Source organism: Schistocerca piceifrons, chromosome 2, assembly GCF_021461385.2.
Source record: "Schistocerca piceifrons isolate TAMUIC-IGC-003096 chromosome 2, iqSchPice1.1, whole genome shotgun sequence".
Lineage (NCBI taxonomy): Eukaryota > Metazoa > Arthropoda > Insecta > Orthoptera > Acrididae > Schistocerca > Schistocerca piceifrons.
Window position 1 is genome coordinate 610,576,392 of NC_060139.1, and position 1,153,433 is coordinate 611,729,824.

The window sequence follows — 1,153,433 nt, forward strand, 5'->3', positions numbered from 1 at the left end:
TAGATAACTTGAAGTTTTATAGGACTGGCGGAACAGACAACCAATGGATAACATCATTCTAACAAAAGAATGCAGTCATTAATAATGCAACCAATTAAGTCTAGAAACATAGTTCTTACTGGGGAGAAACCACTTATGTGTTTCCCCTGGTCGCAGTATTTCGTTCACAATTGTTTCTCATATATGGTAACGATTTAGATTCAGTATACAACAAGCAGAATTGATTGTTTTTTTCAGACAACACTAGTATTTTAATAAATCCAAGCATAGATTCAGAAACAGAAGAAGTGGTAAACAAAGTTATGTAAAGTATCATTGACTGATTATCTGTGAATGGTCTCAACCTCAACCTTAAAAAGACACCGCATATTCAGTTCTGCACATCTAGGGGTACTAAATCTATAAGTTTAGCACATGGTGATGAAATTATAAATAGGGTGGAAATTAAAAAATTCTTAGGTGTCCATACTGATCAGAATTTAAATTGGAAAATTCACATTCTGGATGTCCTACAACTACGTAGTTCAGCCACATTTGGTCTTCGAATCATTGCAGATATTGGGGAGAAACAAATGAATAGTTTGACATAAGTCGCATATATTCATTCAATAATGTCACATGGAATAATGTTCTCAGGTAACTCATCTTTAAGAAAGAAAGTCTTCATTGTGTGATAACGTGCTGTAAGAATAATATGTTGGATCTCACCTTTGACCATCTTCTACATATCTGTTAGAGAAACTGAGCATTCTGACTACTGCTTCACAGTATATTTTTTTCCCTAACAAAGTTTGTTATAAATAATCAGCTGCAGTTCAAAAGGAATCATGATGTACATATTACAATACCAGAATGAAAAATGACATTCATTTCTCCTCATTAAGTTTGTTTTTAGCACAATGGGGGTGCACAATGCTGCAATTAGTACATTTGTTCCCCCACCCAGTGTCATAAAAGGAAGTCTGGCAAATGGCAAAGTAAAATCAGAAAACATACTGAGAAAATTTCTCCTTCACAACTCCTTTTATACCCTAGTGTATAAAAGACATTAGGTAGGAATTACTAACTCACATCAGTATGTTAGGTTAATTTGCGATGTGAATGTAAAATGGCTGATTCCATATCATTACAATTTATTGTCCAAAATGATCCGTGGAATACGTAAGCCCTTGATAAAAGCCGGTATCCCACAAATTACGTCTCCTTCTAGCTTTTTGAAGAATTTTGCGCTTACCGCCAACATCAGCGATGACAACAAGAACTAATGGAATAAAAATTAACTAAATAAGTCGCTACGATCACGTTTTATGTCCACACCACCTGTGACATTCATAGTATAGCGGTCAGAATACTGCTGAACGCTGATTGGCTGTTGGAAAACATGTGACATAGATGTGCAGAACAAGCCTAAACACTACTGCCATTGGTTGTGACCCCAACTATAACTAACTAATTACAATAAGCTGTATAACTTTGTTGCATTTTCTGCTTGTAGTGAAAATGGATTTGTTTTTGAATTTTCCCTTCTGTACCTTATCAAGTCCAAGAAACATTTTTGGTTTTTCATTAATTGTAATCTAAAAAATTTTCTTCAGTTTTTGCAGGAGATTTCCGTTTCACTGGTGTTGCCTCCAAATTAAGTATCATCATCAACACATGCAGCAAGATACATTTTCTATTCAGTATCTGATTTGTAACAGCAATGGTCAGATTTCAGTTGGATGACCTCTGCATTCTTAAGAATCACGTTCAGTGTCTTATTACACTCCAAAGGAGCTTGTTAGTTGGTTTTAATCAGTACAGTGCCTTTTCGAACAGGTAATTTCTCCCAAGAGCTTTGTATCCCTCTGGAACTTCCACGATTACTTGACCCTTCAGATCACCATCACGAAAGGCAGTTTTGAAATTAAAGGCCATAATTCTAAAATATTATGCTATCGCAAGTGCAAATAGTAATCTCAGGGGACTAATTTCTTCAAGCACCTAAAAATCTCTTTAAAATCCCTTATCCATTGATCATGTTGACACTCTGTTGCAACTAACATAGCCTTCTACTTTCCACAACCCCTAATTGTAGATACTCCATTTTCCTTCAATTATATCTTTCCCATGAGCAGTTTTTTTTCATCAGTGTAAATGTTCCATTTTCCTTCAGTGAATCTTTCTTTATATTTATAACATTATCTAATTTTACTTATCTTCCACTTCAGTGCATATTCCTTGTATGTGAGTGTGACACAGTCATTAAAATCTATTTGATTTCTTGGTTTCATAATTATATTTTGATCCTCTAGTAGATCCCTTTTTTCTGTTTCTAGATCTTCTCTTCTTTCCTCGTCTTCAAAATTTTCCCTTCATTTTTCTTCAGAAATTTGATGTTCTACATTTAGATTATGTCCTTCTAATTGATGAGTAAACTCAGCATCTCTTGTTCTAGAAAATTTTCCAATTTCCAACTTCGTATGACATTGCCATTGTTGTATACAGGGTGAATCACCTAACGTTACCGCTGGATATATTTCGTAAACCACATCAAATACTGACGAACCGATTCCACAGACTGAAGGTGAGGAGAGGGGCTAGTGTAGTTGTTTAATACAAACCATGCACGGAAGTATGTTTTTTAACACAAAACTACGTTTTTTTAAATGGAACCACGTTAGTTTTGTTAGCACATCTGAACATATAAACAAATACGTAATCAGTGCCGTTTGTTTCATTGTAAAATGTTAATTACATCCGGAGATATTGTAACCTTAAGTTGATGCTTGAAACCTCCGACGTTCAGTTGCGTGTTGTAACAAACACGGGCCATGGTCGGCGAGCAGCATCTGCAGGGACATGTTTACGATGACGACTGTGTTCACGAGTGTGGCTGTAGTGCACTGTTGTGGTTTGGTCTAGCTGTCGCAGTGTCCGCATGTAGTGCTTGCTGCTATTGTTATTCTGCATTCGTCTCTGCATGCAGACCAACTGTAGTACACCGTGTTACCAGACGTCTGTGATAGTGTAGTGTTGTAGGAAATGTGACCATGGTGTATTCGAACTCTGAAAAGGCGGAGATGATACTCATCTATGGCGAGTGTCAACGAAATGCAGCTGAAGCCTGCAGGGTGTATGCAGAACGGTACCCAGGCAGAGAGCATCCAACGTGTCGCACATTGCAAAACATCTACCGTCAACTGTATGCAACAGGTATGGTCGTAGCACGCAAACGGGTCCGTAACAGGCCCGTCACAGGAGAAGCGGGTGCAGTTGGTGTGTTAGCTGCTGTTGCCATGAACTCACTCATGAGTACACGGGACATTGCGAGAGCCGGTGGACTGAGTCAAAGTAGTGTCATGCGCATACTGCATCGTCACCACTTTCACTCGTTTCATGTGTCGCTACATCAGCAATTACATGGTGATGACTTTAATCATCGAGTGCAATTCTGTCAATGGACATTAACAGAGAATGCGTTGCAGTTCTACCTGTTTACCGATGAAGCGGGTTTCACAAATCACGGGGCAGTGAATCTACGGAACATGCATTACTGGTCCATGAACAATCCTCGCTGGCTCAGACAGGTAGAGCGACAACGACCGTGGACTGTAACAGTATGGTGCGGAATCATTGGCGACCACCTTATTGGTCCTCACTTCATTGCAGGGGCCCAAACAGCTGCAACATACATCGCGTTTCTACAGAATGATCTGCCAACGTTGCTCGAAAGTATCCCACTGGAAACGCGTCGACGTATGTGGTATCAGCATGATGGTGCACCTGCACATTCCGCAATTAACACTAGGCTGACCCTTGACAGGATGTTCGACAGGCGTTTCATAGGACGTGGAGGACGCATAAATTGGCCAGCCCGTTCTCCTGATCTTACACCTCTGGACTTCTTTCTGTGGGGTACGTTAAAGGAGAATGTGTACCGTGATGTGCCTACAACCCCAGAGGATATGAAACAACGCATTGCGGCAGCCTGCGGCGACATTACACCAGATGTACTGCGGTGTGTACGACATTCATTACGCCAGAGATTGCAATTGTGTGCAGCAAATTATGGCTACCACATTGAACATCTATTGGCCTGACATGTCGGGACACACTGTATTCCACTCCGTAATTGAAAACGGAAACCACGTGTGTACGTGTACCTCACCCCTCATGGTAATGTACATGTGCGTCAGTGAAAAATACCAATAAAAAGGTGTTAGCATGTGGACGTAATGTGCTGTTCCAGTCTCTTTTGTACCTAAGGTCCATCACCGGTCCCTTTGGATCTCTACGTAATTCGGTGCTCTCCGATATACACGATCGAACAGCGGAGGAGTGGTACTCAAGCGTCAATTTTAGGTTACAATATCCCGGATGCAATTAACATTTTACAATGCAACAAACGGCACTGATTACGTATTTGGTTATATGTTCAGATGTGCTAACAAAACTAATGGGGCTCCATTTAAAAAAAAAAACGTAGGTTTGTGTTAAAAAACATATTCCGTGCATTTTTTATGGTTGGTATTAACCAATTACACTAGCCCCTCTCCTCACGTTCGATCTGTGGAATCGATTCGTCAGTATTTGATGTGGTTTACGAAATATATCCAGCGGTTATGTTAGGTGACTCACCCTGTATACTCTTTCACCACTTATATCCAGTTTTTTCTTTAAATAATCAAATTGCTTTGTGAAGACCACAGATCGAAAATACCCAAGTTTCCTTTTTTTTCTTCAGGTTGGATGTTTGCGGGTGGAACTTTTGTAGCTTATGTTGACGGGGAACGTAAGAGAAAATCCTCGTATGTCATAGATATAAAATGCACTTCTGGCACCAACCTTCATGTTGATTTGCAGAATATAGATTTTGCAAGCGCTCCTCGTAACCATGTCAGTATTCTGTTTGTCTTTTTCGTCAATAATTTGTTGGAAGAACCTATTCTAATTTGTTTTTTCCGAAACCAACTGTACTCTATTATGTTCAGCACCCTTTCTCTGCTAGTTGTAAAACATATGCGAAGCGATTCAGCGATTGGCTTCACCAAAGTCTGCGAAAGTAATAGCAATATTTTTCTAACCGATTAGCAAACATTAATTCAAATTACAATTTTCAAATAATAAAATAAATACTGCTGAAATGGGATAGGAAGATTCTTTCCACAAACATCCTTGAGTAATTCCATGGTGATCCAGAGATAAAACAGTCTTACGCTCCTTCGAATACAGTAAACGGCACAAAATTGTGAACGTCAAATGAATGGTAGCTTGATATTTTTATGCTGTTTAGCGTAATGAATTTCCTTTGTAGACATTATAAACAAATTACACACTTCTTTGTAGCCTGAAATGTATTTTCATTAGTGAAATTTGTGTTGAGTGTAATGTGGCATGGTTATAAAAATATTACTGATTGCGTAGAAAGTATAAAATGAAATAGCGTCTGCTCGTTACGCTATGTGAATTGAGTACAGATTGTTTAGTTACTTTACTATAATGAAGCGCGTCAGCGTTTGTTGCGGGTGTGTCAATAGCTCATGGGATGCACATTGTCAAAGGTACTGCAAACGTGTTTATCCGAACGAGGAATTCTTCGAGTTTAGAACTGAAGAGCCCTGTTCTCCAGTAATATGAAAAACAGGCCGAATGACACAGTCATTTTAAGCACTTATCTTGAAGAGAAGTTGAAAGGACTCGTACTGACTGGATGCGAAGGAAATTTATTTATGCTGAAAGAAACAAAACATATTTATTCAGTGAATTAATAAAGTGCGTGTAGTGGATATGACGTCTGAGATACCAGTAGTATTTTACAGTTTATATTTACGACTGCGATGCAACCTTTTCATATGTTTTTTTCTTATATGTGGACCGATTTGACAGGTGCCCTATTAGAATAACACACTTTTGATATTAAACCGATTTAATGTTCCATTTAAGATCATTTAGATGTCAGTGAGAGCGAGACCTATCAGTAAAAAGAATTTGCGGAGATAAATAGTCACAACAGTTTGAAAATGCTATTGTCAAATTCTGAATTTGTGTCTTTAAGTTGTGTTTATATTTCAGTTTTGTCTTGATAATGATTGGCCCAAATATTCCTGGGAACACGACGAAAGATGAGTTCTCGTTACTTCAGTTGGGTCAGCGCATAGAATGCAGTGGTTCATATGGAACTGTGAAGTACATTGGAGAAGTGCCACCAACTAAAGGAATATGGCTGGGTATTGACTGGGATGAGCCACATAGAGGAAAGCATGATGGAATGTACAATGATGTTAGATATTTCAAGGCAAGGTAAGGCAGCATTCTTCAGCATTATTATATGTCTTCACAGTATCTACAACATGTCTCTACCAGCAAGTGGAAACACACATAAATAACCTTATACATTGTACAAGAAACAGTACTGTTTATTGATGAAATGGGAAGTTAGAAATAGACACAAAATGCGCCTTGTTTTCCACTGTGTGGGTCTGACTGTGATATAATGAAAGAGAACAAGTGTACGAAAAGAGAACATTGTCTGCTTGCAGTAACTGACAGTTTAAAGGGCAAATTAATTTAATATTTGTTGTATTAAAATGACGATCAAAGACTTATTATCATCAACCATGTGACATCCACTGCTCTGGATAAAGTTTGGAGATATGCTTTCTTTTGCAAACATTCTGTAAATAATATTGCAGATTCCTGTAGTATGAATTTTCCTCCAACTGTAAAACAGTTCTGATGGAACTTTGTCATCTCTTGGTGCTTGCCATTCTGCATACCTCAGATGTCTTTTACACCTTATCTGGTATTAGGTCTGAAATTTTATTTTGAAAAAAGGTTGCTTGACCATCTCAGAAAAAAATTATGTTTGCTGGGTGAATTCCTCAATGTTTAGTAGTCACAAAAATATTTTTTAAAAAATTTATTTCTTATTATTTTGAAATGGCAGCTATATTTGTACCAGGCCACATGCGTTTTTTTCGTATTCACAAGCATCTTAATTTTTTACAGATATTCAGTAGTGGATTATCCTAAGCCTTTCAGATAAAATGCATTTAGTTCAGCACACTCTGAGTTACAAATTAACACCATTATCACTTAGCTGAATGTATTCTTTAATATATTTTTAATAGTTCAAAGTTATCAGCCACAAATTAAAAAAAACTCAATTTTTTAACAGTAGTTTTCCAAAGAAAGATTAATTTCTCAGCTTTAAAATTTTTTCTGCTATTACACTGTATTTTATAGCTAGACTACTTTTTATAGAGTATCAATTATGAGCAGCTTGCACTTAAAAATACAGTATTTTTTTTTTTTTTTTAAAAGAAAGGGATATTTTTTAATTTTTCCATTTTGTAGCGTGCAGTATCTTTGTTTGGGGACCAGATAAAAATCTGAAACTTTCACAGTTAATAGACCTTCATGATATCAACTTCAGTATAAATTTCAACTTAGAGATTCAGTTGGAAGCTATGGAAAAAATTACAAACATGAGTCAAAAATAAGTTATTTTAACATTTGTGATATCTAGGCTTATGGAATAAAATATATCAGTTACAGTATATAATTTAATCATATCTATGATTCCTTACTTTTTCTTATTGAAAATAAGGCTGCTAATTACGTTATATTGTTCTCTTGTTATTTGTTTTTAGTAAATCGCTCATTTACATTGAGAAATTTGTTCACTCAGTTTGGGTGTTAGATTATAAGTTTGCACAGTCACAGTTGTAAATTCCATGGGAGACAGCTTCCTTAGTACATTTTTAAGAGGCATCCAACCTTGATCGTTCTCAATTTTTTTTTAAAAGATGCCCTTGATCCTGGAGGGTGATAAAATACATGTTCATCTTGGTTTTGACAGTCAATATTATCAACTTCACCAATCCACCACTGTTCATCGTAAACACAAGCCACTATGTCTTTATTTTGAAGAACCAGTTGTACAAGATTTCCACACTGATGAAGTTCACTATCAGGCGAAGTTGATGTGATCTTACTCTTCAGTAAGTTGTCTGAATGGGGTACAAAACAATGAAAAGATCGAGTGCCTTTAATCTTCTGACAAGTGTTGTATCTTTCCTTCAAGACACTGAATATAGACGTATTGTATTTCCTCACATTGTACAAAAACATAGGTAGTTCCTTTAATATGTTTTTTACGTAATTCAAACATTTCTTGAGGCGTTATGATATGATTGTCATCGGTCTGTTGCAGACTTGCTTTTGTGACAGCTCGCTCTGTTGTACCCCCGACACCATCACAAGGATTCTTCCCATGGCATGAAGTGAAAAAGTGCCATTCTGCATCAAACCCAAAATCTTCTTTATGAAAGGAGATTCTCCCCCCCCCCCCCCCCCCATATTGACTTGCTGCCCCATCCGAAAAGTAAATCAGTTTTTTTATGGAAGGGTGGTGCTGTTTAATCTAGGTTGTTAATTTTAGTTAAAAAGTGTGCACTGCTGTAGTGTTGTGTTCAAGGTAGTCACTTATGATACAAAAGCTGTGGCTCATCAATTTATCTTCACCTTTATAATAGAATACAAATGGATGAACTGTGGCCTGTTAGTTTACCCAGTTGTGCCCTCGTACTTCATCTATAAAAACAAAGGAATAATTTTTTGAAGAGTCAGCAAGAACTAAGCATTCATCAGCTGCCAAGTTTTTGCTTTTTGTCTTTCAAAAATTTACTTTTAGCTTTTCCAATAAAATAATGCATGCATTTTCAGATTTTCAAGGTTAGCCACCAACACTTCAAAAAACTCTTCTCATGTTTTTATGACTGTCACCATTTCAGTTCTGTCTTGTGTCACCCATTGTTTGTATTTTATATTGTCAGGCATCAAATCATCTTCTTCGGATTCTTCAAATATTTCAAGTTAGGCTTGTTTGCCTGGAAAATCTTCGCATTTTCCCTTGATCATACAATTGTAACTGTCAATACTGCATACCATAACTTCCAAAAGGTCTTTATAGTCAACTCTATGATTGGCCCCAACTATCATCAACTTTACGTTCTGATGATACAAACAAACACAAACATTATGGGTGCCAGATGCCCCTGCAACACTACACAATCTTGGTCTCAAATTGTAAAACTTTGATCTTCCAATTTTAATGTCGGGATTTTCTTTTTTAAATTCAGTGAATAGTTCAGTTAAATTACTCAATATTAACGTGTTTTGTCTTTGAATCTTAGAACCATTTTCCTTCACAGAAACACAGTCTTTTTTGCCAGACATCAAACTGCTGTTATTGTCATCATCATAATACTTTACAACTTTATTGATTGTGTTTTCATCTACCAAATTAGATGGACTTTTCTTTTGTAATGCTGGTAAAATTCCCTGTTCTTTTACTAATTGCCTTGTTAACTTAACAAGACGTTCTGACACATTAAATTCATCACTAACTTTTGCTCAACTCCAATAATTTGGCAGTAAACAGATAATCTTAATTTTATCCTCTTTGTTTGAAGTACAGCATTTAGTTTTTCTATCAAATCATCATATCCGGTTGGTGAAGTTTTAGAACTTCCATCTGTTTTAGTACAAACTGTATTTTTAAATGAAACTTCCAAATTCCTTTTGACTGTAGCTGCCACTTTCTCAGTTTTTGTATACAAGGCACTTGGTCTTTTATCTTGACTTAGTTTTCTGACTTTACTAGCAGGCGATATGCCCAGGATTTCACAAGCTGTATCTACTTTTTTATGGTTGCTGATAAATCACAAAATTGTGTATCTGAGGTTTCACTATCCTTTCTCTTGTGAATTACAAATATCTTAGAATAACATGTTGGACGCAATGTTTTTCCTGGTATGGGATTGACAAAAGGGCTATTATTTTTAGAATAATGATCAAATGTTATTTCTCGCAGACCTTTTGTTATAGGTTTCTTTTGTTTCTCAAAAGGGTCCATGCAAGACTGACTAAAAAGGTGATGAAATTATTTTAAGTATTTCATGGTACTTGCTTGTTGGTTTGACCTCTGGGCCGACTTGTAAGTAAAACAACACTTTTCTTCTTCACTGTAATCTTCGATTAAAGTAATGGCTTTAGGATACACTCCGTACACGCTTTTATGACATGCTTCATTAATAATAACACCAACAGAACATTGAGACACCATTTTCAGCTGCACACTTCAAGAACTTCTTGCTAAATAAGTGAGTCGACAATTGTTGGTGTAAGGGGGAAGACAACAATCAGACTTGTATAGGCTTGCAGATGCAATTGTTAGCCTGCTGAAACAATTACCACAGCATTGTTTTGACAAATAATCATTATCTAGTGTAATGTGGTGTGTTACATTAAGCAGTTGGTATACTTTATTTGATTAGCCTACCAGATATTGCAGATGTTAAAAAATGAGTTTTTGACTCGTGTTTGTAATTTTTTCCCCATAACTTACAATTGAATCTCAAAGTTGCAATTTATACTGAGGTTGATGTCATAAAGGTCTATTAACTGTGAAAGTTTCAGATTTTTATCTGGTCCCCCAACAAAGATATTGCAGGCCACAAAATGGAAAAATTAAAAAAAAAGGTCCCCTTTTTTTGAATAGTGTATTTTTTAAAGTGTGAGCTGCTTGCCATTGATACTATATAAAAAGTAACTATACTATACAGTGTAATAGCAGAAAAATATTAAAGCTGAGCAATTAATCGTTCTTTGGAAAACTACTGTTAAAACTTTGAGTTTTCTTAATTTGTGGCTGATAAGTTTGAACTGATAAAAATATATTAAAGAATACATTCAGCTAAGTGATAATAGTGTTAATTTGTAGCCCAGTGTGTGCTGAACTAAATGCATTTTATCTGAAAGGCTTAGGACGATCCACTACTGAATAATTGTAAAAAATGTAGATGCTTACAAATATGGCTGCCATTTCAAAATAATAAACAATTTTTTTAATATTTTTGTGAGTACTAAACATTGGGGAATTCACCCAGCAAATATATTTTTCTGAGATGGTCAAGCAACCAGTGCTGGACCACTAGGTATGGATTGAGCCTAAATGTGGTTTCTACCCAGTATAAGATAATTTACTTTGTTATATTCATAATTTCCTTTGTCAGTTGTTTCTCTAACCAAATTTACAATATATCTTTTCACATGCTTTTTAAAGAAACTTCAATATAGTTTTAGGCATTATGGAAGTGTCAGATTCCACCTGTCTGCTGTGACCCGTGACGTCATCAACCGTAATGTATCTACAGAGAAATGTGTACAAAAATAAAAACAACATGAAAATATTTCACTCTAACAGTAGCCTAAAATGAAACTGATGTGACAATGTCAGGAAGTTGGGGTTTAGGGTTGGGGCAATCTAAATACACTCCTGGAAATTGAAATAAGAACACCGTGAATTCATTGTCCCAGGAAGGGGAAACTTTATTGACACATTCCTGGGGTCAGATACATCACATGATCACACTGACAGAACCACAGGCACATAGACACAGGCAACAGAGCATGCACAATGTCGGCACTACTACAGTGTATATCCACCTTTCGCAGCAATGCAGGCTGCTATTCTCCCATGGAGACGATCGTAGAGATGCTGGATGTAGTCCTGTGGAACGGCTTGCCATGCCATTTCCACCTGGCGCCTCAGTTGGACCAGCGTTCGTGCTGGACGTGCAGACCGCGTGAGACGACGCTTCATCCAGTCCCAAACATGCTCAATGGGGGACAGATCCGGAGATCTTGCTGGCCAGGGTAGTTGACTTACACCTTCTAGAGCACGTTGGGTGGCACGGGATACATGCGGACGTGCATTGTCCTGTTGGAACAGCAAGTTCCCTTGCCGGTCTAGGAATGGTAGAACGATGGGTTCGATGACGATTTGGATGTACCGTGCACTATTCAGTGTCCCCTCGACGATCACCAGTGGTGTACGGCCAGTGTAGGAGATCGCTCCCCACACCATGATGCCGGGTGTTGGCCCTGTGTGCCTCGGTCGTATGCAGTCCTGATTGTGGCGCTCACCTGCACGGCGCCAAACACACATACGACCATCATTGGCACCAAGGCAGAAGCGACTCTCATCGCTGAAGACGACACGTCTCCATTCGTCCCTCCATTCACGCCTTTCGCGACACCACTGGAGGCGGGCTGCACGATGTTGGGGCGTGAATGGAAGACGGCCTAACGGTGTGCGGGACCGTAGTCCAGCTTCATGGAGACGGTTGCGAATGGTCCTCGCCGATACCCCAGGAGCAACAGTGTCCCTAATTTGCTGGGAAGTGGCAGTGCAGTCCCCTACGGCACTGCGTAGGATCCTATGGTCTTGGCGTGCATCCGTGCGTCGCTGCGGTCCGATCCCAGGTCGACGGGCACGTGCACCTTCCGCCGACCACTGGCGACAACATCGATGTACTGTGGAGACCTCACGCCCCACGTGTTGAGCAATTCGGCGGTACGTCCACCCGGCCTCCCGCATGCCCACTATACGCCCTCGCTCAAAGTCCGTCAACTGCACATATGGTTCACGTCCACGCTGTCGCGGCATGCTACCAGTGTTAAAGACTGCGATGGAGCTCCGTATGCTACGGCAAACTGGCTGACACTGACGGCGGCGGTGCACAAATGCTGCGCAGCTAGCGCCATTCGACGGCCAACACCGCGGTTCCTGGTGTGTCCGCTGTGCCGTGCGTGTGATCATTGCTTGTACAGCCCTCTCGCAGTGTCCGGAGCAAGTATGGTGGGTCTGACACACTGGTGTCAATGTGTTCTTTTTTCCATTTCCAGGAGTGTATAAATCTATACGAAAAACGGCACAGTGCCAAAACAAATATTATCCACAAAACTCTACACCAAAATTTCTCAAAATGCGACATATTCTACAAACATGAAAACTACAGGAATCATACTTTTCACTAGAGCTATATAGCTCAAACAGAACCCTCAGTACCAAGAAACCAACACACCCAACTCAGAAATGCAGTATCGCAAATTTCCCTTGGCCTATATAGCTTAAATGAAGCCTTTGATACCAAAAACCCAACACATGCAACTCCAAAATGTGGTACTGCGCATTTCAGTTGCCCTGTATACCACATACAAAGCCTTTGATACCTAAAACCCAAACACAAGTTTAAATACCAGTAGCTCAGATTTCATGTAACCCCCATCTCCTCCTCCTACTACATTTTAAATTAATCTGTTACCAGAACCTACATTTTGTATTCACATTCGTTGACTTTGTCAACTTGCTACCTAATTGTCACCTTCCAACCAAACTTACAACTTGAGCTATGCTACAGCTCAGACTGTCACAACAACCTAGATGTCAAGTGGGGACATTATCATACTCAATTCATTGTAAATGTTGAAAGCAAAGGATATTGAATTTTCTCAAGTAGTAAATTTATCATATAATTTGTTAAGTTCATGCTTCCATGTCCTCTAATACTATTCTGCACCTTCTCTGGCTACTGGTTGCTGTTTGCTGCCTCTGTAGCTGAGAATTTTATACATATTAGTGCATTCTAACTCTAACATGAAGTGCCAATATGAATCTTGGTGTTGGGAAAAAGAAAATGTCATTACCAGAATTTGTCCAGAAAGGGAAAAAAGGTGGTTGTGTACAAATAGTTCAAAATTCCTGATTACCCATGGTGCATCTGTGTCCTGAATTAAATATCGTGTCTCCTTTGAGGAAGGGCGTGAGATTATAATCCATTCTGTGGATAAGATCTTCTTTTCTGTAATCTCATACTGCTATATAAAAGTAAGTATCAGCATTCTCTCACTTTCTTTTTGAAAAACATTCATAACAGTATACACACAAACTACCTTGCCGAACATGATTACAGTCTTTCACACAGCACTGTTACAAATTACACATAACATACCATTCAGGAGTTAGTAACAACCATTATGCAGTAGATCCTTGCCAAGAGCCCATTTTGCTTGACATATATTTAGCCAGCTTTTCAGTGATAGGAAATAAGTATTCATTTACATTTTGATTACATTTCCTTTTTGTTTGTAGGTTAAGACAAGAGCAAGTGACCAAAAAAAGCCAAGACATTAGAAACATTCCATCCTGGATTTTCCATTCTTTTATTCCAGCTTTGGTATTGACTAATTATTCTGGAGCTATTAACGGTTGACTTTGAACATCCCAGACTGCGATTAAGCCAAAATTTTCATTACTTGTTGATTTTGGTTTTGCTGCCTGTATTCATTTATTTATATTGTCATGGTGGTTTATACTGGCAAATTCACATCAAGATGAATGGTGAATGATCACCAATTTATTATATTTTATTATTTATTTGTTTGTCTAGGAGTATGTCATTTGCCCATTTGGCACAACAGTTTAGGATGTATCAAACATATTATATAAAATTGTATAGAATTAGGCGATGTTAGGCTAGGAAGTCGGCCAAGGTCTTATCAATAGAACCATCTGAGCATCCATCTTAACAATTTGGGAAAACCATGGGGAAAAAAACAGTTATTGTTATTATAACAATTGCAGTTGGTCTGCAGTCACCATGTCTAGCCCACAATCTAACCTCCCAACTGCACATAGCTGCCCTACTCTCTATTAGCTGCCCTGATCTCTATCCACTTTATCCCTGTGCGTTCCCGAGCAGCACTGCACTGTCCGCCACCGGCACCCTGCTATCCCCCTCTCTCTCTCTCTCTCTCTCTCTCTCTCTCTCTCTCTCTCTCTCTCTCTCTCCCTCCCTCCCCCACCCCAGCCTTCTCCTTACCCCCACCCAGTTACCATTCCCATCATGCACTGGTGCTGCTGCTTGCAGTGCAGTTTCAGTAGTTTGAGACTGCAATCGTGTGTGTGTGTGTGTGTGTGTGTGTGTGTGTGTTCTCTGTTGTCTATTTTTGATGAAGGCCTCCTGGCCGAAAGCTTTGTGACAGCCTTTCTGTTGTGCCTATATGCAACTCGGAATCTCTGCTATATGGTGAGTAGCAACTTTCCTTTTCATAAAATTGTAACATTCCATCCTGGATTTTATATTGTTTAAATAAAGTATACATACTCTAAACTAGATGTGTGTCCATGTTTCCATAAGTAAGTTACTTAAGTAACACTTTGCAAAAACATGGGAAGTGAAATACAAATACACATTACTGTCAGCATTATATTCAAGTTTAGGGCCTATTGTATGAAACATGATATATCACTTAAGTATAAGAACTCACAATAATTTGAGGAAGATACACTGATATAACACACACAAATTTTTTTTACTATAACTAAAAAAATGTATTTAATTGAGAAAAATTATAAAAAAAATGTTTTTACTGTATCGACTCCCATGATGTATAATCAGTTAATGCAGTGGATTTTCACATCACTTGGTCTTAGCAAGTGTCCCTGTAGCTACATCATTTCAATCATCTTCAGTGGTATGCAGTGTGTCCATACGTGTGTTTCACATCTCATGGTCTTAGCCTGTGTCCTATAACTGCCACATCTTACTTCTCTTCAATGGATTGCAGGTTGACCACGCAGTGGCTTTCACATAGTAACCTACAAAAATTGAATGCATGTCTTACAATCATGGGAGGTAGTGAGCTAATATTAACATCAGCATATAAGATTCTGCCACTGAACTGAATGACTGAGGTATAGAGCAAAATTAAAGATATGTTTCAATAGAGATATTTTATTAGAAAAAAATGACACTCAGCAACAGTACATGTACTTAAATTACACTTTCAGTAATATATACACATACAGATAACAAAAAGACATAAAATTACAATAATACTTGCAAAAGTAATAACAGAACAGTTACCAAAATACGCTTACCTAACCAAAGACTCATATTGACCTTACGTATGTTACCTGTTATAGAGTTTTCATTTAAATCATTTCATTTCAGCTTCTACTGAATTGTTATCTATTTTGATGCCTCCCTCCCTCCCTCCCAAATCCATTACCTTCTCTTCGTATGTAAAATTCCTATTTGGATGCGAACTGCCCAGATGTTGGTTAACTGCAGTTCAAGGTCCCATCCAACTTTTGGAGGTAGTCAAAAAGTGTTCCATTGAATTAGCAGATGCATTCGGCCCCACTGAAAGCTCTTAGGAACTCACCTTCTCAGAGTGGCAGTTTCAGTTAAGACTTAAAGCGACAGGTTTCTTTAACCAATTTTTGCACAATTCCTTCTTGCTACCTTTTTCTTCCCAATAGGTTAATCCATTCAAGATCTCATTCTGGATTTTAATCCATTTGGCTTCAGACCAGAAATAGTAAAGAAAACTTCTTTCAAAGTACTGATAACTTAATTTTTTAAATTTTCTTTAGTTAGTCTGTTTTACCACATCTCCCTCTAAAAGTCTTGGGTGTCTGTCATGTAAGGTACAAAATTATTGCTGCAACATTGAGTAAAATCTAGAGCATAATATTTTTCTTTCCCTGAAACATTTCACTTTCACATTGCCCCATATACCATTATTGTGAATTGCAAAACAAACTTCCTGCAGATTCTTTACTCTAACACCAATGTTTTCTAGGTTTGGTTGGTTTCAGTTTCTATTCTTTTTAAATTAGTTATACTTTGTACTACAAAATTACTTATGGCCTCAACTTTATTAAGTACATTAACCATTTGGGCTTGAATACTGTCACCGACCGAAATTGTGTGTCTCTAAATTTGACTCAGCTGTTGCAAGTTTTGATTTAAATTTGTGGTCTTTTGATTCAAGGGGATCATGAACTCCTTTGAATTTCTGTTCACTGTTGCACTTTTCAAAAGTACTTCTTTCTTACAGCACTAGTGTCATCGTTTAAAGAGATTTTTACCGCAGCTATCCTGTCCTCAGATTTGTGCACTTCAGTTGCTAGCAAGTTAACTTTGCCACACAGCTCTGCCCGCAAAGCTGCATTTGAAATACAATTTCATTTCTAATATCAACACATCTTATGTATAAAATTATTGAAATTACATGTTATCAATATAGGTTTTGGTCAGAGAGTTTGTTGCTGGTGTTTGTGATCAGCCTTGCTAAATAATCAGTAGTTGACTATGAAATTATGTCACAATGGTCTTTCCAATTTTAGTCTTAATCGACATACATCTCTTTAAGTTGTACCCTTTTTAACTCATTTGTGTCCAGTAACACTTGGAAATCTTGGTTTTGATTCATTTTTCCAAATTGAATGTAGTTTTTTTTTCACATTATGCATCAGACAGTTGGCATTGAACCATGAATGCGGCGACTTGAGGCTTGTTCGATTCTTGTAGATAGAGATTCCTTAACATCACTCACTATTACACTAATTTCATCTGCAAACATGATGTTAGCTGTAGTCTGTGAGACCTGTATGTTAATTATACAAAGAGGGAATGGAAGGGAGCCTAACACACTATTATGTAGTACTCCTATTTAAATTTTTTTTACATCAGTTACTGACCTGATTTTGTGAGTTGACGTGAGTTGCACAATCTTTGGTCTGTTTTGCATATATTTTTGCAACCACTTGTTTTCTGTCTCCATTGTTTCCAGCTTACCTAAAAGAATTTCATGATTAACGCTACTGAAAGGTTTAGAAAGCCCCGAAATATCTCCCTCAACAATATTGTTGTTTTCTAGGCTGCTTATGGTTTCATCTGTGTAACCCATTATTTGTGGTGCTGTACTTCTACCTGTTCGAAAGCCATGTTGATTACTATTCAGTAGTTAGTATTCTTGATTTGTTGTCATTAATCTCTCAAATACTTTAGAGAATGCTGAGAGAAGTGGTGTGGATTGCTAATGTTCAACTTCACACCTATTGCTACTGTTAAATAAACCAATAGTGTGTTATGCACTCAGTGTTTAAGCTGCAGCATAATTTTGTGAAAATTGTTGGATTTTTGGAGTTGCTTTTCTTAATTTGGTCAGTTGATGTAACATACGTAATGTATCAAAATGTCTTCTGAACACTTCTGATATGTACCTGATGTAGCCTGGTGGTGGTTGGATTTCTTACCTACAACCCACAACTTGCATGTTAATTGTTATTACTGTGGGATTGTTCAGTAGGTATTATCTAGTCAAGCATAATATTGTGGGTATATTTAAATGCAGAATGTTGTATTTGTGTATTAATAATTTAATGATTGGACATATGTGCCACAGTATGATGTCTCTAATCATTAATTGTATTTGTCATTCTCACCTGTGTTTACAAAAATAATTTTCTGAACTGTTGTACAACAAGCCAGTAATAGAAATACTTTCTTTTAAAAAAAGGTTTCCTCAGTCAGGATCCTTCATTCGCCCAGCCAAAGCTAACTTTGGAGTCAGTTGCCCTGAAGCAATCAGGGAACGGTACGGAGAAGTGAAAGGAGATGAAACTGCTGGAATTGACAGGAAAGGATTGGAACTCTTACAAAAGGAAATCAATGCTAGATTTCTGGAAGTAGTGGGGTTTGACAAGGTTAATAGACAACAGAGGTAAGAGCAATAGAATGGTTTTAGTGTTGTTTGACTGTTGTTCCCAATTGTTCTTGTGACTTTCTGAAACTAATTAGTTACATTGAAGTACAGTTTCACTAATTGTCATTATAAAACAGTTCATGTAATTCTGACTTGTGGTGACTTTTTGATCTACGTCTACATCCATACACTGAAAACCACTACAAAGCGCATGGCAGGGTACATCCTGTTATACCAGTTATTAGGGTGTCTTCCTGTTCCATCCACATATGGAGCGCAGGATGAATGATTGATTGAATGCCTCTATGCTTACTATATTTATTCTGATATTGTCCTCACAATCGCTAAGAGAACAATATGTAGGGGTTTGTAGTATATTCCTAGAGTCATCATTTGAAGCCAGTTCTTGAAACTTTGTTAGTAGACTTTTATGGGATAGTTTGTCTGTCTTCAAGAGTATGCCAGTTCAGTTTTTTCCATATCACTGTAACACTCCCCTGTGGTCAGACAGACTTGTGACCATTCGTGCTACACTTCTCTGTACATGTTCAATATCCCCTGTCAGTCCTATTTGGTACAAGTCACACACACACACACACACACACACACACACACACACTTGAGCAATATTCTAGAATGAGTCGCATGAGTGATTTGTAAGAAGTCTCCATTGTAGAATGATTGTACTTCCCCTGTACTCTACCAATAAACCGAAGTCCACCATCTGCCTTACTCACAATTGAGCGTATGATCATTCCATTCCATATCCTTACAAAGTGTTACACCCAGATATTTCTTTGAGTTGGCTGATTCCAACTGTGATTCATTGATATTATAGTCACAGGATACTACATTTTTTTCATCTTGTCCAGTGCACAATTTTACATTTCTGAACATTTAAATCAAGTTGCCAATCTTAGCACCACTTTGAAATCTTATCAAGATCTGACTGAATATTTATGCAGCTTCTTTCAGACTGTACTTCATTATAGATAATTGCAGAAAGTCTGATGTCACTATTAATATTGTCTGCAAGATCATTAATATACAACGTGAACAGCAAGAGTGCTAACACATTTCTCTGGGGCGCACCTGAAGTCACTTCTACATTTGATGATAACGCTCCATCCAAGATAACATGTTGTGTTCTCTTTACCAAAAACTCTCCAGTCCAGTCACAAATTTAAGTTGATACTCCATATGATCGAGTGTTTGACAATAAGTGTAGGAAATCGAGAAATGCTCTGTTCTAATTACCACCTTGATTCATGGCTTTCAGGATGTCATGTGAGAAAAGTGCGAGTTGGCTTTCATGTGCTCGATGTTTCCAGGATCCATGCTGATAGGCATAGAGGAAGTTATTTTGTTCGAGATACCTCATTATATTTGAGCCTAGAATATGTGCTAAGGTTCTACAACAAATCAGTGTCAGTGATATTGGACGGTAGTTTTATGGATCACTTCTACTTCCTTCTTGTAGACAGGCGTTAGCTGTGCTTTCTTCCATCAACTGGACATGGGTTTTTATTAGAGGGATCTGCGATAGATTAAAAGTTAAGAGGGGCTAACTCGGCTGCAAATTCAGTATAGAATCTGACAGAGATTCCATCGGGCCCTAGAACTTTTTTCAATTTTAATGATTTCACCTGTTTCTCAACATCCTGACACTAATACTTATTTCATTCATATTTTGAGTGGTACAAGGACTAAATTGGGGCAGTTCTCTGGGGTTTTCTTTTGTAAAGGAACATTTTAAAATGGAGTCAATCTTTTCAGTTTTTGCTTTGCTACCCTCATTTTCAATTCCTGTTTTATTCACTAGAGACTGGACAATAACTTTGGTGCCACTAAATTCTTTACATATGACCAGAATTTCTTTGCCTTTTGTGAAAGATCACTTAACAAAAATTGTGCTACAGTAGTTATTGAAGGCTTCACGCATTGCTCTCTTGACAGCCAAAAGTGTTTCATTGAGTATCTCTCTGTCTCTGCTGTCCTAAGCTTTGTTTTACACCTATTGTGTCATAGTCTCTGTTTCTTTAGAAGTTTCCTCACAGTAACTGTGTACTATTTAGGGTCCCTCTCTTGTAATGATCTGAATTCAACAAAAGTAGATATGTATCTGTAACTTTCGTTAGCAAGGCTATTTGTATGTATCTCTGAAGTCAAGATATTTGGTCTTATGTGAAATTTCTTGAGTATAAACATAATATCATTCAAATGAATGATGTAATTGCCAATTTTTGCCAGTTATGTACCAATGATTGATGAAATAACGCAGATAATGTTATTTTGGATGATCTTTGATATGTTCAATGGCTCAGAGGCTAAAGTCATGTCAAACAAACTTTAAAAATATTTTTGGTAAATGGCATTTATATCAATCAGTATTTTGTTTTGCATGGATATGTGAAGTTTGCTAAAGACACTATTGTTGGTAAGATGAGATACTGTTCTACAGTACATCATCATCTCAAAAATTTTGGAGATTGATGTCAGCAGTGAGTAAGTTGGTATGATGAAGTTTGCAGGTTCAAGTTACAGAGCAGTTGTGAAAGGTTTGTGTCATCATGAAGAAAAATTTGCAGTTAGAGAAAAAAAATTGAAATAGCTTGTAGGAAAGACAGTTCAGCTGTGATGAAGATTAAAAATGTTAATAATTTTAACCTAAAGTCACTGGTTACTGAGTGGAATAAAAAGATAGTTGAGTGTCTTTAGGCATTTTAATCTGAAGTTAGGTTTTTTACTGTGTAAAGTGAACAAATGAAAACCAGCAGAAATAACATATTGGTGTTACAACTTGTTTGAAGCCATCAAGAATAGGTTAGATTGCTTGGGAAGTAGTGTAGGTTAAAAATTATAAGAGGAGGTGTATAGTGGAAATATGCAAACAGAATGAAATACCTCTCTTCTCATCTCATCTGTCATAACCTAATGAAGACATAGCTACTACTTCATGATATTATCCAAGTTCAGCTCCATGTGTATTAGTTAAAAGAAGACATCACCAGAGGTGTGTCTACCTTTGTTAAACCATTATGTGGTTTATCATCATTTTTATTACCAAATCTGTGTCGTTCACTGGCTGGATGAACTGCATCAAACTGATATGTTACTATACGAATAATATTTAACATTACAACAAATTTCCACAGATTAAGTATTTTATAATAAAACACATTTCATCTGCTGTTTGCATTTTAGTTCTTTGACAGATTTGCAATTTTAGTGCAAGTTCAGTAAATCCAATAACTTTCTTCAAAGAAAAAAAATTCCTGGATGGAGGATAGTGGTCATACTTTTAAGTCTCTTGGAACTTTGTTTTTGAATCTCTCCTGTGGCAGGACATGCACTTCCATTGGTAGCAGTCCAAACATTCTCAGGGCAATTGTTGGAAAGCAGTCTCCTGTTTTGGACAGCCAATAGATTGGTACATTTATAATGACTTTGTGACAGGTGTTGTGGTCGTGTATCTCGTGCCTCCTACTGAAGGGATGTAGATCTTTAGTAACATGAAGGAGGCACAGTGACTATAAACAGTCATTACTCCCAGTTTTGTGAATAATAATGGCCTGCAGTACTCCTGCCTCCTACTTGATGTCAGGCTCCTTATTGCTTCTCTCTCTCTCTCTCTCTCTCTCTCTCTCTCTCTCTCTCTCTCTCTCTCGCTCTCTCTATCTATCTATCTTCTATCTCTATTTCATAAGACCACCAGACCACCATAGTGTAGTGTTTAGCTTACTGTAGGTAGTAGGTTTGAGTATGATAGCTTGCCAGGTATTTTTCTTTCTTTTTACATCTTTATCAAAATGACATTTTTATTTGATTAATTGGGTAAATATAATTTCTTTATTTGTAGTGTTTTGAAGCATAATTTTAGTCATTGTATTAACTTTACTTCCTCTCATTTTTCCCTTGATTCAGTTTTCACTTGGAATTTTTGTTCATGTGATTTTGATTATTTTTGTATACTTACTTTGATTTAATGTCTTCCTGTTCATCATTTTATATTGTTGCCCCTATTATTGCAATTGTTATTTCTACTACTCATTTTGCTTGAATTTTGTTTTATTTGTAAAACACTCTTTTGTTTAAATCTTTATCTGAATTTCTTTGTCCATGATGTAAGGAGAGTTTGTAACTGTTTGTGTGATAATTACGATTCAAAGAAATGTACATCATGATACAAAAAAGAATTTTTTAACTGTTGAATCAGTATTTTTTAACATTAAATATTATGACAAATAAATAAAAATAATTAAAATAACATGGACAAAGATGCCAAATGGAAAAAGAACAAAAGGAATTGAAAAATGAGAGCAATTAAAAAAACTTACATGGTGATTAAAATGATATGACAAAAATTAGAAATAAAAAAAATATATTTCAACTCATTACTGGATATGGTTAATGATCAGTCTTTTCGATAAAAATTAAAAAAGAATAGATAGCATCCACCAGGACTTGAACCTGCAAACTTCATCATACCAACTTACTCACTGCTGACATCAATCTCCAAAATTTTTGAGATGATGATGTACTGTAGAACAGTATCTCATCTTAACAACAATAGTGTATTTAGCAAATCACAGCTTGGGCTTGAGAAGGGCTCCTATACTGAGAATGCTGACTCTCCAGATTTTACAAGCATTAAATAATAAAATAGTGGTGATTGGTATTTTCTGTGACATTTCTAAGGCATATGAGAAATTGAGAATGATGGTGTTCTCTTAGATCAGGGGCAGGTAGGAATCCTGCACGTGTGCAGTTAACAGGTGTTCTGCGTGCACACAGGGGCAAGCTGCCACCCGCTTCTCTCCCCTCCCCACCATACCGTCTCTCCGCTGCTTCCTCTGTAATGCATTTTGTTTCCTGGCCTGCTTTATTGAATGAGGGAATAAGGTAAGTAGGAGTGCTTGAAAGAAATCATGGTTTGAAAGAGTACCTATTACCTATGATATGTTTTATTTAATTATCAAAGGTGGCGTTTACAATACGTTTAATGTCTGGAACAAAATTCCTACATACAGACAAACGCAAACAGTTACGTAAATTTTCATTACTGATGTTTGCTCTTAACCAAGACTTATTAATTTTTGTAACAGAAAAAAATCTCTTACAAACGTATGTCAAGCCAAACCTTGACATTATCTTCGTGGCTTCACGATGGAGACGAGGAAACTCTTGCTGTGGAAAGTCGTGATAAAAATCTACTATGCATCTTGCCAAAAGGAACTTGTCTCTCAGACGAGAATTATGCTGTAGAGTGTAGATCTATTAATTCCATTTGCAAACTAGGATGATTATCATATACAGAAACAGCAAATTGTCTCGAGAACTATTCAAAACCTTGGGATAAGTATGATATATCCCCAAATCGCTTGAGAAATTCCTGTTTTATTACACTAAGTACGGGAACGTATTGAAATTTATTATAATGGCGTTCAATATTAAACTTCTGCTAACCAGCGAGAATACTGTCACATATTATACATTTCGAATTTTCACGTTTTTGCAGAATGAAAAAATGATTCTCCCATTCCTTTTTAAAAGATAGCAAATCTCCACTTCTCCGTTTCCTTGATTCACTCTGCATTTTCCGGTTCTTTAAATACAACATTCACTACGTAGTGGTCGCTTCGCTTCAACGTCTGCATGTTAGCCTGGTACTACACTGCCGCAACCTCCTGGCTGTCGCCACTGCCCCGTTCGACGATTGCACGCGAGCAGCACAAGTGCAGCGCTGTGTGCTCATGAGTCGCGTGCAACGTTTGCCCGCCCCTGTCTCAGATAAATTGATGTTTTATGTGATTGATGGTATAGCCACCCAAAGGATAATATCATATCGAACCAAAAGAATGCAGAAAGTTGTACTCATTAATTCAAGCAATATAATTCAGGGACATAATTCTGACTGGGGAGAAATCTCGTAGGGTTCGCCAAGGTTGAATCTTAGGCCCAGTACTGTTCCTCATATATGTAAATGATCTTCCATCTGATGTACAAGAAGTAGAAATAGTTCTTTTGCAGATGACACTGGTATTGTAATCAATCCAAGCATATGTACAACAACAGAAGAAATTGTAAACAGAGTTCTTAAAAGTATCGTTGACTGGTTTTCTGTGAAGGGTCTCGTCCTCAGTTTGTAAAAGACACAACTTATTCAGCTCTGTACATTTAGGGGTACTGCACCAGTGATAAGTGTAACACATGGTGAGGAGATAATAAATAGGATGGAAACTTCAGAATTGTTAGGGGTCCATATTGATGAGAATTCAAATTGGAAAAAAATGTATTTCGGAATTAAAATTTGAAAACAAACCGAGAAAGTTTATCCTTGACAATTCCTTCTATTCCGTGGAAGAATTTCTATTACTGTATTGTGTAAAAGGTGGTGAATAGGAATTACTAACTCACATCTGTAGATCTTTTTTTCGTTTTGTAATAAAAAAATTAAAAAAAACTTAGAAGTCTTCAGAATGCAACCGTGTGTACAAATTAATGTGTGATGTGAATATAAAACTTGTTCCACTTCATTACGATCAATCATCCAAAGTGATTCATGGAACATGCAACAATAACTAACTGTCTAATTCACTAATGTACACTGCCATTTGAAAAATCAGTGTTATTTTCAGGACTCTAAATGTATATTGAGAAATTCTTGTTTGCCAGATACTCACAAATTGGGGCCTAGCAGGATGAATGACTGCTGTGTGATTGAATTGAAATGAATTTTATTTGATCCTATAGGCTTACATTGTATACATTAAATACACACATAATATAGGACATGTCAAAAGCAAAAACCATTTATCGTTACTTATTACCTAAGGAGGCAGCCATTTTGATTGCACTATACATCATCATTGATTATAAAGAATGAAACATACAAATTTAATTTGATATGTAGTCTTCAGTACTGTAAAATTCCCTATCCACCAGGTAGTCTTTTAAGTTTCTTTGGAAAGTTAGTGTCATGTAAACTGTCATGCAGGTTTTTAAGCAAACTTCTTAGTAATTTGATACTTGAGTCAGTGTGATTCATTATCAAGCATTGTCAGTTGGTAGGATATGCTTTGTACATCCTTCTTCTGTGTTGCAGATATGTACACTAGTATTGTAATCCACTCTGAACTATCTTTTGTGCTGCACATTATCAATTTACATATGTACAAAGACGTAAAAGTGAAGGTGCCTATAGATTTTTTAAAGCAATTTCTGCATGCTTCAGAAGTCCTTCTTAGAATGATTCTGACCGTTTTGTTTCTGGAATGTTTGTGTTTCCCAACACTGTCAATCCATACTGCAGAAACAGTTCAAAAAATCCATGGTATTTTGTGCACAGGAGTTCTTTCTATGCATATTATAACTGCTGCTGCATTATGAGTTTCTTACAGGCAGAATTAATATGCTGTTTCCATTTCAGCTCATTATCTACAGTAGTATCTAAGAATCTAGTGGACTCTTACTTCTTTCAGTTCTTATTTGTTTCTGAACACTGCATACAATGTTTTTTTTCCCCCATGAGCCATGGTGATGCATACTTTGCAACTTCTCTCAAGTTGTTCCACATTTTGCTCAGTGTTAAGTAAATATTTTCTTCTCTTTCTCTTCAACACCTGTACCATTTGTGAAAAGATTAAACTATAATGCTCCCATTATCAAACTGTACGGTACTCTGTATTTAGTGGATTTGGTTTGTAAGTAGTAGGAGTTTTCTATTGATACATATTGTTTCCTTTTACATATGTATGATTGTGTCCAGTTTCCTGGTTGCCCTCAATTCCCATAGTCTTCCAGTTTTCAATATTTCATGGACAAGTGTCAAATGCTTTGGAGGGACCCAGAGACATTGCAGATACAAATTTTCTTTTTCCTAGAGGCACTCTGTAACATACTGTCAGACTGGCAATTGCTTATTCTGCAGATTTTCGCTTTCTGAAACCATGCTGTGATGGTACAGGAACATTACATGTAGCCAGAGAAACAGATAATATATCATACAGACATTTTCAGAATTTTTTAGAGACCTAATATCAGTGAGACAGGTGTGTAGTTATTGGGGTCATCCTTACCCTCTTTTGTGTATAGTGATACAAAACTACATACCTTTAGTTTTTCTGGAAAAATTTCATCTCCCTTATCAGCTATTGCATTTACAAAAAAAAGTAAGTCTGATGGCAACAGCCAAGGTAGCAGGAAGCAAGCATCCTGTTGTTGTTGTTGTGGTCTTCAGTCCTGAGACTGGTTTGATGCAGCTCTCCATGCTACTCTATCCTGTGCAAGCTTCTTCATCTCCCAGTACCTACTGCAACCTACGTCCTTCTGAATCTGCTTAGTGTATTGATCTCTTGGTCTCCCTCTATGATTTTTACCCTCCACGCTGCCCTCCAATGCTAAATTTGTGATCCCTTGATGCCTCAAAACATGTCCTACCAACCGATCCCTTCTTCTAGTCAAGTTGTGCCACAAACTTCTCTTCTCCCCAATCCTATTCAATACCTCCTCATTAGTTACTACCCACCTTATCTTCAGCATTCTTCTGTAGCACCACATTTCGAAAGCTTCTATTCTCTTCCTGTCCAAACTGGTTATCGTCCATGTTTCACTTCCATACATGGCTACACTCCATACCAATACTTTCAGAAACGACTTCCTGACACTTAAATCTATACTCGATGTTAACAAATTTCTCTTCTTCAGAAACGATTTCCTTGCCATTGCCAGTCTACATTTTATATCCTCTCTACTTCGACCATCATCAGTTATTTTACTCCCTAAATAGCAAAACTCCTTTACTACTTTAAGTGCCTCATTTCCTAATCTAATCCCCTCAGCATCACCCGATTTAATTTGACTACATTCCATTATCCTCGTTTTGCTTTTGTTGATGTTCATCTTATATCCCCCTTTCAAGACACTGCCCATTCCGTTCAACTGCTCTTCCAAGTCCTTTGCTGTCTCTGACAGAATTACAATGTCATCGGCGAACCTCAAAGTTTTTATTTCTTCTCCATGGATTTTAATACCTACTCCGAATTTTTCTTTTGTTTCCTTTACTGCTTGCCCAATATACAGATTGAATAACATCGGGGAGAGGCTACAACCCTGTCTCACTACTTTCCCAACCACTGCTTCCCTTTCATGCCCCTCGACTCTTGTAATTGCCATCTGGTTTCTGTACAAATTGTAAATAGCCTTTCGCTCCCTGTATTTTACCTCTGCCACCTTCAGAATTTGAAAGAGAGTATTCCAGTTAACGTTGTCAAAAGCTTTCTCTAAGTCTACAAATGCTAGAAACGTAGGTTTACCTTTTCTTAATCTGTCTTCTAAGATAAGTCGTAAGGTTAGTATTGCCTCGCGTGTTCCAACATTTCTACGGAATCCAAACTGATCTTCCCCGAGGTCCGCTTCTACCAGCATCCTATCAGAGATAAATAGTTGCTGGTGTGACCACAGGGTGGTGCAACTACAACACACAAGTAATATGGGCAGCACAAAATGAAACAAGTAATAAACCTTTATTTAAAAAAGATACATTTAGACCAGAGATCTCCAAACTTTTTTGTCTTGTAGACCAACTGACTTTTTTTCAGGTTTGGGCAGACACCTGCCTTTCGTATATTAAATGTTTGCAGATTCATCAACTTCATATATATAAAGATGATATCTGTTCTTTCGAACACGTTCAAGAGAATAGGTACCAGTTCATTTTTAGAATGAAATTAAAATGAAATCACTAAGCTTAGCTGCATACAGGCGTTGATATACGTCAGTGAGGACAGTCGAAAATGTGTGCCCTGACCGGGACTCGAATCGGGATCTCCTGCTTACATGGTTGCCATTCTATCCATCTGAGCCACCGAGGACACAGAGGATAGTGCGACTCCTGGGACTTATCTCCGGTGCACATCCCGTGAGACCTACATTTCCAACTTACTGTCTCACACTATATTCATAGTGCCCCTGCCAGTTATACTCATTACTCGTGGCTTTTTGCCGATTCCCATAAGAGTTCGGGCACTGTTTCAAAGATTCCGTGACTTACCAAACGGGAAAGCGCTGGTAGATAGACACAATAAAAAAACACAAACACACACACAAAATTTCAAGCTTTCGCAACCAATGGTTGCTTCGTCAGGAAAGAGGGGAGGAGAGGGAAAGGCGAAAGGATGTGGGTTTTAAGGGAGAGGGTAAGGAGTCATTCCAATCCCGGGAGTGGAAAGACTTATCTTAGGGGGAAAAAAGGGACAGGTATACACTCGCGCGCGCGCGCACACACACACATATCCATCCACACATATCAGACACACCCCTAAGGTAAGTCTTTCCATTCCCGGGATTGGAATGACTCCTTACACTCTCCCTTAAAACCCACATCCTTTCGTCTTTCCCTCTCCTTCCCTCTTTCCTGACGAAGCAACCGTTGGTTGCGAAAGCTTGAAATTTTGTGTGTTTGTGTTTTTTTATTGTGTCTATCTACCAGCGCTTTCCCGTTTGGTAAGTCATGGAATCTTTGTTTTTAATTTAGGCAGGGGCACAATGAATATAGTGCGGGACAATAAGTTGGGAATGTGGGTCTCACGGGAGGCGTGCCAGAGATAAGTCCCTGCAGTTGCACTATCCTCTGTGTTCTCAGTGGCTCAGACGGATAGAGCGTCTGTCATGTAAGCAGGAGATCCCATATTTTTGACTGTCCCCGTTGACGTATATCGACGCCTGTATGCAGCTAAGTGTAGTGATTTCATAGTAATTTCATCATCAACTTCAAATGTATTTTTGTCATATGATACAGTGCTACTCACTTTAATAGGTTGAACTACAGATGAGCAATATAAGGAAAAGATAGTGCTACTTACCATAAAGATGACATGTTAAGTTGTAAACAGGCCCAATAAAAAGACACATACAGGTAAACTTTTGGCGAATCCTTCATCAGAAAAATAAAGAGACACACACACACACACACACACACACACACACACACACACACACACACACACACACTCATTCATTCACACAAGCAAGCACACCTCATGCACAAATGACCATCTCTGGCGGCTCGGACTGGTCTGAAGAAAAATATCAGCAAGCACTGCGACCCTTTTACACAAGGTATGAAGATGGGAAAGTTATCAAAACCTTTCTCGTGGTAGTTCATAATAATCTTGTCAAAAATAAGGCTTTTGACAGGAAGTGTACTTCAGTGTGAAGGAGTAATCGATCAAAGTTCTTGTCATTTTCTTCTCGTAACTGTGCAAATAACTTTTACTTCAACTTGTCATCTCAAATTTTGTCTACTGTTTTAATGACAAATGGAAGAGACGGGTGCAAACTACCGCTCAGACTTTTCGAAACTGATTGTTGTCAACAGATGACACTGTGTATTGCAAACACCCCAGGTACATTTTGTTTTAAATGATTCATAAATCCATGATAGTGCCCACACGTGGCATATTCTTCACCTGTTGTTGCTGATATTACATTTGATAAAGGGATTGCTTTTTTCATAGAATAATCTTTCATAACATTAAATATTTATTCACCTTTTGTGTGTGTTATCACAGTTCTCATGAAGAGCAGTTATTTATGGATTTCTTAGTCCATAACAAAATGAACATATGCCAGTAATAATGCTTCATTACAAGATAATGTTGACTCATCCATTTGTTTTGAGAGAATGTCTTTTGCAAATAATTATGCAAGATGTTTTGAGTATTGAAATTCGTTTCGTTAACACGTCTTTTGAGTACATCATAAGCAGGTTTGGGTAGAACAGTTGTTAAAACTTCAATGGCTGACAAAATTATCTGTTCCCCGATGGTATGTAAATTTTCCAGATTTAGTGATAAGTAGCAAGATGATGTAAGGCACTTGCAGACCATCACCATCTTTTTCTGAAATTGAAGTTAACATACTGTCCACTGTGGGGCTCTTTTGCAGCTTTTCTTTAAGTACTTGAAAGCATTTCAGACCATTACCTTTCTTGTCAAGGTGACACCTCAGATGATCCCCCAGCGTGGAAGCTCTCGTAGTGTCATTGCTTCACACTTTGTTGGTTAAAAGGCACATAGGTAATCATTTGTCTGACAGTGAGGAATGAAACCAACCTTTAAATACTCGACACTAATGTCTACATTTACTTTTAGAGTCTGACATCTTTAGTATGAGTTACCTTTGGATAAGAATTAAGCTATTTAGATAAATATGATACGACATTAGCAATCAAAATTGATCCTCTCAACCTCAAGTCATGGCTGGCATGTCTCTATACAACTGAAGTAACTACAAAGATAAAATTTGATAAAAAATGACTTTCCTCCAACGTTTCCAAACATGGTGACATTACTTCCTCACACCTGTTTTGTGTGCAACCACTGCCAAACTTAGTGCTGTAACACAGAACCTTGTGTATGGGGCCATTGTGAAGTGGTTGTTGTGCTGTGTTGTGTAATGTCAGAAATTGAAATGGCTCCAGATGAGTGAGAATCTCTTCCTGGCCCATGATGGGCAGTGCTGGATACTCTTTTCACTCCTTGGAGAACAACAATGGGTAGTACTTTACTGAGTGGAGCTAGAAAGGTAATTAATGATGTTGCGAGCAAGAGAGTGAAAATAAAAAAGTTACTTCACAGTCTCTTTCAGCAGATGAGACAAACAGTGATGTACAGAGGACCAAGCTTCAGTTCTGTGAGAAGAATTCGGAATTTCAATTGTGACTTCCCTAACTGGGTATACATTTAATGCACTCCTTCCTTTTTTATTCCCCTGCTGACATGGACCACTTGAAGGTTGGAGTCAACTCCTGGGGATCGATATAGACCAATTTGGGAATCACTCGTTTACTCAGCTTTGAGGGGTGGATGGTATATGACTCTGTAGCTAAAGTTCTATATACTGTTCTAACATGAAAGAAAACTATTTTTTTAGACATTCAGCCTGAGCTGCTGTAACTAAAAGTCATTGTTTTGGCACACAGATGGAAATATAACTTGATAATTGGTGTTTACTGTCTGATGATCACATGTTAATAGCTGGCTACAACACTGGCAAATGATGTTATGTGTTGGATCGAACTGGTACTGTATGAACTGTGACAGGAACTGAAGCTCTGTGAACCAATGATCTGCGTGAACTGTAACTGCACCTGGCGAACTGGCCAAGTGCTTCTGCGTGTCAGCTGTTGTTCACAATTGGCTGAATAGTATTGCATCTGTGATCAGTTTTGCAGAAGAGGAAAGTAGTTCCAGGTATCAGCACCCTCTGTGGCAGCTGATATTGCTGTAAGCAGATGGACTAGACCGTTTGAAGGAAGTGTGAATTGAAGAAAGTATAAATTCACCAGATGATTTCTGGAACTTCAGTTGTGGTATAGTTTTCCTCAGTTCATCTTCTTTGATAGGTTTCAAGATCATGGTTCTTTGATACCTGATATCTTATACCTAGGTCCCTAACCTGCATAACCATGCAGGTGGTTTCAAAAAATTGATCCCACCCCGGGGGCCCTCTCGTTTTAAGTCTCTCATTGTTTAAAAGTATCCCTGTGTCAGAGTCAATTGGTTGGTTTGGGGAAGGGGACGAAACAGCGAGGTCATCGGTCTCATTGGATTAGGGAAGAATAGTGAAGGAAATTGGCCATGCCCTTTCAAAGGAACTATACCAGCATTTGCCTGAAGCAATTTAGGGAAAGCATGGAAAACCTAAATCAGGATGGCCGGACACAGATTTGAACTGTTATCCTCCCGAATATGAGTCCAGTGTGCTAACCACTGCGTGACCTCACTCGGTGCTGTCAGAGTAGTACCTCTCTCGTAACACAGCAATACTTTAATTTAATCAGCCAGGTTACGTACAAGAGCTGTTACTTTCTTGCGTGGTATCTGGAAACAAGAATTTTCCAAAAATCTTGTCCACTTCCTCTCACCATCAGAGTAGCTTAACTTATTTGCCTGATTTCTGACAAATTTTTTGCCGAGCTCCACCATTTGCCCAGAACCTCTCCCTTGAATCCATTTCCCTCTTCACCCCTATGACACCCTGCACATCCACTTTCTATATGATACCCAAAATCCACAATACCAACAATCCTGGATGTCCCATTGTAGCTGGTTATTGTACCCCCACTGAAAGAATCTCACCCCTCATTGACTAACACCTCTAACCAATAGCCCATAATCTAGCCTCCCACATCAAAGATATCAACCACTCCTTTCACCAACTCTCCACAATCCTCACCATACATTCCTTACCCCTTTACCTCCTGAATCCCTACTCTTCACTATTGATGCCATTTCCATATACACCAACATCCTTTGTGCCAGTGGTCTTCCCACTATCGAACACCGTCTTTCCCAACGTCCTTCAGACTCCAAAACCAGTACCTCATTCCTCAAACGCATTACTAACTTTTTTCCGACTCACAACTACTTCTCCTTTGAAGGGAAGGTATAAAAACAAATCCATGGCACAGCCATGGGCAACTGCACGACACCCTCCTATGCCAACCTGATTATGGGCCATCTAGAAGAGATCACCTTTGCCTCCCAAAATACCAAACCGCTAATCTGGTTTATGTTCATTGATGATAACTTTGTGATCTGGACTAAGTGCCAAGACACCCTATCCTCATTCCTTCACAACCTCAACACCTTCTCTCCCATCCACTTTACCTGGTCTTGCTCAACCCAGTGTGCCATCTTCCTGGACTATGACACTCTCCTCCACCAACAGTAGCTGCATTTTGAAAGCTGTCATCCCCTCCCCACCAAGAAAATCCCTCTGATACAGCCTGGCAATGTGGGGACAGCATATCTGCAGTAACAAGAATTCCCTTGCTCAGTATGCTGAGGGTCTCACAAGGCCCTTCACAGGCAGGTGCTACCCCCCAGACCTAGTCGGCAAACAGATCTCTCGCATCATTTCCCCAAGCTCCCCCAATCCTCCCACTGTCCCCAAGAACCAGATACAAAGCAGTGCCCCCTTGATCATCGAATATCACCTCAGACAGGAACAACTGAACCACATCCTTCGTCTGGGCTTTGATTATCTATCCTCATGCCCTGCAATGAGGGACATCCTACCCAAGATCATTCTCGCCCCTCCTAAAGTGGTGTTCCATCACCCACACAACCTCCACAACATCCTAGGCCATCACTACTCACAGTTCCAATCCCTTGCCACAGGGATTACATTCCTGTGAAATACCCAGGTTCAAGACCTGCCCAATCCACACACCCAGCACTCCTATTGCAGTCCTGTCACAGGCTTATCGTACATGATCAGAGGCTGGCCACCTGTGATAGCAGCCATGTTGTATGCAAGTTTTACTGCAGCCATTGCACAACTTTTTAGATTGGTTTGACTGCCATCCAGCTGTCCACCAGGCTGAATGGCCACTGCCAAACTGTGCCATACAGAAAAGTAGACCACCCTGAGGCACACCAGCTTTTCTGAACTGCGCAAGTGGGAATTATCCTTAAATCACATTCTCCACTCCCAGCCTGAATCTAAGGTAACCTACCGTCCCCACACCCTCCACCCAACAGTTTCTGCCCCTATCATCCCCTCCCTATTTATGCCCCCTCACCCACTTTGTGTGCCTAATTCTATCCATGTGCCCAAGCATCTTTCCTCTTTCCTGCTTCTCTCCTTTTCTGCTCCCTCCCCCCTCCCCACCCCCCTGCGGGTTCGGGGATCAGAATAGGCCCGCGGTATTCCTGCCTGTCGTAAGAGGCGACTAAAAGGAGTCTCAAATGTTTCGGCCTTCTGTGATGGTCCCCTCTCGGGTTTGACCTCCATCTTTCTAAATCATTCCGAAGAGCGAGCCAATTGGGGAAAGGCGCCTTGATTATCTATCCTCATGCCCTGCAATGAGGGACATCCTACCCAAGATCATTCTCGCCCCTCCTAAAGTGGTGTTCCATCACCCACACAACCTCCACAACATCCTAGCCCATCACTACTCACAGTGCGATTAGACCTTTCGCCGGCTTTCTCGTCGTTGCAATGGCGTCCCGCTCGTTTTCGATCTCTTGGGCGAGGATACGTCCCTGGGTGAGATTACCACACTGCACTCTGCAGTGTTTCTTTTAACTGCGATGACGACCTTGGACATTTTTGCACCTAAGATCCAGCACGGTAGCCAGTCCGTTGTGGTGGGGCCGCCATGTACCCTCTTGGTTGTAGCCCCCTGACAACACAGGGATCGCTCTACTGATGCCTGCGCCGTTAACTCCCCATGTATGCCAAGGAGTAGATGCCTATCCTACTGGGGTATCGGGACTCCCGGCAACGGCCATCCTGCCAGGTGGCCTTTGCTGTGGCTGGGTGGCGCCCGTGGGGAGGGCCCTTGGTCGGAGTAGGTGGCATCAGGGCGGATGACCCGCAATGAAGCGTGGTACATCATCTCTCGCTGGTGGCCAGCCGCCAGCAGTCTCTAAGCGTTCTCGGGCTCAATTTAATGCTTAGAAGTACGATCCGAAAACGTTCCCCTCCCTGGCCACGCCGTGGGAAGAGCGTAAGTCTCAGGATGGAGGTACCAGTTATTCGCCACGATTTTTAGTTTGCACGAGAGCTGATGAGGAGTCTTTTCTCTCCACAAAGCCTCAGTTCTTCGTCGAGCATTTAGGGGACAAGTTTGGGGAGGTGGAGGGCTTGTCTAAAATGCGCTCTGGGTTAGTACTGATACAAACGGCATCCTCCGCCCAGTCACGCAGGTTACTTCCTTGTGACAAGTTGGGGGATGTTAACGTTACTATTACACCACATAAGAGTTTAAATATGGTCCAGGGTGTTATTTTCCATAGGGACCTTCTTTTGCAGTCTGATGACGAGCTGCGCGCTAACTTAGAACGTAGAAGTGTTCATTTCGTCCGGCGCGTCCATCGGGGTCCGAGGGACAATCAGGTTGCTACCGGTGCCTTTTCTTGGCCTTAGAGGGTGATACGTTACCGGGAAAGGTCAAGGTGATGGTCTACCGATGTGACGTCAAGCCCTATATCCCTCCCCCGATGCGGTGCTTCAAGTGCTGGAAGTTCGGCCATATGTCTTCCCGCTGCACTTCCAGCCTCACATGTCGAGATTGCGGACGCCCATCTCATCCCGATACTCCATGTGCCCCGCCTCCCATCTGCGTCAACTGCGGGGAGCACCATTCACCTTGCTCGCCAGACTGCAGAGTGTTCCAGAAAGAGCGCAAAATCATGGAATATAAGACCCTGGACCAGCTGACCTATACTGAGGCCAAAAGGAAATATGACAGACTCCATCCCGTGAGAATGACATCTTCTTATGCAGCTGCTACAACAACTGTGCTAGCCCCATCAGTTTCGCGACTTCCAGCCAGCTCGATCAGCAGTAAGACTCCTCCTGCCCCCTTGCCCGTGGGGGGCTCTACCCAACCGGTTGCTCCTGCACCACCTACCTCAGGAGCAACCTCCTCCCACCCGTCGCGGACGTCCGTCCCCGCTTCTCAGCCGGAGAAGCGTCTAACTTCTTCGGCTAGTCTCGCCCGTAAGAGTTCACTTGGGACCCTCCCTTCCCATGGTTCCACTAGCGGGAAGTATGACGGCCGCCAGTGGCATAAGTCCTCACCAGCGGCCGGGCGTAGGGCTTCACGATCCTCCTCTGTCCCGGAGACTGAATCGGTGAAGCCTTCCCAGCCGGTGAAACCCAAGGTTCAGCGAGAGAAGTCCAAGCGAAAGACCTCTAAGGCCAAAGAACTTGCGGTGGCACCAACCCCACCGCACCTTTCGCGCTCTGCGTCTGCGGATGAAGTCGAGATTCTGGCGGCCGCTGAGGACCTTGATCTCGCTGGTCCCTCAGACGCCATGGATGCCTCTCGTACGGGTACTGAATCAGTGGCAGTGGGTGAACAAGTGGCGTAAATTGCCTTCCCAGTCCTTTCACGCCTTTCTCAGCCATGGACAATATCATCCTCCAGTGGAACTGCGGCGGTTTTTTCCACCATCTAGCTGAGCTCCAACAACTTATCAGCCTTCGCCCTTTCTTCTGCATTGCTCTTCAGGAAACTTGGTTTCCAGCAATGCGAACCCCCGCCCTCCGTGGCTATCGGGGTTATTATAAGAACCGGGCAGCATATGAAAGGGTGTCGGGTGGCGTCTGCCTCTATGTCCTTCACACTCTGCACAGCGAGTCTGTCCCTCTCCAAACGCCTTTAGAGGCTGTCGCTGTTCAGGTGTGGACGCCACAGGCTGTTACCGTCTGCAGTCTTTACCTTCCGCCGGATGGTGATGTCTCGCAGCATGTCCTGGCTGCGCTGATAGCCCAATTGCCGCCACCTTTCTTGCTATTGGGCGACTTCAACGCCCATAACCCTCTGTGGGGTGGGTCAGAGGCAACAGGTTGAGGCGCCATCGTTGAGCATTTATTGTCGCAGCTCGATCTCTTGATTTTAAATGATGGTGCCTTCACACACTTAAGTGTGGCGCATGGCACATACTCCGCCGTTGACCTTTCAATCTGTAGCCCTAGCCTCTTACCGTCTGTCCAATGGAGTGTGCATGACGATCTGTGTGGTAGTGACCACTTTCCGATCTTTCTGTCACTACCACAGCGTCACTCTTCTGGGCGCCCTAGCAGATGGGCTATGAATAAGGCTGACTGGGACTTGTTCTCCTCCACTGCCACTCTTGAGCCTCTCTCTAATGACGACATTGATGCGGTGGTTCAATCGGTCACCACCGGCATCGTTACTGCCGTCGAATCTGCCATTCCCCGCTCCTCTGGGTCCCCTCGGCGGCGGACTGTGCCTTGGTGGTCGCCTGAGATCGCTGCAGCGATTACAGATCGCCGGTGGGCGCTACAGCGTCACAAGCGACATCCCTGCATTGAACACCTGATCACCTTCAAACGGCTGCGTGCGCGGGCCCGCCGCCTTATCCGCCAAAGCAAGCAGGAGTGCTGGGAGCGGTACGTGTCCACCATTGGCCTCCATGTCACTCCATCGCAGGTCTGGGCCAAGATTCGACGCGTCTACGGCTATCGGCCACCTGCCAGTGTCCCTGCGCTCTCACTGAATGGAGCAGTTTGTACTGCCTCCAACGTCATTGCAAACCACTTAGCAGAGCATTTTGCTATGAGTTCCGCTTCTGCGAATTACCCTAAGGTCTTCCGCTCCATTAAAGAGCGGATGGAACGTCGGAGCCTTTCGTTTCGCACCAACCAACCAGAATCGTACAATGTTCCATTCAGTGAGTGGGAATTCCGCAGTGCCCTTGCCGCTTGTCCTGATACCGCTCCTGGACCAGATAGCATCCACTGCCAGATGCTGAAACACCTCTCAGTGGACTGCCAGCGGTGGCTCCTCGACCTTTACAACCGTATTTGGGTCGAGGGTGAGTTTCCGTCGCAGTGGCGGGCAAGTATCGTTATCCCCATTCTGAAACCAGGCACGAACCCTTTGGCGGTGGACAGCTACCGCCCCATTAGCCTCACCAACGTTCTTTGCAAGCTTCTCGAACGGATGGTGAGCCGGCGCTTGACTTGGGTACTGGAGTCTCGGGGCCTTCTGGCACCATCTCAGGGTGGGTTCCGTAAAGGCCGCTCCGCCGCCGACAATCTGGTGAGCCTGGAGTCGGCCATCCGTACTGCCTTTGCCCGCCGTCAGCACCTGGTCGCTGTCTTTTTCGACATGTGGAAGGCGTACGATACGACATGGCGTGATCACATCCTTTCTACGCTTCACGGATGGGGTCTTCGGGGCCCTCTGCCGATCTTTATCAGAAATTTTCTGTCGTGTCGTACCTTCCGCGTGCAAGTCGCAGCCTCATATGGTTCCACCCACGTCCAGGAGAACGGTGTGCCACAGGGTTCTGTTTTAAGTGTCTGCCTGTTTTTAATAGCCATTAACGGGCTCGCTGCGGCCGTGGGAAATTCTGTCTCTGCTTCCCTGTATGCTGACGACTTCTGCCTTTATTACAGCTCTACTGGCATTGCAGCTGTTGAACGTCAGCTACAGGGTGCTATCCGCAAGGCGCAGTCTTGGGCTGTAGCTCATGGGTTCCAGTTTTTGGCAGCCAAGACCTGCGTAATGCATTTCTGCCGGCGACGCACTGTCCACCCGGAGCCGCGGCTTTATCTTGCCGGTGAACTTCTTTCAGTGGTGGAATCACACAGGTTTTTGGGGGTGGTTTTCGATGCCCGGTTGACTTGGCTGCCTCATATCCGGCAGCTTAAACAGGCGTGTTGGCGGCATCTAAACGCTCTGAGATGCTTGAGCCACACCCGCTGGGGCGCCAACCGATTTGCCCTGTTGCGGCTCTACCAGGCGTTAATCCAATCCCGTCTGGATTATGGGAGCCTGGCTTATGGCTCAGCATCCCCCTCTGCGTTGCGGGTGCTGGACCCAATACTACACAGCGGGATCCGACTTGCCACTGGTGCCTTCCGCACCAGCCCTGTGGACAGCATCCTTGTTGAGGCAGGTGTCCCTCCACTGCGGGTACGACGCCAACAATTACTGGCTGCTTATGCTGCCCATGTTTTTAGTTTGCCCGGGCATCCAAATTACCGTGTCCTGTTCCCGCAGTCGGTTGTCCATCTGCTGGACCGTCGGCCCCGGTCGGGTTGTCTGATCGCCGTACGCGTCAAGGAGCTTCTCTGCGTGCTTGGGTTTTTCCCTGTTCCACCTCCTTTCCAGGTGCCTCTGCGTACACCCCCGTGGTGTGTTCCTCGCCCTTGCCTTCGGCTCGGCTTGGCACAGGGCTCGAAGGACTCGGTCCCTCCAGAGGCCTTCCGCCGCCGCTTTTATGCCATCCTTGCCACGTATCAGGGCTCTGGAATTGTTTACACTGACGGTTCGATGGTTGCTGGTCGTGTCGGGTATGCGCTAACTCTAGGGGACCATTCCGAACAACGGTCCTTGGCAGCTGGCTGCAGCGTTTACACTGCTGAGCTGGTCGCCATCTTTCGAGCCCTAGCGTATATCCGCTCCTGCTCAGGTGAGTCCTTCGTGATCTGTAGCGATTCCCTGAGCGGTTTACGAGCTCTCGACCAGTGTTTTCCTCGTTCTCGTCTGGTGATGGCTATCCATGAGTCCCTGCATACTCTTGCGCGTTACGGCCGCTCTGTGGTCTTTGTGTGGACCCCCGGTCATGTCGGTATCCCGGGCAATGAACATGTTGACCGCCTGGCGAAAGAGGCCACGTGTAAACCATCTCTGGGTGTTGGCCTCCCAGAGACTGATTTGTGGGCAGTCCTCCTCCGAAAAGTTTTTGTGCTTTGGGACGCTGAATGGCGCGATCAGATCACACCCAATAAACTCCGTGCCATTAAGGAGACGACGACTGTCTGGCGGTCATCCATGCGAGCCAACCGCAGGGACTCAGTCGTCCTTTGTCGGCTCCGCATTGGCCACTCTCGGCTAACACACAGTTATTTACTGCGCCGGGAGGACCCTCCTGTCTGTCGCTGCGGGGCGGCTTTGACAGTGGCCCACATTCTGTTGGCTTGCCCCCTTTTAGCTGTGGTCAGGCAGACATTTGCGCTGCCTGATACGCTCCCTGCCGTTTTATCTGATGACCCTGTTATGGCTGCCTTAGTTTTACGTTTTGTTAGGGCAGGGAGTTTTTATTCTTTAATCTGAGTGTTTCTGTTTTATTTTATTGTTTTGTGTTGATTCTGGCCTTTGGCCTACGGTTTTAAACTAAGTTTTTAATGTGTTTTCGGTGGCTAGCTTTTCCATTTTTTTTTTGTTCCTATGGTCGGCCAGCCACCGTCACACTCAGTGTGATTCTATTTCGTTTTGTCTGGTCCTTGTCTGTTTCTTTTGTTCTGTGTCGTCTGTCTCCTATTCCGTTGAACATTTTTATTCTCTGTGGGTATTTTTAGTATTTTGGAAAAAGGGACCGATGACCTCTGCAGTTTGGTCCCTTTGATCCTTAAACCAACCAACCAACCAACCAACCCCCTCCCCACCCCACAGCCTACCAGTGCTGCACGCACCTGGTGGCAGTCTTGTCATGCCTCTTTCTAGTCCCTGCACAGTTTGCCAGACAGCAGACCTCTGTCCCCCCATCCATACCCTGCTGTCCCTTCCCCACCCTCTCCAGATTGCTGCTTCCATTCAACGTGACAATTGTAATCCAGTCCGAGCTGTTGGAGATGGCGGACACATGCACATGAGGTTTGCTTGCTGGTATGAATAAGTGTGTGTGTGTGTGTGTGTGTGTGTGTGTTTCCTTTTCGGGAGAAGGCATCGGCCAAACAACTAAATGTATAACAGTTTTTTCATTGCGCCTGTCTGCAGCTCAACATGTCATCTTAATGTTCAGTAGCAATCTATCTTTTCCATTATATTGTTGAACATATATAAGATAGAGATTGATAGGTAGATATATTTACATTCCACAAATCCATACTAAGGTGATCCTCAAGGTTGCATAACATGTCATAAAAAACAAAAATATGTAATACACATGTACAAAAGAAGAGATATGCTAATGTTTCTTTCACAGCTCCTAAGTTAAATATTTAGTCAAATGGCCTCATGTGAGAACACATGTTACTTGCAGTTGTTGTGGAACATTGTTTCAGCATTCTTAATGTTATAACCTCCAGTAAAGTACCACCAACATTGAAGTTCGTTTCAGAGCAGTTTCAAGACAGACGCATTTGCTTTCAGTATCTCAAAATTATGCCTATAGCTGGGTTATACCACTTTCATAAAGAAAAGTAAATTAGCTGGAACCAGAACTGGAAAGTGTGGTGCCTGGATTTGAGACCCCTCAAGAGATGTTTGGATCCTAGATGGAAGACGAGCAGCTGCATTGTGTGGGATGAAGTCTCACACGGACCTACCTTTGTGATTTCTCGTGGTACCTGACTGCCACTTTGTATTTCAATCAAATTGGTGGAACCGTATTTCATTACCAGTTATGATGATGAATATTGATTTTAATATTTCAGCACCTGCTAATAGAACTCCAAAAACTAAGCTGGCTGTTCTTGGTTTCGGACAGCATTCACCAGCTGCAGACCTTAATAAAATGAGTTGTACCATAACTGTGTAAATCTTATACTTGATTTTCATCTTCAAGGATATTTATTTTATGTCTGACTGTGTTGAGCCAATGGAATACCATGCCTGTGGAATGAGAAAAAATACAAAAAATCCTCCAAAACACTGATTTTGAATAACCCACTTGTAAATTATGAAGGAAAAGGAAGGAAAATTAGAGTTTAGAATTTTTTAAGGATGAAATCATTAGAGCAGGGAACAAGCTCAGACCAGGGAAGAATTTGAATGAAAATTGACCTTGGCCTTCAATAAAAACATTCCAGCATTCAACTTAAGCATTTTAGAAAAGCAGGTGTTTTCTAATTCTGGCTAGTCATATGAGGATTTGAACTATCATTCCTGAGAATACAAGTTCTATCACTGTGCCATCTTGTAAGATAACCAACCTGACTTCTGTAGTCTCTTCTTCGTTGCCTGTTTGGTAGCACACAAGTTTGTATTCATGAACCTGAAAATCTTAATGAATACTGGATTGTGTTTACTTAATAATGAAAGCAACACCACAATTTTGGTTTCACTTTTTCACACATTGATTAAACAAGAAATAATATTATTGAGGTATGCGTCTTAACTTTGCTGCGCAAGTAATGCCTAAATTAGGTGAGGTGTTGCAGCCAACAACAATCCAGTAGCAGGATTTGTTGGATACATTATATTGCTGTTGAAGCAATGTATTTAGAAACATTGTCCAGGAATGAGTACTTGCTCTAAAAGTCACCAAACCAAAATGATTGAGGGTGGCACAGAATACAGTTCACATTTACATCAGTCATCACAGTAAACACAGTATCTTGCTGCAGTTGTTCAAAGAATTTTCACAGAGACATTTCACATGAGCCTCCCCTTAATTAAATATGCTACTTATACTAGTTAGTTGGTGTGGAGAAAGCAGTAGACTGATCTTTCTACTATTTACAACATTATTAAGTCCAAATTAAAATTAATACTTTACAGGAAAAATCCTGTATGGAATACAAGGAATGGAAGGAGCAATGTTAACCAATCACAATATAGTTAAAGTATAGAAAGGCACACATACAAAATTGAAAACATTATTAAGCTTGCAGAAAGTGTCCTCCTTCAGAGATAACCAAATCCTTCCTAGCCACCCAAGGTTCTAAATCACTTGAGTGCTTAAGGATCATTGATGATCTTTACAATTTGGAAGCAAATATAAGATACTGTACCCTTATACCTCAACAGCTTCTCCTCTGTCCATTTCACCTGATCCACTTCATTCCAGTGTGCCACTTTCATGGATATTGAGATCTGACTCTTCAATACTCCATTGAAACTTTCATCCATATAAAGCCCACCATCCATCAACAGTACCTCCAGTTGAGTTGCTACCATCCGCTCTGCTCTAAAAAGTCTCTCTCATAGAGTCTATCTGCCTATAAATGGCACATCTAAAGTTACCAGCAGTGTTTTGCCCAGTATACTGTAGCTGTTACTAACACATTTCCAGACAGAGATTGCCAAACTTTGTTGACAAACAGACTTCCCATAGCCTCATTTAGAAGAAGTCCCTCCCTACCTCATTGGGATTTTGTTCATGGCAGTAACGTGTTCAGCTCCTCAACTATACAGTGAGTCGTCACCTTTACCCTTCCCATTATTTCTTAATTATGTCAGTTTTATCATCACTTGATATTCTCAGCCATCACCCACTGTTCCATTTAGTTGTATTTTCTTTACCTTTCGTATTAGCACAGCAGTGAAACTCAGTAATTTAGTTTGATAGATTAGTTTTAATTATTTTCTTTATATCTTTATTGATAGACAGGTAATTTCATTGCTTTTTACAGTGATTTCAGTAAACTTCAAGTTGTATGGTTAAGGGAACATCAAGTGAGCACTGCTGGTAGTCCAGGTGAGCTATTCCAACTGTGTCCAAGAATTCGGGAGCTTGATCTCTCAAGGAATCTGCTGAATAACTGGACAGCAGTGGCCGAAATAGCTATTCAACTACAGTTCCTGCGGATACTGAATGTTAGGTAATTTTTATTGTGTGGAGATGATGGATGATAACTGTAAAAAAGATGATATGTGATTACTTTAAAAAAAAAGAAATTTGAGTTTGGCTTGCATCCACATATTATTTTATTTAACTTCCTTATTTATTTTTCAGTGAGAATCACTTAGTGATACCAGATGATGCTTTATCTCTGAAGTCGTCATTTCTATCATTGGAACATATCATAGTTGGAAAAATGTCATACTCCTGGTGTGATGTATTGATTTGCGCCACCATGTGGCCTCATATCCATAAGTTGCAGGTTTGTATTGTGCTACAGAAAACTTTTAGACATAATTTTTATGCTTTAAATGGTGCCAGACAGAACAAAATTATATGGAAAAATGTTGTGAAAGCAACACAGCAGATGGTAAATAATAATTTAATTTTAAAACTTAACAGTAAGACAGATGCTGTTTGGTCTATTCTTCCAGTCTAATCAGCAAGATTGGTGAAAGTAGCTGCAATCCCAATTCAAAATTTTATTACAAAATGTAATATTATGCTGAGTAATTAATTTTAATCCTGACATTGAAAAATCACTATGACTTTAGAAAGCAATTTTGCCCGGAAGATTAGCAAAGTGTTAGATCATGGGAACCAAGTTGCAGGTATCTTCCATAATTTCAAGTCCTTAAACTTAGTTAACCATTCCTTGATTATCTCCGGTTTGAGAAATACAGGATTAGGGACAGCACTCTAGAATGGCTTATATCATACCTTATGAACAGAAGCCAACAATGATTTTCACTGTGAATGCAATGAATTATTGTTTGAAACGGTGTACAATATGATATGCTTAAAGTTCTATTACAGGATGTACATAAATCTGGGAACACTTTCAATTATTTATTACACAAGAACTAAACATTGTACAGATGTCATACATATTGCATTTTGAAGAGAAACTCTGAAAGTTTTTTTTACAAACATTCGATATGCAAACCATGAGTAACCCATTAGGGTTTCTCTTAAAAATGACATATGTGTGATATCTTTACAACGTTTGGTTCTTGTGCAATAAATAATTGAAAGTGTTCCCAGACTTTATGTACACCCTGTATAAGGCCTGTTCAATGTAAGTCTCTTGCACATAGATTTATATTCTGTCAGTAATAATTGGAAATAATAATCTGTATTAATTAAAGGTAAGTCCTGAATGTTGTAACACCTTTGATATATTAGAAACCAGGTTATCATGACAATCATCCTATGGAAAAGTTTGATGCAATAATTTTTTTTTTTACATAAAGACTAGAATTTAAGCTGGAATACCGATGAATTCATAGCAAGGAAATATTGAAGTTTCATATTCTTGAGCACGTCCGCTCATGCCAAGGCGAGTCATTTCTCCTGTGTACTGACTCATTGAGCAGCCTGCAAGCTATCGACCAGTGATGCCCTTGCCACCCTTTGGTAGCGTCCATTCAGGAGTTCATATATGCCCTGGAATGGTCCCGTCGTTCAGTGGTGTTTGTGTGGACCCCAGGACACGTTGGAATCCCAGGCAACGAACTTGCCGACAGGCTGGCCAAACAGGCTATGCAGAAACTGCTTCTGGAGATGGACATCTCCGAAACTGATCTGCATTCTGTCTTACGCCACAGGGTTTTTCAGCTTTGGGAGATGGAATGACATAACAGTATGCACAACAAACTGTGTGTCACTAAGGAGACTATGAATGTGCGAAAGTCTTCCATACAGTCCTCTTGCAGGGAATCAGTTGTCCTCTGCTGCCTCCGCATTGACCATACATGGCTAATGCATGGTTACCTCCTCCATTGCAAGGACCCACCTCAGTGTTGCTGTGGCTCACAAATGACGGTCGTCCATCTCTTGCTGGACTGCCCACTTTTAGCTGCTCTGTGGTGGACTTTTAACTTTCCCAGCACCCTATCTTTGGTGTTGGGCTACATTGCCTCAACAGCGGCTTAAGTTTTATGTTTTATTCGTGAGGGTGGGTTTTATCATTTGATCTAAGTTTTAGCGAATGTTCTTTGTCCCTCTTGTGTCCTCCACCCTAGTGCTTTTAGGGTGGAGGTTTTAATGTGTTGCAGAGTGGCTGGCTTCTCATGTTTGTTCTCATGATCAACTAGCCATGGTAATCTGCTTTCTTGTTTTGATCTCTTTTATGTGTTTCTTGCATGTCTCTGTGGTTTTCTTGTCTGATTTTGTCCATATTATTCTTTGTTGCCCTTCTGTCATTCTTGTGGTTTTCTCCTGCTTTTCTTCCAGCTGTGTTTTGTATGTCTCAATTATTTTACTCCCACCCTTGTGGAATTATTTTAATCAGAACGAGGCACTGATGACCTAGCAGTTTGGTTCCTTCCCCCCTCTTTTGAACCAACCAACCCACCTCTTTTAGAATACTACTGTACGATTTTGGATCCTTATTAGATAGGATTGACGAAGTACATCAAAAAAGTTCAAAGAAGGGCAGCATGTTTTGTATTATCACAAAATAAGGGAGAGTGTCACTGAAATGATACAGAATTTTGGGTGGACATCATTAAAAGAAAGGCATTTTTTATTGCGGCGGAATCTTCTCACAAAATTCCGATCACCAACTTTCTCCTCCGAATACGAAAATATTTTGTTGACACCGATGTACATAGGGAGAAACGATCACCATGATAAAATGTGGGAAATCAGAGTTCTTTCCACGTGCTATACGAGATTGGAATAATAGAGAATTGTGAAGATGGTTCGATGAACCCTGTGCCAGGCTCTTAAATGTGATTTGCATAGTATTCATGTAGATCCCAAATTCCTGGATCCTGTAACACACATTGAAATGCTTGCCCTCCAGGAACTAGAGGGACATGCACAACACCACCTCAAAAAGCTCTCCATCCTGCTCACTTCCTACTCCTGCCTTGGATTACCACTTACCACCACCTCTGCAACAACTTCCGAACCTCCCCCATGTCCTCTCATAGTTGGCAAACCCTGTCTTGCAGACTACTACATTTACCCCACCCTCCAAAACTCCCTCCCACCACCACTCAGAATCCAGAATATAAACAGACCCAAAACACAGTCGCAAACCATTCCCCCAAAAGCCTTAGCCTTGCAGAAACATCTAAAACCCTTCTCTCCTTCTCCTGGCCCCTACAGTGGCAACACTTTTTTTGGCACCAGCCGTACCAATCAGACTCGACCAAAGACCAATTTTGAATCCTGTCTGACTCGGATCACTCCTCCATCCAACTGTGAACCACCCCCACTGCCCCCCAAATCACCCCTTGTTAACTTTCTAGAATTTAGTAACCTCAAACCTTGCCTCGCCATCATTCCCCAGATCCCTGAACATGTAAACTAACCTTACATCTGCAGAAAGAACTACAATCCACCACTTAAAAACTGATCCCGATCGTATAATCCTTCCTGCCAACAAAGGCTGTGCTCCTGTTGTCTTGAACCGCAATGATTACCTGCCAGAAGGACTCCACCAGCTGTCAGATTCACACATCTCCATACCCTGCCACAGTAGCCCCATTTCAGAAATGGAATCCTTAGGCCCATCCCAGAACCTCTCCCTGTAATCCATCTCTCTTCAAGCTCCTACCACTTCCTACACTCCTACCTTTTACATGCTTCCTAAAGTCCATAATCCCAACAACTCAGGGTGCCCCGTTACGGCTGGTTACTATGACCCAGTGAGAGAATCTCTGCTCTCATAGACCAACACCTTCAGCCTATTACCTGCAACCTATCCTCCTGTACAAAAGATACCAATCATTTCCTCCACTTACTCTCCACAGTTCCTATTCCTTTACTACACAGTGTCCTGGTAAATCACTCTTCATGTCATCTGCCTTTGCACTAACATACCTAATACACATAGCCTTACTGCTATTGATTGCTACCTTTCCCAATGCCCGATAGATTTCACACCAACAACATCCTTCCTAGTCACCATGACCAACTATATCCTCACCCACAATTACTTCTCCTTTGAAGACGTACCTACAAACAAATTTGGGGTATGCCACCCTCGTGGCACCATCCTGTGCCAAACTTCTCATGGGCCATATAGAGGAATCATTCCTAAACCCTCAGAATCCTAAACCTCTCACCACTTTCAGATTCATTGTGGAGATCTACCCACCATCCTCGCAGATACCGATACCAGTGTTACAAGAGTGGTGAAATTTTGAAAACAGTCAGGCCTCATCCCCTAAATTGGTGGGGAAGGACAGCAGACTTTAATACTAATCATCATCATCATCATCATCATCATCATCGTCATCATCACAGATGGCATATTCGTCATATGGATTGAGGATGAGGACACACTACCCACAGCCCTCGAGAACCTCAACACTTTCTCTCCAGTTTGCTTCATGTGGTTCTACTCAATCCAACAACCCATCTTTCTCAATGTAGACCTCCACTCCAAAGGTGGTTACATCAGTACCTCTGTCCGTATCAAACTTACCAACTACTAACAATACCTCCACTTCAAACAGGGCTATCTGTGAAACCAGTCATGTGAGCTACAAGCTAAGCTGCAACCACTGTGCTGCATTCTATGTGGGCATGACAACCAACAAGCTGTCTATTCACTTGAATGGCCACTGACAAACTGTGGTCAAGAAACAACTGGACCACCCTGTTGCTGAGCACACCGCCCATCACGATATTCTTCATCTCAGTGACTGCTTCACAGCCTGTGCCATCTGGATCCTTCCCACCACCACCATCTTTTCTGAATTGTGCAGTTGGAAGCTCTCCTTGCAATGTATCCTACATTCCTGTAACCCTCCTGGCCTCATCCTTTGCTAGTCATTGTGCGTACCGTACCCATTTAGCCTCTTCCCTGTTCCCTTTCCAACACGCACAGCCCTCCATTCCACCAACATACCCAGTCTTTTTACTTCTCTCCTTTTTTTGCTAAGCTCCCCCCACCATCCGTGTCTAACCTCCCAACTTTGCATGTAGCTGCCCTATTGTCTCCAGCTTGTCCCCGTATGTAGCCCTAGCAGCATTTTACCATCACCCACCCCTACCATGCTATCCCTCCCCTTCCCTGACCCCACCTCCTCCTTACCCCCACTTGATTGCCTCTCCCATCATGCGCTGCTGCTCACAGTCTGGCTTGAGCTACAAGAGGCTGTGGTGATTTTGTGTGTGTGTGTGTGTGTCAGCTGTCTATTTTTGACAGAGACCTTGTTGGCCAAATGCTTATTTTGTGACAGTCTTTTTGTTGTGCCTATCTGCAAATCAGTATTTCTGTTATATGGCCAGTAGCAACTATTGTTTTCATAATATTGTTGCATTTTATCCTGGATTTTCCATTGTTTGCGTGAACGTATATAAATTATGTTTGAGTAATGGATCATCTTGGCAGAAGGGAACCCATGTATCATTGAATATTTTGGCAAAAGCTAGAATATTCAGAATTGAAAAAGTGTTAAAACAGTGCAAATTCCAGGTTGTAATACCAACAGTATTAGGAAAAGGATAGATTGCTACTCACTGTTAAGATAACCCACTGAATTGAAGACGGGCACAACAGAAAGATTGTTAAACAAAGTTCTGACCGGAATCCGCTCAGGGCTGCCAGTGGAAGCGGTCATGTGTGTGTGAGATGCTGCCAGTCATAGCGGTCATGTATGTATAAGCTGTGCTTGCTTGTGTGTGTGTGTGTGTGTGTGTGTGTGTGTGTGTGTGTGTGTGTTTCTTTTTCTTTGCTGAAGAAAGCTTTGGCCAAAAGCTATTAATGTGTAACAGTCTTTTCATTGTGTCTGTCTGCAACTCAGTGGATTATTTTTACAGTTAGTTGCAGACTATCCTCCTCCTAATGTTGTTGAAAAAGTATTTAGAATCATCACTTTATCTGTGTGTGAATCAAAATAACAATGTCTCGCATGAGTACATGGAAGCCAGATATAATATTTGCTCCCTTATTGTCCATAATGAGCGCAATGTAGTTGTGACAGTAACAACTACATTATTTCGTAATGAATACTTTTAAATTCTGCCTGTAAAAATGCAATTTTTATTTAAATTTTCAAAGTCATTATACAAAGTGTCCCAGGAGGAATGGTCAGTATTCAGGAATATGACAGGAACAAACATTTGAAGCAAAGAAGTTTAGTAAACATGGGCTCTAAAATGGATGACATAAGAGCTATGAGCACTTTATCAGCAGAAGAGATATGTTTCACAGTAGCAAAGATGGAAAAAGTGCTTATAGCTGTTAAGGTTTGGACTTATGAGCTCATGTTTACTGGACAATGTTTTCTTGGTTCAGTCCATACTATGGCTCTCAAATTATGGAAAGCAAAGAGGTGTCAAAGGTGAAGTGTTCATGGCTCTTCAATTATGCATTTCAGAGCCCATTTTTACAAGATTGTTTTTGCTTTGAATGATCATTTCTGTCATATCCCTGAATATTGGCCATTCCTACTGGTACATCCTGTCTACTTGTCTCTCTTATGTTTGTTTACTGGTAGCTTCTGCATCTTTTGCCTAAGTTGATCATGTCATACAGAGAAGCAATGAATTTTTGATCACAAGTGCTGCTAGCAGCTGACTGTTGTAACTGGCTTTCAAGAGAGTGCTGTAATATTACAACAGTAAATGAATTTAAGCACAGTCTTTAGAAGCTGACCAAGTGCCAACAAAAAACTGGAACATGTAGGGAAACATTCAAGAGGACTTGGGGAAAGAAAAGACAAAACATGTAGTTGATGAGCATCACAGCACACAAACTTTAAAAATATTAGCTCCATATAACCAAAAAAATATTCACCAAAATCTTCTTGCTAGTTTGCTATTCAGTGGTAAGAGACTAATTTTTTTTCTCATTTCTGTAATAATTGTCAACTGGATCAGATTTCACTAGATGGAGAAACTGGTTTCTTTTTTGCAAAGAAATCTATCACTGCCTCAGATAAGTATCAGTCAGGTAGTTTCTGTCCGTGTGATTTGTGGTCATACATTTCAGTATATTTAAACTGAAACCTGAGATGAAACAAAAACTGTAAGCATAAGAAAATTACAACAAAATGAGCAAGTGAGGGTGAAGACACCAACAGCAATAGTTCATAGGTCAGATAAGTCAAAATGAAATAATAATCATATATTGTGAACTTTTTGTACTATAAAGTGGTTGAAACTGTGATATTGTTTCTAGGTACCCTTCAACTGCATAACGACTTTAAGCAGTCCCCCCCCAAATATTCTACAGAACCTCCGACTTTTAGATTTGGAAGGAAATAAAATTAGACACTGGCATGAAATCAACAAACTTGGTAAACTTAATACGTAAGTTTTCCTTCCAATTGTGATGCCATTATAATTAAGGTTGGAAAAGATTTACCTTATATGACCAAATAGATGTGATGAATATTGCTGTATCTTTTAAAGTCACTTCATCATCTTCCTTTTAATCTTGCTTGGATGCTTTTCATTGAAAAATGGCATTTATGTTCGTTGTTTTTGACTGTCATGTTTCTGTAATGGAAATAAGTGTCATACCTGTAATACATACATGTTATTTGATTCCTATTGGCATGATTTAATTTTTTTCCTAACAGGTTAGAAGTTTTGAACATCTCAAACACAGGTGTGAGTGATATTGCCTTCCCGCTGGAGAATGAACAACAGAAGACTGAACTTTTTCCATCATTAAAACAGCTGCATCTTTCAGAGAATAACATCAGTGATGTTGGTATTAACTAATTACACTTTTATAGTAATCAGAATTCCTGAACACATGACATTGCTTTCACTAAAACTTACAGAAACTGAGCAGTTCTTAAAGAAAAGATGCAAAATGTTTGTTCTGCTCTTAGTGAGGTATGCATCACTTAAGGTAATAATTAACTATCACCTTACATCTTGCTATTATGCATACACAGTGAAACAACTGCCCTTTATCAACACATCAAGGAAAATGATGCTTTTACATGATCTCATAAAATGTGTTTAATTTTCATTTTTCAATAATATGCTATGGTAGCATCAAACATACGTCATTGAGGCATACTGTGTAGTAGTATTCCGCTTGCAATGTTGAGAATGGCTTTCAACATCTTGTAAAACCAGCCCAGTTATGCTGCCTGCTCCACCTTAGAGTAGAAGAAACACATTCCTGGGTTTAATAGTGATGACAGAAGCTCCTTCCACCCACCCACCCCCCCTCCAACCTCCTCCCCTTGCCCCACCTCGCCTTCTACATATCACTTAGTGAATGGTGGGGTAGAAGCAGTTGGTGGTAATGTTTGGTGTTTGTTCTATGACTCTTCAACACTTCTGACATAACCTTTTCCGAAAAAGACATAACTGCCTTCTTTAAACATATTGGTTCTAATTATGTCTTATGTTTCCTTGAGCAGTTTATTCTACATATTGATTTTCAGGTAGGAAATACTGTTTTGAATTTTTTGTTTAATTTTTCTTCGTACATAAAAGTTGAGTTGACTTTTGTTCTATGATCATGACTACAGTTGTTAGTGTAATAATTACACTCTGACGGAGCGGTCAGGATCACAGGCTCTTTAAACAGAATTTTAGAATTATCCCAATTATTATTACTTCGGTTGTTCTTATGGGCCTTTTCTGTAATTTGAATATTGTGGCCATATTTTACATTCTCTTCTTCATTGTTGTTCTTAGCCTTTTGTTCAATAGAACAGAGTTCATTGCTCTATTTGCACCTTGTCCTTTATTAATCCTACTGGTGACTTTATCATTACTTGTGCCTTGTGGCCATGTTCTCTGCACAAAAACTGATACCATAGTTCAGGTTGGATAGCTACGAACTTAAACGGATGTCTTACGACATCCGCCCCGAGCAGATTCAACGAACAAAAGCAAACAAAATGTGATTTAAAAAAAAAAATCCTGTCTTTATGTTCACTAAATCAAAAAGTTCAGACCTCCTCATTGCTAACTAATCAAATAAGTTTCCCTAGTAAGTTGGGTGTTTCACCAAATGCTCTAAACGATTTTTTGAAAATATGTTTAATACAATGTCACAAAATGCTTTGTCCTTGTCTTTTATTCTTAATGTATGCATCTTCCACACTCTCCTCTCATCACTATGGCTCGATAGGGGAATGAAAATATTTTCCTGGTTTTCTTACAAGCATTCTGCCACTTAAACACTTAATGCAAATGGATGGTAACATTTCAAAACCATCTCAGTCTCACCTTAGCACTTGTCTTCACTCATACTGCATTGCATTCTGACTTCATAATATCTCATTAGACGTTACAAAGTTCAACAATGTAGAAAAAGACAGATTGCTGCTTATCATAATGAAGACATCTTAAGTTGCAGACAGGTACAATTAAAAAGACACCTACATAAAGCTTTCGGCTACAGCCCTCATCAGTAAAAGAGAGACGCACACCATTCATACAAGCAAGCAAGCAAGCACACATCTTGCACACATGACTGCCAATACCATCAGCTCTGGCTGGGATGCCTGAGCTGCTGGCATTGGCAGTCATATGTGCATGATGTGTGCTTGCTTGCTTGCTTGTATGAATGGTATGCGTCTCTTTTACTGATGAAGGCTGTAGCTGAAAGCTTTATGTAAGTGTCTTTTTAATTGTGCCTGTCTGCAATTTATGGTCTCTTCACAAAGGTAAGCAATCTGTCTTTTCCTACATTGTTGATTTTCCTGCCTGGAGTTTACATTATGAAATTCTTTGTGGCTAAAAATACACTTCTGCCATTAGTATCCATTCTATCCTTTTGGTTTATTTTCCATTTCCTAGTATTGCATGTGTGTTGTTACAACTAATGAGTTATTAATAATGTTGGAACTTTACCCTGAAAGCTTCTCCAGTTCACTGATTTTAGTTTTAAATTTTCTTCATGCGGCTTACAAAGATGTTCACTCTCCTTTGTAACAACCACATGTAACCTACACATGATTCCTTGGTGTACTATTCCTAGCTGACCGTCCAGTATACTGAGAGGATTCTGTGACCTAGGGAATCTCTCATCTGCATGCCACATGTACCCACTACTAAAGTAGCTACTTCTGGGATGTGTAACCTATGAAGGGGCCTACTGTTTCACCCCGATAGTGCAGATCAAGAAATCAGCACCTGAGATAGTCAGAGAGTTAATGGAGCCTCTGGTTTAAGCCTTCCATGTGTCTGCAATGAAAGGACCACAGTTGGTCCTTGACAATCCTACAAGTGATGGAGTCTGTATTCATACCATGAAAGAGGCTAACAGCCTTCATCACTTCAGCCAGCCACTGAAAGGAACTGAAGATGCTCACTGAATGTAGGCAATAGGCATCAGTGGTGCTAATATAAGCCACAGCTTGCAGTCATTTCCATACACTGAATTCAGTAGCTGCAAGCAAACCTTATTCAATTTCTCGGAACAGACCTGGTGGTAACCATACAGAATCCCCACTGGCCTTCTTTCCCAATCTAGCTGCCACTTCTTGGAAGGGCACCATACTCACCTAACATAGGAGCTTTCAATAGCTAGAAATCCGGACCTCTGTGGAAATCTGTACCTTGCTGGGAGGTCAGCTGTAGTCCAACAAAAGGTGAGATGGTTCCTACTTGCTCAGTTGTAATTTCAACAAAGGGCAGCACCTGTTGTTAAGGCACAAAGGGTATTCATTCAGTCAGTATACTGGAGGTCTGCACTCCTGCCACTGCCCTATATTCACACTAAAGTGACTGTACTCAATTCTCCTGGCATCCATACACAACAAGCACAGTCCGTTTTGGATCTAAAAAGTGAAATAAAAAGATCTCTTGCTGTCTGGTCAAATTGTCTAAAGAACTGTGTCAATAATTATGTATCAGCTAACAGAAGCACCTACAAAATAGGCAAAGTTGAAAACCAAATTAATAAAAATATTTCAGTATATATACTTAAAAGACACAGATGATGTGACTTACCGAACGAAAGTGCTGGCAGGTCGATAGACACACAAACATACACATGAAATTCAAGCTTTCGCAACAAACTGTTGCCTCATCAGGAAAGAGGGAAGGAGAGGGAAAGACGAAAGGATGTGGGTTTTAAGGGAGAGGGTACGGAGTCATTCCAATCCCGGGAGCGGAAAGACTTACCTTAGGGGGAAAGAAGGGGTATACACTCGCGCACACACACACATATCCATCCGCACATACACACACACAAGCAGACATTTGTAAAACCCCTTCTTTCCCCCTAAGGTAAGTCTTTCCGCTCCCGGGATTGGAATGACTCCGTACCCTCTCCCTTAAAACCCACATCCTTTCGTCTTTCCCTCTCCTTCCCTCTTTCCTGATGAGGCAACAGTTTGTTGCGAAAGCTTGAATTTCATGTGTATGTTTGTGTGTCTATCGACCTGCCAGCACTTTCGTTCGGTAAGTCATATCATCTGTGTTTTTAGATATATTTTTCCCACGTGTAATGTTTCCCTCTATTATATTCAGTATACATACTCATACACTGGTAGGTAGTTTTTGTTCACTTCTACAAAGAAAGCTGTAAGAAAGCAACCTTAGCTAAACACTGTGCACAAACTCAGTAATGCTACTGCTTGCTAGCATCAACATCAAAGTGACACCAGCAGTTGGTATACTATTTCAAAAATTCCACCTTCTTCTGAACGCCTGCTGTCAGTGATTTTATTTTAATCAAAAGACTCTCTCTTTCTCCCTCCCCCCATCTCCCTCTCCCTCTGTCCCCCCTCCCTCTTTCCCCCTCTCTCTCCACCAATCCCCTTCCCACTCCCTCCCTCTCCCTCCCTCCCTCCCTCCCTCCCACTCTTCATTTCTCTCTCTCTCTCTCTCTCTCTCTCTCTCTGTGTGTGTGTGTGTGTGTGTGTGTGTGTGTGTGTGTGTGTGTTTGTGTTTATTTTTCCCATAGTAATAATTATTTAATATATATTGTCAATAAATACTCATTTCCCCCTTTAAAAAATTTCAGTGGAAGTATATCAGTGAACTGGAAAAACTAAAAAGCCTAGAAGACCTCAAGTTCAGAGACAACCCGGTTTTACAGCATGAAACTGTGGAAACATGCTTTCAGCTCATAATAGCTAGAATTGGCAATTTAAAGGTATGAGTCATTAATCAATTCCATAAGTTGAATGTTAATAAATTTGGAAAGCTCTCTCTTTTGCTCTGCCGTATTTCATATTTTAATGGATCTTCAAAATGGTAGCTTTGCAAACAATGCAGGTGAAGTTTCATATCTTCAATGTTGATACTATAGACACAGACCTCACGTAGGAGTAGAAAGAGTAGTAGGTCCTCTCATACGTGACAACTGTTGCTCTGTAGCACAGGTTGTGTGATGATAGTGTAATCACTGGTAAACATTTATATTCTAAGTTTGATAAGACTGGAGATCATTTTACATGCTCTATGAGTATGCTATCTGCCACACAAACATCATTTAACAATAGTATGAAAAAGATAGATTGCTACTCACCACCTAGGGGAGACATGGAGTGCTAAACTTTTAGCTTTCAGACAAAAACCCCCTTCTTCAGAAGAAACAAAAGATCTCTCTCTCTCTCTCTCTCTCTCTCTCTCTCTCTCGCACACACGCACACGCACACACACACACACACACACACACACACACACACACACACACACGGCTAATGTCTATTATGACCACTTGGACCCAAGAGTGGCCATAAACAGTAGCTATTTGTGTGTGTGTGTGTGTGTGTGTGTGTGTGTGTGTGTGTGTCTTTCTTTCTTTCTTTCTTTCTTCTGCTTCTGGAGGAGGATGTTTTTGTCTGAAGGTTACAGGTTCAATAGTCATTTCATTGGTGTCTGTGATTCCACACTTCCTGTATGTGGTGATTAGCAATCTGTCCTTTTCATATTGTTGATATTCCATCCTGGGCCTAAAAATACCATTTATTATGTTGCACAAAAACAAACTACTAAAAAAAAAACATATAATCATAATTAAGTGTTACACTCTGCAACATATGAGCCAGTAAAGTGTAATCTGGTGGTCACTAAGGTATATCATTCTGTTACTGACTAAATTGAAATAATAATGCTGTGGAACATTGGCACTTGTAAGGAGAAGCAGCATCAACAGTGTACTGACAGCTTGATTTGCGCAAGACAAGATTTGCTCATTAAGAGGAAAGACCACGAAGGGAACCGTTGGTACTTAAACCAACAATATATTGTAAGGTTCCATTTTTCTCAGACAAACATTGTGTCGATAAAGTGATTACTGTCATTTACCAAGCAGCACCTTCACACTTAGAAAGTCAAACCATTCTGTTAACAAGGTTGTTACTTTCAACACCTATCTACAATCACAAATTTGGCAAATCTTCTGGGGAGAACAATATTATGCAAAGGAAAGTTGCTACTCACTATATAACAGAGATGCTGAGTCGCAGATAGGCGCAACAAAAAGCCTGTCACAAATAAAGCTTTCGGCCAGTTAGGCCTTCATCAACAATAGATTACAGACATACATGCATATGCGCGCACGCGCGTACACACACAAAACGTGTTGTTTGCGTGCGTGCATGTGTGTGTGCATGTGTCGTCTGTTGTTGAAGGCCTTACTGGCTGAAGGCTTTATTTGTGACAGTCTTTTTGTTGTGTCTATCTGCGACCCAGCATCTCTGCTGTGTGGTGAGTAGCAACTTTCCTTTTCATAATATTGTTACATTCCATTGTGGATTTTCCATTGTTTGAGTTTTGGGGAGAATTGTATTTGCACCTCAGATGCTTCTGTTGCAATATTCAAAATCCCGTTGAATGTGTTATCTGCTCCACATACTGTTGTTTCAAAACATTAATAGCATTGTTTAAGCACAACAGATGATACCTCAAATAACATACAACTATAATTTTAGTTTAGAAGCAGGAGAAAAATCATAGAACATATCTTTCGTTGTAAATTTTGGATATGATAGCAGTAGTAGACATTGGTGAGAACAGCATGTTTGTCAATTGTATATTCTTGTGGGGGAAAAAAGTTGGAAAACTATTTGGTAAGGACCAAATGCAACTAATAATGAAATTTGGTTGTGACAATCGTAAAAATATTAGAAACGAAGGATGTTGTAGATTAATAAAATGGAGAAGTAGAATAAAAACTTGCATTTATACCTGTCATACAATTTATTTTATTGGGGAAATAATAAAAATTTTTATTAGTGCATATTGAATTAATTTTTGAGCCATTTGCAGCTTTAACAAGTTGATGGCCATGAGGTGGGTGGCTGCACAGCAGAGCCACCTGCCGTAGCAGCCAGCGGCCACATGCCACTCGATGTGTGAATAATGGATCATAAATGTCATTTTTTCCTCCAGTTGTCATAGGCATGGACATCATTGTTCTTCTCAAATTCTGAAAGATTATTTATGATGAATTTTATTAGCGTACATATGTGTTGCGTAATGCGTCTAAATTTCTAACTCTGAAGGGGTACCAGCATGATGATTGCTGGTGAATACTGTATATTACTCTTACTGTTTGCTCCTGTGCAGTCAGTGCTTTCTTACTAATGAATGAAGTACCCCAGAAAATTATTACACAAGATATTTATTATAGAATGGAAATATTCACAGTGTAAAAATAACTGAACTTAAGTATTTGAGCATCTCAGTGATGTGATATTGGTGTGATATGTTTCGTACAGTTGAAATTTTCATCAATATGTACAGCCAAAAATTTGGAGCCCTATTTACTGATTCCTGCACAGATGCTGCGTCAGTAGTTGGTAAGACCCTATTTGTTGTACAGGACCGAGTATAGTGTGTTTTTAACAGTCTTTTTTGGTGCTCCTCTCTAATGAGATTTATGATGACACTAGTCATGTCTGTAAAAATTACGAATTCCGCTTGATTGATGTTAAGTGGAAGATCATTCACATACATGGTGGTCCATTGATTGTGACCAGGCCAAATATCTCACGAAATAAGCGTCAAACGAAAAAACTACAAAGAACGAAACTTGTCTAGCTTGAAGGGGAAACCAGATGGCGCTATAGTTGGTCCACTAGAGGGCGCTGCCATAGGTCAAACGCATATAAAGTGCATTTTTCTTAAAAGTAGGAACCCCCATTTTTTATTACATATTTGTGTAGTATGTAAAGAAATATGAATGTTTTAGTTGGACCACTTTTTTTGCTTTGTGATAGATGGCGCTGTATTAGTCACAAACATATGGCTCACAATTTTAGACGAACAGTTGGTAACAGGTAGGTTTTTTAAATTAAAATACAGAATGTAGGTATGTTTGAACATTTAGTTTCGGTTGTTCCAATGTTATACATGTACCTTTGTGAACTGATCATTTCTGAGAGTGCATGCTGTTACAGTGTGATTACCTGTAAATACCACATTAATGCAATAAATGCTCAAAATGATGTCCGTCAACCTCAATCCATTTGGCAGTACGTGTCACGACATTCCTCTCAACAGCGAGTAGTTCGCCTTCTGTAATTTTCGCACATGCATTGACAATGCGCTGTCGCATGCTGTCAGGTGTTGTCGGTGGATCACGACAGCAAATACCCTTCAACTTCCTTCAGAAAGAAATTCGGGAACGTCAGATCCAGTGAACGTGCGGGCCATGGTATGGTGCTTCGATGACCAATCCACCCATCAAGAAATATGCTATTCAGTACTGCTTCAACCACACACGAGCTATGTGCCGGACATCGCCATTCTGTCATGCAGTGAAACATCTTGTAGTAACATCGGTAGAACATTACGTAGAAAATCAGCATACATTGTACCATTTAGATTGCCATCGATAAAATGGGGTCCAATTATCCTTCCTCTTATGATGCCGCACCACACATTAACCCTCCAAGGTCCCTGATGTTCCACTTGTCGCAGCCATCGTGGATTTTCCATTGCCCAATAGTGAATATTATGCCGGTTTACGTTACCGCTGTTGGTGAATGACGCTTCGTCGCTAAATAGAATGCTTGCATAAAATGTGTCATCGTCTCGTAATTTCTCTTGTACCCAGTGGCAGAACTGTACACGACGTTCAAAGTCGTCACCATGCAATTCCTGTTGCCTAGAAATATGGTACGGGTGCAATCGAAGTTGATGTAGCATTCTCAACATAGACGTTTTTGAGATTCCTGACTCTCGCGCAATTTGTCTGCTACTGATGTGCGGATTAGCCGTGACAGGAGCTAAAACACGTACTTGGGCATCATCATTTGTTGCAGGTCATGGCTGACGTTTCACATGTGGCTGAACACTTCCTGTTTCCTTAAATAACATAACTATCTGGCGAACGGTCCGGACACTTGGATGATGTCGTCCAGTGTACCGAGCAGCATACATAGCACACGCCAGTTCGGCATTTTGATCACAATAGCCATACATAAACACGATATCGACCTTTTCCACAATTGGTAAACGGTCCATTTTAACATGGGTAATGTATCACGAAGCAAATACCGTCTGCACTGGCAGAATGTTACTTGATACCATACGTATACATTCGTGACTATTACAGCGCCATCTATCACAAAGCGAAAAAAGTGGTCCAACTAAAACATTCATATTTCTTTACGTACTACACGAATATGTAATAAAAAATGGGGGTTCCTATTTTTAAAAAAATGCAGTTGATATCCGTTTGACCTATGGCAGTGCCATCTAGCAGGCCAACCATAGCGCCATCTGGTTTGCCCCTTCAAGATATATGAGTTTCGTTCTTTGTAGTTTTTTCGTTTGATGCTTGTTTTGTGAGATATGTGGCCCGATCACTATCAATGGACCACCCTGTATATGAAGAATAAGAGTGGACACAAAATTGAAACTTGAAGGACTCTATTCATGATTTCTCCCCAGTCACTGAGATTTCTTCTCCTTGTAGCATTATTTGAATTACCCAGTACACATTTTGTGTTCAGTTTGTTAAATATTATTGAAACCAGCATGTGCCTGTGAGCTTAAATTAAATAAAGGCACATTTATAATTGTAACTGTATATAGGTCCCCATCAGGAAATTTTCATCTATTTCTGAAAAATTTGGACTCCTTGTTGTGCTATCTGTCAGACAGGGGGAAGCAAATTATTGTTTGTGGGGACTTCAGTGTAGATTCTCTGAAAGAGAGTAATAGGAAAAATGACCTTGAAGTATTACTCGGTTCTTTCAATTTGACACCCGTTATTGATTTTCCTGCTCGGGTGGTAAAGGATAGCAGCTCATGATAGATAACTTCTTTATAGACCAAGATAAGTTTAACCAGATAAATGCTCAGCCTGTTGAGAATGGTCTTTCTGATCTTGGTGCACAGCTAGTTACAATATATGACATAGCTCCACTCAGCAACACTAAACAGTCCTCCAAAATAGTACGTTCAGTCAACGATTTAACAATTGCAAATTTCAGGGAAAGCCTACAGCAGTTAGACTGGGATGAGGTGTACCGTGAACCTTATGTCAATTTAAAATATAATTTATTTCATGACATTTTTGTAAATGCATTTGAAAACTGCTTCCCCAAGAAAATAGTTAAATATACTAAGAAACCTTGTAACAAACCATGGCTTACTAAGGGTATAAAAATATTTTGTAACCGGAAAAGGGAAATGTATCTGACAGCAAGAAAGAGTAGTGACTCAGAAACTATCAAACATTATAAAAACTACTGTGTTATATTAAGAAAAGTTATTAAAAAATCGAATGCTGAAGATTAGATGGGTAGATCACATAACTAATGAGGAGGTACTGAATAGGATTGGGGAGAAGAGGAGTTTGTGGCACAACTTGACCAGAAGGGATCGGTTGGTAGGACATGTTCTGAGGCATCAAGGGATCACCAATTTAGTATTGGAGGGCAGCGTGGAGGGTAAAAATCGTAGGGGGAGACCAAGAGATGAATACACTAAGCAGATTCAGAAGGATGTAGGTTGCAGTAGGTACTGGGAGATGAAGAAGCTTGCACAGGATAGAATAGCATGGAGAGCTGCATCAAACCAGTCTCAGGACTGAAGACCACAACAACAACAACAACAACAACATTAAAAAATCCAGAAGTATGTGTTGTTGTTGTTGTGGTCTTCAGTCCTGAGACTGGTTTGATGCAGCTCTCCATGCTACTCTATCCTGTGCAAGCTTTTTCATCTCCCAGTACCTACTGCAACCTACATCCTTCTGAATCTGCTTAGTGTATTCATCTCTTGGTCTCCCTCTACGATTTTTACCCTCCACGCTGCCCTCCAATACTAAATTGGTGATCCCTTGATGCCTCAGAACATGTCCTACCAACCGATCCCTTCTTCTGGTCAAGTTGTGCCACAAACTTCTCTTCTCCCCAATCCTATTCAATACTTCCTCATTAGTTATGTGATCTACCCATCTAATCTTCAGCATTCTTCTGTAGCACCACATTTCGAAAGCTTCTATTCTCTTCTTGTCCAAACTATTTATCGTCCATGTTTCACTTCCATACATGGCTACACTCCATACGAATACTTTCAGAAATGACTTCCTGACACTTAAATCTATACTGGATGTTAACAAATTTCTCTTCTTCAGAAACGCTTTCCTTGCCATTGCCAGCCTACATTTTATATCCTCTCTACTTCGACCATCATCAGTTATTTTGCTCCCCAAATAGCAAAACTCCTTTACTACTTTAAGTGCCTCATTTCCTAATCTAATTCCCTCAGCATCACCCGACTTAATTAGACTACATTCCATTATCCTTGTTTTGCTTTTGTTGATGTTCATCTTATATCCCCCTTTCAAGACACTGTCCATTCCATTCAACTGCTCTTCCAAGTCCTTTGCTGTCTCTGACAGAATTACAATGTCATCGGCGAACCTCAAAGTTTTTATTTCTTCTCCATGAATTTTAATACCTACTCCGAATTTTTCTTTTGTTTCCTTTACTGCTTGCTCAATATACAGATTGAACAACATCGGGGAGAGGCTACAACCCTGTCTTACTCCCTTCCCAACCACTGCTTCCCTTTCATGTCCCTCGACTCTTATAACTGCCATCTGGTTTCTGTACAAATTGTAAATAGCCTTTCGCTCCCTGTATTTTACCCCTGCCACCTTTAGAATTTGAAAGAGAGTATTCCAGTCAACATTGTCAAAAGCTTTCTCTAAGTCTACAAATGCTAGAAACGTAGGTTTGCCTTTCCTTAATCTTTCTTCTAAGATAAGTCGTAAGGTCAGTATTGCCTCACGTGTTCCAGTGTTTCTACGGAATCCAAACTGATCTTCCCCGAGGTTGGCTTCTACTAGTTTTTCCATTCGTCTGTAAAGAATTCGTGTTAGTATTTTGCAGCTGTGACTTATTAAACTGATAGTTCGGTAATTTTCACATCTGTCAACACCTGCTTTCTTTGGGATTGGAATTATTATATTCTTCTTGAAGTCTGTGGGTATTTCGCCTGTTTCATACATCTTGCTCACCAGATGGTAGAGTTTTGTCAGGACTGGCTCTCCCACGGCCGTCAGTAGTTCCAATGGAATATTGTCTACTCCGGGGGCCTTGTTTCGATTCAGGTCTTTCAGTGCTCTGTCAAACTCTTCACGCAGTATCATATCTCCCATTTCATCTTCATCTACATCCTCTTCCATTTCCATAATATTGTCCTCAAGTACATCGCCCTTGTATAGACCCTCTATATACTCCTTCCACCTTTCTGCTTTCCCTTCTTTGCTTAGAACTGGGTTTCCATCTGAGGTCTTGATATTCATACAAGTGGTTCTCTTATCTCCAAAGGTCTCTTTAATTTTCCTGTAGGCGGTATCTATCTTACCCCTAGTGAGATAAGCCTCTACATCCTTACATTTGTCCTCTAGCCATCCCTGCTTAGCCATTTTGCACTTCCTGTCGATCTCATTTTTGAGACGTTTGTATTCCTTTTTGCCTGTTTCACTTACTGCATTTTTATATTTTCTCCTTTCATCAATTAAATTCAATATTTCTTCTGTTACCCAAGGATTTCTACTAGCCCTCGTCTTTTTACCTACTTGATCCTCTGCTGCCTTCACTACTTCATCCCTCAAAGCTACCCATTCTTCTTCTACTGTATTTATTTCCCCCATTCCTGTCAATTGCTCCCTTATGCTCTCCCTGAATCTCTGTACAACCTCTGGTTCTTTTAGTTTATCCAGGTCCCATCTCCTTAAATTCCGACCTTTTTGCAGTTTCTTCAGTTTTAATCTACAGGTCATAACCAATAGATTGTGGTCAGAGTCCACATCTGCCCCTGGAAATGTCTTACAATTTAAAACCTGGTTCCTAAATCTCTGTCTTACCATTATATAATCTATCTGATACCTTTTAGTATCATGTCTGAAATCAGCAACTCTGATAATAAAATTAAAACAATTTGGAATATTATTAATAGAGAAACAAGTCAACCAAGAGCACAGGAAGACAGTATTACCACCAAATTGAATGAAAACTTTACGAACCAAAAGTCAGAAGTTGAAAATATTTTTAATAATCATTTTCTAAATGTTGTGGATATAGTAGGATCCAGGTGTTCATTAGAAGATGCTAGGCTGTTAATGGAAGAGGCCATACCTATGCAATTTGATACAATTGAAATCTCACCCACTTCTCCCTCTGAAATTAGGAAAATAATAAACTTGCTTAAAAGCAAAAACTCACATGGAATTGATGGCATTTCCAGCAAAATACTAAAAGCTTGTTCTCAACAGATAAGTAAGATTCTCAGCCACCTGTGTAATAGCTCTCTGGAACAGGGCATTTTCCCTGATAGACTGAAATATGCTATTGTTATACCTTTGCATAAAAAGGGGGATAGATCTGATGTCAACAATTACCCTCCAATCTCCCTTCTAACAGCTTTATCCAAAATTTTTGAGAGTAGCTTCACATATCCGTAAAAATGAAGTACTAACAAAATGTCAGTTTGGTTTCCAGAAAGGTTTTTCAACAGAAAATGCCATATATGCTTTCACCAATCAAATTTTGAATGATCTGAATAAGCAAACACCACCCATTGGGATTTTTTGTGATCTCTCAAAGGCTTTTGATTGTGTAAATCATGAAATTCTGCTAGACAAGCTCAAATATTGTGGCATGAGTGAGACAGTGCACAAGTGGTTTAATTCATACCTAACTGGAAGAGTGCAGAAAGTTGAAGTAAGCAGTTTTCATAATATGCAACGATCAGCACATTCCTCAAACTGGGGAACTATCAAGAATGGGGTTCCACAAGGGTCAGTCTTGGGTCCTTTGTTGTTCTTAATATATATTAATGACTTGCCATTCTATATTCATGAAGAGGCAAAGTTAGTTCTCTTTCCTGATGATACAAGTATAGTAATCACACCTGACAAACAAGAATTAACTGATGAAATTGTCAATACTGTCTTTCAGAAAATTACTAAGTGGTTCCTTGTAAACGGACTCTCACTGAATTTTGATAAGACACAGTACATACAGTTCCGTACAGTGAATGGTATGACGCCATTAATAAATATAGACCTTAATCAGAAGCATATAGCTAAGGTAGAACATTCCAAATTTTTAGGTGTGTCCATTGATGAGAGATTAAATTGGAAGAAACACATTGATGATCTGCTGAAACGTTTGAGTTCAGCTACTTATGCAATAAGGGTCATTGCAAATTTTGGTGATAAGCATCTTAGTAAATTAGCTTACTACGCCTATTTTCACTCATTGCTTTCATATGGCATCATATTTTGGGGTAATTCATCACTGAGGAATAAAGTGTTTATTGCACAAAAGCGTGTAATCAGAATAATAGCTGGAGTCCACCCATGATCATCCTGCAGACATTTATTTAAGGATCTAGGGATATTCACAGTAGCTTCTCAGTATATATACTCTCTTACGAAATTTGTTATTAACAACCAAACCCAATTCAAAAGTAATAGCAGTGTGCATAACTACAATACTAGGAGAAAGGATGATCTTCACTGTTCAAGATTAAATCTAACTTTGGCACAGAAAGGGGTGAATTATACTGCCAATAAAGTCTTTGGTCACTTACCAAATAGTATCAAAAGTCTGACAGATAACCAACAAGTATTTAAGAAGAAATTAAAAGAATTTCTGAATGACAACTCCTTCTACTCCATAGAGGAATTTTTAGATATAAATTAACAAAAAAAATAAAAATAAAAAAGTTGTTATATTAACTTAAGTATGTTGTTAAATTAACTTAATTATGTCATGTATTGGAAAATTTGACTTGTTCCACATCATTATGAAATATCATATTCATGATCCATGGAACTAGTATTAATCTAATCTAATCTAATGTAGTCGTGTTTAAAGACATCAGTTCCATAAAACCCAAGTTTTTGTAGGAGAGTAACATGATCTATGCAATCAAACCCTTGGAATGATCACAGAAAATACCATGTGGCTGTATTTTATTGTTTAAGGCCTGTAATATTTGGTGACTGAACTTATAAGTAGAATTCTCAGTTGAGTAATCCTTCTTGAATGCAAACTGCAATGTGCTAAGTAAATTGTTACCAATTAAATGTGAGAGTATTCTGGAGTACATTACTTTGTCAAATATTTTGGAAAAAGATAGCTGTTAGGAAATTAGATGATACTTATTTAAGTTTTTGTTACTTTTCTTATAAAGAAGTTCCACAGATAGATATTATTATGTGTATGGGAAAATTTCCTGCTGGATTACATACATCACTGAGGACAATACTTATTAAGTTAAAAGAAAGTTCCAGCATTCTGTTTGAAATTCCAACACCATTCGTGCTTTCATTTCTTAGAAATTTTTGAATTCTATTAATTGAAGTGGAGGAGGTTGGTGCCGCTTCTGGTTGATTAAAGTTTTGTGGAATGACAATTTTTAATATATGCTCTTGTTTCTTCAACTGAACCATTTAACCATATTTTTGCTGCTACATTTAGAAACTGATTGTTAAAACACTTGCAACTTCTGAAATATCAGCCACATCATTTTCCTTTAGTTTAATTGTTACAGTATCTTGTACACTAACTGTTTGTCCAGTGATCCATTTCATATAGTCTTAGTAATTTTTTTTGAGCATGTTTCTGTACAATTTAATGATTTTCCTTAAAATATTGTAGTACTTTTTGCTAAATGCAAGTAACTTTGGGTCTAGACTTATTCTGGACTTTATATAAATTTCTCTTTTCGTATTCTGTGGTATTTTAATCCCCTGATTACAAATAAGTTGTTGTTGTTGTTGTTGTTGTGGTCTTCAGTCCTGAGACTGGTTTGTTGCAGCTCTCCATGCTACTCTATTCTGTGCAAGCTTCTTCATCTCCCAGTACTTACTACAACCTACATCCTTCTGAATCCGCTTAGTGTATTCATCTCTTGGTCTCCCTCTACGATTTTTACCCTCCACGCTTCCCTCCAATGCTAAATTTGTGATCCCTTGATACCTCAGACCATGTCCTACCAACCAATCCCTTCTTCTAGTCAAGTTGTGCCAAAGATTTCTCTTCTCCCCAATTCTGTTCAGTACCTCCTCATTAGTTACATGATTACCCATCTAATCTTCAGCATTCTCTGTAGCATCACTTTTCGAAAGCCTCTACTCTCTTCTTGTCTAAACTATTTATCGTCCACGTTTCACTTCCATATGTGACTAAGCTCCATACAAATACTTTCAGAAAAGACTTCCTAACACTTAAATCTATACTTGATGTTAACAAATTTCTCTTCCTCAAAAACGCTTTCCTTGCTATTGCCAGTCTACGTTTTATATCCTCTCTACTTCGACCATCATCTGTTATTTTTCTCCCCAAATAGCAAAACTCCTTTACTACTTTAAATGTCTCATCTCCTAATCTAATTCCCTCAGCATCACCCAACTTAATTCGACTACATTCTATTATCCTCGTTTTGCTTTTGTTGATGTTCATCTTATATCCTCCTTTCAAGACACTATCCATTCCGTTCAACTGATCTTCCAAGTCCTTTGCTGTCTCTGACAGAATTACAATGTCATCGGTGAACCTCAAAGTTTTTATTTCTTCTCCATGGATTTTAATACCTACTCCGAATTTTTCTTTTTTGTTTCCTTTACTGCTTGCTCAATATACAGATTGAATAACATTGGGGAGAGGCTACAACCCTGTCTCACTCCCTTCCCAACCATTGCTTCCCTTTCATATCCCTTGACTCTTATAACTGCCATCTCGTACCTGTACAAATTGTAAATGGGCTTTTGCTCCCTGTATTTTACCTAGCTGCCACCTTTAGAATTTATTTGTGTATTTAAAATTACTTGAGGCTCAGCTGGATAAAAAATTAAAATTGAGTCTACACACAAAGAAACTAATCAAAAACTTCATTTCAGCATGTTTTTTCCAAAGAAGCATCTCTCATCTAAAATTTTGAGAATTGGCCAATTTTGCATATTTCTACTCCCTGTTGTGTTATATAATTATCTTCTGAAGCAAGATACCTAATTTAAATACAGTATTTATTCAGTAGAAGTGACCAGTAAAAATATTGTGCAAAGTAGATAACTGCACATCTTGCAGTAGCCTATTTAAAGATCTTTAATTCTTACACAAACTTCCAAATACATTTACTCTTAAATGCTTTTTATAGCCAATGATAAAGATATGTTTCAGTTTAGCTGTGATCTACAGAATTGGAGTACAAGACACAAATATAATATTCATGTAGTGTTTGCCTCTTTGTTGTGGGTTCAAAGTGAAGTTACATAGTCTGGTGCAACAAGCTCCCGTCTATACTAATAATAAATCTGAAAAACTGTGTATCTGTCTGCCTGCCTGCCTGTTTGTTTTTGGACACGCTTTTATTCTAAATTACTAGATGTATTTTCACAAGGTTTTTGCAGATTACGTAAGCATAGTTAGGGGCACTGTATCAAAACTGCATGATGAAAAAAAAAAAAGATATCCATACATATTGTAAAAATGTATGTATGTACATTCCACATCTCCTTGTGGAGCACTGGTTTGATTTCAGCCAAACTTTGTCTTGATTCTGGAAAGAATCACTGTGGCAATAAGAACCTATGTATCAGAGGTGTGGTGACAGGGATGAAGTAGTAGTGTAGGCTACGACTTGCAAATACCCAGATTTTATTCATCCAGGTTTTGAGAATAACAGTACGTAGTGACTTGCAGCAAACTTCTTTATCTCAGTGAAACCCCCTCCCCTCCAGTTTTCGCATCAGGCATGTCATTTTGATTTATTACTTATTCATGACACATTTTGCTGACAGTGTTCACATATACCACTGAATGTAGCTGCAAAGTTATATCATTGTACAACACATGGTTCAGGATATATGACATCGTAAACAATGAGATGTGTGAAAAACTGGCACATTATGCATGACGCTTTGTGAAAATGATTTTATTGGTTGATACATGCTATTTGATAAGATTCAAAATAATGAATACAGTGCTTATACAATCTTCAATGTGTTTAGTCCATACCCTCACACTATTTCAAGAGCATGATGCACAGATATGCACTCCTGCCCATGCCCCTCTGTATGCACTGCTCGGCAGTGACGCTACGCATGCCAGTGCACCATGCGTTGGGACAACTTGGGAGGAGGGAGAGTTGAAAGCACTTCATATGCTATGCTGTCCCAAACAGGCAGACACATTAGTGTACCTGATGTCATTGCATGTACAACAGCTTACTTACTGACCATAACTTATCATAACAAAGCTGCCGATATGCAAACACAGCTGTGGGTAACAGCTAGTCTAACATAAAGTAAGGAATTTGGAATCTCAAACTAGTTCAGAAGAAAATTAAAGACATACCCCATTATTTATTAGTAACTCTTTTTTTCAGATTATCTGTGTTTACAGATACAGGGGTTGAAAATTTCTGTTAGTTACCTGACAAGTAGTGCAGCTTTCATTGTGAAGCTGCGTGACAAGTGATAATGTGCTGTAGACGGGACCCAGTAGTTTCATCTGTAGTTAACTGTTTTTATGAAAAATACCAGTGTAATAAAGTTGTTGTTAAGTTAGTGATAGGAAATCAGCAGCAGCTATTCAGTAGAACTGATGAGGCAGCAACTGTTATCAAAATAATGATCCTTATAAATTACCAAGTTACATTAAGATGGTATAGCCACAAATACTATGAAGCAGTACAGTGATAGTTTTTGTTAGTGCAGTTAAGTTTCAGTCAATCACTATACACTTATTAGTCCATCATAGATGAGAACAAGTAAAGGTATACATTAATGAAAGAGATGCAGCTGTTGATAACCAAATCTTCACAGCACATTAATAATAGCCGATTACTATATATCTCTATATAGTATTTATGTCTTACAGTGGCTAAATTTACCACTGTAAAATTAACAGTTTCATTGAAGGTATTTTCACCAGAATATGAAAGCCCACTCCGAATTTGAGGCATAGAGAAAAAATTTAGATGAAAATTATTTTTGTCTCATATTGCAGTTGTGTGTCTGTAGGGATTGTTGAGCATGTTAAAGCACCTGCTTCCAGGCCACAGGGAGGCACGCCAGCCACAGATCGAATCCACATTATGGTTTAGCTGCTGGGGCCATTGTGCTAGCCTTCCTGGATGTGGTCGTTATGCAGTTTTCCACATCCATTTATGTGGAACCTGGTTCTTACGTTCCATCTCAGTTATATAATGTGCAAACACTGTGATAAACAAAGTCACATTTGACCATGCAGAGTACACTAGACACAGACAGAACAGGTACATGGGTGACTCCCTGGGGAGGCGAGGGATTGGGAAGCTGGCATTATTTTTAAAATGTCTTTGAGAGTTGTGACCTGCTCATAATTAGTCCATAAACATGTATGGTTCTGTATGAAATTGAAGTACCACACCAGTCCTGATTGGCTGAATATAAGGCATGGAATGGGAGGGTGCTAGGATGAGTGGGTGGGTGGTTGATTAGGGTGATTGATTGTGGTTGAGTGATTGTGGTTGTGTAAAACATAATTTTTTAAACAATTATGGGAATTGCAATATCCAAATGTTTGTCATCCATTTTCATGTTGCAGATTCTGAATGGAATATCAGTAACACCAGAAGAGAGGAGAGGAGCTGAATATGACTATATGAAGCGTCATGCTCACTCATGGCTGTCTCTGACAAGTAATTCGGAGAAAAAAGAACAGCTGAATGAATTCACTGTACACCACCCTCGTTACCAATACCTAGTTGACAGTATGTATTATTCATGCTTCTAAATTATATTTGTGTTAATATTATATGATCTTTTATGTTGATAGATTTAATGATATATTCTCCTAATAATTATTGTATAATCTGTTGGCAGAATATGGAGCACCTGAAAATGGAGAAACTGAAGTTACGTCCCATACATTAAAGTCACAACTGATTCGTATCCTTTTTACAAAACTTTCATCAAGCCTTAGAAATTACATTAATAGAAGCTATAAAAAATTACACGAAGCGAAATGTAGTGTGAGGAGGGCTATGCGAGAGGCGTTCAATGAATTCAAAAGTAAAGTTCTATGTACTGACTTGGCAGAAAATCCTAAGAAATTTTGGTCTTGTGTCAAAGCGGTAGGTGGATCAAAACAAAACGTCAAGACACTCTGTGACCAAAGTGGTACTGAAACAGAGGATGACAGATTAAAGGCCGAAATACTAAATGTCTTTTTCCAAAGCTGTTTCACAGAGGAAGACTGCACTGTAGTTCCTTTTCTAGATTGTTGCACAGATGACAAAATGGTAGATATCGAAATAGATGACAGAGGGATAGAAAAACAATTAAAATCGCTCAAAAGAGGAAAGGCCGCTGGACCTGATGGGATACCAGTTCGATTTTACACAGAGTACGCGAAGGAACTTGCCCCCCTTCTTGCAGCGGTGTACCGTAGGTCTCTAGAAGAGCGTAGCATTCCCAAAGATTGGAAAAGGGCACAGGTCATCCCCGTTTTCAAGAAGAGATGTCGAACAGATGTGCAGAACTATAGACCTATATCTCTGATGTCGATCAGTTGTAGAATATTGGAACACGTATTATGTTTGAGTATAATGATTTTTCTGGAGACTAGAAATCTACTCTGTAGGAATTAGCATGGGTTTCAAAAAAGACAATAGTGTGAAACCCAGCTCACGCTATTCATCCATGAGACTCGGAGGGCCATAGACTCGGGTTCCCAGGTAGATGCCATGCTTCTTGACTTCCGCAAGGTGTTTGTTGATTAAACGAACTGTGAGGAACTGTATCAAAGTGAGGGCATATGGACTATCAGAACAATTGTGTGATTGGATTGAAGAGTTCCTAAATAACAAAATGCAGCATATCATTCTCAATGGAGAGAAGTCTTCCAAAGTAAGAGTGATTTCAGGTGTGCCGCAGGAGAGTGTCGTAGGACCGTTGCTATTCACAATATATGTAAATGACCTTGTGGATAACATCGGAAGTTCACTGAGGCTTTTTGCGGATGATACTGTAGTATATCAAGAGGTTGTAACAATGGAAAAGTGTACTGAAATGCAGGAGGATCTGCAACTAATTGACGCTTGGTGCAGGGAATGGCAATTGAATCTCAATGTAGACAAGTGTTATGTGCTGCGAATACGTAGAAAGAAAGATCCTTTATCATTTAGCTACAATATACCAGGTCAGCAACTGGAAGCAGTTAATTCCATAAATTATCTGGGTGTAGGCATTAGGAGTGATTTAAAATGGAATGACCATATAAAATTAATTGTCGGTAAAGCAGATGCCAGACTGAGATTCATTGGAAGAATCCTAAGGCAATGCAGTCCGAAAACAAAAGAAGTAGGTTACAGTACACTTGTTCGCCCACTGCTTGAATACTGCTCACTGGTGTGGGATCCGCACCAGATAGGGTTGATAGAAGAGATAGAGAAGATCCATCGGAGAGCAGCGCGCTTCGTTACAGGATCATTTAGTAATCGCGAAAGCATTACAGAAATGATCGATAACCTCCAGTGGAAGACTCTGCAAGAGAGATGCTCAGAAGCTCGGTGCGGGCATTTGTTGAGTTTCAAGAATGTACCTTCACTGAGGAGTCAAGCAGTATATTGCTCCCTCCTACGTATATCTCGCGAAGAGACCATGAGGGAAAAATCAGAGAGATTAGAGGCATACCGACAATCTTTCTTTCCACGAACAATATGAGACTGGAATAGAAGGGAGAGCCGATAGAGGTATTCAAAGTACCCTCCGCCACACACTGTCAGGTGGCTTGCGGAGTATGGATGTAGATGTAGAAAAAATATGAAATGTCCTCAGTAATACAGTACTACATACTATTGCTTCTAATTGGAAAATAATTGTTATAGTGCTTTATAGTACTTGGGGACTGTTTCCAATGTCTGTTGTACATAGCACAAAACTAGATTCACTGGATCATTAAAAATAAATAATGTGAATATATCTGTGTGCGTGCGTGCGTGCGTGCGTGCGCGCGCTACCTGTCCCACCAGTGTGTTGTGCAAATGATACACAAATTTTTATTTATTTATCTGATGTAGGATTTGTTGTCATAATGGTGCAATATTTTAACAGAATTAAGAACTTGCTTCATATCATGCCTATAGGGCAACAACTAGTTCATCAGCTAATCTGTTTTATCCAATTAGAAGAATGCGCTAAGAATTATAAATTTTATCCCTCATTCCACACACAAATAGAATAGTTTAGGTTGTCATTAATAGTGGTGCAAAGTACTGCTTCTGTCATGGACTGTACAGAAGCTTATGTAGTATACATGTTTATTAGTATCCATCTAACTTAGTGCCAAACAACATTAGTGTTGGTGAGACATAAACCTTTCAACTTTTCTTTGTTCAGAATGCTGAGATTAAGAACTGACAGTAATTATTCTTGCCAAAGTTGCAATTAGTCCATGTCAATGCATTTGTTCTATGTATCATTGTTGGTTGGTTGATTCGGGAAGGGGAGCAAACAGCGAGGTCGTTAGTCCCACTGTATTAGGGAAGGATGGGAAGGAAGCTGGCCAAGCCCTTTCAAAAAAACCATCCTGGCATTTCCCTGAAGCAATTTAGAGAAATCACAGAAAGCCTAAACCAGGCTGGTCGGATGCAGGTTTGAACCATCATCCTCTCGAATGCAAGTCCAGTGTGCTAGCCACTGTGCCACCTCACTCGATAGCCATTGTTTTCTTCTGTTAATAGAGTATTTAATCCCATTGAGATTTTAATATTAATCATCTTAAAATTCTGTTGCATCAGTAATTAAAACCTGTTCATTGTGACATGGGACATACTGAAGTGTGGAGGGAGAGTGAGAAAGAGAGAGAGAGAGAGAGAGAGAGAGAGAGAGAGTGTGTGTGTGTGTGTGTGTGTGTGTGTGTTTTTTACGTGAATGACTAATAACCTAACTGTTGAGTAGCACCCAAGGGAGATACTTAATGACCCTGTTTCTCAGGCTGATATCCGTCATCAGAATCACATGCCTCCATCTTATAAAACATTGTGAAAAGGTTTGTGATTTAATGTGCCAAGTGATCAAAAACTTAATGCTTCCACCTCCCCTCCTACTGACTAGATAATAGTGATAGAACTTCCTTAGACATCCTGAATTAGAACCAAAGGCCTCATGGTTAAATACGACCTCACTTGCATATTTTGAAAACTGTAGTCTGTTCTGTCTGATATATTTTTGAAGTTTTTCTGTCTGAAGACCATACATCGCTCAATATGGTATATTATTTACATACTTTTATTGTGATGCTACATTTGATGTTGTTTTTGCCAGTTGTTAAACAATCTGGACCCAAGTTTCTCTGTATATGCTCTTACGTGTGTCATCCTTCGTTACTTGCCTAGGTGGATACCTCTAGATCATGTAAATATTGAATTGTCTGTCTCTCAGTAATGTATAAGGACATCAATTCTTTGTTGTGTTCTCAACTCAAGTAAAAGTCCTTAAAATTTTGACAGTTGTAGAAATTCATGTTCCAGAAAGTAAACACCAACCTATAACAAAGAGAGTTCCTAGAAACATGACAGTTCAGAAGTTTAAAGGATTGATACAAAAATTATTTAAATTAGAAAATGAAATTTCTCAGCTGTCTTGCAGAAATAAAAAAGTATGTATTACACAAAAAATGTTTACTTACATTGAAATTTTAATTTTTAAGTATCTTTTCCAAGTATCTGTGGTCTGGTCTTTAAAGCGATTTCATAATGAGTAACATGTCATATGAGCTAAGTGACTTGTCATACTTCTCTTGCACATTGCTGTGCTGTTACTAATACAGAAAAATGTTTAAATCTATAGGCTCCTTACCTGGAATATCCCATTGACAATGACTTGGAGGAACTCGCATACTTCGCAATTTCTGATGGAGACCACATTATAGCACAATAATAAAATTGTGCAGTCCGTCCAGATGTTTAATTCATTATGCATATGGCTGTGAATCATAAAATGCATTAACATTTAATGTATTTACTTATAACCATGGAAAGTTTTTAGAACATTGTTAGCAGGATGACTGTTTTGTAAACGTGCTTTAAAACTATGTTGTAAATTTAACACTGTTTTGTCATGTATGTTTGTATTGTGTTGATCATTCTCAAATTTACAGTAAAGACTAAACTTAATGTGATTTGATTTGATCTATTCATTCAGAGATCATTTGACAATGATATAGGATTTGTCATCATAATGTAATTAAAATAAATATCTCAAAATAAACACACACACACACACACACACACACAGACAGACAGACAGACAGACAGACAGACAGACAGACAGACAGACAGACAGACAGAGAGAGAGAGAGAGAGAGAGAGAGAGAGAGAGAGAGAGCGTTGCTAAAGGAACCATCCTGGCATTTGCCTCAAATGGTATAGGAAAACATAAACCAAGATGGCTGGACAGAGGAAACCCCATCCTCCTGAATATGTTGGTCAGTGTCACATTTGGTTAGTGCCTGTTCTACAATGTTCTTTCATTTGCACCAAATAACTTATGATATGAAACACAGTTTTGCACTTCATTGCTGCACACACTAAGGACACCAAGAACATGTGGCTACACCGCTTGCACTAACTTCAGTGTGTTCAGAAAAGTGTCTCCAGGCCCAAAATGTGCAACTATACTCCATGTATGAGGTCTGTGCAAAAAATTCCAGAACTTTGTCCACAAAATTTTTGTACACTTATCTTCTACTATTGTGTGTTGTCTCCTTTGAAATACTCTCCTCCACAATCAATACACCACTCCCAACACCGTTTCCATTTCCATAAGCAGTCCTGATATGTGTCTTGCTGGACTGCACAAAATGCCGTCTGTGAATTTTCTTTTATCTCATCTATTGTTGCTAACCTTCATCCCTTTAATGGGTTTTTCAACTTCGTAAATAAAAAAAAAGTCCACAGGGACCAGGTCTGGAGAATGTGGAAGCTGAGGTAGCACAGTGATTTTGTTTTCATGCAGTAGTCATACACCAACAAGGATGAATGTGCAGGTGCATTATCGTGATGCAAGAGTCATGAATTGTCTCGCCACATTTCAGGCCCTTTCCTTCTCACATTTTCTCGTAGGTGTCACTACACAACCCAATAGTACCATTGATCAATGGTTTGTCCCTGTGGCACGAATTCATGATGAACTACTCCTTCAAAGACAAAGAAAACTATCAGCATGGATTTGACATTTGACCTGACTTAATGAGCTTTTTTTTTAAAAAATCTTGGAGAATGTTTCCTGACCCATTGTGAAGGCTGAAACTAGGTCTCAATATCATAACCGTAGACGTATGTCTCGTCACCAGTTACGATCCTCTCAAGGAAGATCTTATTATCATTTGCACGATACAGTCAGTCTTTGACTGGCACGCACGGTTTCATTGGCGTTTCTGACAAGATCACTATCGGTTGATGTTGAAGGGCGTCCTGAACAAGGGTCAACTTTAACTTGCACCCAGCCGTTATTGAACCATGTGAACACCAAGTACGGCTTAAGCACTCATTGACATAGGCTTCCTGCATCATTTGATGTGTCTCAGTAAAGGTTTCCGTGAGTTTCATGGAAAATTTATTGCAGATGCATTGCTCCTCTAACTGTGCCATCTTGAAATTCACAAACTGTGCGACAATGTTCTACTCAGTACAACACTGAACAATAATTAACAGGTATATCACAATGAAATTTCCGACAGTTACACATTGAACACAGGCATGTGCGGTGATGCCAACTGCATTTTGCTCCCATACACAATTGACTTGAAATTACAAATGTTTCGAGGTTCTTTGAACAGACCTCATATGTCTTCATATTCTTCCCTACGTCTACCTGAAAAACTGAGTCAGCATCCCCCTTTCATGATTGAGATGTATAGCTCAGGAGAATGACAAGATATTACTATCATGCACTCTAGATCTTAGCATATAATTTTCTTCTCAAAGCATTGCGTTGTGATCATGTATTTTAATGTGACAAGATGTTGTAGTTATCCCCTCTCATTATTAACCACTACTCTGAATTCTCCAAGTAATCTTTAATTGTACTATGGAGAGAATAGATCGCTACTCAACACATAGGCCACATAGTGGTAGACAGGTACGTTGAAAACAACTGCCAGTTATTTGTCAGCTGTCAGACTTAGTCATTAACCAGACAAAGACAAAACAAAACTCACACATACACAACTCGAGCACACATGGCCACTGTCATATCCAGGAGGCTTGACTGCCAGTATCCGGAAATGATAATGGCTATATATGTATGAGTTGGGCATATGTGCAAGTTTTGTTTTATCTGTATCTGATCAAGGTCTACGTCTGATAGCTAATAACTAGCAATTTTTTTGAGTGTGCCCCTCAATGTAATGAGGAACAATCTGTCCTCATATTGTTTGTTATTCCATCTAGAATTTTCCATTGTTTAATCTTTGTGTAGTGTGCATTAGTTACAAAGAATTTTTAGCTGCATTTTTAATCAGATTAGTTTAGTAATCTCTTTCAACTCCTTGGAGAATTTGTTATATAATCTTAATCCCCCATAAAAATGACGATTTGAGTTTTTGTTTGTTTTTCCTTGATAAATGCAGGTCCAAACTGGCTCTTGTTCGATGATTATTGTTTCCATGATTTGCACAATATGTTAGTAGATGTATTCACTTGGTGCAGTAAGAATACCCAGTTTTTTTAAATAGTTCTTTACAATGAGCCTTACTACTACTTCTGGTTATTCATATAACCCTTTTCTGCAACTTAAAAATTGTGTCCATGTTTCATGCCTTCAGTCCCCAGAAAGGAAGTCCATAGCTAAGAATGGAATGTGAGTAAGATTAGTATGCCATCACGTGATGTTACAAACTTTTTATAGAACCTTAAGAGTGTAACGTGCTGATGACTTTTTTTTATACCTTTGTGTGTGCTCATTAAATGTTATTCATCCTTAACAACTTTGCGTTAGTTACACAATCTATAGATTTATCATCTATGTTTAATACAACAGAGTTGTTTTCTCTCTGCACACTGTTGTTTCCTTTATATCCAATGTAAATTTATTACATTCTGCCCTATCATTTGATGAATTCGTTTGCTTTCTGTAATAGGAGTTCTGCTATTTTACCAGTGATTATAGTATTGTTGTCTTTCTCCATATCTTCAACTGCCTGAAAAGTAATTGATATATATTGAAGACAGAACAGGACCCAGTAAACTATCCTGAGAGACACCTATGTTTATATATATATTGTGTCCAACATTTGTTTTGCTAAAAGTTTATCAACAGACTACCTCTACCTTTTGCACCCTGTTTTCCAGGTAAGACTGAACCACTCATTTGCTATTCCTCACACACACACCTTGCTTTTTAATAGTTTTCACAGTCAACAGCATCCAAAACCTTGGCCAATTCTAAGAATATGTCTGTAACACATTCACACTTGTCAAGAGCTTCAAGTACCACTTTTGGCAACACTAATGGCTGATATTGTGCTCCTTCTATTCCACTTCTGAACTAAAAAATTCATTGATCATGCATGTTATGGGGCTTGTATGCTGTCTGTGCACATCTTCAGAACAGAGATGGGAACTTGATTTGTACCCACTGACTTCTTATTTTTTAATTTCCATATTGGCTTCCTGCTTAAGCTCTGTTTGTGGGGTGGGAATCAACATTGTACGCGTTCTGTAAGTCATTGTGGGTTTGTGGGTAGTGCATGTGTAGTAGGAAGAGTTTGTTGCAACTTTTCTGCAGAGAAAAATCATTCACTAAATTTGCCATTTCTAACATGCTAAAAGTGTTCAAATTTTTTATAAGATTATTACTGATTTTGCCCTCAACGCCTTGCTAATATTCATGTCTTCACATGTCATATTAGTTTAGGGGGCTGAGGCCTTTCCTGGACTTCAGTTAATTTATTGAAGAGAGTGTCCACATTACAACTAAGTGAGTTGTATACACACAGTAGTATGAACTTCTTTTGGGCATCCAGCTTTATTAGTTCAGTAGTTGCCAATTCAGTATGTTCACACAAATTCTGAACAGATTTTATCTAGCTTAAAATGTGTGCGCCTCTGATATAACTAAATTGGGTCACCTCTCACTTGTATGTTCTTGTCCAACACAGGGCCCTGGCCCTTGTAGTGCTGCTGCTTTTTTCGTGCTGTAAGTCCATCCTTCTACTATTCTTTTTTCTCCACTGCCTTTCTGTTGGATTACCTTCTTGGTATCAACTGTAGTTTAAGTTGAAGAAACACCTGAGATATTTGTGTCGGCATGGTAGTGGATCCTAGCAAGCATTGATGTACTTCTGGAGGAGGTTGAGCAGATACTACAACACACACAATATATTAAATCACTTTATTAAAACTTGAACTATCTGAACTTAAATTGAAAACGAAACAATCCAGGTCCACAGGAATATCTATGTATTTGTTACAGTCACTCAACTCTTTATCACTTAACACAATACAGAAGGATAACCTCATATCATGAACTTAATACGGTTGTGGCTTCTAATACAACTCATACTGCTGGATCTGATGTAAGACAGTGCTGTCATTTAAACGATGATTACAGAGTGGGGCGAGCAGTACTGTGCTCTGACGTAAGTACTCTTTCAGCAGCAGCGGCATATGGAACCTCTTGAGGGCGTGTCTATGCTGACATCTCTCATTCGTGGCTGTGTCGTGCAGCGACCATCCTTGTTCTGTCATGAGGTACCAGCTTTGACATGGGTTGTTGTTTGGATGACACTACACCAATCACACTTTGATTTGGTTTATGATTTTGGACACACTGTTTTGTTTTCCCCTCATCCAGCACTTTAAACAACTTTTCATCCTTAAATACATGATTCGCATTGTTGGGTTAGACCTACCATTCCTCCTCCAAGTGTGGTTCATATGGGGAGGTCACCCTATGCAGTGTATATTCCACCTTTTGTGCCTTTCTTTCTGGCAAAAGTAGTAGTTTTTGTTGTTCTTGTAGTCTTCAGTCCAGAGACTGGTTTGATGCAGCTCTCCATGCTACTCTATCCTGTGCAAGCTTCTTCATCTCCAAGTACCTACTGTAACATAGATTCTTCTGAATCTGCTTAAGTAGTCATCTCTTGGTCTCCCTCTACGATTTTTACCCTCCAAGCTTCCCTCCAGTACTAAATTGGTGAGCCCATGATGTCTCAGATCATGTCCTGCCAACTGATCCCTTCTTCTACTCAAGTTGTGCCACAAATTCCTCTTCTCTCCAATTCTATTCAGTACCACCTCATTAGTTATGTGATCTACCCATCTAATCTTCAGCAGTCTTCTGTAGCACCACATTTCGAAAGCTTCTATTCTCTTCTAGTCTAAACTATTTATTGTCCATGTTTCACTTCCATACATCATTACACTCCAAACAAAAACTTTCAGAAAAGACTTCCTAACACTTAAATCTATACTCGATGTTAACAAATTCCTCTTCTTCAGAAATGCTTTGCTTGCCATTGCCAGTCTACATTTTATATCCTCTCTACTTCGACCATGATCAGTTATTTTGCTCCCCAAATAGCAAAACTCATCAACTACTGTAAGTGTCTCATTTCCAAATCTGATTCCCTCAGCATCACCTGATTACATTCCATTATCCTTGTTTTGCTTTTGTTGATGTTCATCTCATATCCTCCTTTCAAGACACTGTCCATCCCGTTCAGCTGCTCTTCCAGGTCCTTTGCTGTCTCTGGCAGAATTACAATATCATCGGCAAACATCAAAGTTTTTATTTCTTCTCCATGGATTTTAATTCCTACTCCGAATTTTTATTTGTTTCCTTTACTGCTTGCTCAATATATAGATTGAATAACATCGGGGATAGGTTACAACCCTGTCTCACTCCCTTCCCAACCACTGCTTCCCCCTCTATTCTTATAACTGCCATCTGGTTTCTGTATAAATTGTAAATAGCCATTCGCTCCCTGTATGACCCATTCCACCTTCAAAATTTGAAAGAGAGTATTCCAGTCAACACTGTCAAAAGCTTTATCTACGTCTACAAATGCGACAAACATAGGTTTGCCTTTCCTTAACCTGTTTTCCAAGATAAGTTGTAAGGTCAGTATTACCTCGTGTTCCAGCATTTCTACGGAATCGAAACTGATCTTCCCCGAGATCGGCTTCTACCAGTTTTTCCATTCATATGTAAAGAATTTGTGTTAGTATTTTGCATCTGTGACTTATTACACTGATAGTTCGGTAATTTTCACACCAGTCAACACCTACTTTCTTTGGGAGTGGAATTACTGTATTCTTCTTGAAGTCTGAGGGTATTGTGCCTGTCTCCTACATCTTGCTCACCAGATGGTAGAGTTTTGTCAGGGCTGGCTCTCCTGAGGCTATCAGTAATTCAAATGGAATGTTGTCTACTCCCGGAGCCTTGTTCTGACTTTGGTCATTCAGTGCTCTGTCAAACTCTTCATGCAGTATCGTATCTCCCATTTCATCTTCATCTACATCCTCTTCCATTTCCATAATATTGTCCTCAAGTACATCGCCCTTGTGTAGACCCTCTATATACTCCTTCCACCTTTCTGCTTTCCCTTCTTTGCTTCGAACTGGGTTTCCATCTGAGCTCTTGATATTCATGCAAGTGGCTCTCTTTTCTCCAAAGGTCTCTTTAATTTTCCTGTAGGCAGTATCTATCTTACTCCTAGTGATGTATGCCGCTGCATCCTTACATTTGTTCTGTAGCTATCCCTGCTCAGCCATTTTGCACTTCCTTTCGATCTCAATTTTGAGATGTTTGTATTCCTTTTTGCCTGCTTTGTTTACTGCATTTTTATATTTTCTCCTTTCATCAATTAAATTCAGTATCTCTTCTGTTACCCAAGGATTTCTACCAGCCCTCATATTTTTACCTACTTGATACTCTTCTGCCTTTGCTATTTCATCTCTCAAAGCTACCCATTCTTCTTCTGCTGTATTTCTTCCCCCCATTCTTGTCAGTCGTTCCCTAATGCTCTCACTAAAACTCTCTACAACCTCTGGTTCTTTCAGTTTATCCAGGTACCAACTCCTTAAATTACCACCTTTTTGTAGTTTCTTCATTTTTAATCTACAGTTCATAACCAATAGATTGTGGGCAGAGTCCACATCTGCCCTTGGAAATGCCTTACAATTGGAAAACTGGTTCTTAAATCTCCATCTTACCATTATATAACCTATCTGGAACCTTCCAGTGTCTCCAGGCCTCTTCCATTTCTACAACCTTCTTTCATGACTCTTGAACCAAGTGTTAGATATAATTACGTTATGCTCTGTGCAAAATTCTACCAGGCGGCTTCCTCTCTCATTCCCTCAGTCCATATTCACCTACTACGTTTCCTTCTCTTCCTTTTCCTGCTATCGAATTCCAGTCACCCATGACTATTAAATGTTCGTCTCCCTTCACTATCTGAATAATTTCTTTTATTTCATCATACATTTCATCAATCTCTTTGTCATCTGCGGAGCTAGTTGGAATATAAATTGTACTACTGTGGTAGGTGTGGGCTTCATGTCTATCTTGGCTACAATAATGCGTTCATTGTGCTGCTCATAGTAGCTTACCCACTCTTCTATTTTTATAATTCATTATTAAACCTACTCCTGCTTTACCCCTGTTTGATTTTGTATTTATAACTCTGTATTCACATGACCAAAAGTCTTGTTCCTCCTACCATTGAACATAACTAATTCCCACTATATCTAACTGTAACCTATCCATGTCCCTTGTTAAATTTTCTAATCTACCTGCCTGATTAAGGGATCTGACATTCCACACTGCAATCCGTAGAATGCCAGTTTTGTTTCTCCTGATAATGATGTCCTCATGAGTAGTCCCCGCCCGGAGATCCGAATGGGGGACTATTTTAACTCTGGAATATTTTACCCTAGAGAACGCCATCATCATTTGACCATACAGTAAAGCTGCATGGCCTCGGGGAAAAATTACGGCTGTAATTTCCGCTTGCTTTCAGCTGTTCGCACTACCAGCACACCAAGGCCATTTTGGTTAATGTTACAAGGCCAGATCAGTCAATTATCCAGACTGTTTGTTGCCCCCTACAACTACTGAAAAGGCTGCTGGCCCTCTTCGGGAATCACATGTTCGTCTGGCCTTTCAACAGATGCCTCCCCATTGCGGAAGCACCTACGGTACGGCTATCTGTATCATTGAGGCATGCAAGCCTCGCCACAAATGGCAAGGTCCGTGATTAATGGGGGAGGAGGGGTGAGGGGCTGCCAAAAGTAATATAGTAATATCCCCAAAAGCCAATACAGTAGCCATCGTGTGTGTGTGCGTGTGTGTGTGTGTGTGTGTGTGTGTGTGTGTGTGTGTGTGTGTAGGTAGTGGGAAGGGGGGTGGGGTCACCAAGTAATTGCACAGTGGTGCCCCCAACTACACAGGAATCCCACTATTGGCAGCTATGCTGGAAACTCCATGGATATGCCAGGGAGTATGCACTTGCTACGTGCACAGTGATTCTGGGGATGGTTAACCAGCAAGGTAGCCATTGCTGTGGGTGGGTGGCGCCATGGGGAGAACGCCCCCCCCCCCCCCTCCCTTTGGAGTGGGTGGCAGCAAGGTGGATGACTCACAAATGAAGCTGGTGTTCGCCAAATGGCCCAAGCAGTCTCTTCTTCAGGAAAGAATTACTATAATGCAGAGAGATAAGATCCCACAATGTTTCATTCCATGGCTAAACCTTGGGAGGAACATAAAGGATTCCTTTATGACCACACAGCCATTATTCTTTGTTGAATACCTTGAGAAAAAGTTTGGAGAAGTATCCCGGATTTTGAAAATGGAAAGTGCTTCAGTTCTGTTTGAAGTGGCACTCCTTGCTCAATTGTGGGTGTTATTAGCCACCCACCATGTAACAAGCAGGACGACATTTCTGTTACTATCACTCCCCAAAACTATCTCAATATAGTACGGGGTATCATCTTCCATTGCGACCTTTTCGAGACCAATGATGTTTGCATGTGTGGAGTGCTGGTATGTGCATTTTGTGTGCTGTGTCTATTTGGTACCAAATGATGATTTGCCTCAAAAGAACAAGGTGATGGTGTATCAATGTGATGTGAAACCTTATGTTCACCATCCCATGCTGACTCCAAATGCACAAGACTTGGGCACATGTTTTTGTGTTGTAACACCTGCACTGTCTGTAGAGGATTGTGGACATCAGTTGCACTTGGACACTGCTTGTGGCCCTCTCCCTTCTGTGTCAACTGCAGGAAGCAGTTTTGTCTCTCAAATACCAATGCCCCTACATACTTCAGTGTGGCATGTGGAACTTATTCAGCCATTCATCTCTTCATTTGCAGCCTGGTTTTGTCACCTCTGCATCCACACAGGTGGGCTCTCAGCAATGCTGACAGGGATGCCTCTGCCTCTGGCTCTGCCCTCGCTGTTAGCACCACGCCACATGGAAGTATCGATGAGGCTGTCCAGAGCACAACTGCAGCCATTATGTCAGCAGCAGACATAGCAGTCCCATATTCCCCAGGATCACCCCCACTTCCCCTTTCTTGGTAAACAGTACCTAGGTAGACTTCAGAAATCATCTTGGCTGTTAGAGGTTGCAGATGAGCTCAGGTGAGCCTTTCAATGCCATAAGTGACATCCAGCGATGGAGCATCTCATTGCCTTTAAATGGCTCCATGCTCAGGTCCATCACCAAAAGAAAGGACAGAAACAAGAATGCTGGAAATGGTATGTTACTACTATTATATCGCATACCGCTCCTGTGCTTGTTTGGACAGAGGTTTGATTCCTCTGTGGACACCAGTTCCCCATAAATGTACTTCGCATCATTGTAACACCTCCGATTTATGTATCCCGCTCGATCGGGATCTGATAGCAGCCCAAATAAATATTAAATAATGTGACTGTGTACCTAAGGGGGCTGGCAATCGGATTTGACTGCTACGGAGTTGTTACATTCCATTTTGTCCTTCTCAATGCTGTAATAATGAAATGTCCGGTGATAAGAAGAAACGCCAACACAGCTTCACTAATCAAGGACCTATATTCGTCTCAAAAATACAAAAGGAAGGAGACAGCCACTGCCTTCGTCATACATATTTAATCACGGCTAATCTCAGCACAGGCTTCTTAGTTATTCATAATCGTCACACGCAAATTCAATCACTGCAATACAACACTGCAGTCCAAATGATGCCGGCGTGGTAGACGCGAAACCACAAATATCGGCACAGAAATATCACTGATCACTCTCGTAATTATACTTTTTCACTTTCCCGTATTATCCTAACACAAAGGGGTTAAACTGTGGCGATGGCCACTCCCTTTGTCGGTAAACCCTTCCATTACATCAACAGGCCTCCGCACGGCTCGGCCTGCAACCTGGGAACACTCAACTCTACACTCGCTCTCGCAACCCGACACTATCGATTGTTTGCCCCCTCGATCTGTGCCGAGTGCAAACTTATAGTAAGGGCCTACGGACCCCTTACATCGTCCTGAATAGTGTTGTCTATACTGCCCAAATGCTGTCACCGAACATTATGCGTGAAACTTTGTATCTGAGAATCATCACGCTGCATACCATGTCCACAGACAGCGAGTGGAGCAAATTCATTTCCCTTTCACTACATGTCACCTGAAGCAATATAATGCTTTATTCATTGAGTGGGAATTCCTCAGTACTCTAGCCCTTTGCTCTAACGTGGCTCCAGGCCAGACTGCATCCACATCCACATGCGTCTATGGGGCTCACTCCCAATTTTTATTTGTAACTTCTTGTCACACCTGACTTTCTGGGTTCAAGTGGATGTTTTCCACAATAAGCCCAGTCCCCCCACCCCCTTCCCCCAGATACAAGAGAATAGGGTGCTGTAGGGCTCAGGATTGAGTGTGCCTCTTTTCTAGTGGCTATCAGTTGTTCAGCTGCAGCTGTGGGGTCTTCAGTGTCACCCTGTATGTTGACAGCTATTGTATTGACTATTGCTCCTTCACAGGGGTGTTGCTGAATGCCAACTGCATATGAAAAGAGCATACTGCCCATCCACATACAAAGCTCTGCCTTGATGACCAGTTGCTCAATAAGCTGGAGTCTTATCACTTTTTGGCACTGGTCCTTTGATACCTGGTTGACATTGCTTCCCAACCTTCTCAATTTCAGCACACGTGCTGGACACAGTTTAATATTCTTTTCTGCCTCAGTCACGGCTCAGCATTGCAGACGCTGGAACCAATACACCATTGTGGAGTCCGATTTGCAACAGATGCATTTTGGAACAACTCTGTGAACAGCCTACTAGTGGAGGTTGTGATCTCTCCAATACAGATCAGGCTCCAAAACTGCTGCTCAACTATGCTATGCACATTCGCTGCTATCCTGAATAACCAAGCTTCCGTGTCCTTTGTCCCTGTAGGAAGATCTACCTCCTTCAACAGAGGGGTAGGATTGGAGTGACGATCACATTTCACATCATTATCTCTTGTCAGGGAGCAATTGTGTATGCCCCCATGGTGTGTACCCCGTCCACAGATCTTTCTCAATATACCCTTTGATTCAGTTGACCCTATGGTTTTTCACCACCTATTCCTGGCATTCTTGATGCATTTCTGGGTTCGAAAGTGCTGTACACTGACAGCTCTACACTCAATGGACAAAGGTCCAATGAATTCCACTACCTGCCAAATGGATGCAGTGCATTCATTGCAGAATTAGTGACAATTGCTCAAGCTGCCTGTCAAATTTGTTCTTGCACTGACAAGATGTTCTTAATAGGCAGTGACTCTGTGAATAGTCATCAGGCTATTGACTAGTGCTACCTTCAACACCTGCTGGTTGTGTCTGTCCAGGATCTTCTTTGTGACCTCTATCGAGCTGAATGGTTGGTCATCTTTGTCTGGACCCCAGGTCACGTTGGGGTCCTAGGGAATGAACATCTGACCAGTTGGCTACCACGATGCTGACTGTGGAGATGGGTGTACCACAACCAGATCTTCTGTCATCGCTTATGTTGTCAGTTGCCGTAAGGTTGGAACATGGACTGGTGTGCCCTTGTTCCTCTGAACAAACTGGGAGCTATAAAGGAGACCACAGCCACATAACAGTCTTCCCTTTGTGCTTCTCACAGGGACTCGTTATCATACTCTGTCTGCTTTGCAGTGGCCATACTTGGCTGACCCATGGCCATCCTATGACATGAAGATTCACCACACTGGTGGTGTGGTGCCTGTCTGACTGTGATCCACATCCTACTGGACTGTCCTAGTTTGACCACCTTTCAGCGAAACCTTAAACTTGCTGACTCGTTGCCAACGGACACCACCAAAGTGGCTGATCTGGTTTTATGTTTTACACTTGAAGGTGGTTTCTGCTCCTCTATGTGAGTTAGGGCACATTGCCCTCTTTTGCCACTTGAGGGACTGAAGGGGTGTCCCATTGCTCCAACCTAGGGGACCCATGGCTGCCCTTTCTCAGTGATTCGGCGTGGCTCCGGCCCTTCCTGTCTTTTTTTTTTTACATCTGTTGTTGATTTACTGCCTCATGATCATTTTCTTTCCTGAGATTTTATCAACTTGTTTGTATTGCTAGTTTTCTTGTGATAATGGAGGGTGAGGATCACCGGTCAGATGCAGAGGGTGCGTCTTCCATCCCATCATGTGTCATGGGGGCCTCCAGCTCAGCTGCTTTCTGGGCGGAGCAACCCGCTACCTTCACCCTTTATCTCTTTCTCATTTCTACTTATTTATATCTTCTGGTTTTATTGATTCTTGACTTCAGTCAGGTTAATCAGCCTGTCTTCTGTGTCCTTTCTCTTTGAGACTCTACATGGCTTGATGCATATAGGCTAGAGGGACTGATGATCTTGTAGTTTGGTCCCTTTAACTCCATCAGTCTGGTCCAATTCTTGTTTGGAGATATTTTCAGTATTTCGTATGAAGGGTTGTGGGCTAGGTTCTAACAAATATTGGTCATCACTCTTACTTTGAGTGTGCCCCGGGCGAGTTGTCCAGTTGGCACCCTTTATTGTATAAATAGCGAACCTGGCAGTGCTTTGCAACACGGTATTTGACTGTTTTCTAGAAATCGTCTTAAGTGGTTAATGGCGTCATCTTATGATCATAACATGGTTTTTTCCATCGTAAATTTGAGTATTTTATTTTTTTTAAATGGAAATGAAATCCAAATAATCTGAAAGCCCGCTAAGACGCTCCATGTGAGTCTTGTGTAGCCTGTGACGTCAGTCCAGCATGCTGCTGTCGCTGCCGTAACAGTCAGTATAGCAGTGATATATTGTTTGGGCATTCACGTTTTGGGAAATTGTCTAAAAATATTACGTAGTACTGCACTGTACATCTACAACAACTCCAGAAAATTGTTTTTGCGTGTTCCAAACAAAGAAAAGATGCGTAAAATGTGGTTGAAACAGGCTCGTATATCCCAAATATTTCTTTTCTTTTCTGAAGCACCCCTGTACTAAAGCGAACAAAACAAAACAAAAATTATTCAAATTGGTCAAGCCATTTCTTTGTTTTGGTGAGACTAACACACAACAATTGATTTTTATATATAGGAGGTAATATGTATAACGAAAAAACACTAATTTTGAATTGGGTACCATATTTTTATTGAATTTAATATAACTGTAAGCCATAAACCTATATTTTCTGTCAGTCATCTGAACACAAAACATATTACGCCTAACGAAAAACAATTATAAACGACTAAAATTTTACTTTTCTCGCTTTTCTGTCGGCAAAGTCTCTGATCAGATTAGCGAAGTCCAGGTTTTCTGCAACTTCATTTTCAATGGACAGTGAGGCCAAACTGGTTAGTCTTGTTTGAGACATTGTAGACCGCAAGTACGTTTTTATTAACTTCAGTTTGGAAAAACTGCGTTCGCCACTTGCGACAGTCACTGGTATTATTAGCAAAATACGTAACGTTATCCAGATGTTGGGATATAACTCTTGAAGATTATGCTTTTTTATGAAGTTTAAGGCTTCAATAGGCGTTGCCTGGCTGTCTTCGAGATGGTGTTGCAGGCCTAAAACTTCGTCGCACAGCAAATTTCCATCAATATCTTACTTCATGTTGACAGTTAACTTTTCTTGTAATTTAGAACAGCATTGTATTAGCTCTTCTTTATTTTGATTTTTTTTAATGTCAAACAAGAAACTCCACGTCGCAGAAAATTCTTGCATCTGTTCAAATCTTGCTTTCATGGATATGTGCACGGTGTCCAACAGTGCATTGAAAAACTCTACTTTAAACTTCTTTTTTGGGTCAGTTATTTGATCATCAACAGCCTCTTCACCCGGCCTGCGTTTAATACGTCTTAATCGCATTTGTAGTTTAAATAATGGCTGCGTATCAAGATCCAAAGCCAGTTCAGTTGCTGTTACAATAGCTTGTTCGAAACCTGTTTGTCTATATGTTTCCAAATAAGAGCAACATTTGTCAAGGATTCCCATAAACTTGACAAAGTTGATTGTGGGTGACTGACTTGCTTTACTCACAATGTTAATTTGAAACAGAACATCATACCATGTCACGAGAGAAACAATGAAGCTGAAGTCTTTTAATTGTCCTCCTAGTGTTGTCGCTTCGTGTGACACCGCAGCATCGCTTTGTTCAGTAGCAGCGGCCAAGGAAACCAAAGCGTGATGCATTTCACATAATTGATTACAAACCGCTTTGACGCTATCAATTCGAGCTTCCCAGCGTGTGTCACTTACATTTTTCAGGGCGTATGTCTCCAAATGGTCGGTAAAAATTTTCCATCTATTTACCGATCCAGCAAATAGATTAAACATTTTTTGTAACATTCCAAACAGTGTCACGGATTTTACTGATGATTTTGCCGCATCACACAATACCAAATTATAACTATGGCATCCACATGACACAAAAAAAGCTAGTGGATTTAACTTCTTAATTCTGTTCTGGACGCCTTTATTTTTCCCCTTCATGTTCGCGCCGTTATCGTAGCCCTGTCCTCTGCAGTCATTAATGTTAAGGTCAAGATCACTCAATGTTTTTAAAATGCTTTCTGTGAGGCCTTCACCGGTTGTATCATCTATTTGCAGAAATGAGATGAAATGTTCTTTTACACTTACGCCATCCTCTGTTATGTCGGCGCATCTTAAAGTTATCGAAAGTTGTTCTTTGTGGCTTATATCTGGAGTATAGTCAGCTATGATTGCATAATACTTTGAACCCTTTATGCGGGATATGATTGTAGACATAACGTGTGATGCCATGAGTTCTATTAATTCATTTTGTATATTTTTGCCGCAATAATGGTCAGCCAAATCACCATTCAATGCCAGTCTGACGTGCTCTTCCATGATTGGATCAAACTTTGCCAATAACTGTACAAGACCTAAGAATTTTCCATTATTTGGGGTAAATAATTTATCTGATAACCCTCTGAATGCCATATTATTTTCAGCCAAATACAAAGTAATGTGCATTAATCTTTGAAGCACATTGCTCCATCGTAAACTTTCTTTAGAAATTAGCTTTTGTTCTTCCTTGTCAATAGTTTATCCAGCTTTAAACCTGATTTCAGCTTCAGTCCATTGAGTAAATGCTTTTTTGTGGTTAGGACTATTTTCATGCAGTTTCAGAGCTTCACTTAAATGTTTCCAATTTCTGAAACCCACAGTGGTAGTCAAATTAGTAGTTGACTTTAAATCAATCAGTCGACAACAAAAGCAAAAGACACTGTCGTTTGTTACAGAATAAACTAGCCACCGTTGTCTGATAGTTTCTTCGTTTGATAGTTTTCTTGCGTAATGAGTTGAAGAGAAATGACGCCCATTTTCATCTTTTGGAAAGTTATTTAGACATACTGGTGAGGGTCCACATATTATAATGCGATCTATATCTCTAGCATTAAGTACTTTTGGCCACGTACCTACATCAGAATCATTGTATTCTTTTATTGCAAGAACGTTGATACTTTCATCGACCACAGATGTCATGTGTTGATTTTGACTTGGAGAAATATCAGAGGATTCATGCAAAGATGTACTGCGCTGGTCAATTTGATCACCTTCAATAGGTGATTGTATATTTTTTGTGTATAATTGTTCAGTCTGAAGAAATATTTGCTGATACATGGACTTTTGATTCAATATCTGAAGTATTTGCCTTAGAATTTCCTTTAAGGTACTTATAAATATTCATGTGCTTTTTAGTTTCTTCAAGAACTTTTTCTTTTTCAGCTTTTCTTTTCCGATTTTCTGAACCAGAAAGCTTTTTTTTTAATCATTTCGTTCTCTTCTGGCATGATTTAATAATTTGACAAATTATTGCTTGGACACTGCTCTATTTCGCGACCACAATATTCGATCTATAACAAATAAAGAAATTCACCTATCAGTAGACGTAACTAGAAAAAAACCTGAACTGAAAGATAAAAATGTTTTTCGCACCTACCAGAAAATTAAAATGTTGACACAGTCACGACACTCGTTTCACTCACAATTATTCAGCCACGAAAACATGACCGCTGCCTCCGACTCTTACTGATAATTACTGACATGCGGGTGCAAATCGTAGCGCTGCCAACATATGCAGTCTAACAAACATTGTGTGGCGCTGTATTATTTCAGTAAGTAAGGGAGAATTCTCTATGAATGCAGTGCACGCATTGCATGATCTATTAATTCATGTACGTGAGTCATTAAGTCACAAATATTCGATATAAATACATTCGTATTAATTAAATCATAATGTAATGTATATTTCACAGTCTGTATTTTCTTTTATTTGGAGCGACCGGTAGTTTCTGTAGTAAATGAGAGATGGTGCGGCTGCATGGGCTCTTCCTTGTTGCAGTTCTTGAAACAAATAAGAGAGGCACTTTGGTAGAGCCCGTGCTAGCCCGCGTCAAACATGGATGGTTGCAGACAATACGAAGATTGCATTCAGCATGATTTCTCTTCTGCTACCCCGAATTCATTGCGCATTCGTGAGATTAGCGACGTATGTTTAATGAGACTGAATAATATTTTAGTTTCGCGAAATGGGTGATTGTAAATTGTAATTTTTTTTTTTACATGCGTTTAGTACGTGGCGCCCCTTGGGCCCCGGCGCCCTGGGCGACCGCCCGAGTCGCCCCACCTTAAAGCCGGCGCTGGAAATGGTAGTAAGTCTCTGTGTATAACCCATGTAGCACAAATCATTCAAAAATTTGTAACAGTCTCCCGATCTTATATTCATGGCATATGATGTACGTTGTATTAGGCTATATCTTTTAGTACTCACTGCAATGTGAGATGTGACATCAATTTTGATAACAGGGTATATCATATCAAACCTCTTGAGCCTTCATAATTATGAAAGATGCTTGCGAGAATTGAAGAAAGTTTATTTTATTAGTAGTTAGTTTGTGAATTTCACACTGTGGGAGGAATGGGTACAGGCATGATGAAACACATGGGCACATCATATCTACAAGGCAGGACAGCAAGTTAGCATCTCCACCTGCTGTGGAGCCACCCTTGATACCATAGCTTGGAGATATTTTCAGCCAGGGAGAAAATGGCTGCGACAACAACAATGTAAATGGTGTGATAATCAAATAATCTAATGAACTGTTAGTTTTAACTTGCCTAAACTAACTTGTCTGAACTAAGATGATATAAAGATCAGTCAGTCATAATGACATATTTTGAAGACTGTTGAAGTCATTGTGAGTGGAAGTAATGGGTTGTATTAAGAAGAGTTAATGGAGGAGTTAAGTGTTGAGTTCTTGTGAGAAATTTTAGTTGTTTGGAAGAAAATTTGGGTGCTCTTCCAGCACATAAACAATGCAAGGGGAGGCGTAGTTCATAAACTACTATTGGAACACGAACATTGCAGTTCCGAATCAGCAAAACACCAATATAGGTGACTGCACATGAAGTTTTATTAGAAGATGTCATCATCGAGGGCAAGAGGGTGACAGATCACAGTTTCCACAAATTACACTTCCTTGACCATATTTCACATAATTTGGCACCCTAGTGCAAGATGCGAATTAGAAGTGCTAAAGGAAGAGAGAGATATAGCTGGAAAAAGATTATTTAGAGAAAAATTTCAGACAAGAAAAATATGTCATTGCTCTGAATAGCCTACATCAGCAACAGAGAAAACATCAGTGTATACAAGTGTGATGTTCCATGAATTGATTTACATATATAAGAAACATTAACATAAAATAAATTAAAAAGAAAGAATTTTTAAAATTTTTAACAAATAGTTCAGCAACTAACATTGTCACATATAACAACAAGAACAGCAGCTGTAAATATGTCTGTGCTTAAGCTAGACTGGGCACAAAAATAGAAGGAAATTTGTTTAACAATACAGAAAATTTCTTGGTGTGGATCGGAGGACTACAATTGGGTCATTAGTTCCCAATGATGCTATAGCAGTCAGAATTCATCATGAAGGCGGCTCACCATGCAACAGTGTTGGGAGATCCAGTCATGTACACACTAACACTGCTGCAGCTCAGCGTCACATCAACTCGGCTATGCGCTGGTATTGCAACACACCAAGGTATTTGAAGTAGCAGTGAGCTATACTCAACCCAAAACTTGGTTTCCTTTGTGAAATTGGGAAACTATGTACATTCAGATTACATTACATTAGGATAAAGAGTTATTCTCTACATTATAATTCCTTAACATCATAGTTACTCTCTACTACATTCCAATTCCTTATCATCATAGTTACTCTTTACTACATTCCAATCCCTTTACATCATAGTTACTCTCACTCTCTACTACATTCTAATTCCTTTACATCATAGATACACTTATCAGCTAACAATTTGTGCAGCTGCTTCTTGAAGGCATCTCCTTGTAGGTCTTTCAGTGATTGTGGTAACTTGTTATATAATTTTAATCCTGTTTGCTTAAAGCTACTTTGGACCTTAGATAGCCTAGTAAAGTCTACATCAAGATTGTTTTTATATCTGGTATCATGTGAATGAACATCTGTCCTGGAAGGTACGGTATGTATTTGTTTTTTTATGGAAAGAAGACATGTTTTTATATACAGAAAAGGTAATGTTAAGATGTTAAGTTCCTTAAAGTGCTTTCGACATAATTCTTGGCTTTTAATACCTGTAATTGCCCTAATTGCTGTCTTCTGCCACATGAACACTGTCCGAGCACCAGTTGAGTTGCCCCATAATTTTATTCCGTACTGTAAGTGAGATTCAAAGAAGGCATAATAAGAAGATAAAAGTTGTTTTCTGCTAACTAATGTTTTTAGTTTCCTTAACAAAAAGACTACTCTAGATAGTCTGGTACATAACAGTTCCGTGTGGGTGTTCCATGTTAATTTCGGGTTCAGGTGGATTCCTAGAAGTCTTACAGAGTCAGACTCATTTAATTTTTCCGGTAGATTGTGCAAGAAGAAATACATAGTTTGTCTTGCTACTGTTGAGTATCAGCTTGTTACTGTGGAGCCATATGGCAGACTTTTCAAGCATTACTTTTGTTTGTTTCTTCACTTCCTCCAATTTGTTATCTGAGGTAATCAGGGTTGTGTCGTCAGCATATATTATTGACTTGTGAAGCATGAAAGTAAGCAAGTCATTCATGTATACCAGGAAGAGAAAGGTCCAAGCACTGAGCCTTGTGGCACGCCTCTTACAACTGGTAGGGCATTTGATTGCTGGCTATTTACTATAACTACCTGAGTTCTGTTTGTCAGGTATGATCTGATTAATGCCAGTTCATTATTTTTGACACCATAGCACTCTAGTTTATTTATTAGTATTTCATGGGACACAGTATCAAATGCTTTACTCAGATCTAGTAGTACAGCACAAGTGATGGAATTATTCTCAAAGCCATCAAGTATGTCTGTCACAAGAGTTTCTACTGCATTTATTGTAGACAATCCTGGCCTAAAACCAAGGAGCGAGGAGGAAAAAAGATTCTGTTCAGCAAAATAGTTGCAAAGTTGTGTTTTAATGCAGCATTCTATTATCTTGGATAATATAGGTATGAGGGATATTGGACGGTAACTTTCAGGTTTGTTTTTTTTTCTCCTTTTTTTATAGATTGGGATAACAATAGTAGCCTTCAGGACCTCAGGAAATTTTCCAGCTGTAAAAGTACTATTGATCAGAAAGGTAAGAGGGGCAACAATAATGTCAATTATTTGTTTCAAGATGGTGTTGGAGATGCCATAGAGATCTTCACTGTATGAGCCATGTAGGTTTGTGACGACTTTGTATACAGTTTGGCAGGTCACCTGTTTCCATTTAAAGGATAAGTTATATAGGTCAGGAATGTTGTAGGTAAAACTTTCAGTAGTTGCATCATCTGGTGCAGAGGTATCAGTACCTTCGAACTTAGTACTGTTAACAAAAAATTCATTTAATTTTTCTGGCACTATTGGAATTTCTTGTCTGTTTTTATGCTTCCCTGCTATTTTGTTTATTACCTGCCAGGCTGCTTTGCATCTGTTGCTGGAGTTTTCAATGAAAGCATCATTGGCTCTCTGCTTTGCTGTCTGTATTTCAGTTCTATAATTCTTCCTGGCTTCTTTATACCTCTGCTTCGAATCTAGGTTACCAGTTTTAGCCATTTTATGTAGGGCAATAAGTGTGTTTCTCAGGTCATCCAGTTCAGGAGTGAACCAGTTGTGCTTCTTTTTTCTATTTGGTGCACCATCTATTTTCATCTTTTTGATTATTTATGGGCAACAGTTTTGAACTAAGCTTGTTAGTATGTTCATGAATAAGTTAAAAGCATTATCGTTGTTATTACAATTATATACTCTGTCCCACTCAACTAATGATAATTTTTGCCTTAACTTTGTAATGTTGTCAGGATATAATAATCTGATTCTCTTAATGTGTTCAGGTTGCTGAGTAGGATAGTTTTCACAGTTGACCATTAGCCATAGGCTGTCATGGTCAGATAGAACTGGATTTATCACTCTGTACTGACACTCATCTTTTGTCAAATTGGAGATTATGTTATCTAGGCAGGCATGTTATTCATACAGTACAAGTTGTTAGACCTTAACATGTTTTGAAAGTGGGTGACAGTTGGTGTTTTTAGTCGTATGTCTATATTAATGTCACCAGTGTATGCTATCTTGTGGTGTCTGTATTTTACCAGCAGGTACTTATTTAAAGTCTCCATTTGGTAAATAAACTGATGAATATCAGAGCTAGGAGTGCGATAAATAGAGATGATCACTAATTTAAGTTTGGGAAGCAATAATGCAGCAATTTCAAAAAGTTGCTCTTTGCAAAAATGATCGACTTTTTGTGCTACATATTCAATGTTAGAGTTTCTCTTTATAAAAATAGCGACTCCTCCATGACTACTTTTGGACCTACAATATGAGCTTGCTAATTCAAATCCTTCTGGGGTATACAGGGCAATTTCAGCTGGTGTGAGCCAGTGTTCATTTACACAGAAAACATGACATGGGTTTGAACTTAGGAACACATCAATTTCATCTATTTTGTTTTTGATTGATTGTGCATTTAGGTGATTAATTAAAGTTCTGTTTTTGAGAAGGATAGGCAAAGAATTAGATGCTTCTATATTTACAGTTTTTGTGGCACTGGCTGGGGGATGATAGTCCATAAAAAATCTTCACTGCAGCTACTCACATTCTTACCGCTGGTAGATAAGCAAGTGGCAGCTCTATCGTTCCTCGTGGCTGTTGATGTGGCTGTATCCGCAGTTCTAGCTGGTGCACTGCTGTTGTCCTCTGTTGAAGGGGCTGCTGTTGTTGATCTCACACAAGGTTCATACCACCCTAGTTCTCTGACCGTCTTTTGGGACTTACTTTTAATTAGTTCACTTATCAGTTTTCCTAATTTGCACTTTCCTTTACGATTCAAGTGAAGTCCATGTCTGGTGAAGCATGTTCTGTCAAGTGAGCTGATATCTAGTAGTTCCACATTACTGAACATCTTACACGTGCTCTTGAGTTTATCATTTATTCTACGAATTTCTTTGTTTATGGGTGAGTATTCAGGCAGGTCGTATCTGTGGCTGAAGTTCACGAGTATGATATTCGTGTTTGTTAGGAGTAATAGAAGTCTCACAAGCTGTTTAAACATGTACATAGCTCTGTTTTTGTATATGTCATTAGCTCCAGCACAGATAATTACACTGTCTTGTCCAGTATAGCTATTTTTCACGATGTTTTTCGTCGCTTCCTTGAAATTGGCGCCTGGCTTGATCATACCTCTTACTGCCAATGACTTACTGATGCTTTTAAGCTCTTGAGAGAATCCCTTGGCGTGGCTGTCCCCATATACGTCGATTTTTGATTCACACTTTTTCATAGTGCTTACTTAATTTTTGTTTACACTTTTTAAGGGTCTTTTTGGGCCATTTTTCGTAGATAGATTTATACTGATGGCATTGTTTGTACTTATTATCGGTCTTTTTGGCTGATTTTTCGTCACAAGAACTGTAGCAACGGTATCGTGAGTTTGTTGTGTGTTCACATCTAGGGGTGGGAAAGCATTTTTGTCATTGTTCATTGCCCTGCATTTTTCCTGACACTCAAGAGCACCGAATTTGTTTGTAACACTTAATATGTTTGCACTTTTAATTTTGTTTCGCACAACATTCCATGGAACACTGTTTGTAGGTTGGCGCCATGTGTCTTTGTTTACATCCGAAATGCTCACAAGGCTGCTGGTTTTCGGACACATCTGCGTCTCTAGATTCACACATTTTTCATTCAGCATGTTATATTTCGTTTTTAAAGTGTCTAGTTCACTTTGGAGTTCTTTTATTAATGCGTCTTTGTCCCGTAAAACTTTATTAATATCTCGTTGGCACGTTTCCGTAATGCACTCCTGACATGTCCACACGAAATCATTTGTTACAAATTTTACAGATACCTTTGAGCACTTCTCATGGAACCAAAAGTTACACATTTAAGAACTATATATACGTTGTTGTCTATACTGTAAGTATGACATGCAGGATGGAAGGTAGTTTAGCAGAAACATTTAAAAAATTTGAAGAGTTACCGAATAGCATTAAAGCCTCTAAAGAACAGCTGACCTATAGTGATCTTGTATTAAAGACAGAACTTCTTGATACTATCAAAATACAAGTGTAAGATTTGTCTTCTAGGATTAAAACTGAGGGGGAAGGGGTGTGTAAAGGTATTAAAACCCAAGGGGAAGAGAAAAAGTGTATAAGCAATCATATTGTCTCTACTTAAGGAGTTACAAATGGAAATAATTAAAAAATGTGACTCAGTCAGGAATGGAGTTCAAGAGCAGTTTAAAGAGGCGACGACAAAATGAAACAAAGAAAAGATTTCACTAAACATGAATTTTTGAGTGTTAATGAGCAAATCTCAGATGCAATTAACAATAGAGGTGCTAGGGCATAGTAATGGATGAAATGGAGCATTAAGTCCACAGAATACAGTGATTAGTTTTGAGGAGCACTTACAAGAACTAGTGGAGCAGAAACTATAAGAAAGAGTTGACTCTCCTAATACTGTAACTGATTTTGTGAGGGATACTAAAGAAAATGGAAGGGAGTTTCAAAAGCTGTGGGATGAATTAGAAAAAACTAAAACAGAAGTTAGAAAAAGGCAGACTGTTGGTAGTACTGGTATTTTGGGAGATTTGTTAGAGGAACTACAGTTAGGAAATGAACTCAATTTGTCCAAACAATTTCTGAAATTTAAACCAGATGGAGAAGTGCATCTGATATATTTTTTGAGGGTTTTCTCCGGGTCCTTACCCAAGAAACATAGATTTTCTGCTCAGTTACCTGGTAGGCGATGCAGCAGGACAGGGAATGCTCATTCTGAGGATTTCAAATTGTGGAATGATTTCCAAGAGAAATTTAAAAGAAGGTACTGATCATTAAGTAAAAAGTGAAATTGACATTGAAATTATTAGATCCTCAGTATTATAGTAATACATGGGGTAGTTACAAGAAATAGAGTGGCATTTGATAGGTCAAAATACTTCCACAGCCCATTTGAAGAGACACATTCAGTAAAGGTATTAGAAAGAAGACTTCGTTATTATGTAAGAAACGAGATCGGATATAGATGATGGACTAATGATAACAATCTATTACTTTTTATTGAAGAAAGAGGCAACTACACGGGGGGAAGGTCCCATGAATGACAACAATGAGACTGGTTGTTACCCAAATAAGTTTCCAAAGAAAAAGAAATTTTTTTTAGCATGAATGAAAGAAATCACAGTCAATGTAACCTGGTGTGTAATATGCAGAAAAATATAAAATCACAAATTTTTGTCCATATTGCAGTTAGAAGTTGTAACAAGCCTTTTCAAAATCAAGGACCCTCAATGGGAGCTTCTCCAATAATTGTAGTGGGAAACATGGAATGTCCTGTGGCAGGGGCCAGGATCTAGTATGTTGCAATGCAATAGTAGGCCCATATATAGAAGAATTAATTACTTTCACGCATTCTGTACCAACACGTAAGTAGCTACTAGAAGAAGACAATATATTAGGGAAGGATCAAACTAAATCTACAACAGTAGAAGAATAGGAAAATAAAGTCAATCTCTGCATATACCCAGGGAGTAAAAATCCTTAGTATCCCAGAATTTTTTTGAAACAATTGCAAATAAGAATCTGTGTCCTATATTAGCTGTGATGGATGTACATATTGTATGAATAAATGGCAATGAAGAAAAATTAATTAAAGAATAAATGAGATTATCCGTAATCGTAAGTAATTTTATGTTTATGCAAGCTTTATTGGTATTGCCAAATACAAATTTAAAAACATTACTAGGCATTGACTGGTTGTTAACGTATAAAGTGGCATTGAATTTTGACACTAATGACTTGTACTGGACTACTTGTATAGTACCATATAAGACTATTTACTTAACAGAAAAACAAAATGAACAGTTGAGTTGGTAGCGACCAGAGAGGAGTCGTTAGCAGATTTGGGGAAATCGATGAGCAAATATGTTGAAGCTTATGAATCAAGTCTGTTAACCTCAGAGCAAAAACAAGATTTGTGCAAGATCATATTTAAATTTAAATGTGGCCAGATATTTTCAAATAAATCAGGAGTGATTGGAGAATACATTTGCCAGTTTAAGATAAAATATGAGACACTTTTCTTGTGTAAACTGTATCCAGTACCTCCAAGCTTAATATCAGCAATACAAAAGGAAATTAGTAAAATAGTTGAAAATGAGATTGTTGAAGTAATGTAAGTGTGTGTAACAATTCTTTATTAATAGTATGAAAATCTAATGGATAAGTGCATTTGGTATTAGATGCACAAACACTTGACCAACTTATAGAGACAGGGAGAGAGAGAACAGTTTGTACTGAATTATTGGCTAAATTCAAATAAGCAAAGTACTGTAGTTCGACAGACGTAACTGATGGATGTTGGCTGGTAATACTGCATGAAAATTCAAGGCAGTTTCACCGCTTTTCTGTTTGAAGGGAAGTCATATCAGTTTAGAGTTCTGCATTACGAGTTAAACATTCCTGTAGCAGTGTTTATACATTCACAGTAAGCAGCTTTGGTAATGAAATGCTACAGGAATTAATCATACATGTAGTAATTTCTGAGACCTGAGAAGAACATTGTAAATTATTAGCGAACCTTACTTTTTTTTTACTATCAAACTTCATGAATAAAGTTTGTCGGGTATCTAGTAGATGTACATGGAATAAAAGCAGATCCAGAATGAATAGGAGTGAGCATGGGTTATTCAGAACCTAGAAATGTGAAGAAATTACTTGGCAGAATTATTAAAGGTCAGCCTATGAACGATCCAAGACAGTTGTCCTTACTAAAACAGTGGTCAAAGTGAATATGGGCTGCAGGTGTGTCGGAAGCCTTTCAAAATATAAAAGAATCCTTGGTAGTCGTTCCTATATTAGAACACCCAGTGATATTCAAAACATTTAACTGTGTGACATATACCTCAGAATATGAAGTTGCATGTGAATTATGTCAGGGTGAATGGGACCGTAATTTATGAGAGCATAATATGATTGCCTTTGCAAGTAGGAGTTTAAACAAACACAAGTAACTATACAGTTACTGATAAGAAACTGTTGGCAATTGTATGGAGCATACAAAAGTTTCAGACATTAATTTGGGGCTCTAAATTAGTTATTTAGACATATCATCAAGCATTAGCTTTTCTTATGGAAAGTAGATTGTTACATAATCAATTAATGCAATGCGTGTTCTTGCTAAGGAATATTTCAGATAGGAATTAATAAGGTAGGAAAAGTTAGATCGCTACTTACCATAAAGATAACACATTAAGTCACAGACAGGCACAATTGAAAGACACACAGAAGCTTTTGGTCACAGCCTTAGTCATAAAAAGAAGGAAAAACACACATCATTCATTAACACAAGCAAGCACACCTCAGCACACAGTTGGTTGTCTTATTTGTGTGAGGTGTGCTTGGCTTGTGTAAATGAATAGTATGTGTTTATCTTTCTTTTTCTGATGAAGTCTGTGGCTGTGTTGATGTGTAAGTGTCTTTTAATTTGCCTGTCTGCAACTTAATGTATTATCTCTATGGTAAGTAGCAATATATCTTTTCCTACATTGTTGATATTCCAACCTGGAGTTTCCATTGTCAGATAGAAAGTAATCATATAAAAGGGTCACAGAATAAAGTACAAGATGCATTACCATTTGTAGTGTAACACATGATGTGTTGTATAAGCACTTTTCGTACTGACGGATGATGGTCACCGCTATAAAAAGTTTATTTTGATAATATATTCGATAATCTACTATTTGGAAATAAAACAATGATAAACATGAGATCATGTTCACGGTACCTGCTGGTTGGATGGTTTATTCTGTGTCATCGGTTCTGCCTTGGAGGTATGATGCACACCATAGAGGATGCGTATGACATAATGGAGACAAGAGAGAAACTTGTTATGCAGGGACTCAATTGAAATCTGTTACATAAGACAGACATTTTTGGACTGGTAGTCCATATAAATATATTTTATGTTCCACGTGGTAAAGTACTTTTGTACTGCATAAACACTGTAAAAAAGAGTACAATGTATGACTGTCGTTCATCAGAAGAGTCGTATTTATTTTGAGAATTGGATGTAGTCTTAGCTTCCAGCAGTAATTGCAGCACTTTGAGAAAATAAATTCGATCAGAAGTAGTGTGCTGAAAAATATGAATCAGATTGAATAACAGGAAGTCTTAGCTCCCAATCAGACTTTACTTTGCCATCCAATATCATGGACAGTAAAGAACCAGTGGAGCATATGGCAAACAGGTGAAGAGTTGTTTCCCTTCGACCCAGAAAATTAATGGAAAAGTTTATGGAGTAGATGCGCAATAAAGAACAGAAAACTGGTTAGTGACCCAAGCATACCAATAGAGGGCTTTAAGTTTTCCAGAAGAGTGTGGACTACGCTGAACCCTATGAGGACAGGTGTCGGAAGAGGCAGGGAGATGATGACAACATGGGGCCTCGCGAACGACCCTCAGTGCGAATGTGGGCTCAACCAATCAATGGTCCACTTGATCAAGTCTATTGTGCATGGTTTTAATGGTGAACTGCATGATTACACGACGTGATGCTAGTGAAGGTCTGTCATAACAATTCAGAATTAAAGAAAGAAATGAGCAAGCTTTTCCATCATTATGAAAATCGATACAAAATTATAGGGATTCCACATACAAAAGCTGCTTTCTTAGCAGACACTTAAGAGTCAAAAAGAAAAGGTCTCTATAATATACTTATGTACAAAATATATGTGTCATAAGAAACATCACTTTACAATTAACAAAGTTTTACATTAGTAAATAGTAACAAACTAATTCCATCTAAACTGGTCCCAACCGGTTTGAAAAGGACTAAGACATTGTTAAACAAATCTTAGTTCACCTGACCCGGGTGATAGTACCTTGTAAGCTCTCTTTGCCAGGATAACAGCGAAGATCTTGGTGTCAGTGAAAGTGGACATGCAGATCATTGGAACAGTTGAACTGGTGGAAGAGGCACGCTTTATAAAGAAGATAAAATATTTAAAAGTTCAGACATGTCTGTGTGGTGACCACCGGTACTCTGGTCAGCGTCTGTTCACCATATGACCTCACATCTGAACACGAGGCTCCAGAAACTAACAATCCCTAGTTCTACCCAACCAACATTAGAAGGAACCTAATTACAAGCAGAATGAGTTGTACAAGTAATGTTAAAATTATCCCAGGTGGTCAATCCACTCTCCCTGTGGCGACAACCAGGCTATTTGATTCTGAGGAGCTTGGGCTCGTATTGCAGAGAAAGTCGAAGTTCTCTGGTAAATTTCCATGAAAATCTCCTACATGCAGTATATTGGCACTTTTAACATCCAAACACTTATTCAAACTGGAAAATTACAGAATCTTATTACAGAACTCAACAGACAGAAAATTCAGGTCCGTGCACTTCAAGAGATCAGACTCACCAATTCAGAAACAGCAGATTACAATTACTACTGTATCCTTAAAAAGCAAAGCAAACAAGAAAATATGCAAAAGGAACTGCATTATTTGGCATGGCCTTCATTGTGAATAAGGACATCCTTGACTCTGTTATAGATGTAAATCAAATCAGCAACAGACTAATGACCATGTGTATAAGCACAGCAACAAAACATAAACAATTATTAATTTTCATGCACCTACTAACATTGACAACAAAAAATTACCTGAGGAGACTGAAAAATTTTGGGAAAAACTTGAAATTGAAATGCTCAAAATTCCAAAAGAGGGTGTAAAAATTCTCTGTGATTTCAACGCACAAATGGCAATGAGAGAAAATATAAAAAGCCAGTCGGCAGTTACCCTGCACACACATTCATGAACAAGAATGGCATCAAGTTGAATCTAAAAATCATGTCCACATGACTTTGAAAGAAGCCTAAGAAACAAAAAAAGGTTGCAATCCTTTAGCTAGGTGAATTTCAAATAGACCACATTGAAATAGGCAACATTCAACTCCGCAGAAGGGCAATTATAGATTCTGACCACAGTCTCATCAGAGTTAAAATTAAATTAACGTAAGAAAAAACACCACTAATTCCCAAATTTGATTTGAAAAAACCCAGGAACCAAAAATTACAGAAGTGTGGTAAAAACATCTTATGAACAACTGGAGAGATTATATGGAAAGCAAAATATATGATCCCATTAAAGAAAACTTCAACACCCATGGTAGAATACAAATCGTGATAATCCAAACTACAATTGTGACAAATCAAAAACCACACAACATAAATTTTTTGAAGTCAGAAAGCAAACAGCTAAAATACTTTAACAGACTAAAAGAAAATATCTTAATGGACAGCTGAACTCTACTGAAAAAGACTTTAGGAACCACGAAACACACGACTTTTAAAATGTTCACACATCAAATCCAAGGACACATTCCATGCAACCTCTGTTTCAGGAGCAACATGGAAAATCAACACTAACTAACAAAGAAAATTGTCAAGTATTAGCCAAATATTTCTCACAGCTTCTAAATTACTGACAACCAAGTACGAGATTCTTCAGACTACAATCAGAACACGCGAATGAAACTTCAGTACCACCAACTCAAGAAGAAATTTATAGTCACATTAAAAAGCTCAAAAGTAATGTCATTGAGAGAAGATGGAAATGTAGCTGAGCTATTGAAGAACCTTGGTCCAAATTCCTTAAAAGAAATCACTCAAATCATCCAAGAAGCTTTGTGCCACGTAAAGAGGGCACAAGAACAACTAGAATGTACAATTTCAGATTACCAAATAGACTTTTGACCTAATGGATCATGCCCAGAACAAATCTTTAATCTTAAAACTATTTTAAAAATTAAAGCAATCAGGCTGAGACCAAGAGTCTGTATATTTGATGATTTAAAAAAATAGCGTATGATTCTACCAGGGCAGCATGTTACATTTGTTAAATTACAGAAAACATCTGTCAGTCAAGACTTTAATTTGCTGACAAATATTTTGTAAAAATTGCCATAGCACAGTTTTTATGATAATTTTTGAATAATGTATATTTTATTAACAAGTATACATTCCTTATTAATTCCCAGCAGTTAACACAAAAATGCAAAATGTATATTGGATGATGAAAACAAACAATTTCCTTATACAAGGCACACTTGATAAAAGCAAAATTAATCCATTCAGGCACTTCACAGTAATTACTAGTTTTATTTAGACAGAACTAGGATGGAGTAAGAAAGGATCATGGCTGTTGTCCTACATTTTGTGCTGCATGCCAGACATACTTGAAATGCAATGATGCAGACAGATAATGCACAAATGATTGTAGTTTAACAATAATGTTACACTGATAAAGCTGAAATGACAAAGAACTTTGGAAATTATATTGTCCAACAGTCTTCTGAAACATGCTTTACACTGTTGAAAAATTTCGTTATTGAAGGGCTGAATCACATTATTAGTACCAGGTGGAATCCAAATTATATTAACAGCCTTTTCATCCTCTTCAAGACAGAGGTGTTGTTATGTCCAGGCCACGAGTCTAACAAAAGTCTTACTACTTGTTAGAAAACATTTTGGATGTAGTATTGAAAATTGTTCTCTCCAATTTTTCTATGTTACAGGATTTTTCCATATAAACAGGCCTTTTTTTAATTTTTGGCCCTAATTTCCCTTGAGGACCCTTAAGACAAATAAGAAAGGTGTAGAAACAGTAATCCACTGATACCACTGGCATTGTTGCATATAACTGTGTCATAGCTTCTTCATCAACTGTAAAAGTGGTTTTATTTCTTTGTTTTTTCTCGATATGATAAAGTGCAGTTTGCACACTTCATGCATGAAACATGACTCATTGGTTTTGGCTTTGGCTTTATACACGTCATTATAGGTGATAACAAGAAGCTACAAATTTGTCTGTACTACTAGCTATTAATGACATCTCTGTTTCCACAATCCAAATGAAATGTCAACATCATTCGAATGAATGCTCAAGAAATTAACTAATAAATAACAATATGATGGTCTTCAGGAGAGACAGGTGATTTCAAATGCATACCACTTTTTTATTTTGCCTTTGCGAGGTTGAAAACATTGATTGGATACCACATTATTGTGAAACTCTGGATCCTGCACAAGGACAAATGCTGTTAGCAAGCATATACAAGGAAAATTAATTCAGTTTTACCTCCATTCTCAACACTTAGTGATATCACAAAGACACATGCTAATTACTATCGATAGTAAATGACTTACAGATATGAGTGAATAGTAACTGTGAACAAATGTGTCAGTGAAACTATCAATGGAAACAGAAATTCACATTACAAATTATGATTGCATTATATTACCTGTTTACTGATGTGTTGTTAGTCAAGAATATGTGCATGCCATGTTATGCATGGGCTTTCTGCTACAGCTGTAGTAGGGGTATATGTTTCTACAGCTGCCAGGCAAGCTATAAATTTGACAATTTTCATCATTTTTTAAAAAAATACTTTCAGTGTGCCTTAGCAGCTGAAATTTGGACAGTGCATTTCTTTTGATATACGTGAAAGTTTTCAGGGTAGGTTTTGATGTGTTGGATTGAACTGTTCCCTTACGACTTGCTAATTTAAAGATGCCATGATAGTGAGACAAGTGCCCGACAAATAGAACATGTAACCTCTGCTTCAGTGGCAGTTTAAGAGTGCTGGAGGTGTTTGATGAGGAAACTGGCCTTATAACAGTCAATGTAATGTACCCTGTAACAACTACTCTAGGCCACATCCCAGTAAAGCTCTGTGATTTTTGTAGAGTTTCATATACTCCTTTCAGAAGAATCTCTATTTCTATTTTCTTTTTCAAACAATGGAAAATCCAGGATGGTATGTAGCAAGATGGTATTTTGACAAGGAAAGTTGCTACTCATCTTGTAGTGGAGATGCTGAGTAGCAGGCAGATAGACACAACAAAAAGCCTGTCACAGATAAAGCTTTTGGCCAGTAAGGCCTTCAGTAGAGACACACACACACACACACACAAAAACTCTCTCATGCAAATGCAACCACACACTCAAGTGTGGTTTCGTGTGTGTGTGTGTGTGTGTGTGTGTGTGTGTGTGTGTGTGTGGTATGGTTGTAGCTGGCGAAGTCTGTTCTGCAGGGTATGCCAAACAACTTCATTCGCCAATTCTTTGGTGAAGAACCTGTCGAGGAATGGGGTAGGGGGTGAGATGGGTATCAGTCTTTCAGGTCTGTCTTCTGATACAACCAACTCCAATGTGAAATGGAGATATCACAACTGTCCAAAATCAGTCTGTACGTGCTGCCCACACTACTGATGCTGCTGTGAGCTGTGATTCGCCACTACAAGACAAATTCTGGAAGAAAGCCACGCCCACGAGGTGATTGCCATGTTACCTGGTGGGATCTGGTAGCCAACCTGCCTCATTTAAGTGGGCACTTCACTTCCCATTGCTGTTACATATGACTCACATATTGAGCCAGCCACCTTGTGATGACAACTACCACTTAGGACCCAGATTGTTCTTCGACTGTGTGATTCTGTACTTCTTGTTCACTATTAGTCTATCTAGTGAATAAGGAATAATGAGTGTTAGTAAGTGTTAACCTCAACAGTGGTGATGAGTCTTTTCAGACCTGCAGTGCTTTGATTACTCTGACATTATGGACCAAGAATTGTTGCAGCAGTAGCAGGCACAACAACAGGACCAACCAGTGTTATATGGGCAGTTAATGGAGCAACAGCATTAGCATTAGCATCAGCATTTGGGCCTACCGCAATAACAGTTGTTGATGTTATCTGCGAGGGGTGACTCGCTCCTGGCTGTGCCTTCATTTCCTTCCTTTGTGGATAGCTTGACAGTGGGACAGGCATTTACAGCGCCTCAGCAATCATTTTGAAGTGTACCAGGTAATTAAAACCAATTGGAAGTGATCCTTTCTTCTGCCAAGGTCCTCTCAAGATGTGTTAGCTTTGCCTCCACAAGTTGTCTTCTATGGCAAATCCCGATATTTTGTCAATTCCTGCTATTTGCACTTTGTTGTCAGACTGCTGTGGGTGGCAGTTTCAGGTAGCATGTGCTAGGTTGGAATTCTATCAGTGGTGGAAGTTGCTGCCAGAATCATATAAGGATAGGGTCACAGAGCTTCAGGGGATCAGTCATCATGGCATTTTCACCTGCTTGGCAGATGCTTGTCATAGATTGTATCCTGGTTCTGTGATCAGGGATTTTCTTCTTCAATTTGCACGAGATAGTGAAGTGTGCACACAAGCTATGTGCCATGTAGATTCTTCCTTAGACGAAATTCGTAAAGTTGCTGTGTCTTTTGAACTCACATGGGACTTGGACTGGAGAGGCTGTAGAGGAGAGTCTCAGCCATGAGAGCTAGCTTGGTAGCGCACATACCATAAGCATGCACTAGGAAAACCAGGGTGCATCCTAGGATTCCGGGTAAACTACTTGTTCCCTGCAGTCATTCTGAGTTGGACAGCAGTACATCGAGTGTTCCCAGTCGTAGTTCCTTTTTGGAGGTTGTGTCTCCTTCCATATTTGGCAATCACATGGGGTAATGTGGTGTGCCCTCATGTCCTCAGTGTTTCCCTCAGCATTCACGCTTGTGCTGTGTGCACTGGTCAGCTATCTGTTTTGCCTGTGGTGCTTGTGGCCACATTGTTTCTTTGTGCGTGTCATGCCCACACAGAGGCTTAGTGATGTCATGGTTGTGCATGGCATCATTTTTTTCCTGCTGATGCCATTCACACCATTGACACTGTGCTTAATGTGGCATAAGGGAAACCTGTCAAGCTCCTAGTCACACTGCACGTGATGGGTGAGGTGGTAGCTTTCCAGGTGGATACTGATACTTTTTCTTCTCTGATCAACAGCTTTACCTATGTGATACTGTGCCCTCCTCCACTGTCCCCATTTCAGAGAAAGTGGTGAAATTCCAGTGTAGGGTGTGTTTTTGACAGAGGTCTTATATAAAAATGTGTCCCACATGCTTTCATTTTTGGTGATTTCTTTGGGAACAGTGGAAAACATTTTTGGGTTAGATGGCTTCAAGCAGTTTGATTTTTTCATTTCTGAGAACGTTTGGTATCCCTGGATACTGACTTTCAATGCATTGAAGACCTGATGACATCCTTTTCAGGTTTGTTCAGTCCAGGTGTGGATCAGTTGGCATCTGTCAAGGTACACCTTCATTTAATGCCAGGTTCAGCCTTGTGCTTCGTGCAGGCATGTCCAATTCCTCACGTCCTCCAGGACATGGTGAAGGTGGAACTAGGCAGGTTGGACACCCTTGATGTGGTCACCTTGGAGTGTTTACTGGCAACCAGATGATTGCTGATTTAGCCAGTGTAGCAAATGTTTTGACTGGTTGAGGAATGTCTGTTCTAGACCTATTACTCCATACATCAACACCTAACATTGCTACCTTAACACTGCCTTATGAAACTGGTGTAGATATTCAACCTTTCAACTCTTGTGATTTACCTCAGGGTTCAACTATGCTGTGCCCTGTTTTTCCTTGGCATCAGATTTTTTTCTTCTGTGCAGATTTCTATAAATGAAGTGGCTATAAAACAAAACAGTGCTTCTCTACTTAACCCTCAACTGCAAACCTATACCTATTCCTTCAGTATTGCTTCAGGTAACACAGCGATAATTTGTGTTGCCATATGTCCAAGTGAGCAGCAGTAATATAAAATACAAAGCAAGCTAGGCGAGAAAAAATTTACAGTCAGTTAAAAAAAAATGATCCCAGTTACAAACTAGCAACATAATCCCACATTGAGGCAGCTGTCTATGAGATAATTAGTGATCAAATAAGCAGCTGACCAAGACCTGATGCAAATGCATTGCTTAATGCTTTGAATGAGTCATTACTGTCTCTTTAACACCTGTCCTTGGTCACAGATAGTTATAGTGAAAATTTAATTCATTATTGTTTAATAAAACAGTAGTTTAGCTCATATTATGTAAGTTTATTTACTCCTTGTTTAAATAAACTAAGATTAAACTGTGATTTTGATCATACCTGACTTACCTTGGTAACATAAGGAAAGCTATTCTATACATGTGTACAAAGTGCGCCATGCGCCTGCTCATGTTATGAAAAACGGCGCGCCCGATCATGGATTAAATAAAGTGTAGGTTGGTTCAAAGTAACCCTGTACATTGTCACATTCTTTCACAAAAGGTTACATGTTACTTGGGAACCAACAAATACAACTGCCTGAAAGACCTCTCATTAACATTCTGTGAATAGTATATAACAACAATTGCTTATATTCACAATATTCATCTTACTCGGTGCCAGAAATCTTCCATGGTACCAGGGCTCCTTCATTCCTCCTCTCTCCATGGATATTACAAATGCTCTTCAGCACGTGAACTCCATACCTGTTGAGTAATACTTTCCCACAGTATGTGGCCCAATGTTGCAAACTAATTGGGCTCATGCACATCTTTACTCTGTGCTTTATATTTGACATATGTGGTATATGCCCTTTGATGAATTGCATGAGTCACTACATATTCCTCCAACCCTGCTCCACTCATAACAGTGCATGGAAAGAAAGATTGTTGGTAAGCCCCTGTATTGGCTCTAATTTCTCGAATTTTCTTTTTAGCGTCATTACACGAGACATATATAGGGGGAAGTAATATGTTGTCTGACTCTTTCCTGAAAGTGCTGCCTCAAAATTTCAGTAGTAAATCTCTCCGTGATGCACAATGCCTCTGTTGTAATGTCTTCTCTGTAATGCTCTCATGCCGACTAAACAATCCCTTGACTAAATGTGCCGCTCTTCATTGGTTCTTCTCTCTCTCTCTCTCTCTCTCTCTCTCTCTCTCTCTCTCTCTCTCTCTCTCTCCTCTATCAGTCCTATCTGGCTGGATCCCAGACAGATAGATGAACAATACTCAAGAATGGGTCGAACAAGCACCTTGTAAGCCACTTCCTTCATGGATGAGTTATGTTTCCATAAGATTCTTCCTATGAAACCGAGTCTGGCATCTGCTTTTCCCACTAGTTGTTTTATATGGTCATCCCACTTACGGTTGCTCTGGATAGTTAGTTACCCCTAGATATTTTGTGGCAGATATTGTTTCCAGGGGTTTCTCATCAGTAGTGAAACTATACAGTAGTGGATTTCTTTTCCTATGTGTGTGCAATATGTCACATTTATTCATGTTCAGGGTCAAATGCTAGAGCCTGCACCATTCATCAGTTCTCTGGAGGTCATTCTGTAAATCATTAAAATCTTCTGTCACTGGTACTTTGTTTAGGCAACCGCATCATCTGCAAACAGCCTTAAAGAACATCTGACACTTTCTACTAGATCATTTATATATATTGTAAACAATAATGGTGCTATCACTGCTCACTGGTAACTGGCCAAAGAAATTAGCAGCCGTGAGGTCATATAAGCCTTTAGCTATTATTGAGTCTAACTTAAACAATACCAATTGATTATTGTATTTTGACATGTTTGACATGCATGTAGTCACATAAAGTCAAATTTTTCCATGCAACAGCACTATTACAGGAATTACAGCTGGGAAGTGGAATGAATTTTATAAGCATTTTCCAAAGTTTAAACCAGATGGGGAAGTACATCCAACGTACTTACTGCAAGTGTTTTTTACCTAAGTTCTTCAAGCAGTAAAATTTTACACTGAGTTGAACACAATTTCTTACCCCAAAGTGTCCATACCCTTGATGAATAAAAGTAATTAAATCAGCTTCTACAGATTTCGGTATATACTGTCTCCAATTGAGACTAATTTTCTTTACTCTCCAAAAGTACTTCCCCATCTGGTTTAAACTTTGAAAAATGCTTATAAAATTCATTCCACTTCCCAGCTGTAATTCCTGTAATAGTGCTGTTGCATGGAAAAATTTGACTTTATGTTAATTCCCTTTTAGTTTTTGCCAGTCCGTCCCATGATCTTTTAAACTCCTTGGTGTTAGTGACTTCCTCCACAGAAAGTGGCCCACTTCCTAAAGTGCATGGAGTTTCCAGAAATTTTTGATCTAACAATGTTTGTATTTTTTCCTCCAAACCTGAATGTATGTCATGCGAATATATGGAATCTGCATTGTCACTTCTCTGTTCTAACATTTCTATGCACATTTGTGTATCTGACATCTGATCTTATACCAAGTCACATTCTGTTTCTGTAAAGTTACATGAACTATCTATGTCTGTATGCAAATCTTTAATATGTTCATGAATCTCTTCCCAAACTAAGTCACATTGTTTCAAGACTTTGGTGTGAATTTCTTCTGTAAACACAATGAGTCTTTGGTCTAGTTTATGTCATAAATGCGCCCCTAACACTTCATAAGTGTCTTTAATCTGAGTTTCTTATTCTTGTCGCAGTCTGTTTTGTTTTTTCACTACGTGCTTATGAGTGTCTTTCATCTGATTCCCTAAGTGTTTGTGTGTGTTTTCAGTTTTTATAATAACATTTCACTATTAACCTCTATTGACATTTTCCTTGTTATCACCGGCATAAACAAACTCACAAATATTGCTGAATCACCATACTACACCCATAAAAACAATTTTGAAGTGAAACTTGGGTATAGCTCACCGTAGTTTTACTGCATGCTGGCAGTGGTGTGGTTGTCGAAGAGAGTGTGATGATGACCCAGTGGTTTAGCCTCTATGCTGACACTGCGGTGGTGTAGACTGCGTGCTGGCATTGCAATGGCACGGACTGTGTGCCGGTGTCGCGATGTGTAGACTGCACTCTGTTAATGGATCAGTCATCAAAGGCTGCATGCTGGCTGGACATCACTGGCTATGTGCTCGCGTGTGGCTGGTGATCTAGGGCTGCGTGTTTTGTCGGTTTAGACAGATGCTCTTAGCCCAGGTGCATCGAAGTTGTTATTTATGCTCCCTGTTGCCCCCTGAAAACACGTCTTCTCTTTGCTGATTTATTACAGAATTTCTTCCTTTCAATCTGTTTTCTATCTAACACATTCCATTTGTAACCTTATGATCACCACATGTAGCATTTATTAGCAGCTAATGACTGCTGTTTTTAGCTAGTGTGGTGACATTTTGACTGGTTGAGCAATGCCTGTTCTAGAACTATCACTCCATCCATCTACACCTAACACTGCTGCCTTAACACTCCCTTATTAGACTGGTGTAGATATTTAACCTTGTAACTCTTGTGATTTACCTCAGGGTCCAGCTGTGCTGTGCCCTGTTCTTCCTCAGCATCAAAGTTCTTTGTTCCATGCAGATTCCTATGTGTGAAGAAGCTATAAAGCAAAACAGTGCTTCTCTACTTAAATAAAGTGTAGATTGGTTCCAGTTAACTCTCTATATTGTCACAATCTTTCACAAAATGTTACATGTTACATGGGAACCAAGTAATACAACTGTCTCAAAGACCTCTCGTGAACATTCTGTGAATAGTATATAACAACAATTGCTTATACAAATAATATCATCTTCCTCGGTGCCAGAAATCTTCCATGGTACGGAGCTCCTTCATTCCTCCTCACTCCATGGAGATTACAAATGCTCTACAGCAGTAAACTGCACATCTGTTGAGTAATACTCTCCCACAGTATGTGGCCTGATGTTTGCAAACTAATTGGGATCATGCACATCTTTAGTCTAAGCTCTATATTTACCATACATGATACATGCCCTTCCATGTGTGGCATGGGTCACTACAAGCTCAGGTTCTTCAAGTCAGCATCCAAGATAACATACTGCATCCTCTCTACCAAAAAGTCTTCAATCCAGTCTCAAATTTCACTTGATACCCTTATGATCATATTTTTGACAATTAGTGTAATTGTGGTACTGAGTCAAACGCTTTTTGGAAATACAGCATCTACCTGATTGCCTTGACTCAAAGCTTTCAATATGTCATGTGAGAAAACTGTGTGTCGGTTTTCACGTGATCGATGTTTGCAAAAACCATGCTGGATGACATTGAGGAGGTCATTCTGTTCAAGATAACTCATTGTGTTTGAGCTCAGAGTACATTCTAATATTAACAAATAGATGCCAAAGGTATTGGATGGTAGTTTGGTGGATCACTTCTAATACCTTTCTTGTAGACAGGTGTGACTTGTGCCTTTTTCCAAGAACTTGGAATGGTCTTTCATTCGAGGGATCGATGATAGAGTGTAGCTAGAAGAGGGGCTAACTCAGCTGCAGATTGAATAGAGAACCTACAGGTATTCCACTGGACCTGGAGCTCTGTTAAATTTTAACTATTTCAGCTGTTTCTCAACACCGCCGATTCTAATACTTACTTCATTCATGTTTTCAGTGGTACAAGGGTTAAATTGGGGCAATTCTCCCGGGTTTTGCTTTGTAAAGGAACATTTGAAAATGGAGTTAAACATTTCACCTTTTGCTTTGCTAACTTCAGCTTCAGTTCCTGTCTCATTCACTAGCGACTGCACACTAACTTTAGTGCCACTAACAGCCTTTACATATGACCAGAATTTCTTTGGGTTCTGTGAAAGATCACTTGACAGTATTCTGCTATGGTAGTCCTTGAAGGCATCACGCATTGCTCCCTTGACAGCCAAACATGTCCATTCAGCATATCTATAACCGTATGCTTTATTTTACACCTATTATGTAGTAATCTTTGTTTCTGTACAAGTTTCTTTACAGTGACTGTGTACCATGGAGGTTCCCTCCTGTTATGAACTGTTCTACTCAGTTCATATATATCCAGTGCATGGCCAACTATTCTTTTATACTTAAGTCATAGTTCCTCTACATGTTCTTGCCCGGTACTGAAAGTTTCAAGTCCCTCAATGAGATACAAGCGTACTGATTTCTTTATATAGTGTACTGAACACATATATCTTTCTGCTTGGTTTAGTTGTCCTTTGTATTTTGGTAATCACTGTTGCCACAACGACATCATGGTCACTGATAACAGTTTCAGCGCGAATGTCCTCAAAGAGGTCAGGTCTCTTTGTTGCCATTGGATCCAATATGTTTCCTTCATGAGTGGAGTTCCTAACTATCTGTTCTAGGTAGTTTTCAGAGAAGGCATTTGGTACTGTTCCACAGGATGTCTTTTCACACCAACCATTAACAAAAGTGTAACTCTGCCAATTAAATGTTGGATGATTAAAGTCACCACCAATGATTTCAGTGTGATTGGTGAACTTTCATACAAGTGCATTCAAGTGAACTGAGGTTTTCTCTAAAGTTTTTGGTTACATCAGGAGATGAGTCTGGTGGGCAGTAGAAGGATCCAATTATCATTTTAAGCCTACACCTGTTACTGAGTCTTGCCCAGACAATCTCACCTGCAGCTTTGATTTCAATCTTGGTGGATTTGAGTTTCTTGTCTCCTGTGTGAAATGCACCACCTCCATTTCCTGTCTGCCTATCCTTTTGATATACATTTAACATTTTCTGCAAAAATCTCATTGCTATTGACTTCAGGCATCAACCAGCTTTCTGTACCTAGTATTACATGAGCTTAACTGCTTTTCATGAACACTTCAAACTTTGGCACTTTGTTGTAAATGTTTCAGCAGTTTACCTTAAGATTTTAATACTCTCACCTGTGAGAAGCATTTCTTTCGATCTTACATTGATACTTTTGCATTTCCTACAGCTTTTGTATCTGGGTTGGCTGGAGAGTCACCTAATCTAAAAAAAACCTTTTGCCATCCCACACAAAGCAGCTACCTGAATAGCAGCCTCTGATGTTTTGTGCACACCTGACCTATTTAGGGAGATCCTACAGCTCTAAACCCTGTGGTCCATGTCCAGGAAGTCACTGCCTAGTATGTCACAGAACCTTAAAAGTCTCTGGCTCAGTCCTTCCACTTGACTCAGGATCAAAGGACCATGATCATTTCTGGGGAAAATGCTGCAAACTGATAGTTTTGTTGAGACTCCATGCGCAAGGCTGGTCTTCTCAACCTTCTCTGACAGTCACTGGAATGACCTAAATATGACCTCAGATGCCAGACAACAGGCATCATTTATTCCAGTGCGTGCCACAATATGCAGTTGGTTGCACCCTGTTCCCTCAATGGATGCTGGAATATGTTCTTCATCATGTTGAATGAGGCCCACAGGCATACACATTGAGTGCACCTGGTGTCCTTTCCTGTCCTTTGTTGCCATTTCCCTCAGGGGTAGCATCATTCACCATACATTTGAACTGCCGACGATTAATAGACCCCTAGCCTTTTGCGTTTACCATCTCCTGACACCAGACAAAATAGGTTTCCCCAAAACAGGCAAAGTGAGTCCCACTGGCTCAGTTTCAGTGAAAGTCAGCACCTGAAAGTTGTTGGTTAGGGGGATCGGTACAACACTCTGAGTCTTCCCTGGTCTCTGTCCATCCCGCACATGGCACCATTCACAAGCCACTCACCGTTAAGTGGACAGGTAATGACAGATCTTGTACTTTCTGCAGAGGAGACTGGATCCACAGGAGATGATAGTATGTGAGGTACCTCTGGTACCAGTATCACAGGTACATAACTCTCAGGAGCTCTTCCAGCACACTGATTTGTAGCAGCTGCCAGTCATTCGACAGTAGTCAGGGTGATTTCCAGCTGCTTATGAATGTCAACCAACTCATCCTGTGTTTGAGAACAGCATTGGCTGGTGCAATGTAGCACAAGGCAATGAAACAATAACTTTAATTTAAACCTACTGATTATCTTTTAATCTGTTGAGCTAAAAAGTTGCTAATTCTCTGTAAAGATTGAAACAAATACACAAAACAAGATTTCTATTAAACCAATACAAAAACCTGTGGTAAAAATTACCAGTTTCTTAAAACATTTTGAAGTAAATTATAGCTGTTTGTTAACTCAAATATTATTTAAGACAGATGCAGATAATATACAGTGCTACTCCTCTTTAAGGAAAAACTACATGTAACAAAGTAAGTTAGTTAGAATATCTGCTACAGTAACTACATCACAAATGCTGATTTGCTACAAATTGCTCATAGTTATGCAAAGGACAATGGTACCTTCCAAAAATTCTCAAAAACACACTTTTATTTCTGTTAATTTACAATGAAATTCAGGGGTGACATATTCTTGGCAGAGCAGTGAACAACAAATGTTGATCACTATGAAATAAATTGTGTCCAAAACACTCGTACCAGTAACTTATGAAAATATAGTTTTGTAAACGTCTAAGAATTTTCAAGAATAAGCCATTTCTCATGTTATTGTACAATTAAATTAGGGAATGATTGTTTTGAATGAGGACAGGCCTACAGTTATCCAAAATTTTAAAAGAGCTCAATTAAATTTAAGCCTATAATTGACGATAACAGTATGAACTGGTTGTATGTTCTCTTTCAGTAATTCTTCTGTTAATATATTGTCATGATCATGCCTTATCAAACCTGAAGCAATTTCTTGTGGCTCATTTTGCATTGCATCAGAGGACAAAGCCTCTTTCTGGAAGTGTATTTGTTTTTCCTCTTTGTGTTCATGCTATTGTTGATTGTACTAATATGATAATTTTTGTTGTTATTTCCATTTTTGTATCTATTTCCATACTGAATATGATCCTTACTGTTGTGTCCTTTGTCTGCTACATTTTTAGTGTCTCCTCTAGGTAAACAGGATTCTGTATTGTTACTGTTATACTGATAATGTTACCTATTTGCCATCTTCCTGACTGTCTTTCTCTGTGTCAGCTCGTTCTAGGTATTCTAATAAATTGTTAACTTTTGTCCATTTCTTTTCTACTAGCTTGTCTCTCACTCTCCATGGTAATTGGCTAATTACTACCATCAGTAAGCGTTCTTCTCTTATTGGATTGCCTAAATACTTTGCCTTGTTAATGTGCCATTCTACAAAATCTCTATAGCCACTCCATGCATTACTGTTGTAAGGTTTGGAACCTGAAAGTTCTAATCATAATTTCCTTTGTGCACCATCACTACAGTATTTAGATTTGAAAACTGTTTCAAAATCATGATAAGTTGTAAAATATTCTAATTGTAGTATATCTTATTAGGCTGCATTGCCTATCATATGACTTATTACAAATCATATCATATTGTAATCAGTCAAAACATTCTGGTAACATATCCTTAAAAGATTTTAGAAACAGTACAGGATGCATGTCTCCTGAAAGTGTAAATTTTTGATTCAATCTTTTACTTTGTATCAGAGTGAAATTGTCACAATTATTGCTTACTATTCTACTTTTTGTTAACAGGTCTTCTACTTCCTTTCTTAATTCCTTTGTTGTTTCTACTGAACTTAATTAAAATAAAAAAAAAACTTTGACTCTTTCCACATCCCAGAGACTCCTCTCCAAGGAATCCATGGAAAATGATAAATGTAATGTAATATACTTTAAGTATTACTGGAGATCCTTCTTTTGTAGGGATAGAAAAATTTCCACAACTGTTTGTTATTAAAGCTCCCTCTGCTACAAGTGTAGCTGCGGGACATGTGGACCTATTTTTGAAAAATTATTTAGACTTAGTGTGCGATTCTTTATTTTGTGACTGTCCTTTTAGTTCAAGCTTTTGCAATCTAAGTTCTAATTCATTGATAATTGGAGACAAAATATCAATATTCTTATTTGTATATTTACGTAACAGCGTTCTAGTGTCTGACAGTTCTTTTTCTAAAGCTTCAATTGCTGTGCAACATTTTGTCAGTTTTGTCTTTACATCATGTACATATTGAAGTTACCATCAACCTTATTCTCTATAATTTCTAATTGCTCATCTGTTTCTGAAATGTGACAAATCCTAAGTTCAATTGTGTTTCTAATCTAATCATTTATCTGTTAAGCTGGGCAGTGGGGTCATTAAGTTTAACATCCATATCACTGAATCTAATCTCTAAATTTGTAAACCTGTTATCAATTTGCATTAATTTGTTGTCAATTTGTGAGAATCCATTTTCAGTTTATGTGAATCTGTTATTCATATGTGTAAATTGTTCTAAGATTGTCTGCATGAATTCTTCCATGGTCATACCACACTCTGCAAAAGTCCTTTTCGTAGTCTGAAATCTACATATTTCTGTGTTAAACCACAAAAGGTAAATTTACTAATGTACAAACATAATTCATAACTTATCTGCCTAACTTCATGATCCCTGTAGGTAAATGTGGTGCATCATAATAACTGACTAGAGAAATCTATATCTCATGTACCAGCATCTGTTTCACTACAAAATCGCAACACTTCATAAAAAAATAAAATAAAATAAAATAAATATTGTTGCACCTACCGGGCTGATTTGTCATGAGTTATGTCTCATCACATCGCATTATCCACAACTGCTGCGACCGGCTACTGCTACTCTGCTAGTGCCATCTTGTAGTGATTCAGTGAACTGCAACTCCACTGCCAACCTCCACTGCTCTGTTATACCTGCTTGCACTCTGCTCTGCTCTACCTGGTTCTGGTGCTTCAAGGAGCACTACAGTTCTTGTCACAGGGCAAAGGCCATAAGGAATACCTCAAGCAAATAATTAGAACAACCACAATACAATGTGTTAGTAATAAACCTTCATACACAATAAAGATTGTTCTAACCCTCAAAAGGACCTTTCTACTCAACTTTACCAAAAGGCACAACTATGTACACTTCTTCACTTATATATCAAGCTAGTATGGGATTTTCCTTTTAATCAAATGGTAACCTTTTTTGAAATCCTTAACAATAAAACAGCAGCAAATCCCATACCCTCTCAAGAGATGAAAACTGCCATTGATTCTTACACATTGCTGTTTGTTCCTGTAACAAAGGAACAAACGTGAGCAACCTTTTCATGGTCTTTTTTCCAATTTGAATTTCTATTAATATATGTTCATTAACCGACACTATGATAAAATGGTAAAGTGACTCACCATATATCATTGAGGCAGCACAACTACAGAATGATACACCAAAGTCTCGCAATATATAGTTCCGTCAACTTCAAACCCATTATTAATATCAAGGAAATTAATAAATGAAATGCACCAGTTTGCTTTTGTTCTACAATATTACTGGTGCTTTTCATTTATTATAATGTTGTTCTACCAAGAACCAACGGAAGATTCTGTTAACATTAAGGAAATTATTTTATATTGCAAATTATTTTTGCTTTACATTAGGAAACACCAAATTACACAATAATTCTTTCTCAAGATTATAATACATCAGTAAATAACTGATAAGAAATGAAATTACTTATTGTCTTACACTATAAATGCTTTATAATGTGATCGCATAGATAAAAAAGTCACACACACCGCAAGCTTTTGGGAGCCAGTGGCTCCTTCTTCTGGCGGAAGAGTTGAAGGGGAAGGAAGAGAGGCGAAGGAAAAGGACTGGAGAGGTTTAGGAAAAGGGGTGTAGTTCATAAAAGTTACCCAGATCCCCAGGTCAGGGGAGACTTACTGGATGCAATGAGAAGGAAAGACAATCCTGTCTGGTAAGTCTCCCATGACCGAGGGGTCTGGGTAAATTTTCTGAACTACACCCCTTTTCCTAAACCTCTCCAGTCCTTTTCCTTCACCCCTCTTCCTTCCCGTTCAACTCTTCTGCCAGAAAAATGAGCCACTGGTGCCAAAAGCTTGCATAAATAAACCTTTAAGTGTGTGTGTGTTCTCCTGCCGCTGCTTGATGAGTAGATTTTTTTGTCCATCCAGTCACATTATGTTGTCAAGAATTGATTATTTTTGTTACTATGAATGCTTTGGAATTTTAGAGCCTTTTTCTTTTTATGTTCTCCTTAGAGTGGTCCATAGTGGACTCCTTTTAACAAAAGGTGTGAAAATTTACTTTAGTTTCATTATCTCAAGAAATTTGCCTTATAAAATTGTATTAGGTACTTAATGCTAAATACATACTGAGATAGACAATGTTGCTCTTTCATGGTGTGTGCTGTATCTCCATCAGCTTACACTGCACACTTTTTTTTTTTTTAATTGTTCACAAGAATTATCATTTACCATGATGTTATGTCTACTTTACAAGCCACTAACTACATGGCCAATTCACCTTAATAAGTAGTATATAAATACTTCTACGATCCTGAATTTTACAGGAAATAAGTCTTGCCATACCAGTCAATGATTAATAATTACTTACATTAGTTAGCTTAGAAGATATTCCTCTGATGTTGGTGATTTCCCTAAATCACTCCAGGCAAATGCCGGGATGGTTCCTATGAAAGGGCACGGCCGACTTCCTTCCCCATCCTTCCCTAATCCGATGAGACCGATGACCACGCTGTCTGGTCTCCTTCCCCAAAACCAACCAACCAAACAACGTCTGATGTTGGTTATTCCTGTGTAATTGCGTGCATGATTTGCATTTTTTATGATTCCTCAATTAAAATACAAGCATCCGTGATGGATGGTTAACACCATAATTAAAGTAATCAACCTTATAGAAATAGATAAGCCACAACCATTCCTGTAATTATAGCTTTAAAAAAATATAAAATTCTTGTTTCACAAACATCAGAATCATGTACTTGATAGTGGTTATGCAACTTCCACTTTAGGCTTGCAATTTCCTGTTCATTAAGATCTAATTACAATTATTACACTACACAAGTATACGTCATTCCTCTTAATTTTCACTATTAAGGGGAGGTTTACTATCTTTGGCCCGAAAAAAGCATGTTCTTTGAGAATTTTTGTTTTCAGGATGTGTTATAGATATCAAATCAATATTTGGTCAAAATGTTTATTGATATTTTCTTTACAAACTGGATTTTTTTCGACCGGAAATATAGAAGAGCAAAGGCGAAAGTGCCATCGGAAGGAAACAAAATTTCGATGTAGACCTCCACATGCGGCATGTCACAGGTCAACTGGCTCATCAGAAATCAAAATTGAGTTGATGTTAGTGAAGTATATAAGATTCTTTAGGGGTTGTACCTTGCTTAAGTTATTTGGACCGTAGGAAACAAAATGGAGGCCATTTGAAAAAAAATAGGGTTTTTGTCATCGATTTTTCGACTTCGTCGGCCAAGTAAAAAAAGTCATTTTGAGAAAAACACGTTTGAAGTTTCAACTACATATAAATGCAATATTATGCAACTTACTTTCAATCTGCTATTCCAGGTCTATAAACTAGTATTTTCTCTTCCTCATAGAGGGCATTCTGCTCGATCTGGGCCATCCTGCGCTGCTCCAGAGCCGCTCGGACGGCCAGTGGCAAGCAGTTTTCGGCCGCTTGAATCTGGTGGTCATCCGAATGCTTGGCGAACTGCATCGAATAGAGTCCCAGGGTAACATCCATCATTGTCATGGTCTTCAGAATTGCTGAATACCCTTTGTTAAAGCTGCTCACTGCCAGGAAAGTTGCAATCTCCACAGTCTTCGCACCAGAATGCAAATGCTTGGGGCTAACTTCCAAACACACACATTCAAACTTTCATTTGTATTTTGTGTGTTTCCTCCCAAGCACCGGTACAATTACTCATCCTCTGAAAGGGCCTCATAGATTGGATGAATCACTTTCTGAAGTTCTTTGGAGAGCGGCTGGTCGTGTTGATACTCGTCCAGATGTCCAGTAGCCTCTGTAATGCGCCACTTGCACCAACTAGTTTCCCCAGACGGACAATTTTGGTGTTGTGGGTGGTCATCTGTCGAACGCTTGTGGAAATACATTGCCCAAATAGCCTTCTTCATCTGTTCCACTGAATTGGAATGCCGTTGAATTGCCAAGCCATAGTATGTCGTAAGCTTGATCACTTTATCAGTAAGCTTCACTTGTCCTTTTCCTCCAATGCCTTTGTTTTGTTTCTTCGCATTTCTTAGCCACGTATACATTCTTTTCTCTACATGTCCTACGCATTCTTTTTTCTCGCTGATCACATCTGGGTACGGGTTCAATCAACGAGGCCTTTGAAAGTTTGTATCGCCGTCCCCAATATAGTACTTGTACTTCACACTGAATAACTCTTCCGAATGACAAAACATCTCCTTCACGGTGTCGACCTCCATTTTTCCCGCACTTCTGGAATGATTCACGCTGCATTGTTCTTCATGAGACTTGTACCATTTTTCATACTCTGCGGTATCTAGTGATGCTCTCTTATCCCAACAACTCCGACAGAATGATGACTTTACTTGACAATCTAATACTTTCTTGGAATATTTGCCGATGAGCGAAGTTATTCTGAACAATGAGGAAAAGCCATGCTTCTTCCATGATCCATCACCTGAGACTGACAAATGTGTTCGTTTATGACCCCTCTGTCCATTTAGTTCAACTTCCTCAGATACTGCTCTCATCTGAATGACCTCAAATACAGCCTTCGCAGCAACATACACATTTTACAGGCAATTGTAGTACAGAGAAGTAGAGAAGCCAACTCACACATCCATGAGCCCACAAAATAAGTTCACGCCGCTCATACCTTGTCCTAACAGACACATAACGAATGTAAAGCGACGATTAATTTCATACGACTGGTTCACTATCGATGTTGATTTGACATGACGTACAGGACACTTGCAAAGTCAGCTTGAAACCAAGGCCTCGTTCACTGGTTCAGGTGAATTTAACATCACCATTGCATGTCCTGCACTTTAACATTGTCAATAAAAGATTGAAGACTGCCAAAAAGTCCAGCATCACATAGGAAAATCCAGGATCAATCTCGATGTCATCATAGTCAGTGAATTTCGGCTTTTTCGCTGATGTGCTCGTGAACTTAGTCTCGTGCTCAGCTGTGTGCTGGTTCCCTTTGAATTTCCTTGGACTTTCAATCGAGCGATGGTCTCTCCTGGGTTTTCGCGGTATTTTCATCACAAGTTTACATGCCGGGAACACGGACTAAACTGATCCAAGAAGTGAATCTTACATAGGAATCTATATCACAATATTTACCGACAGTCAGTAAATGAAGTAGACATGCAGCACCATCTAGCGATCGCTCGAGTCAGTTTTAGTCATGGGCAAGCACATAGAATAATTTTTCACGGCTACGAAGTCGAAATTCCCGTAAAAAACTGGTGCATGAAAAAGGCCGATTTCAGGCAGGGGCATTTTTTTGTTCAACTACGAATAACAAAAATTTCTGTTATGTATTTGGAAAAACCGTTTCAGGGGTGGATTATAAACACTTTTATGGATCCAGAAATGCAATTTAAAAAAAATATTGATTTTTTGAACCAAGAGATAGTAAAACCCCCCTTAACAAGAATGTGTTATGCTGGCATACCACTGGATCCATTTATGCCAACTATCAATAGTACCCCAGAGATTAAGTTAATTTCCAGCCTTTCTCTTCTTAACAGAATACATGTGTGGATATGTCTATTTATGTTACACGTCTACCGTGAACTTAAAAAAAATAAAAAACTAATCTTTTGATGGCCACCATTAGCTTACTTCACAGACCCAATGGTCCAAGAGATGCATTGCTCTTGTAAGAAAAACCAAGGGACTTGCTCCCATGAGAAATCTCCAGCAATCTATAATATGTAGCGATGATGAGAAGCTTCCTCCACCTATTCTAAAATATACAGGGTGTAAAAGAAGTGTCAGAGTAAACTCTTTTAATAAGCTTTGAGAGGAGTAAGATTAACAATAAACTTCTAACTTAATTTCTTTTCTCATAGTTGGCTCTCATTCTTCACATCAAGGGGCTGATTCTTAAGCTGAAATTTTTGACATTATAGGTTCTCATGGTTCCAGTTGATGTAATAACTTATGAAGAATTGCCTGAGCAGCAATTTACGGTTTTATGTTAATTTTGTTCTCTCAAATTTTTCTGTATCACACTGTCTTTACAATTTCCACTTCAACAAAACTGAAAATAACATTGTTATTGCCAAAAATAAAAACATGTCCAACCACATCATAGGTATGCCAACTACTAATCCGCTCTGCGATACTAACAATATTTCAAAGAGTTTACAAATTTTCTACACAAAAGACTTTGTATTAATTTCTATACCATCATTTTATAAATGAATTCAGAAATAAATTTAATAATTAGTGTCACATTGCATAATTAATAATACAAATTTTAAGTGTACTGAATATTTCATAATTTCAAATGTTTCTAAAGGAAAATAATTTCAACTGTACCATTCAGAGCTAGTACATATCGATTGTAAAAATGAAAATAAAGTAATTTCTTTTACTACATTTTAGCCTGAAATATAATACATCACATACAAAATCATAGGCAGTTCTTTTAAAAACACAGTTGAGACAATATTAACCTGTCTAAAAATTTGTAATTATTCTTGGTGTTGACCACTTCTGTTGAGGAAAAGTAGTGCTAGAGGAGGTCACAGAAAGTATGTGTTTCTGGGCCTGTCTGTTTTCATGTTGTGATGTGTATTACCACCACTCACAATATTTGACACTTTTGTTTTCAGCATGAGCAAGTGTGTAGATCTCAGAAAGCAAGAATTTCCAGACCCATGTGACATGGACTTTTTTCCTCATTTTGATGGGTCTGCCACCTCTAAAAATATTTGAAACTTTTTTTTTTAACAGCCTGTCCTCGTTACCTGCCATGTCTGGTGTGCTGCAGAATCCATCAGTACTAGTAACTTAATACTAAATAGTTAATCACTTTAACTAATAAGTAATGCAGTCACTAATACTTAGCAGTCAACTACCACATGTGTTATCCTTTTTTTAGTTAAGAATAACTAAGATGCTACATCCATTCATAATGAGTGTGACATTTCATTGCCAACTTCTTACCATCACTCACTTACTATTTGTTTGGCTTTATTAGTTCAGTACTAATGGGTTGTTTATGTGGGGGGAGGGGACTAAACAGTGAGGTCATTGGTCCCATTAGATTAGGGTCCCATTGGAAATAGGGAAGAAAGTTGGCGATGCGCTTCAAAGGAACCATCCTGGCATTTGCCTGATGTGATTTAGGAAAATCATGTAAAACCTAAATCAGGATGGCTGGACACAGGTTCGAACCATCATCCTCCCAAATGCAAGTCCAGTGTGCTAAATACTGCGCCATATCGCTTGGTCAGTTCTTATGTATGTATCTAATAGGGTACTTCATTCAGTTATGTTTCTGTCAAGGTAACATTTGCCCAAAACTCATAATCGGTATTGTTCATCTGTAGTTTCTGCTGCATGTGTTGACAGTTGCAGGCTTTTTTTTTATGAAACCACATTACTTTTTTTTCATATGTGAAATACATGATATCACCCCACCTTTTCTTTTATGTTTGTTAGATCACGATACCTGTCCATATACCTAAAATGTAATTTGTATCTTTGAGCATCATAAGATGCAGTATTTCCATAATATTCTACTAAGCCTAAACAACAATAATATGAGCTGAAACATACCTCTCCCAGATACTCCACTTTCTAATATTTGTAAAGTTACAGTACCAGCATCTTTACATATCTATAATAATCAGCACTTATTCGTTTCTTCTACATTATGTAAGCCTTTATATTCTCCTGCATTACGGTCTTTTAGTGTTACTGCTTTTGGGTGTTTTATCTCAACAATTTCCCTTGGCCTGTGGTTTCTGAAACAAAATTTTTCCATCTTTTTGTTTAACTTGGAACTATGTTCATGGGCTTTTACCATTACCAAATCCCCTATATAAAATGTAGATAGATAGGCAAGTGCATTATGTTTTTTTAGTCATTGCTGAGCATTCCATTTATGCGTTTATTCAGTGATATGTGATGAAACTGGTGTATCTCTTTTACATTGGTGGTGTCGGTGGGGGGGACATTTTAGAGTAACTAACGATGACTCTCCCATTATTTTTCTGTCCAAAATTTTCAGTGGCGCTAAACCTGTACTCTCATGTGTAACTCATTTAGCCGTGTCTCAAAATCTGTTAGATTTTCTACTCATTTGCTATGTCACTTTGTACAATATGTCCCACATGATCTTCCGAATTATTTCATCACTCGCAGGGGTTTCCTTGGAGATGATACTTAGAAATTTTTGTATTCTCAACTCTGTGTTCTTCTAAGAACAATTTAAACTTTTCTCTATGAATTGACTCTCAATATCAGATATTAATCACTCTGGAATTTGATACTTTATAAAATAATCTTTCCTTAAGCAATGAATGACACTATTAACCTTACTATATTTTAATGGACACTTTAATATAATAAATACATGCTTTAAACCATGTCTTCCCTTCGACATAGTCAATAGAAGTCAACCACAATTAAATTGACATTCAATTGGAATTTACATCTGGTGTATATATCTTTCGCCCACTGGCATGTTATACAGCTCCTGAAGCACCAAGTAATAAAATTTATTTATGTGGGTTAAAATTTTTTTATACCAAAATGACCATAATCTTGATGAATATATGAAATCAGCAGGTCTACCACAGGTGTCAGTATATAAATCTTACAGCTGTCACTTTCCAAATCACTTCTCCAGTAAAATATACCTTGAAAAATTAGCCAATTGTTGTTTAGTCTTTGGGTCAGCTCTTATTTTCCAAAGACCATATGACCTTTTGTAGATAAGGATCTGTGCCTTGGTTGCTCATTATACCTAATACTAGTGCCTTTTCATTTACATTCTTGACTCTTGATTTCAGGAAATAAATGTGGCACTCATTCTCCCATATGTCCCTCACATAATGGTCTTCTAATCCTATGGGCAATCCTGATAGAGCATTTGATATGACATTTCTACTGCCCTCCATGTAATGCATCGCAAACTTCGATTCCTAAAGAAATAATACCCATCTCTTCATTTGTTTCATGCAGCTGTTTGCTATTCATTAGAAATGAGAGGGCCTTGTTGTCTGTGTATACTATAGTTCTATGTCCTGCCCATAGATACTGGAATCTTTTGAATCCCCGAATTATGACAAAAGCTTCCTTCTCAGTGATAGTACAATTTCGTTCGTGTTTCCTCAAAACTCAGCTGGTAAACATAATACTTCAATGATTTTCTTCATTCTCTCATTCATTGGCCTCTATTTTACTTGAGTCAGATCTTATACCTTCTGCATTTACAGTGTGCCCTAAATAATTAGACCGAGCGAGGTGACGCAGTGGTTAACACACTGGACTTGCATTCGGGAGGACGACGGTTCAATCCTGCGTCCGGCCATCCTGATTTAGGTCTTTCATGATTTCCCTAAATCACTCCAGACAAATGCTTGGATGGTTGCTTTGAAAGGGCTCGGCCGACTTCCTTCTCCATCCTTCCCTAATCCGATGAGACCAATGACCTCGCTGTTTGGTCTCTTACCCCAAACAACTCAACCCAACCCCCTAAATAATTAACCTCTTGATTGCCGAAAGAAAATTGACTCACAATTTTATAGCGATTCTTTTCTCCAAAAGTTTTTGTAAATGGTAGAAATGTGAATTGGTAAGACCTGCCTTCAAATAAGAATGCCTTAATCAGCGTAGAACTGGGATGTAAAGGAACCTGCCAATATCCAGAGGTGAGATCCGTGTAATTTACATATTTGATACATTCTAGTTTTACCAGAATTTCTTCAATAGGAATAAGAATATTTCTTTCTTTCTTCTTCTTCTTTGTCAGATGTCTCACCTGGCAGCATGGTCCACTGAGTGGATTCATTGTCTCCATTTTGTTCTGTTGTGAGCTATGTCTGGATGAAGATTTACAGCCTTCAGGTCATTGTGCAGAGTATTAGCATATCATCAATTATCCTTTGGGTCTCTTTCCCATGACTTCCAGTGTGTAGTTGGCTTTTGATAAAGAATTGTCCTCTCCATGCAGCATGTGTCCAAACCAAAGCAGAAAGCTTTCTCAGATTTTCTTCTGCATCTATGTGACCCCACAATGTTTCTTGAGGGTATCATTTGAAACAAGTTCAAGTTGAGTGATGCCACTTGTCAATCCAAACAAACACCTTCATCTCTATTGTTCTGCCTCTTTTGTAGCTGGCCTACACTCTGTGCTGTAGAGAGTGGTGGGGTAGATAGCAGTCTGGTAGGTCTCTGACTTCAGATGATCCATCATCCGCCAATCACAGAAGAATCCTGTTTCATTTACCACTTCATCCATGCTGCCTGTGTCCTTGTGTTGACCTTATCAGTAAGTTGACCATCACTAAAGATTGCAGGTCTAAGATACTTAAATGTTGTTACTTGTAGTAGATAAGGTTACTCCTCAATGTTTATGGTCCCAACTCCTCATGGATCTTATATCATTTTCTTTTTGTTAAGCCTAAATGGCAATTACAGTGGAGATGGAGGCCATTGGTATGGTGCAGTAGGCAGATAAGTCAGAAAGGAACATAGCATCTGTACTCCAGAGGAGTGACTACAAAAGGCATCTGTTCTCCATGTCAGTGCTATTTCTTTCCATTTCAGAATTTTTGTTAAGGATACAGGCATCAGGTACTAGACATAATATCTCCACAAGATGTTTTTACAACAGGCAAAGGATTGTTATATAGACCTCATGATTTCTTAGTAATGCCTTGGTGAAGCAATTTGCTAATCTCATGACTGACTGCCTCCTTTAAAGCAAAGATAACAGGATAAGGTTTAATGCAGAAAAGTTTATGGTTCTTAATTCTTGTCTTACATTCATAAGCCTGTATAGTCCCCAGTTGATTCAATAATATCTTCTTGTGATGTACCAGAATATCCAGTAATTCCTCCTTCTTAGTTCAACTTAATACCTCACTAGCTCAAACTTTTTCCAAAACTTTATATTTGATGTCCCTATTTTCTGCCTTTTTATCATCATCAATATTTTTATTAACTGAAAATCCTATGTTATTAGCATTGGTGCAAATCATCAACTGGTTTGCTATCATTCCTTTGACTATTACTGATAAAGGGGATCTCAGTTACTGGATTTAGGTAAGGCAGAGCTAACCTTTTATGGACAAAATCTAATAAAGCTTGATATTTTTCCAACCAGTCTAATCCCATGAGTATAGAAACATTTATAATAAGGATAATTAGGAAACTGTTGTCACACAGTACATTTACAATTGAAAATGCTATCAGAACCACCTCTTTTACAGGTTTTTCTCTACAACCAGCTACACCAACAATATGTACCCCCATTACAGAGAATTTAGGATATTTTTCTTTCTTACTTACTTGCTCAAAAAATCTTTGCTCAACACACTTATGTAACTACCAGAATCTAGAGCAATCTTCATAGTTTGATTTCCCACCTTTCCTGCCACTACCAGTCTTGTACGTTCAACTTCTTGTTGAAATTCATTTTCATCTAATAGCTATTGCCTCAGCCTTCTTTCTTGATATTGTGTTTGTATTCATAATCTTTTGGACCTCCTGCTACTCATTATTGGGCTCCCAGTTTGGTTCCTCGTGTGGGACCTTCTTTGTTTTACATATTTTCATTAATCTCTGTTGTTACTGGATGTGATTCTTGAGAGAGCTTCAGTGATATTGTACTTGACTGTTATAATTTTTTTGGTTACATTTCTCAGAATTGTTAAATTTTGTCATTTACATATGATAATATTGTCTATTCACTACCTCTGCATCCCTTTTTAGATTATCATTTCCATTTTGAAACCTGTATTCATTCCTGCAGCCCCCCCCCCCACTTGTCTTCTTTTTCCTTATCTAAACTACAGAACTGTTCTAGATAGGTTAATATTTTGCCTGCTTTGCTCAGATCTTTCCCTGACATCTTGTTGGTCACTTGACTGGGTAGAAGGTTTGTCAATACTCCTATCAACTGCCTTTCGTCAATGGATGCCTCTATTAATTTCACTTCATTCACAAGCCATTTGAAATATTTCCTACATCCCCCCCCCCCTTCCCCAATTATTTCCACATTGTCTTGGATCAGTTAACTCACTGAAGAGCTTCTGCTGCTCTGCTGTGGACCAACATTTTTCTTTAAATATTCTACAAAATTCCTTCTAGCTAGTAAATTCATCCTAGTTCAATACTGTCTATTCTGAGCCTTCTCCTCCTAAATATCCTATAACAAACTGAATCTTTCTATATCCCACCAGGATGGAAAAGCAGCCTCAAATGTTCTTAAAACCTGGTGAGGTGTACCATATTGCCAGGTTTAGAGTTTGGAACTTATTTATGATACCATTACTGCTTTCAAAATGACATACATCTTGTAGATTTCTAGTTGAACTAGGAGTTTCCTCCCCTTAATACTGATTTTTCCTGCAATCTCTCCTAAGAGCAATTTAAGCTTACATCATAGGAACTGTCATCGATGCTAGCCTCTGATAACTGCGAAGAAAACATATCGGGATTCAGTTTATTTACTTCATTAGAAATCTTAGGATTCCCATAGCCAACTTCTTACTCATGGGAAACACAAATTTTTAAGCTGTGCTTTTATATTATCAAGCTCTGTTTAGTCACTTTCTCTTTGTACATTAATATTTTGTACTTGAACTCTTAAGTGCTCTGCTGTATCATCTACCTTTTTAAATTTCTTTTCGTGTAGTTTGGCACTGTCTGACCTTAATGTTTCTAATGAATACATTAAACCTCCCCTTATTACTGCAACTTTCTTTTCTACTCTCTATTGGACATTCTTTAGCTTTATTTCAAGATTTTCTCTAGACATAGCCTTAAAATTACTTATTTCTTTGGCTTATGTACCTTTTGATTCATTTGTTCTTTTTCTAATGTAGACTCCTGAAACTGTGCATCTAAACTTATAGTGTTAAAATTTTCTGTTTTTGCTCTGGTGGATTTCTTTTCTAATTGAGTTTCTTTAACATGGATATCTAATTGTTCAGTTACATTAATTTTTTCTTCCTCCATTTCAGTTTTTATCTTTAGGCTACTACTGATCAGATATTCCCATTTTATCTTGTTATTACTAACAGCTAAAACTACATCAGGTTTGATTCCATGGGAATAATTGTGCCCCACAACCATGATGTAATCCAAAACAGGAAGAAAGTCAGCATCAGTCAAAATATCATCTGTATTTTATTGCAGATCTAGATTTCAACTAACAGGAGAGCTATCATCAGTGTGTTACAGATAGTCATGTAGACTTAGCATAGTTATAACAGTACATATTACAATACAACTTTGGCATGTACAAGGATCATATTACAACCAATGCTGACCTTCTTTCTGTCTTAGCTAAAACTTGCTTCATATGATCATCCTGCTTACTTGCTATGTCTCCCATTTTACTGTCATTCTTATTTGCCATTTCTTCCATTTTACCTCACATCTCTATTTTTTATTTGGTACTGGTAGCCACTAAACTACCAGTAACTCCTTTCATTGCTTTTTCTTGCCTATAAGCTATATCTGATAGTTCTTTGATAAGATGGTAAAGATCAGATGAAGATACCATGTTTCCATTTTGTATAATTATAATTATAATTTACTTTGTAAAATAATGATAGTTCCACAACACCTTAAATACCTATTATTTAGCCAAACACTAATCTTGAAACAAAATCTTCTTGAGCATTCCAGCTTATCTGAGTCACAAACTAGCTATTTCAGTGAGTTGTAATGTTTACTTTAGAATCACTAAATGCTTAGCCAAGGGTCTACCAATTAATCTGACTCAACATGTCAGTTATGATATAGTGAGTCCAAAGCAACTCTGAGTGTGTCTGATGGTAGCAGGACACACTGGTGATGTTGTGATGTGCAGCAACTGCCTGATTCTGGTGTGCTGGCAGGAATTTGGCTCAGCACAGCACTGCAAACTGCAACAACATTGACTGAAAGGGTTGGTTATGGCTGGACATCTTGGAAGTTCACCCTGTCTTATTGGTATCAACATGTGTACAAAGAAATTCCTTTCCCCCCAAATGGTGTCTTATTCTTTTCTTGCACATGCATAGTTAACTTCTTCTTCTTTGTCTTCTTCTTACTTACTTACTTACTTACATTTTGTTTCTTCTAGCTTTACTTCCTATTATCTGTTGTTTCTCCTTTTTCAGGTAATTTTTTATTACATTATTTATGCCCACAATTCATTCTTCTAAATGGTTACTATATTGAAATGGTATGACACTTCTGGTGTTAGCATAATGACTGTGCTGTATTGAATTGACATCAGTATTGTTGTTTTGTTATCGAATTGGCTACCACCCGTAGGATCACACTTTTCTGATTTCCAGATATTTCAATTGCTTCGAAACAGACACTTTACTGCTTTCTTGCAGTTAAATTGTGGGCACAATGTCTCTTTTCTTTTATAATAACAAATATCTAAATGTTCAAATAAAAAGATGTGTAATAGTTGTGTAGTTGATTGTGTTACTGTATCAACCAGAGATAATCTACAAGTGCGGTGTCACAGTATGCAACAACCCGTGAAAAGTAAAATAGTTAATTTCAGTCCATTATTAACTGGTATTTTGAAGTCGGTGTCCATTATGAGGTGTTTTTCTTGTTGTGTGTCGATTTTAAGTGATTGATATATTGTAGGATGCCTAGTCTTCACTCATTCCCTGTACTTACAGTTACCTTCTTTTCTGAATTTCCCAATCGCCATATTTGTTTTCTCTTGATGTGGTACTGCTAGGGCAGTGCTATGTATTTGACTGCTGACTTCTTTTCTGATTGTAGAGGGGCAAGGGCTACAAGAGAGCTTCTACATTTAAACAACTCACTACAAAATCACGAAGCACAGTTTCTATAATTCTTTTATATTCAAATAAGTTCTCAACTTGCAACAACTGATAATTGACAAAGCTTTTCAGACAACCTATTCATACATGATGTTTCAATGCATGGCCAAAACCATAAGTTTGTAGTTGACTCAAAATAGCATGGCATAGAGTCTTATGTAACAACGTTTATTTTTCTTTAGTGCTCAACTATTGTCACCAGACTCCTTTCTTCTTTGAAGTCCTCAGCACCCCCAAAGCATGACTGCAAAATGCAAGTGCCCCTCACAGGCCAGTCCAAATTTACACATCAATTGTCGCTTTCTGGGCTGTGCATGGAGTTTTCTTTCTCATATCTGCTCATTAATTCTGACAAACCTGGACACAGTAGATGCTCTTTACGCTACTACTAATTAGTCATGTTTTTCACATGACATCTTTCATTGGTCTAGTAAAAGGAAAGTGAGACCGGCTACTATGCTTTATAGCAACATGTACCACTAAGACTACGATTACATTTCGGATATTTAAGTATTATATTTTTCACTGATAGACAACGCCTTGCTCCTATCCTTTCACTAACATCAAAATATTCAATATTAAATGCTAAATTCAAGTATTCATAACATAAACTATAAAATATCACTGTAATGTCTTAATGGCCTGTAAGTGTTAAATCATTACTATCAATTTGTTTAAGTATCTCCTCAGTAGATAACTTTCAAAAATATGTTTGTTAGGGTAATATGTAACAAATCACTACACCAACATATTTTGTTCTCTTCAACATATCAAACATATGCACAGAGAAATGTACATTCTACTGCCAAATAATGAAACTTCAATTTAATCAGCATCTATGGAAAACCAGTTACGGCCAGATCAGAACTGAACATATTCCATCACATACAATATTTTTATTTTTTACATTCTTGTAGCAATTCAGCAATTCAGTGCCACTTTAGGCATTTTCTTCCTCTGTATGACCATCTATTCTGGGAGGATTACACCTGGCAATGCAAACTCTAGTGCTGCGGTGAAAACTGCTATCGTCTCTCACATATTTGCAGTGTTGCTCACATAAAAAAGAAACAGTCATTTTTTAGTCTTTTTTTTTTCAATTTAAATTTCTACTAATATGCATTCAATTACCAATACTAAGATAAAAATGGTAATATGACTTGCCACATATTGTTGAGTCAGAACAACTAAGGGATAATACTCTGAAGTAATATGTATCATTACACAGGTCTGTATAGGTTCAGCTGTCAGCAATCTATACGTAAAGGAAAATGGAGCTTCAGGGACTGGTTCTTAGTGTAACCCTGTTCACTATTGTAATCAATGGTATCATGACTGTAGTGCTGTCCATGGTCTCACTGTAGTTTCGGACAACTTTTGTCTATATTACAGCCCTCTATCATTGCACCAAATTCAGTAGTGCATACAGAGAGTGCATAACTGTGCCTTGAATCATGGATATAAATTTTCCCCCACAAAAACTCACATCGCGCACTTTAGTCGATTCAGGACTGTGCATCTGCACCCAGAACTGTACCATCAGTAAACAGTTACTTGAAGTAATTGAAAATTTTAAATTTTTAGGCATTTTATCTGACAATAACTTAACATAGTTACACCACATGTATGCCAGCTAAAAGCAAACTGCATTAGGAAACTTAATACTCTCAGGTTTCTCAGCAACATATCTCGAGGTGCATACAACACAGTTCTTCTGCGATTCTTGAAAGCTATAAGTTTCTGAGATTAGTGTTATCATAATGAAGGTGCATGACTGCTTTCAGAATGTTTGTGAACTGTATAACTGAGGTGGGACTTGGGTATGGAAGCCACTTGCTAACACATTCCACTGTCAGGATGGGTTGTGGTAGTCATCTCTCAGTAAGCTATTTTTTCAGTGTGGCCTGCTGAGTGGTCTGAGATGAGCCATCAATCTGTTGACCTACCTTTCCCAGATACTATCTGATGATGGGATAGCAGTTAACAGTCATAAGTTTCCTGAGGGAAAGTGGAATTTATAGAAAAACTGTAAGGCACTTCAGTGTGAGCTGTGAATGTGGCAGGAGTACCTTGCTCTGCAGTATGCGTCCCAAGTGGCCTCACTTATTTTCTTTACCTTACAGTTCAAGGTAATTAGCTCTTCAGTCCTCATATTTTTTATTTTCTCACCTTGTTTTAGTAATACCAAATATGCTAATACTTCTTGGTTCATCATTCAATGATGCTGATCAGAGTTTTCACTGGGCTATGATATGATAGTATTGCAAATAGCTGGGCAAGATATGGAAACATCTGATTCTAATTCAATGCAGACAGCTATTATAACAGTGCTTGTAACTCCGTAGACCAAAGGGATGTGACATTATTTCAGTGATTAGAGAACTGAGTCAAATTTGCAAAGAATTTGGCAGTACCAGCCCACTTATCAGTATGACATTGCACACCCTCTGGCTTGGATTCAGTTGCTAATGGTGTCATAAAGCCACTGTCTCTTCTCCTGAGGCAAGCTGATCCACAACTGTCGTAACTGGTCCTTGATATCCTGGATACTGGCACTGGGATGAAGTTCATGCCCTTGCTGGTTCCACACTAGTTCTATTGGGGCCAGAGCTGAAGATTTTGCTGGCCACAGGAGCACCACAACATCAAACATACATTTCACAGAGATGTGCTATGTAAGGACAAGTATTGTTCTGTTCAATAATGGCACCCCAATACTGTCGTGTGAGAGATAACACACGAGTCACAGAATGTCCACGATGCGCCATTGTGCTATCAGTTTTCCTTCAGTCTCTGTCACCTAGACCTGAAGTCGTACCTGATGGTTCTCGTATCACACCAGGAGTGACACCACTGTGCCTTTCCAAAACAGTGGATGAGAAGGACCTCTCTCAAGTTACTGCTATGTTTGTTGATGATGGTCACCTGGGGTAGTGCAGAACCGTGATTTCATAGCTGAACACATTGTGACACCATTCATCAGCATTCTATGCATCCTAGTCACAGTGTCAATCCAATCATAGCCATTTGTGTTGTTGTGTTAACAGTATACTTAACATGGGACCATAATTCTCCAGTGTGGCTGCTGTGAGCCTCTGGTCAGTGGTGCAGGATTACACAGAATGTTGCAGGAAATCCATTACTTTTTCTCAGATGGCAGTTGCATAGGCGAAGGGGATACAATGCTTGGTGGACAATACAACAATCCTCCCTTGTGGTGGTGGTGGTCTGATGTCTTTGACTGGAATCTTGACGATGAGCACGCCTGCAGTCCCATGCAGTCCAGCATTTTGTCACTGTCACATCTGAGTGCCTCACAAATATGGATACTGCATGATTTGACCAATTTGTCAAATGGAAGCTCACAATGAGGCCCCTTTCATACTTTGTCAAGTGCTGATGATACTGTGTGTAGCATCCTCACGTCCTTCACAGTGAAAAAACATCTGACATTGTTCATGCGTCTTATATACGCTAACAAGCGTGGTAACAACATCAATGCTCTCTGGTGGTAATTCTGCCTGTCACAGGGAATTTCAGCTTTAATCATTTATGTACCCGCCCAATGGTGTGTATGTGAACAAAGTTACATTGATATCTTACAGTATTTTCTGAGTGCTTCCCTTGTTTTGTCAGGCAATGTATGATGATTATGGGTTTAAAAGGATTATGCATCTTGGATATCAGTCCTTAATTGCACTGAAAATTCACATAAAACAATGTGAAATGAGAAAAGGAATTTTGTCAGCTCCAGGGTATGTGACTTGTCATTGTGGTAGAAAATCTGCATGAAAGTAGTGTAAGTTGGATGGTTAATAGTGAGATGATGATGATGATGATGATGATGATGATGATGAAGTCCCATACTCCTTTACAGAGCATAGGGGAGTGATTTGGGAGACCTGCACCGCTGTACCAGGCAAGGTCCTGGTGGAGGTGGGTTGCCATTGCCTTCCTCCGACCATAATGAGGATGAATGATGATGATGAAGACAACACAACAACACCTGGTCATCATGAAGCAGGTGAAAATCCCTGACCCCGCCGGGAATCGAACCCGTGATCCCATGCTCAGGAAGCGAGAACGCTACCGTGAGACCACGAGTTGTGAACCTAGTGAGATAAAACCCAGGCAATTAGAAACTGTAGTCATTCATGGAAAATGGATACCAGTGTGGAAGCAGCTGCAGCTGGAGTTCCCCATGCCATATATCTGTGGTGAGAAGTGCACTTTCCACTCCTGTCCAATATCAGCATCACTGAAGGATGAACCAAGAAGGATCATCATATTCAGTATGACTAAAACATGGTGAGAAAATAAAACTGTAAGATAAAGAAAATGTGTACATAAAAATTTAAAAATGTGTTAAAGTGCAGAGGGGGAGTGTCACTTGAGGCTGCTTGGGACACACACTGCAGAGACAGGTACTCTCGCCACAAGTATTCAGGAATGTGTGAATAACATCATGAATATGATCTAATGTTTCACTGATAAGCCCACTTCTGTGACCACTGGTCAGTTCCAGAAGTGGCCAGTCTTATGGTACTAATGAATGTCTTTATGGTGTCAAGCTGGCATCACTATGGTAGTTTTAAGATTTAGCTGTACACCCTGAAACTCATAATATTTTGTGGGAATTGTCAGTCATTTGGCTGGTTTGATGCAGCACAATTTGCTCTCTTGCGCCAACGTCTTCATAGTAGAGGAGTGCTTACATCCACTGACAACAATTGTTTGTTGGATATATTCCAATACAGGAAAGCTTGTTGGAAAGAGTGTCAAGTTGTCAAATGAGTCAATCGCACAGCCCACATGAGAGTGACAAGAATGCTTCATAGATTTTAAAATCTAAATCAAGCAATGATTCACCATGTGCTTGAAGGACTTCACTATATAGTTAGTGAAGACACAATATAATAATTTCAGAGGATGCTTTCCCTGGTTTGATATATGGGACTGAAATGTCTTCTTTCTGTGAAGATGAGAATTTGTCATGGTGCTGACATGGTGTCATAGAGTTTAAGACTCCTTGGCACATCCTGAAAGTTGTCGCAATTTGCTGTGGTACACCTAACTGTGAGCAGTTGCTGTGCCACTATCAATTGTCTTGTAATGCATATTCCATTTGCTATGCAGAAAAGGGATGCTGTAATCCTCTTAAATTGAGAACTGAGGCCTCATCCGCTACTCTTACTTTGTGTTCCTTAGATCTCATAAGAAGGCAGAACAGAGGAGTTCAAAACAGACAGTACCTCAGTTACAGCTGTGATGAATTGCTGCTATAGATTACTTTAGTTAAAAACTATTTCACACCACTAGTGGAATATTGAACGTCAATATAAATGTTGTACTCTCAAAACAGTTCATTTACATCTATATCTACATTTATACTCCGCAAGCCACCCAACGGAGTGTGGCAGAGGGCACTTTACGTCCCACTGTCGTTACCTCCCTTTCCTGTTCCAGTAGTGTATGGTTCGTGGGAAGAACGACTGCCAGAAAGCCTCCATGCATGCTTGAATCTCTCTAATTTTACATTTGTGATCTCCTCAGGAGGTATAAGTAGGGGGTAGCAATATATTCGATACCTCATCCAGAAACGCACCCTCTTGAAACCTGGAACGAAGCTACACCGCGATGCAGAGCACCTCTCTTGCAGAGTCTGCCACTTGAGTTTGCTAAACATCTCCGTAACGCTGTCTCGCTTACCAAATAACCCTGTGATGAAACGCACCGCTCTGCTTTGGATCTTCTCTATCTCCTCTGTCAACCCGACCTGGTATGAATCCCACACTGATGAGCAATACTCAAGTATAGGTCGAACGAGTGTTTTGTAAGCCACCACCTTTGTTGATGGACTACATTTTCTAAGGACTCTCCCAATGAATCTCAACCTGGCACCCGCCTTACCAACAATTAATTTTATATGATCATTCCACTTCAAATCATTCCGTACACATACTCACAGATATTTTACAGAAGTAACTGCTACCGCTATCATATAATAAAGGATCCTTCTTTCTATGTATTTGCAATACATTACATTTGTCTATGTTAAGGGCCAGTTGCCACTAACTGCACCAAGTCCCTATCCGCTGCAGACCTTCCTGCATTTCGCTGCAATTTTCTAATGCTGCAACTTCTCTGTATACTACAGACTGTACTGCAAACCACGATGTAATGTTTGATGTGTGTAATGAAACTGGTCAGTAGTATTTTTCTCATTATTCAGTAAAGAACATGTACACTTACACTGTGATTTAATAAAACATATACAACAATAATTTATATTTATAATTATAATACAGGTATTATTAATTTAACATTCATGTATGTATTAATATAAAATGCAGAAATAAAAATTACTTTCACTCTAATGATGTAATTTCAGAATTGTTGTACAGATTTTGCATAACTGGATACATTGGGTGTTATTATTATTATTATTGAAACATTTACAAAATAAAAAAATGTGCAATAGGAATAAGCTGCTTTTGTATGAAGTGTGACTGATAATTTTATAGCGTATGGTGGCTCGTTGCTAAAATGCCATACGACAAATGCAAAGGTCTTGGGTTCGATCACTGGTAAGTCCTAGCATTCTTATCTGTCACTTAGTGCTTCTATCAGCTCTGGCAATGTGTGTTCAAGTGAAAAATGCTGAGCTGCTCTATGCTTCAGAACTATAAACTGTAAGTCCCACAATAACTGGCTGGATAAGTCAGCTCAAAGGTTGGAGGAAGGAAATGGTACATCACCTCTAACAGGACCTAGCCTAGTAAAGCACTGTAGTATTCAAAACAATCTTCAAATTGTTGACTGCTTTACTTTTTACTGTTATCATGTTTGGAGTCAGTGTGGCAGGAAGAAGGGAATTCGTATCATTAAAGTATTAGTATTGTGTAGAGCATGTTTGGGGTGCAGTGCTGTATTTTGGATCTGCCATTAGTTGGATGTGGGTTTCTGACAAGATTATTAATAAAACACACTTTACAATGTATACTGAAAATCTGAAACTCTTTTTCAAGCAGGATCCTACCACTGCAAGCCAAGTAAAAAATTATTTCTCTCAACAGCAACTTAAAAATGATGAGGAATTGTAATTCTAATGCTTATATTTTCTTCTCACCGCATAAGTATTATTATTATTTCAGCATAACACTACCAACACACAGATTAGAAGCTGATTATAAATGCTCCATGATGGCAGTGTTATGGCAGGAATCCACTGACTGTTCCATGCAGGTTCTGCTGATTTAAATTTGTGGACCAGGGCGACCACTTGGGGCATGTGCTTATGCTGCAGGTACTCATCTGGAATACCAGCCCTGTGTAGTCAGGCATTATCATCCCTTGATGAAACCTAGGTCCACGTGCACCACAAAAAATGTTCACATACCATTGGAGGATGTCATTCTTATAGATTACAGCTGTAACCATATCAACATCTCGATGCCCTAGGGGACACTCAACACTTATAATGCAAAAAAGGGCTCTAAGAATAATATTTGGCCTTAAAAATATGGAGTCTTGTAAATCTCATTTTACTGAGCTTAGTGTTTTGAATGTTCCAAGCTTGTTCATTTATAAAACTATCTTGTTCACTAGAGACTACCTCTTGAAAACAGGCAAACTACTACAAAATAAAAATGGACACAACTATTGTACAAGAGGAAAATCAAATATTCACCAAAAATATCACAGAACTACAGTGTATTAGAAGAGAATAATTAATGTTGGTGAAATACTATAAAATAAGAAACTGAAGGAAATAAAAATTGCCACTATCCAATATTTAAAGCAACTAAAGGCTAAGACATCTTCATCTTCAGGATATTACTTCAACTTTTATTTGACCTGTCCAATATCAATTGTGCAATTTGTGCTGTATGATATAACTGGACCAATAAAAAATCAATCCATCAATCAGACAAGAAAACTAGCAAAACCATACTGGTCCTGTTCCGCAATAATGGCAGTGTTGCTATGTGACCTCAGGCAGAGACCATCACACACACAGGTAAACTGCAACTCATCCATGAACAGGACATTATCCTACTGTTCTAGCTTCATTCACAGTGGACAAGATATCACATTCATCAGATCACACAATGCTTTCATGTGACGTGAATACATTTGATGGATCACTGAACATCCTGAATAAACTCTCACAGGTGAAATACACAGCCTGACAGCAATGTGATACACATAGTTCATCTAAATGTGTTTGATGTTACGCTTTGGTTTCCTCCTGTTGTGCTGTGTATGCGAAAAGTCTCTGATTTCGCTTTGCCAGAGTTTAGTCAGCATATTGTTGCCATGGCACAATGTTCTTTCAGATGTCTTGATTCCTAATTTATGGGCATTTGCATATTGTACAACTGACATTATTTATTCATTGGATAAATAAAAAACTACTCATCAAGCAATGGCAGAACACACACACACAAAAGGCAGTTGTAATTAGCCAAGCTTTCAGAGGCAGTGGCTCCTTCTTCAGGCAGGGGGGTTGAAGGGGAAGGAAGAGGGGTGAAGGAAAGGGACTGGAGAGGTGTAGGACAAAGGGTAGGTTTCAGGAAAGTCACCTAGAACACAGATCAGGGGAGACTTACAGCACGGGATGAGAAACAAAGACTGATTGTTGGGGATTGCATCGACCAAGATTTGAAAACCAGAGAGCTTAAATGTGGAAGACAGGGTAATGTGCAAGATAGAGATTACTGCTTAAATATAATGCATGAGTTAATAAGAGTGAAAACTTAAGTACATGGTACGTAACAGAGATGGGAGGGGGGGCAGTGAAAAATAGACAGTTAAGTAAATGAAAGATGTAGAAAACTAAAATGGAGTGAAGTAAAGAACAGTTACTGTGAAGAAATGCTGAGATGGAAGAAATTAACATAAATTACAGCCAGCACCAAGGGTGTGGTGTAGCACTAGTTCCCACCTGCGAAGTTCTGAAAAACTGGTGTCTGGGGGAAGAAACCAGATGGCACATGTGTTGAAACAGTTGCTGAGGTCTCAATTGTCATGTTGTAGAGCATGCTCTGCAACAGGATATTGCGTGTTGTCAGTACACACCCTCTGTCTGTGTCCATTCATTCTAATGGATAATTTGGTGGTAGTCATGCTAATGTAAAAGGCTGAACAGTGTTTACATAACAGCTGGTATATGAGATGTATCATTTCACATGTAGTCTCTCTTTGATAGTATATGTTTTGCCAGTTACAGGGGTGCTATAGGTGGTGGTAGGAGGGTGCATAGGGCAAGTCTTGCAGCGGGGATGGTCACAGGGATAGGAGCCATAGGGTAGGGAGATGGGTGCAGAAGGAGCACAGGGTCTGATAAGAGTATTGTGGAGATTGGGAGGACAACGAATAGCTATTCTAGGTGTGGTGGGTAAAATCTCAGACAGAAAGGATGTCATTTCAGGGCATGATTTTAGGAAGTCATGGCCTTGTTGAAATAGCTGATTAATACATTCCAGACCACGATAACACTGGGTCAACAGTGTTGTGCTCCGAAGTTGTTTTTTGGAGGTATCAGTAGTACCAGGATTGGATGCAATGGCCCGGGATATCTGCTTTTGAACCAGGCTGATGGGTTAATTGCATGCAGTGAAGGCTGAGGTGAGAGTGGTGGTGGTGTATTGCTGTAAAGAGTCTGCATTTGAACAAATATGTTTGTTTTGGATGCCAAGGCTGTATGGGAGGGAACATTTGACATGGAAAAGATGGCAACTGTCAAAATGTAAGTACTGTAGTTTGTTGGTGGGTTTAATGTGGACAGAAGTGTGTAGCTGGCCTTTGGTGAGGACTAGATCAACATCAATGAAAGTGGCATTGGATTCGGAATAGGACTATGTGAAATTTAATTGGGATAAGGTATGCAGAGATTCCAGGAATTTTAAAAGGTCAGCCTCACCATGAGTCCACATGGTAAAAATGTCATCAATGTATCTAAATCAGATCAGGGGCTGAAGGCTTATGGATCCCAGGAAAGTCCCCTCCAAGCGACCCATGAAAAGGTTGGCATAGGAAGGAGCCATCCTGGTTCTCATGGCCATAGCCCTGATCTGTTTGTATGTCTGCCCCTCAAGGGTAAAGGAGTTGTTGGTAAGTATAAAGTTGATTAAGGTGAGTAGGAAGGATGTCATAGGTTTGGAATCTGGTGAGCACTGACTGAGGAAATGTTCAGCAGACAGACCATGTATGTGGGGGATGTTGGTATAGAGGGAGGTGGCATCAATGGTGACAAGCAAGGTGCATGGTAGGAGTGGGACAGGCATAGATTTCAGATGATATAACAAATGGTTGGTATCTTTGATACAGGAGGGGAGTCTTTGTACTATGGGATGCAGGTGCTGATAAACTAAGGCAGATATACGGTTTGGTGTGTGCTTTCAAGCCAGCAACTGTAGGACAACCATTGTGGATCTTAAGAAGAAGGTAAAAGTTGGGAATGTGTGGTTTGAGTTGGGTCATAAGTTCTATGGATTGAGGTGTTAGTCCTAGTGAGAGGTTTGAGGTTTTAAGGAGGGACTGCAGGTCAGTTAGAGTCACAGGGATGGGATCTTGATGGCAAATGCTGTAAGTAGAGGTGTCAGACAGCTGGCGTAGGCCTTCACTACCATACTCCTTTCGGTCAAGTACTACAGTGGTAGATCCATTGTCTGCTGGGAGGATAATGATGGAGTCATCAGCTTTTAGGGAATGTAGAGCCTGGAGTTCTCCAGAGGACAAGTTAGGGTCATGTTGTAGAGACGTCTGAAATCCGTGTCTGTCCCACTCCCACCACACACCTTGCTTGTCATCACTGTTGCCACCTGCCTCTATACCAACAGCCCTCATGTACATGGTCTGTCTGCTGTTGAGCATTTTGTCAGTCAGCCCCACCTGATTCCACTCCTATGACACCCTTCATACTCACTTACCAACAACTACTTTACTTTCGAGGGGAGACACACAAATAGATCAGGGATACAGCCATGGGAACCAGGATGGCTCCTTCCTATGCTAACCTTTTCATGGGTCACTTGGGAGGGGGAACTTTCCTGGGATTCATAAGTCTTCAGCCCCTGGTTTGATTTGGATACATAGTGACATTTTTACCATATGGACTCATGGTTAAACCTGTTAAAATTCCTGGACTCTCTGAATACCTTATCCCAATTAAATTTCACATGATCCTATTCAAAGTCACATACCACTTTCATTGATGTTGATCTCGTCCTCACCGAAGGCCAGCTACACACTTTCATCCACATTAAACTGAACAACAAACAACAGTATTTACATTTTGACGGTTGCCATCCTTTCCATGTTAAATGTTCCCTCCCATACAGCCTTGGCATCCAAGGCAAACTTATTTGTTCAAACACAGACTGTTTACAGCAATACACCACCACTCTCACCTCAGCCTTCACTGCGCATAATTACCCCACCAGCCTAGTTCAAAAGTACATTTCCCAGGCCATCATATCCAATCCTGGTACTGTTCATACCTCCATAAAACAACTTCAGAGCACACCACTGGTGACTCAGTATTATCCTTGTCTGGAATGTATTAATCACCTACTTCAACAGGGCCATGACTTCCTAAAGTCATGCCCTGAAATGAGATACATTCTGTATGAGATTTTACCTACCACACCTAGAATAGCTTCTTGTCGCTCTCCCAATCTCTGCAATATTCTTGTCAGACCCTGCACTCCTTCTGCACCCATCTTCCTACCCTATGGCTCCTACCCCTGTGACCGTCCCCACTGCAAGACTTGCCCTAAGCACCCTCCTACAACCACCTATAGCATCCCTGTAACTGGCAAAACATATACCATCAAAGGGAGAGCTACATGTGAAACGACACATCATATCCCAGCTGTTATGTAAACATTGTTTGGCCTTTTACATTGGCATGACTACCACCAAATTATCAATTAGAATGTATGGGCATAGACAGAGGGTGTATACTGGCAACATGCAATATACTTTTGCAGAGCATGCTCTACAACATGACAATCATGACCTCAGCACCTGTTTCACCACACGCACCGTCTGGATTCTTCTCCCAGAGACCAGTTTCTCATAACTACGCAGGTGGGAACTAGCGCTACACCATGTCCTTGGTTTTTGCCACCCAGCTGACCTTAATTTATGTTAATTCCTTCTGTCTCAGCATTTCTTCACAGTAACTACTCCTTGCTTTACTCTGTTTTATTTATCTGTGTCTTTCATTGTCTGACCTGTCTTTTTTTTTGCTGTCTCCCTCTCACCTCCATTATGTAAATGCACTTAGCTTTTCATTCTTATCAACTCATGCATGATATTCAAGCAGTTATCTCTGTCTTGCATATTACTCATGTTGCTTTAAGCTCTCAGGTTTTCAAATCTTGTCCGATGCAATCCCCAACATTCAGTCTTTCCTTCTCATCCCCTGCGGTAAGTCTTCCCAGACCTGCAATTCTGGGTGACTTTCCCAAAATCCACCTCTTTTCCTCAACCCCTCCCATCCATTTCCTTCATTCCTCTTCCTTCCCCTTCAACCCCTCTGCCTGAAGAAGGAGCCACTGGCTCTGAAAGCTTAGCTAATTACAACTGCCTTTTTTGTGTGTGGTTTCTGCCATCGCTTGGTGAGTAGATTTCCTATCTATCCAGTTAAATTATTTTGTAAAAAATTGATTGTTTTTGTTATTAAATTGACATTATTTATAACAACAAAAACTCAGATTTTGCATTGCTAACAGGAATTACAAACCCAGAATTGAGATATTCAGACCATTTACAGGAGTAGTGTGTAATAAAATTTGACTTTAATTTGAGTTTCCACTGTGTGTTTGTCAGCAATGATTTGCATGAGAAAAAGAACTTTAATTTCATCCTAAACAGGAAAGCAGATGTTATACATCAGATTGCATTTGTGTTGTGTATTTACATGTACATCACACTTCAAGTGAAACTGACCCTTATTGTTTGCAACGAGTAACACTAAAGTAGTAGCACCCTAGTTAAAGAATTTCTAGATCCTTGAAGAGGGCTCTGCATTGTTGCCCTTTATTGCAATGCCTGAGATCATTCTGTAAGGGTAGAAATATGCAAAATATGATAGCTTTATTGTGTGTAGATCAAGACAATAGAATACATATAGTGCAAAGTAGATCTAGAGAGTTTTGATCAGCTTATCAGTGTGTTGCTTTCCTTTTAAATTATTATTTAAGGAGATACAAAGCTAAATCTATTTGTGGGCCTGTAAACCCCACTGATAGTTTTAAGCTCAAAAGCACAGATGTTATTGAGAACTTTACATCACTCTGTCTCAAATCCTCCATATAAGCACCCATACTATACTACATTTTTTCAAACTATGTACTGAAATCAAGACCTCTATTCATTAACATTCTTACTGCTTTATTGTTCACATGTGCCTTTGTCATCTCAGCCCAAAATATTGTGATATTGGGCTAAATCTTAAAATTGGCACAGTGATACCTGCCTGACTCCATAAAGACATTCATCACTGCCAAAAGACTGGCTACTTCTTGAGCTGACCATTGGTCTCAGAAGTGGACATGTCAAGTGAAACATTAAATCATATTTGTAATGTTATTCACACATTCCTGAACACTTTCTTGAATTTCACATGTGATTGTATGAAGGGAAGGTGCAAGTTCTCACTCAGCCTGGCAGTAAAAAAAAAAAAAAAAAAAAAAAAAAAAAAAAAAAAAAAAAAAAAAAAAAAAAAAAAAAATAAATATATATATATATATATATATATAAAAAAACAAAGACATATTTGAAAATATGTCTGCTTGTGTCTGTATGTGTGGATGGATATGTGCGTGTGTGCGAGTGTATACCTGTCCTTTTTTCCCCCTAAGGTAAGTCTTTCCGCTCCCGGGATTGGAATGACTCCTTACCCTCTCCCTTAAAACCCACTTCCTTTCGTCTTCCCCTCTCCTTCCCTCTTTCCTGATGAGGCAACAGTTTGTTGCAAAAGCTTGAATTTTGTGTGTATGTTTGTGTTTGTTTGTGTGTCTATCGACCTGCCAGCGCTTTCGTTCGGTAAGTCACCTCATCTTTGTTTTTATATATAATTTTTCCCACGTGGAATGTTTCCTTCTATCATAATGATATATATATATATATATATATATATATATATGAATATAATAGAGGGAAACATTCCACGTGGGAAAAATATATCTAAAAAGAAAGATGATGAAACTTACCAAACAAAAGCGCTGGCAGGTCGATAGACACACAAACAAACACAAACATACACACAAAATTCTGGCTTTCGCAACCAATGGTTGCCTCGTCAGGAAAGAGGGAAGGAGAAGGAAAGACAAAAGGATATGGGTTTTAAGGGAGAGGGTAAGGAGTCATTCCAATCCCGGGAGCGGAAAGACTTACCTTAGGGGGGTATACCTGTCCTTTTTTCCCCCTAAGGTAAGTCTTTCCGCTCCCGGGATTGGAATGACTCCTTACCCTCTCCCTTAAAACCCATATCCTTTTGTCTTTCCTTCTCCTTCCCTCTTTCCTGACGAGGCAACCATTGGTTGCGAAAGCCAGAATTTTGTGTGTATGTTTGTGTTTGTTTGTGTGTCTATCGACCTGCCAGCGCTTTTGTTTGGTAAGTTTCATCATCTTTCTTTTTATATATATATATATATATATATATATATATATATATATATATATATATATATATATATATATATATATATATATATATATATATATATATATATATATATATATATATATATAACATTCCACTTTTTACTTCTTTCTTTCTTCAGAGCTCTCCATCAAGGCCAATACACAATTATTCCAGTGAATATATTCCATCCCAAAAATGTGATTCTGAGACAGCAATTTTTAGTCTTCCCAGTCCCTTCTTGGAAATTCCTGGAGTCCATAACTTCCTTGATATCTATCACCAATCTTCTACGTGGTTGACTCTATTTCCTTTTTTCCTCCCATGAACAACCTCCATACCTTCTTTGGCCATCTGTTCATTCTAAATGCTGACACCACAGTAACCTCTTCCTCTTAATATCTTCCATTATGCACCCTTCCTCTGCCTTCACTATTTGGTTTTCTTCATTTCTGGTGTAGAGTTTACTTGTTGAATGACATGTTTTCCTATCCAATTTAATTTGTAATATCTTCTGTGTTAGGTAGAGTGACACCTAGATATTTAAAATAATAACCTTTAATACCAAAAATCTGCAGCCTCTAAATCATATTGTTTGCCACCACTCACAACCATACTTTTCTTTGCCTTTATTTTTAAACTTCATTTGCCATATTCTTTGAAGAGTTTCCTCAGCATGTAGCTAGTCATCACAAACTTTGGCAATTATCACTTCAACATCAGTGAATATAAGAATGTTTTCAACCATAAATTCCTGCAGATTTGAGAATATATGGAAGTTAGATGCCAAATCTGCAGAATAAGTTGGATGTTTCAACTCTTGCTTCATATTGCGCAGTTTTCTCATGACCAAAGTGCCTTTGTCAGCAAATGCACTGCCCTTGTGAAAGATGACTGTTCTCTGTTTCAATCCAGACCTCTTCTCACATATTGTCTCATCCATTTGAACCAGAAGACTTCCTTAGAATTCACCAGTTATTGTTTAATTAGTAAAGGACAAATGAGTAAGAGAAATCCCTTCTTCATGCCAGAAATTTCTAGCCACAACTATTCTGGCAAATGAGATCGATCCAAACCTCTTCTCATATATTGCTTTGTCCATTTGGACCAGAAGATTTGCTTAGTATTCACCAGTTATTGTTTAATTAGTGAAGGACAAATGAGTAATAAAAATCCGTTTGCATCCCAGAAATTTCTAGTCACAAATATTCTGGCAGTTGAAATCAACCTAAGCTGAGTGACCAACTTTCATCCAGTTTTGATTGCTGTCCCTGTGATGAACTAGAAGGACACATGTCATTCACAGTAACACACTGACAAACAAAATAAGTTGTTCTCTATGTTAAATGACTCAAACATTGGTGAGAAATTTATATTCATGTTTGCTTTAGTTTGGCATTCCCTACAAGCAAGGCCCATGACAAAGCTCTCTCTCCTTTAATCATTCGTATAGAATATACCGTACTCCTTATGATATGCCAATGGCATCAGCTACTATACACTTATTTCATAAACGTGTAATATTACAGTGTGTTACAAAAGGTATGACCAAACTTTCGGGAAACATTCCTTACACATACAGGAAGAAAAAGTGTTAGATGGACAGGGGCCCAGAAACATATTATTTTCATATTAGATCTCATTTTCCACTTCTCTTCATAATCACGCTAATTACAAGAAATGCACAGAAAGAGAATGTACCAGGATTACATCAAACATTTTCTTACATTACATGTTTAAAATACCCTCTTGGTTTCATTTGGTTAGAATGTTCAATAAGTTGTAATTCTTACATTAACCATGAGTGCGTGTTGTTCCAATGAAACAAAGGAAACAATGAAATGTGACTCGCTTCATTGCTCTACTAGCATCAGCACATAGCACCAACTGTTAAATGTTCATCATGGCCTGCAGAAGCAAGTAGCTTCGCTGTTTGTTCATCATGAAGTTGGTTCCCAATATATTGCAATGGGAGTGTACTCAAATGCTGAGTTGGCACATGCTCATTTACTGTACGGATTAGCAGATGAGGAGTGCTCAATGTTTGTATTGCAAGAGATTTCCAGAATGTCAGTGCCCCAGTAGAAGGATGTCTGAAGCAATTGATAGTCACTGTAGGGAGCATGGGGCATTTAATCCTACTAATTGTGACTGGAGGCGGCCTAGAAAAATGAGGACGTCTCAACTATATGAGGAATGTTTTTGTGCAGTTGATGACAACCCATTTATAGTATTTGTAGACTTAGAAAAAACTTTTGACAATGGTGACTGGAATACAGTCTGAAATTCTGAAGGTAGCAAGTGTAAAATACAGGGAACAAAAGATTACCTACAATTCGTACAGAAACCAGACTGCATTTATAAAAATCGAACGACAGGGAAGGGAAACAGTAGTTGAGATGGGAGTGACGCAGGGTTGTAGCCTAACTCAAATGTTATTCAGTCTGTACACTGTGCAAACAGTAAAGGAAATGCAGAAATATGGAAAGGGAAGACACTAAAATCATGTGTTTTGGTATTCGGACTGCACAACAACTGATGATGGGCGAAAGAGAGACAATGTAAAATGTAGACTGGTATAATAAAGTACGTGCTTATGAAGAAGAGAATTTTGCAACTATTGAATATAAATGTATTAGTGAGTCTTTTCTGAAGGTATGGGTCTTGAGCGTAGCCTTGTATGGAAGTGAAATGTGGAGCATAAACAATTCGGACAAGGAGAGAATAGAAGCATTTATGAAGCCTGTCTAAAAAGTATCCGACTTTTGATATTCCCGCGGAAAATAGAGACGATAGTGTGGCGCCACTGTTCACAGTAAAGGAAGAGACCTTTATGTGCATGCATGAATTTTGTCCCCGTCTTCCAGCATGTCAGTCGCTGCCTGCCGGTCGCCGAGTGAGGTGCTACACAACGTGTTCGTCAGATTACCAATTCTCTTAAGATGACTGAATGTGTTGAGCAAAGATACTGCATCAAATTTTGTCAAAAGCTTGGTGATTCTCAAAGCGAAACAATTTGTAAGATTCAGCAAATGTTTGGAGAAGATGTGATGGGTGTACACAAATTAAGGAGTGTTCAACCGATTCAAAAATGGCTGCACATCAGCGGAGAGTGACCAGCGTTCTGGCAGACCCCAAACTGCTGACTACAGCTGTTGCTGAGACGGTGCAAAATTTGGTGATGCCAGATCGTCATTTAACCGTGCGGGAGATTGTCCAAGAGGTTGGGGTGAGTAAAGCTTCTGCACATGCCGTTTTGTGTGATGATTTGAACATACACCGAGTGGCTGTGGAATTCGTGCCCAAATTGATGTCGCCGGAACAAAAAAGACCTCCATTTGGACATTGCACAGGACCTTGGACATTGCACAGGACCTTCTGGACACCAACACCGATCCTGGGTTTCTGAACACCATGATAACTGGAGATGAGTCATGGGTGTAAGGGTATGACCCAGAAACAAAAAGACAGTCATCACAGTGGAAGCATCCTGAGTCTCCAAGGCCAAATAAAGTGTGACAGGTGCAAAGCAAAATCAAGGTGATGCTGACTGTCTTCTTTGATGTCTGTGGAATTGTGCATCACAAATTTGCACCATAAGGACAAACATTGACAAAGGAGTACTATCAAGATGTTCTCCGGCGACTCTGTGACGCAGTTTGGCGCGAAAGACCAGAAATGTGGACAGCAAAAAACTGGCATCTGTATCATGACAACGCCCCCACACATTCATCTCACTTGATCCAAAATTTCTTGGCCAAACATGGAATTACAACCATTTGCTAACCTCCCTACTCTCTGGACATGGCTCCTTGACTTCTGGTTGTTTCCAAAATTGAAGACACCACTGAAAGCATCCCGTTTTGGGAGTGGAGAAGAGATAATGTGGAACATGACAATGGAGCTGAGCACCATTCCAAAAGAAGACTTCCAGAGGTGTTTCCGGCAGTGGAAGGATCGGTGGGTTAAGTGTATGCAAGCACAAGGGGCCTACTTTGAAGGGGATTAGGGTCCCAACCCCGTCAGGTATAAAATGTGGTGCTACAGAAGTATGCTGACAATTAGATGATGTAATGCTACCCTGTACTACCTATAATTGAAAAATGGTTGAATAACTGATGTAATAAAAGAACAGTCACAGTTCTGTTGGTGAATACCAGACATAGAATCAATTAAGATAAATTGCAGGGCATGGGTGCATGAACTATTTGATTAACACTGAACAGTTTTGAAAAATTCTCTTTTTGTAACTAATTGAGGAGAGCCCTGGTATATATTACAAATAGCTTCTTTACTTCCTTGCAAAAAAAAAAAAAAAAAAACTGCTGGTTACAATAGGGATAGCAAGAAATTAATTCCACATCTTCAGCAGTTTCAACTAAATAAAATTCAAATGTATAGGCTCCAATTAACTCCTGGGAAATGAACTAAAATGGAAAAAAATAGCACTCTGGGAACTGTTGCCTATTATGAAGCCTAACTTCTCCATGTGACATAGTCTTCTCCAATGGCATGTTGACAAGAGCTTAATTGATAGACTGCAAGCAGTCAGCATAGGACTCAGCCAGCTCTCGTTGATGGGAACTGCCCACAGTGGCCCTGGATTGGCTTAAATAGTCACTGCTCAGGAAGAGAGATACTGCCCCTAGTCACTCGTGGCAGGGTGGAGGCATGGTTTTTGAGGTGTGGCTGGTGAACTCTTGCTAGGATGCCTGCCAAGATACCTGGTGATCTGCAGCTTTCAGTGCACCTCCTTGTGGATTTGTACTTGATGTTCCCATGTGGCTGGTAAGGAGTGTGCCAGCATCACGTGCATCATAACTGTCATGAGGTTGTGGCTGGTGCCCCTGATCAACACAGTAGTTTTGGAGACTCAATGCTGAAAATAATATTCATCTTTTGATTGCTATAGTTGTTGCTCATTGTCCTAAAAATAAATGGGGTATGATTTCTGTGAGAGGGTACCTGGATCTTGAAAGTTTTTAAGTACAATATGTAAAATAATGTAACCATGTGTAAATGTTAACTCGTTAAAAATGAAACACCGGCTGAAGTCAATTTGGTACTTATTCTTCACTTTTAAATAACCACAAATTTTTCCACATTTCTTGATACATTTGACTCCTCCATGGTACACTACCAACTCTTCACAGAGAAAAGTAACATAAACTGAAGATACAAAAGTTTTATTTCAATAGCTCACAGATTGGGTGTATACGTGGGCAAGGGAAAAATTCCCGGATTTTTCGGTTAAAAATACACTTTCTCTCGGGTGAAAACACGCTTTTTCCGTGTTAAGTGACAGTGTAATTTCCCTTATCAATCCTTTGAATGGTTAAGGTTTTTTATACACGGGCGTAGAATTTCCCGACACTTTAGAAAACGAAACTCGGAGAAAAAGACACGTTTTGGAAATATTTTTTATGTGCAGCAACATGTACGTCGCGTATTTACGAAAGTATACATTGGAACTCCACCAAACGCCGCTTGTTACTTTCCGAATCATTGAAATCGAGATTGCGATGTGTTTCTGTAAGCCAGTCATAGCCTTTGTCATATGATCTCGGCAGCCGATGACAGCGGATATTCAGAGCATAAGGCCCGTCCACACGCAACGATCTGTCTGCGCAAATGTCTGCGCACATCACATCTGCGCAGACAGATCGTTGCGTGTGGACAGAAGATTTGCACCAACCTGAGGTGTGTGCAAAGCTGGAAGTTGGAGTTGGAGGTTTGAGCGAAACCTCTCAAATCTGTGGGTTCAAACCACATCTGCGCGGACAAGTTGGAGCGTGTGGACAGGAGATCGCCGCAAATCTGGCGCGAAACAGCTGTTTGCTCAGTCTAGTGTTTGTATTTGTGCGCACAGGGCATTAAAATGGCTGATACTCGTCAGTGTTCTCGAGAGTTTGTGACTGAATTCATTGAAATATATAGAAACCACCCATGTTTGTGGAAGATTAAAAGTAAAGAATATAGTGACCGCGACAAAAAGACAGCACAATACAATGCTCTAATTGAAAAATTGCGGGCAGTTGACGCCTCGGCAAACAGAGAAACAGTAATTAAAAAAAAAAAAAATTCGTTGCGAACTGTTTACTGAAAAGAGTTATCCAAAGCTCAGAAATCTAGAAGATCTAGTGTAGGAGTAGATCAAGTATACCAGCCAACGTTATGGTATTTTGATATGCTTGGCTTTCTTAAGGTTCGCCCTGCAAATCTCGCAGTAAATTTACGTGAGAAAACTGCTTTCGCTTTAGTAGCCATTGTCTACACCATTTTGACCGCTTTCTCTGTTTCCTGCGGTTGGTCTGAATGTTTTTTGCAACACAAGTTGCGAACACAGACCACAACAGAACTTCCTCCATTTCTATATTTCAAAATAACTTAATTAAATTTTTGACGTTTACGGGGAGCGTAGTCGCTTGCCACTGATATTTCTTTTCTACACCGACAGATGGCGGGCGAGTAGTAGATTGGAGTTTGTGTCGTGTGGACACACCACATTTGCAGCGATCTTTTGCATGTACAGACATCTGCGCCGATGTCTGCGCAGACAGATCGTTGCGTGTGGACCGGGCTATAGGACACGTGATGTAATCAGCCAACAGCAACATCACTGTTACGTAGCACGAACACACAAACAGGGAAAGTTAATAGTTTACATTAATATATATAGTTTTGATGCAAGAAAAGCAAAGCTTTCACATATAATATTGGTCTCTAAGGTTAATAAGCTGCAAGAGAAGCTAAGATTTCACATATAATGTTGATCATTTTTGCGCGTGTTACACCTTAAGAATCACACAAATGTGCCAGTAAAATTTTTAATAATGACAAATGTCCGATCTTTAGGGTTCGAAATTCTTCTAAATGGCTTGTCATCAAAGATCTGATTATTAAATGTGAGTCAAACGCTCTGTGATTTAACAAATTCATGGTACATTCTCGCACATAGTTCAACTTACGTGAAAGGATATTTATTTTGAAAGTAACGTTTTTCAAACCACCATTCGCAATATTTTCCCGCGACCTGTAAGAAATAGGTTCGTTTCAGCGTACATTCTCGCACATAGTTCAACTTACGTGACAGGATATTTACTTTGAAAGTAACGTTTTTCAAACCACCATTCGCAATATTTTCCCGCGACCTGTAAGAAATAGGTTCATTTCAGCAGTTGCCAGAGAGCGCAGATAACACATGTCACCGCGCTTGCGCAGCTACTATGACGTAGGAAGCCCGTATGTAAGTACACGCCCGTCCACACGCAACGACCAGTCTGCGCAAATGTCTGCGCACATCACATCTGCGCAGACAGATCGTTGCGTGTAGACAGAAGATTTGCACCAACCTGAGGTGTGTGCAAACCTGGAAGCTGGAGTTGGAGGTTTGAGCGAAACCTCTCAAATCTGTGGGTTCAAACCACATCTGCGCAGACAAGTTGGAGCGTGTGGACAGGAGATCGCCCCAAATCTGGCACGAAACAGCTGTTTGCTCAGTCTAGTGTTTGTATTTGTGCGCATAGGGCATTAAAATGGCTGATACTCGTCAGTTCTCGAGAGTTTGTAAGTGAATTCATTGAAATATATAGAAACCACCCATGTTTGTGGAAGATTAAAAGTAAAGAATATAGTGACCGAGACAAAAAGGCAGCAGCATACAATGCTGTAATTGAAAAATTGCGGGCAGTTGACGCCTCGGCTAACAGAGAAACGGTAATTAAAAATAAAAAAAATTCGTTGCGAACTGGCGAAATTATTTGTGGATGGATGTCGAAACTTATAATTATCTCTTAAAGCTTGTAACCCCTCATATGAGAAAAAATACTTGTATGAGAAGGGCAATTTCTCCTCATGAACGGCTGGCGGTAACATTAAGATTCCTAGCAACAGGAAGGAGCTACAAGGATTTGGAATTTTCAACTGCAATATCGAAACAAGCGTTGAGTAAAATAATACCCAACACATGTGAAGCTATTTACGCTGTCCAGAAGGATGAGTTCATGAAGGCAAGCTAAGTAAATTAAGTCTGTCAGCGAACTGTTTACCGAAAAGAGTTATCCAAAGTTCAGAAATCTAGAAGATCTGGTAAGAGTAGATCAGGTATACCAGCCAACTTTATGGTATTTTGATCTGCTTGGCTTTCTTAGTGATCAAGAAACGCCGAGACCAAGCAGGAGTACAATTGAAGATGAAATTGGAGTGTCAATGTGCCAGGAAATGGAACACGAGGTAATGTAAAACAAAACAGGTTCGCCCTGCAACTCTCGCAGTAAATGTACGTGAGAAAACTGCTTTCGCTTTAGCAACCACTGTCTACACCATTTTGACCGCCTTCTCTGTTTCCTGCGGTTGGTCTGAATGTTTTTTGCAACACAAGTTGCGAACACAGACCACAACAGAACTTCCTCCATTTCTATATTTCAAAATAACTTAATTAAATTTTTGACGTTTACGGGGAGCGTAGTCGCTTGCCACGGATTTTTCTTTTCTACACCGACAGATGGCGGGCGAGTAGTAGATTGGGGTTTGTGTCGTGTGAACACACCAAATTTGCAGCGATCTTTTGCATGTACAGACATCTGCGCCAATGTCTGCGCAGACAGATCGTTGCGTGTGGACCGGGCTTACGTGTAAAACATTAAAAGATCATACGTTATGTCATAAAAGAAACAAGACATCAGAGGATACTCGAAGAGCATCGGAATTTCGTGAACCATATTAAAATGTGCACATTTAAAGTTCCTACTTAAAGTGCACATTCATATGTCCAGATTCCCAATCACGTAGACCTCGACCTGATATTAAGCTTTTCAGTGTGGTTTTCGGGATGTAAATTTTCTTGGAGCACCAGTACTGTATTATATCATGTTTGATTCTTTATTATTGCCTAATGCTATATGTGCTAGAAGATGAAAACGTGTACTTTGAAATGCAGCGAGCAGTTGAAACTAGCCAGAACTGTGGAATTAAACATTTCGTTTCAAATACATTGACTGCCTATGCGGAAAAAGTTAATAAAAGTCAAATTTCTTTAACAAAACGACAAAAATAACTTCATTGTTCTGCAAGGCGATTAATGCTTGACATTCAGAAAGGCGATGATAAAATAAAATCTGAAACTAATGACATATTTTAGCCTTCCGTAATTATGTGAATGTATTTTAATTCACTTGATAGCTCCCGGCCACGGATATCTGTTTTGTTTCCATTTGACGTGAGAGTAAACGAAGGGGAAACAGCAAAATCGCTGAATGTAAACATGTGTCACGTGGAGACTATTCACTGTAACTCATACTGCTCTGCGCATCAGCCTCGGATCTACGATATTTGCGAACCGGGTCAATACTTAAAAAAAAAAAAGAAATAATAATAAAAAATAAAATCGAATTTTCAAAAATATGTTCATCTTGTAGCGCACATCTTTCTGAAAAGTCTGAAACATAAAACGTATGTGTTCGAGGAAATGTAAGACATGTTCGTAAGAGTGCCAAAGTGCAGCGCCACGCCTCTTCATAAAGCATTCTTCTATCGCACGTCACTGTATTTCGCTCTGTGGAATTGAAACGTGTATATTTTGCAATGGATGCCATCAAACTATATTCAGGACAGCGGAAATGGAAATGTCCTGTGGTGCCTCTCCTGCTCCCAGTCGCCGGTTTGACAGCATGCCGCTCATTTTTTTTTTTTTTTTTTTTTAAAAAAAGAAAAAAATAAATTAAAAGAAATTCTCGCAATTAATAGCGGATGGGATTATTTGTAATCGGGAGAACAAGAACTCGTCACAAAATTCGCACTCTTCATTGTCTATTAGCAAATAACTTGCTGTTTTGTGTGACATAAAATTAAATATAGGATACATAAAACCAATAAAGAAAAAGAGACAATCAAGAAAGTACACATTTCTTCAATCCTTAGCTCCTAGCATTTTTTTCTCTCTAATCTTGCTACAGCTTTACATGGCAAGCTTTCCTTTCTGCGGAAGAATCTATTACATCAAAGCGCGTCAAACGATTCACTACATGAAAAAACGAAATGTCGTTATCTAATCCTGAGAAAGCAATGAACACAAATAATACCCAAGACTGGTGTGGTTTCTCGATCAGATTACGTCAATTTTGTCACTGTTTGCTAGATAAAACAAAAGAGGCGTTTCTAATATTGGAGCAATTTTGTAAGACATACCAAATAAACGAGACCGTTTTGGCACAAATGGCCATTTTTATAACACGACAGAATATAATTCACGAAGTGCCAATATCAAATGCCTATTAGGCCTACTACAAGCAAAAAGCTTTATGTTAGGAAATAGTTCCACATTTCATTCATATGCACCAGCTTCTCAATCATGAGATCGAAAAGTAGTATTAAGAAATTTTTATATACATTTGGAATCGTCTTATTCTTCCATAATTTGTGTGATGTCCCCGTTTCTTCTCCTTCCTTGTTCTAACAAACAATCTTGTCATCATCAATTCTGCAGCTATTCCTGCCATTGTCAAAATTTGTTCGCCGATTAATTTCACTAACCCTGTCAGAATCACAGGTTTAATTATTCCGGGATTGTTTTCCGGTTAGGCGTTATTACGTGTTCGTACAACACGTTTTCCAAAATAGAACTTGCGGCTGCTAGCCGGGACTGTACAACTGGTCCTTACTAGTGAAGCGATTTGGCCAAAAATTTTCTGTAAAAATTTCATTTTCTTGGGTACACCGAGAAAATAGTACATAATCTTTCTCACCTATTATTCCTGTCAAAAAAATGGCTCTGAGCACTATGCGACTTAACTTCTGAGGTCATCAGTCGCCTAGAACTTAGAACTAATTAAACCTAACTAACCTAAAGACATCACACACATCCATGCCCGAGGCAGGATTCGAACCTGCGACCATAGCGGTCGCTCGGCTCCAGACTGTAGCGCCCAGAACCACACGGCCACTCCGGCCGGCTTATTCCTGTCATTAGTTTATTTCCATTCTGGTAGTCTGAATCTATGGATATCGCTAGTAGTTATAACAACGCTGATCATTCGCAAACCCAATCAACCACATAATCAGACAGCGATTGGCATTCATCTGTTTGGCTTTATTCAGCTCAGCTCGTATAGCCCCTCCCCTTTCGTGTGCGGAAAGTTTATTTCTGGATGTGACAAGGATTCTCCTGACAGAGACTTCACGTACAATATGCACGCTTCCAAAAATCAACTTATAATTCATTCAGAAATCAACTTAAAATGTGTTCAAAAATGTTCAGAAACCAACAGGGAATGAATAATCGATAGACAAAAGTGCGCTGGATGCTAGGCGCTTTGTGAACCAAGTTTTTTTCCCCCTCGAGAATCTGACCGCTTGCTGTGACTTCTTGCACAGCCAACAGCCACATTCTTGTAGCCAGAAGCGGGAGAATCTACTGCTCAAACGCGACTCAACTGCGCATGCGCATGAGCCTGCTCGTAACTGCTATAACGAATCTAATGTACACAGTTGTGGCTTCACGCTCATTGGAGGCAGTTTCTTGTTATGAAGCATTGCATAGTCTTCCTAAAGCCTTTGACATATTTTCAATTGGCAGACGCTTGCATGATCACTGTGTGTCGCTGTTGTATATGGCACATTTCCTTTACAATTTATTTTCGTTTTTTCTCTCGTTTATGTTTTATTGTTGAAGTATTATTCTGTAGTAGTGGGATACAATAATATCCTTTGTTAGAGTATCGGTTCTTACCAGTCAAAATTACAAAAATTTAACTGAAAACTCAAACAATGAAAAATTCCAGGGAATTCTAAAAATATCCCGGGTTTTCCCGGATTAAAAAATTCCAGGGTTCTTCCCGGATCGTATACACACTGACAGAATATAATTCATGCGGATATTTGTTCACAGATGATGTGAATAGTTCACATCAAATAGTAAATACTTTTTGTGAAGTTTTAGTGTAGAAACAATAAATTATAATGGGTCTCTTGACAGTTTTATATGTCATAAAGATCAAAATTCTCAGCTGATGAGTGATAAATGGAAATGCAATTAGCCACATATAATAATCAATGTTCTCAGAAGAAACTCAAAAATACAGACTTACGTCTTTGGATTAAACGAAGATAAAGAAATATGACAAAGTAAATATGGATCCCCAAACATTAAAATAAACTCATATTGACATAATACTCATTACCAATGTTATGAAACATATAATATCAAAAGGTGCACCATGTCGCACAATTGTAACAGCTGTATCGCCACCTACAATATTCCAGACACACACCTGTGGGCTTGTTATAATGTGTAGGTAAGTTACCAAATGAAAACATACTGAATAAAACTGGGGAGGAAGGAAATTTGTGGCATAACTGGACAAGAAAAAATTTGTTGATAGGGCACATCTTGTGGCATCTTCAAGGAATTATTAAATTGATAATAGAGGGAAAAAGGGGGGGGGGGGCACAAATCAGCAGTGGCTTGACTACAGTAAGCATTTTCAAATGAATGTAATTTGCTGTAGTTACACAGAGATAAAGAAACTTCCACAGGATAGACTAGAGTGGAAAGCTGCAGCAAATCAGCCTTCGAACTGAAGATGGTGTGAGAGTCATTCTCAATCTGAGTGACCTACATACAAATTCTCTCGTCGGTTTTTATATGTTTGCTGGCGTTACTGGGATAGTCAAAGCCTTAACCATAATCTTAAAAAAAATTACATTTGCAGTCATTTGTCCACAGTCCTAGTACCTCATTACTGTAACATACCACTAGATGAGCCAAAAGAAAATGGCACAACCCACTGAGGTGCATACTGAGATATGTCCATATGAGCACTATACTCTTAAGTTTGAACTCCTGTTCGCTATAGTTCTTGTTTAATTAGAGAAGTTTTACAGTACAGTTTTCCTTAAACAATCAGAGCACTGAAGAAATGTCTATTCATACCGCTTGCTATACTCCTTTGATTTCCCTTATTCATTAGGTTATCCCTTTCATCTCCACTGACATCAAACTCTGTGATCTGTCACAAGATTAAATTCTTGAAGTTAAGAAACAGGTAAAAGTAGGCCAGTGTGTTATCAAAACACTGTTAACAACAGCAATGAACATAACTCTGTAAACCCACATTTTAACAGTCACAAAACAGAGAGGTGGGTGTTTGATGATGCTGCACCAGTCAATTTGAAAATACCAAGCATATGAAGAAAAGAATTGCAACTATTAACTTCACTTAGGAAGGATATTGAAATATGTGGGTCTAGAATCAAAACAGCTGAGGATATTGTGAAGAGACAGAATGCACACAGGCCTAAATTTTGCAGAGTGTGAGTGTGTGTGTCTCCCAAACTACCTCTGAAAAAGGCTGGCACACAAGGGCACAAAATAAAACTCTAGTGCCCACCACAGAAAATACAAACTTAATACATAATTGTTTCGTTAATGTTATCATAGTGTTAATTCTGGCCTAGAGTGTCTTTACATTATCTGTCCCGTAGACTTTGTACTGAATGAATAAGTCAAATTATAACAACTAATCTCCATTTTAGATCTGCTGCTGAAATATATTGAAAAAAGAATTTTATTTTCACAAGAATGGTATTGGTGCATGACTTATGAATGTTAAGTGATTGAGAGATTTCTCCACGAGACAGGTTTTAATAAAAGAATGAAGAAAGTGCAGATACAAAGATCACAGTCAATAATAATAATAATAATAATAATAATAATAATAATAATAATTTACATAGCTACATTTTCAGTGAATGAAGGTGGATGCTCTTAAGTAGTACATGGGTTAGGTTAGCTTCAAGCCATGTACAAGTTTTACAACTACTTGTCCATGATGATAAAGCAACAATTTTTTTAACATAAATCCTACAGGAAATTTGTCAACATTTGTATTGACTATCTGTGGCAGGTTTGAACATTACAGCCAATGCACTGATCAATTTGTTGGTTTTGCTCCACAAATGACAAAGAATGATAATTTGTTTGATGAAGACTGAATCCAATCAGTGGAGGGCACTTTGATGGATAAATGGAACAATGGGATTGACAAGACTTTCAAACAATGAATGAATATTTGAGTGTATTGGACATTGTTATGGAATGTTAAAATAAGACTTATTTCTTACTAAAGTTTAAATCCTATGACAAATAATAATGTACATATGGCAATGCTGTAGAGTATTATTTCAAATGACAAGTTTGGTAATAAAATATTTTCTTTTAACAATTTTCATGAGAGTAAGACATTGGCTTCTTGTGGGTATAGGAGAGGGAGAGGGGGAGAGAGAGACCACAACGTGGATACATTGTAAACAATTTATTTCAACAACAACAGATTAATTCACATACAAGAAACAGATTTTTCTTTTTGTAATGACACATGCTAACAGATGTATCAAAAGTCATCTGTAACTTAATAATACATTTAAAATTCCACTAATACTCCAACAATTCCATTAACAACGAATCACAGGCATCATCTTATGAAATGACAATAATCATTTTGCAGTCCAATTCCAATATCTTGTGGAAGAAATAATGGCACTTGGTACCACGAAACACATATTCCAGCCTTCAACTCTTCATTAAAAGAAAGATGCTTTACAATTATATCATAATTGACAACTCTTCTATGTCAAGTGTTCTCTACTCAAATGAATAAATTACCTATACAATCAAATTATAAAGATTAACTTCTATAAAAAAAGAAAAACAGATTTTAAGAGATTAGAAAACTTATATGGGGTAACAGAATTGCTTCAGAAAATCCTCTCAATGTTTAAGCTGAGAGTATGCTTGTACAATACCTTAGAAAAGGAACGAAATAATGTTAAACAAGTATCAGATCATTGCAGGTATTTTATTAAAAACATGATTTCCTAAAAGTAAATAATTTTACAGAAACAAATGTCAAAGTTCAGTGGAAAGATTAACAAATATACTCATCTACAGTTTTTACCTTTCTCCTTACACAGGTACGTTATACATCTTTAAATAATACTAAATGAAAATGAACACATTCATACTAATGCATAAATATGAAACACTCCATTATCTGAAGAAAAATATATTTTTATTGGAAATTTAGTGTAATCAATCCATTATAATGTGTTTGTTTATACGACTTACACACAACTCTCCGCACTTTCCAGATTTGTAGAAAAAACAATCACAAAATATTAATATTGTTCTCAATGCCACCACAACACATGAGAGGAAGAGAAATTTCTCAGTAAATCAATTATGATCATGATGATCACCATCATCTAAATTTATATATTTGGCAAGATAAATTGAAACATATAACAGAAACGTATCTCATCTCTGTCACACACGGAAGATTTTTCACAATTTTTGTAATGTTTAACATATCCAACTATCAATTAAAAGCACCATCTTACAAAACCATCTCTCTCTCTCTCTCTCTCTCTCTCTCTCTCTCTCTCTCTCTCTCTCTCTACACACACACACACACACACACACACACACACACACACACACACACACACAAAATATTACACCTAGCACCCTCACTAACCGACTGGAACAAGTACCGAATACATAAAAATCAAGCTACTGTCAAAGTACTTCTAAAGTCTTTGTGAATTAAGAGAAATGCATGCATCAGATACGTACAGTTCTACAAAGAAATTCTATTCTCCTTACTGTCAATACTACCTACATATCATGTCAGGATGCATATACAACTGCTTAAATAAGCTGTAATAGCAACTGCAATAAATACTAATATTACTAGTAGCAGTAAGAAAAATAACAATTGTAGCCACTAAATGAACTATCAGTTACCTGAAGGTCGGACTGAAGAGATATTGGTGGAAACAAATTAGAAGTGGTCTTATTCACAAATCATTGCATTCACAGTATATTGTGACCCTCTCATTCCTGGGAGCCTTTAAGCACAGTGATCGCTGACAATTAAAAATCTATAGTGTTCCAACTACTTGAGACTGAAACATACGGTGCGTAAATGAGAAGTATGAAAGAATATACTAGAGTGGTATAGTGAAAGTGTGTATATGTGTGCGCATGCATGCGAGTGTGCGCATGCAATGTTGAAACCAAAGTCACTAAAATTGTACCAAGTGGCCAAGCTACAACACTAAAACTAAAGGCTGGAGCACAGCATACAAATGCAGAAAAACAAAAATAGAAGGCAAATTATGATCAATATTGAAATGGGGACATCAAAATATACGCTGAGTACAGTGTGAGACCAAGAGCGAACACACTGTTTCATCTGGCAGCCTCAATCAAACTGGGCGGCAGCAGCAGCAGCAGAATATGGAATATCAAAGACAGGCGTCTTGCATGCACTGTGGTAGTAATAACTAAATGCTGCTTAAGGCTTTTGATAAAACCAAATGCAAAATAATGTTGCAACTAAAAGCCAACCATATAATGGGAGACCATATACATACACCTGTATGTTATATCACAACAAAGGCATATTTGCAACGTACATACTGTTGTCCTATACAACACCACTCAAACTGCTTTAAGAAATTATGAAAGGGACAGGTATGTCTTATGTTTTACTTATTTGTCACTTTCATCATTACTACTTCCCTGAACACAGATAAGTGTTGCGAAAATTGTCCACTCTGGGTTGTATGTAAATTATCATACATCATTTACAGGTGCCATACATTTCAGTAAAATTTTCCCCTGAAAATTTTTTTTTTTTAGTCCTCAACTCTCACTCGTATGACATTTCAACACTTAGGTCTTCATTTTCTTACCTTGATCTATTATTCCATTTACTCATGTAACTGAAATGCTACGTATCACTTACTCAGTATGTAGCTGTCCAACATTTAGGTAAACAATAGTTCTTCTAAACCTCCCAGAAATGATGAGTACAATGTCTGCAATTTTACTCATCTTAAAAAAATAAATAGTTCCTTAAATTACTCCTACTTCAGCACTGTGTTGAACATTTTTCAGTCATAATAGTTCCAATTCTTACCTTATAATAAAAAACTAAATTTGTGCAAATAAAATAGTTGAAGAACTTGCATAAAAGATTTTAAATTTATGAATAAAGATGTGTCATTGCAAACTTATATACTAGTTTTTCAGGGCACCTTACTCTTTAACTTGCACAGTTTTCCATGTACAATAAAATTTACCTCATACAGTATCAGAACATTTCCTGCCAACTCTAAAAATGCTAAGGTTTCATCTCTACCTGACTGTTAATAATATTTTGTATTTTGTTATGTATTGGACAGAATAATGAGCTCAGTATTGTACTTTGAACACTTAATTGTAATACCGGTATTTATAATCATTCCATTCTCTTTAGGCCTACTTTTTTTCTTTCCACAACAAGTTCCCATCTGAAACTTATTTATCACCAATGTTACAATGAAGTATCTGATGAATTTTCCTGATGTGAACTTATAGAATGCTGCAATGCCATGGGTGTTAACCATTCACGAGGCAAGCAGCGCTGGAGAAAAGGAACACACGAGCTGAAGTACGCCAGTCGGTTCACCCAAGATGGTATCTCTTGACCACAGAGGATCTGCAACCAAAAAAAGTTGAATCTCAAGCTCACTCAGAACATGGATCTCAGCTTGCAAATAATTTCCATACAAAACTTGCTTTGGTAAAAACTAGAGCACCACATACCGGGAGAGGGGGAGGGGGAGAGAGAGAGAGAGAGAGAGAGAGAGAGAGAGAGAGAGATAAGAATCATGTGACAGACTGAAACACGAATTAGAAAACATATTCTTATGGTATGACTAAACTCAAAAGACAGCATTGTGATATGACCAAAGCTCTGTCAGTCAGATTTTCTAAATACAGCACTAATCAAGCAAGCATGGGTAATGCACTGAACATTAGCTGCAATATATCTTACTGATTAATAATATTTTTGAGAAATTATATGAAGATACAATAATTAAAGCAACTGCATCCTGAATTGATAACACTCTCACTCTCTACAATCTGTATCTCTCAAGTACACAATCTGCCTACTTCTTTTAAAATTAAAAGATCTTTACATTAAATTTACTGTAGATCAAGATCTTTTTCCATTTATTGGTGGGTTAAGGACAAAATGGGCTCAACCTTGTATGAAAAATATATTTTCATGTGCAAGAAAATCAAATGAGACCACAGTCCTCACAGAAAAACACTGATATAATGAGATGGAGCTGAGCAGAATACTACATGTACCTCTCCTCTGCCTTTGGTGATGAAGAAGAAAGTCCTGTATGATCTGACTTACTTTTCTGATGAGTACATTAAATGACTTGAGAGTGAAGAGTTGGAGGAGAATGGGTATTTTTTGATTACAACTCGTCTGCTTTAGTGCCATTTGAAATGTGTGTAGCTCTGTCCCAATTTTGGTAAAATGTTAAGTGAACCATGAGGACATGTTTAAATAATAATACAGTACAGGTCATGAAGTTTTTGTCCTTAGGTGTATGTAGCGGGTAGAGTGCCATACCACTGACCCTTCGCTTACGAGTCATAATCTATCCAGCACCAAATGTCACTAATTCTTGAGTTGTGTGACTTCAAAGTGGGATCATTATTTGACATTAATTTATAGGATCGTGATCCATTGGAAAGAAGGAGGTAGGTGAGGTGCTGCCATTCAAATTACTGCACTGAATCCTAGTCCCTGGAAAAGCTATGGAAAAAAAGTTGAGACTTTTGTAAGGCTGAACAAGTTGTTTTTGCAATGTTATCTACAATTTAAACTGACTTGAGTGAAATTACTCATCTAATTGTTCGAGTACTCTGTGTTTTATTACATTGACAAGAGGTAGGGTACTGCCTGTGCTACCATGGTAGGCGATAAGTACGTGAGAGCAAATCTGCAGCTTGTACCCAGTGAGATGTTGATACTGTATGACAGTCCTCTTGTCACTCTTATTTTCAAGACAATATTGGCATATTGTAAAGTGATAGTGCTAAAAAATTATGTTTTAATGCAAAAATTTCATATTTAACTTGCACAGATTACCCCTTTCTGGAAAGCAATACATAAAATACAGTAGTTTTCAACCAGCATCTGGTCAAGTTTTACACAGGGGCATCAACATGCTGCTCCTTTTTGCGATGTAGCAGAGATGTTCCCAATATATATCCTTGGCAAATTGGAGGCAGACAATGGGAGCATAATATGTAGTTGCCAATGATCAACTGTTAGCTGGAAAGTATGAACTGCTCACAATACGTGAATGGTCTTTCATTCACAATCTGCTGTAGCCACACATTGAGGTTTCAGCTTTATGTAGCTGTTAATGGACTCGTATAAATCGGAGAACAGTTGTTGTGACAATAGACATACAAATTAGTTTGTATAAAGTATGGAACTTTGTTATTGGTGACACACAAAGTATTTATGTTGTGTCAATGGCCTTTTATTCCTGATTTAGTCTGAAATATGGAATATTAATTGTTGTCATGGACTGATATGAATTACTTGATTATGTCGATAGCCCTTTCATTATATTCACCTTATTTCATATCTTGGCACTTATTAAACACACACACCAATGCATGCTGCTTTCATCTGTGTCATAATGATGATGTGGCACGTTTGTGGATCTTAGGCATCCTCAACAAACATAATTAAATCGTTCTTGGTGACAAGTCCAAAAAGTGTCAAGACTGGATTTAAAAGAAATTGTGGAAGTAATTGGACTAGTCACAAAACTCACTCATAGAAATTTGTAAGTGATTGTGTACAATTATTTTGGTGAATGGTGACTGTTATAGTTTTTCTACAGCTCTCTTACATTACACAATGGCACACGATGCAGTAAAAGTCAAAAACTCAAGTGATACATGTATTTTATTTGTGAGAATGAACAGCTAATTGGTTAATTTCAAATGATAAGGATATTCATGCAGAAAACATATCAAAGAAGCAACTACACAATATTACATGTATAATTCACCGATTCTTCCAGCAACTGATTTAACAGACACATATGCCCTATTTTTCTAACACCAATGGTAAGTTCAGTTCCAGAGAATGGAACTTAATTCATGTATGCTGTCAGTCCAAGAAGTTTCAAGACTGAATTAAAAAAAAACAGAGAAACATTAAGATAGTGGTTTTAATGCTTTAAGTGTTCTACACCGTCTTGAATACAATACACAGAATTCATATGCCATGTAAAACTGTCAGTGAAGTCCTTTGGGATGTTATTCAACTTGCATGTCACAATGACTTGAATGTCAGTTATGTCATCAAAACATTGAACCTTCATGTTATTCCGTATTTTGTAGTTTTGTGGTAGATTCATGCTGATGACACAAAGGCTCATCACCCACGATGATTTTTTCCAGAAAAGAATAGTCAATATTTTGCATTTCAACCAAGTCACAGCCAGTGCCCACACCCCATCGTTTTTTTCAGGGATCAAGGAATGCAGGACAAACTTTGCGTACACTTTTCTTTTCTTTTCTTCAAAACATTCTGGAGACTCTTGAACACATGATTTAGAGATGTTGCTCCATTGCGATTTATGATGCGGTTGCATGTCCTCTGCTTAACACTGCCTGCTCAGGTCAGACTGGTTGAATATACATCTGTTGTTTACAGTTGTTAATCCAAGCCACCACCATAATTACAGTGCTCTGAACTTTTTGGACAGACAGTGTAAAGCATATCTACGACCACACAACACTGAAAAAGTAAACTTATTATCATATTAATGAATGACAGTATGACGGACTACAGTATATCACTGTTACTGCCATAATTATAATGGACAGAATGCATTGGTACTTTTTCTAAGTCAACACACATATTATGCTCACCTGAGTGAAGGAGCCGGAGAAGTGATTGCAGTTCTTGTTCATTAAATGGTAACGATCTCCACGAAAATCTTTCCCAAGTTCTACTATTATTCTCTTAACTTCATCATCTGTGAAATCTGTGTTACCTATATGAACAGATTGTCTAGAAAACAAATATATTACAATAAATATTTTATAGCAAAAACCTATAACCAAACAATGTTTATTACAAATGGTAATTCACCTATACAACCAAAATTTTCATTCACAATGGTGTGCTAAAAAGTAATGCCTTCAATTTTTTTTGTGAAAACTTATACAGATTTTTGAATAATTCAAACACACTGTTAACATTCTACGTATTTATTATTCACTATATACATATTTGCAGCCCTCAGCCACTAGAGGGCTCCGATTGACACGGCAGAGTGTACCGTAATTATGCTGGTGTGCGAAAAACAGCATGCTGTAACTGAGTTTTGAATTTGAAGAGTCCATCCACACATGGAGCCCTTCTCCTTCAGCATGACAACTCCAATGGAATTCAGTTTAAGAGAAGCCTAAAGGATTTATTGGTGGCCAACTCCTTCTACTCCATTGATGAATTTCTCAGTAGGACCAATTGGTGTGTGTGTGTGTGTGTGTGTGTGTGTGTGTGTGTGTGTGTGTGTGTGTGTGTGTGTGTGATATAACTTCTGCACCATTTCAGTGCAGTAATGTGTTCATTGTAAATAAGTATTGTAGTAGTTCTATTACATGTTTATTACCTCATAAATAAAAAAAAACATTTTTTAAAATTTTAAATTCAGTGCATTAGTGTTTGCAAAATTATTCTTTTATATAGTGTTCATTAAAAAAAATGACGATCATTCCACTTGGGACCTGTGGAAGGTACGTTAACTCATTTGTTTCAGTTGTAAATATTTGCCATGTATTGTCGTTTTTCTGACATGTTCCACATCCTGGAGGACCTCCTCACTATGGATCAATTGGAATGAAAGTATCTAATCTGATCTAATACAGATGACACACAGGCACTGCAACGTCTACAACAATCCGACACCTTGAGTTCACTGTCATCAATCATCCTCCATGAAGTCCCAACTTGGCCCCATCTAATTTTCATCGGTTTCCAGAACTTACAGAGCACATTTGAGGACTTCACTTTGATAGTGATGAAGTGGAGCAAGCAGAGGTAGGTTGTAGCTCAGTCAACGAAGTCAAATATTCTACAGTGATGATCTCTTGTTGGGAGAAATTTGTTTGTCACTAGGATCACTATGTTGGGAAATAAGTATGTAGACGTGAAGAACAAAGATGTAGAAAGTTAACATTTGTTTATTTAGAAAGCTTTTCAAATTTTCACATGAAAAATTTGGAGGCATTACTTTTCAGCACACTCTCGTACACCATGAAACAGAACAAATGTAAACTTAAAAATTAGAATAACAGTACCATAAATAAATGCTACCAATTTAGTAACAGAGTAATGGAACATACATGGTTTCGGAGGAAGGGTTGTAAAAGAACACATGCAAAGGGAACTACTCATCTGCAATCGACTTATACATGGCGAAAAACACATGCAAAGCACCTAAAAAAATTGTGCTAGTTTTCATGTAAGCTCTCTCTCACTCACCCCCAGTTCCCCCCCCCCCCCCCCCCCCCCAAAAGTAGTGGTAACAAGGAGACAACCAAGCCAATCACTGCCATGGTAAACCAGTCAACCAGCCATTAACTGTTACCCTAATGACCAAACCTTGAAGAATTTAACCACTTCTTCCATCAATTCTTTAACTGCTTCTCATTGTGCTCAGATGTGAGGGATTTCATACCCAAGGTCTCAGCCTCCAATCTCCTCAAAGTGAAAGCAGTGGTCTACTGCTCACCCAACTTGTGTTATATCCTAGTCCACCCCCATGCTGCTTCTGTCCCCACTTTTGTTCACCATGAATTTTACCCATGTGGATGAAACAGGTGCAAGATATGTCCCATGCAACCACTCATCACCTGTTAGTAGAGTCCAGTCACTGGCTTTTTGAAACTGACCAAAGGTAAGACAGCATCTGAGTGCAATGACATCACATACACTGTCACTAACTACAAACTTTACCACTTGGTGTGCAGCATGATCACAGCTACAATTCTGACTTCAACATTAGATTTAATATGTATGCAGGGACAGGAAAAATTCATGAAAATGACAGAAGTATACTAATACCAATATTTATAACTGATAATTACTCAATGCTAAAACTGCAATTTGTCTTCTAATCTTCTCAAGTCTAAGTTTCCCATATAATCTTAAACTTGCAGTTCATTTCCCATGTAATGAACTTTGATATGACTATGAAAACAACACAGAATTTGGCCAAAAACACCAAGTTTGTCAAAAAATACCACTAAATTTGAGGAAAAAGTAATGGCAACTTTGTCAAGAAAAATAAGAGCGAACTCTGGAGGCAGGAAAAGAGCCAATTTACGCACAAAATTAACATAGAATATCGCACAACAGTAACACTGAAATGGCAAAAAATACTGAATAGGGTGAAAATATAATGATGAATTTAGGAGGGAAAGGAGAAAGAAAGAGAGAGAGAGAGAAGAAAAGGAAAAGGAGAAAATGAAAAGAAAATAGTGATTTTGGTGAATGAGTACTACAAAATTTGGTAAAAGAATTACAAAACATTTGGCAAAAAAAAAAAAGGGGTCATCGAATTTGGCAAACAAATTACAGTGTATCTGGCAAAAACAACACTGACTTTTTGCAGAAAATGTGGTAAAAGACACCAAATTTGGCAAATAAACATGCCAAATTTTAGTAAAAAAAAACAACAACCAATTTGTTAGAAATAACAATGAATCTGGCAAAAAATAACACCGAATGTGGTGAAAAATAGCACCGGATTTGGCCATACAATAAAATGACCCCCCCCCCCCCCCTCACACACACACATGGATGCACATGTGAACTGTGTTTCCATTGCATCTAGGCCTCCAGTGCATCCACCATTCTTGCAAACCGTTTGGCTTCTACCTCTGTTGATGCCCACCCTCAGCTGCTCCCTTGTCACAACATTGTCCTGGTTGTTGATCTTTTTCTCTTCTGTAAATTAAGTTTCCACTTTATTTCTTCCACTCATTCTCTCTTGCATTCTCCACTCTCTCAGTAAGATGAGGGTTCTCATGATTGAACCTCGTGTTGCTTTTATGTGAGGGTACAGAAATTTTGGAATTTTGGTTGGGAAGATTCCCATGAATATCTTCTCTGATTTGGAATTTCTGTACTATCAGCATTAAATATGAATGACTGAACATTCTATATCGAAACTTTTAAATAATATGATCTACCATCTAATAAGATTTAGATTTTGTTAATGATTTATTACGTAACATGTATTAGATTAAGTATATGCTTGTCTTTCATAACATCTGTCTGATGTATCCGTTGGGCTTTGTGCAGTGGTGTGAACACAGTGACAGATGCTCTGAAGTCAGCAAAGGTGTAGTGGAGAGATCCCAACACTGTATGTTGTTCCGCAGAACACTTCAGGCAAAGGCCTTCCTTGGAAAAGTGTTAAGGATGTTATATAAAGAAGGAATGTCAAATGGATAAGAGTGAAAGTCAGTCGTCTGAGATCCCTGAAGTTGAGGATGTATTTGTATTTAAATGAGGCAATAAATTTGTTTGCTATATTCATGTCCTTGGCTATTCATTGAAGTATGCTTGAGTAACACAAGAATGTCTGCATTTTAAAGAATAAAATGGAGAAATGTTCTGCACGACCAGAAGACATGTAATATCCTGCTTAACCCCCACAATTCCCAATGGAAGCCAGTTGTCTCCCACATGTGTTTACCCTTACAGGTGCTTCAATTCTTTCCTGTTCCTCCACACCAATCCAGACAGCCACTCAAAGAATTGGTGTTTATAGGATAAGGGATGGAGGTTCCTACAATCTAATTAAAATTATTTGTTAGTTAGCACTTCATACTTTGGAGCTTAGTTCTACCAATCAGAGATATTAAGTGTCATCCATGAACCACCCTGTCAATGCCTATGCACCACAATGAAGTGCCAGTTCACTTGTAGTGTTTCAATAGCATTGTGCATATGCTGCTCAGAAGCCATTTAACCTGTTAAGTGGGTAGTTTGCACGCGCGCACGTCTTCCACAGTGGGTAACATATGCCAGTGTGCCTGTTCGAGGTGGTGCTGCGCACTGTTCTCACGTTTTCCTTCGCGTTTTCATTGTTGAATTTAAATTGATATTGTATATCTAAAAACAAAGATGATGTGACTTACCGAACGAAAGCGCTGGCAGTGATATTGGGTGGAAATGAATAAAATATATTGCATAAGTTAACAAAACTGTATTTTCACAATATTACATATCGTTTTCAGTGTGAAACATTTTAAAACAAGGTGTTGCACACAAGGAAACTTCGCATTCTGCGCACCAGTAAGAAGTCTCTTTGCGAAGGCCTTTTCTCGTACACACCACACACCTCCTTGTTGGTCTTTTCTTCGTTGTGGGTGGCAGAAGGTCTGGAAAATGCCTGGTTGTAAGGCGTGTTGCTATTGGTGTTCGAGGTGGGCATCCTACTGATGTCCCTTGATGTGGTGAAGATATGGTCAACTGTTCACCAAGACTAATCAGGAAGCTCATTCTACTTTGTTCGCCACCATGCTTCTTGTGCAGAATGTATGCATTGTAGCATGCAATGTCCAACAAGTGGCGGAGAAGCTTCTGATAGTATTTTTTCAGCCTGCTTCTGGCCATCTGGTAGCTTTGTAACTGAGAATCGCACCTATCCACCCCCTCCCATATTCTTGTTGTAGTCAGCGACAACTTGCGGCTTTTGAACGATTCCTTTCTTCGAGTTTACATTTACAAATGTATCGTCATGGAAGGTGCTGACCATAACAATGTCTCTTTTGTCTTTCCATTTCATTACCATCTGCTTTCCTTTGTACCCTGTTATGTACTCCCCTTTCTTCAGTTTTTCCTTTTTTACGAAGTCAGGGAACCCCTTCCTGTCTCGCCACATTGTGCCGACAACATCGGCGTTATTGCTGGTTAGTTTGTCCACCAAATCTGTACTGGTGTATCAGTTGTCAATATAAATACAGTGGCCTTTCCCGAGTAGATCGTGTGCAAGCTCCAAAACAATTCGAGAGGTTATGTTTTCGTCTGGATAGTGGCTACCATAATTAGTGTCCTTTCCAGTGTAAACAATAAAGTCCCATACATACCTGGAACTGCTTTCACAGAGTTCATACAATTTGATGCCAAATCTGGTACACTTTGATGGAATATATTGCTTCCATCCAATCCGTCCTTTCCAGAGCAACGACGATTCGTCAATGGTGATGTTCCTTTCTGGCATGTACACTGATCTGAATTTACGCCGCAGATGCTCCATAATGGGGTGAATTTTGAATAGTTTTCTGCTGATATTGCCTAGTGGATCATATGAGGTATTGTCAGGAAAAGTGGAGGAATTTCAATAAAAGATGAAACCGCTTTTCACTCATCACTTTCCTGAAGAGAGGCGTGTCAACTGATTCCCTCTTTGAAAAGTACATTTTGTGGTCTGGTTTGTGAAGAATTCCTTGAAGTACAAGCATTCCAATAAGTGTTTTTACCTCGTCGCGTGTAGTATTCTGCCAACTGAGAACCCTGGAGCGTGCTGCTAAATTGGGATGAGAAGCTATCAACTGTTCCGCATATAAGTTCGTCTGTTCAGCTATCATTGTGCACAAAGCATCATCCACAAAACACATAAAACAACTCATCACATCGTTTTGTTTGAGAGGCACAACTGTACCACTATTACCACTGAACAAATATTGAATACGAACTGAACTAGCATGCACAAATTCACTAGGTACCGTCTGCTGCAGTAGTGTCTCATTGTCAGATGTTTCTGAATCGAAGTTACTTTCACTAGCCTCAACATCTGTATCTTGAAAACTTCTAAACTTTCTAAAAGCAGCTTCTCAATCTCTAAATTTTATAAACGACTTCTTTTCGCCATTGAAAAAGATCACTCACTAACGCTGCGGTAAACACAGACGAAAAAGGCGCGCTTTTGCGGCTGCTTCACAGGACGCATTTTCTCAACGCGCGCTCGGGTGGACAATGTTATAACTAGCCTAGAACACGCTGTGTTGCGCGACAAGAGCTGCCATCTAGTGGACGAAGTTCAACTAATACCACAGTGTCAACGGCAGGCCGATAACTCGTCATTTCCAATAGCTACTAGCCACAGAACGCAGTGGACGGATATATCCACCGAACCCACTATGCAATAGCAGAGCATGGACGGATATATCCATCATGCCCACTTAAAAGGTTAACTGTCACCAGTGCAGCAGGCAAAAATAACAGTTTTAATCAGACTGTAAGAAAAGAGTGAAAACTGGTGTAATTTTCAATGCTACTATGTGTGTATGCGTCACCCATCAATCAGCTGCATGCGAGTAATTTTCTTTTTCAGTTGTTGTTACCAGATACGATAATATATATGACATTTCAAAAGTTTAAGCATAAAAAAGGGAGAGAGAGGAGGGGGGGGGGGGGAAGGGAGGATGGAATGAGGGGAGAGGGTGAGGAATGAGAAAGAAAGAAAGAGAGAGAGAGAAAGAGAGAGGGAGAGAGAGAGAAATATGGGGGGGGGGGGGGGAGAGGGAGACAGAGAGAGAGAGAGAGAGAGAGAGAGAGAGAGAGAGATTGCTAGCTTCAAATATCCACACCAATTCTTTTATTGCAGTCCCACTTTCATCCCACATTTCCCATTTTCACTGTGCATGTATATTGTGGCCACTGTTAAACAGTTTACAAAATCTGTTGAAATGAACCATTTTGCTTCCAGGACAGCTGCTTTGACACAGTGCTGCAGGGCTTACTGTTTAATCTCAGAAAGCAATGTAACGAGAAATTGGGATCCTGATCTCACAAATGGGCAAGCGGTTGACCCACTATTATATCCCTATTTTTGCTTCACTGCTGCTGTCAGAAATGATTTTAACATCCCGCTGTGCACTATTCTACGCCATTACATAACCTTTACCTAACTGTTACATAACTGTGGTTTGTTTCAGATCTAATCAAAAATAAGTAAAGATGGTGCATAGGCTCAATTTTCTGACTGTGCTCATATTGCAGCAAGAATGTGAGTATGGCAATCACCTACGGTGGTACAGATATGGTGGAGATGGAAAAAGAGGAGACACATGACTATGGATGTGAAAATAATAAAAAGACTGCTCAAGAATTTCTTGCATGTGTGTTCGGTTATTGAACAGGATGTTGGGCCCACAAAGACAGTTATCACTGAATAAGCTGAAGCTAATGCTGCTGTGGCATTTGTGCAAACGTCCTCAGAAGTTCCTGAGACAACACAGAGAATCCAGTTTATCATAAGGTTGACCCTAACGGATAATGAAGGATACTTCCAAAGCTGTGACTAGGGAGGAGCACAAGCATGTATCGAATGATACATTGCAGCCATCTGTCAGGAATGTTGCAGACCATCTACAACGGTGTGCTACTAATGCTGGTGCCTCTGTTGAAATATGAAATGGCAGGGGTTGTAGTATATGGTAGAACTGAAATTACCCACATAACACGCTTTGTCACGTATTTATAATGAAAAAAAGAGACATAATAGTGGATAAGTTTGATTGTGCAATTAAATCGCTGATCATGAACTGTTAAACAAGTGTATTCAATGAATGGAACTGTGTGCAACATACAATACAAGAAAACTAGACATACTTTGAGTAAAGACTTCGATGTCTAAAATGACAAAAACAGTATTTGGTATGCACAACTGAAAGATATATATGGCACAACAGATAAAACATGGAAAATAAAAGTTTGTTCAAACAGTTTTGCCTCAAAATGGAATTGTACATTTGTATGACACCAAACATAAGCTATGTGATCAAAAGTATCTGGACACCTGGCTGAAAAGGACTTACAAGTCAGTTGCACTCTCCATCGGTAATGCTGGAATTCCATATGGTGTTGGCCCACTCTTAGCCTTGATAACAGCTTCCATTCTCATAGGCATATGTTCAATAAGGTGCTGGAAGATTTCTTGGGGAATGGCAGCCCATCCTTCATGGAGTGCTGCACTGAGGAGAGGTACTGATGACGGACATGAGGCTTGGCATGAAGTTGGCATTCCCAAACATCCCAAAGGTGTCTTAGATGCAGTCGCCATCCCCAAATTGCTCTTCAACAGTGGAAAGCAACAAGGTACTTAAAACGTCAATGTAGGCCTGTGCCGTGATAGTGCCACACAAAACAACAAGTGGTGCAAGCCCCCTCCATGAAAAACATGACCACACCATAACACCAACGCCTCCAAATTTTACTGTTGGCACTACATGTGCTGGCAGATGACGCTCACCAGGCATTGGCCATACCCACACCCTGCCATTGGATCGCCACATTATGTATCATGATTTATCACTCCACACAACATTTTTCCACTGTTCAATTGTCCAATGTTTACACTCCTTACACCAAGCGAGGCACTGTTTGGCATTTACCGGCGTGATGTTTGGCTTATGAGCAGCTGCTCGACCATGAAATCCAAGTTTTCTCATTCCCGCCGAACTGTCATAGTACTTGCAGTGGATCCTGATGTAGCTTGGAATTCTTGTGTGACAGTCTGAATAGATGTCTGCCTATCACACATTACGACCTTCTTCAACCGTCAGTGGTTTCTGTCAGTCCACAGATGAGGTCGGCCTGAACGCTTTTGTGCTGTACTTGTCCCATCACGTTTCCACTTCACTATCGCATCAGAAACAATGGACCTGGGGATGTTTAGGAGTGTGGAAATCTTGCATACAGACGTATGACACAAGTGACACCCAATCACCTGCGCACATTCAAAGTCCGGGAGTTCCACAGAGCGCCCCATTCTGCTCTGTCGCGGTGTCGAATGACTAAGAGGCCGCTGATACTGGAGTACCTGGCAGTAGGTGGCAGCACAGTGCATCTAATATGAAAAACTTATGTTATTGGGGGTGTCTGCATACTTTTGATCACATAGTGCGTATAGAATTTACATGATTCATACATGTTTCTAACTAGATCATCAGTTTTAATGCGTGCAGATACAGGTGCAGCTTATCAAACCCTTTCCTACAGCTATTCTACATATTTACACAACCAGAAAGCTTACCTGTGGTTACCAGAAAACTTCTTGGCTCTTATACAAGTCAACTCAAGTATTACTTCACTTGCACGAATGTAGAATTTGGAAACCCCGCCCATCTGAGCCCCCCCCCCCCCCCCCCTCCCATCCCACTCCCCCTGTACATACAGGCTGTTCAACCAAATGAAATGAATGCTATTTATGACAGTATCTTACCTGAACTGGAATTGCTCTCCAAGCTCTTCTGCATTCCTTGGAGTGATATCAAATATTCCTGATATAGGAAATGGGTGCCCTCCATATGCATACTCTGAAGAAATATGAATAACAAAAATAATTCTTCAGAAATACACAAAACCAGCAAACAAAATAAAATAACAACAATCTTGTTCTTTCACTGCAGAAAATAAAGAAATGTAACAAGAAAGACATCAGGGATATGAGCAACCTTGATAAAGAGAAATGGACAATCCAAAAATTTATTGAATGCAAGGATTATATGACTTTTCTGCCACACAGGTGTCTTTACTCAATGTCAGTTTGCATCTACTTTCCTGTAGAAAAGATTTGAAACTTTTGATGTCATATATATACATATTATAAATTTAAGTCTCCCACAAATTTAAGTCTCCCACGAGTTTTTCTGTCTGTATATGAAGACTAATCTCGGGAACTACTGTTGGGATTCTGATAACAGTTTTCACTAACAAAAAGACTGATTAATGAGCAAGGTTTACGTATACATGGCAGATAAGTGATCCTGCAATATATACTTAGTGATATTAGTGTGAAGCCGGGGAGGCCATTAGCATATTTTGGAATTCCACAAAGGACTGTGGTATTCCAACCATTAAGAGGGCAAGGTGAAGATTCTGCCTACATACATTTCATTTTCATTATAGTGATAATTATGCCTTCCAGTCTGTTCTGGAAGTTCTCAGCATCCATCTTCTCATTGCTCACTCTAAAGCCCTCAGTTTTTTAATGGTTTTCACATTAAAGCTACACCTACCACCACTGCCAGTCAAAACTGGTAGCGCACAGATCGTAAACTTTATATTTCAGACACAAGTGAAACTTAAGTTTTTATAACTCTATTACCCAAGCTAGTAATTCATATTCATTACTCAATTTTACAATTTTGTTTGTGATCTGCAAATGATCCATCGTGATACATTCAGTTACGAAGCCTGCAAATTTGTTTGCTGGATAAAAAGCAAACTTTCTTGGAAGTTGGTGGTAATTTTCCTGCATATTTTCTACAGTATGGAAAAATATCTGATAGTTGTTTAACTGTTTATGCTGTATGTTCCATCAGTGAGAACAAGAACAATTACAGAATTCCCCCGTTTTGGGGAACTGACTTCCGCTGCAGACTTTCTGTAAACAGTTTTGCAAGTTCCTTAAGATCTATGAATTTTCTTTTTGTAGTTAGTTACTATGTTGTCCACCATCAAGATGAGGAAAATAGTCAGGATAAATTCCTGCTACGTTTTCTGAGTAGTGTTACTGGTTACAATTGTTTGTGTAATCAAATTTAAATATTTCTCACATTTTCTTGAAGAAATTTCTGAATAGTGCTGTTTGGTTCAGAATAGTCTATTACTTTCTCACTGCCATTTGCCTAGACTCTTTCCCACTTGCTTTCTTGTGAAATAATGTATTAAGACAAATACTTAGCTTTTCTCAATAAATTTTACTAATGATTTCCCCCGCCTTTCCTCTGATGATCACAAACAAATTTTTCCACTGATGGCGTGCTCTTTCATTTTGTCCTACTGTAATGCCGAAGTCTTCTGTTATCACCTTGTAGCAGGGATTTGCTGCCATTCTCAATTTCAATAACTCTTTGTAGATACCTTTAAGCCTCCTAAAAAATGTAAGCACATTGGTGGATACACTGGAATGAGTAAACAACAAGCGTTAATATTCTGTCTGAGATTCCTTTAATATCTAATATTGCTTTTCAATTTTGTGATTGATAATAAAGGCTACAGTCAATTTTTTTCCCTGCTCTGTTCCTAACTCAAACCCTGAACAGGGTCTGTTCTTCCCACAGTGATGGCTATGTATGGAATACATTTCACAAGAGATAAAAAAATGCATCTCTTTTTAAATAAAATAATTTTGAGTATGGGGCTGAATTGCAAGAAAACGCTAAAACGATTATACCATCAACATTTTAACCATCCTTACAGTGGTCCTCTCTGGGGTGACTAACTGCTAGCTTCTGCTAATGATCTTCCCTGTATTCAGTCTTATTTCGAGTGTCAGATTGAAACACCAATACACTATACCACTGATGCAATTATTATTATTAGTGTTTGTTCTCAAATGCATGTATTCCTTTCACTTAATGTTATTAACAAGTATATTTCTTTTATAATTAAAAAACTAAACACAAGAATTGTGATTTGACTTATTTGTGTGTAGGGAATTGAAAGTTAGAATTGAAATGATTAGGAAAGGTGGAGGGAAGCTCCCGATGTTTGGGAGGTGTTAAGTGCACCAAAGGAACAGGCATGAGAGTACTACGTTACTGTGCTAAGAGTACTACAGTCAGTAAGCAACTAGCAGCTGAAGTGTGAACAACCAGGGTTCAAGTCTCTGTCACTTTCTGCTGCTCAAGGTCGAAGAAAGAAAGAGACTTTAAAATAGCATTCACAAAAATGCAACAACATTCTGCAAAAAAAAAAAAAAAAATCTCACCTTTCATTCCTTCTCCAAGAGGAGAGAGCGGGTGCATGTAGAACTCTGTTCTTTTGAGCCCTGTGAAAGCTGGCACTGGGGAAGGAGGCTCCCAATTAGGCTACAAACACAGACAAGCCGTAACAGTCTGTCTCAGAAACAAACGAAATGCTGTCTTCCCTCCCAGAATGTGATGATGTATTTGCCACAGAACTGAACAATAGATGCTAAAACCACAACCTTCCAGGTTTGAAGGGGCAGTAGCAATATGTCACTCAAATGAATGATATGCCACTTTCCCTTCCAGCAAGTGGATTTCATTAGTGGTCAGGTCTGCCTGGTTCATTTATTCTCGTCAAATACACACTGTGTGTGTTTGTGCATTTTAAGAAGTGATGGATAAACTTTTTTTAAGGAAGAAAAAGGAACAAAGTCCTAGTCCCAATGAAACAAAATATGGAAATACAAAAGAAACAAAACCCGATACTAAAATAGGCATACCAAATAAACAATTAGTGGAAAAGTGGAAAATGTTACGTAAGTGGTGCAAAGTGCCATGTTCAAGAGAAATTCTGTTATTTGTGTGTAGTTTGTGCAAGAGCAGGAGAAAGAAGAACTGTTCAGTGTCATCAACAGGTAAGCTGCAGCATTAATTATCATTCACAACAAATGTGAGAACTTACCAGTTTAAATAGTTTTTTTTAATGTAGATAGCAATACAAATGATGAATATAAAATCATTCTCTATATACCCAACTCAAATTAGGTTTCCCTGGAAAAAAAAGTCAGAAACAGAAGTATGACTTCAAACAGCCAAGACTGCTATTGTACAGCCTATGTCATGATGACTGGTTTCAGCAAACTACGTTGCCATCACAGGATCTTCTGAATCTTCATTCTGCTAATGTACGAACATGAGCTTGTATAATCAGTGCAATACGTATGGTGTTTTATGTATTAAATATTTTATGCTTGACTTGCTGATATACTGTAGTTTTCTTGTTCATAAAATATCATTCTGTGATGCCTGATATGAAATAAGATGCATTTGATCAAGATTCAGTGAAATGTAGCGCAGAAGAACCGTCAATGACAACGAAGTTTGCTGAAACTGGTCATCACAATGAAAGCTGCACAATAGCGAACTTAGATGTTGGAAGCTGTACATCTATTTCTGCATTAATCTACATCACCCCTAGCTTGATAATACGTCTAAATTATTTCCGCGTAAATAAATAATTTATGATATGATTATAATAGAGGGAAACATTCCACGTAGGAAAAATATATCTAAAAAACAAAGATGATGTGACTTACCAAATGAAAGTGCTGGCAGGTCGACAGACACACAAACAAACACAAACATACACACAAAATTCAAGCTTTCGCAACAAACTGTTGCCTCACCAGGAAAGAGGGAAGGAGAGGGAAAGACGAAAGGATGTGGGTTTTAAGGGTGAGGGTAAGGAGTCATTCCAATCCCGGGAGTGGAAAGATTTACCTTAGGGGGAAAAAAGGACAGGTATACACTCGCACACACACACATATCCATCCACACATATATGTGTGGATGGATATGTGTGTGTGTGCGCGCGAGTGTATACCCGTCCTTTTTTTTCCCCTTAGGTAAGTCTTTCCGCTCCCGGGATTGGAATGACTCCTTACCCTCTCCCTTAAAACCCACATCCTTTCGTCTTTCCCTCTCCTTCCCTCTTTCCTGATGAGGCAACAGTTTGTTGCGAAAGCTTGAATTTTGTGTGTATGTCTGTGTGTCTGTCGACCTGCCAGCATTTTCATTTGGTAAGTCACATCATCTTTGTTTTTAGATATAAATAAATAATTTGAATTCTATATATTACATCATACTCTAGTTACAACTTCTAAGGTACATACAAGTAAATCTGTGAACACTAAAGGTTCTTTACTTTTCTTTTGTATCTAAGATATTGTGTTGTCAAAGCTGATACATTAAGGAGGTCTGAAATCTTGGCAGACCATGACACTTCAGTTCGAGAGTCGTTAGAGGCACTAAATTTTGTCAAAGCCGTAGCTGCATTCTGTAAAAATGCTGAGGAAAGTGTAGTAGCCACTATGAAAGTCATCTACAAAGTAAAGAGGGAAAATATTGCTACAAGAAAGTTTTCTATGTTAAAAGAACTATGCAGAGACTTAGGCTGTCCTCCTTTGACCACATTAACGTCCAGTGGCAACGCAAATTATGAAAGTTATGACAGTATTCACAATATGAAAGATACAATGTGTAAAATTATTACTGATGATATTTTATCGAAAATAAAGTCAGCCTGGTGGCATTCAATCATGAATGGACGAGTCTACTGCCATTACTCAAACAGAAACTCATGCAAAATCAGTGAAGGGGAATATATACACACACACTACCTAACACTGTGTCTGCTTGGTGTGCTGCGAGAGATATATATCCATGTGTTCTTGGAATTTTGGATAGATGTGGCACTGATAAGAGCAAATGCTCCTCAACTGCTACTGATGGTGCATCTGTTATGACAGGAGTTCGATGTGGAGTGGCAACTCTTTTTAAAAACAATTACCCCCATTCATTATCTGCGCACTGTGTGCCCCACTGATTAGCTCTAGCAGTCAGTCAAGCAGCTGAATACCGGTTGGAGCTTGTTAAGTTTGAAGATGATATAAACAGAGTTTATAGCTATTTTGAACGGTCACGACTTTTGCCATTTGCTGGCTCTCATTGGGGAGACAGTAAATTCACAATATGTAAATTAGAGTTCTTTGGTACATGTGCTGGAAAAAGGTAATAAAAGCTGTTGGCTTACTAAAAAATGCAAAGTGTCAAAATTTTTGTAAATAATGACTTTTATGAAAAATGCCATGTTTCTTGTTAATATATTGTGTCTGATTTTTCAAAAATCGAATTTAGATCCTGAGTGCATGAAAATGTTCATGAACTTGTGCATACAAGAAACCTGGTCCAAATTACAGTCCTTTACTTGATAAAATACCTCCACAATTTCAAGAAAGTGAGTTCCAGTTCTGTGGAAACATAATACAAGATTCACTGCAGCACAGAAGTGTTCTTCAGTACACAATTTGCAAATTCTTACACAACTTTCTTATAAATTTAAATGAGAGACTAGGGGATTTAGATAAGATTGAAGTGTTTGATACATTGTATCCCAAAAACTACAGGAATGAAGAGTATGGTAAATGCAAATTGCAGATATATATGTACTAATCAATTCTGCCATATCTGTAAACTGAAATGATCTATTTTTGGAACAGGCATAGTTTAAGAGAGAGTTGGATAATAGATACATGGAATGAATTTCAAAGAGCTAATAGTGTTCATTTATGTTACTGAGTGAACAATTCTCTCTTCCAGATTGAATTATAGAATATGCCACTAAAATTCCCATGCACACAGTAAAATGTGAGTGAGAGTTTAGTTGCAAAAACAATACAAAAACAGATATCAGAAATCGTATTTCTGCAGAAAGAGTTACTCCACTTCTGATGATCAAACTGAAGAGCCATCTCGACATAACTTTGATTTTGAAAAAGCATTCAGTGCGTGGTGCAGGCATAAAAGCGAACTTATTACAATGTGGTAGGACATAGGATGTGCGGATTTAGATGGGTAAAAGTTAATTAAAAATAATAGTAATAATTTAGCAGATTACTGTTAGCTTCAATTCAATATACGCATATTTGATTTTTAAAATCCTGATTACAATTTTAAAAAAACTTTCTACTAGCAGAATTTTGCACAAATGTAAATTTTTATTTGTGTATTTTTGTGACATTATTTTATCTTATTTTCTGGCTTAAACCATGAACACTTATAAGATAAACTGTTTGAATTGCTCTTTCATTTGATGTTTTATTTATAATTGTAAGTGGATTGTAATAAACACTACACAGTCTTAAAACCCTGATATTCATTTTGAAACATCCAGTACAATGATAAATAGAATTAAAAACAATATCATAAACACCTGTAAGTTGATAAAAGGAGTTTAAACAAAAATGCAAGATGAAAAGCATTAAGAGGTCTTACAAGTTTTCTAAACGAAAACAAACTGTCAATGGTTTTAGCAAGGAGCAAATAGAAATTAAAACAAAACTGACTGTACTACAACAAACAATAAAGAAACTGTGCAGGATGTGACCAATTGCAAGAGATCATAGACTCAAAAGTACAGGCCAAAAGTAGATACAAAGCTAGAAACAAACAGATTCTTTAGGCAGGAAATCTGAAAGGTCTCTTACAGAAATTTGTATAAGAACAGAGGTATACCCGATTAAGTTAAGCAGTAAATTCAAAATATTTATTCAGCCCTAGCACTCGACTGGCAGGGCAGACCCGACCGCACAAATATTGCAATAGATTTGTATGTCGTGGGTCACCCAACACAAACTTCAATTCGTTACAACTCTTATGTCAGGGCTTGCACCACTGTACTCCTTGTGAAGCATTTGTCAAATGAAAACTGCTATTATTTCTAGTTCACTCCAAAGGCGGTGACCTGAACTGTAACAACAAAAATGGCGATTTATGTGATAATCCTACAGCAATATTGGAGATATTGGATGAAAGTATGAGTGATACAAGTGATTTGAGTAATGACAATAGTAATTATAGTTCATGAAACAGTGACAGTGAAGGCAAAATACAGAAATTTGATAGAGATGAATACACACAGTCTACAAGTAGCAATGACACTGATGACCAGCATGCTTCTGATGGGTGGTGAAAATACAGAAATCAATCAGACTTCACAAAAACATCCTAACGAGCTACTGGACTGTAACTTACCAAACGAGAATGTGCTGGTATTTTGATAGACACAATAAAAAACACGCAAACACACACACAAATTTCAAGCTTTCACAACCCAATGTTGCTTCATCAGGAAAGAGGGAAGGAGAGGGAAAGACAAAAGGATGTGGGTTTTAAGGGAGAGGGTAAGGAGTCATTCCAATCCCGGGAGTGGAAAGACTTACCTTCGGGGAAAAAAAGGACAGGTATACACTCGCACATACACACATATCCATCCGCACATATACAGACACAGGCAGATGTATCACATGTCTGCCTGTGTCTGTATATGTGCAGATGGATGTTTTTGTGTGTGTGTGTGTGTGTGTGTGTGTGCCACACTACATTTACTCCAATGAAAAGTATAACAGTGAAGATTGTGCTATTTGCAGTAACAGGAATAGAAAAGGTGGTAGAAGGAAAACTGTTTACTAATGCAACACATGTTCCAGAGAACCAGCACTCCATCCGGGTCAATGCTTCGAAAAGTATCATGCCCTGAAGAGATATAGCACCTAAGTGACAAAATACATGAAATCAAAAACAAAACATGAAATGATCAGTATTATAATGTATGTGTAATTTATTTTATTGTTTAGTTTATGGTTGGCCTTGACATAATTTCATTATATGTAATAGTGCAAATATTACAAGCCCAGTGTCAGCACAGAGCAAAAAACCTTGAGTGGAAAGAGCTAAGACAAGTACTTATTTAGACAGCAAAAGATGTTGCAACCATAAAGAAAGCTAAATAAAATAAAATTTCAAATGGGGGGGGGGGGGGGGGGGGATGGAGGCGGTGAGATTTTCAAACAAACAATATTAGAAACGTACTGCAATGACCTGAATTTAACAAAACTAATTGGAAATGTTTCTAACATTATGTGAGAAGGTATGGCAAAAATTTGGTAAGATGAATAATCGAAAACAAAAAGGGTATACAAATGTAACAAAACAATAACTTATGTTGGGTACCCACCACATTCCATCAGTTAAATGGCACAATAACGCTGTCACAAAAACTGTGCATCCTTCGAAAATTTCTTTTGATGTCTGAATAGTTAATCAAGAGGTAGTGAACATGAAAATAACAATATTCTGGACATTATTTAAAATACGGTGTCTGTTGCCATTTCAGACAGGAAGAAAAGAAAGGTGCCTAGAGGTGATGTTTCAATAGAAATGGTTAAAGCCTGAAATAAAGCAATGCAAAATAAACTCACAAAATTGTTAACAGTATATCTGTGGATGATGAAAATAAAAAAATCTCCACACTGGCAAAAAGTTCCATTTATTCTACTTCACAATTAATGGGAGGAAAAGTGTAGAACTTTTAAGTTCCTCTCCATGATGGACAAGATAATCACTGAAATTCATCAACTGCAGAGAAAAACCAGTGGATTTTAATCAATCAAAGAAATAAACTGGATGTTGAAGTGGAAATAATACAATGCGTCATTTGCAAGTCCTGAACAAGATTACAGAACAACACAGTAAGTATGCATTACCACCTGACCTGGGATTCATACATTTTGAAAACCTTACTACTCTCAAACAAATCTGTAACAACAGCCCATGAGAAACAAAACACCAATTCAATCAATGTATAATGAATAATATATTCATCAATGCTAGTTTCCATTAGACTTCATAATGTACTGAAAGACTGGCGGCGGAAGGGCATCACACAACACCAAAATTATTCTAAACAGCCATAGAGGTGGTCTTCAGATCCTTAAACTGGGAAATTAAAAGAGGAATAAAAGTTAATGGGACAGTACCTCAACCACCTTAAGTCTTGCTACTGACATTGTTTTGAGAGCCTGTCAGCAAGAAACTTTAACACATGGAAGAATTTAATACAGCAATTTGGAAAAATGATGCAGTCCATGTAAATTAAGTGGTTGGCCAATTATGTTCTTATTTTTTATACAGAATTATATAGTCATCTGCAGGCTAAAGGAACATGCTGCAAGTGGTTTATGTTGCATTCTCAACACAACACAACACAACACAACAAAAACTGCTTGCAGCTACTGCCTTTAGTCTCAATATGAATACTAGCTGATCAGAATTGGTTATAACAATGTAAAAAAGGTTAATGTGTCTTAAAAAAACTTAACAGAGCAAGTGCGTACATTGCCCCAGAAACCAATCACAATATGAATAAAATAATGGAAAGTCAAAACACTGAAAACATTGTACACAAGAATGATGCAACAGCATCAGCACAGTTTATGAGGTTTTATGTTTACAGTAGGTGGAAACAATCAGTAGATGATGAGGAAGGGTGAGAAACTAGTGCAGATATGGCCTAGGGTGCTTTTGCTAAACAAAAAACAAATTTTGAAAATAAAGTATCTGATTTGTCTGAAACACAAAGTTTACGGTGAGCATGTATTACCAGCTTCTGGAAAGTGATACATGATTTTTTTAATGTAGAAACTGTTACAATCTGACAGCTGCTCAGTAAGCATTGGGGAGGTTTAGGGGAGCCATAGGTGAAAACTGTTAACATATGAGAAAGTATAGAGGAGACCACTACCCAGCAGTGGCTTTGAAACTGGCATGATTATAAAACTGAATGAGTTACCATTTCACACAGCAATCTATTACAAAACACCACTGTGATGCTTAAAAATAGGTGTAAGTCATCTACAAGTCTTCATTACTGTCTTCTAGTGAGGATTTAACAAACCACAACAATAGAAAAGTGATGCTCATAAATGTGAAATGGTACAAGTGCTAAAACAAATTTCTATTGAAATTTATGTAATATTATGTAACACACAGAATTAATTACAATAGCTGATAAAAATGGTGACAATATGGAAACAAGACTATGCGTAAGTTGCCACATACGGTGATAAGAAAAAGAAGTTACACCAAGTACAACTTACCGGTCCCATATATCTCGACACCAGAATGGAAGACACCGAGGCCAATAGGGGTAGTATACTCGTTAATCCAATACTGTAAAAAAATGGAGAAGTTTATAATAACTTCAGTTACATAATTAATCCAGCAGAAGAGTTGATACCGCTCCCTTGAAAAAAAAAAAAAAAAAAAAAAAAAAAAAAAGGAAAGAAAGAAAGAAAGAGGAGGTCACTGCAGTTGTCAGTAACGCCCAAACCAATCTTACAAAGCCTGAGCTGCAGAATTACATGGGTTGAGCCATCATAAATTTGTCACTAGTACCCATAACGAATACTATGTCGATCACATGGTGCATGATATGATTTGTCTGGCTCAGGACAGGGAACTCCGCAAAAAAGCAGTTCAATGAGAGAATTCAATGCTTACGGATGCGCTAAATACAGCACAGTCCTTTGAAGTGTCACGGTTCGCAAATGATCAGATTGTCGTGTGTGTGTGTGTGTGTGTGTGTGTGTGTGTGTGTGTGTGTGTGTGTGGAGGGGGGGGGGGGGGGGGGGAAGAGAGGGGAATTGGGAGCTGCTCAGTCAATTCCTTTTAGGCACGCTGCAAGTGTTTAGGAGGATGAGTAAGCTGTCGGAACAGTAAAACCTCTGACTCACTGTCACTTGGGGCAGTGTTGGTTATACCACAGCAGCAAGAGGAAGCATCGCAGCAACGGCGGCATACCCCCCCTTCTGTCTGCTTCGTCCAGCACAAGTGTGCTGCATGCCTTAACGTTTGGCAGCTTGCAATAAGTGTCAAAAGAAAGGCCACATTGCATTCATGTGTAACTTCTCTTCAAATGTGGTCGTCACAGTAGTACCGAAGGACACAAACTGTATCTCTACAATGACTGTTTCCCTGAGCAAATTGTTTACTGACTTGTGTGTGTGTGTGTTTTTAATAAACCACTAAAAATGAAGTGGAAACAGGAGCTACAATGACTTTAATAAACACATAAACATACAAGGACTTGGGCTCCCATCACCTTACGCAGGTTTCACAGAAGTTGGTTACCTGCAATAAACAGCAGATTCCGATCCTAGGTCAGTTCTCTGCTCCCATCTCTTACAAATCTGTTGTTCACCCTCTCACCTTCCTTGCTGTGGATCATTGCCATACAGCACACCTGTTTGGGTTAGATGTATTTAACACTTTTGGTTTCTCCAATGCTGTTGAGGTCAATTTAGTGTCAGGTCAAGTGACTGGACACCCTATGCTCTGAGTTTTTGTCTCTGTTTTCCCCTTGGCCTCAATTGTGCTAACGGTTTTCAGGCGCACATTCTTCAAATTCATGATTTCCATTTATACAACAAAAGTTCATCATTTTTGCTTCTTATTTCTACAACTTACTCTCATTTATATTCTTATTTCAGTCAAATTTACTTGTATTTTCAGTTTACTGACATTTAGTACTACAAAGATGTATATGTTTCAGTTTTTTTTTTCAGTAATTGTTGTATGATGCAGAAAAGCTAAACTAATGTCACTATAGCATTTAGTAGCACCTAATCAAAATAAAAATTCGACATTTGATCTAAACAAACTGTTTGTAATTTGTTACAAGTGATTTATTTATTGGGTCCCACAGACCCAGCCCTACTGTTCTTGACATTATTTTTCGACCGACCATTCTAGGGTTAAGTTTTCTGGTCGCATTTAACTGGTGTAGGCAAAACCAAGTTAATTGCTAGACGTTTTACTGGCCACTCGATTCTGCTGTGATAGTTCTAGAGTCATTCAAAGGAAGTCTAGTGTCAATAGAGCGTGAATACCCAGATCGTGCAATACTAGATGGAGGCGACTTTAATCTACCGAGTATAGATTAGGATGTCTATGGATTCATTGCTGGGGGCACAGACAGACAGTAATGTAAAATACTTTTGAACACTTTTCTGAAAACGTGTCTTGAGCAGCTTGCTTCCCAGCCCACACACAATGGAAGTATCTTAAACTTTGCAGCTACAAATGGGCCAGTCCTTATCAACAAGGTTAGTAGTATAGAAACGGGGATTAGTGGTCACGATCTCATTGAAGCAACTATGATTATGAAAGTTAATAAATCAGTCAAGTAGGCCAGGAGAACCTGCTAGGTATAGCAGATAAGTGGTCATTAGCATCTCTCTTAGACAGTCAACTGACATCACTTAGTTCCAGAAAGATGGGTGTAGAGGAATTATGGGCAAAGTTTTATCAGGTTGTAAATTGTGGTCTGGAGAGTTGTGTGCCTAGTACACGGATAAAGCACGGGGGGTGGGGGGGTGGGGGGGGGGGGGGGGTGGGGGGGGGGGGTGGGGGGGTGGGGGGGGGGGTTTAATAACGAAATTTGGAGGATTTTGAGGAAGCAGAGGCTGTTGCAATCTCGACTTGTAAGGCAACACACAAAAAATGACAAGTGAAATTTAGTAGATATTCGGGTGCCTGTGAAAAGATCTATGCACGAAACATACAACAACTACCACTATCACACTTTAGAAAAAGATCTGGCAGAGAACCCAAGGAAGCTCCGGTCTTATGTAAAATGGCTAAGTGGGTCTAAGGCTTCCATTCAGTTTCTTGTTGACCATTCTGGTGTGGCAGTTGAAGATAGCAAAACGAATGCTGAAGTTTTAAATCCTATGTTTAAGAAATCATTCACGCAAGAGAACTGTACACACATACCATCATTTGACCATCGGACAGGCTCCCATACGGATGACATAGTAATAAGCATCCCTGGCATAGAGAACAAACAGAAAGACCCGAAAGTAAATAAATCACCAGGTCCAGACAGAAGCCCAGTTTGATTTTACAAGGAGTATTCTTTGGCACCAGCTCCTTACCCAGCTAGCTTTGTCATGAATCTCTCACCCAAGTGATTGGAGAAAGGTGCAGGCAACGTTATTACATAAGATGGGTAAAAGAACAGACTGGTAAAATTACAGGCGAACATCCCGAACTTCTGTTTGCTGCCGAATCCTTGAACATATTCTCAGTCCGAATATAATAAACTTTCTCGAGACTGAGAAACTTATGTTTACGAATTGGCATGGTTTTAGAAAGCATCGATCTTGTGAAAATCAGCTTGCCCTTTTTTTGCATGATATACTGAGAACTACTGATGAAGGGAAGCAGGCAGACAGCATATTTCTACATTTCTGGAAAGCATTTGACACAGTGCCCCACTGCACACTGTTAACAACGGTACAAGCACAAGTTCACAGATATGTCAGTGGCTCTAAGAATTCTTAAATAATAGAACAGAGTATGTTGTCCTCGATGGCAAGTGTTCATCAGAGACAAGGGTATCGTCAGGAGTGCCCCAGGGAGTTGTGATAGAACCACTGTTATTCTCTACATACATAAATGATTTCGCAGACAGGGTGAGCCGCAATATGCAGATTTTTGCTGATGATACCAAGGTGTATGGTAAGGTGTCAAAGTTGAGTGACTGTAGATAGATACAAGACGACTTAAGACAAAATTTCCAGATGGTGTGATGAATGGCAGCTAACCCTAAATGTAGAAAAATGTAAGTTAATGAGGATTAGTAGGAAGATCAAACCTATAACATTGGGATACAGTATTACTGGTGCCCTGCTTGTCACAGTCAAGTGGTTTAAATATCTGGGTGTAACATTGCAAAGTGATATGGGATGGAATGAGCATTTAAGAACTGTGGCAGGAAAGGTGAATGGTAGCCTTCAGTTTATTGGGAGAATTTTAGGAAAGAGTGGTTTACCGGTAAAGGAGGCTGCATACAGGATGCTGGTGAAACATATTCTAGGGTACTGTTCCCATGTTTGGGATCTGTACCAGGTTGGACAAAAGGAAGACATCGAAACAGTTCAGAGGTGTGTTGTTAGATTTGTTCCTGGTAGGTTCAAACAACATGTAAGTTTTACAGAGATGCTATGGGAACTCAAATGGTAATCCCTGGAGAGAAGATGATGTTCTTTTTGAGAAACACTTGGAGAAAATTTAGAGAACTGGCATTTGAAGCTGACTGCCGAACGATTCTACTGCCGTCAACATACACTGCATGTATGGGCCACGAAGATAAGATACAAGAAATTAGGGCTCACAGAAGCATATAGACTGTTGTTTTTGCCTCACTCTATTTGTGAATGGAACAGCACACACTGTACAGTGGTTTACGGAGTATCTATGTAGATGTAGTTAATAGAAAAGGATGTAATTCAAGTAAAAAGTGGAGTCTACAGTGGAAAAAAAGAAACTACCGACCCCACCTTGTCTAGAAGGTAGATCTCCTGTGCCTCGTCTCCCAGTAGCCTACCATCACACATACACTCACTGCCGAGCCACAAATGGGCACCTCCCTCATGACTCAGAACCACCCAGGAGTGGAGTAATTGAATCATATTCTCTGCTAGTATTTGACCTCTCAATATGACCTGAAATGAGAAATATCCTCCCCACCCACTCGACAGTGCTATTCCACTGTTCCACTGGCCACCCAACCTAAGCAATATATTTGTGTGTCCCTATTCAACCCCTGCACCCAACTCCTTGCCTTATGCCCTGCAACAGAGCACATGACAAGAGAGCACATGACGACACCTGCCCCACACATCCTCCTATTACCACCTACTCCAGTCTTGCCATTGGCATCTCCTACCCCCAAAAAAGACAGCACTAACAGTTAAAGCTGCCAAGTGACCTATCGACTTAGCTGCAACAACTATGCCACATTCTACATGGGCTTGACAACAAGCTGTCTATCCACATAAATGACAAGTGTTTCCAGACCATCCAATTACTTAGCACGTCATCTGACAGGTTTCTTCGCAATTAGCTTTCTTTTACCTATGTTTGTCTGCACCTGCCATTTTTAGAGATGTCCATTCATCTTCAACCGAGCTAACTTCTAAGCTACTGATAAATGCAGTATCTATAGCCTCAGAGAAATGCAAACCATCTCCTCATTTCTCAAGATAGGATAGCTGCTTGACAATGTGAATTCTTCCCACCAACACTTTATTTTCTAAACTGCACAGGTCTGAACTCTCTCTCCGCAACATATTCTTTGTTCCTGTAACCTCCACATTCAACCTTCACTGGTCCCTGCCCCCCACCTGCCAATCTCCTTCCCTGCATGCACTCCAGTACTGCATACACCTTCTGTCTTGGCAAAGCACAATGGATAGTCCTTATCCCTTTCTCTACTTCTCCTCACCCCAGCATAGCCTCCCTATGCAACACCACGCAGCCCTACCCAGACCCCACCATGTCTCTGCCATGCACGATCCCGCAGGTGCACCTAGCATCTTTCACTAGCCCTACCTTCATATCCCACTCTCTTCCTGTCCCACGCATCTTCTGTGCCCCTAATATGCATTCAAACAAAGCATGCTAATCACATCCATCAGATGCTGTTGCAGTTGGGCCTTAGTGCCTGGAGCATAGGGGGAAACTGGTTTGTGAATTGTGCTTGTACGAATGTGTCAGTTTTCTACATCTAATGAAGTACTTAGTCTGATAGCAAATAGGTCTTTCTTTTCCACTGTGCCTGTCTGCTAATCACCACCACCTCCGTGTGGCGAGTAGCAATCTATCCTTTCCACATTGTTATATAACCGAATAAAAAAAAAAAATAATAAAAATAAAACAAAAAAAACCCATGAACCATGGACCTTGCCGTTGGTGCGGAGGCTTGCGTGCCTCAGCTATACAGATAGCCGTGCCGTAGGTACAACCACAACGGAGGGGTATCTGTTGAGAGACCAGACAAACGTGTAGTTCCTGAAGAGGGGCAGCAGCCTTTTCAGTAGTTGCATGGGCAACACTCTGGATGATTGACTGATCTGGCCTAGTAACAATAACCAAAACGGCCTTGCTGTGCTGGTACTGCGAACGGCTGAAAGCAAGGGGAAACTACAGCCGTAATTTTCCCGAGGGCATGCAGTTTTACTGTATGATTAAATGATGATGGCGTCCTCTTGGGTAAAATATTCCGGAGGTAAAATAGTCCCCCATTCGGATCTCCGGGCGGGGACTACTCAAGAGGATGTCGTTATCAGGAGAAAGAAAACTGGCATTCTACGGATCGGAGCATGGAATGTCAGATCCCTTAATCGGGCAGGTAGGTTAGAAAATTTAAAAAGGGAAATGGATAGGTTAAAGTTAGGTATAGTAGGAATTAGTGAAGTTCGGTGGCAGGAGGAAAAAGACTTCTGGTCAGGTGACTACAGGGTTATAAACACAAAATCAAATAGGGGTAATGCATGAGTAGGTTTAATAATGAATAGGAAAATAGGAATGCGGGTAAGCTACTACAAACAGCACAGCGAACGCATTGTTGTGGCCAAGATAGATATGAAGCCCACACCTACTACAGTAGTACAAGTTTATATGCCAACTAGCTCTGCAGATGACGAAGAAATTGAAGAAATGTATGATGAGATAAAAGAAATTATTCAGATAGTGAAGGGAGACAAAAATTTAATAGTCAAAGGTGACTGGAATTCGAGTGTAGGAAAAGAGAGAGAAGGAAACGTAGTAGGTGAATATGGATTGGGGCTAAGAAATGAAAGAGGAAGTCGCCTGGTAGAATTTTGCACAGAGCACAACATAATCATAGCTAACACTTGGTTTAAGAATCATGAAAGAAGGTTGTATACATGGAAGAACCCCGGAGATACTAAAAGGTATCAGATAGATTATATAATGGTAAGACAGAGATTTAGGAACCAGGTTTTAAATTGTAAGACATTTCCAGGGGCAGATGTGGACTCTGACCACAATCTATTGGTTATGACCTGTAGATTAAAACTGAAGAAACTGCAAAAAGGTGGGAATTTAAGGAGATGGGACCTGGATAAACTGAAAGAACCAGAGGTTGTACAGAGTTTCAGGGAGAGCATAAGAGAACAAGTGACAGGAATGGGGGAAAGAAATACAGTAGAAGAAGAATGGGTAGCTTTGAGGGATGAAGTAGTGAAGGCAGCAGAGGATCAAGTAGGTAAAAAGACGAGGGCTAGTAGAAATCCTTGGGTAACAGAAGAAATATTGAATTTAATTGATGAAAGGAGAAAATATAAAAATGCAGTACATGAAGCAGGCAAAAAGGAATACAAACGTCTCAAAAATGAGATCGACAGGAAGTGCAAAATGGCTAAGCAGGGATGGCTAGAGGATAAATGTAAGAATGTAGAGGTTATCTCACTAGGGGTAAGATAGATTCTGCCTACAGGAAAATTGAAGAGACCTTTGGAGAAAAGAGAACCACTTGCATGAATATCAAGAGCTCAGATGGAAACCCAGTTCTAAGCAAAGAAGGGAAAGCAGAAAGGTGGAAGGAGTATATAGAGGGTCTATACAAGGACGATGTACTTCAGGACAATGTTATGCAAATGGAAGAGGATGTAGATGAAGATGAAATGGGAGATATGATACTGCGTGAAGAGTTTGACAGAGCACTGAAAGACCTGAGTCGAAACAAGGCCCCGGGAGTAGACAACATTCCATTAGAACTACTGACGGCCTTGGGAGAGCCAGTCCTGACAAAACTCTACCATCTGGTGAGCACGATGTATGAAACAGGCGAAATACCCTCAGACTTCAAGAAGAATATAATAATTCCAATCCCAAAGAAAGCAGGTGTTGACAGATGTGAAAATTACTGAACAATCAGTTTAATAAGCCACAGCTGCAAAATACTAACACGAATTCTTTACAGACGATTGGAAAAACTAGTAGAAGCCAACCTCGGGGAAGATCAGTTTGGATTCCGTAGAAACACTGGAACACGTGAGGCAATATTGACTTTACGACTTATCTTAGAAGAAAGATTAAGGAAAGGCAAACCTACATTTCTAGCATTTGTAGACTTAGAGAAAGCTTTTGACAATGTTGACTGGAATACTCTCTTTCAAATTCTAAAGGTGGCAGGGGTAAAATACAGGGAGCGAAAGGCTATTTACAATTTGTACAGAAACCAGATGGCAGTTATAAGAGTCGAGGGATATGAAAGGGAAGCAGTGGTTGGGAAGGGAGTAAGACAGGGTTGTAGCCTCTCCCCGATGTTATTCAATCTGTATATTGAGCAAGCAGTAAAGGAAACAAAAGAAAAATTTGGAGTAGGTATTAAAGTCCATGGAGAAGAAATAAAAACTTTGAGGTTCGCCGATGACATTGTAATTCTGTCAGAGACAGCAAAGGGCTTGGAAGGGCAGTTGAATGGAATGGACAGTGCCTTGAAAGGAGGATATAAGATGAACATCAACAAAAGCAAAACGAGGATAATGGAATGTAGTCGAATTAAGTCGGGTGATGCTGAGGGAATTAGATTAGGAAATGAGACACTTAAAAGTAGTAAAGGAGTTTTGCTATTTGGGGAGCAAAATAACTGATGATGGTCGAAGTAGAGAGGATATAAAATGTAGACTGGCAATGGCAAGGAAAACGTTTCTGAAGAAGAGAAATTTGTTAACATCGAGTATAGATTTAAGTGTCAGGAAGTCATTACTGAAAGTATTTGTATGGAGTGTAGCCATGTATGGAAGTGAAACATAGATGATAAATAGTTTGGACAAAAAGAGAATAGAAGCTTTCAAAATGTGGTGCTACAGAAGAATGCTGAAGAAGAGATGGGTAGATCACATAACTAATGAGGAAGTATTGAATAGGATTGGGGGGAAGAGAAGTTTGTGGCACAACTTGAACAGAAGAAGGGATCGGTTGGTAGGACATGTTCTGAGGCATCAAGGGATCACCAATTTAGTATTGGAGGGCAGCGTGGAGGGTAAAAATCATAGAGGGAGACCAAGAGTTGAATACACTAAGCAGATTCAGAAGGATGTAGGTTGCAGTAGGTACTGGGAGATGAAGAAGCTTGCACAGGATAGGGTAGCATGGAGAGCTGCATCCAACCAGTCTCAGGACTGAAGACAACAAAAAAAAAAATCAGGCAAGATTATAGAGCCAGTGGTTCCTTCTTCAAGCAGAAGGGTTGAAGGGGAAGTTAGATGGTTGAAGGAAAAGGACTGGAGAGGTCTAGGAAAAGGCGTGGATTTTGGGAAAGTCACCCAGAACTGCGGATGAGGGGAGACTTACCGGACGGAATAAGAAGGGAAAAGACTGATTGTTGGGGACTGCACCGGACAAGATTTGAAAACCTGAGAGCTTAAAGAAGGAAGACAGGGTAATATGCAAGACAGAAATCATTTCTAAAACACTGTGTATGAGTTAATAAGTGTGAAAAGCTAAGCGCATTGCACGTAACATAGGTAAGAGGGTGGTGACGAAAAATAGCCAGGTAAGAAAATGAGAGATAACACATGTGTGAGGGTGATGACGAAAAATAAACAGGTAAGAAAATGAGAGCTGTAGAAAACTAAAACAGAGTGAAGAAAGTAGTAGTTACTACGAAGAGATGCCGAGGCGGAAGAAATTAACATAAATTAAAGCCAGGTGGGTGGTGAGAACCAAGGACGTTTTGTAGCGGTAGTTCCCACCTGCAGTGTTCTGAGAAACTGGTGTCTGTGGGAAGAATCCATATGGCACATGTGGTGAAACAGGCATCGAGGTCACGGCTGTCATGTTGTAGAGCATGCTCTGCAACTGTGTTGCCAGTATACACCCTCTGCCTATGCCCAGTCATCCTAAGTGATAATTTGGTGGTAGTCATCCAATGCAAAAGGCTGAACAGTGTTTACATAACAGCAGGTATATGACGTGTCATTTCACATGTGGCTCTCCCTTTGATAGTATACTATTTGCCAGTTACAGGGCTGGTGTTGGTGGTGGTAGGAAGTTGAAGAGGGCAAATCTTGCAGCTGGGACGGTCATAGGGGTAGGAGCTACAGGGTAGGGAGACGGGTGCTGAAGGGGCATAGTGTCCGACAAGAATATTGTGGACTTTGGGAGGGCAAAGAAAAACTATTCTAGGTGTGGTGAGAAAAATCTCGACAGACTAGATCTCATTTCAGCGCATAGTTTTAGGAAGAAATGGCCTTGTCGAGGTAGGTGATTAATACAGTCCACATGAGGATAATACTGAGTGACCGGTGGAGTGCTCTGAAGTTGTCTTTTCGAGGTATCAGCAGTACCAGGATTGGATGTGGTGGCCTGGAAAATCTGCTTTTGAACTAGGCTGACCTGAAAAGAGATCCATTTTGTCTGAGATACTGCCCACCACACCTAGAATAGTTGCCCTCCCAATCTCCGCAATATTCTTGTCAGACTCTATGCCCCTTCTGCACCAATCTCCCTATCCAATGGGTCCTACACCTGTGATAACCCCCACTGCAAGACTTGCCCTATGCACCCTCCTACCACCACCTACACCAGCTCTGTAACAGGCAGAACATATACTGTCAAAGCAAGAAACATCTTTGAAATGACATGTCATATACCAGCTGTTATGTAAACAATGTTCGGGCTTTTACATTGGCATAACTACCACCAAATTATCAGTTAGGGTGGATGGGCATAGGCAGAGGGTGTATACTGGTAACACACAATATCCTGTTGCAGAGCATGCTCTACAACACGACAATCATGACATCAGTGTCTGTTTCACCACACAAGTCATCTGGCTTTTTCTCCCATACACCAGTTGCTCAGAACGCCACAGGTGGGAACTAGCACTACAACATGTCCTTGGGTCTTGCCATGCACCTGGCCTTAATTTATGGTAATTTCTTCCGTCTCAGCATTTCTTCACAGTAACTAACGGTTCTTTACTCCATTTTAGTTTTCTACAGCTTTCATTTTCTTAACTGTCTATTTTTTGGCATCCCCCTTCCACCTCTGTTATGTAGAATGCACTTAGCTTTTCACTCTTATTAACTCATACATGATGTTTTCGCAGTAATCTCTGTCTTGCATATTATCTTGTCTTCCATCTTTAAGCTCTCAGGTTTTCAAATCTTGCCCGATGCAGTTCCCAACAATCAGTTTCTCCTTCTCATCCCATACCTTAAGCCTCCGCAGACCTGTGGTTCTGAGTAAATTTTCCGAAATCTACCCCTTTTCCTAGACCTCTCCAGTCCTTTTTCTTCACCCCTCTTTGTTCCCCTTCAATCCTTCTGCCTCAATAGAGAGCCACTGGCTCCAAAAGCTTGCCTAATTATAACCTTTTATGTGAAAGTTCTGCCGATGTTTGGTTAGCAGATTTTTTTTTTTTTTCCATTTTGTTGTTATTCCACCAGGATTTTCCACTGAATAAATTATCACTTTTGATGACATGTTCAGTGAAACTGTTTCTGATAAACTACTGTTACAATGGGATTTCATTAAGTTTTTAGTTATTCAGGACTTTATTTTTTTTTCCAAAGTGTCACTGTCACATGAATGCATGTCTTAACTAATGTTGATAAAGTACAATTTGACACACAGTGACATGCTAAGCACTGGTAGATGCATTATGATAACGAAAACAGATAATTGATGCAATATGAACAAAATAAATTTACTCTTAATTTACAAACAATGGAAAATCAAGGATGAAATGCTAACAAGAATGGATCCTTCCCACCAACACCAGCTTTTCTGAATTGCGGAGGTGGGAACTTTACCTGCAATACATCCTACGTTCCCTAACCCTCCTGGCCTCAACCTTCGTTAGTCACTGTTCTCACCCATCCAGACCCCTCCGTGTTCCCCTTCCAGCACTACACTGCTGTCATTTCACCGCCACACCCAGTCTTTTAATTTCTTTTATTTCTCTCCTTTCCGCTACTCACCCCCTCCCCCCTCCGCATCTTCTCTCCTGCACTCCGTCTAAACTATAACACTTGACTGTCCGCCACTCCCACCATACTATCCCTCCCCATCCCCGCCCCAGCCTCCTCCTTACCCCTACCCAGTCGCCACTCCCATCATGCACTAGTGCTGCTGTTTGCAGTGTGGTCTCAGCTCTATGAGACTGAAGGTAAGTGTGCAAGTTGTGTGTGTGTGTGTGTGTGTGTGTGTGTGTGTGTGTGTCCACTGCTGACAAAGGCCTTAATGGCCGAAAGCTTTAATTGTGTGAATTTTTTTATTGTGCCTATTGCGACTCAGCATCTCCGCTATACGGTGAGTAGCAACTTTACTACTCTTAATTTACTGTTGACAGTGATGACATATGTTGCTATGTAGGATTCAGATAACAGTCAAATCTCAGTTTTCAGATCATTAAATGTTAAAAGTGTGGGTTTGTACTATGATGTGCAAAAAACTGCTGGGTAAATTTTTGAGTGCCTGTACACAGTAATTCAAAAAATCTAATTAAAAGTTAATCAAACTCTTAGAGAAAGAAATGGGACATATCTCTTGCTAAATATAACAAGACAAGTAAGAGTGATGTTTTATTCAAAACCTTATTCAAGAGATGTCAGTGCTTTACAAAATATATTTTTTTGAAAAAATAAAAAGGAATGGAAAGAAAGAAAGAAAACAAATATATAGCTCCTGTAACACACAGGCCAAGCATGTACTCTGCAAATTCAGATGTACACAGTGAGCTTCCATAAAATTAATGAATTACTGACAACAAGGACTGCTACTAATGTTCAGTGAACATAAAACATAAAGGCATGTTCACTGCACTCTTGAAATTGGGTTGGTGGGTATCTGCAAGAATATATACACTACTGGCCATTAAAATTGCTACACCATGAAGATGACAGAAAGAAGATGCTGTGATATGCAAATGATTAGCTTTTCAGAGCATTCACACAAGGTTGGTGCCGGTGGCGACACCTACAATGTGCTGGCATGAGGAAAGTTTCCAACCGATTTCTCATACACAAACAGCAGTTGACCGGCATTGCCTGGTGAAACGTTGTTGTGATGCCTCGTGTAAGGAGGAGAAATGCGTACCATCACGTTTCTGACTTTGATAAAGGTCGGATTGTAGCCCATCGCGATTGCGGTTTATCGTATCGCGACATTGCTGCTCGCGTTGGTTGAGATCCAATGACAGTTAGCAGAATATGGAATCGGTGGGTTCAGGAGGGTAATACGGAACACCGTGCTGGATCCCAACAGCCTCGTATCACTAGCAGTCAAGATGACTGGCATCTTATCCGCATCGCTGTAATTGATTGTGCAGCCACGTCTCGATTCCTGAGTCAACAGATGGGGACGTTTGCAAGACATCAACCATCTGCACGAACAGTTCGACAACGTTTGCAGCAGCACGGACTATAAGCTCGGAGAACACGGCTGCGGTTACCCTTGACGCTGCATCACAGACAGGAGCGCATGCGATGGTGTACTCAACGACGAACCTGGGCGCACGAATGGCAAAACGTAACTTTTTCGGATGAATCCACGTTCTGTTTACAGCATCATGATGGTCGCATGACACCGCGGTGAACGCACATTGGAAGCGTGTATTTGTCATCGCCATACTGGTGTATCACCCGGCGTGATCGTATGGGGGTGCCATTGGTTACACGTCTCCATCACCTCTTGTTCGCAATGATGGCACTTTGAACAGTGGACGTTACATTTCAGATGTGTTACGATCCATGGCTCTACCCTTCATTCGATCCCTGCAAAACCCTACATTTCAGCAGGATAATGCAACACTGCATGTTGCAGGTCCTGTACGGGCCTTTCTGGATACAGAAAATGTTCCACTGCTGCCCTGGCCAGCACATTCTCCAGATCTCTCACCAATTGAAAACGTCTGGTCAATGGTGGCCGAGCAACTGGCTTGTCACAATACGCCAGTTACTACTCTTGATGAACTGTGGTATCGTATTGAAGCTGCATGGGCAGCTGTACCTGCACACGCCATCTAAGCTCTGTTTGACTCAATGCCCAGGCGTATCAAGGCCAGAGGTGGTTGTTCTGGGTCTATGCACCCAAATTGCGTGAAAATGTAATCACGTCAGTTCTAGTATAATATATTTGTTCAATGAATACCTGTTTATCATCTGCATTTCTTCTTGGTGTAGCAATTTTAATGGCCAGAAGTGTACAAGAGTCTTCACATCATGAATTGTCCACATGAAGATTCCATCATGTGGACACTACACTGTCTGATATAGGAACAGATGGCTGAACAATTGCAGTTATGTCCAAAGAACACTTGATAGGTTCAATTATAGCAAGCCAGAACAAAAGTAATCAATAAACTGAGGTGACAAAAGTCACAGGATGCCTCCTAACACCATATTGGGCATCATTTTATTTGGGCAGTGCTGAATCTCAACACAGCATACTCAACAAGCTGTTGGAAATCCCCTGAAGAATTACTGAGCCATGCTGCCTCTACAGCCGACCATAACCGTGAAAGTGCTGCCAGTGCAGGATTTTGTGCACAAACTGACATCTTGACTATGTTACATAAATGTTCAATGCAATTCATGTCGGCAATCTGGTTGGCCAAATTGTTTGCTCTAGCTGTCGAGAATGTTCTTCAAACCTATCGTGAATAACTGCAGCCCGGTGACATGTCACAGTCATCCAGAAAAATTCCATTGTTGTCAGGGTCAGGGAACATGAAATCCATGAATGGCTACAAATTGTCTCCAAACATAACCATTTACAGTCAATGACTAATTCAGTTGGACCTCTGACCCAGTACATTTCATGTGAACACAGTCCACACCATTATGCAGCCACCACTAGCATGCAAAGTGCCTTGGTGACAACTTGGGTCCATGGCTTCATGAGGTCAGCGCCAAACTCCCGACTGAAATCAGGACTCATCTGTCAAGGCCACAGTTTTCTAGTCATTTAGTGTCCAACTGATACGGTCACGAGCCCAGGAGATGCATCACAGGCAATTTTGTGCTATTAGAAAAGGCATTCGCATCAGTCGTCTCGGGCCATAGCCCATTAATGTCAAATTTTGCCACACTGTCCTAAAAGACACATTCATCATACTTCCCACATTGCTTCCTGCAGTTATTTCATGCAGTGTTGCTTGTGTGTTAGTACTGAAAACTCTACACAAATGCCGCTTCTATTGGTTTCAAGTGAAGGCTGTCAGCCACTATGTTGTCCATGGTGAGAGGTAATGCCCGAAATTTGATATTCTCGGTGCAGTCTTTGACACTTGGATATTGAATTCCTTGGTGATCCTGAAATGGAATGTCCCATGCTTCTAGCTACAACTGTTAATTCCTGTTGTGCAGCCATAATCATGGTGGATACATTTTTACATGAAAAACCTGAATACAAAAGATAGCTCCACCAATGCACCACCTTTTTAATACCTTGTGTACGCAATACTACCTCCATCCATATATTTGCATATCGCTATCCCATGACTTCGGTCACCTCAGTGTATTACAGCTAATGACAAAGCAAGTCTCTCTACCAATTTCACCTAGAGGCAGTAGCAGTACAGTGCAAGGAACTTCCCTGATGAATTTTGTCTAATAGACATGAAGAGAGCATGGATTATGGACAGACTAATCGTGCACGTGTCAGTCATATATGAAGGAGAGAGTATCCATGAGCTAGTATGCCCAAGTATGTTGTTGTAAATTCCTTGAGTAAGAAAAGCAGCCTGAAACATATCTCCCAAACATCTTTCCCACTGCAATCACGCATCTGCTCACATTTCCAAAATATAACTATTCTGATTAGTCCTAAATTCAGACATTCCCAAATCTACTTTGGGCATCAGATGGTCCCATGTGATTTCTTTCTCTTCTTGGAGGGGAAAGAAAACACCACCCTGTTTCTGTGTATGTGTCGAGCACAGTCTGCCAGGAAAGTTAGTGCAACATATACATGTTATAACAATGAAAGCAACCAATTTTTGACAAAATAATTTAATTGGATAGATTAAAAAATCTACTCACCAAGCAGCGGCAGAACACACACTTCTTTCCTTCTCATCCCATGCGGTAAGTCTCCCATAACCCACAGTTCTGGGTGACTTTCCCCAAAATCTACACCTTTTCCTATGTCTCTTCAGTCCTTCTTTCCCTTCAACCCTTCTGCCTGAAGAACGAGCTCCAAAAGCTTGCCAAAATATATAAGTTGGTGTATAGAAAATTTTATTATTTCAAGTTTATACATAACCAACATCCATTAACAATATGAGCTGCATCCTCCTCCCCACCCTCTGACCAATATAGCTCTAATTTCCAAAGACTATCAGAATACCCTCCTCATTACCCAGAGCAAAAAAGGCTTCCAGTGCCTCAATAATGTACTCTTTCAGAGATACAACTTACTTAGGTAAAGTTTCAGAATTTCTCACTGATAGCTTCCTATCAATTACTGCACGTTTCTAATGGAGAAATGGGAGTTGTGACTCCTGAAGATTAGCACTAGCCAGATCACTTTCTCTTTGTGAATACACGAATTTATTCATTTGTACAAGACCTGCATCACTGTTTATCACTACTGTTCGCAAGTCCTTTCACTTTTATAAAAAGAAAAATATCCAGTGATTCAAACTGAGTGAGTGTATAGAAGGGGGCAGGGTGCCACCTAGTGTTTGGTAGAAAAATTGGCTGGCAATCATTGAGGCACATGCCAACATCTGCAGAAACCACTCCTCATTACACAAAAAATTAGGTCGCATGTGACTGACTTTTGTAGTTGTGATCCAACACCGTTTTGCTGCACTTTCCAGTAACAGTTTGTCCACTGAATGTGAGTCTGTGGATGATACTGATACAGTTAGAAAATAAAATGAACGTAGTTTTCATCTTCAACTGCACAGCCCTCACATTTTCGGATTATTTGTTCAAGCTCATACATTCATTGGTTTGGTATTTTGTGAATGGATCATAATGTAAGCACCATATTTCATCACCATTGATGATGATCATCAGAAAAAAGATTGTGACATTTTGCACTCACTTGAAAAACAGTTTTAAGAACGTGCACCTCCTCTGCTATCATTCAATAAATCAAATGATACTGCAGAAGAAGATCCTGGACACCTGCCTCAGTTTTGTCCAACTGGTCCACTGAAGGAAATACAGTCCTCAGTTCATCATCCAACAAATAATGTGTCTTGTGAAATTTCTTGGATCAATCATACCATCACCTATCAATTACCCAAAGGCAATCTATACACGATTTAAAATTTATCCTATAGAATCTTTTCACGTATGTACAACAAGATTGCTGCATACTGCCTCATTACTAGATAATGATCGATGTGACATAATTCTCACACTGTTTAGCAGAGACTACCATGCCTTTTTCTTTACAACATGTTTATGTACCTTACATTACCTGATAGCACACAATTTTTAGTAATTCTGGGCAATTTGTCTTCTTAAACAGTTTCCCCAGATACAGAAAGACTTTTTATAGAAAAAAACTGTGATTTCTTTCTCTTAATAAATGGAGAGGTCCTCTATGTAAGATTATTCTTTGATAATACTGTAGTACAGAACTTAAGCAAATTACTCAAGCTGTTAGCAGTTGCTTTTCACACAGGCACCTGATGAGTTTTCAGAAGTTTGATGAACAACTTGCCAAATAAAGTACTCTTCAAATTCAGACCATAAACAGTGAGCTTCCATAAAATTAACACTATTCACTGTAATCCTGAAATTGGACTAACAGATATCTACAAGAATATACACAGGAGGGTATCAGGAAAATTATCATATGTGGATACTACATTGTCTAATACAGGAACAGACAGCTGAAGAACTGCAGCTGTGTCCACTTTCTAATTTGCTACCCATTACAAATAAACATAACTGGACTCAGAGTGTAACAGCTAATTATGCTTAACTGTGACAGTAACTATGATTTTCTAGCCATTACAACAACTTGAATATATGGCATAATTCAGTCTCCTTTTGGAGGCTAAGAGTCATTACAATGCAAATTATTAGTTATCAGTGGTGCATTTTACTACTGATAAAGCTTTCATTGTACACATAAAGCTTCAGATTTAGAGCTCCAAATATCAGCTCAATAAAATGGTCAGACAACCAGTCACAGCCACATATAATTACATATAGCAGCTGAGTTAGTGATCATAGGATACATGTTTGAAAAAACTTTTATGGGATAGGAAAAAACCCGATGATTTTAAAGAACAGAAGGGGATCAAAAATATCATCTTTGGTTAAAAAATGCATTTCTTACAAAGTTATCTAATATACTGTTACGAGCCAAATATTGCGACACTGAAGGCATCATAGCCAAATAAATTAATGCACCTCTCACATTTTGCTCAAATTTTGCTGGAAAAAGGGGTGAAAATGCACATGATAAATCAGTTGCTGCATCTCACAAAAAGCAAAGCCTAAATAATTTATCCTCATTATTAATTGTGGCCATATTGGCTTCGTTTGGGAACTGTGAGTGTGTGGAATAATTATTTATTTGTATTTTCTGCTACCAGTCACTTTAATTTGTTTTGTATTTAACATAATGCGCATTTCGAGCATCTTCTACCCACCTTTAGGCATTTATGCACAAAGAAAATTGTTACTTAAAAATAAATTGTCTTAAAGCAATTTAGTGTTCACTGCTGTAGAGGATGTTGGGGCATCTGAGGGGGAGGGGGGCAGTGGTTGGCCAGAAATTGATGCCTAGTGTGTCTTCTGCTAGTGTGGAGCTGTGATGTTGTTTGTTTATTGTCATTACCACAGGCTGTGTGGATGCAGTGTTTACAGAAAACCTACACACACCATTATACCGAACTCCTCTACGCATCCCGCTTCCCCCAAAAAATCTTCTCACAGATTAATGCTATACAGAGCCTGTAAATTTCCACTTCAATATATAGAACTCCAACAAGAAATAGAAACCATAAAATGTACCACAATACACTATGCATATGATCCTTCACTCATTAATACAATGTCACAACAGCTAAAAAAGAACTGAATGAACAAGATCAAACTACATACACAACTCACAGTATCACAGTAGGCAAATAAATATAGAAAATTGATTGCCATATTTTGGTATAATGTCTGACAAATTAGCAAGGCTTTTCAAAAACACATGCAAAAATCAGATTCAGCACCAACAACCAAAGTATGAAGTTTGTTCACTATATAAAACTGCCAGATACAGATCTTGATGCATTTGGCATTTACAAAATTACTTGCAGCCAATGCAACAAATATTGTATAGGGTGATTTCATCTCAAATCATACAGGTCATGTCAACTTGTGGTCATGAATTTCTCTGGGAAAAATATATATTAGACCTCTATATCATAAGTGTTAAGTAGTAACATATTTTCATTTTATGTTAATTTTTGTAAATGGTACAGCCCTTTGAAAAATGTATATTTTGTAAACAACTCTTAAAAAAGTAGAGAAGAAAAAAAAAATATATATAACTAATAAACCAAAAGCACTGAAGACCTGGCAGATGTTTTGCATTAAAGCTCCCTCTTAGTGTGCTGAAATTTATTTGACACCAGCACACTTATGGGCATCCTTTAACTTACAAATTTATGATGAAAATACAAAATTTAAGTTATTTTTTCCACTTACTTACTCCGATGTTATTCAATCTGTGTACTGAGCAAGCAGTAAAGGAAAGAAATGAAAAATTCAGAGTAGGAACTAAAATCCACGGAGAAGAAATAGAAACCTTGAAGTTTGCTGATGACATCGTAATTCTGTCAGAGGCAGCAAAGGACCGGGAAGAGCAGTTGAACAGAATGGGCAGTGTCTTGAAAGGAGGATATAAGATGAACATCAACAAAAGCAAAATGAGGATAACGGAATGTAGTCGAATTAAATCAGCTGATGCTGGGGGAATTAGATTAGGAAATGAGACACTTAAAGTAGTAGATGAGTTTTGCTATTTGGGGAGCAAAATGACTGATGATGGTCGAAGTAGAGAGGATATAAAATGTTGTCTGACAATGGCAAGGAAAGTGTTTATGAAGAAGAGAAATTTGTTAACATCAAGTACAGATTTAAGTGTCAGGAAGTCTTTTCTGAACGCATTTGTATGGAGTGTAGCCTTGTATGGAACTGAAACATGGACGATGTATAGTTTAGACAAGAAGAGAATAGACGCTTTTGAAATGTGGTGCTACAGAAGAATGGTGAAGATTAGATAGGTAAATCACGTAACTAATGAGGAGGTACTGAATAGAATTGGGGAGAAGAGGAATTTGCAGCACAACTTAACTAGAAGAATGGATTGGTTGATTTGACATGTTCTGAGGCATCGAGGAATCATCAATTTAGTATTGGAGGGCAATGTGGAGAGTAAAAATCGTAGAGGGAGACCAAGAGATGAATAAACTAAGCAGATTCCAAAGGATGTTACTTGGAGATGAAGAAGCTTGCACAGGACAGAGTAGCATGGAGAACTGCACCAAACCAATCTCTGCACTGAAGACGACAATGACAACAACAACAAGAACAACAACAACAACAACAACAACAAAGTATCTAGAGGCAATGCATTTCCTTAGCATGTGTATGTGACTGATAGTGCAGCATCTCATTTTAAGAACTGCTTTCAGCTTTATGAGCTTGGTCAACTGTGTAGTACAGGAATTAAGAGAAAAAAATTGGTATAGGTCTCTGTAGACATCAAGATTTAATCTCTAGCATGAAACTGTTGATGCTGTAAGAGATGCTACTAGAGTTGTACACACCATATCCACACTAATAACAAACAAGAGAGTCTTAATTCTAAGTGAAAGTAAATTAAGGGAATTCTGTTTACAAAAGAGAGAAGAGTGGTCTGCTATGAAGCCTGTGGTAGGAATTCAATCAAGTCACTACTGGATTGCATCCCAGAGTGGCACATACATTGCAAGAATGGTTCTCCATGAAACGCATCCTGTTATTGTGTGTGCAACGCAGAGACCACAGTATACATTAGAAGACTTTGTAGTGAGCTATTTATTTTGTTGTGAGCAGGAAAATCAGTGGTGGGTGAGACAGATAATAAGTGTCTCTCATGAGCTGCAAGATACAACACCTCATGCTCCTGCTAGTGCTTTCACATGGCCATCATCATAAGATCCGTGTGCAGTTCTCATTTCCAAATACTGCTCTTGTCAGATTCTCACTGTCCGTGTGCAAATTCAGCTCGGCTATACAAAGTCAATGAGAAGACTTCATGGAAAGTCACAAAGAAGTAAAAACATGACAGAAGACAATAATAATTTGTGAATAACACCATAAAAAGAAAATGTGGCATAAATATTCTATGTACCTCATTTTTGTTATAATATGCTTTCAAACATAATTATAAATTGTTTTGCCACTTATAATGTTGTAAATAAATATTTTGATTCAGAAATACCAGTTTTGCATGACATTTACTTAAAATCAGTGGTCAATTTAAAATGTCCATGGTTTTTTGATCTTTGAAGTAGAGCTAGGTCTACCTAAAAAAATTCTCAAATTTTGTACAGACAAGTACTGCCCACTCTGATTGTTAAATTCCTTGAGTACAATGACCAACTAACATACCATGAAATTTTCATAACATTTAAGAGGGGTTTTGGAGAAAATAATTTAAAAACAATTTATGTACAAATATTTTGACAGTTTAACAATTTCATGTGTTAATGTCAAAGCTGACAGTTAGCAGTACTTCCACTTTATCATTTCTCAAGACAGTTAGCATCCTATTTTTATTTTCAAAACATAATTTTGAAAGTCACAATAAGTCAAAAATGTTCACAGTTTATTTTAAAAAAATCAGATTGCTATCACTTTTTGTTTCTTTATTACAATTTTTCAATTTATAGTGGTCTGTAACACTTTAACAAATCATCAGAAAACCAAAATAATGTAGTTTTGAAGAGGTATCACGTGGAACTTCAACATATATATATTTCAGCAAACTTTACAATAGTTCACTCTTGACCTGTTTCATTCGAGATAAAACTGCCCTATAGGCCAAACAGGCAGAAATTTCAGAACTCAATTTAAAAACCATACAGACTGCAACAAACTGGATAAATGTAACAAATTAGTGGTAGCAACATATATTAAAGACACAGACCATCCTTTCAAAATTGAAAATAATCTTGAAATTTTGCACAAACTCAGAAAAAGTTAAAGAATGAATATCACAGAAGAAATGGAAGTGTTCATTCATAATACAAAATATGGAGAGAATATTCAGCAGTTTTAAGCCTAATCTAATGGAACAGATTTAAGATGTGCCAATGTAAAACACGGGACCACCAGACTGACAGTATAGCAAAAATCACTGTAAAATGCAATAGACTACACTCATTCACATGTAACAAGACTGCCATATTTTATTAAGTGTACAGAGTTTACATGTATATAGAAACATTTGTGCAGTGAGTTATGTCCAAAAACAATGACAAAATAAATAGTACAATAGTGTAATGTTACACAACAGCTCCGCAAGTGTACTGAGGATGAATAACTGTCATATAAAAAAATGTATCACACAAATTTGCAACATAAGAACTGATGCAAAACTATCTCCACCCCACAGAGGCTGTGCTGTCCATGATAATAAATAAACAATGAGAGTGAGTTCCACACTGGCAGAAGACATCACTGGACATCAGTTTCTGGCCAACCACTGCCCCTCCCTCCAAATACCCCTCCAGCAGTGAACAGTAAACAAAAAGTTCTATGTTAATTTAGTTTAAGACAATTTATTTTTAAGCAATAATTTTCTGTATGCACATCACCTAAAGATGGGCAGGATATCCTTGAAATGTGTTTATGTTAAATTAAACACAAAACAAATAAAAGTGACTGGTAGGAGAAAATACAAATAAATAATGATTTTTTCTTATTGGTTATAATTTAAGAAACAAGCCTACACCTTCTTACCATGTCATAAACATTCAAGATGACTGGCTCTCGAGCCATCCTTGGAATAAGTTCTTCAGCTTCTGTTGGATATCCCAGGCAGCTGGGAAATGGTAAGTTACAACTCAGACCCGAGGAAAACATTCAACCAGAATTTCGTGTCTTTTCCAACACACTCTTCATTATCGAGAAGATCCTGTAAGAGAAGTAGTCATGAAGGGATCAACAGTCGTCATACTTTTTGGAAAATATTCATAGTCTCAAAACATTTGTACATGCATCAACATCCCTGTCATAATCAGGAACATCATTTTTGTGTACAAATGGAATTCAGAGATAAGTGGCAAATAAAATCAAGACCAATTTACATCTCACAGCTTTAACTCTTCACAATAGATCACAATAAAAGGTTCCCCTGTCTAAAAAGTGTTTCAACCCGTATAGGGATTTCAGGAACAGGTACACAAAGATAGAATGTACTACATTGGAGGGTTCACTCATCAGTAACATGAAAAAAAATAAAAATTGTAAGGACAAAGACTACAAGAAATATGGCGCCTTGAAGCTGAATTACAGCCTTTCAACAGCACAGTAGTATGCATTACAAAGCACTGATGTAGTGATGCTGAAGTACACCAAGTAGCATTACCACCACATGAAAGGATGAGCTGCTACTGTAGAAGTACCATAAAGGGTGGTGGACTGTACATCTGTATCATAAATAGTGCACATTTTAAAGACAATTACTGCGAGATAACAAACCAAAAGGAAGGCAGGGAAAATCCCACAAAATTTCAGGTTTATGAGAGAATGTTCTCTGAACCAGAAATACATACTTTTTCAAGAGTATTTGCAAACCCAACCTTGGGTTAAAGTGCATAAAAAATGCAGTTTTCCCATTCTCTAAATAGTGCACATTGTTCAAACTAATTTCCGAGACACATTTAGCCACAGCAGATGCAGTAGGAAAGAAAAATAAATACTTCAGTTCTTTGCAAAATCACTACACTAAGCCACGAACTCCTACACTATCACAGTTATGAAATATATGAGTGACATTTTCTCAGAAGTCAATAAACACAAAAACGTAAAGTTTGCAGGAAATACATTTTGTAAAGTATCATACCGAACTACTAATTATGTAAAAAAAAGGAGATAATTTAACATCTACACCACTTTTGTAGGCATGATTCTGATTGTGTGCTTGACTTTTCTAAAATTTCATTTTTTTATATCCGAGTATATGAAAAAGTTTGAAAGTTATTTTCAAATACAATAAACGCAAACATGGAATTTAAAAGTTTTGTTAATATACATATTCAAAGAAATTTTTTTCTGTTTCTTTTTCATCTACAATTACAACAAAGCAGCTACTTTATTATTCATTTTGCAAAGAAATATGATAAAATACTACAATATAACACTTTAATATCACGTTTTCCAGTAAACGTTTGATAAGCAGAAGTGCAAAATAGCAACAAATGCTACTGATACGAAACAGAACACTGGCTATAACAATAATAAACTGGAAATCTATTGACCACTTTCAATAATGTCCGTACAAAACTCTTCTGCTCCTTCTGGTTTGTTAAAACACCTTATAAGTTCCAAGACATACTTTTTCTTTTCCTTGCTGTCCTTGTTGTTCTCATATAAGGTGGGTGCCTTCCTCGTTTCCTGGCAGCGGTTTCTGGATTTCTGTACCACAATCTCTAAAGAACTTCAATCATCTGTGTCCAACACTGACAACAATATCTTCTTCTTCGACTTTTTATAAAAACCATCCCTTGTTGAGCAGTTATTTTGCAACAAGTTTTGATCATAGGACTTTCAGTGCACTGGACTTGAGATCCTTTTCTTCCCAAACTTTATTTAGTATCTCGATGATGCTATGTTCAGGGTTGACACCCGTTTTCCCAAGTGAAATTCCTGGATATTTCCCTGATTTCCAGACAAGTTTTAGCATTTTTCCCTGACAAATTTTGAGATCTCAAGGAAAAATTAAGACATAAGTTGACAATCTGTCTTTCCAGCTATGGTACACAAAAATCTTAAGTACTAACATCAACATGTTTTGTAATGAACTGTTTCTAGAAGGAGAAAATAAGCCCATGTGTGCTTCATAACGACCAGTGATGTTATTTTATTTCAATAAAACAAAACACATTTGGTGACAAAACTACACATTTCCTTGGAGTCACAAGACAGATTTAAAATACCTTCACTGATTTCAGAAATAACCTCAGAAAAAAGTAGACCTCTTGAAAGAACTGTATAAGGCAGGGAAGAATTGTATACACCTACACTGTAGGTGACCACCAATAAAATTTTGGTTCTATATGTTCGTTATTATAGGTTATTACCCACTGTATTATATCTATTATTTTACTGGTACTGTGTGATTTTTCTGTTGAGAAATAAATGAGTACATAGTGTACAAATTGCCAGAGACTGACACAATTTTCTTCTTATCATCCATACTTTCTACCATATAAACTACTTTTGAAGTGCCAAAATGTACTACAACAAATAAAACGTCTATAAAATGCCACACAGTACAACATCCTTTCAGTGAGACAGTCGCAATTCGTGAAATCCATCGCCCATGGCCTCTGGCCTGCTGAGGAGCACCGCAGTCCTGGATCCATGGATAAACCACAGAACTAGCCAGCAGGCAGATCAGTGAGACTAGATCCGACAGGCAGGGTCTGTACACTTAGTGGGAATTGAATGGTTTCAGATCGGCAGGCCCGATCCATTACAAATACCCACAGAAACAGTCTGCGGTTTTGGTCTGTTGTGGAAATCCACTCTTGTGGCCGGCTATTCACGAGCCACAGACAACATGTTGATGAAATGAGACTATGGTGATCAATCCATGCAACAGGTAACTTGTTCAAATACTTTGAGAATAAATAATAATGAGGATAGGTAGCCACTCACTGTAAAGATGAATGCTGAGCCACAGACAGCCTCGTAGAAAAGCCAATCACACTCTTGCACCTCAATTTTCAGCCACAGGTTTTGTCAGAAAACAAGAGCACACACATATTCACACAATCACTCTGATACAACTCATGCACACATGATCGCCTTCTCTGGCTGCTGCGTCTGCCGTCTCTGACAATCAGATCCAAACAAACCAGTCCTCACACCTCCCTGCCTCTCTTCAGCAGCTGCTAGGATAGTGGCAAGAAGTGGTGGCAGCACTGACTGCAACCTGAGGGGAGTGACAGGAAGGAGAGAAGCAATATGAATGAAGGAGTAGGGAAGCAGTGCACGTACTCAGCTGCGCCCCGCCACTGATGTTGCATGACACCTCAGTAAATAAACCATTTCATCTACTGAGACATACAATGAGACTTTTCCAGTTTTTTTTTCCAAATTTCCCAGATATTTCTCTGATATCTCTGGCGCGTTTGAAATTCCCTGACTTCCAGAACCTATGGCAAGCATGTATGTTGTTCCAGCACTTTATAGTATGCAGTTGGCAAAAGAATAGCTTCATTTTTCAGTAGTCTTTCCACTCTACCAACGCACTGTCAGAGGGCATGCAGCTGTGACCATGTATAGGGAAATTATGTTCCAGCTTATTAAATTTTCTACTCTCTTCCAAGAAGGTCATTAGTATGCATATAATTATTGTATTTTTTAGGACAATATTATGAAAAGGAAAGTTGCTACTCATCATATAGCAGAGATGTTGAGTGACTTAGCAGGCACAACAAAAGCACAGTCAAACAAATCTTTCATCCCAAACAATCCTTCATCAGAAAAAAAAGAACACACACACACACACACACACACACACACACACACACACACACACACACATGCAACTCATACACATATGACTAGTCTTTGGCAGCCAAGGGCTTTTAGTTTAAGTCATATAGGAGTCAGGAAATAAATGAATTTCATTTGGACCATTTTCTGGCTGGGATGCCTCAAGTTGCTGATAAAACCCAAAAAGCACAGGCTACTTGTTTATGTACTTTTGGTACTCCTGTTTCAAGCTAAGTGCAAAAAGCAGTAGTTTCTTTTGTCTGCGCTCAAGAATGAAGCTAATGCAAAAATTATATACCCAAACCTGTCTTGATTAGAATACTTCACCTATGCAGAACTTTGGTATTGGCTGATTCTGTTATATATCAAAACATACTTTAACCGCATTTGGATTTTCTCCTCTCCTTTACTGCATAGAACTTTTATGCATAAAGTCTGTGCATCCTGTGGTTTGTTATTAATTGATTCTTCTTGTCCAGATCTTGTTCCTTTTTTAATTTCAGTAGACCAATCTTCCTGCATGTTGAGCACAAATTAAAGTAATGATAGAAAATATGTTTGCATTTTGATAAAGAGCAAGCAGGGAAGCCAGACAATTCCCATTTTTTATTGAACTGTTTCCAAATTCTGATTGTATTCAGCTCGCATGGTAAACAACCTCTTCTGGACATTTTCCTTGTATAGTGGCTCTCTCTAAACCTGTGTGTTTTGATATCATTCTTTACAGCTTGTGTAACTTCCTTATCTTTGGTAATGCTGCGACCTCCCCCTCTGTTTTCAGTCGGTAAATTTCCCTGTAACATGAAATTTATTGGCCAAATTTTAGACGCTATCTTTCGACTTCCCTGATGTTGCCTGAAATGTTCCTTATGCTGTACTTTATTAAAATGGTTTTCTTTCTCTATGCTTCTTTCTTCATGTTCCTGTGTTTTGGTGCTGTGATTACCATGTTTTTTAGCAATAATTTGTCCTGTCTGTTTTGTTTAAACTATTCACATGACAATGAAAAGTTTTGATATCACTGTAAGTGAGATCACTGCTCTGCATTCTTTGCTTCCTAAGACTTTTGGGTTCACTGATATGTCTGCTACTCAATATGAACAAGCAGTAGTTGGCGTTTTCTTGTTCTTGTTGGAGTGTTTGGACGCTTTCACTCTCGAGCTGGACTTCTAACTCCTGTAGACTTAGTTACATGTAACATTTTCTGAATCACTTGCATTAACTTCCATTTTATAGTTTAATGGCCTACTCTTTTTCTGTTGTTGGTTCTGAAAGCAAGTGCTTGCCTACAGTTTATGTTCTTTTTTCCTGCTGGCACCTCTCTCAGATTATTACTGACAGTTATGTAATACATTTTTATTGGCATCTCACATTGTTATTCTTCTTTCAGGCCTCTCGGAAGCAGAACACAGTTTGCGTTTACTGACTTTTGCTTTAACTGGCCAAAGGCTAGTACTGAGTTTTACAAAAACTCATAGACATTCCCTGTACACAGCAGCTAATATTGGATTTTGACCAAACCATTTCAATGGGGCACACATGGCAACAAGCTACAAATATTTACATTCTGAAATATTGAGCATTTATCAACTTCTGATGAAAATGCTACTCATATACAAAAGGGTACAGTTTACAACTATATTTTTTGGGTGTTGCAGTGAAGCTGCAACAAAATTTTCCTTAATTTTGTGTAGCATGCAAAACGAATTTTATGTAGCCAGTAAACTGATGATGTATTCCACTACAGAGCAAGAAGTCAGAAAGACAGTTCAAAAATTTAAAAACAAGTATTTAGCAAGCTTAGATGACTTGCCAAGGTGCTTGGAATACTTGCATATAGAGCATACAAACTCCATTAACAAACATAATGGAAAAGTCTTTGGATATGGACATTTTTTTCTGAGTACCTAAAGCAAGCAAAAATTGTGGCCCTATTATGAAATCGTAATATAGAAAATATTAAAAACTACTTGCTGTTCTCCAATTCTCATCTTTCTATCTCTTCTTTTATGTGAATAGATAAAACATACTTAACAAAGTACAATTTCGCTTCTGAGGTAACAAAAGTATAATGCTGGCCATAATAACCATTAAAAAAACTAGTACTTGAATATCTTGTTAGGGATGACTGAATTATAAGCACATTTTCTGACAAGTTCAGGCTTTTAGCAGCTGGAACTGTGCAAAATAAACAAAATGAAAATAAAGGAAGATGAAACAACAGAAAGGAAGAATTGGTAGCACTAGAGTTCTTAAAAAATACAGGTGCTTGTGAAACCTCTTTGGTAAAAATGGAGCTCTTTATGACCCAATTTGTCTATTATCCAAAACATGTGATGGCTTTCCAGTACAGACACCACAATTTTTTAATTAGATCTTCCCAAAGCACATTGCTTACCATGGAAAAGTTAAGAATTGGTTGGTGGATTGGAGAGAGAGAGAGAGAGAGAGAGAAAGAGAGAGAGAGGGGGGGGGGGGGGGGGAGCTAAGGGACAAAACAGTGAGGTGTCCATTCCCTCGATCCAAGAGTGGTCCATCTGATCCAGTTGGGAGATTCAGAGCAGTAAAAGTGAGAAGGTTACAGCAGGAGACACACCTTGCCCCTGCTCTGGAGGTAAAGTAAAACCTTGTAAGTGGGAATAAAAACAGCTTTCATGGAAAAAACTGAGAACCAGTTCAACCATCTGTGAATCGTCCACCAATACTGGAGGTAATGGGTAAGCAAGTCCATACTTAGCACGGAGGCCGAGAGAGGGCATGCCATCAAGATATGAGATACTGTCTGAAAGACATCACAACAGCAATAGTGGAGCGGCTCATTACACAAAAGCAAACTATGCGTTAACATGGTATGACTGATGTGGAGGCAATAATGGTCTGTGGATTCCTTCTGGGAGAAGTGGGAGGAAGAGCACCATGCTGCAGTAGTTTCCTTGATTGTGAGGATTTTGTTACGTGGGGCAGTAGATAACCAGATGTCGTCGTTCATTTCTGAGTGAGCAGTTATTTCATGTGATCTCACAAATTCGCACATGGGGTTGGCAAAGTGAATGTTGGGTAAGTAATGCAGCCCGACAAAGGTCAGTGAGAACATCATGACCAGTGGGCACCAACGGGTGGCAAGAACAGCATCTGTAAATAGGCTGGAAACTGCTCATGTTCAATCAGTCAGTAAATATTAAATCATAGTCAAAGGAGGCTCATTTAATAAAATTGAAAAGCCTGCTACCAGTTGTCAGCTCTGCCATAAACACACTACATGTTCCCAGTAGCAAATCGCGTTCCATACTGGCAGGAGAAGTAAAAGCATATCCTGCCTGATCAGTCTTAGAGCCATTGGTGTAAATGACAGTAGCACCCTGGAAAAGCTGGATGAAAAAAATGCCAAAAGGTCATTGGGGCAATTAAGACTTTTGGACCTTGGAAGAGATTGGTCCTAATCCATGGCCTGGACACCATACAAGGAGTAGTGCACAAGAAAACACAGCATGAACAATTCAGTGAGGGGAGACTGGAATCTTGGCAGAGGAAAGTGAGGCACAGTCCACCTGGTAATCCCACCCGAGGACAGGAATCAGGAAGATGAAACTCCTTGTATGTAAAGAGCATGGGATACGTGGGATGATCAGGGAATTGTTGAATGGCAATTGCACAGAAGACCAAGAGCTGGTACCACCAAATCTGAAGAGAGAAGAGCAGCTGAGCCATAAATCTGGCAACCGTAGTCCACCTGGAATGAAACCAGGGCCCAGTAAATATGGGTAAGATTCACACCCCCAGACGTGTGGCCAAGGAAGCAGAGAGAGTTAAGCTTTCACATGCAGCTAGTCTTCAGGTGACAAATGTCAGGCAGCCAAGTCAGTTTTTTTATCAAAAAGGAGGCGCAAGGTGTGGGACTGGGCTACAACGACCAGATGCTAGGTGCTAAAGAAGAGTTCCTGGTCAGGATGGACCATGGTACAATGGCATAACACGAGAGTTGCATTTTTGTAAGACACAGCTGTAAACCACGGGAAAGAGCTTAAGCATAGGCCTGCCAGATGGCACTCATGCAGCTTGCATTCGGCAGAGGTTACCAAGTGGGAGCTGTACAAAACGCAAAAATTGTCGACATATAAAACAGGGGTGACCAGTGGCCCAAAAGAGGTCACTAGCCCATTGATGGTGACAAGGAAGACAGTAATACTCAATACACAGCCTCGTGGGACACCATTCTCTTGGGCCTGTGGGTAGCTGAGTGAGGTGTCGACTCTAATCCTGAACAATCAATGCAATAAATACCGAGAAATAAAAATCAGTAGGTGGCTTCCTAAGCCCGTCATGGAGAGTGTGTAAAATGTGATGGTGCCAATTGTGTCATATGCCTTATGCAAGCCAAAAAAGGCTGCAACACTGCAACAAAGTGTTGGTGTTTAGAAAAAGCTTGTTGGATTGGTGTTTCCAACCTAAGCAGACTGTCAGTTGTGGATCACCCCTCCCAGAAACAACAGCGACAGGGGTACAAAAGACCATGAGATTAAAGAATGCAGCACAATTTGTGCGCAACCATCCTTCCCTGCAGCTTTATTGAGATGCTGTGATGAAGGTATTGTTCCCAAATTTGCTCAATTTTCTCACTTTATTGATACTAAAATGGCAAAAAGGATCGAGAAACGTGCTAGTTTTGCATTAGTATGGGAGAGAATTCGTTTCAAACGTCAATGGTTGGATCTGATACTCAAAGAATTGTATTTCTTGCATTTAGAACTTCCTTCTCATCTGTCTCCCGCATCCTGGAAGTGCATTGATGAGGCTTTGTGGGCCTATTCGGATTCTATGTAGAACAATACTATTAAGAAACAATCGCCGAAATTTTTTCAACTTCGCCAACAACCATCCATATCTGACAACATTACTCATCATTGGACAGTTATTAATTTAACCGACAAGAAAACTGGATGATGCTACTTTGTCAGTTTTGGAAAAAGGTATGAGCTTTGTTCCTACATCGAAGAACCTGTCTATTACTGATTTTATTAATGCTGTTGAGCAGGCCATTGCTCGCTTTCCTGAAGATTTGGCAGAGGAAATTAGACAGGAAGTTTCTTATCATCTTAACCATGCACTGCTAACACAGAGTAATATTTCTTCCAGTGAAAGGAAGGCCATTCGGTCATTGAGGGAAGATAAGAATCTCAGTTCTTCCTGCTGATAAAGGTAGTGTCACTGTTCTTTTGCCTCATGGCCTGTTTATTGGATGATTCTGCTTACCATAAACTTTGGAGTGATCCTACAGATCGGATAAAGCAGAAGACCATTTCACTTATTAAGAAGAGCTCCCTGCTGAAGGAGACCATCAAAAAACTTCATCCAGGGGCAGCAGTACCACCCAGGTTGTATGGTTTACCGAAGGTGCATAAATCTGGAATTCCTCTTCGTTCTATCCTTAGTAATTTGGGCACTACCACTTATAATTTAGCTAAATATCTTGCTTCCGCCCTCAGCCCTTATGTTGGGAAATGTAATCATCATTTATCCAACTCGATTGATTTTATTCAGCGGTTGAAGTCTTTATGCAATGGAACATCTGACCTTTTAGTTAGTTTTGATGCGGTTTCTCTTTTCACCCAGGTACCTTTGGAAGAGTCTCTGTTGTTAATTGGTAAACTTTTGGATGATAAAACTACTGAGCTGTGTCGTCATGTGTTGGCATCGACATATTTTTTATTTAACGACATATTAAAAAAAAACTGACGGTGTGGCTATGGGGTTTCAAATTATCAATGGAAATTGAAAAAGACGGAAAATTACCTTTTTTGGATGTTCTAGTACACAAAAGAGAAAATTGTACCTAGGGACATGGTGTATACTATAAACCCACACATATGGACTGCTATCTTCATTCTATGAGCTGTCATCCACCACATCAGCACATGGGAGTTCTACGTACATTAGTCAAGAGAGCTTATGCCATTTCTGATTTTGAAAATTTGACACAGAAACTGGATCATCTTAAGGCTGTCTTCGAGCTCAATGGATTTACTGATTATCAAATTAATCATGCTTTTCAGTTTGGACCATCAAGAGAAGCAGCGCCAGATACTAGTATATCAGTTGCTTTTCTACCCTTATCTGGAAGTATCTCTTCAAAAATTTCTAGAATTCTCAGGAAATATGACATTAAAAGTGTTCTTTTGCCTTTGGCCATGACTAGAGTCCTGTTTGGATCTGTTAGAGATGATTTGGGATTGAGAAAGCCTGGAGTTTATAAAATTCCCTGCCATTGTGGAAATGCCTATATTGGACAGACTATTCACACTGTTCATGACCGATGTATGGAACATGAGCGTCATACAAGTTTGTTCCAGCCTGAAAAATCTGCCCTCGCCAAACACTGTCTCAATGAAGGGCATAACATGTCGTTTGAAGAGACGCAAATCATTGCTCCGGCTTCTCATTACTGGGATCGTGTGCTCATGGAATCCATTGAAATACGATTATCTGATGACATCATTAATAGAGATAAAAGTTTTCCTTTAAGCAAGCTATGGAACCCTGTTTTATTGGCTGTAAAATGACAACAGTCTGATTTTTGACCCGCTAAATACTAATTTGTGATTTATCACTTTCGCCAGTTTCTACCACTGGCAGCGCTGCAATTCTTTGCTTCACAGGGGGCAGCTCTTCTGCTTCTCGCGCAGGTGCAGTGGCCTGGACCCGACGTATAAAGCAGCCGCCGTTTCTGATGTTCATTCAGTTCTGGCGTGATTGTGTACTTAGGGATCTCACCTATTGTGTACTTAGTGATCTCACTTGAAGATGGCGGCCAGATGGATCACAAAAATATCGTGTAGCGAAGACGATCAAATCCGGCAGCATATCCATGAAGAGCATAAGCAAAACACCACAAGATCACAGCTTATAGTGTATGTTGGTAAGGCTAATCGGCAGGTAACCGTCAAGAGATGTTGGGTTCTTGCCTGGTTTAAGGACTGGGACAATTATGCTGTCTTGCCATTGCAGAGTAACACACTGTGGAGCCAAAGATGGTTGAAGACCCTGAGGAGATGTTGCCTTTGGGGAACATTCAGGTGTTCCATAATCTGACTGTGAATTGCATCACGGCCTGGGGTTGTGTTGTGGGACAAGGCACGAGCCTGAAGTAGGTCCCAGTCAGTGAAGTGCTCATTATAGGATTCAGCTTGGTGGGAAGTGAAACATAATGGGGTTATCTTCAACTTGTAGCTTCTGCAGTAGAAAGGTTGCTGTATAGGTAGAGGATGCTGATCTGTTGCAAAGTGGATCACAAGGTATTCTGGAAGAACTGATGAATCAGTACAAATATTACTCTGTAGGACATGACCTGGAACAGCTGTTGATTGTTCACTGCCCATAAGACCATGGAGATTGGCCTGCACCTGAGATGAAGATGCATAAATCCCCAGTGAGGAGACACAGTGCTCCCAGTACTCCTTCTTACTGCGTTTTAAGATAGCTGGAAAGGTGCCATGGGCAGCACTGGAGAGGGTATGAGAACCATCACTGAGGATGCACAGATCATGATCTGTGAGAAGCTGGTCAATAAGTAAGACCCTACCAGATGTAATGGTACTAATCCACAAGGGCTAGTGTGCACCGAAGACCCCAAGCGGGAGAAAAGGGGGGGGGGGGGGGGGTTGTTGGGTTAATGTGGTCAATCCAACATAAGTAAGTGGCCTGCCTGGAGGCAGGTAAACATTACTGAGGTTCTTTGGACTCACACTGCTATTGCCTTCAATGAGGTACGAAGGGAAATCCATTCACTGATGACATCAATACAAATCGAAGTACAGACCCCTCCAGATGCCCTCTTGGTACCAGTACAGTTCCTACAGAATGCACAATAACCACAGAGTGTTAGAGAATGGTCATTAGTGATGTTTGTTTCTTGGAGAGCAATGCAAACTGAAGAAGAGGAGGCAATAAGGTATTGTCATTCTGACAGGTGACAGTAGTACCCATTACAATTGCATTGAACAATCATACGACTGTTGACAAGGTTAAGTGAAAAGGGGACACGAGGACCAGTCACGCCACAGGATCACTGCATGTCACCAGTGGGAATGGAACCAGATCCACAAACAGCTGTTCAGAATCTGGCGGCATTGGGGGGGAGGAATCTGACAACTCCAGGGGCAACAGAAGAGCCTTGTCCTGATTCTTATTCTTGTTTTCCTATTTTATGGGCAAGGTTCACTCAAAGGGATATCTGCACTGTGTGCGAGGACAGATGAAAAGTAAGTGCTCCTGAGACCAAGGCTGGTTCAGCCATTATTTAGTGCCAGGCCTCCAGTCCAAGGGTTGCTAGAGAGAGGGATCCCAAGAAGGAGCTCTGTCACAAGCACTTGCTGAAGAACATTTCTCTGGCTAGGTGTGGGATGTAGATCCTGAAGAAGGTACTGGAACCACGGGAGGGGAGGGTGGTGGGGATCTGGTCTGGTGAAGGTTGTGGTGAGGGAGAGGGGGGCAAGGATGGTCATGTAAGCGTAACATCAGCAGGATGTAGGAATTTATATTACTTCTGTGCCTCAGTATCTCACTATATGATAGGCAGGCAATAGATTTGTATTCCTGGATCTTCTGTTCTTTCTTGATAACTGTGTACACTGGCAAACATGGAGAGTGATGTTCAGCACAGCTGACACATAAAGGTGGATGTTCACAAAGACAACCTATGTGGACTGATCGTCCACAGTTGCTTCATTTTGGGTACACCAAGCAGTGGGATGACATATGCTCGAAGTGTAATCATTTGAAGCATCTCATAGGCAGTGGGACATATGGTTTCAACTCTCACCTGCACACTATGACCTTTACATTATCTGGTAGAACGTTCCTTCATAGATTAAGATAAAATTGCTTGTATTCTTATGATTATCCTGTATGCATCACCGTTGGAGGTTAGTGAAGAGCTTCTAATCTGTTTGGGATGTAAGATCTCTGTGAGAGATGATTCCATGGACCATGTCTGAAGTTTAGTGTGTGTCAGAGTAATGTCACCTAGACAATCACATGCCTGAAGATCTGTAGATTGGGCAGCAGAGGGAGTTTTAATTAATAAAGAACCATTTCACATTTTTCTTTCGCAGAGACTGAACTTCCCCAAATTTTTCTTCAATGTTTTTGACAAAAAAATAATGATTTTGCTGCAGTAAAACTATCCCCACAACTCCTACCAAGTACCAGCTGAAGTGTTTCCCTCTTAGACATCTTGCTCATTCCTCCCCACAGTGTAGCCAGGAAAGGAAATGTCATGGGGCCGTATCTCTCTGGAGTGTAATAATCTATCCAATCTGAAGAGACTGCTGGGGCCCTGCAGCCACTGTTTCTTGTGCGAATCATCCAGCATGGTATAGTCTGTCGGTAAACTGAAGAGCGAGCGAGCGAGTCCCCACTCTGCCAACCCAGCTACATCACAAGGCGCTTCTACACGCTGTTTCACAACGTAGTACTGGCCCTGCGCCGGCGCGCGATTTAAATCTGTGGCGACGCCGTGTACAGATACGTCTCGGCTGCGTTCATTTTTAGACAAATGCATTAAGACCAGAAGGGATAGAAAAAACGATAGCTTCTTCCGAAACACAACATTATGGAGTAAATAATATTAAGATAAGAATGGAAGTCAGGATTACACTACAGACATAGAACCGAATGCCTGTTCATGTGAATGTATTGTATGATCCTCTATTGCTATTCGTAAAACGAACGCCATATAATGCACTCAATCTGCAGAATTTAAGGCTTGTTCTAACTTTGTGTTTCTACTAAAAGGTGGAAGTTTTCTTTGAAAGATTTGCAACACGAAGAGTGTTTAAAAAGTAAGCAGAAATTTATAGTTTTGTGTGTCCGATTTGCACTACTTTTTTGTTACTATCTTCATGAACATGTCTCGAAAGTATGTGTACAATGTTATACATATTGGGTATTTACTCTGTTGTCATTTGTCAGAAAGGTTACATGTGTTTTGGTAGCATCAAGGACTATTTGTTTTGTATAAAAACAGATTAGAGAATGTGTATTAAATTTTGTTATAGGAATGGAATAAAGTGTATGAAATTTTTATAAATGTTAAAAATTGCTTTTGGTAAGCCTGATATGGGTGAACCAAGGGCATAGAAGTGGTATAAACATTTCAAAGCATGGATGAGATTAAAAATGCACAGTTAAGAGATCTATAAACTATCTCGAAGAAACAGTTCCTAAAGAATCAGGGAATAGGAAAAAGCACTGACACAAGTGTATAGTATGCAACGGGGAATATTTTGAAGAGGATAACGTTGCTGTAGATTAACAAATAAAGTTCTTACCAAAAAATAAAAATTAATTTGTGAACGCACCTCGTATGTCAAGCTGTTTGCTTATAAGTCCAGAATCGATGTACATGTTTCGAAGAAAATTTCGGCAGTGTTTAGAATATCTATTGCGCACATATTTCTAGTAATATGTCTCAGAATCAGGTGAATAATGACCGAGATAGAGATTTAGTGTTCCATAAGTATCAATGGTTTCGTGTGATTTTGAAACTGTCTATAACGATCGGTTTCCTCCCAAGATTATTAGTTTTCGTTTGTGGCGATTCCATTAAGCCATGCGGCTTGTTTTCGCGTTCGTTCCTTATGCATCCTATTGGACGAGGCTGACTTTTGCATAAATTTGAGCCCTTTGATTGGGGCTGGTAATATTAGCCAACAGCCCTTTTTGTGTCGCCTCTTTAATACACGCTGTAATAACATTAGAGACGATCGAAAGCTCGTTTACTCCGCAAATACCTCCTCTTCCTCGTATTCTGCACCTTTTCTTGCAATGCTAGACGATTATCCATCACTTCCGGATATCGAAGTACATCAGCAAGTATACAAAGTTAACTGACTGACACTAGCAACTAAGGTCCCACCAACAGAAATGACGTATATCACTGCACGCCGATCTACACCGCTAGGCAGGTAATGGGCAACAGATTTTGGGTGCCCCTGTAGGCCGGTGGCAGCGTTCTTCCGGGAAAGGCCACTTCCCCCACCAAAAGCGCTGCTCGCTCTTGAGTTTACAGACAGACTATACCACCCACTCCGAATGTGGGCTCTCCCCACAGGTACCACCCAGCCATGGCAATGGTTAACTGGTCAGAAAACTGTTGTGCCCCAACCATGATGGGCACATACTTCTTGGCTTGCATGGAGAATTTCCTCCTGAATACAAGGCCAGTCTGTTTAAAACTGGTGCTACCCTCATTCTGTTTAGCCCTATAGTCACTGCACACACTACACACACATGGTTTCACAATGGAATGCTACACACACAATCATCTGAAATCAGGACTACAACGAGGATACTTAGTTTACATTTTGTGTGCTGCTACTTCTGATATTCTAGTCTAAAAAACTGAGTCAACATCCCCCTTTAGCAAGTGATATACTGAGTTCAGATAGAGGATAAGATGTTAGTATTATACACTGCACGGCTTTAGCAGTACGTGTGTGTGTGTGTGTGTGTGTGTGTGTGTGTGTGTGTTTTTTTTTTTTTTTTTTTTTTCATCATCACTATTATTATTCACTTGTGTTATTTTTCCACCATTCTCCTACTCTTTACTATCCAAGCAATCGTTCAATGTACAAAATATATTGTTTAACAGGTACTTTTTAACTGCCTTTTTAAATAAGTTAAACTTAGCAATTTTGTTAATCTCCTTAGGAAATTTATTGCAGTTTTATTCCTTGGCAGAAAATTCTGTTTTGAATTTTGTGTTTATTCTTTCTAGGTAAATGCATGTTCAGTCCAGATCTTGTCCTACAGTCATGGACAGAGCTGTTTCTGCAGTAAGTATCAATGTTATTTGTTTGATGAATACAACTGATTGGTTGGTTGGTTTATTGATTAAAGGGACCATACTATGAGGTCACCAGTCCCACCTGGAACAGGCAAGTCAGCAAAACTACACATCAAAGATGGGCCTACAGCACGAAACCTAGGAAAGGAAACCTCAATATCTGCTGAAGTAACAAGAAAGAAGAAAGGAGGAGAAAAGAAGGAAGGTATGCGAGGTGCCCCATCCAGGGAGCAGCCTGAGGATCCCAAATGCAGCAAGTGTGATGGGGCACATATCCCTCACCACTTGTCAGAGGCACCCCGCCCACCAATACCCAGAAAATACTAGCGACACGAACAGAGCAAGAGAAGCACAGGAAAACAGAGGACGGACACCAAGTCAAACAAATAAGGCAAGGTGGAGGAAGAAGAGCAAAACAGCGGGCAGGGTGAAGTCTGGGGAAGAGTTCCAAGCCCAGACGGCTGCTGCCCATTGGGGGTAGAGCAGAGAAGGCAACAGGACATTCTGCCAACTCCTTGCTGGGCCAACGAGGCTGAGGCACCTTCCCTTAGAGAGTGGGGTAAAAGCACCCTTCACGAATATACCTTAAAACAGGGTCAGCTGCTGAGGCATCGTTTGCTACTACCACGTGTATCGAGTCATGGAGATTAAATATTTGTCGCAGGCTGGCTAGGTTAGGATAGCACAGCAAAATGTGAACCACAGCCACAGTGGGGCAGGTCCTTGTGACAGAGGAGATGACGATGACGATGACTATGACTCAGTTGAGCATGACCGATGCAGAGCCAACAAAGGAAGATGGAGTCCTTGCGAGAGGTCTGCATGGAGGACCTGCACAAATTTTGTCTCTTTTTACTGTCTGTAGTTCGTCCAGCAAAGTCGGAGTGAGCCATTCCATATTCCAAATCCTTAGAACTTGATGGTATAATACCAATCAAAGGTCCACCTCCATAATACTGATTTCAAGAGGCAGCTTGCCAGTAGCCACTTTGACCCACCTGTCAGCAAGTTCATTCCCCAAGATCTCAACATGAGCTGTGGTTCAGACAAATACCATTGAGTGTCTACATTGCTCATGGGCTAAAAAGGTATACTGAATAATCGTGCGAGGGTAACACTGGTCAAAATCTTGTAAACTGCTCAAAAAGTCATTGCAGATGAGGAAGGACTCACTGGTGCAGGAACAGATATAGTTTATAGCATGAGAGATAGCTACCAACTCGAAAGTGAAAACACTGCAGTCATCCAGAAAGGGGCAGAGTTGATCATATTCCACACAAACATTAGCAAAGCCAGAATGACTGGCAATTATCGAGCTACCAGTACAGACTACTTCTGAACCCTGAAACATTGAGAAAATGGAGAAGAAATGGCGGCAGAGGGCCTCAAGTTGAGCCACATCTTTCAGACCTTGTGATATATATAGACAGAACTGTGGATGAAGGGTGCACCATGGAGGTGTACATGAGCAGACAGGGAAAAGAGGTGGCAGAGGGAAAGGATGGAGTTCAGAAAATAGGGACTAGATGCAGAGTCATTTGAAACCCCAGATCTGGGTCACCGTTGTGGAACGTGGACCTACCTCCCTATCTGGAAAGAAGAGATGGTAGCTCAGGTGCTCCAGGGAGCAGCGGAAACATAACTTGAGCAATCAATTGTTGTTGACGCAAAAACCGCAGTGGTCGAACCCCGGCCTCCACTAGGAGGCTGAGCATGTGGCTAGTTCAAAAGGTGCCAGTTGCCTATCGTACCATACAATGATGTTTCAGATAAAGTATCAGCATTGTTGAAGGTGATGCCGAGCCGTATGTGAACTCCCATAATCTAGACAGGCCTAGACCAAGGCTGTGTGAGCTGTATCAGAGCAGAGCGGTCCACACTGCACAGCTGGTGTTGCTGAGGCATTGAAGAATACTGAGGTGCAACCAACTTTTCCACTTTGGTTGATGAAGATGGGGAAGCCATGTCAACTGGGCATCAAAGAACAGTCCCAGAAAACAATGAGAGACCACCAAATTGAGGGACTGGCCATCAAGGTACATATCTGGATGAAGATGTACTGTACATGAACAACAGAAATGCATGATGCAGGTCTTTGCAGCTGAAAAATGGAAGTCATGAGTGACAGCCCAGATTATGCTCTGCATCTTGCTCACTGCAGTCAGCATTCTGCAATGTCCATCGTGGAAGGAAAAAAAAAAAAAAAATAAAATAAAATAAAATAAAAAATAAATAAATTAATTAATTAATTAAAAAATAGTCACACAAATAAAGGGACACCGTACTCCCCACAGCTGTCACCAGGCCATTGATAGCCACTAAAAAGAGAGGGACACTTTAGACAGAACCCCACTCTCCCGCAGATAGGAGGTGCTGTGGGAAGTGTCAACCTGTACCCAAAAAGTGTGACATGGAAGAAAGTTCTGTATAAAAATTGGGATTGAGCACAGAGGCCCTGCTCATGTTAAGTTGGCAAGAATGTGATGGCACCATGTGGTATCATAAGCTTTATGTGCATTGGAGAAGACTATAATAAGGATTGGTGCTGGGCAAAACCTGTTCAGATGGCAAACTCCAGGCGGACTACATTACCTGCAGTAGAGTGGCCTCAGTGAAAACCACAGTGGGTACAGCCAAAAGATCATGGGATCAAGTGTCCAATAAGGCTTTCGACTTACCACATGTTCAAGCAACTTGCAGAGGACATTCGTTAAACTTATCAGGCAAAAGCTGTCTGTCTGAAGAGGTGGTTTACCCAATTTCAAAACTGGAATAATGACACTTTCTCATCAATGGGAAGATAATTCCCATCGCTCCAGTGATGCTTAACTAGGGTTATTTCATTTCAAGTGGACTAAATTTAGGTAAGCTCCCCAATCGATTATCTTCAATTTTGGTGAAATTTTTACAGGATGTACACACAGAACTTGCCTGGGTGCTTATCAAATTACAGCTTCATAAATAGTATGAATGGGAAACTAGCTGCCTTTTTGTGGAGTCCACTTTTTTGACTTCACAACTTAAATGAATAAATCATCAACTTAGTTTTATGATTGTTTGTGACTTAAGAGACTTGTCGTCCTGTCCAACTTTTTGGGTACATCTCAGTTGTAGAATGAAAGCTCATATTATGATAACTTTATCAAAATGTGCTATCAAAATTGCTCATAAATTTGGATCATATTTTATCAGCCTGTATCTACTGAATGAATAACTTTCTGAAGCTGAATCTTTAGCCATCTGCAGCCTTTCAGCATGACAAAAAGCTCTATAAGTGGCACCTTGATGGTTCAAGTAGAAACTGACTTATCTACGTTTCAAGTCTTCTGAATAGGTTTTTAGTTTTTTTTTGGCACATTTTCAAGAGGCCATAATTCAAAAGGGACCACCCAAATCTGATTTTCCTTGGCACCATTGGAAAGAGTTTACTCTGTTTGATCAGAAAAGATGTTTTTATTTTTTAGTCATTGCATTTAAGAACAAATAAACTTATTCTTTCATTAGATTAAAAACATACCCTTTGCGCGATCTTGCATTGGTTCATGTTGGCTTTGCCACTACCAGTCTTACTCTTTGTAGTTCCTAAGGCCTACTGTTTCAGTTCTCATTGATTCAGTTGCTGAATGTGTTGATACTATCAATTAAATGGACTCGGGTGAGCTATACTGTCAACCCCACTTCCTATAATCATGCCCTGAAATGAGATCCATTGTCTGAAATTTTGCCTACCACACCTAGAATAGCTTTCCATCACTGTCCAAATCTCCGCAATATTCTTGTCAGACCCTATGCTGCTCCTGCACCCATCTCCCTACCCTATGGCTCCTACTCCTGTGACCATCCCTGCAGCAAGACTTGTCCTATGCACCTTCCTATCACCACCTATAACATCCTTGTAACTGGCAAAACATACTATCGAAGGGAGAGCCACATGTGAAATTACACATCATATACCAGCTATTATGTAAACACTGTTCAGCCTTCTATATCGGCATGACTACCACCAAATTATCAATTGGGATGAATGGGCATAAGCAGAGGCTATATACTGGCAACACAGTATCCTGTTGCAGAGCATGCTCTACAACACAACATGACATTCTTGACCTCGGCACCTGTTTCACCACATGCGCCATCTGCATTCTCCCCCCAGACACCAATTTCTGAGTACTCCGCATGTGGGAACTAGCACTACAACATGTCCTTGGTTCTCGCCATCCACCTGGCATTAATTTACGTTAATTTCTTCCGTCTCAGCTTTTCTTCACTGTACTACTCTTTGCTTCACTCTGTTTTAGTTTTCAACATCTTTCATTCTCTTTCCCATCTATTTTCACTGCCCCTCCCACCTCTGTTACGTACAATGCACTTACCTTCTCAATCCCCACTAACTTGTGCACGATATTTTAGTAGTAATCTTTGTCTTGGATAGTACCCTGTCTTCCACCTTTAAGTTCTCAGGATTTCAAATCTCGTCCGATGCAGTCCCCAACAATAGTCTTTCCTTCTGATCCTATAGAGTAAGTCTCCCCTGACCCACAGTTCTGGGTAACTTTCCCAAAATTTACCCCTTTTCCCAGACCTCTCCAGTCGCTTTCCTTCACCTTTCTTCCTTCCCCTTCCCCCTTCTGCCTGATAAAGGAGCCACTGGCTCTCAAAGCTTGCCAATCACAAGTTTTTACATGTTTATTGTGCTGCTGTTTGGTGAGTAGATTTTTATCTATCCAATTAAATAATTTTATCAATAACTGATTGTTTTCATTGTTACATTTCCATTTATTCTAATTGAAATACAGTTTTTTACCTGGGAAAATTTGGCTAAGTTCTTTATTTTGAAAAATGTTACTACTATTTCTTTTACAACATTTGGAATCTTCTTGCCACAGCTGTTCTTTGGCAGTGCCAACAATACATCATTTTCTATCTTTAATTTCTATATGCTTCTACCACCCTTTCTGAAACACCAAATTCTTGCATTACCTCGTTTACTGTCCAGCCTTGAGGTACTAATGTCAAAATCTACAATTCTTCAGGTTGCCTTGATAATTGCAACTTCTCTTTCAATTCTTTAATCAGCTGATTTTAATCTTCACATTCAGGATATGCCTTGCTCGTGTAGGTATTGAAAATCTTTTATGTTAAAGCCTCCGGCAGCAACAATGTTATTCACAACTGCCTTTTGAGTTTCACTTGCTTTTCATTCTATATAACCTTTGGCATCCCTTGTTGGTACACTGAAATCTTAGAGGAGCGACCCCACTAGTAGTTAGACTTGTACTGAATGATTCTGCTGGATATACTAACTCTGGTTCATCATCTGACTGGGTGAAGTTAACAGAGACTTTGTTGTGTTCTTTGCAGAAAACTGTTTTCTTCAAATTGGACAAATCTTCTGAGCAGGTTTCACACTGCTCTTTGCACAGCTTACAACTGATTGGCTATTCTTGCATTAACAATCCATAACCCCTTTTTTACAGAATGGTTCTTTGCACCAAAAGGTTTACAATGGGATTGTTGTAGAAATTCATACTTGTTCAATTTCAAAAGTAGGCTATCGCTTTGTGATGAAAGCATATTTGGGCATTTTCAATGAGACATATTTCACTTCTTTGGTTTAGTAATTCTTGTAGTACTACTGAAAATTCTATGAGATTAGTTTGAAGCCCTGTTGATGCACAAATGTTTTCCGATGACATGCAGAATTATCTGCAAGGCCAGTGCTACCTGCCATTGAAAGTTCTTTGATATCCATGAAACTACCGTTTAATTTTTACCTCCTATTGCCTTTGATTTCAATATTTTACAATGTAAAAGTGCTGCATATTTCCACCCGAAAAAATTAAACAATCACAGATGACGAAAACTTTTGTGGGGAATTTTGAAACAGAACAAAAGAAATTTAAATACCCAGATAAACATTTCTTAGTAGGTAGATAATTTGAAATAATTTTTATTTACAGGTAAACACATTTAACCAGTAATTACAACAGACTTTACAGCACTCAAAAATGCACACATTAAATCTGAACTTTTTTGCCACACAAAAGTGCCCTTCGGCGCTGAGGTCAAAGTATGTTTTTAAACTTCATTGTTGTCTTTAAACCTGCAAGACACTTTACTTGGTATGACAAAGTGAGCTCTTTTCAATGATTGCTTTGGAGATATGGCCAATAGAAAATGAGTCAAAACTGACTAATTAAATTTTTGAGTAGACTTTGAACATAGATAACCCCACACATGACTAAAAAATCAGCTTCACAACGTTAGTCTTTCAATACATACAGGCCAATAAAATACAGTCCAAATTTGTTACTGCAACATTTGTGAGCCACCTTCATAGCATATTACAATAAATTTACTATAACTCGAGCTTTTGTTCAACAACTAAGCTATTGTACCCAAAAAGTTGAACAGGATCACTATGTTTTGTCATGATAAGTCATTTAGATTCTGAGCAATGGCAAAACAAACTCAATGATTTATTCATTCAGCTCATAATGTCAAAAAAGTAGGCTTCATAAAGATGTGTCTATTGGCCTAAACATACTACTTATGGAGCTGTAATTTGACAACGATTCATGTAAAATCTACATGTATATCCTGCAAAAACTTCATCAAAATTGGAGAGGGTTGAGGTGCAATCCTTTGGTCGCTTGACATGGAATGACTTTTAGAGCATGTATATCAAGTTGGCTAGTCACCAATAGTTTGTTAGTTGGTTACATAGAGCATATATATGAAGTTGGCTAGTCACCTATAGTTAATTACTTAGTTACATGTTCCATACTTCATCTGAATGATTCTTTTACCGAAATGATGTGGAATGAGTCAGTTTACAGGACATGTATCAAGCTTAGTGTTAGCATTACTGAACACATTATCATTTTATTCTCACTCGTGCAACTAAACTTTTTTTTTACTTGCTACCAGTTTTTAAGTAGAAATTCATTAATGGATTAGAAGGAGTTTTCCAGGAGAAATTATTTTAAATTAGATTTTGCTTTGCTGCTTGTCAGGCAGTTTATGTTATTGGGCAAATGATCAAAAATTTTTATTGCTGCATATTGAACTACTCTCTGAGGCACTGACAGCTTTAACAATGGGTTACTTTTGTTGTTGTTGTCTTCAGTCTGAAGACTGATTTGATGCAGCTCTCCATGCTACTCTATCCTATGTGAGTCTCTTCATCTTTGAATAACTACTACAACCTACACCTTTCTGTATCTGCTTACTGCAGTCACCTCTTGGTTTCCCTCTACGATTTTTACACCTACACTTCCCTCCAATACACTGAACTGGTGATAAATTGATATCTTGGAACGTGTCCTATCAACCAATCCCTTCTTTTAGTCAAGCTGTGCCACAAATTTCTTGTCCCTCCAACTCTATTCAGTACCTACTCATTTGTTATGTGACTGACACATCTAATCTTCAGCATTCTTCCATGTTATCACATTTCAAAAGTTTCTACTCTCTTCTTTTCTAAACTGTTTATCATCCATGTTTAACTTGCATACTTACTACATGTCACACACTTACTATAAGAAAAGGCTTCCTTACACTTAAATCTATACTTTATGTTAAAAACCTCTCCGGTGGACACCACCTTGACGAAGCACTGTCCGTGTGGGTGGAGAGGCTTGCGTATCCGCGGGAAGCTGAGGGCTATGCTGAAGGTAGAGGACCTACTGCAGGAAAGGCCTCAGCCGATGGATCAGACTAAGTGTGTCCCACAACGTCCCCTCTTCGATATCCACTCCTAGTCCTACCCTATTCCCTGACCCAACCCAAGGTGTGACGCGATCCGTGCTGAGGGGTGCGTGGCACATGGGAAGATGTGTCGCAAATGGAGTCTCAGGTATACCGGGCGACCTCCCTGAGTAATTAGCATTACATCGCGCAGGGTATTCGTAGTGTGGACCTTCTAGATCCCCAAATCTCGAAGGACTAACATGGACACGATTACAGAAAAAGAAACTGAGGGGCAAATTGAGACCTCAGATAGCCAAACATCGGGGACTGAACCGATGGAAGGCACTTCCACAACTGAATCAGGGACTAGACCTGAGCCAGAAGTGGGAACTGTAACCGAGAAGCTAGACCAGATTAAGATCAAAAGTTTGTCTGGGACCCAAAGGAGGAAGCTACTCAGGGAACAGAGGGAAAAGGAAGGAAAAGAATGTCTTACTAAACACAAACGGAGGGAAGTAAAGGGACTAGAACCCAAGACCCCCAGGAAAAAACTGTCTCAGGTTGCAGGTGACACGCAGACCCACCCAACGTCAAAGACAGGTAGTAAGCAGACAAGGGAGGAATCAAAGACTCCCTCCTCCCTGGATAAGCAAGTCCAGAAAAACCGAGGCAAGGAATAGGGAAACAGACCTATAGTACTGCAGTCTCGGTTTTTAGGATGGCAGCTATCCAGGAAGGTTATTCACTGGTGGCCATTATCTCACAGCAGGAGGAAATAGTACAGATGGCCCTCTTTGAAAAGATTGGGGGGGGGGGGGGGAGGGGGGGGGGGGGAAGCTGACCCAGGTCCCAACTTCAGGAGGGTCTATCTAGATCGTGGTGCACTCATTTTTGTCTGTGAGGGGGTGCACCCAGTAGAATGGCTCAAGGAAAAGGTGCCCATGATATCCCTGTGGGACGATGCGAAGCTGCTGGTCAAGATGGCAGTGGAGCTTCTTAAGACCGCAAAGATATCATTATGGGTACCCAAGATCCTTAAGGAAGTCTCTCCCAAGACTCTGTTGAGGAAAATAGGGGCCCAGAACACAAAAGTCCCGACAGAAGACTGGAGAGTGATTAACCAGAAGGTTAACCCTGGTGGTGGAGGTTGGTGAAAAGTCCCTGAAGACGATGCGGGAGCAGGACCGGAAACTGTTTTTAGGGTTCTCAAAGATGGCACTAAGACGGAGCCTGGAGGTGCTGCAGATTAATCTGCAGCACAGTAAAGGGGCCTCTGCTGCCCTGAGCCGCTGCCTGGTGCGACAGGAAGTGGACATGGCCCTGATACAAGAACCCTATTTATACAAAGGGGGTGTTTCGGGCCTCGGAGGCACTGAAGGTTAGCTGGTCTATGCTAGAAATCGAAGAAACTCCGGAACATGCATCTATGTTAGAAACGGCATTTCTTTCATGCCAATGATGGATTTCTGCTCTAGGGACTTAGTGACCATCAAAATGCAGCAATGTGAGGAAGGTATCATGAGGGAAATTGTCTTGGCCTCAGCATACCTTCCTGACGAAGACAGTTCTCCCCCTTCCTTGGAGGTGAGGAGACTGGTAGAGACTTGCCATCGGCAAGGTGACCAACTGCTGGTGGGGTGCGCCACCAATGCCCACAACGTAGTGTGGGGCAGCAAGGACACTAACAGTAGAGGTGAGCACCTTCTTGAATTCCTCTTAGCTAACAACTTAGAGGTCCTGAATAGGGGCAATGAACCTACATTCAGGAATAGCAGAAGAGAAGAAGTAACTGACATAACATTTGGTTCCATGACAATGGGTAGCTATGTCAAACAATGGCATGTGGTGTTGGAGCCATCCTCATCGGGCCACATGTACATTAAATTCAAGGCTGAAATGGGAATCAGACAGACCATGACTTATAGAAATCCCAGGAAAACAGACTGGGAGACATATAGAAGGGACCTTGACTTAGGCTTATCGGAAATTAAAACCACGATAAGGAAACCAGTAGAATTGAAGGAAGTAGCAGAGGCTGTTACATCTGCCATAGTGACCTCATATCAAGACAACTGCACAATCACCAGGAAGTGCACAAATAGGAGAGTTCCTTGGTGGAATAACAAATTGGAAACGCAAAGAAAACAGGTATGGAGACTGTTTAATATTGCGAGACGCAAAGGACAATGGGCTAAATATTGTGAGGCCCTTGTCAGTTACAACCTTGCAATAAGACAAGCAAAGGAGGCATCCTGGAAGGCATTCTGTGAGGAAGTGGAAGCTGCACAAGCCAGACTTCACAAGATTCTCACTAGAGTACCAACTAATCCAGGAGGTACGTTGAGGAAGGAGGATGGGGAATATACAAAGACAGCACATGAGACACTGGAATTGCTCCTCAAAACTCACTTTCCTCAATATGTTCTGCCGGATAACACAGACCAGTATGTGACCCCATAGAGACAACAGTTCTCAGACACTTGAAGAGAGGACTGGGAATCGGCCAAGGAGTGTGTGAACTTCAACAAAATCCAGTGGGCAGTGGGAACATTACAGCCATTCAAGTCACCTGGCCCAGATGGAATTTTTCCAGCTCTCCTGGAACAGGCAGGAGGAAAGCTTATAAGAATCTTATGCAGGCTATTTAGGGTTAGCTTAGCAGTAGGAATCATTCCCAATGTTTGGAGGGCAGTGAAGGTTGTCTTCATTCCAAAGCCAGGGAGAATTGATCATACCAAGGCCAAGGATATGAGATCAACCAGACTGTCCTCCTTAATTCTCAAAACACTGGAAAAACTGGTTAATGTATACGTTGGGGAGAGGAGGCTATGTAGGGTCCCTCTACACCTGAACCAACACGCATACCAACCAGGTAAATCATAAGAAACAGCTCTCCACCAACTCGTCGGGAAGGTGGAAAAAGCACTTCACTTCCAAGGAATAGCCCTCTGCATCTTCCTGGATATCGAGGGAGCCTTTAGTAACACGACCTTCAATTCCATGGAAAGGGCAGCAGAAGTGTATGATCTAGGGACCACTATATGTAGGTGGGCCAGAGCCATGCTTAGTGGAAGGAAGGTAGAGGCTACCATGATTAATGAAAAGATGGTAATTAAGACCACTAGAGGCTGCCCACAAGGAGGAGTTTTGTCTCCTCTATTGTGGAATCTAGTGGTGAACGAACTCATTGAGGAACTAAATTCCAGACAATGCTTCTGCGAAGGATATGCAGATGACCTTGTCATAGTAATACTTGGCAAATTCACCGACACAGTCAGGAATATGGCACAAGGAGTGTTGGACATTGTGCAAAAATGGCGCATTAAACAGATCTGAGACTGTTGTGGTGCCATTTACGAAGAGACATATTCAGCATGCAAGTTGGAATCTAAAGCTCTTCGATGAAACTCTACCTGTGAAGGGGACAGTGAAATATCTAGGGGTAACCTTGGATGAGAAGCTAACTTGGACCCCCCCATATTAAGAGTATCTGCTCCAAGGCAAAAAGCACTTTAGTGAGTACTAGGAGGGCTTGTGGCAAAAACTGAGGCCTAAGCCCCAGGGGTATGCACTGGATATACACCACAGTGGTTAGACCTAGGATTTCCTATGGGGCCGTAGTGCGGTGGAAGAAGGTAGAACAGCGGGTTGCTGCTAAAGAGCTCGCTAAGGTGCAGAGATTGGCCTGCTTAGCCATAATGGGCAGAATTAGCAGCACACCAACCGCTGGAATGGAAGCCATGCTGGACATGCCTCCACTTCACCTTTGGGTTAAGATGGAGGCAGCAGCTGGGGCATACAGACTTAAAACTGGCCAAAACTGGGTTTCATTTGGATATCCAGAATCACACACTAACGTAGTAAGTGAGGTAAATATAGGTATGGCTGGGGAAATGCCTGCTGACTATATAATAACTCCTAACTGCTTCGACAAGCCTTAAAACATAATAATTGGAAGTAGGGAGCAGTGGGAGAAAACAGTTCGGCACCGTACGGGGGACATTGTTTGGTTCACCGATGGGTCAAAAACAGATCAAAGCGTTGGGGCAGGGTTGTACGGGGTTCAGCCAAGACTGGAGAGCATCATCTCTCTGGGGAAACTGGCCTCTGTATTCCAAGCCGAAATTACTGCAATCAGAGCATGTGTGGAGGAGAATATGCATAGGTGCTACAATGACCATAGCACCTACATCTATTCAGACAGCCAGGCAGCCCTGAAACCATTGGCAGCTTCTGCAACAAGATCTAAGATTGTTGCAGATTGCCACAGGGCTCTGGTGGAGCTACGGGGAAGCAATAGGGTGAACCTAGTGTGGGTCCCTGGCCACTCAGGGATCTGTGGCAATCAACAAGCCGATAGATTGGCTAGGATGGGGGCATCAACTCCATTTATTGGACTGGAACCTGTCTTGACAATCACCAAGGCTATGATCAAATTAAAACTAAGGAACTGGCTTAGGAAACAGCACGTAGGATATTGGACCAAGGTCCATAAACAAAAACAGGGTAAGGTAATGATGCCCAAGCCATGTTTTAAAAGAAGCTCTGTAATACTGGGATTGAACAGGAAAGAGATCAAACTCATGACTCGACTGATGACCGGCCACAGGAACTTCAAAAAACACCTACACACAATGAGTATAATGGAAGAGGACACTAAATGTAGGATCTGTGATGAGGGTGAAGAAACTGCATAACACCTAATCTTTGAATGCATGGCATTGGAGAGTAAAAGATACAGAATCTTCGGGACAACTAGACCTCAAGAAATTGTGTCTAACAAAAAACTGGTTGAGGGACTCCTTGCACTATTCAAGGGCACTGGTTGGCTTTACTAGATATACAGGGAGCAATACCGCACAATAAAACTAGTTTCGGTACGGGTTAGACCTAAGCTGTTTGAGCTCTCCTGTTAAAATCAAATCAAATCAAATCTTTACGTTAACAAATTTCTCCTCTTCAGAAATGTTTCTCTTGCCATAGCCAGTCAACATTTTATATCCTCTCTACTTTGGCAACCATCAGTTATTTTGCTGTCAAAATTGCGAAACTCCTCTACTACTTAAAGTGTCTTGTTTCCCTAATGCTATTCCCTCAGCATGGCCTGATTTAATTCTACTACAGTCCAGTATTTTTGTCTTGCTTTTGTTGATGTTCATCTTGTATCATCCTTTCAGGACACTGTCCATTCTATTCAACTGTTCTTCTGGGTTCTTTGCTGTCTCCAACAGAATTACAATGTCATTGGCAAACCTCAAAGTTTTTATTAATTTTCCCTTGACTTTAATTTCCTTTACTGCTTGCTCAATGTACAGATTGAATAACATCAGTGATATGCTACAACCCTGTCTCACTCCCTTCTCAGCCACTGCTTCCCTTTCATGTCCATCAACTCTTATAACTGCCATCTAGTTTCTGTACAAGTTGTAAACAGCATTTTGCTCCCTGTATTTTGCCACTGCCACTGCCACCCTCAGAATTTCAAGGAAGGTATTCTACTCAATGTTGCCAAAAGCTTTCTCTAAGATGATATAAACATAGGTTTCCCTTTCCTCAACCTATCTTCTAAGAGAAGTAGTAGCATCAGTATTGCCTCGTATGTTCCTACAGTTCTCCTGAATCCAAACTGATCTTCCCCAAGGCCAGTTTTTCCATTCTTCTGTAACAAATTCATGTTGGTATTTTACAGCCGTGACTTATTAAACTGGTGGTTTGGCAATATTCACACCTGTCAACACCTGTTTTCTCTGGAATTGGAATTATTATATTCCTCTTGATGTCTGAGGGTATTTCGCCTGTCTCATATATCTTGCTCACCACATGGAAGAGTTTTGTCATTTCTGGCTCTCCGAAAGCTATCAGCAGTTGTAATGGAATGTTGTCTACTCCCTAGGCCTTTTTTCAACTTATGTCTATCAGCACTCTGTCAAATTCTTCATGCAATATCATAGATCCTCTATATACTCTTTCCATCTTTCTGCTTTCCCTTCTTTCCTTAGCACTGATTTTCCATTTGAGATCTTGATATTCATACAGCTGGTTCTCTTTTCTCCAAAGGTCTCGTTAACTTTCCTGTAGATGGAATCTACCTTTCTCCTTAAGATATATGCTTCTAAGTCATTTCATTTATTCTCTAGCCACCCTTGCTTAGTCATTTTGCACTTTCTGTCAATCTCCTTTTTTCAACGTTTGTACTCCGTTTCTCCTGCTTCATTTACCATATTTTTGTATTTTCAAACAACAGAAAATCCAGGATGGAATATAACAATATTATGAAAAGGAAAGTTGCCAATCAACATATAGCAGAGACACTGTGTCGCAGAAGGGCACAACAAAAAGACTGTCACAGTATAAGCTACTGGCCAACACCTACAGTAACTCTGACACACGACTGCAGCCTGTGTGTCATTTATTTCCGACAAAGGCCTTGTTGGCTGAAAGCTTATATTGTGACAGTCTTTTTGTTGTGCGTATCCGCGACTTAGCATCTCCGCTATATGGTGAGTGGCAACTTACTTTCTTTTTCATATTTTTGTATTTTTTCTTTCACGGTTAAATTCAGTATCTCTTGTGTTACCCAAGAATTTCTACTAGGCCCAGCTCCTCTGCTGCCTTCACTACTTCATCTCTCGAAAGTTACCCATTCTTCTTCTACTGTATTCCTTTCCCCTGTTCTTGTCAACTGTTCCCTAATGCTGCTTCTTAAACTCTCAACAACCTCTGGTTCTTTCAGTTGATCCAGGTCCCATCTCCTTAAATTCCTACCTTGCTGCAATCTCTTCAGTTTTACTCTACAGTTCATTACGAATAAATTGTTGTGAGAGTCCACATCTGCCCTGGAAATCTTTGTCTTAACATTGTATTATCAACCTGAAACCTGCCGATGTTTCCAGGTCTCTTCCACATATACAACCTTCTTTCATAATTCTTAAACCAAATGTTAGCAATGATTTTGGGTCATTCCATGTCAATTGCAACCAATTTGAGAAAATGTTCCAGCTGATAGTCTCAAATTTCGCTGAAATTTAGCACTCCAATGCTACCAAGTGTGGAACACTCATGTACAAAATTTTAAGTTCCCCTGCCAATTAGTTCCAGAATTGTTGCTTGTGAAAGAAGGTGGCGTGACCCAGAAATTGCAATCAGCATCTGGCATTCTATCTTCAGACCCAGCTTCAAGGTCTTAATAACTTTGGAACTATTCCACACAGTCCAGTGAAATTTTTACAACCCAGTAAAGTCCACTTAAAGAACACACTATATGAATCAAAACACCAACAACATATTTCTGAGGGAAAATAAAAAATTCCAAAATGTGATAAAAAAATGTAATACGTTAAAAGGTACGTATTGTAAGAACTCATCTTGCCCATATCAGTCACACAAATAGAGTTACATGCACACAAAATTACAAAAATTTGAAAAATTACCTGAAAATGAATTTTCTTAGTGTGGTAGCACAAAAGGGACAAATGATATCCAAGCCAAATTTCAAACACTGCATAAGTAGACCATAATATAATATGAGGCAAAATTTCAACTTGTTATTGCAAGGCATTTGTGTACAATAAACGTTGACAGAGATGTATTTGGTTATGTTACTTTTAACATGATTTAGCAAGTAATAGTGATGATGCAGACAGCTTGTTTCAGATAAAACTGCAGCAGTTGTTGGGAATCATTAGACAACAGAAAGTTAAACAATGGTAGTTTTCAGGGACAGACAGTCATTGTTAGGCAGGAACAACAAAGGAAACAAGCAACAATTACAGGTTACTCATGTTTTTAAGATTCTAGTTCAGACTGGTCAGTACTGTTGTGGAAAGTCAGTATGGAGGCAGAAGAGTGTACTAGTGGTGCTTTTGTTCAAACAAGTTTCAGTATTGGTAAGGCACAAGCATCTGAATGTCATAAAATACGCATCAGTGCTTCTCAACATGCTTAAGTATATCTCAAGCAGTTCTCATTGTAACGGCACACTAACAGAAACTAGCCGTGACTTTGAAATACCTAAAAAGTTCCGCTCCAAATCTGGTGAAACAGTGTCCAAAGTACCGTTGCAGAATCGTTTTGATGCCTTGTATCCAGGCACAAACACGATAGGCCGCGAAACGTGTGAACTAAACAAACATTCACAAGAAAAGTGCATAAACACAATTTCTGAGTGCAATGAAACACAAGACTGTTACACAACTGTACAGACTGATGTAAACACAGTAGGCCTAGCGGAAGAAACGTGTGAAGTGAACAAATTCAAAATTGATAAATGCATTATCGGAAGAACGAAGACGAAAAAGTGTTACAAACGTACAAAAGTAACAGTTTACTCTGATAACCATGGACGAAATCTTGCAGAAATATTGCGTGCTGAACACAATGTGATAGCGTGTGGATATGTTAAACCAGGGGCTCCTATACAGGAAGTAGCTAAAAACATTGAGCAAGACAGATTACAAAACAAAAATCGGCGCATTGTACTGATTGCGGGCGCAAACGATGTGTATAGGAATGAACTGGCAACTGCAGTCCGCAACCTAAAGAAAACTCTTCATGCTACCGAAAAGGACACAGTGATAGTAACAGGAATACCTCATAGGCATGATCTCATACCTAATTCTTGCGTAAATTTAGAAATTAAAAAAGCAAACAGGCAATTCCAGAAAATCTGTAAAGCCTACTCAAATGCCTATTTTCTCAGTGTGAATTTTCTTCAGAGATGCAGCTACACAAATCATGGAATGCACCTAAACAGAAGAGGCAAAAGACTGCTCAGTGAAAAAATCAGTGAAACTTTAGACAAACTCAACATGCAAGACGACTTTTTAACTGAAACTGTTATGCCACTGGACTTTCATGCAGAAAGCAATGATGACCAAAACACACATTCAAAGGAGGTTACAGCAGAATTAGCCGCCATCCCAGGCTATCCCAATAGCAAAAACGATGAAAACTCAACACTAGTAGAAGTAAGAGTAACATCAACAAAAATAGAGGCAGAAACACCAGCACAACTGCCACCAGTGTCACTAAAAGCAGCAGTACCAGAAACAGCAGACACAGCACCGTCAGCAGCAGCACAATCAACAGAAGCAGTACAGACAACAGGAGCAGCAGCAGTTCCAACATCAGCAGTGGCAGAAAAGTACACAACCTCACATGGAGCAACAAGCAGACGGAAGAGAGTGCCTCCCTCCCATCTGCAAGATTTTTTAGTCACAAGCATGATGAAAAAGAAACCTCCAAGATAAGTAACATTAAATCTCTAACAGTGCTTCACCAAAACATTCAGAGTATAAAAAGCAAAGTGCAACAGCTAGAAGTTGAGTTACAATCCTTAGACAGTCCAGTTATCTGCATCACAGAGCACTGGTGCAAAGTCAATGAAATTCAATACATAAATTTGCCCTCATATGTACTAGCTTGTTCTTATTGCAGAAACTCAATGAAAGGTGGAGGATCATGTATTTTTGTTAAGAGTGGTATTTCATTTAAAGTCAGGAATGATATTATCCTACTAAGTGTAGACAAGCATTTTGAAGTGTCAGCAGTAGAGATACCAGCTGTAGATATGCCCAAAAAACTAATTGTACTATGTGTATACCGTTCTCCCAGTGGTGATTTAGAAACATTCTTTTCAAAACTTATGCAAAGCCTAGAACAAGTGTCATCCCTGAAAAGTAATATACTCTTGTGTGGTGACTTAAACATTAACACAGCTAAGGCAGATGAAACCAGTAACACTTTTCTGAATATTCTGAATAGTTTTGGCATGTCCTCTTTAGTTAATTGTGCAACAAGAATAACCAAACACTCAACATCTACCATTGACCATGTAGCTACAGATATAGGTGGGGAAAACTGTGTCATAACTGTCAAAAATCTTGGACTGTCAGATCATTTATGCCAAATCATAAAAGTAAAAGCTTCTGTAGAAAAACCAGTAAACCTCCACATGTTTAAAAGAGTCTACTCAGACGCAGCAATACAAAAATTTTGCTTACAATTAAGACATGAAAGATGGGAAGAAGTATATTCAGAAAATAATGTGAATCAGAAATTCTCCAAATTCATGTCGGAGTTTAAGATAATATTCGAAGAAGCCTTCCCCAAAGCACTAAGTTCTACTGGAACATCCACCAAAAATAAGTGGATTACCACAGGAATTAGAAAATCTGCCCAAACTTTTAAATACCTAAACTCTATAAAAAACAACAACATTGATCCAGATTTTCTTCATTACTACAGAAACTACAAAAAAATCTATAGGAAGGTGCTCAATGTTGCAAAAAAAAAAAGGCCAATGATAGACTAATAAATCTAGCTAAAAATAAAAGTAAAGCTACATGGACTATAGTGAAACAAGAGACAGGAACAGCAACACAAAGGCAAATAAACACCCAAATCAGGAACAAAGAAAACCTAACAAGTACCCCAAAAGAACTAGCAAACTTTGTTAATTCTTACTTTAGTAGTATAGCTACAAAGTTACAGGAAAATTTTTCAAAATCTCATAATCCACGAACACGGGAATATACATCAAATTCAATGGTATTGCTACCCACTACTGAGGAAGAAGTATGTAATGTGGTAAGGAAATTAAAGAGCAAAAATTCAGCAGGTTTAGATGAAATTCCAATGTCTGTGCTGAAAAAAATGCATAAATAGTATCAAAGCCCCCCTAACCAATATCATAAATGAATCTTTCAAAGCCGGTTGTTTCCCTGATTATCTGAAACATGCAAAAATTTTACCTCTACACAAAAAAGATGATGTAGAAAACATTGAGAACTACAGGCCAATTGCCCTACTGTCATCATTTTCCAAAATAATAGAGTCCATAATGAAGAACAGACTTATGAGCTATCTAAACAAATACAACCTTCTTTCAAATGACCAATTTGGTTTCAGACCAGGCAGAGATACAGAAATGGCAATAGCACATTTCACTAAAGTGGTTCTAGAAGCACTGGATGAAGGCAACTATGTATCTGGCATATTCCTTGACCTTTCAAAGGCCTTTGATACAGTTGACCACCAGAATCTATTACTTAAGTTAGAAGCACTAGGAGTAAGAGGGGTAATCAACAAATGGTTCCATTCATACCTTAAAAATAGAGTACAGTGGGTAGAGATCTCGCATGTCTCCAGTAGATCAAAGTTCATAGAAAAACACCTGTCAGATCCACAGCATATTAATATTGGGGTCCCTCAGGGAAGTGTGCTGGGTCCGGTGTTGTTCTTGATTTATATAAATGACTTTCCACAATATATCCGACATGGAGAGAAGATATTGTTTGCCGATGACAGCAATATTATAATCACCAGTGAGACATCAGCACAAATGTTGGAAAATTGTAATGAATCACTGAAAGATGTCTACAAATGGTCTACAGAGAATAAAGTGACCTTAAATATTAAGAAAACAAATAGCATACGCTTTAGAATAAACAGAAAAAACAGTCCCCTAAAGTTAAAGCTACATAACACCTCTGTAGACGAAGTGCCCACCACAAAATTCCTAGGGTTGCATATTGACAGCCAGCTTAGGTGGAGTGAACATGTTAAAAAACTCACAAAAAGGATATCTACAACGTGTTACGCACTTAGAGTTGTCTCCTCAGTATGCAGCGATGAATGTCTAAGAACTGTATATTTTAGCTATGTACATTCAGTCATAAGCTATGGGATAATTTTCTGGGGAAATAATGTACTCAACTTACAAACAGTTTTTAAGGTGCAGAAGAGAGCAGTGAGAATTATAACTAAAAGCAGTAAGTGGGCTCACTGCAGAGAACTATTCAAAATACTTGGTATTCTAACTGTTCCCTGTTTATTTATGTTCCACACTATAGTATATATAAAGAAAAATATAGTGAATTATAGTACAAACAGCATTTTACACAGCTATAGCACAAGAACAAGCCACTGCCTTCATCTAGATAGGAGAAACAAGCATAAGACCCAAAAAAGTTTCTTGTATCAGGGTGTAAAATTGTACAACAAGCTGCCACAGGAAATCAAAGAAATTAACAGCATGTACTGTTTCAGAAAAACTTTTAAACTGTATTTTCAGGAACACTGTTTTTACACAGTAAGTGAATATTTAAATGTTTGAATGTAATTTAAGTGACATAATGACATTGTATTGTATATTCTGTAAATGTATAACAAGCTGCACAGGACATCAAAGAAATTAACAACATGTACTGTTACAGAAAACCCTTAAACTATATTTCAGGAACACTGTTTCTAAACAATAAGTGAATATTTAATTGTTTGAATGTAATTTAAGTGATAAATGTCATTGTATTTGTATACTCTGTAAATGCATATAAAAGTGTCAATGTATCTGCAAAAATCACTGTATCCAAACTGACAACATCCATACATTGCAAAATGTCTACGGATGGTTAATCAAATAAATAAATAAATAAATAAATAAATAAATAAATAAAAGAACATATGAACAAAATCTGGCATTCGCTTTGTACTGTATGATCAGGATGAATTGGACCAAGATTTGTTGCTATGGAGATCCAGGATACACCATGTGGGCACAAAATGTACAGTTCCAGGAAACTTTAGTGTTTGTTATCATCATATGAAAGTGTTTCTGGGCAAGTATTCTTTCCTACAAAGAAGTTGTTTTGATCCATTTTGGATTCATTTAAAACACAAAATAGCTGACACACTAATGGTGGAAGAGGGAGAACTATCTGCTCCAAAGGAACAGAAATCATGCCAGAAATGCTCTGATTTGGACAGAATTGGGCATGATTTGAAAGAAAATGTGCCATATCCACACGCCATAAAAAAGTAGCAATTTTTACCCTTGCACCTTCCAGCTGGTCTATTGACTACAATGCAAAGGAATTCAATGTTCCTACATATATGGTAAAGCAAGCTACGAAAATAAAAGCAACACAAGGAGTGCTTCTACAACTTCAGCAGGGTAAGCAATTGAGTTCAGAAATAAAGGTGTTAGTGTCGGAGTTTTATGAAAATAATGACTACATCTGAATAATTCCTGGAAAAAAAAGACAATGTAATGGTGACAATGGGAAATGTACATGTACAGATGCAAAAAAGACTTGCTATGCAACATATCAGAACTAGCGTATATGTAGAATTCAAGGAAAAATATCCCAATACCAAAGTAGGTTTATCATCTTTTTTCAATCTTTGGCCAAAATGGGTTGTGCCTGTAAGTGCAAGGGGCACACACAATGTTTGTGTATGTGAGACCCAACAAAATGCTAAGCTGATGTTTGCTGCTATAAGGGATTCTGGTCTGCATTACAAAGGTGCAATGAAGCTGCTAGTGTGCGACATCAGTTCCTACCAGTGCATGATACACAGGGTGAAAAGTGTCCTGGTAAGGCAAATCTTGCAGAACACATAAATAACAATCTGTATGGTGAACTCCTTATGGATGATGATGAACTTGTTTCTTACAAACAATGGACACACATGGATTGCACAAGTCATGAAACAAAGCAAAGTACAGTGGAAGACTTTGTTGAAATGTGATGCCAAAAAACGGACAAACTGACCACACATACCTTCACAGCAACAGCACAATCGGCTTATCTCCAGTTTTGTAAGGATAATTTGAAACAAGATGATATTATAGTAATACTAGACTTTTCTGAAAATTATGCATTTATGGTTCAAAATGCCATCCAAGGATATCATTGGGACAACAGTCAAGCAACTCTCCAGCCATTTGCAATTTTTCTATAAAGGTGAATCAGGTGATGTCATGAACCTGTGCGTTTTTAGTGACTGTTTAATTCATGATGCCATTGCAGTTCATGCCCATATTCGCACTGTCATGGCATATGTGAAAAACAAGCTGCCTCACATACAATTTGCGAAATACTTCAGTGATGGCGCAGCTAGTCAGTATAAAAACTGTAAAAATCTCAAAAATTTATGCATGCATTACCATGATTTTCAGATTCATGCAGAATGGAATTTTTTCACAACAAGTCATGGTAAAAATATATGTGATGGTATTCGTGCTACCATTAAGCGCATGGCACCACAAGCTAGTCTGCAACACCCTACAGAAGGTCACATTCTAACACCTCTTCAATTGTTTACCTGGGTACAGAAAAATATCTCTGGCATACAATCATTCTATGTTACGAAAGATGAGGTGAAATCAGTTGAAGAGTTGCTAAAAAGCAGACTAGAACACGTTAAAACTGTTTCAGGCACAATGAGCCATCATCACTTCTCTCCAGTGGACTCTGACAATGTGCAGATGAGCAGACTGTCCGGTTATAACTATAGGTTCATGCACAACATGTGTCTTCACAGTGAGTGTGACTCAGGATTCAGAAGCAAAAGCAGCAACATACATGCAGGTTGCTATGTTATTGCTGTTTATGATGACAAATGGTACTTAGGTTGTGTTGCAGAGTGCTGTGAAGCAGAAGGTGATGTATTTGTGAACTTCAAGGCACCAGCAGTATCACTTAATTGGCAGACAGGTGTTGGATTCCTTTTAAACATATTCTTATGACAGTTCCAGTTCCTACCACAGTGCCACTCAATGTACAGAGTACAGTAGCTAAAGTGTGGGAGAACTTCAGTTCGAAGCACAATCGGCTGGTTTTTAGCAGTTAAGGTGCAGTAAACATTAATGATAGGTTGTGTTAATCTGTCTATATGTTGTTGCATAGCGATTAAACAGTTGTGAGTGAGGACAAGAAGAGGCAGAACAGTTTACGATATTTTTTTACAAAATTGCGTTGTGGTACAATGACCACATCATCAAATACATATCTCAACTTTTATTGTACACAAATGTCTTGCAATAATATGCTGAAATTTTGAGATATATATCATTATGGTCTACTTATGCAGTGTGTGACATTTGGCTTGGATATCACTTGTACCTTTTGTGCTACCACACTTCAAAAATCCATGTTTTTCAGGTAATTTTTCAAATTTTTGTATTTTTGTGTGCATGTAACTCAGTTTTTGTGACTGATATGGGCATGATGAGTTCTGTGTGTATTTAGGCCACATTGAGGTTTCCACAAAAAATTATTTTTATATATATATATATATATATATATATATATATATATATATATATATATATATATATATACACACACACACACACACACACACACACACACACACACACACACACACACACACACACACACACACCCTTTTTGAGTGAATTATATTTGGCATAGAGGGCAACTACAGTATGTACCTTTTAACGTATTACATTTTTAAAATCACATTTTGGAATTTTTTACTTTCCCTCAGAAATATGTTGTTGGAGTTTTGATTAATGGAGTGTGTTCTCTAAATGAATGTTACTGGGTTGTAAAAATTTCACTGGACTGTGTGGAATAGTTCCCAAGTTATTAAGACCTGAAGTTGGGTCTGAAGATAGATTGCCAGATGTGGGTTGCAATTTCCGGATGATGCCACCTTCTTTCACAAGTCATAATTCTGGAACTAATTGGCAGGGGAAACTAATACATTGTACACGAGTGTTCCACACATGGTAGAATTAGTGTACAGAATTTCAGTCAAATCTGAGACTATGAGCTGCAGCCCCTAGTTGAACTGACTTGGAATGACCCACTGACCAAATAACTGATGACTTCATACCATAACACCTTAAACGTAACGGTACAACATTATGGTTCGTGTTTAGAGTTCACTAACAACCGTTAACATGAAACTACTATAATATTTTGTTAATAAAACCCTGACAAACCAGCTATTTCTTAAGCAACATTTTTCAGCAGAGTGAAAGCTTTCTGTCATCGTGGCAAAGAACAGCACCGCCCATTGTATTTCCAAACTGTGCTGTGTACTTCACAAAATAGAAAATATTGTGTCTGTGCAACATATTCCCCACAAACCACGAACCTTGCTGTGGTGAGTGGCTTGCATGTCTCAATGATACAGAGAGCCATGCTGTAGGTGCAACCACAACAGACGGGTATCTTTTGAGAGGCCAGACAAACTTTGGTCCTGAAGAGTGGTAAACAGCCTTTTCTGCAGGGGCGGCATTCTGGATGAATGACTGATATAGCCTCGTCACATTATGTAACGTGGACTTCCTGTGTTGGTACTGTGAACAGCTAAGCATGTACAAACTACAGCCGCCATTTTTCCTGAGGATATGCAGCTCTACTGTATGTTTAAATGATACTAATATCCTCTTGGATAAAACAGTTCCCATTTTTATCTCCAGGCAGGACTAATCAGGACGATATTATCAGGAAAAACAAAACTGGCAATTTACAAGTTGGAGCATGAGATATTAGATCCCTTTATCAGGCAGGTAGATTAGAAAATTAGAAAGGGAAATGGATAGGTTGAAGTTAGATACAGTGGGAATGATGAAGTTCAGTGGTAGGATGAACAGGACTTCTGATCAGCTGAGTACAAGGTTATAAAAACAATATAGGTCGCTAGAGGTAGTTCAGGAGTAGGTCTAGCAACACATAAGGAAATAGGAATGCAGACAACTACGACAAACAGCATAATGAACACATTATTGTAACCAAGATAGACATGAAACCAACACGCTCCATGATAGTACACGTTTGTATGCCAATCAGCTCTATATACAAGGAAGAGATTGACAAAAATGTATAATGAGATAAAAGAAAATAAGCTTTTGAAATACATTCAATCCTCCTAATGGTCATCTACCTTTATCTCCTCGTTTCTCAAAATGAACAGGCTTGCTACAGACTGAAGACCACAACAACTTACAATATATTAAAAGGTGTTATAAACGGTAGGTTTATTTTATTGCAGCTCACTATTTACAATAACTAAATGGCAGAATCAGTATCAGGCTTTCTATCAAACAGCAGAAATTCTACACACTTTGGCACTAAATAATTAAGTCTGCTCGTTATTTAACTCTCCAACTCTCTGTTTATGCATGTGTGCGTGGTGGGGGGCAGGCGGAGGGGGGGTGGGGTTGTGTGTTTCATTTCCCTAAATAGTCTTCTAGAGGTGGCCGAATAACTAGAAGCAGTTCCCAGGCTAAGGTAAAAATGTAATTCTTGGTAAGTGTTTCTTCTGCAAATAGAAACACATTACAAACACCACACCCGTCGTAATGAATTAGAAGGGCAAGCAATTCACCCTCATTTTAAATGTAAATGAAGGGCGATAACGCATTGTACAGAATGGTTACTTATGGCTTTTGTTGTAGAATACTATATATCTTATAGATAATTAATTGGAAGAAAAATAACAGGCCTTGTTGTCGTCAGCTGTTTACTGAGTTGTGACAGCTGGGTTATTGGTCCCAGAGGTGGAAGAGGAATAGCTTGGAATTCATACCACTGCAATTAGTATAATTAACACCAGTACTAGTGGGATTCATCACTCTCTCATACTGCTTAAACTTTTTCGATACTTCGAGGTTCTGAAGGGAACGGCCACGTAAGTAAATCTAAATCCTGATATTCGATAACTCTCTGTGACCAAGAAATGTAAACACGTAGGGGGGCAGTTCTGAGCAATGAATAAATATACTGAAAATTCACAGATCACTGTTTTTCCAAGTTCTTTGTCTGTCAGTCTCGCGCTAGAATGGTGGCACAACATAAGCAGCATTGTGGGTACAGCTATTCATCTGATACTACCGCTTTAGAATTTTATTATTGTTAAAACTACTCACTCCCAGCTACCTTACCTTTCAATTTCTGAAATATAAACATGTTAAACTCAGTTCACTCAGTTTCGCTGTCAAGTCGGAACCATATCTGTAAAAGACCCGCCAAACTCAGACGAAAATTTCCAAAGTTCTATTCATTTGAGAAACGGTGGCCACCACACAAACACCACTAACAACAAACACATCTCAACTATTCACGCCTACACATTTCACAGCATACAACAAAGCCTCGCTTTACTATGTAATATCCGTAGTCAAAGATCTTGAGTCTTCTGACTGTTTCTAGGATACACGCTTACGACAACAAATAGTGGAATTGCATTGGAAATGTATTGGTGTAAAACGATTATTCAATTTGCTCAACATTTTTTTGCTAAAAACGACTTATACATGGGATATAAACAGTTCAATGCCAGTCTCACTACTAACACACTCTTTACAGATGATAGATATCCTATAGCAAACAACAAATACTGTCATGGACATCGGGATATAATAAACGAAAGCACAAACTTGTTAAGTGAATTTTTAGCATAAAAAAACGGGAAAAAACTATTATCTTGAATTTTCGTCTATGAATCCGGAGAAAAGAGCCGGGTGCGCAAATTGATAACTCTAGAACACCTATCGTTAAAACCCGCTTCACACATGACGTCATGAAATGAAATGTTTTTAAAAAAATACTATATGCAAACATTTCAAAGGAAAAGTTCACTCAGACTGCTGACGGAACAGCAAGTGTTTAAAAGTCCGATTCACACAAGTTGTCAACAAAACAACAGCCCACTTCACCTTCAAATGGCGGAGATTCCACATTAGGCGAAACCTTAACCCTAGAGAAGACGCTCCGGTGCATTTTTGTACCCAAAAACACCCTTTCCCCTCTACCGGACAAATGATAAGCCTTACAGCCTTCTAATTATCAATACCTTTCTAGTCATTGTTTAGCTTATGTTTTGTTGTGCCAAAGCTATTGTAGCACCAACAGGTCAAGGGTAACGATAACTTACACCTGGAACTGTAGCAACCGTGTACCGCACACATTATGCGTCTGATCATGTACGTACTATTCCAAATTGTCAACACTATCTCCTGACGTTTACACGAAACAGTGTTCAAAAAAGAGGCGTATTCCAGAGATGTCCGTCATTACACTTCAATAGCTTTTAACAATAGCTCATGTTTCTAATTTTAGGGCCAAAAAATACTTGCTAGAGGAGGAATTATAGCAGACTCTTTTAGAGTTGCTTGCGGAAGCAGACAACTGTGGAGATATTGATAATTTTTTTCTGTTGGAGAGGATGAAATAATATTACTGAGCGATCATGATAGTGACTGAGTGATCATGATAGTGACTCTGAAATTGGATACGATGAAAGATTACCTTCCTTTGATCCTGAAGACACCATATTTACTAGCAGGAATAAACAAACAAACAAAATGGATGGAAACTGATATGTATAAAAAACATTCCTGTACCAGCAAAAAATGTTATCAAAATTTTTCCTGACCCTAATATGACAGATAAAATTGTATATTTTACAAATGTACAAATTCACAGAAAAGGGCAATAAGAAAATTATTTTAGAGATGGCGTTAGGCAGATGAAGGAGCCCCTTAGGGAAATAGCGTGCAGGGCTGGAAAGAAATCCAAGGAGCACTCGATTTGTCTGCCGGGGGACCTCATCCAAGATGTGGAGGCGGCCTTGCCTGCGGCTATCGAGCGTACGGGGTGCAGTCGTCTGCAAGTAGTTGCTCACGTCAGCACCAATGATGCCTGTCGCTTGGGTTCTGAGGCGATCCTCAGTTCGTACAGGCGGCTGGCGGATTTGGTGAAGACCACTGGTCTCGCACACGGGGTGCAAGCAGAGCTCTCTATTTGCAGCATCGTTCCCAGAGTGGATCGGGGTCCTTTGGTTTGGAGCCGAGTGGAGGGTCTCAACCAGAGGCTTCGTCGACTGTGACGGTGTTGGCTGCAGATTTCTAGACTTGCGCTATTGGGTGGGGAATTGTAGGACGCCCCTAGATAGGTCAGGGGTGCACTACACAAAGGAAGTGGCTACTCGGGTAGCAAAGCACTTGTGGCGTGCACATGGGGTTTTTTTTAGGCTGGGCAGTAGTGCAAGGTGTCCTGATGAACACTCACCAGTCGACGGGCAGGTGGGGGAATCAGGATGCGCTCAGTGTAAAGACACTTCAGGTATCAAGATATTAATAGTAAATTTTCAGAGTGTACGGAATAAAGTTCCTGAATGTATTGCCCTCCAGGAAGCGTGTGGCGCGCAAATTATTCTCGGGACTGAGACCTGGCTGAACCCTGAGATAGGAAGTTCTGAAATATTTAGTGAGGGTTGGAACGTGTATCGGAAAGACAGATTAGACACCGTAGGAGGTGGTGTCTTCATTGCAGTTGACAAAAATATTGTCTCTACTGAGGTCGAAGTAGAGTGTGATTGTGAAATTATCTGGACACGTTTAACAGGGCTATGGGAAATAAAGTTAATTGTGGGGTGTTATTACTGGCCACCAGGTGCCTCCGTGACAGTTCTAGAATCATTCAAAGGGAGTCTACATTCTGTATCGCTGAAGTACCCAGATCATGCTATATTAGTCGGAGGCGACTTCAACCTACCTAGTATAGACTGGGATGTCTATGGATTCATTACAGGTGGTACATACAAGCCGTCGTGTGAACTACATTTCAACACATTATCCGAAAACTGTCTTGAGCAGCTAAATCGACGGCCAACTCGTAATGGAAATATTTTAGATCTGGTAGCCACGAACAGACCAGACCTCATCGACAGTGTCAGTGTTGAGACAGGGAATAGTGATCATGATGTTGTCATTACGACTATGTTTATGAAAGTTAAAAAGTCAGTCAAGAAGGCTAGGAGAGTATTCTTACTAGAAAGAGCAGATAAGCAGTTGTTAGCATCCCACTTAGTAAATGAATCGACTTCATTTACTTCCAGTACGATGGACGTGGAAGAATTATGGGCAAATTTTAAACACATTGTAAATCACACATTGGACAAGTATGTGCCGAAAAAATGGGTTACGGACGGAAAAGACCCACCGTGGTTTAGCAGAGCAATTCGGAGAATGCTCAGGAAACAAAGGCAGTTGCACTCGTGGTACAAGAAAGATCGGGAGAATGAGGACAGGCAAAAGTTAGTAGAGATTCGTGCTGCTGTAAAAAGAGCGATGTGCGAAGGATTCAACCACTATCTCCGACATACCTTAGCAAAAGATCTTGCTGAAAACCCAAGGAAATTCTAGTCTTACGTAAAATCGGTAAACAGGTCGAAGGCTTCCATCCAGTCACTCACTGATCAGTCTGGCCTGGCAACGGAAGACAGCAAAACGAAAACTGAAATTTTAAATTTAGCATTAGAGACATCTTTCACGCAGGAGGATCGTACAAACATACTGCCGTTTGAGTCTCGTACAGATTCCCGTATGGAGGACATAATGATAGACATCACTGGGGTTGTGAAGCAGCTGAATGGGTTGAAAATAAATAAATCGCCAGGTCCTGATGGGATTCCAATTCGGTTTTACATAGAGTACTCTACTGCATTGGCTCCTTACTTAGCTTGCATTTATCGCGAATCTCTTGCCCAAAGTAAAGTCCCGAGCGACTTGAAAAAAGCGCATGTGACGCCTGTATATATGAAGGGTAGAAGGATGGATCCTCAAAATTACAGACCAATATCCTTAACATTGGTTTGTTGCAGGATTCTCGAACATATTCTGAGTTCGAATATAATGAATTTCCTTGAGACAGAGAAGTTGCTGTCCATGCATCAGCACGGCTTTAGAAAGCATCGCTCCTGCGAAACGCAACTCGCCCTTTTTTCACATGATATCCTTCGAACCATGGGCAAGGGTATCAGATGGATGTCGTATTCCTTGACTTCCGGAAAGCGTTTGACTCGGTGCCCCACTGCAGACTCCTAACTAAGGTACGAGCATATGGAATTGGTTCCCAAGTATGTGAGTGGCTCGAAGACTTCTTAAGTAATAGAACCCAGCACATTGTCCGCGATGGTGGGTGTTCATCGGAGGTGAGGGTATCATCTGGAGTGCCCCAGGGAAGTGTGGTGGGTCCGCTGTTGTTTTCTATTTACAAGACGACTTGGACAGGATTTGTGATTGGTGTAAAGAATGGCAGCTAACTCTAAATATAGATAAATGTAAATTAATGCAGATGAATAGGAAAAAGAATCCGGTAATGTTTGAATACTCCATTAGTAGTGTAGCGCTTGACATAGTCACGTCGATTAAATATCTGGGCGTAACATTGCAGAGCCATATGAAGTGGGAAAAGCATGTAATGGCACTTGTGGGGAAGGCAGATAGTCGTCTTCGGTTCATTGGTAGAATTTTGGGAAGATATGGTTCATCTGTAAAGGAGACCGCTTATAAAACACTAATACGACCTATTCTTGAGTACTGCTCGAGCGTTTGGGATCCCTATCAGGTCGGATTGAGGGAGGACATAGAAGCAATTCAGAGGTTTGATCATCACGTGAGTGTTACGGAAATGCTTCAGGAACTCGGGTGGGAGTCTCTAGAGGAAAGGAGGCGTTCTTTTCGTGAATCGCTACTGAAGAAATTTAGAGAACCAGCATTTGAGGCAGACTGCAGTACAATTTTACTCCCGCCAACTTACATTTCGCGGAAAGACCACAAAGATAAGATATGAGAGATTTGGGCTCGTACAGAGACATATGGGCAGTCATTTTTCCCTCGTTCTTTTTGAGTCTGAAACAGGGAGAGAAGATACTAGTTGTGGTACGAGGTACCCTCCGCCACGCATCGTATGGTGGATTGCGGAGTATGTATGTAGATATGTAGATGTTGATGGGGATGCTAAACTGATAGATCGAAATGAGATTTGTGTAGTATTAGGCATTCTTTATTTTATTGGCCTCAAAGGTGGAGAGCACGAAACTGCATTGGGGCTTTTGTCAAATGACGGTAGAGGAATGATTTTTATGAGATCCTGCATGAGTAAAAAGAGATATTTATTACTTCTCAGGTTTATGAGATCTGACAGTAAAGGAACTAAGAATATGAGGTGTAAAACAAGTAGGTCAGCAGCTGTTAGTAGCTGTTGGGATGCATTTGTGGAGAACTGCATGAACAATTATACTCTTGGAAAATTGGCTACTATTGATGAGAAACTATGACCATTCAGAGGTGCAGCTTTGCACAACACATTCCTCAAAACCACCTAGATATGGTACCAAAATATTTGTTCTGTGCAATTCTTAGTCATGCTACTCTGGTTTGTTGGAAGTGTATTGTGGCAAACAGCCAGAAGGGTCGTTTTGCGTTTCTACTAAGTCATCTGATATTGAGTGGGGATTAACTGAGCTGATAAAAGGCACAAATATAAATGTGACAATAGATAACTGGTATATCAGCTGTTCACTTGCTCTCTCTCTCTCTCTCTCTGCTACAAAACAAAATCACTTATGTAGGAAACCTAAGAAAGGATACAAAAGAAATCCAAGCTGAGCTTTTCCTCAAGAAGAATAAGAAAAAGAGTTCATCAATTCTTGGATTCAAGGAACTAAGTACTCTGGAATTGTATGTAACTAAATGTAACAAATCGGTTGTACACATTTCCAAAATCCACAAAGAAGGAAAAGTAGATGAGGTCAATTACATACCTCGCATTATAACAAGATGAAGGGTGGGGTGGGTACTGTTGAACAAATTCGCAGTAAATATTCAGTAATATAAATGACAAGAAGGTGGACAATGGATGTACAGTAAGCATTGTTGAACATGGCTGGTATCAATGTGCAAGAGTTATTTCAACCAAATGGAAAGCCACATCTATCGAAAGATCTGTGAAACTAAGTTTACCAATTGTTGTTGGCATATATCTATATATTTACAAAAGTTCAAGAGACACATATACAAGAGAAACCAATGAAGAAAAAAGGGAGATGTGTAATTTATGGAAGAGCAAAGAATATCTCCACAGCAATAAGATGTAGCTCCTGTAATGACTTTGTTTGCAAAAATCATTCTCAGACAACAGTTCTCTGAAAAAAATTTAGTGTGCATTCACTCGAGGTTGAAGGAAATTAATTTGCACATAAATTATTCCAATATATCAAATTAGCATTTATAACATATGTAACTGTTGCTGAGCAAAAGCTTAAATGTTACTTGTAACCACTGTATGATGTAATGTAAATTATTGTAATAAATGATAAAGCAAATGTCACTTGTCATCAATGGGTACACAATAAACCACGCACTTCCTCATGTAACATTTAAGAGCAAGCACACTCTATTGTTAATGTCCACAGAATACTTCATAACAGTTGCTCTTTATCAATTGTCTGTGGAAAAATGTTGAGAAGTAAAACAAATTTTAAAATATCGATATTTATATGGTGGTGAACATACAAACACATAAAAGAATACTTAAAAGGAGATACATAGAATCTAGCGTTATTCACGGTTTGTTTTTCTATGTAGGAAATAATGGCAGTAATAACTGTACTTTTCTCCTTCTCCTTTTCACTTAAAAAATGTTATTTAATGAAAATTGCTTTAGCTTTTTATATCTTTATTTATATGCAGTGTAGGCATCAGCTTTGATCTGTTACTGTGTTGTAAGACCGAAATCACTTTTCGCTTTCAGAGATCTAAGCCTCTCTTGTGAAATAATGCTCAGTGTAAAAAATATTGAAGTATCCAACTGCACAATGGTGCTGTATTGAAGGCTCTGACTTGTGTAGAGTATGCTATGATGGAGGGCGTGTACTGTGCAAAAATAAGAACGTAAATAGACGACATGGGGTGTTCAGTTTAACTGAAGACATTGAAATATGAGTATCTCGAAAACTACACATCACATAAAATAATAGCTATAGTTCCAATTTATTTGTCTCAGAAGCGGATATCCAACGATACCACACTGGACCCGCCACCCCATCCCATGCGTGGGACATGCCACCCAATGTCCCTTGAATATCTAATGGCACATGGGAATCCACCTCCATGCTGCAAGGGTAGGACAGGCCAGTATTTCACAACTTCTAATCTGAAACCCCTTCACAGCATTGTATTGCACTGACATATCGAACAGAGGACTACTCAACACACCATAATGGTCATGTAGTGAACTACAACAAAAATTATAACAGGCAGTACACTGTGACCAGAGCTCACATATCATGCAGACATAGAACAGATAGCAGCTCTAAACCTTACAATATTTGCGCAGTGTTTATTGGCTGCACAACTACCTATCATTTAGAGAACTGATGTGCAAGTGAATGATGAATGTTGCAACGACAGAATAAAAGAAAACGTAAATGACACTGCTTTATAGAGAATTAGGAAAAATGTCGAGACTGATGTTCCCTTGTATGCTGAGAGTTTTCCAGAGAAGCTCGCTCTCATTCATTCTTTAACAAGGTTGTGAATGCCTTTATGTCTGATGGCAACATACAGGCTGGCAAAAGGAAACGAAACAAATGGGTTACAAGAGAAGGTAATGAAATATCTATACTAATGGCAGTGTACCACAATCCACAGATAAGCGCTTGGCAATTGCACCACAATTCCATTATGTCCATAGGTAGTATTATCACAATACTGCATCAACATAAGTATCATCCATACCATGTGTCACTGCATGAAGAGCTTCATGGGGTCGATTCCCATACCCAGGTAGTGTTTTGTGAATGGACATGTCAACAAATGCAAACGACCCCTACATTCTTTGCCAAGGTAGTATATTCTGATGAGTTTACATTCACAAACCATGGTCGCATTAACTGGAGTGTAGGCAATCCCCACTGGTTATGGCAAGCAGATCATCAATATATTTGGCCAGTTAACGTATGATGTGGCATCATGGGCAACAAACTCATTAGTCCTGTTTTATCGATGGCAGGTGGAATGAACGCAAAAATCGAACGTTTTTGGAACAGAAACTACTGGTACTATTGCAGGATATTGCCCTGGACGATGTATGTGGTTTCAGCATGATGATTGCCCAGGGCATTATACAACTGAAAAACAGGTGGTATTAGACCTTGCTTACACTGGTCGGTGGATCGGCAGAGGTGGCCCTATAGTTGGCCCACTAGGTCACTGGATTTGGATTTCTTTCTGTGGGGATATTTAAGAGATAGGAGGACCAGCAGGTGCCAACAGGCCATGAAGACATGGTCGGCTACATCATAAACGCCTGTGCTGACATCCCTGCAGATATGTTTCTGTCCTATGCATGATCATTTGAAAGGTGGATCAATAAGTGCACTGAAGTTGGCAGTATTACATTTCGACACTTACACTAACTGGAAGAGTAGTGTAATGTTTGCCTCGAGCCACAGCCACAATGGCGCATTGAGGAGTCACATGTTCGATATGTCAGAGAAATACAACGGTGCAAAAGACGTCTCCAATTAAAAGTTATGAAATTCTGGTGTGTCCTACCATCACAGTATGGAGGTGGGCTCCCAAATGCTATTGGATATTCAAGGGCCATCGAGTAACATGTGATAAATTACGATTGTGTATCCATTTTTATTCCTCAGATTACAACACGATCTGTGGCGAAATGAAGAAAATACTTCAGACAAAACGTATGCCGATTTTGCCACAGAATCGTTATCTGCATTAGAAATGGAGTTCCTGTGGAATATTTCACGTATGGGGTGGAATAGGGGTTGAGTGTGATATCATTGCGTGCCCCTCCAACACAAACAAATTTGAATTATAACGTTTTTGCTCTGATGTGTAGTTTGCGAGATATTTTAATGTCTCCAATTAAAACAGACGCCCTGTGTATATAAAAATGTTTAAAATTAAAATAGTCATCTCTACTAAATGAAAAATACTGAGGATCTTGACATAATTTGGTAGAAAGAAAACGAAATGTAACACATCAACTAAAAAGACACTATGTATTGTCTTATGAGTATTGTTTGATATGTGTGTAAGGATATACTTTCTCAACCAAATATGTGTTGACACTTTGAAATGTTTGGAAGACTAATTTCCTATCCTTTGAATTTTGAGCAATATTGAAAATTTAACATACAACCTTAGTGAAGAACATTTGTAATGTATTTTGCTTTAGTCATTAATAAGACTTACAGTCATTGCTCTTCCTTAATTTTGAAACTAGATTCCCATCTTTTGTAGCATACAAACTATTTTATAATCTCACTTCCACTATTTGGTGCTGGGGTAAAGTGAGTATTTTCATCAGCTGCAACTTTGAGATGTAGTACTTGGAGATTATGTAATACTTTTGTGTTTGTATTTTATTCATTTCATATCACACACATCATCTCATTGTGGTGAACAGGAGACATGACAAGTTTCATCTCCAGATGCAGTTATTAATACTATGGTGAAAGTAGTGAAAATCATTCATAAATCACTTTCCAACATCTTGCATTTTGGACATAACAAATTTTGCTCCTGCTGGATGCAACAATTGCTCCCATTTATTCAAAAAGCCCCCTGAGCTGAGTCAGCAGCGAAAATACTGATGCTGTGTCAGCCCAACCTAGATGTCTTCTTTAGCTGGCTAATTACCGGGCATGAGTGCAGGTGTATTATGCAAACCCCTGAGCAAACAGTGGAAATGTGGATTTATTAGCCTCAGAAATGGCAAAAATCCAACCAGCCTCGTGCAAGGTGAGACTGAGTTGGTTTTGAGACTGCCTTAGTGTGATAGTGATAAAGTATGCTTGTAAGAGACAGAACATCACAGGAGCATACAACCAAAATATTCTCATTAGGTTGGGGGCTACCAAGACAATGAATCATTGGAAGCTGTCCAATGTTGCGCTTTTGCTCCGTAATATTGGCCAGATTCCTTCTGCACACGATAGAATCACTCATAATGCTTGTTTGAGCTATCAAATTTTTCCCAACCACCACTATTATCCTGATATGGCACCAAAGTGACTTATTCTTTCCTCAGGTAAAGGAAACATTGCATAGTAGGCATTTTCAGAATGATCATGAGGTAGTTTTTGAGGTGGAACATTTCTTGAATACTCATAATAGAGAATTGTACAACAAAGATCTCCATCAATTCATCTATCATTGAGACAATAGTGTTACACTGAAGGATGAGTATGTAGAGATGAACTAACACTATCATTAAGTTTCATGCTGACAGCTTGATTTATTTTGGGTTACTAGCCACCATATTGTTTTCCACATTGAGTTTCTGCCTCCTAAACTGGATTTTGAATTGAAGATCAACATTTGGAAGATTTCTATCACCTAAATACTTTGCACAATTTTACTGTTTTTCTAGATTACTGTGTTACTTCATATTTTTAATCCTGTGGCCACAGGAATAAACACCTTATTTCAACATCACATAGTTGCTCCTGTTATGGATTACCAAAAATCAAACATTGCAGGGCTCCCACTCAGACTTGATTGTTATAAAACCCCAAGAGATTTCCTTATAGTCTTGTATTAGTGCTGCTGAGATCTATCTCTCAGACCTGTTGTGCAAGTACAAGTATTGCCGATAACTCCCTGTTTGTACTACTGTGACACTCACCTGCAAGTGTGGCTGCAGATTTTCATTTCAGTGAGGACAAAGCGTTTTCGCCACGCTGTTGATTTAAAAAAATTGAGGACATAATTATTTGCTCATCGTTCTCTCCTATTTGTTTCTACAGTGCACTGTTGAGTGCCTGATCAGCTTTGTAAATGTAAGGAAGCTAATGGTGTAATTATGATAAAGTCTGTTTTTACATTCCTAGATTTTATGTTTTCCTGCCATTTACATTATTTTCTATTGACCCTCTCACAAGCACTTTTCCTTCAACTAACTGTTTTCCTGCCATTAAAATTTTTTTGTATATAACGTTTCCCATATTTTGCACTACCACACGCTTCAACACGGATTTTCAAATCGATTTATGTGGAAACTATGTCGCGTTCACTCTCACATATGATCTGTAGGATAATGCAGAGCTTAGATCTGTACAGTTTGTTTCAGAATCTGAATCATCTTTGGCTCTATGGGAAATATAGGTGCAATTTTTAAGGACACTTTCAAAATGTTGGAACAGTGCTTCCTCACCTGACTGTACTCTAAACTGCAATAAATAATCGAAAACTGCATCTAAATTCGTTTCTCCTCTTATAGATAACTCATATAACACACAAGAACAATTTATTTCAACTTAGGTAGTTATTTTGCACCAATTCTGCAAGATTCTCACTGACAAATGCTTCTGCACTGTTGTTCAGTTGTCATAATATTAATAAAATTGCTTAACTTTTCAGTTGCTCATTTACGCAACTCAGAATTCACATGCATTTTTCGTGATTCGTGAAACTTTTTAAATTCGCAGACTGACAGCTTCTGAATACACCATGATGACTGCCATGTGATACAGATGGGTGGAAAAGCATAAACAATTTTGGAGGTGCACATTTAATTGCTTTAGAATAAACAAATCATGGATATAATGACAGCCAGGCCAATCGAAATGTCCTCTTTATGTCATTCTTGAAATTATTGTATAATTTTTGACGTGTTGCCATTGTAAGAGGTCCGAGCAGATGTAATTTCGATGTATTGCTCATGCGCTGCCTGCGATATGCAAGGTATAAGAGAATCGCTGACCAGAGAGCAGTGTTGACAGCAGTAGGAACTGTGTAGCTGTAGCAGTTAGTAGTTGCTAGTCTGCGCTTGTCTGCTGTCTGCTCTGGTCTGCTATAGTGTATCATGTTGGCTGGGCCGGTCGCGGTGCAGTGATGCCGGAGCCTGAGTATTATTGTATAAGGTAAAAAGCTGCCTCGCGCATATCTAGTAATGTATCTGAATTCCCATGTAAATGTTTTAAAAATGTCCTAATAATAATCTTCGTGATATAAAGTAATTTCTAACAAACATTCATTTCAATTTAAAGAATTTACTAATTTCTTCAATCCATGATCATTCCTATTGTTGCAAAAGAAAAATCAGTTGCTTCCTTTCATAAATGACAAATCTATCGGCCAGCATTGCACAGAGCTGTGCCGGAAAAATTTTATATAAGAGCAGATATATTCGCCGTTTTTATTGAGTTAAGAATTTTTTCCTTTTTTTATTCAGAATGATCTTACAGGGCCATGACGCAGCACTGCTGTCGTCCAAAATTTACCAGGTTACTGAATTTATTTTTTATTATGAGGTTTAGGAATTTTTCTGTTTCAAGTTCACATTAGATGAGAAAAGAATTTTGTGGGTACATTAAATGTGAATGCATTTCTGTAAGGAGGTTATAAATGGGAACCAATTTTGTTCTGAGGTTACACTAAAATTAGAATCATATTATTATTTAATGAATTTTGTTCTGAGATTACACAAAAAAAATTAGAATCATATTCATATTATTATTCATTTTACTAAATTTTGTGGGGAGGTTACACCCTGGATTCTGTAAATGCTTATACTTTACAACTCATCAATCTCCTTAGTTTCTACATAACTTCTCACAACAGAAATACCAGTAGCCTTTTCATCAAAGCACTTTAATCTAGCAGAGGTACTAGCTAGATCTATATTTTCTCGACTAGTAAAATTAGTGGGATTTTTAATAGAGGTATTTGAATTTGGCTCACCCTTTTCTTGGTGTATTTCATTGCAGGCAGAATATTTTGCAATTATCTCACTTTCGTTTTCAGTTTTCATTCGTTTATGTGATAGAAAAAACTTATGACTGTCGATAATTTTTCCTCTTTATTGACTATCGTTTTACACTTCACAATGCATAAATTTCCAAGTAACCCACATTCATGCACCATTGCTCACTTACGACCTTTTGTTGACTATTGAAAAATTGAGAGACACCTTCATTCATTTTTAACAACACCCTCATGTTGTACTGATGAGCAGAGTTTCGTTACAGTGCATTATAGAGACGCTCAAGCCCGAATGTGGTGCTTATTTGTAGATGTGAGTATAAAATTAATTAAAGAACTCAGCTGTAAACAACTGGAGGGGACAAGTTGGTTGTTTTGAGAAATTACATAGTACAGTTTCAATAAAAGCTCATAATTAAGATATTTCAAATACATCTACTGTGATTCTTTTTTTTTTTTAGGAAAGTCACAGTTTTCAAACATTTCTAGAGAAACACATATTTTTAAAAACATAAATTGTATCCAAAAATAGAAATTTCAAAAGTCCAAATTGTTTCAGTTTATGATACTAAGATTTTCAATATAATTTTTTGCAATAATAAAGCATAACAATTTCAAAAATTAATCTGTGATACAACGCAATATAAAATTAATTTTATTGCCACCTTAATACAGCACATTAATAATATTATGAATGGTCCTTAACATTTCTTCCATCTCGCAGTCATGTAAACTGTGGTAAGAGACAACAATGACTGCCTGTTGAAATATTCATTCACATTTATCTGATTATCAACAACTTTTTAATTGTATTTGCATTCAAAAACATGTTCAGCATCTTTATTTGAGTCATAGTTATCCACATAATCCTCAGATTTGTACAAAACATCCCCGAGAAGCATTTTCCTTGTATGAACACTGACAAGTTGCTATTGCTGGTAGCCATGGTTTTGACACTTACCACTGTTTACACGCACATGTCACACATCTTGAGAAAGTCGCCATTAGAATATGAATTTAGAGATAGAACTGTTAGTTCTTGGTTTATGGTAGAATGATCAACAAATATGAATACAGCACATCACATACCACATTTATATGCAGTTTCTCATCAACTATCCCATACCATTTTTTACAGCTGAGGTTTTCATTTAATAAAGGATGTTGTGCAACAATTACTTAATGAATGCCACCTGCTGTTGTGTAACATAGTTTGGCAGTAATATCAGTGATGATGAGTTCCTGCTTCTGTGAACATGTACTGATCAGCGGCCACAAAGTACAAAACAATACCTGTTCAGCATATGAAATGAAATATAATACAATATACTACTTTAAATTAGCGCCTGACAGTTGTTCACGATTATTTGAATTTTGGAAGAGTAAGCTTCCATTGAGTGTGTTTTGTTTTGCACTAATTTTTTATACTAGTAGCCATTTGAGGACTCATCTACATCCACATCCATACTTTGCAAACCACTGTGAAGTACACGGCAGAGGGTACTTTTCACTGTAGCAGATATTAGGGCTTCTTCCCAGTCCATCCACGTATGGAGAGTGGGAAGAATGGCCTTTTAAATGTTTCTTTGCATGTTGTGATTAATCTAATTTTCTCCTCACAACTGCTATGGGAGGAACACGTAGGAAGTTGCAATATATTCTTCATTCATCATTCAAAACTGAGTTTTGAAACATTGTAAGTAGGCTTTCTTGGGATAGTTTGCGTCTGCCATTAAGTACCTGCCAGTTTCGTTTATCCAGCATTTGTGTGATACTCTCCCATTGGTTAAACAAACAGGTTTCCACTAGTGCTGCCCAACCTTATATATATTCGATGTTCCTTGTCAGTCCTATTTGGTATATTTGAGCAACATTGTCATAGCTGCAGCAAACGAAAGATGTAGTTGGTTGTGCTGCACATTTTACGATGTTTGTGTGGGGTATGCTGAAGCTGGAGTGTTCATCTTTGGCACATCAGTCCAGAAGGTGACGTAAACCAGCTACGTGCAAAATCGGTACTATTTGCACGTTTGTTTACTTCTATTTACGTGTGCAGTTGGGCTTCTGGTATTTCCTTTGGGCCCGAGTAAAATCGCGTGTGTCAAACTCGCCTCGAAAACTTAGGACGAAAAAACTTAATGTAAAATTTAAAGGGTTTCTCGTATTGAATGTGTAAAACTCGAGTACATGTCATGATAATTATATAGTGTCTCATTGTGCATTGTGTGCTTCGAAAAAAGTTTTTCCTGCTGTAGCATCAGTTGTAATCAACATTTGTGCTTCATTGCTATTCACAGTTTTAGTGGTAATATCCTCATTCAAAGAATCGTTCAGTATGAATTTCAGTGCATATCAACGTGAATGAATATACTTTTTTTTTTAGAATTTTCGGAATTCATGAGTCTTGTGTGTAACCTGTTTCATAGTAAATAGTCATTTGTGATTTAGTTACTGTAGCACATATTATAACTAACATGTTGTATTGCATTTAATTTTACCTTTCAGCCGACGTGTATATTGTCTACATTTATCGTACATTAACGAAATTTTGAAATTTTTTATAGACAACCTCAAAAAAGTATAAGGATATTAGTTAACTTTTATGCCAGTTTTTACTGTTGCTTTAGTACAAATTTCGATTTGAGTACTAATTGCTTCAGTTCTTAAAAACAGATAATAATAGTTTTAGTTTAACAGATTGTGAGGGTATGAGATTTTCCAGATATTTTGTAGCCAAAGTTTGGAAGTAAATAATTTCGTTGGGTGGAAGTGAAATCTCACTTTAATTTGGAATATTAATGATTAGGCTTGATTAGTAGAATTATATGCATTTTTGTTATACAGGATAATCTTTCAGAACATAAAGTTTTAATTATTATGTTAGCAGATTTATTAGGGGATATGTCCTGTTTTGTGTCTTCTTTTATTTGCGTTAGGTATCCTGCCTGGTCTCGTCGTTCCAAGAAAGTTGAAGAAGTACTTGGAGTTGAAGGGCAAAGAAGTCAAAGGCAGCAAAGAGTCTTCTGCAACAGCCACACTGTCAAGGAATACCAACGACCAGAAGTTTATGTCAATAATATATAGATGTATGTATTGAAAAAACGCTTGTTATTGGTTACACAGAATGTCTCCTGCAACAAGATGCTTATGATCTAATATGTGTTGTATTTAAAGGCGCAATAAAAGCCTTGAAAGATTTGAGTTGCCAAATCCTGGTTTTTAGTAAAAATTAAGTCATTCCACAAATAAGAAGAATATTTAACAAGTCAGGTGTTCGGAGACCACTCTGAGCTGAAGATCACAACGAGGTAACTTAAAATATAAACAAACCCTAGCAAGATCCATAAATTGCAAGGGAATCAGCAAGCTTATTTTAAAGTTATTTGTCCACTGTTCTGTGAAACATTGCACCAACTACAGTTCAGCCCCACTCTGAATGCTTTATACAATATGAGTTAATTGACATTCGTTATCAGCTGGAAATAGCCCTGACTACTGCCAAACGATTAGAAGCTGCTTGAATGGACGTGTTGGGAAATGTCATAAGAAACACGTACCAGAGACAGCAAAGGTACCCCAAGAAATATTCTCTCCTGTGAATCCTGTCTCTCTACAGGAAGTATGAGATCTCTATTTGACTGTGGTTGTAGGGCTAGGCACCCTACAAAGGGAAGACAACAATCAGGGAGAACTCAGAGTGTTGTGGCGACACCAGCAATCAACATGTTCGAGAAGCTGTCTTCCACTTGAACCAAAATTGAGCTAGTGAGACTCACTACATCCCGCAGGAGTCCTGGTGTGTCCTGTGTCAAGATAAGGCAAACACAAAAGGCTAGGTCTATTAATCGTCTGCAGTTCAAACGCATGGTGAATAACGGTACCTCTTAGTGAAATTGAAGCAAAGAATGAGAAAGAACACCAGATGCATTCAGTGTGTATGCCTGGAGGTCTCACTCAACATGTTGAAGAGGATATTCTGGCAGCCATTGAAATAGCAGGTTGCATGAAACTGCAAGTCATGGGTCGCTTTGGAACAAATTTTGTCTGTCGTCTGGGCTCTGGGGCTGTACTTGGATTATCCCAGAGACTGACAGAGATGGTTGGTAAGACTAGTCCTGCTCACGGATTTTCAACAAAGTGCACAATTTGCAGTACTTTCCCCAGAACTGACAGTGGTCCCCTACTTCTGAGTCAAGTGGACAGACTGAACCAGAGACTTTGAAGGTCCTGTGATGAGCTATGCTGCGACTTCCTGCACTTTAGCCATTGGGTTGAGAACTGTAGGGTCCCTTTAAGAGTGAGCTACACGTCAGAGACTGCAATCCAGGCAGCTGCTTGTGTGTGTGTGTGTGTGTGTGTGTGTGTGTGGTGGGTGAGGGGGGAGGAGGGGGGCGGGGTTATGCAAAGGGGTTTCTTGGTGACCCTCTAGCAAGTTCAGATAACATAGCTGTAGAGGACCTGGACGTGTTAGTATAAGATCGAAAGAAATGTCCCCATAGGTATGAGTGCCAAAATCATAGTGATTAACCAGCGAAGAATCCGAGCCAGTGTTTGAAAGGCTCCTAAAACATTGTGGAGCTCACATTATGTTAGGTGTAGGAAGTTGATTACAACACGAAATAGATAGCAGTGAGATATTTGGGGAACATTCAAGCGGATATAGAAAGAGTAAGCTGATTGCAAACTGAGTTGATGTAACTGTCGCAGTAAATATAAAACACAGATCCATACAGATAGAAACTGAAACTGCATATGAGATTGTCCAGACACGACTCAGTATCAAGGGTGGGCATTAACTTATAATTCTCTCCTTCTATCGACCACAAGACTCACTTTCAGAGGTAACCGAAAACTTTATGCAAAACCTAAATTCACTAGTAAAAAAGTTCCGCAATAAAACTTTCTTCATTGGTAGAGACTTAATAATCTAACACTTAATTGGGAAAATTACTGTTTTGTACGTGCTGGGGTGACAAGACGTCCTGCGAAACATTACGCAATGAATTCTCAGAGAACTACCTGGAAAAGTAGCCCACTCAAGATGGAAATATACTAGGTCTCTTAGGGACAAATATACTTGATCTCTTCGAGGATGTTTGCATAGACACAGGTATCAGTCATAACGAGGCAGTTGTGACAACAATGAGTATAAAAGTACAAAAGCAACTAAAACAAATACAAATGATTTATATTTTCAGCAAATCAGATAAAAAATCAGCGGCATCGTATGTCATTGAGGAGTTCGAAACTTTTAGCACGGAACAGGAGCATGTAAAGAAATATATTTCAAGTTCAGAAGACCCTGCACTGGATAGATAAGAACCCAACAACCCTAATAGGAGGGATTCTCCATTGTATACAATCACTATAAAGCAGCTTCTAGAGAAACAGACTACTGCACCGTAGCAGAATATTGTCAAATATTCTTTCAGAAAACCCAAATAAACTCTATTCGTATATAAAGGCTGTTAGTGGTACCAAAGTTAGTGTCCTATTAGTCATGTATGAGACAGGAACTGAAACTGAGGATAGCAAAGCAAAAGCAGAAATGCTTAACTTCGTTTTCAAATGGTCCTTTACAAAGGAAAATCCCGGGGTATTGCCCAAATTTAATTCTCACACCAGGGCAAAGGTGATTGAAATAGATATTAGTGCCAGTGGTGTTGTAAAACAGCTGAAACTAAATAAAACTTCATAGCCTACTAGAATCTTATCATATTTTATACCGAATTTGTAGCTGTGTTAGCCCCTCTTTTAACCACAGTATATCGAAGATCCCTCGGAAAAAAAAGTGCGTCCAGTCATTTAAAGACAGCATAGGTCACACCCATCTACAAAAAGGGCAGCAGAAGTGATCCAAAGAATGACTGTCCAATATCCTTGACCTCGATTCGCTGTAGGATCTTAGAACATATTCTGAGCTGAAATATAATGACGTACATCGAAAAAAATGACTTTCTTAATGCCAGCCAGCATGGGTTCCGAAAATATCGACCATTTAAAACCCAGCTCGCACTTTTCTTACACGGCATTCTGAAAGCCACATAACATGGTAGTCAGGTAGAAACAGTATTTCTTGATTTACAGGAAGCATTTGACTCTCTACCACACCTACACTTCTTGCCAAAGTACGATTGACAGATGCCTCGCCCAACGACTCGCCGTTGTTTTTGTTCACTGCCACGTCTCTGTAGACATTCTGCAAGCGCCTGTGAATATCTACGATGCTCTGGTTTTCCACCAAAAGAAATCAATGATAGCTCTCTGTTTGGAACGCACCTATTTTGAAGGCTACGTATAGCGTCGCCACCTTTCGGAACTTCATGAAGCTATAGAGGTTGAAGCGATGTCCCACAACAAATGCCACATTTTTTCCAACCAAAACTGTTCGAGAAAAAAATCTGTTGCATTACTTATTGAACGCCACTCGTAAAATCCCGAATATTCAGGCTATATCACTGTAAGTTTAATTTCTCATTTTTCATCACTTTTTTGAGACCACATAACTGTCTACCATTGCGACGCAGGAGTTTGAAATTTCGATCAAACTTGCCTACAACCTTTCTCAGAAATTGTGCAAAAGCGTGATGCCCTGCTATGTCACCCTTCGGGCTCGGCGGCACTTCAAACAGCAAGATACCAACACATGCGAAAAAAAGGTCAGAGCCCAGATGTTCATGCGTGATGTAAGGTGAGTTAATAACGGCACATTAGCACCAGATTTCATCAAAATTCTACCCAATGCCATCGTGTACGTGTCACACGGAGGGAAGGTCATCACACCCCCCCTTACCCACATTTCACCTCTTTTTTTTTTAGGCCTCTGCGATGTGATTAGGACCCCGAAGACTAGCATTGATATCGCTCAGTTTTCTTATGGGTGGTCTAGTAACACATTTCACAAGGAGACGGCACGACCGTGGGGTCCGGGATTTGTCCGAAATTTTGTGTGGTGAAAGAGGACCCCTAACACCTCACGTGGTTAAAATATTAGGACGCACTACTCGGAAAATCCTGAGAAAAATCGATCCAAAGTTTCTTAGGTGCCTTATGAGTATAAAATGTTAGTCCGTTGCCGAGCCGCCGTCTGGCCTAGCACCTGCAAGTCACACATGAGAAATAAATAAGTAGTACAGCAGATACAGGAATAACTGCCACCAGTTGAAGGTGACAGTGAAGATGCTACTGCTAAAGACTTATTCTTTGAACGCTGTAATTTATGACTGCAATTATCTGTCATCTTATTTATGTCATTTCATTGTAGCCATTTTTGTTACTGTTTTTGTGGAATAAAAAATAAATAAATAAATAAAAAAATCTGGCCTAGATGTTTAGGGCTCGGACTCTTAAGCCAGAGGTCTCGGGTTCTATTCCTCCTCTGGCACTTTTTTTTCTTCTGTTGCTTCAAAATTGCAGCGCATTGTTACAGGAGAAGCGTGAAATTAATTCCCTGGAAGACTGTATAAAAATTCATTCTATAATTCACCATCAGTTATCGTCACCAATCTTCCGAGACATGATTCAATATGCCTGGTTTGCCTCAAAATGATCAGAAACTCAAAACATTTTCGTAAATGTTAATGGGGCATATTTTTGTACAAACGTATTGAAAACGCCCTGTGATTGTAAAAAATCCGCTTTTATATGTTGCGCTAGATGACGCAAAAATTATTGCTTTGTTTGTTTTTACGATAATTACCACTGCAGTTCTTGTTTATAATTATTATATGCATAAATATTGAATGTCCCCCAATCGAATTTGTTATTCTGATTAAAAACCGATCGATTCTCCTTATATACTTTACAATGAAAAATGGAAAACCCACCGCCACGAATTGTGTTGTTGGACAAAAAGAAAATAATTTTTATTCAGTAATGTAACTAATTTGCTAAAGATAATGTTGGTTTGGGGAACTTTCTGAATAATTGGTGGAATAACAAAAGAAAATGAAACAGAAGAAAAAAAATTGACAGAGGAGGAATAGAACCCGAGACCTCTGGCGTAAGAGACCGAGCCGTAAACATCTTTTTTTTTTATTATTCCACAAAAACAGTAACAAAAATGGCTACAATGAAATGACATAAATAAGGTGACAGATAATTGCAGTCATAAATTACAGCATTCAAAGAATGAGTCTTTAGCAGTAGCACAATTTAGCACCTTCACTGTCACCTTCAACTGGTGGCAGTTCAGCATGCACATTTTCTTCTTCTGCAGCCTGAGGTTCCTCATCATCATTTCCCAGGCCCAAATTAATCATTCAGTAAATCCTTGATGTGTGTTCCTTCCAGGGTAAATTACGTGGACAGAAGAGAAGTCCCGAACAGCGACATCGCAAAATACTTCACTGCCTTGTTATTTTTGTCAGTTCCAGCATTCTAAACGCATCCATAGGGAGTTCAAGATCTTTCTTTATATCAGACACCAGACGTTTGTCGCCATATTCTTGTATCTGCTGTACTACTGACTTATTTCTCGTGTGTGACAGTCAGTCTTGTAACATCATCTCTTGGCCCCAAACCGGGAATAAACCGTAATTCTTAAAATGCACATTTCACCTTCTCCTTTGACTCTCCCTATGAATGGCCACTGATTCATTTATCTTGACCAGGCACACGCTCTGCGCCTACACAAAGATGTGTTAACTTCACAGTGAACGTACACCTCAGAACTGCCAATAAGCTGCATAAAAGTTATTCTAAAACAGCAGCTACTTTCAAAATTGGCCAAGACCATTGATTATTTTCTTCAAAGACGGACAGTCTTGTTTTATTTTCATTTATTCATCTACAAAAATTATTATGCTTCACTGGAGGATTTGTTCCAGAAGGGAACAGTTTAACAAACTGAAGTGTACACTTACGAGCCAGAACATTATCAACACTGTCCAGTGTGGGACTGAATGTCGCGTGGTGGCATAGGGGCCACGTGACACAGTGAGAAAAGCTTATAATCGTAACCTTTGCCCTAAAATCTCTCTCCCCTCCCCGCCACACACATCTAATCAAGAAGTGCTCTTAGCTCTTAAGGTACACACTTCAGAGCCCTTGTTTACGTTTTTTTTAAAAAATGGATCTGAGCACTATGAGACTTAACGTCTGAGGTCATCAGTCCCCTAGACCTTAGAACTACTTAAACCTAACTAACCAAATGACATCACACACATCCATGCCCGAGGCAGGATTTGAACCTGCGACCGTAGCGGTCGCGCGGTTCCAGACTGTAGCGCCTAGAACCGCTCGGCCACCTCGGTCGGCCTAGACGTTTTTGCTTCACATGATTGTTTCTCTCATATCCCTGTGCATTGACCATTCCTCTGGGGACAGTCTGTGTCCTCAAGTGTGTGGGACCATGCATAACAGAGCTAACAAGGAATATTGAGCGTATAGAAAGAAGGGAAGGTCGGATGATGACAGGGTTGTTTTACTCGTGGGAGAGTGTCACGGAGATGCTGAAAGCATTGAACTGGCAGACTCTTGAAGACAGACGCAAACTACCCCAAGAAAGTCTACTTAGAAAATTCCAAGAACCATCTTGAAGTGTACATCTATGACCCCGTACGTATCGGTCCTATAAGCATAGCGGAGGCAAGATTAGACGCAGAGAGGCGTTGGGCAATTATCCTTCTGCGCTCCATACGTGAATGGTAAGGGAAAGAGCGCTAATAACTGGTAATATGGGGGTCTGGGGGGCCTTGCCACTGTTCGTGCGGCTGCCCACGTCGGAGGTTCGAGCCCACCCTCGGGCATGGGTGTTGTCTTTAGCGGAAGTTAGTCTAAGGTAGGTTACGTAGTGTGTAAGAGTAGGGACCGTTGACCTTAGCAGTTTGGTCCCTTAGCAATTCACACACATTTTGGTAAAATGGGAATTACCCTTTGCCAAGCACTCCACAGTGGTTTGCACAGTATAAGTGTTGATGTAGATGTGGTAATAATGTTGAGACTCATCAGTGCATATATACATCAATGCTACAACTTCGTGGCCGAGTGGTTCTAGGCGCTTCAGTCTGGAACCGCGCGACCGCTACGGTCGCAGGTTCGAATCCTGCCTCGGGCATGCATGTGTGTGATGTCCTTAGGTTAGGTAGGTTTAAGTAGTTCTAAGTTCTAGGGGACTGATGACATCAGAAGTTAAGTCCCATAGTGCTCAGAGCCATTTGAACCATTTTTTGAGCTACAACTTCCATTAGAATTTATCGGAACTGTGGTAAACCTATACTATTTTCAAAAGCCCTAGAGGAAGCGGTCACAACCTTAATTCTGCCAGCGAGTCCCCTTGAAGATGGCTGGAAGAGTATCAGTCAAAATATCGGAAGAAGAAATAATAGTACCCCGAATGCTGGGTCGAAAGTGATAGATTACCTAAACCATCTTTATTTTGTCAAAGACACTGTTGTATTAGTCTCAAGTTAGATAAACTTCAATCCAAATGGAATGATAATGCAATGATGTCCAAGTTTCTGTTTTTGCAGCTGAGCTAATGACGTCGTTTTTTCTTCCACCGTGTTTCAATTACTTCCCTAGATGTTTTCGTCAGGTTTGGTTCAAATGGTTTAAATGGCTCTGAGCACTATGGGACTTAACATCTGAGGTCATCAGTCCCCTAGAACTTAGAACTACTTAAACCTAAGTAACCTAAGGACATCACACACATCCATGCCCGAGGCAGGATTCGAACCTGCGACCGTAGCGGTCACACGGTTCCAGACTGAAGCGCCTTGAACCGCACGGCCACACCGGCCGGCCGTCAGGTTTGGATCACAGACTTCGTGCTGGCAGTTTGTCAAAGGGTTAAGTCGCCGTTTCCACATCGGCTGTTCATTATTTTATTTCCAAAATTTTACACAGTTCATTTAAACCAGCATGACCATACCGACCTAACAGACCTGAAGCGCTGTAAGCCCATCTACCTGACGTGGTTTGATGTCGAGAGATAATATTTTGACGTGCTCACGCGTTCACACTGATTCTATAATCCAGTCACACTTGAAAACACTTATTTATTATTCGTGTTCTGTAAGTCTGCTGAAACTTATCAGTCTTGTATATGCACTGAGAAAAATTTTGGGGATAAAGTAACAAAAAGTCGAAATAGACTTAACTCTATAACAGATTAAAGGCTTTGGTACATCGCGTAAAAACGTTGTTTGCGCCCATACAAAGAAATATCGCCCTTGGAAATGTTTGAATTCTACGGCTTCAGTTATTTATAATTTTCACAAAAGATTTTCGTAAGAAAATCATTATGACATGACGCTGCCATTGCCACAGAGCGTCGTTAACGTGCTACAGTATTGTTAATTCACACTTGGTTTCTTTCAAAAATAGATCTTGATACTACATTGGTTATAATATCAATTGTACATGAAAATAAATGTATGAGACTGGAAAAGGTTTAAATAAGGTGTAGTGACATGAAGATAACTGCAATCTTAAGGGCTTGAGACAAACTAACAATGATAACTTCATATGGAAGAAGAAAATCTCGAACAAAGTACTAAAGCTAAGCAAAGAAAAACAGCTATGTCGTGTTCCTGGTAAATATTCTCTTTGAAACAAAAGCTTCACATTACTTCATTATGTTCCTCATTCCATTATTAGTGAATATGTATTTTATTGACTAAAGGGATAAATATTTTATTTAGGTAAGTTCAGTGGTGCAATATATTCAAAATTAGATGTATCAACAAACGAGATAATACGGAAGACGTATCGGTACTCAGAAAATATGTAGTTGTGACTTCCTTCGTTATAGTGATGCTCTGCGGAGTGACATTTTACCAACATACACTAGAATACAAAAGTTGCGGTTATTACTCAGTAATTAATTTAGAGAAAAATACATTCTGCACATGCGACAGCAATTTACGCGCTGTAATGTGTTGGTCTTTGCACGTGATGTGTGTGTGCATGCTTGAACGCGTGTGCGCGCTCGCGCGCGCGCGCCTGCGCGTGTGTATGTGTGTGTGTGTGTGTGTGTGTGTGTGTGTGTGTGAGGCTTACTAAGAAAAAAAACGTTGCTATTAAAATTTTATCACCAATGTGGGGGAGAGGGGGAGGTGGTCATGCTATTGTGTTTATTTGTCATTTTGTTTTAACATCGAGTTATCCAACGCATTCGGTATAAAACGAAACACATTTCTCGCTGGGCTTAACTTTAGTTTTAGAACTAAGCGATGAAGACTGCCAACGATAAGCAAGAGCTGTCGCAGCGCCTTTCTGCAAACTAGTTGGAATCGTTATAGTTGTAGCACCTCTTGCGATATAGGGAACATTCCTCTTCATCAGTGTTGTATACAAAACAGTTTACAAATGGCTCTGAGCACTATGGGACTTAACATCTGTGGTCATCAGTCCCCTAGAACTTAGAACTACTTAAACCTAAGTAACCTAAGGACATCACACACATCCATACCCGAGGCAGGATTCGAACCTGCGACCGTAGCGGTCACGCGGTTCCAGACTGAAGCGCCTAGAACCGCACGGAAAACAGTTAATAGCTCGTTTCTTTGTCGTCATGGAAGTTTTGTTTTGAATTAGAATATTGTAAAGTCAGTGGTTTCGTTTCCTCGTCCGTTTCCTGCTTGTAAACAAAATTTCAACAAATACTTCATACTTCTTTCAGTTACATTTGTTCTTGTTAATTTCGTTGTGCCACAAATCAAGAATCTAAAATCTACATTCATTGTCCATACACCACATTCGCCACCCTTCCACGAATATGCCACAAGATACTGCTCATTTGCAGAAGATGATTTCGTAAAACAAGAACATGTTCGCGTGCGGCACAAGGCACGCTTGAGGATGTACTAATCAACTTCCTGAACCAATTTACGCATTGTAATATCCGCAAAACTAGTCACAGATTTTCACTGTCTCTCCTTCCCCCTCATCACGTTCAGATATAATCTGCCGCCACGTCCTCATTTTAACGAGCCACAGACGCGTAGGTATTCATTCTTGAAAACTGCCCAATTAAATATACGAGGTTTGGTACTTTAATAGTGGCTACTATTTATTTACAGCTCGTACAAAATAGATACGTGTTTTAAAGTTTTACTGACCTTCAAAGTAGTCACCAGCATTGTGTATAACCCATTGCCAGCGACGTGGAAGTCATAGGATACTCTTAGCAATGCCAGTTCTGTTGACAGTTCGAGCGGCGCGGTCTATTTCCCGACGAATTAATAACAGTTGTGAAGCGAATGCCGTTAAGTGTTTCCTTCAGTTTAGAAATCGAGTTGAACTTACGAGGCTAATATCAGTCAGGGGAGTGCAGTAGGTGGTATAGTACTTAGCAGCCCCATCAGTCAAACAAATCAGTAACAGCTTGCACTGTACGTACTTGAGAATTGTCCTGCAAAGTGATGGTCAGGTCCTGCAGAAAGTGTCATCACTTCTGTCTCTATGCTGATTATCTTTGTAACACAACCTACGAACAGCTTAGAGACAGAAGTGATGACACTTTCTGCAGGACCTGACCATCATTTTGCAGGACAATGCTCAAGCACGTACAGTGCAAGCTGTTACTGATTAATTTTTGGAACACAACCTACGATCAGCTTAGAGACAGAAGTGATGATACCTTCTGCAGCACCTGACCACCATTTTGCAGGACAATGCTCAAGAACGTAAAGAGGTTCGAGTCCTCCCTCGGGCATGGGTGTGTGTGTTTGTCCTTAGGATAATTTAGGTCAAGTAGTGTGTAAGCTTAGGGACTGATGACCTTAGCAGTTAAGTCCCATAAGATTTCACACACATTTAAACATCTAAACTGAAGGAAACACTTAACAGCATTCGCTTCACAACTGCTACAAATTCGTCGGGCAATAGACCGCGCCGCTCGAACTGTCAACACAACCGGCACTGCTAAGAGTGTCCTGCGACTTCCACGTCGCTAGCAACGGGTTATACACAATGCTGGAGACTACTTTGAAGGTCAGTAAAACTTTGAACCACGTATCTATTTTGTACGAGCTGTAAATAAATAGTTGCCACTATTATAGTTCCAACACTCTTGTATAAAATGTTTTAAAACAAATGTAATTTTTTACATCAGTCGCTATTAAAGTGATTTTGCTTTTTGGGTTGTCATAATGCCCTCCAATGAAACACGTTCGCTTCCCCCCCCCCCCCCCCCCCCAATCCGCGCCTAGTGGTGTGAGGGGTATTGGTCTCCCTCTCGACCCTTCCGCCTTCTTTAAATCTTGACGGATTGCGCGAGATTCTCACATGTATGCACAAATCGCAGCTATGAATCGCTGATCCCTCGTAATTCTCGAGCAGTCTTATGAATTGCAAGCGACCAGTCGCTCTGTGTAACAATACGGCTAGTTTTGACGGAGTCGATTGTCCAGGTCTAGTCAACAAGCGTGATTATGTTTAGTTTCCAAAATGGTTCAAATGGCTCTGAGCACTATGGGACTTAACATCTATGCTCATCAGTCCCCTAGAACTTAGAACTATTTAAACCTAACTAACCTAAGGACAGCACACAACACCCAGTCATCACGAGTCAGAGAAAATCCCTGACCCCGCCGGGAATCGAACCCGGGAACCCGGGCGTGGGAAGCGAGAACGCTACCGCACGACCACGAGATGCAGACATGTTTAGTTTCTTTCGTTATGGCACGGTGGAGTAAGGACTTTTACGTTTGAATTTATGGAGTTAGACAAGGAGCATGAGCGACTCTGAAATTTGAATTTGAAAGTGGAGTTGACATTTGTATTAAAAGAGAGTTCAGATCTAAAAATACTGATACTCTTAACTTTAGCTGTGGCCAGCATTTTGAAGCCTGTGATGTAGTAGAAAATAAAGTGAAGTTCAAAGTAACAGTCACAACATACTGGGTTCCAGCTGGTGATTTTGAGTATTCATAAACAACTTAATGCATTATTAAACCTTTTTAACTTCTAAAGAGAATAAGGTGATACTAAATGGAGATTTTAATTTAATGTTTTTATGAAACACCTATTCTAGAGCTATGTCTACATTATTTGTCATTTTATTTAAACTAACTCCTACACAGTTAACAACAAGAGTTATTGGCAGCAGTGCTCCTATTGATAACATTTTTGTAGACATATAGAGAGTGCACAGCCATGTGTAAATACTTGAACAGTAAGACTAATGCTTAAAAAAAGAACAGAGGACTTTATAATGTATTTGGGAAATACAGACTGGAAAGATGTATACAACTCAACTAAGTTAACGAGATACGCCCCTCCCCCCGCCAGCCACCATATCTGCATAAGTATATTTAAAGGTCTTTTTTGCCTGAGTCACAAATAGTATCAGAACATCATAGAAAGTAACGATAAATGGACGTGGTTGGGACAGGATTAAATCACGTCACGAGTTGTATGGCACAATTCCAAGCAAAGCATTAATCAAATCACGAAAATGTATGCATGTTCAAGGAGACATAATTTCGTGCAGCAACACGATAAGAGCCACTGGAACACGGCAAAACTGCGACAGAAGAAATGGACCAAGCTAATAAGGAATTGTTTGAAAATAATTTGAATCTGAACACTTCCTTAGTGGATAGTCTATATTTTCAAAAACGCCCCAAAACAAGTTTTCAATTTCCGTTTGGTATTTTTACGTGTTTTTGTCAACGTATAAATTACCACCGCTACTAAACGTAGTCTATTCTCAATACCAATTGTTCACAAAACAGCAAAGTTCGAAACACTGGTCAAAACAGTATGGTAAATCGCTCGTTACGTGGCGGAAAGGAAGCGAGCGATTGACTGCAAGCGATATCGCTGCCAAGATCGCTGCGATATGTCGCTCGGATGTGGAGTCGTAAAGCCTTTGTGAGCTGCCGAAGCCGACTAATGTGAATACGAAATGAAGTTTGAGGTAGTGTACCCCAGGTCTACATTCGCTGTTGACAACGCCCCCCCCCCCCCCCCCCCCCTCAAAAAAAAGGACTGCATGCTATATGTTTGATTAAATTGAAAGACAAAAATATAAATGCAATTAAAAAAACATTTTATGTGGTAGATAACGTTTTCTAGCGCTACTTGCGAAACTACTGGTTATCGACAGCAAGTGCACTCCAAAAACAACTAATGGGTGATCAGAATGATCGTCATTAAATTGAGTGTTAGCAAAGTAATGTCGAAAAAGATCTACAGCATAACTTCCAGCGAGTGTTTACTGGTATATTATGTACATATACTGGACATCAGTTCTGAAAAATACAAATGGGAGGGAAGAACGTAACTCTTGCGTAATTTCCGTAGCACTCGAACAAACACATAAAATAATATTATTTTATAAATAACAGCTAAAGAAATCTGCAGCTGTATTGGAGCATAACAACACTGTTTTATTTCGTATATATAAAATAACATTTCCACTCTCCCGTGTTTTCTCAGTTAACGAGATGTAGAAATTCATTGTGACTCGGGTAATTACTACAGCTGTAACCAAGTAGTTCAATGGTAGTAATGCCCTGTGACAACACGCAGAATTCCCGTATCTGAGATTGTGTATTCGGTGTTTATAGTTGCACCCGTGTTCGAACCTTGTTCCGCGTTAGTTACAATACAGTTGCTACAATGACCAGATTATTTTACATCTTTGCATCGAATCGGGTGCCTACTGTTTCTTCTACTTGGTTCCCACCACAAGTCTGCTGGGTCAGATTTGTATTATTTGTATTTTATGTTTTGAGACTCTATATTTGTTACGCGTTAGCCGTAAATGTGGAAGATGGACAGCGTACAAATCTTTTCACTGTATCTAAATTTGTTTTCTGTAATTATGTGTTACGTGAACTGTGTCTTGCTAACTTCATCTCAACCTTTAAATTTATTCTCCAATTTATACTACATTTTTGTCATTGTACATATGTTTTATTAAGTGTACTGTATCTCCCTGCTTGAAAACCTGGCACGTTCCACATCCTTGTGATTTATCGCAATTTGGATTTATGGAATTTGTAATAGGAGCTCGAAGTGTTTGTATTTATAGACGGATTTAAACAAGTTGCCATTTAACGGCTATAGTGCGCAGGACTGTACCCGCCATCACTACACTAATGGAAACCTGCCTTTGTCATTGGTTTGCAATAATTATGTTGCCGTTTCCGCTGTGTTAAATATTGAATCTGCTGATGCTAAAGTAGGAAACTAATCCGCACGCGAAAATATCTCCAACTTTAAGTAAAAACCTAACTTTGGCCCCAAATAAAATTACGAACGGATATATGACATTCTTAGTGTGACCTCGTATGAATTTCAGAGTGTTTTCGTGACTTGTGGGATCATTAAACTTTAAACTTCGTGCTTGTTACATGTTAAATACTGACAAAATAAAAAAAACAACAACAGAAAACTCACTGTTTTCCAATGCTTCTTTGCAGCAAACGCAATATGGCTCTGAGCACTATGGGACTTAACATCTGAGGTCATCAGTCCCCTAGAACTTAGAACTACTTAAACCTAACTAACCTAAGGACATCACACACATCCATGTCCGAGGCAGGATTCGAACCTGCGACCGTAACGGTCACGCGGCTCCAGACTGTAGCGCCTAGAACCGCTCGGCCACTCCGGCCGGCAAACGCAATATGATATGGGACTTTAGCAAGATCAGTTGCCGAGAGGAAGTATACTGACTATCAACGAAAGGAAAGTATTTCTAGGATTAAATAGTTTTTGAGATTTGACATTTGAAGCTATTCCCCAGGTGGGAAATTTACTCCGTTTCAAAAACTTTATAAGACTTGCTCTACTCAGAACTGAGAATGGCGGCTAGAGCGCTAAAGCAGGCTCTGGAGCTCTCCGGTTCAAACTCGGAGAGGGGCGGAGATTTTTCCTCGTTCCAGTCCGTCCAGGAAGCCCCAGGTCCACTCCAGGCGACTAGGGCGATGCGCCCGCCACCCTCCCCTCCTAACGCCGCAGAAAGGAAAGACTGTACAGTCAGGCCAAAAGCCCTTCCGCGGACTTGCGCCACCAACTTCACTTTTGCTTTTGACATACTTTCGAACGCTGTAGAACTCCGTACCGTACGTGAATTACAGATATTTTAAGTGATATTTTTCCTAGTAGGTAGAGACTTTAAGTGAATTTTCTGTCGCCGCAGAATGTGGACCCGCTGTGGCGGTTGGATCTCGCGACAGCCTCACAACTTTGGACTTTGAACGCCAGATGGCAACTAATTTAAATCAGGTTATCGTACTTCGCACTCAGTTTAGAACCGAACTTGAGGTAGCGATGAGTGGTGTAACACATGCGTGAAATACTACAGCACAATCAAATGTAACATCATTATAGACGTAACCAGTCAGTTCAACATCTTCCTAGAAGACTTATGCGTTACTCCCTCGGTTACATTCTGATAGCTTTAATAATACGATTTTTTTATTCATCCAGGGCTATGATGATGCTTCCTATGCGCGGTTTATCTGGTACTTACTTATAGAAGAATAGATCAAAGCGTATTATAAATGGGAACTACAGTCTTTCACAAATAATCCTATCAATCTTTGAGGTATAGCCCTCAACTGACTCGGTGAGAGTTCCAGAGACCCACCAAGGGTATGCAGTAGTCGGTTGACTCTTCCACTTCACAAACTGTGGGAAAAGCTATTTATTCCCGCCAAAAATGATTTTAGTTTTCCCTCAGTCCTGCGAGTATTATTTAACCAATTTAGCCTCAGAGATATTTCAGCTCCTTGTATAAGAGCGATCTGAAACGTAATATAGAAATTCATTTAATGTATTCCCCAGCTTCAGACCACAGTATCGACACCAGATTCTGCTTCTTTGTGTGTCATCATCAGAAGCTCTGTTTAAAAAGAAAGAGAAATGGGGATACTTGCGACAGCCAGCTACTACTTTACTACTCGCGGATCGCGTCATTTGTGTCTCTAGTGCACGTCTAGTTTAGCTACTCCAATAGTTATGCAATTTCTTTTATTAGGTTTCACTTTGAGAGGGCTTTTTCTTGTAATTTTATATTGTGATTATTTTTAATCTCACGTCAGCAATGCAAGAGTTACCAACTTTTATTATATTACGTAAGTAACAATCACCTTGAGTTCAACAAACTGTGGGCACGTCCCGTCGCACCTTGGTTTAGCAAAAACAAACGTAGTGAAATGTTTGTCATTAAGATCAAGTCCTGCAGCCGCAGAACAAAATGAAATAAAAGTTCAAGTTGCAGAGTATCGAAAATATTCCAAGTTTGACAGTCTATAAAACTGCCTAACAGTGGTCCAAGGCCAGAGCCCAAAAACAGACGCAAAATTTCCTATCACCAAAACCAATACCTGTAGTAAATTCAAAGTGATCGAAACACCCGACGCGTTCAGGAAGACGACGGTTCAAATACTCGTACTGATGTAGGTTTGCCGCGTTTTCCCTTAATCGCTTAAGGAAAATGCCGGGATGGTTCTTATGGAAGAGCACAGCCGCTTTCCTTTCTCCATCCTTCCTTCATCAGAGCTCGTACTCCCTCTCTAATGATCTAGATGTCGACAGAACACTAAACACTAATCTTCCTTCTTCCTTCCTTCGAGAATATTTCACTCAACAGAACTGGGTCTAAATGAGGCTTAAGTTGAAAACCTTCTCAAATATAATCTGTCACCTAACTTACTTGAGAGTCCGGCAAATCCCGATACAGTCTTATCAGTTGAAAATGTGCGGTCTCATAAGGCGGAGTTACACGTCTCACAGGCTGACTGCAGCAAGCAGCTCTTCTGCAATATGACAGAATGACGGACTGCGGCCAAGAATGACAGACTGACCCCGCGCACCATTTTTACACTTTTATATACCTCGCAGCACTCGAATCCTCTCCCGTGGTTCACAAATATATCTTTTTGGGACACCGTTTAAATTCAACACACAAAAGACGTGAGTAATATACCTCGAAAGATGCGTCTTGTGACGCTGGACACTCTCCGAGCTGTGCATATGAGCGTACAATACACAATATTCCAATGAGCACCAAAAATCTAAGTCTCACGAAAAATACAAAATTATGAATGTCGAGTCCAATACAACTGTACCAACATATACTTCTACCTCAACTAGTGTACCTCCTTGAGTCACATCCACTCACTCCATCATATTTATTACAGGTTGTAATAAATTTGAATAAAAGACAATTTTGCTATTGGTCAATTAATTAATCATCAGTTGCATTAATAACGCTAACTTACGAGCTACCACTTGCTTACATGAGGCCGTAATTAGGCATGTGTCAGTGCAGATGTGCTTTCACATCATGTCTTGATAACTGTGCATGTGCGATTAATTGATTCCGTGTAAATTAAAATGGCTATACACGTTACAAATATGCGATTTCTACTAGCTACTATTGCAACTGTCTGCTACCATTTGCTAGTTCTAGCTTTGCGCTTCTGCGCACACCAACACTTATAAGTGTTTTGCCTAACTTCAGGAATCACAAAACAGATTCCAGTTTCCTCAATACGAGGCGCAAGTATGAATTCAAAGGTGTGATGAATTCATCTCGTCGATACGTTAGAGTTCGCGGTACTTTGTTTCAATGCAGGTCATCGGGAAGATGAGGATGTATTTTATAATCAATATTCTGTGTTTGCATGGCAACTAGGTGGCAGCGCGACAACCGGATACTACTGCCACCCTGCTTTCAGGGCAAATACAAGTGCCCATTGTAAACCTTCATGACAAGCAACGGATAAAAAGCAGCTATTTAATGCAACTGAATAAGCAGCACTGCTACTTTGAAAGCTACCGCTTCTTTTCTAATATTCTAGGTTAAATTTAGCTGTCGTCCACATAAAAAGCAGTAAGCAGTATAGCAATAGTTAATACAGAGTACAATTAGTTTCTATGCTCTGCTCGCCTTTTGTTAATGTGTACCTTGACTCGTTGAACACCCATGACGGTCCTTCTTGGTGGAATCTATGGAGCACGAATGAATGAACGAGTGAATGTCTGAGACGAAACCAGTAAGCAGAACTCTTTCCTGAGTGTGCAGATTAGCTCAAGTAGGTTGACTAGCCGCCGCGGCGATAAGCGACAACAGATAAATACGAGACGGGCATATCTGTTAGAGCACTCTCTCTTTTTTTTTCCTTCTCCAGCCGAATCAGTAACGTATCATACCAGCGTGCGTTGGGTAACCACATTCGCTGTCCAGCTCGAGAAACGCAGATGTCGTGCTGTATCAAGCGGCTCATTCGAAAGCGTTGGGCGAATAAAAGAGACAAAAAAATTGAATTGAAATGTAGTATTCCCTAGTACCAGACAGAAAAATTCAGAATATGTGATTGTGCTTTCTTCGCCATCAGAATCATTGCCATAACTACGAAGTCACTAGCCAGTGCGCAACAATACCTTCGCTGCGAGACGAGAATTCTAAGCGTCAATTCCGACCGTAGGATTTGGAACTCTTATCAGCTTCGTTTTTAATTGCTCTCTATAGCTCCTGACGTTGATAGATTTTCTTTTTTTTTTTGGCAAAAGCTGAGTACGTTTAACATTTGAAATGGTAAATACTCTACAAGATGGAAATGAAATGAGCGTTTGGCGTCATTGGCCAGGAGGCCCGTTACGGGGCAGGTCCGGCCGCCTTGGTGCAGGTCTTATTACATTCGACGCCACATTGGGCGACCTGCGCGCCGGATGGGGATGAAATGATGATGAAGACAACACAACACCCAGTCCCTGAGGGGAAAAAATCCCCGACCCAGGAGGGAATCGAACCCGGGCCCCTTAGGACGGCAGTCCGTCACGCTGACCAAATTTTTTTTTTTTTTTAATATCATTTTGTTCTTTTCATCTGCTTGGGGCGGACGTTGCAAGACACCCGTTTCAGTTCGTCGTTGATCCATTAACTCAGTTTTTTTTATTTTTTTTATTACAGAGGGCAGCTAACCCTCTGACCGAACACGCTGAGCTACCGTGTCAGCAACACGAACCACCACCCTACCACACACTCCGTTATGATCTGGCGGCGCTATCCATTGCTCTTTTTCTTTTTCTTTTTTTTTTTTTTTTGCACTTTGTTCACTACTGTGCGTTGTATTTGGTTGCAGCGGACGTTGATACCTTCACTCAGTTTTTTTTTATTACGAAGATCAGCCAGCTCTCTAACCGAACACGCTGAGCTACCGTGCCGGCGAAATAGTCTGGAAATGTGTTTTATGATAATTTTTCTTTCTTTTTTTTTGCATTTTGTTCGTTGTTGATCGTTTTGTTTGGTCGTTGCGGACACCACATGACATCCGTTCAGGTTCGTTTGTTGACCCTTCCACTAAGTGTTTTACTACAGAGGCCAACCGGCTCTCTGACCGAACACGTTGAGGTACCGTGCAGGCGTCCATTCAGCTATCGGAGCGGACACTCTACAAGATTAGAAACATTGTTCTACTCAAGACGTGGAGTGACCTGGCTGAGCTCTGTGAACACACTCGCGTTGTCCAAGTATTCTCGTTACGTTGAGACACAATCTGTGAGTTAGTATTTTTCTCTTTCATCACAAAAATTCGCAGGGAGGTAAATAGAAATGTGAGATGCGCTCCGATGGTAGAGATTTACCGGCAAAAGTCACAGCTCTGAGTTAGAGTTCCTGTTTGACACATAGTTTTCACTTGTAAAGAAAGTTCATTTCAAGCACGCAAAGTGAACGTTTCATCCTGGAAACATTCCTCGGCTGGGAAAATTTGAAAAGTTGTGGTAAGGTCTTATGGGATCAAACTGCTGAGGTCATCGGTCCCTAAGCTTACGCACTACTTAATCTAACTTAAACTAATTTACCCTAAGGACAACACACACACCCATGCCCGAGGGAAGACTCGAACTTCCGACGGGGGGGAGCCGCGCGGATTGTGACTAGTCGCCACAGATCGCCCGGCTACCACGCCCGGCCCTCGGCTGGGACTGAGCCTTTCTTCCACGAGTGTTTGTCCTGCTCTGGTACACGAAAGAACTTGTATGAGTGGTTTCTATGGAGATTTTTTTAAAGAAATAACGACTACTGTCGTTGCTCAAGATGAACTGGGACACTGGGATGGCTTCAAAAGAAATAGGGATACCTTCATTTAAAAAGTGCCAACAACTGTGGCAGAATGCACAGCTTATAAGTCTCAAGAGTGTCATCAGGGAGCTTTTTAAATGGTTTAAAAATGAAAGTCACAAATGATGATTTTCTTTTATGTAATATGGCGGTATCACACGTAGAAAAAAATAATTATTACACGAATCACGGCATTTCTAAATTAAAAAGCTTTATTTAGATTGCAATGTACTTGTCCCCCTTTAATACTATTGGTATCCTAGAATGTCAATGGGATGAAGTGCGTGACCGATTTAATGTTCCAAATTTAAAGAAGGACGGCAGTCAGCCGCAAAAATCCGTACTTTATTACAGATCTGGATTTTGACTATAACATAGTTACCGTCACTGAATAATCGGAAGTCATACATGTTCCAACATGTCAGAACATAAACTTGTGACAAATAACACTAGCGTTTACATGGTGTTTCTGCCATGTAAAGGCTAGTGTCATTTGCCACAAGTCTGTGCTCTGACATGTTGGTACCTGTATGACTCTTCTGGTAATGCACCGACGATGACTACTTTATAGTCGAAATCTTGATCTGCAATAAATTAGATTTTTGCGACTGACTGGTCCTTCTATCATTTGAATATTCAGCGGCCTGTGCACATAGGCGTCCAGTGGATTCCTGTTTAGTTAGATTTAATGTTCGTTGGCTACGTTGGTTTCTAGGGGATGGTCACACACCTGTCACATTACCCAGTAAATAGATTTGTTAACTGATATAAGTTCGTGTGCTTCCAGGGCCAGTGTCATTTCTAATCAAATAATTTTGGGTATTATTCCGCGTCATTATGAGACAATAAAGAAACTAGATTACCGACGTTTCGATCGTCTTGCTGCGGTTCTCTTCAGGGCAGTTAACTGTTGTTAACTTCTCAATAACTGCTAATTGCAAGCAGGATTGTGGCGAGTGGTGAAAAATAAAAACTGTTTCAAACACTATCTAGTTAAATTTTATCGTGTAGTGTTTCCGTTGAAGTAGACGCGAATTAATTAATGAAGATTTAATATGGTTTTTCTTAACCTCTTACTTTTGTTCAATAGTTGCTGAAGGGAAGTGGAATACTGCTGCATCTACTTTTCTTGAATAATTATGTGGACACCTTTTGTATAAATAATTCATATATTGGCCACAAACTCATAGAATATCATTTAGAAAACATAAAATGTCAAATCAGATTGCCCAACACGATACCGCAACATACAGTTTTATGCAATGAACGATGAAATAAGAATAACATTTTATGATTATTTAATTCGGGTCCAAACACAGTTATTGTCAGAGGTCTACGCGCTTGTCCACAGAAGTCCGGCGATGAGAGAAGCTCATATATTCCTGTCCACGTAGGTACTTCCTCTCACGAAGTAACTGCGATCGCCGTCCCATTTTTAAGACATATGCCATCCCTCATCACGTGAAAATAAAATAACAAATCCCTCTTCTATTATAATTTGTTTTAGGGTTCCCATTTGCGAGTATCATTCGTCAGTAAGAACATCCAGCGATAAACATCACTCCTCTGGAGGTTATGTAACACCGTAAGCACTAAAAATATTTATTGAAGCTTTAAGACCGTGAAAGCAACACAATTACAGGTAGAATCCCTCGCAATTATGAAAGTGCTAGTTGTGGCACACAGTATTACAGCTCGTGAAGCTAGCTATCGAAAACTGTTACAAGTCCAGTGCTTATGCTCAAAAGTTAATGTTGCAAGTCCAAACGTGTATCGGCTCACCATTAATGTTCAAGACTAATTTTAAGAACTCCTACGTGGAACTGTCGCCTAGAAAGTTTCAGTCACCTGAACCCGCGACTGGCACGCCGCTGGTATGACCATACGTCTGTTCTTGGCCAAATCTCAAAGTGAATTGTTCGGTGTCAACATAGGACTTCAATAAAATGAGATTTATCGTTGCAAAATTCTGAAAATTTTTTTTTTTTTTTGCTTATTGCAACTATACATACTGCATATGAATTAGGACCAGAATTTGACCAGATTTTCCGCAGTCTCCTTAGATTTTAGCTGGGACCCTTAGTTTTTAATCGGTGAAATAGGCTACCGTTATTTCTTATTAACTGTTATTAAACATAACGAAATTAACATGACTATAGACAGCTACTGTAAGCTGCTGCCTCATACTGCCGCTGCACTTACCGATTTATAGTTTATTTTACATTAAAATAGGGTATTAATAGTCAGAATGAACATTCCAGCTATTAATTCAAAACATGTTCTATTAATAAAAATTCAATAATCGCACTTCCATTGTGCTGTGAAAGCGCTATCTGTCGACACTTGGCTCTTTAACATCGTTTAGGGTATTTAGAAATCATTAATTTCTTAAGTCATAGGTATTTCCAGTATTTCCAGATCTTACATCTACAATATCTTAATTCTATTTTGTTTACCAAGAGGGCGCTTGGACGCACTTACTCTTCTCTTTTGTCTCTTTCATTTGGTCTTCTTGCTTAACTTATAAACATAATAGTTTGGATTTTATGCATTTTGTGACCGAGAAATAAATTCTCGTCCGCTGACTCCACGCCAAGGCGCTAGATTACGCTATAAATGTCCTGCAATAGCCAAGTGCATTGATTGTATTCGACCGGTAGTGACACTCCCCTATTGGTCGGGTTACTTCGTGTCCTTTCGTTCTACCAGTTGCATAGTCTAAGCATCATCTGCCGCTAGCAGAAAGCTCTACCTACTCGCCTTTGTCACAACTCGCGCCTCACGCGCCGTCATCTGTTAAAACAGCGCGTGTCTAGCCCTTCCTCTCTGTAACGTGTAAACATGCTGTAAATATTGAATGGGACAGGGCGCGACTATGCATTTCGTATGATAAATGCTTTTAAAATATAGCCAAAAAGACGTCATCGTCTCGCTAGATATCTCTACAACGTGGCGCTTTCTATTGCATCTAACAACAGAACATGAGAAAGGTGTGCCTTTTCATACATTCTTTTTAAAATGTAGTGCGATTAAGAAATGGAACACCCATTAAGGTTCGGGGATCAACAGGTACACCACATCAATTTTTTTTCTGTATGTACGCAATACTATACGAGCACTATTATCGGGCGCAGGGCAGTACCGAGATACTCTACTGCACCCTAAGCAGAAATGGCAAGGCTGCCCCCCCCCCTCCCCCACGCACACATAAAAAGTTGCCTCATTTAAATTTTTCCTACATGGACTTAGAAAATTTTGTAATTTTAAGGTAAGGTAGGATTAATAAAAACGAAGCGTTATTCCGAAGTATTGCATAAATGGCTATGTGGATGAAACGATACAGGCAGATATACCGTAGGTCCAATCACAACGGTGGTGTATCGTGAAGAGGTGAGACTAACACGTGGTTCCTGAAGAGGGGCAGCAACCTTTTAAGTACTTGCAGGAGCAACAGTCTTCATGATCGACTGATATGGCGTTGTAACATTAGCCAACATCGCCTTTCTGTGCTGTTACTGCAAACAGCTGAAAACAAGGGGAAATTACAACCATCACTTTTTTTCTCCCAAGGGCATGCTGCTGTACTGTGTGGTTAAATAATGATGTCATCCTATTGGTAAAATATCCAAGAGGTAAAGTTGTTCCCTCATTTAGACCTCAGGACGGGGACTACTCAGGAGAACGTCGTCATCAGGTAAAACAAAACTGGCATTCTATGGGTCTGAGAGTGATACGATAAATCTCTTAATTCTTAGAGAATTAAAGAATGGAAATGGATAGACTGAAGTTAGTTGTAGTGGGAATTAGTGTAGTACAGTAGCAGGAAGAACATGACTTTTTGTCAGGGCTGAACAAGGGTAGCAACACAAAATCAGATAGGAGTAATGCAGGAAAGGTTTAATAATGAATAAGAAAATACAAATGCGGGTATGCTACAATGAACATCATAGTGATTGCATTACCGTAGTTAAGATAGACACAATGGCAACAGCTACCTCAGTAGTACAAGTTTCCATGCCAACTAGCTCCGCAGATGACGAAGAGATTGAAGAAATGTATGATGAGATAAAAGAAATTATTCAGATAGATAAGGGAGTCGAAAATTTAGTTATGGCGGGGTACTGGAATACGGTTGTGGGAAAGGGAAGAGATGGAAAAATAGCAGGAGAAAATGGAACGGGGAAAAGGAATAAAACGAACCCTCCGGCAGAATTTTACACAGAGCATAAATGAATCATCTCCAATACTTCGTTTAAGAATCTTGTAAGAAGGCTGTATGCATGGAAGACACCTAGGGACGCTGGAAGGTTCCAAATCGATTATATAATCGTTAGACAGAGATTTCGGAAACAAATTTTAAACTGTAATATATTTCCCGAAGCAGATGTGGACTCTGACCACAATTTATTGGTTATTAACTGTAGATTAAAACTGAAGAAACAACAAAAAAGCAAGAAATTAAGGAAATGCAACCTGGATAATTTGAAGGAACCAGAGAATGTAGAGAGTTTCAGAGGGATCATTATGCAACGCTGGACAGAAACTGGGAACAGGAATACAATACAAAACGAACAGGTAGCTTTGAAAGATGAAACAGCGAAGGCAGCAGAAGGTGAAATAGATAAAAAAGGGCGTAGTAGAAACCTTTGGAATATTAAGGAATTATTGAATGTGGTTGACGAAAGGAGAAACTATAAAAATGCAACCAATGAAGCAAGCGAGAGGGAATACAGACGTCTAAATAATGAGATTCACACAAAGTGCAGTCAGGGGTGGAGGACAAATGCAAGGCTGTAGAAACATACGTAACCAGATGAGTTGTGGATGCTGCTTGTAGAAACATTAGAGACCTTTGGAGAAAAGAGAAGCAGCTGTATGAATACCAAGACCTTAGAAAACAAGCCAGTGCTATGCGAAGAAGGGATAGCAGAAAGATGGTAGGAATATATACAAGACTTATACAAGGAAAACGAGCTTGAAGACAATATTACAGAAAGGGAGGAGGAAGTAGATGAAGATGAGATAGGAAATAGGGTGTAGAAAAATATGCGCTACCACTCACAATAAAAGATTATGTATTCGTCACACGACCGGTTTCGGGCTTGTGCCCATCCTCAGGTGTTTAAACATTCATGTACATGTTAATATTGCTGGAGATCACTGTTTAAATACCAGCAAATAATTTTCTTTATATTTAAACAATGATTTCCAACAATATAAATATGTACATGAATGTATAAACACCGGAGGATGGGTACAAGTCCGAAACCGATCGTGTGATGAATAAATAATCTTTTATTGTGAATGGTAGCGGAAATTTTTCTATAAAGGAACAGTCACGGAGTTCAGCAGCATCCACTGTTGATAAAATTCACGAGATAGGAAATATAATGCTTGAATAATTTGAGTGAGCACTGAAAGACTTAAGCTCAAGCAAGGCCCCTGGAGTAGACGACACTCCCTCAGAATTACCGAGGTTCTTGAGAGAGCCAGCCATGACAAAGTTATTTTGTCTGGTGTGCAGCATATGACACAAGCGAATTAGCCTCAGACTTCAGAAAGAATATAATAATCCCAATTCCACAGAAAGCAGGTGTTGACAGGTATAAGTACTACCAAACCGTAAGTCGTGGTTGCATAATATTGGCACGAATTATTTAAATAAGAATGGAAAAACTGGTAGAGGCTGACCTTGGGGAAGACCAGCTTGGGTTCCAAAGAAATCTATAAACGCGCCATGCGTACCCTACGACTTACCTTAGGAGATAGGTTGAAGAAAGGGAAACCTATATTTGTAGCATTGGTAGATTTACAGAAACTTTTTAACGTTGTTGACTGGATTAACTTATTGAAATTTTAAAGGTTTATACGGAAACCAGGCAGCAGTTGTAAGACTCGAAGGGAATGCAAGGGAAGCACTAGTTGAGAAGGAAATGGGACAGAGGTGTAGCCCATCCTTGATGTTATTCAGTCTACGTTGAGCAAGCTGTGAAGGAAACAAAGGGAAATTTTGGAATGGAATTAAAGCTCAGGAGGAAAACATTAGAATTTGTGGTTTGCTGCTGATATTGTCCTTCTGTCAGAGACAGCTAAGGACTTGAAAGTGAGGTTTAGCGGACTGAATAGTGTTCTGAAAAGAGATGAGATGAACATCAATAGAAATTAACAGCGGTAATGGGATGTCGTCGAAGTACATCAGGCGGTGCCGAAGGAATAATACACTCCTGGAAATTGAAATAAGAACACCGTGAATTCATTGTCCCAGGAAGGGGAAACTTTATTGACACATTCTTGGGGTCAGATACATCACATGATCACACTGACAGAACCACAGGCACATAGACACAGGCAACAGAGCATGCACAATGTCGGCACTAGTACAGTGTATATCCACCTTTCGCAGCAATGCAGGCTGCTATTCTCCCATGGAGACAATCGTAGAGATGCTGGATGTAGTCCTGTGGAACGGATTGCCATGCCATTTCCACCTGGCGCCTCAGTTGGACCAGCGTTCGTGCTGGACGTGCAGACCACGTGAGACGACGCTTCATCCAGTCCCAAACATGCTCAATGGGGGACAGATCCGGAGATCTTGCTGGCCAGGGTAGTTGACTTACACCTTCTAGAGCACGTTGGGTGGCACGGGATACATGCGGACGTGCATTGTCCTGTTGGAACAGCAAGTTCCCTTGCCGGTCTAGGAATGGTAGAACGATGGGTTCGATGACTGTTTGGATGTACCGTGCACTATTCAGTGTCCCCTCGACGATCACCAGTGGTGTACGGCCAGTGTAGGAGATCGCTCCCCACACCATGATGCCGGGTGTTGGCCCTGTGTGCCTCGGTCGTATGCAGTCCTGATTGTGGCGCTCACCTGCACGGCGCCAAACACGCATACGACCATCATTGGCACCAAGGCAGAAGCGACTCTCATCGCTGAAGACGACACGTCTCCATTCGTCCCTCCATTCACGCCTGTCGCGGCACCACTGGAGGCGGGCTGCACGATGTTGGGGCGTGAGCGGAAGACGGCCTAACGGTGTGCGGGACCGTAGCCCAGCTTCATGGAGACGGTTGCGAATGGTCCTCGCCGATACCCCAGGAGCAACAGCGTCCCTAATTTGCTGGGAAGTGGCGGTGCGGTCCCCTACGGCACTGCGTAGGATCCTACGGTCTTGGCGTGCATCCGTGCGTCGCTGCGGTCCGGTCCCAGGTCGACGGGCACGTGCACCTTCCGCCGACCACTGGCGACAACATCGATGTACTGTGGAGACCTCACGCCCCACGTGTTGAGCAATTCGGCGGTACGTCCACCCGGCCTCCCGCATGCCCACTATACGCCCTCGCTCAAAGTCCGTCAACTGCACATACGGTTCACGTCCACGCTGTCGCGGCATGCTACCAGTGTTTAAGACTGCGATGGAGCTCCGTATGCCACGGTAAACTGGCTGACACTGACGGCGGCGGTGCACAAATGCTGCGCAGCTAGCGCCATTCGACGGCCAACACCGCGGTTCCTGGTGTGTCCGCTGTGCCGTGCGTGTGATCATTGCTTGTACAGCCCTCTCGCAGTGTCCGGAGCAAGTATGGTGGGTCTGACACACCGGTGTCAATGTGTTCTTTTTTCCATTTCCAGGAGTGTATTATGAAATGAGACACTAAAAGTAGAGTATGAGTCTTGTTCTTTGGGCAGTAATATAACTGATGATGGCCAAAGTAACGACTAAATAAAATACAGACTGACAATAGCATGAAAAACTGTCCTGAATAAATATGAGTGTAGGAAGTCTTTTCTGAAGATATATGTCTGGAGTGTAGCCTTGTACGGGAGTGAAACGTGGATGATAAGCAGTTCAGACAAGAAGAGAATAGAAGTTTTCGAAATGTGGCGTTAGAGGAAAATGCTGAAGATTAGGTGGATAGATGGAATAACAAATCTAAATGAAAAAAGAAGTTTAGGCACAACTGAACTAAAAAAAAGGATCGGCCGGCAGAACACATCCTGAGGCGTCAAGGAATTATCATTTGGTGACGGAAGTAAGTACTGAGGGATAATAACTTTAGAGGGAGACCAAGACTCGAGTACAGCAAGCAGGTTTAAACGGATGTAGGTTGCGGTAGTTACTCAGAGATCAAGATGTTTATATGGGATAGACTAGCATGTGGATGAAGACTCCGTCAACGCCAACATACGAAAAATGTTGCAGACAACTAATAAAATGCATGATTGTTGTAAATAAATCACAAACTGCGGAAACTTTCTAAAAAATTGAAAGTAAAGCAAAATTATTGTCTTATTTTTTGTCACCGAATGCACACTCTTTGTATGATGTACAATAAATAACAGAGTTTTATTTGTTATTCACAAATCATTAATAAGCTTAAATTATTGACTGGAGATAAATGTAAAAGGGCTGTAAGTAAGTGTTGAGAACATAATTTCTTTCCGAAAATTATGTTTATATTACAGTTTTAGTTTTCGTTTCCTTGCTTTGAGCGAAGCAAACTCTTTGCTTATGCCACTGAAGTCAAATTTCGCAGCTGTGCTGTATTCTATCGACAAGATACCTGAATTTGACAGACTGCTTCACCTACACTCGACATGAAGTAGTTTTTTGCCATCTTTAATTTGCTGACATTGCATTGACAAAATGCTGCTGTCACTGGCATTGTTATAAATATTGTCAAATCTACACTCCTGGAAATTGAAATAAGAACACCGTGAATTCATTGTCCCAGGAAGGGGAAACTTTATTGACACATTCTTGGGGTCAGATACATCACATGATCACACTGACAGAACCACAGGCACATAGACACAGGCAACAGAGCATGCACAATGTCGGCACTAGTACAGTGTATATCCACCTTTCGCAGCAATGCAGGCTGCTATTCTCCCATGGAGACAATCGTAGATATGCTGGATGTAGTCCTGTGGAACGGCTTGCCATGCCATTTCCACCTGGCGCCTCAGCTGGACCAGCGTTCGTGCTGGACGTGCAGACCGCGTGAGACGACGCTTCATCCAGTCCCAAACATGTTCAATGGGGGACAGATCCGGAGATCTTGCTGGCCAGGGTAGTTGATGTACACCTTCTAGAGCACGTTGGGTGGCACGGGATACATGCGGACGTGCATTGTCCTTTTGTAACAGCAAGTTCCCTTGCCGGTCTAGGAATGGTAGAACGATGGGTTCGATGCCGGTTTGGATGTACCGTGCACTATTCAGTGTCCCCTCGACGATCACCAGTGGTGTACAGCCAGTGTAGGAGATCACTCCCCGCACCATGATGCCGGGTGTTGGCCCTGTGTGCCTCGGTCGTATGCAGTCCTGATTGTGGCGCTCACCTGCACGGCGCCAAACACGCATACGACCATCATTGGCACCAAGGTAGAAGCGACTCTCATCGCTGAAGACGACACGTCTCCATTCGTCCCTCCATTCACGCCTGTCGCGACACCACTGGAGGCGGGCTGCACGATGTTGGGGCGTGAGCGGAAGACGGCCTAACGGTGTGCGGGACCGTAGCCCAGCTTCATGGAGACGGTTGCGAATGGTCCTCGCCGATACCCCAGGAGCAACAGTGTCCCTAATTTGCTGGGAAGTGGCGGTGCGGTCCCCTACGGCACTGCGTAGGATCCTACGGTCTTGGCGTGCATCCGTGCGTCGCTGCGGTCCGGTCCCAGGTCGACGGGCACGTGCACCTTCCGCCGACCACTGGCGACAACATCGATGTACTGTGGAGACCTCACGCCCCACGTGTTGAGCAATTCGGCGGTACGTCCACCTGGCCTCCCGCATGCCCACTATACGCCCTCGCTCAAAGTCCGTCAACTGCACTTTCGGTTCACGTCCACGCTGTCGCGGCATGCTACCAGTGTTAAAGACTGCGATGGAGCTCCGTATGCCACGGCAAACTGGCTGACACTGACGGCGGCGGTTCACAAATGCTGCGCAGCTAGCGCCATTCGACGGCCAACACCGCGGTTCCTGGTGTGTCCGCTGTGCCGTGCGTGTGATCATTGCTTGTACAGCCCTCTCTCAGTGTCCGGAGCAAGTATGGTGGGTCTGACACACCGGTGTCAATGTGTTCTTTTTTCCATTTCCAGGAGTGTATTTCGGCGCTTGAATAAGCATACTTTTAAAAAAAGAAAACTTCAAGATATCCAAATGGGAAGCTGCGTTAAAGCTCTTCTTCAGTTCTTTCTGCTAGAATTTGAAAGCCGCTGTTCGTTGACTAGGTCAGCTGGATCGATATTACTTCTGTACTTGACACCAAAATCTGCGGCATATTTTTCAGAATAAAATGCAGTGCTTTCGTTTAATACGTTCCTAACAGGAAATTAAAGTGGTATGAAATAGCATGTTGTTATGTGAGATGTTTCCCATTTCACAAATTATTCTATCAAAGGCATATTTTTCAGAATAAAATGCAGTGCTTTCGTTTAATACGTTCCTAACAGGAAATTAAAGTGGTATGAAATAGCATGTTGTTATGTGAGATGTTTCCCATTTCACAAATTATTCTATCAAATAATTTGAAGCATTTTTATTAAATAGTTTCAATCCAGTCCTCAGTTGGCAGAAATCTTACAAAATCTTGGCGAAGTTGAGCAAAAACCCCATAGTTGAACATGAACTGCGTAGTCGGCAACTGTATTAGCCCAGTGCAATGTTGACAAATAACCCGTGTTCGGAAGTAATCCTTTCATTAGGATGCTACTTGTATGTAATGACACTATGACAAAGTGTGCGTTTACATGCTTAATTTTTGCTGCACATAAGTAACGAAAATTCGGTAGTGTAAATGTGTTAAGTGATTTACTTCTATTTTTAAGCGTGTAAACAGTGTTGCAATGCGTGATAAATTTGGATGTTGCCGTAGGACAGTGAAAGACGGAGTAGTATTTGTAGAGCGTAGGTTGGAATTTCACGGGGGCGACTGTCAACTTTTTGGTTTGTCTCTCCCCATGATTTGTAATGATTCGAAGCGCAAATGTGGCTAGACTAAGCTGTTTTAACAGTTTCAAAATGTGTTTTTTCCAATTTTAATTTTCATCAATACGGACCCCTAAGCGTTTTGGAGTTTCCACAATATTTGTTATTTCCTACCATGTGTTACACTTACCATTGTTGCAGTACCTCTAGACGTGCAGAACTGAATATATAGCTAAAATATAGCAGGTCAGCAATTGGAAGCAGTTCATTCCATAAATTATCTGGGAGTAGGCATTAGGAGTGATTTAAAATGTAATGACCATATAAAATTAATCGTCGGTAAAGCAGATGTCAGACCGAGATTCATTGGAAGAATCCTAAGGAAATGCAATCCGAAAACAAAGGAAGTAGTTTACAGTACACTTGTTCGCCCACTGCTTGAATACTGCTCACAGGTGTGGGATCCGTACCAGATAGGGTTGATAGAAGAGATAGAGAAGATCCAACGGAGAGCAGGGCGCTTCGTTACAGGATCATTTAGTCATCGCGAAAGCGTTACGGAGATGATAGATAATCTCCAGTGGAAGACTGCAAGAGAGACGCTCAGTAGCTCGGTACGGGCTTTTGTTGTAGTTTCGAGAGCATACGTTCATCGAGGAGTCAAGCAGTATATTGCTCCCTCCTACATATATCTCGCGAAGAGACGATGAGAATAAAATCAGAGAGATTAGAGCCCACACAGAGGCATACCGACAGTCTTTCTTTCCACGAACAATACGAGACTGGAATAGAAGGGAGAACCGATAGAGGTTCTCAAAGTACCCTCCACCGCACACCGGCAGGTGGCTTGCGGAGTATGGATGTAGATGTAGATGCAGATCTTTTTAAGGGTGAGGTCATTCGCAGAAAACCAGCTAATGTGGGGAACTGAATAGGGAACCCAACGAGGCCCTCCCATGCAACAGTAGGCTTTGCAAAAAAGACAGAGAATCGCTGATCAGGCGGCAAAGAGCTGTGCCCTTCAGGTTGAATTAGATCTCGTGAGATCTGTACTAGGTAGGTTGAAGGGGGTAAAAGATCTTGGGAACTGAGTAACTGTAACAAGCAATGGGCGAAAGGAGAACAGCTTTTCAACTTCATCTACATTTGAGTTAACAGTATCGAATAAATTTGACTTGTTAGCTGAAGTGGGACGGGAAAAGCCTCATCCAGCTGTGGGTCACACTAAGGTGCAACAGATTTCTAGCAAAGAAACTCAATGTAGGTCGGTACCGAAAGGCAGTAGGTAGAAAAGAGTTTTTCTGCTAGGTAGTAGTCATGGGAGGGGTGTAGGCTAGACGGTACAGAACAAATTAGAGACATGGTACCAGGTCACAGGCATTGTGAAGCCTTAGTCAGGTGACAGAGGACATAGAGAATTTGTGCAAAGAGGATCAGATAATTATAGTTGGTGGATCAGGGAACAGCCTGGCTAAGAACAGTAATTACGGCGATAGGGGCGACCTGGATGAAGTAGGAGAAGCAACTGCCCACATAGATGTGGAGGTCCTGCAGCGCCTTGACGACTCCTGGATAAACACTGCTGTGAGCAGTGTGAGCACTGAGTTGAACAGTCTGCTACTGACTGAAATTAAATCTGGTATGAGTGCAGTGCCAGTTTGGAGATGGGAATATACTAGACATGGCCTGCACCTGAATCAGAGAGGGAAAGATAGGTTGGTTGAGTGTCTTACTGATAATATACGGGGGGGAGGGGGCTGTCATCACACCATCACACATCCCTGTGGCTACTTGTGTCAGAGGGGCACCTTTTATAGGTTAGAATCAGAATTCAGGCATCCTGTTTTGAAAGAAGTGAAAATAACAAATGAGCACCACAAAAAGCTTGATAATGCGCGGAAAGGTAAGGTTAACTTATTTTCTCAAAATATTAGAAGATTGAATAGTAAAGTGGAAGAGCTTCTTGTCTGTTTGGAAAATTTAGAGAGCTCTGAAAAGATAGAGATCCTGTGCCTGTCTGAGTACCACATAACCACAGGGTTAGGTAAGTTACATATAAAAAATTATACTACTGCAGCTTACTCACGTAGAAATAACATAGGAAAATGAGAAGTTTTACATACATTAAGACACAACACAAGTTCAGAAACTCTTAAACAAGTAGATTTTGTAGTGATCATCACACAGAAGTGTGTGCCTGAGAATTAATGCTGAAAAGTAGATTCCTTTTAATTCTAACTGTGCATAGATCCCCACTAGGGAATTTTGAACTGTATTTGAAGAATTTGGGTTCCTAACTGTGCTATCAGTTGGGTAATAGCAAGCAGCTAATAGTCTGTTGTGACTTCAATGTAGATTTTCTGAAAGTTTCTGATAGGAAAAATGACCTGGAAACCTTATTTTGATCCAACAATTTGGTCACAATAATTAATTTTCCAACATGAGTGGATACAGACAGTAGGACCCTAAATGATAATGTTTTCTTTGATGAAGCTCAGAGTAAGGAAATGACTGTTTACCCATTAACAAATGCTCTCTCTGATCATGATGCTCAATTGGTTAGGATAAACAACATATCGCCTTACAGTATGAATACTCCTCAATGGAAATCAGTTGGAATAATTAATGACTCCAGGACAGCCGTTTTTAATAATATTTTACAGGAGATGACGGGATGTAATTTATAACGAATCAAATGTTAACATAAAATTTAATCTATTCCATGATAATTTCATATCATTATTTGAAAGTAGCTTTCTGGATAAGGTAATCACAAAGGACACTAAACAGTGAGGTAAAAAACCACGGATCACTAGAGGGATTAAAGAACATTGTGAAAGTAAAGGGGAAATGTATATTTCAGCAAGAACAATTAGGAGCCCTGCAGCAGTTGCACACTACAAAAACTGCTCAACATTACAAAGACATGTTATTTAAAAAATCAAAGAACATGCTCATAACGTCAGAAATCAGTATTTGTGACAACAGATTTAAGGTTATATGGAATGTAGTGAAATGAGGGACAGGAAAACCAGCCACAGAACAAGACAGAATCACTATTGAACTGAATGGAAGGGCTGTAAATGATGTATCACAGATAGCAAATGCATTTAATAATATCTTAAATGCAGTAGAAAGCATAGTGATAAACAGTCCAAGAGCAAAATCACAGCAGTATGTTAAAATTCTAACGTTCATAAAATTCAGTTATATGAATATATCACCAACTCCTCCTCCTGAAATTAAGAAAATTATACATTCCCTCAAAAATAAAAGCTGGCCTGGTTTTGATGGTGTTTCCAATCATCATCATCATCATTTAAGACTGATTATGCCTTTCAGCGTTCAGTCTGGAGCATAATCCCCCTTATAAAATTCCTCCATGATCCCCTATTCAGTGCTAACATTGCTGCATCTTCTGATGTTAAGCCTATTACTTCAAAATCATTCTTAACCGAATCCAGTTACCTTCTTCTTGGTCTACCCCGACTCCTCCTACCCTCTAATGCTGAACCCATGAGTCTCTTGGGCAACCTTGTTTCTCCCATGCGTGTAACATGACCCCACCATCTAAGCCTGTTCGCCCTGACTGCTACATCTATAGAGTTCATTCCCAGTTTTTCTTTGATTTCCTCATTGTGGACACCCTCCTGCCATCGTTCCCATCTTGTTTCCAATAGATAACTAAAAATTTATGCTCATGTAATACGCCCAGCCCTATCTGAAATATGTAATTCATCACTAACTCAAGGCATTTTTCCAGAGAGACTGAAATATGCCATTATTAAACTCTTCTTTAAGAAAGATGAGAAGAGTGCTACCAATAACTACAGGGCTGTTTCACTGCTGACATAATTCTTTAAATTTTTTGAGAGGTGATATATTCTAGAATAGTAACTCACCTTAGCAACAATAGTGTCCTTAGCAAATCACATTTCGGGTTTCAGAAGGGTTGCTGTACTGAGAATGCCATTTACACATTCACTCACCAGTGAACAAGCTAATGCTAATAATAAAAAAGCCCCAGCTGGTATTTTCTACTACCTCTCTGAGGCATTTGACTGTGTGAATCACAGTATTCTCCTAGATAAATTGATGTTTTATGGGACTGATTATGGGGTTCAGTCTTAGGTCCACTACTGTTCCTCATGTAAGTAAAAGATCTTCTGTCTATTATACAACAAGCAGAATTAGCTCTTTTTGCAGATGACTCTAGTATTGTAATCAATCCAAGCATACATGCAGGAACAAAAGAAATGGTGAACAGAGTTCTTAAAAGTATCATTGACTGGTTTTCTGCAAATGGTCTCACCCTTAAAAAGATACTACATATTCAGTTCTGCACATCTAGAGGTACTGCAACAATGATAAGTGGAACACATGGTGAGGAAATAATAAATATTGTGGAAACTTCAAAACTCTTAGGGGTCCATACTGATGAGAATTTAAATTGGAAAAACACATTTTGAAACTGTTAAAACAACTTAGCCCAGCCACATTTGTGCTTAGATTCATTACAAATCATGGAGAGAGACAAAAAAAAAAAAAAATCAACTTTGAAATGTTCAGAATGTAGCTGTATGTAGAAATTAAATTTTGATGTGAATCTAAAATGGCTCGTTCCACATCATTATGATCTATCGTGCAAAATGATCCATGGAACATGTAACTAACTAATTAACTAACAGTCTCGGGTTTAGTGAAAGACCTGTTCTCACAGGCCCTGCCGCATATACTTCTCCCAGTTAATTCTTAAATATATTTTTTTGGGGGAAGGGGTCCCTCTGCGCCTGAGCTGTTGATGGGGTTTATCTCGCCATGGCCTTGGTACAGCCCTGGCCAAGGGTGAATCAGAACCGAACTGCATCTGCTCGCTACATCAAAGACTGCTGGTTTCTTGGGCGCCCATGTCCAGGAACTAGGAAGCCCCAGCCCCCTCTCCTAGCTCTCAGGCAAAGTAAAAACTAGAATTTAGTCAGGTGTTTTTCTTACAAGAAAACATTTTAAAATTTGCTGTTACATAGGTTTTTAACTGGTCGTAATTGGAACTTTTTGTGGTTGCTTACAAGTCGCCATTCGTCTTTCAAAATATTAAACATATCTCCCTCCCTCTGACTTACAAACTATAGTATGGGTGCCCTCGGTTGGTTTGGTACCTGGAGCAACCTGGGCGTGGTTATTTCATACATTTTTGGATACCCGTTCGAGCGACACAGACGTTTTCCTTCCTCAATGGAGCTAATTCTCCATCTCTCATGATTTCGCTGTCGATTGTATGGTTACTCGTAATCTTCTTACTATCTCGTCTATAATAACAACGACACTAGGAATACAACGAGGATCTTGGTTACAAATTGACCTTTGGCTTTTTGGTTGCCTACATACAGTGGAAGCTACAAATACATGCCGACATCATGTTCCTCTCCCCTCCTTCCTTTACCCCCTACCCTCCCACTCACTCTCCCATCCACGTTCAACTTCCTTTCCCCAACCCAAGTCCCTTCTTTCCTTTGTCCTCTCCTAAAGCCCAACGAGATCTACAGGGAAATGCAGCCTACATATGGGGAAAACTGTCTCGCTTTGAGAACTGTGTGGGGCGGGGTGTGTTGTGAGTACAACAAAGGCAATGAAGTCTTGCACGACAATGGGCCGTCGGAGATGCAATGGTGATAGCAGATTGGGGTGTGCACATCATGGCCATTTCCTGGGAAATTGGCATGTTGTATGGGAGTGCTTACGATATCGTTCACGGTGTTTGGGTACTGGTTTCATATTGGTGAGTCTCTAAGCAGTTGGATGACATGATGATAGGCAAGTGAATTATGCCTTCACTGAATCATCTGGAATAGTACTGCAAGGAGGGTGAAGGTTTTCTGAACCGCATTGTTACTGGCGATGAACTGGGACACTGCATTTTACGCCGGAGTCCAAGCAGCAGAGCTTGGTGTGGAAACGTCTGGGTTCGCCTCTGACAAAAATTCAGCACCATCTATTGGGAAAGTGATGTTAACGGCCTTCTGGGATAGCCGTGGACTGCTTCTGCTAGATTTCATGCCACAAGGTTCAACGATCAATGCCGTCAGTTATTGTTCCACACTGTGACGTCTGAGGGCTCCCATCGGGCGAAGGCCGCCGAGGGATTCTAGATGTGGACAACGTGATTCTGCTCCACGACAGTGCGAGACCAAATGTGGCAATCAGAACTGCCAAAAAGCTCTGGGCATTTCACTGGGAGATTCTGGACCACCAACCATACAGTCCAGACCTCGCCTCTAGTGACTGTCACGTTTTTGGACCACTGAAGAAGTTTCTGAAAGGACAAGGATTCACAAGTAATGATGAAGCAAAGACAGCTAACTTTTTCTGGGGGATTTCGAAGAACGAGCGTTGCAAAGTGCTCCCTTACGTCCATCCTGCTTCTTCGCGTATGTTGTCGATACGTTTTCAATCTGGCCACATGGCAATGAGGCACTGCAGCAGTTTGTTGATCATTTGAATGCCATACATCAGAACATGAGGTTTACAGTGGAGGTGGAGAAGGATGGGAAGTTACCCTTCTTAGATGTGCTGGTGGAGCGAAAATCAGATGGACGTCTCGGACATTCTGTGTACAGAAAACCGACGCATACATATTTATATCTAAATGCGCGTAGTTTTCACCACCCAGCTCAGAAGAGAGCAAGGACTATTTCGGACAAGGATCAGCTCGGCTCCGAGATTAACCATCTGACGACGGAATTCAGAAAAAAATGGATATTTTGATCGTGATATCAGATCTACTCTGGCGAAAAAACCTAGGAAGGACGCTGTTCGAACAGATCAAGAGGTCCAACACACCGCGCGGCTACCATTCTGCGGTGCAACGACCAGCAAGATCGGCAGACTCCTGAGCCGGCAGGGAATCAGACCAGTCTTCCGGCCACCCAGGAAGATTAGGGAAATGTTGCGACCCGTGAAAGATAATCTCGGCCTGAGAGTGCCGGGAATTTACAGCAGTCCTTGCGAGTGTGACAAAAATTATATGGGCCAGTCTATAAGAACTGTTGCCGATCGCTGTGTGGAACATCAGCGTCACCTGAAATACAAGTATCTAGAAAAATCAGCGGTGGCTGAGCACAGTTTGTTAAATAAACATAAGATTTTATTCGATGAAACAAGACTACTTGCTCACGGTTCAAACTATTGGGACTCTGTCATCAGGGAAGCAGTTGAAATTAGACTCTCTGAAAATAATTTCAACAGAGATTCCATTTATGCACTCAGCAATGCATGAAAGCGCGCAATTGATAAAGAAAGAGCGCAGAGGAACACAATACATTCCTCGCAGTTCTCCGCCTGTTGCGATGGATGGCGCTGCAAGCAACGCTGGATAAAGCGCGCAAACAAAATCTATGGACATAGAGGCCGCCACCTCCGTACGCGCCGTTTTCACCGTGACGTCATCCAGCCAATGAGAAGCCGTCCACTGCTTATAAAAGCGGAAGCCTCACCGGTCTACGGCAGTCAGTTTTACCCCTGACGAAAATGACGGAGGTAGTCATCGAAAGCTTGGGATTTTATCCCAGTTTGACACGGCAAGTAAACCGAGAACTTTTTATGCAAGGACTCCGTCGCGAAAGACTTCGTAGTCAGGAGTAGAAACGATTAGCGGACAAATAAATACTGTAAACAGAAGCTTTGCTTAGCTTGTAGCTTTCTCCAAGCTTTAAACGACTCTTTACAAATGAACATGCAGCAGTAAAGTCCAGCTAATGCAATAGCAACAAGAACATCATAGCGTGAGGCTCTCTTAACTAATGCATGAGAGATAGTGACAGGAGCGCGACTGCGCTGCTTCATGGTATTGACTTCATTGCCACTGGGCCATGACTAGTTGTGAATGGGCCTTGTGGCTGTCGCTGACCAACCTTTATTGAGGCGGCAGAGAGCGCTTGAGCTATGGAGTCGCTGGAGGCATGGCCCAGCAGGTGTGCTCCATTGGGTACTGGATTCCACATGACTGCTATCGGCGTCTGTCGGAAACTTGTGTTGCCATTACCGATTGTGGGATGCCAGTGGCGTGGAATCGATCTATGATGCCACACTAACTTCAACAAGTTAACTGTGTTATCTCGATAAACGAACATAAGACTGAAGGTCAGTAGCTATCTTCATGCAAGTTCATGGTGAAACGCTTAGGAGACAAAAGACTTGTTGTGTAATTAAAGACCACAAGTAATGTTAATATGAGCGAAACTGTCACAGTATCTTGGGCCTTTGGAACAGTGCTTGTAAGAATTTTGAGCTAGAATATCACATGTCCACAGTCAATAACAAACGTACATTTGGTTAAGGATTCGAGAGAACGAGCCACAGTCAGTGTTCAGAAGATACGACAAAGTCTAAGTGCAGAGTGACGTCAATAGTTATTAAGAAAAAAATATTATGGAGCCTGATGAGCGGTTATGGTGATTGTGTCTACATGTTCTGGTGGGAAGGCCACGTCGAGGGTTCCGCATTGTGGAGATTGGCACAGTCAGGGGTAACAGCTTAGAGCCGGCTCCGAGTGAGTTCCTGACATGGAATGCAGATGCATTCCGGGTCTTATGTGGGAAGCTCACTTGGAGCAAACTGGCCTCCCAGGGCCCAAGAGGCATACCTAAGTACAGCCCCAGGCGCCAGGATACAATCAGACCTGCTTACTGCCTCGTAGCGGGCATCAAGAAAGAGGTGCATGGAACCAGTGACCTCTGACGGCGCTTAAGTTGCCGTCTGACGGTCGTGTGTAGTGTGGCAGCCCTTGTGGGTCGTCTTCTAGGAAGCTGGCTACCCACGTAACTTGGACGAATGTGTGTTCATGGCAGAGCAAGCATAAGCTCACGACACAGTATCTACAACATACAGATTATAATTTCAGTTTCATAATGCGTCTTCGATATATAGCTTACATTGTCAGTTTACACTTTTTCTATATCTACAACATATAGGTTACAATTTCAGTACTACGTCTACAAGACATAGGTTACAATTTCTGTACTTTACATTTGAAACCAATAGGTTACCACTAAAACAGCTGTTGTTCACACAGCTGCTGACGGGCCCTGGTTCCTAAAAATGACCCCAAGCATCAGTGATCAATTTATCTTATAGTATGAAACATTTGTAATCCTTTGCTAATGGTGCACTATACTGACTGCTGCACTGGAGTATGTCTATGACGATCTTGCAAGCTTAGTATTAGATTCTGTTGGTGCAGATATCTGTGAAGAGAAGGCTAACTTCACCTGGTTAAGCATGGGGTACTTAACTGAAAACTATTAATGTAAAATTGAAACTTATTATGGACATACAATGATTACAATTTGTTGAATGTGGCATCGTTGGTGGCAGAGGTGTTATTATTCACTATTCACATACACCAAACATTATCTTCAAGGATGATTATAATGAAAAGAATGATGAGTCTTATATTATACACCTCACTGTTAAGTTTCTATAGTGGGCCATAATGCGATACATCCCATTCTCTAATTTTGAACAGCTTCCTATGAACAGTTTTGATGTAATGAGTAAATTGGTTGATTCAGACATTGATTATATTTTAGAAGCAGATCATGAGTATTCATAAAATGTACATGAACTTAATTCTGACCTGGCATTATATGCAGAGAAAGTAGTACCACCACCAAGCATCAGCAAACCATAAGTTCTAAAGAAGCTTGTTCCAACATTATACGATTAAAAAATTACGTGATTCACTGCAGAAATTTATGGCAGTGTCTGAATAATAATCTAATCGTAAGAAAAATTCAGGGGAGTTAACGTTGTTTGTGACAAACCAATAACTGTAGGAATGGGTTTTTTAGAAATATTGCTTGTAGATTCCCATTATAGGTATAATGACGAAGAAATCTGATGCAAAAATGTTGAAACGTGTTACACAGACACAGCTAGCATAATACGTATATCGTGTAACTACTTCAAATATTTATGATTTTATTAAAAGTAATGTGCATAAATGGTTTTACGTTTCGATTTATCCTGATGATAACATTTGTAACATCTCATGAATCAGGAAAAAGAAAGGGGGTATAATGAAAGTTGAATTATCTGTGAAGATAACTGAATAATTCCTAGGTTTGGGAGCAAACAGGTACACTCTCAGAACTGAACCACAACGCATAATGCGTACAGCAAAAGGTGTGAACTGTGAAACACTTATCAGCAAAGGAACTATGCACTGATGATTACCGAGAATGTGTGTTTAGTCATGTTTATAAACCGATTGTTCACTATATAATTCGATCCAAGCTGCGTACAGTTCCTTCTGTAAAGTAATGTAAATTGACACTCTCGGCAAAAGATGATAAATGTTTCATGCCAGATAATGAAGTGAGAACTGTAGCGTGGGGTCATTTTTTAGAAGCTAGGATTAGTCAGCAGCTGTGTGCGCAATTGGCTGATTTAGTAGTAAATTACACAATGTAAAGTACTGAAATCGTAACCTAAATGTTGTAGATACAGGAAATACGGAAACTGAGAATGTAAGCTGTATGTCGTGGATGTATTATGAAACTGAAACTGTAATCTATTTGCTGCAGATGTATTATGAAACTGAAATTGTAGTCTGAATGTTGTATATCTATTATGAAAATGTAACTGTTACTTACTGGTCGTATAAATATTATGAAATGAAACTGTAGCCTACATGTTATGGCTGTATTATGCAACTGTAATTGTAATCCGTATATTGCAGATGTATAGGGATTGAATATGGATAAATAGCGACAAATGTGTGCCTGAACGTAGATGTAGCTGACAGCCAAGCCTGCAGGTGGCGATGTTGTATCTGAACTCGAACGCCATACGTGCAATATACTCAACACATTGCAAGCGTCAGTTGATGTCAAAAAAGTGTTCTGCGCTTTTGTGAGTTCGTCATCTGGTAAATCACAATGCGGACGAAAATGTGTGTTGACTGAACGTGAGAGGCGGTCACTGAAGAAGATTGTGAGGAAAAATATGAGGACGACAGCTGCAAAAGTCACTGTAGAACAGAATGCCATACCCGCAAATCATATAAGCACCAAAACAACGTCAAGAGAGCTCCATAAGTCGGGAACTCCAGGGCGAGGTGGAATTCCAAAACCACACATCAGTGATGCAGATGTCCATAACAGGAAAACGAGCTACCAAAGCCAATAAAACCTAGACTATGAACCAATGGACAGCAGTAATTTGGTCAGAAGATTCTTGTTTCATACTGTTTCCAACTCCTCGTCGAGTTTACGTCTGGCATACGCCGTCCAAGACTACGATGCAGGCTGCTTGCTGCTAGTAGTGAAACATGATGGAGGTTCACTGATGATTTGGCCAGTCATATCGTGGCATTCCATGGGCTTGGCAGATCAGGTCCATTCCATGGTACAAAATTTGTTCCCCAATGGTGATGCTACGTTCCAGGACGACAGAGCCCCTGCTCACACAGATCGCGTCGTCCAGGACTGGGTTTGTGAGATCGAGGATGTATTGTCGCATCTCTCCCGGCCCTCGCTGTCAGCAGATCTTAATATTATTCAGCCCTGGTGATCTGCTATGGGGAGAAGAGTGCGTAATCGCAGTCCATTGCCATCATTGTTACCTGAACTTGGCACTATTCTGCAGGAAGAATGGTATGCGAGTCCGCAGCTCGTGGTCGTGCGGTAGCGTTCTCGCTTCCCACGCCCGGGTTCCCGGGTTCGATTCCCGCCGGGGTCAGGGATTTTCTCTGCCTCGTGATGACTGGGTGTTGTGTGATGTCCTTAGGTTAGTTAGGTTTAAGTAGTTCTAAGTTCTAGGGACTGATGACCATAGATGTTAAGTCCCATAGTGCTCAGAGCCATTTGAACCAATGGTATACGTATCCCTTGAAGATCATGTAGGACCGGTATTCATCCACTCCGAGACAATTGGAAGTTGTTTTGAATGCCAAAGTGTTTACTACAGCGTATTATGCATGATAATGTGCTGTGCTTTTGGTGTTCCCATATTTCTGTCCACTCTATGTATAATGAAATGTAACGTCCCATAATACAAGGGGTCTTACGTAAGTAATGCAACAGCTTTCTTTCTCAAATCGGGTTGGTTTTATTCGGATTCCAACACACCATATTATTTCCCACTCTTTTTGGCTACAAAATTCTATTTTTCAACGGAATCTCCGTTCAGTGCGACGGCCTTAAGCCACCTTACTGAAATGGTCCATATGCCCGCATGGTACGACTCTACTCGTTGACGCTGGAGCCAAAGTCTTGCTGCATCAATAATCTCCCTATCATCCATGTACTGATTCCTATGGAGTGCAGCCTGCATTGGACCAGATAGATGGACGTCGGAAGGTGCGAGATCCGGGATGCAGGGTGGATGAGGAAGAACAATCCAATGAAGTTTTGTGACCTTCTCTCGGGTGCGAAAACTTGACGAGGCCTTGTGCTGGCATGGAGAAGGAGAAGATCGTTTGCATTTTTGTGGCGACGAACACGCTGAAGTCGTTTCTTCAATTTTGTTAAGGTGGTACAACACACTTTGGAGTTGATCTTGCACTGTGAAGGTGGACATCAAATTGAATAACCCCTTCAGAGTCCCAGAAGACTGTGTCCATGACTTCACCGGGTGAAGATGCGGCTTCGAACTATTTATTCGGGGGAGAGGTGCCGTGGCGCCACTCCATGGAAATTCTATTTTGTTTCTGGTTCGAAGTGATGAACTGATGTTTCATGGCCTGTGGCGATGTTTAAAAATATTCTCACGATTAGCCTCGTAACGTGCATCCAATTCTGCACAGAGAGTCTCTTGTTGCACTTTGTGGTCTTTTAGGCGGCGAGTAACCGAGTGGGTCAATACTTTTGAGTCGTCTAACTGGTGGACGAGTGTATAAGCATCACCAACAAAGGCGTCCAGTTGTGCAGCGAGATATTTGATTGTGATCCGTCCATCACCTCGAATGACAGTCCACACGTTCCTACATTGCAGGAGTCACAGCTGTGTGGGGTCGGCTGATACATGGGAGATCGAGAAGATTTGTACGGTCTTGTTGCATCAATGACAGACGTCTCGCCCAACGACTCACCACGCTTTTATTCTTTGCCACAGCCCTGTAGACATTCTGAACGGGCCTATTAATACCTGCGCTGCTCTGGTTTTCCACAAAAGAAATTCAGTGACTGCTCTCTGCTTACAGACGCCATTTTGAAGGTTAAGCATAGCGCCATCAGCTATCGGAACTTCATGAAACTATAGGGGCTGAAGCGGGAATATTCTATTATGTCCCACAACAAACTCCGCTTTTTATCAATCGAAATTGTCCGAGAAATAAATGTGTTGCTTTACTTACTGAATGCCCCTCCTCTACTCAGCTGCGTCTCACTGTTTTTTTGTGTTTTAGCATGCCTGTCTGAACTTCCGTAACAGACCGAATAGTCTTCGTCTGCATGTCTATATGTGATAGCTTTCAGAGAGTGTACGTATGGACTTGGCTGTGTGCAGACATGCAAAGCACACTGATGTCCAAAATTAAAGCAACAAACCACTATTTCCCCATCCTGCGTCTAATTCACGATATAACCATACAAACTGTCAACAGATGTCCGTACGACCGTGTACTGCGGAATTCTGCTCAACGGACAACCACTCCAATGATGACGTCAGGGAACCTGTCAAACAGGATAGTGTTTGCCGGGTAGTCCCACACCCACAGTCGCTATTTACCCGGTCACAGACGGTGCAGTATGGCACTGAGAGGACGCCTGTCAGGCTCTCTGCGGTAGGGGACCATGGGAAGAATGGAAGCAGGAAAGTCCCAAACTGATGTGGCCCGATGGCTTAATGTGAATTGTTCTGATGTTTTTGGGATGTGGCAACAGTTTACAGAGATCGAAACTATCCAGAAGACCAGGGCGGGACCGATCACATCGAAACTATCCCGAAGACCAGGGCGGGATCGACCACATGTAACATCAGAAAGAGGGAACCATTTTTTGGCTGTAAGGGCACGATAGCACCGCCTCAGTACTGCATGGCAACTGGCATCTGACCTCGCAGCGAAATTCCGGTTGTTGCTTTAATTTTGGACTTCAGTGGATATGCTCTGCGGACAATCACGTGCAAATGTTACGCAGCTGCCATCACCATTGGACTAGAACGATATCGTGCCATTGCTCATTCCTGATTTAAGAAGCTCTCTGGTAGGTAAATGCATTTCTTATGACGGTAAAATACTGGCCTGTCATTGGGAGAGCAAAATATGTGCGTTTTGGCGTAGAAACTCCCTGATTCGCCCAGTTTCAAGAAAGGGGCGTGGCTTAGGAGATGGTTGTCGTAAGGGAGGATTTGGGGGATGAGAGAGGAATGTGGAGGGTGAGCGTCAGAGGGAGGGGTGAAGGATAAGGGTGGGAGGGTACGGGGAAATGATGTCGTCATGCATTTGCCCTTCCCTCGTACGTAGACAATCCAAAAACATTAAAAATCAATTTGCGTCCAGCATCATCAATGCATTCCTACTGAGAGGAGATAATTTTTGGTTGTTCCCCAAATTCCTCTAAGTGAATTTTCTGTACCCCAATCTCCAAAACAGAAAACAGTAATAAGACAGTTAAAACACGGAAATAAAATTCTCAATTTGCACGATTCTCAAACTGATGGTATAACATGACGCTAGCCCAGAAGGAAAGTAAAACTAAATCCGTGAATAGCTAGAGTTCATCATGTGTATAACCGGATGAAGAGAGAATATCAATACGAATAAAAGAGGAAGGGACATCTAAAAATCGGTACACAGAAATAATTCTCGTGATGTTTCATAAAACAATAGGTGCACTTCCATGTTATGTTGGACTGAATTAATAGCTATAAACAAACGACAAGACTACCAAATTCAAAAAATGAAACTTCTTAGAATGGAGGAAGAATTTTAAAAGATCAGGTTTAGAAATAATGATGATGTTAAAATGAGCTGGTAGCTTATTGACTAGGAAGAACAATGTACCTTATTATGAGAAACTGGGATAAGTATTTTGCACTAATGAATAGTGTCAACCATTCAAAAATAAGAGTTACAAATCAGAAAGAGTATTATTTACGTCCTACATAACGTTTGTTACTTAAATGCAGTGGCGCTGAGTCGAAGGTCAGTACAATTCAACAATGGAAATACAGCACTATACATGCTCTAGTCATAGGAACATACACGTAATGCATAACCTTCACGCTTTGAGAAAGGAAAACTAAAGAAAGGTGAGAAGAAGGAAGAAGTCATAAATTGAACCTGTCCCTCGGGGTCTCCCAGCTAATAACTCGATACCACCTATTCCGCGAAATGAAGAAACTATCTCGATAATAATATTGATTGGCCACAGGAATATCTCAACATCATACAGATACGTCATAGAGACACATGTCATGTGTGAACGGGAATTGTGCTGTTGAAAAATTGCACAACGATACTTTCACATTGAAGGTAAGACATAGGTCGCAGGATGTCTGAGACCTTCTGCTGTGCAGTCATAATTCCCTCAGTCACAATCAGCCGTGACCTGAAGCTATACCTGATCGCTTCCCACACCATGACCCCAGCAGTAATATCGCCGTGCCTTTCCAAAACATTGAGAGAATGGAACCTCTCCCTAGGTCGCCGCCACACTCATCGACGGTATTCATGCAGGGTAGTTCAGAACTGCGATGCGTCACTCAACACAATGCGACGCCATTCAAGAGCAGTCCACGCTTCTCGTTCACAGCACCACTTTAAACACAGCCTTCAACCAACGTTCCAAGATGGCACAGAATGTTGCCTCTGTTCATTACTTGGAAAGCACAAATATGAAGGGACGATGATGTGCTTCGCGCACAATGCGGAGATACTCCCTTTGGTGGTCAGAATGGTCGACGGGAAGTTTTACGACGAGTATGCCGGGTTTCACGTTCCCATACGGTCCAACATCAGGCCCCTCAAATATGGATATTGTTGGTTTCGATTAACCGACCAAACTATGTCAGCTGCTGATAACGCTTTATCACACGAGTACGCATCATATTTGAGTCCTTCACAGTTATCATTCAAAATCTGCCGCTGTCCATGCACCATTTATACCGTAGCACCCTCGTAAAAAAACTAAACATGAACAAAACTACTGTGCTCTGATGGTCTCTCTAACAGTGACTGGGAATTGCAACAGTATAATCATTTACATATTCGCAAATTCTGTGCAACTGACTGAAAGGGGACTAATGACCTCAGCAGTTGAGTCCCATAGTGCTCAGAGCCATTTGACCCATTTGAACTGACTGAAATTACAATTTCAGCCGACCTTGTGTCTGGGGGATTTTTTTTTTTTGGTCAGGCAGTGCATTTATATACAAAATATGCTGCTGGCTTCTTACATTCTGTAACAGACGTCCTGCAACTTTGAAAGAGACTCTGCCATTAGACGTTTGAACTCTGCTACGCTTCTTTTTATTTTCTTAGCATCATGTTTCAATATAAAAGGGGACAGGGGTATAAGTAGGATCTTATGAACATATTGTGAACTTAGCGTCAGCGGTATGCTACAATAATTTTCTCGACATTGTTTTGGAGAACTTTGTATTTTCTGCTTTTGCCAAGACGCACTCTTTTCTTCATTCCACAGGGGACCACAATGGAGAGGAAGAGATTTAGGAGAGATGTTGTGCCAAGAAAACGAAATCTACGTGCGAAGAACTGGCTCAAGGAGCAAGAGAGCCAGAGAGAGAAAGAGGTATGTTAGTGCTGCTTTACTTTTTCACACTGTAACTCTATTTGTTTCTCCATATACGCTAATGTTTAAGACTAATGTAACATAAAATAGTACATAGCTAATTTCATTTCCACTTAGCACAATTCTTTCGGGAAATTGAAAAACACGGATGGTATTTTGGAATTGAATGCATGTCGTTTTCTTCAGAAATACGTGGATTGTGGAGATACTACTACACAGATTTTATGAAAGCGACTCTGCAGTGACACCAAATGTGAATACGCATTAACAACAGTTTTAAATACTTCTGTCAGTTGTGAAGACAGACAAGCTTCACGATTGCAAAACAAAGTAACGACAAATGACAGATGGTCGCGAAACTCTGTTTCTGAAGTCTGGTGGGAGTTCTAGAGTCCTCGACATAGGGTGTTACGTGAGTAATTTGAAGGCATTACCATTCACAACAGACAGCAGCGGCATGACACGGTCCCAGTATAAAAATGCTCGGGATTCATTGCTAGACGCCATTTGGTTCTCCATAGTGATAGGGACACTATTTTGTGGTGTTGATAACCATTTTTACATCAACCTGCCTTTAGTCTGTCAGCAGGGTCTGAATCCACCTCCATATAGTGGTCTTAAGGCCATACTCTTCTGCATCTCTAATCAATATCGAAGAAGATGCAGAGAACAATTTTCTTCACAAGAAATTGCTCAAGTGTTGTTTTGGATGATTTGCCTGGTTGATACGCGTGTTGGTTTTCATTTGAAGGAACATCAGTTAACTTCTTTTCACTAACGTGCACATTAACCAGTTTTCCTAATGTCTTTAAAAGAAAGGAGGACCAACTGATTGGTCTCAAATCCTTAGCCTTGGTGTGATGAATTCTTCTTGGGTTTGGGATGAAAATAACCTTTATTGTCCAAGCGTTGGGATTGACTCCTGTTAATAGACTGACTGTAAACAGTCTACGTATGAGTCTGATTTATCCATCTTCTTCTTGTTGCATTAGAGGCGGAATAATTTCATCTGGGTCTGGTGACTTGATCAGTTGAAACGTTTCCATCGCCCACTGGATTCTCTTGAGTCAACACATTTTCTGGCAGATTCTTAGTTCTCCCGTCTGTTGCCTGTAAACCAGTACCTCGCAGGGACTGAATCTTTGTATATATCATCTACCAGAGTGCATTAAAGGGACTGAGTCCTGAGGAGCATAGCCACCCTTTCATGCTCTGTCCTTGCGTACTTTCCATCCTCCTTTCTTAGTGTACCTTCTGGATTTGTTGATATTCTTATGAGAATTTTGTGAAGTCTGGCCCTGGCAGTTGTACCTTCCACCTCTGCACAGACTATCTTCCAGGATGTGTGCTTCGCTTGCTTAATAGCAAGATTATATTTGACAAGCGCCCTCGATATTTTGCCCACTGTCCTTTCCTTCTTGCGAAGTTGGACAGTCTTCTTGTCTGCTTCCTTTGAAATTCAAGGTTATTGTTTCACCAAGGTACAATCCTGTTCGTGCACTTCGTGGTGTCTGGAGATTTTGAAAAGTACGAGATCATGATGGCAGACGTCATTTCATCTATCATTTCCTCTATATCAAATGGATATAAGAAAAACATGTGATCAAGTGAGGATGCCTCCATCACCACATGCAACTGTTTGACTAACTATCTATTAGTATGGATCCAAAAGTTATGTCAATTATTTATTCCCTTCTTCTATTCCTGAAGGTAGGTTTCTTCCCCTGTTCAACATCTTCAGATTTCTCTCTAATAAGAATTCAAGTAGTTACTCACCTCTGATGTTGGTGTCACTGTTTTCCCACTCCATTTAGGGGCGTTAGCACTGCAACCAACCAACAGTTTTGAGAATGAATTTTTCACTCTGCAGTGTAGTGTGCCCTGATAAGAAACTTCGTGGCAAATTAAAACTGTGTGCCGGACCGAGGTGCGAACTCAGGACCTTTACTTTTCGGCGGTAAGAACTCTACCGACTGAGGCACCCACGCATGACTCAGACCCCTCCTCACAGATTTACTTACGCCAGTACCTCTTCTTCTACCTCCCAAACTGCACAGAAGCTCTACTGCGAAACTTGCAAGACTAGCACTCCTGGGAGAAAAGACATTGCGGATACATGGCTTAGCCACAGCCTGGGGGATGTTCCCAGCATGAAATACTCCCTCTACAGTGGAATGTGCGCTAATAGGACACGAGGTACTAGTGGAAGTAAAGATGCGAGGACCGGCTTGGATAGATCAGTAGGTAGAGCACTTTCCCGCGAAAGGCAAAGATCCCGAGTTCGAGTTTCGGTTCGATACACAGTTTTAATCTTCCAGGAAGTTTCATATCAGCGCACGCTCGGCTGCAGAGTGAAAATTTCATTCTGGGAACATCCCCCAGGCTGTGGATAAGGCATGTCCCCGCAATATCCTTTCTTCCAGGAGTGCTAGGCTTGCTAGTTTCGCAGGAGAGCTTCTGTGAAGTTTGGAAGGTAAGAGACGTGGTATTGGCGGAAGTAAAGTTGTGAGAACAGGTCGTGAGTCGTACTTGGGTAGCTCTGTCGGTAGAGCACTTGCCAGCGAAAGGCAAAGATCCCGAGGGCGAGTCGCGGTCAAGCACACAATTTTAATCTGCGAAGAAGTTTCAACGAGCAGTTATTCATTCAGCTGCAAGCAGCTGTCTACCAGCCTCCTCACCTCCTAGGAAGAACGAGCACTTTGCTCGTAGAGAAGATAACTTGAGGTCAGTGAAATTTCCTTCATGCTCATTTCTCATGCTTTTTCGTCCTGATGGTTACTAAGTACTTGTTATAGAAGTTCACTGCCAGCAAGACTGAAAATCTATTTTTAACATAAATGCATGTTCTCGAGATCGATTTCTGTCGCAAATCAGCTTATCTCCAGATCCTCTGAGGTCTGATACAGCCCTCTTATATAAAAAGAGTTCCTGAATCAGGGCCACGCCCATCTCCTTTCTTCTCAGAAGGCGACTCAAGGCGACCATTGCCCCCTTGCTGTGTTATAGGTTTATCTGCGACATCTCTAGCAGTCAGCCTGCCGTGATTGTCGCTTCTGATGTCCTTAATCAGCTTGAAAGTAACCTACGAGAACCCTAAATACTTTTTTATGTCTGTTTTCGCATATCCTTCAAGGATTTCTCACCACCTTCCACACAAGAGTTTGGCTGTCAGAGGCAACCTTTCGGTTAACTGTCCTCTAGTCATCTGTCGAGACTTCCTGGTTGTGTACCCATACTTTCTCGATAGTTTGGAAACTCAGATTGACGTTTTCGCCGTGACTTCCCCTGCTGTCTTCACCAGCAGCTTCGCCTCCTCCCAGGAGATATTTTGGGCACCATCTTCTTCGACCAGTCTACTGTTCGCATCCCCCCCCCCCCCCCCAAATAAAGATTAGAGCACGTTTGCCCAGACAGACCATCCTGAATTTGGTGCCTTACTACCTTCTGCCAGTCTTTTCAAAGAGACCCACATGAACTAGCTTCTCCTGCTGCGAGGTGGTATTAACAAGTGGATATCCTTGTTGGATTTCTGTCAGCCTAAGAACTGTGACTGCAGCACTATAGGTAGACTGCAGTACTATAGGCCTGTTACCCTATTTCCTGCCTCACCTTTTGCTGAATCTGGTTATCCTGGGAAGAGGGAACAACCGACTCCCCCCTCGTTTTCTTACTCCCTGTTTTGGAAGTGGGCGGGGTCTGTTTACCCCTTTCAGTCTGAGAGAGTATTTTCTTGGAGGTCTTAGTTCAAGATTTTCTAATTGTCTTGCGTTACTCTCTGTCTCTTAGAAGGTTCCTCCTCCAAGCCCTAGATACGACTTTGATCTTGATCTGATCCAACTTTTCAGCGACATTTTCCACTTCTTGGACTGGTCTGTCCCCCAATCCAGTTGTAGAAACAGTGTCCATCAATTCACTACCCGATGTTTGTGTATTTGAGGTAACATCAAGTTCTTCAGCATTAAGTTGGTTCCTGTATTCTACATTTTGGCCCCACAAGAGCTGGGATACATAAGGTTGAAACACTGATGTAAGACAAATCACTGAGGAAAATTGCCCGGTACTCCCAAGGCACTGTTCACAGCACTTCTTCCCATACTACACGCACCTCAGCGTTGATCGCATCACACCTGTAGTTGAGCTCCTAGGACACTGGGAAATTGACTATGGAAAGATGTGAGAAGAGTGGGACATGTGGGACACTCTTCGTCATGTTCATCCGCTGAGACCTGTCCGGCTTGGAGACCCTGCCAGTAGCTACAATACTGCAGGCATAGATCTCATATTCACGTGAGCATGTAAATCTTTCTGCCTGCACGATCATTGGTATGGAAAGGACATGTCCTCTGGAAATGCGGTATGACTTACGTGGGTTAGATCACACGCATCATGGAAGAACATTTCGTGTAGTCGTCTATAGGGCTGTGACAACACTGATCACTGGTTGACTCGCTAAGCACTTGCTCCAGATCCACTACAGCACTCAGTGATCTTTTTTTTTCGATAAAACAAGCTATTGTTAACTCATTTTTATATTCCACTATTAATGAGGCCAGGGAAAACCCACGGCTGTAAACGTTGTTAACCGGGAAAGCGGTTATCAATTGATTACCGTGTCGAATCCCATTGTTTGCCGATTTGCTCTCTTCGAAGACGATAGAGTATGCTGAGGGCCGCAGTGTATGGCAACCCGCCGTACACATGAGTTTCTAATTTTCGCTTTGGACGGCACTGCTTGCTGGTGGTGTATTCAGTCTTACAGTTACGATCATGACATATACGCAAAACGCGTGCAGTGCGCTATAACTTATGTTATTTGGGAAGAGGAGGAGATTAGTGTTTAACGTTCCGTCGACAACGAGGTCATGAGAGACGGAACACAAGCTTGGATTATGGAAGGATTGGGAAGGAACCATCCCGGCATTTGCCTGAGACGATTTAGGTGAAATCACGGAAAACCTAAATCAGGATGGCCGGAGACGGGTCTGAACCGTCCTCCCGAATGCGAGTCCAGAGTGCTAACCACTGCGCCACGTCGCTTGGTATGTTATTTGGGCACCCAGTGTCAGTCGTTCGAGTAAGCGATGTTGCTGAGTGAGGAAGTACATGAAAGCACTGTGTATGGAGTTTTGGCTTCACACGCAGGATGATTGGTTAGTTGGCAACCGGTGAGTCTGCTGGTCGTCTGTCGCAGTCAGCCGGACCTCTATGACGAATCCTGTTATGTAAACAGACAGCGAGACGGATTTCGCCATGGAACCTAAACTGCTTGATTTACTGCTGCCCGAATCTCATGACGAGGTTCTTTCAATACCTTCCACGTTGGGAACCATGTCAGTTTACAAGAGGTCGGCGGATATTACAACTGCAAGTACGCCAAGTTCGCTAAGGGAGAAGAGGGCGAAACCTGCGCCAGATGGGGATGCTGTTATGCAGGTTAAGGGGACGGCAAATTGGGAACTTATTTTTACTGTATCGCCAGCAGAGCTTACAAATTCCAAGCTCTCAAGATGGAAGCTGAGGAGCTAGCGAAGGAAGCAAAACCCCCCACCAGTGGTTATCAAATTCTAATATCTACTTTAGCTGTACTATAGTAGAGACAGTGAAGGAAGATCCCCGACAGCTGGCAGCGCTGTTGCCAGCTTTCAGCTGCAAAACACAAATGGCTACAGTTAAAACAATAGTTGTCTATGGGGCTGTGACATCACTGGTCATTGGTTGACTCGCTAAGCACATGCTCCAGGTCCACTACAGCACTCAGGGACCTTTTTTTCTTCGACTCTTCTGTAGCAGCTCAAACAGCTCATCGACTGTGAGACCTTCTCCGTTAGGCTCAGGAGACGAATTTAAGATCTCGTTCTATACTTTTTCGTCCTCTGAAGACAGCTACTGGAGATTATATTCCAGAGCCTGCCGCACAAAAATAGCCTGGTCCATATACGGTAGCAAAGAGGATCTAACTATGGATGTGGCCTACGCTCTGTCACATGCCTCCATTACCTGAAGAAGCACAAAGAGACGACACTGATGCTTGTTGTAGCGAGAGATATTCTCGACATTCGTGTTATCTGGCATGTCACATGCATAAAGTAATTATTATAGTGATGGAGGACATGTGGACCAAGAGGGAAAACCCGCAATGCTTTAACTGTTAGGTTGTCAGCCACTACACGACGAGTTGCTGCGAATCATACCATCCATAACGAACTCATCACCAGATACCGTAGCTACATATGTTTCAAGTGTCCCATAGGCGCAAACCATAAAAAATATATGCAGGTGTGAGTTTTGTCTGTGCTGTCTCCGTTCAGGCCAGAGATCATGGAACGATAGAGAATGGCACAGGCGCCTAGGGAAAGGGCGGCCAGCCTCTCCACAGGGCCACATGGGTCGCCCCTGGGCACGCACCTGGGATTGTGCACCCTCCCAAAGAACTCTGTCGATAGAATGGTCAATAGAAAAAGAGCGCAGCAGACTGTCCTGATAATGCTATGCCAGCGAACGGAAGAAGACTCCAGAACTGTGCTGTTGGTAACAGCAGACAGCACTAGGAACCATCTGCCGGCGCAAACTCTACACCATCACAGCTAGGGAACGCGTCTCTGACATCCATGGAACAATTGTCTTTTACATTTATGTTCAAGAATGCATTTTTACGTTGTATTTCCATATTTTTGTGCAATCCCTGTATCGACACACTGGTCAGCCAGAACATTATGACCACGTACCTAATAGCCAGTACGTCCACCTCTGGCCCGGGCACGCGTCGTGACATGGAAGTAATTAGGCCTTTGCAGGTCGCTGGAGCGAGTTGGCACCACATCTGCACACACAAATCACATAATTCCCGTAAATTTCGGGGAGGGGGCGACGAGCTCTGACGCCATGTTCATTCACATCACAAATGTGTTCAATTGGGTTCAGATGTGGCGAGTTGGAGGGGCCAGCACATCAACTGGAACTTGCCACTGTGTTCCTCGAACCGCTCCATCACACTACTGGCCTTGTGACATAGCGCGTTATCTTACTGAAAAATACCACTGCCGTCAGGAAACCTGATCGTCATGAAGGGGTGTACATGATTTGAGCCAGTGTACGGTATGAGGTGTGTTAAAAAAGAAACCGAACTTTTACTGTATCAGCTTTATTGCTTATTGTAAAACATTTTAAGCACCGTCCCCTTCAAAATGGTCCCCTCTACTAGCAATACACCGCTCCCATCGTTTCTTTCAGTTTTGGAACGCCTCCTGGAACACATTTTGTGGGACAGCGGGCAGATTTCTCGTCGCATTGTTCTGTATCCCCTATATAGTTTGGAAACGACGTCCTTTTCAACGTGTTTTTCAGTTTGGGAAACAGGAAAAAGTCTGCTGAGGCTAGGTCCAGCGAATACGATGAATTGGACGCAACGGGAATGTAGTGTTTTGCTAGATAGCCGCAGACAAGGAGTGACGTGTGAGCTGGCGCTTTGTCATTATGCAACATCCAACTCTGGTTTTCCCACAATTCAGACCTCTTCCTGCGCACAGTATCCCTCATGTGCACGACGGTTCCCTGGTATACTTCCTCGTTTACCATCTGATCACGTGGCACAAATTCATGATGGATAATGCCCTTGTAGTCACAAAACACAACCTACATCACCACTATATTTGACCGATTTATGGGTGCTTTTTTTTGGCTGAGGTGCCCCTTTGCCCGCCCACTGTGACGACAACATCTTCGTTTCAACATCATAGCCGTACACCCACTTCTCATCGCCTGTTATGATGTTCTTAAGAAAGTTTTCATTGTCATTAACAGCGGCAAGCAGTTCCTCGAACATTTCAGCACGGGTCTGTTTCCGATCTTCAGTCAACAAACGCGGTACGAATCTTGCACTGACATTATGCATCTCAAGTTTTCCACTCAAAATTTCGTGGCATGATCCTACACTGATGCCCATCTCCTCAGCAACTTCCCGAACAGTTAAACGACGATTTCCGCGAATCACAGCACGAACGCTATCCACAAGGCCATCATCTGTTGATGTGGAAGGACGTCCGGACTTGCAATCGTCACAGACCGACATTCTGCCTGTTGAAAACGTTTAAACCACTCGTAGCACTGCTTGCGACTCATACCGTCCTCTCCATATTCTTGGCTAGCATTTGAAATGTCTCTGCCAAAGCTTTGCCAAGTTTGTAGCAGAATTTCACACACACCCGTTCTTCAAGCTCCTTCGTTGCACTAATCCGACAGTACATGTGCTTACTTCAGCGGCTGTGGTTCGCTTGTTAATTGTCCAAGTGACATGACACTAGGCAAATGGCTATTTGTTGTCTAAACCTGCCGCTAGGTGCGCTCAGTAGCCGCAGCCCGCTCACTCTGCTGGTTGGCGCGCTATTTCAAAAGTTCGGTTTCTTTTTGAACACACCTTGTACTCCGTGCCCGTATGGTGCCTTTTACGAGTCTCCCCCCCCCCCCCCCCCCCCACTAGGCCCATGGATGCCCACTTGGATGTTGCTCAAAATATAACAGTACCGGTGTCAAGGAGCTCTTCCCCTGGATGACGACGGATTCCGGCCCTCCAATTGGCATGATGAAGAAGGTATCGGGATTCAGCAGACCATGTAACGCTCTGCCACGGCACCAACATTTAGTGCCAATGGTCACGTGCCCATTTCAGTCTTAATTGTCGACGTTGTGGTGTTAACATTGGTACTTGCTTGGGTCGTCTGCTGCGAGGATGCATCGTTAGGAATGGTCGGTGCACTGTGTGTTCAGATACTCTTGCACTCTGCCCAGCATGTTAGTTCTGCCATAGTTCTCCGCCTGTCTTGTTTTACCAGTCTGTACAGCCTACAACATCCGACACCAATAATGAGGGATGGCTGCCCAACCCCATGACATCTGGATGTGATCCGCCTTGGTTTCGCCACTTTTGGAAGACGCTCACCACAACACTCCTCGAAAACCCGTGCAGTTTTCGAAATTCTCGTGCCGAGCCTCTGAGCCATTACAATCTGCCTGCGGTCAGAATCAGCTAAATCGCGCAGCATCCCCATTCTACACATGGACAACCCACTCACTGATACTACATGCAACCTGCGTGTATCTGACTAGTCATTCCTTGTCAAGTGACGCTACTATTGCCTGGACTAGTTTATGTCGATAGTATGTTGGCAGTCATAATCTTCTGGCTGATCAGTGTATGATGACACATCGTTACTTTGTAGCATTTTTGCTTGCTGTCAGTGCATGCAGAACATGTGACGTTGATGAAAAATAAGGTTGTCCTACGTGTAAGTGCAAATAGCAAGCCACTTGTAACTCATGAATGGGGTAAAAAAAATGACACATTCACTGGCATCTAGCCATTCAAAGCATTCAACAGCCGATTAATAATTCGTCCTGTAAATCCAATGAACGAAACGGTCGAAATCGGCAATAGCAAGAAACGACAAAATGTGTTCAAGAAAAATATGATCAAGTTAGTGGTTAATAACTGTTTTTGTAACAAACAATGCATTTCTTCCAGCAGCTAATCGACGCAGCACCATTCTTACAGGTACCCAAGGCTTACCAGAGAATGGCAAGCGCGCGACTACGTCGCACGTTGTACTTTGCCTTTTGCCGTCAAGGTTTCTGTCTGTGGTTACGTTTGAAGGTACCGCATTTGATGGTTTATGAAAGTGAAGTTAGTGAGTACAGACGTTTGGTGCAGGCGAAGGCTCGCGAGGCGCGGTCGGACCGCGGGATGGGCCTGACGGCGACGCACCGCTTCATCATGGAGCAGGCGGCGCTGCACATGAACATCGACCCCAACCTGGTGGAGGAGGGGGTGCTCGACGCGAACCGACACACGGAGCTGCTGCACAGCCTGGTCGCCCAGGGCGGCCGCCAGGCGCTCTTCTTCATGTGTGCAGATATGGACCCGCCCGGACCAGGTGCGTCAACTTTCCCGTCGGCCAACAAGCTAGTTTATTTGTTTCAGGTATTATTTAGCTTATGGCTACATTATAAATACTAATATTTACAACTGAGGGGGCCGAGAATACAAGTGCTTGTCGAAGCAAACTTTGTAAATGACTGCCAAAGTAAATGGCTATTTGTAACGACCGCGGCCAGTGCTTCGGTATAATGTAATGCACGAGTGTTTCAAGCGTTTATCGCGCCGCTAGTGTTCGATTTCGCTCTGTCAAATTAGTTCCGCGCCGGCCGCCAGGAGCTCTGTGTTTTATCTGTAAACTGCTTGTCGTTTACTCTTAGTTCATAACAATTTACATGTTCGTGTTAACTCTGTATTGAGTTCTGTGATTGTGCTTAGCCCTTAGTAACGAGTGAACAAGAGCCGTAATCGTTCTCTCTCGAGTTTGTTTGTCTCTTTGTCTCTGCGTACAGCGGACACTGCGTCGAAAAGACGATCTGTTTTATTTTATCTTCGAACGAATAAAGTCGTTGTCATCCCAGCAAAGGAGATACCGTTTTGCGTTATTTATCATAAACTTATCAGTAGTAGGCTAACCGGTCGGACCGACCAGTACTCATCCCAACGGTCAAATATTTATAAATTGTGTGAGTTCCTATCGAAACATCAGATTTTTTTCTAATGGTCACTTAGTCCATGTATATTTTTAGGTATGGATAGAGACTGTAGCACTTCTGCATTATTTTTTATACCGTATTAAAATACTTACACTCCTTGCATCTTAAAACTTTTTATAGTAAAACAGTTAGAAGTGCAAAAACATTTTTTTTGCTGTACTTTATTCTGAAGATTTTTTTAGGTACAACACATATGATCCTCATAGAACATGTTCGTTGTATAAAAATAATACGTGTGTAATTAATGCAAAAATAATATAATAAACTGGAAAACGATAAGTAAATGGCAAACAACATAAAAATACCAAAACAAAAATATATTGATGTGGTTTCAACACGTACTAGAGACAATTCAGTGTCACCTTCTACAGTTCTCTCACAGTCAGTGCCTCAGTAGAGAATCAGAATAGTTTCCATCCAATGTTCTTCCTGAGGCAACACTCTTATGCTGTACCATTGCGTTGTGCATTTCTCAGCTTTGCTTGTGTCCTTCTTTGACCACTTAATTTCTTCACTGGCTCTTCTTACAAAAAATGCCAACTGCTGTCTGGGAATGGAATATATTGTTACAGAACTCATGATAAATTGGATGGTTGTAGTGCCTTATTTCCTGAAGATTTTTCCACTTATCAAATTTTATATTGTACTCATCTTGATGCAAAGCCTGCAGAAGAGGTATTAATAGGTGACCAATGTTGTGCCCCCTAAAATCCGCTTCAATAAACTCAAGATCACATTTACAGCGAATACATGAACGGAATAGTTAGAAGATTTTGTTGCTAATACTGGTCCTACTAACATTTCTCTATTGTATTTTGTTTCCTTGAGTGTATTTAGCAACTTTATTTTTTGCCATGGCATCCGTGGCTTTAAATGAAAGAAAGTTTTCTGTTTTCATTTCCATTACGGAAAACTTTAGGCTGACTTTCTTCAGGCTTCCACCATGTCTTAGGGAACAAATACATACTTCAAGTGTTTCTTTGTATTATCATATTCCACGTACGTATGGCCACATTCAACGAACTTGTGATTTATTGTTTTGCTCCAAGATGTACATCCACTATTTCAAAGCAGGTCCTTTTTAAACATGCATTAAATATTACTATAATTAGTCTTAATAGCATGCACCTTAGGCATTTGCACTACTCTCAAAAAATGCGTATCTGATAGTACATTGAAGATAGCAGCAGTTCTCCTTTCGTCCGTCATTTTACTTCTACTAGTGATCTAAATGCAGTCTAGGCACTGACTTGGAGCCTAAACTTTATCATCACAGAGTGCTGAACTATGCAAGAAATCGCTTGTAGTTCGTTTACTGTGGAGAGAGCCACACTTTAGCTTTACAAATGTGTGCTTATATAATTTTCTTAAAAATGTCAGCTGTACCACTACTCTCAGCCCCTCAATTATCTCAAATTACAAACTAGTATCCAGGCCACTAATGTAATCTATTGACCACCTCCGTCATCACCAGCAACTCCGTCGCATCGCCAGGGAAGGCTCCCACAGGACATTCTTGAACTATATGGTAAACAGTCTGCTTTTCTGAGCCATAGTCACAACTTGGAGCATTTATTTTCTTCCACTTGTGCAGAGAATCGGCATACCGTCCAGTGTTGGTTGTTATTCATTTTAAGACTGTTAACGAAGCTAAGGTTACCGGATATGTGAGTGACTCGGAGACTTCCTAAGAAATAGAACCCAGTACGTTGTCCGCGACGGCGAGTGTTCATTAGAGACAAAGCTATTGTCAGGAGTGCCCTAGGGAAGAGTGATAGGACCGCTATTATTTTCTATATATATAAATGATCTGGCGGAAAAGGTGGGCAGCAACCTGCCGTTTTTTTGCTAACGATGAGTGGTTGTAGGAGGATACAAGATGACTCAGACAAAATTTATACTTAGTGTGATGAATGATAGCAAGCTCTAAATGTAGAACAATGTAAGTTAATGCGTATGAGTAGGAACAACGAATCCTTAATGTTCGGATACAGCATTAGTAGTGTCTTGCTTGACACAGTCGCATCGTTTAAACATCTTGGCGCAACGTTGCAGCGCGATATGAAATGGAACGAGCATTTGGAGAGTGTGGTGGGAAAGGCGAATGGTCAACTTTGGTTTATTGGGAGAATTTGAGGAGTGTGTGGTTCATCTGTAAACGAGACTGCATATAAGGAGCTAGTGTGACCTACTCTTCAGTACTGTTCCCTTGTTTGGGATTCCCACCAAGTCGGATTAAAGGAAGACATCGAAGCAATTCAGACGCGAGCTGCTAGATTTGTTACCGGTTGGTTCGAACAATATACAAGTATTTTCATGCAAGTATATGCAAGTAAATGCTTCGGGAACCCAAATGGGTATTCCTGAAGGGAGGGGAATGTTTTTTGTGAGGAACTCTACTGAGAAAATTTAGAGAACCAGTATTTGAAGCTGACTGTAAACGATTCTACTACTGCCAACATACATTTCACATAAAGACCACGAAGATAAGATACGAGAAACTATGGTTTGTACGGAGGCATATAGACAGTCGTAATTTCCTTTCTCTGTTTCGGATTGGAGTAGGAAAGCAAATGATAGTAGTGGTGCAGGGTACCCTCCTCCAGGCACCGTAAAGTGGATTGCGGAGTATGTATGTAGATATAGGTATAGATGGAGATGAGCCGATCTGATTTTGTGCGGCAGTTCAGAGCCAGGTGGCTTGGTTAGTATACATGGCATCTTAAGTTGTTCCGTCGTAGCATTAATCTGCCACGTGTGTCTCCAGCAGTCATTAGTATTAAAGCCTTTGTCAACTAACATCCAGGCGGTTTCCTGGATTGTGTGACGAGAACGACACTTTCCTTCACGAATGGCTGAAATATATGTGTGAACAGGAAAGTGAGACTTTTTCTGTAGTTTTTTATACTCCAGTACAAGTACACGTTTCCTCTGCAGGGATGGATATGGTACGTGGCTAAGTAGGGGTAGACAGAAAGTAGTTGTAGGACTGATTATACGAGCTGTACGACGAATGGTTTGGATGAGCTTTGTAGTAACAAGTCTTGCGTGAACACTAGTCATCTAAGCAATATTCCGCAACAGGAAAACCGATCTCAGAGCTGAACTAAGGAGTGTGGATGCAGAGGATCCCCATGATGTGCGCCAGAGTTTCTGAAGAACATTTTAATTTTGGGAGCTCTGTGTGATCGCACTTTAATTTGACTTTTACATCCCTCCATTAGTCCAGGTGTACCTGAAAAGACCTCTGCATGCACACGTAAAACTTCTTACATTTCTTCCCTAAGGCATGGGGGCAAATAACTCGAGTTTTCTATGTTTTCCTGAATATTCAACATGGCTTCCTGATTTTCTTCCTCTCTACCTGCGGATGGATTATTTTCATATATGTTGGCACTTGGATGTTATCATCTATCTTCTTTTGGATTGCCTCGTGATGACTGGGTGTTGTGTGCTGTCCTTTGGTTAGTTACGTTTAAGTAGTTCTAAGTTCTAGGGGACTGATGACCATAGATGTTAAGTCCCATAGTGCTCAGAGCCATTTTTTCTTTTGGATAATTCTAAATTCGAGCCCAGCAGGCGCTTCTCCTTTTTCTCCTGCAAAAACTACGAAATTATTTCCCAATTCTTCATTCTTATCAAAAATAACTAAAGATCTCTTTCCAAAATTTGTCCTAAACCTTCTTTCAGTTAGCCACTCATTGCCAAAAATCCAGTCCACCATAAAAAAATCAATAATTGGCACCGCCATGTCAAAATATCTGTCCAGAATCTTGCACCTAATAAGTGCCTCTCCAATAACAGCACGATTTCTGTGTCCAGTTGCAGTAACTATGTGCGCACTAGTGACGGGGAAAAAAGCTACTTGTACCAGTTCTCAGAGCTGCTCATATAACTTCTTGGAGATAGTTGTGGTTTCACTTCCTGAATCTTGAAATGCTGTGATTTTCCGACTATTTACACTAGCTTTAATCAATGGACTTAAAACATCAACAACAGTTTGCACGCCTTCTTCTAGTAGTTCAGGCTTAATGTATTCATTATCGTATTTAATCATTTGTGTTCTCACTTCTGACCCATTAAACAGATCGCCTGTTCCGCAGCGGGTCTCTTCGGAAACTAAGGAAACTAATAGTAGTTTACCGGCGATCGCTCATTATTTCGGAGCGATGAACCCTCTAGAAAACTTCGATCGTGTGTTTCCTGCTGGTTCCGTCTATCAAAATCATTATCCCTCCCGTCTTCACGTGGAAGCCCATCGTCATTATGCGCACAATTTCGCGAGTGTTCATCTTTCCTCGTATCGTTGTGTCATTACCGATTGTCGCTTTGCTGAGTCCACGATGGGCGTCCAAAATTACCTTGCTGCGGTGCATCGCATCGATGACATTCACGATGTGACGTGTCATATTCTGTTCCGACTGACCAAGCGTTTCTTCATTAACGGTCTCTTGTAAACGATCAACAACCCGCAACAGCTCGTCAGAATCCTCGAACGTGCATGACGCAAATTGCTTTCTCATTATCCACGGTAAATGCTTTATTAACATTATAATCAAATCTTCATCATTAATGGGGTCGTCTAAATAGCTATTCCGCTCCCAGCGTTTCTGAAGAAAATTATGCATGGCTCCTTCCTTACGATCGTAACTGCGCATTGCAAATAATTTTTCTTTAATACTTCGCTGTTTTACTCGCAATCAACACTTGCGGAGAAACTAATTTTCAAAATCTGCATAAGTCGTGTACTGATCTGGCAAACGATTTCCCCATGTTCTCGCACCTGCACTCATGTATCGCACACAAAAATTGATCTTCCCTGACTCATTTCAAATTTGTGCAAACATTACTTTATACCGCGTCACCAAAATTCTTAAACTGTCCTTGACCGAGCACTTTGTCGACAATGATATTTGGATAACAACACTTACTGTGATTCTCTCGCATTAGCGTTTCTATTTCTCATCGGATTATATTTGTATCGATTTGCGTGTCATCTATCGTTACATTTTTCAGAGATTCAAATGGTTCAAATGGCTCTGAGCACTATGGGACTTAAGATCTGAGGTAATCAGTCAGCTAGAACTTAGACCTACTGAAACCTAACTAACCTAAGGCCATCAAACACATCCATGCCCGAGGCAGGATTCGAACCTGCGACCGTAGCGGTCGCGCAGTTCCAGGCTGAAGCGCCTAGAACCGCTCGGTCACAGCGGCCGGCTTTCAGAGATTCTTCCAAGTCCTGCACTCTTGATTTCAGTCAGAACATCGTTCTTGCACCGATACCACTTTCATTTTCCTCGAACTCATCTTTGGCCCGAAAAACTCCATTATTAGTTAGTGCACAGTCTAAAAGGGCTTGTTTCACAATTTCCTTATGTGAGTTTGCTTGACAGTATTTTAATTACTTCTACTCCTATCTACTGCCAATGTGTCGTGACTTAGGACATTAACTCAGATTGTTACCCCTTCAAAAGACTCGCTACGTTCTCTTCTGACTTCCGTAAACTTGCCCAGCAGCTCGTTACGAATGTCCACTATCTTTTGATCAAACATATCTTTCAATTTTTGAGTATATTCATCAAATTTTTTGTTCAGATCCTCTCTCAATTTTCATTCTCAGCATTTAAATCCTACATAGAATCGTTTAGCTTTTTGTCATTCTCTTCAAGTTTTTTATTTAAATTTTGCTCCTGACCGTCGAGGTTTTTCTCTAAATGTTACTCCTCATCATCACAATTCTTTTTAAAATCTGAATTCTTTTTATAAGAACTGCGTTAATGCATTATCCCTTCCTACAGCACCACTCCAATTGTGTTCTATTGTGACTCACTTGATTCAGCATCTACATCGAAAATGATTATCATTTTCCGCTACTACACTTGTACTTGATTTCTGTTACCTGTTTCCGATTCATTAATGAGATAAATGGCAACTTCGTCTTGATCAGCACTCTCTTCTATGTTAATTACATTACTATTCTCAGTTTGACTAGCCACTGTTATTTCTGTCTATAATACACATGCAAATTATTATTAATTTAATTGTTCACTGTTTATATCCCCTTTCCTATCTAAAGTTGCTTGAAAAATCGAGGCACCGGTGAACATCCCAACTTAGCTCATCATACACCGAAGCTGGCCATCGCATTCTGAATTCGAGGATAGCTGCAGGATCCGAAATCCTGTCATGGTAGCTATATATAGCACAACTGTGTTTTTATATTATGACGATTTCTCGCTCACCTTTCCCCATGAATTTAATAATTAACTGACTGCAGGTGCTGATTATTTAGGGAAGCGGATGATAACGGAATAGATTGGCAAAAATGATTGTTAAGAGATCACGAACTCAATATATTTAATACGGATGACCGAGAATTATGAACTTTTTTAATTCGACACAGCAAAGCCACATTCCACGTGCTGGCCGGCTGGGGTTCTAGGCGCTACAGTCTGGAACTGCGCGACTGCACGGTCGCAGGTTCGAATCCTGCCTCGGGCATGAATGTGTGTGATGTCCTTAGGTTAGTTAGGTTTAAGTAGTTCTAAGTTCTAGGGGACTGATGACCTCAGAAGTTAAGTCCTATAGTGCTCAGAGCCATTTGAACCATTTTCCACGTGATGTCATATGTTAGCGATCGCGTTCACACTGAAAGTAGTACAGGGCTATTACAAATGATTGAAGCGATTTCATAAATTCACTGTAGCTCCATTCATTGACATATGGTCACGACACGCTACAGATACGTAGAAAAACTCATAAAGTTTTGTTCGGCTGAAGCCGCACTTCAGGTTTCTGCCGCCAGCGCGCTCGAGAGCGCAGTGAGACAAAATGGCGACAGGAGCCGAGAAAGCGTATGTCGTGCTTGAAATGCACTCACATCAGTCAGTCATAACAGTGCAACGACACTTCAGGACGAAGTTCAACAAAGATCCACCAACTGCTAACTCCATTCGGCGATGGTATGCGCAGTTTAAAGCTTCTGGATGCCTCTGTAAGGGGAAATCAACTGGTCGGCCTGCAGTGAGCGAAGAAACGGTTGAACGCGTGCGGGCAAGTTTCACGCGTAGCCCGCGGAAGTCGACGAATAAAGCAAGCAGGGAGCTAAACGTACCACAGCCGACGGTTTGGAAAATCTTACGGAAAAGGCTAAAGCAGAAGCCTTACCTTTTACAATTGCTACAAGCTCTGACACCCGATGACAAAGTCAAACGCTTTGAATTTTCGGCGCGGTTGCAACAGCTCATGGTAGAGGATGCGTTCAGTGCGAAACTTGTTTTCAGTGATGAAGCAACATTTTTTCTTAATGGTGAAGTGAACAGACACAATGTGCGAATCTGAGCGGTAGAGAATCATCACGCATTCGTGCAGCAAATTCGCAATTCACCAAAAGTTAACTTGTTTTGTGCAATCTCACGGTTTAAAGTTTACGGCCCCTTTTTCTTCTGCGAAAAAAACGTTACAGGACACGTGTATCTGGACATGCTGGAAAATTGGCTCATGCCACAACTGGAGACCGACAGCGCCGACTTCATCTTTCAACAGGATGGTGCTCTACCGCACTTCCATCATGATGTTCGGCATTTCTTAAACAGGAGATTGGAAAACCGATGGATCGGTCGTGGTGGAGATCATGATCAGCAATTCATGTCATAGCCTCCACGCTCGCCCGACTTAACCCCATGCGATTTCTTTCTGTGGGGTTATGTGAAAGATTCAGTGTTTAAACCTCCTCTACCAAGAAACGTGCCAGAACTACGAGCTCGCAACAACGATGCTTTCGAACTCATTGATGGGGACATGCTGCGCCGAGTGTGGGAGGAACTTGATTATCGGCTTGATGTCTGCCGAATCACTAAAGGGGCACATATCGAACATTTGTGAATGCCTAAAAAAACTTTTTGAGTTTTTGTATGTGTGTGCAAAGGATTGTGAAAATATCTCAAATAATAAAGTTATTGTAGAGCTGTGAAATCGCTTCAATCATTTGTAATAACCCCGTATTGTAACGAACCGCGCTGCGAATAACTATTTTAAGAATTCATTAGCAAAACAGCCTAACAGTTCGGCTACTGCACTGCTACCACTCAACTCCCACAATGCCCCCTTGCAACTATAACAGTCATGTTCATGTCAAGTGATGATAATTACCGTTCCCTGCAAAGAACTGTATGTGATTAGAGATTATTTCGTACCTCTGACCTCGGCTAAACCAGAGACAGCTGTAATACACACTCTATGGCGTGGCAGATCGATAACTTCGGCCATTTAAATTAATAACTGATGCCAAATATTTTTTCGTGTGTTGGTGCCAAACCCTCACATGCAATATGCCCTAAACAGAGGAGTGCACCGAGAACATTTCGCTGGATGCAAATAGTGTATTCTGCAGTTCCCACGAAACTGCTACATGTTAGTCAGTCTGACCGATTTGACTAACTTTCCAGTTCCAATATAGTTCCTTCCTAGACTCCCTCTTCTCTGCCCGCACAAGTGTAACCAACGGTTTGCTAGCTCACCTTAATGTGTGATGATACTGGAGGCTGTGGCTATGACGTCATGCTACATGGCGGTGTGATCCTAGAGTCGACGCCAGCATTCTGATGTCAGGTGAAGTAGTTTAGGAGGGGGGAGTAGGGGTGCAAGATCACATCAGTGAGGAGTTGAGTCATGGTGGAGTCACAAGACGAGGGAGCAAGCCGATAATAACTTATTAAAGAAACAACATCAAAATTCAAAACATTTTTATTAACATTAACACTCATACTGTCTAGGTGGAGGAGGTGGCCGTGCCCCGCACACGACTTGGTGAGGACGGTGCACACAGGTGGGGAGCTGATAGCTACCAAGCCATGACTTTGGCCCCTGGGAATGCTGACTCCAGAAGCTTACGTAGCCGCGTGCAACTCAATATACGAGACACAGTCCCTTGTGGACAGTCAGTGGCACTGAAGACTGCCAGACTGCGTGCAGGAATCCCAACCCCTGGTGATGGATCTCGCCCCTGTGAGTGATAGCACGTGGTTGACAGGTGCCCACACCAGCACGGAAGGGTGGGTGGCTGTATTGCCCCAGTCTTATTCTACTCTCCTCCAGAGCAGAAGTCTGGCCGTTGCTGGGTTGGATGAGAAGGCAGTCCACTGTTAGAGAAGTACCACATCCGAAGATGAGAGCTAACAGATGGTGTGATGGTGGAGGCCCGAACTCGTAATGGCTGCATGTTGTCCCATATCGCTCTGTCGTTCAATGTGGCCACTTCGTCCTTGTAGGAGTTGCCGGACTGCTGCTGCCTCTGTTAAAATTAATGGCTATTTGTATTGGTTTGTGGCCCACTAGTTGTTCTGGCTCACTGCTTCCAGTCGCGCTCGAGACGACAGATCCGTGGCTCTGAAGGGAGTGCAAATGACTTTGCATGTCTTGCAACAGCTCCATTTCACCACTGTGTTGCATTATTGCCGTGCTTCTCCTAGTGTGCCTCGTGTTGTATAAGCAGTACCCGCGCAACAATCAGTCCTATATAACGGATGCTGAAGGGTCAGTGTTCCAGCCCGCGTCCAATACAAGAGATTTGTTATGCCCTATTAAAGACAGTTCCTTGAGTTACTATGTCCCCTGCGACTGTGGTAGCATTTACATAGATCAAACTATCCACAGTGTTGCTGAGCGTTATGCAGACGCGTGACATATTTAACAAAGAGAACTTGAGAAGTCGGCTGAGACTGAACATTGCCTAGAAAACGGGCATAAAACAAAATTTCAAAACAGGAGAGGATTCTGTTATAAAAGAAGCGACCGGAATTAGAATAAACAGCAACATTTTAACAGAGACTAGGGGTACACACTTAGTAAGGCGTGGGGTTAGGCTTTGAGCATTGTGAGAAAGCAAAGAAGGAGGTTTGACGTTTGTGGGGATGCGGGAGCGGCAGTTTTTAAAGGCGTTGCAGGCCCTCGCGCCATCTGACGTTTCTCTGTCCCGAGGGGGCTCGGAGCTACTGGTAGCTGCCCAACTTGCCTTCGCGCCTGCGTCACGCTAGCCCTGTCTGGAAGGTTCCAGACGCTGCCATTGCATCTGTATAAGCAGAATACCGTGACAGCTGCCAGCCCAGAGAGTCAGTGATTTTAATTCCTGATGACGATGGCGGAGACAGTTCTCGAAATCTCGAGTGTTTTTATATAGTAAGATGGTATCTGTTCCTTCGGACATGTCCCTCTCAGAGCTTTCGGCGTCTGTTACCAAACGGTATAGTACTGTAAAAAATACATGTGAGGATTGGCCTTGACTTACACTGTATTCGTGAACCAAGATATACTTCACTTCTGCCATACTTACCTAAGTGTCTCCAATCTCTCTTTGTGTAATTAGCACTATAGTCATGAGGGTTTTTGATGTCTCTGTAGGTTTATTCCGTTTATAGTACTTAATCTTTCGTAACTGTTTCAGAAACGTGGCCTTATAACGTGTGTTTCACCATCGGAAACAGCGAAATTAACAAGATTGATGTACAGACTGATTCAGCTGCCACTACCGATATACTCGTAGTTTTATTCAACCCTACATGACAGAAAAATGTCATTGGTCAGTTCGCTCTGGATATGTGAAGCACATTGTCAAAATATGGCAGAGTAACTGGTAAAGTGTACGAAGACATTTAGACCTATTGTACAAATTTTGTTTATGATACTACTTTAGCACATTAAGGCGGCGAGTCATTTATTAATCTTTTCATTGAGTTATCTATCGGAAAGTTGTTACTTTCACCGACTGGTTCTAGGCGCTACAGTCTGGAACCGCGCGACCGCTACGGCCGCAGGTTCGAATCCAGCCTCGGGCGTGGCTGTATGTGATGTCCTTAGGTTAGTTAGGTTTAAGTAGTTCTAAGTTCTAGGGGACTGATGACCTCAGCAGGTAAGTCCCATAGTGCTCAGAGCCATTTGAACCATTTGTTACTTCCACGCTTGCTATTTTGATATCTTCCGTTAATTTCGTTGCTTCTGATGCTGAAACACACTTTATGAGGCAACATTTCTCAACCAATTACGAAAGATTAAGTGCTGTAACTGGAATAAACTTACGGAGACATCCATAACCCATAGGACTACACCACCAATTACAAAAAGAGAGACTGGAGGCTCTTGGTTAAGTATGGCAGAAGTAAGGTGTTCGTGGTCCAAAAATACCCTATAACTCATGGCCAATCCTCACTTGTATTTTTACAGTATGATTCCGTTTGCTAACAGACGCCGAAAGCTCTGAGAGGGAACCTATATGGATTACTTGGCTGTCGCCTCTCGGGATACCGTTTCTGGTACAGACGTAGTGCCGGTTGCATAAAACGGATCAATAGGGGTTGCTAAGAGACGCCGAAAGCTCTGAGAGGGAACCTGCATAGATTAGGTAGCAGTTGCCCCTCTGGATACCGTTTCCCACACAGATGTACTGCTGTTTGCATAAATCGGATCAATAGGGGTACCTGAATCTCATTATGTGTATAAAATACACTACTAGCTATTAAAATTGCTACACCAAGAAGAAATGCAGATGATAAACGGGTATTCATTGGATGAATATATTATACTAGAACTGACTTGTGATTACATTTTCACGTAGTTTGGGTGCAGAGATCCTGAGAAATCAGTACCCAGAACAACCACCTCTGGCCGTAATAACGGCGTTGATACGCCTGGGCATTGAGTCAAACAGAGCTTGGATGGCGTGTACAGGTACAGCTGCCCATGCAGCTTCAACAAGATACCACAGTTCATCAAAAGTAGTGACTGGCGTATTGTGACGAGCCAGTTGCTCGGCCACCATTGACCAGACGTTTTCAATTGGTGAGATATCTGGAGAATGTGCTGGCCAGGGCAGCAGTCGAACATTTTCTGTGTCCAGAAAGGCCCGTACAGGACCTGCAACATGCGGTCCTGCATTATCATGAGTAGAGGGACAAGGTTCGCATCAAGACATCCTGCATTGTTGCCAAATTTATTCAAGATGGCGGCGATGACGTCATCCAAGATGGCGGCATGTAGACTTGGAAACATCGCATGACGTCATCCAAGATCGCGGATTTTGGCGGGAGAATAGCCCAATTGTGCTACGTCCACTAACCTAACCTCAAGAAAAAATGGCGGGAATTTTGAATTTTGGCAGGAAAATAGTCCAATTGCGCTACATCCACTAACCTAACCTCAACAAAAAATGGCGGGAAGTTTGAATTTTGGCGGGAAAATAGGCCAATTGTGCTACGTCCACTAACCTAAGCCTCCAGAAGAAAATATGGCGGCAAGTTTGAATTCCAACATGATAATGCATGCAAAGACCGTACTTGTCTTTATTATTATTCATTATCATTTATTAACATTCATTATCATTCATTGTCATTTATTATCATTCATTATCATTTATTATCATTTATTATTATTATTATTATTATTATTTATTATTATAGGCCACCCTCTACTAGAAAATTGCGCCAAATTCAAATTCCAACACGATAATGTCTCGAAAACTGTACTTCTATGTACACTCCTGGAAATGGAAAAAAGAACACATTGACACCGATGTGTCAGACCCACCATACTTGCTCCGGACACTGCGAGAGAGCTGTACAAGCAATGATCACACGCACGGCACAGCGGACACACCAGGAACCGCGGTGTTGGCCGTCGAATGGCGCTAGCTGCGCAGCATTTGTGCACCGCCGCCGTCAATGTCAGCCAGTTTGCCGTGGCATATGGAGCTCCATCGCAGTCTTTAACACTGGTAGCATGCCGCGACAGCGTGGACGTGAACCGTATGTGCAGTTGACGGACTTTGAGCGAGGGCGTATAGTGGGCATGTGGGAGGCCGGGTGGACGTACTGCCGAATTGCTCAACACGTGGGGTGTGAGGTCTCCACAGTACATCGATGTTGTCGCCAGTGGTCGGCGGAAGGTGCACGTGCCCGTCGACCTGGGACTGGACCGCAGCGACGCACAGATGCACGCCAAGACCGTAGGATCCTACGCAGTGCCATAGGGGACCGCACCGCCACTTCCCAGCAAATTAGGGACACTGTTGCTCCTGGGGTATCGGCGAGGACCATTCGCAACCGTCTCCATGAAGCTGGGCTACGGTCCCACACACCGTTAGGCCGTCTTCCGCTCACGCCCCAACATCATGCAGCCCGCCTCCAGTGGTGTCGCGACAGGCGTGAATGGAGGGACGAATGGAGACGTGTCGTCTTCAGCGATGAGAGTCACTTCTGCCTTGGTGCCAATGATGGTCGCATGCGTGTTTGGCGCCGTGCAGGTGAGCGCCACAATCAGGACTGCATACGACCGAGGCACACAGGGCCAACACCCGGCATCATGGTGTGGGGAGCGATCTCCTACACTGGCCGTACACCGCTGGTGATCGTCGAGGGGACAGTGAATAGTGCATGGTACATCCAAACCGTCATCGAACCCATCGTTCTACCATTCCTAGACCGGCAAGGGAACTTGCTGTTCCAACAGGACAATGCACGTCCGCATGTATCCCGTGCCACCCAACGTGCTATAGAAGGTGTAAGTCAACTACCCTGGCCAGCAAGATCTCCGGATCTGTCCCCCATTGAGCATGTTTGGGACTGGATGAAGCGTCGTCTCACGCAGTCTGCACGTCCAGCACGAACGCTGGTCCAACTGAGGCGCCAGGTGGAAATGGCATGGCAAGCCGTTCCACAGGACTACATCCAGCATCTCTACGATCGTCTCCATGAGAGAATAGCAGCCTGCATTGCTGTGAAAGGTGGATATACACTGTACTAGTGCCGACATTGTACATGCTCTGTTGCCTGTGTCTATGTGCCTGTGGTTCTGTCAGTGTGATCATGTGATGTATCTGACCCCAGGAATGTGTCAATAAAGTTTCCCCTTCCTGGGACAATGAATTCACGGTGTTCTTATTTCAATTTCCAGGAGTGTATTATTATCATTTATTATTTATTCAAGATGTCCGATTTTCTCGGCGAGAAAGCCATTTTCCTTACATCCACAACAAAAATCTATCACAGGTTTAATCCCAACACCATAATTGATCACACGTATGAACTTCCTCCCTCACTCATCGTTTTCTACTGGTAGCCTATCATAATCGCGTCAAATAATAAACTGCTCTTATAGTAACGTAAGTCACGTCCTTTGATTTTGCAGGGGGGAAGGGACTGAAGACTTTATTTCAAGCAGTGAGGTCATCACTTGTTCTCCAACACAGTCAGCACACACATCTTTCATATCGCAGTGCAGTCACCACAACGTCCGCACTCCAACTCCTCGCCACCCCCTGGCCAGCGCGCGGAGACACTGCCGACACCTGTCACGTGAGGCGGCCGGCCATTCGCGGTGGACTGGCGGTACGCTCGGGGCGAGCCCAGCGATCACTCCCACGTCGTAAACATGTTTTCGCTGGACACGCTGGAACTTTCCGAGTTTGACGTCACAGCGGCCCCTTGTCCGCTCACCACGTGTATTCGTCGTCTCCGCACGTTTCCCGCCAAAATTGTCTGCCTCGGAGCTGAATCACACAACGGTCGACCGTTCGCTGCCACACTTTTGGCGCCACGTTCAAACCTGTCGATGCCGACCGCTCACCGTCCACCACGTGTCCCTGTTCGAGCGAGAACGCAGTGCTACACTTTCGGTGGCAAAGTTTGCTCAATAGTGGAATCCGCCATGACTATATAACAGCACGTTTGGACCGCACTAGAACGTCCGCTAATTTACTCGCTCTCACGTGCGCGTAATAACTGTACAATCGATGCACCGCCGCCCTGCTTACGTCACACACCCTCCATACACGCGACGGACATAGCCTTCCGTAAATACCTGGAAAATGACTCTTTATTTCAGACATTACGGTCATGCAGGTGTGTCCCAGCTGACTTCTCCATGCTCACACAGCGAAATTCCAGAGTGCAGCTGACATACGCGTGGCCGGCTGAGCCCGCTCCATCGGCAGCTCCCCTGGCCGGCTGACGTCAAGCGGCCAGCGGTGCCCGCACAGCCGCCATGGCCAGCGCACCAGGTAGGCAGTGAGCGGCGCCTAAGGGTCGCCACAAACGGTCAGCCGCGCTAGCCTCAGAGTCCGACTTCTTCTTCATGTGCAGTCTCCTCTAAGAAGGTTGGCTGTCATCATGACAATTTCTGATCTTGATTTGGCTGATCTAAGGAGTTCTGATGTTGAACAGTTGTACCAATTTTTTAAATTGTCACTCCAGGATGTCCGTCTGCTACCCCTCGTTCAATTCCCACAAATTTTCCCTTCTAGTATTATTTGCAATATTTTGTAATTTACTCCCCTAATAACATGGCCTAAATATTGTAGCTTCCTTACTTTAATAATTTTAATTAATTCTTTTTCCTTTCCCATTCTTCTTAGGACATCTTGATTAGTAATCCTCGACACCCAACTAATTCTAAGTATTCTTCTATATGCCAACATTTCAAAAGCTTCTAAACTGTTCATGTCCTTCTTTTTCAATGTCCACGCTTCCATTCCGTATAATAATTTTGAGAATACATAGCATCTTAGCAACCTCATTTTTGTGTTTAAACAAATGTCTCTTGAACAGAATGCATTTTTTATCTTATTAAAGATACTTCTGGCCTGTCCTATTCTCGATTTAATTTCTTCTGAGCTTTCAATCTCCTCATTTAGAATTGTTCCGAGATATTTAAATTTACGTACTTGATCGACTCTTTCCCTATTGATTGTAAGATTTTCTTGTTGGTGTGTTTTAGATATCACCATGAACTTAGTCTTGCTTACGTTAAGAGTCAAGCCAAATTCTTCACTTTTTTCTGCGACTTTGTCAAGAAGTAATTGTAGATCTTTGAGGTTTCCAGCTAGTAGTGCAGTGTCATCAGCAAACCTAACATTGTTAATGTTTAGCCCATTCACTTTAATGCCAGCTATTTCATCTGATAGAGCTGCCTGGATTATGTCTTCTGAATATATATTAAACAATAAGGGTGAGAGAACGCAACCTTGTCTCACACCCCTCTTTATTTCTATATCATTCGATAACTCATTTTCTACCTTCACGGTTGCGGTTTGATTGTAGTAGAGGTTATATATAATGCGGATGTCTTTCTTATCAAGTGTTTTCTTTTCTAACAATTCTATGAGATGATCATGACGAACTTTGTCAAATGCTTTATTATAATCCAGGAAGCACACATATAGTGGCTGGTTAACCTCCATACATCGTTGCGCTAATATGTTAAAAGCAAACAATGCTTCTCTTGTACCGAGGGAACTTCTAAAACCGAATTGTGTTTCACTTATACCTTCTTCTACTTTTTTGTATATTCGTTGGTGTATAACTTTTAGAAATATCTTTAAGGTGTGACCCATTAAGCTTATTGTACGGTGATCATTACAAGTTTTGGCATTAGCCTTTTTGGGTAATGTAACAAAGGTAGATGTCAACCAATCCCTAGGAATAATTCCCGAATTATAAGTATCATTAAACAATTGTACAAATATATCTATATGGTCTATTCCTATGAGTTTCAGGATGTCATTTGGTATCTTATCCGGTCCAGGGGCTTTTCCTGTCTTTGATTTGTTGATAATATGTAATATTTCTTCTTTCGATATGCTTGGTCCTCGTTCTCCGATCATGTTATCATAAAATTTTTGATCTTTTCTTGTATCTTCAAATAGTTCTTTGACATATTCTGTCCACCTGTCCAGTTTACCTTTAACATCAGGAATTATTTTGCCATTTTTATCTAACAATAAACTTGTACTTTTCTTTTTATTAAGTCCAGCTAAATCTTTAACTTTTTTGTGTAAGTTGAAACTATCATGTCTTGTTTCATAACTCTCAATTTCAGAGCATTGTTCCTTGTACCATTCTTCTTTTGCTCGCCGTGTTTCTTTTCGTATTTCTGCATGTAATCTTTTATACTCGCTTTCATCTCTATTTTTAAGTATTCTTCTTTGTTCCATCAATTGTAATATCTTATCTGTCATCCACTTCTTTTTCATGTTGTCGTGTTTGGTCGCCATTGTGTTTTTACATGCATTATTTAATGTGTCTTTTATAAGTTGCCATCAATGTCTTCTGTTTGATTATTCTTTATCCTAACTAATTCCTTATTAATCTCTTCAGAAGTCTTTTGTTTAGTCAAGGGGTCTCTTAGAATAGTTGTATTTATATAGTCCTTCTTTTGTTTCTTTTGTATGGCTTTCAGTTTCACATGGAACTTTGCTACTAAAAGGTTATGATCAGAAAATATATCAGCTCCTGGATATGTTTTCACACCATGAATAGAATTTTTGTACCTCTTGTTTATAAGTAAACATATTTCCAACCCCGCGAGTACTTAACCCTGGACAGGATGGAACCTGTCAACCACGTGGCTGACAAAGGATACGTTTGGCGCCAGAGTTTGACCGACAGTGGAATCCACCATGACCGTATAACAGCACATTTGCTCGTCGCGAGAACGCTCGCTAATTCACTCTCACCACCCCGCTATATTAAATAATTCAATTTTCAATTTCATATACGTATACAAACGTGTTCAACTCCCTAATTTCAACTACTTTTCGAGGATCAGACCGCCACCTCCTCCTCCTAGGAACCAGCGCCAAGTTTGAAATCTGCCAGTAAACAAAGCTCACTTGCACTTCCGCCACCAACCTAAGAAAATTGTTTCAAACTAAGCCACCAGCACTCAACCTCTTCCTACACATTTCTGGTAAACAGACTCACCCTGCACTCGGTCCATCATACAGACCTGCAAAACACTCCTACATAACTCATTTATAATGTTCTAGACACGGCCTTCCTAACTGTAAACAGTTAAAAATAACTCATAGCACAGCCTACAGACATGCGAACCGCTCGTAAGTAATGCAAAACATTTACCTCCAAATAGCCAAACAACTGCTAATTTTCAGAAATAATTTCAGTGCATAGGATGATGGGAGGAAGAACGAGTGTACTTTATTTATTTGCGAAATATCTTTTTGAAACTTTTACTTCTCATAGGTTTCGATATGTAAGGCTGACATAAGGCAGTTTCTGAACTCCAGTAGTGCACTGTACTTGGCAACACAACCACACCCATCAAGATATTCATTCCAATCCAGACCTGTAACTCCTCTACAGATAAATTTGTCCAGTTATTTGTCTACTCACTCACATTCTGACCAGATTGCCGTTATTGCGCAAAAACAGCTCAGACTGCGCTGTGCTGCTCGGGGAAGTAAGGAAGGGCTGCACTGTATTTATTTGGAACCCTTTTTTTTTAGTCGTGGAGTATATTTGTCACAAAACACCCGCACTGATCTGACTGTGGTCATCTGACACAGGCCACAAACACGTAAACAACTTCTAATTTCACCACACAGTAGCAAACAGCTCTTAAATAATGCAGTACTTAATATCAGCAGACGAGCTCTGTACTCTTAAACTCTCCAAATAAAGCACTGAACAGTGCACAGACATGCTCGCAAAATAGTGCAACAGACGCGCCCAAACACCACCACCTGCCAAACTGACCAAACGTCTCTGCTCGGCCTCCCCCACACATGACCTCAACGCAGTCGCATTCGCACCTATCACCGGAGAAATTGATATCGCCTATGCGCCTTAGATTACACCCAAGGCAGGCAGCGCACGCGTGCGGTCGGCGGGGAAGGGGATTCCAGAGTCTCCGGCCAAGTTCAGCTTCCGAGCGCTCGTGACAGCCGACACATTTCAAAGCTTCATTGTTCTTCTCATGTATACCGCCGGCGTCTCAGGTCTGGACTTGCCTTTACGTCTATTGGCAGAATAGCTCATAGCTCGTTGACACACTCGATTAACGCGGCCGGGAAAACATTTACTACTCGCATGCAACCGAGATGGTGACGGAAAACCAATCACTCTGATCTGCGGTGCAGGCGCGTGTAATCACTGAGAACACTCTATTTATTTTTTTCGAACAACTTATTTAACCATACAGTATATCTATCACGTTATCACAAAACACCAATCCCAGATGTGCCCTGGGCCATGTTGCACAGCCCACAGACACGCACCCAATCATAATTTCAGTACACACTATAGCAAACTGCTACTAAATACTACATCACACAGATGTGAAGATACGCTCAGTACTCGTAAACTATCCTAATAACGCATAGCAGAGCCTGCAGATCCGCTCGCAAAATAACTCAGCAGACGTGCGCTGGCACCCCCACTCTGCACCCTGCCCACAGGATCGTGAAGTCACCCATCCGTCTGATGTCAGACCTCGCACAGCCCCTGCTCGGCTTCCGCAAGCGTGAGTTGGCGCGGTCAACGCGCTCGTCAGCGGTCAAAGCACACACATACGTCCGTCCAGGTCCGCGATCCCCAGCCGCGACCACCGAACGCGGGTGAAAGTCAACTTCATAATTCCAAAGCGCAGTCTCCATACGCTAGACCCATCATAACAGCACATGTCTTTACCTCCTATGACACTGTAGCACACTGCGCATTGCTCCTCACACGACATTACACGGCCCTTTAACTAAACATAACTACACATCCCTGCTCTCGCCTCGTCGCGTGACCAGCCATCTCAAAACCTCCTCAATATTATTCTTACTTTACAACATTTTTTTTAAAAAATAAGATCCAATTTATACCTCCCACCGCACCTAACGTCACACGCATCCCACCATCAACATACGCAAACGTCCTCAACCCTATCTTGACACTCATATATCACCCCACAAACCATGCCCATCAATCAATTTACCATTCTCAATCCCTCTTTTCGAATTACAAACGTAGCCTCTATCTAAACACCAATAAACTCATTTTTCTCGCACTGGAATCCCCTTCCCCGCCGACCGCACGCGTGCGCTGCCTGCCTTGGGTGTAATCTAAGGCGCATAGGCGATATCAATTTCTCCGGTGATAGGTGCGAATGCGACTGCGTTGAGGTCGTGTTTGGGGGAGGCCGAGCAGAGACGTTTGGTCAGTTTGGCAGGTGGTGGTGTTTGGGCGCGTCTGTTGCACTGTTTTGCGAGCATGTCTGTGCACTGTTCAGTGCTTTATTTGGAGAGTTTAAGAGTACAGAGCTCGTCTGCTGATATTATGTACTGCATTATTTAAGAGCTGTTTGCTACTGTGTGGTGAAATTAGAAGTTGTTTACGTGTTTGTGGCCTGTGTCAGATGACCACAGTCGGATCAGTGCGGGTGTTTTGTGACAAATATACTCCACGACTAAAAAAAAGGGTTCCAAATAAATACAGTGCAGCCCTTCCTTACTTCCCCGAGCAGCACAGCGCAGTCTGAGCTGTTTTTGCGCAATAACGGCAATCTGGTCAGAATGTGAGTGAGTAGACAAATAACTGGACAAATTTATCTGTAGAGGAGTTACTGGTCTGGATTGGAATGAATATCTTGATGGGTGTGGTTGTGTTGCCAAGTGTAGTGCACTACTGGGTTCAGAAACTGCCTTATGTCAACCTTACATATCGAAACCTATGAGAAGTAAAAGTTTCAGAAAGATATTTCGCAAATAAATAAAGTACACTCGTTCTTCCTCCCATCATCCTATGCACTGAAATTATTTCTGAAAATTAGCAGTTGTTTGGCTATTTGGAGGTAAATGTTTTGCATTACTTACGAGCGGTTCGCATGTCTGTAGGCTGTGCTATGAGTTATTTTTAACTGTTTACAGTTAGGAAGGCCGTGTCTAGAACATTATAAATGAGTTATGTAGGAGTGTTTTGCAGGTCTGTATGATGGTTCAAATGGCTCTGAGCACTATGGGACTTAACATCGATGGTCATCAGTCCCCTAGAACTCAGAACTACTTAAACCTAACTAACCTAAGGACATAACACACATCCATGCCCGAGGCAAGATTCGAACCTGCGACCGTAGCAGTAGCGCGGTTCCGGACTGAGCGCCTTAACCGCGAGACCACCGCGGCCGGCACCTGTATGATGTGGGACACGTCGGTGTGATACATATACTCCATTCCTAAATAAAGTAAATTCATTCCTCGGTCCATGGACCGAGTGCAGGGTGAGTCCATTTACCAGAAATGTGTAGGAAGAGGTTGAGTGCTGGTGGCTTAGTTTGAAACAATTTTCATAGGTTGGTGGCGGAAGTGCAAGTGAGCTTTGTTTACTGGCAGATTTCAAACTTGGCTCTGGTTCCTAGGAGGAGGAGGTGGCGGTCTGATCCTCGAAAAGTAGTTGAAATTAGGGAGTTGAACATGTTTGTATACGTATATGAAATTGAAAATTGAATTATTTAATATAGCGGGGTGGTGAGAGTGAATTAGCGAGCGTTCTCGCGACGAGCAAATGTGCTGTTAAATGGTCATGGTGGATTCCACTGTCGGTCAAACTCTGGCGCCAAACGTATCCTTTGTCTGGCTCAAGTGGCTCTGAGCACTATGGGACTTAACATCTGTGGTCATCAGTCGCCCAGAACTTAAACTACTTAAACCTAACTAACCTAAGGACATCACACACATCCGTGCCCAAGGCAGGATTCGAACCTGCTTTGTCTGGCACGCAGTCGACAGTTTCCATCCTGTCCAATGTTAAGTGCTCGCGGGGTTGGAAATATGTTTACGTAGTCGGACTCTGAGGCTAGCGCGGCTGACCGTTTGTGGCGACCCTTAGGCGCCGCTCACTGCCTACGTGGCGCGCTGGCCATGGCGGCTGTGCGGGCACCACTGGCCGCTTGACGTCAGCCGGCCAGGGGAGCTGCCGATGGAGCGGGCAGAGCAGGCCATGGGTACGTCAGCTGCACTCTGGAATTTCGCTGTGTGAGCATGGAGAAGTCAGCTGGGACACACCTGCATGACCGTAATGTCTGAAATAAAGAGTCATTTTCCAGGTATTTACAGAAGGCTATGTCCGTCGCGTGTATGGAGGGTGTGAGACGTAAGCAGGGCGGCGGTGCATCGATTGTACAGTTATTACGCGCACGTGAGAGCGAGTAAATTAGCGGACGTTCTAGTGCGGTCCAAACGTGCTGTTATATAGTCATGGCGGATTCCACTATTGAGCAAACTTTGCCACCGAAAGTGTAGCACTGCGTTCTCGCTCGAACAGGGACACGTGGTGGACGGTGAGCGGTCGGCATTGACAGGTTTGAACGTGGCGCCAAAAGTGTGGCAGCGAACGGTCGACCGTTGTGTGATTCAGCTCCGAGGCAGACAATTTTGGCGGGAAACGTGCGGAGACGACGAATACACGTGGTGAGCGGACAAGGGGCCGCTGTGACGTCAAACTCGGAAAATTCCAGCGTGTCGAGCGAAAACATGTTTACGACGTGGGAGTGATCGCTGGGCTCGCCCCGAGCGTACCTCCAGTCCACCGCGAATGGCCGGCCGCCTCACGTGACAGGTGTCGGCAGTGTCTCCGCGCGCTGACCAGGGGGTGGCGAGGAGTTGAACTAATTCAGTTGGAGTGCGGACGTTGTGGTGACTGCACTGCGATATGAAAGATATGTGTGCTGACTGTGTTGGAGAACAAGTGATGACCACACTGCTTGAAATAAAGTCTTCAGTCCCTTTCCCCCCTGCAAAATCAAAGGACGTGACTTACGTTACTATAAGAGCAGTTTATTATTTGACGCGATTATGATAGGCTACCAGTGGAAAAAGATAAGTGAGGGAGAAAGTTCATACGTGTGATCAATTATGGTGTTGGGATTTGAACTTGTGATAGATTTTTGTTGTGGATGTAAGGAAAATGGCTTTCTCGCCGAGAAAATCGGACATCTTGAATAAATAATAAATGATAATAATACATAGAAGTACAGTTTTCGAGACATTATCGTGTTAGAATTTGAATTTGGCGCAATTTTCTTGTAGAGGGTGGCCTATAATAATAATAATAATAATAAATGATAATGAATGGTAATAAGTGATAATGAATGATAATAAATGACAATGAATGATAATGAATGTTAATAAATGATAATGAATAATAATAAAGACAAGTACGGTCTTTGCATGCATTATCATGCTTGAATTCAAACTTGCTGCCATTTTTTCTTCTGGAGGCTTAGGTTAGTGAACGTAACACAATTGGCCTATTTTCCTGCCAAAATTCAAACTTCCCGCCATTTTTCCTTGAGGTTAGTTTAGTGGACATAGTGCAAATGGACTATTTTCCCGACAAAATTCAAACTTCCCGCCATTTTTTCTTGAGGACAGGTTAGTGGACGTAGCACAATTGTACTATTCTCCCGCCAAAATCCGCCATCTTGGATGACGGCATGCAAAGTTGCCAAGTCTACATGTCGCCATCTTGGATGACGTCATCGCCGCCATCTTGAATGAATTTGGCAACAATGCAGCGTGTCTTGACGCGAACCTTGTCCCTCTACTATCCTGCTGAAATGTAGGGTTTCGCAGGGATCGAATGAAGGGTAGAGCCAAGGGGCGTAACACATCTGAAATGTAACGTCCACTGTTCAAAGTGCCGTCAATGCGAACAAGAGGTGACCGAGACGTGTAACCAATGGCACCCCATACCATAGCCAGGTATACGCCAGTATGGCGATGACGAATACACGCTTCCATTGTGCGTTCACCGCGATGTCGCCAATCACGGATGCGACCATCATGATGCTGTAAACAGAAGCTGGATTCAGCCGAAATAATGACGTTTTACCATTCGTGCACCCGGGTTCTGCCCCTGTCTGTGATGCAGCGGCAAGGGTAACCGCAGCCATGGTCTCTGAGCTGATAGTCCATGCTGCTGCAAACGTCGTCGAATTGTTCGTGTAGATGATTGTTGTCTTGTAAACGTCCCCATCTGTTGATTCAGGGAGCGAGACGTGGCTGCGCGATCCGTTACAGCCATGCGGATAAGATGCCTGTCATCTCGACTGTATGTGATACGAGGCGTTTGGGATCCAGCACGGCATTCCGTATTATCCTCCTGAACCCACCGATTCCATATTCTGCTAACAGTCATTGGATCTCGACTAACGCGAGCAGCAATGTCGCGATACGATAAACCGGAATCGCGATAGGCTACAATCCGACCTTTATCAAAGTCGGAAACGTGATAGTACGCATTTCTCCTCCTTACACGAGGCATCACAACAACGTTTCACCAGGCAACGCCAGTCAACTGCTGTTTGTGTATGAGAAATCGGTTGGAAACTTTCCTCATGTCAGCACGTTGTAGGTGTCGCCACCAGCGCCAACCTTGTGTGAATGCTCTGAAAAGCTAATAATTTGCATATCACTGCATCTTCTTCCTGTCGGTTAAATTTCGCGTCTGTAGCACGTCATCTTGGTGGTGTAGCAATTTTAATGGCCAATAGTGTATATTGTTCCATGAAAATGTTTCGATTTTCACCAAATATGCCTCATTTGTTACTCCTGTGGATCTGCTAGTCGTAACTGTCTGCTACATCCTATTGTTTATTCAGTGAATTGTGTTTCTGCAGTCTTTAGGTTCGTTAATTTTCAAACATGCTGTATGTAATGCTGAGTTTTGTAGATAAATGACCTTGATGTGTCATAGAACACAGCCTTCGGAGCATGGGATAGTTGCCTTTTAAGTAAGGATAGCAGTTGATAGCTGCTTACACTTGATGTTGGGTGCAGAGTCTGGGCGGCCTCAGCCGGCGGACGGGAAGGCAGTGCGCGGTCCGCGCGTCATCGTGTCGGATGGCAAGGACACGCGGTTCGAGGGCCTGTGCGCCATCGTCTACCGCAACACCAGCCGCGCCATCGAACAGAAGAACGTCACGGACGTGAGTACTCGCCGTTACTTTCTCCTTTTGGGCTTGCTTCCTATAGATATCGATAAAATTAGACCACATACGCAGGGTAAGGAGCTAACTACGATGGTTCCTGTGCTAGCCATAAATAACTTGAGACGAATGCTGAGATGATTCCTCCAATAAGCACGCAGTCAATATACAACTGTACATACAATTATATCGGTCCTTCGTCCCAGTCCCATTGGATACTAATCTCTCCTCACAACACCTAAATGTCACGTGCGTCTTATAATGCACCTCCATTTAATAATCCACAGTTTCACTACTGATAAACATTCTTTATAATAACGTTGCTACGTATTGTTCATCATTTTGCAAGCAGTGTTTTCCTATTTTAAAGGGAAATAACATATCAACTTAGAAACTGTACTTAGCTTTTGAAGATGGTTTCAGTGTCTGGGCACATATTACGACGTAATATTCAATTCCAACGTCCTGAGTTCTTTTAAATGAACAGACTGAGATACTAATAGCTTTGTTGCAAAATATGCAGTTTAATAACCTTTTCAAATGACATTTCACAGTTTTTAAAAACCATCCAAAATCAAGACCAAAGTAGTTTTCTCAACTGAAACGATATGGAAAAGCTCTGCCACAAAAACTGAACTGTAGTGAGTTTCAGAACAATCAAATGCGCTTGGTGTCAAAATAGCCGTAATATAGAACTTATAGACATTCCAGAACCTTCGAGAACATACCATAAGTCAAAATATGATTTCAGGTGACTTTGGTTTTTAGATTATCTAGCAGATTTAAATTACGTATTATTTTAGGAACGTCTATATTTTTTAAAGAATGTTAGTAGTAATGTCAAATGACAAAGGTTGCGAAAGTTATAAATACAAAATTAAAACTTCCTGCTACTTAACAATATCGTTTTCATATCGATAGTAAAATAAATAAAAATAAAAATGGAAACAGATATTTTGTTTGTATACAAAATATTGTAAATGAACTAGATTTGTTTTCCGAGCATTTGGCGGTAATAATGCATCCACTAATTTTTGGATTTATAATCGATCATGATAACATATCGACATTTAAATAACAAAAATATATTAACGGAAAATTTATGTCAGGCAATGAGAAAACACTATGAACACTCACAGATAGGAAATTTACGATTCATATGATAAAATCTACTCATGTCTGACTAAAATATAGATGGTATCGTACAATTCAGCAATTGAGTATTACTTCCTGTGGGGCTAGATTCATTACAGTCTTAAATATCAAGTTATTTCGCAGGTCAATGCACCAGCAATGGATCGCAATACGAGACTATGAAGTTACGCCTGTAATGCCATCTCAGGATGGAAAGTGCGAAACAAACTGTAGTGTCTCTTTAAGTAGAGATATCCATATACTATTTTAGGTGACTACTGGGATGGTTCGTTCAACGTGTCTGCAGTTAAAGCCAACTCTACACCCAACATGACCACCTTTGAACCCGGTGATCTCCTCCCAACAGCTAAATACAACGTTGCGTGAGAAATGAATTAGATAATAAAACAAAGAAAATAAATAGGTACCGGAAGGCTATAATTAAAATGCAGCTTCTCCCAGAGGTCCAGTGTGAGCTATAATTATCGTATAGAGCAAAACTTGGTAGATTTGCTAATGCGGATCCGACTTTTGTCTCTAAAAAAATATGGTTTCAAATTTGGCTACCAGCTACAAATCTGGAGCTGTGAATGCAAGAAAGACGTACAGAAATGTTTCAATATGTAACGGTTCCGGAACGGGACGTGGACAGAAAGGATCAAACAAGTGTGAAAGGCATAATGTTGATTTTATTACTAACCTCCACTTACACAATTTATTCAGTATGATCACCGAAGACATCGACGAGACGTTGCATCCGTAAAACGACGTGATCAACAGTTGCTCGCAGCACTTCTGGTGGAATCAAAGCAACGTGTTCCTGTATACTGGTCTTCACATCAGGTAAAGACCGAACGGGTCCCTGGTAAACAAGTTCTTTTAAATATCTCCAGAGCTAAGAGTCACATGGAATCGGATCACATGATCTTGCAGGTCATACCTTTGGAAAACCTCTGGATGAAGGTTGCATTATTCAGATCTTTCACTGGGCGAGCAACATGAAGTGTTTTCCTATCTTGCTTCAAAACAGAGGTTTCCACACAGTTGCGCTCTTCTAAAGCAGGAATCACGTGCTGTACAAGGAGGTCTCGATAACGTGCAGACGTCACGATACATCTGACAGGCCGTCTGGGTGTATTCTCTTCAAAGAAAAGAGCACCTGGAATAAAGAAGTGTGAATCCACACCGCACAGTCACGTATGACGAGTGCAATCGCTCATCATGCACAAGTGGTTTAACAGTACCCCAAATTCGGCAGTTCTGTTTATTCACTGCATCCTGTAGTGTAAAACGTGCCTGACACACCATATAATATAGCCTGGCCACATGTCATCAACTTCGATCTGTGCGAAAAACCGAAGAGCAAATTCAGAATGTTGCTGCGGACCATGAGGTTTCATGTGCTGCAACGTCTGGATCTCGAATGGGCATGGGTATAAAACAGACCGCAAAACTTTCCGTACTGTTGAACATTTGAATGGAAAATTCTCGTGACAGTGCACGAGCACTAGCACTACCTGGGGCACGTCCTGCATGACCAATTCCAGCAACGGCAACATCGCCAATAACTTCCACCGGAATAGGACGTCTTTCTCTTACAGAAACCACAACAAGCTCACCCGTGTTTTGAATTTCTTTATCGCGTTCTTTAAACCATTTAATGACATCGGGCCTCTTCCTCAAACTTTTCGGTCGGCGATAGTCTCTCAGTACAGTACTGTAATTGCTGCCATTCGATAGTCATACAATTTATTCACGTTATAGCATGTGAAAATGACAGCATGGAAGTCATATCGTCATATAAACTGTGTACAGCCCCAGATTCGCATCTGGGGGGCGAACTTGGAACTAGTTTTTTCGAGGATGAATCGGTTCCGCATTAACGCATAAGCACGTATACCACGTTTCTACGATAATTGCTGGCACACTGGGCCTTCGTTAGTCAGTGCACTTTAATTATATCCACCGCTTATAAACTAAGTACTTTAATTCACCTTCAACGTAATCTCAATTAGCCATTTAACAATTCTGGAAGACTTATGAATGCTTTCAGCGAAAGCTGTTTATCGGAATTTAAAAAAATTGTTACATGCTGTTACACCTGTCCGTGTTACGCGTCTCTGGATGACCGGTATGTTGCAACACTGACGCTTTTGTGGATTTCATTGCCACAGAGAGACGAAAGGAAGTCTGCAGGTGCTACAGCAGTGGAATGTGAAGCATGTTCGCTAACAGTTACGTGATGCGGAACCCTGGTGTAAATAGATCACGGTATGTGGGGGAGGTTGTTGTCATGAGACAGACTCCATCCTCCAGTCGCATAAAATTCTGCACAAATAGCTAGGTGCGTAGCAGCGCCATGTTCAAAACTGATGGAGTTCGATTTTGACAGCTTGAACCTTCAGGTAAGAAACATGCCGTTGCTATCCAAAGAGATAATCAGCGTTAGTTAGATCCATTACCTTGATCACCGAGCACTGTTTAATTGAAACACTTTTAAGGTAGTTCTCAGCCTCGGGTTAAATGTATTGTGTGACTGGAGACTGAGAAATACAATAAAGGAATTTCGTTACACAATGGTCACTGTATTGCCCTCAGGCAGTATGCCTAGTCTCTTACTATTCCAGAGACAGGGTTCAACCGGCAGCATTATGCGCTATTCCATGAGATGACGCTTTGTGGACAAGGTACATCTTAAGTCAATCAGTCAGCTCTCCAGTAGTTTTCTTCTGTGTTGCTTTTCTGCTCGTTCAAGTTCATTTGGGAAAGTGCCTTCTGCTTGCCTAAATCTTGGTTAATGCAGGCTTTAAAATTGTCCTTACTGTTCCTCAATTCTCCTAATATTAAGCTCAGGGGCACTCGCCGATTTCGTGGCAGCAGCTGTCATGTTTGCTCGATGTTGTCTGTTGTTATGCTTGTTGGTGGTCTGCACAAACGTGATACTTCATCAGTTTAATCCATTTCTCTAAAAAAGCGATTGGACACTTCTACGATTTCGACTTCTGTTCTGCATACTCACGCTACCATTTGTTACGACTTCTGCACCACTTGTTAGCAGCAGACACAGTGGCTGCGCCAAAGACTGAGACGGCGTGGAGTTTTACAGTTATTTATTGAACTTTCTGTACAATTTCTCCCTCGTCGTCGCTGCCCAGCCCTGCGGATCCCTCCGCTTGGCTGCTGCTGTGTAGATTCTCCGACAATGCGCGCAACGCGCGCCGCTGATCGCACTCGGGAACGTCAGGCCACCAGTACTCCGCTGAAGCCAGGATGCCCTGTGGTTGAGATAAACTTGTCGCCGCTCGGCGCTCCAGTACGGGCACGCCCACGGAGCCGCGTCGCCGTAAGGTCAGCTGCCGACGTCTGCTGCACCAGCGGCTGGGAAGCCGTCAGTCGTGATGTCCGCGAGGTTCCGTCATGGACGGACCACGCGCCGTGGGGCCGGGTTTCTGTGAAGTCCGGGTGTCAGTCCCCAGGGGCGCCTGTGACCAAGACCGCGCTGCAGCCGGTCCTGCAGGAAGTTCTTGCTGTAGTCAGCCAGCCATGGTGCCGACTGAACTTGGGCTGACTTCCAGAGCTGAAGTTGACGTCTGGCGGCGAACAGATGACTGCTGCGAGCTGGAACAGACTTCCGAAATAGTCACCTATGAAGATTGAACATTCGGACACAGACCACGTCCGTCCTCAGATCCGAACAGCTTCCTAATGGCTTCTGTTTGTTGCTGCCTGCGCTCCACTATTTATATCTGGCAGAAGGACGTTTTTTTACCCTCGGTGGTAGCTTTTTGTTATTACTCCCGCAGTATATTACAGCGTAACTCAGTGAGCTGGCCTCACTTCCCCTTACTCAGCACTCTCCAGGAGGCTTCGCTTGGCGCTTGGTCTGTGTGCGTCCTTGCGTCAGTCTGTTGGTAGACTGGTGCTGTCAGCAAGGCTATCTGTGCGTGCTTACTTAGCAACGCCTCGGTCGCCAGCGTGCCTCGTGTTTTGCCATTCTCCACTGCGTGAAGCAACGCTTACTACATGTGGCCGCAACACATTGTATGCCGTTAAGTCACCGTTTTAAGTAATTTTAACAAATACTGATTTTTATGGTAAGTGACAATTATTGCTCTTCGCGAGCTGCATTTCCTGCTTATGGAACGAGTACAGCCACCCATGCCTTGATGAGTAAATCAGGTTTTTGATAGCAGCGTTGTTGTGGGTTTACAGGTAGAGTCTTCTTCCTATTCCCCACACACCCTAATGACACCTGTTCTGATCTACATCTCAGTATTTCTGCCGCCTTGCCCCTCATGCAGTGTGGACACGGTTTTGAAGAACTGCGCAAGAAGCTGATTACTTGTAACTGCCGCCACTGAACTCCAAGCGCCAGGTGCAATCCCCAGATGTAATTTTTCACAAATTCTGCAATTTTATTCGTTTTTAGGACTTATTCGGAGCATTCCCATGTTTACGCACCACAACTTCTCTTTTACATACAGCCATAAATCCACAGTATTCAGTCCATATCTTGCTTCTGCCATGCATATTGAATTACAGAGAGACGTGCAAACACAACTAACATACAAACACAGACACTGTCCTATACAAATAACCACATCTACAGACATGTGCAAACAAGCACCAACAACCTCTTCTGTATTTCCACCCACCAACTCGCCCACCCACCAACCACACACACACACACACACACACACACACACACACACACACACACACATGCACACACACTGTCTAACAAAAAAGTGAAGCACCTCCAGAAGAAGAGGAAGAAAAAAGAAATGACGATTTCTTGTTGAGAGGGTATGTGAATGTTATTTCATTGATTACAAAATGATATCAAATTTATAAAGAACTTGGCAGTATGAGTCCACTTATTAGTACAGCTTACACCCCCCCCCCCCCCTGTCCTGGATGCAAGTACTAATTCTTTTGAAAGGGTGTCATAAAGCCATTATACCCTCTTCTGAGGCAAGCTGTCCCACAGCTGAAATAACTGGCTCTTCGTGCAACATAACATGAGAACTGGGATGTCTGTGACATACTGTTGTTCCTCCAGAGTTCCCATTAGTGTTGTCATACCTGATGGCTCCGTACACCATGGTGCCAGAAATCGGCAGTGTGCCCCTCAAAACATTGGACTTCCCACCATACTCGCAGTGATGATCATCTGCAGTAATTGTAAAGAATCCAGCTTTAGGGTATCTAATTATCGAATATTAAACTTTAAATTTATCTGAATATTCAACCAGATTTATCAAAATTTGTTAAACAAATTCCATAAGTTATTGTATTACAGAATCCTATAGTTACTTTGTAAACAGTAATGGAACAGGTTATAATATCGGTCAATATCAATCCGAAAAACGAATTCATTCTCGATCCTGTGTGCAGTATACAACGCTACTGTCTACTGTAATCTGAAAATTTACTCAATGTAAACATAGTCTCGAACAGCTGCCAAATTTAAAGGGTCCCCGCCGATTTTGTGTCTTGCACCAATGATGATCGAATGTCATTATTTATATTGGTTGGAGCCTGGAAACTATTTACAGACACCACAGTGTGCAACATGCCACTGGTAAATATGTAGAATTGCCTAACAGAAACACTGTGAACTTATGCAGAAACACTGCTCTCCAGAAGACACGTAGAAACACATGCAGTAAAAACCGAATTAACATAAAAGAAAAAGACGGAGGTAGTAAACAGTAATGACTAAAACTAATATCAGGAAGAACGATGTCAGCCCTAAATGGTGAACACTCCCACTGTAAAAATACTTTTATTCGTAGAAGAACCAATGATGGAAACAAGTTCATCACAAAAGGAAAAGAAATTGCAGTTCAAACAGATAGTGGCATCTCGCCGCTTGCAATGGCGAAATTGAAGTAGATCTGTCGGCGATAAAATGTATCCGTCTTCTTGTCTGGAATGTGATTCACTCTTCCTCTCATTTCTCTTTGAGTATAAGTTGGTCATTAATAATTATTGTGTGGTTGGACTGTAGTCCGTAAGTGTACGCCAACAATGTTGGTAACACATACTACAACTGCTCGCATCAAACACACAGTCTAAACAGACTGCACAATTCGCTTCCACTAACTGTTCATTCAAGTTAGTTTGTTCGTTTTTAGCTTGCATATCACCTTCGCGAATTCACAATGTGGCAAACCAATTTCACATGTAGTAAATTGTTTGTTGTTTCAGTAGCGACATTTAACGATTTAATGATCACGGAAGTGAACTGTGTTGAAAATTGATTAAGAATGTTAAAGCACATACGGAAGTGAACTGTGTTGAAAATTGATTAAGAATGTTAAAGCACATAGGTTTATGTAACTCTGTTTCTTGCAAACAGTTTTGTTCAACACGATGAAAATCACTATTCACTCCGTGTTCATTGTCATTTGTAACACTCCACGAAACTCCCATTATTCAAACATTTTTGTTGCATAACGTCCTCATCAATGTCTAGTCCAAACGACGTGTGAAACTTTGGAGCTCGGCAGTGTATTTGCGTGTATTTTTGTCCACCACGATGTTAGTTCGTCACACAAAGCCTACCCACTCGCTTTCGCCACTGCGCACTCATAGACACACTATGTCCGATTTCAACCCATTGTCTCCATCTCCGAAGCACAATTTTCCCCTTCATCGCATTTTAAATCGCCATAAGTCGGGACAAAATCCCCTAAATAGTTTATCAAACTAAATGGCTAAATTATTAAATTTCTATTTTTTTGGTGGGCGTTTGCAACCATTTAAATAACTTCTAACTCTTTAGGTGTCGCAATTGTGAATTGCAATTCTTTCAGAAAATGCTACAATCTGCCTCAGTGTTACAAAGAACTTACGGTTGCATGAAGTTCACACAAGTAATTTTACAGAATTCTTAAGCATCTTCCACAGTGTCTGTGTTAAATTTTAGATAAACTCCGTATAAAATACCAAGCGATATTCCAATTGCATATTTTGAAGTTTCCAGTATTCAATCAAGCTGATTTATCTGCGAGGAGTATGGAAGTTAACACTTGAGGTGGGACACATGCCCGCTCTGAAGATATGGAAAAATACCTGCGATGATATCCAAAGTATATAATATTAGTTTGGTGCATAAGTTCGTAGAGTTTTTGTTTTGAATGTTGGTATTTCGGCTGTCATTTTTTACTTGTAGTTCACTATTACTATTTGAGTCTCCATATTATCATTTTGTCATTTGGAGATGGTAAGTGGAGCTGTCAACGCTAGAAAATGGAGTGCCAAGTGCAGAAATGGGAACATTTCCGACATATTCTTCTGTCTCAGTTGAATAGAATGGTGCTTAGCTGAGTGGTAACGTGTTTGCCTACCATGCAGTGATCCCGGGTTTGATTTCCCGCCTGGTTGGAGATTTTCTCTGCTCATGGACTGGGTGTTGTCTTCATCATCGTCTCATCATCACCGACATGCAAGTCGCCCAATGTGGCGTCATTTGAAATAAGACTTGCAACCCAGCGGCCAAACTTCCTCGGATGGGGCGTCCCGGCCACCAGTGCCATACAACAACTTCATTCCATTTCAGAATGGTGAGAGCAGCGGAGACAGCCAGAAACATTTGCGCCGTGTATGGGGATAATACCAATGGACAGAGCACGTTAAGAAAATGGGTTTCTCGTTTTAAGAAGGATAGTTTTGACATTAGTGATTCTCCATGTTCAGGAAGAGTTTTGGGATTTGAGGAAGATCGTTTAAACGCATCATCCACAACAATCATCCACATCAACGTACTCGAGAACTAGAAAATGTGATGAACTGTGATCACTCCACTGTATGGAGTGATCATATAATCGGGAAGTTTCAAAAATCGCGTGTGTGGGTACCGCATGCTCTAAGCCAAACTCAAAAAAATCAGTGGGCGTTCATAGGTGTATTTTGCTTGCTCGTTATCAATTTGCTCTTGAACTACACAGTTCATTTCTATCTTGTATCGTTACTGGTGATGAGAAGTGGTGTCTTCATGCTAACATAAGGAAAAGAAAGGAATAGAAGAGCGCATACAAATGGTTGAGTGCAAACGAAGCTTCAACTCCCCATAAAAAGACCTGCACACATCCACAAAGGATTTAATTATGCGTGTGGTGGAACACCTACTGTGTGGTATACTATGAATTGCTTTCCTGATGGGAACTCTGGTGGTACAACAGTATGTCACAGACATACCAGTTCTCATGTTATGTTGTCGAAGAGCCAGTTATTTCAGCTGTGGGACAGCTTGCCTCAGGAGAGGATATAATGGCTTTATGACATTTATTGCCAACAACAGGGACGTCTTGCAAAACAACGACCAGTAAGACTGCGTACTGTTAGACTGACAAAAAAACGCTACACAAGAGTTGGGGTTGGATGCCACTCCGCACCTACATTAATCACCTGATGTTGCGTCCTCATATTTTCAACTTTTACGCTCTCTATCGAACAATCTTGAAGGCGCTATCTTTTTGGATGAAAATGTACTCCAGACATGGCTAGACGAGTTCTTCGCCTCAAAACCACACGATTTTTACAATCGCTAAATAGGAAAATTGCTCCAGCATTGGCAGACTGTTGTAAGTAGTAGAGGAACATATATTATCGATGACTTAAGTCTCTGTTATGTGTACCTGCTGTGTTTATTAAATTTACGGAAAAATACTACGAACTTGTGCACCAACAAAATTCATACATGAAAATTCTAACTCAAAATAGCTCTCTCTTTAAGAGTTCAAATATGATGGAGGGACAACAAACGATACCAAGTTTTGTCCTGTTCCCCAGGGTGTGGGCAATCTACGGCCATTAACTTTGAGCGTGGCGTGCAACACCGGTAGGGGGTGGCCATACATTGTCGCTCTTTAGTCCAACTTCACAACATAATAAGGCTAATATCAAAGCCTTATATTGGCAGTGAGACATTAGCGATGCACTGAGGTTGGATCTGTTGGTCGAAATCCCGCTGATTAATAACATTGGTCGAAACAGGTTGATTTTAAGTTTTATAGAAATCGCTTTTAATTATTTTTTGGAGAAGCACAGTGAATGCGAATGTTGGTCACAAACACATAACTCATTGTATAAGTGAACAGTGTCTATAATCAATGCATATTTTGATATTGTTTTGTGCAGACATAGCATTTCACCTAGCAGTATGCACAAAATCACAACGTAAAAATCCCAGTACACGAAAATAACATTTGCGGCATACACACCGTCCATAGCATTACTGGCTCCAGAAGAAATACTTCACCAATACTCCAGACGCAACATGAGAGGGGAAAGACCACAAGCTCTGCCCTGCACGCTTTTTCAAAGGTCTGGTCACATGACCAAACCTTGATTCAGTGCAGATACTTTCATCCTGACAATCATTTGTAACATTCATAACAATTTCGTATACTTGTAATAAAACATATGAAAATTTTTGCAGTCATTTTCCAATCTCTTAACAAACTCATTTACATATTATTTTAACAATTCAAACAACTCTCAGACAGACAAATCGCCACATTCAGCACTCCAGTTAAAACACTATAACTTGACCTATTTTATAAATCAGATGTATTATTCAATACACGTCGAAAGTTATTGGATTATTAAGGGAAAAACTCATGCTGATGAAGTTATTTGTGTTTCTGCGGAGGAATTCACAGTGATGACATTATTTACATAAATAGTATTTTCATAGTCGTTTAATCAGAAAAATAATCTGTTTATTATACTGCAGGCATTGTTTTCTTTACCCTGCTGTACCACGAGGGTGACTTCTGTGATGGATTCAGTTGTTTCAATTTATTCTAAACAATAATGCTAATAATTTCAATAACTCTTTAGCTATTAAAGTTTCAGACGTGGCTCAAAAGGCTCTCAGCACTATGGGACTTAACATCGCAGGTCATCAGTCTTTCAGACATGGATTTACATTCAGTGAGCTCATCCCACTGCCTCGATTCCAAAACTGTCATTGGTTTTTCTCTAGTGTGCTTGTAACGAGTCCTAAAGTATTTTCATTAAAATCGTATTAGTGACAACGTTTGAAGCCACAGGTGACGGCAACCTCTCTAGAGATTTTCTAAATGTTGGAGTTTGTTGTCCCTGGACGTTTACTCCACTGGTACTGGGTTGAGATTGGTTTCTGGGACTATTGGAGTGGCATTGGACTAGTCTGAATGAATTTCTAGGAGCTGGCAAGCTTATGAGGAAGGTGCCTTCTTCTTCTGTTTGATTCTCGGCGTTACATCGATGATATGACGCCAGTCGCGTTCTGTGCAAACTGGATGCCTGTTTATCAGGCACAGGTCCTTTTGGAGACGACAGTGGTCAAGTAGACGATTTACCAGCCAAATACGTAGGGCTTAAGGGGAAGGGAAGATTTGGGAATATTAGATGGGGTATAAGGATAGGGATAGGTCTGAAATGGGAGTGTGTTATCGCGTATTGCTTGCACGATCACCTCCAGCACTTGGTGCACGGTTGTCTTGTCCGGTAGCGGCAATGGTTGTGCCTCATGGATTGATAGCCGCCTTTACTTCCGCTCATCCCGCCTGTCCGTCTAATAGCTGGCAACCCCAACAGACATTCACACCGGCCCACAGCTGTTGTGTCAGATCCAGTCCGCCGGCCCTGTAGCCGAGCGGTTCTAGGCGCTTCAGTCCGAAACCGCGCTATCCTGCCTCGGGCATGCATGTGTGTGATGTCCTTAGGTTAGTTAGGTTTAAGTAGTTCTAAGTCTAGGGGACTGATGACCTCAGATGTTAAGTCCCATAGTGCTTAGAGCCATTTGAACCATTTTTAGATACAGTCCGTCCTGCAGTAGCCAAACCAGCTCTTTGTAACGTCTCAGTATGACGGCAACGGTGCAGTAGTGGATACATTTCATCAAAGAATTATGACATATTAGAATGTTGCGAATATCTCAAGAGAATTGTGTGGATGCATTCTTTCCGAAAGATCTGAGGTCTCTCGAGCGTCCTTTGTCACTGTTATGAGAGTGAGTACCAAATTATGATCATGCATTATTCGTGGAACAACGATTTTAATATAATTTTCAACTGGTTGAAAAGCATTTTCTTTTTATGTTGCTCACAAAAGAAGTTGGTAGTCTCTAAAAATTTCCAGTGTTCGAGAACTTCTACTTCTTCTTTGCTTCATTCTGTGTCCTTTTAAATGAAAGAAAGAGCAACACATACAAATAGTTATGCCAACTAACATATAATAAGACAAAAAGATTAAAAACAAAATAGAATGCCTTATACTGCAGCCTGAAATCAACAGTGCGTGCTGCTTGGAAATACTGAAAACATTTAACGAAGTTAGACACGATTTGCATTAATATTTTGCAGTGAGAAGCATTATTCAGTAAATACAGTTTCAGTTATGTGCTTGGTCGTACAGTAAATATTATTAAAATGGTTTTGTTAGTGAGTTACTGGAAATGAATAACAATGTGACTTAAGCAAAACGAAATGAGATTTCATGTAAAAATCATTTAAAAAAATGGGGAGAGGATAGTTGCCTGACAGAGTTGCCTGACAATTGCATATTTCGTCTAAAGAAACTTAAATGTGAAATATGGCGAGTTGTTATCCCACACAAAGTATTTGTAAACCTTGACAAGGAATCGCGCTGCAGCTTTCTTCTGGAATGTGACAGTATGAAACTGGGGTAAAAGAGGTGCATCGTCTTCTTGTTGGTGGAAGTGTTAGTGGTCGACGAGCAAAAACGGATTTAATCCATGTCGTATGACATTATGTTTACTAATTCATTGTATGGCTAAATACTGGTGCGCACAGTTCAAGATTTCTAGTTATTGTATGTGGTGCACAGTTCAGGCTATCGTGCTCAGTATTGAAATCAATTCAGTCGACAAGGCTATACTTTTCTTGCTAGCACTGGTTTCGTATTTTCCCTCGATATCTTAGTTCTTGGTAACAGTCACACTGAAACTGTTCTGCAGTTTAGAGTATTTGTTTAATATTGAAGTCACAGCACTCGATAAATCTCTTTTTCCACAACTAATGTTTTCGTATGTGTCCACAATAATGAAATTCATGGCAAAAGCCACTCGACCAACTCAATTTAATTGACAGTTCGTTTGAACTTTGTAAACAGTTCCGTTCATAAACATATGTCTGCAGTGTTCCCATGTCACAATCTTTATAACAATTAGTGGAGGAATAATCCAAGATATGTAACATTTAAATTCACTTTGTCCATTACTTTTTTTGTAAACTTGCTAATGAGGACACATGCCAGTCAACAACCCCAGTTGTTATATCAAAACTCGCAACCTACCGATGCACATTCAAACTCTAACTCTCACAGAATGTTGTTATAGTAAAATCTTATTAAACGTTTTTCAGTTTCAACATATGAAAATGATTTTAAGATTAGCATCAAATATTAAGTAACAACTAGTGAATTCATAAAATAAGATCCATTCAGCCTCTAACAGTTACTACAATATATAAGCTGTGATAATTTGTATACAATTTCAACGTATAAGTGTATTATATTTGGGTTGTTAGTATTATCTTCACATGTGCTCCCCATTTTATTATGTGATGTTCCACACAACTTCCCATAATAAAATGTCCTAATTACATATGAAATACATAGTTCTGTGTGTGTGTGCTAAGTGTTCTTGTTGATTTTAAATCATGTAGTTATCAAACGCCTTTTGTAATTGGTATAATGTATAACAGATCATATAAAAACGTCATAGAATAAATAAGTTAATCGATAAATATTTCAACTAAGTGTTCCATTTTGCCTATGCAGCTCGAATTTAAAACAAAATGTGTGTACATAATTATCGCTACTCATAATGCGTGAACCAGGTAGCAAGTATTTGCAATGTATAATTATAAAAATAATTCCACATAATTCCTCTTGATTTGTAAACTAGGAGTGTTGCTATTTTTTAAAAATATCGGGAACCTGATATATCGACATTTAGAAAAATATAATTATAAGCCCTTGATATATAGAAAGAATGTATCGATGTATCGACGGCAAACATATCGACGAACAGGCCCATAAAAATATCGGCTGCACATTATAAATATACTGCCGGTTTTAGAGCTGTGTATTGAAGTATGGATTTATTTTTAGATATTTTGTACATCAGCAAGCTAGCTGCTCCTTATTCCCCATAGAGCGAGAATTGAAAACAACACATGCTTGGCAAAGACCACTTTGCTAACAATGGTAACTGGATGTAAGTGGCACCATAAAAAGTGTCCAGTGGATCCATCATCTGGCTTCGTCACATACTAGATTTTCCTGGAACACTTCATAACGGCTTCCCTGTTTTTTTCCTTTTCTCCAAACACCAGTGACATAACAGCTTTTAGTGTCAACATTGTGTGATGAAGTTAAAAGTTGCAGCTTCTGTTAGTAGCGCCGAGCGCTGATTACATCAGCGTTTCCCTTCACATATCTCTGCCCACCGGAAAGACCAATCTTGTCATTCAAATTATTATTGTTCATAATTTTCAGCAACTGTTTTTGAAGAATTTCGATGTGAAGAAAGCATACACTCGTTGCATTAAAATTATTTTATTAATTTTTTTTAATTTTTTTATTTTTAATGCAATCAGTCTGCTGTTTCTTCCCATCGGAAATCTTTTTCTTCCATTCACGCCGCCACCACCCAGTGCAATCAGATTTCTTCTTGGGCCACCATACTTGCTTCACACAGCCAGACACAGAAAGATTGGATGTGATGAAAGTAAAATTATTTTCTACTACAATTTCAATGAACAATTCAAGTGTTTACTGAAAATTGGGGAAAATAGCATGTAAAATAAAAATATAGGTATTCAATATTGCCATGTTGGTATCGATATATCGGTGTGCAATACATCACTGACACAATCGACACTTCTCACTTTCTATATCGACATATCGATATTTTATCAATGGGGCTAGAATGAATACTGTCCAACATGGACAATAGTGTAATTAAAGAACTGCATTAATATTAAAAAGAACACTTAACACATACAGAACAATAATTATGCTTCATATGTGGTAAGTACATTTTATCATTGAATTTCTGTGGTTGAATAAACCAGCACAGCTTATTCTATACATTTTAAATTTTTTTCGGTTTATCCTCAACTTCTGCCACCATCTATATGGCTGTGCTTGGTTGTACATTTTCACACTGTATAGCATTCTAAAATGGGACACTGCTTCTTCATTGTCTTCAGGAAAAACCCAGGTAGCCTACTTTCATTGTCCAACTCGCCGCTTTTATATTTCTTTGGCTATCCCTCTGTCATAAAATCGAAAATAAAGATATTTTCTTAAGTTGTTACCAATAGTTAACTATAAATAAGAGTAAATAGTTACATTTAACGGTATGTAAATTCGTTTATGTCGTTTCCTGTAAAATATCTTATTGTGATTTAAACAGAGGAAATAAACCCTCACAGGCTAGTTTTACCAATTAGACATTAATATGGTCCTATGATTTTTAGCATCTAAGGTCAGTTATTTCTACTTTTTAAGTATTATTCTTTCATTTTTATCTTCAGTCACAAAATTAAGTGTAGTATTACAACAATAATAAGTTTGTCTCCCCATATTGTCAGATATCCCTTGCCTTGAGTGACTGTAAGCTATAAGCTTCATTCCACAATAGCATTTTTTTCCTTTTTACTACATGAAATACTTGCATTACAACCTCTAATTAAGCATCTCTACAAAATACTCTTTATTCTTACAAAACTAACTGAATAGTTCATGTGGGTTTACATCAGTCCCACATTCAAAATTCTTAACTCTACCTGGATTCTCTGACAATGCTCATCTATTCACACACTGCAGTTCTCTTGATTCTTGCCTTTAACACTCACTGATACCTTCCAGCAGACTCATGATTAATATCTTTGGCTCCTTCTACTGAATCCCACTTGCCATTCTTTTCTCCTTTTCCCATTTTCCTTCCTATAGATATGGTTGACACTTTTAATCCACCTACAACACTGCTTGAATCCATTATCATTCCATCAAATTGTACACTGACCCTCCTGTCTTCTGCTCTCAGTTTCACTACATGTTGCTCACAATCTGTGTTCGCTCTACATGTCTGCAAAAAGTGCATTCCAATAATTATATATACATAGAGATCAAGAATTACAAAAGAATTTTGTATTGCACAATGTTCTTCTATTTGAAACTCCATTATCACTTGTTTTTTAGTAATCTTGTTTAGTTTTTCTGTTGTCATCATAACTCTCAACCCTAATACTAGCATATTAATTAGATGTTCTTCTTTCTTTATCTTCCCATAAAATGGCTCTGAAATAACATAAATCCGACAGCTTGCATTTAATAACGTTCTTTCTTTTGTCTTGTATACTTTGGCAAGCTCTAAGGGTTGTTGTATTGTGTCATCATGATTGCAGTCTTCCTGGAAAAAAATCTTCTTGAGTTGTCTCCTGTGTCTCTTTATAAAGATTTTACTCCTCTTCCCATAATCTCACCTTTCTTCATTGCAAATAGCTTCACTTCAGACACCTCATAGTGTACTATAAACTTTCTGTCATCCTTCCCTAAAAAGAACCATTTAATTGCTTCTTCCTTATCTAATTCTTCGTTACCATTTTTTTAACTCTCTAAAATATATATATCGTTTGTGACATTCAGCTCCCTTTCACACAAGCTATTTTCGTCATCAACAACTTCCTCAAATATGTATACCTCAGAATCCCCAGCAGCAAATTCACTCTCAGTATTACCATCGCCACTGCTATCACTTTCACTGTATTCCCCCCTACCACTTACATTCCTTTTGCCCCACTTTCATTCTGCACTGTTATCTGTTGCCCAACTTCATACAATTCCACCCTTTGCGTATCAGATACAGTTTATCAATCTATTGCTGTCTCATTTCTTCATCTTGCACATCATCCATAACTAGCGCCTTACCGTTTGGTTCTTGAATATCACAAACAAACATACTTTTCTCAACACCAGCCTCTGTAATCATTCTTTTTATAATTTGGAACTAGATAATTCACCATTTCCTTCTCAAGCCATGCTAAAGTTGGATCCATTGTTAATATATACCTTGCCTTTTCCTGATGGAACTGTGAAATTATATGAGGAAGACTTAGTACGGCAGTTCTGGCAGTGATCTGGTTCTCTCCTCTCACCCATGACAGGCTGCATTGTCACTGTTGTGTCATGTCATTTCTCATTGGGAATCTGGTCTTCTTGGATTCATTTGATTTACATATCATCTGTCCTCCTGCTAACCTCCATTGTGTATAGAATTGTAATCCATTTGACATTTGCCAATTTCTTCTACTCTTTCCCAAAATTCTGCTAGGGTGTTGTCACTACCCAACAGGCACTTATTATAAGGCATTTCTTCCATTATTAAACATTATGATATCCTTTTCTATCCAAGAGTGGTACAAGTTTATTAGTTTTCCAGCCAGTTTCTCGCAATATTGTTTTAGGGTTTTTCCTTGACTGACTAGGATATCTAGGGTGGGCGGGGGGGGGGGGGGGGGGGGGGTTCCTTCTTACAGTTTCTATTATTTCTTCCTGCTTTGCGGTGGACCAGTGCCTGTGTAGAAAACATTTACAAAAGCATTAAATGTTTCAAACCATTCTGGAACATCCGCACCCCATTCTAAACTTTCACCTGTAAGTGTTGCACTGGCTCACCTTTACTTCCCTTTCTTTGATTTGGCTAAGAACTGATATTATTGAAACTGCTCCAACCTTTTATGTGTATTAGCATAGGCTGAATTGCGATGGTCCTTCCTGAATTTTTTATAAATAACTTCAGTCTATACTGTATTGAAGAGTATGTTTTTAATAACTTTTTTCACCTCTTTGCTAGTTTGTTCCTTATCTATTAAAAAAACCTGACCGCAATAATTTTTACCTTTACCCCTGCATTGCCTACATTCATTGAATTCGTTCTCAAAAATTTTATCCACCTCTTGCTTCTACCTGTCTACTTTCATTTTTGTCTCTTGGATGTCCTCTATTCCCTCGCCAATCACACTGACGGAAAAAAATAGCAATACCAAGAGGGAGTTGTGGGAGATAAATGAAAGCTGTCACGCATGTTTATATATCTGAAAAATGGCGTCTATTCAGATTTTACACAATTATGTTAAGAGTGGTGCTAGTAGTGCCACTGTGAGTATGCAACTCAGATTTGCTGTTAATATGTGCTGGAATGGTCGAGAGCGTTTGTTACCTTCGAGATTAGACGTAGTGAGTCGATGTTCGTCAAGAATGCCTTCAAGAGGACGAAGACGCCATTATCAACAGCTGACTGAGTTTGAACGACGTCGTTGATAGGGATACGAGAGGTTGGATGTTCCTTCCATGATATTGCAGAAATGTAGCCACTGTACATGATTGGTAGCTGCAGTGGTCATTGGAAGATGCGGTCACAAGAAGACTGGGCTGCAGGTGGCCACATGGCACTACTGAAAGGGAGGACCGTCGCCTTTGGCTTATGGCTGTGGTGCATCATACTGAGTCTTCAGCAGCAATTTGAGCAGCAGTGGAAACCAGAGAGACGCAACGAACTGTTACAAACCGGCTACTTAAAGGACAATTCCGAGCCAGACGCCCTGTAGTGTGCATTCCACTAACCCCAAACCAGCGCCGTTTGCGTCTTCAATTGCGTCAAGCGACAGCCTATTGGAGATCGGATTGTGTTTATTATTGAAAGCTATTTCTGTCTCGGTGCCAGTGAAGGCCGTCTGTTGATTAGGAGGAGGCCAAGTAATAGCCTGCAGTCAACCTGACTGCAGCCTAGACACACTAGCCTACACCTGGAGTTATGGTGTGGGGTGCCATTTTGTATGACAGCAGGAGCAGTCTTGAGGTTATCTCACGCACCCTCACTGCAAATCCGCACGTCATTACGGTTTTTCGATCTGTTGTGCTGCCATTGATGGACAACATTCTAGGGGGTGTTTCCCAACAGTATAACGTCCGCCAGATACCGCTGTTGTTATTCAGAATGCTCTAAACACTGTCGACATGTTGTTGCCGTGCTCAATGAGCTGATCTGTCTCCAGTCGAGAGTGAATGGGACATCATCAGATGACTATTCCAGTGTCATTCACAACCAACACTAATTGTCTCTTTATTGACCGACAAAGTGCAACAGGTGTGGAACTCCATCCCGGAAACCGACATCCGACACCTGTACGCCACAATGCATGCGTATTTGAATGCTTGGATTCAACGTTATGGCGGTAACACCTGTTATTAATGCCCCAGCATTTCACATTTGCAATGGCTTATCTCGCGCTTATATTAATCTGCGATCTTCCACCGTTAATCACCTAAATATATTACTTAGACAAATAATCCCGAAATTTCGTTACTCCATATTTATTAGTTTTTGGTGATGATTTTTTTTCATCAGTGTATTTCACTCACTTCTTTTCTAAAAGCTACTACTTTCTCCTTAAATCCTTTTATTATTTATTGAAACTTCTCTTCAACCTCTTTATTTAACTCTAATTCAAACTTTCACCATTGGTTTTTGAGACTTTCAGTTGCTCACTAATACCTCCATCAACGTATTTTGGATCTCCCATACCTAATGAATTTTCGATTCACTTTTAATGTCACGTTTAACTTAATGTATTTTAGATTCAATACATTTCACTTCACCAGTGACTTTACTTTTGATCTCCTTGATTGATCGCCACCAGTGACTTTACTTTTGGCCTTGATTGATCGCAGCACCATTTTTAATGTGTCATTCATGTCCTCCAACTGATCATGTCTTATATTGCTATCTGAACCCATTTCTGTTCGTGCACGAATAATTTACTTGTCATCCCCGTGGCTTCATCCTCTACCACTTAAAAACTAGGCCACCCTTCACTGTTTTATTTTATCGTATGGCTAGGGCTCCCCGTCGGGCAGACCGTCCGCCGGGTGCTGGTCTTTCAATTTGACGCCACTTCGGCAAACTGCAGTCGATGAGGATGATAGGATGATGATGAGGACAACACAACACCTAGTCCCTGGGCGGAGAAAATTCCCCGACCTAGCCGGGAATCGAACCCGGGCCCAGAGGATTGACAATCCGTCACGCCGACATTCAGCTACCGGGGGCGGACCCCTTCACTGATAGTCACTTTGAATAATCAATGTGAAACCTAACAGCAGTGTCTCTATAATTCCCTAAAGAGCACTTAACTTCTCACTTCAGAGTACAGGCTCAGGACCCTCAAATATAAAATTGTCTAGTCCTATCGTACACAGCACCACTTACATTGAAACAATGATCCCTCCCTTAACTAATCTTCCTATCAGCAATGACAGTGTCCATGCAAAAAATATAACAAAATTTTTTTATTGATCTATTAGATGAAAGTGAAATATAGTGAAGTGAAGTGATCGTATGACATTTCTTGACCGGGATATCCCCTTCGGGGTTCGGCCACCGTATTGCAATTCTTTTAGTTGACGCCACTTCGGCGACTTGCGTGTCAATGATGATGAAAATGGTGATGAAGGACACACAACACCCAGTCCCCTGCCGGGAATCGAACCCAAACCTCCTTGCGTGGTAAGCAGTAACGCTGCCTCTGCGCTACAGAAAATAATATTAATGAAAGGGGGAGAAACCTGACTGATCACTAATATAATGAGTAAAAGTCTGTCAAAAGTTCTACCAGTTAAAATTCACCTGCTCGGATGTGACTGGTTGAAGCTAACTGGTGACGTTGTGCAGTAGTAAGTGACAAGATGTCATTGCCGGCACGGTAACTCAGCGTGTTCGGTCAGAGAGTTAGCTGCCCTCTGTAATAAAAAAACTGAGTCAATGGATCAACGACGACCTGAAACGGGTGTCTTGCGTCATCCGCCCCGAGCAGACACAACGATAAAAAACGAACAAAATGAGATTAAAAAAAAAAATAGTCAGCGTGACGGACTTCCGTCCAAAGTGGTCCGGGTTCGATTCCCGGCTGGGTTGGAGATTTTTCTCCGCTCAGGGACTGGGTGTTGTGTTGTCTTCATCATCATTTCATCCCCATACCGCCCGACTAATGATGCCAAACGCTCATGCCCATTTCATTTCCAGTGGCAAGATACTTTGTACTGATTTTAATATTCTCATCGTCACTACATTGTTACAATGTATTCGTTTTAACATCATGTCTTACGTCTTTTGCTTCATGCCATAGACCCGATGTTCAGCTTCTTCCATAATACAAAATTGTTGAGGCTTTCGTGGCCACTTGTTGACAAACTGCCTATTGGCTTCTGTCTCGGGTTCTTCGGCCGACGTTCATCTAATGATTTTTCCGACGTTTCGCCAGCACGAGTGGCTGGCATTGTCAAAGCTTCACCCTCCATTGCCGGTGGTGAACTGGAGCCGAGCTCGCGGGCGCAGACTATATGTACCTGGCGCGCCAAAGTCCGAGGGCTTCTCCGCGATCATTTCCGGTGCGGTTCTCCTCTTGCTACCTGCGACAGTCGTTCGCTGCAGTACGGGATGCCAGGATCCGTTTACCTTAAGGCTTTCCTCTTTCTTGTTCAAACTGTTCGCGTGTTTTTGCATTTCTACAGCTTCTCTGAACAGGAGCGTGTGATAGTGGTTCTCTACAGCCAGAACTTCCATAATCCACCATAAGATGAAATAATGAATTACTTTGGCGAGCAAGCCAAGTGGTTTACTATTTAGGCACAGTTTTACGAGATAAATTTATAATCCTACCTAACATGCACAGTTCGTAACACGTGCATGACACTGAGTCCTTGTTAATGAGGACAAGCGTGTTTATGAGGACGAGCGCAGCTGTGTCCATGCGGAGGAATATAGTCACCACGACAGGGTAACGAAATCGAATGTTCATACATCCATAAAATATTATCATCTAGCCCACAATTTTTGATGTATTGACATTTTATACGAAAGCATCAATTGCCCACCTCCTCTGTCTCCCGGCAATAGGCACGAAACTAGACACTTATTCGAAACTGAATGTATTTCAAGTAACTGTTCAGCACATATTCGAGACGGAATACTTGTATCCGACATCTTCACACAGTATGGTTGTGACATTTGGAACTGACTTTACAGTTCGTGAAGCACAAATCATTGACAAGTCTAGTAATGAGCACGTCCCAAAGTTTTTACGTTTTTACGTTTTTATCGTAACTCTTACTTCAACAATTACGTTCGTACTTGCTGAGGGGACACGAAATCGATACGAGCAGCAGACTGCGATATGACTATAACTACTGTTGCAGTGATGTTCTTTTGTTAGCTACACATCTTCATGCAGAGGTGTATATTTTTTTAGGGGGGGGGGGGGGAGGGCCTAGCTACAATGTGGTCTCTTACTGTCGATTATTGCCTCAAAATGTGCTCTGTGTTAACTGAGGTTTGGCGTTCGCTAACTCTGGTCTAAAAGTATTGCTGGATTTTTAAAACTTTCTTCTCGCCGTACGTGTGTGCATTATCCATCATGGCGAAAACCCGTGAATTAATCCTAGAAAGAAAAAGTGTATCAATGTCTTACACAGCGAAGGCCTAAAATACACTGTAATTGCAAAGAAATTAGACTGTTCGAGGTCAGCTGTGAGGCAAAATTTGCAGAAGCTATGGCCAAAGCAATATGGAAAATTTACCACGAAGCAGGCCCAAGGCATTTCTTCTCCCCGGGAGGACAGATACTTCGCCGACTAAACGGGAAAAACAGAAGTGCTACTTCATTGAACTGGCAAAAGCAGGAGGCAACGGAAGTTAATTCCAGCTCATCAGTTGTTTGGAAAAGACTCTGTGCAATGAGAATGAAGGCTAGAGTTGCCAAGAAGACGCCATTTTTAACTGCTGCAATGAGGAAAAAGAGGCTGTCCCGGGCCAGACTGCACGTAAACTGGACAAAAGAGCAATGGAGAATTGTGGTGTTTTCAGATGAAAGCAGATTTTCCATTATGAGTGACAGACCACAGCTTGTCAACTGTGAATCCAATGAAAGGATGGACCCTGACCGCCTTGTACGAACCATGGAACACGCTCCATCGTTAATGGTGTGGGGAGCAATGACATACCAAGATGTTGGAAGGCCAAACATTGTTCAGGGCACAATGATCAGTGATCAGTATGAAGCTATCATCTGGTGCCCTCTGATGTTCACTGCACGCAATGCTTTCCCAGAGCCGTAGTGAATTTTCCAACAGGAACTGGCTCCATGCTACACTTAAAAAAGGTGAGTTTTGGCTATTTTATCACTGTAATACAATTTCCAAGGTTACTGTTGTTACATATCGTCCAGATCTATCATTTCAGATTCTTTCTGTCATGACTGAATTGAGTATCAGAGAACTATCGCCAGCCATTAATCCAACTGAGACTTTGTGGTGACTGATTGGGATAGTTGTTCAGAAGAAGAAGCCTGCAACAAAACAGGAGCTGTTGGAGGTGACTGTGAAAGTGTGGCACCATGAAATTGGCATCAGTACCATTAGAAAATTGATCTACTCCATATGTAACAGAGTCAAGGATGTTGTATGGATGAAGGCAGGTCCAACAAAATACTAAGATCGTTTAGATTAGATAAGATTAGATTTACTTTCATTCCAATTGATCCATAGTGAGGAGGTCCTCCAGGATGTAGAACATGTCATAAAAACAATACATGACAATATTTACAGTTCAAACAAATAAGGTTCAATTGGCTCTGAGCGCTATGGGACTTAACTTCTGTGGTCATCAGTCCCCTAGAACTTAGAACTACTTAAACCTAACTAACCTAAGGACATCACACACATCCATGCCCGAGGCAGGATTCGAACCTGCGACCGTAGCAGCCCCGCGGTTCCGGACTGCGCTCCTAGAACCACTAGACCACCGTGGCCGGCTCAAACAAATAAGCTAATGTACCATTCCACAGATCCCAAGGGGAATGATCGTCATTTTTTAATGAACGCTATATGAAAGGATCATTTTACAAATACTAATGCACTGAATTTAAAATAAAAAAAGTTTTTTATTTATTTATAAGGTAATAAACGTGTAATACAACTACTATAATACTTATTTACAATGAACACATTACTGCACTAAAATTATGCAGGAGTTATATTGTACTGATATATATACACAAATCAGTTTGTTCTACTGAGAAATTCATCAGTGGAGTAGAAGCAGTTGGCCACCAATAAATCCTTTAGGCTTCTCTTGAACTGAATTTCATTGGTTGTTAAGCTTTTTATGGCTGCTGGCAAGTTATTGAAAATGTGTGTTCCTGAATAATGCACACCTTTTTGTACAAGACTAAGTGACTTTAAATCCTTGTGAAGATTATTCTTATTACTAGTATTGATTCCACAAATTGAACTGTTGGTTTGAAAAAGTGATATATTTTTAATGACAAATTTCATTAAGGAATAAATATATTGGGAAGCAGTAGTTAGTATCCCTAGTTCCCGAAACAGGCTTTTGCAGGATGTTCTTGAGTTCACACCACATATATTTCTTACTGCACATTTTTGTGCCTGGAAAACTTTAGCTTGGCTTGACGAATTACCCCAAAAAATAATCCCATACGACATTATGGAATGAAAGTAAGCATAGTATGCCAGCTTTTTCGTTTTTATATTCCCTATGTCTGACACAATTCGCATTGCAAACAGAGATTTGTTAAGACGCTTCAGCTGTTCTGTGGTGTGCTTTTCCCAGTTGAATTTGTTATCAAGCTGTAATCCCAAGAATTTAACACTGTCCAATTCTTCTATCTGCTTGTCATCGTATGTTAGGCATATACTCGTGGGACACCCCTTGCAAGTTTTGAACTGCATGCAGTGTGTTTTTTCAAAGTTTATTGACAAAGAATTGGCTAGGAACCAGTGATTAATGCCCACAAATATTTTATTAGCTGATCTTTCTAAGACTTCACTTGATTTGCTATTTATTGCAATGTTTGTATGATTGGCAAACAAAATTAACTTGGCATCTGGTAATGTTACTGATGAAAGGTCATTGATATACACAAGAAAAAGTAAGGGCCCTAAAATGGAACCTTGTGGGACCCCACATGTAATTAGTTCCCAGTTGGATGATGCCTAACAGCGTGATTCATGTCTCTTTCCTAATAACACCCTTTGTTTCCTGCCAGAGACATACGATTTGGACCATTTTGCAGCATTTCCTGTTACACTATAATATTCTAATTTGCTTGAAAGGATATTGTGATTTACACACTCAAATGCCTTTGACAGATCACAAAATATACCAGTTTCCTGCAATTTTTTATCTGATGAATTAAGCACATTTTCAGTGTAAGTGTAGATAGCCTTCTCAATATCAGAACTTTTTAGAAATCCGAACTGTGACTTTGACAGTATGTTATTTGAGATAAGATGATTATAAAGCCGATTGTGCATTACTTTTTCTAAAATTTTTGAGAATGCTGGCAAAAGTGAAATTGGACAGAAATTTGATGCTATTTTTTTATTGCCCTTCTTAAACAGTGGCTTAGCTTCAGCATATTTTAACCATTCAGGAAATATTCCACTGATAAACAACTGGTTACACAGATAGCTTAATATGTTACTTAACTCAGAATCAAATTCTTTAATTAGTTTTGTTGATATTTCATCATACCCACTAGATGTTTTTGATTTTAAAGATTTTATGATGGACATTATTTCTGCTGGGGTAGTGAGGGTCAAATTCATATTATGGAGGTTACTTGAAATTTTTGGTCTGAGGTATTCCATAGCAGCATCTACAGAACCTGACAACTCCATCTTTTCAGTAACAGTTATAAAATGTTTGTTAAAATGTTCTGCAACACTACACACATCTGTCACCAATGTATCATTTACTCTTAATGCTATTTGCCCCTCTTCATGTCTGGTTCTACTGGTCTCCTCCTTCACTATATCCCATATTGTCTTTATTTTGTTATCTGATATATACTATCTTTTCCTTGTAATATATTTGCTTTGTTGTCCATATATCTGTCACCAATGTATCATTTACTCTTAATGCTATTTGTCCCTCTTCATGTCTGGTTCTACTGGTCTCCTCCTTCACTATATCCCATATTGTCTTTATTTTGTTTGTTGGAAAAAAGAACACATTGACACCGGTGTGTCAGACCCACCATACTTGCTCCGGACACTGCGAGAGGGCTGTACAAGCAATGATCACACGCACGGCACAGTGGACATACCAGGAACCGCGGTGTTGGCCGTCGAATGGCGCTAGCTGCGCAGCATTTGTGCACCGCCGCCGTCAGTGTCAGCCAGTTTGCCGTGCCATACGGAGCTCCATCGCAGTCTTTAACACTGGTAGCATGCCGCGACAGCGTGGACGTGAACCGTATGTGCAGTTGACGGACTTTGAGCGAGGGCGCATAGTGGGCATGCGGGAGGCCGGGTGGACGTACCGCCGAATTGTTCAACACGTGGGGCGTGAGGTCTCCACAGTACATCGATGTTGTCGCCAGTGGTCGGCGGAAGGTGCACGTGCCCGTCGACCTGGGACCGGACCGCAGCGACGCACGGATGCACGCCAAGACCGTAGGATCCTACGCAGTGCCGTAGGGGACCGCACCGCCACTTCCCAGCAAATTAGGGACACTGTTGCTCCTGGGGTATCGGCGAGGACCATTCGCAACCGTCTCCATGAAGCTGGGCTACGGTCCCGCACACCGTTAGGCCGTCTTCCGCTCACGCCCCAACATCGTGCAGCCCGCCTCCAGTGGTGTCGCGACAGGCGTGAATGGAGGGACGAATGGAGACGTGTCGTCTTCAGCGACGAGAGTCGCTTCTGCCTTGGTGCCAATGATGGTCGTATGCGTGTTTGGCGCCGTGCAGGTGAGCGCCACAATCAGGACTGCATACGACCGAGGCACACAGGGCCAACACCCGGCATCATGGTGTGGGGAGCGATCTCCTACACTGGCCGTACACCACTGGTGATCGTCGAGGGGACACTGAATAGTGCACGGTACATCCAAACCGTCATCGAACCCATCGTTCTACCATTCCTAGACTGGCAAGGGAACTTGCTGTTCCAACAGGACAATGCACGTCCGCATGTATCCCGTGCCACCCAACGTGCTCTAGAAGGTGTAAGTCAACTACCCTGGCCAGCAAGATCTCCGGATCTGTCCCCCATTGAGCATGTTTGGGACTGGATGAAGCGTCGTCTCACGCGGTCTGCACGTCCAGCACGAACGCTGGTCCAACTGAGGCGCCAGGTGGAAATGGCATGGCAAGCCGTTCCACAGGACTACATCCAGCATCTCTACGATCGTCTCCATGGGAGAATAGCAGCCTGCATTGCTGCGAAAGGTGGATATACACTGTACTAGTGCCTGTGTCTATGTGCCTGTGGTTCTGTCAGTGTGATCATGTGATGTATCTGACCCCAGGAATGTGTCAATAAAGTTTCCCCTTCCTGGGACAATGAATTCACGGTGTTCTTATTTCAATTTCCAGGAGTGTATACTATCTTTTCCTTGTAATATATTTGCTTTGTTGTCCATATTACAGTCTTTAATATTTTGCAGTATTTCTTGTAATGTGCTACAGCATCAACATTGGAATTGTTTTGGATTTTACCCCTATTCTGTGAGTAATCAATGGCTTCTTTGTAGACTTTTCTCTAACCTTGGTAAGTTTTTGGGGAAAACAGTGTTCGAATAAGGTAAGCACTTTATTAGCAAAAGTGTTATATTTTTCATTCATGCCATGAGCACTGTAAACATCAGTCCAGTGAATGTCTCGGAAGAGTGTCCTAAAGTAATCAATTTTTGGCTTATTGATTACCCTCTTGAGCTGAGATTTAACAGATTTGCTATCCTGTTCAGTATTAACATTTAACAGAAGGAACTGCATGTCATGATCTGAGAGGCCATTGACTATTGGTGTTGTAATATAATTTTGTTCATTGGACTTTTCTATAAAGATATTATCAATGGCTGTTTGTGAGCAATTGGCTACCCTAGTGGGGATCTTTACAGTGAGACTTAAGTTGAATGATAGTGTTACTAACTCAAATAAGTTCTTATTGGAAGAGTCTTCAAGGAAATCTAGATTGAAATCACCAGCAAGCACTATTTCTTTGTTTTTGGTTGTTAAATGGGCCAGTACAGCTTGAAGGTGGCTTATGAACAGATTAAAGTTACTTGCATGTGCTCAATATACACTTAATATTATGAAGGATTTTTTGTGAAATTCTGCTTCTGTTACACATGCTTCCATATGCTGTTCTAGTCAAAATTTATGAATGTCTATGTACTTAAATTTATGACAGTTCCTGATGAATGTGGCAACTCCTCCTTTCTCCTTTTCTGATATGCAAAAGTGAGATGCTAACCTAAACCCTGTAACACTTAAAAGTTCTATACCAGTGGTCATATGATGTTCAGAGAGGCAGATTATGTCAGCCGGGTTTGAAGACTCTAATTCATCTATGCAGATAATTAATTCATTAATTTTATTTCTCAGTCCTCGAATATTTTGCTGCAATAAGGATAGCTGACATTTCACATTGACTGAGCTAAAATCGGGTAGCGTTAAAATATCTGCTGTCTGTTGAAAATTCTTAACCAATGGCTGTATATGCTGATGTAATAAGCAAGAATTATGTTTTTTGGTTTCTTTCTCAAACTGAAGGTTTGTCTCAGTCCTAACCTCTCTTAAAATTTGGTTTCTTTCTGTCCTTGCTACCCTAAAAAAGGGTCTTTTCTGAACCCTATAACCACTGGTATTTTATCACTCATGACAGTGCCTCCCCCCTTTAACTTTCCTGCTATTTTCCCAGCCAGTTCACCGTTCCCCTTCCTGTTGAAGTGAAGGCCATGCCTCATATAATCCCACCTATTGAGAGAATCAACAGGAACCACACCAATGTGTGACCCTGCACCTGACATAAGCAACCATTCCAACTCCAAATTAACTCTCTTGACGGAGGAGTTCAAATGAGGTCGGTCATGGTGCCCAAGAACAGATACAAACTCAACACTAGTATGCTTCGATGCTGATGCAATCTTTGCCAGGTCACACTCTATATTGTACCCAGGACCTCTGTCAATAATATTACCTGTCCCACGCACTATAACCACAGTGTCTTCCTTAGTGTAATCTTTGTAAAGTATGACTACCGAATAATGCACTTGTGATACAAATATTTTACATTAAGACCAAATTAAACGAAACTTTCATTTAAATATTTAATATTTACTTCGATTTCATAAGTGATATGGCTTGTCATTCTACAGATATGTATGCACTGTTGAATTAAAAAATTATAAACAATGTTGCCCTATATTTCAACGTTTCTTCTCACTTGTAGACTATCCTTCTTTAACATATATTTGAAATTTCGAAGACGAACGGCTTTTTAGAAGTACTCTACCAAAATTCTGTAGGGACGTGCAATACTTTAGAACAGTACTGTACCTTTACAAAACAATGAAAAATGACGTATAACATGTCGATTCGTCACATTCGATCTGTGTACAGCACAATATCAGCCAGTGCTTCCAATGATACTTCGAAACATACGTTACTTCCATATGGCGCTCTTGCGATTGGGCATGTACCTTGTAACGCCGGAAAAGCATATCCTCCTATTTCCATTTATTGTACTATAATTTTTTTCCTTATTTTGTTACCTGAAGATATGACGTTTCTGTGTCTTTGTATATTGTAATTGTTTTACTATTTGCATATACATGCATTTATGTCGATGTATAATTGGTTTGTTTTGTAAATACTATTTGTAGTTTTACGCTGGGTCTTGCCTAGGGAAAACTATGCTATCGAACGAATACAACGATAGGTCGTGTGGAGAACCAAAGTGTAAGGATCTTTGGTAGTGTGAACTCGGCCGCGTGGAGCGCGAGCAGTGCAGAGTCTAGCTGGAGTAGTGCAGTGGAGCAGGTGTGTTGTGTGACGCTCCCGCGAGTTGCCGCGCTTTCGGGGTTTGGCAGCATGTAATTGCGCTCGAATTGCTATGATAGTTTCTGACACGGTGTCGCGGACGGGAAGCATTAGCTGGCGCACATCAAGAGCCCGTTTCGCATGGTGACCGTGTCGAGAAGAAGGCGCGCCAACATCCAGCTTCTGCAACAGCGATGGCCGACAATGAGTGACTGTCGTCACCTGCTCGACCGACGACTGCAAACCTTCAATCAACCAACAGGGAAGATTGGAAGCACGTAAAGTTTTAGAACTGTATGGCAGACCTCAGCTTTTAAAATTGTTGCATGACAAAATTACAGCAACTTAGCATGAACCTTTGTTCCGCATTGTCCCAATTGCATTACCAAGCAGGGTCCCTTCCTTTTCCGAAATGAACGCTAGTGTCGTTGAAATTCAGACGCCAGCGCTGAAGTAATATCATTCCATTTCACTGCTTTAATTGCAAAGTTCAGTTAATGTATTCATAGCTGGCTACAGTATTTAGATTACGCAAGCACAAATTAAGAGTGCGAGTTTTGTTACCATATTTTAGCTTACCTGTGACTGCAGCTCGGCTTGGTACGATACTATTGTTAATTGTTCAGAATCATTTAATTCAAGTTCAAAGTTAAATCTCTTATTTCTAAATTGCGTAGAGTCAAGTAGCTTTTGAAATGATTGTTGAGGTAGCCCAAGACTAACCTTATTTTACTGAATTTCGTAGTGCTTCAGAAAGAAATCACTATTAATTTCAGTCACTGAATTAACTTTCAATTTTCTGGTTTTATTAATTCTTTTGCTAAATTAAGTCAGAGTGTAGCGAAATTTATTACTTCTGACAAACTTTCAATTCTCACACCATACGTGTCAACCTTCAGTTGCCACGCTTTTAGTGCTAATTATATGTGCAATAACCTTTCTTTTTTAGTTATTATAGTAGTTGTCCATAGGACTGGCGACCGTAATTTTCCCCAAATCTCAAATATCTAATTAACGCCAATTAATTGTTAACGTGATGGCGGCACATTTACTTTCTTTATTAACTTTACCCCTTTTCAAAATTAATTTCCACCAGTTTCATTTGCATTTTTCCTTTCATTTAGATGTAACCCTTTCCTCCCTCTTTACCGCCGGCCGAAGTGGCCGTGCGGTTAAAGGCGCTGCAGTCTGGAACCGCAAGACCGCTACGGTCGCAGGTTCGAATCCTGCCTTGGGCATGGATGTTTGTGATGTCCTTAGGTTAGTTAGGTTTACCTAGTTCCAAGTTCTAGGGGACTAATGACCTCAGCAGTTGAGTCCCATAGTGCTCAGAGCCATTTGAACCTCTTTACCGACAGATTAACTTCGGTGACGATTGCTTTTCCCAAATTGCCATTAGGTACACGCGGTTTAATTTTTCTCTGTCATTAAGGTCGATAAGTGAGGGGGAGGTTACTACCTGTTGCGAGGTTGTCAAGATCTGTAGAAAAAAATAACGTTCTGCAGTAAGAGCTCTGCGCTGCTATAGGCTGATGCTGTGACGCCACCAGGGAACAGCTTCAACTTCGGGATCAACACTGTAACAGGTGGCCCGCATATTTACGCGATATATTTGTGGAATACTTCAGTTTCTAGTGAAGTAATGAAATACAAACTGCTATTCGACTGCTACTGGAACATTACAGCTTCAAATAAATTTTTCTCGGGCTTCCAGCAGCGTCAAGTGGTTTGAAATCCACGAGCTTTCGGCCGAGTACTCCTCAGCCATTGTCAAGTGGTGACTGTCTTCTGGTTGCTGCTGCCGTCCTTATATAGCGACACTGCCTTCCGTGACGTCACTGGTACCCGCTCCGGCACCATATATGGTAATGCGTTTTGCGGCCGCGCGCCCGCTTCAATCTTTCCCGTGTTGGCCGGGCCGGGTCCCACGCTGCAGGCCGGATCTCTATTGAGGGTGTCGTCGCAAATTTTTAATTCGATCACTTTTATTATCATGCTATCACAAAAACTGTTAGTCTGTGTGATAATAGATCTTTCGTCGAATGCAATACGATGACCGTTTTCACTTGACGCTGCTGGAAGCCCGAGCAACTTTTATTAGTACATATCGCCGTGAAACTGTGCACTCCTGTGTTACGTACCTCTACGGGGAGGAAACGTGGCGCAGCATCAATCGCCTGGGGACGCTGCGTGTTAAGCGCTCTTAGAAAAAAGTGTTCTGAGACTTTTACCTGAAATGCTCCTCCATGATACTGACAAGAGAGAGATTGAGTTAATAATTAAATCACTAAATACCAAGAACTCTCATGGATATGACGGGGTATCTAGCAGAATACTGAAGTATTGTTCTATGTATGTTAGCCCAGTTCTCAGCCATATCTGTAACTTTTCCTTCAGGGGTGATCGGTTTCCTGACCGATTAAAGTACTCGGTAGTGAGGCCACTTTATAAAAAGGGAGACATTGATAATGTTGACAATTTTAGACCTATTTCTATGCCATCGGTGTTTGCTAAAGTTATCGAGAAGGTTGTATATACAAGGTTACTGGAGCATTTAAATTCACATAATTTGCTGTCAAATGTTCAGTTTGGTTTTAGAAATGGTTTAACAACTGAAAATGCTATATTCTCTTTTCTCTGTGAGGTTTTGGACGGATTAAATAAAAGGTTGCGAACGCTAGGTGTTTTCTTTGATTTAACGAAGGCTTTTGACTGTGTTGACCACAAAATATTACTGCAGAAGTTGGACCATTATGGAGTAAGGGGAGTAGCTTACAATTGGTTCGCCTCTTACTTTAAGAACAGAAAGCAGAGGGTAATTCTCCGCAATATTGAGAGTGGTAGTGATGTTCAGTCCCAATGGGGCACTGTTAAGTGGGGCGTTCCCCAAGGGTCAGTGCTGGGGCCCCTGCTGTTTCTTATTTATATAAATGGTATGCCTTCTAGTATTACTGGTGATTCAAAAATATTTCTGTTTGCTGATGATACCAGCTTGATAGTGAAGGATCTTGTGTGTAATATTGAAACAGTAACAAATAATGTAGTTCATGAAATAAGTTCGTGGCTTGTGGAAAACAATTTGATGCTAAATCACAGTAAGACTCAGTTTTTACAGTTTCTAACTCACAGTTCAACAAGAACCGATATTTTGATCAGACAGAATAGGCATATTATAAGCGAGACGGAACAGTTCAAGTTCCTAGGCTTTCGGATAGATAATAAGCTGTTGTGGAAAGCCCATGTCCAGGATCTTGTTCAGAAGCTAAATGCTGCTTTATTTACCATTAGAACAGTATCTGAAATAAGTGACACTTCAACACGAAAAGTAGTCTAATTCGCATATTTTCATACGCTTATGTCATATGGTATTATTTTTTGGGGTAATTCTTCTGATTCAAAAAGGGTATTTTTGGCTAAAAAACGGGCTGTTCGAGCTATATGTGGTGTAAGTTCGAGAACCTCTTGTCGACCTCTATTCAAAAATCTGGGAATTCTGACATTGCCCTCGCAGTATATATTTTCTTTAATGTCGTTTGTTGTTAGCAATATTAGCCTATTCCCAAGAGTTAGCAGCTTTCACTCAGTTAATATTAGGCAGAAATCAAATCTGCATGTAGAACGCACTTCCTTGACTCTTGTGCATAAAGGAGTGCAGTATTCTGCTGCATCCATTTTCAATAAGCTACCACAAGAACTCAAAAATCTTTGCAGTAGCCCAAACTCTTTTAAGTCTAAACTGAAGAGTTTCCTCATGGCTCACTCCTTCTATTCTGTCGAGGAGCTCCTGGAAGAGCTAAAAAATTAAGCAAATTCCAGTGTTACATTGTTGATTTTCTTCATTTAAACTTACGACTTGTCACCTGAATATGTTTTTTTATATTTCATTTTATCTGTTTCTAATATCGTGTTATAATTTCATGTATTGACTCGTTCCATGACCATGGAAACTTCTCCTTAATTTGGTCCCACGGAACAATAAATAAATAAAAAAAAATAAAATAAGAAGGCTAATTTCTTAAGTTCTCTAGCCTTTCTATTACGCTGCCGTGAAGAGAAGTCTATTCCACGTTTTGCCTACGTGGGCCACCATATTAACACTGCTGGTGCCAAGAAAATATTTCGTCCTGCCAGCTTCGCCCTGTTGCCAGAGAGTATACATCGTACTAGTCCTTCCTTTTAATGTGTGTCAGGGCGCTGATGACCTCGATGTTGAGCGCCCATAAGCCCCAACACACCACTACATCGTACTAGAAAGCAGTTGGATACAAACGGAAGTTAGCTAATGGCCGTCTACTTGTCGGAGTCACTCTCGGCTTTCGATTGGGAATGGACCGATGTAGCCACAGTAGCACAACAAATGTCATCACAGAGGACAACCACGGAAAGGCAGAAAGGGAAATTCGGCCGGCTTTCACAGCAACAGCATGGAGCAGAGCGGAAAACAACAGAACGCACCGTTATCAACATGACGACAAGAAACATCGGGCGCCATGTCGGCTCTCAAGAAGGGACTTTATGCGCCATCGCCGCAGAGTATCCCTTTTGCTGACATACTAAGTGGCATGGAACAAGCAGTTCATAAGATTCCCAGTGAAACTGCAGAAGAAATTGACCGAGAAACGAGTCGCATTCTTTCTACATCCAAGCCGCCGACTTCGAACATGACAAGAGCCGAGCGTAATGATCTTCGTGAACTCCGCAACGATCCACACCTCGTTGTCCTGCCAGCTAACAAGGGCAATGCAGCCGTCATTATGGAACGAGTCGACAATAGTGCGAAGATTCGGTTGATTCTGGAGGAGGAGACATATCAAAAACTGTCAAAGGACACCACTTCAAGAATAGTGAGGAAGACGTCGGAGCTCCTTAAGAGGTCTTCGATGGTAGAGAATCCCATCAAAAATTTCCTCCCTCGGGCACCTCGACCACCTACATTGTATGGCCTTCCAAAGGTTCCTCTACGCCCCATTGCATCGCCGACTTGCAGACTCGAGAAACATCTGGCCAACCTCCTTACCCTGCCCGTTGGTCACTGTGTGCGTCTTCGAGAAGGAGATATTATGGTCAGCTTTGATGTAGTGCCATTTTTCACGCATGTTCCCATTAAAGACTCTTCACATCTGTTCTCCCAGTTATTTGACGACAGTGTTGTGGATTTATTCAAGCGTACTCTGGCGTCATCGTATTTCTTGTATGATGGAGAATATTTCAACCAGACGGACGGTGTTGCGGTGGGAAGCCCATTAGCTCCAGTTGTAGCCAATCTGTTCCTGTAGTACTTTGAGAACACAGCCCTGGACACGGCTCCTGAAAAGCCTAGTTGCTTTTATCGTTACGTCGACGACACGTTTGTTGTCTGGTGTCATGGACGTGAAAAGCTGGGAGAATCCTTGGACATCAATAACATCCACGACAACATCAAGTTCACGATGGAGATAGAGACAGATAGTGCCTTGCCGCTCCTTGATGTCCTCGTCCGCCGCAGAGCAAATGCGTGTCCCAGCCACAGCGTTTACTGGAAACCCACCCACACAGACCGGTATCTGCACGCTGACAGCTATCACCATCCGTCGCAGATACGTTCTGTTCTGAGGACCTTAGTGCATCGAGCCGAAACCGTCTCAGATTCTGAAAACGTGCCGAAGGAACTGAGCCACTTACGGAAAGCATTCAAGGAAAACGGCTACAACGACTGCCAGATTTCGCTAGCTATCTTTCCGAAAATACGTAAGCAGAAGGACTAGAAGAAGTTTGCATTCTTGCCGTTCTGTGGCGAAATAAGAGTAAAGATAAGCCAGCTCCTAAAGAGGCATAAAATCGATTCGGTCTTCAGGGCTCCAGCAAAAATGCGACAACTCTTGAGGCCTGTGAAAGACGACGTAGGCCTCAGAACGCCAGGAGTATACAAAATACCATGTGGGTGTAGACAGTTCTATATCGGACAGACTGTGCGTACCATTGAACAGCGCTGTGTGTAACACGAGAGATGTTTTCGTCTACGGTACCTAGAGAAATCAGCGGTAGCAGAGCATGCATTAGAAAACGGTCATCGTATTGCATTCGCCGAAAATTCTATTATCACACGGACTAGCAGTTTTTGGGATAGCATAATAAAAGAAGCGATCGAAATAAAAATTTGTGACGACACGCTCAATAGAGACGGTGGCCTGCAGCTAAACACAGCGTGGGACCCGGCCATCGGAAGGTTGAAGCGGGCGCGGCGGCCGCACAACGCAACATTACCATATATGGTGCCGGAACGGGTACCACTGACGTCACGGAAGGCAGAGCGGCTATATAAGGACGGCAGCAGCAACAACCAGAAGACAGTCATCACTTGACAATGGCTGAGGAGTATTCGGCCGAAAGCTTGTGGATTTCAAACCACTTGATGCGGCTGGAAGCGCGAGAAACTTTTATTAGTACGTATCGCAGTGAAACTATGCACTCCTATATTACTGCTTCATTCTGGATAACTTGCGCAGCTTTTAAACAGACACTGGTGACTTAAAAAATTTGAAGCTACTATCACACTGAAACATGCACATAACTCAAATATTTTTTTTACAATTTCTCTCAAAGTGAATGTTGGAAATGAGCACGCAACTTTCTGAGTTGGCTCTGTGAACAGTTTTAATGAGGAAACAACATTGAGAGAACGTGCAATTTTTATTCTTCAGCTTGCTCACTACACGGTGCGTTTGACAAAAGAATATCATGGTCCTTTGTTTCCAACAATAGTTTTTGCGGACTCTTTGCACTGGTTGGTGATGGATAATCATAAGAACGTTCATGGCCTCTTACAAGGGGTGGGGGGGGGGGGAGTTCAGCAAGCGGTCCTGGGTCCTGATTTGACCTTACAGTGACAATGTATTCAGTACTGTAGCCGTAAGTCACTGAACAGACCCGAAAGTGAGTGAATAGTTTTCAAAACTCTTTTTGAAATGAGGGCAAAGTATCAAGTCCAAAATTATCTTTAAAAATTGTTTCCTTTTTAATTAGTGAAAGTATCAAAGATAAAATTGTTCCACAATAATTATTCAACAAACCTGCATCTGACTGCGTCTGTGAACTTGTTTCGTTCACTCCTCCATTTTGCCAGTAATGAAATATGTTTTTGACTCAGCAATCAAGTTTAAGAGAATAATGCCGTTTGTGCAATGGCATTAAGATGGTACTGAAAAATTAACTTTTTACCCTGGTGTTTACTTAATGAAATTATATCTTGACTTGAATAATGTCAGTTGTGCAATGGAATAATATTAGTTACTTGAAATAACTTTGCTCTGATATCTTTAGTTATACCAAAATCGATTTCAAACCATGAACTGCACATATATATTACATAGAAGCCTCATTTCCTTTACGTTCTTTCATTTGGTGGGTAACTTAACTACTCATTTTTATATTCAATACAAGCAAAGGATGTGGATTATGATTCAGACTGTTAGATTTATATATATATATATATATATATATATATATATATATATATGTATGTATATATACACCATTTCCAACATTTTTGTAGCACGAATCACTCTTACAAAAATTTTTACAAAACGCTTACTGCGTCAAAACTTGAACATACAAATCCTAACTCTGAACATTATCTAACAAAAACCATTTTGAAATCATTTTGTACCTTCTCCCATTAACGTGCTAAAGTTTGCTCAGTGTACAACCTGAAAACTACCTAGCGCGAATCCTACCTAAAAGCTGTCACACACGTCTGCTTCCTCCGGGCACCTAGCTGCGGCGACCGAGTTTTTTACTGCACGCGCCTGGCTCTCTTGACCATCAAAGATCCTCCTACTCTAAGATATTATACTCATTCCACCTTGTAATTGGCAACTATCGACTTTATTTTCTGGATCTACCCTGATGAGACCTTGGCACATACCTTTCAGGGGTGCTAACATTCGTGCTACGACAAGGCAAATTACACCATGTAAAAGCATCTGCCTTAGGTAATTGTTCTCACTGTAAATTTAGTATCTCCAAATCGAGTCTCTAACATATTAGTTTATTTGGAATGATGAGAGCATTTCCTACCGTTCGCAATACGCACAGCGTCTTTCCTACTGAATTTTGTCAGTCAACCATTCTGCAAACTTGCATCGTTTGGGAAAAGCATAAAGCACTAGCTGAGTCCCTTCTGTGTTACGATTGTGTGCGTTAGAGCCAACAGCAGCACAAGCTGGCATTGCTTTACACACACTCAAAATATACAGGGTGATCCAAAAGTCAGTATAAATTTGAAAACTTAATAAACCACGAAATAATGTAGATAGAGAGGTAAAAATTGACAGAAATGCTTGGAATGACATTGGGTTTTATTAGAACAAAAAAAACAAAGTTCACAAAATGTCCGACAGATGGCGCGTGAAAGATCTCTTGCGCGTGTCGTTTGGTGATGATCGTGTGCTCAGCAGCCACTTTCGTCATGCTTGGCCTCCCAGGTCTCCAGACCTGTCCGTGCGATTATTGGCTTTGGGGTTACCTGAAGTCGCATGTGTATCGTGATCGACCGACATCTCTAGGGATGCTTAAAGACAATATCCGACGCCAATGCCTCACCATAACTCCGGACGTGCTGTACAGTGCTGTTCACAATATTATTCCTCGACTAGAGCTATTGTTGAGCAATGATGGTGCGCATATTGAGTATTTCCTGTAAAGAACATCACATTTGCTTTGTCTTACTTTGTTATGCTAATTATTGCTATTCTGATCAGATGAAGCGCCATTTGTCGGACATTTTTTGAACATTTGTAATTTTTGGTTCTAATAAAACCCCATGTCATCCCAAGCATGTGTGTCAATTTGTACCTCTCTATCCACATTATTCCGTGATGTACTCAGTTTTCAAATTTATACTGACTTTTTGATCACCTGGTATTTACTAACAAATCACCAACTAAACAAAAATAACTAAATGAAAACCATAACAGCCGTGAAACACGCACCATCCTAAATTTTACTCTATGGATGCTAAGATTTCCTCAGTGATGTCACAAAGACAATAATAGAATCGCGTTTGGTTCTGCGCACTGCTTACTGCTCCCTCTGCGAACACTGACACCGAAACAAAAATTTGATGGCGGCGATAAGAACGAACGGTGAGAGGGTGTGGTGCCGTGTGCAGGATCTGTCAATCACGTCGATGACGTCAGCGGCCGGCGCAGCGGCGGCGCTGGAGGCGGTGCGGTCAGTGCCCGCGCTCTTCCTGCAGCCCGCTTTGCGCGCCTGGACCGTCTGGGGAGCCGCCACCAGCGTCGACAGCGCCGGCTTCCAGGGAGACCTCGCAGACTGCGTCTACTTCCTGGGCGGTGAGCGCACTATACGCCTTACGAAAACAAATGACTTAGGAGGAGAACACGACATGCGCCATAACCCTATTTCCTAGAAACTCTGTTCAGCCGAAGAGGAGCCAACATAAGCAAACATCTGTCTAGGCTTATCCGTAGATTCTCGACTGTTTCTGAGAAAACGACCGTCAAAGTTTTCGACGTATTTTAGATGCCTGTTTGCGCGGGGCGAGCTTAGCTCAGCTGGGGGCATGGCGGCTAAAGACGCGGCCTCTCGCTTTGGCATCTTGTTTTCGAAACCCGATGATTGCTTTCATTAATTTTCTTTTTTCTTCTTTTTTCATGTTCGTGAAAGATTACTATTTGAGTGATTCTTATCAAGTTAGGGGAGACAAGGGCGTTATATTAAATGTAAAATTACAACTGCGTTTCATAATTAGTGTCACCATTTATTGTATAATATAACGCGTGTAGGGTATTTTCAGGGTTTACAATAATTTTAAATTCTTATATACTTATATTTCATTCTTATATCAAGTCTTATTATTATATTTTATTCTTATGTTATTCTCAGGAAGATTTGGAGCATACTCTTGGATGGTAGTGATTGTAAAAACATTCGAACATCGCGCGAAAGCAGGTTTGCCACAGCGACATTCCTTAGTATGAATCTCACTCGGGAAAGAAATGACGTTAACATTGCCGAAGATTTCACGCGTTGACAATAATTTGCGGCAAACCACGCATAACGAATCACTTTCCCGAAAACTGGCGCTGGCAGAAATTTCACCGAAAACATTTTCCAATAATTTTTCCTTTCTTTTTTTAAACTGATTCATCAGACATACAAGTAACACACGAATAAAGACAACGTTATTTCAGTATAAATTGTAAAATATTAATGTAGTAATCTTCTACGAACAGTTGGTGGATTGAAACTTCCTGGCAGATTAAAACTGTGTGCGGGACCGAGACTCGAACTCGGGAACTTTGCCTTTCGCAGGCAAGTGCTCTACCAACTGAGCTACCCATGCACGACTCACGCCCCGTCCTCACAGCTTTAATTCCGCCAGTACCTCGTCTCCTACCTTCCAAACTTCATTCTAGTAATTGGTGGATTAATGGAAAACGAACACGTGGGGCAATAGCTGTGAAGTTGTCCACTGTGTCAACGCTTCGATTGAATTACACTGACGGAAAAAAATCACACCACCAAGAAGGAGCCGTGTGAGATATAAGAAAGCTGATAGGTGTGTTCCTACATCTGAAAGATGATGTCTGTTCAAATCACGCGCCAGTTGCATAAAGAGCGTCGCGGTAGCGCCACTTTGAGCATGAAAATCAGGTTTGCTTTAAATCCGCGCTGTAACGGTCGTGAGCATTAGTTACCTTTGAGACTGGAAGTGGTGAGATGATGTTAGTCAAGAATGCCTTTAAGGCGGCAAAGATGCCATTATCAACACCTCACTGAGCTTGGACGAGGTCGTGTTTTAGGCTGGATGTTTCTTCTGCGATATTGCAGAAAGGGTTGGTAGGAATGTAGGCACTATATATAATTTCTAGCAGCTGTGGTCACGAGAATATTGGGTCACACGAAGACCTGGCTCCGGACTGCCACGTGGCTCTACCAAGAGGGAAGAACACTGTGTTCGGCTTGGGGCTCTGGCGCATCATCTGCAGCTGCAGCACCAATTTCAGCAGCAGTTGGCACCACAGAGACAGAACGATATGTTACAAATCGGTTACGTCAAGGAAAGCTCCGAATCAGACACCCTTTCTTTCATTTCATTGATCCCATACCACCGCTATTTGTAACTTCAATGGTGTCAAGCCCAGGGTAGAGGTATGCTGCGTTTTCTGATGAACGCTAGTTCCGTCTCGGTGCCGGTTATAGCCGTGTGTTGCTTAGGAGGAAGCCAGCTAAGAGCTTGATCCCAAGCTGCCTGTGTGCTAGATACACTGGGACTACACCTGGAGTTACGATCTGGGCTGCGATTTCGTATGACAGCAGGAGCACTCTTGTGGTTATCCCACGCACCCTGACTGCAAATTTGTACGTCAGTCTGGTGGTTTGACTTTTGTGCTGTCATTTCTGAACAGCATTCCAAGGGGATGTTTTCCAGTAGGATATTTCTCGCCCTCATACCGTCGTTGAAACCCAACATGCTCCACTGAGTGTCGACATATTGCCTTGGCCTGCCCGATCACCCGATCTGTCTGGTCGGACGACAAGTCCAGCATCATTCACAACCAGCGTTAACCGTCCCTGTATTGACCTACCAAGTGCAACAAGCATGAACTCCATCCCACAAACGACACCCGGCAACTGTAAAACACAATGCATTCACGTCTGCATGCTTGCATTCAACATTCTGGCGGTTACACCGGCTATTAATGTACCAGCATTTCACTTTGTAAGGGCTTATCTCGCACTTACTCGTACATTAACATGTGATCTTGCAATGTTGATCACTTAATGTGTTTCCTAGACAAATGTATTCCCGAAATTTCATTACTCTACATTAATTATTTTTTGGTGTTGCGATTTTATTCCGTTTGTGTATTTACTCGCTAAAAGGCACATAAAGTACATCAAAAGCTGTGACCATCGTTTTCTCAGAACTGGTCGAATATCTACAGATAAGTCGGGACAAGGGCTCGCTTATTTTGATCCCTCCCCACAGAGTGAATTTACTGGGAAATCAGGTTATGGCACTTGCCATGTTCTTCTCGTTAGCGGAGGAGAGACAGCTGGGCCAGTGGGATACCTATACCATCCTACATTCAGAATGTGGACTTTATTCTGCGTACAGGGTGTGCACTGAGTCCCGTCAACCCCATAAAAATGTTAAACATTATATAACTTTTATTAAATAGTCATTAACTATTCACGCTCTAGGAATAGTCCACACTACCAATAACAATAAGTACACACTTGCGGTGTCTTTTAACTGTTCGCAACATCGGTTTGCATCGCGTCGTTCTGCGAACACAAAATAATTCGACGCCAGCTTCTGTGCGACACTTTCCGCAGATTCCTGGAGAAATCCGTTGGATTGCCGGTCTCATAGATTCTTTCAGGTCATCAACAGCCACGTACCTTTGCTCTGCAACGATGCTCTTGATAGAGCTCCAGAGCGAATTGCCACATGTGAGGTCGGGGCAGCGAGATTGCCAGGCAAGTGGAGCTGGTAATGTTCTTACATCGTAACAGCAAAATGAGGAGGCGCAGCATCTTGTTGCAACCAGTAGTCCTCTTTGATTCCTTGGCCATCTAACAGGGGTATGAACTCTAGGTCCTTAACATTTGCAAATATTGACGTTGGTTGACGTTACCGTGAAAGAAGATGGACCGTAAATATGTCTGCTGTCCAAGCCAGACAATAACATAACGTGGGTAAGATTATTATCCACCTCCTCTTAAAAATATGTTTGCTCCTTTGACCAAAAGACGAAGTATCGTGACCGAGAACTATGGTAAATGGCATATTGATTGCTAAAATATCTTGGCACGCATCGGAATTGTATCAAAGACCTTCAGGAATGCGTCTCATCCACCCTTTCTTCGTCTTAAATCATTGCCCGTCAGTTCCTAAACACACGCGTTCTTTCACTGTTTGAACAGGACATGTAGGCCCCACGGTACCCACCGGCCGCCGTGTCATCCTCATGCCTTAGGCGTCACGGGATGTGGCAGTGGAGGGGCATGTGGTCAGCACATCGGTCTCCCGTTCGTTGTCAGTTTTCGTGACCGGTGCCGCTACTTCCCAGTCAAGTGGCTCTTCAATTGCTCTCACAGGAGGTGAGTGCACCCCACTTGCCAAGAGCACTCGGTAGACACGCACGGTGACCCATCCAAATGCTAGCCAAGCCCGACAGCGCTTAACTTCGGTGATCTGACGAGAACAGTGTTACCACTGCGGTAAGACCGTTAGTGTTCTTTGATATGCTTGTGCAAAATTTACTGGGGCACGCCCAGTTCCGTTGACCTTTTCTGTGCCGACTTCATTGGGGAACTTTCCACAGATGCTGTGACATCTATTGGGCCGACCACCTTTTGGTTTACCCTTTACACTACTGTTATAAAGAGTTTTTCTTCCCATCACGGAAGTGTTCACTTTGGAGATGGCTCACGCCCTTGTTGTATCTGGATGTTAGTATGCACTTGTTCCAACGACTGTCCAGTTTTTGGCTTCCATAGACCCAGGTTCTTGCAAATTATACTCTTTTCAGTGGTGTATTCACTGGCATCCACTATTGTTTGCGTAATCTGCAACAGACAACAGTGCGAGGTAAACACATTGGAGGTTTACCACGTCATATACATGTTAATATTTCAGGGAGGATGGCGGGATTTTGCGCCCACTCAGTAGAGTATGCCAAAGATGTTGCACGTTTTGTAGCTGTCTATCGCATCTCGCTGGAGGAAGAAAGTGTCGAAAAAATGTGCAGGTCACTCTCATTTTCAATAAGGGTCGTCGAGCTGACACACACAACTACAGGCTCATCTCGCCGACGCCAGTCTGTTGTAGAATTTTGGATCTCTTTTAATGTTTTCTGCAGCCTGTAAATTTCCTCTGTAGGAATCATCGTATGAAACTCAAATCGCTGTTTCTTCACGAAAGCCAGAAGGCAGTGCAGTATGTAGTGGGAACCAGTTGATGCTGTGTTCCTTGACTTCTGGAGGGCGTTCAATACAGAGCCGCCTAGTGAGCACAATATGTATGTGCGGAATATCAGACCGGTTTAATGACTACCCGAAAAGTCCCTTCCAAATACAACACACCATTTAATTTTTAACAGATAGTAATCTTGAGACGGAAAAGTAACTTCGCCGTACCGGAAACGAGTATTATAGAACCGTTACTGTTCACAATATACGGGGTGTTAGGGGTATAAGTGCAGATATTTTTATTGGTGACTGAGGACAGTGTACTGAAAAGCATCACATCAATATGTACTTCATTTGCAGACTAATAATTGCAGCTATTAGGAGTAATACGTTTTTGGGTTTAACCTCAAAGTACCTGTGGCAGGAGCCACCACCCGGTAAGATTATGTGACTGCATAACAATCACTTGGGGTAGTCACAGCAATTAAACATGTGGAAGTATGTGTACGGAGCGATTTAAAGTGGAAGGATCACTTGCAAGTAACCTTAGGAGAGAAAGATGCCAGACAGAGATTAGTGGAAGAATGCTCAGAAAATACGGTCCATTCACGAAGGAGGTAGTTTACAAAACCCTGGTTACACCAGTACTTCAGTACATGAATGTTGATCGTCATATGATGATAGATGAAATAGAAAAGATCCAAAGATAAACAGCAAGTTTTGTCACAGGTGTGTTTAGTAACCGCAAAGGCATATTGGAGACACTCATCCAAATCCAATGGCAGACGCTGCAAGAGGGCCGTTCCACATGACGATTCGATATTATGTTGAAATTCCGAGAGCATACGTTCCTAGAAAAATCAGCGAATATATTGCTTCCCAATATGTATATTATGTGAAAAGACCATGAAGGCATGATTAGAGAGGTTCAGGCTCGTAAAGAGGCTTAGGAGCAATCGGTCTTCCAGAACATCATTCCTGAGAGAGACAGGAATAGGGGCAAGGCATTATACAGTGAATTAGAAGTGGTAAAGTAGATACGGATGAAGTGACAGAGGTGCACAAAGTACCCTCTGCCACGCACCATGAGCTGGCTTGCGAAGTGTAGAGGTAGATGTAGAAAGAAAGAGTCGTACTGCGTTGTTGGCTCGGAGGTTTCGACGGATTGTTCTGTCACCTCCTCGGTGAGGATTTTCTTCCCCTGTGCACAGAGTCCCTTTCCAGGCGATGTAGGAGAGTTGTGAATATGTTGAGGCAGGTCACCGAAGCGGGTGTGTGTATAGTCTGGTGTCATGTTTATGTTGTATGATGAGAAATGATTGGCATTGACATTGATGTCTGGGAGTCCCAGCCAAGAGAAGTTCGGCCGCCGAGTTGCAAATCAAGAATATAACACAATACGCAGACTCCGAGCGGAGAAAACCTTCTACCTGACCGAGAGTCGAACCCTGACCCGCTGCAGGGCAGTCAGACCTGCTGACTGCTCAGCTAAGGATGCGGACTGTACGATGAGAGAAAGGGATAAGGTGAAAGCCAGCGGCAATAGAAAGCCTATTCCTTCCATTTAGTACCGCCGGTGTTTATGTCCCCATTCGGCAGATGGAGCACCGTCAACAGTGTCACATGCCCTCACTTCGTGAGAGACTGAGAAGTTTGGAATTTAATCTACATCTGCATCTACATACATAATTCCGCAAACCAAGTACGATGCATGATGCTGAGTAACATTCTAGTCATTTTCTTTCCCTTTCCACTCGCGAACAGAGAGAGGGATTTTTTTTTTTTTCTAAAAGCCGTCGCACGAGTCCTAGTTTCTCACATCTTATCTTCATGGTCCTTAGGCGAAATGTACTTTAGCGGTAGTAGAACCGTTCTGCAATCGGCCTCAGATGCCGGATCTCTAAATCTGCGCAATACTGACTTGTGGAAAGTGCATCGTCTTCCGTCCAGGGATTTCCATTTAAGTTCACGAAGTGTCTCCGTAATACTTGCGTGCTGTTAGCACCTACCAGTAACAGATCTCGCAGTTTACGTCCGAATGGTTTCAATGTCTACCTCTCATCCTACCTGGTGGGGAATCCAAACACTCGAACGACACTTACGAATGGGTCGCACTACCGTTCTATACGTCCTCTCCTTTATAGATGAGCTACACTTCTCCAGAATTCTCCGAATAAAACGAAGTCGAACATTCGTCTTCCCTACTGCCAACCTGATGTGCTCAGTCTCTTTCATATCGCTTTGAAACGTTACGTCTGGATATTTAATCGAAGTGATTGCACCCTACTAACGCTGTATTCTAACGTTACAGGAATGTTTTTCCTACTCATCCGCATTAACTTACATTTTTCTAAAATTAGAGAAAGCTGCCATTTATAACATCAATTAGAAGTTTTGTCTAAGTCATCTTGTAGCCGGCCGGAGTGGCCGAGCGGTTCTAGGCGCTACAGTCTGGAACCGCGCAACCGCTACGGTCGCAGGTTCGAATCTTGCCTCGGGCTGGATGTGTGTGATGTCCTTAGGTTTGTTAGGTTTAAGTAATTCTAAGTTCTAGGGGACTGAAGACTTCAGAAGTTAAGTCCCATAGTGCTCAGAGTCATTTGAACCATTTCATCTTGTATATTCCTACTGTCACTCGACGACACGTTCCCGTACACCACAGCATCATCAGCAAACAGCCGTAAATTGCTGCTCATCCTGTCCATCAAGTAACTTAGGTATACAGAGAATAAAAGCGGTCCTGTCACACTTACAAGCGGCATTGCTGATGGTACCTTTGTCTCTGATGAACACTCGCCTTCGAGGACAACTTAAAAAGTCATCGAGACACCCACATGTCTACAAACTTAAAGTGTAGTCTCGGACCTTCTTTAACAATCTGCAGTAGGGCACCGTGTCAAATGCTTTCCGGAAATCCTGAAATATGGAACTGCCTCTTGCCCTCCACCCATGATTTGTAGGATATCATGTGAGAAAAGAGCAAGCTGAGTTTCGCACGTGCGATACTTTCTAAATCCGTGCTGATTTGTGGAGAGAAGCTTTTCTGTCTCAAAAAATTTATTGTATTCGAACTGAGAATATGCTCAAGAATTATATAGCAAACCGATGCTAAAGATGTTGATCTGTAATTATGCGAGTGAGTTCTTTTATTTTTCTTATACACAGGAGTCACTAGCGCTTTTTTTCATTCGCTTGGTACTTTTCGCTGTGCGAGAGATTCGTGATGAAATTAAATGATCGTGTGGTATTGTTCGCCGGGAGGCCCTGTTCGGGGATTTTTGGCCTCCGATTTGCAAGTCTTATTTCAGGAGGCGCCACATTGGGCGACTTGCACATCGGTGATGATGAGACGATGGTGAGAACAACACAACACTTAGTCCACGAGCGGAGAAAATCTACAACCCGGCCGGGAATCGAATTCGGGCCCATTGCATGGTAGGCAAACACGTTTACAAGTCAGCTAAGCAGACGGGCAGATTTGTGATAAATACAGGCTAAGTAAGGGGACAATACCGCAGATTACTCTCTGTAAAACAGAATTGGGATTCCATCAGGATCTGGCGACTTTGTTTCAAAAAATGGTTCAAATGGCTCTGAGCACTATGGGACTTAACATCTGAGGTCATTAGTCCCCTAGAACTTAGAACTACTTAAACCTTACTAACCTAAGGACGTCACACACATCCATGCCCGAGGCAGGATTCGAACCTGCGACCGTAGCGGTCGCACGGTTCTAGACTGTAGCGCCTAGAACCGCTCGGCCACCCTGGCCGGCGACTTTGTTTCAACTTCTTCAATTGCTTCTCTACGCCGGGGATGCATATTTCTACGTACACCATATGGGAGTCTGTGCGATGGTCAAATGAAGGTATGTCTTTACGATCTCATTGCGTGAACGACTTTTTAATCGCGAAATTTAAAACTTCAGCTTTCCTTTTGCTAACATCTACCGCCACGCCAGACAGGTCAACGAGTGACTGAATAGAAGGCTTTGTCCTGCTTAGAGATTTTACGTATGACGAGAATTTTCTCGGGCTCTCGGAAAGATCTTTCGCTAAGATATGACGGTGGGAGTTGTTGTGTGGTTTGCTCATTGCTCTTCTTAGGGACGCAGGAATTTCTACCAACTTCTGCCTGTCTACATTTGCACGCTCTTTTTTGAACCGAGAGTGCAGCTCTCACTCTGTCCGCATTTGATTACTAAACCATCCATCCCTAATCCACTTACTTGGCACAGCCGAGTGGTGGTGGTTAGCTCCTATGGGACCAAACTGATGAGGTCATCGGTCCCTAGGCTTACACACCACTTAATCTAACCTACGCTAAAGATAACACACACACAAACACACACACACACACACACACACACACACACACACATGCCTGAGGCAGGACTCGAATCTCTGACGTGGGGAGCCGCGTGAACCATGGGAAGGCGCCAGATCCCGCGCGGCTACGCCGCGCGATCTACTCGGCACAAACATCTCAAGAACACGATTTACAATCAGTTTAAATTTTGCCCATGAAACCTCTGCGTCCGTCACACTGGAGCTAAATGATGTCCATTCGTTGTCTAAACGGGGTGCTGACAACTGCTTCTCTGATTTTTCTGTCATGAACACGCTCCTGGACTTCTTGACAGATTTGTTAACTTTAGTAACCATCGTCGCTATGATGACGTAATGATCACTAACCCCCGTGTCTATACTGACACTGACGATAAGGTTACGCCTGTTTGTAACTGCCAGGTCTAAAATATTTCCAGTGCGTGTGAGTTGTCTTCACTAGTTCTTCAAGGCAGCTATCGGAAAACGTGTTCAGAGGTACTTCACAAGATTGTCTCTCCGCACCACCTGCAGTGAATCTATAGAAAATAAAAAAGAAAGAAAGAAAAAAGCACCGAATAACAACATTTACCGTAACCGTCCTTCAAAATTTGACCATTCCGACGGGGCTGTCCACCTCAAATGTAACCCACATCGTGGCGCAGTGGTTAGCACACTGGACTCGCATTCGGGAGGACGATGGTTCAATCCCGTCTCCGGCCATCCTGATTTAGGTTTTCCGTGATTTCCCTAAATCGCTACAGGCAAATGTCGGGATGGTTCCTTTAAAAGGGCACGGCCGATTTCCTTCCCCATCCTTTCCTCACCCGAGCTTGCGCTCCGTCTCTAATGACCTCGTTGTCGACGGGACGTTAAACACTAATCTCCTCCTCCTCCTAACCCACATCCTTCGCTGTCTATATTTTGGGAATTTACGTGTTTCGCACGGTCATTTCTGCATGAACTGTTAGTGGGTCTGGTTGCCACACATATCCGGATCTGATCCTGTGCTTGCACTACTATTCTGCTTGATAGGAGGAACGGGACAAGCTACAACACCCTTATGAGAACAAATGAGGAATTAAATCACTAAGATGTAGCGGCCACAGCTTGCAAAAATCGCAGTTAATGCCCAAGAGATCAGTGTATTTAATTATTACTGGTATACACACGGACTTGCTACCTAGAAACTACAGCAAACCTTAACTTGTCGTTGTTTATTGTAAGCACAGTTATGTAATTTTATTTAATTAAAATTTTCAGATAAATAGTGTCTCCAAGCACTTTCCTGATGACTGTTGTTACACTAATTATTAACAAAGTTTAACTGCATACTAACTTAACTATTTACCAACAACTTGGTTGTTTCATTTTGCTTACATGCTAGGTTACGCACGACTACATACGTTAACTGTTAACTACAGTAAAAATAATTAATGTTTCCTTAGCACAACGAGTTTAAAATTTACAACTGGAATATACTTCAAAGTATAAGCCTCCTGGTTTGCGACCTGCGGCAGTAGCATTGTGTTTCTGGAATACTGATGACCTTGAGAGTGGTAAAGAGCGCAGATATAGTGACATCAGCATTTCCTTAGAAATTTGCACTGACAGGTAATGGTTTTAAATTAGGTTTAAATTCTAACAGTTCCGCTTGTTCAGAAATTAGTGCGTTACGTCCTCTGGCACTAATATTGCCAGTTGCCTCCACGACACATTCTGCACCACGGAGAAGGTGCAGTCAGTCTTTTTCTAGCGTCCTCGGTCGCTGTACTACAACATGTCACAGACGACGACCTTAGGATACACAAAAGTTATATCTCCTAGGACTCCCCAGTGCCTATCACCTCGCCTTATGCCGTTCAATCCACGACTTCACTCCGAACTTCAGCCATATTTATTTATGTAATAGGTTTTTTTCTGGTGACTCAGACATTCTCCTCTCCTTTTCTTGAAGGTAAATCTCCAGCTCTCTCTTGCACACTTCCTCGGGTATTTGTTTAACTGATGACATAATGATCCCTCCCATACGAAGTTGCATAGTGTTTCAGTCCCTGTTTCAACTCTTTCAGTGATTGCTGTGCTAAGCACATTCCAAACGACGCAATAGGCAAGTGGATGACAGCGGATGGTTAGCATTCTATGGTCTGCCGAGAACCTTGAAAGTTTTGATTTAATGTGGGAACTCAATGTCTAAGGACCATAAGATTTTAGGAAAGAGTTTAACTGTTTATTTTGCTTGCGTGGCTGAATAACTTATTCCAAAGATGGCAGTATCCTACCGGGGTACATAAAGGCAACAGCCCCCTTCTGCACATCAGTTAATAAAATGAGTACGTATTACTAAGGCAGTCAGTCTGTATTCAGACTCACTCTTTCACTGTGCAGCTGAGTGTGCGTCGTTCGAAAATTTTAATAAAAATATTACATACAACTTTTTGCCGGATTGGAACTCGAGCAGAGTAAAATGTACACTCCAAAAATAACTCCTACACTGTAGCTAAGCAATTTCTCCTTTGTTTCCTGTCTTCCAGAAGTGTTGGTCCAACAAACTGCGCGGAAGAGTTTCTGTGAAATACGAGTTTGTGAAGCAGGAGAGATGTGGTGGTAGAGCTCAAGCTATGAGGACGCGTCTTGGATCTTGCTTGGATGGCAAAATTGGAAAGAGCATTACAAACTTAAAGTAAAGGGCGATGTGACATAGTATCTAAACTTTCATAAACATTATTGTATCCTCTTTTCAATTGACGTGTGTAATCATTTCCGTAATATTCGGTGAAATTATATGTTCAAGACTCTTGCAATACATATATACATTAAGTTCGCAGTTGCAAATAAGGACAACCGTCAGCTGTGGAATGGAATGGGGACAATGAAAATTTGTGCCGGACCGGGACTCGAACCCGTAATTCCCGCTTATCGCGAGCGGTCGCCTTTTCATTCTTTTTATTTATTTATTTATTTACATGATTACATTTAGGAAACGTGTACAAATGAGAATTCTAGTAACTGAGTGTTACAACAACAAAGGTGGCATTCAATGTTGTTGTTGTTGTGATCTTCAGTCCTGAGACTGGTTTGATGCAGCTCTCCATGGTGCTCTATCCTGTGCAAGCTTCTTTATCTCCCAACCTACATCCTTCTGAAACAGCGTAGTGTATTCATCTCTTGGTGTCCCTCTACGATTTTTACCCTCCACGCTGCCCTCCAATGCTAAATTTGTGATCCCTTGATGCCTCAGAACACGTCCTACCAACAGGTCCCTTCTTCTTGTCGAGTTGTGCCACAAACTCCTCTTCTCCCCAATTCTATTCAATACGTCCTCATTAGTTATGTGATCTACCCATCTAATCTTCAGCATTCTTCTGTAGCACCACATTTCGAAAGCTTCTATTCTCTTCTTCTCCAAACTATTTGTCGCCCATGTTTCACTTCCATACATGGCTACACTCCATACAAATACTTTCAGAAACGACTTCTTGATACTTAAATCTATACTCGATGTTAACAAATTTCTCTTCTTCAGAAACGCTTTCCTTGCCATTGCCAGCCTGAGAGTAAACAAAAAAAGTATAAATGTAAATCACTGATGAAATTCCAGCTAAAAAGGTTCTTCAATAAACGTAAATGGTTCCACTTTGTGCTTCGCCATCGTTATCTGATATCTCCAACAGCGCCTTTGAAGGGTATCTGCAACGGAGGCATTCTGCTCCGCTAGTGCCTCAAGGAAAACAGCATCCTTGCAGTAGCCTGTCTCTTCCTTCTGCGATGCTGCCAAGGCAGGACGTTCAGCCGTTAGTGTGATGCGGCACAAAACATTAATCGCAGCTTGGCACTCCCCAGCTGAGTGGAGGGTTCACGAAAATGCATTTGCGTAAATAATTTGCGAAGAGCGTACGGTATCTCGGTGTGCGTTTGAGGGCATTGTGAGCATTTTGTAGGAACCACCAGTAATCAAGCTGCTCTTTCTCTCCGTCGCTAAAGATATAGGCGACGGTAATTCCTTTGAACCATGTAAGCGCATGATATTTTGCGGCGGGAAGGTAAGATTCATCTGGACAGAGTAGGGTCTGAGGGTCAATCATATCAGGTGTGACCTGGAGGTAACATGCCAATATCTTCTGTGTTAGTCGCCAAACTCCGGACGATGATGCGCATGTAAAACGATGTTCATCGGTATCCAAGAGGTGACAATCTGGGCAATAAGGTGAGTTTGCTAGTCCAATAGCGTGAAGTCGCTGTCGTGTGGCATATTTTTTGTTGGCGATCTGATACCACTTCGAACGCACCGTGGATGACAGAAAGTTGTGGTGTATCGTTTTCCACACTCTTGGCCAGTGAACCGTAGGGTACTTGTTTTCCACCACGTTATGGGGAACAGCCCGCAGAAGGTTGATATAAAAATCTTTCGCCTTTGGTGGACGTGTGCCGGGGAGGTTCGAGCTGACATAGCTGTAATCAAGAACGAAGGTCGACACATGGGAGAGCTGTGGTGCGACGTGCGCAACCAACACCGGTGGGACGTTAGAGGCTGGCATCAGAACCTGCAGTAAACGACGTGTGAGAGAGGTATGTTGACTTTTCCATCGTTTCCTCATGTTGCTCACGTAAAGGGCAGCTGCTCTCGCCCTGACGTTGACCAGTCCCAGCCCCCCTTTGTGCACTGGGAGGGTAAGAGAGTCGTATCGTACTTTAAATATATGACCTGCGGAAACGTAGTAACTGAAGGCCGCCTGTAGCCGGCGACCTATCTGCAGCTTGTGCCACATGGTTGAGTTTTGATGCCACGTAGAGGTTCAAGTATTCAACACGTTGTAGCTGATTCAAGTCCCGGAGCAGGTTCTGTCGCATCATTGCGCGTATGGTCTGTAATAACCGTCGGTAGTTTGCTGCAGCTGTTTTACGTACATCCTTCGTGAACGTGATTCCCAAATATCGCAGATCAGAAACTGGCGGGAGGGGAGCGAGGGCTCCCGGTCCGAGACCACGCCCAGTACGCCACCGACTTGTTGATGTTCAGAAGACTGCCTGCGGCCTGTCCGTATCGGGACTGCGACTCGAACCCGTATTTCCCGCTTATCGCGAACGGTCGCCTTTCCATTTGGCTATCCGTACACGACTCACGGCCAGATCCAAACTTCCACATGTCGTCAACCATGCGTCGTAGCGAGTCGTCAACGGTAGCCAAATGGTAAGGCGACCGCTCGCGATAAGCGGGAAATCCGGTTTCGAGTCGCGATCCAGCACAAATTTTCACTGTCGTCATTCCATTCTAAAGCTGTTGGTTGTCCTTATTCGCAATTGCGAATTCGTTTACTGTATTTCATAACGGCTGTAGTCATCGCAGTGCATGCATGTCCAAAGGAACTTTGCATCGTAATCAGAGTAACACAGTCACTGCAGTATCGTATATATCTTTCAATATATTCCACAAATCACTAGCCTGAGCAACAGTCACTTCTCACCTAAATAATATGAGAGTTGGAACTTTAATAGTGACAACTATTTATTTACAGCTCATACAAAATAGATACGTGTTTCAATGTTTTACTGACCTTCAAAGTAGTCACCAGCATTGTGTATAAACCGTTGCCAACAATGTGGAAGTCGTAGGATACCCTTAGCAGTTCCAGTTGTGTTGATAGTTCGAGCGGCGCGGTCTATTGCCTGACGAATTTGTAGCAATTCTGAAGCGAATGCCCTGAAGTGTTTCCTTCAGTTTAGAAATCGAGTAGAACTCACGAGGGCTTAAATCAGGGGGTGCAGAAGGCGGTATAGCACTTAGCAGCCCCTTCAGTCAAACAAATCAGTAACAGCTTGCACTGTACGTGCTTCAGCATTGTCCTGCAAAATGATGGTCAGGTCCTGCAGAAAGTATCACCATTTCTTTCTCTATGCTGTTCTTTTTTGGAACATCCTATGACCAGCTTAGGGACAGAAGTGATGACACCAGCTTAGAGACAGAAGTGATGACACTTTCTGCAGAACTTGACCATCATTTTGCTGGACAATGCTCAAGCACGTACAGCGCAAGCTGTTACTGATGTGTTTGACTGATGGGTCTGTTAAGTGCTGTACCACGTACCGCACTCCCCTGATTTAAGCCCTCGTGAGTTCAACTCGATTTCTAAACTGAAGGAAGCACTTCACGGCATTCGCTTCAGAACTGCTACAAATTCGCCGGGCAATAGACCGCGCCGCTCGAATTGTTAATACAACTGGCACTGCTAAGGGTATCCTAAGATTTCCACATCGCTGGCAACGGGTTATACACAATGCCGGTGACTACTTTGAATGTCAGTAAAACTTTAAAATACGTGTCTATTTTGTACGAGCTGTAAAAAAATAGTTGCCACTATTAAAGTTCCAACCCTCATATATAATATTTGTCTCATTTAGCCATTGTTTTCACGAAACTGCTGTAGTGTCTACACGTTATACTGTATAGGATACAGTTGTTAGGTCAACTTTTGGACTATTTAGTGCTGTTGTATATTTGTTACTCACCACGTGGGAAAGTTAATGTATGTAATCATGATTTTACTACATTAACCAGGTAACATATTGTAATTACATTTATTAATTATAAGCAATATAATACGGTGCAATATCCGTAGTTAATTTCAGATAAAGTAATCAAAAGCACCAGCTGCGGGAATTTAATCAAAGTAAACCATAAATATTTTAAATAAAAATTGATCTGTTTTCTACCTTTAACGAACCTTGTCCTAAAACAGTTAACATTCCTCTGTGAAACCCTATAATTAGAAATAAAATAATATGCTCAATGTACTGTATGTATTGTAGGTTATCCGGGGACCTAGAAACGACGGAGAGGATCCGTCCCCGCCGCAGCCGCAGTGCTCCACAATCCCACCACGACTACCGCAGTCCACTTCACCCCTCCGCCGCCCCACACCGAACCCAGAGTTATTATGCGGTTCGTCCCCCGGTGAACGTCTGACACCTGACGAGTGTAACCCTTATGTTTGCGTGGTAGAGTAATGGTGGTGTACGCGTATGTGGAGAACTTGTTTGCGCAGAAATCGCCGACATAGTGTAACTGAGACGGAATAAGGGGAAGCAGCCCGCATTTGCCGAGGCAGATCTAAAACTGCCTAAAAACCATCCACAGACCGGCCGGTTCACCGGACCTCGACACAAATCCGCTGGGTGGATTCGTGCCGGGGACCAGGCGCTCCTTCCCGCCCGGAAAGCCGTGCGTTAGACCGCACGGCCAACCGTGTTGGCATGCTCAATGTACTAGCAGTTGTCTCAGGGTCACCTTCTTTTGAGAAAATGGAACATTGTCAGGAAGTGGTATCAGATGACTGTGTATGTGTGAGATGGTAGGAGGCTGCTATTGTATTAATGACTGTAGTATGTGGTGGGTTGAACATCAGCCATTAACAGCAGTGATTCCAGCTGATACTCATCACTCTTCATGACCGAAGAGCTGGGCGACCTCACAGCATACGTTGAAGCACTGTACAACAGACTTTCCCGTAAAAATCTCACAGTCGTCTATCTCCCAACTTACCTGCTCTGTTCAACTCCACGTTTTCCCAAAGTCACACTGGGTATGTGCTTACATTTGATTGGGTAGGTCAGATTATTCATATCTCGCCAGTCGAGTTACATGTTAGCAACTTTCATTGCTCTTGCATAGTGCCTTCTCTTCCCGTACTAACATAAACACACATTTGAAAAAAAAAATCGTCTAAATAAATACCTGAGTATTGTTTAGCTTCTCGATATCTTTTCCAGAATCTATAAACTCCCTGCTGTGTTGCGTCATAACTCTTCTGAGGTCCTCAGGCTTGTGCCTTGTCCATTGTCGCCGCTAAGCTACAATCGCAATTCCTCCCCATTGCTCGTCGAGACGTATCTAGTAATTACTTGTACTCGTTTAATGCACGGGAGGAAGAGCCCTGCCGCCAAACACCACTACTACTACTTAACAACCAGCTCGGCTCTGAATCATCTTTGTTAGCCTACGATAAGGAACTTACTCACTTTACTCGCTTTTAAAAATTGGTTTTCATGTACGAGAATCAGCTTGATTAACAGGCTCACGAACATTACTTTAAGCCGAGTTTGTCTCGCACACAAAGTCTAAGCTAAACTGCAGCGGCAGTAGCGCGACAAGAAAGAATTAAAAGCAGAACAACGCTGGATGGGCAGGAATGATAAATTTGGTTGTTATTTGGTAGACACGAAGAGGAACATCGATGAGCTAGTGGTGTTCCACATACCACCGGAGCTGACAGAGCTGCTGCCGTCGCCGGACGTGGTGAAGTCGGTGCTCGACAAAGACACCAGCATCATCGGCCGCGTCGAGTACGTCATCACCGTCTGGACCAGGCAGATCGAGCAGGTGAGTGCTCGTTTAGCTATTTGTCGTATGGCGAAATCTTCGCTCAAAGCAGTTCAAAGATGTCAATTGCGCGTGAAAATGAAAATGCGAGGACCTTTGACCTATTGCCCTGATATGTTCTTACAAGTAACGGGACTTTAGGATCCGCCAGCAAACCCGAAGAGTCTTCCGAGAACAATTCTTTAATGTCACATACAGTATGGTGCTCAAGCTTGTGGGAGCCATACCACATAGGACTAACAGATGATTCTGAACGTATACAAAGAAGGACCGCACGAATGGTCAGAGGCTTGTTTAACCCAAGGGAGACGGTCAAAGAGACACTGAAAGAACTGAACTGGATGACGCTTGAAGATTAACTTCGACTATCAAGCCTAATTTCAAAGTTTCAAGAATCCACTTTACATGAGGAGTCTGAGACCCCCTAAGTATCGCTCTCGCAAGGATCACGAACACGAAATTAAACTAATTACAGGGTGCACGGACGCGTTCAAGCACTCATCCTTCTCCCGCTCCATGCGTGAAAATAAAGAGAAGAAGCCCTAATAACTGGCACAGTGCTAAAAACCGTAAGCCATGCCATTTACAGTGATTTGTAGAGTATAAATGTATACGTAGATTTTGACATTATTTTCCACAGTTGGACAATAGTCATTTATTTAATCATAGACTCTTAAGAAAAAGAAAATAAGAAACCGCGCGCCACGAAGGAATTATCCGAATGGGACGCAAATCGGTAGATGTGAAGAACATGTAGAGGAAAAAAATTATTACAATTTTAGAAAAATTGGATGATTTATTCAGGAGAAAGAGTTCTCAAATTGAGCAAGTCAATAAAGAGTAGGTCCACCTCTGGCCCTTACGCTAGCAGTTATTCGACCTGGAACTGACTGATAGAGTTGTTGGATGTCCTCTTGAGAGATATCGTGTCAAATTCTATCCAAATGGCGCTTTACATCGTCAAAATTCGAAGCTTGCGCATAATACTCCAAACGTTCTCCTCGGGGAGAGATCCGGCGACATTTCTGGTGAAGGAAGAATTCGGCAAGCACGAAGAGAAGCAATAGAAACTTTCGCCATTTGCGGGAGGGCATTATATTGCTGAAATGTAAATCCAGGATGGCTTGCAAAACGGAGTATAGAATATCTTCGGTGAATCGCTATGCTGTAAGGGTACCACAGATGACAACCAAAGGGATCTTGCTACGAGAAATAATGGCACCCCAGACCATCACTCCTGGTTGACGGTCCATATGGCGAACGACAATCAGGCTGGTATCCCACCAATATCTGGAGCGTCTACAGATAGGTCCTCGCTGGTCATTGGGGCACAGTTCGAAGCGAGACTCATCACTGAAGACGATTTTACTTTAGTCAATGAGATTCCAGGCCGAAGGCGTCTGTGCAAACGCCCTTGGAAGCGGTGGAATACCAACCTGTCTGTCGCCGGCCATATGGCCCGACAACCAGGAGCGATGGTTTGGGGAGCCATTTCTTTCCATAGCAGGACCCATCTGGTTGCCATCCACGACACCTTTACAGAACAGCGATACGTCGACGATATTCTACGTCCCGTTAGGTTACCCTTCGTGTCAAACCATCTTGGGCTCACACCCATACACGTGGCGAATTTCTACTGCTTGCCTTCGTGCTTGCCAAACCCTAACTTGGCCAGCAAGCTCGCCGGATCGATCCCCAATAAAAACGTCTGGAGCGTTATGGGCAAGTCCCTCCAACCAGCTCGCGATTTTGACGATCTAACGCGCTAGCTGCACAGAATTTGCAAGATGTCCCTCAGGAGGACATCCAACAACTTTATCAACCAATGCCAAGTCTAATAACTGATTGCATAATGGTCAGAGGTGGTCCAGTGCTTGATCAATTTGTGAAGATCTTTCTCTTGAATAAATCACCCAATTTTTCTAAAATTGTTGTCTGTGTACATGTAAAGCACTTGTACCGATTTCCGTCCCGTTCGGATAATTCGTTTGTGGTGCTTGGCTTTCTTTTTTTTGCCTGAATGTATACAGGGTGGTCCATTGGTCGTGACCGGGCCAAATATCACACGAAATAATCGTCAAACGAAAAAACTACAAAGAACGAAACTTGTCTAGCTTGAAGGAGGAAACCGGATGGCGCTATGGTTGGCCCTCTAGATGGGGCTGCTATAGGTCAAACGGATATCAACTGCGGTTTTTAAAATAGGAATCTCCATTTTTATTACATATTCGTGTAGTATGTAAAGAAATATGAATGTTTTAATTGGACCACTTTTTTCGCTTTGTGATAGATGGCGCTGTAATAGTCACAAACGTATAAGTACGTGGTATCACGTAACATTCCGTCAGTGCGGACGGTATTTGCTTCGTGATACATTATTCATGTTAAAATGGACCGTTTACCAACAGCGGAAAACGTCGATACCGTGTTGATGTATGGTTACTGTGATCAAAATGCCCAACGGGCGTGTGCTATGTATGCTGCTCGGTATCCTGGACGACATCATCCAAGTGTCCGGACAGTTCGCCGGATAGATGGCACTGTAATAGTCACAAATATATGGCTCACAATTTTAGCCGAACATTTGGTAAGAGGTAGGGATGTTAAATTAAAATACAGAACGTAGGTACGTTTGAACATTTTATTTCGGTTGTTCCAATGTGTACATGTACCTTTGTGAACTTATCATTTCTGATAACGCATGCTGTTACGGCCTGATTATCTGTAAATACCACATTAATGCAATAAATGCTCAAAATTATGTCCGTCAACCTCAATGCATCTGGCAATACTTGTAACGACATTCCTCTCAACAGCGAGTAGTTCGCCTTCCGTAATGTTCGCACATGCATTGACAATGCGCTGACGCATGTTTTCAGGCGTTGTCGGTGGATCACGATAGCAAATCTCCTTCAACTTCCCCACAGAAAGAAATCCAGGGAGGTCAGCTGCGGTGAACGTGCGGGCCATGGTATGGTGCTTCGACGAGCAATCCACCTGTCATGAAATATGCTATTCAATACCGCTTCAACCGCACGCGTGCTATGTGCCGGACATCCATCATATTGGAAGTACATCGCCATTCTGTCATGCAGTGAAACATCTTGTAGTAACATCTGTAGAACATTACGTAGGAAATCAGCATGCATTGCACCATTTAAATTGCCATCGATAAAACGGGGGCCTATTATCCCTCCTCCCATAATGCCGCACCATACATTAACCCGCCAAGGTCGCTGATGTTCCACTTGTCGCAGCCATCGTGGATTTTCCGTTGCCCAATAGTGCATATTATGCCGGTTTACGTTACCGCTTTTGGTGAATGACGCTTCGTCGCTAAATAGAACGCATGCAAAACATCTGTCATCGTCCCGTAATTTCTCTTGTGCCCAGTGGCAGAACTGTACACGACGTTCAAAGTCGTCGCCATGCAATTCCTGGTGCATAGAAATATGGTACGGGTGCAATCGATGTTGATGTAGCATTCTCAACACCGACTTTTTTGAGATTCCCGATTCTCGCGCAATTTGTCTGCTATCGATGTGCGGATTAGCCGCGACAGCAGCTAAAATACCTGCTTGGGCGTCATCATTTGTTGCAGGTCGTGGTTAACGTTTCATATGTGGCTGAACACTTCCTGTTTCCGTAAATAACGTAACTAGCCGGCGAACGGCCCGGACACTTGGATGATGTCGTCCAGGATACTGAGCAGCATACACAGCACACGGCCGTTGGGCATTTTGATCACAATAGCCGTACATCAACATGTTATCGACCTTTTCCGCAATTGGTAAACGGTCCATTTTAACACGGGTAATGTATCACGAAGCAAATACCGTCCGCACTGGCTGAATGTTGCGTGATACCACGTACTTATACGTCTGTTACTATTAAAGCTCCATCTGTCAAAAAGCAAAAAAAGTGGTCCACCTAAAACATTCATATTTCTTCACATACTACACGAATATGTAATAAAAAAATGGAGGTTCCTATTTTAAAAACCGCAGTTGATATCCGTTTGTCCTATGGCAGCGCCATCTAGCGGGCCAACCATAGCGCCACCAGGTTTCCCCCTTCAAGCTAGACAAGTTTCGTTCTTTGTAGATTTTTCGTTTGACTCTTATTTCATGAGAGCTTTACCCTTCTCCCTACTGGTGAGCGATGTTTGACGTAGTTGCAATTTATCAGTAAAATACTATAATCTGGCGAATAAACAGCAAGCATCTTCCGCCGTACAGTAAGTGTCACCAGTAGGTTTTGTTTCAAACTCGGCCCGTCCAATTCCCATTGCTCTCCACCTGCCGCATCATATGCTGCCTTTGCTCCATTATCTGTGGAGACAGCCACTCGCGGCTTCTTGCTTGCAGCCATGCTCGCATACCTTAATGGCAAGTCTTTGTAATGTATACCGAAATTTTGAAACTGAACTATAAAAATTCGTAGTATGTCAACACCTTGTGATGGCAAAGGGGGCGCTGTTGATACAAATTATCAAAAACAAATGTTGATGTGAGCTGAGATATCACTTATTTATAAGTCGCTTAAACCAATAAATTACTTCGAAAGAATTATTCGCGTTGAGCACCATACATAGAGCTACATTTGTGAGTAGTTAGTAATTCGCAATTCTGTATTAAATAGTAATTATGAAACGCCACATAAAGCCAGCTAGTGCATACAGAGTACACTACTGATTCCAGGACGTGATTCTCCCACTCTCTAACCTGCCACAACTCGTTTGTTCAGTTCCTACTGCTCTTGCTGGTAACGATTTTTCGGTGGGATTATACACGTATCATTGTGTACAGTTTGTTTTGTGTCGTGTATTGAACCGGGGACCTAGAAACGACAGAGATGCTTCATCCCGCCATAGCCCTCAGTGGTTCACAACCACACAACAGGTCACAGCAGTCCACCCACACCACAGCCGCCCCACGCCGAACCCAGGGTTATTGTGCGGTTCGGCCCCCAGTGGACACCCCTGGGAACGTCTCATACCAGACGAGTGTAACGCCAAATGTTTGCGTTGTAGAGTAATTATGGTGTAGGCGTACGTGGAGACAATGGTTGCACAGCAATCGCTGACATAGTGTAACTGAGGCGGGATAAGGGAAACCCGCATTAGCCAAGGCAGATGGAAAACCGCCTAAAAACCATCCACAGGCTGGCTAGCACACTGGACCTCGACACTAATCCGCCGGGCGGATTCGTGCCGAGGACCGGCACGCCTTCCCGCTCGGGAAGCAGCGCATTAGACCGCGCGGTTAGCCGGGCGGGCTATAAATTAGCTTAGTGACGGATCGTGCACTTTCAGTCTTCGGCGCCCCCTGCAGCTGTTCGGTGCTTCCCTTACGTTGTACGGCTAACTGTGGCAAGTCGCTATACCCTCTTCAGTTCTTGGATTCACATATGTGAACTTCGAGGTTCCACACTGTAAAATTAATAGACGTTTTTTTATCAACTTATATGGTGCATCTAGCTAAAAAAAAAACTAAACCTACGCAACCTACAAAAAAACAGTTTATTAATTTTATGAAGTGGGACTTGGAAGTCCACATATGTGTACCAGTGGGACAGAAGAGGTTATTATTAGTCTAAGGCACGAATATTAGAATATACGGTAGGTATCACGAGGCGTAAGTGCATTAGCAAGACACACCGCTGACGTCAGAGACCACCCAATGACCGTTCAGTAGCTCGCAATTGCCATAACATATTGTGTTGTAATTGCTATTAAGAGCCAGTGTGAAATTTTATTAGTGACTGGCGATCGAACTCATAGTTATGCCGTTATTATTATTGTACTGAGGGATTATTTAGGGTAGGTTTTTAAGTGAAACAGAATGGTTTGTTGCACGATCGCCAACTTAAGAACCACAGCAGACAACTAAGTAAGTTACGAATTAAGTGTCATAGATTTCCTAAACACAATGTGACGAAGAGAAAATGGATAAATGCTTGTAAAAATGCGGATTCGTTTTCAGTTGAAAATGCTAGTTTTTGCTCAGTACATTTAGTGCTTCGCATTATCAAAGGGATTTGAATCTACCATCCTCTGGTGCTGAATTAGGGTTTAGCAATGAGCCTAATATTGAGAGAAATATATGGGAAAAAAACAGAGATATTGTGAAGAAGTAGAAGATATTTTACGGGTAAATATATTACCAACTAATAAAGAAATTTCTACTAGATAAAACATTAACCGTGAAAATAAACACTACCGTAAATGGACAACGTGTGCTTAAGCAAACAACTAGAAATTATGGAAAAAGAAATAAAAGACCTTCGGCAACAGAATGCAGATTTACAGGATCGTCTGTCTCTCGATGTAGCGCTGAGTTACACGAAATTAAAAGATGTTCAAAATGTGATTCGGGGCTCTTTTTCTGTCAACAAATGGTTATGAAAGGACGGTGCACTAAGTAGCCATCTGAAGATACTGCAAAGGCTACGACTTCACATTGCCTGTTTTTATTTCATGCATGAATTTGTCCAGCTATGGACAGCATACAACTTAAGACTTACGGTGTTTCTTATTCTTCCGTTCTTCCCAGTCCTTCTTCATTTTCTCGCCAACTACTCGTCTCTGCTCATCTGTCCACACTCTCTTGGGTCGAGGTTTTGGCTCATCTTCTTCATAGTTTGCGTTTTCTATCAGTAGCCTGAAGTGGTTCCTGTCACGTATTATTTCTTCTGTAACACCTATTTTGTTGGCGTCTTTCTTTAGTGCTTCTATCCAGCCTACAATTTTTTTCAGCTTACTAACGTAATTAAAAATTTTCTTTGTAATCTGAGTTTCTTCCATGCTTTTTAAATGCCCGTAAAATTTTAGCCATCCTGTCCTCACTGTATCTGTGATCTTTTCTGTATTTTTGTATAAGTCTTCATTTCTCCTTTTAATCCATCTATTTTCCTTGTTTTTCTCAGGACCTAGCATTTTTCTTAGTATTTTTCTCTCTCTTTTTTCTAGTTCTCTTACTTCGCCTTTCTTTTTAAGTGTTAGGCACTCTGATCCATACGTTGCTTGTGTCCTAATAACTGAATTGTAATGTTTAATCTTCGCTCGTATGGATATTGATTTAGTTTTGTGTTAATTTGTATGCAAATTCTAACTTTTTTATTCTTTCTTTATTTGTTGTGTTATCCAGTCCATTAGCTTGGATCCTCTCCCCCAGGTATTTGAATATATCAGCTCTTTTAATTTTTCCATACTTTGTTTTCATAAACTTTTCTGTATTATGTTTGTGTTCTATATACTCGGTTTTTTCATAGGATATTTTTAGCCCAGTCTTTTCAGCAATCTCGTGTAACAGATCAAGCATAACTGTTGCGTGTGTTCGGTTTTCGGTTATCAATGCCATATCATCCACAAAGGCTAAACATTTCACTTCAAATTTGTTCTTTTCTTGGCCCATGCTTATACCCTTTGTGCCTCTGTTTTTTAATGTGCTTTCCCATGTTTTTACTATTTTATCTAAAACCCAGTTAAAGAGAATTGAGGACAGTCCATTTCCTTGTCGAACTCCTGTTTTGATTTTGAGTGGTTCAGAAACTTCGCCTTGAAACTTAATTCTTGATGTTGTATCTGTGAGCGGTTGTTCAACAAGTCTTCTGTTGTTTTCATCTATCCCTGATTCATAAAGTATCTGGAATAGTGATTGTCTGTCAGCAGAGTCGTAGACCTTCTTGAAGTCTACGAAAGTAACTACTGTATTTTTATTTTGTAGAACTCTCACTCTCAAAACTGTTTTTAAATTAAGAATCTGTTCTGCACATGATCTACCTTTTCTAAATCCTGCTTGATAATCTCCTATATTAGGTCCTGCTTGTTCCTCTATTCTATTTAAAAGTGATTTAGAAAGTATTTTGTATGTCACTGGTAACAAGGATATGCCCCTGTAGTTGTTGGTGTCTTTTTATCTCCTTTTTATGGAGAGGATGGATCAATGCTTTGTCTATTTTATAAAGTATTATCTTTTGTCAGAGGCATACTGAAATATTCTCTTCCTGGTGGAGTCACTATGAAAAATAAGACTCAGGAAATGTAGTGTTCTTCCAAGTTTTACTGATTTAAGCCTTAGTGTTCTGGAAACTCAAACATATTAACAAAATTTGAAAAAGACGTAGTTCGGAGGCCTTCATGCCAGCATTTTTACGACCACAGAAGAAAATGGTGTGGCTAATATAATGCTTAGCAATAATAATAATAATACACTAAAAATGGAAAATCCCGATTACATTCGTACCTGCGCATGAGTTATACATGCGTGCTCCGTGTGCCTATAAGCTTCAATGCAGTGCAGCGTGGTGGGAGGGTTCACGGTGACGTCACAGCTTACAGCCCCCCTGCGCCTCTTTACAGCTCGTCTGTGCGTAGGCTTTGCCAAGAGCTTTGTGTGACGGTGCAGGTGCTGACGCGTGCAGAGCGGCTGCGCTCAGTGCGGGAAGACACGGGCCCGCTAGACGAGCTGGACCAGTGGCGCCGCCTGCTGGCGCGATTCGGCTCCGTCGCGGAGCACACCGCCTCGCCCACCTGTCAGACGTTCGTCATTCTCCTCACAGTCGCCAGGTCTAAGCTCGCCAAGGTAAGCCTCAGTGTGAACGTTTTACTGGCCGAAATAGTTCGGTCCCACTTGACCAGGTATGGAAGTGTTACGTGTTGGATTTCTTTTTGAACACATTGGCAGCATTTTGTTCCTTCGCTTTTTTGTTTTTTATTTTTTTCCATTGCGACAGCATACTGTTTTATCAGCTTTCACAAGCTTTGGTTCTAAATCAACTTTGTCCCCTATTGGTCTTCCCGTCGCAAACAACGCTGTCGCCTTCATCACCACCGCCGACAGTCCTGTCGTTAGTGAGATTGATTCTGAGACCATTAAAGTAATAGTTTATTTATACACTGACGGAAAAAAATCGCAGCACCAAATAGTTGTGCTACACAAATGAAAATTGGTAGGTGTGTTTCTACATCTGAAAGATGACGTCTACTAAAATGTCGCGCCAGTTACTTTTAATGTTGGACGTGGGGAATTGATGTTAGTCAAGAATGCCTTTGAGACGACGAAGAAGCCTTTATCAACAGCTGACTGAGTTTGAACGAGGTTATGTAATAAGGCTACGAAAAGCTGGATGTTCCTTTCACGATACTGCAGAAATACTTTACCGGAATGTAGCCACTGTACATGATTGCTTGCAGTGGCGGTCACGACAATGTACAGTCGCAAGAAGAACAGGCGACCGGGCATCGGACGACCAGGTGGTACTACCGAGGAGGAGGACCATAGTCTTCAGAGTATGGCTCTGGCGCATAGTACTGCATTTGCAACAGTAATTTGTGCAGCAGTTGGTGCCACAGTGACACAACGAACTGTTACAAATCGATTACTTCAAGGACAGTTCCGAGTCAGATGCCCTGTAGTGTGCATTCCACTGATCCCAAACGATCACCAGTTGAGATTGACCAATGTCAAGTGAGAGCTCATTGGAGGGCAGGGTGGAGGTCTGTTGTGTTTCGGATGAAATATGGATTTGTCTCGGTCCCAGAGATGGCAGTGTGTTTGCTAGAAGGAGGCCTGTTGAGGGTGTGCAACAAATCTTCGTGCTAGACACACTGAACAAATCCCTTTAGTTATGGTCTGGGCTGCGATTTCGTATGACAGCAGGAACACTCTCGTGGCTATCTCACGCGCCCTGACTGCAAATTTGTCAGTCTGTTTTTTTTTTTTGTTTTTTTTTTTTTTTTTTTTTGGCCATTCATGAACAGCATTCCAAGAGGTGTTTTCCACCAGGATAACGCTCGCCCACATACCGCTGTTGTAACCCAATGTGCTCTACTGCTCTACAGAGAGTGTCGACATGTTGTCTTGGCCTGTTCGATCACGAGATCTGTCTTCAACTGAGCACACGTGGGACATCATCGGACGATAACTCCAGCGTCATCTACAACCAGAGTTAACCGTCCCTGTATTGACCGACCAAGTGCAAGAGGCATGGAATTCCATCCCACAAACTGACATCCTGCGCCTGTACAACACAGTACATATACGTCTGCATGCTTGCTTTCAACATTCTAGTAGTTACACTGGTTATTAATGTTCCAGCATTTCACATTTGCAAAGGCTTATCGCGCGCTTACATTAACCTGTGATCTTGCAATATTAATACACTCCTGGAAATTGAAATAAGAACACCGTGAATTCATTGTCCCAGGAAGGGGAAACTTTATTGACACACTCCTGGGGTCAGATACATCACATGATCACACTGACAGAACCACAGGCATATAGACACAGGCAACAGAGCATGCACAATGTCGGCACTAGTACAGTGTATAGCCACCTTTCGCAGTAATGCAGGCTGCTGTTCTCCCATGGAGACGATCGTAGAGATGCTGGATGTAGTCCTGTGGAACGGCTTGCCATGCCATTTCCACCTGGCGCCTCAGTTGGACCAGCGTTCGTGCTGGACGTGCAGACCGCGTGAGACGACGCTTCATCCAGTCCCAAACATGCTCAATGGGGGACAGATCCGGAGATCTTGCTGGCCAGGGTAGTTGACTTACACCTTCTAGAGCACGTTGGGTGGCACAGGATACATGCGGACGTGCATTGTCCTGTTGGAACAGCAAGTTCCCTTGCCGGTCTAGGAATGGTAGAACGATGGGTTCGATGACGGTTTGGATGTACCGTGCACTATTCAGTGTCCCCTCGACGATCACCAGTGGTGTACGGCCAGTGTAGGAGATCGCTCCCCACACCATGATGCCGGGTGTTGGCCCTGTGTGCCTCGGTCGTATGTAGTCCTGATTGTGGCGCTCACCTGCACGGCGCCAAACACGCATACGACCATCATTGGCACCAAGGCAGAAGCGACTCTCATCGCTGAAGACGACACGTCTCCATTCGTCCCTCAATCGATGTACTGTGGAGACCTCACGCCCCACGTGTTGAGCAATTCGGCGGTACGTCCACCCGGCCTCCCGCATGCCCACTATACGCCCTCGCTCAAAGTCCGTCAACTGCACATACGGTTCACGTCCACGCTGTCGCGGCATGCTACCAGTGTTAAAGACTGCGATGGAGCTCCGTATGCCACGGCAAACTGGCTGACACTGACGGCGGCGGTGCACAAATGCTGCGCAGCTAGCGCCATTCGACGGCCAACACCGCGGTTCCTGGTGTGTCCGCTGTGCCGTGCGTGTGATCATTGCTTGTACAGCCCTCTCGCAGTGTCCGGAGCAAGTATGGTGGGTCTGACACACCGGTGTCAATGTGTGCTTTTTTCCATTTCCAGGAGTGTATCTTAAATACGAGGTATGTCCACAAAGTAAGTTCCGTTTGGTTATATAAAACAAACGTGTACAGATACAGAAAAAATATTTATCGTAGAAAAATCTACAACTGTTAAACTACTTTTCTGCATAGCTTCCGAAATTTTGTAGGCACTTGTCATAGCGTGGCACAAGTTTTTGTATGCCTTCTTTACAGAAGGTTGCCGCCTGTGTATTGAACCATGTGGTAACATGTTCTTTCAGCTCGTCATCATCGTTGAAGTGTTGACCATCAAGGACAGATTTTAGGTGTAAGAAGAGATGAAAGTCGCTAGGAGCGAAGTCCGGGCTGTACGGAGGATGATCAAACGTGTCCCAGTGAAATTCCCGTAAGAGCTCTTTGGTCACATTTGCCGTGTGAAGTGGGGCATTATCGTGGAAAAAAAACAACACCTTTTGACAGTAATCCTCGGCGCTTGTTCTGTATTGCGCGGGGCAATTTCTTAATGGTCTCGCAGTTACCATGTGCATTGATTGTATGGCCTCGTGGTAAGAGATCAATCAGCAAAATGCCTTTTCTGTCCCAAAAAACGGTGCACATGACTTTTAGACGTGTCAGTATTTGCTTATGCTTAACCTTCGTTGGGTATGAAGTGTGCCTCCATTCCATTGATTGCCGTTTTGTTTCAGGAGTGTCGTACGATACCCAAGTTTCATCCCCCGTGACTATTCGACAAAGAAAACCACCGCCTTCTTCATTGTAACGTGTCAAAAACTGAAGTGCACTGCTCATCCGTTGTTTTTTGTCTTGTTCAGTAAGAATTTTGGGTACCCAACGTGAGCAAAGTTTTCGAAATTTCAGTTTTTCGGTAACAATTTCATGAATTAGTGATCGTGAGTTTTGCGGAACTTCCATAGCAAGGGCACTAAGTGTAAACTTACGGGTGTGCTTAATCTTCTCTTCAATTGTGTGAACCAGTTCATCAGTAACCAAAGACGGGAGTCCACTTCGTTCTTCATCGTGCACTTGATCACGTCCTTCACTGAACAGTCTGACCCATCTTCTAACCATTGTATCACTCATAACATTTTGCCGTGGATAGAAAAAGAATCGGAACTTACTTTGTGGACGACCCTCGTATTTTGCCTATAGAAATGGGTTCCCGAATTTTCATTACGTTACATTAAATATTTTTGGATGTTGCGATTTTGTTTCTGTCAGCGTATTTTCAGTTATTTTTAGACGTATCACGTAGTGTTATTAAAATCTTTGCGACTTGATAGTCTGAACTCCACTGTGGCAATTAAAATTGCAACACCATGAAGTTGATCTGCTACGAACATCAATTTAACATGACGTGTAAGTTTACTACATGCTTGGCTATGCAGATGATTAACATTCCAGCGCAACTGCACAAAATAGATAGCAATAACGCCATCTATATCTACGGTATTTAAAGAAAGGCCCACACAGCAGGTCTCTCATTCACAAATCGTATTTGAATGTTGTTTGTTTCTGAGGAGATCGTTTTGTGGTTCGTACAAGTAAGAGAATACGAGCACGTTTCTGAATTTGCCAGCAGCTGGATTGTGACCTGTCGTGGCTTTGTTTATCACCCTGTGATACTGCTACTCTCATTGGTCGGGAACTCGTGGTTGTCATGCGAATTTTAAATGTGTTGTTTCAGGAGGGCCATACTGAAAACCATGGAGGATCGCACCTTCCCCTTCTCGACTAGCGCCGGAGAGGACAGACATATAGCGGTTAGACAAATATATGGAAACAGGGCGAGAACTGCATGCTTGAACATAGTCAAGTCTACAAGTTTGCGCTGTTGTGTCAGATCATGAATGGCCCCTGTGCAATGTCCTCAATACTCTGCAAGAGTCCGTCGTGGGCAAAACAGTGTTCTGCATAATTATGAGTGTACTGAGTCAGAATTAAATTCCGACGTAGGTAAATTGTTGGTGCTCGTGTGGCGGGTGCAGTATGTTGAAGACACATTCCGTATACAGGGAAGGTGGGAAAACATCTCCGCTAAGCCACAACGCAGATAGTTACAGGCGGTCACTGAAGGGGAGTATGATGAAAAATAAAGAGGACGACAGTTCCAAAAGTCACTGCAGAACTGAATGTCGCACCCGCGAACTGGACGCCAAAATAACACGATGGTAGCTCCGTAAGCTAGGAATTAAAGGGCGAGATGGAATCCAAACACCACTCATCAGTGACGCAAGTGCCCGTGACGAGGGTTGTGTGCTGAAGGTATATAATTTGGTCGGTTGAGTCTTGTTTCGCACTGTTTACAACTTTTGGCCGATTTTACGTCCCAAGAATGAAACATGGCGGGCTTCGATGATGATTAGGGCAGCCACATTGCGTTATTAGTTGGGTCCCATGGTTACCCAACATGAATGCATTACTGCCAAGGATTATATGACCATTTTGGCTCATCAGATCCATCCCATAGTACAGTGTTTGTTCCCCCATGGTAATGCTGTGTTTAAAGATGATAGGTCCTCTGTTCACGCCCCCCTCGCATCGACCAGAACCGATTTTGTGAGCAGGAGAATGAATTGCCGCATCTCCCCTGGCCACCTCAGTAAACAGATCTGAATATTGTTGAACTATTGTGGACCAACCATTGTTGTCTGCTTTGGAGAGAAGAATGCTTAACAGCTAATCAAATGGCTCTGAGCACTATGGGACTTAACAGCTGAGATCATCAGTCCCCTAGAACTCATAACTACTTAAACCTAACTAGCTAAGCACATCACACACATCCATGCCCGAGGCAGGATTCGAACCTGCGACCGTAGCGGTCGCGCGGTTCCAGACTGAAGCGCCTAGAACCGCTCGGCCACTCCTGCCGGCAACAGCTAATAACCACTATCGTCGTTACCTGAACTTGCCACTATTTTACAAGGAAGAATGGTATAATATTTCGTTGAAAACCACACAGGACCTGTATTTATCCATTCCGAGACGACTAGCCGCTGTTTAGAATGCCAACAGTTATCCTACACCGTATTGGACATGGTAATGTTTTCGGTTTTTGGTGTTTCTATATTTTTTCCGTCTCGTATATTGCTCTCTCGGATAGTGCCGGATCGTACAGCCAAGCGTCGTACCTCGTGTCGGAAAATGAGATTATTTGCAGCAAGACAAGTATCTATACGGACAGTGCGATGCCGCTCGGAGCTCTACTGTCAGCACATCGACCATTGTTGTGACAGCAGAGAGACGTGCTGACAATAGTGCCTCTTACGACAGCACTGGATGCAGGCGCGAAAACACGTTTTTCAGGTGTCTTTCGATTCTGCGTAAAGCATCAAGCTTGATGTACACTACTGGCCATTAAAATTGCTACACCAAGAAGAAATGCAGATGATAAACCGGTATTCATTGGACAAATAGATTATACTAGAACTGACATGTGATTACATTTTTCTAGGCGCTCAGTCCGGAACCGCGCGACTGCTACGGTCGCAGGTTCGAATCCTGCTTCGGGCATGGATGTGTGTGATGTCCTTTGATAAGTTAGGTTTAAGTAGTTCTAAGTTCTAGGGGACTGATGACCACAGATGTTAAGTCCCGTAGTGCTCAGAGCCATTTGAACCATTTTTTTATTACATTTTCACGCAATTTGGATGCATAGATCCTGAGAAATCAGTACACAGAACAACCACCTCTGGCCGTAATAAAGGCCTTGATACACCTGGGCATTGAGTCAAACAGAGCTTGGATGGCGTGTACAGGTACAGCTGCCCATGCAGCCTCAACAAGATACCACAGTTCATCAAGAGTAGTGACTGGCGTATTGTGACGAGCCAGTTGCTCGGCCACCATTGACCAGACGTTTTCAATTGGTGAGATATCTGGAGAATGTGCTGGCCAGGGCAGCAGTCGAACATTTTCTGTGTCCAGAAAGGCCCGTACAGGACCTGCAACACGCGGTCCTGCATTATCCTGCTGAAATGTACAGTTTCGCAGGGTAGAGCCACGGGTCGTAACACATCTGAAATGTAACGTCCACTGTTCAAAATGCCGTCAATGCGAACAAGAGGTGACCGAGACATGTAACCAATGGCACCCCATACCATCACGCTGGGTGATACGCCAGTATGGCGATGACGAATACACACTTCCAATGTGCGTTCACCGCGATGTTGCCAAACACGGATGCTACCATCATGATGCTGTAAACAGAACCTGGATTAATCTGAAAAAATTACATTTTGCCATTCGTGCATCCAGTTTCGTCGTTGCGTACACAATCGCAGGTGCTCCTGTCTGTGATGCAGCGTCAAGGGTAACCGCAGCCATGGTCTCCGAGCTGATAGCCCATGCTGCTGCAAACGTCGTCTGACTATTTGTGCAGATGGTTTTTGTCTTGAAAACGTCCCCATCTGTTGACTTAGGGATCGAGACGTGGCTGCACGATCCACTGCTGCCATGCGGATAAGATGCCTGTCATCTCGACAGCTAGTGATACGAGGCTGTTTGGATCCAGCACGGCGTTCCATATTACCCTCCTGAACCCACCGATTCCATATTCCGCTAACAGTCATTGGATCTCGACCAACGCGAGCAGCAATGTCGCTGTACGATAAACCACAATCGTTATAGGCTACAATCCGACCTTTATCAAAGTCGGAAACCTGATGGTACGCATTTATCCTCCTTGCAGGAGGCATCACAACAACGTTTCACCATGCAACGCCGGTCAACTGCTGTTTGTGTATGAGAAATCGGTTGGAAACTTTCCGCATCTCAGCATGTTGTAGGTGTCGCCACCGGCGCCAACCTTGTGTGAATGCTCTGAAAAGCTAATCATTTGCATATCACAGCATCTTCTTCCTGTCGGTTAAATTTCGTGTCTGTAGCACGTCATCTTCGTGGTGTAGCAATTTTAATGGCCAGCAGTGTATTCGTGTGTGGAAGCTCTGAGGAGATTGAATGTTCTCTTATAACTTTCGTCATCATTGTATGGCCGGCCGCGGTGGCCGTGCGGTTCTGGTGCTGCAGTCCGGAACCGCGGGACCGCTACGGTCGCAGGTTCGAATCCTGCCTCGGGCATGGGTGTGTGTGATGTCCTTAGGTTAGTTAGGTTTAAGTAGTTCTAAGTTCTAGGGGCTTATGACCTAAGATGTTGAGTCCCATAGTGCTCAGAGCCATTTGAACCATTTTTGAATCATTGTATGGGTCCACATCTTGGTGCGATGATACGGGATGGCACTGGGAACACAAGAAGATCATCTCTCTTTCGCATAGTCAGTAATACGGACAGCTGTTATACAGGACTTTTCAAAAAGAATATATGTATTGCAAAGTGTTATTTCGTCCAAACTATCGATCGCTACGCCTCGGCTGGGCTATTGGAGAAACGAATAAACAGTGTAGTTTATATTAATAGCCACTAGATGTCAGTTGTCTTCTGTTTTGCTTGGTAACTGTCATATGTTTAAAATGGTTACTCCGCAGTAGAAATCATCTTGTGTTCTCGAGTTTGCGAAGACGTTTCAGGTTGAGGTACCAAATGGAACCTCCGAATGGGTAGAACGTTCACAGATGGTACCGACAGTTTCTAGATACAGGATGTGTATGTAAAAGAAAGAGTCCTGCCCGCCCTCGTGTTCCTGAAGAAAATGTTGCACGAATTCAAACTGCATTCCAACGAAGTCCTTCAAAATCAACTCGTCGAACCAGTCTGGAGTTACAACTGCCCACAACAACAATTTGGCGTGTTTTGAGACGTCGGTTCGTTATGAAGCCGTACAAGTTACAGCTGTTACAAGCTCTGGGTCCTGATGACAAACGCAAACGTGTGCCATTTGGTGACGAGATACTTGATGCTTTTGACAACGATAACACTTTCGCACAACACATCGTGTTCAGTGATGAAGCGACTTTCCGTGTTAGTGGTCAGGTAAACAAACGCAATGTTCGAATTTGGGGCCTACAGAACCCACATGCAGCCATTGAACATGTACGTGATTCGCCCAAAGTCAATGTGTTTTGTACGATATCCCGATTTTCTATTTACGGCGCATTCTTCTTTGACTGTTAACGGTCAGCAGTATCTCACTATGTTACAAAACTGGTTGTTTCCGAGGCTGGACGAAGACAACTTCATTTTTCAACAAGACGGAGCACCCCCTCACGTGAGTCGCCAAGTGCGTGAATATCTGAATGAAACTCTACCGAACCGTTGTACTGGTCGCCAAGGAGCTGGCGACTTAGCATGTCTCAGCTGGGCTCCATGGTCACCGGATTTGACACTCCCTAACTTCTTCCTGTGGGGTATCGTTAAAGACAACTTTTTTGTACCACCACTCCCACAGAACCTGGAAGAGTTGAAGAACCGGTTCCATACTGCCATGACATGAGTGACGAAGGACATGCTTGCCCGAGTATCGGAGGAATTTGAGTATCGATGTGATATTGCTCGTGTAGCTGATGGAGGACATATTGAACATATGTAATCTGAACTTGAGAATTCGTAAATATGTGTGTAAAGTTTCATATTCATATGTGTTAGAGTTTAATAAATATTTGCATTCGAAATACGTTTATTCTTTTTGAAACACCCTGTATTTCAAGTATGTTAACGCCAATGGTTGCGCCATATCTTCGATTTCTCTCTGGCGTTAACCTTCAATAAGATAATTGCATGTTGCTTGTGCCGTCTTGAGCTACCTCACTATAGAGTATGTTCGACTGTTCCCGTCGTCAGTAAGATGTCCAGATCCTTCACCTATTGAAAACTTCCCTTCATAGGTTGGCTAGAGACTGGCACATCACTTGTCCCTAGTCATAATGATTGATGAATTCTGGCATAGGGTTGAAGCAGCATGGAATGACGTATTCCTGTGTATAGTGATCCAAGCTCACAAGCTCCGTTCGACTCCATGCCTAACCACCTCAGAGCCGCCCCCCTGTCAGTGGCGCCAGGTGCCGTCCCTACCCCCTTCCCAAACCAAAAATGTCACCTACAAATTTAATCAAGCATTCTTCCTACTGAACTATACACCTACATGAAGTAAAATGTAGCAATTTGCTATCCTTTTTGGTGTTGCAATTTTAATGACCAGCACTGTATTTGAAATTAATTTTAGCCATTTCAAGCTGAGCTGTTAAGTATCTTTGTGTTCTATTGACTTGAACTGTGTCCTTGTCCTAGCTAACCTCGTCTTAATCCACGAAGCAAAGTTGGGAAACTACGATGGAGTAGGATTATAAATAGAATGGATAACCTGAAGGTGCTTGAAGTATATTAAAGGTAGTTATAATTAAAGTGCTGCTACTCAAGGAGGTCCATTGTGGGCTGTAATAATCGAAAAGGAGCGAAACTTGGTTTATATACACACATCAAGATAAGTTTTGCATCACCCTGAAGATTAGACGTTGACTGTGGATATTGTATCATACAGTCCCTTTGACAGTTCAGAAGTGTCACTAAACCCGCCCAAAGATGTAAACAATCATGCATGAGCAGCGCCTATTAGACCGAGGGGGTCCGACAGCCGATCAGTTCCATTCATTCTGACTGGAAGTAGGTACACGGCTCGTATTGTCTGTAGTTCAACCATGCCTAGACGGTCAATACCGCGGTTCGACCACATCCGCAGTGTTACTTTGTGCGAGGAAGGGCTCTCAACAAGAGAAGTGTCCAGGCGTCTAGGAGTGAACCAAAGCGATGTCGTTCGGACATGGAGAGACAGGAACTGCCGATGATATGCCTCGCTCAGGCCGCCCAAGGGCTACTACTGCAGTGGATGACTGCTACCGAAACCTACAGATTATGGCGCTTAGGAACCCTGATAGCAATGCCACAATGTTGAATAGTGTTTTTCGTGCAGTCACAGATCGTAGTGTTACGACTCAAACTATGCGCAATAGGCTGCATGATGCGCAACTTCGCTCCCGGCGTCCATGGCGAGATCCATCATTGCAACCACGACACCATGCAGCGCGGTACAGATGGGCCATACAACACGCCGAATGGACCGCTCAGGATTGGCATCACATTCTCTTCACCTATGAGTGTCGCATATGCCTCCAACCAGACAATCATCGGAGACGTGTTTGAAGGCAATCCGGTCAGGCTGAACGCTTTAGACACACTGTCCAGGGAGTGCAGCAAGGTGGAGGTTCCCTGATGTTTTGGGGTGAAATTATGTGGGGCCGACGTACGCCGCTGGTGGTAACGTCTGTACGATACGTGAATGCCATCCTCTGACCGATAGTGCAACCATATCGGCAGTGTATTGGAGAGGCATTCGTCTTCATGGACAACAACTCACGCCCCCATCGTGCACACCTTGTGAATGACTTCCTTCAGGATAACGACATCGCTCGACTAGAGTGGCCAGCATGTTCTCCAGACATGAACTCTATCAAACATGTCTGGGATAGATTGAAAAGGGCTGTTTATGGACGACGTGACCACCGACCACTGTGAGGGATCTACGCCGAATCGCCGTTTAGGAGTGGGAGAATCTGGACCAACAGCGCCTTGATGAACTTGTGGATAGTATGCCACGACGAATACAGGCATGCATCAATGCAAGAGGACGTCCTACTGGATATTAGAAGTACTGGTGTATAGAGCGATCTGAACCACCGCCTCTGAAGGTCTCGCTGCATGGTGGTACAAAATGCAGTGTGTGGTTTTCATGAGCAATAAAAAGGGTGGAAATGATGTTTATGTTGGTCTCTATTCCAATTTTCTGTACAGGTTCCGGAACCGAGGTGATGAAAAACTTTTTTGGTGCGTGTGCTAATGCTTTAAGGCGAAGTTGATTTACGCTGGAAAAAATTAGATCCAGTTGTGGCCACCAGTTGTAAATCAGGCACTGTACACTGTTTGTCTGATGGCACGTCACCACGCTGTCATTTGACAAGCCATAACGTGAGTCAATAGTGTGGCATTCAGGAAGAGAGACCGTGTGCTGTTAGTGAAACCTACAGTACTGAATTGAGAGAGTATCACCGACTGAAAGGTCTGAGGTGGGGCCTGATTATGATAATGAAACTTGAAAATACGAGTGAGCTTGGTGTAGCACCTGGAAGAGGAAGACGTCCTACCCTGATGTAAGTTATTGACGATGTTGCTGTTACTGTAAATGACCATGTAGCAGGTGACCCGGGTAGTGCTAGTGCTCACGCAATTTCATGAGAATTGTCCGTACCATGGTCAACACTATGGAAAGTTTTGCAGTCTATATTACGCTGATACCCGTAGAAGATCCAGACGGGGAGGCAACTGAAACCTCGTAATCCGCAGCAGTGTTGTGAATTTGCTCATCGGTTTCTGGCACGAATAAAAGTTGCTGACATTTGGCCGGGCAGAATTCTGTGGAGTGAGGATAAACGCTTCACACTACAGGGTGCAGTGAATACATAGAACCACCGAATTTGGGGTACCGTTAAACCCCCTGTTGCGCGCGAAGAGCCATTGCACTCGCTTTATATGGCAGTGTGGCGTGGATTCACAAGCACTTTTATTCTCGGTCCGGTCACCTTTAAAGAGAATACACCCAGAGGACCTGCCGGTATACCGTGATGTCTGCACGTTTCCGAAATCTGGTACAGCATGTGATTCCTGCTTTCGAAGAGCGCAGCTTTGTGGAAACCAACATTTTCACGCAGGATGGGGCAACACCTCATGTCTCTCGCCCAGCGAAAACTTTGCTTAATGCGATCTTCCACGAACGTACTATCTCCAGAGGTTTCCCAGATGCAAGGCCTGCATGGTCACTTGATCTGAATCTATGTGACGTTTCACTCTAGGGATATCTGCCAGCTGCTCGTTCATTCTCTGTCTGATCTGGAGTCAGCGTACAGGAACACTTTTCTCGGTTTCTGCCGGAACTGCTGCGAGAAATTATCACCACATCGTTCTACGGATGCAGCATCTCGTCGACGTCTCCAGTGCTCATACTGAACAAATTGTGTAGGCGGCTGTTGATAATAAAATCAGCATTTTGCCTTTCTCAATTGTTTGACCTTTCCTACCCACGTACCTTTCCTAATCCATTACACAAGGAAACATTGCTATACATCTGTCTTGAATTCACTGCCCTGGAATTACACCTGGTGGCCAAAATTGAAATTATTTTCTTTGTCAGCTCAAATCGGTTCCCCATTTACGCGTTAGAATATCTACCAAGTTTCGTTGCCATATGATAATTACAGCCCACACTGGGCCTCCGTGAGTAGTTGCACTTTAATTATAACCACCCAGTATTAGCAAACCCAAATAGCAAATATGCAAACATAAACATTTATTACGCAATTTTCTACCAATCGTTATTTAATATACAGGAAATGACCAGTTGTGCGATTTACGGGTCCGAGAACATTCCACTGTGAGAAGTGTAGCCTACACTCTTGAGAAAAAAAGAAAAGAAACGACGCACCACAAGGAGTTAAGCAAATTGGTCACAAATTGAGATTCATTGACGGAAAATCCAAAACTGTACACTTTAGCGGCCGATGGATGAATGTGTGACGCTGCAACGCATTTTCAACGTGCAGCTAGCAAGAACTGTCAACAGGGGACATATCGATACTAGAACATGAATTCTTTGCAAATTTCATTCCGTGTACCCAGTTGAACAGTAACTACGCCTGGCAGACAGACGCGTGATCAATACACGCAGATGTCAGTATTTGAGAGAGGACGTGTAGTTGGGCTCCGTGGAGCCGGTAGGAGTAATCAGCGAATAGCTCAAAATTTGAATAGTAGCGACGCCACTATTGGACGATGTTCGCAGGAATGAGTGAACTATGGTGAAACACAATGTCAAAAGGAGACGGTCGACCTAGAGGGACGAAAGAACGTGAGGATCGAGCAATCTTCAGAGAGGCACTCAGAGCCCCGGATTCATCATTATCATCGGTCAGATGTGCTACTGATGCTTCAGTGACCACAAGGACCATTAATAGGCGGCCCACAGGACGGGGGCTGAGCTCACAGCGCACCTTCCACCGGCTACCCCTGACCTTTGTGCACCAACAAATCAGTTTGCAGTGGTATCAGGCACATTGTGCACGTAATCTCATTGACTGGACTAAACTTGTCTTCAGTGATGAGTTCTGCTTCCAACTGAGCGTCGGTGAGCAGCGAAAATGTTTCTGGAGACGCCCCGGACAGCAGTGGGATACCAACCTGACTGTCGCACGCCATGCGGTTCGATAACCAGGAGTGATGGTCTGGGGTGCCATTTAATTTCATAGAAGGGTCCATTTGGTGGTCACCCGCTGCGCTCTTACAATACAGCGGTCGACTACAATATTCTGCGCCCTGTTTAGTTGGTCTTCATGGCAGGCCATGATGGGCTTACAATTCAGCAAGATAATGATTGCTCGCACACGGCGAGACTCCTACTGCTTGCCTTCGTGCTTGCCAAATCTTACCCGGGCCAGCAAGTTTGCTGGATCTCTCCACAATTGAGAACGTTTGGAGTATTACGAGCGGGGCCCTCTAACCACCTCGGAATTTTAACGATCTAACGCGTCAACTGGACAGAATTTGGCAGATATCCCTCAAGAGAACATCCAACAGCTCTAGCAATCAATGCAAAGACGAATAACTGCTTGCATGAGAGCCAGAGGTCGACCAACGCGCTATTGACTTGCTAAATTTGTGAAGCTCTTTCTTTTGATTAAATCATCCAATTTTTCTGAAATTGTAATCAATTTTTCGTCGGTACATGTACATCACATTTACGATTTCTGTCCCATTCGGATAACCATTCATGGTGCGTCTTCATCTTGTCTTAGAGTGTATATTGCAATACAGCTGACTGAAAACAACAAAGTGAAAGAATTTTCTGCGCAATGCTTGCCGATGGACAGCATTTTGCTACACTGCATGCTGGCTGATGACGACTCCACCGAACTCGGGAAACGAACCACATGGTACTCACGCCCCGCTACCCGTGGACGGAAGCGGTATGAACGATTTCAGAACGCTGCACAGAGCACCGACGCCACTTTGCTGTTGCCGAACACACCCTCATGAATGAACATACGATTACATTTAATGAAGAGAAATATTGTCCCCTACATCTACAGTATCTGCTGGGATTGTATCATCAAAGAAGCTATTGGTACCAAAACGTTTAATAACGACTTGACTCGGGACAGCGGCTACACCGTTAGTAGCTCGTGGAAACCATCTAACGAAGTCAACATAGCTACCAATATTGTTCCAACGTAGACATACATGTAGTCTCTGGAAGCATATGACTCCATGACATTTCCATAACAAAAGTCAGCCACTTAAATAAACTACCAAACGGCCTACAGATTCTCCAGACGATGACGGCGGAGGAAGTCGTCGAAATCTTGAGACTGAATACAAATTTGAAGGTCTATGCGATACTTGAATATTGATCATCAATCTGGGATCCGTACCAGAAAGGACTGATAGAGGAAGTAAAAATGATCCAAGGAAGAATAGCGCGTATCATAAGAGGTTCGTTTAGTAAGCGCCAAAGCGTCAAGGAGATACTCAACCCATTCTAGTTGTAAAAGGGCTGCTTCTCTGTTGGCAGCGCTGTGTAGTGCTTTGCATTGGATCTCTGACTGCGCTTTCTTTGTAAGAGATTCTGTGGCTGTTTGGACTCGTTGTTGGAAGTTCGTCGCCAGCAGTAATGGAAGTACTATTGGGCAGTTGGAGGTGAACAGCCAGCAGTGATGGATGTTAAATGTGAGAAATTAACATTGATGGTCGGTAGAGGTCTGAAGTGTTAGCGTGGGCTAACAATCTGGAAGTATCCGAGTTCGAGATTGAAAATTATTCTTGATTATATACCTTTGTATTGGATGTCAATGACGATTTATATTCGTGTTTGAACTAGATGTCACATTATTAAGGTAAAAAATACGTTATTTGGTTTGCAACAAAATCTTTCCTTTGCTAACCACATGCCTATTAGTTGTTAGTGACCTATTAGTAGTTAGAATCTTTTATTTAGCTGGCAGTATTGACGCTCGCTGTATTGCAGTAGTTCGCGTAGTGAAGATTTTTGTGTGGTAAGTACTTAATGAAATGTATAGGTTATTGTCAGGATTGCTTCTTATTAGGGCCATTCTTTTGTATTAATGATTTGAATCAGGTTGTAATTTTTTTTTCGAGCAGTCAGATTGCGTTGCGCTAGAATATTGTGGGTCAGTGTTGATACGATAAGAAAAAGCAAAGAGAAAGTAGGCTCAGTACGTTCAGTTTTACTCAGCTGTTTCAGAATCAAGTAACGTAGATGTTTTATCTTCTCAGTCGTTCAGCAGTTTGAGTGCAGATTCACACATTTAAATAAAGAAGTTTCATAGTGACAGACGCTACAGGGAAGTCGTTACGCATCCCGAGAGAGTTCGTTCCTGGAAGAATCACCCACCCAAGTCCGATAGCGCTCAACTTTGGTGATCGGACGGGAACCGGTGTTACCACTGCAGCAAGGCCACTGGCACGTATTGCACCCTCCTATGTCTATTTCACGGAAAGATCATGACTATAAAATTTGAGTGATTGAGATTACGCGGAAGCTTTGCAACGATTGTTCTTCCCGCGAATCATTCGCCACTCGAACAGGATAGGGCGGGGAAGGCCGGGACATGGCATTGATACAAAAAGTTTCCTTCATCACACAGCATAATGTGGCATTTGGAGTGTAGATATGGACGTAAATGAGGGAGGTGGTGAAAGGTATTGTGCAAACTATTATGTAAAGCCACATGTATGAAAGGAATTTGTATTGCCTACTGTATTTCATATATTAGGTTAGTGAAAGGTCAGTGCAAAGCCAAAATTTTAACTAATTAGTTACATTTGTGCTTGGGTTTTGTAGGTTTTATAGTTGCTGGGGACTTAATTAATTAACTGTGTTTATGAAAATTTTCATTTCATTCTTTGTTGTTGTTCTAAGCAGTCAGATTGCGTAATAATAATAGTCAGGGCCAGCCGTTTACGAGACTTGCGTAATCGGACAGACAGCTACTAAAAAAAACTAAAAGTATTTGCAAATTTATTTAATTAAGCCCCCATGCAGTGGTCAAAAATACACAACACATTGCCATGTCTAATATGGTGTAGGAAATCCGTTTGCATTCAAAACCCTATCCCGTCATCTGGGAGTTGATAAATACAGAATCTGTGTGTCAGGGGAAGTTGTACTATTCTTCATGCGATATAGTGCCACGTTCAGGTAACGATGATGGAAGTGGATAGCGGTTACACAATCTTCTCTCCAAACTATACCCCAGAGGCCCAATAACATTGAGCCCTTGCGGCGAGAGGAGATGCGACGAGTCATCCTCGAGCTCACAAAGCCAGTCATGGGCGATGCTGGCTGCGCGAAGAGGGGCCCTGTCGTGTTGGAACACAGCATTACCATTGGGGAACCAACATTAAACCGTTGGCTGGGCATGTTCATCCGAAATGGTCACATAATCTTCGGCAGTAATTCGACCTTGCAGAGTAGTCATGGGGCACATGAAATATCAGGATATGGCTGCCCAAACCATCACCGAACCCCCGCCATGTTTCACTCTTGTGACGTAAACTCAGCCAGAAGTTGGAAACAGTGTGAAACAAGATTCACACGACAAAATGACTGTCTTCCACTGCTCCACGGTCCAGGTTTTTTGGCTTCCATACCCCGTTTTTCTGTTACGAGTATTCGCATAACTGATGAGTGGCTTTGGAATTCTAGCTCGCTCTGCAGTTCCCATGTTATGGAGCTCTCTTCGTGTTATTTTAGTGCTGACAGCTTTCACAGCTGCGATATTCAGTTTCCTCTTGAAAGACCATCTGTCAAGATCACTCAGTACACACATTGATTCACGTTGTGGCTTAGCGGATAACGTTATTTCGCTTTCCCTGTGTGCAGTATGAGTTTTCGATACGATTCCTCTTGGAATATCAGTCACTTTGGCTACACTGGGTACGGAAGGACTCACCAACCGAGCACCAACAACTTGCCCACATTTCAAATCGCTTAGCTCCGACACGATGCACTCACAACTACCCAAAACACTGTTCTGACCACGACTGACACTCGCAGCGTACTGAGGACAGAACTCAGGTGCCGTTTATGGTCAAATACAGCAAAGCAACCTGCAGGTTGGGCTATCATCTGGATTTATGTTGAAGCATTCATTGCTCACGGAGCAGGTCGAGCCGGCCGTTGTGGCCGAGCGGTTCTAGGCGCTTCAGTCCGGAACCGCGCTGCTGCTACGGTCGCAGGTTCGAATCCTGCCTCGGTCATGGATGTGTATGATGTCCTTAGGTTAGTTAGGTTTAAGTAGTTCTAAGTCTAGGGGACTGATGACCTCAGATGTTAAAGTCCCATGGATCTCAGAGGCATTTGAACCATTTGAGTACGTCGACAAGGGGAGGGTGCTGTTTTAGTCAAGCAGCGCACTTAACTTTGAAAGCCGCATATTTGCTGTGTGAACGTGTCTGGCATAGCTTTTGTTGTTGTGCAGAGATGGAAGGCGCTGGACAGCCGCTTGACGGACGCTGCCAACGAGGCGCGGGACAACGTGAAGTACCTGTACGCGCTGGAGAAGTACTGCGTGCCGCTGTACCGCGGTGACCCGTTCGCCATCGACTCTCGGCTCGCCAGCCTTATGTACTGCGTCCGCAACATCTTCACCGTCTCCCGCCACTACAACACCACCGAGCGCATCTCCACTCTGCTCTACAAGGTTAGTCTCTCTCGTATCCCAACAGCTGACACTCTGGCTCATATAATACCAGAAACAAACCGAAACATGAAGTTTTCGTAATTCTGTTAAACGAGAAGTTATGCAGGACAGTATGTGAATGCCCTTGCTTTGCTATTACCTTTTACTCAAAAAAATAAAACGCCTGCGCGTAAAGATTCATTTTAAGAATATCAGTAAGAGAATTCAGAACGTGGGATTGAAAGAAGTTTTAATCCATCTCTGGGACAGCACTTTTTGTTTGTTTATGTGTGTGTGTGTGTGTGTGTGTGTGTGTGTGTGTGGTGCGTGTGTGTAAAATAGTGCATGCTGATTATAGTTTTAATCTATCTTTGGGATATCTCAGGCCAAAATTAAAGATGTTTTTGTGCGTTTGTGCGCGCGGGCGCGGGCGCGCGCGCGCGCGTGTGTGTGCAGGCTAATTATTATGATTATACAGACTGCCACTGACGATTTTTACCGTTGCTGCGTTGTCTATTTTCGCAGTTGCGTAATTCACATATCATAGGTATTTTCTTTCAGAAATGTGGTTACAACTACAACTACACCTCTTGTTGCGTATCTGTTACGGATTTTAATATGATAAAGGGTTACCTTTTTAAGTAACTTATTGGCGAGTATTTTCATATAGGTATATTTAGGAGGCCGCGCGACCCCTCGACAGCCATTTCCAGTTGAATTGCAAACCCCATTACAGTGTGGAAGTGAAGGGAAGTGATCAACAGTTATCTCTGAGCTCTACGAACAGTTATCACTAGTTCCCAGCTAGGGTCATCGAGTTACTTTCGAGCGACAACGAATGATAGACTAGACGGTGCCCTCCAAGCTGGATCGTGGACTGGACTTGAATGTGGAACGTATAATTTAGTTTGTTTGGACTAAGCGATCTTTAGTGAACTTCTGTATCTTTACATTGAGAATCTTCATACAATTTGAACTGCATTAGAGTCTTTCATAAAAGTGGCGACTTCTATTGCTTCAGTCGTTGGTAGATGTGTAGCTGTCTTAATATACGGACGTTTATTCAGCATGCAATGCAGCCTTCATTGACGACAGTAGCAGCTGGGGTATTGATTTCTTACTTTGTACATACTTAGTGAAGTAATGTTATTAACTCTTTCTTAAATAGCTTCTGTCTCTGAAATGTCTTGTTCAGTTACTTCTCTTAGATACTTGAATTTGTTAGTTCTCGCAGTTTTTTCATGCTTAATTTTCATTATCTTCTTGGCAGCCATAAAGTTTTTCGTGAATTCGTTTTTCTCAAAGAAGCTTTGTAATCCTGCTTTTCCAGCCTGTTCTTTCAGAAATTCTGTTTACTGGTCGTTTCGATTGAGTCTGAAAAAAATAACTAGGTCGTCTACAAACACTAAACAGTCTCTCTGTAAGTTGTTCCTTTGTAACCTTATCTAACTCCGTCACTGATTTGGCTTTCGCATGACATTCTCCATTCCATTATGATTTTGTCTAAAAGATAAAGAGCAGCAGGAAGAGGCCATCACACTGTCTGACTTCTGTTTTAACCTAAAACTTCTAGAAATTCCACTCTAAAACAGTTTAGAATAGACCTTGGCCAGCACTCGTACAATACGGCGGGCGAAAGTCAGGTTGGTATTACACAGCTGACTATGCGTCTCCAAAGTTGTCGGCCTGGAATCTCACTGACATGACAATTAGATTGGTGCATAAGATCGTTGGGTTTTTGTTTCTCGTTTGGTATTCCGGTTGCTATGGGTTTATTTATCGATTATTAATTTTATTTGTAATTGATTGGTGCTATTTAAGTTTATATATAGTCATTTTCTCCTTTGGAGATAGTGAGTGAAACTTTGGACGCTAGAAAATGGAGTGCCAATTGGAGAAATCGGAACATTTCCAACATATTTTTCAGATTGAGTTCAATACAGTGATGACAGCAGCGGAGGCAGCCAGAAACATTAGCGTGTGTATGGAGATGATGCTATTGGACAGGAATATTTTGACATCAGTAACTCTCCACGTTCAGGAAGATCTTCGGGGTTAGATAAAGATCGGTTAAACGAATTAATCCACTACGATCCACATCGGTGTACTAGAGAACTGGCACATGTGGTGAACTGTAATCATCCCACGACCGTGCGACGTTTATATGGAATGGGGAAAGTTCAAAAACTGGGTGTCTGGGCTACCTCTAAGACAAAATCAGTGAGTGGCCGTATGAACATTCTGCTTCTTGGTCATCAATTGGCTCGCAAATAACATCATCCATTTCTATCCTGTATTGTTATTGGTGATGAGAAATGATATCTTTATGCTAACACAAGGAAAAGAAAGAAATGGTTGAGCCCAAACACAGCATCAGCCCCTGTACAAAGACATGCGCGTATCCACAAAAGAAAATGTAATGCATCTTGTGGAAGAGAGACGGTGTGGTGTACTACGAATTGCTTCCACGAGGCATAGCTATCACTGCTGTCATTTATGGTCAATAGCTGAGGGGTCTTGCAGGCGCAATCCAAGAACAACGATCAGGAAACTATACAGGAGTTGGGCTGGGATGTTATTCCACACCCACCTTAATCATCTGATATTTCGTCCTCAGTTTTTCATCTTCTCCACTTTCTATCGAACGATCTTCAAGGAACTTACTTTCCGGGTGAAAATGCGCTCCAGGCATGAGTCGATGTGTTCTTCGCCTCAAAACCACGTGATTTCTACTGTCGCTGAACAGGGAAGTTACTCCAGATTTGTCATACTGTTGTAAATAGTGAAGCAAAATGTATTATTAATGACTAAATTCTCTGATATGTGTATTTTTTGTATTTATTAAACGTGTGGAAAAGCCCAAAAGAATTTTTTTCTTTGATTAGTCCCCATTCAAACGGAGCCCCGATGACCATCGCGCACGTGTTTGGACACGCTCCGGACAACGGTGGGTACCAACCTGCCTGTCGCACGCCATATTGCCTGACAGCCAGGAGTGATGGTATGGGGTGCCGTTTCACTTCATAGCCAGACCCCTTTAGTTTTCATGCATGGCACCTTCACAGCACAGCGGTACGTCGACGATATTCTACGTCCAGTTTTGTTGCCCTTCGTGGCAAGTCACCCTGGCCTTACATTTCAGCAAGATAACGCCCACCCATACACGGAGAGAGTTTCTACTGCTTACCTTCGTGCTAGCCAAACCCTATCTTCGCCAGCAAACTCGCCGGATCTCTCCCCAAATGAGAACGTTTGGAGAATTATAAACAGGGCCCTTGAAACTGCTCGAGATTTTGAAACTCCAACGCGACAATTGGACAGAATTTGTCAGGATATCTCTCAGGACTACATCCAACAACTCTTCCAATCAATTCCAAGCCGAATAACTGCTTGCGTAAGGGTCAGAGGTGGACCAACGCGTTATTGACTTGCTCAATTTGTGAAGAAGTTTCTCCTGAATCAGTCATCCAACCAATTTTTCTGAAATTTTAGTCATTTGTTTGTCGGTACATGTACATCACATGTACCGATCCCGGCTCATCCAGATAATTCCTTCGTAATGCGACATTTATTTATTTATTTATTTATTTTTTGGTCACAGAATGTATTTTTTAAAAATGAGGAAACCGCACAACAGTTGCTGAATCACTCTTTTTTTACATGCACGAACGGTTTCGGAACACTTTGAGTTTCGTGCACCGATGTAATTCGCAATAATGAAAACATTGTGTTACAAGACAAAGGAAGTGAACCCATAATTTTTTTTAAAAAAAAGTCACAGATGGAACCATGCAGTTAAAATTCATTTCTAAAATAAATAAAAGAGAGAAGAGGAAGTTACTTACAAATAAAAACACTTAACCATCTCAGGTCATCCTCACTTCAGTGTCGTCACTGAATAAAAGTTCGCTGTCGAAAGAGTAAAAAGAGGGATCTAGTAAAATCCCAAAAAACCTACATCACGACTGGATACTGGAAGTCACCAGCGTCATAAATCATGTAACATGCAATAAAGACAGGAGGAGGAAACACATATTGTGTGGAATTACATACATAAATTACACAAAAAACGCTCCCCTTTGCCGCCTTGACCGGGAACACAAACAGCAAAACGAAGGAACAGTAAATAATCGCTAGCCGTGAGCACTGACGCAGACACGGTACGTATCAGCCTCGCGACTGATAAACTGTTTAAATCGGAAAAGCGGGTAGTGACCGCAGAAAGGAGACTGAACCTTCACAACGTTAGGAGAAAAGAGGACCTGTATAACTAAAAACAATGAAAAATGTTACGTTACATTCACACCTTAACCTCCCGAATAACACATTAATTTTTGTTCCATAGATCATGAATACGACATTTCGTAATGATGTGGAACGTGTCATTTTAACATAAGTTTTCTTTACACAAAATAATTAATTCATTTTTTTCTTTTTTTTGCAGTTACTACTTCATATCTAAGAATTCATCTATTGAGTAGAAGATAATTATCATTCAGAAATTCTTTTAATTTGCTTTTAAATGTTGGTTGGCTATACGTCAGACTTAATACTATTTGGTAAATGATCAAAGATTTTTGGGCAGCTTAATTGACACCTTTCTGTGCCAAAGTGAGATTTAATCCAGAGTAGTGAATATCATACTTTCTTCTAGTGTTGTAGGTGATCTTGGGTGGGCTCCAGCTATTATTCTGATTACACGCTTTTGTGCAATGAATACTTTCTCTCTTAGTGATGAATTGCCCCAAAATATGATGCCATATGAAAGCAGTGAATGAAAATAGGCATTGTTGGCTAATTTACCGATATGTTTATCACCAAAATTTGCAATAACCCTAATAGCATAAGTAGCTGAACCTAACCGTTTCAGCAGATCATAGATGTGTTTCTTCCAATTAAATTTCTTATCAATGCACACACCCAGAAATTTTGAGTATTCTCACATAGCAAAAGACTTGCATTCATAGTCTATATTTATCAATGGTTTTATGCCATTTACTGAACAGAATTGTATAAACTGTGTTTTCTAAAAATTTTGTGAGAGTCCATCTGCAGAGAACCACTTAATAATTTTCTGAAATACATTATCTGCAATTTCCTTAGTCAGTTTTTGCTTGTTGGGTGTGATTACTGTACTTGTATCATCAGCAAAAAGAAGTATCTTTGCATCTTCATGAATACAGAGTGGCAAGTCGTTAATATATACTAAGAACAATCAGGGACGCAAGACTGAACCCTGTGGCACACCATTATTGATACCTCCCCAGATAGATGACTCTGCTGGCTTTTTGCAGACTATCTGTACTGGTAATTTCAACCTTCTGCATTCTTCCAGTTAAGTATGAATTAAACCATTTGTGCACTGCCCCACTCACACCACAGTACTTAAGCTCACCTAGGAGATTTTCACGATTCACACAATCAAAAGACTTTGAGAGATTACAAATTATCCCAATGCGTGATGTTCGGTTATAATGTCATAATTAACTAACATATTTTTGTAATACAGGTCAGTGAGTTCATTTATCGTATCAAGAGGATGGGAATGGAGACTTCGTAAGATTTCAATTTCTTCCAGGACATGGAGTATTCGACCTTCCCCCGCAGTGTGTAAGACAGCTAAGTTACCGCTAACCTATTGCAGCTGATGTTGGTTGTCAATCAAATGCATTGTATTGCGTCTCCAAGGCGCCTCAGTTGTTGACAATAGATGTCAGCAGTGATGGTTACACCTAGGGGAAGTAATTCATAGTACACTGCACCGTTACTGTTCCACCAGGTGCATTACATTATCTTTTATGGATATGCCCAGGTCTTTGTACGGGAAGTCGACGCTTTGTTTGGGCTCAACATTGCTTTCTTCTCCTTGTGATAGCATAAAGACATCACTTCTCATCACCAATATCGATACAGAATAGAAATGGACAGTGTTGTTCACGTGCCAATTGATGACCAACAAATAGAATACACATATGCCACCCACTGATTTTTGTGAATTTGGCTTAGAGTATGCGGTACCCACAACCCGATTTTTGAACTTTCCCCATTCCATGTAAATGTCGCACGATGGTGAAATGATTATAGTTCATCACATCTGCCAGTTCTCGAGTACATCGAAGTGGATCATTGCGGTTAACACATTTAAATGATCTTCATCTAACCTCGAAGGTATTCCTGAACATGGAGCGTCACTAGTGTCAAAATAATCCTCCTTAAAATGAGAAAACCATTTTCTTGCAGTTCGGCTTGTACTTCTCTGTGCCTCTCCATCAATTGCGTTAGTACAAATATTGCGTCGGTTGTTCCTCTTCCCGGCATAAATCCAAACTGTTCTTCACATACTTCAGTTTCTAGACTCAACCTCTTCTCAATCATCCTTTCCCAGATCTTCATTTTGTGGGACATCAGTTTTATCCCTCTATAAGTTTTGGATATCCTCTTTCCCCTTATATATGGGAACCAGTATACTGCTTCTCTACCCATGTGGCATTCTTTCTCCTTTCCAGATCTTCTGCATTAGATCCCAGAGCATATCAGTTGGTCTGCCCCTATGGCCTTCCCATTTTTCATTTTCTTCAGCGCGTGTTCGACTTCCTCCCTACTTATACTTCGGGCCATTCCTTCGTTTATATCTCCATCCTCATACTTCTCTCGTACATTTTCCTCATTCAGTAGCCTTTCAAAGTACTCCCACCACCTATTCAGGATTTTCTCACGGTCGTGTAATACTACACCTGATTCATCCTTTATCTGCCTCATTGATGTTATGTCCGTGGCCGCCTTTAGCAATACATTTGTTACTCTTATTGTCTTGTTGTTTGTAGACACCGGATATGACTGGAGGTCACCTCACGGTGTGCTTCAGGAACTCTAAAACTAGGCTCTCCACGTATTACCTTCTACTGCTAGAACGATTTTCTAATCTCTACTCAGCAGAACATTAATTGGAGCAATTTAGACCTCAACTCTGTCCCAGTTTCAATAACCTCGATGTTACGAAAGTTGTTGGTTCAACTTGCTTCAGAAAAGTGTTTTTATTTCTTTAGTTTATTATTATTTATTTGTCCTTGAATTCTGAGAACCATCCTGATTCAAACATCAGCCAATCAAAAGACAGCCATCGGTATAACAGTTGTAAATTGTCGTAGCTGTGTTGGGAATGTACCAGAGCTCCAAGCGCTAGTAGAAAGCACTGATGCTGTAATCGCTATAGGCACTGAAAGCTGGCTAAAGGTGGAGATAAGGTCAGCCGAAATTTTTGCGAGGGGCCTGATGGTGTTCAGAAAGGACAGGCTAAACAGAGTTGGCAGTGGCGTATTTGTTGCTGTTACAAGTAGTTTATCTGGTACCGAAATTGAAACAGTTAGTATCGGTAGCGGTCATTATTGGCAATTGGAATAAAATAATAATTGGATCCTTTTACCGACCTCCCAACTCAAATGGTACAATTGCTGAAAGATTCAAAGAAAACTTTTATCTAATTTCAAACACGTATCCGACTCATAAATTAAACTTGGTAGTGATTTTAGTTTACCCTCTATATGTTGGCGAGAATACATGTTGAAATCCTGAGGTACACAAAAACATCATCCCAAATTGTGCTAAACGCATTCTCTGAAAATTATCTCCAGCAGTTAGTTGGTGAGCCCACTCGAATACTAAACGGTTATGAATACACACTTGACCTCTTAACAACAAATAATCCTGAGCTAATAAAACGAAAGGTATATCCATTCAAATAAGCAGATAAAAATTCCCATGACGACTTACTGAGAGACAATCTCCACACTTTCCAAATTAACAATGTAAGTGTGGAGCAGACGTGGCTTGAATTCAATGAAACTCTGTCGATAGCAATTGAGAGATTTATCCCAAATAAATCAACAAAAGACAGAGCTGACGCCCTTGGTACACAAAACGGGTCTGTTCACTGTTCCAGAACCGTCGAAAAAAGCATGAAGCATGCCAAATTTAAACGAACGTAAAATCGCCAAGATTGGCGATCTTTTGCAGCAGGTCGAAATTTAGCCACGGATTGCAATGCGAGATGCTGATAATAGTTTCCGAAACGAAACTTTGTCTCGAAAGCTGACAGAAAATCCAGAGATTCTGGTCGCACGTAAAGTATGCTACCGGCAAGACACAGTCCGTGCTTTCTCTGTAACAGTAAAAATACAATCGACGACAGTGCTGCTAAGGCACAGCTGCTAACCACAGCCTTCCAAAATTCTTTCACCCAAGAAGACGAAATAAATACTCCAGAATTCCAATCAAGAACAGCTGCCAACATGAGTAACTTAGAAGTAGATATCCTCGGAGAAGTGAAACAGCTTAAACCTCACTTAAATAAAAGCAAGTCCTCCGGTCAAGACTTTATACCAGTTAGGTTCCTTACAGAATATGCTGATGCAATTGCCCCATACTTAACAATCATACATAATCGCTCGCTCGACGAAAGATCCGTACCCAAAGACTGGAAAGTTGCACAGGTCACACCAGTATTAAAGAAAGGCAATAGGTGTAATCCACTACATTACAGGCCCATATCATAAACGTCGACATGCAGCAGGATTTTGAAACATATATTGAGTTCGGACGAGAATAACCTCGAGGAGAACGGTCTACTGACGCACAGTCAACACGGATTTAGAGAACATCGTTCTTGTGAAACACAACTAACTCTTTACTCACACGAAGTGTTGAGTGCTATTGACAAGGGATTTCAAATTGATTTTGTATTTCTAGATTTCCAGAAGGTTTTTGAAACGGTACCTCACAAGCGGCTTGTTATCAAATTGTTTGCTTATGGAATATCGTTTCAGTTACGCGACTGGATTCGTGACTCCCTGTCAGAGAGGTCACAGTTCATAGTAACTGACGGAAAGTCATCGAGTAAAAGAAAAGCGATTTCTGGCGTTTCCCAAGGTAGTGTTATAGGCCCTCTGTTGTTTCTTATTTATATAAACTATTTAGGAGACAATCTGAGCAGCCATCTTAGGTTGTTTGCAGAGGATGCTGTCGTTTTTTGTCTAGTAAAGCCATCAGAAGATCACAACCAATCGTAATTCGATTTAGTTAAGATGTGTATATGGTACAAAAATTGACAATTGACCTTAATAATGAAAAGTGTGAGACCATCTACATGATGCTAGAACGAATCCATTAAGTTTCGGTTACTCGATAAATAAATCAAATCTAAAGGCTGTAAATTCAACTGCATACCTATGAATAACAATTACGAACATCGTAAATCCGAAAGAACACAGGGAAAGTATTGCGGGGAAGGCGAACCAAATACTGCGACGTATTAGCAGAACACATAAGAAGATGCAACAGATCTAGTAAAGAGATTGCCTACACTTACGCTTGTCGGTTCTCATTTGGAGTACTGCTGAGCGGTGTTGGATCCTTATCAGATAGTATTAACGGTGTACATCGAGGAAGTTCAAAGAAGAGCAGCACGTTTTGCGTTATCGAGAAGTAGGGGAAAAAGCGTCACGGACATGATGCAGGACTTGGGGTGGACTTTATTAATACAAAGGCGTTTCTCGTTGCGACGGAATCTGCTCACGAAATTTCAATCACCAACTTTCTGCTCCGAATGCGAAAATATTTTGTTGACGCCGATCTACATAGGGAGAAATGATTATCAAAATAAAATAAAGGAAGTCAGAGCGGTCACAGAAAGATATAGGTGTTCGTTTTTTTCCGCGCGCTGTTAGAGAGTGGAATAATAGAGAATTATTGTGAATGTGGTTCGATGAACCCTCTGTCAGGCACTTAAGTGTGAGTTGGAGTATCCTTGTATACGTAGATGCAAACAATGTAATATAGATGTAGATGTAAACACATCAAACCAATACTCTCACTATGAACAGCCATGTAATGTAATGCTGATTTGATGTTCATAATTGCAGGTAACCAACCAGATGGTGATCGCGTGTAGAGGATATCTGACAAACTACGACAAGAGCGATATTTATAAACAGACGAAAAGAGAAGTTGTAAATAAAATAGAGGTATGTTTGAATTTGGACTTTTAGAGGTTATCCTATGCATGGAAAACAGTAAATTTTTACTGGGTTTGCCATCTGTTTCAGGTTTGCATACAGCTTTACATCAATTACTACGCCTGTTTTCAAGAAATAAAACGAGAGATCAAGAAGAGCCATAACGAACGGCCCTTCGACGTTTCAGACCATCATGTTTTCATAAAATTTGAGACTTTCAAAGCAAGGCTTGTTAAGGTACTGTGTCTATTTGCTAATTTCATGAAACGGTTTTCCGGTGAATCTGTTTACTTGTGATAGACATAACGTTCTCTGTCACTTAAATTTTGCGCAGTATATGTCGAATGAAATAACTTTTTGGTTGACAGACTTCGGTTTTTGTGTGGCGGGGGAGGAGGGCGGGGAAGTAGCCGGTGTGATGCCAGGAGCCAGTCACGCTTGACAAAGCTCTGACTGCACCTACAAGTAAGGCGAGACGGTGAGAACATGAGAAGGACCTGCTATTAGCTAGGGCCGTCTCGTACTACTTGACTGTCTAAAACGTCTGTAACAATAATATCGAGAGGTTAATTGAAGTATAGTTCATATTACGGAAAAGCTGAAAATACTTTTTCAATTAAAGAAAGGGACGTGTAGTTAATTTTCTGAATTGTTCCGGACGGTGCAGCAACTAAAACTTCGTAATCCGCAGCAACGTTCTGAATTTTCCCATCTGTTTCTGGCACGGATCGAAGTTGATGACATGTGGCAGGCAGAATTCTGTGACGTGAAGAGACACATTTCACACTGAAATATGCAGTGAATATAAAGAACTGCCGAATTTGGGGTACCGTTAAACCGCCCGTAGTGCACGAAGAGCCATTGCACTCGTCATATATGACTGTATGGTGTGGATTCATTCTCGGTCCTTTCTTCTTTGAAGAGAACACATCCGGAGGGCCTATCAGGTGTACCGTGACGTCTGCACGTTATCGATACGTTCTTGTACAGCATGTGAGTCAACTCTGTGGAATCCACAGGTTTCGTGCAAGATTGAGCAGTACGTGACGTCGTTCGCCCAGTGAAAGATCTGCTTAATGCAAGATTCCACTAACGTGTTATCTCCAGAAGTTTTCCAGATGTATGACCTGCAAAATCACCTGATATGAATCCGTATGACTTTCGGCTCTGGGGATATCTAAAAAAAAACGCGTTTTCCAGGGACACGTTTGGTCTCTACCTGATCTGAAGGTCATTATAAAGGAACACGTTGCTCAGATTCTGCCAGAACTGCTGCGAGCAACTGTTGATCACGTCGTTTCACGGATGTAGGATCTCTTCTACATCTCTAGTGCTCATATTGAAGAAACTATGTATTTTGCCTTTCTCACGCATAGGACCTTTTCTGTTCACTTTCCGTTCGTAATGCATTACATATGGAAACATTTCTCTACGTCTTTGCGGCATTCAAAGCACCATATTTCCACCTGGTAGCCGAAACTGGAGCTATTTTTCCAGCGTAAATCGGTTCCACATTAATGCGGTGGCGCATCTACCAAGATTCGCTGCCATACGATTATTACAGCCCACACTGGACCTCTGTAGTGAGTCAGTAGGGAGGTTACGCGCTTTGAAAGGTGATAGTATTTGTGATTCTGAACAAAATACGTGATACCGACATATGTCCTATTCCGAATGGTTTTCGAGATAGGACATATTTAATATAAATTTTGTGCGTTTTTCGTGAACAACTCTAAAACAGCACCTTCAGTAAAAAAGTCCCATAGTACAAAATTAAACTACATTAAATTTCGTACAAAAAAGGACCTGTTCATTTTTTCTCGAGGACTAATAGTTTGCACGGGCAGAGGACGAGAATATGAAAATCTCGCTCGACGCGCATGAATTGTAGCTTAGGTCGGTTGTGTAAATCAATTTGCGGTAGTTTTTCTACTTGATAGACCTCAAGTGTCCTGTATTAAATTGTTCGTCTCAACTTCGTCTACAGTACTGTGGTGCATTGTAAACAATGACAATGTTTGAGTTATACATAAAATAAACAACAATGTATGTTGAATATGTACTATCTCGGAAATCATTCTCAATAGGGATTATGCCTATATGAAGCTTTTGTTCAAAATAGCTAATACTATCACCCCTCAGAACATCCACCGTTCCTCCTAACTCACCCTGTGTTGCTTATACAGTGCCCCTAGCTACACACATGGTAAGCAACCGCACACATATCTTTAGTTATCACTAGTATTGGCATTTTTCGCGGAACTTGCCGACTTTTCCATTCATTCTTCGTTACAGAACATACATGATCTACCTGAATTGAACATAAATAATCAGAATGAAAAACGCTCCTATCGTAAAACAGAAAAGGAGAGTATGTCCTCGGCAGAGTTAGGGATGTAAAAAAAGGTAACTAGCTTTCCGCGTTACCTGGCAGCTTCAAAGACATTTAAATGAAAACATATTGATATATTTGCGCTTTTTTACTTGTTAGTGTTAGTACCCATGTCATGTAATATAACGTATCGTGTCAAGTAAAGTAACATGATACATGTCATGTCGTATAACAAGAAAACTGCCATCATGTCGTCCAACATCGTACTTATCGGGTCGTGCAACATGACACTCCGGCTACTTCCTATTACAGATGCACCTCCAATCTCGGATACTCGTAGATACATTTCACTCTCTAGAAGCACATAAATTTGTGTCTGTTCTTACACCCCGCACCATACACGAAACAGGGGGTGGGTCTAAAAGAGCTCACAGCGCTGGTAAAGTAGGGCGAACTCGCAAAAAAAGCGCAAATTTGCCAAGATGATTTGATTTAAATGTCTTTGAAGCTCTCAGATAAGTCGAAAAATTATTTCCCTTCTCCTCGAACCATGTTTTCACAAAACAAAAAAAGATCATAAATAAATGTATTTGTCTACTTTCTTCCAAAATTTGAATCGATTCGCACAAGTTTAAAACATAGAAGTGGCGCGCGTAAAAAATTCATAAAAACGTGTCGAATATTCAATGTCCTGGAAGGAATTGAAATCTTAAGAAGTCTCCATTCTCATCCTCTTGATACGATAAACGAACTCCCTGACCTGTATTACAAAAATAACTGAATATCGCCCATTGGTACTTCGAAGTTTTCGCTCCCCGTATTTGAACCCTGCTTCCTTCATAATATTAGAGATGACATACTCTCTCAATCTACATCCTTAGCTAGCGTCAGTGTTGCCTCATGTGTTCATACATTTCTCAAGAATCCCAAACTGATGTTCCCTGAGGTCGGCCTCTACCACTCTTTACATTCATCTCGAAATAATTTGCATTAGATTTCTACAGTTTTGTCTTCTTTGAGATGTCTCATCTGATTTCTGATTCTATTTTATGTTCCTCGCAGATAGAAGATTTGCTGCAAACTGCTCTAACATATTCGATCCTCAAGAGTTCCAAAATCGAAGGAATCGACCAGTTTGCCAAAAAATTCGACCAAATGTACGAGAAGGTCCGGTACCAGAAGTACGATCCGCTAGAGCACCGGAAGCCGGACTTCGACATCGACTACAGCACCTTCAAGGAGAGTGTGTTGGAGACGGAGGAGGAGCTGCGGCAGTTCCTGGAAGCGCTGCTCAGCGAGACTCCGGACGTCAGGCAGTCGCTGCTCGTGCTGGCCAGGTATCACACACTACGCAAATGACGTCCACATTATAGGGTCTACAACGAATCTGCATGAAACTCATAATGTGTAGTTGCCTTTTTTGTTGTTAGGTCTAGTTTCCCCTGTCGGAGTTATACATGCAGTGTAGATTACATTGTTTACCGCCTTTCGCGATAGTGATAGTTGTTTCTTAGACCATACGCTAGCTATACTGAATTCCAAAGCACCTTTAGTGGTCTGTATCACAACATGGTTGTTCTAACAAACCTGTTGGCCAAGATCGTAAAGAGTTCTCATACACTCCTGGAAATTGAAATAAGAGCACCGTGAATTCATTGTCCCAGGAAGGGGAAACTTTATTGACACATTCCTGGGGTCAGATACATCACATGATCACACTGACAGAACCACAGGCACATAGACACAGGCAACAGAGCATGCACAATGTCGGCACTAGTACAGTGTATATCCACCTTTCGCAGCAATGCGGGCTGCTATTCTCCCATGGAGACGATCGTAGAGATGCTGGATGTAGTCCTGTGGAACGGCTTGCCATGCCATTTCCACCTGGCGCCTCAGTTGGACCAGCGTTCGTGCTGGACGTGCAGACCGCGTGAGACGACGCTTCATCCAGTCCCAAACATGCTCAATGGGGGACAGATCCGGAGATCTTGCTGCCCAGGGTAGTTGACTTACACATTCTAGAGCACGTTGGGTGGCACGGGATACATGCGGACGTGCATTGTCCTGTTGGAACAGCAAGTTCCCTTGCCGGTCTAGGAATGGTAGAACGATGGGTTCGATGACGGTTTGGATGTACCGTGCACTATTCAGTGTCCCCTCGACGATCACCAGTGGTGTACGGCCAGTGTAGGAGATCGCTCCCCACACCATGATGCCGGGTGTTGGCCCTGTGTGCCTCGGTCGTATGCAGTCCTGATTGTGGCGCTCACCTGCACGGCGCCAAACACGCATACGACCATCATTGGCACCAAGGCAGAAGCGACTCTCATCGCTGAAGACGACACGTCTCCATTCGTCCCTCCATTCACGCCTGTCGCGACACCACTGGAGGCGGGCTGCACGATGTTGGGGCGTGAGCGGAAGACGGCCTAACGGTGTGCGGGACCGTAGCCCAGCTTCATGGAGACGGTTGCGAATGGTCCTCGCCGATACCCCAGGAGCAACAGCGTCCCTAATTTGCTGGGAAGTGGCGGTGCGGTCCCCTACGGCACTGCGTAGGATCCTACGGTCTTGGCGTGCATCCGTGCGTCGCTGCGGTCCGGTCCCAGGTCGACGGGCACGTGCACCTTCCGCCGACCACTGGCGACAACATCGATGTACTGTGGAGACCTCACGCCCCACGTGTTGAGCAATTCGGCGGTACGTCCACCCGGCCTCCCGCATGCCCACTATACGCCCTCGCTCAAAGTCCGTCAACTGCGCATACGGTTCACGTCCACGCTGTCGCGGCATGCTACCAGTGTTAAAGACTGCGATGGAGCTCCGTATGCCACGGCAAACTGGCTGACACTGACGGCGGCGGTGCACAAATGCTGCGCAGCTAGCGCCATTCGACGGCCAACACCGCGGTTCCTGGTGTGTCCGCTGGGCCGTGCGTGTGATAATTGCTTGTACAGCCCTCTCGCAGTGTCCGGAGCAAGTATGGTGGGTGTGACACACCGGTGTCAATGTGTTCTTTTTTCCATTTCCAGGAGTGTATTTTAAGTTGCTACAAATAAACAGTATTAAACAATTTTTTTCCTTATTGTTAAAATTTAGACACTTGATAGATGTTTGATGTATTAGTGATTCGGGGGGGATGAATATGTAGCGACTCGTGCTACTTGTATGAACGCCCAAATACAGTGATGCGAAGTATAAAAATATTCTGTTTGTTTGCTTTTTCCATTACGTATACTTTAACATTGCTTTTTCTGTGATTACTTCTTGCACTGCACTGCAGTGTCGTATTTATCTGCCGATACCGGGCAAGCGAATTTTAAGTACACTAGACTCTCGCTAATCCCGCCATTCCTGGCACTTATGGGTGCCGGATTAGCGGAAGTGCCGGATTATTGAGTGTCTGAAATTTATTTTATACATTTATTTTGTTTTTTATTTGTTTTGAAAACATAGGGGATATAGTGTACTGTACTTTATTAAACCGAAAGATACAATTTTAAAACATAGGGGATATACTTTATTAAATCCAAAAATACATTAATTTTCAAAGAAAACTTAGTCCTTGAATGTATACTGTACATTATTATACTGTCGTATCATTCACTATGAAACATGCCCCTAATTTTTAACTGTCGCAATGATGATACACGACGGTGGCATGATTTATCACGTAACCGATTTACAAGCATTACATCGGTACTGCATGTATCTGGTTGTTGTATAATGTACTCCAGGAAGACCTCGGCAGCTTCAGCACTAGCAGTGTGAGAAATCTTCATGCTCTCTCCTCCTGTGCCCTCTTCTTCACCACTTTCATCATTACTTTCTTGCACGCTTTTGATTCTTTCTTCATCTGTTAACGTTTTGTCCGTATCACAGTTTTCCTCATTCAGCCACTTTCTTCTCCTCCTGGAAGCTTGTGGAACATGTCAGAGTACACAGTAACTGATAATTCCGAATTGACTGGCTCATCGCTGTCCCTCACTATTGGATCTAACTCGGCATCAATGTATGGTCACAATTTTCTCCAGCTCTTCATTATGGTAGCGCTCTCCACTTTTTCCCATGCTTCGGCTGCTTGGAAACCAGCATCTCGTATGTTAATTGCTTTCCACGTCTTCAGCATAGACTCGATAGAGTCGTTTTCGCTTTCGTGCAACAAGGAGACGAGAAGTGAATGTCGATAACGACGTTTAATTAATTCCCTGGTCCATGGGATGAATTAGGGCTGTCACACTGTGTGGGAGGAAGAGTGCCTGCACATGTATACCATCGGACTTCAAAGAAACATCTGAAGGATGACTAGGAGTGTTGTCAGTTATAAGGATAGCTTTCAGTGGAAGCTTTGTCTTCTTTAGCTCTTTTCTCACTGCTGGTACAAACGTTCCATGGAACCACCGAGAGAATATTTGTCTGTCCATCCACGCTTTCTTCTGAGCGCAATACTGCACTGGTATTTATGTCAGTGTGTTGAAAACAACGTGGAAGTTGGGATTTTTCAATCACCATAAGCGGTAGTTTGTGTCTCCCGTTTTCATTACAACGCGCCACTAATGTTACGCGCTGTTTCTGTTGCCTGTAACCACGAGTTTCCTTCTCGTTCTTGGCAGCTAATGTGTTTGAAGGAAGCATCTTGAAAAGAGTCCTGTTTCATCAGCATTATCAAGGCATCAGCAGTTAAATCTTCTTCCTCTATAATCTTCCGTATCTTGCTTACAAACTCATCAGTATCCTTATTGTTAGCTGAGCGACTTTCCCCGGTGATTGTTAACTGCCGAATGCCATGTCGTTTTCTCCAGTTTGATAGCCAACCGTCGCTTGGTGCAAACAAGTTACTGCCACCTAATTGATTGTTAAATGCAGCTTCTTTTTTCCTTTATAATCGGGTCACTGACTGGAATTCCTTTACTGCGTTGTTGTATGACCCATCATTAAACAGCTACGTCTAGTTCTTCATTCTCACTCTTTCGCATAACCTTCCCTTTTCCCAACTCACTATCCATTTGTGTTGAGTATTGTCGAATAACATCTTCTCTCTTTTTGATGTCATAAATAGTTGCTCGTCCAACATTGAACTCAGCAGCAATGGCTTTCTGCGAAGAACCACGATTTAACTTATTTAAAATTTCGAGTTTTTGCTTGATGTTTAGCGTAACGTGTTTCCTTTTAGAAAACATGATTCCGAACTGTAAAGAAAGCTACAATTTCAAATACAGTATATAAAGCATTGGTTAACTAATCATCGTTGCGCACGATAATTTACTTGCACGTGTTTTTGGATGTGCGCCGGATTACTGAGAGGCCGGACTACTGAGGGCCGGATTAGCGAGAGTCTAGCGTACATCTGACCTGTTCGGAAATACACATAATGGATGTACGAGTACAGGTCGCAGACGCATTGTTGACGATGTATGGAAGTTTGGGTTTGGCCGTGAGTCGTGCACGGATAACCAAATGGTGAGGCGGCCGCTCGCGATAAGCGGAAAATCCGCATTCGAGTCCCATTCTGGCACAAATTTTCATTGTCATTCCATTCTACAGCTGATGGTAGTCCTTATTCGAAATTAATTTGATGCAGTAGCTTTAGTTTTTTCATAAGCTGAGGACTGTTCAGTTGCGTGGCTCGAACAGTTCCCGAACCTATCTAGTGGATGTTCAGCTTCGACAAGCCATGCGTGTAGTGTATGGTACATTTCTTCCTATTTCTCTTCCGTGAGTTTACCCATTAAGTGAGAGCTATTTATCTATATGGTTCACCAGTTACCCATCCCCACGTAGTGAATGTTCGGCTTTCATGGGCCATGTACACTGCACACGGTAAGCTTCTGTCTACGCCTTTTTAGTGAGATTATTCATCAACTGAGTACTGCTCAGCTGTATAGCTCAACACTCTTCGTACTCACGAAACCGACGTTGAACTTCGACAGGCCAAGTGCATTGTACCTGGTATGCATGTGCCTACCCCTCTTCAGTGGCTCCTGGTGATAGGCATCATTAATCCTCACGTAAGAAGACAGTTATGGACAAGAATATAAAACAACTAGTCTCTTCCCACATACGACTTTATCCATCAAGGTTCTGTAGTCAGTTTCATCAACTAGCTTGTAGAACCGCCATGAACTTTTAACAAAGCTTTTAATCCTGTGGCTTCCTGGCAATCGGAGTGCTCGCCTTCACCCCAACAAGGCTTCTTGCTAGGTAAAAATACAATTATCAAACTCCCTTCACCTGGCGTAAACTGAACTTAATGTGATGTGGAATAAGGTAAACAGCTGATACTCTGTACAGCTGGGGATGTGAGACTCTCGACGTTGTGACTGCAACAAGGTGTGCACACAGTACCACGTATCGTTCAGGACTATCTGTTGTGCGATTTCGCCAGAGCCCTGGAATAACTACTCCAGACTGGTGCTTTTTTTTTTATTCCTAAGGGAACAAACTGCTGAGGTCATCGGTCCCTAGACATACGAACCTCCGGCGGGAGTGGCCGCGCAATCCGTGTCATGGCGCTTCGAACCGCGCGGCTACTCCACGCGGCAGGCTGGTTTTAAATCATTTTAGTGCCGAAAAATCTGGACATTGATCCAAAGATAAATTATTTAAATCCTTGTTTATAATTTCATTTCTGTAGTTGTTGATGTACTTGTGATTTGTCCGGAGTATTAGACGATAGTAAACGAATAAATTGATAATGTATAGACACATCGTTAGATGCTAAGCCAATCCTTTTATATTGCAATGTGTTTTGACCATTCAGATTATCTATAACCATAAATACATCTGCAGAATGTATACATGTTCACATTATGATCTGCACAATATTTATCAAGTTACTCTGTTTTAAAATTTCTTTAAAACCTATTTAAAAAGAAAAATCTCCCAATAGATACCTTTAACGGATGGCATACGTTGCCGGTATAGATGCCTTTGCTGTATTCCATGAAGTTTCTGGATTTCAGTCGGATGATGCCGACACCTTGCCACGATACTTCGGCTGTCAACCATTCACCTATCTTCATGTGAGTGTTTTACGCTGAAGTGCTAGTGTACGTTGCTAACTTTACCAAAATTGGAACGGAGGTGCATGTGCATAGGTTACCACAACATGAGCGTCCTCTGTCGAGTCTAGTGCCCACATCGAATATGGTGCACAGCCGCGCGCGTAATGCTGATAATGCTCTCTGTCGAAATGCGGGTACGTGGAGTTAAAATTCAGATGTCAAATTATAAAATTAACTCTCGCTGGACGTCTCATTAGCCATAAAATGTTTTTTTATGAAGATACTGAAGAAATCACTGGGTGCCACCCTTTGTCCATTATGATTAAAAAGATCTTCCGCCAAATACATTTCCACGGATACCGTAATAATTGAATGCCAGAAGGATCTCGTCGAGGCCAAGATTCCCGTGGCAGAATAATCCATAGAATGTCCTGTGTAGATACAATGCTCGGCTAACGCTAACCTTACTGAGCTGCGAAACGCGAGTGTGGTGATTGTATTCATCGCACGTTTCAAGTACTGTGCGTGTGGTCAGACCGAAATACGCTTTGCCGCATTGGCATGATACACTCTAATTTTCCGCAATCCCAGATTGTGTTTTACCGAATCGAGAAAAGCACAGGTCTTTGTAGGTGACCGGAAGACCACTTCAACACAATGCTTCTTTAGGATTCGGCCTAATATCGACGAAACATTGCCAACAAATCGAAGGAACGCACCGGACTTAAATAGCTCCTTCTTCTCATGACGCCGGCCGCGGTGGTCTCGCGGTTCTAGGCGCGCAGTCCGGAACCGCGCGACTGCTACGGTCGCAGGTTCGAATCCTGCCTCGGGCATGGATGTGTGTGATGTCCTTAGGTTAGTTAGGTTTAAGTAATTCTAAGTTCTAGGGGACTGATGACCACAGCTGTTAAGTCCCATAGTGCTCAGAGCCATTTGAACCTTCTCATGACTTGTGAATGGCCACATTTCTTCCTCCTTAAAAGTGTGCTGATGTGATATGGAGAGCATTTATTACCTTCCAATAGAGACTGTAAGTGTTTTAGCTCCTTTGCATGAACGCGCAGACGATACAGCTTTTCGACAGTGTACTCGTATTTTAAGTGGGACAGTTACTAAAGTACTCCAAATGTACGTTTATACGAGCAATATATGTCATTCATTAAAGATATGAATCATATTAACATCCCTCGTGGTACTGTGTGTTTGCTTTGTGGAACTGTGCGAACATCAAGCTGTCAGTTCTTTAGTATCCAAGATCTTGAAGTATTACTGCAAGCGGTCCCCGTATTACTACCTTTTGTTATGACTAGACAGAAATCTCACACTAGATACCTTAAATGGTTGACAGGAAGTCCACCATTAAAAATACCCAGCGTGAGGTTTCTGTTCAAACCATTAAACATACCTAAAGTGAGATTTTTTTGTTCAAACGGGATTTTCAGGAACTTCGGGCACATATTGCCTGGATAAACAAATTTGAAAATCACAACGTGAACAAATGTACACTATAATGTTGTTTTTGTATCTGAAGATGTTCTGAAATATCAAAACTGGTTGTAAAAATAAAAGAATCTCACCCGTATGCTGTCGGTTTGTTTATTCATTATGAGTTTCATACAGTACCTATCAGCTGCCCAGCAGAACTTAGAAAAAATACTGAAGAATAACGTCACGCACTGCATCACAGATAAATCGTGTCCCTGTGATTGCTGTCGGTAAAATTTTAAAGTGGAATTCCCTAGCAGAACGTAGATGGAAAAAAATCTGGTCACCATTACTCATTCCCCAGAGAATATGGAAGCACGAGTGGTGTTTCGTTGCCTGTTCTAAAAGGAAAAACACTCCAAGGAATGTGTTTTCTGTTCCACAAAGTAAGATGTTGTGGTTAAGTGACTTAGGTGTTTTCAGTGTGAGCAAACAAACGTGGAAAACCAGCCGGAAAGTGCGTGCTCGTCTCTAAGTGAAGAACTGGGGATTGCTTCACAAGTGGAGCATCTGGTGCTTGAATACTGAAGCGTACTTGTGGAGAAAGGTACACATTAGTACAGAAGGGCTACATTAGCACATGATTTAGAAGGATTCTTGTACGTAAAAGGTCTCCTATAGGAAATTACCGCGCTAGTCCAAACCTGTTTCATAATGATCCAAACAACAGAGCAAGCAGTTTTAAATGCTCCCACTTAAACAACGCCATTACCAAATTAAGCGGTTATGCTGACGTTATCAGAAACGTCATTTTGAGCGTTATTTTTGGATTTCTATGTTCTGATATTGAAGGATTATGACTTCAAGGTCCAGGAAATTGCTGCAAAAGTGCTTTTTATGTGTATCAATAAAAATGGCTCTGAGCACTATGGGACTCAACTGCTGAGGTCATTAGTCCCCTAGAACTTAGAACTAGTTAAACCTAACTAACCTAAGGACACCGAGCGAGGTGGCGCAGTGGTTAAACACTGGACTCGCATTCGGGAGGACGACGGTTCAATCCCGCGTCCGGCCATCCTGATTTAGGTTTTCCGTGATTTCCCTAAATTACTCCAGGCAAATGCCGGGATGGTTACTCTGAAAGGGCACGGCCGACTTCCTTCCCAATCCTTCCTTAATGGAATGAGACCGATGACCACGCTGTCTGGTCTTCTTCCCCAAACCAACCAACCAACCAACCTAAGGACATCACAAACATCCATGCCCGAGGCAGGATTCGAACCTGCGACCGTAGCGGTCTTGCGGTTCCAGACTTCAGCGCCATTAACCGCACGGCCACTTCGGCCGGCTTATGGGTATCCTTGTGGTACTAACACTCAAGGGAATTTTGTTTCCAGTATTCCTTTCACATCATCGAATACTTCGTAAAGTTAGAATCTGAAATCTAAATTAGTATAGCTAAGATGACCCTAGTATTCATTGCGATTAAAAGACATGGTAAAGTGCAAGTGCTAGTGTGTGTTGCCCAAGTACAGGGCAATGGCGTCATCCGTAAATGAATGCATGACGTCACCAAGATTCCAATGACAGGAAATTCACAAATTAAACACAGCAGTAAATTAGAACATTAAAAAAAATCGAGAAGGTAACAGTAGCTCACTTGCGCTAGCAAGCATCATGGTATGACGATCAAACATCCAAACAACCTAAAGAAATTTAAAAAAAAAAATTAATAAATTAGTTTCAAAACGGCGGAACTGACTTACTTGTGGTATCTACCATTATCGTGCCATGATCGAAAGTGTTCGAACGATCTATGGAAATTTAAAACAATTGAAAAATTCAAAAATCGAGAAAGAAACCCAAGATTGTGGAATTAGCTCTCTTGTGCTTGCAGCTATTATGGTGCCATGTTCAAAGTATCTAAACAATTTCAAATTTGCGTTATATTATAAAATATGTAAGGATACTGACAATACTGCTATATTTCTATGTACAAAATATGTAAGCTTCACCTGAACTGTGTGAAAATTGGCATCATGTTACAAAGTATTCAATTATTTATCGGAACTACGTAAGGACAGTAACAATAATGGTGCAACTTGGCACTAGTGATCTAGTTTATAGGTAAAGCAGCAGTTCGATCTCTGTACGACACTTAACGTAAGGCACAGTAGACTATCTAGTTAAATATTTTCCACATCTAAACTGTTATATGATGTTATATATGTCAGCGAAATGCTAAATGCGATATTTATGTCATACGGCCACAATGTTATTTCCACACTCACATATATATCTGTCAAAACTGGTGCCTAAAATACGACTGTGAACTCCTAAATTAAGTGATCCAACGCTATTTCCATGTATAAATTGTTACAGAACACATGTGGCTAAAAATAACATCCTCAGTAGGCAGACTGACATTCCGCTTTTAGGCCTACACATGGTGTAAGGCACAACGGACCCACGAATTAAAAACTTCCACATATAAATCGTTTTATGATGCTTTTCAAGTGTCACAACGTAATTGTTACTTCTGAACAGTCTGTTAAAATACGGCAGAAACACAAAACTGCAATGTTTATGACAAGTGTCAGGATGTCATTTCAACGCACACACATATTCATCCAAACTGATGCCTAAAACATGAGTGTGGACCAAATGACCCAATGCAATTTCCATGTCTAAATTGTTACAAAACACATGTGGTTAAAGAATAACATTCTCTGCAGGTGACTGAAATGTCATTTTTAGGCCTAAATGACGCGAAGTACCAAAACGAGCCCAGCAGACCTGTTAACTCCACAAAACTCATGTTGCTAACAATGGTATGCTAAGCGGACAAGCACACAAACAAGTAGATAGTCTGAATAACTATCAGCTACTTGAACATTGTAATTAATCCATTTTTAGACTTACACTTGCTGCAAGGGACAACAAACCATGAAACTAAATATTTCGACGTCTAAATGATTTTCAAAACACACGATACTAATCAAGTTTTACTATGTTAATTCAAATGTCTGCAAAATTACATCAGCAACACAATGTTTATGTCGAAGTTAATTCCACATCTTGCCAAAAAATACGTCAGCATCACATACACAATGTTTATGCCAAGTTTTGCAATTATATCTCCACATGTAAAATATTTGTCAGAATATGTGAAGGGTGTTGGAATTTCATCCTGAGGCTATAAACTGTCATCAACTACGTTTTGGAGTTTTTCAGTGATGTGTCACCTTACGAAGCACCATTTCAGAGGGGAAGAAGATACTGCATCATGTTGAAGAACGATCGAAACCTGTAATCGATATTTTTGACGGGCTAATTTTGCGTTTTATTACGTTTGAATTTACAAGGAAGGCTATGACGTTTACCAATCACAGCGTAGGTGCCAAAGCTGTTTAAAATAAATGGAACGATGGGACTTACCCTCTGCCATGTACCTCACGTTCGTTTTCAGAGTATAGATATAGATGTAAAACGTTTACGCACTGATTTTCCATAATATACGACTAAATAATAGCACAGAAAAATCGTAATGCTCAAAAATAAGAAATATAAAAACAAAAAACTAAGCCAAAACACAAAAGAAAGAAGCAAGCACCATTTGATTGTGATGTATCACTCAATGTACATACATTCGTAATACAGAAATAGATACCTATGCGACAGAATGTGCTACCAGTGCATATCAAAACTCCAGGCATAAAACAAGATTTTTTCCAGGGCTCGTACCTAGGGTTCTATAGGCGATAGAAAGGTTGGTCAGGTATTTTGGGTGGCTCTTGGGTTAGGATCCGTTTGTAGACCCAACAGAAGTTACACCCAACAGAAGTTACACAGTAACTATCCTACACCACACAAAGTGTTTTAAGGGCGGTTCTTGAGAAAACCCAGAGAGCATGGTTTTTGGGTACCAAAACCTAGCCGCTGATTTCAAGACGCCTATGCAGAGCGAATCATTGTACTTTTACGATGTATTCCTAAGATCCCTCTCTCGAACAACTTTGAAAATTTTCTTGATATTCGAGACACAGAGGTTCGAAGTTATCCTACTTGCACACGTAATATCCGAAGTGACACGAAAACGTAGCTTGTAAAGTGATGTGGTACGAAGTAATACGCAGTAAAGCGTTTCCATTATCATCGGAAGTGTGCTGGGGCCCCATGTTGTAGTACTGGAGCACATGCAAAATTTTTGTGCACGTAAAATCCGATTTACTTTTGTGTTATTTCAATTTCACATAAGTAAACTATCAGAATTTTACTGACCCATAAAGTTCTTTGCATATGAGTGACATGCCCTGCTTTAGAAGGGAAAAGAAGGGAACCTGCAGGAAAATCGTCCAATCAAAGCACGTAACTGGCGAATATCCTCCTGTTTATTTTAAAAGACTGACTCATGGGGTATCCGCTGCCTCATTATACCTTCCTCAGAACCTTTAAAATTTTGCCAAAAATTTTGGCGTATGAACATATTCGCGCTTTTTTTGTGCTGAGAGAGAACGACACAGTGGCAGTGGGAAAGAGACGAAAAAGTAATAAATACTGAAAGATAGTAGACAATGCTTGTTGCAGAAGAAGAGCAAAGGAAACAATGTCAATTTCAGAGAAAGAGAGGGGCGCAAGGACAGTGGAACATAGTTGACAGTGACAGAACTGTGCTAGGAAGAAAGAGAAGAAGCCAGTGCCCGTGGGAGAGGAATGAAGAGAAGGAAAGTGTGGAAGTGGGTGAGAGCCAGTGATAATGAGGGACATAGTCTATGGCAATGACAACGAGGAAGAGAGGGATCGTTACTTTGAGAAGAGATACCATCAGTGGGAGGGAATGAATGAGATAGGAGCAGCAAGAAACAGCCAGAGCGAGACAGTGACAGCGAGAGCAGACTGTAGTAGTAGGGGAGAACCAAGGAACTGCGGCTGTGAGAGAGGAGACAGTGACAGAGACACACAAAGAGATAATTAAAATTCGTTGGGCTGAATGAGGGAGTGAGAATGTGCAAGTACTAGGGGATGGGTATGACTGCCTTACAGCGATGGACCAGTGGAAGTGAGATGAGATTTCATGTTAAAAAGAGCACAGATATATTTGCAAGCCAAAATTTTTCGGAGAATTTTTAAAAGTGCTGAGGCAGGTAGAATGATGCAGCTAGTACCCTTCTATTTGTCAGAGTATTTTAGAACAGGAGCATACTACCCTTTCTTGTGCTCCGACATGTGCATTTTCCCGCTGGTATAATTTCATAAAGCACGGAACTCGGTATGTTGCCGTACAACTTGGCCAAAGAGATTGGCTTAACAAGAGAGAAATGAAATATGGGCAAAGATAATGATGGAACAAGACAGAGATGAAAGGTTGATATCTCGAAAATCCAATCTTTGCACTAAAATAAAATTATTTATCAAAATAAGCAAAGTGCACTGTACACAAACACACACACACACACACAAGGCTCTTAACGAAATACACAAATATAATTAGAGATCTCTGATGGCTTATGAAAATTACTGCTCGGTACCAAAACAAAATCGTATTATTTCTCAAAGTATACGGACTTTGGAGTACAAAACACACATGACACTACTGTAGTAATTTAACTTTTCTATAACATTAAAGAAATACGCATTGCTTGGATATTGGCTACGCCGAAATAAATTACAGGTTGGTCAATGTTTGAACCACACTTTAAATTTATCAAAATACATGAGAACTGATTCTCTAGCATTACAAAACACACATGGACCAAACTAAATAATGTTATTTCTCCATCTAAATTTGACAAAAACTCATAGTAGCACAGCTGCAAACAGTACCAAAGTCTCATAAACTGCGTGGTGACCCCCATGATAGGTTATTAACTTTATCGTGCAGTAGTATAAAGGATACATCAAAATAAAGATCGCGTCAAAACACATTTTTACCATCCTAAAATGGTGCTTGATCATTTCTTTTGTCTTTTGGCTTACTTTGTGCTTTATACTTCGTATTTTGGAACATTATGATTAGATATTTGATGTCATTTGTTTGTTTATTACGCAAATTCGGTGTATAAACGTTTTAGAGAGCCTTGGCAGCATAGTTCCGATCGATAAATGTCATAGACTTCCTTGGAAATTTAAATGTAATAAAAAGCAAAATTAACCTGTCTGCCTTCAGTTATACTTGTATGTTCTTAGTGTTGTACATGATGCAGTATCTTCTTCCCCTCTAAAATGGTGCTTGGTAAGGTGAAACACTATTGACAAACTTCTAAAACTTAGGTGATAGATTTCTATGGCTCACAAATAACGTACCTTAAGATATAAATGCCAACAGTTTTTGTATATTTTGACAGATACTTCAGATGTAGACGACCATTACAACACTTGAGATAAACATTGTGTATGTGATGATGAAGTATTTTTGCAGACATAGGATTAATACAGTAAAATATGATAAGCATTATGTGTTCTTTGTGTATGTGATGCTGACGTATTTTTTGAGACATTGGATTAATGCAGTAAAATATGATAAGCATAGTGTGTTCTGTAGAATCATTTAAGTGTGGAAATATTTAATTTAATACTTCGTTGTGCCTTGCGGCAGGTGTAGGCCTGAAATGGAATTAATTACATTCTTCCAGTAGCAGTCAGTAATTCAAATTGCCTATTTGTTTGCTGATGTATTTTTGTAGACATCAGAGATGATGACTAAATAACATAATGACACTTGATAAGCATAATGTGTTTTCTAGAATCACTTAGCTGTGGAAATATTTAATTTGATGATTCGTTGAGACGTAAACCAAGCGTAGATCAAGAAATGAAATTATTTACATTCTTCCAGTTGCTGAAGTAATTCAGACTGTCTATTTGTTTGCGAACTTGCCTGCTTAGCACGCAAATTTAACCGACAGGTGTTTTGTGCAGCTATAGGCTTGTCAGGTTCGTTTTGGTACTTCCCTCATTTAGGCCTAAACATGAAATTTCAGCTACTACCATAGGATGTTAGTTTCTAGCCACCTGTGTTTTGTAACAATTTGGAAAAATGGTTCAAATGGCTCTGAGCACTATGGGACTTAACATCTGAGGTCATCAGTCCCTAGAACATAGAATTACTTAAACCTAACTAACCTAAGGACATTACACACATCAATATCCGAGGCAGGATTCGAACCTGCGACCGTAGCAGTCGCGCAGTTCCGGTCTGAAGCGCCTAGTACCGCTCGGCCACAGCGATCAGTTTAGAAATGGAAATGGCATTGGGGTGCTTAATGTGAGAGCTCACAGTCGTATTTTAGGAATATCTTTTGACAAATAAGCATAGAGTGTGGAAATACGATTGTGACACTTGACACAAACATAGCATTTTGTATGTTGCTGACTTATTTTTGTAGACATTTTAAGAATGGGAAGAAGATTGTGTCATTTGAGAAGCATCATAAATAATTTAATATAGAATATATTTAAGTAGAGGATTCATTGTGCCGAACACCGAGGTGACGAGAGTCACAGGATTCCTCTTGATATCGTGTCGGATCTTCTTTTGCCTAGCGTAGTGCAGCTCGACATGGCATAGGAACTGACCTCTCGAGTATGTTGCATAAATGTTCGATGGGGAGAATTGGGTGGCAAAATCATTAGGCGAATTTTCCAGAATTCTCTTCAACTAATCGCGAACGGTTATGGCCCAATGATACGGTGCTTTGTCATCGACGAAAGTTTTATAGTTGTTTGGGAGCATGAAGTCCATGAGTGGCTGCAAGTAGTCTCCAGTTGGCCTAACATAACCGTTTCCAGTCAATGATCGGTTGGGATGGACCAGAGGACCCAGACTATTCTATGTAAACAAAGCCCACAGATTAAGGAGCCACCAGCAGCTTTCACAGTGCCTTGTTGAAAACTTCTGTCTATGGCTTCGTGGGGTGTGCACCACACTCGAACCCAACGATCAGCTCTTACCTGCTGAAATCAGGACTCATGTGACCAAGGTACGGTTTTCTAGTAGTCTAGGGTCCAACCAATAAGGTCACGAGCCCAGGAGAGGCGCTGCAGGCGATGTCGTGCAGCTGGGAAAGGCACTCACGATGATCGTCTGTTGACATAGCCTATTAATGCCAAATTTCGCCGCACTGTCCTAGATACTTTCATCGTACGTCTCATATTGATTTCTGCTGTTATTTCATTCCGTGTTGCTTCTCTGTTAGAACTGAATACTCTAGACAAATGTTGCTGCTCTCAGTCGTTAAGTGAAGGCTGTTGGGCACTGCCTTGTCCATGGTGATTGGTATTCTCGCCACACTCTTAACGTTGCGGTTCTCGGAATATTTAATTACCTAACGATTTCCTAAATGAAGTGTCCCATGCATCTATCTCCAACTACCATTCCGCATTCAAAGTCTGTTAAATCCCATCGTGCGACCATACTCTGTTTATGTGCACTTCGGTGTCCCATGACTTTTGTTACCTCAGTATACATCAAGTATGGTACTTTGATCATGCTGTGGTGACACAGAATTGCTTCTTTACCTGTATATTAGATAACTATTGTCAAGTTGCACGACTATTGTCACTGTCATCACGTTTTTTAGATAAATAACTGAATACTTTATAACATTATGCCAATCTTCACATAACTCATGGGAAGCTTGTGTATTTTTGATTTGGAAATACGGCAGTATTATCAATATCTTTAAGTATTTTTCAACATAACGCAAATATGAGACTGTACAGATTGTTTGAACACTGCATAATAATGGCTGCCAGCACAAGTAAGGTAGTTCTACAATCATTGATTTTTTTCGGTTTTTAATTTTTTTATTTTTTAAATTGGCTTACATGGTTCGGATACTTTTGATCATACACTATAATAGCCACTAACATAACTGAGTTAGATTGGAAATTTTGAATTTTTAAAATATTTTTTAATATTCTGCCATTTTGCATTTTTGAATTCCCAATATCGTCATATTGATGAGTCATGTATTAAGATAATTTATGATGTCATTGCCCATGACGTGTAGGCAACCCTCACTAGCTCTTGCACTTAACTCCAAAGTGGGCCAGGACCGACATAGCTGTTCTGCTGCTAAAAAAATACTTTACCTGTTGTGACATGTAATAGAAGAGACAAGTATGTCTGTCTACACTCAGATGTGTAGTAATATTCCTTCAGACCATTTTGGAAATGAACCCAGGCCTATTACCAAGAATCTGAACAATCTTGCTGCGCGACGCCACAGCTCCTGTCAGTTCGTCTTATAAATGAGGGTGAAAATCTTCCAGATACTCCCAGATGTTATTTGACAGCAGTAAGTATACATGTCCTTCCATCTAATAATTTAGGATTACAGATAATCGATACTATATTCTTACTTTAAAATTTTTTTTTGGTGTTTCACACGTTTTAAGAACCATAAAAACAAACTAGTTTGCTACATTAGTTCAATGAACAAAATATTAGTCACTCACTTAAAGGAATGCACTGGTCATTTAGGAGCGCTGTAGATGGTAATAGGACTGGTACTACGTGGTCATGCGACGCACCACCGCCGACGTAAATGTTGATACCCATTCGGGTGTATGGAATCAGCACAGTAAGATGGTCTGGCGTAGAGACGCGACAATGGCACAAATGAATTATCATGTTTGGACGTCATGACACAGTGGATGAAGTTGCCCGTTTTGTGGGTGCATCAAGACCATCTGTCTAACGTGTCTACAAGGGGTGATGTAACATTCGTAGTCATGTAACATGGTGTAAGAGTACTGGTCGTAAAAATATCGTAACTACCAGGTAATAGTGGTATGCCATGACAGTGATAACCGCTTTGAAACTCGACAGAAATGGATGCTGTCAGTAAATGTAGATCGAATTCAACCAGTTTCCGAGTGAAGATTGTGAAATGAACTGCTTGCAAAGGACACTTGTAGTCGGGTACCTCGCAGAACGCTATTACTCACAGCCACACATAAAGCTGCACTATTCAATGGCGCAAACAACTCAGAAACTGAGCAGTTCTTATCTGGAGGAGTGTAGTGTGGCCCCGGCAAGTCACACTTTTGCCCTTTTCAAATGATTTGAGTACATCGACAACGCAATGAGGCATTTAACCTACGGTGTGTGGTAGGTTAATTCAAGTCAGAGATGGTTCTGTGATTTTTGGCGGAGTTTGTCGTACTACAAGTTGCACCCACTCGTTAGGGCTACCGTGAAAATGAGCCAGGATGTTTACTTCCAACACTCACAGTGACGTAGTGTAGTCCTCACTTCCAAACCTCATGATGAGAATACTGTGAGCATTCCCGCTTTCCAAGGTAATAAAAACTGTATTTACAGAGTGACACCCACATGTTCCTGATTTGATGAACATTTAGATACTCTACAACACCTCTACTGAGGCGCTAAATCAGCCGATCTTAAATCCATAAAAATGTATGGTACTACACTCTTATGACAAAAAAGGTGAAGGACCACGACGAAATTATCCGAATGGGACGGAAGTCGGTAGAAGTGATGCACATGTACAGACAAACAAATGAATACAATTTCAGAAAAATCGGATCATTTATTCAAGAGAAAGAGCTTCACAAATTGATCAAGACAGTAACGTGTTGTCACACCTCTGGCCCTTATGCAAGCACTTATTTTGCTTGGCAGTGATTGACAGATTTCTGGATGTACTCCTTAGGGGTTCCAAATTCTGTCAAATTGGCTCGTTATATCGTTAAAATCCCGAGATCGTTGGAGGGCTCTGCCCATGATGCTCCAAACGTTCTCAGTTGGGGAGAGATCTGACTTCTGTGCTACCCAAGGTCTGCTTGGCAAGCATAAAGACAAGAAGCAGAAACTGGTGCTATGTGCGAGCGGGCATTATCTTGTTGAAAAGTAAGCCCAGAATGCCAGAAAATGGGGCGTAGATACTACGGTCGCAGGTTCGAATCCTGCCTCGGGCATGGATGTGTGTGATGTCCTTAGGTTAGTTAGGTTTAAGTAGTTCTAAGTTCTAGGGGACTGATGACCACAGCTGTTAAGTCCCATAGTGCTCAGAGCCATTTGAACCATTTGGGGCGTAGAACATCGTCGACACACCGCTGTGCTGGAAGGGTGCTGTTGATGACAGCCAAGGGGGTCCTACTATGAAAAGAACTGGCACACTTGACCATCATTCCCAGCTGTCAGTCCAATGGCGGGCGACAAATAGGTTGGTATCCCAGCACTGTCCAGGGCGCCTCCAGACACGTCTTCGCTGGTCATCGAGGCTCAGTTCGAAGCGGGAAAACAATTCTACTCGAGTCAGTGAGATTCCAGGCCGTGCTTACCAAACCCAATCTTGGCCAGCAAGGTTGTGCGATCTCTTCAAATGGTTCAAATGGCTCTAAGCAGTATGGGACTTAACATCTGAGGACATCAGTCCCCTAGACTGAGAACTACTTAAACCTAACTAACCTAAGGCATTACATACATCCATGCCCGAGGCAGGATTCGAACCTGCGTCCATTGCAGCATCGCGGTTCCGGACTGAAGCGCCTAGAACCGCTGCGCGATCTCTTCCCAACTGAGAATGTTTGGAGCATTGTGGGCAGAGCCCTCCACCAGTGTCGAGGTTTTAGCGATCTAACGCGCCAAATGGACAAAATTTGGCACGGCATCCCGTAGGAGGACACCCAACAACTCTGTCAATCAAAGGAAAGCCGAGTAACTGCTTGAGTAAGAGTCCTAAGTAGACCAAACTGTTATTGACTTCATCAATTTATGAAAATCTTTCTCCTGAATAAATGATTCCATTTTTCTGAAATTGTAATCATTGAACTTCCGGACTTCCTTTCTCGCCGAATTGTGACTTTCATAAATACTAGAGGCGTTGTTAACAGTATTAGCGTCATGCTCCTTTGTGTGAGTTAATTTTTTGTCTGGTGAAATTTTTCGGTAGTCCGGTGCAGTAATTTCTTCTTCAAATGGAGGAGAAGCAGAGTAAGAACGGCTTGTGTGCTGCCATGCGTCATGCTGTTACATTTGCAGGTTTGAGAAACTAGGTCTCGAGTGCCTGAAGCTCGACGAGAAGTACCTGGAGGTGCTAGAGAAGTTCCAGAACCAGATCAACGACGTGAAGGAGCGCTACAGGTCTGAGTGGGAGGCGCCGCCCATCCCACACAATATGCCGCCCGTGGCCGGCCGTGTCGTCTGGTTACGACAACTGCTCGACCGTGTCGAGCAGCCCATGAAGATCTTTGAGGTGAGCTAAGCTTGCCTCTTTGCTCGTTTACTCATGGTGTTTGTAGTGTACATTCAATTTCTAAGCCACAGGGGATAGCATAATACGTAGCTTGGTTAATTAGTAACACATTCCTAAATTATTTGTGCTACATATAGAAACAGTTACACCGCTCAATAAAATTAGGGGAACATACCTGTGGGCCATACTCCATTGACCAATGCTTGAGGACTGGGTATGTTACCAAATTACACCTCTATTTTTCACAAATTAGGTACACAAGAAAACATCATTACATTCTCGATCGATTTCATAAAAACAGCTGAAATGTCCGACAGTAAAAAGAACTGAAATGTCCAACAGGTGTTGGAAAGAAAGTGTAACCAATCATTCGTCCCGTCATCCCGGGTGCTTTTCATAGGGCTTTGAGAGCTTCAGTAACATGTATGCCCTCTGTGAGCGCTTGTCACTACCTGATACCCGTGTGGCGCGCTCAGTGTAAGTTCCGGAGCTCACTCTGTAATATCCGTTCCCATTCTTCAGTGAGAGCCCATGAGAATTCTTGGAGAGTCTGTAGTGGGACAGGATGACCACAGAAACGTCTGCCAAGCACGTCCCACATATGCACGATGGGGTTTAGATTGGGGACTCACCACCGGCCGTTCCCTTTTCTTCATGTTCTAGGCTTTGCAAGACACAAGACATCTCTGCCGACGCCCGCTACCTGGCATGAAAAGGAATTCAGAACCACCACAATATGCAGCAGCTACCATGTTGTCCAACAAAATCTGTTCACTGTACTGCCTGGCGGTAAGCTGGCCATGGACAACGACAGGATCTGTAGTGCTATCATCACTGAAGCCTCCCTACAGCATACAAGACCATGGAAATCTGTCAATGTACTGGACATTTGGAGATACTGAAAGCCTTCTACTTACGTTTCAAATCTAGGCATTAATAATAAAAAGGCAAGGTGCTGTTAATCAGAACTCAGGGAGAAGTTGTGATCTAAATGACAATAGATTTATTCTTCCTTAACATCACAAGACAACAAAAATGACTAAAGAAACGTCACTCAAACATTTTTATTTGGCAAACGTTTGCACTAACATGGGGTCTATGGTGGACAAAGTGATCAGCTGGGGATCGACACATAACACTAACCGGAACACTAATCGCTTTATCTGACTTCATACACGTGAATCCTGGCAATGGCACATAAATACACTACCATCAAGCATCTATTTTCTACCATTCCAAAATGAAAAATATATTTCGAAAGAACGGGGTACTGAGAAACATATACTGGAGAATACTTTACGCTCCTGGTGATTAGGGCGGCACACCACAATGCGTTCGGCGACTGAAGTCATGGACGGCCGCAATCTGTTATTAATGGCGCGCGCCCGAAAGATGCAAGTAAGCGGCCTCGCGTTCGGTTAAATCGGAATGCAGGTACTTTCCTATGAGCTTCTGAAATCTTGGTGGATTTCAGTGTGCAGGTGGACCCATTTGCTGGTCTGCTAAACCACTTTGACTCCGAGCCACGGCTAAGCGTGACGGAATATGTCAAATGTTTATACGGCCGACTCAAGACAAATAAGTACACCCACACATCACTCGTTGTGTGCGTGATGCTAGAAGCAGTATCTCTGATGCTTCAGATGGTGACTGGCACATGCTCTAAGTGGCACAAAGGCAAAGGACACAAGTCTTGCCGTTTGGGTAGAGACCTGCAGTTCTTTACTAGCGAAGCGCCAGTACGAGAGTGTTCTTCTCTTTCTGTCCGCTTCCTCCTCAGTTTGGTAGCAAAGCTCATGTACATCTTAGACTTGCCCCACTTTAGCACAAGCCAATCACGAGTTGGAGCGTGGCGTTCGAAGCTCGGAGAGCGCCCCTTGCTCTGCATACACCGATTTGACCAATCAGAGACTTTAAAGTTAATTGGGAAAGAAGGAAAAAACATTCAGCTTCGCGGCCTCTTGCCGACGCGGTTACACCATGTCTTTTGCTAATAACAAGGCCAGGATGGAACTAAGCCCTCCATAAAAGCTTGTTATCTCCCCTGTTGCGTCCATTTCAAAGTTTCAAAAGAACGATCATAAACTCGAAAGCCTCGTGCTTTCACAAATATGTTTTGTAACAGAGTCTAGACGTCTGGGCGCCAGTGGCCATGTCCCACGGAAATTCACAGAATGCTCACAGATGTTTTGTCAGCTTTCTGCCTAACAAGGGCCCATCCTCTACTTTATTGCCAGTCTAAAATGCGTTGGCCATTGCAGCGGCGACTTCTTGACGGTAGTCAGTCTACCTGGATGTGGCTGCCTCCCGACCAGCGCCAACCAACGTGTCTGCACAATGAGACCGCGGAACTTAGCCGTCCGGAAATGTCTCCCCCAGGTTCCGTAGAAAAAACGCGCTTCCCTCAGCCCACCATCACCATGTGCTTTTACTGCATTTGTTTAAATCAGCACCCTATTCCTTTGAACGCAGGTAAAGCTTACCATTATTCCTCCCCTAGAGCACGCAAGCAAGAGCATTAACTACTGCCCACCATTTCATCACGATGTATGAAGTCAAAATCGCAATAAAGATCACATTCCCTAAAAACATGAAGCGGCATAACACCAAATTAGAAGTGAGAGTGCCCTACAATCTCTCAATACTACTCACCACAAGTCTCCACACTTGAACAGGGCCATCACCCTTGCGTCAGAGGATATCTGGATTCGTGTGTGAATAACTCATATCGCCTGTGACGAAATTGTAAGTTGACATGGGAATGACAGAACTGAAGGAGACCTGCAAGACGTTGTCATGAGAAGCTAGATACTCGAACAGGACGTCTGGGCCGTACAGTCATTTCTCGTAACCTATTCATTGCAGTCTGACCGGACGCAGCGGCTCTAGCGGCCCTTCTGAGGTCGTCTTGCAGTGTTCTGGCAGTAGCCTTTTGACGCCACAACACAGATATGGCCGCATATCAGTATTCATGTGGGGTTATAATGCCTCGGCGACCTTGCTCAACATGCCTTGTGTACTGACCTGTCTCCTGTAGCTTGTCCAAAACCTGTGGAAGACAGATGGAGAGAGAGTGACATCTGCATCAGCACGAACGAAAGTCCATCGTTTGTGAATCAAACGAACAGATGTTGCATTGCATGTGTTTTGTTGTATACAACATCCACAAATGATGACTGCCATTTGTGTACATCACTAGAAAACACTGGGACACTGGCACTTATTTCCTTCTGAGGGGTCACCTGAAATTGTAGGGCATGACGTTGCCAATAGATGACGAATGAATTTAACTTTCACATTGTAAGCGAAGATCTCAAGCCATGCTGTAAGACCACAGGTACCGCCTCTATCAAAATTGATTTAACGTACCAGAAGTTTATACAGGTGTTACCCAAATCCTCTTGGACTGTGTTTTTAGAATCTCAACTAAGGCCCTAATTTTAAAAAAATGTTGCCGTTGTTCGTTTACTTTTCCCGTGAAGGAACATCACTCGACGAAAAGAAATTGATTCGAATTCCACCAACTCTTGTCCGAAGTTTGTACGTTTGGGCATCGAGATCAGTTACACTGTGACCACGCACGTATCGGCGTACCAATTTTTAAAAGGGAAGCCCAATTCGGCAGACGTAGGTCGTCACCGGAATGCCCCGCTGTCAGGGCCCCTCTTTCTTACGCAGGCTAACGAGCAGGTGATGAAGTCGTCGAGCGCGCGGCGCGCCGCCAAGCTGTACGACGAGCTGGCGGAGAAGCTGTCGATGGACGAGACGGCGCACCACGAGGAGTGGGTGAAGCAGGTGTCGCGCACGCCGGAGCTGCTGTCGTGGCCGCTGATGGTGCGCCACCCCAAGTCGCGGCGGCTGGCGCCCGCGCTGGACCCGGCCGTGTGGCAGGCGGCGCGCGAGGCCTACTGCATGATGCGCCTCGGCCTCGCAGTGCCGCACACTGTGCAGCTGCTGCTGGCGCACGAGCCGACGCTGCGCCGCTACTACGACACCGTGCGCCACCTCATCGCCAGGAACGATGCCGTCAGGTTACGTTACATTACAGTAGTTTAGCTGCAACTGGAGCCATAGATCAAGTAAATTTTTTAGATGACAATAATTATTTGCCGCACTGGCTGCCGCGAATTGGATTAGAAAATTCTTTTCTTTCTTTTCCACTAATGCGCAGTCTCGTAGCCATTTTCAAGTGACTGAGATACATGTCAGATGTTGTTGTGGTCTTCAGTCCTGAGACTGGTTTGATGCAGCTCTCCATGCTACCCTATCCTGTGCAAACTTCTTCATCTCCCAGTACTTACTGCAATCCACATCCTCCTGAATCTGCTTAGTGTATTCATCTCTTGGTCTCCCTCTACGATTTTTACCCTCCACGCTGCTCTCCAATGCTAAATTTGTGATCCCTTGATGCCTCAGAACATGTCCTACTAACCGGTCCCTTCTTTTTGTCAAGTTGTGCCACATACTCCTCTTCTCCCCAATTCTATTCAATACTTCCTCATTACTTATGTGATCTACCCATCTAATCTTCAGCATTCTTCTGTAGCACCACATTTCGAAAGCTTCTATTCTCTTCTTGTCCAAACTATTTATCGTCCATGTTTCACTTCCATACATGGCTACACTCCATACAAATACTTTCAGTAATGACTTCCTGACACTTAAATCTATACTCGATGTTAACAAATTTCTCTTCTTCAGAAACGCTTTCCTTGCCATTGCCAGTCTACATTTTATATCTTCTCTACTTCGACCATCATCAGTTATTTTGCTCCTCAAATAACAAAATTCCTTTACTACTTTAAGTGTCTCATTTCCTAACCTAATTCCCTCAGCATCACCCGACTTAATTCGACCACATTCCATTATCCTCGTTTTGCTTTTTTGATGTTCATCTTATATCCTCCTTTCAAGACACTGTCCATTCCGTTCAACTGCTCTTCCAAGTCCTTTGCTGTCTCTGATAGAATTACGATGTCATCGGCGAACCTCAAAGTTTTTATTTCTTCTCCATGGATTTTAATACCTACTCCGAATTTTTCTTTTGTTTCCTTTACCGCTTGCTCAATATACAGATTGAATAACATCAGGGAGAGGCTACGACTCTCTCTCACTCCCTTCCCAACCACTGCTTCCCTTTCATGTCCCTCGACTCTTATAACTGCCATCTGGTTTCTGTACAAATTGTAAATAGCCTTTCGCTCCCTGTATTTTACCCCTTCCACCTTTAGAATTTGAAAGAGAGTATTCCAGTCAACATTGTCAAAAGCTTTCTCTAAGTCTACAAATGCTCGAAACGTAGGTTTGCCTTTCCTTAATCTTTCTTCTAAGATAAGTCGTAAGGTCAGTATTGCCTCACGTGTTCCAACATTTCTACGGAATCCAAACTGATCTTCCCCAAGGTCGGCTTCTATCAGTTTTTCCATTCGTCTGTAAAGAATTCGCGTTAGTATTTTGCAGCTGTGACTTATTAAACTGATAGTTCGGTAATTTTCACATCTGTCAACATCTGCTTTCTTTGAGATTGGAATTATTGTATTCTTCTTGAAGTCTGAGGTATTTCGCCTGTTTCATACATCTTGCTCACCAGATGGTAGAGTTTTGTCAGGACTGGCTCTCCCAAGGCCTTCAGTAGTTCTAATGGAATGTTGTCTACTCCCGGGGCCTTGTTCCGACTCAGGTCTTTCAGTGCTCTGTCAAACTCTTCACGCAGTATCGTATCTCCCATTTCATCTTCATCTACATCCTCTTCCATTTCCATAATATTGTCCTCAAGTACATCGCCCTTGTATAGACCCTCTATATACTCCTTCCACCTTTCTGCTTTCCCTTCTTTGTTTAGAACTGGGTTTCCATCTGAGCTCTTGATATTCATATAAGTGGTTCTCTTTTCTCAAAAGGTCTCTTTAATTTTCCTGTAGGCTGTATCTATCTTACCACTAGTGAGATAAGCCTCTACATCCTTACATTTGTCCTCTAGCCATACCTGCTTAGCCATTTTGCACTTCCTGTCTATATCATTTTTGAGAGGTCTGTATTCCTTTTTGCCTGCTTCAATTACTGCATTTTTATATTTTCTCCTTTCATCAATTAAATTCAATATTTCTTCTGTTACCCAAGGATTTCTACTAGCCCTCGTCTTTTTACCTACTTGATCCTCTGCTGCCTTCACTACTTCATCCCTCAGAGCTACCCATTCTTCTTCTACTGTACTTCTTTCCCCCTTTCCTGTCAATTGTTCCTTTATGCTCTCCCTGAAACTCTGTACAACCTCTGGTTCTTTCAGTTTATCCAGGTCCCATCTGCTTAAATTCCCACCTTTTTGCAGTTTCTTCAGTTTTAATCTACAGTTCATAACCAATAGATTGTGGTCAGAGTCCACATCTGTCCCTGGAAATGTCTTACAATTTAAAACCTGGTTCCTAAATCTCTGTCTTACCATTATATAATCTATCTGATACCTTCTAGTATCTCCAGGATTCTTCCATGTATATAACCTTCTTTCATGATTCTTGAACGAAGTGTTAGCTATGATTAAGTTATGCTCTGTGCAAAACTCTACCAGGCGACTTCCTCTTTCGTTTCTTAGCCCCAATCCATATTCACCTACTATGTTTCCTTCTCTCCCTTTCCCTACTCTCGAATTCCAGTCACCCATGACTATTAAATTTTCGTCTCCCTTCACTACCTGAATAATTTCTTTTATCTCATCATACATTTCTTCAATTTCTTCATCATCTGCAGAGCTAGTTGGCATATAAACTTCTACTACTGTAGTAGGCGTGGGCTTCGTGTCTATCTTGGCCACAATAATGCGTTCACTGTGCTGTTTGTAGTAGCTTACCCGCAAACCTATTTTTTTTTATTCATTATTAATCCTACTCCTGCATTACCTCTATTTGATTTTGTATTTATAGCCCTGTATTCACCTGACCAAAAGTCTTGTTCCTCCTGCCACCGAACGTCGCTAATTCCCACTATAGCTAACTTTAACCTATCCATTTCCCTTTTTAAATTTTTTAATCTACCTGCCCGGTTAAGGGATCTGACGTTCCACGCTCCGATCCGTAGAATGCCAGTTTTATTTTTCCTGATAACGACGTTCTCTTGAGTAGTCCCCGCCCGGAGATCCGAATGGGGGACTATTTTATCTCCGGAATATTTTACCCAAGAGGACGCCATCATCATTTATCCATACCGTAAAGTTGCATGCCTTCGGGAAAAATTACGGCCGTAGTTTCCCCTTGCTTTCAGCCGTTCGCAGTACCAGCACAGCAAGGCCGTTTTGGTTAATGTTGCAAGGCCAGGTCAGTCAATCATCCAGACTGTTGCCCCTGAAACTACTGAAAGGTCTGCTGCCCCTCTTCGGGAACCACACGTTTGTCTGGCCTCTCAACAGATACCCCTCCGTTGTGGTTGCACCTACGGTACGGCCATCTGTATCGCTGAGGCACGCAAGCCTCCCCACCAACGGCAAGGTCCATGGTTCATGGGGAAGATGTCATCATCATGTCAGATGTAACAGCGCTAAAATGCAGGCCTAATGTAAATGATTCATTCATTTTAAAAGTCTCGTTTTTATATGTAATACTTTGGAAAATATAGAGCTTTGAAAACGATTGTATCATTTACAGTACCTCTGTTCAAGATGGTCCCTATTTGTGGAACCACCATGCTAAAAGAAAAACAGGTTTTGAAATTTAAAGTCAAGTTATATGGCATGGGACGGGGAAAACCGTTTTTGTGACTGTTTTGGAAGTTTCCATCTTGGACGCAACTCGTAATTTCCTAATTTAAAGGCGTTGCGACATGTAAAACGAATGGAGAACTACACGAGAAAAACGACGCCATTCTTTATCGAACTACGACTCATGCTTGTTCGTTGAAGTCGTGTGAAAGCCGAGGGCATTAACAACTGATATCAGGAGAAAGAAAGTAGTGGAAGAAGGTGGGTACGAACCCGTTTTGGACCGTCTTAATCGGTGTCATGAAGATTACAAGGTCGTCCACTAATTACCATCGCCCTCTTTCCATCCCCCCACCCCCACCACCGGCCCACCTAATCCAACCCGACGGAGTTAGCTCTGGAGCCAGAAAGGTCTGGTTTCGAATCCCAGTATGTTTAATTTTGTTATATGTCACCTATTTTCCATGATTTTAGAGGTTCTCGATTTTGGTTTGTGACAGCACAATAAAAAGCTCCAACAGCACAACTGAACTACGATAGCATAGAAAGTTCTGAATTCGATCCCCAGCCTGTTTAATAATGCAATTGGACTATTACAATAATATCAACACTTTTATGTGAGTTTCATGAAGGTCTAGTAGCACAACTGGACCAGCAATAGGATAATTTCGTCTTCATCATGTTTATTTTTCTTAAATTTCGTGTGTTTTACACACAAGATTAGATATTACGAAGAGCTGTGGAGAATCCCCACTTATGCTTTAACATGGCGCCGTTTTATTATTATAATCAATTACGCTCGTCAAATTGATAACCTTTCATAAACAAGGTTGTCAGTGGTTCCGCTGTCACCGCTGAGATATGCCTGATACGCAATAAAATCTTCGACAATAAGACAACATGGAACTAAAATATTTAACAGCGTGATGTAGTTTTACTTTGGGAGTCCGCCATTTGACAGAACTATGGACCATCCTGTACAAATTTAAAACTACCGTTCGTTGTTTAATCGGACGAATGGAAACTAAAATAAAATAAAAGAGAACTCAGCTTAGTATAACCAATGAAGCGGACATATTTGAGCTATAGTCAAACATTATATAGGTGGTACGTTGCTAAAACGAAGCTGGTAGTGTGGCATGCGATAGAATTCAAGTAGAAGTGATCACCATTCAGAAGGTATTGACAAAGTATTTCAGTACGTTACCGTACTTTAAGATAAACAACTTGGCACCAATTGACTATTAAACAACTGTGAGGTAATAGACCACTTTCAAGTATAATAGAGTACTCGGCTAAGTAAAGTGAAACATCGTGGCCACCTGGTCAGAAATAAAACTGAGCGATGAGACATGTTGGCTTTTTTTTAAATTTAAGTAATCTTCATTCATTTATGAAAGTGACGTAGTATATAAATCAACGTCAGGAAGGCTGAAAAGGATTAAAATCTCTTTATTCCGTTCGCGGGGTTCAAAGGGAGCTCATATTTACATTTCTGTTAGCATATAACCAACTGCTTGAGCCGTAGTTACAAATTTTTAGAATAGTAACGAAGTGTGGTGCAAGGAAAACAGGTCCGCCGGGACCATCAGCAGAGAAAGTTGAGCGTGTGTGGGAATCATTCTTCAGGAACCTGAAGAAATCAACTACTTGTGCGAGCAGAGAAGGTTATTAACATGCGTCGACTATTCGGGACAATGAACTTCGGTCTCACTTTTGCAGTGACTGTCAGCGGCTGCTGGAGGAAGATGGTTTTTCATAAATTTGGTTTACAGAGACGAAGCCACATTTCATATGTACGATAAGGTGAATCGTCATACGGTGCGTGTTTGAGGCACACTACACGTGATTGTGGAAAACATTCGTGGTTCATCTAAATTTAATTCCCTTAGTGCCACGTCCTCTTCAAAAGCTTGTGGACCATTTACTTCGCGGAGAAAACGATGACTAGTTTCGTGTGCCTTTACGTGCTGCAGCAATGGCTTACGCGCAAACACAGAAAGACGGTGGAGACTTGTTTCAGACGTTTGTGATTAACATAATACCAAACTGCCGCAGATGGCATTGAATGAACTTCCCATTATGATCCCTACATGGTCACCTGACTTCGTGTGATTTCGTCTGATGGAGCTGTGTTGCAAGGAAGGATAATTAATCCAGTTGCTGATGTGCTGGTACGTGTATGGCATGAGTCTTATCATCTTGTTGACGTTTGCCACGTCACAAACGGAACCCACATTGAGCACGTATAACATAAATTAAAACTATGGAGAGACGCTCTATCCAGTTATACAGGATGAAAAGTATTTAAACCGACAAACTCTGGGAGGTTGTACGGCACGTTAAAACAAATATTTTTCCCTATGTCATTTTTTCCTATGAGAATTATTTAAACCGGTGGTGGCCGTACTAGGTACTACGTAGCGCACCACAACGGACGAGCTGCACAGCGGGTTTAACAACAACAATATCCTAATCGCCGTATCCCGCATAATACGACGTTTGCTGCTGTGTACGAACGTCTGCGTGAGACCGGGTCATTTAGCAGATTACCTGGACAGGGACGCCGTCGCACGGTAAGAACGCTGCAATTTGAGGAAGCTGTCTTGCAGCACTTCTATCAGCACTCGTGAAATTGCACGTAACATGGGGACGAATGAGACGAATGTAAGAACAGTCCCTCGAGAGCAATTGTTACGTTCATTTCACTTACAACGTGTTCACAACCTGGAACCAGTTGGTTATCCACCCGGAGCACAGTTTTCGCTGTGGTACCTGGAACAGTGTGAAATGCATCCTACATTTCCACCCTCTGTGTTGTTTACCGATGAAGCAACGTTCGGGCGTGATGGAGTCTTCAACATGCACATTTCGAATGTTTGGAGTTAGGATAACCCACATGCCACAGTTACTAGTGCTCATCAAGTGCGGTTCTTCGTTAATGTGTGGGTCGGTGTTGTTGGGGACTGTTTAAGTGGGCCGTATCTGCTACCTATGCCATTAAATTGCAGGCACTATTACAATTTTCTCGCCAGAGCATTGCCAGAATTGCTGGAAGGCGTCTCGCCCCATACAAGACAACGCATGTGGTTCCAATATGACGGGGCGCCGGCACATTTCAGTCGTCGTGTGAATCGATTCCTGGCCGACGGTTCCCAGAAACGTGGATTGGCAGAGGTGGTCCTGTACCATGACCTGCTCGATCCCCAGATATGTCCCCTCTGGACTTTTTTTGTGTGGGGAGAGATGCGCAACCTTGGTTACGCGACTCCTGTTGCATCAGAAAAGGATCTGGTTGCCCGGATAGTAGCAGCAGCAGGAACAATTCAGGATACTCTTGGGGTTTTTGCCGTGTCAGACAGAACATGATCCGACGGTGTAACCTTTGTTTACATGTCAATGGAGGCATTTCTGAAAATCTACTGTAATAGAAATTGGGTTGCGTTTATGTGTTGTCTCTTGGTCATAAAAAATGGAAATGTGTTTGTTGGTTTAAATAATTTGCCACCAGAGAAATCTTCCTCTACCGGTTTAAATACTCCACATAGGGAAAAATGACATTAGGGGAAAATATTTGTTTTGATGTCCCCTACAACCTCCCAGAGTTTGTCGGTTTAAATACTTTTCACCCTGTATATGTCTATTTTTCTACACATCTTGTAGTTTCTTACGTAGCTGTTTTTTAGATCCCTGGAAGTACCCATGATCGGCCCTATACTGGGAGTAAATCCCTTAAAAGTTCTAAATTTTGTGTAATGTCTTTTCAGTGTTTAGTGACCAAAGTATTTACTTCCTTCCTAAAATCAGGAAACTTATTGCCTTGCAAGACTGTAAACTGAACCTAGACGGAAATACTATATTGAGGTTTAAGCTCTTGTCTCCGTGTTTGTTTACAAATAAATTTACTGTTGTATGGAATCTGCCTTCTTTTCATCAGACACCGTTTGCTAATCTTACAGTATCGTGAGTGGTTTTTTATCTTCTATTAAACAACAAGAAAAATGTCCTTTAATATCTGTACGTATATAAATTGGAGTTTTTAAGAAAGTATTCACCTATTTGAAAAACAGACGATTTTTGTATATATACGGTGTTACCTTCCACATGTTATGGTCTTGCATTACAGTTGTGTTTCTTCCAGTTTATGATCTGCAACCATAGAGAATTTAAAGTACATCGAAAATTTTGGACTGGGGGTGTTATGGTTAACATTATTTTGTTTAGTGCGGAAGTGTGTGTGTGTGTGTGTGTGTGTGTGTGTGTATGTATGTTTGTGAAACATATTGCATAATATGATTCACTCACTTTTTCTGGTTACTCCAGTACTTTCACTGTGAAAAACTGAAATTTTTTAAGTTTCACTGTCACTGTTTAAAAACCTACTAACACAAAATTGCAAGCTGTTGAACAGTAGAAGTAGTACTGCGCAAAAGCTGTAAATCTTTGAGAGGTATATATGTCGCTGTATGTGTGTGTGTTTATGGGTTAGTGCAGTGTGACCGTTCTTTGAGGGCAGAGAACAATTCTATTATCTATTTATTTCTCTTCCTTTATTATTTCTCTTCCTTCGACTATTGCTTTGTAAGTTTTCTTCAATTATTAGTTTTTATGGTGGGCGGGGGGAAGGGGGGGGGGCTTTTGCTGCACTTGAGAACTTTAAATCTGTGTTGACGTATGTTATTCTGAGTTTCATATCCATAAGGTGTTCTGCGAATGTCGAATGACAGCTGTTAATTTTTAGGGTTCTTCTGTGTTCCGTGTACCTAATATTGAAATGTCTTCTTGTCTGTCCAATATAAACTGAATTGCAGTCCTAACAATACAGTTGGTAAATACCAGATGTGATGTGTTGGTATTGGTTGTCCTTAGTTGTATCTGTATTGAGAGATTTGATGCCTATGCTGTGAGCTGCTTTGTTGTTGTAAGTAGAATGTACCAAATGATTAGTGGTGTGGATGTTTCTTGCTCGTGTGTGCTTTTGTGTGTTTTCTGCGTGTTTGCATTCTCCATGTTTGTGTTCTGCGTGTTTATGTTCTGTGTATGTGTTTGTGTGTTGGTGGATCTGTTTTATTTTGTGTCCATTTCATTTTTATTTTATTTTTGTGGGGGTTTTATCTATAAAGTTTGTGTCGTATCCACTCTACACAGCTATTTGTTTGGTTACCTGTCGTTCATTTTTGTAGTTGTCTTCACTGAATGCAGCTTTGTACTGTGTGTGTGGAGCATGATGGAAACTGACTTGTTTGCGCAGAATCTAGTAGTTTTTGAGTTTTTTGTATGACTGTATTGGCGATGGTCACTTTCCTGAATATGGTTATACCAGTGCATTATGAGGTCAAGAAAAATTAACTTTTTGTCATTTTATGTTTTTATGATAAATTTTATTTTTGGATGGAAAGTGTTTGTCATTGTGGAGTTGTTGGATGCGACTGGCTGCATCATCTGGAAGGTATGTGATGTCATCTACATAACGATACCAATAGACTACACTATATCGCTTGGGTTTTTACCATGGTTTCAAATATTTTGTCCTCAACGTGAATAAGGAAGACATTGGCTAGGACTACAGTTACTCTAGCACCATGGAAGTCCACCTTGTAGTGAGTAGAACTGGTTGTCAAATGAGAAATAATTTTGCTCCGTGATTAGTTTTAAAGTAGTTGTTAGATATTGATGAGATTTCAAAGTGGTGCAACGACTGGCAACTTTCTTTTAATGTTCAGAAATTTAGAACTATTCACTTTACAAAACGAGAAAACGTAGTATCCTATAATCATAATATCAGTTCGAATCGGCCAATTCATACAAATACCTGGATGTAACACTTCGTCTTCTTCTTCTTCCTCTTCTTCTTCTTTTCATCGATCACAGGCCTTGAGGACCACACGCTGCATTAACGATCTGCTTCCATCTTCTTCTATCTCTCTCCACCCTGCGGAGATTCCTAATGCTGCGACGTCCTTCTCTATGTCATCTTTCCACCGTGTGCGAGGTCGGCCCAATGGTCTTGTTGCCTGGAGAGTGCTCTCAGATGGCTTCTTAGGAATTCTGTTGGTTTCCTTTCTAGCCACATGCCCAGCCCTTTGCAGTCTCCTATTTTTTAATTTCTGGACGATAGTGGGCTGCTTCATTAATTGATAAATTTCAGTGTTCTTTCGAATTCTCCATATGCCATTCTCCACCACAGGTTTCCAGAGTTTTCTCATCACTTATCTTTCGAAAGCATTCAGTTTTTCTCTTTCTTTCTTTATAAGCGTGCAGCTTTCCGAATCATGCAGTACTAGTGGGCAGATGATGGTGTTATATGTCTTCATCTTAGTGGTGACTGACAAAGCTTTACTTCCGAGTGGGCTGCTTAGAGCGTACAAACATACTTTTCTGATTCTAGAATTGTGGTCAATTTCAGAGTGTGGGTTTGGGTTTATGACTCGACCTATTTCCACATATTCTTTTTTTCCTTGGTTTATTAAAAGTCCCATTTTGCTGGCACTGTGGCTGAGAGATCTGTACGTGTTGTTCAACTCTTGTTATGTTTCACTGAGTAAGACTGTATTATCTGCGTATGCCAGGAGTTTTACTTCGCTGTGTTCGAATGGGAGGAGACCACTGTAAAGCCGTAAATTACTATCTTGAACCACTTTCTCTAACGCAAGGTTGGAGAGAACACATCTCCCTGTCGTAAGCCTGTTTTGATTGGGAAGTTGGGTGATGTGGATCCTCTGAACTTCACAACTGCCTGTGAGCCATCCATGCACAGTTGTATGATATCTTAAATTCTGTTACTTTCTTGTAGAGGCTGCTTCTGTGGATGCTGTCATAGACTCGCTAGAAATCAATTAACAGACAGTAGATGTTTTTGTTAAATCCCCAGTATTTCTCAAAGATCTGCCGAAAAGTAAACAGATCATAATTTGTGAAACGGTTTGGTTGAAATCCAGCCTGGTACTATTGAATAATGTTTTCTGTGTAAGGCTTAAGTTATGTTCAGCAAACTGATTCCTCTGTAATTTCCACATGTCATTTTGTTTCCTTTCTTGTGCATGGTGCAAATTATTGCAGTTTGTCAGTCTTCAGATAGTGTTTCAGTTTTCCGGATCATTGTGAAAAGGTTATAATTTTTTGTGTAGTTTGTTTCCACCCTCTTTTAACACCCCTGCTGATATGTGATCCTCGCCTGCAGCCTTGTTTTTCATCTTTTGAATGGTGTGTACCATTTTCTTTTCTGTGATGCTGTATTCGTCAGTATTACTGCCGTTACGCTCGTTCGTTGCGTAGTTGAAGGTTAGGTGAGGGTCAGTGAAATTTAGCATTTCTGAGAAATATTCTTTTCGTCTTACTAGAATGTCTTCCATCTGTGTTAGCATGTTGTGATTTTTATCTTTCATGAATAGGTTTTCACTCTGATAACCTCTATTACTGTTCTTTGTGTATTGAAACAGCTTCGTTGAGTCTCTGTTCCCGCTTTCCACTTCTGTAGATTCCAAACCTCCAGTTAGATATTTCCTGTTCTCTGTTCGTAGAACTCTTGCTGTCTCTCTTCTCACTGTCCTGAAGGTCTCTTTCCTGTCCTCATGCTCCATATTTTGCAGCCACAGCATCCTGGCTTCTTTCCTCTTTTCAGTTTCTCTCTGACACTTTTAGTTGAACCATTTCTGTTTCTTCACTTTCTTTCGATTGTCCAATCTTTTCTCTGATGATGCACCTGTTACTACTGTCTTTATTCTTCTCCAAGCCTTCCCAACACTATTTTCCTCCTCAGGTTCTGGCAATGCTGTAAACCGGTTATTAATTTCAGTCACGTAGGTTTCTTTAACAGACAATTCCTTCAGTCGTTCTACATCGAACTTAGGTTTTGGAGTGGATTTTGGTTACTGATTCCAAATCATCTTGATTTTCATCTTTCCTTCCACTAGGAAGTGCTCTGAGCTACAATCTGCTCCTCTGTAGGTTCTGACATCTCTTACGAATGGACTGCATCTTTGGTCTGCCATAACATGATCAATCTGATTTATAATTTTGCCATCTGGAGAGCACCATGTACTTATGTGAATTTCTTTGTGAGGGAACATCGTGGAGCAAATTCTCACATTATTTGACATGTGAAGTTGATCATTTTTAATCCATTTTCTTTTGTGATGAAATGTTTTCCTGCTGTGAGGGTGAACATATCCTCTTTACCTATTTTTCCATTACAGTCTCCAATGATAATTCTTATATTTCTTGTTAGAAGACTTCCAACTACCCTATCTAATTCTTCATAGTGCCCATATTTCTCATCTTCAGTTGCATCTTCATTCGGTGCATGAAAATTTATGAATGTTCCATCGTGCCACTGCTGTTTCATTCTGATGCAAGATATTCTTTTATTAATGGGATGGAATTCTTTAACCATATTGACAATCTTGTTCTGACAGCAAAGACAATACTGAATTCTTGCTGTTTTTCACCTCTCCCATAAAAAATGACACAATCATCCTTCGTGTGTATCCCTTCTCCAAGCCACCTACTTTCCTGTAGAGCTAAAGTGTCGGTCTTGTATTTTTTAATTCAGATATCAAAATCGCTGCCGCAACTGGTTTATTAAGACTACGAATCTTCCATGTCCCGAATATGAAATCCCGTTTCTTGTTTCAATCTCGTGAATTCCTCTTCCATAGCCTAGGTCTGTTTCCTTTAAATCCATTATCCAAGGCATATCGTTGATGTGAGCCAGAATGTATTAAATCCTCTTGCCCCGTTACGAGCGCTGTACGGGTTAAGCTTGGTGAGGGGGGCTACCATCTCACAACTTCCAAGCTTGCTGAGTAATATTTTAGATTACCATTTCCTCGGCAGACTGCCTTTCCCAGGCTCTGAGCTCTGCCTGCACTGTAGAGAAGGCTTCCGTCTCTTCCGCTGTTGGAATGTCATAAATTCTTCATGTCATCCGAGCCGTTGACATCCTCTTCACTGGTTTTGGTCCAACCCGGGTATTTAATTTCCACGGTACCCACCAGAATCTGTTTGGCCGAGCATCCCCCTATCCGCCACTTGGGGAAGTGCCCGATGGGGGACGAGCAACCCCGCACAGGGTAACGGTATATAGGGATGTGAAATGGAATGATCACATAGGCCGAGTTGTGGGTAAAGCAGGTGGTAGACTTTGGTTTATTGGTGGAATATGGGGAAACTGCAATCGGTCTGCAAAGGAGATTCCTTACAAATCACTCGTGCAACGCATTCTGGGATACTGCTCAAGTGTGCGGGACCCATTCCATACAGGACTAACAGGGGACATAGAACGAATTCCCTTAGCATCACCCAATTTAATTAGAGGCTCAGCACGAAAGGTCACAGGTTTTTTTTGACCCGTGTGCGTGTGTTACAGCGATCCCGAAGAAACTGAACTGAAAAACTCTTGAAGGTAGACGTGACTTATACCGAGAAAGTCTGCTAACAATGTTTCAAGAAGCGGGTTTAAATGGTGACTCTAGGAACATACCACAACCCCCAACTTATCGCTCACATAGGGATCGTGATGATAAGATTAGAAGAATTGAAGCGCGTACAAAAACTTTCAATCATTCTACCCGCGCTGCATACGTGAATATGATGTAGATGTAAAAGTACATTTCTTTATGTGATTTGGGAATGTCTTTTTGCTTTTGTAGGTGCTGTTTGACTATCTAGTAACAAAGAATATGTAAAAAATCTGGTCTGTTTTTCAAATTTGTGATTACTTTCTCAAAAACACAAATTTTTATATGTTTAGGTACTAAAGGGCATGTTTTGTTGTTTAATGAAGAGAAAAGAAACTACTAATGATACTGTAGCGTCATCGAAACATGTCTGCGTAAAAGATGAGAATATTGTGTTTCCTCAAGACGCATCCCACCCAAACAAAAAAATTAGAATAACCGTCGTTGTTGACATGGATTTATGCAGTTACAACAAGAAAGTTTTTGTGCACATCTTCTTGGCAGATTTTTGTGATAGGTACGAGGGCTATCCAGGAAGTGATTCCAATAGGCCACAGGTGAAATATTACAACATTTAAAGCAAATTTATTAGAAAATATTAAAACTACACGTTTTTATTATGTTTACATAACCATCATTCAGAATTAAGCATTTTTCATACTTCAGAATCTCTTTACTATAGTTTATCATGTCGCGTGGGGTCCGCTGTTTTCACGATTTGGCAAATTTGTTTTATTTTGACTTTGTAGTAAAACGTCCTTGTATTACCAACGTCATTTAACCTTATGAAGGGAGGTCAATGAACCTTGCGAACTTCGTCTGTGTGTTATCGTGTTTTGTGGACCAGACCAGCAATTGCCTAAACGAGCATGGGAAGTCGACCGAAAACCTCGCTCAGGCTGTCTGGCTCACCTCTCTGTCTCGCAACCTAGCACGCTGACCGTTAATTTGTCATACCTCATCATCATCATCATCATCAACGTCATCACAAGTCAGTGCTGAGCGCCGTGACCCCACGAACCAAGCGTCTACATTCTGGACGTCACCAGATTCTCTTAGAGCTTACTGAAGAGATAGGCCAGAGATCTTGATTTGATATATCCACCTGCACGCTGCTCTTTCCATCAGTCTCTTGCCCTCGATCTTCCCCTCCATGATCATTTCCTCGAAATTTTCTCCATCATTCTCACAATATCACCAGATAACTGAAAAATTCTGTTGTTGGCGAGAGAAGACAGGCGCCTGGAGATTCTGAGTTGCTCAATAATGGGCACATTCGTTCTTCTTTCAGTCCTGCGCCAGCACTAAAGCTCAAATATATCAATACGCAGCTTGTCTCTGCCCTTAAGTGACCATGTTTCGCAACCATAAAAGAAGACGGGGAACACGAGTGTTTCAACAAGCCTGACTTTTGTGGTGTTCGTTATTGCTCTGCTCTTCCAGATCTTGGTCAGCTGATTCATAGGCACTTGCCATACTATTATCTGTCTTCTTATCTCATCTTCCCAGCTTTTCGTGTCACAGGTGGTTGACCCAAGGTAGATGCAGGAAAACGCGACTTCCGGTTCCTTTAATCGACCTGTGAGTTGCACCTGTGCTTCTCGATCTATTATCATGAATTTTGACATGCTACGTTTGAGGTCCAATCCATATGATAGTCTACTGTCCTCTACTTTTGTTAGTAGCTCAGAAAATTCATCTTCTTTGTTGGCTAAAAGTACGGTGTCATCAGGAAAGTGGAATCTACCATCATTTGAGATGCCTTTAGTCCAACCATCAAGACCATTCCTAATGACATTTTCTGCATAGATGTTGTACTGTTGATGGGATAGAACGCAACCCTATCTGACACCTTTTGATACACTGAAGAAATCAGATGTGTCAGCACTTGTCTTTACAGATGAGAGGTGATTATTGTGTAGACTTCTGAACAATGCTGTCAAGTGTGTTGGTACACCGAATTCGGCAAGCAGCTACCATAACATTTCCCAGAAACACAGTCAAAGAGTTGACTGTAGCCAAGGAAGTAGATGAACACAGAAGTACAGAACTCTCGCGATTTCTCGATTATTTGTTGTATATTTAGAATCTGTCCACAAGATCCTTTTCCTTCAACAAGACCTGCTTGTTCTGTGGATGTGTTAATGGATTAATTATCGTAATTATCTGTCCACAAAATCTGCCACCTGAGATTGCAATGAGAACATTTTGAAAGTCTTAATCAGCATTAAATCATGGTTTCCAGAAAGGAGTTTTAACGCGCACAGATCTTGTGGTATCATAAACGTTTAGTCACGATCTCACGCAAAACATCTCGAGAAAACTGCGCAAAATTGTCCGACATTTGAGGAATTTTCTGCATTAATTCATTGGTGACTACAGACGAATGGCCAGTTCCTTCGTGATCATGAATATTTATGCTTGCACTCCTAAACAAATGACACATTTGAGACACAACACATTCAGTAGTTACATTTACCACAGATACAGCACAAATTTTGCGATGATGTCAACAATCTGAGACTGAAACTTCCTGGCAGATTAAAACTGTGCGCCGGACCGAGACTCGAACTCGGGACCTTTGCCTTTCGCGGGCAAATGCTCTGCCAACTGAGCTACCCAAGCACGACTCACGCCCCGTCCTCACAGCTTTACTTCTGCCTGTACCTCGTCTCCTACCTTCCAAACTCTGAGACTGTTTGCTACTAAATCCGTGTTGTACAACGGATTTCACATGTGGTGGGATTTTCGGTTACGATTCATTTTGAAAGGCCACTGTGGGTAAACCAGGAGCAATGTTGTACACGTTCTTCCACAGCAGCTTCCTACGTGAATCAGTGAAGAGATTGGTCCATTCCCTCCTCCCCTTCCCATGACATATGATAATGGAAGTTACTTTCCTGATAGCTTTCGTATTTGCTTCCACACATGCTATTTGTGTCCTTTTACTTGAGCGCTAATAGAGCTAGTGCACAGGGATATAGGGTGTGGAGGGGGCAAGCTTCCCCAACTACCGAGGAAACAGAAGGTTTGCAGAGGGAACTAGGCCTACCATACGTGCTACAGCCACTATACAATGAGGTGATAAAAGTCACGAGATAGCGATAGGTACGTATATAAATGACGGTAATACCACGCACACAAGGTAAAATAAAACCGAAGTGCTGTGGCGGAGCTGTCATTCCATTTCGGAAATTGTTAGGGAAATCGGTATTGCGTGATACACAGTATCAAGAGTGTGCCAAGAATGTCAAATTTGAGGCATTACCTCTCACCACGAACAACGCAGTGGCCGACGGCCTTCACTTAACGACCGAGAGCAGCGGCGGTTGCATAGAATTACCAGTGCTAACAGACTAGCAATACTGCATGAAATATCCGCAGAAATCAATATGGAACGTACGGTGAACGTATCCGTTAGGACATTGTGGCGAAATCTGCCTTTAATAGGCTGTGGAAGCACACGACCGACGCGAGTACCTTTGCTAACAGCACATCGCCTGCAGCGCCTGTCCTGGGCTCGAATGCATATCGGTTGGACCCTAGACGACTTTAAAACCGTTGACTACTTAGATGAGTTCTGATTTCAGCAGGTAACATCTGATGATAGAGTTCGAGTGTGGTGCAGATCCGTCGAAGTTATTCAAGCTGTTGGTGGCTCCCTAATGGTGTGGGCTGTGTTTACATGGAATGAACTGGATCCTCCGATCCAATTCAACCCACAATTGACTGGAAATTGTTATGTTCGGCTACTTGGAGACAATCTGCAGACATTCATGGACTTCTTGTTCCTAAGCAACGATGGAATTTTTGTGGATGACAAAGCACCATGTCACTGGGCCATAGCTGTCCGCAGTTGGTTTGAAGAACATTCTGGAAATTCGAGCGAATGAATTGGCCACCCATCGAACATTTATGGGGCATAATCGAGAGGACAGCTCTTGCACAAAATCCTGCACCGACAACACTTTCGCAATTATGAACAGCTCCGGAGGCAACATGGCTCACTGTTTCTGCAGGGGATTTCCAACGGCTTGTTGAGTCTGTGCTACGTCGAGCTGCTCCACTGCGTTGGGCAAAAGAAAGGCCGACACGGTGTAGGGAGATATCCCATGACTTGTCACCTCAGTGTATTTGTGCTTTTATTTTCGTAGTGAACATCTAAAGAAGTTTACATTGCTTGGTTGTAAACAATAAACCTACTTTTTCTGAATATTCGAAAATAGTTCTCGATAGAACTTAGAAAATGTAGTTAAATATCACGTCAACAAATACGTCATTAGAGACGGCCAAGAGTAGGAAAGGAGTTCGAGCACGTCCATTTCAAAACATTCCATCATTTGCCTATAACGATTTAGGAAAACAACGCAAAACCCAAATCTAAGTGACCGTTCCTCCTAGAGTCCAGTCCAGCGTCTTTCACAATTGACAATTGCATCACATAACCCGATTGGTCAATAAAAATGGAAACACATTGGCCATAGTTTCCTGCAGTGATTTGGAATGAGTGGGAAATGGAAATGAATATTGCTGGATAGGGTAAACAAGCCGGCGTCATATGACGAGTGAGCTAAAATTGCCATGAAACGTTAAGAGGAACTAAAGAATTCATACACGAACAATGCTTTCTGCTTTTCAATTCACTGCAGTCAGTTACATTCCCACAACATACTTCAGTCAGCCTCTAGCATTCAATTAAAGAACAGAACTAATGTATTAAATTGCTTATTTTATTTGAAATTGAGACTATAATACTACATCGTGATAGCTTCACAAATGTCTCCCAAACTGAATAACTGTCTTATTCGTTGTCAGTACAGTAACCTTGGTGCGGAAGGATAATTTCTCAGCGTTATGCACGATTCATGTTGGACGTCAACGGACAGTCATGGAACAGAACGGAACCACTAATGGTGATGTGTTCACACTAGACGGTACGTCAACGTAGGGTCTTACTCTTCAGTATTAAACCTTGAAAGTGAGATTATGAGAGATAGTCTGCGTTACAAAAAGTCCGAATATAGTATCACCATTAAGGAACTACCAAGGATATGAACTACCAATGTTATTCATAATCAGAAAAAAAAATTCATTGTGCATGTTCTTGGCAAATGTCATTTGGTAAATTTCCCCCTGCTGGCAGCTGAAAGAGTAGGAAAAATGTCGTTTGAACGTATCCGAACACCAACATTCATATGCTCTCCAAAATATATTCTTACGAAAACGTCAAATAAGATTTAGGAGGCAGTAGATATGTCCTTTTCTTAATCTTTTGTGTCCTGGTTTCTTTATAATTGCCAAAATATTGTCAAATTAACTTTTTTCTCACTCAATAGAAGTGACTTTTCACTGCCGAAGTAATTTTCTTAAAAAAAAAATACCTTTTCTACCTATTTATATTCTTTTTTATGGCAGTGCAGGCTTTTCTTTGTGTAGGTATTGTGAAACCTAATTATATTTTCACTTTCGGATATTTGGTCTTTTTTGTAGGAGAACATACATAGCAAAAAGGTGAAGTACTTATGCAACCTTTGCTATGTATCACAAAACAAACCAAGCAATACAATAAATATTAATAAAACACGCAAGCACAAAATTCAGTATTATAGCCTGTGCGAACGCGGCAAGAGGGGGCTATCTTTCAATATTAGCAGATAACGCCAGTGTGTTCCATCATCGTCAAGACTTTCTTCCCGAGAACGCTTTATGGTAACATTCAGGGTACCGTTCCGTCGAATGCCGTCATTTGAAAGACATTGTGGACTGTGAGTCTTCATATTCTCGCGGTGTTTTACTTGATCTATAAAACTGTAAGAATTCAGCCGTAGCCAAACTTTGTCTGCTGCTGATATTTTGCCTCAAAACTGTTCAACCATCTTTGAAGCGAGCGGGAATAATTGACGGTAGAACGCTCCCGTCCACTTTGTCTACTGGTCGGGCAAGCCAATACACTGCAAATCTTAGTTGAAGAAATACCACACTGCAGGCAGAGATGTATGCCGTATATGCAGATATCTCTGCGCCCATGTCATATTTCTTTAACAGTGATTTGCAATGTACTTATACGTGCTTGGCTCTTTCTACCGATGTATAACGTGGGTGGGATCGCTTTACCGTCCCCAACCAAGCCACCTTATAATCGCGATAGCTTTGCCCCAACCTAGCTGAACTCAATTGTTTCATAAGCTGCGAAGTAGTCGCGGATTAAACAGTGATCCAGGAAGAGAATAAATTTCGTTTTTCACCGACAGTGATCACAGTGACCATTATTCAGATCTGTTTTAGGAATTAGGACATGTTATAAAACATATCTGAGGATGCTCATTGTTGACCGAAACCGGTAGTCTAAGGACCAGACGTTTTACGATCATTGACGGAAATAAAAGAAATTTATTGAAACCAGTAGCTCCACAAATACTTTTAACTACCCCAAAAGACCGCTCCATATTTCTTCTCCGCATTACTCATTCTTACTGCAAGTCCTTCACAAGTGGTAGTGAAGTACGATACAGCATAGTGTTGGTTTTAATTTTCTCGAAACTCATAGTTTTTAAATGACGTACAACCTTTTCCTGTGCGTTATTTCAACTTTCCTCATTGAAAAGCGTTATTTTATGTATCACAAAACATCTGAATGTAGTTCAGCCTCTTAAAGTTTACATCTCATCTTTGTGTTCTTAAACTCGTTTGATCGAAGAGTTCAGGATCGCTGCGTTGTCAGCCTGCCCTCGTCCTGTCGGACAAGGGAATGAAATTATAATAAAGGAGAAAAAATAGCTTACCGTCAGCCCTTCCCGGCTCGGTCCGAAAATGGTTGAACGCTTTTCATCCGAAATGTCTGGTTACGGCTGAATTCCCACAGTTTTATGGAGCATTCTTCCTAAGTAAGAGTGCTTTCAAGTGTGCCGCAGGGGAGTGTCGCAGGACCGTTGCCATTCACAATATACACAAATGACCTTGTGGATAACATCGGAAGTTCACTGAGGCTTTTTGCGGATGATGCTGTGGTATATCGAGAGGTTGTAACAATGGAAAACTGTACGGAAATGCAGAAGGATCTGCAACGAATTGACGCATGGTGCTGGGAATGGCAATTGAATCTCAATGTAGACAAGTGTAATGTGCTGCGAATACATAGAAAGAAAGATACTTTATCATTTAGCTACAATATAGCAGGTCAGCAACTGGAAGCAGTTAATTCTGTGAATTATCTGGGAGCAGGTATTAGGCGTGATTTAAAATGGAATGATCATATAAAGTTGATCGTCGGTAAAGCGGATGCCAGACTGAGATTCATTGGAAGAATCCTAAGGAAATGCAATCCGAAAACAAAGGAAGTAGGTTACAGTACACTTGTACGCCCACTGTTTGAATATTGCCCACCAGTGTGGGATCCGTACCAGATAGGGCTGATAGAAGAGATAGAGAAGATCCAACGGAGAGCAGCGCGCTTCGTTACAGGATCATTTAGTAATCGCGAAAGCATTACGGAGATGATAGATAAACTCCAGTGGAAGACTCTGCAGGAGAGACTCTCAGTAGCTCAGTACGGGCTTTTGGTGAAGTTTCGAGAACATACCTTCACGGAGGAGTCAAGCAGTATGTTACTCCCTCCTACGTATACCTCGCGAAGAGACCATGAGGATAAAATCAGAGAGATTAGAGCCCACACTGAGGCATACCGACAATCTTTCTTTCCACGAACAATACAAGACTGGAACAGAAGGGAGAACCGATAGAGGTACTCAAAGTACCCTCCGCCACACACCGTCAGGTGGCTTGCGGAGTATGGATGTAGATGTAGATTGTTCCGTGACGTACAGTGTGAACTGACCTTTATTCTGTAAAAGATATTCTCACTGTTGTTGATTCGAATGGTTAACCGATAGTATGCAGGCTTAGAGAAAATGAAGGCACTTATGCATTATTACAAGCAGATATATGTAGCTACTTCTCATAAAGTTGAGCATAGTATCAGTCTAGTACTCTAGAATTTGTAGCGAGTATAGCCGCGAATAGGTGACCTCGAACCTACCTTAATTTGTGAAAAGCGTGGATCGTTTGCCGCTGGACTTTGTGATTCATTTTTGCTTTTATCCCCTCCTGACTGAGAAGAGTCATATGTGATAAGAGCGTTCGTTTGCCGTAATGACAACTCTAACTCGCAGGAAGAGGATTCCGGAGCTATACATCCCGCTGATGCGTCTCCACCTGGCCAAGCTGGACCGCGCCTTCCAGGATGGCCTCTCCAGCATCACGTGGACCTCACTCCGCATTCCGGAATTTTTCGAGAAAGCCGACACAGTTCTCACAGACATGGAGAACTTCCTCAAAGATGTAAGTAACGGTTCATCTGCATCGACACTTTTGTTTTAGCGACAATCACTATCCGTAACACATTTAGGCAAAATTTTTCTTCGGTAAGTCTTGTTTTATCTCATTAGCGGTACTGGAAGAGGCAAAAGGAAGAATATTCGAAATGGTTTAGGCTTGTAGTCTAATGATCACAAACTGTACTAAGACGAAACTATCGAGAAACGCAGAACGAGTGAACTTGTTTCATCCGTTCTGGAAATTGTTGAACTTTGCGAGTGAAAGTTAAAGATATTATGATTCAGGCAGAAACAGCAATCAATTAGAATTTCTGTTTTAAGTGTTTATTCACCCATTAGTTGCCTTTCAAGTCTCTGCAGGTTCTTCATCACATGGTGGTATCTACAAAATCATTATTCCACAAACTTATCAAAGACCGCTTCCCAAAATTGTGACATTGTCGAAAACAGTTACAGTTAAAGGGAACCCATCAAAAGACGCATGATTTCATTTTTAGATGAGCATTGCTGTTTTACTATTACATACGTGTCGTAGAATCCAGCAAACCATGAGATATCAAACCGTAAGGCGGTATGACAACATCCGTTACACGGGGGATATTAAATTAGGAATTTGTAAAGCATTTATACCATGAGTAGAATCCTATATAGCACTAGTACAAGTCATTTTGATCTTGAGGTAACTGATGGTAGGGTATCACTATAGCTTGTCTGTATAAGTGTTACGTTCAGCAAGATAGTAGTTCCCCCATCACTCTACAACCGAGGTAGAACCATTCAATTAACATTCTAGTAACTCGATGATGGTTGTTAGTATCCGATATCTCTCCCTGTGATCGTAAAGAATACTTCATAACTGAGGGGGTGTAGCATTGTTGAATATCTTGATAGTTTTATGTTGAATGTTCATACATTAGCTAAACTGTCCAACAACAGTCTTGTGAAGATCATGCAACGAACAGGGTCACTGCTGTCATTGGGACGAACGACAGTAGTCCACGCTGTTACGCAAATTTGCCTTATCTGTTTACTCGTAGTACGAAATAGGTACGGAAGATTATGTAGATGCACAGGAGTACAAACAAGATGGAGAGAATCATCTTGCATTTGTAGATTTTTGTTATTCAGTTGTTCTCGCACGAAATGTAGGCGAACGAAGTATCTTAACTGGATTCGTACAGCAATGCGACTCTAAATATACTTCCACACTTGTGGTTGACTACAAACTTTTTAAGTTGGTATTACTGTACAGTGTTCGATAAGTCGTTTCCTATTTTATATTTACTGTAACTATCTTATTAGCTGATATCTCCATTGAAATTTAATAATTCTTCCAACAGATCTTATGGTTTTGTTTGACATCAGTTGAAATTTCACATAAAACCCTCTTATTGGCAACATATTGTCGTAATCAACTGGGTATGTTTGCAACAGCCACGTAGAACACAGGGAGGCACAACAGTGATCGTTACTTCCACTTCATGTAAGGTTATTGGTTCCGGTCTGCACAGCTCATCTTTTGCCTGTGCACGAAGAAAATAGTCAGAGCGTTAGATATGAAATGAGAGTCAACCACACACACACACACACATACACAGGTGCGTCCATTTTTATATATGTAAATAAAGCGGTCTTTGAGATGTGTTCAAAAAGTGACAGAAATTTTGTAATAATTTCCCGTGTTATATCAGCCCGATTCGCGCAACTTTTTCTTTCTTGTCTTGGTAAACGCGTCTGAAAAATGTCTGTTCAGAGTTAGCCATATTGCATGTTTAGTCTGTTGTCACTTGTGAAAAGGACTATGTGCTTTGGTAGTATCGGCGACTATTTATTTTGTATAAAAATAGATTAGAGAAGTTGTATTAATTTTACTATAGGTGAGGAATAGGGTGCAGCAAACTTTTAGAAACATTAAAAATTACTTTTGGTGAGGCTGATGTAAAGAAACACAAATATTTGTGAGTGGTGTAAGCTTTTCGACGAAGGCCGCGAAGACTTTGAAGATGACTAAACGTCCTGGAAGCCCTAGCACATTATTAACCGATGAAATCGTGCGGAAAGTGAAAGAAATGATTCTGAAAGAAACCGCTGCTTATGATGGCGTCTCAACTGGTTCGTTCTATGAATTTTTCTCAGAGGTTTTGGGTACGAAACGTCTGAAACGTCAAACGTAACATTTGTTCCAAAATAGTTGAATATCGAAGAGAAAGAGCGGCATTGCGTGTTGTTCAGGTGTTGCTGGATGAAGTCAACAACGATGTAGAAATACTGAATCGTGTCAATGCAGGTGGCAAACTTTGGTTTAAGGAAATGACGTCGCAACGAAAACTTAATCGTCCGTTGAATCATTCTGGATAGCAAATACCAAGAAAAGCTGAAGTGTGGTGAAATTTGAAGCTAAACTTAATGTGTTCTTTGTGCTTAGATTTCAACCCAACTACTACCAGGATTTTTTGTTCTGTTGACTACCAGTGGAGTCATGAACCCCACAAGGAATTTACATTGGGTGTTTGGACAGTATTTCATTTATTGTAACGAAAGACATAAAAACAAGCATCATGGAATTGGGAATAGGGAAACCTTGCATATAAAATTTTATGTCATCTCGTTGTCTCTGTAGAGCTGTACCAAGGGAAGTAGGAGAGGATGTTGTTTGGTGGCCAGTGTCCTCTTTCTATTACACAAACGGCATGTAATACCTGGGTTCCTTGTTATTGTAAAGAGATACTTAACACGTGCTTCCATGTGCTGTGGTACAAGCTCTCTATTCTAGTCCACTTTAGCCTCACTCTAGTGAAGTACAAAGTCCGCTATGAACACTATGTCGCTATGTGCTGCCTGATTCGGAGCTAGAGGCTGTGACTGCTGCTCCAACTCGGTGACATGCTTGATGACAGACTCGAACTAACTGGCCCTCCGATCCTTGGCGGCTATCTAAAAACTGGTGGCCGAAAGGACGTTGGCGGCGCGTTTCCAGCGAGTCTCTCATTGGCCTCGATCGATCTTCTTGTGACCTCTAAGCTGCACGGAACCCTCCCCCCCCCCCGCCCCCCCACCCCCCCCGCATAATGCTGCATCCTTGTCATGTTGTCATGTAGTGAGGCTGCGAACAACAACGAGGAGGGAGGGGAGGCAGGACGGTCGATGTCGAGATGAACCAGGAGCCATGACTGTGGAGGACGGCATACTCCTGACTGTACCCCGCCATCTGGCTTGCGAGGCAACAGAAACATCCTCTGGAAAACTGCTGCCAGGGTACACATCCAGGCCTGAGAGCGTGTGCTGGGGCGATGACGGCGACGGCCACATCGATGGCGATGTCGGGTTCAGGTCCATGGGATCGGCGAGAGGCGACGGAGGGGGCGAAGGCACATCGTCCATCTGCTCCTCCTGGGGTGCCCTGGTGGCACCAGCGAGTGTTCGCGAAGGCTGCGTGGTCCCATGAGGCCGTGAATCTGGGGGAAGAAAAGCAGCAGACTCACGGGGTAAATGACATGCACAAATTTGGTTCTCGTGGTGGCGCTGCAAACCATCGGGACCTGCAATTAAGCACATATATGAGCCAATGCGTTCCTGGATCATGTTTCTTTCCCAGCTCCCACGGTTGCCATAAGCCCTGAAAAGAACAAGATCGCACGGTACAAAGTGATACATGCAGACCATTGGCAGCGCCGGATGCTGTGGTGGGTGTAGCAAGTGAGCAGCATCCGATGGTGGCGGCCATGCAGAAGTTCCGCTGGTGATGGTCCGTCTCGTGGGTGGGAGCGATAGGAGGCGAGAAAGAGTTGCAGTGTATGTTCCCACGTGAGGGTGGTGCGAAGCTTGGACATCTGTGGCTTGAAAGTATGTACGAAATGTTCTGCTTCTCCGTTGGACTGTGGCTGAAACAGGGCACTTGTCAGATGACGAATGCTATTTCGTTCACAAAACTGTTCAAAATCACGTGAAGTGAACTGTGGTCCATTGCCCGACACTAGTATTTCTGGCAAACTTTCGATGCAAAATACTGAGGACATCGCTTGAATGGTACCATGTGATGTGGTAGAGTTCATAGGCACCACAAATGGAAACTTGCTAACAGAGTCGACAACTATGAGCCAACGGGCCTTAAAAAGTGGTCCTACAAAGTTTATGTGCACTCATTGGTATGGCGATTGAATCTTAGGCCAAGCTGAGACTGTCTGTCGCGGAGCGGTTTGGTTCTTTGCGCATGCGCGACACTGTGACGTCATATGTTCAATGTGGCCTCCATGCCCTGCCAAGTACAGTGCTGTCGCGCTAACTGTTTAATGCGAACAATTCCCCAATGTCCATGGTGGAGCAATCGCAACACATCCTTTTGCAACACTTTGGGAATAAGCATACGGGATTGTCCATTGTTGAACTGAAAGATAAGCCGACGTGCAAAATATCGGCGCACAACTGAGCTCTGGATACTGTTCAGTGAAAAAGGCCAAGACGTGCGAATATAATCCAACAAAATCTTGAGGTCTGGGTCTGCTTCCATGGCCTGTGCAATCATTCTGTAGTCCAAGGGAAAAGATTCCAGCAATTCAGAGTCCTGTGCATCAGTTTGCCAACAAGATGTGAGGTACATCAAAATCAGAGTATGGGCAATCGGAAAGCGAGATAGGGCGCCTGCATTGGCATGCTTTGTCGTAGGTCTGTACACAATTTTATACAGATACTGCGAAAGTAACAAAGTCCAGCCAGAGTTGCAATTTTTGAGCAGTGCGCGTAGGAACCGGCTTGACGGATGAAACATGGACTGCATCACTTGTAATTTGACACTAAATAGAAACTGTGACCATACAAATAGTGATGGAATTTTGTCACACCATACACAATAGCGAGAGCTTCTTTTTCAATTCGAGAATAATTGCACTGAGTTCGAGGTAACAACTTTGAGGCAAAAGCACCAATTCTGTGGGAAATCACAGCGCCGATTCCGTAGGAAGAAGCATTGACTTGCAAAACTACCGACTTGACAGGATCAAAATGCACTAACATCTCTCACTAAGCAAAGCATTTTTGAGTTTCTGAAACGCGTCTTGACAGCTTTTAGTCCCGACAAAAGGAACGTTTTTACGACGCAAACGATGCAATGGAGCCGTGATCTGTGTGGCATTTGGTATGAAGCGAATGTACTATTTCATCTTGCCTAGTACTGACTGCATTTCAGACACATTCCGAGGAACAGGCAGATCACGGATTGCAAGCAGATGAGATTGGAGGGGGTACACACCCTGACTGTTTATCACATGACCTAAGTACTGTAGTTCAGTTTGAAAAAAGTCACGCTTTTCGAGATGACACTTTAGCTGTGCTTCTGACAACACTCGAAAAAAGAGTGTGTTGACACGTTTTGCGCAGTAGCGTCCCGGACCATGATGCCAGAATATGATACTCCACAAGAACATGAAAATTCACAGTCGCGAGTGAGGCCTTGCAAAGTTGCTACCCACTCACGGTAATTCTGTTGAGGTGCACGTTTTGTGCGGAAAATGCTTACCTCTTTTCCACGGCAGTCATACAAATCAGAGAGGATGGGTGGCGCAGCCGGGTAAATAGTATAGAAATGTTGCAAACACAAATGAAATAAACGTTTTCTCCTATTTAACAAAAAAAAAAAAAAAAAAAACTGGACCGTCATCCTCGTCGCCATTTGTTATGATTCTCGTCGTCATTTGTTATGATGATAGGTGGTCAATGCAAAATAGAAACATATATTGCAGGTTTGGCAGCGAAGTCGGTAAGGAGCTGGCTGCAAGGTCTCCAAGGTCTCTATCTGCAACGACTGAAATAATTAGTAGTCGTTGGTAAAAAATAATATATATTGTACTTAACTTGTGTTCATGCTTCTTCATATGCTGCATACATATAATTACAAACATGTCGAGAGAGGCATTACTTACGCCATACATGACTAAGCGACTTGTTAGAGATTGCTTCCTATCAGCAGAAGGCTATGCTACATTCTTAGTTGACGTCCCGAGCAAGAGTGGACGAGAGCTCGCTAGATACTTGTCACAAGCCGCGGAGCAGCGCTAGCGGCGCTGCTCGCGACTCTCGGGTCCAGCGATATCTGTTACGCGCAGCGGTCGATATCTGCAACCCCTAACAAGTGTGATATCGAACGTTGATACCACATTCCTCTGGGTTACTTTGTCTCTTAAAGCATTTGAAACGTGCTGTGTCCAGAACAACTTAGGCTATGCATTGTCTGTCAATGTAACATGCGCTACAAAGTTATTAGAGTCTTCGTATTAACCGGAACACTAGGGACCCAGAAATCGAAAGGAGGTATTGTAGCTTCACAGTACCTTGAATGCGATTTGTCAGGTATTCACGCCATTCCTCTTCTGTGTCGTTAAATTGCCGCAACGGTGGTATGCTGTTCGGCGACACTTGTTGGGTGTGTCGGTCGTCTGGCTTCTGTTGTGCGGACGACACTGCTTGTGCAGCCAGAAGTTGTTGTGCCATCGTCAACAAGACAACAATTTCTTGATTCTGAAACTGAAAAGCTTGTGTTAAATCCATTACATTGGCCGTCTGCGGCTGAGGCGCGGAGCAGGAGGTGGAGGGGGCGGGGTAATCATGGTCTACACAAATACATTATAGAAAAAAAAGAGAGAAATTTTATTAGTTCTGCGTCTCCCTACCTGGAAGACATGCAAGAACACAACAATTCATTAGCAATTATAAACCCCTGCAATCTGAAACACAAGAGAAGCAAGCAAAATATCAGCACAAAATTATTCTCGTCACCAATGTTGAATCCTCGTTGCCATCTGTTAAATCCTCGTTGCCAGCTTTTATTTCGTCTCGTTGTCACTGTAGATCTGTTCCAAGGTAAGCAAGGAGAGGATGTTGTTCGGTGAGTGGTATCCTCTTTCTATAACACTAACTGCAAGCAATTATTAACTGGATTGTTTATTAACATAGACAAAAAGCTACTGAACTTGTTCTTCCATGTGCTGTCGTACAAGCTCTCTATTCTAGTCCACTTTAGCCTCACTCTAGTGAAGTACAAAGTCCGCTATGAACACTATTCTGGTCGCTATTTGCTGTCAGATTCGGAGCTAGAGGCTGTGACTGCGGCTCTAACTCGGCGACACGCTCGATGACAGACTCGAACTAACTGGCCCTCCGATCCTCGGCGGCTATCTAAATACTGGTGGCCGAGAGGACGTTGGCGGCGCGTTTCCAGCGAGTCTGTCGTTGCCCTGATCGATCTTCTTGTGACCTCTATGCCGCATGGTACGCTGGCGCCAGCTTATGCCAGCACATAAAAACTTTCAGATATTGTCTTCGTCCTTCTTCTTCTGTGGGTATTATTTGTAGCTTCAATTTTAAAAATAGGGTCTTTTTGTCATCTAACATCGGTCAATTTCTGCAATCCATTCTCCACAATCTTTGCAACGAAATTTCCAAACTTCATATTGCTATGTTATCTTAGCTCTCTCTTCCACACTTAACTTACTTTCTACAATTCTACAAAGAAAAGTCCTATAAGTACAGAGATACAGAATCAAGATCCACAGGTGAAATGATGTAATCAGTGACCCAAATGCATGTCTCAAAAAAAAAAGTGAAGCGAATATTGATTGGTATGTACAAAAGATTATCCTCAATCTTATCACGTGAAATTCTGAGCCATGTCAAACAGGAAACATTTACGGATACGCACAAATCAGCAAACACAGAGCAGAAAGCTCGAGGAAAATTATCCGGTCTGTCAAAGATTTTTATCACCACAACAGATAGCGAAGTTTCCAGAATGAAATTTTCACTCTTCTGTGGAGTATGCCCTGATATGAAACTTCCTGGCGGTTTAAAATTGTGTGCTAGCCCAAGACTCGAACTCGGAACCTTTGCCTTTCACTGGGAAGTGCTCTAGCAACTGGGCTACGCAAGCACGCCCTCACAGCTTTACTTCCGCCAGTACCTCATCTCCTACCTTCCAAACTTCACAGAACCTCTCCTGTGAACCTAGCAAGACTAGCACTCCTGGAAGAAAGGATATTGCAGAGACACGACTTTGCCACAGCCTGGAGGATATCAGCGCACATTCCGCTGCCGAGTGAAAATTTCATTCCCCCAGGCTGTGGCTAAGCCATGTCTCTACATATCCTTTCTTCCAGGAGTGATAGTCTTGCTGGGTTTGCAGGAGAGCTTCTGTGAAGTTTGGAAGGTAGGAGATGAGGTACTGGCGGAAGTAAAGCTGTGAGGGCATGCTTGCGGGGGGGGGGGGGGGGGGGGGCGGTTGTAAGTGGTGCTTGCGTAGCTCAGTTGGTAGAGCACTTGCCCTTGAAAGGCAAAGGTCCAGAGTTCAAGTCTCCGTGCAGCACACAGTTTTAATCTCCCAGGAAGTTTCAGATAGCAATGTATACATCACGGCACAGAGAGAGTGAGAAACCAGCCTCGCTATATGAAATGCAGACGATGAAAGAAATGAGACAAATTCCTTTCAAGATAACCGAAAATGATGTTGGAGAATGGTTAGCAAATGTCTTTGGTTTCCTCAAATGGTTCAAATGGCTCTGAGCACTATGGGACTTAACAGCTATGGTCATCAGTCCCCTAGAACTTAGAACTACTTAAACCTAACTAACCTAAGGACATCACACAACACCCAGTCATCACGAGGTAGAGAAAATTTTGGTTTCTTCTCAAGTTCCTTCATGTGATGCAAGACGGTTCTAGGACCCTTCTGTGAAGTTTGGAATGTGTGTGAAATACACTCCTGGAAATAGAAAAAAGAACACATTGACACCGGTGTGTCAGACCCACCATACTTGCTCCGGACACTGCGAGAGGGCTGTACAAACAATGATCACACGCACGGCACAGCGGACACACCAGGAACTGCGGTGTTGGCCGTCGAATGGCGCTAGCTGCGCAGCATTTGTGCACCGCCGCCGTCAGTGTCAGCCAGTTTGCCGTGGCATACGGAGCTCCATCGCAGTCTTTAACACTGACAGCATGCCGCGACAGCGTGGACGTGAACCGTATGTGCAGTTGACGGACTTTGAGCGAGGGCGTACAGTGGGCATGCGGGAGGCCGGGTGGACGTACCGCCGAATTGCTCAACACGTGGGGCGTGAGGTCTCCACAGTACATCGATGTTGTCGCCAGTGGTCGGCGGAAGGTGCACGTGCCCGTCGACCTGGGACCGGACCGCAGCGACGCACGGATGCACGCCAAGACCGTAGGATCCTACGCAGTGCCGTAGGGGACCGCACCGCCACTTCCCAGCAAATTAGGGACACTGTTGCTCCTGGAGTATCGGCGAGGACCATTCGCAACCGTCTCCATGAAGCTGGGCTACAGCCCCGCACACCGTTAGGCCGTCTTCCGCTCACGCCCCAACATCGTGCAGCCCGCTTCCAGTGGTGTCGCGACAGGCGTGAATGGAGGGACGAATGGAGACGTGTCGTCTTCAGCGATGAGAGTCGCTTCTGCTTTGGTGCCAATGATGGTCGTATGCGTGTTTGGCGCCGTGCAGGTGAGCGCCACAATCAGGACTGCATACGACCGAGGCACACAGGGCCAACACCCGGCATCATGGTGTGGGGAGCGATCTCCTACACTGGCCGTACACCACTGGTGATCGTCGAGGGGACACTGAATAGTGCACGGTACATCCAAACCGTCATCGAACCCATCGTTCTACCATTCCTAGACCGGCAAGGGAACTTGCTGTTCCAACAGGACAATGCACGTCCGCATGTATCCCGTGCCACCCAACGTGCTCTAGAAGGTGTAAGTCAACTACCCTGGCCAGCAAGATCTCCGGATCTGGATGAAGCGTCGTCTCACGCGGTCTGCACGTCCAGCACGAACGCTGGTCCAACTGAGGCGTCAGGTGGAAATGGCATGGCAAGCCGTTCCACAGGACTACATCCAGCATCTCTACGATCGTCTCCATGGGAGAATAGCAGCCTGCATTGCTGCGAAAGGTGAATATACACTGTACTAGTGCCGACATTGTGCATGCTCTGTTGCCTGTGTCTATGTGCCTGTAGTTCTGTCAGTGTGATCATGTGATGTATCTGACCCCAGGAATGTGTCAATAAAGTTTCCCCTTCCTGGGACAATGAATTCACGGTGTTCTTATTTCAATTTCCAGGAGTGTATATCGTCAGGCTGAAAGTTCGAGTTATGACACGTGTTCAGATTGAAACTTCCTGTTTTCCACGCCTCGGAACTTTCTTAGCGTCATCCGGAACCCAAATTACGATCCTGGGCAGAATCCATGCACTGCTAAGCAATCTGCAGAGCGTGAGACATACTGTGTGACGTACTGCTCTGTAGATTAACTCAGAGTCTTTTACTGATTGACTTGAATTAATCTTCTGCGTTGCCACGTTAGTGAATCAGTTTAAATAAACTGTAGCCAACCACATTTCAACGTGTGGAATTTTTCACTACACCAAAGTCAATAATTAAAGTCTTGTAGCAACCTAAGTACTCTCAAGAAGATTCTGAGATCCGACCACTGAACTGGAAAATGCCACCTCTAACAGTTCATACACCCCCTCCACCAAACAAGATTACAGTTCAAAGTCATTTTGTCAAAAGATACACAAATAACATTACACTTCAAGTTTCCATATAAACAAATGGAATTTATTGGTTTTAGTTAAGACTAACCAAGTCAGTCACTTTAAACTCACACTATCTCCTGCTAGATAACGGTACGACACTGTACTATTAGACCTTATCCTGCTGAGCACATGCACCATTCACTAAACTGCAGCAGTGTTTAAGAAAATTGCGAGACTGACTGAACAAAATTCCGCACCAGCACAGGGAAACGCAGTATTGATTCTTGTAGCCACTCCTTAATTGAAAAGTAACGTAGTTGGTCATAGAGTACTTATTGCTCACTTTAGAAATATCCTAGGGATACTCTGAGGACGTCCCAGCGTAATAACTGTTTCATTAGTTCACAGGCGTCGCTTCGGATAATGTCGTGACACCTGCTCGTCACCTTCAGATGCTTATTGACACGGTGCTTTTTTTGTGTGTGCTGAAGTGCTATCACCTTGGCGGCTGTACTTCCTGTGTGAGAGGTAAATGGGTGATTCACTCTTTGTTTAAGCATAAGAAGGCTGTAGGCAGGAAGAGGTGCTTGAGCCCTTCTGGGGTGAGGTTTGAGCCGATTTAAGGGGTCGGTTGATTTCATTTGACTTCATTTAACATTTTATTGTAGCGCCTCGACGATGCCTCGAGGTACCCGGATGTGATGACAATGTGTAGGTGTGACTGTCCCGGTGTAGTCCAGCTGTCCTGTTGAAGGCCTTAGTGCGTCCAATTTGTCCAAAAGTTTGCAATTGTGGGAGATGATAAGTTCCTGGATAATCGGTATGTCGAGTTCCTGGTGCAAGTCACTGACCCTTGCCCACCTGCGTGCCCCAAGGATAAGACGAAAGCATCGATTTTGTAAAATCTGCGGTAGTTTGATGTTGGATACACACACCATCCCCCGGTGGTGCACCCGTAAAACGTCGCTGGAAGGACTGTGGCTTTATAGAGGCGAAGTTTTGCATGGACTTTCCTATGTGTGCTTGCAAAGAGTGGAAAGAGTTAGTGAATTAAATCCAAGGAAGACGCTATAGTCCCACGTTTGGCACCTGCGCTTTTCTAGCGAGCCAGCGAATATATTGGCGAGCCATTTCACCAACACACAAGTAAGCACATGAAGATGACGAGCAGCTGTCTGGTTGAAATGTTGTGCACATTTCATGGCATTATTCGACGCAACGCCCGTAAACCAATGAAGCATCCTGTGAATACACTGTCTCCATTCCAGTAGGCACACGACTTCTCTTCTTCACCACGCGAGAGCCATCATTTCATGAGATCCAGACCATTCCACAAAAGTGTTTAACATTCAGAACAGAACTGAGGCATTTCCATTGGCCATTTCCATCTACTGTTAATAGCGCTTTGTGGAAGATATTGCTATATGTCAGTGCCTTTAGAAGCTTTTTTTCAACGTGTGTTGGAAGAAAAACTTAGTTCCACGGAAAATCACAAGCTTAGGGCGCCTCGTAGGACTGGACCAAAAACCATTTAGAGGAATTTCAGGGTCCATCACTTCAAGGCTCAATGAGTACCACTGTCCCCCAGATACTGGAAACTGACTCTTGTGTAAACAAAGACCAATACGAAGCGCACACAAGAGCGAGCAGTAAGTGATACATTATCTTATCCGAAATATCCGGACACCGCTATGTAATATGGAATTGACTACTAATTATCACGTATAAAAAGGTGCGGGGAGTATTGTGTTGTCAGTTGGGAAGCAGTAATAGTAGAATGGTAGGTCAGGAGAGGTCAGTGACTGAGTAACAAAATCCATCAGGCACATTTCAAACCCTCTAAAGCTTGGCAGTCGAGTGTTGGCGATGTGATTGTGAAATGGAAACGCGAAGGGACAACCACAGCTAAACCGAGACCAGGCACACCTAACCTACTGACGGACAGGGACTATCGATCAGTGTGGAGGGTGGCTGTAGAAAATCGCATGAAATCACGGGAAGGAATCACTCGTGAGATCCAAAATGCTACCAGCAGGCCACGTAGCACAATTACTGTGAGTAGATAGTTAAAATAAGGGGAATTACTTGTAAGCTACAAATTTCTACAATAGTGCTTGAGGTTGTGTAAAGAGTTACGCTATTGGACAGTGGATAACTGTAAACGAGTGATTTGGAATGGTGAATCAACTATACTCTTCGGAAATTTCATAAACGTATATGGGTGTGGCGAACACCTAGAGGACATCAGCTGCAATCATGTGTAGTGCCAACAGTGAAGTGTGGAGAAGGATGCGATACGGTATGGGGGTGCATTTTGTAATTAATAAGTTGTTCTCTTACTGCACTTCAGAAAAAGGGACATACGAAAGAATATGAAGGAATTTTACGGCATTGTTTACTGTGTATGGTAGAGGAACTGACCTGTCCTAAAGCAGCAGCTATGAAGTAAGTGTTAGCGGACAACAACATCTCCTGAAACGAACTAACATGCTCGGAGTCCCTACCGGAACCCAGCGATACTAATTTGGGATGGTTAGAAGGCCAACTTCGCTTAATACCACAGCGTCCAACTTTGTAAGTATGTTTTTATGTTGGTAACGTCACGTAGCGCACTGTATGAAAGTACTGGTGGTGCTGTGTTTGTCTCTGGTGTTGTTCCATTGTGTCTAACTTTTGAAGGTTTTGTTCCATTGTGTCTAACTTTTGAAGCTTTTGTCCCATTTGTTGCATTAATTGTAATAAAAACGCACTGGTGTCTGAAACATGTTCCTCAGTGCTATTCGGCAATGCATTTGAACCGGCAATATTCGCATTTTGAAAAGCAGAAAATGCGTCTTGACTTATTTGACAAAACGGTGAGGACGCAAAACCTGAATCTACAGTATTTGCAAGATTGTGTCCTGTCATTTCGAAATCCTGAGGCGAGCTGTTGCCGACCCATCGATCGTTAATGCTTCCCTGTTCACTAATTGTTTCACTGTCTACACCATTATTTGCCGCCCGCTCCATTTCCCTATGCACAATTACCAAATTACTATTTCGAATGTCTGTTATTTCATTACATGGTGATGCTGATAAGCTACGCTCGTCGTCACTATCATTTCTCAATTTACTTTGGAGTCTAGTGTTACGTTTTCCACACGCCATAATTATCACATATGTCACACGATAACAAGAAAAGCACGATCTGAAGAGCAAAAATAAGAAAACACATTAACATAGCATTGAAAATAATATCTAGTTAATTGCAAGCGCAGCTGCGAAATACTTGGTGCAAATCTACATGCATGCCACAACTGTTTTACTGTACAACAATGAAAAACCACAACTACAAAGGAAATTCTCTCTACAATTACGCTCTCGCAATAAACAATAGCTACACTAATTAAACGAACTACGAGAAAAAATCAGAAGATTCCAGTGAGGTATCCTTGGCTAAGGGTCGATATATGAAACCTCTCCTTAGAAAAAAATTATGAATGACTGTGCTGATAAACCTCTTACGTTATTTGATTTTCAAACAGCTGAGCAGAACTGAACGTACTCGGACATTTCTCTCTTTACTTATTCCGATCAACACTAAACTGACACACAATATTTTTAGCGCAACGCAATCTGACTTTCAATAATCCCTACAAAAGAATTGCCCTGACTAACAATAACCTATACCTTTCATGAATCACTTACCTCACAAAAATCTTAGTTACTCGAACTACTGCAATACAGCGAGCGCCAATACTGCCACCTAAATAAAAGATTCTAGCTACTGAAGGCACTAACTACTGATAGGCATAGTTAGCAAATGAAAGATCTTCCTAGAGAACAAACAATGTATTTACCTTACAAGGGAACATCCCCATCGCACCCCCCTCAGATTTAGTTGTAAGTTGACACACTGAACACAGATCACTCGAGAAAACAGGAAGAAGTTGTATGGAACTATGAAAAAATAAGCAAAATATACAAACTGACTAGTTCATCCGTAAGATAGGCAACATCAAGGATCCTGTGAGCTCAGGATCGTCTTGGTCCCGTGGTTAGCGTGGGCAGCTGCGGAACAAAAGGTTTTTGGTTCAAGTCTTCCCTCTAGCGAAAATCTTACTTTCTTTATTTTCGCAAAGTTATGGTCTGTCCGTTCGTTCATTGACGTCTCTGTTCACTGTAATAAGTTTAGTGTCTGTGTTTTGCGACCGCACCGCAAAACCGTGCGATCAGTAGACGAAAGGACGTGCCTCTCCAATGGGAACCGAAAACATTTGATCGCAAGGTCATAGGTCAACCGATTCCTCCACAGGAAAACACGTCTGATATATTCTATACGACACTGGTGACGGCATGTGCGTCACATGACAGGAATATGTTGTCGACCCACCTAACTTGTACACTTGGCGAATGGGTAAAAAGTTTCTTCTACTTTGCCCGATTTAGGTTTTCTTGTGGATGTGATAATCACTCCCAAAAAAGTGATGAAAACATAAGAGTTTGTGACATAAACTGCAACAAATGAATGCAACCGTTTCACAGTTGCTCAGTTTTCCCTGTGCTCTGTCAAAACATATGTTTTTAACGTTTTCAAATTTTTCCGTGTGTAGACCGTCAAATCCTAAGCAAATCTGGACATGTCCTGAAATTTTGGAGAGCGAAGTTGATTTTGTGTGAGTGCCTGAACTTTGATAATTGTCTGAATATAAAAAAATATTTTGCATTTTGTTCGTTATTGATCGTTGTGTTTGGTCGTTGCGGACGTCGCAAGACATCCTGTTAAAGTTCGGTGGTTGATCCTTCCACTCAGTTTTTTTATTACAGAGGCCAACCGGCTCTCTGACCGAACACGCTGAGCTACCGTGCCGGCAAGACGTGAACCAAGGACCTCTCGTTCCACAGCTGCTCACACTAACCACGAGACCACGGCGCTCTTGAGCTCCCATTATCCTTGATGCTGCCTATCTTTCTTACGGACTACTCAGTTTGCATATTATGCTTATTTTTTTCCTAGTTCCACACAATTTCTTCCTGTTTTCTCCATTGATCTGTGTTCAGTTTTTCAAGGCCTATCCACTGTGCCAACTTATAACCAAATCTGAGGGGGTTGCGATGGGGAGGTTCCCTTGTTAGTAATATTCAAAAGTCATCGTATATATATATATATATATATATATATATATATATATATACTGGATATCATGAACCGATATATATATATATATATATATATATATATATATATATATATATCGGTTCATGATATCCAGTATTACAAATTTACTCTTTCTGATGGACACACGTCCAAATCGTCCGCTCTCAAAAATCTGCCATCTCTCTCCCTACATCCACCACTGCTGGCGGCTCACCTCCAACTGCGCAACGCTACGCGCTGTTCACATCCAACTGCCCAACACTACAATAGCGAATATTCCAACAATGCCAACCAGCCACAGACTGCACACAGCACAGTCAGTGATTTTCATACAGAGCGCTACGTGACGTTACCAACATAAAAACCTAAACAGCCTACTTACAACTTCAGTACCTTCTCTGGTTTCGGCTCTTGAACAGGAATGATCTGCAGTTCCTCCGCAGACACTTAGGCACCTCACTGAAAGTGTCCCCACCGGAGATCAACGCTTCACAAAAGCGAAGGGTGGGCACATCCCATATTAATGTCCACTAACAGGTGCCCCGATACTTTTGATCAGATTGTCTGCATTACAGGATTACTCAGTTTGTAAGGCAAGGAACCAGATTTTAGCCTCGACTTGGAACACTGCCTCAGAGTGAAAGATAGCGGCCGCGTTCGCGCTTCCCGAGTACGGGATCCCGAGTTCGATTCCCGGCGGGGTCAGGGATTTTCACCTGCCTCGAGATGACTGGTGTTTGTGTTGTTCTCATCATTTCATCATCATTCCAGTGAGTGGCGAGACTGGACTGAGCAAAGGTTGGGAAATTGTACGAGCGCTGCGCAGTTGAGCGCCCCGCAAACCAAACATCATCATCATCATCATCAAAGTGAAAGATTGATTCCAGTGTACTCTTGTTTCTGCCATGCGACGAGCTGAGAGCGGCGTTTGGTGTGTGGCAGCTGTGCGATCTGAAGGAGTCCCGTGTGGACGCGGTGCTGGAGAGCATGTCGGAGGTCCGCGTGCTGGGGCTGTCCGAGGGCGCGGTGCAGGTGGCGGACCTGCTGCGCGTGGCCGAGCAGGCGCGCGACAAGGCCATCGAGCAGCTGCAGCTGCGGTCGCGCTGCGCAGAGGACGCCGTGCTCGAGCTCATCAACCGCTTCATCGCGCCGCTGCCGCTGCCCGAGGAGAAGTACCGCTGGCTGGACCCCGAGAAAGTCAACAAGGCTCCCGCCTCCGCCGCCAAGTTCACCGAGGACATGCGTGCGTAACACTCTGCACTTCCCTATGCTGGCTTCCATTTGAAACCAGTTCGAAAAGGAAATATTTCGTGTGAGCCGTCATTGATAGATGTAAAGTAGTTGAGAAATTTCATTGTATGTACAAGACACGAAGGAATTACAGACCCTGGGTGCGAGCGGGCGTTGATTGAAATCAATGGAGAAAGTTGAAAAAATTGTGCCAGACCTGGATTCGAACGCGGGTCTCCTACTGAATATGCAGATGCTCTGACCACGAAGCCATTCAGACAAAGTGATCATTGCAACTGCGTGGATTACCCTAGCACCCCTTCCTTCAGACCTAAATTCTTTACCTATCCACACACTATGGATGTAGTGTCCAATGCCCATTATTCTCGTTACCCGCAGCATTTTGCCGGTTCCTGTAAGAATTCGAGCCTGGTGTGCATCCATACTGGAGAGATCTTTGGTTGTCCTCGCTTTAATTATAAATATGTGTGGTGTCTGTTATTCCGGACACGCGAACAATGCGAGTAATAAGGATAATGGACAAGGAGTGCTACGTTTGTAATATGTGGATAAGTTGAGAATTTGGATCTGACAGGAAGCGTGCTAGAGTAGTCTGTGCAGTTGCCATGGCCACTATGTCCAAATAGCTCAGTAGTCAGAGCATCTGTCGACTAAACAGGTGACCTTTGTTTGAAACCTGGTCTGGTACAAATTTTCAACTTTCTCCATTGATTTCAATCAATCCCTGCTCGCAGCCAAAATCTGTAATTCCTTTGTGTATTAATTCATGATGGCTGGTGGATCAAAAATAGTGTCTGTTCATTCAGACATATATTCCGTACCAGTTTTTTTTTTTTTTTTTGCCACCCCACAACATATACAATGAAACACCTCACAGCTCAAAAAAGTGTTTTTCACCATTTGCATTTTGTGAACTCGTGTTCAGCGGAGCTGGGAATGAAATATTAGGCTTTATGAAACTTTTAAAAAAGAAAATTACCAAAATGAAGGCAGTCTGTTGTGCATTGCAACATGTTGGAGATCCTTGGCATGCCGTCCGTAAGTTGGTGGGTACTTTGCTGCCGATGTTCTCAGTCTTCGACGGGCCTTCCTCGAGACATTCGAAGTGTGAAGAGCGCTCCTGCGACGTCGCACTACAAGCTTCAACTCGTTTCAGGCACGCTCAATCGCGTCCGTATCGGTTTATACCGCAAGCCATTTCATTCGGTTGGATTTTGCCTCCTGTGGAGGAAGATGTCCACGAGCTGACCACAGTGTTCCTGTAAGACGAAACCTTCGTAGAAATATTGGCTGTACAGCTGGACGATAGGTTGGGGGATCCTGTCTTGACAGTGCACAGCCCTCAAACCACCGTGGGTGCCAATGAGGGCGTCCGACGACCGTATATGACAATGGCCTCAAACGTGACTGACCAAAATTCCTGCATGCTTAAGACGTGCTTTATTTCCTGGACAACTCCACATTCTTCTACGAGCATTGTCGGGCGTCGGACAAATCCTGCACTCATCGATGGCGACAATCCTTTGTCATTGATCAAGGTTTCATTACAGGTGTTCCCTTAGGCGCTCTCTTGTGCATCACGTTATTATATGGGTCGTATTGTTGTCCGTAATGGACGCTTACGAGTCCTAATTGATAGTACAGAGACAGTTACATAATGTCAACATCGATACATTGCCTATCTTATCAATATCCTTGTGAATCTTAATTCTACTATGTTCTGCCACAATGCCACGAATTTTATCCACATCTACTCTAGCAGAAGCATCGGTCATGTGTCTTGAATGTAGGAAATTTGCGGTGTTCGTACGGCAGCACTTTATACTCTTATCAGCATTAAATAGTCTTCAGTACCTGGGTAGAATCCCCAAAAATTTCCCTCGTACCTCTTTGCGCCAGAGGCAGTTACCGAGTACAATGCATTGTCTGTATCACTGGTCTCTGCGTCACCCTGTTTGCGACTGCTCACAAAATTTGTTTCTAACTACATCGGAGTAGGACTGAATAGTAAGTTAGTGGGAAAACGCAGCTTGGCTGTGAAAAAGATTGAAGCGTTCACTTGCCCTACCCTGGAATAATTCGCATAGGTGTGGGACCCTTGTCTAATTGCATTAACAGGGACATCGAGAGTACATACACTGACGAGCCAAAAACTATGAGCACTGCCCGCCGCGACATTGGCTGCCGCCTGATGGCATCGCGGGCACGTGACGTGACATCAAAAGTATGTAAGCGGAGCAAACACGGTTGGGGGATCACCCTAGCCTAGCAAACGGAGAAATCCACTGAGATAAGCGAAAGGGCGGATTATCATTACTGAGAGTCTGTGAACGAGTACCTCGGAAACGTCGAAGCTGGTCGAATGGTCACGTACTACTGTCATGAGCATCTACGGAAAGAGGTAGACGGACACTGAAACTACTACTAGGCGCTAAGTGGTTGAACGTTCACAACTCTTCACAGAACGTGGGATTCGGAGGCTTATCTGCTCTGTAAGTTAGGATAGATGGTGATCCTTGCTTGACACAGATCACCATCTGTAACATGCCTGTCGTAAGAGCACAACGCTGATGCACCCGCAAGTGTTTCGGAGCACACCGTTCACCGTACGTTGCTGAAAATTGAGCTCTGCAGCAGAGTATCCCTAGCGTTCACATATTGACCCAATGATATCGTCAATTACGACTGCAGTGGGCACGGGACCATCGGGATTCGACCGTCGATCAATGGAAACGTGTCGGCTCTTCGCGTGAATCACAGTTTTGCTACACTAGGTCGATGTTCGTCTCCACAAACACCGTCATCGAGATGAATGACGGATCGAAACGTGTAGCGCGCCACGGACGCAGCTGGTGAGAGCAGTGTTATGCTATGGGAGACTTTCTCCTGCTCTTGCATGGGACTTGTGGTAGTAATCGAAGACACACTGATAGCTGCGAACCACCTGCATCCCTTGATGCTTGATGTATTCCCCGCTGCCGGCCGGAGTGGCCAAGCGGTTCTAGGCGCTACAGTCTAGAACTGCACGACCGCTACAGTCGCAGGTTCGAATCCTGCCTCGGGCATGGATGTGTGTGATGTCCTTAGGTTACTTAGGTTTAAGTAGTTCTAAGTTCTAGGGGACTGATGACCTCAGAAGTTTAGTCCCATAGTGCTCAGAGCCATTTGAACCATTTTTATTCCCCGATGACGATGTATCGTTCAACAGAATAATTGCCCGTGTCTCGGAGACAGAACCGTGCTTCAGTGTTTTGAGGAACGTTATAGTGACCTCATGTTGGCGTCTCGGCGACCAGGTTCGCCTTATTTAAATAAATCCTCTGGAACCCACCTGGATCGTTATCGGGTGGCAGCACTGCGTACGCAAATCAGCGGCCAGTTATTTACGCCAATTGCATGACCTTTACGTAGACATCTAATGCCATGTACCTCCACAACCACACCAACAAACAGACGGTTCTCTGATACGGAGAATCAATAATGTAGTTCGTTCCAATAACGGACAAACAAGCTATTAAACAGGTACTCATAATATTTTGGCTCATCAGTGTATATGAGGGTTGTAACTTACATGTTTCAAAGTTTTACTGTCCTTCAGAGTAGTCTCTCGTATTGTGTAAAACAAGTTGCCAGCGATGTGAAAGTCGTGGGATACCCTTAACAGCGATAGTTGTGTTGACAGATAGAATGAAGCGGTCTATTGCCCAACGAATCTACATAATAGTTCTGAAGTGAATGCCATAAAGTGCTTCCTTCGATTTAGAAACCAATTTGAAACCACAAGAGCTTAAGTCCGTGGAGTGTGGTGAGTGGTACAGCACTTACCAGCCCCATAGATCGTATAAATCAGTCACAACTTGCGCCATATTCGTCGGAGCATTGTCCTGTAAAATAATGGGCGGATCCTGCAGAAAGTGTTGTCGATTCCTTCTATAAGCTATTCATTTTTGGAACACAGCCTGCGACCAGCTTATAGAAACACAATGCTGGTGATTACTTTGAATGAGAGTAAAACTTTGAATCATGTATCTATTTTGTATAAGTTGTAAATGAACACACTCATGCTCATCGATTAAGGATAAGGCTGATACATTGTGAAACAACGCTCTGGTGGGCGGTTTGCGGGTTTAAATCACCTCGGGGCATGACCATGCGGCACATTTGACCTACGGTCGTCGCACGGTGGCGCTGGCAGCAGTCCACATACGCAGAGGTGTGTTGGTGCATGTCAGAGTATGGTGCAGTAAGTAAGTGTGCATACGTTTTCAGACGTGCTAATGGCGACTGTGTGTTGAAAATGGCTCAAAGAACACATATTCATGACGTTATGAAAGCTAGAATACTAGGGCGACTGGAGGCTGGTCAAACACAGCAGGTAGTAGCATGGGCCCTCCGTGTGCCAGAAAGTGTGATCTCAGGATTGTGGCAACGATTCCAGCAGACAAGAAACGTATCCAGGCGCTACAGTGCGGGACGTCCACATTGTACAACACCACAACAAGCCGATATCTCACCATCAGTGCCCGCAGACGCCCACGGGGTACTGCAGGCAGCCTTGCTCTAGACCTTACCGCAGCCCCTGGAACAGTTGTCTCCAGACACTCGCCTGGAGACCTGCAATGTGCATTCCACTGACTCCTTGTCACAGGAGAGCCCGTAAAGCCTGGCGTCAAGAACACAGAACATGCTCATTGAAACAGTGGTCCCAGGTTATGTTCACAGACGAGTCCAGGTATAATCTGAACAGTGGTTCTCGCCGGATTTTCATCTGGCGTGAACCAGGAACCAGATGCCAACCCCTTAATGTCCTTGAAAGGGACGTGTATGAAGGTCGTGGTTTGATGTTGAAAGAGGAACTGTAACAGGTCAGGTGTATAGGGACGTCATTTTGCACCAGTATGTCCGCCTTTTGAGGGGTGCAGTGAGTTTCACCTTCCTCCTGATGGATGATAACGCACGGCCCCACCGATTTGCCATCGTGGAGGAGTACCTTGAAACAGAAGATATCAGGCGAATGGAATGGCCTGCCTGTTATCCAGATCTAATCTCCATCAAGCACGTCTGGGTTGCTCTCGGTCGACGTATCGCTGCACATCTTCAAACCCCTACGACACTTCAGGATCTCCGACAGGCACTGGTGCAAGAATGGGAGGCTGTACCCCAACAGCTGCTCGACCACCTGATCCAGAGTATGCCAATCCGTTGTGCGGCTTGTGTACGTGTGCATGGTGATCATATCCCATATTGATGTTGGGGTACACGCGCAGGAAACAGTGGCGTTTTGTAGCACATGTGTTTCGGGACGGTTTTCTCAACTTATCACCAATACCGTGGACTTACAGATCTGTGTCGTGTGTGTTCCCTATGTGCCTATGCTATCAGCGCCAGTTTTGTGTAGTGCCACGTTGTGTGGCACCACATTCTGCAATTGTCGTTAATTTATGAGCATGAGTGTAGTTGCCATTATTAAAATTCCAACCCTCGTAGATGGGTAACGGGAATATGACACAAGGATAAGAGTAACAAATGCCGATTAATCTCAACTGACAAACACTTTGAGGACAACGCCTAATATTTCACAAAAACATACTTAGAATATTGCAGAGCGGATTCTACAAATATTACTAACGCCCGCCGTATTGCTGCCATAGAGACGAAGAAAACGAAACAGGGACAGTAACAGTTGGCTCCAGAACGTAGGAATAAAAGTTCTCCCCACGCTAAAAGCGTAGAATGATCGGTGAGAAACTTTAATATATATCACAGTGAAAAGTACTTTCTTCTTTCATTTTTCGGTGGTTATCAAAGAACAAAAATAGAATAGATTTTTATTTTTACATGATTTATGGACACGACTAATCTGCCGCTGGCCTCTGCAGTGTTCCAGGAAGTGGACGTCGCCAACATGGAAATATCTGCTGTTCAGCTGGAATGTATGAAGCTCTTCGTGTACTTCAACCTGCGCGTGAATGATGCGCTGATAAGAGCGACCAGGAAGTCACTCGAAGTTTTTGAGACCCGCGCTCTCGCTTTGGGGTACGTATTCTCATTCCTTAGTAGCTTTTATAAGTTTATAGAACTTAAAGGTTTCAGACAATGTAAATTTAATAGAGTGGTACGGAACATGATGTTTACAGTAGCACCACAGATAGATCATACATAGCGGGAAAAAAGCACAGTGGGACAAAAAAGAGATCAGACAAGATGTCGTATCGTATACGGATTAAATATTGTGCGTGTGACTGTCCGGTTACTTTAACGTGATCGCATGTGAACGCATGAATAACCATATTTTGCAGCGCGGACCTCTGCGAGACGCGCAGGAAGAGAATCAGGGAGGAGGTTCCGGGAGGTACCGACGGGAACGTGGAGCCGTGCAGACTGTAGCGTCATGGCCAGCTGCGCAAGATTTCTCGTTTTGAGTATCCATGACGCGAACAGCCCGATCGAGTAGCTCCCGCCGATTCTCGATAGGGTTTTAATCTGGGGAATTTTATGGCTGGGAGAGTACGGTAAACTCAGCCTACTGCTGGTCGAACCGCACACGTACACTGCGAACTGTGTGACACGTTGCATTGACCTGCTGTAGGTTCCGACCCGCTAGCAACCGCAAACTTCATGTTGGAATGGACATGGCCTCCAAGGACAGATATATGCCTGTACTGATCCAGTGTGCCTTCTAGAATGGAAAAAACACCCAGGGAATGCCACGAAAACATTCCCCAGACCATAACGCTCCGACTATTGTTACAGGGTATTTGCTTTCAGATGTTACATGCCGTACACACCAACGCCTCTGTCCGATGGAGCATAAAACGTGATTCATCCCAAATTGCCACCTGACGCCATTCAGCGGACGTCCAGTTGCGCTACTGGCGTGCAAATACCAGCCTCCTTCGCCGATGAACAGCTATCAGCATGGATGCGTGAACCAGGCTTCTGCTGCGAAGACCCAACGCAGCAACACCCGCTGAACGGTCGTTGAAAAGACATTGTTGGTAGCCCGTTGGTTCATCTGGGTGATCAGTTGCTCAAAAGTTGCACGTCTATTCGCCCGCACACATCTCCGGGACCACCGTTCACCCCAGTCGTCTATGGCCCGTGATGCACCACAGTTGCCTCTGCTCCGGTTTCGGGTTGGGTTGATTTGGGGGAGGAGACCAAACTGCGAGGTTATCGGTCTCATCGGATTAGGGAAGGATGGGGAAGGAAGTCGGCCGTGCCCTTTCAAAGGAACCATCCCAGCATTTGCCTGAAGCGATTTAGGGAAATCACAGAAAACCTAAATCAGGTTAGCCGGACGCGGGATTGAACCGTCGTCCTTCCGAATGCGAATCCAGTGTTCTAACCACTGCGCCACCTCACTCGGTCCCGGTTTCGGAATGCGCTATTTTGCCATGCACATATACATAACGGCAACACGTGAACAATTTACAAACTTAGCCGTTTCGGGAATGCTTCCACCCTTGGCCCAAAATCCAATGCTCATGCCCCTTTGGACATCAGGTAAATCCCTCCTTTCCGCATTACGACAACGACACGCTTTATATACCAACCATTGCAAGTGCTGCTACTTGCCGTCTCTGAGTAGTTATTGCACATGACGTCGAACGTAGGGGGTGGTCACATTAATGTGACTGAACCGTGTATTTGTACTGAGGTGACATAAGTCGTGGATCTCTTAGTATCGTGATGGTGTCGCACCTTCTTTTGCCCGGTGTAGTGCAGCAATGCGACGTGGCATGGACTCAACAAGTCGTTGGATGTTCCAGAAATATTGAACCACGCTGCTTCTATAGCCGCCCGTAATACACTACTGGCCATTAAAATTGCTACCCCACGAAGATGACGTGCTGCAGACGCGAAATTTAACCGGCAGGAAGAAGATGCTGTGATATGCAAATGATTGGCTTCTCAGAGCATTCACACAAGGTTGGCGCCGGTGGCGACACGTATAGTCCAGTGAAACTGCCAGAAAAAAAGCCTGTACCTTGCAAAAGGTGGGGTAGAAGATTTTATTTTTTTAACTCGTTCATATTGTCGGAAAGGTTAGAAAACGAAGTTTTGCCAACAAAATTTCTCTTGGGAAAACTTTCTGCAGTCAAAAAACTTCGAAAATTTCGGACTTTTTTCAGTTTTTTCAAAATATCTCAGTTTCATTTGCTCCTATCGCTTTGACGTCTATTTTCTTTTTTAAAGAGCACAAAATTCTCTACAAATTTGATTCTTACCATTTTTTTCTACTCCCAGTATCTAAGGCGCTACAGCACGTCAAAAAATACCATTTTTTTTCAAATTTCGAGCAAAGTGGCAAATTACCTAATTTCTGAACACTGTTATTTCAGTTTCTATTTGTGTAGTATAAACATATTACTCATCATGTTATTCATGGGAATTTACCATCTCACTCTGCTGCAGGGCCAGGACAAACAGCATCATATTCAGTAACTACGAACACATTCACGTCGGATTGCGTGAAGTTTATTTGTGTTACAATATGTAATACGATTGCATGCAGGTGCCGTACATTTTCTACAGTTGATTGACGTTAATGATCAGTTATAAGAGAAAGTATGTAGGAATTGTTCTTTAGCGGACAAAAGCGTATATATTCTTTGGCTTTCGTTCCAGTGGAAGATGCGAAGTCAGGTGGACCGAGTAAATTTTTTGTCATTGATGGAGGGTATCTTATCCACAAAGTGACTTGGACTCGAAATGTTTGCTTCAAGTCAATAGCCCAAAGCTATGTTTCTTACCTGCAACGTCATTTTGGATCTCAATTTGCTATTGTATTTGATGGGTATCCATGTGAGGGAGACAAATGTAGCACAAAGAGTGCTGAGAGGAGTCGTAGGTCCAAAAAACATTCTTCGGTTGACGTTGTGGTTGAATCAGAAATGGAGAACCAAGTCCCTCAGGACAAGTTCTTGTACAACGAACGAAACAAGATGCGTTTGATCACACTTCTCTAAAAGGAATTTCTGGAGTGTATCATTGAATTGCTCCAGACACAAGAAGATGCTGACGTTATGATTGTAACATGTGCCATTTCAAGAACCAAAGATTTTGGAAGTGTTGTCATTGTAGGAGAAGATGTTGACCTGCTTGTGCTCATGGCCGGTTTGGGGCAAGGCATTGAAAACTTATTTTTCTTAAAGCCAGGAAGAAGAAATGCAGAAGACAAGTGGTTTTCCACTGCAGCTTACAAGTTTGACAGTGAATATATTCTGTTCACTTACGCCTTTAGCGGATGTGATACAACATCCGCTTTTTTTGGTCAAGGAAAAATTAAGTGCTGCAATATTGTTGGGAAAAATGAACACCTAACCTCAGCGCTTTGCACGTTCAATAAACCACATGCTACCCGTGTAAAAAATAATAACAGCAGGAGAACAGGTTACTATCGCATTGTATAGTGGAGGTGTCAGCAGTTCCCACACACTAGACCATTTGCGGTACCAGCTATTCGCCAAGTCTGCCACAAAAAGCAAAATGAACCTTGCACGGTTGCTACCTACACAAGATGCTGCACATCATTCGTTGCGGACTTACCAACAAGTCCAAAGATGGATGGGAAACTGGAAACCTCCTGAGAAATGGGGCTGGAATCACAGTGACCACGGTCCAATACCCATTATAATGAGCCAAGCTCGAGCACCTGAAGCACTTCTACACATTGTTTCATGCTCATGCAAGCTGAACTGTGGCGGAGCGTGCTCCTGTAGAAAAGCGGGTTTGAAATGTTCTTCAATTTGCAAAAAATGTATTGGGGTCAACTGTGAAAACGTGCCAAAATTTTTATATGAAGACAGTGAAGAAGATGTTACGGAGGATGTTGAGGAAACCGCTGACGAAATCAACGAACTTGCTGAGGCTGACTCGCTGTTTAAAGAAGAGGTCAATCTGGGATCAACTCTATGTACAGACCCTGAATCCGTAACTCAAGGTATTTCTGGTGACACTGAGGAACCTGGCCCATCAAAACGTTGGAAGTGATGCTCATATCTGTCTCAAGTGTGCTAAAGTGCGATATTACAAGTATTGCACACCCAGAACTGTCAACATTTTTTAGTAACTGACAATGCATTTTAATTGTAATAAAGCTACTTATTTTTAATGTCAGCTGCGTGGCTTTTATACACAAGAATAATTACCAACCTAATTAGGTTGCCTATTGCAGCTAATAATAGTTCAATTTCCTGAGACAAATTATTTTGTGTGCGTGTGTGTGTGTGTGTGTGTGTGTGTGTGTGTGTGTGTGTGTGTGTGTGTGTGTGTCTTAATGATGTATTTTTATATTTATAGTTTTACAAATACCAGGGCAGATGTGCACCATAGTGAACTTGAGATAGTGATGTAAGAATCACAATAGTTGGGTGCCCAGCAATCCTCATGTTGCATACAGAGAAATTGAATACCTGAAAGTGAGGTGGTAAATTCCAACATATAATGTGATGTATAATGTATTTATACTAAACAAACAGGAACAGAAAAAATAGTGTTCAAAAATAAGGTACCTTGCCACTATGCTCAAAATTTGAAAAATTGGTATTTTTTTAGGCGCTGTAGCGCCTTAGATATTGGGAGTAGAAAAAAATGGCAAGAATCAAATTGGTAGAGAATTTTGCGCTCTTTAAAAAAGAAAATAGACGTTAAAGCGATAGGAGCAAATGAAACTCAGATATTTTGAAAAAACTGAAAAAAGGCCGAAAATTTCCAAGTTTTTTGACTGCAGAAAGTTTTCCCAAGCGAAATTTTGTTGGCAAAACTCGGTTTTCTAATCTTTCCAACCATATGAACGAGTTGAAAAAATAAAATCTTCTACCCCACCTTTTGCAAGGTATATCTGCAATTTGACTGGACTAGTACAATGTGCTGACATGAGGAAAGTTTCCAACCGATTTCTCATATACAAACAGCAGTTGACTGGCGTTGCCTGGTGAAACGTTGTTGTGATGCCTCGTGTAAGGAGGAGAAATGCGTACCATCACGTTTCCGACTTTGATAAAGGTCGGATTGTAACCTATCGCGATTGCAGTTTATCGTATCGCGACATTGCTGCTCGCGTTGGTCGATATCCAATGACTGTTAGCAGAATATGGAATCGGTTGATTTCGGAGGGTAATACGGAACGCCGTGCTGGATCCCAAAGACCCCGTATCACTAGCAGTCGAGATGACAGGCATCTTATCCGCATGGCTATAACGGATCGTGCAGCCACGTCTCGATCCCTGAGCCAACAGATGGGGACGTTTGCAAGACAACAACCATCTGCACGAACAGTTCGACGACGTTTGCAGCAGCATGGACTATCAGCTCGGAGACCGTGGCTGCGGTTACCCTTGACGCTGCATCACAGACATGAGCGCCTGCGATGGTGTACTCAACGACGAATCTGGGTGCACGAATGGCAAAACGTCATTTTTTCGGATGAATCCAGGTTCTGTTTACAACATCATGATGGTCGCATCCGTGTTTGGCGACATCGCGGTGAACGCACATTGGAAGCGTGTATTCGTCATCGCCATACTGGCGTATCACCCGGCGTGATGGTATGGGGTACCATTGGTTACACGTCTCGGTCACCTCTTATTCACATTGACGGCACTTTGAACAGTGGACGTTACATTTCATGTGTGTTACGACCCGTGGCTCTACCCTTCATTTGATCCCTACGAAACCCTACATTTCAGCAGGATAATGCACGACCGCATGTTGCAGGTCCTGTACGGGAATTTATGGACACAGAAAATGTTCGACTGCTGCCCTGGTCAGCACATTCTCCAGATCTCTCACCAATTGAAAACGTCTGGTCAATGGTGGCCGAGCAACTGGCTCGGCACAATACACCTGTCACTACTCTTGATGAACTGTGGTATCGTGTTGAAGCTGCATGGGCAGCTGTACCTGTACACGCCATCCAAGCTCTGTTTGACTCAATGTCCAGGCGTATCAAGGCCGTTATTACGGCCAGAGGTGGTTGTTCTGGGTACTGATTTCTCAGGATCTATGCACCCAAACTGCGTGAAAATGTAATTACATGTCAGTTCTAGTATAATATATTTGTCCAATGAATACCCGTTTATCATCTGCATTTCTTCTTGGTGTAGCAATTTTAATGGCCAGTAGTGTACATTACAAAAGTGCTGCCGGCACAGGATTTTGTACACGAACTGATCTCTCGATTATATCTCATAAATGTCCAATGGATGCCAAATCATTTGCTCGAATCTCCCGAATGTTCTTCAAACAAATCGCGAACAATTGTGGCCTGGTGACATTGTGCATTATCATCCATAAAAATTCCATTGTTGTTTGAGAGCATGAAGTCCATGAAGGGCTGCAAATGGTCTCCAAGTAGCTGAACATAACCATTTCCAATCATTGATCTGTTCAGTTGGACTAGAGGACCCAGCCATGTAAACACAGTCTACAACATTATGGAGCCACCGTCAGCTTGCACAGTGCCTTGTTGACAGCTTGGGTTCTTGGCCTTACGGCGTCTGCGCCACACTCGAACTCTACAATTAGCTCTTATTCACTAAAATCAGGACTCATGTGACCGGGTCACGGTTTTCCAGTCGTCTAGGGTCCAGCCAATGTGGCCATGAGCCCAGGAGAGGACTGCAGGCGATGGCGTGCTGTTCGTCTGCTGCCATAGCCAATCACACCAAATTTCGCCGCACTGTCCTAACGGATACGTTCATCGTACGTCCCAAATTGACTTCTGCAGTTTTTCACGCAGTGTTGCTAGTCTGTTAACATTCATAACAATATGAAAAAGCCGCTTCTGTCGGTCGTTAAGTGAAGGCCGTCGGTCACTGCGTTGTCCGAGGTGAGAGGTAATGCCTGAAATTTGGTATTCTCGGCACACCCTTGACAGTGTGGATCTCGGAATATTGGGTTCCCTAACGATTTCCGAAATGGGACGTCCCGTACGTCTAGCTCCAATTATGATTCCGCGTTCAAATCTGTTAATTCCAGTTGTGCGTCCATAATCACGCCGGAAACCTTTTCACATGAATCCCCTGAGTACAAATGACAACTCCACCAATGCACTGTCCTTTCATACCTTGTGTACGTGATACTACCGCTACCTTTATTTATGCATATCGCTATCCCATGACTTTTGTCACCTCTTTATACTAAAGAACATACACCACAAATATAAATAAATGCGCCTTGATGGCAATTAATGACCTCTTGCGTTAATCAGCTTGAAGCTACGAGCGATAAGGGTAATGGAGAGGGGACGCTGCGTATGTAGTGTGCGACAAGTTGGAACTTTGGGTTGGAGGGGACGCGTGCTCGCATAACCGAAGGGATTAAGACGACCGCTCGCGTGGAGCAGGAAATCTGGGTTCGAGTCCCGGTCCGTCACAAATTTTCACTTGTCTCCACTAAATATATTTCCGTAGCCGATTGTGGCTCATGTCGGTATTCCAGTTTCGTCAGCAAAAGCGTTACCAGCTAAAACATTTCCCTGTGGAAGGTACCAGCTAATTTTCTTCTCTTTCTAAATCCAAATTATTAAAAGCAAGCATTTTTATACGTAATAATTTGCGGTTTTACTTCCAAGAATGACATTGGCCCACATTGTAATGTACCCGCCTTCCACAGTGATGTTACTGAGAACAGTTACTTAATGAATTCATTTTAGAGCAGATAGCTTCTGTTTTGCACTTCGAATTAATTTGGAGAGGAGTACATTGAATTTTTTATTACAGATACTTAGGCAGCATAATTTCGAGGATAATTTCTTCTGTTGACCTGGTGTTAATAATGGTCCCGGTTTTTATCAGTTGCTTGAATAAAACGCAAGCTTCTTTTTTAGTTCTTCAAACAGTCCATGAAAATCTGTTCGTGTACTTTTGACATAGGCGATAAATGCCATTATCATCATAACAGTGACATCAAACTTCCTTGTGTATGATCCAAATAGCCAACAACTTTCCACGGTTGATAATCAGCTAGTCCCGAGTTAGATGCATGCTAATTCTCTCCTCATACTTCGTTACATACATGTTGACTCTATCATGCTTCCAAAATCAAAGATTCACAAGTGCAAATGATACAGTTCCAAGAAATTACATTGGTGCGAAAATACAGGACGTCCAAGAAGGAATGGTCAATATTCAGGGATATGACATGAACGCTTATTTGAAAGAAAAAACTTCATACGGACTTATTCCCTATTCTGAAAGGTTTACAAGATAGAACACATTTAATGTGCAGTTTTATTAAAGGAACTGGGATTCATGCACAACTGCTTTGAATCATACTTAACAAACACAGTGCAAAACGTTGTGCTGAGTAACTCAAACGGTGTTGGAAAGGTAGAAAATTTCAGTGATTGGGGATAAATCACAAAGTGAGTCCTACAGGTTTCAATTTTGGGTCTACTCCTATTTGTGCAACAAAAAGACATCCCAAGCAAAGAAATTGAAAGCAACGAGGCACATACTTGGGTGCTACTAGCCCAAAACAAATGTACATTAAATGTGTTCTGTCTCGGAACCCATCTGGAATGTGGCATATGTCTAAGGAAGTTTTTTGCTTCAAATGAGCGTTCGTGTCATATCTCTGAATACTGACCCTTCATCTTGGGACACCCTGTGTAACTATGACACAAATTTTTACGAAACTTCTTCGCTGATCGTGAATTCTTTGACATTACTTGTTTTTGTGTATGGAGATACTACCTATCAGTGGCGCATTGACATTTCTGCAGGAGTGGGACTCAAGCCCGCATTTGCAGCTTACCGCGAGGCGTCGCCTGAACCACTTCGGCTATTCGTGCACGCTTCCTGGACCGATGTAAACCTCCATATGCCACACTGTCTGCAGCCGCTAATACTCACTGCATTACTTGGATTCCCGCAGTAGAGAGAAAGAGAAAATAATGTTTTCAACGTTATTATCGTCGTTTTGCCCATGCAGGAATGTATTGTATCCTGTGGAAGATTGTGTGGGTGCATGTGAAAATCTCTGTGCAGGATTCTTCTTATACTCCTATCACACATTCTCAGGGCAGCTGCATGTTTAAATGCTGAACGCTTTGGAGATAGCTGGTCGGACACACTCACGCTCGCCAACTTTTCCGGCGTTGTTACTGTCCGAAGTCGGCCAGTAGATTTTCTTTTTAGAGCAGAGCCTGGTGTTCTAAAGTCCGATAACCAAACGCAAACAGTTCTCTATCAGGAACAGAATCGCGTCGGCTTAGTTCGAACCGAATGCTACATGCTCGCTGAGTAATCGCAGAGCCACCATTATGAATATACTCCTCGGCAACTAAAGCATGATATCACCTAGGCAAGCCATTGCGCCTGCTCAAAATGGCACGTACACCGCCATCGATAGATACCCCCTCCACCTCTGTATCTCTACCACAGCTCACACAGCGGTCTCTCCACATACGGGAGGACTTTTTGCCGGACCCTGTATATTCAGTTATTGTTTTTATCCACAAGGAGAGGACGCCTCATCATCATCGCCGAATTCGTCCAAAGTCATGGTACGTGTAGGGCATGGTGAGACATGAAAGTGCTCCAAGTGGGAACTCCAGGTGGCCAAGCGTTTAGGAAATAAAAGGAATTTGGATACGGATCTATCACCATGTGTACCTTATCAATTGTCCCTGTGACAAAATATTTAGGAAGCGGTGTTTGGCTCAGCGGTCGCCGGCACTGTAGCTCAGCGTGTTCGGTCAGAGGGGTAGTTGAACAAGCGTCACAGGTCATTCGCCTCGAACAAATAGAACGAACAATCACGAACAAAATAATATTTTTAAAAAAGCGGTAAGAGAACGAATTCGTATTGTAGCGAGTTCGGCTCCACCCTGCTGCAAATAGTTTTGTGCTCCTTAGCAAATATACGACGAACACTTCCAAGATGGAGACGGATTACCAACGTGCAGTATCAAAGTAATTCCCCCCAAATGTACGCCACAAGTGCAACACTGCGATGTATGTTTTTATCCTCAGGTAAAAAACCTAATATAAAAATGTCAAAACTGCACTTACCTTATCGACAAAGAAAATTCACTTCCTGAGAAGCTTGTATCAAACTACAGTCCATTAAACATCACCAGCTATCCTCGCACGTATTCAGCGATATGATGCGTTACGCGTGGTTCGCTGCTGGACTGTGCGATGAAAGATGCTGTTTTCAGAACATCAGTCAAGTTTGTTTTTCTATGGAGATATTAAAGAAACCATGTCACTGCAAAAAGGCGGCGTTTATAACGTGTGGAAGATGCAGTCAAAATTATTGCTTACCCTGTTTCTTTGACGATTTTCACCCCGGTACATACAATTGATCAATTGCAAAAGAATGGAAGCATCGATTTACATACACGACGTTCCCCGTGTACGCGTTAACTACAATCCCTTTTTAAATGTTTGCACTTCCGGATTTCATCCTATGCCTATACTTTTTGTGCTTATATAAAGTAATAAAATAACATATATGATGATGAGGTTAATTGTGATGTCAGTAGTGTAAGCATTGCCAAGGAGCACAAAAATATTTACCACCGGGCGGAGTCGAATCTGCGACCCTTTGAATGCGAATCCCATCTCTCACCGCCTTTTTTTATCGTTGGGTTTAACATCCCTTAAAGTTCGTTTGTTGATCCTTCCATTCAGTTTTTTATTACAGAGGCCAACCAGCTCTCTCGCCGAACACGCTGAGCTATCGTGCCGGCACCGCTGAGCCCAACACCGCTTCCTAAACACACTGTCACAGGGACAATTGATAAAGTGCACATGGTGATAGATCGTAACAAAATTCCTTTTATTTCCTAAACGCTTGGCCATCTGGAGTTTCCACTTGTGGCACTTTCTTGTCTAGCCACGCCCTACATGTACTATTAATTTGGACGAGTAGGCGTCCCCTCCTTGTCAGATCCGCTTTCAATCAGATGTAAAGCACTAGTCTTCTCTGAGCTGCAGCATTTACGTCTTTAGATCACAGAAACAAATATTCACGTAAGCTTTGAACAAGAAACGAGCCTGCAAATAACCGAAAACCGAGCAGAAATAACGGGCTCTTCTCCCAAAATGGATGCGTAAGTGCACAAGAAACGGCATCGGAATCCTCGCTTTAGAAATCAGGCATCTATAGGTTCAATACTGCTCACAGAGCACCAGCCTAGGATCGTTATAACGTACTTTTCAGTCCTAGTTTCTTAGACTCACCAATATGGCGTACTATAATCGTTGCCGCCTTTACTACTACGGCGTTAGGGCATCTCCATCGACACTTGTTGTTAAAAACTGACTTAGCTATGACGCCCCGTCAGGTCGCCGCCGAGCCAGCCGCCGCTGCTGCAGGCGTACCTGGTGCTGACGCTGCCCACGGCGACTCTGCAGCCGACGCTGGAAGAGCTGCAGGCGGGTGTGGCGAAAACGCTGACCACGGCGCTCGACACGCATCGCAGTATTCTGCTCTGGGGACAGCGCTCCACGGCCCCAGGCAAGTCTTTTTTTTTTCTTTATTGTTATTTCATGCCTCACCTGAGGCGGGCAGGCAGCCGCCTACATACGCCGCTCTTCGGCCAAAAGACACAACATATATATATATATACACGGAAGACATAGAAAACATAAAAAACATGATAAACACATGATGAGCACTGCACAAGAAATAAGAAGTCGTTCGACAGAAGGCACTGTAAATGAAGGGTGGCACTTGTTGAAACAGACAAAGACATCCATGTGGAGATGCAAACATAGTAGAAAACACTGATGATGACACTGTACACAAACGGAGAGACACTGGCGCACGGAAACACTGGCGACTATCATCGGCGAAGCACTCACTGACGAAGGGGGAGGGGGGCTGCCTCCAGAGCAAAGGGAGAAGGAAGAGGCTGGGAAGGAGGGGGGCGGAGCCAGTGGGAGAAAGAAGAGAGCTCGAGGAAGGGAGGAGAGAGGGGAGGGTTTGGAAGCCTGGGCAGAGGGGTAGAAGTAGGAGATGTTGGAGAGAGGAGGGGGGGAAAGGGAGAGGAGGTGGGAGAGAGGAAGCCCTGGGGGAAAAGGGGGGAACGGGAGGGGAGAGTCAGAGCTGATAGGAGGGGTATATGGACAGGACAAGGACATCATCAGGGAGGGGGAGTTGGCGGAAGCCACCTTGGGAAAGGGTATGGAGGGTGTGAAGATGGAGAGCAGGTGGGATGCAAGAATACAGGCGTGGCAGTGGGCTGGGATGGGCGAGAATGGGAGAGACAAGAGCTTGCGGGAGGTGTAAAGGATATGTAACTGTTCAAGGAAAAGGAGAAGGTGCGGGAAGGGAATCAAGTCATATAAGATCCACATGGGAGAAGCAAGACAGATGTATTAGGTGAGGCGGAGCGCGTGACATTCACCCGGGCAAGCTAATACTACCCTGCTTATGAGAAAACTACAAGTAGCGCAAGGAGAACATTTCTCAGCCTGGTACAAAGGTGCTATTTACATTCACAAATTTCTCTTGTAACCGTTTCAGCGGCACGTGACTTGATGGTGACGGTGGCAATTATTTCATGTAACAGTGTGTAGTCGTTGATGTCCATGAGTTAGAGAAAAATGTAGAAACACCGCGAGAAATGCATGTTTGAACATAAATGCAGATGCTAGCCAAGCCTGCAGGTTGCGCTGTTCACGAACGGCGCCTGTGCAATGTCTTCAATACGCCGCAGGTGTCAGTCATGGCCAGAAGAGTGTTTTGTGTAGTGTTCTGCGCCTCCACCACATTACTTCCCCAGATACTGCGTTCTCTGGAATTCGGAGCTTGGTAGTAGCGTGGAGGTTCTGGCACTGAACATCAAAAAAATGGTGTCCAAAATCCATAGTAACATTATAAATGCAAAAGTAACACTATCTGTGCCCGCCCAGTTGGCCATGCGGTCTAACGCATGGCTTTCCGGGCGGGAAGGAGCGCTTGGTCTCCGGCACGAATCCGCCCGGCGGACTTGTGTCGAGGTCTGGGGAGCCAGCCAGTCTGTGAATGGTTTTTAGGCGGTTTTCCACCTGCCCCGGGAAATGCGGGCTGGTTCCCCTTATTCCGCCACAGCTACACCATGCCGGTGATTGCTGCACAAACAAGTTCTCTATGTACGCGTACATGGCCATTACTCTACCACGCAAACATAGTGGTTACACTCGTTTGGTGTGAGACGTTCCCTGGGGGGGGTCCACCGGGGGCCCAACCGCACAATAACCCGGGGTTTCGGTGTGGGGCGGCGGAGGGGTGAAGTGGACTGCGGTAGTCATCGTGGGGTTGTGGACCACTGCGGCTGCGGCGGGGACGGAGCCTCTCCGTAGTTTCTAAACAGAACGTATATAAAAACTAGAAAACACAGCGCCTCTAGAGGCTGGGCGCGGAAATACACTGACCGCATAACACTGCACTGACACACGTGCACACACCACAGACACACACACACACACACACACACACACACACACACACACACACACACACCGGCGAGCTTGAATTAGCGCGCCGCAGCGTCGCTACAAGCTCTTTACCTAACAGTCATATACAACCGCTCACTCGGCGAAAATTCCGAACTTAAGGACTGGAAAGTTGCACAGGTCACACCAATACTCAAGAACGGAAATTCGACTGATCTGCTGAATTACAGACCCATATCACTAACGTCGATTTGGAGTAGGATTTTGGAACATATACTGTGTTCGATCATTATAAGTTACCTCGAAGAAAACGATCGATCGGCAAGTAGTGAGCACGGATTCAGAAAATATCGTACTTACCGAGTACAACTAGCTCTTTATTCACGTTAAGTAATGAGTGATATCGACAGAGGATCTCAAATTGATTCCATATGTCTAGTTTTACAGAATGCTTTCAGCACAGTTCCTCGCGAGCGACTTCTTATCAAATTATATGCCTATGGAGTGTCGTCTCAGTTGTGCGACTGGATTCGTGATTTTCGTCAAAAAGGTCACAGTTAGTAATGATTGACTGAAAGTCATCACGCAGAACACGAGTGATATCTGGCGTTCCCAAAGGAAGTGTTATAGGTCCTCTGCTGTTCCTAAGCTTTATAAATGATTTAGGAGACAATCTGAGCAACCTTCCTAGACTGATTGCATATGATCATATGATGTTATCATTTACTGTTTGTAAAGTCATCAGAAGATCAAATCCAATTGCAAAATGCTTTAGAAAAGATATCTGTATGGCGCGAAAAGTGGCAACTTATTCTGTTGTAGTTGTGGTCTTCAGCCCGAAGACAGGTTTTATACAGCTCTCCATGCTACTCTAACCTGTGCAAGCCTCTTCATCTTAGGATAACTACAGCAGCTTACATCCTGAATCCGCTTACTGCAACCATCTCTTGGTCTCTCTATACGATTTCTAGCCCCCACACTTCCCTCCGGCATTAAATTAGTGATGCCTTGATGTCTCAGAATGTTTCGTGTCAACTGATCCCTTCTTCTATTCATGTTATACCACAAATATCTTTTCTCCCAATTCCATTCATTGCCTCCTCATTAGTTATCTTTAGGATTGTTCTGTAGCACCACATTTGAAAACCTTCTATTCTCTTCGTGTGTAAACTGTTTATCGTCCTCGTTTCACTTCCATACGTAGCTACACTCCATACAAAGACTTTCAGAAGAGACTTCCGAACACTTAAATCTATATTCCATGTTAACAAGTTTCTCTTCTCTAGGAACGCTATTCTTGTCACTGTCAGTCAGCGTTTTATAATCTCTCTACTTCGGCCATCATCAGTTATTTTGATGCCCAAATAATTCTACTTTAAATGTGTTATTTCCTAATCTAATTCTCACAGCATCACTTGATTTAATTCGACTACATCCCATTATCCTTGTTTTGATTTTGTTGATGCTCATCTTGTATCCTCCTTACAAGACTGTCCATTCCGTTCAGCTGCTCTTCCAAGTCCCGTGCTGTCTCTTAACATAATTACAATGTCATCGGCAGATCTCCAAGTTTTTATTTCTTCTTCCTGGACTTTAAATCTTACTCCAAATTTATCTTTGGTTTACTTTATTGCTTGTTCACTGTACAGATTAAATAACATCGAGAATAAGTTACAACGCTGTCTCACTTCTTTTCAACCACCGCTTCCCTTCAATGCCCATCGACTCTTATACGTAACTGCCGTCTAGTTTCTGTACAAGTTGTCAATAGCCTTTCACTCCCTGATTTTACTCCTGCTACCTTCAGAATTTGAAAGAGAGTATTCCAGTCAACCTTGTCAAAAGCTTTCTCTAAGTCTACAAATGCTATAAACGTAAATTTGTCTTTGTTTAACTTATCTTCTAAGATAAGTCGTAGGGTCATTGTTGCCTCGCATGTACCTACATTTCTCGGGATTCCAAAATGATCTTCCCTGAGGGCGACTTCTACCAGTTTTCCATTCTTCCGTTAATAATGCATGTTACTATTTTGCAACCATGCCTTATTAAACTGATAGTTCGGTAATATTCACACTTCCAGGCCCTGGTTTCTTTGGAATTCGAATTGCTTAATTCTTCCTGAAATGTTAGGGCTTTATACCTGTCTCATACATCTTGCACACCAGTAGCTCTGACGGAAGGTCGTCTATTTCTGCTGCCTTATTTCGACTTTGGTCTTTCAGTGCGTGGTCAAATTCTTCTCGTAGTATCATCTCTCCCATGCCATCTTCATCTACGTCTTCTTCCATTTCCTACCTACAATTTCATCTTCCTTATATGGTTCAAATGGCTCTGAGCACTATGGGACTTAACTTCTGAGGTCATCAGTCCCCTAGAACTTATAATTACTTAAACCTAACTAATCTAAGGACATGACACACACCCATGCCCGAGGCAGGATTCGAACCTGCGACCGTAGCGTCTGCTGTCGGATCCCCTCCGTCTAATAGGCGCTGCTAATACATGGTTGTTTACTTCTTTGGGCGGGTTTAGTGACATCTCAGAACAGTCAAAGGGACTGTGTCTATGATACAATATCCACAGTTAACGTCTATCTTCAGGAGTTCTGGGAACCGGGGTGATGCCAAACTTTTTTTGATGTGTGTGTAATTAATCTCGAGACTCTCTCCGGTGTCTCTAGGTCTCTTCTATCAGTACAACCTACGTTCACGATTCTTAATCCAAGTATTGGCGATGATTAAATTATGCTCTGTGCAAAATTCTATCAGGTGGTTTCCTGATTCATTCCTTTCCCTGGCCCATATTCACTTACTACTTTTCCTTCTCTTCCGTTTCGTCTCCCTCAACTACCTGAAAAATTTTCTTTTCTTTTATCAGACATTTCTTCAATTTCTTAATCATCTGCGGATCTAGTTGACATATAAACTTTTACTACTGTGATGGGTGTGAGTCTCATATCTATATTGGCTACGATAAAGCATTCACTATGACATTCGCAGCAGCTTACCCACAGTCGTATTTCCTTATTCACTATTAAACGTAGTCCGGAATTACTCCTATTTGAGTTTGTGTTTATAACCCTGTATTCACCTGACCAGAAATCCTGCTCCTCCTCCCACCGCACTTCGCTAATTCCCACTATATCTAAATTCAACCTATCCATTTCCCTTTTTAAATTTTCTAACCTACCTGCCCGATTAAGGCATCTGACACTCGACGCTCCGACCCGTAGAACGCCATTTTCTTTCTCCTGATAACAACGTCCTCCTGAATAGTCCCCGCCCGGAGATCCGAATGGGAGACTATTTTACTTCCGGAATATTTTATCCAAGAGGACGCCATCATCATGTAACCATACAAAAGCTGCATGCCCTCGGGAAAAATTACGGCTGTAGTTTCCCCTTGCTTTCAGCCGTTCGCAGTGCCAACACAGCAAGGCCGTTTTGGTTTATGTTACAAGGCCAGATCAGTCAATCATCGAGACCTTGGCCTCTGAAACTACTGAAAACGCTGCTGCCCTCTTCAGAAACCACACGTTTGTCTGGCGTCTCAACAGACACTCCTCCGTTGTGGTTGCACCCACCGTAGAGTTATCTGTATCACTGAGGTATGCAAGCCACCTCACCAACGGGAAGGTCCATGATTGGCTCTAAATAATGAAAAAGTGAGGTCATTCACATGAGTACTAAAAGGAATCCGCTAAATTTGTGTTACACGATAAATCTCACAAATCTAAAGGCTCTGAAATCAATTAAATATTTAGCGATTACAGCTACGAATAGCTTAAAATGGAACGATCACATAGGTTATATAATGTTACGGAGGAAGTGAGTCAAAGACTGCGATTTATTGGCAGAACACTTAGAAATGCAACAGATGTAAGAATGAAGAGACTAGCTACCCTGCGCTTGTGATCCCAATTCTGGAGTATTGCCGCACGGTGCGGGATCCACATCAGATAGGGTCAATGGAGGACATCGAAAAAATTCAAAGAAGAGCAACTCGTTTGGTATTATCGTGAAACAGGGAAGAGAGTGCCATGGATATAAAAGCGAGGTAGGCTAGCAGTCATTAAAACAAAGACATTTTCTGTTGCGGCAGTATGTTATCACGAAATTTCAGTCAAGAACTTTTTCCTCTGAAAGCAACAAAAATAAATGATCGTATTAATAAAATAAGAGAAGTCAGAGCTCGTGCGGAAAGATTTAACAATTCATTTTTCCCGCACGCTGTTCGAGAGGGAAACGGTAGAGAAACAGCTTGAAGGTGGTTCGATGTACGCCACGCCAGACACTTAATTGCGAATTGCAGAGTAATCATATAGATGGAGATGAATTAAAGGAAACCATATGTAACTAGGTCATTAGAATGTGAATCATATACTTTAGAAAATTAAACCTCCTGCTCGGAACTGATGATGCGGGAAAGCTGCAGTGTGACGTGGTTTTTATCGATGACACCTTTCCTACAACCCAAGAACTTGGCTGATTTTCTGTGTTTTGAAGGCAGTGAAGGAACTTTTAGTTCTCTCCTGACCAAAATTTCAGCAGTCCAAAATTAAATCCATTTGGCTTTACAACAAGCTTAATCTTCGATACTAAAAGCTGTAACATTTATAGCCAGTCGCCCGCAACAATGAAAGGCTCCGCGAATGAACACTCAGTCTCATACTAAGTACAAAAACACTCGCCACCAATACAACGAAATGACAGCCCTACTCAGTAACACACACATTCCTTTCGCGATCTTTATGGAGTAACTGTACGCTGATTGTAACTGTCGTCGTAATGTTCGTTTGTAAATTCTTCAGTATATGTGGATTCTTTGTACGTATTTAACGTACTCTAAACATTTACCATTGTACCACTTACTGGGCGAAGTGTACAGTAGTTGCAGCTCTGAATTTGATTTCAGGACTATCGGGATTGAAAACCCTGTTCACCCAGCTCTCCTGAAGCGCATTGACAGGATATATTTCTCATAAATGTGTCTTTTTGTTTCTTGTTGTGGAATTGAAATTAACAGGTGATACTTGTCTCATTATTTACAGAGGGTGCCGACTTCGCTGCAATAGCATCATATGGCAAGAACTACTTCCGCAGCGTCATCGCCGACAACGATGTGGACCGCACGATGTCGACACTGAGGAATGTTGTTACAATGCTCAAACCGGAAGTCAACAAACTCATAGATGTAGGTTATGAGTCGTGTATCTTACATCAGATTTTGGGTTTCTGAAATCATCCAATTACCCAATGGTCAAACTGAAATTCAAGTCCCATATATCCTGTGCTGGTAGTTAATTATAACGGAATTCATTATAGAACGAATATAATAAAAGCCTGTTTCAAACAGACAACAATACTCGATGTAGAAATAGTATCAAAATTTCCGATCTGCAACTGACTTACTGAGAGAAATAAACAGTTACCTACTGCAGATCGCTGTGCCTTCATAGGTAGGCCTTTTGCTTGAAAGACGCAGGAAAGAATAATGTTCACCTTCATTCTTTTCAAACGCTACACAGTCTCCCTCCTGTGCTATACTGTTAAAACCTCAATTATTGTCGTAGTCATTACTAGCCACCTTTCCACTCCCACTTATATATTTAGATTTTCTTTGAATTTTGTAACCTCTAGAACAGATGATACAATAACTCTAGACACTACTTGTAGAAGTGAGACTTATTTTAATCATGAGAATGGTGTTTAATCTCCGTGGCTGTGGATTAAATTTCTGATATAAATCCAGCAACCAGAGCGTGCCCAATTTCTTTATTTCTTCTAGTAATAATTGAGACTGTTTTCACCAAATGGACCAAAGATATGGGCACTAGTAAGGAAAACTTCCCATCGTACCCCCCTCAGGCATATTGATAAGCTGACCCAATGGATACCCCGTCAAAAACTGAACATAGATCAAGCATGAAAACAGGAAGAAGATGTACTGGACTGTGAAAGCCAGAAACAATTGCGTCGTGGTTAAGCGGCTGCCGGCACGGTAGCTCAGCGTGTTCGGTCGGAGAGCCTGTTCGGTCGGAGGATTAGCAGCCCTTTGTAATAAAAAAAAACTGAGTGAATGGATTAACGACGACCTCCAATGGGCGTCATGGGACGTCCGCCCCGAACAAACGCAACGAACATTAACGAACAAAATGAGATAAAAAAAATGGTCACCGTGTTGGACTGTCAAGCTGCCGAACCGTGTACAAAACTCCCTCGTGCCACTATTTTATTTTGTTTATCACAACGTTATAAACTGTTCGTCCGGTCATTGAAATGTTTGTTCTCTTTCTGTAGTATTCGCAGCTGTCATACTATATATTGGTTACAGAATATGCGTCATGTGGGATTGAATAATGAGAACAGGCGAGATACCACATAGACGTCTCGCATAAATGAAAACAACAAATAAATGTGTGTGAACTAGGTTACAAACAGGAATTCAAGAGTCAAAACTTCTAAAACGGAATGCAAATTCAAAAACGTTAAAAACATATGTTTTGATAGAGCACATAGAAACTGTGTGATTGTGAAACCGTTGCGTTGATTTGTTGCAGCATATGTGACAAATTACTATGTTTTCATCATTTTGTTGGGAGTGATCACATTTACATTAATACGAACACCTAAATCGAGCAAGTAGGCACGTCTCACTCACTTGCGAAGCGTACAAATTAGGTGCGTCAATAAGAGATTCCTATCATATGACACACGTACTATTATTAATGCAGTGTATGACACACCAGACGTGTTTTCTGGTTGAGGAACAGCAGAGGAAAAAAATGAAATTTGCATGGGAGAGCGCTAAACACTGTTCGTCCGCTGTATAGTCTAACATCGTGACCTCTTAACCACGGTGCCTCGACTGTTTCCGCCTCCTCAATATTGCACTTCTCCATGGACTGTTCACTGATCCTGTTTTGCTTGTTTTTCACAGTTCAGTACACGTACACCTTCTTCCTGTTTTCATGTTTGATATGTCTTCCGTTTTTGATAGGCTGTCCACTGCGCCCTCTTACCACTAAATGTGAGAGGGGCGCGATGGGCAATTTCCCTTGTTAGAAATAGCCCTCGTTTGATATGTGAAAGGTCCGGAAATATGGCAATCAATGTAAGACCACAATGAGCACAGACGTACCGGTGTACAATATAGTACAAAGCAAAAGACAGCGTTAGGAAGCTACAGATGAGTCAAAAAAGAAGTTCCGGAAATGAGGTGTTTATAGCAAGTTTTTCATATTATTTCGTTCATTTCCTGTACACTGAGGGCCGCCTTATTTACAGCGCCACTTCTATTAGTAGTAATATACAATCGCAGTCGCCAGAACTTCTCAAAAATTATAATCACTAATATCTCATATTATTGGCACATATACATATCCATGAATACAGCTGTCTTTCTATCTCTCTTTTTCTCTTTCTCTCCCCCTCCCCTCCTCTTCCCCTCCCCCACCCACACTAACGTACACCAAGACACACTCTCACATACGAAAGCATTCCAAACCCTGCGTCCGGTTTTTGGGAGGTTTATCTTTGTTCTAAGGCAAATGAACTGTAACTTTTCGTGATTATTTCCTCCCATTTATCTCCAATTGGGAACCTCTCAGTCCCAACCCGTCTGAATCGAGGATCTGCAATGTAACGATTCTCAACATTTTGCTCTACCTCTTGGAATAGACATAGAAAAATACGAATCATTCAACAAATTCACGTTATTTCGGCAAATAAATATTGTTGTGCCTCTGGAAATACCTATGATAAAACCATATTGCTCGTGGTAGTGTTTTTCATGCTCGTTGTATGTTTTTCTTGTTTTCAGCATTATTTGACGTATGCTTACTTGTGGGATAATGACCGAGAGGAGAAAGTCATAAAATTTGTGGAAAAGGATCCAATTATACAGGAGATAAAGGAAGAATTTGAGAAATATGAAGAGACAAGCGAACAGATAAGGAGAATTCCAGACGTACACGTCATACGAACGCTAGAAATTGTCATGGGTAAGCATACATGAAAGTTCCTTAATCTTTATATTGTGAATTAAATTTATTACATCCTCTAATTGGTGCAGTGTAAATCGACAGTCTTGTATACAAGAGGAATTGGAAATTACACATTGACTTGTGTGAGGTTACTTCTTTTAAGTACAACGAAACACAATGTGTACAGAAAATACACGAACGGAAATTACCTCCACGAATTTCTCATGTAAGTTCTTCTCGGTATTTCGCCCAGGTGCGGAGCTAGTGTTCGATTCGGGAGGTAAGGGGGGGGGGGGGGGGGGGAGGTTCACAGTTGTTAGTTAAGATGACTTTCAAAATATGGTTCATCGTTGTGTCTCTTTTGAGAGACCCCGGATGATAATGATGCCTACGCCCACTCCAGAGCTTTTTTTCTGTGTGTAGGCTACTTTCACGGTAGATATCAATGTCCACAGTGACCTCCTCTCTCCCCACAGCGCCGCGCGCAGTTTGAGGCGCCATATCACGGATTGCGCGGCCCCTCCCGCCGGAGGTTCGAGTCCCCCTCGACCATGGGTGTGTGTGTGTTGCTCTCAGCATAAATTAGTTTAAGTATCGTGTAAGTCTAGGGATCGATGACCTCAGCAGTTTGGTCCCTAAGGAATTCACAAAAATTTGACCATTTCTCTCCAAATCCTACATTCCGAGAACAAATATAACTTGTCATTACTCACTTTTAATATGCCACGGATGTCTACGGTTTTGTTATATGTTACTAATAACAATAAACAGGATGCTTTTTTCCACCGTGTACAAACTCTGGGGATTGATCGATGAAAAGACACGAAACAAAAACGGTCTAATGAACTTATGTCGGAAAATAAACGGTTTCCATGCTAGAGACCATTTGTTCAGTCACATATTGTTACAGAGACTACGGTCTAATACGCGCTGTACCATATAGCCACAGTTACAGTATGTGCTGAAAATGATTTCCATGTGCCTCAACGCATGCATGTACGCGCCGTAGCATGTTCTGTCTCACACGTTCACATTGGCCAAGCTGCATACGAACAGTGTTAAAGGCGGCATGAACGCGCTGCCCCAGTGTCTCCACTTCTGGAATGGGCTCTACATAAACCATACTTTTGAGGTGGCCCGATAACCAGAAATCGCACGGGTTGAGATCTGGTGAACGAGCAGACAATGCTTATCAGATCCATCGACCAGGGAAGACACGAGTGAGAAGCGCCCGGACGTTAACGGCGAAGTGGGCTGGAGCACCATCATATTGCAGCCACATAACCCTTCGAATCGTCAATGGCACTTCTTCCAGCAGGGGAGGTAAAGTCATCCACAAGAAACGATAGTCCCGGCCTGTTAGTGATGTGGAAGAAAGACTGGTCCCAAAGCACGGTCGCTGATTATACCGGACCACACTTTCCGGCTGCACCGATGCTGATGATTCGCTGTTGCCGTACCATGGTGGTTCTGCATACTATCTCACAGATGACTGCTATGAAAGTTGAAGATACCACTCCGCGTAAAAGTGGCCTCATCTGTGAATAGGATGGATGATACAAATCCCGGAATCGTGGTCGCCTGGTGAAGAAACCAGTGACAAAACTGCTCCCGATGTGGAAAGTCTTTCGCTAGTAAGCTCTGCACACGCTGTAAGTGATAAGGGTAGAAGCAAATGTCACGGAGAATGTTCCACATAATCGTCTGGCTTACCCTGTACTGGCGGGCCAACTGCCTGGTACTGACATGGCGGTCGCCTTCCGCAGTGTTAATAACATTTTCCTCAAAGTCTGGTATCCAGTCATTTCGGGTACGTCCTTCATGATTTCCTGCTTCCTGAAATGGCCCAGTCTCAGACAAACGGCGAAACACTGTTGCAAACATTGAAAGCTGTGGTTGTTATCGGCGGGGATAGGTCTTATGATACAACCCTTGCTGCCCACCACCCGTTGCCACTGGCCTTTCCGTAAGTAAACACCATGTCGGCAAGCTCGCGATTCGAATACGGAACCATTGAGTACATCGCTGTATCACATCCACTACAAGCTGAATCAGCAAGAGAAGTGAGTCTGATACAACATTACCAATCATTATGGCAGGAGAGAGCGCTAGGGTATGACTTACGAGGAACAGTACCGCCCTCTAGAAGGAAACCAATATTGTAGCTGCGGCTTCATCGTACAGCGCGTATTAGACCGCAGTCTCTGTAACAAAGCATGATTGAATAACCATGCATTTCCGGACCTAAGTTCATTAGACCCTTTTGTTCCGTCTCTTCTCATCGATCAATCCCTAGAGCTTGTACAATGTGGAAAAACTCACCCTGTACATGTAAAATATTGTAACGTAGTAGTAAAAAATTAATAATTTGTTTACATGAGAACTTACTACCTGGCTATAGCATAACTCGAAGAAATTGGATATTTGTGGTAAGTTCCTATGGGACCAAACTGCTGAGGTCATCGGTCCCTAGGCCTTTACACTGCTTAATCTAACTTAAACTAACTTATGATAAGGACAGCACACACACCCATGCCCGAGGGAAGACTCGAACCTCCAACGGGGGGAGCCGCGCGAACCGTGGCAAGGCGCCTTGGACGGCGCGGCTACCCCGCAGTAACTCGGAGAAATTGCTTTTCAGAGTAATTATAACTTGAAAAGTAGTCGTCCAACACATGAGCCGTGCAGTTGATTTAAGGTGTCTGATATTAACCTAATTTCATAACTTTGCCAACGTCATAATTTACCCTCTCTAAAACCCAAGAGTTACACTCCTGGAAATGGAAATAAGAACACCGTGAATTCATTGTCCCAGGAAGGGGAAACTTTATTGACACATTCCTCGGGTCAGATACATCACATGATCACACTGACAGAACCACAGGCACATAGACACAGGCACAGAGCATGCACAATGTCGGCACTAGTACAGTGTATATCCACCTTTCGCAGCAATGCAGGCTGCTATTCTCCCATGGAGACGATCGTAGAGATGCTGGATGTAGTCCTGTGGAACGGCTTGCCATGCCATTTCCACCTGGCGCTTCAGTTGGACCAGCGTTCGTGCTGGACGTGCAGACCGCGTGAGACGACACTTCATCCAGTCCCAAACACGCTCAATGGGGGAGAGATCCGGAGATCTTGCTGGCCAGGGTAGTTGACTTACACCTTCTAGAGCACGTTGGGTGGCACGGGATACATGCGGACGTGCATTGTCCTGTTGGAACAGCAAGTTCCCTTGCCGGTCTAGGAATGGTAGAACGATGGGTTCGATGACGGTTTGGATGTACCGTGCACTATTCAGTGTCCCCTCGACGATCACCAGTGGTGTACGGCCAGTGTAGGAGATCGCTCCCCACACCATGATGCCGGGTGTTGGCCCTGTGTGCCTCGGTCGTATGCAGTCCTGATTGTGGCGCTCACCTGCACGGCGCCAAACACGCATACGACCATCATTGGCACCAAGGCAGAAGCGATTCTCATCGCTGAAGACGACACGTCTCCATTCGTACCTCCATTCACGCCTGTCGCGACACCACTGGAGGCGGGCTGCACGATGTTGGGGCGTGAGCGGAAGACGGCCTAACGGTGTGCGGGACCGTAGCCCAGCTTCATGGAGACGGTTGCGAATGGTCCTCGCCGATACCCCAGGAGCAACAGTGTCCCTAATTTGCTGGGAAGTGGCGGTGCGGTCCCCTACGGCACTGCGTAGGATCCTACGGTCTTGGCGTGCATCCGTGCGTCGCTGCGGTCCGGTCCCATGTCGACGGGCACGTGCACCTTCCGCCGACCACTGGCGACAACATCGATGTACTGTGGAGATCTCACGCCCCACGTGTTGAGCAATTCGGCGGTACGTCCACCCGGCCTCCCGCATGCCCACTATACGCCCTCGCTCAAAGTCCGTCAACTGCACATACGGTTCACGTCCACGCTGTCGCGGCATGGTACCAGTGTTAAAGACTGCGATGGAGCTCCGTATGCCACGGCAAACTGGCTGACACTGACGGCGGCGGTGCACAAATGCTGCGCAGCTAGCGCCATTCGACGGCCAACACCGCGGTTCCTGGTGTGTCCGCTGTGCCGTGCGTGTGATCATTGCTTGTACAGCCCTCTCGCAGTGTCCGGAGCAAGTATGGTGGGTCTGACACACCGGTGTCAATGTGTTCTTTTTTCCATTTCCAGGAGTGTATTAGTATTTCAAACATGACTATGACTATGACTTTGTCAACAAGTAAATGAGGGAAAGCTGTTTGCTTAGGTTGTTTCCGATTCTTTTCTTCACTAAAATGTCTTTAGTTTTTGCTACACTAAGTTTCCTTCTATTCACGAACGCGTCGGTATTGCTGTTAGCATTGAGTATGGGGAGGAAGTACGGTCAACATGTAAATGAGCCAGCTAGTGAGGCCGCAAGCCCATTTACGTGGGAAGACCCTCAGGAAAGTAACTAAAATGTAGAAGTTCTCATCCTTTTCGAAACACTTAGTCTTCATGCTACTTTATTGCCCATAATTATAAGTTTAAATGATTTTGATAACTTGTTTGGAGGAGGTCATGATGCGCTTGACCGGCCCTTTGGATTGTCACCTCGTTCTGGCAGACGGAGCCGTTGGTATTACACGTTAGCGTGACTTGTTGCCATATTCAAGTGACTGTTGAAGAATGTAGTGAGACGTCTTTTTACCCCTCATCGATGGTCCAAACCCAGGTGCCAGCTGCCGTGATGGAGATTGTTGCCTGCTGTTGTGCCTGTCAGTGAGGTCACATCCCGCTTCATTCTGCGCCCACATCATACCTAGTGCCTTGTTAAGACGACACCCTCTATCTTTGCCAAATTCCTGCCAATTCTGGTTTATACTACTTCAAGTCTACGGTACCTGATGACAGAGGAGTACTTTTTTTATTTTTTTATTTTTTCACTCCGTGGTGTGGCCAGATTCCAAGCAGTGATCCGCAGCGGCACTCTGCTAGATTTGTGTGTCACGTTTGTGCCTGTGGCACCTCCACTGTCTCACCGATGTACGATTTGCGAAATTGTCAGTGGATACGGTAGAGGAAGTAAGTCTAACTGCCAAAAATCAATGCAGAACTAAAAACTCAACCAGGCTGAATACCCGGTCAGCATTTAAATAATGCAGAAAATAACTGTACTCGCTACTTCAGAATCACTAATTACCTCTTCTACATTTACCTTATACAGAAACGACATTTTCAAAATGTTATCCTTTGCTGACTGGTATCGGAGAAAATATAATACTACTACGCACTGTACCATTTATGTTACTTAAGTAAGAACAGTGTTCAACTTACAAGAGGCCCAAATTAGAATTATATATTAATATCTTCAACTGCTGACGGGCGTTGATATATATCAACGGAGATAGATGAAAATGTGTGCCCCGACCAGGATTCAAACCCGGGATCTCCTGCTTACATGGCAGACGCTCTATCCATTTTACCAATTATACTGGTTTCTCCGTCCAGTAAACAAAAATTAGTCTCCTTCGTCTAGATGACGAAGAAGCAATCTTTCGGAACGAAAAAAAAAGTTTCTCAAAGCCAAAATCAAATAACTTTTTCCTTTAAGAACAAATTATGAGACATAAATAAGGAAAAGTTTTTTTTTCGACTTGTAGTTAAAGACCAGATCTTACAGGAGCTCCTGACCTGAATTGTCTCCGCCTACAGCAGGCCAACTCGTCCAAACGTGTCTTCTCATTACGTAGGCGTGGGTTCTGGGTAGCAGATCTATTCAATCTATCTGAGCCACTGAGGGGACAGAGGTCAGTGCGACTGCAAGGACTATCTCGCGCACGCCTCCCGCGAGACCCACATTCTCACCTTATATGTCCACACACTACATTCGTAGTGTCCCTACCCAACACACTCACTACTCGTGGAAGACATCCTTACCAAGTCCCATAAGAATTCGGGTAACATGTATCCATCCGCACAGAAGAGGACAGTCATGGCCGGTATTGCCAGAACTATATACTTATATGGATATTGTGTCTGGTCTTTCGGACATGTCCGACGGCTGGAGAGACCTCTACTGGTAATCGAGGTCCATGCCGTCTGGGGCGGATTCGAAACCCGCGGCGCTCGGTACCAGAGAATAACTTATTATTCGGCTATTCTTTTAAAATATTTTACTTTTTTGTGGTTGTTGTTGTTGTTGTGGTCTTCAGTCCTGAGACTGGTTTGATGCAGCTCTCCATGCTACTCTATCCTGTGCAAGCTTTTTCATCTCCCTGTACCTACTGCAACCTACATCCTTCTGAATCTGCTTAGTGTATTCATCTCTTGGTCTCCCTCTACGATTTTTACCCTCCACACTGCCCTCCAATACTAAATTGGTGATCCCTTGATGCCTCAGAACATGTCCTACCAACCGATCCCTTCTTCTGGTCAAGTTGTGCCACAAACTTCTCTTCTCCCCAATCCTATTCAATACTTCCTCATTAGTTATGTGGTCTACCCATCTAATCTTCAGCATTCTTCTGTAGCACCACATTTCGAAAGCTTCTATTCTCTTCTTGTCCAAACTATTTATCGTCCATGTTTCACTTCCATACATGGCTACACTCCATACGAATACTTTCAGAAATGACTTCCTGACACTTAAATCTATACTCGATGTTAACAAATTTCTCTTCTTCAGAAACGCTTTCCTTGCCATTGCCAGCCTACATTTTATATCCTCTCTACTTCGACCATCATCAGTTATTTTGCTCCCCAAATTGCAAAACTCCTTTACTACTTTAAGTGCCTCATTTCCTAATCTAATTCCCTCAGCATCACCCGACTTGATTAGACTACATTCCATTATCCTTGTTTTGCTTTTGTTGATGTTCATCTTATATCCTCCTTTGAAGACACTGTCCATTCCATTCAACTGCTCTTCCAAGTCCTTTGCTGTCTCTGACAGAATTACAATGTCATCGGCGAACCTCAAAGTTTTTATTTCTTCTCCATGAATTTTAATACCTACTCCGAATTTTTCTTTTGTTTCCTTTACTGCTTGCTCAATATACAGATTGAAGAACATCGGGGAGAGGCTACAACCCTGTCTTACTCCCTTCCCAACCACTGCTTCCCTTTCATGTCCCTCGACTCTTATAACTGCCATCTGGTTTCTGTACAAATTGTAAATAGCCTTTCGCTCCCTGTATTTTACCCCTGCCACCTTTAGAATTTGAAAGAGAGTATTCCAGTCAACATTGTCAAAAGCTTTCTCTAAGTCTACAAATGCTAGAAACGTAGGTTTGCCTTTCCTTAATCTTTCTTCTAAGATAAGTCGTAACGTCAGTATTGCCTCACGTGTTCCAGTGTTTCTACGGAATCCAAACTGATCTTCCCCGAGATTGGCTTCTACTAGTTTTTCCATTCGTCTGTAAAGAATTCGTGTTAGTATTTTGCAGCTGTGACTTATTAAGCTGATAGTTCGGTAATTTTCACATCTGTCAACACCTGCTTTCTTTGGGATTGGAATTATTATATTCTTCTTGAAGTCTGAGGGTATTTCGCCTGTTTCATACATCTTGCTCACCAGATGGTAGAGTTTTGTAAGGACTGGCTCTCCCACGGCCGTCAGTAGTTCCAATGGAATATTGTCTACTCCGGGGGCCTTGTTACGACTCAGGTCTTTCAGTGCTCTGTCAAACTCTTCACGCAGTATCATATCTCCCATTTCATCTTCATCTACATCCTCTTCCATTTCCATAATATTGTCCTCAAGTACATCGCCCTTGTATAGACCCTCTATATACTCCTTCCACCTTTCTGCTTTCCCTTCTTTGCTTAGAACTGGGTTTCCATCTGAGCTCTTGATATTCATACAAGTCGTTCTCTTATCTCCAAAGGTCTCTTTAATTTTCCTGTAGGCGGTATCTATCTTACCCCTAGTGAGATAGGCCTCTACATCCTTACATTTGTCCTCTAGCCATCCCTGCTTAGCCATTTTGCACTTCCTGTCGATCTCATTTTTGAGACGTTTGTATTCCTTTTTGCCTGTTTCACTTACTGCATTTTTATATTTTCTCCTTTCATCAATTAAATTCAATATTTCTTCTGTTACCCAAGGATTTCTACTAGCCCTAGTCTTTTTACCTACTTGATCCTCTGCTGCCTTCACTACTTCATCCCTCAAAGCTACCCATTCTTCTTCTACTGTATTTATTTCCCCCATTCCTGTCAATTGCTCCCTTATGCTCTCCCTGAATCTCTGTACAACCTCTGGTTCTTTTAGTTTATCCAGGTCCCATCTCCTTAAATTCCCACCTTTTTGCAGTTTCTTCAGTTTTAATCTACAGGTCATAACCAATAGATTGTGGTCAGAGTCCACATCTGCCCCTGGAAATGTCTTACAATTTAAAACCTGGTTCCTAAATCTCTGTCTTACCATTATATAATCTATCTGATACCTTTTAGTATCTCCAGGGTTCTTCCATGTATACAACCTTCTTTCATGATTCTTAAACCAAGTGTTAGTTATGATTATGTTGTGCTCTGTGCAAAATTCGACCAGGCGGCTTCCTCTTTCATTTCTGTCCCCCAATCCATATTCACCTACTATGTTTCCTTCTCTCCCTTTTCCTACACTCGAATTCCAGTCACCCATGACTATTAAATTTTCGTCTCCCTTCACAATCTGAATAATTTCTTTTATTTCATCATACATTTCTTCAGTTTCTTCGTCATCTGCAGAGCTAGTTGGCATATAAACTTGTACTACTGTAGTAGGCGTGGGCTTCGTATCTATCTTGGCCACAATAATGCGTTCACTATGCTGTTTGTAGTAGCTTACCCGCATTCCTATTTTCCTATTTATTATTAAACCTACTCCTGCATTACCCCTATTTGATTTTGTGTTTATAACCCTGTAGTCACCTGACCAGAAGTCTTGTTCCTCCTGCCACCGAACTTCACTAATTCCCACTATATCTAACTTCAACCTATCCATTTCCCTTTTTAAATTTTCTAACCTACCTGCCCGATTAAAGGATCTGACATTCCACGCTCCGATCCGTAGAACGCCAGTTTTCTTTCTCCTGATAACGACATCCTCTTGAGTAGTCCCCGCCCGGAGATCCGAATGGGGGACTATTTTACCTCCGGAATATTTTACCCAAGAGGACGCCATCATCATGTAATCATACGGTAAAGCTGCATGCCCTCGGGAAAAATTACGGGTGTAGTTTCCCCTTGCTTTCAGCCGTTCGCAGTACCAGCACAGGCCGTTTTGGTTATTGTTACAAGGCCAGATCAGTCAATCATCCAGACTGTTGCCCTTGCAACTACTGAAAAGGCTGCTGCCCCTCTTCAGGAACCACACGTTTGTCTGACCTCTCAACAGATACCCCTCCGTTGTGGTTGCACCTACGGTACGTCTATCTGTATCGCTGAGGCACGCAAGCCTCCCCACCAACGGCAAGGTCCATGGTTCATGGGGGGGGGTTATATTATAAAAATCTAGGGATCGGAGCACGTTAAAAGTGAGGATAATGGAAGATCTGTTTGGGTGGGAAGGGGGTGACAGTAGCAAACGGTGACCCGTCTGCCCCCCTCCCCTTCCCCCCCACCCCTTTCCTGTAACCCTAAGAACTGAAAACTGAATTAGCGCCTATTTGCAGGGTATTACGGTTCCAATAAGGACGACTAGCGGCTAATTACGTGGGTAATCTGATAGAGGTTCCATATGGCCTGCAGACCTTGTTAATTTTTAACAGTTGCAGCTGCTTCTAAAAGCCGTTGACACTAATATCCATATCGTTCATCTTTTCAGTGGTGATGGAATAAGTCTGGAGCAGTACTATTGGATCCTCCTTTGTTAAAGAACATCCGAGAACGGTGTTCAGCAATTACGACCATGTTTTGCTATCCTCAACTACAGTCACTTAATCATCCATGATTGTACACACACTGACTGCGGTGCCAGTGATAGTCTGTGCCGAGGTATGCCAAATTACACCGCTGGCTACTAAAACTGCAAGACCAAAAAGGCGACGTGCAACAAATGTCAAACTGGCAGGAAGTGTACTACTCGTACTTTTCGCCCCGCCATAGAAGATCGTATTGTCACATCATTCTCTTTGAATTAGAAAATGGGCTCATTTGGGACAAGACGGTTTCCACAGGGATAGTGCGACGATGTCTGGAGCACAGTAGATTGTAGAACTGCGACCACTGTTGTCGCTTCTCTTGACGCAGCAGCAGAGAAAGGCACCTACAACACCAGTGGATATAAGAGAGATACCGCATCGTCTTTTGAGATGAGTCCTGCTTCTGCTTGCATCACAATGGACGTATCCGTATGTGGAGGCTCCAAGGGGAACGACGCTGCCAGACTGCATTTGTCGTTGTCACTGATCTATCACTTGACGCGATTTTGTGGCATGACATTGGATACATAGCGGGATCACCTCTGGTATGCATAACCAGTATTCTAGACACAATCACTTTATTTCTGACTTTTTAAAGACGTGTATTCGACGTTTCCGTGGCGTTATCTTTCAGTAAGATTAAGCAAGACAAGATGTTTCTCTATGCCGTCCTGATCTACCGCGACAGAAGAGGTGCTCGACTGTTGCCATGACTACCACGTTTTTCGGATCTCTCACCCATTAAAAACTATCTCCCATGATCCAACGGATTCCAAGTTAGTTAAAACTGAGAGAATGCCGTAATACCCTGCAAAAAGGCGCTGAGAGACTGCCACGCCACTGGTCATCTTCCATTAAGATTCATGTACTCTGGCACAGAGTTGAAGCAACATGGAATGGCATAACCTTGCCGGCCAGTGTGGCCGAGCGGTTCTAGGCGCTTCAGTCTGGAACCGCGTAATCACTACGGTCGCAAGTTCGAATCCTGCCTCGGGCATGGATGTCCTTGGGTTAGTTAGGTTTAAGTAGTTCTAAGTTCAAGGGACTGATAACCTCAGATGTTAAGTCCCATAGTGCTCAGAGTCATTTGAACCATTTGGCATAACCTTATTTTCATCCAAGTTTAGGTCCAATCGAGGTCGTTTGGCTTACAGACATCGTTGCTCCCAAAGTTGACGGATGAGTGTGCTAAATTTCGCACTCTGTGTATCCCCACCACTACGAATTTAAACGTGTAACCATCGCAGTGTGCTGTGTATGCACTATAAGTAACCTGCGTATTTACAAAGTAGCTAGTAGGGGCGTTCTATTAGTAATCCAACAGTTTTTTCTCGGCCAGTTTTTGTTGAAAACTGCGGAATTTGTTGTGGGACATCGTAGAATATTCCCTCTTCATCTCCTACAGTTTAACAAAGGTCTGATACGTAGTGGCGCTATATGTAACCCTCAAAATGGCGTCTGTAGTGGAGGTGGGTTCAAGCAGATCTGTCATTGAGTTTATTTTGGCGGAAAACAAGAGCATCGCAGATATTGATGTCTACGGAGGCCTGTAATTGTACAAAAGGACGGTGAGTCTTTGGGCGAGGCATCTGTCATCATCGTAACAAGTTCGCGCAGACCTGTCCGGTCACCCGCGTACCGGCCAGCCACACACAGCTGTAGCTCCTGCAATACTGGAAAGAGCGGACATTCTCATTCGAGGTGATCAACGGATCACAAACACCTCGCTGTTCAACAGGACATCTCTGTTGGTAGTGCTGACACATCCGTCCACCAGTTGGGGTACTCAAAGGTGCGTGTTCGTTGGGTCTTCGCCGCCTAACAGAAGTCCATAAGGACCAATGTGTTTGGCCTAATGACCGATGCTCTCCACGGGAAACAGTACGTGGATGATGGGGAGGTTACTGAGGCAGCAAGACGTTGGCTCCGACGTCTATCAGTGGAGTGATACTGTGCAGGCATACGTGCCCTCCCGGCTACGTGCCGTAAAGCCGTGCATTGGACAGAGATTATGTTGAAAAATAGGATTTTGTAGCCAAAAGAGTGGGGAATAGCATGATGTGTTAGAATCCTTAATAAAAGCGACATGCTTTCGCAAAAGAAAATGTGTTGAATTACTTGCAGAATGCCCCTCATAGCGAAAAACATCAGTGAGCATTTTATTTTTAATTATAATCTTTATTTCAATCAGCGCTCAAATAAATTGTTTAATACTTGTATCCGTTTTGGTTGATTAGCCATTATCTGCTTCTTCCTTTTCTTGTGCCTTTGTCCCGCATTGATGCAGGGTCGGCATGGTTGTTAACGAATTATGTATGATTAGTGTAAGGGGTGGCCGGATGCCCTTCCTGTCGCCACCCTGTTAGCCCTGGGGTGGAATACATGTGTAGCCCAAATGTGTGCGTATAGTTGAAAGTGAGCGAAAGGTTTGCAAATGTTTGCGAATTGTGTAACTGAGGCGGAAATTGGGTACCAGCCTGGTAGTAACCAAGTGAAATGTTGGAAATTGCTTTAAATCTCATAAAGGCTGGCCAGCAGACCGGCCATCGTCCTTAAGGAGAGGTTTACTATCTTTTGGTTCAAAAAATCGATTTTTTTAAATTGCATTTTTGGATCCATGAAAGTGTTTAGACTCCACCCCTGAAACGGTTTTTCCGAATACGGAACGGAAATATTTGTTATTCGAGGTTGAACAAAAAATGCACCTATCTGAAATCGGCCTTTTTCACGCAACAGTTTTTTTTTTCTTTCGGAGGACGAGTTATTGTACCGGTGCTTGGGAGAAAACACCCAAAATTCAAATGAAAGTTTGAACGCGTGTGTTTGGAAGTTAGCCCCCAAGCATTTGCATTCTAGTGCGTAGACTGTGGAGATTGCGACTTTCCTGGCAGTGAGCAGCTTCAACGAAACGTATTCAGCAATTCTTAAGACCATGACAACGACGGACGTCGCCCTGGCACTCTATTCGACGCAGTTCGCCAAGCATTCGGGCGACAACTAGATTCAAGCGGCCAAAAACTGCTTGTCACCGGCCGTAGGGAGCGGCTCTGGAGCAGCACAGGATTGCCCAGATCGAGCAGAACGCCCTCTACGAAGAAGGACTAGTTTATAGACCCGAAATAGCAGATTGAACGTAAGTTGCATAATATTACAATTATGCTGTTGTTGTTGTGGTCTCAGTCCTGAGACTGGTTTGATGCAGCTCTCCATGCTACTCTATCCCGTGCAAGCTTCTTCATCTCCCAGTACCTACTGCAGCCTACATCCTTCTGAATCTGCTTAGTGTATTCATCTCTTGGTCTTCCTCTACGATTTTTACCCTCCACGCCGCCCTCCAGTACTAAGTTGGTGATCCCTCGATGTCTCAGAACATGTCCTACCAACCGATCCCTTCTTCTAGTCAAGTTGTGCCACAAGCTCCTCTTCTCCCCAATTCTATTCAATACCTCCTCATTAGTTATGTGATCTACCCACCTAATCTTTTCTGTAGCACCGCATTTCGGAAGCTTCTATTCTCTTCTTGTCTAAACTATTTATCGTCCACGTTTCACTTTCATACATGGCTACACTCCATACAAATACTTTCAGAAACGACTTCCTGACACTTAAATCTATACTCATTGTTAACAAATTTTTCTACTTCAGAAACGCTTTCCTTGCCATTGCCATTCTACATTTTATATCCTCTCTGCTTCGACCATCATCAGTTATTTTGCTCCCCAAATAGCAAAACTCCTTTACTTCTTTAAGTGTCTCATTTCCGAATCTAAATCCCTCAGCATCACCCGACTTAATTCGACTACATCCCATTATTCTCCTTTTGCTTTTGTTGGTGTTCATCTTATACCCTTCTTTCAAGACACTGTCCATTCCGTTCAGCTGCTCTTCCAAGTCCGTTGCTGTCTCTGACAGAATTACAATGTCATTGGTGAACCTCAAATTTTTTATTTCTTCTCCATGGATTTTAATTCCTACTCTGAACTTTTCTTTTGTTCCCCTTAATGCTTGCTCAATATACAGATTGAATAGCATCAGCGATAGGCTACAACACTATCTCACTCCCTTCCCAACCACTGCTTCCGTTTCGTGCCCCTCGACTCTTAGAACTGCCATCTGGTTTCTGTACAAATTGTAAATAGCTTTCGCTCCCTGTATTTTACCCCTGCAACCTTCAGAATGTGAAAGAGAGTATTCCAATCAACATTGTCAAAAGCTTTATCTAAGTCTACAAATGCTAGAAACGTAGGTTTGCCTTTCCTTAATCTTTCTTTTAAGATAAGTCGTAGGGTCTGTATTGGCTCACGCGTTCCAACATTTCTACGGAATCCAAACTGATCTTCCCCGAGGTCGGCTTCTACCAGTTTTTCCATTCGTCTGTAAAGAATTCGCTTCAGTATTTTGCAGGTGTGACTTATTAAACTGATAGTACGGTAATTTTCACATCTGTCAACACCTACTTTCTTTGGGATTGGAATTATTATATTCTTCTTGAAGTCTGAGGGTATTTCGCCTGTCTCATACATCTTACTCACCAGACGGTAGAGTTTTGTCAGGGATGGCCCTCACAAGGCTGTCAGTAGTTCTAATGGAAAGTTGTCTACTCCGGGGGCCTTGTTTCGACTCATGTCTTTCAGTGCTCTGTCAAACTGTCAAATTCAGGTAATAGGTAATAGGTAATCAAAACTTCAAACGCTTTTTTCCCAAAAGGACTTTTTTTTATCGCCCGGTATGGAAGCTTCAAATTTACTGAACAGATTGGTTCAAATGGCTCTGAGCACTATGGGACTTAACTGCAAAGGTCATCAGTCCCCTGGAACTTAGAACTACTTAAACCTAACTAACCTAAGCACATCACACACAACCATGTCCGAGGCAGGATTTGAACCTGCGACCGTAGCAGTCGCGCGGTTCCGAACTGAAGCGCCTAGAACCGCTTGGCCACCGTGGCCGGCACTGAACCGTTTGGCATGATTCTTTGTTTCTGAAGAAGCTAACTAAATTGTCTAGGAGTTGTACCACTTTTATTCTGATCCATCAAATATAAATATTTTTACTTGGGCGACGAATTCGAAAAATCGATGAAAAAAACCCTATTTTTTTCAAATGGCCACCATTTTGTTTCCTATGGTCCAAATAACTTAAGCGAGGTACAACTCCTAAAGAATCTTACATACTTCGCTAACGTCAACTCAGTTTTGATTTCAGACGAGCTGGCTGACCTGTGACATACCGCGCGTGGAGGTCTACATCGAAATTTTGTTTCGTTCCGACGGCACTTCCACTTTTGCTCTTCGGCTCTTCGACATTTCCGGTCGAAAAAATCTAGTTGGTAGAGAAAATATCAATAAACATTTTGATCAAATTTGACATTGATAGCTATAACACATCCAGAGAAAAGAATTCTCAAAAAACATGCTTTTTTCGGGCCTTAATCCGCCGGACGGATTCGATCCATGGCTGCCGCACCTCCCAAATTCCCAACGTCACGCTTTTTTTTCTAATCTCATTTTGTTCCTTATTAGTCGTTGCATTTGTTCGGTGCGGGCGTCCCATGACATCTGTTCAAGTTCATCGTTGATCCGTTCACTCAGTTTTCTTATTACAGAGGGCAGCAAACCCTCTGACCGAGCACGCTGAGCTACCGTGCCGGCAAAAAGTTTTCAGCCCATTCCGATGCTTTAACATGCACGGCTATCCGTGAGGGTATAATTAGTTATTATCAATAGCCTATAATTAATTCGTGGCCGCTAGCATGTTCTGACGCGTAGCACCTTCTGCCCCGTTATGTCTGTGAAATATTTATATGCTACTAATAGTGACTAGTCGTTCGAAGTTGGTATAAGTATTAAAAACTTATTCGAACATTGACGGAAATAAACTTTATTGCCGGCCGATGTGGCTGAGCGGTTCTAAAAAATGGCTCTGAGCACTATGGGACTTAACGTCTGAGGACATCAGTCCCCTAGAACTTAGAACTATTTAAACCTAACTAACCTAAGGACATCACACACATCCATGCCCGGGGCAGGATTCGAACCTGCGACCGTAGCGGTCGCGCGGTTCCAGACTGTAGCGCCTAGAACCGCTCGGCCACTTCGGCCGGCGAGCGGTTCTAGGCGCTTCAGTCTGGAATCGGGCGACCGCTATGGTCGCAGGTTCGAATCCTACCTCGGGCATGGATGTGTTTGATGTCCTTAGGTTAGTTAGGTTTAAGTAGTTCTAAGTTCTAGACGACTGATGACCTCAGATGTTAAGTCCCATAGTGCTCAGAGCCATTTGAACCAAAACTTCATTGTTACAATAAGCACAATTTCGTTCTTCCCTATCCTTCTTGGTGTGCCAGTTTTACTGACAAGCTTTGTAATTTTGTTCTGGAGGTGTCAGAATGGCTATCATGTAACTTCTCCTTTACGATCGAGTTTATTCAAATATTCTGCTCCTTCTGTAGAAACGATGTGATTTGCAATAACAGTGTATGAATATGTTTGAACACAGACAAATTCAAGGAGGCGCTGCTGAAGGAATCGATGGCGTGGAAGATCCTGTTGGGCAAGTACCTGAGCCTGGCTTACCGCGCCAAGCTGGCAGAGATGATGGAGTTCATCAAGGAGAAGTCGAGCGTGCTGCAGCGCAAGGTGAAGGACCTGGACGACGTGCGTGTGGCCATGGCGTGCCTGGAGGCGGTGCGCCAGAACTTCCTGCGGCTGGACATGGGCATCGGCCCCATCGAGGAGGTGTACGCCACGTTCGAGCACTACGGCGTGGACGTGCCGCGCGAGGACGCCGAGCGCGCAGACTCGCTGCGCTACGCCTTCAACAACCTGCAGCTCAGCGCCAACCAGGTGCAGCAGCTGCTCGTCGAGGTGCAGCACCCCTTCCTGCAGGAGCTGCTCGAGGGCGTCAGGACCTTCGACCAGGAGGTGCGTCGCCCTGCTTCTCATACCCACTCTATAACGTGGTCTATCCACACAGTCCGAAAATGAAAACGGGTCGTTTATCAGAAATTTAAAGTCAAGGAGTATGAAATTGGAGATGGAGGAAACCTGTGACGCTATTTTACCAACGTGTGGACCATTTTCGAAGCCACTGTCTTGGATTCAACTCGTAATTTTCAAACGGAAAGAGGGTCATGTGACACATGAATCAGATAGATGCGACGAGTCTGACTCTTACCAAAGATGCCAGAATAGTGGTTGATGGCGATTTATCCGTTTTCGATCGTCCAGTTTTCTCTGTATAGTTACCAGAATGAAAAATGTTCCTATCACAGCACAAAAAAGGCGAATATGTCCTGAACAGAATTAGGGATGTAAAAGAAGGGATTTATCCTGCGGCTTCAAAGACGTTAAAATCAAAACATCTTCACATATCCGCTCCTTCCCTTAATTCAATTCACGTAATAATGAATTCTACGTTCTCGACTTTACTCCAACATATCGCGACAACGGATAAAGATTTCTGGATACAAAAATATTGTTTTGACTTTATCCACTTATCTATCTCAGAGCAAAGTTTGAACAGATTCGTACACATTTAAGGTACAGAAGTGGTTCGCTACAAAAACTTTCCAGAAAAACGTGTTTTTTTGCACGTATTTGCTTGTAAAATCTGAACGGTGCACATACAAATGATGCCATTAACTCTGCATTAATTTCAGCCCAATTAACATCTTTTGCAAAAGGAATTAATTGTTCCGCACAATTTGCCTGGGCGCCAGCTCCGGTTCGTCGTTCAAAACTTGCTACACTGTAACATAGCTTAATTAAGATAGATGTTTGATGGCTACACAAATGGCCGCTGGTTCAGGCTGAACAAAAAATTTTTTACCCCATATTCCTAGCTCAAATTGGAATCTAGCGCCAAGACCCCGCCTTCCCCCATCCCCCCACGCGCGCTCCCCAAACAGTGATTCTGCGCGCGGCCTTCTCAAACATATTTTTTACAGAGTTTCTGCACTGCAACGATAATATTTTTTCTTTCCTGCGACAAAGCCACATTTTGGTTAATGACTGAGTGGTGGTGCTTGAACTCCTCTGCGACAACACGGGTGCTCCTCTATCCTGTTACCAGGACGATCTCAGTGTGTTCGGTCTGTGTTAACGCCATCAAATCTCACGTCACATGTAAGGAAGAAACATCAGTCATAACTCGAGAATGAATGAAACTATCCTCAAAAGAAAGACACAATTAATTATCTCATGTAGTTCTCTATCTGACTATTATGTCACATGACACCTGTATAAATTTCAAAATTAAGAATTGCACCAAAGATGGTGCCACCATGTTGGTAACACAGCCAAACAAATTTTCCTCTTCTTCTATCTCATCCTACCTAGCTTTATATTTCGGTTTCTCCATTTGTTTTTCACTTATGGACCACCCTGTAGAACTTCTTACACGTAGTTCAACATACTGACAACAACCTGATAGAAGAGTTCTAAACGTATTTCTTGTTTTCTACATCTAAGAGGGCGGTCGAGTAATACAATACATACGTGGTCCTTCCTTCTACATCTACAACTAAATCTACATGGATACTCTGCAAATCACATTTGAGTGCATATCGGAGGGTTCATAGAACCACCTTCACAATTCTCTATTATTCCAATCTCGTATAGCGCGCAGAAAGAACGAACACCTATATCTTCCTGTACGAGCTCTGATTTCCCTTATTTCATCATGGTGATCGTTTCTCCCTATGTAGGTCGTTGTCAACAAAATATTTTCGCATTCAGAGGACAAAGTTGGTGATTAGAATTTTATGAGAAGATTCCGTCGCAACGAAAAACGCCCTTCTTTTAATGATGTCCAGCCCAAATTCTGTATTACATCTATGACACTCTCTCCCATATTCCGCGATAATACAAAACGTGCTGCCTTTCTTTGAAGTCTGGTTCGCCTTCCCCACAACATTTTCTGTGTGTTCCTTCCAATTTAAGTTGTTCGTGATTGTAATACCTAGATATTTAGTTGAATTTACGGCTTTTAGATTAGACTGATTTGTCGTGTAACCGAATTTTAACAAAATCCTTTTAGCACTCTTGTGGATGACCTCACACTTTTCGTAATTTAGGGTCAACTGGCAATTTTCGCACCATTCAGATATCTTTTATAAATCGTTTCGCAGTTTGGTTTGGTCTTCTGATTGCTTTATTAGTCCCTGCTCTTTATGATCTTCTGTTAGGTAGTGCAAAAGCCAGTGGGCACACACACTGAGTGCCCCAATCGGCGGTCGAGTGTGCCAGTACTACCAACACAGGCGTCCAGTTGTGCAGCGAGATATTTGATTGTGATCCGTCGATCAATGCCATGATGAAAGACGCCTCGCCCTACGACTCATCAGGCATTCTTTCACTGCCAGGTCTCCGTAGACGTTCTGCAAGCACCTGTGAATATATACTATGCTTTGGTTTTCCGCTAAAAGAAACACAATGATAGCTCTCCGTTACAGACGCAATTTTGAAGGCTATGTATAGCGCCGCCACCTATCGGGACTTCATGGAACTGTAGGGGCTGAAACGAGAACATTCCACGAATTCCCACAACAGATTCCTCGTTCTTTCAACCGAAATTGCCCGAGAAAAAATGTGTTGCGTTACTTACTGCAAGCCTCTCGTAATATTTCTGAGGAAAGGATGCTCACATATCTCTGAATAGGTGTCCCACATTTCATCTGTGCTACGGACCTCGTGCAACCTTGAATCAGCATTCCTACTTGTATTCTATCTATTTCACTTCCCTTAGCAAAAAAACGTCATTCCAGTGCACAGAAAAATTCCAAGTGAGTAATGTGATTACACAAGGTTGTAACTATTTAAATGAAGGAGATATATCAAAAGAATTACAGAACATGTAAAAAAAGTTCAAAAGAACGTTTCCGTACTTTGTAAGAGTTGTATAGGAGTCTCTTTAGTTACACAGACAACATCTAAGCGACAATCCAATTCATGCCACACGTTCGGCAGTATGATGGAGTCACGGAGTCATGGACGCGAGTGTATTACAAATGCGCCTTTTAAGTTCTGGAACTGAAAGGACCGGCAGAAGAAAGTGCTAACACTCAATTTATAATCCGTTCATCGTAAGAATAAACCTGATGTAAACATTGCACTATGTATTCTTCCATGTTTGCTGGAACCTCATTGGATTGCCGTTTCACGTGGGACTGCAGCCAAGCTGTCTCGAATACTATCAAGTGCGATAGTAAGGGTACGTTTTGTGCTGTGCGTGACGTGCTCATCGACTTGCAGTTCACACGAAAAAATAAAAATAAAAATAACCAGCAGAGGAGCAAAACAGCTTCGAATGCCATTTAATTTTTAAACCGAATGAAATAGTACACTGCAAATCTCCCACAGAACTCTCCTTAGACGACTAGACGAAATTTCGCAACTCGTTATCGTTTTTAGCTAATGTACTATTGTAATTAAAAACAAGAATGATGAAAATTCAGCCGGCCGGAATGGCCTAGCGGTTCTAGGCGCTACAGTCTGGAACCGCGCGACCGCTGCGGTCGCAGGTTCGAATCCTGCCTCGGGCATGGACGTGTGTGATGTCCTTAGGTTGGTTAGGATTAAGTAGTTCTACGTTCTAGGGGACTGATGACCTCAGAATTTAAGTCCCATAGTGCTCAGAGCCATTTGAACCATTTTTGATGAAAATTCCTGACTTCACCACAGGGTAATTTTTCTGAATAAGCTTTGTGTAACGTAAGAGAGTATTGAAGGATTTCACCGGATAGTTAAATATTGAAGCTACTGAAAGTATTACTTACAGGCAGTCGTCTGGTAATCTCTTAGCTCATTCCTTATCTGAATCCGAGAAATACACTTCAGTTCTGGAAGTGTCACCTGTTACGTTGATAACGAGCCTATCAACAATAGAATCCACGAAGCCAACCAGGCGCAGCATTTTCTCTTCTACTTTTATAACGAACCGTTCTATATTCCGCCAGCGTTCGGCAGTGACTTGTGAAAAAGCTGTGTGCGTTAGTTCCAGTACGACTGGCAGCTAAACAGTCTTGTTACTTCTCGGGCCAAATCCCGCAGCTTGACTTCAGATCACTTCTGTTGGGTTCATATTGTAATGGTACAGTAGCAAATATAAACATGCAGCATTTGTCTGACGTGCTCGATGCTGTGAAAATGATTGTTCTACGATACTTCTCTAGCTCTGTGGTATAAAACGATCGACATCGTCCAAATAAAGAGGATCTGGTTTTTCATTTTGCCTTCAAAATTAACTTGTTATGTTTTCTTAATTTAAACAACTTAAGAATTTGCATTTGAAATGTAAACAGGAATTTCGAGTCCTATATGTAATTAGAAACAAGAAGACGTGCATTATTCATAAAAAATGATGATGAGTGTTATAATTGCGAGATGTAGGTATTCCATATTGAACGAGAAAAAGAAGATGATAGGGAAATCTGAAACAATGCACGAGCAACCGCTTGTGATTTATACTCCGTCATGCTACCAACTACGCTACACATTCAATCTGGGTTGGCTTATCAACTGCGTCATATACAACACTGGGAAAACTTCAAAGCTGATTACCTCCGTAAATTTATGAAAAATTTTAAGAACAGCCTATTTCTCGGCACTTTTTAACAGAGTCCCACGCGCGTGTTTCATTACGGAACAGAAATCAGTCTCAGCCATTTTTATACTGCGCATTAACAGCGCGACAATCAGAGCTCAACGCTGTAGAGGCTGTGACCGTACGCGATTTTTGAAATAAAAACTACGTAGCTAAAGCGTGATTAAGAAAAACGTTGATGGCTGTTAATACATTTGAATATCTTAAAAGTTTCATTTAACGTAACTTATTAATAAGATATCTAATACATAAATAGAACCTACTTCCAAGAGCGTAACAGCACCAGTGTACGTGTGCTACGGTTTCTGACCAATCATCGTGTCTGTGTTTGTTTACATCAGGTTTATTCTAATGATGGACGGATTTTAGCAAGGATTAGTCTGATGATCATATCTGTTGCGTGCTCCAGTCGATCACATGCTGATAATATTAGGGTCATTCAAAAACAAACGAGGCGGAAGCTGTAAAAGGAAAACCGTTGAAGGGATTGTGATACCGTTGCTTATGGAAGAAGCCTTATATAAGAGCGCTGAGGCTTCAAACTCGCCGTTACAGGAACAAGGGCGCACACCCACGTGATGACAGACCGAGCACGTGCACGCTACGACTGTTGATAAAATATCGATATGTTGATTTTTTTCCCAAAAAATTACAATTTTTTGGGCGATAACTTTCTCCCGATATATCGATATCTAAAAGGCAATATCGAGTGCCAATATTTTTATGTTATATTGTTTCTCAATTTTCGGTAAATATTTGAAATTGTTCCTTTGAAAATGTAGTAGAACCTTACTAGTTTTTGAACTTTCATCACGTCTAGTCTCTCTTTGAATGTGTGAAACAAGAAATGTGGATGGCACAGAGCAGAAGCCCGATTGCACTGGCAGAGGAACGGAAAAACAGATTTGCGATGTGAAGAATAGAAAACCAGCTGCGTGGGAAAAAATTTTTTTAACGCAACTAGTCTGCCATTTCTTCACATCGGCATTCACCAAAAACAGTTGCTGAAAATGATGAACAAAAACCTTTATGACAATACTGGTCTTGGCGGTGGGCGGAGACGTGTGAGGGTAAATGCTAACGTAATAGGCGCTCGGAGCTACCAACAAACTGCAAAATTTAACTTCACGACGCAACTTTGACACTACAACTGCTACGTCACTGGCGTTTGCAGAAATGAAAAAACAGAGATGTCGGCATGAAGTGTTCCAGACAAATCCGATATGTGAGGAAACCGAACGACGGACCCATCGGACACCTTATATTGTGCCACTTACCTGCAGTTATGATTGTTAGCATAGTGGTTATCACCAACCGTGAACATGCAACGTTTTCATTGCAGTTCTTGCTTTAAGTGGGATAAGGAGGCTGCTAGATTGTTTATGTGCAGAACATCTAAAAATAAATCGTTACTTAAATATACAGCTCTCAAGCCGATTGTGTATTTATAATGTGCAGCAGATATTTTTATAGGCCATTGCGTCAATACTTTTTCCGCCTATATATTGATACCTTTTCTCGATACGTCAAGGACTATAAACGTTACATTTTAAATATCGATATATCGGATTCACTATATTTTTAAATATATCAACAGTCCTAGTGCACGCTTGGACTATCCACTACGCTCAGTCGAGCTGAAATCAGAGAAATGGAAGCTTGAAAAGAAGAGCAAAGTGGTGCAGTGCGTTTCCTCGTGGTGGAAGGAGTGCGGGGAACGGGAATTCATCGAAGAATGGCACAAGTATACGAATAGCGCTGAATGTCTGTTGCAATTGCGACACTCAGTCCGTCCTCTGGGGCAAGGTCTGCACCATATCTCGCTGGTCTTTAATAATGGCTGCATCTACCTTCTGGACAATGGTAATAGTAATGCGGTATGGCGATGTGGCGTTCCAGATCGTGTGTCATCGGTCAACAACATCCGTCCTTCTGCAAACGCTTCGTACATTTGTGCCATTTTTTATGAATTTCCGTCCGCTGCTCTCCTTCCGCCCTCAGCAAACGTACTACACCCGTTTACTCTTCTTTTCAGGCTTCCATTTCTCTGTTTTCAACATACTGAGTGCAAGTGCTCGTTCTATCGTTAGGCGAGTTTGAGGCTTCAGCGCTCTTACAGAGACCACAGGTTATTTCGTCGACAATGGCACTGCGATCCCTTTGACGGTTTTCGTTTTACTGCTTCTGGTTCGTTTTATTCTGAATGACCCTAGTAATTACACGTGTACTACCAGGAAAAATTGTCTTCTGTGTAAGTTGATCTGTCTTATCGTATTTAAGTTCTTCTCTTTCAGTTTAGCCAAACGTATAACATGCGATAGCTCAAAATAAGCTCTTGTGGGCTAGAAATTTCTTCGGCCGACCTCGTCAGTTGTTTTCGGCAAAGGAGATGCGTACACAATGTCCTTCACACAACACCACAAAAACAAATCCCTAAGTGTCAGGTTCGGAAATCTAGGTGGCCAAGAGCAAAACACAGCGTCGTCATGTCGAGCGCGACCGGTTCAAGTGATTGGAAGATGTTGATTTAAAATTGTGTGATCCTCCATACCCGAATATGTAGGGTGGGTCATTGTGCACAACGACCGAAATTTTGAACTTTCTTATACATTCTCTGTTTTCTTATCGATGTATCGCTATAAAATCAAACAGTAATCGCCATATTCATTTTGAATTGCTCTGTACGCTAGTGCATGTTAAATGTTAAGTCAGCATACGAGGGTTGCCTTTTTTTTAACCCCCAATCGGTAGCTAAATTAAAACCACAGCGAAAATCCGGTGTAGCTTTCTTCAGATGTATTTCGCACTGTCTCAACTATGCCGATCTATTGCGTCACGTCGCACTTCACGGTTCTGAGGTGCAGTGAGCACGTAACGCTACCTGGAAAATAATGTCTCCTTCCAAGTACGGATGCCCGCTCCGAGGTTTCACGTGATTTCAGGCAACTCCACATAACGTACCTGTCATGCATTTCCTTCTTCGTGACAGTTCTCCACCGCACACTGCAGGGCAACGAGGACGCTCCTGTTTTGTTTTCGATGGGAAGTCTTTGACCACCCACCGTAAAGTCGAGACTTTGCTCCTCTGGTTTTCGTCTCTTCTCTTACATGAACCGCTGGCTATGATGACTGCATTTTGGCACAGGCAACAAGCTTTAGACCAGCGTGGGGAACTGGTGGAAATCACAGGCGGTTGCCTTCTATGACAAGCGTATTGGAAAGTTGGTACCATGCTACGACAAATGTCTGAGTCTCAACGACGACTATGTAGAACAGTAACTGGAAGGGGTAGCTAAATGTTACAAGTAAAACATTTTTGATTTTCACTGTGGTTGAATAAAAAATAGCCCACGTATTATGTGTTATACTCGTAAGGAGCGTCAAGCGAAGGAGTCCCATAAGTTCGTAGCGTTTTTCCGTAACTTAATAAACACAGCAGATACACGTAACAGTGATTTTAGCCTTCAGTTGTATATTCTCCTTCGGCGTCTACCAATGCTATGGTAACTTTTCGATTCCGTGACTGTAGAAATCATACGGTTTTGATGCGAAGAGCTCGTCTGAAAATCAGAGTGCGCAAGATCAGTTAAGGTGGGTGCGGAATGACTTCCCATCACGACTCCTGTACAGTGCTTTTGAACAGTCTAGCAGTATGCGGACGGGCTTTATCGTAGATAAGCATCCCTTCACGCAGTCTTTCTGCTCGTTGTTGTCGGACAATGTCTGCAAGACGTCTTAAGTTGTTGACCGTTAACGTCAGCAATGATGGTTACACGTCAAGGAAGCAATTCCCGGTACACCACACCGTCGCTGTTCCATAAGATGCGTAACAATATCTTTTGTGGATGCGCACATGTCTTTGTACGGGGAGTTGTTGCGTTATTTGGGCTTAATCATTCCTTTCTTTTCCTTATGTTAGCATAAAGACGCTATTTATCGTCACCAGTAAAATCGTCTGTGTTGTTTACGACCAAATTGATGATGAACACGCAGAGGTAATGATTATGTGATTTTGGCTTCGAGCATGCGGACCCATACACTCGATTTTTGAACCTTCCCCATTGCATGCAAATGTCGCACAATGGTGGAATGATCGCTGTTCACCACATTTGCCAGTTCTCGAGTACACTGGCGTGGATCATTGTGGATCTTCTTCAAACTGCAAAGGTCCTCCTGAACGTGGAGAGTCACTACTGTCAAAACTATCCTTTTTTAAAACGATAAATCCGTTTTCGTGCCGTGCTCTGTCCAATGGCATTACCCCCATAAACGACGCAAATGTTCCTGGCTGCCTGTGCTGCTGTCACCACCCTACTGAACTCAGACAGAAGAACATGTCGGAAATGTTCTGATTTCTCCACTTGCCATTCCGTTTCCTAGCGTCCACAGCTCCACTCACTATCTCCAAATGACAAAATGACAATATGTAAACTCAAATAGCAACAGTAAACTACAAATAAAAAATGACAGTCGATAAATAAACCCGTTGCGGACGGAATACCAACATTCAAAACAAAAACGCCATGTACTTACGCATTAACCTTATATATCGAAAACTAAAATCGATCGACGAGTGCAACGAAAGGTGTGCATATTGTGACAGTTGTAAGAATTTTATACGGGGTTTCTAAATATTTAGAAAAGCTGCTAATAGATGGCGCTGTACGCTGTGCAGTTCTGTACAGTCGTGCATTATTAAACTCGTTCTCTGCAAGCAGTTCTCTGCAAGCACATCACAATCTTTTCGAAATGGCTACCACTCGCTGTACTGAGGTGGCACAAACGAACAATGAAATATCCTGTAGTGTTTCAATGGAAGTGTATTCAGATGTCACACACGTCGCCCATTCAAGCTCATCCAGCGTGATGGAATGATTCCGATAGACAGTATCTTCAAATGTGCTCCACAGAAAGTAGTCTATGGAGTCAGGTCGGGAGAATATGGAGGCCAATCCATCCTAGCGCCAGTAAATTTTCAAAAATCCAACGCAATGACTCTGTTGCCGAAGTAGTCATCAAGAAAGCGAAACACCTGGTGGGTGCGATGTGGTCTGCCCCCTCCTAGTATGAACCACTCGGTGCCTGATCGATCTTACACCGCTAGCTGTGTGGTGATAGATTGTTCCAAAACTGCAACGTAACGTTCATTAGAGATCTATCTCGCATGAAAAAAGGATCTGTAATGCCCCTACTGCAAACCACAGCCCAAAAAGTAATTTTGGCAGAAAACAGTGGTTTCGTTCACACAAACGGGGATTTTCGGAACTCCATTCGCGACTCCATTCAAGTGTAAGCGTGCTTCATTTGTGAACGGGATGGAGCAAACATCAATCTTTCATTATCAACCATTGCGAGAGTCTGGTTCGGAAAGTCAACCCTCTTGTCACACAGCTCGTACATGTATGGCCTGGTGACTGGCCTGGTGGCTTTGAATACTGAATGAAAACATATGTAGGCTCTCAGTATTTTCTGCGTGCTGGAACGTTTCAAACCAGCCTCTGCTGAATTCTTCGAACGGATTTCCTTGGATTTCCTTGAATAATTTCAGTAACCGTGGCGACGTTCTGAAGAGTAACTACAGTTTGTTTGCGGCTAACCCCGCTAGATCATCAGCCATGCTGCCTGTCCGTTGGAGTTCGGCGAAGAGCTTGCAAATGGCTTTCGCGTCGGGTTCTTTTTGACATCAGTCGTGTTCGAAAGCTGCGCCTTATTGCCGTAGGAACGTCTTATAATCTGCAATATTCCAGCACCAGAAAAACACATTGTTCAATGGAATACATGATATCAACCGCTTCCTTCTGTTCGCTAACGTCCTTCACGCTGATAGCTCTGAGCTATTGCGATTACAGCGCCATCTCTTAGCAGCTCCTCGAACTATTTGTCAACTTCTGTATACAATGAACGAATGAAATTATTCCGCTTTTGGCGGTTAAAACATCATTTTTATTTAACACGTATTTGTCGCTTTTCTCCTTTCTAGTCACACATTTCACAAACCACATGATATCGACTACATATATTGACATGTTTCCACACCATATCTTACACTGTTTGTATGTTTACATCTTTGATGCTTTTGTGATCCATTTACCACGCCTGTCACACGAGATTTAAATGTGTTTACATCATTACTTCACTAGCACTCTAAAGTGTGTGATATATGGAAAACAGATAAATTCACGCATCCACATGCAACTTCTCATACGCATTATTTTCTTTATTAGTATTTCAATTCCCTATGAATGGGGGTAGGGGGGGGGGGATAAAACCGCTCTTCAGTCAAAGGCTACAAAACTATATTTAAAGATCCAGAATGAGATTTTCACTCTGCAGCGGAGTGTGCGCTGATATGGAACTTCCTGGCAGATTAAAACTGTGTGCCGGACCGAGACTCGAACTCGGGACCTTTGCCTTCCGCATGGTTCGCAGGAGAGCTTCTGTAAAGTTTGGAAGGTAGGAGACGAGATACTGGCAGAAGTAAAGCTGTGAGGACGGGCCGTGAGTCGTGCTTGGGTAGCTCAGTTAGTAGAGCACTTGCCCGCGAAAGGCAAAGGTCCCGAGTTCGAGTCTCGGTCCGGCACACAGTTTTAATCTGCCAGGAAGTTTTATATTTAAAGACGTTCAAATATATAAACGGGGACAGCAACAGATGATTTTGTAGAAAATACATAAATGGACGATATTTATGATTTTTACATATAAACGGGTGACAATAAATGAGGATTTTGTAAAATACGCGTAGGTGGAAAATACTGATGGTTTTTAAAACTCGTTTGACGATTTTATATTACAGTTAAAATACTGCCACTTATGAACGTGAATTATGCCACGGTGTAACGGCGATACTAGGTGACACATGAAAAAATTGTCATGATGAACTTGCGATGATGAGTATGACTACGGGACCATGCAGAACCGCAAGTAGCCACTAGAAGTCAGCAGGGTGGATGAAGGGGAAGGAGAAAATGGCAAAATGGGGTGAACTGGAACATTGTGATTACGGCTGGAAAGCGAAGTATATTTAGGGACGGATTTCATCGTTGGGGACTGGGAGTTGGTTAAAATTCCTGCCAGAGAGGATGGATAAGGCATGGTGGTGCACGGAGGGGGTTAAGTCCTAAATACATCACTGTTTTAGTCTGAGGGATGGGTGTAGGGGCGCAGCAGGGTAACTGGGTTGGTTATTAGTGAGTGTGAAATCGGGTGCTGGGACTACGCATTGTGATTAATGTATCGGATCTGAAGGTGCTCTAGGAAGAGAAGAAGGTATGGGAAATGGATGAGTCGGTACAAGATGCGAGTTGGGGAATGTAGGTGGGTGCGGAAGGCGAGACGAACTGCATGTCTTTCCAGGATTTTAAGTGCCTTATAGAATTTAGGCGAGGCAGAGATCCAGGCATTATTGGCGTAGGTTAGGATGGGGCGATTAAGAGACCTATAGGTGAGGATAATGGCATAAGGATGTAGACTCCAGGTACGGCCAGTTAGTAGTTTTAGCGATTTTAGTCGGTCTCGGGCTTTGTGTTGGACGATGAGGAGGCGTGCGTTTTTGCTAGTTTTCTATCGAGATTAAGTCCTAAACACATCACTGTGTTAGTCTGAGGGATGGGTTGGTTGTAGATGGAGAGATGGAAATCTGGATGACTGAAACGGCGATTGCTGCGAGCGAAGATGGTGACTTGGCTTTTCTGTGGATTTACTTGAAGTTTCCACGTACTACATCGTTCAACTAGGAGATTCTGGTGGCGTTGGAGGGGGGCACGGAAGAGTTGAAGGGTGTGGTAAGTGGCTAGGTAGGTGAAGTTGTCGGCATATTGCAGGAGATACGTTGGGGGGTGGCAGTTTAGGAATGTCCGCAGTGTACATGATGTCAAGGAAGGGTGAAAGGACAGAGCCAGGAGGCACACCTGCAGCGGCTCTTACGCTGCATGTCACAGATTTATACTATTGAATAGATTGCAACCTCCTATGTGAGTAGCTTTGAAATTTTCATTTTCAACATTTGTCAATTTCATGTTTACCTATATTATATTGATGACTGATTGTGTTCATAACGCTTGAAAATGATTACGTCTCAAAATTGCGATCGCAATAAACGACGTTTTAATAGCCTGAACCGGAATGGTTCCATTTAAAAATTTCACGAAGGCTATGGATCCAGTCATCATCAAATTTCACAATAAACATAGTTTTTTGCAGTCGCCTATCGATCTTAGTTTTCAAGATATTTAATGCTGAAGCCACAAACTCCTTCATTGAACGCTTTGTAAACAGGGTGATTCTTATTAACTTTACAAAAAAAACTGGAGCGACGTAGACGATGCTGAGACAAGTAATTTGATACAAGGCACATGGTGCCGCAAATGCCCGAAAAGTGGACGACAGATGTAGATCATGTGACGTCACCAGATGACCGTGTATGATTGTCGCTGGTGAGGCTCAGGGTTCGAATCTTGTGTTTGCCAGGAAGTACTATTTTCTGTGGCTGGACAATGAAGTGTTTATATTGAGATAATATTTATTATTTCATTTACGGGTCTCACGGTCCCCGCTGGTTTATTGCAGAGTACAATACAATAAAAAACTAGTGTACTGCGTGACAAGTGAGTGTAAGCTTCCGAAATGCGTCTGTACCTGTAAACTACCTACGTTTGGAGATAGTAACTGTTCTCGAAAGACTCTCTATCCATCTTTTTTCGGTATTGTTCGTTGCGTTTGGTCTGGGCGGACGTCACAAGACATCCGTTCAAGTTTATCGTTGATGCCTGCAACAACAAGCTGAGCTACCCTACCGTGCGGGCGTCCATCTGAGCCACCGAGGACACAGATGAATAGCGCGACTGCAGGGACTTATCCCTTGCACGCTTCCCGAGAGACCCACATGTCCCAACTGTCCACAATGTACATATGTAATGTTCCTAATAGATATTTGCCCATCCACTGATTACTCGCGCAAACTAAGGTGGCGATTCCCGTAAGAGTTCGGGCAACCTATGCGCATTCGCACAGACGAAGGTCAATGGCCGGGTAGACTTTAACTATATATGAAGATAGTAACTGTTACCATTTATTCTAGAGAAGCTGCACGGTCATCAATGGTATCTATTCTTTCGAGAACAGTTACTATCTTCATATATAGTTAAAGGCTGCCCGGCCATTGACCTTCGTCTGTGCGAATGCGCATAGTTTGTCCGAACTCTTACGGAAATCGTCACCTTAGTTGGCGCGAGTATTGAGTGGATGGGCAAATATCGATTAGGAACATTACATATGTAGATTGTGGACAGATGAGAAAGTGGGTCTCACAGGAAGCGTGCAAGGGATAAGTCCCTGCAGAAGGGCTATTCATCTGTGTCCTCGGTGGCTCAGATGGAGCCGGCACGGTAAGTCAGCGTATTCGGTCAGAGAGCTGGGTGGCTTCTGTAATAAAAAACTGACTAGAAGGATAAACAAACGAACTTTAACGGATGTCATGTGACGTCCACAACGACCAAACACGACGATCAACAACGAAAAAAAAAAAAAGATGGATAGAGCGTCTAGCATGTAAGCAGGAGATCCCGGGTTCGAGTCCATGTCGGGGCACACATTTTCAGCTGTCCCCATCGAGGTATATCAACAACACCTGCCGGCAACCTACGTTTTGTTTACTGAATAAAGTGTGTAAATAAGGAAAGTAGGAAAGAAAAACAAAACAAGGATAGCTCTTACTTGGTTACAGCGAGGACAATAATTTTGTAACTTCTACGTTTGCAACAGATCACATTTACAAAAAGGTGTTTTAAAGAAAGAGTAACCTAGCGGAGTGATAAGCAGTACTACCCCCTACCGGTGAGGTTCGACTCGACGAGCTCAACCGCTGCACGTGCAGCGGGTACGTCATTTGGTAACATCATATGTTCAACATTCGTCATCCGCCTTTCGGATTTTTCCGACATTTGGGACCCCGTGAGTCTTATGTTAAGTTACTTGTCTCAGCTTCATCTACGTCGCTTTGACGTTTGTTAAACGTTAATGGGAATCACTCCGTGTTGTTGTTGTTGTGGTCTTCAGTCCTGAGACTGGTTTGATATGGTTCAAATGGCTCTGAACACTATGGGACTTAACATCTGTGGTGATCAGTCCCCTATAACTTAGAACTAGTTAACCTAACTAACCTAAGGACATCACACACGTCCATGCCCGAGGTAGGAATCGAACCTGCGACCGTAACAGTCACGCGGTTCCAGACTAAAGCGCCTAGAACCGCACGGCCACACCGGCCGGCGACTGGTTTGATGCAGCTCTCCATGCTACTCTATCCTGTACAAGCTTCTTCATCTCCCAGTACCTACTGCAACCTACATCCTTCTGAATCTGCTTAGTGTATTCATCTCTTGGTCTCCCTCTACGATTTTTACCCTCCACGCTGCCCTTCAATACTAAATTGGTGATCCCTCGATGTCTCAGAACATATCCTACCAACCGATCCCTTCTTCTAGTCAAGTTGTGCCACAAGCTCCTCTTCTCTCCAATTCTGTTCAGTACCTCCTCATTAGTTATGTGATCTACCCATCTAATCGTCAGCATTCTTCTGTAGCACCACATTTCGAAAGCTTCTATTCTCTTCTTGTCTGAACTATTTATCGTCCACGTTTCACTTCCATGCATGGCTACACTCCATGCAAATACTTTCAGAAAAGACTTCCTGACATTTAAATCTATACTCGATGTTAACAAATTTCTCTTCTTCAGAAACGCTTTCCTTGCCATTGCCAGTCTACTTTTTATATCCTCTCTACTTCGACCATCATCAGTTATTTTGCTCCCCAAACAGCAAAACTCCTTTACTACTTTAAGTGTCTCATTTCCTAATCTAATTCCCTCAGCATCGGCCGACTTAATTCGACTACATTCCATTATCCTCGTTTTGCTTTTGTTGATGTTCATCTTATACCCTCGTTTCAAGACACTGTCCATTCCGGTCAACTGCTCTTCCAAAACCTTTGCTGTCTCTGACAGAATTACAATGTCATCGGCGAACCTCAAAGTTTTTATTTCTTCTCCATGTATTTTAATACCTACTCCGAACTATTCTTTTGTTTCCTTTATTGCTTGCTCAATATACAGATTGAATAACATCGGGGATAGGCTACAACCCTGTCTCACTCCCTTCCCAACCACTGCTTCCCTTTCATGTCCCTCGACTCTTATAACTGCCATCTGCTTTCTGTACAAACTGTAAATAGCCTTTCGCTCCCTGTATTTTACCGCTGCCACCTTCAGAATTTGAAAGAGAGTATTCCAGTCAACATTGTCAAAAGCTTTCTGTAAGTCTACAAATGCTAGAAACGTAGGTTTGCCTTTCCTTAATCTTTCTTCTAAGATAAGTCGTAGGGTCAGTATTGCCTCACGTGTTCCAACATTTCTACGGAATCACTCCGTATACAGCTGAATTATTTTAGAATATAGACAACAGACAGAAAGAAAACGGCAAATAAGTAATCAAACAAATTACATGTGAGGTGAGAGAGTTTAGCAGCGGCGTGGCTGTGGTTGCAGGTATGCGACTTCGACGTGGACTTCGACGCGAACGGGCCGATGGTGCCCGGGCTGCCGGCGCGCGAAGCCAGCGATCGGTCGCGCCTCTTCCAGGCGCGCTTCGACGACCTGTGGGAGCGCTTCGAGCGCTTCAGCGACGGAGAGCGCCTCTTCGGCCTGCCCGTCAACGACTACCCCATCCTGCACAACCGCAAGAAGCAGCTCAACCTCCTCGGCAAGCTGTACGGCCTCTACTTGCAGGTCATGAAGTCCGTGGACGGCTACTTCGAACTCCTCTGGTCAGACGTCGACATCGAGGCCATCATCACCGAAATCACCGACTTCCAAAGCCGCTGTCGCAAGCTCCCGAAGGCAATGAAGGACTGGCCCGCTTTCCTTGACCTGAAGCAAAAGATCGATGACTTCAACGAGTCCATTCCATTGCTGGAGCTCATGGCGAACAAAGCCATGAAAGAGCGACACTGGCAAAGACTGTCTAAGGTATTTATTAGTTTTAAATGTATTTCATCACCACGGACGCAGCCGAACCCCGTGACAATTCCTTTATTGGGGGTGGAATAATAACCGCTACCAGTCACAATAGAATATGACTTTATTTAACACACGACCGGTTTTGGTCTTATACTTATCTCCAAGCGGTTTACATTCCTGATTCACTGTTGAAGGTCACCTTTACATCAAAAGTAATATGATGATATCTAAATAGACACAAATGAAACATTTGGAGGTGGCTAAGCGGTGTTTATTGTAAAATATCGCACTACTTTCATATAGCTGGTGTATGCATGACGTTTTCACACAGCATTTGCCATATTCTTCTAGAAAAGATTTCGTCTTTTGCACGTTAAGTGTATATTACTCGTCATTCTAATTATTGGTGCTTCCATATTATGTCTTTGATAAAGTAGTGGTACTTTAGGTATTAGTAGTTTCAGAAGCACATGAATTCACAACATCCAATGTGCTTACATTGGAAAACAGATTGTGGTCAAAGAGCATAGTTCAAAGAAATACAGAGACGTTCCACAAACAGATACATACCAGATATTACAAATTATGAAAATGAAACTGTTACATGATTGTGGAACCACACTGTCATTTATAATATACTGAATGGTTGCTGGCAAATTATATAATGTTAAATAGATACTGAGTTTTTTTCAAAAAATTTATAGTTGTGGGGGATCCATAACTTACAGTTTTAATGAAATATTTTAAAAACCAATAACTGTAACTCATGGCCCCCTCATAACTAGCAATTTATTTTAAAAGTGTCCATTTAACCTTGTGTAATTTGCCAGCAACCACAAAATATATTATAAATGACAGTTTGGTTCCACAATCACGTAACAGTTTCATTTTCATAATTTGTGATATATGTTATGCTTCTGTACGTGTAACATCTCTGCACTTCTCTGACCTATACTCTGTGACCATAATCTGTTTTCCAATGTAAACACGTTGTGAGTGCATGTGCTTCTGGACTTATTAACACCTAAAGTGCAACTACTTTATGAAAGACACAATATGGAAGCACTAATAATTAACATGGTGACTAATATACGGTTAACGTGTAAAAAACGAAATATTGTTGTAAAAAAATGTGACAAATGGTATCCGAAAACAATATGGATACACCAGCTAAATGTGAGTACTACAATATTTTACAACGCATCTCGATTACCCAAAGTTTCATTTGTGTTTATTTAATCATCATATTGTACTTGATTTAAACAGTGATCTCCAACACTAGCTATGAAAACATGTGCGTGAACGTAAACCACCTGAAGGTAGGCACAAGCCCGAAACCGGTTTATGTGAAAGAAAATCACCTTCTATTGTGATTGGTAGCTGTTATTATTCTACACCTTATTCTTTTACTTTTCGAAATGCAACAAGTTTCCTATTTTCTGGGTGCGTATTATTCGGCTGCTGATTAGCCGTGAACAGATCAACAATTTAAAAAAGAAAAAGAAACGGTTTAGGGTGTTAAGTTATAATTAAGACTGAGATTTTCGTTTACAATTTAAATTTCTTGTTATTAAGGCGTACATAACGAAAAAATCTGCGAGTGGTTAGACAGCGATGTCTACCAACCGAGATCTGAGAAGCTACGCGCATATTGTGAACAAGGTATTAGAGTGATTCAGAAAGAAACGAGTGCGAGTGTGTAAAATGAAAACAGCTGGAGGGATTGTAATGTCATTGCCTACAGAAGAAGGTGTGGTCCTTATACAGGGTGTTACAAAAAGGTACGGCCAAACTTTCAGGAAACATTCCTCACACACAAATAAAGAAAAGATGTTGTGTGGACATGTGTCCGGAAACGCTTAATTTCCATGTTAGAGCTCATTTTAGTTTCGTCAGTATATACTGTACTTCCTCGATTCACCGCCAGTTGGCCCAATTGAAGGAAGGTAATGTTGACTTCGGTGCTTGTGTTGACATGCGACTCATTGCTCTACAGTACTGGCATCAAGCACATCAGTACGTAGCATCAACAGGTTAGTGTTCATCACGAACGTGGTTTTGCAGTCAGTGCAATGTTTACAAATGCAGAGTTGGCAGATGCCCATTTGATGTATGGATTAGCACGGGGCAATAGTCGTGGCGCGGTACGTTTGTATCGAGATAGATTTCCAGAACAAAGGTGTCCCGACAGGAAGACGTTCGAAGCAATTGATCGGCGTCTTAGGGAGAACGGAACATTCCAGCCTGTGATTCGCGACTGGGGAACGACGAGGACACCTGCAATGGACGAGGCAATTCTTCGTGCAGTTGACGATAACCCTAACGCCAGAGTCAGAGAAATTGCTGCTGTACAAGGTAACGTTGACCACGTCAGTGTATGGGGAGTGCTACGGGAGAACCAGTTGTTTCCGTACCATGTACAGCGTGTGCAGGCGCTATCAGCAGCTGATTGGCCTCCACGGGTAGACTTCTGCGAATGGTTCATCCAACAATGTGTCAATCCTCATTTCAGTGCAAATGTTCTCTTTACGGATGAGGCTTCATTCCAACGTGATCAAATTGTAAATTTTCACAATCAACACGTGTGGGCTGACGAGAATCCGCACGCAGTTGTGCAATCACGTCATCAACCCAGATTTTCTGTGAACGTTTGGGCAGGCATTGTTGGTGATGTCTTGATTGGGCCCCATGTTCTTCCACCTACGCTCAATGGAGCACCTTATCATGGTTTCATACGGGATACTCTATCCGTGCTGCTAGAACATGTGCCTTTACAAGTACGACACAACATGTGGTTCATGCACGATGGAGCTCCTGCACATTTCAGCCGAAGTGTTCGTACGCTTCTCAACAACAGATTCGGTGACCGATGGATTGGTAGAGCCGGACCAATTCCATGGCCTCCACGCTCTCCTGGCCTCAACCGTCTTGACTTTCATTTATGGGGGCATTTGAAAGCTCTTGTCTACGCAACCCCGGTACCAAATGTAGAGACTCTTCGTGCTCGTATTGTGGACGGCTGTGATACAATACGCCATTCTCCAGGGCTGCATCATCGCATCAGGGATTCCATGCGACGGAGGGTGGATGCATGTATCCTCGCTAACGGAGGACATTTTGAACATTTCCTGTAACAAAGTGTTTGAAGTCACGCTGGTACGTTCTGTTGCTGTGTGTTTCCATTCCATGGTTAATGTGATTTGAAGAGAAGTAATAAAATGAGCTCTAACATGGAAAGTAAGCGTTTCCGGACACATGTACACATAACATATTTTCTTTCTTTCTGCGTGAGGAATGTTTCCTGAAAGTTTGGCCGTACCTTTTTGTAACACCCTGTAAGAGTGCTGAGGCCCCAAACTCGCCATTAGAACGACATGGACGCACACCCAAATAACGATTGAGCGAGCTCGTCGAGGCCTGAGGTAAAGACAGGCCGTGGCGTGTACGTCACAACACGTGACACTGTAGGTCTTTGACTGCGCGTTTAAATACATGAATACTCTCTATAGCACAGGACAGAGTTACGACTTTTCGTGGGTACCTTTTCAATTACTTACTGATTTCCCATGAGCCTGCACAGAGCCGAGAGTTCGCAAAGTGCGGCGGACAAGCCGAATAGTGTGACGTAACAAGTTCGTTGCGAGCCCGTATTTCTCCTGGGGTTCGGAGCACGTACACGCGTCCACCGTCCACTGCAGTCAGTAGTACTGCGAATAGATAAATTAATGCTTCAGAAGAAGAGTAAAGAAGTATAGTACATTTCCTGACAGCGGAAGGAGTCCGGGGAACGGAAATTCACTCAAGATGGCACAAGAACACGAAGAGCACTGTTTGTCCGTTGCAAGAATAAAGGCGTGGCACAAGCGATTACATCGTTGACGCGTACTGCACGATCTGGAATGCGACGCCGCATTACCGATACCATTACCCAGGAGTTGGATGCCCTCGTTATTGAAGACCGACGAATAACGGTAGCAACCATTGTCCCAAAACTCGGATTTAGAGTGAGAATTGTATGGAGACTTGAGCCGTCCTCTGACGAATTTCCGTTCCCTGCACTCCTTCCGCCATCAGAAAACGCACAAAACCCTTCTGCTCTTTTGAAGGCTCGATTTCTCTGTTTCCGCACTACTGAGTGCAGTGAACGGTCGACACGTACACATGCTCGTTCTGTCGTCACGTGAGTGTGCGCCTCACTTTCTTCTGAAGGCAGTAGCTTTACAAGCACTCTAGCGGTTTTCATTTTACAGCCACCAGTTTGTTTCTTTTTCAATAACCCTAATACGTTCCGTAGAGGAAGAGAGCGAGGACGAGGAACCAGTAGTACACAAACCGAGGCTCTGAAATGCATCGTTGATGACGTTAGACAACGTAGGACAAAATTTGACTGTACCCATGTTTGACTCTCCGGTGAAAGACGACAGTCGTCAGGGAAAAAGTTGAATGAAAAACACAAATAGAAAAATGTGGGCCGGCCGGAGTGGCCGGGCGGCTCTAGGCGCTACAGTCTGGAACCGAGCGACCGCTACGGTCGCAGGTTCGAATCCTGCCTCGGGCATGGATGTATGTGATGTCCTTAGGTTAGTTAGGTTCAATTAGTTCTAAGTTCTAGGCGACTGATGACCTCAGCAGTTAAGTCGCATAGTGCTCAGAGCCATTTTGAAAAATGTGGGGTTATTATCGAAAGTTAACTGAAAGCAACTGATCGAAATAAAACTTGTTTTAGGTGTAATTTTGTAAGTAAATGTACAGTTCCCTGTGCGTCACACGTAAGTACTGCAGTGGACTTTCAAATATAACATGTAACTTGCTTTTCAAATAGCAGTTTTCGGTAGAAACATGGGTATTTTGGATTATCTTTCTTCTTCCGTTTTCCGCGCAGTGCCAGGTACGCTATGACCCAGATAATCGGGAGCTAACTGTAGATTTAGTTTCCATATGTCGTATTTTGTGCAGGCGGTGCTGCACAGGTAGTAAATATTTCGAGAAACTTTAAAAGGAGCCACATGAATCATTTAAACTTATAGTTCTGATGGAACATAAAATTTTTCATTGAAGCCTACGCGGCGTCATTACTGCAGTGACGTCAGTAGCAGGCCTTTGTGGACTCCAGCGCACCCTTCAGCCCTGGGTTCGGTTCTAGAGGTCCTGGCTTCACGACCCAGCGAGGGCATTTTTGCCGATATTTTCGATTTGCCTAGATGGAGGGGCAATGACGTCACATTCCAAGTAGCGACCATTTTGACAGTCAGATTGTTAGCCCATCACTTTCCAGGGACCGTCGAGGCAAGTCTTCGGTCTGGAATCTCATTGACTGGAGTTAAATTGTCTTCATAGATGAGTCCTGCTTCGAATGGAGCCCCAACGGCTGGCGAAGAAATGGCTGGAGACGCCTCAGACTGTGGTGGGATACCAACCTGACTGTAATCAGCCATACTGCCCGACACCCAAGAGTGACGGTCTGAGCTGCTATTCCTTTTCATAGTGGAACCGCTTTGGTTATCGTCCACGGCACCCTCACACTACAGCGGTACGTTGACGATATTCTTCATGGCAAGTCATTCTGGGCTTACATTCCAGCAAGATAAAGCCCGCCCACACATGACGAGAGTTTTTATTGCTTGTTTTCGTGCTTCCCAAACCCTAACTTGGTCAGCAAGATCACCAGATCTCTTCCAGATTGAGATCGTTTGGGCATTATGGACAGGGTCCTCCAACTGCCTAGCGATTCTGCCGACCTATTTATTTATTTATTTATTTATTTATTGTTCCGTGGGACCAAATTAAGGAGAAGTCTCCATGGTCATGGAACGAGTCAATACATGAAATTATAACACGATATTAGAAACAGATAAAATGAAATATAAAAAAAACATATTCAGGTGACAAGTCGTAAGTTTAAATGAAGAAAATCAACAATGTAACACTGGAATTTGCTTAATTTTTTAGCTCTTCCAGGAGCTCCTCGACAGAATAGGAGGAGTGAGCCATGAGGAAACTCTTCAGTTTAGACTTAAAAGAGTTTGGGCTACTGCTAAGATTTTTGAGTTCTTGTGGTAGCTTATTGAAAATGGATGCAGCAGAATAGTGCACTCCCTTTTGCACAAGAGTCAAGGAAGTGCATTCTACATGCAGATTTGATTTCTGCCTAGTACTCTTCGGAATAGGCTAATATTGCTAACAACAAACGACATTAAAGAAAATATATACTGTGAGGGCAATGTCAGAATTCCCAGATTTTTGAATAGTGGTCGACAAGAGGTTCTCGAACTTACACCACATATATCTCGAACAGCCCGTTTTTGAGCCAAAAATACCCTTTTTGAATCAGAAGAATTACCCCAAAAAATAATACCATACGACATAAGCGTATGAAAATATGCGAAGTAGACTACTTTTCGTGTTGAAGTGTCACTTATTTCAGATACTGTTCTAATGGTAAATAAAGCAGCATTTAGCTTCTGAACAAGATCCTGGACATGGGCTTTCCACAACAGCTTACTATCTATCCGAACGCCTAGGAACTCCGTCTCGCTTATAATATGCCTTTTCTGTCTGATCAAAATATCGGTTCTTGTTGAATTGTGAGTTAGAAACTGTAAAAACTGAGTTTTACTGTGATTTAGCATCAAATTATTTTCCACAAGCCACGAACTTATTTCATGAACTACATTATTTGTTACTGTTTCAATATTACACACAAGATCCTTCACTATCAAGCTGGTGTCATCAGCAAACAGAAATATTTTTGAATCACCTGTAATACTAGAAGGCATATCATTTATATAAATAAGAAACAGCAGTGGCCCCAGCACCGACCCTTGGGGAACGCCCCACTTAACAGTGCCCCATTGGGACTGAACATCACTACCACTCTCAATATTGCGGAGAATTACCCTCTGCTTTCTGTTCTTAAAGTAAGAGGCGAACCAATTGTAAGCTACTCCCCTTACTCCATAATGGTCCAACTTCTGCAGTAATATTTTGTGGTCAACACAGTCAAAAGCCTTCGTTAAATCAAAGAAAACACCTAGCGTTCGGAACCTTCTATTTAATCCGTCCAAAACCTCACAGAGAAAAGAGAATATAGCATTTTCAGTTGTTAAACCATTTCTAAAACCAAACTGAACATTTGACAGCAAATTATGTGAATTTAAATGCTCCAGTAACCTTGTATATACAACCTTCTCGACAACTTTAGCAAACACCGATGGCATAGAAATAGGTCTAAAATTGTCAACATTATCAATGTCTCCCTTTTTATAAAGTGGTTTCACTACCGAGTACTTTAATCGGTCAGGAAACCGACCACTCCTAAAGGAAAAGTTACAGATATGGCTGAGAACTGGGCTAACATACATAGAACAATACTTTAGTATTCTGCTAGATACCCCGTCATATCCATGAGAGTTCTTGGTCTTTAGTGATTTAATTATTAAGTCAATCTCCCTCTTGTCAGTATCATGGAGGCGCATTTCAGGCAACAGTCTCAGAAAACTTTTTTCTAAGAGCGCTATATGATTCCCTGTTGGGACTAGGTTTCTATTTAGTTCACCTGCTATATTCAGAAAGTGATTATTAAATACTGTACATATATGCGACTTATCAGTAACACGGACATTCCCACTACGCACTGATTCTATATCCTCGACCTGTCTCTGCAGACCAGCAACTTCCTTTACGACTGACCATATGGTTTTAATTTTATCCTTTTATCCTGAGACTTAGCTATTCTATCTGCATACCACATACTTTTTGCCTTCCTAATAACATTTTTAAGCACCTTACAATACTGTTTGTAATGGGCTGCTGCATTTAGATTTTGACTGTTTCTAACGTTGTGATATAATTGCCACTTTGTTCTACAAGATATTCTTATCCCTTTAGTCAGCCACCCAGGCTGCCTGTTTGTGCTAGTACCCTGTTTTGAAACGTTCTAACGGAAAGCAACTTTCAAAGAGCACGAGAAAAGTCTTGAGGAAAGCATTATATTTATCGTCTACTGTATCAGCGCTATAAACATCTTGCCACTCTTGTTCCTTTATAAGGTTTACAAAGGTCTCTACAGCAACTGGATCAGCTTTCCTGAACAGCTGATGACTATATTTAACACATGTTGCAGCACAAAAATCTTTTAAAGTTAAAATTTGTGCATCATGATCTGAAAGGCCATTCACCTTTTTGCTAACAGAATGCCCTTCTAGTAATGAGGAATGAACAAAAATATTGTCTATGGTTGTTCTACTGTTCCCTTGCACTCTCGTTGGAAAGAATACGGTTTGCATAAGATTATATGAATTAAGGAGGTCTACCAGCATCCTTTTCCTTGCACAGTCACTTATACAATTAATATTGAAGTCACCACATATAACTAACTTTTTGTATTTCCTATAAAGTGAACCAACAACCTCCTCTAGCTTTAGCAAAAATGTTGTGAAATCGGAGTTTGAGGATCTATAAATAACAACAGTTAGAAGTTTAGCTCCGTTAAATTTAACCACACCTGCACAACATTCAAACACCTTTTCAGTGCAGTACTTTGAAACATCAATTGACTCAAATGGGATGCCGTTTTTCACATACATGGCTACTCCCCCACACCACAAAGAGCTCCTCGAAAAGCTGCCAGCCAACCTGTATCCTGGTAAAGGAAGCCTCTGAATTATCTCCTTATTTAAGAAGTGTTCAGATATACCAATAATTTCAGAGTCAACATCTATAAGCAGTTCACTAACTTTATCTCTAATACCTTGTATATTTTGATGAAATATACTAATTCCCTCATTACTCGGATACCTAAGCTTTGTCAAAAGTGATTCCCTTGTTAGAGAGACTTCCCTTAAGCAGGAATACCTATCATCTGACTTCAATCTAAAAAAGGTGCAGCTCTAACGCCCACTACTGCAGGAATTTTCCCATGAGTGATCCCACCAACCCCACCTATGCTGCCACCTATAAGCTTTGCCAACCTCCCCTTCCCATACCTGTTGAGGTGCAGGCCATGTCTAGTGAAACCCGTCCTGCTGATAGACTCCACCGACACCATTGAAATGTGACCCATGCCTTCTGTCATCAGCGCACCCCAAAGTCTCATGTTATTACGCCTGACGGCTGTATTAAGATGAGGCCGATCGTGACGCTGAAACAATTCCACGAAATTCACATTCGTGTTGCCAGTCTGAGTGGCTATCTTTTCCAGGTCACCATCTATGTTATACTCCCCATCCCTATCAATACTATTACCAGCCCCACCCACAATCACTACCTGATCCTCTTTAGTAAAATCCCTACATAACCCCCCTATGTTAACAGTCATCTGAGCCAACCCTGCATTAGGCTTCACAATGCTGGTGACCTTTTACTCACTCCCCAGCACTTCCTGCAACTGCTGGCCTACATCTCTGCCATGAGAACTACTTAACAGCAGAACCTTCTTCTTCCTCTTCAACTTTGCAACTGTTCTAGGCACAGTAACTACTGAGGTCTGCTGCATACTTCCTTCATCTACAGCTACTAGAGATTCCTCTCCACTAGACTCTGACAGTTGGTCATATCTATTGTAAACACCAATGGTAAAACTGTCTGAAAATCTTCTTCTCCTAGCAGATCTCTTGCCAACAGCCAGCTCCCATTCCCCAACCCCCTTCTCCCTCCTCATCCTATCTAGCTCCTCCTGTGCGTTTTTCAACTGCACCTGAAGGGCACAGATCTTACGCTCCTGCTCCTCTATCAACTTACTCTTGCTACATAACCTGCAGTTCCAGGAGAGGATCTCACCAGAATGCCCACTGGCTTCCCCACTGCATTCACACCAGTGAAAATACTTCGAACAAGTCTCACATCGCAATCCACTACTCACGAACCTACGGCAAAGCCCACACTTCTAACTCATGGTAAAATTTTACTTTTTCTAAGTTCCGCTACTACAATAAGAATATGTTGAAAACCTGACTACAATAATCACAAACTTACTCTACAAGGGAAGTAACTACTATTATTAACAGTATTAATAAACAACAAATATGAATATAACAAAAGACTAATACAGAAAGAGAATCAAACGTCTAACGACACAGTAACGAAGCTGAAAACAGTTCCCAAAAGGTTCTTCTGAAATTATTTCACCAGAAAACACCAAGAACACCGGTTGAAGACTACTAAAGTTCCTAAATAAACCACTATACACAAACAATTAATTAGTACTTAGCTTTCGATGTGCCGCTACAGCTGCCACTGGTCAGCGAGGAATGTAAACACAGGCAAGAGGTTAAGTTGCTCGATACGAAACACTCACAAATATCAGGTCACAACACAAGAAAGGCAGAGGTGAATGAAGAAACCACTAATACGTCACTTATATAGTAAATATTATCACAAAAACCGTTAAAATATGTATCTGAAACCTAAAAATATATGAAAACTTAGAGAGCGATCTCACACGCAGTCACTCGCTTATGACGTCACACCAAAGATTCCCAACGCGCCAATAGTCCAGAATTTGGCAGGATATCCCTCAGGATGACATCCAACAACTATATCAATAAACTGCTTGCACAGGAGCCAGAGGTGGACCAACGTGTCATTTATTGACTTGCTCAATCTATGAAGCTTTTTCTCCTGAATAAATCTTCCATATTTTCTGAAATTGTAATTATCTGTCTCTCTGTACGTGTACACCACATCAACCGGTTTCCGACAAATTCCGATAATTCATTTGTGGTGCGTCGTTTTTTTGTCTTTTTTTTGTCTTGACTGTATATTATAAAGACAGAGACACAGTATTTGACCCCAATAGAGCGATATGAAGCATACTGAAGATGAGGCGGTACAGTACGTTGGCATATATATTACAGGAGTATGAAAATAGGAGGAGATGAAATTTATTGTCAAGCCAGCAGAGTATTTGGTACAAATATTAAGTAAGAAGACGAAGCGATGAAATTTACTGACAGGACAGCAAAGTCATTGTTTGTTTGTGTGTGTGTGTGTGTGTGTGTGTGTGTGTGTGTGTGTGTGTGTGTGTGTGTGCTGAACAGTAACAGTTTACGTAATTATATCCTTTACTGTACATATTAGAACATGGAGCTATTTTTATGCATCATTTTTAATACTATATTGAGGTAGTCTGGAGAAGAGGGGTAGGGGAAGGAGAGGTGGGTGTAAGGAGGGAGAACGACGTGGGGTGTCACATGATGCACTTCATCTCAGTGGTATTGAAAGGTTCAGTATCGCTTTTAAGTGCAAAGTGGGCAACATATTGAATTGTGAAGTCATTTCCCCTGCATGTAAGCAACCCATAAATATTAGCAAAAATGAAGCCGGGACCTCTAGATTCGAAGCCAAGGCAGAGTGGTGCCCTGGAGTCCTCATAGCACTGCTACAGATGTCAATAACAAAAAAGATATCGTACGGAGCAATATTTTATTTATTTCTCGTACGGCAAACCAATGTGTCCATATAGTATAACGTGTAGTGCAAAGTTTGTTGTACAGGAAGTAAAGCCAGATCCGGGTCGAATCCGTGTGGCTTATTAATAACCGTAGCGCGTGTAACGACCAGCTTGAGTGAGGTTTTTAGGTGGTTTCCCACACTCGTTTAGCCAAAAACTGGGCTGGTCCCCACCTTCTGCCTCAAACAACACGTTACACAAACAGTCAAAATACGATCACAAGCAGAACAAAGTTCACACAATCCGCAGACGGGGGATGTACACTACTTCCCTGCGTGAGGTGCCTGACGAGAGCGGTGACAGGAAGGGCATGCAGCCGAAAAGTTAGCTAAAATTAAATCGCCACAACCTGTGTACCACAGAGGCCGCATCTAAAATGGTGTAGACACTAATTAACAGAAGAAGAAGTCGATTGACAAATTAAGATATCCAATTTCCAAATAAAATAGAATCACAAATTTTTTGCTGATTAGAGTAAATGGGTTCAAAGTGGAGGCATAATGAAGAACAATTCTTTTAATTTTTGGACGCTAATGACAATTATTATTTGTATCTACTAAATCTGATATCGATTAATATGCCTCGTTTATAACTGTTAATAGCTTCTTCAGGTTAGTCACATTTAGACAATCGCTTTTATTTCTTAAAGCTCATGACCTACCAATTCGACGTAGAAGCAGAAGATTTCAAACTGAGAAACGTGATGGAAGCGCCGCTGCTGAAGTATAAGGATGACGTCGAAGACATTTGCGTTAGCGCCATCAAGGAGAAGGACATAGAAGCCAAACTGAATCAGGTAACCGAGTGACATTTGCACAGTGAAGCACAGACTCTTTATTTTAATTATCTGCGCTTGCAAGCATTTATAGTATTTATTTAGTGTATATTGCATTTAATAGCATACTACTTAGTATATTGCATTTACAGTACTAGAATTCTTTGTGAAAAAATAAAATGAAAGGGTCGTATACAATGCTGGCTCGGAGACACGAGAGGGATTATTCGACCGCCCAACTGAAAAACATTTCGGTCCTCCGCGCATGATGAACCTTTTTCACGCGGTGTATAAGAGTCCTGTCCTAAATGTATCGTTGAGTATACGTGAATGTGACGTGGTGCGACGTTTGCGTTGCATAATGATCAGAGGAGAATGAAAGTGAAGCCCAGTACCAGCAGATAGCTTACTCGTCTCGATTGCAACAAAAGGACTCCATGGCTAAGTTTCCCATCCGACGGACGTATCGTCATCAACTATGTCGCACGCACTCACTCCAGGAGGCACTGCACAGAGGTCTGGAACTGAATTGTGGAGAATCGCGCAGAGTCTGGCGATCAGAAACTTTACGCCGCCAACTCTCCTTAACTTGTTAGCCAAATACTGGCTACGATATTTTCTTCCACAATTAGGATTCTAACAGAATGCCTCCGCACGTGTGTGCTTTAGTCACCTCGGCGGCGGAGGCAGGTTTTTGTGTAGTTATTTATGCACACGTATCGTCTTACGGTGCAGATGAAGCACAAAACATGTTTTCTGTTTACTAGGATCCACGGTCCTACAATAATTCAAAAAATCAACTTTTCTGCCTGGACTGTTAAAAATTTATTTATTCTCCACGATCGTGGTATCACGTTATTATGCCGTTTACAACTGCTATTGAACCTATGTCATCTGCTCGCATAATTTACACCGTGCCTCCGCCAGGTGGGACATTTGATAAATAAAATTGCTGGATGCTACCACCACAGATCCTTTCTTTAGTGCCAGAGATACAGTTTTACTAATTTTCTGTGTTCTATTTTAAATGAATTAACACAAATTAAAATTTTCTTTAAAAGTGTCGTGTTTCTAAGACAGAGTAGGGTGTATGATCTTTTCTTATTACAGGACCTACATTCTGTGAAACTAATAGCACTAATGACATACAGTACTAGAACCTTTCATATATATTCTTGTATGCTGCACTATTTCGCAAATCATTACATCTCAAAAGCATAGTCGATAGCATCACTCACCCTCCTCCAAAAAGTTATACTCCTCCTCCGAGAATGCCGTTAGGTATACGGCGCTCGCCCTGGACTCGTGATCGGGCTACAATCACACGTCACCAGAAAGGACAGACACACGCCAGGAACTTGTTAAATACTAAAAAAGCGCCGGGCTGGCGAGACATGTCTATACCCAATGCTAAAGCCCCAGTAACTCTTCCAACTATTGGAAAGCATTCCGTCGACTCACCGACAATAATTCCATCCCTCACTACCCCCACCTCCATAACAACCATCCTCTATCTGACAGTCTGAGTAAATCTGCCATATTGCATCCTTAAGTGTCCGACATCTTCACAATTCCTGACGACCCTTATTTTGATTCTTCTCTGTTTCCTACAATCCATGAACACACAAATACCACTGTCCAATTCCTGGCTCCCAATTTCCATCATATGGACGTCATACCACAATCAGAATTAAATGCAACAATCACAGCATACGACATAAAACAATTATTTTACAAAAACCGCATCACTTCTCCTGATCAAGATGGCAACGCGTACCGACTTCTAAGAGAATGCCCCCTCTCCTCTTTCATCGTCCTTGCAATACTTCATAATACGATTCTCTCTACATGTTACTAACCTAAACTGCGGGAAACCTCCAAAATCCTAGATTTCCGTAACCACACAATCCCACTACTGATATTGCCTCTTACTACCCCATTAGCCTCACTTTAGTGTTCAGCAAAGTCCATGAATCCATCTTCAACCGATGCTTTCATCAACACCTGAACCAACACTGCCTCCTTCCTGTTCACTAGTGCGCCTTCTGTCCCAACTTCTCCTCTGGTGACCATCTCCTGAACCTCAGTCATCGCTTGTCCATCTCAACATACAAAAAAAAGTCCGCCATATATGAATCGCTCGACCTGGAGAAAACCTGTGACACATATGGCATTTCAAGCTCTAGACTTATTCACTCCAAATAAATATGTTCACCTTTCTGCATCCTTCCTATCGAATCGCCCATTCTATGCCACTATTAATAATAACTATTAAAAACACCTTCCATTCCACGACAGGTGTGCCCGAAGGCTCCATTCTCTCTCTTCTCCTTTATGTCCTCTACACTGCTAATATGCCCAAACTACCTCCACCAGTCCATCTTCACTCCAGAAATTCCGACGACCCCTTCAAATTCACCTCAATCAATTTGCCTCCTGGTGCACCCAATGGCTCCTCAAGAACAATCTCTCCACAACCCAGGCGATAAATATAGGAAGAATCGCTGATAGCTTCCGCCTCCATGATTTCTACTTCAGAACTTACAGGCATCATATCTAGTTAACCACACACTAAAATATTTTGGACAGACCATTGGCCAGCAACTAACGCGGGAACCTCATCTAGTAACCATCCAAAAGGAAGCCCACAATAGACTGAAACTACTAACTGACCGAACTTGGAGACTACACCTCTCCACACCTACAAAACCTTGGTCCGACCGATCTTCTCCTGCGCAAGTGTTTCATAGATATCCACCCCCCCCCCCCCCCTCTAAGTTCTATCAGTCTCTCCAAATCCTTGAACGTCATGCATTCCACTTTGCTTTCCACACCTGTTTCCCTTCCCCCACATGAATCCTTTACTATCTCGTCAAATTCACACCTCCTCTCACTCACACTGAACATCTTCGAGCAAACTACACCATACGCAAACCCTATATCAACAACCCTACTTCCTCCCCTCTATTTTCCATTTCTAGTGTATTACCATGCCTATACCGACACATTACACCAATTCTACAGTGGAACACTTTCCATATCCTCTTCCTATGAAATTTCAACCGTCTCCCATCCAAGACAATGAAATCTGTCCCGACATTTACCCATTCTACCAACTATAATGCCATCCCACCCCTCCCATATCATCAGAGTCCTTTTCTCCCAGTCTGTCCAACCCCTTGTTCCTCCTTCATAACATGGCCTTAGCGACACCCTCTAGTACTTCTCCATTACTGTCTACCCAAACTCCACTCCGTCTTCATCGATGCTGGCCATCAGTTTTCTGTACTTATATCAGTATCCTCCCACCCTACTAAACACCTAACAGCTTCCTCGCCTACAAGAGGCCATTTTCTTAGGGTAGTTCCTTAATATTTAGTGACAGTGCAGTGCTTCATTTTTAAGATCACAGTTCTTATATCGCATTTAAGGTTTTAAATGAAGATTAGATGGGTAGATCACGTAACTAATGAGGAGGCATTGAATAGAATTGGGGAGAAGAGGAGTTTGTGGCACAACTTGACTAGAAGAAGGGACCGGTTGGTAGGACGTGTTCTGAGGCATCAAGGGATCACAAATTTAGCATTGGAGGGCAGCGTGGTGGGTAAAAATCGTAGAGGGAGACCAAGAGATGAGTACACTAAGCAGATTCAGAAGGATGTAGGTTGCAGTAAGTACTGGGAGGTGAAGAAGCTTGCACAGGATAGAGTAGCATGGAGAGCTGCATCAAACCAGTCTCAGGACTGAAGACAACAACAACAACAAATGTCTTCTTATTATTTTCGTTTTACCATTTAGTTTCCTGTTTTAAATTTTCAAAACTACTAAATTAAATTTCTTTTATAAAAAAACTCCGTTACATTCATCCTTAAATTTTAAAATCGTGGTAAATATCTCACCTTTTAATTTTTTCCGTCGTTCTGTACGTTTCACACCGTTTGGCTTAAGAGCGGAATGATTGTACCGTGTGAGGCGAAGGGGATGAAACAACAGTGAAGAAAACAGTAACATAGTCAGCGATTTTCCTTTGATGTATGACTGTCCTATCCAGTTAAGACACTAAATCGTCTCCAATTAACCCTTGATCGCAAACTAACATGGAATCCTGCTAGTCATCCAAAAGAAAGCCCGCAATAGACTATACTAACAGGTCGAACAAGAGCACTGAGTCTTTCACGATACGAAGCATGTATAAAAACTTTATCTAATTTAGTCTCACCTACGCGAATGTCGTCTGGAGATAAGCTCCACAAACATTCTATCTGAATCGCTGAACACATGCACTTCACCTTCCTACCCGAATCCTCTTGCTCACCACCATAAGAATTCTTTATCAGCACATCTCATTTCCTCACCTCCTCGCCCACATTGAATACCTCGTATACTCCGTGCATCACGTAAACTTGACTCCCAACAACACAGTTGTTTCTCCCCTAATCAGAAATCCTGGAACGCTGGCACACATGTGACAACACGTCCCACCCATTGTACACTTACCTTCTCCATACTATCTCCCAGCACAATTTTAACAAACTTCCACTCCACGACAACGAATCCGCCCTAACATCTATCCTTCCCATCATTCACACTCCCCCTGTCCCATTCACTTTTCAGGGCTTCGTGGCGTTCCCGTTTCTCCTGACCTTCGCCTGCCCCATCCTAGTAATTTACATCCCGAGTCCCATATTCTCTACGAACCGTCTTTCCACATGATACCTCATGCTCACAACTCAAGCCGACTGAGCTATATAGCTCCGTAAGGACTTTCACATACCAAAGGACCAATCCACCTTCCCACTTCCCATTATTTTCCCTGAATATAGGTCCCTCCCATAAAATGATATATGTAAAATGTAATACAGTACAGCGTTGATTTTGATTTTCTAGCCGTCTCTTCTTTTTAAATATCTTACAATGCTTTCTTTTGTGTTAAATATCAACAACGAAAATCGTCGTTTTATTTATTTTAGAATATCTGTATAACGGGTGTACCATAATTTGTGGCGTAAACAAATACAGTTGAAAGTATACGATACTAGAGGCAAAAAAAGCTTAGTAAATGTAGATCTGCAAATCAACCATTTGCGAAATAATTGCGACGTTGTGGTTACCAACCACCCCTGACTTGATTTTGTTTAAATGTTATCCCAGTTGGGAAAGGTGAAAACACTGAGCAACGTAAAGAAAAGTTATTAGAAATTGTTTGGTAGAAGTGCAGGTGTTTCGGGTGATCACGATAGCAGTTAGATAGCCGGCCATTGTGGCCGAGCGATTCCAGGCGCTTCAGTCCGGAACCGCGCTGCTGCTACGGTTGCAGGTTCGAATCCTGCCTCGGGCATGGATGCGTGTGTTGTCCTTAGGTAAGTCAGATTTAAGTAGTTCTAAGTCTAGGGGACTGATGACCTCAGAAGTTAAGTCCCATTGTGCTTAGAGCCATTTGAACCATTATTGAGCAGTTACATAACTGTACTCGGTGTTAAAGGAAGTGTCCAAAATATCGTCCTTGTACACGGATGCAGGCCTGTACCCATCGCCACAATGAATGTCCATTCCATTCAAACACGTCTGGATTATTTAGAAATTCTTGGCAAGCGTTGACAGTTCCCTGCTCCAGTTCTTCAACCGTGCTAACCGGAGTGGCGTATACTCCACCCTTAATGTCACTCAAACATATACATTCATGGGATTTAGATCAGATGGATTTGGAGGCCACAGTACAGTGTGTATCATAACTTATGGCGTAAACGAATACAGTTGAAAGTACACGATACCAGAAGCGAAGAAATGTCAGTAAACAGAGATCCACAAACGAACCGTAGGCGAGATAATTGCGCATTTATGGTTACCAGCCACTACTAACTTGCTTCTCTGTAAACACCACATACCAGTCCGTTTTCGTTTACATATTCGGGATGTGGAGTTGTAAGCAGCATGGATCTGATGGTACCGTACACAGGCAGAGTGCAACTAACGTCAGTTAAGTTGCATGAGTGTTGATGGTAACATGGAACATTAGAGTAACGAGGAGGACGCGGATATGCATTTCATGTACGGTAGTGCTAATGGCAATCCACGGAGTGCACGCTTGTACCAAAAAGCATACCGTTCCCGAAGGCACCTCGATATTCGAACGATTACAGGGGTGCATCAACGCCTCCGAGAAACTGGGAGTTTTGCACATGCTGCGGGAGCAGATATGCCTGCACTAATTACACCTGTGCTTAAAGATGTGGTGCTGGAAACAATCGAACTCTCCCCAGGAATTTCAACAAGGAGACTGGGAACATAAATTCCTGGAATGAGCCACTGCAGTGTTTGGAGAAAATGTATCGCAATGCAAATTACCCGTATCACTTCCAACGAGTTCATTGTCTTAGTGCGGCAGACTATGGTCCTAGACTAACGTTCTGTCAGTGGATGCAAGAAGAAGGTGTACGCAACCCTTCTTTTGGCAATAACATTTTACGTGGCGACATCTAACGGGTCGGTATGACCAAAGATGGATTGGGCGAAAAGGACCCGTACCGTGGCCGCCAAGATCACGCGATGTGAGCCCCATGGATTTCTATGTATGGAGCTACGTTAAAGATGAAGTGTATGCCACTCCGGTGCACACGGTTGAAGAATTGGAGCAGAGACTTCTAAATGCATGTCAAAAATTTCTAAATGAGCCAGGCATGTTTGAAAGGATTCAAAATTCACTGTGGCAACAGGTACAGGCTTGCATCTGGGTACAAGGACGACATTTTGAATGCCTAATTTTATTACGAATACAGTCTTGTAACTGTTTTCGTTTTCATTCAGAACACCTGCACTTCTACCAAAGTACTTCTAGGAACTTTTCTTACTCTTGTATGCTATTGTTACCATTTCCCAAATGGGATGCCGTTCATACAGAATCAGGTCAGTGGTGGCTGATAGCCACAAAGTCCCTATTATCTTGCAGACGATTCGTTTGTGGACCTGTGTTAACTGAAACGTGTTTGGTATTAGTGTCGTGTACTTGCAAACGTATGCGTTTACTCCATTAACTGTGATACACCCTATATAATTCTTTTTTTTTAATTGTTGTTCCATTTTCGTATGCTTTAAACTCTTATGGGTGAAGAGCGAAGTACTGTTAGCTACCAACCTAGCCTGAACCCTCTGAAATGAGGGAATGAAATAAGAATAAAAAACATAGTCAAGGCTAAATCAATATAGTAAGTGCTAAAAATTAAAAGAGTTAAATTCAAACGCTTTTTCGTTAAATAAACTGTTACACAGCAATAGAAACCCTTTTTAAAGCAATAACATATAATGTTGTACAATATGTTGGTACGTACTTTATTTACGTTTAAGTTCGTTGACAAGTAAGTCTATATATGTCTTATCCAATGACGAAATTACGAACTTATCGTTTCTTTCCTACGTTTATCTCTTCAGAAACCTAGTAACATTATGTGAGAACCTTTTATTAGTTAATTCTGTTTGTTAGTTTAAAATTCTATCAGCTTGTTTCTTCATCTGATCGTAAGCAACTATTTCCTTAAAAAATATTCATCGTTTTACCTTTCTTTACTTTATGCTGCATCAGAAAGCGTTTTCGATTTCTGGTACTTGATGTCCAGTCCACAACAGTCGACGTGTTCCTATCAGTTAGTCTTACGTGTTCTTTAAACCTGGTAGTAAATGCCCGGCACGATTGACCGATATAATAACAACTGGAGATCATATATCTTGTAACTATACGTTTTCAAAGAGAAAATTGGTTTACGGCACTTACATACATTGATCACATTACTGTACTGGAAAAGTACAGAAATCAAATTTTAAGTAATGTTCAAATAATTAACACACTGATTGACAAAAGACAGAAGCATCCAGAAGGAATGGAGGAAACGAATTGAAACTTCACCGTTTGAGAGGACATGTGACATTAGTTCGGTGTTTACAAAATCGAGTCCAATCTACAAAGAACTTGGGAGTATGAGACCAGTTATCAGCAAGGCTCTGCACCCCGTCTGGCCTGGATGCATGCACCCATTCGTTGGAAAGGGCTTCATAAAGCCGTTGTATCTTCTTCTGAGGCAAGCTAGTCTACAATTGTAGTAACTGATCCTTCATATCCTGGATACTAGCGCTTGTGTGGATTTGACGTCTTAGCTGGTCCATCAGATGTTTTATGGGGAACGTATCTGGGAGTAGGACTGTCTCATAATGCAGACATATACCACGTGGACGAGCATTGTCGTATTGAAAAATGCACGCCGTGATCTGAAGTCATGCCCTGTGGCTCCCCTTACCCTAACACCAGTAGTAACACAGCAGCGCCTCTCCAAAACATTGGATGAGTGGAAACTACCAAAGTTGCCGCTACACTCGTCAACGACCGGGATTCGTCGTTGAACACGATGCGACGCCATTCATCAACAGTTCCTGCTTCCCGGTAACGGCAGCGAGCGCTTGGGATTGTATTTTCTATTACGGCTGCTGCTATGCTAGTCTCCGACCAATGATGTGAGATGGCACATAATTAATTTCTTGTCCAGTATATGGAACATCTTGGTATTGATTGTGCAACTGTAGTAATGGCTTCGAAGAAACGGTCAGCACCAGTTTAAATTTTCTTTTTTTAGTACCCTGTTAACGGTTTCGACCCCGAGGCCATTATCTGGTGGTATGCGTCAGACGTCCTGAGAGGACACAGGGCGATTGCCAACGACTAGCCAGTCGTCCTATGTCCTTTCAGGACGCCTGACGTATACCACTAGAAGATGGTCTTGCAAGCTGAAGCCAGTTGTGATTTAAAGTAAAAAGAAAACTGCAACTAGTGTTAATATTTTCTCCAAAATGCCACAGAATGTTGCAGAGAGCACATTACTTTGCTCTCAGATCGCAGGGGCAGATGTGAAGCAGTTACGACATGCTTGGTGCTCAATACGGCGATCCACCGTTGAGGTGGTCAGAGGTGGTCGACTGGAACTTTGACGATGAGTGTGCCTTCCACGATATCCCACGCAGTCCAACTGCCACATCCGAATGCCTTAGAAATCAGGATATTGCATGATTAGTCCAAGTGGCCAGATGGAGATCCTCTATGATGCCCCTTTAAAACTCCTGCAGGTGTTGATAATGCTATCTCACATGAGTACATGGCATCTCGTGTTGTTCACAGTGATCACCCAACGTCTGACGCTGTTCAAACCCATTATATACTGTCAACACTAATGTACACTGGTGGCCATTCAACCTGTCACAGAAAACTGCAATTCTGATCGTTTACGTAATCTCCAATGGTGTGTAGGTGTATGAAGTTACGAGAGGTATTCGGAAAGTAAGGTCCGATAGGTCGCGAAATGGAAATGACAATGAAAATCCGACGAAGCTTTGCACAGATGTGTAGGGCAGTGTCTGAAGTATGCCTGTCGATCGCGTCACGTTCTGAGCACACAGTGAGCACATAAGATGCCTAGAACAATAGTGTCTCCCGCCAAATAATGGTGCCCGCTTCCAGGTTTCGCCTGATGTCATGCAACCCCACATAGTGTACCTGTCAGGCATTTCCTTCTTCGTGACAGTTCTCGGCCGCACATTTCAGGGGCAATAAGGACGCCCGTTTCGATGGGAATGGTCACTCACCACACAGCCCGGACTTGGCTCCTCTGATGTTCATCTGTGCTCACATGAATCGCTGGCTATGAAGACAACATTTATGCACGGACAACGAACTACAGACCAGCGTAGAGAAGAGGCGGAATGCACAGGTGGCTGCCTTCTGTGACGAGGGTGTTGGAAAGTTGGTACAACGCTACTATAGATGTCTTAAGTCGGAGCGGCGTCTATGTAGAAAAGTAGCTGGAAGGTGTAGCAACTTGTTACAAATAAAACATTTTTGACTTTCACTGTGGTTTCCATTTCGCTACCTTACTTTCTGAATAGCCGTCGTACATTGATATCCGCCAAAGTCTTCTGCTTCCTTCACTTTGTCAGGCAGTGTATTAATAATTCGAGTACTACGTGACTGTATGAAGCTGATCCAGATGAATTTTTTATCCGTCTGGGTAGGCCTGACACATCTGCAGCTTTTCCACTACGAAATTTTGTACGATAACCTACAATACTTTATCAAGAGCTGCGCTATTTTGCTTTGGCTGCTACCTTTAGCGGCTCCTACGGAACTTGAGCACAAGAATTTCATTGTATACCAAGACTGCATACATGAACCTACAAACGAATAACAATTAATTAGGTAACTTTATTTTTCTCGATTTCATAATCAGAAAATTTTGGCACCCCTCACTTGCATCGGCGTGTAAATGTTTTTGGTGAAACGATGGTGGTGGCTTACTGCACGTGCGTCCACTGGCTGTTATGGTGGCAGAACATATGTCCTCGTTTATATACTACCCTTTTGTTGTGTCTTCAGTCACGTTTCGTTTTTCTACAGTATACTAATACACAATAATTCGATGTTTATGTGCTGCTTATGAACGATTATTGTGATGATCTGTTTCAATATAAAGTACTAATAATCCAGAAGGAGGACATATACATCAGGATATTATGTATTAGTACATTGTACTGTGTTAGCCACACTTTAAAAACACTGTGGAAATGTTGATTTGTACGTCTTCTCTTGGTAGAACAACATTACAATAAATGAATAGCAGTGTATAGCTCATGTTCTACAGGATTAATTTATTGCGTTAACCGTTTTTCGGCTTACAAGGCCATCGTAGGATTTTAACTGACTATTGTCGCCGAAGAGCTTACAATGTTTGTAAGCAACATTGCAAAAGCTGCTACACAAGTAGATTAAGGCACAAACACACCATAAATGACGTCTTTGAGAGTGTGGGGATAATGCAATTTAAAAGATAAAAAAACTTGAACAGCAAGTAAATATATAGAGAAAAGATAGGGAAAACATTAACGCTGTACTCGAAAACCATGCCTATATAACAGTTTACAATAAATAAACAAACCAAACGTAATAGAATTAGTACTTGACGAGACAACATCAAGAGGTATTAAACATGGAAAGTGATACAGAAAACAATTAAAACAAAAGATTTCATCTACAGCATGTATGGAGTACATAGGCAATCTCAATAAAATAAACCAATAATGTAGGAAAATGAGGGAATATGCCGAACAGAGAGCCTGGGAAGCAATGGAAAACTAAGATGATAATGTGAAATTTAGAAGACAGAAAGTATTAAGCTGTGTTTCGTCATTTAAGATTAGCTCAGAACTGTGGGCTAGATGTTTGTTGATTTCCAGGGCTTCCAGCAGCGTTATGGAAAGTGAAACGTAACTTAAAACAGCGCGTATTTTGTCTGTTTCTATATAGGGAGAGATATGTTCTGGAAGTTATGAAGACACTGGCAACTGAAAAAATTAGCGATAATGTAGTCAGTAATATTAATAGTGTAAATAATGTTTAAGAGATTTGCGCGTTTTGTTAGCAATGGTGATGGCAAGTCGAAAGGCGTCGCTGATAAATTAATGTCATAAGATTTATAATCCTAAGCATTGTGACTGGTTGCAGTAAATACGTATCCTCGATTACATTGAGCTTAATGGATATTAGGTAGTGAAATAAATTTGTATTTTGCAAAGCTGTCTGTTATATGGTTTACCATACCACCACCCTATTGTGCCTTCATAATTATAATGCGTGATATATTTCACAGGTAATCGCCGACTGGTCCACAGTCCAGCTACAGTTCGCGTCATTCAAAGGTCGTGGAGAACTGCTGCTGAAGGGAACGGAAACGAGTGAAATCGTATCCGCGCTCGAGGACAGCCTGATGGTGTTGGGCTCGTTGCTTACCAACAGATACAACGCGCCCTTCAAGAAAGACATCCAGACGTGGGTGCACAACTGCAGCGCCACGTCGGAGATCCTGGAGTACTGGATGCAGGTGCAGAACCTCTGGGTCTACCTGGAGGCGGTGTTCGTCGACGGCGACATCGCCAAGCAGCTGCCCACAGAATCGAAGAAATTCATGGCTATTGACAAGTGGTGGACGAAGATAATGCAGCGCGCTAGGGAGAAGCCGGGAGTCATCGAGTGCTGCGTGAGCGACGAAACTATGGGTCAGCTGCTGCCGTACCTGCTCGAGCAGCTCAACAGTTGCCAGAAGTCCCTGACGGGCTACCTCGAATCCAAGAGGCTCATCTTCCCAAGGTTCTTCTTCATCTCTGACCCGTCGCTCCTCGAGATCCTCGGTCAGGCTTCAGATTCACACAGCATCCAAAGCCATCTGGTCGACGTCTTCGATAATACCGCTGAGGTACTTGCTTCTTATTCCATACCTTTTGCTGGACTGGGGTAAAACGTAACACTAAGAGCCTATTTATTTCTTCGATTTTATTACAATCTATACCACGCCACTATTTGATGCAGAGTTTTCTAGTTAACACAGAAACACAGAAAAGCCGTGGAATTAAGGTACCAGTCGAGTATAAAATATTCTCGGTTTTCAAGCCGCATCAAGTGGTTAACTGCCCATGAGCTTTCGGCAGAGATCTACTCTGTCATTGTCAAGTGGTTGACTGTCTACTTCCGCTGGCGTGCCTATATAGACGCGCTGCCACCAGTGACGTCACTGATGTCCAGTCCCATACCATGTACAGTAAAGTTTTGGTGGCGCGGCCGCCGCACCCGCTTCAACTCCCCAATCACAGTATCCCAGGCCGTACTCAACTGCAATGCACCGTCTTTATCGAGGATGCTGTCCGTTATTTTGATCTCTGTTGCTTCATTTATTACGCTATTCCAGAAGCCATTGGTCCATTTAATAATAGAAGTAGCGTCGAATGCAATTCGGTGTCCGTTTTCCATTGCATGGACCGTTAGAACTGATTTGTCGCGATAGTGTAGGCAGAAACATCTTTCATGTTCTTTTCGGCTCTGTTCAGTAATGCGGACAGTCTGACCGACATAAACCTGCTCACACCCACACGGTATTTTGTATAGTCCGTATGTTCTGAGGCCTACACCGCCTTTCGCAGGCTTCATTAGTTGCTGGATCTTTCCTGGGGCCTGAAGATTGCGTCGATTTTATGTTTCTTCAGGAGCCAGCTAATCTTCCCTGTTATTGAGCCACAAAACGGTAAAAATGCAATCTTCTCCGTGTCTTCTTTGTTGATCGTGCATTTCCAGCTCTGTGGACGTCGTACGCACTGATTTTGTAGCATTCCTTCCAAAAATCTGCCGTACCTTATCCTCGTCGGCGTCTGGAACAGGTGGGCTATCCGTGTGGAGCATATTACTTGTGTCCCAAGATGACGTATTCCAAGTCCAAATAGTTGGTCGTGACCGTGGTTCCCTTCCATACTGTGTACGGAAGTTTCGCTGCACTTGGGTATCGGACTTCGTCTCTATGAACCAGGCTACATACTGTGCTTCGTCCTGTGGCGTCCACATTTTTGTTGAATCAACAATAAAAAAGGCTAAGAGTTATCTTGTCACATGTTGAGATCCATTCCGTATTATCTGCTTAGTCTTAAGGTTTTAAAGGTAACATATCACAATGTTTGGATTCAGTTGTTATTATCTAGTATAGTTTTGAAGTTGTTCAACTTTTTTTAAAGGTAACTTACGCACAGGCTGCACTATATTCTCATTGCCTTCCGATGTACTCGTGCATGTATTTGCCATTGATGGGGATGCAGTTTGCGGTAAATTAACAGATAATTATTTAATTAGTTTTTATTGTCGATTTCCCTTTACAACTCATGTTCAAAAATATCTACAATTGCATCTTCATTCAGCAAGACACCTTGCGTAGGAGACTTCTGGCACAATTATTAGGTCTCTCCTACCTGTTCCATCCGCAAACGGTGCTTGGGAAGAATGGCTGTTGGTAAGTCGCCGTAAGAAGTCTAATCTGATTTTCTCGGCGTGGTCATTTCGCGAGATGTATGTGGAAGGAATTAATATGTTGTCCTGTTCTTCGACTTCGAAAGTATGCGTCTGTATTTCAACAGGAAACCTCTCCGCGATGGGCAACTCCACTCTTGTAGCGTCTATAACTTGAGTTTGTCGTTGGTCTCCATAACACTTTCGCTGTTTCTACGACCCTAGGACGAAATGCGCCGCTCTCAATTGAATCTTCTCTGTCTTCTATGTTAATCCTACATGGTAAGGTAGGATGCATTGCCAGCATATCGCAGCAGATGTTTTGTTGCAATAGTAGCTAACATATACTTGTTTGTTTAAATTTCCCACAAGCATTTAAAATACGAAAAGCGGTACCTCCTTCAGTTATATATTTGACCTCAAGACTTCGTTCTCTCGCCAGCCCAAAAAACTACAGTCTAGCGGAAAAATGTCGGGTGACTTTCTTGATCATGCAACAATGATGCCACAACCGTTCAAGCGTCCAAGATAGCATTCACGGAAGTAGTGTTGTCACTGACCATGAGGAATGTGCTCTTCTTGTCAGGGAAGTTCCTCCTAGTCCTCCAGAAACAGTGATATGCACATTCAACTGGCGAACATGACGAACGCTGTTAATCAGAGGCATCAGAACATAACGGTTTTTTGATGTATCTATCTTAGAATAATCCGTTCTGTTACCTCTTACCGTATGTTTATTTCCTCTTGGGTCAACCTGTGAATGTGGATATAGATAGAGATGAAAATGAAGATATAGCGGAAATAATTTCTCAGGCTTAGATAACAAGCGAGCACAGAAGAACGAGAAAGAAAGGCAGGTTGCAAAAAGCCAGGCTTCCGCTATTAGTGTTGCACCATGGCAAAAGCTCTTACATTTATCAAACAATATGAGTAAGGATTGTGTTCCGTAGCTCAGAACACCTTTTCAATCGTCTGACGTCTTCATGATACTTTCTCTATTCTTTGTACTTACGCACCTCTACATGAAGGATCGTAGGTCATGACGCGCATTAAAGTGTCGGGTAGGTTGCCTTTCCGCTAGGCGTCAGTTCTACACTGAAAGGCCAAAGAAACTGGTACATCTAGTTAATATCGTGTTCAATTTTGTGCGAATTCCTAAGGGACCAAAGTTCTAAGGTCATCCGTCCCTAAACTTACATTCTTACTTAAACTAACTTATGCTAAGAACAACATACACACACCTCCGGCGGGAGGGGCCGTGCAATCCGTGACATGGCACCTCTAACCGCGCAGCCACTCCGCGAGGCTAATATCGTGTAGGGCCCCGCGAGCAAGCAGACGTGCCGCAACACGACGTGGCATGGACACGACTATTATCTGCACTAGTGCTGGAGGGCACTGACACCATGAATCATGCAGGGCTGTCCATAAATCCGTAAGAGTACGAAGAGGTGGATATCTCTTCAGAACAGAACGTTACAAGGCATCCCAGATATGCTCAATAATGTTCATGTCGGGGGAGTTTGGTGGTTCAAAAATGGTTCAAATGGGGCTGAGCACTATGCGACTTAACTTCTGAGGTCATCAGTCGCGTAGAACTTACAACTAATTAAACCTAACTAACCTAAGGACATCAGACACATCCATGCCCGAGGCAGGATTCGAACCTGCAACCGTAGCGGTCGCTCGGCTCCAGACTGCAGCGGCTAGAACCGCACGGTCACTTCGGCCGGCGAGTTTGGTGGTCAGCGGATGTGTTTAACCTCATAAGAGTGTTTCTGGAGCCCCTCTGGAGCAATTATGGACGTGTGGGGTGTCCCATTGTCGTGCTGATTTTGCTCGAGTCTGTCGGAAAGCACAATGGGCATGAATGGATGCAGGCGATCAGACAGGACGCTTACGTACGTGTCACCTGTCCGTCATATCTAGACGTAGCAGGTGTCCCATATGACTCAACTGCACACGTCTCGCACCACTACAGGGCCTCCACCAGCTTGAACAGTCCCCTAGTGACATGCAGGGCCCATGGACTCCATACCAGAATACGTCAATCTGCTCGGTACAATTTGAAACGAGACTCGTCCGACCATGCAACATGATTACAGTCATCAACAGTCCAATGTCGGTGGTGACGGGCCCTGGCGATGCGTAAAGCTTTATGTCGTGCAGTCATCAAGGATACACGAGTGGACCTCCGGCTTTGAAAGCCCATATCGATGATGTTTCGTTGAATGGTTCGCACGCTGACATTTGTTGATGGCCCAGAATTGAAATCTGCAGCAATTTGCGGAAGAGTTGCAATTCTGTCACGCTGGACGATTCTCTTCAGTTGTCGTGATCTCATTCTTGCAGGATCTTTTTCCGGCCGCAGGCATGTCGGAATAGAATATAACACCACGTTCGAACTCACTTAAATATTGAAAACCTGCCAATGTAGTAGCAGTAACCGAACTAACAACTGCGCCAGACGCATGTTGTCTTGTACAGGCATTGTCGACCGCAGCGCCTTATTCTGTCTGTTTACATATCTCTGTATTTGAATACGCCTGCCTGTACCAGTTTTTTTAGCGCTTCCTGTAGATTCTCACTGGAGGTCGAACGTAACTGTGCATCGGCATTGACTGTTTTGGTTTCATTGCCCATCGAGGTGAATCAGTTATAAATGAATGCATGGTGTCTGTTCTCCCGGACATGTTCGAAAGAACAGACACCATTCATTGATATATAATTAAAACAGCAGCGCAGGAACAATTTTCGTAATTTCTTGACGAGTTCTACGTGTGGAAAACCTGTATACCATATACAGGGTGTTACAGAAAGGTACGGCCAAACTTTCAGGAAACATTCCTCACACACAAATAAAGAAAAGATGTTACGTGGACATGTTTCCGGAAACGCTTACTTTCCATGTTAGAGCTCATTTTATTACTTCTCTTCAAATCACATTAACCATGGCAGCAACAGAACGTACCAGCGTGACGAACCACATGTTGTGTCGTACTTGTAAAGGCACATGTTCTAGCAGCACAGGTAGAGTATCCTGTATGAAATCATGATAACGTGCTCCATTGAGCGTAGGTGGAAGAACATGGGGCCCAATCAAGACATCACCAACAATGCCTGCCCAAACGTTCACAGAAAATCTGGGTTGACGACGTGATTGCACAATTGCGTGCGGATTCTCGTCAACCCACACATGTTGGTTGTGAAAATTTACAATTTGATCACGTTGGAATGAAGCCTCATCCGTAAAGAGAACATTTGCACTGAAATGGGGATTGACACATTGTTGGATGAACCATTCGCAGAAGTGTACCCGTGGAGGCCAATCAGCTGCTGATAGTGCCTGCACACGCTGTACATGGTACGGAAACAACTGGTTCTCCCGTAGCACTCTCCATACAGTGACGTGGTCAACGTTACCTTGTACAGCAGCAACTTCTCTGACGCTGACATTAGGGTTATCGTCAACTGCACGAATCATTGCCTCGTCCATTGCAGGTGTCCTCGTCGTTCTAAGTCTTCCCCAGTCGCGAGTCATAGGGTGGAATGTTCTGTGCTCCCTAAGACGCCGATCAATTGCTTCGAACGTCTTCCTGTCGGGACACCTTCGTTCTGGAAATCTGTCTCGATACAAACGTACCGCGCCAGGGCTATTGCGCCGTGCTAATCCATACATCAAATGGGCATCTGCCAACTCCGCATTTGTAAACATTGCACTGTCTGCAAAACCACTTTCGTGATGAACACTAACCTGTTGCTGCTACGTACTGATGTGCTTGATGCTAGTACTGTAGAGCATTGAGTCGCGTGTCAACACAAGCACCGAAGTCAACATTACCTTCCTTCAATTGGGCCAACTGGCGGTGAATCGAGGAAGTACAGTACATACTGACGAAACTAAAATTAGCTCTAACATGGAAATTAAGCGTACGGAAGTGAAACACATGCGGTAGACAGTTCAGAAAATAAGAGAACAGAAGTTTTTGAAATTTCGTACTACAGAAGAATGTTGAAGGATAGATAGGAAGGACTGACGAAAACAGAAATTTATGCCATAATGTGACTAAAAGGAGACATCAGCTGGTACGACATATCATGAAGCTTCAAAGTATCGCCAGTTTGGTAAGGGAGGGAAATTTTGGATATAAAAACTGTGGAGAGAGCCCAAGGTTCGAATATAATAAGCGGTTCAGATGGGTGCAGTTTATAGTAGATGTACAGAGATGAAGAGATTTGCACAGGATAGACTATCATGCACTGCTGCATTACACCAGTCTTCGAAATGAAGACCGAAACTAATACTTGCACGATTACAATTTAGTCTTTACTTTCACAGCCGTGAGCCTGATTGAAAGGTGGACACTAAGTCAATTTTTAATTTTAATTTTGGTAGGCGGTGTTCCACGAGAGAGATTACGATCGCCTGATCGCGGTGAAGTCGCGAGAAGGCGAGCAAATCACGCTGGAGCACGAGGTGGTGTGTGTGGGCGGAGTGGAGTTGTGGCTGGGAGCGCTCCTCAACGAACAGAAGAACTCGCTGGGCCAGATCATCGCCGCCTGCTACGCCTATCTCAACGATCCTGAGTATGACTTCCTCGAAATGACGAGGCGGTTCCCCTCTCAGGTATGCAGCCTCACAGTTCCAAGCCCTACATTCTATACAGCTACTAACTTTCCGAATCCGGCGATCAGTGCAAGAACGTCCACACGTGCTGGCTGCTTGCTATTGCTTTTTTATGATCCTTATGTGTGATTTGTCAAATATGTACTCATAATTTTTTAACGTCAGTGCTCAGTTTCTGTGTGAGGGATTTTGAAATTTCACTCAATTTCGTGGCCCATATTACAGCCTGCTCTTTCAGTATCAACAGTAGATTTCATCATCTATACATACTATAAAAATGGATGTATGTATGTGTTCCACATCTCCTCGGATTTCAACCGAACTTGATACACATGCACCTCACTGTCAGCAATAATCGCTGTGACGATAAGAACACCTACCTATCGTATCACAGTTCAGAAGATATGACGTCATAAACAATGAGAATCGCGAGACGCTGGCGCATTGTATATACAGTTAAATTTATTGCTTCTTTACTACTAATTCTGTTTGAAACTCATTTTGCAGACGATACCCATACATGCTGCTGACTGTATCTACAAAATTATATAATTGTATTACACATAGATCAGGATATTTGACGTCATAAGCAATGAGATGCCTGAAAAACTGCCACATCATGCATGAACGTATTTCGCAGACAGTATCCACATATGCTGCTGAATGTACCTACACAAATATATCATTGTACGGCACATAGTTCAGGAGATATAACGTCAAAACACGGAGATGCGTGAAAAAAGTGCCGCATCACCCATCAAGTTTTAATACATTTATACTTTACTACAAAGACACTCCTACAATCGAGACAACTTTCGGAAATCCCTGAAACTTGGCAGCCCTTTTGACAGCTTTCAACTGCGAAGTGCAAACGGCTGTAGGCGAAAACAATAGCCGTCTACAGAGCTATGAAGAGGCGTTGCCATAGAGACGTTTAGGAAATCGCGAATCAGGTGTTTTCACTAATACAGGGAAATGAAATTCTTTCTATATTATACTACAAATACAGTTCCTTTTGTTTCCGTTTCTAAAAGGATATTGGAAAAATGAATACCTGGGAATGCCGGGTTTGTCATATTCATATATAAAAATATGACAAACGCAGCATTGCCCAGGTATTCATTTTTCCAGTATATATAGCCGAGTAACTACTGCAACCTATATCTTCCTGAATCTCTTGGTCTCCTTCGACAATTTTAACCCCCCCCCCCCCACCTCCCCCCCAATATATACATGGGTACATCTCCACATAGCATCCTAAACATGCTCTATACAGTGCGGTCTAAGGCGCCTTGCCTCGGTTCGCGCGGCTCCTCCCGTCAGAGTTTCGAGTCCTCCCTCGGGCATAGGTGTGTGTGTTTCCCTTAGTGTAAGTTAGTTTAAGTTAGATTAAGTAGTGTGTAAGTCTGGGACCGATGACCTTAGCTGTTTGGTCCCGTAAGAACTTGCCACAAATTTCCAAAATACATGCTCTATAGAAGACAAATAATGGGGCCAGGAAGGCCAATCGAAGATCTGAGTATTACTCAAGGCATTTGTTGTGTGAACTGCAGTGTGGGACCATTAAGTATCCTGCACAAATTTGTCGTTTGGTACTTCGTGAGGGTATGGTTTATCACTCTTGCCACACACTGGCGAGCATTCAGCCTCCATTCAACAATTATCAAATCAGTCCCGTTGTCTTATTCAACATCTCTCCACACTATGATTCCAAGATATGGAGAGGCGTGGGTCACGGGAATCGCTGCCACCTGTGACTGCCCACCAGGTCGTCTACGGACACTTTAGCGTCGATCTGATCGCCACAAATATAAGCGAGACTTGTCACTGAACACCACAGAATGCGGCAAAATGTCCCTGTTGACACGAATGAGCAGTGCCTGTGTTATTAAGAAGTACGTTGCAATGTTCTTTCGGACATACATGCACGTCCCAAGGAGCAGGCACTGCTGCGACTGCAGTCGTCAAGAAGTACAGGAAATGTATTTGCAACTGCGATATGAAAAACCATCGGCTGTACATTGGAATGACGCAATGAAAATCTGTACCGGATCGGGACTCGAACCCTGATTTCCTGCTTCATGCATGTAGTCACCTTAACCGATTCGGCTACAACCTTCAGTTGTAAACATGCACGTATGTCCGATGGAACATTGCATTGTACTTCTTAATGACAAAGGCACTTCTGTTTCGTATTTACTCGTCAGTATCAAGCCCTCGACTCTCAATAAATATGTCCTTCCTGGACTGGAATATAGGTAACGCATGAGTGCAGGTTATGATACATGGACGACGACATATGGAAGTTTGGATCTGGCTGTGATTCGCGCAGGGATAGCCAAAGCGGCTAAGGCGACCGTTCGCTTAAAGCGGGAAATCTGGGTTCGAGTCCAACTCTGGCACAGATTTCCATTGTCGTGATTCTAACATACAGCTCATGGTGGTTCATACCCGCAGTTGCGAGTACATTTCCTGTATACCTGTTGACTCTGGTTATACACTGCTCGACAGCTACTAAGGAACAACTGGCACTTGCTAAGGAACAACTACAAATTCCTACAGAGCAACCGACAATAGCTAAAGAACATCCAACCAGTGACAGTAAAAAATATAGAGGGCGGGACGTGTTAGCTGCAGACAGTCAAAAATATAGAGGGCGGGACGTGTTAGCCGGAGCAACGCCTGTCGTCTAATGCTCTGTATGCATTCAACAGTTCATGCCGAACAGTGTTTGACGAAGATTGTTGTAGAACCGATTAGTGTGGTATTCCATGTGGTACGAAGACAGATCTGCAGGACATCATTTGAGTGCTTACGATCGTGGATGAGCAGTTGGAAGGCTCGAAGTCGGTCAATGTGTCAGTACTATGGCCTAGGTAATGGGCGTGTCCGGAAGTGTCATCTCGCTATCAGAAAAGGCCACTGAAGTTGGAAATGTTATGCGAAAGCGTGCCAGTGGTCATAGACGGACCACCAAAGCTCAAGAGAATCGCTACGCATCCCCAGTGGCGAAAAGGAATACACTCCTCGGCCAATAGCTGCAGACTTTGTAGCCGCTCTCTCTGCGAGAACCACTTCGAGGCGATTAAACCGGGCTGGTTCGTATACTCGGAAGCCTGTTAAATGTACCCCACTTCAACCACGCCATCGTCGAGAAAGAGTTCTTTGGTGTTCGGAGAATGTTAGTTGGGGTCAGCATCAGTGGTCCAGAATGATGTTCTCCGTCGAATCCCGCTTCACTGTGGCAAGTGATTCTGGCCACCAGTTAATGTGGACAGAGAAGGGAACACTTTACACACCACAGAACATTCCTGAACGTCATCGGCATAACCTAGGCGTTAGGTGCAGGCAAGCACTATGCACAATGTCCGTACACCAGTTTGCGAGAAGTACCGTTACAGTACAGCGATATTACAGGGAGATAATTCTGTATCATGCTCGTTTGTTTAGACGTGCGGTAGGTGCCCACTTTTTATTTATGGACGACACTGCCCGCCCACATATCACCAGCGCAAAGTGAAGATATGGAACGTATGGAATGCCATGTATACTCCCCGAACCTAAACCATATAGAGGATGCCTGAGATAGAGACGTGTTTCTCAACGAACACCCTCTCTCTGAACCGTGCAAGAACTGAAAACAGCCTTGAGAGAGGAGTGGTACAATATTTCCCAAGGACTCCTCAACAGTGTGGTAGCCAGAATGAATAACAAGTGCAAAATGTGCTTTATTGCCCGAGGAGGGCCTATTTCTTACTAAGACTCCGTTATCAATCTTTATGATGGGAGTCTGACCTGTATCAAACAAGTACGCTTTCTATGTCTGTTTCCCTGCTTTCCCTTGTGGTGAAATCTCTACCATTTTTTGTTATAAACTCTGCCTCTGTTACGCGAGTACTGTGTTTCATGTCGTCCATCATTCCCTGTGATTATTCCTGTCCAATCACGTCTCTGTTCCTTAGCAGTTGTCAAGCAGCGTACTCGAATAAGCCTCTGTAATCTGCGGTATGGTTTCAGCGGTAAGTGATGCAGGACAACTCGAGATATCAACTCAGCTTCAAGTAACCTGTCCGCTACGGTTTGTGGTGACGAATCGACTGTAACATCTTCCCGGATATCAGCTGTTGTCACTCGTCTATTTGTCAGAGCCAATCAAACAAGGCTAGGACCTTCTCCTGGTGTAGTTCTTCCGGAAGAATCCGAGCCACACTTCCTGCACACTGTTGTCCTGAGTCCACGTCATCATTTCTCGTTCTGCACTCACTGCGCTATGTCTAACTCTCTATCCGGTCTCCCACGTCCCTCATACCATAATTGCATCTCTAAGCCGACGAATGGTGGTAAGCTGCACGTACACGTCCTCTGGGCATGCTGTGTTGCGATCTACACCTGAAAATTTCCAGTAACGTTAGAAAAACCCAGTAGCCATCAAATACTCACACCATCCTTCATTCGCACGAATGGTTTTTTTTCTGTAGTAAAAATACTGGTAATAAGTTCGCTCAATGCTCAAATTTTAATCACCGTACAGTATCCCGGAGGCATGTTTAGAGGCATGTTTCGCTGAGACCTATGGAGTGTTACAAGAGGGCTAGGGGGAGTCTGTTCCTCTTTACAGTACAGATCGAAGATGCTTTAAATTTTTTAGAGAGGGGAGACAATAAACCGCGGAGGTAGGTGGAGCAGGCGCTCCAGTTGCTAGTCTTACGGAAGAAAACATTAACACCGCTGCTGTCATTGTGAGAGAGGATCGACGTATAACTTTACAAACACTTCCTGAAAATTTCATTGGGTGCCATCCACAATTTGAGGATAGAAAATTTACACGTGAGACATATTGTGCTCGGTAGGTTTCACGACTGCTGATTCCCGAACAAAAGGACATTCACCCAAACGTCTGCATGCAGAGGAAGACGAAGGGACCCGTGTGAAACTTTCGCACTTCCATAGGTTACATAATCACAATATTTGGAATAAGTGTAGTCGTTGGGATAAGGATGGCTGCGGGAATGAAGAGAGAATATCTTTAAAAATGAAACCGAACGGCACGCAATAATAATAATAATTAATATGTAATGCATTCCTGTATATACATTTCCATATGTCCAAAAATGTGTTTTGCGTACGAAGTGTTTGTCCCGGCTTGTACGCTCAGGGATTGCCGGTCAGACCACATAACCTATAACTTTAACTCGACAAACGTTTTCGGTGACGATAAGCTGGTTAGGCCGTAGTAGCAGTAACTGGACAATGCTACAGGAATAACCTGAAACAGGCTGGATGCTGCACCTCTGTAATGCGCGAACGCATCTTCCAAATATTGTTAGCGAATATCTTGCAAAAATGAATATGAAGGGCATTCCTCACCGTACCTATAGTGCAAACACAGTCCAGTGCGACTTTTTCTTTTCCATAAAGCGAAGAAACATCTTCGTGGGAGGCAAGGCATTTTCTAGCATCAGTAGTGGTGGCTGCGGAGGCGATTCTGAAAAACCCTTCAACAAATGATTCACAGCATGCCACTGCAGACTGGCAGTAACATAAGTACACGTCCATCGCGTCCAAAGGAGACTATTTCGAAAAGGACCATCAAAATTACGAATATGGTGAAGGGTATGATATCAAAAAAATCGTCATTCTTTATTGAACAGCCCAGGTAAAATACTTTTGGCAACCAAATACGACTACTATTTCTCAACTTTTGACCAGTGGTCAATTGAAAGTTTTCAGGCATAAACACCTATCGAAATTCACAACGCTCCCGTCGACAACGAGGTCATTATAGATGGGCCCTAACTGAAGTTTATGGGGATCGAAGCACAGTGTTATTGTGGGCTTCCGGTTTCCACGAAGACAAAAGAAGTACCGAAGACAATCCAAGGAGTCGGCTGCCGCTGAGTGCAACATACTAGAGTTCCGCCGTCGCTATTGACGATATTTTGCAAGAAGATCGACTCATAACATGGGGAGAAATTAACAGATGAAACAAACACGTTTCTCTACGGCGTTCAAAATCATAACCGAGAAACTACAGAAAAGCCGCTGCACTGTGGATTACCTCACCATCTGAGTGACTATCTAAATGCGAATCACAAGAGAATCGCATAATAATTCCTTTTCTACACTATGAGACAGAGGAAGATTTGTTTTTAAATAGGACTGTTTCCGTAAATGCACATGTATTCGAGATTTTGAGCTAGAACCGTAATGTCAGTCTTCCCAGTAAGAAGAGCCTGAATATCTTCGGCCAAAACGTGCCATCGCCAACTGTGTAAAGTCAAGGTGAAGATGATTATTCGCCAAAGAAGATGCGACACATCCGCTGTTCAAATGGTTCAAATGGATGGCTCTGAGCACTATGGGACTTAACATCTGAGGTCATCAGTCCCCTAGAACTTAGACCTACTTAAACCTAACTAACCTAAGGTCATTACACACATCCATGCCCGAGGCAGGATTCGAACCTCCGACCGTAGCGGTACGCGGTTCCAGACAAGCGCCTAGAACCGTTCGGCCACACCGGCCGGCACATCCGCTGTTGGAGTGCTCATTCTACACGATAACATACGACCACATATTGCTGAACAGGTGCCAGAGTTTCGGAGAATTATGCATGGGAAACCCTTCCCCATCCAGTCAACAGTCCTGAGGCATAAGCCCGCCATACTTTGATTTATTTCCAAAACCCAGGAAACCACTACGAGGGAAATTTTTTACAGCATTGACAAGACTTCTGGTGCAGTTATCCAAGTAATCAGACAGGTCAACAAAGATGGCCTTTTAAGGGAATACAAGACTTGCCGAAAGACTGGGTCACTGTTTCTGAAAGAAATCAGATTACGTAGGAGGCATCTAAAATCATTTTATAAAATTAAAGATAAAACTGCACCATAACTTATCGAGTGATGAATTGACCTCGTTTGTAGCGTTTTTTATGCTGTAGGTGCTGCTGTTTCTGTTGTTTGTCATAACTGCTTCTGAGTGTTGTATTTCACATTAGATACAAAAATTCGTATAACATATGTGGTACAATAAATTGTAAATCAATAAATAATGCGCAGATGACTGTCACTTGTTGGTTCCAAATACAGGCAGCACTCCTCTGTAGCGCAGGAATAAAAAAATCTACCTCACAGAATGAAAAGTGTCTTACGTTAGTTCTAGTTGTCAATAATTCTCAATATATAATGAATATTTTGAAGGGGAAGAAGGTCCATCGAACAACTAAATTTTTCTTGGATTTTATTCGCAGACTGCTTTCGGAAACATTCGGATTATCAATGTTGCATAATGAAGGAGAAAGTTGTTATCTAAAAAACACAAGTATAGTTGTTTTTTCCGTAATATATTCTTGATATTGTAAATAAGGGTACGAATGTCATACTACGCCAACCCCAAAGAAGGTTTCACCAGCAGCACATCATAGTAAATTAGATTCTGAATTCATCCCATTTAAAATATTCAAAATGTTAAAAAATGTTTTCACAACACATTAAAAAGATATAGAAAGACAACTGGAAAGAAAGATAATCCACATTACAGATGATACCTGAATATGTCATACAATTTCAAATTCAAAGCCAACTCTTTTCATTGTATATCTTGGTAATGGTACATACAATTCACATGTCTGATTATGTCTATGATTACTGGCACAACGTTGTAGTACGATGTGCACAACCTTTTGCTGTAATGATGTGCCACAAGCTACAGTACATATACTGAGGTTGAGAAAAATCATGAGATACCTCCTAATAGCGTGTCGGATCATAGCGCAGCAACTCGACGTGGCATGAACCCAGCGAATCGTTGGGAGCCTCCTGCACAAGTACTGAGCCCTGCTGCCTCTATAGCCGTCCATAATCGCGAAAGTGTCGCCGGTTCAGGATTTCGTTCGCGAACCGACCTCTAGAGTATGTACCATAAATGTTCGATGAGATTCATGTCGGGTAATCTGAGCGGCTAAATCATTCGCTCGAATTGATAGAATGTTCTGACATGGCGCACTGTCATACATAAAAAATTCCATCGTTGCTTGGGAACATGAAGTTAGTGATTGGCTGCAAATTGTCTCCAAGCAGCCGAACGTAACCATTTCTGGTCAATGACCGGTTCAGTTGGACCAGACGAACTAGTCCATTCCATTAAACACTTCCCACGTCTTCGTGGGGTCCGCGCCACACTCGAACCCTAACATCAGATCTTACCAACTGAAATCGGGACTCATCTGATCCGGCCACTGTTTTCCAACCGTCTAGAGTTCAACCAATATCGTCATGAGACCAGAAGAGGCTCAGCAGGCGATGTCGTGCTTTTAGCAAAGGCACTCGCGTCCGTCTTCTGCTGCCATAGCCCATTAACGCCAAATTTCACCGCTCCCTCCCATTGGATTCGTTCGTGTTACGTCCCACATCGATATCTGCTTTTCTTTCATGCAGTGTTGCTTCTCTGTTAGCACTGATAAGTCTATGCAAACGCCGCTGCTCTAGGTCGTTAAGCGAAGGCTGTCGGCCACTGAGCTACCCGTAGTGAGAGGTAATGCCTGATACTACGTATTCTCAGAACATTCTTGACACTATGGATTTTGGAATATTGAACACCCTGACGGTTTACGATCATTTCGCGTTCAGAGTCTGTCAGTTCCCGTGGTGCGCCCATAATCGTTTCACATGAAGCACCTGATTTCAAATCACAGCTCCTCCAATGTACTACCTTCCAGTACCTTTCTTAAGCGATGCCATCGCTATTTGCATATGCACATATCTCTGTATTAAAAAACTAAAAACCCGCCTCGATTGCGAAAAAAGCACCTAGTGTTAACCCAGGTTTCGGCGTAGATAACTACACCTTCTTCAGAACAACAATAAAACCCACAAGTGCCTAAGAAGAACTTTGTCAATGATTAAAAGAACACCATAGCTATACATTTATAAACGAAAAAGAAAAGGAAAACACAAACAGTACATATGTACAAAGTCAAAACCACTACTTAACTTAATAGTGTACGCTCACGGCCCATCGAACATAGGCCGGTGTGAGGTGGAGCGTACACTATTAAGTTAAGTAGTGGTTTTGACTTTGTACATATGTACTGTTTGTGTTTTCCATTTCTTTTTCGTTTATAAATGTATAGCTATGGTGTTCTTTTAATCATTGACAAAGCTCTTCTTAGGCCCTTGTGGGTTTTATTGTTGTTCTGAAGAAGATGTAATTATCTACGCCGAAACCTGAGTTAACACTAGGTGCTTTTTTCGCAATCGAGGCGGGTTTTTAGTTTTTTAATATATTAACCAACGATTGCTGACGCGCTGCGATGTTGAAGGTTCTTAATATCTCTGTCCCACGACTTTGGCACCTTAATGTATTCAGGCAAACCTGGCGTCATCTGGAACGCGCCTTCTTTTTTCTTTTTTTTACGGTTTTCTCTCTGAGTCGGTTTCAATATACAGCGGGTACGCTTTTTAATAATTTGAACATTTAATTGTGACGAAATGAAAATTTAAAATCTTATCATGATTTGCAGTTAGTGAAACTTATTTTAGGGCTTGGCATAATATGATATTAATACGCTTATTAACAATACAAGGAATATGTTGTTTGAAAAAGAAAAAATATGTGTATTTTCTGCCTGTCTATTGACATAATAACTTTTTCTTTTATTGCACAGAAGTTTCCCAGAGGCCTGCGAATAAAGTCCAAAGAAAAATCGTTGCTCTTTGGTGAGTGTTCTTCCCTTACAAAATGGATTATACAGCTGCAGACTCAGTTCAAGCATACACCAACATATGCTAAACAGTAGATCTACAATTACCGTATCATTTCGATTTATATATCGAGAGAACGATCGTTTTCGTCGTATTTATGGCCGTATCGAAACGACTTTCTGGATGTAACAACAAACGTAGTGTTTAATGGTGTGCTTCCGGGTGTTCTGTCGAGTTGTTTCCATTTTGCGGGGCATCACCAATAGCACTTCACAGACAGCTCAACTCGTATAATCTGATGAAGACAAGTGGATCAGTCATTTAAATACTGTGCATGGAGTGGGAACGTCATCTCGGCTGAAAGTCTGGAAGCACCTCAAAAAATAATAATTTAATGCTGCAGCTCTGCCGTTTCGATTATATTGATACAATTTTTTTTACAGGTTGGGCTGCTAGGCATCCAAATGTATTGGACCAGAGAGGCAGAGAATGCCATTAAGCTTTCCAGAGTGGACAGAAACATCATGCGTGCTACGAACCAAGCTTTCCTAGACCTACTGAACTTGATCATCGAGCAGACCATAAAGGATCTCACCAAGTATCAACGCGTTATGTACGAGACGCTGGTGACCATTCATCTACATCAACGCGACATCTTCGACGCCCTCGTCAAGATGCGGGTACGGATCATCACCGACTTCGAATGGCTGAAGCAGGCGCGGTTCTACTTTTACGAGGACACGGACGAGTGCATAGTGAAAATAACGGACGTGGACTTCATTTACCAGAACGAGTTCCTCGGTTGCACTGAGAGGCTGGTGATCACGCCGCTCACGGACAGGTGTTACATCACGCTGGCGCAGGCCATCGGTATGTCTCTGGGCGGAGCTCCGGCAGGGCCCGCCGGGACGGGCAAGACGGAGACCACCAAGGACATGGGCAGGGCGCTTGGCAAGTACGTCGTCGTCTTCAACTGCTCCGATCAGATGGACTTCCGCGGGCTGGGCCGAATCTTCAAGGGGCTGGCGCAGTCCGGGTCGTGGGGCTGCTTCGACGAGTTCAACAGGATCGAGCTGCCCGTGCTCTCTGTGGCAGCGCAGCAGATCGCCATCGTCCTCGCTGCTAAGAAACAGCGAAAGACGGCGTTCATCTTCAGCGACGGCGACAACGTGCCGCTCAACCCGGAGTTCGGGCTCTTTCTGACTATGAACCCCGGATACGCTGGGCGGCAGGAACTGCCCGAGAATCTGAAGATCAACTTCCGCACCGTGGCGATGATGGTCCCTGACAGGCAGATCATCATCAGGGTGAAGCTCGCCAGTTGCGGTTTCAAGGAGAACATCGTGCTGTCTAGGAAATTCTACACGCTTTACAAGCTCTGCGAGGAACAGCTGTCGAAGCAAGTCCACTACGATTTTGGCTTGCGGAATATCTTGTCGGTCCTGAGGACGCTGGGCGCACAGAAACGTGCACATCCGGACGATTCGGAGAACACGTGTGTGATGCGCGTTCTCAGAGATATGAATCTGTCCAAATTGGTCGATGAAGATGAGCCTCTGTTTATCTCGTTAATTGAAGATTTGTTCCCAGGCATCAAGCTGAGTACATCCACATACAAAGACCTTCAGCGGGCAATTGCCCTAGCCTGTGAAGAAATGCAGTTGGTCAACCATCCCGAATGGAATCTGAAGGTAACTACTTTTTTAATCTTTTAAAGTATATACATATACCGGGTGTCTCTCCTCAAAGTGGTCGGGCGCATTTTCTCAGATGTTTCGCCGGATATTTGCGATTTCGTTTTTGCATCATGTAACTGGTATCAGCCCAAACAAATACTGCTCAGCACATGTTTCATGCGACGCCAAGCGACGCAATGCGTAAGTTTGTTTCCCATTTTATCTAAAATGATTTTTAAATCGGAATTCTACGTGCCCATTCTATAGACTGCTCCAAGATTAGTCTAGTGCGATATTTCGTTTCACTGATATGTACACTACTGGCCATTAAAATTGCTACACCAAGAAGAAATGCAGATGATAAACGGGTACTCATTGGACAAATATATTAAACTAGAACTGACATGTGATTACATTTTCACGCAATTTGGGTGCATAGATCCTGAGAAATCAGTACCCAGAACAACCACCTCTGGCCGTAATAACGGCCTCGATACGCCTGGCCTGCCGTGTACAGGTTCAGCTGCCCATGCAGCTTCAACGCGATACCACAGTTCATCAAGAGTAGTCACTGGCGTATTGTGACGAGCCAGTTGCTCGGCCACCATTGACCAGATTGGTGAGAGATCTGGATAATGTACTGGCCAGGGCAGCAGTCGAACATTTTCTGCATCCAGAAAGGCCCGTACAGGACCTGCAACATGGTCGTGCATTATCCTGCTGAAATGTAGGGATTCGCAGGGATCGAATGAAGGGTAGAGCCACGGGTCGTAACACATTTGAAATGTAACGTCGACTGTTCAAAGTGCCGTCAATGCGAACAAGAGGTTACCGAGATGTGTAACCAATGGCACTGCATACCATCACGCCGGGAGATACGCCAGTATGGCGATGACGAATACACGCTTCCAATGTGCGTTCACCGCGATGTACCCAAACACGGATGAGACCATCATGATGCTATAAACAGAACCTGGATTCATCCGAAAAAATGACGTTTTGCCATTCGTGCACCCAGGTTCGTCGTTGAGTACACCATCGCAGGCGCTCGTGTCTGTGATGTAGCGTCAGGGATAACCGCAGCCATGTTCCTCGAACTGATAGTCCATGCTGCTGCAAACGTCGTCGAAATGTTCGTGCAGATGGTTGTTGTCTTGCAGACGTCCCAATCTGTTGACTCAGGGATCGAGACGTGGCTGCACGATCCGTTACAGCCATGCGGATAAGATGTCTGCCATCTCGACCGCTAGTGATACGAGGCCGTTGGGATCCATCACGGCGTTCCTCCTGAACCCACCGATTCCATATTCTGCTAACAGTCATTGGATCTCGACCAACGCGAGCAGCAATGTCGAGATACGATAAACCGCAATCGCGATAGGCTACAATCCGACCTTTATCAAAGTCGGAAACCTTACACGAGGCATCACAACAACGTTTCACCAAGCAACGTCGGTCAACTGCTGTTTGTGTATGAGAAATCGGCTGGAAACTTTCCTCATGTCAGCACGTTGTAGGTGTCGCCACCGGCGCCAACTTGTGTGAATGCTCTGAAAAGCTAATCATTTGCATATCACAGCATCTTCTTACTGTCGGTAAATTTCGCGTCTGTAGCACGTCATCTTCGTATTGTAGCAATTTTAATGGCCAGTAGTGTAGGAAATCGAAGTACTTGTTATATCAAATTCACGCAATTAGCTTCCAACAGTACGCTCCGCTCCCACCCCCTCCCTCTTTCACTTCCCCATGCCATTATCAAGTATGTAGGTGATGTTAGTTGGTATTAGCTGATGTCTCCTGGGGGTGTATAACTTATTGTCTGTTGTGCTTACTCGGTACTGGCGTAGTAGACTACCGCGGACACTATGATTCTTATTGATACCTGTCACCACATACTCTTATTTGGAACCTGCAGGTGGTAGACAAAAATATGGAGGCAACAAAAACACAAGACTTTACCATAGCTAATACGGTATAGGAAAAACGTTCGTATCGAAAACAGCTTCCAGACGTCTTGGAATGAACAAATTTTGGTTGTGCATAGTTTTCATGGAAATCTTATACCTTTCTTACTACAAAATAGTATGTGAGTTCAGCTAACGATGGTGGAGGTGGATAGCGATTACGCACACTTCTCTCCAAAGAGACCACAAAGGCTCAGTAATATTGAGATCTGGTGACTGTGGTGGACAGAGGAGATGCGACAGTTCATCCTGGTGCTCACAAAACCAGTTCTGGACGATGAAAGCTCAGTGAATAGGGGCGCTCTTGTCTTGGAACACAGCATCGCCATTGGAGAGCCAACATTATATCACGGGATGGATCTGATTAGCCAAAATTACATAATGCTTGGCAGTACTTCTAAACGGTGTAAAAGACAGCCTGGGTGGCTGTGGGATAAGGATAGCATGCAGAACTAAGCGGGAATGATATCAAAATGTTAGAAGTAGTCACAATCAAGCTGTTGTTGTTGTTGCTTCAGTCCTGAGACTGGTTTGATGCAGCTCTCCATGCTACTCTGTCCTGTGAAAGCTCCTTCCTCTCCCAGTACCTACTGCAACCTGCATCCTTCTGAATCTGCTTAGTGTATTCATCTCTTGGTCTCCCTCTACGATTTTTACCCTCCACGCTGCCCTCCAATGCTACATTTGTGATCCCTTCATGCCTCAGGACATGGCCTACCAACCGATCCCTTCTTCTAGTCAAGTTGTGCCACAAACTACTCTTCTCCCCAATCCTATTCAATACCTCCTCATTATTTACGTGATCTACCCATCTAATCTTCAACATTCTTCTGTAGCACCACATTTCGAAAGCTTCTATTCTCTTCTTGTCCAAACTATTTATTGTCCATGTTTCACTTCCATACATGGCTACACTCCATACAAATACTTTCAGAAACGACTTCCTGACACTTAAATCTATACTCGATGTTAACAAATTTCTCTTCTTCAGAAACGCCTTCCTTGCCATTGCCAGTCTACATTTTATATCCTCTCTACTTCGACCATCATCAGTTATTTTGCTCCCCAAATAGCAAAACTCCTTTACTACTGTAAGTGTGTCATTTCCTAATCTAATTCCCTCAGCGTCACCCGACTTAGTTCGACTGCATTCCATTATCCTCGTTTTGCTTTTGTTGATGTTCATCTTATATCCTCCTTTCAAGACACTGTCCATTCCCTTCAACTGCTCTTCCAAGTCCTTCCAATCAAGCTACAGTAGCCCATTACAGACATTATTGTAAGGTGCTTTAAAATGTTATCGGGAAGGCAAAGAGTATATGGCAGGGAAATAGAACAGCTAATTCACAGGATAAAATTAAAACCATATGGTCAGTTGTGAAGGAAGTGTCTGGTCAGCAGCGCAAGTTCGACGATATAAACGCAGTTCGTAGTAAAAATATTTCTGTTACAGGTAAATCGGATCTGTATGTACCATATTTAACAATCATTTTCTGAGCATTGCTGGTGAATTAAATAAAAATTTTGTTTCTACAGGGAATCATATAACTCTCCTGGCAAATACCTTTCCGATATTGATGTCCGAAATACTCGTCTGCGACACAGACAGAGGGGAGATTGAGTCAATAATTAAATCACTGAAGATTAAGGATTCTCATGGATATGATGGAGTGCCTAGCAGAATATTAAAGTACTGTGCTGCACATGCCTGCCCTGTAGAAAACTCACAGAAATTCTGGTCACACATAAAGCACACCAGCGGCAAGACGAAATCAATACCTTCACTGCACGATAACAACGGTGAAGTCGCTGATGACAGTGACACTAAAGCAGAGTTATTAAACACGGTTTTCCGAAACTCCTTCACAAAAGAAGACGAAGTAAATATTCCTGAATTCCAATCAAGAACAACTGCCAATATGAGAAACATAGTAGTAGATATCCTCGATGTACCAAAGCAGCTTAAATCACTTAATAAAGGCAAGGTCTCCGGTCAAGATTGTATACCAGTCAGATTCCTTTCAGAGTATGCTAATACAATAGCTCCACATTTAGCAATTATATACAACCGTTCGCTCACAGAAAGAGCCTACCTAAAGACTGGAAAATTGCTCAGGCCGCACCAATACCCAAAAAGGGAAGTACGAGTAATCCGTTGAATTACAGGGCCATATCACTAACGTCGATTTGCAGTATGGTTTTGGAACATATACTGTATTCGAACATTATGAAGAACCTCGAAGAAAACGATTTATTGACACATAGTCATCACGAATTCAGAAAACATCGCCGGCAGCGGTGGCCGAGCGGTTCTAGGCACTTCAGTCCAGAACCGCGCGACTGATACGTCTCAGGTTCGAATCCTGCCTCCGGCATGGATGTGTGTGATGTCCTTAAGTTAGTTAGGTTTAAGTAGTTCTATGTTTTAGGGGACTGATGATGACCTTAGATGTTAATTCCCATAGTGCTCAGAGCCATTTGAACCATTTTCAGAAAATATCGTTCTTGTGAAACACAAATAGCTCTTTATACTGCTCATAAAGTAATGAGAGCTATGGACAGGGGATGTCAAATTGATTCCATATTTTTAGATTTCCCGAAGGCTTTCGACACCGTTCCTCACAAGCGTCTTCTAACCAAACTGCGTGCCTATGGAATATCGCCTCAATTGTGCGACTGGATTCGTGATTTCCTGTGGTAACGCTATTAGATTGTTTACAGATGATGCTGTCATTTACCGTCTTGTAAAGTCATCAGATGCCGAAAACGAATTCCAAAATGATTTAGATAAGATATCTGTATGGTGCGAGAAGTGGCAATTGATCCCGAATAAAGAAAAACGTGAAGTTATTCACATGAGTAATAAAAGATAATCGCTAAATTTTGACTACACAAATCTGAAGGCTGTAAATTCAACTAAATACTTAGGGATTAAATTACAAATAACCTAAATTGGAACGATCACATAGATAATATTGTGGACAGAGCAAACCAAAGACTGCGATTCACTGGCAGAACAATTAAAAGGTGCAAGAGGTCTACTAAAGAGATTGCTTACACTACGCGTGTCCGCCCTATTCTGGAGTATTGCTGTGCGGGTGTGGGATCCGCATCAAGTGGGACTGACGGATGACATCGAAAAAGTACAAAGAAGGGCAGATCGCTTTGTATTATGACGAAATAGCGGAGATAGTGGCACAGACAGGATACGTGAATTGGAGTGGCAATCATTAAAACAAAGGCGTTTTTTGTTGCGACGGGATCTTCTCACGAAACTTCAATCACCAGTTTCTCCATCGATTGATAAAACATTCTGTTGGTACCCACCTACATAGAGATAAATGATCATCACAATAAAATAAGAGAAATCAGGGCTCGCACAGAAAAATTTAAGTGATCGTTTTTCCCGCGCGCCTTTCGAGAGTGGAACGTTAGAGAGACATCATGAAGGTGGTTCATTGAACCCTCTGCCCGGCACTTGATTGTGGATAGCAGAGTAGTCACGTAGATGTAGATGTACTTAGCCACGTTTGTAATTTTTCCTTTAAGAATGGTCAGCTTCCTGAACGATTAATGTACTGAGTAGTAAAGCCGCGTTATAAAAAGGGAGAAAGGGATAATGTCGACAATTTTTGACCTATTTGTATGCTATCAGTGTTTGATGAAGTTATTGAAAAGTCTATGTATGTAAGGATAATTGATCATTTTATGTCACATAATAATAATAATAAATGTACAGTTCGGCTTTAGAAGTCGTTTAACGACTGAAAATGCTATATTCTCTTTTCTCTGTGAGGTACCGTACTGGATGAGTTAAAAACAAGGCTTCGAACGCTAGACATATTTTTTTATTTATTGATCACAAAACATTGCTCCAGAAGTTGGGCCATAACGGAATACGGGGTGTAGCTCACAACTGGTACAACTCTTACTTTAACAACAGACAGCAAAAGGTCATTATTCACAGTGTTGAGAATGGCTGTGATGTGGGGTCTGAGTGGGGTACAGTCAAATCAGGGGTACACCAGGGAGCAGTGTTGGGGCCTCTCCTTGGAGATTTGCTCTTCAGTTTGGTCCTAGGGAACTTGACGTGTAAATAAAAAATAAATAAAAGTAACGCGACGTTGCAGATTGAAAAGGGGGCCCATGGAATAGCATCCATATGGCTGCCAAAATTATCACCGAATCCCCGCAATTTTCACCCTTGGAATGGAAACTCGACCAGAAGGCGCAAACAGCATGCAGTAAGATTCATCCAACCAAATTCATTTTTTCAATGCTCCGTATTCCAGGTTTATGACTGCGGCACCACATTTTCCTGTTAGGGACGTTTACGTCACTGATGTGTGTTTTTGGCACTCTAGCTCGCCCTGAAATTCCCAACTTATGAAGCTCTCTTCGTGTTGTTTTGATATTGATAGTATTCGTGAGAGCGACGCTCAGATCTGCAGTGACTTCTGCAGCTTTTGCCCTCTTATTTTTCGTCTCAAACCCCTTCAATGAGAGTCTGTCACGATGATGTTTTTCCGCTTGCCTTGTGTAGTATGAATCTTCGCTGTGGTGGCTCTTAAAATACCAAACATTCCACCCAGTTTGGTTACGGAAGCATTCACCACACAAGCGCCAACCATTTGCCCACGTTCGAAGTCACTTACTTCCTGCATAATGCACTCACAAGTACACAGAACTCTGTTCTAGCTATGACTGACAATTACAACGTATTTAGGATATTACGAGGGTGCAGTACGTGGTCAAAATGGTTCAAATGGTTCTGAGCACTATGGGACTTAACATCTGAGGTCATCAGTCCCCTAGAACTTAGAACTACTTAAACCTAACTGACCTAAGGACATCACACACATCCATTCCCGAGGCAGGATTCGAACCTGCGACCGTTGCGGTCGCGCGGTTCCAGACTGAAGCGCCTAGAACCGCTCGGCCACATCGGCCGGCCAGTACGTGGCCAAATACAACAGCGCAACCTGGAGGCTTGGCTAGGATCTGCATTTATGTTCAACCATGCGCTTCTGGCGTTGTTTCCATATTTTGTTCAATCCCTGTATTACTTTGAATAAAATAACGTTGAAACAGTGTGAGGTGGTCGAGAGCTGGAGCTCGCTTCGTTGCAGGTGGTGCAGTTCTACGAGACGTCGCTGGTGCGGCACGGCCTGATGGCGCTGGGGCCTACCGGTGCGGGCAAGACGACATGCATCCACTGCCTGATGCGCTCGCTCACTGAGATGGGCATGCCCCATCGCGAGATGCGTATGAACCCCAAGGCCATCACGGCGCCACAGATGTTCGGCCGCCTCGACGTCGCCACCAACGACTGGACTGACGGCATCTTCTCCACCCTCTGGCGCAAGACGCTCAAGGCCAAGAAGACGGACTACATCTGGCTGGTTCTCGACGGGCCTGTCGACGCCGTCTGGATCGAGAACCTCAACTCTGTGCTCGACGATAACAAGGTATTTTTCCGTAACTCTGAGGATCATAAGTATACGAGAATACTAACTTTTAATTGTGGCGCAGGGAGGAAAAGAGACCACCTTATAATTGAGTGATTAGCGTGTCTGACTGTCATGTGGAAGACCTAGGTTCAATTTCCAATACTGTCAGCGATTTTTTCGTTGTGGGAGTATTAAAGCGGGCTGCTTTCAGCGTCTAAGATCAGCTGAGCAGATTACTGAATGAGAAGTAGCGGTACCTAAGTCTGGAAAGTCGGCAACATTCATGAGAGCGGTGTGCTGCTACTCCATACTGGGTCCAAGTGACGCTATTGTGTAAAGTGCAATGTCTTATCTGTTCTCGCTGTAATTAGTTCGAAATCAGGCATGCAATGAGTCTTGACACAACATACCTACTTAATCGTGACAAGCAGCGCTCATTTCCTGTAGGTTAATAATCACGACAGTATGTTATTTTTTCTCTTGAGCTTTTTCTACAAATTCGTTTTGGATAACATCTTTTCCCTGTGTCTCTATCGTTTCTTTTTTTTTCATCAGTCTTCCGAGACTGGTGTTACGCAGTGCGCCAGGAATTCCTCTTCTGCGTCAACTTCTCCATCTCAGAGTGGCAAAAAGGAAAGCTCCTTTGCTCTGACCACAGATGAGCCAATGGGGTCCGACGAACTGTCGTCTCATCAACCAGTGTCTCATTTGGCTGTGCTATGGAGGAGCGTGGATTAGACACTGCTCTCCCAGCTCTGCAGGCCTGGAGCCACTTCTACACGGTCAAGTAGCTCCTCAGTTTGCACCACGAAGCTGAGTGGACTCCTTCCCGTCCCCCAAGCGAGGAAAAATCGCTGGCGGTACAGGGAACCGAAACCGGTTACCTCACATCACAGTCAGCAACGCTAATCTCTTTTTTTTTCCTTTCTGTTTCTCTGTTTCTCTCATTTTTTCTGTGTTAATGTCACGTGACGCCTCTTAAAATGCATCGACGAGACCTTCACTCATTGCTTTATTACAGAGAGTGACCTATGCCCTGACCGAACTAGCTGGGCTGCCGTGCCAGCTACCACTCAGCTAATGAGCAACCATTAGTCTTACGTAATTATTTTCTTACTTACCTACCTCTGCTCTGTCTTCTTGAACACAAGTATAAAACTTTTAAGTAGTCGTCCATTTTAGACGTGCCTGAGTATTCAGATACTTAGTTTTATTTGTGTCTGTGGTGAGATTCTTGTTCCAACATCAGTTCAAAATTTCTGAAAATTTTAAACGTGTGTTAGTACGAAGGCGGTTTGTCGTCGAAGGTTCTTTGGGGGTGGATTACACTAATAGTACTGAAATGAAGAAAAGTCCGAAATATTTAAATCATGAATTTTATTTACAAAATTATACACAAAAATGTCATTCTAAGCACCTCGTAAACAAGTCTCTTTTTCCTGTGTAAATATTATTTAAAATTAATTGAGTCTGTCAGTTTCGATGACTTCATTGTCTAAATTTTGCCTCAGACTTCTGGAAACGATTTTGTAATTGCTGCTATTTGCAAAATGATTGCTTTTTGTGCAATATTCCAAGAGATGTCACACGTTTTAAACGTAGATAAATGCGGAGACAAGTGTATACTCAGCATTTCTGTAGTGTCCCATAAAAACCACATTACAGTAATCTTGTAGTTTGCTTAGTACCACTATAATGTTGAAAGAAAAAATTGTTTCCTCATTCATATACGAGGTTAATCCCAAAAGTAAGGTCTCCTATTTTTTTATAATTACAGAACTCTGTTTGTGTGGCAATTGGTCACACTGTTATGAAGAATGCTTCACGCGCTGTGTGTAAACATTACCACGCCGCGCTGAGGGGCCCAGTCTTGGCTTGGCAGCCGTTGGGGATGGAGCTCCCGTTGGATGTTACCGCCAAGTGCGAACTCCGCGTAGTTATTCTGTTTTAAATGAAAAGGGCACTGCGCCAATTGAAATCCATCGCCAATTGGCGGAAGTGTATGGTGAGTTGTGCATGGATGTCAGAAACGTTCGTAAGTGGTGTAGAGAGTTCGCAGCTAGTCGGACCGAAATTCACGACTAACAAAGGAGCGGGAGACCGTCAACTTCTGAGGAGACAGAGTTGAAGGTTGAGCAAAGCATGCGTGAAGATCGGCTGATCACCCTGGATGATCTTTGCAGGTTGGTTCCTGAGGTTTCCCGATGAACCGCTCACAGAATTTTAACGGAAATACTGAACTACCGGAAGGTGTGTGCAAGATGGGTGCCACGCATACTGACTGAGAACCACATGCGGCAACGAGTTGATGCTTACCACGAATTTCTTCACCGCCTTGGAGCCGAACACGACAACTTTCTGGACTCAATTGTCACTGGTGACGAAACCTGGGCATACCACTTTACCAGAATGAGATTTTCACTCTGCAGCGGAGTGTGCGCTGATATGAAACTTCCTGGCAGATTAAAACTGTGTGCCCGACCGAGACTCGAAATCGGGACCTTTGCCTTTCGCGGGCAAGACGAGATACTGGCAGAAGTAAAGCTGTGAGTACCGGGCGTGAGTCGTGCTTCGGTAGCTCAGATGGTAGAGCACTTGCCCGCGAAAGGCAAAGGTCCCGAGTTCGAGTCTCGGTCGGGCACACAGTTTTAATCTGCCAGGAAGTTTCATATCAGCGCACACTCCGCTGCAGAGTGAAAATCTCGTTCTGGAAACATCCCCTAGGCTGTGGCTAAGCCTTGTCTTTGCAATATCCTTTCTTTCAGGAGTGGTAGTTCTGCAAGGTTCGCAGGAGAGCTTCTGTAAAGTTTGGAAGGTAGGAGACGAGATACTGGCAGAAGTAAAGCTGTGAGTACCGGGCGCGAGTCGTGCTTCGGTAGCTCAGATGGTAGAGCACTTGCCCGCGAAAGGCAAAGGTCCGGAGTTCGAGTCTCGGTCGGGGACACAGTTTTAATCTGCCAAGAAGTTTCATACCACTTAACACCTGAGACCAAACAACAAGCATGCCAGTGGCGGCATCCTTCTTCGCCAAAACCGCGGACATTCAAACAAATACAATCTGCCGTTAAAGTCTTGACAACCGTTTTCTGGGATCGGAAAGGGTTATTCTTGGTCGACTTTATGCCCACTGGGACCACAATTAACACTGACAGATGCTGTGAGACTCTGAAAAGACTCAAACGGGCAATTCAGAACCGGAGAAGAGGAATGTTGAGCAAGGGCGTACACATTCTCCATGACAACGCTCGCCCACACATCTCTCGGCAAATCGTTGCTCTCCTGCGACAGTTTCAGTAGAACATAATCACCCGCCCACCCTATAGTCCTGACTTGGCGCCCAGTGACTATCGACTGTTCCCTAGGTTAAAAGAACATTTTGCCAGAAAGCTATTTCAGCTCCGGCGACGAGGTGAAGGAAGAGTTTCATAACTTTCTGAACAGCATGGCGGCGAGCTGGTATGACATGGGCATAAAAAACTGCCACAGCGTCTACAAAAATGCATCGACAGAAATGGTGATTATGTCGAAAAATAGCTAAATGTTCAAGCTGTAAACTAATGTAAACCATTGTACACTCCTGGAAATGGAAAAAAGAACACATTGACACCGGTGTGTCAGACCCACCATACTTGCTCCGGACACTGCGAGAGGGCTGTACAAGCAATGATCACACGCACGGCACAGCGGACACACCAGGAACCGCGGTCTTGGCCGTCGAATGGCGCTAGCTGCGCAGCATTTGTGCACCGCCGCCGTCAGTGTCAGCCAGTTTGCCGTGGCATACGGAGCTCCATCGCAGTCTTTAACACTGGTACCATGCCGCGACAGCGTGGACGTGAACCGTATGTGCAGTTGACGGACTTTGAGCGAGGGCGTATAGTGGGCATGCGGGAGGCCGGGTGGACGTACCGCCGAATTGCTCAACACGTGGGGCGTGAGGTCTCCACAGTACATCGATGTTGTCGCCAGTGGTCGGCGGAAGGTGCACGTGCCCGTCGACCAGGCAGGGACCGGACCGCAGCGACGCACGGATGCACGCCAAGACCGTAGGATCCTACGCAGTGCCGTAGGGGACCGCACCGCCACTTCCCAGCAAATTAGGGACACTGTTGCTCCTGGGGTATCGGCGAGGACCATTCGCAACCGTCTCCATGAAGCTGGGCTACGGTCCCGCACACCGTTAGGCCGTCTTCCGCTCACGCCCCAACATCGTGCAGCCCGCCTCCAGTGGTGTCGCGACAGGCGTGAATGGAGGGACGAATGGAGACGTGTCGTCTTCAGCGATGAGAGTCGCTTCTGCCTTGGTGCCAATGATGGTCGTATGCGTGTTTGGCGCCGTGCAGGTGAGCGCCACAATCAGGACTGCATACGACCGAGGCACACAGGGCCAACACCCGGCATCATGGTGTGGGGAGCGATCTCCTACACTGGCCGTACACCACTGGTGATCGTCGAGGGGACACTGAATAGTGCACGGTACATCCAAACCGTCATCGAACCCATCGTTCTACCATTCCTAGACCGGCAAGGGAACTTGGTGTTCCAACAGGACAATGCACGTCCGCATGTATCCCGTGCCACCCAACGTGCTCTAGAAGGTGTAAGTCAACTACCCTGGCCAGCAAGATCTCCGGATCTGTCCCCCATTGAGCATGTTTGGGACTGGATGAAGCGTCGTCTCACGCGGTCTGCACGTCCAGCACGGACGCTGGTCCAACTGAGGCGCCAGGTGGAAATGGCATGGCAAGCCGTTCCACAGGACTACATCCAGCATCTCTACGATCGTCTCCATGGGAGAATAGCAGCCTGCATTGCTGCGAAAGGTGGATATACACTGTACTAGTGCCGACATTGTGCATGCTCTGTTGCCTGTGTCTATGTGCCTGTGGTTCTGTCAGTGTGATCATGTGATCTTTCTGACCCCAGGAATGTGTCAATAAAGTTTCCCCTTCCTGGGACAATGAATTCACGGTGTTCTTATTTCAATTTCCAGGGTGTCGCTAATAGCAAACCACTTCTCAGTTCCACCCGAAAGGGTAGATAACACAAGACCAACAAGCGATCTAGTGGCTGATGCGCTAGCAGTGGTACATCAGGAACAAGATAACGTCTAAACGGCATAAGAAGACAGAATCTCCAGTCAGAAGCGTTCAAAGATTCATGAACATGACTGAAGCAGTCACAAAACTATGAAAACGATAGAGGGCAACTTCAGAACAAGCAGCGAGCACAGCGACGACTGCAAACATCAATGAAAATCAACATCTCCAGCAAAAGGTAGGACGAACTGCTGAAAATTTGTATGAGCAGTATGATGGTGACCCTTACATTGTATTCACGTGCAAAGAGAGAGAAGGATTTGGAGATTACATCCAATGGCTACAGATGGGCCGACAAATAGGCCGGGTCTACAGATCACTAGCAGCGTTACGTATATCAGTTCATCTGCCTGTACCCGCGTTAAACTCCGATTAAAGACAACAGCAGCTACTAATTATATGGCTCAAAACACTGTTTTTCCCAATGACAATCTGGAGGTATATATACCGACTTTCCATTTCAGACAACCGACAATAATAATAAAAAAATTCCTTACTAAACTTTCGGAAAAATATACAATGGCTGTCATTCAACGTCAGTATCCAATAGTCCAAGTTAAACGATATATTAAGAAAGTCAAGTAAAATGGACATGTTAAGAAAACGCCATGGCCAGTGTCTTGCGACCTTTTTGTGCGTACCTGGTGTGCGCTGTTCTGTTGAATCGTGAGTGTGACCTTTTCTGCAATGCTTTAAACTGCCTACCGTATGGTCACCCTAGTAAATACTGTCGCAGTCTGCTTTGGGACACACGACATAAACGAATGTGACAAACAAACACTTCTTTTTTTCGTCCAGCGCTCAGGAAGGCATCCGTCTAATTCTAGAAAATGTCCAGAGCACCTCCGACAGCGGAAAATTAAACTGCGCGTGGCATTGGAAGACATAACATACCGGCAAACAGCCTCACAAAGACACAAGTAAATTCCTGGCGTACGCGCCCTTAGCCGCAGGGAACGGCGACTTCCCTCACATATGTACGCTCTCACCTTGTACAGCTGGTCGTCTGATACATAAGTACAACGCGAAACCACAAAATGAAACCAGCAATTCTTCCGCAAGTCGGCCTCTTCAACAGACACCATCAGACACCATATGTTTCAACAATGCCGGCTACATATTGTATACCAGTGAATGGCACCCCATTTCCAAAAAAATTGAGAAGGGAAGCGATATTGAAGCAAATAGGACTCAGTATGAGACAGTAGCGGCACAACAGAGAATTTCACGTACATTCGTTACCAAATAACACGTACAAAATCTTATGGAAACCAAAAAGAGCTCACGCAAATTCCGACAGGAAACAACCTGTGCCAATCGCATTCCCAAATTGTTCAGGACGGCTTAATCGAAGCAATTTATAATATTGTAATGAATGTACTAAGACATACAGCGGGTACCTCACAGGCTGGGTCGAACAACAATAACGTAAAAGAATTCATCCCAGAACCGCTCCTGAATGTGGGACTCAACAGTGGCGGGATTTATTAAGATGTGTATCGCACTGAAACTCTCGTTCCATTAACACTCATAAACACAGATTCCTACATTTTTACGCTCCAACCAGATATTTGCATGTGCCGTATCAGAAAATTGGCTACTGCCAAATGAACCGTTCCGTTTCCTGGGTTTAATATAATTCGAGCCGACAGAGACGATGGATATGGGGGAAACCACTTCACATAAGAAATCTCGCTTAGTATTCAAACAGAACATAGGACAAGAGACTAGTAGTAGTATAATGACGGCGTCACACCACATTTGATATCAATTTGATATGAAAATTAATTAAATTTATCAATTAATAACCCCACTCACCCCCGCCCCCAACCATGTCCACACCCGCCCGCTGGGTGACGTCACCTTCCCACAACCAACCTTATTGACAGAAATTTTGAATTTTGGCGGGAATTTTGAATTTTGGTGGGAATTTCTTTGTGCCGGGGCTGTGCTGTGCTGACATCCCATCCCACCCCACCCCCACCCGTAAATTGATGGGAAATTAAAATTGGCATTACCCTTTCCGGGACTCGAATCCTGAGTCCTCCTGAGCAGAAAGCCCAATTGAACTCCCCACGCCCCTCCCGCCAACACAATTATACCACCAGAGGCATTTGGAATTGACGGAAAATTGAAAATGGCTGTAACACTTTAAATAACATAGTTCTTATATAGGAAAACAGCGATCTGTAATTATTATAAATAAATTAGAAGCAGTCTCGATCACTTAACTTTTTTAATGGTGACCGATTTCGATATTTTTGTCAGGTCATCTTCGCACCATGAATGTCTGCGGGAAGCGGTGGCGCATGGCAATCCTCTTGTTTGTGGCAGTACACCACCAGCCACAAACAAGATGACTGCCATGCGCCACTGCCTCCGGCAGATATTCATGATCGAAAGATGATCTGACGAAAAGATCTCAACCGGTCACCATTAAAAAAGTTAAGCGATCAAGACTGCTTCTAATTTAATTACGAAAATGGCTGTGCCTTTTCTGGGACTCAAACCCTGATTCTACTGGACGGAAGGCCCAAGTGCACCCTCGAACACATGGAAACTGTCCAGATGCGGGAGAGGAAGGTTAGGTTAGTGTACTTTATTTATTTTTATCGGGAAACTGACGCAAAGATCGATCCTAATTACATAATTAATCACAAAGATCCAGCCTAATTACACAACCATATGCATAGTGCTACACGAGGATGCCATAAAATCACAATACAACTCAAAAACTGACGATACCATACAACTGGTGTTATCCTGCTGAGAAAAAATTTCGCAATACCATTCGACACTAGCGACAGACACATTCAAACTTTACCCTACACCTACAAGCTTGCGGGAAAAAGGCTGGGGTGTAAGGTATTATCTTTATTCTTTTTGGCAGAAAATATATTCAAATGGTGAGATGCTGGTGTTGGACAGAGAAGAGTTTAAAAAATGTGTTACCTGTATACACACAGTATTATCGCTGTTTGACGTCAGAGTTCGCTACAGATTCCTGCTCAAAAACCATCCTGCAGCCCAGGTAATCGAAGCCAATACACATTACCACAACTCATGGGGAAAAAAATGCGTCACAGTTCTAATTACACTTCGAAACTGTCGTGAAAAAACCAGCACTCATAATGAACTGGTCATAAAGCAGCACATGTACTGGGGAAAATCGTCGTCCTCAAAGACTGCATAGGGAGTGGTAAATGAACGTGCATTCTTCTCGATGTACAATCACAAACTGCTGAAAACCAAGGCCTTCTCACTTACGGGGTGGGAGACATGCTTCTTCAAATGGCCAGATGCTCCGCAGAGGTTCTCGGGCCCCCGCTGCCCGCCCTTTGCTGTTTTTCTGCCGACCTGCGTACAACTGCAGGCCCCACCAGATCCTCCGTGGTCATTCGCGATATGTGGCATGCCTTTGAGGTGGCGGCCCTTATCACAAAAGGGAAATTTACAGGCATAACCTCGGCCGGAGTGGCCGAGCGGTTCTGGGCGCTACAGTCTGGAACCGCGAGACCGCTACGGTCGCAGGTTCGAATCCTGCCTCGGGCATGGATGTGTGTGATGTCCTTAGGTTAGTTAGGTTTAAGTAGTTCTAAGTTCTAGGGGACTTATGACCTCAGCAGTTGAGTCCCATAGTGCTCAAAGCTAGGCATAACCTCGCCCATCTGGAGGACGATCCAGATGGCCAGCTTTCTATCATCAGGCTGCCGCTCAGGCGCGCTCCTACGCCAGTACAGTAGCATGCATAATCAACTAAACAATAGGAGCTACAGGCATATTATTACTACTACCACTCCAGGCTGCTGCAGGTACATTACACACGAACAGGAAAGAAATAAACATAATGTCAGTTAACAGATAGTTAACGGAGATCGTAACGAAACAATAATACAGTATGCTGGTTAATTCGGTGGCGCAGCCGAAAATAAAAATTGGGTGATTTTAATGCTCTTCACCGACCGAAAAAACAGCATCGGTGAAATGATAGCAGTGATTGTCGACGCCGATAACTTCATCGTTTTAAATTACGGTTTCCCGACGAGAATAAATGTATCACACCAGCGATTGTGCACTGTAGATGTACGTTTAGTGTCACATAGTCTAACGTTACACGTCGCACTGGGAGCGGTAGCAGAGCCCCTTGGATCTGATGATCTACCTACCGATTTCACATGTAACACAGGAGTGATATATAGTGTGATATGGCCAGCTTACATTTGAAAGATTCGCTAAGCAGACAGGGAAGACACAAGAACAGACTACTCGAACTTCATTGCTTGTATTGGAGAAACTGCAACGGTATCTTTCCCCAAAAAAAATTAATCCTTTGTTCCGAAAAGTAAAATCTTACCAGAGTAGTGGACGAGATTAACGCTCCAAAACTCTACGAAAGACACGCTTTTGGAAGAAAATTGCATTAACATTAGTAGACTGAAGGTGAACGTAAAGCGACTATTTACAAATAACAACAAATATTCATGGCTCAACATCTGAAACAACTTTAACAAAGGCACATCCCACGAAACCATCTGGGAACGACTTGAGCGTATACGTAGAGCCTGGAACAACAATAGGACATAGCGCTTCCGAACAAATTAGAGGATGATTTCCTGAAACGCTAGGCTCCAGACTCAGTTGAACAACTCATTGCTGACTAAGACGAGGAAAAAGACCATTATTTGAACGAATGCTTTACTGTTACAGAATTCGACAGAGCCCTGTTACGAGGGTGAAGTAGCGTCCCAGGGCTGACAACATGCATTAGCGCATGCTATCTTCATTAATGCGGAAAGGCTGAAACCTATCCCAGAATAGAAGGCGTCACGAATAGTCCCGGTAGGAAATCATGGTAACCCACTTAATGAAGTAAACACATATAGGCCAATAACGCTCCTGAACTGTGTTCAGAAAGTACTGGAAAAGCAGTTGAAACATAGACTAGAGTGGCAGTACGAGCACCACAACACGTTCCCGAAACTTCGTCTGGTTTTCGGAGAGGAAATGACACGAACGAAACAATAACAAAATATCCAGATATGTCACAGAGGGACAAACGTACCCACTTACGTTCCCATCGGTCACTGGTAGTAAGAAGTGGAAATGGCTATAAGGGGCTTTTAACGATAAGCATTGGACTACCAAAGTAATCAGTTATACCTTCCCTCATTTTCAGTGTATTTACGTTAGACCTACGCTGTATTTTGTCAAACAATGGAACAGTTTTACGGTTTGACGACGACCTGTGTATTTATTCAGCGCGTGCCACCCTTCATGGTAGCATGCATTATTGGGTGAACCTGGGTCTAGACTACACACTTATACGGAGAAGAATAGTTTCGATATATCACCTAGAAAGTCTTTTGATATATTCTTCACCAGACACAAGGCTTCTCCAAGAAGGCACTGAAGTTTGGGCCGCACGAACTAACAGTCAAGACAGTAGTCACGTATCTGACACTCCATATCGACCACAAACTTCGGTGGGAGATTAATACACAGAAGCTGTCGTAATCTGCAAAAAGTCCTCTAATATACTGCGCGTTATCATGGGTGTGAGTCGATCCAATGCAGACATTGGATTAATACTATATCATGCCTTAGAACGTCTGTACGAGAATTGTGCTTGTCTTTATTTTGGATCAGTACAAAGCACTCAGGGTATGCCTGGGAGCAATGTAGTCTACACCAGCCAATGCTGTTTCAGTCAAAGCAAATGAGTCTCATCTGTATCGACGACACGAATACCTAAGTGTGAAATGTCTGTTGAAACGGTGGCATTTCGTAGAAGACCAAATATTACGAGACGTCCACGCCTCAACGAGATTGTGCTACATGTACAGGTACTGGCTCAACAGAAGTCTCCCTCCTCTTACTGCCTCATACAAGGGCACTATCCCATTTCTCGAAAGAACCCTGTCTGCACACAGATTAATCTGGTGTGAACTAGATTACCGTACCAGTATATTGGAGCCACAGTTGCATTTAACATAGGCTTCGGTTGCGGCTATTCAAATAATTGCGTTTTTACGGAGTATCTCTCCGAACATAATAATGCAAGAAGCTTCATCTACACCAACACTTCGAAGACGAAGTTGGGTGTGTTTGAGGTTACTGAAATACCGGCTCTCACATTGGCATGTATTGCAAGCTACCTAAGGAACTAACCAAAGGAACAACCGGGCTTTTGGCTGTGCAACGAGCCCTTCAGTATGCTACGAGCCCTTCAGTGTCTAGAACTTGGCCGGCCGGAGTGGCCGGGCGGTTCTAGGCGCTACAGTCTGGAACTGCGCGACTGCTACGGTCGCAGGTTCGAATCCTGCCTCGGGCGTGGATGTGTGTGATGTCCTTAGGTTAGTTAGGTTTAAGTAGTTCTAAGTTCTCGGGGACTGATGACCTCAGCAGTTAAGTCCCACAGTGCTCAGAGCCATTTGAACCATTTTTTTCTAGAACTTGGGCTAGAAGTTTCCAGATCAGTCCTAGATGTATTAAGACATCTGCGCACTGGACGATACAACCATGTGATGGGTAAAAGCACTCTGTGCCATCCCTGGGTAAGGAACAGTAGACAGTCTAGCCAAAGCAATCGTCTATGACGGAGAGAAACGACACGTGGAATTGTCGTCTACGGACGTTTTAAAAATTATGAAATCAATAATCAGTGTGAAGTGAAACTCAGAATGTCAAGAGACCTCTCAATACAAGGGCAGAGGTTGTGCCAAAGTGAACCCGATGCCGATTATCTACTTCTGACACGAGGAACATCGATGTTCTAGAAGCATCATGAGCCCCGCACTGAACCATGGCTGTTACAGGAAGCATCGACATCACATTGGTCCGGTCGTATCCCCTTTGTGCGGTTAGGCGATGTCTGCCACATCATACAATGAAAGCTTTCACGGCTGGTACCGACATCACTAAAAGCTTCTGGGCTAGTAGGTCGTGGTCGATGTATAAAATTTTCTCCTAACTTTTCCTCTCCGACGTCTTCAGAGGTAAAGTGGTGAACTACACCAGAACTCGAGGGAGCACCGAACATACGGGCATTTAGAGGCACCACAGTCCATCACGTGACTTCGGCTACGAGATTATTAGTGCCAACATTTTCGATTGAAAGTAATCGATCGAACAATCTTATACTGCATTGTTGACATCCAAATTCTACTTAATTTAACACCTTTTTTTTATCCTGCCCACTCGACTAATATATAGTGCCTAGGAATCTGTTTTCTCGGATCGCTAGACAACAATTCAAGCAAATCAATTAAATGGAGTTTATTACAGTAAGTTAAATTGACAATATTTAACTTTGCATTTCACAAAAGTGTGTCGCAAGCAAATGGCGACATGCAAATAATCAATGTCTTTCGGTATATACAATTTCATTGCAAGTAACACAATACAGTTCTTAAGTCACTGCTGTAGCGTTTGTATGACGGCTCGTCGCGGCCGGGCGGCTAGGCTTCGCCTAGGGGCCGCTCCTGTCTTGGTGTCGACCTAGTCAGCGTACTATTGGCTAGTCAGCGTACTATTGGCTGACGTCGTCTCACAGCCCTCTTTGCTCTTCCGTTCTTGATCGTCGCGCCGGCGCCTATCGTTACGCCGGAACATTCCTCTTTTCTGTTAAAATTATTATGGTATTTATAAATCTCAATAGTCTCTCTATACTTACGGGCATGATAATGCAACGTTCCCGACATGACTCTCGTCTCAGCGAATTTTATTTCATGGTCACCTTCCTGGTAAAGATATTCCACTACGACCGAAACTCCATATGTCCCAGACGGCAATTCCTCTTTGTGTTCAACCACACGGGTGTTAACAGTTCTTTTTGTGGTCCTACAGAAACCAGTTCACAACTACAAGGAATTTTATGTACTCCCGGTGTAGCCAAACGATGCCGTACATCTTCAGCCGATCTTAAACATTCTTTAATCTTCCCGGTGGGTATGAAGGTAGTTTCTACGCCGTATTTGCTCAACACTTTCCCAGTACAGTCTGTAATGGTATTGTTGAACGGAAGGAAAACTTTCCTTTTGGGCTGCCGTCGAGCATCATAGACCGTGGTTCTCTCAACAGTTGTTGTTGTTGTGGTCTTCATTCCTGAGACTGGTTTGATGCAGCTCTCCTCTCAACGGTATCAGTACAAAAATACAGTTTACTATGCAGAGGGATAACAATGGCCAACTGAATTTCTTGGATGTCTCTCTTGTCAAACGAGGGGACGGGACGTTGGGCCATAGAGTAAACAGAAAATCCACCCATACTGACCGTTACCTTGTAACCTCCCCCTCACTTATCGACCTTAATGACAGTGAAAAATTAAACCGCGTGTACCTAATGCAAATTTGGGAAAAGCAATCGTCACCGAAGTTAATCTATCGGTAAAGAGGGAGGAAAGGGTTACATCTAAATGAAAGGAAAAATGCAAATGAAACTGGTGGAAATTAATTTTGAAAAGGGGTAAAGTTAATAAAGAAAGTAAATGCGCGGCCGTTACGTTAACAATTAACTAGCGGTAATTAGATATTTGAGATTTGGGGGAAATCACGGTCGCCAGTCCTAAGGACAATTACTATAGTAACTGAAAAAGAAAGGTTATTACACATATAATTAACACTAGAAGCGTGGCAACTGAAGGTTGACACGTGTAGTGTGAAAACTGAAAGTTTGTCAGAAGTAATAAATTTCGCTACACTCTGACTTAATTTAGCAAAGGAATTAATAAAACCGGAAAATCGAAAGTTAATTTAGTGACTGAAGTTAATAGTGAGCTTTCTTTCTGATGCACATCGAAATCCAGTAAAATACGGTTAGTCTTGGACTACCTCAACAATCATTTCAAAAGCAACTTGACTCTACGCAATTTAGAAACAAGAGATTTAACTTTGAACTTGAATTAAATGATTCTGAACTATTAACAATAGTAAAATTTAGTACGTACCAAGCTGAGCTGCAGTCACAGGTAAGCTAAAATATGCTAACAAAACTCGCACTCTAAATTTGTGCTCGTGTAACCTAAATATTGTAGCCAGCTACTGAACTTTGAAATTAAAGCAGTGAAATCTAATCATATTATTTTAATGCTGGCGTTTGAATTTCAACGACACTCGGGTTCATTTCGGAAAAGGAAGGGACCCTGCTTGGCAATGCAATTGGGACAATGAGCAACAAAGGTTCATGCTAAGTTGCTGTAATTTTGCGAGGCAAATGGAACAATTTGAAAAGCTGAGGTCTGCCATACAGTTCTGAAACTTTACGTGCTTTTAGTCTTCCTTGTTGGTTGATTGAAGGTTTGAAGCCGTCGATCGAGGAGGTGGCGACAGTCACTCATTGTCGGCCGTCGCTGTTGCAGAAGCTGGATGTTGGCGCGCCTTCTTCTCGACACGGTCACCAGGCGAAATGGGCTCTTGATGTGCGCCAGCTAATGCTTCCCGTCCGCGACACCATGTCAGAAACTATCATCGCGAGTCGAGAGCAATTACATGCTGCCAAACCCCGAAAGCGCGGCAACTCGCGGGAGCGTCACACAACACACCTGCTCCACTCGCTACTCCCCGCCAGACTCTCTCTGTTCCGCCCGCGCTCCACGCGGCAGAGTTAACACTACCAAAGATCCTACAAACTTTGATTCTTTACACGACCTATCGATGTAATCGTTCGATAGCAGTTTTCCCTAGGCAAGACCCAGCGAAAAAATACAAATAATATTTACGAAACAAACCAATTATACATCGACATGAGTGCATAAATATATATATACAAACAGTAAAACAATTACAATATATAAAGAGACAGAAATGTCATATCTTGAGGTAACAAAACAAGGAAAAAAATAATAGTACAATAGATGGAAATAGGAGGATATGCATTTCCGGCGTTACACGTGCCCCACATTGTCTGAGGATGTTCGTGTAACGTAAACAGACTCAGAAAATGTCCCAAAAAAGAAACAGCGGAAATGCATATGCTCAAAACATCAACAAAATTTAGCATTCGTCTAATTAAGCATAAATCAATTTTTAGACCATAATAATTGAGTGGAGACACTCCTAATCTTATTCCACTCTGTCATCTTGCACAAAATAAAACAGGTTGACAACATATTAAAATTCATAGAAAACATAGAAAATGGTTTAGCTATTCTAAAATTGTCAAAATTCCCAACAGTATAAGAAATGGAATACTATTTACAAAATTAATCAGAGTACATGGTCATAAAAACAGGTAGATCAAAATACGCAAATTAATAATTAATTACATAGAATACACATTTTTACATAACCCTTTCATAATTAATATTCTCGTCATGGGAGTCCATTAAACGCTAAACAAGAAAATAACACACATCAGATCGAAAAAACCATAAATATTGACAGTAGAATTCTTTCAGCTGTCCAGGAAGAAAAACAATTCCGCCTTCCGTACTCGCAAGTACAAAGAATGCCGACAGCGGCCCAAGAGCCAACAGCGGCACAAGAGCCGACAGCGGCTCGCCTCGCCAGTATTGTTGCGCCCGCGTGTGCGGCACGCTTGATCTCACTCGCCCTTGTGACGGCGTTTCCAGAACGTCCGTTTCACTGAATTCTTTAGGAAAAACTCACTCCCGAGTAATCTCAAGGAGTCCATAAACACTATCACAGTGGATAACTCAACACTGTCCATCATCACACGCATGTACTAGCCTGAAACTTAAAACAGCGTCTAAGTACATCGGCAATGACTAGTAAATCACATATTTATGGAATCTTACAGCTAGTTACAAAATCATATTTACATTGCTTAATCTACTGTGACTCAGCTGAAAACTTAAACTAGCAGCTTGGATTTTTCAATTGATAAATAATCACTTTCTCTTAAATCATTTAGTCAAAATTAATTACTTATTAATTACAACTTCTATAATGTCCTCTTGGTCAGGCAAAAGCATCGCAACATGGCACATCCTTAAATTGGTGAGGTATACCAATGACTTTATATGGTCCATTATGAACAAACTTAAATTTAGAGATTTCATTGTCTATCTCGCTCGATTTCTCATGAGCTTTTACAAGTACTAAGTCTCCGATCGCAAACTTAGCAAAACGCGCTTTAGCGTCATGACGACGTATGCGAGCATCGGCTTAAAGCTTCATTACTTCTCGCAAACGATCTTTTTTCACACCAATACTAATGTTAATTCGTGGAGGGAATTTGATTATCTCTTCCAATTCACTTTCTACACTTTTGTCAATGCCGAAATTCCTCATGTTACGGCAGTTCAAACCCATTCCTACGTCAATGTCATTCGGCCAGTTAACAATGTGTATAGGCTGGTATTGCCTATGCACACCGTCTCCTGCCTCGTCAAAACTAACTATCATTGTTTTATCTAGTGACTTACATGTCAAAGTTTTGCTTTCGCAGCTAATCACTGCACGGTACTTTAATAGCCAATCTAACCCGATAATTACTTCCGTAGTTAAGTCTGGCACGACGACAAACTCTTGTTCAAATCGTGCCCCACATATCTCGAAGTTGAGAAAAATCTGTTTTGTGACCGGTTTACTGGCCTTCCCAGTAGCACCGATAATTTTCACTCCTGTTACTGGCATAACTACGATGCCAGGTCTGTCTTTCAGTAACTCAAATATTTTCCCAGATACAGCACTCAATTCTGCACCGGTGTCAATCAACACGTTTAGTTGTAGGTCGTGCATATTAACAGACACTACTATCTGTCTACACTTGTCCTCGACTGTTTCTTTATTTTCCCACAGTAAATCCTCGTCTATATCCAGGTCATTCCAGAAAAAACCATCCGGCTTTGATCCTAAATCCGGCTTATCTGGCGGCTTTTTCAGCCTCTGTTCACATACAGTTTTAATTTCAACACGTCTGTCCTGAGGCTTAGTCTGTAGCTTCGACTCCAATACCGAAACCTTTTCCTGTAACTCATCAACTAGTGAGTGTTGCATTGCTATCAATTCACTAATTGTCACCTTCGTTGATTCCTCTTTAGTCAGATTGATCTCATCTGCCAATCTACCTGGAGAAATGTGCCCAGTAGCATCTGAAATTACTTCCTCTGGATCTGCGTAACCCACACTGCTATCGTCTGACGGTATAACGTCAGCTCTAACCTCATACACGCTGCAATCTACGTGCTTTTCTACCAATTGTGTCCGGCTATCACTAAAATTTTCGTAATCTTTCCCCTTAATACTCTCGCAATGTTTAAACTGGAGGTTTGCGTCGGATGGGTCGGCTACTTCTACCACTATAACTTTCGGTAAAGTCTGCCGGTTAGGGCAAGAACTTTCCGTTACTCCTTCAACATCTAACTCCTGCGGGACGAAACACGACGAATCTTGCTCGTGCTCCCCATTAACATCAACTATTTCTGGTAAAGTCTGCCGGTTAGGGCCAGAACTTTCAATCACTTCACAAATACTATCTTCCTGTGGGACGAGACGCGGCAAATACTGCACGCGCTCCCCATAAACACTTCTCCCATACAGACCCCTATAATCTCTTAGTTCGTCGTATAAGCAACCGAACTGCCTTAACCAGACCTCATCCCTCTCTGCATCCCCTCGCTCGATGACGGACGTTTTATCCGACATCTGATCTACTCTCAACAATTGCGAATCATTCTTAAACTCAATCTCCAGTTCCGCTGTGGGTATTACAGCTGCCACTTTATAATCGATTTCCGGAACACTACTTAAATTGTTCTCACTGACAGTGAATGTACTTCCTACTGCCGTGTCTACAGCTGATCTACTACTTGTGGGCGCACTCCTTTCTCCTAACACTGGCACACTCTCCCGCCGTTGATTATTCCATACGGAATTTTCATAACGACGACACCTGGGTTTTCTCCTGTTATTGGGCCGCCAAAATTTCTCCACGCCCGGTCGGCCCCTCACCGGCGCGGCTAATGGTTTCCCTGTCTCGTCCCAGCAGATACGGTCCCCGGATGCTGCTGAGGCGGCTGATCACACCCTCTGGCGTTATTACTATTCTGTGAAGCCCGTATCACGTTAGTATGATACTGGTTTCCGTCATTCCTGTTATTATTTGCATTGTACCGATTGTTATTACGATCCGAACCATTATTGTTATTGCTGCCATGGTTGCGGTATGCATTATTCCCATGGTTATTGTTGTTGTGGTTGCTGTGGTACCCGTTGTTGTTACCACGGCCTCTACCACTGTCGCGATTATTGCGCCAATAGTCCTCGTCCTGAACTCTTCCCAGGAAATCATTGATTGTCCTGTGATTGCTTCCTACATAGCGTTTAGTATCATCTGGAAGCTTCTTGTAGAGTTCCCAGACTATTTCGGATTCCGTGCGGCGATCACGCAAATATTCCAACTTGCGGATCCAGCCCTCACAAAACTCCTTCATCGAGCCGCGCGAATTCGCATCGAAAGGCCTCGATACGACAAATTCGTGCCAGACACTTTGCTGGTTTTGCTCTGACCAGTATTCAGCCAGAAACAAATTTTTAAACTCGTCAAAAGTCAGGTTCGTAATGTTGAGGTTTAGGCCCCAACGCTTGGCATCACCAGCCAACACATCAATAACCGCATTAATTTTTCTCTCATTAGTCCATGATCTGGGTAAAACTCTTTCACAATTTTTAATGAAATCCGTCGGGTGTATACCGCCTTTTTTCAAGGGGTCGAACCGCTCCTCTTTCGTCAACAACTCCGAACTATGTGCACAGATTGGCACATAGCTCTGTTTTTCATCAAGTTTCCTTTCTAATTCCGACACCCTCGTAATCACTTGGCAAGTGGTTGTCGCAAGCGTTTCCACTTCCCTCTTTTTCTCTTCGCAGGTGTTAGCCTGCTTCGTCACTTTGGTATCTACTTCGGATACTAAAGCCTTTAAAGTTTCCACCTTCTGTTGATCCTCTTTTCTCACTAATTGAATTTGTTCCGTCACCTTATTCTCGATGATCGGAGCAACTGCGTCTCCTACACTTTTCTCGATTCTGCTAATTTCGGAATCAAAACGAGTATTTATGCTCGCAATTTCCGCCTGAACGCCTATCATTTCCTGTTTAAGGTTACCGATTTCGGTATTAATCACGACAATATCGTCTTTGATTTTATCAACTTTTGTGTTAACAACTTCAACATTGTTGTTAACAACATTAATAGCTTTGTTCTGATTGTCTAGCATTCGTTCAATTTTTTCAGACTGAGCTACTTGCTTGGCAGCCTGAGCTGCTTGCTCGGCAGCCTGAGCTTCTTGCTTGGCAGCCTGATCTTTAATTTCTGCCGATTGACTCTTGATTTCGATAATCAAAACATTCAATAAATCAGTTAAATTCCCGGAAACCACCGGTTTTACTTCCGTAGCGGCTTCCTCTTTCATTGTCCCCCCGTATTCGTCATCAAGGGATTCAGATTTGATTTTCACTTCCGATTCCGAAACATTTTCTAAAGTCTGGAATTCCATTTCTGCTCTTTGTTGCGTTTCGGCGGTCGCATCTTTCATGCTAGCCGCCTGCCCCGGAACAATGGGTACCGCTGTGCGCGTTTCCCACTGTTCGACCGATTGTTCCGTATCCAAGTCTACCAAATTTTGGTAATTGTTGCCTTCACTCATTTTAATAATTTTCAATATAAATGCAAAATCTCAACTCTAATTAGGATTCCTCACACAAATATTCACGCTGACGTATCGACCATTTCGTAACCAGTACTTTGTTACGAGATTTGCACAATGCAAAATTCGTGTCCAGAACAACCTCAAATTTGAAGATTGTCCTGTCACCAGGTCGCCACGTGTAACCTCCCCCTCACTTATCGACCTTAATGACAGTGAAAAATTAAACCGCGTGTACCTAATGCAAATTTGGGAAAAGCAATCGTCACCGAAGTTAATCTATCGGTAAAGAGGGAGGAAAGGGTTACATCTAAATGAAAGGAAAAATGCAAATGAAACTGGTGGAAATTAATTTTGAAAAGGGGTAAAGTTAATAAAGAAAGTAAATGCGCGGCCGTTACGTTAACAATTAACTAGCGGTAATTAGATATTTGAGATTTGGGGGAAATCACGGTCGCCAGTCCTAAGGACAATTACTATAGTAACTGAAAAAGAAAGGTTATTACACATATAATTAACACTAGAAGCGTGGCAACTGAAGGTTGACACGTGTAGTGTGAAAACTGAAAGTTTGTCAGAAGTAATAAATTTCGCTACACTCTGACTTAATTTAGCAAAGGAATTAATAAAACCGGAAAATCGAAAGTTAATTTAGTGACTGAAGTTAATAGTGAGCTTTCTTTCTGATGCACATCGAAATCCAGTAAAATACGGTTAGTCTTGGACTACCTCAACAATCATTTCAAAAGCAACTTGACTCTACGCAATTTAGAAACAAGAGATTTAACTTTGAACTTGAATTAAATGATTCTGAACTATTAACAATAGTAAAATTTAGTACGTACCAAGCTGAGCTGCAGTCACAGGTAAGCTAAAATATGCTAACAAAACTCGCACTCTAAATTTGTGCTCGTGTAACCTAAATATTGTAGCCAGCTACTGAACTTTGAAATTAAAGCAGTGAAATCTAATCATATTATTTTAATGCTGGCGTTTGAATTTCAACGACACTCGGGTTCATTTCGGAAAAGGAAGGGACCCTGCTTGGCAATGCAATTGGGACAATGAGCAACAAAGGTTCATGCTAAGTTGCTGTAATTTTGCGAGGCAAATGGAACAATTTGAAAAGCTGAGGTCTGCCATACAGTTCTGAAACTTTACGTGCTTTTAGTCTTCCTTGTTGGTTGATTGAAGGTTTGAAGCCGTCGATCGAGGAGGTGGCGACAGTCACTCATTGTCGGCCGTCGCTGTTGCAGAAGCTGGATGTTGGCGCGCCTTCTTCTCGACACGGTCACCAGGCGAAATGGGCTCTTGATGTGCGCCAGCTAATGCTTCCCGTCCGCGACACCATGTCAGAAACTATCATCGCGAGTCGAGAGCAATTACATGCTGCCAAACCCCGAAAGCGCGGCAACTCGCGGGAGCGTCACACAACACACCTGCTCCACTCGCTACTCCCCGCCAGACTCTCTCTGTTCCGCCCGCGCTCCACGCGGCAGAGTTAACACTACCAAAGATCCTACAAACTTTGATTCTTTACACGACCTATCGATGTAATCGTTCGATAGCAGTTTTCCCTAGGCAAGACCCAGCGAAAAAATACAAATAATCTTTACGAAACAAACCAATTATACATCGACATGAGTGCATAAATATATATATACAAACAGTAAAACAATTACAATATATAAAGAGACAGAAATGTCATATCTTGAGGTAACAAAACAAGGAAAAAAATAATAGTACAATAGATGGAAATAGGAGGATATGCATTTCCGGCGTTACAACCTGCAAAAAGATTCTAACCACCACCCCAGACAAAGAAAAGGTGTGATTAAAACCTTGCTGGACTGGGCGCTTAAAATTTGTGAACCGACTCATTTAAAAGATGAGCTTGACTATCTACAGTTGCAATTCAAGAAAAATGGTTATTCGAACAAGGAGTTAGACCCAGTACTAGGGAGAGAATCAGGATCGACGAGGAATGACGGCCGGCCAAAGGGAAAATTTTCCTTCCGTTCTTCAGTAAGATTAGAGATCGCATTGGGAAAGTGTTGAGCAATTACGGTGTGGATCTACCTTCAGAACTACCAGAAAGATAAAAGAATGTTTAAGATCGGCAAAAGATATACGACATCATTTAGGTACTCCGAGTGCATATAATATTCCTTGTAGTTGTAGACTGGTTTGTACTGGTAACACAAAAACAAGTGTTAACACCCATCTGGTTGAACACAAGAGGAATTGCTGCCTGTGACATAAGGAGAAATCGGCCGTAGCGGAACATCTTTACCAAGAGGATGATCATGAAACATAGTTCACTGAGACGACTGTCATATCAAAAACATCGCATTATCATGCGCGTATATATAGAGAGACTATTGAAATTTATAAACACTACAATAATATTAACAGAAAAGAGGAAGATGTTAAATTAGATGAAATTTGGATGTCAACATTGCAACGTAAGAATGATGAGCGATTACTTTCAATCGAAAATGTTCGCATTACCAGAGATAATTTCGTAGCCGACGTCACGTGATGGACTGTGGTTGCCTCTACAGTGCCCATATATTCGGTGCTCCTCGAGTTCTGGTTGCACTTCGGCACTTTACCTCTGAAGACGTCGGAGAGAAAACGTTAGGAGAGAATATTATACATCGACAACGGCCTATTAGCCCGCAAGTTTGTGGTGATGTCAGTCACATCAGTCTTGACTGCTCGAAAGGATACATAGTCAGGTCATCATCCGTTGATGTTTGCTGACGTGTATCACGGTGGTGCTCTGCTTGAAAGACTTAAGAATATGTGGCTTTTCCTATGCATTTTTATTGAAAAAGCGGATCAACTTTTAATATGTGATTCTACAGTAATTTTGTATTTCTATTGTTCCACAGTGTATTAAATCCTAGGTGCACATTGCTCTTCAGTGTGTTAATCTTATATGTTTGATGATGGTTGTATGAATCCTATTCAGATGACAAAATACAAAATAAAAAAAGCCGATAAGTATGCTCCTAGAGAGCAGTACTTATACTAACAGTACGTTTATTTCCATACGCGGCCAACAGAGAGCAGCATTGTTCAACATTTCTCGAGATGCTTAACGAGAGTCTTGAGAATTTGGCTATTTTTCTCCGAGAGTCTCGAGCGAGACAGAATACTGTCCATAATTAAGCGATCTAATCTGTGTGTTAAACGGGTGAATTCACCACTTATAATAAAAAATGCCATATTTCTTTAGTAATATTCAGTATAATTTAGTTCTCATTCTGTCAATCCTAGTCAGTAACTACTCCGCTAGATAGATAACCATTCGCGTCTATGGCTGATGTAGCTATTTTACATCTAAACCAAAACGGAGGGTGGCTCATTACATTATATTTATTAGATATTGATCAGTTTACATCGTCTGCAGCTACCTTGTACATAATATTAGAGGCATGTACCTAGGTTTAAGAGAGACAGTGCTAATAATCAGTAGTTCTTCATTTAGAGTGACTGGGTCGCAATGGCAAAAGTCAAACATCACGCAAGAAATGATTTTATTGCTCACATGACGCGTCTAGAAATTTATTACCGTCAGATACCTACAAAAAAAGCAGATACATAAATTTTTTATATTACATAGTAGTTGACAGCTATAGCATTATTCCACTTTGAAATCACTTGGCACAAACTGTACTACACCTACCCAGGAACGATTGCTGCACATAGATATGGCGTTTCAAGTTGTACGTGAAACAGACATTCGCAGACTACAGACACAATTCTGCAGAGTCCGGACCAAGAAGCAATTTTTGCTATCTGGTGGGATTACGTGGCGCCAATGCACATCAACTGATCTACGTTTTTATATCTTGTGACTGGTGGCTGTGAACCAACTTACTTTAAAAGAATTTTTTTCTTTATGAAAGTGGCCATTACGACTCTACAGTGATAAAAGGTTACACAAAATATTCGGGGGTATTACGGGGCGCCACTTATCGTCAAAAGCTACAGTCACAACAACAGTGCGATATGACAAGCGTCATAAAGTTAAAATATAAAATAGAAATACAAACATACGCCACAAATCTAAATACAGGTAGTTCGACAGGGGATAACAATATTGTTAAAACTAGGACAGTCCGTCTGTCAGCCTCAACTTCGGTACCAGAAAGTACCCAGTATGCGCTACTGTGCTTACATAAAATAGAAGAACAATTATTTTGCACATGAACACAACCTGTTTTTTATGAAACAGAAAACATTTTAGTAGAAAAAAAATCCGTCGTGAGGGATAACTTGTCATGTCCATATAAAACTAAGAAATTTTCGTGGACCCTCGTCACCAGTTTAGCAAAGGCCTCGTCGCCACCGCTGATGAGGCCAAGTTAGCATTATTGTTACGGTAGGTCGAGTATGTGAGTTCGTGAAACAGCTTCTGGTGCAGGACACCGGTAAGACAATTGCTCCCTGCCACTGTTACACAGCTATGCTCCAGGGTCAGGTAACAGGATAGGAGAACGAAGGTTCCACAACACTCCAACAACTTAGTAACAAAGTCACACAAATGAGTTAAAAAGGTTTATTTATCTTTGTGACTAGTTGAATGATTTAAGTCTGCAGCACTGCATGTAATACACTCCTGGAAATGGAAAAAAGAACACATTGACACCGGTGTGTCAGACCCACCATACTTGCTCCGGACACTGCGAGAGGGCTGTACAAGCAATGATCACACGCACAGCACAGCGGACACACCAGGAACCGCGGTGTTGGCCGTCGAATGGCGCTAGCTGCGCAGCATTTGTGCACCGCCGCCGTCAGTGTCAGCCAATTTGCCGTGGCATACGGAGCTCTATCACAGTCTTTAACACTGGTAGCATGCCGCGACAGCGTGGACGTGAACCGCATGTGCAGTTGACGGACTTTGAGCGAGGGCGTATAGTGGGCATGCGGGAGGCCGGGTGGACGTACCGCCGAATTGCTCAACACGTGGGGCGTGAGGTCTCCACAGTACATCGATGTTGTCGCCAGTTGTCGGCGGAAGGTGCACGTGCCCGTCGACCTGGGACCGGACCGCAGCGACGCACGGATGCACGCCAAGACCGTAGGATCCTACGCAGTGCCGTAGGGGACCGCACCGCCACTTCCCAGCAAATTAGGGACACTGTTGCTCCTGGGGTATCGGCGAGGACCATTCGCAACCGTCTCCATGAAGCTGGGCTACGGTCCCGCACACTGTTAGGCCGTCTTCCGCTCACGCCCCAACATCGTGCAGCCCGCCTCCAGTGGTGTCGCGACAGGCGTGAATGGAGGGACGAATGGAGACGTGTCGTCTTCAGCGATGAGAGTCGCTTCTGCCTTGGTGCCAATGATGGTCGTATGCGTTTTTGGCGCCGTGCAGGTGAGCGCCACAATCAGGACTGCATACGACCGAGGCACACAGGGCCAACACCCGGCATCATGGTGTGGGGAGCGATCTCCTACACTGGCCGTACACCACTGGTGATCGTCAAGGGGACACTGAATAGTGCACGGTACATCCAAACCGTCATCGAACCCATCGTTCTACCATTCCTAGACCGGCAAGGGAACTTGGTGTTCCAACAGGACAATGCACGTCCGCATGTATCCCGTGCCACCCAACGTGCTCTAGAAGGTGTAAGTCAACTACCCTGGCCAGCAAGATCTCCGGATCTGTCCCCCATTGAGCATGTTTGGGACTGGATGAAGCGTCGTCTCACGCGGTCTGCACGTCCAGCACGAACGCTGGTCCAACTGAGGCGCCAGGTGGAAATGGCATGGCAAGCCGTTCCACAGGACTACATCCAGCATCTCTACGATCGTCTACATGGGAAAATAGCAGCCTGCATTGCTGCGAAAGGTGGATATACACTGTACTAGTGCCGACATTGTGCATGCTCTGTTGCCTGTGTCTATGTGCCTGTGGTTCTGTCAGTGTGATCATGTGATGTATCTGACCCCAGGAATGTGTCAATAAAGTTTCCCCTTCCTGGGACAATGAATTCACGGTGTTCTTATTTCAATTTCCAGGAGTGTATAACACAAAACAGGCCCTTAATGGCTAAGTGCAAATAATCGTAGGTAAACTTCACAGTACTTAGAAAATGCAATTTACAACTCCTGTCTCTTCACTTCTAAGAGTTCACTAAACGACGTTCCCTGTCTAAGTGAGTCCTGGACGATGATCTATAGCCGAGCGGGCGAGAGCTGCTCTTCTGTCTTCCGAGGAGGCTTCTGTCCGTTGTCATCCGGTCATTGGCGAATTGAACTCGGTCCGCGACTGGCCGAGGTGAAGTCGATATCTTCATCTTCAGCGCCGCCCTTGGCGCTGATGGAACTCGCGCAAGTGACGAGACTCTATGGCAGTGGCACCAGCTTGCGTCTTTGTGCCTATGGTGCTTTTGCCCTGGCTGTGTCTTGTTCGGACGACATTGCAGAAATATTATTTGGTCCCATGTACCGCCATAGCTTCAAATGGCTCTGAGCACTATGGGACTTAACATCTGAGGTCATCAGTCCCCTAAAACTTAGAACTACTTAAACCTAACTAACCTAAGGACATCACACACATCCATGCCGGAGGCAGGAATCGAACCTGCGACCGTAGCAGTCGCGCGGTTCCGGACCGATACGCCTAGAACCGATCGGCCACAGCGTCTGGCTACCGCCATAGCACATAGTGCCATATAGCATATAAAGCACATAGTGTAATCGTACATCCCAAACAATATAAGTTACATACGGTAGATGCTAGAGAGGGAAAAAGGTGGGGAGGAGAGAGAGGAGGAAACGGGCACTTACCGTATCCGTAACCAGAAATCGGAGAATTTTAGAGTAACGTTTATTGCAGGTACAGAAACACTTGCCTGTTTCACCAGCTAAATTAATTTTAAATACGGTAGTTGTCGTTACGATACCGCAACTTTGGACCTTGTCGGATGCTCACTAATTTAAGGCTGCTTGCAGACGCTGACGCTGGCCAACGGCGACCGCATCACGATGGCTCCCAACTGCAAGTTGCTGTTCGAGCCGGACAACGTGGACAACGCCTCGCCGGCGACGGTGTCGCGCATGGGGATGGTCTTCATCAGCGCCTCCTCTCTGCGCTGGAGGCCAATCGTAGAGGGTTGGCTGCGCAAGCGTTCCGAGGGCGAGTACGCCGTGCTGTCGCACCTCTTCGATGGCATCTATGATGACCTGCACACCTTCGTGCAGGTCCGGCTGCACGCCAAGATGCCCATACTAGAGGCGATATATATTCGCCAGTGCGTCGACGTGTTGCAGGTGAAGCGTTTCTACCTACTATCACGCAGATAAGTGCAGATGCGAATATCGTATGTGATACAGCATGGCGCAAATCGTAAAAAGACTGGGCGTGATCGCGACACGAACTGCTCGAGCGGGTCCACGAGAAATACGGGTCCCGCAACGAACTTGAGACGTCACACTAGTCACCTTACTGCTCGGCTCCGTGCAGGGTCCAGGATCAATCAGTATGTCAATCAAAAGGTAACCATCGAAAGCCTGAACTTTGTCGTGCGCTATCATTAGGAATTATCAAACTCGCCCAAAATAGCTACTCGCTCCCGGCCGGAGACTGCTGCTGGCGCTCGTATGACCTGCCTGCAGAGTCACGTGCTGTAATGTTGTGCATTGCGACTTGTCTTCCTCGTGGGCCGCACTGCTCAAGCAGTTTACGGCACAGCTCGAGAAATCTCTGGCTATGCTCGATCTTATAATCACCATGTCATCTGCTCACTTCTATTGCTACTACCTCCATGGCGTGTTTTATCGTTATTTATGTACTATGGAATTTAGTGAACTGTGAGACATAGCCATTAGTCTCTTCTAGGATACAGGTAATATCCAAAAACACCAACTAATCAACCATGTATCTCTCCTAAAAGTCGTTAGGCGCGTCAGGTGTTTTGGCAGATATTTTCTGCCAGGCTAAACAGATACTACTCATCACAAGTTTCATGCGATCCGTCCCGAAATTTACCCACCCACCAACTTTAAATTCAACCCACCCATTCCACCTCATAAAGGCTCACTCTCCCTCGCCTACCCATATTTCCCTGCTCCTATCCCCCATTTCCCCTTCAAATATTGGCATCACCAATACTCTCCCCATTACCGTTTTCCAACAGCCTTCTCTGCCCCATTGATACCACGCATCAGTCCTCCATCCTTATCTCCTCCTCACTAAATCTTATCTCCTCCAACATAGGGTCCCAACCCCAGAGCAGGTCCTTCCTGTTTTAGTGGCAGTGAAGTGCTTCTTTCTAAGATCAATGATTTTTTAACTCCATTTTAAAAGTTTTAAACGTACCCTTGTTGTTTTCCGTTGTACCCTTTTATTATTACTGGTTTTAATTTCAAGATGAACTACTTGTTTCACATACACATGAATGCTTCAATTAATTTCTCCCATCCCAAATCTTTAAATCTATGTAAATATCTCACATTTATGATTTATTTTTACTTGTCCAGCTGGCTGAAGAGTGGGTTGACAGTACGGCTGAAAGACCCCCTCCCCCTCCTCCAACCGTCCCATACGGGCGAGACGGAATGAATGAAATAACAACAAAGGGAAAAAAAAGTTCATGGGACGCTCAATGCCAACAGAAAACGTCGTTTTGCTACCTGTTGCAAACAAAATTATTTTTAAAATGGAATTTTACGTGCCCACTCGATAGTGGAGTCCCACATTACTGTAGTACGGTATTGGCTTTGTCAATATATATTAGCAAGGACAGAACAACTCCAAGAATAATGAGTGCTGTAGCAGCGACTGACAAGGAGAACACTTGGCAATCGGCTTTTTGAATTTTTTTATATTTATGGTGCGTGAAATTCAGAAATCAAATATCAGTTCACAAAGCAGTTCAATGCAATTCTCAAAAACTCGCGAAAGAATCAACTTTGAAGTCCTTTCGTGTGTCTTGAATACCCGAAAGTAAGACCGGTTCATCGACAGACAGCACAACGCAGTGGTAGTGTACTTGCCCGCCACCCCCCTCCACCCCACCCTTCTACGTGGACTTCAAGGGTTTGATTTCTGCTGTGCTAAAAAGGTGCGTATTCAATTTGCATTTCCGTGAATGTTTCTTTAGTTGAAACAAACTTCGTTACCAATATTTTATAAAAGGATTAGTAATTAAAAATATATATTTGCTGAATTTTATGTGTGATATGTAATTAGAAATAAGAAGACGTGCGTTTTTCATAAAAATAACAATCAGATATGTGTTATTAGCGCATGTTTGATAAATTTTATATTCAAACTGAACTGGACGAAAAAGACGAAAAAAGGAAGACATCGAAGCGATTCAGAGGCGTGGTGCTAGATTTGTTACCGGTATGCTCGAGCAGCTCGCAAGTATTGTGGAGATGCTACGTGAACTCAAATGGAAATCCCTGGTGGGAAGACGATGTCCTTTTCGCGAGGCACTATTGAGGAAATTTAGAAAACTAGCATTTCAGACAGACTGCAGAATGTTTCTACTGCCGCCAACGTAATTTTGTGCGTGGACTACAAAGATAAGAGGAGAGAAATTAGGGCTCGTACGGAGCCTTGTAGATAGTCGTTTTTTGCGTCGCTTTGTTTGCGAGTGGAACAGGAAAGGCGACTGTTAGTGCTATGTGGTACACTCTGCCACTCACCGTCCGATGGCTTGCGGTACACGTATGTTGACATAGACTTGGATGTTAATGAAATTTAAGGGACGCTTCTCATAATTTAATCCCTCGAACGGAGCGATGTTTGGGATAAAAACTTGTAAACTTTGAAGGTCCCATCGCGTTATTGCTATAATAGATCCTGAGAAATCAGTTCCCAGAACAACCACCTCTGGCCGAAAATAACGGCCTTGATACGCCTGGGTATTGAGTCAAACAGAGCTTGGATGGCGCGTACAGGTACAGCTGCCCATGCAGCTTGAACACGATACCACAGTTCATCAAGGGTAGTGACTGGTGTATTGTGACGAGCCAATTGCTCGGCCACCATTGACCAGACGTTTTCAATTGGTGAGAGATCTGGAGAGTGTGCTGGCCAGGGCAGCAGTCGAACATTTTCTGTACCCACAAAGGCCCGTACAGGACCTGCAACATGCGATCATGCATTATCCTGCTGAAATGTAGGGTTTCGCAGGGATCGAATGAAGGGTAGAGCCGCGGGTCGTAACACGTCTGAAATGTAACGTCCACTGTTCAAAGTGCCGTTAATGCGAATGAGAGGTGACCGACACGTGTAACCAATGGTACCCCATACCATCACGCCGGGTGATACGCCAGTATGGCGATGACGAATACACACTTCCATTGTGCGTTCACCGCGATATCGCTAAACACGGATGCGACCATCATGATACTGTAAACAGAACCTGGATTCATCCGAAAAAATGACGTTTTGCCATTCGTGCACCCAGGTTCGTCGTTGAGTACACCATCGCAGGCGCTCCTGTCTGTGATGCAGCGTCAAGGGTAACCGCAGCCATGTTCCTCGAGCTGATAGTCCATGTTGCTGCAAACGTCGTCGAACGTTCGCGCGGATAGTTGTTGTCTTGCAAACGTCCCCATCTGTTGACTCATGGATCGAGACGTGGCTGCACGATCCGTTACAGCCATGCGGATAAGATGCCTGTCATCTCGACTGCTAATGATACGAGGCCGTTGGGATCCAGCACGGCATTCCGTATTACCCTCCTGAACCCACCGAGTCCATATTTTGCTAACAGTCATTGGATCTCGACCAACGCAAGCAGCAATGTCGCGATACGATAAACCGCAATCGCGATAGGCTACAATCCGACCTTTATCAAAGTCGGAAACGTGATCTCTCCTCCTTACACGAGGCATCACAACAACGTTTCACCAGGCAACGCCGGTCAGCTGCTGTTTGTGTATGAGAAATCGGTTGGAAACTTCCTTCATCTCAGCACGTTGTAGATTTCGCCACCAGCGCCAACCTTGTGTGAATGCTCTGAAAAGCTAATCATTTGCATATCACAGCATCTTCTTCGTGTCGGTTAAATTTCGCGTCTGTAGCACGTCATCTTCGTGGTGTAGCAATGTCAATGGCCGGTAGTGTACATTCAGGAAATGATTAAACGGATCTTGATTATAATACAGCTGAAACTGTTATGATGCAGTTGTCAAAGTCAGTGCTAAATAAAGGTCACATATCTTTGTAAATGGATGAACGATATGCTTTAACAGAAAAAATATACCGGGAGATTTCAATAAAGCAAAATTTTAAAAGGCGGAATACATAATGAGGGGCAACAATGGCATATTAGCGTGCACTGATCGAACTGGGACGACCGTATTATTTCTTCACAGCACAAAAGAGTAGAAACGACTGAACATAGCTGAAACCAACGAAACCCTACGGGGGAATGAGTTGTATCGACCGCAGGTTTCCGTGTTATGAAGAAATACTTGAAAGGGTACCGAAAAAACTTTTTTAAATATTTGATATGCTACTTTATACACTACAGCGCCAAAGAAACTGATATAGGCATGCATATTCAAATACACACATATGTAAAAAGGCAGGATACGGCCCTGCGGTCGGCAATGCCTATGTAAGACAAGTATCTGGCACAGTTGCTAGATCGGTTACTGCTGCGACATCGCTGCGGCCGGAAAAAGATCCTGCAAGAACGGGACCGACGACGATTGAAGACAATCGTTCAACGTGACAGAAGTGCAACGCTCCCGCAAATTGCTGCAGATTTCAATGCTGGGCCATCAACAAGTGTCAGCGTGCGAACCATTCAACGAAACATCATCGATGTAGGCTTTCGGAGACGAAAGCCCACTCGTGTATCCTTGATGACTGCACGACACAGAGCTTTACGCCTCGCCTGGGCCCGTTCAACATCGACATTGGACTGTTGATGACTGGAAACATGTTGCCTCGTCGGAAGAGACTCGTTTCAAATTGCATCGAGCGGATGGACGTGTGCGGACATGGAGACAACCTCAAGAATACATGGACCCTGCATGTCAGCAATGGACTGTTCAAGCTGGTGGAGGCTTTTTAACGGTGAGGAGAGTGTGCAGATGGAGTGATATGGGACCGCTGCTACGTCTAGATACGACTGTGACACGTGACACGTACGTAAGCATCCTGTCTCATCACCTGCATCCATTCATGTCCATTGTGCATTCTAATGGACTTGGCCAATTCCAGCAGTTCAATGCGACACCCTACAAGTCCAAAATTGCTACGGAGTGACTTCAGTAGCACTCTTCTGAGTTTAAACACTTCCGCTGGCCACCAAACCCCCCAGACATAAACATTATTGAGCATATCTGGGATGCCTTTAACGTGCTGTTCAGAAGAGATCTCCACCCTCTCGTACTCTTACAGATTTATGGACAGGCCTGCAGAATTTGTGGTGTCAGTTCCCTCCAGCACTACTTCAGACATTATTCAAGTTCATGCCACGTCGTGTTGCGGCACCTCTGCGCGCTCGTGGGGACCCTGCACGATATTAGGCAGGTGTACCAGTTTCTTTGGCTCTTCAGTATAATTCCTATATTCTGTACAACAAAACCAACATGAGGAAGAACAACGGGTATAGACTTCAACTAGCAGAACCATTATTACAAAAACAAGTTTATAAACGACGAGGACCATTATCGACCTGAGATATATCAATGAAACTAAATGGGCAACGTTGGTGTCATTTTCCGAAATATATAAATCCCACGCCAGTGAATTAATCATCCAACAAGAGCTTGCACAGTATTTACATAAAATAAGAAACGGAGTGGAACGACGTGGGAACGTAAAAACTGTGGAGATGCATTACGTGTACCTCATCGTTTCAAAAAATATCATACAGCTGAATATTACCAGTTGTCTACGAGTGTTCTCAAAACGTAATTAATTGAAACTAAGTATTAATTTACAATTTGTTTCTGACACGTTATCCACTAGCACATAATAAAGAACTTTTGTCTCTGACGAATCGATCACATTTACTTTCCAGACGTTTTAAAATTATTGGTTGTGCCCTAACATTGTTTATCACTTCACAATTCCTTACGTTACGCCGAATAATACAATACGACGCACACATTTTGCGCAGCGTCAATCACAGGCTCAATGGCTCGACATGCGACCGGCCTTCTTGCTTCCTATGGCCCGGACAATCGGAAGATGGTGGGTTAATACCCGCTCACAAAGATTATCCAATCGCCATTGTCCTTCAGTGTAAGAGTCTAGTGCACCTATCGGCGGTACGAAGGCATTTTTGAGTCTTTTACAATGTGATGCACCATGCTGTCCGTGTGCTGCTGTGTGAATCGAATCTTCAGGTACCATACCCAATCAAGTGGCATTATTTCGATTATTCACAGGATGGTTTCGCTGACCACAACTTCCCACTGTCTCGACTTCATTGTACTACAGTCGGAAATGCATCTGTACAAGAAAGCCACCCTTCTCGTTCCAGATACCTTTCCACGCATACCCGAGTTGTCTCCCTGGCAACCTCATTACGAATACCGTAGCATCGTATTACGGAATTATGTCAGAAAGATACACTACAGCAACAACAATTAAACAGGATTTAAGTACAGGAATTCCTTGGCAGCACTCTCCCATAATTGAGAGCATATCTTGTTGTTTTGAAGGCGTGTAGATATTGTATTCTACAATGCGGGTTGGCGGGAAGTAGATTGTGGTACGACCACTGCGAAAGCCATTGTATTATCGTACTTGTTATGTCGATAAACATTTGTTCACCACGTCTTCCTTCCCCGACTTGTTCCGTCTCGGGTGCCGTTCTGTCTCAAACTGTCAGCTACAACTAAGGAGCAGCGCTACTCGGTCGCTGCTAGAGTAGTGGTTATTCTTCGTGTTTTATCGTCGCTATTATTACATATCGAGGAAACAAATATCGTACTAGATCCAAAGGGCACGTATAATTCCGCTAATATGGTTTGTAATAGAAACACACGGACTTTTCTGTTGGCACAGGGCGTCGCATTAAACTTGTGATGAGCAGTATTTGTTTGGTCTGGCTCCATCTACACATTGCAAAAGCGAAATTTCTTATATCTTGCGACAGACCAGAGCGGTGAATGACTCTTAGGAGAGACATTATGTTTTAAAAATTAAAGTGTTTGTGGCTGAAGTTGACGATATCTCCAAAACCACCCACTGCCAATCGCTGGGTTTTGTGTCTGGTGCTACCCTTGGTTCTCCGTGTTGGAGTCAACAGCAACAGGATCATGGGTTATCGGGACGTTGTAATTCAATAAGATAAAGCAAGACCGCTTGCCCGTTTTGTCCTGACCTACCTCGATACAGAGGGTGCTGGACTGTTGCCCTGGCCAGCACATTCTCCAGGTCTCTCAGCCAGCGAAAACATTCAGTTATGGAATCCCGAAAGACTCGCACGCCACCACTTGCCAGCCACTAAGACTGATCAGCGTCGACATAGAGCTGAAGAAGCGTAGAATGACAGCCGCATCTATCAGCCAAGCTCAGTTCGATTCAGTGACCAGCCGGGTTAGTGGCACTGCTGTTCCGGAGACAGTAGCACTCTCATACCAAATTTCTCAACCTGTATACCTCAAATCACCTACATATTTATTAATATTTTCTTTCTATTCTGCCGGCCGGAGTGGCCGTGCGGTTCTAGGCGCTACAGTCTGGAGCCGAGCGACCGCTACGGTCGCAGGTTCGAATCCTGCCTCGGGCATGGATGTGTGTGATGTCCTTAGGTAAGTTAGGTTTAATTAGTTCTAAGTTCTAGGCGACTGATGACCTCAGAAGTTAAGTCGCTTAGTGCTCAGAGCCATTTGAACCATTTGAACCTTTCTATTCTTCTGTGTATGCATAATAAAATTTCTTTATTTGGGACCCTTCTTGGTATTGCAGTGTTAAGGGACAGCAGTGTATGTTTGTGACATTCGATTCTTTGAACATGCCAGTCCATCCCAAGCACAGTTCAGGTAGATGCAACAGGGCATGAGACATGATTTTCACAGGCTCTCTTTGCTTCATCAGTTTCTTAGTCACTGGTATACTCAATACATAGCCTCACAGTCAAAGATCTATCACGATTTCATAACTGCAGTACAAGATCCTACACGAGGCCTGTCTTTACGTAAGTACAGTTTTGAAATAAAAATAAAACATATAGACTTATCGTAGCAATTTGATTTTTACATGAAGGGATGTGTTTTACTTTTCTACGTAATTCCCGCCAACATTAAGGCCCTCGTCGTATGGCACAGCCAGCTTTTGATTACTTACCTCGTCGAAATCTACCATCTGATTAGATAACCACTGCAATACGGTCATTTTGACATCTTCAATCGTTGTCGTGATGCTGAGCAGCCAAATGCTTCTCCAAATGCAAGAACACATGGTAGCCATTGGGCCCTAGATTGGGACTGTATGGAGGGTGATCAAGCTATTCCCAGTCAAATGATAAGATCAGCTTTTGAGTTCGATAGGTTGCTTGTGGATGGACATTGTCATGAAGCAAAACGATCCCCTTACTCAGTGTGCCAAGCCTTTTGTTCTGGGTTGAACTGCGCAGTTTTTTTTTTAAATCTCACATTAAGTTCTAGAATTTATTGTGCCACCATGAGACAAAAATCCACAAGCAATACCCCCTTCCTGTCCCAAAAAAACAGCTGAAATAATTCATTTTATCTTCACTTTTTTGCCTGGTGTTGAACGCCGCCATTCCATGGATTGCTGCCTTGATTCAGGTGTAACGAACCACGTGTGTTTCGTCGCTGACGACAGGTTAAATTAAAAACTCGTCATCTTCCTCACTGTACCGTTCTAGGAAAGCCAAAGAACTGGCTAAATGTTAGCTTTTATATACCTCAGTCAGCATTTTTGGTATCGAACTGAGCATAACTTTCGATAATGTAAACGTTCTGAAACAGTTGCATATAGGACACTTCTAACCTCTTGAGGAAACTCACCACACAACGTCGAAATCGTAAAACGTCTGTTCGCTCTCTCTTTTTCATCAACTTTCTGCATCAAATCATCAGTAATGACTGAAAGTCGCCTTCATCATGCACAGTCGTAAGGTCATCTTTAAAAGCTGTCACCCATTTCCGTACTATTGCGTCACTCATGGTGTTTTCCCTATACACTTCAGTGATCTGACGATGAATTTCAGCCGCTTTCATGCCTTTAATACTAAAAAAAGCGTGTATTCTACAGTCAGCGAGATTCTCAATCGGAAGATGCCTTTCAAACACTCACAAACAAAGGTAAACAAGCAGAATGACAATATAATGGTGTTTGTGGCATGCCAACAGATTGTAGCACACGGCGCACGTGTGCTGAATGCTGACCGTGGCACTGCAGCGGCGGGTTTTCAAAATGGTACTAATTTTAAAAACACAAGTTAAACGGGCAACATCTTGGTGGAACCCATTCTTAACACTCAATCTTTCTCCATCTCGTTCTCCAATCTGAGCAGCACGACGCTAGAACAAATCATCCAGAAACGTGCGTCTTGTCCAAAATCACTGTTTATTCAAAGGTTTGCATGTTATCATCAGCGGAGCTTCCCTGTCGTCATATGCAGTCAGCAAACCAGTACTTCTGCCGTATTGTCAGCACTAATGCTTTCCAGTCCCAATCTGTTTCTGGTTGCTTTCGTCTCGTCTCATGCTCAGTTTACCCTATTATTTCTCACTCTTCTACGGACTTGTCAACATCTCTTCTTGATTCCTTCTGTGCTGCTGCCATAGATTTCTGTTAAATGTCTTTACTTACCTTCTACGAAAACGTTATCAGGAAAATATTTAACACAGTGTCAATTAAACTAAAACTTCTGAAATACCATATTACTATTAACTTTAACTTCAGCCGTTTCACGTTCAATTTTCTTTGAAGATTTTACTGTTCAGTTCCTGCGCTCCCCGCCCCCACTCGTCCCCCACAATACTGTTTCATTACCGCCGATCGTAGTTTTCTCGATTCGTCTGAAATCTCCATAGCCATTCTATGTCTCATTTCTGCCACGAATTTGTGGTTCTCAAGAAGAGTACTAATTTTGTCTTTGTTCTCCACATTTGTCATCTGGTATCCTACTGTTTTAAGACTTTGCTGCATCTCTCTCCTGTCTTCTTTCTGACATTTCTCATTACAAGTTGTATAATTCTGTTTCCTTGCATTAGCAAGATGTGAAACAACTAAGAGATTCTTTCTTCTTCATTGTGCTGGCGACTGGTTCAGTCATTGAGGAGAATTCTCCAGACTCCTTCAACCTGACACTTTTAATTTATGCGAGTTCTGATGATGTCTCTTCTTTCACTTTTGAGGAGCTAATCAGTTCTTCCTTCATTTTTAATTTGGAAAAGGGTTTCGCAGTCACAAGTGGCTTCTGGGAAAGTATAGTGTGCTTAACTTCTGAGGTCATCAGTCCCCTAGAACATAGAACTACTTAAACCTAACTAACCTAAAGACATCACACACATCCATGCCCGAGGCAGGATTCGAATCTGCGACCGTAGCGGTCGCGCGGTTACGGACTGTAGCGCCTAGAACCGCTCCGCCATCCCGGCCGGCAGGTGTTTCTCAGTTAAGTTCTGCTTGATGATGGCTCCAAGATATTTAAACTGTTGTACTATGTTAAGTTTTTAATGACAATTAAGATTTTGCTTATACGCAGAGGTTTCATGGCCACAACAGTTTTCTCGAGATGTATTTGTAATCATATTATTAAGGCGATTTTTGGAGGTTTGTGATCTGGGCACGAACGTCTTCAATGTCAAGAGCTAAGTGAGCTAAATCATCCGCAAATCCCTGGCAGTTTGTTCTTATTGAGGGTTTTGCTCCAATGTGGGTCTTTGTTTCCCAAATCTTTATCACGTAATTGAAGGCTAATTTGAAAAGCAGGGTGGATAATCCATCATCTTGTCTATGGTTATTATTGTGAAAGCTTTTGAAATTTCTCCCCTTATCTTTACCTTGTGATCTTTATCGACTAAAGTTAGAGTAATGATTTTCATTAATTAGAATGAAGACCACATGTTCTGAGAATTTTTAAAAGTGTGAATATTGATACTATCATATTTTTTTAAAAATCTCTGGATGAAATGTAGAGCTGTTTGTTTCTGTATTTGTAATATTCCATTATTATTATTATTACTATTATTATTATATTGCTGATGTACTATGCGTATTGCAATTATTTGTGTGTCTATTATTATTATTATTATTATCATCATCATTATCAATATTATTATGAACTACTGCTGAACAGCACACATTGTAATGTTAACTATCTAAGCATGTCTTGTTAAATCTACCTCGAAATCTTACAGTTGAAATAAATGCCTAAATACATATTGCCTCAGAGATCGTATTTAGATATCTGTTACCGGGTCGAGGTTGGTTAATCTTCTCCAGTGAACTCAAGTTTGATTAAAGTCACGTTGCACTAGTACTTAATTTCTACAGGGTAACTGTTAACAGATGATGCCTAGAGCGCAGTAACTGAGAAGTGCAAGACAACGAAATGTAGGTTCGAAAACACAGCCTTGTTTAAACCGATTTGTGATGTGAAGTTGCACTGAGGCGTCATTTTGAAACAGAACTTGACTGCCGGTGGTATCGCGTAGCTCAGTCTTACGAAACTTACAGAACAACCAAATTGTCTTAAAATATAACGTAAAAACAAAAGGTTAATGCCTTTTTGTATCTGGTAGTAATAAATAATTAGCTCAGATTTATTTCGATGGCATTTTGCTGTCTCCTAACACAGGAGAAAGTAAAAGAGGAGGTTACAGGTCAGTCTGCAATCCCCGAGCAGTTAGGAACAAATGCAGAAAGACAAAGTTCCAGTACTGGCAACCTGAGTGCTTGGATCAACGCCAGACACAGTCACAGGGCATCTACGAGGGGGCCGGACTTTGGGACGTAATAGGATACTCACAGGGAACTCAACTGTCTGAATTAACTTATTTACACTCCTGGAAATGGAAAAAAGAACACATTGACACCGGTGTGTCAGACCCACCATACTTGCTCCGGACACTGCGAGAGGGCTGTACAAGCAATGATCACACGCACGGCACAGCGGACACACCAGGAACCGCGGTGTTGGCCGTCGAATGGCGCTAGCTGCGCAGCATTTGTGCACCGCCGCCGTCAGTGTCAGCCAGTTTGCCGTGGCATACGGAGCTCCATCGCAGTCTTTAACACTGGTAGCATGCCGCGACAGCGTGGACGTGAACCGTATGTGCAGTTGACGGACTTTGAACGAGGGCGTATAGTGGGCATGCGGGAGGCCGGGTGGACGTACCGCCGAATTGCTCAACACGTGGGGCGTGAGGTCTCCACAGTACATCGATGTTGTCGCCAGTGGTCGGCGGAAGGTGCACGTGCCCGTCGACCAGGCAGGGACCGGACCGCAGCGACGCACGGATGCACGCCAAGACCGTAGGATCCTACGCAGTGCCGTAGGGGACCGCACCGCCACTTCCCAGCAAATTAGCGACACTGTTGCTCCTGGGGTATCGGCGAGGACCATTCGCAACCGTCTCCATGAAGCTGGGCTACGGTCCCGCACACCGTTAGGCCGTCTTCCGCTCACGCCCCAACATCGTGCAGCCCGCCTCCAGTGGTGTCGCGACAGGCGTGAATGGAGGGACGAATGGAGACGTGTCGTCTTCAGCGATGAGAGTCGCTTCTGCCTTGGTGCCAATGATGGTCGTATGCGTGTTTGGCGCCGTGCAGGTGAGCGCCACAATCAGGACTGCATACGACCGAGGCACACAGGGCCAACACCCGGCATCATGGTGTGGGGAGCGATCTCCTACACTGGCCGTACACCACTGGTGATCGTCGAGGGGACACTGAATAGTGCACGGTCATCGAACCCATCGTTCTACCATTCCTAGACCGGCAAGGGAACTTGCTGTTCCAACAGGACAATGCACGTCCGCATGTATCCCGTGCCACCCAACGTGCTCTAGAAGGTGTAAGTCAACTACCCTGGCCAGCAAGATCTCCGGATCTGTCCCCCATTGAGCATGTTTGGGACTGGATGAAGCGTCGTCTCACGCGGTCTGCACGTCCAGCACGAACGCTGGTCCAACTGAGGCGCCAGGTGGAAATGGCATGGCAAGCCGTTCCACAGGACTACATCCAGCATCTCTACGATCGTCTCCATGGGAGAATAGCAGCCTGCATTGCTGCGAAAGGTGGATATACACTGTACTAGTGCCGACATTGTGCATGCTCTGTTGCCTGTGTCTATGTGCCTGTGGTTCTGTCAGTGTGATCATGTGATGTATCTGACCCCAGGAATGTGTCAATAAAGTTTCCCCTTCCTGGGACAATGAATTCACGGTGTTCTTATTTCAATTTCCAGGAGTGTATTTGCTTCAGATTAGCTACTTCACTGTTGCCTAATTCTATGAACCGGAAAATCAAAGGATGCAACTGGTTGCACAACAGAATTCATTGTCTGAGTCCCTGGGGCGAAGGCTAACAGAAGTAGCAATCACTAGCAGTATTGTAAAGTACAGCATTGAGAGCAACACTCCATGTGAAAAAACAGACTTGCTGGAACTTACCCGAGACTTGAGACAAGAGACATGGAGAGGATGTTCCTTCGAACTCCTCTGAATATAAAAAACCTGGGTTTTTAAAGGATTGTGGTGACGTCTGGTTTCTCTCTATCGGTAGGCGGCCCGCCAGTCTGTCGTCACTTTACGGGCGTCGCCAATCTGTCGTGCGGCTCTGCACGTCCAGGGTGCCTCAAGCCAACCACTTTCTGATTCCTCCCCTTATCCCACTCTGTAGGTTGGGATATTCCTGACTTTTACATTAACAAACCCCATGTTTGATAGCAACAGCTTTCAGCTGAAAGCTAAACTTCACTTCCGTTCCTATTACGGCTAGTAATATCGTGTTATATCTCACTTGGCCCCGCCCTAGAGGATCTCGTGGGTTGGACCCGCTGTTCCCATCTCACTCTAATCCGTGTAAATCTACTGAAGTTGCTGTTCTCAGGAGCGTTTTTCACGTTTGCTGCTTCTGCTAACACGCACTTGTTTGTGGCCATCTTCCACTGTAACACGTTACAACAGCGTCAAGGCACTGTATGAAGTTACCAGTTAATTCTATGAAGCGAAATCTCTATCCTGGGACAGCTGCCCAGAGCGTTACGATTCGCTGGCCTTACCATTACAGTTTACTTCCAATAACGTAACCTTTAACACTTTTCATGATCTCAGCATTGTCTCTGATTTCCTATCCTGGAGTGCCCTCGTCAGCTTCCAACAGCCTTAAGCTTAACATTGTAAGGTGTCAGTACACGACAGCTGTTTGAGATATTTATACAGGTTACAAGCTTCTAGGACTTGTAGAGAAGACTGAGAAGACAATATTTTGAATTGGAACCCATGTTCGGAAGCTTACCGTTGCAGTGCTGCAGCCGTTTGAAAACATATTTGCTAGACAGATATGCAACACGTTAGTCATGGTCGGATTGGCTGGTGTCATTTAACGTCTGTTCTATCTCCCTGACCTGGTTAGAGCCTCATTCACGTGTCTGGTAGTGTTACAGCAACATGGTTGAGTTCACATTTGCAGAATACATCGACATACTCCTTCTGTATGGCGAAGCTCCGAGCTCACGGTAATGGAAAAGCTGCTCGTTGCCTTTATCAAGATCACTATCCACAACGTATGACTCCATCGCATACCCTTTTCGCTACAATTATGCAATTGTTTCGAGAAAGGGTAACTTCACTGACAGCAGGCTCGACAGTGGTGCTCCGAGAAGACGCCGAATACCCGAAGTGGAAAAGGCCGTACTGCATCACGTTGAACCGAACGCTCGACCAGTCTACGAGCAATTTCTTTGGTTACTAATGAGTGGAACTGCAAAGAAATTATCATAGGTTTTGCCGATGTAATTCACTTGATGTGAAAACAATTAAGGAGTGGTATTGTAAATTGCTGGCAACTGGAAGTATTCTGAAACGTTTTCTGAGGCATGTCGTAGTGCTTCGGAAGTGACAGAGGAGGACATCTGACAAGCGTTGCCCAGAAGCCCACTGTAAATCGATTCGGCAGGCATCTAGGCAACTTAATGTACTTCGAGCAACACTGCATCGTGTAGTGCACCATCGTCTACTTCCAAAAAGCAAATTTTGCAACGTCTGGTGCCGAACAACAAACCACGCCGACAATAATTTGCCATGGACATGCTGCAGCGTATTAACAAGAATGCCAGATTCCAGGAAAGATGTTTACTCTCAGATGAGGTATCCTTGCATGTATCAGAAACAGATAATCGGCATAGTGTTGGGATTTGCGGCTCGCAGCATCTGCACGCTATCATTGAACGTGTTCGTGAACATCTGATGTGAGTTAATGCATGACATGATTGTTGGACCGTTCTTCTTTGCAGAAAACACAGTGAATGGGTCAGTGTAACTGGACATGTTGGAACAGGTTGTTCACACTCAGATACAAGACTTGCAACACCTCATCATCTTTCAACTGGATGCGGCTCTGCCACCTTGGTCAACAGCTGTTCGTAAGTTCCTGGATACGAAATTTCCCAGTCGCTGGATAGACGTGGAGGACACATTGACAGGCCACCACGTTCCGCCGACATTTCCCCACTGGGTTTCTTCTTGTGCAGGTTCTTATGCAACCAAATTGGACAATATTCCTGTGTGTAGACGTTGTATCGCTGAATTGATTGCAACTATGGCGGAGGACATGTTTGGGAAACCATGGCAAGAAACTGAATGCAGTTTCCATATTCCTCGTGCTAGAAATGGTTCACATGCAGCTTTACGTTATTTAGATGTGCCAATATGCCATCGGCAGTTGCGCCTCCAACGAACGTGGCTGAAAAGTGCTTGTCTCAAATAGGCTATTTCAAGTTATATGGTCCACACAAAGTTTACGTTCCCAACACTTCGACGTTCAATAACGCACTGTTTATGGCCAGATCGAGTCACATCTATCATAATTTGTGCACAGATAAATGCTCAGTCACATACTGCACTCTCTTGATGTCCTATAATGTGATTATCCGAGTGCAGTAACCTAACATAGACGTACTGATTCACAATGATTTACATGTGGCGAGTAAATCATTAACACATTCACTGAATAAAGTTGACAAATATTGTCCTTGAAGTCTAACAGGCATCTCGGTACAAAAACGATGTGCACAGTAAATATAATATGAAAGTAACACAATTCACAGTGCAATACTGTTGTCACAGTTTGCAGATTAACACAGCTCATGAAGTTAAGTGCCTGTTAATAGCCAGTCACTAAAAACTGTCACTGAATAAACTCTCAGGCACAGAATTTAGATAAAACTGGGCACCTTTTACGACTTGTGGTAACCCGTCTGCATATGTTGTGCGGTTATTTTGGGCACAGATCTTGCTCAATCATAACCTTCCGCAGGCTAACTAATATGCCTTCCAACAGCATTTCCTTTATAATATTACAATACTTAAAACCTAAGTTATCTAGTGTCGTTTGCTTTATTTTCATGAGTTACAATTAATAATTTATGTAACTTCCTGGCAGATTAAAACTGTGTGCCCGACCGAGACTCGAACTCGGGACCTTTGCCTTTCGCGGGCAAGTGCTCTACCATCTGAGCTACCGAAGCACGACTCACGCCCGGTACTCACAGCTTTACTTCTGCCAGTATCTCGTCTCCTACCTTCCAAACTTTACAGAAGCTCTCCTGCGAACCTTGCAGAACTAGCACTCCTGAAAGAAAGGATATTGCGGAGACATGGCTTAGCCACAGCCTGGGGGATGTTTCCAGAATGAGATTTTCACTCTGCAGCGGAGTGTGCGCTGTTATGAAACTTCCTGGCAGATTAAAACTGTGTGCCCGACCGAGACTCGAACTCGGGACCTTTGCCTTTCGCGGGCAAGTGCTCTACCATCTGAGCTACCGAAGCACGACTCACGCCCGGTACTCACAGCTTTACTTCTGCCAGTATCTCGTCTCCTACCTTCCAAACTTTACAGAAGCTCCACCGGGTGTGAGTCGTGCTTCGGTAGCTCAGATGGTAGAGCACTTGCCCGCGAAAGGCAAAGGTCCCGAGTTCGAGTCTCGGTCGGGCACACAGTTTTAATCTGCCAGGAAGTTTCATATCAGCGCACACTCCGCTGCAGAGTGAAAATCTCATTCTGGAATAATTTTTGTGTCTGAATAACTGAATAGTGGAATAAGATTTGATTGACTGAGAACTTTTAGATAAAACAATAATTTCTACTATCAAAAAGATGCTCATATCGGAGCACAAAAAATTCCTGCTTATTTTAAAAGACACAGACTGATAAGTGGGATACAAGCTACCACATTCTACCTTCCTCGGTACCTTTGAAAATTTCCAAAAAAATTTGGTATGCGAACATATTCGCGCCTTTTTAACATGCAACTCACCTCAGAGTCCCACAAGCTCCCCTAACTGAAACTCACCCACGCCCACTAGTCCAACGCTGTAAGTTGCTCGTACCCTTCCACTTCCAGTTGCCCTTTCTCATTCATTTATTCAGCCCAACTCATTCTCATTATCTCTGTGATTCTCTCTGCCATTGTCTCCTGTGTCGCAGCTAAAGCCCCTTACTTCTGTCCTACTGCTACAGTTTTCCCTCACTGTCACTGTCTCCCTCTTGCTCTCACTTACTGCTAATACCTCATTCTTGCCTTCCTGCTGCTTCTACCTCTTCTCACCGTCACTATCTCTCGCTTTCCCGTTGTCATTGTCATATACTGTGTCTCTCTTTATCATTGGCTCTCATCCACTTCCACTTTCTCCTTCTACCACTGTCTCCTTCACTCTTTTCCTAGCACTGTTCTGTCGCTGTCAACGTATGTTCCACTGCCACTGTGTCCCTCTCTTTTTCTCACACCTCCATTGCCTCCCTCGCTCTTTCTAAAACACAACCATTGCCGAATATCTTCCATTACTTATTACTTTTCCGTTCCTTTGCCAGTGCTGCTACCTTCTTCTCTCACAGCATAAAATAGTGCGAATATGTTCGGATGGCAAAATTTTTGGGAAAATAATTAAAGGTGCTGAGGATGGTAGAATGATGCAGCTGGTACCCCACCAGTCAGAGTCTTTTAACGTAAGTAGGAACATATTCGCATTTTTTGTGCTCCGACGAGACCATTTTTTCCTTTCTATTCCCTGCTCAGCATGACATGCAACGCATACGAAAAGAAATATATTGGTCAGTAAAGACTATATAGTTAACATAGTAAAATACAAATAACGCAAAACTAATTTTACACCTCAGATTGGATTTGATGTGCACAAAAATTTTGTATGTTCTTCAGTACTACAACATGAGGTTCCCATATGACAACTACAGCATATTTCTCCGTCCTAAGTCACGTTGTAAACTACGTTTTCGCCTCACCCCGGATTTTACTCGTGTATTTTACGTGTACAAGTAGCGTAACTTTGAACCTTTGCACCTCGAAAACGAATAAAGGTGTGAGGAAAATTTTCAAGGCTGTTCGAGGGCAGGATACATCGTAAAAATTACAGCCATCTGTTGCGCATAGCCTTCTCAGAATCCGCTTCTGGGTTTTGGTACCCAAAAAACAAGCGTTTGGGATGATTCTCGGTAACAGATAATGATTTTTGAAAACGTTAAATGGCTCTTATACACACGTGCCTGGAGAATGCAACGTTAAAATTTGAGCAATTTGTTGCAGTTATTTATTATTTAGGTGCCGCGTCATACCGGATTTTATGTGTAGAAATAGGATAACCTTGAACCTCTGCATCTAGGAAACGGAGCAAGATATCAAGAAAATTATCGGGGTTGTTCGAGATTGGGATTTTAGGAATATATTGTAAAAATTTCTGCCATTTGCTGTGCATAGCCGTTTTGGAATCCTCGGCTGGGTTTTGGTCTGTTGGCGATGGCGAAAAAATACAGTAAACAAATCTTTTTGTGGGGTTTTCCGACGAACTGCCCATGAACTAATAAATGGTGCCTTCATAACCCCATCAAACTCACCGTAGACCACATCAAATGCAAAAAGGACCAAACGACTTGCTCCATTTACCTAAGCAGGAGGAAATATGTAATACTCGTATTTTGACCGTGTGCTGTAGGATAGAGACACTAAAACAGTCCTTCTGTTGGGTATGCAAATGGTCTCTGGCACAAGGGCTGGCGAAAACAATTGGCTGTATCTTTTTATCACCAACAGAACCCTAAGTATGAGCACCAGAAAATCCCATTTTTATGCGCGGCGTCTGGAACATACTAGGTATGCATGCTGTCGCATGCCTACCGATTAAATTACACTGGCTAGTTAGCCAAAATATGAAATTCTATTTCAGTAACAGTGTTTCAGCTATGAATGCTTTTAAGTCTGAAACTAAATGAGTGCGCCGGCCGCGGTGGTCTCGCGGTTCTAAGCGCGCAGTCCGGAACCGTGCGACTGCTACGGTCGCAGGTTCGAATCCTGCCTCGGGCATGGATGTGTGTGATGTCCTTAGGTTAGTTAGGTTTAAGTAATTCTAAGTTCTAGGGGACTGATGACCACAGCAGTTGAGTCCCTTAGTGCTCATAGCCATTTGAACCATTTGAACTAAATGAGTGCAAATGTTACTATCGTATCTTCAACATTGGCTGTATAATTGTTTCACTTATTTATATGTATATTTGATCGACTTTAACAGGACGTTAGTTATTGGGTGTATATTTACATACATTGTAATTAGCACGCTTTTTAGGTAAATTAATTACAGATACTCTCAGGAGTTCTAATCAACCAAAAGAATGTAATGGATAATGGAGTTATGTTGGCTAAACCCCCAGTTAATATTCAAGATTCTTGTTACTGTGCGCATGCCATATAAATAATACTACTGAAAATATTTGCAAAAATAAATTTTTTTGGTGGGGGGGGGAGAATAAAAACATAACAGGGGGAACAAATCCTCCTGCTTTTTTGCAAGGTGTAATAATTATTATTAAATAAATTCTTTGAGATGCTGTAGCATATGTTACAATTTCATTATAATATCAACTGTATTTTTTTCTGGACCTTTTAAATGTGGGATGTTTAGATGGGACTCCGTGTAGAATGGTTTTACATGCCTGTGAGGCACACGAGTATAGCACCTAACATTTAAATTAAAAGTCAATCTTACTATAAAAGTTAATCTTCTCCTTTTTTTTTAGGGCCTCATCGAAAGGACAGGAGGGGATTCAAATATCAGCGACCTACACCTCCAGCGGCTGTTCTTGTTTGCTCTTATGTGGAGCCTGGGTGCTGTTCTGGAATTGGACGACAGAGACAAGCTGGAGGAGTTCGTTCTCGAACACCCGACCAGGTACAAATGGCCTAAACTCAACGAAGGGGATTCGATTTTCGAGTTCATGGTGAACGAAGAAGGCGAATGGCAACACTGGTCAGAAAGAGTGGAAGAGTACATCTACCCCACAGACTCAGTCCCAGAATATTCGAGCATATTGGTGCCAAACGTGGACAATGTGCGCTCGACATATCTCATGGACACCATTGCCCGGCAAGGGAAAGCTGTATTATTTATCGGTGAGCAAGGAACGGCTAAGACGGTAATGGTGAAGGGTTACATGTTGAACTACGACCCGGAATTTCACCTGCAAAAGAGTCTTAACTTCTCCTCCGCCACAACGCCAAATATGGTTCAGAGAACAATAGAGAGTTATGTAGACAAGAGAGTTGGCACGACCTACGGGCCACCAGGTGGTCGTAAGATGACCATATTCATTGACGATATCAATATGCCTGTAATCAACGAATGGGGTGACCAAGTAACGAATGAAATAGTCCGTCAGCTTATGGAAATGAAAGGTTTCTATTCCCTGGACAAACCGGGAGATTTCTCAACCATTGTAGACATACAATTGTTAGCGGCTATGAACCATCCCGGTGGCGGGAGGAACGACATACCTCCACGACTTAAGAGACAATTCAACGTCTTCAACTGCACATTACCGTCCAATCGTTCTATGGATAAGATATTCAGTGTAATAGGCATGGGTTATTTCTGTATCGAACGATTCAAGCAGGAAATTGTTGATTTTGTACCAAAACTCGTGCCTTTAACTCGTCGACTTTGGCAACAGACAAAAATCAAAATGCTCCCGACACCGGCAAAGTTCCATTACGTATTTAATCTACGAGATTTGTCCCGAATCTGGGGAGGCATGCTGTACATACAAGACGCTGAGCTTCCTGACATCAGAACTTTGCTGAAGTTGTGGATGCACGAATGTAAGCGCGTCATTTCTGATCGCTTTACTAACGAGGCCGATCGCACTTGGTTCGACCTGAACATAAGAAGCTGTATAAAATCTGAACTGACCGAAGAAGACATTCAGCATTTCGACCCCGAAGAGGAATACTTCGTCGATTTTCTCCGCGAACCTCCGGAGCCTACGGGTGAAGAAGGTGAAGAAGACCTGTCTCTCGAAGCTCCGAAGATCTATGAGAAAATACCGAGTTTCGAGTTCGTGACGGACAAAGTGCGCACTTTCATGGCGGGTTACAATGAGACAGTACGCGGAGCTCAGATGGACTTGGTGTTTTTCCGAGACGCTCTCATCCACCTGATGATCATCTCGCGCATCATCCGGACTCCACGCGGCAGCGCCATGCTGGTCGGCGTGGGCGGATCTGGCAAGCAGTCCCTGACGCGGCTGGCCACTTTCATCGCAGGCTACCGCTGCTTCCAGATCACCCTCACTCGCGCCTACAGCACCAGCAACTTCCTGGAAGACCTCAAGCTCTTGTACAGGGCGGCGGGCTTCGAAGGAGTCGGCGTCAGCTTCGTCTTCACCGACAATGAGATCAAAGAAGAATCTTTCCTAGAGTATCTTAACAACGTGCTGAGTGCTGGAGAGGTGAGTGTTTTCATGTTCTGTCCAGAAGTATTAAACTACAGATCCATACGTCTTTAATACGAGGCGTGTTTTTTAAGTAAGTACTGTTTTGCCACACCGCGGCCGCAGCGCTGCGGTCGGCGTTCTGCGCATGCGCACTGGGTACCTACACCTGTTGTCTACGCACTGACGCCATTACAGTCTGATTCTTCCTTGTTTAAGTTGTGTACTGAGTGTTTAAGATGCCTCCGATAATCGTGATTCCCGCCGATTGTGAAGTACGGGCTGTTGTAAGATTTCTTAGTGCTAAAGGCCTAATAGCGATCGATATTCATCGTGAGATCTGTGCAGTTTACGGAGAAAACATATGAGTGATGGAATGGTAAGAAAGTGTGTAAGCGCATTTAAAGATGGTCACACAGATGTGCATGATGAACAACGGAGTCAGAGTCCTTCGGTCGTTAATGAAAGTCTGGTGCAGGAAGTGGACAATAAGGTGAGAGAAAACAGACGCTTTACGATTTACTCCTTGCGGGATGACTTTCCTAATGTTTCTCGTAGTGTTTTGTGTGGCATTGTGACCGAGCACTTGAATTATCGAAAATTGTGCGCACGTTGGGTACCGAAAATGTTGACGGATGTGCACAAAACCAAACGTTTAGACAGTGCATTGACTTTCCTTGAGCGGTACCACAACGACAGTGATGATTTCTTAAGCCAAATTGTTATGGGCAATGAAACATTGGTGACCTACGTCACACCAGAATCAAAGCAATAGTCCATGGAATGGCGGCATTCAGATTCACCCAGAAAAGTGAAGTTCAAGCAAACAATTTCTGCCTGGAAAATCATGTGCACAGCTTTTTGGGAAAGAAAAGGAATATTGCTTGTGGAATTTCTGCCTCGTAATGAGACAATCAGTGAAGCAGCTTACTGTAAGACATTGCACAATCTGCGCCGTTCAATTCAGAACAAAAGAGCAAGGGCATCGTTTTGCTGCAAGACAATGCCCGTCCGCATGTGGAGAATCAGACCAAAGATCTCATCACATCTTTTCGATGGAAAACTCTAGATCATCCTCCATACAGCCCCGATCTTGCGCCCAGTGACTACCATCTGTTTCTGCACTTGAAGAAACACCTGGGCGGGCAATGTCTTCAAGACGATGATGAAGTCAAAACAGTGGTGATGCAGTGGTTAACAAGTCAGGTGGCAGACATCTATGAGGAGGGTATTCAAAAACTGGTACAACGTTATGACAAGTGCCTGTAGAAAAGTAGATTACGGTACAGGCTTTCATGTAAAAACAAAATTATTGAGATATCTTAGCACGTCAATTTTTTAATTTCAAAATGGTACTTACTTAAAAAACACGCCTCGTACCATTTAATGTACGTCATTTAAAGAGGGTGTACAAGAAAAATGAAACACTAAATAAAAATAAAACGTGCACCAGAGGACCCAAGTAACAGGAACACTACTAAATGTAAAACACACTTTAGACAAAATCAAACGATTGCCTGTAGACATTGTGGAGACATTGTATACTGACATGCAGCTAGACAATGTACATAGATAGTCTAGAGCCAGATTTCACGCGTGCTGCGTGTGCGGACCTAGGCCTGGCCTGTCACTCGGCTTTGCTGGATCCTTCTCGGAAGTACACGGAACAGCGCAACAATTTGTTTCACAATGAGGTGAGGCGTTTTTCGGACGGTACAAGTCTCTTGAGATCGGCAGAGTCGTGGTGTCATCGCTATTTACCCTTCGCTGTTTCTTCAAGGTATGAAGGACATTCACAGTAGCAGTAGATGTTTGCACAACGACAGGCCATGAAGCGATCTATCGTCGCAATCCTTTAACATGAATAGGAATGACAAAAGAGAGGAATGAGATTCCTCAATTCTCATAAAGGATAGGAAGTGCATGTTTGCTGTGATACGACATAACAATACCATGAAGAAAGAATTTAAGGATTTAGATGACACTGAAAGAGCAAAAAATTATGTTGTTGTTGTTGTGGTCTTCAGTCCAGAGACTGGTTTGATCCAACTCTCCATGCTACTCTATCCTGTGCAAGCTTCTTCATCTCCCCGTACCTACTGCAACCTACATCCTTCTGAATCTGTTTAGTGTATTCATCTCTTGGTCTCCATCTACGATTTTTACCCTCCGTGCTGCCCTCCAATACTAACTTGGTGATCCCTTGATGCCTCAGAATATGTCCTACCAAGCGATCTCTTCTTCTAGTCAAGTTGTGCCACAAATTTCTCTTCTCTCCAATTCTATTCAATACCTCCTCATTAGTTATGTGATCTACCCATCTAATCTTCAGCATTCTTCTGTAGCACCACATTTCGAAAGCTTCTACTCTCTCCTTGTCTAAACTATTTATCACAACGTTTCACTTCCATACCTGCCTACACTCCATACAAATACTTTCAGAAACGACTTCCTGACACTTAAATCTATACTCGATGTTAACAAATTTCTCTTCTTCAGAAACGATTTCCTTGCCATTGCCAGTCTTCATTGTATATCCTCTCTACTTCGACCATCATCAGTTATTTTGCTCTCCAAATATAAAAACTCATTTACTACTTCAAGCGTTTCATTTCCTAATCTAATTCCCTCAGCATCACCCGATTTAATTCTACTACATTCCATTACCCTCGTTTTGCTTTTGTTGATGTTCATCTTTTATCCTCCTTTCAAGACACAGTCCATTCCGTTCAGCTGCTCTTCCAGGTCCTTTGCTGTCTCTGACAGAATTACAATGTCATCGGCGAGCCTCAAAGTTTTTATTTCTTCTCCATAGATTTTAATTCCTACTCCGAACTTTTCTTTTGTTTCCTTTAATGCTTGCTCAATATACAGATTGAATAGCATCAGGGATAGGCTACAACACTATCTCACTCCCTTCCCAACCACTGCTTTCCTTTCGTGCCCCTCGACTCTTATAACTGCCATCTGGTTTCTGTACAAATTGTAAATAGCCTTTCGCTCCCTGTATTTTACCCCTGCCACCTTCAGAATTTGAAAGAGAGTATTCAAGTCAACATTGTCAAAAGCTTTCTCTGAGTCTACAAATGCTAGAAACGTAGGTTTGCCTTTCCTTAATCTATTTTCTAAGATAAGTCGTAGGGTCAGTATTGCCTCACGTGTTCCAACATTTCTATGGAAGCCAAACTGATCTTCCTCGAGGTCGACTTCTACCAGTTTTTTCCATTCGTCTGTAAAGAATTCGTGTTAGTATTTTGCAGCCGTGGCTTATTGAACTGATAGTTCGGTAATTTTCTCATCTGTCAACACCTGCTTTCTTTGGGATTGGAATTATTATATTCTCCTTGAAGTCTGAGGGTATTTCGCCTGTTTCATACATCTTGCTCACCAGATGGTACTTCTAATGGAATGTTGTCTACTCCCAGGGCCTTGTTTCGACTTAGGTCTTTCTCTGCGCTGTTAAGCTATTCACCCAGTATCATATCTCCCATTTTATTCTAATCTACATTCTCTGCCATTTCCATATTATTGTCCTCAAGAACATCGCACTTGTATAGACCCTCTACATATTCCTTCCCCCTTCCTGCTTTCCCTTCTTTGCTTAGAACTGGGTTTCCATCTGAGCTCTTGATACTCATGCAAGTGGTTCTCTTTTCTCCAAAGATCTCTTTAATTTTCCTGTAGGCAGTATCTATCTTACCCCTAGTGAGATAAGCCTCTACATCCTTACATTTATCCTCTAGCCATCCCTGCTTAGCCATTTTGCACTTCCTGTCGATCTCATTTTTGAGACGTTTGTATTCCTTTTTGCCTGCTTCATTTACTGCATTTTTATATTTTCTCCTTTCATCAGTTTAATTCAATATTTCTTCTGTTACCCAAGGATTTCCACTGTCAATCGTACTTTTACCTACTTGATCCTCTGCTGCCTTCACTATTTCATCCCGCAAAGCTACCCATTCTTCTTCTACTGTACGTCTTTCCCCCATTCCTGTCAATCGTTCCCTAATGCTATCCCTGAAACTCTCTACAGCCTCTGGTTCTGTCAATTTACCCAAGTCCCATCTCCTTAAATTCCCGCCTTTTTGCAGTTTCTTCAGTTTTAATCTACAGTTCATAACCAATAGATTGTGGTCAGAGTCCACATCTGCCCCTGGAAATGTCTTACAATTTAAAACCTGGTTCCTAAATCTCTGTTTTACCATTGTATAATCTATCTGAAACCTTTCAGTATCCCAGGCCTCTTCCATGTATACAACCTTCTTTTATGATTCTTGAACCAAGGGTTAGCTATGATTCAGTTATGCTCTGTGCAAAATTCTACCATGCGGCTTCCTCTTTCGTTTCTTATCCCCATTCTATGTTCACCTACTACGTTTCCTTCCCTTCCTTTTCCGACTATCTAATTCCAGTCACAAATGACTATTAAATTTTCGTCTCCCTTCACTATCTGCATAATTTCTTTTATCTCATCACACATTTCGTCAATCTCTTCGTCATCTGCGGAGCTAGTCGGCATGTAAACTTGTACTACTGTGGTAGGCGTGGGCTTCCTATCTATCTTGGCTACAAAAATGCGTTCACTATGCTGTTTGTAGAAGCTTACCAACATTCCTATTTTTTTTAAATTCATTATTAGACCTACTCCTGCATTACCGCTATTTGATTTCGTATTTGTAACCCTGTAGTCACCTGACCAGAAGTCTTATTCCTCCTGCCATCGGACTCCACCAATTCCCACTATATCTAACTTTAACCTATCCATTTCCTATTTAAATTTTCTAACCTACCTGCCCGATTAAGGGATCTGACATTCCACGCTCCGACCCGTTGAACGCCAGGTTTCTTTCTTCTGATAACAATTTCCTCCTGAGTAGTCTCCGCCCGGAGATCCGAATGGGGGACTATTTTACCTCCGGAATATTTTACCCAAGAGGACGCCATCATCATTTAACCATACAGTAAAGCTGCATGCCCTCGGGACAAATTACGGCTGTAGTTTTCCCTTGCTTTCAGCCGTTAGCAGTACCAGCACAGCAAGGCCGTTTTGGTTAGTGTTACAAGGCCAGATCAGTCAATCATCCAGACTGTTGCCCCTGCAACTACTAAAAAGGCTGCTGCCCCTCTTCAGGAACCACACGTTTGTCTGGCCTCTCAACAGATACCCCTCCGTTGTGGTTGCACCTACGGTACGGCTATGTGCATCGCTGAGGCAGGCAAGCCCCTTCGCAATGTAATAAATGTAAGCTTCTAAGTCAGTACAATCAAAAGTTATGGGCATTTATGTCATATATTTTGACTCTCGAAAACTCACTCATTAAAACCTACAGGATCCTCTTGTTGACCTAGAGTCACGAAATATGGCAAGAAGCAACATTTCTTAGTACAACGAAAGGGAAAAAAATGCGAAAACTGTTAATCTGTAATTAAATTTTTTGTCATTTGTTTTCTGACAGGCTGTCTGTTAAGACCCCTTTTTCTGAGGAACAAGTAGACGTATCAAGTAGAAAGTTATGCTACGCACTAAGGTTTATGATCCCTTGACAGCGCAAGAATACTGAATCATCTAAACGAATGTTATTAAACGAAACGACCGTTTGTGTCAGATTTTGACAGTCGCAAATTCACTCATCAAAACCTATGGGACAGTTGCCGTTGACCTGGAATCATGAAATTTGGCAGAAAGCAAGGTTTCGCTGTATAGGTAAGAGGAAAAACGAAAAAATTGTTAATTTGTAATTATATCACACGGAAAAAATATTTATTTTGTCATTTGTTATCCTATTTCAAAGCAAAATTAAAATATGCTAGAAAGAATTGGAATTTCCGAGACAGTTAACTCGCCAGTATGAATGTCGATAACACGCATTTATCGTCTAGATTCTCGATTTCTGGGATGGATTTACGGAACTCTCGGAGCGCGAGTCCCACTGGCACCTTGCCAGTCTTTTCATTTATATATATAATCACTTAGTACACGAACTGTTAATTAAAACAATAAAATTTTACTGTCATTAAGGTAAAAAATCATTGCGGTTTACGCAATAATTTTTTACCAATACGAGACAGGAATGACGGAGGGTACCTTGAGTACCTCTATCGGTTCTCCCTTCTATTCCTGTCTCGTATTGTTCGTGGAATGAAAGATTGTCGGTATGCCTCAGTGTGGGCTCTAATCTCTCTGATTTTATCCTCATGGTCCCTTCGCCTGATATACGTAGGAGGGAGCAATATACTAATTGACTCCTCGGTGAAGGTATGTTCTCGGAACTTCAACAAAAGCCCGTACCGAGCTACTGAGCGTCTCTCTTGCAGAGTCTTCCACTGGAGTTTATCTATCATCTCTTTCGCGATTACTAAATGATCCTGAAACGAAGCGCGCTGCTCTCCGTTGGATCTTCTCTATCTCTTCTATCAGCCCTATCTGGTACGGATCCCACACCGGTGAGCGGTATTCAAGCAGTGGGCGAACAAGTGCACTGTAACCTACTTCCTTTGTTATCGGACTGCATTTCCTTAGGATTCTTCCAATGAATCTCAGTCTGGCATCTGCTTCAGCTACGATTAATTTTGTATGGTCATTCCATTTTAAATCACTCCTAATGCCTACTCCCAGATAATTTATGGAATTAGCTGCTTCCAGTTGCTGATCTGCTATATCGTAGCTAAATAATAAAGGATCTATCTTTCTATGTATTCGCAGCACATTACACATGTAGTTTCTGACCATTGTGTTTAAAAATTGATATAGGCTTTCTCTGACATCGAACTGTATCACTGCACTGTTACAGAGCAATGAAAACTTTTCGTCGTCTTACACGAATCGAGTTAGCTTCATTTTTTCATCGCAACTGAAATACGATAGTCTAAACGAGTTTCTTAGTTTCCCTTTTCTGTTTATTAACTGATTTACACAGCTGGCTATATAAATTACTTAGCTCTTTGTGCACCACAGGTGGCGAATTTGTTCGCGAAGGACGAAATAGACGAGATAACGGGGGAGCTTATCCCAGTAATGAAGGCGAAGGCGCCGAAGAGACCCCCGACGGCGGACAACTTGTACGATTTCTTCATCTCGAGATCAAGATCCAACATTCATTTGGTGCTGTGCTTCTCGCCGGTGGGCGAGAAATTCCGCTCACGGGCGCTGAAGTTCCCGGGGCTGATCTCGGGGTGTACTATGGACTGGTTCTCCCGATGGCCGCGGGATGCGCTAGTCGCCGTCTCCAACCACTTCCTGAAGGAATTCTACATCGTCTGCTCACCAAATGTCAAGCAGCAAGTAAGTCGCATTATTACGATCAGTCTCTTGATAACAAAATGAACTATGTTTCTCTTACATTAAAAGTATGTTCAATCATAATGTATACATTTTCCTACGTATATCAATACTCCTCGAAGCCCCATAAAGTGTGCGACAAAAATGTACAAGGTTGGACCAAGAAATAGATCACAAAACTTGATAGCGATATCAACGCTGCAAGTACTAACCTCAAATTTATTTTCCTTTTCAGCATACTCCCGCTGTAAATTTAAATACTTATCCCATCTATTGACAAAGTTTTGAAAGCCACCAACAAATAATTATTGTGGCAGCTGAAGCGACCAACAAGTAACCTCGCGAGTCACGGCCTCATCATCTTTAAAGTGCTGCTCATACATACGATTTCTGAACTGGTCAAAAAAGATGAAAATCACTGGGGGGCGGGGCTGCGCGTTTTATGTACCATTCGTTTCCAGTTAAATGTTTGGAACTGCCCCCGCCTCTGCCTGTCTGATGGAAGACATTGTCATCCTGGAAAATCACAGGAGTCCACCTCTTTGGCGACTTGAAGCCTGTCGCAGTTCCTGCAGAGTGTTACAGTAAAATGCGGTACTAATAGTCTAACCATAAAGTTCGACTTGAACAAGATGACACCCTGCATGTTCCCCTAGTAAACAACTGAAGGCCTCCAGTGTTTTATGCTCGCAACACCCAACTACAAGTGCCCCATTCCCTACAATGTTCGCCGTAATGTTCTGCAGGTTGTTATTTTTTGACGACTTCCCCCTTCATAGGGTTGGATTCTGTGACTACGAACCACATTGAGATGCTGCTTTTACGCACAGAAGCCGGTCGTGTATAAGTCATAACTTAACAGCTGTATGCGGTTTTATTCAGATTCAATTTACCATATTTTGTAATTACACTGAAGCTCCAAAGAAACTGGTATAGGCATGCATATCCAACTGAAGAGACATGTAAACAGGCAGAATACCACGCTGCGGTCGAAAACGCCTGTATGAGATAAGTGTCTGGCGCAGTTTTTAAATCGGCAACTGCTGCTACAATGGCAAGTTATCAAAATTGAAGTCACTTTGAACATGGTGTTATAGTCGGCGCACGAGCGATGAGACACAGCATCTCTGAGGAGCGACGAAGTGGGGATTTTCCCGTGCGACCATCTCATGAGTATACCGTGAATATTAGGAGTCCGGTAAGACGTCAAATCTCCGGCATCGCTGCGGCCGAAAGAAGATCCTGCAAGAACGCGACCAACGACGACTGAAGAGTATTGTTCAGCGTGACAGAAGTGCAATCCTTCCGCAAATTGTTGCAGATTTCAATGCTGAGCCAACAACAAGTGTCAGCGTGCGAACCATTCAACGAGACATTATCGATATGGGCTTTCGGAGCAGAAGGCCCATTCGTGTACCCTTGATGATTGCACGACAAAATGCTTTACGCCTCGCCTGGGCCCGGAAAAACCGACATTGGAGTGTTGATGACTGAGAACATATTGCCTGATCCTGGTCGGATGAGTCTCATTTCAAATTTTATCGAGCGGATGGACTTGTACGGGTATGGAGTCAACCGCATGGACCCATGGCTCCTACGTGTCAGCAGCGGGACTGTTCAAGCTCTTGGAGGCAATGTAATGGTATGGGGCGTGTGCAGTTGGAGTGATATCGGACCCCTGATACGTCTAGATACAGGTGACACGTAGATACCTGCCTCATCTCCTGCATCCATTCATGCCTGTTGTGCATACCAACGGACTTGGGCAATTCCCGCAGGACAATGCGACACCCCGCACGTCCAGAATTGCTACATAGTTACTCCAGAAACACTCTTCTGAGTTTAAACACTTCCGCTGGCCACCAAACACCCCAGAGACATGAACATTATTGAGCGTATCTTGGATGCCCTGCAACGTGCTGTTCAGAAGAGATCTCCACCCCTCGTACTCTTACGGATTTACGGCAGCCCTGCAGGATTCATGGTGTCATTTCCCCCCAGCACTACTTCAGACATTAGTCGAGTCCATGTCAAGCCGTGTTGCGGCACTTCTGCGTGCTCGCGGGGACCCTACGCGATATTAGGCAGGTGTACCAGTTTCATTGGTTCTTCAGTGTATGTATTATTTGCTTTATTTCTGTGATATGTTGTAGATCAGTAGTTCCCAGTCTCGGGGTAATAACCCCCTGAGCGGTAAAATGAACTTTTCTAAGAGGCAAAAAAATAAACGATTCAATTCTGTTTCAGCCACGAAACTAAATTATTTTCAAAAGATCATTACTATTATCATAATTTTGTAAGACTCCAATATTCATTTTTTTTTATTTATGAATTTGGCCAGCTATGGACCTCATACAACTTAAGACTTATGGTGTTTCTTTTTCTTCCGTTCTTCCCAGTACTTCTTCATTTTCTCGCCAACTGCTCGTCTCTGCTCATCTGTCCACACTCTCTTGGGTCGAGGTTTTGGCTCATCTTCTTCATATTTGGCGTTTTCTATCGGTAGCCTGAAGTGATTCCTGTAACACCTATTTTTTTGGCGTCTATCTTTACTGCTTCTATCCATCCTACAGTTTTTTTTCAGCTTAATAACGTAATTAAAAATTTTCTTTGTAATCAGTGTTTCTTCCATTCTTTTTAAATGTCCATAAAATTTTAGCCTTCTCTTCCTCATTGCATCTGTGATCTTTTCTGTATTTTTGTATAGGTCTTCATTTCTCCTTTTAATCCACCTATTATCTTTGTTTTTCTCAGGACCTAGAATTTTTTTTAGTATTTTTCTCTCTCTTTTTACTAGTTCTCTTAATTCAGCTTTCTTATTCAATGTTAGGCACTCTGATCCATACGTTGCTTGTGTCCTAATAACTGAATTATAATGTTTAATGTTCGCTTGTATGGATATTGATTTCTTATTGTAGTAGTTTTGTGTTAATTAATATTCATTATATAAGTTATCAAATATTACTTTTCCTCAATTAGTAGCACACAGTTTTTCTCAGTTAGTCTACCCACTGCACACATATGTTGTGCTTTTTCCCGTACATCGTTGACGATAAAAGTGAGGCATATATGTAACAAATGCTAAATATATCCAGAAAATGTCTCCTCCAAGTTGTAGATAGTACCTGCAGCAGTACAGAAATTCCTTCATTACTCGCCACGAAACAAATAAATGAATTAAATGACAGACGACACAGCAGTAACTACATAAGGGCTACTGTAGTGCTGTGCACACAGTTATTATATGACTGGTTGTAGACAAAGCATAAACATCCAGAAGTCGTCTAATTTCTGCCAATTCAGAAGAACGGAGTGCAGCAATGAAGTGATTTGCGAACAGTAAGTATAGTGCACATATCTGAACTTGACTGACTTTAAATATGGTTGCAGTGTGCAGGTCAAGCAAGTGCTGCAATGGAGAGGAGTAATGCAGGGGAAGTATGTTTTGTAACAAGTATCTACTCTCATTGTGGATCGTTAGCTTTCTTTTCTGAGAAGGAGTTGTGGGTAGCACTTGCGATCCAGCACTAATTCCTTCGTCATTCATTCTAACACACAACAAATACACACACACACACACACACACACACACACACACAAACTAAATATCATTCGTCTTTCATCATTTTAAAAATAATAGAGTTACAAGAAAAGTCTTTCATTCTACAGTTTAATTAGGTCCTAATGTTGGTGGTAATGTTGGTGATGGGAAGGGGGCAACAGATCGCGTGGGTAAGGGATGGGGGTGAGGGGGGCCGGGGGAAGGGCGGCGGTATTAGCTAATGCCTGATTGCACACAGGGATAATGGCCTTAGAAAGGTTGGGAACCACTGTTCCACATCCTCAAGAATATTCTTACCATCTGTTGATCGATATGTACACTACTGGCCATTAAACTTGCTACACCACGAAGATGACGTGCTACAGACGCGAAGTTTAACCGACAGGAAGAAGATGCTGTGATTTGCAAATGATTAGCTTTTCAGAGCATTCACACAAGGTTGGCGCCGGTGGCGACACTTACAACGTGCTGACATGAGGGAAGTTTCCAACCGATTTCTCATACACAAACAGCAGTTGACCGGCGTTGCATGGTGAAACGTTGTTGTGATGCCTCGTGTAAGGAGGAGAAGTGCGTAGCATCATCCGACTTTGATAAAGGTCCGGTTGTAGCCTATCGCGATTGCGCTTTATCGTATCGCGACATTGCTGCTCACGTTGGTCGATATCCAATGACTGTTAGCAGAATATGGAATCGGTGGGTTCAGGAGGGTAATGCGGAACGCCGTGCTGGATCCCAACTGCCTCGTATCACTAGCAGTCGAGATGACAGGCATCTTATCCACATGGCTGTAACGGATCGTGCAGCTACGTCTCGATCCCTGAGCCAACAGATGGGGACGTTTGCAAGATAACAACCATCTGCACGAACAGTTCGACGACGTTTGCAGCAGCATGGACAATCAGCTCGGAGACCATGGCTGCGGTTACCCTTGACGCTGCATCACAGACAGGAGCGCCTGCGATGGTGTACTCAACGACGAACCTGGATGCACGAATGGCAAAACGTCATTTTTTGGGATGAATCCAGGTTCTGTTTACAGTATCATGATGGTCGCATCCGTGTTTGGCGACATCGCGGTGTACGCACATTGGAAGCGTGTATTCGTCATCGCCATACTGGCGTACCACCCAGCGTGATGGTATGGGGTGCCATTGGTTACACGTCTCAGTCACCTCTTGTTCGCATTAACGGCACTTTGAACAGTGGACGTTACATTTCAGATGTGTTACAACCAGTGGCTCTACCCTTCATTCGATCCCTGCGAAACCCTACATTTCAGCAGGATAATGCACGACCGAATGTTGCCGGTCCTGTACGGGCCTTTCTGGATACAGAAAATGTTCGACTGCTGCCCTGGCCAGCACTTTCTCCAGATCTCTCACCAATTGAAAACGTCTGGTCAATGGTGGCCGAGCAACTGGCTCGTCACAATACGCCAGTGACTACTCTTGATGAACTGTGGTATCGTGTTGAAGGTGCATAGGCAGCTGTACCTGTACACGCCATCCAAGCTCTGTTTGACTCAATGCACTTCGGCCAGAGGTGGTTGTTCTGGGTACTGATTTCTCAGGATATATGCACCCAAATTGCGTGAAAATGTAATCAAATGTCAGTTCTAGTATAATATATTTGTTCAATGAATACTCGTTTATCATCTGCATTTCTTCTTGGTGTAGTAATTTTAATGACTAGTAGTGTATTATATATTAATCAGTCAATCTAAGCCAAGTAAGAATAAAAATGAAAAGCATCTATCGTTTTAGACCAGCTCCTAATTTTTTTCCTATTATTGTACAGACATAGCTTCAGTTTCAATGAGACTATTTAAATTCGCACTACAGCGATAGGTATATTGTGACGCTACACACATTGTGTTGTTGCAGTTAATCGAAGTGATGGGAGACGTGCACGATGGAGTGGCAGACACATGCATCCAGTACTATGAGCGCTTCCGCAGGCAGACGTACGTCACCCCCAAGTCTTTCTTGTCGTTCTTGGACGGATACCAGAAGATCTACACGGGACGCAGGGAGAACATCGAGATGATGGCGTCTCGCATGAACACGGGGCTCGGAAAGTTGGTGGAGGCAGCGGCAAGCGTCGACCTGCTACGCAAAGACCTAGAGGTAACGTTTTCTCATCGGACACCTCCTTTCGTTTACGTTTTCGTCCACAGCTGCATCTATATCCACATGTGTACTCCGAAAGCCGCGCAGTGGCTGGCAAAAGTTACATCGCACCAAATTACCTGTTTTCTATTGCATTTGGGTTATGAGGAAGAGGGAAAATGGGCTATATAACTCGATACATGCTCTAACATCACCCCGTTTGGTACACTCAAAATCCCTGCCTGAGATATTCGATGTAGGCAATAGAACTTTGGTACAGTCTATCGAATACCGATTCTGTAAATTTATATGACAGGGCTTTGCGAGAAAAACATCGCCTTTGCTTACACTTAAGTTCACCCAGCATCTCTGCTATACTTCCGCATGGAGTATAGCGACTTAATACGATCTTAGCAGCGCTTGTTTCAATTAGTTCGATGCCCGCATTCTTGCATACTTGATAAGAACTCCAAACTCTGAAACAGCTGAGCTAGTGTCTTGTATGGGATTTCATTTACAAGTGCACTACTTTTTCCCAGAAATTTCCAACAAATTTTACGTATAAGTTCCGTTTCATGTAGCTTCTTAGTGTTACCCCACACAATTAAACTGTGTGACAGACTCAAATGTTCACCACTCATCGTGCAACCGCACACTGTTGGGTTCTTTCCCTTCGTTAAGTGCATTACGTAACATTTTTCCACATTTAGAGTGAGCTTCCTTTCACCGAGTGGAAATGTCCAAGTCTTCTTGCATTTTAAAATCATCTTCAAACGACAATACATCTCTGTATACAATCACTTTGTGACCGAATACACGATAGTGCTGCTAATCCTATCAGATGAACTAACCCCCCCCCCCCCTCTCCTCAACCCGCCCGCAGTTTAAAATTCTTTAACTTTCATTCTTTTTTGCATGCTGGATGACACAGCTTTTGGTTAGTGCTTCACATTGATAGCCTCAAGTTTTCTTACTTCTTTGTGACACTCAAAATCTTTCACCAAATGAAGTTTATCTAGAAACGACGACTCATTTTCTGCTAACACCCGAAACAGATTATCTTACTGATGCGGTGTTGCTTGTATTCTTTGAAGTTCCTTTATGTGCATGTGTTCTGTTTAACTGACTGTGAGATCAGTCGTCACGCTGTTTCTTTAATACCCGGTTGTGAGTTACTGCGAGGCCGATTTTATGCTGTTTACAGTCATGAAAGATTACATATGATTTTATAAAGATCTTGTAACTTCCAGGACTTTCAATTCATCTAAAGGAAAAATGAAGTGCTTTTCCATCTTATATACTGCTTTTTCTTCCTGTGATGATGATCGATACGACCGAAACCGGTGAAGAATAAAAAGTAATTCGTACAGCTGACGAGCAAACTGCACTTCTACGAGTTCCTGACAGCTACAGCAAGCCACGTCACTAATATATTAGCTGTGCTAAGCCTTGTATCCGAATACTTTTGTCTTCTGCAGATATTGTAGGATGATTCACGGTTTCCACATACTTCTTCTAACAGCTCAGATTTTTATTTTTGGTCCAGTTCGTCGACTCCATTGTTCACCGAATGTTTACTTCTCTAAGCCTTGGGTTCAGTTGTCCTGGTCTCTTTGCCAATCAAAAACTTCAACATGTTTAACAACCACTGTAGCCTATAATTCTTCAAATACTGCTTCGTCCTCATTACAATTCAACTCAGTGAACAGTACGTTCTTTGCATCATAAGTAAAAGCTACTACTTATCGATGACAGTACCTGAATATTCTTCCTCGCTGCACTATCCTGTATCATCTTCCCTATCTCTGGCATATTTCTTCGTCAATATCTACTCTACATTCTCTCTATTGGACCATAGCTTTAGAGATCCCAGCCTACTACACTTTTTAAACTCTTCTGCTTCCTTTAGCCTGATACTATCTTCGCAACCTTCTTCATACGTTTTTTGTGTGCATCTTTCAGGAAATATTTCTATCTCATCCCTTTTTGGATATTTTACGCTCATGTATTTATTTATTCACTAACTAATAGCTTTTCTTTGAAAAACATCTTTCTTTTCTATATAAACCTTGACACCGAGAACTGAAATTAAGATTGGTGAGTCCGTAATTAGCGATGATACTCCCAGACCGTGCAAGCGAGATTAGTAAAAGGTTAACACTTAGATCAATATACGTGACAACATCCTTCAACAAGAACATGGCTGTGGCAGTGATTCGGCTGGGCCTGGCAGTGAATAGTATGATTTGCAACCTGTGCATTTTACAACTCATTAGTCAATACAAGTCGTTGAGTACCATGTACTCTACTCTGCCTCATCTTCCACTCCTGTACGTATCCCCTGCATGTACCTCCCAGCAATGAATCAAGTTGCTCTATGCCCCAAGTTCTTCGAACATCTCAATATTCGTCTCCCTACAGAACCCCTCATTCTTACAATTCCACACGTTCCATGCCCTGCCATAAGGGACGTAAAGTGGGATGTAGCCGACAATGTAAACATTTATTTAAAAAATCATTACAGCCACAGTTATGAACGTACAGATCCGAAATTTTGCTGTGTAAACAAAAAGAGCTGTATTTTGATGGAAAAATACAGTAAAAGACCCAGGATTAATATTTTGCCAAAAATATGGATTTTTAATTTTTTATTGTCTTTTTATAAAAAGCCGTAACTCGGATTCTAGTGGTGTAACGAATTTAAAAATTTTACTGTAGGTTCCTAAGAATTTTATAACACGACTGAACTACAATAATTGAAATATTAAAAATTTTATTAGTCGAAGAGTTCTGAATTTTACATATTCAAAATTAAGTTTTTTCCTACGTATAATCCTATAAATCAAAATGAAATAGAAGGATTTTATATTTTTTACTTCCAATGAGACAACAACATGTTTCAAATAACTCCTGAATATTTCATAGCATTAGCGCATATAGTTTTTGAGAAAAGGCTTCTAATATTGCAAAAAATGTAAAACGGAGAAAGTGCGATTGAAAGATTTTCTTCTTATATTTCTATATGTAATAAACCTATCTCAATTTTAAAATCCTACATACTGATGTTCCTCATCCTCCAACTTTTTCTTCTTTCCCCTTCGAATTTGCCGGGCCTGTATTTTTGCTAAGACAGTGATCTGCCAGCTTTCTTGACCCTGCTCTCATCGATGGTGTAAATGCCTTTTTTTGTAGTAAACACACCTGGATTTACACCAACTCTCCCCTGCACTTCAATTCTGCCATTATTTCTCTAGTTAAAACATAAAACTTCATCACAGACACCTGTTTTTAGTACATAATGTCCACAGTATGTCCTTTTTGAACACCTAATCCATATTAAAATTACCTAGGGCTTTCATTCGCATTTTGTATTTTGCCATGAAGACACTCCTCAACAAATCAGAGTTTGCAAGATGTCTGATTACGTGCTTCATTGCATTTATCACAGGTTCTGACAGTGAGTGTTTATGTGAATAGGTTTCCTTTACTGTTTGTACTTACAGCAATAGTCTTTTGTGCACAGTTTATGCATCGGTCTTTGGTCGGTGCATAGCATGCAAAAGTAAACTGCCCACAGTGGACGCTTCATTGCCTCTAAATTGTTTGTATTTTCCTTCTAGCTCTCCCATAATGTGACTGAAGAGAACCAATTTCTTTAATAGTTCCTCCTTGTTCTTCTCCATCCTCAGGCGTTCCACATTTCTACTCTTTCAGCAACTGACGAAACATATCACTAAGCGTCTTTTGCGTGTGGCCATCGCATTCTAACTTTCGTATTGGAGTATTTTATGGTTTATTATCTATAACAGCTTTGAAAAAATGAAGAGTCCCCACTACCATTTCCCAAATGTCTGAAAAGATGAAAGCGGCTGCGAGTGCTGAGTTTAATATCTTAAGAGCATTTTAGATTTTGACATCAAGATAAAATTTATGCACAAAATAGATTAATCTCTGTACATTAGGAAAATAATATTCATGAAAAACCGATTTTTTGAGCCCAAATCCATTACATCCACCCTTAACTGACAACTTTTCCTGATCCAGAAACATTCAAATTTAGTTAGCCTTCGAACCAGTTGTAGTCTGTTTCCTGTACCCTTCTGAATTAAGGATCTGTTAAGTTCTGTTACCCACACCGAACTCCGAAATTTATATACGTTTGCGCGCTACCCTGTTAACATAGCTACCATCTTGAAAGATGGGAATGTCTACAGCTTACTTACCATGAGGATGTAGAAGAAAGGGCACCACTTGGTCACCGAGAATGCTGAAATAAATATCCTTGTTCTTATTCATGGTAACCTAAACAAATGAGCCCAATTCAGATACTAAAAACCCCACAGACCATCATAAAGCCAAGTCTGACCCGAACTACGGGTACAAATTCTACACAGTGCAGGTTAAACACCTCGTGGTCTGTTGACGCACGTACTATTTTAAAAGAGGCAAAATCGCGACTCGCTAGACCTCCGGTGAGTTACTGTCCAAATTGTGTTGTTTATCCCATTGAAGAGATGCATCTTTGTGAATCACTGTGAGCAATGGCCTTGTACGAGCTACCCGACTCCAAATGTCCAATAAAACAGTTCCTTTCGAATACCCGCTCAGAAAGTGGTCACAACTGGACTGTATTTACTGACAGCAACAATTCCTATCAAATCTCATCCCTGTTGGTTGATTGGTTGAGGGTTTCTTTATTATCCCTACATGCATTGATACATTGACATATCAAGCAACCGCATTCATAATATCGCCATGGCACATCCAAACACGATAACTCTAACCAGCGTCCAAACACGGTAACTCTGGCCATAGGCACGTCCAAACTCGATAGCTCTGGCCATGGACAGCTCCAAACATGATAGCTGTGACCATGCACAAGTCCAAACACGATAGCTTTGACCATGTACACGTCCACACTCGATAGGTCTGGCTATGGGCTCGTCCAAACACAATAGCAATGGCCATGGAAACGTCCAACACGATCGCTCTGCCTATGGTCACGTCCAAACAGGAGAACTCTGGCATGGACACATCCAAACACGATAGCTCTGGCATTGGGCACGTCCAAACGCAATAGCTCTGGCTATGGACACACCCAAACACGATAGCTTTGGCCATGGACACAAACACGTTAGCTCGAGCCATGGACACATCCAGATTCAAGAGCTCTGGCCACGGGACCTCCAAACAGAATAGCTCTGCCTATGGCCACGTCCAAACACAATAGCTCTAACCATGGCCACATCCAAACATAATAGCTCTGGCAGCAGACACATCCAAACACGATAGTTCCTTTCTAGCTTTGTTTCAGATCTCCACATCGACCCATCTTACTGTACTGATCCCATACAGTCGATCGGTATATGCGTAGCACTTCTCTGCCATGATCTACGTCAGCAGTAAAGCCTCACGTGTCCACCTGGTACCACTTCTACATTGTCTACAGCAATCCAAAGTGACCAGTGGGCTCGATTCATGGGGGTGACAAATATTTGTACAATGTGCTTAACAGCGTCCGACCACCACCAAAGAATCGCAATATTAGCCCCAGTTCACACAATGCATCGTGCTGCGTAGGTGATGGAGGTGGAGATCAAGAAGGCGTCGGCACGCGCCGAAGAGGTGCTGGTCGTAGTGACAGCGTCCGCAGAGGCTGCGGAGGTGGTCAAAGCGGAGGTGCAGGTAGTGAAGGACCGCGCTCAGGCGCTCGTCGACGTCATCGCCGTGGACAAGGCAGAGGCCGACAAGAAACTAGTAGCGGCCATGCCTGCGCTGGAGGCAGCCGAGGCAGCTCTGCTCACCATTAAGGTCAGTATCATTAACGGTGTATTTGTTTACTGTAATAATTAACAGTCTTGGTTTGGTATCTACATATATAGAAAGATTGCATACATAAAGGTGTAGGCGGTGGGCTAGTATATTGAGTTAATATTTTTTGTGTGTATTCGTATTTAGCTGTATAAGTTTTGCGTCTCTGAGGCAGAAATATAGAAATATGGATAGCCGCCAAACAGCCACACTTCGGTTGTGGTGTATTTTAGAACAGTCACTGTAACTCTAGCATACGAAGTGTGATCAAAAAGCAAAGGGAATTTCTTAATTTCGCGGGCTTTATACATCCAATTTTAAAATTTTTTTTATCTTGTTGGTACACATGTTCTTGTTGTAAGTTTGCATTTTCAGCTATTTTGAATATCTAGTTTATTGGTGACAGTCGACAAGGTTATACGTATTTTCGAGTGCTTGGAGAATTTCTATTTTCGAAAAAGATGAATCAAAGAATCTGCATTAAATTTTGCTTGAAAAATAAACTACAGTAACGCATTCGAAATGTTGACTATGGTTCAAATGGCTCTGAGCACTATGGGACTTAACTGCTGAGGTCATCAGTCCCCTAGAACTTAGAACTACTAAAACCTAACTAACCTAAGGACGTCACACACATCCATGCCCGAGGCAGGATTCGAACCTGCGACCGTAGCGGTCGCGCGGTTCCAAACTGTAGCGCCTGGAACCGCTCTGCCACTCCGGCCGGCTTGTTGACTATGGCTTTTGGTGAATCTACTATGCGTAAGACAAGAATATACGAGTTGTATAAACGTTTCATAGAGGGTCGAGAAGACAGTGAAGACTGTGACAGCCCTGGACACCCTAGCACATCAGTTACTGACGACTATGTGGAAGAAGTAAAGAAAATGGCCCTGGAAAATCGCCGTATCACCGCCAGAAAGGTTGCTGATGATGTCGGCGTATCCTTAGGCTCAAGCCAAGCAATTTTTTTCTGCTGCGCGAAAGCATGATACGTGGAGCAGCGAAGTTTGTCCAGAAATTGTTAAATTTCGACCAAAAATTACGTCGTTCATAAATTGGTCAATGAAGTCGACAACCATCCAGATCTTCTAAAGAAGGTTATAACAGCTGACGAAGCATGGGTATACGGGTATGACGTCGAAACCAAGGCCCAATCGTGCCAATGGAAACTGTCTGAAGAGCCGGGACCAAGAAAAATTCGAAGAGTTTAATAACATATGAAGGTTCTTCTCACTGTTTCTTCGATTGCAATATCGAACAGGCAGCATGAGTTCCTGGCTTATGGCAGTACGGTCAATAAGGAATACTACTTGGAAGTTACGCGCCGTTGCATGAGAGAGTTCGAAGAAAACGACCAGAATTGTGGCAAAACGACTCGTGGAAATAGCAACACGACAATTGCTACCGCTCACACCCCAACGCTTGTTCGTTTTTTGTTGGCAAAAAACAAAACTGATATAATGCCTGACCCACCGTATTCGCCGGACCTATTCCCCTGCGACTTCTTCTATTCCCGAGGCTGAAGAGAACCGTGATAGGACGTCGTTTTGCAACCACCGATGAGAAAAAAACAGAACTGCTGAAGGACCTGAACACCATAACGAAAACTGAGTTGCAGAAGTGCTTCCAAGATTGAAAAAGCGCTGGCATAAATGTGTTGTATCTGAGGGGGATTATTTTGAAGCGGAAAAAGTTGATGTTGATAACTAAATAAAGATTCTTTCAGAAAAACAAAAATTCCCGTTGCTTTTGATCACACGTCGTCTGTACTCGTATTTTGTAGGGTGTGGCACACCTTCCTATCTCGTACGCTAACACCGTCACTTTACTGGCTCCCATACACGACCAAACAATTTGTCAAATTTTACAGGTTTGTCAGACATCTGACCGTAAGCAGGGCTGTTTGACGTGTTTGAGAGAACTTTTATTGACGATAGATTTGACAAGATGGCGGACATCGTGCTGATGTCTCACCGTGGATATTTAGCAAACAAATGTTTTACTACAGTTTGTCTTATTATATCGTGAGTTTCCAAAACTGTGAAAAGTACGGTCAAGGATAGAAGCAAAATATCACTGGCAGTTACCAAAATGGTAGAGGTGTTGCGTTTTCCCAGCCATATATTACGTGGGAGGGGGTTAAGAAGAAAATTAGTATTCTACACACAACATACAAGCAGGGATTGAATAAAATTTTAAAAATCGAAGCTCTCCGGTTCTTCCACAGACGATATATATGTTTCCACGTTGTGACATTTCATAAACTCTCATTTTTAGTAGATGAGAATAAATTTTCGCATATCTTACGTATGTCTAGTTTTTCAATGTGAGAGCGAAGTAACTTGATTATTAAAAGTTTGACTGTCCATTCGGAGGAAGTTGATATAATTATCAGATTCTGTGTGTAATATTTCCTTTAGCAGATTCTTGAATTTCAACGATTCCTTGGATCTCTCTTCTTTGTTTTCTTTTTCTTCTTTAAACACAGTGCTAAATTCAATGCAAAAAAATGTTTTGTCTCAATTGGTAGCCTTTCCCACTAGTTTCAAAATACTTGACGACGCGAACAGCGTCTGTTTCAAAGTTGTTGCTACGTGTACCGGCTTGTATGATAAACCCGTGGGTAGAGATGAGCGAATTTGACAAACAAGTTTGATAGTGGACGGAGGCCTTAAGCCATACGAGCATATTTGCTCTCATTGGTGGCTTAGTGTGGTTAAGTGGTTTTCTTCTTCCAATGCCTGATACACCCAACATTTTTCTATGGCTCTTCTTCTTCCAGTACCTGATATATCCAAAAATTTTCTATCTGTAATATCGTGCAACAGAGGTCTTCTTTACAAGATGTGTCAATTACTGTTATCTTCCGACTTCCAACAACAGTAAAGATAGAGTTATGTTCACCCATTCCCTATTAACATTGTTTTTTGAGATTTTGTCTCTCCACGACATTTTATCCGTTTTTCTACAGACTAACATCTCGTGACTTTCTAAATATTGCCTTAACCTATTCTTCCGCACATAGTTTGTGACATGGAGAGCAAAACTCTACATCTAATAGTTTACTGTCTGCTTTCGCTAATCTGTTCTGAGCCTATTTGCCCGCAGCGTTTTCATCTGAATGTAGCCTTTGCAATAGCAATCCTTAAAATTTTTGTAAATTTTGTTAACAGTTTCAATAACTCTCCCTACGACTCCAAACTATGCAACAGAAATGTCGCACACATTTGCCTGTATGCCACTGCACTACTTTTGCTACAGCAAGAGCTTTTCTACATCTTGACTACCTTTGGATAGGTATAAACAATGCTCTGTCTCTAATCGGTGATGAAACATATTTTCATATCTTCTGATACCTGTTTTCTGTTGTATTTTATAGCCTTTGAAAATGACGGAATGTCGAAACGTTTAAGGTGATTTTGGAAATGTGGTCTAGACATCAGAAAAGTTATTTAATAAATAATTATACCCTCCGAAACAACGTGTTATATGACTAACTATAAACGGTCAAAATATGCAAGAAGTTTATGTTAAGCTGACATACATCTCTGCAGGCATCGTATGTTATAATAAGAGTGTAATTTTCAAGAGATTGTCGACGAAATCCGCTTTGTATAAGTATTTATTTTATCATCAGCCAGGTTATCTGGAATTTAGTGTACGGCTGACATCAACCCTCACATAAAACGAGATGTACCTATCGACAGGACGATATATGGTGGTGATAAGTACCCCTTAACTTTCTGTAGTATCGTCTTCTGCATTTATAAACATTGACGATGCGCTACACTGATTTTATTGTACCTCCATCGTGTTTGTCAACTGTAAATAGGACTGCTTATGGCAGCATTTGTAGACTTAGAGAAAGCTTTCGACAGTGTTGACTGGAATACTCTCTTTCAAATTCTGAAGGTGGCAGGGGTAAAATACATGGAGCGAAAGGCTATTTACAATTTGTACAAAAAACCAGATGGCAGTTATAAGAGTCGAGGGGCATGAATGAGAAGCAGTGGTTGTTAAGGGAGTGAGACAGGGTTGTAGCCTATCCCCGATGTTATTCAATCTGTATATTGAGCAAGCAGTAAAGGGAACAAAAGAAAAATTTGGAGAAGAAATTAAAACTTTGAGGTTCGCCGATGAGGTCAGAGACAGCAAAGGACCTGGGAGAGCAGCTGAATGGAATGGACAGTGTCTTGAAAGGAGGATATAGGATGAACATCAACAAAAGCAAAACGAGGATAATGGAATGTAGTCGAATTAAAACGGGTGATGCTGAGGATATTAGATTAGGAATGAGTTTTGCTATTTGGGGAGAGGATATAAAATGTAGACTGGCAATGGCAAGAAAGGCGTTTCTGAAGAAGAGAAATTTGTTAACATCGAGTATAGATTTAGGTGTCAGGAAGTCTTTTCTGCATGTATTAGTATGGAGTGTAGCCATGTATGGAGGTGAAACGTGGACAATAAATAGTTTAGACGACAAGAGAATAGAAGCTTTCGAAATGTGGTGCTATAGAAGAATGCTGCAGATTAGATGGGTAGATCACGTAACTAATGAGGAGTTATTGAATAGAACTGGGGAGAAGAGGAGTTTGTGCCACAACTTGACTAGAAGAAGGGATCGCTTGGTAGGGCACATTCTGAGGCATCAAGGGATCGCCAATTTAGTATTGGAGGGCAGCGAAGAGGGTAAAAATCGTAGATGGAGACCAAGAGATGAATACGCGAAACAGATTCAGAAGGATGTAGGTTGCAGTAGGTACTGGGAGATGAAGAAGCTTGCACAGGATAGAGTAGCATGGAGAGCTGCATCAAACCAGTCTCTGGACTGAAGACCACAACAACAACAACGGCAGATATTAGTCAAACATAGATCTGGCAGTAGAATAAATTGGTCAGTATTTTAATGCAAATGGCGACATTAGAACGACACTGATTCAAGTGACATTCACATCATTTAGATAAAATTAGGGAAACGCGTTTGTCTTTGTTTTAAGGAAACGTGTCATTTTCTATGGTTTAATCTTTAATGAAATGTTGACTAATATGTTAGAATAAATTTAAAAAATGTTTTATTGTAATTTTTTATTGGAAGATACAAAAAGTTTGGTTTCTGTTAAATAAATCATTGTATCACTTTGGTAGAAAAAAATACTGAAATTATAGTTGCATTACATCGAAGCACTGAAGAGCCTAGGAGGTAATCAAACTTAACCATCCCCCAATACGGAGGCTAGCATGTTTTCATCGTCCTGGACCTCATCACCCCTTCCTCTCCTGCATACATGCGGAATTGATATGTAAAACATACGATGAACTAGTGGAACAAATTTCAGAATTTTTTTATGTCTTCCAATTTTTTTACATCTTTCCTACTTTAGCGTGTGCAGGTATGTAGTTTCGGAGGCTTATTAGAAATGCCTGCAAATCTGTCTCATTAGATTTGAAGTCAATCGCTTTATACTTTTTTTTCTGTATAGTAATCATTGTAATGCATAAGGATTGACCCCTAGAAGAATGTTATTTTTCGCGTTTATGATATCTTTGCGTCCCCTCCGAAAACAGCTTGGTAGTCTTTATAGTGATCTGAAAGGCTTTCAAAATCCAGGAACGTGTCAGTGATATCTCTAACTATGAAAGACTCATACTTCGGCAGTCCTGCACGAGGTCCATCCATGCCTGAGACGTGCAGATGTCTGTCCTCTTCTTTTGCGTCTATTTTGACTTTTATATGATAAGTTACACGAACTCCAGACTATAAGCCACACTCAAAATGATGTGTTAGAATTGGATCTCTTCAGCTTTTGCATTAAGTCATAGTCATAAGTTGATGCCATAACTATCCAAGGGTGGTTTTTCACTTGGATCAGTGTGGCAGGATGTATTTTTCAAAGTAAGACGTTCTTACAGAAGACGGTGGTTTTTACGCATGAATCAGTGTAGCATAAAAATTTATATATTCTCCCATGCATCAATGCGAAAAGCTCTAATAAAGAAAACTGTCATTTGGATCAGTATGGCTGCACTGTACCCATAAGACGTTCTTCCAGCAAACCGTGCACAGTGAACAGTATTAATGACAGTACACTACAGAAGTTCAAACTAGTGTTAAGAAATAAATTAAACTCGCTACAGCTTTTATAACTGCCCTTTTCATCTTGTGTACGTTCTCTTCGTGAAATCGCACAATTTTTCTGTCGGATATAATATTTTTATATTATTTCGTGACTGTCGGAATCTCCTTTCCTTTGTCCTTTCATAAACGTTACTAAATTTTTAAATCTGTTTAACAGTTCATTATTTCACACTTTTCACTGTTGTTATTTAGCCCATGAAAGCCGACATGTTGGTGTTGATGTGACAGGCCGGTGACATCGCCACGGTGAGGAAGTTGGGCAAGCCTCCGTACCTCATCACACTCATCATGGACGCCGTGCTGATCCTCTTCCAAAAGAAGCTTGACCCAGTCAAGCCTGACATGGAGAAGCAGTTCCTCGTACCATCCTGGGCCGAATCCCTCAAGTGCATGGCAGACTCGCGCTTTCTGTTTAACCTGCAAAACTTTCCCAAAGACAGGATCAATGCCGAGGTAAGATGAATAGTTCTCCTGTCGCATTTCGGACTAAGAGTGAAAACTATCCCTCATTGTTAATGGATTCGTTGGGACAGGTTGTGAAATTTGGCGTTATGCTCGTAAATTTACACTCAATGGCCAAAAATGATGGGGAGGCAAAGGGTCACGTGTCGCTTGTTGGCTGCTGAAGCCTGCACGCTGCAGTTTTCTCTGTATATTTCTAGTAATCTCACCGACAAAAAATTAGTCACTCCTAGAAAAATCATTACAACCATCGTTTAATACCGTAAAGTCCGCCCCTGCACTTGATAACCGCCTGGATTCGGTTAGGAAGAGAGTCCACGAGTTTGGGTAGGTACATCGCATGCAGATTAAGCCACTTGCCGAGGATTTGATAGCGCAGTCCCACCAAATTGCGGCGATGATGTCGGCGTTTCATCTGCTGTTCCGACATGTCCCTCAGCTTTTCTATGTGGTTCAAGTCAGGTGATTTTTGTAGGCCAATCGAGTTGTAACAGTGAGGGGGATCGTCCAGAAAACCAATCACATATTATTCCAGCCCAATGAACTCTGCTGTTGTCGTCTCAAAAAATAAGTGTATCGGTAGCAAAGTCAGCATACAGATGTTGACTGAAAGGCAAGACCTGATCATTAGAATGTTTAAATCTAGATGCTGGTTCATGTTAGTTGTCACCTCAATGAGCTGGCCCACTTCATGATAAGAAAAGCACACGCAATACATCTCAGACCCACCTACGGCTTGAACCTGACCTTCAAGATGAAATGCTTCATTTGGCTTTCGGTGCACTCAACGACATGCGTTATTTGAATATAGGCAGAAACGTGATTCGTCAGACCACAATACATTCCGCCAGTTAGCTGCTATCCTCATATGATGGTTTCTAGCTCACTGAAGGCACGGAGCTTTATGTACCTATGTGAGCAATGACCTCTTGCAAGGTGAGCGGCTCCAAACGTTCATTGCATGTAGTTCCGTCGCAATGTTTGCTCGCTAACAGGTGAGCTTGGACATTCACTGCTTGCAGTAATTTCTGTCGGGTTTGGAAAAGATTTTGATTCACAAGCCCTCAAACGCTTCTCCGGGTGTCTCCCAGTCAGGATCTTTTTCCGACCGCAATTCTGAAATCGTGTTTCGTGGTGGTCACGTGCCTTACATCACCGCTTGTAGACACACTGAACAGTCCGCCACGAAACACCGAAAAATCCAGCAAGTTCACACTCCTTTTGACCATGGACACGGCCAAAGTCGACTACCCCTTTTTGCCACTCTGTCGCGTCCTTACATTTACCCATGTTTTACGTAAATGTTCGCTTGAAACATAAACGTCTCACTGATCGCTGTTTCCTTATGCTCACGTAGAGGCAGCACGTGACTTTATCGCTGCGTCGTCTGTAAAGGCATAAATATTCATCTGTGCCTGCGCCATAGGGTGACTGAATTTTTGTCCTGTAAGCTTATAAATGGGTTCCTGACACCCAAGGTTCGAATCGCAACAATCTCATGCACAGCAGATCGTCGATCGCTCCGTATGGTTCTGGGGTGACGATGTGACGTCCGCTTGTCGAACACTTATGCTGTGCACTGTGAAGGTTTATGCGTGCGGAACCATCATCTCTGCAATGTTGAAGACACTGTATCAGGCTGCCCAGATATCGTGTCTACATTCGCGCTATACGCCGCATGCATCTGCAACGTTCCAGCATTGTACAAGACACATCTTTAAATAGGATAACCCTTTACCACGACATTTAGCCCCTTAGTTTTAAACGAAGCTTGACCCGCACTGATTGCATTTCACGACTGTAAAACATTTTGCCATTATTGCCTTTATTACATCACGAACATATGCTTCAACAAATATTACTGAAGAGTTCCATTCCAACAGGAAGTGTTGCACACATGCACATAATACAAAGGAAGTAAGAAACGGATATTACGCCCCGTAGACGATGTGGTCGTTAGCGATGGAGCACAAGCTCGAATAAGTCAACTATTGGGTCGGAAATCGGCCGTATCATTTTCAAAGAAATCGTTCCGGCATTCGTCTTAAGAGGGCACATACATGAAACGCAAACTCTCGTGTTATCAAAGACTGTGCCTAAAATATTAAAGACAAAAAAGTAAAATTTAATGTGGTGGATAGTAATAATTAATGTAATTTTTAATTCAGTTTTCAAAACTCATAACCTGTTAAACCAATCGTGCCAAAGATGAAACGCGTAATGTCTACATAAACTAATATACTCGTACGTAAGCAGTTTTGAATATATTTTTAAGAAAAGTCATTTATAACAGTTTACACCGTTTTGAGAGGAATTGGTATAAACAAAACATTTGAAAATTTAGCTCTCTCTCTCTCTCTCTCTCTCTCTCTCTCTCTCTCTCTCTCTCTCTCTCTGTGTGTGTGTGTGTGTGTGTGTGTGTGTTGTACAGTAAGAAACGTGTCTATCAGATATGAAGGAATTTGTCACACATTTCGCAAGAAAGAGGTACGGAAGTGTCACAAAATGTGGTTTCCGGGAAAATGGCTTTAAAGATTAAGCGTATTTCTTCAACTGTAGCTTCTCAGAATTTTCCAGAACCGTACTGAATATCCCCTTTGTCCTCGACACTTCCCTTATAATTGTCTTTCTTTGTCTTATTTTCTCTGCTAGGTCCTGAACAGAAATTTCAACTCTGGACTCTCGACGACGGTCAATTTCCTCAAGAATGGTCAAAGTGAATGCACCAGTCCTGAAGCCCAAACGCTGAAACGTTTTCACTCTCCCTGTGTTCCCATTATTAAATACAATTACAGCATCATATGTTGCAAGTTTTACAACTGTAGATGATGAAAATGTTGTTTTGGAGCAAAGTTTCCAGATGAGCGCATTCAGAGACTCATTTGGATTTTCGGTTTTGAGTTTTACCATAAACACACTTCCTTAGTAGGTCACTATTTGCAGGAACCTAAATGTGGGCTAGACAACATTCATTACAGGGATGCATTTCTTGTCAGTGTAGAAATAGTTGTTCCATAGACAGAAGGGGACTGGTGCATGGCCGCAAGACATCGAACAACTTACATTTCTTTTTCAACATTTCCCATACGATTTCGAGAATCAAAGTTTGGGAAATAGTTATCAATAAATTTCACTACTAAATGCAACAAAATCGAAAAATTTAATTTTTGGTCAATTTTTCGCACTTCCCCAGTTTAGTGGTTTATGTAGAGTACGGAAAATCTGTATCTGCATGACCACAGATGAATACAGATGAATACAGATTCTCGCGAATCAATTCCAGTTTTTGAACCATAAGTAAATACACACATCAAAAAAAGTTTTGCATCGCCTCGGTTCCGAGAGTTCCTGAACCTGTACAAATAAATGGAATAGAGATCAACATAAGTATCATTTCCGCCCTTTTTATTGCTCATGACAACCACACAATCCATGCTCTACCACCTTCAGAGGTGGTGGTCCAGACTGCTTTACACACTGGTAGCTCTGATACCCAGTACCATGTCCTCTTCTATTGATGCATGCCTGTATTCGTCGTGGCATACTATCCACAAGTTCATCAAGGCGGCGTCCAGATTGTCCCGCTCCTCAACGGCGATTCGGCGTAGATCCCGCAGACTGGTTGGTTGGTCACGTTTTCAATCTATCCCAGGCATGTTCGATAGGGTTCATGTCTGGAGAATATGCTGACCACTCTAGTCGAGTGATGTCGTTATCCTGAAGGAAGTCATTCACAAGATGTGCATTGTCGCCCATGAAGACGAATGCCTCGCCAATATGCTGCTGATATGGTTGCACTATCGGTCGGAGGATGGCTTTCACGTATCGTAAACCATTACGGAGCCTTCCATAACCACCAGCGGCGTACATCAGCCCCATATAATGCCACCCCAAAACAGCAGGGAACCTCCATGTTGCTGCACTCGTTGCATAGTGTGTCTAAGGCATTCAGGCTAACTGGGTTGCCTCCAAACTGGGTTGCCTCCAAACACGTCTCCGACGATTGTCTGGTTGAAGGCATATGCGACATTCATTGGTGAAGAAAACGTGGTGCCAGTCCTGAGCGGTCCATTCAGCATGTTGTGGGGCCCATTTGTACCGTGCTGCCTGGTGTTGTGGTTGCAAAGATGGACCTCGCCATGTGCTGTGGCCTTCTCCACCAGACATCGCGGCGCCTAAAGTATCAGCAACCAAACTGACAGCCTGCAGCCGCGGGTTGCCCGCCTCGCAGGCACACCAAAGCACTACACAACCGACAGGCAATATTGATGAACAACCACAACAACAACACCACAGCAAAGACACCAGCGGCCACCAGGGGCAACTACCGGCCCACGTAAACATACGGAAGAGGTCGCTGCAGATCCCGGAACTATTTTCACACGTGAAACCTCTTGATGGAAAATAGTTCCAAGGTACTCATCCGCCGCCGCTCCGCCGCACATCGGCAGTTCATCGACCGCCAGCAGACATGTATAGCTGCCACCCCGGCAGCCCGACTTGGATCTTCTCGCTGATCTCTGGATTAGGCTTGGTATATCGGAGAACTCTCTGGCAGAGACTAGTAGGAAATTATTTCAGTTGTTTTCTATATTATTCTTGTATGTAGTTGTGATTCGAAGATGGATCACTGTTTTGTGTTGGTGTTATACTTGGAGGATTTGTTTTGGTTAATTGAACAGTCCAATAAATTGTTTTAGGAGTTTGATCGTTAGTTTCTTCTGCTTACGCAGACATAGCACCATGGACATCGGGAGTGAAGATGCGCATCATGCAGCCTATTGCGCACAGTTTGAGTCATAACAACGTCCTGTGGCTGTACGAAAAGCATTATACAACATGGTGGTGTTGTCAGGGTTCCTCCGAGCCATAATCCGCAGGTAACGGTCATCCACCGCAGTAGTAGCCCTAGGGCGGCCTGAGTGAGGCATGTCATCGACAGTTCCTGTCTCTCTGTATCTCCTCCATGTCCGAACAACATCGCTCTAGTTCAGTATGGGACGCCTGGACACTTCCCTTGTCGAGTGGCCTTCCTGGCACAAAGTAACAATGCTGACGCGATCGAACCGTGGTATTGATCGTCTAGGCATGGTTGGACTACAGACAACACGAGCCGCATACCTCTTTCCTGGTGGAATGACTGGGACTGATCAGCTGTCGGACCCCCTCTGTCTAACAGGCGCTGCTCAAGCATGGTTGTTTACATCTTTGGGCGGGTTTAGTGCCGTCTCTGAACAGTCAAAGGGACTGTGTCTGTGATACAATACTCACAGTCAACGTCTACCTTCAGGAGTTTTAGTCAGTGAAAGAGTTTCAGACCAGTGTGCACTCCGCTGCAGAGTAAAAATTCTTTCTATAAACATATAAGGATATTCCACGTAATCGTCCAAAATAAATGCAAATGTAGATGGAAAAATTGATCAAAAACGTGAAGTGTTTGTTCATTTAATGCAAATTTTCGTTTTCTTTCACACAGTTCGTTCCCTTGTGAGCAGCTGCCTGACAGCAGTAGTGATTACAGACAGAAGGACCTAGAAGTTGATATGGGAGGGAAACCAAGTTCCATTGTATTGTCCAGACGGAAGGGATGGCTTCCAGAATAAGCTTTCGCTCCAAAGACGCAGGTATCTGCACGATAAAAGCTAGCCAAAGGGGACTGTCAAACTGACTATGAACAGCATATGGAGTTCTCAAACGGCAGGATAAACTAACTCCAGAGATTACAGTAACACTGTTAGATAGATTAGATTTACTTTCATTCCAATTGATCCGTAGTGAGGAGGTCCTCCAGGATGTGGAACATGTCAGAAAAACAACAATACATGACAAACATTTACAACTAAAACAAATAAGCTAATGTACCATTCCACAGGTCCCAAGTGGAATGATAGTCATTTTTTAATGAACACCATATGAAAGAGTCATTTTACAAATACTAATGCACTGAATTTAAAATAAAAAAGTTTATTTATTTATAAGGTAATAAACATGTAATAGAACTACTATAATAGTTATTTACAATGAACACATTACTGCACTGAAATGGTGCAGAAGTTAGATTGTACTTACACACACACACACACACACACACACACACACACACACACACACACAATTTTCAATGAACACATTACTGCACTGAAATTGTGCAGAAGTTGTATTGTACTTATATACAAATCAGTTGGTTTTACTGAGAAATTCATCAATGGAGTAGAAGGAGTTGGCCACCAATAAATCCTTTAGGCTTCTCTTAAACTGAATTTCATTGGTTGTTAAGCTTTTTATGGCTGCTGGCAAGTTATTGAAAATGTGTGTTCCTGAATAATGCACACCTTTTTGTACAAGACTAAGTGACTTTAAATCCTTGTGAAGATTATTCTTATTTTTAGTATTGGTTCCATGAATTGAGCTGATGGTTTGAAAAGGTGATATATTTTTAATGACAAATTTCATTAAGGAATAAATATATTGGAAAGCAGTAGTTAGAATCCCTAGTTCCCTAAACAGGCTTCTGCAAGATGTTCTTGAGTTCACACCACATATAACTCTTACTGCAGTTTTTGTGCCCGGAAAACTTTAGCTTGGCTTGATGAATCACCCCAAAAAATAATCCCATATGACGTTATGGAATGAAAGTAAGCATAGTATGCCAGCTTTTTCATTTTTATATCCCCTATGTCTGACAAAATTCGCATTGCAAAAAGAGATTTGTTAAGAAGCTTCAGCAGTTCTGTGGTGTGCTCCTCCCAGCTGAATTTATTATCAAGCTGTAATCCCAAGAATTTAACACTGTCCACTTCTTCTATCTTCTTGTCATCATATGTTAGACATATACTTGTGGGACACCCCTTACAAGTTCTGAACTGCATGTAGTGTGTTTTTTCAAAGTTTAATGACAAAAAATTGGCTAGGAACCAGTGATTAATGTCCACAAATATTTTATAGGCTGATCTTTCTAAGACTACACTTGATTTGCTATTCATTGCAATGTTTGTATCATCGGCAAACAAAACGAACTTGACATCTGGTAATGTTACTGATGAAAGGTCATCGATATACACAAGAAAAAGTAAGAGCCCCAAAATGGAACCTTGTGGGACCCTACATGCAATTAGTTCCCAGTTGGATGATGCCTGCTAGCTTGATACATGTCTCTTTCCTAATAACACCCTTTGTTTCCTGCCAGAGATATAAGATTTGAACCATTTTGCAGCATTTCCTGTTACACTATAATATTCTAATTTACTTAAAAGGATATTGTGATTTTTCATAGTCAAATGCCTTTGACAGATCACAAAATATACCAGTTGCCTGCAATTTTTTGTCTGATGAATTAAGCACATTTTCACTGTAAGTGTAGATAGACTTCTCAATATCAGAACCTCTTAGAAATCCGAACTGTGACTTTGACAGTATGTTATTTGAGATAAGATGGTTATAAAGCCGACTGAACATTACTTTTTCGAAAATTTTTGAGAATGCTGGCAACAGTGAAATTGGACGGAAATTTGATGCTATTTCTTTATCTCCCTTCTTAACAGTGGCTTAACTTTAGCATATTTCAGCCATTCAGGAAATATTCCACTGATGAACGACTGGTTACACAGATAGCTTAATATGTTACTTAGATCAGAATCATATTCTTTAATTAATAGGAAAGTGCCACATGTGTGCGGCTTTCAGGATGCGAAAAAGATAACTTCGATTGATGAGACAAAGAAACTGATTAGTTATATAGTTATTAGTGTCAGTGGTATTGAGAAATAGCAGAAATCTCTAGAACTGAACAAAGCTTTAGGCCCTGAGGAAATCCTTGCGCCAGGCCCAAAGGAAATCCTTAATAGATTCTGTATAGAATTTACGTCTGAGTTACAGCGTATTTTCACCTTACAGATAAGGTGTAGATACCGAACTAAAAACTGTGCCCTGTAGTCGGAAGAAAGCACAGGTCACATGCATCTATCTACAAGTAGATTCTTTGAACATATTCTGAGGTCAACCAGCACGGATTCTGAGAACATCGGTCACGTGAAACCGAGCTGTTCTCACAACACATCTTGAAATCTTAGATCAATGCAGTCACATTCATGCCGTATTTCTTTACTTCCAAAATCATTAAACGCAGTATAATTATTAACGAAAATACGATCTTATGAGGTATCAAAAGAAACTTGTGACTGAGGTGAGGATTTCTTAGTGGTAGTGATTGGTCAGTCGATTGTTTTCTCGTTCGGTCGGTTTTTTCAGTTGAATGAAACAACAGAATGAAACTAGCCTCAGTGGCCAAGTTGAAACTTCTTTATCTAATTTTTTTTTTACTTAAATTGCAATAACTGAGAAGGTGAAACTTCTACGTTATTTAATTCTGAATCTCCTGAGTGAAACTGACGTCCTGTCACTTTGCTTGTCTTTATCGTTTCAACACTGACCTACAGAATTTGCCCTGACAAACGGAGCTGAAACTTCTCCTATTCGTTCATTGCCCACAATATTCAAGGATAACGCGATCTGAATGCTTTAAAATTAACTCAAAAGAATGGCGCTGAATTAGAAGAAATCCTGACAACCCATACATTTCATAAGTCACTTACCTCACAGAAAATCATCATTACACGAACTAAAGCAATACAGCAAGCATCAATACAGACAGCTAAATAAAAAATTTCTAACTGCTGTAGGCTCTTAACTGTTAATAGGCATGTGACAACCAGTTCGAAAAATTAGATAATCGTCAGTAATTTCATTATCATTTTACATTAAATCTCCCTAACGGCACACGTCTAGACCGTCCACTCGCGCTAATACTTCAGACCTCTAACACTGCTAATTATTAACCTCTAATCTCCATCTCTCCTGACTATTCACTTCAAACTTTCTTCACAGCTGGCTATTCCAACTGCAAGTGCGACCAGTCACAGTGTCTCTTACAGAGGGTGCACAGCGCTGTCAGAGATTTTAATATAGTCTATAGCGCTGCCAACATACAAACACATAAACAGGCTACTTACAATGTCTGCTATATGAATATTTTCACTCATTCGCCGGATTTTAGTGATTTTACGTACATACTTTTTCAGCCTTTTCAGTTACTCATGAACCATGACTATGGTTGACAACTTTATTTGTGGGTGAAGTATCTTATTCTTTAAAAATAAAGTATATCAAAATGTATATATTTACGTAGACAAATACGAATTTTCGTACTTGTGGCATTAAATATCAATTTTTGGTTGGTTTTAAAATTGTCACACTCAGATATTTGCGTGGGTTGACTGATTGATTGATCGATATTGGTGTCATGGTCATTCTACGTTTCTGCATTCTGCGAAGTATTCAGTTTTACTTTTCTGAAGATTTACATCAAGTCTCCAATCTTTGCAGTAATTTTAAACCATATCAAGATATGACGTATACTTGTGGAGCTTTTTCCATACAATTTTACATTATACATAATATCTCTGCAAAAGTCTTAGGTTAACATTATCTGCCAGGTCTTTAACAGACAATATGAACAGCAAGGGTCTCAACATACAGTACTTTCCTGGCGTACTCTCCATATAATAAAATAAGCTACAGCATACCTACTACGTAGTGACGGGAACAACCGAATGAAAACAATCAACTGATTCAGTTGTTGAAACACAATCCACTCATTCGGCTGTAGTTATACGAATCGGTTGAGTTAGTCATTCATTCTTTTGAGTGAAACCAGTCTGTGGTAGCAACTGCATAAAACAATCGTTCAGTTGGTCAGACTACTATTTCGTTCTTTTGAATGCAACCAGTATGTGGGAGCAACAAAATGAAAACAATCGTGTCAGTCAGTTGTAGTTTTTCCTGTGGGTTGTATTATTATTCATTTGTTTTTCGAATGAAATTAGTCCGTGAGAGCAACCGAATGAAAACATTCGACACCGTTGTAGCTTTGAGTATTGACTGAATTATTCATTCTTTCATTTCAACTGAAAACAATTAATAGTTTTTTGTCGGCTGAGCCAAATACACATTCTTTTTACTGAAACCATCTTTAGAGTTTAGATGACCGAGCTATCCGTTCATTCTTCTAAGTGAAACCAGCCTGCATTATTTTAATTAGTTGAAGTAAAGCAGTGCTACATTACACCGACAGAGGGTAGTCCTACCCCTAAGGGTAAGTGAAGACGTATCTCAGGGGTACGACAAAGTTAAAATTAGCAGTATACAAGTTCATTTAATTATGTACTGGACGGAGCAATTTTCCCCTTTATCATTTAAAACTGATTCATATACTGTTGTGGCTTAAATTGTTCCAGGTGCGATTAACGCGTAACTAGGCTGACGTATTGCTGGGATAGTCCTGCCGTAACTTAAATTGCCTATCCCAGGCAAAAACTTCGCAAATGTCGGACATCTCGGTCAAATCGGGTTATTTTCCAGGACACAAACGGTCTTAGACGATGAGTTGAACGATAGCCACTGTGTTCCGTGGGAAGCAGGGACACGAGAGGGGGAATGTTTCCTGGCTTGCGTTTGGTGCTGACAACGAGAGCGGGCGCGCACCTCCATCCGACCAGCAGATATACACTACTGGCCATTGAACTTGCTACACCAAGAAGAAATGCAGATGATAAACGGGTATTCATTCGACAAATATATTATACTAGAACTGACATTTGATTAGATTTTCACGCAGTTTGGGAGCAGAGATCCTGAGAAACCAGTACCCAGAACAACCACCTCTGACCGTAATAACGGTCTTGATACGCCTGGGCATTGAGTCAAACAGAGCTTGAATGGCGTGTACAAGTACAGCTGCCCATGCACCTTCAACACGATACCACAGTTCATCAAGAGTAGTAACTGGCGTTTTGTGACGAGGTAGTTGCTCGGCCACCATTGACCAGACGTTTTCAATTGGCGAAAGATCTGGAGAATGTGCTGGCCAGGGCAGCAGTCGAACATTTTCTGTATCCAGAAAGGCCCGTACAGGACCTGCAACATTCGGTCGTGCATTATCCTGCTGAAATGTAGGGTTTCGCAGGGATCGAATGAAGGGTAGAGCCACGGGTCGTAACACATCTGAAACGTAACGTCCACTGTTCAAAGTGCCGTCAATGCGAACAAGAGGTGACCGAGACGTGTAACCAATGGCACCCCATACCATCTCGCCGGGTGATACGCCAGTATGGCGATGACGAATACACGCTTCCAATGTGCGTTCACCACGATGTCGCCAAACACGGATGCGACCATCATGATACTGTAAACAGAACCTGGATTCATCCGAAAAAATGACGTTTTGCCATTCGTGCACCCAGGTTCGTCGTTGAGTACACCATAGCAGGCGCTCCTGTCTGTGATGCAGCGTCAAGGGTAACCGCAGCCATGGTCTCCGAGCTGATAGCCCATCCTGCTGCAAACGTCGTCGAACTGTTCGTGCAGATGGTTGATGTCTTGCAAATGTCCCCATCTGTTGACTCAGAGATCGAGACGTGGCTGCACGATCCGTTACAGCCATGCGGATAAGATGCCTGTCATCTCGACTGCTAATGATACGAGGCCGTTGGGATCCAGCACGGCGTTCCGTATTACCCTCCTGAACCCACCGATTCCATATTCTGCTAACAGTCATTGGGTCTCGACCAACGCGAGCAGCAATGTTGCGATACGATATACTGCAACCGCGATAGGCTACAATCCGACGTTTATCAAAGTCGGAAACGTGTTGGTACGCATTGATCCTCCTTACACAGGCATCACAACAACGTTTCACCAGGCAACGCCGGTCAACTGCTGTTTGTGTATGAGAAATCGGCTGGAAACTTTCCTCATGTCAGCACGTTGTAAGTGTCTCTGCTCTGAAAAGCTAATAACTTGCATATCACAGCATCTTCTTCCTGTCGGTTAAATTTCGCTTCTGTAGCACGTCATCTTAGTGATGTAGCTATTTTAATGGCCAGTAGTGTAAATAACATACCAGAGGACCAGGAATTTATGAAAGCGCATTGTAGAGATGTTCGCGTTCAGCCGTAGTACTAATTTGCAGTAACGGACATGAACGTCAATAAAGTCGTTTTATAAAGGTCATGAGTAGAAGGCAAATGACATTTAAGATACTCTGTTGTTTGGTGGGCGGGACGGTGTCACGGGGCATGCAATCGGTTATTCTCGGCGGCTTCTCATTGTCTCGATAATGAAGCAAGGAAAATACAGGTTGTTCCAAAATGATCGATCACATATATTTCAGAAATAGGGAGAGGTAGAAAAGCGCGGTTTGTAGCATAATGTTCATATACACCTAAGGTTCTAGCAGCCGCTTAATGGAATTCAGTGCGTTTAAGGTGACCATATTTTCCAGACTCAAATTCAGAACACATTAAATCACTTTAATTTGTTACAAAAAGTACGACTACATTAATTTATATTTTATTAATAACTCCCAAGATGACGGATTGTGAGCAGCCGGCCGTTGTGGCCGAGCGGTTCTAGGCGCTTCAGTCCGGAACCGTGCTGCTGCTACGGTCGCAGGTTCGAATCCTGCCTCGGGCATGGATGTGCGTGATGTCCTTACGTTATTTAGGTTTAAGCAGTTCTAAGTCTAGGGGACTGATGACCTCACATGTTAAGTCCCACAGTGCTTAGAGCCATTTGAACCATTTGATTGCGAGCAAACATGCCGTATTTATCAGTGCTGTATTTTTTTCGGCATGTCAGTAATTTTTAACAGCATATGAAAATATTTAACTCAAGTTTCATTATAATTAACTCTAGTCACGAACACTGCTTTCGTAGTGTCTGCAACAGACTGTGTTTTCTCACTGCTCCATAATTACTCATTTGGGAAAATACACTTTCAGTACAGCATACCGATACAGGTGTAATAAACATCTACTTCGGGATAAACCGGTTCCTATTTGTTAAATCCGAGACAAATTAGTGTCCCGAATTACCTTTGAAAAAATTCGGGACAAAACTAGAAAAATCGTGTCTCACGAAAAAAGGGAGGAGGGGGGGGCAGATGGTTACCTTAAATGTGTGCGCCATCTGTAACACAAAGGACATCTAAGTGGTATTCCAGTTCCATGTCTGGCCTAACATGTCCACAATTTACGAGTGCTGTCGCTGCTCTGATGCGAGCTTACACTCCGTGTAAATCCCACCCAAAGACAAAAATGTAATGGGTTTCCACAGAACCTGGGTGTCAGATCTGGTCTGTACCAACCATTCTATACACTGTGCCAACTGCTGGGGGGATGGGGGGAGAGGGGCACGGTAACCAGTCAATAATATAGGAAAATAAGGAAAAAAAACAGTTTTAGGTGTGTGTCAATATTTTGACGCGTATCATACCTTTCTACCTACTCCCATTTCTGAAATATACGTGATCAAAATTGTAAATATCATATTGGAACATACCGTATGTGTACAGCAGAGCGTCTAAGCCTGCTTGCCGCTGCGTTTTTAACAGACTAAAACGAAAGAAACTATATTCGGTGTGGTCCTCATTTAACGAATGTCAACTAAGATTTGTTACAATCTATTTATTTCCAATCATTTGAATCCCCAGACACGAAAAAAGGTCTAGGTTTACCCCGGACAATTGTATAAAAATCCCTCCAGGTCTACTATGGACGCCCTCAAAACTAGGACCAATCCTGGGAAATTCGGACGAACTGCAGCGCTAGTTCGGGGTGCAAAGGTAAGTGGAATGATTCCCTTAAGGATGTATGAAGAAGAAAGGAATCTTGTGTCGTTTTAACGACGGTTTGCATTGGATTTTATAGGCAGTGTTTGATGATTCCACAAGTGCAAAATCGATTGAATATTCAACCATTTTATCGTGCGAAAGGTAAATATTTTATACAGAAAATTAATTAGGCCCCATGTTTTCAGTTTTACAGGAAATGTCATGGCACAAATTTTCAGGACTATCTGTATGGTGCTAGGAATCTGTATGGAGCTAGGAGAGAGATTTAATATTTATCAGTCCGTTTTAAAACCAGTTACATTTAAAAATTCTATTTAAGCATTTATTTTCTGTTTTTTTAGTCTTGTGTGTGTGTATTTTTCAATTGATGTTAAACATTTTGATGAGATTTCAGTTTCTCTTCACCTGAGTCAACCAACATATTGCTTCCTCCTATCCATATCTCGCGAAAAGACCGCGAATGTTAAAATTAGTGAGATTCGAGCTCACAGGGAACCTTAGAGCAGTCGTTCTTAACTGCGAAATATTCGCGACTGGAACAAGACAACAGGGAAGTAGCAGTGCCACCCAGTTCTTACACTAAGTACCTACTCTCAGCCACACACCAGAAAAGAAAGCTAGTTAATATTGCGTTGTCATAAAGTTCTGAGTTAAGTTGAAAGTTTCAAGTCTTTAGCTTATCGGGAAGTTAATTTAAAATCAAGTGCAAAATTTATGCCGAACAGACAGACAGACAGAAACTAAGTACCTTCCGCCACACACCAGACTCGAAAGCGAATTAATGTTACAGTGTTATATAGTTCTAAGCTATGTTGAAATTTTGAAGTTTCTAGCTTATTGGGAAGCTAGTTTAAAATCAATTGCAAAATTTGTACCGAAAAACAGGCAAGAAACCGACCAGTGATTGTTCATTTATATACAGAAAAATTGCAGTCCGATATTTGTTTTATCGATATATCTCAACAGGGACATTAAAACACGAAGAATGAACAGCAATCCAGCAGAGGCTCAGTAGAGCTACAAGCTTGGTGGTAGCAGTTAGCGCCGGCCAGGACACTGCTGTCGCCCTGGTACTGGTTATTCTTCGAGTTTTACTGTCCAAGTTGATAATTATCGATAACACGAATATCGCACTAGAGTAATATGGGCTCGCTCTATCGAAAGAGCACAAAAAATACAGCTTTAAAAGTCATTTTGTTTGTAACGGAAAACAGACCCGACGCTTTCCGACGACCCTGCTCGTCGTATGAAAGACGTAATGAGCATTGTCTGTTTGGGCAGACTCCAGCTACATAATGCAAGAACGAAATTGCAAATATCTGCTTAAACACCAGAAAAAATGGGCCTGGCGACGACTCTTAGGACACACACACACACACACACACACACACATATATATATATATATATATATATATATATATATATATATATATATATATATATATATATATAGGGTGTTACTAAAAGGTACGGCCAAACTTTCAGGAAACATTCCTCACACACAAAGAAAGAAAATATGTTATGTGGACATGTGTCCGGAAACGCTTACTTTCCATGTTAGAGCTCATTTTATTACTTCTCTTCAAATTTCATTAATCATGGAATGGAAACACACAGCAACGTAACGTACCAGCATGACTTCAAACACTTTGTTACAGGAAATGTTCAAAATGTCCTCCGTTAGCGAGGATACATGCATCCACCCACCGTCGCATGGAATCCCTGATGCGATGATACAGCCCTGGAGAATGGCGTATTGTATCACAGCCGTCCACAATACGAGCACGGAGAGTCTCTACATTTGGTACCGGGGTTGCGTAGACAAGAGCTTTCAAATGCCCCCATAAATGAAAGTAAAGACGGTTGAGGTCAGGAGAGCGTGGAGGCCATGGAATTGATCCGCCTCTACCAATCCATCGGTCACCGAATCTGTTGTTGAGAAGCGTACGAATACTTCGACTGAACTATGCAGGAGCTCCATCGTGCATGAACCACATGTTGTGTCGTACTTGTAAAGGCACAGGTAGAGTATCCCGTATGAAATCATGATAACGTGCTCCATTTAGCGTAGGTGGAAGAACATGGTGCCCAATCAAGACATCACCAACAATGCCTGCCCAAACGTTCACAGAAAATCTGTGTTGATGGCGTGATTGCACAATTGCGTGCGGATTCTCGTCAACCCACCCATGTTGATTGTGAAAATTTACAATTTGGTCACGTTGGAATGAAGCTTCATCCGTAAAGAGAACATTTGCACTGAAATGAGGATTGACACATTGTTGGATGAACCATTCGCAGAACTATACCCGTGGAGGCCAATCAACTGCTGATAGCGCCTGCACACGCTGTACATGGTACGGAAACAACTGGTTCTCCCGTAGCACTCTCCATACAGTGACGTGGTCAACGTTACCTTGTACAGCAGCAACTTCACTGACGCTGACATTAGGGTTATCGTCAACTGCACGAAGAATTGCCTTGTCCATTGCAGGTGTCCTCGTCGTTCTAGGTCTTCCCCAGTCGCCAGTCATAGGCTGGAATGTTCCGTGCTCTCTAAGACGCCGATTAATTGCTTCGAACGTCTTCCTGTCGGGACACCTTCGTTCTGGAAATCTGTCTCGATACAAACGTACCGCGGCACGGCTATTGCCCCGTGCTAATCCATACATCAAATGGGCATCTGCCAACTCCGCATTTGTAAACATTGCACTGTGTGCAAAACCACGTTCGTGATGAACACTAACCTGTTGATGCTACGTACTGATGTGCTTGATGCTAGTACTGTAGAGCAATGAGTCGCATGTCAACATAAGCACCGAAGTCAACATTACCTTCCTTCAATTGGGCCAACTGGCGGTGAATCGAGGAAGTACAGTACATACTGACGAAACTAAAATGAACTCTAACATGGAAATTAAACGTTTCCTGACACATGTCCACATAACATCTTTTCTTTATTTGTGTGTGAGGAATGTGTCCTGAAAGTTTGGCGGTACCTTTTTGTAACACCCTGTATATATATGTGGTGCGTCAAAAAAATGCATACACACTTTGAAGCATCATAGAAAATTTATTTCCCATTCTACAATTTTAAATTTCTGGAAATGGAAAGCTTAAAGTCCAATTGGAAAAATAAATGTACTTTGCAAATGTGATTAATGTTCAAACTGGTGGCCTTCAGCATCAATACATTTCTGAGTACGAGTCACCACTGATTCCGTACATCGTACCAAAGTGTGCAACTAGATTTCAGCGCACACTGCTTGAATCTCATTCCAAAGTGTGTCCAGGTTACGTGGTTTACGTTTGTACACCTCATCTTTTACTGTGCCACATAAGAAGAAATCCAGCGGCGTGAGGTCTGGAGAGCGTGCAGGAGACTTGATTGGTCCCCTGCGTCCTATCCACTGGCCTGGCATTGTGATCCAGGTATGCTCGTACGTCCCTATGATAGTGCGTCGGGGCGCCATCTTGTTGGAAATACAACTCATCATTACCGTATAATGCACGAATGGCAGGGAATATGGAGTCAGCAAGCATTGTTAGGTACGTTTCTCCAGTAACAGTACCTTCAAAGCAGAAAGGCCCAATGAGTCCCCTTGCAGACAAACCACACCACACATTTACACCAGGCAAATTCACAGCCTTCTCAACTGTAATGTGAGGATTATCTTCAGCCCAGTACATACAATTGTGCCTATTGACAGTTCCATTGAGTTTGAATTGGGCTTCATCCGACCAAATTATGCTACCCATAAATCCCGTTTCACGTCTCACCATCTCGTGAACCCATTCACAAAGTTCTAACCTTCGATCTGGATCGTCGTCACTTAGCTGTTGCACCAACCTTGGAATGTACACACGAAACTTGCCTTTCTTCAGAATGCGTAGCACACTACTAGCACTTTCATTAATATCACGTGCCGCTTGCCTTGGAGATTTTTGAGGCGAACGCTGAAACAGTTCCAAGAGGCTGCAGTTGTGGAATCATCGCTTGTAGCTGTACGAGGTCGCCCTCATCGACCTTTATGCACATCACACACTGTTCCATGAATTTCGAATTTGTCTCGTAGACATGTAATTGTTAACCTTGAAGGTGTTTCTGTACCATACTCACTTCTCCACTGTCTTCGAACCGCAGCTACATTCTCAAACCCCCCAGGGGCTCAGCATTCATTTGCTGAGTACGGGCTTGGCGACCCCGGGGTCCTGAGCTGGGGACTGGTCAGCGCCGTCAGTCTCCTGTCACCATAACCCCTGGACATGCTTCAGCGACCACCGCATGGCGCGACGGTGGAATGTTGTGTGCTGCGGGGAATGGTAATCTTGGCTTGACCGCCTGGATTGCAAGGAAGGTAAACCTCTATAAAAAACCCTCAATCTTACGGTGTGCTGCGCGCCTTTAAGATGCATGGCTGTTGGGGTGGAACAGTCGCAAGCGGGCAACCTCTGGGGCACCTGCCGCGCCCCAGTTGTATAAGGCTTACCTAGGCACGCGGAGCTCTGTCTAGGTGGACTTCTAGTTCCCTAGCTGCTCGTGGGACCGAGCTGGAACCCTCGAACTTTTATTCTTCTCCTGCCAGCGGAAAGGGTGGACCGCTGGTGGGTTCTAACACCCAATCCAACAAGAGGGCTCGTGTAGCCAGTCCTCCTGATTCAGGTAGTAGTAACAGAACGCATGCTGCTTCGCAGAATGTGTTTTTCATAATTAAAAGAAAAGATGGGAGTTTTGAAAAAGTTTCGCCATTTTATATACAGAAGGGCTTAGAAGGTATTGCTGGCACATTAAAATCTGTAAAGCGCTTGCGAAATGGCACCTTGTTGGTTGAAACATCTAGCTTCCAGCAAGTCCAGAACCTTCAGAAGGCACAATTTCTTGGGGAGTTTGCGATAGATACTGAATTTCACAACACCTTGAACTACAGCAAGGGTGTTGTGACTTGCAGAGATCTCGTTGACATTCCCCAAGACGAACTGAAGGCTGAACGGTCCCAGGAAGGAATTGTCGACGTGCAACACATTATGAAACGGGTGGATGGTGCTCTCATAAAGACTGACTCATTTATCCTTACATTTAACAGCACCAAATTGCTAGAGCATGTGAAGGCAGGTTTCCTACGTCTCAATGTACGGCTTTATTACCCCAACCCCATGCGGTGTTTTAAATGCCAATACTTTGGACACACTACTCTCGGCTGTAGAGGGGAAGCCACTTGCGGGAATTGTGGTAAAGCCGCCCATGAGGGAGTTGGTTGCTCCTCTCCTCCCAAGTGTGTCAACTGCTCTGGGGATCACCCTGTGTGGAGTAGGGAATGCAGAGTTTTCCTTGAGGAACGGAAGATCCAGGAACTAAAAACTACAAAACGCATCCCGTACAGTGAGGCGATGAAAATTTACAAGTCCATGCAGCCACCCACGTTCGCTGCTTCCTTTTCTTCCGTTCTCAAACAACCAGTCTTGAAAACCGATGCCGCTACACAAACGGAGGTTGCTACTGTCAGCACTAGCACCTGCGCTTGTCAATGTACGTGTGCTGCTGCCGTTCCTGTGAAGCCTGCTGCTCCCCCCCGGCCTTCTGACCAGGCCATGGTAGCTGACATCATGGAACTTCCTGCCCCTTCCTGGGTCCAGTCTTGTGCACTACCCAGCGCTGCTACACCCCCTACTGCTTCTGAGGTTTTGGCTCCAATGCCACCTCAGGCCAGAACATCGAAGCCAAAGACAAAGGTAAAGACTCGCCCACTAAAGGAGACTGCAGTTATACAGTCTCCTGATGTGGATGTCATTCTCTCTGATGTCTCTCTCGACTCCTCTTCTGAGGCGATGGAGGTTGATGTCAGACTGGGGCAATCATCTCGCCCCAAAACTGAGCCTCCACCTGTTGTGGGCTCTTCTCCCCGACAGAAAGTGAGAATGAAGGTACTCCCACCCTGATAGATGGCTCCCATTATACAGTGGAACATGAATGGATTCCGGGCACATGTGGAGGAACTGAACCTCCTAGCACGGCAACGCCCCCTGTGCTTGTGTTTACAGGAAACGCATTTAAAACCATCTGATGCTCCTGTACTAATGGGCTATACGTCATATCGCAAAGATGACCTGACTGGAGAAAGGGCCAAAGGCGGAGTCGCTGTGTTTGTCAATAATGACCACCACTCCTCTGCTCTCCCCCTGGATACTGACCTGCAAGCAGTTGCAGTTGAAATTCATTCACCTCGGAGGCTTACCGTTTGCTCCCTTTATTTACCCCCTCTGGATGCAATGACCTTAGACGCTCTCACGGATCTTATCGACCAACTCCCCCGCCCATTTCTCCTCCTGGGAGACTTCAATGCCCATCATGTCCTGTGAGGCTCCACTTCTCTTTGCGCTCGAGGTCGAATTTTGGAGAGCCTCCTAACATCTCAAGTGTTGTGCATCCTCAACACAGGTACTCCGCCTCATTTCTCTACTGCTACAGGGTCATTCTCAGCCATTGACCTATCTTTCTGCTCTCCAACCCTCACCGACTCTGTTCACTCAGAGGTCATTGACGACCTTCATTCCAGCGATCACTTCCCTATCTGCATTCATCTCCTGGATGGTGTATCGCTGGAGCAGCGGCCACCATCGTGGATGATTGGCAGCGCTAACTGGCCACTGTTCATTCGGTTGGCTGTCTTTGACCGCCACAACAACGTACAGGAATGGGTGGATCACATCACGCTTGTGGTCCATCATGCTGCTGACCTGTCCATACCACAGTCTTCTGGCACTCTTAAGCGGTGGACGGAAGAGTGCCGTTCAGCCATCCGGGACAGGCGTGCGGCTCTTCGCCGATTTAAATGCCGCCCAACAGCGGTCAATCTTACCGCCTTACGAATCGCGAGAGCCAGGGCACGCCGTGTCATTAAAGAGAGCAAGAAAAGGTCATGGCAGGAGTTCCTGGACTCCATCAACCGTTCCAATTGTTCCACAAGAGTATGGGAAGCCATCTGGAGGATTTCCGGTAAACACAGCCGTTTACCAATAGCTGCTGTCCTGAGCCAGGGATGCCTCCAAACGACACCCAGAGCCATTGCTCAGACGGTGGCAGAGCATTTTGCACAAAGTACTGCCACTGCAAATCAGGATCCAGCGTTTCGTCGCTACCGTGCGACTATCGAAAGAGCTAACCTGTGACTTTCGGTCGAACAGTTCTGAGGCCTACAATTCCCCTTTCTCCATGTGGGAACTTGAATCGCCACTTACTGAGACTTCTGACTCTGCACCAGGTTACGGCCGCATCCGGTACTCCATACTTCGACATCTGCCAGCGGCGTCAAAGGAAATCCTCCTCGAATGTTTTAATCTCATATGGCAGACAGGAGTGTTCCCCACCTCGTGGAGGGAGGCAATCCTCATCCCTCTCCTCAAACCAGGAAAGGACCGCACATGTCCCGGTAGTTATCGTAGTATCGCCTTGACAAGCTGTGTCGGAAAGACCCTGGAACGGATGGTTAACCGGCGTCTGGTCTGGCTGTTAGAGACCAGATAGCTCCTTAGCCGCTTTCAGTGTGGATTCCGAAAATTTCGGTCCACGGTCGACAACCTGACCCTCCTAGAGGCGGCTATTCAGCAGGCTTTTCTCCGTCAGCATCACTGTATCGGTATCTTCTTTGATATGAGTAAGGCATACGATACTACTTGGAGACACTGTATTCTTGCACAAATGCATCAATGGGACTTTCGTGGCCACCTCCCGATTTTCATTCGGTCTTTCCTGTCTCAGCGGTTTTTTCGGACCCGCGTTGGTAACACACTGTCTGATCGCTTTGAGCAAGAGAACGGTGTCCCCCAGGGCAGTGTTTTAAGCGCTACCCTGTTTGCCATAGCCATCAACAGTATAACGTCTACAGTGAGGAGTCCAGTACAGTGCTCCTTATTTGTGGACGACTTTGCTGTTTTCTGTTCCTCCAACAGTGTTGCGACCGTGAGCCGTCAGTTGCAGCTAACAGTGCGGCGGTTAGAGGAGTGGGCTGCAAAGACAGGTTTTCGGTTTTCTGCCGATAAGTGTGTTTGTGTTCATTTTAATCGTTCTCGTCATCTTTGCCTGCCTTCCATATGGGGGATACTGTCCTACATTTTAGAGACACAGTGCGGTTTCTGGGCCTAATTTTTGACTCCAGGTTGTCATGGCTGCCACACCTACGTGACTTGAAAGCCAGAACGCTGAAGGCACTGAACATCCTCAAGTGCCTCATCCACAGGTCTTGGGGCGCGGACAGGGCGCGTCTCCTTCAGTTTTATGGAGCTTTTGTGCGTTCACGGCTGGACTATGGGTGCACAGTATATGGGTCAGCGAGGCCATCTTATTTGCGGATCCTTGACGCTGTTCACCATGCTGGTATCCGACTGGCCACGGGTGCTTATCGGACCAGTCCCGTACCCAGCCTCTGTGCTGAGGCTAGCGAACCGCCACTTACCATCCGGCGGCAGCTCCTGCTGGTGCGCCAGGCTTTTACGTTTCTTGCAGCTCCCAGATCGCCTGATCACCATCTTGTTGCCCATCCACCTCTGGACCGCCTTTTTTCCCGCCGTCCCCGGGCTACGTTGCCGTTTGGGATCCGTATGCAACATGTACTAGAGTCCCTCGGTGTGGAGTCTGTACAACCCCAAATCCAAGGTTTTAACCGCCTGCCACCCTGGTTACTGAAGAAGCCCGGAGTAATTTTAGATTTATTGCAGTACAAGAGAGATTGCACTCCTGCCACCGTTTTTAATGCAGCATTTTCTGCCATTTTATCTGAGCACCACGACTATGTAGCTGTTTTTACGGATGGGTCGAAACAAGGGGATTCTGTTGGTTGCTCAGTTGTTTTTCCATATCGTGTCCTCAAGGTCCGACTGCCTCAGACTTTTACTGTCTTTGATACAGAATTGTTTGCGATCTTGCGGGCACTGGAGCACATGAGACATTCTTCCTCTCCTAAATTTCTTGTCTGTTCCGATTCACTCAGTGCCCTTCACTCATTGCAACGTTTGTATGCGGCAGACAAAATTGTCCAGACCATCCAGGATGCCCTCCTCCGACTACAGCGACTGGGGAAGGTTGTAGCTTTCTGCTGGGTTCCGGGGCATGTTGGCATTGCTGGGAATGAAAGGGCAGATCTCGCAGCCAAGGAGGCGTGTCTCGCCCCACAAGTATCTCAGTGTGCTATCCCCTTGCACGCACTCACCTCGCTGTTGAGCTCACGGGTCATGCGTCGGTGGGAGGATGAGTGGCTGGAAGTGACTGACAATAAGCTCCGTATAGTCAAGCCCACAACGCGTGTGTGGTGTACTTCCTTTCAGCCCCATCGACGGGACGAGGTTCTCCTCACTCGGCTTCGGATAGGCCACAGCCCTATGACGCATGGCTTCCTGCTCCGGCGAGAGGACCCTCCATGTGTGGTGCTTGCGGCGTCCAGGTCACTGTGCACCACGTTTTATTGGATTGCGTTTTATTTTCTGACCAGCGGGTCGCGGCTGACTTGCCAGCGGACCTGCCATCTCTTTTAGGCAACACTCGGACGAATGTGGCTAAAGTTTTAAAGTTCTGTGCCCTGTCAAATGTTTTTACAAAGATTTTAGGGAGAGGATTTTAATTTGCTCACTGTGTGACAAGCTCGCCCATATTTTATGTAAGTGGCCAGCCAATAACAATTTCCTGTGACATTCTTGTTGTTATGTTTCCCCTTTCCTTAGGTTTTACTTTCTTAGGTAGCATTTTCCTTCTTTTCCTGCTTTGTTTGAGTGTGTGCTTTAGTTTTCTTAGGTCTGTCCACATTCGTTCCTTTTAATGTGTGTCAGGGCGCTGATGACCTCGATGTTGAGCGCCCATAAGCCCCAACACACCACTACCACATTCTCAAACTTCCAGTAGCACTTAATTATCTGATTCCGCGCTTCAAAGCTCAAACGCACGTCCGCCATGTTGCAGTTACTTCCTTGCCACTGCTGTCGCCTGTTGAAGAAACATAACATTACTTTCTCACAGATATTTGACCTTGTAGAACGGGAAATAAATTGTCTATGACACTTCAAAGTGTGTATACATTTTTTTGACGCACCCTGTATATACAGGGTGGTCCATTGATAGTGATCAGGCCAAATATCTCACGAAATAAGCATCAAACGAAAAAACTACAAAGAACGAAACGCGTCTAGTTTGAAGGGGGAAACCAGATGGAGCTATGGTTGGCCCCCTAGATGGCGATACCATAGGTCAAACGGATATCAACTGCGTTTTTTTTTTTTTAATAGGAACCCCCATTTTTTATTACATATTCATGTAGTACGTAAAGAAATCTGAACAAACCGATTCGTCAGCTTTAAAAAAATGTTTTCCTTGTAAGGAGTGGAATTGTTTTGTATATGCTTGTTTGTTAACACTTGCCGCCTGAGAAATGAATGTTCCGTTATCGCAGATGATCGACCTGCTGATGCCGTATCTGGACTCCCCGTTGTACACGTACGAGGCGGCGAAGCAGGCGTGCGGCAACGTGGCGGGTCTGCTGCAGTGGACGGTGTCCATGACGTCTTTCTACGCTGTCAACAAGGAGGTGCTGCCGCTGAAGGCCAACCTGGCCATTCAGATGGCAAAGCTGAGTGCCGCCGAGAAGGAGCTCAACGAGGCGCAGGCCTTGCTCGACGAGAAGCAGCGCGAACTGGACGCCGTCAAAGCGCAGTTCGACAAGGCCATGGCCGAGAAGCAGGTTAGCACTTCCACCTCTTGCTTCGTCTGCTCACGAGGCGAACACGGCAAGTGCCATTTCCCAGAAACTCCGCTCAGCGGGAGACGAGTCAGAATAAGCGAACACGTGTCTCGGCTTCTCTGTAGATACTCGAGCGTATCAGTAAACTGCTGTCAAAGTTTTCGACGTACTTTAAATGTCTTTAAGCGCGCAATAATTTCAGCCGAAACTTCGGCATGGCGGCTAGCGTGGCGGCCTCTTACTTTTGCGCCCCTTACTCGAACCCGATTATTGTTTTTTCATTTATCTACCCATGTCTGCTGAAGGTTACTACATGAATATTCCTTATCGATTCAGGAGATACAAGGGCGTTATATTAATTGTAAAATTACAACTGCGTTCCACAATAAGTGTCATACATTTATTACATAATTTTTGTATGGTACTGCCAGGTGTTACAGTCTGTTTAAACTCTCATATTCTTATATTTCATTCTTATATCAATTCTTCTATTAATTCTTGTATTGTGTTCAACATTCGAAACATGGTAATTCCGAATACCACGAGCATCACACAAAGGCAGGTTTGCCACAGCGGCATTTTTTCGTATGAATCTCACTCGAGAAAGAAATGTTGTTAATAGTGCTCAAGATTTCACGCGTTAATAATTTCGTGGCAAACCTGACATATCGGATCACTTTACCGAAAACTGGCTCTTGCATTTGATTGTGAATCAAGATACACTACACGACTTTCAAGAAAAAATTTCAAATAATGTTCATATTCACTTTTTTTTAATTCATTCGCCAGACATTCAATAAGTAGACGAATCAAAACAACTTTATTTCAATATACATTGGAAAACATTCTTGTGGTAATCTTCTATGGATGTGGGTAGATAAATGAAAAACAGGAATAAAAATAGTAATGGGGTTTCGAACACGGGAAGCAAAAGTGTGAAGCTGCAGTGATAGCCACTGTGCCACCGCTTCGGTTGAACTGTTTACTCGCTAAAAGACACATAAAGTGCTTCAAAAACTTTGGCCGCTATTTTCTTAGGAACGGTCGCCTATCTACGGAAAACTGAAACACGTGTTCGCTTTTTTTGACCCCTCTTCCACTGAGTGAAGCTTCCGGGAATTCAAATTATGGCACCTGTCGTGATCTCATCCTCAGTTTTTTGTGTCAAACTACTAACGGGCAAAATATACAGATTACACTCTACTATTCTCCTCTATAAGCGGCAATCATATAGTAGCGGCAATCTAGCTTAGCACCCGCTCCTTCGCTCGGGTTTGTGTGGTAATTGCAACAAAGATAATGTTATAAACATATATTACCCTACTGAAAAGTTGATGTAGTAATAAGCCGCTTCTTTTTATACAATTCCGAGAAAGCCGATTAGTCGCGGTGATTGTTAAATAGCTTTCTTTGATTTATTTCACAAATTGCAACACGTTCTAAACTTTTCGCGCTAATTAAGGACATAGCAGTATGGTCTTTTTCTAATGGACATCTGACCAAGAAGCGATTCTGGTAGCTGGAGTCCGAAGTTTTTGTTAACGCTGCCTTTTGAGTTCTTGTGGTGGCATTTCCATAGAAACTTCAATCCTCGACACATATTTCTTTATTTCTCGACACATATTTCTTTATTTCTAACCTCGAAGTCAAATCCCAACTTCTGTAATTCCATCTTCAAAATTGCCTTAATAGAAACTTTTTCAAATAACCTTTCATCCCTTTACGGGTGGAATTTCGAAAATCCTTTCTTAAACTATGCCTACAGTATAAGATCAGTACTGGGCTGCGCGATGATGAGTCAGTGAATGAGTGAGGACATTTCCTTTTCTATACCCTAAGACAAAATGAAAAATACACACCACAAAGGCATTATCCGAATGGGACTTAAATCGGTAGATATGATATACATGTACAAATAAGCCAATCATTACAATTTCAGAAAAAAGGGATGATTTATTCAAGAGAAAGAGCTTCACAAATTCATCTCGGCGAAAATAGTCAACAGTGAGTTGCTTGAGCCACGCGTTCGTGGAGGTACTACCCAACCTAAAAACATACGACTTGTAATAGCTATGATTATTAGTCTGCAGTACACCGTCCTCAGTCACCAGTAAAAATATCTGCACTTATAACCGCCACATCCTATATACTGCACGCATTTCCTCCTGCCTCTCTATTTGTCCTTCTCCTCCTCCACCCCCCTCCCTCTCACTATGTTCACTTCCTCCTTCTCCCTCTCTCTGTCGACCTTCTCTTCCCCCTCTCTGTGTCCAACTTCCCCCTCCCCCTCTCTCTTTGTCCATTTCCTCCTTCCCGCTCTGTCTTTCCGTTTCTTACGTGACCCCGTTTTCGCCCCCATCCCACCCCAAAAGGGCATGGTTCTTGCAACAACAGTACTTCTTTCCAAGCACGATAGCCTCCATATAGGAGAGAGATATTGGCGAAATGGAAGCTGTAAGACTGAGTCGTGCGTCGTGCCTGGATAGCTCAGTCAGAAGAACAATTGCTCGCGAAATGTAATGTTAAGGGTTCGAGTCCTAGTCCGGGACACAGTCTTAATCTGTCAGCAAGTTACAAAACAACACACAGTCACTATCTCAACTACCCAGGCAAGACTACGACCGCTCGTCACAGCTGTAATTTTGTCAGTACCTCCTTCCTAAATTCACAGGAACTCTCCTGTGTGCCTTGTGGGGCTACCACTCCTGTAAGGAAGGATGTAGAACAGAAATGATTTAGCAACCACCTATGGGTCATTTATAGAATACATCTTTCATTCCACAGTGGAGTTTGTGTTACTTTGAAACTTCTTTGCAGATTAAAACTATCTGGTGGACCAGGACTTTAGCCAGAGACCTTTCCCTTTCACAGGCAATGCTCTACTGACTGCGCTACTCGAGTATGGCTGTCGATCCGTTTCCACAATTTAAATTCTGCCAGTAGTCCCCTCCTACTTTCCAAACGTCACGGAATCTCTCCGAATACCTTACGGTAATATGACTATTGAAACAAAGATCATCGGGGATAGGTCAAATGGTAAGAAGATTTCCTGGGAAAGCCGAGGCTCAGAGCTCGATTGTCGCTTTGGTGCACAGTCTTAATCTGTCAGGAAGTTTTAATTTACCGTGGTCAAAATAACTGCTTATGACATCTCGCAAGGTTTTAGCGATTTGTGAAAATGTAGATAACGTGAAGCCACTCGAGAACAACCCCAAACGAACGTAGACTGTACTGGCGACAGGCGGTGCTGGACGAGGCTGAGCGCTGCAAGAACAAGATGGACGCAGCTACGGCGCTGATCGACGGTCTAGCGGGCGAGCGAGTGCGCTGGACGGAGCAGTCGGCGCTGTTCAAGGCGGAGATAGACCGGCTGGTGGGCGACGTCCTGCTGCTCACCGGCTTCCTGTCCTACACGGGGCCCTTCAACCAGGAATACCGCGCCCTGCTCGTGCACTCGTGGATCACCATGCTCGGCAAGCGCTCCATCCCCTACACCGCCAACCTCAACATCACGGACTGCCTCGTGGACACCGCCACTGTAAGTACAACGGTACAGGGTTATTCTAAATGATGGACCCATTTTCAAAACTTCGTATTTATTCAAGCACAAATCCAAAATGAACAAGCTTTATGTCAATGAAAAGAGGAAGTTTCAAAGTTTTTTTCATAATGTTTGATATCAATTTAATAAATTTAATAATTTGTAATTAATTAGCTTTTAATAATTATTTAATAAAAGTGGTTCTCTTTTCTCCAAAGGTCTCTTTAATTTTCCCGTAGGCAGTATCTATCTCACCCCTAGTGAGATAAGCCTCTACATCCTTACATTTGTCCTCTAGCCATCCCTGCTTAGCCATTTTGCACTTCCTGTCGATCTCGTTTTTGAGACGTTTGTATTCGTTTTTGCCTGCTTAATTTACTGAATTTTTATATTTTCTCCTTTCATCAATTGAATTCAATATTTCTTCTGTTACCCAAGGATTTCTACTAGCCCTCGTCTTTTTACCTACTTGATCCTTTGCTGCCTTCACTACTTCATCCCTCAAAGCTACCCATTCTTCTTCTACTGTATTTCTTTCCCCCATTCCTGTCAACTGTTCCCTTATGCTCTCCCTGAAACTGTGTACAACCTCTGGTTTTATCAGTTTGTCCAGGTCCGATATCCTTAAATTCCCACCTTTTTGCAGTTTCTTCAGTTTTAATCTACAGTTCATAACCAATAAGAACTACTGACGGCCTTGGGAGAACCAGCCCTGACAAAACTCTACCATCTGGTGAGCAAGATATATGAGACAGGCGAAACTCCCTCAGACTTCAAGAAGAATATAATAATTCCAATCCCAAAGAAAGCAGGTGTTGACAGATGTGAAAATTACCGAACTATCAGTTTAATAAGTCACAGCTGCAAAATACTAACGCGAATTCTTCACAGACGAATAGAAAAACTGGTGGAAGCGGACCTCGGGGAAGATCAGTTTGGATTCCGTAGAAATGTTGGAACATGTGAGGCAATACAGACCCTACGACTTACCTTAGAAGAAAGATTAAGGAAAGGCAAACCTACGTTTCTAGCATTTGTAGACTTAGAGAAAGCTTTTGACAATGTTGACTGGAATACTCTCTTTCAAATTCTAAAGGTGGCAGGGGTAAAATACAGGGAGCGAAAGGCTATTTACAATTTGCACAGAAACCAGATGGCAGTGTAAGAGTCGAGGGACGTGAAAGGGAAGCAGTGGTTGGGAAGGGAGTAAGACAGGGTTGTAGCCTGTCCTCGATGTTATTCAATCTGTATATTGAGCAAGCGGTTAAGGAAACAAAAGAAAAATTGGGAGTAGGTATTAAAATCCATGGAGAAGAAATAAAAACTTTGAGGTTCGCCGATGATATTGTAATTCTGTCAGAGACAGCAAGGGACTTGGAAGAGCATTTGAACGGAATGGACAGTGTCTTGAAAGGAGGATATAAGATGAACATCAACAAAAGCAAAACGAGGATAATGAAATGTAGTCGAATTAAGTCGGGTGATGCTGAGGGAATTAGATTAGGAAATGAGGCACTTAAAGTAGTAAAGGAGTTTTGCTACTTGGGGAGCAAAATAACGGATGATGGTCGAAGTAGAGAGGATATAAAATGTAGACCGGCAATGGCAAGGAAAGCGTTTCTGAAGAAGAGAAATTTGTTAACATCGAGCATAGTTTTAAGTGTCAGGAAGTAGTTTCTGAAAGTATTTGTATGGAGTGTAGCCATGTATGGAAGTGAAACATGGACGATAAATAGTTTGGACAAGAAGAGAATAGAAGCTTTCGAATTGTGGTGCTACAGAAGAATGCGAAAGGTTATATGGGTAGATCACATAACTAATGAGGAGGTATTGAATAGAATTGGGGAGAAGGGAAGTTTGTGGCACAACTTGAAAAGAAGAAGGGATCGATTAGTAGGACATCTTCTGAGGCATCAAGGGATCACCAATTTAGCATTGGAGGGCAGCGTGGAGGGTAAAAATCGTAGAGGGAGACCAAGAGATGAATACACCAAGCAGATTCAGAAGGATGTAGGTTGCAGTAAGTATTGGGTGATGAAGAAGCTTGCACAGGATAGATTAGCATGGAGAGCTGCATCAAACCAGTCTCAGGACTGAAGACCACAACAACAACCACAATTATTTAATAATGAGAAATGGAGAAATGTTATAAATGCTTGATAGGTTCCTGGGAATTACTCCGGATAATATTGTAGAAACCGCACAATATTTCAGCGAGACAACTGCCTGCCATCTTCAGGGGTACTGTTGCGTCGCTTTTTTTTTCCTTTATTATGATTTCATTCCCCTGCCCCATATGGGCAAGGGAGGGCTGTCAGCGGCACAATCCGCCGCTCTTCAGCCGAGTGACATGACAACTTAAAATAAGAATAAAATGTTACATACATATGGCGATAAAAGATGAGAACTTAAAACAGAATAATGGGAGAAAATGGAGGTAAAAATAGACTGACATGGAGACATTCATGGAGGACAGTTAAAAAAGTCACCAGAAAGTTAAAAAAACACAGTTGGCGATTCTTAAAACACAGAGAAGATACTGAATGGACATGCACAGGTTAAAAGTCGGCCACAGTATTAAAAACACTCCAGAACAACACACTTAAAACCCACTTGGAGCACACACTATGAAGAATAAAACTGCCAGGTGGGACCTGCCGAGGGAAAGGTCAGAGAGGATGGAAAAGGAGGGGAGAGCAAGGGGCAGCAGGGGAAGCAGCGGGATGAAGAGAGGAGGGGCATCAGTGGGTACATGAAGAGGCAGGAGACATGTGGGGCGGGAGAAGACAGGGCAGGAGGGAGTGCAGACACACTGAAAGGGGACACAAGAGAGGGAGGGGGAGTAGGAGGGGGAAGCCGCTCAAGAGGAGGGAGGGGGAGGAGAGGGAGCCCTGAGGAGGAGGCAGGAAGAGGGGGTTAGAGTTGGTAGGAAGGGAAGATGTCGGGGCGAAGATCATCATCCGGGACGGGTAGATGGTGGAAGTTGCATTGGGAAAGGAGATGGAGGGTGTGGATCGCGTCGCTGAGAAGCTCGCCAATTTATATGCTGGCTTTCTAGAGCAGCGCAGGCGCCAGCGGGGCATAACGTCATCGAAGACTAATCGTAGACAGCGTAGAATACCAGAGCCCTCTGCTGGAGAAACGGGTCGCGGTCTGCGGAAGCGCGCCGCGGCGCGGGAAAATGCGGCCGGGAGCGACGGACCCCGTTCGTGCGCGCGAGGTGTTGGCGCGCGATTTAGGCATCTGCGCTAAGGCTTCCCGTCTGCGTTGACTCGGTGCAGTTGCTAATCTGCGGCTGACGATTCCTTAATGCCGCCAAGGCTGGCTCCCAGGCTTTGCTCAGGTGAAACCCCGTGTCTCTGTTTATTAGGTCACTGCTTACACGTATTTCGACCGCCTTTTTGGTGATGGAGTCCCAGTATGTGGAAGCATGCGAGAGGATCTTGGTTTCTTCATAATTCAAACCGTGTCCCGTGTCAAGGTAGTGTTCAGCAACCGCAGATTTCTCTGGCTGACCCAACCTCGTGTGACGTTTCTGGTAAACATAGCCGTTTACCAATAGCTGCTGTCCTGAACCAGGGATGCCTCCAAACGACACCCAGAGCCATTGCTCAGACGCTGGCAGCGCATTTTGCACAAAGTACTGCCACTGCTAATCAGGATCCAGCGTTTCGTCGCTACCGTGCGACTGTCGAAAGAGCTAACCTGTGACTTTCGGTCGAACAGTTCTGAGGCCTACAATTCCTCTTTCTCCATGTGGGAACTTGAATCGGCACTTACTGAGACTTCTGACACTGCACCAGGTTACGACCGCATCCGGTACTCCATGCTTCGACATCTGCCAGCGGCGTCAAAGGAAATCCTCCTCGAATGTTTTAATCTCATATGGCAGACAGGAGTGTTCTCCACCTCGTGGAGGGAGGCAATTCTCATCCCTCTCCTCAAACCAGGAAAGGACCGCACATGTTCCTGTAGTTATCGTAGTATCGCCTTGACAAGCTGTGTCGGAAAGACCCTGGAACGGATGGTTAACCGGCGTCTGGTCTGGCTGTTAGAGACCAGATAGCTCCTTAGCCGCTTTCAGTGTGGATTCCGAAAATTTCGGTCCACGGTCGACAACCTGACCCTCCTAGAGGCGGCTATTCAGCAGGCTTTTCTCCGTCAGCATCACTGTACTGGTATCTTCTTTGATATCAGTAAGGCATATGATACTACTTGGAGACACTGTATTCTTGCACAAATGCATTAATGGGGCTTTCGTGGCCGCCTCCCCATTTTCATTCGGTCTTTCCTGTCTCAGCGGTTTTTTCGGACCCGCGTTGGTAACACACTGTCTGATCGCTTTGAGCAAGAGAACGGTGTCCCCCAGGGCAGTGTTTTAAGCGTTACCCTCTTTGCCATAGCCATCAACAGTATAACGTCTACAGTGAGGAGTCCAGTACAGTGCTCCTTATTTGTGGACGACTTTGCTGTTTTCTGTTCCTCCTCCAGTGTTGCAACCGTGAGCCGTCAGTTGCAGCTAACAGTGCGGCGGTTAGAGGAGTGGGCTGCAAAGACAGGTTTTCGGTTTTCTGCCGAAAGGTGTGTTTGTGTTCATTTTAATCGTTCTCGTCATCTTTTTACTTTGCCTGCCTTCCATATGGGGGATACTGTCCTACGTTTTAGAGACACAGTGCGGTTTCTGGGCATAATTTTTGACTCCAGGTTGTCATGGCTGCCACACCTACGTGACTTGAAAGCCAGAACGCTGAAGGCACTGAACATCCTCAAGTGCCTCAGCCACAGGTCTTGGGGCGCGGACAGGGCGCGTCTCCTACAGTTTTATGGAGCTTTTGTGCGTTCACGGCTGGACTATGGGTGCACAGTATATGGGTCAGCGAGACCATCTTATTTGCGGATCCTTGACGCTGTTCACCATGCTGGGATCCGACTGGCCACAGGTGCTTATCGGACCAGTCCCGTACCCAGCCTCTGTGCTGAGTCTGGCGAACCGCCACTTACCATCCGGCGGCAGCTCCTGCTGGTGCGCCAGGCTTGTAAGTTTCTTGCAGCTCCCAGATCGCCTGCTCACCATCTTGTTGCCCATCTACCTCTGGATCGCCTTTTTTCCCGCCGTCCCCGGGCTACGTTGCCGTTTGGGATCCGTGTGCAACGTGTACTAGAGTCCCTCGGTGTTGAGTCTGTACAACCCCAAATCCAAGGTTTTAACCGCCTGCCACCCTGGTTACTGAAGAAGCCCGGAGTGATGTTAGATTTATTGCAGTACAAGAGAGATTGCACTCCTGCCACCGTTTTTAATGCAGCATTTTCTGCCATTTTATCTGAGCACCACGACTATGTAGCTGTTTTTACGGATGGGTCGAAACAAGGGGATTCTTTGGTTGCTCAGTTGTTTTTCCATATCGTGTCCTCAAGGTCCGACTGCCTCAGACTTTTACTGTCTTTGATACAGAATTGTTTGCGATCTTGCGGGCACTGGAGCACATGAGACATTCTTCCTCTCCTAAATTTCTTGTCTGTTCCGATTCACTCAGTGCCCTTCACTCATTGCAACGTTTGTATCCGGCAGACAAAATTGTCCAGACCATCCAGGATGCCCTCCTCCGACTACAGCGACTGGGGAAGGCTGTAGCTGTCTGCTGGGTTCCGGGGCATGTTGGCATTGCTGGGAATGAAAGGGCAGATCTTGCAGCCAAGGAGGCGTGTCTCGCCCCACAAGTATCTCAGTGTGCTATCCCCTTGCACGCACTCACCTCGCTGTTGAGCTCACGGGTCATGCGTCGGTGGGAGGATGAGTGGCTGGAAGTGACTGACAATAAGCTCCGTATAGTCAAGCCCACAACGCGTGTGTGGTGTACTTCCTTTCAGCCCCATCGACGGGACGAGGTTCTCCTCACTCGGCTTCGAATACGCCACAGCCCTATGACGCACAGCTTCCTGCTCCGGCGAGAGGACCCTCCAATGTGTGGTGCTTGCGGCGTCCAGGTCACTGTGCACCACGTTTTATTGGATTGCGTTTTATTTTCTGACCAGCGGGTCGCGGCTGACTTGCCAGCGGACCTGCCATCTCTTTTAGGCAACACTCGGACGAATGTGGCTAAAGTTTTAAAGTTCTGTGCCCTGTCAAATGTTTTTACAAAGATTTTAGGGAGAGGATTTTAATTTGCTCACTGTGTGACAAACTCGCCCATATTTTATGTAAGTGGCCAGCCAATAACAATTTCCTGTGACATTCTTGTTGCTATGTTTCCCCTTTCCTTAGGTTTTACTTTCTTAGGTAGCATTTTCCTTCTTTTCCTGCTTTGTTTGAGTGTGTGCTTTAGTTTTCTTAGGTCTGTCCACATTCGTTCCTTTTAATGTGTGTCAGGGCGCTGTTGACCTCGATGTTGAGCGCCCATAAGCCCCAACACACCACCACCACCACAGTACGGCACGCCTGGCCCATATGAGTCTTCCGACATTGGCACGGGATTTTATATATTCCTGGTCTCCTCAGGCCGAGGTTATCTTTAACAGAGCCCAGCATTGATTGCACTCGTGCTGGAGGCCGGAAAACTGAAGAAGGCGGGCAGTTGTCTCGCTGAAATACTGTGCGGTTTCTATAATATTATCCAGCGTAATTCTCGGGAACCTATCAAGCAGATGCAGCGCCGAGAAAGCCTCAAACAGCACAATGTTATAAATGTTCAGTGTGGCCACCGTTGGCTGCACGGCAAACATCGGCACGGTAGCCAAAGTTGTCCCGCACATGCAAAAGTGTATCTGCTGTTACTGAGTGCACGGCAAAAGTGATCCGTTTCCGCAGATCGTTCAGAGTGGTTGGTAGAGGCGGGACGTAAACAGCTTGCTTCACATAACGCCATAAGAAATAGTCGCAGGGTGTGAGATCAGGAGATCTCTGTGGCCAGAAGTGCAGAGCCATGTCCTCAAGTCCCCTGCGACCGATCCAGCGCTGAGGAAGGGAGTCATTGAAAAAGCCTCGTACATCATGGTGCCTATTGGGCGGAGGTCCATACTTACTGGAAAATGAAGTCCTGGGAATCTTCCATAACATGCGGGAACAGCCCTTGTTCCATCATTCCCAGGTACATGACTGCCATTACAGTTCTTTCCGCAAAGAAAAATGTTCCATAAACCTTTGTACGGGACACGGAACAGATCACGTTTATCTACGGTGAGTCTCTATCGTGTTGCAATGGCGAACGTGGATTTTCCAAACCCCATTGCAAACATTGTGGCCGGCCAGTGTGGCCGAGCGGTTCTAGGCGCTTCAGTCTGGAACCGCGCGACCGCTACGGTCGCAGGTTCGAATCCTACCTCGGGCATGTACGTGTGTGATGTCCTTAGGTAGTTACGTTTAAGCAGTTCTAAGTTCTAGGGGACTGATGACCTCAGATGTTAAGTCCCTTAGTGCTCAGAGCCATTCGAACATTGTGTCTGTTGACTTTTCCACTAAGGTGGAACGTCGCTTCTTCGCTGTAAATTACACGCTGTTGTAATGCATCATCCTCCATCTTTGCTAGCACATAACCACAAAATGCGAGACAATTCTCTTTGTCATTGGAGCTAAGAGCCTGTACAAGCTGTAATCGGTAGGGCTTGTACAGCAAATGTCATCTCAGAATTTTCCATACAGTTGGTTGGGATATTCCAAGCCCTCGATTGGCTCTATTGGTCGACTTACTGGGACTGCGCACAAAACTTTCTTGAATCCGTCGGACATCATCCTCTGACACACGCGGTCGCTTGTGCTTTTTCCTTTGCACACACTCCCAGTCTGTTTAAACTGCTTAAACCAACGGCTAAAGCTTTTGCGAGTTGTTGGTTGAATACCGAATTTGGTACGAAATGCCCACTGCACTGCAATTTGCGACTCACTTTTCGCGAACTCAAGAACGCAGAAAACCTTGTTCTCTAGAGTCGCCATCTCACTCACAACTGACAGTGAAACGGAATTACGGCCCTATTTCCGCGCGAACTCTACCTGCCACCTCTGAAACCATCACCACCCTCCCGCCACCGTCCGCCAAAAAACTTTGAAACTTCTTCTTTTCATGGGTATAAAGCTTGTTCGTTTTGGATTTGTACTTCAATACATACGAATTTTTGAAAATGGATGCGTCATTTAGAATAACCCTGTATATTAACATAGCTAAGTCTGCTGCCACAACTAGCATACAGCATACATTATAATGTAGCAGCTTTAGCACTGGACTTCCAAAATTTTTAGTCATACTCTGACAAAAATGGAAAGTCTTAGTTACACCACGTACACCTTACCTAATGCTACCAAAGTGACAGACCACTATTTTCATGCCTGTGGTGTACAGGATGTCCATAATTAAAGCACCAGTTTCAAAACGCCGTAGAAAGAGACATAGAATGTCGTCAAATTTCAACAGCATATTATTGACGCAGGGGGAAACGTCAAGCAACAGAAAAATATTTAATGAAAATTTTACCAACAGATGGCGCTGTAACAGTCTTAACATAAATGGAATCAGCTACTAGTGGCAGCTGAATCGCAATACGATGCCTATGGTTTGAGTTTCACGTAACACCATCCGTACTGTTCGATATGCATGATTGCACAACTTTGGCAGTCGACACTTGTGGTACTGTTAGTTAGATTAGCCCATCCATCACAGCAAGGCTGTACACATCGGATGGAATAAATAGGTTTTTGAGTGTGCTGAAGCCAAAACCCGCATAAAAAGCAAAATGACATCGGTTTTTAAATGTCATAAGGCCGAAAACAGCGTAAAAAGCAAAAATCTGAGACGGCTGCAAGACATGTTCAATATGCTGTCCGTAGTTTTCTGCCATAAGTTGAAATCGCGAAAAAGCATGATTTACGGCAGATCGAAATGTCTGGAGGTAATTTTCAGAATGCGATGCTCAATGCGTGACTTCAATTCAACTACGTTCATAATTGGAGCACGGAACACATCGTTCATATAACCCTACAGCCAGGAGTCGCGTGGAATAAGATCAGGTGATCTGAACGGACAGGCTGTAGGGAAATAATGGCCGATAATTCTAGCATTTTCAAAATGCCTCTGCTGCAGCCACTACACTGGCTGTGCAATGTGCACAGGAGCGCCATCTTGCTTAAAAATGATCCTACCCACACATCCACGCTGTTGAAGGGTTGGAACGACGTTGGTGCGCAAAAGAGCCTCATAGCGTTTACCTGTGACAGCACAGGTAAAAGGACCGGCAGGACCGATCTCTCGAAAAAATACATCTCAACGATAAACGATGCCCTCAACACCAATCACAAAGTCACCTTTGCAGAATGGGGTGGCACCAGTTGATGTGCGTGAGGATTTCTTGCTGCCCACATTCTGCAATACTGCATACTGACGTGTTCTTGGAATGGAAATGGGCTTCGTCTGTCCACGGAATGTTCCACGATCTTTCATTGTCCACTTCCATGCGAGCAAGAAATTCCAGAGTGAACGTTTGTCTTGCTGGCAGTCAGCAGGAAACAACTCCTGAACATGGGTGATTTTGTATGGACAGCAATGCTGCGTGTTTCGTAGAATTTTATGCACCGTGCTCGCAGGCATCTCCAACGTTCTGGCAATTCCCCGTGAACTGCATGTTTGCACACCACCACTCGACCCATCCGCTGCACTGTGGCCGCATCTTCGACAGATGTCGGATCAACTGCTTTCCTCCCCCTGTCACGTTGCACTTCAAAAGAACCTACATATCCGAATTCTGTAAACATTTTCTCCAGACATTTAGCAGACATATGACCAATGCCTTTTTCATACCCTTGAGTTTCTCGAACTTCTGCAGGGCTAATGGCGCACAGGGGCCGTTCTTGTAAAAGAGCTTTACCAGTAACGCGCGATCCTGCATGGAGACAGATGCAAAATGAGGAAGAGCCATGTGCCGCGCATCTGTTGACGTGCATATTATGACGCTTACAGCGCCATATATTGGTTAAATTCTCCGTAGATTTGTTTTTCGTTCTATAACGTTTCCCCCTGCATCAATAATATACCGTTCAATTTTGACGTCATTCTGAGCAGTGGTTATCTTTCTACAGCGTTTTAAAACTGGAACTTTAATTATGGACACTCTGTATGTTGATCAAACGCCATCCTTGAGCTAGTTTACTTTCAGTACAGAAATAAGCCATTGTTACGGATGAAGAATGGTTTAAGTATACGGCACAGTAAATGAAACACGAACACCACCATAACGAACTGTCCTCGCGACAGTTGGCCCCTCTGTTGTTACGTTTCGATTCTGTCACCGCTGAGACAGGGAAATGTCATAGTGCCACATCACAGGTGCACGCAGTTGTTGGGTTATGTCCTTGTTTGTTGACGGACTTTACTAGTGTGTTCGTCCACCTTTTGGTTTGGAGGCAAGTAAAGAAGAGCAGAGAGGTGTGGTTCGTTTTCTGGTGGCTGGAGTGCTGGAGTACGTGAGTCATCGAACGGCGCACACCGAGAGATAATGCTCACCCAGAACAAGCCCATCGAGTCAGGGTTACCTGACGCAGGGAGATTGACGACTCACGAAGCATGAAATCCGTGTTCAGGTCGGAATTAGACATGGCTCCGTGCATGCGGTCGTCAATGATCATTTGCATTATCGCCAAACATGCACGCAGCGGGTGCTGCATCACCTTACGGAAGGACAAAAGATACAGAATCTTCTCAACTCTGAGTCGTCTGTGGCGGTACCACGAGGAACAGCATGCATTTTTGCCCCATATCGTAACAGGGGACGAAACGTGACGCCACCATTTCGAGCCCTAGTGCAAACGGCATAGCAAACAGTGGAATCATTCCACGTCTCCCCCAACAACAAAAAATCCAAAGTTGTTCACAGAAGTTCCGATACGGTCATGATGACGCACATAACTGCAAGGCAATGTACACGCAGGACAGGTCCATCGAGCCACTACACCTAATATGGTGGGGGCAGATTGATGGCCTTATCCGGGAAGATCGACGACCTCCTTCTTCGATGGCAAGGACCTCTCTACTCGTCGACTTCCTCGAGCGTGGATCCATAGTCAATACCCACCGTTATGAAGCCAGTCTGCACAAACTGCGATTCACCACAAAGTCAAAGCGCCCAAGAATCTCGGACGGAATCATCCTGTTGCGTGATAACACAACACCCCCGCCCCTCTTCATGCTGCCGACTGGACGATGTCTATGCTTTAGCGATTTGATTGGGAAACACTGCAACATCATTGGTACAGACTGGACCTTTTACATGTGATTTTCACATCTTTGGCCGTCCGAAGAAAGACATGCTTAGACGTCGGTTTCACTCTAAGGGAAAGTGCAAGAGTTTGTGCTGCTGTGGATCTATCAGCGGCCGACCATGTTCTACCAAACACAATTGACCATATCGTCTCCCAGTGGGATAAATGTCGTGACGCGTTTAATCATTACTTTTGAATGAAACCATACTGTGGTCCGGCTGTAGCGGGTGTTCGGTTTTATTTTGACTGCCCCTCATACATGGTGACTATTGGGCGTGTCTAAAGATAGTGGAAATTTTCAGTTGAACATCGCAACACAGCATGCCCACACGGCGTGCACGTTCAGCTTATTGCAACCCTTCAGACTGGGTGCAAGGTCAAATCATTGTCATGAGTGGCATAATAACAACGTAACAGATCACACAGAAAGCTGCCTGCTGTGCAATGATTGTGGAACAAATGGTGACGAGACGGAGTCAGGACAGCAGCGTGGCAAGAAGAGTGGGCATGGGACTTTCTAGAATGACTACACCAAGAGACGACTGTAGGGTATTCGACAGGCTCTTACGAATAGAATGATTACTGTTGTCGAAATACAGGCAGATGTTACAGACAGATATCACCACAAACCATCGAAACAGATTACTCATAGCTGGGTTTATAATTCAAGTACCCTTGCGTTGTTTATCGCTAACATCATACTACAAACAACCGATATTTACGTGGTGTACACCCAGTCAGCTGGCAGACTAATGGCATTCTGTGGTATTCAGCAATGAGTCTCACTTCTGTTTTGGCGGTCAGAACGACACCAGTGTGTCCATAGACAATCTGGTAAAGGATCACAGGGAGTAACTATTGATGAGACACATGCTTATCCAACTCCTCGAATCACCGTTTGGAGAGTTGTCAACATATTTGATAATTGTTGAAGGGATGCTGATCGCTCACTAGTGTGTAGCAAGAATATGTTGTCACACCCTTTGTGGCAAGGATACCAAAGGCGTGTTCCAGCAGGTTAGCACAAGATCTCACACTGGGGTTCATACCGCAGACGTCATGAGGAAAGTAAGGGACCTTGACTGGCCTGCCCGATATCCTTGTCTGCCATCCACAGAACATGTTTGCGATGCAATGGATAGTCATATACTTTCATACCAAGTAATTGACTTAAGCAGCATGTTTTCATATGCAGCAAAAATGTCTTCAATGTGACGATCTTAGGCTGTTTACTTCAATGCCTCAATTAATAAAAGAGTGAATTCGGCCACATGGCGGGGGGGGGGGGGGGGGGGGGAGGGGGGAGGATCCCACCACATATTGGTGTTGATCATGGACAGCAAGACCAGAATGGTATGAACGTTTAAGCATTTGACACTCGCTACGTGATGAACATTATCACAAAATTTGATTAATATTGGACTGATACTTTCTGTGAGAAAACGTTAAAGTCCCCAGAGAAATGCGGCAAAAATAGATAAATTTCACAATTTTAATGACACTATAATCTAGATATTTTTCTCTGAAACCAGTAGGACCTGTATGAGTATTTTTTGAAGAAAATAGCAAGTCATATCTCGAGTGTTGTATAGCGCATTAAGTTTCAATCCAAGGAAAAACAGTGACAATTTTACATGAGCAATTTTCGTACACTTAAAGGACACCTTTTCTAGTTAGTCCGGTTTGCAGATGATGTTTATTATTTTAAAGAGGCACTGATCCTCCCCACAGACGCAACGGATACAGAATCAGTTTGATATGTAAGATTTATTTTTTATTTTTTATTTTTTATGCATTCTTTCACAAGAAGTCTAGAACTGCCGGCCAAGAAAATCAGTTCTTTTCTAAACAACAGCTTGGATACAGTCTGGATATGAGCTTTTAAATTCTCATTTACTTACAGTTCATTTCCGAGAAAGGGCTTATTTTCGAGAAGAAGTTCTCTGATCACTTCTGACACCGATCTACAAGTACTTCCTTGAGGAAATTACAATTCGAGCAAAAATAGCAAGAGCTGACAAAAATAGCGTGAGCGGACATAGGCGTAAATGGCGAAAGTGAGGAGGGGTCGTGAGTTGAGAAAGGAGACCCCAGAACAAAATAAAATACGAGTAATTATAATGTAGCCGCGTGGTCATCATGCATGACTGCCAAGCGGAGGACTTGGATTGAATTCTCGATACTGCCACTGATATTTACTTGGAGGGAGGGCACGAACGGGGGCACTCACCTTCGTGACGTCAATAGAGGAGCAACATGAGGGAGAAGAAGCATCTCCCCGGTCTGGAAAGCTGCCAACGGCTGGAAGTGCGTTTTACTAACCCCACACATTGCACAGCGCATCCAAATGACGCCTTTTGGCAAAGGGGGGGGGGGAGGGGTCACGGCAGCCAGTCAGCACTGTATGGTACGTCACAACTGGAATGCGGAGCTGGTCTGGAACAGGGACTGCGTTAATCTCGATCAGCTTTTATTATATTCGTCTTTCACAGTTGTGCATCACGCCTTCAATAAATTCCAAAGAGGTCATCATCATTTCCGAAAATGCTACCCACTTAGAATGAATATTTTTATTTTACTGAGCACTGCATCAGTTTTCAGCATTTGTGCCATTGTCAAGTGGTCGTATAGTAAGACACCTTACCAACGAAGTCAAATAAGACATAGTTACAAAAACATAAGATCTACGTAACTAAACTGACTGTATTACTTAATAAATACAGCAACCAACCACTTTTTGTGTAGTTATGTTCATGCCAAGTCGCGTGCCCGGATTTTATCAGTCTTCAACTAGTGTAATAAACTTAGATCTTCGTCAATACAACGTTTTTATCGACTGCATTTTCAACGTTGAAGTTTCCCTGCCCAAAATAATAAACCGTTTGTCTACCACGTTTTCTGAGTTGTATAGTTATACAGAGCTGCATCAAACCAGTCTCAGGACTGAAGACCACAACAACAACAAAAACACAACAATAGTTATACATTTAATTAATAGTCAGGTGCACTTGTTTTAGTATTATACTCTGTAGCTCCTTTTCTCCCGAGGATATGCACAGTAAAAACACTTTGTTTCACTGATGTGCTTATGGTAAAACCCCGAAACGCATCTTGGCATAAGTATAGGTATATTACTGTTCCCAATATACATATTTATCCGTCAACGAAATTTATCATAAATAATATTTTTCTTTTTCAAACTAACCACTGTTTCATGGATTCAATACTAGAAATAACAATATGCTTCATAAAAATTTAGACACATACTTCTGTCCAGACACATTTTCAGTAATTTACCAGCAGTCATATAAAGTTTTATTACCAATAAATTTCAGTGTAAGAGGAATCAAAAGAATTTATTAGAGGTTACCAGCTTCTACTCCATCAACGAATTTCTTAGTGGAACCTACTGATGTGTAATGGTATGATGGAAATGGAAGTTTCAGGAAACGTATACCATCACTGGTGATTCCGGATTTGCCATACAATACACATTCACTAGAGATAGTGCGCCATCGATAGGGAAGGTATATCTTCGCCACCAAGAGGCAAGGAAGGTGAACCATGGTTGCAATAACAAACCATAGTTATCTTTTGAAGGCTGCATATTATGAGCTGCAATTTGAAAAAAAAATAGTCATATTATACAAAAATTCATGGTGCTGCAATAACAAAACACTGTAATGTTTCGAAAGTTGCATATTATGAGCTGCAATTTAAAAACATAGTCAACTTATATAAAATTCATGTATTTCAGAAATTACGTGTACCATGACGCTTAGAATTGCACAGTAGTGCACAATACATTTTCCTTTTTGCAAAAAACATCTTCAGAGCCTGACATTTGTGCTGGCAGTTCCATTCAAACAACAAATAACAACGGTGGTGCAAAGTCACTAAGATCCTTATCAGGCTTTGGCTGATTAGTAGCTGGTTACATTGGTGACGATGGTTTCTCTGGTGTCGACAGATCGGCGAATGGAACCTGCAGGGACTGCCCAACGACGAGCTGTCCATACAGAATGGTATCATCGTAACCAAGGCAGCCCGCTACCCGCTGCTGATTGACCCACAGACTCAGGGCAAGTCGTGGATCCGCAACAAGGAGAGGGACAACGAGCTGCAGATCACCACGCTCTCCCACAAGTACTTCCGAAATCACGTCGAGGACTGCGTGTCGTTGGGAAGGCCCTTGCTGATCGAGGACGTGGGCGAGGAACTCGACCCCATGCTCGACAATGTACTCGAGAAGAATCACATCAAGATGGGATCCACTTACAAGGTACAGCTCTCACTAGATCATATTCAGCGAGACACCATGTGTGTGTATGTGTGTGTGTGTGTGTGTGTGTATCAGACGATATACAGTGCGTCCGAGAAACCTCTGAACCCCTAGGTCAAAGCAGCATATTATGTGTTGATGAATTTACATGCATAAACTATGTACTCAGCAAATCTGTATATGCACCATTGTACCATACACAGCGATCTATGCGTCTACATGCTTTGCGTGACACGTGTGAAGCATCTCAGGAGTTTAGCTCCGAAAGTCTTCAACACTTTTTCGCTATTCCTCCGGCGTTGAATCACATGATATTTGACTATTCCCCATGGCGTAATGGTCATTTAAATCCGACTGGAGATGTTGCTGGACCGTACGCAATCCAGCACACTCGACATTGTTCGTCAAGGAACTCATGTACATCTGAAAGTGTGCTGGTGCTCCACCCCGCTGCAGCCACACATTATCCATGATTCCCTTGTCTTCGAACTGAGCTATTAACCATATATGCAACATGTCCAAATAAGAACTTTCATTCTACATTTACTTCAAACAAGTACCCTTCAAAAAATATAGTGCGAACAGATGTGGTGGCATCTCTGCTCATATCATAACATGAAACGGGTTCATTTTCAACTCTTGCACGTAACACAGCTTTTCCTTAGACCAGAACACTACATTCTTCCTGTGTGAACTATGATATATCGCACATTCATCAAAAAATAACACTCTTAAGCTAGACACGGCATTTGGAAATCGGGCCAAGAAAGCATGGCAGACTGGAATTTCTTACTCTGTAATTCATTCACAAAATCGCTCCATATCATTTCGTCTTCACATGTTTTTTATAACGTGGTCAGCCGCTGTTTTACTAATGGATTTCATACCCTCCGTCATGCGCTGTTTGGTGTCTTGCGGATAGTGTATGTAGATGTGGACCCTGGTTCATACTCGCGGTAACCTTAGAAATTGAGTGCAAGTCGTGGCACGAAAAACATCCCTTAAACATCATAGAACCACCATTGATCTGAAGTACGCCCTCGGGAGACTGCAGCTTAAACGCCTCATCGGGTCGTCAGTGCACTCTACGCCTCATCATTTGAAAAGAGGCAAATCGCGGCTCGTCTGACCACACTACATGCCTCTATTGTCTGTTGTTTTGTCCGCTGATGAAGTGTAGCTGCATGTAGCACCGTGAGCAGTTCTCTTTTGCACCGTTCGTTCGGAAACTATTTGAGATGTACCTGCGTTCAGTGACAGCAGCATTACCTGATATCTCTGCAACTGGTTGCCACTGACAGGGCGTGACACTCGTTTGCGGTTAGCAACTTTTTACAATCACTGTTCTTACACTACATTACGGGACTGGTGACCCTGTAGTTCGATCCCTTTCTCTCCAAACCAACCAACCAACCACTACGTTATATGACTGCAATTATCACACTATTCCTGAGAGATATGTTGGACAGTCTGACTAGATACACTAACAAAACTGGCAGCCTCATTCGTGGTGTGGTCACGGGCATGTCCAAATAAGATAGAACCTTTTGCAATTTTTTTCACGTTTCCACATCGTTTCAAATGCGCTGACTCCATACTACTGTCTGGCACATGAACGCCACTCCATTCCCACGACATAGCGCTGGAGTGTCAATGACCGCCCAATACCAGCTCTACACTACAGTGTCTACAGCGTTCCAAAGCGACCAGTGTGCTCTCTTAATGGGGCCAACTATCATTTTATCCAGTGAGTTTATAGTAAAATACTAGGAGTAAATATACGAATTTGCATGTTGCAGGTGAAAGTGGGAGACAAAGAGGTGGATGTGAACGACGATTTCCGGATGTACATCACGACGAAGTTGGCCAACCCGGCGTACACGCCGGAGATAGCGGCGCGCACATCGATCATCGACTTCACGGTGACGATGAAAGGCCTGGAGGATCAGCTGCTGGGTCGCGTCATCCTGTCTGAGAAGAGAGAGCTCGAGACGGAGCGGACGGCGCTCATCACCGACGTCACCGCCAACAAGCGCAAGATGCAGGCGAGTTTTTTTGCTTCATTGTAGTAACCTATGGTTCCTGGATGACGATCTTCTGCAGCCTCAGCAAACTCTTAATTCCCTTTACATCGAAACGTATTCGCATGCAATGTTCAGGGGTGAGTATGTACTCTTTCCGGCGTATTAACAGATCAGATTCTTGTCGGATCTTCAGCCGGATCAAACTGTCATCTGCACACAATATTTCCGCGGTCCACCTGTCCATCAGCATCAGGCGAGGAAAGCTAAAGCGCTCTGGCCGATAACTGATTCAAACCGTGAACGACGAAACTTTTACGTGCAACGAAAATACGAAAGCGCACGCGCTAAGGTAAAGCTCAAGAGCTCAATCGTTGCTGATACACCCTGGCGCATGAAGAGTTGCAGCGCCTCCAGTGGTGAATACTGACGAAAAAAAGATTTATCGTTAAAAATTATTACTCGTAGCCGGCCGATTCAGATGCCGTTGTTTCTTCATATCTGATAAAACAGGATTCCTGATTTTACTTATAGTTATCCATTGTCACGGTTAGTCTGATTTCGACAGCTTCCTTTAAAACACAATCCCAGTAACACCATCTCTTTTAGGCAACACTCGGACGAATGTGGTTAAAGTTTTAAAGATCTGTGCCCTGTCAAATGTTTTTACAAAGATTTTAGGGAGAGGATTTTAATTTGCTCACTGTGTGACAAGCTCGCCCATATTTTATGTAAGTGGTCAGCCAATAACAATTTCCTGTGACATTCTTGCTATGTTTCCCCTTTCCTTAGGTTTTACTTTCTTATGTAGCATTTTCCTTCTTTTCCTGCTTTGTTTGAGTGTGTGCTTTAGTTTTCTTAGGTCTGTCCACATTCGTTCGTTTTAATGTGTGTCAGGGCGCTGATGACCTCGATGTTGAGCGCCCATAAGCCCCAACACACCACCACCACCACTACCCAGTAACGCGAGGTGTTTGCAACCACTAGGTCTCATTGTATAGCATCCTATGTCCCTCTGTAAGACAGCGCTCAGCCACCGCAGATTTGTCAGATTGTAATAACCGTGTATGGCGATGATGGTCAACACATCTGTCATTTACGGTACGGATAGTTTGGCCAATGTATATTTTACCGCACTCATATGGTATTTTGTAGACTCCAGGCTTCCTCAGACCTAAATCGTCCTTAATAGAGCCCAGAAGTGCTCTAATCTTAGCTGGCGGACAGAACACACATCTGATTTCATGTTTCAGACCCTTACCTATTTTGGCAGACACGTCACCAGTGTATTGAAGGAAAGCCACAGAACTAAAAGTATCTTCAGCCGGTTTAGGTAACGATCCGAAGTCGAAAGCAGGTCGAATCTGTCTGTCCGTATAACCGTTATGATTAAACACGTCCTTAAGATGTTGCAGCTATTGTGGTAAACGTAAAATGATGGATGACAGCTGGTAGCATGTAAATATTTATCAGTAAGTTTTTGTAGGTGTAAATTCGTTCAGTCTGTAGCGCAGTAGCTGCTAATTTCTTTTATTTTGAAGAGAACCGTCCCTCCGAGTAGTAAGCTAGTTTGTCAGGTAGCAGCTCTCAGATGATTCACATCTAAGAGCGGCAAGTTAAGTACTTATCTTTTTCTTCGTTTTCCTCGTAGTACGTTTATTAAAGTTTTTGTGTATTTTTCTGTTTAAGAAGTTCAATCTCGCGTTTTTGTGAAGGTAAATTCACTCAGTCTGTAGCGCAATAGCTTCTCACTGAATATCCAGCTACATAGCTCATTAACACATCAGCGCCCATTTGTGACACATCTGGAAGGTAGCAAGTCGCATATTCAGGATTCCGTCTGCTTTTATAGTTTACTCAGTTAGCCGTGCTAGGATGGTTAGGATGAGTGTATGCTGTGTGCGGACGCAGGCGGATCTGGTCGCAGTTCACGAACAGATGAATGCGCTTTTGGCTACAGTCGGTCACCTTCAGACTGTGGTGGTGGCCGAGAATCTGGCTTGTCACACGGGACACCTCAGGTGTCGCTTGTTTTGCCCATGGGCTCTGCTTCCGAGGTACCTCCTAGTGTACCCGAAGGGGTGCAGTGGATCCACCCTCGCAGCAGGGTGAATGGCAGTTCACAGCGCTCGAGGCAGAGGGCCAATGAGGAAACTAGCCACCTGGCCTCGCCCATTCACCCTGTGAGTGGGCAAATAGCTGCTTCTTCACTAGGGTCCAAGCAGGCACACGGGGGGAGGGGTTTACCAGTTGTCGGGAGCTCCAATGTTAGGCGCGTTATGGAGCCCCTTAGGCAGATAGTGTTCATGGCTGGAAAGAAAGCCAATGTGTGCTCGCTATGTCTGCCGGGAGACCTCATCCAACATGTGGAGGTGGCCTTGCCTGTGTCTATAGTCTATGCAGGATGCAGTCGTGTGAAAGTTGTGGCTCATGTCAGCAGCAATGATGCCTGTCACATGGGTTCTGAGGCCATCCTCAGTTCATACATGTGGCTGGTGGACGTGGTGAATACTTCTGGCCTCGCGTTCGGGGTGCAAGCATAGCCCAGAGTTTTGCATCATTGTTCCCAGAGTTGATTAGAGTCCTCTGATTTGGAGCCGAGCGGAGGGTCTCTACCAAAGGCTTGGCTACAGATTGCTAGACCTGCACTATCGTGTGGGCATTTGTAGACAGATTAGAGGCCATAGGAGGAGGAATGTTCATTGCAGTTGACGAAAATATTGTCTCTATTGAGGTCGAAATTGAATGTGAAAGTGAAGTTATCAGGTCGTGTATAACAGGTGTAGGTGAAACCAAGTTAATTGCTTGATATTTTTACCAGCCATTCGATGCCGCTGTGACAATTCTAGAGTCATCCAAAGACAGTCTACGGTCAGTAACGCGTAAATACCCAGATCATGCAATACTAGTTGGAGGCGACTTCAACCTACAGAGTATAGACTGGGATGCCTATGGATTTACTGCGGGGTGTGCAGACATACAGACGTGCGAAATACTGTTTAACATGTTTTCTGAATACTGTCTTGAGCATCTGTCTCGGCAGCCCACACTCAATGGAAATGTCTTAGACCTTGTAGCTACAAATAGACCGGACCTTATTGACAGTGTCAGTATGGAAACGAGGACTGGCAATCATGTCATTATAGCAACTATAGTTACGAAAGATAATAAATCAGTCAACAAGGCTAGGAGAGTATTTCTGCTACATAGAGCAGATAAGCAGTTGTTTGCGTCTCACTTAGTGAATTACATCACTTAGTTCCAGTAAGATGGACGTAGAGGAATTATGGACAAAGTTTAAGCACTTTGTAAATCGTGGAGATTTATGTGCCTAGTAAGTGGATAAAGGATGAAGAGACCAACCTTTCTCTTTTCTCACATGATATGCTGCGATCTATGGATGAAGGGCAACAGACTGAACCCACATAATTCCGGAAAGCGTTTGACACGATGCCCCATTGTAGGCTATAAACGAAGGTACGAACATATGGAGTAAGCTCACAGATATGTGAGTCGCTCAGAAACTTCTTAAGTAATAAACCCAGTGTGTTGTCCTCGACGCAAGTGTTCATCAGAGACAAGGGTATCGTCAGGAGTGCCCCAGGAAAGTGTGTGTGATAGGACCGCTGTGGTTCTCTACATACATAAATGATTTGGCGGACAGGGTGAGCTGCAATCTGCGGTTGTTTGTTGATGTCGTAGTTTATGGTAAGGTGTCGAAGTTGAGTGTGAGTAGGAAGATACAAGACGACTTAGACAAAATTTCTAGTTAGTGTGATGAATGGCAGCTAGCCCTAAATGAGGAAAAATATAAGATAATACGCATGAGTAGGAAGAACCAACGTGTAATGTTCGAATACAGTATTCCTAGTGTCCAGCTTGACACAGCCAAGTCGTTTAAATATCTGGACGTAACGTTGCAAAGCGATATGAGGTGGAGCGAGCATGTGAAAACTGTGGCAGGGAAGACAAATGGTCAACTTCGGTTTACTAGGAGAATATTAGGAAAGAGTGGTTCACCTGTAAAGGAGACCGCATTAGGACACTGGTGTGACCTATTCTTGAATACTGCTCGAGTGTTTTGGATGTGTATCAGGTCAGACTGAAGGAAGACATCGAAGCAGTTCAGAGATGGCGCCAGCCGTGGTGGCCGTGCGGTTCTAGGCGCTACGGTCTGGAACCGCGCGACGACTACGGTCGCAGATTCGAATCCTGCCTCGGGCGTGGATGTGTGTGATGTCCTTAGGTTAGTTAGGTTTAAGTAGTTCTAAGTTCTAGGGGACTGATGACATCAGAAGTTAAGTCCCATAGCGCTCAGAGGCATTTGAACCATTTTTAGTTCAGAGGTGGGCTGCTAGATTTGTTACCAGTAGGTTCGAGCAACTCGTAAGTGTTATGGGGATGCTTCGGGAACTCAAATGGGAATCCCTGGAGGAAAGGCGACATTCTCTTCGAGGAACACTATTGAGAAAATTTAGAGATCCGGCATTTGAAGCTGACTGCCAAACGATTCTACTGCGCACCAACATACATTGCGCTTAAGTACCGAGAAAATAAGATACGAGAAATAAGGGCTCATACGGAGGCATATAGATACTCGTTTTTCCCTCGCTCTATTTTCGAGTGGAACAGGGGAGGGAATGACTAGTAGTGATGTATGGTATACTCCGACACGCACCGTACGGTGCCTTGCGGAGTACCTTTGTAGGTGTAGATGTAGTATATGTTGGTTTCCTATAAAATCTGTGTCCAACAGTTCCGTCATCTTTTCTATAAATCAGTACATCCAAAACGGATTACTTCCGCTCCTTTTTGGGCAGAGGATTCGTTAGTCCGCACAATATTGATTTGTACCTGCGAGTAAGCGAACGCAATAGAACGCGAGGGAGCGAACATCGAAGCATACGCTGCGTGTAGGTTTTTTGCGTTAGCGTTGTCGCGGTAAAGGTGCTTAACTTATACAGGGTGAAAATCATTTAAACCGATAAACTGCGGTGTTTCACGGGGCACTGAAAAAAAAATCTCTCTTTAACGTCAGGTTATCCTCTGACGATTTTTAAACATGTGGAGGGAGTTTCCTCTGGATGAAAATTAATTAAACTAACAATCTCTAAGAGGTTGCATGGGACAATGAAAACAATTTCTCTAGTGTGCTTTCCTGTGAGGACAATACGCAACACAAACAAGTCTTAATTCTTTATTACCAAGAGACAACAACATTAACGGAACACAATTACTTCAGTTAAAGCAGAAGTTCAAAACTGCCTCCAATGACTTGTAAACAGAGGTTACACCGGTGGGTCATCTGTCTAACACGGTTGAATGACTGCAAGAGTGTCCTTAACTCTTACTTCTGCTGCCACTATCCGGTCAACGGGCTGGCTGCTAGCGAGAGAGCTGCTCGCCACCGTCCGGAGAGGAGCTCAGAGATGCCGCACCGTGCTCAACGCGACGCTGAAGCGAAGGGTGTGGCGGATCGCCGATCGGGAGAACTTGCTCTGTCGACGGCCACATCCGGCCCCCCAACCGGGATGGGCCGGATGTGTGACCCGGAAGTCGCGGTGGCTGATTTCCTGGGACTAGAAGACGAGCGCAGAGTGGCAGATCATCGCCCGGCGGAGTTCTGCTTACGACGGACCGGCCAGTGAAGATCCAGGGAGATGAAGGAAGGGATATGAGACGACGTTATGAGGCCAATGCCTCGGCAGAGGCCGCAAGTAGCGGGGGAAGTCGCCTCCCGGTTATACCGGCGGATACGGCCTGTTCGCTACCTACGACGTTTCGCTCCGGGAAGACGACGAAAGATGATGACGCAAAAGCACGAGACAACGCTGATGGATCTGGTAGCTGTTATGCGACTTCGACCCCGGTCGAGGAAGCTAGTTGCGGGGGAGTCGCCGACCGTGGGTCACACATTACCGGCGGCCGTACTTTGTACGCAACCTACAGCAACCCGTTCCCAGAAAGGGAACAAGAAGAAGCAGAAGCGCACCATTACTATCGCAGGAGGCATGCCCTCTTATGCAGTAACGCGCGCACTCGACGTGGGCGGACCAAAGAACGCCACTGCCAAGATAGAGACACCCGAAAGGGTAACATCGCCCACTGAAGACCCAGTCGCCTGGCCTAAAGTCGGGTCACGAAAGCAGATAAAAGACGTCTTCGCGGGCACCGTTCAACGGACGGCCCGGTTCATGCTGGGAACGACGGAGAGGAAGCTGAAGACACGGAGGACATGGAAGTGGAGGAAAGTCTTGGCCGGGCTCCTTTAAAGAAGCAGAACAGGCGATCCTCGCGGTCGTCAAGAACAACTTTTTACTACGAAGACAGCAAGTCACGATATGTACAGAATCGTGACGCGAACCGCGGAAGACAACAAAAGCGTTACTGACCTCATTGACAGACGTGGTCCAAACTGGTTCACGTGCTCGTCGGAACCTACAAAGACACTCAGAGTAGCCTTCCGACGCCTGCCCTTCAGTGTGAGCCGTGTACCGCAAGTCTCTAGAGGAACGGAGAGTTCCAAATGATTGAAAAGAGCACAGATAGTCCCAGTCTTCAAGAAGGGTCGTCGAGCAGATGCGCAAAACTATAGACCTATATCTCTTACGTCGATCTCTTGTAGAATTTTAGAACATGTTTTTTGCTCTCGTATCATGTCACTTCTGGAAACCCAGAATCTACTATGTAGGAATCAACATGGATTCCGGAAACAGCGATCGTGTGAGACCCAACTCGCCTTATTTGTTCATGAGACCCAGAAAATATTAGATACAGGCTCCCAGGTAGATGCTATTTTTCTTGACTTCCGGAAGGCGTTCGATACAGTTCCGCACTGTCGCCTGATAAACAAAGTAAGAGCCTACGGAATATCAGACCAGCTGTGTGGCTGGATTGAAGAGTTTTTAGCAAACAGAACGCAGCATGTTGTTATCAATGAAGAGACGTCTACAGACGTTAAAGTAACCTCTGGCGTGCCACAGGGGAGTGTTATGGGACCATTGCTTTTCACAATATATATATAAATGACTTAGTAGATAGTGTCGGAAGTTCCATGCGGCTTTTCGCGGATGATGCTGTAGTATACAGAGAAGTTGCAGCATTAGAAAATTGTAGCGAAATGCAGGAAGATCTGCAGCGGATAGGCACTTGGTGCAGGGAGTGGCAACTGACCCCTAACATAGACAATTGTAATGTATTGCGAATACATAGAAAGAAGGATCCTTTATTGTATGATTACATGATAGCGGAACAAACACTGGTAGCAGTTACTTCTGTAAAATATCTGGGAGTATGCGTGCGGAACGATTTGAAGTGGAATGATCTTATAAAATTAATTGTTGGTAAGGCGGGTACCAGGTTGAGATTCATTGGGAGAGTCCTTAGAAAATGTAGTCCATCAACAAAGGAGGTGGCTTACAAAACACTCGTTCGACCTACACTTGAGTATTGCTCATCAGTGTGGGATCCCCACCAGGTCGGGTTGACGGAGGAGATAGAGAAGATCAAAAGAAGAGAGGCGCGTTTCGTCACAGGGTTATTTGGTAAGCGTGATAGCGTTACGGATATGTTTAGCAAACTCAAGTGGCAGACTCTGCAAGAGAGGCGCTCTGCATCGCGGTGTAGCTTGCTGTCCAGGTTTCGAGAGGGTGCGTTTCTGGATGAGGTATCGAATACATTGCTTCCCCCTACTTATACATCCCGAGAAGATCACGAATGTAACATTAGAGACATTCGAGAGCGCACGGAGGCTTTCCGGCTGTCGTTCTTCCCGCGAACCATACGCGACTGGAACAGGAAAGGGAGGTAATGACAGTGGCACGTAAAGTGCCCTCCGCCACACACCTTGGGTTGCTTGCGGAGTATAAATGTAGATGTAGATGTAAGAAGAGCCCGGCGGAAACGAGTCCGGAAAGCTACCGCAAACGTGCGACTACCGTCGCTCCCGCCACCGCACCGACGCTGCAAACGCGAAGAAAGGCGTCGTCGAAAGGGTGCAAAGCCCCTAAAACGACCACTGACGCGGATGGGTTTCAAATATCCAAACGCAAGAAGATTGAATAGCTGTACAGATGGCCACTGCTGGAGGCATGGTCGTTAAAAACCGGTTTGCTGAGCTCGAAGGGAAGGAGGAGGAGACAGCAGCAGAGAAGCAAGGGCCCCGCCGCCACCCATCATGGTGAAATGGCCGGGCTCCTTTAAAGAAGCAGAACAGGCGATCCTCGCGGTCGTCAAGAACAACTTTACTACTAAGACAGCAAGTCACGATATGTACAGAATCGTGACGCGAACCGCGGAAGACAACAAAAGCGTTACTGACCTCATTGACAGACGTGGTCTAAACTGGTTCACGTACTCGTCGGAACCCACAAAGACACTCAGAGTAGTCTTCCGACGCCTGCCCTTCAGTATGGACCCCTAGTACCTCAAGGAGCTTCTTGAGGTCAAGGGGTACACCATAAATACAATATCCCGGATGAAGTCGCCGAAAGACAACGCAGACATACCGCTCTTCCAGGTCATACTGGGCGACACACCTGAGCTAGGAAGATCTTCCATGAAACGAGAGTGGGAAGTGACAGCGGGGTCACAGTTGAAAAATTGACGAGGCGGAGAGGTCCGCTTCAATGCTTCAACTGCCAGGGAATCGACCACCTGGCAAAATACTGCAAAACGTCCCCACGCTGTGTAAAGTGTGCTGGGGAGCACCTGAGCCGGGAATGTCCGTTCCCGATCGAGGAGACACCCACGTGCTGCATCTGCAATGAAGAACACGTCGCCAGCTTCCGCGGCTGCAAAGCCTTCAAAAAAACAGCTGCAAAAGGGCGGCAGGCAGCAGCGAGGAGAGTTCAGCAGGGAAGAAACTACGCTACTACAGCACTAGCGGCGACCGCGACAGTGGCCGCAGGGGAAACGCCTGCAAGCCCAGCACAGCAACACGCCGAGCAAGCGCGGCAGGCGGAGCGGCCTAGCCGCGCAGCGGAAGGCGTTCCCCGACCGCCGCGAGAGGCCGGGCAGGGCCAGCCGGACGCTGGGCGTGAAGAAGGGAGGCCGCCACTTACGTGGGGCCCACCACCTCCGACCACTGTAACCACCGAGGCCGCAGAACTACGAGAGATGCTGCGGTAGTTCAAACAGCTGCTGTTCCAACTACCACAGATGATCGTGTCTGCACTGATTGCGGCCAACCAGGCCAACACCACAACAGAGGCCACCAACACCCATGATGCCTAATCACGTCATAGGTCTCACCGTCTGCGTATGGAACGCAAACAACATAAGGCAGCAGGAGGGCGAATTTAGGCAGTTTTTACGCGACGAGGCCGTGGATGTGTGTCTCGTGTGTGAGACATGGCTAAAGACCGGCGTAAACGCGAGGGCACCTAACTATAGGTGCTATCGCGACGGTACACCAACAGCAGGCGGCGGAACTGCGGTCTGCCTAAGAAGAACGCTGCGACACTACCCAATCCAGCTATCAGAGCTGACGCAACTAGAAGCAACAGGCGTCGCAGTCAGCACCTCCGTGGGTTAAGTGACCTTCATCGCCGCATACCGGAAACCTAGAGGACTCCTACGACAAAATAACTTCTAGACGCTGTTGTCAATGCGCGGCAACATCTTTATCGGAGGCGACTTCAACGCCAAGCACCCGGTGTGGAACTCCAGGGTCACCACAACCAGCGGCAGAAGGTGGCCACAGATAATGACGCGATAGTGCTGGGGCCATACTACCCTACACACTATCCCAAGAGAGGCTGCCCGGATGTCCTGGACATCGCGATCATCAAAGGGGTGACCCACGACGCAGTCTCAACGACACATGTGGCCCTGTCCTCAGACCACCTGCCAGTGATCTTCGATCTGAGCACGGACGGGGCCGCACCACCTGAAGGACGCAAGACCTACTTCAACACCGACTGGGAACACTTCCGGCTGCACCTGACAGAGACGCTCGCCGCGGTACCGTATCCTGATGTTGATGGCGTAGACGCCACAGTCGCAGCGTTCTCGCATCTCTCTTCCCAGGTTCGATTCCCGGCGGGGTCAGGGATTTTCTCTGCCTCGTGATGGCTGGGTGTTGTGTGATGTCATTAGGTTAGTTAGGTTTAAGTAGTTCTAAGTTCTAGGGGACTGATGACCATGGATGTTAAGTCCCATAGTGCTCAGAGCCATTTGAACCATTTTTTTTTTCGCATCTCTCGATCAGAGCGGCTGATGGAGAAACGCAGCAGAGACGTCAGAAGCCGCGGGATTACTCCCGCTAGTTACCGCCCGACATCCTGCAGATGATCCGGGAGAAGAACCAGCTGATCCGAGAGTAGAACGTCACCAGCCAGGCGGCGACGAAAAATCGGATCAACCGAATGCGCCGTGCCATACAGTACGCGGTCGCGGAATACAGGAACAGGGACTGGGCTGGGAGAGTAGCGACCCTGAACATCGCAGACGGCACTGCTTGGCAAGCAACCAAACAGTTCCTTTGCAGGAGGCAACGAGTCCCGCCGCTACGCGTCGGACAGCATGCAGTGGCCGAGCCTGACGCCAAAGCTGGGGTACTGGCCCATACCTTCGCGGCCAACTTCACGCTAGTTGAAGATGTAGATAGCGACCACATCCGAATGGTGGTAGATAGGCTCCGTGTACACCTCGCGGCAGAAGACCCTGAGGACTCCATCGAACCCACAATGGCACAGATTCAGCGGCAGCTACGGCACCTCGGCCCGCGCAAAGCACGTTGGTGCGATAACGTCGGCGGCCCATTCCTGAAGGAGGTCCTCCCAGAGGCTGTGAAACTCCTCACGAAGATATTTAACGCCTTCCTTAGGACCGGTCACTATCTCCCCGCCTGGAAACGTGCGCAGGTGGTGGCGATCCCTAAGGCTGGCAAAGATAACAGGCTGGCGCAAAATTACCGGCCTATCAGCCTGCTACCTACAGTCTCAAAGGTATTTGAGCGAATATATGTCAGGAGACTGCACCGTCACGTCGGAGAGGAAGGCCTGCTTCCCGACGAGCAGTTCGGCTTCCGGAGGGGGCACGGGACAACACACCAACCACTGCGACTATTGGGGCAGGCGATGGGAACGCTCGAGAAGAGGGAGTACCTTGGGGCGGTCCTCCGAGACGTCTCCCGCGCCTTCGACAGCGTGTGGCACGACGGACTAGTCTACAAGTTACTGGTACAGGGAGTTCCGGTATCACAAGCCCGACTGATCCACTCCTACCTGGCGGGACGTACCTTCCACGTGAAGATAGAAGACGGGACCTCAACAGCACGGGAAATAGCCGCCGGAGTCCCACAGGGCTCAGTATTGGGGCTCTTCTTGTATACCCCATTCACGGCAGACATGCCGCGAACGCAACGGGTGCAGACGGGGCTATATGCCGATGATACAGCCCTGTACACAAAGAGCATCAACCCACATCTGATGCGAGGAAGATTACAAATAGTCTGCAACGTGCTGGGAGCTATATATTTCTATAAAATTGGATACCCATACGGGAAATACTGCTGGCTCAAATAGCGAAAGTCTCATAGTTTCATTAGAACATACAGAAAAGTCCAAAATCTCTAAATTTCAGAATACGTTTACTTCATCTTTCCTCTAACACTGCATTCCTGTTGTAGCAGAGCGCCTTTTTAAAATTCCGTTAGAGTAGGTTGCAGGATGGTTTTGTAAAATTGCCCTACGATTGCAGGTCACAAACTATTGTCGCTACGTAGCAAGCGCTCGTTAGACATCATGGAGCCAGTATTTAAAGGCAGATTGAGTACCATATTTGGCGAAGTTTAGTCACTAAATTCCATTTCTTTCTGCGAAAAATTGAAGTACAGTATTTTTGTGTGAGTTTGACCATTTGGCTTAGAAATGGTTATCCCATTTTGTTTTTAGAGGAGATTGTCGCCGAAAGTTGCTAGGAGCCAACTGAAGGCAATGTATGAACTGGTAGCGGCGTACAGTTGACAGTCCAATTGTTCAGTCTTAGAACTCTTCTGAAAGTAGTTAAACCGTTACAGGGCTTTCATTACTGGTATATGGGTACAGACATTTTTAACTTTGTCTCATGAGTCAAAGCGGTGCAGGCGAGCTTAGTTTTAGATTGATTTTAATAGTGTAGAAGTGTGGAGAATTAATCTGCGAACAATTATGAGGCGTATATTGCGTTATATGTCTCGTGCGCTCTATATCTTTGAAACCGTCGTCACACGGGATGAGGCAGCTGACGGTGACGTGCACATTAATGGGATATCCAACGTCACAAGACACAGCGCCGTTGGCACACGGAACGAGCTGGTTAACGTGTTTTTGCGCTCTCAGCGCTCTCCAGTGGCATTTTCGGTTTTATTTAGCTTGCAAACCATGCAGTTTGTTTACGAAGATGGGCGCGCATGAAATTTCCACGTTACCTCTATTAAAACGCACATTTCCTCTCTTGTCCATTTGTTAGCTATATTGTTGTTCCTGTCGTAAACAAAAACTTCAACACCCGTGAACACGTAATGACAAAAAGCAAAGGTACATGTCCAGTCAATAAGGACATCAGCTAATAAAAGTTCACCACATGGAACAAACTCACTCCCTCTCTTGTCCATTTGTTAGTCACGTTGCTCTGTCAGTGGTAAACAAAAACTTCAATATCCGTGAACATGTAATGACAAAAAGGAGAGGTACATGTCCAGTCAGTAAGAACATCAGCTAATAAAAGTTCACCAAATCGAAGAAACTCACTCCTGGCAGAGAATACACTTACACCGATATAACATCAAATATTACAGAAATTATTTGTATTAGTTTCATAAGAAAGTCACACAATCGTTTACAAAACGCCGAAGTGAAAAGAAATTGGATACAATTCGACACAGCCCTCTGTCTTCTAATCCATAATGTGGCACCTCTACCAAAACTACACTCCAGAAGCTGTTCAACGAGTGACGTTATATTTTACATTACAGTCTTCTAAAAAGACTTTAATCACGGAAATGTTATTAACTGACATTTAATTATAACAAATCCTAACAAGAACTATACGTTTCTGAAGAATCTTCTGTGTGCCGTTGCATTAAACTGGCTTGCTTTCATAACACGTGAATTATAAGGCGAAGATAACTAAATACGAAAATTCTTTAACCACCATTATGCTGTTTCCCGTAATTTTATTACAACAGATCGTACCAATAACGATTCGTTCTCGAAACATTTAATGTGTTGGTGCTTAGAAACAGCATTTATTTAGAGAGTGTAAAGTATAACATAAAACACGTCTAATATGGACTTCTACAGATCAAAACGAGTACACTATGACGTCACGTTTTCCGCTTGTGACGAAGGGAACGTTCTAGCTTCTTATAGGCTCTACTTTACGTGGCACATTGCCAAACTGTCGCAGAACTGCTTTTGTGTTTCACGAGACGAAATGGCTCTTCAACGTGAAATACAGGGTGAGGAAAATAAAAGTGGACTGGAGAACAGAGTTCAGGGTACAAAACACAGCAGAGGGAGGTAATACAGCACTAACGTGACTATAGCAGATGTTTATAGTGACCACCATTCATTCATCTCTTGGCACTTTTGGGCCCTGATCAGCAATTTGCTGAATGTAGACCGAAGCTGGACTGCTGGAATTTCATCAGTCTCATCCGAATCTGCTGTAATTCTTGAAGACCATGAAGGTTGCCACGATACATCTTAGACTTGAGGTCTCCTCACAGGAAGTAGTCGCACACTGACGGTTCCGCTGATATGGATGGCCAGCTAGGACCGCGACCAGGCTGATCTCTGCTAACAACTCTGTCAGGCGTGAAGATACGGTAAAAGTGTTCCAGGGTTCGGCCGGCTGTATGGGCAGTTGCTCCATCCTGTTGGACGTAACTGTAGGTCTTTTCCTCCTCCGTTAATGTTGCCACAAATGAGTTCAAAATGTTGGCAATGTAACGTGCTGAAATCAGTGTCCGATGAAAGAAGATGGGACCAATATTGAGGCGTGCAGACACTGCAAACCAAACCCCAGTCTTTCGATGGTGTTTCGTGGAAGTTATGCAGATTCTCCGCTGTCCAGGACCTGTGATTCTGTGAGTTGACATAACCAGTTAGGTGAAACCAGGCTTCCTCAGACATTAAGAATAGATCCATGTCCAAGCCATTGTTATGTCAGTAGACAGCCACTAACAAACTGGAGGCACTGAAGAGCACCTGCTGGTTTTGATGCATGAACAACAGACACTCGATAGGGACGCACGTGTAGGTCCAGGTGGAATATTCATCCGAAAGATCGACCTGATATGCCGCTCTCTTGCGACGGGCGACGGGCTGATTTCGTAGGGCTTTGAAGCATTTTCTGGTGAAGTGCAGCCACATTTCGGCATATTATTTGACTTGTTCAAAACAGATCCTGTCTGACGCCATTTTCGGACTAATCGTTGAGTGGCACTCTTTGCTGCGACTTTGACATCATTAAACTTCTCAGCAAACAACTGACCACACCGTCTCCACGACTTTGTTGTCACGTAACTTTCCACAACGAATACCCACTGCTCCTCTGTGAGTACCATCGTCATCTTTGCACTGCTCCACTCACACTGACACAGGAGGCCGCACTAACAAGGGAAATTCCGCATCGTACCTCCCTCAGATATACTGGTAAGACGGCCTAGTGAATAGCCCGTCAAAAACTGGACACAGATCAAGCATGAAAACGGAAGAAGGTGTACTGAACAGTGAAAAAAAAAAGCAAAATACAAACAGTGAACGGTCCAACAACATAAGTGCAATAATGAGCAGCTGGAAATAGCAACGTGGTCATGCTGTTGGACTGACAAAGGGGCGAGCTGTGTTCAAAACTCCCTAGTGCTATTTATTTATTTTTTCACAACATTGCGAAGTGTCGGTCGGGTCACTGAACTGTTTGTTCTCTTTCTGTAGTCTTGGCAGATGTCATACAATACATTGGTTATAGAATATGAGTCATGTGGTAAGAATACGTTACTGTCGCAAGTAAATGTGACGAATAGTGAGAGCAGGCGAGATACCATACAGACGTCTCGCAGAAATGAAAACAACAAATACGCGGATGTGAACTATGTTACAACAAAGGAATTCATGAATCAAGATTTCCAGAACGGGACGCAACTTAAAAAACGTTAAAAACATACGTTTTGACAGAGCTAAGAGAAACTGCGAGCAGAATACAAAAGGCCAAAATTACATTTAATCGGAGAAGGAACTTACTCACCAGCAACAACATCAGTCTGAAAATAAGGAAACGTATCATGAAAGATTATGAAAAATTTCTTCAAATCTGTATTGGCCACTGCCCTAAACAATTTGTAAAATTTTTTGTGGGGAGCATGGGGGCTATGTAAGTAGGCCGTTTAGGTTTTTATATTGGTAACGCCAAGTAGCGCTCTGTATGAAAATCACTGGCTGTGCTGTGTGCAGTCTGTGTCTGGTTTGCATTGTTGAAAAATTCTTTATTGTAGTGGGCAGTTAGATGTGAACAGCGCGTACCGTTGCGCAGTTGCAGGTGAGCCGCCAGCAGTGGTGGATGTGGGGAGAGAGATGGCGGAGTTTTGAGAGCGGATGATCTGGGCGTGTGTCCATCAGAGACAGTAAATTTGTAAGACTGGATGTCATGAATTGATATTCATATTATGACTTTTGAATACTATTAAGGTAAATACATTGTTTGTTCTTTATCAAAATCTTTCATTTGCTAACTATGCCTATCAGTAGTTAGTGACTTCAGTAGTTGGATGTAACACGTACGTGGAAATGAAGAGGAAGGCAGACAGAAGAGAGGAATGGCGCTCTGCTGCAAACCAGCCTCAGGGTTGGACAGTAAAAGAAAAGAAGAAGAAGAGAAACTGTGTGATTGTGAAACTGACGCGTTCCTTTGTTGCAGCTATGTGACAAACTATAATGTCTTCATCATTTCCTTGGGAGTGATCACATTCATACGAACACCTAAGATGTGTAGATAAGAGATTCCTATCGTCTGACACACGTAATGCCATGTATGACACACCAGACGTGTTTTCTGGTGGAGGATTCGGTTGATTTGTCGTCTAGTCATCAAACGTTTGCTGTTCAGATTCGAAAGCCACATCCATTCGGCTGCTAATAGAGTAGTTGTGCAGAAGCAACTTTCATTATAGGTCCTTGCCTTACGCCTCGCTGTTGCAAATGGACGTTACACCAAGACACGGATATAATTTGAATAAAGCGAACAGCGAAAATTTTAAAAAAAAATTAACCACGACGCCATTTGTCTTCCCTGCTGCACTATTTTGCACTTCTTGTTCTTGGGCTGTTCACTGTTTCTATTTTGCTTTTTTTCACAGTCCAGTACACCTTCTTCCTGTTTTCATGCTTGACCTGTGTTCAGTTTTTGACGGGTTGTCCACTGGACCCTCTTACCACTAAATCGTAGGGGCGTGCGATGAAGTGTTTCCCTTGTAAGCTCTGAACCAGTGTGAATTACGTGGCGGCCTTAAACGTGGTGTACGCGTCACGGGATGTGGTTATATTTATATATTCATGTTCAATCGCATCCACTCGTCCGGCCACTTTTATTTGCCCCACACTGTAGCAGGAAGTAATGTTAGCTAACTCGTCTCGTGTGACGATGGCGTAAGGGGGTTCCAACTGTGGCCGCGAGTGGAATTTCACATGATATCATGCAATTTCCGGGGATGAACAAAAACAACATTTCAAAGCTTTTAACTAATATCTGAAAGCATCATACAAGAATATTGAAGCTAGACGAGTGGTTGAATAGAGTAAAGCGCTAGGCCCTATCTGCAGGTGAAAAACAGTTCTATCACGTTATCAATGTACGAGGTGATTCAGCTGCCCCTATCAATGGGTTTTATGCAATTCGCAACGCCTTCAGATTTTCGTATTCCCGCGCTTGCTACGCACAAATTATTAGTCCTACATAAAAATTTAACAGGAACTTCTTGTAGTAAATTCAATGCAGTTAAATTTTGTACGTACAAAAGCGCGTTTTTATTGAATGACTCGAAAACTGTGGCCTCCAGCGATAACGAATCCCAGTACAAAATTAACTACATTAAATTTCCTACAAAAAGATCCTGTTTATTTTTTCCATAGGACTAATAGTAGCTAGCAAGAGGATATGAAAATCTCGTCTGTGGTTTTTGAAGGTGTTGCGAGTTGCATAAAACCCCTAGTAGGTGAGTCACCCTGTATAGAGAATGAGAGAAGCTTTCAATCAACACCTCCGGTCCTGGAATGACGAGCAGTCTGGATGAGCTTCTCTGTCGCATTGGAAATCGTTAGCAGACTAATGAATATTCTCAGAGCACTCACCACAGTATTCGATACAAAAATTAAAAAACATTGTACACATCTGTTCCACCTCTCTGTTTATAAACACTGCTGTGTACCTTTTACTAGTACGCTCTGTAGCCGCAGTGAGAATTCGGCCATAATGACAATGTCTACTTGACATCTACTTTTAGACAATTACGTATTCAGGGTTTACATTATCACTATAGGGGAGAGAGTCGTATACTGGGGCACTTTTCAGACTTTCGCCTCTAGTAATAGAAGATTCGCATATTTTTTCATTCGGTTTTTAAATGATGGCTTGTACTTTTCACTTTTTATGCACTGCAATCTTTTTCTGAAATTACAAAAATTACACCGAAAAATTAAGGTTTTTCCATATATACCAATATTTGCCTAGAAACAAATATTCTTCTGAAATATGAAAATTTTGCAGTCGAGAAAATATTGTTAACGCTGTATTTAATAGTCTAGGAACTGCATTATTGATCTATTACACACCAGTATCAGTAAGCGAACTCGAATTAAGAACAAGTGTTATCGAAAACCATTTATAAGTTCAATACATTTAAAAATTGAAGCTCTTCGAAACTAACACAAATTTCCGTTTTGAAGAGAAATAGTACTATTAGTACATTAACGAAACTCAGATAATTTGCAGATATCACATGTTCCATGGTGAAAGACCTACTGTTTCAAGGTACAAGGTGGTGCACGATCAACAAGCCAGACTTTACCGTCCACGTGTTATATAACTAGTTTCAAAAATATATACAGTTTTACTTGCCATAAAATTCTGTAACTTAAGAATTAACAATATATTACAAATAACTTATACAGCACTTAAACCTGTAGAGCTTGATAACAACAATAAAAACTGTAGGTAATGGCGGCAACTGCTTATGGCAGTGTCCACCGCGCATTCCTCCATTCTAAAATCAGTCACTAGGCTGAAGTACCGACTAAGAAAAATGATCTGTTTCTACATATCCTATCTTTTAGGTACAACTCTCTCCAATACTTGCTTCTGTTCTTACTTTAAAGTAAAACAATTGCAGACACGCGCGCAAGAACGGACTAACGCACAAATGTAAAAACTGAGAAACAAGTGTTGCTGCCATCTGTTGCTGGGTACATAAACTATCAAAACTGACATTGGTCTCATCCCTAAATATCACTTAAAGGTGAGACCAATGTCAATGTTGATAGTTCCCGTACCCAGCAACAGATAGCAACACTTACCTCCAAGTCTTTACCTTTGAGGGTTAGCCCGTTTTCCCGCACGTATTCAATTTAGAGGAATTGTCTTTCTAATCAAACAGTTATTACGACTCAGCATCCAAATGTTACGGAAACAGTATATGCCGTTACTGATTAAGCAAAGATGATGTGTCTAGAAAACTACTGACTTCACTGTTTGTAAAGTCAAAAAAATGTCGACTTATAGAGCGATATAGGGTTCCAGTGTCTTCGTAGCTGCCAGGAGACACTCAATCCCGACATTTTTAAATAACTTTTAGTTAAACATCATGGCACAAACGAACGCGAACTCCTTCTGTTTTTCGAGGCTTGAGAGTTGAATGACTTTGCCATTTAAAATCAAAAGATGTTCACATTTTTCCCATTTTTTTAAAAAACTTATAATTTGAAACAGTGGTAGCCCAACATTTACATCTCAGCAGGACCCATACATTCCTCGAGGCGTCTGTGTTGTGGACTGCAGTATGGAGTCTTGCGCTATCCTACCAGAATTGCCATTTGGGACCCTGGTCATTCAAGGTTTCACTATTCTTGCAATTTGTTGGTGACCATACTGCTTTCCTGCTACAATTACCTAATCATTCATGTTGTCATATGCAGTATCTCCCCACACCATGATTCCGGGAGTGAGAATGGTGTGGATTTTGAGAATCACTGCACCCTGTGACCTTTCACCAGATTATCTACAGACACTTAGGCATCGATCTGACCACCACAGACAGAAGCGAGACTCATATTTGAACGCCACAGGCAGTTACTCATTGTCCTAGTTGACCCTGGTCTTACACCATTCAAGTCTTTATTGTCTGTGGCACGAGGTCAGCCATAAATGACTTACGGCAATTCGAGATTCTAGTAATCTATTCCTGGTGGTTGGTGCTGACACTCTGCCTGTAACCTCTTCCCCGATTTCAGCTGTTGTCATCCATCTATCCGTCAGAGTCAGTCAAATAATCTTACGATCTTCTCGTGAAGCAGTCCTTCTGTAAGGTCTCATATGTACTCTTCTTTCCAAGCTGTTGTCCTGAGTCCGTCTCATTACCCTTCATTCTGCTGTCATTCCACTGCAGCCAACTGTTTGTGCGATGTGTGATGATGCTCATGCCAATGATTCGACCTTCCTCAAAGTTCGAAAGATGGTAATAAACTGCACGTGCATGTCCTCTGGACGTGATGTGTTGCGATCTCCACTTGAAACGTGTCAGTAACTGTAGACACAGCCAGTAGCCGGCTTGTACTCACAGCTTTCTTCACCTGTAGGAATGGCCTTTTTCCTGTACTGATAGTGTTGGAAGTAACCACGTATAGCCCTCCCGGCTAGCCGAGCAGTCTAACACAAGGCTTTCCGGAGTAGGAAGGAGCGCCTGGTCCCCGACACGAATCCACCCGGCGGACTTGTGTCGAGGTCCGGTGAGCTGGACAGTCTGTGGATGGTTTTTAGGCGGTTTCCCATCTGCCTCGGCGAATGCAGGCTGGTTCCCCTTATTCCGCCTCGGATACCCTATGTCGGCGATTGCTGCGAAAACAAGTTCTCCATGTACGCATGCACCACCATTACTCTACCACGCAAAAATAGGGGGCCGAACCGCACAATAACCCTGGGTTCGGTGTGGGGCGTGGGGCGGCGGAGGGGTGAAGTGGCTTGCGGTAGTCGTCGTGGGGTTGTGGACCACTGCGGCTGCAGCTGGGACAGAGCTTCTCCTTCGTTTCTAGGTCCCCAGTACATACAATACAATACAACCACGTATAAGGATGAAAATTTAATCGTCATATCTAACAGGGAAAGAAATTCCGAAACATCTCCTTGGCAGCATTCGGTTAAAGTGTTCATGGTGTAACATTTTCCATTTTCGTCAGTGTGTTATTAATAAATAAATTAATAAATTAATTAATAATAAATTAATAATAAATTAATTAATTGATTCTTCCAATTTTAGGAGCTTGAAGCAAATCTGCTGTACAAGCTAACCACGGTGCAAGGCTCACTGGTGGACGACGAGACGGTGATCGAGGTGCTGAACGTGACCAAGAACACAGCGGCTGAGGTGCGCGAGAAGCTGACGGTGGCCGCAGAGACGGAGATCAAGATCAACACGGCTCGTGAGGAGTTCCGCCCAGTGGCGACGCGGGGCAGCGTACTCTATTTCCTGATCGTCGACATGGCCATGGTCAACTGCATGTACCAGACGTCCCTGGTGCAGTTCCTCGAGCGCTTTGACATCTCCATGCAGCGCTCTGAGAAGAGCCTCGCGACGTCCAAGCGGATAGCGTCCATCATAGAGTACATGACATTCGAACTGTTCCGGTACAAGTGCCGCGGCTTATACGAGGACCATAAGTTCATGTTCACCCTGCTGCTGTCGCTCAAGGTAGACATGGAGCGGGAGTACGTGTCGCACGAGGAGTTCAACACATTCATCAAAGGGGGTGCGGCGCTCGATCTGAATGCCGTGACTCCCAAACCCGTCCAGTGGATCACGGACATGGCGTGGCTCAACCTGGTGCAGTTGTCCAACCTTCGTCATTATCAGTACATCTTGCAACAGGTACGTCCTGCCGACACTAGAATCACCCTTACACCCGAACCTCCAGATGTCACTCAGATCGGTACCGAACGTTGTACGTCGATAGAATATCAACCAAAACACCGATTTAGTTCTTGCTATGTGTTGTCATCCAGTAGAACATGCGTAAACGGTAACTAATAGTAACACCAGAACTAAGGGGTATACGAAGAGCATATCTGTGAGCAATGAATTCAAAGATCTCGCTTAGGCCAGTTAGTAGAGCCTTAGATTCTCGTACCAAAGGTGCCATGCTGAAACATCACTGGTTACACTTTTTTTTAACTATTTACCGCGCGGGATTAGCCGAGCGGTCTTAGGCGCTACAGTCATGGACTGTGCGGCTGGTCCCGGCGGAGGTTCGAGTCCTCCCCCGGGCATGGGTGTGTGTGTGTTTGTCCTTAGGATAATTTAGGTTAAGTAGTGTGTAAGCTTAGGGACTGATGACCTTAGCAGTCCCATTGGATTTCACACACATTTGAACATTTTTTTAACTGTTTACGCGTGAAACTGTTATATGCGAGAACATATTCCCGACATGTAGAAGGACTTTTCGGAATTTGTAGCAATGTTGTTTTGGTAGTTTACTTTCGTTTCGTTAGTTGAAAGTGACAAACACTTGTATAGAAAGGTGTGGTGTTCTGTCGGACATGCCTATACAAATGTACTCTTCAGGTTTGCTACTTTCAACTAACGAAGCAAAAGCGGACTGCCAAAAGAACATTGCTACAAACTCCGTAAAGTTCTTTTACTTATCAGAAAAATGTTCTCCCGTATAACAGTTCCACGCGTAAACAGTTATAAAAAACTATAACCAGTGGGGTTTCAACACGGACCCTTCGGAACGTGGATCTAACGCTCTACCATCTCACCTACGCGAGATCTTTGAAACAATTGCTCACAGATAGGCTTTTCGTATACTCCGTAGTTCTGGTGTCACTTTTAATTACCGTTTACGCATGTTCTATTGGACGACAGCACACAGCGTGAACTAAATCGGAGTTTTGGTTGATACTCTATCGACAGACAGCGTTTGGTACCTATATGAGTGTCTGACATCTGGAGGTTTGGGTGCTATTGAAACTGCTGTAGCTCCTCATTTGAAGTAATTCAACTTCTCTTCTGGTCCATTTTTGTTAACAAGCAGACATTCAGCTGTTGTTTATCTGTAGTATCATGGCTTATTTTGTGTGGGCTGGAGGGCATTTGCATCTGCATCTACATGACTGGTCTGCTGGCACTGCACCACCCTCAGACTATTCCCTATCGTTCCACACTCGAACAGCGCGCAGGAGAAATGAACATTTAAATCTTTCCGTATGTGCTTTGATTTCTCTTATTTTATTACGACGGTCATTTCTCCCTATGAAGGTTGGCGTCAACATAATGTTTTCACATTCTCAGGAGAAAATGGGTGGCTGAAATTTTGTGAAACTATTTCGCAATAACGAGAAACGCCTTTGTTTTAATAATTGCTACCCCAGCTCGCGTGTCATATCCGTGACATTCTCTCCCCTATTACGCGATAATACAAGACGAGCTCCACTTCTTTGGACTTTTTCATGCCCTCCGTCAATCCTTTCTGGTAAGGATTCCATACCTCACAGCAGTACTCGAGCAGAGGACGGACAAACGTAGTATAGGCAGTCTCTTTAGTGGACATTTTGCTTCTTCTAAGAGTTCTACCAATAAAACGCAGTCTTTGGTTCGCCTTCCGCACAACATTATCTAATGTGATTTCTCCAGTTTGATTTGTTCATAACTGTAATTGCTAGGTGTTTAGTTGATTTGAGAGACTTTAGATTTGTGTGATTCATTGTGTAACCGAAATTTAATGTATTCTTTTGGTGTTCACATGGATAACTTTAAACTTTTTCTTATTTAGAGTCAATTGCGCACCATACAGATATCTCGTCTAAATCATTTTTCAATTAGTTTTGATCTTCTGATGACTTTACCAGACAAGACGGTGAACGACAGCATCATCTGCAAACAATTTAAGAAGTCTGCTCAGATGGCTCTTAAATCGTTTATATACGAGTAGATATGGAACAGCAGAGGTCCTATAACACTTCCTTGGGGAACGCCAGATATCACTTCTGTTTTACTCGACGACTTTCCATCGATTGCTACTAACAGTGACTGACACGAAATCGCGAATCCAGTTGCATAACTCAGACGATACTCCGAAGGCAAGCAATTTGATACTGTATATGCAAATCATCAGTGAAAATAATAGGTCTCCACCAAGCACAGTTGGTGAAAATTATAACTACACTCCTGGAAATTGAAATAAGAACACCGTGAATTCATTGTCCCAGGAAGGGGAAACTTTATTGACACATTCCTGGGGTCAGATACATCACATGATCACACTGACAGAACCACAGGCACATAGACACAGGCAACAGAGCATGCACAATGTCGGCACTAGTACAGTGTATATCCACCTTTCGCAGCAATGCAGGCTGCTATTCTCCCATGGAGACGATCGTAGAGATGCTGGATGTAGTCCTGTGGAACGGCTTGCCATGCCATTTCCACCTGGCGCCTCAGTTGGACCAGCGTTCGTGCTGGACGTGCAGACCGCGTGAGACGACGCTTCATCCAGTCCCAAACATGCTCAATGGGAGACAGATCCGGAGATCTTGCTGGCCAGGGTAGTTGACTTACACCTTCTAGAGCACGTTGGGTGGCACGGGATACATGCGGACGTGCATTGTCCTGTTGGAACAGCAAGTTCCCTTGCCGGTCTAGGAATGGTGGAACGATGGGTTCGATGACGGTTTGGATGTACCGTGCACTATTCAGTGTCCCCTCGACGATCACCAGTGGTGTACGGCCAGTGTAGGAGATCGCTCCCCACACCATGATGCCGGGTGTTGGCCCTGTGTGCCTCGGTCGTATGCAGTCCTGATTGTGGCGCTCACCTGCACGGCGCCAAACACGCATACGACCATCATTGGCACCAAGGCAGAAGCGACTCTCATCGCTGAAGACGACACGTCTCCATTCGTCCCTCCATTCACGCCTGTCGCGACACCACTGGAGGCGGGCTGCACGATGTTGGGGCGTGAGCGGAAGACGGCCTAACGGTGTGCGGGACCGTAGCCCAGCTTCATGGAGACGGTTGCGAATGGTCCTCGCCGATACCCCAGGAGCAACAGTGTCCCTAATTTGCTGAGAAGTGGCGGTGCGGTCCCCTACGGCACTGCGTAGGATCCTACGGTCTTGGCGTGCATCCGTGCGTCGCTGCGGTCCGGTCCCAGGTCGACGGGCACGTGCACCTTCCGCCGACCACTGGCGACAACATCGATGTACTGTGGAGACCTCACGTCCCACGTGTTGAGCAATTCGGCGGTACGTCCACCCGGCCTCCCGCATGCCCACTATACGCCCTCGCTCAAAGTCCGTCAACTGCACATACGGTTCACGTCCACGCTGTCGCGGCATGCTACCAGTGTTAAAGACTGCGATGGAGCTCCGTATGGCACGGCAAACTGGCTGACACTGACGGCGGCGGTGCACAAATGCTGCGCAGCTAGCGCCATTCGACGGCCAACACCGCGGTTCCTGGTGTGTCCGCTGTGCCGTGCGTGTGATCATTGCTTGTACAGCCCTCTCGCAGTGTCCGGAGCAAGTATGGTGGGTCTGACACACCGGTGTCAATGTGTTCTTTTTTCCATTTCCAGGAGTGTACATCCTACATTTACATCTATACTCTGCAAACCATCTGATGGTGTGTGGCAGAGGATATTTCTGTAGCACCGCCACTTCCCCACTTTCCTGTTATCGCTGTGAATGATGTGCGGCAACAATAATTGTTGGTAAGCCTCTATACCAGTGATCGTCAAAGCTTTTTGCTGGAGAGCCCATTGAGGGAATACACCTCGGGACGCATGTGTACCAATCTTATTATTAATTGTTAAGCTATCTGGTGAGCAAGATGTATGAGACAGGCGAAATTCCCTCAGACTTCAAGAAGAATATAATAATTCCAATCCCAAAGAAAGCAGGTGTTGACAGATGTGAAAATTACCGAACTATCAGCTTAACAAGTCACAGCTTCAAAATACTAAAGTGAATTCTTTACAGACGAATGGAAAAACTGATAGAAGCCGACCTCGGGGAAGATCAGTTTGGATTCCGTAGAAATGTTGGCACACGTGAGGCAATACTGACCCTACGACTTATCTTAGAAGAAAGATTAAGGAAAGGCAAACCTACGTTTCTAGCATTTGTAGATTTAGAGAAAGCTTTTGACAATGTTGATTGGAATACACTCTTTCAAATTCTGAAGGTGGCAGGGGTAAAATACAGAAACCAGATGGCAGTTATAAAGAGTCGAGGGGTATGAAAGGGAAGCAGTGGTTGGGAAGGGAGTGAGACAGGGTTGTAGCCTCTCCCCGATGTCATTCAATCTGTATATGGAGTAAGCAATAAAGAGAACAAAAGAAAAGTTCGGAGTAGGTATTAAAATCCATGGAGAAGAAATAAAAACTTTGGGGTTCGCCGATGATATTGTAATTCTGCCAGAAACAGCAAAGGACTTGGAAGAGCAGTTGAACGGAATGGACAGTGTCTTGAAAGGAGGGTATAAGATGAACATCAACAAAAGCAAAACGAGGATAATGGAATGTAGTAGAATGAAGTTGGGTGAAGCTGGGGGAATCAGATTAGGAGGTTGTTGTTGTTGTTGTGGTCTTCAGTCCAGAGACTGGTTTGATGCAGCTCTCCATGCTACTCTATCCTGTGCAAGCTTCTTCATCTCCCGATACCTACTGCAGCCTACATCCTTCCGAATCTGCTTAGTGTATTCATCTCTTGGTCTCCCTCTACGATTTTTACCCTCCACGCTGCCCTCCAGTACCAAATTGGTGATCCCTTGATGCCTCAGAACATGTCCTACCAACCGATCCCTTCTTCTAGTCAAGTTGTGCCACAAACTTCTCTTCTCCCCAATTCTATTCAATACGTCATTAGTTATGTGATCTACCCATCTAATCTTCAGCATTCTTCTGTAGCACCATATTTCGAAAGCTTCTATTCTCTTCTTGTCTAAACTATTTATCGTCCATGTTTCACTTCCATACATGGCTACACTCCATACAAATAGTTTCAGAAACGACTTCCTGACACATAAATCTACACTCGATGTTAACAAACTTCTCTTCTTCAGAAACGCTTTCCTTGCCATTGCCAGTCTACATTTTATATCCTCTCTACTTCGACCATCATCAGTTATTTTGCTCCCCAAATAGCAAAACTCCTTTACTACTTCAAGTGCCGCATTACCTAATCTAATTCCCTTGGCATCACCCGATTTAATTCGACTACATTCCATTATCCTCGTTTTGCTTTTGTTGATGTTCATCTTATACCCTCCCTTCCAGACACTGTCCATTCCGTTCAACTGCTCTTCCGAGTCCTTTACTGTCTCTGACAGAATTACAATGTCATCGGCAAACCTCAAAGCTTTTATTTCTTCTCCATGGATTTTAATACCTACTCCGAACTTTTCTTTGGTTTCCTTCAGTGCTTGCTCAATATACAGATTGGATGACATCGGGGAGAGGCTACAACCCTGTCTCACTCCCTTCCCAACCACCGCTTCCCTTTCATACCCCTCGACTCTTATAACTGCCATCTGGTTTCTGTACAAATTGTAAATAGTCTTTCGCTCCCTGTATTTTACCCCTGCCACCTTCAGAATTTGAAAGAGAGTATTCCAGTCAACATTGTCGAAAGCTTTCTCTAAGTCTACAAATGCTAGAAACGTAGATTTGCCTTTCCTTAATCTTTCTTCTAAGATAAGTCGTAGGGTCAGTGTTGCCTCCCGTGTTCCAACATTTCTACGGAATCCAAACTGATCTTCCCCGAGGTCAGCTTCTACCAGTTTTTCCATTCGTCTGTAAAGAATTCGCGTTAGTATTTTGCAGCTGTGACTTATTAAACTGATAGTTCGGTAATTTTCACATCTGTCAACACCTGCTTTCTTTGGAATTGGAATTATTATATTCTTCTTGAAGTCTGAGGGAATTTCGCCTGTCTCATACATCTTGCTCACCAAATGGTAGAGTTTTGTTAGGCCTGGCTCTCCCAAGGCTGTCAGTAGTTCTAATCGAATGTTGTCTACTCCAGGGGCCTTGTTTCGACTCAGGTCTTTTAGTGCTCCGTCAAACTCTTCACGCAGTATCATATCTCCCATTTCATCTTCATCTACCTCCTCTTCCATTTCCATAACATTGTCCTCAAGTGCATCGCCCCTGTATAGACCCTCTATATACTCCTTCCACCTCTCTGCTTTCCCTTCTTTGCTTAGAACTGGGTTTCCATCTGAGCTCTTGATATTCACGCAAGTGGTTCTCTTTTCTCGTGATATAAGCCTCTACATCCTTACATTTGTCCTCTAGCCATCCCTGCTTAGCCATTTTGCAGTTCCTGTCGATCTCATTTTTGAGACGCTTGTATTCCTTTTTGCCTGCTTCATTTACTGCGTTTTTATATTTTCTCCTTTCATCAATTAAATTCAATATTTCTTCTGTTACCCAAGGATTTCTACTAGCCCTCGTCTCTTTACCTACTTGATCCTCTGCTGCCTTCACTACTTCATCGCTCAGAGCTACCCATTCTTCTTCTGCTGTATTTCTATCCCCCATTCCTGTCAATTGTTCCCTTATGCTCTCCCTGAAACTCTGTACAACCTCTGGTTTAGTCAGTTTATCCAGGTCCCATCTCCTTAAACTCCCACCTTTTTACAGTTTCTTCAGTTTTAATCTAATGTTCATAACCAATAGATTGTGGTCAGAATCCACATCTGCCCCTGGAAATGCCTTACAATTTAAAACCTGGTTCCTAAATCTCTGTCTTACCATTATATAATCTATTTGAAACCTGTTAGTATCTCCAGGCTTCTTCCATGTATACAACCTTCTTTTATGATTCTTGAACCAAGTGTTAGCTATGATTAAGTTATGCTCTATGCAAAATTCTACCAGACGGCTTCCTCTTTCATTTCTCTCCCCCAATCCATATTCACCCACTATGTTTCCTTCTCTCCCTTTTCCTACTCTCGAATTGCAGTCACCCATGACTATTAAAGTTTCGTCTCCCTTCACTACCTCAATAATTTCTTTTATCTCATCAAACATTTCGTCAATTTCTTCATCATTTGCAGAGCTAGTTGGCATATATACTTTTACTACTGTAGTAGGCATGGGCTTCGTATCTATCTTGGCCACAATAATGCGTTCACTATGCTGTTTGTAGTAGCTTACCCGCACTCCTATTTTTTTATTCATTATTAAACCTACTCCTGCATTACCCCTATTTGATTTTGTATTTATAACCCTATATTCACCTGACCAAAAGTCTTGTTCCTCCTGCCACCGAACTTCACTGATTCCCACCATATCTAACTTTAACCTATACATTTCCCTTTTTAAATTTTCTAACCTACCTGCCCGATTAAGGGATCTGACATTCCACGCTCCGATCCGTAGAACGCCAGTTTTCTTTCTCCTGACAACGAGGAGGTATTGAATAGAATTGTGGAGAAGAGGAGCTTGTGGCACAACTTGACTAGAAGAAAGGATCGGTTGGTAGGACATGTTCTGAGACATCGAGGGATCACCAATTTAGTATTGGAGGGCAGCGTGGATGGTAAAAATGGTAGAGGGAGACCAAGAGATGTATACATTAAGCAGATTCAGAAGGATGTAGGCTGCAGTAGGTACTGGGAGATGAAGAAGCTTGCACAGAATAGAGTAGCATGGAGAGCTGCATCAAACCAGTCTCAGGACTGAAGACCACAACAACAACAACAACAAGCTAGACAAATCAGTAAGTTGCGAGCGTCCTGTAGATTAGTTGTGGTAAGGACGCGATAAGTTGGCAGCTGGCCCCCATGCAGTGATCGTTAAAAATCGGTACCATTCAGACCACTTCAAGTCAGCTGTTCCCTATTTCAGATCGTTGCACCCTCAGCGACCCCAAAGTCGTAGCACAGCTTTGCCTAACTACGTCTTGTGTTGTCAGTGTGAACGGATGGTTGATTGGTTAATAAAACTAACTCTACTTATGTTCCAAACATTATTCAATATGACTCACTATGACATGTGATTTGACTGTCGCCGGCCGCGGTGGCCGAGCGGTTCTAGGCGCTTCAGTCTGGAACCGCGCGACTACTACGGTCGCAGGTTCGAATACTGCCTCGGGAATGGGTGTGGTTCAAATGGCTCTGAGCACTATGGGTCTCAACTGCTGAGGTCATTAGTCCCCTAGAAATTAGAACTAGTTAAACCTAACTAACCTAAGGACATCACAAACATCCATGCCCGAGGCAGGATTCGAACCTGCGACCGTAGCGGTCCTGCGGTTCCAGACTGCAGCGCCTTTAACCGCACGGCCACTTCGGCCGGCGGAATGGGTGTGTGTGATTTCCTTAGGTTAGTTAGGTTTAAGTTCTAGGGGACTGATGACGTCAGATGTTAAGTCCCATAGTGCTAAGAGCCATTTGAACTATTTGACTGTCAATGTTCTTCTACTCACTGCACTGTATTATACGATCTTTAATGTAATGTTCTTCGCTGCAAGTAAGTACCACATTTGAAGATGATCGTCTCTGTAACACGCATTCACAAATCCATGTTACTTCCGTGTCAAAATTCATACCGTAGCAGCTGATCGCTACGAGACGCTCGCACACGTGAGTTATCGGTACTGGAAGACAAAACAGTAAACGTTTCCCGCTTAACACAACAGTAGCCGCGCTACTTGACCCCTATACCCCTGAGTTAAGCGGCCAACTTTACTTTGCTCATGGACGAATTCTTCAACTTCGATTAAAATTAAGCACATCTTAAAATCGTAACTGGCTGTGTAAGTATTTTTTTGTTACTAAGCATGAAAACTACATTTCTTAACGGTAATTGACGTTTTGGATTCGGCTGTTAGTTGTCAGATGCATACGGCTGAGAATCGCGGGCCACACGAATACTTGATTCGGGCTGCAAGCGGCCCGACGGCCGCAATTTGTCGACCACTGCTCTATATGAACTCGAATTTCTCTAATTTTTACTTACATGGTGTTTCCACGAGATATACTTAAGATGAGGCAATACATTCGCTGGCTCTCCTGGAACCGTGCGCTGTCTGAATTTAAACTGTAAACCATTCCGTGATGCACAAATGAGAATCTCCATGATATTTTCGCACTCAAACGAACCTGTGACGGAGCGCGCTCCTCCTGTTTGGATTTGCTCTGTTTCTTCTAGCTAACCTCTTTCGTGGATGGAAAACATTTGCTTGAGGATTCATCCAATGAGTCTTAGTCCGGCATCTGCCTTTCATGAGATCAGTTCTATGTGGTTATTTCTCTTGCCTGGTCTTCTCGGTTTTTGGATTATGTCTAGTATCAGACATGGTGACCAACAAAAATACTGCAAGATTCCGAAATTTTATTCGAATAGACAAGGACGTTGATAAGCGTTTTGCAGTTCAATCTATCTGATGACATAATACACACTGAACAAGCCCGAGACAATTTTTAAGCCGAAGTATGTGATTTTGTGTTGGTTCATAGTTACAGCCCCTTGACAGAGCATTACAAAATCGAGCACAACAGATACTGCTCAAATTGTAGTGTGTACAGAATATCTGTATTACGAAACAGCTGAAGACACCCGGTCGCCGTTGCAGGTATCTAACGGCTTACAGTGACACGAAAATTTTGTTTTCAGTACTTCATACAGTTTTTAATGTTTGAAATTTGGTCTATTTCTTGAGGTAATGTAACTCGCGGCGCGCAGATTACCCACATTGTGTTCATCCAGTAAACTTAATTACTTAATATAAAATTTCAGACGTTTTAGAAACTTTTCCTCGTCAATATCTCCCACAAAATAATGAAAGGAAGAAAGGGTATCGCTTACAGTAAGCAGTCAAATGAAAACGAGACAGATGGAAAAAGTACTGTTTATTAATTCAAAAGGAATCACCATAACTGTTAATACATTTATCCCACTGTGACCCAAGACGGTCATTGCCTGCATGGGAAAATGTTTGCGGTTGCCTACAGAACAATGATTGTACCCAGGCATGCACCTGTTCGTCCGAAACAAATCGACGCCCACCAGTGTCTTTTCTTCCGGACACCAAAAGTATCGAAATCATATGGGGAGAGACTGGGACTGTATGGAGGATGTGTAAGGGCTTCCCAGCGAAACTTCTGCAGTAACCTTGGCAACATGTGGGCGGGTTCACAGGTGCACGTCTGGGTATAATCTTGGTTCCGTAGGTAACCGCAAACATTTTTCCATGAAGGTACTGACTGTCTTGCCTCACAGAGGGATAAATGAAATAACAGTTACGGCGATTACTGTTGAAGCAATAGGCATTTTATATACTTTACTTTCATCTATATTGTCTTCATTTGACTGCCTCCTATACAGTTCCACTGTTCCTGCAGTAAAATTTCAGGATCAGGCATGACGTTTTAATTTATTACTTCTTTACGACTAACTCTATTCGCAACACATTTTGCAGACAGTATCCACATATACCACTGAATGTACCTGCAACATTAAATCATTGTACCATCTAAAGTTCAGGAGCTCGATTCTGTAAAGAATTTGAGGTAGGGGGTTTCTGGTGAGCAACCAACCAAAAAGACATGGTACTTTAGATTTTCTCCAGGGCTCATTCATGATGTAACTTACATAACCCAGGGCATTAATCCTAAGAATAATCAAACTTAATGTACACTGAAGCGTCAAAGAAATTGGTATGGACATGTGTATCCAAATGCAGATATATGTAAGTAGGCAGAATACGGCGCTGCGGTCGGCAACGCCTATATACGACAACTATCTGGCGCACTTGTTCGATGGGTTATTGCTGTTACAATGGCAGGTTGTCAAGATTTAATTGAGTTTGAACGTGTTGTTATAGTCGGCACACGAGCGAAGGATCACAGCATCTACGAGATGGCGATAAAGTGGGGACTTTCCCATACGACCATTTCATGATTGTGCCGTGAAAATCAGGAATCCGGTAAAACATCAAGTCTCCGACATCGCTGCGGCCAGAAAAAGATCCTGCAAGAACGGGACCAATGACGACCGAAGAGAATAGGTCAACTTGACAGAAGTGTAGCCCTTCCGCCTATTGCTGCAGATTTCAATGCTGGGCCATCAACAAGTGTCAGTGCGCGAACCATTCAACGAAATATCACCGATATGGACTTAGAATTTCGGAGGCGAAGGACCACTGGTGTGCCCTTGGTGACTGCTCGATACAAAGCTTTATGCCTCATTTGGGCACGTCAACGCCGACATTGGACTGTTGATGACTGGAAACATGTTGCCTGGTCGGACGAGCCTCGTTTCAAATTGTATCGAGCGGATGGACGTGTACGGGTATGGAATCAATGGATCCTGCATGTCAGCAGGGTACTGTTCAAGCTGGTGGAGGCTCTGTAATGGTGTGGGGCGTGTGCAGTTGGAATGATATGGGACCGCAGCTATGTCTAGATACGACTGTGACACGTACGTAAGCATCCTGTCTGATCACCTGCATACATTCATGTACATTGTGCATACCGACGGACTTGGGAAATTCCAGCAGCACAATGCGACACTCCACACGTCCAGAATTGCTACAGAGTGACTCTAGGTACACTCTTCTGAGTTTAAACACTTCCGCTGGCCACCAAACTCCCCAAACATGAACATCATTGATCACATGTGGGATACCTTGCAACGTGCTGTTCAGAAGAGATCTCCACCCCCTCGTACTCTTATGGATTTACGGACAGTCAAAAATGGTTCAAATGGCTCTGAGCACTATGTGACTTAACTTCTGAGGTCATCAGTCCCCTAGAACTTAGAACTACTTAAACCTAACCAACCTAAGGACATCACACACACCCATTCCCGAGGCAGTATTCGAACCTGCGACCGTAGCGGTCGCGCGGTTCCAGACTGTAGCGCCTAGAACCGCTCGGCCACCCCGGTCGGCTTACGGACAGTCCTGGAGGATTCATGGTGTCAGTTCCATCCAGAAATACTTCAGACATTAGTCGAGTTCATGCCAGGTCGTGTTCCGGCACTTCTGCAGGTGTACCAGTTTCTCTCGCCCTTCACTCTACCTCACAATAAACTCTCATGTTTACATATGACATTTAGCGAATACATAAATAAATTAACAGAATAACGCATAAACGCACAGCTATCTAATACGTGACCTTGCTTTTAAAACTGAATCTTAATCAATCAACAATACCTTCGAATACACATACAGCACAGTTACTAGACGCTAAATAAATAGGTGATGCGAATGCAAACATACATAATTCACTGAGATACATCGTCCTGTCTGTACACTCTCGAGGCTCTGGTCCGAATGATGAAAATTTTTTTATGTAGTCAGCGTCTCTCTTGGTGCAGACAACGCCTACTTCGTCACCACTTTCTGTACCCCTCACTATTTGTTTTTATTGATTTACATATAGGTGCTTCGGGTTCCTGTTAGTTACTGTGCCTTTGTTTTTGAGATGAGGATCAGTATGATTCAGTATATGATCAGTCGTAAGTTGTTGTTGCTTCAGAAGGCATATGAAATAAAATCACGAATTTTGAGGCCTAACTAGACCGCCCCAGTGCTCAATGATCACTTTCAAATTACAGTGTATGTAGAAATAACTCTAGGACGTTCAGACCCTTGTAGGTAGAACGTGGATAACATCGTCACATACATTAAAGAATGCGCCTGACGACATACACCAGAGGGAGCAGGCCGATCGAGTTGGAAAAAAGGGCGAGGGTGAGAGGAGCGGGTGTCATGCCTCCTAAAGAAATATGACAGTAGAAACTTTTCTGTTTCGTCTGTCAATCCTGTCTGGCATGAATCCCATACTGATGACCAATTTTCAAGTAGTGGTCGACCTATACTTTTGTAAGCCACCTCCTTTCTTGATACGGACTACATTTCCTGAGAATTCTTCCAGTGAATCTTGTCTAGCGTCTGTCTTTCCTGCGATTAGTTTTACGTGGTCGTTCTTCTTTAATTTCCTCTGTACGCACACTGCTAGATATTTTATGGAAATAACTCCTTCCAGTGATTGTGCAGCAATCATGTGTTTATACAATAACAGTCCTTTCTATAAACGTATACGCAATAACTTATATTCGTTTATCAAGACACAAAGGAATTAAAGATGTTAGCTGCCAGTGGACATTGATTTAAATCAGCGGGGAAAGCTGAAAATTTGTGTCAGTCCAAGATTCGAATTCGAAATAACGGACACCACATATATCATTAGGGCGACGATGGCCAGTGCTCCCTTGAGTGAAGATGCACACTACGCTCGATATCTTGCGGAAACCGGAGAAATGCAGCGAACAATGAGAATAATGGGCAAGAGGCACTATATCAATAGTGTGTGGATAAGTTGAATGTGTGGGAGGCGTACTAGGGTAATCAGTACAGCTGCGATGACCACGGTGACCGGATGCCGCAGTGGTCAGCGCATTTGTCTAATAAGCAGGAGACCCGGTCCAGCACAAGTTTTCAACTTTTCACATTGATTTAAATCAGTGCCAACTGGCAACTAATGTCTTTAATTCTCTTGTGTCTTGATTGATAGTGGCTGCATGATCACAATGGTGGCTGTTCTTTTGGACTTGGCCGAAAGAACAGACACCACATACATGTTTGTTTACGTTGAGGGTCAATTGACACTCGCTCACGAAGTGTCGATCCTCTCCGGATCTTCTTACATTTCGCTAAAATTTTCTAGCGTTGCGATTTCTCTCTATACAACAGTATCATTTACAAAAAGCTTCTTGGAACCTCACAATGTTGTGCGCTATATCATTTATATATATTTTGAAACTTAATGGGCCTGTAACACTACGTCAGATGGTTTCTCTCCACTTAGAATGACATACTGTATTCTGCTTGCTGGAAACTATTCAATCCAATCGCACAGTTGGTCTGTTAGGCAGGAACAAATGTTCACAGAACGCAATGTAGTGAAAGCAGTTTCTGTTTTATAAGATACAAAAACAAATATGGAATCATTTACTCCGCCCAACATTAAGGCTGTGAGCAAAAATCCAAAAAAAAATGGTTCAAATGGCTCCGAGCACTATGGGACTCAACTGCTGTGGTCATCAGTCCCCTAGAACTTAGAACTACTTAAACCTAACTAACCTAAGGACACCACACACATCCATGCCCGAGGCAGGATTCGAACCTGCGACCGTATCAGTCGCACGGTTCCGGACTGCGCGCCTAGAACCGCGAGACCACCGCGGCCAGCGAGCAAAAATCAGTCAGAATATAGTAACATATTCACAATACAGTGGAGAGAGTGCGATACATATACGATGTAATCAGAAACACATCGCTGTAGAACCAAATTCTGTTTTGAAAGAAATCAAAACAAATACTGAAGAACCGACAGCCCGTTTGCGGATTTTTTTTCTTTTATGATACTGTCGTAACCGGTTTCCGCCTTCGAAGGCCATCTTCAGATGCTATGGGCGGCATTTGATGAACAAGTGAGTTGACAATGCATGAAAACTTGTTCATCAAATGCCGTCCATAGCATCTGAAGATGACCCATGAAGGCCGAAACTGGTTATGATTGTATCATAAAGTGATTGTGTCGAAAATAGAAAATAATACCTTAAAATGTCGAAGACTTGAAATCACCAAAAAAGAAAAATTGAAAATTTGTGGTAAGGTCTTATGGGACCAAACTGCAGAGGTCATCGGTCTCTAAGCTTACACACTATCTAGCCTAACTTAAACTAACTTACGCTAAGGGCAACACACACACACACACCCATGCCCGAGGGAGGACTCGAACCTCCGACGGGGCGAGCCGCGTGGGCCGTAACAAAGCTCCTCAGACTGTTCGGCTACCACGCGCGACCACAAAAAAAAAAAAAAAAAAACGACATGATGTACTGATAAATGTGCAGTACTCCAAGTGGTCTGGTAGCGAACCAAGGTTGTGTTAACGGAATCCCCTATACTAATTTCAGCACTGCTTCTCATAGCTCCATCGACAGCCTTCATACGGAACACGGCACGCCTCTTGCCGTTCCCGACAGCCACCCCACGAATGGTCAACTTTTCGTGGACAAGCCTAGTCAGTCTATAGTCTGTTTAAAATTACTTGATAGTCGACGTCTGTCACTTGGCGCTGCAGTGTTGCCACATCAGCAACTGCTGGGTTAAAGGCAATACGCAAACACGTATCGGATCACTTCACAAGTGCTGACATGCTGTTCATGCAATGCGGAGCAATGTTGGTAGCTGCTGCAATCAGGTATGGCGGCAACGCGAGATGCTCTGACCACAGTTGATTTTAAATGACCAATGACTGAACGGCAGTAGACAAAGCATTTTGTAGCCCTAAATTTACACTCTGCATCCGAGAAAATGGCGGTCAGCAACCTGTGGCAGAACTATTAATCACGCTCGCTTTGCTCACGGCGATTAAAGTTGATCTGTACGAGCAAACTCAAGACAGAACAAAATTAAGTTTCAGCGCTAAAAGTGGACTGCAACTTCTCGCTTTTGCTACGTGAGCTCACGCGATATACACCGATGGGCAGTCCTGGATGGAACTCTTTCACAGGTTATAGGCGACACGAGCAGATTCCAAAAGAACGAATAATGATAGGAAGAAAAATAAGAGCAAATGAAGTCAGTACGACGATGAAAAGGATGCAACAAAAGACTAAAAATACAAAAATTAGATAGAGAACAATTAATTGAAAATTATAATTTTAGTCATTTTGGTAAAGATTTAAAAAAGAATAAAAATGTTACTATCTGGTGATACTCGCACCCGCATCCTTTTGCACCTAGACTGAGACTAACAACCCTACCACAACAAAGGTAAAAAATTAATTATGATTTGTAGTGTTGCTCACGCTACTGAATATTGCATTTTCGGGCAACAACAAAGTTATATTATGTGGCTGGTGTCATTAGAGCACAGTTAATAAAGTCATTTCATGAAATAATGGATAAACTAGGCACTCATCTTTTCGTGTTTCCCACGCTGGTCTCGTTGTGAACTCATGGCCCAATCGTCGAAAATCTAGGTAGTGATGATTCCAAGCTCGGATGCAAAGAGGCCTAGGTGTTATTCAGCGATATTCAAAAGTTTTATAGATGTGGTTCATAAACCATTCTTGAAGATTAAACTTTCGCAAGTTAGCACAATGGTGATGTAAAAAAGTAATCAGCACTCCGAATTTAAGTTACACTTCTTTTTTATTACTTTTATTGCGATATCACGTAACTCACAAAACATCACTTCACAATATAAAACATACTTGAAAATATCTTCCTCACTGTTAAAGTTCACATTTTATAAACTGACTACAATTTGCGTCTTTCCAACATGACGACCAAGACTTGACTCTCTAATAACCGCCCAAAAATCAGAGTTACAAGTACGACAAAGATCATAGTGACAAAAGAAAGAATACATATAAGAATAATATCATTGCAACATAAACATATCGATGTATCAAAGTACCTCTACATTAATGAAATCAAATCTGAATGTTGTCTCAGAAATACGTTAACTACTTTACAGAAACACAGTAGAATATTGCTGGTATCGAGAGGCTGAGGTGAGGTGCCGTAATGGTTACGTAATTCAAGTACCATTACAAGAATTACCACTGCTCCACGGAGAACCTTAAAATTATGTTCTTACATTGATATATCTACAGAACCACTTGCAACGATCATTTTCCGCCGTCAAAAAGTTCGGTTTTACACCATGTAGTATGAAGTTTACCTACTGTAGGCCGATCTCTGTGATGATAACTGAATAAGAATCGCGTCTTATGCGAAAGGATCCAGTAGTCTTTGGCTAGTGGTGTGTAACAAATGTGCATAGCTCATTACCATCGCTTTGTGTGTGTGTGTGTGTGTGTGTGTGTGTGTGTGTGGTGTGTGGTGTGTGGTGTGTGGTGTGTGGTGTGGTGTGTGTCTGTCTGTCTGTCTGTGTGTGTGTGTGTGTGTGAGAGAGAGAGAGAGAGAGAGAGAGAGAGAGAGAGAGATGAAACGCGAAATAAAAGGGCCGGACTCAGGATTCGAGATCAAACTACAACAAGAACAAAAGGCAGACAAGGCATTGGAAGTTAACTGATCATTTGCTGTGGCAACGGCGAACCGTTCAGCCGTGGTTGTGCGCTCTGATTGGAGGAAGACACTTCCAACACGTGAAGTGTCAACTATCAAGTAATTTAAATCAGACTATAGCCAACATCGTCAAAAGCTTTCTCCCCCGAATAATGGGGAGCGTCCTGCACCTGCAAGTGAACATGCGTGCCCACACGCACACGCACGCACACACACACACATATACATGGTGGTGTTTGACGTGCAGGTGGCTGTGAACGAGAAAGCCTGGCGAGCGTGGTACGATAAGGAGGCACCCGAGGAGGAGGTGATGCCAGACGGTTACGAGTCGCTGGACGTGTTCCGGCGGCTGATGCTGGTGCGCGCGTGGTGCCCGGACCGCACGCTGGCGCAGTCGCGCAAGTACGTGGCTGGGTCACTGGGGCAGCGGTACGCGGACCCGGTGGTGACGGTGATGGAGCCGATGCTGGAGGAGTCTCGCGCGCTCACGCCGCTGGTGTGCCTGCTGAGCATGGGCAGCGACCCCACGCCGCTCATCGAGGGGCTGGCCCGCCGTCTCGAGGTGCCTTGCAGCGCCATCTCCATGGGGCAGGGCCAGGAGGTGCACGCCAGGAAGCTGCTCACCGCCAGCATGCAGCAGGTCACACCTCACTAACCCTCGTGCACTGCCCTTGCTTTTCTTCACGCTGTTAACCGCCGCAGTACTAAGGGGGGGAGGGATATACTTTATTCCTACCTTTCGAAAATACCGCAATCTAGTCAGTTACTTTATATTTCAAGATTATGAAAAAATGTATTATTTTTAATGATTCCTTCTACCAGATTCCATATATGATTTAATTTTTTCGTTACACTTAACCAAAAATGTAATTCTCGGTAGCAGACGCCATTTTCCTCCGTGAATGCATGTAGTATTTCCATGTTCAGTGCGTTACTTACACATCTGCATCTCCTTAAAATGTACGATGACAGTAAAAGTCAACAACAATGAACGAAATTTGCTTTTTTTAAGTTTTTGTGGTAATCATAAGGTCCACATTACACGTTGTTGATAGTCAGTTGATACTGCTGAGAGTGTGCTAAAAGAATTTTCAGAGTCTGAAACCTACTTGCACATCAGTACCTCTTACACTGAAGTGCCAAAGAAACTAGTATAGGCATGTATATTCAAATACATAGATACGTGAACAGGCAGAATACGGCTCTGCGGTCGGCAACGCCTGTATAAGACAAGTGTCTGGTGCAGTTAGATCGGTTACTGCTGCTACAATGGCAGGTTGTCAAGATTTAAGTGAGTTTGAACGTGGTGTTATAGTCGATGCATGAGCGATGGGGCATAGCATCTCTGAGGTAGCTATGAAGGGGGACTTTCCCATATGACCATTTCACGAGTGTACCGTAAATATCAGGAATCCGGTAAAACATCAAATCTCCGGCATCGCCGCGGCCGGAAAAAGGTCCTGCAAGAACGGGATCAACGACGACTGAAGAGAATCGTTCACCGTGCAATTCTCCTGCAAACGTCAGCAGATTTCAATGCTGGGCCATCAACAAGTGTCAGCGCACAAACCATTCAATGAAACATCATCGATATGGCCTTTCGGAGACTAAGGACCACTCGTGTGCCCTTGATGACTGCACGACACAAAGCTTTACGCCTTGTGTGGGCCCGTCAACACCTACATTGGACTGTTGATGACTGGAAACATGTTGCCTGGTCGGACGAGTCTCGTTTTAAATTGTATCGAGCCGATGGACGTGTACAGTTATGGAGACAACCTCATGAATCCATGGACCCTGCATGTCAACAGGGGACTATTCAAGCTGGTGGAGGCTCTATAATGGTGTGGGGTGTGTACAGTTGGAGTGATATGGTACACCTGATACGTTTAGATACGAATCTGACAGGTGACACGTACGTAAGCATCCTGTCTAATCACCTGCATCCATTCATATCCATTCGGCATTCCGACGGACTTGGGCAATTCCAGCAGGACCATGCGACACTCCACACGTCCAGAATTGCTACAGAGTGGCTCCAGGTACACTCTTCTGAGTTTAAACACTTCTGCTGGCCACCAAGTTCCCCATCGATTATTGAGCATATCTGGGTTACCTTGCAACGTGCTATTCAGAAGAGATCTCCACGCCCTCGTACTTTTACGGAATTATGGACAGCCCTACAGGATTCATGATGTCAATTCCCTCCAGCGGCACTTCAGACTTTAGTCAAGTCCATGCCACATCGTGTTGCGGCACTTCTGCGTGCTTACGGAGGCCGTACACGATATTAGGCAGGTGTACAAGTTTCTTTGGCTCTTCAGTGTAAAAAGGTATGTTGTTAATATAATTCAACAGCAACTAATGAATTCTGCCTTTCTTTAATTTTTTTGGTCGGGCACAAAGTACCTCCCACGTCCCCCCATTGGTAATGCGTGTTACGGAAAATGCCTTAATATTGCTAGGGTTAAGGTGCGTTTATATGATCCATATTTTACGGTATTATTTGGCTCCAATAGCGTTGCTGTCAACATTTCTGCGTTGTGGGTGCAATAGACGGCATTTTTGCTGTATGGCTGGGCAATCCCGCTGACGTTGCAGGGAGTGGCTGACGTATTGCCGAGGGGTTGTCCATGTTGTATCCAAGGGTGATGGTGATGATGATGATTGGATTGTGGGGCGCTCAACTGTGCGTTCATCAGTGCCCATACAAAGTCCCAATTTGTACACAGTCCATTCAAGCTGTTGTCATGAATGATGATGATGATGACAACACAAACACCCAGTCCCTGGGCAGAGAAAATCCCCAACCCAGCCGGGAATCGAACCAGGACCGTGTGAACGAGAGGCAGCAACGCTAGCCACTAGACCACGAGCTGCGGACCCCAGGGATGGAGAATATTTCGCACTGCAAGGCAATATCTATCTCTTTCCTGTCTATAAATGCTTTCCTCTCGTTCTCAGCTCTTACTTCTCTCACCGACAGCGGTACTGTCACACACATGGTTATGGTTACTACAAGCCATACCAAAAGTTGGGAAACGGGGCCAAATTTCTAGTAGTTTACTGTCGAGTTGAGATTTTCACAAATGTTTTATTCGTATCTTACAGAAACTAGCAGTACGGCAATAAAGTGCCTTTTAAACACGCCGCTAACGGCAATCAAGTAATTTATAGCAATACAACAATCTAAATTTTTTTTTAAACACAGAAACTAGCAGTACGGCAATAAACAACCTTTTAAAACACGCCACTAACGGCAATCAAGTAATTTATAGCAATGCAACACTTTAAAATTTTTTTAAAAATAAAAAACAGAAGCTAGAAGTACGGCAATAAACTACCTTTCAAAACACGCCGCTAACGCCAATCAAAGTAATTTATAGCAATACAACAATTTAAAAAAATTTAAAGAACATTAGTAAACAGGCTACTAAAGTAAATACAGAACTTTGTTAATAAAGTACGGTGAGGTAGTGAAGCTACCAACACCGCCATTAAAAAAACCAAACAGGTCTCAGCAAACACACGATTAATGGCAATAAAAGGAATTTACAAACTTGGAGGAATTTAAAAATTTTTAAACATAGGTGTCCTGGAATATCATTAGAATACAACAGATATGACGGACTCGTGTAAGGTGGCCACAAATCACCCACTCAGGGATGCTCAGGCTAGACAGAATACTGACCAATTTAAATACGCCCATAAACAACATTGCCACTCTTAGGCTGGTCACTGCACCGACTTTTAGCGAGAGAAAACTTGTTATAAGATGGCTTAACTTGCTGACAGAATTAGAGCTAACCTCGTGCAAGGAAACATTACACCACACAGTCCTGAATGAGCGACCACATGATCAACCAACAAGAAGCATGAATTTACTCATATCCCACGACAGAATAGCGAAACAATTAAACTGCCAAAACTACACCTCCCATCGGACAGTAACGAGAGGAGGAGGAAAGATCACAGTCTTCAATTACACTGGTGCCGGGGACAGGAAACCCGGTCGCCGGAGGCCACAAGGCAGAAGAGACGCTGGTTACACAAAATTATTACTTAATGATTAAACCTTCCACGAACTTAACTTGCAATTATGCTCAAACAGGCAGTACACGACCTCCGATGGCAAGGATCCACACATCCGACCGCGCACGCGTCGCCAGCTTACCCAACACGCCACAGTCACGCGACAACACGCTCTGTCACCGGAGTTTACGTCTTCTCTGCAACGTTGACGGGTGGTGACTGCTCCTTCATGTTAGGTGTCTCCTTTTAAACTCCAGTGTTGAAATGGAGGATTTAAAGAAGCTTGTTAACGTCCCACCAAGGCGAAATGAACAGCAACTACTCGTGGGGCGATTCTGTATACAACCAACACACGGGGAGCTCTTCCGTCAACTCGACCCGCTCGTTACACACAACCGACATAAATCACGTGGCGACTCGGTACAACCAACCACGCCTGCTTCGCGTTGGAGAGCCACACTGCCCTCCCGTGTCCACCACACTCTCTGCGCACAACCCCCCCTACTTCGCGCCTCCACACGAGGTTGCAACCGGTCAAAGATCTCACTTCCTCCATAGCAGTTTCCCGGAAGCAAAAACGCAGATATCGATAGCAGAGGGAAAAGACAACCAAGCAGCCACTTAATGACAGGCGACACATCAAACAAACATGTCAGCGGAAGAAAAGGGAAACCAATGCAAGCTAAACACAAGGTGTAGCACAAGTCGATACATGGCTCAGGTACAGTTATGTGTCTAAGCGAAAACAATATCGTTCCGCTTTCGTTCGAAAGTTTGTGCTCGTACATACAGCCACATAAAGTGGTCAAAATATCTGTTGCGTGTAGCTTTATTGTCAATACTGGACGTAATAGGAAACATAACTTATTTAGTACTGTCAGTTTCAGTCATAAGAAAAAAAAATTATGATAAACACATTTTCACATGGTAAATGCAAATAAATAAATAAAACCTTACAAAATAGTCCACTGCAACCACAGCCTTCTCACTGTCATCTTGCATGGCACATCGTTTATGAACCAACTACCCCCCCCCCCCCCTCGTGACTGGAAATACTTTTGAAAGCGGTTAGGCACACACCTCACCACATTGTCCAGATAGCCTGTGGAATTCATCCCATTCCTCCAGAGCGGCCTCTATGATGTCCTGTAATGTCTCAGGTGTGACAGGACAATTGCAAACCGCTCGTTTCAGCACGGCCCATGTATTCCCAATGCAGTTTGGATCTGGAGAATATAGACGCCATTCCATCCAACTGAGTCTATGGTGCAGAAGATTGTGTTGCTGGACTTGTGTGTTGCCATCCATCAAGTGTATCGCGCTCCAATATGTTTACCAAATGGAGCCACAATGCGTGCAACGATATCGTCCCAATACATCGCACCAGTCATTCCCCCATGTATTGCTTTAAGGGGTATCGTATGGCCTTACATGATTCCACCGCAAAAAAATTACTGAACCACGTTGATAAGGGGAGGCGGTCGACGACGCATTGTGGTTTAAACGTTGTCCTCGTTGCTTCCACATACGAATATCGGTGTTGACAGAGTCTCATAAAAAAATATCGTTGTGTCCCACTGCTGCTTAGTCCACCAAGAGTGGGCTCATGCCCATGAGACACGAGCCTTCAGCAAACACAGCAAAGAAAATGAGCCTTGAGAGCTCTTCTGGCACGTAATCCCTGCTCATTGAGACTACATCGTATTGTTCAAATAACTTACGGGTTTGCTGCCGGGTGACGTCGTCGAGCACCGCCGATATTTCGACAGGAGCACACCCTGCCATTCTCAAGGCACAAATGCAAGGGAGGAAAAATGTACAAGCAAATTTAATATCTCGGTTCATAGAGGAAAAACAAGGAAGACACCACACACAGAACAAGTGTCAACACAACCAAAGATAACCAACATCAGAAATATCGATGGTTACTATTAACCAACAGGTGAGGTAGTACTAATTCTGTCCCTCTGTTTTTTGATGAGAGACAGAGCCGGATTCCAAGCAGCATTTAAACAAAATCCACCTTCTCTGTTTATAATGTTGCTTGATAGTCTGATTTCAACAGCTTCCTTAAAAACACTATCCCAATAGCTTGAAGTGCAAGCCAGAATATCCGTGTTGTTGTATTCCATAGGATGACCGGTGTCAAGGCAATGTTCTGCAATAGCGGATTTGCTCGGCTGTTGTAAGCGTGTATGACGCTTATGTTCAATACACCGGTCTTCCACAGTCCTGATTGTCTGACCAATATATGACATGCCAGAACTGCAAGGAATACGATAGACCCCAGCCTTACGCAAACCAAGATCATCTTTTACGGACGCCAACAGGGCCTTAATTTTAGAAGGTGGTCGAAAAACACATTTCACATCATGTTTCCGCAAAATACGGCCATTCCTGTTGGAAATGCTTCCTGCGTAAGGCAAAAAGGCCGTAGACTTAGGTGCCACTTCGTTGTTATCGTCACTCACCCGTTGCACAGAAGGCTGATGGCGCAACGCACGTTTGATCTGCCTCTCACTATAACCATTCTGACGAAAGGTGACTTCGAGATGTGGTAGCTCAGCCGCCAAACTTTCAGGGTGGGCCCTGTGAACCAAGGTGCGAAGTACTTCTTCACGCTGAGCTGGATGATGACAACTATCAGCTCGCAGATACAAGTCAGTGTGGGTGGGCTTTCTATAAACAGAATGTCCCAACGTACCATCAGTCATCCTTTTGACCAACACATCAAGGAAGGGAAAGCATCCATTCTTTTCCACCTCCATAGTGAACTGAATATTCGGGTGGATTGAATTCAGATGTTCCAAAAACCGGTTTAAATTCTCACTACCATGAGGCTACACGACAAAAGTATCGTCTACATATCTGAGAAAACACGCAGGTTTCAAGGTCGCTGACGCCAATGCACGTTCCTCAAAGTCCTCCATAAACAAATTGGCCACAATAGGTGACAACGGGCTTCCCATTGCAACTCCATCAGTCTGTTCGTAGTACTGACCATTGCATAAAAAGTAAGTGGAAGTCAGCACATGTCGAAACAAATTTGTTAACTCGACACCAAACTTAACCCGAATTAGTTGCAACGAATCGGAGAGAGGAACGCGAGTGAAAAGAGAAACCACATCGAAACTGACTAAAATATCAGAGTCATTCAAACGCAATCCCTGCAATCGACGTAAGAAATCTGCAGAGTTCTTAATGTGGTGTTCACACCTACCTACTAGTGGGCTCAACAAACTAGCAAGATGTTTAGCTACACGATATGTCGGAGCACCGATATTAGAAACAATAGGCCTCAACGGGATAGCCTCTTTATGGACCTTAGGGAGGCCATATAATCTAGGTGGTACAGCACAGTAAGAAGTAAGACTCTTGATAGTCTCCTGTGGCAAGTTATTTGAACATTCGATTCGCCGGGAAAAGTTAAGGTCTTACATCGTATTGTTTTGACCCGTGCACTCATGTAGCTGTTTGGAACTGCCGCTGTATACGTGTATCATTGTGTTGGTGGTTTCTACTTGCTGTTATATGCAAACATTTGTCCTGCACACTTGTTTTTCTACCGAGCGAGGTGGCGCAGTGGTTAGCACACTGGACTCGCATTCGGGAGGACGACGGTTCAATCCCGTCTCCGGCCATCCTGATTTAGGTTTTCCGTGATTTCCCTAAATCGCTTCAGGCAAATGCCGGGTTGGTTCCTTTGAAAGGGCACGGCCGATTTCCTTCCCCATCCTTCCCTCACCCGAGCTTGCGCTCCGTCTCTAATGACCTCGTTGTCGACGGGACGTTAAACACTAATATCCTCCTCCTCCTCCTTGTTTTTCTTTCGCGGGCACTTCTGTGGCGGTCCTCAATTGATACTGTCTATAGAAACTTGTTCCAGATTCCAGGGACGTCACTTAGACTCAAGCGTAGATTCGCTGCAATGTCTACCTGTCTCATTCCCCGCTCCAATAGAATGACTGTATGGAGCATCTGATCGCAGTTTATTCTTGCGGGAGACGTCCTGAAGCAACAGAACTCTAGTAATGAGACAGAGCAGAAATACTGCAGTATGTTGTCTATAAGTTCGGAATATAAACATAAAATCTGAATAAAAATGTATTCTTACTTAAATTTACGTTATTGAAATCATTCAATCCTTCTACCGAAGCATTGTAACTTCTGGTACTGAGAGGCTTAGTGGTGAACAGTGCACCTTAGAGTGATGCGGTAGATTTAGAGTTCCCAGACATGTGGCCTTAACCGGACATGTCCGGGTTTTTGTGTTCGTGTCCGGCCAAATATATACAAGTACGGCCTGTCTAGCTTTTCTTAGGCTTTTTTTGGTGATGAAGTAAAGAACGCACAAGCTAATGACGTAAGCCCGAAAAATAAGTATAAGGAGGAATAAGGAGATATACTACAGGGATATACGAGGTGATCAAAAACGGTCTGAAAAGCTTGTAAGGGCGTTACAGGGTAGCTTGTGCTGTTGTGAGCGCAAATTCAAGAGGCCCGCTGGATACAATTAGTGTCAGTTGTTTTCATAGCATAGATCACGAGTGGGCAGCCACCTGAGATTACCCATCTCATTGCCGTATTTTGTTTACCTTGTTCTTTCTTAACATTACTAAATAATTGGTATCTGTTACAGACGTATTAGAACACAGCAGCTGTTGAAACTGGAGGTAATTTATAATGAAATAGGCGCAACCACTTGTTTTTATAGGCATTTATTTTTCCATGATAACATTTAAAGATGTCTGGCAACCCATCTTCGTATGTTCATATTCATTTACGTGCCGTGAACTTTTTTTTTTTTATTTATTAATGTCGGTACAGGATTTTGTGGCAGAAACTTTTAAGACGGCTAATGTAAAACGTAGCAAGAATGTACACTCAAAAATGCATGCTTTGAGGAATAATTTGTTGGCGCGACTTGTCGGGAAATCAGTATAATTCAACTGGGTGCGGTAATCCTACAATGATAATGTCACGGACGCTACAGTTTTGACTTTATGCGCTAGGATCGCTGCTGTCACGTCTTATGACGAGGCTGCCCGCGAGCTTGCAACGACCTCGGCTAACTTCAATGTTAATAACTCGAAAACGGCGCAACTTACCGAATTTTTATTAAGAATTGTTTCTCAGCACAATCTACCCTGCATCACCCTCACAAGCTTGTGAGACTCACAGACTGTTTCTGACTACCCTGTATAGACTACCACAGCTATTCTTATGTCTGTGCCATGTGTTACGCAATGGCACAATAACGCTAAGCGGAGAGCGAGTGTGGCAAAGTAGAATGTGCCAATCAGCCGGTGGAGACCCGTCCCGACACGCTCGCGCGTCGCTGCTATTCGTGTAGGGATGAGGGTTAGTTAGGAAGAATACTGAGCAATTAAGAAGACCAGAGCCGAATTCAGGAGTTTGGTCTCTGGGGGAGGAGGTCTGCAATCATAAAAATGTTGTATCATAGAGACAAAAAAGTTTTCATGAGTGAACAACGTTATTTTCTTAATCTTTTCTGCTATCTGTCTGTCTATTGACTTTGACCAATATCTATCGAGGTCAGCTAAGGGGATGAGCAATATTGGAAATCGTGTTTCGACATTCTGGTAAAATTCTGGGACAGGTGTGTATCCGGCATCAGTTCATGAGTTAAATTTTCTGAATCATTCCGTTTATTACAAAAATAAAATAAAACCGCGTCCACAGCACTATTTCTGTTGTTGTTTCTAACTTTATTCCTTGTGTGATGTAAAACTAGGACGGCTTAACACTAGCTCGAATTCGTCCATCTTGTAGCAAAAGCATAGCCCCGTTGAAACGCTTTCTGGTCCAGATTTTATTGCCACAGACAAAGCTCGTCAACATTGCTGCATTGAGAGTGCAATAGACGGTTGTAGCTATATTAGGTATGGCAATAGTCATATGGTTTGCCTGGGCAATATTAGTGATGTTGCAGATAGTTGCCGAAATATTCCCGAGGGCACTTGTATTCCTCAAAGAGTAGAAGTATTTCTGATTATTGTTACATGTCTCTTCTGGCGGTTGCGTCATTGTGTCGCGCCGACAGCACTGTCAGGTTAAATGTTGAGATCTGTTACCGGAGATGGACACGTTTAAGTCAAAGTGGGAAATGTTCAAGCAGTTATATAGAGGTGTATATTATTTTTTTATATAAAGCTTAATTAGAAGATGTAAATTAGACAATTTTTCACGTTAAGCAAAAGTAATTTTACGGGACGAGATGTCACCTTATGTAAATCGTGTGAATAGCAATTGTTAGAGTGGATACCAACGTGCGGGATAACTTACAGGCGACATTACAGTACACATAAAGTTTTCGTCATATTCATACTGAAATGAAATGTGACTTCTCTGGAATAAATAGACTTATGTAAATGGTTGAATCATCAACTTGCTGGGTCTGATCTGTTTGTTAGTGTTGTTCCTCATGAAAAAGATGAAGTTATCTTCTAATTAACCCAACATTGCTAAACTTTTGAAATTGGTACCAATTCGTGGTTCCTGCCAATCTGATATTTATTGTCATTATAGGGTGAAGTGTTGGCAGAAGAGCCAACACCGTGTTGCTAGAGGAGGCCGGAATGCACGCTTTTAAGCTCACGCAGGCTCGCGTGAGGTCTGGAACATTACAAGGAAATGAGAACTTAGAAAAACGGACGCAGTTGCTATAATACTTAACTTTAATCCATAATTCGTGTACATCTCTCTTGACTATACATGCTGCACAAGCTAAATATCAAATGCTGTGGCGCCTTGCTAGGTCGTCGCAAATGACGTAGCTGAAGGCTATGCTAACTATCGTCTCGGCAAATGAGAGCGTAATTGTCAGTGAACCATTCCTAGCAATGTCGGCTGTACAACTGTGGCGAGTGCCTGGACGTCTCTCTAGACCTGCCGTGTGGTGGCGCTCGGTCTGCAATCACTGACAGTGGCAGCACGCGGGTCCGACGTATACTAACGGACCGCGGCCGATTTAAAGGCTACCACCTAGCAAGTGTGGTGTCTGGCGGTGACACCACATTCCTCCCCCGCAAATCGGCGTACGGTTGTGTTATAAGGCTTCCGCCCGCCGTGGGGAGGACCCCATGTTGACGTATGCGACGAGGTGGGGATCCTAACAACAGGCGAGGCTGTGCCACCCGCACCCGGCCATTCGGTCCGAGGGGAACTAGGAAACGCCTGAAAACCTAGTGCACGCCAACATGCGGTGTATGCGCCCTTAGAGAGACTGGAGGGGCCTAAGATTCGACCTCCATCGGGGCGGGGCAGCCGATGGGCGAAGACGACATCTGGTCCGGAGCGGGCAAGAGTTCCATGTCGGAGGACAGCTGGTCACGGGAAGCGATCGGCGGCGCGTGACCCAGGGAGGCGCTGGGCGGCTGCAGCGAAGCGTCCACTGCGGGCGTCGCCGGCGGGAGAACAGGCGGCGGCGGCGGCGCGTCGCCATGGGGCAAAATGGAAGGCAGCGTCGGTAACACCTGGGGATGAGGCGAGCCAGTAGATGGATCCCCAGGGCGCTGACCGGATGGCACCGTCGCTGAAAGCAGACGGGGAGCGGCGGAACCCGTGCGACGACAGAGGCGCAGCTGATTGAGATGCCGACGCACCTCACCAGAGGCCCCCAAAACCAGATACATAGCGCGGCCGAGGCAGCGAAGAATGCGCCCTGCGAGCCAACGCCGTGAACCTCGATAGTTGCAATAGTATACAACGTCGCCTGGAGCAAAAGCAGGTGGCTGCCGCTGCACAGGAACCTGATGCGGCGGATGTAACAAAGACATCAAGGTTCGATGAGGACGACCGTGGAGCAACGCAGCCGGCGAGCGACCATCTCGGGGCTGAGAGCGATACGAAGACAAAAAGAGCAACAACGCGTCCTCCCGAGAATGCGACTCTTTCAACTTCAACATCTGTGACTAGAAAGTCCGGACCAATCGTTCAGCGGCACCGTTTGACTGAGGCGAAAACGGCGCGGATGTCAAATGTTGAATACCATTGGCCTTGCAGAATGACTGAAATTCTGCGGACATGAATTGTGGGCCATTGTCGGAAACAATAGTGTGTGGAAGACCTTCAATGCAAAAGATAGCCGATAACACTTGGATGGTGGCAGATGACGTCGTGGAAGACATCCGGACAACAAAAGGAAAATTACTGAAAGAATCGACCACAACCAACCATCGAGCATTCCAGAAGGGACCAGCAAAATCGATGGGGAAGTGGCTTTCGGCCATGCAAAGAATTTCCGCGGCGGTGCGGATTGTTGTTCGGCACATGCCATGCAAAAAGAGCACATATTCGTAATCGCAGCATCGATTCCGAACCAAGTACAGTGCTGACGAGCAAGTTGTTTCGTTCGCACTATACCCCAATGTCCTTGGTGGAGAAGCCGTAAGACAGAGGACTGTAACGAACGTGGGACCACGACCCGGGACTGATCATTATCAGAACGCAACAGCAAAACACCACGTCGAACAAAAAGTCTCTCCTTGTGAGCAAAAAATCGGCGAACCAACGGATCCTCGATCCGTGACTTTGACAAGGGCCATTGACTAGCAACAAAACGCAAAACGGTAGCAAGGACAGGGTCAGCAGCTGTGGCTGTAGCTACACGACGAAAATCAATCGGAAACGATTCGACCATTTCATCGGTTTCCGCATGAATGAACATGCAAGCAAGTTCGGAAGAATCGAATGCTCTATCCTCAGCAACAGGCAAACGGGACAACGCATCGGCGTTTCCGTGCTTAGCAATGGACCGATACAAGATATCGTAGCGGTACTGCGAGAGGAAAATAGACCAGCGAATGAATTTCTGCGCTGTACGTGGAGGTACAGGCTTGTTCGGATGAAAAAGCGATGTCAAAGGTTTGTGGTCTGTGATGATGGTAAAGTGACGACCATACAAGAAATCATGAAACTTTGTAACACCAAATACGAGAGCCAAAGCTTCTTTCTCGATCTGGGAATAATTTCTTTGCGCAGACGAGAGCAATTTGGACGCAAAGGCAATAGGGCGATAATGCGATCCATCTTTGTGCGCAAGCACAGCACCGATCCCGAAATCCGATGCATCTACCATTAACAAAAGGGGTTTCTGGGGATCGAATGGCGTAAGGCAAGTATTAGAAAACAACGCCGATTTCAACTGGCGAAAGTCGCGTTTGCATTCCGTCGTCCAGACGAACGGAACACCTTTACGGCGTAAGCGATGCAGCGGAGCTGAAATGGAAGAGGCATGCGGGACATATCTGTGATAATAGTTAATTTTTCCCAGCACACTCTGTAGCTGCTTCAAATTCTGCGGCGAAGGCAAGTCTTGTATGGCACGGAGGTGCTCTGGACTAGGATGTATGCCTTGGGCATTGAGTACGTGGCCCAGATATGGTAAGTCACGAGCAAAAACACACATTTGTCCTTCCGCAAGCGAAGACCATTTTGTCGCAAGACCTGAAATAATGTTCTGAGATTGGCTAAATGTTCTTCTTCCGTCTGTCCGGAGATCACAATATCGTCCAGATAGTTTGCTGCAGTAGGGACCGAAGCACAAACAGTTTGCAGATATTGCTGAAACAATGCAGGGGCGGATGCACACCCGAATGGCAGTCTTTTGAATCGGTACAAACCAAGATGCGTGTTAACCACCAAGACACGCTGGGATTCGTCGTCCACTGGTATTTGCAAGTACGCATCTGCTAGGTCCAACTTCGAAAAATATTTACCCGGGCACAGTTTGTCAAAAAGATCTTCCGGGCGGGGTAAAGGATAAGTTGCAATCACTAGTTGTGGATTCACCGTTGCCTTGAAGTCCACGCAAAGTCTCAGTTTTCCGGAAGGTTTCGGCAAAATTACTAAGGGTGATGCCCAGAGAGAAGCCTGCACATGTTCAATCACACCTTGTGATTCCAAATCGTGTAATGTTCTTGCGACCTCATCACGCAATGAGTGGGGAACATTGCGCGCTCTGAAAAATTTCGGTTGCGCGTTTACTTTCAGTTCCAAATGTGCTTTATAGTTCTTAGCGCAACCTAGGCCCGGTGCAAAAATGTCTGCAAATTCTTCACATAGACGAGAAACACTGGCTGAAGGCACAGTCTGGTTCACTGATAGGACCTGATTGACTATAGACAAGTGAAACAACTGAAATTAATCCAAACAAGTTCACAGCAGAAGAAGAACGAAGGACGTAAAATGACACAAGTTTTGTTTGTCCCCTGTATGTTGCAACAAGGCTGCACTGTCCTAACACAGGGATCTTGTGACCTGAATATGTAGTTAGCTTAACATGTGCGGCACACAACGGAGGTTTGCCAGCTGTTGGTACGTGTCGTGATTGATTAGTGAAACCTCAGCTCCTGTATCGAGCTGGAACGGTATCACTTTGCCTTGAATATCCAAGTCCACAAAAAGTTTATTGTCCTGTTGACGACAAGAGCGACTGTCTCGTGCAACGTGAACTGACACTGGTACAGAATCACTTGCGACGTGACGTGATTTCCGGCGCCGTCGACACACACTATTTGTGGGACGAACACAGTCACTGTTAGAGAGAGTGGCGCTGGGCAGAGTGGAATTAACTACATGAATTTCCATGGGCGATGGTTCACGAGCCTGAGTATTCTTGGTTTGATTCCAATTCCGGCGCGAAGCAAAGGGCCTGGAATGGTTGTGAGTGTCCGATCTAAGCTTTTTCTGGCAAACGCTCTGAACATGTCCTTTTTTATTATAGAAAAAGCAAATAGCCTGGCGTGACGGGCAACTGTCGTGCGAACGTCTAGTAGCACACCGCGGGCATGATTTTAGCACTGCATTTGCTTGCTTGCGCGGCACACGCGGCTGCGCGGACGGGCACGAGGGCTGTTTACTGTTCCGAGCAGCTCGCCCGGCGGGCCGGTTAATGTGACACACAGCTGGCAAAGTTGCAAATGATTCCTGAGCAAAGTCAACTGTGTCTTGCCTATCCAATATGTCTATCACTTGTTGAAGGGAGGGATTGACTAGTTTCAAAATCTGTTCCCTTATACGAACATCAGAAACGTTATGTGCAATTGCATCACGTACCATAGTATCTGAATAAGGGAGTCCACATTCACACTCAAAAGCACAATCCTTAGTAAGGCCTTGCAAGGTTGCAACCCACTCCCGATTAGTTTGACCGGCCGTACGTTTGGTACGAAAGAACGTATACCGTTTGGCAACTACATTGACTGATTCTTTGAAATATGCATCTAATGCTGACAAAATTTCTTCGTAGGACAGAGTTGCTATGTCGTGTCGGGGAAATAATTTCACTATCACACGGTACGTGTGCACCCCGACGGATGCTAACAAAAAAGGCTGCCGCTCGTTACCTTGAATTCTGTAGGCGGCGAGATGGAATCCAAATTGGCGTGACCACTCCGTCCAGCTTTCCAGTGCTGCATCAAAAGGACGAAAAGGTGGTGCAACTGCGTGTTGTGGCTGCAGTAGCGGTGAAGCGGCGGCCGCCGCATCGTTTTGCATTGCACGTTGACCCTGGACGAGCTGTCCAAGGGCATCCAATAAGGCCTGCGTCTGCTGATTCTGCAAGCGATAAAATTCGGACAGTACATCTGGAGAATGTGGTGAAGCCATGACACAAGTAATGTAAGCAAATATAAAGGAGAAGTCTCTTTTTAGACTCATCACATCCTCGTCGCCATGTGAAGTGTTGGCAGAAGAGCCAACACCGTGTTGCTAGAGGAGGCCGAAATGCACTCTTTTAAGCTCACGCAGACTGGCGTGAGGTCTGGAACATTACAAGGAAATGAGAACTTAGAAAAACAGACGCAGTTGCTATAATACTTAACTTTAATCCATAATTCGTGTACATCTCTCTTGACTATACATGCTGCACAAGCTAAATATCAAATGCTATGGCGCCTTGCTAGGTCGTAGCAAATGACGTAGCTGAAGGCTATGCTAACTATCGTCTCGGCAAATGAGAGCGTAATTGTCAGTGAACCATTCCTAGCAATGTCAGCTGTACAACTGGGGCGAGTGCCAGGACGTCTCTCTAGACCTGCCGTGTGGTGGCGCTCGGTCTGCAATCACTGACAGTGGCGACACGCGGGTCCGACGTATACTAACGGACCGCGGCCGATTTATAGGCTACCACCTAGCAAGTGTGGTGTCTGGCGGTGACACCACATAGGGCATAAAACAGGACATTTTATAGGCTGCTTAATTTTGTATGTGACATACCATAGGAGACTTTATAATTGTCCCACACAGATGGTTTTTTATGGACAGATCCTTACCAGACAAGTATGAGGTCAGTGATATAATAAAAATGCCCTTAGGAATCTCAAATGTTAATGTAAATCCCAGTACTGGTAATCAAATAAATTACAGCAACAAACATTTTTCTGTTTCCCATAAAAATATTCAGTCAATAACAAACAAAGTTTTAGATTAGATTAGTTTAGTACTTGCGCCATAGATCATGAATAGGACACTTCGTAAAGATGTGGACTAGTCAGGTTAATAAAAGGTGTCTATACAAGATATTACATTAAACAAAATATTACATGACATTCAACATTTGTGTGTGTGTGTGTGTGTGTGTGTGTGTGTGTGTGTGTGTGTGTTGTGTGTGTGTGTGTGTGTGTTTGTGTGTGTGTGTGTGTGTGTGTGTGTGTTTGTGTGTGTGTGTGTGGAGGTTGGGAAATTACCCACTTACTATATCCAAAAATTCATCTAATGAGTAGAAGGATTTGTCATTAAGAAATTCTTTTAATTTCCTTTTAAATGCTATATGGCTATCTGTCGGACTTTTGATGCTATAAGGTAAGTGACCAAAGACTTTTGTGGCAGCATAATTAACCCCCTTCTGAGCCAAAGTTATATTTAACCTTGAGTAGTGACGATCATCCTTTCTCCTAGTGTTGTAGCCATGTACACTGCTATTACTTTTGAATTCGTTTGGATTGCTCATAACAAATTTCATAAGTGAATATATATATTTTGTGAGGCTACAGTGAAGATTTCTAGCTCTTTCAATAAGTGTCTGCAGGATGATCTTTGATGAGCTCCAGCAATTATTCTGTTTACACACTTTTGTGCAATGAACACTCTTTTGCTCAATGATGAGTTACCCCAGAATATGATGCCATACGAAAGCTGAAAATGAAAATAGACGTGGTAAGCTACTCAGATGTGTATCACCAAAATTTGCAATGACCCTAATAGCATAAGTAGCTGAACTCAGACGTTTCAGTAGATCCTCAGTGTGGTTTTTTCCAGTTCAACCCCTCATCAATGCATACACCTAGAAATTTTGAATATTCTACCTTAGCTACCGATTTCTGATTGAAGTCTATATTTATTAATGGGGTCATTCCATTTACTGTGTGGAATTGTATATACTGTGTTTTATCAAAGTTTAATGAGAGTCCATTTGCAGAGAACCACTTAATGATTTTCTGAAAAACATCGTTTACAATTTCACCAGTTAATTCTTGTCTGTCGAGTGTGATAGCTATACTTGTACCATTGGCAAAAAGTACTAGCTTTGCATCTTCGTGAATATAGAATGGCAAGCCATCAATATATATTAAGAACAGCAGAGGACCCAAGACTGAACCTTGCGGCATCCCATTCTTGATTGTTCCCCAGTTTGAGAAATCACCAGTTTTTTGCATATTATGTGAACTGTTTATTTCAACTTTCTGCACTCTTCCAGTTAGGTATGATTTAAACCATTTGAGCCCTGTCCCATTCATACCACAGTACTTGAATTTATCTAGAAGTATTCCATGATTTACACAATCAATAGCCTTTGATAGATCATAAAAAATCCTAACGGGTGACTTCTGGTTACTCAGAGCATTTAATATTTCATTAGTGAAAGTATATATAGCATTTTCCGTTGAAAAATCCTTCTGGAAACCAAACTGACATTTTGTTAAAACTTTATTTTTACAAAGGTGTGAAGCAACTCTACAATACATTACTTTTTCAAGAATTTTGGATAAGGCAGTCAGAAGGGAGATTGGGCTGTAGTTGTTGACATCAGATGTATCCCCTTTTTTATGCAGTGGTATAACAATGGCATACTTCAGTCTATCTGGGAAAATACCCTGCTTCAGAGAGCTATTACATATGTGGCTAAGAATCCCACTTATTTCTTGGGAACAAGCTTTTATTATCCTGCTGGAAATGCCATCAATCTCATGTGAGCTTTTATTCTTGAGAGAGTTTATTATCTTCCTAATTTCAAATGGAGAGGTGGGTGGAATTTCAGTTGTATCAAATGGTGTGGGTAAGGCCTCTTCAATTAACTGCCTTGCTTCTTCTAATGAACATTTAGATCCTATTTTCTCTACAGCATTCAAAAAATGATTATTCATAATGTTTTCGACTTCCGGCTTGTTGTTTATCAAGTTTTCATTTGCTTTGATGGTGATGCCATCATCCTGTACTCTTGGTTGTCCTGTCTCCCTTGTAATAATATTCCAAATTGTTTTGATTTTGTTATCAGAGGTATTAATCTCAGACATGATGCACATGCTTCTGGACTTTTTAATAACCTTTCTTGATGTGGCACAGTAGTTTTTATAATATTTGGCTGTTTCTGGGTCATTACTCCTTCTTGTTGATAGATACAGTTCCCTTTTGTAGTTGCAAGATATTTTTATTCCTTTAGTAAGCCAACGTTTTTTGCATAGTTTCTTATAATTAGATCTAACTAATTTCTTGGGGAACTACTTACTAAATACAGAACTTAACTTTACTAATATTCTGTGCATTACGGAACACTGGCTAAATAATGACCAAATTGACTTTTTTCTATACCAGGATACACACTAGCAAAGTACTTCTGTAGAAGCAGCTATAAAAATGAAGGTACCACAATGTTCATCAAGCATGGGTTAAAACATAAATCAATCAATAAGTTTCAACATCTCAGTGCAGAAACAGACTTTGGGGTGGCTCTCATTGAACTCAGTGAGGCAAATACAGTTGTAGCATGTATTTATCGCTCCACAAATGGAAATTTTGACTCATTTCTAAGTAAGCTTGAATATGTCCTAAACAGGCTTCATCTAGACAAAAATCAGTAGTACTTTGTGGGGACTTCAACATTGATTTTCTTGGAACAAGCAAAAGAAAACAACTATTGTTCACCCTCACAGATACTTTCAACTTAAAACAGACTATAACAGTCCCAACAAGAATCACAAAAACTACTGCTTCTGCCTTGGATCACATATTTGTGAACATAAGTTGTACTACAAAATGTATAAGTACAAGCCTTAATGATCATTAAGCTCAAGTTGTCACCATCCATAGCCACTTACTGCCCAACCAGAACTATAAAAGAACTATAACAGCAAGACAGTTTCATACACACAATATAGAAACATTCAACTCCCTGTTATCAGGAGAAATGTGGGAAGAAGTTTTGCGAATAGATGACACTAACAAAAAGTTTGAGAAATTCTCTAGCAACTTCATTGATTACTTTGAAATTGCATTCCCTCTCAAAACACTAGAAATAACAGGCACAACTAAAAAAGCAAAGCTATGGATAACAACAGGGACCAAATTTTAAGTGTGAGGAAAAGAGAATTACTCAAATACAGGTAAAACAATAACATACACCCTCTTCTAAACAGTTACATACAGGAATATGTACAAAAGAGTGATATGACAGGCAAAAAAAATAAATAAATAAATAAAATAAAAAAAGGCCCCTGATAAGTTCATAACAGAATATAAAAGCCAAGCAGTATGGAAAGTCTTAAAGAAGGAAGCAAATAAAAGTGTCCCATAAAATGGAAAATATCACTCTTAACCATAAGAACAAGACTATAACTGATCCCCAACACATCGCAAATCTTTTTAAATATGACTTTGCAGAGATCAAAAATAATTTGTTAGTCAGTGACAAAACAGATACTAAAAAGAAACAGAAAAACAAAGTGCACTCATGTTCTTCTTCAATCCACATTGATGGAACAACCCCAGATGAAATCATCAGTGCTGCATCAGCTCATAGGAAAATGTCACCAGGGATTGATGGTATTCCTCATTACATCGTAAAGCAATGTATTGAAAACATTTCACTTCCTCTTGCAGATGTAGTAAATTCATCTTTTCTGACAGGCACATTTCCAGACAGTTTAAAAATTGCTAAAGTGGTCCCTATCCATGAGAAAGGAGCCAAAACAAATATAGAAAACTATAGAACAGTTTCATTATTATCAGGCTTTAGTAAAATCATAGAAAAAGTAATGAAATGCTTAGAGACAAAACAAAATTCCCATGTATTCTCAGCATGGGTTCAGGAAAAATAAATCAACAACCAGTGCAATCTATGATTTTATAGAAAATGCCCTGCAGGCAATAGACCAAAAACAAAGAGCCACTGGCATTTTTTTTAGACTTAAGTAAAGCCTTTGACATACTGGACCACAATATAATGTTGGAGAAGCTCCAAGTATATGGCATTAGAGGCACTGCACTAAAATGGTTCACTTCGTACTTGATGAACAGGAAACAAAAAATACAAATAAAACACGAACTAAAAGAAAACACTACAACATATTTCTTTGCTGCAGAAGTTCTAAATAAAGGAGTCCCTCAGGGATCCATTCTTGGGCCAATCCTCTTTCTCCTGTATATAAATGATCTAGACCTTTTAACAAGATAATAAGTTGTCGTCTCTTCCTCTATGAATAGATGATGAACGCAGCTAGCCGCTAACTTTGTGTAATGTCTTGTCTGTATAGACGTGTATCTGTTGCCTTTAAGACCCTTTCACCTTCACACATAAATCTATACAGTAATGTAAGGGCCTCCCGTGTCTTGGTTGATCCGCGATAAGACAGGCGAAAAGTTAGACTAATGGAGGATTATTAGTATTATCTCTATTTTCATTCGCTCTCTCTATTCCTCTCCTTTATCTATGTACAATTTTTATTATAATATTTCATTACGTGAAATCAGCCAAATAGGATCTTTGGTGGAGTCCTTCGTCTTGGTAATCAGCGGCTGGCTTGCTGTAAGAGATCTTTACATTTATTATTACTGTTAAACACTGTATTCAGTCGGGAGAATCAATCGTGTGGACAATTTGTTCCATTTATGAAAGATTGCGAATTCCAGATGTGTACGAAGCCTTTTTGGACGATTTAACACAGACTCAGTGATTGCAGGCTCTCTTCGACACAGCTGAAACTTCCCCACTAATTACAGGGCCAACGTGATCATCAAATGGTTCAGAACAAAACTCATTCGTTCATTCACTCTGGAACAAAAAGTCACAAACCTTATTTATGAAGGAAATTGTGTATTAAATCCATCTCCATTACATGTCCAGATCTCCGGTGATTCCACGTCTTAATTATTTTCCGTTTACACTCTCTTTCTATTCAAACAAACCGCTAGTGGCACAAAAGTTAATTCGCTCGATTTAGCGAGAAGAAAATCAGAACATGTATCTCTCAGAAATATGTTAATCCCTCAATCCCTACTCCAGAAGCTGTCCTAATTACCACTCTAACAACCATGGAGAATGCATATATGCATCTCTGTTATTTCAAAGAATAAACGCGCTAGAAAATACTTTGGCGTCGTCTAGCTGTCGCCGCATATGTTACGAGAAAATCAGATCAGATACTTTTCCAAAGTGAATGAATGTGGATGGTTTGATTGACAATGATTAATTGGTGCGTGGTAGAGGGTATTTTCTGTGGGGACGTTACAACCTGAACATTGAGTCACAAACAAACACTTTTTTTGCAGATGACACAAGCATCCTAATTACAGGAAATAACCCAAGTCAGCTTCAAACAGCTGTTACTAAGACTACAGAACAGCTAAACAGATGGTTTGAGGGGCACTTATGATAAACACAAAAAAAAAAAGATTCCTAAATTTCTGTTTAAAAGGTGATGCATGCTACACCAGTATGACAAACTCCAACAAAATTTCTTCTTCTCTGGAAACAAAGCTTTTAGGTTTATGGCTTCAAAATAACTTCAAATGGCACACTCATATAAACAAAATTAATGGAACACTAAATAAAATATGTTACAGTCTGCGTTTACTCCCTCTGAAAGCAAGTTATAGCACTGTCCAAACTGCCTACTTTGCCCAAGTCCATGGCATCCTGCTGTACGGAACTATAATCTGAGGTAATACACCACCTAGCTCAGTCACCTTCTTAACTCAAAAAAGAACTGTAAGAGCAATGCAGCACGTCGACAAACAGCTTCTTGAAAACCCTTCTTTCAAAAGTCATCAATTCTCCCTCTTCCCTGTATGTATATACTAGAAATCTGTAAATATATTAGAAAGAATTTAAAAGATTTAAATGAAAATTTTAATATACATGAACATGATACAAGACGAACAGGAAAAGTTTCATGTCAAGTCAATAAGGACATCAGCCTATAAAACCTCCAGAGTAAACAGCACTATACAAATTTACAATAGTCTTCCGTGTAAAGTAAAAGACATATCATCATTCTTACTCTTTTATAAAACCCTAAGGGCATTCTTATTGGATCATTGCTTCTATTCAGTAGCATAATTCCTAGATCATTTAAGATATGAAAGACTTGAAACAAGACAGTGCAGCTACTGCAAGAACCTTTGTGGATTAAGCTAAAATTCATGTATCTGCTGAAATGATTACTGTATATCTGTGTGTGTGTGTGTGTGTGTGTGTGTGTGTGTGTGTGTGTGTGTGTGTGTGTGTGTGTCCCATATCCCCACAGTATGGAAAGATTTATAGGATGAATCAATAAATCAACTAGTAATCAACTAGTGCAAAAGCTACAAATTATTATCTCCTTAGAATAAAATATGGAGTAATGAAATTTATGACGGATTAGTAACAATGTAATATTTCCCCCTTTATTGTCTAGGGTTAAATGAACTGTCATATTTTGGAAATGGAGGAGGAGCTTACAATATATGTATTATGTGGGCAGTATAATGATGGTGATTTTTCCTCTCTTTTCCAAATGGTTATACATTGCAGCAGTGTTGTGTTAAATATTATCCCTTCTCAACCACCTTCCCATGTAGTTGGTCGGTCAGTTGATTTGCAGGAGGGGACCAAACAGCAAGGCTATCAATCCCATTGGATTAGGGAAGGAAGTCAGCCATGCCATTCCACAGGACCATCCCTGCATTTATCTAATGCAATTTAGGAAAATCACAGAAAAACCTAAATCAGAATGGCTGGATGCGGGTTTGAACTGTCATCCTCCCGAATGCAAGTCCAGTGTGCTAACCACTGGGCCACCTCACTCAGTCCCATGCAGTAATAGTTCATACATAATATCACTAATACAAATGCTTTGATGTGTGTTTTGATATGTGCTGTCGGCTGGACAGTCTGCCAGGATTGCATTCCAGCAGGTGGTCTAGGGTGGGATGTGGGTTGTGTTGGGTAGTGTAAATAGAGGGAGAGAAGTGGGAGGCAGAAAGAGGGCTCCAGGTGGGTAGTTAGTGACTTGGAGGGATACTACTGGTTTGCTGGCTAGGAATGTGGGAGGGAGGGGTGGCAGGTTCATGTGCTAGACATGTGATGCACAGTGTAGGTTGTGTGAGTGATGGAATACCACATTAGGAGGAGTGGGAAGGTTGTTAGGTAGGATGTTCCTCATTTCCAGATATGGTGATGGATAATCGAATCCTTGGTGAAGGATAGGATTCAGTTGCTCAAGTCCAGTGTGATATTGGGTGATGAGGGTGGTGCTCCTTTATATCTAACTGGGGTTGGTAGGAGGATTAGGGCTATGTGAGGATATGACATAGGAAATCTCTTTGTGTACTAGGTTTAGGGGATAGTGCCCTCATCCTCATAAGACCTTCAGCATACTGGTCAAGGTAGTTCTCATCACTGCAGATGTGCTGCCCACAGTGGCTGCCCATATTTGTACTTGCTTGTAATACACTTTAGCAGGCAACACTGGAGGCAGCAATGAATTCTTTCATCCAACACATGGACCAGCGTATCACTGATCCCCACCTTGAGCACCTTTGAATGTTCTACCTCTTTTTGTCTCCATCAAAGACCCTGAAGTGTCACAAGATGAGAAAAAATCTGTTGGAAAGATGAGTTCTTGTAAGGATATTGCTCTCCGTGAAGTTTCTCTAACTGCATAACATGCGCTCACTTTCAGCCACAACAAAATAAAGGCAATGATGAAGTTTTTAATCAAGAACTGCCCTATGTATACAACAGAGTGTATAAAAGTACTACAGTACTGTACTACATCTACCTGCATTGCAAATGAGAAAATATTACTGCAGTTACTGTTCTACTAACTTACATTCTCTATAGATGATGAGTAGCATTTCTACATTCTCATTGTTGGTATACATTTTATCCACACAAATCTTCAATTGAAGACAGGTGACTGAATGAACAGTGTGCATGTTCCTTGCATTTCCATTTGTTTACTTTTAGCTCCAGCAAGTGGAAGAGTTACATTACCCTGGGTACCTGCACTGTGTGCTAATACAGGGGAGTCAAACAAAAATTTGTGTTACAGTTTTGATAATGTTATATTTATGTGAATGGTTCATTAGTACTACTGTTCTTATCTTCATAATGTACAAAGCTACAAGAAAGGCAAACATGTTAATTAACATCCCTCTGGTAGCTAAATGACATTTGCTACATACTATGTTAATTTTGCTTCTTGATGAAAAATTATTGGGCTAATCAAGATAAGTGGGACACTCTGAATAATGGGACATTAATCAGTGGGTTCCTAAGCAAAGTCACTTTTGAATGTTGATTATGTGTGAGAAGCTCTCATTATGCTTTGTGTAAGAAGGAGAAATGTCTAAGTGTGTATCAAAACTTAACAGTCGCAGGATTGTAAGCTACTTAGGTTTATCATTCCCTGATATTACTACTGACAAGGGTTAGAATCCCACAACTGTCATATCAGTGAGGACTCAATGAGTTAAGGATGGCCATACTCCCATGGAGAATCTCAGTGCCCCAAATGAATTGTGCAGGCTCACTTGGCCATGTCACATACTTGAGTCAGGAAATGGGCTGTTTTGAAGCAAAACAAGTATCAAAGTGGACAATGTGATGATGTCTGGAGCACCACGGACTGTCTGCGTAGCATTTCAGATTGAACCACTATATGCACTCCTATTAAGGGAGCCTAAAGATTATTGCGTATAGCAGTTGAAACTGGTCGCCTTGTATCTTCTTCTGCAGTGTTCAACTCTGAGTTGCGACATTATACCATTCCCCTTTTCTGTCTGGCTTCCTCTTCATTTCCACATATGTAGTGCATCCCACATCATTAATAATGTGGTGCATCTATGAGAACCTTGGATGTCCGTACTAATTCCTTCCCTCAGTAGCCCCATCTTCTACTGTTCCAATGATGTTATTGTGTCTTAAAACATGTCCTTCAAGTTCACCTTTCAAGTGGGTGTGCCTTAATAGAGATCTGGTTTCCTGTACTCTTCCCAGCATCTCTTTATTGGAACTCTATCTCTCCAGCTGATCCTTCTGTAGCATCAAATCTCCATTGATTTTAGCTGTCCTCTCTCTTGTTTTCCTATTTCACATCCATATAGGACCACACTCCAGAAAGTTATTTTCTATTTCCTTATTTCCAGACTTAAGCTCTTACTGGTGAGTAAGTTCTTTCTCAAATTAAATACAGTTTTGGTCTGCTCATAATTTCTTTGCGTCTTCTACCATCCCTGGTCATCTTGCTTCCAAAATAGGAAAATTGTTCCATCACTTCCAACTCCTCTCGTCCAATTCTTATTCTTAAAGGTTTGTATTATTCTTCAGTACTGCAAACCATCAATTTACTCTTTTTCCTGTTTATTTTCGTACCATACTGATTACAGAAAAACCCTTTCCATTGTGCTGAGAATCTTCTCTAGACCTTCTTTCAACTCTGTGATCACAGCAGCATCAGCTGTGTTATGCATCATATCTTATCTTCTCCCTGTGCATTTTGATTCCCACTTCAGTAGTTTCACAAATTTGGTCTATAGCTTCCTGACGGTAAGCATTGAATATATGAGGGAGAGTACATCCTTGACTCATCCCTTTTCTAATTTTTGCTTCTTGTTCCTGATGAAAATGCCTAATTACGGCCACTTTGTTCTTATAGAAGCTGAGTAATGTCTGCATATCTTTGTATTATAAACCTACTTTCTTCAGCACTCTGAAAGTATCTTGCATTATCAAATTTCTTTTCCAGGTCTACAAAGGTGATATAAGTTGGTTAATATTTCTGTATTTGCTGTACAGTGTCAGAATCACCTCTCTTATTCCTATTCCTGCCCTGAATCAAAATAATTTTCACTCAGCATATCCTCAACCTACTCTTCAATTCTGCTCAGAATTATCTTCCTGAGAATATTTAATGCATGTGATACTTGCCTAAGATTTGATACTGTTGACATTTTGTAGCTGCCATCTTCTTTGCTATGGCAACTATGATGCATTTCAGGAAATTAGTTGGTATCTCTCCTGTGTTATAGATGGACCTAATAGTTTCAGCAGCATTATTTCATGCTGTCACCAGCATTCTTGATTAGTTCTGCAAGAATGTCATCAATGCCCATTGCTTTGCTCTCCTGTAGATCTTTAAGAACTTTCTCAAATTCTTCTTGTAGCATGTTATCTACTTCACCAAACAATATTTTTCCCTCTGTCTTCTACTGTACTCGAGATTCTTGTTTGTGTTTGTAAAAAATTTGTTTGCTGTACTGTAGGCTGTATTAGTTATTCTGTTTCAAATCTTTTCGTATACTTCTCTGCACACTTCCTCAAGAAAATTTCCTTTTGCATTTCTGGCTTTCTATAAGTTCCTCAGTCTTCTGTATTCAGCTTTTCTTTATTCACCAGTTATGTTTTTACATTGTCTTCTTTTTTTATAAGCTGAATAACATTGCTGTTATTCATTTCCTTTTGTTTTAAGGTTTACTTTTTCTCTCTATCTTTTCTGCTGATTTGTATGTCTCATATTTAATTTTTTCCCAGTCTTATTTCCCTCTTCAGTGTTAAAAATTTTTAGGTAGGTTGTTTGTTTCCTGTACATGATGCCTTACCAGTCCCTCAGTTTTCAAATTTTCTATTACCCATTTCTGTTTTGCTGTCTTTTTCTTCAGACATCTGAATCTGAATGAAATTGCCATGAGGACCAAGTTGTGGTCACTGTATGTGTTTGCAGATGGATAGCGATTGTAGTCTTTAACTTGGTTTGTAAAATGTGATTTCACAAAAATGTGATTGTTGTCTATTCAAGCCTCTTGAGGCAATGTTATCAGACATTTGAATCTGAATGAAATTGCCATGAGGACCAAGTTGTGGTCACTGTATGTGTTTGCAGATGGATAGCGGTTGTAGTCTTTAACTTGGTTTGTAAAATGTGATTTCACAAAAATGTGATTGTTGTCTTTACAAGCCTCTTGGGGCAACATTGTCCACAGTTACAAATATCCGTACTTTTATGAATGAATTAAGTTCAAATGGATAAAACAGAAAACTGTTTAGTATTAATTATCATTTAATTCATGCAAAGCTAATGAAGGCTTTTTAAGGAGTCCAGTCAACTAAATGTCTCAAAATGGTAACCACATATGAATATATGCTTTTGGATGATCAGCAAGGAAAGGTGTGTGACGTAGTTAATGCCACAGCCATACTGGAATGAAAATTTTACATTAATAATTAACTGTGAGGAAGCTTTGTACAAAATGGATGTCAAAACTGTCAAATGTTGACCAAAGAGAAATGTGAAAATTAATATTTTAACAACATTAAACCATTTTAAAAAGAAGCCATCTAATTACTTGCTCCATTGTGGAAGAGTGTATGGTCACCACTTCTGCCAGCAAAGAAACAGCAATCAAAACAAGGGATAAAGGCTAGTTAGTCTGCATGAATGAAGGCAGAGTAAGTAACTTTTATCTGCTTAACAGTCTGTAGCCAGTGTGATTCTGTAATTCAGAGGGGTTCCATCTTCACGACTGCTCTGCAAAGTATAAAACGGTTACTGCGGAGTACTATGCAAGTCTTCTGGACCAACTGCAAGGAAAAAAGTGAACACACACACGCACACACACACACACACACACACACACACACACACACACACACACACCGGGTGTTTTTTGATGGGTAACTTTTAGATATTCCAGAAACACACTCAGGGCTAGAATGTACTCATTGGAAAATCACTGCTCAAGGTATATTGACATGAAACACACCTGTGCCTAAGTCTAATTTATTTTTCTGTTGTATACAAAGGGTGATTCAACTGCCCCTACTGATGGGTTTTATCCAACCTGCAACCTTTTCAGAAACCATTCACAAATTGGTGGCTTAAACACTGACTTCAACAAGTGAGTATTTAGACAGTGCACTCTTAGTGTTTATCAACAAGGCACCCCCTTGTCCAGGAAATGAGAAACCATTTCCGAAGGCAGAAGAATCAATTGATGGTAAATGGCGTAGAAGATCCATTGATATCCATGGATATCCCGAGCACCAGCAGTAAACCATGCCATTATCTTTGGTGAAATTTTCCAGAGATGAGCTAGTCCCACAGTTGCATCTCTGGATGAGAACTGAAAAAGATACAGACAATGTCAAGAAAAATAATTCCAATTTTAAAATATCCCCTTGAAATGTAAGAACACTTCATGCTATTTTAAAAACATTTAATTTCAAATAATAATTTATTGTTACGTGTCCTGAGGATATTTTTATTTCATTTAAATTAAAAAGATTTAAAATTTATAACAATACCCTTCCACTGATGGCTAATACTATGCTGCCTTAATGCATGTATACCTGTCCCCACCAAGCTAAAACTGAACTTGACAAGTTAGTAAGAAGTTGTGAACATTAAAGGGTCTGCTGTGCAAGACGTATGGCACTTAGGGGTAGTACCTTGCACTTATCTGAAAAATATTTCTAAGTAGCCCTACGGCTCACACAGTAAAAACTGAAAGTGCCTTGCCCAGCAAATGCTGGATTGAAGGCTTATCCTCATGCTTTGGTGGCTGTCTATATCAGCCATCACTTAAAATGATGCTGCCCCTCTCTACCTTGGGGAAGTGAAATTTTTGTATTGTCTCATCGCTACTTTTCAAACTATTAGTCCTATAGAAAAAAAATGCCAGGACCTTTTTGTAGTAAATTTAATGTAGTTTACAAATTATTCAAGAAACATGCATTTTAGGGCCACTTTTTACAATTTTTGTTGGACAATTTGAAAACTATGTCCTCTAGGGAAAACGTGTCCCAATTTAAATACATTAAATTTCCTCCAAAAGATTCTGCTGATCTTTCTGTAGGACTAATAATTTGTGTGTGATATTTGAAGGCACTGCAGGTTTTATAAAACCCACAAGAAAGGACAACTGAATCCCTGTACATATGTACATATGTCCAGGATCTACTCCCAAACCTCTGGATCCGTTTCAACCAAATTTGGCACAGAAACAGCAGGCTTCATGAGTACCAGCTCCAATAGGAATGGAGATACAAACCGAAACATGTTTTTTCCAGCCTCTGGCTTAAAGGATGCTTACATGACAGGCATGTTGTGTGTGAACATTATTGGCCTGCCAGATCAACCTGCTTTGCAGGGCAACCTACATCTAATGGGCAAGAAACGGTTTTCTGGACCACAACGTTTAGGCTGCCCTGCATGACTGATGTATTGTCTTGGAGCAGTATCGGCCTGCTTTATTGACCTCCTTTGTGTGGTGCCCCATACATCAGGGGCAAATAAATGATTGCATGCCCCTGATGGGTAGTCTGCCCTTCATGACAGGCATGTTGTGGGAGTAGTATTGGCCCATTTTATTTAATTGTCTTGCAGGGCTACACATTCCGATGAACATGGCTTCAGCAGGTTGAGATTGATAGAGGAGGGGAGTGGGAGCTGCATGAGGCAGGTGGAAGGTGTAGAGGGGTAGTGACAGGTGGAAAATGAAGTGGGATAGGAGGAGATGAAAAGAGAGGGGGAGGAGGATAAGGTCAGCAGGAAGGGGGAGGAAGATATAGTCAGAAAAAGGAGGTGAAGGGAACAGACAAAGAGAGGGGGGAGGAGATGAAGAGACAGGGAGAGTGGAGAGGAGGAGATAGATAAATCGAGGTGGGAGGATGAGGTGGAGAGACGGAAGGAGGAAGAGGAGGACACAGAGAGATGGCGAAGGAAATGTGTTCAATTTACATATTGAAAGCATATGTGGGCAAAGCTATAGGAAAAAAGCTAATTTATAAAACACATACACACTGCTGGAACAAAAATTTTCACATTGTCCCCATATCATAAAAAATTAATTAAAAAAATTGAATTTGTAGGTTCATCATGATTAAGGAATAAGTGTAATGAGAAGCACATATAGAAATTGTAAAATCTTTGAAATATTATGGATTTCCTGTTAATAGGATATGCTTGCTTGTTTTATACATCATTCTGCTGCATTTCAACACAGATAATGTAATGAATTAATTATGGCTCTGTTGGAAGGAACATGTCAATATTTAGTTGAAACTGTGGTGATACATAATGGATAAGTCCTATGAAAATTGTCACATGAGATCAGAAATATTCTCTCTATAAACATAAGTACAAAATAATTTACTCTGTGACTTTGCTGATAAATAAAATATCTTATTTTTTGGCTCACATCTTCACTCCTCCTGTTTTTCTCCTGCCCACAAATTCCACAAAAACTTGAAATTCTGATAGGAGAGACCACTAGAAATAGTATAGTATCATATAGTGTTCAAGCAGTAAATTATTTTCTTATTGAATACCTCTAAAAATGTTATTTTTTACTACCAGCTGGAATCATGTTACTTTTTACCCTACCATTTGTGATTCTGAACTAAATTTTGCTTGTTTCTTTTCCTTTGCAGGGAAGCTGGATTCTTCTTCAGAATTGCCATCTGGGATTAGATTATATGCAAGAGCTGTTTGTTAACCTATCAGAAATAGAGAGTTGTGATCCAAACTTTCGTTGTTGGATTACTACAGAAGTTCATGTTAATTTTCCAATTTCATTGCTGCAAATTTCAATCAAATTTACAAATGACCCTCCACAAGGTACTTTCTTTCAACTTTCCTATACTAAAAAGGCCATGTTAGTAGTTATTACACCATGCAAAGTTATTATCATCATATTACTTTCCATCTTTTAAAATTTCTGAACATAAAATTAGAACATTATAAGTTTATAGTTCAGTTAATTTTCCACTGACCATTTACTACTAATTTTTCAGTGAATCATAATAAACAGAAATCTTGATTTGTTGATATCAACACATCTCCCATCATAAATAAATAAATGGTTCACAGAAAAAATACTATAGGACCTAACTCTTGGAAGTTTGCTACCCATGATATATGTAAATCATTTTGCAGTTCATGTATGTAGCTCCCTGTGACTATAGAGATGATGCTATTTTACAATGAATAAAACTGACATCAGTATAAGATGGGAGCTGCAGCGGGATATGCACATGATCAGTGTTTGATGCAAAGGCTAGGAACTCTCTCTCATTATAATACAAAATAATACAATGTAATAAAATGCAATACAAGTAAGAAACATTATGTTATGTAATTTATGTAATTTCAGAATGGGAAATAAGCCACACTGATTCCATAGTCACAGGTTTGACACGTGAACTCTGTAAATTAACTATAAAATAATTTAAGATATTCCATTTTAAAGTTTCCTCCTTCAGTTTATATCATTTAAAAGGAAACTGATTATTTTACTAAGTCTGAATATAATTTTTTTTGTAATTGATGAAAGTATCAATATTAACCAAAAACCATGTGTCACAGGTGTGACAAAATTCAGAAGTACAACATAACACTTTGACCTTTACAGGAAAAAAGCTGTGAATCAAATGGTTATATGTAAACAATGTAATAAGTGTATAATACTATAATTTTGTTTATTATCCATGAAAATATGAGAAAGAACATAACATTATTTTCAAAATAACAGCATAATTTCTGTTGTCATGGGTGTGACATAATAACGTCATGGGTGTGATGTGTACAAACTTCTTTCAATATTTCACAGAAATAAAGATAGAAAATGGATTAAAATTACATTTTTGGCAGCACAAAGAATCATATTACATGATTAAAGTGTTGTTGGTGTTAAATTAATTTAAAAAGGTCTGTTCTTTAAGAGAACATACACCTTCACTTTATGTTTTTTCCTTCTTTTCTCCTTTCTAGAAATACTTACCCCCAAGCTATGCATAACACAACACTAACACCTCTTCCTCTTTCTGAGCTCAACATCTCAATTATTATGGAGGGATGATGACTCAGTTTTTCAGGATTGCAAATGGGAAGTTGTAGTACAGAAAATGGCCCAAAGATCGCCAGTGTGTATATGTGTGTGTGTGTATGTGGCTGTGTGTGTGTGGGGGGGGGGGGGGGGCTGTGTGTGTGTGTGTGTGTGTGTGTGTGTGTGTGTGTGTGTAGTGAGTGAAGTGTTATGACACAATGTGCGTATAATGTGTGCAGTGACTGATAGTGAGATATGAGTGTACCGTGTGGCGTTACATTATTTATTAAGTTATTTGTAAAAATAGTGTTGTATACCAGGAATAAATATAATGATTGTCTCTAACGAAAAGTCTGTAAATATATGTACATATGAATTAGCTTATTTTAAATTGATCTAAACTTGTAAACACTTTTATATGTCCTATAGCGTTGTAACAAGAGATCTACAGATGAATAAAGCTACTACTATTACCACTACTACTACTAGAAACTAAGGAACAACTCATTTGCAACTGAAACATCCTCTCATTTCTTCAGCATATTACACATTATGGAGAATGAAGCAATGTCTTTTTCAAATAAATAAAGGATTGAACACTTAACAAAACAAAGAAATATACACAGAAATACATACTTGAATAACTTTCTAATAAAATAATAAAATGCTCTATTTCCTTTCATTTGAATTGCAGGAGGATTCAAAATTTTAACAACATTCTTTTGTAAAGAAACATTTGAAATCTCATTTCCATTAGCACAAAAGCGATTTTTTTTTCCTCACATGGTTTTAAAAACATAAGCTTGATTTCATTGGCCACACATTCTGATTGGCAAACAGCAACAAAATTCTGTGCATTTCCCTTCTCACTCTGAAGCTCTATGATCAGAAAGGTTCCAACTTGAATTCCCTTAGTTAGATTTATGGTTGTCTGTACTTTATTTTCTGATGTTGCTTGATTACCTTCAACATTAAACTCTTTAGAAACTGGTAAACATCAGAAAATTTTGGCTGTTTCTTGCATTTAGAGATCCTCTGAAAGACTTCATATCTTGTCATTTCACTGACAGATATTTCTGCAGCTAAAACGTAATGACCATCATAGTTTCTAAAATAATGGTTAGATTGCACTTTAGGAATTGGAATTACATCTTCCCAAAACCTTGACTGTTTCCTTTGCCTTGTCCACATCACTGCTTAAAATTAAGAGAAAATGAACTTCATTCAGTTTATCACTAGCATAACCAGAAAATTTCTTTGCATTATTCATTACAAATTTCTGAATTCTGATTCCTCTCCATATGGTTCTCTTCACTGTTCCCCACATCTCATCAAAAGCCCCTTTGCCATGTGAAAAGGCAAAAAGTCCAGACATGTTTTGGTGTGGCAGAGGTAGGACAAAGTAAATTTATTTTTAAACTGAGCATTGCAGTTGTCAGAAAACATATGTAATTCTGTAAATTTGGATTCTGCTGTTTTAGATGTGCTATTATTTTTTCAAGAAAACACCAAACTGCAAATTTGTCATGTGAAAGGTGATGAGTTGCAGTTGCATAAGAAGAAACCTTTAGACTATCTCATACATATCAGTTAAATAATGTTATTTGTTTATGGCTCCAATGTGCAGCCTAAATTTCATCCTGCGACATGAAAGAAAAGTTCTCGGCAAAGTCAACTTGCATGGCAATGTTACTCTTTGTAAGCTCTTTCTTACAAGACCCAAAATATTTGGCTTGTTTCTCCCTTATAAGGAAATGCCTTTTAAACATTGACATCTGGTCCTCTAACTCTTCATTGACCGTTTTCAGCCTCAGTGTATTTTCTGTAACTTTGTCACTCCATCACAATCATTCCACCGCTTCCATGACAGAATTTAATCTTGATTTTCATTATTCAAGCACAATGACAGGTCCTGCTTATACTTTCTCCATTTTCCTGTCATAAAAGCCTCATTTTGTACATCACAAGTAATTTTCTGAAGCAACTCTTTAGTAGAATTGGGAAAATCTGGAATCACGTGTGAAATACTTTCAGTTAGAAATTTAAAATTTGCATGGTAATCGCGTACACACACATTATGTGGTGTTTCTGATCAGTGACGTGGCCATGTTGACTTTCCTAATGGAGAATCAGGATTTGTATTTTCAAATTCCTCATAGGCTTTACAGTCAGTCATCATCATATATGGCTTCTGAACCTATTCTTATTTTCCACTACTGGTGTATTTAACAGATTTTACATCATGAATACCAGGAGTAGCTTGACTAACATCATTTTATTGTCACACCCATGACAAATATTACTGTCACACCTGTGACAACATTCCTGGATAAAATACAGTTATTCCCAAAAATTAATAGGTTTAGGAGTTAATATATTTTCTTAACCTCACTTTCCTAGAATGTTACAAATTATGAAGTACTTGTTGAAACAAGAAGCAAACTTTATCTTCTTTTTCGTCATGGGTGTGACAGTAATCCCTGTCACTTTCAAAAAGAGAAAAAAATTCAAAAGAAAGCTTACCTGAAAAAAATGTTAAAGACTGTTGTTACATTGCAAGTTGCCTATTGTTGTATTGTCTATTTCACAGAAAGCAAATTGGTTCAGCCAGTATAAAAAAACTTCCATGGTGTTCATGGACTACATTAAACTTCAATCTTTTGGTTGATAATTCATAACTAAATATCTTGAATACAATAAAAATGAGTTTCAAATCATTAAATTTTATATTTTGTTAGTGCTTTCACTTTCCTGATTTTCTAAAAATGACTGTTTGGCTCATTTTATGCAGAATGAGCCACCAGTAGATCAGTCACAACAGTCCAGAGTGACTTGAGATGAAATTTAACTCTCATGAAAGCGTATGTCAGTCAAATTCCTGTGAAGAATTCATAGAAAGCATAACTCATAAGACTGTCCAACCCCTGCTGGAATACCATTCCATTGTCTGGTATCCTTAATGCAGAGATTAATAGAGGAGATAGAGAGGAAGGAAAAGAAGCAACAAGAGTACTGAATGTCATACCTCAATACTTCGCAAATGAATGTGAATAGCATGGCAGAAGGTGGATACTGTCCCAGTTGTTAGGCAGTATTGAGAGATGTAGCTTGCTCATTATAACAAAAATGAGAAGGAAATTGGCTGTATCCTTTAAAATGAACCATTATGATATTTATCTTTTATTTATTTCGGGAAACCATTGGAAACCTAAATGTGAGTGACTGGACACAGGTATATGCAAGTCTATGTATTTGCCATTGCACCATTTTCCTCAGTGTTAGAAAGTGCTGACCAAATGGACCAAATGCCTATGCATGCATGCATGCATCCACGTACCCAGTGCCCCCCTCTCCCCCTCCCTCCTCTCCCCCTCCTCCCACTCCCACTCCCCAATCCCTACATGTTAATGACCTGTACACTGTGCTATTACACATAATTTTTTTTCTGTCCTGATAGTTTACCAGTATGCAGAACCTGTGATACACCCATAACAGTTTTTTTTTGTTTTGGCCTTCAGTAAGGAGATGGTCTGATGCATCTCTCCACAGTAGAATTCAATGTTAATAAATTTCTCTTTTTCAGAAATGATTTTCTCACTGTTTCAGTTTACATTTAATATCCTTTCTAACCACTACTGTAATAGCAACATTCATCTACTACTTTCAATGTCTTATTTCTTAAGCTAAGTCCTTTAGTGTAAATTGATTTAATTTGACTACATTCCACTATCCTTGTTTTCTTTTGTTGTAAGTTAAATATCTTCTTACTATCTCTCTTCAATAAACTATCAGTATCATTCAACTGATCTTCCAAGACCTTTGCTGTCTCTGACAGAATTATGATGTCATTGGAACCTCAAGAGTTTTTATGTCTTTTCCCTGAACTTTAATTCCATCTCCAAATGTTTTGTTGTTTCCATTTACTGCTAGCTCAATGTACAAGTTGAATAACGTTTGGGATAGGCTACAATCTTGTCTCACTCTTTCTCAACCACTGCTTCCCTTTTCCTGTTATGTTCTTTCTGCCTCTGCACTTCATTAAATTCATTATATCTAACTTCAACTTTTTTTTTATTTCTCTAAACTGTGTACTTGATTAAGGAGTCTTAACATTCCTCACTCTGATCCTTAGAACAATAATTTTGTTTCTTTTGATGATGACATCTTCCTATGTAGCGCCTTCTTGGAGATCCAAATGCTTGCAGAATTGTAGCAAGTAGAGTCATGATCTTGTATGGCTTAACGATTACCCTCTTGGATAAAATATTGCAGAATAGGTCTGATGCCATCACATCAAGATGTACAATATGATGGCTCCACTTTCTACAATTCTGCTACTTAAATATGTAATTTTTGTCTCTCTTCTTTCTGTTATGTACTTAGTACATGTACTAAAGTTATGTAAAACGATTAGTTTCTTATTCAGGGAGGAATTCGTAAAACTTTATTATTCATAATGTAATTTTCTGATGACAATAATACAACTAGTTTAGCTGTAAATAGATTATTTGCAAGAATAATCATGTTTTGTTTCCTTTAGAACATGTAGAGTTGAAATTTTCAGTGAGCAAATAGTTACATCTCCATCTACATAGGTACTCTGCAAGCCATATTGTGTATGGCGGAGGGTACCATGAACCACTACAAGTCATTCCCTCTCCCATTCCACTTGCAAACAGAGTGAGGGAAAAACAATTGTCTGTGTGCCTCCATATCAGCCCTAATTTCACGTCCCTTAACTTTTTGGTTGTTATGCGCAATGTATGTTGGCGCGGAGTAGAATCGTTCGGCAGTCAGCTTCAAATGCCAGATCTCTAAATTTTCTCAATAGTGTTCCTCAAAGAGAATGTTGCCTTCCCTCCAGGGATCCCCATTTGAGTTTTCGAAGCATCCCCATAACACTTACGAGTTTGTTCGAACCTACTGGTAACAAATCTAGCAGCCCACCTCTGAATTGCTTCGATGTCTTCTTTCAGTCCTTGTACAGGCCCCAAGTACTCAAGCAGTACTCAAGAATAGGTTAAACCAGTGTCCTATATGCTGTCTCTTTTACAGGTGAACCACATTTTCCTAAAATTCTCCCAATAAACTGAAGTCAACAATTCACCTTCCCTACCACAGTTCTCACATGCTCATTAAATTTCATATCACTTTGCAACATTACCCCCAAATATTTAAACAACTTGACTGTGTCATCATGACATTACTAGTAATGTATCCAATCATTACAGGTTTGTTCTTCCTACCCACCCACATTAACTTACATTAACTTACATGGCGAGCTGCCATTCAACACACCAACTAGAAATTTTTTCTAAGTTACCTTGTAGCTTCCTACACTCACTCAACTTTGACACCTTACCGTACACCACAGCATCATCAACAAACAATGGCAGATTGCTGCCTTCTCTGTCCGCCAAATCATTTATGTTTATAGAGAACAACAGAGATATATCACACGTCCCTGGGGCACTCCTAACGATTCTCTGATGAACACTCGCTGCGGAGGACAACATACTGGGTTCTATTATTTAAGAAGTCTTTGAGCCACTCACATATCTGTGAACTTACTCCACATGCTCATATCTTTGTTAAAATCTTGCAATAGGGCACCATGTCAGATGCTTTCCGGAAATCTAGAAATATGGAATCAGCTATTTAGTTACAGCTCAACATAATCCATTCGAAAGCCCTCTTTTTCCTCTTCTCAACAAATGTAACTTTTTTTTCAAAAACTTCCTATTTAAATAGTTATTTGTCATGAAAATTTTCATGTTTGAGCCTTAACTTGTGATTATTTCCAGAATTCAGTCCCATAGTTTTGCATTCCTAATTTTTCTGATTCCAAAATTGCCGACTTATACTTTAAGAACTTTTAATTTTTTAGTTCTGTTCAGGAAATGTCATTTTAGTAGGTTTTGGTGGGCTCTGTGAATCATCACAGAAGTAAAATTTTTTCCATAAACTAGTATCTACAAATTACCTTTTTCTTGTAATACATGTCATACTTAAACAGATTTGCTCTTTTATGCATTATAATTTTGTGTAATTAAGCTATCTTTCGTGTTACTTACTAATATGTAAAAACAAATTTTGATTTTAATTCTTATGCGCATCTATAAATGGGCATAATATGTAATGCCACAGGCAGTCTGGGACTAGCTAGCAAGATGCGCATTTATCATCTCATAATAATTATGTAGCATGTATTACTTGGTTAAAATGAGAACAGTTCTGTGTAGCTATCAGTTATTGAAGTGTACAGGTACTATTTTCAACCAGATATAGAAACTGAATATTCACTATGTGTAGTGGTTATGTAACTAAATGGAGTTCATATTATTCATTATTCATACTTGACGGTGAAAGTGTGTAGTTGATATCTTGCCACTGTGTCAGAACAGTCACAGTGTCAGTTAGGTGCTAACCTGTGATAAATATACCAAGGTAAAATCCTGGATATTAAAGTTCCAAGTGGTACTGCATGTCCTTGGGAAACATAAATGCTGTAGTTTCCCCTTACTTTCAGTTGTTCGCAGTACCAAAATTAACAAGGCCATGTTGGCTAGTGTTACAGGGCCAGATCAGTCAATCATCCAGACTGCTGCCCCTGCAACTACTGTAAAGGCACTACCAAACTTCAGTAACCATGTGTTTGTCTGTCCTTTCCACATATTTTTGCTTCTGATGTGGCTGCACAGCTATTGTATTCTTAAAAATGAAGAGAATTACAACATAGAAAAGGGACTCCATGATTGTCTCATACCTGCAAATGTAACTCCCATGGAGCTCAACCTTTGGTGGCAGGGCATTGGCATAGAAACCTGAGGTACCTCAGTTCATGGTAGGTCATTTCTACCATCCCCTTTAAACTGTGTAAAATCTCTATGCATGTGAGCAAAATGCAATGACTGATAGGTGTATTTATTGGAGGCAGAGATTTCTGTTTCATCATCTGAATTACAAGGAAAGTGCAAAACCTTTATCAAGTAAAACACTCAGCTGCCAGGTGAAAAGTGCACTTAAGAGGTGAATGAATGTTGAAATAAAACACTCACTAGCATACAATCTGGAGTCTATGCCACAACCAAGCTGTATAAGGCTTCCTTCAGTATATGAGGTTTTGATTCAGTAGACTGTAATTTTTGTTACACCTAATGAGAACTACATGGACCTTAACAGTTAAAACAACAAAACATATTGGCAGAGAGTGCAAATACTCAACTTAGGAAGAGAGTAGGATAGCTTAGCCTTCTTCATCTTATCCAGATCAAGGACAATAACAGGACTTACACTAATCAGCCAGAACATTATGATCACTGAGCTGCTATTGATATAAACCCATCCAGGCGATAGCAGCATCACCTGGTTAGGATTGACTTCTAGTCATACACATGCATGGTGCATGTAGTACCAGTGAGCACGCTGTCCATGTCTAGAACAGGGAAGGTGTGATCTATCGTATGACCGAGTGCAGGTTGTGATGACCTGGAGGCTCAGCACAAGCATTTTGAAAACTGCACACTTGTCAGGATTTCAAGGAGTGCTGTGGTGAGTGTCTTCAACATGTGACAAAACCACGGTGAAACCATGTCCCGTCATCTTGGTGTTGGGTAGCCATCTCTCATCACAAATCTCAGATGTCGTAGACTGGACAGATTGGTAAAACAGAACAGATGCCGAACTGTGATGGAACTAACATCAGACTTTAATGCTGGGCAGAGTACATGTGTGTCTGAACACACAGTGTAGTGAACTCATCTAACGAGGGGCCTTCGCAGCTGATGACCCATGCATGTGCCAGTGTTAACATCACAAAATCAACAACTGTGACAAATGGGCACGTGATTATTGGCAATGGATGTTGGTGTAGTGGCAGAACATTACACTGTCTGATGAATCCTGATACCTACTTCATCATACCAATGGAAGGGGATGAATCCGTCGTCTTCCAGAGGAACAACTCCTTGACACTAGTACTGTGGGATAGAGACAAGCTGGTGGTGGCTCCGTTATGCTCTGGGGAACTTTCATGTGGGCATTCATGGGTTCTGTGGAGTGTGTGCAAAACACCATGATGGCCAAAGATTATCATACACTGGTTGCAGACTACGCGTACACTGGCTGCGGACCAGGGACCAGGTACACCCATTCATGACTATCATATTTCCCAATGCCAGTGGTATTTTTCCTCAAGATAATTCCCCATGTCACAAGGCCAGGAGTGTGATGGAGTGGTTTGAGAAACACAGTGGCATGTTCCAATTGATGTGCTGCCCCCCCCCCCCCCCCCCCCCCAACTCACCAGATCTGAACCTGATTGAACACATCTGGCATGTGATTGAACATGAGCTCATCACCAACCTCCTGGGAATTTATGGGAATTAGGTGACTCATGCATACAGGCATGGTGCCAACTCCCTCCAGCAATCCATAAATACTAGGAGCAGTGGTAGGAATTTAAAATCTATAAAGCATACCACCAATGAAATTCTTCTTTTTGATACATTAATCTACATCAAACAACATAACAGAAAGTATGTGTTTGAAAGAATGTCCACTCAGAATAGAGCTGACTGCTAGAGAGGGATTTGTGGTGTGCAGATGGAAGCAGCAAGGGCCCATGGCAGAGGAAGAAAATGCGTAAAATACGTAAATGATGTAGATATATGTTGGAAAAAATTTGCAAAAATATGTGATAATACGTGGGAAAAATCACAAAAAGAACAAAACAGATGAAGCATGGATAACAAGATGAAACCTGAGGGAGTAGGCCAATAGTGAAGGGTGGAAGTGAACTGATATTGACATGAAAACACAATGAGACCAAAGATAAAAATAAATAAAAAGATTATAATATGGGTTCCAGGTCTGTGGACAGATATGTATGAGGAAGAGGGACATCAGGTGGGACTAGATTAGGTGAAGTCAGTATGTACAAACAGGAATAACAGAGGGGAAAGAGCAGGGGTTGGGGAGGGATTGGTAGGATTAGGGACAAGTTCATGTGGTACAGAAACATACAGAAAATAACATACAAAAATATGCAAGAGTGACACAAAAAGAGTGATCAATTGGGAGGTCTAGGATTAATGATATCAGCAGGAGTTATGTGGGTCATGAGATGCTACACCCACATTCAGTGCAGTGAGTTCTGTGCGAATCAGGCAGCAGATAGAGTGGCTTGTAAATTAGAGCATGTTGTGTGGTTTGAAAGGTAACATGAGAAAAGAAAGGAAAGAAGAGAAAGAAAAGGATAGAAATAGAGTATAGTAATTCACATGCCCTCCAAGCTAATAAACTCTGCCTTGCAGACCTGCTTTTTTTCCTCCCTCCTCAAAATCTCCCTCCCACCACCATACAGAATCCAGAACCTAAACAGACCCAAAATAAGGTCATGAGCCTTCAATCCAAAAGCTTTAACCCCACAGAAGTATCAGTCTATATCAAAGGCCTTAACTTTTACCCCATTCCCAAATTCAGTCATGCTGGACTTCTCTTTCTCCCAATCCCAACAGAGGCACTTTTTCGCCACCAACTCTACCAATCAGACTCAACCAAAGACTAATGTTGAACCCTGCATGACTGTGTTCATTCCTCCTTCCAACTGTGATCCTCATCCTCTGCCCCACAAATCACTTACTGTCAACTTTTCAGAATTTCTTAACCTCAAACTATACCTCACCAACTGTTCCCCAAATTTTTCAGAGTGCAACCTAACTTTACATCCACAGAAAGAACAACAATTGATCACTTAAAAACTGATCCCAACCTTATAATCCTACCTGCTTACAAAGGCTCCTTCACTGTTGTTTTGAGCACAAGGATTACCTGATGGAAGGACTCTCCCAGCTGTCAGATTCATCTACCTTAAAACCCTATCACAGTGACCACACTCCAGAAATCCAGCAGGATCTCCACTCTCTCCTCAAATCCTAAAGCCCATCCCAGAACCTTCCCCTGGAATCCATCTCTCTCCTCACCCCTACCACTCACTGCACTTCTATCTTCTACATGCTTCCTGAAATCCATAAACCCAACCACCCAGGAGACCCATTGTGGCATGTTACTGTGCCCCCACTTATAGAATCTCCCCTCTCTTACACCAACACCTTCAGCCTATTATGCACAACTTACCCTCTTACATAAAAATACCAACCATAACCTCCACCTACTCTCCACAGTTCCTGTTCCTTTATCATACAGTGCCACCTTCCTGTACACCAATATCCCTAATCACCAACACCTTGCCACTATTGAACACCATCCTTTGCAATTCTTGATGGATTTCAAACCTACAGCCTCCTTCCTGGTCACCAGAACAAACTATATCCTCACTCACAATTACTTCAATGAAGGCATTAGTTGCAAAAAAATCTGGAGTCTGACAGTGGGCACCATCCTTTGCCAACCTCATGGGCCATCTAGAGAAATCCTTCCTAACCATCCAGACTCTCAAACTCTTCGCCTGGTTCAGATTCTGTAATGACATCTTTGTGATGTGGAGTGAGGGTGAGTGCACCCTATACACATTCCTCAAGAACCTCTTCACCTTCTCCCCCATTCACTATACCTGTCCTCCTCAACTCAGCAAGTCACCTTCCCCAATGTTGACCATTACCTCAAAGATGGCAATATCAGTACCTCTGCCCATATCAAACCTTCTAACCACCAGCAAACCTCCACTTTGACAGCTACCACTCATTCCATACCAAAAAGTTCACAGCATGGCCACATGTTGCCATTGCATCTGTAGTGACGAGCAGTCGCTCTCAAAATATACCAAGCATCTCACTGAAGCCTTCACAGATTGTAATTACCCTCCCTATCTTGTACAGAAACATCTCTCCTATGCCTTATCTCTCCAGTCAGCTACCACCTCCCAGAGTGCCACCATCTGATCACAGAGAGCATTCCCCTCGTGCCACCAGGTTTTCAGCTACCTCTTGCTGTGCCCTGAAATGAGGAATGTCCTATTAACTACCCTTCCCACCCCTCCCACAGCGGTATTCCACTGCCCACTGAACCTACACAATATTCTCATCCATCACTACACAACAAATGGCTACCAATAAACTTGGCTGAGAAACAGCTGGACCACCAAGTTGCTTAGCAAGCTGACAAACACAATGTTTTTCACTTCAGTGACTGCTTCACAGTCTGTGCCACCTGGGTGCTTCGTACCAACACCAGCTTTGCTGAATGCCAAGGTGGAAACTCTGCCTACAATACATCGCACATCCCTGTAAGCCTTTGTTAGTCACTGTCCTTAACCCACCTATCTCCTTCCCTGTGCCCACTCCAGCACACACAGCCTCCTGTTCCACCAATGTACCCACTGTCTTTTTTACTTCTCTCCTTTTCGATTCTTCCCTCCTCCCCCCACCCCCCACCCCCTCCCCATCCCTTGCTATCCGCCTAACATCCTGACTGCATCTAGCTGCCCTACCCTCTCCTCATCTGATCCCTGTATGCTCCACAAGCAGCACTTTACCGTCCCCCATTCCTAAGGTGCTATCCATCCCCCATCCTTACCCAGCCTCCTCCTTATCCCTGTCACAAAGACTGCTTCTGCCATCATGTGCTGGTGCTTGGCAGCCAGAGACAGTGGTCATTTGTGTGCGAGTTGCACTTGCTTGTTTAGCAGTCTTTTTGTTGCGCCTGTCTGTGACTGAGCTTCTCCACTATATGGTGAGTAGCAATCTATCCTTTTCATGGTGTTGTTATTATTCCAACATCGATCTTCAAAGTTTGGAGAACTGTAGACTTCAATACAAGCAAAAATGTTTGATAATGTCCAAAACATCCATTTTTGTTTTTGTGGATGTTGTAGTTATTTAGTTCATTCTGTACATGCTCTTGTCAGTTTCAGAGTTGTTTGAATCCACAAGGAGTCAATAATATTATTAAAAGCATTCTATATTAGCCTTCTGAAAACTGACTTCTTGTTGTTAAGGATAATGTTGGCCTGACAAGAGGCCCCTTTGCTGCATCTCGCAGCTGAATATTCAGTGCTTAACAAAATAGCATCTCCTAAATTTTAGAGATATTTTAAGGAGCTCAGAGTAGCTTTGTAAGAAATAAGAACATTTTGTGATTACAATAATGCCAAACAAGACAAGGGTTCCCTTTTTAATTGAGGGTTATAAATGCCTACAGATGTTGCCAATTTGCAGTTTGCAGACCTCAAAATAATATTTGGAAGAATATCTGCCCAGAAATAGTTGTCATGAATCCCAAAACAGATCTTTGTGCATTTTGCCAGAGGCATTTCACATCTGGAACCACAATTCCCATAGTGCCTGAAGAAACTAAAATGGAAACTGTTGAAAAAGTGAGATCTTATCTACAACTTGTTGCAAACAAAGGGAATTGTATAAAGGAACTATCAAAAAGCCTAAGAAAAAGTTTGAAGATGGTGATAAAACTTATGTACACTGCAGTTTCAACATGGCCCATCAGTTTCACATATACAGTAACCCATTACAGCCTGATCCTTTTTATTTCTTGGTCCCATACAGAACTGGAATATTTAGAGTTATGTAGGAACAACAAAGGTCTCCAACATTGTTGTTAGTCTTTAGTCATGGAGAAGACATAGTGTTCATTACACCAACAACTGTGTGGTCCTGTACAACTACTTCTAGAAGCATATAATAATAAAATTCAAAATATGATGTATTTTAAATTATAATTGTAAAGAGAGCAAAATCCAAAGATATAAATTTATAATAAGGAACTGTTTAACTATTAGATTTATGTTAGCAGGAAGGCAAAATTATGAGTTCTGTTTTATTTATATTATTTCTGTTTCCATGAGGATTCACAGAGCTTACCAAAAATGAATAAAAATGAAATTTTCTAGCTCAAATAATTTGCAAACTAGCAAGTTCTCCTAGTGAAAATAGATATTTTTGAAATCAGGAAAGTCTGGGCTACAAAACTATGGTTCTGACTTTTGGAAATACACATTACCTAAGACTCAAACATTCTGCAGCATGAGAACTTCCATTATAAACAATTTTGAAATAAGGATTTTTAGAAAAAGTAAGATGTTTACGCAAGATAGGAGAATGAGGACGTTAAAATGAGCTATGCCAATTGAGCCAGAAGTGTCTAACAGGCCACAGCAAATTTCATCTCCATATGTTTTCTCTGAATCTTAAATTATGGATATTTCCTCATAAAAATTATTTCCAGTGAAACTAATTACACTATACTGTTGTTTTTGTTGTTGTTGTTGTTGTTGTTGTTGTTGTTGCGGTCTTCAGTCCGAAGATTGGTTTGATGAAGCTGTCTATGCTACTATATCCTGTGCGAACCTCTTCATCTCTGAATAACTATTGCAACCTACATCTTTCTGAATCTGCTTACTGTATTCTTCTCTTGGTCTCCCTCTATGATTTTTACCCCCATGTTTCCCTTCAATACTAAACTAGTGATCCCTTGATGTCTCAGAATGTGTACTATCAACTGATCCCTTCTTTTGTGTTTTTATTTCTTCTCCCTGAATTTTAATTACTATTCCAAATTTTTCCTTGGTTTTCTTATATTGGATAGGCATCAGTAATTTGAAAGCTGCACAGTGAGTAATAAAAACTTTATAAATTCCAGCTTGAATAAGAAAGTAATCTTTGTAATCATTAGATATGTGTCATTCATAAAACTGCATCAAATAAAGAAAAAAAAAATGTTGACATGAGGACTGGTAGAAGAACAAGTAGGATGGTTGCACCTTCCTTTGTCACACACTCACCAACAACTTACAAGCTTCATGGGCACTTAATTGTTGCCTTATTGACCCCCTCAAATAACTGTAAATCAAAAAGCTGCCATGGACATGATGACAGAGCTCTCTGATCAAGTGCTCTTTTATTAAGACTTCAGTGAACATATTTTGATATACTAACATCAGATGTTTATTACTTTGCCGTGTCCTCATAGATAATTCTCAATGAAAAGGAAGTGACCAGTGATTTGCTCTACAATGCCTCTTGCTGATCTGAATTCACCTCTTAAACAGAGCAGTGCCCAGCTGTAGGTTACCATAATGAGTAGTTAGAAAGGCTACCTGGTTGTGGGTTAGCATTGTGTGTTCAGGAATTACTGTGTCATATTAGATACATAATTCACCACACTGCTGAAGCAATCATCGCAGCAACCCCAGGACAAATTAAAGGGCAGCCTATTTATTGATGGAATCAAAGGTTCCATTCTCTGCTAAACACATCACAGATCACACAATTTAAGGATCCCTGCATGAAATCACCTCACTATCAAGGTAGAAGAAGCAGCTGTGGAAACAAACAAGCTATAGCTCTAAATGTTGACACACAGGGAAATTGGTGAAAGGAATAATTCCAACCAGATTTGGGCCACCATTAACAATACAGAACAGATATTGGATATGCATGTGGAAATTAATGCCAGTGTATGTGATTCATGTAAGACTACACCTCACACAGACTTAAACTCACAATAGAGTAACCTACCATTTTTGCATTATAACGTACAGAGTTTAGGAAACAAAATACATGTTTTGAATCATTTATCGCAGGATTGGCACCATTTTTGTTGTTGTTGTTCTTACAGAACACCAGAAATTAGTAGATAACGTCTATTGTTTCAAATTAGAAGTCTATAACCGGTCAACATTCTACTGTAGAACACATAATGAAAGGTGTTGGTGTTGCCATTTACTCGAGAAAATGTTAGTTTATTGCCTCCACTGAAAAAGTACTGTATGTGAACAAGTTATGGGATGACAAAGATTTTGAAATAGCAATTCTCAAATTCATATTTTGCACTGTACCTTTCTTTGTCATACATATATATGTAGCTCTTGTGAAAATTTTGATGCTTTCCTGAAATCACTGGAGGGAGTTTAAGTAAATTAGTGTCAAGTTATAGAAATGTAAATCTCATTGTACTTGGAGATCTGAACATCAACACTTTACATGAATGCCAGGAAAGCAAACATTTTACGGGTTATCCTCCATCTTACTGGACCTAATATCTGCTTGGACCAGTAACCAGTAGAACAGGTAACACATATAACATTTCACTGTACAGGGTTTTGCCGAGGCCTTGTCCTCTGTATTGAATTACAACATAAAATTATGCAGTACGTCTTACATATGAAGAACTTCATTCATAACCAGGTTGTTTTAACCAGAAAAGTAGTGAACATCCCTTGTTTTTTGCACTTATGTGTTTATATCACTCTTTAGTGCACATTGCCATTCATTATCCCAGTACTTCACTGAAATAATTTGTTGCTTATTTATATGCTGTGTCTTTCAATTTAGTTTTGTCGCTATTAATCTGTCCCAATTTAGATGACACCTGAAAATATAATCTCCATATTTCTAATGAAACTACTTCAAAGTTTACAATTCTTAAGATTTGTTTAATGTTCCAACTCATCTGTCTAGCTATCTCATCATACGGAAAATGATCAATAGTTGTGAATGTCTGAAGGAATGGTTGTTTGGTAAACTTGGCCTTTTCATTTTAGATTACTGGTTACTGTTTGGTTGTCCACGCAGTGGATGCCAAGGAGTTGGTGGATTCTAAGACAGAGGGCAAAATAATGAGATGCACCCATAGAGTCCAATAACTTTTTTTACTTAACTTGATTAACAGCAAGTCCAGAGCACAATCCAAGCAAGTCCTTAAAGCAGACTTGTTTGATACCTACAACAGAAACATAGGCTGAATGACAACGCTTTGACTGCACAGGCAGAACTTAACTAACAGACTAGATTCAGTGTTGATGCAGCATCCTTTTAAATTGGCTCTTTGGTGGCACTGGCCACTTCTACTGAAGAAGGTGTGTCTTGGAGATGGCTGCAGATTGGTGGTGCAGTCACATGGCTTACTGCCAACTTCTAGATGTGGTAGCATGGTATTGATAGCACACATCATCACATTCCTCCCCTCCCAAAACTCCTAATTGTTGTCATGTACTTTTACTGCTGCAGACAATAGGGTGGGTAGTGAGGGAGGGGGAGGGGGGGGGGGGGGAGGGTCTGAGCACAAGTGCATTGAGGAGGCAGGAGACAGAACTTCAGCCAGTGACAAGCTTCTGCCCACACCCAGACATCCCTTTTGTGAATAGCTGGAAACAGCAACCGAAAAAACCAGCTATAGAGTGTGCACCTGTGCCCTGAACAGAGCATCGTCTTTTACCGGTGGAGGCACAACAGTAACTGGAGGGTCCACTGCAGCGTGCTGGAAGGCAGCAAGGCAAAGGTCCCCCACCTCCCATACTTGGGCTGCTGGCACTGCAGTGGCAGTGACGGTACTGTGTTGATGTCCATTGGCTCCCTGTCCAGTGCCGGTGGCACAGGATCTGAGGGAGTTGAAGATGGCTGAGGCTGTGAAGTCTTCCTGGGCACTGAATATGCAAAGTAGAAACTGTGGCAAGACCACACAGCCCACACAAATGAAGCTGGTTTTGATGGCTCCTCTGTAGCCTGGTGGGACCCACTGCAACATACAATGAGCAGCCCAAGGATTTGGTGATACTGTCTCATTCCCAGCATCTGTGAATGGCCAAAAGTATGAAAAAGAATGAATTATAAACATTAAACTTAGAACGATGTAAAGGAAGGGCTGACCATCCATGCAAAAGGTCCATTGATGATTTGCCATTGTGTGGCAGGGAATGGTAGAAAGGGAGGAAGTACACTGGGGCTTACTCCTGTATATGGGAAGCACATAAATTGTTCATCTGTTGTTGGAAAATCCTGAAAAAGTATTCTGCTTCACTGTTGGATTAAGGGTGGAATGGTGTGGTCATCACTCACTTGAACTTTAGAGAAAACCTAAGTTCACTTGCACATAAGTTCCCCAGTCATACAGTAATCTTTGGTGGAGATGTAAAGCATCCAACCATCATTTGGGAAAATGACAGTTTTGTTTAGTTGTTGGCAACAAAAAACATCCTGTAACACAGGATAATTTGTAACCCCACTCATGATGGATATATATTGGATCTCGTGGCAACAAACAGACCTGGCCTCTTTGAGGATGTCCACATTGTAAGTGGTATCAGTGGCCATGACATGGTTGTGGCAACAATGATTACCACAGTGCAAAGCAGAACGGTATATATATTCAGTAAAATAGATAAAACTCAGTAGATTCATGTCTCAATGAGGAACATGAAACTTTCAGCACAGGGCAGGAGCGTGTAAAGGAACTATGGCTCAAATTTAAAGGAATAATTGACCATGCACAGGATGAATATGTATGCAATAGAACACTTCATAATGAGAAGGACCTTCCAGGGTATACATTATTGTGAAGGAACTACTGAAGAAGCAGAGGTCACTGCATAACAGGTGTAAATCAAAGCACAGGGCTATTGATAGAGAGATGCTGAATGAAACACATTTGGCTGTCAAGAGAGCAATGCATGATGCCTTCAGTGGCTTCCATAGCAGAATATTGTCAAGTGATCATTCACAAAACCCAAAAAAATTCTGGTCATCTGTAAAGCTGTTAGTGGCACCAAAGTTGCTGTCCAGTCCCTATGAATGAGACGGGAACTGAAATTGAAGGTAGCAAAGCAGAATCTGAAATGCTTAACTCCATTTTCAAATGTTCCTTTACAAAGGAAAACGCAGGAGAACTGTCCCAAAGTAATCTCAGTACCACTAAAAAGGTGGGTGAAATAAGTATTAGTGTTAGTTATTTTGAGAAGCAGCTGAAATCTTTAAAATTAAATGAAGCTCCAGGGCCTGATGGAATTCCTATCAGATTCTGTACCAGTGGTACAGTGGTTGTGCATTACCTTTCATGGTAATGTGAGCTATGAAATTATTAATTTTGCCTGGGCTGTTTTGAAAAGTCTCTAAATTCATCATAGAGTTCAGCTACCTTGTCTGTAGGTATAGAGGAGTTCACAGGCAGAACATTGTCTTGAATGTGCAAACCAAACAGATTGAAAGAGTCAGTGCCAAAAATATTTTCACTTTCAGGTGAGCACAAAACTGTGAATGCATCTGTCTTTGTAAGGTTATGAAATGTGGCAGGTAGGCTGCAAATACCTAGGGCAGGAATTTCATGTCCATCATAACAAGAAAGACCTACCTGTGATTTATGTAGCTTGGCTTGCCTATCAGTTCATATGTGCTTCTGTTCAAAAGAATCACAGATGCACCCATGTCCAGTTGCCTGCATATTTTGTATTTGGCAATCTGAAGAGTGACAAACAATTATATTAGCATGACGCGGGATGGAAGTATGTAAATTCTTCACTGTTGCTTTTGACTTGTGCTGATGAACATGAGAAACACTATTTGGCTTGCAAAAAACTGCATGTATATCCACTGACTGAGACAGAATGCTTGTTGGACTTGCTTTTTGCAAACATTCAGACTGAACATGACTGTGCTTTCCACAACATCAACATTTAGCATCACATCAGGGGCACGTCTATGGTTTGTGTACTGAGGAATGCTGATGGCAGGATTTAACTCTGATAGCCTGCTGCCTAGCACAATGATTTTGTTTACAACACTGCACTAAGATCCCTGGCTGAGGCTTTGTATGGCACGACATGCAAACTTTCAGCACTACCTGTTTACAATTACTCTGAACTGCACAAATAAGAGTGGAATCAGAGTCTACCACTACACTATCACACGAGTACTGACACTCCACTTATTCCAATACCTGTTATGAGCTAGGATCAGGATACTAAAGAGTCCATGTGCATAAGTGAGGTCTGACACATTTTGAATAATGACATCCCTAATCATGGCATCACTATAATAACATCCACACTCAAAACTGGAGTGCAATGTTGTGTAAATCCTTGTAAGGCACACACTGCTTCTGTGCCCAATTGGCTTACCTACACAAGTGAAAGAATTTTTAACATGCAACTGCCACATTAATCTGTTCATCAAATTACTTGCCTAGAGCAGCAATTATTTGTCCTAAGGAACACTTTCAGGATGTGTGGTGGGAGAAAGTGTGCAGAATAATGAACACAGAGGCTCCAACTAATGCAAGAAATTAAGGTCACTTGTCCCTACACTCAGCATGATGCACCATAAAGTGTGAGTCAAGCTGTGTGTAGTAATAAAACAATTTCTCTTCTGTAGAATCAAATGCACAGAATGGTGGTATGGGAATAGGTGCTACTTGGTGTGGTAGCACTGGTGGTGACACCAACGGTGTTTTCTTGCAGAGCAAGCAGTCTTGTCCTCACTTCCATGAGCTGCTGCAACTGCTGTTCCTGGAAATGAACAATCTGAGTTATGGTTCTTTCAGAGGATTAGCCATGATGAAACACAAAAAATTCATGAACACAAAATACACCAGAACCACTAAAGAAAGTACAGATTAGTATCACTAGGAAGATCAGCCTCTGAAAAGCAGAAGAAAACACAAATCAAATAATGGAAAATCCAGGATGGAATGTAACAATATAAGAGAAGGAAAGTTGCTACTCACCACATAGCAGAGATGCTGAATTGCAATAGGCACAACAAAAAGATTCACACAATTATAGCTTTCACCCATTAAGACCTTTGTCAGCAATACACACCACACACACACACACACACACACACACACACACACACACACACTCATGCAAACGCAACTTGCACACATGTCTGCAGTCTCAGACAACTGAAACCACACTGTGAGCAGCAGCACTAGTGCATAATGGGAGTGGTGATTTGGTGGGGGTAAGGAGGAGGCTGAGGCAGGGGGGGAGGGATAGTATGGTGGGGTGGCAGACTGTGAAATACTGCAGTTCAGATGGAGGGCAGGAGAGAAGGTGGGGAGAGGGGGGGAAGTAGTGGAAAGGAGACAAATAAAAAGAAATTAAAAGACTGGGTGTGGCAGTGAAATGACGGCTGTGTAGTGCTGGAATGGGAACGGAGGGGAGGCTTATGGGAACATGGGATGTATTGTAGGGAAAGTTCCCACTTGCACAATTCAGAAAAGCTGGTGGGAAGGATCCATATGGCACAGGTTGTGAAGCAGTCATTGAGATGAGGGATATCATGCTTGGCAGTGTGTTCAGCAACAGGGTGGTCCACTTGCTTTTTGGTCGCAGTTTGTCGGTGGCTGTTCATGCTGACACACAGCTTGTTGGTTGTCATGCCTACATAGAATGCAGCACAGTCGTTGTAGCTTAGCTTGTAAATCACATAACTGTTTCACAGGTAGCCCTGCCTTTGATGGGATAGGTGATGGTAGTGACTAGACTGGAGTAGGTGGTGGTAGGAGTGTATGGGACAGGTCTTGCATCTAGGTCTATTACAGGGGTATGAGCCATGAGGTAAGGGATTGGGAGCAGGGGTTGTGTAAGGATGGACAAGTATATTACGTAGGTTCGGTGGATGGCGAAATACTACTGTAGGAGGGGTGGAAAGGATAGTAGGCAGGACATTTCTCATTTCAGGGCACAACAAGAGGTAATGGAAACCTTGGTAGAGAATGTAATTCAGTTGCTCTAGTCCCAGATGGTACTGAGTTATGAGGGGAATGCTCCTCTGTGGCCGAACTGCGGGACCTTGGGAGGTGGTGGGAGACTGGGAAGATAAGGCATGGGAGATTTGTTTTTGTACAAGATTGGGAGGATAATTACGGTCAGTGAAGGCTTCAGTAAGATCCTTGGTATATTTTGATAAAACACAGTCAGTTGCAGGGCCAATGTTCTGAAACACTCAACAACGCTGAAGCAAAGGAGGAGACAACTTGACAAAGGACCACAGTTCTACAAGAAAGGCACGTGATGAATGTTATCACCAGTTGTTTGTATGGTAAGTAGCAACCAAATGTATTTTTCCCTCATCGCCTCATGTTTGGTCATCCCAATGGTGGATACCAAGGAATTAGTGGGTTTTAAGACAGAGAGGAAAATAATGAAGTGCCCACACAATGTTAAATTACTTCTTTTGCTTAACTTGAATAACAGCAAGTCCAGAGTACAATCCAAAGAAAGTCATTGAGATAGGCCAGTTCAATATAACAGAATCTCAAGGACAATACTTTGACTACACAGACAGAACTGAACTAATAGATAGACTACATTCTGGGTCCATGCGGTGTCCTTTAAGTTGCTGCATGGAGGCACTAGCCATGTGTGCTGAGGGAGGTGTGCCTCGGAGTCAGCCACAGATTCTCAGTGCAGTTACCTGGGTTACTGCCGACTCTTGGAGATTGACCTACATGGCTTGGTATCAGAGCACATATACCACAGTTTTCATGCCATGTCTTCAGTGGATAAAGAGCATTTGTTTATTTGATAATAAACACCCATTGACTAAAGAAAACAGACATGTGAAATAAATAAGTTACTTGTTTATTTTGTTGATTTACAGAATAGACCTGTTTTATGATACAGGGAACTCTCCAAGTAGAATATGAATGTAATAATTATGTCCATGTTGTTGTGTGGCAGGGATGAGGGCTGGACTGCGCCGCACGTATGGAACAGTATCCCAAGATGTACTTGAGTATACCAACCAACCACAATACCTGCCCATGTTATATGCCATCTCCTTCTTACATTCTGTAGTACAAGGGCGAAGAAAGTTTGGTCCACTTGGTTGGAATATTCCATATGAATTTAACAGTGCTGATTGGTATGCATGCACCTTATTTATACAAAATCATATGGATGATATGGATCCAAAGACTGGTGTGAGCTGGAATACTGTTAGGTAAGATTCATCTTTTCATCATGGGTACCACCGCCATATCTTTGTAATATGTATGTGGTATTTTTACACTTAGGCCTAATTTTTGTTATTGTTCTGTATATATATGGCACATTTTTCTAGCTACACACCGGAAAATGTCTGAAAAAGCCAAAACTAACAGAATAATAATAAAAGTACAGCCTAAGTGAAAAATACCACATTCATTTAGGTAAGTTTTACTTTTCCACACACTGTTTTACGCTTTTTTCTGTTTGTGTAATCTAAAGTAAAACATTTATAATTGAGAAAAATATGCTTTCTGTGTTTAGATATGGGCTTACAGTCCTTTTACATGCCTTAAACTTACTGCATTACTGATGATACATAATACCAAAACTTCTTGCCTAACCATATTCAGAACTGATTGACACAATATGTCATCCTTGAACTAAAACTGTTATACATTGCTTCTGATTGTTTATGGTATATTGAATGCTTTCTAAGAAAAATAAGAGTATGCAACAGCTCAGACTGGTGACAGGTAGGTGACTGATGAATAATGCAAGTTCCCAGGCCTGTTGGCTCTAATTTCAGTTTTCCAACTCTCAAAGACATCCAGGATGTGTCGGTTGGCATCGATATATAATGACAAACTATGATAAAGTTTTTCTTTTATTATTCTCTGCAGTAAAATTTTTAACTGCAGTTTCACAAACATAGATTTTATGTTGTAACTGAACTAGTGAAGCATCCTTTCACTGCCACCAGCAGTACAATTTTACCAATCCATACACAGCTGATACGTGCATTCACAATCAACTGACACAGTCTCTAGTTATTATCAAAATCTCAACTGCTGCTTGATGTTGCAAGTTGTTATTTAAAGATTCCATGCTCACTTCTACATTAAAACTCATAAAATATGGCAGACAGGAATCGAACAACAGCTGTAAAAAAAAGTTTCACATATATGAAAAGTACAATGTACTCACCATGTGCAGGTGAGCATGGCTGTTGGTCCACAGTATGGCTGTAGATTCACATTGTAATTGCCCATTGTAATTGCTGATCAAAGTTGAAGCTGTTGGTAAGTTGTTAATCCACATTTTCATTCGCAAGCATTTGTTTGCAATAAAGGTGTCTCCAGACACCACATTGTAGCTGCTGACTAACATGAAACCAGTCGTGCACTGTGTTTGTGACTGTGCTTTTTTCCACCATAGCAGGATGTGGTGCAATCTGATGCCTGACAACTCCAACAGTGATGCTGGTGTGACAATGTACATGAAATGATAAAAACAAAAGCTGCAAAGCAATCAATGTATTCAGCTCATCAGCAGTTGCATTACTCTGCTTTGCAACATTTCAGTGCATTACCAGCACATTTTTCCTCCTTGTCTTATATAGTGTTAATGCTTTCTTCCTAGCCATACTTACAACACAGAATATACATCTAATATGAGTGTCTGACTGCAGTCATCACTACTCACTTTTATAGATGGGAAATTCTCTTACCGAATGGTACCTACAGATATAATAATACAAAATTTTGTTGAACAATATACAAGGTTATTGAAAAGTCTAATGAAAATGGTTGCCCCCTCCCGTAACACCAGTAATACTTGCAGGAAATCATTTTACCATGTTTGAGGCACTTTGCAGAACACATTCACTCTATGTCACACTATGTTGTTAATCTCCATTGTTATGTTAACCTTTATTTCTGCCAGTTTGTTCTGTCCCTTTTCTAGACCTTTAGTTTGGGGTAGTCCCACAGAGAGAATTCTGGGGATGTTAAATCGGAAGAATGTAGGGACCATAGTCCTTTAAATATGATTTCATCACCACAAAATTTGTGTAAGGAATAAATTGTTTCATTAGATGTGTGATATGTAACATCGTCCAGCTACAACCAACGATAACATCCATCTGTCTCAAGAAGCAAAATAAACTATATAATGATGTCTTGGTACACAATGTTGTTCACTATAGTATCAAGGAAGTCAGGGTCCTCTATTCCCTGCTCCAGCGGGAGGACCCTCCAATGTGTGGTGCTTGTGGCATCCAGGTCACTGTGCGCCATGTTTTATTGGATTGCATTTTATTTTCTGACCAGCGGGCCACGGCTGACTTGCCAGCAGACCTGCCATCTCTTTTAGGCAACACTCGGACGAATGTGGTTAAAGTTTTAAAGTTCTGTGCCATTTCAAATGTTTTTACAAAGATTTTAGGGAGAGGATCGTAATTTGCTCACTGTGTGACAAGCTCGCCCATATTTTATGTAAGTGGCCAGCCAATGACAATTTACTGTGGCATTCTTGTTGCTATGTTTTCCCTTTTCTTACGTTCTACTTTCTTATGTCGCCTTTTCCCTCTTTTCCTGCTTTCTTTGCATGTGTGTTTCAGTTTTATTAGGTCTGTCCACATTCGTTCCCTTTCATGTGTGTCAGGGCGCTGATGACCTCGACGTTGAGTGCCCATAAGCCCCAACACACACACACTCTATTCAACAAAATGATGTAGCACACCATGTTCCAATTTTCTGACAATGTACGGTGAATTTCTGGTTGACCAATTTCTTGTGTTATTGCTATTCACATGTCCACTAAGGTGAAACTTTACTTCATCAATGAAGAAAATGTGGTCCAGTTCTACAATTACATGGATGTCAACAAGTTCCCTAAACCATGTATGGATCAACTTGGATGTTCAATACTACCCATCTCATTTTAACCATGATGTAACTGTATTGCATTGCATGACATCATAGCGGCACAGTGTATTTGTAAGGTATTGTGTTTGAAGTAGGTGGTGGCATGCTCTAGTGTGGGATGTTTGTTTCTAAATTGTTAGTGATATTGGATTCTTTTAGTGCTGTTTGTGATAATAATATTGGAAGAGTTTGTGGTGGATTATTTGTGTGTCATTTTAATGTTGTCAGTAATGGGCAATAGATTCATTTTCAAGTTTGGGGTTATTATTGCAGTATGTTAGTTTATGGCTGGAGATTTAAATTTATGCTTTTTTTTATTATTAGTTATGAAAGTGACAATGAAGTTCACAAGCAGCTTCCTGCATGTTGCAGTGGGTGACAACATGTTGAGCATGATAAAATTTCTTCAGTTGTTTGGTTTATTACCAAGTATGTGCTGTATTACATTTGTGGAGAATGTCAGAGATTGACCTAAGTTGCTGCACATTCTATTGTCAGAGAGACAATGTATCGTGTTCTCCATGGAGAAGTTCCTAGTTCAAGAAGTCTAGGCTTTCTACTTGAGAGATTTTTTGATGACATATTGTTTCTATTGTCACTAGATTGTTAGCTTTATATGTTGACTGTCTTTGATCAGTAAGTATGTTTTCATAGGTTCATTTTTTATTGTAGTATGTATCGTATGTTTGTTTACACTCATCATTGTACAGTTCTTCTGTATCTGTATTTTTAGGTTTCAGATACATATTTTAACGGTTTTTGTGATAATATTTACTATATAAGTGATGTATTAGTGGTTTCTTCATTCACCTCTGCCTTTCTTGTGTTGTGACCTGATATTTGTGAGTGTTTCTTGTCGAGCAACGTAACTTCTTGCCTGTGTTTACATTCCGCGCTGACCAGTTGCAGCTGTAGCGGCGCATAGAAAGCTAAGTACTAATTAATTGTTTGTGTATAGTGGTTTATTTAGGAACTTTAGTAGTCTTCAACCGGTGTTCTTGGTGTTTTCTGGTGAAATAATTTCAGAAGAACCTTTTGGGAACTGTTTCCAGCTTCGTTACTGTGTCATTAGACGTTTGATTCTCTTTCTGTATTAGTCTTTTGTTATATTCACATTTGTTGTTTATTAATACTGTTAATAATAGTAGTTACTTCCCTTGTAGAGTAAGTTTGTGATTATTGTAGTCAGGTTTTTAACATCTTCTTATTGTAGTAGCGGAACTTAGAAAAAGTAAAATTTTACCATGAGTGAGAAGTGTGGGCTTTGCCGTAGGTTCGTGAGTAGTGGATTGCGGTGTGAGACTTGTTCGAAGTATTTTCACTGGTGTGAATCCAGTGGGGAAGCCAGTGGGCATTCTGGTGAGATCCTCTCCTGGAACTGCAGGTTATGTAGCAAGAGTAAGGTGATAGAGGAGCAGGAGCGTAAGATCTGTGCCCTTCAGGTTCAGTTGAAAAATGCACAGGAGCTAGATAGGATGAGGAGGGAGAAGGGGGTTGAGGAATGGGAGCTGGCTGTTGGCAAGAGATCTGCTAGGAGAAGAAGATTTTCATATAGTTTTACTATTGGTGTTTACAATAGATATGACCAACTGTCAGAGTCTAGTGGAGAGGAATCTCTAGTAGCTGTAGATGAAGGAAGTATGCAGCAGACCTCAGTAGTTACTGTGCCTAGAACAGTTGCAAAGTTGAAGAGGAAGAAGAAGGTTCTGCTGTTAAGTAGTTCTCATGGCAGAGGTGTAGGCCAGCAGTTGCAGGAAGAGCTGGGGAGTGAGTACCAGGTCACCAGCATTGTGAAGTCTAATGCAGGGTTGGCTCAGGTGACTGTTAACATAAGGGGGTTATGTAGGGATTTTACTAAAGAGGATCAGGTAGTGATTGTGGGTGGGGCTGGTAATAGTATTGGTAGGGATGGGGAGTATAACATAGATGGTGACCTGGAAAAGATAGCCACTCAGACTGGCAACACGAATGTGCATTTCGTGGAACTGTTTCAGCGTCACGATCTGCCTCATCTTAATACAGCCGTCAGGTGTAATAACATGAGACTTGGGGGTGCGCTGATGACAGAAAGCATGGGTCACATTTCAGTGGTGTCGGTGGAATGGGTCACATTTCAGTGGTGTCAGTGGAGTCTATCAGCAGGACGGGTTTCACTAGACATGGCCTGCACCTCAACAGGTATGGGAAGGGGAGGTTGGCAAAGCTTATAGGTAACAGCATAGGTGGGGTTGGTGGGATCACTCATGGGAAAATTACTGCAGTAGCGGGTGTTAGAGCTGCACATTTTTTAGATTGAAGTCAGCTGATAGTTATATGTGGTGACTTCAATATTAATTGTATAAGTGATTGTGCAAGGAAGAGGATGCTGGTAGACCTCTTTAATTCATATAATCTTATGCAAACCGTATTCTTTCCAATGAGAGTGCAAGGGAACAGTAGAACAACCATAGACAACATTTTTGTTCATTCCTCATTACTAGAAGAACATTCTGTTAGCAAAAAGTGAATGGCCTTTCAGATCATGATTGACAAATTTTAACTTTAAAAGATTTTTGTGCTGCAACGTGTGTTAAATATAGTCATCAGCTGTTCAGGAAAGCTGATCCAGTTGCTGTAGAGACCTTTGTAAACCTTATAAAGGAACAAGAGTGGCAAGATGTTTATAGCGCTGATACAGCAGACGATAAATATAATGCTTTTCTCAAGACTTTTCTCATGCTCTTTGAAAGTTGCTTTCCGTTAGAACATTTAAAACAGGGTACTAGCACAAACAGGCAGCCTGGGTGGCTGACTAGAGGGATAAGAATATCTTGTAGAACAAAGTGGCAATTATATCAAAACGTTAGAAATAGTCAAAATCTAAATGCAGCAGCCCATTACAAACAGTATTGTAAGGTGCATAAAAATGTTATTAGGAAGGCAAAAAGTATGTGGTATGCAGATAGAATAGCTAAGTCTCAGGATAAAATTAAAACCATATGGTCAGTCGTAAAGGAAGTTGCTGGTCTGCAGAGACAGGTCGAGGATATAGAATCAGTGCGTAGTGGGAATGTCCGTGTTACTGATAAGTCACATATATGTACAGTATTTAATAATCACTTTCTGAATATAGCAGGTGAACTAAATAGAAACCTAGTCCCAACAGGGAATCATATAGCGCTCTTAGAAAAAAGTGTTCCAAGACTGTTACCTGAAATGCTCCTCCATGATACTGACAAGAGGGAGATTGAGTTAATAATTAAATCACTAAAGACCAAGAACTCTCATGGATATGACGGGGTATCTAGCAGAATACTGAAGTATTGTTCTATGTATGTTAGCCCAGTTCTCAGCCATATCTGTAACTTTTCCTTTAGGAGTGTTCAGTTTCCTGACCGATTAAAGTACTCGGTAGTGAAGCCACTTTATAAAAAGGGAGATGTTGATAATGTTGACAATTTTAGACCTATTTCTATGCCATCGGTGTTTGCTAAAGTTATCAAGAAGGTTGTATATACAAGGTTACTGGAGCATTTAAATTCACATAATTTGCTGTCAAATGTTCAGTTTGGTTTTAGTAATGGTTTAACAACTGAAAATGCTATATTCTCTTTTCTCTGTGAGGTTTTGGACAGATTAAATAAAAGGTTGCGAATGCTAAGTGTTTTCTTTGATTTAACGAAGGCTTTTGACTGTGTTGACCACAAAATATTACTGCAGAAGTTGGACCATTATGGAGTAAGGGGAGTAGCTTACAATTGGTTCGCCTCTTACCTTAAGAACAGAAAGCAGAGGGTAATTCTCCACAATATTGAGAGTGGTAGTGATGTTCAGTCCCAATGGGGCACTGTTAAGTGGGGCGTTCCCCCAGGGTCAGTGCTGGGGCCACTGCTGTTTCTTATTTATATAAATGATATGCCTTCTAGTATTACATGTGATTCAAAAATATTTCTGTTTGCTGATGACACCAGCTTGATAGTGAAGGATCTTGTGTGTAATATTGAAACAGTAACAAATAATGTAGTTCATGAAATAAGTTCGTGGCTTGTGGAAAATAATTTGATGCTAAATCACAGTAAGACTCAGTTTTTACAGTTTCTAACTCACAATTCAACAAGAACCGATATTTTGATCAGACAGAATAGGCATATTATAAGTGAGACGGAGTTCCTAGGCGTTCGGATAGATAGTAAGCTGTTGTGGAAAGCCCATGCCCAGGATCTTGTTCAGAAGCTAAATGCTGCTTTATTTACCATTAGAACAGTATCTGAAATAAGTGACACTTCAACACGAAAAGTACTCTACTTTGCATATTTTCATACGCTTATGTCGTATGGTGTTATTTTTTGGGGTAATTCTTCTTATTCAAAAAGGGTATTTTTGGTTCAAAAACGGGCCGTTCGAGCTATATGTGGTGTAAGTTCGAGAACGTCTTGTCGACCCCTATTCAAAAATCTGGGAATTCTGACATTGCCCTCACAGTATATATTTTCTTTAATGTCGTTTGTTGTTAGCAATATTAGCCTATTCCCAAGAGTTAGCAGATTTCACTCAGTTAATACTAGGCGGAAATCAAATCTGCATGTAGAATGCACTTCCTTGACTCTTGTGCAGAAAGGAGTGCAGTATTCTGCTGCATCCATTTTCAATAAGCTACCACAAGAACTCAAAAATCTTAGCAGTAGCCCAAACTCTTTTAAGTCTAAACTGAAGAGTTTCCTCATGGCTCACTCCTTCTATTCTGTCGAGGAGCTCCTGGAAGAGCTAAAAAATTAAGCAAATTCCAGTGTTACATTGTTGATTTTCTTCATTTAAACTGACGACTTGTCACCTGAATACATTTTTTTATATTTCATTTTATCTATTTCTAATATCGTGTTATAATTTCATGTATTGACTCGTTCCATGCCCATGGAGACTTCTCCTTAATTTGGTCCCATGGAACAATAAACAAATAAATAAAAAATAAAATAAATAAAAACAAAATCGGTGTTACTGCAAATTTTTATGAATTTTTAGTTTGGTGTTAGTTGTTGGTAATTATGTTGAATTTGATTGGTACGTATCATGGAGTCTGTTTTACCTGCATTGGTGAGTTTATGTTTTCAATATTCATCATATTAGCAAGTTTTGGTGTTGTGGTACTGTACATGTCGACTGATGTTGATACCACCTTTCGGTAAGTTTTGCAACTTTTTGCTGTGTATATTAATCTTGCTTATTGGCATTTTGTAGTGTGATCTGCTTCAGGATTTTTGTGATCTGTTTTAGGATTTTTGTAGTAGTATTGATTTTCAATTTGAGCTATACAACTCAACTCTGGTTGTCAATACTGAGTTTTGTTAGTTTTTGTGATTTTTCACATTGGAGTTTATTTTGTCTCCAACCTAAAGCCCCACCTTTCCATGGTAGTCCCATTAGCTTCAGTATTTACTATAAGGAATTTGTATGATTTTGTGTTGTTGTATCCTTGTGCCATGGAAACATTTAAGGCTGCTGGTCATCATCTTGAAATCATGGTTATGCTGCATCTTGCGGCTTGATATGACATCATTGGTCAAAGCTGAAGGGTGGTATTGGGTGCCCTTGTTCATCTCCATGTGCAGTATGCCAGATGCTTTTCTGTGTCTGGTGCCTTCTGTTGTTGCATGCTACGAAAATGATATGCATGATATTTTAACTCCAGTATTGCTTTCTGAGCACTGCTGTACAAAATCTGAAATTGGACAGATAGCTCCCTCCAACTTTTGAAGGCAAACACAGCATCACATCCCTTAGTTTAACATATATCAAAATGGTTGGTATCCTGGCTCTGTTCTTGTTTGCAACTGATCCACATTCCCAGAAATGAGTGAGTAATCTTGTTATTGTTGAACTGTTAGGCACTGCAGCATATTGATATTTCCCATGAAATACATCTATAATATGTGCATATGAATAACTGACATAACACTGTTCAACCATAAAAGCTCATTGCTCTGGGAAAACATGATGTTTACCAAGAAAATACCTGTGCAATACTACATGTTTTATGTGACTTGTACCCATTACATTCATGCCTTGGTTTGTTGCTGATAATGCCTGTAGCACTATGTTGTGATAGCTGATCAAACAAAAGTTCTTCACAGTGCTTAGAGCATACTGGGACGACACATGGCAGCATTAGGATACCATGTTATGGCATCTTCGTGTTTACTAACAAATCTTCTTTATATTTTCATGGTAATGCATTCCCAAAGTGTTACCTTTCATTTGAAATGGAGCATATGTTCAGATTGTGAGTGTTGACACTCTTATACTCTTAACTGCTGTCTCTTGAAATACTGTTCAGACAAAGTGTGTAATTATTCTTGATATGGACATCTTCCCCATTGCAGCTGCTCCTGTGCTGGTATCTGGAAACTCCAGTCATTTATCAATTCTCTCTACCAAAATAATAGAAAGCTGTTCTGTTCAATATAGCTAATATTACATCTTCAGTTAGAATATTGTAGGTAAGGTAATGCTTCATTTATGCCGATGTGACATTAATCCTGTATATTGTTCACGATTGACAAATCTGTACAGTGTCAAAAATAGGATGAATCTTCTTTTTTTCTTCCCTGATGTGAGCATGATTGTTGTGGCATGCCCATTATCTTGATGCCATGCCCCACTTCTCTGAGCTGGGACATCATAGCACAGAATAACTGCCCATGCAGAAAGTACCGCAACACATATTAAAGTTGCCATTGTCATCCTGCCTTGGAGACGCACGGTGTCTGTGAGGGCCAGTCCATATGCATAAATGATACAACTTCCCAACAGTTTACAATTCTTACAAATTAATTAATAACAAATACTTTCACTGTGACCATCATCATTCACCAGTCAGGTAGACGTTGAGTAACACATCACTTTACCAAAAGGTGATATGTTACACTGTATACATTTAGCCTTAAATGAATGATGTCCTGGTAACTCTATTAAAGTGCTATATAAAGAATACTTGTCATTCCAAACATAGTTTTGCATTAAATAATTATGACAATAATAATTCCTCTTATACTCTACCCATTTTAAAACTCTTGCACTGCAAGTTATTTACACATAGCATTTGTATGACATACCAACTTCATATAATTCAACTTAAAAACTTTAAAACATTTAACACATTTTCATAAGGTGATTTAATCAAAACCTGCGTCTCACTTTACGTGAACTAGCCACAAACAGTGCTGGTAAACCTGTTAACCTTTAATTTTATACACTAGTTCTTTAGTTATATCAGGATAAGAATCCATCACTTAACTATGCAGACTGGACATCAAGTAAGTATCCTTTTCATTTACTATCTTAACCTCATTTAATTACGTACAGAGGCTACTTATATGCATGTTATGCCTCTGGTAACCCTGAGAAACAGATTTTAATATCCGGACAGGAGAAGGATTTCAGAAGTGGAAACTGTTGAATTTGGAAGAGGGAGGATAGGCATGGTACTTATGGTGGAGAGGAAATAAAGGAAAGAAAAGACTAAAAATATTGGAACTGAAGAAAGAAAGAAATAAAATAGACCTCAAAGATAGACCTATCCCACTCCTCACCTCAAGAATCCTTCCCTGAGACATACTTCATTTGTGGGTCAGATGGCAACCCAATCCTACAGAATGGCTTTACCTCCACAGGCCCCAAAAATTGATTCTGACACCCTACTTTTAACAGCCTACAGAGATTGCAGCAACACTAACAGCAATCTCCATCCAATTAATTAGCTAAAGGAAGTTGAGTTGCACTGCATATTTGGTCTACTCTTCATTTAAGTTAGGCAGGGTAGACAAATGCTGTTTTATTCTCAGACTAAAAGGCAACAGTTTTGCCTCAGTTTTAACTGAAAATCAAACTGATGTGGTATGAATTTTAAAGTTTTGTGAATTGTTCGACTTGTTCCCTAAAATTGTAGGGCGATGTTTTAAATGTATTACCTTGATGGCAGGCTCATCTGTGTTCATTGTAAGTGATGAGTCAGTGATATATTCCTGTAAATACATTTTTGTTTTCCTCTTGTCTTACTTTGATTTACTTAATAGTTTTAGAGCACCTGAAAATTTTAATGCTGTCTTCCATGATGTGAGCTAGTGTGATTGTGTGGGTAGTCATGGTTGTGATTGAGGGACAGTGAGTGTGATTTTGCCTCAGATCACTTTTTATCTCTTTTCTTGCATTTTATATGTTTTAGCCACGTTTGTTTCTACTAATTTCATGTGGGTCATGATATCCCCCCCCCCACACACACACACACACAGTCACACAGTATAGAAATTAGATCACCACAAATCAAGAAAAGTCCCTCTTTGGAGTAAGCCTAAAACCAACAGTGTTCTATTTCTATGGGAACTATCAAGTACACCTCTTTCTTCAGAAACCATGTCCTAACCACCAGATTTTGACATTGATGCATATACCTGTGCACTATTCATTACACAATTTATAAATGTGTTTATATATTTGGTACAGTATCCTGCTTAATTTATACACCACTCTACTGTCTATCCTGTACTCCTATTTTATCTAGAATCCTTTCCTGACTACTGATGACCTAACATGCCAATTGGACAGAATTTGGCACGATATCCCTTTGAGAACACCCAACAACATTATCAATCACTGCTAGCCCTAATAACTGCTTGCGTAAAAACCAGAAGTGGACCAATGTTTTATTGACTTCCTCAATTTGTAAGCTCTTTCTCTCAAATACATCATTCAATTGTTCTGAGATTGTTCTCATATGTTTATTTGTACATGTAAATCACATCTACCAGTTTCCATCGCATTCGAATAATTCCTTTGTGGTGTGTCATCTTTGTTGTCTTAGGGGGTATCTGCTAGCTAAATTTCCTGTTGTTGCTCCTGATACCTCCTTTGCCTTCCTTAATGGGGCACCATAAACTTCAATCTCCTCTCCATTTATTTTTATTATGAAATAGTTTAAAGTAACAGATCTTTTGCTTTTCACTGCATCATCCAGAACATTTAATCTTAACCTTAATAGATATCAAAATAAATATATCTTGCTCTGCTTTAGTACTAATGTACATCCTGTGTTGAAATTCTGCAAAAGCATTGCTACCTGACAGCAACTTAATTTGGAGCTTGTTTCATTGTATATCAGACCATGAGTATAGGCAAAATTAGGCTCATCTGCACCTTGTTGAGTGTATCAAATACTCCTCTTTCAGCTTCTTGATGTATCATCACTCCTTCCTCTCTTACGTCCATGAGGTACTTTTTGAATGGGAGATGAATAATCTGCTTCACTAGTTAGTAGGAATCCATCAAAAATAAGTATTAAACAAAAATAATATATCAGTGTATCTCCTTTAGATGACATTGATATGCACAGACCCCCAGGTTATAAATTTTTAATAATGCAAGTAACTTTCCTTTGCACTGTTAACATACAAAGTTTGTACTTGTGTTTGCTGTTTAGTGTTTGAAGAGCTAACAAATTGTAAATTGTGCCTCTTTTACCTGTGAAAGTCAGCCAATAGAAACATTTTGCCAGTCTTGAATGGTGACAAACATTGTCAATAGAACATATTAGAAGTCATCATTATAAACATAAAAAAGCACTGTAAATTTTGCTGTAAAATGGATGCAAATCAGAGTGTCTTGTAGATGTTTAGTTTTGGAAAGGTCTCTTTTTTTCAATAGATGTTAAGTTTTGCAAAAAATTGCAGTATTTCATGTGTGTTTAATTGCATATATGTTCAGTTTTGTTAAATTTTAACAAGTGCAATCAAATCCTCTCATTTTAAAATATGTGAATTCATATATAACTCAAAATCAAAAATTTGGTAGATGTTCGGTTTGCAAAAATGGTTCTCAATCCAGAAATATGATGCAGTTTAAATGTTTAATATTTTAATATCAACTGAATCCAACAAGTTTCACAAAATATGAAATGTATTCTGGATATTCCATCTTCTAAGCTTTCTGCTGAGATGTAGATTTTAAAAGAGGTAATTACTTATTGTTACATTTAATTTTACTCATTATGTATTTCATCAGTTTATGTTCAGTTTCTACTGTCTAGTAACTCAGATGGCTATTTAGCAATTTGGTCACTGTCAGACCAAATTGAGTGCTGTTGTGATTTAAATTGCTTTGCAGTCTGTTGCATATTTTCAAACATGGTTGTAATTATGGTATTTCAACAGACTTTGCAAACCAGAAGAAAATATATCTATTGTTATGATATTATCTAAGTATAGATATTTCAGATGGTATAAAACAGATTTTCATTTCGCTTAGAAGTAATATTTGTGGGAACAGAGCATGGAAGACTTCAACCAAAGAGATCAGTACCCAGCTTGACAATTGACCAGTTTACTTAGTGACTCAGTCGATACCCAGCCTATAGTGTTAAAACATGTAGAAGCAGACATTGTAAGGAACATCCATTAAGGATACTAACAACAAATTATTACTCACACACATAACTGTGGAAATCACTTGCAGATTTGTGTATTCCTATATTAGACGAAAAGCAATTACTTTGTTGAAAGCCACTGCTCCAACACTATTCAACTGCTGTTTTTACTACTTCATACAAACTTCGTACGTAACTTTGGGCCTACTGATTTCAGTCATGGAAAAATTAAAAACCTTTCTATATGAACAATAGTGTTACCTGAAGCCCATCCCAAGCAAGGACCTGCTGTTATGCATGTCTGTCCTATGACACTTCTGAGATGTGTAAATGATCTGTGGCATTTGCAACACTGTAGCTCTTAACTGCTTTGGAGCATCCATCTGAAGACCCTTCTTGAAAATTGGAATGACCTTACTTTTTTTCCATCCATTGTTCCAGACACCTATGGTAAACTCCCATTGGAAAAGGAACAAGTTCTTTGACATGACCTACATAGAATCAATTATGTGTGCCATCAGGTCCAGTTGCCTTTCCTCTGTTGAAAGATGCTATTCACTATTCACTATTGTACAATCTCTTATCTTAATATCTATAATTCCCAGCATTCATATGATGATTGAAAGGAAGAGCTGTAAATCATCTTGTTCTGCAAAAAAATTTCAAAAGATGGGATTCAATATTTTGACCTTATATGGGTAAAATATATAAAGGTAATGAATAACTACCAATTAACAATGTTTTCTTGGGTTAATTGGATGCATACATCTTTTTCATTGTTCTGTCAATTTTGTCTTTTGACATATATTTCACATCTTCAGTCTTCTCGGCATGTTGCCAAAAATGGTATAATATTTCTTGAGCTTTTTCATCACTATCTGGGACTAAAATAAATGTGACTGACATGTATATACCATTTTAATTTCTCTATTTTATTAAAGGATCGGCTTTACCATCTAGCAGAGATGCTGAGTTGCAGATAGGCTCAGCAAAAAGACTATCAAACACCTAAGCTTTTGGCCAAAAAGCCTTCTTCTGAATTAGACACACACACACACACACACACACACACATACACACACACACACACACACATTATCACTGTCTCTGGTTGCCAAGGCCAGACTGTGAGCAGCTGCACATGATGGGAGAAGCAATCTGGATGGTGTAGGTAAGTAGGAAGCTGGAGCCAGGATGTGTAGGGGAAGCAGAATAGGGGTGGCGGATGGTAAATTACTGCTTGTGGGAGCATATAGGGATAATGTGGAGAGAGGGTAGAAAAGCTAGATGCAGTCAAGAGAATTGATGGGGGCAAGAGGGGTGGGGGATTGGTGCATAGAGAAAGGAAAGAAGTAAAAAGACTGTGGGTGTGTTGGTGGAATAGAGGACTGTGTAGTACTGGAGTGGAAAAAGTTAAGGAAATAGGTGGGTGAAGGACAATGGCTGACAAAGGTTGGGCCGGGAAGGTCTGGGAACATAGATATATTGCAGGGAGAGTTTCCACTCATGTAATTCAGAAAAGCTGATGCTTGGATGAAGGATCCAGATGTCACAGGCTGGGTGAAGCTGTCATTAAAATTAAGAATGTTGTGTGGAGCAGCTTGCTCAGCAACTGGGTGGTCCAGCTGTTTCTTGGCAACAGTTTGTCAGTGGCCATTCATGTAGACAGATGGCTTGTTGGTTGTCATGCCCATATAGAAAGCACGATGGTTGCAGCTTATCCTGTATATCACATAACTGGTTTCACAGGTAGCCCTGGGACTTGTGATGCATGTGACTGGAGTGAAATAAGTGGTGGTGGGAGGATGTATGGGACAGGTCTTACATCTAGTCCTATTACAGGGATATGAACCATAAGGCAAGGGTTGGGATGAGAGGATGTGTAAGGATGGACAAGGATATTGTGTAGGTTTGGTGGACAGCAGGATAACACTGTGGGAGGGCTAGGAAGGATAGTGGGTAGGACATTCGAAGTAGGACATTCCTCATATCAGGGCATGATGAGAGGTAGTTGAAACCCTGGCAGAGAATGTGATTCAGTTGCTCCAGTCCTGGGTGGTACTGAGTTATGAAAGGAATGCTCCTCAGTGACCAGACAGCGGGACTGCAGGTTGTGGGGGATGATTGGAGAAATAAGGCATGAGAGATCTGTTTCTGTACAAGGTTGGGAGGGTAATTATGATCTATGAAGGTCTCAGTAGACTTTTGGTATGTTTTGAGAGGGACTGCTCATCAGTACAGATGTGACAGCCATGAGAGGCTAGGCTGTCTGGAACAGATTTTTTGGTATGGAATGGGTGGCCATTGTCGAAGCAGAGGTTTTGCTCGTAGTTGATAGATTTGATATGGACAGATGTACTGTGTAGCTATCTTTGAGGTGGAGATCAACATCAAGGAAGGTGGCTTGTTGTGTTGAGAAGGACCAAGTGAAGTGAATGGAGGAGAAAGTGTTGAGGTCATGGACGAATGTGGATAGGATGTCTTCACTCTCAATTCAAATCATGAAGATATCATCAATGAATAAGAACCAGGCAAGCAGTTAGAAAGGATTCCCGTATATGGCCCATGAATAGGTTGCCATAGAGTAGTGACCTGTGAGTGCCCATTGCTGTACCCCAGATTTGTTTGTAGGTGATAGCTTCAAAGGAGAAATAATTGTGGGTAAGGATGTAGCTGGTCATGGTGACCAGGGAAGAGGTTGTAGGTTTGGAATCTGTTGGGAAAGACAGTATTCAATAGTGGCAAAGCCATGGTCATGATGGATATTAGTGTAAAGGGAGGTGGCATCAGTAGTGACAAGTAGGGCACCATGTAGTAAAGGAACAAGAACTGTGGAGAGTCAGTGGAGGAAATGGTTGGTAGCGTTTATATAGGAGGGTTGGTTATGGGTAATAGGCTGGACTTATTTGTCTGCACAACATCCTCTCTTTGCAATATATCCTATGTTCCTGTAACCCTCCTGGCCTCAACCATCATTAGTCATTGCCCTTATTCCACCTATCCCTTTTCCCAGTTCATGCTCCAACACTAAACAGACGTCTATTCCACCATTGCACCCACAGTCTTTTTAGTTCTCTCCTTTTCCATTGCCCCTCCCCTGCCTACCCTCTATCTAATCTCCTGACTGGACCTGGCTGCCCTTCCCTCTCTCCACCTCATCCCTGTATGCTCCCTTAAGCAGCACTTAATTGTCACCCACCCCTACCCTCCTACCCCTCTCCCTCCCCACCCCAGCTTCCTCCTTACCCACACCACTGAGATTGCTTCTTCATCGTGAGAAACTGCTCACAGTCTGGTCTCAGCACCCAGAGACTGGGGTCATGTGTGTGAGAGTTGCATTTGCTTGTGTGTGTGTGTGTGTGTGTCTGTGTGTGTGTGTGTGTGTGCGTGTGAGCACACGTGTTTTGTATTTGGTAGAAGGCCTTTTTGGTCACAAGCTTACTTGTTTGACAGTCACTTTGTTGTGCCTATCTTCGACTCATCATCTTCATTATATAGTGAGTAGTAATCTATCCTTTCATAATGCTGTCATTATTCTGTCCTAGATTTTCCACTGTTTATATTAATTTCTCTTCTATTCATAACAACATTTACATTTGTGAGACTGTGGGGACCTTCTCCCCCCCAGCATGAGGCAATGGAACAATAAAAGAGTATCAGTACAGACAATTTAGAATAGTAGACCAAAAGAACAGTGGCAAGTGTGATTTCTTTAACAGTTATTCAGACTAATTTTGTACATCTTTGAGAGCAGATGCTCATGTGTGTATTTTATAGACACAAGAGCAATAAAAGCATCATTTACTGTTCATATCAATGAGTACCAATGACGGATTACCAACACATCCTTGTATTTTAAATCTGGTCTATGTGCCTGTCGACTGCTCATCAGTTCAGTAATATAATAAAAAGTTACCTTTCATAAAAAGATAACTCCATGTAATTATATCCCAGTCTTCTTTCTCCCTAAGTACTGTATTTCCATTTGTGTAATGGAGCTGATTGATCTAGCCACCTACTTTGCTAAGATCACTATTGCCCACAGAACCACAGTGAAAATTTCACATCACAAATGAGTTGTATGTGGCATCATTGTTTGAGCACTGACATTTTCCAGTTTACCAGTTTGTGCCCAGGTGCCTGCGTCTCAAAAGTACCAGCTGATACATCTGGTGTCATTTCAGTGACAGTGACTATTGTGCATTGCCCCTGATATATGCTGTGTTAATTTCTAAACTGAAACACAGAGAAACTACATTTGTGGCTATTATAACTACAGTATAAATTTTCACCGCACAATGACCATATAAGTGTGCAGTTAGGTGCTTTTGTGTGTGTGTGTGTGTGTGTGTGTGTGTGTGTGTGTGTGTGTGTGTGTGTGTGTGTGTGAGTGAGTGAGTGAGTGAGAGTGAGAGAGAGAGAGAGAGAGAGAGAGAGAGAGAGAGAGAGAGAGAGAGAGAGAGAGAGATTGCCAAAACTCAGAAGCTAGTGTGATTACCTGCCCTTTTGTGTGGGCCAATGTACCATCGGTCTACCATATGCAAGTAAGTGTTTGCCTTTTCATATTTATGTTTTTCTTTTCATTCTGAGATGCTGTTAGACCTTCTGATTAGCTGTTGGTGTAGGCACATGAATGAGAAGACACCAATTTAAGAGCACTTTAACATGGCTAATATTGTAGGTGCCAATCACATGGGACACTCCAGCTCCAAGGACATGCAGCCACTGGCTTTGTCATATGTCAGTGTATCAAGATAAACTTATATTGTGGGTAAGTTCAGAGAAAACTGCCATCAACAGAGTCAATTGCTGCAACCATGTGACGATGACAGAGACTGCAGACTACTATCATGGATTGTAACAGCAGATAGATCAATCATAATGCAACATATTACAGATCTGTGTCTTTGGGAGACAGAAATCAATACTCAGTAGGGGTACTACTGCTTACCACATGTCATGGTGTATAGATATTTGCATGAACACAAAAACATCTTTCAATGCACAAAGCATGGAAAAAGTTCACTTGGACTAATAAGTCATGGTTCATATTGATGCATGATGATGGCAGGATACAAGCACATCGTAAATACATGAGGTGATGTGTACATCTTGCCAACAGTATCTTGCAAGTATTCTCATGTGGTGGTGGTGGTGGAAGGGGAAGGGGGGGGGGGGGGGTACAGAGGATGAAATTGAGGATCTGATATATCTACCATCATCTGTCATCTGCAGGTAACACATGTACCTACTGCCCAGTCGTATGCATCCATTCAATCATCATCAGCATATATCTCCAGAAATATAATGTTCCCCTGGACACCAGAATTGAATTAGACTGGTATCAGGAATACTCACATGCATGGGAGTGTATATGTGGCTCCAGATCATGTGGGCACTCCAATATACAGTGAGATGTGTATGATTTGAATGCAGTTCTAAGAAATTTACATGATTTGTAGTCAGGAGTTGAGTGATCATGGATCAGAATGACTCCCCAACATTTCTGGTGTCTTGTGCTGTCCATGCCATGATGTCCTGACAATATCAGGTGGGTGGAAAGATGTACCATCTGCCGCTGTGTAGGTGTATATAATTCAGTTGACTGGTTTTAAGTGAGGATAATCACAGAAAATATTACCTGTTTTCAAGAATTTCTTCTCTGTCTCATTCTTTATAACAGAGACATCCATACTTGTAGCAATATAGTGAGAAAACCAAGAATCCTTGAATACCAATAAACAAAATTATTTTTATTCCAGACACTACCAAAAATCAAATGTATTAAATCATTTAAGTCACTGAGGAATGTGATTTGGCAACAACATTAATCATCTTTATCATAAAATATGTAGTGTGTATCATGTCCTTTAGAAAAACATGAAAAAAGAGCCTTATCAAACAATGGAAAATCCAGGATGAAATGGAACAATATTATGAGAAGGAAAGTTGCTACTCACCATATAGTGGAGATACTGAGTTGCAGATAGGCAAAACAAAAAGACTCTCACAATTAAAGCTTTCAGTCATTGGGCTTCATCAACAATAGACACACAAACATACGAGCGTGCGTGCGCCCACACACACACACACACACACACACACACACACACACACAAAAAACTGCAGTCTCAGGCAAGGCAGTGTGGTTTCAGTTGCCTGAGACTGCAGTCGTGTGTGTGTGTGTGTGTGTGTGTGTGTGTGTGTGTGTGTGTGTGTGTGTGTGCACGCATGCATGTGTGTGTCTATTGTTGATAAAGGCCAATGGCCAAAAGCCTTAATTGTGAGAGTCTCTTTGTTGTACCTATCTGCGACTCAGCATCTCCATGGCGAGTAGCAACTTTTCTTCTCAAAATACTGTAAAAAAGAGCTTTATTTAGCTACAGGCTGTCAAATTACAGGTACTTAACTGACTTCTTAATTCAGTTCAAGTATTCCTCTGCCATATAGAAGAAGTTGTCAAGAAGAAATATGTTACATCTGCATGTAATACTGTGGGGATCATTTTCCTAGCTAATTTATTGAAACTGAATACAATGTGATGGGGTGTGAGATGATAGGTGCTGTATGAAGAACAGTTCTACAAGTGGTTAGAAAAAATGACACTTTTATTAGAAACCAAATTGCTACACAGAAGGAACATGAATTAGTCTCACAAATTAATGGTTCTTGGAGAAGATCACCTGGTAAATTTTATGGTGATAAATAAAAAGAGTGTGCGGTAAGAGTAGTAGTCACTGCTCAAAGCCGCCAACTTGATGCAGAGTATCTGGCAGCGCAACATTGAATTTCTACTGTTACATGATGCGGGATTAATTGCCTCTCATGAGAATTACTGGTGGCAAGATGAAAAATGAAGTTCACATTGCTATCTTGCGTGAGTTAACAGCAGTGATGGACAGACTCGTACAGTACCCACGTGGGCACAAAACACACAACAGTTTCAATGGTTGCGGCATGAACTATTACTTACTCATAATGCTCTGTAGGGGTTGTGGAAACAGTGTGGTGTGGGAGTATCTTTAGAGGTGACTGTGGATGTCTCAACCTCAAGCACATCACCACATGGCATGTTTGTCAAGATACGGGTGAGGGATCAAATGGATGTTGACACCATGAGAAGAAAAGCTGGACTGGGCAAAGCTTGGATGGCTGAAGCCTCATCAGACCCAGAAAATGTTCTTTGAACTGGTAGCTGGTGACCATTGTATCTAGTTATCCAGTCATGCAGCAGAATCAGCAGATTGTGAGGGAAGTTGGTACGTGAAAAAAAAAATCACTGCTTTAGCAGACATCCGTAGCAATCTATGAATGTGTGGGAAAGCTAGGGTCTTTGTGCAGCTAAGGGCCACCATACAGCTCCCTCCCCCCTCCTAACAAAAGTGGAGTTTCTATGACGAGCGAGGTGTGCCAATGAAAGCTGGTACCAATGAAGTGGCATCTTCCAGCGGTGAGACTGTGGGTGGTGGAATTGATGCTGTGGGTGCCGGTCATGCAACTGAGGTAACTGCCAGACATTGGGGCTCCACATGTGAGGTAGTCAGGGCAGCCAGCTGTCAGTTGTGCTTGCCCACTGCATGACAGTGCATGGTGCCGATGGTGAGCGCAAGCAATGAGTAAGCTGATGGCACAGGGAGTGGCGGGTGCAAGGCCTGTTCAGCTTGGGGCTGTGTCCTGTGCTATGTGCACAGCTGTGAGAAGATGCTGGCTTCAGTTGACAGTGTGGAGAGTGGAGGCAGGGTTGTGGTGGCATTTCCAGGCGGTTTGCAGGTAGGGGCTGACAGCAGGGTGGCCGTGTTTGACAGCCGAAAACACAGGTGCCAGGTGTGGCAGGCATGCACCAATGATGCCTCCGGTGTGAAGACTGGCATTGGCAGGCCTGGGGTGCAGCTCTGTTAGTGGACAAAATAACGCTGATCTGGGAGAAGTGGGGACTGTGTCAAGGGCTCAATTGGCTGCTGGCTGTGGCAGAGCCGGAATCGTTGTGTTGGGCATAGCTTGCGAGTGAGATGGAGGGGCAGCACATGAGTGCCCTGGGTGTTGGGGATGCTGGTGCCTGTGTTGTTGGTGGTTGATGGGTCGCAGGTGGCACCTGTGTAGCAAGCCTAGTGTTACACAATGAACCCGGTCGTGATGTGGTAGGCAAGTGCCTCAGGGGCTTTGGTGGTAGAGGTTTTTGGCTCAATGTCAGCAGTGGCGGCATCAGCGACAATGGTACTGGTGCTGTCAGGGGGCTGACATCATCAGCAGCACTGGCATCGGCAGAGGCGTGCCCCTGAGGGATGTTGGCAAATGTGGTAGATGGGCTTGCTGTTGTGAAATCGGGCAGTATATAGATAGGTTTCAGCTTATCAATCGAAATAATGGTAGTGGTTTTGTGCTGGTTAAATGTCGTGGCATTCTGTTTCAGGACATGGTGGGGACCAGAGTAGTGCGCAAAAAGTGGGCCTGAGGAGTGTCAATGTGCATCATAACATGGGTGCATGAGGTAAGGTCACTGTGAATAAATGTCCTGAATTAGCCATGGCAGTATGGAGGGATGAGCCACAGGCAGATCATGCAGTCCTGCACGCTGGCAATGAATTAAGGCTGAACCTCATCCATCCGTTGCCAGGGCAGCAGGCCTTAGGAAGTCACCTAGTATGGCAAGCAGCTGGTCATAAACAAAGTCAAGTGGTTCACGTCTCAAGGTCGGTCCTGTGAGTGATGCGGAGGCTACGAAGTACTAGCGGCAGGACAGTGGTCCACCTTCTGTTGTGGCAAGTGAGGATGGCCTTCAAGGTGCCACAGAGCCACATCACAATGCGACAGGCAGCAAGGTAGCTCAACATCAGATGCCAGTCAGCATCGCATAGGTACAACAGTGCCCAGAAGAGAGCTGATGTGAACTGGTGCCTGCCGTCCAGCAGACAGCTGAAATGGGCAATACCCATGGAGACGAAAGCAGTGCCTACCATGGCAGTCGTGCAATTGGGTATCAGCATTGTCTCAGGCCAGTGGGTGAGTCTGTTCACCAGGGTGAAGAGGTAGTGGCAGCTGTCAGAAGGAGATAATGGCTCACAGTGTCCACATGAATGTGGGCAAAGTGATAGCTGACATCAGGGAAGAAGGGGGGTGTGTATGTGGCAGCCAACCTTGGCTTACTGACAGGTGAGGAGAGGCAGGTATGACTCAGGTCCTGCAGTACCCCTGGCCATGCAAATGATGCTGTACCAGAGTGGTGGATGCATGCGTGCCAGGTTGTGCAACCAGGTGGGCATAGTTAGCTGGAGGATACATTGCACCAGATACTACTGCCTGAGCTGGAAGCCAGCATACATTGAAGGTGGAGTCTGGAAGTGGCATCCAGGCATAGGTGGGAGAGTTGTAGTCCAGGGAAGAGGTAATGATGCAGATGCGGCTGAGGTAGTCAGTGATGACATTGTCAATTAATACGACATGATGTATGTCAGCAGTAAATTAAGACATGAAGAACAGCCACCAGAATTGATGTGATGAGCACTGGTCATAGACATTTGCAAGGGCAAAAGTGATAGGCTTGTAGTCAGAAAAGACTATGAAGTGACAGGCCTCCATTGACAGCCAAAAGTATTTGATTGCCTCATGGATAGCAAGGAGCTCTCTGTTGTATGCCAGGTGTCGCCGGCGTGTTGCTACAGGACAGCACCAGTGCCCATCTGGCTGACATCAATAATGATGGCAAGGAGCAGTGGGATGGGGTTGGACAAGCAGGATAGCATCCACCAAGGCATGCTTGGTGGCAGAGAAGCTGTCTTCCATTTGTGGCATCCACGGCACCAGCTTGATGAGCATCTCGTCCAAGTAGGCGAAGCAGCAGGGCAAGCCTCACAAGACATTGTCCAAGAAACACTGCCACGTTTAGGCAGCATTATGGAGGCTGGAGGTCATGAAGGTGCTCTCATAGAGACTAAAGGCATAATGATAGCAGTCTTTTGGATGTCCTCAGGTGTGAGTGGAATCTGGGTGAAAGTCTTGGTGCAGTCAATTGTGCTAAAAATTGTAGGCCCAGCCAGAACGTTGTTGTTGCTGTATAGGAGCTGCACTGAGTACTGGTCACGGATAGTGCAGGGATTTAGCTTCCAGTAATTGATGCCTGGATGCCAGGAGTCACCCTCCTTCTTGGCAAGGTGAAAGGAGGACACCCATAGGCTATTCAAATGATGCAGCACACCAGTGCCAAGCAGCTCGTTAAACCCAGCCTTGGAACTATTGAGTTTGTGTGGTGCTAGGGGCAGCAGAAGATGAGTGGTCTGGGGTGGTCTCACTGTAGAGATATGATGATGATGTTTGATTTTTGGGGCACTCAACTGCACAGTCATCAACACCCGAACAAAGTTCAAATCTTTACACAGTCCAATCGAGCCACTTTCACATTGTCATGATGAGATGATGAGGACAACACAATCACCTAGTCCCCAGGCAGAGAAAATCGCCAACCTGGCAGAAATTGAACCCAGGGCCCCATGATCCAGAGGCAGCAATGCTAGCCACTAGACTATGAGCTGTGGAGCCAAACCTCTCAAGGCATGCTCAGTGGATGTGTGGGTGCAGGAAATTGCACCAGGAGGTCATTGTATGGGCCAGAATACGCCACCTGCTTCACATCAAAGAAACCAGCAGAATGAGTGGTGCACTTCGTTGATCTCCTCATATCGCTGTAAGTGAGGTGGCGGCCGACAGCATCAGTTAGCAGGCAGTAGTGCCCACTCTGTGAATGGGGCCAGTGACATCAATGACAGTGAAGATCCAGGGGAAGGTATTGTTGCAGGCTGAGGTCGAGGACACCATGATGTATGCCGTAGGTGGGGATGGTGGAGTTATTTATTGCCATCAGGGGGATGGATGAGGTGGCACCTGGGTCCTGTATAAGATGCTGTGGACAGATACACAGCTGAGAGCCAGTGTCGATCAGGAACAGTGTGTTGGAGCAAGTGTCATGGACAAACAGATGCTGGGAGACTGAGGAGCAGCTGGGCCTGCCTAATCTTGACAGCTGTTTGTGTTTGTGTGCCAAGAGCAGGTTCTCTGCAGCTTGCAATGTCCAGGCTGAAGTGTTCATGGTACCAACAGAGGCTGTCTGTGTCACAAGAGGTATCAGCAGGGAGGCTAGAGCTGCAGCTGTGGTAGCTGCCATTGGACTAGCAGCTGGCGCAGTGTAGAGGGTGGTGGTTGGAAATGAGGTGGGCCACAGTTGCCTGAAGTGTTGCCATGTTGGTGCTGAGGCAGGCAAGCATGTCATATACTCTCGGCTGCTGGGCACCGAGCTGCAGGCCAGCAGGTATGTGAGCAATTGGTAATGTCATTAGCAGCAGCGAGTGTGAGCTTGTTGTAGGGAGGAAGCATGACGGTCAGACGAGTGTGCATAGCGGGGATGGAGTTGATGCTTGGCAGCAGCCGTGGCAGTCAGGGAGGCCAGCATCTTATACATCCTGTCAGCAAGGCTGGTGTTGTCAGTGAGGAGAAGGCCAGTGTGCGATGCCACAGCTGTTTGTATCAGGGCCAATCAATATTGTATAGGAACCCATCAGAGACCATGTTTGGGTCTGTCGGGCTCCTGATGTTTGATGCAGGAATTACAAGGCTTGCCAGTCCCTGCACTGCTGAAGAGAAAGTAGGATCAGGCTTTGCTGCTTCTTTACTTGCATCATGAGGCAGCACCACAGTGCCTCATAGTGGTCAGTGGGTGGAGGCAGTGGGGCGACATGGCGTACCTCCATCGCATATGTCAGCTCCAGGCTGATCTCCGTAGTGAACTTTGTGCTGTCCTGGGTGATACCACAGTTGGCGGGGGTGTCTGCAGAGGGAAGCCACAGCATGGGTGAACAGAGTGGTGGCAGCAGGAAGGGAATCGGACATTGACGGATTGGGGCTGGTAGGGACAGTGGCAGCAGTTGCAGAGGTGGTTGCAGGCAGCAGCACAGTGTCTGACACTGGGATTAAGGCTGCTGGCTGTCGCATCACTGCGAGTTCCATGTGTAGTGCTGATGTTTCTGCATTCCAGCTCTGCAAGATCTGTGGTCAGGTCAGCAATGATGACATGTGGCAATGGAGCAGTGGCCATGTGTGGCAAGGCATCAATTGGGCCAGGGGGCAGAAGCTATGTTGCACAGGGGACAAACATGTGGAAAACATGTGAGGGGAAGTGGTGAGAAGTGCAGTAGCATCCGTAGCATGTTAACTAAGTTTCTGCTGGGATACACATGTGTGTGAGACTGTTATGCATGGATAACAGGACAAGCTGGCCAACGGCAATCCTAACTTGAAAATTAAGTCACCAGATTTTATCACCATTGGTGGGCTTTTTTCCCTATCTAATTTACTAAAACTGAATACAATGCAATGGAGTGTGGCATGATAGGTGCTGTATAAACAACAGTTCATCATTTGGTTAGAAAAATGACACTTTTATTTAAAACTGAATTTCTACACAGAAAGAACATGAATTAGTCTCACAAATTAACAGTCCCTGGAGGTAAAGGGGTGCACGGTAAGATTAGGAGAGTAGCTGCACAAGGTTGCTATTCCAACCCAGGGTATTCACTGAATTGCTGCTGATGCGAGGTGTGGGATTAATTGTCTCTCATAGGAAATATCAGCAGCAAAACCAAGAACAACATTCACAGGGCTGTCACACTTGCATTAATGGCAATAACAGGTAGACTCATACAGTACCCACGTGGGCACAAAACACACGCTGGTCAGATTGTTTGCAGTGTGAACTTTCAGTTACTCATGGGGCTTTGTAACTGGTGTGGAGATGGCACAGCGCAGGAGGATCTTTAAACTTAATGGTGAGTGTCTCAACCTCAAGCATGTCACCACTGACATGTCCCTTGGAACATGGGCACGGGACCAAACCAGTGCTGACACTATAAGGAGAAGAGCCAGAGTGGGTGCAGCTAGTTTTACAGAGACCTTGCCAAACCTTGAGCCAGTAGCCAGTGACCTTAGTGTCCTGGAATCTGGTCATACAGCAGAATCCATAGCTTGTGGCAGAAGCCGGCATTTGAAGAAAAAGCTTGCTGCCTTAGCAGGTGGCTGTGGCAATCTAGGAATGTGTGGGAATGCTAGGAGACTGATGATGTGTGGCTAAGGGTGGCCATGATACCAATCCTGGTGTTAGACATTGACCATCATAGTTCATTCAAAAAGGTTTTTGTTGTATACTTCACCTCTTTCTGAACTAAAATCAGATTTGCTAAAGGTCATTACAGCTTTTAAATGAAAGATTGCAGTCTACATACACACTCTGCAAGCCACCATATGGTGTGTGGCAGAAGGTTCCATGTACCACTACTAGTCTTTCCCTCCCTGTTCCACTCACAAAAATAGAGGAAAAAATGACTGTCTATATACCTCTGTATGAGCCCTAATTCCTCATATCTTATCTTCACAGTCCTTACATGCAATGTGTGTTGGTAGCAGTAGAATCACTTGGCAGTCAGATTCAAATGCCAGTTCTCTAAATTTTCTCAATAGTGTTCCTCAAAAAAAACATCATCTTCCCTCCAGGGAGTCCCATTTCAGTTCCCAAAGCATCCCCATAACACTTATGCATTGTTCAAACCTACTGGTAACAAATCTAGCAGTCTGCCTCTGAATTGCTTCAGTATCTTTCTCCAATCCAATCTGCTATGGATCCCCATCACCCAAGCAGTACTCAAGAATAGGCTGCACCAGCGTCCTAAAAAAGCAGTCTCCTTTACACGTGAACCACATTTTTCTAAAATTCTCCCAATAAACCAAAGTCAACCATTCACCTTCCCTACTACATTTCTCACATGTTTGTTCCATTTCACATCAATTTGCAATAAGACCTTTACAAAAGTCTGCTTGTGTCTGTTTATGTGCGGATGGATATGTGTGTGTGTGCGAGTGTATACCTGTCCTTTTTTTCCCCCTAAGGTAAGTCTTTCCGCTCCCGGGACTGGAATGACTCCTTACCCTCTCCCTTAAAACCCACATCCTTTCGTCTTTCCCTCTCCTTCCCTCTTTCCTGATGAGGCAACCGTTGGTTCCAAAAGCTTGAATTTTGTGTGTGTGTTTGTGTTTGTTTGTGTGTCTATCAACATGCCAATGCTTTAGTTTGGTAAGTTACATCATCTTTGTTTTTAGATATATAATACACATTCAGATTTAAAAGTATCATACAGTTAAATGTCAAACTTTTTTTTTTTTTTTTTTTTGAGGTGGAGGGTACAGGGTGTAGGGAAGCAGCCTAATCACGCCGTATAAAATTCACATCAGTTTTTCCATTGTGTGCCAGCCTAGTCCGCTGTAACTAGCTCTGACGTCATAAATGTTGCACAATACTTTAAAAATCAAGTAAATAACCTGAAACGTTTCTAGCATGTCATGAGTAATACTAAATCAATATGTGTTGAATATCAGTTCAATAACTTTAACCATTTTCGAAATTTGGACGTTTTTCTGTAAAACTCATTGGAGCAACAGAAAAGAGCTAGAAATTTAAAAACTTATATTTAGATTCCTTTTGCATAATAATTTAGTAGAAACAGTATTCTGGATCTCACAAATTAAAATTTTAGTTGAAATTCATGATTTTCTGTTTTTTTTCTTAAAAAGTAAGGAAGCAAGATAGATTAAGTAGGCGAATAAATAAAGCTAGGATGTTTAAATTTAAGTAGAAGGGAGATCCACTATAATCATAAAGATGTGAGAAGTTTCCACTGAATAACTATAAAACTATAGTGATAGCGTATCTCTAAAGGACAAGTTCAGAGTTCGTCTACTGCGTGTAGTGTAATTAAATTAATTATCTCTCCAAAAATATTTGACTTAGCCACGTCAGACTTTTATTATGATTACTTACCTGTGTGCTGATTGCACATTTAAATTGAGAGCTTCATCGGCCATCAGCAAAGGAAGCAATGATTTATTCAATAACTTAAAGTGCCGCATTACTATCCCAGCGGCTAGTCGGGAGAGCAGATTTGATCAGGCGTTCCCTTAGACATCCGCACCGCGGCTTTATATGTAAGAACACTGCATGAGGAAGAAAGGCCCCAGTTCTCTCCAGACGCTGATTAGCGCACCACCTGTGCCGGGAGTCGCGTCGTGTCAGTATCATTGCTATAAACAGCCTCGGATGCCGTAATAAGTTACTCAAGATATGCGTAACCATGAAATCGTTTTCGAGTGAAGTGTTAATTCTGGGATGACTTTAATGATCTATCTTCAGTTTGCGTATGTCGTATTTTCATGTGCCGTCGCGGGACAGACATTCTACCATTATTTAGTGTGGCGTTTGATGAACATTATTATCAAATTATGGCGAGCATTCACTTAAACATTTAATTTGAACAGTTATAGTTGCATCAGCGTATTAGACTCTGAATGGCTCTGGTAGTTGGATTGTGTGGATTCTTTTTGGTCTGTGACTTTCAGAATATAGTGAACATTTTAGAGAGAATGGTTTTTGATTATGAATCGCAGACAATCTCCTAATTCCTCAGAGCTATAAGCTGTAGCTATAAATATATTTCTCAGATGAAGTGGACACTAGGAATTCTAATTACAGGCTTCACGCTTTGCTAATCACTTTCTGGTTGCCAATATTGTAATTAAAGAGCCAGCAAACAACAGCATTAAATAAATAATAGGAACATTTCAATAATTCCACCCGCCGCCCCACATATGTTGCTAATCGGCCGGGAAAGAAACTGAGTAAAAGTGAAAGCGATTTTTAAATATTCAAATTCGGAAGTGAAATGCAACATGCAACTGAGTAATAGAACAGTGATAGTGTTATGTGTGCATGTGGACGACACAATTGGATTAACAACGCATCTGGATTGACAGAGCTGGCACTGAGTCTAGCGGCGCTGCTGGCATCGCTAGAAGCCAGTTTCGCCTCACCGCAGTCATCCGCCGGAGCAACCGGAGCCGCGCCTGCAGTTGCGGGCCACGCAAACACACAGCAGCCGTCAAAGTGCCGTCTGCAGTTCAACGCGCCGCGTCGCATCAGTAATCCTGGTACGCCATGCCGCCAACACCATACGTCGTGCAGAAGGAACTAAGTTAAGTGAAAAGCTGTTAAAAATTTTACTAACCTGCACTAAAAGACTGTCGACGATGGAACCGCCAGAAGAAACTGAGGTTAAACTTAAATCAGAACTTATGTCTGTTGAGGGAACTGTAAATCTAGACAACGGTTCAAATGTAAATATGCATGAAAATAGTAATGTTAAAGTGAAATATGAAGTATTGTCCCCTGACAGTAGTGTGAAAAGGGGCAATGATTCAATAATAGAGACCCTGTAGTAAAGCAGAAATTAGAAATTGTTAATTTATTGGATGATAGTTTATCTGATGAGTTAAAAACGAAACAGTCATCAGAGGTGGTAGAGTTTAAAAAGGATAAGTTAGATATGACTGATCGATCAGAAGTTTCATTTAGTTTTGATGATTCTGGTGCTGGAGCTAGTTTTTCGTCACCTGAGTGTGATAAAAAACCAGCTAGTGAGCAACCCAAAGATACTGGGGCTATTGATTTAAATGTTATATTACAAGCAATAGCTGCCAGTAATGCAAAATTGTCAGCCAGTAATGTTGAATTAAAGTATGAGATTGTGGCCAGCCAAACTAATTTTAATAAACGGTTTGAGGCAATGGACAATAAATTAGAATCCAATAAAGCTGAATTAGAAGCTTCCTTCAAGACTGGCTGCAATAAGTTGAAAGAGGATCTGGACAGTTTGAATTTAAAATTGATTACAATCATGAGGATATTAAGAAAAAGGTTGCTCAACAATTTTCTGAAATGTATAAAACAGTAATATCCGAAGTTGCTGCGGTTCGCAGAGACTTCCAAATGGAAGATGCGAAGCTGGAGCACAAGTTAACAGAAAAGATCGAGGCGGAATCTGAACTGTGCTCAGATAGGTTTAAAGATGTTAATATAAAAGTAAACATATGTCAAGCAGAAGTAGACGCAATCAAAACTGATACTACTCATATTGTGCAAAGAGTAGATAATGTTGAAATGAGAGTAGAAAATATTTGTACTAACATTGCTAACATTGAGAGTAAAGTAGCTTCAGTAACTTCTGGTAATGGTAGTATATAACAAGTTGTAGCTGCAAACGCCGCTTTTATCGGGTGTCAGCAGTTCTTGCAGTTCAATCCAGATAAAAATATCCACCCGCTAGATTTCTAGAACGATTTTGAAGATGTGATTCCACCAACCTGGTCTGAACGAGAGAAAATCTCATTTATTAGAAGCCATTTAGCAGGTGACGCCAAGCGTTGGTCAGCTGATGTTATGTTGAAGTGTAAAACATTAGCAGAATTTAAAACAGCTTTCATTAATGATTATTGGTCTAGTAATAAGCAAAATGAGGTGTTGAGAGAATTGTGGAGTGGAAAATGCTTCAATGTAGGCAAGGAATCTATTAAAGAGTTTGCCACGCAATGGATCTCACGTTTGTCACATTTGGCTGAAAAGCTAAAACCTGAAATGATAATACTAAGTCTTGAAGCCAAACTGCCATGGTGTTGGCAAACTAGAATTATATCTGCCCCTAGAGACAATCTGGATCGTTTCATTGAATATTTGGAATGTGTAGAGCGTGTGGCTGCCAATGAGGAGCAAGCACGTAATAACAGAAATGCTAATAACACTAGTAGTAATTTTAAGAACGAGCAGAATGGCAATGTAAACATCAGAACAGTAGGTGTTCACCATCCTAAGAGAGGTAGGAATTGGAGAACTAATTATCAGAACCAACAATGGCATCCAAATGATAGTAATTTTGTTCCGAACAAAATTATGCAGGTAAACAACAGTGCAGAAAGCAATGCTGTGCCAGTTAACTATAATGGAAATAAAGGAAACAGTAGTAGGCCGAGGCAGCAAAACTAGTTCCCGTCTATGAGGACACTGGCGCTCACCAGGCGGTTACTTTTCCTAAGCCAGTAATTACAGTAATTGGTAAGACAGATCAGAATACTCGGACTGAACATGTGGATGAGGAGTCGGTAGCATCTAAGGATACAGCAGAAATATTAGATCACTCACAGTATTTGATAGATACCATGTTAGAGACGCTTTCCAAGTGAGAAGAGAAAGAGAAGGCGCAGCAGTGTAACCGTAGGGAAGAGCTACAAAATACTGAATTTTCAGGTGAAGAAGCAGAAGAAATTCATGCTTATATTTACAATGAGGATGATGTGCTCTTATCTAAAGTGCCTGTGCAGGATGTTGATACTGTACTAATAGATTTAGCACAGGAGGTAAGTGAGAATGTTGGGGGTCGATGAACCTGGTAGCTGTGACCAGTTGTCACTTGAGAAGGAACCCGACGGTAATAGTGATAGTGGTTTGGCTGTAACTAGTGTTATGCCCGGTCTGGAGGTGCAGAATCACTCAAACTACAGTAATTTGGGTCATGTTCAGCAAACTAAATGTAATGAAGTCGTGCGGTGTTTCGATTTGAAATTAATAGACCGACTGGAAAAGGCAGCTGAAAATGTAATTCAGGAAACCCCTACACACTTTGACCTAAATGTAATGAAGACAGATGTCGATCACTTTAATTGAAGAGAAATCCAAAGGGAACTATTGGATGAGTTTGAGGAACCACCTGTACAAACTAGAATAAGCCACCCTATAATAATAGTGAATATGTTGGGTATCAATGTACGTTGTCTCTTAGACAGTGGAAGTGAGGTGAGTGCGATATCTCAGTCCTTCTCTGATGCATTACCTGGTAAAGACAAGCTTACAGTAATGAGGGTATCAGGACTAAGAATAATTGGTGCTACTGGCAAGGTGTCAAAAACGGTAAAGCAAGAAGCTTTACTACCCTTTGATATTAATGGTAATTTAATTGATCATCCATGCTTAATTGTAAATAATCTCATATAATAATAATCTCTAATAATAAATTTTAATTGGCATAGATTTCTTGTCGAGATATCAGAGTGTTGTTGACTTTGAAAGAAGCCAGTTAAAAATGGTCTTGCCAATAACCGGAGTAATTACAGTACCTTTTATTGATAAACATGTAGTAACTAATGATGAAACTTGGGAGCTGCCTATACAAGTTCTGAAAAATAGGAGATATTGGGACAAAGGTGTTAATCTTAGTAAAAGTAAGCTAAATACAGAAGAAAGAAAGAAGCGTCATGACGCAAAAGCTGTACCCACCAGTTTTGAAATAGGTCAGTTAGTCCTTGTCAAAACCAAGGAAAAATCAAAGAAAATAGATGCAGAAACAAAGAAATTCATGTTCGTATACCAAGGACCTTTCAGTATCATAGGAAAACCATATGCCAATGCATATAGGCTAGAGTACCTAACAGTAAAAAGATATTAGGTCTCAGGAATGTGATTGACCTAAAGAAGTTCATAGGTAGTTTTTGTGGCGGTGTTCGTAGCGACAAACACTTGGCTGTAGAAATGGCTTACGAAGTCACCGCCACACTTTTAATAGCGGGCCGACCGGTCCGCTGGAACAGTGAACAGAAAGATGAAAACCCAAACTCTCAGATTAAATAAAAGTCGGTACTTATCTTTATTCATGAAGATACAGAAACACAGTAGTGAACTCTGCGTCTACAGAAATCTGTCTAGTTCGAGTCGGAGCGGCTAGGTCAGCGTCGGCTGACGACAAACAACAACTCTGCTGCGATGAACACACAACTGACTAGCAAGTACACAATTCAGTGGCGAGTATACAACTGAGCGGCGAATACAGAACTGTCCTAGCGCTCGCGACTCCAGCGCTTAAGAAGCCAGAAGCCAGCGGTGGCGCGCGCAGACTTGCGGCGATTTGCTGTCTCGCTGGCGCTGCTTATGCGGACGGCGTCCGGACTTTGATGCTGCCAACCTTTTGGCAGCGGGCTCGGTTGGCATTACTGGCTAGGACATAACAGTAGTGAATGAATTCTGTAGGGAGGAGGTTGTTCTGTAACCTCTACACAGTGTGGCAGCTGTGCAGTCCCAGCTGTGTGAGATCTTCTTTCACATTTCAGATCTCACTCTCTCTTCATCTTTTCTATCCACCTAAAATTTCGACCTCTTCTTTCCAACACATTAAATTTTCCTATATGGTTATCAAGCCAATAATAAACTAATGAATTCTGTAGGGAGGAGGTTGTTCTGTAACCTCTACACAGTGTGGCAGCTGTGCAGTCCCAGCTGGGTGAGATCTTCTTTTCCATTTCAGGTCTCACTCTATCTTCATCTTTCCTATCCACCAACGTTTCGACTCCTTCTTTGCAATACAAAAATTTTCTGTCATGGCTATCAAGCCATGAGTTCTGTAACCATTCTATCCACCGATAGTGAAGAAAATACCTAATGTGACAAACCTAACAGTGACATAAACAACAGACAAGTATGATGTAATTAAGATACAAATGTATTTGAGTAAAAAGTATGTATAGAACCTTGGTAATATTATAAGTACAAAGTTGTTGTTTTATTGGAAATGGTCCACCAACAGTAATTTAAAAAGATATACAAATTCGTGTACAAGCAGGATCTGAAGTGGCAGTGAAACCTATTGTATGCTGTAGAGCTAACTAATTAATAGTAAAAGAGATCGCTTAGTGTTATGAAGGAATCACAGTGTAATAGAATTGAGTAGTGTTTGTGGTTGAGACGTTAAGGACAAGTCCCTGAAGTATTTATAAGGTTGGAGCTGACCATTAATTTGGTGTAGTGTGTGACAGGACACACCTACATGTATTGAGGTTATGAGTTGGAGGCGTGAATGCGACCATAGGTACCCTTACGTTAGATGAGACAGAGCAGCTCATGGTGTCCTATAGGTTTAAGGAATTTAGCATTACGCTCGTCCATAATTACTTAATGCATTTTAGTGGTAGGTCGAGAGAGACTACTTGTGGTTTCAGCATCCAATCGAGTGGAAATGGATTGCCACATGAACAAACTGATCAGCTGCAATATACTATAGATATGAAATAAATGTGCTATCCTATACGTTAAATGTTAATAGAGTGAGTGTTAAATAAGTACATACACTAGCAACATAATTGAGTAACGTAATAGCAGACATGAAACATTATTTATAGCTCAGCATAAGTACACTTCAATGAAGTAAGTACATAATTGCAGATGTGGAACTGACACAGCAGCAGAGGACCAATAAGTGGATTTAGTAGTCAACTAAACGTAGTGTGTTTTGAACACTCAGAACTGTACTGTTACCACAAGTTACTCACATGTACAAAGAAGCTGAGAAGACAACTGCTAATCAAATATACTCATACTATCTCTAAGAATAAGGTGATCGAAGATGAGTCAGCTAAGTAAACAAAATACAAATGTATCAGGAATGTACCGAGCATTGGTTCAGTGTTCCGGCCCAGAAACAATAAATTGAAATTAAATAGGATTTATGATTGTATGCCTTGAGCATAAATTTTCTCTAGTGCATAACTAACGGCGTTTTGAGCCATTTGTTTATTGATTTTATGACAGTTAAGTAACCGCGAGAGTAAAATTGAAAAAGTTCTGTTAACTTTGTTCCAGTAACATCTTGAAATATAAAATGTATATATCCCCATTTCATTGTGACCCACCCTTAGATATTAAGTGAACAGAGTCTGAGGCACTCTTTTTGTTTGTTCTACAGGACAAACCAGATAATGGCAGCCTGGTAGCTGCGTGAAAGCGTGGAGTGACTTGGACACAACTCACAGTGACCCCTCCTCTTTCCCCATGTAATTTAGAGTGAACGTGAAGGACGCACTCCATAGCAACTTCCCCTCCTCTACTCTTGTGAATGGAAGTGTAGAATGCCAGCCAAAGCGGCTACAACCACGTGCATAAAAATGAAATTGTCATGATTTGTGAAATTTTCTTTCAGGTTTAGAAAAGACTGCTAAGATATAATTATCTGTTTATGTATCATGAATAACTGTGCTATTTTCTTTGAATTTGTGTATGTAAAAATGTATGTAATGGATTTAGGATTTTCATAATTTTACATATTTTATGTGTTTGTCTGTCTAAGGCAATATGTATGCCAAAGTGTTTCATTGATTTTGCTTAAATTTTGAGTGATAATGTTGCTTAGGAGGCAACAAACATGCCAGCAATTTAAATAATTGAAGTAGGTAATCAATTTTCTTTTAATATTTCTGTATGTTTACATTTCAATTTTAATTTTCATAGGGAGTTAAGCTTTACTCTTGCTTCCCTTTTTGAAATTATTTTTTTCCCATTTACATTTAAAAAAAAAAACCATTAAGTAGAGGGTGACGTAGGGAAGCAGCCTACTCACGCCGTATAAAATTCACATCAGTTTTTCCATTGTGTGCCAGCCTAGTCCGCTGTAACTAGCTCTGACGTCATAAATGTTGCACAATACTTTAAAAATCAAGTAAATAACCTGAAACATTTCTAGCATGTCAGGAGTAATACTAAATCAATATGTGTTGAATATCAGTTCAATAACTTTAACCATTTTCGAAATTTGGACGTTTTTCTGTAAAAATCATTGGCGCAACAGAAAAGAGCTAGAAACTTAAAAATTTATATTTAGATTCCTTTTGCATAATAATTTAGTAGAAACAGTATTCTGGATCTCACAAATTAAAATTTTAGTTGAAATTCATGATTTTCTGGTTTTTTTCTTAAAAAGTAAGGAAGCAAGATAGATTAAGTAGGCGAATAAATAAAGCTAGGATGTTTAAATTTAAGTAGAAGGGAGATCCACTATAATCATAAAGATGTGAGAAGTTTCAATTGAATAACTATAAAACTATAGCGATAGCATATCTCTAAAGGGCAAGTTCAGAGCTCGTCTACTGCATGTAGTGTAATTAAATTAATTATCTCGCCAAAAATATTTGACTTAGCCACATCAGACTTTTATTACGATTTCTTACCTGTGTGCTGATTGCACATTTAAATTGAGAGCTTCATCAGCCATCAGCAAAGGAAACAATGATTTATTCAATAACTTAAATTGGTGCATTACTAGCCCAGCGGCTAGTCGGGAGAGCGGATTTGATCAGGCATTCCCTTAGCCATCCGCACTGCGGCTTTATATGTAAGAACGCTGCGCGAGGAAGAAAGGCCCCAGTTCTCTCCAGACGCTGATTAGCGCACCACCTGTGCCGGGAGTCGCGTCGCGTCGGTATCATTGCTATAAACAGTCTCGGATGCCGAAATAAGTTACTCGGAATACGCGTAACCATGAAATCGTTTTCGAGTGATGTGTTAATTCTGGGATGACTTTAATGATCTATCTTCAGTTTGCGTATGTCATATTTTCACGTGCCATCGCGGGACAGACATTCTACCATTATTTAGCATGGTGTTTGATGAACATTATTATCAAATTATGGCGAGCATTCACTTAAATATTTAATTTGACTCTGAACTGCTCTGGTAGTTGGATTGTGTGGATTCTTTTTGGTCTGTGACTTTCAGAATATAGTGAACATTTTAGAGAGAATGGTTTTTGATTATGAACCCCAGACAATCTCCTAAATCCTCAGAGCTATAAGCTGTAGCTATAAATGTATTTCTCAGATGAAGTGGGCACTAGGAATTCTAATTACAGGCTTCACATTTTGCTAATCACTTTCTGGTTGCCAATATTGTAGTTAAAGAGCCAGTGTTGAGAACGGCAAACAACAACATTAAATAAATAATAGGAACATTTTTATAAATTCAGTAATTCCACCCGCCACCCCACAAGGGTATCCGGGTATGTGCACTAGCTCTGAAGGGAGAAAAATATTTCTCCAAACTGTGACTAGGGAAGTCAAAAATCACAAGAAATAATTAAGAAATAACAATAGACTGACTGCAAAGATTAATATTAAGAGTTGACAGTGGTTGAAAGATCGAAGATAAGAGGCTAAATTTGAAGGAAGCAAATAAGAAATAAATAATAAATTATATGTGCAAATGAAAGAGAACTGATAAGAAAAACTATGTTGATGGAGGACAGAAGAGTGAAAGAAAAGAAAGTTCACTTTAATTTTAAATAATCTACTTATTATTTACTTACCCAGATAGCCTTGCATGTTGAAGCTCTGCTCCCAGGATGGAGAGGTTCACTATCCCTGGATTGAATCTGTCCAGTGGATTAACAACAAGGGTCAGTGTGCCAGCCAGCCTGGATGTTGTTTTCCTGCAGTTTCCCACAATCCCCTAGGTGAATGCCAGGCTGGTATCCATGCCCCAGCTCAGTTACACAATACACAAATATTCAGAAAACTTTTGCTCACTTTCACATGAATAACTGTATGCAGACAGTTGGGTAGACACCTACCACTGCAGAGGTAATGGGGTGGCAATGGGGAGGGCACCTGGTCAACACTTAAACTAACCATGCTGACCCCGCACTGATGCAGGAAAAAGGCACACAGGGTGACAAAGAATCTATTCATTGGTGTTCCCACTCTAGTTTGATTGATTTACTTTATGTGGAAATAGAGTATGAATTTCAGAAAGTTTCATCTTTTTTTCCTAATATTTACTGTTATTTTCTCATGCCATTTCTGCTCACCATCTTAATACATTTCCTCCATATAATGCAATATTTGTCAAATACTTTTTAACTTCCTCTAATAATCTGCTCATGAGTTCTTTATTTTTTCATATTTCAATGCCATAAGCTCATCTTGCACCACTGTTAAGTCAAACTCATCATAACTATTTTGATGCAAGTGATCTATTTAATTATCCTAGAAACACAGGTATGTTGAACAGAATTAACCTTTCACATTTGTTAGCTCTGCAATACTCCTTGCTGGTTCTAAACTAATAAAAAATAAATAAATGAAACTGAATATTTTTATACAGTTGTTTGCTACCACCTGCCAGAAACAGAAAACCGGCATTCAGTTTATAAGTATTTGTATACTAATTGCTGCAGGTATCAAAATAAAATTTTTCTTAAATGTTTCAGGTACATGATTGGTGAAGTCCAGTATGGTGGCCGAGTTACAGATGATTTTGACAAAAGATTACTGAACACATTTGCCAAAGTGTGGTTTTTGGAGGACATGTTTTCAGACTCATTTGAATTTTTCAAAGGCTATGGCATTATGAAGTTCAGAAACCTAGAAGAATACTTTCAGGCAATAGATGATATGCCTCTCATTGATCCCCCACAAGTATATGGCCTTCATGCAAATGCTGACATTACGTAAGTTTAAAGCAAAATATTTTTAACATCAGTTTCTGTGTTGATAATTTCCTTTACAGAAACTTCATATTATGACTGCTTTCAATTCAATATGGATGTCATTGTTTCTTTTGTGTTACCTTCTATAGATTTTATTTCTTTCACCATCTATTGTTTGACAGATATCAGAGCAATACAACTAAAATGATTCTGGACACAATTTTAAGTATACAGCCCAAGGAATCTGGTGGCTCAGGAGGCGAAACACGAGAAGCTGCTGTTGCTCGCCAGGCAATTGACATGTTACAAAAGTTACCTCCTGATTATGATCCTAATGATGTCAAAGAAAGGCAAGTGTTGCAGTTGCAGAATGCTACTGAAGTTGTATGTGTGATGTTCAGTAATTTATTTTCAACTTTTCCATTCCAGTTGTTATCTGCCATGGCAGCTAATTAGTTTTTTAGCATATCTCTAGAAAATTAAGCTAAAACAGCTCATAAAACCATATTATTAATTCTGATAATGCAAATATAGCTATGTACATCAACCACATTTAGGAAAATTTGTTTATTCAACACAGATAGTTGATAAAATTAATGCCAAGTTCAGAGCCTTTTATCTAGTGAAATCTTATGTTGCTTTCACTTGTAATGTATGCTTGTTACAGGTTGAGAATTATGGGGAGTCTGTCATCCATGAATATTTTTCTACGACAGGAGATAGATAGAATGCAGCGAGTTATCAAACTGGTGCGTGCTACACTCAAAGATCTCCTGTTGGCTATAGAAGGCACAATCATAATGAATGAGGTATGCTGCATATTCTGTACCTAAAAAAATGCACATAATAATTATAATTTTGCCTCCAGATTTTATTTTCTCTGTTAAGTACCCTTATTGGAAGTTTTGTGACCTTAAAATTACATTGATGTACATGCAAGCATGTATGCATGTTGGACTGTCTGCTTATTACTTCTCTGTAGCACCTGGGAATAACTGTTACCTATTTACAAAGCTGGATGGGACTATGAATTCTGTTAAGTCCATGTATTTAATATGTGCAGTTTCTCACAGAAAGTGATTAACAGTCTAGTCGCTCTGCAACTGTAGGTGGTATATATTACTATGATATCAGGTTAGAAAATATTTCAATCCTTTCTTCTCTAATTTTATGTTTTTACTGCCTTCACCTATTTATTGAAAATAATTTACCATTCAATAGAGAATTTAGACAGAATATAATTTCCTGCTTTTTCTTTAGAGTTCATGTGCTTTGAGGTACACTGAACTGCATTAAACTACCATCAAAGCTCTGACACTTAATTTTCACAAATAAATAAAAGACGTACATGATCATCAGAGTGCACTACAAATAATCTAATTCAGTGTAAAAAAAGGCATAAAAATTATTGCCACTACATTGCTGTATCCCTTTCGAGATCCATTACATTGATACATGACTGTAGGCAGGGATTTGGAACCCTTTATCTAGGTTTTCCAGTTTCTTCTGGCTCTATAAACTGCAGCACAGTCTAAAACAATTAATAGGAACAGAATGTGTGCATTTATAAAAGAGAAAGTTTTCTTGTTTAAAAGGAGAACATATTAGGTTCAAAAAGTTTTCTGAATGTATCCTATGCAAATTCAATTTATCGAGAGTAATGCACCATGCCCTCATGTTTGCTTAGGGTCCCAAGAGTGTTAGTTCTAAGCATTATTAGAGACTGTGGACAGTAATTAGCAACTAACTAGTGAATTAGCATTAAATTTGTATTTACTAGTTACCTGAAAACACTTTTTAATTATGACATCATGAGTGAACAGTAAAGAAGTGTAACATTTCCCAGTCTATCTCTCTTCAGTCCCTGAGAAAATAACTAATGCAGTGTAATCCTGATTATTCATATATAAATTATCCCAATTGCGGAATACCTGCACATCTAAAAAAATATACGTAAATAAAAATATAAAAAAATGGTTCAAATGGCTCTGAGCACTATGCGACTTAACTTCTAAGGTCATCAGTCGCCTAGAACTTAGAACTAATTAAACCTAACTAACCTAAGGACATCACACACATCCATGCCCGAGGCAGGATTCAAACCTGCGACCGTTGCGGTCGCTCGGCTCCAGACTGTAGCGCCCAGAACCGCACGGCCACTCCGGCCGGCTAAAAATAAAAGACGTGCAATATTTTTCTCTAGCAAACAGCAATAAACAACCCACCTTGTGATAATAAATCCCATTTCCATTGTTATCGGCCAGCATGTTCTACTTAAATTGGAAACAAACTCAGTTTTCTGATGTTAATTGGTGTGTAAGTGTCAGTGACGCAAGTTAAAAGAAATTTGCAAAAGAGATGACAGAGAAATAAAAGAAACATGTGTTGACATTAAAACAAAAATTAGAATTAATTGAATGATTTGAGAAGGGGAAACTGCTGCAAAACTAAGTGCTGACTGTTTGGGACATTAAAAATAATAAGCAGAAAATACAGAATTTTGTCAGGAAATGTGATTCTTGTTTTGGACAATCTGCATGAAAAAGCATGAAGAGATCTACATTTGATGAATTAGATGGTGCCCTTTTGCAATGGTTTAGCAAAATTGAGCAGAAGGTATCATTGCTTCAGTTGTGATGTGCACCAAAAAAGCTACTTTTTTCATGAACCACTAGGATTAGAGAGAATTTAATGCCTCATCTGCATCACTAACCAGATTCAAACAATGTCATGGGATTCGTGAACTTACTATGCAAGGAGAGCAGTGTAGTTCAAATGTTGTGGCAGCTGATTTGTCTCGGAAAGAGCTCCAGAAATTTGTGGAATAAGATAATTTTGCACCAGACCAAATTTATAATGCAGGCAAACATGGTCTGTATTGGAAATGTCTGTCAACCAGAACCATTTCTTTTAAGACAAAATTCATGCTCCTGGATATAAGTCATCTAAAGAATGCATTATAATTTTGTGCACTGGTAATGCTTCTAGGAACCACAAAGTGAAGCTTCAAGTGATTGAAAAATCAAAAACACCCCGAGCATTCAAGGATATCACATCTAGGGATCTCCCTGTGCATTATTAAAACCAAAAAGTTGCATGTATGGATAGTGAAATTTTAAAAAACTGGTTCAACACTCATTTTGTATGACAAGTTTGACAGTTTGTAGATTAGAAAGGATTGCCACAGAAGGGTGCTCTATTGGTTGATAAGGCCCCTTCATATCCCTGTACGAGGACTGTCACATCTGATGATGGTCTCGTCTTAACTAAGCTTTTACCTTCTTTACGTGACTGCCATTATACAGCCAATGGACCAAGGTGTAATTGCATTGGTAAAATGGCACTTCTGGGCTGGTCAACTGACCATACTAGTTGATGAGGTTGATTTGATGGCTTTCTCAAAGAAGTTTATAATTCTAGATGCTACGTGCATTGATCATTGGGGTTTTGAAGATGTCGATGATGAAGACTTAACTGACTTGCTAAAAATCAACTCATATGAACCTGGCTTCCAGTACATGAGTGTCGCTGAAATTGTGACTGCTACTGCACAAAAAAACAGAGAAGAGGACTGTGTATGTGAATGTGGGGATGAAGACAGTGACTTTGTAAGTCATTGTAACACACTTCTAGACTATATGGGCCAGAGGGGGTTTCAGTACAATGACATTATGGCTGCAAAAAAATTTGAAATTCTGTGTAAAAAAAATGTCAGCTCCTCTCAGAAACAAACTAACATCAAAGACATTTTAAGAAATAAACAGGTCTACAGTATCTATGCACAGAACTTGGATAAAATTTTGAACAAAGAATACATATTTGAAAATATCTCGTTTACCAGTATTTTTCAATTATTCATGCATCTTCTTCCCCACACTAGCCCAAATAATTAGGAGCATACTGTAGTTCCAAAAGTCTGTCTTTCAGCAGTATTAGAATTTTGCCTCCTGATGCTAAGTACTAGCCAATCATTCTGTCTCTTTGTTCTAACTACAGGACAATAGGACACCTAATTAGGGCACTCTCTGACAAGAGTATTGCCCATCAAGAGAAAGTACAAGAATAAAATGAAATTGCCAATGTTGAGAAGCTGTATAATCGTATTGCAGTTATTATAGGATAATTATATTAAACATATTTGAGTTGTCATTAGAGATATAGTGATTTAGGCTTCATAGATAAAGCAGAAGAAAAAAGTCATTATATTATCTCCTTTGGCAAATCATCCCAATGCTTTGTCAAGTGATCATCAGTTGTTGGTTATGGAGATAGTGTAGAAACCTGAGTTCTCCTTGCTCCCTGTCTCCCCTGTACAGGCCCCTAGACCTGTCACTGACATGCAACTCATGGTCAAGTTGGTGAGTAGTGATAGGTCCTGTACTTGCTGGAGAGGGGACAGTACGTGTGGGAGATGATAGTACTTCAGGTACCTTTGTTTTTTCTGTTACGTGTCTGATAGTAGCCTGCTTAACACTTTGCCATCCGTACGTCTCGTAGAAATTTATTTGCTTGGCACCGGCAGCACTACGTAGTTCGGATTACTTGGCTTGTCACCGGCCGCTTGTCACCTTTCCGATGGTGAAAAGCTTTAAACACAAGTATGGTGTCTGAGAACAAGCCTGTGTGCTTTAATTATCCTGAAATCCTCTATTTTGCTGCAACGTTCCACAAACTTGAATTTTCTTTTCAAGTAACTTCTCTGCTCCACTGTTATAATAATCATCCATGCAGAGGTGATGCCACTTTCCATCACAAGGTGACAATAGTTCCATCACTGTTTTTGCTAAAGGCTGTCCAGCACCGGAATATACCTTGAATGAGGAAATGTATCCCGTACTCAAATCACACAGTATCTGAATGAGTATGCTGTATTTCGTAATTTTCAACAGATTGTAAACTTAAATTTAATCGTCCAGGCAATGGTATCATTCCTTCATCAGTTGAGATGTTTTGACTTAGATTAAACGTTTCTTTAAAATAATAATCAATTACGAATTGCACTTTGACAAGCCAGTCAGCATTATCCGGTATATTGTTGCTGTCAGAAAAATGTAAAAATGATAATATTTGTCTGAATCGTTTGGGGGGGCATCATTTTGTGAAATTTCGGTGTGTCTATCAATGGATTCATTGACCAAAATCATCAATCTGTGCTTTATTATGGTATATTGATAATTTTTACTTATGGACCGTCTGACAGCAACTGAAACCAAAACATTGCATTAAAACAAGCGTTCAGTGCATAGTGCTGTGGAATGTGGAAAAAACAGCAAATTGGCGTTCATAGGAAGAAGAACACCACCAAAAATGCAACAGGAGCATAATATGTAAGAAACTGTCTACGCAACCTGCCACTGATGATGCCTTGCAGAAAATAAAGGCGAAACGCGTATGGCACTAAAATTGTGTTTTATCAGTTGCTGTCAGACGGTCCTTAAGTAAAAATTATCAATATACCGTAATATTACATGCAACTGAGGAATACAGGACTACAAAAGTTGAATCTGTGCTTTTTTTACAACTCCCATAAGGATAGCAAGCCAAAACCATTTCCCATAACATCGACAAATTTGGCATTTTTTTAATGCGGTTTCCTTCTATTGCAATTTTGACTGTAGCACTTATTGGTTTTGCTGCTTATATATTCAATCAGATCGTTCCCAATATATAACTCTATGATATCCTCGACACTCTGTGCATCTTCGGGAATGTTTGCACCCAGGGATCCTTCAAATTTATTATTGGTCCTCGGTAAATCAAAGTCTGACCACTGTGCACTGTCTTCTTCACCTGATTCAGCCAAATCAGTTGGCAACTGTAGCGTTCATCGAATTCTTCTTGGACATATTTCACTTTCTCCCTAAGATTCTTCTTCACTGTCATTTTTTTGATATCCATTGTCTTGTTCCCAATCGGCCAAGTCGTCCAGAACATCAGACAAGACGTCCATGCATTCATCATAAATAATCCTATTGTCTCTTTCATCCACCATGATGAAAGGGCACAAGTACTTATAAAAACAAAAAACTTGTGTATAACTTACTGTTACCTAAAAACACCACCAGAATGCAAAAGATACTAAAGTGCTGTTGCTGGCCACTGTGCGATACTATACTCACAACACCACTGTGGTGTCACCGTCCACTGAGTGATACTATGCAGATGACACCACTGTGGTGTCGCCGGTCATTGACCGCTATTTCATGCACAACACCACTGTGGTGTCGCCAGACGACATAGTGTTAACACATCCATTCACATCCATTGACCACATTCAAGGAGATTCCCAACTGCTTACTAACAGCAACTAACTTATCTTGTGTCACAAGAAGAGCACTCACACTGTGAGGCAGCATTTTGTGTGGTGCAATGTTTTTCAGAGCAGTAAGTGAATAATAAGCTTGCTCATTCTCTTTTAATTTCAAGATCTGTTTTGCTATAAGGATTATAAATTCCCTTTAAGAACTGAAGTAATTAACATGCAAGAAAGTGATTTTTGTTATAACAAGATAAAAATATGGGATAAAATTTTCTGATTTATTGGTGCTACTTGTAACTTTGAATATAACTTTTATTTTGATGAGGTTATGCTCACTAACAAATTTATGAAACAAAACTGAAATCAATTCAACATACACTTTCAAATACTTGCTTAGGACAAACTGATGAAGTAGAAAAAGGTGAAAATAATGCACTAATTATGTAAGCTGCTTCACTCCGGTTAAGGGAAATATGTTATGCATGACACTCATAAAATTCTTATAATTCTCAAAAATATGCCTTTATTCATGTGTACACTGAAGTTAGAAAAATGAGTAAGGATGCTGTTGTCAAAATTTGAACAAGGTCCATCTGAAATGTTCAGAGAATGGTCTCAGAAAATAAAGGATACAAGAGTTACAGACAATGTACCTTCACTGAACCTCAAAGTAATCACCAAGCTATTGGGAACTGTCAACAAACTCTTCTTGTAGAATCACTCAAGTCACTGTGGTCATGTGCAATGTCGGTTAAGCATAAGTCTTTCAGGGCTAATTTAAGATAGCAAAACAAAAAGAGGTCTGCAACACCAAACCTGAAGAATACGGAGAGTGTTGAAGAACAATCACCTTGCACTGAGGTATAAAGTTGAGCACACAGACATTGTGGGTACCAGTGCATGACCACACTGCTTCAAGCGATTCCACTAGAAGCATTTACTCACAGTTTCCAACAGCTTTACAACCAATGTCAGAAGTGTATTGTAGCTAATGGTAATTGCTTTGAAGGCCAGTAAAAGCATTTTGTTTGTAACTATTGTTTCATTTATTTTATGAGACGATCCACCAAATTTCTCAGATGCACTCTCTGTAACTATTGTTTCATTTATTTTCTGAGATGATCCACCAAATTTCTCAGATGCACCCTCTAGAAGTTTGCAGTTGATGACATACTACTAATGACATTTTTTGTAGCAATTAACATTTGAAAATACACAATATATCAAAACATACTTGACTTTTGATGCAGTTGATGAAAGATAATAGGCAAACAACATCAACAGCATGTTTAAATAGTAGCTACAAAATTAGGGTCTAATTTTAACAGCAAATTTATCTGACACATGTAATATTATTTGTAAACAATTAGAATAATGGACATAAGCTTATGTATGTAAAATAAATGTCCCAAATGCACTGATTTTGTAATTAGCCAATTTTATGTCATTTTTTACACTATAGTCTGTTCAAAATTACTTTAGGATTGACAGTTGCAATGGAAGTAATGGAGTGGGGCGGGAGGTGAGAGAAGCCCATGCAGGAGGCATGGACCACATTCTACCAATCCCAGGACACTCGTAGCTTCAGCAAGCACTAAAAATTGCCAAATCTTCACCCCACCACCACAGTACCTTCTGCTAGCATTGTGTTTCTAAGCAGCTTGTTGTCTTGCCACATCTTGTGATTTTTTTGTCATTTTCACACTTGCAGGAGCTATTGTTGCATTTATTGTAACTGTTATTTGTTGAACGTTAGAAGTGGAAAGGTTATATGTCATTCTCTTGGCCAGGGGATTGCCACACAAGATCAGTCAACATAAATGGTTTGTACATTACATACATGCCTGCTTTGAGACTGAAAAGCTTAATGGTGGACCGTTGCTCTCTGTTAAAGTGTACGGTAATCGCTAGAACTGCTGCAGCTCTGAACATAAACAAAAACACTACTCTGCAAATTGGCAAGGAAATATTCAAAAAATAAAAGGAAGCTGGAAAAACATTGAAGTTTGAAACTGTTGGGGGAAAATATATAGATAAGCAGATTACCAACATAGATTATTTACTGACAATGCAATTTATCATCATGGTTATGATTATTATTGCACAAAGGAAAATCTGAAAATCACAAACTTATTGGTCACATGTAAGAAATCATGTCATTTCCAAGGCAGTCGCACATTATTGTTCACAGTTTTGCATGACCTAGGATTTCATGTGAATATTTTTGTGACCATTAACTGTTGATGAACAGAGAGGATATAGGTGTGTGGTTGATGCCAGTTTTTAAGACAGCTTCATGGTATGAATATTGATGGAGTGGTGTGGCTTGATGAAATGTGGATGAATTCTGGCCACTTGGTCAAGCAGGGCTGGGCATTGCCAGTCTGCATTTTATGTCCTCTCTACTTTGATCATCATCAGTTATTTTGCTTTCCAATTAGCAAAACCTATTTACTACTTTAAGTGTCTCATTTCCTAATCTAATTCCCTCAGCCTCACCTGATTTAATATGGCTACTTTCTATTATTCTCACCTTACTTTTGTTGGTGTTCATCTTATATCCTCCTTTCAAGACACTGTCCATTCCATTCAACTGCTCTTCCAGGTTCTTTGCTGTCTCCGACAGAATAACAATGTCATTGGCAAACTCAAAGTTTTTATTCCTTCTGCATGGATTTTAATTCCTACTCCAAATTTTTCTTTTGTTTCCTTTACTGCTTGATCAGTATACAGATTGAATAACATCGGGAATACGCTACGAACCTGTCTCACCCCCTTCCCAACCACTGCTTCCCTTTAAAGCCCCTCAACTCTTATAATTGCCATCTGGTTTCTGTACAAATTGTAAATAGCCTTTCACTCCCTGTATTTTACCCCTGCCACCTTAAGAATTTGATAGAGAGTATTCCAGTCAACATTGTCAAAAGCTTTCTCTGAGTCTACAAATGCTAGAAATGTAGGTTTGCCTTTTATTAATCTGTCTTGTAAGATAATTCATAGGGTCATTATTGCCCCATGTATTCCAACATTTCTATGGAATCCAAACTGATCTTCCCCAAGGTTGACTTCTACCAGTTTTTCCATTCATCTGTAAAGAATTCATGTTCGTATTTTGCATCCATGACTTATTAAATTGATAGTTTGGTAATTTTCACACCTGTCAACACCTGCTTTCTTTGGAATTGGAGTTGTTATATTCTTCTTGAAGTCTGAGGGTATTTAACCTGTGTCATACATCTTGCTCACCAGATGGTAGAGTTTTGTCAGGGCTGGCTCTCCCAAGGCTATCAGTAGTTATAATGGAATGTTGTCTACTCCTGGGGCCTTGTTTTGACTTAGGTCTTTTAGTGCTCTATCAAATTCTTCATGCAGTATCATATCTTCGATTTCATCTTCATCTGCATCCTCTTCCATTTCCATAATATTGCTTTCAAGTACATCGCCCTTGTATAGACCCTCTATATACTCCTTCCACCTTTCTGCTTTCCCTTCTTTTCTTAGAACTAGTTTTCCATCCGAGTTCTTGATATTCATACAAGTGGTTCTCTTTTCTCCAAATGTCTCTTTAATTTTCCTGTAGGCAATATCTATCTTACCCCTCACAATATATGCTTCTACACCCTTACATTTGTCCTCTTGCTGTCCCTACTTAGCCATTTTGCATTTCCTGTCGATCTCATTTTTGAGACATTTGTATTCCTTTTTGCGTGCTTCATTTACTGCATTTTTATATTTTCTCCTTTCATCAATTAAATTCGATATCTCTTCTGTTACTAAAGGATTTCCACTAGCCCTTGTCTTTTTACATACTTGATCCTCTGCTGCCTTCAGTATTTCATCTCTCAAAGCTACCCATTCTCCTTCTACTGTATTTCTTTCTCCTGTTCTTGTCAGTCGTTCCCTAATTCTCTCTCTGAATCTCTCTACAGTCTTTGGTTCTTTCAGTTTATCCAGGTCCCATTCCCTAAATTCCCAACTTTTTGCAGTTTTTTCAGTTTCAATCTACAGTTCAGAACTGATATCCATCTAATTTAAATTTTAGAGATAAGAATATCTTGTTGTCCAGTGAGCTTATTCTAATAAGCATAGTATGCAACATTTTTCTTTTTTGAAGTCATTATGTTTTTTGTCATACTTTACTTAATTTTGTATTTTTTATTAAGTTTATCCTATGTTATCTTGCATCTTTATTGGTGTAATTTCTTAACTTATCTGCCATGCTCTCCTTTTTTTCTGATGCCCATATTATCGTGCCTTCCTCCCAAAATAACAACAATAAATCAAAGATAAAAACAGTAGTGTTTTGTTTTCTGTTGCATAGTCACACACTATGTCCCTTTTGGACTGTTCTCTGTGTCAATTTAGATGTTCAATGGAACACTTTGTCCAGGGCCTACTGTCTTGCTCAAATCATAACTGTCTTGATGTGGTGTCAGAAAATTGTCCAGGGACACTCCAGCATTCTTCTTCTCTTCTTCGGTTATCAACCCACAGGTTGGTTGGCAGCAGCACGCCATTCCGTTCTTTTGTCAACTTTCTTCTTCATATCTGCATAGGTCTGGCACCCGATGTCATTTATTACTTGTTGAATGTAGCTTAATCTAGGTCGTCCTCGGCGAGTTCTTCCTTCAATGATTCCTTCTAATATTCTCTTAATGAAATTGTTATGCCGTAAAATGTGACCTATGAAGGTTATTCTTCTTTTCTGTATATTTCGCCAAAGAGATCTGTTTTCTTTCACTCTTCTGAGGACATCTTCGTTTGTAGCCTTGTCTCGCCAGCTGATTTTTTCCATTCTCCGGTAGCACCACATTTCGAATGCCTCTAATCTTCTCTTTTCTTCTTTTCCACAAGTCCAAGTTTCACATCCGTAAAGGGCTGTACTCCACACATAGGTTTTCATGACTCTCTTTCTTACGTCTAAACTAACATTTCTACTCGTCAGTAAGTTTCTTTTTCCATTGAATGCTATTTTGGCAAGTTGTATTCTGTTTTTAATGTCACTTTTGCTCCTTCCATCTGCTGTTATTTTGCTACCTAAGTAGTTAAATTCTGTAACCTGCCCTAGTTTCTCTCCCTTTATTGTTATTCGTATGGGTTCATTGTAGTTCAGGGCGCCACTCACCATCACTTTAGTCTTTTTCTTATTTATTTTCATTCCATACTGTTCTTTTAAGGTGTTTTCCATTTCATTGAGTGCGGCTTCTAAATCTTCTTTCCTTTCTGTAATTATGGCGATATCATCTGCATATCGCAACATATCTATTTTCATTCCGTTAAGTTTTATTCCTACTTCAATATTCTCTCTTATTTTGTCTATTGCTTCTTGGATATATGCGTTGAAAATTACTGGAGATAGTGGGCATCCCTGTCTCACTCCTTTCCTTATTCTTGCTGTTTCTTCTTTGTTTTCCTTCTTAACTAAGGCTGTTTCATTTTGGTATATTTTAAAGATTATCCTTCTATCATTATATTTCAGACCAGCCTTCTTCAGAATTCTAAACATTTCTGGCCATACAACATTGTCAAATGCCTTTTCGAGGTCTACGAAGGCTATAAATACTTGTTTGTTTTTGGAAATTTGTTTCTCAATTATTAGTCTTAAAGATAAGATTGCTTCCCTCGTCCCTACACCGCTTCTAAAACCGAATTGGTCTTCACTTAGAGTGCTATTCAATTGGTTTTCAACTCTTTTCAAAATTATTCTTATTAGAATTTTTGATGCGTGTGAAAGAAGACTGAGTGTTCGATGGTTTTCACAGTCCATAGTAGATGCTTTCTTAGGTATGGGGAATATGATGCATTTCTGATAGTCTTCAGGAACTTCACCTGTTTTGTATATTTTCTGTATGAGTTGCAGTAATGTAGCTTTCATTTTGTCTCCTGATTTCTTAATTAGTTCAGAAGGTATATCATCAACACCTGCCGCTTTCTTATCTGGTAGTTCTTTTAGTGCTTTTTCAAATTCATCTTTCAGAATTGTGTCCCCTAGTTCTTCTTTCTCTACTTCTTCGCTTAATTCTATCATATTATCTGTTAGAGGGTCTCCTTGATATAGCTCTTCAATGTATTCTTGCCATCTCTTCAGCGTGTCATATCCAAATAGTACCTTGCCCTCTTTGTTCTTTATAGTTCCTGAAGATTTTACTTTCCGTTTAGCAAAGTTTTGTTTTATTGTTCTGTAGGCCAAGTCAGTTTTTCCTTTAACCATGTTTTCCTCCACCTCTTTACAAATGCTGTTGAGGTAATTTTCTTTTGCTTTCCTAGATTCTCTGTTTATTTGGTTTCTAAGCTTTCTATATTTGTTTTCGCTTTGCTCGTCAGTGGCATTTTTGTATAGTCTTCTTTCTTCCATTAGACAAATTATTTCAGGTGTTATCCACTCTTTCCTGTTTACAGGTTTGGCTTTCCCAATAAATTCTTCTGCTGCTTTATGTATGCCTTCTTTGATTTGTTTCCACTCCTCGTTAGTACTCCCGGGAATAATGTTTGATGCCATCTCATCAGTTTTCCGTGCATAAGGGATCACTAGTTCTTCAGACTTTAGGTTATCTCTGTTCCATACTTTGTTCGCTTTTCTCTCTAATCGCTTGAGTTTGAGTAAGCATTTCATCATTACAAGGTTGTGATCACTATTAATATCCGCAGACGGGTAGCTTCTGCAATCCTTGATTTGGTTTTTAAAACGCGATTTTACTAATATATAGTCGATTTGGTGTCTTCTAGTATCTCCTGGGGCTTTCCACGTGTACCTTCTTCTTTTATGGTGGTTGAAAAGGGAGTTCGCTATGACCAACTTGTTTTTGGCACAAAATTCAATTAGCCGGCTTCCTCTTTCGTTTCTATCTCCTAGACCATATTTCCCTACAATTCCGTCAACTTCCTCTTCTCCAGCATTAGTGAAGTCAAAGTATTAACTTTTCTCTTATGCTTAATAATAACATCATGATCTTCTCTATCAATATATTTCTCTAGAGAGATTGAACTAGAAGTGATGTCACATATCCCTACAATTGGTTTAAAAATGCTAATTACTTAGTATTATGTAAAAATCAGCTGTATAATAGATCTAACATTTCCTTGAAGTGACAAATGCATCATTACAGAAATGCTTGGTCCTCTTTAACTCTTAGATTTCTATATTAATTTGTACTTTTCCACTTGTATTTTTGAAGTGCAACAAATTTACTTGCATTCCTGATTGCTTTTACCTAGAATCAATCGAGTGCCAAAACTATCAAAGATTTAAAAACTTGCAGCTTCTCCACAATTGCTTGGATCAAGTGATGTGGCACTGTGGATAAAACACTGGGCATGCATTTGGAGCAATAGAGGTTCAAATCACCACCCATATATCCAGATTTGATTCGTCTGTGCTTCCTTAAATTGCTTAATGCAAATGCCACAGTGGTTCCTTCAAAAAAGATGTGGCTAACTTTTGTCCCCATCTTTCTACAGTCCATGCTTAATCTCTGTAATCAATGGGATGTTGAACTCTAACCTTCCTTTATTAAAAAAACTTAATAAATTTTGTCCTTGTTTACAAAACAGTTATTTTTAATTTTACAGGCACTTAGAGATGCATTAGATAATATTTATGATGCCCGTGTACCAACTACATGGAAAAGAGGTTCATGGGCTTCTTCAACTTTAGGCTTCTGGTTCACAGAGCTTCTAGAACGAAATGCTCAGTTTTCTGCCTGGATATGGGTGAAACGTCCTGTATCATTCTGGATGACAGGATTTTTTAATCCCCAAGGTATTTATGAATTGTTGGAGTAGCCTTTTACTGAAATATTATTCATTTTATCTGTTTAGTGTGATAACTGCTGAGCAATTTATAAACTTACAGTCCTTGCATCTGGGGCAAAATTGCTTTCACTCATCACATTAGATCAGTACACATATGATGAGCTTGATCAAAGCATTCAAGTGCATATCTGTGAGCCACAATCTTTTGTTTGTCTTTCTTTTATATATGAGTGTCTTTGCTTTGGTCATGTCCTGTCATGTTGTATGTGCCTTAGGTGTCATGTCTGTTCATTGTGTAGCTTGCAGTACTGAGTGCAGTAGAATGTGTGGGTTTATTTTAACATGAAGTGGTCTTATAAAGTGTCAAATGATATGTCTGCCAGTGTTCTCAATTCAAGTAATTGGCAAAAATGTTCATGTGACTGAATTCTCAACAGTTTATGAACCCAGGTATCCAAATAATTGTCACTGAAAACAGTTAAGAGATCAGGAATAATGTGTTACTATTTGAAGTCCAGGAAATACTATTGTTCAAAAGAAAAATTGTTTTACTTGACAATGATGGTGTCAAATTATTGGACTAATGTGCTGAAACTAAAAATATGTGTGACCTATGGAGATGTGTTTGCAGTTGAGGATGTGCTCATCGAATTATTGGCAAAATATGCTTAGAAGCAGTCCAAACAGAAATTACCGCTGTCAAGGGAAAATAATTCTTACTGTTGGTCCATATTTATATTTGCACATAAAAGAAACAGAAATGACAGGGGACATATGGCAGAAACTGAAGGTGTTGTCTGTGGCAAGAAAGAAGTTATTTGTTATAAGTGCAAAAAGCTGTGGCATTTTAAAAGTAAGAGCCCTGAGAATGAGAAGAATGATATCAGACAAAACAGAACCTCAAACATCTTCAGTACAGTTCTTTTGAGTGGGTCTTTCTATGTGTCTGCTAGTGTGCATCTCACAGCACATAAAAGTTGTAAGAAGAATATAGTGAACAATGTTAGCATACATAAAATGGTGACAACGCATCAGACTGAAATCCCTGTTTTATGCTTTGAGGAAGCTGATTTAACAGCAGTAGTTGGAAAGACTTTCTGTGATATCACAGTGAAAAATGTTGTTTTTTCTCCAGAAATAACAACACATTTAGTATCTGTAAGCAGATTGATTGAACAAGGAAACCCAGTTGAATTTAGTGGTGGTCAAGAATCAGTTGCAAGTGTATATCTTATAACTGGTGTTTATAAACTGAACATTGACAAGAGAAATAATCTTTTAGGAATGGTTACTGCATCTAGTTTGCATATAATATTAGGCCATTTAAATGCAAAGGACCTTATAAAAATGAAAAATCGTCTCTAGGAGGAGTATTGTGTAAGGATATTAACATAAATATTTGTAAACAAAACTGTGTGGTGCTACCCTACCACAATATTATTGCACCCGGCCTTCTGTGGCCATTACCAGAAATACACAATGATGTTACAGTAAACCAGTACAATGGTGATTTCAGAAAATGCATCACACTGTAAATGATTGCAAGACATTTTTGCATATACTATCAAGTAGTTCAGAGTATTCTTGTGAAATATCACAACAAAAACTCACTTATGTAAGCTGACCGAAGTGCCCTCACTCCCATGTGCAATAGCGTTCTGGTCAACTAATGTATAATGAAGGCAAGCAAATGAGATGGCCTTTTCTACATGAAGGCACTAGAGTTACTAAACTACTGGAAGCTATACAAGCATATCTTTGTGGATCAATGGAAGTTGTGTTGTTAGGTGATGTAAAGTATTTCCTTATTTTGAAAGATGATTAATAGCCAAGTAGAATTTATGTATTTCCTAAAGACAAAATAGTGGAAAACCAGCAAGAAAGGAAAATGAAAACAGTGAAAACAGATAATAGGAAAGAATTCTGTTGTGTGAGTTTTGACAGCATGCTGAAGAATCGTGGGGTTATACATCATTTGATTAACAGTTATGTATCAAAACAAAATGGTTTAGCGGGTAGGTTGAACTAAACTGTGACAGAAAAGGCAAGATGTTTACTATTTGATGGTAAATCTAACAAAAGCTTTTGGGCTGAAGTTGTCAATAATGCAATATATTTGCCCAGTTGGTGAAAGACAGTGGTGGCTGCTATGTAGATAAAAAATGGTTCATGATGCCACTCATCTAGAAGTTTGTGTTAGTGCCACCAGATGGTAGCACACTATGGCAGTTTTATCCCCATTCACATGGATAAATCCTGCTAGATGATAGCACACTCCTCAGACATGCAGATTCACTCACTATATACTGTACTAAAATTAGATCAGATCACAATAGATGTACTGACAGTAAACCTATTTTGTAGCTTTGTGAATGAGCTATAGTATATTAAGTTATGCATTTTATCATACACTAATCCACTTGAGGCCACATAAGGGCCTAAAGCACATCACCATAGATCGTGTGATTGTTGCATTTTATTCATGCTTCTGAAATCTGTCGATCTTATGGTGATTAGGGTTTATCTGTGCTGTAAGCCCACACTGTGTATATACAAAAATTCACAAAAAGCTGTATCACTGGATCTCTAATATTCACTTAAATGTGGGATCAATGGCAGTGTGCTTTAGGCAGTGGATCTCAGCGCCTCCTTTGTATTCTAGTAAAATAACCATCTTGGTAGACATTACTACTCGATTTTAATCGTTTCCACAAATGGCACTTTGTGTTTGAGGTTGGTTGTTTACTGTGTGGGAATGGGCTTCTGTGCACAGTGTAAACATGAACTATGTTGAATCTGTTTAAATGCTAACAGAAAAGCAAAGCTGTGAGGATGGGTCATGAGTTGTGCTTAGGTAGCTCAGTTGGTAGACCACTTGTCTGCAAAAGGCAAAGGTCCCAAGTTCTAGTCTCAGTCAGGTACACAGCTTTGATCTGTCAGGATGTTTCACATCAGTGCACACTCTGCTTAAAAGTGAAAATCTCATTGTGGGAACAGAAAAGTAAATTAACAGGAAAAGTTAGCCACAAAAGAACAAGGGCCTCTGAGAATAGATGCTTTGATTGAGAGAGTGACAAATAAGCGTGACTACAAATGAACATTTAACAATGAAGTGTACAGTTAGCACAAGCTGTTGTATGGGTGCAATGTAAGGATACCTGATTTTCAGCCCAGAAGTAAATTCGTACATTTGTCCGAAAAAATGGAAAAGCACAAAAATGCCCTCTTACTAAAAATGAGAAGTGGAGAATTGCAACAATTTACACATTATTTCATTATTGCCCTAAACTGTACTTCATTATGTACAAAATAACAAAATTCCACAAAAACAGTTCTTTCTTTTGTCAGATAAGTTATGCATATTATTACTATCATTATTATTATTACTATTATTATTACTGTTGTTATTAATATTATGGCATGTGTTATACTTGTAACACAGAAAACACCATTTACTTTCACTATGTAATATTTTTATTGGCACAAGATAAATCAAAACACAAAGAAATTGTTTTCAACAATCACGGTAACAGTCATGACAAATGTCCCACACCAACTAGTCAACAACCAAAGTAAGTAAAACGAAGTACAAAAAAGCAAAGATATTAATACTATTATTATTACTGTTGTTATTAATATTATGGCATGTGTTATACTTATAACACAGAAAACACCATTTACTTTCACTATGTAATATTTTTATTGGCACAAGATAAATCAAAACACAAAGAAATTGTTTTCAATAATCACGGTAACAGTCATGACAAATGTCCCACACCAACTAGTCAACAACCAAAGTAAGTAAAACGAAGTACAAAAAAGCAAAGATATTAATATTTTCTGGCAGTTCTGCCTCCCCCCCCCCCCACCCCCACCCCCCGAGGAGTGCGGAGCGCATAGGAGTAGTGATGAGGAGTAAGTGATAAAGGGAAGGTAAACATTTAAGGCAAGACGTAATCTTGAAGTCTGAGAGGTGGACGTACAGTGCGGCCAGCACACAGGTGATAGCAATAGGAGTAGGAAGATTCGGGGAAGACGAAGGAGAAGGGGGGGGGGTTACTCTTATAAATAAAACATTATTGGAATCTACGTAGGCTGAAAAGTCATTTTGTGAAGTACCAGGAGCCACATTGAAGCACTGTAATAGCTTAATGTCTTTCTGGTTAGATGGCACAGAATTGTTTTGAATTTCAAATAAAAAAAGAAAAGTGTCCACAAGTTGTATTTTTATAGAGTCCACATCATAGTCACTCAAGTTCACTTGAAACACTAGTTCATTACTGCTGGCACTCAGAGGCGTAAAGTATAGAAGAGGGGGGCCTTGACTTGCTGAGAGTGTTTAATTAGCTTGTGAAGAAGGGAGAGGACAGGCCTCTGAAGTTTCCTGCAAAACAAATTCATTATCGTGTATGTCAGTGTCATGAAGGATCCATGCTGGTTTCAAGTGCTCAATGGACACGACAGATGGTTTGTTCTTAAAGAGGATCGTATAAGTATTTTCAGAGCGTGACAGGACCCGGTATGGGCCAGTGTAGGGTGGAGCAAGGGGTGGATGCATGGCGTCTTCTCTAAGCATCACATAGTTACAAGAACTGAGGTGTGGGTGAATGAAAACTGGAGGGGTAGCATGCGATCGAGGTTGCGGAAAACGTAACTTGGTGATACGCTGTCAAACCTGTCGTACCAACTCGGAAAGTTGATCCTCGGGAAGTAGAGTAGGGTCATCAAGAAAATCCGCCGGAAGTGCGAGGTTTTCTCCACATACCATCTCAGCAACTGACGCTTTAAGGTCTTCTTTGAAAACCGTCCTCAAACCTAAAAGGACCCAGGGGAGTACCTCAGTCCAAGAGGAAGAATGACACATGAGAGCGACCTTCAGGGTACGGTGCCATCGTTCTATTAGGCCATTAGATTGCGGGTAATAGGCTGTAGTTCTGAATTTGTTGATACCACACAGTTGACAGAGGCGATTAAACAGATTAGATTCAAATTGTTTCCCCTGGTATGTGGTAAGTGAAGTAGGGCAACCAAATCGGGAAAGCCAATGGCGTACAAAAGCATTAGCTACAGTGTCAGCCGTAATGTCCATGATGGGGATAGCCTCGGCCCAATGTGTGGTACGATCTATCATGATCAGTAAGTAATGGAAGTTGTTAGTTATTGGTAACGGACCGACAGTGTCCAAATGGACATGACAGAATCTACCTGAGGGCACAGTAAATTTGCCTAATGGGGGCTTGGTATGTTTGTGTATTTTGGCTCTCTGTCAAGGTATGCATGCTCTCACCCACTGATTGCAATATCTTTTTACATTAGGCCAAACAGATCTCTCTGTAGCTCTCGCCCACTGATTGCAATCTCTTTTTACATTAGGCCAAACGTATCTCTCTGTAATGAGGCGCGTAGTCGTGCGAATGCCCGGGTGAGCGAGATTGTGGATCGTGTATAAAACATCTTTCCTAAGAGCTTTAGGGACTATAGGATGAGGATAACCTGTTTTAATGTCACAATACAAAGAGGAATCATCATTAGGGAAGGGATGTAGAGCAATTTGTAAAGAAGTATCAGAGTCAGAGAAAAGGTGCTGTATCTCTGGGTCGGATAGCTGAAGCTCGTGTAAGCGGTGAGGATCAATAGCTGTCTTCAGGGAGGACAGGCGTGACAGGTAGTCTGCTGCAACATTGTCATTACTGCCGATATATTGAAAGTCTGAAACATATTGTAATATGAAATCCATATGGCGTAACCTTCTGGGGAGTACATCTAATGCTGGTTTGGGGAGAGTCTCAAAAAAGGGGCTTGTGATCTGTGTAAACTGTCACAAGTCGGGCTTCAATATCTGTATGAAAGTACTTTACGGCCTCATAAATGGCGTAAAGTTCACGATCAAATGTGGACCACTTTCTTTGTGTTTCGGTGAGCTATTTTGAAAAGAAACACAGGGGTGTGGTACCTGTTGGTAGGGTCTGTTGCAAAACTGCACCAATGGCATTATCGCTAGCGTCTGTGGTTATTGTCAGGGAGGTGTCAGGGTGAGGGTGAGACAGGGTAATAGCATTCACCAAGGCGTACTTAAGCGAGTCGAAGGCTCACTGCATGGTCTGATCCCATTCTATGTGTCTGTCACCTGTGGTATTCTTTCCCTTTAAGGCCTCAGTGAGAGGGGCTTGAAGAGATGCCACATGTGGAATGTGGAGTCTAAAAAAATTTACCATTCCGAGGTATCTACGTAGCTGTTTATAGGTTTGAGGGAGGGGAAGGTCAAGTATTTGTTGCACTCTATCTGAGGTGGGACGAATGCCCTCATTATTGACCAAATGTCCCAGGAAAATAACCTCTGGCTTCTCCAGTTGGGATTTGTCATGATTAATCTCAACTCCGTGTCATGCCAATCTATCAAAAACCTGTTGGAGGTATTGTTTGTGCTCCTCGGCAGTTGTGGAGAAAATAATAATGTCGTCTAGGTAGGCATAGCAAAAATTAAGGCCACGTAGAATGGTGTCAATGAATCTTTGCCAGGTCTGGGTGGCATTCTTCAATCCATAAGGCATAAACAAATATTCATATAGCCCAAATGGGGTGATGATAGCGGTTTTGGGGATATCTTCTGGGTGCATCGGAATCTGATGGTATGCCTTTTTGCAGTCTAACACAGAGAAAAAATTGGCACCGAACATGGATTGTGAAAAATCGTGGAGGTGTGGGACAGGGTAGTTATCAAGTATTGTTCTGGTGTTCAAATGCCTATAGTCTCCACAGAGTCGAAAGGAATTGTCCTTTTTGGGAATGACATGTATTGGGGAAGACCACACACTGTCCGAAGGGCGGACTATACCTAAGCGTAAAAGTTCATTAATACATTCTTTGGCAGTGGTAAGTTTTTTTGCATTGAGGCGTCAGGGGCTAGAACGGACAGGCGGTCCCTCAGTTGTGTTAAGCCTGTGACAGATGCTCGTAGTAATGGCCTTGATTTTGTGAATAGGTGTGGCCAAAATACGTGGAGGGACACAGGAAGGAGTGCCGTTATCGTCGGTGCATGGTAAGTATGAAAGGGAACTAACCTGAAATACGTTATCATTGAACAGTAGTTCAGTGAAAGCTGCAGTGTTGTCCGTGGAGCTGCGCTGTGTAACAGCCAGCGGGGTTCCATTGACTATGGTGTTACTGCACGAAGGAATTGTTGTGTGCGCATGCGCGGTGTCACCTGTAACAGCTGCCGCCTCTGTGTTTTGGTGAAAGGTGGACGGTGAAGCGCAGGGTGGGGGGTTGCTGAGTGGGTTGCCATCTTCGCTGTCTGGATCATGGCAGGTGCCGCTGTGGCTGCGTATAAACAGCGGTGCGGTATGCAGGTCCCATGTAGTTTCGTGCATGTTATTACTTTTAATCTTGATGTCCTCTCTAAACCTGCGCAATTCATCAGTCAGGACATCACAACGTTGAAGTAGCTTTGCATTGTCTTCAGACAGTTGGTTGATTTCAAGGCGTTGCATAACTAAGTTCACTACGGCAGCTTTGACCTCCTCAGATAGAACAGAAACTGTCTCTTTGTCTTGTTGACAGGACGTATTCGAGCTGCATTCTGTCGGCATGGATGGGGAAAATCTCGCCGAAAATTTTTGTTTAAAATCCACTGAGCAGAGGGCAGGTGTAATTAAGTCCAAAGAAAAGTTATGAACAGTTAAAAAGTCGATTTCTTCTACCAAAAATGTCCATTCATAATTATGTGTATCATCGAAGTAAATGCGAAGTTGCGTTACACCATAAACCTTTAATGAGGAATTGTTGGCTACTCTGATTTGGTGAGGCGAATGCGTGATTGTAGAAGTGACCATTGAACATGGAATGATGCTCACATCGGCACCAGTGTCCACCAAAAACCATTTCTGAGAAGCTATATCCTGGATATACAAACGTCCGAGAGAATACTTCGGAAGTACTAGCCTGTGATCTGTTAGGCGACTTGACGTCACAGTGCGGACCGGTGCGCCTATAGCGGCCCACCGTGCATGTTTGGGCGCATTGCACAGGGTGAGTGGCAATCCCTGGCTGTATTACCGTAAACGGAGTGACACCAGCAGAGAGGATAAACTTGCTGATCCTGTGTTGTTACCGGGTGAAGGATGTCACTTGAAGCTGTGGTATGGGATGGTGAAGGACAATGTGGAATCTGGTGCTCAGCCAGTGTACTCTGTCTGTTGTTTTGGAAAGATTGGCCTCTGCCACACGGGGGAGGTGTAATATCGAGGGGGTCACATGTAGATAACTTTCTTCTGTTGATTATCTTATATGCGGCGTCGGCCAGAAATAATTTCACTTGTATAGGTCCCTGATCGTGTGATAGGAGCTGCAGTTGGATAGCTTGCGGCAGCTTTCCAACCCAGAAAGAAAGTAAAGCTTCATCTGGCATAGTTTTGCTATCGAAGACTGCTCTGATACGTCGGCACAGTTGTGAAGGAGTTGAGTCTTTGAGATGTACATCTTGCAGTATGTATAAAACAGACTCTTGTGTAGTCTTAGCTAGACGTTCGCAGATCTGTTGTTTTGCCAGTGCATAACGATTTGCGGGGGCCGCCGACAGCACTGAGTCCTGTACCCACTCAGCGTGGTCCTCCAGGGCATTAATAAGTGCAGTAAATTTAGCACTGTCTGAATCAATGTTTAGGGCAGTGAATATTGTCTCTGTTAAAATAAACCACGTATGTGGATTGTCCATCTTGAACCTTGGTAATTTAGGAATTTTCTCACTCTTGTGTTATGGATGTAACAGATTCGATAGCACAGCGGACAGGAGTGGCGGAGTGTTTATGAACCTGTCACTTGCTGCGTTCGCGGCGTCTGGTTTAAACACAGCTGGTGCTGGAGGCGCGGCAGGCGCAGCCAGGGCTGCGGAAACAATCGGGGCGGGACGACTGTCCAACCAGTAATTGTTGTCACTGAAATTTGTACCCATCTGTTTTTGTGGTGAGTCTTGTAGTAGGTGGGGAGAGAATGTGTACAAAACCGATTTATCAGCAATATATGTGGAGCTCCAAGTGATCTGTGGGCTCGAAAAGTCTGTGAGGTTCATAGTGTTTGGGCACTGTTGCACACTACATGTCACAGGAGGTTGTACATACGACACACTGTGAGTCACAAATTTAGGCACAGCACTCATGATTGGTTTGTTATAGACGAACATAGAAAAAGATTTCATAGCAGGTGACATCACTGACGATGTTGAAAGAGTCCACAATGGCATTGTTGAGGACGGAGAAAACTCCACGGCATTGTACTTATCTTCCAATTTTATCCCAGTTGTTGGTGCCATTGTGCGTAGGAAACCATGGAAAGGCAGTGTAGAGGCACCATTAGTATCATGTTGTAGTTCGAAAGGAGTGGAGGGTGAGCGATGTGGAGATGTCGAAGTAAATGACCACATTATCGAATCGGACGTATGTTGCGCATCGGAGGTCACCAGTATGGCGTGTGTTACACAACACAGAAAACACCATTTACTTTCACTATGTAATATTTTTATTGGCCAAAGATAAATCAAAACACAAACAAATAGTTTTTGACAATCACAGTAACAGTCATGAAGAATGTCTCACACCAACTAGTCAACAACCAAAGTAAGTAAAATGAAGTACAAAAAAGCAAAGATATTAATATTTTCTGGCAGTTCTGCCACAATATTGGCAGTTGTAGTTGAATAAACTTGTTGATAAGCATAACTGTCATACAGCTATTAATTTCACATTGTCAGATTTATCTGAATCTAAAAACTTGTTAACACCCAGAATGTCACAAGATGCCACTGGTAAAAGGGTTCAAGTTCATTGAATAAAATGTCCTATGAATGGTGGGCTGGCAAGAAATCAACCTTTAGTAATCTCAGAATAGCTGGAAGCAAAGACATGATGCCCAATTCTAAAATTCCGAGGACAAAATTGGGAAAAATCCAAAAGAAATGATCTTAATATGATATAGTAACACCACAAAAGGCTATAGACTTTATGACCCTGAAGCAAATGATGATGTAATAAGTAGAGATGTGACTACAATGAAAAATGTTAGTGATATAGAAACTGAAATAAAGAATCATGAATAAATCATGAGTTGAGTGGGAGAAGATAAATAAGAAGCTGAGTATGATGCTATACCAAGAGAAGACATCCATAATGCGTCAGAAGATTCATTAAGTCAGAGGAAGAAACTAATACTCAAAAACCTTGTATCACAAGAAGATAAAATGAAGAAGATTAGAAGATCAAAATGGCAGTTCAAACCAAATAGAAAATTTGATGATTATTAGGCTTATTTTTCTGCTGGAACTTCAGATCAAATGAAGGACTTAATAAGTGTGAAGGAGGACCATTCCAAACATGATGCAAAGGAATGGAAACATGCTATGGATGAAGAGATACAAGCTTTTGAAGACAACAGTGCATAGGACATGATAAAGCTTCCAGAAAGTCTAGTGTTGTTCAGTGTAGATGGATTTTCGAGAAAACAGTCAACAGTGAATCTTAGATGTAGCATCCTGCTAGGATATTGGCAAAATGATAGATAATTCACTCATAAACCTGGAACTGATTGTGATGAAACTTTTTCTTATGTGGTAAGGTATTCTACACTTAGATTTATAATGGCTTTATCTGTTGAACTAGATTTAAACATCAAACATATTGATATGAAGACAGCTTTTTAAAATGGTATTCTCACAGAGGAAGTTTTTCTATAAGCAACATGAAGGATAAACTCTTTATTATGATAAAGGAAAAGTTTTTGAGGTTAAAAAAGGCTATGTATGGACTAAAACAATCATCCAGAGTGTGGAATCAAAGAGAAAATGATGTTTCAAATTGTTTATGTTTCAAAACATCAAGACTAGAATCATGCTTGTTTCTAAAACAAAAGGACAAAGGCATTATATACTGATGATTTCTACACTTTTCCAAATGACAGTTGTGTGACTAAATTCTTGAAACTAAGAGCTAAGATATTTTTAGGGATAGACATCAAATATGACAAGATTAACAGAGAGTTAGCTTCAACTCAAGAGAAGCATTCTAATTAGCTATTGGAAAGATTCAGTATGACAGATTGTAAAACTTTAAAAACTCATATTGAAATTAATTTCTTTTCAAACTGAAAAAGAAAATAAGGTTAATGATGTTCCTTATCATACACTAATAAGTAATGTAATGTATTTGTCAGTACTTTACAAAAACAGATGTTTCTTTCAGTGTGAGCTATTTAAGCCAAAAATGATCATGTGCTAAGAGAATTTTGAAATATTTTTAAGGAAACTAAGACTTACTGTCTAAAGTTTACAAAAAGAGATTTAGAATTATGTGGTTTTCTAGATACAGCTTGGCAAACTGCCATTTAGAAAGGAAATCATACAATGATCTTATTTTTCAATTGTGTGACTAGTTTCATAGAAAAGTGCTAAGCAGAAAACCATAGCCCTTTCTAACACAGAGGCTGAGTATATGGTATTTTTCTGAGGCTTGGTGAGAGATAATTTTTTTAAGTAGCTTACTGCATTAACTGATAAGCTATAACAATTGTGTAAATTTATTTAATGACTAGGATTTTCCCTGTAGCTTTGCTTGCATATGCGTTTGACCCATTTATTGCACACTTATCCTCCTCCCCCTTTCTGTGTCACCTCTTTTTCCTCCATTTCTCTGTCCACCTCATTCTCCCACAGCTGTCTGTTCATCTCCTCCCCTTCCTCTCTTTGTCCATCTCCTCCTCATCTCTCTGACCATATCTTTGCCACCTCTGTCATTCCATCTCCTCCTCCCCCCCTCTCTGTGACCACCTCTTCTGGCCCCTGTCTCTCTGTCTGTCTCATCCTCCCACCTCAATCTAGCCATCTCCTCCTTCCCACTCTCTCTCTCTCTCTCTCTCTCTCTCTCTCTCTCTCTCTCTCTCTCCTCCTCATCATCATCATCATGTCCCTCCCTTTATGTCCCTCCCTTTGTGCATCTCCTCTGCACCCTCTCCCTATCCATCCCATCCTCCCCTCTGCCCATATCCTTCTCACCCCCTCCCTATACATACCCTCCTGCCCACCTCTCCATCCATCCCTTCCTTCCCCCCTCTCTATCAAACCTCCTGCTCCCCCTCCTCTCTCTTTCCATTTTCTTGTACCCATCTCTCTCCATGTCTACCCCTCGTCTACCCATCCCAACCTTCCCCCCCCCCCCCCCCAGCTGAGCCCATCCAAATGTGTAACCCCTGAAAAACATTTGAGAAAACTGGCTGATACTATTCCCACACAGTATGAATGTCATGCAGGATCTTAAAAAACACGTCTGTATCTCTGTACATTTTATAGATAGAGTATTGTAACCCCCCCCCCCCCCTCCCCCCTCTACATCAATCCACTTGTGGCAAGGAGTTCAAATGTCAAATTTGGCTCACTTCAGCCCAGTGGCCTGGGAGGAGTTCTTGTATATACATACATACATACACACACTTGGCTTTATTTGTATACTAGCCTTTTCCCCACTGCTTTGCGAGTGTACATTAATGTCCTATAATGCGCACATCTCTTTGTCCATCTGCTCCTCTCCCCTCTGTGCCCATCATCTCCCTGCCTCCCCATCTGTCAGTCTCCTCCTCCCAATTCTCAGCCTCCCCCCCTCTCTCTCTATGTCCATTGCCTCCTCCCCCTCCCTGTCTCCACATATCCTCCTGCCACCCCTCTCCCTATCCATCCCCCCTCGCCCTACCATCATCTCCTGCCCCCCATCTCTCTCCATCTCCTGTATCCACCTCAACTTTCTCCCAGGTATGCCCATCCACACAAGTAGCCCCTGCAAATGAAGTCAATAAAACAGGCTCTTACTACTCCCACATCACACCTCTTGTGCACTGCAACCTATATGCCAAGGGCTTGGGAACCCTTTTTGTCCCATGATGTTAGGCTCCCATGCAAACCAGGCCAATACCGCTCCAGCACAACATGCCTGTGCTGGACAGTCTACACATTGGGGGAGGGGGGGGGGGGGGGGTATGCTGGAAAACTGTTTCTTGTCCCTGATTTGTAGGCTGCCCTGGAAAGCAGGCAGTATAGCAGGCAGATATGACTCCCACACAACACACCAGTTGTGTAGGGCAGCCTGTATGGTAGGGGCTTAAAAAAACATGCATGTCTGAAACTCTGCAAATAATAGAGCTGGAGTATTATTAATTCTCCCCGCCCTTCCTCCAATGTTGGTCCTCTAAAGGCAAAAAGTTTGTGTATCAAACTTTTGGCTTCACTCGCTTACACATTCAAACATATAATGCACACGTTTCCTCTTCCCCATCCCTTCTACGAGGGTGGTTGGAAAAGTTCTTAGAATGGAATAGGAAAAAGTACTTACCTCACTGAAACCTTTTTTATTTTTCAATGTAGTCTCCTTGTAGACAAATGCAATGGGTCCAACGATATTCCAGTGCCTTGATTCCATCTCAAAAATGAGTTTCCTCCAGGCCTGCAAAATACTTGTCAACTGTGGCTATCAATTCTTCATATGAGGTGAATCTTCCTCCACCAAGAAAAATTTTCAGTTTTGGGAAGAGATGGAAGTCTTATGAAGCCATATCATGTGAATAAGGCAGGTGTGGCAACAATTCATACCTTAGTTCATATAATTTTGCCATAGTGAAGGCACACATGTGGAGGCGCACTTTATCTTGATGGAAGATGACTTTCTTCCCGCTAAACCTGGCCTTTTTTCACATACTTTTTGTTGCAACTTGTCCAGGAGGTTAGCATAGTATCCTCCAGAAATTGCTTGCCCAGTGGGGAAATAATCTACAAACAGAATCCCCTTCGCATAACAGAACACTGATGCCATGACATTTACTGCCAAAGGAATTGTCTTTGCTTTCTTTGGTGGCGGAGAATCAGCATGTTTCCACTGCTTTGAATGTTGTTTTGTCTCTGGGGTATATTAGAGCACCCAAGTTACATCTGTGGTCACAAACTGGTGCAAAACATCTTGTTTGTTTCTCCTAAAATGGGCCAAATATTGTTCCGATATATCCATTCTCATGTGTTTTTGATCCATCGTTAAGAGTCGCGGCACCCATCTTGCAGATAATTTTTTCATTTCTAATTCTTCAGTTAAAATGTGATATACCCTTTCAGATGACATCTGGCAAGTGTGAACAAGTTCATGCACTTTAAATTGGTGATCCTCCATGATCATTTTGTGCACTTCTGCAATGATTTCTGGAGTAGTGACACATCTTGGTCAACCACTGCGCAGGTCATCATCTAAGCTCTCCTGACCAAATTTAAATTCATTTGACCACTTGACAATAGTTGAATATGAAGGAACAGAGACGCCCAGTGTATTTTGGAAATCATCATGAACCCTTTTGCTTTCATACCTTTCTTTATGAAGTACTTAATCACAGCTCGAATCTCATTTTTTTCCATCTTCACAAATCACTACACAGGAACAACAACAGAGCCATGTCACCACCACAGCTCTCTTCCAAGAGCACTGACATGGCACATATTTATGGGCAACAGTCCAATGAATATCACATGAACAACTCGTTGCACTAGTGCTGACCTCTCGTGATGATTCTGAGAACTTTCCAAACCATCCTCATACATCATTCTCTGCAAACCGCCTAATCATAAGTGGCAAGCCACCTAACTTTTGTGTGGTGGAGGATACTTTTGGTACCATTAACTGATCCCCTCTTCCCTGTACCACTCACGCATGGTGCATGGGAAGAATGATTGTTGGTAAACCTCTGTATTAGCTCTAATTTATTTGATTTTTCTCATTATGGTCATTTTGTGAGATGTATGTGGGAGAGTCATCTGCTCATGAGCGGGAGGCATACTGTCTTAGTGATTAAAGTCTACAGCATAGTCATCAGCAGGCTCAAATGCTATGCGTGTTGCTGCAGTTGACTGCATCTCTGCATGACTTAATTCCACGTCCTCAGGAAATTCCTGCACAGGCACAGTGGCACTCTTAACTGACTGTCACATGCTTTTGTTCTGGCACATTGCACCTGTGTACATCATGTGTATTGCAGTAGAGGATTTGTGAAGGGTTGTTAGCTCCAGTGTTGGAACATGTAAATGCCATTCAGCCACATTGCACAGTGTACTATGTCATTCTTGCCGGACACATAATGAAAGTAGCATTTGTTTGTGAGCCTAATAGGGATAGAAACATGTAGATATTTCACAGTGGATGAATACAGGGGTAGTTATCTGCACTAAGAGCTTAGCATAAGCCTAGAAACCTCACAGCATGGGGCACACTCCGGGTGTGTAATCGCACCTCTCAACAGAATAACACAAAACATGTAACGATATAGGTTAAAATGAATGTTCCTTATTAGCTGTTCATTAAGTGTTCATTAAATATTAATTCACAACACAAGTGCGTACTTGATGTTATCGAAGTAAATGACTCCCAAAGATTACCTGTGGCATAGACCATTACACTCATCTCTATAATTGTGTAAGGATAGATCACAAATTATGAAGATATGTATTGGTTATTGACACAGAAGAGAGCAAATTTAGAGGATACATAATTACAATGGGCAAAGTAATGTACCCATTTAACTACAGTTTGCGTAATGAGAGAATTAACAAAATACACTGACAGAAAAAAATCACAAAACTAAAAAATAATTGATGTAGACTAATGAAATTTTGGGAATACATTTGTCTAGGTAACATATTTAAGTAATAAACATTGCAAGTTCACTGGTTAATATAAGCACAAGATAAGCCATTGCAAACATGAAATGCTGATACATTAATAACCAATGTACATCTACATCTACGTAGTTACTCTGCAGTTCACACTTAAGTGCCCGGCAGAGGGTTCATCGAACCATTTTCATACTGGTTCTCTACCATTCTACTCTCGAATGGCGTGTCAGAAAAATGAACACCTAAATCTTTCCGCCTGAGTTCTGATTTCTATTATTTTATTATGATTATCATTTCTCCCTACGTAGGTGTGTGTCAACAAAATATTTTCACACTCGGAAGAGAAAGTTGGTGATTGAAATTTCGTAGACAGATCTTGCCACAAAGAAAACCGCCTTTGTTTCAGTGACTGCCACCCCAACTTGTGTATCATATCAGTGACACTCTCACCCCTATTGCGTGATAACATGAAACGGGCTGCCCTTCTTTGCACTTTTTCGATGTCCTCCATCAGTCGTACCCGGTAAGGATCCCACACTGCACAGCAGTATTCCAGCAGGGGATGGACAAGTGTAATTTAGGCTGCCTCTTAAGTGGGTGTGTCGCATCTTCTAAGTGTTCTGCCAACAAAGTGCAGTCTTTGTTTCACCTTCCCCACAATATTATCTATGTGGCCTTTCCAATTTAAGTTGCTCGTAATTGTAATTCCTAGGTATTTAGTCGAATTGACAGCCCTTTTATTTGTGCAATTTATCGTATACCCAAAATTTATTGGATTTCTTTTAGTACCCATGTGGATGACCTCACACTTTTCTTTGTTTAGTGTCAATTGCCACTTTTCACACCATACAGAAATTCTCTCTCGATCATTTTGTAATTGGAATTGATCATCTAATGATTTTACTAGACAGTAAATTACAGCATCATCTGCAAACAATCTAAGGGGGCTGCTCAGATTATCTCCTAGATCATTTATGTAACTCAGGAACAGCAGAGGGCCTATGACAGTACCTTGTGGAACGCCAGGTATCACTTCTGTTCTACTCGATGATTTACCATCTATCATTACAAACTGTGACCCCTCTGAGAGGAAATCACGAATCCAGTCACACAACTGAGACAATACTCCATATGCATACAATTTGATTAATAGTCGCTTGTGAGGAGCAGTATCAAAAGCCTTCTGGAAATCTAGGAATATGGAATCGATCTTAGATCCCTTGTCAGCAGCACTCATTACTTCACGGGAATATAGAGCTGTGTTGCACAAGAATGATACTTTCTGAATCCGTGTTGGTTATGTATCAATAAGTCATTTTCTTCAAGGTGATTCATAATGTTTGAATTCAGTATATGCTTCAAAATCCTACTGCAGTGATATGGGTCTGTAATTCAATGGGTTACTCCTATTTCCTTTCTTGGATATAGGTGCGACCTGTGCTACCTTCCATTCTTTAGGAACCAGAATGTTGAATGTAAGCATGCAAATGTGCATGCATTGTGTAGTACATTGTACAAGTGCCAGATGTCGGTTTGTGGGGTGGAATTCCATGCCTGTTGCAGTAGGTTGGTCAATACAGGGATGGTTAATGCTGTTTGTGGATGATGCTGGAGTTGTCATCTGATGATACCCCACATGTGCTCAATTGGAGACAGATCTGTTGATTGAGCAGACCAAGGCAACATGTTGACACCCTATAGAGCATGGTGGGTTAAAACAGCGGTATGTGGGTGAGTGTTGTCCTGTTGGAAAACACCCGGTGGAATCCTGTTCATGAATGACAGCAAAAAAAGGTCGAATCATCAGACTGACATACAAATTTGCAGTCAAGGTGTGTGGGATAACCATGAGTGTTCCTGCTGTTATATGAAATCACATTCTATACTGTAACACCAGGAGTAGGTCTAGTGTGTCTAGCACATGGACAGGCTGGTTGCAGGCCCTCAACTGACTTCCTTCTAACCAACACATGGCCATCATCACTGGCACCAAGGCAGAACCATCTTCCATTAGAAAACACAACAGACCTCCAACGTGCCCTCCAATGAACTCTCGCTTGACACTAATAATGTCGCAAATAGTGGTGGTTTGCGATCAATGGAATTCTCGCTACAGGCCATCTGGCTTGAAGCTGTCCATAAAGTAACCAATCTGTAACAGTTCATTGTGTCACTGTATTGCCAACTACAGCTCAAATTGCTGCTGTAGATGCAGTAAAATACACCACAGCCATTTGCCAAACATAATTGTCTCCCCTCTTGGTAGTGCCACATGGTCATCTAGAGCCTAGTTTTCTTGCAGCCCTTAGATTCTCACGATCACTGCTGCCAGCAATCACCTACAGTGGCTATATTCCTGCCTAGTCTTTCTGAAAAATCACAGAAGTGACATTCAGCTTCTCACAGCCCTATTCCATGACCTTGTTCAAACTCAGTTAGGTGTTGACAATGGTGTCTTTGTTGCCTTGAAGGCATTCTTAACTAACATCAATTCACCAAGTCCAGTCTCAAAGGTAACTAAGGCTCATAGCCATTCTACACACTATTAACACCACTCTTATGCAACTGGCATGAAATTCGAATAGACATCATCTTTCAGAGGTAGAAACAGGCCTACCAACTTTCACTTACATCGCACAACTCCCCCTTGGTGTTGCAACTCTTTCCATCAGTGTAGTTGGAATTACATTGTGACTACAATGCATGTTTCAACTAAACATTTTTTCTAGGTCAGAAAAAATCACGAAAACCAAATCCTGACATTTGTTCTAGGAATTAATCATGCTTAACAGTCAAAATAACGTAATTTTTTTTCTGGTAGATGGAAACTTTTAAAATAGGAAGCTTTCAGGTAAACTAAAATTCTTGCTGAAAAGAGGCACTGAAGGACTTTCAACTGAGGTATATTATTTTACAAACAACTAACTATTTGTTCATAGAAAATATCAGCTCTGTGTGTTCTGTAGGTTTCAAAAATGTTTAATAATTTTAATTCATTTATTCAGCTTACACCATTATCATGGTCAATAATTCTTTAAATAAATAGTTTCCAGATAAACTGAATATGATTTGTAATTATAAATGACGACATTATGTAGTGAATGATTAAGTTTTGTGAACGTGAATAAGAAATTCACCATTTCACATAACTATAACATATGTATCACATATATAATCAGGAAAAATGCTGATATATTTAAGGACATGGAACCATGCCCCAAATTTCTACATTTTATGTAGACTTTTCTCTCTCTCTCTCTCTCTCTCTCTCTCTCTCTCTCTCTCTTGCTAAGCCAATCAAGGCACTTCACAAGATGGTTCAATCGATAACACATATGCTAATGATGGATTGGGCAGTTTTAAAATTTTGGTCTGAACCAGAAAATCATCACTAAGGGTGTCTGAATATGACACATGCTTTTAAATTGACAGTGTTGGCTTAGAACTTTTCAGCTACCTATTCTGAATAGAATTGTGAATCCTTTTTTTTAATGTTTGTATGTGCTATAGGAGATCTGTTTGTGGACTAGGACTGGAGGGTGGTACCTACCTGTTAAGGCCGTAGTAAGACCTTGAGCATAAAGGGCAAGGGACTGCTCATCATTGCAGATACAATTTCCTCTGGTGGCTACTTTTATAGGAGAGACTTTTGAAGTACCATTGATGGTTGGTGAGCTTATAAAGCCCACAGATTTTTTCAGAGTCATACAAGTATTGAGGGTCAGCAGGCGGGAAAATGACACTCTGAGCTGAAATGTACCACATGAAATGAATGGAAGCGAGGGTGCAAAGATCATGGAGGAATGAGGATAGAAAGTCATGGCACTGGGTCCAGATCATGAATCACTGAACTGGAAAAATACAAGGGGATTAAGATCTTGGGTGGCTGGAATAGCTTCCTTTAGATGGACCATTAACAGGTTGGCTTATGAGGAGGCCATTGATGCTATTATAAATACTACACAATACTGTATTTTTTTCTTACCTACCCTGGCTTCTCTATTAAATCTCATTTGTCATGAGTCTTTCAATTTAAAAACATGGATTGTTACCAGGTTTTATATGAATGAACATGTATGAAAAATTTCTTATCTGTTCAGCAGAAATATATTAATTCTGATACATTAATTTCAATCAGCAGCATTACTATTTTCTTATGTTGCAGTTGGTCAAAAAGTTAGTAAAATTATTCATTTAAGGATATGAGATACACTCAGTTACAAATGTGTTGAAAGAGTAGCTGTAGGATACAACATTAAATTTTGGTATTTTTGCATAATAACTGCAAGAGAATGTTGAATTTTTTTCCCTCCTCAATGTTGATCATCACAGATAACCTACAAATTTCAGCCAGACTTCACATTAGTGTTTTGTCTGTAAAAATATCTGTTATTGTTGAAGCTATATCACGACATCTTTTTACCTCATTTAAAGTGATTTTACTTTCAAAACTGTGGAATTCTTTACTATACAAATAAAAAATGAATGACACAGAGGCAGCACAGAGTCAGAAACACAACTGGCTCTTTATTCACACAAAGCCATGAGTACTATTGGTAGGGGATCTCAGATTGATTCCGTATTTCTAGATTTCCAAAAGGTTTTTGACATCATTCCTCACAAGCAACTGTAAATTTAATTCCATGTCTATGGAGTATTGTTGCAGTTATGTAACTTGATTCATAATATCATGTCAGAAAGGTCCCAGCTGATAGCAACTGACAGAAAGTAATCAACTAAAACAGAAGTGATATCAAACTTTCCCAAGGAAGTGTTACAAGCCCTCTGCTGTTCCTGATCTATATAAACTATTTACACCACAATAAGATCAGCCCTTTTCGCTTGTTTCAAGATGCTGCTACTATTTAACATCTAGTAAAGTCATTATAAAATTAAAAACAATTGCAAAATGATTTAGACAAGATATGTATATAGTGCAAAAGGTGGCGATAAACTCTAAACAATAAAGAGTTTGAGATTCTGCACAGGAATCCTAAAAGGAGCCTGTAAGAATCTGGTTACATGATAAGTTACACAAATTTAAAGATTGTCAGTTCACTAAAAACTTTCAGATTACAATTATGGACAACTTAAATGGAAACCACCACACAGAAAATGTTGTAAGGAAGCCGAATGAAAGACTGTATTTCATTGCCACAACACTTAGAAGATGCAATAAGGCACTACCTACACTGTGCTTGTCTGTCCTCTTCTGGGTAGTTGCTGAAGGGTATCAAATCCTTACCAAATAGGATTGATGGTAGACATTGAAATACTTCAATCAGTTGCAGCTCATTTTGTAGTATGGCTAAATAGGGGAGAGAGAGAGATATATCATACTCAAACTGGCTGGCAATCATTAAAATGAAGGTGTTCTTTTCACAAAATTTAAATTATCAACCTTTTCCTCTGAATGCAAAAATATTTTGTTGAAAGCCACCTACATAGGGAGTAAGGACCACTACAATAAAATAAGATCAATTAAGAGTTCACATGTAATAATTCAGGTGTTCACTTTTCCCCCAAAGCACACCCAAAACCGTATGATTTTCATATTAGGTGCATCGTGCTGCTGCCTACTGCCAGGTACTCCATATCAGTGACCTCAGTAGTCATTAGACATAGTGAGAGAGCGGAATGGGGAGCTCCACAGAACTCATGGGCTTTGAACATGGTCAGGTGATTGGGTGTCACTTGTGTCATACGTCTGTATGCAAGATTTCCACACTCTTAAACACCCCTAAGTCCACTGTTTCTGATGTGACAGTGAAGTGGAAATGTGAAGGAACACATACAGCACAAAAGAGTATGAGTCAACCTCATCTGTTGACTGACAGAGACTGTCGACAGTTGAAGAGGGTCGTAATGTGTAATAGGCAGACATCTATCCACACCATCACACAGGAATTCCAAACTGCATCAGGATCCACTGCAAGTACTGTCACAGTTAGGCAGGAAGTGAGAAAACTTGGATTTCATGGTCGAGCGGCTGCTCATAAGCCAGTAAATGGCAAATGATGCTTCGCTTGGTGTAAGGAGCGTAAATATTTGATGATTGAACAGTGGAAAAATGTTGTGTGGAGTGACGAATCACGGTACACAATGTGGCGATCCAATGGCAGGGTGTGGGTATGGCAAATGCCCGGTGAACGTCATCTGCCAGCGTGTGTAGTGCCTACAGTAAAATTTGGAGGCGTTGGTGTTATGGTGTGGTCGTGTTTTTCATGGAGGGGGCTTGCAGCCCTTGTTGTTTTGTGTGGCACTGTGTGTGGATGTGCATGATGAATCACACAGAATAATTCTATTTGCTGATGACACAACAATATTAGTAAATGCAGCAAAAAATGATGATATCCAACATAAAGTAAACTCTTTTACAAATCAATTAAGTAAATGATCCGCAATGAATTAGCTTATAATAAATAACAGAAAAACAGTAGCATTAAATTTCCATAGCTCTTAAAACAATACCCTGTGTTATCCAGATATCACCATCAACCAACAACCCATCATTAATAGAGAAGTAACAAAATTTCTTGGCATATGGATTCAAAGTGACCTAAAATAGGACAAACATATTGAGCATGTTAATTCCAAGCTGAATACAGGTTGCTATCTTTTAATGTCTCTAAAAGGATGCATAAATGAACAGTATCTAATGTCTGCCTATTATGCATATTTCAATGCATACCTAAAATGTGGACTCATATTCTGGGGGAATTCACTAGCATCTCTCGGGACCTTCACAATCAAAAAAAAAATGCCATTAGGATTATTATAGGGAGCAGAACTGTACAGTTATGTAAATCAATATTTAAAACATTGAAAGATCTACCACTATCTTGTATGTTCATTCTAATGTATATTAAAAGAAATGTAATTGGAAATGATAATGGTATTATAAAAAATTGTGGCTTACATAATCACAACACTAGATTAAAAGGTAATTTGCATTTACTTCCAGCTAATACTGTTTTATATCAGAAAGGTACATGCTACTTGAGAATAAAATTATTCAACAAGTTGCCAAATTAAATAAAATGTATACTAAATATTAATACTTCAGGACGATCTGTTAGAAAATATCTACAGTACCACCATATCCAGTCAGTAAATGAATACCGGACCTGCAGTAAATGTATAGAGCTGTAGCTCATGTAACGTATAACACATAGAACTATATATACTGCAATCCTGAAAAACTCTCTACTGTAATGACCAGAATTAAGTCCAATATCATCTTGTACATTGTACTACAAGTGATCAAAGGACTAAATAAATAAATAAATATATATGGTTTTCAATCATCACCCAATCTGGGATTTCAGATAGCTGCTTTTACATGTTGTGCTAACAGATGGCATTACTTCAGTACTTGAGCCAAGCTCGTAACAGTATTTTGCAAAATTGGGACAAAATTGGTTCTTGTTGGGATGTTGGAACAAGAAGGTTCATAACTCTATAATGGTGATGGCCCCAATATATCGGGATGGTGCACTGAAATCAGCATGAAGCTAAATTTTTGCAAGTGAGTTTTTTAATTTTATTGTAAGAATGCATTTTCAATGTAGCTGATTCTCTTTAAATCATTTCTGTGCATTCATTTCATGCAAGAACAAATTTTACATGTTTCATTTAGCTCTACTCAATGTATCTCAACAACAGACGAAAAATATTGGATTAAAAAAGTTTTGTTTTGACTTTATCAATTTATCTATCTTTGTGCAAAGTTTGAACTGATTCATACAATTTTAAAATACGGAAGTAGTGTACTTAATTTAACTATAAGGATCTCCCTAATTACAAAAATTGATGTTAAAAATCAATGTACATTTTTGTAATTGAATCTGAAATATTTTAGAGATGTTTGTGTATTTAATTTAGTCCATGGCCCAGTGCCATTTGTTATCATTATCATCACAGTTTAAAGTAAGGTATGAAACAAAAATTTTCATAATCCACTTAAATTCACAGGTTTTCTGACAGCAATGAGACAGGAGGTAGCAAGAGCACATAAGGGCTGGGCATTGGACGTTGTTACCTTACACAATGAGGTGACAAAGCTCGCATTGGAAGAAGTTCGAATTCCACCAGTTGTGAGTTTCTTTGCAAATAAATGACAGTACTGCTCACTAAGCTTCCACTATGTACCTGCAATTACCAGTTTGCTTAAATTTTATCTTAGAAATGATCTAAAAAACTTCCATCAGGTCTAGATGCTGTAGTTAACAGTGTATGAATGACAGGGGCTGCTATTGGCTAGCTTGGATTCTAACTGAGACTATAAAGTCAATAGTGTAGCAGATAATGTACAATAACAAAAGGCAGTTAACTGCATGAAAATGAAAACTGAAGTCAGAAAATTGTTAAAACCACAAGGAGACAGAAAGATTAGCCTTTACTTCTTCAGCAAAGGGAGATTGAATAGGAAAGGTAAGGAAAGAATCTATTCCAAATTGAAGTCAAGTGAGATTAACCTATGACAAGGTGGAAGGGAAGCAAAAGTGAAGGAAAAAGCATCAGAAAGAATATGAGGTCAAATATAGCACATTAGTAAACACTGTACCAATCTCAATTCAGAGGTGTTAGAAAATATGAGTATATTGAGTGCCTGAGACATACTAGAGCATAATGAGAACAAGAAAGTGGTAAAAATAATGTAATTAAAATTAATAAGTGGAAGAAAATAGAGAAAATGTGAAAGAGACAGCACCCTTCCTTACAGTCAAAGTACCTGTAGTAAACGTGTATGTTCTAATACCAAATCCCTCAAGACCTACACCAATAACCTTGTGTTCCCAAACTGTTTTAATCAAAATCAGGACATGACTGAATTTTGAATCATACAGCCATACTACTAAACAATGGAAAATCCAGGATGGAATAATGGCAGTATAGTGGAGATGTTGAGTCACCGGCAGGCACAACAAAAAAACTGCTAAACAAGTAAGCTTTCAGCCAAAAGACCTTCTTCTTCTGGACTGGAAAACATACACACACACATTCACACAAACACACCTCACACATGTTACCACTGTCTCTGGCTGCCAGCAAACAAAATCATTGGCTTCATTTGTTCTCCATTCAGTAGTCCCACAAAATATTCTATACAGATTTGCTCTGCCTGTTAATTATTTCATTTAGAATATATATACTGTACCATCAGATACTATTCATCTGATCTGTGACACTTTTTCTCTATGTAACGGCTGAAGGTGTAACTTTCTTAAAGTACCCTCACTGGGAACAGACTTTTTGGTACACTTCTCCAGATATAGGTTTTTAACGGGAGTGTTGAGCTTGGAAGAGGAATATCACATGCAATAAATTTCCACTTTATTGTAAAAAAATCATTTCTACTTTTTGAACTCGAAAATGCCAGTTTCTCACTACACTGTTGTCACATTGTAGTTCACTATTCTTAGTATACGTTTCACACCCCTCGTGGTGCTAAATGTGATTTTATTACCATTTCACAAATATTGTCTTGCTTATTCATTTTATATTATTATTATTATTGTTATTATTATTATTATTATTAGAAAAAATTGGCTTGTTATTGATGACTATGTGATAATGGCGTCTTACATTATGACATTATATTTATTTCTTCAGCTATATGTTAAGTGTCAAAACATTTATGCAGAAAGTATTAAAGTACCTTTTCTGCTACTGTAGGATTGACAGTTGATATGTAAACAGTAAGCTTTACAATAGAAATAAATCATCAAAAAATTAAGCTTATTTCGAAATAGCTTTCCTCTCTTATTGTGGGGATGGTGACAAGGAGACTGGAGATGAGTTTTTAGGCTTAAAAATGCTAAACAGGGTGTCCAGTGAGACTAAATAGCCCCAGTACAGATGTATGCCTATTTCAAATGAAGAAACTAAAATGTAGGTCTAACCTCAAGGGCATGAGAAATTATTTAGAATGCTATGAAGCACACATTTATAGTATAGGGTTGGGCGAGAAATAAAGAAAATGTAATTGATGCATGAAATCGCTGATATTTGAACTGATATTTTATGAGGTAATTCAAATTTTTGGAATAACTCTTCTGCGCCAGGTCCAGTGGGATATACATCTCTTACTATTTTTTGAAAACCAAAATGTGAACATTTGAGTACATGTCTTCCACGAGAAACTTTTTCAAGCCAAAGCATTCAGCAGTGGGTCACAAAGAAAGGGCAAACAAAATCTATCATGAAAGAGTTAAAGAAGTGAAAGAAGAAGAAATGATACAACAGGTGCTGGTGTCAAAAAAAGGTGCTACAAAATCACAATCAGGGATGTTTATATTCATTTCATGATAAATCATTTACAACCATTTAAACAGTGCAAAAAATTAAAGTGCAACACCTAAAGATCTAAGTCCAGCCATAAGGTACAAACATTAGTGTGAACAGAGGAATAATGCCATTTGATACTGGAGGTGTGAAAGCTGATAAGTCACATGCTAATAAGTCACATTTCATGTTTGTCTGTAACAGTGACAAGGTATGAATTTCTTGCAAAGCGTGGGACCTCTTGGCAGTGAAGAGAAATTCCAGGCAGGGTGACATTCTAATATCAAAAATATTTATGTAACATAAGGCATCCTGCAGTACATATACACTGTGTGGTTAACATTGGACAGCCAATCAAAACCCAATCACTAAACCATAAAGGTAGCAAAGTAAAAATAAAAATTATGCATCCAATCACATTGAACTGCATTCTATAAGAAAACAGCACATGTGAGGAGGAGGTCAAGATAAGCAATCACAGGACAGAAACATACTGTAAGAGGTGAACTTGAGAGAAAACATGTGCTGTAAATGCAAACAAAATTTAGTGGAAGAATTATGGATAAACAATCTTATAGGTCACTGATGTTATGTTCCATAGCAAATTCAGTATTTTATTGATCTGTCTCATCTGTTTACAGCCATTAATGTTGTTGTTGGCAAATTGGTAGATAAAAAAGCAAAAAATTGGCCTAACTAAGGGGTTAGTTGATATTTCACTTGAGATTTCATAAATTATTCCTTTCCGTAACTGAGGTTTCATTGGTGTTGCAGCAGAAGTAAATCTGTAGCACACACACACACACACACACACACACACACACACACACACACACACACACACACACACAAATGCCAAAACTGATATTTACTAACATCTACTATTATCTCCCCCATTATACTAGATCTCATTTCTCTTTTTTGTATCGTTATTTTACAGGAGGGTGTATACGTGCATGGTCTATTTCTCGAAGGTTGTGGCTGGAACAAAAGAGCTGTAAAACTAGTCGAGTCTCGCCCAAAACAATTGTTTGTCAATATGCCAGTAGTCCATGTGTTTGCAATTAACAGCACAGCACCTAAGGATCCTAAACTGTATATGGTAAGTAATTGATTATTAGCATGACTTTCCTGGTAATGAGTGTCATCATATACAATGGGAAAATTTTGTGTGTAATTAAGTGAGTGAAATTAATTACAAAAAGTTACACTGATGTTAGCTACCAATTTTAGTAATAAGTGGCACTGAATCTGCATAGTCTCAGTTCTCAACTTTTGAGTCCCCATCATCCCTCAGTCACCAAGCTCAGTAATATTTTCTACCTTGTTTATGTTACTCACAGTGAAATTTTTCTTTTTTTCTTTCTGCCATCCCCAAATTGGTACTACTGCATGAAAAAAAAAGAGTTTTGTGTAATTTGGGCTCCATAATAAAAGGAGCCACCAGTTCCTAAATGAAGACTCACATAAAAATCTCACTTTTTATCTAAAACTATTACACAAAAGCAGCTGATTAAAATTAATTATTAAATTTATTGTAATAACTTTAAATGTACAATCTAAAACATTACTGCATACAATGTTTGTGAAGGAAATATGATGAAAAAAATTAACTTTTCTTTTAAAGATACTTATTCTTTTAAAAAATCTTTTTTATACCCCACAAACTGATGGCAATATTAGATATACTTTACAAAATGCTTCCTTCACCTTCTTCTGCCAGATCATTTGCAACTTTCAGTTTATTGACCAAGAGTAGGGCACTGACAAAATCTTAATTTTTTTGTGCCACTGTGAAAGATTTGTCTTAAGGTGAGTACATACATCCTATACCCACAGTGTTAAATTTACACTATTGATGACCCATTATCTCAGAACCTGTGACAGATAGAGATCTGAAATTTTTGGGATGTATAGTATCGCTCATTTTCTGATTACTGAACCAGAATCAAAATGCACAGCGAAATAATTAGCTAGTTATGATTTTTTTAAAATGTTGGTCAATATTTTCTTTTAAAAGTCCACTTTTTCTTCTGTAAGTAAAAAACCGTTAGGAATAGAGATGTTTTGGGAGGTTCAGTAGCTGCAGCATACTAAGTGGTAACATAGTGTAAAATTAGAGATACAGGTCAAATAATTTTAAAAATGTCATTTCCGGCAAATCAAGTTCAAACATTTTATTTGATATCAACTTACACGTGGAGGCATGCCAGCTTCTAGAAACAGCCAGGCCCATAATAAGCATTATCTGGATCCTGTTCTTTACTATCCTGCAAACCTAGAAGCTTCCTTCTTTTCCTGCCTCTTGCTTCTTTAGTCATTTCCTCTCCTGCACGCTGGGCTTTCATGATCCTAAATCGATCCATTCGCTGAAAGGCTTGCAGTGTGTTAGCACCTGGAGTGATACCAAGTTCCTCTAGCACCCCAGTTCTTTCCTTTATATCATCATTAAATGTTATCACAGCATCACAAACACCCAAGCATAGAGTTTTCCTTCCTACAAAGACATTTTTTAGTATGTGGGTCCAAATTACATTACTGAAAGACTCATTCGGGTTTTGCGTTCGATCGTGGAGACATTTGGAAAGAAGGTCAGGATGAGCTAATTCTCTATATATTAGTTTAATAGCTTCCATCACTGCAGATGGTATGCTATTTTTGCACCTAAATTGTTCCCCGCTACCCGCTGTCTGAGCTTTGCGGTACTTGCACCATGAATCAGCACCAGGTGGACAAAGACCATGTATAGGTGTATCATCAGTGGAAGATTTGTGGAAGAATGTAGCCCACACTGCTCGTTTCATCCCTTGTAGGTCATGTGTATTGTTTCTTATTGCCATTCCATAATAATGCTGGGGTTCATCAATGTTTTAGTCTGTAAGTCTTCCTTTACCATTTAGAGTCTTTCCATCTGATACCTTCTCTTTTCCTTTTGTCTGCTTCAATTTTCGGAGGCGTGTTCCCATCCATTTTTTAATGTGGCCCACACACTCAATCTTAACAATCTGCTTATTACCATAAGGTTGGCTTTCCACTACTGATTTGTAAGCTATTGAATCACCACCCCCCCAAGTACTCAGTGTAACACACACCACTCTCTTGTTGTGAACGTCTGAACATAGAAACAACTGCAATAGCCTCCATACCCCCACTAGTTCCCTCATAATTCTTAGCACAATTTGTTTTATGGCTTCCAATTGTTTCATCAACTGATTTACACTGATGACAGTATTTAGTTAGCACTTCAATGTCTAAAACTTTACCAGTGTCAACACTAGTGACAGTTGCAACTGCATTTTTTGATGTGTGACCTCTCTTCTGCCATGTGCCATCAACTGCCACAGATAAGTCTGTTGTGTTATTTAATTCTACTGCTTCTTTAGCAGCAGCTTTCATAGAAGCAACAGCAACAGATTTGACACATTCACCAATTACTTCTGTGTACTTACTTGATCTGGTTGGTGGGTTTGGCAAGTTCAGCATTGCACATAATACTTCAGCTGCAGCCAATCCTTTCCCAATGCACCTCATTCCATACAGGAACCTAACATTGCTCTCAAACAAGTCATTCTTGCACTTTTCAGAAGTCCAAAATGATTTCGAGAGCCTGCAAACTTAGTACTGAATATCAAGTTTGTTAGCCAGTCCAGTCCTTGCAGATGAGTCCTCAGAGATGCTAATTTGCCCACCACAAACCTTACATGACACAGCATCTTGCAAAACTTGTCCTAACACACTCAAATCTAAAAGAACATAAGCTAAACTATTTTCATCTTTGCCAATAAATAAATCCTCATGGTCTCCAAGTTTCCTCTTTGAAGCACTAGTAGGCGTGTCCTTATCACGTGTCTGTGAAAAATCTATTTCAGGATCAACACTGGATTCAGATTTTGTGATATGCTGATTTCCATGGAAATGTTGCTTCTTAAAAGAACCCCTTCTTTTTGTCATGTTGAAAAGAGGTATAAGAGCGTATAATAACACACCAAACCACTATGTTTTCAGTTCAAAACTTATGAAACATGACAACCACAAAGTAAATAAACAAAATGCATGTGCTACACTGCCATTTCTGTTTACACAGTGCATCCTACCTCTTAACACAAACATTAACATGATTTCAAGGAATAAATACCTGAAAACCACAGCCTTCTAGATTGAATAGTTCAAGAGATAGAGATACTGAGGCAAGTCAGTGCAGAACAACCGGATAATTTTACGCACACACTATTACCTTTGAAATGATAAAAACTACACTTCCAATTGGAATTTTCCGACAAATATTGCATCAAATTATTCAGGAGAGATCAAATATTAATAAGAGATAATAATCCGAAAATGTCACTTTTTGACCAATTCCACCATACGTACTCCCCTTAAAGAACTCAATCACTCAGGTCAGATCCAGTAAAATAAAACTACAGTAGTCTTCTTTTATTAAGAACTGGCTGATCAATGCCATTATTGACTGTTTCTGTGAATTGATCAATTCCTACTTGAACTCTATTAGTTTTTCCTTCTGATGGTTCCCCATAATGCTCAAATGTATTGAACATTTTGATTTTTGAATCAGAAGACAAATTAGGACCAAAGATGTAAAGACGGCAGATTCAGGAGACAGGAACAATAGACAATTTTTCCATTTTTGGAAAGTCCCACAAGAGACATCACAATCAACAGTTTGATATTTATAAAGCTGCGAAACAATGCTGAAATCTATATATGGCACTTTGGCTGTGGAAGAGGCAGAGAACCACAATAGATACACACAATGACAGGAAAATACAAATATCATAAACTGTGATGATAATTGAAATTCATCATGGAACACAAACATTTTCAAATAACAAATGCCTTTCACGTTCCACCCTTATAGATAGCCTCTGGAGCATGGAAACTCCATGAGATACTGCTTTGCCAAGAAAAATCACAATAAACTCTAAAAATTATGTATAATGCTCTCGAGATTGCTATTCTCTTGAAGTATCCAGATCAAAATCAAGTGTTCAAGACACATTGACCTGACCCAAGTATTCCTTGTCTTTTCCATACTTAATTGCAATGGAATTTATTTACATCATTTCCAGACCATTTTTAAATCTTTTTAAGATTATTATAGCCCATCTTCCTCTCAAAAACACTTAAGAGGATAATTTCATATGGATAATGCCTGCCATACCACATGGGTAGTAGCTATCAGAATATGAACTACTTCCCTGTGACTAAGCCCACAGCAGCAGCAAACCTTGGGGTCATTACTGTTTGATGATGTTTTCTCATCTTACTTGAGGCAATGGAATTTTGTGTCAGTGTTATCAGTGTTCGAATATCTACCTCAAAAACAAGTAACTCTGATTCAACACTACATGAATATGTCACCAATTCACCAATTGCTGTGATGAAAAAATGATTAAAAAGATTCAAAGAACAGCCAGTTAAATGACCAAAATATGAGCAAAGTCATCAGCACAGAATGAGGAATTGATTTTTATTTTATTTTATATTCTAATATATTTATGTCATGAATTTACAAATAAATTATTTACCAAATTGTTGGATTTCATATTTGCTTTGCTCTCAGCTCTTCACTCTTTCTCAAGCTGTTGAGTGATTCCATGCATGAAACATAGTCTTCTTTCTAACCACTGGGAAAGTGATGATATGGATCACAAAAGCAGAAGTAGAGCATGCCACATCATCAAATACAAAGGCACCAGGTCCTGACTAAATGCACAATGTAGTACTAAAGCACCCCAAGGTTAAACAGTCTCTTTCCTTTTTGACTGGTTTGTTCAACAATATCTATCGAAACAGAATCTTACCACATGATTGGCTTAAACCTGTGTTTGTACCACTTCCCAAAACACACAATGCAAAGTGTTGCAATCGTTGCGGAATAATCAGTTTAATGAGTAGCTCCCTCAAATTATTCCTTAAAATACTGCATTTCAGAATATCTTGTAATTGTGATGAGAGCATTGGAGACTCTGGATCCAGGAGTTGTGTTGGGACTCAGGGAGCATTCAGGTATTGACTCAAAAGCTTTGTGATGTTTATGTCAATGTTTATGCTTATTTCATTGATTATGGGAAAGCCACTGACACTATCCAGCATGACAAATTAATGTCCAAACTTCGGTGAACTGGGGCTAGATGGTTGTGACATCCAGTTGATTGGGAATGTCTATTGGAACCAAAGTGCTAGAGTGTGTACAGTGGTCAGCTATGGGAAGTACTGACTATGAAAGAAGTTTCCCAGGGCTGCATTCTCTCCCCATTACTTTTCAACATCTACTATGAAAAGATTTTCTGAGATGCTCTTGATGGAAACTATCAAGCAGTGGTGGCTAATGGAGTTAATATACGCTGATAACACTGTTTTACTTGCAACCAGGATGACATATCTGCAAGAATTATAAACTCCATTGCCAAAGGGAGCAATACAGAGAGGATATGTTCACATGTCAAGAAGACAAAATGGATGGTTGTCAGCAGAAATTGAAATGAAATTCAATAACTGTTACACCCAGTAACAGTAGGATTGAAAGAATTTCATCATATAAATATTTGAGGTATAAAATCAACAGTTACTGGGACTTCTCTCAGTAAATTTGCTGCAGTATTGAACAGGCCAGAAGCACTTTTCAGGAACTGACAAAATTCTGAAAGCCATGACATGAGTATTACACTTCTCACTTGACTACTTTGATGTGACATGTTCAGTATCCTACTCGCTTTGGAGTGGAGTCATGGACACTTACTGCAGTATTAGGTACAAAACTGGAGCCATTTGAAGTATTGGTGTTTTAAAGGATATCAAGAATACTATGAATAGATAATATCACAAATGTGGCAGCTCTACAGTGTATAAACAAATATTTAGAAATTCTCAGTACCATCAGGACAAGAAAACTCTAATACTTTGTCCATATAATGGGGAACAAGGAATGCAACTTGCTGCAAGTAATCTTCAAGGAAATATTGATAGCAGACATGGTCCAGGACATACATCTTGGCTAAAGAACCTAGGGCAGTGATTTGAACTGAGCACAGAATACCTGTTTGGAAGAGCCATGGATAAACAACAGATCATGCTGATTGCCAATGTTCTTGGAGGATGAGGCAATTAAAGAAGCAGATGGAAAACTATTCTTCAGTAGTAATGATATTTAAAACATTAGCATTGCAATGTCACAAATGTGTTCAAGTTTTTGAACAGTATCATTTATTTCCATTTATGTATGTCTAAAAGTCTTGCAGCATGTTTTTGTAGTTGCTCCATTTTTAATACAAAGCTTCTAATTTTGGTATTCAGTTTCTCTACCCATGTTGGAATTTGTGCTTTTTCCCAACAGATCGTCACTTTCCCCACAACTGGTGCGACACTTCGATGCAGACAAAACTATCAATCTCATACTTCAGTTTTCTAAGGCTTCTGATTTCTAGGCACACATTTCTGTCAAATGCATATTTCAGTGATGTTGAATGAGTTTTGAAAAGTCAGCATTGCATGTACCTACCAAGTGACTATCTAGATGTTATGAATACTTGTAGGAAAAGAAATCCCCTTGTTGTAACTTTAATAGAGACCAACAATTTTGTTGAAGGTTCTAAAATGGAGAACCATATTGTGAAGCATAAGGTTGACACGACAGGAAACAACTAACTGGACACAAATATGAAAATAATATTGAAAAAGGAAGTTCCATAAAGGCTGTACATAAAATCAGACCATAATGATGATGCTTATGTCAATGTGGACCTGCAAAAGAGACAGCAGGGAAGACCTTGTAACTCAAACTTCTGTGGACTCTTTGAACCCCTCCTCAAGAGAATGCCATATCTAAACCTACACTTGAAGATCTGAAATCTGTGTTGCACTTGATACCCAGTGATGCCAACCATGTTTATCATTCTCTTATCTGAGATGATCAAGTCATCAATGACATCAAAAGATTTAATAGTGTAGTTGATTTTGAAGAAGATATACAATTATGTCAAAAAGGTTGCATAAGGCGTGAGCATAATATTCGGTTGAACACATGTTTCATGTTACATATCTCCGTATTGTATTTACTTTAGTATGAATGAAATAAATACTGCTGTGAAATGTATTACATTTATATATGTGTTTTTTACTATCGCCAACATCAGAATATTCACAATTTGCTGTTGCTGACCCACAATAATAGTTTGCTAATTTAGCAATAATCATCCAAGAGACATTTTTAATACAGTGTACATAACTGCCTACATTTCTACAAGTTTTGGAAATGACAGCTATTACAGATTTTACAATGAAATGGTTTGCAAATGGATCAATACCTCAGTTTGAGATTTTGGATCTTGGATCATTATTGCTAATCACAGTCCAATTCATGCACCCATAAACCGTAATACAAAATGATTAACATTTGTTCGATTGTTGGGAGTTTGCTTCATTTGTTTCATGGGAGTAACACCCAACTAAATAAATCTTCTCCTGAACCGAAAATGAAGACATTGGTCCTCCTCCATCTACTATTCTACCTCGAAAGTGAAAGACTACTATGTGGTCTGGGGCAAGCTGTAAAAGGGAAAGGCTCAGCTAGCTTCACCGTCTCTGTGTCTTGGAGTCACTGATCCACAAAGTAATCAAACTAATGCAACTTGTGTCACAAGAATGCCTCAGTCAGAGAGACTGAGGTAAACAAACTATGTATATTGGGCAATGAATTAATAATGCAGAAGCGATATTTTGCAATGTTGGTGGTTTCATTTTTGTGGATTTCTAATTCTGAAGGCACATAGGCACCCCTGCCCCTTATCCTCACACAGCTCATTTTTACATGGAATGGAATAAAAGAACAACAAAAATCAAGAAAAATTATAAAAGAAATTAAAAAGTGTCATATAAGAGCCCCCATAGCCTGTCAGCTGCTCTACACATCATCTATATATTGAGGGGTTATTCTTCCTCTTTCATTATTTGTTCCACATAGGACTCACTAGTATGTATTGTAGTGGTTAGGGGGAGAGATAATGTGAACCATTCAGAGCTGGCGTAGTTATACTAATAAATGTTTAGACACCAGAAATTATAAGTCCAGAAATGCATGCAGTTATGGCTGCTCGCGGGTTAAGAAATGATGTGGCAGTTCTGGAACATTGATTGAAAATTAATTCCTTGGTATTTTTGTGTACAGCTTGATATTTACCTTGTCTCCCCAATAATGTACGATGATGCTGGCATGGCCGCATCGCCTAATCTCTCTCCGTATTGACTTCTTCTCCAAAAAGCTCCATTTTAAAATGCAAGCCCTCGTCATACCAGGATGTGAAGATTAAGACGTAGCTCGGTAGGAGAATGAAAACTTGCAGCTTCTGCATATTACAACTTTTAATTATACAATATTGGGAAGGTGCAAGCACATACATCTTGATCACACCAGCTCAGAAGACTGACAGGCACCAAGATAGGTGAAAAAAACAATTGAGGTACATACAAGAATTGATAGTATAGCTATCAGTTTTCTGTCAGCTTACTCAGAAATAATCATACCTCCCTTTCATGTCTTTGCCGCTTGGGGATGGCGCGAATAAGAATCATCACAAATATTTATTTATATGTGTAAGCCATCTAGAGAACCTACACAGTATTATTACCTCCAGATTTGTTGAGCTTTATTAACACTGCTTCATGAATTGTCATCTGGAGCTATTTCAAACATTTTATTAATTTTTCCCTTCCTGTTCATGTTTTTCACTGGTATTTGTGCTTATGCCCTTGAAGTTACATGTTGCTTGAGTACTTTAGGTATTGTATTAATAACCTACTTTTTTTTTTCAGTGTCCAGTTTACAAAAAGCCAAATCGAACAGATTTGACATTCATTACTCCATTGTGGCTCCCTAGTGACAAACCACCGGATCATTGGATACTACGAGGAGTTGCATTACTATGTGATATAGCGTAATTTTAACTATTGTGTCTTCCTCTCCAGACACATATTTTGTGCAATTTTGATATAAATGTATTTTTGATATAATGTACATATAACTAAAAATGCATGCAATGATTTTATAAATTTGAATTTGGAATTATTTACATACTTAAATTTCAGGTCTTTATTGTTAGAAAATGAGAATGAGAAGGAGAAGGGGAAGGAGAAAAAGAAGAAAAATCATAATACACCAACCAAATTTGTTATAGGTGAACTGACAACACTTTCTTTTGCCACTCAATCTGAAAGTCGCACCATTGAAGAGACCATTTGACATGGAGCACTGTCTGGAACAGGATAGGGATGGCGAAGGAAAAGTATGTCTATTTTTATAGTAAACATTTTGACATTCGTCATAATACATTTAGGGAAACCATGGGAAACCTAAATCTGGGTGGCTGGATAGAGATTTGAATCCAGCTCCTCCCAAATGTGAGCCCAGTGCTTTAACCACTGGTTACAAGGGGCTGTTGTGCACAAGCATATACACGCTGAGACGAAGGTTGCAGATGAGAGAGATGAAGAACCACAGGACATTCACCAGATTAAAACAAAAAAAACAAATGTATAATTTTGCAAAGCAAAATTAATTTTAAAAATTGATAACTGTACGGTATGGCACCAGGAGGGAGGTAACTGGCACTCTTGTTAATGAAGGATAACAAAAGAGTTATGAAGACATGGTTTGATGTAATGAATAAGAGAGATAACATACAGTGAGATGCAGACAGCATATTATGTCTACTGGTGAAGTTGTGAGCAATTTTGAAGGGCAAAAAATGGAAGAAAAGCAGTTTTTCTAAGTTTTGTTCAAGAATTAATTTGCTGGTTTTTCCAAAACCAGCCAATCAGTTCTTAAAAAATGATAATCAGTATCATCCCATTATCTGTTTACAATTAAATGGATGCCCTGTCCAATTTTTATCTCACTCCATGTGGTCTTGACTTTCACATGTAAAATTGAAAATTGCAGCATAACTAATGCGTGAATTCCTTTGTACAAATTTGTACTGCTTTCTTTGTGTCTGATTCCATCCTATTTCATTAAATGTCAACTCATTTTTTGAAACATTAAATTTAATTATGAATAACAACTCATCATACAGTAATCATACATTAAATACGCTGAAGGCAACAATATATATTGCACACTCAACATGTAGAATGCCAGATTTGTTTCTTATGCTGATATCAAACATACCTGAGTAGTTCCCACATGGAGAACAGAATGGGGACTATTTTACCTGAGAAATATTTTGCCCAATAGGATGCTATCACATAACACAGAGGAGCTGCATGTCTTTGGGAAATATATCAGCTGTACTTTCCCCTTGCTTTCAGTCACACTGCAGTTCCAACAGTGAAATGCCATTTATATAGTGTTACAAGGCCACATCACGTATCGTCAGGCTTTCATAGAGTCTTAAATGGATAAAATGTTCTTGGTTTTCAAGTCTCATCAATTAAGATAACATTCACTAGCTTTAAACAGCAGTTGCTGCTATTGTTTTCAGGAGTCGAAACTCTTAATTGATGGGAAATGTCAACCTTATACACTATGTGACAAAAGTATCCGAACACCCCCAAAAACATGTTTTTCGTATTAGGTGCATTGGGTTGCCACCTACTGCCAGGCACTCCATATCAGCGACCTCAGTAGTCATTAGACATCGTGAGAGAGCAGAATGGGGTGCTCCGTGGAACTCACTTTGAACATGGTCAGGTGATTGGGTGTCACTTGTGTCATACATCTGTACGCAAGATTTCCACACTCCTAAACACCCCTAGATCCACTGTTTCCGATGTGACAGTGAAGTGGAAATGTGAAGGGGCACGTACAGCACAAAAGCGAACAGGCCGACCTCTGTTGACTAACAGACTGCCGACAGTTGAAGAGGGTCGCAATGTGGAATTCCAAACTGCATCAGGATCGACTGCAAGTGCTGTCAAAGTTAGGCAGGAGGTGAGAAAACTTAGATTCCATGGTTGAGCAGCTGCTCATAAGCCACACATTGCGCCAGTAAACGGCAAACGACAGCTCGCTTGGTGTAAGTGGAAAAGTATTGTGTGGAGTGACAAATCATGGTACACAATGTGGCGATCCTATGGCAGGGTGTGGGAATGGCGAATGGCTGATGAACATCATCTGCCAGCATGTGCTGTGCCAACAGTAAAATTCAGAGGCAGTGGTGGTGTGGTCGTGTTTCTCACGGAGGGGGGCATGTAACCCTTGTTGTTTTGCGTGGCACTATAACAGCACAGGCCTACATTGATGTTTTAAGCACCTTCCTGCTTCCCACTGTTGAAGAGCAATTCTGGGATGATGACTGCATCTTTCAACAGGAATAGGCTGCCATTCTCCAAGAAACCATCCAGCACCTGATTGAATGTACACCTGCGAGAGTGGAAGCTATCGTCAAGGCTACGGGTGGGCCAACACCATGTTGAATTCCAGCATTACCAATGGACGGTGCCACAAACTTTTAAGTCATTTTCAGCCACGTGTCCAGATACTTTTGATCACATAGCGTATACAGGAGGCAGTACCATCCTGAACATTCTAGAGATCACTAATACCACTGCATCCACAGTAAATACCATACATCTGCATTCAGCAACTTAATCTAAAACATGGCGTAATTTTCATGAATCTTTGAAGCAGGTCGGAACACCTGTAGAATACTTAGTACCTAGCAAACTATCCACAGTCACAAAATGGTTTGCTGAACAACAAGGACCATACGTAATGTAGAAAGTTGGAAAATAATACGTACTTGAGGAGGCAAAAAGATAGCGGGATTCTACTATGAATGATACAGCACAATAACTTGAGTGGAGAACTGGGGTACACACTTGGTAGGGCGTGGGGGCAGGCTTTGGACACAGAACAGTATCAGAGTTGAAACTTCCTGGCAGATTAAAACTGTGTGCCCGACCGAGACTCGAACTCGGGACCTTTGCCTTTCGCGGGCAAGTGCTCTACCAACTGAGCTACCGAAGCACGACTCACGCCCGGTACTCACAGCTTTACTTCTGCCAGTACCTCGTCTCCTACCTTCCAAACTTTACAGAAGCTCTCCTCGCAGGAGAGCTTCTGTAAAGTTTGGAAGGTAGGAGACGAGGTACTGGCAGAAGTAAAGCTGTGAGTACCGGGCGTGAGTCGTGCTTAGCTCAGTTGGTAGAGCACTTGCCCGCGAAAGGCAAAGGTCCCGAGTTCGAGTCTCGGTCGGGCACACAGTTTTAATCTGCCAGGAAGTTTCATATCAGCGCACACTCCGCTGCAGAGTGAAAATCTCATTCAGTATCAGAGTTGACATTTACAGGTTGGTAGGTGAGCAGATTCAAATATGGCACCAGCTCCTACATCTGCTGACATCATCATCACACTGGTAGTGGGTAAGTGCTGCAATACACTGCTTTACTCGGCTTCCTGCATGTGTGTTAAGCCTGCCCGCATTTGGAATGTTCTGGATGCTGCTGCCTTATGTAAACCAGGAGAACACCTTTCCTATACTGGAAGCAGAAGTTAAAACTTCTGGTTATGATGGCAGTGATGGCTGTTGGAAGCTTGAGAACTTTATCTGAATTTACATGATTTGAAAACAGAGAACATTTATCCAAGGTCAGATTACACGGTCATCCAAACTTTTGCCCCTGCAGCTACTGAAAAAAAGGGTCTCCTTCCCTTCTCATTGGTGTCACCTGACCACAGATATCCTTTGATGTGGTTGCACCTACTCTACATATATCTGTGTCGAGACACATGCGAGCCCTGTACAGCGAGCTCCATGATTCGTAATATTCGCACTGTTGGCTCTCTCAGTGTTACCTCATTGGTACAGAAACACAACACAAAGCCTTTGAAAAGGGCCAATTATCAGCAGATGGTACAAAACATTACGCAAATTTAAATGGCAAAAAGTTAAGTTGCAAAGAGATTCACAAAAAGAGGCCTTCAGACTGTTTGCAACATACTATCAGAACACATATAAGGCCCTGGTGCTACTAAAAGTCAAATTCTGGAGGATTGGTAATAAAAAGATACACAGCTAAAAAATAACTGATTATTGGGGAGTGCACCAAATGAGATTTGAAAAACCTTAGATCTTAGAAGTGGAAGATATGATAATAAGCAATACAGATTACTGAGAAAATATCGTGCAAGAGTTGTTTTGTCAGTATTCTCTGTCTTACAAGTACCCATCTTCCACTTTTAAGCCCTCAGGTTTTCATATTTTGTCTGGTGCATTCCCCAATGATTAGTCTTTCCTTCTCATCCCATCCACTAAGTCTCTCCTGACCTGGGGTTCTGGGCAACTTTTCCAAACTCTCCCCATTTCCTAAATTGTACCAGTCCTGTTTTTTCATCCTCCTTCCTTTCCCTTCAAAGCTTTTACCAGGAGCAGCAGCCAATGTCTTCATAAGCTTGCAAATTTTTGTAACATTTATACATGCGCACAATCCTGCCACTGCTTGGAGAGTAAATTTTTTATCCATCCAGTTGCTTTATATTTTCAAAAATTATTTTCATTGGTATAGATGCAATGTTTATTTTAACAAAAGTTTTTGGGTGTGAAAGTGCTTCAACTGATAAGAGATATCAGAAACTTTGATAGTTTTCACACCATGACAAAAAAAGTACTGAAATGGACTCAATGCACAAAGGCCTCCAACTCACGTGAATCCTCTGTTGTGATTCAAGGACTGGGGACTTCAATGAATTAAGTAGAACACGAATTTACCTACAAATGAAATGCACATGAAACCAAACAGTGAACAATGATGAGAAGTAATATGCACCAGAAACAACAAGATCTGTGTGTCCTAAAAACATATGACTATGAAATTGCACTACATTAATTTTAGAGAAATTGTGCATTAGCAACACACAGCTACACAGGTACAACAAAACTCAGGAGGGAGTTTTCTGAAAGTTCAGTCACATGAACAATCTCCAAAGCCAGATTATAGAAAAAACATCAACACCCAGATTGGTTCATCTCTCTAAACTCCCAGAAGAAACCAAGTAGCATAATACGGATGCACACCTGCCACTGACAAATGAAAGATGTGCTGATTATTGAAGGAGTAAAGGTAGCCAATCACTGTACAGTCACGGCTTTTTTTGATGAGCACATAAAAAAGCATTGAAAAAAAATGTATCCGAGTTTTGGACAATCTCTTTCTTTGGAGCTATTTGATACAAAATACATTTAACACAATCCAATCAATACACAGCTTGAAGACAATGTAGTCGGCCAAGACGATGTTTTTATCAATTAGCTCTTAAGAACCTTGTTTATGTGCCTGATAATCACTCAACATCTCAACTACAAAATGTGTGCTTACGTTCACTCCTTGAATTACTTGCATTTCCACAATACTTTCCAATGTGATACAAAGATTAACCAAAGATAATATTTGTGGAAACATTCAAGAATAGAAAGATATAGCTCCACTGTCCTTCAAAAATGATAAGTGTTATTGGAGCAGGTTATTGAATTTATTTCTGGACGAGTTACAATAATCATGACAGATGACAGCTGTAGATAGGAACAAGTCAGCTGATGAGATCAAACAATTCTTGCACTTCCTTAACATTTACAGCACGTACCCAGTCATAATAAATAAACTGACACAACTGAACCTAGGTAAGAGAAAGGACTCTTTTATAAGTGATACTAGTCATCAGGTCCCTTCATTTTTGCTCCCTTGAACTTCTAGGTAGATACCCCTCTAATGAAGATTATTTTTTCTTGTCCACATCTCTATAAGTAAGATCATCATCTCAACAATTAGAGACCAGCCACCTTAAAGCATGTAGGGTCTACAAAACCAGCCATTTATGCCATTATTTAAAGCATTATAGGCACATATGTAATTGATACATATTCAAGAGTAATAAATATTAAAAAGACAAAGCTTAAGTGTTATATGTGGTTGACTTGAGGGAAATGTGGCAAAACAATTTATTAATCAGTTATTTTAACGAACATTTTGAATATACATACATTAGACATATTTCTGTTATTAAGCTCTTTCAAAATTGGATATATTTTTAAGTACACAAATACTTCTTTATTTGTAAATACTGTGAGAAACGCAATGTGTTGTGTATGTTTTGATATGCCAGACAGACAAAGGTTTGGTTACAGTTTCTCTGAACAGAGACAATGCTTTTAGAGATAAAGACAAATTATTTGACAAGTGTCAATTTCTGAGGAAGCTGTGTTGCACTCTCATGATGTCAAAGTGAAAAACTAAAGTGAAAAACATAGAATGTTGAGTGCTTCAAGAGCAAGATGCCATGAAGTGTGATTTTAAGTGAGTTTGTCTTACCTCCTCTCATCTTTTAAAAGATTGTCAAAGATGGACATACTACAATATCTCAGTGCTATGAGGGACATGAAAATATTACAAAAATAGAGCTGTTGCATTTCCCAACACTGAGGAGCATCTCAGGGAATGAATTCAACAAACCCTTGATAAAAACATTCCCATACATTGGCCATTAGTGAAAGGAAAAGCACATGACTTCGACAAAATAAAACTGAGGAATACAGGTTTTTCAACAAGTGGCTGGGGAAAGCTATGCAGTAAACTGAAGATCTGCTAATTATTTAGTACAAGTATCATTCAGATGACATTTACAATGAAAACAAAGACTTTTTCAAGTGCTTTCCTGATAAAACTATTATGTTTAAAAGAGAAGAGCGCTACAGAGTTAACTCGCAAACACTACTGGATGAACAAACCGCCTCTTATCTACACTGAGAAATCAAAATGATCTCTGTTTCAAAGGTGAGTTTGCTACACAGTTTAATATACTGTACTAGCACTGGAGTACAGCATTACAGTGGCACATCGCCAGCCCAGATATCCTGTACCTGGCACCACGCCATAGATTGCTTTCTGGAACTACAATACAGTAATATTAATGTGAACAAAATGTTACCCTATCATCCAAAAATTAAAGTCAGCCTGTATCCTGACATGACCCACAGTTCCTTAAAAATATACATGAGCATTTTATTTATCAATCGAAAAATCTGTACACTCAATTTGTGATGCTGTAATGAATCTAATGATACTTTGCATAATTCACCTAAACACCCATGACCGATAAGCCTAGCACCAACAGGATTTTGCAGACTGCTGTATACTTAGCCACTGTTAAAATTTCATTGTATTTTCACTCTTACCTGTAAAATAACCAGTTTCATATTTTTTTATTCTTCTGTATTTCATGTATTTATCTGCAACTTACTGTTATCTCCAAGGCTCAATTCCATGTAGTTGTACCATAACTGGTCAAGAGACATAACGTCCAATTCCCCAACAGGCTGTCATTTCGTTACTGCATCAGAGATCCATGCAGCTCCTCATGGACAGGGGATGCTCGTCACTGATGTTCACAACACGATCGAACAATGTGCGTATAGAACTATTGCAGTGCCAACTTTTGGGGCTGATAAAATCAACTGAAGGGGTGTGAGTGCCAGTTGTAGTAACTGGCAGTAGGACCAGCCAATCAGCTCAGCTGAAAGTGATTTTTGTGATCTGTGCTCTTCACTACACAGGAAGCCTTTACTTCTGTCCGAATAAGTCTAATTTTCTAATCGGATCGATTTTCTGCTTTGAAGGTGGATGGAAAGGATGAGTCAAAGTTATGGTATACTAATTTAATCATTTATAAGGGTAAAACTTGACCCATTGGTTATGATAGTAAAACAAATGCCTGGATGACAAGGGATGTTGAAGTAAGTTTATAACCAAATGAAGAACAAAGGAAGAAAACTTTTTATAATCCATTGCTCTGACCACATTCTCAGGAATATTGAAGTCATCTTCGTTACTTGCAATACTGCCACTTAGTTACAGCTGTTGGACCAAGAAATCTCACAGACTTTTAAACGTTATTATCACAAAGAAGTCTGACACATTCTGACTGTCCTGGACTAGGACACTGCCCTTGATGTAAATTTTCTCATTGTTATGAAATTCGCTGGGGGTGGGGGGGGGGGGGGGGGCAATGTCTGCGGTAAGTGATGTTACTATTATCAAGAAAGCTGGGTTTTGGATCAGCACTGGCAACAAAGCCTCAGGAGCAGAGAAAATTGGTGTTGAAACCGGGCTTAGCAACAAGGAATGGGCCAAACCTTTTTAACATGAAACAAGCATGTCAACGCCCTCAGAATTCATAGGAATGGACGACAATGTGCTGGTTGTCAGACTAAACATTGAGACATTTTTGCAGAAATGACAATGACAATGAAGATGATCAAACAGGTGTTTTGATGAGGTAGAAAAGCACCTTCCAAAGAAGTAAGAAGTTTTAAATGTGCTAGACACACCGCATAGATTTTTTTTAAATTTTGTATGGACTCTGACCACTGAACTTTTAAAAAAGATATACGAGCTTGAAAAACTGATCAGAGTTTCAAAACAAAACAAAACAAAACAAAAAAAATAAAGAGAATTGATGGATTTCTCTAAAGACTGTATTTTACAGGCTATAAGATGCATTTTTCATTAAAAAAATTGCCTCTAAAATTCAGGTGCACCTTATACTCAAAATTAGTGTAAAAATGTCCAGTGCTTGATTTAAAATTCCTGCCTATCTTAAAAATGGCCCTATACTATATGCTGTGGAAGAACTATATCTGGTAGCACTGGATTCAACTGACAGCAGTGATGCACCAATGCAACGAACATGAGTTGCGAGGATTCACAAGCTTACTGTCTCCCTCTCACCCCGCCATCACAAACAGAAAACTGTCTAGTCTATGATGCACCATTGCAGTTAACAGTGCCAATGGACCTGAATTGAAAGTGAACTGTATTATCAGTAGTGGTACAATGCTTTTGTAAGTAGCTAGTTTTGAAATGGAAAAACATAAAAGGTATTCATATGACGCGGGCTATAAATTCATAGTAATAGCATATACAGAACAACGCAGAAACAGAACAGCTGAGCAGCATCTTGACCCTCCACAAACAGAAAAAATTATTCGCAATTGGTAGGCTAGTACACAAGAACTGAAAAAATGTGCAAATAGAGAACTGAATGCAAAGTGGCCGAAACTATAAGGTGATGTATTGAAATGGATTCAAAGACACCATCAAAATGGCACTGGAAGTACCTAATACAAAAATGATTCAAATACACGCTCATAAGCTACCACTACAGCAGAACTTAACAGACTTTAAGCATAGAGTTGGTTGGTGTTGCAAGTTTATGAAGTGTCAGAGACTTAGCATGTGAATTACAACCAAAATATCTCACAAAATGCCACAACAGTATGAAGAGAAAATATATTTTCAGCACTTATGTCATTCAATATTGAAAGAAAAATAGTGCGGAACTAAGCCAAATAGCAAATGTGGATGAAACTCTTCTAACATTTAATGTACCAAGTAACAGAACTGTTGAAATGAAAGGTGCTAAACTGCAACTATGAAAACAAGTGGAAATGAAAAAATGCACTACACTGTTATCCTTTCATGTTCTACATCTATATCTACATCCATACTCCGCAAGCCACCTGACGGTGTGCAGCGGAGGGTTGTGCTGACAGTACAAAACTTAATTCAATGATCACTTTTAAGAACAAACCAATGCCAAAACCTTCTGAAATACTGCCAGGTGGTGGTGTTCACATAAATGACAAGGGTTGGATGGAAGAAGCTAGTATGAAATTGTGGATTAATAGAGTGTGGGAGAGAAGGCAATGTGCTTTATTGAAGAAGAGAGAAAAGTGAGACAGGGAAATACAGAGCTTGTGTTATTCTGGGAGGGCTTATAATTGCAACAATTAAAATGTATATATGAGAGAGTAATGGGACAAATGGATGATGGATGAAACCCAACATGAATTCATGGTGAAGGGTGCTTTAAAACTACCTACAATCAGACAAATGTGTCAGTGGATAAAACAGTCATGGTCTAGAGTGAGAGAATACAGTATTGTTGAATCTTTCAAGAAGTGTGGCATAAATAACACTTTCGATGGCACTGAAGACCTCTTATATACAGAGAGGACAACAAAGAGAAAGAAAAAGTCAGATGACGCTTTTCTGGGGTTTTTACAGTCAGTTTGGTTTTATTAAAATGACGATTTTTTTAAGTCTGGATTTGCAATCTGATTATAAAAATGTTATTTTAAAAAAACTGCTTAAAACTTGAGGTGCATCTTATAGTCCACAAAATACAGTAAGTGTATTACTGTACATAATACTTGTACAGATAATTATGTCATTAGCCATTAATGTGTTTCTTAATTCTGTATGCATTTTATATGCTGTTCCCCACCTATTTTTAAACTTCCTATAAGTGAGACACACAGATGCTACATGTGGGTTAAGGAAAACCTCTATAACTGAGAGAAACCACTTTTGAATGTGTATAAAAGAAAAACACCTATGAGTTAGGAAAAAAGAAATTTAAAAAAAATCAGAGTCCCTTCAACTCTTGTTTATCTAGAGTCAGCTGCATAACAGTGAAATACTAGTAATACAAAAATTACAGTCATTCTCAAGCTGGAATGCTAAAGAGTACAGTAACCTTGAACTGTATCTTACATTGCTTAAAAAACCCTTATGTATGTGGAAATCTTTTGTTAGATGACACAACACTGCTGCTGGACCTGTCAATACTAATTCACATTACAATGGCATTGTGAGAAGCCAGCAGCAGCCTGCTCTTCTTTGAAAGGCTATAGGTAGGATATTCTTTGAAACAACCAATAGTACTAAATTTTATGACTGGGACACTGAAACATGTGCAGCAGTCATTTATGCCACACTGGTAACCCAAAAGTGTTATATCTAAAAGCTATAAAATAGTTACAAATTCTACTGCACTGTCCTCAATTCTGGAAACAAAGAGTTTGTTTCTAGCATTAATCTGCTAAGAAATTTTGTTACAGCTTCCACTCTGCTGCATTATCAAAGACACATTTCAGCAACTTTTGTAAATGAAACCACTAACATAAGAAAGAAACCAGTAACCTAAATCTGCAATATTTTATGTGTAATCATACTCAAAATGAAAAATTGTAAATAGTCAATGCTTGCCACAGATTTAATCATTCATAATACATTTCAGACAATGATGTGAACATATTCTGACTCATTAAAAAATATGTACAGTGACTAGTTGTTATTTCTGTCATCAGTAACTAGTGACATAAAAAGGCTTGATAATGGTCTAAATGTATCAGAAATAATTTATTAGACACTTGCACTATAAACGACAGTCTGCAAATAATTACACCATTTGTCTACTTAGAAATAAATACTCATTGCAATATTTGGCATCACAAAATAGTAAAGAATTATCAAACAGTAAAACACTATATGGTTTCATGTATCACACAAAAATGGCTGTATTTAAGCTCATTTGATTCATTATTTTATATAACTTTCTAATTTCTTTATAACCAAGTAGTAGCTCCCTCCTATGCGAGTCACATTTACTTTTACAAACTGAGACTATAATTAAACATTAATGGATTTGCAGGTCTTCTCAAGTTAACCACTCGTTGTCCCACTGCAACAACACCTTTGCACATTGATTCAAGAGGTACTTTCAAAATTTGTCTTTCACAACTGTGCAGAAACCAAAACTGCATTTCTGTAATCCCACATTCAGAGGCAAACAGAGAAACAGTCACTTCACATATTTCTCCATGAATTTTCTATGGAACTCTGAACGCAATGAATCATTGATAAATTGATCTTTCTTCTTCTCTGGTTCAGAACGGGCACAGTTCTTGAATACAACATCATCATCCCAACGTCTCTTGACCTGGAAAGAAGAACAAATTAACAAATGCACTTTTCATAGGAACCTCCATACATGTGACAATGATACAGCATGTCTTAATCACCTTCAAATCTGCCTTCTGCATCTGTGCGGAGTAATTCAGCAATGGGTTTCCACTCAAAATGTTCTCCATTCTTATTCTCTCTTCTTCCTGTCGTTTCTCAGATTCCTATAATTATTTAGAAATATTTGATTAAAGAATGTCATTGTCTTTACACACACACACACACACACACACACACACACACACACACACACACACACAGAGAGAGAGAGAGAGAGAGAGAGAGAGAGAGAGAGGAGGGGGGTGAGAGAGAGAGGAGGGGGGTGAGAGAGAGAGGAGGGGGGTGAGAGAGAGAGGAGGGGGGTGAGAGAGAGAGGAGGGGGGGAGGACCGGGGGGGGGGGGGGGGGGGAGATCAATCTGGTTAATGCGTATTTGTCTACAACAGGTAAATTCAGAAATGCTCACACACATCAGAGGCCACAAGAACACAAAAAAAAACATTACAGGTACATACACAAAACAAAGTTTCTAAAGGGAAAAACCAGAAAGACTATCATAATGTATAACTGATCCACAAAATTTTCCTATTTACAAATATACCTATTTACCATCTGTATTCATATTGAGAAAAACTTTTAACTTTCAAAATTCATGCAAACGAACCAGTACAAAGTATTAGCCTCACACCTACACCTGTTAATAGACTATATCTGGAAGTTTCTTTTATGTATGGGCACAATTCTTTTGTTGCAAGCTGTTACCACCAGTGTGTGCTAGTGAACAAAGTGGCAACTACACCACAACAGAAGAGCTAGTGTGTCCTTTAGATAGCAAAAATGAGTCAGTAACTGCTGTTCAGTGAGCATTTCTCTCACACTTCCACCAGAAGCCACCAGCAAAGTCTCCTTTTTGCCTGGTACAAACAGTTTGAAGACCAAAGGCTGCATTTAAACAGGCAAAAGTCATGGTTGGCCTCATGTGTTGCAGCAAAATACTGATCATGGTTGAGCAGTAATCCAGCAAACACCACAGAAATCAAAATGCCCACTAAGTCGTGAACTTCAGATCCCACAAACAATCATTTTAAAAAGCCAACCATACAGACTGCAGATGGTCCACATACTGCAGGAGATTATGCGGCACAATCTGACTTCTGCACCAAGATGTAGGCAAGAATAGACAATGATGACACAAAAAAGATAAAATTTTTAGTGATGAAGCAACGTTTCACACACTACTGGTAAAGTTAATCAGCCCAATGTTAATTTTTGGGGAACAGAAAACTCATTTCTCCTCGGTACAAGAGGAGATTTGCCAAAGATCAACTCTACACAATGCTGAGGGAGAAGATTTACAGCTCCTTTTTCATGGAGAAAACTGCCACAGGTATTTTCTACTTCACATGCTTCCTTGTGGCATTTGCCTCAATTGCAAGAAGATTTCAATAACTTCATCTTCCAACAAGATGGTGCACATCCTCATTTCCACACATAACACCTAAACACACATCTGCCTGGGATATGGCTCAACATGTGATGCAGATGGCCACAATCCAATCCTTGCCACAGTTATGGCAGGAAATCGCAATTGCGGTAGAGTCCATCACAAGTAACACGTTGCACAAGGTCTTAGAACAGTTTGTACGAAATTTTGAAAATATAAAGTTCTTAGTGCTCACCCTGTAGTCCTACTAGATCTGTGGGAATATGAATATACTCCAATAATATAGCAATTACAAATAAATAAAAGCAAATTTTTGTACTTCAAGCAATATCAATGCTTCACTGTTATAACTTCTTTTTTAATACAAAGGAGACTAAGTTCCTTAAAAGTGTTTTTGACAACTTCTGGGCTTCACACTGAAGGAAGGAAAGAAGATGGGTTTAATGTCCCGTCAACATCGAGGTCATAAAAAGATTGCGCACAAGCTCAAATTATGTCAAGGATGGGGAAGGAATTTGGCCGTGCCCTTTCAAAGGAACTGTTCCAACATTTGCCTAGAGTGATTTTAGGAAATGGTGGAAAACCTATCTCTGGATGGCTGGACATCATCACCTCACTCGGTCATGAGGTTGAATAATGACATCAGCAAGGGTAACACTTGTCTCGCAAGACTTTCTGCAAAAGTAAGGTCATTCCGATATCCCATGCAATATCAACAATCGATGTGGCAGGTGCCATTTTCATTTTGCCATAATTAGCTGTCTTGAATTATAACTTGCAGTATGTTGTTTCAAGGCAACAGCACACTGAAAATGTGCCATTAACATGTCACCCTTATAATTAGATATCAGTTAATAAAATGTCAATGCCTTCAAGAGACACTATATTCTAACTTTTTATTGTCGTATTGTTAACAGACTGCCAGGCTTTCTTATGAATGTCACACAAGCACGTTGTGCAATATTCAATGTTATTTAACATTTCTGTCTGATTAGAGAATGAAGGATGAAATAAATATTTGGTTGTTTACTTTGGCATATGTGGCAATTTCAGATTGTCTGGTTAGGCAGGAACCTAAGACAACAGCGTAAACTGTTGCAACTCATATGACCCGTCAAATGTACAGCAATTTCCAAGGGTGTGGTTAGGCACGAACCTAAGAGAACAGCTTAAATTGTTGCAGCTAAGTGTGTGGATAGGCAGGAACCTAAGAGGACAGCTTTAATTTCTGCGAGTAAAACAGACCTGCCAGTCTGGCCTCAGCAGCCAGAGGCTGTGGTCATGTGTGCACAAGTTGCATTTTCATGTGTGTGTATGAGTATGTTGTCAACCTGTCAGTCCAGTCTCAGCAGCCAGAGGCTGTGCTTTTTTTTTTTTGGTGGGGTTTAAGGGCGCTCAACTACTGAGGTCATTAGCGCCCAGCCACTGTTGTTAGAGCACATGGAATCTAGTAAAACTCAAGGGGAGGGGGGGACACCAGAAAGACCTGACAAAGATGCAGATAAAATAAGTAAAAAGGTTAGATGTCTTTGGACAAGCCAGTCAAAGTTATAAAACGCAGAACACGAGCAGCTGCTCGAGCGTCATCAGCTAAAATATCCGGTAAAGTAGATGGCAGGGACAGGACAACACGACATTGACTAAAGCGGGGACACGACAATAAAACATGGCGCACTGTTAATGCCTGACCACAAGGGCACTGCGGGGCTGGGTTACCGGAGAGCAGGTAGCGGTGGCTAAACCGGCAATGCCCAATCTGCAACCTGGTCAGAAGGACCTCCTCTCGCCGAGATGGTCGGGAGGCGGTTGTCCAAGCAGTTGGGAGCGGTTTTACTGCCCGGAGCTTGTTTCCTTGGGGGGGATGACCAAGCATCCCACCACAACGACACAAGCCTCTTACAAACATCCCCACGAACGTCAGATGACGGGACACAATGGGAGGCTGGCCGAGACAGGAGGACTGCAGCCTTGGCTGCAGCATCCGCAGCCTCATTCCCAGGCACTCCTACATGTCCGGGAACCCACAGAAAGCTGACAGGAGAACCTTTATCAGCGAAAGAATGGAGGGACTGCTGTATCCGTTGAACCAAGGGATGGACCGGATAGGGAGCTCCAAGGCTCTGAAGAGCACTGAGTGAGTCAGAGCAGAGTACATACGATGAATGGCGGTGGCGGCGGGCATACTGAACGGCCTGATGGAGAGCAAAAAGCTCGGCCGTCAAGCTGGAACATTGGTCGAGGAGCCGGTATTTAAAGGTGGCGGCCCCAACGACAAAGGCACAGCCGACACCATCATCAGTTTTGGAGCCATCGGTGTAAATAAAGGTGTGACCGGCAAGTCGAGCACGAAGTTCAACAAACCATGAGCAATACACTGCAGCCGGAGTACCCTCCTTCGGGAGTGAGCTGAGGTCGAGATAAATATGAACCAGAGCCTGGAGCCAAGGTGGTGTCGGGCTCTCACCTTCTCTGAAGGTGGTAGGGAGGGCAAAATCCAATTGTCGAAGCAGGCGACGGAAGCGGACTCCAGGGGGCAGCAGGGCAGACACATACAACCCGTACTGATGGTCGAGAGTGTCAGCGCAGAAGGACTGGTAAGAGGGGTGGTTGGGCATAGACAACAGCCCGCAGGCATACCGACACAGCAGTACGTCGCGCCGGTAGGTCAGTGGTAATTCGGCAGCTTCAGCATAAAGACTCTCGACAGGACTAGTGTAGAAGGCTCCGGTCGCAAGACATAACCCCCGATGGTGGATGGAGTTGAGACGGCGTAAGAGGGATGGCCGAGCAGACGAGTAGACGAAGCTCCCATAATCCAGCTTCAATTGGACTATGGACCGATACAAGCGAAGCAGGGCAGTGCGATCCGCTCCCCAAGATGAACCACTAAGAACTCTGAGGACATTAAGGGAACGTGTACAACGGGCCGCCAAATAAGAGACATGCGGAGACCAACACAGTTTCCTGTCCAACGTGAGCCCTAGAAACTTAGTTGTTTCCACGAATGGGAGAACAACGGGACCGAGATGTAAGGATGGCGGAAGGAACGCTTTATATCGCCAAAAGTTGATACAAACCGTCTTCTCTTCAGAGAACCGGAAGCCATTTGCCACGCTCCATGAGTATAGGCTGTCTAGACAACGCTGAAGGCAGCACTCCAGGAGGCATGTTCTCTGGGCACTGCAGTAGATCACGAAGTCATCGACAAAGAGAGAGCCTGAGACCTTAGGTGGAATGCAATCCATAATTGAATTGATCGCGATGGCAAAAAGGGCTATGCTCAAGACGGAGTCCTGAGGCACTCCGTTCTCCTGGAGGAAGACGTCGGACAATACGGAACCCACACGTACCCTAAACTTTCGATCCGTTAAAAAGGAATCAATAAAAAGGGGCAGGCGACCGCGTAGGCCCCACCTGTGCATAGTGCGGAGGATACCTCCTCTCCAACAGGTATCATAAGCCTTCTCCAAATCAAAGAACACGGCTACCGTTTGGCGCCTTCGCAAAAAGTTGTTCATGATTAATGTCGACAAGGTCACAAGGTGGTCAACAGCAGAGCGGCGGCGACGACATTGGTAAGTAGCCGTCGAGATTCAAGAATCCAAACTAACAGAGCATGAACCATGCACTCCATCACCTTACAGACACAGCTTGTAAGAGAAATGGGGCGGTAACTATAAGGAAGGTGTCTATCCTTCCCGGGTTTGGGTATAGGAACAACGACGGCGTCACGCCAACGCATGGGGACCTGACCTTCGGTCCAGATGAAACCTCCACGAAAAACCGGCCGAAGGCGTTGGAGACAGCCACAGGATCAACGAGGACCTCATTACCTGAGGTCAGGCCAGGTACCGAGGAGTGGGCCTTAATGCCCGACAGCTGGCGCAGGCCACCCCATATGACAGAAGAGGGAGTAAAACTGTTAAAGGAGCTGGTGAAAGAGGCCCAACAAGCTTTTTTGCTGTCTTCGATGACTCTACGGCATTGCGCTCAGAGTCGTTTGTATCCAATACAATTCGCCAACGTAGGATGGCGGCGAAAGGTGCTTAAAGCACGTCGTCGAGCACAGATAGAGTCTCTACAAGCCTCGTTCCACCAGGGGACGGAAACGCGACGTGAAGAAGAGGTAGTACGAGGAATGGAACGTTCGGCAGCATTGATGATAACAGCCGTGAGGTATTCGACCTGACTGTCACAACTGAGAAAATGTGGTCCGGGAAGGTCGCCAGGGAGGAGTAAAGTCCCCAGTCAGCTTTCGGTATGTCCCAGCTCGAAGGACGTGGGGATGGGGTGTGGTGCAGGAGACGAACGACACAGGGGAAGTGGTCGCTCGGATAGGTGTCAGAAAGGACATACCACTCGAACCGACGGGCAAGAGTGGTAGAACAGATCGAGAGGTCCAAGTGGGAGTAGGTATGAGTAGAGTCCGAGAGGAAAGTCGGGGCGCCAGTATTGAGGCAGACAAGATTGAGATGGTTGAAGACATCCGCCAAAAGTGAGCCTCTTTGACAGGATGCAGGAGAGCCCCAAAGAGGATGATGGGCACTGAAGTCGCCAAACAATAAAAACGGCGGGGGAAGCTGAACAATCAGGTGCATCATGTCAGCCCGACTAACAGTGGATGACGATGGAGTGTAGACGGTACAAACTGAAAAAGTAAAAGCAGAAAGAGTAATACGGACAGCTATTGCTTGGAGTGGGGTGGTCAATGGGATGGGATGATAATAGACATCGTCCTGAACGAGCAACATGACCCCACCATGAGCTGGGATACCGTCCACAGGGGTGAGGTCATACCGCTCCGAGGTATAGTGGGTAAAGGCAATACGGTCAGTCGGGCGCAACTTGGTTTCCTGGAGACCAAGGACGAGCGGACAGTGCAGGCGGAAGAGCAGTTGTAATTCCTCCCGATTAGATCGAATACCTCTTATGTTCCCATGTAACAAGGCCATCGCTAGTCAAAAAAGAGGGGGAACGAGACGGGGGAAGAGCTGGTCACCTCGACGGCCGCAGAGGGCCAGGTTTCGAGGGAACAACGCTACAACCGGCGGGAGGCGGATCCTGTTCCATCGAGTCGTCGCCAGCTGCGGCCGCTGTCCCTGGTGGTGTAGGAGGGGCAGCCATCATTTGCCGACGAGAGGCCAGCTGAGCGCCTGGCAGCAGAGTGTCCCGGCAAAACTGAGGACGGCCGGGAGCAGCGACTCACAGATGGAGCGTCAGACGAAACGCGCCGGGGTGGAGAGGGGGATAGAGACTTCTTCTTGGAGGCCTTCTTGGAAGTCCGAGGAGGCACAGGGATGGTGGGGCTGGACCCGAAGAAGGTCCTCACGCGCAGGGTCCGTTTCGGAATGCCGGACCTCGGAAGCTGGGGTCCGGAACATTTCCCCGATGGACGCCTGAGAAGAGGATCGCTTCTCAGGCGGCAAGGGGGGATGAGGAGGAAGAGGAAGGGTGGCCCCTGGGGCAGAGGGGGCGGGGGCCACGGGGGAGGAGGGGGATTTGGGAGGCGGAGGCAGAGACCCCGGATGGGGGGAGGAGGCGGAGGGGGGACAGGATAGGGGTGAGGATACCGCGGAAGGAGTGGACACAACTGAGGCAAACGAAGTGGTCAACGGCACAGGATGAAGGCGGTCATACTTCTTTCTGGCCTCAGAATAAGAGAGACGATCCAAAGTTTTGAGTTCTTGTATCTTCTTCTCCTTCTGATATGCGGGGCAGTCTGAGGATCTAGGCGAGTGGATGCCAGGACAATTAACGCACCGAGGTGGTAGGGTGCATGTATGTTCCTCACGAAGAGGACGTCCACAATCGCCACAAAGGGGCTCAGCCTCACACCGTAACGACATGTGCCCAAAGCGCAAACACCGAAAACAGCGCATAGGAGGCGGGATGTAAGGTCGCACGTCGCACCGGTAGCACATCACCTTTACTTTCTCCGGGAGAACGTCCCCCTCGAAGGCGAGGATAAAGGCCCCGGTGTCGATGCGACGGTCTTTGGGGCCGCGCTGGACTCGCCGGACGAAATGCACGCCTCGGCGCTCCAGGTTGGCCCTGAGCTCCTCATCAGATTGCAGCAGGAGGTCCCGATGGAAAATAACCCCCTGCGTCCTATTTAGTGCCAGATGCGGGACAATGGACACTGGGATATCCCCTAGGCGGTCGCATGCCTGGAGCGTCGCCGACTGTGTGGCGGAGGTGGTCTTTATAAGAACGGACCCCGAACGCATCTTACTGAGAGCCTCGATTTCCCCGAAGATGTCCTCAATGTGCTGAACAAAGAACATGGGCTTGGAGGTGGCGAACGTCCCCCCATCGGTTCGAGAACGGACCAAATAGCGGGGGAAGTACTTCGCCCCGAGCCGGCGGGCCTGTCCCTCCTCCCAGGGAGTGGCCAAGGGGGAAAGGGCAGGAGAACCAGAACTAGAGACAGTACCTTTCCTTTTGAAAGACTCGGCCGCAGAGCGACCTGATACGTGTTGACGTTTCATCTGCAAAACGTCCGCCCCGATACCACCCACTCCGACCAGGGCCTCTCCCCACGGGCGCCACCCAGCCTCAGCAAGGGCCACCTGGCAGGATGACCGTTGCCAGGAGTCCTGATGCCCCAAGAAGACGGGCATCTACTCCTTGGCCGACGTGGGGAGGGTGCAGCTCAGGTATCGGCAGTACGATCCCTGTGTTGTCAGGGGGCTACAACCTAGAGGGTACATGACGACCCACAACGGGCTGGCTACCGTGCTGGATTTCTGGTGCCATGGAAAGTCCATCATGATCGTAGGTGCAGATGGGGACGCACTATGGGCGTAACTTGTACAACCCATCAGGCGTTTAGGCCCAATTTGAGGAATAGTGGGTATGGTTACAACGCCGGTACAATGCTGAGTGCCAAGGTCTTAGTGCACTGAGGACCAGTGGTACACCACGTAAGGCGTCCTTCCCCAAAAGGCTCGTACTTCTGTAGAATTTTGAAAAATGGAGGTCAAACCCCAAGGGGGACCATCACATGGAAGGCCAAAACGGTTGAAACTCCTTTTAGTCGCCTCTTACGACAGGCAGGAATACCTCGGGCCTATTCTTACCCCGGACCCGCAGGGGGTGAGAGAGACTGTGGTTGTATGTGTGTGAGTTGCATTTGCATGTGTGTGTGTGTATGTTGTCCAATTCAGATTTAGGTCTTTTTGGTTGAAAGCTTACTTGTTTGACAGTCTTTATGTTCTGCATATCTGCGACTCAATATCTATGCTACAATGTTACAAGGTGAGTAGCATTTAATCCTTTTCATAACATTGTCATACTTCACTGTCAACAGTATTAAACTCCTGATACCATTAGATATTTTGGTCCAAATGCAGCTCTAATTCTTCTCAGCTACCTCCAATCGGCTGTGAGCCTATCCATTGCAGCAAATTAACTGCAAGGAAATTAAATATAAAAGCAATGACATTTTGCACTCAAGTCTCACAAAAAGTTGCAGGTAAAATATTGTATTTTCCACCAGCTACTGCTGTTAGTAGCTGATTAAGGGTGTGAAGAGACTCAACATCCAAGTCTCTTAGTTCACCCCCCCCCCCCCCCCCATCTGACTGTGTCTAGAGTTTATACTATGTGCAAGTGTAAGAATGTTAGAAATGTTTGTTAGAGTAAGTTGTATCTGAGATGGGGCATGGGTACCAGCCTGGTATTCACCTGATAGTAGGATGTGGGAAACCACCTAAAGCCACACTCAGGATGGCCGGCTCACCAGCACCCATAATTAATCTGTGAAGTGGATTCTTTCCAGTCAGGCTCACCTCTCCATGTGCCAAAAGTTGCACGTTAAAACTACTGGCTAACAGTAGAGAGTTTGTTAATGACAACTGCGTAAAATAGCTATACTTTGCAGGATAAAACAACAATTGCTAAAATGCACAAGGTTCATCAAGTTTTCCTCTCGCAATCTAAACAATGAAAACCATATTCACAAATTCTGTTTCTAAAACTGAACCTTCCTTCAACAACCAGTTTTTGTAGTTTGAAACAGTATGTGCTGTGCACAGAATTTACAATGGACCATCAAACAATTCACAAGAGACTCAACATTTGCTAATGTACAGCATATAACACAATCGCCATCCAATTTTTTACAAACAAATGCTAGATAGTCTTGTTGAGCTGTGATATTATTAGTGTTGTTAAAACAGTAACAGCTCATAAACTGGCCAAGTAGTTTGTCACCAAAGTGCGCTTAAAGAACCATCATTGGGGCAAAAATGGAAATTCCACCTAAAGGTTTTCATTGCATTGGTTTATCATGATTTCTGTGAATACCTAACTCAAGAACAATGCCTCAAATTGCTTTGTTGTACTTTTAGTTATCAATAACCTTCAGAAAAGTGTTCAGCACCAGTGTCAAATGTCTTGGTAGGCATTCTTCTGTAAGCGATAAACTTTATGTAGGTTGACCAAAATCAAGTGTTTCAAAAAAATATTGATACTGTGCTCAACATGATTGAAGATAAACTTCCTGGCTGATTAGAATTGTATGTGAGATTGGGACTTTACTCTAGAATCTTTGTCTTTCGCAGGCAAGTGTTCTACCAACTGAGCTATCTGAACACAAGTCACGGCCTGCCCTCATAGCCTGACTTCCATTAGTATCTAGTATCTTATCTCCTACCATCTGACCTTCACAGAAGTTCTTCTGCATACCTTGTGGGCTAGCACTCCCAACACAAACGATGTTGCAGAGACATTGCAAAGGCAAAGGTTCCTCATTCGAGTTCTTGTCCACCACATAATTTTATTCTGCCAGGACGTTTCGAACCGGTGCACAATATGCTGCAGAGTGAACGTTCATTCTGGAAACAATCTCCAAGCTGAGGCTAGCACCCAAACCTCCTGGTGTCAGACACTCAGATCGGTACCAAACAATGTATGTTGATAGAGTATCAACCAAAGCACCAATTTAGTTCATGCTGTGTGCTGAATCCAGTAGAAGATGCGTAAACAGTAATTAAAAGTAACACTAGAACTACAGATTATAGGGAAAGCATATCTGTGAGATGTAAGTATGAAGAACAGTGGCAGGTGAGTCAGTAGCTCGTCAAATTGATGGACTGAAGATCCCGAGTTCGAAACCTACTAAAGAGGAGACCTTTTTTAATGGTTTATGCATGAAATTATTATATGGGAGAACATTTCTCTGGTATGTAAAAGTATGTTTCGAAGTTTGTAACGATGTTCTTTTGGCAATCCATTTTCGCTTCATTAGTTGAATGTAGCAAAGCTATAGCATATATTTGTATAGATAACATCACGGCTATCTATACAAATGTACTCTTATAGGTTTGCTACATTCAACTAACAAAGCTAAAGCTAGGTTTAGTGTTACTTCTAATTATTGCTTACGCATCTTCTACAGGTTGATAGCACACAGTGCGAATTAAATCGGTGTTTTGGTTGATACTCTATCAACACAAAACGTCTGGTACCAATCTGAGTGTCAGACATCTCGAGGTTTGGGTGTAAGCCACGTCTCAACAATATCATTCTTCCAGGAGTGCTACTCTTGTGAAACAAGCAGGAGAATTCCCGTGAAGCTTGGAAGGTACTAAATGGGGTACCAGCAAATGTAAGGTTGTGAGAGTGGGTCAGCTGATACAGCATCTGCCCATGAAAGGCAAAAGTTCTAAGTTCAATGTCCAGTCTGGCACACAGTTGTAATCTGTTTAATCTGCCAGGATGTTTCAGATTAGCACTTACTTTGCTGCATACTGAAAATTCATTTTGATGATTGAAGAGGATTAATATGTGACTTACTGTGAGACAGGGCCATACTTACACATACCAAAGATTGCAGTACATTCAGTTTTCCATGGCATTTAGCTGTGAAACGATCTGTACCCAGAATCCTCACAATTTCCGAAAGCTCAAACAGGCTTGTGCCAACTGATGTAAGGAAATACTCAAAAAATTTGACCAAGGAAATGTGAAATTTGTGTACATCATCATAGCACGAGATGGAGCTCAGATATACAGATGTTTCAGAAGTGATGGTCAACATTAAGGGATATGACAGGAATGATCATTCAAAACAAAAAGTCAAGTAAACAAGGGCATTAAAACACATACCTTAAGAGCTATGAGCAATTTTTGATTTTCAATACTGTGAAACAAATGTCTTCTACTGTGAGCTCTTTGATTTCCATATTTTAGGAAGTGGTAGTATGGACCAAAACAAGGAAAAAAATGTCCAGAACAAGTGCTCATAACTTTTAAGGTATGCATTTTAGCACACATTTACTGGGCATTTATTTCTTGTTTTGGTTCATACTACCACTTTCCAAAATATGGAAAATACAGAGCTTGCAGTAGAAGAGATTTGTTTTACAGTATCAAAGATCAAGAATTCCTCAAAGCTCTTAAGGTGTGCGTTTTAGAGGCCACGTTTACTTGACTTTTTTGTTTCCAATCATCATCCCTGTCATATCCCTGAATATTGACCATCATTTCTGATACACCCTATATTTGTACAAGCTGCAGACTGATAAACCGTGAAGCATATAAAAATAAAAAGATTATTTGTTTTTTTGTTTACACTGGTCTTGTTGCTTCAGAGGACAGAACAGTTAATGCTGAATTATGTACAACTATTTCTTTACCATAGATCATAAAAAAATCAGGACAAACAACCAAATACATGGCACCACTTTTTGTCATCACTATGCCGCATTTCACACACAGTGTGAACAATTTATTATTTCATGGAAGAAAACATCAAATTACTGTCTTACTAGCCTTGTGTGTGTTTAAGTGTATAAATTTTAAAAGTGAGTATTTAAAGAAACAATAAAATGACGGGGGCAAAAAGCTTCTTCTTTGTGTAATTTAGAAAAACCTTTAAAAAGCAGACCTTCGTATGAATCGAATGAAATCCTCAATCAACCATGAAAAGTCCTCAGCTTCAGGAAACAGCTGAAAATAACAGAATACATGCAAAAATAATCTCCTACACTTATAGTTAGCTGAGAAAAATTATCAGCAGCAGAGATAGTTCTCATACAACCAAGTGTTGTGCATGCATTACCTATTTCAATTTTATCCATACAAGTTTGTTACAAGATGTGTCTTACATATCAATCCTGACTGTCCATGATGAACTTAGTTGTGTGAGAGCCAGGTACTATGCATAATAATGCCTAAACAACCTCCTGGCATGTGCAGCCAAAATAATGTGTATAGGATGAACAGGAAGCTCAAAACCCCACTCTAAATACAAAAAATTCTTCTTTGTTCTCCCCACTCACTCATTTGTTTGCACTTACTATCTGCTCCAATCTAACAAGCATCCATCCTCCATTCACTGGTACAATCTGATTCCTGAGAACTGTCTCTTACCCAGATGAGCACAGGAACCGAATTTGGGTCGCTAACTCAAACTTTACCCTCTTCCTTTTTTTTCTACTTCTGGTCATATTCCGTGACCTCTCATGGTGTCCGGATCGTATCTGACTAATCCTTGTCACCTCAACTTTTGTCTAGCTAAGTGTCTCCTTCCTTCTGGGTTTCCTTTTCGCACTCTTTTTAACCATCATTTCTTCCCTTTTCAGTAAATGTTCTGGTAATTCATTTCTCCTGTTTCTTAATACCGTTGTCACATGCACCTCATCATACAGTGTTTCATTTCAATGTTTTTTCGTCTTCTGAAACCTCCTTGCTGAAACACTGTCCAAAATGTTAATACACTGTTTTCAAAATTAATAAATTTCTTCTCCATCTTTTTCTACAATATCCATGCTTCAGCCCCATACATTAACTGTCTTGTAAATTCAGAGTTACAAAACTCTTGTTAGCAGTTTACCGGTAAATAGTTCATTCACTGCAAATACGCTTCTTTCTCTAGAATTTATATGGTTCCACATTTCCTTCCCAATGTTATTATTCTAATTATTAATTCTTCCCAGGTATTTGAAGATCCAGTCTTCTTGAACAGCATGCTATGTGTCTCCAGTGTTACCTCTGCTATTTCTCTATCTTCTCCTTTGCTACTACTATAAACTCCATTTTCTTTTCTTTGATCTTCAAACCTACTATTTTGTATCTCTCTATTAACACTCTAGCTGTCCTTGTTTGTTCGTCTTCCTACTCTGCTATAAGAAAAATATTTTTCACAAAATCTAACAATTTCACCTCACTGTCTATACTCACAGTTCTTCTACTGTCTCCTCCAATACCAGATTCAACATACTCCAGTCCTGTCTTCACAAATATTCAGTTTCCCTGTCCTCAACCGTCCCTTCACACTACAATGCACATTCTAGACAATCTGATTAGTTTCCATGGTATTCCTGACACTTCAAACATTTTCAAGTGTTTCATACATATCCCTTTAACCAGCCAAGTTTAACATCCTGACTACCATGAGGTCATTAGAGATCCAGCATAAATGCAGAATGGGGAAGGAAATCAGTTGTGGCCTCTCTAAGGAATCGTCCTAGCAGTCACCTTATACAATTTACGAAAATCACAGAAAACTTAAATCTGTATAAGTGGACATAGACATGAACTGCTGTGGCCTCTCTAAGGAATCGTCCTAGCAGTCACCTTATACAATTTACAAAAATCACAGAAAACTTAAATCTGTATAAGTGGACATAGACATGAACTGCTGTGCACCCAAATAAGAGTCCAGTGTCTTACCAGAACCTTACAGAGCTCCCATGCCTTTTTGTTACGCTTTGCCTTCCCTTAGCTTTTGGGCATAATCACTAACCCAACACACTGTAGCAGCACTTAAATAAGAGATCTGATGATGCTTACTTGGGAAGTCACAAAACCAACACCAACATCATGTGGTATTTGTTGAGTGTATCCCAGACAGAGAATACCCTTCCACGATCCATAACCCATCCACACTGTATCTTGGGCCCATTTATTATCTGCACCCAACAACCCCCTCCCCTCCCCCCTACGCATTTGAGGCTAGCCCACTAATCATCAAACTTTACTTTATTCCAATTCAGCACTGACATGTCTATCTCTTAGTGTCTTAAAGAGTGCAACTAGTTTTTTCTTGATTTTCAACCAAAAAAGTGGTGTCATCAGACGCTAATTGATGGTTCAGTGTAACTGTGTAAGTTACTTCTGACTTTTAGCAGAACATTTACGAAACATCTGTCCTGATAATGTGATACCAGGAAAAAACTATGCTCATACAATAAGTAGACACTGATGGAAAAACAGAGAATTACATAACTTTTGAACAAAGCTTTTATTTGTGATGAGTGGAAAAAATTACTACATTATGTATCATGTCGTAATTGCTAAAAAAAAGTTTGCATACAATGCACAAGAGCTATAGTATTTCAGTAAAAACACTACAGTAAATGGCATAACAAATCAATATACGATACTGAAGGATTTTATGGTCAATATTTCAAATCAGGGTGTATACGTGGACAAGGAAAAAATATTCCCGGATTTCCCCATTAAAAATACACTTTCTCCCGGATGAAAATACACTTTTTCCGTGTTAAATAACAGCATACTTTTCCTCAAAACTGTAAAACTTATCAATCCTTTCAATGGTTGTGGTTTTATACACCGGTGTAGAATTTCCCGGCACTTTTGAAAACAAAACTCATGGGAAAAAGCATGTTTTGGAAAGATGTCCAATGTACACTGCATATTTTTGTATTACGAAAGTATAAATTTGAATTTCACCAAACACCACATGTTACTTTTCGAAGAATTGAAATCGAGATTGTGAGGCGCTTTTGTAAGCCAGTCGTAGCTCGTGTCAAGCAATCTCGCCAGCCGATTACAGCAGATATTCAGAGCATAGGACACGTGATGTAGTCAGCCAACAGCAACATCACTGTTAAGCAGTGCGAACATACAATAGGAAAAGGTAACGGTTTAAATTAATATACATAGTGTTGCTACAAGAAAAGAAAAGTTTTTACGTATAATATTGGTCTCTAAGATTAATAAGCTGCAAGAGAAGCTAAGGTTTCACAAATAATGTTGATCTCTTTTGTGCGTGTTACACTTTAAGATACATCACACAAATGTGCCAGTAAAATTTTTGACAACGACATAAATGTCTTATCTTCTGGGCTCAAAAATATTCTAAATGGTCGTCGTCAAAGATTTGATTTTTGAATGAGAGTCAAAGACTCTGTGATTTAAAAAATTCATCGGACATTCGCGCACAGAGTTCATCTTGCATAAAAAGAAATTTACTTTGAAAGTAATGCTTTCCAAACAACCATTCGGAATATTTTCCCGCGACCTGTTGGAAATAGATTCGTTTCAGCAGTTGCCAGAGAGCGCCAGATAACAGGCGTCGCCACACTTTCGCCACTACGGTGACGCAGGAAGCCTGTACATTCGAATGTGTAAAACATTAAAAGATCTTACATTATGTCATAAAAGAAATAAAACATTAGAGGATACTCCAAGAGCATGGGAATTTTGTGAACCATAATAAAATGCTTCATTCTGCTTAAAGTGCACATTCTTGTGTCCAGATTGAGATGAAATTTTCTTGGAGTACCAGTACTGTATTATCTCATGTTTGGTTCTTTATTAAGGCATAATGCCACACGTGCTAGGAGATGAAATCGTGAACTTGAAACGCAGTGAACAGTTGAAACTAGCCAATAGTGTGGAATTAAACACTTCGTTCAAATAAATTGACTGCCTCAGCAGAAAAGATTTATTTAACAAACCCACAAAAGTAACTTCATTGTTCTGCAAGGCGAGTAACACTTGACTGTCAGACAGGTGGAAACAAAATAAAATCTGAAACTAATGACATATTTTAGCCTTCCGTAATTATGTGAATGTATTTTAATTCATTTGATAGCTCCCGGCCACAGAAATCTGATTTGTTTTCATTTTACGTGAGAGCAATAAACGAAGAGGAAACAGCAAAATCACTTAAGGTAAACACGGGTCACGTGTAAGACATTTTATTTGGTCTTAAGTGTGCCAAAGTGCAGTGCCACACCTCTTCACACAGCATTCTTCCATCGCACATCTCTGTATTTCGTTCTGTGGAATTCAAACATGTAATATTTTAATGGGTGCCATCAAACTATATTCATGCCAGTGGAACCAGTCGGCTGGTTTGACATCATGCCCCTCTTTTAAAAAATCTCGCAATTAATAATGGATGGGATTATTTGTAACCGGCAGAACAAGAACTCTTCAGAAAATTTGCAGGCTTTACTGCCTATTAGCTAATAACGTGCTGTTTTGTGTGACATAAAATTAAATATTGGATACATAAAACTAGTAAAGACAAGAGACGTGCAAGACAGTAGAACACATTTCTTCAATCCTTTTAAGTCCTACCTTTTTTTCTCTCTAATCTTGCCACAGCTTTATATGGCGTACTTTCCTTTCTGGGAAAGAATCTATTACCTCATCAATGTTTGTCAATGTTTTGCTACATGAAAAAACAAAATGTCGTTGTCTAATACTAGAAAAGCTGTTGATACAAATAGTACCCAAGACTGGTGAGGTTTCTCGATATGATTACGTGTATTTTGTCACTTATAGATAAAACGAAATAGGCCTGCCTAATACTGCAGCAATTGTTACACACACCAAATAAACAAGACTGTTTTGGCACAAATAGTCATTTTTATAACACGACGGAATATAATTCACGAAGTACCAATATCAAATGCCTATTAAGCGTACTAAAAGCAAAAAGTTTTATGTTAGGAAATAGTTTCACATTTCATTCATACTCTCTAGCTTCTGAAGCATGAGGTCGAAAAATAGTAGTACGAAATTTTAATATAAATTTGAAATCGTTATATTCTTCTGTGATTTGTGAGAGTCCCTGTTTCTTCTCCTTCCATGTTCTAACAAACAATCATGTCATCACTAATCCTGTAACTATTCCTGCCATTATCAAAACTTATTCTCTGGTTAACTTCACTAACCCTGCCACAATCAACGGTTTAGTTAACCCACATTTATTCTCCGGTTAGCCATTATTACGTGTTCATACAACGCATTTTCCGCACTACTCCCAGAATAGAACTTTAGCGGCTGCTAGCCGGGGAATGTATTAATGGCCCTTAGTAGTGTAGCAGTCTGGCCAAAAATTTTCTGTCAAAATTTCATTTTCTTGGATACACAGAGGAGACAATACACAATCTTTGTTGACTGTTATTCCTGTTAGTCATTTATTTCCATTCTGGTAGTCTGAATCTATGGAATTCGCTAGTAGTTATAACAACGCTGATCATTTGCAAACCCAGTCAACCACATAAACAGTGATTGGCATTCACCCATTCGGCTTTATTCTACTCTGCTTGTATAGACCGGTCTCCTTTCCCTGCAGGAAAGTTTATTTCTAGATCCGACGGGGATTCCTATGGCAGAGACATCACGTAAACTATGCACGCATTCAAAAATCAACTTACGATTCTTTGAGAAATCAACTCAGAATTTGTTCAAAAACCAACAGGGACGCGTTCAAAATCATGTGAGTAATCGATAGACCAACGTGCGCTAGTTGTTAGGTGCTTTGTGAAACAAGGTCTTTTTCCTCAATAATATGAATATTTTTCTCGATTTTCTCCTGGATGAAAAAATTCCTGGGTTTTTCCCAGATCTCCCGGTTGTCCCGGGTCGTATACACCCTGCAAGTGCATGTAGTAGGATCAAAGGCTATTCTTTTATGGAAAAATCACAGAAACATCAGAAATGACAGCAGTGAACAGTGCATCTTCTTATAACTAACAAAATAACACAATGGAAAAACCCGGATGGAATCATGACAATATTATGAAGAGGATAATCCAGGATGGAATGTAACAATGTGTGTGTGTGTGTGTGTGTGTGTGTGTGTGTGTGTGTGTGTGTGGGTGTGGGTGGGTGGGTGGGTGTGCACAGATTATCTATTTTGACAAAGGCCTTGTTGGGCAATAGCTAACTTTCTGACAGTCTTTTTGTTGTACCTTTCTGTGACTGAGCATCTCTACTATACGGTGAGTAGGAACTATCCTTTTCATAATGTTATTATGAAAAGAATAGATTATTACTCGTGTTACAGTGGAAATGATCGAGTCACAGATAGGCACAACAAAAAGCCTGTCGAACAAGTAAGCTTTCGGCGAAAAAGGCGCGCGCCCGCGCTCACGCACACACGACTACTGTCTCTGGTTCGAGGCCAGACGGCGAGCAACTGCTCATGATGAGAGAAACAGTTTGGGTGGTGGGAGTAGGGAGGTGGCTGGGGTGGGGAGGGATAACAGGGTAGGGGTGGTAGGACTGTAAACCACTGCTTTTGGGAGCTCACACGGACAAGATGGAGAGATGGCAGGGCAGTTACGTGCAATCAGAGAGTCAGACGGAGGGCAGGGGATGGGGGTGGAGAGGGGCAGCGGAGAAGGAGAAAAGTAAACAGACTGGGTGCGTTGGTGGAATAGTGGTAACAGGGAAGGGGTTAGGTGGGTGAAGGACAAAGATTAATGAAGGTTGAGGCCAGGACGGTTATGGGAACACAGGATATATTGCAGGGAGAGTTCCCACCTTCATCAGTGGCCATTCGTGTGGACAGACGGCTTTTTGGACTTCATGCCCACATAGAATGCGGCACAGGGGCTGCAGCTTAACTTGTAATCACATGACTGGTTTCACAGGTAGCCTTGCCTTTGATGGGACTGGTGATGCCTGTGACCGGCCTGGAGTAGGTGGTGGTGACAGGAAATATGGGACAAGTCTTTCATCTGGTCTATTACAGGATATGCTCCATGAGGCAAGAGTTGGGGGCAGGAGTTGCCTAGGGATGGACAAGGATACTGTATAAGTTCAGTGGGTGGCAGAATACCACTGTGGGAGGGGCAGGAAGGACAGTGGGTAGGACATTCCTCATTTTAGGGCACAATGAGAGGTAGTCGAAACCCTGGCGGAGAATGTGATTCAGTTTATCCATTCCAGGGTGGTACTGAGTCACAAGGGGAATGCTCCTCTCTGGCCAGAGGTGGGACTTCAGGAGGTGGGGGGTGACTGGGGAGATGAGGCACAGAAGAGCTGTTTCTGTACAAGATTGGGAGGGTAATTATGGCATGTGGCCTTGGTATATTTCGAGATGCACTGGTTGTCACTACAAATGTGACTGACACTGATGGCTAGGCTGTATTGAAGAGACTTCTTGGTACGGAATGGGTGGCAGCTGTCGAAGTGGGACTGCTGCTGTTGGTTGAGCGGTATGATATGGGCAGAGGTACTGATGTAGCCATCTTTGAGCTGCAAGTTAGCATCGAGGAAGGTGAAGTTAGATGGGTTGTGGAGGACCAGGTGAAGCAAATATGACAGAAAGAGTTGAGGTTCTGGAGTAATATGGACAGGGTGTCCTCACTCAATCCAGATCACGAAGATGTCATCAATGAATCTGAACCTGGTGAGGTTTTTTGGATTTTGGGTGGTTAAGGAAGGATTCCTCTAGATGGCCCATGAACAGGTTGGCATATGACAGTGCCATGTAGATGCCCAAAGCCGTACACCAAATTTTTTTCTTGGTGATACTTCAAAGGAGACATAATTGTGGGTAGGGATATAGTTGGTCATGGTGACCAGGGATGAGGTCGGTTGTAGGTTTGGAATCTGTCGGGCATTGGGAAAGGTAGTGTTCAATGATGGGAAGGCGATAGGGATGTTAGTGTAAAGGGACATGTCACCAATAGTGGTGAGCAGGACACTGTATGGTAAATGAACAGGAACTGTGGAGAGTCGGTGGAGGAAATAGTAAGTGTTTTTTATACAGAAGGGTAGGTTGTGCATAACAGACTGAGGGTGTTGGTATACAAGAGCACAGATTCTCTCAGTGGGGGCACAGTAACCATCCCTGATGGGGTGTGCTGTGTGGTTGGGTTTATGGACTTTAAGGAAGCATGTAGAAGACTGGCGTGTGGGAAGTGGTACAAATGAGGAAGGGACGGGGGAGAGAGAGGGAGGGAGGGAGAGAGGGAGGGAGGGAGGGAGGGAGGGAGGGAGGGAGGGAGGGAGGGAGGGAGGGAGGGAGAGGGAGAGGGAGAGAGAGAGAGAGATTCTGGGGAGAGGTTCTGGGATGGGCCTAAGGATCTGAGGAGAGACTGGAGATCCTGTTGGATTTCTGGAAGGGGGCACTGTTAGGGACTGAGATGAAAAGGGGAGGTTTTTAACAAGTCCTGCGTGATTGATTTTGGGAGTGGGGCAAAAGGTGAGGCCTTTCGAAAGGACTGATACACAGTTGGTTTACTACTCTCCTTTTCCGCTGCCCCCCCCCCCCCTCCCCATCACTGCACCTGACTTCCCTACCCTCTCTCCACCTTGTCCCTGTATGCTCCCACAAGCAGTGCTTTACCATCCTCTTCCTTACCCCTATCATGCGCAGCTACTCCCTGTTTGGCCTGGGCAGCCAGAGGCAGTGGTCATGCCTGTGCGAGCTGTGTGTGTGTGTGTGTGTGTGTGTGTGTGTGTGTGTGTGTGTGTGTGTGTTTTGTTTCACTCAGAAAAAGGCCTTTTTGGCCAAAAGCTTACTTGTTTGACAGTCTTTTTGTTGTGCCTATCACGGATTCAACATCTCTACTATGTGGTGGGTAGCAATCAATCATTTTCCTAACATTGTCACCACTAACAATGTAGCAATGTACTTTTGAACACACGTCATGATATAGTTCCTCCCATCCCAGATCCCATGTCCATGTCTCATTTTCTGATCTCTTATATGTGTGGAAGAGAACATCTTACCAATCTTTTTCTCCTTTCTCCTGATAAACAAAAACAGACACCTGTTATTTTCAATTCCCATATATTTTTAAAGATTGATGAAAGGAGGTGATTTCTCAAGCTTCCATTTGATTGGTTTGTAGGACCCACTACTAAACCACTGAGTGTTCATATTCAGTTATGATTTTCTCATTGAATTATATAAAAAATGACGATCTAGCCAAGCACACACCTTTATCAATGAAGTTCAATAATGTGAAATCCAAATTCAACAAAAATAATTTTTGGTATATGTGAGAGGATGTTTCACTGTGACCATTCTTATGGATGTGTTCCTGGTTCCTCCAGGATGTCTACAATAATGAAAGTTTTCAGCATTTACTATAAGTGCCATTTTCACAAGGAAAACTAAAGTTTCCTTGTCAATCCAGAATTGGTTTAAAACTAGTTTTTGTGAACAGATAAGTCAACTGAGATCACAGTGATACTTTGTGAATGAATTCTTGAAGCAATGCTCTATGCTCTGAAATCAAAAGTAGTCTAAATAGTTTTAAGCAACTTTAGCTTGTTAGGAGTAACAGTTTCCAAATCAGCAAGCTCTGAATGGAAAGCATTATCACTTTCAACATCCAGAAAAATCACTGATGCAACTTTCATGAACTTTTTAAGCTTTCCTTAAATTATTAAAAGCTGAAATCAGAGCAGGATGGAGACCTAGGACTACTGGAGCATCAGACAGAAATCTGCAAAGAATTCCACATCAGATACCAACAAGCTGACACTGTCTATTGACAAACTTAATTACTACTTTGTAGCTCCCACATTCAGTTGCAAGCCTGTTCTTTGCCACTTATTAATTTCTTGATACGTGTTTATATATGGCAGTGCCTTTTGTGTGGCATGTAAATTCCCAAACCATCTGATAAACATATGAGCAAAAATATCAAATCCACAATGGTCAGAATAAAGCACTCTTCAAAGTATGTCTTCGTACAGATCACATCGCGTTCTCAATTACGAAACTGCACTTGAAAATGTGCTGCAAGAATAGATAATAAACATTTCTCAATACAGGGGAGTTATAATAAAGCTTTCAGCACTTGAAATGGCCGCCATGTGAAAGAGTGACCATCGGACAATGAAAATTTGTGGAAACATTGGAAGGACAGGCCAAAGGGAAATAGTGCATAAACCATAGAAAGAAACACAATTTCCATACGAAAAGAGAAATAGTGCATAAACCATAGAAAGAAACACAATTTTCATATGAGAATGTAACATCTGTTTATTGTGTATTATGCTTATGATGCAGATTACAAATTTTGCTCAGTGTGACCACCTGCATCCACAACAGCCTGGAGCCACACTAGTGATTGCCCAATTGCTGCCTGAAATAAAGTGGAGCACGGAATGTTAAGCTATTGTGAAGGTCCCGCACTCCTTGAAGATTGCACATTGCATCCAATATTCTCAGCCATGGCAACAATAACTTGATCAAGAACTTGTGCTGCAACTGACAGTCAGTCTCTCCCAGGAGCAATTCCCAAATCATTCGTTAATTTGAACTCCCCAATAATGTTCTTCAACCCTAGTGGGGAAGGAGGCCTCTCCGTATTCCTTTTGCGCCGATACTTGTGAGGAGCAGCAGTACTATTGCTGCTGTTTTGACAAAACAGCTTCACAAGTAAAGCCCTGTTCACCTTGTCCAGAACCTTGTTGACTGTCTGCAACTGTAATGCACACTTGTGTTTCAAGCCTACATAACCATACTAGCACTGGATCCTAACAGCTAGTCATGACACTAACACTACTAACAACGCAAATTCAGCTGTGTACAGTCTGAGTGAGCGTCATTACTATACAGTTGGGTACTCATACATATTTTCTGTCTACACTGGCCCAAGTAGTGAAAGTTTAATTATAATCAGCCTGTGTAACACAGTAACTATTCTTAATTCTGTTCGGATTACTGTTACTATTATTATTTCTTTCTTTTCTCAGATGTTATGTCTGGTCAAAAATGGAAAGTGACGCGGACCTTGATCAAGCATGACTTCCTTTTAAATGTACGGTATTTGTTACATTGCATTTAGGAACTTTCGGGTGATTGGACATGTGTCAATAATTACGGATTTCTGTAGTTGTACATATAAGTTTGGATGTAGCTTTATTGCATTGATGTACTGGTGGATATTGTGTGGTACGACTCCTTTAGTTGATAGTATAATTGGTATAATGTCAACTTTATCCTGATGCCACATGTCCTTGACTTCCTCAGCCTGTTGGATGTATTTTTCAATTTTTTTCTCCTGTTTTCTTTTGTATATTTGTTGTATTGGGTATGGATATTTCGATTAGTTGTGTTAATTTCTTCTTTTTATTGGTGAGTATGATGTCAGGTTTGTTATGTGGTGTTGTTTTATCTGTTATAATGGTTCTGTTCCAGTATAATTTGTATTCATCATTCTCCAGTACATTTTGTGGTGCATACTTGTATGTGGGAACGTGTTGTTTTATTAGTTTATGTTGTATGGCAAGTTGTTGATGTATTATTTTTGCTACATTGTCATGTCTTCTGGGGTATTCAGTATTTGCTAGTATTGTACATCCGCTTGTGATGTGATCTACTGTTTCTATTTGTTGTTTGCAAAGTCTGCATTTATCTGTTGTGGTATTGGGATCTTTAATAATATGCTTGCTGTAATATCTGGTGTTTATTGTTTGATCCCGTATTGCAATCATGAATCCTTCTGTCTCACTGTATATATTGCCTTTTCTTAGCCATGTGTTGGATGCGTCTTGATCGATGTGTGGCTGTGTTAGATGATACGGGTGCTTGCCATATAGTGTTTTCTTTTTCCAATTTACTTTCTTCGTATCTGTTGATGTTATGTGATCTAGAGGGTTGTAGAAGTGGTTATGAAATTGCAGTGGTGTAGCCGATGTATTTATATGAGTGATTGCTTTGTGTATTTTGCTAGTTTCTGCTCGTTCTATAAAGAATTTTCTTAAATTGTCTACCTGTCCATAATGTAGGTTTTTTTATGTCGATAAATCCCCTTCCTCCTTCCTTTCTGCTTAATGTGAATCTTTCTGTTGCTGAATGTATGTGATGTATTCTATATTTGTGGCATTGTGATCGTGTAAGTGTATTGAGTGCTCCTAGGTCTGTGTTACTCCATTTCACTACTCCAAATGAGTAGGTCAATATTGGTATAGCATAAGTATTTATAGCTTTTGTCTTGTTTCTTGCTGTCAATTTTGTTTTCAGTATTTTTGTTAGTCTTTGTCTATATTGTTCTTTTAGTTCTTCTTTAATATTTGTATTATCTATTCCTATTTTCTGTCTGTATCCTAGATATTTATAGGCATCTGTTTCTTCCATCGCTTCTATGCAGTCGCTGTGGTTATCCAATATATAATCTTCTTGTTTAGTGTGTTTTCCCTTGGCTATGCTATTTTTCTTACATTTGTCTGTTCCAAAAGCCATATTTATATCATTGCTGAATACTTCTGTTATCTTTAGTAATTGATTGAGTTGTTGATTTGTTGCTGCCAGTAGTTTTAGATCATCCATGTATAGCAAATGTGTGATTTTGTGTGGGTATTTTCCAGTAATATTGTATCCATAATTTGTATTATTTAGCATGTTGGATAGTGGGTTCAGAGCAAGGCAGAACCAGAAAGGACTTAATGAGTCTCCTTGGTATATTCCACGCTTAATCTGTATTGGCCGTGATGTGATATTATTTGAATTTGTTTGGATATTAAGTGTGGTTTTCCAATTTTTCATTACTATGATTAGGAACTGTATCAATTTAGGATCTACTTTGTATATTTCCAATATTTGTAGTAACCATGAGTGGGGTACACTATCAAAAGCTTTTTGGTAATCAATGTATGCGTAGTGTAGCGACCTTTGTTTAGTTTTAGCTTGATATGTCACCTCTGCATCTATTATCAGTTGCTCTTTACATCCTCATGCTCCTTTGCAACAGTCTTTTTGTTCTTCATTTATAATTTTGTTCCGTGTTGTATGTGTCATTAATTTCTGTGTAATGACTGAAGTTAATATTTTGCATATTGTTGGTAGGCATGTTATGGGGCGATATTTAGCTGGGTTTGCTGTGTCTGCTTGATCTTTAGGTTTCATATAAGTTATTCCAAGTGTATGTGTATCAGGGAATGTGTATGGGTCTGCAATGTAACTGTTAAATAATTTAGTTAGATGTGAATGTGTTGAGGTGAACTCCTCTAGCCAGAAATTTGCTATTTTATCTTTTCCAGGGGCTTTCCAATTGTGAGTAGAATTAATTGCTTGGGTGACTTCATGTTGCAAAATTATCACTTCAGGCATTTGTGGTATCATCTTGTATGTATCTGTTTCTGCTTGTATCCACCGTGCATGCCTGTTATGTGGTGTTGTTTTATCTGTTATAATGGTTCTGTTCCAGTATAATTTGTATTCATCATTCTCCAGTACATTTTGTGGTGCATACTTGTATGTGGGAACGTGTTGTTTTATTAGTTTATGTTGTATGGCAACATATGTTACTCCAGAAGTGTTCCATGTCTGTTATGTTTGGTGGATTGTCTATTTTAATGTGTGTGTTATCTATTGTCTGGTAAAATTTCTTTTGGTTTGTGTTGAATGTTTGGTTTTGTTTCCTTCTATTTTCACTTTTTTTGTATCTTCTAAGTCGTTTGGCCAATGCTTGTAATTTCTGCTTCTTTTCATCTAATTGCTCTATCACTTCTTGTTGTGAGATTTTACCTAACCTTTTTCTTTTTTTTTCTGACATTTCATTTCCTATAAATTGTGTTAGCTGTCCGATGTCTTTTCTCAGTTTTTCTATTTTGATCTGTAGGCTGTGTTGCCATGCTGGTTTTGTGGGTTTCTTCCATGTGTTGGTTGGTTCTGATCTTTGCCTAGTGTGTATATTTAGTGTAGTGAGTGCTCCTATATAAACCAGTAGTTGTAACTCTTCCACAGTTGTGTTTTCATTTATTTTGTTGTGTATGATTGTGTTGATAGTTTTTATTGTTGTTTCGACTTGTGGGTTATTTGGCGGTCTATGCAAGAATGGTCTAATGTCTGTATTTGTGTCTTTGTATTCTATATATGTCAGCTGAAATTTTTCTTCTATATCTAACATGTGTGTCACTTCGTGTTCTATTTGTGCTTGTTCTGGTGGCTGTCTTAAGATTTCGTTTTCCTCTGATTGTTTAATTGATGCGTGTTGTTCTTTGTTTGTTTGCTCTGGGATGTTTGAGTCCATTACTGTATTTTCTTCTTCTTCTGATTACACATTATTTTGTTCCAGTATTTGTTGTACTTGTTGTTTGATGTTTTATAATTCTGACTGGGATATCCTGTTATTTTTGATTATTACACGGATCTGATCAGGTAGACGTTGTTCTGTTAAAAATTTTAATTCTGGGTATCTGGTAATAAATGTTGTGTATACTTGTGATCTGTATCCAGTTGTGTTGGTTCCTAGGTTTGTTGCTTGGTAATAACAGAACATGAGGTGTCGATTAACTTCATCTGACCATCTCATCCTCTGCCTTTGTTTTCCTTCTAGGGTGGTTGCAGGAAGCATATCCTGCAAAACACCTCTATTTGGATTTAAATCATTTTCCAGTTGGCTAGCAGTGTCGTTACCATTGTGGGCAGGCATAGGGTTCAAGCGTCGTCCCCGACCACGACGGCGCTTGTCCGAGGCTTCTTTAGTTCTGTCCTGAACCAACTAAGCACACTAAAAGGGGGGTTAGCCCTATTAGTGGTTTGTTCTTTCCATCGCCTTTTACGACTGGCAGAACATTATTATTATTATTATTATTATTATTATTGTATTACTGATTCTAATAAAAGTACTGACTTTGCAAAGAAATAACTAAAAATCAAGCAAAGCGGGAGATTATTTGGGTATGCTGATGGGGATTTTCTGACTGGGTATCAATAGCTAGACTTAAACCAAACACGAGTATATTTGGAGTTTTAACTAGTGGTTTATAACCTCTTTCTTTCTCTCCATCATCTATAGAAAGACCATTCCCTGTTGTAGTCATCTGACACTGTTCCATATCAGGAAGTTTGAATGACAAATCCTCGTAGCAATGTTTTCAGCTGGTGTCAAAAAATGCAACAGTAATAAGATACTTTGAATATATATACGGTACATGTATAAAAACTGGTGCTCATTGTGTTATGTCATCTGTTTACTTGAAGCATAATACTGCAAAAAACTTGGACAAAGTCCAAGCAACACTGAGGTTATTATAGACGGAGAACTTACTAGTAATGTGAATACTATGATAGTCAACAAAATGTGTTCAAATACATCTATATTTAATATCATACTTTATAAATACCCATAACCTTTAGTGTGAATCAGGAAATCATAACAATGTTGTAAATTCACAACAAAGCAATGGAAAATTGACATGGTAGCCCAAAAACCCACGGTTGATAAAGATATCTCCAAAGGATGGCACACACACAAGAGGCAACCGTGAATGAGCAGGGAAGACTACAGCATATGTTTCGCATTTCCTAACATGAGGACTTCATAATCAGTTTTATCTAAGCTATAATCTCTGAGATTGATTTGCAAGTAAATGATTCAACATATAGGCCTACCTCACAGATGGCATACATTTGAAATTCCTAAACATTCAAAAACTGCTGGAACTTTCACTATTTCATGCTTTTCACAAATAAAATCATCTTATTTGAGTATTCTAGATTTGTGATACAAACTGTGACATTATATAACACCTAAACACTCTTTGTTCTAAATAAATCCTTTCTTGTTATTAACTTTTCATTTTATTTCTTAACAGAAAAATGTAAGTGTAGAGAAAGAGGGTTGAATGAAACTTCAGAATGAAAGTGAAAGAACACTGAAAAAACAGCAGAAGGGAAAGAAATGTACTATTTCTGTTATGGTTGCTATTTATCACTATTGTTCTTGAGCAAAGGGAAATGTTTTATCATAGTTCACGTCCAGAGTTTATAACCAAAATCAAAACTAGACCATATAGTCCTTGTAGAGATGGATCTGAAATTCAATGTGATGGCAATGAAAAGAAAAGGGAAACTTAAACAGCAAAACAATGAACTCAAATTAATTAAATAAATGTTCAAAGTCCCAGCAACACTGATACAATTATGGTGGAGAATTAAATCAGTAGAAGTTCTGAAGGAACTATTGGGAGTGTTCCTAAAATAAAAATCCCAGTTTTACCTCAAGTGATTCAAGGACACTGCAACAAATAAGAAACACAATGACAGGATAAGGATTTGAGCTTAAACCCTCCACCAAAATACTATCTTGTTATTACCACAAAAAAGCTATAAAAGTAGACTAATGTCAACACTGAAGCCATTGCTCATATCTTCAAGCTCACAGTGTCAATCACATCTCTTTGCAGTCTATATTATAAATATCTACAGAACATGTTCCTCAACAATACGTTGCGTAGATAGTCACCCTTTTTGCCTGTTCCATAGCACGTTCCTTTTTTATTCGCTGTAACTCAGCCAACAACTGTGCTGTATCATCATCACTGTCACCATCATCTGAATCATCTTCATCTAATGGATCATCCGCATCTAGGCTTGCAGCAGGGACCTGGTCCAACTTGGGTCTCTTGCTAGTAAAGAAACAAATTGATTGTCAATTATCATTAAATATGGCTCATTCCAATAAACAACTTGCAAGTATGAAAACTCACTGTGAACTGGACTCTTGGGTTCGGCGATCCCTGGCATTGTTCTTTTCTTTCTCACGTTCTCTTTCCTCCAGTTCTTTGCGGAAGTCTCGTGATCTGAGTTCCTCAGTGGTTCCTTGCCCATGTTCTCTATAAGAAAGCAGCACAGGCTTGAAAATACTCAAGAAACAGGCATTTCTGGCTCCATAAAAGTGATCTGTAGCACATCAAGTCAAACCATGCGAAGATGTCATTCTATCCAAACATTGTGCTATATTTCGTTAACGGCAGTAAATTTCCACTACTCAGCCTGTTTCGCTACACAGGGATTATTACAGCAACAGTAAATTCGTGAGATAAGAAATCTCAACAAATTTAAATGCCAATCTCCAGAATACCTAAACATGTGAAAGAGTATAGCATTAACATGTACACACAATGCTGAAATTCACTGAAAATTGATATGAGAGCTCTGGAGGGTGACACTGTCTGAAAGCTTAGCACCACTTCCATTCTCGTTTACATGCTTTTTAACTGTCCAAAGACTAGACTATATGGTGACTGCTTACCTTCACTTCTTCAATTTGCATGCAGAAGATAACAGCTAGTAATATGACACGAAAAGAATATGAAAGGGCAGAAATGATTTCTATAACATAAAGACATGTATATGAAGGACAAGAGACAGCAGAAAAAAACATGGTGGTTAAGGAAAACAGGAAATATGGTATACAGTCAGAATGGAAGACGTGGTCGCCATAGCATGCCACAAAAAAATCAGCTGTCGCAAAAAAAATGTATGGAAAAGCCTGCCTAAAAAGGGAGCAAAACAGAATTTCTTAGTAGACAAAAAAACTTAATCTCACAAACTTACATAGGGTAATCTGCTGAAAATACAACAACCTAGGAAAAGTCAGCGTGCAGAAACGTTACATGTAAATGACAATGAAAGAAACCTTTTTTTTTTTTTTTTTTTTTAAGGGGGGCATAATCTGTATTACTTCAGGCAGGGAGGGTTACCTTCTGGTTATTGAATTTAGCATATGTTAATATTCTGGAGTAAGTAAGAAACACATATTTTTTGTTTTCTCCAAAAAAAATTCCTGGCCTGAGACAGAGGCCTCCAAAGATGACACTGGTGACACCATTTTGAAGAAGTGAATTTTGGAAATTTTTTTTAAATGCTGTATCTCTTAACAGTTCTAGATATTTTGTTAGAACTTTTTTTTATTTTAAAGATAATTGCTTTAAGATTACAATGGTATCCTCCACTTGGACATATCTATCAAAGACATTTTAGTGTCGCCTTTTGAATTTTTTTATAACTTATAGAAAAAAATTGTTTCTCAAAAATACCTATCCAGAAAAGTTCGATTTTTTTCTGTTCATCAGTACTATGAAGTACTATATTCTCCGTCAAGGAGAACTTTTAAATTGGACAGGTATTATTTTGAAAAATCGTCTTTTTTTTTTAACTTTCAAGCGTAATGTATGTCTTCACTGAAGTTGTTTCTTCTAATTTCTTTGTTACAATGTTTATTTCTATTGTCTTTATTGCAGTTATTTCTTATCACTTTTTTGTTGTAGTTATTTCTTTTCACTTTCATTGTTGCAGATATTTATTGCACTTTGTTGTAGTTTCTTGTAAGTTTTTTTGTCATGGTTGTTCATTGCAGGTTTCTGTATGGTAGTTGTTCATTGCTAATTTGTTTACTGAAGAGGCTTCTGAGAAATCAGCAACCATCCAGTCAGTTCTGCATTTTCGTGAGGAATTTGCCAGCTGACACAGTTGCAGCGTATTTTGTGAAAAGCACTGTTTGAAATATCTTCTGACTGGGGCCACAGGAGAGTGAAATGTGGTGACTATTTGCACATCCATAAAAGAGTGATATATAAGACAAACAAGTATGTGTTCTCATCAGAAAACTCTGTTTCAAGGTGAAGATGTTTGTGGTATGAATGTTTTGTCAGAATAACAACAACAATAGTATCTGAACAAGGTGAAGCCTCCCATGGTGCACATGATGCAGATTTTGCACCAATAGAGGAAGAATTAAATATCCTGAATCAGTCAACTAGAGAGTTAGGTGTTAGTCCTCTTAAGAAACAGCGGTTAGTGAAGTCGAGTCATAAGCACTATGCATCAAGAAAGCACAGAGTAATTAAAAAAGCTATGGATGAATACACTAGCCTATAGAAAAACTGACCACACTCTTCAAAGTAGAAATTTCATCTTCAGAAGAAAATGAACCAAAGCACTCTTGCCAGGAATTTTTCACAAATATCAATTCAGCTGTTGAATATTGTGCATTCTACAGTGAAAAGGTGCAAGTTTAACTATTATTCCAGAGACATTTTGAAATAAAACAATTTTGAACCACATTCCATCAGTATCAAAGTACACGGTAGACAAATCACAAAATGTGAGGTCTGTAAAATGAGTCTTCAAAGACCAGATCGTTATTATGGTCCTGTAGAAGCAGCTCAAGTTCAAATAGTGCAGTCATTTTATCTGGAAGATAAAGGGGACTGTTCTCACCAGAGTGCCGACAAAAAAGACACTATAACTGTAACAGTTGAAGGTCAAAAAGTTGTGAAAGTGAAGAGGTACATGACTTGCACTATTAAAGAAACTTTTGCAAATTAACAAGAGCAACTATACACCTTCACATACTGGAAGATCAAAATTTTACGCACTATGACCTAAGAGGGTAGTTCAATGCCCACGTAGAGATGTCTGTTTGTGTGTGTACTGCATAATTTTGAACTTTGTTTGGGAACTTACTGGAGCACATAACATATGACACATTGGTTGGGCATGTGAAGTCATTAGTAGTCTGTGACATAAAGTGAGAGACTTGTTTGTTTCAAGAACGTGGTGACTGTCTTTACAGACACCTGGCCTGGAAGACGTAGCAGGTAACTGCAGAAATTACATATGCAACATGGGTGGGAAATAAACTAATTAAGAAAACTGTTGCCTTTGACAGTTTCAATGATGAACTTGGTAAATGGTCAGTGAAATCAGTAACACAACAGCACCTCAAGAAATTGCAACAACAATGCGCTGCAGAAGTGAAAGGGTGTGTACAAGCTGAAGGACTATGTTTAGTGCTTCACTGTGGTCTTGCTCAGAACTGGTCCATAATTCTCCCACAAGACGTGCAAGGGTATCATTGGAGTAATGACCAGGTTTCAATTTTTACAGGAGTGACATATTTTCATAACAAAACCACAAGTGTTGTAGTTATAAGTGATGACACAGGACATGACTCAGCATATGCTTTGCTAGCAATGCATAAAATTCTTCAACTGCAAACAGGGGCAGAGAAGATCATCATTATTTCTGATGGTGCTCCTAGCCATTTTAAAAATCATTAGTCTACCAGCTGTTTGAATTGAGTAAGTCGCTCATGCCAAATGGCTGGGTATACAGTGCAACTGGTCACAGGAAGGGGCCTTGTGATGGTGTGGGCCTGCTGAAACACCATGCTACAAAACATAACCTTTCCAAGCCAATACCAAAAATGCTGAGGATTTTACAAGAGTCATGAAATGTTACACATCCACAGCCCTCATTATTTTATCCAAAGAGGAAATCGAAGAAATCTGTGAGCAGAAAAATGAAGAATGGTCGAACCAAACTACTCCCATGAAAGGAATTCAAAGCCACATTTTTAGACTCAAAGTAATGGGCGAATTCAAATTGCACACACTTTAAAGAGCAAGAAGGAAGAAATTCCGTTTTTTCGGCCAACACTTCAGAAATAGCTGGATAATAATCAGATTCAAAACCTGAGTGGGGGGATGTTTGTGGTGTGTGTGTGTGTATGACTGTGACCGCTGGATTGCAGAGATTACAGACACCAATTATGAGTTAAATGAAATTGTAGTGAACTTTATACTACCGTACCACATGGACCACCTGCTGCTTATAGGTTTCCAGCAACAGCAACAATGCTATCAGTGCTTACTTCCTGTTCACAATGTTTTGAAGATTGTTAAGTGCTCCAGTTCCTATTGGTTCAGCAGGAAGGTATCAAACGAAAATACTGAAGCAGTGTAAGACATTTTTAGTTCATTCACTGGCTAATTTCAGTACAAAATAGATTGCACAGAAGTTGTAAAAATCCAAACCTTTGAGTCTTTGGACCTTTCACATGCATTTTGGAACCGTTTAAAATGCTTGAAAAATGAGTCTCCTGCTCATCTTACAAAACTAAATGTTAAATACAGCTTTATCAGTCTTATGTGACAACGTGGTCATAAAACACATTGTATGTATGGCAAAAATTTCAGTAGTTTATAAAACCTGTTCAACCTAAAAGTGGACGCTCTCCTTTTCAGGGAATGTAGAACTATATGGTACTAATCACCAGAAAAAAAATCAAAATTTTATGTATTGGCATTTTTGGAAAAAAAATCCATAAATTATAAAAAATGTTCAGAACACTATAGTAAAATAACTTTGACAAATAAGTCCAAATGGATCATTTCATTGTAATCATAAAGCAATTGTCTTTCCAAAAAAAAAAGAATTCCAGAGATACAGTATTTTACAAATGTTTCCAAAATTTGCATCTTCAAAATGGTATGGACTATGCCATGGAGAAAAACCAGTGAAATCAAGTTTTTTCAACTTACACGCTACATATATTCTCTCAGCTACACAGAATCTGAGATGAATGATGATTGATCATGTCTCCATGACCTGCAGACATACTATCTCAAAGTAGTTACAAGCTCAGAATCTGCTATGGAAAAGTTCATCCCAGGAATATTTACTTTGGCTGAGTTTCAAACTGCAAGAAGGTAGTCAGCCAAATACAGGTACACTGCAACTGCACATAGAGAGCTGTTGAAAAATATGGAGAAATACAGACTGTGTGTACAAGATCAGTAGGGGATTCACTGAAGGTGTTCAAATTTGACAAGAAGAATGCATCCTACATTGAGTTTGACGAAGCTTGTTAGTTTCCTAAACATTTAAGGACACACTGCGTTATGACTATTCGGGAAATTTAAACATTATTGAAATTGGATGATTGCAATTTTCATAAGTAATTATTAATAATGTAACATCTATTGATATTTTGCCATGTAGAGAATTGTTTTAATAGCGGGAATTCAATGTTTTCAAAAGAAAATATGTGCAAAATTCACAGTTCTTGTAAATTGTTGGTGGACATTCAATGCTGAGACTATTTACTGTCCCACCAAAGACAAAGTTTTAAAGACGAGAAACAGCTCACGCTATAAACTTCTGACATCTGGAATTAAATAGAAGGTAAAACAAATATTCATGTGATCAATCACTCTTTAATTTACTTCTATTTTGTACTTTTTTGATATATTAGCTTTTGACTGTTGAAAAATGTAGTGCCACTGTCCCACCCTTAACAATGGAATCCCCCAAATGCAAATGCACATCAAACAAGTAGGAAGTGTGGAGATAGCACAGAGACCAGAGACAATGTTGATGTGTGAAAATAATTAATATATTTATTTTCAAAACATGAGGACGAGAGAGAGAGAAAGCATTTTCCATGCAAAGGCTGAATAGGATGCATGTTTCAACAAGAACAGAAACTTCCATTAACAGGTTGTTACTCAGCCTAATACTATAAACGGCGGACAGGCATATACATCATAAAAGTGTTAATGAAGCATTATTTCAGTAGGCTATATACTTTTCTCATAGGTACTGGTATCAAAAGGTATATGGCCAAACAGACAAATTATCTGCCACTGCGCTATTTCATTTCCGTCATTATGTATGTAGGCTTACACGTGCATTTACTGGCGTTTACATATCAACAGATGTATGAATATGGACTGCAAAACGTATATGGATGCTACAGGCATACAAGCAAAATTATAAGTATAGATCGTGAACCGTACATGTTGGCTACAGACTCATGACTGCCATTACTTTTAAACACACCAAACACGCAATGTTTGTAGCTATGCTGTTACTGGCTGCAGATCTTTAATTCACTATTCACGTACGACATACAAAATTTATTAGATACTTAAAGTAAGAATAAGCTCATGAATAACTACATCTGTTCTCTACGACTGAAACTAACTAAAGAATTTAGCCAATACATTTGTAGAACGCAAAAGGTAAATCTCTGCAAACGTTTCAAAAATCCACTGGGCTTGCTATATCTTACCTGTATTTCAGTTTATTATGAGATGGCAAATCTCTGCTCGAATACTGTCTTGAAATTGCACTCAAATCTTTCTCGCCTCTGCCCTGCCCACCACGGGCTGGTTCGAAGGTAGGTCTGGCAGCGGTAGTCATTGTTCAACAAAATAACAAACACACCAGATTCAACTATTCTAACACAAAACACTAAAACAACAACAACTAAACAACTGTCTTCCAATCTAAGTTACACAATTAACGAAGATCTTTGAAGTGTACTATGATCATTCAGAGTAGCCAAAGACACGTAGTATTTTATTTATTTATTTATTTGGCCTTTTAGCTAAACACCTTCCGCCCCGTTCACATAGGGCTCCCAAAACCGTATTTCGTAAACCGATTTCCTAATAGCGCTTGTGGGTGGTCTTGTACATGCTTCAAAATCGTTTATGGAAATCCACTTCTAGTGGCCGGAGCTCCATTTCCCCAATCGATTTTCGCTCACTTACGCTGGTCAGCTTTCGTCATGTTTTTAAAAATTTTCTGCTGATATGGATGGAGTGGCTTTTTGCACAGTGAAGCATAAGTCGAAATGTTAAACTGCAGCTTTTTACACTCGTCTAATTTAAGAGAAATTGCCACTGTGCTGACTGAACAAGAAACTGTAACAGCGATTTTTCAGGCTCCATATTTAACTGTGATAGTAAATCCGCTTCAGACAATAACGTGTAAACACGACAGCGAGAAACGGTTGCTGAAATTCGGTTTTCGTCTTTCGGCAGATGTGTCACACGTAAACGTAGTGATTGTGTAATAGCAGATATTTTACAAACATAATATTAGAATTTCTGGTATAAGTAATATCTAATGTCCATTGCAGCACGTCCGCATCTCTTACAGGCAGCCGTCAATTGGAGTTTTGACATCGACCTTTCAATCATGATTCTCCCAAAACACAAACAGTAGATTCTAAATTTGTAGGTTTTTGTATTAAGCCTGCGAAGTCCACACGATGCCTCTTTCCTTGTGAACAGTTGCAGGGCGCAGGCCATGGGAATAAGACTACACACACAAAAACTAGTGGATAGAACACATGCACGCATGCGCGTTCTCGTGCCTACGAGTTGCTTGGCCACACAACCGGTCTGCTATGCACCCCCTTGTTTGCTCGTTTGTACGACATGTCTTCTGATAAAAAGCGGCAGAAAAATAACGCAGAGGCGACTGTAGTAAAAAGATGTATAAGTAACACAGCCACGAGAAATACAAAGTGACTATATCATATTGTTTGCAAATTTCAGGAGGAGTTCAAAGTGACATTTTAGATTTGCTGCTAGGAAAACTGTGCCAATTGTTAGGTAGCAACCGGTGACTTTTATATCAGTTTGAGCTATTTATTTCGCCTTTCATAATAAAGCTTTTCAGTGATTATTTCTCAAGTTGCGAAATAGTTGAGGAAGGTTAACATCTGAAGGTTAACTGGCTCTCAACATATCGTTTGTATTTTACCTTATAAAAAAGTTGTTTACACGTATTTGATCTTGAAAGATTATTTATAGATTAACATCCTCAGACTCAACAAATTCAGGAATGCCACAGACCCCAGAATCCACTAGAACAGAGGCTGAATTTTCCAATTTTGTCTTTTTTGCATCATCAGTGTCCTTCATTTCAAATCCTAGGAATTTGTTGAAAAACTACACGCGACTCACGTTTTTTTTTGTTCATTTGTCAGATTTGTTGTGTTATAAAGTTGCCATTGCATGAATATACAACCAGTTGTCATGTATGGCTTCTTCTTCACCACTTTCCTACTTCAAGACTAACTTATTTTTTCAGTAATATGATTGAGAACTTTCATCTTATACTTGTCTGCCCCCAGTAGCTGAATGGTCAGCGTGACAGACTGTCAGTCCTCTGGGCCCAGCTTCAATTCCTGGCTGGGTCGGGGGACCTGGATAAAGTGAAAGAACCAGAGGTTGTACAGAGTTTCAGGGAGAACATAAGGGTACAATTGACAAGAATGGGGGAAAGAAATACAGTAGAAGAAGAATGGGTAGCTTTCAGGGATGAAGTAGTGAAGGCAGCAGAGGATCAAGTAGGTAAAAAGATGAGGGCTAATAGAAATCCTCGGGTGACAGAAGAAATATTGAATTTAATTGACGAAAGGAGAAAATATAAAAATGCAGTAAATGAAGCAGGCAAAAAGGAATACAAACGTCTCAAAAATGAGATCAACAGGAAGTGCAAAATGGCTAAGCAGGCATGGCTAGAGGACAAATGTAAGGATATAGAGGCTTATCTCACTAGAAGTAAGATAGATACTGCCACCAGGAAAATTAAAGAGACCTTTGGAGAAAAGAGAACCACTTGTATGAATATCAAGAGCTCAGATGGAAACCCAGTTCGAAGCAAAGAAGGGAAAGCAGGAAGGTGGAAAGAGTATATAGAGGGTCTATACAAGGGCAATGTACTTGAGGACAATATTATGGAAATGGAAGAGGATGTAGATGAAGATGAAATGGGAAATATGATACTGCGTGAAGAGTTTGACAGAGCACTGAAAGACTTGAGTCGAAACAAGGCCCCGGGAGTAGACAACATTCCGTTAGAACTACTGACGGCCTTGGGAGAGCCAGTCCTGACGAAACTCTACCATCTGGTGAGCAAAATGTATGAGACAGGCGAAATACCCACAGACTTCAAGAAGAATATAATAATTCCAATCCCAAAGAATGCAGGCGTTGACAGATGTGAAAATTACCGAACTATCAGTTTAATAAGTCACGGCTGCAAAATACTAACGCGAATTCTTTACAGAGGAATGGAAAAACTGGTAGAAGTCGACCTCGGGGAAGATTAGTTTGGATTCCGTAGAAATATGGGGACACGTGAGGCAATACTGACTCTACGACTTATTTTAGAAGCTAGATTAAGAAAAGGCAAACCTACGTTTCTAGCATTTGTAGACTTAGAGAAAGCTTTTGTCAATGTTGACTGGAATACTCTCTTTCAAATTCTGAAGGTGGCAGGAGTAAAATACAGGGAGCGAAAGGCTATTTACAATTTGTACAGAAACCAGATGGCAGTTAAAAGAGTCGAGGGACATGAAAGGGAAACAGTGGTTGGGAAGGGAGTGAGACAGGGTTGTAGCCTCTCCCCGATGTTATTCAATCTGTATATTGAGCAAGCAGTAAAGGAAACAAAAGAAAAATTTGGAGTAGGTATTAAAATCCATGGAGAAGAAATAAAAACTTTGAGGTTCGCCGATGACATTGTAATTCTGTCAGAGACAGCAAAGGACATGGAAGAGCAGTTGAACGGAATGGACATTGTCTTGAAAGGGGGATATAAGATGAACTTCAACAAAAGCAAAACGAGGATAATGGAATGTAGTCGAATTAAGTCGAGTGATGCTGAGGGAATTAGATTAGGAAATAAGACACATAAAGCAGTAAAGGAGTTTTGCTATTTGGGGAGCAAAATAACTGATGATGGTCGAAGTAGAGAGGATATAAAATGTAGACTGGCAATGGCAAGGAAAGCGTTACTGAAGAAGAGAAATTTGTTAACATCGAGTATAGATTTAAGTGTTCGGAAGTCGTTTCTGAAAGTATATGTATGGAGTGTAGCCATTTATGGAAGTGAAACATGGACGATAAATAGTTTGGACAAGAAGAGAATAGAACCTTGTGAAATGTGGTGCTACAGAAGAATGCTGAAGATTAGATGGGTAGATCCCATAACGAATGAGGAGGTACTGAATAGGATTGGGGAGAAGAGGAGTTTGTGGAACAACTTGACTAGAAGAAGGGATCGGTTCGTAGGACATGTTCTGAGGCATCAAGGGATCACAAATTTAGTATTGGAGGGCAGCGTGGAGGGTAAAAATCGTAGAGGGAGACCAAGAGATGAATACACTAAGCAGATTCAGAAGGATGTAGGTTTCAGTAGGTACTGGGAGATGAAGAAGCTTGCACAAGATAGAGTAGCGTGGAGAGCTGCATCAAACCAGTCTCAGGACTGAAGACCACAACAACAACAATACTTGACGCTCAAGACACCTCCAATTTTTATTCAATTTATCTTCAGACTTGGTATTCCATATGACTCCTCTTTGTCTGTTAGCTGCACCGTAAGTCGTTGTTTAACTGCTGCCAAAAATCTCTCTCTCTCTCTCTCTCTCTCTCTCTCTCTCTCTCTCTCTGGCTCTGTCTAATATATAAAAGGTGCCCTAATTAAAGCATAGAAAGACAGAAGCTTTATATTTTTAATATATAGAGGACACAATGATGTATAAGTAATATATCAAAATCGAAACATTGTTAGCAAAAATCTTAAAAAGTTCTTGGCTGATTTACTTCAAATTATTTTTTGCACAATACGGTATTCTAATAAACAGCTGTATGGACAAAGGCTATATATGTATGTAGATATAAGGGAAATAATGTTACCAAAAAATCTCTAAAAGTTCTTGACCATTTCACTTCAAAATTTTACATGGTCCTCTAATAAACATTTGGATCGATAGAATCTATTTTTAAATATATACATATAATATGTAAATGCATATATAATGTATAATAGACAAATGTTGTCGACAAGAATTCCAAAATTTTTTGACTGATTTACTTCAAATTTTTACACAATAGACATAGACACAGGATATATATTTCTTTATTCAATGGTGTGTAGGTCTTCTTTTGAAACTGACTGTGAGAAAAAAATACTGTGACATGCTGTGCTGTGAATATATGCAGTTTCGTTTTCTTTCTCACAGTCAGATTTAACTACCATAGCCATGTATCTGAACAATAGACAGAGTGTTTCTTCCATATACATTCTCTCTCCTCATATATAATTTTAAATAAAATGTGTAAGCATAATTACATAATTTTTTGTTTTCTTCCTTGTAGTCTTGCAACAGGAAACAAGAACATTATAATTGTGGTTTACTGGCTTATGATTAGAATACTACTGCAGAATCTAAATTGTCCAAAACTTTGTAATCCGACCTATTTGGGGAGTAAAAGTATGATAAATACTGTTTACTATCCTCACAGATCCAGCAGCAGGAGTGGTCTTTCATATCCCATACATCAATGATCCCATTTGAGCCACCCAATCATTTTGAACGATTTAAGTTACCAGTCAAGGTTTCGTTGGCAATAACAATAAACAAGGCTCAACATCAGAGAGATAGAGAAGAGGAGGTGGACTGTTTTGTATGACAATGGTGGAGAATCATGTACACTCACACAAATGTTTATTTTTAGAATACTCGTTTTTTGTCTTTTGTAATATATTTAAGGAGATCTCTTTTCTCATCAAAATTCTAAGCATCATAGAACTGTATGAATATATCTACATGTAGTCTTCACACACACACACACATATATATATATATATATATATATATATATATATATATATATATATATATATATATATTCACGCATCAAATGCTGTAGAAGGAGATGTTCTGTATTTAGTGTATCAGTATCTCATCACATTTTTTATCTCAATTTGTTGCACTGCGTTTTTGGTGGTTGTAGTAGGTCAGTGCAAGTATGGGTATTATTGTTAATACCATTTGTGCCTTTTGTGATGTCTATCTGTTACAATGTATAGATATGCAGAACGATATGTAAGATTATTATTGCCATATTTTTATGAGGACCCAGTCCACTGAAATTCATTTAGGAGAGGTAATATATATCCTTCTATATCACTCTTTTATTAATAAATTTCAAATCATCTCCCATGGTACTTTGTGGCAGTGTTGTAACATAGAACGCTGTATTCTGTTAATAAATGTAAAATGATATCATGATACTATGATAACATTTGTTCCTTCTCGAACTTTTGTTGGGAGTTATGTTAAAGATAATAACATTCGTAATCTCCACATATGAAGGGCTTTTTTCAATAGTGGTACAAGTCCATTTTTGCTCATTCTGAGATACAGAGTCCTAAAGTTAAATGAGCGCTGAAAAATCTGCAGATGAAATAAGCCCTTCATATATAAATTCAAGTCCCCTGCTCATGTAGTTCTGTACATTTGGGCTAATCTCAGGAAATACTGTAGGGATCTGGATATGGATTTTACTAATAGGCAGACTGCTTTATGAGGAAGATTTGTGTTAATAATTTAAAAATATTTCGAGCAAATGGTCTGAACTATAATGAATTCGTCAACAACCGCTTTGAAATAGATGCCACTGCCATCTAGTGGCGAACAGCAGAAGTTCTTCGATCCACAACTCTGCAAAGCGTGATGTAGCCACAGCAATGTGAGAGTATGTGTAACACTCTACATACTTTGATGTATCGACAACAGAAGGAACGTCTTTGGTGTGGCACCGTCAGTGCGGATACAACTTTTACATATTCAGTTATTATTTCTTTGCACTCTTTGTGATTAAGCTACATTTCGTGTGCAATACTCAGTAATCTTAAGTGCACCAACCGAATTGTAGCAGAACTGCTCATAAACATTTGTGGGTATGTGAACTTTTTAAAGAAGGAAACTGACATGGGCATGATCTTCTTGGCACCTTGAACATAGGGGATAGATGCCATTCAGAAACTCCTAGCTGACAACTAGAGAAAATTTCGAAAGATTTTGGGGATGCTTGGGATGATTGGGGATGTACTTTGTAAAACAGCGAAAATTTCAGGCTGTCAGTTTCTGCTTCCCTCAAATTTGAATTGCTATTTGCACTCAGAATTCACTGCACATTCTTCCAGCAATGGACAGTGAGTTACTGAACTTTACACTATCATAAGCGGACGTTTGGGAAATACTGCATAGCGAAAAGCACTTAAATAGCGAATCTGTGGTTTTTATTGTTTTATGCAAAGAGTAAAACATGTTCCGAAATGTTTCTTCAGCGAGGGACATACCTTTCATTCCATGCCCCAAAGAAATTTTTTCTGCAACAAAGCAGAAATCTCAATTTTCAGCTTTTTCTTTCATTTCAATCAAATCTAGATACAGACCCGGTTCATTGTGTGGCAAGGTGAAAAGTCCACCACAAACACTGTGATAAACAATTGTGACAGTAAGTCTGAACAATGAATTAGTGGGTACTAAGGTTTACAGGAGGAATACTGTCATGGGCTACACATTTCCATCAGCCATGTATCTTACTGTTTCAGTTTTTTTATTTTTATTTGTGAATGTCAGACATAATCCACTCAGCTAGCCGACAGTACATGACATGCTACAGATTCAAAGACATATTCAATCATTCACACACACAAATACCAATGACTTGCACAGAATATATACATTGGCTCTGCACTTGTTAATTAAAGAATCAGAATTTTATTGTCTCATAACATACATGTCAAATCATTGATTTATTGAACACAACACTAATCAAGCATATAACTGTAATAGGTTGTACATGGAATGCAACATTTACTGGAACTATAAAATATCTGAATACATATACTATTAATATTTATCCTGACCAAATGATCAGATCATCATTAAAAAACTCATCAACAGAGTAATAGTAGTTTTGTACCAGAGTGCTATATAATTTTCTTTTTACTGAATCAATGTCATTGCCATGTCATGTCTATTCAAAGGCCAATGACATATATGGCAGAACAGATAACATTCTTGCTTCCTACATCTACATTTACATGATTACTCTCTAATTCACACTTAAGTGCCTGTCAGAGGGTTCTTCAAACCACCGTCAGATTATTTCTCTACTGTTCCACACTCTAACAGTGAGTGGGAAAAATGAACACTAAAATCTTTCTGTACTAGCTCTGATTCCTCTTGTTTTATTATTATGATCATTTCTCCTTATGCAGGAAACAATGAAATGTTTTCACATTCAGAGGATAAATTTGGTGATTGAAATTTTGTAAAAAGGTTTCACAGCAATGGAAAACACCTTTGTTTCAATGACTGCCCCCTCTCCCAACTCGCTTATCATATCCATGGTAATCCCCTAATTTCGCGATAATACATAACGAGCTGCTCTTGAACTATTTCGATGTCTTTGTCAATCCTATCTGCTAAGGATAACATAACGCACAGCAGTAATCTAGCAGAGCATGAACAAGTTTAGTGTAGGCAGAGGCTGCCTACATTAAACTTCTTGAATGTAGTAGACCTGTTGCATCTTCTAACTGTTCTGCTAATAAAATTTAGTCTTTGGTTTGCCTACCACACAACATGATCTATGTGATCGTTCCAATTTAAGTTGCTCGTAATTCCTGGGTATCTAGTTGAACTGACAGTCATTAAATTTGTGTGAATTATTATGTAACCGAAATTTAACATATTTCTTTTTGTACTGGTTTGGATGCCCACACCCTTTTCGTTTTTGAGAGGCACTTGTCGCTTTTCACACCATTCAGATATTGTGTCTAAATCATTTTGATCTTCTGTTGATTTTAGTAGAAGGTAAATAACAGCAGAATCTGCAAATATTCTAAGAGGGCTGCTCAGATTGTCTCTTAAATCGTTTGTATAATAAAGGAACAGCAGAGGGGGAACGACAGATATCACTTCTGAATTACTCGATGATATTCTCTTGATTACTATGTACTGTGACCTTTCTGGGGGGACTAAGTCTCTTATGACAAATGGTGCCTTAACTCTTCTGGAAATCTAGATATATTAAATCAGTTTGAGATCCCCTGGTGACAATCATTACTTCTTGCGAATAAAGAGCTAGTTCTGTTTCGAAAGGACGATATTTTCTGAATGCACACTGATTCTGTCTCAATGGGCACTTACCATCGATGTGCTTCATGATATTCAAATGCAGTATATTTTCCAAAATCCCATTGAAGATCGATGTAAATAGCATGAGTCTGTAATTTAACTGATTACTCCTCTTTCCTTTCTTGAGTATCTGCATGACCTATACAACTTCCCACTCTTTTAGTATGCATCTTTCGTCAAGTGAGCAGTTGCATATGACAGCTAAGTATGGGGCTATTTATCAGCATACTCTCAAAGGAACCTTAAGCCAATTCACACTGTCTTTCACTTCACATCATATCATGGCATGGCATGGCACCATCGGAGATCTGTTTTTGTTGTTTGGATTTGTAATAGTGAGCCAACTGTGCTACCTGTGCCAAACATTGCTTGACTTTATGAAATGCCGCTTACATCATGGAAGTCCAAGGTCATATGCTTGCCACAGAGCAGTGCAGTAAGTATTTCCTGTTGACCTGCCAATCCTGGAATGCGTCACTGGTAATAATTTAACTTTCCCAAAAATCTGCAAATCCTCTGTAGTTTGTCGGCAGAGGTATACCCTACAATGCACCCACACATCCAGGAAGCAGTGACAGACTGGCTGATGCGACTACATATCCCAAAAACTGCATCTCTCGTTTGCTGGAAACACTCTTCGCGGTGTTAACGAATACAACTCAAAATTTGTATTGGTAAAGTTCAAAAGACGCTGTTACACCATTCTTCTGGACATCCTCCAGCACTACCGCAATTCGCAAAAAAATGCTTTTGTACACTCGACCTCCACTAAACACTTGAGCATGAGAAACAGTCAGTCACGTGAGGCGTGGAGTAATGATAGGGAATTGTGTGGGCATTGAGTGGTGTGTAACTCCTCAAAATCCTCAGGAGCCATTTTTTTGTGCCCCATGCCTCGTAGAGATGCCCAAGAGATCGACGTATGCTAACACGAATTGTGTCAAAACAACACATAACTACAGCAGCTAAAGTGATCGCAGAGCTCAATAGTCATCTTCAAGACCCCATCTCTATCGACACTGTCCGCTGAGAAATTTAAAAAGCGAATATTCGGGGAGGTGCTGCTATACCAGAACAATTCGTGATGATAACCAACGCGAAAAAGCGTAAAACATGGTCTTGGGAGCATAAATCCTGGGCAGCTGATCCAGTGGAAACACGTCATATGTTCAGACGAGTCAACATTTTCGTTATTTCCCACATCAGGCCGGGCTTACGTCTGGAGAACGCCACAAGAAGCCTACAACCTGATTCCTTGGTTCCAACGCTTAGACATGGGGGTGGAAGTGTGATGGTATGGGCAGCCATATCACGGTATTCTGCTGGTCTCATCATTACTCTCAAAGGCCGTGTTACAGCCAATGACTATGTGAACATTGTAAGTGATCAGGTGCACCTCATGATTCAAATGTTGTTCCCCAACAATGATGCCATATTTCAGGGCAATAATGCACCTATTCACACAGCCTGAACAGTACAGTCTCGGTATGAGGAACACAAAGCCGAACTGCAGCGTCTTCCCTGGCCAGCACAGTCCCCAGACTTGAACATCAGCAAACCCCTGTGACTGGTATTGAAGTGCAGACTCAGGAGCAGATTTCCACCTCCCTCATCACTAAAAGAGTTAGAAGGGGCTCTGATTGAAGAGTGGTCTAACATTCCACTGGAGACTATACAATCATTATATTATGCCAGGATTCTGAGAAGAATTGCAGCTGTGTTATGGGAAAATGGGGGTCCAGTCCCATATTAATGAACCATTCCCAAGTAAGTACAGATGCTCATATTACTAGAATGAAATTTTTACTCTACAACAGAGTGTGCGCGTATATGAAACTTTCTGGCAGATTAAAACTGTGTGCAGGACCGAGACTCGAACTCGTGACCTTTGCCTTTCGTGGGCAAGTGCTCTACCAACTGAGCTACCCAAGCATGACTCACGCCCAGTCCTCACAGCTTGGGTAGCTCATTTGGTAGAGCACTTGCCCGTGAAAGGCAAAGGTCCTGAGTTCGAGTCTCGGTCCTGCACACAGTTTTAATCTGCCAGGAAGTTTCATATCAGCGCACACTCCACCGTAGAGTGAAAATTTCATTCTGGATACATCCCCCAGGCTGTGGCTAAGCCATGTCTCCGCAATATCCTTTCTTCCAGGAGTGCTAGTTCTACAAGGTTCACAGGAGAGGTCCTGTGAAGTTTGGAAGGTAGGAGACGAGGTACCGGCGGAATTAAAGCTGTGAGGACGGGGCGTGAGGCGTGCTTGGGTAGCTCTGTTGGTAGAGCACTTGCCCATGAAAGGCAAAGGTTCCAAGTTCGAGTCTCGGTCCGGCACACAGTTTTAATCTGCCAGGAAGTTTCAGATGTTCACATTGTTTTGCCTGTCCCCTGTATGTACCTCTCGTCATTGGTGTGCATTCCATGTTGTTGAAAAATGCACTCTGTGTGCGTGAACTATGTCAATAGGCAATTAAACGAAAATAGTGGGAGGTTGACATGACCAGAATGGGTCGTGGAATGCAGATTTTGCTGGTTTATGTCAGCTTTTGAAAGTTGCAACATACACTCCTGGAAATTGAAATAAGAACACCGTGAATTCATTGTCCCAGGAAGGGGAAACTTTATTGACACATTCCTGGGGTCAGATACATCACATGATCACACTGACAGAACCACAGGCACATAGACACAGGCAACAGAGCATACACAATGTCAGCACTAGTACAGTGTATATCCACCTTTCGCAGCAATGCAGGCTGCTATTCTCCCATGGAGACGATCGTAGAGATGCTGGATGTAGTCCTGTGGAACGGCTTGCCATACCATTTCCACCTGGCGCCTCAGTTGGACCAGCGTTCGTGCTGGACGTGCAGACCGCGTGAGATGACGCTTCATCCAGTCCCAAACATGCTCAATGGGGGACAGATCCGGAGATCTTGCTGGCCAGGGTAGTTGACTTACACCTTCTAGAGCACGTTGGGTGGCACGGGATACATGCGGACGTGCATTGTCCTGTTGGAACAGCAAGTTCCCTTGCCGGTCTAGGAATGGTAGAACGATGGGTTCGATGACGGTTTGGATGTACCGTGCACTATTCAGTGTCCCCTCGACGATCACCAGTGGTGTACGGCCAGTGTAGGAGATCGCTCCCCACACCATGATGCCGGGTGTTGGCCCTGTGTGCCTCGGTCGTATGCAGTCCTGATTGTGGCGCTCACCTGCACGGCGCCAAACACGCATACGACCATCATTGGCATCAAGGCAGAAGCGACTCTCATTGCTGAAGACGGCACGTCTCCATTCGCCCCTCCATTCACGCCTGTCGCGACACCACTGGAGGCGGGCACGGGGTCCCGGGTTCGATTCCCGGCGGGGTCAGGGATTTTCACCTGCCTCGAGATGACTGGGTGTTTGTGTTGTCCTCATCATTTCATCATCATCCAGGAAAGTGGCGAAATTGGACTGAGCAAAGATTGGATAATTGTACGGGCGCTGATAACCACGCAGTTGAGCGCCCCACAAACCAAACATCATCATCATCATCACTGGAGGTGGGCTGCACGATGTTGGGGCGTGAGCGGAAGACGGCCTAACGGTGTGCGGGACCGTAGCCCAGCTTCATGGAGACGGTTGCGAATGGTCCTCGCCGATACCCCAGGAGCAACAGTGTCCCTAATTTGCTGGGAAGTGGCGGTGTGGTCCCCTACGGCACTGCGTAGGATCCTACGGTCTTGGCGTGCATCCGTGCGTCGCTGCGGTCCGGTCCCAGGTCGACGGCCACGTGCACCTTCCGCCGACCACTGGCGACAACATCGATGTACTGTGGAGACCTCACGCCCCACGTGTTGAGCAATTCGGCGGTACGTCCACCCGGCCTCCCGCATGCCCACTATACGCCCTCGCTCAAAGTCCGTCAACTGCACATACGGTTCACGTCCACGCTGTCGCGGCATGCTACCAGTGTTAAAGACTGCGATGGAGCTCTGTATGCCACGGCAAACTGGCTGACACTGACGGCGGCGGTGCACAAATGCTGCGCAGCTAGCGCCATTCGACGGCCAACACCGCGGTTCCTGGTGTGTCCGCTGTGCCGTGCGTGTGATCATTGCTTGTACAGCCCTCTCGCAGTGTCCGGAGCAAGTATGGTGGGTCTGACACACCGGTGTCAATGTGTTCTTTTTTCCATTTCCAGGAGTGTAGCTAGAGATGTGGTTTGTTCCACTTTAACTTCTGTCCCTGGCGACTGCGAGGTCATGTCCATCATTATTGTAAAAAGAAAAAGACTTTCAGATCTGAATCTCTCAATCTTCAAGGAGTCAGGTCGAGCTCAGACTATCGGCAATTAGATGACAAGAAGTAATTTCCATATAAACTGCAGACACGGATGATTACACAATACATAAGTTTATTGCGCATCAAATCGTAAGTAACGTACAGAACACTACACTGATAATAAGTACTCTCTTTCAGACCAAAGATTCGTCTTTTATCTCTTGCGCCTGCTACTTGCACAGTAACTGATGTCACACAAGGGAAAACATAGAGTCTGCTTGGCTGATCCATTAAGTTTGCTTTCCTACAGGGCAAATAACGTCATAAACACTGGTATTTTCTGCTTTTGTAGAGTTGACTTTTTTAGTTAATAAAATACTGTTTTGCTGAAAATTTCTTCGTCAACTAATGTTCCTAATTAGAAACATAGTTAGCCCTATTCCATTAAAGAAATATCTAAATAATTTTACAGTTTCAGATACCTGGCCTCGCTTATGGAATAGCACTCAGTGGAAAAAGTATCCAAATCGTCATCAGACATTTACAATTTGCCAAGACAAAAAAGAAAATAAATATTATGAAGAAACAAAAGCACAAAATAAACTACTGTATTATGTTTGCACGCGAGGAGTACAGGTTAACTTCCGATGTTTAGAGGCACAGTTCCCCCGTCCTACCAATGTCATCTTCTAAGCTTTCTTCTGGAGAAACTTTGAAGTGACGTGACGTTCGCGGTCTGTATGAATGCAGCCATTTGTAATGTGTTGTTTAATGTTTTGACGGGAAGTGACGTGAGGATAGGTGTGAATTTGTCTTTTTGCCCAAGAATAGTTGTGATCGCAAATAACGTAGAAGTTTCACTACATTCACATGTATTTAAAGTTAAATACATTTCACGTAATTAAAACTTTTCCCAATTTTTGTTCCTTGATCATTTTTACAGGTATGACATACAAACTTTTCCCCATGAAGAGCGATACGATTGCTCGAAATTTGACTAATCGTGACGGATACACTGACGTGATATATTGTTGATGTTTGGTATGTCAATAGCTGTGGCGTATCTTCAAGTTTGTGAACTGCTTTGACATTGTGTGGAAAGTCTCTGGTTCAGAGGGTATTGCCCAGTACATGTATTTCTCCCATTTTAGCTTTGTATTGTGGAAGGTATTAAAGTTTGGAGAAGTGGATTTGCGGAGGATGTTAAAGGACATTGCACTGTGTTTCTCTGATGTTTTAAAATGGCGTTTTTTTACATTAATTATTTAGCGACTGCAGAAAACCGCGCTCGGAGATTTCAGATTGGCTCAGTTTGAATGATATTTCAGTGCCTGTCAAATGTTGTGTGTAGGTCGGTCAAGGCGTTTCGGTGACAGAAGGGCTGATCATGACTTGTGAAAGTTATTGAGTGTGGAGTGGTATATTTATATTATTTTCAGCTGAGAGCTTACGCTCGAGAAACGGTGTTATTGAAGAGTGAATGATAGCATTATGGATCGAAGTGAAGACCGTCGCAGAGTTGGTGCCAGTTTGGAGTTGCAGGACGCCTATGACACAAGACAGGTATGTTTCATTGTACTCCGTCCTCATGTGAACAGCACTGCCCGAAGACTTCTGGAAGATCGATAGCGACGTTGGTTATGGAGTACGTGATAGGTGATATAAAGCACTATTTATTCTGACACAGTTGGTAATCGAATGACAAAGAATCTTAAAACTTAATATTAGTCTTCAGTGAAAACACTACCGAGAACGGCGAACTGTATAAAAGAAACTTAATACGGTTTAAGTTTTTGTATTCTGACTTGGTATTAGTTTATGATGAAATTGTCTTTACATATGCAGTAGGCCTAGTTGTATCTCGTAGACATTAGGTATCAATATTGTGAGTTATAATTTCCTTTTGATCTGCACAGAGCTGGGTTGCTTAAGTCCTGGATGACTCTTAATTTGAATGTTCTAATTGCATTTATCACTCCCTTCGTATTATATTTGGTACTAGTACACACTGAGTTAATTCACTCCAAATGCAGTGTATCTAAAATAGCAAATCTTTCGTGTTTTTTGCCCCCAGATTATGGAATATTTACTTTAGAATAATAAATGTTTTTTGTTATTGTTTCAACATTTAACAGGTGATAACACTATCTACATGAACACGTGTGCACCATAACTCCCCTATTATAATTCATGCACCAGGTTTGTTAGGTACGTGCATGCGCTTCTACTATTTTACAGTTTCCTACATACATAGAAACTGAATGCAGATGTAAATGTGATTTTTTTTTTTTTTTTTTTTTTTTTTTTTTTTTTCCTCGTTGTCTGAGACAAAATCATTAGCAGCCGCGTAGCCGAAATTATGATTGAGATGCACAGACATAAAACTTAGTAAGGCATGAAAATAATTAGCATTTACTGCAACGTGGGAAGACAAAGTATCACATGCACACGCTTACACTTTTGACACTTGCTGCTTTCAAAAAGCTTTGTGTGCGTTACAGATCATCGTGTCCACATGTGCTGTAGACAATAAATTTTTTTATATGTTCAGAACAATTTCTCAAGTCTGTCGGACATTAACCACAATGAGCCAATTGTTCCACATATTTCTTACGAGGCCTACAAAGTGACCATATACTAACACATTAGCTGTCGCAGATTCACATTTCTAATTAGGCCTACGTGATTAGTATTAATGCAACGATCCTGATAACCTAAGACTAAGCATGGTTATGACCATTAAAATATTCAAAAAATCAACATATTGCATAAGTTTGTCGCTGTGAGGTATTACACTTCTGTGTACCTGTGTCAACTTGTGGCTTGATAAACCTTCCTTGCGTTGAGGTTCACATCCACGACATCGAGGTCCATCTGTTTGACGAATGGTTCAGCCTGTACACTCTTGACTGTTGAACATTCTGTTAGAGACCTAAAAGAAAAGAACCTATTAGAACTAAGGACCTGTAAATATATTCCACGGGTCGAGCGAGGAAGGGTATAGTGGTAATTTACAAGATATGTGATGTAGGCTACTTGTTACCATTGCTGAGAAATGTTTGGAGCAAATATTTTTTTATTGCCTTGACATTTTAGTAGTAGTCAATGAGAACCTTTCTGCAAAATTTGTTTTTGAATAAGTATTATTTACAAACCGATGTTGCATCTAGAAAGTGAAATCTTCATATGTGCCTCCTGATGTTGGCTCTCTACGGTTTCTTCAAATGGAATTAAGATAAATTAGCATGGTTTACTCAACAAAGGCATGGTAGGATCATTGCCTTATCCCAGTAGCGCCCAGTCTACGAAAGTGATCCCTACAAGGATTCTCAGGTGCCTCACACCCTGCGTGTTTTCTGCAGTACTTATTCAGACAGCAACGTACAATGCTACCAGATCACAAAAGCAACCTATAGTACTCACAAACAACGCATTGTTGACTGAAAGAAATACAGTAACGTAGTGATCATGATGTCTGAAGAATCATGTCGTACCATGTTCAGGCTGGCGATACTTTTGAACTCTTGAACTTCATAGTAACCGAATTAGTCTTGATATGGTTGTCAATTTATAAAGTACGGTTTTTATATTGGGATGGGGGCGAAGTCGTCTTACTGGGATTGGCCCTCATACTATACATGTCAGCAGCTCTGGTCTTCGGCGCTATTCATTTACAACTGACTTTCTGAAGCTATTTCCACATTCCATCGCGTCAGTTAAATTCTGAATATGACCTCGCGAGAACACACACTTGCTAACAATCTTGATGTGAGCGGTCATCTGTGCGTGCCACGGACACAGGCGGATCGAGCCAGTCATTCGCCTAGATGAATGAACTGAAATTCACTGAGCACCACATTTCATGCCAAGTGCTTTAATTGTTTAATGTACATCTACATCTACATTGATACTCCGCAAGCCACCCAACGGTGTGTGGCGGAGGGCACTTTACGTGCCACTGTCATTACCTCCCTTTCCTGTTCCAGTCGCATATGGTTCGCGGGAAGAACGACTGTCTGAAAGCCTCCGTGCGCGCTCTAATCTCGCTAATTTTACATTCGTGATCTCCTCGGGAGGTATAAGTAGGGGGAAGCAATATATTCGATATCTCATCCAGAAACGCACCCTCTCGAAACCTGGCGAGCAAGCTACACCGCGATGCAGAGCGCCTCTCTTGCAGAGTCTGCCACTTGAGTTTATTAAACATCTCCGTAACACTATCACGGTTACCAAATAACCCTGTGACGAAACGCGCCGCTCTTCTTTGGATCTTCTCTATCTCCTCCGTCAGACCGATCTGGTACGGATCCCACACTGATGAGCAATACTCAAGTATAGGTCGAACGAGTGTTTTGTAAGCCACCTCCTTTGTTGATGGACTACATTTTCTAAGCTCTCTCCCAATGAATCTCAACCTGGTACCCGCCTTACCAACAATTAATTTTATATGATCATTCCACTTCAAATCGTTCCGCAAGCATACTCCCAGATATTTTACGGAAGTAACTGCTACCAGTGTTTGTTCCGCTATCATATAATCATACAATAAAGGATCCTTCTTTCTATGTATTCGCAATACATTACATTTGTCTATGTTAAGGGTCAGTTGCCACTCCCTGCACCAAGTGCCTATCCGCTGCAGATCTTCCTGCATTTCGCTACAATTTTCTAATGCTGCAACTTCTCTGTATACTACAGCATCATCCGCGAAAAGCCGCATGGAACTTCCGACACTATCTACTAAGTCATTTATATATATTGTGAAAAGCAATGGTCCCATAACACTCCCCTGTGGCACGCCAGAGGTTACTTTAACGTCTGTAGACGTCTCTCCATTTATAACAACATGCTGTGTTCTGTTTGCTAAAAACTCTTCAATCCAGCCACACAGCTGGTCTGATATTCCGTAGGCTCTTACTTTGTTTACTACGACGCGCAGTATCATAGGCACATTATGTTCTGGGCTACTAGTTACTCGTTAAATAATCTACACAACTGTGGAAATTATTGGGTTCTTATACAGTGTTAAATGTGCTCAGTTTATCGAACGAAACTCGGCAGCAAAGCTGAGTTCAAAGGATGGTGCAATGCTTCGCTTGCCTCGCTAGTTGGGGCCGCAGCCTCTGTTTCAGAGATACCATTATCCAATAAATGCATGCTAGGAAGAACACTAAACCATCACTGATTACTATGTCGCAATAACAGATGTTTCCAAGTGATCGTAGAGCTGTAACATGGGACACTGCCGAAAATGTAAAGAGCGGCATAGTTTCACTAGTCGTACATGATTTAGATTACGATCAATGAGACAGAGCGCCAAAACTCATCTAATACATTGGTGAGCTATTCATTATAGTTTTGGGTACGTCATAAATTGCATTGTCAGAACAAGGAACACAGAATTTTTCAACATACTCCACTGGGATACACTGGAAAGTTAGTCGTGTACGAAAAAAGGTTTTCCTAAGAAGTGTTCGAAAACCAGCCCCAAATTGTCATCTCATACTGTTAATCTGCTTTCTTGCCGCCCTCCATCCAACGAAAAATCTTTATCATTAATTTTTGAGCTCGAGAGTAACACGTTGGCCCTGGGCAGTGGCCTGCGGAGTACATCGTCTGACTACTAACGCCGTGAACCTGTATGCTCTCACGGAAAATGTGATATTCTACTTTAATTGTGGTACTTCTGACCATAGACAGTTCATGGGAAAATGTATAATCGTTGCTTGAATTAATTCAAGCACTTGAGGATTTCAGCCCCATTTCGACAGCAAAAAGAATGTGTGCGTGCTATTGTTGATAATAATATAATAGTTGCAGTAATGACGATACCATATACAAAAATTTGGGGTCGATGCCATACGGTTTTTCAAACTTCTATTCGATCTCTCTCTCTCTCTCTCTCTCTCTCTCTCTCTCTCTCTCTCTCTCTCTCTCTCTCTCTGCAGTAAAGGAAGTCTTTGTTCACTGATTTTGTTTTACTGTGTAGATTAATTTCTCCCCATTTGTTTTCACGTTCCGCCCGTCTGTGTGTGTGTGTGTGTGTGTGTGTGTGTGTGTGTGTGTTAGAGGGAGAGGGGGTGGGGGGGCAAGAGTGTGTTCAGTTTAAGGAAATTGAGCAGATAAAAACAGCGTCAGTCAATATGTTCGTATTTTAGTTCAGGTATTATTCTTTGGTATGGAGATAAGTCTGTATAGGTAGAGCCATGCTTTGATACCATGTTTTACAATGTGGTACAGCAAGAAAAGCGACAGGCATTTATCTATCCTCATAACACGTGCTCCTTGCAATATCAGCTACGAAAATAGAAAATCATCGTCCGTCTTATCTTTCTAGTTGAGCAAAATTGAGTTCTTATTTTAGTGCCCTCTTCATAGAAAGAGTATTCGTTACTCGTAAATTATGTTTCATGAATTTTTTTTCCGCTTGGGTTTTGCTGCTCCGCAACAGATTTTCCATCTGTTGAAAAGCAAGTTATCCATAGCATGTTTTCTTTATTTTCCCAAGGGTTTTAAAGAATTTTGCTTGTTTACACAACAAATTGAAAATTCCCTGAGAACGGTTGGTTTCGAGTCAGTATTGTTGCATAGATAATAATGCGGAACAACTCGTTTTACGTGGACGACGACTCGGTCTGGTCATCGCATTCAGTAGCTACAATGTTAAACTCCACATCCGGCATCCAAATTTAGATTTTTCGTTGTTCCATAAATCGCTTAAGTTGTATGTCTGGTTGATACTGTTGAAAGTTAGCCGTCTACAGTCTGAACTACTTTTACACCATCTCTGAAACACCTCGTCTTCGATAGTGGACACGCTCCAATCCTTCTTCTTCCCGCCTGATATATATTATGAAAGCCCTTCGGTAGTCAGTATTTTTGTCATGTAATAAGGGGAAACTAGATTAATCGCTATGCATTATACCTTAGTATTTTCCTAGCGACCATTTAAACTAATACTGGAAACATGTGTATTTTGTCTTAGACAGGTACGAATCATCCCTTGGGGCCCTGCAGTTTCTTATGCAAGAAAGACTGCGAAATCGAAAAATTTGGAGTGTTACTTCTGTAGTGCACGAGGCAAGCACTACGGATCACCTCTTGCATCTCTTCCACCCTATTTACGTAAAATGCTTTTTAAAAGTTCGTCGGAGCTGATTGGAAGGGTCAACGAAACGAATGAGTCTGCCCATGTTCCAGGTAGACAGACTTGTTTCTCATAGTTCTCTTCATAATACCAAAGACTAGGAGGATTCCGCAGTTGAAATATTAAACTTCTCTTCGTAAATTTTAATAAAATGCTGAAATTGTAGTTTAGTGGGAAAACTTTCGATGATTATCAGCGATTCATGATTTAGTATATGCAACTAATGAAATCACTTGGTGTGGTGTGCCAGTGATTCGAGTGTCACTTATCACAGCCAAGTTTGCTGGTTCTGTCAGTCATATTTTCGTTACTGGATAACGGGTACGTCCAGCCATAAAGTGGCAAGATTGCTGCATCTGAGACAGTCTTCTCAGAGAAGAGCTTATAATTTCTTATTCTTTGCATTTCAGACATGGTTGCTAGCGCGCTGTAGCTGCAAGACAGGAAGAGCGTGTTAGTCACCAGGGCGTCACCGCCTTGGAAAGAAGGCGCACAGCAGTCGAGAGCAGGCACTAATTCGACTAGTATTACTACAAAGAACTGTGGTGTAGGTGTCATCGAACAGCACGGCTATCATTTGCACATTAGAAAATAGGTTACTGGTTGATAAGGAGCGGCGCGACGAAAGCTATGCCATGAGTGTACGTGCAGGTTTCGTAACTTTGGCACAGCGTGGCTCGACTATTCGCGAAGTTTCGGAGCATTTTTGTTTCTCTTCTTTGTCTCTATTGCGCATGGACCTTTCAGTACGCTAGTTTAGTCATTCCCTGGCTAAAATTACCGTTTCAAGAGCCAGTAGTTGGCAGTCAGTTTATGGATGCTTTCTCTATACCTGTTAGCCATACATAGGCATAGGCACAGAACTTCATTGAGGCGTCCCAAAAACGTTTTAATGCAATGTCAGTACAACGATAGTAGATTGCTGCAATATTCATAAGTGTTTCATTGTATGTAAATAGAATGAAAGACACAAAGCCTTTTGAATATGTTCTGGAACAATTTTAGTACATAGCCGCACCCTTGTGACAAAATTTATTGCGGTCAAGACATATGCGATCTGTTAAACTGTTCTGTTGAGAGTAAAGTAGCATATGGATTTTATGTTGTTTGTCGCAGAATGTGTATGAATTGATAGCGTTATGAGAGATTCATTTTTAAAGTAGTCTTCAATTTATATCATTCTTCTATGAAAGGTGTTCGAACCGCTGCAGGAATTTTAAGGATGGTGCTGAACTTATGAGAATAGTTGCTAACAGATATCTTGAAAACGATAAGGCTGTGTTAGCTTTATTTTAGATGTGTATAATAGAGTGAAATGGACCAGGGATATGGAGACTGCTGGAAAGAAAGGTTATGATGAGCTATTTGTGTGTGACACAAAGTCGGAAAATAAATAAAAAAAAAAGTGGGAAGAGACGAACTACCGCATGGCTCTGAGATAAGTGGATTATTGCCTATTATATTCAACATTTATCATGAACGAGTGGTAAAGAAATATCTCCACGAAGTAATAGCTGTAGGTGGAAATAAAATGTTATATGATTTGGATTTACTGGAAGTCATTCTTAGGAGGAGGAGACAATACGTAACAGTTTGAAGGAAGTCAAAAACACTAAGAACAACATTGTATGAAGATAAATGTTTGAATAAGGGGAGAGACTGTGCAACAGGAAGGCCGTTTTAAGTACTTGGAATGCAAAATAATAAAGATTTTATGAAATGCGGAAACAAGAACTCCAACAACAAAGGAAAGTTTTCAGAGAGAGAGAGAGATCCTTAGACGAATATGAAAGGAAAGAGTTTGTGAAGTGTTTTGTTTGTAATGTTGCCTTATTTTGTCCTAAACCATGGACATTGTGAAGACGTGGAACCATCATTTAGAAGAATTAAAAGGTTGGATGTGGGTGAATATAAAAGGAGCGAATCAGAAATATGAAGTGAACGAGGCGTTACTAATAGCAAACTAATTACCTGGGCATTCCTTGATAAGACTGTATAGTGATGATGCTTTTCGAGGAACTATGTATGAAAGGTGAAAGCACGGAGAAGATACTAACAGATATTAGGATCAATTCATTGCACTATTAAACCAAAAGGACGACGGACAAGAAGAGATCCTGGAGAATGCTGAAGCCCCCAGCGATACACAAGCCCTATTCCTTGTTTATATCCGACATAGCAAAGTTCGGGAACCGTTGTGCTCTACTATGTTTAGGTCTGGACCGGTTTTGCTACCCAGGTCAAATATATCCATATGTCGACCAATACTTGGAGAAAATAAAGTATCAAAGCAGCACTACTGCTCCCATCATTCGCGTTGTAATTTTTTTTGAGGGAGAGGTAATAGATTATATGAAATGACAATGCCCTTAACCTAAGCATAATTGTAGACTAGGTATTCCCTCGACATTTAATTTAAAATGTTTACTTAATATTTCCCCATTCTGGTAGAAGTTAAGGTTAGTAATACGTGTAGTTGTGCCGTAAGTATTCAAAATAATCAGCTGGGGAGTCCAGTATATTGTTGTGATTCGTATGAATTTCTGTTTCTGTAACACAAATTGCAAAATCGAAGAAAACCATTGTTTTGGTTTTGTATTCCTTTTTAAGTCATGCCAACATTGCCTTCAGCTTAACTTTTCAGAGTGGTTTGCCCATCATAAATAACTATACATTCCTTATTTCACATGGGTTTAGCCAAACGGTGCGGAACTCGAGAACGACTCTTAGTAACTAGACAAACGAATTCCGCCATTCAGCTTTATTGCCATATGACCTATCCCTCGCCTGCGATTCGTCATATTGCTTGAGAATTAAGAGCGACCATCTATCGATTGCGGCGTTCTGCGATTAACCCCTCATACGAGCGGTCTGTGGATAATCACTGCAACCCGCCGCTCGCGTGTGGTGTCCTTTGCTTCCGATGTAGTGAGCATGATACTTGTTTCTCTTTGCTTCAATATGGTAGTTGTGTAACTTCTTCCTCAATCAAATATTGCTTCTCCTAAGCTACTCCATCTAGATTAGCCAACATTTTTAAAAATAAGACTGAACCTAACAACCCAAGCGTGTGTGAACGCTTACATAGGAGCGAAAATCGATTGTGGAAGAGAAAATGTGGTAGCTAGAAAAGCATTCCGTAATCGATATTGGCGTGTGTACATGAAACTTCATAAACAGTGTTGAGAATTCCTTTCACGCAAGCACGCTTTTGGAGCTCCTAGGTAAACATAGTGTTACGGCAGAACACGCGGAAGGGGTACACTTATAATATACACTGAGGTGACAAGTCATGGGTATACCGATATGTACATACACAACGGCGGCAAAATCGCGTACTCAAGAGTACGTTCGCGAAGTTATCATTTGTACTCAAGTGATTCATGTCAAAATGTGACCGATGGGATTGCAGCCTCACGACGGGAATTAAGACTTTGAATGCGGAATAGTAGTTGGAGCTAGGCGCATGGAACATTCCATTTCGCAAATCTTCGGAGAACAATATTCCGAGATTCACAGTGTCGAGTGTGTGCCGAGAATACCAAATTTCAGGCATTATCTCTCACCATAGACAACACAGTGGCCAACGGCCTTCACTTAACGATCGAGAGCAGCGGCGTTTGCGTAGAGTTGTCAGTGCTAACACACATGTAACACTGCGAAATAACCGCAGAAATCAACGTGGGACGTACGAAGAACGTATCCGTTAGGAAAGTGCGGCAAAATTTGGCGTTAATGGGCTGACAGCATATGACCGACGCATGTTCTTTTGTTAACTGCATGACATCGCCTACAGCGCCTCTCGTGGGCTCGTAACCATATAGGCTGGACCCTAGACGACTGGAAAACCGTGACCTGGTCCCATGAGCCCCGATTTCAGTTGGTAAAAGCTGATGGTAGGGTTCGGGTGTGGCGCAGACCCACAAAGCCAGAGACCCAAGACGTCAACAAGGAACTTTGCAAGCTGGTGATGGCTCCATAATGGCGAGGGCTGTATTTACATGGAGTGCACTGGCTCCTCTGGCCCAACTGAATCGATCATAGACTGGAAATGGTTATCTTCGGCTACTTGAAGACCATCTACGACCATTGATCGACTTAATGTTCTCAAACAACGATGAAGTTGTATAGATGACAATGTGTCATGTCATCGGACTACAATTGTTCCCGAATGGTTTGAAGATCATTCCGGACGGTCGAGCGAATGATTTTGCCGCCTAGATCCCCCGACGTGAATCCCATCCAACAGTTATGGGACATAATCGAGAGGTCAGTTCGTGGAGAAAATTCTGCACCGGCAACACTTTCGCAGTTGTGGACGGCTATAGAGGCACCATGGCTCAATATTTCTTCAGGAGGATTCCAACGACGTGAGACCATTCCACCTCGATTCGCTACACTACGTCGAGCAAAAGGAGATCCGACGCGGTATTGGGAGGATCTCCGTGACTTTTGTCACCTCAGTGTAATTTGGTGTTCACGATTAGAGCATTATTGTCAGTGTCTCGGAGACTGGATAAACGATGGTGATTTCGGGTAGCAAGTGATTAGTTTCTTGTAGCAAGAGCAGTGGCAACAGGCAAAGTAAGTCAGCAGTGAAAGCCTCGCGCGGCGGCTTACGAAGAGCTCAGTGGGCGGGCGGAGGCGTGACCTTGGCTCGCGTCGGCGACGCCGACGACCACGCGACGCCTCATATGGGAGCGCCGCTCCAAGCTCTATCTGGGACGCCGCACCTTGCTCTCGCCGACGCCTTGAGCCCACCACGTCACACGGTGACCACGTGCGGCCTGCCCCTGCGTATGTGGCCTAGCTTAGCGTTTCTTCTTTGCCTTCTTTCTTCATTTTGTGTCGCCATCAAGGCCATTTAATCGTGTTTCACGGGAGACTGCGTTGTCTCTCGTTGTCTTCTGCAGTGCAAGTGTTACGCTGAGGTGACAAAAGTCATGGCAAAGCGATATGCACATATAGAGATGGTGTTAGTATCGCTTACACAAAATATAAAAGAGCGCTGCATTGGCGGAGGTGTCATTTGTACGCAAGTTATTCATGTGAAAATGTTTCTGACGTGGTTATGGCCACACGACCGGAATTAGTAACTGTGAACGCGGAATGGTAGTTGAAGCTAGACGCATTGGGACATTCAACTTCAGAAATCGTTGGGAATTAAGTATTCCGAGTTCCACAGTGTCAAGAGTGTGCCGAGAATCCCAAATTTCAGGTATTACCTCTCACCGCGGACAACGCAGTGGCCGACGGCCCGACCGAGACTTGCGGCGTTTCCTTAGAGTTGTCATTGCAAACAGACAAGCAACACTGCGTGAAATAACCGCAAAAACTAATGTGAGAGGGACGAGAAACGTATCCGTTCGTGGGCTGTGGCAGCAGACAGCGGACGCGAGTTCCTTTGCTAAGACCACGACATCGCCTGCAGCACCTTCCTGCGTTAATGACCACATCGACTGGACCCTAGACGACTGGAAAACCTTGACCTGGGCAGAGGAGGCCGATTTCAGTTGGTAAGAGCTGATGGTAGGGTTCGACGCCGGCGCAAACGACACGAAGCCGTGGAGCCAGGTTGTCAGCAATGCATTGTGCAAGTTGGTGGTGGCTCTTTGTTGTGAGCCATGTTTACATGGAACGGACTAGGTCCTCTGGTCCAACTGAACAGTTCATTGACTGGAAATAGTTATATTCGGCTGCAAACAACGGAATTTTTACAGATGACAATGCGCCTTGCCACTGGGCGACAGTTGCTTGCCATTGGTTCGAAGAACATTCTGGACAATTCGAACGAATGATTTCGCCTCCCAGATCGCCCGACATGGATCTCATCGGACTTTGATGGGACAGTTCGTACACAAAATCGTGCACTGGGAACTCTTCTCAATTGTGGTCGGCTATAGAGGCAGCATGGCTCAGTATTTCTGCAGGGGACTTCAAACGATTTACTGAGTCCATGCCACGTCGAGTTGCTGCACTACGTCGTTCAAAGGGGGGCCCGACGGTATATTAGGAGGTATCGCGTGGCTTTTGTGCGCTCAGTGTATAAGGTTTATAAGTTATATACAGCTTACGGTTTCAGAGGTTACAGGATTTTTCAGTCTACTGTCGTCTCAGTTTCTTGTGTATCTTCCATGGTTTCTCCTACATTGTTTCATCTAACGACATAGCCTTCAGTGAATAGTGTTAAATGCGAACTTCTCGGCCGGGCTGGCAGTGATTTTTTTTTTTCCGGGAATGTTTTTATTTTAGGCAGAAGCCCTATTCACGTCAATACACTTCATCCGACACTTTTCAAGCCAGGAGATTCCATCCTAGAAATGCGATCTCGAAGGTTTACAGAGCACCATTCTCCGTATGCCATGAACTCTTCATTGCACTCAGAACGTTTACTGCCTCATTAGATAAGGGAAATGGAGAGGTGTCAATAGAGAGGTTAGATAGTCCTGTAGTTTCTGAAGAGTAGTAGTGGCGTTATCAGTAGTTGCAAAGGGCAAAAAGGTAGGGGTGCGCAAACGGTACATTTAACTATTCAGTAGCTGCGTCCATAATGGAGAGATCTCTGGAGAGGCCACACAGTCCTTTGGTACCTGAAGAGGGTTAGCATCCTTTTCAGGAACTGAAAAGAGCAAAGATGTGTGTGCCTCAACAGTACCGATATCCATACAGTAGGTGCATCCAAGACGGAGAGGCATCTAAAGAGCACAGACAATCAATATTACGCTTCCTGAGGGGGTAGTAGCCTTTTCAGTATCAAGGCCGGCAGCATCCTGGACTTTTGACTGATATAGCATTGTAACATTGGCCAATATGGCCGTGTTATGTTGAGAATGCAAACGACTGTAAGCAAGGAGAAACTGGAAAATTACAGCCGTTACTTCCCGTGAAGGCATGCAGCTGTGCTCTGTGGCTTAATGGTTTTGCGTCATCTTGGGTTAAATTATTCTGCATATAAAATCCTTCTCGTTAAACAGGCAGGTAGGCTAGAAGATTTAAAGAGGGAAATGGATAATTTGAAGTTATTGTGAGAATTGGTGAGTTGCAGTGACACGGGGAACAGGGCTTATGGTTAAGTTGGTACGGGGCTATAAATACAAAAGCAAATATGGGTAATGCTAGAGTCGGTCTAATGATGATTCAGAAAATAGGAATATGGGTAAGATACTATCGACAGCCAAGATACACAAAGCACACACATTGCCACTATAGTACATGTTCATGTGCCTACTTGCTCTTCAGATGGATACATTTAATACATGTCTGATTGAAACTTCCTGGCAGATTAAAACTGTGTGCCAGACCGAGACTCGAACTCGGGACCTTTGCCTTTCGCGGCCAAGTGCTGTACCAACTGAGCTACCCATGCACGACTCACGCCCCGTCCTCGCAGCTTTACTTCTGCCATTCTGGAAACATGTATGAGTAGTTAAAAGAAATTATTCAGAGAATTAAAGGGCACAACATTTGTGATAAGACTTGAATTCTACTGTAGGAAGCGGAAGAGGTGGAAAAATAATAGCACATGGACAGCGGGGATGGAATGAAAGGGGAAGTCGGCTGGTAGAATTTTGCACATAACGTAAAATAATCATTGCCAACAACTGATTTAAAGATTATCAAAGAAGGTTGTACACGTGGAAAAGACATAGACACAACAGAAAGCTTCAGGCATATTATATAATTAGAAGACTTGGATTTCGGTATCAGATTTTAAGATGAGAAGCAGGGAAATTAGTACGGCAGTAGACGAATGGATAGCTTTGATAGATGAAATAATGAAGGCATCGTAGGATTAAACGGGAAGAAACAGAAGTCTTAGTAGAAATCCTTGGATAACACGCGAGGTATTGAGTTTTTAACTAATGAAAGGCGAAAATTTAGAAATTCAGGAAATGAAGCTACCAAAAGGGAGTACAGACGTCAAAGTATGGACAGTTGCAAGGCTGTCGAATCGGGGAAAGATAGACGCTGTCTGCAGAAAAAAATAGAGCGATCTAAAGAGAACAGTAACGGTACATAATTTCAATGCAGAAGAAAAAGAAATTACGTTCCTTATTGCACATTAAGTTTCGTATAGCACGAAAGGGGGTCCACACTGAGTCACCATTTTTGATCGTTTACCCAAAGATGTAAAATGACCGACAGGCAGCAAAGTTGAATTCGTAAACGAACTGAAAAAGTTTCTCCTTAATAACTTCTATTCTTTGGAATAAAGGCTGTGGGTAGGATGTTCTTGTAACCGGTGAGCCTCTAGCCATGTCTACATATGAATGTGTAACGTGGATGTAAATGACTCGTTCCACATCATTACGATTAGCTGTACATTTTGATGCATGGAATAACGAAACTGTGTAAGTAATGAGAACTGGTGGAAAGCCAATACGAAGCCAGGGTGAAGTGGAAGGAACAGGCTATGCAACGGAAATGAACTCGAAGACAATACTGTAGAAAGCGAAGAGGAAGTGATTGCAAATAAAGGGAGATATGATGCTGCGAGAATAATCTGACATGGTGGTGAAAGACCTTAGATGAACAAGGCCTCTGGAGTATGACATTCTCAGAATTATCAAGATGCCTGAGAGAACATACCATATCAAAACTGTTCCTCTTTGTATGTAAGATGTGAGATTGGCGAAATGTCCTCTGACTTCAACGAGAACGTAATAATTCCCATTCCAAAGAAGGCAAACGCAGACAGTTGTGAATATTGCCGAACTGTCGGTGTAATTAGTTATAAAATATTGACACGAATTGTTTAGAGAAGAAAAGGAAAACCCTTGTAAAAGCTGACCTTGGAAAAATAAGTCTCGGGTTTTTGTAGAGATACCAGAATACAGTTAACACGAATTGGACATGAAAGGAAAGCAGTAGTTGAGAAGGTAGTGAGACAGGGTAGAAACGTAGACCCCATGTTATTTAATCTGTACATTGAGCAAGCACTAAAGGAAACCAAGGAAAAATTTGGAGAGGTAATTAAAGATCAGGGAGAAGAAATAAAAACTATTGAGGTTTGCTGATGATACTGTAATTTTGTCAGAAACAGCAAAGGACTTGGAAGAGTATGGATGGAATGGATAGCGTCTCGAAAAAGATGTTATAAGCTGAGCGTCAACAGATGTAACACAACGGTAATAGTATGTAGTCGAATTAACTCGGGCTAGGGTGCGCGAATTAGATTAGGAAATGACACACTAAAAGTAGGAGACCAGTATTGCAACGTGGGCAGCAAAATAATTGATGATGAGCGAAGCAGAGAGAATTTAAACTGCAGGCTGGCGAAAGCAAGAAAAACAGTTCCGAAAAATAGACATTTGTCAACACTGAATTTAAATTTGTGTTACTGTGTCTGTTCTGAAGGTTGTTCGGTGCCTAGTCTTACACGGAAGTGAAACGTGGATAATAAGTTCAGACCTGAAGAGGGTTGGAGCCTAGCCATCAGCAAGGAATCAACTGCTTGATAACGGAGGGAAGTGTGAAATGGTAAAAATTTTAGACCAAAGCTTGAATTCAGTAACAAAGTTCAAATGGATGTAGGTTGTAATACATCTTAAGGAGAGATGAGGCAGACTTGGAATAGGGTGGACTAGGGTGCAGAGCTGCATCAAATCAGTCTTTGGACTGAATTGATCAGCAGATTTTTTGTTCCGGTTTTTCAATTTCGTCAACTCTCAAAGGACATTTGGATATGGTTTTTAATCTATATAGGCCTAGGTCTTCCGGCTAACACCTGCCTTCTAGTATTGCAGTTAACAATTTTTGCGACATTACACGTTTGTTGTTGCAATTCCAAGTTAGTTTGTATATCATTGTTTCTTAAAAAGGCCATGGTAGTTTCCTTCCCTTATCGTTCTGCAGTCAGAGCTAGTGCTCCGAATCTGAGAGATAGACATCGATTAGATGGCAAACTCCAATTTTACCTTTTGTAATACAGATAAGGACAAGAGATTCATGTAATATCCACAACCTTTAGAAAGATCTCTACTACTAAAATAAAAAGAAATAGTTGCACACGACGGTGACTTGGTTGTGGAGAATAAATTCAGTGACACACAAGTTTCCGCAAAACTTTGGTGGTGTGATTGCTTTATCAATTGTGCACAGTGCCCTTGGCTGGGTGAGAACTTCGCTGCAGGGTGTATCGTACGAGTTGTCAGTACGTGGTGCTGGACGTTTACCTTGTATTGCTGCGTAAGCCGAAATGTAGGGGAGCAGCCAGCAGTACGGCAGTGATTAAAAGTTATGTGGAGCGCCAATTTATTGGACGTGCGCTACGCGAGCTCGGTTTCTCTTCCGCTCCCTGTTCAGATGACCCAGTGCTTCGCCAAATGGGAAATGGTCACGCACTTACTATTGGTGTATTGTGAAGAAAGTCCACAAAACTTCGATGCGGATAATGGACGGCTGTGACATTGAACCCGACAAACTTTGAGATTGTTTACTACTCGACCCTTCCGCAACCATAACCGTATTGATGTCCTTGTATGTAGACATCGAGGAACCTTCAGTTGAAATACAAACTACAGTACGAGTAGACAAGGCGGGGTGCAGTTATTAAAACAAAGACGTCTTTCGTTGCGGCGAGATTTTTCCACGAAATTTCAATTATCAATTTCGTCCTCTGAATGCGAAAATATTTTATTGTCGCCAGCCTACATAGGGAGAAGTGATCATCGTAGTAAAATAAAACAGCTCGTACAGAAAGATTTAAGTGTTCATTTTTCCCACACGCTGTTTGTGGAACGGTAGAGAAGCAGTCTGAAAACGGTTCGAAGAACCATCTGCTACACCATTAAGTGTGAGGTATAGTGTAGACATGTAGATGTGTAAATCGTTACTGAAATGACTTCAGTATTTTTATTCTAATTGTTGTGACTTGGCGAGACAGCCAAGCCACTACGAGGTAGCCGAAAGGCACGCGTTTAAGCTCACGCAGGCTGGCGTGAGGTCTGGAACAGTTAAAGGAGTTGAGTCTATTAAAAAAAGGTACATAGCTGCTGGAATACTTTAATCCATAATTGGTGAACATCAGTTTGACGGTACATGCATCACAAGATAAATAGCAATTGATAATGGCGCCTTGCTAGGTCGTAGCAAATGGCGTAGCTGAAGGCTATGCTAACTATCATCTCGGCAAATGAGAGCGTAATTTGTCAGTGAACCATCGCTAGCAAAGTCGGCTGTACAACTGGGGCGAGTGCTAGGACGTCTCTCTAGACCTGCCGTGTGGCGGCGCTCGGTGTGCAATCACTGATAGTGGCGACACGCGGGTCCGACGTATACTAACGGACCGCGGCCGATTTAAAGGCTACCACCTAGCAAGTGTGGTGTCTGGCGGTGACACCACACTAATAATTGGTTAAAATGCATCATTTTTACTTCTAATTCTGCGACAAGCGTATCTTCAGCAGTGCCCCGGTAAAAGTGTGATAGGACCACCTTTATTCTCTCTATAAATAAATGACCTGACGTACAGGATTAGCATCAATCATGGCTGTTTGCTGATGATACCTTGGTGAACGGGAAGATGTCGTGGAGTTACTGCACGAGGATACAAGAAGACTTACACAAAATTTCTAGCCGGTGTGATGAATGAGAGCTTGCTGTAGACGTAGAAAAATGTAAATTAATGCAGATAAGTGGAGAAAACAATCCTGTAATTTTGAAATACCTCGAATACAATATTATTAATTTACTACTTGACACAATCACGTCGATTAAATACCTAGGCGTAAAGTTGCAAAGCGATGTGAAATGGAACGATTATGTAGGGAGGGCGAATGGTACCACGTGTAGAACACTAATGCGACCCATTCTTGAGTACTGCTCGAGTACTTGGGACCCGCACCAGGTCGGGTTACAGGAAAGCAGTTCAGAGATGGGCTGTTACATTTGTTACCCGCAGTTTCGATCAACACGCAAATATTACGGTGATGCGTCGTAAATTCAGATGGGAATAACGGGAGGGAAGAAGACATTCTTTTCGCGAGGCACTATTGAGAAAATTTAGAGAAACGGCATTTGTGGGTGATGGCAGAAAGATTCTACCGACACCAACGTACATTTCACGTAAGTTATGACAAAACATGAAAGTGTTTTTTTTTCTTTTTTTTGCCCTGTTTGTGAATGGAACAGGAAAGGAAATGACTAGTAGTGGAACAAGGTACCCTCCACCATGAACAACACGGTGGCCTGTGGAGAATGTATGTAGATGTAGCGTTTCATTGTCGTATTAAGTTATTCATTTGCTCTAATTTTTTTTCTGTGGTTTTTAATTTGGAATCTTTGTTGATGTTATTTTAATTATATGTATTTACTAACTTCAATTTAATTTACCCTGTTTATCATTGCATTTTTGCATCTATGTTAGTGCCCTTAGCGCAACAACAATTTGTTTTTAAATGTTTGTGTAATGTTCACAACCCAAAAAATGTGCATCTTATAACGAAAACTATATTTTTAATACCATTTCACAACGAATATACGTAGATTATTTCATCCTTTCTTTTTTTAATCGATAGATCGGTATTTATTAAACGTTTGAATATTATAATTAGATAAATAAGAAGCAGAATCACGTGGACTAAGATTCCATATGAAAGAAAAACGTGATAGAAGAAATAAGAGCAAATAAGAAAGTCAGTACGACGATGAAAATGACGCGGCAAAGTATTGAAAATCAAAAAAATACGTTTTAACCAAATAGCCGAATAAAAATTTGTCTCGAAAAAGATTCAAAAATTAAAAAACGTCAAGTACCTGACAAAATTCGATCCCACAACCTTCTTCCTATTAATGTTTCATAACCAGTGGCTAAGATAGATACGAAGCCCACGCCTACCACAGTAGTAAAAGTTTATATGCCAACTAGCTCTGCAGATGACGAAGAAATAGAAGAAATGTATGATGAAATAAAAGAAATTATTCAGATAAGGGAGACGAAAAGGGAGAGAAGGAAACGACGTAGGTGGATATTGATTGGGGGGAAGAAATGAAAGAGGAAGCTGCCTGGTAGAATTTTACACAGATCACAACTTAATCATAGCTTACACTTGGTTCAAGAATCATAAAAGAAGGTTGTATACATGGAAGAATCCTGGAGATACTGACAGGTTTCAGATAGATTGTATAATGGTAAGACAGGGATTTAGGAACCAGGTTTTAAATTGCAAGACATTTCCAGCGGCAGATGTGGACTCTGACCACAATCTATTGGTTATGACCTGTAGATTAAAACTGAAGAAATTGCAAAAAGGTGGGAATTTAAGGAGATGGGATCTGGATAAACTGACTAATCCAGAGGTTGTCCAGAGTTTCAGGGAGAGCATAAGGGAAAAATTGACAGGGATGGGGGAAAGAAATACGGTAGAAAAGAATGGGTAGCTTTGAGGGATGAAGTAGTCAAGGCAGTAGAGGATCAAGTAGGTAAAAAGACGAGGGCTAGTAGAAATCCTTGGGTAACAGAAGATATATTGAATTTAATTGATGAAAGGAGAAAATATAAAAATGCTGTAAATGAAGCAGGCAAAAAGGAATACAAACGTCTCAAAAATGAGATCAACAGGAAGTGCAAAATGGCTAAGCAGGCATGGCTAGAGGACAAATGTAAGGATGTAGAGACTTATCTCTCTAGGGGTAAGATAGATACTGCCTACAGGAAAATTAGAGAGACCGGAGAAAAGAGAACCACTTGTATGAACATCAAAAGCTCAGATGGAAACCCAGTTCTAAGCAAAGAAGGGAAAGCAGAAAGGTGGAAGGAGTATATAGAGGGTCTATACAGGGGCGATGTTCTTGAAGACAATATTATGGAAATGGAAGAGGAGGTAGATGAAGATGAAATGGGAGATATGATGCTGCGTGAAGAGTTTGACAGGGCACTGAAAGACCTAAGTCGAAACAAGGCCCGGGAGTAGACAACATTCCATTAGAACTACTGACAGCCTTGGGGGAGCCAGGCCTAACAAAACTCTACCATCTGGTGAGTAAGATGTATGAGACAAGCGAAATTCCCTCAGACTTCAAGAAGAATGTAGTAATTCCAATCCCAAAGAAAGCAGGTGTTGACAGATGTGAAAATTACCGAACTGTCAGTTTAATAAGTCACAGCTGCAAAATACTAACGCGAATTCTTTACAGACGAATGGAAAAACTGGTAGAAGCTGGCCTCGGGGAAGATCAGTTTGGATTCCGTAGAAATGTTGGAACACGTGATGCAATACTGACCCTACGACTTATCTTAGAAGCTAGATTAAGAAAAGGCAAACCTACGTTTCTAGCATTGGTTGGGAAGGGAGTGAGACAGGGTTGCAGTCTCTCCCCGATGTTATTCAATCTGTATATTGAGTGAGCAATGAAGGAAACAAAAGAAACATTCTGAGTAGGTATTAAAATCCATGGAGAAGAAATAAAAACTTTGAGGTTCGCCGATGTCATTGTAATTCTGTCGGAGACAGCAATGGACTTGGAAGAACAGTTGAACGGAATGGATAGTGTCTTGAAAGGAGGATATGAGATGAACATCAACAAAAGCAAGACGAGGATAATATAATGTAGTCGAATTAACTCGGGTAATGCTGAGGGAATTAGATTAGGAAATGAGACACTTAAAGTAGTAAATGAGTTTTGTTATCTGGGTAGCAAAATAACTGTGGATGGTAGAGGTAGAGAGGATATAAAATGTAGGCTGGCAATGGCAAGGAAAGCGTTTCTGAAGAAGAGAAATTTGTTAACATCGAGTATAGATTTAAGTGTTAAGAAGTCATTTCTAAAAGTATTTGTATGGATTGTAGGTAGCCACGTATGGAAGTGAAACAGGGACGATAAATAGTTTGGACAAGAAGAGAATAGAAGCTTTCGAAATGTGGTGCTACAGAAGAATGCTGAAGATTAGATGGGTAGCTCACATAACTAATGAGGAAGTATTGAATAGGATTGAGGAGAAGAGAAGTTTGTGGGCACAACTTGACTAGAAGAAGGGATCGGTTGGTAGGACATGTTCTGAGGCATCGATGGATCACCAATTTGATATTGGAGGGCAGCGTGGAGGGTAAAAATCGTAGATGTAGACCAAGAGATGAATATACGAAGCAGATTCAGAAGGACGTAGGTTGCGGTAGGTACTGGGAGATGAAGAAACTTGCACAGGATAGAGTAGCATGGAGAGCTGTATCAAACCAGTCTCAGAACTGAAGACCACAACAACAACCAATGCACTACACGACCACGCTTCACAACACTTTTTTATTTAAGTTTCTGTAGTATTAAGCGAAATTCTATCTCGTGTCGATGCCTCGCAGATGTAGGCGCACTTTGATGAATGGCTCTAAGGTGTTTTAACTGGGACCATGACAGTCACTACCGAATAGATTGTTTCAAAAAGTTGAACGCATCCCTGAGGACCTCTCCTTGTAAGTGGTATATTGTGCCATCGTCAGATTTCTGTTTTTTGGGCTATAAATGTTAGTGTTGTGTGGAGTATACACTAATTATTTAAAAAGTGGGTGCATGTATCTGAGGAAGCTTCTCTTCAAGCCGTGTGTTGTGGGCCACTGACGTGGATTTCTTTTGCGGTGGACATTACTGGCGATATTTTCTAGACGGCCATTTGCGCGCCTAGTCCAAACGCATTGAGCTGTACTCTGTTAAAGATGTGTCTCTAGGTTCGTCACGACTAAGAGAACAGTTTGTATGTATATGAATCTATTAGGAGCATCGTTTGTAAACATGCTGAATGATACCATGAGTATGAGTAAGCGTATTTATTTTTCCATATATGATCAAAGTGACATGAAGATATCAGTATATCACTAATCCCAGTGAAACAGTAAATTATATGACCAAAGCTCGATTGTAGAACTTAATTTTTTTTCTTCCATTTGCATAATAGACAGGCTGACATTCTCATGTCCAATATTTTGATTCCACCTTCACCACGTTATGTCAGTGTTTTTCTTAGGCTGTAAAGTTTGCGTTAAGCCTTAAATGTAGTTTTGTAATCCATTCTTGCTTCACAACGCCCCGGGTCTCATCCGTAGATAATGTTTCGTACTGAAATATTCTAGCTTATTCAGACAGCTGTTACTCAAAACAAAAATTAAAAATATACTTTTGAACTGTAAAATTATCAGTCGCACGAACAACAATAAGACTTGATGTCCTATTCTCTTTTTAGCAGTGCCTCATGTGTTTCCTAATTTCCTCATCTAAACCATAATGAAGCCATTACGATGTTGTACATCACATAACAAAATGGATTTTGTCACTACCACGGATTTTCAACCGCAACGTTAACACAAATCGAAGAAAAGGCTTCTGAATTTTATAAAGAGTGAGGCTTTAAAGTGTGCTGTAGCGACGCTGTAAATGGCTGGTGGCAGTTGTGGAAAAAATGAGCACAGTGCCAACGTTACGAATTTGTACCTCGGATGTGGGCGATAGCGTCGGCGTCTGTTGACAGTGTTAATAATTTTTCGAATTCTCAAGGCTAGCGCGTTAACGCCTGTCTCCTACAGATCTCTCTCTCTCTCTCTCTCTCTCTCTCTCTCTCTCTCTCTCTCACACACACACACACACACACCTTTTCTTCCTTCCCGCGGCCTCCAAGTATTAAACCTCATTAAGTACATTAGTCGCAGATAATGGAGAGCACATCTACTCTTTAGTGTCATCTCGGCTGGATTATGGGTGCTGTCCGCCCAACTATGGAAAAGTCGACTCGCTCCCGCATACCAGAGCTGTTTGGTATCCTTACTAAGTACTAAACCTTCGTATGAATGGATTTCAGTCTAAACGTAGGCTTCCGCGGCCATTGTCACAGTCAATAAAATTTTTCTGGGTTTGTGACCGCATTGTCATTGAACTACCGACGTTTCGGTTCCTGTTGCAAGCGACCTTTTTTCAGGGTGTTTTTTGGTTACTGAAGCAGTAAACAAAAACACCCGGAAGGAGGTCGCTTGCAATAGGGACCGAAGCGTCGGTAGTTTCATATACACTGACAATGCGGTCACAAACCCAGAAAAATTTTATTGAAAGAATGAGTCGTTAACTGGGATGGAGCCGGCTCCATACTGACGATGTCTAAATTATTGTAGATGCGACAAAGCACTTATTTTTACTATGCTGGATCCACTGATGGAGTGAATCGCTGTTTATGGCGGAAAAATGCATGTGATCTTGAGGCCAATGGAACACATGAGCTGAAATTGAGCTTCGAATATTCTATGCATTTATCCAACAGAGAACCCAGTCACAACCATCTAGGATACCTTCCCTCATCTTCAGCATCATGTGAAGCGCGTGATTTTCTGTTAGATACTAGAGTATCTGGGAATTCGGAACAACGAAGGGATGGATACAGTAGCCGAGATGGTGGATCATAACCTACCGTTTCAAACTGCACTACTTCCAGTAACTTATTTGTTGAGGAGCACAATAAGGAGTTATTAAGAGGAGGGCGGTTGGAAATAATAAAGATGAAGTCATTGGAACCCGAGCTGGCCGTGGTGTAGCTGCTTCTAAGCCACAAAGGCTTAACAGAGTAATCTAGTCTTCCCTCGCCTGCGGATTGGGCATCATCCCATGACGCCAGGGAGAGACCCCAGTTTGGTGATGACTGATGACGTATGTCAAATATCAAATTTCTTTCCTGTTGCCTGACAGATTTCGTTTTTTCCTATGTTTCCAGTTTTTAATGATCAGAGTATGTGATCAGGTGTACCTGGAGAAATGACTCATTAGTTTAACCATAAAGTTGAGCTTATCAAAGCTGAAACTGCTAGTACTATACAGATTTTATCTAACGTGAATTGCTCGTACTCACAAATTCTGTTTCTGGTCAAAGTAGTCCATTTTTCCGTATGGTGGGGTGTATTCCCACGTCTCCCGCAAAGGTTGGGTGGTACGCGTCCTCCTCCTCCAAACACATGTTCTATTTCATGAAGATAGGTGGAAGAGTTGTATTATGAGTGTGTGTGTGTGTGTGTGTGTGTGTGTGTGTGTGTGTGTGTGGTGTTGTTGTTGTTGTTGTTGTTGTGGCCTTCAGTGTATTCAGTGTATTATGAGTGTATTCAACAGAAAAGTACGAAACAACTCTATGGGTTTATTTGAAGTGTATATTCATAAGTATTCACCGTATGTCTGAGAAAAACTATCCCACTGATTTAGAGCCGAAGGATTCCCTCTTCCCAGAATTCCTATGGCTGTGAACAGGAGCCGGCCCTCCATTGTGACCTTCAGTCCGCCGTCAGAGTTGAAGCGCTTCCCTCTGAGATTGTTTTAGCGGACCAGAAACACGGAAGTCGCAGGGCGACGTGTTCGGGCTGTAGGGCGGATGTTCAAGCTGCTTCCACCTGAACTTGGCCTTACACTTGTGTGACGTTGGAGTGTGGTGAACTAATGTTATCCTGGAACAGACTCCCTCCCCCCACGAGCTATCAAGGCATTTGCTCGTGACGGACTTCGTAGGCTGTAGGGTGTCCCACAGTACACATCATACACATCACTGCTAACTCTTTTTCTGTGCTTGAGGAGTTCGATGAGCATCTAATATCGGACGTCGAAAAAGACGTTGAGCATCATCCTGTCTGTGAGAGAACAGCTTTGAATTTTTTAGGAGAAGTTGAAAACATTGTTTCCGCGTCCCTAGATGTCTCATACGTTATCCCATAGTGGCATACGCTGATCTCAACCGCTTTAGTTACGAAGTTTCATATCCTTTCACTCATATATATATATATATAAGCGTATAACAGAAAACAATCAAAAAAGCGAGACGAACATTTTAAAGTACCACCTATAATCTAAATTACATACCGACCAATATGACAATATTTATCATTACATGTGCTGTGCATTTTTGTCTGCTTCTCAGACGTGCGTGAAATGAAACTTGACTGAAAAACTATAAATGAAGTGTGTATATATAGTAATTCACGTAAACTTCATTTATAGTTTTTCAGTAAAGTTTCATTTCACGCACATCTGAGAAGCATACAAAAATGCACAGCACACGTGATGATAAATATTTACATATTGATCGGTATGTAACGTAGATTATAGGTGGTATTTTACTCTTTTTTTATTGTTTTCTGTTATACGCTTGCAACACACTTGATAATTGTCAATATAGAAACGAAACTGATCAGGTCATAAAGTAATTTAAGATCTTGATGTTTCAGATTACGTGGCGTTAACTTTTCTCAGCTGGGTATCTTAATTGTTGACTGTACCATGTCCGTCTAGAGTCGGTTTGTCAGACTGTTTATAATCTCTCGGAAAGTTAAAAAAGTCATGTAGGACTGGGAACCAATCCAGATCCACTTTCCCTCGTACAGTGCCCTTGTGATTGAGCCACCTGATCACACCTCTCTTTAACACTCAAGTTTCCAGTGGCTTCTCTCAGTATTTCCAATCTTAAGAGTTCCGAAAAATGAGAAGTCCATTTCGCTTTAGTTGTGCCTGCGGTCCACCTCGACGATTGCCGTTTTTTGTTATAAATAATTAAAAATCACAATACCATTCGCGCATGAATTACAGGTTTTCTCCTTACTGTCAAGTCTCGCGTCGTATGTACTTCTCACGCTGCAACTTGGCTTCCCCCAGGCTCTGTTGAATGCGCCAGATGTCATGTATGTCACCTGCACCCCTGTAGCGTGGGAACCCTCGTACAGTCTTTTCGTCAGATATCCGTAATCGCTGCAGCGGTACAGGGTGGTAATAATTAAACTCCGGTTACTTGAGCCGCTGTAGGCGGAAAACTATTCACCGCATGGGTACCCAACTTTATAGGAATTTGTTCAGACCATGCGTTGCAGAATTTGTTTTGTTAGCAGTGTGAGTGTCAACTTGGGGTTAAGTGCCGGTACTTGTAGGGTGATGTAGGATGAAACACATCAATGTGGATTAGAGTTGCAGACAGTCAACATGGGTCTGGACAAAGTGATCAGGGCGTTCCTCGTAAAGATGTTGTATCAAAACGACAGCAGTAGTGCAGCTGCTCATCGCGACTATCGACGCATTAATGGAGTACGGAAAGGTCCTCTTTCTGTACTGGGGTTGAAGAACATGATTCGGGAGTTATAGAAGCATCTGGACTTTTGGGAACTGATCCCGGGAGAGGCCGACGGCCAGTTGCATCATAAATTGTTAATAAATTACTGCTGCCATGGCTGAGAAAACAGTGTGCGATCTTTAAGTAGTGCATGAGCTGTCACGACAGCTGAACATTTCATGGTCCACCGTTCGAAGAGTAATGCGAACAAATTGTGAAATGATATCTGTAATGAGATTCCAGCCTGTCGTGGACGCAAGTGGTCGTCACATTGAGCAATTTTTGTAACCTGGAACGTAAACATGGTACGCAATTAACAAATGTTACCCACTCATGTGTCCGCTGCTTAGTTGAGTGGTAACGTGTTTGCCGACCACGTAGCGGGCCTGGGTTTGATTCCCGACCGTGTTGGAGATTTTCTCCGCTCGTGGACTGGGTGTTGTGTTGTCCTTATCATTTCACCACCACCTACGCGCAAGTCGTCCAATGTGGCGTCATCTGAAATAAGACTTGCAACTCGGCGGCCGAACTTACCCGGACGGGGCCTCCCGGCCATCAGTGCCACAAGATTACTCATCTTTTACCCATTCATGTGAAAATTAAAATGTTTCTTTCAGTGGTTTATTCGTTATTTCTCTTCCACATGCCCGTACAAATGTTTCTACAAAGTTTCATTTTCCTACGATCACTAGTTTTTCATGGGGCCATCTCAAGTAGTGAAAAATTAATTGAAACTATCCTGTATTTGGAAGGAAAGACTCTCCAGTTGAAGATGCGCCGTGCCGAGGATATGTCACAGACCTATACTATGGCAATAGGAGATATTCATACTCACTGCTGGCGTGAACAATGGGATCAGGTTTTTGTTGGTACTAAGCTATTTTTAGTAAGTTATTGATGACTAAATTACAAAAGAATTCTAATTTTTTACACAGTCTCCTTCACAGAAATATTTCTTATCTGAATAGGCTGTTTCTACGTGTCCTGATCTGTAGAGGAAATGACGATGCTAACGTCATCCAATAACGGACATAGTCCAGAATGAGATTTTCACTGTGCAACGGATTGTACGCTGATAGGAAACTTCCTGGCAGATTAGCCCATAATCAAGTCGTGAGTACTTCTCACGCAACTACAGTCGTGCGGTCCCGTGGACCGCGTTCAGAAGGCGGGGAAAAATACGTAAAAATCACCAATCTAGTGCTACTTTTAGAATTTAGTACTACATATTTATCCTTCTATTATACATAAATGGTAACGTATGCACAAAATATTGTTTCGGTGCTGTGAAAAAGACCTATTCATATTGCACTCTAAATTCTCATTGTACAGTGATGGACAAATATCGAAATATCTAAGTGTAGTTAGTTACTTGAAACTTGGTTGTTGCAGGTTAATGTTGATAAAGTACCATCAGTGTTAAATTTAACGAGTATTCCTGACAGCGAATTAAACAGAAAAAAATCTGCACTACTGAAAAATGGCCACATTTCGCACCACCTTACACGCACTGCGGACACACCTTACAAGAGCATTCCAAACAAATTGGGACCTTGCACTTGCGACACAAATAACTTGTCTTTCTCTTCTTTTTTGGTGGGGAAATGCGACATGTCTTCCTTCCATCCCTAGGTAGTTTGTCTTCCTTTTCCAGCTCTTCATGGAGATGTACTTCAGTTCCTAGAACTCGACCGATAGAAAACCTCAATTCTCGTGGGAGGCGTTTATTCATTACCCTTTCGCGCAGTGAAGGTTCGATCAGTTCTTTCGCATAAAGTTCATCCTGGTAAACACAGTTCTTTCCTTGAATGACTAATGAACGATATATGCATTGACAACACTCATGTCAAGAATACGGAAAAACACGTCCATGGTCCAGCGTTGTGTGCGGCGACTTGAACAATATTTGGCACACTTTTCGTCTACAGTATCAACACCACCCTTTGTGTTATTATAGTGGCTATTATTACAGGTTTTTTACTTTCGACGTCATCTTCTATGGAGTGATGCACTGTTGATATAAGAATTACTGCTCTTCCTTTCTTAGGCACATGCGAAATGAGCGTGATATGTTAAGTAAATCGATACAGCGTTGTTCGAACTTCACGTCTACGGGAAGGCAAGAAAGATGCCGGAATTTCCTTTCGGTTCTTCCGCATTGTTCCCACTGTGGTCAAACCATTTTTCCGTATCACGTCTGGAAGTTCGATTGACACATACCAGTTATCAGCAGTAATGTTTCGGGTATGTGCTGTTGGCTTGTACAATCTGAGGACAACCTGAATGGGAACGGCGTATTTCTTCTCGCCTGGGGAAAGTCCTGCTCCATCAGTACCTTTTCCACAGTAGAGGCAGGTGCTACAGATGTAGTTAGTCCTGGAGTCGGCGAGGCATTGAAGCTTCAGGCGGTACTTCGCCGGTTTAGATGGAATATACATTTTGAATTTACAGCGTCCTCTGAAACCGATTAACATTTCATCAACTGTAGCATTAGCCCCAAGAATACAGGATCGCTGCGAATTTTCGTTGAATTTATGTAGAATGTTTATTACAGCAGCTGCTGGATCAGAAACCTTACGTAACTCCCTGTCATCAGGGTTGTCAAATCTCAGGCAGTTGAGAATTACAGCAAATCTTGCTGATGGTATAGTGATACGGAAAATATCACGGCCAGTCCCATCAGTACAAAAGGGAGAACGTATTTCTTCGTTATTCGATTTGAATACTGCAGTGTATATAAGAAGGCCGATGAAACTCTTCATTTCAGACATTGTACAAGGTCTGACTTCTGTTCTCCCCGTATTCGTGTATTTTCTATGATTTTTTCAAGTTTCTCATTTGTCCATGTAAGTATTTCGTTCAGCATATCATCACTGAAAATATAACTCCGAGCAGTCAGTGGGTCGATTTGTGATTGTCCTGAGTTTGTGTCGAAGTGCTTGGTATCTTCAATATATTATGAGCTGGAATTCTGACATGCCTGTTTGGTTCTACTGCCGACCACTTGAATCTGTTTCTGCCATAGAAGTATTTCCTAGCACGATCCTCATCTTCATCGCTAACTGATTCTCATTCAGACCTTTCCTCGTCACTTTCACTCTCGCCAGACAACCAATAATTCTTGAAAGTTTTTCTTCAAAATTTGGATCGCCTGTTCTCACAAACGAAGGTCCAGGGTTACCTGACATAGTTCCAAAGTTATTGTCACAGACATGTGCAAAGAACAAAACAACCACAACGAAAAGGAGAAATGTTCATTCAGTTACTGACTTACACTAACACAGTCGTGCAGTTCCGTGGACGTCGTTTCAACGAAACAAAACCAAACACAGCAATTGCAACAATGACTGCCGTGGCAACAAGCAGCAGACTGAGAATAAGAAAGCTACTGGGCCGCCCAGCTCTTCAAGGTCAATAGCGTTCCTAGAAACAGGTGTGTGAAAAATAGCGCGGTCCCAGGGAACGCACGACTGTAGTTAAGAGTTAAAACTGTGTGCCGGACCGAGACCCGAACTCGGGACCTTTGCCTTTCGCGGGCAAGTGCTCTACCATCTGAGACACCCAAGCACGGCTCACGCCCCGTCCTCACAGCTTCAATTCTGCCAGTAACTCGTCTCCTACCTTCCAAACTTCACAGAAGCTCTTCTGCGAACCTTGCAGGACTAACACTCCACCGAGCGAGGTGGCGCAGTGGTTAGCACACTGGACTCGCATTCGGGAGGACGACGGTTCAATCCCGTCCCCAGCCATCCTGATTTAGGTTTTCCGTGATTTCCCTAAATCGTTTCAGGCAAATGCCGGGATGGTTTCTTTGAAAAGGCACGGCCGATTTCCTTCCCCATCCTTCCCTAACCCGAGCTTGCGCTCCGTCTCTAATGACCTCGTTGTCGACGGGACGTTAAACACTAACCTCCTCCTCCTCCTCCTCCTCCTCCACTAACACTCCTGGAAGGTTCGCAGAAGACGGTTGAAATCCGCGTCCGGTTGTCCTAATTTAGGTTTTCCGTGATTTCCCATATCGCTTCAGGCAAATGCCGGGATGGTTCCTTTGAAAGGGCACGGCCGACTTCCTTCCCCAACGTTCATTAATTCGATGGGACCGATGACCTCGCTGTTTGATCCCTTTCCCCAAATCAACCAAACAACCAAATCTTCTCTAAGTAGTTCCCTGAGTTATCCCTAGTTTTGCCCCAGTGGTTCACTGGTGCTGTTTCCATGTCGTCGGTCGGCGTGTAACGATGTACTGCATTCTTAGTTCCAATACCTTGAAGAAAATCGAGGATTAACATACTTTTGAATACAAAAAGATAACAAAAATGATGGTAACCAGTATTTTCATTGGCAGCCATCTTTCGTGCCCTTGCTCATGTCCTGTGGGGTATAGTGGAGGATCCAAATCTCAAACAGTCGCAAACATATGTCTTCCTAGACAATTTCCTGTTTCGCTTAGGGGTCGCGGGACACGCCTCCTTACGACTTGCGTTTGAGTGACACTCTTAACGGACTCCCACTTAAAACTGTTGCCGAATTGAGTTTCCAACTCCCTTAGCGCAGTGACTTTTCCTTACTGAGTACTTTCTCTTACAACCTTGTCTTGTTTGTGGTTCTTTCTGCAAAAATTGTTTTCTCACACTAGTCTCCTATGTGACAGGCATCTTTGATGATAATTAGAACTTGCTAGTAACATGATTACGCGTTTTCATTAAACAGCGTTAAGTTGAGAACACAGTTTCGAGAATTTACTTTTGTTATTCACACAGTATTGGCATCGATGAGAAGCAGCACGTGACAAAGTGTAAAAAAAAGTTCATCGAACCCCATTCTCCATCCAGCCATTCCTTAATTTTGTTTGTGGCATCTGTATTCCTTACGCTATGTAGTCGCGCGGTAAAACGAGCTATATACACATATTTTTATGTTTCTATCGAATCTCCAACCATTTAGACCTGGATGCCATCGTTATAACGTCAATATGTACTCAATGTGCTATTCAGTTGTGCTCTTTGGCGTTGCCAGATGTAACCACGACATATTCTTAATTGTATTCTGCAAGGTGTTGGTGACACTTCCGAACATTACAGTGGGATCATCCCAACCATTAACACAATTTATTCGCGAAGAACTGCGTCATTCCAGTGCCAAAATTAGTTTCATTTTTGTGGGAGTGTACGTGTAATGTAAGCATTCATTCGTTATGCAAGCTACTGTAATTCTGTGCTTTCGTGTGTATAATGTGTACATTTTAACGATTTACTATAAGGAGCGTGTGAGAACCTGTTCGGAGGGACAGTATCCCGTCCGATGAAATGAGACCATGATGGTCTTTTTTTTTTTTCTTTCCAAAATATGAACCAAACTATGTAGTCAGGAACTGGGGTCTTCCGTAGGATTTATCAAAATTGTTAGGCTTTAGATGAAATAAAATAGCACAACCGTTTTGACCTTGGAATCCCCCTTTTTAGGGAACTTGTTCCCTCTAGTTTCTATAGAGATCGACATTGATTGCTACTATACCGCCATGGCTAGTTTCGTAACTGACTTCAAAATGTGAAAGATTGTAGGCTCTTCATAGGTACTTCGCAACGTCTCTTTAATGCAGAGGGTTTGCATGGTAGGAACAATAATTCGTTCGTGTCCTTATGGTACCCTTTGGCAAAAAATTAGTGGAATCCAGAACAAAAAGAAAACAGGTTTTAGCGCAAGAGACATGATTTTATTCATAGAAGACTTTTGTAATGGAAGAGTTGGCAACCTGAAATCAATATATATATAAATGGGTTGGGCTTAATCGCCTAAGGGAAAGTTCCTTCGATAATCATCACAGAATGAAAACGAAAATATGGTAAATTCGTGGAAAAGTCAGACTCGTACCTAGATAGTGAAATGCTGTTCATATATGCGAATGGTTTGTCACCTAGGCCCCATTGTAACGTTCGCACTTCACACTCGAAGTTTCCTTATCTCCCGCGTGTGCAAGCATTCTTATCTTCCTGAAATTCCTGCTATTCCGACAAAGTATACCGGTACATGTTGCGACAACAGACCCTGAAGAGCGTCCATTACAATAACTGGAATTGCGGGGAATGTCCGCGTTCCCAGTAGTATGCACACGAATGTTCTCTACTGTGGCGGAACGTTAATCCGTTGGTCACCCGGGAAAGATGTTCCACAGTAATTCAGCCCCTGTCGTTACTCGGACTCTATACAGTCTGTGGAAGTGGCTCGCGCTTTGATGGTAACTTTGATGTAGTCGACCAGCGTATGGAGGATTTCACTGAATTCCGGTAGTCTGTCTTCGCCTCGAAGCTATTTCCGGCACCTGCCTCGCCTGATTGTGTTTCCCACCGGCACAGTCGGGTATTCGTAGAGGCGAGACGAAAATAAGAAGCGGAAGCGGCGACGGGTCTATGAGGAAGTGGGGGGGAGGGGGATCCCGGGCGCGGTGGTTTGTGCTGCACCGCCAGCACTTCGTTAAGGAGTTGCGCTCTGCGTCTGCAGTAACAAGCGAATTAACGGGAACTCGCCTTGCCGCCCGTCGCTCCTTTCTGGGTTGCGGAGTAATTGGCCGAATCACCGGACCACCTCACTCCGGACAAAGACACACTACTTGTCTCACTGGCTGCTTGATTTCTTCCGCTCTAATTCACCCACCTACGGAGGGCGTCGCTTCATTTTAATCATTGCTTTACCGGTTCAAACGTTGGTGCGTGGAAAACTATAGATGGTAGGGATAGCGGGTATTTTGATCACTAGACAGAGAAGTGTGGTAGCAAATTTGAATGACATGAGAGGACACGTTGAAGATTTCTCGGTATGCCAGTGAACGACACTATTTTCTTAGGTAAAAGAATTCACTTATTTTGCGCTATAGTACCTTTCCATCTCAATCCAGCATTTTCCCCACTCACCAGTTTCCAAATTTGTTATGCTGCTTTCGAAGACGTGCAAAATAACCATCTAGTACTGTTTCACTGAGCGAAAGCCACCCATAAATTGATTTGGATAATGTCAGTCGGACTAATATACGTAGAGGGTGACTGATCTGTCTGTTGCTTTAAAGCTCTCGCACTGTTCCCGGTTTTCGCAATGCCATTGTGGCCTTTTTTTTTTTTTTTTTTTACTGCTCATTGTTCTGATTTTATTCTTGTCCAGTCGAAAGCTCTTCTCGTATATCCTTTCTGTTCAGATTGCTTATAAAAATTGCTTATTATTTGTCAGCTATTTAGTACTCTACCGTCTGCAAAACAATCGGTTAGAAGGATCCCTTGTGGATCGTGGAGAACACTGACTGTATAAATTGCCTGATCGATAAGTCTTCGTCGCCATTTATGCCCACTGTTTATTTTGCCGTTTCGATTCTTGTGTGAAGTGATCCCATGTCTCATCTGCAGTCATAAATCGCCACACAATGTTTTATTTTTAAAATCGTTCCAACATTAATGAGAAATTGACTTTCTTCTGACTTTGAGCGTGAATGCAGCAAATGAGGTATCCATCTCGTAACTTACATATATTGTTGGGGATAGATATATAGTATATATATCCCCAACAACATGTGTAACTTAAAAGATCGATTCCCATATATACTTGATTTTGAGACCTTTATTCCAATTACCTGTGTCGACAGAATCGTGATATAATCTTCAGATTGACATTACACTGTATGAAAAGAAAATAGGTAATCGGTAATCTGCACGAGCTACAACCATTTTTTGGGTTGTCCCAAATTTTACAAAAACTTACACACACCTTTGCGTATATGTTCACATACATGTGCCGTCGAAATTTTGAGAACAAAGTGTAAATACATAAAGAAACTCCGCTTGGTTTGTCGTTTATAAAACAGTATGCTCTCATATGGCTTGTCAAATGAAGAAAAGGTAAAAGTACAACATTCGTAGCACCAGTAGAGTTAAAACTACACGTCATGTCGACGACCTCACGTGGACTAAACTGAGGCGCCGCAGAGCCCTTGCGACTTGCCATGTAGACGTCAGGCGGCGCCATCATATTAACCGGTGATATATTGAAGTATTTTGACATCTCATGAAAGTTTTTACCCAATTTAAAAAAATTTATGTACTATATGAATCACTAAGGTAAATCTTCACAACTGGATCATATACAAAGATTGGCACATTTCACCAATATAAATTACATGTATGGAAAAACGTAAAGGTAACAAACATTTATAATCCTCCTAGACTGTCATTATGTCCTACCAGGCGCTCTGTACACCACAACAGCTGATGAGTTCGCCCACTGTTCACGACGATCTCTGTATTCATACCCGATACATACCATTCACTAATCCATCCAAGCCTAGTCATACAAAAAAATTATTGTATGCACCATAGAACAATAAATCCAAAAACCAGGGGAGGGAATCGGAGGATGGGAGGTTAGGGGGGGAGGAAGGGAGGCCGTGGAGATGGGGTTCCCGCCCCCTTCCCGTATTACCTCCCTCCCCCCACTATCCACCCCTCCCCCACGGCCCCCAACCTTCAACCCCCTCCCCGTGATTTTTTGATTTATTGTTCTATGGTGCGTACAGTATTTTTTTGTATGACTAGGGTTGTACGGATTAGTTAATTGTATGTGTAGGGGACAAATAAAAAGATCATCGCGTACAGTGGGCGAGCTCATGGGCCTTTGTGATTTATTGAGCGCCTTGTAACACGTAATGACAGTGTAGGAGGATTGCGAATGTTTGTTACCGTTACGTATATCCAAACATTTAATTTATATTAGTGAAATGCGCCATATCTGTGTATATAAAACAGGTACAACTATTTACCTTTGTGATTCCTGTAGTATATAAAATGCATTTTTTAAATTGTGTAAAAATTTTCATGAGGCTAATGTCAAAATACTTCAGTATATCGCCGGTTAACACGTTGGCACCACCTTACAGATACGTGTCAAGTCACAAGGACTCTGCGGCGCCGCGGTTTAGTCTACTTGAGGTGGTCGACGTGGCGTGTAGTTTTAACTCTGTTGGTGCTAGGGATGTTGTACTTCTACCTTTTATTCATTTGACAACCGTTCTGGGAGCATTCTGTTTTATAAATTACAAACAATTTGAAGTTTTTAACTTTATATACACAGACATTGTTCTCAAAATGTCGACGACATATGCATATGAACATGTAAGCAAAAGTATGTAAAAGTTTTTATAAAATTTGGGTCATCCCAAAAAATGATTGTATATGGTGCAGATTACCGATTACCAGTTACACTGTGTAATGCCAATCTCCAGATGACAGCACGAGTCTGTCGAAACTGGTAATCGGAATAAAGGTCTTAAAATCAAGCGATCTTGGCTTTCACCAAAACACACATTTATCCATCTTGCTCAAACTTTCCCCTTACTTAATTCTTTGCGTAAGACGTTCGTATTGATATGCCTTTTATAACTGTTTCATACGCCTTTAATCACAGACTACTTGGCTGTTTTAATCTATTGTTGATATTTTGGGATGTCCTTTACCTGTATTACAAGATAAGTACGCTACCCATTTCTCAGCTTTTAAAAATTAGGAAAATACTCCTTTTAAACGACATCCTTTTACCATGAAAAGCGCACAACACGATTCCCTTAATAAATCATACAAAAGGAAATATTCCGCAGATGAATTTGACGTCTGACCACGGTTCTTACGTAATCTCTACCAACATAATAAAAAGAATGTTATTGTTATCAACTTCGCACTTTGCCCTAATATATCCAGATTAGGTCATTCTCATCAGTAATGTTCGTGGCTTCAGAAATAATTTTTACATATTTTTAGGTAAAGAATTAACGAAAACAGGAAGAAATTGTACAGTGTGCAGTGTACTGTGTTAGTGTGTGCTAACGACTGTAACATGCCAAGACAAAAATACACAGATGAATGTTACTTCCGAGGCGTTTTATACTCCATAAGGCTTGCAGCATGTTTACTGGCACAAGTAGGTCTCAGACCTGTAAGAAACCAGTTAGAGCAGTTGTTCGCTCCTAGTGAGCATGCGGTGCGGAAAACATGCGCAGCTCGTTGAGGCCTGTGGTGCAGGCGTGATATCGCAGCGATTGGCCGGTGACGTCAGCGGTTCCATGATGAACGAGTGTGTCAGATTTCAACAGCACGCACGTCCAGCAAACTTAATATTGCAGCGATGAATGCGGAACGGTGACTCTCATTGTCACAGCTGCCGTACAACAGAACAGAGTATCGGACGGTCTGTGGTCATCACGTCATAGGGACATTATCAACTGTTGCAAAGTGGCAGCACGGTGGGTACGTCGACAGTTCGTATCACAACATATCAGTGAAGGGCCATCAGTGTGTAATATGTTTATTATGATCGAGAAGGCATGCATTTCTCTTCCGTATAGTGATGGGCGAGTTCTGTTAAGTGTCACACTCCTCCTCATAGCCATCAATGGTCTTGTAGCTTCTTGTAGCATTTGCTGAGCGCTGGTTCCAAGGCACCGTCCGACAGGCCTCTGCATGGGCCGTCTCCCATGGCTTCCAGTTTTCCCCCTCCAAAACGCGGGTTATGCATTTTTGTCGTCAATCCACAGTACACCCCAATCCAGACCTTTATTTAGGCGACCTGCTCCTAGATGTCCCATTTCTTGTTCCTTATTTTTTTTATATAAAAAGTTAACGTGGCTGCCACATATTCGCCACCTGAAGACTAAATGCTTGCCGAAACTTAAAGCTCTCCACCTTCTGACACACACATCTTGGGGTGCAGATCATGCTACTTTTCTCCATCTTTACAATGCTGTAGTCGTTTCCAGACTAGATTATATCTCAATGGCCCATTCCATTCTGAAAATACTTTACCTTGTTCACCATTGTTGGATGTGTCTAGCTACTGGTGCTTTTCACACTGGTCTCGTTGGCAGTCTCCTCGCAGAAGTGTGGATTCCCCCTCTACAATACGACAGAGCCAACTCCTGGTTTCTTACGCAGTCGCCATTTGCACATTCCCTGACCATCTCGTGTACTCTGTCCTCTTTTGCAAACGGAGGATGCCTCTCTCCTGGTAAGCACCCCTGGGTGGGATTGCCAGTTGTAATGGGTCTCACTTTCTTCTGTCAGGATCTCCATCGCCATTCACTGGAATGCGCCCCGTGTAATTCTCCACTCCCCCACTCCCACCCCCTTGGATGGTGCCTAGACCACGGATTAGGACGACCTGTTACAGGGTCCTGAGTTCTCTGTCGCCCTTGTGGTTTTCCATCGTCTTGTACTTGCCATCCTTGTATATTTTCGGGGTGCCACCATCTTCTACACTGATGGTTCTAAGACGATAGGTAGGTGGTGTTCACTTTCATGTCTCCTACTGGCTCAGAACACCATTTATTGTTGGGATTATGTAATGTGTTCGCAGCAGAGTTACTAGACAGTAACAGAGCCCTACATTTTGTTTCTCAGGTCTCCCTGCATTGTGTGTTAATATGTACGGACTCGTGGGCAGCCTACAGGCTATCGACCCGATGCTACTCTCGTCATCTTTTGGTCTCTGCTGTACATGACATTCTCTCTGCCCTTGGCTGTGCCACCAGCTCAGTTGTCTTTCTCTGGGTTCCAAGTCATGGTGGTGTCCCAGGGAATGAGCTGGCTGACCGTTTGACTAAAGAAGCACGCACTTACAACCCCCCCACCCCCATTCACTCACTTTCATGATTCCAGCTGTGGATATGCGGATTTACGTCATCTCTCTCTTTGCCCAAAATTTGAATGACATCTGTTGTGACACTGCTCTCAGTAATAAACTCAGCACAATCATGGAGCCCACTGCAGTTTGGTGCTCTCCCTTCTGCTCCTCTCAGAAGGAGTCCGCTGTCTTATGCCGTCTACTAATTGATCATACCATAGTCATTCATTGTTTCCTCTTGCATAACGAACCACACCCACAATGAGGTTGTGGAGTCAGACTGATGGTATCCTGTATATTGGTGGAATGTCCCGATCTTTTGGCCCTTCGTACTAAGTATAGTTCTCCAGATTCCTTAAATTTAGTATTAGCAGATAATTTGCGGATGGTTGAACTGGTCCTCAGTCTCCTCCGTGAAAGGGGTTTTTATTTTCAGATATAAGGCTTTGCTTTATTCCTGGAGCAGGGGCAGGGTATGTGTGGCTGGAGCCCTTGTTTGTTTTCTCGGTCTGGCACCCATGACCACTCCCCCTTGCAAAGTTCGCTCTTTTCCCCTTTGTTTTCGCAGTTTTTAGATTTGGGCTACCCTTTATACCTTATACTGTGTGAGTTTAAACTTCCTCGTTGTATAGTTTGACTTCTCTGACTGGATCCGTCCACTTTTAGCGGACCCTCTCTTTTCCGTGTGTAACTATAGAATCGCATTACTGATGACCTGGCCGTTTAGTCCCATAACCTCAATTAATCAGTGAATCTATCTCTTTGTTTACAGAGTAGTTTTCTAACACCGCTATTAAACCACGGCGGGTCTTTCCCATCCCTTAAAACCTTGATCTAAACATACTTTTCTAGGGCATATTGAATTATTTTTTAATTTTAATAATCAACAGCTTCAGTTGCACCGTTTACCTAGAATTTACCTAGGTTTCAGTCGGGATAACCCAACCTCCTTCAGAATAACAGTAACTACCGTTTTCCCATAGTGGACATCGTCAAGCTGAACTACAAATCCATAAATTATCGTCAGACTAAAAACTTACCTGAAACTGCCTCGGCCCCACTTCGCGACCGCGATGCGACAGCCACGAGTGCTTTCAGTAGAGCAGTCCAGCAAAATGACATTTTCTTCGAAAGTCGATGCCATGATCGTAGTTTTGTTTGCGGAGCATAAATATTGCTGAAGATAGAAAAGGCTCAATTCAAAACTGTTGTCCTGTTGTAGGTAGCAAACTGCGGCCAAAATTGTTTCCATAACCTCGATCTTCAGTAGGTCGTAATTAATTCCAAACCATAACAACAGACCTTGCAGACACTCTGCGTTTAAATTCGTCGCCTGGAAACCGAGATAAATACTTCTCGCCGGACACATGCGAGGTCCATTCGTGCTCATCTGAGTAACGCATACTGTATCGTTGCTGATCACACAGTGAATGCTTTTTATTCGCTTACCAGTCCAGTCCAAAACTTCTGATTAATTAACATAAAAATGTTGTAGCTGTTGTCTTTAGTTTCACGACTGGTTTCATATAGCTCCCCACGCTAGGCAATCGTGTGCAAGTCCTTGCATCTGGGCAGAACTACTGCATCCTAGTTCGATTAGAATCACGTTATGTGCTATCAATCGATCCCTTGAGTTAGTCAAGCTACACCATTCGATTCTTTTCTCACCAATTTATTCCAGCACAACCTCATCAACAAACTGAAGTACCCAAGTAATCTTCAGTTTTCTGCCGTAGAATCACATTTCAAAAGCTTCTCTTCTTGTCTGAACTGTGTACCCTACACTCCAGACAAATACTATCAGAAGAGACTAACATTTAAATTTATATTCTATGTTAACAAATGTCAGTTTTCAGGAATGCTTTTCTTGCTATTGCCAGTCAACGTTTCAAATGCTCTCTACTTCGGCCATCATATACTTTGCTACCCAAGTAGCAAACTTCATCTTCAACTCTGTGTCATTTCCTAATCTACCAGCATCACCTGACAACCTAAGTTCCATTATCATTGTTACACTATTGTTGTTCACTTAAAACTGTTTTCGGGAGGTTAGATTTCCGTCCAACTGATCTTAGAAGTATTTTACGTCTGACATAATGTAATGGGCAAACCTGAGTTTCTATTTCTTCTCCCTGAACTTTAATCGTCTTTCCAAACTTCTGCTTCTTTTACTGCTCGCTCAATGTATAGATTGAACGATAGGCTTCAACCGTGTCTCACTACCTTCTGAACTACTGCTTCCTTGTCACGACTTTCGACTTATGTAACGGTAGTCTGGATTCTGTAAGAGTTTTAGATGAACTTTCGCTCCCTGCATTTTGTCCCTGCTACTTTTAAGATTCCAGAGAGTGTATTTCAATAAACATTGTAAACGTTTCCTTCAAATCTGCAAATATTATGAACCTACGTTTGCCTGTCTTTAGTGTATCTTGTCAGGTAAGTCGTAGGGTCAGTACTGCCTCGCGGATTCGTAAATTTCTCAGAGGTCGGCTTTTCTTTCCATTACATTACAAATAACTCGTGGCACAACCTTGCAACCATGACTTACTAGGCTGATGGTTCGGTAATATTCATACCTGCTATCACCTATTTTCTTATCAGCAGGAAATATTAAATTATTCTATAAATCTGAAAGTATTTCGCCTTTCTCGTATCCTCCACACTAGGTAGAATAGTTTTGCCACGAATGTTCTGCCAAGGATCTCAATAATTCTTTGAGATTGATGTCTGTTCGGTGGCCGTTGTTTCGACTCAGGTCTTTCAATGGGCTGTCAAATGCTTCCCTCTATATCACATCTCCCGTATCATCATCGTCCCTTTTAATAATATCTTCACGCATGTTTCCACTGAAAGAATACTGAACAGGCGGCAACTGAGGGCCGTTAGCTAGGCACGGAAAGCACGCAGAGGAAAGCTGCGGTGCGTGGTCGGGTCCCACCCATTGCGTGTGTAGTCTGTCGCGTGTTGCCGTGTGTGGTTTTCCAGGGCATTAAATCGTCGAAGACTGATGCAAATCACGTTACCTTTGAAGAATGGAAGACTGTTGAATTCGCGTCTACCGCACAAGCCTAAAAAAGGAAAGAGTATGATAAGAACGAATTCCAGCCTACCAATTGGCTTATCTAGTTTCCAATCTTTACAGTATCGGTCCAAAGTTAGCCTGCCAAGAGTCCGTATTTGTGCCTCAGTACGCCACAATTTATCTTTTTTCCTCTCAGAAAGTTTCACAACCAGCGCACACTGCACTGTAAAGAAGTCATTCTCGATGTAAGTGGTGGCCGAACGTGTTCAACGTGACGTGTACATCCGATAGTACGTAAATACGAGTAGAAGCAAAATTCACTATCATACATACATTATCTAGAGGATCAGTTAAATGAGTTGGAATAGTGCATAATTGAAGAACTCACTATTCGGAAATTTCCTCAGTGTGTGTTACACATGCCTGGGCCTCATGTCAGCGATAGTACTGTGAATTAGAAACGACAGGGTCACAGCTCACCTCCATCGAAAGTAATTGTTCATTGGGAAACTCTAAAGCGCACTCTACAAACAAATCTCCAGACATGTCAGACCTCTTTTGCAAATGACTTCTACTACCGCTCACTTACACAACAATCCAGAGTGAGGCGATAAGACACTTCATAGTCAACCTGCTGGCAAGGAAGTACCTTACAATGATGTTAGAAGGCTTCATGGGTGTGAGACTATAGGTTCAGAGATGCAGTTTTCGTTTCCAGAATTCTTTATGTCACTGACTTCTACTTTTACACTAGTATTTTGTGTACGAGCTTAATTTTACACTTCATCATGATTCAGACTGCAGGTTGTACTTAAGGTTTCCGCAGTATCTCGCTGAGTGAAGAGTATGCATAGGGTAGACAAAACCCTGGCTTGCAACTCATCTAATAAAACTAGCTTTCAGGTGGGTGGCCTCTGTATTTCAGTGAAAGCCAAATGCAGTTAATCGGTGCACGGCCGTACGTATTGGGTAAATGTAAATGGCACTATTAATGTATACTACTTATTGATGTTTGTGAATTAAAACTGTTGATATAATTGGTCGATAGCCCGACGTATAGCACAACAGTAACGAATAACATACAGAAACGTAAATAAAGCGGATCGTTTTTTTGTGTTATTTGAAAGGATGACAGTGAGCAGATTCACGCCTGGTGGCGTTTTACGAAGAATGTCGGTCATAAGTTACAGTACGATATTGTTCCCGCCTTTACAGTGGATTACAATCCATAACACATTTTAATCTTTTAGTGCTTGCTGTTGGTGTAACTAGATTGTTTCTGAAACGGTAAATGCTGTGTGATATTAATCTACTACTACATAATATAAAGTGATATTGTAGCAGCACAAATGCTAGGAATAAGCGCATTTCTCTTACGTCGACCATATTTTCGGGCAATTCTATTGTACACATGACTAAAGTGAAAACGACGTTAAAGCGCAGCTTTAGTGCACACTGGCAATGATATTAGAATTACTTGCCTCCCCTTCTTTCTCGCCCTCCACCCACCCCCAAGTTGAACCTTATGGCAGAAGCATTTTTGAGAAGCTATATCGCTTTTAAGTGAGATTTCAGGTTTTTAATTTATAAAACTGTTTCAGTGACTCTAGCTTCAAATAATGTTACTGCACAGCTACCCATCCTCTCTCCCTCTCCCAAAAATACTTACTGCTGCTCCTGGGAGAATTGCGACAGTTACTTGTAGGTTTGTATCATTGAACGAGCGCTTTAGTGTACGGTGTAGAGACATAGAAATAGGGGTTCGAGTGGCTGTCAGGTAAGCTCTGCTCGAGGGCGACATTGTGATGACGAGGCTCTGTAACACGGCTCGAATATCATTTACATAGAGGCTACGGGAGCTGTCTTGACCACGATTTTCCATGTGACACACAGCAGTATAAAATTTCCGGTCTGACAATCTTCAAGTGCACAAGTCAGAGCATTGGCGAATATGTTTTTAGTTAGTTTTTAGCATGAATTTGCCGTAAAGGAGAAATGCACGTTTTGCTAATGATCTTGAACAGTGCTGGTGTTAATAGTTCGTATCGTTATGTTGTACGTCAACGCAAATCTTACGGGAACATTTTCAGTGAACAACGAATATAGCTTTTACCTGTTTATTGTTTGTGATTTCAGAAGTTTGCCGATTTCATACTGTGAAGGAGTAATTTTTTTTTACAAGGCAGGTTTAGTTTGTGCTTCAGGGGTAGTTAGTAATCTCCGAAATTGAACATATCTCTGAAACTGAAACATAAGATATGTTATGAAAAATACTGACGGTGTATAGCTCGTGAGAGTTTTCAGATAGGGCTGAACTGTTCGACGATATTGTCTATGTCTGTAAGCGCCTCAAACGAAGGTAATGTAAACCAAAGCAGTATTTAAGTGCAAAGGTCTGAAAAGTGACGTACTTGGAACTGGCGACATCTCCTGCATCCGTTAGTGGATGTTGGCAAAGAGCAGGTGCACAGCATTCTAACTCTTACATTTCGAAACTGATGGCGCAGTGTGTACTAGAATAGCGGGTTGCCGTTGTTCTGTCTGTCGCCTGTAGGATTTGTTACAAAATTTTATGAATTGCTACTTCTATCGTTCTTACTTGCTGTTGTCCAGAAGTGATCTGCCGTGTGCACTAGCACTGGATGAGAATATTGAAATTCCACAAGTGGTAACGTTAGTCTTTTTACGTCTAATTATTAGAGTTGTAATTCGTGAAAAAATTAAGCATGTAATTGTAATCACACTTCCAGAGTGCACCAAAGCCTGCACTATAACGCCTTTTCCACCTTAAACATCTGTTTTAGTGATTTCTCCGAAATATGGGCGACGTGATAAGCGCTGTTATGACAGCACCTTATACTAAACTGTAGAAGATTTATATCACTTATTACGAAGTGGTATCGAAACAGAATCTGTTGAATTACTTGATTTCGCGTGCCACATTGATTAGAAATATCTCGGAACATTGTCTTCCCATTTCGAACATAAAGTATGGACGCTTCGTATTTCCATGTGTTTAAAAGTACTATAACAGTAGAAATGTTAATTGAAAGTAAGGTAGGTTGGTTAATATGGCCTTCAGGCAACAACCCGTAAAATACACGCGCTAAACACAAAGTCCTTATGCCGACAGAGACGCAAGTCGTTTGCAGTCTGTTGCAGTCTGCCATGCCATGTCGAAGGGAAATAGTTTATAAATACTTTGTGAATTACACTCACAGCGTTTGATATATAGCATGTTGTAATACACACATCAAAAAAAGTTTTGCATCACCTCGTTGCAGAGTGTTCCGGAACCTGTACAGAAAATTGGAATAGAGATCAACATAAACAACATTTCCGCCCTATTTATTGCTCATGAAAACCACACTTTGCATGTTGTACCACCATACAACGAGACCTTCAGAGGTGGTGGTCCAGATTGCTGTACTCACCGGTACCTCTAATACCCAGTAGCGTGTCCTCTTGCACTGATGCATGCCTTTATTCGTCGTGGCATACTATCCACAAGTTCATCAAGGTACTATTGGTCCAGATTGTCCCACTCCTCAACGACGTGTTCGATAGGGTTCATATTTGGAGAAGATACTGGCCACTCTAGCCGAGCGATGTCGTAAATCCTGAAGGAAGTAATTTACAAGATGTGCACGATGGGGGCGCGAATTGTCGTTAATGAAGACAAATGCCTCGCCCATATACTGCCGATATGGTTGCATTATCGATCGTAGGATGGCATTCACGTATATCGTACAGCCGTTACGGCTCCTTCCATATCCACCAGCGGCGTACGTCGGCCCCACATAATGCCACCCCAAAACATCACGAAACGTCCACTTTGCTGCACTCGCTGGACAGTGTCGCTAAGTCTTTCAGTGTGACCGGGTTGCCTCCAAACACGCCTCCGATGATTGTCTGGTTGAAGGCATATGTGACACTCATCGGTGAAGAGAATGTGATGCCAATTCTCAGCGGTCCATTCGGCATGTTGTTGGGCCCATCTGTACCGCGCTGCATGGTGTCGTGGCTGCAAAGATGGACCTCGCCATGACGTCGGAAGTGAAGTTGCACAGTTTGAGTCGAAATACGACGTCCTGTGGCTGCACAAAAAGCATTATTCAAAATGGTGGCGTTGGTGTCAGGGTTCCTCCGTGCTATAAGCCGTAGGTAGCGGTCCTGCACTGCAGTAGTAGCCCTTGGGCGGCCTGAGCGAGGCATGTCATCGACAGTTCCTGTCTCTGTCTCTCCCCTCCATGTCCGAATATCGCTTTGGTTCACTCCGAGACGCCTGGACACTTCCCTTGTTGAGAGCCCCTCCTGGCACAAAGTAACAGTGCAGACGCGATCGAACTGCGGTATTGGCCGTCTAGGCTTGGTTGAACTACAGACAACACGAGCCGTGTACCCCCTTCCTGCTTGAATGGTCGGATGTCTGACCCTCTCCGTTTAATAGGCACTGCTCATGCACGGTTGTTTACATCTTTGGGCGAATTTAGTGACATCTCTCAACAGTCAAAGGGACTGTGTCTGTTATACAATATCCATAGTAAGTGTCTGTCTTCAGGAGTTCTGGGAACCGAGGTGATGCAAAACATTTTTGATGTGTGTGTATATTCAGATGTACGCTTGCTATCGCGTACATCAGTAAAAAATGGTTCGTGTTTCAGGTGTACCCTTTCTCATCTAAGGCCCGTTACTCTACGTCGAATTGTCCCACACAGGCCCTCACATGCCTTTTATTTATTTTTTTTAAAAAAAGTGATGTAGTGCAATGGCTTATTTAACCCTTCCGTGCATGACCTAAAGTCTCTTTCGCACATGCACATAACCTGGGTTCATTGGACTCGTTGTGTCCAATACGAGGTTTTAAATGCAAGCAAGTATTTCGTGTTTGTCATCATGCACGAATATTTTGTTTTAAGGTGTATCAGTGTAATATAAGACAGCTGAGATAATTTTTAGCAGTTTTGTGAAGTTAAAAAGAAGAATATTAATCATGAAGAATTTTCGTTGAATAAATTACATTATGAAAATTGAACGTAACCCACCAGTATTATTTATCACAAACTCTTCACTAATTGGTGATCACGCTAATGACAAAGAACAAATCAAATGGCTCTGAGCACTATGCGACTTAACTTCTGAGGTCATCAGTCGCCTAGAACTTAGAACTAATTAAACCTAACCAACCTAAGGACATCACACACAGCCATGCCCGAGGCATGATTCGAACCAGCGACCGTAGCGGTCGCTCCGCTCCAGAATGTATCACCTAGAACCGCACGGCCACTCCGGCCGGCAGAACAAATCATTAAACAAAAAAGCTTTGCCTTAATTTTAACAGTAGATGCACAACTGAATTGTTCCAGGCACACGTTTTGTACGCTTACAACACACACTTTGTTATTCTGTAGTTTGAAATAGTTGAACCCCTCTTCTTCTGACGGCCGACCGTGCTGTTAACTACTGCTGTTTCGTGTTTGAGGGATAGTAATGAACTCCCCCATGTATGGGTATATGGATTTCTGTTGAAAGGGACTGGAAGACCTTCTGCCAACAACTCATTTGAAGTTTCTTGATGAAAAGTCTCCTCTTGTGCAAGCGCCGTTCGTGGTGTGCGGATTGTTGTGTTGTGTAAAAAATGAAGGCATTTAGAGTGCATGCGTCCATTGTTCTACCAGAGAGCTATGGGCCAAAATTTCGTATGTCTTGTGCATGTATAATTGTGCACTGGCTGATCCGTAACATCCACGCCAACCTTCGTTGGTTGTATTATTTCACAACCTCAGGCTTCCTTTTTTGATGTTGTTCATGTACAGAGTTATCATGTTGTATGGTACTTCGGAGGACTACACACTTTTTATTTGGCGAAAAACCATCCACTGCCATTTCTTTCGTAAATACAAAGAGACTTGAATGTTCGTGTTTGCTACTATTTTGCTTCATCTCTTGTAGAATTTGTTTTATGAATCATTATTATACCCACATCTCCCGCGGCTCAGGAAAAACATTTGTTGCTCAGAACGTGTAGCGTTTTTACTGCGGAGCTGATGGCCATCAATGGCCAGGCCCTGAAACCACGCAGTAGTCGTCCGACCGCCGTATCATCTTCAGCCATTCATCACCGCATGCGGTATTGTAGGACATGGGGTCAGCAAACCACACCCCTGTTAGTTGCCGATGTTTAGATCTTAGAGCCGCCATCTTTGTCAAGCAACTAATCAGGTGGCATCAGGAGACTGAGTGCACTCTGGTCCAGCCCTCTCGCCAAGGAGAAATATCGGGGATTTTCGGGAATCGAACACCGCCTGGTCTGTCGCTACAGAGGCGGGCAGCCATTAATAGAGCCCGTTGTTTTAATAAAACAAACGTCCCTCGATCGCATTTTAATTTTTACTGACTCACTGAGCAGCCTGCTGGCGGTTATATTTGTTACTCACGATCTTTTCTCTGATCCTAGTCGTACTGCCTGCTCATTTGTCTGTCTCTGGGTTCCCAGAGACCCGAGAAATGAATTTGCCAACAGTTTTGCCAGAGAAGCGATTACTAGCCCAACATTCGCTTTGATGATCACAGGTGCAGATTTGTGGATGCAAATCTGTCCCCTCCTCACTCGGAGATGGAACATAGTCTTGTGGGCTATTAACCCCTCTAATTAAAACTCCGCACTATCAAGGAGACTACTACTGCTTGGCGCTCCTCCTACCGTTCCTTCTGGAAGAAATTCGTCGCCTTAGATCTCTTTCGCATTGGTCATACCAGATAACCCATAGTTTTTATCTTATGTAATGATGCATCCCCACTTTGTGGCTGTGGAGCTCAGTAGACAACAGCTTCCATACTGGTGGAATGCCCCCTCCTTCTGGCACTCTGTGTTAAGCATGGTCTTCTGAACTCCGTGCCTCTGATATTCGCTGACGACGTACGGACAGTTGAACGAGACTTCCTTTTTCTCCAAGAATATGGTTTTTATTCTCAGATACAACGTTTTACACTACTGTGGGCACGGCAGCGGTGTGTTTGGGATTGCGCGGCCCCTGCCGCATTATAAGTCTGGGGGACCCTTGAACCTATTTCCTTCGCGAGCTGCCTTGGTCATCCCTCTTCGTTTAAGTTGGTTTTAGATACGGTTTGCCCATTTTTGGATTCACACGTCAGTTGGTAGAAGCGGAGCCCTTATAGGATCACTTTATTCGTCCGTCCGTCCGTCCGCCCTTCCGACTGTTTAGTATCCTTTTCAGGAAGGGGTAGACTCATCAAGTTGAAATTCATGTCACATACTAAAGTCCACAGTCCCCTGGCGATCTACAAAACTGAAGCTTCTAAGCTAGTGCAAATAAAAGATTCAGCCATTTATGTTACATATTTTGATACTTGCAAAGTCACACATCTAAACCTATAATGGACTTCCCTTTGGCCTAGAATCATTACATTTGGCAAGAAACGAGGTTTAACATTAAAAGGTAAGTGGAAAATCTGTAAACTGCAAATTTGTAATTGTCTCAAACGAAAACAAAAATCTTTTCATTTATTACGTATGTGCGTCTGTTAAAACCCCTTTTCTCATGAATGGGTAGAGGTATCAAGTTGAAATTTCTCACATACTAACATCTGTGGTCCCTTGGCGGTGTAATAAATGTAAGTTCCGAAGGTAGTGTAATCAAAATATGCGGCCATTTGTCACATATTTAAATCGCCGCGTGGCTTGAGGCGCCTAGCCACGGTTTGAGCGGCTGCCCCGGTCGGAGGTTGGCCCTTCATGGGCATGGGTGTGTATCATGCCCTTAGCGAAATTTGTTTGATAGATTAAGTAGTGTGTAAGCCTAGGGACCGATGATTTTAGCAGTTTGGTGCCACAGGAACCTTCCTCCTCCTCCTCCACCACCACTTCCATATTTAGATACTGACAACTCACTCATTGACTTAACAATCATGAAATGTGGAAGAAGCAAGGTTGCCCAGACAAGTAAAGAAAAATATCGGAAAATTGTTAATATGTAATTATATCACACGAAAAATATTTCATTTGTTATCCAACATCAAACTTAAAATTAAAACACTCTCAAAAAATCTTAGAATTCCCGTGACCGATATCTGATGTCTTGGCAGTCCTACTTGCACCCCCCATTTTTTTCTGTTGCCTCCTATTTCACAATTTAGGAGAAGCACTCCGATGAAGGCAACTCCTAACCCTAGATACTCACTGATGACGAAAGAACCGGTCAACATACTTTTATACTCCTCTGAAATAGTGAGTCCTGTTCCCATTTGTAACAACTTGACTATAAAGGATCAGGGAGGGACAAATTCCGCCACATGCTGAGTGCCAAGGGACTCTCTCGTCGTCGTCGTCGTCGTCGTCGTTGTTGTTGTTGATCCAGTTGATGTTCATAACGTTTTTAGCCTTCTCCCTTATATTGTTACGAATCCTCTCAGCTAAAATGCATTCTTTAATTCGTAAACTGTCGTGGTTCCTTAATCGGGTTGGCGGGGGTCAGAAGCTTATTTGTCAGCTCTGACGTCAGTATTGCGTTCACTGTCGCGATTTTACCACTCATACATATTTTCACAATTCGATCAAATTTCCGGCAGACAACATTAACTACAGATGACCTTTCTCTTGACCAGGGGACTGATGATCTCGATGTTTAGTCACTTAACCTACCGACCGACCAACCCAAACTGTGTGACATGATCTTTTAGACTGGCTGCTACAGTTATAATCCGTCTATTTTTGTGAGCGTTCCTTTAATTCAAAAATGTTTGTCTCGCGAATAAAAAAAAATGTAATTATGTGTAATGGCTCAACCAAAACACACACACACGCGCACACACACACACACACACACACACACACACACACACACACACACACAATCATTCGAAACGTCGCATGTCGCAATCGTGTTTGATTTGTAATATTTACATAGCAAATTTCTCTTATTTTCTATTATTTATTTCTGTAACCATGAATTCTACGCCAATCCCATTCGTTATTCATTATCTATGTCGTGCCCAAAAACAACCACCTGTTTTTCCACCCGCGTTTTGCTTGTGTTCAAGAATTGCTGATGAATGAAAAAATCATTAGCGGGAAAGAGACAATAGCCTCATCCATTCAGTCATGGACCCATGACCACGTTATGGACTGAGAATTATTTTTTAATAAAACTGCAGCTTTTACCAATTTAAGCAAATTCTACAGGGATCCACATTCACTCTCGATCGGTATTCCGTACTGAGAGAGGATTAGCTAGTGACGCCAGTGAAGAATGACCGTAATCTTCATACCGGACTGTGAAATTAGAACCATCAAAAGCTTGTGATTAACAGTAGCACGAACGAGGTATAGAAATGCGGACAGGAAGTTGCGCATACTTAAAGCAAGCGTTACTCACGATTTCCCCTTTAGGTCAACGGCTGTAGCTGGGAGAGGAGAGCACAGGGAGCGCCTTTGTACTTGTAGCACATGTACAAACAGCAGCAGGCGACGTGGGAGTCCACTGCTGTTTGCGTTGCGTTACTCGCTCCCTGTATACCTTCTATTACACATCTCAGACCGTCGGTAACCCGGGTGGTTCTGCTTAATTTTTTCGGAAAGCGTTATTAGCTAGCGCTCTCTCTCTCTCTCTCTCTCTCTCTCTCTCTCTCTCTCTCCCCCTCCTCTCCTCTCCTCTCCCCTCCCCCCCCCCCTCCCCGCCCCCCCCCCCTCTTCCCCTCCAGATGATACTGTATCTGTGTATGTCCAGCAGCAGTACACTGCCGCCGTACCTTTGACACTCTTACGTTGCTGGAAGGTGGGCAGGAATTGGCATGTGCTGGGACGGTAGACAGCGTAACCGTGTTGCATCCCAATTAGCCGCCTCCTTGACCCACATGGCACAGTTTGCGGTCCCCGCCCTTCTGCTGGAGCCGAGCTGGAGCCGCCGGAATCGATAGGCGTGCGCGAGACAAGGCGCGCCGTGGTCTATCACCGCGGCCGCCGCGTCGCCAACTTTTCGTGCCTCTGCCCCTCTCTCCTCCTTTCCCTGTCGCCGTCTTGGCCGGCAGCTCCCATGCCCCAGGGGTTAAGGCAAATTGTGCAAGAAGTTACTATGGAACAGCCGTCGATTTGATTCATTCCACAATTTTAAATGCTGAAAGTAACGTCGTTCGAACTCGGACATCGGAATTTTCCAGATATTTTTTATTTTGCTAGAAATAGTCCTTTGTACCTTAAACATTAAAAAAAGTGGCATAACACACCAAACCATGATTACCAAGATTTTTCTAAACTAAGTCGTTATTTTGTACGAACCTAGTAGCCAGGTCTAAAATTCAAACGTATATCCTTTAATTACTGATTTACTATTAATCCTTAGCTTTGGAAAGACACAAAAGACAAAGTTTGAACTGAAGAAAAACTGTAAGCTCTGTATTTCACTTTACTGATTACGATATTGCCTTTGTATTATGACATCTGTAGTTCATCACTAATTCAAATTCTAATGAGACCAGTGAGATAGGATTCCTCTCACCTTGCCAAGATTTTTCGTGAGGCTAAATATTCTTTTCGGAAGAGATGCGTTAGAATGGGGTACAGAAAACACGAGACAGACAACGTTAAACAGGTTCGCACAATTTGCATGGTAGCGAAAAAAGATTATAGAGGCCCTGGTGACTACCCAGTAGAAAATGAGCGAAAAAAACTTGTGCACTTGGTTATCAGGCTGCCGCAGCTTACCACCTTTTTTTCCCATGCTTGCACAGAAGGTAAAAAAAAAAAAAAAAAAAAAAAAAAAAAAAAAAAAAAAAGTTTGCCCGCATCTCGTGGTCGTGCGGTAGCGTTATCGCTTCCCACGCCCGGGTTCCCGGGTTCGATTCCCGGCGGGGTCAGGGATTTTCTCTGCCTCATGATGGCTGGGTGTTGTGTGCTGTCCTTAGGTTAGTTAGGTTTAAGTAGTTCTAAGTTCTAGGGGACTGATGACCATAGATGTTAAGTCCCATAGTGCTCAGAGCCATTTTTAAAAAAAGTTATTTATTTGCGTTTTTTAGACCGACTTGTGAACGGAGGGTTTCTGTGTTCCAGCACTCGTTTTTTAACGTAATTTTCGCCTTCTTGATACAAAATAAAATAAAGGGCAAAAAGTAAAGTGAGCTTTACAATCCTCTTTACCTCTGTTTAAGCCGAATTGAATCCTCCAGCATTCATTGTGATATTTTGATTTCAGTTTCAACGTTTGGTACTTACGGGGCACTGTCGCTTCACTAATTTTTTCTTTTGACGATTAATTAAATTGTAAAAATGTTTAACGAGCTGTACACTGACATGAACGGATTGTGTTGATCCACTTGACTCTCCACTGAATGTGAATAAGTTCAATTTAACGGTTATTGGTTTGCCGCATTTGTGTCTTTCCAATTGTGCAATCACGTCATCAACACAGATTTTCTGTGAACGTTTGGGCAGGCATTGTTAGTGATGTCTTGAATGGGCCCCATGTTCTTCCACCTACGCTAAATGGAGCACGCTATCATGATTTCATACGGGATACTCTACCTGTGCCTTTACAAGTACGACACAACATGTGGTTCATGCACGATGGAGCTCCTGCACATTTCAGTCGAAGTGTTCGTACGCTTCTCAACAACAGATTCGGTGACCGATGGATTGGTAGAGGCGGACCAATTCCATGGCCTCCACGCTCTCCTGACCTCACCCGTCTTGACTTTCATTTATGCGGGCATTTGAAAGCTCTTGTCTACGCAACCCCGGTACCAAATGTAGAGGCTCTTCGTGCTCGTATTGTGGACGGCTGTGATACAAATACGCCATTCTCCAGGGCTGCATCAGCGCATCAGGGATTCCATGCGACGGAGGGTGGATGCATGTATCCTCGCTAACGGAGGACGTTTTGAACATTTCCTGTAACAAAGTGTTTGAAGTTACGCTGTTACGTTCTGTTGCTGTATGTTTCCATTCCATGATTGTGATTTGAAGAGAAGTAATAAAATGAGCTCTAACATGGAAAGTAAGCGTTTCCGGACACATGTCCATATAACATATTTTCTTTATTTATGTGTGAGGAATGTTTCCTGAAAGTTTGGCCGTACCTTTTTGTAACACTCTGTATGCAATTAAGCGCGTCTTCGATGCAGCTGTATAAGGCATTATTGTAGGCAAGGTGTTCAGGGTTTCTTGGAACGGAAACTTCATGATCGCCGCCTTATTCATTACAATACGTAATACTTGTCAAAATGATTGCCGAAACGATGCTGCCTGGACTGCCTTCGACATTCGAAAATCCCAGGAAATTCTAATGCGTAGAAAATTGGCGTAAAACTATACTGCGACTATCCCGGCATCGTGGGGCGCACATCTTAAGCACCGGAATAAGATCCCAAGACAAAACTGGGCAGAACATAATTGAAGTTCGGACGAGAAGACACAAGAATGAATTTAATTATGTTTGAAGCCTGTGCTATGTATCAGTGGAAATGTTTGCATAACGAACGTCACATTTTCATATGCACGTATCATTAGTGCAGTACAGTCACAAAGGTAAGAGTAACAAAACTGCTCGAACTATGTTAATGAGCCACTGGATACCAAGGGGTCCTTGTAACCAAACATGAGCGGTCATTCATCTATTTAATTTTTCTTTCTTTTTTTCCTAGAATTCGACTATTTCGTGGGTTTGAATGGTTCTGAATCAGCTGCATATCACTTTCTAAAATACACGACTGACTTTACTGCCGTCGTGAGTTGTAATCCCTTTCCAGTCTTCATACTGGACACACTTCTGACTTGCTTTCTACACTACAAATACTACGGGGAAATGTGGAACGTTTATCCAGTTATTGGTTTGGTTTAAAGGGATTTAGTGTTTGTAAGTAGTTTTGCAAATAGAATTAGTCATTGTATTTGTGTTCAAATGAGACATCTCTGACCCTTGGGTTAACAGTTACATGATATACTCCCATCGCCTTGTTGGTCGATGCAACACTTTCCACAGTATTCAGCATGAATCCGTTCCCTCTTCGTCATAAGATCATCTACGTAGTATGTACTGCACTGAGAGCCTATCAGAAATTCATGTGTAGAATAAATGTTGAAGAACCATACGTTAGATACAACATGACACGTGTGTGTGTGTGTGTGTGTGTGTGTGTGTGTGTGTGTGTGTGTGTGTTTGTTTCATAATGACGCATGTCTGGAGCCGCCGTGGAATTGTTCATTAGATTTTGCTGGCTGTGTAATAAATTCCATATCAGTGTAATAGTTCCGTGCTACACTGTAATGTTTATCAGCGTAGCTATTCAGGTCGTTAAGCAGACAATAAGCCCTAACTGTCTGCACCGACAGCGATATTTCAGCTTTCAATGATGTGCGGGTGCCGTGTCGTGTATGTCTGTCCATATTTTGAAAAGAAATGTAGGGTGAACCAAATATCTACCGAAAAACTTTCAGAAGTGAAAGTACGGACTAAAACGAGAAAAAAGTGACTAAATGCATACCTTAAGTACAATGAGCACTTAGTCAACTTCGCTACTGTGAAACAACTCTCTTCTACTGAAAAATTGCTCATAGCTCTTAAGGTATGCATTTTAGAGCCCATATTTACTAGACACTTTTCTGGTTTTGGTCCATACTACCATCTCATAAAGTTTGTCGGTGGAGTTCTGGTTCATCGTGTATTAAGGAATCCCAACTAATTTAGAGACCCATCAAAAAACATTTGACACCCACTGCCAGACAACGGCCTCTGCTAGGCTTTCCCGTGCCTTGCAGACTTCATGTATAAGTTGTTCATAGGTGTTGCTCCTTCATTTTTTCTGACATCTACCCCTCTTCCGTGAAGTCGCTGTCTCGGTGTTTTCTTTGTTCTTGGAGTCCAGCAAAGAACTTACTTGCCCGTCTAACAGCCAGTCTCGTTGTTGTAAGACTGCCGTCGTAATTAAATCTTCAAAGTCAGTCTGTTCTCTGATCTAATAATGTGGTAGTAGTGCTCGTGCAGTGTGAACAGACGTTACTTGTGAAAGACAGAAGGGGGGGGGGGGGGTCAGATTGCAGATATTCATTTGCACTTGTTAATAAACGGGCGGTGAGCCAATGAGAGTGAGGCATATTATGCGGATATGGCATGTATATTTCAAGTCACGTCAGTGTTGGATGCATGCGACTTTACAAAACTGCATTAAATCGTTAAGTCCTCGTCGGCGTATACCGGCGCCCACACTGTCCGCGAGCGTTCTGGAAAAGACAGATATCGCGCTGATGTGACCTATGACCTATGGACGTCATTCGCGTTCGAATGTTGCACTTCTAGGTAACGGACAAAGATAAATGTTTATGCGTGCAACGGAACACTTCCTTTCCAATACAGATATCAGTTCGACTAGTAGAATTTATCAGTTTTTGATTGTTGAAGTCTCTCTTGGGTGGCTCTTGATTGATACAGACACTGCGAATATTAGACATAGGCCGTACTCACACCGCTGTAATGTTTACTACCTAGAATCGTGGTCCTGGGGATTTCTCTTTGATTGCACACTCTCTGGCTTGTAACTTCTTGAATCAGCACTGAGCGGAATGAAGTATCTTAATCAGTTTTGATCAAGATATCGCTTCAAAATAAGGAATTGTTTGGCGGCATGACTGAAAAATGTTTTGATATTCCATGACGAGATAAAACCACCATTATAACATTAAAAGTTCGGATCGTAGCAAATTATTGCCAAAACTAACTTCTTAAATCTTGGTGGACATAATTGACGATATTATCGAATTAGAACAGACGTAATAATAATAATAATAACCATCATCATCTATATTACTAAATAGCGAACACTGTACATCGTGCACAGTCTTAACTGTAGGGAATAGCAGGGAGGTGGAGGTGCTGTCCCAGTTTTAGTATAAAATTTATATCCAAATTAAATTGATCAATTAATTACCTCCCACGCCCTTTGGATGATGTCACGTGTTTCCCTCAGGTGGCGCGTGAGTCGCCGCCCCTCCCCCACCTACCCAATCGGTGGGAATTTCGAATTTTTGTGGAAATTCTTTGTCCCATGGCTGTGCTGACATACCACCCTCCACACGGGAATTTGTGAAAATTAATAATGGCGATGTCCTTTGTGGGACTCAACCCCTGGTTCTTTGGATGGAAAGCCCAAGTGCACCAAAACAATACATGAAAACTGTCCAGATTTAGGAGAGGAAGGCTAGGTTAGGGTAATTATTTATTTCAGTTGGGAAACTGAAGTAAAGATCGGTCCTAATTATGTAATTAGTCATAAAGATCGAATTGCACAACTACATGCATAACGCTACACCAGCCGTGCCTAAAATCGCAATACAGCTCAAAAATTGACAATGCCATAAAACTGGTGTTATCATGCGGGGAAAAATTTCACAATATCACTCGGAACTAGTGGCAGACGCACTAATATAGGTAAGAAAAGGGGTCACTACGCTTTTAGCTACCTAGTTTCAACTACTTTCCAAGATCATCCAACCAGCCACCTCCACTCTGAAATACGTGCACATAGATCGTTGTATATAGGAAATGTCTTAGGACTTTTGGTAGGTTAGCGAATAAGACAGGTAAATATTCTCATATAAAATCTTTAGTAACTTTTGCATATACATTTACTCACACAAAACAACTCTTTCCTTAATTTTGTTAGGTGTTGTTTTAATAGTGTCCACTTTAATCTTTAACTTATAACTTAAATCCATATTTGAATCATCTATTTTTTCTCCAACCATAATTTAACAAATATAAAGAAGGTATAATATCGAATTCTAATACATATCTAATTTTCCTGTAATACCTGTTCTATGGCGTAACTATTAGCTCAGTTCCTTCCTGCAGTTCTTCTAGGCGAGAGCATTCGGGGTTTTTAATTTTTTCCTCGTATCTCCTCCATGGTGCTAATGTTAAAGCACTTCACGTCTTCCTGTATACATGTCGGCAATGCTCCACATTCTTGCGTGATTGCTATACAGAACTTTAAGTTTACAACTTTTGCCCAGTTACAACCAAATATTCTACAGATGCAATGCACTTGCTCCGTTTTTCTTTACGTCTATGTTTATGTGAGTGTCATGGATGGCTGCCATAAACCCACCTTCGAACCCTAAGACAGATGTACTGCATTGCAGGTTGTCCTCTAGGCACCATTCCGGATATAATGTGCGGTGGATCCACTAGTGGGAGGACGTCAGGTTTATTGGAGCCATCCGCAACACATACATGGGTATAGACACACACAAAAAAGCAGAGGAAATGCATTGCTTCTGTAGAATATTTGGTTGTGAGTGACCAGGCGCATTCGAAACAGTACTATACCATCTGAGTAATGTGCTGTTCTGTACCGTACATAAGAATAATATGAAGGACTGTCTCACTCCATCCAGCGGACATCTCGGATACAAAATAGTGGAATTCGGATGATTATGTGCCATCATTGTGAATCTTTAAAGAGTATAAAATGATGCGTGATAGGCAAAAGCAAGATGCCATGGTGTGTTGTTATTACTGGAGAATCTAGATGATAATGTTACGAAATGTTGGTAACACAACTTGCCTCGTAGATGTTACGCTTGTTAGGAGGATGAATATAAATGTGCTTACATCCCCTAAAGAATCCATTTGTGAAGGGTTCTTCGCTATTTGTGTGGCTGTAGCACTATCGAAAATAATGTGCATGTGGTTGAAATAGACTTCGCGATCAGTAATATGCATGCATAGTCCCTATATGTATGTGTGCAGAGCTGTCAGCGGTGGTCGGTTGCGATTCGAATGCATAACTGTTCGTCTATAAATTATGTTGCCGGGGGTTCCCACATTTTAGGTACGGGGAGGGGAAACACAGTTCATTAAACTAAGTGCAATCGACACACTGTCAACTAACAAATGACTTATAACTAGGATAAAAATAATAACCGAAACCTACAATCCGTAGATGTCCTGACAAGTTGTGGCTACTTATCAGGGTAGGAAGGTGTATAGAAAAGTAGCGAAGCCCATCTGATAAGCAATAAGAGCATAAACTCTATCAAGTGTGTCGCTACATGAGTCTGCAGACAAGCGCTCTGATGTGTCGTAGCAGTAGACGGATTTGTTTTCAGGCTACGAGTTTTCAGTCTGCACCACTTGTTGAGTCTCATATAGGTATGAGGTGAGTATTACTATATTTTTCGTGATTCTCCTATCCACAATGGATGTGTGTAGATCATAGGGAAGAGGGAAATTCGTAGGATTTTTTAGTATGCTGGTGTGTAGGACACGCAAATATCCTTGTATAAAATCAAACAACGTATGGGTATCACGGCATTATGACCATATACACACTGAAAAATATAAAAAAAATGAAAAATGACAAAATCGGTGAAAATCGATGAAAAACTGGTATAATTACGACAAATTGAACGAAAATACATTAAATTGAGGGAAATACGACGAAATATATAAATCCGCAAAAAACTTGTAAATCATTTAAATTGATTAAGAATACATCAAATTAGAGAAAAAGTACCACGAAATGCATGGAATGGAGGTGGGTTGGCGGTACCCGGATACTAAAGCCTGAGAAAACTTAAAAATTATGCATTGGCTGCATTAACTTTTAACATTCACCCTCCCACTGTCAACTACGTGGGTTGTTGTAACATATACTACAGAAAGTATTACACACAGGCACTATATTAAACCAGGCAAAACATATGTATCCCAATCCATAACTGTGTTCTCACACATGCAGTCAACCATGTGTATTACCGAATTACGGCCGGTTCTCAAAAATGTTATTCATTAAGTATAAGAATCAATGCGTTTATCAGACTTAAGCCATTCCCTAGAGTGTTTAGAAGGAACCGATGTTGCATGTATCACCTTAAGTAGTGTGAGGCGGGGTGTAAACAGTAGTAAGACTGTTAAATCTCCTTTGGCTACTGATCGTGGTGCTTACTCCTTCGTAAGAAGTTGCTGCTTCTTCATGTGCATTTTCGTGCAGCAGAGTGTGGGTGGTACCTCAATATATCAGCTATCGAAAATGTTCATGCCTGTTTTTCTTCGCTCTATTTCCTAGTGAGACATAGCCGCATCCGTCAAAACCAATACTACTACTACTACTACTACTACTATTACTATTAATAATAATAATGTGCATGACTGACGCAGGAACTGTGATTAAGGGTACGTACGTTTCCGACGCATAAAATATATTGATTTCCTACGAGACAGGACAGCAGTCTCCGGACTTCGTTCTAGTTGGTTTATAAGCAGCTCGAACGGTGGATGTACACTGACTATGCCATCCTAGGACACCAGAATAGTGCAGAAGGAAATAGTTTTTTTCATTTTAAAGTTTGTTACCATAGTGTTTGGGGTAGGAAACTTGCGGGGTGACGCTGGATAAATATATCCTGCATTAGAGTATTAAGAGCGTTGCATTCCGCACGACTAATATTCGGAAACTGTATGGCATTAACAATGTAGCATTTTTAGGTGCATAAGCATGTAACCATTGGACTGTGTGTTTATGCTCTACGGTCATTTCTCTCATGCCAGTACCTTCCTGGTACAGACTCCAGACAGTGTGGAATAATGCTCCAGAAGTGATAACACGGTTGATTTACGTGAAATGTTTCTCAAACTCCATCCATCTGGGGCTCCGACGTGGATAACCCACACTTTTCTTCTTAACTGTCTGGTACATCACCACAGCACTCTGTCTACTGCACACCGATAAGAGGCGCTACCCTCCTCGACACACATGCATCTGGAGACTATCTTGTGCTTTTGGATGGGTGCCATGGGTAAGATTGGTGTTGCAGGGTGGGTTGGTCAAGGACAATCTCATACTTCATCTTATGAATACGTGAATACACTGTGACCCCCACCACACTGGAAAGGCAGCCAATCATAATCGTAAACTTCGTTCTATAATCAATGCGCTGGAAATATGTAGATAATCTAATTGTATCGGTATAGGACGCTGTGTGGTATACTTTGGTTTATATGGTCGCATGGACGTACTGCACAGTCATGTAGCTGCTTTTGCAATCTAGTATATTGTAGTTGCAAAGTAGTGGATGGGTGATTTAGCGATGACACATAAATTGGGATGCATTCTATTGTGCCACTGGCTGGCATTGAAATTACGGAACAACTGGTAAAGTTGCTAAAATTAATCGCTCTCTCAAATGGGGTGTGTATCACAGTACTATCAACAGTGTCTTTTCCGCCCATCTCTCCACTGGTACGCTGTTGATTGATGAACAGTGATTGACTTACAGCACTTGGTTGAGATGGAGGGAACTTTGGCGGAACACTGGATATCTGCTACTTTTCACTGGAACACTGGATATCTGCTACTTTTCACTGGAACACTGGATATCTGCTACTTTTCACTGGAACACTGGATATCTGCTACTTTCCACTGGAACACTGGATATCTGCTACTTTTCACTGGAACACTGGATATCTGCTACTTTCCACTGGAACACTGGATATCTGCTACTTTCCACTGGAACACTGGATATCTGCTACTTCTCACTGTGGAGCATGGGATTAAGTGCAGAGGTAATCAACTTCAGACAGTTGTTTGGAAGCGTTCCTCAATGTTGCAGACTCGTCCTATTTCCATATGGTACGATGCCCTCAACAGGATTTTTTTTTTTCACCAATGAGATAACAGTACATCTTTTTATTTCTGCTGTATCATGCATGTTGTGAACGGCACCTTCCGGCCATAGCCAACACTGGAACAATAGTCGCGTACGTGACTGCAAAACAAGGAAACAAAGCTCATCAAAACGGAACACCGAGACATCTACTACCCGGTTGCTGTGGAAAATGAGATTTACTGTATACCTCATCACTTTCGGATAGCTGTTGTAAATGCTTTACAGTGCCGCAAACTCTTTGTTTCCATATTTTGTGATGTCTTCCACATTTTCGTAATGAGAAACATCGCCTCTGTATGTCATTTCTGCCAAACTGTGTGCTGCAGGAGCTGCATAGTTTACACCATGCGATGTTCAGCATTCTGTGAGAGCCAAAGATTGAAAGGTGTTAATGTCTGTTTAGCAACTGACACATACTTGGAAGTCATGGTAAAAAAACAAAGTGTAGGGTGGTGTACATAACTGTAGTCGTAAACTGCTTGTATGTGTCACAGCCGAAAAAATAATGTATTAAACTGCTTATGAAGGACCAATACAGGAACCCTCTCTTGTGACTGATAATCGGTTGGGTATGATCTTCCTCCAGTGCAGTCGACAAAACTTAAGCAGCTCTGTGCAAGCGACTTTTAGCACTGGCCGCGTGCTCCATTGGAGCGATATGTGTATATGTAATATGCTCGATGTCAACACTCAGACGATATTTGTTTTTTCGATATATCGAAAGAGAGACGTGGTAAAATCTTATAGGGAGTTATATTAAAAGGAGTGGTATAACTGGTTAGAGTTTGGGTGCATTTAGTTCTCTCAAAACAACACCGATTTTGCTCATAAAACTGATAGAAATCAGGTGTATCTATTATCGTGAAATCATGATTGTTTTTATTATTATCGCCATGATTGCGTGTTTAAAAAACAGGTGTTACCGCAAGTCCTGTGTTACTTCATACTTAGTAACCTCTAATTATAAAGGACACTACTTGAATTATAGCTCTTTGCGGAACCTAGAAATGACAGTTTTGTCCCCCAATGTGAGAAAATAAAGACGCGGTAAAATCTTACAGGATGTTCTGTGACAAGACAGGCTCTCACGATTTCGTAAAATAAGCACGTGTGATATAGCTTCGCGTTGATGTAATGGGACTTGCCATACTGTACAAAACAGCACCGTCCTCTTGAATTATAGCTTGCAGTTGTCGAATGTAAAATGATAGTTTTTTCTGGCATGTGTACAATGGCGCGAAAAATTGTATTCGCTAATGTTATTTCACATGTCTGAAATGTTTGTAACACACGCACGCATGACAGTTTATTTACAGACACTAATTTGAATGCGAGAGATGCTCTCAGGTCGTGTAATTCGCCTATCAAGCTGACAGAAATTGCTTAACATATACGTTTCTACGTCAGAGTTTAAATTCTCTTTTTCTTTACTCCGATGATTTCGAAACAACGAGGATATTATGTGGTGATAGATAGTTGTTGGAGCAAAATAGTGGAAGTTATGTAATCAGCGGCGGTGCGCTTTGTTGGGTGTCGCAAAGATGCGAATTGTAGACTGCAGTCAGACGTAAAAACTATGATTTTGCTCTTAAACTAAAAAAAAAGTGGGTTGTGACTATTTTCCTGAAAAGAGGATATTTATCACCCCATTGTACTCTCCGTTTTAATAGATGCTTGATTACATGAGATACTTTAACGTTAAATAAGTGTTCTCCATCGCAGAACTCTGGCCGCGGGAGGCTTTGGGGGCATGTATACTGTGTGTGGTCACTGGACACAGCTGCGCTCTGACCAGGGGCAGCGTGTGGGGGCGGGCCTGTGCCGCTATATTTCCCTTATGTGTTGGCGAAGGACCGTCGTCTCAAGGAGACCACGAGCTCGTGCCACGCCTTGCAGGCTGCTCCGGTCACAGCTGAGGAAGATTGTGCTCCCAGATATGAGGAGTCTGTTGTAGCTTTAGGCTGAGGGCTTCCTGTTATTCAAGTCATTTTTGTTCCATGGGGGTTCAATCTTTCCGAGAAATATGTTTAACAGATTGCATGAAATGTCTTGTTCTTGTCTTTTGTCTATCTGTGACTAATCTCTGCGGACTGGGGGACAGTATATCAATGCCACCAGAAGGATGTCTCTGTGGACCACCAGAGACCTCTGTCCCTGCCTTCAGTGAAGGGCAGGAGGGAGGGAAGGAGAGCGGGAGGGATGAGAGGTGGAATGGGGGTAAGACTACCTCCAAGTTGAATAGTTCATGAGCGCCCATTGACGAGGACACAGCTGCCCCTCTGCTATCTTCTGGGGTCGGTTTTTACAGTAGTTGTTTGTTTTTTCCGAATCTCCAGTACATGTGTTGCATTATTACCCATTGATTAGGAGTGCTGGCTTTTTCACAGCAATTTCGAAGTGTAATTAGAACAGTGATTGCATTCTTTCCATCAGTTGTGGTAGCCTGTATTGGCTTCAATTACCTAGGCTTCTATTACCTGGGCTGCAGGGTGATTGTCGAGCAGGCGTCTGTAGCGAACTCTGACGTCAAACATTGATAGATATGGTTCTCAACTGTATGCTTAAAGGTAATACACTTACTAAACTCCTTTCTGTCAAACACCAGCAACTCGTTAATAATATATTTCCTGCCAAAATAAGTAAATAAATAAATGAGTAAATATAGTACCTTACACCCAACCCGTCTTCCCGCCAGCTTGTAGGTGAAGGGTAGAGTGTACGTCTACCACTAGTTTAGAATGATACTGCGAATTTTTTCCCTAGCAGGATAACAACTGTTGTATGGCGGCGTCAATTTTTGAGCTGTATTGAGATTTTAGGCTGTCCTTGTGTAGCGTTGTGTAATTAGGCCCAATCTTTATAACTAATAACATAATTACGACATCTTCACTTCAGTTTCCCAACCAAAATAGAGTACGCCAACTTAACCTTCATCTCCAACGTCTGGGCAGCTTCCATGTGTTTGGTGGTTGCACTAGGGCTTTCTGTCCAGAAGGGCCAGGGTTCAAGCCCCGGAAAGGGCACCGCCATTTTTAATTTCCCGCCAATTCCCGAGTGAGGGTGGGACATCAGCACAGCCCTTGGACAAAGAAATTCCCACCTATAAGGTAGGTGGGGAGAGATGGGGGTGGGGATGGGGGAGGAGTTGGAAATACATGTGCAGGCTGAGGAAAACATGTGGAGTCACCTGGGGGTGGGCGTGGTCGGGGGTAATAAATCGACCAATTTAATGTGCATATCAATTTGATTTTAAAATTGCATCGGCACCCCCCCCCCCCCCCCCCCCCCCCTCTATACTAGTGCAGAGTGCCCATGTAACAGCTTCCAGAGACAACAATAATTTGACTATTAATATTTTATATTGATGTTGCCCGAATTTAAAATGCTGTCAATGTGGTGGTTTAGGAGGTATAATCTTATATTAAACATTTAACGCAGTAAGACAAGCATTACAGTTAGCAACTGTTCACCTGTCGTGAAGCAGCGTAACTTACGGCGCGCAAATATGTGGACTTGATTCATCGCCTGTTTGAGAATGGGAGTATTTAGCGACTTCCAACAAACTTTACATGTAATTTCAAATATTTTCTAATGTTTTATCGTCGCTTACATCGTTTATCTCAAATACTTACATCAACTTATTTGAAAAGTAATGTGAAGTTAAATGATGTTTTATACACGAGAATCAGATTCTTTAAAGAAAGGTGGTGAGTTTACTGGTATCTGTTAATGAAGCTACTGATCCGAACCGCACCGAAAAGTCAATTCAGACTAACACCATGCAAAGCTGAGTAATATCATCTACCATCGGAATTCATTAGACTACGTTCGGTTGCAAGTTGTGTGTGTAATTGTTTTACAGCAGAGTATATACGGCCCGGGACAACCGGGAAATCCGGGAAAACCCGGGATTTTTTCATTCAGGACAAAACCGGGAAAAACCCATGATTTTTTAGAATTCTGGGAGTTTTTCATTGTTTCAGTTTTCAGTTAAATTTTTGCAATTTTGACTGGTAAGAACTGATACGCTAACAAAGGATTTTGCTTTAGTCCGCTGCTGCAGAATAATACTGCAGCAATAAAACATAAACGAGGGAAAGGAAATCAAAATAAACTTGAAGTTGCAAAGGAAATGCGCCATTTCCAACAACAAAACACAGAGCATACACAAGTGTCTGCCAACACCAAAATGTGTCAAAGACATTAGGACGAAGACTATGCAATACTTCATAACAACAAACTGCTTCCAACGACCGTGACGTCACAAGGTTCTTTGAGCAGTTGCCAGCGTGCTCGTGCTTATGCGCAATTGAGTCGCGTATGAGCATTACCTTCTCCCGTTAATGGCTACTTGAAGTACGACTGTTAACTGTATCAGCAGTAGCAACAAGCAGCCAGTCAGTAGCCCGAAAAATACATCTGGCGAGCACAAGCTGCCAGATTCGCGCATGCGCAGAGCAGTCTTAAAAGTTGCAGGGGAGAGACCAGTAGTCTCCACATGGCCCGTGTTTATGTTTAGTGATCGTTTCTTTTTCATTTACAACTCTCATGTCAAATGAAAACAAGACGGATTTCTGTGGCCGAGAGCTAGCAAGTGAATTAAAATTCTTTCACAGACTTATGGAAGGCTAAAATATGTTGTTAGTTTTAGTTTCCTGATTTTATTATTTCCATGTTTTTGGCAGTCAAGCAGTAATTGCTTTGCAGAACATTGAAGCTATTTTTGTCGATTTGAAGCTATTTTTGTCGATTTGCTAAAGAAATGTGGCTTTCATTAGTCTTTTCCGCAGAGGCAATCAATTTATTTGAAACGAAGTCGCTACTTTCAAAGAAAGTTTCATTTTACTCAAGATGAATTACGTTACGTGTGCGATTGGGCTTTGAATTTCTGAAATCACAGAGCGTATGATTCTCATTTAAAACTTAACACTCTGAGGGCCAGCCACTTAGAATAATTTAGAGTCCAGACGTCTATGTATTATTTAAAATTTTGCTGGCACGTTTGTGTGATGTATATTTAAGTATAACACGTGGAAAAAGGCCAATATTATATGTGAAAGCTTAGCTTTTCTTGTCGCTATACTACGTATATTAATTTAAACCATTAACTTTTCCTGTGTGTTTTCGCGGTACTGAACAGTGATGTTTGTCCTATGCTCTGTATATCTATCATCGGCTAGCGAGATCACGTGACATCAGCTATGATTGGTTTACTAAAGCGCGTCGCTATCTCGATTTGAATGCGTCGGAAACTAACGTGCTGTTTTTTGTGGAATTCAAATCTATATTTTCATAATACGCAGTGTACATGCTCCCTCGGGTGTGTGTGTGTGTGTGTGTGTGTGTGTGTGTGTGTGTGTGTGTGTGTGTGTGTGTCCTTAGGATGATTTAGGTTAAGTAGTCAGTAAGCTTAAGGACTGATGACCTTAGCAGTTGAGTCCCATAAGATTTCACACACATTTGAACATTTTCTTTTTTTGGGGGAAAGGGGGGATTAATTTTCTAAAGTGCTGGGAAGTTTTATGCCGATGTATAAAACCTTAACCATTCAAATGGTTAATACATTTTATGGTTCCGAGAGAAAGTATTGTCACATAACACGGAAGAAGTGTCGATGACTCCATTTAATCAGAGAAGCTTTTTGCTGAAGGTACGTCACAAACAGTTTCCAATTTTCCTGCAGTGTATTAGTTGTACGGTAATAACACACTGCAGTGACAATTGTAACAGCACATTGGAGGTGTAGCTGCTTTTATTTCATTCCCACATCTCACACATCAGTCACAGTGCATTATGCCCATAATTCGCTTATATGGCGGTTCTGTCTCTAGCTGTTCAGATATTACAGTATTCATAAATTCAATAATCTGCATCCCATCATTTCACAGTATTGGGACGAATGAAAACATTACAAACCAGCGCATTTCACTGCTCCACTCGTGTTGGTGACAGAAGTGCGTGATCGTACTGGTCTACACTGTGACACTAGGTGCAGAAAAGCAACGACCTGCAGAATGGGAGTGGTTGGTCGTGGCAGAGGCCGCTAATGCGCCGCGGGCTGGTGAGGCACGGTGTGGCTGTAGCCCACATATTCTCGCTATCGACCCTCTGCGGCCTTGCTGCCTGAGGGCGCCCCGGTGCCCGACATCAGCGCCCGAGGAATCATGGAGGCAGTCTCCCTCGTGGGACTGACTGCGGCACAGCTGTGGCCACATCCCTGCCTCCACGACCATCTCACCAGCTGCCGAGTGGGCAATTTCTGTGCATTAGCTCAGAGATCAGCAAGCAATGAGTACACACCATAGTGCACAGCGCGGTGATTCATTCAGAAGCAGGAACAGTAAAAGAGTTTTGCGGAAATTTCCATTAGGTTCGACGGGAAGAAGAGATTTTAAGTAAACTGCTACTTACGAAGTTGAAAGATAAGCATTAGCGACAGAGTACAGAATTATTTTGCCACCTACATGATTACTCTCGCGTAATGGCCATAAGGACAAAGTGTGATCTCGTAAAGACTTGTGCGCCCAATTGTTTTTCCTTAGCTCTGTTAGCAAGTAAGAAATGGAATTCCTAGCAGTGATGCAAATTACGATCTGCTACACATTGGATAGTGGGTTACAGAATATGTATGTACAAGGGGCGTTCAGTAAGTAATGCAAAACAGTTTTTTTTCCTCGGCCAGTTTTGGTTGAAACACTACGGAATTTGTTGAGAGACATCTTGGAATATTCCCCATTCAGCCCCTACAGTTACGTGAAGTTCTGATAGGGGGGGGGGGGGGGGTATACGTAGCTTTCAAAATGGCGTCTGTAAAGGCGGCGTTCCAAGTAGAGCGCTGTTATTAAGTTTCTTTTGGCGGAAAACCAGAGCATGGCGAGTATGTCATCATCGCATCAAGGTCCGCAAACCTGTCCAATCTCTCTGTGCAGCCAGTAACACAGCTGTGACTCCCCCAATGTTGGAACGTGCGGACATCATCATTGGAGGTGATCGACCAATCACGACAGTACAAGGCTTCACCCAGAGGAGCTCACGAAACTTTATTGGGCTGTCGGTCGTCATCCATGGGTCAGTCCGGATCTCACACCGCCTGACTTCCATCCGTTTGACCAAGTGAAGGATGCACTCCACAGGAAGCAGTACATTGGCTCCGACGTCGACCAGTAGAGTGGTACCATACGGGTATACAGGTCCTCCCATTAAGGTGGCGCAAGGCCGTCGCATTGAACGCAGATTATGTTGAAAAATATTGTAGCCAAAAGAATGGGGAATATATGGTGTATTGGAATCCTGAATAAAACCAACTTGCTTTCAAAAAAAAAAAGTGTGCCGTTACTTATTGAATGCCCCTCTTACATGTCGGCAACAAGAAATTAACCGATATTCAAACCCTTAGCTGGAGTAGTATTAAAGTACGCAAATGCGAATGGCTGGGTGTGTAATGTAGAGTAGTTTGTATCGTAGGCAGGATACACTGGCTCACTGAAAGTACGAGGATAGGCTGCTATCGTGGTGGCTTAAGATGGTTTAATGAAGTTATGAGAAAGTTAAATCATTGTTCCCTGACAGGAATTTTAACTCTGTTCGCGATGGCGTAACTAGAGAATGGGAGCTGGGGCCGTGCCTTGGGTGGCGTGTCCGTGGGGGCGCAGTTTTGTGACGCTCTCAACAGAGAACAGCAACGAGAGAAAAGAGGGAGGAGGAGGAGGAGGAGGAGGACATCATCGATTTGGGGCCACCGAAGTGGGGAGGGACAGATACAGGCCTGCCATCAGAAGGAACCATGAGATCCGGATTGGTCTATTTAGAGCAACAGTTCGTCCTTTCCATGGTCCAGAGACGCTAGTTTCTGTTCTCGACTGCTATATCGAGCCATTCTCGTTATGTCGAGTGAGCCAACGCAGCAAAAGTGTAAAAAGTTTATTTTGCGTTTCTTTTGATTGCTACGGCTTCGGATTTATCGGCAATGAAACGATGAAGAAGGGATCACGTGTTGCGTACGGTGCTACTTTGGATTGCGTGTTTTCCAAATAAAAAATTACATCATCTAAAAAGAATTTCTGAAGTATGTACCTTTAATTGTAAAGTCGTGGTAATCTCGATAAAGTAAAATAAGAGAGATTTTATTGGGAAATGCTACTTAGTTTGCCCTTACCCCGTGCTCCCAAAGTGTTGCCACTGCCTACTCCTCGTGACCAATACGGACTGTTAAGTGATTGTATTTTGGAGTCGGATCTTCCTACTACATGAAATATACTGCAACAAACTTAAGTCCTTTTTGTGGGTACGAGATATGTGAAGTAGAGCGTCTAACCAAATTTATCTCGAGCAGTGAAAGAAGTGTCTGCTAATGCTGTCATCCAGGCGGCGATATGACAGTAGTGGGTCTTGAAGTTTTCCCGGCGTAATGTGTGTCCCATGAAGCCTCGGGCATAGAAACAGTTGACGTATATGTCTGACAAATTCATGGGACAAAACAGTTATTTTTATTTTTAATTGTGGGCGTGCAACTGATTCCTATGGGAGACTCCGTCACTTGGCAGGGGAACCAGGCACACCCTTTGAGTGGGTAGGATTAATTTTAACAAATGTGTGTACATTACGCAGCTACTCAGATTGTTTCCTCACCTAATACCTAAATTTAAAGTCTAGCAAAATATCTCTGTATGTCCAACTTAGAGTTGAGTGTGGGACTAGGTTGTTCGATAGAGGATGTCAAATTAAACACCTTTCAGCCGTCAAATTTCCAACCTTATTTTATTTGGCAACCAGTCTCAGCGTTATACTACGGCATCTTCAGGCCCCTGACCGACGTTTAGGAAGAATCTACGTCGATTGTGATCGAAACAGGGGCCAGCGATACTGGTATTAGTAGATACTTGCTACAGGTCGGCAAGTGATAGATGAAGTGATCCTGTAGCAAGTATCTACTAATACGAGTATTGCTGGCCCCTGTTTGGATCACAACCGAGGTAGATCCTTTCTAAAAGTCGGTCAGGAGCCTGAAGATTGCGTAGTATAACGCTGAGACTGGTTGCCAAATAAAATAAGGTTGGAAATTTGACGGCTGAAAGGTGTTTAGTTTGACATCCTCTAAGTAAAATATGGTATTTCATCACGCTCTAGTTCCAGTCCCTTCAGGATAACTGTTCTGTATAAAGGAATGGTTTTCTGCAAAAATTCTGAAAACAAACGTCCCACGAAAGCAGGCAACTTACTTTTTCAGACATGAATTTCTTGCAAAATATCCATGACTAAGAAAATCGGAGAAATTCGATTTTATGTGAAACCCTAGATAATTGTTCTTTCGCCACACTATACACGATTTAACTGGAAAAGTGGAAATTGATAGTGGTACATGGAGTAGCATGCTCTAGACACTGGGTGGCTTGTATATTATATATACAGGTCTGCGTGTAGTGTTTCGTTAAAGAAGTTGACTTCTCTCAACGCAAACGAGTTAGATATGTCGTGTTCTGCGACTTGAAATGTGAGGACGTGTTCAGTGTTCTTTACCAGAGGTCAGACTTGTCGTATGCTTCATGCAGTCAGCTGTGTGTGTGGCGACTTCATACAATCCCATAGTACTTCGTTACGCGGTTTGTTGAATCTATCGCGTACGAGAGCTGCTTGTGTTTCTCTGATTGTGAAAGCCATAGTCGGGCGGTAGGTTGCCGGAGTTGTGCGCCGCTCTATTGTTTCAGGAACACGGCAGTCTGGAGGCTTCCGCAAGTATTCATCAGAATGGGCACCTTTCCAAGCGGGCTCATTTGCCCGTCTGCAGAACGCACAATGGCCGCTCTCAAATAACATCGATCCGGGGCGACATTGTCTGCTGTGCAGGGCTCTACAGCATGTGGTGCAGGCACGTTGATTGGTGCTTGACGCTGTCGTTTCCGGGGATGAGGAATAAAAACATTACCTTTGCAGAATTCAGAATATAGTAGCTTTCACGACAGTAGTAATTTCCATTCGACGGAGATTGTTGTTACACCTGTCCTTGATGCTGGCGTACTAAACGCAGCAGTAATTGAGGGGGTAAGTGACTGGAAATTGTTTTTTTACGAATCTACAATTGCAAGAGCATTCCCACAGGCTGTATGGAAAAAAAAAGATATCTCCGAGTGCGCTGTTTACGCACTCACAGCCTAAAGACTGGAAAACGCGGGAAATCATCTGTAAAGCGTATGTAACCCAATCAGTTTACCAGCGTCAGAATCGGGAACTGTTCAAACGTACGAACTGGTGGTCCAGTCCTCTGTTCACTGTTCGTTGACAACCTTTGTGCCATCTTACATTGTGGAATATGGCACAGTATTTAAGACCACAGATAATAATTTCTCCATCCATTTTTACAGGGTGGCCAGAATAAAATAGGCTCCATGTCTTATAAACAACATACAGACAATTCACTTATTTATCGTAAATACAGAGTACGATGTAGTAAATTATGATTATGAAAACAACGAACTGAACATTCAGTAGTTCACAGGAGGTGCTCAAAATGTTAGCCATAAACTTCGATACACAACTCTGCACGTCTAAACATGTTTGCGGAAACTTTTGCCAATTCATAGTGTGTGACTCCTCAATCCCATTCCGAATGTTTTTCAACTCTTCAGATGTCTTTGGGTTTTTTCTGTAGACTTTAGCCTTTAAATTACGCCACAGATAAAAATCACAGGTAGACATTGGGCGGTCTGGGAGGCCATAAACGTGCGGCAACTGTAAGTTGTTCTCCTTAAGCTTCATGGACGTACGACATCGAAAACCATGAAGTAAGGGCCTTAGCGCCATCTTGCTGGAAAACGCATACACTCGTTCTTCGTCCCTTAGCTGCGCTGTGAATGGTTGCAACAATGCCGTTACATAGACTTTAGAATACATGGTGGTGTTAAAGAAGATGGGATCTATAATCCGTTGGCCTGAAAATGCATACCAAACACCTACTTTCAGATTATACGGGGACACCTCAAAGTGTTCCCTGGGATTGTATATTTGTTAATTGCGCGTGTTTTGAGAGTTCACGTATCCACTAAGGTGAAATCACGTTTCGTGAGAGTTGAAGTAAAGATTTGGATTGAGATAACCATCAGCAACAAGCGTGAGTAGCCATTCGTAGTTATATTGTCGTTGTGCATAATCCTTAGATTTTAATGCTCGCATCACTCTTACTTTGCATTCTCGGAAATGGAACAGCTTCAACTTTTTTCGGGCATGGCGTTAGTTTGATTTTTAGTTGGAAGCATAAACGGCTAATTGATTTCTGTGGACTTAATACCATAGTCTCGGTGAACACGTCCAATATTTTCCCACGAGTATACTTTCTTTACGCGGTTATGTTTGGCGTTAGCTTCTGAACCTGTTGCTCGAAATTTAGTGATAAATCTCTGCGCAACCCTTTCTGCAGGAGCGGCTTTCTCTGGATCTTTTGTCGTGAGCCTTACATTTAACGATTTACACAAAAAAATTTCAACAAAAAATATAGATAAAAATGCATTCTGCAGAATTGTATTCACAATAAACTTGAAACTTATTACTGACAGTGTAGCACTTATCACTAAGAAATAACACTCCGACAGCTTCCGGTAAGTATAAAAGGTGCCTCTTTTATCTTAGCCATCCCGTAGGTTTCCCCTGACTTAGCGCTTCAGACGACTCGACGCAGCCCCTTGAAAATCCCTCAGCCAGTTCCTGCCCCTATCACTCACATGCGAAGCTTGGAAACCATATCAAATGACTTCACCGCGAAAGAGAAGTTAAACAAACATCCCTTCCTGTTTCGTCGTTAGGCATCTGCACTGTCTCACTGTGTCGTGAAGTTTCCAGTGACGAGAGTGTTAACTTTTTTGATTCATATGTTACAGCTGCCGTTTTAGGTACTAGCATGCTATAGATACTTCAATTTAGAAACACCAAGACATTACATGACCGTATAGAACTACTCAGCGACTTTTTTCAGTTCCGTATAAGACACTCTGAGGTCTGCATTTATTCCACCTCCCCCATTTGTTAGACACTATTATGACTATTCATCCGACCAGAAGACGTTGCCGATATTTGACTTTATTTTCGCCCTCATTAAACGTTTCAACGCAATCCGAACGCAATGATCGCGATGTAAACATGAATTTGTCCTATTCTAGGACTTGGCGCTGGTAGTTATTACACCTCTAAAAGCTGGTGGCAGTTCTGTCTCTGGTGGTGATGCAATGAATTAATTCTTATAGTGCTACCTTTTTGTTTCTCCGTTTTGACAGAGGGAAGCAAAATTCAACATGAGATACAATCTGGAGAGCAGCAATCTTCTTAGCAGCTGGTACTCAGTGGATTGTAGGCGGCAGTGGAAAGATTTTGCTAGGAGATTTAAAGCTCTCTATCGTGTACCTAAATTATCAGAAGATTTCAATATGCCCCACGGTGGCTGGCTAATCTAATTTTTGAGTACTGATCAGCCAGCCACAACATCCTGATGTACTGGTTTGGACCCGTCCGTTAGTGACTTTGTTTTAACTGCTTGTTTTGAGACTAAAACTTAGTCGCAGTTTTAGATTGTCTTGTACCAGAGACAGTAGAGTGGAAAAGGCGGTGACTTTTAGCGAAGGGTTTTACTGTTTATAGAGTGCTTGTTCTCCGAAATATGTCATTGTTGGATTACCTGACACTGACCTGAAAAAAAGAGGGGGGGAGAGAGAGAGAGAGAGAGAGAGAGAGAGAGAGAGAGAGAGAGAGAGAGAGAGAGAGAGGAGATGATGATGATCATCATCATCATCCCAGTGGAGGGAAGAGTTGCAGACGTGCTTACGTATCTTATCCATTAGATGTTTATAGCTTTCGAGCGCCGCAAGCGAGATACGGAAGAAGTCTGTCTAGAAGAGCCGTTGAAGTGTGCTCTTCTCACGTCTCGCCGTGCCTGGCGCCAGGGAGCGCCTTGTGCCAGATAAGACAACAGAAAGTTGAGACAAATGCATGTAGCCACCTTCGCTGTCCACCGCACGATACACACACGGCACCAGGCTGCCTGAGAGTTTGGTGTTCCAGGCGAGGGTCAAAGCGCTCCGTAGTACCTGATTTTTATTCGGTTACTCTGCACGCGGTTACAGTTGTAATCTTATCTCTCACAAGAGTTCACTGCCTTGGGGCATTGAACCGCGAAATATAAATGATACTGATTATGTGGGCTTCCGCTTAGCAAATAGTTACTCCTAAATTGGCAGAACATAATGCAAAGCTTTGTTGTTGGACATTCAGTATGTATAATGCGTGTAAGATCGCAGTTTCCTGTATTATGCGTCCTGTACAGTTGTTATGACTCGTATCTTACGCATATGGGATTGTAGTAGCAGCTTGCGTCCGCCATTTTGATGATCTGGGTCAGTGTAAATAGATGACATCGGTTGGTTCAGTGTTTTCCTATGCTTATAACAACACCTTAATCCACGAATCATGGCTATGTATGAGAGCAAAAAATTAAACAAAATTTATCACCGCGAAGAAAAAAGGACAAACTGAGGTACCCATTGGGGATAGTGCGTTACATCATAACATGTCACGTAGTGTGCTCTTTGAAATGGGGAAACAAGCAAATTTACAAGTTATTTTATGCATTTATCATTGCTATTGTAGATAAAACAAAGCACTTTATTTATTAGAAAAGTGTATGGGTATTGACTACTCTCTCATGGTGGATATGGGGTGTAAATATTCTGAAATAGCAAAATTTGTAGATTGTTTTCCTGTTTCTGTGCCAAAATATCGTGAACGAACCAATGACACCATTGTTAATAAACTTGTGGAAATTTGCTGCACCCCACTTGTGACTATATAGAACTCCCGTATTCAGAAGGAAAAGTTACCGAAAGCACCAACTATACAAACGTTCGCACAAAAATGCAAGACAATCGGCACGGCAGTATGGTCTCTCAGATACTTTTGTGGCTCTCTCTTTGATTGTTAATCGCCTTGTAAGTTACGTGTGACCGGTTGCGTTTACGTATTCTTAGAGGATCGGGTTCACTCCCACGTGATTTTCTTCTTTGGGAAGAGGGGGATCTTTCAGCAGGCTGATCACTTTGTCAGTGCTTAGAAACGACTGCACGGAGCTTTCAAAACATAAAAGAATTTCTCTATCATATTTCCCGGATCTTAAGATATCTGTACGTAGGTGAGACCTCCTCTACAGGCGTACGCCCGGATAAACTTCCATTGCATGTAGCTGCTATTTATATACTCCAAACGGCGACAATTTTCGGTGCTAGCTGGTAGTAATAAAAGTAATGGCTTGAAGAGTACGCACTCTTGTAAATTGGATAAGCTGATTAAGAAGTTTAGTAACAGCTGTCAACACACATTTGATCATAACACAGAAGATACTAAATATAGGGGAATAGCATAAATTAATTCTTCCATGAATGCGTTGGCTGTCCCAGAAATCTTTCTAGCTATATGCTGTGTACGAATGCTTACACAGTGCCCTGATAAAGTTAAGTCCAGAACATGACATCGATTTGTTTGCAAACATTTTGGAGTATTATTTCCTTTGGTTGAAAGTAAAGAGTAATTTCTCCGTCTCTCAGATCAGAAAACTGTTGGTCATAGTGTTCCAAACATTTTTCTTAGTAGTAACACACAAAAAATATATTCGCGAGCATTATAAACACACCAAACTACTAGGTGCACTGTGTCATTGAATGGCTACCTTCGGGGAAACGATAAGATGAACCAAAAAATCTTACGCGTAATTGCGTTGTTGTTCGGTAACAAATTACTAAGACGGTACTCGTCTTAGGTTACCGAGCGTGACAAGTTGCAGGTGATCATATGAAATGCAACGTTCTGCTATACATATTGCGTTAATTAGGCTCGTTGTCAAGTCTGGCGTAGTTGCTCTAATTTTCTGCGAACCCGGAGTAGGCGGAGCGTGTTTCGAGATAGTACTTATCGCTGTCTTACAGGGTAAACTCAATGGATGTGCCATTCTCTTAGCATATATTTTCCTTATCGCTGTGCAGCTTGACGTAATACTCCAGCCGTTATATTTAGAGAAATCTATTTTTACACATAACTATGTAATCTCCCTCTCATTTAAACCGTATGGGAGAAGTTCTTGTTCCAGTCGTACCCCAGAGAAATAATATGCGACACAAGTGAAAGCACCATATAGGTAAAATTGTTGTAGGTACACTAGACTCTTGCTAATCCGGCCTTTCCTTGCACACATGGGTGCCAGATTAGGGAAGTGCCGGACTATTGGTTATCTTACATTTAGTGTAAACTCATAGGGATTATACTTTATTAAATCCAAAGATATATTCATGTTCATAGATAATTTAGTCCTTGAGTGTGTACATACACAGTTGTATCACTCACAATGAAACATTTCCCAAATTTTTAGTTGTCGCAATGATGATATGCGACGGTAGTATGCTTTATCACGCAACGGCTTTACAAGTATTACATCGGTACTGCACATTTCTGATTGTTGCATTATGTATTCCAGGAATATACCAGCTGCTTTAGCACCAGCAGCGGGAGATACCCAAATGTTCTCTCCTATGCCTTCTTTTTCATCAGTCTCATCACAACTTTGCTGTACGCCCTTGATTATCTCTTCGTCTGTTAAAGTTTGGTCATAAATTGTTGCCCAACACTGAACTCAGCCGCAATGGCTTTCTGCAAAGAAGTTCACTTCAACTTATCTCTGATCTAGATTTCCGCTGGAGGTCTAACATAACGTTTCCTTTTAGAAGCCGTGGTATTTAACTGTAAAGAAAGCTACAATTAAAGATGTGGATAGCATTGTTTAACACTGTAATTAACTACATTGCTGCACACGAGAATTCGTTGTTATATGCGTAATTTGTGTCTGAGCAACCAGAGGCTGGTTATGAGCCGAGTTAGTGAGAGGCTGGACTACTGAGGGGTGGATCAACGAGAGTTTAGTGTATGACATATGAAAGTTATAATAATTTTTAATAAATTTGTAACTGTAATGACTATTTATACCACTCTGCTGGCCCGATATCCCTGAACTAGTACGAAATAGGTGAGATGGTAACTCTTTTTACGTATTTGAAATTTTTATTCATCCATCGCTGTAATGGTACAGCTTTGTAATAGGTTATTTGTACACGACGCGTTACCGTGTGTATGAGACCCCTCACCTCCTTTGATATTCTGAAAGTCAGTTTACTCGAAACGCGTAAATGAAGTTGAGTTGCTGAACATAAAGTGACTAAATTTTTCTCCAGCGACTATAACATAATTGTATAAATAAAAATTTCAAATTTATAGAATGGTCATATGCCTCTTACACGACTTTCTCAGTCGTCAGCCTCAATGCACGTAGACTTTTGTGCTGAAGGAGCTGTACGCTGACAATTTTCATCGGTTTACTTACCGTACGGATAAAGTCTTACCACTATCGCGTTCGTTTACAGTGGTTCAAGTTCAGTCTGAGAAAGTACTACAGTGGTTTCCACTTTTGCAATATGATGTATTTCCACAGACATAGCATAGCACTTCGCATTTTTCTGTTTCTCAAAATTCACGCTGGCTGACTTCCAGACATACATTGTTATGTATATAATAAACATAAACCTCTAAGAGATTCTTACTTAAACGCATTTAAGCTTTTGTCACGTTCCCGACCCTATGATAACAGCGAGAACGGCCAAGCTTAAGGATACTGTGATAGTTTATTAAGCTCGTGTATCAGCGCATTTGTAGTACTGGTGGTTAATTTTGTCCGTGGTCAAGAATTTTAGATTGAAAAGTGTAAACAAATTCTACCGGTAATCGCATGTAAATTCAAGAATGGGTCATTCCATATCAAATCACCCAATAAAAAATAAATTTTACACCCACCTCCTTAGATTTTCATGAAATTTGGCTCAAATGGTTCTAATACCATCCTGACAACACCTGAAAATTTTTTTTGCTGTATCTCTTATAGTTTTTTTATAAATTTTTAAAGTTTTTATGTTTTGCGTTTTCCGAACCTTCGGCAATGGTAAATTTAATTTGTATTCAAAACTTTAAAATTGCTTATCTTAAAAACTCTTTTAGATAATATCATGAATTTTTGCAGCAAGTTTATTTATTATACATATTTGAAGATAAAAATGATAGTATTAAAATATATTAATATTTTCTATAAAAAATATATGTATTTTTTCTTTTTTTAACAGATGTTTTGTTTTATAAGAATTGCAGTATCTAGAGTCTCAGACCTGATAGAATGCTCAAATTTCTTTTAATTTACTCGTAAACATATAGGCTACTTGATAAAACAAAAATAATGGTGGCTTTTTAACATGTTTATTAATTATAGTAGATTACATTAGAATTATGTACAAAGATAGTGTACTTACGACACTTATGTATAACCCAACTGATTGCTTGAAACATTGAATTTTTTGAGTAATTTTGTCTTTTTAATAAACATTAATGCTGATTCAAACTGTTTTTCCACTTCATGCAAGAGCTTTCAGTTCTTCTGATACAGTCTTTTTTGAAGTAATACATTTTTCCAGTGTCGCTTGATTGAGGTGCGTCTACTACACAGACTGTGCTCCAAAGGCACTATGCATGGATCTTCTCTTTCAGGCCAATAAAATGATGCAGCTGGTCCTGAAGGATGTGGAAATAGAATTTCTGCATCTTCTTCATCATTGAATATTGTCTTTACCAGTCCAAAGTACCAGTTACCATCATAATTTGCAGCCACATAGCTATTTATGGATGGTTCAACACGAACCCAATCAGAAGAAGAATGGAAAGAAAAGACTAAGGAGGGTTTTACACTATCTGTAGTCCTTCTAATTTCCAGGTTGTTTGTTGGAAGTGGTTTGAAGTTATGAAAACTTCTTGTTCCAGGAATGGTTCGGGTTGCTGAAAAACGTTTTTCTAGTTTTAACCGTAGCAAATCAGCTTATTTTTTGTCAATAAAGTTAAAATGAATGTTTTCAATATTTTTTTCACAAAACTTGTACACACCGATTGCTGTCATTATTTGTTCTTCATCTGAAATCTGTAGACTGGCTTTCCTTAAAATTCTTTTAATAGTTCCTCCTAGGCCATCACAAATTGACTTCCCATGAGTGTTGGGCCTTCAAATTAAAGTTTCTCAAGTGTTCAGTGAAATTTTTAAAACTGTTTCTATTTTTGTACTGCCCAGCACAACCATCTGTAAGGTAGTGAACTGAGTCAATGTCAGTATGACGTAATGACAGCCACTTTGCAATTTCTTTTTGTACAAAGTTAACAAAACCAGTGTCATGTTCTTGGTCATCACTAATAAAACAGTGGTTGGAAACAAAAACATTGTTTTCCTCATTTCTCAGAAAAACTCCAACTGGATGTAGAGTACAACCACCTCTATTCCAGTGGTAACTTTGGATCTCATTTTGTATAACAAAGGAATAATTTTCACTGAAATCCATCACAATAATTGCTGTTTTGGGTGGTGCGTCTTCTTTCAATCTTTTAAAGGCTGCTGATTGGGATTTTGCTATAAACGAGTGCGGGGTGAGCTTTTCCAATGGCCTAACCAATAAAGAAATGTAGTCTTCAACACTGATAGACTGTTTGATCATTTCTGCCCTGTCTGTGTTAACCCACTGACTGATTACAATTTCTTCTTCTAAATCATAATCTTCACTTAGTTTTTCAGTTAAGTACTCAGTTAGTGCAGTATTTGCAGGACAGCTGTCGCAATGATGTAGCATGCAGTTTTGGTTTTCCGTGTTGCACACAAGCATCTTAATTAGGTCTTCATAAGATTCTTCAATTTTCACAGCATCCAGTAATAGTTCAACATTCTGGTGGATACTGCATACACATTCAGTGTGTGTGCCTGCAGCACCAGCAAGGATACACCATTTAGGTCTCAAGAAACAAAATTTTGAAAATCCTACTTCCACCTCGGGATTCTCCCATTTGAAAGAATAATAGAGTTCTCTCAAGTTACACAAAATGAGTCTTTTTTGCATGTACACATTTTTTTGATCACTTACTTTGTCTTTTGTTCCAGGTAGCACCCTGGAACTTTCATCCTTTTCATAAAAATCTCTTACAAGTCTTACTGTATTTTCAGAAAGAGTTTTATCTTATTTTGGACCAGGAGTTTTCAGAATACCCTTTCCAGATTTTAGCTTTCTAGCTTGTCGCACCATGTACTCACTTACATTAAATTCTTTCATCACTTTATTTTGACTCCATGGATCTGGAGCCAAGGTCAGAATCTGGATTTTTCTAGACCTCCCAACAGATGAAATCTTCTCTTTCATAAGAGAAATCATTACATCAAAATCCTTTGCTTTCTCAACCACACTTGTATCCTCTTCGTCATCATCAGAACTTGGTGCATCTTATTTTAATGCTTTTGAAACCGCCTTTTCTGCAGTCTTTTCAATACTGCTAACCTTCCTTTTAAAATAAGACCCTTTACTTTGTGCTGACAAGCCATGAAGCTTTATCGCTGTTAAACCTAAATTATCAAGAGCAATGTTTGTTTGTACGAGGGATTCATTTCTGGATTCCAATGATTCTAATTCAACCATGACTTCATCATCTGTTTCACTTTCATTGACTTCAACTCTTAATTTTTCCTCACAAAAGTTACGGCATGTTGAGCAAAGCTTTTGCCCAGGTTTTATGCTAATATTTTTTGTCAGTAATTGTTTAGAAAGATCCAAGCCTACACTTCTCAACGATTTTTTGATGGGCTTTTTGTGTTTTTTAGTGGGTCTACACATATTGTTTGATACTTTTCAAAAACATTTAAAAAGTAGTAGCTGTGGTATGAACATATATTCTTAAATTCACACAGATTAATTCCAGATAGTAAGTGGATCAAATCTTTTTCTTCCTCACTCAATTCAGATACCGGATGTAACTTTTTTGGAGGTGTGTAGGTTGTTTGGAAATAGTTAGATTTTTTAAATAACCCTACGCTACAGGTTTGAATATCTGACATATTGATTTCACATTTTGATTACTGTTCTGGTTACTTTTATAGGATATTGGAAAAGAATCTCTGTAAACTAAGTGACAGTACTTACTGAAAGTTCGAATAAACTTAATAAAATACTATCGAAGCACTATTTAACATTGTAAAAATTTTTTACTTCAAAACACAGGAGTAACAAAACAAAATCCAAGCGTACATTGTTACTCCAAGAAGACATAATTATTTTCAGTGTCTAAGTGACTTGGTACTTTTTATTTTTAAAATATAATTAATATTATTTTAAAAATTAGATAACTATTAAACAGGTTAAAAAGCCAACATAATTTTTCTTTTATCTAATAGCCTATACAATTAAGAGTGTTTTAAAACAAATTTGAGCTTTCTATCAGGTCAGAGACTCTAGATCTTGCAGTTTTTGTAAAACTAAACATCCGTTAGCTAAAAAAATAAATAAAAAACTTGTAAATTTTTTTCATTTGGAAGATTTAAATATATCTTTATGGTAATTTTTTTAACATTTAGATATAATACACAAACTTATTCCAAAATTTCATACTGATATCTTGAGTATTCTTTAAGACACAAATTTTTTTAGTTGTGAGGACACGTTTAAGTTACGATTTCCGACTGCTGAAACAACGCCAAATCTAAAAACTTCAAAAATTTATTTAAAAAAAACTGTAAGAGATAGAGCAAGAAAATTTTACAAGTGCTTTCAGGATGATAAAAAAAGTAATTGTACCAAGTTTCATCAAAATCTGACATGGTTGGTGTCAAGGCCTGGGTGACTTGACATGGAATGACCCGAATACCGTAAGCTAAGTAAACAAAGTTTATGAAAAAAATGACACAACCTGCGTCAGTTCCACGAGTGTCTCCTGGCGACTTGCATTCATCACAAAATACAAACGTAGAACTTAGTATTTAAGACTCCAGAAGACAGAAAGTAGCTTCTTTGACGAAAATATCTGATTACTCTGACTTGGGTTGTTGTGTTTCTCCATAGAGTTGTTAATTAGAAGTAGTGGCGAGACAGGACGGACTGGAAGAGATCTTTTCACGGGAGGTAAGGAGGATGGTTACATTTTAATATCCCATGGGCGACGAAGTCATTAGACACGGAGTTAAAAGTTCGAACATGACATGGGTGGGGTAGGAAATTAACAATTTTGGTAAACTACGGTAAAGCTCTGTCTATAGACGGAATCTGGTTTGATCGTCATTCGCCCACATGCGAATCCAGCATGGCTAACCATTGTCATGTTGCGTGGCACAACAGGTGCGGTTTCTTCTCATTTACGTTTACTTAAGTCAAGGTAAGCTGTCGGTTCCCAATCCAGCGGGACATACGGCCCCACAAGGGAGCATCCTCGCAGCTGCAACCTGACAGACTTCCTGTGCCAGGGAGCACACTTGCTCTTAATGTTGTATCGCCAGAGCCACGCGTGTCTTGAAGTATATTTTATGGGTTTCTTGTTAGTTACTTCAGAACGGTTAATTGAACTGGGCTCGCAAACACTGAGGGACTAGATTTGACGTTAGCGAACATCGCATGTTTCGTTGCCACTTGATGCGGTTACGCTCCAGGAATTAGGTCGGTGAGCTCGTCACACAGGTTCTTCCCAGCATCCGTCAAGGCAGGTGGTTTCATTAATGAAGTGCATTATGCACTGTAACAGCTACTTAGGTATGAGGCAAAGTGATTTGGAAGGGTTTGTGTGCGGCGGCTGCTGCTTCTTGGCAAGTGACAGCTTTCTAACTCAAACGGCTTCTGACGCCTCGGCATGTTGACACTCTTCACGTGTGCCCGGTCTTCTCTCGATGCGCCAGGCGCTTCTGCGCCCAGCAAATGATCTGACCTAATGCCTTTCGTAGACAGAGGATAGAGGCTTCTGAAATGTGCTACAGAAGAATGCTGAAAATTAGATGGGTAGATCGCGTAACTATTGAAGACGTACTGAATAGAATTGGATAGGAAAGAACTTTGTGGTATAGCATGACGAAAAGAAGGGATTAGTTGGTAGAACACATTCTGATATATCAAGGGATCACCAATTTAATATTGTAGCTAAGTGGGGGGTGGGGGGGGGGCGAGGGTAAAAGTTATAGAGGGAGATAAAGTGATCAGTACAGTAAGGAGATGCAAAAGGGTCTAGGTTGCAGGACTTATTCGGAGATGAAGAGGCCGGCACAAAATATAGAGCAGTATGGACAGCTGCATCAACTGTGGACTGCCACGGACATGGTACGTGAACTGGTTTAAAACAGAGGCGTTTCTCGTTGTGGCAGGATCTTACCATGAAGTTTCAATCACTAACGTTCTCCTCAGAGCATGAAAATATTTTGTTGGCGCCCACCTACATAAGGAGAAATGATCATCGTAATAAACATCAGAGCTCGCACGGAAAAATGTAAGTGTTGGTTTTTCCCGCGCGCTGTTCGAAAATGGAATGGTAGAGAAATAACATGAAGGTGGTTCGATGAATCCTCTGCCAGACAGTGAATTGTGAATTGCAGAGTAATAATCAAGAAGTAGATCAGACCAGGCTTCGGTCGGAAGACTATCATCAAATAGCGAACTATATTGCAGGAAGATGATGATAAAGTCAGGAGTTCGCATGTGACTAACACCTGCGCGACAGGCGTCATTTCTGGCTTGAGTAACTGTTCTGCTCCCTCTCGCATAAGGACTCTAAGGGTCAAATAAGGATAAGCGTTCATATATAGGCATATAATCATTTTTCCCTCGCTTCATGTGCAAATGGAATATGAAATGGCTAGCACACTTTAACATGGTCCGTAAGTGACTTGTGGAGTAAGTATGGAGATATAAACTGAAGCGACAAAGAAACTGGTATAAGCATGCGTATTCAAATACAGAGATATGTAAACAGGCAGAAAACGGCACTGCTGTCGGCAACGCCTGTATAAGACGGCTGTCTGGGACAGTTGTTAGAGCGGTTACTGCTGCTACAATAGTAACTTATCAAGATTTAAGTGAGATTGAACGTGGTGTTATAGCCGGCGCACGAGCGATGGGTCAAAGCATCTCCCAGGTAGCAGTGAAGTGGGGTTTTCCCGTATACCATTTCACGAGTGTACCGTGAATATCAGGAACCCGGTAAAACATCAAATCTCCGACGTTGCTGCGGCACGTCCCTCATCGAGTCTTACCTGAGTGGACGAACGTTCAATGTCCGTGCGGGAGCGGACATATCTACAGCAAGGCCCATACAGGCGAAGTACCGCAGGGTTCTGTTCTCGGACCCCTACTATACTCCCTATATACCTCAGACACGCCAAAGGCTAACAGTCTCTCGCTCGCATTATACGAGGACGACACCGCGCTGTATACCACAAGCACGAATGCGAACCTCTTGCGCCGCCGCATAGACGGCATAGGACGCTCTAACCACATGGGCCACAAAGTGGCGCCTCAAATACAATGCCAGCAAAAGTCAGGCAATCATCTTCACGAGGAAAAGAATCCCCATTGACATAGAGCCGGTCCGGATCATGGGAGGCCCCATCCCATGGACTCGCACCGCGAAGTACCTCTAGGTGACACTGGACAGGGACAGGCACAGGCACCTCATGTGGGGGCCACACATAAGGGATATTAGGGGTAAAGCCTATGGAAGATTGTGAGCTCTGTACCCAATGTTGAAGCCGAAGACAACCCTACCCACACGCTGCGGTATTACGCTGTATCTCGCCCTTATAAGGCCGGTAATAGAGTATGCGGCAGTAGTGTGGGGCAACGCGGCTGACTGCAACATCCGAAGATTGCAGGGCCTCCAGGGTAGAATACTTAGGATGATCATGAAACTCCCCCGTGACTTCCCCACTAGGGAGTTACATAATATTACAGGAGTGCAGCCAATAAAGGCTAGAATAAAACAGACTGCTCGACTTTTCTACGAGAAGTCACAGCAGTCAGAAAACAGACTGGTCGCGAACCTCGGGAATGTACCACATAGAAGGGGCAACACAAGATGGCCTGACTTACTAAGGCAGTAAAAACCGCCACAGCAATGTATGTTAACCATCATAAAATTCTCAGCACACAATAGGGCCAAAATAAACAATAGGCCCACCTAAAATACAAATTAGGAAGCGCAGGAATAGTGCAAAGCACTTACCTTGCACAACCTAGAGATAGCCAGGCACTTTCCAATTAGGTAAAGAGGGAGTCACGAGTGTACCGTTAATGTCAGGAACGCGGTAAAACATCAAATCTTCGACGTCGCTGCGGCCGGAAAAAGATCCTGCAAGAACGGGACCAAAGACGAATGAAGAGAATCGTTCAACGTGACAGAAGTGCAACCCTTCCGCAAATTGCTGCAGATTTCAGTGCTGGGCCATCAACAAGTGTCAGCGTGCGAACCATCATCCATATGGGCTTTTGGAGCCGAAGGCCCACTCGTGTACCCTTGATGACTGCACGACACAAAGCTTTACGTCTCGCCTGGGCTCGTCAACACTGACATTTAAATGTTTATGATTGGACACATGTTGCCTGATTGGATGAGTCTCGTTTCAAATTTTATCGAGTGGATGGACGTGTACGGGTATGGAGACAACCTCATGAATCCATGGATCCTGCTTGTCAGCAGGGGACTGTTCAAGCTGGTGGAGGCTCTGTAATGGTGTGGGGCGTGTGCAGTTGGAGTGATATGGGACCTCTGATACATGTAGATAAGACTCAGACAGGTGACATGTACGTACTCATTGTCTGATCATCTGCATCCGTCCATATTCATTGTGCATTCCGACGGACTAGGGTAATTCCTGCAGGACAATGCGACACCCCACGCGTCCAGAATTGCTACTTAGTGACTCCAGGAACAATGTTGTCAGTTTACACTTCCGCTAGCCACTAGACTTGAACATTATTGAGCATATCTGGGATGCCTTGCATTGTGCTGTCCACCCCCTCGTACTCTTACGGACTTATGGACAGCTCTGCAGGATTCAGGGTGTCAGTTCCCTCCAGAACTACTTCAGACATTAGTCGAGTCCATGCCACGTCGTGTTGCGACTTGCTCACAGGGGCCCTACACGATATTAGGCAGGTGTACCAGTTTCTTTGGCTCTTCAGCGTAATACTGCTCATCGTTCCTGCTGTTACATCTCCTGGTGACATTCCATGGCAGACTGTTCCCCGTTCCGTACCTTCTCTGATTCGAGTCTTCATACAGCTCTTTCAAAGTGAATTTTTAGTACCAAAGAATGCATAAAACGTGTAACATTGGTCACCTACGTGCGTCATGCGCTAAGATTCTTAACTGACAGCGACTAAATGTGAGTGGAAGCAGAGGATTCAGATTATTAAACACAGTAAAAACTGCCTGCCATCAAAGTTTACCTAATTTTTATTGTGAATGGAAATAAAATGAAATCTGAACAATAAATAAACTGCAGCGCAGTCCAGTTATTTGCGGAATATACACTGACGGAAAAAATCGAAATGACAAAAAATAATTAATGTAGAGTTAGAAAATTCCGGGAATACATTTGTGTAGTAACATATTTGATTAACTCTGCAGGATCATAGATTAATGTGAGCGCGAGATAAGCCATTGAAATGTGAAATGCAGATACATTAATAGTCGTGGTAACTGCCAGAATGTGGAATGCAAACGTGCAAATTTGTATAGACATCATCTTCAAGTGTAGAAACACGCCCACCAACATTGGTTTATGTCGCAAAAATGATTCAAATGGTTCTGAGCACTATGGGACTTAACTTCTGAGGTCATCAGTCCCCGAGAACTTAGAACTACTTAAACCTAACTAACCTTAGGACAGCACACACGTCCATGCCCTAGGCAGGATTCGAACCTGCGAACGTAGCGGTCGCGCGGTTCCAGACTGTTGCGCCTAGAACCGCACGGCCACGTTTATGTCGCACTTACCTCCTTCGCGTAGTGGTCTTTTTTCCGTCTGTGTATAAGTAGAGCTAAATATATGTAGTCATGCAAAACAAATTGCCAATGACCATACTCAAAATTCATAAAAAACAATTTAGGCAATTGGGACCGCACTGAATATGTGAAAATCTTATCTGGGAGGAGTGGCATTATGGGGAAAAAATCACAAGGTTTGCTTTAAATACACGCAGTAGCGGTCGTGACCGTTAGTTACCTTGAAACTGGACGTGGTGAGTTGATGTTAATCAAGAATGCCTTTAAGGCGACTAAGATTCCATGAACGAGGTCGCGTAATAGAGCTACGAGAAGCTTGTTGTTGCTTCTGAGATACTGCAGAAAAACTTGGCAGAAATGTGGCCACTGTACGTGATTGCTGGTAGCGGTGGTCACGAAAACGTACAGTCGCAAGAAGACCGGGCTCCGGACGGCCACGTGGCACTACCGAGAGGGCACGCCATCGTGCTAGGCGTAAGATATTGGCACATTGTACGGCACCTGCAGCAGTAATTTGAGAAGCAGTTGGCGCCACAGTGAAACAACGCACTGTTACATATCTGTTACTTTAAAGACAGCTTCGAACCAGACGTCCTGAAGCGGGCATTGCACCGACCGTAAAATCACCACCATTTGCGACGTCAGTGGTGATAAGCGATAGCTCGTTTGAGGGCAGGGTGGGGATCTGTTGTGTTTTCTGATGAAAGCTGATTATGCTTCGGTGCCAGTGATGACCATGTGTTGATTAAAAGCAGGCCAGTTGGGGGGGGGGGGGGGGGGGGGTCTACAACCAGCCTGTTTGTGACCTAGACGTACTGGACCTACACTTGGAGTCAGTCGTCAGGTTGCGATTTCGTATGATAGCAGGAGCAGTCTCGTGATTATCCCACGCTCTCCGACTGCAAATTTGTACTTCAGTCTGGTGATTCGACCTGAAATTCGTGAACATTATTCCAGGGGGTGTTTTGTAACAGGATAACGCTCGTCCACATACCGCTGCTCTAACACAACATCTCTAAAGACTGTCGACATGTTGCCTTGGTTTGTTCGATCACCAGATCTGTCTTTCAATGGAGTATGTATGGCACATCATAGGGACGAAAACTCCAACGTCATCCATAAACAACATTAACCGGCCCTGTATTGACCGATCGAGTGCAACAGGCATGAAACTCCATCCCACAAACAGAAATCCGGCACCTGCATAACACAGTACATGCGCGTTTACACGCTTGCATCCAACATTCTGGCGGTTGCACCGGTTATTCGTGCACCAGCATTTCACCATTGCAGTGGCTTATCTCGCGCGTACCTGTGATCTTGCAGTGTTAGTCACTTCAGCATGATACTGAGGCAAATGTATTCCTGAAATTCTCAGTTAGTGTATTTACTATGTACCAGATGGATGCTGTTATAAATTTGTATGCTGACGTTACTGCTCTCGATAGCTTGTAGCAGCAACACAAGAACTGCCGTAACTCGAGTGTAAAGAGCGGTTTATTGGAGAAAAATAAATATGTAATTGTAAACCGACTGCTGGCAAATACGCCTCTTGAGAAACTGTGACTCTTGTAGAATGTGTTAAAAAAAATTGCCGGATGTAAGGACGACGAGTTTGTTGGTTTGATGCTGGTTCTGCTCCGTAAATTGCCCTGTGCACAGGTCTAACTGCTGTTATTCACGTATACTTAAAAATCATTGACCATTGGGCCCTGCACGTACACAGCATGGCACGAGACCTTAAAGCCACATGATTGCAGATCACACCCATCCCTACCACAGACCGTCATTGGCAACTATATGCGGACCACTGTGTTGTAACGAGAGGAGCCGGCGTATAGTACTCCACTGCACCTCCTCCAACGTAAGTGATCAGTTTGTCGTTGTGCTACAGCTAGGCAATACCGGTCGCTGTGTGGCCAAGAACGCAGCGTGTTCCTCTCTTCAGTCCCAAAACTGGTTTCACGCAGTTGTCCCCGCTAGTCTGTCCTGTGCAAACCTGTTCATCTCTATGTAAAGGTGTAGCCATGTTTGAACGCATGAAAAACAGATGGTTTTTCTTAATTTTTTCCACGTAAAATAAAAAGTAATGCTAAATCTGACGAGTTTTATTCCTTACTCTTTTGTGTTTAAGATATTTTTGCGTCCACATCGGACTCTCCCTGTAACCATTGCACCAGGAGAGAGGACACCTTGCAGCCAAATCTCTTTCCTCCCAGATTCTGTTCAGTGCCTCTATTTTGTTAACTCGATCTACCGTTCTAATCTTCGGCATTCTTCTGTAACAATACATTTGAGAAACTTCTAGGGTGCTCTTGTTGTACAGCGCTGTGATGATTACAAAAAACGAACTTAAATTTTGATGAGGCTTTTGCTACAGTGTGTGTTGCTGCTTGATACATGTTGATGGGTCTGTATCAGCCCAACGGCATTTAAACGAAATGTTATTGGCAGAAGTAGAGCCCTTCCTGTAACGCTTTGCCAGCGCAGTGTTATTAGAAGACATGCATCTCATTGAGATCAGATTAGTTGTCGCCGCTGCCAATGTGTAAAAGAGCGAATATTCGCATTGATGTAGTTTTTCAGTTCCTGCTCCTGTGCGTGCTGTAGTTTATGTAACATCAGAGACTTTATTACGAACTTGTGGTATACCTATCTGTTTTCGTAGTAGCTAGTATGGTTTGCCATAGTCACCTTACAATGATGGCATGGAAGAAGAGAAACCATGAACTTCAATATCACTGTCACGCCGCGGAGAATAATAGCGTAGCACTAAGCTCCTCCTTGGCTCATAATTCTTGCAGAATACGAAAACTAAATGTAGTTTTTGTTTTGAGTAACTTGTTTGATTTTGTTCCATTGACTCCTTTGTTTCTGGGCGTTTGGACATGAACTGGCATATCAGCTTCGAATAACGCTGAATCTCTCTCCATTCTTTAATGCCTCGGGGGACTTATAGCGCATATTTTTGGTTCTAAGTAGAGATTCAACTCGATATCCATGGACGTTTCTTCGGTGTTGCTGCCCTAAAGACAGAAGCAAAGATCGAAACGTGATATGATTTGTAGGAAGACTCTGCAAACATCCAGCATTATGTACTGAATTTATCATTGACATGAAATTTGCACTTTTTCTTAAAACAGAAGGTTATAGGCGACATATAAATATTAATACAGAAAATGAACTTATTTGTTTGGCCGAGTGACACGCCTTAAAACACGTAATACTTCCACCTCCATTACACTGCAATTTTGGTGTTCTGAAGTACTCGAAAAGTGTGAGGTCATCCACATGAGTGCTAAAAGGAACTCGTTAAACTTCAGTTACACGATAAATCAGTCTAATCTAAAAGCCGTAAATTCAACTAAATACCTAGGTATTACACTTACGAACAACGTAAATTGGAAAGAACACATAGAAAATGTTGTGGGGAAGGCTAACCAAAGGCTGCGTTTTATTTGGCAGGACACTTAGAAAATTTAAGACCTACTAAGAAGACTGCCCACACTACGCTTGTCCGTACTCTTTTAGAATACTGCTGCGCGGTGTGGGATCCTTACCAGGTAGGACTGACGGAGTACGTCGAAAAAGTTCAAAGAAAGGGAGCACATTTTGTATTATCGCGTAATATGGGAGAGAGTGTCACAGAAATGATACAGGATTTGGGCTGAAAATCATTAAAAGAAAGGCGTTTTTCGTTGCGACAGAATCTTCTCACGAAATTCCAGTCACCAACTTTCTCCTTCGAATGCGAAAATATTTTGTAGACATCGACCTACATATGGCGGAAGGATCACCACGATAAAATAAGGGAAATCAGAGCTCGTACGGAAAGATACAGGTGTTCATTCTTTCCGCGCGGTATACGAGATTGGAATAATAGAGAATTGTGAAGGTGGTTCGAGGAACCCTCTGCCAGGCACTTAAATGTGATTTGCAGAGTATCCATGTAGATGTAGATGAATCGAGCTTCTAGACGTGCCGTAGAAATTCAGACATACTTCCCATTGATCTTGTATCTGTAAAGTATCAATTAAAGCGCTGATTCGATAGAATTTCCTTTCAGTTTTTTGTATTAGCACAACCATGAAATCTGTACCCTCTGAGTAAACAGCTTAGCCCAGAGCGGATTGATAATGAATATGTATAAGGGTGATGCATGCTGAAAGCTAATTTTAGGAAAAGAATTTGGGGTTCGTTCCATAAAAGTGAAGATAACTTTGCCTTGTGGGTTCAATTCAGTCCTTCCTCTGATATAACTGTCAGTAATGTGCTTCGTCAACATCTTTTGTTTTGCGAGATAGTTACCGGAACAGGCAAATTAGTGGTACGAAAAAAATGGAGATTGTTGTAGTGCAAGTGTTTACCTAGTGTTTAGAGGAATGTTACACTTCGCTAATTATGTACGATCTCCAAAAGGAACAGTGATCTATCGCAGTGCTGAAGGCAGATCTCATATTCATGAGGAACAGGTCAAGATCGGATTTAGATTTATTTTGTTTGTACTAAATTCACTTGAGATGATTGCCAGTACTAAGAGAGACCACGACCTTCTCCATTCTTGCCCAGTCCGGACGAGGATTCTGCCATTAATGATCTTGACGTAGATGGACAATGGACAGTAAACCCAGTTTGTTTTTAGAAAACTGGGAAAAATGCTTGGGCATCTTCAGATACCTGCGCAAATTTTGTGAACCAAAATTCTCTATCGCTGTGGAGAACTTGGCTATACAGTAGATACTTCGGGGCAGTATAGAACCCTATATAGGAGATAGCAACCAGTGCTGATTGCCGCTTGACTACAGTTCTCTAATTCTCTGTTCAGATGATTTAACAAGTCAGCTTTTGTGGAAACAGATTGAGTTACAGAAGCTGCTGTGAAAAGCTCCAGCTCCAGAAATTCCGTTGTTGCGGCTGTTATAAATTTTTATATAGCTTTGTGATACTTTTACACAAGTATACGATTGTTTTGTAATGAATTAGGGCTTCCCTTCTAATGGATTCCATTTCTCTATTGTCAAAAGTGATGTGAGAGCATTATCGTGGCCTCGTCAGATATAAAATATTTGACCTCCTGTAATTACTAATCCGATGCCGAAGGCTGTTGACATGACATCGGCGGCTGATGTTGAACCGTATACAGTGTAGTTGTTTCACGCCCACGTGCTTTCTATCACGAGACGCATAGATTTTCTCATCTTTCTTATTCCGATCGCTTGGAAACACGCATTCATTTCGAACGGACGCAATTAACGGTTACGGTGTTATTCCTTGAAGTTGTAGCTCACAGTGCTATCATATACAGTATAACAGTTTGTGCTTGAATAGTTCGCTACACCTTCCTCTTCCCGTATGGGCTGTTACGCCGGTGTTAAAAGTTCCGTCGGCCTCCAGGGAAATCAGTGCCTCTGAGTAGGGCGCCATAGCTTCCTCAAAATGGCAACCGCAAAGTATGTACCACACAGGAATTTACCGCTCGGCGAGAGTTTCAAAGGGAAGAAACTCGACTTCGGTCCGTCCTCAGCCAATCTCAGCGTAGTCATGTAGATAGTGTTGCCATATTTAACAACACCTAAATTCTTAAATCACATATAGGTAGAAACTTAGGTTCTGTGTACGCCATCGATGATTGTCATCCCTTCATTGACTCAATGTTATAGAGGAAACAGTATTAATCTCCCGCAAGACACAGAGGTTAGAGCGAGATGGAGAGCTAGTTTAATTGAACAGGGACTGTGAAATCAATCAGTGCGTAGAGTTTTCGAAGAGTCAGTTGCTGCATTACCCTCAAGTAGCGCATGGAAAATATAGAGGAATGAATTACAGATTGCAAAATGACATTTCAAAGCCAAATTACGCACGGTGCTATTCTAGTCTTTTAACACATTAACTATTCTTGCTCTCTCTTGTTCGCTACATAGGGACTGTTTACTGTCGGAAAATAGACCGATGAATTCCATCCCAGTAAGCGAAGAGAATTTCGGTTGTTGTTGTAGTAATAGTAGTTTTAAGTCCTCAGGCTGGTTCGACTCAACGCTCTATACTGCTCTATCCTGTGCAAGCCGCTTCATCTCCGAATAACTACTGCAACCTACATTCTTCTGGATATGCTTATTGTATTCATCTCTTAGCCTCCCTCTATGATTTTTACTCCCACACTTCCCTACAGTACTAAACTGGTGATCCCATGATGTGTCTGAATGTTTACTATTAACCGATCCTTTCGTGTAGTCGGGTTTGGCCACGAAGTTCTGTTTTTCCCCAATTCTGTTTTCAGTACCTCATTAGCTACATGGTCGACCCATCTAATCTTCAGCATTCTTCTGAAACACCACATTTAAAAAGCTTCTATTCTCTTCCGGGCGTTACTGATTCTCATCTTTATTGAAGAAGGGAAAGATCAGTGTTAAACATTCCACCGACAGCAAGGTGTTTAGAGGCGATTACGAGCTCTTACTGTGTAAGTACAGGGAAAAAAATTGACCGTGCCTTTTCAAAGCCTATCATTCTCATGATTTGTTTCAGGGAAACCACTGGAAACGTAAATCTAGTTGGTCAACAGGTATTTGAATCCTGCTCCTGCCGAATTACAGTCGATTGATTTAACTTCTGCTTTTCGTGAAAGCTGTGTATTCCAATTAAATGGATTGACATCAATAAAATCTGTGTTGTAGTGGGAATATCCTAAAATTTCGTACAAAAATAGAATTATTTCATTAAATTACCGATCTCCCCCAAAGTAATATCTAGAATTTTTGATTTCCAAATGTACTCTTAAAGATTTATCAGCCATTGTGAAGTTGCGACGATAATTTTTTTTAGAGGGAATGTTAGTTCAGTGAAGATAAGCTTCAGGCTTTGTTAATAGTAGTAATACTGTAGAGGACCGTTTTCTGTTCCTATGCACATACCGCTTAAATTTTGTACATGTCTGTTTAGGGCCTCGCTCATTTACGGAAATTGCATTTAAAGTTACGCAGTTTCTGTATTGCCAGATTGGCCTTGTCTACTGTTTCAGTGCAGAAAGTAATATCCAGTGACATATGTTGTCAACGCGTGTACGCAGGAGATATCATTTCATCCATGATTCAGTTTCCCGTAGTTGTCTCTGTATGTTAATTACAGGCGTCATGACTAGTCAAGTTCACCTAGTACAGTCTCGTCCTATTACAACTTTACAGGTAGACAGAAAATACAACGAAGGTTGATCCTGCGCGTAGCATCCCTCTTTCCACCTGTCTCCCTAACCCTTCCCCCCCCCCCCCCCTCTCCTCTTTTCCTGCTGGTATTATTGTGTAGTCTTGTGATATCTGTTGTGACCATCTGCCACAAAGCTTCAATGGTCCTCCTCCTCCATGAAGATGTCTAATATGTAGCAAGCTGTGAAGACCGTTACCTAGTGATGCTAACAGCACAGGACCTCGTGGTAGCCATCCTCCTTGCCGTGAGACGGTTCGTAGTAAGCGGAGGCTGTGCTGGGAGAGAGCGCGCCGGGTGAACGCCCACCTGTTTCACGGCCAACAGGCAGCTGCCGGCACGACGCCGGGAGGCCCACGAACCCAGCAGACTGCTTGCTGCACAACTGGCATGACCGGTTCGTTCTCTACAGTTAGCGCAGGCGGGAAGTGGCCGCGCCAGTATCCTTCGGCATCGCAATTCGCATTCGCGTGCGGCCTCTTTGTTCGCCTGCCGACTTTCTGGTTACTGGACACGAAAAACTTGCCAGCCGGTGTGGCTTCAAATAGACGAAAATTAAACAGCCTTGTTCGACATTGTGTTTGGAGAAAAGGCAAGAATCGAATTCGGAGAAAAAAATCACGAACAGCAACTATCCGTGGGAACAAAGGAAAACAGACAGAAATTGACTATTTTGTTGCCGCCCAGATCAGCACGAAAAACTTGCAAAAATATTTACATTACTCCATTGCTTCGTTAAGAGTAGGACAGTAGTCGTTGCCGTGTGAAAGCGAAGATAACTGGTGTAGCCAGTTCCGTCGCTTACTCTCTTAGCAACATCTACCGGTGAGATGTGACGATCATTCGAAATGAATCATTGAAGCAACTTCAGGCATGCGTCCACTTGTATATAAAGTGTGCTAGAACCCGTGCTGTTCATCTTGCATGTAATGACCTTGCTAACCAATTTATTAATAGCTTAACATTTCTTTGCATATTCTGTCTGCAATGAAGCTAAATAAACCTTGTCAGAGCTTAACATCATTTCAAAATAGTGCGAAAATAATCAGTTCACTTTAAATATTCAAAAACGTGAAATGGGGCACTCAAAAAAACTCATATTTTATATCTAATATGTGTGTGGAATCCAGATGGAATTAGATTAACAGGGTATATTGAACATGCAAAGAAGGGCAGATTTGTTTGACCGATGCGGGAGCGTCGTTGCGATGCTGGAAAAAAAAATGAACTGGCAGACTGTTGAAGATTGTAAGTAGGTTTTAGATTGACAGATGACATCAAAGTTTGGAGAATTGGCATTGATGAATCTAAATACAAGTATATTGCAGCTATCTATGTATCATCGTCGTAGGGGCGGCGTGGACAAGATTAGACTAATTACAGCACGCTTAGAGGCATTTAATCTATCATTCTTCCCGCGTCTATACGCGAATAGAATGGGAATATGCCCTATCAGGTGGTGTAATAAGTACGTCTTCTCACGCGCGTCAGTGGTTTACAGAATATAGATATAGATGTAGGTGTGGTTAGCGGTCACACGTTCGTCTTTCTGTTGTTAATGCACCGTGACAAAAATTCATAATTGCAGATTCTGTATGGAAAAGATTCAGCCAAGGGTTATGAAATGATTACTTGTACCCTCTATGGAATATGACGATCTGTCTCGCTGCAGCCATCGGAAGGGTGAAATCATTGCGGTTCCTGAGCAGAAGACTCTGTACAAGTGGTATAAGGATTACTGAAAAACAAACGAGTCAGAGACTGTGAAATGAAAATCGCTGAAGGGGTCGTAATTTCCATTGCCTACGGCAGACGATGTCCCCGCAAGAGCGCCGAGGCCCCGTGCTCGCCGCTAGAAGGACATGGGCGCACACCCATGTGACGACAAAGTGGGCATGTGCACGCGTCGACTGCCCGCTGCGCTCAATAGTGTAGTGAAGAAAACAGAGAAATTGTGACTTTGAAAGAAGAGCAAAAGAGTGTAGTGCGTTTCCTGACGGCGAGAACAAGTTGTGAATCTCTCTCACTGTCGACTGCTTATTGACATCATGTCTGAAACCATCACACGTTACGCGATTCTTGTTGCGGAAGACAATTACTCATCATTATTTTGTTTCTCCAAAAGCAGTCCATACTGTTCTGAAATTTTTTTACACCGTTGACTTTGTCAAGGAATGGCCTGCAACTTAAATTCGAGTTTAAAAAACGTAAAGTTGATCTCCATATATAAAAACACCAAAAATAGCCTTTCAGAGGGTTGATGTGCGGTAGTGACAACGGTCCGTTTGGAGAAATGAAGTGTCTACGTTCTCTTTTCCACGTAAAGGGAATATGGAGGAAATGACAGCGCTCTTCCATGCTGTTCTTAACTGTGGATGCAATTAAGCTGCTATGGAGTCTGAAAAGCATGATCCAGAGAGTTGATAAATGATTAGAGATTCAGGGAGGTCGCTTTGAGCATCTGTTATGAAGGATGTCTTTTTTTTTAAAAAAAAAGTCATACTGTCGCTGATAATATATTTCACATTTTGCAACAAGCCGCTCTTACTGAACATTGATAATTTTTGTAGTTATCTCTGTTCTATGACAGATAATTTATTTTTGAATGTTAATACTTTTCGTGACTATTTCCGACGTACCTGACCAATAATTATGCTCAACGTTAAGAAAACTGTAGTTGTAGGATACTTATTGTTAATACTACAGCATCATTGGTCGGATCAGAATTAGAAAATTTAAATAAAATATCCTCTACACTTGGAACGTAAGTCACGAACTCTAGAATTCTAACGTTTAATCCATTCCACTGCACTACATGAGTAACATAGCCACACTCCATTGAATGAATGTACTTGCTTTGCATGCGTCGCCAAATTTCCTTTCTTTATCTTCAGGTTGTTGTTGTTGTTGTGGTCTTCAGTCCTGAGACTGGTTTGATGCAGCTCTCCATGTTACACTATCCTGTGCAAGCTTCATCTCCCAGTAGCTACTGCAACCTACATCCTTCTGTATCTGTTTGGTGTGTTCATCTCTTGGTCTCCCTCTACGATTTTTACCCTCCACGCTGCCCTCCAATATCAAATTGGTGATCCCTTGATGCCTCAGAACATGTCCTACCAACCGATCCCTTCTTCTAGTCAAGTTGTGCCACAAACTTCTCGTCTCCCCAATCCTATTCAGTACTTCCTCATTAGTTATGTGATCTACCCATCTAATCTTCAGCATTCTTCTGTAGCACTACATTTCGAAAGCTTCTATTCTCTTCTTGTCCAAACTATTTATCGTCCCTGTTTCACTTCCATACGTGGCTACCTACACTCCATACAAATACTTTCAGAAACGACTTCCTGACACTTAAATCTATATTCAACGTTAACAAATTTCTCTTCTTCAGAAACGCTTTCCTAGCCATTGCCAGTCTACATTTTATATCCTCTCTACTTCGACCATCATCAGTTATTTTGCTCCCCAAATAGCAAAACTCCTTTACTACTTTAAGTGTCTCATTCCCTTATCTAATTCCCTCAGCATCACCCGACTTAATTCGACTACATTCCATTATCCTCGTTTTGCTTTTGTTGATGTTCATCTTATACCCTCCTTTCAAGACACTGTCCATTCCGTTCAGCTGCTCTTCCAAGTCCTTTGCTGTCTCTGACAGAATTACAATGTCATCGGCGAACCTCAAATTTTTATTTCTTCTCCATGGATTTTAATTCCTACTCCGAACTTTTCTTTTGTTTCCTTTACTGCTTGCTCAATATACAGATTGAATAACATCTGGGAGAGGCTACAACCCTGTCTCTCTCTCTTCCCAACCACTGCTTCCCTTTCATGTCCCTCGACTCTTATAACTGCCATCTGGTTTCTGTACAAATTGTAAATAGCTTGTCGCTCCCTGTATTTTACCCCTGCTACCTTTATCTTGAGGTATGAACAGAAAATATACGCGGTACGGAATTTTGTAATACTATTAACATGCGATTAATCGCTTTTTGTGGCATCGGAGCTCGCGAATTTTGGTTCACCTTATATATTGCGCACACTTTGCTGCTTTTTCCTTAGCGTAAATGGCTCAGTTCCACTCATCTCAGCATCATCGTGTCCCTCGTGCCATAATTTGCACATCAGCGACTTAGCTTTAACGTTTATCTTGCACGTTCCTCAATGTGTTCCGTATGCACTATCGCTGCTTTCTCCTGGTCCTCGACAACAATTTAAATTTTGTTATGAGCAATTTTACGCGGTCACTTGCCGTGATTGCAATGTCGGGTAACAACGCGCATTACAGTGAGGTGACAAGCCTAATATTGTGGCGGACCTCCTTTTTAACCTGCGTAGTGCAAGAAGCACTCGTGGTCTAAAGAGTGCCGGCACGGTTGCTCAGCGTGTTCGGTCAGAGGGTTAATTGTCCTCTGTAATAATGATGATGATGATGATGATAATAATAATTAATAAATAATAAGACTTAACGTCTGATAAAGTAAAGAAATAATAATAATATAAAAAACTGAGTGAACGGATCAATGATGAACTTAAAAACTTGGCATAGGACGTCCGCCCCGAATAAATGCAACGAACAATAAAGAACAATGAGAGCGACAAAAGGGTAGCGTCTTTGATTAGTAATCAAAACGTGCTCGGTCCCGGGTTCGAAACCAGCCACCGCTTGAATTTTGATTAATTATCAGCATTGGCGGCCGAAGGCTTCCGGCTTAAAAAGTCACCCGCACTCTGCCAACGGCCTTGTCAAAGAGGGCGGGGGAGCGTACAGAGGTTCAGGGCATTCTCTTGTCTTTGGGGTGGGAAACTGCCCATAAAGGCGGAAGAACCAGCAATGATCAACGGCATGAGGATGCAGAAGTCAATGGAAGCCACTGCATTAAAGACACGTAACGTGTATCCACAGGACATGTGGCCTGTAATTGAAGAAGTGTCATGATGATCTCTTCATTGGGAAAAGATTCCGGAGTAGCCCCCCTTTGGATCTTCGGGAGGGGACTGCCAAAGGGGAAGTTACAGTGAGAAAAAGATTGAATAATCAACGAAATAATAACATTCTACGAGTCGGGGCATTTAATGTCTGAAGCTTGAACCTGGTAGGGAAACTAGAAAATCTGAAATGGGAAATGCAAAGGCTCAATCTAGATATAGTAGGGCTCAGTGAAGTGGAAATAAGACAATGATTTCTGGTCAGATGAGTATAGAGTACTGTCAACAGCAGCAGAAAATGGTATAACGGGAGTAGGATTCGTACGAATAGGAGGGTAGGGCAGAGAGAGTGTTACTGTGAAGAGTTCTGTGATAGGGTTGTTCTTATCAGAATCGACAGCAAACCAACACCAACGATAGTTCAGGTATGTGTGCCGACGTCGGAAGCTGAAGGTGAAGAGAGAGACTACGAGGATATTGAAAGGGTAATACAGCACGTAAAGGGGGATGAAAATCTAATATTCATGGGGGACTGGAATGCAGTTCTAGGGGAAGGAGTAGAAAAACAGGTTACAGGAGAATATGGGCTTGGGACAAGGAATGAGAGAGGAGAAAGACTAATTGAGTTCTATGATAAATTTCAGGTGTAACAGCGAATACTCTGTTCGAGAAAGACAATAGTGAGAAACTTAACATCAGGATTGATGGTCATGAAGTAGAGTTAAGGAATTGTGCTACGTAGGCAGAAAAAATAACCAATGACGGACAACGCAATGAGGACGTCAAAAGCAGATTAGCACTGGCGAAAACGTAATCCTGGCCAAGAGGAGTCTACTAGTATAAAATATATCTTAATTTGAGGAAGAAATTTCTGTGAATGTACGTTTGGAACACATGTATGGTAGTGAAACATGGGCTGTGGGGAAACTGTAAGAGAAGAGAATCGAAGTAATTGAGATGTGGTGCTACGGACGAAATGATGGAAATTAGGTGGACTGATAAGGTAAAGAATGAGGAGGTTCTGCACAGAATCGGAGTGTAAAAGAGTATTTGGGAAACGCTGACAAGGAGAAGGGACAGAATGACAGTGCATCTGTTAAGACATAAGGGAATGACTTCCATGGTACTAGAGGAGCTGTAGGGGGCAGACAGGTATTGGAATACATGCAGCAAATAATTGAGGCCATAGGGTGCAAGTGGCACAGGAGAGGAATTCGTGGCGGTCCGTATCAAACCAGTCAAAAGAAGAGAGGGGGAAAAAAAAAGCAACTCGACGTGGCATGGACTCCACAAGTGGCTGGAATATTGAGCCAAGCTGCCTCTATAGCCGTCCATAATTGCGAAAGTGTTGCCGGTGCAGAATTTTGTGCACGAACTGACCTGTCGATTGTGTCCCATAAATGTTCGATGGGATTCATGTCGGGCGATCTGGGCGGCCAAATAATTCTCTCGAATTTTTCAGAACGTTCATCAAACCAAACGCGAACAATTGTGGCTCGGTGACATGGCGCATTTTCATTCATAAAAGTTCCATCGTTGTTTGGGGACATGTTCACGAATGTTTGCAGATGGTTTCCAGGTAGCCGTATGTAACCATTTCCAGTCACTAATGGGTTCCGTTGGACCAGAGGATCCGGTCAGTTCCATGTAAACACAGTCCACACCATTATGGAACCACAACCAGGTTGCACAATGCAACTTGGGTCTGTGGCTTCATGGAGTTCGCGCCGTACTCGAACTCTACCATCCGCTTTTACCAGCTGATATGGGGACTCATGTGACCAGGCCAGGATTTCCCACTCGTCTAGGGTCCAGCCGATGTCACGAACGCAGGAAGGCGCTGCAGGCGATGTCGTGCCATTAGCAAAAGAACTCGCGTCGGTCGTTTGGTGCCATAGCCCATTAACGCCTAATTTCTCAGCACTGTCGTAAGGATACCTTCGCTGTACCCACATAGATTAATGCCGTTATTTTACTCAGTGGCGCTTGTTTCAGCACTGACAACTTCACGCAAACGCCGCATCTCCCCGCCGTTAAGCACAGATTGTCGGTCATTGCTTTGCCTGTGGTGAGATTTAATGCCTGACACGGTGGTTCTCGGAATATTGAATTCCCTAACGATTTCAGAAATGTAGTGTTCCATGCTTCTAGCTTCAGCTACTATTGCACGTTCGAAGTTCGTTAATTTCCGTTGTGCGCCCAAAATCGAGGCGGAAACCTTTGCACATGGACCACCTGGGTCCAAATGACAGCTCCGCCAATGCACTACCCTCTTGTACCGTGTGTACGCGATACTACAGGCATCTGTCTATGTGCATATCGCTGTCTCATGATTTTTGTCATCTCAGTGTACTTCTACCCGGAATTTCACATGAACTCGTGAGTAATAGATGACGAGAAGACAGATGTGGTTAGGTGACAAGATATCTGCCGCTTGCAGGTCAAGTGGTCGCCTCTGTTTGCGATAGTGAAGTAAACGTGTCTGGATCAGCAGACACACACTATACGGCGAAGGCAAAAAGCTCTGCCTCGAATGGGCCGGAGCGGTGCAGCGTGGCGGGCGGCGGGTGCGGCCGGCAGTGTCGCATTGCGCCTGCGGAGGCTGGCGGCTGGCGGCGGCAGGCCCGGCGCGGCCCGCGGCGCGCAGCTTCCAGGCACACGGCGCACCCATTACTCACCGCCACTCACAGACGCCACCGTATCTCAGTCTCTCAAAGGGCGCTCTCCTGCCTGGGCAGATACCTCTGGTACCATTGTACGAGAGGCGCCCCTGCTATTGAAGAGCTGTTGCAACCACACAAAGGGAAGGTAGCCCCAGGGCGCTGCTGAACTCCTGTTGGATTCTACACGGAGTATGGTTCTTACATTTATCTAGATTATTTCCCGCAGAGAACGATCGATTGTCACTGCGAAAAGAAAGCAGCTCATTGGTGTGTGTATGGAAACACCGACTTACTGACCAGTGTCCCTCACTCGTATCTTTTGTAGGATCCTAGATCATATTCTAGTGCGACGTTCCTCGAGCAAAAATAGCTTCTCTAGGAGAATCGTCAGAGTTGCAGTAGATACCACTAGCGTGAAGCACGACTCGCTTTTGCCATACAAGATATCTTGCAGATAGACCTAGGCAATTGGTACACACTGTGTTCATGTAAACAGCTTTCCAACACTACATCGTATTATCCAATGGTAACAGTGATATATAGATCTACACCATACGCCGCAAGCCACCTAACAGCGTGTGGCCGAGGGTACTTCTGGTACCACTAACCAAGCACCCCACTCCCCTCATTCCCTGTTTGCTCATGAATTGCGCGTGGGAAGAATAATTGTCGGTAAGTCTCTATATTATGTATGTGGGCAGAAATAGTTTGTTGTCAGACTCTTGCCGGAAAGTGCTCTCTCGAAATTTCAGTTGTAAATCTCTCCGTGATGCACAGCGCCTCTCTTGTAGCGTCTGCCATTGGAGGTTGTTAAACATCACTGTAACGCTCTCGCACCGACCAAACGATCCCGTGGCGCTCTTCGTTGGATCTTCTCTCTCTCTCTCTCTCTCTCTCTCTCTCTCTCTCTCTCTCTTCTATCAGTCCTACGCGGTAACGTCGCAGATTGCAGAACAGTACTCAAAAATCGGTCGTAAAACGGCCTTGTAAGCCACTTTCTTCGTGGGTGAGTTAAATTTCATTAACCCTTTGTTGCCTGACGGTACTTAAAAGTACCAGTAAGTTTTGACTCTCATTATTTTCTCGTGGTGCAGTTTCGTGATCTGAGAGCCTGTCGGTGCGTAACAGTAACTCTGCTCTACTGTTTCATAGTTGTTATTGTGCAATACATAGACCTCTCTGGCGGTCAGAGCTTGAAATTGTTTTTCGCGCGCTGCTGTGAAAACAGAAGATTTTATGTGCTTGTTTCCATGGTGTTGCCTGAATTTGTGCGCAATTTATTGAAACTTCCATTGAGTTTTCGATTGTACGTACTTACCTTCTTTGTTTTTTTATAACAGTTTGAAGCATTACGTTACAAGTGAATGAGATAAAGTGGAAAATATAAGGTGGACTTATTAGTACCGTCAGGTTGTGCGAACACTTTATTGTAGCAGCAACGCGTTACCTCTCACTAGTTGTTCTGTCCACTTTTTCTCACACAGAAATCCGTAAATACATTTGCCTGTGGAACAATTAGAAAAAACAGGAAAGGCTTGCCAGGGAATTTACCTAAAGAAAAATGTCTAAATCAAATCACAGAGTGTCATCTTTAGAACTAACAGTATTTCAATGGAAGGAAAATAAAGTATTGTATTTTGCGTCAAACTTCCATAGCACCGAACAGAGTGTAGTGACAAGAAAACAGAAAGATGGAACTAGTATGACTATACCATGTCCAATTATTGTATGTGATTACAATAAAAAGATGGGTGGTGTGGATCATGCAGACAGATTACGTTCAACTTATGGTCTTGACAAGCGATCAAAGAAATGGTGGCACCGTCTCTTCTGGGGAGCAATAGAAATTGCTTTTGTCAATGCTTACGTCATTTTCAGTGATCTACATGGGACACTGCCACTGCTGGAATTCAGGCGTGCTGTGGCACTTGGGCTAATGAATGAACAGCAAGTGCCAAATCTCAAAAAGAGAAACTCTGGTAAAGATGAAATAACTCTCCCAAAGAGAAGGAAGGATAACTTTTCTGTTCCGAAGGATGTACGTCTTGGCAACCGAGGAAATCATTTTGTAGTGTTCAGTTGTAAAAGAGGACGATGCGAAATGTGTGCAAAAAATAAAATTCAGTCGAGACCACATTCACAATGTAGTAAATGTAAAGTGTATTTATGCTGCAATGAGAAAAAGAACTGTTTCCTACAATTCCATGAGGTATCACTAAATATGTGATATGTACATACTGTCAAAAATGTATAGCCAAGTTACTATGTATTGTGAAGTTGCTCTAGAATAAATTTATGCGAAATTTAAAAAAAAAATTCAGAAATATCATATTTCTGTTAATTTTCTAATGTAAAAATATTTAATATTTATGTGGAATAAAGTACAAGTTATAAAAATTGGAGCATTTTTCTGCGCATGTTGTGATTCTGTCCATGGAGTCTGACGGTACTTCTGAGTACCAGGAGAGAAAAAAGGTGCAAAAAATAAAATAAAATTTTACAAAAAATCCTACCGTCATTTGAGGCCACAATAGCATAAATTCTGCAAAGAAAATGTTAAAAAGTAAAAATTTTCTTATGTCAGGAAACAAAGGGTTAAGATATAATCTTACAGATGTCTTCACGAATGTGATTAGGTCGAAGAATGTTTTGCAGATAGACCTCAGAACCTTACACTGGACGGCGAACGTTCAACAGAGATGATATTAACATCGGATGTGCCTTATGGAAGCCTAATGGGATCGCTAATGTCATTTGTGTAGATAAACCATGTATCAGCTAGTGTCAGCAGCATACTAATTGTTCGCTGACTATGACTATGTCGCCTTCGGGAAGTGTTCGTTGGTGGATTACTGTGAAGTGCAGCACGAGACTGTAGAGTAATTCCATTTTGTGTGTTGGATAGAAGCTCTCGTTAAATGTCGTCAAATAAAATGTAGAGGTAACTAGATAGTGTCAGACTGTAAGATTACTGCTAAACAACTCAAACCTCACATTCTTTAACCATTTAGTGCGAGTACCAAAAAACGGTAAGAAATGGGACTAGCGCGACAAATCTTTAGTAGGGATGTCCTGGGAAGGTTTTGGGAAAGTGCAATGCATCTATAAAGGAAACCGCGTATGAGATGCTAGTGGATCAGTCGCAGATTACTGTTTTAGCTTTCAGATCTCACTCGACAGATACAGAGAAGTTTGGAAGATACATAGGAATCTCTGGAAGATAGGGAAATTCTCCTCGCGTACACATTTTCGATGAATTGAGAAATCCGTTTTCGAGGAACACTGCGTAATAATTGTGCACTACGCATGATACATCTCGCATAGGAATTATAAGGAGGGAGACTATTGCGCATGCATACGCATACATATGTAAATCCGGTTTTTTTTTCCCTCGCTTCATACATGAACGGAATAAGGCAGACAGCTAATATTGGCTCCAATACCGACGGACATGGAGTGTACACTGGCTTATTTATATAACGTCTGTCACTTATCATCCATTTAGCAGCTAAAAGATAAATCGATGGACGTAATATTTTATTGTAAGTGCTGTGTGTTTGTGTTGGTATTATAAGTCTTTTCTTCAAACTGTAAAAAACCGATGAGACACAAAGTTAACTCTTGGGAGTAATCACAACTGATTAAACATTTTTACTTAAAATTTGCGGACTGCTGGTCAGATACATAGTTGCCTCATCGAAAATCTGCGCTTATTACAAATAGTTAATTAATCAAGTAGTTTTACGATTCCTGACGACATGATATATTCTGAATGACTGTTGGAAATGTCTTTTGTGCTAAATAATGTTTACTATATCGCTATAGAAAACTACTGTAGGCCTGCTAAGATTCATGGATTGGCGGGGGTGGTAGTCATGTCATACGAACTGATGCATACTGTGTTGTAATTCTGATAAAGAAGCAGCTGAGGTTTCTGCTTTTGTTGGCACCGCACCTATGGAGATGAAGGAAGAATTTTGTGTAAGTTTGTTCGTAACGTAAAGGATTTATGAGTTCGGGGCGCCTGAGGCGAATCATGGAATCGCCATTATGTAATATGTAGAGTTGGAATTATTTTTTGATGACCAAATGCATTGTTCCGATGATTATGCAGAGACTTTTTTTCGCAAATGAATTGCTGTGATGATAGTTTTTTCGTAAAAGTATAACTAGATTTTTAAAATATCGAAACGTATCAGTAAACCATCATACTACGAAGGAGTCCTTAGCCTGTTTAGTGGACATATGTAAGGAATCATTGGTAATTACGTAATATTATGGCATTTCGCAGGTGGCCGGTTGGCAGTATAATAATTGAAAAGGAAAATTGAAATAATTGATACAGGGACACTGGACTCTTTGACTTGTTGTTAAAAACTAATCTCTTGCTCCTCATACGAAAAGAAAATTGTCAGTTCATGTTTTTCGGCTTTATTTTTTCTCTACTGTTAACATAATTTTACTGATTGGAGCTTAACTCTTTCCCCATTTTTCTAACTGTTAGTTTGGTAATTTACTCGTGTTCTTCATTTTCTAAATAAATCTCACGTACGTGAATGTGCTCACCTTCTCTAGATTTTAGCTGTTGATTTGGAGCGTTCCAGAAGTCAGAATTGTTTCAATGCACCGTACTCACTAACATCCACATAGTTTTAACAGTTCTTCATATACACTGAAATATTGAGCTGTGTAAAAGTTTTACGGTGTTCAGTCGTTATCATAATTGTACATCCATCATCTTGGTGATGCACTAAAGAATAAAGGTGTCTAAAACCGAACTGATCGTTGGACGGGGTAGCGCAAAACTAGTGACGTTTCAAGACCGTGAAATCATCTTCTAATAATGGCCCTTTAAAACACTGCCCCACTACCCAGATTTAAGATTTTCGCGGATTTCTTAACTACGATGATTTAATTCGAACTCATTCATGTGGGGAAGACAACGTAAATTCATTTCCTTGTATACGTTCGAATTATTGCGCCTTTCTGTGTGCAAGAATTTGCATTTGTAAGGTACGCAAATAGCATCTGCCGTAGCGACTAGCTGTCTTTATGCTATCCTACACAATGATTCAAAATCAGCGTGGTCTTTTGACCACTGTTAGAAATCAGCACGGCATACAGTAACTCCCATTGGTGTAATCCTTACTGATAGCACGTTAGGCAATTCTAACATTATTAATAATGGTTTTTTTTTGTCCTTTACTCGGGTATCCTTGAACACAATACGTCAGTGAGAAGTAGTTCTTGATCATACGTTTAGCTCTTTAGGCGACGCTGAAACATATATATTCCTTCCGTTTTGGGATAATGACGTCCGCAACACGTTTCTCTCCTAAATAAGGAGAACTCCCGCTCCACTCCCAGCTTGGATTCAGGGTCACTTTTCATATATTTAGCCAGTTTCGTACAGAAAAAGCAGTTTTTATTCTGAGGAAATTATTCTGTGTGTGGGAAAGCGCGTCTGCAATATGTGAAGTACTAACACACTTGCATTTTGTGGGCAGTCGGGAACGCGGCTCTCGCAGCTACGGGTTTTCAGCTATCCCAGAATTAAAGGAGATTGCTGTGAACTTAAATCAGACCCTTAACGCAAATTCTATTCTGCATGCTAGTTTCTTTTTCTCAGCGTCATCTCCTAATGGCAGATTCCGTTCTATAATTTTTACACGTCATCGCCCTTGCTACAGGCGTTCCAGAGAGATCCTGGAACACACGCACACAAAAGAAGCATACAAGTTTTGTTGCTGTGTTTCCGCGTCCCCCGCCAGCTTTGAGTGCATCATCGTCATTTGCTGCTTGTCATTCACTGCTGGATAAATGTCGCTTCTAAATTTTTCCATGTTTTTACAGGCTTCAGATGTAAGCATCAAACGTGTCCCTGCATGTCTACTAACGTTATCTACTCAGTTTTCATTAGGTCGTCGTCTCCGTCTTCCCTAAGCTGTTGGAATCCGGAAAGAACTTCCTTGGTCAGTCTACCATCCGCCGAGTTACGTGTCTCACTTGCTCGATTTTATTTCCGTTACAGGCATAGTTACATCTTTGACTCCCAGCTGTAATCTGACCCATTTATGTATTTACCTGTCCCTATAATTTACATGCATCACTCCATTGGTCCCTGAGCCCCCGCCCCACTCCCTCCTCCCAGTGTTTGAATCTACTTAAAATTCAGTCACTGTTACAATGCGAAGTCAAAACCGGTGGTGTGCAGTGACTGTGAAGCTTCCTTTTCGGACACGTAGGAATCTTACTTCGAAAAACCTATCTAGTTTATCGGAGGTTTTCCAGTTTGTTCGCCCTTCGACTGTAAATCCGATGGCCGTTCGGTATGTTTACCTGATGCGACACTATCTATCTGATTTCGTTTAGAACAACTTTTTTCGATGCTGTATTAGAACTTTGGCAATACTGATGCAGTCGACCTGCATATGTCTGTCCCTGGTCGATGGGTAAAGTCACGAGAAACCTCACAAATTTTGCTCTTTGATTCTACTAAATTACATTGCAGGAGGTACACCCTGTGCTTGCGTAATTGCACTGATATGAAATAGCTCTTTTTGGCTATGAATGTTAGTGATGTAAATGCAAAAATGCGGAGCAAATGGTTTCGCTCCTTCAAGAAAATTTTAAGTTACTCGCTGACTACTCAATATAGTTTTGGGTGCTCATTGTCCACTTGTAAACTAAACATAACGTATTCTCGCAAACCCCATGCTTTCGAACTTGCCAGCGTTCCACAGACTGCCTCCTCGTGTCACCGAGAGAAGCGTGTGTCCGTAGGCGCATGCTCTTCCGCCCTGGTGTGTATAACATCCTGTTGGCAGCGAGGCTGTTACAAGCGGAGCATTTACTGAGACTGGAGTAAAATTGACGGAGGAATGAGCCACGACCTTGAATAAGGAGCCACCTGACCGTTTGCGGGAAGTGATTCATAAATCTTCGGGGAACAGAATAGTGAGAGTAACCGTGTTGGTATTCGAAAGCTTGGTTCCGTAGGCTGAGTCAGAATAATTCCGCTGTGTCTCTTCATTTAGTGAATTTTGTAAGTGATAAACAGCGCATTCCCTTATCGAACATGGTGCCCGGTAGCGCACCATGTAGCTCCCCAAGTCCAGGGAAAGCTAGATATTCATTAATCTTTCTTCATTAATCATGCCAGTCACCTTAATTAAGGTTGGGAACGCCTCTTCCGATGGACATTGTCAGATTACCGCAGACTACCTGTTGTCTAATCACATTGATTGTACATCAGGAACAACAGTTCACGACCGGGTCGTTGATAGGGACCCTCTCAAGTACTTCGGCGTTGTAGAGACGCACCTAAAAAGCTCAAGTTACTCGACCATTGTTGAAAAACTTATTGTTCTGTACCATTACGAATAATAATTTCTGTTGCATATGAACTTCTTGTATTATGTCCCCTTAGTAGAGGTTTACATAACAGTTAATGCGGTGAGTACTGTGTCCGGATGGTGTAGTGGTCAGCGCTTCCGCCTAGTATGGCGGAGACCCGGCAAAAATTTTCAATTTGCCCGATTGATATAAATCAGTGAAATCAATGCTCACATGCAGCTAATGTCTTTAATTCCTTTGTGTGTTGAATCATTGTGGCTGCAGGATCAAAACGGTGTCCATTCTTTTGGGCACGTCTGAAAGAACGGACACACACACACACACACACACACACACACACACACACACACACATATATATATATATATATATATATATATATATATATATATATGGCTATTACAAATGATTGAAGCGATTTCATAAATTCACTGTAGCTCCATTCATTGACAAATGGTCACGACACACTACAGATAGGTAGAAAAACTCAAAAAGTTTTGTTCGGCTGATGCCGCACTTCAGGTTTCTGCCGCCAGAACGCTCGAGAGCGCAGTGAGACAAAATGGCGACAGGAGCCGAGAAAGCGTATGTCGTGCTTGAAATGCACTCACATCAGTCAGTCATAACAGTGCAACGACACTTCAGGACGAAGTTCAACAAAGATCCACCAACTGCTAACTCCATTCGGCGATGGTATGCGTAGTTTAAAGCTTCTGGATGCCTCTGTAAGGGGAAATCAACGGGTCGGCCTGCAGTGAGCGAAGAAACGGTTGAATGCGTGCGGGCAAGTTTCACGCGTAGCCCGCGGAAGTCGACGAATAAAGCAAGCAGGGAGCTAAACGTACCACAGCCGACGGTTTGAAAAATCTTACGGAAAAGGCTAAAGCAGAAGCCTTACCGTTTACAATTGCTACAAGCCCTGACACCCGATGACAAAGTCAAACGCTTTGAATTTTCGGCGCGGTTGCAACAGCTCATGGAAGAGGATGCGTTCAGTGCGAAACTTGTTTTCAGTGATGAAGCAACATTTTTTTTTAATGGTGAAGTGAACAGACACAATGTGCGAATCTGGGCGGTAGAGAATCCTCACGCATTCGTGCAGCAAATTCGCAATTCACCAAAAGTTAACGTGTTTTGTTCAATCTCACGGTTTAAAGTTTACGGCCCCTTTTTCTTCTGCGAAAAAAAACGTTACAGGACACGTGTATCTGGACATGCTGGAAAATTGGCTCATGCCACAACTGGAGACCGACAGCGCCGACTTCATCTTTCAACAGGATGGTGCTCTACCGCACTTCCATCATGATGTTCGGCATTTCTTAAACAGGAGATTGGAAAACCGATGGATCGGACGTGGTGGAGATCATGATCAGCAATTCATGTCATGGCCTCCACGCTCTCCCGACTTAACCCCATGCGATTTCTTTCTGTGGGGTTATGTGAAAGATTCAGTGTTTAAACCTCCTCTACCAAGAAACGTGCCAGAACTGCGAGCTTTCGAACTCATTGATGGGGACATGCTGCGCCGAGTGTGGGAGGAACTTGATTATCGGCTTGATGTCTGCCGAATCACTAAAGGGGCACATATCGAATATTTGTGAATGCCTAAAAAAACTTTTTGAGTTTTTGTATGTGTGTGCAAAGCATTGTGAAAATATCTCAAATAATAAAGTTATTGTAGAGCTGTGAAATCGCTTCAATCATTTGTAATAACCCTGTATATCGTGTCGGATCACGCATTGCATTTATGATTTGCCTTTCTAATAGCCCATATAGCTTTCATTCTTTCGCTATGTGCTTTCTTCCTTTCTTCTGACCACTTGGTCCCTCATCTTTTAGGGACTTCATTCTCTGGCTTTACTACCCATCTATCTTCTGACTGTAAAGTTTCCTGTCCCATGTTCACATTTGACTTCATCTATCCATGGAATGTTCTTCAGTTTTGCAGTGTATGTCAAAATCTTGTGATTTAGCGTTGGGAGTCTATGAATGTATACATAGAAGGTTGGACAGTTCTTCTGTTGCTTCGCGCGATTTGAGTCTGTACTCCTCTTCTGATTTATATGATCCCAGCATATTCCTCATTATCTTTCTTTCCTCGTCCAAGATGTTATCCAGATCGCCTTTTCTATGAAGTACCAAGGTTTCGCTCGCGTACAGCACTTCAGGTTTAATCACTGTATTATAATATTTGATCTTTGTATGAATGGATATACATTTCTTGATGCAGATTTTACGCGTTCTCCCATATGCTCGTTTGAGATTTTGCAACAGAACTTTCTGTGCTTCCTTTTCCAACCCTGTTGGTTCTATTATCTCACTGATATATTTGAAGTGTGGAACTCGTTTGATCTGCCCGTATTTTGTGTTCAGTTCCTGAATGTCGAATTTAGTTCGAATTTAGTGCAAATGGACTTGGTCTTCTCGAATGAAATTTGTAGTCCAGTTTTCTCAGCGCATTCCTTGAAGACTTCAATCTGTTTGATCGCTGTATTTTCACAGGCCGCTAATATCGTTAGGTCGTCTGCGAAAGCTGAACTGGCCTTAATGTCACAATTCTTTTGCCAGAGTTGAATGGGTTTCCAGTGGTCCTGGGTTTTAAATTATTTCTCCCATTCTAGGTTGACTTTACCCAGAACAAGGTTGAAGAGCGGTGGTGACAGTCCATCACCTTGTCACACACTGATCTGTATCTCAAAGGGCTCTGACAATTCGCCCATAAGTTTCACTTTTGGCTTCGTGCCCGTGAGTGTTTCCTTGATGAGTCTTAATGTCTTTCAATCATGTCCTTGTTCTTCTAAGATGTTAAAGATCGACTGTCGATCGACCGAATCATATGACTTCTTGAAGTCGACCTACATATTTCAATAGCATCTTCAAATTGAAAATTTGTTTAACACAAGAAGACCAGTGTGTTCTTTGTACCTGCCCCCCCCCCCCCCCCCTCCTTCATGACACTTCGGATGCGGACGCACTGGCAGACCTCTTCCAGGCACTCCCGCGCCCATTCCTTCTTGTGGGGGGCCTTCAGTGCTGTGGGGCTCGGCTACTACTTGCTCCAGGGGTCGGCTGATCGAGCGACTCGTTCATTCTGAGGATATCAGCCTTCTGAATGCGGGTCAGATGACTCACTTTTCCACAGCTACAGGGTCTTTTTCAGCTATTGATCTTTGCTTTTGTTCCTCAACTATTGCAGATTCAGTCAGTGGGAAGTGGCTCCACATTTACAATCTAGTGACCACTCCCCAGTGTGGATTTGTCTGCCGTCTAGGACAGTAACCAGCAGGAGACCATGCAGGTGGATGATACAGAGGGCAAATTGGTTTCAGTACAGTCGACAGGCTATTTTTGAACGAAATAATTGTGCACAAGATGCGGTGGCCCATGTCAATCATGAGATCAAAAGGGCTGCCGCAGAGTCCATCCCCAGGTCTAGTAACCACCTCAGACGACGGCCTGTACCGTACATCCTTCGCCAACTTCATGAATGGGAACTACGTGGACGCCTGCCGCTTCTGATCCAATTTTTTCTCGAGGACAAGCGTTTCCGCATTGGCGATGCCATATCTGATTGCTATGTTCAGGAGAATGGCGAGCCCCAGGTCAGTGTCCTCCGTGTTACATTGTTTGCCATCGCTATAAATGGCATTTCCTCTGCAGTCAGGAGCCCTGTCAAATGCTCTTTGTTTGTGGATGACTTTGCAATCTTCTTCTCTTCCTCTGATCTTACGACGACGACGACGACGAGGCAGCTACAACTGACCATTAGGAGGCTGGAAACCTGGGCGCAGACAACTGGGTTTCGGCTCTCACCTGAGAAGACTGTGTGTGTCAATTTTAATCGTGCTCGTCGGAGTTTTAACCAACCAGAGCTTACAATGGGGGACCGTATTTTACTTTTTCAAGACATAGTGCGCTTTTTTGGGTTTATTATTTGACTGGGTGTTGTGTGATGTCCTTAGGTTAGTTAGGTTTAAGTAGTTCCCAGTTCTAGGGGTCTGGTGACCATAGCTGTTAAGTCCCATAGTGCTCAGAGCCATTTGAACCATTTTATTATTTGACTCGAAATTAATATGGCTCCCACACCTGAAAGACCTACTAACAAACAGCGGCTCCAACGCCGTGGCAAGGAGGTGATCTTTTGCTGGGTACCTGGCCACGTTGAGATACGGGGTAACGACATGACTGATAAAGTTGCCAAGAAGCGTGTTGGGATGGTGCTGTCCATCAATGTCCCATCCCGTTGCACGCCATTATCTCATTTTCTGCCATGCATCATGCGTCAGTGGGAGACTGAATGGTTGCAGGTGTCGGACAACAAACTGCGGTCACTCAGACCGACCACAAAAGCTTGGCGGACTTCGTGTCAGCCTCGCCACTGGAAGGAGGTTTTGCTTACCAGACTGCGCTTTGGGATAGCCCTTTTACACACATCGTCCTCCTCCGGGGGGAGGATCCATCTTTCTGTGTAGTTTGTGGCGTGCCGCTTTCAGTTCAGCATATTGTAGCTACGTGTGTCCTGTATACTGATAATAGGGCAGCCGTTGGTCTCGCTGGAGATCTGCCCACCGTTCTAGCAGATATCGATACCAGTGCTAACAGAGTGGTGAAATTTTGTGAACTATCAGGCCTCACCCCTAAACTGGTGGGGAAGGGCGGCTGACTTTAGCACGTTATAAACTGCTCTGCATGTGGGGGCAGCCTTCGTCCCCACCCATGAGATTTGATGTTGATTTTTCGTCAGGGCGCTGATGACCGTGATGTCGAGCGCCCTCTCAACCCAACTCATCATCATCATTGCGGTGGCTTCTTTTTGGAGTACATTTTACTTATTTAATTTCCGATTACTGAATTACTTAGTCAGTTCTGAGTCGTTTTTAACTGTCAATGATTGGCGCCATGCAGTTTGTCCGAATACACTACTTATACTTAGCATTGGAGGTGCAATAATGCAGAGCCTATAGAGTTTGCCTTCACATGTAGGATATTTTTCCGATACATTTAAAGGCAAAAGTTAACATGCTTTTTACCGTCAGCTTTTGTTACCTAAGAACTATAGAACGCTGTTAAAAAAGTATTCCGTCATATTATGAGAATATAATTGCTGCAATATCTCGTTAATTAAATACTCACATGTTACACACCAAAATACTCTTACGCCTACATGTACACTCCGCAAAATACTGAACCACGTGGCAGAGGGACCTTCCCACAGTTGCCACTGATTAGGGCAGCTTATGCCAGTTGATTTTTCAGCATCTTGGTAACGCTGCTGACTATCACTTCTTCGAAAATATTGTTCATTATGTTGAGTTCATGACGCATTAGATGTTTACATTATGTGGAACGCGTTGTGTACGGCACTCGTTCTGTTCCCAGTAGCATTTTATTGATCATCAAAGCCTACAAATTCTAAATTCTCGTTTTGCAGTTAATATTTACTCTGATAGTTTCTTTTAGCAGTATTTGAAGTGCAGTTCTAAGATTTTGGCTGATCGGAGAAAGAATAGTTTTGCTTAACCGTAGTGAAACTGGTTGTTTTCCGGACAAGAGTATTGCAAGCGCACACGCGGTGTTTTTGGCAAGGCTGCTCGTAGCGCACTGCAGATGTGTGTCACCACAGTGTACTATTCAGATCTGCCAGCAGTGTGCGCTTTACGCTGCTCTCTAGTGGTAGATGCCCATATAATTGACCCTGTCACGAGGCAATGTCTGGCGGCAGAGGACGATGCTCTGCGTCACGTTTTGTCTTTGTTCGGAATCGCTGCTCCCTCGTAATCCAGCATCACTAGGTTTGGGTTTGAACACACGGCACAAATATTTTCGGGAATTAATTGGTGGACGCGTCGCTTTACTTTCAGCGAGGAAGGTGTGTTCGTAACGTGTTCCGAAGCGCTGTAAGAACATGTTAAATAGTCGTTACGTCCTGGTCCCAATTCATTCCAACTGCACCTAGAGGCTATTTTGGATTACATCGTGAGTACATCGGCAGACACGGACGAACAAGAATGCTGTTGCACCGTGTGTCGCACGCCTAAAACCGTTGCCGAGATCCTTAACTTTGCTGTAGGAAGGTAAGGTCAGATTTAAAGCTGACGCATGTCTGGCGCTAGCCTCCATGCAGCTGAATCATCGCACACTCTGCTGCACGTCACGCGCCTGCTTCACTCGCCAAATTGCGATGATCGTGCTAGAGTTACCCATATACTCCGCAACAAATTACTCTCTTTTCGTATAGTTTTTGGTATCGCTATTCTCTAATACTTATTTTCTTTTATTGTATTTACTAACTAAAGGCATATTACAAGTACAACCCATTTTAGGGACTGTTAAAAGCTTAGTTATGGTGGTGGTGCGACATAAGCAGGTACCTGATGATACGCGGGCGTGGTGAAAAGCAATGCTTCCGAATTTTTTGTTTACCGTTAGTGGGCTCCGAATTGTAGCATATTAGATGGCGGTGCGTGACAACTATGTCGGTGTGAGAGGAACAGCATACTGTAATCACTTCTCGAATTCGAAGAGTTCGTCCATAATGGAGCACCCTCTTCGTGACATATGCAGTAATCCGATACGACACGATATTGCAGTGCCTGCGTTACGAAGAAAGATGCGGCATGCATTCGTGTCCGCAAGAACAACACAGGCACTACAGTATCGTATTTATCCGCCGTGCTGATGCTACGCAGCAGCTTGCAGTTACAATGTCGTCCCCTGTGCGGGAATCGTATCACGTGTGGAGAAATACAGATTTAGACGCAGGAACGGCGACGTACGGGAGTTTGAGTCTGACCGTGAGTCGTGCACGGATTGCCAAAGTGGTTAAGGCGACCACTCGCGTAAAGCGGGAAATCTGCGCTCAAGTCTCGGTGCGGCACAAATTTTCGTAATAATCATTCCCTTATTCAACTGGTAATAGTTCGTATTCGCAACTGCGACTACATTTCATGAATGCAATAATCCGACGCCTTGGGTTCACCGTAATCTGTCATCCTCCATACAGGCTTCGTTCCATTTATTTTCACTTGTTTCCAGAGCTTAAATACCTTACAGAACTTCATTTCGATGGTGATGAAGTGGCGCAAACAGAGATGAGGTTGTGGCTGCGCCAACAAAACCAAACATACTGCAGTGACTATATCAACAAACCGGTCTCTCGTTGGGAAAAATGTGTTCGTCGCCAGCCGTGTTTAGAAATAAATATGTAGATATGAAGAATAAAGATGTGGAATGTTAATACAGTGTGTTTCATATGAAAAAGCTTTAAGGATTTTCACATAAAGTTCGCAGGCATTACTTTTCAGCACATCAGACAGAGATTTAAAAGCCACATTTTTAGGGGGGTGGGATGGGAGGGAGGGGGGGGAGAGAGAGAGAGAGAGAGAGAGAGAGAGAGAGAGAGAGAGAGACGCAGGCGTAGGTAGATAGGTAGTTCGGTGGCGCAGGCCGTCGTGTAGTAAGAGTGAATGTGGATTGCTACCTCCAAGGATGCAACGCTATTCGGCAGCAGCTGAGCAGCATCCATCATTTAAATCGTGCGATATTGCTGCAAGAACAATGGTCGACCCTTTCAAATGCCTATCTGAAGAAAATGTGCAGAATACTGCCGTCCGAAAGATTTTTCGATGACGAATGGCTTGTTACGTATATACGGACCATGCCGTTGAATAGTGATACCGATTTATTCCATAAACAATTTGTTGAAGTGGCAAGATAGAGTACTGATAGAAGTGCTTAGCCGTACGACAGAAAGCTTTTATTTACCCTGTTTTCTGCTTGGAGGTGGAGTTTAGATATATATCAGAAATGAATGCTCTTTCGGTTTCTTTGAACAGTGCACAAAGTGTTTAGTGCTAGAAAATAAGATTATGTTCTAAGGACAACTATTTTATAAAGGGATAGATGCGTTTTATTTTTGAGTGTTTGTTTTTTCTCTGCCTAAGGGAGTTTGGATCTCTTAGGAGAAATGAAATTGATATCTCGGCGTCCAGTGGATTGTCCAGTTGTTATCATAAACAATTTGTGCTGTTTAATTAGAAAAACAGCTGGCAGAAACTAAGAAGACAACGTAATTTGCCCTTATTTCTAAGACTGAGCCACTTATAAAAATAATTGAAGGATTCTAACTACACAGAAGTGTGAGATTTCCAGTTTAGCAGCGAAATTAGTCAAATTCTGAAAATTGACGATTGTTCAAATACTTTTTGTGGTAAACGCAGGCATCTCGTGTAGGGCTCATAGCGACTGTTATAATTAATGTGCAGAACATTACCACAGTCGCGTATTGTTTATTCCCCCCCCCCCCCCTGCCATAAACACACACCAAGTAATACTAGACCCATGACTGTGTTGTGTTCATTAAGTTAAAAAAATGGAAATGTGTCCGGACGTCGCGCACTGCTAAATAAGTCACTCGCATCTCCGTTGAGCATTGATGAGGCTCAGCTACATGAAATGAAGAAACAAAAGCACAGTGGAAACAGGCGCCGCAGCTTTTGTAGTGGACTGGCCGGCGTGTAATGGCGCGGCCGGCGCGCAGTACTAACCCAATAAGCGCTCTTTAATCCGCCCACCGCCACCGGCCGCTCCCTCTGGGACCGCTCGCCAACACTGCCCCACCCGTCCCCTCGCATTCGCTTTCATTTGCTTGCTCTTCTCTTTCCGGACACCACACTGACAAGTTGGGTTATGTCACGTATGTTACTTACTGACATTTAGTTAGACAATCCGCAGTATATGTAGCTTAACAGATCTGTGTTCTGTACAGCATTCTTAATTTGTCAAACGATCGTGTTAAGTGTGATACACCAACTCTAGACTTGGATGGTGCCCTAAATAATTAAGAGTAATTTCGTCGCTACATGATAAACGGTATGTAGTCAGGCGACCAGATGCTACACTCACCTCGTCGACCTACATGCAGAACTCCGTCTGCACACGATCACGGAAGCAGTACGTAAACGGGCAGTGAAATTGTACTACAAGACCGATGTTCTGCGAGACTCTGTACAATGTACATAATGTACAAACTCTGGACCGGAATGTTCCTCTCCCATGACACAGTATACGTTCCTTGGTAGAATAGCAATACGACGCAGTTCTACCCGTTGGAGGTGTCTTACTGACAGACATATGGGCCCCGAGAATTTGATCGTAAAAGTGTTTTGAAGAAGCGATTCCCTCCATCTCCTCACCTCACACTTTGAAGTCGGAATCGTCTTTGACGATGTAACTTGTACGTACGTCGTACCAATAATAATAATAATAATAATAATAATAATAATAATAACAACAGCAAGAAACAAGACAAAAGCTATAAATACTTATGCTATACCAATATTGACCTACTCATTTGAAGTAGTGAAATGGAGTAACACAGACCTAGAAGCACTCAATACACTTAATAGAACGAGCAGAAGCTAGCAAAATACACAAAGCAATCACTCATATAAATACATCGGCTACACCACTGCAATTTCATAACCACTTCTACAACCCTTTAGATCACATAACATCAACAGATACGAAGAAAGTAAATTGGAAAAAGAAAACACTACATGGCAAGCACCCGTATGATCTAACACAGCCACACATCGATCAAGACGCATACAACACATGGCTAAGAAAAGGCAATATATACAGTGAGACGGAAGGATTCATGATTGCAATACAGGATCAAACAATAAACACCAGATATTACAGCACGCATATTATTAAAGATCCCAGTACCACAACAGATAAATGCAGACTTTGCAAACAACAAATAGAAACAGTAGATCACATCACAAGCGGATGTACAATACTAGCAAATACAGAATACCCCAAAAGACATGACAATGTAGCAAAAATAATACATCAACAGCTTGCCTTACAACATAAACTTATAAAACAACAAGTTCCCACATACAAGTATGCACCACAAAATGTACTGGAGAACGATGAATACAAATTATACTGGAACAGAACCATTATAACAGATAAAACAACACCACATAACAAACCTGACATCATACTCACCAATAAAAAGAAGAAATTAACACAACTAATCGAAATATCCATACCCAATACAACAAATATAGAAAAGAAAACAGGAGAAAAAATTGAAAAATACATCCAACTGGCTGGGGAAGTCAAGGACATGTGGCATCAGGATAAAGTTGACATTATACCAATTATACTATCAACTACATATATACAACTACAGAAATCTGTAATTATTGACACTTGTTCAATTACCCGAAAGTTCCTAAATGCAATGTAACATATACCGTACAGTTAAAAGGAAGTCAGGCTTGATCAAGGTCCGCGTTACCTTCCATTTTTAACCAGACATAACGTCTGAGACAAGAAAGAAACAATAATAATAATAATAATAATAATAATAACTCAGACAGCAGGCCATCGCTAATCAAACAAGGGAGATATTTACATTAGTTAGAAATAAATTCGATATATGCGAATAACTTGGCGTCAGCTGTATTTGGTACAGATGTTCTTCCTGTTGGTGGCATATGACAGTTTGTGCCGGATAGGCACTCGAACCCGAATTTCCAGCTTATCACCATCGGGAATACAGAATTAAGCTGCGAGCATTCAATTACGAAAGTAGGAGACTATGGTATGGATATGTAGACAGTGTGACATGCTGAAGTTTCGGTCTGCTCAGAAGGCGTGCACCGATAGCCTAATGGTAAGGCGACCGCTAACGATAAGCGGCAAATCTGGGTTCTAGCAGGTCTAGTCCCGGTACAGCACAAATTTTCACATGTCACCAACAGGTAGAACATCTGTAACTAATACAGCTGACACCAAGTTATTCGCAGAAAGCGTGGAAGTAGTTTATGGAGGGTCTATACAAGGTAAACAAGTTTGAAGACAGTATTATTCAAGGTAAAAGGGAAGAAAATGATTAGGAGGCAGATATGATGCTGCAAGAACAGTTTGACAAAGCTGTGAAAGACCCAAGTCGTAACAAGGCCCCTAGAGTAGATGACAGCCCTCAGAATTAATGGTATCTTTGGGAGAACATACTCCCTTAGGCAGAGGGGAAAAAAAAATTTCCATTTGCTTTGGAAGCTATGTAAGACAGGCGAAATATCTACAGTCTTTCCGAAGAATATATCAATTCCAAAGAATCCAAGGGCCTACAGGTGTGAATATAACGAAACCATCATTTTAATAAGCCATGGTTGCAAATGCCGACACGAATTACTTACAGAAGAATGGAAAACTTGTAGTAACCAAATAGGAGGAAGATCAGTTTGGATTCCGGAGAAATGGAGGAATACCGGAGGCAGTACCGCCCCTACGACTTCTCTTAGAAGATAGTCTAAGGAAAGGCAAACATATGTTTGTAGCATTTCTGGACGTAAAGAACGCTTTTGACGATGTTGACTAGAACTGAAGGTAGCAGGAGTAAAGCACAGGGTGCGAAAGGTTATTTACAGCTTTTACAGAAACCAGACTGCAGTTACAATAGTAGAAGATAAAGGGCAGCATTGGTTGAAAACTGAGTGTCCCAGGGTTGAAGACTATCACCAATGTTGTTTAGCCTGTTTAGTCTGCAAGCAGTAAAGAGGAACAAAAAATATTGAAAGAATTAAAGTTCGTAAAGAAGAAATATAAACTTCGAGGTTTGCCGATGACATTGTAATTTTGTCAGACGTCAAAGGACTTGGAAGATCAGTTAAACGTAATGGCTAGTATCTTGAAGAGAGATTATAGGAACACAGATAAAAAAGTGAAGCAAGAGTAATAGAGTGTAGTCCCGAATAAGATGATGCTGAAGGAATTAGATTAGAAAATTGGACGTTGAAAGTTGTGGACGATTATTGCTGTTTGGGCATCTAAATAATTGACGGTGGTAAAAGTAAACGGAATATAAAATGCAGACTGAAAACAATATATGAAAAAGACAGGAATGTAAACGTATAACATAAATTTAAATAACTGGTTTTTCTTACAGTAATTATTTGGAGCGTAGCCTTAATGAAACGTGGAAGATAAATAGCACAGACAAGGAGAAAATAGAAGACTCAAAAATCTTTTGCTAAAGGGAAGTGCTGACGATTAGATCGATTGCATAACTAATGAACAGATACTCAACTTGCTCGCGGAGAAAAGAAATATACGGAGAAATTGCTAAAGGAAGGAATATATTGTAGGACACATCCTGAAGCATCAAGAAATAGTTAATTAGGTAATGAAGGGAGAGTGGGGTGATGACAATTATAGAGGGAGACAAACCAATTATAGTAAGCAGGTTCAGATAGACGTGGGTTGCAGTACTTACACAAAGATTGAGACTTGCACAAAATAGACTAGCGTGGAAAGCTGCCTCAGATAAATAACCTGACGACGACGAAGACGAAATTTTGAAACTTTTCCGAAGATGTATTATTGCACACGGTCTCAAAATATATGGGATTATGATGTTTCGTATCTGAAGTACAAAAAAGTTAAAAACCCATGTGCTCGTCCATGTGTGGTGCGCAGTAAGTTCTGTATTAATATACCGTAAAGGCTTTAAGAGGACAAATTGCTTGCTGACACGGTCGAAATGTTACATTTTACTCTTTTTGACCGCATTTCGTTTTTTGTATTGAGAGACCTGAATTATAGTCCCAACATAAATTGAGGATATTGCTAATATTCGGAACATGCAATCCTACTTTTTTTTTTAAGCGAGCAGAAAACCAGTGAAGATCAAATACACACATCAGCAAACGAAGCTTGATAATGAAATTTAACATTTGTATTCCATGGTTGATAATGATATAAATCAGAATGTTATGGAGATGACTGAACTATTTTTTGCGAGGTCCGTGACGTTTAAGTAATGGACCCTTGCCACTGTTTTATAACTGGAAGTAGAGATGTGGGATATAGCTTTCTGATATTCATAGCCAGTTTGATCCCTTCCAGAAATAGTGGATTTTATTCTGTGGCTAATACAACATTCTTTCCTGCTAGTCGTAGCCATTATATTACTCAAGGGTGGTGTGTGGGCCTCTTCAGATTCATTTCAACAAATTATTCTTTTTTTCATTGGAAACAATGTAATTTTTTCATTGGAAACAATGTAATTTCTTATATTCATACCCATTGTTTGAAAGTTAAGCCGTTGTCTGATGACTTATTCTAGATCTCCTGTATGTTGAACAACGGAATATACTACTAATAACATCTAGGTTTACCTCATACCATATTTTGAATTGTTTTGCCCCAGAGCATTGTTTTTATTTGAACTGTCTCTGCAGACACACATGTAATATCATCCGTTAACATATGCCGTCTTTATGAAACTTGGTAAATTCTCATGAAATCAGTAGTATTCGTAAACTTTCCATTCACGTAGTGTGTTATGAACGTTGCGTTTTTCGAACTGAACACGTAGCGTCACGTGAACGACTGATTTCGCGTGTATTGTATTTGAAGTAATGTAGACAGCTCAGAAGGGATGAGGCTGTGTGATCCCTCGTACCCCGCGTCTGCGTATGATCCGAAAAATACTGGCTTATTATATGCAGCATATTTGCTACGTTATTCCGTTATTCACCGTTTATGATATGCTATTTTCTTTTGATAATTTTCAGTAGATGTTGACGCAGTATCAGTGGTCACGAATGATTTTTACAGCAATTACAGATAAATTAAGAAATTGACCGATATTAACCCGAACTACGACGAGGCCGTGGACGACCAGGAACAGGAAGGAGTACTGGTAGATGTGTGACCTCAGCGACCTGTTACCCAGCCGTCCGCATTCCCGACACACGCTGCCCGCCAAACATGGCCGTTGCGATCTTGACTTTCTATTTGAGTTTTTCTCCGCGCGCAACAGGAGCCGCGGACGTACTTTCTGTCCAGTCTGCTGGAAAAGCTGATACGAGGGTTGGAACTTAAATAGTGGCAACTATTTATTCACCACCGATACAATAGTTACATGTTTTCACCTGTTACTGTCCTTCAAAGTAGTCACCAGCGTTGTGTAGAATCCGTTGCCGGCGATGTGGAAGGCGTAGTACAGGGTTATTACAAATGATTGAAGCGATTTCACAGCTCTACAATAACTTTATTATTTGAGATATTTTCACAATGCTTTGCACACACATGCAAAAACTCAAAAAGTTTTTTTTAAGCATTCACAAATGTTCCATATGTGCCCGTTTAGTGATTCGGCAGACATCAAGGCGATAATCAAGTTTCTCCCACAGTCGGCGCAGCATGTCCCAATCAATGAGTTCGAAAGCATCGTTGATGCGAGCTCGCAGTTCTGGCACGTGTCTTGGTAGAGGAGGTTTAAACACTGAATCTTTCACATAACCCCACAGAAATAAATTGCATGGGGTTAAGTCGGGAGAGCGTGGAGGCCATGACATGAATTGTTGATCATGATCTCCACCACGACCGATCCATCGGTTTTCCAATCTCCTGTTTAAGAAATGCTTCTGCTTTAGCCTTTTCCGTAAGATTTCCAAACCTTCGGCTGTGGTACGTTTAGCTCCCTGCTTGCTTTATTCGTCGACTTCTGCGGCTACGCGTGAAACTTGCCTGCACGCGTTCAACCGTTTCTTCGCTAACAGCAGGCCGACCCGTTGATTTCCCCTTACAGAGGCATCCAGAAGCTTTAAACTACGCGTACCATCGCCGAATGGAGTTAGCAGTTGGTGGATCTTTGTTGAACTTCGTCCTGAAGTGTCGTTGCACTGTTACGACTGACTGATGTGAGTGCATTTCAAGCACGACATACGCTTTCTCGGCTCCTGTCGCCATTTTGTCTCACTGCGCTCTCGAGCGCACTGGCGGCAGAAACCTGAAGTGCGGCTTCAGCCGAACAAAACTTTGAGTTTTTCTACGTATCTGTAGTGTGTCGTGACCATATGTCAATGAATGGAGCTACAGTGAATTTATGAAATCGCTTCAATCATTTGTAATAGCCGTGTATACAGTTAGCAGAGCATGTTCTGTTGACGGTGCAAATGGAGCGGTCTAAAGTTGTGCGGATTCTCCTGTACGACTGTGATGGTGTTATCCTAACGCATTACGTTCCTCCAAGGCAGACCCTCAATGCACAGTATTACTGAAACTTCCTGGCAGATTAAAACTGTGTGCCCGACCGAGACTCGAACTCGGGACATTTACCTTTCGCGGGCAAGTGCTCTACCATCAGAGCTACGGAAGCACGACTCACGCCCGGTACTCACAGCTTTACTTCTGCCAGTATCTCGTCTCCTACCTTCCAAACTTTACAGAAGCTCTCCTGCGAACCAAGCAGAACTAACACTCCTGAAAGAAAGGATACTGCGGAGACATGGCTTAGCCACAGCCTGGGGGATGTTTCCAGAATGAGATTTTCACTCTGCAGCGGAGTGTGCGCTGATACGAAACTTCCTGGCAGATTAAAACTGTGTGCCAGACCGAGACTCGAACTCGGGACCTTTGCTTTTCGTGGGCTAGTGCAGAGTGAAAATCTCATTCTGGAAACTTCCCCCAGGCTGTGGCTAAGCCATGTCTTCGCAATATCCTTTCTTTCAGGAGGGCTAGTTCTGCATGTTTCGCAGGAGAGCTTCTGTAAAGTTTGGAAGGTAGGAGACGAGGTACTGGCAGAAGTAAAGCTGTGAGTACCGGGCGTGAGTCGTGCTTCGGTAGCTCAGTTGGTAGAGCACTAGCCCGCGAAAGGCAAAGGTACCGGGTTCGAGTCTCGGTCGGGCACACAGTTTGAATCTGCCAGGAAGTTTCATATCAGCGCACACTCCGCTGCAGAGTGAAAATATTCTGGGCACAGTATTACTGTTCGTTTTTGTAGCATCACATGCGACCAGCTTTGCGAGAGAAGCGCAACCCACCCATCATTTTGTACGACAATGCGCGGGCACATACAACGCAAGCTGTGGCTGCTCTGTTCGGTCGATGGGACTGGGAAGTACTGTACCATCCTCCATACTCCCCGGACTTAAGTCCTTGTGGCTGATTTGATTCCGAAGATGAAGGAGCCACTGCGTGGCATTCGCTTCAGAACTGCTCCAGAGAGTCGACAGGCAGTAGACCGCTCCATTCGCACCATCAACAGAACAGACTCTGCTAACGGTATACTACACCTTCCACATCACTGGCGATGGGTTCTACACAACGCTGATGACTACTTTGAAGGATAGTAACAGGTGCAAACATGTAACTCTTTTGTATCGGTTGTGAATAAATAGTTGCCTCTTTTTAAGTTCCAATCCTCGTATATAAAGTTTCTGAAGGTAATTGTGTCAGAAGTCGATGGCGTCTATCTTGTTGCCTTTATATAGGTTGCTTTAACGTTGTGTAAACGTGTGGTACGCATGTCAGCTTTCCACCTTCAGTAGCTTCACACGTGATAACCCACAGTTGACTGAACTAGCCTCCAAGTACACTCGATTCCAAGCAAAGAAGAGTTGGGGCAAGTGATGCAAAAAAGTTGTCAACAAAAAGACATCACTGCTGTCAAATGTGAAATGTGATCAACTTGGCGGTTGGTGTACCGTTTCCTTTGCGACAACTCAGTCGCCAATAACAGTGATAATGAAATGAATGAAGAACCTATCCACGTTGCAACCGTCTGCCATTACTGCCTGTCTGACAAGTAATAGGTGCTTCACATAACAATGTTCCGCATGAGCCCAACACTGTCAAAATACCCCACTGCAAGTTAATGCTACAGAGGAATGTAAGTGGACACGTAGAAAATGGGACGTGTGGTAGGGCACAGCAGTTTGCTTCTTAGCTCATCGCCAGTTTCCTCCAAGCTTCACGCGACACCCAAAAAAAAGACAGCTTATGATTAAATTCCAGTAATTTATCATATTTTAGTGTCAATGAAAGAAATCCTTCCAGTACTAACTAAACAGTTCTAGTGATCCTTTGTGGGAACACGAATTGACACAGTCAAGAAAATTATACAAAATGTTCCGACCTCTTTTTTTATTTCATTCTGAGGGTTATGTTTCAAGCTTTATCGGTTGCGTCCCTGGACGGGACCGATCACTGTGATCTCTTAGACAGGAAATTCTGGAAAAATGCTGACACTATAACATTTATTCCTAAGTTCTTATTACACTCTAAAACCTTACTAAGTGTCGTTTAAACCATGTAAAAATCAGTCGCCTATTTCTGGTTACAAGTAGTATTTCACATACAAGAAAGCAACTGATAATCTCGACAGCATAGAAAGGTCTGTGCCCTAATCACAACGCTTATATACCATCCACTGCTGAGAAGACTGCGCACGACAAATGCAGCAGCTAGTTGTGCGTGCTTTGTGGCGTAGTCTACAACAGCATAATAAAACTCATTTTCATGACTGCTATCACTTCAACTTTTTCCGAGATTCAAGTGAAGTAAACGTATTTAAACAGCCACATCTTTTCAACGTGCACTATGTGATCACAAGTATCCGGACATCTGGCCGAAAATAACTTACAAGTTTGGTAATGTTGGAATTCAATATGGTGTTGTCCCACCATTAGCCTTAATGACAGCTTACACTCTCGCAGGCATAGGTTCAATCAGGTGCTGGAAGATTTCTTGGGGAACGGCAGCCCATTCTTCACGGAGTGCTGTACTGAGAAGAGGTATCGATGTCGGTCGGTGAGGACTGGCACGAAGTCGACTTTCTGAAACATTCCAGAGGTGTTCTATAGGATTCAAGTCAGGAGTCTGCGCTGATCAGTCCATTACAAGGATGTTATTGTCGTGTAACCACTCCGCCACAGGCCGTGCGGTATGAACAGGTGCTCGATGGTGTTGAAAGATGCAATTGCCATCCCCAAAATGGTCTTCAACAGTGGGAAGCAAGAAGGTGCTGAAACGTCGATGTAGGCCTGCGCTGTGATAGTGCTACGCAAAACAAGTGGTGCAAGCCCTTCCATGAAAAATGCGACCACACCATAACACCACCGCCTCCGAATTTTGCTGTTGGCACTACACATGCTGGCAGATGACGTTCAGCGGGAATTAGCCATACCCACAACCTGGCATCGGATCGCCACATTGTGTAACGTGATTTGTCATCCCACACAACGTGTTTCCACTGTTCAATCGTCCAATGTTTACGCTCCTTACACCAAGAGAGCCGTCGTTTGCCGGCGTGATCTGTGGCTTATGAAATCCAAGTTTTCTCACTTACCGCCTAACTGTGAGTTTCGCGACGTTTAATGACTGCTGAAGTCGCTGATATGGAATACCTGGCAGTAGGTGGCAGCACAATGCACCTGATATGAAAAACGTATGCTTTTGGGGGAGGCCGGAGACTTTTGAACACATAGTGCAATTGTGTGCTGTGTGTGGTGTAACCTATAGCAGCATAGCAAAAATCATTTTCATGACTGCAATCATTTCAACTTTTTCCGAGATTCGAGTGAAGTAAATACATTTAAACAGCCACATTTTTTCAACATCATGAATGACCTGTTAATCAACGTTATGTCTGCCACCTACGCTCTGAGCCAACGATGACGTCTTTGGTGTGCTGCCAGTCAGCAATAATTCTTCAAGATGTTCTTACATGTCATTTTCGAACATCACCTTTTAATTTCATAGACATTGTGAACGACGGGTAACATCCCATGCAGAACATCGTGTTAAAACCGGTTTTTGGCCGTGCTGTTACTACACTGTGATCACACGTTGATTGTTGCCTAATATTCTGTCGGCACCATTCCATTAGGTAGTGAGATGATAGAAATCAGTGTATCGCCTTTCATTGATATCTTCTATGCTGTTTGCGTTGGAATTTAACAACAGTGTAGCTTCTTGATCATCCTGCAAGGTTAGTCTGAAACTGAATTACTCTTACCCCTGTAAGGAACTACAATTAATGTGACAACTCTAGTAGAATGTTGAGAGTGAATAGCGTGTTCTTGTTCTCATGTACCGTATGAGTCAAGCAAGAGACGAAATTAGAGCGTTGAAACAACGTTCTTATTGTTGGACGTTCATGAATCATATTTCGAAAGTCACGCTATTGCGCATTCCGGAAAGGAAAAGCGAAAGCTAAATGCTACTGTAACACGAATTTTAAAAAATTCGAAGTTATAATAAAGGGATGTACTCCTGACCTTTAAAGGCGTGCGCCACGAGCTCTTCAAGCCGCCGCAGCAGGAACTAGTAGTGTTTCTCCAGCCACTATAATCTAGCAAGCTGATCGATTGCATTCCTTAATAGAATTTGCAGGCGTCGCAGACGTTTAACCTCATTTTGCTTCTCCATTGCTAAGCAGGGACATAATTCTGACAAGGGCTTGTTACTGTATTTAAGGGACGACATCTGCAATTCTGAATAAAGATACAGATACATATTGCGCCGAGCTGGAGTGCAGTCCTCTGTTCTTGTTTCGATAAGTATGAACTCCTATGGGCCTGGGGAAACCCTGAGCACAAAATAAAAAGTAAGCGAAAGATGAGAAAGTACGGTGAGAATGTAGCCCAAACACAGTGCAAGTGACGAGAAAAATATTAGTTCGGCGAATTTATTCATCGTTATGATGATTAATGAAAATCCTACATAAATTAGAGGAAATTGTGTTTTAATCACCTGTTTTTTTAATGTAATTGACAATTCTCAAAAGACGCAAGGTTGCTTTCAGGCAGCAGGCTATGATGAAGTGGTGCAGAAGATGCAATTAGCGTCAAATGTTGTTCACCGGGATGACATGCGCCACTTCTGAATCCATCCGAGCAGCCGCGCATTGGGAGGACGCTACCGGGATTCGGGGAGGTGCGTCGGTCCCGGATCGGACCCATCCGGTGGATTAACAACGCGAGCCGGTGTGCCAGCCAGCCTGGATGTTGTTTTTAGACGGTTTCTCCATACCCGACTAGGTGAATATCGGACTGGTACCCACAGTCCGACCGAGCGAGGTGGCGCAGTGGTTAGACACTGGACTCGCATTCGGGAGGACGACGGTTCAATCCCGCGTCCGGCCATCCTGATTTAGGTTTTCCGTGATTTCCCTAAATCGCTCCAGGCAAATGCCGGGATGGTCCTTTTCAAAGGGCACGGCCGACTTCCTTCCCCGCCTTCCCTAATCCGATGAGACCGATGACCTCGCTGTCTGGTCTCCTTCCCCAAAACAACCAACCCACATTCCGCCTCAGCTGATTCACAAACATATACGCACTCTCACAGTTCACATGGACAGCACTAGATGTAGATGATGATGTTGATGATGATGTGGTCTTCAGTCCAAAGACTGGTTGATGCAGCTCTCTATGCTACTCTGTCCCGTGCAAGCCTGTTCATCTCCGAGTAACTACCCCAACGTGCATCCTTCTGAATCTGCTTCTGCATTCATCTCTTGGTCTCCGCCCCCCCCCCCCCCCCAAATTGCTTCTCTCCAATACTAAATTGGTGATACTTCGATCCCTTAAAATGTGTCCTACCAACCGATCCCTTCTCCTAGTGAGGTTGTGCCACAAATTTCTTGTCTCTCCAATTCTGTTCAGCACGACCTCATTAGTTACGTGATATACCCATCTAATCTTCAGAATTCTTCTGTAGCACTACATTTCGAAAGCTCCTATTCTCTTGTTGCCTAAGCTGTTTATCGTCCATGTTTCAACTGGTTCAACTGGCTCTGAGCACTATGGGACTTAACAGCTACGGTCATCAGTCCCCTAGAACTACTTAAACCTAACTAACCTAAGGACAGCACACAACACCCAGTCATCACGAGGCAGAGAAAATCCCTGACCCCGCCGGGAATCGAACCCGGGAACCCGGGCGCGGGAAGCGAGAACGCTACCGCACGACCACGAGCTGCGGACCGTCCATGTTTCATTTCGACACTTGGCTACACGCCATACAAATACTTTCCGAAACGACTTCCTGACACTTAAATCTATACTCAATGTTAACAAATTTTCTTCAGAAACGCTTTCCTAGCCATGGCCAGTCTACATTTTATATCCTCTCTACTTCGACCATAATCAATTATTTTGCTCCCCAAATAGCAAAACTCCTTTACTGCTTTAAGTGCCTCATTTCCTAATCCAATTCCCTCAGCATCACTTGATTTAATTCGACTACATTCCATTGTCCTCGTTTTGCTTTTGTTGATCATCTTATATCCTCCTTTCAAGACACTGCCCACTCCGTTCAGCTGCTCTTCCAGGTCATTTGCTGTCTCTGACAAAATTACAATGTCATCGGCGAACCTCAAAGTTTTTATTTCTTCTCCATTGATTTTAATTCCTACTCCAAATTTTTCTTTTGTTTGCTTTACTGCTTGCTCAGTATACATATTGAATAACATCGGGGATAGGCTACAGCAGATGGGTACACAAATTCAATCCTGAGGGCGTAGAGGTGGCGACAGGAAGGGCATCCGGCCGCCACCTCTGCAATTAACATTGCCAAATTGGGATAGTCATATGCCGACCGCGTGGAAACACGTGTTGATGCCAAATAGAAAAGAAGGAAAGACAGGCGCTACCTATGTTATTGCCTTGTTTCTGGTTCAGGCTGTACTGGAAACTGAAGTCAGAGACAACATGTTTACAGATTCTGTGTTTATGATAAGTGTGCGACGAGGACTGCATGCGATTGTCGTTACCGCGTCTTTGTCGGCAATATAATTACTCCGTGTTGGCCGGCCACGGAAGTGAATTTGTATTTTGGTTAACCAAAGAAATTAAAAAGTTTCAAACAGTGTTGCGCACGAACAGTCAAGGACTGAAGCCAGCGCTAGAGTGTCATATAAATGCTCAACTTCAACCAAATACTCCGCAAATCATGCTACACAGTGCCAGCCAGGCAAGGTACATCTTACCAGTATCATAGATTTCCTAACCTATTCCAGTCGCCTATACACGCACCCTAACGTGTCTCAAATTTTTCTTGTGACCTGCAAACGAAATTTACGTTGTGACTGCTTAGTGGTCGCTCAGTGCTTTTCGAATACAAAGTCTTGAAATATACCGGACAGGGTTTCGCGAGGGCTACGTCGTGGTTCTTCCAAGGATTCCCATTTAAGTTCACCGAGCATTTGTTACACTTTCGTATGGACTAAACGATAAGTTACTATCCTAGCAGCGCGTCTCTAAGTTTGTTAGAAGTCAGTTGGTCACGCCTACGTGATTGGACTCCAAGCACTGGAACAATATTGTAGAATTGGTCACACTAGCGTCTTTGGGCGATTTCCTTCACATATGCACAGCAATTTGTAAAAACCCTTGCAACAAATATGTCTTCCATACTACTTTATGTGCTCGTCCCATTGCTTTTTAATGTTGCACCTATATGCTAATATATCACATGCTGAAACTGGTCACTGCTAATCTCTTAATTAGATATTATCAGATTCTTTATCTTTGTTACAGCCATTACCTCACATTTATCCACGTATAATCAGAGTTGCCATTCATTGCAAGGATTGGAAATTATGGTAAAGTCTATCAATATTGCCTTGCGATCTTTCAAGGAGGATATTTTGCTATAGATTAGACAGATGCACTGATAGTGCTGCTGATCCTATTTGAAAAATCTTTTCTGTATACTGAAAACATTAGACGTCCTATTACGCTTCTTTGGGATACACACGAAATTGCTTTCAATTTTTAACATTCACCGTCCAGTATAATGTACTAGATTCTGGTAGTGAACTATCCCTCAAGTCCATCACATGATTGCGAAGATACTCCGCATGGTCGTATCTTGCTTAGCAGTTGAAGTTACTGTGTTGAACGCCTTTCGGAAAGCAAGGAAAAAGAAAACCGCATGTTCTCCTGCATCTAGTAAGCACGCAGTGTTACATGAGTGTTTTTTTATCCGCTTTGATTGTGTGAGAGCAGCATGTTTTTCCAGCACCGTCATGATTTTTTTTAGCTTAGAATGTGGTTTAGGGACCCGCAGCAGGAGGAATTTGGCGACATAAGTGCAAAAGTATAATTCTATGTGTCATATGACTCAAAAACAGGAGTGATTCGCACTCCCTTCCAATCACAAGTGACAGGTCGGAACTTCTGTTGCCCTGTCGAATATCTGCGCAAACGAGTCTCGATATGGACTAGGAAAGGAGCTAATTCCGCGGAGTATTCGTTGTAAAAATTAACTAAAGTCTATTAAGGCGTGGTACAATGTTAGCTTATTTTTCAGTACCGGGGAAGCTAATATCTTTATCTCCCATTCGTGAGTCAATGTGGCGAGGGACCGATGACCTCAGTAGTTTGGTCCCATAGAACTCAACCACAAATTTCCAAAAATTTTCAGTTTGGTGCTCTAACATAACTAAAAATAGTATCCTCTTGCATAAAAAGGGTCTCAGATGCAAAATTTAAAACTTCTGGTTCCGGAAACCTCTCTTCAGTTTGGACACCAGACAGATTCAAGAGAGATTGTGTGCAAGGTTTGAATCCGTTCTTTGACTTTATGTATGGCCACAGCTTCCTGGGATTTCTCTGATAAATATTTCGTGGGAATCAGACTGCGAAAATTATTGCAGGCTTCAACGCAAGAGTCGTCGAGAGAGGCGTCTGTCATCATCGCGGCAAGGTCGCGCAAACATGTCCGAACACCCGCGGGCCGGCCGGCCGCGCACATCTGTGACTCCTGCAGTGTTGGAACGTGCGGACACTCTCATTCTACGTGACCGACCTATCACACATACCTCACCGCTCAACTGGACGTTTGTTGGTAGTGCTGACTCATTCGTCCACCAGCTGGGGAACTCAAAGGTGTGTGTTCGCCGAGTTCCTCGTCGCCTAAAAGAAGATCATAAAGAGCAATGAAGGGCCATCTGTGCGTAATTGCTTGCGCGGTACGAGATCGATCGTGAGAATTTTTTGTCGAATACCGTCGCAGGCCCCAAAACGTGGGTTCATCACTTCGAACCAGAAACAAAATTGCAATCTTTGAAGTGGCGCCGTATCACATCAAAGCCGGACCCTCAGTTGGTAAAGTCTTCTGGGACTCTGAAGAGGTTATTCTGTTCGATGTCCTCCCTCATAGTGCAACGATCAGGTGTGTAGTGTATTGTGCTACCTTCAGCAAATTGAAGAAACGACTTCAGCATGTTAGTCGCTTCAAAAATGCAAACGAACTTCTCCATGACAACGCAAGGCCTCACATAAGCCTGCTCACGCGACAGAAGCTCACAAAATGTCGTTGGCTCTTCTTCCTCGTCCGCGTCTTGCGTCTTCCGACTGCACAGTGACTCCGCGGGAAGCAGTATGTGGATGATTGGGAGATTATTGATGGCTCCGACGTCGACCAGTAGGTTGGTACCCTGCGAGCATACGGGTCTCCTAGTAATATGGCGTAAGGCCGTCGCAGTGAACAGGTGTTACGTTGAAGAGCAGGGTCTTGTAGTCAGAAGAGTGGGGGAATAATGTGGTGTATTGGAACCCTGAATGAAACAAACCTGCCTTCAGTAAAAAATGTGTTGCATTACTTATTGAACGCCCCTCGTGGATTGTCAATAATCACGCATATGGCAAAACAGCGCGACCTGGCTGGTGCTGAGGCACTAACGGGGCTGCAACCCGGCGAGATGCGTTGCTGCGGAATGCGCGCGCCGCCCACCAGCGGTAGCCAAGGCCGCGCTGCGTCGCCTGCTCCTTGCTGCCGCGTAGCCTCTCAGCTGGCAGCCACGCCTTTGCCCCGTCGAGTGTGGGCAGCGAACGTCAAAGCTGGACCCAGCCCCGTGCCGGCTTTTGGCTACCACTCAGCACCGCTCTCACTGCTTCGTCCACACTCTAGGGATGGGGAAAACCGACCGGTTAAAACCGATACCGGTATTTTAGTTCTGAATAATGTATATTTTTCGGTATTTGTTTGTCTCGGTTATAACAAGTGTTTTTTTTTATTTTCTGATTATAAACGAGTATAAAAATCGAAATAAACTAGTCATAGTAGCAGTGCTAAAATTTTTAGTTTTTAAATAATCCTTTTCTTTAAAAAAGAGTAATTTTTATTCGTAAAATTTGCATTGATTTGAAATATTGCGTTATTGTAGCGATCAGTGCTATTTTAATAGCAATGCCGAGACGAACGGTATAAGAATCAGTACCTCTTTGCTGAGATGATGATGTACATTCTGCCGTGTGTCGTAGCTTAAGGCAACCGTTTACGTGCAGTGTGCAAGACTTGCCCCTGCCGATCTATACGGTGCTTTCCCGCTGTCGTCACAGCATATCCGTTGTATTTCAGAATGGCACTAACCCTGGTCTGAGAATATTTTTAAGAAGTGGCATAACGATGAAGTCATCATCAGTTATCTGCTATATTAGCAGGTCCTTTGCCTCTCCTTTTTCTGCGATCCACTGCTTCCTTCTTAAGGCTGCTGTTATGTTGTACCGTCTATCATGTCATCCAGTATCTGGAATCTCTTCCTTCCTCGCTTCCTTTTCCCTTCTACATAACCTTCTAAAACTGTTTTTATCAGTCCGTCATTCTTTTTTAATATATGCTCAATCCAATTTCTTTTTCTTCGAAGAAGTACAATGCTTAATTTACTTTTAAAGATTAAAAATTTGTCTGTTTTTCTGAAATAATAAAAAGAGAAAATAAATTATCCTAAAAGTAATAAATTGAAACCGTAACAATTCATTCATAGTATACAACAAAAATAGAAAGGAGCTGGTGTGCTGCCTGTGTCTATATAATATGTCACCAAAAATAAAGTTCAACCTCAGTTTTCACCCTTGAGCACTTATTCTTCGTAATGCCCAAGTAGTGGTTTCATCCCAGATTACAACATGATTTTTGATCAGAGTTTCAAAAAAAATCTATCTATAGGAGAATACTGGTGATTTTTTATGGTATTCAGACACTTATTACTTTTCGAGAAAAGCACCGAACAGTGGACGGACTACATTTTCTTTTATTTGTCTCTTTAATATTTTGATTGTATATATCTTGAAACTGAGTGACTCAATTTTTTCAATCTTTGTTCGATTTTTACGTTTTTTGCAGGAAATAATACGAGTAAAAACCAAAAATTCGTTATTTCAGCAACTGGTAATTTTGAGTGGTTTCAACAGTCAGGTAAAGCTGGCTTGGGAAAAACCGATATAACAGGCAACCGACTGTTTCATCGATAGTCGCCATCCCTACCGCTGACGCTGACTGCAGAGCGACATCACTTCTTTGTTTTGACATGAGGATAAAATCAGAGAGATTAGAGCCCACACAGAGGCATACCGACAATCTTTCTTTCCACGAACAATACGAGACTGGAATAGAAGGGAGAACCGATAGAGGTACTCAAAGTACCCTCCGCCACACACTGTCAGGTGGCTTTCGGAGTATGGATGTAGATGACTGTTGCGGCTTGCTGGAGCTACTAATAAGAGCGAATTACTCAACAAAGCAAAGCAAAGCAAAGCGAGCTCCCGCTGCTAGGGAAATTCACATGGTCGCTGTGCATACCTGGGAAATGATAGCTGAGAATGCTTATTGTAAGCAATTAAATTTATTGGCAGTGAGAAGGGTACGATAGTGACAGTGGTAACGGTGAAGTTCAGTGAATGTGCATGCTAATGTTAGGAAAGGAAAGCACCCCTGTTCTGACCACAGATGGTACAACCCCGTGTCAGCCTCATCCAATGGCGCCATCTGGCGCTGCTAATTTTCAAGCCGCTCCTCGGTTGACATCACGATGGGTGGACTCTGTTCCAGTCCGCCCACCGAGGGAAAATCCCTGGCAATACCGAGAATCGAACCTGAGCCATCCGATTGTCAGTCGGCGACGCTTACCACCCAATTACGGACGCAGACTTGAAACAGTTAACTCTACCGGTACTGTACAGAGGATAGGTGGTGGAACACGATATAGAAAATGGAGAGTTGAAAGTACTTCCCACAACGAAATGTGCTGTAACATTTAAATTTCAACAACTTTTCCAGTATGTATATTTGTGCGGTATGCGATGCCCTGTCGCACCGTATGTCCAGTTAGTTTTGCAATGTCACAATTGCCTTAGATATTTTCATTTAAGTTTGCAGTGTTGTAGTAGTGCCCACTGTGCCAAATGCACGGGAGCCCATGTGACCTCACAGTGCTCACATGCCGGAGAGCTCAGGTGATTGCATTGCAACGGAAACCACCTCGCTACTGATCGCTGTTGCCCAATTTATCAGCAGCACATGGAAGCAAAGCGCAGCGAAGCCTATGGCCCTTCTTATGCAGCTGGTGTTTCTACAACACGATAGCTCTCTCCTAGTGACTGGCCTAAAATATGCGAGGAACCAAAAGGTTTGAACACGACGGACAAAAGGCTACAATAGGGACCTAAGCATGCAGTTATGTCGGTTCCAGCTCCCAGGTCGTACAAAAATAAACCATTTACTCGCAGTCCATACAAGCAGGCTTATTCTGATACTGATACGAATTTCGGGTTCCACAGAACTCAATACAAAACAATCCATATCCTCCCATTCCTCGGGCAACATCTTATGGTGGTTGAGAAACTACTATTAACAGCCTTTGTGCTTTAATAATGCAAATCTTTCTTTCTCTTAAAAATGAAACAGACATGGTAACGACACAGGCTCTTTCTTATGCATAATGCTGCTGAAGACTTCTGCAAATCTGACAAAGGATTTTAAAATACTCCAGTGGACTGCACGGTCAGCAATCTCGAACAGAGAAAGTCTTTATTGGGAGCTTAGCAGCAACCACGTACCGGTAGCTTGAATTTGTGAAACTTGGTTTCAGCCAACCCAACGAATACAATTCAAAGGATACGCTGTTCTCAGAAACGACAGAGATGATGGAAGATGAGGAGGAGTAGCCATTTTGATTAGAGACACAGTTAAGTTTAAAAAATTGGACATCACTTTTAGGACAACAGAATGCCAGGTAGTTGCTGCTGTAATTTACACTCCTAACGGCGCATTCACCATCGTTACCTTTTACAAACCACCTAAGTGTAAAATACAAGATCTTTCACTGGATCAGATTGTAGCCCAGCTTCAAACGCCATTTCTCCTTTTTGCAGACTTCAACGCACACCACACACTATGGGATTGAGAAATAGATAACGCAGATGGCAGAGAGTTAGTTACACTTTTTGAAAAGTTCAATTTGATTCTTCTAAATGATGGTTCACCTACTGTGATACATAACCCAAACAGACGACCGTCGGCCGTCGATTTGACATTGTGCTCTGTTGACTTCAACTCTGTAACGGAGTGGTCGGTCAAACGAGACCCCCTTGGCTCAGGCAATTTTCCTCTGGAAATCACAATAGACTTACCTATAAACACAGTAGAAATTATCTACTCAAACAGCAGGTGGAAAATAAAGGTTGTTGACTGGCCAAAGTATACTGCAACGGTCCAGGTGAAGTTTGAATCTTTTAACAATTTGCTAGCTCCGAAAGAGGCCTACTAAAAGCTAATTTCAAAGGCGATGGTCATACTGGATCAAACATTACGTAGCTGCGGGTTACAGATTTCGGCAGAAAAATCGGTACTTGTTCCTTTCAGGAACCAAACTATGCCAGACTGCTTGAATAGTGTAAGACTTTATGTTCATAAAATACCACTAAAAGCCCAGGCGAGGGTTCTTGGTGTTCTCTTCGATTCTAGAATGAGTTGGATACCTCATATTCAAACCTTCGTCAGTATGTGTGAAAAAGCATTGAACCTTTTCAGATCAGTGACAAGAGTATGGTGGGGGGCTCACCCCAACACTCTGCTCACTCCCCACCGCACGTTGATACATTCCCGCATAGACTGCGGATGCACCGTCTATCGCACTGCTGCTAAGTACTTAGCACTATTGGATAACACAGAAGCTTACGCATCTGTCTCGGAGCTGTGCATTCTTCTCCCACCAACGCCCTTCTCCTGGAAGCATCAGAAATGCCTCCACATATTCGCAGAACAGCGATGTGTGATAGTTATATCTTATAGCGGATGGCAGGTACTAAACACCCACTGATAAGCTCAGGAAACAGTCGTTTTATATCTACATGCGGTACGAAGACTGGAAATATCTCCAAAAGAAAGTATATCGAAGTGAGGTTCTTCCAATGTTCCTATATGACTATCACAGCTCTTATCACGATACTCCTGTAACATACGTTGACTATTCCAGCAAAGGAAAAGGATATGGGCAGTTTTCACCTACATCGCTCCTGACAGTAAAGTGGACAGGATATCTTAAACTATATACAGGTGGCTCAAAAATGGGGTGGAAAATCATACCGGATGTGCTTTCTTCTGTCCAGAATCTGCAGAAGATAGGAAGTTTCAACTACCGGGTGATGCTTCCATATTTCTCGCTGAAACTGTCGCTATTATAGAGGCAATCAAATATGCAAGATCTCTCAGAATACCCAAGGCAGTAAGAATCACCCGCTCAAAGCGTACTGAAATCCATTAGTTACAGGAACTGGGACAAAAGAACTAGTAAATACACTCTCGACATACTGGACCATTATCACAAAGCTAAGAAGACTGGCCAAATTATAGAATTTGTAGGGTTCAAATCACATTCCGGCAATCTATACAATGACAAAGTAGATCAACTAGCGAGAGATGCGATTAACAGTGGAAGACCTATGGACATTAAACTCCCATACACAGAATACCTCCTAAAAGTAAAACGACAAGCGATTCTCTCATGGCAGGAAGAATGGAATGAAAGCCAACAAACAAGAGGTGAAAGCTATGCACGTATACAGACATTCATACTAAGACGGACATGGTTTGCGAACTTCAAATATTCAAGGAAAATTATTACGTCCATTGTGAGAATGCGTCTCAATCATGGGTCTTTCCCTGCCACCTATCATAGAATCGGCGTATCGGAGACATCCTACTGTCAATGTGAAGAGGAACAAATGGTGATGTAAATCATATCGTATTTCAGTGTAGACGCTCTGAGAAAGGCAGTCAACTTTTTAAAGGAGCTCTTAAGACTTGGTCACTGCCAGCCGCTTTGTACTATCCCAATTCTCGGAGACACAACCCGGAGTACATACGATGCCATATCCCAGTTTCTAGCGGAAGAAGACATAAAAATCTAAAATGATTTGAACTTAACTAAAGAACTTAATTAACAAATAAATTTTTAGCAGTCAACTGTGTTTTGTAATCTGATTACAATAATTTTGATCTGAAAACCTATGAATGTATGCCCTAAACAGTATGTATGACGTAGAAAAAAGTTACCTTGTTATGAATGTCAGTACAGTTATTTGTGATGCCTAAAACGTTTGTATGCTAGAAGCCAATAAAAAGGAAAAACACTTGTATAATAATCTTTGCTTCTCTGGATGTTCGGGAAAACTACTGCAAATACACGTGTAGGACATGTTGAATTAGATTCACCAGACCAATAACTAAATGAATGGAAATCGTGCTCTACTTTAACCTTGTACGGTTTTGCGATGGCCCCATATTACCGAAGTTGCTAAATTTCAGGCAAAATCTTTTATTAGCCGTAAATCCGTAACTAAACGTTTGCGGACCTATGCTTATATGAACTTTTTTCTTTAGTTATACTTGTAGAATAACATATTAAAATATTTGCATATCTTCGTGAATCACCCTGTATATTGGCCATTTTCGAGGTGGCTGCTTTATCCGATATCTAGTTTCGCGTGCTACTGCACTGTTAAAAAGGCTGAGGAATTTCTCGAAGGCATAGTCCAGTATTGTTGGGCATAATAATATCTGGTACAAAATAGCAGTGCTGTTTTATTACGGCTGTTTTCATACTACATCGAACACAGTAGTAATATAGCTACTTCGTCAAACCACGCGAAAGAATAATCATTGTGTGAGCGCCTCCACCTGTGCCTCGCTCGCGCTACCTACCATTGCTGATGCTCCAAATATGTCGTCAGCCCTCCGTAGATGTCTTTAATGCGAACAATGCAAGTAGCCGGCTCGCCTCGCCACGCCTAATTTGGTCGTTATAGTCGCTGGCCTTAGGATGCCGTTCATTTCATTACGCATCCGAATTGCGGAACTGTTCCCCAGGCCTTTTTTCTCCGTAGTACTTCCTAGCACCAGATCCGTATTACACTGACGTAGCCGGTTCTGCTAGTCAGTGTATTAATAATTTTTTCTGAAGAAGCTTCCGTCTTCAAGGATTTAGAACACGTGGTCAAACAAGAATATACCATTAATGTTTACAAAATGAGACCACTTCATGAGTTTAATGACAAATAATTTGCTAGGGACCATTTATTAATGTCCATAAAAATTCCAATAACTGACATTTTCAAAGTTATACTTGATTTTCTATTTATTTCGGTGTTTGTACAATTCACAAACAAAAAGCTTGGCTCGAGTTCGATGTCGAGTCTCGGTCCGGCACACAGTTTTAATCTGCCGGGAAGTTTCATATCAGCACACACTCCGCTGTAGAGTGAAAATCTCATTCTAGAGAAAGCTTGGCATTTGTTAATATACTAACGAAAAATCATTAACATACACAAAGAAAAGTAATGATCATAAAGTGGGACTTTATGGGACACCACATGTAATTATTTCCCAGTTGGGTGATGAATAATAGTGTAATATTGGACTCTCTTGTACTGATACTCTGTTTCCTGTCAGACCCAGCAAAAGGATATTGCGATTTACACTGTCATATACCTTTTGGCAGATTGTGGAATACACCAGTAGTGTATAATTTGTCCAACGAATAAAGTACATGTGCACTGTACGTGTAAATAGCTTTCTCAGTATCGCAGTACTTCATCAATCCAAACTGTGACATTGGCAATATATTTATTTGTAGTCTGATGGTTAAAAATACGCATATATATTACCGTTTATAAAAGTTTTGAGAATGCTGTAAAAAATTAAAGTTTTATGATACTACTTTCACTTGTTCCTTATAACTTTTCCTGGTGTAGTGAGGGTTATATTCACATTATTGAAGGCATTTGTAATGGATGGTATGATATTCCAGCATATACTGACCTGATAACATCTTTTTAGTAACACTTATGAAATGCTTGTAAGTTTTACAACACTGCATTTTTTCCAATGCATCATTTACTTTTAATACCATCTGCTTAACTTCATTTCATATTCTACCAGCTTCCTTGTTCACTATATTCCGTATTGTCTTTATTTTGTAACCTGATATGATTCCTTTTCATATGATAATGAGAAATACAATGTTAAGATCTCATTAATAACATTAGTCAGACATCATCACATACATAGCCATACCTAACCTCTCACTTTTTCTTGTTCCAGGCTAAACAGCGGGCTTCAATCAAATGGTTGCTATCAAAAGCATACAACAACAAAGTTCCTGAAAACATCCGAGAACCTTTTTATCGTGACCATGAGGTAAAATTTATTTGGGTTTTGGTCACTACATGTTCATTTGTTTTATGTACATAATGAGTATACCACCTACACAAGTTATGTACTGTGACAGTTGGAAAACAGTAGCATGAGATTTCTGGACATCATACGTATTCAAAACAGCATAAATACTTGATTGAAATATAACATATTCTTAACAGCTTAGCCCCCCTCCCAGATTTACTATCAGCTCAAGTATTTCACATTTTCATAATGCAAATCTGTGCATACATGGATATTTCTTTCTGTACTCTTATGGATTACTATTACAGGTAGGTTTTTGTATTAAAAGCATATAATTATTAATATAATCATAGAAAAAAGCTTAAATTTATTTAAGTAAAAAGACTATTTCTCTGAACATTTAAGTTTCGGCTAATAGCGACACACTCTTGAGGACACCAAAGCTTGGATTGTTAGTCCAAATATTCTTCAGCACTAAAGAGAGAAGAAAATGAAACATGAATGTGTAGATATTTGCTGGTGGAACGATGAAGGGTACAAAAAGAGTACCACATCTGAGAAATGGAGTATAAGAGCAGACAAGTAGTTAAGAGTAAATATAAACCAATGAGTGTATCAAGAAGCCAAAACAGAAATTTATCTTTGGTAGGCATCACATTTTATCAATTTAGAATGCAGATAGCAAAGTGACTGACAACCAAGAGAAAACAACATTGTCATTCAGATTACGTTACGTGTTTGTGTAGTTCAAGATATCAATCAGAAATACAAATATGTAATTGTGAAAATAAACATTTCACAAGGAATTTCAGGTGAGGTGTATAAACCCATGGAGATCCTTTTGAGATGATTACATATGGAGCTGGAGGCAAAGCAATACGGAAGAAACTTACAAAATTGATTCCAGAATGCATGCTGAGAGAGAGAGAGAGAGAGAGAGAGAGAGAGAGAGAAAATCCCCCAAACCTGAATCAGTGTTGTAATTCAGCATCACAAGAAAAACTAGTATAGGCCTATCAGTTTGCTATCCATTACATGCAAGATAATCACTAGAACTGACACTAGACATATCCAGGTGTGTGTGTGTGTGTGTGTGTGTGTGTGTGTGTGTTTCTGCAGCTCTGAAGTAGTAGTCTTTTGAAAGATAAGCAATGTTTACCATCTTTTTAGGCACCTAGCAACCAGTCACTGCCACAGTTATATAGTTTGTTGTTAACTTCTTTCCATTATTTCTGTTTCACCAAGAACTCCACTTTACTAAAATTTAGAAAAAGGTACTACATTCTATGAAACAACACATTTGACCATGGAGTTTGCTCACGATTGTTGAATTAGATTTGTATTGTGACTGAGGCCATCGGGAAATTGATAAAAAGAAGATTGAATGACTATTCATCATAATATATAGCATTTGTACAATTGATGAACAGTTCAGTTAGCCAGTTTCATATCGTCAAAATTCCATGACACAGACACAGACACATACTACTGTTTATTTCTTCATTACACATTTACTTGTCACTCACCGTGGCAAGTTTTTATCTTCAGCAAAGAACCCCAGTACTTATTTGACAGCAGCCTGAGATGACCTGGAGCCATCCAGGAGGGACTGGAACAAGGGAAAACCCTCCCCTGTCAGGGAATTAACCCCGGGAACTCTAGAGCTAGTTCTGTACCCACTAGACAACCACAGCCCCAATTTTCACCAACAGGTAGACATACTCAAGAGGAAGATTTGTTTCATATTTATTACTGTTACACCCTCCAAGTCATAGAGCCTTAGATACTTCATGCTACCGTGCGAAGTCAGGTGAGGTCACTAGTTTAAACTTAACCACAAAATAAATTAATTCTCTCTCTCTCTCTCTCTCTCTCTCTCTCTCTCTCTCTCTCTCTCTCTCTCTCTCTCACACACACACACACACACACACACACACACACACACACACACACACACACAAGCAAACTAACCAACTTAATAATTTAAGGTTATTAAGTATAGAATCGAGAGAGTAGGTTTCCAGTTGCTGGAAACTCATGACTCTTTCCTGAATGTGCGTGGCGAGCATGGGGCACCATGCTATCACAGTGTCTACTTCCTTTCGTGTGCTGGAACCTGTCATCTGTGACTATCCTTCTTTCTCTTGCTCTCTTTCTCATAATGGCAGTCTTCAATATCATCCTGACTGTTCCTTAGGTTCTGCCTCCCTTTCTCGGAATATTCATTCATTCATCCATTCATTCATTCATCACCTGTTTGACTGTAGTAGTTTCTGGTCCCCTTCTAGGTAAGAACACCTTAAATAGCACATACTTCATACACTGTTAAAGATGATGTGTGCACAGTACCTGCGTAGGCTGTTGTATGTGCTCTGAAACCAATGTGGTAGCCAATCCAATACAATGGAGTTATTATGTACCTGTTGGGTTGAGCTCCCTGATGACACAGGAATCATACTGGTGTCTGAACTCCTAGTTCCACACCTGTGCCAAGGAGTAAATGCCTGTCTTACTGGGGCATCAGGACACCCAGCAGTGGCCATTGTGTGAGATAGCCTTTGCTGCAGCTAGGTGGAGTCCAATTGCAGAGCCCATGGTTGGAGGAGGTGGCATCAAGGCAGTCCTTACGGCTTCTTCATGCTTAATATCGACAACTGTAATGCGATCATTCAGTGGAACTGTAATGGATACTGTCATGTGGTAGAACTACACAACTGTATTTCCTGCTCTTCTGCAATTTACCTTTCGGTACAAGAAACAATTTTCGCTGATGGGCATTTCAAAACACTCTGTGGTTGTTATGCACTCTGTTGGAATAGTGCTGGGTCATATGTTGGGTTCTGTTCTTTCGTTTTTAGAGATGTCGTCGGCCAGTGGATTCCACTTCATACCACATTGGAAGCAATAGTAGTGCGGGTGCAAATGACCTTGATGCCATTTGCAACGTTTACTTGCAGGCCAATTATTTGAGTTGGTCACCTTACTCCAGCTACTTCCTCCCTTTTCTCCTATTTGGGGATTTCATTGCACACGACGCCTTTTGCAGAGCTACATGTTGTCTGGTATAGGCCTTTTACCGGACAAATTTCTTACTAATCATGATCTACATCTCCTCAATGATGGTATTCTTCCCCACTTCGTTGTCACCCATGGTGCCTTTTTGGCTGTTGATCTAACAATCTCCTGGTGATTACACTGCTTTGGTCAGTACGTGATGGTCTTTGACAGTGAGCACTTTCGAGTGATCCTGTCACTTACTTGCCATTGCCAGTTGTACACCTCTGCTTTACCTTTGCCCCCGAGCAGATTGCATCATCGATGTTGTGTAAGACATTTCCGATGTGATCACCTATGGTACTGCAACTCCTATTTCATTTCTACAGGTCGCTGGTCTGTGCCTTGGTGCACCAAAGACATGGTAATAGCTTGTCCAGAATCACCAAAGAGCCTTGCAGTTTACAGGTGACATCCTTTGCAAACCACCCATATCACTATAAAGTTATTTTGTGGTAAGGCTCACCATGGAATTAAGCAGAGTAAGAAGGAATGCTGGGAGCACTAAGACTTATTTCTGGGAACATATCCCTCTTCATCCCAAGTGTATGCAAGCTCTGTAGTCTCCTGGGCCATCAAAGACCCACAACTGTACCTAGTATCTTCTTTCAGGATGGTCTCTGTATGGACGTGTCACGCTCTTGCTGAATACCTTGTGAGCCATTTTGCAACTGCGTCTATGTCCTCTTCTCGTGAGCTGTGTTCTAGATCTGTAAGTGACAAATTGAAGACATCTCCCCTCTCCTTCACACCTCAGCATGCCAAATTATATAATGAACATTTCACTGACTGGGAATTGCTTTAGGTTCCTGCATGCGTCACAATACAGCGGTGGACCCTATTTCCGTTTACACTCAGGTGATACAAAATCTTACTTCAATGGCTCCATCTCATCCAGATCATCAACTGTATTTTGCTTGTGGTGTCTTCCCTTTACAATAGTGAGATGGTATCATCATTCCATCCTTACACTAGACAAAAACCTGACAGCCATTGATAATTACCACCTGATTACCCTTGTCAATGTGCTCCGTAAACTGCTTGAAAGGTTGGTTACCTGCCCGTTATGCTCTGTTCTCTAATCTTAAGTAATTTTGTCTCCCAGTTGATGCGGTTTCTGGGCAGCATGGCCCACAACCAAACACCTGCTTAGCTTTTAAATGGCAATCTGCAGGGCTTTTACAAAATGCTAATGTCTCACTGCATTCTTTTTATTGATCTACATAAGGCATATGACACCGACATTTTACTTACTCTCCTTGACTGTGGCGTTCGATGCTCCCTAACAGTTTTTAATTTTAAGTTTTTATCCTATTGGTTGTGCTGGTTTAAAATTTATACTTATCAGCTCTTCAGGGGTCCAAGGGAACAGTGCCCTACAGGGTCCATGCTGTGTGCCACGCCCCTCCTCATCACCATCAGTGAGCTAGTCCTGTGAAGCTGTTGAAGTCACTGTCATACCCATACCTAAGCCTGTAAGGACAAACACCTTCTTTGTAGCCACCACCCCATTTCTCTCACCAGCTGTGTTTGCAAGGTAATGGGATATATGATTCATTGCCGGCTGGCTTGGTGGCCCAAGTCTCGCAGCTTACTAACCACTACACAGTATGCATTTTGAGTGTGCTGTTCATCAGTAGACCACAACATCACTTTGTCAACCCGTATCATGAACAGTTTTCTGTGGAATTAAGAGACTGGGGCCACATTCTTTGATTTGGAGGAAGCCTATAACACCTGCTGGAGGACGGGTATCCTTACTCTCTACACGTGAGGCTTCCAAGGCTGCCTGTCCCCTTTCCTTCAGGAATTTTTAAAAGACAAGAGTTTTCAAGGTACATGTGGGTTTGGCCTTGTTGGACACCTTTATCCAGGGGAACAGGATGTCTCAAGGCTCTGTTTTGAGAGTCCTGCTCTTCACTATAGCCTTAAACCTATTGTGGACAGTCTGCCGCCAGGCGTCTCCATCTACCTTTTTGTGGAAAACTTCGCAATCTGTTGCAGTTCTCCGTGAATTTGTCTCCCTGAGTGGCATTTTCAGCGATGTCTTGATTGTCTTTACTTGTGGAGCATCAACAATGGCATTTACTTTTCCAATGATGAAACTGTTTGTATGAATTTCTGGTGGCACAATGGGTTTCTCCCACCGTCTTTACTTCTTGTGCCTGTTGCTCTTCTGTTCACTGAAATTGTGAAATTCCTGGGGTTCACGCTTGATAGGAAGCTGTCATGATCCTCCCATGTATCTTACCTGGCTGTACGCTGTACCTGGTCCCTCAATGTCCCAAGGGTCCTAAGTGGTACTGCTTGAGGAGTGGATCAGACCACACTTCTCTATTTATACCAATCTCTTGTCTGTTCCAAACCAGAATATGAATGTTTTGTTTATTCATCTGCACATCTGTCCACCTTAACACAATCCACCATCATGGAATATGTTTGGCTGCTGGCACCTTTTACACTAGTTCTGTTGAGAGTCTCCAAGCAGAAGATGCTGAACTACTACTGTCATACCAGTGTGATGTCCTCCTCAGTGTATATGCACGCTGTTTGTCTTCCATGTCTGGTCACCCATCCTATGCCCTCTTTTTTTGGTAACTCTGTTGACAGTCACTATGGGGTGCACCCTTCGCGTGTTACCTCCCGGAGTTCGCTTTCACCTACCGCTCTACCAGCTTTACTTCTTACTACGTTTCATGTTCCCAGTGGGTGTGAACCCTTTACTGCCTTGGCTTCGTGCGTCGACCCCTGTTCATCTAGGACTTCATCTGCATCTCAAGGACACTACTACAGACTTTATGTACCACTTTAAGTTCCTCGACCTTTGCATGCAACTTAGTGATAGTAACTTCATGCACACTGGTGGCTATAACACTGACTGTGGTGTTGGGTGTGCCTTCATCAGCCCTGACTATTTTCGGTATTGGCTTCCAGAAACAGCTCAATTTTTACAGCAGAGCTCTTCCCCCTCTATCACAGCATTACATCTGGAGACACAGGCTGTTAAATTGTCTCATATACTCTGATTCTGTCAGTGCCTCTCAGAGCCTCTATATGCTGTCCATAGTCCATCTTTTAGTGCAACAGGTTCAAGAATGGTTCCACTTGTTCGCGGGTGAGGGAGCCACTGTGGAGTTAATGTGGGTTCATGTTCATGGACATGTCGGTCTGACAGGAAAAGAGGAAGCTGAAGCTGCTTCCAAGGCTGCAGTCCTACTTCAGTCTGCTAGCTCATCCATTTCTTTGGAAGACCTCCTTGTTTCCATTTGTTTGCAGATGGCATCACTTTGGTTTCACCAATGTTCTTCACTTCATAGGAACAAGCTCCGGGGAATTAAACCTCTCCGAGCAGCTTGACCAACTTCCTCTTCAACCTTTCATTCCGAGATAGCTATTTTACCAAGATTGCATATTGGGCACTGTCTTTTTAGCCATCACCATTTGTTAAGTAGTGCTCCCCCACCGCTTTGTGTTTAATTGTATCAGCCTTTGACAGTTCCCCATTTCTTGACCGAATGCCCTTTTTTTAACTACTTAGATTCCAGTGCATGTTTGCCATCTGAGCTATCAGCCATTTTAGGAGACGATGTGCGGGCTGTCGGCTGCATTTTACTTTCACCCCTCATAGCAATGAGACAAAGGACATTTAATCTTTAGTTCAGGACCACCGCCTTTTCCATGGCGTATTTTGTGGATCTTTCTCAGAGGAGAAGTGCTTGTTTTTAGCTCCTTCCTTCCATTGATTGGGCTTAATGTGTAGCCACTTTTAACTTCTTTTATTTTCTAGTGTACCAAGGTTATGATATGTAACAACATTATGAAAAGGATAGTTGCTACTCACCATGTAGTGGAGATGCTGAATTGCAGTAACTATAAACTCGTCCACAATTACTTCTCCTTTGAAGGCATTACCTACAAATAAATGCGGGGTACAGCTATGGAAACCTGCATGGCACCATCCTGTGCCAATCTATTCATGGACCATGCAGAGAATAGGCACAACAAAAAGACTGTCCCAAAATAATTTTTCAGCCAACCAGGCCTTTGTCAAAAAGGACCCCCCCCCCCCCCCCCACACACACACACACACACACACACACACACACACACACACATTCTCTTTACGCAAATGTAACTTGCACACACATGACCCACAGTCGCTGGCAGCTGAACTGAAACCAGAATACGAACAGCAGCGCATGATGGGAGAGGCAGCAGGGTGGGGATAAGGAAGAAGCTGGGGCGGGGAGTGGGAGGGATAGGAGGCTAAGGGTGGGGGGACAGTAAAGTGCTGCTGAGGGAGCATGCAAGGACAATGTGGAGAGAGGTTAGGGCAGCTAGGTACAGTTGGGAGGTTAGATGGAGGGGGGGGGGGGGGGTAGCAGAAACAGAGAGAAGTAAAAAGCCTGGATGTGCTGGTGGAATAGAGGGCAGTATAGAGCTGGAATGGGAACAGGGAAGGGACTAGATGGGTAAGGGCTGTGACTAACGAAGGTTGAGGCCAGGATGGTTTAAGAGTATGTAGGGTATATTGTAGGGAGAGTTCCCACCTGCGCAACTCAGAAAAGCTGGTATTGGTGGGAAGAATCCAGATGGCACGGGCTGTGAAGCAGTCACTAAAATAAAAAAATGTCATGTTGGGCGTTGTGCTCAGGAACAGTGTGGTCCAGTTGTTCTTTGACCACAGTTTTTCAGTGGACATTCATGTGGACAGACAGCTTGTTGGTTGTCATGCCCACATAGAATGCTTCGCTTGTAGATCACATGACCGGTTTCACAGGTAGCCCCGCCTTTAATGGGTTAGGTGGTGATTGTGAGTGGACTGGAGTAGTGGGAGGATGTATGGGACAGGTGCTGCATCTAGGTGTATTACGGGAATATGTGCCATGAGGCAAGGGATTGGGAGCAGAGGTTGCCTAGGAATGGATGAGGATATTGTGTACGTTCTGTCGGCAGCAGAATACCACTGCAGGGGTTGGGGGTGAGAGGGGGAAGGATAGTGGGTAGGGCATTTCTCATTTCAAGGCACAAGAAGAGATAGTAAAAACCCTGATGGAGAATGTAAATCAGTTGCTCCAGTCCTGGGTGGTACTGTGACATGAGAGAAATGTTCCAGCAACCGATAATAATTTTTTTTTTTTTTTTTTTTTTTTTTTTTTTTGTTACATTTCTTATTTGCTCTCTTCGTGACTTCATGCCAATTTCAATTGGTTTTCTCCTTTCACTGTCAGCATACTCCCTCAGATTTCATTTTGTTTCCCCGCATTTCACTGTTTCAACTTTCATGATTTTTTTTCCACATATTTGGTTGCTTTTTTTGAATTTTTTGGACGTAATTCTCTTATTTACTTTCGCGTTTCTTCCATCACCATGGGTCCTTTCTTCTTCCATCGGTACCAATACAGAAAAGTTTCCTTATCCATAGCCAGAACCTAGTCCTGCATACCGTTCCTACATTGTTGCTTGGCTCATGGAATCCCTCATCTCCAGCTGCCACCCCTCTTTCCACAGTGACCTCCATTTGTTCAGATTCCACCAGTCCTTAACCCTCACCAACATAGCCCTGCAAAAACCATATCTATCAAGCCCAAACCTCCTTGCTGTACCTTCTCTCCGTCCGTAAAATTTTCCTGCTATGCAATCCCAAATTCCTATGTCCTACAACACACATTGAAATTTTGCTCTCCAGGAACTAGAGCAACATGCACTGTGACACCTCAAAGAAACTCTCCACCCTGCTCACTTATTATTCACACCTTGGACTACAACTGTCCACCACCTCTACAACAACCTCCAGACCTCCCTCACTTCCCCTCATAGTTGGCAGACCCTGTCTTTCAGACCCCATTCCAAAAATCCAGCAGGATCTCCAGTCTCTCTTCAAATCACTAGGCCTCTCACAGAACTTTTCCCCAGAGTCCATCCCTCTCCTCACCCCGACCGCTCCCCGAACCCCGACCGCTCCCCGAACCCCGACCGCTCCCCGAACCCCGACCGCTCCCCGAACCCCGACCGCTCCCCGAACCCCGACCGCTCCCCGAACCCCGACCGCTCCCCGAACCCCGACCGCTCCCCGAACCCCGACCGCTCCCCGAACCCCCACTTTCTACATGCTTCCTCAAGCACATAAACCCAACGAACCAGGATACTGTGCCCCAACTGAGAGTCTCTGCTTTTGTTGAACAACACCTTCAGCTATTACCTGCAATCTACCCTCTTGTGTAGAAGATACCGACCATTTCCTCCACAGACTCTCCGCAGTTCCTGTTACTTTATCAACAGTGCCCTGCTTGTCGCTATTGATGCAACCTCCCTTAGTGGTGGCATCCCTAATGCCAATGCCCTTACCGCTATTGAACACTATGTTGTCCTGTGCCCAACAGATTCCAAACCAATAACCTCCTTCCTAGTCCCTATGACCCACTATATACTTACCCACAATTACTTCTCCTTTGAAGGCATTACCTACAAATAAATGTGGCATATAGCTATGGACACCTGTATGCACCATCGTGTGCCAATCTATTCATTAAACACCCAGACTCCTAAACCCCCTCACCTTGTCCAGATGTGTTTAATGACATCTTCTTGATCTGGATCGAGGGTGATTATTTTTGACAAAGGCCTGGTTGTCTGAAAGATTATTTTGTGACAGTCTTTTTGTTGTGCCTATCTGCAACTCGGCATTTCACTGCACGGTGAGTAACAACTATCCTTTTCATAATGTTGTTACATTGCATCCTGGATGTTCCATTGTTTGAAGGTTATGACATAAGTGCTTATGACCTCAGATATTTTTGTGCCCTAAAATAAATCACATGCAAAAAAAGATCAGTGGGCTAGATTATCTAGGCTGGTCCACGCATCACCCCTGCATTGTTTATCGACAACTTCTGTATTTGATACAGCTCCCACAGTGTAGCCTCGATTAACCACCACCTTCGAGGTGCCATCATGGTTTCCAATTGTGTCCCTGCAAAAAAAGTGGTCCATGCATTTTTCCCTCCATACCACTGTCCATTGTGATCTGGAACTGTACTTGGTTACACTGCACTTGGAAATCCTTACACTGTCCTTATTTTTGGAACTCTTCTCTGAAAAGAAGCTGAATTGGCTGCCCCATATTCGACAACTAAATACTAACTGCATGCCAAAGCTTAATGCACTTTGCTTCCTTGCATACAACTTTTGGGGTGTGCATTAGATTACTCTCTGTTGTATCTTACCAGGCTGGGATGAAATCCTACGTTGAACTACGATTTACAGGTTTATGGCTCTATGGCAGCTTTGTCTTTGAAACTGTCAGATACAGCCCAATGGTACCAACTCTTGATCACTTAAGCTATCGCTATTCAACAGTTTCCTGATTATGTAACAGTCTATTCTTTCTGCATACAAGGGGGCCATCAACCCCATGCTACTTGTCCTCTGGTGGGATTTCCAACTGTTATGCGCCTCACAACCGTCTGCCAGGACCTCCACCTATCCTCTTCAGAAGAATGTGTTTTCTTGCACAACCCTCCTTTGTTGGTATCCAGGACATGAATTATGACCAAACTATTTCAAGGACCCACAGTCTGTCACCCCCATGACCTTTTGATGTTGTTTCTTTTCAGTTGTTCAGGAGTTTCATGGTGCTTTTATACAGATGACTGTGAAACCATGGACAGTATGGGTTATGCTTTTACATCTACTGTCAATTAGGAACACCCTTTTTTGCTGGAAACATACAGTGTTTTAATGGCAAAGCTGATGGTCATTAACAGAAGCCACTGTTTCCAGAATGAGATTTTCACTCTGCAGCGGAGTGTGCGCTGCCAGGAAGTTTCAGAAGCCACTGTGTTATTAAATGTGGCTCCCTTGACTCCGTTTCAATATATTTAGTGACTGTGTGAGCAGTCTTCAAGCTGTTGTGTTGACCAGTGTTACTTTTGGGATATCTGCTGTTGAGAACCTTCTCTCAGGACTTAGCCTAATCTGTTGTCCTCCTTTGGGTCCCATGTTATGTCGGTATCCCAGGAAGTGAACTGGCTGACCATATGGCTGGAGAAGCAATTACTCTTGCTGCCCCCCCCCCCCCCCCCCCCCCTCCACCTACCTTTTGCTTTGACGATCCTAGGTGAAGATTTGCAGGGACCACATCTCTTCTGAGTATATGCTTGGCGAACACGGGGCTCCCGCTCATTCAGCTCACTTCCCTTTCCGTGCTAGAAGACCAACCTTATACTGTTCTTTTCTCCTCTCTGCCTTTCTGTTGAATGATTTTCTTGGTGCTGACTGGGCTTAGATTTGGTGTAAAATTTTGGGCACCTCTCTCTCTCTCTCTCTCTCTCTCTCTCTCTCTCTCTCTCTCTCTCTCTCTCTCTCTCTCTCTCTCTTCTGGCACTTTATACAACTTGTCATCTTTCACTACATGGTCTCCGTTGTGTTGAGTTTGAGATTTTGCAGATTGTGCCAGGAAGGTTGCACAACTTGATGTACATTATACCTTTTGTGACTTTTTATCATTGCACCGTCGTGGTGGTGGTCTTGGTGGTGGTGGTGGTGGTGGTGGAGGAGTAGGCTGTTCGCTGAGTACTTGCACATTGGGTAGCCCTGTAACCAAGCAGGGATTGCAGTATTGATGCCTGCACTAAAAACTTCCTGTGTATGCCAAGGAGTATGGGCCCGTCATGAAGGGGCGTGGAAAAGCTAGCTAACCGTTGTCCAGCAAGGTAGCCATTGCTGTGGCTTGGTGGCACCTTTGGGGAGAGTCCCATTCAGAGTGGTTGGCACCAAAACGGATGACTCACAAAAGATGCGGCTCAGACATATTTCCGTGGATGGCCGCACAGCCTCAGCAGTCTCTCCTGAAGGAAAGGTTTACTACAGTACATAGCAATGTGACCCCACAATGTTTCCTTCCCTGACTGCATGTGGGAGGAACATAGGTCTAAGAAACAAGGTGATAAATACTCCCAACAACACTTAGCTTGCTCTAGGACCAATGTGAATTCTTTTCTGCCACAAGGCATTATTCTTGAGGAAAGGTTTGGGAAAGTGGAAGCAATTTTGATACTGAAAAGTGGTTAAGTTCTGAAACTGAAAAGTGGTTAAGTTCTGATTAAAACCACATTCCCTGCTCAGTCATGGCTATTGCTCACCACCTCAGTGGCTCAGCATTCATTTGCTGAGTTTGGGCTTGGCGACCCCAGGGTTCCTGAGCTGGGGACTGGTAAGTGCCGCCAGTCTTATGTTACCATAAGGTCTGGGCATGCTTAAATGACCACTGTATGGCGCAGCAGTGGAACGTTGTGTGTTGCAGGGAGTGGGGATCTTGGCTTGACCGCTCAAATCGCGAGGATGCTAAAAACCTCTATAAAAAAACCTCGGCCTCAAGGTTGTGCTGCGCGCTGATGAGATGTATGGCTGTTGAGGTGGAACACTGGTTAGCGGACAACATCTGAGGAACCTGCCGCACCTCAGTTGTATGAGGCTTACTCAGGCACGTGGGGCTCTTTGAGTGGACCATTTTTTCCTTATCTTCTTGTGGGACCGAGATGGAACCCTCAAAATCATCATCTCCTCCCAATGGGAAGGGTGTACTGCCTGGGAGTATTCACAACCAATCCTCCAAACGAATGAGGGAGGATAGTCCTCCTGGTAACCTGCATCAGTCAAATTAAATTAACAGAGCTCAAGGAATCAGAAATCAAAATGTGTGTTTGGTCATTAAGAGGGAGGGGAGGTATGAAAAAGTGTCCCCCTTCTATATCCATAAAGGCTTGGAAGGACTTTCTAGAAGCCTGAAGTATATTAAGCTGCTGCAGAATGATTCCCTACTGGTCGAGACTAACAGGGCAAAGAAGGTGGAACTACTTAACGAAGACCAAAAACTTGGGTGGATATGATGTTAATGTTGAACTGCTTAACTCCCTTAACTCTAGCAAGGGTGTGGTCACATGCCATGACATTATGGATATTGACATAGCTGAACTTCAACAGGAATGGACATTACAGTGGTAGTCGACCTAGAGCAAAGGATGTGTAAGAATAATGGAGAAATTGAGAAGACCGCCCCCTTCATTGTGGCCTTTAATTCTCCAACTTTGCCTGACGTCATCATGGCAGGTTCCCTCCGACTTATGGTTAGGCCTTATGTACCTAACCCTATGCGGTGCTACAAATGCCAGAATTTTGGTCACACAACGCTATGTTGTGGGGGTTAAGTGACCTGTGGGAAATGTGAAAAGGCAGCCCATGAAGCTGATATTGACTGTTCACCTCGAGCAGTCTGCGTTAACTGCTCTGGGATCCACCCAGTTTGGAGCAGAGACTGCCTCGTTTTTGCAGAGGAATAAAAAATTCAGGAACTAAAAGTCACCAAGCAGATCCCCTGTGCTGAAGCCAAAAAAGGAATATAGGGAGATGAAACCTCCCATCTTTACCACTTCTTCTGCTTCCATTATGCAGTAACCTGTTCCTAAGGTCAACACCTCGAAGCAGACATCGTCCAGTGTACAACCATCCACCACCACCACCACCTCCTGTACTTGCATGTGTACATGTCGAAGCAAAACAAGTAAGGATAAAGCAATCCAAGCAATCTCCACAGAAAAGACCAGTAACAGTTCCGTAGTGAGTGTCAAGAAGACATACAACAAGCAGAGGGCCTCTCAATGCCCCCCCCCCCCCCCCCCCCATCCTTGAAGGGACAGGGTGCAGGGAAAGGTTCACGACGTTCAGGTGAAAATCTGTCCCGAGCGCCATCAGACGTCATTCTTTCACCTCTGACTGGTGAGGAGGACATTATGGAGTTAGATGCCTTGCATCCAGACAGCCCCTCCACTCCCCCTTGCTCTAAAAGTGCTTCACCTCTGCAGTGCAAAGATAGGGGTTAATTAAAACCATGTTGATGAAATGGCTTCCATCCTACAGTGGAACTTGCAGGGGTTCAGGACGCATGTGGAGGAACTCCGTCTCTTCTGAGGGCAGACCACTGTGTCGTGTGTCTCCAGGAGACTGATTTCTATCAATCATACACCCCAAAGCTGCAAGGCTATGTACTCCACAAAAAAGGACAACCTGAGTGGGGCGAGAACTAGGGGAGGCATAGGTATTTTCTTCAGTACTGAGTACACTCCTCGTCTCTCTCTCTCTCCCTCTCTTTCTCTCTCTCTCTCTCTCTCTCTCTCTCTCTCTCTCTCTCTCTCTCTCTCTCTCTCTCTCTCTCTCTCCAACTTTACAAGCAGTTTCTGTATCAGTGCACATGCTTCATCCGTTGACAATATGTTCCGTTTACTTGCCCCCACATGATGCACTTGGTGAAGAGGCCCTAACAGACCTTATTACACAGCTCCCCTGCCCCTACATCCTTTGTGGTGATTTTAATGCTTACAATATGCTTTGGGGCTCTGCAGCTACCTGCCCCAGGGGTAGAGCAATTGAGAGGCTTCTCATGTCATCATGCGTATACTTGCTAAATGTGGGACAGAGCACTCACTTCTGCACACAACTGGGCCATTCTTTGCCATTGATCTCTTTCGTTGCTCTCCAGTTCTTGCTCACACTGCTCAATGGGAAGTGGTCGATTACTTGAACAGAAGTGATCACTTCCCGATCTGGATTCACCTGCAAGATAGGGTGGAATCAGTAGAGCTGATTGGACACTTTATAGCCAGTTGGCCTAGTTCGAATATTGTGCGAATGTTGAGGCATGGGTGGATCACATTACCAAAATGATCCACCACATTGCTGCAGCATCCATTGTATGGTCTATGAGACCTGTCCCGTGGTGGAGTGCTGAATGCCACTCTGCAATCAGGACTAAGCGTGCGGCTCTGCGTAGGTTTGAGTGCCAGCCAACAGCAGAGAATCTCGCAGCCTTTCGAGCAGCGAGGCCAAATTATTCAAGAGAGCAAGAAGAAGGTGTGGCAACAATTCCTGAACTCCATCAATTGTTCCACCAAAAGTTCCGTTATGTGGGAGACCATCAGGAGAATTTCTGGGAGAGGAGGCAGGTATCACATGGCTGCTGTAATGGGGAACGGCACTCTCCAAACCAATCCACGAGACATTGCCTAGACCATTGCACTGTATTTTGCCACAGTTACTGCAACAGCCAGTTGGGATACAGGTTTCCAGTGCCACAGAGCTGTTGCTGAGAGATGTAGTTTGGAGTTCCAGTCCACCTCTGATGAAGATTACAACTTCCCATTTTCCATGTGGGAGCTGGATTGTGCGATGTCAGCAGTTCATGACAAGTCCCCTGGTCATGACAGGGTCCATTACAGAATGCTGCAGCACCTCACAAGATGAAACAAGGCTGTCCTCCATGCAATTTTTAATGGCATTTGAGCGTCAGGTCACTTTCTCGACTCGTGGCGTGAGGCAGTTTTAATTCTTGTTTTAAAACCTGGGAAAGACCATACGTCCCCAAGTAGTTAATGCAGTGTTGCCCTCACTAGCTGCATAGGAAAGACCTTGGAGTGGATGGTCAACCACCACCTTGTCTGGATCTTACAAGCCAGGCAAATACTTAGTCGCTAACAGTATGGGTGCAGGAGGTATCGCTTCACCTTTGATAACCTTGCCTTCCTGGAGCAGCTATACAACAGGCTTTCCTATGCTGGCATCACCTTCTAGGTATATTTTTTGACATCGAGGAGGCCTACGATACTATTTGGAGATGTCTTATCCTGGAGCAGTTTCACAAATGGGGATTTTGTGGTTGTCTTCCTAGTTTGATTCATTCCTTCCTCTCGCCACGATATTTTAGATACCGAGTCAGTCTGATCACTTTGCGCAGGAGAATGGTGTCCCTTAAGGTAGCTTTTTAAGTGTGACTGTCTTTGCCTTAGTTATTAATAGCATTACGTCCATAGTGAAAAGACCTGTCCAGTGTTCTTTGTTTGTGGCTGACTTCTCTGTTTTTCTCTTCTTAAAGCCTCGCAATGACAACACGTCAGTTGCAGCTAACTTTTTGATATTTGGATAAATGGGCGCAGAAGAGTGGCGTTAAGTTTTCCACTGAAAACTCTGTGCATGTTCTAAAACCGTTCTGGTTCCATTTTAAACTTCCCTGAGTTGAGGTTGAGTGACACTGTCCTTATGTTTGAAGACACTATGGGGTTTTTGGGCCTCATATTTGACTTTAAGCTTACTTGGTACTACATCTTAAGGACCTAAAAAAATGGTCACTTTAGGCTTTAAGTATTTTAAAATATCTTAGCCACAGTACATTGGAGAGCAGACAGGGCTTGTCTTCTCTGGTTTTACAGGGCATTTGTGCAATCTCAGCTCGATTATGGGTGCATGGTGTATGTGTCTACGAGACCCTCTTATTTAAAGATGTTAGATGTGGTGCACCATGAAGGGTTTTGGGTGACCACTGAGGCATTCGGAACAAGCCCCATACCAAGGCTCTGTGCAGAGGCTGGTGAACCATCACTTCATGTTAGGCTGTAGCTGCTTAGGATACACCAGGTTTATAAAACAGTGTTCACACCATATACACCCACCTACCATACTGTTGCTCAGCCTCCAATGGAAAGGCCTTTTCATAGACAGTAAAAGGCAATGAGGCCCTATGGGATTCGTGTACAGGATTACCTTCTAGAGGGGTGTGTGGCTCGTCTTAATGTTTTACATCGCAGTGGGAGCAGATTTCCACCTTCACTTCTCTGATGGCCCAGACTTATTTTAGACTTGACAAATTTTAAGAAAGATCGTACATCAGATTTAAATTTCAGTTTCTGTTTTTTAACATTTTAGATGTGCATCACTATTTCACAGTGGTGTACAGTGATGGCTCCAAACAAGGGAATTCCTTTGGCTGCTCTGTCATGTTCCCTGACCATGTCATCAGGATTTGCTTTCCTGGTGAGTGTACCATTTTCTCAGTGGAGCTCCACATGATCCTGAAGTCACTGCAGCAGATGCCTCGTATTCAAGACAAACGGTTTTCTCATTTTTTCCGGTTCCTTTAGTGTCTTACAATCTTTATGGAATCTATACGCAGCTGAGAAGTTGGTCCAGCTGATACATGACCAACTGAACTTGCTCCAGCGGCAGGGTAAGCAGGTGTCATTGTACTGGGTGCCAGGTCATGTAAGGATACGGGTAAATGGACAGGCTGGTCGCACTGCCTAGGAGGCCTGCAGAGGACAGGAAGTGGCACAGTGTCCTATTCCCTTGCAGGGTGTTGTTTCTGCAATACACAGGAAGCGCATGCAGTTGTGGGATGTGTAACTGTTGGCTGTGATGGCCAGTAAGTTGTGATTGGTGAAGTCAACAACCTGCCCATGGTGTTCCTCCTGCCTGTTGCTCAGGTGGGCTGAGGTGACCTCATGCATCTTAGAATTGGGCACGCCCTCTCACACATAGCTTTTTACTATGATGAGAGGATCCCCCGTTTTGTGATGTTGATAACTCTATCCGCCATATTTTAACGGAGTGAATTTTATATCGTGATGCAGTGGCAGAAGCAAATATTGGTGGGGAACTGCCCTCTGTTTTAGCTGATGATGAGACTAGTGTGACTAAGGTTTTAAAGTTTTGTGATGGGTCTGGACTCTAGCCGAAAATTTTAGGCTGAAGTTTTTAGATGTTGCAGAGTGGCTGGTTTCTCGCTGTTTTATCTTCCTGTTTCGTGTATTTTACTGTCACTCGTCTCAATCTGTTTTCACGTGGGCGCTAAAGAACTTGTTGTCATGCATCCATACAAAAAATGTCCATGACCGGCCACGCTCACCTGTGACAAGTTGAGTGACATTCCTGTAACTACTATAACAATATCAATACGGTACAGGTTACCAACTTCTACTGCGACCCTCTTTTATAGACTGTTGAAGATTTACACATCAATTTGGAACAACAAGATGTAAATTTTGTCTGCCATGTCCAGTGGAGACCAAAGGACCATAGGGTTGATGCTGCGGACATCATCTTGGCCTTTGTAGGTGACTTGTTGCGTGAAAAAGTCAAGGTGACAGTTTATACATGCAGTTTGAAATCCTGTGTTCTCCGTCCCACACTGTGCTTCAGATGAATTAGATTCAGGTACATGCTTTCACACTGTCTGTAGGGATTGTGGACGTCAGTTGCACCTGAAAGCTTCTTATGCTCCTCCCACTGTTTGTATCAGCTGTGGAGGAGCACCATTCTCCTGTTCACCGAACTGTTGTGTCTCCAAGGAGGGAAGAAAATCTAAGACTATAAGACTCCTGACCAAATGATATATCGGGAGGTCAAGGAGAAATATTATCAACCTTTATGGATGATGTTTGCTGCAGCTACAATGACATCATCCTCTCTAGAATCAGTATCCTTGCCCTTCGTGCCTTCCACATTGGGCCCTCAGAGCTGCTTGACAAAAGCTGCTCCCCTGGTAGTTGGGGAACCCCCCCCCCTCCTACTGTTTCCCCCCACTCTCACTCTGGGAGTGTTGACTCCCCACCCACTGAGGCATGTCCCAGTCCCCAGGTGGAGAAGCAACAACCTCCTCCAGCCTCTCTCCTGAAGGGCTCCCTCGAGATGCTCCCTTCCCATGATTCTGCTGATGTGCAACCAGATATCAGTCAGTGACTGAAGGAGACCCAGGGTGCTGGTCTAAGGCTTCAGGTTCCTCCTTTGCCCTGAAACTATGGTAGGGAGGTCTTCTCAAACATCGAAATCATCCAAGGAGAAGGAGGACAAAATGCAGACTTCCAAGATGGAGGTTCTGTTGGTTCGCATGTCATCTGCCTCTGTACCCGAGGTGGAGTTCCTGGTGGCCCTTGAGGCATGTGATCACCCCCAAACCTGATTCAGAACTGATGTTTATTGATGGCGTATCCATGGAACTGGTGTCAGCAGGCTATCCTGAAACACAATGCACCTCCTTGGCCCCTTGATGTCCCCACAGAATATTGACAGTGTCATCCTCCCGTGGAACTAGTGGTTTTTTCCACCATCTCACTGAGCTACATCATCTTTCGTGCATTCGCCCTCCAGGTAACAATGCAGGCCCCTACCATCTACAGCTACCAGGACTGTCTTAAGGATGGCACTGATTATGCAAGAGCATCAAGTGGTGTTTGCACATACATTCTAGACTCTGTCTACGGCAAATACATGCCACTCAATAAGACGTTGGAGGCAGTGGCTGTTGGTGTGAAGATGTGTCTGGAATTTACCATCCGTCTTTCCCCCATCATTCGTAATGTTAGATGACTTCAGTGCCCATACTACACTGTGTGGGGTGGATCTATGACCACTGGCTGTAGTTTTTGAGTACTGTTGCTCCCCCAATCTTCAGTGTTATATGTAGCTCTTATCTGGCCATTGATCTTTCCATTTGCAGTCATGGTCTTCTCCCCTCCAGCCTTTGGAGAGTCCATGATGACCTGTGTGACAGTGATCATTTTCACATTGTCCTCTGCCTCCCTCAGCACCCAGATGGAATCTTAACAGTCCTGACTGGGATGCCTTTGCTTTTGCCATCGCCCTTAGCACCCCACCACAAGATGCTATCACAGTGTCTGTCCTGAGCACAACTGCACCATTACATTGGCAGAAGACTTAGTGATCCCCATTCCTCAGGACTCCCCCATCAGAAGACAGTGTCTCGGTGGACTTCAGAAATCTCTGTGGCCATTAGAGATCACAGATGGGCTCTCCAATGTCATAAGTGACATCCATCGATGGAGCACATTATTGCCTTTATATGGTTCCATGCCTGGGTCCACCGTCTAATAAAACGACAAACAAGAATTCTGGAAACAATATGTTACTACCATTGGACCGCGCACTCATCCCCCTCAAGTTGGGGCAGAGGTTTGATACCCCTATGACCACCAGTCCCCCTACAGGTGTACCCTGCATCCCCCTTAATGGTATTGTCTGCACTGACCCAGATGCTGTTGGTGAACATTTTGCCATGCATTATGCTTGAGCCTCTGCATCTGAGAATTATTAGCATCCATTTCACATCCTCAAATAGCAGGTGGAGTGATTTCAGTTCTGTTAGTGGGAATTCCTCAGTGCACTAGCCCTTTGCCCTGATTCAGTTCCAGGGCCAGACTGCATCCACAGCCAAATTCTCAAAAACCTATAGGTTGACAGCTAACTTCACTTTCTTGCCAGTTTCAACCATATCTGCAGCAAAGATGAGTTCCTGTCTCATTGTCAAGAAAGCGTGATTGTCCTGGTGCTGAAACCAGGTTAAACACCCCCTTGAGATGGACAGCTGCCATCCAGTTAGTCTAACTGATGTTCTCTGCAAGTTGCTCGAATGTATGGCGAGCTGACAATTGTGTTGCTACCTTAAGACTTGGGGTCTTTTGGGGTTTGTCCAAGGAGAGTTTTTTGCAAGGCCATTCTGCTGCTAACAATTTGGCCTGTCTGGAGTCTGCTATTTGGTCAACTTATTCTTGGCATCAGCACCTTATCACTGTCTTCTTCAGTATACAGAAGGCTTAAGAATTTACAGGTTCATGTCGGTGCTTCCCACAGTACCATCCCCCATCCCCTCCACTTCCCATGTACAAGAGTGTGGGCTCCCACAGGGCTCTGCAGTGAGTGTGCTCCTTTTTCTAGTCATTATCAATGATGTACCTGCAGCTGTGAGGTTTGCAGTGTCACCCTATTTGTTGGCTGACATGTCTTGCATTTACTATTGCTTCTCCACTGTCGGTGACTGAACAGTGACTGCATGGTGCGAGCAAAAGGTTCAGACTTGGGGTCTCATGCATAGCTTCGGGTTTTCAGCCAACAAGAAATGTGTTGTGCTCTTCTGTCATGGCCACACCATCCACCCACAGTCACAACTCTTAACTTTACGACCAATTGCCCAACGTGATAGATGTCTTACTGCTTTCTGGGATTGGTCTTCACGATCTTCGCCAACTTAAGTGAATGTGCTGATCACACCTTAATGCTCTTCACTGCCCCTGTCACAACATCTGGGGCCCAGGATGCTCTACATCCTCAGTCACAACATCTGCGACCCAGACTGCTCTACATTTTTGGCTTCGCAAAGATGTGATCCTGTCCTCTCTTGGTTACGAGAGACTGGCGTATCGCTTGCATCACCTTCACCATTGCGGATGCTTGATTCGATACACCACTGTGGGGTCTCACTTCCGACAGGTACCTTTTGGACCAGCCCCGTGAACAGCCCACTCACAGAGGCTGGGGACCCTCCACTACAGATCACGTACCAACAACTGCTGCTCAACTATGCGATACACATTCGCTGCTCCCCTGAGAATCCAAACCACTGTGTCTTTATTTTCTGGTGGGGAGATCCATCTCTCATAACAGTGGCCCAGGACTGCAGTCCCTGATTACAATTCACATACAGTGTCTGTGCTCTAAATTTGTGTGCCTCACTGTCACCTCTTGTCTGGGAGTAACTGAAAATGCGTTGACAGTGTGTACTCCATCTTCAGATGTGTCTCAAATTATCCTTTGGATTGAAATGCTCTGTTGACCCCATGGCTTTTTGCTGCATATTTGTGGCTGTCCTTGATGCAATTCTGGATTTGGAAGTGGTGTAGACTTATGGCTCTATGGTAGACAGATGAACCAGTTGTGCCTACACACATGCAAGGTGCAATGAACTGTACTATCTCCTGAATGGATGCAGTGCATTCACTGCACAATTGGTGATCATTGCTCAAGCTCAGTCACATTTGTTCTTGCACTGGCAAGATGTTCTTAATAGTAACTCCCTGAGTAGTCTTCAGGCTGAGGCTCTTGACCAGTGCTGCTCTTGGCAGCCATTGGTTGTAATAATCTAGGATCTCCTTTCTAACCTCCATCAAGCTGGAGTGTCAGTGGTCTTTGTCCGGATCCCAGGTCGTGTTCGAATCCCAAGAAATGAACATGATGATTGGTTGGCCAAGTTGACTCCCAGGATACTGATGTTAGAGATGAGAGTATTGGAAACAGACCTTGAGTTGACTCAATGCCATCAGTTGTTACAGGCTTGGGACACGGATTGTTCTACCATGGTTTCTGCAAACAAACTGCAAGCAATAAAGGGGCCACAGCCATTGGCAACCTTCCCTTTGTCCTTCTCACAGGGAATCTACCATTTTGCCAGCTTCACATTGGCCATACTTGGTTGTCCCATGGTCACATCCTAAATCGTGAAGATCCACCCCACTGATGGTGTGGTGTCTGTCTGGTTGTGGAGTACTGTAACGCCCCAATTTGCCCACCTTATGACGGTACCTTAAACTGACACACTGCCTCTGGTGATGGAGATGTTGCCAGAGAAGCTAATAAGGTTTTATTTTTTACCCTTGAAGGTGGTTTCTACTCCTTTCTGCAAGGTAGGGAACATTGGCCTCGTTGGCCAGTTGAGGGATTAGAAGGGTGCCCCATCGCCTGGTCAGACCCGTTGGGATCCCATGTCTGCCCTTGGTCTATGATGTGGGCTGGCTCCTGCATTTTCCATCTTTTCAATTCTTATCATTCTTTTACAGCTGTCATTGCTTTACTTTCACATCAGAGTAGTTCTCTCTCCTGAGATTTTATCAACTTATCTGGGTGCTGATTTTCTTGTGGTTAATGGATGGTGAGGAAACACTGGTAGAGTGCAGAGGATTCTTCTCCCACTGCTTAATATTTTCTTTGGTCCTCCAGCTGCTTTCTGGGGAGGCCAAGTCACCTACCTCCACCCTCTTACCCCTCTTTGATTTCTACTTGTTTTTACCTCTTGTTTGTATTGATTCTTAGTTACAGCTGGGTTCATCAGGATTTGTCCTTTGTGTCCTTTCTTCTGAGGACTTTTTCTGGCTTGATACATAGGATGGAGGGATTGATGACTTCATAGTTTGATCCCTTTAACCATATCAATCCAATCCAATACCAGACTGATCCATAGTTTTATTTCACGCAATGAGCCATATTGTGGTTGTGGAGCCTTACTAACAGTTGCTCGTATCATGGATAGTATGCTCCTCCCCCTTTCTCTTCATGGTAAGCATGGTCTTTCAAATTCTTTGACTCTTGTGATGTTGGGCAACTCGTGGAACATTGACTTGGTTCTCCATTTCTTCTGTGACAGGGTTTATTTTATTTATTTTCTTTTCTCGATACAAGGTTTTAAAACTACCTTTGGGGTGAGAGTGGTGTGGTTGTGGTGAGGGGCATCTCTTGCCACATGCTGGACCAGGGGGACCCTCAACATGCCTCCTATGCCTGCTGCCTCTGTCATTGATTTCTGTTTTAGGAGTAGCACTTGGTTGTTAAGTGGGCGCTATCTTCGTCTTTAATGCCTTGTCTATGATGGATTGGTGGTGCAACGGCTGTGGGAGGGCATGCTCCCTTTGTATACAGAGCCCTGGGGGTTACCCACATGTTGTTGTTGTTGTGGTCTTCAGTCCTGAGACTGGTTTGATGCAGCTCTCCATGCTACTCTATCCTGTGCAAGTTTCGTCATCTCCCAGTACCTACTGCAGCCTACATCCTTCTGAATCTGCTTAGTGTATTCATCTCTTGGTCTCCCTCCACGATTTTTACCCTCCACACTGCCCTCCAGTACCAAATTGGTGATCCCTTGATGCCTCAGAACATGTCCTACCAACCGATCCCTTCTTCTAGTCAAGTTGTGCCACAAACTCCTCTTCTCCCCAATTCTGTTCAATACCTCCTCATTAGTTATGTGATCTGCCCATCTAAACTTCAGCATTCTTCTGTAGCACCACATTTTGTAAGCTTCTATTCTCTTCTTGTCGAAACTATTTATCGTCCATGTTTCACTTCCATACATGGCTACATTCCATACAAATACTTTCAGAAATGACTTCCGAACACTTAAATCAATACTCGATGTTAACAAATTTCTCTTCTTCAGAAACACTTTCCTTGCCATTGCCAGTCTACATTTTATATCCTCTCTACTTCGACCATCATCAGTTATTTTGCTTCCCAAATAGCAAAACTCCTTTACTACTTTGTGTCTCATTTCCTAATCTAATTCACTCAGCATCACCCGACTTAATTCGACTACATTCCATTATCCACGTTTTGCTTTTGTTGATGTTCATCTTATATCCTCCTTTCAAGACACTGTCCATTCCGTTCAACTGCTCTTCCAAGTCCTTTGCTGTCTCTGACAGAATTACAATGTCATCGGCGAACCTCAAAGTTTTTATTTCTTCTCCATGGATTTTAATACCTACTCCGAATTTTTCTTTTGTTTCCTTTACTGCTTGCTCAATATACAGATTGAATATCATCGGGGAGAGGCTACAACCCTGTCTCACTCCCTTCCCAACCACTGCTTCCCTTTCATGCCCCTCGACTCTTATAACTGCCAAGTGGTTTCTGTACAAATTGTAAATAGCCTTTCGCTCCCTGTATTTTACCCCTGCCACATTCATAAATTGAAAGAGAGTATTCCAGTCAACATTATCACACGCTTTCTCTAAGTCTACAAATGCTAGAAATGTAGGTTTGCCTTTCCTTAATCTAGCTTCTAAGATAAGTCGTAGGGTCAGTATTGCATCACGTGTTCCAACATTTCTACGGAATCCAAACTGATCTTCCCCGAGGCCAGCTTCTACCAGTTTTTCCATTTGTCTGTAAAGAATTCGCGTTAGTATTTTGCAGCTGTGACTTATTAAACTGACAGTTCGGTAATTTTCACATCTGTCAACACCTGCTTTCTTTGGGATTGGAATTACTACATTCTTCTTGAAGTCTGAGGGAATTTCGCTTGTCTCATACATCTTACTCACCAGATGGTAGAGTTTTGTTAGGCCTGGCTCCCCCAAGGCTGTCAGTAGTTCTAATGGAATGTTGTCTACTCCCGGGCCTTGTTTCGACTTAGGTCTTTCAGTGCCCTGTCAAACTCTTCACACAGCATCATATCTCCCATTTCATCTTCATCTACCTCCTCTTCCATTTCCATAATATTGTCTTCAAGAACATCGCCCCTATATAGACCCTCTATATACTCCTTCCACCTTTCTGCTTTCCCTTCTTTGCTTAGTACTGGGTTTCCATCTGAGCTCTTGATATTCATGCAAGTGGTTCTCTTTTCTCCAAAGATCTCTTTAATTTTCCTGTAGGCAGTATCTATCTTACCCCTCTTGAGATAAGCCTCTACATCCTTACATTTGTCCTCTAGCCATCCCTGCTTAGCCGTTTTGCACTTCCTGTCGATCCCATTTTTGAGACGTTTGTATTCCTTTTTGCCTGCTTCACTTACTGCATTTTTGTATTTTCTCCTTTCATCAAGTAAATTCCATATCTCTTCTGTTACCCAAGGATTTCTTTTTACCTACTTGATCCTCTGCTGCCTTCACTATTTCATTCCTCAAAGCTACCCATTCTTCTTCTTCTGTATTTCTTTCCCCCATTCCTGTCAATTGTTCCCTTATGCTCTCCCTGAAACTCTGTACAACCTCTGGTTCTTTCAGTTTATCCGGGTCCCATCTCCTTAAATTCCTACCTTTTTGCAGTTTCTTCAGTTTTAATCTACAGTTCATAACAAATAAATTGTGGTCAGAGTCCACATCTGCCCCTGGAAATGTCTTACAATTTAAAATCTGGTTCCTAAATCTCTTGTCTTACCATTATATAATCTATCTGAAACCTTTTAGAATCTCCAGGGTTCTTCTATGTATATAACCTTCTTTCATGATTCTTGAACCAAGTGTTAGCTATGATTAAGTTATGCTCTGTGCAAAATTCTACCAGGCGGATTCCTCTTTCATTCCTTAGCCCCAATCCATGTGGCCTTAACTGTTCATCTCCTCTTGTTTTGTTATTGATGGTCCAACTGATGTCCATTACATTTCTAGCCTTTTCCTTGTCACTGTTCTGGCTCTCTTGACTAGAAGGCATTCTTTACTTTGATGGTGTCTTAACCCGTGAATCAGGTTGGTGGGGTCGGCTGCAGGATGAGTTTCCTTCGCTTCAGCTGAGCCATGGGGGATCACTTGTCTGTGCTAACCTATTTTCCGATCCATCCATATTCCTTTACAATTGTGTAATTTTTTTTTCAGTTGTGGTGTCAGTATTTTCTTCAGTGCCCCACTTTTACGACTCCTACATACTTTCCTCATCTGAGCTCATTCCTTGTGGACACTACTACCTATGGATGAATTAGCCCTTGACCAAGGGACTGGTGATCACACTGTTTGTTCTCTTACCTCAACCAACCATCCAGTTTATGTAGTGGAATCTCATTTCTTCATTTTTCCATTATCACTCTTCCTCCATATAATTTCAGGTTGGATGTACTTGATTCATTGTTGATTTAATGTTTTTCTGCTTTTCTTCTTCCTTATACTTGCTTTCGACATTGAAAAATTCTTGCTGGAAAGAAATGTAATATGACAAGTTTTACCTTTCTTGAATAATTATTCAGATACTTCCCATATATATTATGTACAGTGGGGTGACTTAAGTCATGGTATACCTTCTAATATCATGTTGGACCTCCTGTCCCATGGCGTAGTGCAGCAACCCAACGTGGCGTGGACTCAACATGTCATTGGAAGTCCCCTGCAGAAAATCTGAGCCATATTGCCTCAATAGCCATCGATAATTGCGAAAGAATTGCTGGTGCAGGATTTTGTGAACAAGCCGTCTTCTTGATTATATCCCTTAAATGTTCGATGGGATTCATGTCAGAGGGGTCTGTGGGGCCAAACCATAAGCTCGAACTGTCCAGAATGTTCTTCAAACTGATTGTGAACAGTTGTGGCCCAGTGACATTGTACATCGTCATCCCTAAAATTCCATCATTGTTTGGAACATAAAGTTCATGAATGGCTACAAATGGTCTCAAAGTAGCCAGCCAATCTTAACCATCTCCAGTCAATGATCAGTTCAGTTGGACAAGAGGACCGTGTCCATTCTATGTGAACAAAGCTCGCACTGTTATGGAGCCACCACCAGCTTGCACAGCGCTTTGTCAACAACTTGGGTCCATGCCTTCATGGCATCTGCGTTACACTCAAACCCTACCATCAGCTCCTATCAGCTGAAATTGAGACTGATCTCCCCAGCTTAGGATTTTCCAGTTGTGCAGGGTCCTACCGATTATGGTTAGTCCAGGAGTGGAGCTGTAGGCAATGTCGTACTGTTAGCAAAGGCACTTGTGTTGATCATCTGCTGCCATAGCCCATTAACAGTAAGAGTAACTGCACTGTGCTAATGGGTACATTCGCTGTACTTTGCACATAGATTTCTGCGGTTTTTTCACCCAGTGTTGCTTGTCTGTTAGCCCTTTCAACTGTACACAAATGCAGCTGTTCTCTGTTGTTAACCTTTTGTGGGTACGTGTGTGGCGCGCTCGGGGCCCCGAGCTATTGCAATCTTCTTCCTTCTTTCAGATGCCCTCTCCTTTCCCTCTTGGTGGACTTCTTTATATCGATCTGGCTATCCTCCCAGCTTTGTTTTGGTATGTGCTATTGTTTAGTTTGCTGTTTCCATCTCCTTTTCGGCATTCTTGGTCCCCTTGGGGATTGACCTCCATGTCCAACATTTTCCCAACCTAGTTTCCATGGTGCAGGCTCCTGTCCCCCTCCCCTCCCTTTTCCCATTGCACACTGGTCCCCTTCCTGCTAAGTCACCAGCACGGTAGCCAGTCCGTGTGGTGGGGCTGTTAAGTACCCACTTGGCTGAGCCCCCTGACAACAACACTGTTAGTACCTGAGCTGTTAACATCTCGTGTATGGCAAGGAGTTGATGCTCATCACTTTTGGGCATCAGAACTCCCAGCAATGGCCGCCGTGCCAGACAGCCCTTGCTGTGGCTGGGTGCGCCCATGGGGCCAGCCCCTGGTAGTAGTGGGTGGTACCAAGGCGGACAAAAGCTTCAACAACCTGGTCATTCTATGGCCGTTTCTAAGAGTGATGGAAGACATGACACTCCTTCTTCTGATCATTCGGCCTTTTACTCCCTGGCCACCCCCTGGGAAGAGGTTCAAACTCGCCAGCTTGTGTTGCAACCTTTCCCTCAGTTCCTGGTTCGTACCAGGACAGATGGTGAGAGTTTTGCCATGACCAATCATTTGTTTCTCGTGGAGACGATTGAAGATAAGTATGGGGAAGTGGAATCTATGAGTAAAATGTGGTCCAGTTCGTTGCTCAGAAAGACATCATCTGCTGCCCAATCTGAAGCCCTGCATGATTGTGACATCCCAGTCTCTGTCGCACCCCAACAATCTTTGAACTTGGTATAGGGCATCATTTTCCACCAGAATATTTTTCTCCAAACTGACGAGGAGCTCCATGCAAACCTTGAGTGACGAGGAGTTCGATTTATCTGCCGTGTGCAGTGAGGCCCTAAAAACAGTCACATTTATCCTGGCATTCGAGGGGGATACACTCCCAGAGAAGGTAAAGGTGATGGTGTATCGATGTGATGTAAAACCTTACATTCCACCACCAATGAGATGCTTTAAATGCTTACAGTTTGTACACATCTTCTCACTGCACCAATGATCGCCTCTGCGGTGACTGTGGGTGCCCCCTCCATGAGGGGAGTGCCTGTGCTCCCCCACCAGTGTGCATAAACTGTAATGCGCAGCGTCCTCCATGCTCACCAGCAAGTGCCCGGTGTATGTGAAGGAATGACAGATTCAAGAATACAAGACCTTAGATCGACTTACCTACACCGAGGCTTGTTGAAAGTATGACCGGCTCCATCCCGTGCCTATAACTTCTACTTTTGCTTCAGTTACATCCATTACCCCTCCTACTCCCTCCTCTTTCCAGCCCCGCCCCATTCGCCCCACACCTTCCCCCTCACTCTCTCTCTCTCTCTCCCCCACACCCCTTCCCCCTCCCCATCAGCACCCATAACCACCTCTTCGGGTGCTGCTCCCCCTCCCCCACTGGATAAGTGCACCCCTTCTTCGGTAGCCTCTGGTACTGGATCTCCGCCGGCCGAAGTGGCCGTGCGGTTAAAGGCTCTGTAGTCTGGAACCGCAAGACTGCTACGGTCGCAGGTTCGAATCCTGCCTCGGGCACGGATGTTTGTGATGTCCTTAGGTTAGTTAGGTTTATCTAGTTCTAAGTTCTAGGGGACTAATGACCTCAGCAGTTGAGTCCCATAGTGCTCAGAGCCATTTGAACTGGATCTCCCTCCTAGGACTCCTCTTCCCAGCACTCCCCTGAAAGGCGATCTGCTGCTCCACATCGGCAGCGCGAACCGCGGCTGGTGGGTGCCAAGATTGGCATGTGTAATTCCGTGCCTGACCATGCTGCCGTCTGCCCTTCTCTTCATTCACAAGAGAAGAAGCAGAAACACAAGAACAAGGGTAAGGCCCCTCAGGTACCCCCTGAGGTGTGCTGCCTTCCCCTCCTCCAGCCAGTGAACTAATAGAAGCTGACCCCACCTATATGGGATTACCCCATCCTTATCGGTGACGGATGGCGACTCGGCAGCGTGACCGGCTCCGGTCCGTTCGCTTCCCATTTGGACTCCAGCTTAGAAATCCTCCAGTGGAATTGTAATGGATATTTGCGTCACCTTCAGTAGTTGCAGCCCCCTTCTTTCCTCCTACTCTGCTGCGTGCATTGCTCTCTAGGAGACCCATTTTGTCAATTCTTACTCACCCACCCTTCGTGAGATCCACACTTAGTTGGAACCGAATTGTCCTCTTGCCGGCTTCTGGTGGTGTTTGCACTTTGGTCCGCAAGGACATTGTTAGTAAATGGGTTCCCCTCCATACCACTCTGGAAGCAATTGCTGCCAGGGTCCATCTGGCGACTCCAGTTGCAATCTGCAATCTCTTCCTCCCGCCTGACAGGCTGCCCACATCCCTTGCCCTAACCACTGTTCTTCAACAACTCCCTTCTCCCTTCCTGCTGCTAGGGAACTTAAATGCCCATAACCCTCTTTGGGGTAGTCGTACAACTACTGCCCTGGGTAGGACAGTTGAAGCTGTTCTACTAAACACCGGCCCTCCCACACACTTTAGTGTGGCACACGGCACTTTCTCTACTATTGACCTCTCCATCTGCAGCCCCGGCCTTCTTCCCTCCAGTCAGTGGGGTGTCCATGATGACTTATGTGATAGCGACCATTACCTGATTGTTTTGACCTTCCTTCAGTGTATCTCGCTCCATCACCCTCCCAGGTGGGCCTTCTGTAAAGCTGATTTGGATGCCTTCTCCTCTGCTACCATCCCCCCTGTACTACCACACTGCAGTATTTATAAGCCAACACAGACTTTGGCTGCCGCCATTCGTTCCGCCTTCCTTCTTTCTCCGGGTCGTCCACCGCCCCCCCCTCCCCCCCCCCCCCCCCATGTGGAAAGATGGTCCCTTGCTGGACTCCAGAAATTGCTGCAGCCATAAAAGACCGCCGCCGTGCACTTCAAGCGGCACCTTTCTACTGCTCTCATTCTGGTCTTTAAATGACTCTGCATCCAGGCACACTACCTAATCAGATTTCAGAAACGGATTTGCTGAGGATGATACGTGGCTGCCATAGAACAGCACATCCCCTTTACACAAGTCTGGGCGAAACTCGGGCGAATTTTTGGCCATTGTCCTCCCACCAGTGTTTTAGGAATTTCTGTGCATGGTGTTGTCTTTAACCATCCGGACTCTGTCGCAGAGCATTTCACTCAACACTTTGCCCAAACCTCTGCATCGACTCAGTATCCACCCACGTACCCCTTCCTGAAAGAGCGCTCGGAATGACTGCCTTTGTCTTTCGTTTCTTGCTGCTTGGAGCCTTATAACGCTGCATTTAGCGAGTGGAAATTCGCCAGTGCCCTCGCCCTTTGACCCCGACATGGCTCCTGGACCATATCAGATACATAACCAAATGCTTCAACACTTATTGGTGGCTGGCCACTCTCGTATACTGACCTTTTTCAACCATTTGTGTAGTGAGGGGGTATTTCCTACCCAGTGGCAGGAAAGAATTGTTATTCTGGTGTTGAAGTCTGGGAAGCTTCAGTTGGATAGCTACCATCCAATTAGCCTTACCGACACCCTCTGTAAGCTCCTTGAAGACCTGGTGAGTTGGTGGCTGTTTTGGACCTGTGAATCCCGCAACCTTTCGTCATCAACTCAAGGTGGTTTTCACTGTGGCCACTCTATGGTGGAAAACTTGGTTGACCTGGAGCCTGCTATCCGGTCAGCTTTTGCCCATCGGCAACACCTCCTTGCAGTCTTCTTTGATCTGCATAAAGCCTACCACACCACCTGGTGCTACCACATCCTTACCACCTTTCACGAATGTGGCCTTCATGGAACTCTTCCCGTTTTTATCCGTAATTTTCTTTCTTGTCGCTCTTTCCGGGTCCATGTTGGTTCCTCCTACAGCACCTCCCATCGGCAAGAAAATGCAGTTCCACAGGGTTCTGTGCTGAGCATCCTTCT

The 1,153,433-nt window shown here is 41.8% G+C and overlaps 6 protein-coding genes and 1 pseudogene across 14 annotated transcripts in view; 3 read left to right on the top strand and 4 right to left on the bottom strand.

Annotated features, from left to right (window-relative positions):
- Positions 1-4,776: 4,776 nt before the first annotated feature.
- On the top strand, positions 4,777-74,983 carry LOC124777690 (tubulin-specific chaperone E). Of its 3 annotated transcripts, none has more exons than XM_047253171.1 (12): positions 4,777-4,878; positions 6,055-6,282; positions 18,202-18,405; positions 43,237-43,425; positions 43,560-43,707; positions 50,590-50,720; positions 50,993-51,122; positions 55,357-55,488; positions 70,406-70,571; positions 70,684-70,749; positions 74,313-74,461; positions 74,653-74,983. In XM_047253171.1, exons 2-12 carry the CDS (start codon positions 6,068-6,070, stop codon positions 74,740-74,742), a joined length of 1,620 nt encoding a protein of 539 aa, XP_047109127.1. In that variant the 5' UTR covers positions 4,777-4,878; positions 6,055-6,067; the 3' UTR covers positions 74,743-74,983. The 3 variants fall into 3 exon arrangements, 2 of the variants coding, with proteins under 2 accessions (XP_047109127.1, XP_047109126.1); XM_047253170.1 differs by lacking the exon at positions 4,777-4,878 and adding an exon at positions 5,092-5,248; XR_007015767.1 differs by lacking the exons at positions 4,777-4,878; positions 74,653-74,983 and adding an exon at positions 5,092-5,248 and having other exon boundaries at positions 70,680-70,749; positions 74,313-74,451.
- A 13,580-nt stretch (positions 74,984-88,563) lies between these two features.
- On the bottom strand, positions 88,564-90,282 carry LOC124772648 (annotated as a pseudogene).
- A 105-nt stretch (positions 90,283-90,387) lies between these two features.
- LOC124775661 (zinc finger MYM-type protein 5-like) lies at positions 90,388-92,161 on the bottom strand. The gene is made up of 2 exons (XM_047250488.1): positions 91,973-92,161; positions 90,388-91,008 (listed from the first exon to the last, which is right to left on the bottom strand). The coding sequence occupies exons 1-2, from the start codon at positions 92,159-92,161 to the stop codon at positions 90,388-90,390; spliced, it is 810 nt and encodes a 269-aa protein (XP_047106444.1).
- Positions 92,162-162,357: 70,196 nt separating this feature from the next.
- Positions 162,358-285,754, bottom strand: LOC124776373 (deubiquitinase DESI2). Of its 5 annotated transcripts, none has more exons than XR_007015614.1 (7): positions 252,127-252,470; positions 211,127-211,301; positions 188,429-188,501; positions 178,241-178,334; positions 168,867-169,008; positions 163,533-165,603; positions 162,358-163,490 (listed from the first exon to the last, which is right to left on the bottom strand). XR_007015614.1 is itself a non-coding variant. In XM_047251334.1 (6 exons), the coding sequence occupies exons 2-6, from the start codon at positions 211,247-211,249 to the stop codon at positions 165,439-165,441; spliced, it is 597 nt and encodes a 198-aa protein (XP_047107290.1). In that variant the 5' UTR covers positions 211,250-211,301; positions 285,637-285,754; the 3' UTR covers positions 162,358-165,438. The 5 variants fall into 5 exon arrangements, 2 of the variants coding, with proteins under 2 accessions (XP_047107290.1, XP_047107289.1); XR_007015615.1 differs by having other exon boundaries at positions 162,358-163,486; positions 163,529-165,603; XR_007015613.1 differs by having other exon boundaries at positions 163,521-165,603.
- A 29,631-nt stretch (positions 285,755-315,385) lies between these two features.
- On the top strand, positions 315,386-920,593 carry LOC124775662 (dynein axonemal heavy chain 8-like). Its single transcript, XM_047250489.1, has 47 exons — positions 315,386-315,484; positions 325,188-325,410; positions 350,676-350,824; positions 390,042-390,225; positions 407,355-407,518; positions 415,927-416,103; positions 434,284-434,505; positions 444,402-444,503; positions 444,585-444,731; positions 447,889-448,163; positions 467,272-467,485; positions 471,164-471,516; positions 492,799-492,967; positions 509,593-509,893; positions 515,781-515,937; positions 527,204-527,376; positions 534,349-534,491; positions 537,120-537,300; positions 553,659-554,083; positions 570,306-570,785; positions 582,875-583,021; positions 594,679-595,281; positions 601,249-601,479; positions 611,627-612,874; positions 619,953-620,291; positions 646,956-647,273; positions 667,210-668,916; positions 675,854-676,180; positions 681,626-681,868; positions 687,431-687,661; positions 694,029-694,253; positions 718,385-718,672; positions 721,914-722,210; positions 737,423-737,734; positions 739,534-739,779; positions 760,265-760,873; positions 778,317-778,709; positions 809,031-809,217; positions 831,858-832,119; positions 870,143-870,382; positions 870,544-870,711; positions 871,029-871,170; positions 884,190-884,379; positions 908,026-908,147; positions 911,279-911,440; positions 920,167-920,288; positions 920,440-920,593. Exons 1-47 carry the CDS (start codon positions 315,386-315,388, stop codon positions 920,591-920,593), a joined length of 13,851 nt encoding a protein of 4,616 aa, XP_047106445.1.
- A 10,795-nt stretch (positions 920,594-931,388) lies between these two features.
- On the bottom strand, positions 931,389-967,609 carry LOC124776488 (protein CWC15 homolog). Its single transcript, XM_047251504.1, has 5 exons — positions 967,200-967,609; positions 961,048-961,173; positions 960,804-960,966; positions 932,211-932,315; positions 931,389-932,128 (listed from the first exon to the last, which is right to left on the bottom strand). Exons 1-5 carry the CDS (start codon positions 967,328-967,330, stop codon positions 931,991-931,993), a joined length of 663 nt encoding a protein of 220 aa, XP_047107460.1. The 5' UTR covers positions 967,331-967,609; the 3' UTR covers positions 931,389-931,990.
- A 13,710-nt stretch (positions 967,610-981,319) lies between these two features.
- The window catches only part of LOC124773042 (patronin), a 399,845-nt gene continuing 227,731 nt past the window's right edge, over positions 981,320-1,153,433 (top strand). For all 3 annotated transcript variants that reach the window (XM_047249368.1, XM_047249369.1, XM_047249370.1), the window contains exons 1-2: positions 981,320-981,759; positions 1,121,977-1,122,072. In XM_047249368.1, the coding sequence (XP_047105324.1) occupies positions 981,688-981,759; positions 1,121,977-1,122,072 (168 nt within the window). In that variant the 5' untranslated portion in view covers positions 981,320-981,687. The remainder of the gene's footprint in view (positions 981,760-1,121,976; positions 1,122,073-1,153,433) is intronic.

What these genes read in the sequence shown, in the direction of transcription:
- LOC124775661 (XM_047250488.1), bottom strand. Translation starts at nt 92,161, where the DNA reads ATGATATACCCTGTTATCAAAATTGATGTCACATCTCACATTGCAGTG. An exon ending in TTTCCAGCGCCGGCTTTAAG is followed by an intron (nt 91,009 to 91,972) that starts GTGGGGCGACTC and finishes AGTACCTTAAAG; the next exon opens with GAAATTCTAAGGCAAATACT.
- LOC124776373 (XM_047251334.1), bottom strand. Translation starts at nt 211,249, where the DNA reads ATGTTTTCCTCGGGTCTGAGTTGTAACTTACCATTTCCCAGCTGCCTG. An exon ending in GGAGAGCAATTCCAGTTCAG is followed by an intron (nt 169,009 to 178,240) that starts GTAAGATACTGT and finishes TTTGTTTTCTAG; the next exon opens with ACAATCTGTTCATATAGGTA. An exon ending in TCTCCGGCTCCTTCACTCAG is followed by an intron (nt 165,604 to 168,866) that starts GTGAGCATAATA and finishes TTTTGGTTGCAG; the next exon opens with ATCCTCTGTGGTCAAGAGAT.
- LOC124775662 (XM_047250489.1), top strand. Translation starts at nt 315,386, where the DNA reads ATGGAGAGGAAGAGATTTAGGAGAGATGTTGTGCCAAGAAAACGAAAT. An exon ending in ATCAGTACATCTTGCAACAG is followed by an intron (nt 760,874 to 778,316) that starts GTACGTCCTGCC and finishes TTTGACGTGCAG; the next exon opens with GTGGCTGTGAACGAGAAAGC. An exon ending in GTGAGCTGGAATACTGTTAG is followed by an intron (nt 832,120 to 870,142) that starts GTAAGATTCATC and finishes TAAATGTTTCAG; the next exon opens with GTACATGATTGGTGAAGTCC.
- LOC124777690 (XM_047253171.1), top strand. Translation starts at nt 6,068, where the DNA reads ATGATTGGCCCAAATATTCCTGGGAACACGACGAAAGATGAGTTCTCG. An exon ending in AAGGTTAATAGACAACAGAG is followed by an intron (nt 18,406 to 43,236) that starts GTAAGAGCAATA and finishes TGCTTTTTACAG; the next exon opens with TGATTTCAGTAAACTTCAAG. An exon ending in CTAGAATTGGCAATTTAAAG is followed by an intron (nt 55,489 to 70,405) that starts GTATGAGTCATT and finishes TTCATGTTGCAG; the next exon opens with ATTCTGAATGGAATATCAGT.
- LOC124776488 (XM_047251504.1), bottom strand. Translation starts at nt 967,330, where the DNA reads ATGACTACCGCTGCCAGACCTACCTTCGAACCAGCCCGTGGTGGGCAG. An exon ending in CTATGGAACAGGCAAAAAGG is followed by an intron (nt 932,316 to 960,803) that starts GTGACTATCTAC and finishes AAATAATTATAG; the next exon opens with GAATCTGAGAAACGACAGGA. An exon ending in TGCAGAAGGCAGATTTGAAG is followed by an intron (nt 932,129 to 932,210) that starts GTGATTAAGACA and finishes TCTTCTTTCCAG; the next exon opens with GTCAAGAGACGTTGGGATGA.